We start from the raw sequence: 1,153,433 nt of genomic DNA on the forward strand, positions 1-1,153,433 counted from the left end.
CTCCCTCTCCCTCGAATTAATAATATAGTTTATACTGAATAGTTAAAGAGGGAGGGAGGTAACACAATCGCGTAAAATCATGTCAAGTTTCTATTTCTCTTCTCGAATGTTATCACTCAAATATAACGTTTTTTTCCCCTTCATATTATAAGAAAACAAAGTATGAATTTTGTATACTTTTCTTTCGATTGATTGATTATTTCTAACTTTAATAAAGATCTATAATTTTGACCATGAAACGAAATTCATACTCTATTTGCATCTTCGCGGCAAGGCGTTCGAATACAAAGAATAAATGAGTAAACATGTAACCAACCTTTGGAAAAATTTGGTCTAAAATTTAGTCAGAGCCTCCCTTCTCTATGAAAGGGCCCGGGTGCATGAAACAATTTGGTGCCCTAAATTTTTTGCAAAGTAAAAAAAAAAAAAAAAAAAAAAAAAATGCGAACACGTATTACTATTGCATGTTCGTTTGATGTGTAATCTTTTGTTTTTGCTATTAATCACTTCAGGAAAATTACAACTTTTTTCAATTTCTTTCTCGATGCTTAGTATAGCAAGTACATTTAAGCATTATGCACACATGCTTAACCGAAGACAATTCTTTATTAATTTTAATTTGCTGAAAGAGCGGTCTGCATTTTTTATTGTAACTGACAATGTAAAAAAAAATGATTATTAATTAGTATATATTGCAATATATGTTGAGCGTTGTTTACATCTCTTTCATTTAAAATCAAATCCCGTTGCAAAACAATCATTTGGATTAGAACTTCACCTGCATCGATAATATAAAACGTTACAACATCTTTGGAACATTTTTCTAATTTATGTTTTTCTGAATTTTTTATATCAGTGATTAATTTGAAATACTTTTAAATCTACCTTCCATCTGTACAATAACAATATCAGTTACAGAGTAAAAAAATAACATCTAAATTTCTCAACTGGGTTTTCTATAATATCAGTTTCTGATGTTTTGAAATATAATTTTTCTCTTTTTTCCGAATTTGTTTTTCAGGAAAATATTCTGAAAGATTCAAATTAAGAGCTATCGCTTTTGCTAAAAATGAATTAAATTTTGTTCTAAAATTTTGGATTTCAGTTTCAATTTTATTGACTAACTTAAAAGCCCACTCGGGAGCAATTATTTTTGCATGAAATAGTTTATTAATAGTGCTAAATTTGGACAATATTGTAAACCATACTATTAAACATAAAATAAATGTCATTTCTTGCATTGAATCCGATAGACTTTTAGCTTCGGATACCGCTGTATTATTGTTTTTTCCTCAATAAATTCTTCTAGGGCATTACAAGTCTGTTCAAACCCATATATACATTGCTTCAATTGCATCTATTTTGGCTTGCCAACGAGTGTTGCATAATGGTTTTAGATTTATGTTTAAATGCTTTTATAGAATTTCCCATCTTTTTATAGATAAACTTGCAACATTCAAAAAAAAAAAAAAAAAAAAAAAACATTATATACTTCTAGAAGTGGCATTACAAATTAATAAAGTAAAAGAGTGTCATAGGCAAGGCCCATAAATTGAGTGAGAGTTTAGAGCAATTATTCTAAAACGTATACCTTTATATTTTTCCTTTCATGTTGCAACTGTTGTTGTATACCTGTTTACTATAATCCATATCTAAATCAAGCTCATTTAATATTGCCAATAGAACTTTTGCTAATCCTTCTCCGGTCACACCAGTTACTTTAATAAACCCTATAAAAGAATCAATTATAGTTAATCTATTCGCTTCAAAATTTAAATATCTAATAAAGACTGAAGTCTCTTTTTATGGGAAATATCAGAAGTAGAATCCCTTTGGATAATGTAATACATGATTGCTTTTGTATCTTCTTTAATTTTGTTAAGAACTTCATTTCCTAACGCAGGAATAATTAGTTCTTGTGACATATTGTGCTAAATCATGTACAATTCTATTTTTGGAATTTTTTATTCTGTTCATATGTACTCATATGATCCATTCTGTTCATATGAGTACAAAGTCGTATTTATTTAATAATTCAATTAATATGAATATTTCAAAACCCATCGATTGTTCGATTTAAATTTCATCCAATCTTCTTCTTCCTGTCCCACTATAACCGTTCAGGACATTATTTTAGTTCTTGATCACATTGAGCTCCTCAGAATCGCGGGGCACTGGTACATAGTATCTGCCGCACTCCTCAGATAGCGGCCCTGGATTTAATACTCAGTTATATTTTTACGCAAAATAATGCACCAAATTTCATCCACCTATCTCCTTGAGCAATTATGCTTGCGAATAGATACCTCATTTACAGATTTCATTCAAACTTTAACAGAAAAACCACACATTTGTGTTAACTTTATTCCTCTTGTTTAAAACTGTTTGATTTATTGTGCTCACAGAGAAGACACAGATTCACGGATATAATTCCAAAAATGTGTTTTTCATATTCATAGAGATAAATAAAATGTAGGTTTCATCAAATTCAAACAACCTTTTTTTTTTTTTTTTTGATAGATTACAATATTTTCTCTTAGTACACGATTCTGCCTATTATTAAATGAAATGATACATTTTAAGGCATAAATTTCCAAGACGGGTAAAAGAAGAAAAAGAAGAGGGGGGGGGAGTGTCCCAGGAATTTTTTCTACTGATGAAAAGCTTTCTGATTGGTTTAATTAATTAATGACCTATTTTAAAGCTGTTAAGCGGTTAGTTTAAGGAGGATCTCATAAATTTTTAACCAACCATGACCACATTTGGTATTCTCTATATTTTTACACTGAATCATGGGAGGACATTTTTAATGCATAAAAGATTCGAATACATGACATATTTCACAGTTAAGTTTATGATCTGTAAGCTTCAGTCTTGAAATCAAGATTTTTCTCATGAAGCCAGGAACATTTTGTGATACGTGTCTTATATGTAAACAAATAGATGAAAATGCTCATAAAATACAAAACTTTATTCATTCAATACTTATGAGCCTTTTTATATCAAATCCATTAGCATTAAAGTAGTATATAAACATAATTTTTAGACATATTACCACCTTTCCGGCACTTTTAAAATTGGCACATGGTAATGTAATTGATACACTCAAAATATATCTATGTATTAGTCTCAAAGGATCACTTTAATCTCCTCTTATTATTTTGGTTATAAATTATAGCTATGGGATAAGGCCACCCACGTGATTTTGTTAATTTTTTAAAGAAAAAATAGGGCCCTATTTCCTATTTCAAAACATTATTAAAATACAAATTAATCTATGATTTTTGACATTTGAAATAATTTAATTATATATATTACTATAATTTACCATACATTTGATATCAGCAGGAAGCATATTAAAAATGATATTTATCAGGATGACTAAGATAATTGATAAAAATGAGCAGAATGGGGAAAAGACCCCCCCCCCAAAAAAAAGAATAAAAACTATTGGAATTTACAAATAAAATTTCTATGGATACTAATCATATTTGAAAAAGTTGTAAGATATATGAGATAATGTGACAGTATAGTTATAAATCTCTAATAATGAATGTGCATGTGTTGGCACTTTACAGGTCAGCTCATTTGATGTACAATTGATAAACTCGTCACTTATATATTTTGAATGGTGAAAATGTGAATATCAAAGCAATTTCTTAAAAAATTAATCAAAATTTTAAAAATTATCAAACTTTAGATGTTTCTTTACCGCAAGATCTGGAAATATTAGAAAACAAAACTAAATTTAGGTCATCTTAAAATTTACACATTTTTCTTTTCAGTGATACTAATTATTCAGTGCTACTTTTTATTTTTAATCACATTTTAAGCATATTTTACAATAATATAAACCATTATTGAAGTGATACTCAAATTGTTTCCATTGTTGCTTCTAATATTTCATCCTGGTTTTTTTCCCTCTTCAAATGATGATCAAGATATGGAGATTCAGCTTATTTTTGGAAGTTAAATCGATGATTTCATTAAAATTCATGCTTTAAAAAAATTTATGGAATAAATTTTTTGACATAAATGGATGCATAAAGAAATAGACCAAAAATTTGGGAAAGGCTAAATGCTATTAGGCTTTAGAAATAGTATAAATTACATGTCAATAAACATTTTTTTTTTGCTAAGAACCCTTTTTTCTTGGGTTACCAAAACACTGAAGCCAGAATATTAAAAAGGCACAATAGACAATTGTTTAGAGGCCCCAGAAGTTTTTTCTGGAAGAGGGGAGGCCGAGATCTCAAAATTATATTATTTTTTCAAAAATTGCAATATTTTCAGAATAATTTAATTTTGCACTTTCATTAAATTTACAAAAGCTATATACTTGAAATTGTATAGTTTAAAATAATGTATAGCTTAAAATTTGGAACTTAATTCTAATAATATTCATAATTGCTTACTACTTATAAGTAAAAGCTATATAATTCAAACAAAAATTATGTTACTTTATAACATCAAAAAGTGCCTGATTCTATAATTATATAGCATTTAGATTGTGTTAAAATATTTTTTGTGTAATTTTTTCACTATTCTTGATATCAATTATTTTAAGTTTTGCATTTTTTACTATGCAATATACTAAAATCCACTCCCTTGAAAATGATCCATAAGTTAATGTTTATTCTATTTCAAATTGGCAAATAATTTTATTTAAAATTGTTTATATAGAAATTTACTTTTAAAATTAACAACAAACTTGGAAGTTGGGGAGGAAGAAGAAAAATAGCCCTAATGATTGCTTTGCCTTAAGATCCCTAGAGGATTTAATTTTGCCTTGCATGTCACAGATGATCAAAATTACAAAACCAAGTTACTATTTATCAAAATTACCATTCTTAATATGTTCCAAAATCTGGTTGAAGTAATTACATTTTAAATAATTAACTGAAGAACAGGTATGTGAAAAGCACATATTAAAATTATTTCTAAAGTTTATACCTGAATGATAAATGCAAATGTATTTTAAAATCCTTCATCCATTAAAATTTAGCATAAAAATTAATATTTATAATTTAATACTAATACTAAAACAACGCAAATTATTATTTTGATGGATCTCACATTTGTTTATTGAATTTACAAAAGCCGTTGAGAAATTTTAATCCGAATTTATACTGATTTCTTTTTTCTAAAATAAGACAGTGATTACATTCATTAATTTATAAATTATTGAATCTGTTAATTTGAACTTCTTTAAATGAGATACTTATATAATCTAAATGTATGTACAACAGATTGATACAGTGATGAAATAATACATTATATTTTACTGTCATTTCATTTTAATCTTAACATATTTCCACATATGTTAATAATATTAAACTGATTAATGAAACAAAAATACCAATAGCTATCATCATAGAAAAAATTATATCTGTGAAAAATATACTGAATCAGAAACAGTAAATTTCCTACAAACTATAAATGTGTTCTGGCATGTATTAATTGACATGCTAGATTTATTATAGGGGATATTTTATCACAAGTATGGCTGGATAATACTGGATAGACATTTATCACGTCCCTGGAGGGGCACTTATAGAACAGCAAGGCTTTTAGCTTCATGGTAAATTGGATTTAACAAAATAAATTCTAGCATTCATAGAATTGCTTTGTTTTTGACTGATTCAATATGAATCACTCTGTATAATCAACCTATTTTTTTGAAGGACCAGTTCAAAACTATTATATTCAAGCATTAATGTTAAAAAAATTCATCACAATTAAAATTGGCAATAATTACCATTTTTTCACACTCAATTTTATATCAAAAATATTTTTAAAAGCAGTATAGTATAAAATATATTAAGAAATCTAAAAAGCTGCATGATTCTATTTTTAACAAAGAGAATATAAGTTTTTTTGGGGGTGGGGGTGGGAGGGATGATGGGAAGAGAAAGATCAATTTCAAAACTACAAAAGAATTTAAAATGTTTTAAGATATAATTGTAGTAGAATTACTTCTACCAAATAAATCTAAGAAATTCAGATATATTGAGCAAATATATCTTCTTCAATAGCTTTCTGATAAGACACTGTCACCTTTTCTGGAAGTGATTTGGATACATTTGGATATGCAAATTTGTCGTTGACTTTTTCTTCAATGAGTGTCTGTCTTATAAATACAAGCTTGATAGGAGAAAACTGAATTGTAGAAGAAGATTCAGAAATGCTTTTTTTAGCCATCAGAAACCTTTTTTTTGAATCTGCAAAAATAAATAAATAAATAAAAATAAAAAAAATCATAATTTATTGAAATATTTATTCATTTATTTTTTTATCAACAAAAATTATTGAACAAAAGAGTTCACAATTAGACTTTTCCTGTCTAAATATATTATTTAATAGATTCAATACAGTAATAAAACATTATATAGTAGCTCATTCATAGCTGATGGGAACACAATACAAATATGTTTTTAATATTAAAAATTTTAATGAACAATATAAAATATATAAATCAAGGACATATAATACAGATCAATAAAGTGATAATAATTACAATTAAAATTAATAAAAAATAATAATATTAATAAATAAAACATTGTAATAAATAAATTGTATACAGTTTTTAAAATAATAGCATGTGCATGGGTGCACGGGCACACACAAACCCTATTCAAAGCAAAGACTGCAAATTCATATTACACTTATCCAAAGTTTAAAATACATAATGCGAGACTTTTTTATTCAAATATATTCTATGTAAAACATAATAGATATGATGAACATAAGGAAGAGATGTTTTCACTTTAAATTAATTAAAATAATTTTGAATTGTAAATAAGTTTTTGATAAAAAGTAGAAAGTTTAAGAAACAAGAGAAAACTGTTCAAATCAATTATAAATGCAAATTAAACCCATGCAAATTAACCAAATTCTATTGTAAAAGAATCTATATGGTTATTTATATAAAAAATTACTTACAATATAAATTCTGTTTTTTAATGTCACGATTTTTTCTTCTTAATCTGCAAACATCACACCATTTTTCTATCAGTGGAATGGCCCATCCTTTGGTGCCAACAGGATGTATGAAGGACTCAGTTTCAGAAGAGCTTAGTTTCAAAGAGCAATTTCTTTCAAGATTGCGTATACCTTTACTCTGTAGATGGAGGGAAAAAAAAAAAAAAAAATCTGAGTATTTATCATGTTACTAAAGTAATTTCATTCATATTATATACATACAAAATTATCTTACAGAAAGATTTGATCCACTAAGGTCTAAACATTGAAGTTTTTGAAACACTGATAGGCCAGCTATGATATCATCTGTAAACATGTTTTCTGGGGAAAAAATTAAATGTCACTATATTAAAAAAAATATCGAAACATTTGCAATAAAAAAATTACAGAATTATAAAAATATTAATATACATTGCCTTTTCAATGTTTCAAATTAATAATAATAATAAAAAGATTTTAGTTTACTTTAAAGAAGATATGCATGACATACTAAAAACATTGTGAAGTTATTTTAAGACTTTGCCTGTATAGGACATATTAATGGCTAAAATAATCAACAAATGTGAAATGCTGTAAAGAGTGAGAATAGCAATAAGTTCTCATAGTTGCAGTGATAAAATTTTGAAAAAGTCAAATTGCAGCACCTACTTTTATTTAACAATTATTTCCTGACACGACAGAATGACATAAATGCGACTTACAGCATGAAAAAAATGAGCATAACACGCAAATAATCAAATTTGCAACAACTATAGAACAAAAACTCAATAAGGACAGAAAAACGACATAAAATACATTTTACATAGCTTTGCATTTAGAAATTAATAGATCCCATTACAAGCATTTTATTCATTTGGCATTTAGAAAAAATATAAGAATTGTCGATTTTGAATCTTTTACAAATAATATTATAAGAAAAAAATATAATGAATATGACATAATGAAATATCTACACAGAAAAATAAATTTTAATTTTGTCTGCCATTACATTGATGAAAAGAAGGACATATTACGATCACATCAATATTTTAAAGAAATTTCTGAAATTGGTTGCATAAATGATGCATATTAAATTCGGTTTTCTTTTAAGCCTTATCACTCATTATTATATTTCATAATTTCAGGTTACAGTATGTAACAACTTTAGTGTTACATTGCTTGAGTTACAACAAGGGCAATTTGTGAGCCCAAAAGCTTTGAAATATCTTGCATAAATTACAAAATTGCTTTAGAAAAACACATATAATTCGAAGTAAAAGGAAAATTTTTAATAAAACCAATTGAAACATTTAAATTTACAATTTTCTTAAAACATATATTAATAGGCAATGTTTCTCTTTATCTTAGAATAGTTTTTTAAGTCTCTTTTTAAAGTTCTCATGCAACCATACCACTTTAAATTAATACAGATTAGATTAAGTCAGTATGTAAATGAGAATTACTATGCAAGGCCATCAATGAATTATTGTTATACAGAGTTGAAAATAGAGATTTGGAAACACAGTCACAAATAATGAAGTTCCTTCAAAGTATTTTTATTCATAGAATAGTTGCCTTCGGTGACCAGCTGGTTTGCTAGGAATATTAATTATATTAAATTTCAGTGAAATCATTTAGATTCCATCAAACTATAAGACATGGAAGCTATGTATTTTATTTGCCTTACATATGTTCTTTCCATTGTGTACATGAACCTTCAAATGGAGACCAGTCTCATGGCACCATAGCAGCATTAAAAACATAAATGTTCAGTTCATTTATCTTCTAACTTTTGTAATATTGTAATTTCACTTTTTTTATTCATATTGTGTAGAGAACATGAATATTAAAAAAAAAAAAAATACTATTTTTTTTTTTTTTTTTAATTTATGTTTTTCAGCAATGGTACAGAATGAAGAAATTAGATATTTTATGAAACAATGAATATGGTTTAAATCTCTGCGCAACAGCCTATTAGAAATTAAGAGGGTGTGTGTTTAGAATATTGCTCGATTTTTAATAGCTCTAATTGTTTGAATCTCTGAGCAACAATAAAAACTGTTAAAAATCAGAATTTTTTTTTTTTTTTTAAACTGTCAAAATTGATCAGAAATCTGCATGATTAGTAAATTGATAACTTAAATTTTTTTTAATAAATTTAAATTTATTATTGTACAGTAAAACTTTTAAAGTTTTAGTGGGAAAAATAATAAAATCCAGTCTAACTTTTAATTAATTAAAATTAAAAAAAACAGAATTACTCCAAAGTGCACATTGCCAAGTATATATGTGCCAACTTTAGAATCTGTAGATCAAACAATCTGGTCTGAAAAATGCCAACACACATGCACTCATATAATTTTATTACTATTAGCGATGGAAGATATTTGCTAATTTTGATATAATTTAATGTTCCTTTCAAACTGAAAGTTTATTTTTAATTCAGTCAATTATTATGTTATGACATTAGTGTAATGCATTGTATAATTGATTCTTGACATGATATTAAAGAATATGCCACAGACTGAACCACAATCTACCAAATTTCATTCTCTATACTAACAAATTGGAATACAAACTTAGTATAAAGAAACTGATAATGAGAAAGTAGAAAATTTCAAACAGGATATAAGATTGTAGGAGGACGGGAAATTGAACTCAGCATAACAAAAATTTTGTAAAAAGTGTTTTGCATTCAATGGTCATCAATATACTGAATTCTGATTTTTATTTTATTTCAGCTTTTTATTTATTTTTTTACTTAAGAACTCTATGCCCTGTTTAAGTATCTGTTGCTGAAAAATCTTTATAAAGTTTGTAAGACCTATTTCACACTGTATATTTTTAAGCTATATTCCAATGCTTATTGGTAGATGCACAGTTAAAAAAAGGGGGGGGGGGGAGAGGGGGGAATTTACATTACAAAGGTGAAATCAAATATATCTAAATTAAAAATATATTGAATGTACTTTGTTTAAATTTTGTTTTCTCATTGTATTGATAAGATTAATAACATGCCTCATAACAATGATATTAATATTTAATTATAAATACTTTAGCTACATTTGAACATTTAAGTGTAATCAGAAGTTCAGCGCTTCAAATTTTTAAAATAATATCAGTGAGATAAAGAAAAGCAGGTAAATAATGTAATTAAAAAAGTATTAAGACATGAAACTTATCTATCTGCCTAAATCAGAATTTCTGAAATTTTTTTGATGAATATTAAAACAACATGTAAATAAATTTTTTTTGATATACCATTTCTACAATATAAAAATGTACTGCAATTCTGATTCTGTAAGAATTAAAAAAAATAATCAAATATGCATATAAATAAAAGAAATAAACAGATTCATGCATTAATTGTGAGCAGAGAAAATAATTTGAGCATAATTATGCATATTATTTTAATAAGATGTTTCAAATCAAGATGGTCTCTTTTGTTTCACAGTACTGAAGAATATGGAAAAACATTCAACGCTTGTGTTTACATGATCCTAAATGATAGCTTTGCATCCCATTCTGGGTTTATAACTTATAATTCACAAAATCCCGAGCTAAATTAATTAATTATTGAATTGCTTACAGAATTGATATTTTTTATATATTTTTGAAACTAATGGAACATATGAAAAATAATAAGCATTAATACATACAAGTATTTACATACAATCAGTAAATTTAAAATATTAATGTAATTAAAAATTATAATATAATTTTACCAGATAAATCTAAGTATTCCACATTTTTAGGTCCTTTATTGAACATTCTAATGGGAAGTGTGATTTTTCGAATTACTGTATCTTTTAAGCAGTTTCCCTTTAAACATAATTTCTTTAATCTGCAAAACATGAAATCAAAATGAGAAAAATATAGCTTATTATAGAATGAAAAATTATTTAATTATTATTGTTTCAATGTCCAGAGTTCTTTGTATTGTTTTATTATTACTCTAATATTAATAGAGGATAAATATTTTAAATAAATATCTATAATGCATAACTGAGTTCCATTTCAAAATGTAATTTTCGAACAGATGAAATACTTTAAATTTATTTGATTATAATCCTTAAATCACAATTTATATTGTTGCATAAAAAAAAAAACTTTTTGAATATTGTTTGAAATACAATTTTATTGTATAAAATACTTTTCTACATGAAATTTCAAAAACTAATAAAAATAACTATAAAATAAATTTAAAATTTATTATTCACTACAGAATAATGGAAATCTCACTACATTTGATTCTTTCCATTGGAAAGAATTATATTTCTAATGGAAATAGATATGAAGAAAATGTGGATATATGGAATAAAATCATGGACAAATTAAATAAATAGGCACATATTTAGAACATCAAAAGACAGGATAATAAAGAAATTTTTTTGTTTCTGGATTTTCTATAGGCCAGTTACTGCAGCTAAGCTAAGAATGCACGAAGTGCATATTCAATTTTTAAAAAATGCAGATAATACAAGAGCACTAAGGATAAATCTTCACCAAGGAATATGAAACTGAAGGAAAAAAATCCATATACATGACAGCAAAAGGAATTTTGTATGCAGTACAAGAAATATCAGTAGTTGTGGATATTTATGGCCCACATTATTTATTATCAAGCAAATGAGAAATATTGTGAAAACGTTTTTTATTAAAATGAATTGTTGATCTTGGCATGATCTGAAAATCCTCAATCAACAGTTGGGGCTGTAAATATCCACAAGTATCAAAATTCGTGCTCTTTCTATTCAGTAGTGAACAATAACTTTTATGAAGTAGTAAAATGCAAGGTGGCCTGTCCCCTTCAGTCGAACGTTCCTACTTGGGTTTGAAATCTGCTACTGCTATCAATGTATGATGAATTTCTAAAAATTCTTTTAGTTAATGGCCCCAAACTGTTCAGTTCAATATTCATTTTATAAGTTGAAATATTTTTAAAATTCCACCAGAAAATGTCTCATATCTATAAAATATAGAAGCAGATGTGTCATAGTTTTCAGAATCTCATTAAAAAACAAATTCTGATTAAGAAATAGAAAATTATATATAAATAAATTGGAAATGAAATGAAAAATATTTATTTTTATATAAGCTTTGTTTAATTCCAATAAATAAAATTGTATTTCATGACTAAATACTGTTTGTATTTTGAATTACATGAGTGCAGGCATCTAAATCTAAGTGGCTAGAATTTTAATCCTTAGAAAGAATATTTCTAATTATAAATTTCAACAAAAGCATATAGTAACTTTCAGATGTTAGGGAGAGTACCAACAACATATTATCTATTCATCTAAATTCTAAACAATTTCATGTATTTTCTTTAAATAAATTTAAGAGTAGTAATTTAATAAAATAAAAACTGCAGAACTAATAGAATAAATATTCCTACAGATTCTAATTTCTGGTGTAATTATAATTTGTGTATGTATTTTGTTAAAGATATATTTTCAGGAATACAAAGAAATGTTAAAAATCATGAAGGGAGAAAATTATGCAAGTGTTAAAAAAACATTACTATCTCCTATACAACAAAACAACAGGCTTAATTCACTGAAATTTTATGAGAAATAAATAAATTGACAGATAAAACTAAGGATTTCAAAATAAGGATAAATCCTCAAAGCACATGATACTCTACACTATAATGATGCTTCAGAATATTCTAAGGCACTCAAAATATTATGGAAATCTTGAGTAATATGTAATGTAAGTGATATGTACAGGTGTCTTTTGGTAATACATTCCAAGTTTCCTAGATTAAAATAATAATCTCCAACTTCTAAAAGCTTTAATGGTGCTCATAAAACAGAATATTTTCAAATACTAATATATGAAAAACTTTTAAGTACGATTTTCTAAAATAATAAAAATAAATACAGAATTGGTACAAAAAATTAATATAGCTTGAAATTATTTAAAAATTTTGGGTTACAGCCTACACTGATTTACATTTTTAAGTTTAAAAAAAATCGGAACAGAACATAAATATATAGAACATAATATACAAGATACATACAAACTAATATTTTGCAAGTGTTCAAAAAATTCATGACTATCTCCTAGATAACAAAAGCACATGCATAATTCACTTATGAATTGAAATAGTATGAGAAATGAGTCAAAGTATTCATTAAAAACAATTAAATTATCAGATAAAGCCATGGATTCCAAAATAATTTCTTTATAAGCCTCTTCAAAACAGGACAAGATTTTCACTTGATGATCACTTGGATATACTGCATATTCATTTAGATGTATAAACTGATCAAATATCTTCTTTCCTACATCCTCTGGGAAGCCAATTAAACTTTGTATATTTTCCGCGTTTATTGAAACAAAACGAACAACTATATCAAACAAAGTTCCTGGCTGATTATTTTCTTTCTCCTGAAGCATTATGAATGATCCCAAACTATTTTATGATGCTTAAAAGTGAAAAAAAAATAAAATCGAAAAATAATTTCATTGAAAAACCTTAAGTTTAAATTCCTAAAACAGATCCTAAAAGAATAAAAACCATGAAATTTAAATTTTCCGCTCTAATATCACTTTGTTTTGCTGCCAAAATTAAATAAATCACAACTGAATTATCACATTCTTTTATTGTATGCATTTCTAAAAATGTGCATTTAACTTGATTTAAAAAAATTAAATAAAGTAGTACTGTTTTTCATAATAAGTTTACTTCGTGTTAATAAATTTAATCTATCTATCTATATATATATATTTAATATTTAATCGTAATCGACGTTGTCTGTCAGGAATTTTTAATAATAAAAACATATGATGCAATATTGTGAAGGCCACGTTTTATAGCTAAGTGTTTTCTTGTCTTTTGAAGCAATTTGCATCTTTTGACATCTAATTAAAAAAAAAATAACAAAGTAGGTACTAAAATTTATTTAGAAAAGGAAATAAATCGTTTCCTGAACATTTCCTTACAATGTGAGTCATGAGACGTCATTCCATAAGGCCATTCTTGGAAATATGCTTTACGTTTTTGTTCCGCAATGTTAACAGTTTAAATAGCGTTTCGAGCCGGCAGATTTCACGAGGTTCGCAGTGTCTGTCAAGCAAAATGGATGATACAATTACTAGTATTCATGCTGCCCATATACAAGAAATACATGATGTCCCTTTTAATGCATTAATACGCCCATTCCCATCAGAATTGGAAGAGGAAAAAGTTTTAAGTCTAATGGAGACTCTTAAGGTAATATCTTTTTTTTTAAAAAAATATATTGTTACGAATAATCCTCATATTGTGTAAATAGTTAATTGTTACAAAGTTGACAAAGATTAAATATATTTTTTGGATTTGACACTTGCTGACACTAAGTATATTAATCTTTACTTTGATTTTTGAAATACTATTCTATTGTCAGTTATATAGATAAGTGTCTAAAGGTAGAGCACCTGGATTTAATAGGCATACTATTAAGAATCTTGTATCCCTTTTGAAATAAGACTGACACACCATTAAAAAGAGAAACTGCTGTGTGTCTTTTCTTATGTTTTTTTTCTTTATTAGAAATGAAAAGTTTAGCTATTTATTGGCATTACAGCATATGTTTCACACTTAATTATTTCTTATTTATTTGCACAAAGTTATCTATTGAACATTTCTAATGTGTAACCCTTGGTAAAGGGGTTAAAAATTCCTATACAAATTGTTTAAAATTATATGGGTATTCATATGCCTTATTTCTATGATTTCATCTTTTTTTCTTCTTTCTTTTTGTAATCAAATGTAGTAAAAATATTTTTGAATAATATATTTTGATATCCAGTTGAGATAAATTTTACTATGTGAAATATAAATAACAATTGTTGAAATTTTGGGCCAACAATTTTTATTTTGTTGGCCCAAGATATCATATTTTATTGATATTTTGTACTGAAAAATATTTTTAGTTATTTAAATAAGTAGTTGATTTCATTTGAGTAAATCTGATGTAACTATCATTCGAAATTTTTCTGCCATAGCAAATGAGAAGTTATACCAATACATTTTTTAAATAGCTACATGAATTTGTTGAAGTTTATTAATTATTTTATTTTGCTTTTCTTTAACTTTTCTTATCTTAGTAAGATAAAATTTCATCTTTGGCTTAAAGTGCATAAATAGGAAATTTGATTCAAAATTCCATTTTTAAAATATTAATTTTCTACCTTCTATTATAAAGTATCGGAGACATCATCTTTTTCTAATTTATTCAGCCATATCAAATAACATTTCATAAATCAAATTATTACTTAACTTCAATAATTCGTATATAAATATATAATGTCATGTTTTGTATTGTTAAAATTTTATTTTTAGCATTTATAGAATTAATGGAAGAAAATGACGAAAATGAAAATATGTGATAAGTTAGCAAATGTTTGAATCAATTACTAAATCTTTGTGCTGTTTATCATTGAATGACTTTTGAGTAGTTTATGCATGATATGATGTACACAATAACATGTTTTTTATAACACACTGATAAATACTATATTTAATGCATTTTGAATCTTTGTATCAAAACAAATAGAACTAAGATAATAGTAGGAACTTTTCAGCAAGGTTGATTCATAGAATATAAGAGACTTTTCTTATAAAATGCCAAAGAAGAAATAACAGCATTTGCCCTATTCTTTATCAAGTTAAATTTTTGAGATGATCAAAACCTTTTTTTTTAAATAGCTCTAGCTCAGTTATAATTTATTTTCCATTCCAGATGATAATTAAAAAAAAGCTCTAAGATATTGAACAAAATTTCTTCCAAGTATTGATATTTATTATTAATATTCAGAACTAAATTCTACTAAATGTATCAATTACTCTTATTATACCAATAGGATCTTATTCAGGACAATTTAATTGGGAATAGTAATATGCCATATAGTTTTCGGAGTTAAGTCAATGTAGACTGTCAATGAAAATAGATCTCTGCATTTATGTTCTTGAATATTAAAGTTATATAATGTTCCTTTATTATTATAAATGAATAGGGTGAATTCAATATTTAAAACCTAAATGTTCTTGACATCAAATTTTTAATAATTTAATACATTACATGTTATTGGAAATGGACTAACTGTAAAAATTTAGAAATATTGAATTCATTTTATTTTATATCAGCATTTTTTTTTAGCTGCAAATCATTTAGAGATATGTTTGATATTGCAAGAAACTAAAAATGGAATTTTGAATTTTTAAGGGTTAAAGAAATAAGTTTTGAATATTTTGAGAATGACTATTTGTGATGGTGACATATCAGACTATTCATTTTGATTCATACAATTATAATTGAATTCAATCTTTTCTATGACATTATTAGCTTTCTGAATAATTATAGATATTAGCCTTATTATGGTTAGAGGATGTTTCTGGTGGTGTAATGACAAGGAGAGTATAGATGTCCTTGGTGCTGATCTTAGAGAGTATCATGGGAGCAAAACATTCACAATACTTTTAAAATAAAAATAAAGTAGGTGAAAAATGCTATGTCCCAGGTGCCACTGATTCTCATTATTGAAAACATTTTTTAAAATATATAAATATTTTTCATATGGTATAAATTCTTTTAATAATAATTTGTTTATAAAAAAAAGCTCCAAAGCCTTTATATTTTTAAAGAAAATTTTTATTTACCAGTTCATATATTTAATTCCTTCCCCTTAGAGGGCAATATTCCTTATTCATATTTTAGGGTAGGGAAGGAGCAGTGCTAAATTTATAAAATGGATTGAACAGTGGATTGAATGGATTTAAATATTGCAGTCAGTTGTAATGTGATATATCAAAAACCAAAATGTGCTTTTGTTCATATTTATGAAAAGAAAATCTATCATGACCTTCATTTGTAACTATTTAATGTTGAACTTATCTCTGTGATTCATATAATATAAATAAGAATTGTTAATATTCTACTTTGTTACTTAAAGAAATGGAACTATTTATAGAAATTAATGAAGCAAGAAAGTTGCCTCAGATGAGAGTAAAATGAACAATCTTTTCTAGAAAACACTAATTTCTAGTAGAAATTATTTCCAAGAAGTGAATAATTTACAAAATTATTTTCTGTAAGGTGGGATAACTGAACATCTACAAAAAAAATATTTTTTAAGTGATTGATAGTTTTGCAGGTCGTTACAATGGTATATTATCTCAATTGTTAGTAAAATATTGTAATATATTTATAGAATTATGTTGCATTCAATGACATAAGCATCCACTTTTTAATGTTTTGTGAAAAGTACAAACTCATCTTTTTAGTACATTGGTTGTGAATATTAAATATCATAATTACTATCATATTTTAAACATAAACTTTAAAAAAAATGCTAAAAATATTACATATTTGTTATATAATCTGTATGTTTTATTTGGAAATAATTTTGCAATATTTTTTTCCAGAACCCTGAAACAAAAGAAAATGTACCACCTGTTGATGTACTATGGGTGACAGGAAGAGAAGGTGGAGATTATTATTATTCATTCGGAGGCTGCCATCGATATGAAGCCCATAAGAGACTTCAAATGCCTACTATTCGGTGTAAACTTGTCAAGTCAACTATTGAAGACTTAAAAACTTATCTTGGAGCCTCAACACCAGATCTGAAATAACTAGAATTTGAAAATATTTTTAGTATTTTTTAATTGATGCTACTGAATGAGATTTTTACATGAAATTATATTTTTTCATTTCTGATGTTTAGAGATATATTATAGAATATATACATATTTGTAATGCATTCTTGCACACATTATTAGTTTTGTTATTAGAATTGTAATAGCATTATACTTAACATTTTATAATAAAAAAAAAATGTTGCGCCATATTTTTTAATGCGATTTATATGCATAATGAAAATTATGAAAAAGACATCAGACATGTTTGAAACATTTATTTTCAAGAATTTCAGGTTTACATCTATAACAGAGAAGTCTTACATGCATGTATAAGTGCAGATTTGACTAATAAATGACTGCTCATTAATTATAACTAAAACTATTTAGTTTAAGATGCTAGTAATGTTATTGAACTGATGTAACGTGGACTAATTGTGCATAGAAGAAATACATTGAATAATCTAATTAATATTGCAACTATATCAATAAATTAAAATATTTACATACAAGCTTTGTTATGTACTACATTGTCAAGATATGTGTGTGTATGGATATTATTTACTTTCTAAACTAGATTGATTCAAGGGATATGCTGTGTGGGGAACTTTCTCTACTTAATAAAATGTAACAAAACAAAGATTTTGTAAATTATATAAAAATATATACATAAAACGAAAAATGAAAATAATAGTACATGAACATGATTATATGAATGATTCATTTTTAGATGGTGTTTAATACCCCATCATGAAAAATTTTACAACAGGTACTCTGTACATTCAACTGTCCACTCTTTTGATGGATCCACAGGAAACAAATGATGGCCAGTCTGTCAACAGAAAAAACAGTAAATTTTTATAATGAACTTTCTATAATCAGAATTGCATAATATTGCAAATTTTCAAAATATATGTAATTGTAAAGCAAGAATAACAACAAAAATGTTTAACAAATAAAGTGGATGACAATTAATTTGATAGCAATTAATATTATAATTCATTTAGTGTGGTTATTACATTATTTAATGTTATCAGTTTTGAAATACAGAATTGACCAATCCTTATTTTCAACCAGTGATTGATATTCATGTAGTTTCATATTGCACTTGTAAGGAAAAACCAAGGATCATTTTTATCAAGGGAAAAAGTGTACATTTTTGGTCTAGACAAGAGTAGTTGGGATTGGCTTAAAATCTGTTGAATAGCCATAATCTATTGTTGTCCATAATTAGACTATAAAAGCAAATTAGATTAATATTCAAATTTTTTTTTAATAACGACAAAATTAAAATTCTTTACTGGCATGGAACTGTACTTAAAATGAGTCAATGCAATGTTGTGCCATAGTTGAAAATTTCACAGCCTCTTTGTAAAATATTAAAAATTGTGAATTTTTTTTCTAGCCATAAACATTGCTTCTAAAGAGGAAAGAATGTGAAGAATAAAACACTTCTAATGAATGGCAAAATGAATCAAATATTTAAATGAATTTAATATTTTAAAATGTGGCATGTATCATCTTTCAACAAATTTTAAAAATTACAGATTCTCCAGGGGGAAATATTTTTTTCCCTTCCATTCATTTCCCAGGTAGCACAGCCTATTGCAATATTATATGATATTAAACAATATTAATCAATGTCATACAATATTGTACAGTATTTGTGTGCTACTAGAGTTGATGTGTTAAAAATGTGGGTGATTTTATCCAATTTAATTGTTATTATCTGTCAGTTAATATTATGAAAATTCATAGCCCAAAAATGATAGCATTAAGTGATGCACAGCAATACATTGTGATGATTTTTATATTTGTTGTAAACTAAATTTTATATGTAATTTGGTTTAAAACAGGCATTCTTATATTAAAGTAACTTTATTTCCCAAGTTTTCAGAATTATTTACAGGAGGAATTTCCTTAACTGCTTCTGACAATTCTGAAATTTAAACAAGTTCATAAGCCATGTGCTGAAATGAATGCCAATTAAGATTACAAGTTAAAAATATTAGACTCTGCTAAAAAAATACAACTTATGCTTTCATTTAAAAATTTATAGCTAGCAGTGTACTACCTATTAAATACTTTTATACCACTTATTAAGTAACTTTTAGAAAGCCTTTTTCTATAGTAAAGATTTATTTATTATTTTTAATACAAATCTTTATCACAGAGAAATAAATGAATAAGTATATTTATAATCCTTCCTTGTATTACATGTTTTACTTAATATCAATGGCTTCAGATTTAAATCCTGCTTGGGGATGGGAGAAATTGGTCAATGAATTCAAGAATTATATGAAAGAATCTTATGGAAGCAGAAATACAGAATTTAAAATAACCTTATAATGTATCAAAATATCTAAATTATGTTTACCAAAATGTTAAAAATGATTCTTAGTACTGAAATAAACAATGAAATCATAATTCTTAATCAAAGCAAAAGAAATAAATATGATATTTACATAATTATTAAAAAGTTAAAATTATGCATATAAACAATTTGAGGTAATAAATATGTAATGGAGGAAAAAGAATGCTTTCTTTATTATTTAAAAATAATATTTTTAAAGGCAGGAATGAGATTATCTTATAATTTTAAATTGTATCAAATTTTTATTTATTTCTGATCATATATAATTTTTCATTCTGTTGGATTGTAATTTTTAATAAACAATTTTTGTCCATGATATTATTAATTCATTGATAAAAACTAGGATTTCTCTATGGATTAACATCATGACATTATTATTTCTGTACTTACTATACAGGTTCTGGGTAGCACATTAAAAGTAAAATCCAAACGCCCATAATGGCTTGCACAGTTCACACTTTTGCTGCAATCTAATCTAATTTTCACTCGACTGTGAGACTATAAGTAAAAGGGGGGAAAAATGATAAACATCACCAATTTTATCTAAAAAAATGTAACATTATATAATATAGAACTAACACTAAACACTTGATTTCTGAAAACCACTGCAGAGAGATTCATTTGCAATAGAGGAATAACCACATAATATTATAATATAGAACTTTTTTCAAGGAATGAAATATTAGTTTTAACTATCTGGAAAATCTCTATAGAGAAGAAAATGATTAATTATAAGAAAGATTATAAAATATATGGCTCAATATCAATGATATGTTACAATATGTTTGAATATGGTTTTGAAAATTTTCAGAATGAATGGTAACTGAAAAAGAAGAAGAAGTAGAAGAAAAAAAAAAAAAAAAAAAAGATTGAGGGACTATTTTATGGTACTCAGCGATTATGAAGACCATGAACTCAAATGTGCCATGAGGACAAAAGGTGGCAATAACTGACAGTGTTTTTAAACGGTAATAATATTTGACATATTACTAAAGTATGTCATTATCCTTATTTGCAACTAACATCAAAAGCAATCACAAATATATGGTCCCTTTAAACTAATACTTACCTTGTTTCTACAAAAAAACCTATGTAATATATGCGAAAGTTATATTTGTCATATTTATATTGAAAAAATAAAATAAACATTGTTAAAATCTGTAATTAATAAAAATAAACTAATACTATTAAATAATACCTTAAGTAAATTAATATAAATGATTCTATATTATTTTAATTTCAAGTAATAACACATTGTATCTTTTTATAATTGCAGTTAGAGAATTTATGCAAAAAAAGTAAAAAAGTTCTATATTTAAATGAAATATTACACCCACTAGCTCTTAATATTATGTTAACAGATAACATACATGGAACATTTAAATTTCCTTTCATAATTTTTTTGTTTAAATCTTACCGTAGATTATCATACAAATACATTCAAATGGAAAGTGGAGAATATGACAGAGTTTATGGGATAAAAAAAAAAAGATAATAAGAAACCTTATTGCAAAACTGTAATTTATATTTTTGTAAATACAATGCATAAAGGGTATGCACAATACCTGATTTTGAATTACAAGTGTCGCTCTGTATGGGAGACGATGAATGAAAACAAATAAATCATTCATATTTCTGACTTTCTTTGAAACTCCTTGTTCCACAGCAACTTTTCTCAAAACTTTTTCAGCAACTTCTTTGTAGGAAGATACAGGCAGTGGTAGAAGATTGAACTTTCCAGATACAGATTTGACAGCCAAACGGAATGGTAGTGCCTACATGCATATATAAATTACACATAAAATACTCTTTTATTATTCTCTAATATTAATAAAGAATTAGCATATTGAAAATGATTTTAAAAACTATGGAAAAAAAAAGGAGTGAACTTTAAAAATTCTAAATTAAAAATAATAAGTAATTACAATTAAATAGAATGCAACAGCTATTACAGAGTGTTTCAAAGCTGTATGGGCAGGAGATTTTTTTCTCAAACAATAGTTCAATAAAATTATTGAAGTCCCAATACTTGTGAAGAAAAAATAATAAGCACATGGAATCAGAACATAAGTGCATTATTTAACAAAGAAACATATCGTAAGTTTTAAAGAGTTTTCATAAGAAAGGAAATAAAAAGGTTGTTCGAAAAATAAATGGATTTTTGATTATCTTGTATTTAAATTCAAATTCTGAATGCATTGCTTTGATTTATTTTGAAATCCTACCAGGCAAGTTTCAAACTGGTGTTTGGGGAATGTGCAACTGTAAAGATATTTATTGTTTTGACTTCAGTATATTTGAAAATTGAAGGCCACAGGCATCATTTTTTGTGCAAATAATCCTCAAAGATTTTCAAGTGGATTCAGATCTGGAATAATGACTGGACAGTCAATAACAGTCTCTTAAGTAGGAGGTATGAATCAATGCATTGTCCTGTGAAAATTTCCATTTTTTTACTTTATAAATTTTCACTTCATAAGATGTTTCCAATTTGAAATAGATAGCCTTTGAGGGCATTTTTATAATCCTGAAAGCACAGTCACCTATTAAGAAAAGCAACGTATGTTGTTCTGTTGAAATAGAACATGTCCTACATAGTTAGAAAAGCCCCTCCTTTTTGTCGACTGAACTCGCAAAGTTCTCGTCGTAAATCATGTAAAAATTATGGCCAGCCAACAGGTCTATCGAATAATTTTTAAAGCATTAAATCATTAAAAAGGCCAATCATGCTTAATTTAGCCTCAAAAACGCATTTCTATGGCTCAATTTCAATATAGATGTCTGAAAGATTTTGCAATTTTATTGAAATTTGCTTGCCTTTATATGGCAATGAACAGCAGATATAGAAAAACAAGAAATACAGACTTAAGTCCTAACAATTTCATGAACAGACTTGTTTTGGGTTGAAACTATTTGAATGATTTTATATTTCGAAGTAGTTACATCATATATACAGAAGGCAGAATATGCAGTTTTTAAAAAAATATATAATGAATATAAAAACAATTGTTTTTATTGTAATATATTTTTAAGGCAACATATTTTGAATTTTTTGTACAAAAAATCTGCGATATAAACATCATATTTCTGTAGTGTAATATATTTATGTTATGATTCCATTGCAACTGTATTATTTTTTAAAATGTTATTTTAAAAAACCCGATTGTGCACATAATTTTGAAATATACTGTATGTAGTGTGCCTAGTCTCGAAATATAATCCTTTCTTTTAATTACCTCATTATTAATATCAATAATAAAAAGAATTTTCGTTATTTAGGTGTATTTTGGCACTTTACATACAAAACTATTTGAACTAAAGTTACCTAAGTTGGTATAAATATTTTTTTAGATGGGATGTACCCCTTGAAGCTTTTTTTTTTTGAAGTTTTAATTAAAATGCAAGCAAAATTTTGGTATTTTCTCGCAATAACTCCCAAAAATATTGCTGCAAAATTAATTTTTACACAATTTTAAAATTATAATAACATTCAATTTAATTATTAAACAACTATTTTTTCTGAATTTTGTCAACTTTTTAAACATATTTTTTGGGACATAATTTTTAAAAATAGATTTCATTATTGAACAAAATTTCCTAATTATTAAAAAAAAGTAAAAAAATGTTCTCTCATTGTTGAACGCTGAGGTAGAATTCCATTTAGATCTAAGTAGTTACACAAGGATAAAAAAGTGAAGTTACAGTACAGAGAAAATTAGTAGACGGAATTAATGCCTGATTGTATAATGATAGTTCGATACACAATAAATAGATTACATATAATATTATTAAAATAATATGATTTTATGTCTGTCACATATAAATAAAGATGTAAGTAATAATGTCTGTAATAATAATATAAAAGATGTAAGTAATTATGTTTAAAGATAAATGCAAACTATGTAACCACAAAATGGCTACTCCTTCCCACCCATAGACATTTGGATAAATTGAATGATCCATATGTTTCAGCAGCATAGGTGGAAACTTTGAATGAGTCCTAAGAGTCGTTACCAGCCACTATACAACCCCTCTATTGGAGGGATGTCCTGTCATCCGTAGGGGTTGTCAACTCCACATCAACTCTATACCCATAAGAAAGGAAAGAACCAATCCTCAAGCTGGATCACCATAATTTTATCACCATTTTTGAGGTTACTTTATAGGTTATTTTACTAAAACATTCAAATTATTTCAATAATTTAAATTAACAAATATTTAAGTTACAAAATTTTAGAGCCATTTCTCATTGTCCTATTTGATATTTTTTTAATTTTTTTTTTAGATACATCTAAATTTTTATTTTTATCAAAGATCTGGCATCTTCTATAACTTATTTAAATTTCATAATGCATTATCTAAAACTTTTCAATAATATAAAAATTTTACATTTTCAAGTTCCAAAGTTTCATTCATTCCCATATGTTGCAGCATGCTCATTACATCAGTAGGATCTGTTTGCAGAACTAATCTGTAGAGTTCCACAAAGCCTTCAAAAGTTAACTGTTGATTTTCTGTTTTAAAATTATCTGAAAAATGACAAATACAAATTTTGATTTGTAATTATAATAAATAATACTATAAATTGAATATTATGCTATAAAACATTATGCAATTAAGAATATAAATCTAAGAAGAATGAATATAAATATAAATCCACATTTGAATAGATAAAAATAAGTTTTAACATGCTAATACTTAATACATTTATAGATTTTTTTATTAATTAAAAATTAAGCAGATTTATTATAATTATGAATTTTTCCATGATAACACACATAAATATTACAGAGCAAAAATGACTTTCCCACTACTTCAAAATTTAAAAAAAGACTTTTTATTAATACTAATTTTATTTAGTATGCAATTTCTTCTAAATTTTGTCAACTTTAAAAAATATTATTTTTGAATAGTTTTCAACTATAGTTTAATTGTTGCATTGAAATTTAAACCACTTTCTTTGTTCCATGAAATACTTACTTGCAATAAATGAAAGTTAAGGGATTAAAGTTTTGCTAATAATCTGCAAAGCTAACATGAGGATAAATAAATTACAAAAAACATAAAAGATAACATATAGTTTTATATAGATTATCAAGATATTGGGCAGTTTTTTTTTGTTTTTGTTTTTTGTGGCACTATGATGCGATAGGACTTGATGCCATTAAGAAAGGATTGCACAATAAATAGTACAGATGTAAAGCAGTTAAAATAAAAGTTTTCATGTCTAAATAATTTGATGTTAAATATATCTTTATTGAAGAAATGAAAGCATTAAGCTATGCATAACCCTATTAGCATCAACTATTTTACAATATTTCCTCACTGTTTTTCAATATTATGAATGCCAGGCAATATCATGAAAATATCATAACAATATTATTGCACATTATACGCTAATACGATTTAATAATTTAGTTTATTGTGGTAAAATATTTAATTGAAATTAAATATAACCAATACTTTTGACAAACCAGCTGGTATATATATATATATATATATATATATATATATATATATATATATATATATATATATATATATATATGCAAAATATTTTTTGATTTAAGGAGGAGTGGGTTTCAAGTTCTCTGACAATGCATTTAATTCTTCGTGATATCACAAAAAAAAAAGTTCCAATTTTTTTGATAATTAAGATTACTTTGTAAGAACCATGACCAGTGGACGAACTCCATAGAGGAAGAAAAAAAGATAGAAAAAGAAAATGTGTGAAAGTATTTTGAACTTATATAGTTTTAGAAGGGAATTCTCTAAAGAGGTATTTTGGGTTTGGTGTGTATTGGAGTCAGTATAGGAAAATGAGAGTTTTTGCAGCAGAGGAAAGAATTAACTCAAAAGTTGAAGTGAAGCATTATTTTGAATGATTAGAAAATAATTATTTTAATAATACAAAATACAATGCAAATTAAAATTCATTCATGGTAAAAAAGAAAGATAAAAAGCAACTCTGGATTAAGAAAATCTAAGACAGGTTGGAAAAGAAACTTTTATCTCTGATAACAAGCAACGAATAAAAAGAATATTAGAATTATAGATATTTATAAAGAGTTAAAAACATCGATAATAACTACAAAATTCTGACACTAAACAGAATTACTCATTCAACATTTTAATAGAGTAAAGCCTTTTTAGGTGATTACAGTAAATTTATTTTTGAACAAATAAAAGCAAATTTATGGTGATATAACATCAATGCATAAAATTAACTCTGAATATTTCGCCTTAAACTGTCAGTTTACATTATCATTTTTTCACCATATTAATTAACACAGTATTATAATAATATCATCATGGACAAGTATTGATATTCAAAATAGACAATTTAAAGATGACCTTTTAACACAAAAAGAAATATTATTCTTTTTTTCATACCTTCAACAGTATTCCATTCTTCAGCTGCTGTTTCGCCAGATACGTGGCGAATGAAATAATCAAATTCAGTTGGATTGAGAAGCCCATTTTCATCAAGATCGATACAATCGAAAATAGTTTTCAAAGATCTTTCACATGCTGATGTTAAAATGACACTGGAATCTTCTTCAACATGTATTAATGAATCCAAATTCAATCTGTCAAAAGAATTTGACTTTCTCAACATGTCCCATTTCAACAGGATAGGTATTAGAATGTATTTTCCTTTCTTCAAAGCATATTTTACGGTACAAAAACCCTGAAAAGAAAATCATTATAAAGAATAAAGGTTCAAATAGATTAAATATACCAGCATGAAAAGCATAAGTACAAACAATATTTAAAAGCAAGCAGATATGAAATTATCTAAAATAATTCAAAGTAAACAACAAAATAAAATACATCTTAACAGAAATGCAGTGTGAATGTAAATTTTAGTAACAAAATATCACAGATGGTTAGAAAGTGTTTCACCCAGTTACTGATTTTAGTGCAGTATGCACATGGGTATGCAAAATAAACATGAAGTTTGTTATTAAAGAAGTTTATGTAATTTTAGGTTAAACAATGCAATAGTATAGCAAATGGGAGCAAGGTGTATTTAATGCCTTGAGCAAATCTAATGGAATTATCATTGAGTGAAACATTAGTGCATTTATACAACTTTTAAAAAATGCCTATGTTAGGTTTCAATCTATAGTTATTAAACCACTGATAACAATTAGAGGGAAATATTATGTTTTAAGTTCTGTTATCCTTGCTATGCCACTAATACAAGGAAGAATTACTGATATGCTGGAGCAGGGATGAAGTATGACAAATACAGTGCTAGTATTTTATTATAATCAGATAAATATCCTTAATAGCATGAGGAATTTTATGATATCAACATAATGTTATAGTATATTCTGAGTGCTATAAAAATGAGTTATTCGTGAAGATATCAAAATAATATTTTTATACATTTAGTGATAAAGAAAAGAGTTTAGTTTTATATACAGCATGGTTTTACGTATATAAAGAGATATCAGGAGCATTGGTAGAATGGTAAAAATGTTTGCAGTAAGTCATACAAGACAAATAATGATCAATAGGTTTTTAGGAAGGAAAAGGAGATATCACAAAATTTGTGAAGAATATTGCATAGAAATTGCACCAACCAAATATCAAACATAGCAATTTGTTGCGCCAGGTATTTTCACAAAGACAGCCTATTATTCTATCCATTTGAAGGATGTATATCATTGATACATGACATTTGAAATGATGATGAAAACACATAAGTTAGGCAAATGAACAGCACATCAAGCCTGTTGCTGCTGGCGATAGGCGAGGATCGAACTCGCAACCTTTGGGTTCGTAGCCGAGTAACAAGACCACTAGACAAAAGAAATTTCTCATGTCTCGTAGCTGTTATCTGGCTTATAAAGCGTCACCACATTACTCCCCCTTCAGTGCGTCGGAGGTGAGACGAACGATTTTTTGTCCTGTATTTTGCTGTTATTAGTGGTGATATATTGGCTGTAGCGTCTTATCCATTTTTTTTGGCTGATTATTTATCAGCTTTATTTATTTATTGGCTGATTATTTATCAGCTGCATTTTTTTCCCTCTAATTGGCCGATTATTTATCAGCTTCATTTTATTTATTGGTCGATTGTTTATCAGCTTCATTTTTTTTCCATTTTTTTTTATTGGCTGATTATTTATCAGCTTTTGATTTTATTTATTTCTGGTAGAGGGCGCTACAACAGTTGTATGAAGTTTTTTTTTGCGTATCACGTCATCGGGTCATCAATGTTGCTGCTGGCGATAAGCGAGGATCGAACTCGCAACCTTTGGGTTCGTAGCCGAGTAACAAGACCACTAGACAAAAGAAATTTCTCATGTCTCGTAGCTGTTATCTGGCTTATAAAGCGTCACCACAAGCCTTTCTTTGAATATATAACTGGAAATATATAAATATGAAATGAATGATTCTAGATATGAAATGGCATAGAGTGGCAAGTAATTAGATTTCAATATTACAACTATTAAGAGGCAGATTTTTATCAACTCTGGAATAAATTATATGACATATCATGTGGCAGCAGCATTATACTGAGTGAGAGAACTAAGCTGTATATTTTTAATGAAAACAACATTAAAGACAAATGCTAGCAAATAATGCTGTCCCACAATTAAGTAACAACAGACCATTTTTCTTTAAGGACAAAAATAATAGAAAGTAAATATATTATCTGAATAAAATGCTTCAGAAAGAAGTTTTTTTACTCATTCATACCCAAGAGTGAACACAAAACATTTAATACAAATAATAATTAAGAAATGGACATGTCACTTCAAAGCTACTTATAAAACTTAAATCAAATATGTGAGCTAACATCTAGAATCGTGAATTTAAGGAAAATTATACTTTTGAATAAGAAAATAACTGTTTACCATTGCTATTCTTCCTTTTCATAAGATGATATTTTAATATAAGTTTTTAACCAAATCTTTTCTCAATAAAGCTCTTTCTTAAACAGTCTTGACAATATCTACCTCTCTTACTTCAATACTACCTTATTTTTATATAATCTTTAGGTACACAATAATGTATTATAGTGGGAATTTCATACAAAACGAATATCTTGTGAAATTATACAAGAAAAACAAACAAACAAAAAATAAGTCTAAACTAAGCAAGCTAAAATAATATGAAATTGTATATAGAACTAATGATAAGTAAATAATTTATCAGATACAAGTTCTTTTCTCATGCTTCAACAATACCATATAATTTTTAATCACATTAACTACTGCTATTTTTATTTGTTAGTAAAGACTGTTTTTAATAGAATGAAAATTTATTATTGGTGTTGAATACCTTTGAATTGTGATCACTAAATAATTGTGATCAGTAAATAAATACAAATGATATAACAAATAGGTTAACATTTTAAATTTATGCAAGTAGTAAAAACATTTCCAAAAGCTTGATATCTGACTACCTACATTTTAGTAATAATAATATAAAACAGAATGTTTTATGAAATAATAAAGAGACAGCACAAATTAATACACAACAGGAAAAAGCTAATTTTCTTAAACTGATCTCCATATTATATATATATGTATATATATATCTAATGCATGTACATTATATATTATGCATGTACTGATGGTTGCACTGAATCAACTTTGCTTGAACTAAGCTTTAGGGAAAATGAAATGCATGTATGCAAGGATTGAATCATTTAACTGATATGATTACTAAACCAAATTAACATAAAATTCTACTTCAATGATTTTTTAAAATTATTAATAAAGAAGCAAATAAAAAGTTTATAATTATATAAATAAAATCTGAAATTTTAAATCCCTTTTTTAAGATAATATAATTAATCTACATTCTATTCTTAATTTAAAAGTGTAAACATTTAAACGTCAATTTAGAATAGTTACAGAAATATCTTTTCAATACATCTAAAATTAGTGATAGATAAATATTTTTTCAGATATTTAAAATTAAGATATACTATAATAGTAATAAATATGTTTCTTGTTTAAGACTCTTAAAATTTACTCAATTCCCAGTGCTAAATAATAATTAATCAGAAATTTTAAAATCAAGAGTATGATTTATATTAATGTTGATAAGATAAATTTGAGGACACAAAAATGAGAAATTGAATTGCAAGCCCCATCAATAAAATTTAATAATGAAAAATTTATTAGCCTAAAATACTCACATCTTCATTAAGGAATGATGAGGATGTAATAAAAGTTTTATTCTTGCCATCCTGAAATATCAATACTTCCACAGGAATGTTAGGTGTAGTCTCACCTAGAAAAGATTATAATGTTAATTAAATATTTTGACTTTTAAAACATTAAATTTAACATAATCATCAAATTAAAAAAAAAAAAAAATGTACCTTTATCTGTTATAGCTGTAACAAAAATTTCGACAACAGTATTTTCCAGGACCTCCAACTGATAGCGGTAACTGAGCATATCACCATCAACATGGAACAGCACACCTTTAAGAAACTTGTTAAGACTCTTCTAAAAGAGAATTTTACACAAGTTAAAACTGTGTTTTCAAAAATAAGTATCTATGTATAATGATAATACAATGCACTTAGTTCAGCCAATGGCAAAGAAGTTTTCTATAATCATCTAAATAATAATATCCTAATGAAAAATCCAAAATAAATATCAAAATAATTGATTTCTGGAAATATTTTAGTAACTTTCTAATGGAAAGTTTGTGGAAATTATAAGCTTTTTTTTTGTTGTTGTTGAAGTACAATAGTGGAAATAAAGAGTAGTCATCTAATTTTATTCTGGCATTATTCATCATACAATCATAGAAGAGGTGTAATTTGAAAAAGTTTAACATACTCCAAATCATTTTTGAATTAAAATTTTCATTAAGGGCCCTCTATATACTGAAATAAGAGCAAAAATTAAAATTTCCAATGGTAACACCCATTTTTATCATCAAATTTTAAAACTACATTAAAGATTATATTCAGAATTCAAGTATCAGTAGCTTAGGTCTATTTGTTTTGAAATTATGGGCCAGTAAAATGTTGACTTTCTAATGTTAAAATTGAATTTTGAATTTTTATTCATATCTTAAAATTTGATAAAATTATTGACCTAAATTCTTTTTCTTATAAAAATAAAAGGTATTCTATATATTTTGCATACAAATTTAACTTGAAAAAATAATTTATAATATGTGAAAAAAAATTATAAAATTAGAGTTTAAAAATTTTTAAATTGCAAAATAATTAAATTTTTGCATAAATTGAAGGACAAGATCATTTCATAGGGACATGCAAAATTTCAGTTCATTCCTATTAGTAATTTTTTCGTTACATTAAGTTTTCTGAATTACTTCTGAAATGATGCAGTTAGGAGTGCATTCACAAATTTCAAAATATCAACAGCTTTTTATATGGTATTGAAATGCTACTGGTCGTATATTTCTACAACAAATATAATTTTATGCATTGTAATATAAAAAATATATATATTTAAAAAATTACTAAGCAACAAAGAATATGAAATCAAAATTTTTTTAAAAAAAAATTCCATTGCCATATTATTTTATTAGCTGTTGCTACTTTTAAATGAAAAGTGTCCTCATAATAAACTAGAATTTTTACTTGTTAGCTCATATAATGTCACTTAAAAAACATAACAAATTTTTATAAAATGCAAATTTTATTTTTTATTTATTATTTTATAGGATTCAATTATCTAATTTTATAAACATTGTGACAAATTATTTCTTTTAATAATTTATGGATAACAAACTATATTTCCTAACTATAAAAGAGTCATTTGTGTTTGTTCCAATTTACTGATGTTTACGAGTACTAATTTTTCACATAAGTCTGAAATCAAGTTGGGGTAATTATAATAATGTACATTAAATTGCAATTATAATTAACTCTAATTATAATAACAATTAAATAATAATATTGTAATTATAATAAAATATTAAAAAGTACATTTAATTTTATATATTTCACTCATACTTTTTTTTCAGCATAACAGAGAATCAAACTTGGGTGCAATTTAAACAAAAGTTTCAATGCTTTTGAATATTTCTTTTCTGAAAAGAATCAAGATTTTTCTAAAATTTTTGTTATAAATATGTTGTCATGAATGAAATAGCAAATGATTTTACCATGTGGATTGAAGCTTTAAAGATGTATTAAAAGTACAGAAAAAAACTATTCTTGATGTCTAGAGAATATTTAAATTCTATACATTTAAATATGAAAACAACTTTTTAATAGAAAATGTCAACTATCTCCCAATGTAATCATGGTATATTAACTAAAATTTGTAATTGGGATATTTTTTTCCCATTGGAAGTCTATTCATGGCAACAAAAAAAAAAGGTGTTGGCATAAGAAGTTTCAAAGTTTATACAATTTTAAATATACAAATAACCCACTAGGAGCATTTTAGGCACAGTATTTATTAGTATTCAATGCCACATTTAAAATGGTACTTAAAATGGTTTTTAAATAGGATGAATGATTGCAAAATAAATTTTGGGGGGAGGGGTTCTTTCCCCCAATGATTGTACATAAGAAAGAATCAATATGATAAATGCTTATTGCATATGATATTGTTATGGAATAGTTTGCTATATATATTTATCCTCTGCTAAAATCAACACATTGGCTAGCTAGAAATGTTTTCAGTAGCAATGTACAAATTGGAATTACACTCATTTGAAAATAGTGCTGAATATTGTTAACACTCACAAAGAATAATTATAGTTGGGATCTATAATACATATTACAGAGTTGGAAGTTCATTACACTCTGCAGCAGTTCATAAATATTATTGAACTGTGTTGTTGAGACATAATACTGGAATTAGAAAACTGACTTCAGAATTCAAATTCTTATTTAGTAACAGAAGTTACGAGTAGAAAACATTAATAAATAGTTATAATTTCGTATTTGTATATTTTGAAATCTAGCTCTATTTTCAGGAGTTATTTTTATAATAATGACTTAGATATTTTTTTTTCTTACTATTTTATGTTCCAAACTATTCAGCTTAAAAAAAGGGGTGGGGGGAGAGGGAAATACATTAATTATGAAAAATAAAAAAAAAGGATAAAATGTTATGACCTAAATATAATAAAATCTCGTTTCTGTTCAAATATTATATTGTTAACTGTTAACTTAGCTGTGGTTGAGCAAAATTAAAAGATGTTGAATGTTTACTGAAGGCCAGTTATTCAATTCTTGGCAGTAAAGTCTTTTTCAAACATAAATTCGACAAATCAGTTAATGTTAATGAATTTTGTCAGATTAGATCTAATAGCTTTAACAATTGAAATAAAAGACTGGTGCAAACGTTTCAAAATGACATACAAAATATATTGTAATTTAATTAAACTGCAGAAAACAAATTATAAACATTAGTAATACACTTCAAAACCCTTTTTATTAATGTATTTAAAATAGAATTTCAGCCTTTAATTATTTGCTACTTTAGTCTTTAATTTATAAATATATTATGGAATCATATAATCAATTCCTTCTCCCTCAAAATCTCTTAATAGTTGGTAGCACTCACATGTAATCAAATTTTAATTAAAAGTGATTGGAAACTAAGTTCTGAAAATGTTTTTATAGTATACTATCACTGATAATATACAAATGCACAAAATTTAAAAATTCAAGCACATCAAAGAGTGAGTGAAAAATCAATTACAAAATATCATCCTCTAACAAATTAAATAAAAGATGTAAAACGTCTTTACACTACATATTTAGATGCTGAAAACATCACTTAAACATCCATCTTAGAAAATGTAGGAAAAAGGAAAAAAAAAAAAAAAAAAAAATAAAAAATAAAATCTAGAGAATTACAGTAGCTTTTTCAAAAGTTATGAACTCATAAAATAATGGCCAAGAAGAAGTATCAAAGATATAAAACAATGACTTATATGTAAATTGAATTAGCAGAGATCCATAGAAATGTAGTTTCAAAACAACATGCAGGATTTATTGTAACTAAATATTTATAATAATAATGACCAATACCTCACTAATAAAATATTTTTTCAACAGCATGAAAATACTCATAACATTTTGTTATCAGTGAGCTTATTTGGTAATAATAAAGTAATACATAACATAATAAAGTAAGATAATATTTCATCATTTGTATTTTCATATAACTGATACAATAAAGTAATTATTTACAATTAAGGAAATAATTATAAATATTTTAAAAAAGATGTATAAATACAATTTTCATAAAATATCTTTCTTTTCCCATATTTTAAAAAAAAAAGAGTGAGAGAGATTAATACTTGTTAAAATGTTGATTTCTCTATGATAAATTATATATATATCTATATTATACATTAATTTTTATAAATTTTTAAGTAATATATATTAGATTTTGATTGCAGTCTTAAAAATCTAAAAGCATATTACAATTAAATGAACAGCTTGCTTGGAGGTACCATACCTGAGTTGAAATAGTCTTGTCATATGGTGAGTTACTCGTTTTAGCGGAACCTGTAACAGAAAAAGATATAGGGGAAAAGAAAAATAAACAAAATATCAAAGTAAATGAATGAAAAGTATGAGATCTATGAAATGCAAATTAGTTTAAATAAATATTTAATAAATGATAAATTTTTTTTGAAGATTAAGTGTAAATAATTTTATTACTAATTAAATAAATATTATAATACTGAAACCATAAATAATAGATTTAAACAGAAAAATGAATTCAAATATTTATTTTGCTGTAACTGAAAGTTATATCAAAACTAATTCTGAAAAACGAATTCATTACAAAAAAGAGTAAATAAATAGGAGTTAAAGATAATGAAAAAAATGCATATGATCAAAAATAAAACAGAATAGATTAATCTGTTAAAATTACAATTAGATATAAACAAATTATATTCTTACAAGGCTTAATATAAAAATTTTCTCCAAACTTTTTAAAATAACTATAAACTTACAAAAGAATAAATGATATTACTGTAAATCAAAAAGCAAATATTCAAAATATAATTACCTTTGTTTCGAGTGAATGTACGAGTATTTATTCCTGGACCTTGAATAGCAACCTTTCCATTTTCCAGAGCACTGTTAAAAATGCCCTTTATAGACAGAATAGAAGAACACAAACTTACAAAGTCAAGCTTGTTATCCTTCACATGATTTTCTGTTTTAATAAGATCCAGAATTTCTTTAGCATCAGCTGAATTTTCCTGAAATAGTTTAAAAATATTACCAAAAAGTAATCAAAACAGTTCAAACTTAAACCAAAAAGTAATAAAAACAGTTCAAACTTCAAAAACTATGTAAACACAGAAATTCATAGAAGAACCCATATTGCGAACGAAATTAGATTACCTGCTCCAGAATTTGTTTAAAATGATCAAAATCAATGACTCCCAGCTCACTACCTCCTAACATCTTAAAGGCATGCAAAAATCTCTCAATAAAATTGACATCATTATTGTTTAAAGATTCCATCATGTCCATTTTAGCAGACTGAAAATAAATTTTAAAACAGAAACCTTTTGCTGTTGAGTTGTTTTCATACTGGCAAATAAATGTACAACTGCTGTTCATGTTGGACTAGTCAATATTAAAATAATAAATGAAGTACCTGAAAAATTAATTACTATTATTTTTTTATGGTGAAATATGAATTTATTGCCTAATTTTACGAAAGGAAGAACGTAGTATAGTTTTTTCGTTCATGGAGCCAGGAACTAATATATTTGAATTCAAGCATAAACCGGCTATTTTAGTCTGTGAAAGTATACTTCGATTGTTTATATTATTATTCTTCCATTATATTATTTTGAAAAAAGTTGAATGCATAATGTGACTCTAAATAGTTGAAATAGTAAAATTGGAAAGCAATGGAATAAAGACCTATACAAAACACCCAATAAAATGTTTGTAGTTCGTCGAAAGCTGAATGGTAGAATAATGGATTATGGAAGCTAGAGAGCCTATAAATATAGGTCGCTAGAGTGTCTGTATTTTCATCAAAGATATTATCATTTTTTGCTTTCATATTCCTTAAACAACAAATAAAATTCAGTTTGAGATAGTATGATAATCATCACAGAATTCAATTCAATATATAGTATGAGAACTAAATATAAAGGCTTGGGGTAATTGTATAAAAAGGGTCATACATTTTGTAAGTTTAGGTTATGACAAAGCTTGTAAGATAATACTTTGCAAGTATACTTTCGATAATTAAATAGCAACTCATTTTCATTCATATTTATAGAGATTTATTTTCTTTGATTTTGTTTTCTAATAAATTTATTTGAATGTGTTTATGAAAATATAAAATTATTTTATATTAGTATAAAATAAATTTTATGGCTTGATAAATTGAAAAAAATCAATTTATCAGGCATTTATGCAGCTTTTATAAAAGTTAACCCTTTCTCTGAAGATATCTAAATTAATTAACATCCTTAAATGCAAAATTATCAAGAATATAAGGTTACAGATTTAATGCAATAATTCACTGCTAATAATGAACATGTTGAAATGAGAAATATAATAATAATTCATAAAAATAATTGAGATTTATTAATAATTAAATTTAAATTTTATTGGGAAGAACTACAAATAGTAGATACTTATAACAATTTCTTTGATTTATAAAGAAATTGTACTCAAATCTGTATATTTTGAGAACTTTATAATTTATCTCATTCTCAAATTTTGCAATCTATTGCTATATTTGTTGATGACATTATTGATTCATAAATTAGGATATTTAAGGATATTTTAGAACTGAAAATGTTAAATTTCTCCAAATACTTCAATAGGTATATATATAAAAAAGTCCTTCATACTTTTTATAGATTCATATTTTAAATAGATATGGAGTTTCATACTTTCACTAAAAATGATACAAAGCAATTTATTTTTCATCTTAGAACAAACGGGAATAGTCTTCCGAAATGTTCTCACATATCCTCTAATAAAATTATCATTTCTCCCTAAAACTGCAAAAAAATTGTAGACGTTGCACAAGGCCGTGAAGGCCACGAATGCTCAGATTTTTATTTTAAGAATTCTGAATATGAAAGTTTTGTGCTTTCATAAAAACTAATACTTAATTAATTTATAATCAAGCGAACATTCTTTTTTTTTTTTTTTTGGCAGAACATCTTTTTTTTTCGCATGCTAACTTATTTTCACATTGTTTTCAAATTCAGAAATGCTAATTTAATTGTTTTGAAAATGTTTCTTGAATTTTGATGATTTTCAAAATAATTTTTTTCTTAATTTCCAATAATGCATTTTATCGTTGATTTGAAATTTTATTGTACTAAGAAAACAAATGCAAAATGTATGAGCTAACTTAACAAATATTAATTGCTAAAGAAAATTAGTTATCTGTGATGTTTTTAAAAACCGTCTGTTTCAATTGATACTCTAACTTTAATTAAAAAAACAGAGGATAAGATTTTTATGACGATAAAACAATTTTGCATATTATAGATTAAAAAAATTATTAATTTAATTTAATTTAATTTTTTATTTTATTTCACTTTTTTTTATTTTATTTATTTTTTACAAAATCAAGTTTTACGTTAAAAACAATAAATATGAAAGAATTTTAATCTCGAGAAATGCCGGATACATCAATTTTTTTATATAACTAAAGAAAATATATTAAATTCAAAATAAAATTTGTTTTTTAGGTATTCTAAAGCCTAAACGTAAGCAATAAGTTATTTCTCAAAAGTCATCGGATGCTTTAATTAAAAAAAACAAAAACATTATATGTCAGAAAATATAGAAATACTTTGATAATTTTAGTATCTATTTGGATATCTTTTAGTTTCCTAAACAGTTTTTCCAAAACATTAGATTTGCTGTCATTTCTTCATTAATATTTTCCCAGTTTTGGAACAGCATCATTTTTACTCTTCGTTATAACATCACGTTTTCTAACAAACTTTTCTCTGCAAATTGCTCGGTCGTATTTAAATCTGGTGATTCAGAAAATAATTTTTATATAAATTTACAAGCAAAAATAAAGACTAAAAAATATTTTAAATTCCACCTTATGTAAAAAAAAAAAAAAAAAAAAAAAAAATCAGCAAGAGTAATCTCTTCGAGATCTACTCATACATATTTTAATAAAGACGTTATCAATGTCCCCCCACATAAAATAGAAAACTTTTGGTAAGAAAATCAGAGACAAGAATGTTCAGCTTTTTATTTTTATGAGAATTGTATGCTCCAAAATATAGGAAGGGGGGGAAAAAATACGTATGCATTTGTCTATTACCATTAAGCCACTGCAGAACAATACTTACGAAAAATGGACTTATGGCGTGAATTTAGCGTTTTTACGGAATCTTATGTGGGATCCTTGGCAAATAATCGCTGATAATGCGGTTAACACACAAATGCCAAATTATCGCATATATTTTTTCCCCGACCGATTAAATCAATATTTGCCGTAGATCTACAATAGTTGTCTCAAGTTCATATACTAAATGTCATTTTTATTTACGTTATTGTGTTTTTGAGTAATCGCGCTTACATGTATGCGAAATTACATATCGATAAATGGTCAGTTCCTTAGTAGAATGTGATTCAAATTTTGATAAAAAAAATCTGCACTTCAGATATTTGAACAATGAATAAAATTTCATTTATATTTTTATGGAACTTCCTATACCAAGTCCGTAAATCCACAAGTAGTATTCGGTTGTAAACAACAACCTCAGCACACGAAGCGTTCAGACAGAACTCAGCAGGAGGAGGGAATCTATGTAGCTACTCTCTACGGTCTTTCCAAACGCTTGCAATTCCCCACTGTTTCCACGCTTTAGTTTTATCTAAGTGCCAACTCACTACTATAATATTGACTGCTCCACACAAGATTCGATGCTATTTCTATAATAAACTCCAATATTCGGCGCACAGCTCAATTCACCAATCGCTTGAAACCACTGAACGCTTTCGCTTCGCCGTTGACTCGTTATGGATTCTATACTAGACGATACTTGACTGCCACCCTTTAATAGTTTCCGGAGCAGGGTGGCGAAGGTTCTCCAACAATCAAGCACATCTCAGCTCCTATTGGTTCTATCGCCAAAATTCTTAAAGATTCTAGTATTATTCATTTTGTTACCAAAGTTGCTAAGTTTGGCACCAAGCCTTGGGTTACTGATCAGACATCCGATCAGCATCCAATAGAGTTGATCGTAAAACAGTGTTTTCTAAGATGGAAATAACCGTGCCGGGAAGCAACATTACAAATTTTTAACAATATTGTTACATTTTCGAAGTATCGCATTCGCATCCATGCAGAAGTAGAGATATATGTATGGGCAACCATTTAACAGATTTAGTCTTGAATTTGATAAGAATCTATATTATAAGTAGTAAACCTGTGCAACAAATTTTATCTATCTAATTATTTACGTTGTTTAGCTATCGTGTTCAGATTTTCTGAATGAATTTCGTTCAAAATTTGATAAAAATCCACAAATTTGGTGTAAACCCTATGTATCAAATATCATCCGAATAGATCAAAGCGTTTTCTAGTTATCACGTTCAGAGACAGACAGACATAACTCTAAAAATATGTTTTTCAGACTCAGGGAGATCTGAAAATGTGGAGAGTCGTCAAACTTTCGAGTAAGAATGTTTCCACTTCAGAATATATTTTGAAATACTTTTTCTTTATATACTTCCTATATAAAACAGTGAAAAAAAAAAAAAAGATAATTTTTTTTCAATGAATTTCTTCGAAAATGTATTATTGTCCGAATGTTTTAGTCACTTGCTTTTTTTTTTTTTTTTTTGTACACGAAATATATATAGAAAGAATATACGTCTCGTGTATAACAAAATATATTATTTTATATACTTTCGTACGCGAAATATATTGAAAGAATCATCAAAAAACTCGAACTCGACATTTGACAAATTTTCAGTTTCAGATCTCTCTGAGTTCGTAAAACACGTTCTTGGAATCTATCTATGACAAGCTCTTATCTTTCTTTCCATGACAAATATAACTTAAAAACGGGTTGCTCTAGACGAATCGACCTTTACACAAAATTTGTGGATTTCCGTCAAATTTCAAACGAAATGCATTCAGAAGAAGACTATCTGCCCGGTTGACAAAATATAAGTTAAAAGGTAACTGCAAAATAAAGAAAGGTAAGTGGATAAAATTTGGATACGCAAGTCAAGGATTCCGCAACCATATAAATATGATCTATAGAGTTGACACGCAAAATATTTTGGACAAAATCTGTCAAGGAGATGGCCACCTGGCTGCACTTTAACAACCATATAAACATGATAACTCCAAAAACGCCATTACTTAAAGATATGAAATTTGGTAGGTGAATTTGTGATATATTGTTACGAATCTGTAATGCGGCTTCCCAGCATAGTTGGTGCCATAGGAGGTCCCAGAGCTTGGCGACAAACTTGGCGACCATTTGGCGACTTGGCGAAGACTTTGGTGCCAAAATAGATTATACCCGAAACATCGAGAATTTTCCCGATCCGTCCAGTAGGAACCGAGATATGTCTCGAACGTTCCTGATTGGTTGAGAGGCTTCTAGCCCAGCCTCCTGAGACCTATAAAAAGAGCTGCAGCTGCCGAAGAGTCGTCGTGAATTGAGTAGTCGGAGGGTAGTCGGAAGCGACAGAGTAGAGTAGTCGGAATCGACGGTGAAGAACTGGTCTTCCAGGGATTAGCAGAGCAGCGACGGAGTCAAGCTAGTGCTGAACTAAGCTGTGCGCTACTGTCTGCAGTAGAGTCTTGTTGTATGCTGCACGTCTCTGCTGAAGATAATCGTCTTCTGTGCTGTATATAGTTGCTGTCTTTGTGCTGTCCTGTGTGTCTTCGTGTAAATAAACGTCGTTGTTTCTTTTTCTACTGCCGCCTGCTGATTGAGCCTTCTCCACACCATATAACTTCCACTATCCAAACGAACCCCTGAAATTCCGTAACAATATAATTGTAGTTCTATGTCGAAATTTGGTTTTAGTCGGTTGGGAAAAAATTACAAAATACAGATTCGGTGTTCTGGTTACTGTGTATTTAGTGCATCCTAACTATTAATTACTAAACATTGTATGCTAATAGGTTCTTTCGTAACTGTTATTTACCTATGGCAAAAAGTTAATAAAATACAAGTGCATTCATTGGAGGATACATCAGAAAGTTTCTCAGAGACCACGCCCGTTGGTTTTCCGGTTTATTTACAATTTAATTAAAAAAAATGATTTCATATTTGAGAAAGAATTATGTATGTATTAGATTTAAGTGGAGATGATGATGTATTAGGTTAGGTGAGATGATATGATAAATTATTAAACATATTTTTTTTGAATTCAATACTAGTTACTGAAAATAAATTTTTAAAGATGTTTAGTCTCCTTTAGGACCATTGTAAAATGATGTTTAGGATATATTGCGAAAATTAAATTTTATATTTCAATGTAATTTGCTTTGCAAATAAATAAAAAATACTATCATCAAACATTTGTACATCAAATCAAGTAATAAATTAGATATTTTGCGATCCAAGCCAAAGAACATTATGAAATCCGTTTGTAATAAACGCTTCAATAAATCATTACATTTTAACACATATTTTCAAGTTAACATTTTAACATTTGCATTTTAACATTACATTTTAACACATATTTTAAGTTAAGTTTTTCAATTTTACAAAAATCCATATTTTTATAAAATTTAAAAAAAAATTAATTCTTTTTTATTTATTTTGATTAATGATTGCATGCTATCCATGTTCACATATAATTATATTTAAGCAGACGTTTTGGATTTATGAATATTATAGTAAATAAATGAAAGTAAATAGGAGTATGCCTAATTATGTTCGATAAAACGTGAATCCTATCTTAATCTCTAACTCCACAACTAATAAAGGTGAATATGTGTGTTAGTACTGAACAGAGCAAGCCGTCAAACCTAAAGTTACCAAATTTTATGCACATGTGCCTTGAGAGTGGTGGGAACGAGCACCTTTCAATGATTTTTTAAAACATTTTTAATTGAATTTAAATTTATTAAAAGTTGAGGTAAATTTTGCCGAAATTTGAAGCTTTCAAAAATATTATTTCAAAAAAAAAATAGTTTTGTAAACTTTGAAACGATGTAAAATTGGTCTTTTTGTTGATATCAATTTAATAATAATTCAAATTTTTGTTGAATTTCAGGAATTATTTTAAAAAAAACTTTTTTTCATCTAAATTTCCAACAATAGATTACATTGTTGCTCTGAAGTTCAAACCGTTTTCATTATTTTATCAAATATTTAATCGTGAGATTTTTTTTTTTTAATTCTTGAAAAGGAAGAAGGATTCTGTTTGATTAATATCTTTGCAGTTTACAAGATAAATTTAAAAAAAGTGAGGTTACAAAATCACAAAATTTATTACATAAATGAACCAGACACTTAAGTTCCTAATAGCGCTAAGTATAACTTTACAATAAACAGAATTTAAGCTATTATTCTATTATTTATTTGGCAATTATGTTAATTTTTTGAATGAATTCCTTGAGGCTTCTTTCACATCAGCGACTTTAAGAATCTGCCAAATCGAAAATCTACCATTGTTCTATTATTTATACATCAGAAATAATTCACCATCACAATTTAGATGAAATGGAACTGTTAAGTATTTATTCGCAAGAGCTAAATTTTTTATTTAGATTTCCGTCAATGGCAACGAAAATTGCTTGTTATTTGATCGGTATAATTTTATTTGTTTCATCTCTTCAAGATCGTTTGCTTTATGGAATAATTATAAAAAAATAAAACGGATTGTGATTATGTCAATGCAATTGAAAAACCATTTTATATTCATTTCAAAAAAGAACACACGATTCATTGTTCTGAAGATATTGTATTTCGGATTGTATTTAGTTTTTTTTTTACCCTTAAAAACAATGCAAAATCTTTCGGCTCATGTTCAATGCCAAACGAAACATTATATCATAAGATGGATGCTGTAATTTTCATTTAAAATATTTATAGAATACAGCTAAAAGCATATAAACTACCTTTTAAGCAATTTCAAGTATGATTATAAGCACAATGTAAATACCATGATTATTTTTTTAAAATAGAAAAAGTGATAAATTTTCAAGAACAATGACATGGCTATCACAGTCATAAAAATGAACGTTTTGTGGTCATTGAATATTTTAAACAAAAATGGCGGACATTCTTCCGCTTCGAATAGCAATCATAATAAACAAATATCCTCCTCATTTTGCGAATGGGCCCACTTTGTTTATTTGTATGATTTCACTTGTTTACGGCGTGTTTGTTGAGGCTTCTGTTCTTGTAGCTTTCTGCACGAAGGTCGACAAAAGCGTTTCCATGTTCACGTGACGAAATAAAACGGCCGTTTTCACTTGAATAGGCCAAAGGGGTAACCTTCTGCTCACGACGACCTTGGGAATGATTTCTGCTTTTACATTTTGGACTCTTCAAACGATTTATGACGCTAGAAAACGGCATAAAGACATAACTCGAGCGTTTTGCTATTATGCTCAACACAATGCAAGGTAACAGTTTGGACTTCAGTACAAAGCAGGCGACAGGAAGAGATAACTGGCCAAAGAATGTTGATTCCAAATACAGAAATTTTGACACATTTTGAATGGCAACTTTGATTAAATCTGTGCCTTTCGAGAGACGCCATAAAAGACAACTGTAAATCTCATTCTTTTGGATTCTCACACTTTCGAATCCATCGAATCATTTGAATGGAATTATTTTCATTAAATCCTCATAAAATTCTGTTTATCTCTTATTTATATTAGTTATTAATTACATACATTAGCATAAGTTATTGTACGGTATCTCTGTTATGTTAGTTGATATTCTGATATACTGTGAAATTCTGTAACAATATTGTTAAACATTTTGCGTTTCTAGGGTAATAGATACATTTCACTTTCTCGTCTATGGAATATATAATTGCAACTGTAAAAAAAATTTAACCCTAAGACCTTGCCAATACGAAATACCGATTATTGGTGTTTATATTTATTTGTATATCTAGTGCATGTCTATGAATACAACAGCTCAAAAATATAGCAAGCTATAAAGTTGAAAAGATATATAGCCTTTATATTAAAATCGCGGATTTCTATCAAACCTTGATGAAAATTCCTTTGCGAGAAGTCTGTTTGTATACATATGAATACAATAACTAAAAAAAAAAAAACCGCAACAAATTAAATGGATGAAATTTGGTATAAGATTTTACCATTTGAAAAATAACCCCAGGGGGCACCTCTAAATGAGGGTGGGACCTCTCCACCCTGGAGGGTACACAAATAAGTGGGGGATCTGGCTCCTCCCATCAATGACGGGACGTACTTCCTTCGGGGAGGGTTGTACAGTGGCCGGTGATGGCCCTTTGGACTCAACCACAGTTTTCACCAGTGTTGCTGTTGCGGCGGTCCGGTCATTCAGTCATTTCTCCGTGGGCCTTCGTGGCGGGTCGGAGATCAGAATTATGACTTACCATTTGAAAAATCCAATACCAAATCTGTATGCCAGTTGAATATATGTTGGTCTATCTATTCATGTGTATGTGAACACGATAATTTAAAAACGAACAAACCAGAGCTATTCCTAAAAATGTGGGTCCCAGGGTAACGGATGAGAATGGGACCTCTTTTATTATTTCTTCCAATTTTCAATCCTTTGGTCGCCTCACCAGGGATTTCCTTCGCTCGAAGTACTGGGGAAACGTATGACAGTGGTGCTCTTTTATTGTTTCTTCCAATTTTAAACAGTTTTGCCGTCTCATTTGGGATTCGCTTTACTCAGGGACCCGTGGGAACAAAAGACAATGAAGTGTTTCATATATACATGATACTTTTAGTGTTTCTTTCTATCTTAAGCAGTTTGATCGTCTCACCCAGAGTTCTCTTTGATACAGGTAGGATAGTTACTGTTCTGGAACGAATCAGGAAAGTGAAATTTCATCATCAAAATTGTGTTGGGTTGTTCGAAAAGTAATTTCGTTTTTTTTCCCAACTTGGGACTTAATTGTATTTTTTCACAGTCAACTTCATACATACTCTTAAGCCACATAACAGGTCTTGCTTGTGAAAAAATTCGATTGATTCTACGCTGTAGTTTTTGAGTGGTGTCCTTTCAAATATGGAAAGTGAAAAACAGCATTTTCGGCATATTTTACTTTTTTTCCCTATAGAAACGACAAAAATGCTGTTCAAGCAAGAAAAATGTATAAAGAGATGATGTATCGATAGAAGGCCAGTGTCAAAATTGGTCTGCAAAATTTCGATCCGGCAGTTTTGATGTTGAAGATGCGCCACGTTCTGTAAGGTCACTTGAAGGTGATGAAAGCACAATAAAGGCATTGATTGTTACAAACTAGAAAATAACAACTCGTGAGATCGCTAAGAGATTAAATCTATCTAATTCGAACGTTCATGATCATTTGAAACCCTTGGCTTAATTTCAAAGCTCGACATAAGGTTCCGCATGTTGTTGCGGAAAGAAATTTGTGCTGACGCGATGGCGTTTTTTTATTTGCATCTCAAACATTAAGAAAATAATACATTTTTGAAGCGCATCATCACTGGGGACGAGAAAGGGGATATCTACAACTATGTTAAACTCAAGGAATCAAGGAGTAAAAGAGATGAACTGGTTCAAAGCACTTCGAAAATCAATATTCATAAAAAAAGTGATGCTATCTGTTTGGTGGGAATTCAAAGGAATCGGTTTTTTTTAGCTTTTACTGGACAACTCAACGATCAATTCTGAAGTGTACTGTCATCAGCTGGACAAACTATGATTCCTTTAAACAACAACAACAACAAAAAAGCCAGAACTGATTAATAAAGAAGGTGAAGTATTCCATCAAGATAATGCGGGACCTCATATAAGTTTGGTGACTTGCCAAAAACTTTTACAGCCTGGATAGGATGCCACTCCCACCATATTATCCAGATCTGGCACCTTCTGATTATTATTTGTTCCCATCTGTACAAACGTTTTTAGACCTTTTCTTCAAATAAGGAGGTCAAAAATCACCTGGATTAGTTTTTCACTAGAAAAGAACAATAATTTTATGAGCGTGGAATCATGCTTCTTCTAGAAAGATAGAAAAGATATTGGAATAATGGAAAATGTATAAATAAATGGAAAATACATACTTCGATAAAATATTTATTCACTATAAGAAAATCGTCTTTCATTTTCATTAATTATTTTATGAACAACCTAATAGATTTATATTCAGTTTTGAATTTAACTTATTAAAAAGTAGAGGTCCGAAATGTATATTAGATTCCCTTCATAATAGGAACTAATCGCTAAAATGAAGTAATATGCGAGGAAATAGGACAGAACTTTCCCCTGGTTTATTTTGTTTTTACGTTACCATAAAGAATAGTCGACCCCAGGTATGAGCATTGATTTTATTGATTGGCCGCAGACGATTGTGCGCAATGCCCTTGAAAAATAAGTCACCTCAAGCAAAAGGCCCACGCATCATTTTAGGGTTCTATGCACTATCGAAAATGGGTCGAAAATTTCTCCACTTAATAAAAACAATATTGCTACTATATTTTCATGATATTGTATAGCATTCAGAATATTTAAAAACATGGTAAATGTTCTACGATATCTCTGCGCTAATTGGGATATTGCCTACGCATTTGAAAGTCAATTTTCTATTTATTCCATCTTTCAATTCGAGAAAATGCCCCCCCCCCGCCCCCTCATTATCCAGAATTTCAAGATCAAAGATAAACAAAGACAGGATTTCGCTTCTAAAAATAAACATTTCGGTCTAAAACTGGTGTCAAAAATAAACTAAAAATTCAAAGATATTACACTATGAAGTGTAAAATTTTAATTTGATTTTCTTTATCTGAATATATTTTTACATTTTTTTTTATTTGAATGACTCAGTCACTTGATAACTGTACAATCTTTTAGAAATTTCTTCATTAAGATGTCATAATCGAACAATACATAAAGTGAAGGAATGGCGGGTTGAAAAAAAAAAGCCACACACTTTTTTGGCAAATAATTGAATTTAATTTCGTTACTAATTTAGCTAACAATTCTCAGAGATTGGTTTCAAAATCAAGTACATCGTTTTTGTAAGGGTTTTGATGATCAATGAATTTTGAATTCTTGAAGTAACCATATTTCAATTATTTAGTAATAAGAAGGAAATATCTGTCATTATATCAACTTTTTTAAAACGTAAACCATTGCAACTATAGAAGAAAAAAATATAATCTCATCAGAATACCATTAAATGTTTCTAAACAGGTAGATTACTATAGGAAGACTACCTATTGCAATGGATCGCATGACAAGACTTCGGGAAAATTTCTTAACTTCTTAACTTATAAAGATCCTTAGAACGCAAAACCACTCTTTGTTCAAAAATTTAAGCACACACACACAATTGAAAAATTGTGTGAAAATCAAAATTGTTTGATAATTGGGTTGAAATTTTCAATTTGCTATAACTTTCTTAATATTGAAGACAGAAAAAAAAAAAAAAAACGAATTAGCCAAATTAGCGCCTTATTAAAACGAACAACTTTTGAATTTAAAGCTTTTCGATAAATGCAACATTTCAGAAGGCAGGAGTTGCAAGTGATTTTCAAATCCCAAGTTTGACTGTTTCTGACATCAAGAATTCATGTCGCCAAATAATAACTAAAATGTAAAGGAATCTGTTTTCGCCTTCCAGCTTGCCGAGAGGAATTTTCGGAATTCTTGTACTTAAATTGTAATATTTATAGAACATAATATAAAAATAACAAATACGTGCATTTGCAACTATTATTAATTTATTGTCAAATAAACATAGATCTTTATTTAATTTTTAAAAAAAATCCTTTTATATTTAACATTTTTACAACAGTGAAAGTTAGTTTAGTTTAGTAATATTAATGTCCCGTTTTAAAGCAACACTAGGGCTATTTTGGGACGGGCATCGTAATTTTGAACCGCGGTCAGATGACGAGGATAACACCTGAGCGAGCACCCCCTTTCTAAACTTCCACACCACAGGTAGATCCAATTTGGCACAAGGCCTTCACACCAATTTAGTAGAATTCTAATAAATTTTTAATGCAATTTGTTCAAAAGAAGATTATCTATTCAGCTGATTGAATACAAAGGAACACAGTAACTACAAGATGTAAAGAACTAGATAGATGCAATTTGGTATACAGATTTAATATTTAAAACATAGATCCTTATAAAAGTGTGAAATAAATACGCCAAGGGATTATCTGTCCCTCTGTCTGCACATTCACATGCATGTAAATGGAATAACTTAAATAAATGAGATACGACTTACGAATTTGTGACTACAACTGTAATTTTGTGTCAAATTTTAGTTCCTATCGGTCGGAAAAGAGGAATCCAAAATAAATATTCGATTTACTTCACAAACACAAAAAAGTAATGTTCAGGATTCAGAAAATAAGTATATGTGCTCTCATAATGTTATGACCTTACCCAATTATGCCTTAATAATCCAATTATAATTTTCAAGACCTCAATAATTTTATGTCAGGAAAGGGAGATGGGTTAACAGAAAGTATGCAAGATAGTTTCGGGAAGACTATTCCAGCTGGTTTTCCCTTTTGTATTACTCGATTTTTTCTTTTCTGATATTGCTACCGATCTCATGTGTACGTGTTTATTTTCCTTCCTTTCCTGTTATTGCATTTTTGTTAATAAATACTTTTTAGACTATATGGAGTAATCATTTTATCAAGTTTAAAATTTTAAAGAAAGTGAAAGCTTTTATTTTTAAACATTTTGAGCTGTTTGATATGGAATTTAAGATGGAATTTGCATTCAACCTTTCGCTTTCTTCCTAATGTGTTTTGAATACACTTGTGCATTTCTGACGGCATACAAACATTTCCAAAACTAATAATCAGTTTATGGATTAATTTAATTTAATTTTGAATTCGTGCAACAGGCGCCACCTGGTAGGACATTTTAGTAATTAAAGCTAAAATAATCAGAATATAAAGCTGATTCCAAACTTTCAAAAGCTCTTTAATAATGAATTATAAACAAACTATTAAAAATTATAAAATAATAGAAAAAAATTCTTTGATGCGTTAATAAAAGTATGCTTCACAACATTTTATTAAATTTATTAATTATTTAGGATACAAAAAAAAAACAATCAAATTTTCAATTCAAAATGTAACAATTGAGACAATGATTGCTTAAAATATTCCTGAAAGATGTGCGCTGCAAGAGAGATATCTAAGAACTGTGATTAAATTGTATAGCACTTCAGATTTCTGCCGGATGAGATGGAATGTCGAGGGGAAAGAGTCTTTCCGTTAGGATTTCCGACAGGAAATCCATTGATCCACTGACCCAGAGAACGGATTCCACAGCTGTTCTGTGGCCTCGCTGAGTGTTATTGTGACTCGTTTTCTACATTTTGTTTTCACAAATTTGCTAATGAGATGTTTCAAAAGACCGATTGTACATATGTCTTTTATTCGAATTTTTTAAAATCCTCTCTCCTTCATTCAAATGTTCTATTACATTTATGGTTAACTTGTTATCAAAATTTGAATTGCATTTTGAGGTGATAAGATGGAATGATGCTGAGTTGATTTTTGTTTAAGAACATGACATGCTGAGGGTTAGTTTGTATCGGGATTAAACAAAGCTAAAGAATTATCAACAGCAATTACAGAAATAATACCAGTTAAAAAAACTAAGCATATCATTTGATATTCTTTCAAATAAAATTCGCACATTTGCTTTAAATTTATATTTCTTAAAGTTGGTAAATAATTGCATAATTTCTGAATAAATGGATTTTTGATTCTATATCATAAATTTTTTTAATATCTAAAAAAAATTTAATAATAAAATACAACTATTTTCTACTCATTTATTGTAGCAAAAAGGTTTTTAAAAAATCTTTTACCTTAACCATTTGTACGAAAACTTTTTCAGTTTAAAACGATGTCATCATGTTATTTGAAAACGGGTGATTAATATAATTACAGTGGCTCAAAAAATTGAGAGTACACCATATTTTTACTTGATAAATCCGACTTTCAATATAAATAACACATTACCGAGAAGTGCAAGCATGTTTTTATTTTTATACATAACAAATGGTTTAATTTAGAGTAAAAATAAAGAAAAATAAAAAAACCTTCTAAACTAAAAAGTTTTAGAAGCATTTTAAATAAACATATGCAGAATTTTGCCTCAAAAAATTGAGAATACACCAATGAAATTTTTGCAATATCAACGCATAGAAACAAAGTGTCACTATTAAATTGCATGTCATTTGGCTCTTATAATGGTCTCTAAACGTCATGGTACCGATTTTACCAATTTTTGGCGGTATCTGAAGATATTTTACCCCATTCTTCTTGCACCACTTGTTTTAAATGGGTTTTGTTTCTAATTTTGGGTTTTCGAATCACTTTTTCGAGTATGGCCCAAGAATATTCAATGGCATTGATCTCAAGATACTATGGTGAGGTGTGTAACTGCCTTTTAAAATGAAAAAGACATCATATTTTGACGTTACGTGCATTATGTTTAGGGTCATTGTCCTGCTGGAAAATGGAATTTCCATCTAAACCCAAATTTTTAACGCTTTCCTTTAGATTGCTCCTACCATATGGTTCATCCAACTTGTTGCAGAAACTTTTCAAATCATAGGCAGAAGTGTAAGTGCTGAAACTGTGCGAAATGCCATTAGGCAAGCTGGATATAAAAGTCGCATTGCTAGAGAGAAACCGTTCATCAGCTTGCAAATTTAGAAAAAGCATTTGAAGTTTGCAAAAACTCATCAATTGAAGACCAATAACCATTGGAAGAAATATATATTTAGTAATGAAAGAAACCTCAACATTTTTGGCAGCGACAACCATCTTACTGTATGGAGAAAGCCTAATGCTGCTTTGTATCCAAAAAAATTTACGTCCTACAGTTAAAGATGATGGTGACTCCGTGATGATTTGAGGTTACATGGCTTCATCCGGGGTAGGAAATTTAATTTTTATAGATGGCATTATAAATGATACGGTTTACTTGGATATACTTTGCAGCAATCTAAAGGAAAGAGCTAAAAATTTGGGTTTAGATGGAAATTTCATTTTCCTGTAAGACAACGATCCGAAACAGAATACACGTAACTTCAAAATATGATGCCTTTTTCATTGTAAATAGCAGTTACACACACCACCACAGTACCCCGACATCAATGTCATTGAATATTCGTGGGCCATACCCGAAAAAGGCGTTCAAAAACACAAAATTAGAAACAAAATCCATTTAAAACAAATGGTGCAAGAAGAATGGGGTAAAATATCTTCAGATACCACCAAAAATTTGTCGAATTGGTACCATGACGTTTAGACGCCATTATAAAAGCCAAAAGGCATGAAACTAAATACTGACACGTTCTTTCTATGCGAGATATTACAAGAATTTCATTGGTGTATTCTCAATTTTTTGAGGCAAAATTCTACGTATGTTTATTTAAAATGCTTCTGAAATTTTTCAGTTTAGAAGTTTTTCGTCGATTTTTCTTTATTTTTACTCTAAATTAAACCATTTGTTATTTGTAAAAATAACAACATGTTTGCACTTCCCAGTAATGTGTTATTCATATTGAAAGTCGGATTTATCAAGTAAAAGTAAGGTGTACTCTCAATTTTTTGAGCCACTGTATATTAAATTTTTAATTAAAATATAAAGTATAAGTTTAATTTAAGATCTTTAAATTAACTTAAAATTCATTCATGAACCGTTTTTAAACTTCATTCATTTAAAATATCTGCAATCTTTCAGAATTTTTTTTTCCTGAAATGGACGGTGTCATTTATTGAGAAGGTTAACTGACTGTATTATGGAAGATTAAAACAATCACGTGGAATTTTATCTTCTATTGAAAAATCCATCTTCAAAGCAGAAGTTAATTACTTTAATAATTTACCACTTTTTTTGGTAGATTATCGCATTACAGACAATGAAACAATTTCTGTTGATCAGAATCATTTTATTTTTAATAATAGAACAAGCATTGCTGTCTTTGGAACCAGTGTTCTTCTTTAGACTTTTACTGCGGATAATCTGAGAATATTGATAAAGTGTTGTCGCATCCGAGATATCCGAGAATGACGTCATATAGATCAAAACTATAACTTTTGTTATTACTTGCAAGTGTGCTGAGCTTAAATACATGGTTGGTTATAGGTGAGATCCTTTCACTACAATGTTCATAATCTGATACTAATCGATTCCATAAAAAAGATAACCGGATATGGATCACCAAGCAGATACGATTTTTTTCTTTCTCCTAAACGAAATATACAAAAAAGTATTGCAACCGTGAAAGAATTCGAACCTGTTATTTTGTCGAATCTCCACGTTTCATATTATCTAGAATCATAAAAACATATTTTGGGGTTATAATGTCTATGATACAATACAACTAAAAAAATTCTTAAATCTCGATGGATGAAATTTGGTATATTATCTTTGCACTTAATTTGTAGTTTCCTTTCAAATTTTGAACAAAATCCATTCAGAGGAAGTCTGACTGTCCGACTGTTCTGATATAAGTAGCATGGTAACTACAAAACGAAGAGAGCTAGATGGATAAAATTTAGTACATATATTTAATATCTAAAGTATATATATTGTTACAAACTTGTAATTTGCTTCCCATCACGGCTAGTATCACCGTAAGAAAGACACTTTGTAAGATCTGTCCTGTGCTTCAATGACCTGTGAGCTTGGCGACCATTTGGCGAGTTTGGCGACTAAATGGATACTACTGGAAAGTTCGAGAACTTTCACGATCCATCCACTAAGACCCGAGATACAGCCAGGTACACCCTGATTGGTCTGAAGATTCCAGCCCCGCCTCCCGGAACTATAAAAGACAGGCAATCTGAATCTGAAGAGGAAGTCGTGTGTATCGGAAGAAGTTGTGTGGATCGGCGGAAGTTGTGTGTGTGAGAGTGGTCGGAGTCGCCGACAGGTAAAGAAACTGGAGGATTAGACAGCAAGCAAGCTGCTAAACTTACAATTAAACGCCCTGAGTAATTACAATTGAGTGGCGGTATTTGTTGTAGAAGAAAAAATTTTGTAACAATATATATATTGAATTTGAAGTAAAATTTATAAAGGGACTGATCGTCTACCGGTCTATACTTTTACAAACATGTAAACGCGATGATTCAAACTCTTAATGATTTAAATATATGAAATCTGGTATATGATTTTGTGAATACAGTTGTAGTTTTGTGCCAGATTTTGGTTTTAATCAGTCGGAAAGAAGTCTAAAATGCGTATCTAGTTTTCGGGCACTTGTGTGTTAAACGCATCTCAGGGATTTATTGTTAACAAAATCGAAAAGTCTCACGTTAATAGACTTTTTCGTAACTATTGTTTGTCAATGGTATGCGGTTATAATACGAAAGTATAGTTATTAGAAAATATGCGAGAAAGTTTCCGTGAAATTACTCCCGTTGGTTATAGCAAAATATTTAAAAAAAAGTAAAAGCATCTGAATATCAGATATATTTTAATAATAGCATGCAGAAAATTCGGTATATATCCAACTGAGAAATATGAAGAAAAGAAATTCACCTGAAACACTCCATAGTTTGCAATTAGATCAATGATCTTTAAGAAGCAACTGCTTAATTAGGGAAGGGAATTCCACGAGTGTGTAAAATAACTAGTTATTATTTATTTCAGAAAATCGTAATTTGTTGAAATTCAAATAAAAATGAGTGGAGAGTTCTGTGCTTTACAATTACCTGAACTTCCCCTTTCATTTGTAGGCCATGGGTGAGAGATCCTGATACCATCTTGGTTTGATAAATGTTTGCAGTGTCTTATCGCTGTGAGACCAGATACGGCTTGCCCATTAGGGCTTCATAGTTGTAGCATCCCCTGAAATTGTTTTCAAAAGTTACAGTTTCTTTATTTTTCTTTACTTCCTCGTACTCGTAGTATAGAGAAAGTACAGTAATCGTCAAAAAATTCGAACACGAGATTTTGACGAATCTCCACCTTTTAGAACCCCCTGAGTTCGAAAAAAAAAACATTTTTGGAAAACATTCGTCTACCTCACTCTGTAACAAAGACAACTCAAAAACGCTTTGAGCTAGACAGATGAAACTTGGTATACGGTCTTCACACCAAATTTGCAGATTTCTATCAAATCTAGATTAAAATCTGTTCAGAGGAAGTCTGTCTTCTCAGTTGTCCGAATATAAATTGACACGTTATTAACAAAACGAAGAGAGCAGGATAAATAAAATTCAGCGCGCAGATTTAACATCTATGGTGGAGACACCTGCCAAATTTTGAGCGAATTCCAACAACGAGCTGACTGTCTGTCAGTCTGTACTTTCAGAAACCAATAAACGTGATAATTCAAAAACGTAAGGACTTAAATATATCAAATTTGGAATTGGATTTTGTGAATAGAAGTACAATTTTGTGTCAAATTTTTGTTTCAATCGTTTGAGAAAAATGTTACTACCATTATTTCGATTTTTGTATATTATTAGTGGCATCCCAGCGATTAATTGCCAAATAACTCGCCAAGAATGACACGATTGATTGAGTAAAAATGCTAAATTTACGCCAAAGTTTAATAAGGTTAAAAGGTTTCGTAACTATTGTATGCCAATACTGTATTAAGCATGAGAAGTTTATTAGAGAATATTCGGAAAGGTTTTAAGAAGGCCACTCCCGCTTTTTTTCAATTCCTACTCTCCATATATATATTTATAATTCTTGTTCAAATTTTCAATCATTAATAAAATACTTTTTATTTATCCACTCAAGTTCAAATACATTTTTTTAAACTTCTAATGATTGACACTTGATATTAATGTAACTTTTTCAAATATTAATTCATTAATTAAATTTAATTAATTTTTAATACTTTAAATGGAGTTTTAGCAGTTTGTAATGAAAATTGAAATCAACAGGCAGAAGCTCAATCGGTAAAATGCAAGTATCTTTCACGTGAAGGTAAAGAATGCGGGTTCAATTCTTGCGAAAATCAATAATTTTTGGATACTTAATAATTTTTTTTGATAATTATTTAATAAAAAGTAACTAAAATAAAATTTTTCTTTGTTGACCTAAGTAGGAATTGAATTAAATTTTTTTTATATTACTTGTTTTTAATCGAAATTGCTTACTTTCCATCTCTGAGAATTCATTGCTCTATTCTTAGTTGGATGATCAATGGAAATGGGGGAAAAGCAATAAAAACAAAACAAAAAATAATACTGGAAATGAATAAACAAAAAGAAAACGCAGGTCATAGGACTAGCAGTGACAAACTCACGGAGCCTCACAAATCGCTCGCAACTTAGCTATTTATCTGAAAACCAAACACAACCTTCTCTTCTCTTTGAATTTTATGACACCGTAGCTGCAGAGAGGCCAGATCTAGTTTGAAGTGATGCCAACTGATCTCTCTTTCTCTTTTCATTCTCGAATTTCATCTTTGTTCTCTAATTTTTATAATTTTTCATTTTGTTAATGCGTTTTTGTTCCGATATTTGTTGACAGAAGCGCATCTTGTTGAACATTCATTTTATCTTATTAGAAGTCTTTTTTTCAAGCCAGTGGAAGCTATCTCGCTCAAACTTTTTCGCATACTCCATTATAAACTTGTCATGCCAGAAAAATCCTTGCATGGCATTGGCGTACAATAGTTACGAAATATTAACTTTTGGCTTGAATTTAGCATTTTTACTGAATCTATCGTGATATATTTGGCGAGTTATTTGGTGATTAATCACGGACTGTGTTAATAGTATCCAAAAATCGAGTTTGTGTTCTAGACGCGTTTTTATCAAACGATTGAAAACAACGATTTGACACAAAACTGCAGTTGTCCTATAACAAATTTGATAAATTTATGCCATTGTGTTTTTGAATTATCTTGTTTACATGTTTCTGAAAGTACAGACCGACAGACAAATCAACTACCTGTTGAATATGGTTCAAAATTTGAAAGGTGTCTACGCTATAGATATTAAATCCGTGTACCGAATTTTATCTATCTAGCTCTCATCGCTTTATAATCATCGTGTTTTTTCGAACAGCCTGACAGACGGACTTCATCAGAACATATTTTATTCAAAATCTGATAGAAATCCGTAAACTGTGTGTAAACACCGTATATCAAATTCCAACTGTATTGCTCAAAGTGTTTTTGAGTTATCTTTGTCACAGACAGAAAGACGGATGGACATTTTCCAAAAATGTGTTTTTCAAACTCAGGAATTTCTGGACTCTACTTATATACTAATATACTTATACTTATATAACGTAAAGAAAGTAAAAGTTAAAAAAAAAAGGCTACATGGGAATTTTTCTATATTTAAATGAAATTTTTTATAAGGGCTCAATTACTGTTAATTAATACATGTAAAAACAAAGAACGTTGTATATGTTCATCTTTACGATATTCATTTTTAAATGAGTTTTATTGAATGATTGGCGAAGGCGGAATTATGGGATGGAAAGGAAGTTATGATGCTTTTATCTGTTGAGTTATCAATTCGAATTTACATATTTTTCTATTGATAAAATTAAAAGAATTTTTTATTTTACACTAAGTATTTAATATGAAATTATATTATAATTATATTATATTATGAAATTATTTATATACTGAATTTATTACTTAATTTGAAATTACTTAAATTACTTAATTTTATAATTCAAATTATTACTTAATTTGAATTAAATTAAAAATTAAAAATATAACTTAAAAAAATCCTACAATTTCTTAATAAATACTTTTTGCTGTTCTGCTCTTTTCTGCAGTGACAGCCATTCGGTATGATTCGGTAAATAATCAATTTAACGATGAAAGTATCACGCGCAGTGAATAAAATACAAACGTGCTTGTTTTATGATGCCCTTTTAACCTTACCCAAACGACCCATTTAATAAAATGCATTGACAGGTTACGCGCATGAGGAATTCCAGTTACCACTGTTGTTTCAGGATGCCTTCAGTGGCGGATTTTCAACTAGGCAGAATAGGCAACTGCCTATGCCTCTTGGTTGATAGGGTGCATGTTCCAACGGCAAAGCGTTTTTCAAAATTGTTATTAGCCTAATTGTCAAATAAATAAATTTGTAAAAAATACAAATATAAAATTTAAATATTACTAAATAATTAAAGGAATTTCATTGTTGTTGTTGTTTGTAATGGCACTAGCCCTGGACAAGCTGGCTGACGAAGTCAACGATTTTAAGCCAAGTGAGCGTTTCTTGTTTTAGTAGCGCCAGCTAGAGCCAAGAGTACGTCTTAGCTACTCACGCATCACATTCACTGGCACAATCCCTTTTCACAGGGGGACACATTCACACATCTCACAGATAGAACAGACGAAGAGCACACATGCCGGGGCTCGAACCCAGGAAACCAAATCACGGAGAAGACGGGCTACCCGTATGAGAGGACGCCGGCAAATGAATTTTAACTATATGAATTATTTCAACAACTCTAGATATCATTGTTGGAGAAAGTGCTTTTAGCGGTGGATTTCCAGTTAGGCAAACTAGCCAACTGATTGCGACAGCTTGGCTGATCAGAAGGGGGGGGGTCTCTTTTTGTCTTAGCTCCCTTAATTTTAAAGTTATCGTGTTAACTTATATTCGAACAGCGAGAAAGAGAAACTTTCGTAGAAAAGATTTATCTCAAAATTTGTAAAAAAATTTGCAAATTTGATATAAAGATCATATACCGAATTTCAACTTTCTAGCTCAAAGCAATTTCGAGATATCTTTGTCACAGCCAGACACAGAGATAGATAGACAGACGGACACTTTCCAAACATGTTTCTTCGAATTCAGGGAGCTTTAACGTGAAGATTCGTCAAAATCTCCAATTCGAATTTTTTGACGATTACTATACTTTCCCTATACTACGTATACGAGAAAATAGAAAAGGAGAGAAAATGGAGGTAGAATTTTGAAATTTTAAATTAAAATGGTGGGAAACTATATGCGTTAAGAATTGAAATACTTAAAATTCTAACCTGATGCGAAATTTTAATAATTCTAGAATTACCACCTTTACCTTGGAAGACGATCTTATTCATAGCTTAGAATTTTAATATTTGAATTTTATAATCTACAAAAGCTACATTATGAATTTTAACTGAGATTTTAGGCAATTCTAATTAAAAGCAACGACAAAAATATTTAAAAATAAATGCTGAGTTCATCTTATTGGTTGAGTTTGTGCCTATCTATCTACACATAAAGGTTATTTCAAGACTTTAATTTTACCTATTATCTGCTATACGCACAACACAAAATGGCAAAAATTAAAGAACTCTTGCATAATCAGTTTTAAAAAAAATAAATTTCAGCTACAGGACAAAACCAGTAATATCTACTTTATTCCACAAATGAATGAATAAAAAAAGATTTTTCATAAAAAAAAGACACTATTTTCTAATACCGAACCCCCCCCCATCAGCAGGAGTGGTCCTCATAAAACTTTCTAGCATACCCTCTAATAAATTTGTCATCCCATAGAACATCTTTCATGGCACTGGCGTGCCATAGTTATGAAATATTAACTTTTGGCGTGAATTTAGCATTTTTATTGATCGTGCCATCCTTGGCGAGTTATTTGGCGATTCCTCTCTGGCATGCGTTAATAGTATCCGGAAATCGAATTTGTGTTTTAGACATGTTTTTCGCAACCATTTGAAACTAAAATCTGACACAAAATTGTACTTGTAATCACAAATTACCATACCAAATTTGATATATTTAAATCATTGCGTTTTTTGAATTAATCGAGTTTAATGTAAACGATGTTTCTGAAAGTACAGACCGATAGACAGTCAACACCTTGTTAGATTTGGCTTAAAAGCTGACAGATTTCTATGCTATAGACACTAAATCTGTGTACTGAATTATATTTATCTAATTCTCTTTGTTTTATTCGTATCATATTAACTTATATTCGAACAGCTGGACAGACGGACTTCCACTGAACAGATTTTACTTAAAATTTGCTAGAAATCTGAAAATTTGGTGTAAAGACCTTATACAGAATTTCAACCGTCTAGCTCAAAGCGGGTTTGAGTTATATTTGTAAAAGATAGCAGACAGATGGACATTTTCCAAAAATGTGTTTTTCGAATTTTGGCGATTATTTGGCGATCTTTTGGCGATTATTATACTTTCTCTATACTACGTGAACGAGAATGTAAAAAGCGAAAACCAGGCACAGTGACAGTTTAATACATTAAAATATTTTGCAAAAGAGACTGATGGTGAGTCTGGAGGCTGATCAAGGATCATATTACATAAAAAATATGCTTATTCACTGCATTAAAATATTTTTCGATGGGTCAGTGTAAGCAACAATTAGAACTAAGGTGACCAGATATTCTGAACATCTATACGAAACATTGTGCCAGCATGGGTGTGAAAAGTTTGGTCAAAATAAAAATATATACATAAATAACAAAATAAGGCATAAGAAATAACAAAGTATATTAATAAAATGTTTTAATATTAATTGCATAGATTAATCGTTACAAAATTTTTAAAAAGTGAAAAGAGGCGAAGAAAAATTAATTAATTTTATTCCTACCTATATATTTTTATCTTTTTATCAGGTTGATACATTTATATGGTTTGCGAAAGAATGACTGCATTATTTGTATACTGGAAATCATGAAAAAGAATTCTTCAGAAGCTTTCAGAAAAGCTCGAATCCAGCTTGATATTTTTTTTTCTTTCGTTTACCATTAAAAAAAGTTCGGAATAATTCGGGACATTCAATTCAATCTCAGAGCAAACCAGGGAAAATAAATTGAAATTCAAGATTATCCAGGCTAATCCTGAATAGCTTACACAAAAACTTAACATAATTATTGATAAAGAACATAAATATTTATTAATATATATATTTTTTTTTATTTCTTGAACTGCATATGGGTGTGAGAAGTGTTCAGGGAAAATGAAATCCATCTTACTATGTTCTTGACACCCCCGGGGGGCACCTCGAAATGAGGATGAGATGCTTCCGGCATGGGGGTTGGATCTCGCCACCCTGGAGGGTACACTAATAGGTGGGGGATCTGACTCCTCTTATCGATGACGGGACGTACTTCCTTCGGGGAGGGTTGAACCAAGGCCGGTGACGGCCCTTAGGATTCAACCACAGTTCCCGCCAATGTTGTTGTTGCGGCGGTCCGGTCATTCAGTTTTATGGTTTAAATCCGTGTGCCTTCGCGGCGGGTCGGAGAGTTAGATGTTGACTTACTATGTTCTTGTCATCCCCTCGGGGGCACCTCGAAATGAGGATGAGATGCTTCCGGTATGATGGTTGGATCTCGCCACTCTGGAGTGTGCACGAAAAGGTGGGAGTCTGGCTTCCTCCCATCGATCGTACTTCCTTAGAGAAGGGTTGTACCGTGGCTGGTGATGGCTTTTAGGACTCAACCACAGTTCCCGGCAGTGTTACTATTGCGGTGGTCCGGCCATTCAGTATTTTTTTTCCGTGTGCCTTCGGGCGGGTCGGAGAATCAAATTACTATGTTCTCGACTCTATTATTTGTATCGCAGGCTTTGAAAATCGCCTTATCCTTAATGTAAAGACCCAAATGCAATTTTTAATTCACTATTCCCCCAAGCAAAACAATATTTCTGAAAGCAAACGATTTATTTAAAATATTAATAAAACACCAAACATGAACTATTCATTTTTAAAGCAGATGAGAACTAGGGATTATTTTGATTAAAATTTGGGATATACAATCAAATTTCTAAACTATATCGACCACTTGACACATTTGACCATCTTATTAGTGTTCTATTAAATGCTGATCAACCACTTTTGTCAAACTGCCTTGAAATTTAATATTCTTGCTGGAATTTTAAGCTATGTCGTTTCTATAAGAACAAACGTTCTTTGTATACCTGTTCTTTACTCACTTAAATGGAAATAAATTTTGGTGCACAGAAAATGTTTCAAACACTGACGGATTATCAACTACAAAGGGCCAATAGGCTCAAAGAGTGTCGTTTAAGCAGATAGATTTAAAAAAAAAATATTTCCCTATTTGCCAAGTAAATATATTTGTTAAAAACATAAATTCAGAGAAAAATAAAATATCAGAATTATATTAATTATTATAAGGTGAAGTTCCAATATATTCACCTAGGTATTAGGATATTTATAAAATCAAACATCTGCCTTAATAACATTGGGTACAAACTCGGATGTCGAAAATTCTGAAGCCTTAATACATAAATAAAAACAAAAACAAATCAATAAAATAAAAATATATTAAACTAAAATAAATCATTAACATGTTAAAAATGAGCTGAAATGTGAAACGTAGTTGAACCATCTTGTTTAACCCTTTCTAGGGCCGTGGGAAGTATGCTTCCCACTAAATTTATCAATCTTTGTATGAAATTATGTAGGTTGGCATCAGTTCTGACACATTTTTTTAGTAAGTCAGAAACTTAGATGCTTCAGTTCTTTATCTCACACAAAATGATGTGTCTTGATTTGTTACTTAATTATTAATTAACCAAATTAATGAATTAATCAAATTAAATTTATCTAATAAGCTAAATGAATCCTTTTTCTTATTCTAATTTCAAGCCTAAAAATATTTTAACATAATATGACTAGAAAAAAATGGCCCTTTAAAGGGTTAAAAGAAAAGCCTCATGATGTGCCCTGCCTAGGGCGCGAAATACTTAAATCCGCCATTGGTTTCAAACACCTTTTTGGAATGGCCTTCATTGTTTTTTCGAATTAGCTGATGCGTAGAATTAACAAATAACTGCCTTAATTCATTGCAATGCAAATGAATTTCCTTTAGGAATTTATGAAATCAAAATTCGAGAGCCCTGTTTTTTTTCACTGTCACGTACCGTTCTGAAAGAGCCGCCAGAGAACAGTCAGCTCTCGGCCTTCCCTCCAAATCCAATTTCCTCCATCCGGAACCATGACACAACCCGATGCTCTGGAATACCGTTGCATCACGTGGTACGCGACCGCCATCATTTATTTATTATTTTTTTCCACTTCGCTACGATTGTTATTATTATTTTTTTTTTCCAGATCGTTTTCACTTTCTGTCGTGCCCATTGCGTTCGACTCATTTTCGGCTCGGCACGCTCGCACGCCACAGACTCGAAAGTCATCTGTAATTTACGAGTTGCCAGATTTGCATGTCGCATACCACTGAGAAGGATTCTTTTCAGACGATATTAACCGTATGCAAGCATGCTGCATGTGCAATTGTTCCAGCCGCGTGTTCCGGTCCGAGGATTAAAATTTTTGCAACAGGTAAGACTGAACTTGGAATTTTTTTTTTCTCACACTTGCTTACTAAACCGAGTGTCGTCGAAAGATCCTTACGGGAAAATCCTGGGCATTGTTGTCCGCGCGATTGTTGCAAAATGTCTCGATGTCTAACTGTGTTAAATGGAAATTTATTTCATAAATATACATGAGATAAATCCTTTTTATCGGCGCTTTTGAAAATGAATTTACTAGTTTTCAAAATCTTAGCTTGTCTACCTGTTCCCTATGAGCTCCGCAAGTCTTTTCAAATTATCGAATAAGAATTTTTCTAATTTGATGTATTTTTAATCAAGGGCAATCTTAGTTTCGAAATTTTCAAAAGTTTCATCTCCAATTTGATATCTTTTTTCAACGATTCAAGTACACAAGAGACTAGCCATCTAAATCAGATATGGACTGAAAAATATTGATCTTGAACTCCTCAAGTCTTTTCAAATTATTGAATAAGAAATTTTCTAATTTGTTGTATTCTTAATCAAGGGCAATCTTAGTTTCGAAATTTTCAAAAGTTTCATCTCCAATTTGATATCTTTTTTCAACGATTCAAGTACACAAGAGACTAGCCATCTAAATCAGATATGGACTGAAAAATATTGATCTTGAACTCCTCAAGTCTTTTCAAATTATTGAATAAAAAATTTTCTAATTTGCTGTATTCTTAATCAAAGGGAATCTTAGTTTCGAAAATTTTAAAAGTTTCATCTCCAATTTGATATTTTTTTTAGAAGATTGATACACACAAGAGCCTAGCCATCCAAAATGGACATAGACAGAAAAAAAAATTATTAATCCTATTTTAAAATAATAATATATTTTTGATTTTTTAAAAATCATATGAATTCTAAAACAACTGGTTTTTAATCCTATATGGAACGACTTATGTTTTAAAATTGTCAACACGAAAACATTTATTACATCTCCGTATAGAAATTGATAAATACCAATAGCAAAAAAGCAAGGATATATAATAAAGGAAAAAAAAAGAAAGAAGTTAATAATATTTTAATTGAAAAATATGAAATTAAAAACGATATTTCAACAAATATTGTTTCTAATTATAATTTTTTAAAAAGCTATTCCATTTTGTTATTTAAAACATATCACATTAAGGAATATTCACAATTGCAGAGATAGTCTTCATTTTGTTATTTATTATTTTTTGTCATTATTTAGAAACTAGTGCATTAATTTGTTCAGATTAATTTAAACCCTAGCCCCAATCACGGGCTCATCGATAAATTTGTTTTATATTTTCACTGGTTGCAGTGTCAAAGCGCTCAACAATAAACGCAACACTACTTTTAGTTTACAATCTTAAAACATAACTATAACAACAATAAAAAAAGCAATTAAGCAACAAGGTTTAAAACAATTAAAAAACTTCTAATTCGAACTTGGATTCATTCAGTGTAGGATTTGAAATAAGATTGATGTAAGGTGTTTTCTGGAGCAATAACAGATTGTGATTTATATTTTATTTTATTTGTTGAGAGAAGTTGTATATATTGTTTTTATTCTTTTTTGTTCTTATTACATTTTAAATATAAAATTTATCAGATTTTTAAAAAAATTAATAAATGAATTTTACACCAAACTAAAAATTTACAAGAAATTCGAACCACTAGACCGAAACACCATAGTGCTATAATATTTCAAGCTTGATTCGTCTATCTTTACTCTCTTTTTAAAATTTATTTTTTAATGATATAGCCATTATAATAAGGATATACATAAAAAATCATTTAATATCATTACAACAAGTATACAGTAACTGAAATAATAAGAAATATTACTGTAAAATATACTTAAAAATATATTAAAATTAGAAAAAAACATTTATATGGAAATAAATCTGTTTCCCATCAAAAAAAATATTTTTTCGATTGTAAAAAGAAAAAAAAAAAATATTTTTGTTCAATAATATGCTCTGAAGGTATCAAGAGAAAAACATTGCAGTTTTAATTTATTTAAAAAAAATTTAACACATTTTTCTTATTGGGCTCTTACTACTCAAGAATCAATTACATACCAAGTTCAGCAGTTCTAATTTCAATTCTGCAGATAATACTACGGCATATAAACATTATCATGTTAAAATTTTTATCTTCCCCGAATTTTAAATATCCCCTTAATATTTAAGGAAAGTATGCTGGGAAAGTATACATTTGGTAATAAATATCAAGGAAGATGTTATTTCCTCATTTTTCATAACTGCTTTTGAACTCTTTTACTTTAAAGATTATAATGAGATGCCATAGTAAGAGCATTTTTGTACGGAAAGTGTAATTTACCAAGCAATTAAATTGGAAAAAGAAGGATTTTTTGCATTTTTGTTCGTGAAGTGTAATTCACTAAGCAGTTAAATTAGAAAAAAGAATGATATTTTAGGTACGATTCAATCCTCAGCAGTTTTTGAAACTCGTCAAAATAGAGAGAATCAGTTCTTAAACATGTCCGTACATGCATTAATTGATAGAACTGTATATTGTTTTAAAGTTTCTTTTCGGAAATTTGCCGTCAATTAGAGTAACTTAAAAACATGCAAATGTATGTATGTAATGATATTTCTAAATCTAAATTAAACCCTAATTAATTCCCAAAGTTCTATCTTAATTTAACCCACATTAACTTCATTCTAAAATGTTCTTTTATTTTCTGATCCAATTCCACCTTTTTTTTAAATTAATGCTACACATGCTCTGTAGAATTGCTGACATCGACAAGCTCCCACACTCAGCGAAGGAATAAAAATTTGTCGATTTAAACAAATTCTTTTAAAAGATACCTAAACTCCAACTATAAAAGTCGACACGCGTAAAGAAATCCCTATCAAAATCTCACAGTATATAATCATGTGGATAAATATTTCATTAGCTTTTTTCTCTTTTCTCTCTGGTGTCGTTCTGTGTTGACGTGTACTGCCGCTTCTGCTTGTACATAAATTATGCCTCCCAGGATGGAATAAAGCGAAGTTTTAAAATTACAAAAGTATCTTCTCTTTTCGATACGACTCTGCTTCAAAAATATGTGTTTACATATATATATATAATTTAAAAAAATATATAAAAAAATTGTATTATAACGGTTGTTGTCTGACAACATGCAGATTTTTTTTATAGTTTTGTGATCAAATTTATTCAAAATTTTGCATTAAAAGGAAATTTGATATATCACAGAAATTATTGATGATATATGCGAGTAATACTGATGTTATTTTTGAAAAGATAATCTTCTGAATTATTAATTCATGTTCAAAATGTATCATCACTGGAACACAAAAGGTTGCATATCAAAAATTCAGTTTGACAGAAAATTATAACTCTGGATATTTTCAAATCCCCCAAAAATGCAAAGTTCGCCAATTCAGAAAACAAGATAATTATTAAAGCGAGAAGCTGTAATAGTTAAAGATTAACAACTTGAAGTTTAAACTAATTTTTATTTATGCCAGATAATTCATATATGTTTTATTTATTTTTGAATTTTCATGAATTATTTTTGCTTTTTTTGTCATATAATAAATTTAACCGATCTTGTTTTTTGGCAATGACCATTTATCATCCATTGGCGATAAGTTACAAGAAATGGATTTCAACAAAATGATATTTTAATTGGCGACTTGGCGCAAATGATTTAGGCCTTTTGTAATAATGGCGGATTTAGGCCTTTTGTAATAATGCACAGGTCCACTTTTTTTTTTTAATGAATTGATAAATCCTTTTCCATACTTGAAAGCATTTTTAACTTACCACGTTGATGATTTTTTTTAATTTTTGTGGTATTGTGAAGATGTAAATATTTATTTATTATGGCATAATTGCTCTGCATTTTGTACACAACAATATTTCAGGAACCACTTGTGATATCAACATCATTATAAATTATAGAATAACTAATCTGATGAAATGAATAGGAAGAAATTTGACCGACTGTAGTTGACAAATAATTAATATTTTACAATTTATGGAATAGGTTCTTTATACATTTATTCATTTGATAATTAGGCTGATATTCCACAGGCTCTAGGCAGCTGTCTAATCAAAAATCCACCTGTGTGAACTATGATATTTGGTAGACTAATTATATCACCAGCTTATTTTACCACGCACAATTTAGTTGAATGAATTTTTGATATTCTATTGTTTTTTAAAAAGGTATTTTATAAGGTAAGGTCAAGTTGTGACTGAAAAGACAGTTACTTCACTGAAGTTATTTATTTTTTCTGTTGTAAATAGTGTTACGAATCTATAATTTTGCTCCATTTTGACGTTAGCGTCATAAGAAGGAAGAGGGTTTTACAGATATCGCTAATGGATGGTTCCTGAATGTCGAGTCTATGACGCCCCCTTCTTAGCGGAGGACATGGCGATCAATTAGCGACTATAGATGAGGTTGGCGATTTTGGTGCCAAAAATTAATGTTCTCAAATATGTAGGAATATTGGCGACATCACAATGAGAAGATAAGATACGGGATTCTTCTAGATTTTTTTTAATGCCTTGTTAGGGAGCTATAAAAGCAGAGACACATACACGAGAAAGAGCCGAGTAAATGATCTCTTTGGTGTGTTGATTTGTAGCAAGTTGTGTTTAAGCGCTTTGTGCTGTTGTAGTTGTCTAATAACGATTTGCATGTGTGATGTTGATTTCAGTAAGTTTTATCTTCGAGAACATTCCAGTTGTGTCTTGTTATCTGTGTTTCGTCTTTTCTTTGGAATGAAACATTTTTATTCGTTATCGAGTTTTCTGTCCTTTTCAGGTTGAGGTTTACGTAACAATATTTTCATATTGGACTGCAATGATTTAAAAATTATCCGTAAAGAGTGACTATTACTATGAAAGTTAATGAAACTATATTCCTCCTTTTATATTTTATAAATATAAAATATCAAACTAGCATTCATTAAATGGCGATGGTGAAAAAACCCCATCAAGAATATCTGCTTTTACTTACAAAATAGGCTTGAGTAACGAGAAATTAATATTGTATTCTCGAAAATTTTCAGTTTCTTTTTTCTGGTTATTTTAGAAAAATTCATTCTTTGCTTGACCATCTAAAGAGAGACGTTACATTGAAGGCTTCAGCAGCTAAATACTGAAATTATTTTCTTTTCTCGGACAGTGATGATGAAATTTCTGTAAGATAATTTCTTTTCTCTATTGTGTTTTCAACACGTGAGCGATCATCTGATTTGTTGGTATTCATTATTGCGAAACGCTATAGAGTTTATTTAAATTTCATTTTATTTTTTTTATGTAAGTTCAATGGGAGATTCGATGACACAAATATGGAATAAGAATTAAATGATGGATACTCTTAACTGGTTTAGATGAGAAGTTCCTTAATAGTTAAAATAGTTAGGAAATCATTAATTTGACAAATGTGTTTTTAAAATGGAATTAAAATAATGTTTTTGCTACAAGAAAGTTCTACAAAATGCTGGACTTGAAATATTAAAATGAATGAAAATCATTGTTTTCTTCTTCAAAAATCTTTCGAGTCCCAATCCAGTTATTTGCAAATGTAAATAAAATAGCTTAAATCTTGTATGGCAGGAATCTAAGTTAGACACACGTACATTAAGCTGCACAGCTTATAGCTTAATATACCTATACTTGTTTTATTCTGGTCAGAGTTTACATTATTAAATTTGTGTTTTTAAAATGGAATTAAAATAATGTTTATGCTACAAGAAAGTTCTATAAAATGCTGGACTTGAAATATTAAAATGAATGAAAATCATTGTTTTCTTCTTCAAAAATCTTTCGAGTCCCAATCCAGTTATTTGCAAATGTAAATAAAATAGCTTAAATCTTGTATGGCAGGAATCTAAGTTAGACACACGTACATTAAGCTGCACAGCTTATAGCTTAATATACCTATACTTGTTTTATTCTGGTCAGAGTTTACATTATTAAATTTGTGTTTTTAAAATGGAATTAAAATAATGTTTATGCTACAAGAAAGTTCTACAAAATGCTGGACTTGAAATATTAAAATGAATGAAAATCATTGTTTTCTTCTTCAAAAATCTTTCGAGTCCCAATCCAGTTATTTGCAAATGTAAATAAAATAGCTTAAATCTTGTACGGCAGGAATCTAAGTTAGACACACGTACATTAAGCTGCACAGCTTATAGCTTAATATACCTATACTTGTTTTATTCTGGTCAGAGTTTACATTATTAAATTTGTGTTTTTAAAATGGAATTAAAATAATGTTTTTGCTACAAGAAAGTTCTACAAAATGCTGGACTTGAAATATTAAAATGAATGAAAATCATTGTTTTCTTCTTCAAAAATCTTTCGAGTCCCAATCCAGTTATTTGCAAATGTAAATAAAATAGCTTAAATCTTGTATGGCAGGAATCTAAGTTAGACACACGTACTTTAAGCTGCACAGCTTATAGCTTAATATACCTATACTTGTTTTATTCTGGTCAGAGTTTACATTATTAAATTTGTGTTTTTAAAATGGAATTAAAATAATGTTTATGCTACAAGAAAGTTCTACAAAATGCTGGACTTGAAATATTAAAATGAATGAAAATCATTGTTTTCTTCTTCAAAAATCTTTCGAGTCCCAATCCAGTTATTTGCAAATGTAAATAAAATAGCTTAAATCTTGTATGGCAGGAATCTAAGTTAGACACACGTACATTAAGCTGCACAGCTTATAGCTTAATATACCTATACTTGTTTTATTCTGGTCAGAGTTTACATTATTAAATTTGTGTTTTTAAAATGGAATTAAAATAATGTTTATGCTACAAGAAAGTTCTACAAAATGCTGGACTTGAAATATTAAAATGAATGAAAATCATTGTTTTCTTCATCAAAAATCTTTCGAGTCCCAATCCAGTTATTTGCAAATGTAAATAAAATAGCTTAAATCTTGTATGGCAGGAATCTAAGTTAGACACACGTACTTTAAGCTGCACAGCTTATAGCTTAATATACCTATACTTGTTTTATTCTGGTCAGAGTTTACATTATTAAATTTGTGTTTTTAAAATGGAATTAAAATAATGTTTATGCTACAAGAAAGTTCTACAAAATGCTGGACTTGAAATATTAAAATGAATGAAAATCATTGTTTTCTTCATCAAAAATCTTTCGAGTCCCAATCCAGTTATTTGCAAATGTAAATAAAATAGCTTAAATCTTGTATGGCAGGAATCTAAGTTAGACACACGTACTTTAAGCTGCACAGCTTATAGCTTAATATACCTATACTTGTTTTATTCTGGTCAGAGTTTACATTATTAAATTTGGTTTGGATTAAAATGTTTTTGACTTAAAGTCTTATTATTTATCTATGAATGCACTTCTTAATTGTATTTCAGTTTAATCCTCTAAGCATCCTAAAATCATAATCATATTTGTCATCAATGTAGAATAGCTGAACTTAAAAAAAGTGTCACATATATGAAATAGCTTAATACTTGATCAAATTTAAATAGGCAACTGGTTAGAGCACTAAAATTTTCACGAACCTGATTTTTTTTTGCTTAACGGCTTTTAAATTAAAAGCTTTTTTTCCCCTCTTGATTTACGTATTGTGTTGGTTGCTAGCTAATTTACTTCTTCAACTATTCTAAAACAAGAATGTTGCAGATGAATGTCTTTTTTTCTAGGGGAAATATTTTTCTTTCGGTGTTAGGTCCTTATTGTGATATTTTGAGTAGAATTTAAGACAATTTATGTTGAAAGTGTCTATTATGAATTTTGCTAGTTATCGAGTATTTATATTTTAAGGATTTTTTTTTCCAAAAGCATTTTATAATTAAATTAAATTTATTGATATTAGCTCCGATTTTCATTTTACTTCTGGTCTTTAAAGCCTTTAAAGAGCTAATACCACCTTTTCCACTCTCATATAGTAGGTATAAAAAAAGATAAAAGTATAATTGTTAAAAAATTCTACATCTAGAATGTTGTGAATCCACCTATTCTAACTGCCTATCGTTCTCTCTCTCTCTCTTTATTTATCTATACATTTTAAATAAAAGCGGAAAATCAATGAACCATCATTCAGCCTCAACTACTGATCCGATTTCGACAGTTTTTGTTTCGTATAAAACCTAATGACCTCTATATATGTGATCGGAGTACGACTGAATTCCACCACCCTACATATTTGAGAGAAATTGAGAAACAAAACAAAACTTCACTGCCATTCTTTATGAAAAAGTCGTGCTACAGAGTTCGCCAACCCCAGCCACTAAACCGATCACAAAAAGTATTATTTCATATGAAAATTCGTGACCTCTAAATATGTCATGGAAAATTGTTTGCCTTCCATAAAAAGGTGAAATAGGTGATAATAGGTGAAATAATTCACCTATTATCACCATAAGGTGAAAAAATTCCCACACACACACACGCACACACACACACGCACGCACGCACACACGCACACACACACACACACACACACACACACACACACACACACACACACACACACACACACACACACACACACACATATATATATATATATATATATATATATATATATATATATATATATATATATATATATATATATATATATATATATATATATATATATATATATATATATATATATATATATATATATATATATAAGAGATCTTCATGGTGCATTAGATATAGGAAAATACCGCGATAATGATCGTCAACTTCATTCATTAAAGTGACGTCAAAAAGTTTTTTTTCATTCGAGAACTCATGATTCTAGATAGGTCATTAAAAGTTGTTTACCTTCATTTTCAGGGAAAAAATTCACTATACATTTCCTATAGGGAAATCTTTGACACTATTACTCATCTTCGACAAATAAACCGATTTCAAAGAAAAAAAATCATATGAAAATTCATGACCCCATATATGTCATTAAGAATCATCTTCCTACTTCCTTTCTGCATGTTTGGAGATATATCATAGACTGACTACTCCGCCCTCCCGAAGGCACACGGAAAACCTTCAGTGACCGTACCGCCGCGACAGCAACAGTGGCGGGAACTGTGTTTGAGTCTTAAGGGCCATCACCGGCCACGATACAACCTTTCCCTTAGGAAGTATGTTCCGTCACCGATTGGAGGTAGCCACTCTCAATTATTCGTGTACCTCAAGAGTGAGAGAACCAATAACCATACTGGAATATTCTCATCTTGAATTAAGAGGTGCCCCCCCCCCCCGAGGGACATGTTTGGAGATACAAAAAAAATAAATAAAACAAATCTTCATAGTGCATTCGATATTGGCAAATCCTGCGATAGTGTTCGCCAACCCCATCCACTAAACCGACGTTAAAATGTTTTATTTCATATGAAAACTCATGACCTCTGGGTAAGTCAGTCCACCACTTCTATTTTCAGGAAAATTAAAAAAAACAAACAATATTTCGCTTTATATTCCCCATTGGGAGCTTTTTTGACATAATAGCCAAACCCAACAAATGAACAATTTCAAATTTTTTTATTTCGTTTGAAAGCTCATGACCCCAGATGTGATCCCCTCTCGTTATGGGCGACTGCCTCTTACCATTCTCCCTATTTGGAAAAATAAAGCAAAATTTTATTGTACATTCAGTATGGGGAAATCTTGCGATACAATTTGTCGGCTTCAGCTACTAAACTAATTTCATTTTTTTAAAATCAAAACTCATCACCCTCAGATACGTCGATAATGCTTACGTATTTTTTCCTTTTCCTTTCGAAAGTTATTAATGAATAAAATTTTGACACAGTTCTTACTTTCAACAGCTGGGAAAGTTATGCCAATTTTTCTAGCTAAACTTTACAATTTCGCCATTTTGAAAAAATAGGTAACCAATCAAATTGCTCTATTATTATTGGAGAGCTTTCCTTTATAACTATACTTTTGTTGTGTCAATAAATAGCTCATAAAAATAGAACTGATTTGATTAAAGTATTCTTATCATACTTTACTTCTTTGTCGACCATATTAATGATATTATTATCAAGTAGTTGATTGTCTGTCTATCTGTACACTTTCATGCATGCTAACGCGATAACTCACAAACGTAACAATCAAAATAAACAACAATTAACACGTGATTTTATCTCTGAAATTATAGTTAGTTCTCTGACCAGTTTTGGCTTCAATATGTCAGATAAAAGTTTTCAAAATGCATATTCAGTTTTCTTTATAACACTACGAAGCACATTATGTCCGGAACTCCAGAAATTAAAATCTGAGCCTTTCGTGATGGCTCTACCTTGATTCATAATTTTATATGGGCGAAGGGGAGAATTGTTTGAGAATATGTGAGAATATTTGGGATAACAATTTTGTTTGAGAATATGTGAGAATATTTGGGATAACAATTTTGTTTGAGAATATGTGAGAATATTTGGGATAACAATTTTGTTTGAGAATATGTGAGAATATTTGGGATAATAATTTTGTTTGAGAATATGTGAGAATATTTGGGATAACAATTTTGTTTGAGAATATGTGAGAATTTTTGGGATAATAATTTTGGTTGAGAATATGTGAGAATATTTGGGATAACCACACCCATTGGATTTAATTAGCAAAATTTTTCAGAAGGGTAATTCACTTCATTTAAATGATTAAGAAAAATTTATACATCAAAACGTAACATACTAGCCTATCCAGAGTGAATTGGCTGGGTTTATTACTTAATACTTAAAATTAAGAAATAATTTACATTGAAATATATCCAACATTTTTATATTATTCCATCTTTTAAGTCATTGCAACATTTCAGATTTAGCTAAATTAAAATAAATTAGCCTTTTCTTATAGATTAAAATGTCACTTTAAATATCTAATAGGTTCCCAATTCATAGTCTAAGCAGAATCCAATTCCAAAAATGGTTTTTTTTAAAATCTTTTTTTATCAAGGGAGAACTAAACATGAAGTGTCAACAAAAATCTGGTCAAATATTTAATAAGTACAGTTCTTTCTTTCTCTCTGTCTTCTTTGCTTTTCAGAAAGTAATAAATCACGCAAGTCGTAAATCACGCAAATCATAAAGGATGTCCTGACTCAAATTGAAATCTAATTACACAAAGCTAACAATCAAGTTACAATAACTTCTTGTTGCATATGAGAGTTACGTCATTAATACTTTGCGTTCATTGCAAAATCGAGATCCACAAACTTAATCTTTTAGGAGAAAAAAAATGTGTTAAATATAGTTCAACTTATGAAAGCATTTGTAATTTAAGCAAATCTAAATATTGCTGCATTTAAAAAAGAACCAACTGGAGTGGTAACCTCAAACCATTATCGTATATTTTCTAATAAAAGTGCTATCACCCGCTCCACATATAAAATTGCAGACAATATGTAAGACCATGAATATCTTGCATGGCATTGGCGAACAATAGTTACGAAATATTGATCTTTAACTTGCATTTAGCATTTCAACTGAATCTATATTATGACCAATGGAAGACTTTTTTTGGCGATAAATCTTTGGCATTCAGCACATTGTACAGGAAAATCGAATTTCTCAACCGATTGGAACCAAAATTTGACACTAACTAATTGACCGCTTTTGCAGATTATGAAATCAAAGCCGGCGTCCTGGCCTAGGGGTAGCCCGTCTTCCCCGTGATCTGGGCGTTTCGGTTCGGGCATGGTTGTTCTTCATCCTGTGTTCTACTGTGATGTGTGTGAAAGAGCCATTGTAAAATGGGGTTGTGCCAGCGAGTCTAGCTCATCTTCATATGAGCTAGAAGTCAGAATTCTGCCCTCGGGTGCTCAGGGGTCTTTACCCTCAGAAGCTACTGCATCCCTCTTTCCACTGTAACGTGGAGACGACATCGTCATCCTTAATTGTATTTTTAAATAACTAGCAGTTTTTGTCATGAGAAAATAAGTGAAGCAATTTCAACAATTTCACTGAACGAAACGCAAAGTTTTTCCAATTTTTCTCATAAGATAGTTCGTTTGGACCAAACTACAACCTTTTATTTTCTCATATATGAAATATACAAAGAAAAAGTATTGTGATTTCCAAATAAAATAAAATAAATAAATAAATAAATAATAATCCAGGGGATTTTGATGAATTTCGTTTGAGACTTCTCTGAGTCCTAAAAACACATTTTTGGAATTATATCTGATTGTTTGTTTCCGAATACAATAAGTCAAAAGTGTTTTGACCTAGATAAAATAAATTTGTTATATAGTCTTTGTAGAATCTTATCAACTCTTGAACAAAATTCATTCAGAGGAAATTTGTCTGCCTGTCCAATTGCAATTTAACATAACTAGCCGCCTTTGGCGACCAGCCTGTTCACCAATCTTAATGTTCGTTTAAATTTTAATAATTAAATAGGTTGAACCGGAGCTTAATAATTAAATGTTTTATGCAATTCCAATTTTAATAGATTCTTCATCAAAATATTTTAAAACTTCAAATTTTGAGAGTCATATAATTTACTCATAATATTATAAAGGCCTTCAGTCATAACGTGATATGTATCTCTCTAATTTTCTGTTACCTCTCGTAGAATTTATGCTTTAAATTAAAGTGTAAATGATTAATCTGCAATTAATATAATAATATTTTTTACTGAAACGAAGCATTTTTTTAATAATATGATTACTGATAACAGAGTCACTGAGCGTTTGAACTTTATGGGCATTAAAGAATATCTTTCTTAATTTATGTAATATCTCAAGAATTTGTCAACAAAATTTTCTCAGATTCATCATGAACAGATCGATTCATTAACAATGTTTAATTTTAAATGCATCAAACACTAAGAAAATAAAATGAGTCGTTTAAAATAATCGGTCGAAAACAGGTTTAAAAAAACTACTTAAAAAACGATGCACTTAAAACTATAAGCATATACAAAAAATATATAACTAACATAAATACAATTTACTTACAAAAGCATGCAACTAACCTAAAAATAATTTAAATCATCCGTTGATAATGGTTGTCATGACAACAATCAGAACACAATGCGCATGCGTGAATTTTCTTCGCCAGTCACGGTAACGCAAATGCGTGAATTTTCTTCGCCAGTTACGGTAACGCAAATGCGTGAATTTTTCTACGCCAGTTGGAGTAACGCTATGCAGATTAGACATTTTTAATTTCTTTTGTTCTGTGTTATTTTAATTCAAAAATACTTCAGAATGAATCTGAAACATGGATTAATTAACAATGTTTAATTTTAAATGCATCAAACATTAAGAAAATAAACAGAATCGTTTGAAATAATCGGCCGAAAAATGTTAACCCAAGCCTCATTAATGTTGGGAGAAAAAAAAACTGAAGCCTTACTCATTTGGCGGTGGGGAAAATGGAAGATTTTTTGGCAGGAAAGTTAGTTTTTAATTAATAATTAAAATTCTAATTAAAAATTCAAAAAATGGAACCCCAGGTGCACATTCCCGACCTCTAAAGTATACATGTACCAAATTTGGTAGCTGTATGTCAAATGACCTGGCCTGTAGAGCGCCAACACACACACACACACACACACACACACACACACACACACACACACACACGCACACATACACACGCTCGCGCACACATACACACGCACACACGCACTCACACACACACACACACACGTTGAGCTTTATTTATAAGTATAGATAATAATAAAGCATCCAGGCCGTGATAAATAAAATTTGATGCATAGTTTTATCCTCTTAAGTGTAGATTCGTATCAAGGTTTAAACGAAATTTGTCTGCGGATTGACCGCTGGTAGATCTGTACTTTCGCTTGCACACGAACTCGATAAAGGCTAGGTAAATGAAATTTGGTACGCCATCATTAGTATGCCATCTGTATCCTGTTATGCATCAAATTTTGGTTTATTTCAAAATTTTTGTTCAAATTTGATTAAAAATGGTGTCCAAAATACATAATCGGTTTTCTTTATTAGGCTGAGAAACACAAAATTCATGTGCGGAACTCATGTGAAAATAAAAATCAGAGCACTCATAGTGACCATGGTTTTGTTCAAGTTCCTCAACCTTTATGCCGGTGGTAGAATTGATTGATTGGTGGTAGTAGGTCTTTATTGTGAGGAAGTTTAAGGAAGATCTCTAATTTAATAACTTGTTGATCTTTTTATAAGAAAAATGCGCTTTGTTTTCCTTTTCGCTTCACTGTTTTCTTTTACGGTTAATATTAGAAGAACATTCAATTCTTCATTTCTTGATTGATTCCTTGATATTTTCTTCTTCAATATTTGAAAATCCTTCGCCGCCAGATGTCTTTGTAGGATTTTTTTTGACATCATTTACAATATTGCAATGCGGCCACGCTCTGCAGAATAAATACCGTGTAAAAAATTCATTCGTTGGATATATTAACTAGTAATTTAAATCTGACAAAACATATGAATAAAATCGGATTCTTCTTGAATAAAGGATTATACTTTCCTCATTTCATTAAATTAATTATGCTTTTAAGATATTTTAATCGAAATTAAAGTAGTATACTTAATATAAATAAAAGTCATAGAGGTTATGTATGTATTTATTTATGTTACATATTTCCTCTGAATTTATTTTCAATCAAACTAACTTCAATCATACAAATTAAATTTTTAATCAAAAATATTATACAGGAAAATATTTAAATTCAAGGCAATGCCGGATCTATTAAATAGTGAACAAACATTTTTTTAGTTTCTTGTATACGTAGCATAGAGAAATTATAGTAATTGTCAAAAATTCGAACTCCAGATTTTGACGAATCTCCACGTTTTAAATCTCTTTGAGTTTGAAAAAAAGCATTTTTAGAAAGCGTCCGTTTGTCTTTTTGTCTGCGAAAAAGATAACTCAAACAATCTCTGAGCTAGAATGTTGAAATTTGGTATATGGTTTTCAAACTAAATTTGCAGATTTTCTGTCAAAATGAGTAAAATGACTGTTAAGAGGTTGTCCGAACATAAGATAATTAAAAAATAAAGAGAGCTCGATATATAAAATTCGGTACATAGATTTAACATCAGTAGTGCAGAAAGCTATCAAATTTGGACTATAGGTTAATTGTCTGGTAGTGTGTGCCTTCAGAAACGTGCAAACGCGATAGTTCAAAAACGCAGTGATTTAAATATACCAAATTTGGTACGAGATTTTAGGATTACAAGTGCAGTTTTGTGTCAAATGTTTGTTTCAATCGACTGAGAAAAACGTGTATAAAACCCAAATTCGATTTTTGGATACTATTGACGCAGGCCATGGCTTAATCGCCAATAAGCTCGCCAAGAATGGCACAATAGATTCAGTAAAAATGATAAATTCCCTCCAAAAGTTAGTAATTCATAATTATTATAAGATAATGCCATGTAAGTTTATTAGAGAGTAGGCGAGAAAGTTTTGGGGAGACCACTCCAGTTGGTTTACTTTAAACAATTTGTAGTGATTGGATTTTGAAGCGTTAGGAAATAAACGTTCATAGATGGCGCTAGGCAACTAGCGCGAGTGTAATTAAAAGAGTGATGTCATTCGAGTGTTTGCTCTTGGAGGAGAAGGAGTTACTGAGCAGAGTAACTCGAACGAATCTGAAATAAATCTCTTAAGTTTTCTATTTGCCTATTTATTGAATGCACTCACGAACCAGCCACGACACAATTTATCACTATTGATATTATAGATATTATGGTAATATTTTTCAGGCTTTACTAAATTCATCGCTTAGCACTATTACTCTTTATAAAAAATTAAATTTTTCAATGAATACGGATTCATTTAATCATTTCATATGAAAACAACAAAACGTTTTATTCGGATATACATGAGTTTCAATTGTTCGATGCTGCAGGTAAAACATGCACGACCTTCATATGACAAGAACTCACTGATTCAGGAGTGCGAATACGAATGTTGAAATAAGTACTACAAATCGTAAGCAAAAATAACTGAACGGGAAAGAATGGGTTATTGTTAAATTAATACAAACACTTGAAGAAAAGCGAGCGCATTCCATGCATATAAAAACGTTTCCATTACGTATATTTGCTGTTATACATTCGTGCCGTCATCTAATTCCATCACTTATTGAATTTTATGTGTCTGCATCACAAATAAGACATTTCTAAGGTGTTGCATGCTAAAAAAACACGAAATGGCTTTGGAAAAATTCATCCTACTCCAGATCTCCAGATTATGACAACTTGAATATAAAATCAAAACTGAAGATGTGACAAGGATTTATAAACATTTCTGTTTCACTTAGATCAGGCGATATAATTATAATTCTGACATCAACTTATCATGACATTTTAGAAGAATAGTAAAGTGAGTTTTAGAAAGGTTGAAATATCCTATGTGCTACAGTAATGCGGTTTTCACAGTTTTCTATACCTTTTTCTCGTATACTGATGATGTCGTGTCCGCGTTACCAAATAAAGGGGGTGCAGTAGCTTCTGAGGGTAAAGATCCCTGAGCATCCAAGGGCAGAAGTCTGACTTCTAGCTCATGAAACTCACACACATTCGCTTGCACAACCCCTTTTTACAAGGGGTCACATTCACACACCTCACAGACAGAACACATATGAAGAACAACGATGCCCACACCGGGATTCGAACCCGGGACGCCCAGATCACGAGAAAGACGCACTAACCCGATGCCAGGACGCCAGCTTCTCGAATGCTTACTTACTAAATTATAATAATCGTGAAAAAAATTCGAACGCGAGATTTTGACGAATCTCTACGTTTTAGACGTCCCTGATTTCGAAAAACATATTTCTAGAAAAGGTCCACCTGTCTGTCTTTAACAAAAAAACTCAAAAATGCTTTGAGGTAAAGGATTGAAATTTGGTACACGGTCTTTACACCAAATTTGCAGATTTCTATCAGATTTTGCATAAAATCTGTTTAGAGGAAATTCGTCTATCCGTCTGTTCGAATATAAGTTAATAGGTTAGCTACAAAACGAAGGAAGCTGGATAGACAGAATTAACATCTATAGTCTAGACACTTATTAAATTTTGAGACAAATTCAACAACGGATTGACCGTCTGTTAATCTGTACTTTTAGAAACATACAAATGCAATAACTGAAAAACAAAATGATTTAAGTATATCAAATTTGATATGTGAATTTGTGACTGCAAGAGTAATTCTATGCCAAACTTTTGTTTCAGTTGATTGGTAAAAACGCAGTTAAAACTAAAATTCGATTTTCGGATTAATCGCCAAATAACTCGCCAATGAATACATGATAGATTCAGTAAAAATGCTAAATTCACGCCAAATGTAAATATTTCTCAACCATTGTACTCCAATGCTGTTGAAGGTATTCCCTGGTATTCTCTTTACTAGAATATATGCGAAAATGTTTAGGAGAGACCATTTCTTCTGGTCTTTAGTGACGATTAATAATACAAGCTCTAATGCCAGAAATAATTTCTAAGATGCATTCTTACGTTGCATCTTTTCTAGAGATAATACAGAATATTTTTTTTGTGTTCGAATATAAACGTTTATTTCTTCATACTATGAGTGTGCACAGACAGTCTAAATATATGTTGGTGACGATATTTAAGTATAATAGTAACACCATATTAATTAACGTAAACATTGAACATCTGAGAACATTGTTGTTCAACCTAATTATTGGATAAAAACAATATTGATGGGAAAAAATATAAAGACATTCTTTTCTGGCAATCATTTTGATGTAATTTGGTTTATCTAACTGGTGTATTTTTGTATCCAACTGGAAGCTGTGTCAAGCTTTCATATTATCTGCATGCTCAACTTATTAGTCTTTAATGTTGTTATTGTTGTTGTGTCTATGTGCAAAAGATTAGAGTCCTCCAAACGCCTTGGTGACAAGATCTGCAAGTTCTGGAGCCCGATGGCTATGGAGGATTTCGATTGGGAGTGCTCCAAGTTGAAAAAGGGAACCGATAATGGCCTGACAGTCAAAAACATGATCTGGAGTTAGTTGCAAATGGGGACAGTACTTGCAGATGGGATAGGATTTTATATTGGTACGTGAGATCTTCATGCCTTTGAAATGTCCAGTACGTAGCCTAGCTATTGTAGAGAAAAGGTTTCTTGGGCAGATTAGATCGGGGATTGTTGCCTTGCTAAGATGCTGGTTGTAGATCCTTCGCCTGACGGCAGCATTCGCATCTGTACAGGTGACTACTCGAGGTTGGTCTTCGTCGCGTGCTTCCTTTGCAAGGGCATCTGCACATTCGTTCCCCTCAATTCCAACATGAGTTTTTAATGAAGAGATTTAAGTAATAATGACAATATCATTAAAAAGCATTATGAAGGGCAGACACTGTGTAAAATCAGAAGTCAAATTAATATATATAAGAAAAGCATTATTTCGTCTCAATAATCCTGGATATAATTCGTTGCATTGTTTTCTGGGAGCAAATGGAGGTTGTTTTATTCCTTTTGCTATAATCTTCAAACTTACCATTTCTTAGTAGAGACACTTAAATAAACTAGGGAGAGTAATATTCCCTAAACTTTATTGCAAATTTTTTAATAAAATATAATCATAAACGCAAGAGAACGCCTTGTATGACATTGCCGTACAGTAGTTACGAAATACGAATCTTTGGCGTAATGTAGCATCCTCCTTGGCGAGTTATTAGGCGATTAATTCCTCGCATGCGTTTAATGGTATCCGAAAATCCAATTTGTGTTTTAGACTCATTTTCTCAATCGATTGAAACAAAAGCTTGACACAAAACTGCACATGTTGTCAAAAACTCATACTTAATTTGATATATTAAAGTCATTACGTTTCCGAATTATCGCGTTCACATGTTTCTGAAAGTATTAAGCGACAGACAATCATTCCTTTGTTAATTTTGGCCCAAACTTTAACAAGTGTCAAACTATAGATGTTAAACCTGTGTACTGAATCTTATCTATCTAGCTGTATTCATTTTGTAGTTATCATGTGAACTTATGTTCGGACAACCGGACTTCCTCTGAACAGATTTTACTTAAAATTTGATAGAGATCTGCAAATTTGGTGTAAAGACCGTATGGCAAATTTAAACTGTCTAGCTCAAAACAGTTTTGAATTATCTTTATCAGAGAGAGAGAGACAGACGGACTGACAATTTCCAAAAATGTGTTTTCCGAACTCACGGAGGTCTAAAACCAGGCGATACGTCAAAATCTGGTGTTCGAATTTTTTGACGAATAGTTATACTTCCTGCATATAACGTTCACGAGAAAGTGAAAAAAAAATTAAAAAGTATATTGTGAAGGTCGATGACTGGGTTTGATTAGAATGATTGGATAAAATTAGTATGACTAAGAAGTCTTTTGTGTATTGCACACATTCAAGATATAGATAGGTACATTATCTTTTCCACTTGAACGAAGTTTTTTTTGCTATAAGTTTGCATTTATAGTCTTGTTATTCTTTTGTCGAGAAAAATAATAATTGTTAAAATTTAACCTCTCAAAATTTGAGCCAAAACCAACAAATAATTGACTGCCTGTCAGTCTGTACTTTCAGAAGTATGTAAACGCTATATTTCAAAAAGGCTACGGCTAAAATATATAAAATTTCATAAGGGGTCTCTTTGACTATAAATGCAGTTTTAAGCCAAATTTCTGTTTCAACTATATGGGAAAAATTTGGAAAAACGTGTCTAGAGCACAAATTCGATTTTCGTATACTATTAACCGCATGCCAGAGATTAATCGCCAAATAACTCGCCAAGGAGGATGCGAAAGATTCATAAAAAATGCTACATTACGCCAAAGATTCGTATTTCGTAACTGTTGTACGGCAATGCCATGCAAAGCGTTCTCTAGCATAACAAGTTTATTAGAGAGTGTACGCGAAAGTTTTGGGGAGACCATTCTCGCTGTTTTCTCATATGATTATTCTTTGGGTAAAAGTGAATTATAGTGTGCCCCCTGCTGCGCCAACAATGCCAAGTCGTCAATAAAGATGGCGAACAAAAGAAACAAATACTTCCGCGCAACAGTTACGGTTACCATTTCCCGCCATATAATTAGGACTTTTTACTGATAAGTATTGGTTTTTCATCCTACAAACAATCCTACGGCTTCGCTAGCAGCGGGAGCGGGAACGTAGTAGCTTCGCTAGCACATTGAACGTAAGGACTGTGTGGATAACAGAAACAGTACATAACCAAAAGAAAAGAAAGAACGGAGAAAGAAGCAATCGGAACATTCTCCATACAAAATTTCAAACAAACATCCTCTTCCCAACTTCATCAACTCGTAAAAAAATATATTCCCTCACCCTTCATCCATTCTGCCGGTTCGATATCAAACCATTCTTAATACAAAATTTCAAACAAGCATCCTTTTCTAACTTCATGAACTCGTAAATATATATATATATATATATATATATATATATATATATATATATATATATATATATATATATATATATATATATATATATATACATATTTAACTCACCCTTCATCCATTCTACAGGTTCGAAATACTCTCGACATAACAAATTATGAAGGGAACCAACCGTTAGAACACCAAAAGAATTACGAGAACTGCGAAGAATTCCATTGCAGCTGTCTTTTAAAGTGAGAGTGCAGACAATTTTTTAAAGCGCATACTGACAATTAAAAATTGCAAAAGAATAAATATTTCTGTTCGTATTCACATTAAAAAAAAGAAAGAAAAAAATAACTTTTAATTATAAGCTTAACTTTCTTTATTTAATAATCTTTTAATTATAATAAAGAACAAAATTAAAATCTTTAATCGATATTTTTTTAATATTTTTAATTTAACATTTTTCATAATATAGTTGTAGTTTATGTACAACTGAAGCATTGCAAAAAGTAGTTAACAAAACAGCATTAGGGTTGCTAGATTTCGATGGGTTGCAATATTGGAGACAAACTCGGGGGCACACTATTCTTCACTTTATCCATTCTTTGTAATAAATGAAATATACGTTTGGTTTGTTTGTTATATTTTAATGTTCCAAAAGCAAGATTCAACTATTCTAAGCCATAAATCATATATAATTACCATTGACTCTTGCTAAAAATATTGATTGAGTGATAAAATATCAAAAGCAGAGAAAGAAACATGCAAGTCATCAAAGATATGTGATAATTAACAGTTATGTATAAAAACATTACATGTCCCTAGAGATTGAAAATTATGATATCATTGAAATGATAGCTAAAAAATGACTAAACATTTTTAAAGTAATGTTATCTGCTTTAAAGCATATTGCAAATAAAGCTCCTTATAAAATAATAACAGTTTCGAAGGGAGCACATGCGGTTACGTGATATTTCTGAATTGTTGAGAGGGATTACGGCTCATTGGGGCCGCAGGCCCCACCATCCGTAAATCTAAAAAGAAATAAGACTTAGGGTTGAATGAAAATGTTCTTATTAGTTCAAGATACTAGTAGATGATGAGAGATTATTAAGATAACACCACAGGAGTGAGGCCAGGAGAAGGGAGCACTGGTTTTCGGGGTTCAGATTAGTAGCCAGGAGCCAATGAGGTGCAGGATACTGGGAGAAACTTGTCGGGACCAATCAGGAGACGGCGAGGTTAAGGGAGGCGTAACAGTGCTGCAAGAGAGAAGAGCAAGGTGATTATTCTAGCAGAGCATTAATTAAGATGAGTTTCATTTCTTCTTTTGTCTTAGCCATTTTGATCTTTTTCGCCGCATTGAGAAGGCCTGGAAATTCCGCCAGCATAGACTTGATTTCTCTTAGGGAATCCAAGAGATCTTGAATAGGTATGTTCTCGGGGATGGTTGGGTTTCCTTGTTTGGGTGGGTCAGGAGCGATCGATTGATGATTACTGAACTTGTTTTTTGCAGCATTTGCATAGGATTTTCTTAGTTCCGGATTAATTTTGATCACTGGGTAGGATTTGCATCCACGCCAAGCGGCGAGGTGTCCAGCTTGGTGGCAGTTAATACAGACAGGTTCTTCTATCTTATCTTTTATGTCACATCTATTTGTAGGGTGCTTGCCGTTGCATTTGATGCATCTAGGAGTGCATTTACAGTTTCTTGCACTATGATAAAAACCAGCACAGTTGTAGCACATCGTGGCTTTGTTTCTTTTTCTGTAAGTTTCAACTCTGATCTTTAGAAAGGCTATTGATTTCAGGTTGTAGATATCTTGAACATATTCAGTCCTTTTTAGTTCAAACAAGAAAATTGGGTAGAGGGTTTTCTCACGATACTTTCTCAGCTGGGAGATTCTTAATGGGTGGAAATTCCTTTCTCGGAGTTCTTCATTAATAACACTACTTTCCATGTTGACTGGGAGTCCCTTGATGATGATTTTAAGTGGGCGGTCTTCAAAAGATTCAGAGAGAACGTATTCTTGATTCTTTTCATCTAGGAGGGTGAGAATCTTATCTCTTTCTTCTTTGGCATGTGGCGAGATTTGAATAAAGTTATTTCTGAAGGTGTTGATGGTTCTTGGGAATTGTCGTCAGTATGATGCTGTAGTTTTCGGATATTTTCAGATTGATGGCTGGGATTTTTGACTTTTTGGGATCTTCAGAGTGTGTGATTTCTTGCTTTTTATTGTCTTCCAAAAGGGTGTATTTGTTCGCAGTCTCAATATCAGGTTCATTAGTTGTAGAGAGGGTTCTCTTCGCTGTTTTCCTTGGGGATACTGGTATGAAGTCGTCGACATTCATATCTTCGTCGGGTTGTGTCACATCTGTGCTGTTCTGTGGAGTTTTACCGGGTGATGAGTCTGCGGAAGCAACGGATTTGGTGGTTGATCTAGGAGCAGGCTGGTCTGGGTTCTGGGCAGCTGCTATGTTCTCAGGAGTGGGAGTTCTCTCCGATTCAGAGCCGAGGTATGGATAATCAGAAGCATAAGCACTTGAGGTAGTGGATCGTTGCGAATTCGTGGAATTCGTTCGGCTGTGTCGGGGGGTATTATCATGTTGATCTGCTGTCAATATTCAGAGCCTTTCGTAGAGTTCATTGAGCTCTTGTTGGGCTTTCTTCTCTAGGGCGGGCAATTCCCGGTTGTTGGGGTCCTTTCTTATCATGTAGCGGACTTTTGTTACTTTCTTCTTCCCATGAAATATAGCATCTTTGCATCTCTTTAATTCGGCGCTTTTGGCAATTGGATCCATGTTGTCAAGGTCCATAACTGCTAATTTAAACGTGAACACGACTCGACTACTCTGACATGCACTTCACAACTTCACTTCCATGCTTATATACAATCAGTTACGAAACCGGTTTTTTATATTCGCTCCTGATCACAAATGCTTCTTCACGACTCTTTAATACCCACGTGATATTTCTCGCCGATTTGTTCTTTCTATTACATAATTTTTTTAAATTTAAACATTGCACGTTATTCGCTTTGTGATTGGTAGATCGCGAGTCACCTGATTACTGACTTTTGAGGTTTCCTTTACCAGTATTGTTTAAAATATTTAATGAATATCATTATTACGTCATAGTAAGTATTTATATTGCACTTGAGGGCAAAAGGTGAAAAAAAAAAAGTAAGACTTTCATTAACATCAAATTAACAGTAGATGTGTTTAAAACAATTTTGCTTATTATTCTGTTTTTAGAATGCTGTTTGTGGCAACATTAATGAATAGGTTTCCGGTTTATTTAACTTTCTCTAGTAACGGAAATTTTTCGATTTTTGCTAGCAATCAATCGCCTGAAAAACCAAGCAATGCATGTACTAATCCTGTTTTGTTTTTTAAGAATAGTAATGGTACACCCAGCGATATCAGATAAAAAAATGCGAAGAAAGACCGTGAGAAAATGTGTCAATTTGAAACTAAAAGCTGATCGTGATGTTTCTATGTTGGTGGCTTCGTGAGAAATTGAACCAGTATTTATATATTGGAGATACGAGAGAAGAAGGTTCTAATCGTGGGGCTTTGTATTTTGATTCGGAAGTAGGCCGATCGGCAAATGTGTGTTATCATCATAAAAAAAATTGCGTTTTCTATGTTGAAGAAATGGCTATTGGAATTCAAAAACTTACTAACTGGAATTTACGAATATCGAGCACAGAAACAGAAACAGAACAGAACGAATTAAAATATTATCTGCATAAACTGGATTTAGTGTAAAAGCTACATTATACTATGAAATATAGAAATTAAAAAAAAACAGACCCTAAAAATTATTTTAAAGATTATTATATTTTTGTTTCGTTTTCCTTTTTATATTTTTAGGATGACTTACGAAATAACAGATACGAATTATTGTTTTCTTTCAATGCTTTTGCCATTAATACTCCGGAGTTTTTTTTTACCTTCTCGTGTTCGAAATATATAATTAGAAAGGGATACAATAGTTAAAAAAATTCGTCAAAGTCCAAGGTAAATACAAAACTTAATAATAAAAAAATAATAATAATGACTTAGAGATTTGGATGAATCTCTACGCTTTAGACATCACTAATTCCAAAAAAAAATTTTTTTTTTTTTGGAATTAGTCTTGCCTATCTGTCACTTTATCTGTTTATGAGCACGATAACCTAAAAATACTTAAAACTAGACGGATGAAATTAGGTATTCAAGATAAGAAAATTGGGTCTATCTTAAATGGATATGTGGATAATGAAATCTGGGATATGGTCTTTAACAAATATGTAGACTTTATCAAATTTTGGGTAGTTTTCCGTCAGCCGGTCGAAAATGTCGCCAATTGTCAACCAAATGCGAATTTGGCGATTATTTGCTTGCGCCCGGCTAACGAATTGTGAACCAAACGCGAATTTGGCGAAATTCTGCATTATTTGGTGAGCTTTTGCGCCCAGCTAATGGAAAAGTACCAAATTTTGCAAGAAATCCATTGATAAAAATCTTGTCAGTCTGTCTGTTTTTGCGAAAGTGAAAGATAAATAAAACGTCGTCAGTTAAATAGATGAAATTTGGCTCAAAATTTTAATATCTTAAGTGTAGATCCATATGAAATCTGTAGCCAAATCCATGGACTAATGTTAACAAAAATTGAACTGTAAACACACAATAATACGTTAGGTCAACTACCAATCAAGAGCTTTCACAGGAGTTGCAGAATTTATTGGCTTCTATCGAATTCACAATTATTGGCTATGAATACTTATTATAAATCATTTGAATAAAAAATTCTCGAATTCGAATGCTATGATGGAAAATCTTTAAGAGATGGCTAGAAAAATATGGAATTTTCATAAGTCAAATATGGCAAAAAAAATATTCAGTTTGAGTTGAAACAAGAAGGATGGGAACTTAGTAACTTAAGCACGCGCTAACACCTTAGACAAAGTGGACCACGTCCTTAATTTCTTTTTTTTTTTGTCATTTTTCCCCTTCTTCTGAGACTAAAATCATAAAGGTGGACTAGAATTCATAGTAGAACATGAATTTTGAATTTCCTTGATAGTTTTAATGCAGCTGATTTCATTGTTGAGAATAGCTAATATTAAATACAGTCGTTCTGTTCCGTTCTCTTTCGCATAACAGATTGTAATAACATCCGTGCTCTACTGGCTATTTTGGAAAGTTCGTCTTCATTACATTTTCTGTGTTTTCCTAAGGCAATTCTCATAAAGCGCTTAACCACGGAATATTTTCGTAAACTGTGTTCATTATTCTTTCTGACAAGAAAGACCAATGATGTTTTCTTTTTGCCAAATGGTATTTGATTAAAAGGTTAAAAATGATGTAGCAGTTAGATTTGAGAAGAGTTTTTACATGCTATAAAGCAAGATGAATACAATCAGTGGGATGAATCAAAACAATATTTTCAAAATTCTGTATAGCGTTATTAAAAACAAATGGAAATATTATTATGCTTTTTATTAATTAGCAATGAACAGTGAACCAATCTAGTAATAAATTTATTATTTTTTTAACTTTCTCATATACGTAGTATAGGGATAGTATAGTAATGATAAAAAAAGTCGAACTCGAAATTTTGGCGAATCTTCACGTTTTAAACTTTTATGAATTCGAATAACCCATTTTTAGAAAATATCCATTTACCATTCTGTGACAAAAATAACTCAAAAAAAGCTTTGTGCCAGGCTGTTGAAATTTGGTGGATGGACTTTATACAAAATTTGCAGATTTCTTTTAAATTTTGAGTTAAATCCGCTCAGAGGATGTCCAGCAGTACGGCTGTTTGAATATAAGTTAGCATCAAAACAAAGAGAGTTAGACGTATAAAATTTAATGCACAGATTTACCATCTATAGCGTAGACATCTGTCAAATTTTAAGTCACTTCCAACAATGGGTTGACTGTCTATCTGTACTTTCAGAAGTATGTAAATCCAGTTATTCAAAAATGCAATGCCTTAAATATATCAAATTTGGTATGGGAATTTTTGACTACAAGTGCATTTTTCCTTCAAAATTTTTGTTTCAATCAGTTCAGAAAAACGTATTTAAAACATAAATTCAATTTTTGAATATTATTAACGCATGTTAGGGATTAATCGCCAAAAAATTCACGAAGATTGCTACTATAGATTGAGTAAAAATGCTAAAATTCACACCAAAGATTGATATTTCGCGATTATTGTACGCCACTGCCATACAAATTGTTCACTGGGATAACATCTTTATTAGAGAGTATGAGAGAAAGTTTTGGGGAGACCAGCACCAATGGTTATTATAAGTAATAAATCTGAATTGTTAAAAATAAAAAAAATAATACAAGAATAAGTATATATATAGGAAGAATTTTATCAAGAATATGGATCTCTTTTTCTCCAATTTGTAGATCCTTTAATAAGGTTTGTTCAAAGTTAAAAAAAAAAAGGAAAAATGCCTGTTTAAAGGCATTTTAAACTGAACATTTATATTGAATAACAGAAATGCCATATACGAATAAATTATTCCGATAGAAATGCCTTATACGAATAAATTATTCTGATAGAAATGCCTTATACGAATAAATTATTCTGATAGAAATGCCCTTTACGAATAAATTATTCTTATAGAAATGCCATATACGAATAAGTTAACCTTCTATAATAAAGAACTTATAACCACTTTTGGATATCAAGACTACTATTGAGAATTCTATGTCAAATTTTTGTTCCAATTGGTTGGTAAAAACGCAGCTAAAGCAAATTCTATTTTTGGATACTATTAACCGCATGCCAGCGATTAATAGCCAATAAAATCGCCAAGAATGACAACGATATATTCACTAACCAAACGATAGATTCACATGCCAAAAGTGAATATTTCGTAATTGTTGTACTCCAGTGTCTAGCAAGGCCTTCTCTGGCATGACAAGCTTATTAGAGAGTATGGGAGAAACTCGTTGGGAGACCACGCTCGCTGGTTTTTGTTGTGCTACCGCAAATATTTTAGCTTGACGATGACTTGCTCTTCGCCTGCTTATCAACAATTTGGAGTGATTGATTGATTGATTGGAATGGGGCAACAAAGGTCGTTATCCACTAATGCCAAAAGAGTTCATTCAATAGATGTTAAAAAAACTTTAGATATTAGAGAAGGATCCGAAGATACTGCTTATTAGAAACAGCATTTTGAATAAACGTTTTGAATGAAGAACAAGAATGAAGATCAATATTAAGTTTTGCAAAAAGATTTAACCTATGAGTTGTGTATTTGGAACAAAACATGATGATATATTCAATGTTATTTTCATGATTACAGACTTGGCAGTGGGGATAATTAATTGTGTAGACGAAATCTATTCAACAGAGCTGGAGTTGTAATCATCCGGATTAAAAGACGCGCAGTTATGATATCTTCTTTTCTATTTTCAAGCTATGAATTAATGGAAAACATGGAGGGAACATCGCGAGGATATCGATATTTGCTATTTTGGAAAATGTGATTCGTTTTTATAGTGAGATTTCTTGATAATAAGGAATCAAATCTTCTGAAGCAATCCACTCGAGCAATGGGTGCTACTCCGTGACCATTTCTGCAAGTTCGTCCGCCTTTTCATTCCAATGTATCTGTGAATGTGCGAGTGTTTGGGTATTTTCTATAATATTACATTGATGCCAATATTTTGCGACAAAATAGAATCTTTCGTCAATATTTTCGCTCTGAACTGATGAATCCCAAACGGAAAATATCAATTTTTCCAAACAACTTTAAACTTTTCATGAAAACAAATTGCTAAACATCTCATATTTCTAATTGCCATAGAGTATAAATTCATTGAAACATTCAGTGGGAATCATGAGTGAATTTCTGGTCATTTTCCTCGCTTCTGAATTTCCGTTAAAATTTCGATTTTTCCTTCCAACATTTCGAAACCCTCCGGATGGTCCACTTTTTTTCCCTCCTTCCGATCTGATAACAAAGAGCGGCCGCGAGCCGACCTTGCCCCTAAACGGCCGAATGGAAAGCGAGTCGGAAGCGTCGCATCGAAATGCATTCATGCGCTGTTTGTCGCTTCGTTCCTCGCCTCACCGAGCACGCTTCCAAACATTGCGAATCCAGTGGCGTGTGTTCACTGGGGATGTTCGAATACTGGAAGGAAAAATAATCTTGTATTCTAAATGCGTAGAATTAAAAAAAAATCGCGCTTGAATTATTATGTTTTGCAAACATCTTATATTTCTGATTCTTAAAGTAGTTTTCTCAAGTAAGGCTGGGTTAATAAAAAAGCAATGTAGGTCACAAACTAGGGAACCATGGATCAGGTGCAGGGGCGATGTCTCCAATTTTCCTTGTGGTATTTTCAGAAGGATATTGCATTCGAATTTATAAAAATAAATTCAAGAGTTGTTTAAATTTTCGAACTTTATGCTGACAGAATTCCTAATTAATTATTATTTATAAGTTTAATAATTTTAAACGATATATTACTTTATAATTTAAAAGTTATACTATCATATGATTAATTAAGATTTAGATTTTTTAAAAAATTGCTCTTTTTCACGATTTTTTTTAAAAAATTATTTCCAAATTTGAATTTTGATTTTTTTTATAGGTGAGATATTGAGATCAAATTTCTTGAAAATAACTCGAAATTTGAAGCTTTGTTACTTGTTTGTCAAAATTTACTTTTTAAATCTTTGTTGCTAGAGATTAAAATCAAAATCAGTTAGAATATAAAACAATAAAAAAAATCTGGTTTTAGACGTTGTGAAGAGAAATATATAATTTATAAAAAGAACCCGTGATTTGAAATGTTTAAGGGCTTCTAGAGGTTTTAATCTGGTCCTGTTCTCAAACTGTTTGGAATCATCGAACCACGAAAAAATTGAAAGGAGATATGAACTTCTAATCCGAAGCATCATGTGATAAAGTTACAGGCTTCATACTTTTATTTTTTAAAATTAACTTTAGTCAATCAATTTAAAAAATCTTGAAGCCTCCGACTTCCCAAAATTGCAGGATTCTTAGATAGTTGCCCATTTTTTCCTACTCGATAATCTTGTCTTGCATGAAATATATAAATAGGTTTATGTTATGTTATCATGTGACTTTTTTAACTCCTTCTGCCAAGTGAATTATTATGATCTCCAAGTTATCAAATCTGATAAACAATAAGTTTCTGGTAGGAATTCGTATATATATATATGAAACATAAATTCATGCAGCCTAGTCTACAGGTGATCAAATTATCTTTTATAACTAGAAAAGAAAAACCATAGTTATGAGTAGCCATCCACGCACTTTTAGTCGAGAAACCAAAAGTAAAAATTGAATTTATTATTCGAGAGCTTCGTTTTTAGTCAATCGTCGGTGCTTGTTTATTTTTACCGCCCCGCGAGTTTACTATGCGCCTATCAGATTACATCAAGAATGCCAACAAAATTGGTTTATTTGGCAATTTTCAGATTATGTAGAGATGACAAAGCTGTATTATACATAAGGTTCCACCAACAGGGTTGAGATCTCGGGTTTACTTGGTGATTTACAGATTACTCCAAGATCGCCAACTTTAAGTTGCGAATATCCCGTTGCCGAGTAAGCAACGGTTTGCATTTTTTTTTAATTTATCGTGGATACCGTAAAAATAAGTAAATACCCAGTTTTCTCCAGTTTGTGTAGCTATTATCTCCTAAAAGTCCCTTAAATTTGTATTTGCAACTGGCATATTTTAGCTAGAATAATTTGGACACTTCATAGACACATAATTTACTGCCAAAATACATGACTAACGTGAGAAAATGATCGCATTTTCCGAAATGAATATTAAAACTGTTAAACTAACACGCTATCACGGGCTAAAAGACAAGATCCAGATTTATGTGGTCCTTTTCTGAAAATTCTGTTAACACGGTATAAAAACAAACAAATAAGGGCAATGATAAAGTTAATGGCACTTGCATCTTTTCCCTTCTCCTATTTCGAGAGATCTGTCATTCATAGAGATTCATTTCAAACTAGCTCAAGGTTAATGTCAACAATTGTTGATCCACCAGGACACATATTTCTTTTCAAGATTACTTGTCCTTAGTGCTTCCAAACGAGTGGACTTATTAATTGAATTAGATTAATTGGGATTTTTAGCAGCAAACGTTGGCATCCCCTAATTGTCAGAGAGTCAAAGTTAATACATACTAAAAAACTTCAATGAATGAAGAAAAATATGCAGATTTATTTGGATGTATCTGTGGCGCTGACATCTTGAAATTCTTTTTTGAGAGGTTTTTAGGAAGAGAATTTTCATGATAGAAGGTGGTTACGCTTTATTTTGGAAATTGAACTCGGGAAGAATTATTTTTCAAGACAAATTCTGACACATGTGAACATCAGGAATTAATATAACCTGACTAGAAGAAATGTCCGATTCTTGAAGCATGTTAACAACTATAATTTGATTCTTTTAAAATAAAAACGAAGGATTTAATTTTATACGCCAGTTAGAAAGAGTTTTCAAGCTTGGCTGGCCAGAATTCATAAAATACAGCGACACCAACTTCACTATATTTTGCTTACAAATCTGTACTGTACTTAGATTCGATTATATTTATTTGAATTAGGCACTGATTCCAAATTTCGAGTTCATTCTCAGATGATGTACCTCTCTTTATTGCAATCCGCAATAGCATTTCTATCAGCACAGGATATTTTACATCTTCACGACGTTGTAAGATATTTTGCGATATATCTCCTCGACTTGTACGACTTTCTAAATACTGTCCAACAACCTGTAGATATCATAACAGTGTTGCTGGGTATTTTGAGCCAAAAGGAATTAGAGTATTTAAGGGATGTAATAATAATTTTGCTATCTATTCTTAAGATATTCATTGCCATAAGAGGAAATGATTCGTCGATGTAACATGCTCAGTATTAAGCCATTAGCAAATATTGTGATTCTTTATTAACACTGTTTGGAATTTTATGCTTGATAGTTCGGAATGTATCAGCAAATTTGATATTTTTAAAGTAGAAGCTTATGAATTATTATATTTCGTCCAGTTTTGAAGCGGTGTAGTGCCACTTCCAGTTTACTTTTCAAATTTTCTGTTTAGACTTCTTAGTGCAAAGAAGAAGATAATCTGTTAATGTAGGTAAAACACACACACACACACACACACACACACACACACACACACACACACACACACACACACACACACACACACACACACACACACACACACACACACACACACACACACACACACACACACACACACACACACACACACAAATCGGATTTACTGTTTAGTTTATTTTTCCAAGTATACTTTAAAAAACATTTGTATATGCTTTTCTCTGCAACATCCAAACAAGTGCTTTGTACATATATCTATGAAATTTGACAGCAAATATTGTAATGTTGACTCAACACACCTAGAAGTCTGGGTTTTAAAAACTTAATGTAAATGTTTTATTTAATATTTTGTGGTGTTCTATGTTATTTTTCTTATGTCCATATATACATTATTTCTAATGATTATAGAAAAAAATTAGTGCTTTTCGAACAAAACTAAAATCTTTTGCTTTTGGCTTTATTAGCTGAATTAAAAATTTTTTTTTAATTGGTTACATTTTCCGAAACATTTTAAGAAATAATAATATTAAAATTCTTCCTCCTGACATTCTAATTGCTTTATTTTCAGATTTTCTGAGATCATTATTTAAATATTTCTCTCTCATTTAAAATAAAAGTTCTCAAAATAATTTTTTTTCATTAATTTTGATTATAATTTTCATGAACAATACAAAATTTTATATCTGATTTGCCGGAAAAAGTTTTATTTTCAAGGAGCCAACGGAACTACGGAAGTATTTTTTTGGCATGGAGCCAAATTAAAATTTAAGGAATCATGAACATCATTTTTTTAAATGTATATTTAAATTCTAACAACATCGTTTCCAACAATCTTTTTCATTTTATTGCCTCACTCTACTTTTTTTAACGTGGCTTCATTTCATTATTTGTTTCGATTTATATCGTCTGGAGTTTAGTAAGTGATAGTTTTCACGATAAATAAACGTGAAAAATCAACATTATCGTTTTTTATTTTTATTTTTTTTTATTTTCTCTTATATGTTGATTGAGAAAGCATTATAAGCCTCAAAAAAAAAAAAAAAAAATTGAACTTGAAATTTTGACGAACATTCACGTTTTAGATCTCTCTGAGTTGGAAAAACACATTTTTTGGGAAATGTCTGTCTGTCTATGACAAAGATAACTCAGAAGCGTTTTGAGTTAGATTTATGAAATTTGATGCACTGTCTTTACAACAATTTTATAGATTTCTGTCAAATTTATAGTAAAATCCGTTCAGAGGTAATATGTCTACCTAACTGTTCGATTAAAAGTTAAAACGATAAATACAAAACGGAGAGAATTAGATTGATAAAATTTGATACACAGATTTAACATCCATAGTGTAAATACTTATGAAATTTTGATCCAAATCAATCCATCTATCGGTTTTTACTTTCTGAAAAATATAATCTTGATACCTGAAAAATACAAGGACTTAAAAATACCAAATTTGGTATAGAATTTTATGACTGCAAGTAAAGCTTTATATCAAATTTTTGTTTCAATTGGTTGAAATTAAACGCGTTTAAAACAAAAATTCAATTTTGAAAACTATTAACCACCCGCCAGACATCAATCGCCAAAAAACTCGATAGGATAACACGATATATTCAGTAAAAATAATAAATTCATTCCAAAGGTTATTAATTCGTAACTATAACACTCCAATGCCATACAATACGTTCTCTGAGGTAGCATCTTTATTATAAAGTAAGTGAGAAAGTTCTGTAGAGGCCACTTCCGCTTGGTTTAAATTCTCTTTCATAGTTTTATTTTATGTTGTAATTTTGATTTCTTTGATATTCATTAAGTCACCGTGAGGGCTCTGATAGTATGCATATACACGATTTTACTCATTTCATATCATACACCCAGCTCTTTTAGGATGTGAAACCCATAATACTTCTTAATCCTCCAGAATCACTCAAAAACATTTACCTAAAATGAATACTGATTTATTATATATGTCACTTAGAAATGTTTTTCTAATTAATTATTTAAAGTTCACTAAGAGAAATGAATGATAATAGATGATATAGAAATATATCTCATAATAAAATATTTTTATTAGATGATCCATGAATCATAAATAATTATCAAAATCAAGAAAATCAATCCTTCAACCCCTCCCGTGGGTTCGAGTTCATTAATTTTCCTTCCCCTCCCCCATGAAATTTTATGATCTCTAAATATACTTTAAAGGATCGTCTTTCCCACAACAGCCACCAGTTTCGAGATAAATCTCAAAAACACTTCTTTATAGTGTTCTTTGTAGGATAAAACCTTAACCGAGTCATCCAGTCAGAATTACCATATTTGGTTTCGGTTCCGAAAAATTTTCTTTTATATAGTTTGTTTGTTTAATGAAGTCTTTCTACTACCGCAAGCTGATTTGAGAGCGGGGACAACTATTGACACATTTCTATGGACACCGCATTCTATGGATTAATAGTCCCCACCCTCCCACAAAAACTTCCCCGCTAATAAACTAAATCCGCACAAAGGAAGTCTGACTGTTCTAATATAATTTAAATACAAAACGAAGAGAAGTAGATACATAAAATTCGATAACAGAATTAACATCTATAGTCTAGGCACCAATGAAAGTTTGAGCCCAATCCAACAGGGATTGACCGTCTGTCGGTCTGTACTTTCAGAAACATGTAAACACGATAGTTAAAAAATGCAATGACGTATATATATATATATATATATATATATATATATATATATATATATAACATATATATGTAATGTTATTTTTGCTTGAAGCAGCAGGTTTAAGACATTGAAGAGCCATTTTGGATTTTTAATTTCGTTTTATTCTTTCACGGGAGGCGGGCATGATTTATTTACAAGAAGGCGCAGCGCAGCACGGCACAAAAGCAGAAGTAAGAAAGAAGGGAAGGAAGGTTTGGTTTGGTTTGGTTTGGTTTGGTTATATTAACGTCCCGTTTGAAGCAACACTAGGGCTATTTTGGGACGGACCTCGTAATTTTGAACCACGGTCAGATGACGAGGACGACACCTGAGCTGGCACCCCCCTCTCCACACCACGCCACACCAGCGGGACAGGGAAGGAAGGGACGAAACAAATGAAGGGATAAAACAAATAGTTTTATATAATATGGGATTTCCGGCCACGCGCTAGATCAATACACGTGGTGACCTTTGATACCTTGGCAAGGGCACCGAGGGGATCACTTTCATTTGATACGTAGATTGATTGCGCAGTAATTTTTACACAGTTTCAGTTAAATTAATTAAACAGAAAGTGGAACTGCATCAAGAAATAGGAGAATGAAATTAATATGGGCTAAATTAAGAGTTTATATATATATATATATATATATATATATATATATATAATTCTATTTTATATGTGATTACAAATCACATAATATAAAATTTTTGTTTCAATCGTTTGAGAAAAACGCATCTAAAACACTGATTCAATTTTTGAATCTATTAACCGCATATCAGGGTGTAATCGCCAAGGATGGCATGGTGGACTCAGTAGAAATGCCAAATTCACGCCAAGGGTTAATATTTCGTAACTATTTCTACGCCCATGCCATGTATGGCGTTCTATGGGATAACACCTTTATTAAAGAGTATGCGAGAACATTTTTGGCAAATCCCTCGCACTGGTTCAAATTTACCAATAGATATCCTATTTTATATGTAATCCAAATTTAATAGATTAAATAGCAGTTGAGTTCTAGAAATATTAAAATATACATATTATTACTGGGAACATACAACTGCGCAAAATTTAAAACTCTTAATATAACAATCAGTTAGAAAATCCTTTACAAAACTCCATCTTTACAAATAAGGAAAAACCCAAGTTACAAAAAAAAAAAAAAAAAAAAAAAAAAAATCTATCATCATCTTTATTCGATACTTTTTCCAACCAAACTGTCGAAAGCAGCTTTCTACAATGGAATTCCACCTAGATAAATTATTCTTAATTTCCGTATAAACATAAACAGTTCTCTTTCAAGCTTAAGGCCACAGACCCAGAGATGGATGGACTTGCAGCGCACGACCCTCATTGTTGCAGTTACGACGTCCATTAGCGTCCTAAGGACGCTCGCTTCCACCAGAAACAATCAGCCGTTGGAAGAACAATCCTGCCACATAACGGGTGATGTATTCGAATTCTTGCGGCGTCTCTTTCGTAATCAGAATGCATCATCTGCCAGAGTCGTGTTCGAAGGAAACAATACTTTCGTTTTCGTCCGGTAATTTTATTTCCTATTGAATTATGCATGTCGCGCTATTGATAGATTAAAAGGCAGTTTAGTCTTACGTATTTCGTTTGGCATTGCTTCCTTCCTATAGCAGACGACTCAGTATTCAATAGGAAATCGGAATTTAATGACTAGCTTTCGGCAGTTATGACTTGAAATATTTTCAACATTTTTCAAGATTGTTGCAGTTCTACATATTTTACCAAGTTTCTTCCAGAATTTTAGTCATAAATTTATCATAGTTCACGATTTAAGTTCTGGCATTAGCAAAATTCTAACAGGAAATACAGGGTAGTTATAATTAAAGCTCCACTTTGAAATGGTCATAAAAGGAAAACTACTGGACAAAATGTTATTAAACTTGGTAATGGTTTAAAAGAGCTCATGGGAATTTCTTTTCCACCAAAAAAAAAATAATTCAAAAACTCACCACCAGGGGAGAAATGCCATTGTATGTAACATTGTTAAGCAAAATAGAACATGAAGACACCGGTTTAAAATGTCTTTAATCGTTTCTGAAAAGTGTTACAAAGCATGTTCGATGTGGCATCCACTATTTTCTGAAAGCAACTTAAATCATATTACTGCATTCTCAAAAGTAGCTCTTAGCATATCAGGAGGAAAGTTACGCACATGTCGGTGTATCGCATCTTTCAGTTCCGCAAATTGTTTAGATTATCACCATAAACAGTGCTTTTGTGATAACACTCATTAAACATGCTTTGTAACACGTTTCAGAAACAAGTAAACACTTTTTAACCCGGTGTCTTCATATCATATTTTGCTTAACAATATTAATACAGCATCATTTAACCCCTGGTGGTGAGTTTTTTAATCCTTTCCCCCCTCTTTCTTTGGCGAAAAGAAATTTCCATGACCTCCTTTAAACTATTTAAAATTTAATAAGATTTGATCCAGTAGTTTTCCTTTTATGACCATTTAGAAGTAGAACTTTAATTATAACCACCCTGTATTTAAAAAATTATAAAAAAATAAGAAAAACAAGTGCGATTAGAATTAAAATTTAATTTTAAATTAATCTATATATTTAAAATAATTCGCTAAAAAGTTGAGACTTAGATAATTTCTAAAATTTAACTATCCTTTGTCTTATGTATTTCGATTGGCATCGCAAAGGAAAAAAAAGATTGGTATTCAGTCAGAACTATAAACTTAATGATTAGTTTTCAATAGTTATGACTTGAAATATTTTCAACGTTTTCAAGATTTTTATGCACATTTTGTCAACTTTATTTGAGATTTTATTCATAAATATATTATATTTTCCTATTTAATTTTAGGAATGACCTATTTACATACTATTTTGTGGAAATATTTATAGAGAATTACTTTGCATGCTTAAATGTTAAAATAGGCAAATGCGTTGATATTTCTTAAGTTCAGCGCATGGAAGCGCATTCAGTATTTTTATGCTGTATTTTTCTTTTCCATAAAGCACGATTTTATTAAAAAAATTATAAAAATAAAACAAATATCAAATGTCATTTGAATTGCGATTTAATTTTAAATTAATCTGTATATTTAAAGTAAATAAATAACCGAAACAGTATAAAATACAAATTAAATAACAAGTTACATGATGATTACATATATTTTAACCCATTTTATTACATTAACTAATTAATAAGGATTTAAGTAATTTCTGAAATAAAATTGTCTTTTCCATAAAGCACTATTTTATTTAAAAAAATTATAAAAAAATATATTAAATGTTATTTGAATTACGATTTAATCGACATTAATTAATTAATGAGGACTTAAGTAATTTCTGAAATAAAATTGTCTTTTTCTATAAAGCACTATTAGCAATAATTATGTTTATTTTTATGCCTCATTTTTCTCTTCCATAAAGAACTATTTTATTAAAAAATTGTAAAAATAATAAAAATATTAAATGTTATTTGAATTACGATTTAATTTTAAATTTATCTGTACATTTAAAATAAATAATTACCGAAACAGTATGAAATACAAATTACATGATTATTACATATATTTTATCACGTTAATTTATTAATAAGGACAAGTAATTTCTGAAATAAAATTTTTCATAGTTTTACATATTTCTTTGATGTTGCTTCTTGACCCAGTATTGAATAGAAACTAGAATTTATTGATTGGCTTTAAGTATTTATTGTTTGGAGTATTATCAAGAGTTTTGCAGTTATGCTTATTTCATCAATTTTCTTCCCGTCCTTTAGTCATAAGTGTAACGTATTTTACAATTTACTATTACTTATTTTACTGTTTAATTTTAGGAATTACCTAAGACCCAATTATTTTGTGTGCAGAATTTGTCGAGAATTACTTAAGACGCTTAGATGTTGAAAGATGTATACAGAGTGCGGCAAAAAAAAACAAAAAAAAACAAAAAAACAAAAAAAAACTCGGGCGTTATTATTACATTATAGAATATAAGTTAATTAATTTCTTTTTAATTTTTATTTATTTCTTTTTGTCTACCACTTCAATTATAACATATTTAATAATGTGTATTTTAGTTTAAGTATTGTTTTTTTTGGCCTTTTTTACAATGCCAAGCATGGTCTAGGACTTGCACTAAACGACATAAAAGTTTGGACTCTCTAAAGCAATGGTTTCGGTGGGAATGGGCTAGATTACGCGTAGAAGACTTGAGACCCATTGCTGAAAATTTCAATAAGCGTTTACGCCTCTGCATCACTGCAAAAGGCGGCCACTTTGAAACCAATTAAATTTATTTATTAATAAAAGTCTACTCCTAATATTATTTGTTATATTTTCTTAATTAATTTATTTTTAATCAAGTTATATTAAAAATTGTTTGTTTGGGTTTTTCTGAAATTCAGTGCAGTAAAACAATTGTTTATTTTAATAATATATTTCATCTTTACCATTAAGTATTATTTTATTAAAAATAATAAAAATCAAAATTTCAAAGGCATTTTAAATTATGATTTAATTTTATATTAATTTACATTAGCTCCTTTTTACGACTAGCTTGTTTGCCTAGATTATTAACATTTTAGGTTGTCAAACGATCACTATAGAATGCATTTTTTAAAAATTTCACTTTGTTGTTTGACACGACTGAAAAACATGAATTTAATTAAGTCAGTCAATTACAAATTACGGCACGTGACTGATTTAAAGTGAAAAAACAAATAATGATATGAAAGCGGAAGTAAAAGTATTACTTCGGAGTTAATGACTGGCAAAAGCACGCGATTGAATGTTGCTGATGGATGAGATTCGATTTTATCATAACGTTAAAAATATTGTTACAGAATATATATATCAATTAAATCGAAAAAATAGATTAAATATGAGGAAAATTGCACCGAAATGAAATTGATATCTTTAAAAAGGCAATTACTTAAGTTACAAGAAAATACAAAAACCCTTTTTTTGATAATAGTTTTAAAGACATGAAAATAGATTTTCATAAGCAAATCCTTGTGATTACCCATCTGGCGGCGGCAAGATTTATTTCGTGCAATTTTACCAGGTTTAGTTAACTTTGACACCTTTTATATTGTCCTTTTACAATTCTGATTGTATAGAATTTTTGGTGACGTGGTGAGCCATCTCCCGAACATTTCGAACATTTGCAGTTTCATTAATTACCTAAATAAAGTATTAAGACAGCCGTTAAATTAAAGACAGCTGTAGAAATGTTCAATGAAATAAAGTGAAATTTGTACTGCGATTTGATTACATTTGACTGCTGCCATTCGACAAAAAATAATAAGATCAATATCTGTTCTACACTCGTTTCCGTTTTATATACATAACACCTTTATTAAACAGTATGCGAGAAAATTTTGGGGCGACTACTACCGCTAGTTTTTCATAAAATAATGTAAAAGAATTTCTTGTGGCAACATTATTTCTCAACTAATGCTCAAGATATAAAAATGGCAACTGTAGTACTGATTTCTAGAGAATGTATCTCGCATTGTCGTTTTATATCACAACACAGAATGCCGTTTAATAATGAATGATATCTAAGGGTAAAGGGTGGTCATTCAGTTAACTTAATACAAAATGAAAAAGCTTCGAAATAGATTGTCAAATGAAACCGCAATGAGACAGATAAAGAATTCTGAATCCTTCCTTCATCGGCTGAGAAATCACCACCTAATTATGTATTAAAAATATGGCAAGGATCTTTTTTTTCCATGAATTAATATAACAGACTCTTATTGTGGAAATATTTTTTCTTAATTAAATTTCAAAATATAAAAATGGCAATTCTAGTATAAATTTCTAAAGAATGTCTCTCGCAGTGTCGCTTTATATCACAACACTGATTGCAGTTTGTTAATGAATGACGGCTCACTGTATGGGGGTGGGGGGGAATAGATATTCAATGAAAAAAAACATGAAAAATGAAAGAAATTTCAATTAAAGAGACTGAAAAGGAAAAAAAAGCATATACAGGGTGCGGCAAAAAATCTCGAACAAAGTTATGGCATCATAGAATAGAAGTTAACTAATTTCTTTTCAATTAGTGTTCCTTTCTTTTTGTCTACCACTTCGATTATAAGATATTTTATAATTATCTCTTTAGTTTAAGTATTATTTTTTAACTTTTTTTACAATGTCAAGCAAAAGATATGCTAGTTTAGAGTTGTTTAAGTAAGGAAAACGACGGTCTGAAATTGTTTGTTTGTTTAATGGGTCTTGGCAAAATGTGTTTGATGCAATCTGTTGTTTCAAAGATCTTAGCGATGGTGGTCGGCTTCCAGGAAGTAAACGAAATTTTACGGTGAACACTTTCAATAGCCCTTAAGGCCATCAAAAAACGAGTTCAATGTAATTCGAGGATTTCAGTGAGAAAGATCGCTAGTGCAGTGGGAATAAGCGATCGATCAATGCGACGAATGGTAAAAACATAGCTTGGACTGAAGCCTTACAATTTACAAAAAGTATAGCTTCTCACGGAAGAAAACAAACTCGTGCGGCTCCAAAGATGCCGAAAACATTTTAAACGGACCGCAAGTCAGCCCTGGGAGAGATTTCTTTTCACTAATGAGCAGCTCTTTACCGTTCAACGAGCTCATAACTTCCAGAACGATAGGATCTAGTATGTAGATGCTCCAAGCACTTCAGCAATTGTTGAACATCGTCAACATCCAAAGTCGGTCATGGTGTGGGGCGGAGCTTGCGCAAGCGGCAAAGCACTTTTAGGTTTTGTGGACGAGGGTATTAAAATAAATGAAAAAGGTACCAGCGGGACATTCTAGAAACTGTTGTACTTCTATGGGTCAAAACTCATTTCTGCAATGTAAAGTGAACGTTTCAACAAGACTCCGCATCAGCTCACAAGCCCCAAAAAGACACAAGAGTGGTGCAAAGTGCATTTTCCGGGCTTGATATCATCTGGAGAGTGGGCACAAAACTCTCTCAATCTCAATCCCACGGATTACAGTGTATGGTCCATTTTGGAGTCTAGGGCTTGCACTAAACCACAAAAAAGTTTGGACACTCTAAAGCAATAGCTTCGACGGGAATTGGCTAGAAAAAAGGTAGAAGATTTGCGGCCCATTGCTGAAAATCTTAATACGCGTTTGTGGCTCTGCTTCGATGTAAAACGCGATCATGTCGAAACCAATTAAATTTATTTGTCAGTAAAGGTTTACTCTTATTACTATTTGTTATATTTTATTAGTTTATTTATTTTTAATAAAGTTATATTAAAAATTGTTTGCCCAGGTTTCCGCACCCTGTAGGAAAATAAAGAATTCTACATTCTTTCTTCATTAAGATATCATCAGCTTAAACGTGTTAAACATTCTGTAGATATTCTTTTTGCGTTTAGGGGAATTTTGGGAAATGAATGAGCCACACTCTTCTTGTGGTAACATTGTTTTCCTTTACATGGTGCAGGTAAAAAATTAATAGCGCAGAAGCCTTCATATCACGATAATGTTTCTTGCAGTGTCGTTTTATGACGCAACGAAGAATGCGGCTTGCTAATGAATGATGGCCCACTGTCTGGCGGAGGGAGGATGGATATTATTGTTGCTTACCCACCCGCATCTCGCTGCATGAATGACGTGACGTGCCGCATTGAGAGAGAGGACTGTCGCGCGGGAGAGAAAAAGTGGATTTCCGGGTCAACCGGTCGAAGACTCGATCCCGTTTCCCACCGACTGGAAAATCTGTCGATTCACTCCGTTTTTTTCTAAAGAAAGTTTTCGTTAACGCTTGCGCGGTTCCGAAAGAAACTTCCGCTAACATTTTACATAATTTAAGTCGCGTTACGAGGGAGGTTAGATAATCGTCTTAATGAAGAAGAATTAAGATGAAATCTTTTATAAATATTGAACCGAATTTCCGCCTTTTGATGAATTTTTACTTTCTCTTATACGAAGTGCAGAGAAAGTATTGTTATCGTTAAAGAATTCAAACTCGAAATTTTGACTAATCTCCGCGTTTTAACCCTTCCTGAGCTGAAAAAACACATTTTTGGAAAATGTCCATCTGTCTGTTTTTCACAAAGATAACTCAAACACGCTTTGAGCTAAACAGATGAAATTTGATATAAAATTCTAAAACCGAATTTCTAGATTTCTGTCAAATTTCGGACAAAATCCCTTCAGTGTAAATCTGTCTGTCCGACTGCTCAAATATAATTTAACCCTTTAAAGGGCCATTTTTTTCTAGTCATATTATGTTAACATATTTTTAGGCTTGGAATTACAATAAGAAAAGGGATTCATTTAGTTTATTAGATAAATTTAATTTGATTAATTAATTAATTTGGTTAATTAATAATTCAGTAATAAATCAAGACACATCATTTTGTGTAAGATAAAGAACTGAGGCATCTAAGTTTCTGTCTTTCTAAAAAAATTTTGTGAGAACTTATGCCAACCTACATAATTTCATGCAAAGATTGATAAATTTGGTGGGAAGCATACTTTCCACGGCCCTAGAAAGGAACTAGATAGATAAAATTCCATACACAGAATTAACATCTTTGGAAAGGCCCCCTACTAAATTAAAAGCGAAATCTGTCAAGGAGTGGACCATCTGTCCGTCTGTACTTTGACAAACATGTTAACGGAATAACTCAAAAACTCAGTGACTTAAATATATTAAATTTAATGCCTGATTTTGTGACTTTAAGTCTAGTTTTATGACACATTTTTGTTTAGACATCTTTCAAATTATGAGCGAATTCCAAAGGGGTGGTGGTGGCCGTTTGTAGATCTGTATTTTCTGAAACATATAAACGCGATAACTCAAAAATGCGATGACTTCCAATATGTCAAAATCGGTATGTGATTTTGCGATTTTAAGTTTAGTTTCATGTCAAATTTTTGTTTCAATCGGTTGGGAAAAACGCGTCTTATACGGAAATTCGATAATTTTGACCGCATACCAGGGATATAATCACCAAGGTTGCCACTATAAATTCAATAAAAAGGCTATATTCAAGCTAAAGACTAATATTTCGTAAGTGTAGTATGCCAATGCCATATAAGGTTTTACTGGGATAACATCTGTATTAGACAGTATGCACGAAGTTTTAAGAAGACCACACCCACTGATCTTAAATTGAATCCATTCATCTTAAAATCGTTTTGATCAGATCGGTTTGAAGAAGATGTAAGTCTTAGACAATGTGGAAATGAATCATGAGTTTGAATGATATCTTCACTAACCATGTGGCGCTAGCTTCATAAGCCAGTTAACAGTCTCTGGACAGAGGTGATCACTTTTGTCTAGTGGTTATGTCGTTTAGGTCGCCAATACTAAAATGATAGGACATCATCTGTGTAAACATTCATTTTTGAAACTTAATAGTTAATTATGTTCTAAGAGAGGATCTACTAATTGGAAAAAAAAGATATCAATATTCTTGATAAAATTCCTTTTATATATCTTCTTACTCTTGTAATTTTTTATCTTGATCAATTCAGATTTATTACTTATAATAACTAGCGTGAGTGGTCTTCCCAAAGATTCCTCTCATACTCTCTAATAAAGACGTTATCCCAGTGAACAATTTTCATGGCAGTGGCGTACAATAATCACAAAATATCAGTCTTTGGCGTGATTTAGCATTTTTACTGAATCTGTCGTGATAAGCTTGGCGAATTTTTTGGCGATTAATTCCTGGCATGCGGTTAACAGTATAAAAAAACAATTTGTGTTTTAGATACATTTTTCTCAACCACTTGAAACAAAAATTTGGCATTTGTGGTCACAAAACCCCATACCAAATTTGATACATTTAAATCATTGCATTTTTGAGTTATCGTGTTTACATACAAACATACAAACGGAGGGTACAAACGGACAGACAGTCATAGTTCAATCCACCACGAGTTGGTTTTATCCACCTAGGGCTCTTTATTTTTGTAGTTATCGTTTTAATTTATATTCGAGCAGCCGGATAGTCAGACTTCTTATGTATGGATTTTGCTAAAAATTTGATATAAATCTACAAATTTATTACATAGATCATATACCAAATTTCATTCATCTAGCTCAAAGCAGTTTTTAGTTATCTTTGTCACAAACAGACATGCATTTTCGAAAAAGAGATGTGGAGATTCGTTAGAATTTCAAATTCGAGTGTTTTCATGATTTCTCTATATTAAGTTATTGTTGTTGTTTCTAATGGCACTTGCCACGGATAAGCCCGTTGCTACGAAGACAACGATTTAAGGCAGAGGGGGAGCGTCTCTTGTTTTTATAGTAGCGCCAACTAGAGCCAAGAGTACGACTTTGCTACTCACGCATCACTCATTCGCTTGCACAATCCCTTTTTACAGGAGGGCACATTCACACATCTCGCAGATAAAACAACCATGCCCAAACCGGGACTCGAACCCGGGGCACTCAGATCACGTTGAAGACGCGCTACCCCTGGGCCAGGATGCCGTCCTATATTAAGTAAAAAGTAAAAACAGCTATTTTCTGTTAGGGATAATCTTATAGGTATTTGTTCCGTCTTTTAATATTCCGCAACCAAGCAAATGTTTACCAATAAAAACTACCAGCTGGATCACTGCCTGAAACGCATCGAATGACGATGAGTTTCAGCTTATTCTCCAACCGTTACTAAGAGGCCGTTTTCTGACGGATGACAAGTTTTCCGCTAATAGATACCTCTATACAGTTCCGCAATCCTCTGCACTTTGAGCTCGATGATGCTTAAAAGGTGTGAACGGATTTGTCGAAAATTAGAATCCGCTTTCATCTTCGTTTATTTTTAACACTGTGGTGCTTTCGATTCACGGTCAAGAATTTTGTTTTGGAACTTTCAGGATAAAGGGGATTTAGTAAACATAGAATTCGGATCAATGTACTGGGAAGTTTCCAGTGTCAAATGAAAAATTTCTTCAAATGATCGTTTACGTATGATACTTGAATCTACTTTTTTATTCAGCTTAAAAAAGAAGACATTATGAGACGCTAATTAATTTCTAAGAGTTTTCTTGCTAAAAAAGATGGGCCTATCAACTTTTTTGTTTTGTTTATATTTCAAAATTTATTAAGTAATAGGCAAAAATTTCTTTACCACTGCTTGATTCACCCCCCAAGGGAGGCACCTCGAAATGAGGATGACATGCTTCCGGCATGGTGATTGGATCTCTGGAAGGCACACGAAAAGGTTGGGGCCTGGCTCCTTCCATCGATGACGGGAGGCACTTCCTTAGGGAAGGGTTGTTCCGTGGCCGGTGATGGCCCCTAGGACTCAACCACAGTTCCGCCAGAATTGCTGTCGCGATGGTCCGGTCATTCAAGTTTTTCAGTGTGCCTTCGGGCGTGTCAGAGAGTCAGTGATTTGAATTATCATTGCTTGGAATTTTAATGAACGATAGAGGGATATATTTACATTATGGAGGAAGAAAGAATAACTTACAGCAACATTTATTAGAAACACACTTTTTAGAACATATTTATAGAATTATTATTAGAACATATCCATAGTTGCAAATAAGAATCTATTTTTGTGCTACTACTACTATGTACTAAATTTTATTTATCAAACACTTTTTGTTTTGTAGTTATCATGTTAAACTATATTCTGTCTGACAAAGCTTCCTCTAAATTGGAATTTGTACAATACTTGATAGAAATGTACAGAGTTGGTCTGAAATCCACATAACAAATTTCATTCGGGTAACTCAAAGTATTATTGAATTATCCTGTTCACAGGCAGACAGACGCAAGGCAAAGATGCGGTTTTAAAACTCAGAAAGATCTAAAACGTCAAAATTCTTCACAATTTCGAATTCGATTATCTATTTGTTTTTTTGACGATTGCAATTCTTTCTCTATACTTCACATACGAGATAGTAGAACGGGAAGAAAAATAGAGAACGGAATTTAAGTATGTGGTATTGCAAACAAGTATGTTAGATCTATCAAATGAATGACGAAATTGTTCAAGTATAAAAAGTATAAATCTGTCTGTCTATCCCTCATTATGTATGCGAACACATATATATATATATATATATATATATATATATATATATATATATATATATATATATATATATATATATATATATAAGCATTATTTTATGTGAAGCATGATGCAGTTTTGAAGACAGTGAAAAGACTTTTTACATTTTTAAATTCTTTTTAATGCATCGGGAAAGCATAATTATTTACAAGCAGAGATGCGGCACGAAAACAGAAGTGGGGAAGAAGAAAGAAATAAACTACCCCTCGTCTTTTAAAACATGAGATATGGATAGGGAAAATATTATTTTACAGTGCAAATATATTATTAAGATTCTGATAAGGATTTTTGACGCGTGTTAAACACAGGGACCTTTTAAAAAGAATGTGCTTACTGGACACGCTTACCCCTTCACTCTGAGCGTGTGAATGCGTCGGCGTTCAGCCGATTCAGCAATTATATATATATATATATATATATATATATATATATGTGTGTGTGTGTGTGTGTGTGTGTTCATCGAAACTACAACTAAGATGGTTTCTTTTGCTATTTTTGAAGCAAAACTTTAGATTTTTTTTGATGCTAAGAAGGAATAAAAAAATATCTAAAAATACTCGAAATATTAATTAAACCAAGTTTTTTTTTTTGGAAAAATTAGAAGTTTTTTGATTTTTTTAAATAAATAATCTTTTTAACCGGCATTCTAAAAAGACACCAAACACGTTTCTATTTTCGCATTGTGAAACACAATAGAACTGTTTATTCTTTACTCAGTACCTTTGACGAATAGTTATTTCTCCAGGATTGATAAAAAAAATTCATTTAAATATTGTGTAAGGCTTTCTTTGAAAAACTTCTTTAAGAAAATGTATTTAAATTTCAAATTTTTATAGATCTTTAACTTATACTATTTTAGAAAACTTACATCGTTCCATTCATTATATAATACATTTCCTAGATTTTTTTGCCTATATAATTATATATCCAATATATCACAAGAAATAACAGCAATGTTTAAAGATGGGCGCACTTTAAAGATTTTTCATCATTGTTTGATTCTGAAAATAAATTTTCAGTATAATAAAATTAAAATTTTGCTTACTAACATAATATATCTTAAAAATCTAATGTTGATTTTTACGCTAATTTGTAAAAAGCCCACAAAAGTGTTGTATACTTTTGTAACAAATTTTTTTATTGTAATCATGTTTTATACTACAAATTACTCTACACGAAAAAAAAAAAGTAAGCCGAAGTAAGCATGAAATGTAAGTAGCAACAATAAAAATAATTTAAATTTCACTTCAACAACGAAATATATTATTATAAATACGTTTAAGTATTTTTAAAAGGTTAGTTAAAAATAGCGTAAAAATTGTGCAGTGAATAAATTGGCATCATCAAAAGGATTATATATATATATATAATCCTTTTAATCCTTTGAAGCAGAATCGTGGCCGAAGACAGGAAAGACACTTTGAATTTTATTTCATCCCGAGAAGCATGATTTATGTGCAAGCATAAGCTACGAGGATATCAACACAGAACGACACAGAGCGAAATGAGAAAAATTAATGTAAAATTTATTCCCGTGATTATATACTGTGAGATTCTGATAGGGATTTCTTACACGTGTCGAATTAGATAAGGGACTTATAGGGATCTTTAAAAGAATTTGTTTAGGTGAGAAATTTTTTATCCCTTTACTCGGAGTGTGTGAACCGCCGACCTAAGCATTTTTACAAAGCTTCTGTCGAATTAATTAACCCTTTATTTACTGAATTATGTTGCCATCAATTTTTCAACTTCAGTTTGGCACTAGTAGTTGAGCTTTCTTGCAGAATAATCCCAGGGAACCCAAGAAAAATATTTTAATTAATAGAAATATCTTAATTAATTTAATTATCAATTAACTATTTTTAATTTCTACTTTTAGCTTATATTAACTTTTTGATTTTTGGGTTACATTCTCCGTGTTCTTTAGAATACCATCAACAAAAATTGTCTTATTGCAAAAATATAAACCAGATTTAAATGATACTTTTAAGTACGGTCAGTAAATAAAGGGTTAAATAGAAACAGTGGAATGGGATCAGGAAATAAGAGAGTATTTTAGAATGAAGTTAATATGTGCTGAATTGAGCTAAAAATTAGGAAAATAATTAAGTTTAAATTAGATTTTAAAATATAATTACACACACACACACACACACACACACACACACACACACACACACACACACACACACACACACACACACACAGAATACAAGTTTGATAAGTCTAGGTATAAGGTCTGGCCAAACAGAGCGCCAATACACACTCACGCATTCTTTTTCATTATTAATGGAATTAGAATATAATGGATTTTCATTCCATTCAAAAATGATTTATTGAGAAAAGTTTTCGAATGTACGTTTACATAATGTATCATATATATATATATTTGTAAATTCCCCTATCATTGAAACATAATATGCTTGCATTTCTTTTCCTTTTTTTTTTCTTTTTTGTCTTCAGGGTTATCAAAGCATTCCCATTCGATTCCAAATCGACATTTTGATAATTTGACATCATCGAGGACTTTTACCTCCTTTAATTTATCTCTCACTCTATTAACAGTGACAATAGCACTGAATGAGGAGAAAAAATGACGAAGCAATAATCACGCAAAATGCCGCTAAACAGCAGAAATCCGCAAAATCACTTTCTCCGAATGCCAAATTCGTGGTCGCAAACAAAGATTTGGCACCAATTTTCACTCTCACCCATCGCCACCTTCTGCTCCCGATTCCGATAGGATTCCCCCAGCAGGTGGCAGAGAGCAAACGATTCTTCCTAATGACAGAGAAAGGATTCTGCCGGCTCGACGAACCGAGCATTGTTCTTGCGCCTTGTGAGTAAGCGAATTTCAGGGACGCAGCCTTCCCGCATCGGCTATAACAACCTCTTTTAAGAGTCGAACGCTTGTTTTTGGGCACAAAATTCGCAGCGGATGTACACGCGCTTTGGATAGCTCGGCAAGAAAGAGGTGAGTTTGGAACTTCGCGTTTATTGCCGTTCTTCGAATCGAATTGCTTGTTTGTTGTGCACGTCTGTCGGACTTCGAACGTTTTATAGTGGACTGGACTTTCTGAAGTGAGCCCATTAGCTATATTTTTTAAAAGCTAAATTCTTCAGAATTGAAATTTTATGAAGTTCATTTTTAAAATTAAAGAGAGAATTTGCTAAAGGTTTTAAGGATATTTTAATTTCTATTTTTTATATTTTAATTTCTTAGTTATAGTTAGTCTAAAATATATTTAAAAGAGAGAGAGAGAGAGAGAGAAAATTAAGGAATAATAGCTTTGAACTTTTACTTTCAAATCGATGTTTAATATAAAGTTATTCGTCCTTTGATCATAAAATTTAAAGTATCTATAAAATTTAAGGAGATTTAAATTTCTGTTTATTTTTTTGTGATCTTAAAATGAATTTTAGTAATAAGCTGGTAAAATTTTTATGTGTAAAATATAGTGAGAGTTTTGCAAGTCGAAGTATCAGAAATTCTATTTCTGTAAATAAAATGTTTAATAATAATTATATAAATTATAAGTTTGGTAAAAGTGTAACGTAAGAGTTTTTTTTTCATTTTTAAAAAAGAAACTATGCAAAAAATGTACTATAAGAAAGGAATTATATGTCAAAATACAGATTTTGGAGATTGCTACCCCTGCATAACTCCATCCGATTTATTCTATCGTAGTTTGGTTTTTATGCTGATTTTTTATTTTACTTAAAACAACGTTTTTTCTGCGTTCACCTCCTTTTGTAAAATAATATGTGCTTTTAGTTGATGAAACTGTGGTTTGTTGTTATTATTTCAACAAAAGTTTTAATACATTGACTAATTATTTGATTGAAATTGAAATGTGGGGAATTTTATTCAATATTTCCTTTTTAATTTCAAAAAGAGTTTTGTTCAAGAAGAAACTAGAAATTTAAAAAAATATTAACTACTTTTTGATGAAATATAAACTGAGTTAACTGAACTGCATTCCAGATTTGAATCTGATCTCACTTTGGTTTAATAAGACTAAAAATCGTTCTTTCTAATTAAACATAATATCTACATGTAAAATTCGACAGTCACTCTTATTCAAGTTAGTTTAGTTTAAATCCGTTAGATTAACATTTTGTTTTGACAATAAATCAAGGTTATTTTAGGGAAAATATCATTATTTTGAAACATAGTTTGATGATGAGGATGGTACCTGAGCCGATATCTTTTTGCGCATCTTTTGACGCATGATTTAAAATGAAACGAATTCAGGCCGAAATACATGGTAGATCTTTGACAGATTTCATTCTAAAACTAGTGATTCCGCAGTTCGAATTAATTCCAGACAAATTCCTGAAGAGGATACTATCGCCATACCATAGTAGTCTCAATTTATCGAAGAGTAAATTTTTGGTGGTAAATAATTCTCGTATTTCTGCTGGAAGTTATTTTTTAACTGACGAAAATAAATATCAAAATACTTTAAAGACAGTTTTCATTTAGTTCGATCTTTCCAAAATATAAAACCAGAACATTTTGAGAGTTGTTTTTTCCCACCACGGAAGGAACAGTGAACCAATGGTAAGATGAAAGTGCAAAGTAAAATTTAAATGTGCCTGGGGTGTTAAACACTACTATTTAAATCCCGTTTTAAAACTGTATCACATAATGGTCAAAACAGTGGAGCATTTATTTTATTTTATGACGACGAGGCAAGACAAAGGAAAGAAAAATACGATTGTCCGACCGCCAGTTGCTATCGCTACTCTAACGAGCAACAAAAACAACAAAATAACATGGTTTTCTTCAAATGTAATGCTAATGCTACCCCGACGAAACAAGAAAAGTAACAATGCTGCCTTCAAATTTGAGTGTTTAGTCTCTTATAACCGCAATGATATTCCGCATTTAGATGTTGAAATTTTTTCGCCTGTTGGGTAACCACTCCGAACCGCTCTCTCATTCTTATTTTCTTATGGCTCAGAATTGCGTTTTCTTATTTCTTGAAATGATTTAAGTACGCTGTATATTTCATTTGTCAGCACTTTTCTTTCGTATACATGCATGACGAAAAGTGAGTATCAGTTACTTTTACATTTCGGTAAAAAAAGTAAAAAAAAAAAAAAAAAAAAATGAACGAATACAGGAATTCATTTCTGTGTCTCTTTAAATGCGATTTACTGATTTCTTAAGGTCGAAAGACTTACTACCTTACACTCCAATTTTTGATTTCTTAAGTTTTTATTTAACAGTGATGGTTGCGGTGTAATGCAGACAATAATGAAGAATTACCGAAATCATAACAGAAATTCATTACATAATACTGAAAATTAGTTTTCGAGCTTTTCTGCTGTTTTTTAATCATTTCATCTATCGTTGAAAATTATAAAGTGCAAAAAATATTTACACACATTTTTTAAAATTCAGTGAGTTTATCTTTCAAGATGATTGAGTTTTTAAACTAATTTTCAAAATTCAAAAACATAGAAACCAATTATTTTTATTTATTTAAGTGTAAATCACTGAAGGTCACGTCATATTTTGCAACTTCCTTTCTTTTCAATGTTATAGATCCGATTAAGAAATTTCGTTTATTAATATTTGTCGAATAATTTAACAATGAGTTCTTAGTTTTATTTAAAGTTTATAATATCTGTTGTTTATATACTGAGTCATGTTTTATATAAGAAAAATAACAACAATAATAAAAACGAATATGAGTTGACTTTCACAATTAGAGGACATTTAATACTGATATAATTGATTTAATACTGATATAATTGATAGGTGTCTCTTAGACATGAATTTCATTTTTAACATTTTAGGGCTCTTTTCATGTTTATTGTATTTTTTTGAATGCATATTCAAACAATGTTGAATGACATTTAATTTGTACCCTTTTGCTGCGTTTCTCAAATATTAAAAGATCGTTACAATTTAAGCAATAAGCTATCATTCAAAATTTACAATTCCTACAAGAATCCCCCTTTTTTTCCTTTTGTTATTTTATATTGAGTTCCTGAGCTGAGTCCCATGAATTTTAATTTTTGACAGTTAATTATATCTTCTATATGCTATGTACAGATTTAAAGGGTCTCGAATTTTAAGTAAATGTCCTGGCATATCCCATTTTTACTTTCTTATATACGAAGTAAAGAGGATGCATTATTATCGTCAAAAAATTCGAATATGAGTTTTTGACAAATCTGTACATTTCAGACCTCCGCGAGTCCGAAAAGCAAGTTTTTGACATAATGTCTGTCTATCTATGAACATGATAACACAATAACGCCTTGAGTTAGACGGTTGAAATACGATAAATGGAATTGCGATGAAATTTGTTTCTATCAAATTTCAACAAAATTCAATTACAAGAAATATCTCTGAGGCTGTTCAAGTGCAAATGAACTCAATAACTACAAAACATAAAGATCTAGATAGATAAAATTTGGTACATAGGTTTAATATATAAAGTATAAATATTTATCAAATTTTGAGCTAAATACTTCAAACGATTGACCATCTGTCGGTCTGTATTCTCATATGGATGTAAACTCATAAACACAATGCATTAAATCACTAAAATTCGGTATATTAATTTGTGAGTGCAGTTCTGTATCAAATTTTGATATCAATTGACCAGTAAAAGGGCGTCCAAAATACATATTTTCGCGGCAGATTCAGTAAAATTGCTAAATTTACGCCAAATATCTGTATTTCGCAACTGTTGGTCAGAGATGCCATGGAAGTTATAAGCAGCTTTACCACGTCCCACTAATTTATGACGCGGAAGGGGGATGTGAAAAGTATCCGAGAAAATTTCAATGAAATGCAGCCTCTGTGCCTGCTTTTTCTTATTTGTTACTAATCACCTTTGGCGACTAGCTGGGTCTCCAGGAGTAATGCTTTCTAAATTTTTCCTTAAATATACATGTCAATTAATAAAATCTTAGAAAATAGTTGTTCAGCCTTTATTAGAACCGATATTTTATATACATTAAACTATATATGCCTTAAATAAAGCTGAATTATTAAATTAAAAATATAGTTTTTTTAAAATGACACACAAAACATATTCCCGCATTAATTTTTTTAAATAGAAACTGTAAAATTTCATACTTACTCCATTTCATACAAACACGTGTTGAGCATTACTCTTACCTAGGTGTAGTTTTCACTAAGAGTTAACTTAATCTTTTATTTCGAGATTTTGTCAACGCGATGGCAACGCGCTGATAAAAACCAATATTTACTACTCATAATATGCTCGTACAGATAAAATTCTATTTCCTTTTTTTCAAAATAAATTGCTTGGAAATATAATTAAAATAATTTTTTTATAAAATTTATTGAAATTAGAGACTTAATTTATAAGTTAAAACATTAGTATCATTGAAAATATTATTTTTTGAACTTTACCTTGATGTAAAAGTCATGTTATAATTTTTTGGGAGTTATGGCGGGAAAACGCTAAAATTTCGTTTTACTTTTAATTCATTGAGATTCTAATTAAAAATTTTAAAAAATCGCTTCAAGGTGCACTTTTTTGTTCTCCAAAATATACATGTGCCAAATTTGGTAGCTGCAAATCAAATGGTCTGGCCTGTAGAGCGCCAACACACACACACACACACACACACACACACACACACACACACACACACACACACACACACACACACACACACACACACACACACACACACACACACACACACACACACACACACACACACACACACACACGCACACACACACACACACACACACACACACACACAAGGGGGGGATAGATGAAGTCTTTGAAGTCTCTTAAATTCAAAACAGTATTTCGTACAGCTAGTAAAGTAGCGTGTATTTATAGTAAAGTGACTATTCTGAATTAATCAAGACAGATTACAGCGTCCCTAGCGGAGAAAAAGAAAGTTTTAAAGAATAAAAGAGATTGACCAAAACGTACAGTTAAAAAAGTGTACGCTATACCATAGAAGGTTTCATGAAGTTATTTGTAAAATTGGCGGAGAGAAAAAGGAATTATGAACTTCTCGTGATTTGAAAAAGTAGTGAAAATCAAAGTAGAAAATAATAAAAGTAAAAAAAAAAGTTATAAAATCAAGTTTTATAAACATAAAACATATGAATCAATTTTAAACAACAATTTTGGAGATGGGGAAAAAAAGCTTGAATAGTAGTATGAAAATTATGAAATTAATACAGTGCATAAGATACCTAGATATTATTAAATGTTAAAGTGTAGAGTAGCCATAAAATAAAATTTCTTATTTTGAATGTCTGCATTTAAAATAATGAATTTTATCCGTAGACTGTGGATGTTATGAATAGATAAATTCCATACAAAGGGGAAAAAATGTTTATCTTAGTCTCAGATGAAATCTTGACGCTGTTGAAATTGAAAATGGATCAAGAATTACAGTGATCGCAAAAAATTGGATTATGAAAAGTAACGTTCATAAGTCATTATCGTTCAAGTCCATTGAAAAAAATTATTAATCAACATTATGATTCCGTGAACCATGTGCCATTTTTTTCAGTACGTTACCCTTTCCTAGGCGCAAGATATTACATCCGGTGAACGACGTTCTTTATTGGTACTCATAAAATGTGTCTTTGGATATTTGTTACGATTTATATCATTCCATCATTTGATAGTGTTGGTTTTTTATATCAGACGATGAAATGATTCACTAAGAGGTAAAGTCTTCTTGAATTTTTTAACTATATGTTCCGTTGGGAGTTCTTTTAACTTAACCTTACAACTTTACTAATAAGACATGAGAGTAAGGTATATTATATCAAGTACATTAAATATAATAAATCAAGGAAAAGCACAGTATTAGGTAATATTCAAAACATTAAAAAATATTCTCAATGTCTTGATGGGCATCCTAAGTTGCGGAGCTTCTAGATTGTTGCCTACTTTGCCCATGTAGTAATTTGTAACTCTAGGTAAGGTAGGTTACATGTTAAGCTCAAGTCAATAGTCAATCAAAGAACTGTTGATTAAATGTTAGCTCTCTCTACTTTTGCCAAAGACATGTTGTTGTTGTTTCTTATGGCACTTGCCACGGACAAGCCCCTGTTACGAAGACATCGATTTAAGCCGGAGGGGGAGCGTCTCCTGTTTTTATAGTAGCGCCAACTAGGCCAAGAGTACGACTTTGCTACTCACGCATCACTCATTCGCTTGCTCAACCCCTTTTTACAGGAGGGCACATTCACACATAGAACAACCATGCCCAAACCGGGACTCGAACCCGGGATGCCCAGATCACGGGGAAGTCGTGCTACCCCTATGCCAGGACGCCTAGCTTGCCGAAGACATGAGTGGCGCTATTTTCATGTATTAGATGCATATTTTGACTTAATATTTTAGAATGTGTAGGACAGCAACACGGAAGTTTCTCCTATCGGCTATCTATTGAGGGTTTTCTATTTCCATGGCTTCCATAGTCTTTAGTTTTTAGTTTTAGTTGCAAATGTCTCCAAACCGGGAAAAATCGCGGTTTTGTATATAATAAATGAAATTAAAATTTTGTTTTATTTAAGGAACTTTTAACAGCGCTTCATTTTTCCATTATTGTTTCAATTCTTAGATTTTTGATAAAATAGCCTTATTAATTTTTTTTTTTTTGCTCTTAATGTATATAAAATTACTTTTTTCACTAGTTTAAATCTCACGTAACAATGTCGAAAGTTGGCTTAAAAATAAAAGAAGTATGTGCAATTTCAGCAGCCTAATAATCTAACTATTATAATATTGAAATTAATGTTCAATCGACTATTTTCGAAAACAGATGGACAAGTTAAAATTTTAATAGTAAGCCATGGTTCCAAACCATGGCCAAAACTAGTTCCAATAAAAAAACAATTAAAACATTGATATGAATTGGAACCAGGGGAAGCTTTCTCGTATACGTTTTAATAAAAGCATTATCCCAGAAAACGACTTCATAGCATTGGCGTACAATATTTACGAAATATCAACCTTTGGCTTGGATTAAACATTTTATTTAATATATCGCGGGATCCTTGGCGAGTGTTTTGGCGATTAATTCTTGGCATGCGGTTAATAATAAACGGAAAACGAATTTGTGTTTTAAACGCGTTTTTATCAACCGATTAAAACAAAACTTTTGCACTAAACTAAACTTGCATTCGCAAAATGTTTAAGATCCTTTTTAACACCAGAATTTTATTTCGTTTAAATTTCCTCAGACTGAATGAATGTTTATGGTGACATCATGAAACTGTTTTCAACATTTTAAATAATAATTTGCTGTTCTCTTAATCAACTAAGCGAAGTGCTGAATGCAGAGGAGCTATAAAAGCGTTCAATAAAGTAATCTGAAAGTTCGTACGATGTTTTGTTTGCATTTTGATAATGGCAATAATCAAATGTAAACCAAACATCGTACGAACTTTCACACTACTTTATTGAGCGCTTTTATAGCTCCTCTTCATTCAGCACTTCGCTTAGTGGATTAATGGAGCAGCAAATTATTATTTAAAATGTTGTATATTAAAAATTGTATACACACACACACACACACACACACACACACACACACACACACACACACACACACACACACACACACACACACACGCACACACACACACACATGCACACGCACATGTAGAAAAATCTTTATGATTTTGTTTTAATAAAAACATTTTTAAACTAGATAAAGCATATTCAAAATAATGTTAATAAAGAATTAATTAAGTAAATTAATAAACATTAAAGAAATTATCAGGAGTGATTTCTTCTCAACATTCTTGTATGCAATCTATTAAACTCATTATCTTCCACCTTTCAAATGTTGAGACCTATGATTAAGGAAGACCCTGAACACCACGAGAGTACAGAGTTTTGTTTTGAGAGTCCCATTTATGAGTATTTTGTGCTTTTGATATAGTGAAGAATTTATGCATTTTGTATTTTGAACGTCTTTTTGTCAGTCGACTGAAATCAAAATTTGATACAGAACTATAATTTAAAATACAAATACAAATATCTATAATACAATATCTAAGCTCCTGAGTTTTTGAGTTATTACGTTTTCATACGAATGAACACATCGACAAATAACCAGCCCAAAAAAAATTTGATGCAATATTTAAGGCAAATCTACACTTTAACCCTTTTTAAGGAGGTGATAAATATTTTACCACCGCTTTAAAATATCTTGCAAACATTGCAGCACCAAAACTAACCCGAAACGGACAGAAGTGTCATGTTCAACATGTAATGTTCCATTGTGTGCAGCTCCTTGTTTTATGTTGTTTCACCATAAAATAATGCATTTGGTAATTTACATTATATTTGGTTTTTCTACCACTTATTTCATATGTAATTAATATATTTTAAATTTTGAAATAACTAATCATAAATAGTTTTACAAAAATGCATATTTATTTGTATTTAATATTCTTTTTCTATTGAAAAATCAGTAAAATGTCATTACATGTATTGGGCGGTGGTAAATATGTTGCCACCCCTGATATAAAAAACAACCACAACAACAAAATTAAAAAAAATAATTTTTTGGTCATAAATAAGCTTTTTTTTCTCTAATTATAGCGTAAAATATAAATATTGAAAGAAAACGGCGTGTGCCCGTTAAAGGGTTAAATACTAAAAACAATGTACTAAATTTTAACTCCATAGACTTATCTGTTTAGTAGTTATCGTGTTATATTCGGAAAGACAGACAACAGACCTCTGAATGGAATTTGATCAAAATTTAAGATAAATATGCATATTTCGTGTAAACACCACACAACGAACTTTTCTTGTTTAACTCAAAGAGTTTTTAATTATCGTGTTCACTTACAAACAGGCATAATTCCAAAAATGTGTTTTTCGTACTTACAACGGACTGAACAATGAGATACGTCATATTTTCTGATCAAACTTTTTTCGACGCTCATAATATTTTCTCCTTTTATACTTTGTATTTAGTGTACAAGAAGCAAAAAAGTAAATTGATTTCTTTTAGGTGAAATCTCTGAAGAAAATGTAAACTTTGAGAAATAAAATAATTGTAAATTCATAATGATACTCAAGCTGATGCAAGCTAATATAACAAACACATTTAAGAATCTTCCAAATCCTTATTTATTTGATGTTTAATTACATTTTTATTTTAAGCAGAATAAAATGCAAAAATATTTCATTAAATAAAAATTTCAAATTTCAAACTTTTACATGAATGAAAATATATAGGGAGATAAATTTAAGACCAATTGCTTTAATTTCAAATTATGGGAAAACTTGTGATTCATTTAATATTCCTAGACTATTTACACAAATTTCATAGAAATATAGTTAAAGAAAACTAAGATTTAATTCATAATAATTTTGTCCTCGAATTATTATGATTACGAATTATTAATTATTATTATGAAAATCATTTATTTTATCCATTAAGTCGATTGTTATTAATTCATTCACATTAATTAGGCCGAATTTTAGTCTAAAATAAAATTTCCTATCGTATTGGATACAATATGTACAGTGGCACAAACAATTGAGAGTATACCTTACTTTTACCTAATAAATCCGGCTTTCAATATAAATAACACATTACCGAGATGTTTTTATTTCTACACATACAAAAGGGTTTAATTTAAAGTAAAAACAAAGAACAATCAAAGAAAAACTTCTAAACTGAAAAGTTCCAGAACATCTTAAATGAACATGCGCAGATTTCTATCTCAAAAAATTAAGAATTTTTGTAATATCTCGCATAGAAAGAAAGCACCAGTATTTAGTTTCATATCTTTTGGCTTTTATAGTGGCCTCTAAACATCGTGGTACCGATTCGACGAATTTCTGGTGGTATCTGAAGATATTTTACCCTATTCTTCTTGCATCATTTGTTTTAAATGGGTTTTGTTTCTAATTTTGTGTTTCTGAATCACTATTTCGAATGTGGCCCACAGATATTCAGAGGCATTGATGTCAGGATACTGTGGTGGTAATGTTTACAATGAAAAAGGCACCACATATCGATGTTATGTGCAGTGTGTTTGGGTCGTTGTCCAGCAAGAAAATGAAATTTCCATCTGAACCCAAATTTTTAACACTTTTCTTTAGATTACTGAGACTCTATAGTTCATCCAACTTGCTGCAGAAATTTTTCAAATCATAGGCAGAAGTGTAAGTGATGAAACTGTGCGGAATGTAATTAGAGAATCTGGATATAAAAGTCGAATTGTCAGAGAGAAACCACTCATCAGTTTGCAAATACAAATACACCAATAACAATACCAATAACTTTCGGAAGAAAGGTATATTAGTGATTAAAGAAAACTCAACAATTTTGGCAGTGACAGCCATCGCACCGTATAGAGAAAGCATGATACTGCTTTAGATCCAATAAATTGACGTCCTACAGTTAAACATGGTGTTGACTCCGTCATGATTTGGGGTGTATTGCTTCACCCGGGGTAGAAAATTTAATTCTTATAGATGGCATTATAAACCATATGGTTTACTTGGATATATTTCGAAGCAAACTAAAGAAAAGTGCTAAAAATTTGGGTTTAGATGAAAATTTCATTTTCTTGGAGGACAACGATCCCAAACAGAATGCACCTAACGTCAAAATGGGAAGTCTTTTTCATTGTAAACAGCATGTACACATATTACCACAGTCTGCCAACATCAATGTCATTGAATATCTGTAGGCCATACTCGAAGACAGTGGTCCAAAAACACAAAATCAAAAAAAACCCCCTTTAAAACAAGTTTTGCAAGAAGAATTGGGTAAAATATGTTCAAATACCGCCAGAAATTGGTGGAATCGGTACCACGACGTTTAGAGGCCATTATTAAAGCCAAAAGATATGAAACTAAACACTGATACTTTCTTTCTATGCGAGATATTAAAAAAATTCTTTGGTGTATTCTTAATTTTTGGAGACAAAAACTTGCGTATATTTATTTAAAATACTTCTGAAAATTTTCAGTTTAGAAATTTTTTGTTGATTGTTCTTCGTTTTTATTTTAAATTAAACCATTTGTTATGTGAAAAAATAAAAAAAAAACATTTTTGCACTAACTCGGTAATGTGTTATTTATACTGAACGTTGGATTCATCAAGTAAAAGTAAGGTGTAGTCTTGAGCCACTTTAGATCAGTTTAAAATTAAAAATATTCTAATCACTATTGATGGAGTCAATGAATGATACCATCTGTGCTTTCATCATATTTGTGATGAAAACTGAAAGAAACTGAGAATAGATTTTATTTACTGAATGGCGTAAGCGTAATGACACTTATTTCATTTTTGAAGATTCCTATTCGAATCTTACTGGGAATTCACACGAAAGGATATTTAAAGGAAGCGACAGAATTTATATAATAGATAACCTTCTACTTTTTTTCAATTCAAGCAAAACTATTTTGTGGGTAAAGCAAAGTGACGAAACTTCACAATAATGTGTGAAAAGACAATCCATGAATCTGCACAGGAAAAGCATTTTCTTCGTTTTTTTTCCTATGGTTTCATTTTTCTTTTTACTTTGCACAATTTTAATTAGTTTTGTTTACGCAACGCTTAAGAACAGCGCTAATTTCTGAATTGCATCACTTAAATCGTTTGCTATTTCCTGTGTGAAGAGTTTCCGTTTCCTGCGAAAATAATTCCTGCGTTTGTAAAATGTTACCAATTGTAATTAAACGAAACTTTCTAACAAATTTCCAGCAGATAATTTTTTTTAATTTTTAAGAGAGAAATATTTTAAGGTTCAGTGTATGTGTATATTGTAAGAATAACGTTTTTTCAATGAGATCTTTTTTTATAATATAAAAAAGAAATAAATAGAATAAAACCTGATTGTAGTTTTATCTTTCAAGAACACAGTAGATTAGGAAAAGTCATCAAATCAACAAAAAAGATAGAGTTATGCTTTTTAATATTTTATATTTAAAAAGATATTTTTTTATTTAAATAAAATTACATTAAAATATGCATTTTTAGACAGGTATTCAATAAAAAAAAAATTAAGTTTTCAAGGTAGATAATAGAATTTGTTATTAAAACTTTTTCAAAACAATGATTTTTCCTCTTCAAATTTACGTGCATTAAAAGAAAAGCTGAAATTTTTAAGAATATTTCACAAACTTTAAAAAAAAAAAGCGCTGAAGTGCATTAAAATAATTTTGAATATGCATCTTAGTATTTAGTTTTATTCATATATTTTAAAGAAAATTTCAGTTTAGAAAAGCAGGAAATAGCGATGAAAATTCGTAATAATAAAACAATTCAAAATAAAAATGGAAAAGTAAACAAAAATTGATATTGTAATAAAAATAGTAAAGCAACTCGAAATAATGATAAAAAATTGTAAAACTACTTGGAATAGTAAGAAAAAATAATGAAACATTTATACAAAATATTATAGAAAAATAATAAAGCGATTCGAAATAATAATGAAAAATAGTGAAACTATATGGAACAGTTATAAAAATAAAGAAATTCGAAATAATAATAAAATACAGTAAAAAATGCGAAAGAATTATGAAAAATAATAAAACTATTTGAAATAGTAATTAAATATGAAAGCCGCTAAATAACCAAATTGTCCAGTTTTTCGCTATCAGTTCAAAAGCAGAATTTATTTACTCATTTGCTTACTATTTTTGGTATAAAATATACTTAAAACGTCAAAGTTTTGATTAGTATAAAGGGACAAGATTTGTCATGAAAAAAACTTATTTCTAAGAGCTTAAAGCTAGTGGAACGAAATTATTTAGTGCTTGGAGGGTTAATTTTTCAATGAAATAACAAAACAACTTGCAGGATTGTGTATTAAAGCTTATTTATTCAAATAAGTGAGAAAATTAAAAATCGAAACGCGTGAAGCTTTTCTATTTTTTTTTAATAAAAAGAATTTCTAAAAATATTTTTCTGAAGTTTATTTTATTTGAATGAATTTTTAGTGGTTTTGGTTATACATCAATGTATATGCGTGCAAAATTCCATAGGAAAATACTACTTGGAATAGTAAGAAAAAATAATGAAACATTTATACAAAATATTATAGAAAAATAATAAAGCGATTCGAAATAATAATGAAAAATAGTGAAACTATATGGAACAGTTATAAAAATAAAGAAATTCGAAATAATAATAAAATACAGTAAAAAATGCGAAAGAATTATGAAAAATAATGAAACTATTTGAAATAGTAATTAAATATGAAAGCCGCTAAATAACCAAATTGTCCAGTTTTTCGCTATCAGTTCAAAAGCAGAATTTATTTACTCATTTGCTTACTATTTTTGGTATAAAATATACTTAAAACGTCAAAGTTTTGATTAGTATAAAGAGACAAGATTTGTCATGAAAAAAACTTATTTCTAAGAGCTTAAAGCTAGTGGAACGAAATTATTTAGTGCTTGGAGGGTTAATTTTTCAATGAAATAACAAAACAACTTGCAGGATTGTGTATTAAAGCTTATTTATTCAAATAAGTGAGAAAATTAAAAATCGAAACGCGTGAAGCTTTTCTATTTTTTTTTAATAAAAAGAATTTCTAAAAATATTTTTCTGAAGTTTATTTTATTTGAATGAATTTTTAGTGGTTTTGGTTATACATCAATGTATATGCGTGCAAAATTCCATAGGAAAATACTACTTGGAATAGTAAGAAAAAATAATGAAACATTTATACAAAATATTATAGAAAAATAATAAAGCGATTCGAAATAATAATGAAAAATAGTGAAACTATATGGAACAGTTATAAAAATAAAGAAATTCGAAATAATAATAAAATACAGTAAAAAATGCGAAAGAATTATGAAAAATAATAAAACTATTTGAAATAGTAATTAAATATGAAAGCCGCTAAATAACCAAATTGTCCAGTTTTTCGCTATCAGTTCAAAAGCAGAATTTATTTACTCATTTGCTTACTATTTTTGGTATAAAATATACTTAAAACGTCAAAGTTTTGATAAGTATAAAAGGAGAAGATTTGTCATGAAAAAAACTTCTTTCTAAGAGCTTAAAGCTAGTGGAACGAAATTATTTAGTGCTTGGAGGGTTAATTTTTCAATGAAATAACAAAACAACTTGCAGGATTGTGTATTAAAGCTTATTTATTCAAATAAGTGAGAAAATTAAAAATCGAAACGCGTGAAGCTTTTCTATTTTTTTTTTAATAAAAAGAATTTCTAAAAATATTTTTCTGAAGTTTATTTTATTTGAATGAATTTTTAGTGGTTTTGGTTATACATCAATGTATATGCGTGCAAAATTCCATAGGAAAATACTACTTGGAATAGTAAGAAAAAATAATGAAACATTTATACAAAATATTATAGAAAAATAATAAAGCGATTCGAAATAATAATGAAAAATAGTGAAACTATATGGAACAGTTATAAAAATAAAGAAATTCGAAATAATAATAAAATACAGTAAAAAATGCGAAAGAATTATGAAAAATAATAAAACTATTTGAAATAGTAATTAAATATGAAAGCCACTAAATAACCAAATTGTCCAGTTTTTCGCTATCAGTTCAAAAGCAGAATTTATTAACTCATTTGCTTACTATTTTTGGTATAAAATATACTTAAAACGTCAAAGTTTTGATAAGTATAAAAGGAGAAGATTTGTCATGAAAAAAACTTCTTTCTAAGAGCTTAAAGCTAGTGGAACGAAATTATTTAGTGCTTGGAGGGTTAACTTTTCAATGAAATAACAAAACAACTTGCAGGACTGTGTATTAAAGCTTATTTATTCAAATAAGTGAGAAAATTAAAAATCGAAACGCGTGAAGCCTTTCTGCTTTTTTTTAATAAAAAGAATTCTTAAAAATTTTTTTCTGAAGTTTATTTTATTTGAATGAATTTTTAGTTGTTTTGGTTATACATCAATGTATATGCGTACAAAATTCCATAAACATAAAACAATAATTTGCAAAATGTCAAAAGTGTTAATATTAATTTTAACTTTTAGTGTATATCCTTCATAACTATGAATGATGATGCCTAAATTCGCTTGCCAGATTCTTAATACTTGTGAATACAAATAATTGCGAAAAACATTTAAAGCATTGCAATAAAATTTTTCACATAACTATATTTAATCAAATTTCGTACATTTTTTTATTAATCATCATCTCTTCTTGTTTCATTTTCCTGCTTTAGAATTGCAAACTATTTATAATATATCCAGCCAAAACACAGAAAGCGGCAGCATTATGATAACAAATGAGACAAAAAAAAAATCGGATGCATCTAAATTTACGAGGATTGGCTACCTTTCTACACGCCTTTTAAAGGAAATCGGCCCACATTTTGCTCTAGGAATTGATTATAGGAAAACCTCTTACAGCCAGAAAGACAGTAGTGATTATTTGGTAGAATGAACATTGGTCTGTAAACGTTTAATTAATGCTGATAATAGCAGGGCGCAAAATGCAAAACTTATATTTTTTGATTCTGTTTCTTAGCCATGACATGCCTTAACCCTAGAAATCATAGGGAGTATGTTATACTTCTTAGAACTATAGTTAAACTTAGCCGGAATATTCCCTTGGGCATTTGTTATCACTAAGCTTGGCAATTGTAGCTCTATGGGTAAGAATCTTTAACTGATAGATATCAACACCAGGAAAGATATCATGATTCATATGCTTGAACATCTAAATTAAATCATACTCTTAAAATAGCCTTTAAATTTAATGTTCACAGCTGATTCGGATTTTTATAATTCCGGCTCATATTAATAAAAAGATTAAATCAACGTCTTTAGTAGAGCCTGGAGAATATGAATGCTCAATATTTCTTTGGATATATTTTTGACTGAAAATTGAAGAGTAATATTTGGCCTTGATAGGCTTTTAGATTAAGCTTCGTGGCCATAGGGTCATGACTTTAAAATCAGATTCCCCAAAGGTCCACCATGATGCTAATAACAAATCCTATCAATAGTACTACTTCGTTTAGTGGTTGTGGGATTATCGGCTGTACACAAGAAGATCCACCATGTTCTTGAAAAGTTTTAACTCAGTTGTTTTTCTCACTTCTCGGGTTTATTTTCAAAACTGGACGACAATTTACATAAACTAACCAATAAGCAGAGGGAGGGGGTTTCCTCGAAATTTTTCTCCCATATTCTCCAAAACAGAAGACATTCCCTTCCGTCTGAATAAAATTGTAGACCAAGGGTAAGGTCACGAATACCTTGCATTGGCGAAGCGAACGATATCTTTAGAATATCTAGTATTTTTACCGAATCTACCGCTAAAATATGTATTTTGGACACCGCTTTTGCCAGCCGATTGATTGTAAAATTTGACGTAGAACTACAGTTGTAGTTACAAGGTAACAAACCGAATTTCATTGATTTAAATCATTGTGTTTATGAGTTATTGGGTTTACATGCATGTGAAACTGTAGACGGACAGACGGTGAATCTGTTGCTGGATTTGGATAAAATTTTATAAGTATCTATATTTTAGATGCTAAATCACTATACCAAATTTTATCTGATGCGAGTTACTGAATTCACTGGTATTTGAACAGCTAGACAGATTTTCAGTGAATGGATTTAGTGGAAAATTTCAGAAATATTCACAAATTTTGTTGTAATTCTTTTATGCTAAATTTCAGCGGTCTGGCGTAAAGTGCTTTTGAATTAAGGTGTTCATACATAGACAAACAAATGGACAAAAACGTGTTTTTTGGTCTGAAACATGGAGATTCGTCAAAATTTCGAACTTGAATTTGTTAAATTGGAATACTTCCTTTATACTTTGTTATACGAGAAAGTGAAAATTGAATTTGATGAATTCAACTAAGTTGATTCATTTTTGTTGCATATATTTGATTTAAAAGAAGAAAAAAAATGTTGTAAATATTTCGAAAAGGGATTTAAGGATTCCTTTCCTTCTATAAAACTTTATAACTTTGACAATATCAAGTATCTTATTATACGATGACAATTCCCATTTTTCATTTATATGAGCTGAATATCTCATACATTCCTTCGTACATACTTTTTACTATTTTCCAGCTTTACAATCTTCTTTTATGACAGTATTCTGTAATTGCCCAGGAAGCTTATGTTTTCGATATAATTTACAACTTGTTTCAGTATTACAGAAATCTCAGATATCTTTAACGTCCGCCCGTCTGTGGTTTCGCTTGGCATCACCCGCACACTCATTTCCTGCAGGATTGCGGCAACGTCATGTTTCTCTGCAGATAAAATCTGTAGTTTTTGTTCTTCATTTACCTGTAAAAGGCGATGATTCCTCTTTGACATTTTGCTTCAGGAAATGACGAAATATCTTTTGCGACAGGAGCGCTACAGAAGTGAAGCGGCGTGCGGTTTACAAAAGAAGCATTTCTTTGCGAATCAGAAAGAACTATCAAAAAGTAGGAATACTATTACAGTTTTAGGTAGATTCCTATGGGAAGACCACCTATTGCAATGGTTCTCACGACAAAACTTCAGAAAAATATCCTCAGTTCTTCACTAATCATGGTCCCTAGAACCCAAAACCACCCTTCGTTCCAATGTTGTGTTATTTTAAATACCCATGTTATCATGGATAACTAAAGTAATTTTGTTTGGATTTTTATTGGATTATAATATGTTGTTAGAAACATAAATTCTCGGAAGGGTTCGCAAATGGCCCATCTAGCTCAAAGGGAGTGGAAATGGTGGGGAGTTGAAATTTTCATTTCCCTATAAGTTTCTTATTATTGAAGATAAAAAAATATATCCAATTAGCCAAATTAGTGTCTCTTTATGACGAACAACTTTTATAGTTAGAGGTTTTTGATAATCTTAGAAGTTAGGGGCTGAAAAGTGATTTTTAAGCCTTAATTTTGACTGGTTCTAACATCCAAAGTTTACGTTGCCAGATAATAACTTAGATGTAAAGAAATCTACTTTTGTCTTCCAGCTTGCGGAGAGGATTTTTTTTGCCTAGTTACATATTAGTTTTTAAGAATTTGCTGATTTGGGGTTCAGAGTACGAAAACTACTTTGACTATCCGTAAAAATTGAAAATAAACATGAATTTCGGATTTTTTTTCATTGCATGTGCATGTTCACCTAGACGCGGGATTGGTAATTTTTAATATGTCCGACATGGATCTATCAAGGAATGAAATAAATAAATTTTATTAAAAAAGGAGAAGTGTGCTGAAAATTAAATGTAGAGCATGCTTTACATTCATTCTGTCGCAGAAGTCAAAATCTTCCACATTTCTTACCTTTTTTTATATTTCTTTGTCATTATCTTTGCCGTTGATGAACATTTTCCAAAAATGTATTTTTCGAAATCAGGGAGATCTAAAACGAGGAGATTCATTGAAATCTCGAGATAGAATTTTTTGATGATACGTATACGAGATGTATATGCTATGTATACTAGAAAGTAAGAACACGTTTAAGTTAGATACATAGTAGAGAAAGAGAGAGAGAGAGGTAAAAAAGCACTAAAATGAGTCTATAAAGACAAAATAGATTTTTTTTCAAATATTCGTGATAATATGTTGCTTTTCTGAAGATTTCTGTGTTACATCATGTTACGAAAATTATCATATCCGAAATTTATTCTTGCTGTTCACGACAGTGCATTTAGTCTTTACCTATGAATCATTTTTAACATTTCTTGGTTTTTATTTGGCCATTCTTTATTTCTAGTTATCATTATAAAATTGCATAAAAAATACAGACTAAATTTTACTTAATTAAAACATATGAGAATACACAACAAACTTTAAAAATTGATGGCATTCAATATGACATGGGTTTAACTGGTTTGAAAACTCCATCGAAAAATAAATGTCTGGATGGATGAGCTGGATCTCCTCCAAAAGCGAAGTAAATAAATGCTTTACATTCGATCTTTTCTGCCGACTGTGGTAAATGCATATAAATTATTAATTGATTATTAAATGCATATTAATTTTTAATTGATTCATATTTAATTTCAATTAAAATTGAATGTCCGATAGGAAGGTACTATTTTATATCATTAGCATTGGCATCTAAAGGTTTTTCAAGTGTTTTCATTTTGCCATATAAACGCAAATTATGTTTCTTCTTTTTCTTCAATTAAAGAATAGTTCAATCGACGGCTAATGTTTACCATTTTTTCCCCCAGCATGACTGACGTAAGAAAAACTTGGAAAGGGACACGCGACAGACGTCTGCTGCTCATTTTCTCGACATGGTGGAGTGTGTTGCGGTTGTGCCAGTGTAAGTGCTTTCTTTATTTTCTTCTATTATCAGCAAAATAATTCAAAATATTCTCGGAAGAAATGAATGCCAATATTCAGATAAATATCATGTTTTAACGTGTATATCGGAAATAGTAAAGTAAAATATATTAGTCGTTGATGAAGTCAGTCAAGGTAATCTAGTGTCTGACTAAGCGCTGTGTGTGAACCCCAAGATATTCTAAGGGAAACAGGAATTCATAAATTCATCTAAGTACAGTTTATAACTTACATATCGTTAACTTACATATTGGAAAGCAATATACGTTCGTCAATTGATGAAGTCATTCAGGGTAATCTGATGAATGAACTAAGTGCTGTGAAACTTCAATGAAATACTACATACAATATACAGATTTCCAATGACTCTCTGTAACTGTTAGTATAATTGTTTTCCTTTGATTTTTTTTATAAAAAGTGAAAAATCTCGACATTTTCAGGTAGTACGCATAAGCAAATATTCAGCTAAATATAATTTATAACTTGTACATCATAAACAAGAAAGCTAAATCTATTTTTTAGTTGAGGATCAGACAACATGGGAAACGAATTACATGTTGTGAAACTTCATTGAAATGTATACAATATTCAGAGTCTCATTTCTTTCTAGTCTCTTATTTTCTATACCTCTTAGAGTTAAGTACATATTTCCAATTGAAGAAATGCCCTAGACTATGCAATTATGTTGTTAAAATTAATAAACAGACTGATTGAAGAATTACGAAGTCTATATTTAGATACAATCCGCATATCTCATTAGTCATACTTTGTAAAATATTTTTAACATAATAACATACAAAAAAATTTCTCAATTTTTTGAGACAAAAGTTGACCGAGTAAGGAAATTTTGAGAATTTCATTATTTTAAACCAATTAATAATTGCCTCCAAAAGGCACTGTGCAGTGATTTGTAATTATTCTCCGAGGTGGCAATCGAAATGGTCTAAAATTATGAATTGCACAAATCATCGATTCAACTAACATAAAATCTAGTTCATTATGTCATTTCAAACAATCTTGTTATTGTTAGTTATCCCCCTTGAATTGAAGTCCAAGAGATCGTTTCGCATGATAAGAATGTAAACTGACTTCCCATACACCAGCTACCTCACAGTGGCGCCAACACAGTTAATAATATGAGAGGGAGAAGCATCGGCCGAGTAGTGGCAATGGGTATACATCTTTTGGCCTCTGATGAAGAAGACCTTTTTTAAGGCCAGACATTAGCCTAGATAAGAGCGTTTGAACACTCCTTGGAATGGTGCACGCCAGAGATGAGCCTGGACACCTAGCGCCATACTAGTCATGCTCTGGGGGAATCCTCCATTTCGTTTTAGTTCTTAGTTTTAACAAGGTCAAACAATCTTTCAGCATGAAATATAAGCATATTTTTAGCATTTGAGAAAAAAGCAATTGAACTATGACTAGATTGGACACCCTTTATATGTTTATTAAGTCCTATCATTGAAATGTAAATCAGTATTCGTCTTTTAAATCGAATCAATCAGATGCTTCCATTTTATTAAATACATAAAAATTTTTAAAAACAAATACCACTTTTTCGGCAAAATTCGAAGTGTTTTATATCAAAAATACATTTGCGCTTTCAGAATGAGAAATATCCGTGCTGTTAAAATCAGTTTTAATTTCTGGTTTACCAAGGGGCTCAGAATCAGTTAACTTTTTGATTGGTAAATGGGAAAAAGTTTTTTGAGTGCACGAAGTAAGCAAGATATATTATATGTTTCTCTAGAAATTCCTTAACTTATTAATTGATTATTTGAAATTTATTTTAATTATTACCTTCAAATCTGTGTACGAAAACATTCTTACAGTATCCACGTAAAATAACCATGGAGTTGTATATCTGACATAAGGGCCAATGGTCAGTGTTGCTTTTGAGTCCTCGCGTTAAGTAAAATGTTAAAGGTGTTAGGAAATGGCAAGTAAGCGATGTCAGAATGGTAAATTTTTGTTTTGTAAGTCGGAGATCATGCACAAGCACTTCAATTTATTTCCTGTGAATGAAATCTCAGCACCCACAAGATAATAACAGATTGGTTTTCATCCAATTTATATCTTGATATCCTGTAATAAGTATACAGTATCTAAGAGTTTTTCTTCTTTCTTTTTGTAAAATTCTATACCTTGAATCGCTTAAAGCTATAAGAGAAATGTAATTGAATTGCAAACGCGGGATTAAACACTAGAAAAATTCATGGGAGTTCGAAGTCTTAACTGTTACTCCATCTCTGATACGCTTATGCAGGTCATGTATAGCCACATGTTAATATAAAATTTTTTATGCGTAAAATCGCGTTTGTCAGGAAAGATACCTATATAGATGACCTTAAAAAGCAAAACCTTATCTAAATATAAATTTTGATCCAAATTGGTAGAGCCGTTTCCGAGATGCACGAAATAAATTTATATATATATATATATATATATATATATATATATATATATATATATATACAAGAATTGTTCGTTCAAAGTTAACCTATTTGATGAATAGATAATTTTGCTCCAGTTGAGCATGTCTTTTATAATCGTACAGAATTAAAATTGATAATTTTTTTTAACGAAAACGTACCAGAAATGTAATCATTGGTTCTAAATCATTTGCTGCTAGGTTAGAACAAGAGGAGCAATTGTAGCGGACGTTCATAAAGGAAATGACTCAGATGTGCACAATAAATGATAAAACAAACATTACATCTGAATGAGTTGGAATTTACCAATATTTCGGAATATATTATTCATAAATCTTCTTACTTAAATCACTTGCCGACGTTTCTTAAAAGATTATTTGGCTATTATTATTACATACAAGGACAGAGAGACAAACGATTCGTGAATTCTTCCATAACTGGGAATAAGAGCGAGAAACAAAACAAAAGCGAAAAGTATTCTATTGCCAAGGCCGCTACAGACATCATTTTCTGGATTTCTGGAAACAATGGTTTCGGTTCCTCAGAGTTAAAATAGTCCTTTAGAGAGATTGTCTCCTTCGCAGAGTTTCAAAGATGTTGCCTAACATAAATCGTCAGAAAATGAGTGTATTTTCTTTGTCAAAATTTGTTTCAAATAGAAACAGTATTCCTCGTTCCATGTGAAAAATTCCTGACTGTGATTGCATTTATGAAAGGAAAAATTTATAAATATGTTTCGCGATTTTTAAAAGAATATTCTTCATATTTTGATGAACAACTGTCCAGAAATAATTTGGTAATAACTCTAACTGTATTCGACGCTGTTCGAATTATTAATTTATTCGAAGTTTTAATTAGGCTTTTTTGGATTCATTTCAATTATATTCTAATTGGTTTGATTGTTAAATAATTACAAAAGAGTACTAAGATTAATTAAAGGAGATTTGAATGCGTAATACGAAGCAAAATAGTCAGATTATGCTTTAGGCTTTATTTGTTTTCTCTATTTTGTTCATTAAATTTAATTTTTATTATATAGGAACGATAATACGCATACAAAAATAGTATGTATAATGTAAAATGTATTGCAAGCTGGCTGAGTTTATTCTAATTTGATTTATGCTAGACAATTAGGAAAAAAAAGGGAAAAATATTTAAAACCAAGCAAAGTAGCCTGATAATACTTTAGGCCTTATTTGTTTATCTTAATTTTATTTTCAATATTTAATTTTTATGGCATAGGAATAATATACCTATAAAAATGCATGAATATTGTAAATTGTATTGAAGCTGCACTGACTCAAATGTGATTGTTTGTTGAACAATTGGGAAAAAAAAGGGAAAAAGAATTAAAGGTGATTTAAACCTCTAATGCAAAAAAACAAAAACAAAAAAACATGAAAATGTTTTGGGTTTCATTATCCCATCTTTGTTTCAATTTGGAAATTTTATTTTAATTATAAAGCAACGCTATTTTTACTCCCAAAAATGTATTTAATAAGGCGTGAGATTCAATTTAGAATCAATTTATTGTGCAAAGTATCAAAAAATATTATTAAGAAGCATACTTAAAATATTCTTAAAATTTAAGATTATTTTTAAGATTTGAAAAAAAAGAATGTACGGAAATAAAATTAGTATCTCAGAAAAAAATATTTTTTAAAATTTGTAATGTATTTTTTCACTGTGGTGTGAAAATGGCTTTGGCGCGCTTTTGTGGAAAAGCGTTAATGCCAAATTCATACAGCTTGTTTTTGTACCTTCTTCTCCTAACAGTTTAAACATTGAATTTTCAAGCATCTTGTTTGTAAAATGTTTTATAAATTTTGATTTATTTATCTACATTAATTAAAGTTATTAAAATTAATTAAAGTTTTGAGAACTCTTTTCTTATTGAGTTACTACTACAAAAGAAGTAACTACGTGTAAAATTTAGTTGTTTAGTTTTTTAGTCAGTCCAACCGTTTTCTTGTAGAGCATTCTGAACGTTATTTTTAATATGCATGCAGCAATCTACAGGTAATATGTCTGTTGACGTTAAAAAAAGAAAAGGAGCTATATTAGTAAAATGTAATTAAATATGCATACCATTAGAATGGAAAATTTAGTGCAAAATAATATGATTTTAAGATAAATATAAAATGCAAATTTGTTTTCTTGAAGTTTCATTTTCATTTACAACTTTATGATTTATACAATGTTTTTTTTATATAATTTTGAAAATATTTTTTGAAAGAAAATATGACATTCAATTTTTTTTATCAACTAAGTCTTTAGTAGGGGTTTCCGGAATTCCGAATCTTGATATTCAAATTATTAATATTTTGTTGTTTTGAAATATGCCCGATGCGTATGTTAACGCATGCATTTTAAAAAGGCTTAATGTATTTTTTTATTCTTATTTTCATGGAAAAACTGTTCTTTGGTTCTAAGAAATATTTTTAAATGGATAGTAGTTCTAGAAATTTCGCAATTTTATAATTAAGTATACAGCATTGAAATAAAAGGATATTTTTGTCTTAAATAAACAAAAGAAACCCATTAATATTCCTTTTATCGAAAATTCATCTGAAAGGCTTTCATCATTTGCGTTTCACAATTTTTAAACTCTATTATGAAGTAGCCATGAGATTTAAAGAGTGTGTGTCAGTTTAAATTGGTATCATATAAGATTTTTAAGAATTAAACCAATAAACTATTTGGAGAAATAGGAAACGAAAATAAACCAAAATCACCGAGGATATAAAAAGTGTCCCAAAATCGACACGAGATTTCAATTTGCCACCATTTGTGCAGTAAAGTGTTAGCAACCCTATTAAAAAAAACCATTTGGCAGCTGATAGTTTAGGGTTAGTAAAATTGGAACGTTACACGATAGAATAACGTGTTAACGAGATTTGAATTAAACAAAAAATTCAGTTTCGTTCTTTAAATTGTTATATTTTTATTGAATCTTAAAGTACACAGAATAGGGTTATATATAGAATAATACATAGGGAAAATGTACCAAGAGTGCGTATGTACCACGGTTTTGCTGGTACATACACACTCTTTTGTCAAAATTTTCCATGATCATTTTGCATGAATGTGGCTGAATTTCCTTGATGCACCTTTGAATTTTCTCCTTCAATGCACGCATACTTGTAGGCTTGTTGGAAGATAGATCTTTGACTTCAAATAACACCATAAAAAGGAATCCAATGGGATTAAAGTGCATGATCTAGGGGGCCAAAATCTCAAATTTTCGAACTGTGGCCACTAGATTTTCATTATTTTTAAATATTTTTCAACAATGAAAACACATTACTCTATCGTGTAACGCTGCTTTTTTACTAAACCTACACTATCGGCTGTGAGATGGTTTTTTAATTAGGTTGCCAACACTTTACTGCACGAAGGGTGGCAAATTCAAATATTGCGTTAATTTTGGGACACCCTTTATAATTGGAATGGCAATTTGATAAAATAGAAGGTAAAGTTTAGCCATCATTATAATAGAAATTCTAATCATTTTAAGTATCAACTGTGTTCAGAGAAGGTGCACTAATTTACAATTGTTCAAATGATTAACATCGACATGTGAATGAAGTAATTGGTGGTGATGGTATAAGGCTTGGCTATGTTTGGAACGGTATCTAAAATAACATGCACCACAACACCAATTGTTTATGGATTTGTTTCGAAACTTGTGCGAATTGAAATCATTCAGCAGAGCGTATTATCCAAATGTAACTAATTACTCGTAACTAAAGTAAAATATTGGTAACTAAAGAGTCTTCATCTCTTTTGGTCGTCTTTTCTGCAATTTGGTATATTTTTAAAAAAAATTTCTACTTTATTATTCTTCGTATATTCTTGTTCTACATTCTATTCTTACCTTAACAAAATGATCTTTCCTGTTATACATTTCCACATGATTCTGGACTATTTATGTTCTTTCCACTTCTCATAAGAGTTTATGTGCTGAGTTTTAAATCATCCTGTACGTAACATAATATAAAATTCTTGTATGATGATATTTGAATAAAAATAAATTAAAAGTGGATCGTTTTTAATATTATATGAGATTAAATAATTTAATTAATTTTTGGTACATGAAGGCTGAAAAAATAATTTGCATTTCAGGACAAAATTCGAAAATAATCGTACAATTATATAAAAACAAGGTGAATGTACTGATCTACTGATTATTGCCAATAACATATTATAACAGTTGTCGCTTGCATATAATATCAATATTATAAGCTTTTTTTATTTTATATACCAGGCCAATGTCCGGTGGGCTCCACATCGTTCGAAAAAGTGGCCGGCTCGTCCCTGAGAAGTGCCCGCCTTATGCCTCTCTACAAAGGCACTCAGGGAGAGGCCGCCATCACCAAAGAATGCCTGAACCGATGCCGGGCGTTGTCGGACTGCAACTCCATGCTTCTCAGCTACACAGCTCAGAACTGCATGAAATCGACCACTACGTCAGAAGGACGTAGAAGTGACGTAGTGACTTCGTCACCACCGTCATCGACCAGCTATTTTGAAAAGATATGCCTCACAGGTAAGTGGATTTGCTTTTATTTACGTTCGTGAAATTAAAGCAGATCCATTGAAAATCTCTTTTTAAGTTTTTAAATATCCATTCTGCTATATTATGCATGAAAAATGCAAAGATGATTAAGCTCAGGGAAAAATAAATACAAAAACAACAACGGAAATAACAAAAGCTTTTATCAAACCAATGTAAATTAGTGCAACTGCTTTTATTAAATCTTTTGGAATCATTATTTTTTTTATCAAATTACAAAAAAGATATTTCGAAAAATTTTTATATTTAAAAAAAGATTTTTTTAAATAATTTTTAAAATAAAACAAAATTGCAATTATTTTTGAATTAAATATATGCCGAATTTGCAAATGTCTAATTATTAAAAAAGATCCAAAATTCCAAAATCATATTTATTAAAGAGTTTTTCATTGCAATACTATAAATAAATAACGTATTTGTGATAAGAATTGTGTATATATATGATGCAGTATTCTTTGTATTTTTTTACTGTTAGTTGTATGTAATAGCCATACATGAAGTGAAAACCTACATTTCAAATGAAAATAATTTCATTGATTTATAGGAAAAATTATATGAGAATACAGATTTTGTAGGAAAGAAATGAAAATATTTTAAATGAATTATTATTTGGAAAAACGTAGTTGTTACAGGACGAATTAACGACTCTTTGCATTTTTTTTACTGTTAACAAACCTGAAATGGAGACGTCAAAATCACCTCCAAATTCGGCCTATCGGCTTTACATACGTGTTAGAGTAATGCAATAAAAACGGGCTCTAACAATTTAAAAAGAATTTAATACATGACCCACTTATTCAAAACTCTACACTTACAATTGCACACGTTTAATCAATATTTATATTTACAAGCTTAACATAAGAAAATCTCGTGGTCGGCAGGCTTCACCTGCTTACAGTCTTGCGGCTAGCCCCGTACTGCCACCTTGCTTTTTGATTGGCGAGAAAGTTGGCGCGCTGGCTTAAGTTGAGAGAGTTACATACGTATTTCTCTTTATTATTAGTAGAGATTTAGAGATGTAGATGATTGAACAGTTGCTTTGTCATTAAATACAGGATATCGTAAGTAATCAAACGGTCGAATGAGACAAAAACCGCATGAAGTCCCCAAAGCTTTCTCTCATACTCTTTAATAAGGGTTTTATTTCCCATTTACCTAAAGAAATGGTGTACCTTGGGTAAGGCAGAAAACGTCTTGTCTGGCACTGGCGTACAATAATTACGAAATATCAGAATTTAGTATTTTTACTAAATCCATCCAATATCACCTAAAGAAAAAGAAACCTTTTTTTAAGAAGTGTTTATCTATCTGTGATCCTTGGCGTGTTTTTCGGCGATTAATCCTTGGCATGCGGCAAATAGTATTCGAAAATAGTACTTGAATTTTAGATGCTTTTTCGCAATGATTGAAACAAAAGTTTGACACAAAACTACAATTGCAATCACAAAGTCACATTCGAAATTCGAAATATTTAAGGTATTGCATTTACAAACTTCTGAAAGTACAGACATTTGCCTTAAAATTTGACAGATGTTCACGCTATGAATGCTAAATCTGTGTTTCGAATTTTATCCATTTAATTCTCTTTGTTTTGCACTTATATTCGAACAGCCGTATAGATAGACTTTGGTCTTTTCTCGAAATGTGATAGAAATCTATAAATTTGGTGTGAAGCTCATTCATTAAATTTCACCTTCCACCCTTTCTAGCTCAAAGAATAGACAGAGAGAATGTCACAGATAAACGGACAGAGAGAAAGACATATTGTAAAAAATAAATTTTTCATACTCAGAGAGGTCTGAAATTTCGAGATTCGTCAAAATATTGAGTCTGAAGTTTTTGACGAAAGCAGTACTTTCGCGAAAGTAAAAATTGCACACGGCTCATGGAAAGTTCATACCAGAAAAACTAAACCACTGTATTTTAATGTTATTAGAAATATTTAAAAATTAATCTTTTACATGTGTACGAACATAGAACATTTAAAATGAAATAGGTTAGGACATGGAAATTGCCGTGAGTCAATGGACGTACAACGGACTTACTTGTTAGATTTAACGAGTCAGCAACCATAGAAATTTTCCCTTCCAATTTTCTTTTGTCACACTTGCTCAGAGAACAAGAGAGACACGACCTCGTGATTTATTCTGAGATATGCGTCATTCCAAAGATGAAATCGTGCCTTTCTCGTCTGAATTGAGTATTTTTCACCTTGTTTCGTGGTCCAGAGCTCACTAAAGCTTGCGCACTAAAACGAAGGGTGTTCCAACATCAAAAAAAGGTTCATAACGTAACATAAAACATAACAGTCAACATAAATACTATGTAGAGTCGTAATGGGTTTAAATTTGTATATGACATTTTGAGATATCTTGTATGTATGCACTATATTTATTTTATAAAATAAATATATATATACATAAAAAAAGTTTACTTAATTAAAGAAACTGTATATTATAGAATCTCCGATTACCAAACATAATGACATAAAATAATCCTAAATCAAGCAAAGAATTTAAAAGTTGTGACTACTTAATCACAAAAAGGTAGAATAGAATTTTAAAGTTTAATAGAAGTTTTATAGTTTCAGAAATTTTCTTTATTAAATTTAATAAAATTTATACGGAGAGAAATTATCAATGTAAATTTGTTTAAGAAATGGTTCTCAAATAATTCTCGGATCTGAAAGTTTTGGTCAATATTGGATAAAAATGTCAGGGCAATCGAGTGTATCAAAATACTATTGTATCAAATGTATTTTATGCTAAATTTGATAAAAACAAAGTCTGGTTCAAAATATTTGTATAAGTTATCTACATGTTCTGTAAATTACTTCTGTGATAAGACTTTGAAATTGTTTCATTATTTCTAACTATTACAGCATATATCAGAACCCCTTTATTGATGGGTTTGTATGGGTTTATTGATGATTTTTGTAATTATTTTAAAGATTTGTGAATGTTAGTCTGTTAATTATTGCTTATTCGTTTAGACACATTTTATCCATTTTTTAAAATAATATATTTTGTAATATAAAATAAATTGGCTCAATAGAATAGTTTTTAAACGAAGTTTCAATTCTCCTGATTGAAATTTTTTTTAAACCCTCAAGGAATCGCCGTTTCTATATAATAAAATTTAGCATAGTATTAAACATTCTAGTCATTTTACGAACAAATGATTGAAACTTTATTAGGTTTATTAATTATTGCTTTTTATGATGTTTTAGATTACAGTATAAAAATAGCTGAAGTTATTAATAGACTTCACATGATATTTAAATTTTCTTACTAGAACAACTTTCAAAATAAAATGATTAACATCTAAATCATCTTATAAATAAAACGCTCTCTTATGAAGATATGCAAACTACATCTGGAATAAGCAGCTATCACAAGTCAAAAGTGTTATCATTTAAGTACGAAATGCCTTATTTCATAGAATATGGTACATTATTTCTTGAAATAACTAAATGTGCTACGAGATTACAACTAAGTCATGTTATTTTATGAAATAACTAGGAATTATATGAAATTATTGATCTATCCATTTGAACGGCAACAAAGGAAGTCAAGAGCGTTTCAAAATCAATACCTCATGAAAATCGTGAATACTTCATCATATATCAGGTATAAATTCTTACGCAGCGTATTAAATATAAAGCTGATCTTGGACCATAGGCAAATTTTGATCAAATTTATTCAAATTTTAAAATTTATAGCGTTTTTTTTTTCAATATCTTAAAATATACCCAATGCATATGATTTAGCAATCAGATCTCCAAGAAAAGGTCTCTCGATCTTGACCAAATTATTGTTAATGCTGAATTTTAATCCGACTTCAAATTTGAATCCTTTAACATCTTCCAAAGCGTTTATAGTTTAATTTTCTTTTGTCTTTCGGTAATAAATACTTGATTAATTAAAATAAAATTGTTTTTATCACATTTTGTTTAAAATAGGAAAGAGAAAAGTGTATTATTGTTAATTTCTTATAACTGTAGCAAACTGTTGTAGCTAAATGAAAGCTCATTCGTTAAATTTCAAAAATACTTTTACTGTTTTGTTTCGGTAGCAATTTTTATAACTTGTTATAATATCTTACCTAAGATTTTACATCAAACTTCCAATAAAAGCATTGTCTTAGGACAGATTTCTAGAAGATGTTATTAGTTTCATGGTCATCCTATTGTAAAGCAAGAAAATTTGCATTAAATTTTGTGAAAGAAAGAAAAAAATTTATTTCCTGTTTTATAAATTATTTCTCTTTATTTATTTTTCATGTGACATAAATTTTTTGTGTATATGACCATGCATTGCTGGATGAATTTTGCAATGCATTTGATATATGACCACAATTGCTAGAAGACAGGTTTTATTTTGAGATTCAGTTTTATAGTTGAAATTACACCAGGAATATTTTTTTAGTTGAATGATTGATGATTCATACTGTTGCACAGATGTCGTTATGTTATTTGTAAATTATGTTTCATTTACTTTTTAAAACACTTGTTTAGTAATCTCTTGATATATATTTAAAAATATTGTCAAGAGCCAATAAATATAATAAAAATAACATATTAATTTCAATAAAATAGCTAATTTATTGAATAACTAATTCCAATAATAAATAAACAAATAATCCCATTTTAAAAGAAGAAAATTGATTGGATGATCGACAATTCTTCTGACATCCCAGAATTCTTTATTGTTTCCTGAAATTATTGGATGACAAACGATTCTACTGTCATCTCTTAGTGATTTTAGAAGTTGATATTTATTTTATTTACTATTATTCTCTCTCTTGGGCTAGTATTTCTTTATTTTAACATTTTAAAATAAAAATTATTTATAAGAAATACATCTTTCTGCTTATTTCTCCGTGGAAGAAATAAGAGATAATAATATACTAGTAGTTTTTAACGAACAGTTTAATCAACCGAAAAATTGGCTTGTCTGGCTGTTATATTATTATTATAGAATATATTTATATAAAATTCCATCCGATTAATTGATCAGACCGAAAAATATTAATTTCATGGAATCAGTCAGTTATAAATTACCGCGCTTTCAAATTAAAAAGTGTATAGATTACCAAATAAAATCGGAAATGGAAAACTTACTTCGGAGTTATCGTTTGTGTTGCGTTCAGTAGTTGAAAGCTACAGATAAATAAGAGCAACTAATTCGACCACAAGTTCATTATTACTGGAACATTGGAAGTTATTCTATATGTGGTATAATACATTGAATATAATGCGGTGTAATTTTAAAATTATATTCTAATATCTATATCATACATAAATTTTTTGAGAAATACTTGTAGTTCGTAAGAGTGCGGTTACAAATTATATAAATAGTCGCTAAAGAATAAACACAAATTGCGAATTATAGAAGTGCGATAGTTAAACCTGAAAAAAAGTTCGAAAACACCAAACGATTTTCACGCGATTCGTTGTGGCGCGAAATTATTTAATTAAAAATAAGGACCTATACAATAAATTAGTAACGTTATCTGAAGGAATTAATCAGCAAGAACTTAATTAATGTCTAATTTCTATTTTTTCTATTATTTTTAAAGTACAATAAATAAATAAAATAAACCAAACGATAAATTAGGATCCCAATCTGAAGATGACGTCACTTCATAGAAACGATGAACCGGATGTCCAACGAAAACAATTTTCGTATATTAAAGTTTAACATTGGCAAAAGCATGTGACTGAATAATTTAATGGAATTATGAAAATAATTTGAATTTCGTTATAACAATGACAGCTTGCTAATACTACCGCTTGATATCAAATTAAATTTAAAAAAATTATTGAAACTAGAAAAAAATCTATGGACATGATATTGGTACCATTAATAATATAATTTTAATAAAGTAAAATTATATCTCCTGAGATGTAGCTTAAAACACCAAGAAGTTACTTAATTTTTAATAAAGTGGTACCTTACTTAACTTTGAACTTTTATAAGTTCACTATGGCCTTTCTTTAAGGCATTGGAGGTATGGGATCGTGTTATGTTTGAAACAGTACGTGAGCGAAATTTCACCAATATAAAAGAATATACACACAAACATTCATTTTTATAGATTTTCAAAGATTACGTTTTTATTTTTTGTTTCCCTTAAATGTGATAAAATTTGGAATATAGTTATAAAATAAGGTATCAATTTCGAAGCACGATTTTAAGATAAAGTTATTTTCGTAAAAAAGTAAAGAAATTTTTTTAATGTTACTTTTTCCTAAGATTAATTTTACATAGAAAATTTCAGGTGCGCAATGGATTGGTTGATAGCTTGATTTAAAATAATTGGAAAATTATATTGCATTATATTCACTATCGAATTATCATAGTGAATAAAAAATTAAGTGGAAATGATTAAAAATTAACTATTGATGATTCTTAAATGCTTAACTGCGACCATTTACAATTAATTACTCTGCTGCTGATGAATGATCTGAAAATTTTTGATAAAACTTGAATTAAAATCTGCATTTTTCTTATTTAAATATGCGTAATATAAAAGTGAACACTATGAAAAATATTCTGCCTATAAATGGCCTATATTACCAAATTCCAGGATACTATAGGAAAGAGTACTTCTAAAAAGAATAAGATTAAAAAATGAAAAAAAAATCACTCGATATTAATGATGAAACAAAATTATCCTATGAATGAGGATTTAATTATAAAGGATGGTTCTATTAATGGTAGTCATAGGTTAATATAATTCATTGTTTCACATAAACAAGCCCACTTGCTATTTAAATAAAGAGCTTAATAAACACAATTTCCAGAATCAATATACCATTAAATTGATTCAAATGGAAACAAAAATAAAAATAATAAATTAAAATTTGGTATAGCAAATTTCCAGTAATCATTTGAGAGCAATGCCGGCGTCCTGGCATAAGGGTAGCGCGTCTTCCCCGTGATGAGTCCCAGTTTGGGCATGATTGTTCTTCCTCTGTGTTCTATCTGTGAGGTGAGTGAATGTGTCCCCCCCCCATAAAAAGGGGCTGTGCAAGCGAATGTGAGAGTTTCATCTTCATATGAGCTAGAAGTCAGACTTCTGCCCTCGGGTGCTCAGGTGTCTTTACCCTCAGTAGCTATGCACCCCCTTTCCTTGGTAACGCGGACTCGACATCATCATCATCATCTGAGAGCAATATTTCTATAAGTCACGTGGTATCAGTCCAACAGAAATATGTTCTCACATGACTCATATTTCGCAATCATCAACATTTAGAAAAAAACAAAACAAAACAAACAAACAAACAAAAAAGACCGATGGTTTTTGACCATCTTAAAGTCATGTTTTGTAAAAAATCAGTTTAAACTGGTTTTGAACACTCACGAGACTATTAGATTACGCCTGCGATAATATTTAGAAAGAGTTGTTCTTTCTCCTTTCATCTCAAAATCGTTCGAACAGCAAAACTTTTTTTTGCCAGCTAGAAAAATTGAAAGTCAATATATATATATATATGTATACACCCACTCACACAAACTTTCGATATCTCTCCTCACTGTTTCGCGTTTATTGACATTTTCATTTTCTTTTTTCTTATCTGTGTTTCTTCTGGCGATAACTTCTTACAACCTTACCCTTTATTGGTCAGATAGAAGAATCGGGTATATGACGGACATTTGTGCCAAGTTGTAACTTTTTGATGGCAATAAGTCGCCAAATGTGATAGTGCTCTTTATTATTTTCTAAAAGCCCTAAAAGCGAAAAATTTATAAATCGCCAATATTCTTCCCGTACATTTTGAGGCTACAAAAACCCCAAACGAAAAGAACGTCTTGTTCTCACATGATAAAAGCTTAAGAAATGGGTCGCATGGCTGTGAGATGTGAGGACATCAAATGGTTAAGTTAAATAAATATTGTTTATTTTTAAAATCAACTGACTTCATTATAAATATGAATGCATAAGCATCGTATCATTTACATATTCAAACTAGTTTCTAAAAGCAGGTAATACATGTGTTAAATATTCGAAAAATGAAATGAAAACAAAAAAGAGATTAAATGAGACTACAAGATATTTTTTAATGCAATTTTTTAAGAGGAAACCAACACCAATTTTTTTCCCTAAATACTTTCCATTACTTTTGTTAATTCGCCTTTAGAGAAAAACCAGACTATAAATTACCAGAAACTTCTTTAAAAGACCATGCGTTTGTCTGCTTAGTCATGATGATTTATTTGATATTAACTAAGCAAAATACTTTGTAGTTTTAAAATCCTCAGTGATTTATTACATATTATTAAATATGAATAAGCGTTTTTATGATATTGCTTTTCTTCTATTCGAAATTTATTGAACCGTTTTACTCTGGGATTTACATAAAATACAGCTTTTTTCGAAAATAAAAACATTGTTAGTGTTGTGAATCGATAAAAAGTAGGTTGTATCTTAAATAAATCTCACAGCAGCATAATTTTTCTTATTATTTGATGCAATGTTTCATATATAACTTAAAAAATCTAGTTTTTCATTTATATTTCTTGCGAACGGTTGTAGAAATTCCACAAATTTTTTTACTGGTGTTACTCTAACTTTCCATACACAATTTGTTGTAAATGTAGCTTTGGAGCTTGCTTTCTTCTTTCATATAAATTATTTAAAAAATATCGTAATTATTTTGAGTTTTTAAAAGTGCAGCATAGTATCTTTTAAGTAAATCATACAATTTATTAGAAACATATATGATGTTTACTGAACATATGAATCGCAGAGTGTAATTTAATTGGATATCTCTTTTAAATTGATACCTCGTTTTAAAATTATACTAAGGTATTTTAGGATGGATTTTGAATCTCTTAACCCTGTTCAGGACGCCAAGAAAGTCGTCATCCCCTTCTTCAAAATTCCATATCGTCCCAAAAAGTGAAACGGGAGATATTTAACTTTCATCTTACGAAGAGTATTATAGATATTTTTAATATTTATCAAGCATGGCACTGAATTTGAAAAATATAATGAAAAAAATCTATTTGAAAATTCCGTATTTAAATCCTATTGATGAGAGAGAAATTAGACTCTCCCAATGATTGAATAAAAAAAACTGTTGGATCAAGAGTGATATTTGTCATATTAAATTTTTCTTTGGTGCATTAGTAGGAAGCTGTTTGTGTTCATTAGTGTACAGAGTTTGAACAACTCGACTTGAACAACAACAACTTTTATAAATCAAAAAAGCAGTCGCAGATCTAACTGTTATTGAAAATAGTTAATGATGAAATATAGTAAAAAATTTTCAACGTTCTTCATAAAGTGTTTTTTATTTTAGTGCAACCAAATTTAATATACAAACAGATAGAACTAAGCTGTATCGTTCAGTTCGTTTTACTTACCGCGATAAGGAGCGAATCTAGAAATTTGCAAAGTAGTTAGTGGATTATATTTGGAAAGACACAAGAATCTCCTCTGTTCATGTAAGTTGAAAATGCCATTTCAAATCTAACCCGCATTTGACAGCATCTTTGTTGAAGCCCCAATATTTGAGGTTTGTATTCTTCAGTGAGAAGAGTACTACAACTCCACTCATTTCGAGTACAAAAGGATTTGGATTTAGCCAATACAGTAAGACCAGATATGGGCAGAAACTGTACAGCAGCAAGTGCTAGACCATCGAGACAGACACTTGCTCTTTCAGTGAATCTTTTTTCTGCTCCTACGCGATCTTATTGCTTGCTACCTTAACACTGGCTTAAAATAAACCCCTCATAAGAATATTTCTGCTTTACACCTTTGATTTTCCAGGACTTGGCGCGGATTTCATATCTTTTATAATAGACACAAATAAAATTGATTGAGATCCATCAACAGGTGGATACCCTCTCATGTGTTGGCATCGAGAGTAATGAGATTGCGGACACACTGTCTAAAGCGGGGGCTAATAATGCCTTTGTGCCTATTGAAACTGCTACCTACGGAAAAATTTTCTCGAGAATTAAAAGCCAAAATAAAACTATTTGGCATTGTTGTTATTGGCACCAGTACATCATTGGAATAAGGGTAGTCGTCCAGGGGGCTTTTTGACTCTTAAATGTAGTCAGAATCAGACGAATCTTTCTCGCTTTTTCAGTGGGCTATGAGTGAACTATGAAATATTCTGATTCAATGAAATATTCTTGCAGTTCTGCCCAAAATGTTTTACGGAAGAGGCTTCAGCCTCATCACGTTCTAATTCGTCTGGGCTTTTCCAGGCAGGATCTTGTGGAGGTTTGATATGAGCGAGAATAGAACCTGGAACCTTCTGGTTTGTAGCCGAGTAACATGACCACAATTCAAAAGCTCGTGTAGCGTATCAGTTAACTGGCTTATAAGCTTTCACCACAATCTCATTGACAAGCCATTGTTAGTATTGGACTTCTACAGGGTGCATAATTCCATAGACTTGATATAGTTCTGCTGTTGATGTGCAACAATAACAACAAAATTGGTTGAATTTTCTTATCCCAATTATAGTCATATATTATTGATGCTTTGTCAGATAAGATTTCATTTCTCTTTAGCTCCCCGCTGTTCTCGTCTGTGGACATTCGAACGAGTGATCGGCTATGAGATCTCTGGATTCGATGATAGGACCATCCCCGGCGTGAGCACGAGACTGCAATGTGAGGAACTCTGCCTGAGGGAACGAGGCTTCGTGTGCCGTTCTGGCGAGTACGACTACGCCTTCCAGCAGTGCCGTCTCAGCAGCGAGGACAGAAGGTCGCAGCCCTCTTCCTTCAGGCCGGCATTCGGAGACGTTGATTACTTCGAGAATCAATGCGTCACAGGTAACACTTTCATCAATGCATCATCATGGTGCAGTAACATTTTCACAATCCATTATTTCAGGCGAAGTCACTTTTTTGTGAGAGTTGACAACTGTACTGGTTGAATCTGAAATTGATTATCAAGAGTTCAATCGAACCAATTACCCATCTGTTTTGAATGGGGTCGAGCGCTTAAAGGATTTTACATTTTTTAATCATATTTTTGTAAAACTACTTTTGATTGGTGAAGACATTTCTAAATAATATATTTTTTTATTGTAATCGGAAGTTATGGATATTTTTTCAAGATTTTGAAAATTTTCATTTTCATATAATTTATAAAAGATTGAATATAGAATATGCAACAGTTGATTTTGCCGTCCGATGGGATCGTTAATATCTAGAATTATTTGAGTTTGGCAGAAATAGTACATGAAATTTAAAGTCAACATTGGATTTCAAAAACCAGATACAAAGTTGACTTAATTATGTGTAGTGCACTATCTTAATGCCAAGTAATAGTAAGAAAATGAGAAATTCATTGCAAATATCGACATTAAAAGATGGTACAAAACAACGCATTACTTCATTTCACATCAAACAAATATTTTTTTTAGAACTACATGTGGGCCATTTGAGAAAGTCATTTTTAGCAATGGGGATAAAGATGATGTCTGAACCCCTCAGGACTTCCACTACACATCAACATATGAGCGTTAGAACTCACCATTAGACCTGCCTCCCTCCAAGCACACATATGTGGCTGATATTCAAAGGAATTGAATCTTAAATCTTTGATCGTCAGATCCAAAAGAAGAGGCCTTAACATTAAGCCGTCACAGGCCCTACAGTTTAACTTAGCATTTTAAAAATTGTTTCCCCGTTATTGATTATATGCACACCCAACATATGAACGTTGGGACTTACTATCAGACCTATCTCTCACCAGTCTCACACATGGAATTCGATGGAATTGAATTCTAAACCTTCAATCTTTCAAATCCAAAAATAGAGACGTTAACAACAGGCTTTAACTGGTCGTTCAGTTTATATTTGCATTTTTAAAAATCATTTCCCAGATATTGATTAAAGAGATGGAAAATTACTGCTAGATATTCACCATATTTAATTAAGCAGTTATGAATTATTGCTGTAAAAATGTTCATTTGTTTCTCAGATGGCGCCACCGGCTGCGATTATGAAGAGAAGGAGGACACCGATGTGGAACGAGTGGACGCCAGCCTGACCGCCTCATCGCAGGCCGAGTGCCAGCAACAATGTGACGGGGCCCAGAGTTTCCTCTGCCACGCCTACAGTTACAGGCCATCCACTTCCTCCTGCAAGTTGAGCAGCGACGACACCTATAATCTGGGATCGAACGCCGTGCGCAGGAGGATGGGTACCGAATACTATCAGAGGGCCAACTGCTTGGATCGTGAGTTGGGACGAGACTATTCGAAGAAGTTTATTTATTTATTTTATTAACCTGTTACAGGGTATCCTAGAAATATCTATACCTTTCGCATGATTATTAACAAATATTTATAACATATTTTAAAGTTACATAACTCAAATTAGTTATTGCAAATGCAGAATTTTGTTAGCTATCACAACTTTTTGAATATATATTTTTTATTTTTTGCATTAATATAATATTTTTTCGAAAACGAAATATTTGAATTAATCTCGATATTTATAAGTTTAGGGGGGGGGGAGAGTAGCGGTGGCATGGTGGTAATGTCTCGCCTTCGAGAGAGAATTCACCTGAATTTAGTATAGTATTCCGTCATGTCACGCATTCATGAGTATTTGGAATTGAAAACTGGAACTTTAAGTAAAAAAGAAATTCTTCCAAATTTATGGCATGACGTGGTCTGTCTTAATTTGATGTAGGAGAACAAATGGTCAAAGTAAAACTGAAATGTTAAATTTCATCCAAAGCTACCAGATAACAAAACATTGGATTTCTTTCTCCAGAAACGCATTGAACATAATTTTTATAACTTCATAATAGTTCCAAAAAACTTATCGTTGTGCGTCTAAATGCCAATAAACACGGATATCACCGTTTTCATTTCCACAAATCAGCATTACCAGCAGTACAAGAGCAATATTGTCCAACATTTTCAAATATTTCCACTAGTTGATACAAACTGATATTTGAAAGAATTAATCTGGCTTACGAAATTTGGTATTTGAAATTTCTTATGTAATTGACGTTGTCCAAAATCGATATCCATTTTTTGGGACATCCTGCTTAAAAAGCCCATGGTTACGTTGTCCATTCTATTATCCTACATGATCTCCTTACTTATATTTATTTTTAGTCAGTCAAAAATATAATTTCAAATCAGTTTACAGCGCTTTTGGGATACAAACCTGTCATCATTATTAATGGATTATCTGTAGCGAATCTTAAATTTTTGGTTGTATTGCTTGAAGAGGTAAGGTATTGTTTTCTTTCAGTGAAGCTGACATGCACTGACACTACTATGCAGCTGATCCTCAAGACAAGGGAGCCGTTCGATGGCCGCATCTACGCCCAGAGCAAGCCGTACGCTTGTCAGGCCTTTGGTGACAAACAGACAGTCACAAAGTTTGTCATGGATGTAAAAGGACAGTGTGGAGTTGAACTGGAAGTGAGTACACTCGGCACATGTTTGTAGGGTTTATTTTTTATTTATTTATTTATGCTTTGCATTTGGTGACAACTATCTCTGTAAATGAAATCACAGCTTTCCCATGTAATTATGAAGATTTCTATTTAAATATAATTCAAGGAAAACTTAAAGAAGAAAGAAGCCATAGAATGTTGCATTAGAAAATCGTTCATTTATCTTGAATTTAACGGTCTTCAAAATTTGCAAATGCTTCAAAGCATTGACGTTTTTCCTAGATTTATTTTATTATAAAAAAACAATTTAATTTTACATTATTTTCTTGTATTATATCTTATTTCCTATATCCTGCATTATTATAATTTAATTTTACTTTTAAGTTAATTTTATTTTACAAAAAGAAAACAACGGTAAGTTTACTTGGTTTGCCTTTCACAATATTGTTTATTGATAAGAATATGCTTTGAAAATATTTGAGTCATCATTTACTTCACTCAGAATCAAAATATGTGCTTTAGAAATTTTTATTATTATACCAACATACAAATAAATCGAATGAATTAAGGATCTTAACTTTCAAGTCAAAAAGACTATCGTTTCTTTTTGTTTCGTTAGTCTGTTCCAACTAATTCTTTGCTGACTCAGCTCTATCTAACAATACGATTGATTCCGGCGTGATCTGCTAATCTTTATAGCTTTTAGAGCAGGTCACAAAAGACTTTTGAAGAATCAACATAATTCGCTTCTTATTGGTCCTATCGCCAAAATTCCTGAAGATTCTAGTAACATTTTCTAGAATATAGATTCCATTTTGTCTCTAAATTGTTGCCAAGCTCGGACCCCATTGCTCCCGCATCTGATCAGCATCCAATAGAGTTTCCATTAAACTGTCTTTCCTATGATGGAACTAAATGTGTTATACAGATTAGTAACAATATAGAAAGATTCTTAAAGCGATAAGTTTCTCCAGTAAATCTATCGACAGAAATACTACCCATTATGGAGCAGTAATACCTTATCGACTTCAATAATAATACATTACTGGCGACTACATTGAAGTTTAACGTTTCAAGGTAATACTTAACTTGTATGAACTTTAACGATATGCTTACCACTATTAAATTTCTTCTTTGTAGTTCAGGTTCGGCACTTCATGCATTCCTAGAAGAATATGACTCTTAGCTGCATAATTAAACATTGATGCAATATGTTTTGCACGTTCTCTTCCACAGAAAAAATGAGCTTGCATAATTAATTTTCAGGTATACGAATATATAGCATCTTTATGCATATGAACAAACACAATCGTGAAAGACTGCTCATGAACTGTATAGAAAACTTCTGATTAATATCAACTTTTTCAAAACGTTTCACTTCGAGAAATGATTGACATTTCAATGCTCCTTTTTGGTGCAGACTTACAGAGATTCAGCTCCATGTTTATATTTCAACATAAAGTTTGTGAACCACACTATTAAAAAACACTACGTTTAGTAACCGAATATCCCCCCCCCCTTAGGTTAAATTGCTTATAATTGGCCTGTCTATATATTATGAAAAAACTCAAATTTTTGAAATTGTTTCAGCGTGATGACCATCTGACCAATACGGTTGTGATTCAGTACCACCCTCTGATTCAGCAGAAGGGAGATCGGGTCATCAAACTTTACTGCTCCCTGTTTGAGGAAACCAACAGGACCATTTCCAAGACATTCCAAGTATCACAAGGGTAAGAAAAGTTTTAAACAAAAATGAATGTATATCATGAAATTAATTTTTAATCCTTTATTTATTAATACCGTCTGTGATCTATCTTTGACTAATTGATCCACCGGCGTTAATGGTTGCTAAAAACTTCAATTAAAAATTTTGTGTAACTCAGTCTTAAAAGTTTCCTAAGTGAAAACTTTTTGAATTTCAAATTTTAATGAATTTATAACTCATATTATTATAGACGCTGCAAACCGTTGTGTTCATTGTGTTTGGAATTTCCTTATTGATATATCTTTATACCTCTAATTATACCACAGAAAAGATCAGTGGTGTTTAAAAATAGGCACACTTTAAAATCCTTCCATCATCGCTTGATTTTTAAGTTAAGTCTTAATTATTAGCAATAGAAAATTTCAAAAATTTTTAAAAGTTGATTTATTGTATATGGAATAATAATTAATTATTCTTCAGAATAATAATTATATATTAATTATTATTTTGAAACCTATTATATATGGAATAAATAAATTGAATCTTCATATCTAGATAATTAATAATGAAAAAGAAGTGAGAATGAAATATTGATAATGGTAATTAAAACGACATTTCATTTCAACAATGAAATATTTATATTGCTGCCAAATACGCTTAGAATATTTTTGAAAAATTACTTAAAATAAGAAGAAATGTTACGCCAAAAATCACATTCATTGAAAAGATAAATTCAAAAATTTGCGTTTGCGTAACAATAATTTTTGTGCTGTAATGATTTTAGAAATTAAATCGAAGAATTGCCAAAATTTCGCTTAATTTTTAAATAATTAAAATCTCAATATCAATTTCAAAAATTAGCTTCTGGGCGCACATTTATATATAGTATATATGTACTAATTTTGATACTTTAGTGCAGACGGTCTGGTCTAAAGTGCGCTAATATACAATTATACACAGACGCACGTACAAACACACAGACACAGAGAGAGACGTATAATTCATCTTAATTATTAGTAGAGACAGAAATATCCATAGTTTTTCAAAGAATTCATTTTTCAAATCGTTCTTACCTCCCAAATTATATAACATAAAATTGGAAATAAAGCGTTAGCAATAGATACGTGAATTTTGAACAACCATTCAGACATTTTATAAGAAAAATCACTTACCTTATTAAATTCCTTTTTATATGTATTACACTATCACAATAGAATGTAATTTATAATATATAAAAATAAATAAATAAATGGAAATTTAGAAAAAAGTTTCGATGTTTTTTTCGGTGAACAACGGATAAAAACTATGTTTCCCAAAGTTTGGTGATGAATTATTTAAGGCGAAATTATGTTAATCCCTGTTTCTAGAATATTTTGAAAGAAAAGGACTTGAAATCATCATTAACTACTTTGAAAGAGGAAATAAAATATACTCAAATGAAAATAACAGACTGCACTTAAAAATTTCTGGTAGACAGCATTTTTAAATACGTTTCTCAACAATTTACATTAAAATTTTTGAAAACATTTATTTTTCTTCCAATATTGTCTTAAAAAATAAGAAATTTAAATACAGAAAAGTTATTATGAAAAAATATGCAATCCAAACTCGATAGATTATATTCATAATAAAACATCAGCTTATCCATGATTTTAAGTGAAAATATTTCTTCAAATAAAATATATCTAAATAATTTATTTGAGGAATATGCATCTACCCGATGCCTTTACGGCCGTCGATTCAATAAAAAGACCCAACACTTGCTAAAAAACAGAACATAATAACTTTATTTTAAAAACAACAAGACATATGTACATGGGAACAGTTGCTAGGCAACGGCACTATTTAAACAAAACATATGTACATATAAACAGTTGCTAGGTAACGGCGCTATTTAAACAAAACATGTGTAAATAGAAACAGTTGCTAGGTAACGGCGCTATTTAAATAAAACATATGCACATAGAAACAGTTGCTAGGTAACGGCGCTATTTAAATAAAACATATGCACATAGAAACAGTTGCTAGGTAACGGCGCTATTTAAATAAAACATATGCAAATAGAAACAGTTGCTAGGTAACGGCGCTATTTAAAGACAGTAAAACATATGTACATAGAAACACTTACTAGGCAATGGCGCATTTGAAAACAACATTTTAGTTCCCAACACATTATATACTAATCTTTTTTTAATGGTCTATATATTATTGATTATTGAAACTCATGGTATGTATTCACTAATGGAATAGAATCCCACAGCACAGAGATAAGATGAAAATACACGCAATGAAAGATGGAAGAATCGCAACGTGAAATGAAAAATATGAAACGAAACAGAAATGATCATATTTTCCTCCCTTACGGTAGAAAAGATATTACTGATATCCTTAGTGTGAGCAGAAAATTGCATGCCCGTTCAATATTCAACTAACTAGCACAGTAAAAGGAACATTTCTCGATGACTATAAGTGAGCTAGAACAATATACTCTCCAGTAAAGCATATGCAATTATTAACATAGGTTATCATTAAAAAACATGAAACAGAAAAACATAATTTTTCTTTTTAACAAACCTCTGCCATTTAAGCTTGTAAAATTTCACCAGGTAGTAGCGAATATCCATCTGAAAAAATTAATAGAATTTTTTTGGTATGTAATTGGCATTTAAAACTGATGATCAAAGGGTTTGCAAAAATATTTACAAATTCGAAGATAAGTGAAACAGAAAGTATTTCATGCAGTGTGCTTTTTTCCGGGAATTTAAATTGATACGTTGGCTACTGCTTGACTCTCACTTGATTCGTATCAATCCTACTATTAAATCCTACTATTTAAATAGATAATATGAATCACAAGAGTAAAAAATGGCAGTGAATATGTTAATAAGCGGTTAGCAATGGTATAGGATTGCATGAATAAACTCTTATTAAGTTAAAATTCTGTCGAACTCCAAAAGATTTTAAATTTCAGAAGGATGTTACGGGTATTTGTATATTTTTATGGCTTTCGACGATAAATCGCCAAAAAATGCAAACTGCTACTAAGTGATTGGCAAAATAGCAGTAATCTGGAAATTTCCAAGTAAACCCATTTTTTGACGTAATCATACTGAAAATCTCCTTGTAAACTACGGAATGCAAATATTTACCATCATAGTGAAATACAGGCATTTTATGTACATTGGAGCTTGATAAGTTTGGTGTAATCTGAAAATCGCCAAGCAAGCTCGAAGACCATAAAAATACGCAAGTTTCATATTGTATAAATTTATGTGTGTTTAGTAGTAGAAAAGCATTGATGATTGTAAAGGGAAATTGTAGATGTTTTGTTTACAAGCTTCAATCAGTACAAAATCTCGAATGAAACCAAAATCAAATCATCAAAATAATTTTTTTGGTTGAAATTCACTTTAGTGTACCCCCGAGTTTGTCGCCAATATGGTAACCCAACGAAACGATCTTCTAGCAACCCTAATGCTGTTTTGTTTACTTTTTAGCATGCTCTAAATTTTTTGTCAACGCAACACATCGGTGAAGTCGATTTTGCAAAAGTTCTTTATTTCAAAATTCTAAATATAATCAGCGATAGTGACCCTAAAGATTAAAAAAGAAGTCATCTCAGGTAGAACAAAATTTGTCTGTAAAGAGCATAGTTTTAATGCAGAAAGTTGTAACCGTAACTGTTTTGTAGAATTGTTTATTTGACCCACCATCTTTATTGGCGACTTGGCATCCCTAGCGTAGCAAGGGGCACACTAAACTACGATTATAACATTTTTTGAGTATGAATAAACGTTATTTGCAGGCAAAATAGTGTCACTGTGAGCATTTTTTAAAAGCATGATATTTTTTTTACCTATAAAAACTTTGATAAAGTAATTAACAGTTTAAAGCGCTTTTTGAATATTTTTGACATACATTAAAAATGCGTTTGTAATTGCTACTGCGTTATTTTCGTTAAATTAATCAAATATTTGTGTTTTAAAGACTGGAGCCAGCCGTGACCGCCGTGGTAAACGCCACTGCACCAACTCCGAATATCCGTCTAAGGATTACGGACGCCAATGGTACAGACATTACTGGAACCAGAATAGGAGAGTCACTCTATTTCCGCATCGAAATCGACGAAGACAGTAAGTGCAATAAAATATTTTTTTCATTTTCATCCATTTCCGGAGAAATGTATCAATATTATGAAGAATTATTCAATTATCATGAAAATAAGGAATGATTTTAGGGAATTCGAATTTTAGTTTGAAAATAAATATTACACATTTTATATTCTAAATTATCGTTTGTCTTAAAGGATTTTAAATCATTACATTCTATGAATATTTATTTGCAAAGTGTGAGTATTGGTATACGTTTATGAGCTAAATTTGATGGCCAGCAGCTCTATTTTATTTTGAAATTTTTCGCTACTGGGCGACAGAAGAAAGGTCTTGGAAATATAACAGCATTTCCTTCTCTTGAGTCGTTTTCATAAGTTTAGTATAAATTTCTTCCACAGAACAGAATGCCGTCTCATACTTCCATATTGGTAACCATTCTGGTCACTGAACGGTTTGATTGGCAAGTTTCAGGAATTTTATTTAAATATCAAAATATTTATAGTAAAAAAATCAAACTAGGTATAGAATTTACAAGCATATTAGAAATTATATTGAGATGAAACCGTTTACAAAGATTTTCAATTTTGAAAAATTATTTGAAATAATAATATGCAGAAAGATAATATGTATAAAAATATGCACGAATTCTGTTTTCACTTATTATCATGACATAATAGATGACGATGCAGTTATGAAAATCAAACGGAGAATAATTTGGTTAATAATAACAAAGAGAAACTCTGATTGATATTTGTGAATGTAAACGTATGATGAGAGACTGTGGTGCTTCTTTTCCCCCTTAGTCTTTGTGAGTATGGCACTTGATGGTGAGAACTAGGGAATTCTGTTTTCACTTATTATCATGACATAATAGATGACGATGCAGTTATAAAAATCAAATGGAGAATAATTTGGTTAATAACAACAAAGAGAAACTCTGATTGATATTTGTGAATGTAAACGTATGATGAGAGACTGTGGTGCTTCTTTTCCCCCTTAGTCTTTGTGAGCATGGCACTTGATGGTGAGAGCTAGGGAGTCAAGAATATATCACTATTTTCACTGATAAATTTAATTATCCTATGGATTTTTTGCCTGGAGAGGGAGTTGCTGGCGACTCTTTTCAGCCAATTCTTGTTCATGGCTAATTTCTCCTATAGAAAATTATATAAAAGTATTTTTGTAAATCATTGACAAAAATTTAAGAACGTGGTGCAGTTTCTGGGGAAATAAGCTAAATTGTGACGACTATTGAAAACTCGTCAAAAGTTTGTTTTGATTGGTCTTAAGAAATCGTAACAAACGCTTTTAGGGTTGCATTCAAAAGATATTATTGAAAAATTTATCTTTAGAAATCGCATCCTATTCTTAAACCAAGCCATTCATTTATCTCCAGAAGTGGCTCTTGTGTTATCTTCGCAAAAGGATTAAAGATAGCCTACGTTGTGTGCAATGGAAATGCATAGAAAATTATGGTGAATGAAAATGTGAAACATGTGTGAGAGATACTTTAATTTTTGAAATATTTTTTGGAATACTCATAAATAAATATAATGTTTGTAACAAGAATTAATGTAGACACACTAGAATGTTCGGGGTTAAAATTTAGGACTTCAGAGGACACTTCAAATTTAAGTGAGGTTTATCGCATAAAAGATGTGGTTATAAACAAAACTAAGAATCTAAATAGGATCAATTTATTATTAAATGTGTTCACAAAGATATAGGACATCTTAGAATCTCATATATAAAATTATGTATCCTTCCATGACCTGATGTTTCGACTATAATTTTTAGAGTAATTTGCATATATTGTCACGTAGATACTTTAGTGTGGAACGCAATGACACACACAAGAAGTAAACCAATTTATTAACTCAACTCTGAACTGAGAACACAGTGACTGGCAGATCTATTGCTTTTATACTAGCAGGGAAAGTTCCAGAATACTTTTCTGGAGACAGTAAGAAAAGTCCAGAATACTTATCTGGTAAACTAAAGAAATGTCCAGAATCTTCTGGAACATGAAATAAAGTGAAACATAAAATCAAGGAATTAAATATTTACACAAACTGTGAATCGCATTGTCTCTAGCGGGATTCGAACTCACAATCATTTGATTATGAGGTCAGTGCTATGACCATTCGGCCATGGAGAGTCGATTGCCTCTTTTCAATGCTGCAATATTAAGAAGAAAGTTCCAAGATAAAAATATCCAGATTAAAATTATGATAACGTATTTTATTTTAAGATAAATTCTTCTTCTTTTCAGGTGTATTTGGTATCTTTGCACGCGATATGACTGCCAAAAATGGCAGAGGTGACCAAATGATTCAACTCATTGACACAGAAGGGTAAGTAACAAATAATTTTGGTTTAGTAACAGGTTCTGCCGTTATCATTTTGATTAGAATAGATTTGAATCTGGAATGAAATTTTGATTATTATAAGAGTATTCTAATTAGAAAAATAATTATTCCATTGCATTAAAATATATTACGGGCGAATCCAAAATTCCATCCGTGGGTCTTACAGACTAATAAAAAACTATATTTTATTCTACACGAAAACATAGCATAAGTACGCAAAGAACGGCATTTGCAATAAACAGCAGATTCCTATTAAACAATCAAATAGTGCAAAGCGGAGAGAGATAATTAAGTTACTTTCTCTCGACCCCTTGGTCGAACTCAGTTCATTTCATTATCGATTCCGTCTTTTGAGTTTTTATAGCCTCTGTGATAAGTTCTAAAGTAAAAGTTGGAGCTCGGGACCTAATGGAGTTATCACCAATATTCTCGATTATTCAATATCCTTCAATTGTGTTCATTTTTTGAGGCCAAAGGCCGTTAAGGTGTACGTACACACTTGAAGACTTTTTTTAAAATTTTAACTTTAAAAATCCAGTTTTTTCACTGTAGGTTATTAATATATGTTTAAACTCATTTCAGTGAGAAAAAACCATATTACACCAATTATTAATTAATTAAATAATATCTAATGAGCTAATTAGCCTATTTTTTGAAACAAGATATCTTAAATTCTAATTTGTACAGACACACAATTCTAGTTGGAAATGATGCCTAATATTAGTCTTCATGTTGTCTGCCTCAAACAAGTTATAAAAATGTATAGTTTTTTTTAAACAATTTTTTCATCAACGATGAATAGAAAAAGCGAGATTTTTTTTTGTCATTTTAACTTTTAAACCGCTTTAAAAATTTATTTCTATAAATATAACTTTGATTGAGGCACAAAACATCCGCTATTTCATGCAGATTATTTTGATATATAAATAACTGTATTTGGTTCATTTCTTGTTGAGTTATGATTGTTTGAATGAAGCAACATAGTGGAAAAATATCATTCTTCATAAAATGAGTTTTAAAAAAGCTGTAACTAGAGTTTTTAATGAAAGCACCTCAAGAAAAATAAATATAACTCGAGAAATATTTTGAATATTAACAACATCTTGGCATCGTTTGAAAGCTAAAGGATCAGAGAACATTATTAAGCAATAAAAAAAAAATATTCGATATTTTGAACGATTTTCGAAGTTTCAATTGTGTACATACACCTTAATTTGGCCTTCATTCAACAACGATTGCTATATTTATAAAACTATTATCCTTACTAAGTGACATATTGCATAGGGAAGCAAATTTACTAATTATAAGCATAATTATTACTAAGTAAAAATGTGATCAAAATGTATATTGAGTAGTTTTAACAATTAATCGAACCACTTCAATCGAAAACATATTAATAAGAAGCAACAGAATATTTTATGCAACATCTGTATAACAATCTATTTTATTCTTTTAGCTCCTAACGGAATAGAATTATTTTATTAGAAGATTGATAACTGTAATTCCGAAATGATTTTACTTCGGACAATCCTTTTGTTAGTGTGAAGCGTAAACTTGTAGAGGAATTGCCTGCTCGAATGCCAACACACAAATAGACAAGACGAGCAAGATGCATTGAAATCTTGGCCTTGACATTTTTGATGATAAAAATAATCTCCCTTTTTCATTTTCTTTTAATGGGGCATATAAAATTATCGTTGCTTTTCTTGATTGCACAATAATTTATTCGAAAATGAAGATTGTGTGCTGGGTGAAATGACTTAAAGACACAGGTTGTCTTTTATGGGGTTTATTGGTAACATCAACAACAAAAGGTACATGAGTGCGCCATTGTGTAGTTGGCCTAGATAACTACACATAAATTTCTCGGGAGAGAGAGAGCCGAGATCACACTCCCCCTAGTACAGGAATCAAGTTCGCTTCTGCTGGAAAAAAAGTATACTAAACAACAACAGGGAGACCACGTGATAGATGATTGGTAGCTAGCTCCGCCCAGGAAGATCACGCGGTTAATTGAATTCTTAACAGTGCAAACATAAAGCATATCTATGTATGCTATAATTATTATATTTTGATTTAACAAATTATAGAGAAACTAGAGTTATCCAATTTTCTATAGCTATTCTATGTGACACCTCTAATGCGGTATTCCAGTTCCTGCCACACTCGTAATAGAATATTCCTTGTTCATGAAACCAACATGTCTGCTTCAATTGCTGCAAGTCTTGGAGAAATGCAGGAACAAATGAAATATAATTCAAAATAATCATTCAACAATTATTATCAGTTGTGAGTCATTAATTCACAAGGTTAGGACAGATCAAACCAAATACCACAGTGTATAAACTGAATTACGCCATTTAGTACAAATTTTCGATCTATCTTTTATAGGTAATTAATGGTTAGTTATATTTATTGATGAAGGAGCCAGACATCTAAAAGCAAAAATAGAAATTGAATTGAAATATTCTGAATTCTTTTGAAAATAATATATCGACTCATTTTTGAGCTATTCAAAAACCTAGCGAAGATATATAAAGTCCGTATATCAATGATACTATTTACATATATTTCATTTAATTATATGTTGAATACTCGTGAGTCGTGAGGTTTTTTCTCTAAATGAGAAATATAGATTTTCTAATTTAGGAATACTAAGATTTTAATATGGCCTATTTCTCATTTAAGAGAAAGTTTGGTTATTAGATAATTGCTGTTTTTTGTAAGGAAAAAGTTTAACAATACACTTATAATTCAGAAATTAAATATCTCTAATACATATGCTCTTTGAGCTCTGTTACAAAGCGTATTATTTATTAAAATAACATCACATTTTGACGCAGAACTTAGGAAAAAACTGGAGAATAACCTTGGAATTATAAGCTCGGATCAAATGATGGTGGGCATGGTTTCCAAATAAACATATGAAACTGTTATGAAGATCATTGATCTGAAAATTCTTTTAATATTTCATATGCCCAGCTAACAGAGTTATACCAATTTATAGATCTCAGTATATTTCCATAATTTCAAACTGAGAGTACAGCCTCAGATGGTATCTTGTAAAGATGAGGAATATTAAAAAAATTAATAAATAAATACATAAAATAAAAATTCCAAATACAGAGTAATAAAAACATTACTGGAGATATTTGCCGGCGTCATTGCATAGGGGTAGCGCATCTTCCCCGTGATCTGGGCGTCCCGGGATCGAACCCCGGTTCGGGCGTGGTTGTTCTTCATCTGTGTTCTATCTGTGAGGTGTGTGAATGTTTTCCCCCTGTAAAAAGGGGTTGTGCAAGCGAAAGTGTGAGTGTCATCTTCATATGAGCTAGAAGTCAGACTTCTGTCCTCGGGTGCTCAGGAGTCTTTACCCTCAGAATCTACTGCACCCACTTTCCGTGGTAACGCGGACACGACATCATCACTGGAGATATTTAGCAAACATAAATAGATATAATTCCTTTTTATATTGCTTGGCACTTATTCAATCATGTCAGTCACATTAGAGTGACTTTATCATGTGTCTCATTATTTGAAACATATTTAACTAATGTCTATTCAATATGATTATTTTTTAACAATTCGGGATGCATATAGAATACTTTTCCAATTTGGATAAAATATTCAAAATTTGGTACTATCCTTGATGTCTATTCACTGTATTTCAATACCAGTTTTACTTTTTCTAGCTGTGCGAGTGACCCTCGTATCTTCCCTCCCTTCGACAAGATCCCGGGCAGCAAGTCTCTGCAGTCCCGCTTCCAGGCCTTTAAGTTCTCCGAGGACCCGGTCGTCCGCTTCCAGGTGAATGTCCACTTCTGCCTCGAAGAATGCAATCCGGTGGTCTGTCCTGGAGGAACCCAGTCCTGGGGCAAGAGGAGGAAGAGGGAAGACAGCGGCGACAACGAAATCCCTATTGTTCCCGATTACCCACTTGTTGCTGCCATTGTCGTGGAAGGTTCCTCTTTTGGCAACAACACCGGACCTTCTGATAGATACATAGGTAAGTTGGTCATCTAATTTTTGATTGACTGAATGAGACTTTGAGATCTTTAGCCACAAAAGCTGTCATCCTCTATTTCCGCATGAAACCCCGTTTCTGTGGTCCGTGTGTGCCTTGAGGCAGGCACATTTTGCCCTCTTTCCCCTCATTTGTGGTTATCCGGAATCCGACCAATGGTGCTGTTCCCATGGCCTGTAGTCTGGATAAAACCACTTCTCGATGGTACGGATGATCAGACGAGATTTACAGATTCTCGACTCTTTGATGCCTGTTCGTTTTACAGACAGTTTGCGGGAAGCCCTCGACGTCCACAAGCATAGTAACATACGACGGAAGAGAGTGTCCTCGGATGGGTCAAATGGAATATTAAAGACAGTATCCGTAAGGCAACGGGCCATGGCAACAGGGCTTAAGAGTGATAACAAGCAAATGCTATACAATTTCAATCCGAAATTTTCATATTCCAAGAGGAGCTAATGTATAGCTTCACTCTATAAGTTTGTTTCCTTAACCTTGGGCAATCAAAGAAAGCTTATTTAATTAATTGATGTAATGTCAGCTTCAAATGAAACGACACTTTGTCTTCAAATAACGATCTAAACTGTTGCCGAAATAATTAGGTCATGACAGGAGAAAAAAATGGCATTCTGGAGTACATCGTTCTTTTTTACCCATTTAATTCTTGAAACAAATGATTTTTATAACTTCGAACAGCAAAATCTTCTTTAAAAAACAGAACAAAAAAAACTCAGGAAAATCTTTTAAGTGTTAATTTAAAAAAAAAACACAGTTTTGTTTACGAAAATACTGGACAGTTAGTTACTTATTTCTGTGATGGATTCAATCCCGTTTTTTATTCATTATGTTCATTGCATTTAGCTGTATTAATTTTCTTTTTACAAATTTATTTATATTTGAAATCTCTAATTTGTATTCCTTCAAATTCATTCATCAATTGCCTTGATGCAAAATGCTTGTTTCTTCTTTTTGAGTGTTCCTGTGCCCAGTCATAAGAAGCAATTTTGTAATAGCTGACTCATCTAAATCTTGCTATTTTGAAAATGCAGTAGAAATCACTGGATGTACAAATTGCAATTTTTTTTGGCGGGGGTTGAGGGCTAAAAACGAGGAAATTCATCAAAATCTTTCGTTTGCTATGGAAGTGTAAGCGTATTGACTTCCACAGAAATGAAACTAAAATTTATAAAAAGCTTTCAAAATCGAATTCAGATTTATTTTCTTATTTTATTTGAATTGAGATTTTTTTTTGTATTTCTACACAAGTTTACAATTTTTGAGTATATTTTTAAGTAATGATGTACTCTTCTCAGATGAACGTGAAATGGAAGATTCTGACGAACTAGTATGCACGACAAAGACGGTCGTCGTTGTCTCGTCCCTGGGTGCCCTCTTCCTCCAGATTGGCCTGCTGGCTGCATGTGGGACCTGCCTCCTGCTGACCAGGAAAGACCAACGTCCGAAATATTCCGAGGACGCTGCCTCCACCATAACGGAAACACTACCCCCTTTTGGATCTGTGCACCACTCTCGTCTGCGGTGACAAGATAATTCTTGAATTAGAACAAACCCGTGCCTTTATAAACTTTAAGTTTCGAAATGAGGTGAAAGACTGCTGCTTTTGGATTAATCGATTCCAATGGCGTGACATTGGCGATGAGGTGAAACTTGTTGTAGATTTTGATGACGCTTTGGACAGTTTCTCTGAAACACTGAATTTTTGAGAATGGATAGTAAATGTAGAAAAATTGATGGCTCTGCTCAAAATAATAGAAAATATACGCGAAACAAAGGAAGGGCTCTTGTTAGATTCCATTAGTTCCATTAGTGGATCGAAGAAAATCCACATCTAACACACACCTTGATCTAAGCATTTTTCTTATGTTCAGAACAAGGCAGCATTTGAATGTCTCATATTGCCACCAAGGATACAATTTCTAGGTATTTTTTTTAAATTAATAAAAACCCTGTATGGAGAAACAAATGAAGAATAATCCTATTCTGTCAAATGTCTATTACAGTAATTTAAAATAATTTTTAAAAATCATCGAATTTCATCATTATTGAAATATTTAATTATTGAAAGAGTTGAGACAAGAGTTTATTGAAATAATATCTTTCAATAATTATGGAGACTTGGATAATGTGAGACTTTCGAAATTGAATTCTTGTCAATAATACGGAGTATATTTAACACTTGAAAGGAACTAAACTGATAAAATGATAATTAACGCAAAAAAATTAATTACCGTTTATATATTTTTTTAACTTACAATTTATTTCGCTATTTGCTGTAAACTTTTTACACTTCATATCACGCCATCAGGCTAGAGCTTACAGTTCCAATAGAAGAAAAACTTCCGCCCATGAGATGAGCAGCAAGCCGCGCGTGCAACCGATCACTGCCGAAACGAAATGTTTTCTAAAAACTGCCGACTCAGTTTATGGTGCTTTTTGAAAAACTGTGCGTGTCATGTTTTCTATGGATTTTGACATTTTCATCATATTTCTAAGATTGTAATGTATTGGTTATCTTAATATGTATCAATTGTATTAAATGCCATTTGTGTATTGTTTATAAGTAATTTATAGTAGGTATATGTGATAGTTAAATAGTCAGAACGCAGTGAAATGATGATGGTTTGAATAGTTAAATTAATTATAATATATCCACCTAAAATAATAAAGATATCTAATAATATGTGCCGATAACGATATAACTTTGAATAATAAATGTATTTCATTTCATCGGAAATCAGATTATTTCGCTTATAAAAAAAGAAAGTGCGTGAATATAAAGAAATGACAATGCTAAAAAGAAATGTGACATACATATGAATGGAGAGAATTTGCTATATGATGTAAAGCATATTTAACGTTAGAGTTTTGTCTAGTCATTGTGTAAAAAAAAGCCTTCTTTTCTTTTATTCGGATAAAATTAATATAAATGTTTCTGGTAATGGTTAGATGCTAAGGTTTATATCTGCCTAAGTTTTAAAATAAATTTTTTTGTTCAAATGCAGTTGCAATTTCATATTGTTTTGCTGAAAAAGTTAATAATATTTCAAAATTATGTAAATTAATATGCCTTATATTTCTATAAAAAAATCTCAAATGAGTATTAATAATTTTAAAATTGTATCACTTGAGTTTTTTTTTTCATTTGTTAAATCTAAAACAAGGAAATTCTATTTCCCATAATTACAGAGTGATTCAAAATTCAACTTACTAACGGGTAGAGATAAAGGAAAACCGAAATGAACGAGATTCACATAGGAATACATAAGCGGATTCCATGTGCCAGAAAGATTGTTTAGAGAATACATGAAGATGCAGATATAACGAGTCAATAAAAGGTGAACATTCTTTATTTAGTGATAATTTACATAAGCATATACAGTATTCGTACATGTATTGTATTAGTCTATAAATTAGACACATGTTTCTTGTTTTCTGTGGGCACACACAGTTTGAAATTTACTTAACAAAAATTCAAATCCAATAGCAAACGCTGATGAGCTTTAATACTGATAATACTGAAACTTGGGTTAACGTTGGACAATGTTAGCATTAACTAATCGTTGGATTTCTTTACATACAACATGCGAGTTCCTTTACATACATTATGAGTGCGAAAACTGATGTATAAAATAAAATATTTATACCATCATACATATTTTTAATTTCTAGTCATAATTCGTATGAACTAATAATTATTCTTAAATATGAACAATTTCAAGTCATGCAAGCTTATTTAGCACTTCAACTTTAATTAAATAAGAATATACTGTTCATTTTGATATATCAACATCTTTTTCATTTAGTCTTATAATGCAGTTGTCTCAAAAAATTTGATTTAACCTTAATATAAAATGTGCTCCTCTAATCGGCGTGACAACTTCACACCTGGGAGGCTTGTAAGCAATCACATTAAAAAAATATAATAAAAACTTTGTCCTAATTTATGAGCAGCAAATCAAAATGAAACTGAAAACAATTTTTAAAATGAAAGAAATATTCTATTATTTGTTGAAATTCTATATTTTCATCTATTACGAACTTTTATTAAAAATATGGGAATCAGAGCTTAGAAAAAACATTTTGTTTAGTCGAATTATAGGAATATAATGCAAATTGGAAACATATGTCAACTGGATTCAACAATCAACTTTTATTTAAATGTTCTTATGAATTAGTTTAAATGTTGAACAACAAGCTATATTGATACAATTTCATAATCGTAAAAATTGCGATTTCAATTTATATAATCGTAATTTAAAATTCTGATAAAATGGAATGACGCAATATGATAAATAAATTTTTAAAAGAAATAAATGTTGGAAGTATATGAAAGCATTTAACTTGTTTACCATTATCAAATCGATTAAATGAGCAAAATTTTTCTAGAAAATAATAATACGAATCGAAAGATGATTTTTTTTCTGTGTTATATAATTTATGATTAATTATTTAATAAACAGAATGTGAGCTTAGAATCTTGAAACAACAGTCCAAAAATTTCAATTTATTTAACAAACGATAAATTTCTCCTTATGAATTAAGTGGTAACGATTTTAACGATAAATTTTTTCTTATTGTTAGAATTTATTCATTTTTTTTTTTTTGAAAAATAATTTTGTTTTTCTTTCCTCGATTTTAAATTGTTTGGCATTGTTATAGAAAGTTGGAATAGAAAATTTTTATGCTTTATTTAACAGTATGTTATTTTATCACATTGTAATGAAACGATATATTTATAATAAATTTACTAATTTCATATTTACATCCATTTTTATTGAAGTTAAGATAAAAATAAAATCGTACTTTTTGTTGGTAAAACTATTGAGATTTTAAAATGTGACACGCTATGCTTTAATTCATGTAAATGTTGAGAGGTGATATGATATCGAGAAGTTTATTGTTATTTTTGAGAATGATTTATGCTTTGAAACTATCTACATTAGATATCACCAAAGTTGAATTTTATAGATTTTAAATTAAGAAACATTTGCTATATGTTTTTGTAGTTAAGTTGTTACTAATTGTTATGATACTCAGACTTTTTACAATAAAATTTTCTTTAACCCATTGTTTAGAGTTGTTTTTAAATAGTTCCAAACACTTTACTCAACTTATTATTTGCTCGAAATAAAATTTAGCAAACATTTTTTCGTGTTTTTTTTCCTTAATGTAGAGATCTGGCATATGACAATTCCCTATTTTAATATTTTCAAAACAATAATGTCAGGTAATCGATTAATTTGATTTACATTTTTCATTCTATACCGGAGGCGCCACCTATTAGTAAATTTAAGAAAGATTTGATTTCAAGATTTCATAATATTCATTATAATGAATTACGACTTATAAAGTAAAAAAGTGAAAAAACGTTGAAATAAAAAAAAAATCTCAACTTTTATTATATTAGTAAAATTACGCTAAAAAAATTGTTATTGTAAAATTATAATTTGATTTGTTTTATAAAAACAAAAAATTCACGAAATAAATTAAAATTTTACTTATTGCCTATTATGAAATTTTGAGCAGGTATGTGTTTTCAATAGAAAAGTGCAACGATTTTATTATTTTTAGAATTTAATAATTAATTCAGTTAATACATTAATTTTAAATGAATTTTGATGCCACATAAAAAATCATTTCTAATTGTGAATTTTAAGAAATAATTGATAATAAGATTTCATAATATTTTTAACAATGAATTGTGAAATATATTTAAATCTGAAACGAAGTATGTAAAAATAATGTTTAAAAAACACACTTTTCTTAAAAACAAAAAACACACAGGTGCTTAAAAGTCGATTTTTTTTTAAATTTAAAGGTCAAAATAAAATTCTAAAAGAGGAGACCTGTAAGAAAATCATATCCAAGGTATTCAATTTATACAATATTCCATAACACAAGATTATGTAATATATACAACAGTAAAGTGTGAAATATGTTAAAAATTAAAATGAAGAAAACAAGCAATAATTTTAAAATACATCTTTTAGCTCAAGCTTAAAAGTAGAAAAAAAGTTTGAAGATGAAAATAAAATTGTAAAAACATCAGGCTCTGAAAAAATATTAATGAATAATTTCATAAGAATGAATTATAATAATATTATTCATTCAATAAAATTTTAAAAAAATTTATAAATGAAATTAAACTTCTAATTTACTGAGAATATCACTTTCAATATATCCTGTTTTTGGTTTTTTATTTTGATAAAAACTTATTTTCGAATCATAAGCAAACTCATAAAAGAGTACTTCCCAATGCTTTTAAAATTTATTATTAAAGTAAATTTTAAAAGATTAAAGAATTTAATTTTGTTAACGTTCGTTAAAGCTCCGTTCCCGATCGCAATCTTTTGGGTTTTTGTAAATATATTTCAACGACTTCATAGTTTCTTTTATTATTGCAATTCTATGAATGAAATATTTTATCTCACACTTATCATCGCATTTTGAAAACACGTGCAAGAAATCTTTTGATAGCCTGGAATACTAGTTCATTATATAAGTACTACATTTTTTTTTATCTCACTCTTCATTTGCCATCATGTTTCAGAAAAAACTTTTTTTTCGGAAAAGAATTGCTACGTGACTCTAAATTTCTTCAAAATGGTTCTTTCAACACTTCAGTATCCGATAGCTGTCAGTTGCTTATCACTTCGAATGTCAAGAGAAAGAAAGAGAGAGAGATCACTCACAAATATTTATTTCTGCACTCTTATCTAATTGCACTTCACACGGGCTGGACGGTTGGAGTGTTTGTAGAGATGAAGTGAAATGAAAACAAACGGAGGTGCTATTTTAATGCTAATTAAAAATTTTATGGATATTCTTTATAAAATATTTTCGTTTTTTTCTACATTATTCTACATTTCTACATTACATTCTCTACGCAGGATGATTCAAAATTGTATTGATAAAATGAAAATTGCACTTTACGCAGGCTGGACAGTTGGAGTGTTTGTAAGGATGAAGTGAAATGAAAACAATTAAAAGGAAGCACTATTTTGATTCCAATTAAAAAATATTATGAGTATTCTTTATATTTTCATGTTCTCATAAAGCAGTTTCAGTAGAAATTTCTACATTATTCTACATTTCTACATTACATTCTCTATGCAGGATGATTCAAAATAGTATCGATAAAAGGAAAATTGCACTTTACACAGGTTAGATGGTTGGAATGATTTTAGAGATGAAGTGAAATGAAAACAATTAAAAGAAAGAACTATTTTGATTCTAATTAAGAAATATTATGGACATTCTTTATAATATATTTTCATGTTCTCATAAAGCAGTTCAGTAGAAATTTCTACATTATTCTACATTTCTGCATTACATTCTCTATGCAGGATGATTCAAAATAGTATCGATAAAAGGAAAATTGCACTTTACACAGGTTAGATGGTTGGAATGATTTTAGAGATGAAGTGAAATGAAAACAATTAAAAGAAAGAACTATTTTGATTCTAATTAAGAAATATTATGGACATTCTTTATAATATATTTTCATGTTCTCATAAAGCAGTTTCAGTAGAAATTTCTACATTATTCTACATTTCTACATTACATTCTCTATGCAGGATGATTCAAAATAGTATCGATAAAAGGAAAATTGCACTTTACACAGGTTAGATGGTTGGAATGATTTTAGAGATGAAGTGAAATGAAAACAATTAAAAGGAAGCACTATTTTGATTCCAATTAAAAAATATTATGAGTATTCTTTATATTTTCATGTTCTCATAAAGCAGTTTCAGTAGAAATTTCTACATTATTCTACATTTCTACATTACATTCTCTATGCAGGATGATTCAAAATAGTATCGATAAAAGGAAAATTGCACTTTACACAGGTTAGATGGTTGGAATGATTTTAGAGATGAAGTGAAATGAAAACAATTAAAAGAAAGAACTATTTTGATTCTAATTAAGAAATATTATGGACATTCTTTATAATATATTTTCATGTTCTCATAAAGCAGTTCAGTAGAAATTTCTACATTATTCTACATTTCTGCATTACATTCTCTATGCAGGATGATTCAAAATAGTATCGATAAAAGGAAAATTGCACTTTACACAGGTTAGATGGTTGGAATGATTTTAGAGATGAAGTGAAATGAAAACAATTAAAAGAAAGAACTATTTTGATTCTAATTAAGAAATATTATGGACATTCTTTATAATATATTTTCATGTTCTCATAAAGCAGTTTCAGTAGAAATTTCTACATTATTCTACATTTCTACATTACATTCTCTATGCAGGATGATTCAAAATAGTATCGATAAAAGGAAAATTGCACTTTACACAGGTTAGATGGTTGGAATGATTTTAGAGATGAAGTGAAATGAAAACAATTAAAAGAAAGAACTATTTTGATTCTAATTAAGAAATATTATGGACATTCTTTATAATATATTTTCATGTTCTCATAAAGCAGTTCAGTAGAAATTTCTACATTATTCTACATTTCTGCATTACATTCTCTATGCAGGATGATTCAAAATAGTATCGATAAAAGGAAAATTGCACTTTACACAGGTTAGATGGTTGGAATGATTTTAGAGATGAAGTGAAATGAAAACAATTAAAAGAAAGAACTATTTTGATTCTAATTAAGAAATATTATGGACATTCTTTATAATATATTTTCATGTTCTCATAAAGCAGTTCAGTAGAAATTTCTACATTATTCTACATTTCTGCATTACATTCTCTATGCAGGATGATTCAAAATAGTATCGATAAAAGGAAAATTGCACTTTACACAGGTTAGATGGTTGGAATGATTTTAGAAATGAAGTGAAATGAAAACAATTAAAAGAAAGAACTATTTTGATTCTAATTAAGAAATATCATGGACATTCTTTATAATATATTTTCATGTTCTCATAAAGCAGTTCAGTAGAAATTTCTACATTATTCTACATTATATTGTCTATTCAGGATGATTCAAAATAGCATCGATAAAATGAAATTATGAAACATGTATATAGAACTTAAGCCACCAAATGGTATTTAAAGGTTCTAGGATGCGTTCCATTGAGAATATAGAGCAAATAGAATAATAATAATAATAAAAAAAAAAAAACGAATTTAAAAAAACTAATATACATATACTAAAATCTTTCCTATAATACATTAGAAGTTTACAACGTTCGCTGCCATGATTGATGTCTTGAATCAGATCACTATCTAATAAGAAGCTTACTTATTTTCTCTCTTTTAATTGTAGTAAAGAAAAAATATCTAATTAGATAGTGTTACGAATCTGTAATGCTGCTTCCCAGGCATAGTTGGTTAAATCATCAGGAAGACCGTTTTACAGTCATCTGTATTGGACGGAGGCCGTGTGTCGCGTCGGAGGTCCCGGAGCTTGGCGACCATTTTGGCGACTTGGCGACGAATTTGGAGCCAAAATAGATTATACCTGAAACATCGAGAATTTTCCCAATCCGTCCAGTAGGAACCGAGATACGCCTCGAACGTTTCTGATTGGTTGAGAGGCTTCTAGCCCCGCCTCCTGAGACCTATAAAAGGAGGCGGCCGCAGCTGCTAGGGCAGAGTAGTCGGAATCGACGATGAAGAACTGGTCTTCTAGGGATTAGCGGAGCAGCGACGGAGTGAAGCTAGTGCTGAACTAAGCTGTGCGCTACTGTCTGCAGTAGAGTCCTGTTGTATGCTGCTGTTCATGCTGCACGTCTCGACTGAAGATAATCGTCTTCTGTGCTGTATATAGTTGTCGTCTTTGTGCTGTCCTGTGTGTCTTCGTGTAAATAAACGTCGTTGTTTTTTTTCTACTGCCGCATGCTGATTGAGAGTTCTCCACAACATATAACTCCCACTATCCAAACGAACTCCGGAAATTTCGTAACAATAGTATGTAGGAATCATAGGCGATTCACCTGCTGAGTAACGGGTTAAAACTAGGAGACATAAACTAAACACATGCAAATTCTACTCGCATCAAATTCTACATTGACTGAGAACTTTTGTTGTCAGGCAAATGTGAGTGACATGGCATTTAACGTGTTAAAACTTCCATCAATTTAACAATTTTAAATATCATTTTAACTATAGAAAAGAATTTATGAATGTGTAATTTGTATCGTGAAATGGTAACTTAAAAATAATTTGAGATAATATATTTATTGAATATTTTTATTTAACTTAATTTGTTTCATGCTTGTAAATATGGAACTTCATAATAAATTAATTACAATTCATTTCGATGCAATAAAACAGAGGTTCCATACATGTATGCTCACTTTTGAAAGCAGAAGGCGGACCAGTTTGGGATTTGCGGAAATAATCTCAGCTGAAAATTCAGGGCAAACCATTTTAAAGTATACGAAAATAATCTTGGTGGAAGGTATAGGACGAACCCCTTATCTATGTGAAAATAATTTTGTTGAAGGTGCATGACCGACCAGTTTCGGGTTTGCGAAAATAATCTTGGTTGGAAATACAGAGCAAATCAGCAGAATATGCGAAAACAATCTTGGTCGAAGCTACAGGACGAACCACATTGGTTATTCGAAAATAATATTGGATGAAAATACAAAGTGGACAAGTTTGGGGTGTGCGAAAATAATCCTGATAATGGTGGGACAAAAAGCAGAGAATGCAAATCGAAATTGTAGGTTTTTTTAAAATCAAACACCGTAAGCCTCTTTATGAAATAAAAAAGGGGAAGAAATAGACAAAGACTAGTACCTAGTAAAGGGTGGATGGGGTAAATCGGGCATGTACTAGTTGACGGTGGATTTTTTCATTCAGTTTTCTAGTAAGAAGCTGGAAATAAACAAATAAGGCAAAGGAAAGGAAAAATAAAGGCACTATGTTTGGAATTCATTTACACGCCTGAATACTAGTCCACTGAAGTAATGATAGGAATCATCATTGTACTAGAGTTCAATTCTCAAAAGGGGGGATTGAGAAAACCAGAATAGAATATTTCTGTGTTTATTGTGCATTAATCAAATGTCGAAGAGAGGTTAAAATATATTATCCTTCTTAAAATTTGGTTGATAAAAGTTTTCGTCTATTCCATACTGTCTACGTCAACACGTTTTAGCTGCAATATTAAAATACAAAAACTCAAAGTGGTACCAAAAATAGTTAAAACCAAACTTTTATCTATTTTAAGCAAATCCCAAACTGTTAAGTAAAATGGTTCAGTGTCTCTTAAACTCTTCAACATCAGAAAGTTTTTGAATGAAATTGCTCTCTCATCCAAAATAATTTCATGATAAAGCTTCCGCAATTCTGATCTACATTCGGCCATTGCTGTGGGTATCTCAGAAGCAAAATTGAAAAAACCAGCAATAACAATAATACAAGTAATTATTGTGAGAACGGCTTCAATAGTGATGACATAGTGGGGAGCAGAATTATTTGTTCGTAAAGCAAGCGATAAAGCTATATACAAAATATTACAGAAATGCAATTTCAACAGGAAGAGAGTCACCTTGCTGTAATTATTAAATAACTTACAGCATTCTAGTATTCTGTAGTGCATCTTAATTTCCAGGGCAAAAGTGTGAGATCCGATATTGCTGGTCATGATATTGTTTTGAATTCGAATACCTTTCGATAACTTGTAGCTAAAAATTGCATAAATAATTATCGCCAAGGAAGGTATCAAAAATTTGGAAGAAAAATAAAACACCATGCATATAAAAAGAAGCAAAGATTCCAATTCTTTCTGATTTTTAAGAGAATAACCTAGAAACCAAAAGTTAATGTATTTTTCAGAACGATTTTTATAAAAAGCGAATACCATAGGTGTTGAGAAAAGTGCAGGCAATAAGAAAGCAAATGAGATAATTACATTAGCGATTCTTTTTTCTTTGTCACTTAATTGCAGACGATTTTTCGGTATACTTATTAAACAAGAATAAAAAATTTTAAATTTCTTGAATTGTAGATGAATCTGATGCCAAATAAGAATAGTAAGAACAACAGATATAACATCAGGTACAGTTCGTTTTGTCGAGAAGTTATCTTTGTGCAGAATATATATTGAAATGCTGTACATAAACGATGTGTGTACAAGTAAACCACTTGCAGAACAAAAACTTCGAATAAAATATTGAGGTATTGGAAATTGTCCATGATTATTCATGCCGAAAATATTCATAACGATTTGAAAACATATTTCCTCGTGGCAACATTTACTTGATTTATTCTGTAATTTACTGAACATTTTCTGACTGAAGCATTTAATAGCATTCTTCATTTTCCCGCCAAAATAAATTCTTTTACACATTCATTAATTTTTATGTATCAGATAAAAGTAAGGTTTTATAGAGAACAAAGATGCATCAATGAAGCAATTTGATTTCGAAAATGTCACCTTCTGAGTTACTGAAATTGCTGCTGTTAAAAGGAAAGAGAAATAGAGTAAGATTGTTTATTATTACTTCGTTGCCATAGTTACATTAATATGATTTTATCGAACAATCCGAGATAGAAAGCTTTTTAATATTTTCAGAAGGAATCACATCTTTTATGATTACAAATATTTGATCACTTTCTTATTTTTAATTTAATCGCGTTATGATTCACCTTTTTAAAATCATTAACGTGTGAGTAATTTATTATTTTTTATTTTAGTCGGTTTATTGTTGCGAATAATAATCTACATGGATAAAAAGCATTAATATTTTTATTGCCTAAAAGTGATTACTTTCAAGATAAATTTATCATCCAAAGAATTATTGATTAAGTAGAATATTCTAGCTTATACATTCGATTAGAAGTTTTTTTCGTAATGAAAAGTAAGACTTTTTGAGGAAACGAAGCAAAGAACTTGGTGATTAGGGTTAAAAAATTTAATTTTTTCTGTTTAAAATTACAGGCCTTTTTAGAAGCTTCTACATTCATAGTTTTATAACCAATCAATATTAGAGAATGCCAAGAGAATAATGGTACATAACAGCAAATATTTATTGTATCATCTTTATACACAGAAAAAAGGACATAAAAATGTGTGTTCTTTTATAATTCTATTCTCAAAGTAAATATTAAATGCTAGTATGATTAAAAGCTAAGACTAATAAAATTTGAAGAAAAGCATATTACGTTGATTGATATTATTGATCTATTTCTTTAACATCTAGAAAAAAACATCTAGATTCAGGTCATGGTATAGCGCCGTGGAGCAACAGATATAGATTCCAGAGGACGTTAAACAAAAAATTAGTGATCTATGGCACATTTTAACACTAAAGATTATAAGTGAAAAAGAATGCCGTTGCATTAGTATGACTTATATTTGTTAAGTTACTGATGATAATTTTTACATAAAGATATAGAAAATACAACGAGGGCCGCTTACTTTTGGCACTAAAAGAAATTGAATTATGTCTTCGAACTGTGAGATAAAGAATAACTTTGAATAAATAAAAAATAAACCAGTAAAAGAATAATTTTAAAAACACCGAAATGTCATTATTACAGTTAAATTTAAAAAGGAAGATATGTTCTAAGGCAGTGGTTCTTAACCTTTTTAAGCCGCTACCCAAATTTGAGAAATATGTTCATGTCGCGACCCAAAAAAAGTCAAATATTTTTTCCATTGCTTTATTTTAGATCGTATTTTTAAAAAATCTTCAATCCTACGATGATGATTTTTTTTTAACTTACAAATTTTTTATTTATTTTTTTAATAATAAAGATAAACAAAAGTACTTTTCGATCCAAGGAAAATTTAATTAATAATCAAGTGTTTTTAATAATTTTTATTGACCAAATGAAAATATATTTATAACTTTTTGAAAATAATTGACATTTTAACTTATTCCTAAAAAAAAGAAATATCAATGCATATGTTAAGTCTTTTAAATTTTAAATGCAAGTCATACAGTTTTAATGAGAACCTTGTGCTTCAATACATTTTGAAAGATCTTCAAACCTCGGTTGAATGCTTGTCAAGGAGCACCTTATATCTATTTCAGGATTTAACTTGTTCCAGTAATTGTTTTTGATTACACACAGAGCCGAAAAACCAGCCTCACACATATATGTTGTTGCAAAGGGCAGTAATATTTTTAGGGCTTCTTTAACAATTATTGGCTTTTCGGTTTTTAATTTTAACCAGAAAGCACTTTGTATTTCTATTAATTGTTCTTGAAATTGATTAATATTAACAAATTCCTCATGCAAACCACTTACATCAAAATTAAATGGCTTTCAAATATTTGGAGCGCTTCTCTTGTACGCCCTCGCCAGCTTTGTTCCATTTAGTTCTCACCGTTATTATCATCACACGTACTTTTTTTGCTCTCGCTTTTTTAATCAGCTGATATTTTTTGATCTTGTTAATCACATTCATTTTCGATTGTTGATATTTATTCAAGTCGTCATTTCTAAAATGTCTGAAATTTGGTGTATTACTAACTTTTTTGGTTTGACTCAGCGCGACCCAAGAAATATGCTTCGCGACCCAATTTTGGGTAGCGACCCATAGGTTAAGAACCACTGTTCTAAGGCATACAGAATTAACCATTAAGTTCTAAAAAGACAATTATAAATTCCAAAAAATTCCTTTTTAGAATCATCACAGCATGTGGTTTTCCTGTATCTAATTCTCTTATATCATATCTTTCATTTTCTAACATTAAATGCTATTAAAATCTCTATCTTTAATTAAACACATATTACGCTGATTGATATTATTGATCTATTTCTTTAACATCTAGATAAAAACATCTAGATTCAGGTAATGGTATAGCGCCGTGGAGCAACAGATATGGATTCCAGCGGACGTTAAACAAAATATTAGTGATCTATGGCACATTTTAACACTAAAGATTATAAGTGAAAAAGAATGCCGTTGCATTAGTATGACTTATATTTGTTAAGTTACTGATGATAATTTTTACATAAAGATATAGAAAATACAACGAGGTCCGCTTACTTTTGGCACTAAAAGAGTCACCGTTCATTTCAACAAGCAGAGTCTGTCGAACTCATGGTAATACACATAGTAGCACACAAATGTTGTACAATATTGTATGCCATTAATCAACATTTACAATGTTGTATAGTATTGTGGAATGTGGATTCATAACATATAATATCGCACAGTATTATATAATACTGCGAAACAGGCTGTATTACAAGGTATTTAACAGGAAGGGTTGAAGAGTACATATTTCCTTCGAAGTATAAATTTCAAGAACCAATAGTTAGAAGATATTGTTCATTTATGTGTTACTGATCTTCTAAGTCTCCGAATGCCGTGAAACCTAGAGGAGGAATACAACTGTCGTTTCTGGTGCTCTCTGAATTCATTACATACCTTAGAGGTACCACATGAATCCAGACCACGTTTCTAATCCTTCGCTATACTTTTTTATCTTAGAAAAAAACATCACCTCTTGGATGAAAGGATCGTATTAACTTCTGCTTCACCATTTATTAAAGTCAACGGGGGTAAAAAAAAAAAGGCATATGGTGCCCAGAATTCCACTTTGGCCAAAAAAGCTTTCCCTTGTACGGCAAATGTAAGGGTTTAATATTTAGCGAATGTCACGAACAAATGGTTAGAGTAGATTGAAATGAAATGCAAATTTAATTTATATAATAATGGGAATTAGAAGATAAAAAAAGAAGAACCCCCTTGGATAACCCGGGGTCGAAAAATCTATGATTTGACTTTTGGAATATGAAAGAATCCCTGATTATCTCGAGGTTGGTGCAATTGTACTAACTTAAAGAAAGTGAACATCTGATAGATTGGCGATGTGGAAATTATAGAATACTTGATGAAATTGCAGTTGCATTGACAGTTTGACTGGACAAGTCAATAACTTTAAGAATCTCTATAACTTTTCGAATGCAATTGCCTTCCTCCCCGCCCCCTCCCAAAAAACATTCGGTCAAAGATTGCTTTTGAATTTCAATTATTATTATTCACTGGGAAGGGAAATTGCACTGTCCCAATCCAATATTTTGTAGTTACAAAAGAGCCAGTATTTGGCCGAAGTGTTCCAGAGATTCTTGTAGCGATAGAGCATTCCAGTCAGACATTCGAGAGAATTGGTTTTGCTTCAGGTATTCTAGAACTTCAACATCAGTTGGTATCTGGAATTGGAACTTCAACATCAGTTGGTTGGAAAACAATTGGTATACAAAGTTAGTGACTCAATCGGCAGGAAATATTTGAAGCTGATGCTGATAATATATTGGCTGTAAGTGTTTGGTTGGCGTTATTAATTTTCAAATCTTTGCAAAAGCAAATAATGAGTGTGTAAAAGATATTTACATTTATAAAAGCAATTGTTTGTATACATGCATGTCAAAGGGATGTGAAAAATCTGTTATGTAGTCATGTAGTAGTATGTAGTCATCTGTCACATGTAGTCATGAAATTTCACACTTAAATAGTCATATTGGCAACTCAATGCATTTGAAAGCCAAAATTTGAAAATTTATTGAAATGAAATTTTTTATTTAATGTTCCCTATAATTTTGAATGATAATGTTTACAAATATATATCCTTAGTATCATTATTAATGATTATAAGAACAAAATTACTCCATGCAATATCGAAAAGAACAAACAATCGACATTCGAGACAAATTTATTTTTCATCTTTGACGTAATTTTCTGAATTTTGAGAAATTAGTCATATTTACCTAAACATTTTAATAACTAAAGCCAAAATTCTTGTATTCGAAATTCTAAGGGTTTTTTTTTGTCTTTTTCAACTTTTTTTGATACCAATATTCGAACATTTCTCTCTAATTTAAAACTAGATTTCTTAAAATGAATTTATTGATTTTTAATGATGTTTTTGTTGATGAATTCAAGCATTTTATTTGCTGCTCCGCCGATGAATGCACAGATCCGCCATTAAACGTTTTACTTTTTCACTGATTTGGCAAGGATCCAAATAAAGAAATCTGTAATCATGAGAATTAATGTTATATATTTGAATTCTAGAAATGTCATTTGTAACTAAGCTTAAATTATTTGTTTTGATTTTCACTTACTTTTATATGAAGAAATCAAAAATAAAGCGTTGTAATCGTGAACATTTTCGAACTTGAGAATAATTGTTGAGATTTGCCATTCATTTAATAGTTAGTTGATAATCAGCATCAAGTATTCGTATGAAATTAGAGTTTTGGGAATTGATGGTCTTATTTTGACTGATAATCCGATCTAGACTGAAATCTTTAGTTTTCATATGAAATGGAAATTGAAGAAATCGTTACATAGTTTGGAGGGGTGGTGGGGTGATGTACGATTATATCAAGAGTTTTCACCATCGAAAATGTACAGTGAAGTAGTACTTTTGAAACTTCCTTCAAAGCTTTCCTTCCATTGGTTGGAAAGTAGCCATTGATAATGATCCCAGAGGTTATATATTTTCACATGAAATAAAACTGATGAAACCACTCAATTATTCCAGTATGGAACTGATTATTTAGTTGATCCAGTTGTTTTTGATGCGAAGACAGTAAATAAATATGAAACGCATTCATAAGAAAGCATGGAATAGAAATCAATTATTTATTTCATTATAATGTAATGACTGCTGTTGTAAGAGTCTTGGCACAGAAGCCATTCATAGATACATACTGAAAAGATCAAAACAACGCAGACGGATCCAAAATCTTGATGGCTTATCGATATTCATTGGTACTTCACGCATTTGCTTCAATAAGTGCAGATATGAGTTGTACAAGTTTCTGGCATAGGTTCCGAAGCAAAGCATATAGAGTACTAAAACACATTTTTATCATTTCCAGCAAATTGCGTTGCTGTGGATTGTAAGTTTGAAATATACATCTAGAAGGTTTTCAACTGTATTAACATCTGTAATATTTGGCGGTAAAGAAAATAGTTTAAGTCGTTCTACTGTAATTATTATAGGTAAAATTGTGACCCATCTTGCTGAAATAAGCAACTACCATTTTGAAAAAAAAATGACTTAGCAGTTACTTTCAGATAAATGATAAAGTTTTGATTGTATTGTCCACGACTGTCACAGATCCTAGTAGTTACTACAGTAGCATCCTCCATAGCATTGTTGAGCCATCGTATCCCTAAGTAATAATTGCCATACATTTGTCTATTAGTTTTCACACAACTTTCCAACGAATTTCGATATTACAACAGATTGTTTTAATAAAAATCGAGTTTTCTTTGATCCATGACATTGCCCATTTATACAGTGAACATGTAATTGATAATGATATCAAGTTAACATTGAAATCTTGGTAATTTGATAGCATGAGAATCTAATATCTATCAGTATTCGCTCAAATGCGTGGTTTGAAATGCTATTTCTTTGACCTGTACAAAAATCTGTGGTCCACCGAGCCTGATCAAGTCAGCAAGTTTTTAGTTTCTGAAGGGATTATTCGAAGCTCATCTCGTTTACTTCATTTAATCCCCTTTCTATCAATCCTAACTATCGAAGCTTACGGCTTTTCTATAAGTTTGTGGTGAAAGCTTATAAGCCAGTTAAGAGCTACGCTACCCGAGCAATTGCTTTTGTATCGTAGGTCATGTTACTGGGCTGCTAACCACAAGGTCACAGGTTCTATCCTTGCTCCTACCAATTCCCCACATTGGTGACCTCGGACGATGAACCTTCAACCTTCGCACAGCTGTTGTGGCGCCATCTACCCGCAACCAAAGTCGTCAGACTCACTTGGCGCAACAGCATCATCAACCACTCACCATAATACTTGGCGGCTACTCAAATGGGTACAGGTACATTAGAATCAACAGTTAATGCATCACCACACAACAGCCATATCGTTCGTTTCACCTCTGACTCACTGGAGGGAGAGTCTGTGGTGACAGCTTATAAGCCAGTTAACAGCTACGCTGCCGGAGCATTTGCTTTGGTATTGTGGTCATGTTACTGGCTGCAAACTGCAAGGTTCCAGGTTCTATCCTCGCTCATCACAATCTTCTACAAGTTCGTCATTTCGAAATGCTTATTACAAGACATTGCGCCACAACGGATTAACTTTTATTGAACTCCGCCAAATCTTAGTTTATCCAATGCAAAAACAGTAAATATTTCGATTTGTAACTGTGAATTGTTTACATCTGCTGTTTGCAATTTGCTGCTAAAACTTGCATCTTATTCCATCCTGCACACATTTCCAAATTTGAACAGTCCAAAATCTGAGGGATTGGAATAGCCATTAGGGCTCTTAAGTGTATAACGAAATATCCTTTATTAAACTTCGTAAAATCTTAATCTATCCGTTTCAAAAACAGAAAATATTCTGATTTATAACTGTGAGTTGTTTACATCTGCTGTTTGCAATTTGCTGCTAAAACTTGCATCTTATTCCATCCTGCACACATTTCCAAATTTGAACAGTCCAAAATCTGAGGGATTGGAATAGCCATTAGGGCTCTTAAGTGTATAACGAAATATCCTTTATTAAACTTCGTAAAATCTTAATCTATCCGTTTCAAAAACAGAAAATATTCTGATTTATAACTGTGAGTTGTTTACATCTGCTGTTTGCAATTTGCTGCTAAAACTTGCATCTTATTCCATCCTGCACACATTTCCAAATTTGAACAGTCCAAAATCTGAGGGATTGGAATAGCCATTAGGGCTCTTAAGTGTATAACGAAATATCCTTTATTAAACTTCGTAAAATCTTAATCTATCCGTTTTAAAAACAGAAAATATTCTGATTTATAACTGTGAGTTGTTTACAACTATTTCTTACATTTCTCAATCGGTACTCTCATTTCATTCCTTAAATTTCCGCCTTTATACTCATTTTCAAATTTGAGCAGTTCCCAATATGAAGAAGGGAATGGCTATTTTGACTTAAAAAATGTTAAAAAAAATCGGTTAGATGAATGAGTTTTCTTTTGACTTTTTCTCTGCGTATTTCTTATAAGAGAGAGAGTAAAAGAGAGAGAGATTTATTTAGTTTTTTTTAACAAAAGTACATTTTGGATTATAAAAGACATAGACTGTGTGTCATACTGTTCTCACAGCTTTAATATATGAATTTTACAATCATATTATTTTCTTGAGATTGAATTATATCCTCGGACAGTCACATAAAGAATAACTTTGAATAAATAAAAAATAAACCAGTGAAAGAATAATTTTAAATGTACCGAAATGTTTTTATTTCAGTTAAATTTAAGTTTCGCTGAAATTTAAAAAGGAAGATATGTTTTAAGGCATACAGAGTTAACCATTAAGTTCTAAAAAGACAATTATAAATTCCAAAGAATTCCTTCTTAGAATCATCACAGCATGTGGGTTTCCTGTATTTAGTTCTCTTATATCATATTGTTCATTTTCTAACGGGAAATGCTATTAAAATCTCGATCTTCAATTAAAAATAATATTTTCTGAATTTCAAAGAAGTATACAGTGACAGTGGTGAGGTTTAATTTTAAGCATGGAAAATAAATAGAATTGGAAATTGAAGAATGGGGAATAGGAAATTAAAAATAAAGATAATATGTTTGGGCTTAATTTAAGTATATGGAATATACTAATCCAATGGAGTAATAACGAGAACTATCAATGTTCTAGAGGTCAGCATGACAGGCGAAATTCAAGAACGGAATATTTCTGCGTTTTCATTTTGCATAAATTAATTGAGGAAAAGAGGTAAAAAGATTATCTCATTCTTATGCCTTGCTAAGCAAGGATTCTTGTCTATTCCATATTGTCTAAGTCAACTCGTTTTAGCTGCAATATTAAAATACAAAAACTCAAAGTGGTACCAAATATGGTTAAAACCAAACTTTTATCTATTTTAAGCAAATCCCAAACTGTTAAGTAAAATGGCTCAATGTCTCCTAAAACCTTCAACATCAGGAAATTTTTGAATGGAATTGCTCTTTCATCCAAAATAATTTCATGATAAAGTTTTCGAAATTCTGATCTACATTCGGCCATCGCTGTGGGTATCTCGGAAGAAAAATAGAAAAGACCAGCAACAGCGATAATGCAAGTAATTATTGTGAGAACGGATTCAATAGTGATAACATATAGGTTAGCAGAATTATTTGTTCTCAAAGCAAGCGATAAAGCTATATATAAAATATTACAGAAATGCAAAGTCAACAGCAAGAGAGTCATCTTGCTGTAATTATTAAATAATTTGCAGCATTCTATAATTCTATAGTACATCTTAATTTCAAGAGGAAAAGTGTGAGATACAATATTGCTGATCATGATTTCATTTTGAATCCGAATACTTTTGGATAGCTTGTAACAAAAAGTTCCATAAATAATCACCGCTAAAGAAGGTATCAAGAATTTACAAGAAAAATAAAACACCATGCATAGAAAAAGAAGCAAGGATTCCAATTCTTTTTGATTTTTAAGGGAATAATCTAGAAGCCAAAAGTTTATGTATTTTTCAGAACGAGATATATAAACAGCAAATACCATAGGACCTGAGAAAATTATCGGTAATGAAAAAGCGATTGAGATCATTGCGTTAACGATTCTTTTTTCTTTACCAGTGAATTGTAGAAGAGTTTTTGGTACACTTCTTAGATGGGAATTAAAAATTTTAAATTTCTTGAATTGTAGGTGAATCTCATGCCATATAAGCACAGTAAGAACAACAGATATTACATCAGGTATAGTTCGTTTTGATGCGAAGCGATCGCTGTACAAAACAAAGGCTGCAGTACTATACATAGATGACACATGGAGGAGTAAACCACTTGCGGAACAGAAACTTCGAATAAAATGTTGGGTTGCTGGAAATTGTCCATGACTTTTTAGTCCAAAGATATCCATAGCAATCTGAAGACCTATTTCCTCGTGGCAACATTTATTTGATTTATTTTGCAGTTTATGGAACATTTTCTTACCAAAACATGCAATAGCATTCTTCATTTTCCTACCGAAGTTCTTTTACCCATACATCAATGCCAAAAAAATTGTATTGATTTAGAACAAAATTGAATCATTGATACGATTTGTTTCTGGTAATGTCAACCACAGAGTTATTGAAATTGTTACAATCGCATGTAGCGAAGAAGAGCAAAACATTGTTTATTATTCCTTCGTTTCCATAGTTACATTCATTTAAAATCATACAATCCGAGAGAAAATTGTTAACATTTTCTGAATTACTTACATCTTTTATGATCGTAAATATATTGCTTTCTTTTTATTTCATTCACTTTATTCTTTGATCTTTTATGAATCACTGGCATGTGATTATTATATTTTATTTTATTCTGTTTATTATTGAGAATAAGGATCAACATGATGAAATGGTTTAATGTTTTTGTTATCTGTAAAGCACTACTTTATGGATTTCAAAAAAAAATGATGAAGTACAATATTCGAATCTGCAACAATTGATTAGAAATACTTTACCGTGACGAAAATTCTGACACTTTTAGGAAACGAAGCAACAAACTTGGTGTTTACTGGTAAAAAATTCAATTATTTTTGATGAAAATTACAGGCTTCTTTCAAAACTTCTACATTCACAGTTTTATATCCAGTCAGTAATAGTGGGTACAAGACAGAAAACATTTATTGAATCGTGTTATATACAGACAAATGATACAGCAAATATATGTTTTTTTATAATTTTGAGAGAAGTATTGTAAAGTTTAAATATTAAATGCTGATATGGTTGAAAGTTAACACTAATAAAATTCGAAGAAAAACATATTACATAGATTGATAGTATTGATCTATTTTCTTAGAAAGAAAATCTTAGATTCACGCAGTTGAACAGAGCCATAGAATATGGGATATATTCTATGGCCCCAAGCTTCATTTTTAACGGGTGTTGAAATAAAAGTTATTGATCTTTGTCACAGTTTAACACTAACACTACTTTAACATACGAGTGATAAATAGCACTATTGTCTAATTTTGTTAATTCGTTATGTAAAGAATTAAACTGTGCAACGAGCGCGATTTACTTTTGGTATTAAAAGATCCATATTTCCTTTCAACAAGGAGAATCTAGTGGACTCTTGATAGTCCGAACGGTCGAAGGATGCATATCTCTCTTTTGAAGTCTGAATTTCAAGAATTCATAATAAAATGATAATCTTCCTCCCACTACGCTCTCGGTCATCATGAACCTCAGTGGAAGAAGTAGTAGATGTCTCTAGTATTCTGCTTTCATTACATAAATTAAACTTGGCACCGAAATATAGATCTATAGAGATTGCGAATATAATCTTTCACCCATCATTTGTTACTCTAGATATCGTATCTAAGTATCATCGATTGAAAAAAGCAATCTCACAACTGCTGGACGATTTATGAAGGAACATAGGTTTAAAAAAATGCAGGTAGAGCCCAGTATTCAAATTGCCCCCATAGACATTTCCCCTGTCCTACAAACACAAGGGTTTAATCTGTACTTATATAAAGCTCAATGTGTGTGTGTGTTGGCGCTCTACAGGCCAGGCATTTGACCTACAGCTACCAAATTTGGTACATGTATACCTTAGAGGTCGGGAATGTGTACCTGGGGTCCTTTTTTTTGAATTTTGAATTAAAATTTTAATTATTAATTAAAAACTAACTTTCCCACCAAAAAATCTTCCATTTTCCCCACCGCCAAATGAGGATGATTCTTGATTTAAATTATTTTTAGGTTAGTTGCATGCTTTTGTAATTAAATTGTATTTTTGTTAGTTATATGTTTTTTGTATATGCTTATAGTTTTAAGTGCATCGTTTTTTAAGTGGTTTTTTTAAACTTGTTTTTGACCGATTATTTTAAACGATTCATTTTATTTTCTTAGTGTTTGATGCATTTAAAATTAAATATTGTTAATGAATCGATCTGTTCATGATGAATCTGAGAAAACTTTGTTGACAAATTCTTGAGATATTACATAAATTAAATAAATTAAGAAAAATATTCTTTAGTGCCCATAAAGTTTAAACGCTCAGTGACTGTGTTATCAGTAATCATATTATAAAAAATACTTTGTTTCATTAAAAAATATTATTATATTAATTGCAGATTAATCCTTTCCACTTTAATTTAAAGCATAAATTCTACGGGAGCTAACAGAAAATTAGAGAGATAACATATTACGTTATGGCTGAAGGCCTTTATAATATTATGAGTGAATTATATGACTATCAAAATTTGAAGTTTTGAAATATTTTAATGAAGAATTTATTAAAGTAGGAATTACATAAAATATTTAATTATTAAAATTTTAAAGCGCATTAAGATTGGCGAACCGGCTGGTCGCCAAAGGCGGCTAGTATTTAATAAAAGTCACGAACAGAAGGTTAACGTAAATTGAAGCGAAATAGTAACTTAATTCATATAATAATGGGAATTAGAAAATAAAAAAAGAGAGAGAGAAGGATTGCTAGGATAACTCGGGGGTAAAAATCTGCACTTATCTAAGTTCCTTGGGATATGGAAAGACACCTAGGAATCTCAAAATAACTGCAATCATATTAACTAAAGATAGTGAACATCTGATTGACTATCGGATTGAAAATCATAGAATATCTGATGAAGTTTCAGTCGCGTTGATAGTTTGACTGGAGAGGTCAATGACTTGAGGAATCTCTATAACTGTTCGTCAGCGATTGCTCCGGCCTTCCTCTGCTCTCCCCAGAAAAAAATTAGTCAAGGAATGACTCTGAATCTCATATATTAGTCAAAGGAATTCGAAATCGCACCTTCCAGATTTAAAATTCTTTAATTATAATTTGATTCCGAAAAACGAGTCATTTCTTGGCGTATGCTTCCGAACAGTTCCAGAGATTCTTAAATCGATAGACCACTCCAATCAGACATTCAACAAAAGCGGTTCGGCTTCAGATATTCTATTACTTCCACAGTACTGAAAATAATTATTATACAATATTGGTGATTACATCGACAGGAAACATCTGAAGCTGATACGAATAATATAAGGGTTGCCCAGATGAAAAGTGGACAAGTTGAATAAATAGAACATCTTTATTGGAAATCAAAAGAAATCGCCATGGGTGTTGTAAGACAAGCCCATCGTTTAGGTAGCAGGTCTATGCCTTGCTGTAGAAAGATAGTCGTTAATTCTTGAGGAAGTCCTGCACAGCTTCCTTCACTTTGTCGTCAGAATGGAAGCGTGACCCTTGTAATGCTCTCTTAAATGGCCCAAAGATGGTGAAATCACTGGGTGACAAATCCGGACTGTTTGGTAGTATTCCAATTTTTAAAGTCATCTGGGTTTCATTGGAGACGTGTGGGCGGGCATTGTCATGGAGAAAGATCACTTATTATGTTAGAATGACTGGTTGTTCGCTTTTGATTGCTTTTCGTAGTTTCATCCGAGTATTGCAGTATTGTGTTGAATCAACAGTGTTCCCTTGGGACTGGAAATAAATCATGAGTTCTCCATGGAAATCGAAGAAGCAGAAACCATATTACAACGCGTTGTTCCAATCTGGACGCATCCATATATAGGACGACTTTACTCTCGACCAATTTATTCTACCACGAACAAATTTCACTGCTGAAAGCCGTATGCAATGCATACCTCCTATTGCCCTTTATATCTCTGTTCTGTAGCACTGCTGTAGTTGCAATCATTCTGATGCAATTATCCACTTTTCATTTGGGCAATCCTAATATATTGTCTGTAAGCGTTAGGTTGCCATTATTAATTTTTCAATCTCTTGCAAAAGTAATATTTGTCTCAAATACATATAAAAGGAAATGTTTGCACGTATGTATGCATTTGTTGCCGAGAATAATCTATCGCACTTGTAGCCATGAAATTTGTCACACAACCAGTCGTACTGGCAAATCAGTGCATTTCGAAGACAAAATTTTAAAATTTATTACAGCATTATTTATTTTATATTTTGTATTATTTTGATAACTTTTTGTACGTATTTGTCCTCAGTATTGCTTCTAATGATTATAAAAAAAACAATAATTCTACGCAACATTGAAAAGAATAAACAATTCACATTCGAAGTAAATTTGTTTTGCATCTTTCATGAAATTTATTTCATTTTGAAAATTTACTCATTCTACCGAAATATTTTAGGAATCAAAGCTAAAATTCTTGCATCCAATATTCTAGTTGCTTCATCTTTTTTCAAATTTTTTGAGAATAACACACGAAACTTTCTCTCAAATTTAAAACTAGAGCTCTTAAAATGACTTTATTCATCGATTTTTAAAGATGTTTTTGTTGATGAGCTTAAAACGCCTTTTTGCCTATCCGCAGTTCCATGTACGGGATTACTAGTAAAAATATTACTTTTTCACTGATTTGGCAAGGATCCAAATTAAGAAATCAATAACTATGAGAATTAATTTTATATAATTTGAATTAGAAAAATATCGTTTGCAGTTAAGCTTGAATTGTTTGTTCGGATTTTTCCTTACTTTTAAATGAAGAAATAAAAAAAAAAAAAGTCACTAATTCGAACATTTCGCCGAGATTTAAAAGTAAAACAATAATAATAAAAAAAACTACACTAATTTATTTTTCACTAGGCGCTTTGTGAGAAGTTGAAAGATTTTATTTGCCGATCAGCCGATGAACGCATGGATCCGTTGTGAGTAGGGATTGCAATACCGGTATACCGAGATACCGAATACCGGTATTTTGAGCCATTTGTACAATTTTGTAATACCGGTATTCACAAGTTTAAATACCGGTTTTTACTAGAAATTTTTTAAATTGTCTCCACTATATGTTCAGGGATCGCTAACATAACAAAATAGTATACGTTTTTTTTTTATGTCTCCCTAAAGGGTGAAACTAGTTAACTAATTAATGGCTTAATTAATTGTTTAAATCTAAATTAACGAAACATGGATTGTCCCTGAAAGAAGAAATTGTATCCATAATGACTGATACAGCAACAGTTATGAAAAAAGTTGGAAAGTTGATTGGTGCAAATCAACAATTGTGCTATGCTTATGGAATTCAGTTAGGAGTAATAGATGTATTATACTAAAAAATAAAGAAAAGAAGAATCTAAATACTGTGGATATAGAAACTTCGGATTCCAACTTTGAAGAGAGTAAGAGTGAGAGTGATATTGACAATGAAGATAATGATAATGTAATTGTTGAAGAAGATATTGCTAATGAGGATGAAATATTAACCCATCAAGAATTGCTTCCTATAATTTATAAAGTTCGAAAAATTGTTAAGATATTTAAACGTCCCCCTTTAAAAGATGACATATTATTAAAATACATACTAACTGAAAATAAAACAGAATATAAGTTAATATTAGATTTTAAAACACGTGGGAACCGTTTACTCTTAACAGCACACATCACTATCTGAAGATCAGATATTACATTGAAAAATCGCGCAGAAGAAAGGCATATCGAAATAGAAAATGTCTTATGGTATTTACATAATTATAATGATTTTAAAGATGAAAATGAAAAAGAAGAAAAGAAAATAACCAATTCAAATCTGATTAAGTTTATAGTAAATTTTCTTAAAATTTTTTACCTACAAACCTATCCACATTCAAAAGAATTCGGTTCAGTTATCGAAGATTATGATGACACTAATGTCGATAGTGAAAAGGAATTGTCTCTTGAACAAAAATTAGAATTAGAGATAAATAAGAAAATTTCAACGAACCAAAATACAATATAGAAATCAGCTATATCCAAAACCATCCGATAAGAAATTGATTTATTTGAAGATAAGGGATTTAGAGGTAAATACTTGGAGAAAGTATATCGCGCATTGCTACTAACAGTACCACTAACTATCGTAGATGCTGAAAGAGCGTTTTCGACAGCTGGTAATTTTTGTACAAAATTACTTTTCAGGCTTAATGACAGTACAATTGATATATTATGTTTTTTAAGATCACATTTCAAAAATTTATATTAATACCACAGACTGAATAGTGATGTTTACACTTTTTTTGTGATTTAAATAAATAAGATGTTCCTTTACTTTTTTGTGATTCTTTATATACTGTTATAATTTATAAGTTACAAATTATTTTTTGTGAAAATTACACTCTCTAATAAAACTGGCAAATAAAACAAAGAAACACCTGTATTTTCTTTCTTTTTCTAAAATTTCTAATATCGGTATTAAAACCGGTATCCCGGTATTAAGATATAAAAAATACCGAATACCGGTATTGAAATTTTTGTCCGGTATTGCAACCCCTAGTTGTGAGTAATTTAAATTTTTTCTTGGTCTGACAAGGAGTCAAATCAGGAAATGAAGAATTAAGAGAATCAATTTTATATAATTTAAATTCAAGAAACTTATTAAAGAATATTTAAATTATTTGTTTTGTTTTTTACTTTCTTAGATGTAAAATAAACAAAAAGAAAGAACTATATTTGCCAAAATAAATTCGAAATTCTGACGATTATTCGCCTCAGACCTTCTCGAATCCGAAGAACTCATTTTTATGATTGCATTTGCTGTCTGTTTGTCTCTGAACACTAAATCAGAAAGTCCTTGATCTAAATGGGTGAAATCTTATAAGTGATAAGTGAACTTAATAAGAAAATTTTTAATTTCTTTCGAATTTTGACTAAAATGCACTAATACCATATCTAGCCAACCAAGTGAACATGGTAGCTGCCAGATATAAAGAGCAATATAGATATGATTTGATAAAAAGTTTTAGCTTTAGCAGCATCTCTCTCTCTCTCTCTCTCTACACACACACACACACACACACACACACACACACACACACACACACACACACACACACACACACACACACACACACACACACATATATGTAATGATGTTTTAATTCTAATTTCAATTTAATTAATTTATTTTAATTTAGCCCATAGTAACTTCATTGTAAAATTATTCCCTTATTTCGTGATCCAATTCCACTTTCGGTTTAATTAATCTTTTTTTAAAAATAATGCGCTATCAGTACTACGTATCGAGTGAAAGTGATACTTCCGTTGCCCTTCTCAAAGGTCAACACATGTATTGAATTGGCGCGTGGCCGGAAATTCCATGTTATATAAGACTAGTGATCATTTGTTCGGCCCTTTCTTTCTTACTTCTGCTTTTGTACCGTGCTGCGTCTGCTTGCCTCCCGGAAGAGAATAAAACGAAATTAAAAAAAAAACAAAGTCTCTTCACTGCTTGTCAAACCTGCATTCTGCTTCAACCAAAATAATAATAATAATAATATATATATATATATATATATATATATATATATATATATATATATATATATATATATATGAGTGTGTGTCTGTGTGAAATCCTCGGCTGAATTCGTAGATGGATCATCTAGCTCAAAAGGAAAAAGGAGTGAAATTTCCATATCTCAAGAACTTCCTTAACATTGAAGATAAAAAAATAAATCCATTAAGCTAAATTAGTGTCTCTTAAGACGAAAAACTTTTGTATTTAAAGAGTTTCGATAATTGCAATTGCTTCGAAGTTCGGAACTGAAAAGTGATTTGCAAATTCTAATTTTGACTAGATCTAACATTAACAATTTATATTTGCCTATTCTAAAAAAAATGAAATGAAACTTTTATTTTCTTTCTGTAGTTAGATACATATATTTTAATTTCATGAGCTTAGCGAAAGATGGCTTTTGTGCCATAAAAGTCCAACTCAACTCAACTCTTTCAATAGTTTGGAACTATTTAAATACGCATGGAGTAAAGATTAAAAGCTTGAATAAGAACTAATTAAATAAAAATAAAGAAAGAGAAAGATTTGATGGCAATGTTTTGTGAAAATGATCAGTTTAAAAATTTCTAGAACCTGTGTTTTTTTAGTTCTTTATATTTCTTTTTTTAAATAAGCCTTGTTACACCGGAACTTTTGTTAATTTGATGATTCTTCGGTTTGGTATGGTGGCCACATTACAGAAAGCTGTAATAAATAATAATAATGTACATACTGTAATAAAGAAATATTGTATTGTACCATTGCTTTAAAGCTTTCTTAAGGGCAATTTTTTTTTAAAAAAAAAATATTATGGCTTTGATTTCACAGCCATGATATCACTTTATCATGGCACGGACAACCTTTTCGGAATCCTGGTAATTTTATTTAAAACTTTAAACAGATTTTAATTTAAGATTAGTGTAATACTATCTAGTTTAAAAGCTTCTTGTGCTTCATGTATAAATAACTTTTTATTATCATTATAAATAAATAACTACACACCTTGATGATAAGTTTATCGAGGTTATGTTGCCTGCGCGGCGTGTTTTTGTTTATATGCCAAAGGTCATGCGATATTTATTTATCAAAGATGAAAAAAATAAAACAAATTAGTAAAAAAATACGAAAAAAAAATTTGCGAAATTCAGAAGCGTATGGGGATTGACTCGTGTTTCTTTCTAGAATTTTCAGTTAAGAAGGTTTCAGTTGCTCAACGTGATTTTGCAACAAGTAATTTCTACAAGTAGCGATTTTAATCAAGAACATCTTGAAATCATTTTTCCAAAATAGAATCTATACGTAAGAATGGACCTTTTGTCCGGTCAAAAGGTCATGAAAAGTGACAAAGCATAGAAAAAAATACATAAAATCCATTTTAATGGTTATACTGGGTAAGGCGGAGAAGTTGAAACATCGGGTTTTCGTATTTTTTAAACTAGTTTCGAAAATCCAGAGGAAAACTTCAATTTAAAATACCATTGATATTCAAAAGACCTATAAATTGAGATGTAGAACATTATGATAGTTTAATTAGGCCAGAAATAAATCTTAAACTAGTCGGAATGGTCTTCTCAAAAGTTTCTCGCATACTCTAATAAACTTCTCATGTCAGGGAAAACTTTGCATGGCACTAGCGTACAATAGTTACGAAGTATTAACTTTTGCGTGAATAAGCATTTTTACTGAATCTATCGAGTGATCCTTGGCAAGTTATTTGGCGATTAATCCCTGGTATGCTGTTAATAGTATCCGAAAATCAAATTTGTGTTTTAAATATATTTTTCTCAACCGATTGGCATAAAAATTCGACACAAAGCTACAACTGTAGTCACTAACTCCCATATCAAATTCAATATGTCTAATTCATTGCTTTCTAAGATGATAGCATTTAGATGTTTCTGAAAATACAGACTACAACTTAACCCTGGCTAGATTTGGCTCAGAATATGGCAGGTATATACACTGTATATGTCAAATACATATACTGGATTTTTATCTACCTAGTTCTCTTCGTTTTGTAATTACCATATTAATTTATATTCTAAAAAAAGTTTTCTACAATTTTGAAAAGTCGATTTTCTTGTTTAAAAAAACCTGAAGATTACGCATTCAAAGTAAAAAAAAAAAAAAATACTTTTTGCCTACTGGTTCCTAGAAAACATTAGTTAGTAGTATACATACTCGTAAAGGTCATCGGTAAATGAGTATATAGATTTTTTAATTGAGATCAAACTGAATTTTATTGACTTTATTTATTTCTTTATATTTAGAAATCGATCGTTATGATATAATAATTATTTTTGAGTAGGAATTTCTTCTGACAGAGAATTCTGACTAATAGGAAGTACTTTTCGATTTATTTCGATAAACTTTTTATTTTTTAAATAAGCGATTTTTTTTAAAAAAAAGTTTTATAGATATTAATTTTGAATTTTTACCATTTATTCCCTTCTACGTCACACATATTTTAAATGGAATTCCGAAGATTTCCCAAAATGCAACATTCTTATGACAGTTAAATTAACATTATTAAAGAAAGATATTTTTAAATTTCGAAATGGTTTAACAATGACAATTGTGGAGAATTATTTTTGACAGTAATCTTAGAAAAATGCTGAAAATTGATTTTTAATTAATATAAATTCTAAGTAAAAATTTTAAAAAATCAGTGAGAGGCAGATATAAGAACTAGACCCTTCATAGCTTATATCTATCCCAAATTTGATTTCTCTAAGTCAAACGGAAATTATCACGAAAAAAAGCCAAACATTTTTATTAATCAAAATTTTTAAAAAATTGCTCCGAGGTGCATATTCCCATCCTCCAAAGCATATATTTATCAAATTTTGTTGTAGGTTAAATAATCTCTATTTCTCTCTCTCTCACACACAGACATACACAGTTTTATTGTAAGGGATAAAAAATGCAGTTAAAGAATTTATTAAATCTATAACGCAGTGCGTTTCTAAATGAATATCTCAATTTTGCAGGCACACCACTGCTGTTCATCTGAAATCAAAAATAATAGTTGAATATTTAAAATCAGCACAGTTACAAGTGTGCAAATTGAGCCCTCCAAAAACACAAAAGACATCGAAACGGTACAATAATTACATCACACTATTGTTACGAAATTTCCGCTTCCGTTTGGATAGTGGAAGTGATATGGTGTGGAGAACTCTCAATCAGCAGGCGGCAGTAGAAAAAAAACAACAACGACGTTTATTTACACGAAGACAGGACAGCACAAAGACCACAACTATGTACAGCAGAGGCAATACAGTAGACGACAGTAACACACTTCAGTAGACAGCAGCACACGAAGCGGATAGACAGAATTCAGCAGGAGAGGGGTTCCTGGGAGATTCGCTCTACCGTCTCTCCAACGGCTGACCTTCTCGCTTTAGCTGCCGACTCGCTACTTTTCACACGACTTCACTTACACCACTCTCTTCTTCCTCGCAGCTTCAGAGTGTTCGTCTTTTATAGTTCCGGGAGGCGGGGCTAGAATCTTCAGACCAATCAGGTCGTCTCTGGGTGTATCTGGGTTTCTACTGGATGGATCGTGAAACTTCTCGAACTTTCTAGTATGAGCCATTTTGTCGCCAAAGTCGCCAAATTCATTGCCAAATGATCGCCAAGTTTGTCGCCACGCTCTGAGGTCATTGACGCGGCACCCGCTCAGCATGCAAAGGACAGATCGTACAACGGTCTTTCTTACTATGACACTATTCGTGCTGGGAAACAAATTACTGGTTTGTAACACTATTTTTCTAACTTTTTGGTGTGAAACTTTGAAGGGGGAAAAAGAAAATCCTTTCATTCATTTCCCTCAATTTTTCCTGGGTTACATCAAAACGTAGGTACTTGTTTCGCCGCCATCAACTGATATTTACGAACTTAAGACAAGCATATTTTTTATAAATTTGACATAGTACTATATTTGTAGTCATAAAATCACGTACCGAATTTTATTTATTAAAACTAAGGTTTTTTGAATTATTGCATTTATCTGTACTCGAAAGCAAAGACTGATAGGCGGTCAACTCTTTGGCAAATTTTGTTTAAACAATGTTAATCATTTACTCCTTAAATGCTAAAACTGTCAGCCAAAATGTATTTGTATATCTCTTTATCTATACTATAATGTGTGTGTGTGTGTGTTGGCGCTCTGCAGGCCAGACCGTTTGACCTACAGCTACCAAATTTGGAACATGTATACGTTGGAAGTAGGGAATGTGCATCTGGGGTCCCTTTTCCGAATTTTTAATTAGAATTTTAATTATTAATTAAAAACTAACTTTCCCGCCAAAAAAATCTTCATTTCTCCATCGCCAAATGATTAAGGCTTCAGGTTTTTTTCCCCACGCTAATAAGGATAGGCTTAATATTTTTCGACCGATTATTTCAAACGATTCTGTTTATTTTCTTAATGTTTGAAACATATAAAATTAAACATTGCTAATTAATAGATCTTTCAGATTCATTCTAAAGTATTTTTGAATTAAAATAAAACAGAATAAAGAAAATTAAAAATTTCTAATCTGCATAGCGTTACCCCAACTGGCGAAGAAAAATGCACGCATTTGCGTTACCAACTGGCGTTGAAAGTTCATGCATGCGCATTGTGTTCTGATTGTTGACAACTATTTTAAACGGGTGCGGACTTGATTTAAATTATTTTTAGGTTAGTTGTATGCTTTGTATTATACTAATTGCAGATTAATCATTTCCACTTTAATTTAAAGCATAAATTCTACAGGAGCTAACAAAGAAACTAAAGAGATACATATTACGTTATGACGGAAGACCTTTATAATATTATGAGTAAATTATATGACAAAATTTAAAATTTTAAAATATTTTGATGAAGAAGCTATTAAAGTAGGAATTACATAAAATATTTAATTATTAAAATTTTTAACTGGCATTAAGATTGGCGAACCGGATGATCGCCAAAGGCGGCTAGTGTTTTATAACTGCCATGCACATTTGCATTCAGACTGCCGGAGAGAACGATTTCCTTCGAATGGATTTTGTTCAAAATTTAATTAAAAATTAAAAATTTGAATAGAAACCATATACCAAATTCCATCTTCATAGCTCAAAGTCTTTTTGAGTGATCGCACACATAGACAAACAGACATGATTCCATAAATGGATTTTTCGGATTCATGAATGTCTGAAACGTGGAGATTCGTGAAAAATACAAATTTGAATTTTTTTTAAAGATTATAGTATTTTCTTTTTGTATACATCAGACTCGAGAGAGTAAAAAAATTCTATGATTTTTTTGCATTTATTGCGCTCCGTAACAATTGGGAGCGCTATTTTGGGATATGGTATTTGAAAGAGAAATAAAACAAAGTTTCTTAATTGACCTATAATTCTTCAAAACGTTCTAAAAATCTCGAAATATGCAAGCAAGCAATTATCAGAGAACAATGATCTAGAATTATTCTATGTTGACGTCGATGTTGCTTATCAGTGTTTAGTTAAAGATGGTGTAAATCATTTATATTTGCTCAAAAAGATATTCTCAACTGATTATCGGTGCTAGAGTTTGATTTAGAATAAATGATATCGATAGAGAAGTTTAATCTTATTATCGAGGACATTGATTTGGAAAAGGAAAACTCTATCTATTACAAATACTGAACTAGATTTGGCATCTTTGCTAAAACGTTTACCATCTTTTCAGATACAGCAGAGAAATTTTAGGGTATTTATTAAGCACTTAGAGCCCATTTCTGCTCTAGTCCTTAAAATAAAATAAAGCCTTTATTTAAGAGATTAATGAAACGAATGAAAAAGAGAATTAAAGTAAAAAAGGAACAAAAATAGCTAAAATGAATGTCACTTTTTACTTTCTTCTATGCGAAATACAGAAAAAAAAAAAAACAGTGTTTTAATTTTTAAAAAATTAGACCTCAAGAATTTGACGGATTTCCAAGCTTCAGACCTTTCTCAATCCGAAAATCATATCTTGAATCATGTCTTATTTATTGAATATGATAAATATATACCACTTTGAGCTATACGTACGAAATTTGGTTTGTGATTTTTACACTAGTATTTCAAATCTCAGTCAGTTTGAAAGAAAATCATTCACAGGATGTCTGTTGATCCACTCGGTGAACTGATGAACGCGATGACAATAAGAAATAAAGAGCTTGACGAATGAAATTTGGTGAACTAATTTAGCATTTAAATTGCAGAGTCATACGATATTTTAAACAAAAATCCACTGAGAAGTCTGACATCTGCAGGTTTGTACTTTCGAATACCTGTATACGAAATACTATTTTAAATTTCATTTATCTAAAACTTTACATTTCCGAACTTTTGTATTTACATACAAATAGAAAGAATTAATTCAAATTTTGTATGATCATTTTTATCATTTTGAATATAGGCGAGGGCACTAAATTTCATCCATGTAGCGTTTCACGTTTTACAGTCATAGTATTCACTTACTCTTGAACAAATAGACAGATCTATTTCCTCTGAATGGATTTTTGAAATTTGATAAAAATATTACAATTTTTGAGTAAAGATCATCTACCAAATATCATTAGTCTAGCTCAAGAACATTTGAGTTATGTTGACGGATACACATTATTCTAACTAGAAGAAATGGTTTCTCGGAAACTTTCTCCTATACTCAGCAATAAATATCTTATCCCTGAACCTTATTGGACCGCGGTGGCCTGGTGGTAAGGTCTCGGCTTCAGAACCGGAGGGTTTCAGGTTCGAGACCCGATTCCACCGAAGAACCGTCGTGTAAGGGGATCTGTTGCACGTTAAATCCGTCATGACCAAACGTCCTCCCGCTGGTGTGGTGTGGTGTGGTGTGGAGAGGGGGTGCCATCTCAGTTGTCGTTCTCGTCATCTGACCGCGGTTCAAAATGCCGAGGTCCGTCCTAAAATAGCCCTAGTGTTGCTTCAAACGGGGCGTTAATATCACCAAACCAAACCCTGAACCTTACTTTGTGTATCTTGAGTAAATCCGTGCATGCCTTACATGGCAATGGTGAACATTAGTTTAGATCTGTGGTGTGAATCTAACAGTTTTACTGAATCTGTCGTACGATTACAAATATTTTGGACGTTTCTGTCCTAGTTGAAACAAAAATCGACACGGAATTGCAACTGTAGTCACAAGATCGCATGCCGAATTTCTTTTAATTAAGAGACTGCGAAAGAACGCACCGACAGACAGTGCACCGTTTGACGGATTCGGTACAAAATTTGATAATTAACTGTACTTTAGATGATAAACTTTTGCACCAAATTTTATTTATCTAGATCTTTATGTTTTACAGTATCATGCACACTTGCATTTTCGATTGCCGAATAAATCAACTTCCTCTGAATGGAATTTCATTCAAAATTTTATAAAAATGAATGAGTTTTGTGACTACTAAATTTTATCTTCATAGTTGTAAGTGTTTTTGAGACAGACAGACATAATGTCAAAAATGTGTTTATCAAATTCGGGGAGATTTAAAACAAGGAGATTTCTTAAAATATCGAATTCAAATTTTTTGACGGTTACAATTCTCTTCTACTTCGTAAAAAAAGAACTAACGACTCATTTCTACTATCGTTTGTTTTTTCAATTAAATAATTGAATCAGTGTGCAAAATATTATAATATCTCGGACAACTTCAACATTCCTTACCTTGTAAAAAAAACTGTAAGGTTTTCATTTTTACCCTTTATTTTTGAGGAATTTATTTCAGCTAATAGTTTTTAACCTCATAAGTGAATTATTTTTAAACTTTTCTCGTAAAATTCTAGTGAGATAGTTAACTGAACTAGACTTTTTCAATGACTTTATTGACTGATAAAATGACAGTCTCGTAAAGTTTTTATTCATGCGATATGATAAGCGACACGTTCATTGACTGATTTTGCTTTTCCCCACCGAGAGCCACGCGTCGAATTTCTTGTTATTGTTTACGAGTTTGAAATCTTAGTATTTTATCGGGAAGACTGCATTCCGAATCCTTTGAGCGACAGAATGAAATTCCAAATAAGGCTGCCTCGAAGATGTTCATTCATTTTCAAATGTCTAGAAGTCTCTTTTTTGTAGAGGGGGGGGGATTATAATTAATTGTTATCGACATCAACTATTGATATGAGAGCAAAGTGTTCGGACTTATCTATTGGTAGATAATGAGGGACTGTAGAGATTCAGTCAAGAATTGAGTGGTAGTCTAATCGTGACTGAAATTGTTGCAATAATGTAGGATGAATATATATATATATATATATATATATATATATATATATATATATATATATATATATATATATATATATATATATATATATATATATATATATATATATATATATATATATATATATATATATATATTGTATATATATATTATATATATATATATATATATATATATATAATGAGTGGTAGTCTAATCGTGACTGAAATTGTTGCAATAATGTAGGATGAATATATATACATTGCATATATATATATATATATATATATATATATATATATATATATATATATATATATATATATATATATATATTGCATATATATATAATGAGTGGTAGTCTAATCGTGACTGAAATTGTTGCAATAATGTAGGATAAATATATATACATTGCATATATATATATATATATGTGTGTAATGATATTTTAAAATCTAATTTAAACATAATTTTAGCTTAATTTAGCCCATATTATTCTAACGGACTCTCTTATTTTCTGATCTAATTCCACCATTTTTTATTTCATTAATGCAACAGAAGCTCTGTAAAAATGCTGAGATCAGCAGTTCACACACTCCGAGTGAAGGGGAAAAATTGACAAGACAAGCACATTCTTTTAAGGGATCCCCATAATTTCCTTACCTAACTCGATACGTGTAAAGAAATCCCTATCAAAATCTCACATTATATAATCATAGGGAAAAATATTTCTTTAGTCTTTCCTCATTTTGCTCTTGTGTTGTTCTGTGTTGATGTGCTCGTCGTTCCTGCTTGTACATAAATTATGCCACCCGGGATGGAGTAAAAGCGAAGTTTAAGATTCGATTATATATATATATATATATATATATATATATATATATATATATATATATATATATATATATATATATATATATATATATATATATATATATATATATATATATATATATATATATATATATATATATATATATACAGTAGACTCCCGATTATCCGCCGGCGGGTTATCCGCACGCCTGCTACACAATTTTTTTTTTTGACTGATTTCTTCAAAAATGTGCAGTTTTAGAGTTATGCTTTTGTAATTACATAATGCATTAGAGAATTAAAACAGTACATATGTATTCATTTTTCTATGTATCCTTGACTCCTCTCGAAAGTACAAAGCACTTTTCTGTTTTCATTAACAAAATGCATTTTAGGTTAGTTTTGTGTGATATACTAAAATATTAAGCTTTAGTTAAACATTCACTGCTGTTTATTTTACGTTTTATTGTACATAAAACGATTTTTCAAAGTTGGAATGACTGTTTTCTCTTTTGCTATACCCGTTTTTAGCTTTTTTCGGATTATCCGCGATTTTTGGTATCCGCGGCGGCCGCGCCACCCAATTCCGCGGATAATCGGGAGTGTACTGTATATATATATATATATATATATATATATTCTTTTCATTCTTCATTTTTTCGGGATGGGAAACTGATTACATAATTGTTTAAAATGTAGAGATAAAAATATGTTGCTCAAAAAAAAAACATTCTTTATAAAAAGTAGAGACGAGAAATCAGCAGTTTAAATAATTGATGATTTATGCTTACAACTGCCATTATATGAATCCAGAAATGGTTCCAATATATATATGGAAAGGACCCAAACATCACACCTTTATTGCTCCATCCTTATCTCAAGTATATTCATCAATATGAGAAGATATGATTGTACAAGTTTCTGGTATAGGTCCCGAAGCAAGGCATCTAGAGTTCTAAAACACATGTTCGTCATTTCCAGCAAATTATGCTGCTGTGGATTGTGAGCTTGAAATATACATCCCGCAAATTCTCAACTATGTTAACATCTGTAATATTTGGAGATAAAGAAAATGATTGAATATGGTTTGGTGAGTTGAAAATGATTCATTATGGGGAAAATCTTGGCATGTTCTGCTTAAGTACTCCATCGCTATTTTGGAAAAAAGTGATTAAGAATAGTAAAGTGAATAATCAAATATTATTTACAGCATTTAAATCTTTTTGAAGGTAAAATTAAATTATATGATGAATCGGAAAGATTTTTATTGAATAATTCTTGAAAATGTTGCATAAATTACAAAAAAAAAATCTTTTGTGGTACATAGATTATAATGCCGAAGGATTTGATTTTCCATAGTCATATTTTTTAAAAAAATATGTTTGGTTTCAGCAAAAAAGTTTTTGTATCTATTGAAGTTTTTTCTCTTCCATTTCAAATTAAAATCTCATGACAGCTGACAGAAAATGAGAGAGTAATATTGTATGTACTGAATATTGTAAAACCTTTATAATAGTATTAGTTATATGATTATCAAATTTTAAAGCTGAAAAGTATATTGCTTAAGAAGCTATTAAGAGACCAAAGTATTTAAATATTTAATTGAAAATTTTAGAGAGCATTACTCTTAGTGAATCAGCTTATCGCTAAAAGCGACTAGTAAGTGATAAAGTAACACCATTGTCATGGTGCAGTTTACATTGGTTGATTTTTGGCCTAAAGAAATAGACTGTGCCTCGGGTGTTACTTATATTTGATTTCAAAGAGAACCACCTTTCATTTCAACAGTGATAACCTCATGTGTATAACATGATAACAAGACTCATTGTAGTCCTGAAGCGGTAAGAGACGCGCTAGGATAGAACCTGGGACCTTAAGGTTAGCAGTCCAGTAACATTCCGATTTTGCCAAAACAGCTGTCCGGGCAAAAGCGCTGTTACTGGCTTATATGCAATTCACCACAGTACTCTCCCTCCAGTGAGGCGAAGGGGAGACGAACGATATGGCATTGAGTGGTGATATATTTAGTTATTAGTAGTAGTAGCTGTTGTCTTAATGGGCCGGTACCCAGTTTGAATAGCGCCAAGCGTTATAGCGTGCGTTTGTGGGTGCTGATGCGCCAAGTGTGTCTGGCGACTTTGGGTTGCTGCGTCACGTGAGTCTGACGACTTTGCTGCGCCAAGTGAGTCTGGCGACTTTAGTTGCGGGTAGGTGGCTCCACAAAAGCTGTACGAAGATTGAAGGTTCAGCGTCCGAGGTCACCAATGAAGCGGTTAGGGACGCGTGAGGGATAGAACCTGGGACCTTAAGGTTAGCAGTCCAGTAACATACCTATTTTGCCAAAACAGCTGTCCGGGCAGAAGCGCTGTTACTGGCTTATATGTAATTCACCACAGTCCTTTAGAAAAAGGATTGAAAGTATCTTATCTTCTTTGGAATGTAAATTTAAGGAATCCTTCGTAAGAAGATAATGTTCATCTCGGTACGCCCTCGACCACCAGAGAACTAGCAGAGGAACGCATTTATCCCGTCTGGTATTACTTTCTGTCCTCCTCATATAGCTTGGAGTGGCATGGGAATACAGATCTGCAGAGACTGTCCACCTAGTCCTCCAGCTTTGCTTTCTTATGCAAAAGAAATGTAATCCAGCCGATTGACAGGATTGGGTTCACTGCTGCCTTACGATTTATGTAGGAATGTGGACCAAAGGAAAGGCAGATGACGCCTTGGATTCTATTTTGTCAATAAAGGCTTTTTCCGCACAGCAAACACGTGGATTTAATGTTTAACGAAAGAAGCAATGATTGATGTAAAAAGAAATTAAATGCGAATTCAACTCATATAATAATGAACATTAAAAAATAAAAACAATTGAAGGATTACTGGAGAAATATGGGGTCACGAAATATGTATTTATCAAAGACTCTTGGGATATGATAGCATCCCTCGCATCGCGAGGTTAGGACACCCGTGCAATCTTAAAATATTAATAACGCATGCTCTGTGCACAAAATGAGTAGGTTGTCAACACATTTTAAACGAAATTCATTCACAGAATATTTGGCTTTCCATGTAAAAATAGCGAAAAGCAATTAGAAAACGTTATGTAGCTAGATTAGCAACCTTTGGTACATAGATTTAGCATTTAAAGTGAAGGTTATATCAAATCTTTAAACGCATTCGTTAAAGGTTCGACATCTTCGATCTGTTCATTCGTATGATGTAACCACCATGACTCATAAAATGAAATGACTGAAATGAATTAAATTTGATACATCATCAAGTCATTAAAATTGTAGTTGTTCTATGACTGATTTTGAAAAAAAAAAATGCGTCTTTCTTTTTACTATACTACGAAGAACTTGTTTGTTTGTTTCTTATGGCACTTGCCACTGACAAGCCCGCTGTTACGAGGACAGCGATTTAAGCCTGAGGGGGAACGTCTCTTATTTTTTATATCAGCGCCAACTAGGGCCAAGAGTACGACTTTGCCACTCATGCATCACTCATTCGCTTGCACAACCCTTTTTTACAGGAGGGCACATTCACACATCTCACAGATAGAACAACAGAAGAACAACCATGCCCAAACCGGGACTCGAACCCGGGACGCCCAGATCACGGGGAAGACTCGCTACCCCTATGCCAGGACGCCGGCTTAAAATATTAATAACGCATGCTCTGTGCACAAAATGAGTAGGTTGTCAACGCATTTTAAACGAAATTCATTCACAGAATATTTGGCTTTCCATGTAAAAATAGAGAAAAGTAATTAGAAAACGTTATGTAGCTAGATTAGCAACATTTGGTACCTAGATTTAGCATTTAAAGTGAAGGTTCTATGAAATCTTTCAACGCATCCATCAAAGGTTCGATATCTTCGATCTGTTCATTCGTATGATGTAACCACCATGACTCATAAAATGAAATGACTGAAATGAATTAAATTTGATACATCATCAAGTCATTAAAATTGTAGTTGTTCTATGACTGATTTTGATTTCAATCGGTAAAGCAAAAAAAAAAAAAAAAAAAAAAAAAAATGCGTCTTTCTTTTTACTATACTACGAAGAACTTGTTTAATTGTTTCTTATGGCACTTGCCACTGACAAGCCCGCTGTTACGAGGACAGCGATTTAAGCCTGAGGGGGAACGTCTCTTATTTTTTATATCAGCGCCAACTAGGGCCAAGAGTACGACTTTGCCACTCATGCATCACTCATTCGCTTGCACAACCCCTTTTTACAGGAGGGCACATTCACACATCTCACAGATAGAACAACAGAAGAACAACCATACCCAAACCGGGACTCGAACCCGGGACGCCCAGACCACGGGGAAGACGCGCTACCCCTATGCCAGGACGCCGGCTTAAAATATTAATAACGCATGCTCTGTGCACAAAATGAGTAGGTTGTCAACGCATTTTAAACGAAATTCATTCACAGAATATTTGGCTTTCCATGTAAAAATAGAGAAAAGTAATTAGAAAACGTTATGTAGCTAGATTAGCAACATTTGGTACCTAGATTTAGCATTTAAAGTGAAGGTTCTATGAAATCTTTCAACGCATCCATCAAAGGTTCGATATCTTCGATCTGTTCATTCGTATGATGTAACCACCATGACTCATAAAATGAAATGACTGAAATGAATTAAATTTGATACATCATCAAGTCATTAAAATTGTAGTTGTTCTATGACTGATTTTGATTTCAATCGGTAAAGCAAAAAAAAAAAAAAAAAAAAAATGCGTCTTTCTTTTTACTATACTACGAAGAACTTGTTTAATTGTTTCTTATGGCACTTGCCACTGACAAGCCCGCTGTTACGAGGACAGCGATTTAAGCCTGAGGGGGAACGTCTCTTATTTTTTATATCAGCGCCAACTACGGCCAAGAGTACGACTTTGCCACTCATGCATCACTCATTCGCTTGCACAACCCTTTTTTACAGGAGGGCACATTCACACATCTCACAGATAGAACAACAGAAGAACAACCATGCCCAAACCGGGACTCGAACCGGGACGCCCAGATCACGGGGAAGACGCGCTACCCCTATGCCAGGACGCCGGCTGCGAAGAACTTAATCGGGGTTATTTAATATTACTGTGTTGCTATCGAATTTATAACTCTCTTGCGTTTCGTGTGCAGATAAATCACTATCATAATAAATAAACATAAAACGATATACCTTGTCGATAAGTTTATCGAGAAAGTGATGCCTATTCGGTGAATTTTTGTTTATACCACAAAGGTCGCGAGTTATTTGTTTATCAAAGAAGTAAAAAAAAAAGCCTGCTAAGTTTAAAACAGAGTAGGAATTGACTCGTTTTTTTCGAGAATTTTCAATTATGGTTATTTCACTCAACACGATTTTGCCGTAAATATCATTACGAGCAATTGATTTTCATCTTTTGTTTACTGATGAAGAAACAGGCATTTGCCCACATTTCTAGAATGAAAGCGATTCTTTCGATATAATTCCATGTTAAGTCATAAAAAGTTATTACATTATTTCAAAATTTATTATTCAAATGTTTATTCTACATGATTTTGTAATAAATATGATCACGGACAATGATTTTTAAATCAAGGACCTTGAAATTATTTTTTTACAAATTGTTCATTGATGGAGATCATTTGTTAATTGATCTTCTATTTTTTTTAAATTTATCTTATTTTTGTTCTATGCCTAAATATTATATCCCGTCCTTCTTTAAAACATATAATTTAACAAAACTTTTGCAATTTTAAATACTTTTAATGTTTCGTAACCACCGTGAACATTGTTTCAATATAAGATTATTAAAAAGCACAACAAAACAAAATGTTTAACTGACCGATAATTCTTACAAATGCTCCGAAAATCTCGTAATATGCAAGCAAGGCATTATCAGAGAGGAATAATCTGAAATAACACAAACTGGCGCCGATATTGCTTGTCAATGTTTAACTAAAAATGGCGAAAACCATTTATATTTGTTCAAAAAGATATTCTCAGTTGATTATTGATGGCAGAATTTGATTTAGAATAAACAGATATCGATTGAGTCTGACCTTATTTCTGAAGATACTAATCTGGAAAAAGCAGATTTTATCTATTTCAAATCCTGAAATGCACTGGCATCCAAAATTAAGTTTATAAACAAGTTTTTCACAGTAATGCAAAATTGCTGTCTGTACAATTAACAAAAAATTAGGTTATTATCTGCTAGTTTATAATGCCAGGAAATTTGGGTCACCCTAGAACTCGCATACACTCTAATAAAGGTGTTATACCAGATAAAGCCTTGCATAACATTTGTGGGCAATAGTTATGAAATATTAACCTTTGCCTTGAATTTTACAATTTTATTCAATCTATCGTCTAATCTTTGGCGAGTTATTTGGCGATTAATCACTGACATGCGGTTTTTAATATCCGAAAATCTAATTTGTGTTTTAGACACTTTTTTCTCAGCCGACCGAAACTGAAATTTGACACAAAACTATATTTGCAATCGCGCAATCATCTGCCAAATTTTATATATTCAAGTCATTACGTTTCCAAGTTATCGAGTATACATGTTTTTGAAATTTCAGACCAACAGATGGTCAACCCCTTGTTGAATTTGGGTCAAAACCTGACAGATGTCTAGACTATAGCTGTTAATTCTGTGTTCTTCTAATTTTATCTATTTAACTCTTTTCATTTTGTAGTTATCGTGTTAAATTATATTTGAACAGCCGAACAGATAGACTTTCTCTCAGCGGATTTTGATCAACATTTGATAAAAATCTACAAATTAGGTATAAAGACCGGATACCAAATTTCGTCTGTTTACCTCAAAGTTTGTTTTGGTTGTCTTTATCAAAGACAGACAGACGGATAGATATTTTACAAAAATTTGTTTTTCGAACCCATGAAGCTCTAGAACAGGAAGATTTGTTAAAATCTCTAGTTCGAATTTTTTTGGCGATTACTATACTTTCTACACTACACTTTTTATACTTTATACACTACTTTTTATACTTTCTACACTACTTTTTATACTTTCTACACTACTTTTTATACTTTCTACACTTTATTATACTTTTTACACTACTTTCTACATTCTACACTTTCTACACTCTTGTATAGATATTCTATACTACATATACGAGAAGTTAAAATATATTTTACATATTTTAAGGAAGTCCAGCATAATGTTAGTATCTAGTCTTTAATCTTTACTAATAATAAAAATGAAAGTATGTGTGTGTTGGCGCTCTAGAGGCCAGTCTATTGGACCTAGAGCTGAGAAACTTGATACATACATACTTTGGAGGGTGAAAATGTGCATCTCGAGATAGTTTTTTTTTTTTTTAAATTTTGATTTGAATTTTTATTAAGTAAAAATTAAACGAAATTTTGACATCTTTCCACGATAATTTCAGAAAATACTACAGCACAAAAATATATTTTATAGCCTCTTAAAGTACAAAAAAATTATCTTTTTAACGGTACTAATGCTTTAGCCTATATATTAGTTTCCTATTTTTCATTAATTAAAAATATTCTAACCATATTTTTCAACGATTTATTTCGCACAAAATAAGAATAAAATTTAATCTACAAGAGCACGTTAAGTGTGCATGGGAAAAAAATGGATTTTATCAACATGTTGCCATTAGATTGACAAAAGCTACAAATAAAAATAAATTAGATGTTACTGCAAATTAAAACTAGAAAAGTGAAACTAGAAATAACACGTGTCTCTATGATATGAAATAAATATAAAATATGATATTTCTAAAAAATAAATGCAAGTAAAATTTTTCTGTGATCTTTTGCAATATCTATATTTTTAATTTAATAAATCAGTTTTATTTAAGGCAAACTTGATTTAATATACAGGGTTGTTGTAATTAATGTTCGCCTATTCAGAAGGCTCTAGAACCGGCTTTATGGCTCCAAACGGAAAAAATTTCATTAGTTACGAATAAATGGAGTTTTGGCAATGTAAGTATCGAGGAGTTTTGATGGTGGTGTTAGAAATGATGTATTAAAACCCACAGGTTTCACTGATTGCATCAAGAATGATTTCTAAAAATTCTTTAAATGGTTAAATGAGATGGAGGGCCGTCGGCAGGCTTGAGGCTGGGCTTTCACAAACAGAGACGACTCGATGGTTACAATTGGCACTAAAAAATAGCCAGATTGCGGATTTAATCCCAAGCAAGCGGTATTATTACCAGAAATCCCGGCAATGTCCATCCAAGAGCAACAACATCTTCATAGGTGCATGACGACAGGCCGATAACACTTAACCTACTCGCACACCACCGAAATTACAGTCGACAATAAGTGTTTGCCCGAAGAAAGGAATGGCTGACTTTTTCAAGCAAGTCAGAAAGTGCTGTCTGAGATAATTTCGACCTAGATGTTTTATGTGCAATTCGTAATTCATAAGAATGGACAGAGTATTGAAAAATATAGATGTGATTTATGATGTACTAATCAGAATAAAACTTAGCTACGAATCGAGAATATTTTGTAATCAAAATTCGTAAGTCCAGCCTTAGTCTAAAGGATAGACTTTATTCTAGATCAAACAGGCGTAGAGCAAAAACCACCGACCCATACACCGTCGGCATTAGAGGCACACCTGGACAGCCTTTGGTGGAAAATGGAATGCATATTTTGCAACTGGAGAAAACAGAACTATTTTCGACTTGGTCAAATCATCGTTGTCGTGAAAAATTGGGAATCATTTTCCCTCTTTTGAATTCAGATCTATAACGCATGCCAAACTATAAATATAATGTAAGATTTCACAAAGTCCTTTTTAATTTATTTATGAAAATTATTATATAAATTGGAGAAAACAGAAGATTCTTTTCCTCTAGCTTGAATCTAACTGGAATATGGACATCCAGGTGAAACCATCCCATCCAAAATGGGTTTAGGAGGAAAGAGGATCAGCCAGAGTGAGAATGCTCAGAAACACTCAGGAGACTTGCCAGTCCAGTTTCCAGAGAAAAGCAACCTTCCCCCAAGCAGTGACTGAGCGGCACCATGCCTCCAGATGCGTCCCAACCACACCATCACTTCTCCAGTGCGGGTTTATTGAGAAAACAATTTTTTATAAGCATTGTCAGAACAGTGGCAGTATTGAATCGCATGGTATGTAATAGCAGGACTCGACCCACATCCGAGGGGAGAATTAGGTCTTTTTACATCAAGTCAAACCACGCGTGTGAGAAGAAAAGTATTTACTTTGTACAATGTCTCGACCTACAAGTGTGAGGTGGCGTAGAGTGGTGATGGGAAAGCAACTATTGATGAAATATCTAGAAATATTTGCATGTGAAATATTGATTAAAACACTGCAATTATTTGGGCTAAAGAACTAGTGTTTCTGTTTATCCAGTTACATTTGATGCCACGATATAAATGCATAGCTTAGAAAAGCATTCATAAGTAATCAGGAAATAAAATTCAATTTCTTTATTTCATTAAAACATTATGGTTGTAGTTATCAGAATCTTGATACAGAAATCGCTTAGATATACGTACTATAGAGTCAGAACATCGCAAATTCATTTAAAACATTGATATTGATCGCCAATCTTTAGTTCACGCGTATGAATTGAACAAGTTTCTGGTATGCCAAGAAGCATGACATATAGAGTGTTCAAGCATATATCTATCATGTCGAATAGATCATGCTGCAATGGATCACAAGCTTGAAAGATATGTTCTGAAAAATTTTCAACTGTAAAAATATCTAAAATATTTGGGGGCAATAACAATAATTTGAGCTCTGAGTCGTATTCCTGAAAACACGTCGGGAAAATCATGATCCGAAATCTTACTGAATCTGTCTATCGCCATAAAAATATTTAATTATTCCGTAGTTACTTCAAAGGAAATGACACAGCTTTGATTGTATAGTCTACGATGATCAAAAAACCTAGTACTGTCAGTAGTAACATCTGCCATAGTATTGTTCAATTTGCATATGCTGACTTATTGATACCATACATTTCTTCATTAGTTTTCCCGTAGTTACAGACAAATATCGAAACTACATTTTTTTTTTTTTTTTTTTTTTTTTTTTTTTTTTTTTTTAGAAAAATTGAATTTTTTATGGCCAAACAAAACTTTTTCACTACTCAAGAGTCCCATGATAGCTCACTGAAGAGGTGGCTATGATGTCGAGTCAGCATTGGGATCTTGAAGGATTTATAACAGTAGAATCCAATATCTATCAGGGTTAACTGAAATATTTTCTTTAGAATGCTTTTCCTTTAACCTACACGAAAATGTGTTAGTGCATTGAGCTATAGAATGCCATTAAGTGTTTAAATTTCTAATGGGATTGTTCAAATTCATTTCACTTACTGCAATTAATTCCTTTTCTATCGATATTATTTTACTGTGGCAAAAGATTATTATATCAGTTTCACCAGGTCGAAATGCTGGTTCCAAAATGTTGTACCATGACTAATTAATTATCGATTTTTGAACTTCCTAAAATCTTAGTCTGTCGAATGCAAGAAAAAAATATTCTGATTTATAACTGGGAGTCATTAATATTTGTTGCTTACATTTCGCTGATGACTTTTGCACTTTATTCCGTAATACACACCTTTCCAAATTTGAACTATCCAAAATTTTATGAATGGAATAGATATTTTAAATCTTAAATGTACTTAAAATTTCATTTTATTTTCCAATTCTTGATTTTTCATGGTGTATTTGAACGACTGCCTTTAAAATTCCACTTTTATATGCTTCTACAAGATTGTATAAGATGCATCCATATATAAAATTGCAAAAGTGAGTTTTCCGGACTTAGAGAAGTCTGAAGTGTAGGAATCCGTCAAAATCTCGAATAAGAATTTTTTAGAATATTACAATACTTTCTCTTTGTACTTCTTATATGAGAAAACAAAAAGAAAAGTTAGTTTATTTGGATTTTTCCGCAAAAGTTTATTTGGTCTTATTTAGACATAGTGCATAATATATTTGTTCTGAAGAAAACATAATTTTAATACATGAATTCTACAATCATAATATCATGACAAATAACATTACCGGAATATCAGGAAAAGAGATAATTTTAATCGTTCTGAAATGTCTCTATTCCATTTAATTCTGGAATTAAAAAAGAAGATATATTTCTAGAGATACAGAACTAGCCTTACAATTCTACAAAGGAAATTATAAATTCTTCAAAAGAATTCCTTCTTAGAATCTTCAAAGCACGTGGCTTTGCTTGGCCTAGCTGTCATATACTGTTTATTTTTTAAACAGGAATTGCTATTCAAATCTCCATCTTGAATTAAAATAATATTTTCTCAATCTTCTAGAAGTATATACTGACAGTGATGAGATCTAATTTTAAGCATGGAAAATCAAGAAAAAAATAAAACTGAAAATTGAAGAATAAGACCAAGCAAATGAAAAATAAAGATATTACAGCATGTTTGGGCTTAGTTCAAGTGTGTGAACTAGTGGTGAAATTACGGGAATTATTAATGTTCTAAGGGTAAAATGTAAAGGCAGTGTACAAGGGAAGAAAGTTTTGGCTTGAATCAAATGATAAACATAGGTTAAAAAGAATTCTACCATTCTTAAGTCTTGATAAGCAAAAGTTGTCGTCTATTTCATACTGTCTAAGTCAACTTTTTTTAACTGTAATATTAAGATGCAAAAGCTCAAAGTACTACCAAATATAGTTAACACTAAACTTTTATCTATCTTAAACAAATCCCAAGCCGTTAAGTAAAATGGTTCGATGTCTCCTAAAACTTTCAACAACACGATGTTTTTGATAGGAATTCCTTTTTCATCCAAAATAATATGATGATAAAGCTTCCGGAATTCTGCTTTACCCTCAGCCATTGCAGTGGGTATATCAGAAGCAAGACTTAAAAGACCAGTAGTAACAAAAATACAGATAACTATAGAAAGAACAGATTCAATACAGATCACATAATAAGGAACATCAGCGTTTATATGCAAAACAAGAGATAAAGCTGTATACAAAATGCTACAAAAATGCAAAGTCAAAAGGAAGAAAGTCATCTTGATGTAATTATTAAATAATTTACAGCATTCCAAAATTCTGTAGTACATTTTAATTTCTTGGGCAAAACTATGAGATCCGATATTGCTGATCATAACATCGTTTTGAATTCGAATACCTTTCGATAACTTGTAGCTAAAAGTTCCATAAATTATCCCCACCAAAGAAGGTATTAGAAACTTGGAAGAAAAATAAAACACCATACATATAAAAATGAGCAAAGATTCCAATTCTTTTTGAATGTTAATAGAATTATTTAGAAACCAAAAACTAATGTACATTTCAGAACGAGTTTTATAAACAGCAAATACCATAGGACCTGAGAAAATTATCGGTAATGAAAAAGCGATTGAGATCATTGCGTTAACGATTCTTTTTTCTTTACCAGTGAATTGCAGAAGAATTTTTGGTACACTTCTTAGATGAAAATAAAAAATTTCAAATTTCTTGAATTGATAGTGATTCTGATGCCATATAATTACTGTAAGAACTATAGATATTACATTTGGTAAAATTCGTTTAACTGAAATATCTGTGCTAAAAGTAAAGAGTGTTGTACTATACATAAATGCTGCGTGAACGAGAAAGCTACTTGCTGAACAAAAGCTTCGAATTAAACAATGAGTTTCAGGAAAATGTCTATAATTTGTCATGCTGAAAATATCCATAACAATCTGAAGCCATGTATCCTCGCGAGAAAGTTTACTTGATTTATTTTGCAATTTATGGGACATTTTCTTGCCGAATCTCTTCATCACATGTTCCATATCTCCATCGATATAAGTTCTTTTATATGTGACTTTTGTGTAAAAAGGTAATCTTCTTTGTAAAGCTAAATCTTCTATCTAAAGGTAATCTTCTTTGTAAAGCTAAATCTTCTATCTAAAGGTAATCTTCTTTGTAAAGCTAAATCTTCTATCTAAAGGTAATCTTCTTTGTAAAGCTAAATCTTTTATCTAAAGGTAATATTCTATGCAAAGCTAAATCTTCTATCTAAAGGTAATCTTCTTTGTAAAGCTAAATCTTTTATCTAAAGGTAATATTCTATGTAAAGCTTCTGATAAAATGAATCACCTATCATTTGCCATGCCAAAAATATCCATAATAAGCTGAAGTAATGTTAATGGATTTATTTTGCAATTTATGGAACATTTTTTAGCTTATTGTAGCGTAATATTACCTTGATTTTCCCGCTGATATAAGTTCTTCGTTTGTACATAAGCTAATTTTCGTGTATCAAGCAAAAAATATGTTTTTAAACTAACTTTAAAGACGCCTCACTGAAACACCTGCAAAAAACAGTTTTTAGGTTTCATATGGGTCAACCATAAATTTAATGAAACTATTATTGCCGGACTGAGACACTGTTAGTTTACAAAAGAAAAATTGTTAGTTTATTCATTCGCTGCCATGGTTGCATTCATGTATTTTCATCAAACAATCGGAGGGAAAATTTGCATTTCAATATTTTCTGAATTATTTACATCTTTTGTGATCGCAAATCTATTACTTTTTCAAATTTTTACTTTGGTCTGTTTAATGTCTGTACAGAATAACGATCACTTGTACATGATTATTTTTATTTAATTGTTTTTATTATTGAGAATAAAAACTGATACGAATGAAATGATTTATTTTTTTTATTTGAAGAACAATTATTTTATAGATAAAATTCGAAAAATAATTGATTGTGCGTAATAATCGATTGAATATCGATACTGAGATCGTTATGAAATAATATCATTAACATTCATGTTCTAATTTTCAAAGGAAAAATGACGAAAATTCGTTAGAAAGTTATAGGAAATTAATGTTTTTTATTCTGACAGAAAAGTGGATGATTGTAGGTGAATGGTTTTTTTTTCTCATGAAAAAATACCTTTTCTCTCTCTGACTATAATTCCTTAAAAAATTGAAAATTATCTTTAAATTTTAATTGCTTGGCATGGTTTCTTTCACTAGACTTTAGGATTAGCTCAATTTCATTCATTTTCTTCTTGTATAATGTTTGCCAACGGATTCTAAAACCCTCAACGCTTTTGCGCATGAATCAGGCTAGGTTTATTTCATCAAAATAGGAGGTGAGAGGAAAGACGAAAGGAGGAAACGTTTACATTTAACGATAAAGTAAACTAGGATTACCCGCAGATTAAATTAAAATAAAATAATAAAATCAGAAATGATACGATATTCATATACACGTAAAAAAATTTGAACGAAAATTTATCCAATAGAGTGGAAATCAAGGTCAAAGAATGACGAAAAATTCCGTAAATGCGTTCATCCTTCCGCGTCTCACCCCTTAGTGAGATAGGATCGTCAAAAGTGGTCGTCTCAGAATGCTGAAAGGAACAGTACAGCTAACCACCCCCGCCACCACTGAACGGAGAAGTATCGATATGATTTGCTGTAGCCGACTGCTGTCTTTAACATCACCTGTCCATAATACCGGCCCATTCACCGAACTGACATCCTCTTCAAGGCAGTTGGCCCTTCTTCCCATCCAGAAAATGGTCATTCTTTGACCTTCTTCCTCATCTTCCCATACACCTATCATCCCGTTAAACGAGGTGCAGGCCACAACTTTAAGAAATTCTCCTCAAAATTCACAGTCTTCCTCCAATTCTCATACACCAACAAAAGAAAACCAAACACTTTAAAGCTTTGAAATATTTGATAAAAAAAACTGACTATTTTAAACATCATGTTCTTCAGAGTTTTAAGATTATCTGGTGCCACCAGTCATCACTTAAGTCATCATTTTCAACTTCCAATTTCTTTCTTAAATCCAATATTTCTATGCGTTCCTTTAAATAATGGTAAACAGAACCAGTTCCTCCACAAATGCATTTATTTTCCTGCGCGCTTCCAAATCTTTGGAAATATGCGGGAAATCTCACATGTCCTGATATAATTTGGATTATCAGTGGATGGCATCTTTTTATTTTTATTTCTGGGTTAGGATTAGCACAGTTTGTTCATAAGGAAAATCACAGGGATTTTTTCCGTGTTTCAGAAAAATGGAGATTTTCCAGTCCATACATTCAAAATGCCCGATTTCTGTATTTTGTTGTTAAAATATAAATGCTACGTACATCTACATATATTTAAAATGTGGATGTCATTCAATTCAAACACGAGGTATTAAAAGGAACTTAGCGCTACATTTATTTAAAAAAAATGCACATGATTTCATACGACTAAAACACATGAATTCAATTTAAACAATTTACTGCAATTTACAAAGTGTATATATTACAAAATAACTTAACAGATGACTTAAATCAATGAAATTCAATAAATTATCTTGTGATTATAACTGTAGTTTGATGCCAAATTTGGTTTAATCAATGAAATTCAATAAATTATCTTGTGATTATAACTGTAGTTTGATTCCAAATTTGGCTTAAATCAATGAAATTCAATAAATTATCTTGTGATTATAACTGTAGTTTGATGCCAAATTTGGCTTAAATCAATGAAATTCAATAAATTATCTTGTGACTATAACTGTAGTTTGATGCCAAATTTGGCTTAAATCAATGAAATTCAATAAATTATCTTGTGATTATAACTGTAGTTTGATGCCAAATTTGGCTAAAATCAATGAAATTCAATAAATTATCTTGTGATTATAACTGTAGTTTGATGCCAAATTTGGCTTAAATCAATGAAATTCAATAAATTATCTTGTGATTATAACTGCAGTTTGATGCCAAATTTGGCTTAAATCAATGAAATTCAATAAATTATCTTGTGACTATAACTGTAGTTTGATGCCAAATTTGGCTTAAATCAATGAAATTCAATAAATTATCTTGTGATTATAACTGTAGTTTGATGCCAAATTTGGCTTAAATCAATGAAATTCAATAAATTATCTTGTGATTATAACTGTAGTTTGATGCCAAATTTGGCTTAAATCAATGAAATTCAATAAATTATCTTGTGATTATAACTGTAGCTTGATGTCAAATTTGGTGCCAATCTATCGTTAAAAAGATCGTAACTACTGCCCACCAATGCCGTGCAAGGTATTCGCCACATTTCCCAAAGTCCACAATTGTATGCGGAGAGAGAGGGATGGACGATTTATTGGAAGATATGCAAAAAAGTTTCGTTGAGGCCAATGCTACTCGTTTGTATAAGCTTTTGGAAGTTTCACTAACAAGGTATTTTCTAAATTGTAAACTGTCTATTGGCAAGATCAATTTGAGGACCATTCTGCTCAAAACAAACGATTAGTTTCAACATTTATTCCAAAATGCCAACCATTTTTCTGTATGCTTTATCGAGTTATTCCGAATGTATGGAACAAAATTTAAATGCAGATGCAAGACATTGTATTAATTACACTATTTTCATTCATTGTGTAGAAAAGAATGGACGCAAGACATTGGGAGAGGTTCAACAACAGGAAGTGAGAGATAAAGGAAATGCAAATGGAGTTAAAGAGAAGGAGAATTTTGAAACGTAATTAATTGAGCTTGGTGAACGAATCCTATGACCAACCTGATCTCTAGGTTTATATCGTCTCGATTTCTTTTTCAACGCACATTTGAAGAGTTTTATTTTTGAGAAACCATTTGAATCAGATGCAATTTCGCGTTAAGCGAATACATCCAGTTTTACACGTGCATGTTTGAACATATATAAATATCGCTTCATTAACACTGTAAAGCGTGTATCATTGTTGGCAAACTCAATATTGAACAGATATTGAAAACATTGCACTTATGAACAACTCAGTTATCTATCATTTCATCGCTTATTTCCAGAGTTTTCATCACTTGTAACCATACATTTTTAAATAATAAATAATTATTAGAGTGTTCTGCACCCATTCTTAAAATTTGCACCATGAATTCGTCATTAATCTATACATATAATAAAAGTTATTATTTCATTGCAAGACTCATGGGCAGAAAATTGGCAATTTATCGCTTTTGTGACATCAATTTTTCAGTTTTAGGGTTATTAGAAAACAACTTGTCACAAATGTCCGCCATGTACCCGATTCTCTTGTCTGGACAATAAAGGACAGAGGCGTAAGAAGTTATATATATATATATATATATATATATATATATATATATATATATACAGTAGCTCAAAAAATTGAGAGTACACCTTACGTTTACTTGATAAATGCGACTTTCAATATAAATAACACATTACCGGGAAGTGCAAACTTGTTTTTATTTTTACACATAACAAATGGTTTAATTTAGAGTAAAAATAAAGAAAAATCAACGAAAAATTTCTAAATTGAAAATTTTCAGAAGCATTTTAAATAAACATACGCAGAATTTTGCCTCAAAAAATTGAGAATACACCAATGAAATTTTTGCAATATCACGCATAGAAATAAAGTGCAACTATTTGTATGTATTGTATGTCTTTTGGCTCTTATAATGGCTTCTAAACGTCATGGTATCGATTTGACCCATTTTTGGTGTTATTTGAAGATATTTTACCCCATTCTTCTTACATCACTTGTTTTAAATGGGTTTTGTTTCTAATTTTGCGTTTATGAACCACTTTTTCGGGTATGGCCCACGAATATTCAATGGCATTGATGTCAGGGTACTGTAGTGGTGTGTGTAATTGTTGTTTACAATGAAAAAGACATCGTATTTTGACGTTACGTGCATTCTGTTTGGGGTCGTTGTCCTGCTGGAAAATGGAATTTCCATCTAAACCAAAGTTTTTAATACTTCCCTTTAGATCGCGGTTACCATATGGTTCATCCAACTTGTTGCAGAAACTTTTCAAATCATAGGCAGAAGTGTAAGTGCTGAATCTGTGCTAAAGGCCATTAGACAAGCTGGATATAAAAGTAGCATTGTTAGAGAGAAACCGTTCATCAGCTTGCAAATTCAGAAAAAGCATTTGAAGTTTGCAAAAACTCATCAATTGAAGACCAATAACCTTTGGAAGAAATATATATTTAGTAATGAAAGAAACCTCAACATTTTTGGCAGTGACAACCATCTTACTGTATGGATAAAGCCTAATACTGCTTTGTATTCAAAATATTTACGTCCTATAGTTAAACATGATGGTGACTCCGTGATAATTTGAGGTTACATGGCTTCATCCGGGGTAGGAAATTTAATTTTTATAGATGGCATTATAAATGATACGGTTTACTTAGATATACTTCGCAACAATCTAAAGGAAAGTGCTAAAAATTTGGGTTTAGATGGAAATTTCATTTTCCAGTAAGACAGCGACTCCAAACAGAATACACGTAACTTCAAAATATGGTGTCTTTTTCATTGTAAATAGCAGTTACACACACCACCACAGTGCCCTGACATCAATGCCATTGAATATTCGTGGGCCATACCCGAAAAATGGGTTCAAATACCACCAAAAATTGGTCAAATCGGTACCATGACGTTTAGAGGCCATTATAAGAGCCAAAAGACATACAATTTAATAGTTGCACTTTATTTCTATGCGTGATATTGCAAAAATTTCATTGGTGTATTCTCAATTTTTTGAGGCAAAATTCTGCGTATGTTTATTTAAAATGCTTCTAAAAATTTTCAATTTAGAAATTTTTCGTTGATTTTTTTATTTTTACTCTAAATTAAACCATTTGTCATGTGTAAAAATAAAATCATGTTTGCACTTCCCGGTAATGTGTTATTTATATTGAAAGTCGGATTTATGAAGTAAAAGTAAGGTGTACTCTCAATTTTTTGAGCCACTGTATATATATATATATATGTAAATTCTTTAATTTTTCTAGCTGGAAAAGAATGTTTTGGAGCTCGAATGATTTTGAATGGAAAAAGACAAAAAAAACCCGATTTTGAAATGGGATTTTTTTTGTTTAATTAATAAATACCACGCGACTTCATGAATGTGAAATACTGTTCCCACATGATAACTTGATATTTGCAATAGCAGATTTTAAATTTTTATGGACTTTTTATTATACTTTACTTGTCGCACAATTTTTGCACGTTTACAAAACATGAAGCAAATATCCCCCCCAAAACATAGTTTCCACTATATATTTACTTACCTTATATCACCAATATTTAGCAATTAAGTTCATATTATTAAAAATATCATCATTTTCTCTTTAAGATGGCATATAAACCATTTTCGTAAAGTGATAATTTCAGAAATCGTTATGAAAAAAACCAGGCAAAAATGTCAAGATTTGGCTAAATTTGTTAGTGAAGAATTAACGCTTATGCTCATTTTGTATAGTATACCATACATACAACTTTATAAAAATATACTACCACTATAAAATAATTTTTAACTTAGTTTTATTAAACGATTTTTATTACACGTTTTTTTTATTTATTTTTTTGATGTTTTTTATAGCGTAAAGAAGCTACTTATATACATTTTTTTTTTTTGCTTTTCTTCAAAAAAGCAATCTTGTCACGATAAAGGATTAAGTTAATTAAGAGTGTAATGTTTAGTTGGATTTTTTTTTTGTGCCAAGCAAACACATGCATTTTCTCTTCTTATACTATATATAATCAACTATTAATCTGAAAATTTTTGCATTCATTAAAAAAATATAAAACTTTGATTTGAATAAAAGATTGTTAAATTTATTCTACAGCTAGTATATTCTTTTAAAGAATAATTGCAAATGCATATTAAATGAAAATTCAACAACATTACTCTCATCTTTTGGTAAGAATATATATCTGTCATTTACCATTAGAATAAAAAATCTAGAGACCACACAAATGAAAAATAAGTTTTATCATTTACTATACAATACAATATTCGCAATCATGAAATGTAAACTTATTTCTATTCAAAACTATTGAAATGGTGTTTTTATTCGTTGGGGTCATTCAATTTCCAATTCAAATTATTTCTCTTTTTTAGAGAAAACAGTATCTGGACTTCAGTTTTGCTACTTGCATATTTAGCTTTAACGACTACATCATTGAAAGATATTCCATGTTTGATTTGATTCAAACGCATTATTAAATTAGTGAAACCAAAGTTTTTATCAATCTGATGAATATGAAATATTGTTATTCTGAAATAATAAAGTATTTCGGGAAACTGAACTTGGAATAATAATGTATTTCTATTTGAATATAAACTGATTGCTTCTTTTATCCTAGTTTTTAGTAATTTGACGAATTGGAACATTCTTTTTTTAATAACTTCAGAAAAATGAGAATTTAACTTTGTCACAAAGAAAACTATAAGTGTAAGAATAACTACAAGAATATATTTCAACTCTACTGTTGCATGAGTGTTTTAGTTTTCTCTAAATTGACTGCTTACTGATTAATTATTGAAAATAATACAATTTGACCTCTTCTGAAAATAAATAACTCATGTTAGTCAAATTGTATTAAAATATAATGTAAATGCTAACAAGTGGGAATATGTATAGGAACATTTTAATTTTGTACAAATTTTAATTTAGAAAAATTAGAAAGAATTTTTAGCACAACTTTTAATTTAGAAAAATTAGAAAGAATTTTTAGCACAACTTTTAATTTAGAAAAATTAGAAAGAATTTTTAACACACATTTTAATTTTGAAACATTTAATATTTCAAACAAAAAAAAACATCGTCGATAAAACATTAAGATTCAGAATTTCAAAATTCTTCAATGTTATTATTAACTTACAGAACGGATCAAAAGCTGTGAAATGTGTTTTGTACTCCCAAAATTTCATATTTTAATAACAAATGCATTTGATTGACAATAAATTTACTTATCTTTAATTGATATGAGTAAAAATATATATATGAGTTTCACTGAATTTCGCTGAAATTCACTCAATCACTGAATCATTCAATCAATTTCACTGACAAATATTTAATTTAAATCAACCGATGCACGGCTGCATATTTTAAAAGAAATAAATCTTTATGAGAGTGGAAGATTTTTTTATTTTGACTATATTTAACTATTTTTATTTTTATTTTAACTATATTAAAAATTTACATGAATATACGTGTTGCTTGGATTCTGAAATGTGGTAATAAGATGAATTGGGGATAGTTATTATTCCTCTTCAAATTAAGTTAAACACTTCAATCAGGTTAAAAGTATAAAAATAAAATCATGAAAAAGATTGGAAGCTTTTACAATTTATGTAATTGCTCTAAATCTACTTTTTTACAGGTTTAAATTTTGCAAATAATCTTCAAAGTCCGAATTTAGTTATTAAAGGCTTGAATAATTTAAATATAGACTAATATAAATTTATAAAACAGTATATATATATGAAAACTGTAAAACGAAGCCAGAGGGTGTGGTCTTCCCAAAATTTTCTCACATATTCTCTAATCAAACTGTTATTCTAGAGAAAGCATTGAATAGTTTTGCCGTACAATAGTTATGAAATACTAACCTTTGGCGTGAATTTAAATTTCTTATTGAATCTATCGTGTGACCTGTGGCGGATTTGTCGATGAGCGAGGATAGAACCTGCGACCTTATGGACCACATCCCAGTAACATGACCACAAAACAAAAGCAATTGCTCGTGTAGCGTAGCTGTTAACTGGCTTATAAGCTTTCCCCACAGACTCTCCCTCCAGTGAGTCGGAGGTGAGACAAACGATATGGCTGTTGAGTGGTGATGCCTTTAGCTGTTGAGTCTAATGCGCCTGTACTCATTTGAGCATTTGAGTAGCTCCAAGAATTATGGCGAGCGTGTGTGGGTGAGTGGTTGCTGTTGCTGCGTCAAGTGAAGCACTTTGGATTTCTGCGGCCTTTCCGTGTTGCTGCGTCAAGTGAGTCTGAAGACTTTGGTTTGCTGCGTCAAGTGAATCTGACGACTTTGGTTTGCTGTGGGTAGATGGTGCCACAACAGCTGTACGAAGGGTGAAGGATCACGTCCGGGTCACCAATGTGGCGGATTTGTCGATGAGCGAGGATAGAACTGGGACCTTGTGGTTCGCAGCCCAGTAACATGACCACAATACAAAAGCAATTGCTAGTGTAGCGTAGCTGTTAACTGGCTTATAAGTTCTCCCCACAGACCCTTGTCGGGTGTTTTTTGGATTAATCTATGGAATGAGGTTAACAGTACACGAAAATCAAATGCGCGAATCAGATGTGCTTATCTCAATTGATTATAACAAAAATGTGACATAAAAACACACTTCTAGTCACAAAATCCCATACCAAATTTGATACATATAAGACATTTCGTTTTCCGGTTATCGCGTTTAAACGTTTCCGAAATTATAGACCGACAGACGGTCAAATCCTTGTTGGATTTTGCTCAAAATGTCTACATTATAACTGTTAAATCCATGCACCCAATTTTATCTATCTAGATCTCTTCATTTTGTAGTTATAAATTATATTCGAATGTCCGGACAGAGAGACTTCCTCTGGACGGATTTCGCTCAAAAGTCGACAGAAATATACAAATTTGATTTGATTTGGTTAATAGCATTCAAAGAACAGTTAAACTGTGTAAGTAAACAGTAGTAAATTAGTTACTTTAACTTTTTTTCTTTCTCGCAAGCGAAATATAGACAAAATATAAGAATCGTAAAAAAATTCGAACTCGAGATATTGACGAATCTGCACGTTTTAAACATTATTGAATTCGAAAAATATATTTTACTAAAATGTCCATCCGTCTGTCTGTCTGTCTGTGACAATGGATGTGTGACTGTGTCCAAAGGATGACACAATAGATTTAAGTAAATATGCTCAATTAAGTAAATATGCTCAATTCACACTAAAAGTCAATATTTCATACCATTTGTACTTAAATTATTTGCAAAAATATGAGAGAAATGTTTGGGGACATAACTATTGCTGGTTAGCTAAGTAAACTAAATATTTTGGATCTTTGAGTAAATGTTCTCAACAACAATAATTCTCTGAAGCGCAGTCAGTTAACTCTATCCAAACCGCATAAGGGGACACGAAACAATGGAAGAAAAGTTTTCTTGATACGAAAAACAGAAAGATTTTTCAATGCGAAACAAAAATATCGATCGTTATTGAACAGGAGAATGGCAAGCTTTAAGGATGTTGAAAATCTCCATCGATATTTTAAATAAGACATCCAATTTAAAGTGAGTGAAAATAGTGGGGTAGTTAAATCTTCATTTCTCCGTAACTTCCGAAAGATTGAAGATAAAAGAGTGAATTTAAATTCGAGATTCATTATCGCCTTATCATAAACGAACAACTTCTGTATTGAAAGCTTTTCAATAGCTTCAGTTGCTTTGAAGTGAAGGGGTAATGACTGATTTTCAACCCATAAATTTGAATTTTTTTAAATCATTGCATAATACTAGATGAAAAGTTTTCACACTATTTTACACTAATGAAATTTCAATCTTTATTTAGTTAAAGAAAAGAAAAAAGAAAAAACAATGAGGAGGCGAAATTTTCCTTTCCGCTTTTATTCCAATAAAAGGGTAAGATCTCCCACACAATCTGCTGTAATGGTCTCCCTTAAACTTTCTCGTTATATCGAGAATGCCTTGCAACGGATTAGTTTAAAAAAGCTTCGAAATATTAACCTTTGCCTGTGAATTTATTATTTTACTGAATCTATCGTATCATCCTTGGCGACTTTTATAGCTATTGATCCCTGTCGTGGGGTTAATATTATCAGAAAATCGAATTGGCGTTTTAGACGCGTTTGTCACAACCGATTAAAACAAAAATTTGACCCAAAACTACGCTTGCAATTACAAAATCACATACCAAATTTCATATATTTACGTCATTGCATTTTTTAGTAATTGTATTTACATGTTTCTGAAAATACGGACTGACAGACGGTCAACTCTTTATTGAATTTTGCTCAAAATTTGGTAGATGTCTACACTATAGATGTTAAATTCATATACCGAATTTCATCTATCTAGCTCTCTTTATTTTGTAGCCATTGTGTTAAATTATATTTGAATAGCCGGATAGAAGGGATTTCCACTGAACAGATTTTATTCAAAATTGGATAGAAATCTGCAAATTTGTTGTAAAAGCCGTACACCAGATTTCAACTGTCTACCTCAAAGTGCTTTTGAGTTATCTTTGTCGCAGACATTTTCCGAAAATGTGTTTTTCGAACTTAGGGATGTCTGAAAAGTGGAGATTCGTCAAGATTTCGAGTTCGAATTTTTTCACGATTTCCATATTTTCTCTATACCATGTAAAGTGATAAAACCCAACGAAAGGATTCTTGCTGTGATGCCCGGTTTGCCGGCGAGAAATATTTTTTGTTTGTTTATTTTAATCCAGTTTAGTTGTATAAACGTTCTGTTTTGAAGTTGCATGATGACAATTTTGAGGGGTTCGATGTAATTTTTGATGGTGCCAAGTATCGAGTAGGATATGTTTTTCCCCACAAAAACCTCTTAACACTAAAGAGACATTGCTTCATCAAATATAATAAATTAAATGTACCACTGAGAGATTAGAGACATGTAAAAATAAGAAATAAGTGGTTAGATGCATAAATGTGAATATTGTCGTAATTCATATTCTTTCGAAATAACTTGATAAATAGAATTCGAAATCAGGACATTTATCCAAGGAGACAAAGACTAATTGAGTGTGAATGACAATATTTGAAATTATGCTGACCAAGAACTAGTCTCACAGCCACAACTCGACTTAGGTATTATCTTACTCCATTCATTTGGCAAATATTCCAATAAATCCAAGAGACTTCATGATAATGGAATTTAAGCAAAATGGTCAACTGAATGACATATCAACAAAACATTTTTTCCATAAGGGAACACAAATTAAGCAGGCAAAATACAATAGATGCTACTAAATATCCAAAGAACACTAATTTACCTTAATACATCAGATATTCGTAAAAACGATTCAAAAGAGGGTATAATATTTGCATTCGGACAGTATTTTTGTTACTCGGATGCATAAACCTTCATGTTTTTATGTCGCCTCTCCAAATTCAACATAATACCGAAAGTTTCTCTCTACGCGGCCAACTGGAACAGAGCGGATGTCCTTTTCTTCACTGGACGCGGCCCATTCCTGACATACCTACACAGATTCCATCTGGCCAACTCTCTTTGCTGTAGCTGTGGAGAGATAGGATCCCCAATTCACTATGCCACCGAAGGCCTACTGACTCTCTCACGGCACATGAGAAAGCCAGAAACAAGTCTCGAGGAATAATGGTACAGGAGAGTTGCATCGAATACCGTTTCATGCGGCAAGATCCCCTCCATAGTAAACCATATTCATAAATAACAAGACCACTTCAAGACTACACAATAGCTGAGACCAAAATGCCACTTATCAAAGTCAGCCGAAATTATAACTTCAAAAGTCCCTCAAAAGTGCAGTTCTCGCGAAGGAAATCAAGATCACAGGACTCAGATGGACGCTACAGATTTCTGACTCTTCAGTGATTATTTATACGCTTATACATGTCATACAGATGTTCTCAATGTAATTTATCATTTTTTTTCAGTTAGTAATCTCATTTTCCTGTAAGTTCAACTCAAAGTCACCATATTTTTAAGTATTCTTGTAACCTCTATCCAGTTATTACATTGGCAAAAATTGAATACAGCCATGTAGGATTTGACACCAATGGGATTCTCTCTGGAGGACCCTGGATAGTCTGTCGTCTCTTTCTTTCTATCAACAATTTTCTTTTTTTCCTTCCATCTTGTGCTTATCCAACTGGTTAGATAACTTAGTGTTATAGGCACCGGGGGCACAGGATGGCGTTATGTTATGTTTCTTTAAGATTCTAGTGTTTATTCCTGGTTCTTATGCCTTTATATCTTTGGAATTTCTCTAATATCAATTTACTTTGGAAAATACTTCTCACAGAAAGTAATTCAGTACATGGTGCTGCCAGAATGAACATTGGTCATGAACTCCTTTTATGACATTTGGAATTTTGCAGAAACATGTGTTCATCTCTTCAGACATTTATTATATAACATGTTTGGGATAAGGATAGGTTTTACTTCTTACCGTCGCGTACTCATGTAAAATGTATTACCGTGTGCCTGTACATTCCCCGTACATTTGGCAAAGCAAAATTTGATTATTACGCCAATAAACTCTCACTACACTTTCTGGAGGTGTGAAAGTCACTAAACATGCTTAACTATTGACAAAATATAAATATTTAATAATACATATTTGCAAATACTGAATAAAATGACAAAAAATAATTGGGATATCCCGTGGTTGAAAATCCCCTGGACAAATAATCAATTTCCGGCCACAGTTATGAAACCGAAAAGATTTGAACAATTCTCGAATTACTTTGCACGTTTCTTCAGACCGCCATCAATTGCATCCTGCCATTTAACAGACAATCCTCTTTCAAAGACAACTAAATGTAAGAAACATCTATGAAAAATGCTTGTGCTTTTTCCATTTTTAGAGTCTACTGAAAAAGTTCATTGCATTATACTTACTTCAACACCACTCTTATTTACCTGCTGAAATTGTGTTTCGGCACTGAATAATATCACTGAACAAAATTTTCTGTTGTCAAACTAAAGCATTAAACTTTTCCATTTATTCATGTACTAATTTTTATAGTGCAACATTTGTGTTTGATTTTTTTGCCTGATCCTTTATACTTTATTTAATATTATCATGTATTTTTGGGACAACAATTTATTTATTTATTATTTCCTTTCATTTTATTTTTGAACTGTAATCAGATATCCGTTTCTACCGTCTTTTCGCCAAACTTTCATGTCATACCAATAAAAGGGCATTTGATTCTAACTGTTCAATCTAACGTGAACCAGACTCAAGTGCACATTACAGATCCTTGGGGGAGTCAGATTTAGGAGCCGCAATCTATCATCCCTAAATCGAGACTTTACTACCACGTCATCACCTCAAACATTCGATTTCATTTAAGGAAAGATGAAGCATTTTGAGCTGACATTTTCCCTATCATAAATCCAGCATATTTTAAATTAATTTTGTTAATTTAATAATAATTACTGCAATTTGAGTTGATTTAATTAAAAATAATTCATTAGTTTCAAATAAATTCATTCCACATGAATAACCCATTTAATTGTTTTATTTTTATGCTATTTAATGTATTATTATTTAAAGTTTTTTACTTCTAAGATAATCGAGATATTAATACTCTCAAAGTGTGTTCTTTTTCTAGGTCGCCCGAAATTACACAAAAACACACTTGCGGCTGTCAACAAACGATGCCTGGATCATCCGAGAACGAGATACCGAGGAGATTATCCACTACGGTGCACTGCCCACATCTTATCTCTTTGACCCGATGTTCACCTTTCTCTGCAGAGGGGAGAGTTCGAGTTCAAGACGGGAGTCAAAGTCTACTCGCACCCGACTATAAAAACTCTCGAGCAAGGGGTGCAGACTCGAGTCGGGTGCAATCATGCTGGGACTCACTCTTCTACTAGCAGCGGTAGCTGGTAAGTAACACTTTCATAATCCCAGATTAGAAATTAAGCAAACGGTTTTTCTGAAAGACTTCAAAAAGAATTTCATTTGTATACATATTTTTAGGGAAAAATGGGACATCAAAGATGTACATATATTTTATCATTACATGCTTATGCTGTAGCTACAACGCTTGATATCAATAATTAATCGCAATGTTTAGTATAAATATTTAAAAGGTTGGGTCACATAAATTCCGTTGTTTCATCCTCATAAATTTTATCCTTTTCATTATTATTTTGAAAAATGAAAATCGGTGTGCACATTTTCATTATTCGTGAAGTCATATTCATTATGTTAGGAGCTAAGACATAGAGATCTCTGGTGCAGTTATGCTGGTTATATAAATATTATCATCTCAATTTCCAAATAAACACATTTTTAAAATGTACAAACTCTGTGAATTATGAAATGGTTTATATATATTCTTTATTAAAACTTTAATAAATATAATTGGCCAAATTACTATCCGTCCATTACGTTTACTTATTTATATACACAGAGTGTCCGCATGTGTAGTTTTATATACAAACATTGACAACGAGCAGTCATAGTTCATGATATTTATCTTTACTACTAATAAAGATAAATGTATTTTATCTTTACTACTAATAAAGATAAATGTATGATAGCATGCTTAAATCTATTGATACTCTACAGATTAGACAGTTTAATCTAAAACTACCAATCGTGGCTCATATATTCTTTGAACAATCGGAAAGGTGCAAATCGGAACGATTTTTTAAATATTTTTATTAGAATTTCCTTTAAAAATTAAACAACATTTTGTCATTTTCCCGCTATAATATCCATAAATTTATACCACATTAAAATTTTAAAAAAAATTCTTTTCATTTATTTTAATTTTTTTGGTATAAAAACTTTCTTATATTAAATCAGTTTTTAAAAAATATTCATATTTTCCAACCAGAATACAACGATACATAAGAATTCTGAGAATGATAATACAAAAGCATAAGAATTCTGGAAAAACAACGAAGTTATTAAATTTAAATAGTTATTATTATCACAATTTTAATTGTTTTGTCTTAGTACTGTCGAAATTAATACAAAGAATAATTAAGTGTGCAAAACTATGAAATCAAATTTATATCCTTAATAAAAATCATTATTGAAAAAGGAGATTTCAGGAATGCAAGCAATATATTTACTTAATTTTGAGAAAAAAAATCCATAAAAAATTTTAATTCATATTTAAAACCTAATAATAACATGAAAAAAAAAATGCCATAACTTTACATTGTTTTAGGTTAGGTTATATTGAAAAAACAAAAGAATTAAAAATTCGATTTTGTGGGGATCTGACAGAAAATAAGGAAAAGGAATAGTGCAATGAAGAAAACGCTGTAATGCTTTTAAAATAGTATGAATTATATATTTAATAAAATCTGAAGCTTAAAGTTATTTGCTGATGAACCTTTTAATTCCAAATTGCATGAAATATTTATATAAAAATTTTAGTAGTCATTAATTCCAGCGAATTGGTTTTTGCCAAAGATGGCTGGTTAATAAATAAAAACACAATTTCACAAAGTTATTAAGAAAAAAAAATAATGAACTAAAATAAACAATTGGTATGTTTGTAAGTTAAATGTGCTTCGAAACGTGAAATTAAATAGGCATTTAGTTTTTGACCAAAGTTATTAAAAGCGATGTTTCTCTTATAATATCCACTAAATGAATACACAAAAGGAATCCTACATCCACAAAATGAGTAAAACTTCGGTCTCATTTAATAATATTAATGTCATATTTCCAAAGCAAGAGTAATTTCTAGTAACTTAGAATTGCAATCAAATGGCAAAAACAAGGCCAAACTTGTTCGCCAAGCCAACGAGAGGACGACAGATATTCTACTTAATATCACATGCACCTCGCTCATTGATAAATCGTTGCGAATTTGGATCCTCCGAATGCTGAAACCAAGACTTTTTTTCCAGACTAAAGTAGCACAACGTTTTACTATGAGCAGATGACAGTTCATAAAAAATTAAAATAAAAAAATATTTATTAAAAAAGATCTTCTATAAAAAGTCCTTCTTCTACTTTGTATCCAGAATTTGTTTGATTTTCTGAATTGGTCGACCTTTTTAAAATTATAACGACCGATCAGCGATGAAATTCAATTCTTACTTCACACCAATTCGTAAGCTGTCACATCAACATGACGACAATTTATTAACTGTAAAAAACAAAACAGATGTTCGTTCATAATATATCGTGGAATCGAATCGCTTTGAAAATTAAAAACAATTTGTATTCTTTGAAATTATTTGGATAATTTGTTTTGTCGAATCATTTTTTGGAAAATCGTTTGGTAAAAACGCTGCAGAATGAAACTCCATGAAAGAAAAAAAAAATAATGACATTCTTATACGAATAAGCAATCATCCATGTAGAAGAAATACAAACGAATATTTTCAATCAAAAATAAATAAAATAATCCAATAAAAATAAAAATAAATATTTATTATTAAGTTCAGATACGACTTTCTGTTAAATATAAAATGATATTCTTCCAAGTGCTAAGAAGATGATGTTATATATTTTTTATATGGTTGTTTCCAGCAGCCATTTTCAATTAAATATTTAAAATAATATTATCAAAATACAAAGTTTTTTTGTTTTTTTTTCAGATTCAATAACAACTATTTTTTATGGATCGAACGAAAAATAATTTTTTTAACTGTCAGAAACTGTACAATAACAATAAAATACAAGGAATTAAATAAAATCAGAAATATATTGAGGTTATATTTCTGTTGTATAAATAAATCGTGAAATACAATCTAAAAAAAGCACGAAATAAATTGAATAGTTACAGAAATATTGTTGTATCTATAACAAAAATTAAAAAAAAGACATTGATGAAGTTATTATTTTATGCCATTTGTATAGAAAGAGAATTCTAAATTTTTAAGGAATGAATTTACCTTCAATGCATTTATTTCTTGTTTCGTGTTTAATGATATATGTATATTTAATGATCTTTGTATTTTTATTGAGCTTAATGAGGTTCAAACACGGGATCGAAAATATTTCATCTTCTAATCATACATTGAGAAATCTTTTCGAAAAGAAGTCAATCATTTTTTTTGGCCTGATTTAAGATTCCACTAAAAATTTATCTGATTTTCTGGAACTGAAAGACTTTTTTTTTTATCGCTGTTAAAGGCAGAATGTAAGCTAAAAATAAGGATCTTAATTGTTTTTATAAATGGATCGCAATAAGAACTATGGTTTTTATAGCTGGATCTCAATAAGAACTTTTGTTTTTGTAACTAGATCGCAATAAGAACTATCGGTTTTATCTTCAAATTAAAATCGTATATTTTGCCTTTTATTATCAAATAAAAAACGAATATGTTTTATTTTAAATGTTTTTTTTAAATATGACATTGGTATAAGCCTTTTCAGGACTATAGTCCATTTGTAATTACCAGATTAAGATTTTCTAAGCATTTCGACTTTTAATTTAGATCGAAGAGAGTTTGATAATTAACAACATGATATGGGTACAAATTGATAATGTTAGTTAATTAATCTTAAATGACTATTTAATTAATCAATCTGGAATAAAATAATTTTAAATTTAAAGTAATTATGAATTATTTTTTTCATTTTTTCATTTTTTTTCTTTCTAAAAAATAATAATTTGACCTTTAAAGAATAACTTAAAATTATATTATCTACATTTTATAAATTGACTGTTTGGGTATTACAAATTGATAATGTTAGATAATTAATCTTAAATGACTATTTAATTAATCAATCTGGAATAAAATAATTTTAAATTTAAAGTAATTATGAATTATTTTTTTCATTTTTTTTCTTTCTAAAAAATAATAATTTGACCTTTAAAGAATAACTTAAAATTATATTATCTACATTTTATAAATTGACTGTTTGGGTATTCATTCACATTTAGAAAGGCATTTAATGAATCAGTATTCCTATTTTTATTTTTACTTTGTGCATCAATTGAATTTTAATAAAGCATAAAAAGAAGGGGGGGGGATACATTTGCTATCGTATTTCAACGAACAGTCAGCAGTTTTTAAAAACTTCGCAAATTTTTAAATTTTGATAAAAAAAAAACTGTGTCATTTTATTTAAAAGAATTAGAATATGTTTTTTTAAAGATTTATAAGGTGTTTTTAATTTCCATAATAAAATATGTGTTATTTATTGTAAATTTAGAACACTTTTTTATATTATTTATTTTAGAACATTTATTTTATATTATTTATTTTAGAACACTTATTTTATATTATTTATTTTAGAACATTTATTTTATATTATTTATTTTAGAACACTTATTTTATATTATTTATTTTGGAACACTTAATTTATATTATTTATTTTGGAACACTTATTTTATATTATTTGTTTTAGAATACTTGTTTTATATTATTTATTTTAGAAACTTATTTTATATTATTTTTATTTTGACATAATGATTATTAATATATATTTTTTTGTTTATTTTCAGCAACTGTGACTGCAACAGGTGAGCATAAAAAATTTCTTTTATTTTTATAAGATAATTTCTGGGAAAAAGTAAAAAAAAAATATATTATGTGTTACTCGGAAAAATTATATAAGAAATGATAATATTAAAAACACAACGCTGGTTTTCCTCCCTAAAGAATTAATAATTAATTTAGAATTAATGAATTAATTCTCTAAAGACTTAAGAAGGGAATAATTAGATGGAAATTTACCCCAATTTTTTTTTTTGTATCTGATTTGATTTTTTTTAAATAACAAACCATTTTTACCAATTAAATTTCGAATCATTTTAGAATGAAAAGTTTCGATACCATCATTATAATTCTGAATTAAATATGGGGAAAATACAAAATAAGCATTGCGAATAATTTTTGTAAAGTGATTATAAAAAATAATTTCATTTATTCACAATATTTCATCGGTATTTAAGTCCCATAATTATAAAATTAATTTTAATTTGACCATGTTGGTTGTTATATAATTGCTTACTAAAATTTTTTCATTCGTTTAGTCAACACAAATCAACATTAATATTAATTTCAAATGCCTTAACTTATTCTTTTCATCAAATGACTAAGCATAATTTCTGAAGTGAACTTAGAAGATATGTTTGACTACTGAACTTAGAAAAACATTCTTCAAAGAAAAATTAGAAAATGAACCTTATTCAACGTGTTTTCCAAACGAAATTGTATCTTATATTTGTTTGGCAAGATGCAGGTTAATAAAATAATCCACTAATACATTAATCAAGAAATAAAAGTAATACAATGCTCAAAGAAATTGCATTAACCAACTTAATTATATAATTTTTGATTCATAATTGTTTATTCCGCAATTAATCTAAAAGCTTTACATGTATTCAATTATACCTTATGAATTCATAATACCATATAAAAGCAAAGTGAAAAAGAAATTAAAATTTTATAAACATTTTACTGCTGCTATTTTTATAATTCTATAATTACAATTTTTAATAATACTTCTATAAAAATACAAATTCTGTAATATATTAAGAATTTTGTCTTGAAAGGAGAATTTAATGATGCCTTAATTGGGGCACCGTTATTATTATGATAATAAAAAAAAGTTATTGTAGTGTTACTAATCTGTAATTTGACTTGCTCTCGCTAGGATACATCGATGGCCGTGAATATGTGTACGCTTACAAGGGAGTCATGTACACCGGGTATCCAAGAATCAAACCGCAGTACAGTGGCTATGCTTTCGAAAACAATGTCATTATACAACCACACGGAGACTATGCTGTTGTAAAGGTAAGCTCACTGTCGAGTGCGTTGACACAAGTGATGACACTTTTCTCACACTTTTTGCAACACAAGTTTATGATGGATGATTAAATTATTGATGGGTATTTACATTTGTAGTGCGTGGAGGTTAGATGTATGACACTCACATTTATATAGCTAATACTTACCACTTTCGGCGACCATATTTAGTGTGAATCTGATCATGTTAAACAATTGTAATGCAATAAGTCTTATCACAATAAAAGAAAATAGTATTTAAAACTTATCTTGAACTATAAATGTAGTAAATTCTGAGTAATTAAAAATCTTTACACAATAATAAAATCGACGGGGTTGCTTATGTTTTTTTCCCCGCACTGGATGTGCGGTGAAATATTGCTTATATATTTCTCTTGAAAACGGGTTTACTGAGGATAGGCACTAATTGGCGACTTATCTAGGAGTCAGGAGCTTTCGTATGAAAAGTGGCGACATCGGATCAGTAGTACGGGGACTTTTCGAGATTTTTCTCATAGAAAATAGACAATAAACTAGTGTTTTTAAATTTCTATCGGAACTTTGGGGAAGGGTAGAAAAGCGACCAATGTTGACTGTCATAGAAGTCAGACTATCAGAATGTAGACTATCATTTCATCTAAAATAAAATTGGGAAAAACGACTACAGATAAGTATAGAGGAACTGATTCTTTGGGGTTTTTTTACTAATTATTTTAAATATATAGATATTTCGTGATGAAAAATAAAAAACTGAAATAGGAATGAATTTAAAATTAGAAATTGAAAATGAATAATTTCTTTTAGAAAGTGGTGGCGGTTCATTCGGATTTTACTTGTTTCTCAATATTCAGTTAAGTCTATGGGTCAAGAAATTATGACAGAATAGAAATTTAGCACCTTCGATTAGTCAGAGAATCCTTGGAATTTTTAGGAAGAACCTTAGGCAAAGTCTTGATTTCGTTTTTATATATTGAGATACGTTGCGTACTCAGAAAAGATTTTAAATAAAGTTAGCCTGCATTTGTGTTTTTCTTAGAGGAAAACTGTCCAGAGAAACCTCCATTCAGTTACTCATTCAGTAGAGAGAAGCATATTAGTCTAATTATTATCTTTGTTCATTAGTTATTAATCTGATCATTTTTTGGAGTAATGATAACTAAGGATAATTTTCAAACTTTGACCTACGATTTATATTCATTAATTATTAATCTAATCATTTTTTGGAGTAATGATAATTAAGGATAATATTCAAACTTTGACCTACGATTTATATTCATTAGCAAGCTATATCAAGACTTAGACCACTTGTTACTGAATGGATACGAACATTTTTTACAGATTACTTTTTTATTCTTTTTCATAAGTGAGCAACATCCTCATTTAAAAACAACGACATTGCACTTCCGTAATTGAATTGAGTGTATAACATTCTTTTATTTTTCGAAGTTAATAAGCATTTCCTAACTCGTAGTAAACAGGTTGCACTGACTCATGTCACTCATTAGACGTATTTTGATATCAAAGCATCGAATTTCGGATTTTTTTAATCAATTAATTAATTGTGATAAATGATGAATGTTTAGTTTTTGTATTTTCATTCATTTTAAATGTAATGGAAGAAAATCGTTTTTTTTAAAAATATTTTTGATATTTTAATATATTTACAAATATTTTTAATATATACCTAAATTGATTTTTATTTTATTTTTCTTTGAAAACATACAAAATAAATAAATTAAGAACTAATATTCTACATCTTTATGTTGATTTTTTTTATGTAATTAAAAAAATTTACTAATATTTACACTTTGATTTAATTTGATTGTTAACATATTGAAGATGCAATGCAAATTCATCGTAAAAACTGCAATAATTAGAAAATTGGCTCATATTTTTTCTTGATTTCTAAAATATAGTCATTTCCCTTCTTCTATTTTCTCACAAAATAACTTTTCCTTTTTTTCTCAGGTTGAAAATATCAAGAAATCTCAATTCAATGGCGAATTCGAAAACGTGGTGAGACACCCCTACGAATATAAGGACTTGCCCGAAAGTCCTCTGCAAAAGCCCTTCAAAGTGTACCGAAAGAACGGAATTGTGAGTATTCCACTAAACACCCTACATTTGGCATTTTAAGGCATTTTTTTTTGTATAAATAATTGTTTTGATATTTTTTAGTATTTCAAAATGGAATGGTAGGAAAAAGATGGACCAATGGCATTCATGCCTTTAACATATTCTTACTTAATAGGATGTGTTTTAAATTTAACTTCTTTATGTGGTGAAAAATAGAAGTTTTAAATATACGTTATCTTTGATTTATTCATATGAACGAAAACTTTCAAAGAAGAACTAAGTGGAATTACTTTTAATGAGACGAACTTTTCTAAAGCTACTTTTAATTATATGAATACTACTGAAGTTACTCTTAATTAGACGAATCTTGCTGCAGTTAAATTAGACGAATCTTGCTGAATTTACTTTTAATTAGACGAATCTTATTGAAGTTACCCTTAATTAGGCGAATCTTGCTGAAGTTAAATTAGACGAATCTTGTTGAATTTACTTTTAATTAGACGAATCTTATTGAAGTTACCCTTAATTAGGCGAATCTTGCTGAAGTTATTTTTAATTAGACGAATCTTGCTGCAGTTACTCTTAATTAGACGAATCTCGTGGAAGTGACTCTTAATTAGATGGATCTTACTGAAATTACTCTTAATTAGGCAAATCTTGCTGAAGTTACTTTTAATTAGACAAATCTTACTGAAGTTACTCTTAATTAGACGAATCTTACTGCAGTTATTCTTGATTAGATGAATCTTGTCAAAACTCTTAATGAGACAAATCTTACTGAAATTTCTTTTGATTAGATGAATCTTGCTGAAACTCTTAATGAGACAAATCTTACTGAAATTTCTTTTGATTAGATGAATCTTGCTGAAACTCTTAATGAGACAAATCTATTTGAAAATTCTTAATTAGTCAACTTTATTAAAATTATTTGTAATAAGATTACTCTTATTGAATTAACTTATTTAGATGATTCTTACTGAAATTACTCTTAATTAAATAAACTTATTGAAGTTTATTTTAATAAATTAGACCTCACGAGGATTATTCTTAACTAGATGAGCCTTATTGAAGTCAATCTTATGTTAAACGAATCTTACCGTAATAAATCTTAATTAGACAAAGCCGGTAATAAAAAAATTCCTAAAATATTAAGTCTTATCAAAGGGCAATACAATAGAATATTCAATTACATTATTTTTGAACAAATTAAAATAATTTTTATTTAATTTATAAATATTTAAAACTGACGGAAAGATATATAACAAATATATATCTTCATTTATTGCAAAAATTTAATTCCTTCATCAGTACATGTTTAATAAACTTCTCATGAGAATCAGCGGGTAAGTGTTGAATTCCAAAGGCCTCTTTTTAATTAGTCGAAACTCCTGTTGCCAATTGATTTGATAAATTTTTCTATTCGTAGGTGACCCATTTTGAAGTGACAAAGGGTGAGCCTTCATTTTCTGTGAACATCAAGAAGGGTTTGGTCGGTCTTTTCAATCTGAACTTCGACGAAGCAGAAGCCGCTATTTCAACGGAAGACAACGATATTCAGAAGCCAGACCCAGACAGACATTACTACAAAGTCTACGAGGTAAAGAAAGAAAAGAGAAGATCTTTTCAACAACCACATCTTAAAGCTTCATAATTGAGATTTTAATAGAAAATTCATTTAAAATTATTGCTGATTTAGTAAGAATATCGTTTAAATAAGTTTGTCGGTCAATTAAGTAACCATTTTTTCAATTTCTAATTAATGATATTATCTACAATGATCCGAATTCACAATTTCCGATAAAAAAATGCATAATTTTAAAAAATATTTCAGCATTAATTGTTTAATTCTAACTTACAATTCAAAATTAATTACTTAAATTGAAGGAGCATTTTTGAAATATTTAATTAAAACTCGGAATAATCTGGAAGAATTAATTTCATTTCAAGTCAATCCAAGGCATTTAATTCAAATTCGGAATAATCCACAACATTTTAATAAAATTCGGAATAATTCAAAATATTGTAATAAAATTCAGGAATAATTCAAGATATTTTATTCAAATTCGGAATAATTTAAAACATTTTAATCAAATTTGAAATAATCCAAAGCATTTTAATCAAATTCAGAATAATCCCAAATATTTTATCAAACTCGAAATAACTCAAGATATTTTAACAAAATTCAGAATAATTCAAAATATTTTAATCAAATTCGGAATAATTCAAAATATTTTAATCAAATTCGGAATAATCCAAAATATTTTAATAAAATTCGGAATAATCCAAAATATTTTAATAAAATTCGGAATAATTAAAAATATTTTAATAAAATTTGGAATAATTCAAAATATTTTAATCAAATTCGGAATAATCCAAATCATTTTAAACACATTCGGAATAATCCAAAACATTTTAATAAAATTCGGAATAATTAAAAATATTTTAATAAAATTTGGAATAATTCAAAATATTTTAATCAAATTCGGAATAATCCAAATCATTTTAAACACATTCGGAATAATCCAAAACATTTTAATAAAATTTGGAAAAATTCAAAATATTTTAATCAAATTCGGAATAATCCAAATCATTTTAAACACATTCGGAATAATCCAAAACATTTTAATAAAATTCGGAATAATTAAAAATATTTTAATAAAATTTGGAATAATTCAAAATATTTTAATCAAATTCGGAATAATCCAAATCATTTTAAACACATTCGGAATAATCCAAAACATTTTAATAAAATTCGGAATAATTCAAAACATTTTAATAAAATTCGGAATAATTAAAAATATTTTAATAAAATTCGGAATAATCCAAAATATTTTAATAAAATTCGGAATAATCCAAATCATTTTAAACACATTCGGAATAATCCAAAACATTTTAATAAAATTCGGAATAATTCAAAACATTTTAATAAAATTTGGAATAATTCAAAATATTTTAATCAAATTCGGAATAATCCAAAATATTTTAATCAAATTCGGAATAATCCAAATCATTTTGAACGCATTCGGAACTATCCAAAACATTTTAATCGAATCGGAATAATCCAAAACATTTTAATCAAAGCAGAATAATCCGAAGCATTTAAATCAAATTCGGAATAATCCAAAACATTTTAATTAAATTTGACATTTAACATAAATCTGGGGCATTCAAAACTTAATTAAAATTCATTTCAATTTAGAATATTTAAATCAAAACTGGAACAATCCAAATCGACATATAATTCAAATTTCTGTACCATTTAGAATATTTAATTCAAATTTGGGATCACTCAAAGCAATTATTTAAAATTTTACACAATCCAGGATATTTAAATCAAATTTAAGAGCATTTGGAATAATTAACTCAAAATTTATACTAATATCATGATATTCGAACTTTTCGAGCACTTCATGTATTGTAACTCAATTTCTAATTTTTTTTTACTTGTTTAATTTATAAATGAAAGCCTTTTAAAAAACTAAACTTAATTTTTACTGTCATGAAATATTGCCGTATGTTAATGATGTAATGTAACATTACAATCTTTCATTCGAACTATCAACTGTAAAAATTAAGGAGGCATCTTAACTAGCAATAAAATGAAATAGAATCCATGCTTCTCCAGTAACGTAAAAACGATATTTGAAATTTCTTTTACTCGTAGTGGAAAAAATGAAACATAATGCATGAGCGCAATACGCTTTTTATAAAAAGATTCAGAAACTGAAAAAAAAAATCTCTCTTATTTCTTTTATATTCCAGAAAGGAGTATTAGGTGACTGCGAAACCGCCTACGTAATCGAACACCACCCCTATCACAAGACGCCACAAAACAACATCGTTCTGAATGTTACAAAAGTGAGAAACTACCACAAATGCAATTCTAATCCGAACCAAGTCTACGGAACCTTCTACGGACACGAATGTGGGCACGCTCCCCATGAGAGATCGGTAAGAAATATCATGAGTGTTTTTATTTAACTCACTTGACATCAATAAAATTAAAATAAATATAAATGAATAAAACAAAATAAAATAAATTTACCAAGAAAACAACAACCGTTACAACGATCTAATAACAATATTTCGGTTTTTAGGTATAAATATTTGTGTTGGAACCTTTGGCTAAAGCAAATGAGTGCTGTATTTCTAGCATAACATTTCTCGTTAAGCTGTAACATATTTCGAAATTTAATAGAATAATTTATTGAAAATGGAAATGTAATTATTTAATACAACACTTTTGCTATCGATTTTAATTTAGTTTAATTGAATTTAAATATTTACTTAAATATTACCATTCGTTTAAAAATGCGCAGATGTACTAAAAAAGTAATGAGGCCTAATTATTTCTTTTGAACTATCTTATAAAAGGAAAGTGTAAGATTATACCAAATGGGACTTATATAAAATATAAATTTAAGAAGAAAATAATGAAAAAAAATATCCTAGACAGTTTAAAAGATTTATAGGTACAAATTCTAATTACTGCTAGTCAGCAGAAATCTCCCATTTCCATTTTTATTTCAATCAAAAAGATTTTTATTTCAATTTTTACCCTTTTTAGGAGAAATCCACCAACTCCCCAAAAAATTTAAAAATTGAAATGAAATATTTTGAGAGATCGGTAACTTAACAAATTCGTTTCAAATTAAATGAGATTGTCCTTTAAAACTACAATTTCTTTGATTACCCTTTAAAACAAGACCCTCTTTGATTGTCCTTTAAAATAAGACACTCTTTAATTGTCCTTTAAAAATACAATTTCTTTGATTGCCCTTTAATACTACAATTTCTTTGATTGCCCTTTAAAACAAGACCCTGTTTGATTGTCCTTTAAAATAAGACACTCTTTAATTGTCCTTTAAAACTACAATTCCTTTGATTGCCCTTTAAAACAACACCTCTTTGATTGACCTTTAAAACAAAACCCTCTTTGATTGCCCTTTGAAACAAAATCCTCTTTGATTGTCCTTTAAAATAAGATTTCTTTAATTGTCCTTTAAAACTACAATCTCTTTGATTGTCCCTTAAAACAAGACCCTCTTTTCGATTCCTTACGACTAAAATAGAAAAAGCTCTCATATCTTTGGTAATATTCAATTTATACATATGCATATATGTAATGACATTTAATACAATTTTTTCAAAGTTTACAATATTTACAATTTTCCATATTTTTTAGATTTAATTTCACTAATTTAAATCGAATCTTTTTTTGTCAGATATCTTTATTAAATATCGTTTGAAATTTATTGGAACCCACACATTTGAAACACTCCAATCCTCGTTGAATTCATATTATTGGAATTGTACTGTCATTTTATAGTGGAAATGTGATATATCTGATTCCATATGTCGCCCTAATTCTTTATGACTTGTTGTTTTCCAGCACACTTTGCATGGGAATGCCCAATACAAGTACAATATCCGCGGTTACCGCCACAACTACGTCATTGAGAAAATATACACTGTTGGAGAAACTGCTTACACTCCATATCCCCTTGAAGGACAAACTGTTGCTGCAAAAATCAAGTAAGTGTTTTAGGAGGAAAAAAAAATTGAGTCTTAAGGATACATATAATTGCCAAAATATTGACAATTTTCTTTCTCATATATACATAGTATAAAATGAAGTCTCCTGAAAGCGTCTGTATGTTTGAAAGTGAAGAACTCGATAAATACTTAACTGATATTGGAGATATTTGTGCCATTTTCTAGGGCATTTATTAGGGAAGGTTTTAGTTTATTGAAATTTTAATTGTTTTCCAACTACGCATGCGTAAAACAGCAGTATCTGTGCTTACTTATCCGCGCATGTGCAAAAATCTCAAACTGCGCATGCGCAAATAGTCTGCGTATGCGATATATTTCTTTGTTTACGTCTGACTTTAAAACAGCGATTTAAAACTCATTATGCCACAAAAAAGGAAATCCAATAGTGACCGGAGTGCATAAATGCCAAAACGCTTCATTTGTTGGGCAATATTGAAAATGTAGAGGAAAGAAACGCTCGGTTAGAGAATATAAGAGAAAGAATAACCACACTTAGGGAAGGAGAGTCTTCTGTTGAGCGAAGTAACCGTGTCTCTTTAAATCGCACTATAATTGAATTACAGAGAAAGAATGAATCAGATTTAAGTTTAAAGCTAATTTTTCCTCTTGATGTTATGCCACGGTTATGAGGGTACTGCTAGGTTCAGAAGTGATCGCTCTCTGTTTCAGGTCTAAATTACAATCTGTATATGAGTGATTGAAATGCATGCATGAAGTCCGTCACGTAAAATGCTTTGTGACGTGTGAGTAGCGAGAGTTGGCCATAGTTGGCGCTCTGAAAAACAAGAGACGCTCACTCGTCTTAAATAGTTGACCGATGATTGTCAGCGTTCCTGTAAAGTTCCATAAGTCACAACACTCAAATGAATTTAATTTTGATTTTACATTTTAGAGAATAGAATAAGCAACTAGTTTTTGAGTAACGCATTGATGAATTTCTATTTTCTATAAAATACAACATCACAAAGAGATAGATGTACCAACAAACAGATACCTAATTTCTAGATGGATTTGATCCAAAAAGAATAAAGTTCTACAATTTTGATGATAAATAAATAATGCCTAATTTCACTCGTGGATCTATTTTTCTTAAAGTTACTTTCTTCATTGATAGGTAAAATTCGGGAATTGATAGGAAAAATTGTTTTCGGAATCAGTGAGCTCAAAAATTTTCAGATTCATCAAAATACAGAGATTTCGAATTTGACGATTTTCCATACTTATATTTCGCATAGGATAAATTATAAGAAAGTTTATATTTACTTTCTCATTTTCTCATAATTATTATTGATTTAAAATTATTAAAATTAAAATTATTAAAAATTATTAAAAAATTATTAAAAAAACCTTATAATTATTATTGATAAGTTATAAAGAAATAAATTAGCTGCCATTTAATTGACACAATAAATAATTTACCAGCATTCTGTGGTTTGTGCTTGATGTATAATAAATAGTCTGTATTTTGATGTACTTTATTTCAACCTAAATTCATATACAGCTATAAAATAAAGCAGCATAAAAAAACTCATGGAATATTGAAATTAATTAAGGTAATAAATTAAATTTTATTCTTAAATTTCAGTCGTTTCTTGACACTTGTGGATGAGAGACCCGTCACAAATGCTCTCGAATTAGGCCCAGACACCGATACTTACTCTTCACTTGAATTCACTTTCGATTTCCAGAAGAATTACAAAGATCCAGTGGACCTGAAGCAACCCCACTATTTGTACCATTTGTATGGAAGGAAGGTGCCTATCGATGTGGTAAGTCAATTAATCATAAAAAAATATCCAAAAATTAATTTGATTTTCAGGAGATGGTACAACAAATAAAATTATTGTACCATGAAAAACACCTCTTCTTCCATTTGTTCTGCATTATATTTTTGTTTGCATGTATTCTTCAACCCCACTCCCTCTTCTCATGATATTTCTTCTTTCTTATTACACGTTCGATTATTTTATCGTCAATAAGAGAGACAGAGAGTGATAGAAAAAATAATGTGATATTACATGTAATTAGGTAAATTTAGGTAATTAGGTAATTTTTAGATATTAGGTAATTTAGGTATTTTTTTAATTATTCTTTAAATTTATTTTTCTGAAATATAAAATCACATGTATACATTTCAAATTTTAAAAAAATCTATGGGATTTTATTATTTATCTAGCATTAGTTAATAAATAAAAAACACGGTTGATGTATTCCGCAATATGCACAAACAATATCACAATTCAAGAACATCATATATTCAGTTACCTTCTAATCTTTGAACTATCTTTGCCAAGGATTCATTGCAGACGAATAAGAATCATTCTACAGCAAACGAACCAGAAAATTGAAGCTATATGTCTTTTAACGAGAAGTGATTTTTATCAAAATTAAATGTAGTGCAAATAATTTGCAAGTGCTTGACATGCCAGAAAGATACTATCGCAATTTGAGATTCTTAACCTGCCTGTTTTAATACATCGTATCTCAGTGACCTGGTTATCAAACTTGTTGGCATCATCTGTCATCGGCCACTCAGCCATCTAAGTTTGGAACTTCCATATTCAGTGATATGTGGATGGCCTTCACATTGAATACTACTCTTTTATCAAGAAGTTTATGGGTAATCTTGCTTACACTTTACATGTAGTATTTTGGAATGGCATTGAACTTCAGCGATAAAGGTTATTCAAGACACGTGCTTGCGTTTCAAAAGGGGTTCATCTGTCAAAAAATTGACTCGTGCGTGCCGACCTTCATTTTATTGGAAAACTATTTATTTCATCTATTAAAGAATCTTGATAGGATTTAGCAGAAGATATAGATAGGAAGGTAGGAGATAAAGAATAAATATTCAAGACACGTGTTTGTTCTTTGAAAGTGGTTCATCTGCCAAATAATTAGGTTTTACAAACATGCATTTTATTAAAGCCGCTATTTACTCGATTTATTAAAGAATAAATATTCAAGACACGTGTTTGTTCTTTGAAAGTGGTTCATCTGCCAAATAATTAAGTTTCACCTAACATGCATTTTATTAAAGAAGCTATTTACTCGATTTATTAAAGAATAAATATTCAAGACACGTGTTTGTTCTTTGAAAGTGGTTCATCTGCCAAATAATTAGGTTTTACTAACATGCATTTTATTAAAGCCGCTATTTACTCGATTTATTAAAGAATAAATATTCAAGACACGTGTTTGTTCTTTGAAAGTGGTTCATCTGCCAAATAATTAAGTTTCACCTAACATGCATTTTATTAAAGAAGCTATTTACTCGATTTATTAAAGAATAAATATTCAAGACACGTGTTTGTTCTTTGAAAGTGGTTCATCTGCCAAATAATTAGGTTTTACAAACATGCATTTTATTAAAGCCGCTATTTACTCGATTTATTAAAGAATAAATATTCAAGACACGTGTTTGTTCTTTGAAAGTGGTTCATCTGCCAAATAATTAAGTTTCACCTAACATGCATTTTATTAAAGAAGCTATTTACTCGATTTATTAAAGAATAAATATTCAAGACACGTGTTTGTTCTTTGAAAGTGGTTCATCTGCCAAATAATTAGGTTTTACTAACATGCATTTTATTAAAGCAACTATTTACTCGATTTATAAAAGAATTTTGATATTCACAATTAAATTGATATTAAATTTTCGAATCTTGGAGATAAAGAATACTCAAGACACGTTTTTGTACTTTGAAGGGAGGTTCATCTATCAAAAAACACATTTAATTATTCTGAATTTTAATTATTCAAGACATTATTTTAAAATTCATGCTGAACAGAAAAAAAATGAGAAAAAATATTCGAACATTGGACAGAAAAAGTTATTAAGACAAGTGTTTGATTTTCACTGGTCAAAAGATCAACTTGTATTAAGACTCATTGTATTCAACGCGCTATTTATTACTTCATTAATAAAAGTGTTAGAATTCGCATTTATTGTGGGAAAGTTAGGCTTTTAGCCGATTCAGCAATTTTACATAGCTTCTCTTGAATTAATTAGGTAGAGACAGTGGAATTGGATCAAGAAATAAGAGAATATTTTAGAATAAAGTTACTATGGGCTAAATTAAGATAAAACCTTGGAAATTAATTAAATTGAAATTAAAGTTTAAAATATCATTACACACACACACACACACACAGACACACACACACACACACATATATATATATATATATAGCAATGAAATTTGCAGTTGCAACAACAGTTACCTGCATTCATATTCATATTTCACAACTCGTTAGTCGCATTAAAAGTTCAAATCTTATATTTGCTGCTATTAACTATCAATTGATACTAACACGCTTTAAATATATGATTAAAAATTTCTTTTCTCATATTTAGTCATGTCTTTTGCTTTGTCTTACCACTAGATTCGAGGACAATTTGAGGAACTCATTCAAGTGTACAACGACGATACATATCAGGAGAAATTCAAGGAAAAGAATTTCCCTGCTAAATTCGCGGAGCTATTAAGATCTGCTGCCACATTGGGTTATGATGACATCAACGATCTTTACAAGCAGTATGCTGATATTCCAAAGAGTGGAGCAAGTGCCGATCAAAAGAAATACAGGTAATGGATACTTCTTTAATTTCTCGGTGGATTTCTCACTTGAAGGATTAACGCTTAATTTTTTACATTATTTAAGAAAGTTGGTGAAAGTCTTTGAAATTTAAATACAATACAGAGAAAAAGAGTGCTATAGTATTTGGTACTGTTTAAATCATTCACACAGTACGAAGTGTGAATTTGTTTGACATATATCAGATAAAATGCATTGAGGAAGATACACATTACAGACATAATCTTTACTGGAATATGCCGTTGGAATTTGAGACCTTTAGATTAAGACGCCATTTTTAAGTTACAGGCGGAAATTTGGAGAAGAATTTTAATATCATACCAGCTGGAGAGGGATTCGGAATTCTATTTGAAACGTTTACACAATATAATATATCATGATTAAGTTGTTAGGCATATATTAGATTGAATGAATTTGTATATGTACACATTACAGGGAGAATCTTGGGTAGAAAGGGTGTTGGAATTATGAGACTTTTGGGATTAACACCCTATTTTTAAGTTAGAGAGAGAGAGAGAGAGAGAGAGAGAGAGAGAGAGAGAGAGAGGGAGATCTTGAAATTTCAATTACATTACTAAATGAAGAGCAACTCAGTATTCCACTTAAAACGTTTAAGCAGGACCAAAGTGATATTGTCTGATATGTAATAGATTTGAAGCATTCAAGCAGATTATCATCTTTGGATGAAGAGAATTTTCAGTGAAAGAGAATAATCAAAAGAGAAAACATTTGGTCGAACGGGACATTGAAAAGAAAGGATCTTTGGTAGAACAGGATTTGGAAAAGAGAGAATATTTGATAGAAAAGGATATTGAAGAGAGAGAACCATTGGTAGAACAGAATATTGAGGAAGACAACTTTGGTTGAAATAGGACCAAAGTGATATTGTCTGACATGTAATAGATTTGAAGCATTCAAGCAGATTATCATCTTTGGATGAAGAGAATTTTCAGTGAAAGAGAATAATCAAAAGAGAAAACATTTGATCGAACGGGACATTGGAAAGAGAGGATCTTTGGTAGAACAGGATTTGGAAAAGAGAGAATATTTGATAGAAAAGGGTATTGAAGAGAGAGAACCATTGGTAGAATAGAATATTGAGGAAGAGAACTTTGGTTGAATAAGATTTTGGAAAGAGAGAATATTTGGTTGAGTAGGATATTGAAGAAAGATGACTTTTGGTTGAACAAAATATTGAAGAGAGAAAATCTTTGGTAGAATGATATATTGTGGCAGATAACCTTGTTACAACAGTATATTGAAGAGAGAGATTCTTTGGTATAAAAGAATATTGAAGAGAAAGAATCTTTGGTAGAATAGGATATTGAACTTTTGTTAGAACAGGATATTGATGGGACAGAACTTCTGGTTGAACAGGATATTGAAGAGAGAGAATCTTTGGTAGAACAGGATATTGAAGAGAGAGAATCTTTGGTACAGAACATTGAAGAGAGAGAACTCTTGGCAGAACAGGATATTGATGAGATAGAAATTTTAGTAGAACAGGATATTGATGAGATAGAAATTTTAGTAGAACAGGATATTGAAGAGAGAGAATCTTTGGTAGAACAGGATATTGAAGTGAGAGAATCTTTGGTAGAACAGGATATTGAAGAGAGAGAATCTTTGGTACAGGACATTGAAGAGAGAGAACTCTTGGCAGAACAGGATATTGATGAGATAGAAATTTTAGTAGAACAGGATATTGATGAGATAGAAATTTTAGTAGAACAGGATATTGAAGAGAGAGAATCTTTGGTAGAACAGGATATTGAAGTGAGAGAATCTTTGGTAGAACAGGATATTGAAGAGAGAGAATCTTTGGTACAGGACATTGAAGAGAGAGAACTCTTGGCAGAACGGGATATTGATGAGATAGAAATTTTAGTAGAACAGGATATTGAAGAGAGAGAATCTTTGGTAGAACAGGATATTGAAGAGAAAGAATCTTTGGTACAGGACATTGAAGAGAGAGAACTTTTGGTAGAACAGGATATTGATGAGATAGAAATTTTAGTATAACAGGATATTGAAGAGAGAGAACTTTTGGTAGAACAGGATATTGATGAGATAGAAATTTTAGTATAACAGGATATTGAAGAGAGAGGATCTTTGGTGTAAAAGAATATTGAAGAGAAAGAATCTTTGGTATAACAGAATATTGAAGAGAAAGAATCTTTGGTAGAATAGGATATTGAACTTTTGGTAGAACAGGATATTGATGGAACAAAATTTCTGGTTGAACTGGATATTGAAGAGAGAGAATCTTTGGTAGAACAGGATATTAAAGAGAGAGAATCTTTGGTAGAACAGGATATTGAAGAGAGAGAATCTTTGGTGTAATAGAATATTGAAGAGAAAGAATCTTTGGTTGAACAGGGCATTGAAGAGAGAGAACTTTTGTTAGAACAGGATATTGATGGGACAGAACTTTTGATAGAACAGGATATTGAAGAGAGATCATCTTTGGTAGAACAGGATATTGAAGAGAGAGAATCTTTGGTAGAATAGGATATTGAAGAGAGAGAATCTTTGATTTACAGAATATGGAAGAGAAAGAATCTTTGGTACAGGACATTGAAGAGACAGAACTTTTGGTAGAACAGGATATTGATGAGATAGAAATTTTAATAGAACAGGATATTGAAGAGAGAGAATATTTGGTGTAAAAGAATATTGAAGGGAAAGAATCTTTGGTTGAACATGACATCGAAGAGAGAGGACTTTTGGTAGAACAGGATATTGATGAGACAGAACTTTTGATAGAACAAGATATTGGAGAGAGAGAACCTTTGGTAGAACAGAATATTGGAGAGAGAGTATCTTCGGTATAACAGGATATTGAAATTGTGAGACTCCCAACATATTTCAAAACTATACCATTATAATTTTTCAGGTTCATTCATTTCTTATAAAACAGCAAATGTTTAAATCTGATTCTAAACATTTAAGTGAAATTACTGGATCAACATAAGATTTGTTACGCATCGGAAATTACATCACAGAATGAATCTTGAGTATAATAGGATGTTGAAATGACCCCTAAGCTAAATTGAGATTGGGCCATAGAATTATCGACATATTCATATCACATGGAAGAGTAACTGTCATTAAAATGCTAAAAACATAAATCTATTTTTTTTGTGGGTTCTTGTGATAACTGCCTTTTTCATAAATTAGATTCCAACTACCAATTTATTGAGAGCATTCATGATAGAAATTCATTTCTTTCTCTCATTTTATACCAAGAAATTAATTTAGAAACAATAGCAATTCATTCTCAAAAAATAATTATAATATTTGCGATGATACACTTTTTATAGTTAATTAAGTGTTTTTAGCAATTTGTAACCCTCGAAAAATATTATTATTGTATATTTTAAATAAAAGACTTTTCACTAATTTTTTAATAAAATCGGTCTAAGCAATATAAAATATACTTAATATTCAGACAGGAATAACATGTCAAAATTTGAAAATGACACATTTGGAAGACGCAAGACGAAAAATAATTAACTCATTGTAACATTAGTAAAAATAATTAACTAATGGTTTATTTCAAATAAGGTTGCTTTTTTTTCGTCAAGGCAAAATGTTTCATTATTTGCTTTTTTTATCATTAAAATTGCAAAATGTGAAAACGAAATAGAAATGGCTTCCAATTGTTAATCGCATAATCAATTTTCAATCACATAGAATGTGCAAATATTAAAATAACATTGAAAATAAATTATTTTCAAAACCATTTTTAAATAAAGAAATTAAACTAAGAAATTACATTGAAAATATAACTATGGCATTATATTTTCATAAGAAAATGTAGAGGAATATGAAAAAAGTTTTTCGAATTTGAGCATTTTTTATTTGGAACTAGCTTATTTTTTTTCTAATCCAGATACGAACTGAAAAAAAACTGAAGCATCTTATATGGAAGTATATAATAATAACTCTGATTCCTGTACAATTAATGTTTTTTCACTTGCAATATATTTACACTTATTTGAAATATTTTATTTGCATTTATCCGCATTAAATACCTCCAAAAATAAAAATAAAAACAAAACTATTTTTCAGTTTCCATGTTGAATTAATGCTGCCACTCAATTTTAGCTTAACTTAATCAGAAACTTGATGACGGTACAACAAATCGATGTAAACAAAATTATACTATAACAAAAAAAAAAATAATAGTAATACTTTTCAAAATCTTAACAGCCGGCGTCCTGGCATAGGGGTAGCGCGTCTTCTCCGTGATCTGGCCGTCCCGGGTTCGAGTCCCGGTTTGGGCATGGTTGTTCTTCTGTTGTTCTATCTGTGAGATGTGTGAATGTGCCCTCCTGTAAAAAGGGGTTGTGCAAGCGAATGAATGATGCGTGAGTGGCAAAGTCGTACTCTTGGCCCTAGTTGGCGCTGCTATAAAAAATAAGAGACCTTCCCCCTCAGGCTTAAATCGCTGTCTTCGTAACAGCGGGCTTGTCAGTGGCAAGTGCCATAAGAAACAAACAAACAAACAACAAAATGTTAACAGAATATGATTAATTTATAAAACCTTCAAAATTCGAATGTAAATTTATTGACTGATAAAAATATCACAACATAATTTGTAAAAAAGTGTTTGCCATCTTGTTTCAAGAATTAGATCACAATAGCAAGGCACTTAACGCATCATTATCAAATAATATTGAACTAATCTATTGTAGGAGCTTGTTTGTGGATGCTTTGGTGAACTTGGGCACCAACCCGGCTGCTCTGTTTGCCAAGAACCTCATCGAAAACAAGAAGGCACGACCTCAAGAAGCGGCCTACTTCTTCCACCAGCTCCCGACGCACGTCAAAGAGGTGTCCGAAACCTTACTCGACGGTCTTCAGGTATGATGTTTGGTTTATTAAAAAAAAGTAAAACTTTTTACAGTTAATGAAACCGAAGCTTCTTCGGCCTTTTGAAAAGGATTTTTTTTTTTTTTCCATAAAAGGTTTGCTTAAATTTTGTTCCTTAAAAGGTTGAATGTGGAATATTTTAACTTCCTCGCATTAACTTTATAAAGATATTACAACAAAACTGAATGACAAGTTTTTCTTTTTCTCAACCTTAAAATCTTTTTTTTTTTTTTTGAAAAAGTTTTAATCTACTGGCTAATAATTCAAGAGAACTAAATTGTTTCTGCATTTTTGAGCTAAAACATAGCTGCTGGTATAATATAACCTTTTTGTATTTCTATTTTTGGAAATGAAAAATAAAAAAAAAAACTTTTAATACAAGAACTATTATCAATTATTATACAAATACTTATTTATTTCATTCTAGAACACAACGCATTCATAAATTTTTCGTAAGCTGTCGCTGATTTCTTAACTAATTTCGCATGCATACACACACGCACACGCACGCACATGCACACACGCACGCGCACGCACACACATACACACACACACACACTTATACACAAAGCAGCAGTTAAAAAATACAAGTGCTGGAAGCATAAAATAAAAAGCATATTACACGCACACGTACACACACACACACACACACACACACACACACACACACACACACACACACACACACACTTATACACAAAGCAGTAGTTAAAAAAGACAAGTGCTGGAAGCATAAAATAAAAAGCCTATTATAAACAAATAATTTTCAAGAACAAATTATAACTGTCATTGAGTTCTACCTTTTAGTTATTAACTGCATCGTATGCCAAAAGTTACTAATACGGTTATATAGACGATTTAACTGCGTATGGATAAATTACATATAAAACTAAGAAAGCAATGCCCAGTTTGAACAGTATATATGGCCAATCTTCTTTCCACTAGTTTGATTTGAGATTATCATGATTGGTCCTATCATCATTCAAAAAACGTGATTTGTGATGATTGTAATTGTCTAATCGAGTGTCACTCGTCATATTATGTTTAGTCCAAAATTGGTATCACAAATCTTGATTCTATCACAGGTTCTTGACAGAAATGCAAGAGACTGATAGGAAAAGCGATTACTTTGAATTGAAATATTTGAATACAGACAATTGCATAAGGTTCATATACAACAACTTAGCGATGAAGACTTTTAGAAATGACTTGACAAACTGTTTTGTTATTTTCTTCTATGTAATACATATTTTGGTGAAATTCTCAAAAATTCCTTTAAACAGAATAAAAATTAACCTTTTTTCAAACATGTAATTTTTAAGAAATTTACTTCTGACCTTATTAAGTTATTATTCTTGACATTTAATTTTACATTACCTTTTATTATGTGAAACTTTTTCATTAAAATTTTTCATCGTAATTATTATTATTTTTCTTCATTTAAAAGCACAAAATTGATGTTACAATTCCAGCCTCTAATCCAATATCATAATTGGACAGAAACTTCAGAGTACCAGAATTTAATTAACAATTTAAATATTTGGAAATAATAAGCTTAAATATTTGGTAATAAAATCTATAAAATACTGTTATTTATTTAATATGAATCGACTAAACTATACATTAAAAAAGAAAAAGAAAACATAAAATATATAATTTTATTTCGAATTCTTTGAAGAATTTAATCTTTTTATCAAAATATTCATTTATTTGTTTTTATATATTATTTACTCACTAATAATCTTTTTTAATTTTATTTTTACAGGCCCTCTGCGAGCACGAGAGCGTGAAAAAACACCAGAGCGTTCACATCTCTTGCGTGTTCTCTCTCAGCACCATCATCTATGACCACTGTGTGGCGCGGTATCATCCGGAGGTTCCCATGACGGCCAGCAGGAGTCACTGCCAACCAGAAGATGCCGTGAAATACTTTGACGTGAGTTTTTCTGTTTTCTGGCTTCCATAAAAAAAGTATCTTGAAATATTTTTTAGCATCTGAAGCATAACAGTTACTGATGCTGCTTTTAAGTTGAAGAAACATTGTGCTAAATTTTTATGATGAATTTGTATTCCACAGAATTTGTGTTAATATACAGGGTGGTTATAATTAAAGTTCCACTTTGCAATGGTCATAAAAAGAAACTGGCTCGACTAAACTGGAAACCGGAGCTGGACCAAATGTTATCAAATTTGGTAATAGTTTAAAACCGATCATGGGAATTTCTTTTCCACCCAAAAAAAGTTCAAAAACTCACCACCAGGGGGTTGGGAATGGCCCTGTATGCAATATTGTTAAGAAAAATAAAACAAAACGTGTTTAATCGATTCTGAAACGTGTTACAAAGCATGTTCAATGTGACGTCCACCATTTTTTGAAAACAAGTTAAATCGCATTACTGCATTCTCAACAGTAGCTCTTAGCATATCAGGAGGAATGTTACGCACATGTCGGTGTACCGCATCTTTCAGTTCCACCAAATTGTGTAGATTATCACCATAAACAATGCTTTTGAGATAACACACATTGAACATGCTTTGTAACACGTTTCAGAAGCGATTAAACACATTTTAAACCAGTGTCTCCATGTCGTAATTTGCTTAACAATATTGCATATAGCGCCAATTTTTCCCCTGGTGAAGACTTTTCGAACTTTTTTGGCAGAAAAAAATTTTCATGAATTCCTTTAAACAATTACAAAATTTGATAACATTTGGTCCAGTAGTTTTCCTTTTATGACCATTTTAAAGTAGAAACTTTAATTATAATCAACCTGTATTTCATCTAGTGTAACTCTCGCTTTTATTGAATTCATTGACAAAGAGCTTTCTCTGTAGCAATCGTTCTGTGAGTACCATATCCCATTTTCTATTGCTATAGCTGAGTACCAAGTCATGTTGGAATCTATAGTAATGAGGCTTGCAGATCAAGTTACAAAATTAGTTTCAATACCTCTCCCTTTTCATATTGAATTTTGTGATGTTTCAGGATAGGGAAAGTGGAAAGAAGTTGAACAACAAATGACATGGTGTTCAGCCAAAAGTTAATATGTGGTCAGTTTTATCGAACCGACGCATATATGTAAAATTGTTTGGAAAACGGGTTTCTTATTGTGCGAACTATAGTGTGATAAATTCTGTTGTTAGTATTCTTACTTCATGTCTTAAATTTGCTTCTGATAGTTTAACTCAGTTTCATTCGCCTATTTAAAGTCTGCAGGACCTGGTGGGTGAGAAACCTCATTCAAAACTTTTGACTTTTTAAAAACCATTGTTTTGTTTTTTCATAGCATTTAAAATTTAAAATTTATTTTTATCCTTGCGTCAAATAGTGAAAAATCATAGATCTTATAAACTTTTGACGTTTTACAATTTTGCAATACATCTTCTCTTTATTTACTCCCTTTTTTATACTAGAACTGTTTAAAACTCTCTGTGAATGACGCAGTTTGTCCTAAACTGGAAAAAAAAACCACCATACCATAACATGCACCATTTTATTGTAAAAGTAACTTCTTCCTCTATCCCTGACACATTTTAAGGTCTAAAGAATGTTGAATTCACTTTGTAAATTCAGAATTTATAAACATAAATAAAAAATAAGGATTTTATTCTTTATAAAGACTTTGCAGTTCCAAATCTGAAATATTTTCATTCCGTTACTTAATGCTCCTCTGAAAATTTTTCAATTTTTCTGTTACTTTCATTAAATTGATTTTCAAGCAAAAACTGAGGGAACAAACGAGGAAAATGGTTTCTCCGAAACTTTCTCGCCTACTAACTTATAATGAAAGTATGTTAGAAAATTCCATCCCCTTCCTTTCCGCATAAAAGAATGTGGACCTCGGCCAAAGCCATGAGTGCGCCGTTTTTTATTTTCGGAATCTTAGATTTTGTGCGTCGTAGTATATTAAAGAAATATACTAATAACCGATTATGCAGTTCTGACATTTTTTTTTTTACTGATGAAAAGCAAAAGACGGAGAATTACAATTTTAGTCAATATACCTAATTCATTCATTCAAATCATGTGTTTCTTTTATTATTTTTATATGGACATGTTATTTATTTATTTATTATTTTAATATGGACATGTTATTTATTTATTTATTATTTTTATATGGACATGTTATTCATTTATTTATTGTTTTTATATGGACATGTTATTTATTTATTTATTATGTTTATTACATGTTATTTATTTATTATGTTTATTAACAGGAGAGTCAAACTTTTAACAGGTTTGGTCCAAAATCTGATATGGATTTACCCTCTAGATTTTAAAATTTAAGCTTAAAAATATTTTACTGAAGAAGTTATTAAGAGATCAAGGTACATAAATATTTAATTGAAAATTTTAGAGAGCATTACTCCTGCCGAACCAACTGTTCGGCAAAGGTGACTAGTAAACCATAATGTCCCTCTATGGTAATAAAATACTGCTATGATAATAATCTAGTAATATAGTAATTTTGATTCTTCGAGGTTTAATGAAAGATAGTAATTCATACATTTGATTTCTATTTTTCAGTATGTGGCAAGAAAATTCGAAGAGGCAACTGATGAGAAGTTGAAGACGACATACTTGAAGGCGGCTGGCAACATCGGTTTAAGGGAGATCCTACCCTATGCCAGGCCTTATATTGAGGGTGCAGGCAACTACCATCCCTATGACCGGAACAACGCCATATGGGCTGTCACACATGTCGGCTTCAGGTTTCCTGACAGAGTAAGTTGTTTCTTTATGCCTTTATATTTTCAATCGTTTCCTGTAACTAATTCAATTCAAACGGAACAAAAAAGTTAATTTAAAGTAAGAACGATACTTCATTTGTCAATTAATAGTAAATATCATTCAAATTGAAATCAGAAAGAAAACATGCAATTCTTATTGTTAAATTGAATTTTAACTCGATGTAGAGTATTTTCAGTCTTTGTAGAATAGGGGAAGCGCATTTTTCTTTATCAAATTATTACTGGAAGTATTAAGAGTTATTGTCTCAAGATAGTAGTGACTGCTTCGGGCACTGTTTCGTTAAACTTCAACTCTTAAGCTTATTCTTATAAAACCGTAAATGTCAATGAGTAAAAGCACATTCAATAAGGATAATGGATGATAATATAAACTGTTGTGAGATAGGCACAGAAAGGCAATTTTTTTCTTTGACAGTTTTGTCTGAAATTTGACTTGACTTGCAATTTACATTAAAAAAGAAACATTTAAATCTAATTCATTGTTATTTTTTAACTACTTACAAATAGGCAAAGATTATTCCAAAAATAATATTTTGGATTTAGTGATGCTAGAAATATCAAGATTAATCAAAATTTTGATAAAGAATTTGTTGACGATAAAAGCATTTTTTTTTCTTTGTTTATTCATGTCCAAAAATTCAATAATTGTTAAACATTTTTGAAAACGATTTTGAAAACCCGAGGCAAGAATACATTTCAAATTGTGCCGAATGTTTTATTGTGATTTGTCATCCTTTCATATTTAAATCCTATATATCTGGAAAGTCAAACTTCGCTCAGTATTTTTCTTTTTTTTTCTTTGTATTAATGTGTTTTTTGGAGAAAATATTTAGGTACGAATCACATACTGATTATATATGAATATTTTTAAATCTTACCTACATACGAACTGGTCATTAAAATTTTTTTTAAAATTATAAGTGCATTTAATTTAACATGGAATTTGAAATAATATGCTGTATTCATTTTACGGTTTATCTATCATTATTTCTATTTTTCAACCTACACTCAGTTTTACCATGATGAAATCAGGTACAAGATGGCGCATGTAAGACATTGTAAGCATGAGAGCATATATAAAAAGTCTCTAATAGTTAGTTATAATAAAAAATTCGTAAGAAAAAAAACCCGTTTCTTCTGGATTCTATATAGGTAAATTCAAAAAGCAAAACCTTATCTGAATATAAAATTTGATCCAAATCGTTAGAGCCGTTTCCGAGATGTACTAAATAAGTAAATAAATATATGTATAAAAGAATATGTATAAAAGATAATTTAAATTTATAAAATATCATTTTCTTAGGTAAAAGACCTTCTGGTTCCTCTGTTGTTCAATCAAACCGAAAACTATGAGCTTAGACTGTCCGCCTTCATCATCCTGATGATGTACCGACCTCAACTCTACGAACTTGAGGGGCTCGCTCGGGCTTTAAAGCATGATCCCGATGACCAGGTCCGATCCTACGTCTACAAGAGCATTCGAGCGATGGCCAACTCCACTCACCCGTGCGACAGGAAAGCGTAAGTAATTTGAATCCTAATATACAAATAATGTTTGTTCTGGAGATGTCTGTTTAATCGAAATGAACTTTCAGTGAGAAAAACATTATTATTTTCCGATTCAAGATATTTGTTTGTCAATAACAAGAATATTTTGATATTAAATGTCTATTAAGTTTTTTTTATTCATTAAAATAACTTTTTAAATTTTAAAAAATGTGAAAAACAAAATTTTATATATATAAAGGTATCCCAAAACTAATGCAAAATTTGAATTTGCCACCTTTCGTGCAGTAAAGCGTTAGCAACCCTATTAAAAATTATCTTAACAGTTGACAGTTTAAGGATACTAAAAATGGAGCCTCATACGATAGGACTACTTGTTAATGCAAGATTTAAATTAAATAAAAAAAAACAGTTTTTGACTTTTGAATTGTTATATATTTATTGAATCGTTAAGTACACGGGATAGGTTTATGTATGGAATAACACATAGGGCAAATGGCCTCCACGGCTTTGCTGGCACATACACACTCTGTTATCTAAATTTCCCATGTCCATTTAGCATAAATGTGGCTGCATTTCCTCCTTCGATGCACTTGTGGGCTTGATGGTATAGACATTTGATTTCAGATAATCCCATAAAAAGAAATCGAATGGTGCTAAATCACACGATCTAGGGGGGCAATTCTGAAATTTTTAAACTGTGGCCGTCAGACTTTAATTATTTTTGAAATACAGTTCAACAATGAAAACCCGTTGTTCTATTACGTAACGCTCCATTTTTACTAACACTAAATTATCAACTGTCAAACAGTATTTTTAATAGGGTTCGCAACATTTTACTGCAGGAATGATAGCAAATTCAATTTATAAATGTACTTAATGAATTGAGTCCTTAGATTTTTACTTGTTTAGATTGGCTATATGAAAAGATTTAATTACAGACATACTTTAATTTATATTACTGATATTTAATCATCGCCTATTATATTCTTTTAGATCTAAAGATGCCAAACATGCGTTGAGAATCTTAGACGAAGTTCGCCACGAGTTTGAAAAGTATGATTACAGTTTCTCCACAGACAGCTATGTGGCTGGCTACGACCGTAAGTAGCCATTTTTTAATTCAAGAATAAGGCTTTATTTGTGATGAAAATATATTTTTCTTTGTAATAAACCAATAAAATATAAATCAACAAAAATTTTTCTAGGCGATTATGATTTTGGTGGATCTACCCGATTTTCCTATTTCGCCAGTGACACCGGCTATCTTCCTCGAGCTATGTATCTTGGGCTGGAAGACTTCATAGGCGGCAAGTCACTCCAAACATTTGCTATCGGTTTCAAACAGTACGGAATGGAGAAATTCTTGGACAAAATCTTCGGACCAGAAGGTTCTTTCGGCCGTAGATCGATGTTCGATCTATTTAAAAAGCGCGGAAAGAGAGATGCCGGCGGAGTGGAAAAGGAACTGAACGAAATTAAAGGAAAAGTAAGCATTATGGGTTGGATAAATTAATTGAAATCAGTGAAGATGAGAAATATAATAATTAAAAAAAATAATTTATTCTTTAAAAATGATATTCGAGCTATAGAAGTTTCTGTTGTTCATTAAGTATTTTCTGGAGCACTTATATATTACGATTTAGCAATTTTAATTCTTTATTAGACACATTACAAATGCAGTTCAAAAGAAAAAATTGTGCACCTTTTTTCCAAACCAGCCGGAATAGTCTTCCCGAAACTTTCTAGTATACTCTTTAATAAACTTGTCAAGCCATAAAATGTTTTGCATTTTTTGGCGTGAATTTAGTATTTTTGCTGAATATAATGTTTGTCGACGGATTCTAAAACATTCTGCGCTTTTGCGCATGCTTTAGGATGGGTTTAATTCGCCAAAATAGGGGTGAGAGGAAAGATGAAAGGATGAGATGTTTACATTTAACAATGAGGTAAACTCGGATTACTCGAATTTAAGGTCAAAGGTGAATTCCGAATATGCGCTCATCCTTCCGCGTCTCTCCCCTTAATGAGATGGAATCGTCGATAAATGGTAGTCTCAGAATACTGAAATGAACTGTATCTTGTCCTCTTTGGCAAGTTATTTGGCGATCATTTCCTGGCATGCTGTTAATAGTATCCGAAAACCACTGAAATCAACTGCATCTTGTCCTCTTAGGCAAGTCATTTGGCCATCATTTCCTAGCATGCTGTTAATAGTATCCGAAAACCACTGAAATGAACTGCATCTGGTCCTCTTTGGCAAGTTATTTGGCGATCATTTCCTGGCATGCTGTTAATAGTATCCGAAAACCACTGAAATGAACTGTATCTTGTCCTCTTTGGCAAGTTATTTGGCGATCATTTCCTGGCATGCTGTTAATAGTATCCGAAAACCACTGAAATGAACTGCATCTTGTCCTCTTTGGCAAGTTATTTGGCGATCATTTCCTGGCATGCTGTTAATAGTATCCGAAAACCACTGAAATGAACTGTATCTTGTCCTCTTTGGCAAGTTATTTGGCGATCATTTCCTGGCATGCTGTTAATAGTATCCGAAAACCACTGAAATGAACTGCATCTTGTCCTCTTTGGCAAGTTATTTGGCGATCATTTCCTGGCATGCTGTTAATAGTATCCGAAAACCACTGAAATGAACTGTATCTTGTCCTCTTTGGCAAGTTATTTGGCGATCATTTCCTTGCATGCTGTTAATAGTATCCGAAAACCACTGAAATGAACTGCATCTTGTCCTCTTTGGCAAGTTATTTGGCGATCATTTCCTGGCATGCTGTTAATAGTATCTGAAAACCACTGAAATGAACTGCATCTTGTCCTCTTTGGCAAGTTATTTGGCGATTAATCCCTGGCATGCTGTTGATAGTATCCGAAAACCGAATCTACTTTAGACATGTTTTTCTGAACCGATAGGAACAAAGATTTGAAACGAAATTGCACTTGTAGTCATTTAAAATTGATACATTTAAGTCGTTACGTTTTTGATAATCATGTTTTTCCACGTTTCTGAAAGCACAGAACAACAATGAATCAAGATTTTATTGCATTTGGCTCAAAATTTTACAGTTCTCTATACCAAAGATGTTAAATTTGTGCACCGAATTTTATCTATCTAGCTCTCTTTATTTTATAGTGTTAAATTATAGAATAGTCAAACAGACAAACTTCCAGAGAACGGATTCTATTCAAAATTTGATAGAAATCAGCAAATTTGGTTTAATGATTGTATACCAGATTTAATGCTTCTATTTCAAAGCGTTTTTGGTTTACCTTTGTAGCAAATAGACGGATGGACAGTTACCAAATATGTATTTTTCGATCTCAGGGAAGTTTAAAAAGTGGAGTTTCGTCTAATCCTGGATTCGAATTTTTTAGATACTACATATACAAGAAAGTAAAATGAGAATTTTTTTCCATGGCACTATTGGCGAGATTTAATAGTTGGCGCTTCCAAATTTAGCAATATAATATACTTCATAACAATAATTAACTTTTTTCCTACAATATAATCGACGCAAGTTCATACTTTAATATATAATGTTAGTGTTATATAATGTAATATATAATGTTTATATTAGGAATTTGCCTTTTAAAATGAGTTTATGTAATTCCCTCATATTTTATGTCTCATTACGAGATAATAAAGCCCAGAAGGGTTTGAAATTTTACAGTTCAAATAATTAAATCAGTCATGAAATATTTCAATATTGTCAATGCTTTTAAATAATTAACATTTTACCAAAAATAAATACAGAATATAAATTTGTCGAAACCAAATAAGCTTTTTGCTGAATACATAAATAGTAAACGACTTTATTAATCTATTTTCAGATTAATTTGCCTGTGGTAGATTACGAGCCTATACACGCAGAGCTTTTCATGAAGTATATGGGAAATCAACAATCATTCTTCCACTTCGATGACAAATTCTTTGAAGGATTCTTTAAGGAAGGTGAGTTTATTTACTAATATTTAAGGTATTGATAAAAAATCGAATCCGGCTTCCTGGCTTAGAGGTAGCGCGTCTTTCCCATGATCTGATCGTCCTGGTGCGGGCATGGCTATTCTTCACCCTTTGTTCTATCTTTGAAGTATGGGTAAGAGGGATTGTACAAGCGAATGTGAGAGTGTCATCTTCATATGGGCTGGAAGTCAGACTTCTGCCCTCGGGTGTTCAGAGGTGTTTACCCCTCCCCCTTTCCGCTGTAGCGTGAACACGACATCGTCATCATCATAAAAGAGCGAACCAAGACATCAATTCTATCCAGACTTATATAGACATTATATTGAAAGAGTAAAAGGTATTCTTTCAAAAGCTAAGTAGAATCGGAAAAGATCTAGAATAGTTTTATTCATTTTATACTAGATTACTGCACGTTGTAAAGTCTCGATCCAACAAAAGGTAGCGTTATGATCAGATTCTTTATTTACAGCTTTATTTACATAAATTTACAGTTCATCATCTAGGTTAAATGAGTTCTAGGTTAAATGATTTTTATTCGACACAACAAGGATAGTTCCTTGAATACTTCGGAGAAACCTCTTAAGAAAACAGCTAGCCGACTCGTAGCGTTCTCGCAAACAGGCGTAGCTCCAGGGATCCACCGAATCTTTTCGGGTGGAATTCTAGTCGGACACTCCGCTTTCTGCCTCAGTGTCCACCGATTCTTCTCTTCCAATCTCCTCGCACTTTTATCCTGTTCCCACCCTCATTCACATCGGACCATTTTCCCGGTTATCCAATAATCGTTCAGCAACAACTTCACTGGTCTACCGTCGACCGTGGGAATGCGTTGGGGAGCCACCCTCCACAATGTAAAGAATGCAGGTTTACATCTGTTTCAAATACAATGCAGGTGGGGTCCCTTATCTGGACTCGCACTAATTGCCCAGATGTCCTTACTTTAAAGGAGTTGACCACCTGGCACTTCTGGAAGCACTTACACTGCGGTAGGGCGTCGCCATTGCTGATATTGCTGTCTGGATGCTAATTATGAAGCGTGGGAAAAGAAACGTCACCATGGTCAAACAGGGAAGAAGCTGAATCATTACAACGTGAAATGGTTTACGTCAAAATGGTTTTTATGAAATATGATGCTTAATTCAATTTAGCAAAAATTGTGGGTTAGTGTGTTCTCATTAAATAATGCATCAGTTCTATACTGGGTTGTATATTGTATAACCTAGAACTGTTAACATATTTTTCTGTTTTCGTTTTGTTTATTTTGGTTCTGGTCCCTTTTTTTCATGGTCCATCATGCTTAAAAAAATTAAACAAAATATCCAATACAGCGGGTGTTTGTTTTGCTGTTTTCTAATCTCATAAAATTGTTAGCTATTACATTCTTAAATTAATTGGTAAATTAATTACATTCTTAAATTATTAGCAAATTAATTTGGAATTTCCGTTAAGATCTGATGAATACAGATAATCAGAGATCAAATTAAAAAATGGTATATTGCCTGTACTTGTGCTACTTTAAATATAAGGAGTGGGAAAAATTCATTTAATTGAGGATATTTTGTTACAGCAAAAAAAAAAAAAAAGAAAAGAAAAAAAATTCATGGCATAAAATAATAAAGCTGTAGACTAAATAGTGAAAATTCTTTTGTCAGTATCTGACATCAAAAGGCTAGAAAAGTGGTAAAGGAAATACAGGTTGGTTATAATTAAACTTGCCCTATAAACAGCATCCTATAATGCAAACGGGTAAACAGATCACAACGAAATTTGGTATATAAGACTATACATGAGATGCCCTCTCGGAATTTCAAAAAAAAAAAAAGTACCAAATTGTCAACTACAGAGCGCCTTTTCTGGAAAAACATTAAATTTAACACAATAAACGACCAAAACGGAATGCAGAAACAATATTAACATCCCTGAACAAGAATTACGAGTAATAAAATGAAAAACCTGGAAACCCTGGAAACTTCATAAGCTGGCTGTAAATGTCTTATCAGTACTGGAAACACAGTCAATACCATCAGTTTCAAATCCTCAAGTGTCTGAATTTCATCAGAAATTTGCATCATGTAAGGGTAATCGCTTTATTTTAATCATACGTTTTGGTTTGACCTGGTAAAAGAGTACACTTTTAAAATACGTTATTAACATATATAAATATTATTGCTATATTGATCCATATTCATTAGACTGTTCACATTTTACAAATATCACAATACAGCCCTACTGGTCAGTGTCCTGGTTTTAAATAAGAAATTTTCATTAAATATTCAATAAATGTTGGTATCCAATAAAAAATGTTATGCTTTATTTCTTATGACCTCTTTAGGTTATGCAATAATATTTAACTCTTTATTTGCTTTCATGTCGCAGGTCGATTCACCATTCCGAACATGCCAGCTGCTTACCAGAAAATTCCAGAGTTCTTCTACCAGAGATTTATGCTCACGGTGGACAAGATGTACATTATTCCTAGCGAATCAGGTGTCCCCATCATCTTCGACTACAAGCAGCCTGTTTACTATTATCACAAGAATAAGGAATCTAGCTTCAAGGTGGAGCCAGGTTTCTTCGCAGAGGAACGTGGTGGCAAGTACCCTGATCACGTGAAAGTAGAAACGGATGGACACATTGCGTGAGTATTGGCTTGCTAATATGATCTAAAAGAAATTCTCCAATCGACATTTAATATTATTTTTATAGGTTGATGACAAAATAAAAGAAAATTTACAATGTTTTATAAAAAGGGTATCCCAAAATTAACCCAAGATTTGAATTTGCCACTATTCGTGCAGTAAAGGGTTGGCAACGCTATTGAAAAAACATTTGATAGCTGATAGTTTAAGATTAGTAAAAATGGAGCTTTATAGGATAAAACAAATTGTTAACGCAATATTTGAATTAAATTTTTAAAAAACAGTTTCTTTTCCCTTTAAATTGTTATATTTTTATTGAATCGGAAAGTGATAAAACAAATTGTTAACGCAATATTTGAATTAAATTTTTACAAAACAGTTTCTTTTCCCTTTAAATTGTTATATTTTTATTGAATCGCAAAGTATGCAGGATAGAGTTATGTGTGGAAAAACACATAGGGCAAATGGCCTTTGCGGATTTGCTGGCCCATACGCACACTTTTGTCGAAAATTTCCACGACCACTTTGCATAAATGTGGCTGAATTTCGTTGATGCAACGCTGAACTTCCACCTCCAATGCACACATACTTGTTGGCATGTACCTTTGATTCAGATAACCCACAAAAAGGAATTCAATGGTATTAAATCACGTAATCTTGGAGGCCAATTCTCAAATTTTCGAACTTTGACCGCAAGACTTTCACTATTTTTGAAATATTGTTCAACAATGAAAATACGTTTTTCTATCGCGTAACGCTACAATTTTACTAACCTTAAACTATCAGCTGTCAAATGTTTTTTTTAATACGGTTTCCAACACTTTACTGCACGAATGGTGGCAAATTCATATCTTGGATTATTTCTGGGACACCTTTTATCTTAGGATGTATTCATCAAATGCAGTGTAATGAAAATTTGTAAATAATTCACTAAGCTATCCTCAAAGAATTTGAAAATAGTTTTCCACAAATGAATTAAACACATGACAACGAAAAGAGTAAAAGCCAATGTACCTAATGCTCCATTACCTGCTATAATATAATCAAAATTATTTATATTATAACTGATAATGGCGAGAAGAGACACTTTCATACATGTGTTTTTTAAATCTTCCATACGTGATGATTTATTTCCCGAACTACTGATATCCGAGCATTTAATTCATGGCGTTTAGGTTTTAAACCAGTTAATGATATATTAACTGGCTAAATAATCAGAAAGTATATTTTTAAAGTTTAAAAATATACCTTCTTCATTACGTGGTTTAAAAATTGAATTATTATGCATAAAATACTATGATATAAGGGCTTCAGAAGATAGACCATCACTATAAAGAGTTAACATGAAAGTTTTCTTGAAATTTTTGATCCTTAAAAATAAATTCAAAGCTTTACTATTTCATTTTGACGGTCGATGGGGTTTAATTATATGTTAAAACTGGTAACTCTCACATTTCCAAATTATAAACTCGCACTTAAATTATCAATCACCATGTTTAAAGAGAGTTTTCCACCATTCTTCAAAACTTAAATATAATTTACTAAAAAAATGCTTTTCTGCATTTAAAGTTCATTTGGCATTGCGTACAAAATTTTCATAAACTACGAAATATTAAATTCTTTGATGAACAGATTTTTTCCATTTTGATCAAGGATTAAGGTGCAGAGAATTAAGGGATTCTGTATAAACTTTGTACTATAAAATTTCTCTCTCTCTCTCTCTCTCTCTCTCTCTCTATATATATATATATATATATATATATATATATATATACTGTATATATATATATATATATATATATATATATATATATATATATATATATATATATATATATATATATATATATATATATATATATATATATATATATATATATATATATATATATATATATATATATATATATACAGAAATTCCGGGTTTCTTTCCCGATTTCTTCGTCGATGAAGAAACAGTCCTTTAGTAACGAACGATGACTTTTATTAACATGAAGACAAGAATACGCAGGCTATAGATATACAGCCAAAACAAACACAGGTAACACACAGAGCACACTACAAAAAACAGTAGCTCACAAAGGTAGTAATAGCAACCATTGCACACAAAGCAGCACGATTGCCTACCCATCATTGTGTTTCTACAATAAAAACCAGTACTCGGCACACAGCTCAGTTTAGCAATCATTTGAACCCCACTCCACGCTTGCGCTTCGCTGGATTTATCCAACTATTCCGCCGTTGCTTCGCTGTCCCCTCGACGACTCTATATACGACTGACTTCAGCTTGAGACTGCCGGCCTTTTATAGTTCCTTGAGGAGGATAGAGAAGGTTCTGGGACAATCAAGCATATCTTGGTTCCTATTGGCTAAATCGTTAAAATTCTGGAAGTTTCCAGTAATATCTTTTTTTTTTTTTTTTTTGTCAAAGTTACCAAATTCGTCGCCAAATGGTCGCGAAGTTTATCGCCAATCCCTGAGATCACTGATTTGGCACCCGGTCAGCACGCAAGAATGCAACAGAGCTGATCGTAAAACGGTCTTTCCAGTGATTGAATAACTGTTCTGGGAAGCAACATTACAGATTTGTAACAATATATATATATATATATGCACATATATAAAATCCTAATTAATTTCCTAAATTTTTAGCCTAATTCAACCCATGTCAAAGTCATTCTAAAATATTCTCTTATTTCCAGATCCCATTCCACTTTTTCTATTTAATTAATTCAACTGAGGCTTTGTAAAAGTAATTGCACCAGCGGTTCCCACGTGCCGAGTGAAGACATAAAGAATCGCTGATGTAAACAGATTCTTCTGTTTCCCTTGTCAAGGTCGACACGTGTGAGAAATTCCAATCAGAATAGACACGTGTCAGAAATCATATGTTATATAAGAGCAGGGATAATTAGTGTTTTTTTCTTCTTCTTCTTGCCTAATCTGTTGCTGTGAGCGGACGTGTTTTGTCCGCGCCTTCTTGTAAATAAATTGTGCCTTCCAAGGATGGATTAAAGCGAACTTAAAAATGCAAAGTCTCTTCACTGTCTTCGAAACTGCCTTCTGATTGAAAAATTATTTGCTCATATACATATATAAATTAACGAGTACATATGCATATTACCTACACAAAATAATGAAAACTTAAACAAAAATTGTGAATAATATTTATATTGTTTTCACTAATTTTAATTTCTCCTAAGAAAATAGGATTTAAAAAAACACAAAATATGACTGAATGGTGGCTAAGTCTTGTTCTTATTTTGTACATAAATTGCTTGAAGTTGAAAATAGTCGTTCACCAGCTTTTGAGCTTGGTTTTATAGTTTTCATGGCGTCAAAAAATAAATCTAAGATTTTTGTTCTTTTATTCGTTGCCTCAAATAATGAAAAGTCAGCTTTCGGTAGCTTTGGATTTGTATGTTTTTCTTCAGGGTCTTCAAGAAACCTATGAATTGATTTATCCATGGCATCTTTTAAAAAAGCATTACTCTGTTGAGTAGTTTCTTCTATTTGCTCTTCATCAGAATCGGTTTCCACATAAGAATTTGGAAATATTCTACACAATATCTTTCCAGATAACTTAATAATTTCGGTTTTCGAAGAAAAAAGTACACTAGATTTCTTCGCTGAACTAGAAATGTTTTGTGGATTTTGCAAATACAGCAAACGAGTTGCTAATTCTACTTGTCTTCTTTTTTGAATTCGTTCTTCTAAAGCATATAATAATTTCAAACTTATTTCAGTGTTCAAATTTTTTAGTTCATTTAACAGAAATTCAAATGTACTTTCACTTGTTAATAAATTCGCATCTTGTCGCCTTAATCCCTCGCTGCTAGACAAATCGGTCCCAACGGATATTTTTTTTTTTTTTTTTTTTTTTTTTTTTAGAATTGGAATATTTAGGTATTGCGGAAAAACCGGGTTTTCTTACTTTAAAAACTGGTTTTCGAATGTGACAAATTTACTTTAAAAAACCCAGTTTTTAAAACCGGGTTTAAAAAACCGCCAAACCCTAAATGTAGGCATTATTTTATGTGAAGCAGAATGCAGTGAAAAGACTTTGCATTTTTAAATCTGTTTTATTCTCTCCATCCCGGGAAGGCATAATTTATTTAGGCGGACAAAGCTTGTCCGCTCACAACAATAGATTAGACAAGTGGGGAAGAGACAGAAATAAATTATCCCTCGTCTTATATAACATGAAATATTGATAGGGAAAATATTTTTTCACAGTGATATATTATTAAGATTCTGATAGGGATTTCTGATGCACGTCAATCACAAGTAAGGGGAGCACATGGATCTTTTTAAAAAAAATGTGCTTACTGGACATTTTTCTATCCCTTCAAGCGGAGCGTGTGAATTACCACCCTGATCATTTCAGAACACTTCTCTTGAATTAATTAAATAGAAAAAGTGGAATGTGATCAGGAAATAAGAGAATACTTTAGAATGAAGTTACTATGGGCAAAATTAAGATAAAACCTTGGAAATTAATTAAATTCAAATTAAAGTTTCATTATATATATATATATATATATATATATATATATATATATATATATATATATATATATATATATATACAAAAGTATTAGAATCAAGTTAATAGGAAAAACAAAAAATCAAATGAAAATTAAACCAAAAAAATTAAAAAAAATATAAAAAAAGAATCCGGCCTGAAGACTTTTTCAAGGGTCACCCTCAGGCAGGGATTCAAAGAAAGGGATTTTTTCTGTGAGGAAATACAGACATTGTCTAATAATGATTCCTCGTGACCCGAAAATCCCCTGAAATTATGCTCAAGAGATATACCATTTTAACAGAAAGGAAATACAAAACAACAAATTAGAAGAAATTAACCACAACAAAGTAAAAATACAATAACAAAAATAACAATAAAAACCAAAAATAGCACTAAAATTAAAAATTAAAAACGAAAAGGCCAGTACATACCATCAAAAATCAAGGAAACTTTAAACTATCGATTATGATTCCCTGTTTTTAAGAAACTAACTGTAAATTATGTAAACAGATGCAGGCTCCCAGCGCCATCTATTGAGTGATCCAATATGCACTCAATAGATGGAGTTGTATATATATATATATATACAGGGTGATCAAGAAATACCAGGAGGTGTTAGGAGTCCTGTAGCACGTTTTATGTACTGGACAAAATATACAAAATTTGGCCAGCATACACATTAAAATATACGATTTCGATTTATCAAGAAAGAAAAATTAATACCAAAAAACACCGATAGGGGAATTCCTGGGCCTAAAGCGCAAAATGTGTTAAAAAAGAATACATAACTGCTAATGGAAACAGTAAATAGCAACACACCAAATACCAATGAAAAACTTTTATTATAACCAATTTAAAAATTTAGCTCAAGGTGACCACCAACTTATGGTTTCAATAATTGCTTGCGGTGCACGAGGTTTTCGACGGCGGCTCGCAGCATATCTGCATTTATTCTTCTGACGTTATTTAATCTTTTAAAGTAGGAATGTCAGGAATATGCCATTGATACACAATGCCTTTCAAGTAGCCCCACAACCAGAAATTGACAAGATTCGGTTCAGTGTTATCAGTTAATGGGTGTTATCTTATAAGGATAAAATTTCAGGATCTTACGCAATATCTTCTGCTCCGTCGAGAAGGAGGTACCTGATTGCCGTGATATTGAACTGCTGGTACCCTGCTAATTAGCTCTCGCCTGATCCATAACGGCAATTGCAACTTCTTCAATTTGTTCCTTCTTGATATCTTTACGTCCTAGGCCTGGTTGTACACCAAGAGTTCCTGCTGCTTCAAATCTTTCAACCATTCTTCGCAAGTTAGTTATGGTCATTGGTTTTATACGTAACTGTTTTAACCACTGGTATCTTGCTGATAAAACAGCTTGACTAATAAGCAATGCAATCGACGGATGAATTGTTGTAGAATGACTTAAATTCCCGCAATTCTTCCTTTTATCTTCGATGTCATGTCACAAAGAACCAGTATAAGCCAGAATCGGCGTTTTTTTTGGTTCTATTTTTTTGCTTGATAAATCGAAACCGTATACTTTAATGTGTATGGTGGCCAAATTTTGTTATATTTCGTCCAGTACATAACACGCTACAGAGCTCCTAACACCTCCTGTTATTTCTTAATCACCCTGTATTTATATATATGTGGTGAAAACTTATAAGCCAGTTAACAACTACGCTGCACGAGCAATTGCTTTTGAATCATGGTCATGTTACTGGGCAGAGAACCACAAGGTACCAGGTTCTATCCTCGATCATCGCAAACCCACAACATTGGTGACCTCGGACGATGAACATTCAACCTACGCACAGCTATTGTGGCGCCATCTACCCGCAGCAACACAAAGTCGTCAGACACACTTGACGCAACAACAGCAACCACACATGCTCGCCAGCTTGGCGCTACTCAAATGGGTACAGGCGCATTAGAATCAACAGTTAATACATCACCACTCAACAGCCATATCATTCGTCTCACCTCCGACTCACTGGAGGAAGAGTCTGTGGTGAAAGTTTATAAACCAAGCAACAACTACGCTACACGAGCAATTGCTTTTGTATCATAGTTATGTTACTGGACTGCGAACCACAAGGTCCCAGGTTCTATCCTCGAGCGTACCAATTCGTCATATATATATATATATATAATGTTTTTGTGTATTAAAAATATTAAAAAATCTTTTTATTTGTATGACATTTATACTAAGATAATGTCAGCAACTGATATGATAATTTTAAATTCATTTATTTTGTTACTTTTTTTTCTCATAAATACTGAACTAGAGTTGAACTAATAATTTCCTTGAACTAAAAAAAAACATGAAAATATTTCATTCCAAGTAACCGAACCATCTAGTAAATATTTTACAAAATATACATTTATTATTACAGCATCGACAAGAACCTGTTCGCCTCTATCGGAGTATTCATGCCATTCGATCAGACAACTTTCGGAGCAGGCATCAACCGCAGGGCCACCCTATCGCTCCCAATCAAAATGAAGTTTGACCTTGATGTGAAAGAGAAGAAACTGAACTACCAATGGACACCAGTCACGCACGAGATCTACCACTTCAAATACGAGCCGTATACCTACACTGACCTGTATGGCAATGGCGTCCCGGCCGTTTTGGAAGACGGCTATCATCCCGTCCAACGAAAGAGCAGGAAGCACGTAAGCTAATAAACATTTTTTTTTCTAATTATCAACTAAAATTCAAGTATAACACTTATGTTCCCTTAGATATGAAATTGTTGCAGTGTTATTAGGTAAATATTTAAACGTACAAGACAGTTTGAGACAAGTACGTTTTTTAAACGTACAAAAGAGTTGCACATCGTACCATGTATGCTCCTGGATAATTGATTAGATGCGACGACACAAGGTTTATTTTTAAATATAAAAAGCCTTCGCTCTTTTTCTTCCTTTGTCACTCAACATTTTCCCTCACTTATCATCATCCCTTTTCATGTCGAATAATTCCACGTTACTAAGTATATGAATAGTAATGTATTGTGCTGCCGGATGACCCATCGTAATTTTTGAAAAACTTCTATTTTATATTACAGCTGCACCAGAGTTACCTCCACGACGTCTTCGGAGTTGGTTTCGATGTCCACGCCTTGTACGAAAACGAATTCAATGACAAGGGCTCTTGGCTCAGTTTCCTGTTCAACAAGGATTATCGTCAGAAATTCTACTACCTGTATGCCAACCCCAAATTTGAGCCTTACTTTGTGGACATTAAGTTCAGCCATGCAGCTACGGGAGCTACAAAAGAGGTAACAAATTTAAACCAGTTGGAAAAGTTCAAAGCGTTAACTAAATATTTTATGAAAATTGAAAAAAAAAATTGTTTGAATATTTCTGTGGTAGAGAGCTATTAACTTAGTCCTAAACAGTTTGTAGAGATTAGTTATAATTCCATTTTCCACAACACTTCTAAATTTTTCAACGGATCGCACAAACTTTGAATAATTATCCGGACAAATTTATTTGAAAGTGGCGTTATATAAAGAACTTCTTCTCCTTGCTCTTCTAATGAAAAAAAAAAAAAAATCCTGGAATAAATTTTTTTAAAGTAGCGTCCCAAGAATTCAATCCTTCATTTAAATGCAAATAATCACTTTTTTCAAAGTCAACAATTAAATCTCCGAGTTTGATTTTCCTTTTAAATAATTTTGTTATCTCTTTCCTTTGCTGTTCCAATTTGATCCCTAATTTTTTTGTCTTTTTAACTCTTTGAGGCTTATTATTACACAAAAAAATGCACCATTTAAAAATTAAAAAAAAAAATACATCTAATTATAAATGTGGAATTAACATATCATTTTTCTTTTATTTTAAAATTTTGAATTTTATATAAAATTTAAAACAGTCTATTAAATATAATTTTAAAAAATGTATTTTTTCCTCTCGTGTCTATAAGAATTCTATATTCTACCTAAAGCTGCAAAGCGGAATGCATACTTAGAAGAAAGAGGATTAAACTGATTAAGAATTATTATATTTCATTTTTAAAAAATGCTAGAGAAATTCTTCAATAAGCGGACAAACGCGATGTGATCCATTTTTTTTTTCTTTCTATTTCCAGTTACAAGGCAGCGTCAAATACCAATATTATGATTCTGAGCACACACAGCCCGAGTTCTCAAGCGAAGGTTTCGAGGACTACAAAATTACGGACAACGAGAACGGGCCCTTCTGCACATGCGCTCTCGAATTTGAGGCCAAAGGACTTGGCGACAAGGAAAGGAAAGCCAACGCCAAGATTTCCTGGACAAGAGACCTGAAGCGAGCGAACCACAAAGTGAACTTCTACTATAACAGATCGCCCTTCCACAGCTCAGAAACTGCGAACTTGAAGGTAAGTCAGTCGAGATAAGAAATGAATTTTTTTAAAACAGTTTGTTGGATGTAAAAAGTTTTAAAAACTTTTTGAGATGATTTCAATTCAGCTCTGATTTTGAAATTCGAAATGACTCGTAAACATTTAACTATATTTCGTGAAACAGTGTTACGTATCTACTTTTTTGCATTGTAGATAATATACAATATAGATATTGAAGTCATATTTTTAAAAAATGTTAAAATATGATATTTATAGATTAGGAGAAGATTTTACTCGAGATATAAAAAGTTTCGTGGCACAATTTCTACTACGCTTTTATTAAGCTAACTTTAAGCTCGAATGAGAAATGTGCTATTTAAAAAGTGTGAATTTACATTCATGTTAATCAGCAATTGGAAGTCTGTTTGATCAATCTCACTTCAGTTTCAGCAGCTAGTTTGAATAAATTTCCGCCAATTGAATCTGAATTTCAGCAGCCAATTGAATCTACATTTCAGCAGTTTCGATCAATCTCGCTTGAATGTCAGAACTTTTAAATAAATATAAGAATAAATAGTTGGTAATAATCTATATATTTTTAAATTTTTTTGTTTGATTTAGTTGTAATATTAAAGCCCATAGTATGTTTCAAATCTCTTTTTGATAGCTTATCAGCAATGTACTACACAATGATTATACTATTTTAAAGCAAAAATTAGCCTCTTTAGTTGGTTTTTAACTATTAGATCAATGTCATGCCCATTATATGCTTCAGATCTCTGTTTGGTAGCTTATTAGAAATGTACTATACAAAGATTGTCCATTTTAAAACAAAAATTAGTCTTATTTAGTTGGTTTTTAATTGCTGAGATTAATGCCATGCCCATAATATGTATCAGATCTCCTTTTGGTAGCTTATCAGCAATGTACCATACAATGATTATACTATTTTAAAACAAAAACTATCCTCTTTCGTTGGTTAGATCAATGTCCTGTCCGTTACATGTTTCAGATCTCCGTTAGGTAGCTTATCAGAAATGTACTATACAAAGATTATCCATTTTGAAACAAAAATTAGTCTGTTTAGTTGATTTTTAATTGCTGAAATCAATGCTACGTTTTAATTCACTGCAGCACTCTATTACAACCTCTCATTTATATTTTATTCGAAACGAGGATGTAATAATACTTAAATAATTGTCAAAAGGTACAAAATGAGTCGCTTATTCTTTTTATCTTCAGATTTGCGGCAGCGGCTATCTCAAGTATCCCAAATATGACCTAGGCAAAGTCGCTCTCCTGGACACCATTGGTATGAACCACCAGGTGGACAGCGCCCTGAAACTACACTTCGGCAAGGACTGCTCCACTGACCAGAAGGTGAGCTCGGATTTCCTAATGCTTTGTAATCGACTCTGTAGCTTATTGAAGATAAGTTCCAAATTCGAAATAAAAATTAAAATATTTAATAACAGTTATTCGCAAGCCTAAGTTGCGTTTTAAAAATTAATGTGCAAGAACATTAATTTATGTAATTTATGGCAGTGTATCTACGAAACAGTGAACTCCACATGTCTAATTTCCAGTTTGAACATTAGGTTAAAAAGCCTGAGTATTCTCTTATGGGTTTTGCGAGCTTCTATTAGCAAACGGAAGAATCTTCCACTAAATGTGAGCATGTGACTTCAGAATAGCATTGCAAGATCTTTGCGGTTTCACCATTTTTGTATCATTTAAAAAGTTCGTCTTTCTAAAAATGCCTCATCCTATTTTATGCTCTTGGAAAAGTAATCAACTTTTCATTACATGATAAATTTAAAAGATGAGGTTCTTCACAAGAATGGCATCGTTTTTCATCTTTGGCTATCTGTATATACTATGGCGATTTGGTATGAGCGAGAATAGAACCTGGGACCTTGTGGTTCGCAGCCCCGTAACATGAAAACAATACAAAAACAATTGCTCGCGTAGCGTAGCTGTTAACTAGCTTATACGCTTTCACCACAGACTCTCCCTCCAGTGAGTCGGAGGTAAGAAGAACGATATGGCTGTTGAGTGCTGATATATTAGCTGTTGATTCTAATACGCCTGTACCCATCTGAGTAGCACCAAGCGTTATGGCGAGCGTGTGTGCGTGAGTGGTTGCCAATGCTGTTGCTGCTTCAAGTGAGTCTGACGACTTTGGGTTGCTGCGGCCTTTTTGTGTTGCTGCGTCAAATGAATCTGACGTCTTTGTGTTGCTACGTCAAGTGAGTCTGACGACTTTGGTTGCGGGTAAATGGCGCCACAACAGCTGTTTGAAGGTTGAAGGTTCATCGTCCGAGGTCACCAATGTGGCGGATTCGGGATAAAACCTGGCACCTTGTGATTTGCAGCCCAGTAACATGACCACAATATAAAAGCAATTGCTCGAACAGCGTAGCTGTTAACTGGCTTATAAGCTTTCACCTCAATACCTGCACAGCACATAGTGCCTCTGTGAGGCAGGGGCACAGTCGGGAGTGTGTCATTGTTCTTTCATGAATTAAAAGGTTGCTCCTAAAAACTGTATCATTCACAATAAAAAAAGGTTTCGTTTCAATAATAATTCAAGAATTTCATAGATTGAGTTTAAATTACTATGGATTATCTAAAATGCATGCATCACTCGCATTGAAATGATGGTGGTAATGGGATCATTGGTATTAAGATACAAACATTTTATTTATCTTTATTAAGCCATTTATAGATAAATCATATTCTTTCCTTTATAAAATCTACATAATTGCTACAAATTATTTATTACGTTTCTTCTTAAATACATTTTTCATGTAATTTATATGTTTAATATGTAGTTTTTCATAAAAATATACCGTTTAAAAATGATAATGAAATATGAGAAACAATGTTCCATTCTGTGCTGTTATTTGTTAGATATCTTTTGTTAAGGTGTTTCAATTTCATTACATGCAGTGGATTCGCTTTATAAAGCTGTCGATATTATTACATTTTCTCTTTATATAAAAGAAATTTCTTATTTCCTTTCCTTCAGTGCATATTTTTGAAGAACATGATAAAGATTCTACCCAAAATTTTAAAAGGTTACGGTAAAGTAACGTTTTAATTTCGTTGTATTCATTTATAATAAGGCAAGCTCACAATTAATTGATAGGGTTTCGATGAATTTTAAAATATGGATTATTTTTGTAATATGCCATGATTATCAACGAGCCATGATGTGATCCAATCTACGCTTGTCATCGGGAACTATCATGTAAATACAATGGCTCGCACTGAACACCATTTCTTTTATAACATGACTTGATAAAAATAACAGCAACAAAAACTTGCATTAAAAACTCTTCAAAATAATTCAATCTAGCTTAAAATCTACTCTCATTTTCTTAATGTGTCGGTTTATAGAACTAAACAGAATAAATGTTATGTAGCATCCATCCCAGCTCATTTTTAATGTTTAAAGTCCTTCTAAACCACAGAATTTGTCTTCCTTTCTTACAGGTTAAGATCGATGGTCAATTCTTCCCAACCGAAGAACAGAGGCTATTCGAATCGAAGCGAGAGGAGCCCGACACCCCAGAGCACTACAACCCCTATGCCCATTACTACCAGGCGTGCTTGAAAGAGCGCGCCAGAGGCATCAACTATGGCGAGAAATGCTTAGAGTACATCCGTGTCATCAGCACTGTTCATGGATACCACTTCCATGGGAAATTCGAGAATGTAAGTGTAGATCCTTGGATAAATTTAGTATTTTCAATTATTGGTTCTTTTGATGTAGAAAAGGTTAAGAGTTTTCCTTCGTTTATAAATCAGGTTTTCGCAAAATTAAGTTAAAATCACATAAGCAAATTTAGGTTAGATTAATGGCTAATGTATCCATCCAAATCATTTGCGGTAAAATGTCGCAGAAGCGAATAGCGCCAATTTGATTACAAATGAGGCACTGCGCACAAACTCCTTGCCTCAGGTGTCTCAGATATAGAGACAAGATACTTCCGTGATGATGGTGGGTTATCGCCATTCTGGTATGCTAAGAAATCGTGCGTTGTTGGCTACCTTTAAGGAATGACGGAACGTGCCTTTTAAGAGATGTATCCTGCCCGCTGATAGACTTTAAGACTCAACTCCTCTATGATGTCATAGTATTCCGATTATTAAATCTTGATGTATGCCTAAAGGTGGAATGGTGTAATTAAATTTGCTTTTAGTTAACCTCTCTCTACAACGTAGAAGTGTTGGTCCATTTATTAGAGATAATTTTGCTGGTATTGGAAACTCGGAAAAGAATGAGAGTTATGTGGCCAATATCCATTTGTTATCAATTTATTTCAAAACATAACCGCTTCTCGATATTCATTATAGCTACTGGTTTGTCCTTCACAGATTGCATATGTATATTTAGCCTAAGATTTATAGCGAGTTGGAATGAGCGAGAATTGAACCGGGGACCTTGTGGTTCGCTGCCCAGTAACATGACCACGATACAAAAGCAATTGCTCGTGTAGCGTAGCTGTTAACTGGCTTATAAGCTTTCACCGCAGATTTAATAAACATATCCAATTTGTGATGGAACACTTTGCCGATATAGAATAACGGAGCAATTATCAATGGTTTAATCTTTGATACAGATATCTGCTCTATCTCCTTTTCTGTAAGGATTGTCCTTAAGTCTCTGGGGAAAATTTAAAATAAATTTCACAAATAAGTTGTCCGATGCTTTTTGATATAAGGCACTTACGTAGAATAACTAACTGTTATCAATGTATGTCACTGTACCGGAAATAAGACCAAGCACTCGAAATCTGCGTGAAATTTTAACTACATTTAGCATTAGTCATAAGTAAAAAAAATATTTTCAACATCTAATTTTAAAAGATGAATGTATAACCTTATCAGATACTGCAGACTTGATTTTCCACTTCTTTCTAACCTTGCGAAAGTCACAAATCCGAAATACAACTTGAATACCTCCGTTCTTTATTTTATAGTTAATCGTTCAATCGTTTAGAAAAATAGAATAATCGAGAAGATAGGTTTCAGATATCTTTCCTGACTTTTAAGCAAACTTAACCTAATTATAATCATAATTAAATAGCTGATATTAAAAAAAATTTGCAATATTTGATTTTTAGAGCTATAGATAATTGCTAATTTAAAGTTTACGAAATTTGCTTTTGATTAATTGATTTTGGCAGATTATAACAAATAGATTAATCAAATGGGTTTTTAAAACGGCTGGAATAAAGGGCTTGTTAATAATTATTTATTCTTTTAAACGTTTGCCATGTTTATAATACGATAATCTTAGTATGAAAATTGGTTAAATAAAAAAAGAAAAGAAAAAAGAGAAATAATAGCAATTGCAAAATATATTATTACATTTTTCATAGCATTAAAAAAATTTAATTGGTTAGTTCTAACACTGTTTATTATTTTAAATTTATTTCATTTATTTAAATATCGTTTGGAATTTTTCGGTATTGTCTCCATTTCTCTTTTCAAATGTGCCCGATTTTACTGCCCGGCTTCTAAAATAATTGAAAATGAAAACTTCAGTAAATATGATTGCTTTAGTTAAACGAACTTTCCTTTCACAATGAGTTGGCTATCACAAAGTGACCGGGATTCACTTGACGCACAGTGATATTGCCGACTTCTTCAGCATCTTTTCTCTTTTGAGATGTTATCTCCTTATTGGCATTTTGAAGATCTATAACTATCCATAAGCTAACCTCTAGGAGCAAAAATAATAACTCATGAAGGCTAATTTCTTCAAACGAGTCAATAATGTGCGTGTTAATAAACAAGTAGTCCTATATGCCATAGAGTCGCCATATAGGATCAATGGAGTTAATGCTGAAGATATAAAATTTACTGGAATAAAGGAAGTATACTGTAATAATACAAATAAATTCGTTGTAAAAACATTTTTTATAGAATTGCATAGGTTTTCCAAAGAATTTTTACAAAATAGAACAAAATTACAGTCAGAGCGTGATGAAATCAGTCATATTTGTCATATCAGTTTTAGTATCATGGACTCACTTCATCGCCGTTGTTGTTTTCCTGTGATGTAGTGTTGAAAATACTTTAAAACTTATTGAATTGTGATAAATAAGATCATATGCAATCAAAATCTGTTTAATATATACCTCAATCGTAAAAATATTTTTTCAAACACTTCATGTAAACTCAATAATCGTTCTTCTTGCATAATTGTCAGGAACTGATGTTATAAAAGTATTTTTTAGATTTTTATTTATTACTTTCTACTGTTTAATTTTAATATATTTCATTTCATTGCATAATTCATAGTTAAAATTAATATAAAATAATGTTTTCTCAGATTCCTTAGACAACACATGATCCTCATATGGAATTAAATTCAAATTAAGATTAGCTTTTAAAGGGTATCCTAGGGTATAAGAATATAAAAATATTGAATACTATTCTTATAATATAATATATGTTGCAGTTTCTTATGGCACTTGCCATGGACAAGCTCGCTGTTACGAAGACAGCGATTTTAAGCCGTTTCGGGAGCGTCTCTTGTTTTTTATAGTAGCGCCATCTACGGCCAAGAGAACGACTTAGCTAGACACACGTCACAACCCTTTTTACGGGGCGGACTTCATTCGCTCATCCACAAATCGTAATTTAGACCTAAATCTGAGAACGATCACCCCTGATCCAGTACCCCCAGTGGAATTATTCTCGACATGGAGGACTTTGTGACCACGACAGATTTATACTCGCGTCAGCCACCAAGCACGCGGGGAATCTTCGGCCGACGGGGTTCGCACTCGCAACTTAAGGGACGCGAATATAATATATAAATATAGAGAACTTCGTAATTCTAATATATCTATACAGAATGAAAAAAATTTATTACAAAATAACCTTTTTACAAGAATGAAAGCAATTAAGTTAAAGAAAAACGTTGTTGTGGCTTATCCCACCTGGTCGACAGTAACATCAAACCAGGTCCACGAGCCCGAACGCCTTCAAACAATGTAGCACAGCCCTCATTGTCTTCTAATCGATGAGTCATGATAAAAGGGCTTAAAATGCAGCTTCAAGAGGTCAAGGACCCAGAGGCACCAAAGGCTGAAGTCTTTGCCCCCTAAAGTCATGCCTGCATTGCATTTCGCTGAGCATAATGGAATGACCTTCACGCCTTGGTTACCCTACCAGGAGAATAGTCTCCCGATGTATTTCACCCATTCCGCCCAGGAACACTCCCCCGCCGCGATGAGGCAGCAATGCAGGACTTTAGGGGGGAAAGAAAAACGTGAAATCAATAACTGTAATTTTGTGAATCAGGCTTTGCTACATCCATTCTTTCACCTTACAGCTCTCCAAAGGATTTTTGAACGCCACCTACAAAGCTCTCTGGGCGGCAAAGCACGCTATGTTCTTCTACGGCGACCACAATATCGTGGACATCCAGAATCCTCAGGACGAGTTCCACTTGCATGCCAACTTCTCCCTACACTTACCAGTGGCCGACATCCGAGTTCACAAGCCCAGCTCAAACAGTTTTTATACACACGTGCCCGTTCCTTTCTACAGGGGCTTCAGGTCGTATCCCGTCTTCGAGGATCTGCACATCAAGAACTCTTTCAGCGACAGTAAGTAAACTTGGATTGAAGCCTCTTGGGTGATCAAATGAAGCTTATTCTGCATCTCTTGTTATGCTATTTTATGAGAAGTGTTCGAAAAAAATAAAAGTAAATAGATAATTTTCATTGATAAAACATTTATTAATTCAAAATAAGTGTGCCTATCAGAAGTGGCTGTAATTTCCTTGTAAAATGGGCCAGAAAAAAAAAGAAAAACGAACACAATGTAGATTGAAACTTCAGGTTTTGTTTCAGTGCTTAATAATTGTCCAGTGTCAGTATCCTTGGTCACATATGTAACATCCAAGTGGTGTCGCTTCATGTTCTCCTCTAATTTTCTTCTCTCTTAAGGGAATTCTTTTCAAATTCTTATTTAATTTCCTTCTTCTTTCCCAACGGAATTCTCTTTCGCCTCTCCTTAATTCTGCTTTTAAAGTTTTATTTGGACCGATTATAATTGCCTTTATGGCTTCTTTTCGACACATATTCAACAACCATTATCATCCACAATGGATGATAATGGATACTATTTCATTGCCTTGAAAAACATTATTTTCATAATGCTTATCTTCAATTCATTCAATATTGCAAATGAAGAATGTATTGAAATCCAGTCTTCTACATACTCCGATGAAATAAAAGCACAAGAAGTAATCCAAAATGTTTACATAATCACATACAGAACATTCATGCGGCCATCGAATGCATATCAAAGACTTCATATTGGCCTTAGTGCCTGTAATTATATGGATTACCCTAGAGATGATGCCTATGTATCCAAACGCAAAATGTTAGCAATTATTATCTGACCCCTGCCCCCAAAAAACTTTAAAAGCAGAATTGAGGAGAGGCGAAAGAGAATTCCATTGGGAAAGAAGATTAGAGAAAATTTTGAAGAGAATTCCCTTAAGAGAGAAGAGAATTTGAGGAGAACGTGATGAGAATTCCCTATTACATTACTTTCAAATTTCTGTCTAGTTAAATTTATTTTTTAAATAGAACTTTTTTATTTATAAGTAAGAATTAGGATTATTCACAATACTTTTTCAATCCATGCCAAATAATGTAAATGTAGAGATTATTTCAAATAATCTGGAGCATGCAGAGACTTTCAGCTAAAATTCCAGAAATTAGCTAAAATCTTACAGATACATAACAAATTATTTTTTTAACAAATATTTATTTTTTAAAAATTTATCAGAAAATTTGAAAATATTATTGAGATTAAGGAGAACTAAAGTATTTACTTATTTGTAAATATTTTTTTTTCAGTTCATTGCAAGTTGGAGGGTGACAATATGATAACCTTCGACAGATACGAATATAAACTGCCTCCCATCGCTTGCTACAAAGTCATTGCCAAAGACTGCTCACCCAACGAATTCTTTACAGTCCTGGGCACCAAAATCAACCACCCGCGTTACCACAAGGTAAGTGTTGAATTCTCAGATATTAGCGTAGAAAATTTATATTTTCTGTCTAGAAATTAGTAAAGAACAGTTTTCTTTGGTGAAGATATATCGCATTTCAAAATATTGAAGTTTTTCCTTTTTCTAATGTTGTTTCGATAAATATTTGATCAGCCCTACAGTGCATTTGGAAAGAAAAATTTAAACAGTAGATTCAATAAGATTCTAGAACCATTTGCTAATTAATTATTTAGAGGGTCAGCGTCCTGGCATAGGGGTAGTGCATCTTCCCCACGATCTGGGCGTGCCAGGTTAAAGTCTCGGCTTTGGCATGGTTGTTCTTCCTGTTCTATCTGTGAGATGTGTGAATATGCCCTCCTGTAAAAAGGGTAGTGCAAGCGAATGAGTCATGCGTGAGTAGTCAAGTCGTGCTCTTGGCCCTAGTTGGCTCTACGATAAAAACAAGAGGCGCTCGCCCTTAGGTTTAAATCGGTTGTCTTTGAACAGCGGGCTTGTCCGTGGCAAGTGCCATAAGAAACAACAACAACGGCATTTAGAGGGTATGTTATGTTTTCACCAAAAATAAAGATTAAAATAAGAATAAAGAATTGCAATAGAGCGGAACTGATCTAAACTTGATTGATATAAGGACTTAATAACATGTTTTTTTAATAACATATTTTTTAAATTTTTTTCCTTTGCAGGCTTTGAAAGTCTTCATCGGAAAACACAAAGTGGAAGCTCTGCCAGTATCCGACGATTCGGACATCATTATCCGGGTGGACGGCACCAAAGTGGACGTAACGGCCACCAAACCTTACCTCCACTTCGAAGGAGAACACCACCACCACGGAGCAGATTTCTACATTACTCATAGGAACTTCTACTACGCCCTGCATTCCGAGAAATATGGCCTGATCGTTGAATTCGACGGCCATAATATCATCGTCCAAGTGTCGCCCTTCTACAGGGCCAAGGTGTGCGGCCTGTGCGGTAACTACAACGGAGAGAAGTATGATGGTTATACTACTGCCGAGGGATGCTACTACGAAGATGAAACTGCCTATGCGTACGCATATGCCATTCCTTCCGACACATGCGAAGTGCCTAAGTTTGAGCCCAAGTGTCCCAATGAAGGTAAATGATGTGTTTGTTTCATAATTATGAGACAAAAGTTTATATATTTCTCATTACCTCTCCTCTCTGTTTCGTGTTTTCTTCTTTGTGTTTCTCAGAGATATAACTTCCTACTACCCGGCCCTTTATTGGCCAGACAGGAGAATCGGATACATGGCGGACGTTGGCACCATGTTGTAACTTTTTGTTGGCAATAAGTCGCCAAATGTGACAACCTTCATCATCATTTTCTAATAACCTTAAAAGTGAAAACTCGATGCCTCAAAAGCGATAAATCGACAATTTTCTGCCAGTATATTTTGTAGTTTCAAAAATCTCCAACCAAAACATCATGCTCTTACATGATAAAAATTTCTTTCATAATTCAAAATTTAATCACAAGACATCAGAAAAGGGATCTCCATGAATTTGTCTCTTATACATAACATCAAGATGCTTTTTTTTCATATTAATTAAACTTTCACGGTAATGGTGTGAATATTCAGAGTTTCTAAGTACTATTGACCTGTTCTTCTAATTCTACCCGCAAGGTATGATTATGTTAACCTGAAGCTGATTTTTTTTTCTGTAGAGTTGATAAGCTATATACTAATATTTTAGCTTCAAAACATATGAAGATGCATTGAAATTAGTAAGAATTATAAATTATTTCAAATAGAATTCTTCAAAGGAGATATATCAGAAGAATTTTTTGAAATGAAATAAACAGCATTGATAGAATAGTTCAAAGCCCAACTCTATAATGGAAGAAAGAAACCCATATATACAAACACAGATAAATCCAGTATTTCTTATCGAAATAGTTTCATCAGAAATGGAATGATTGCCTATTTTGACTTCTTAAAGTTGGTCCTATATAGAAGGAATCAAAAAATGTTTTGAATGAGATATTATGTAAAAAAAAGAGTAGTTTCAATTTTATGGATGATTTGTTCATTCTATTCTTGCTTAATGGGAAAAGATCAAGTTTTTTCCAGGCTGCTACATTATTTTGTAGATTTCTAAACTGCATCAAAAATAAATAATTTGTCATTAAGAACTGAAATACAAATCACACAATCGATTATTATTGATTCAATATGTAGTTTTGGAACAGAATAATTCATCAACATCCTCACTAAAGATTTACGAAGATAGTTGTACCTCAAAATGAGAGCACTGAAGCTGATTCTTAATCGCATAACCATACTTGATTTCTATATTTTCTGAAATCGAATATAGAATTTGAAAATTTCAAACTCTTATTTGCTACCATTGCTTTCAGGCGGATTCGGTTGCACCAAACTACGCACCAAAATTGTTGAACACAACACAGGCAAAGTGGCCCAGACTTGCTTCTCCACAGAGCCCGTCGCCGAGTGTGCCCCCCATTGCAAAGCTCGAGCCACCACCAGCAAGACCATTTCATTCCACTGCTTGCCTGCCAAGGACGATTCCACCAAGGCCCTGGTAAGACAGCAGCCCCTGCGAATCCTGCATGAGTTCAGAAGGAAGAGCAAAGACCACGAGGCCCCCGTCGACGTTCCAGATGTCTGTATCAAAGTGTAGAGGCGGGTCTTCCTCTAGGGTCTTACTAGAGTCCATCCTTGTGTTGGACTTGATCACTCAGTAAGAAAAAAAAATAGACGATGTAATCCATACTGGATACACTGACAAATGAAGACTAGGTAATACGAGGAACTCGATGCGCACATACAGTACAATACAACCAGCAAATCACCGTCTTTGTTATTTTCAATTTCTTTATTCCATTGAATATTTTGGTGTCAACTTTTAATTTTTTCATGTCATTTTTAAAAAAAATTCAGCAAGAAGACTACAGCCTTATTGTTGTCATTTAAAAGTATTATGAAATCTTTTCTTTTTAATAAATTAATCATTATTGAACTAATACTGTTAACTTTTAGTATCATGAATCTATAAAGCCATTGATTCTTTTTATCTATTTTATTCATTTTTTTCTTTTGTTTTGCAAAAGTTTCAAATGATTGTTATATACATTTGTATGACAATTTGTTATGCATGTTTTAGTAGATTCATTTATTGTACGCAATTACTAAATGTGCATTGTTTGTAATACTTATGTTAATATTTCTGAAAATGTACAAAACCTTCTCTTTGAAAACTGTTTATTTTTCTGCCAAAATAAAAGCATGATAACACCTGATAGTTTTATTGTTTTCTTTAAAAAATAAAAATTGAAAAAAAAAACATTTCTTTGGTTTAAGTATCAATACATATTCTAAGTCGGAAAAAATTATAGAATATGAATTCATTAAGTTACAACAAAAATAGATTTTCTGATTTCAAAAAAGTTCGAAAAAAGTAGTTAATGTAACTAAATATGTAAGTTTAATAATTTAATTAAAATTTCTTATTTATAATTTAATTTTAAAATTAATAGAATATAAACTTGTGGGAAAAGACTGTCCAATCACTCAAATGATTGTCTTTTGATGCTTATTACAAATCATAAATATACATTTATTTTTTTTTTCATTTGTCATATTCTCAGTCTCTTTGTTCAAAATCCAAGATGGCAATTATTACCCTTAATTACCAATTAATTAACGGAAATTAAAGGTAATTCATAGTATTTAAGTTTAATTATTTAATTAAAATATGATTTAATTTAAAAATTAATAGAATATAAACTTGTGGGAAAGCACTGTCCAATCACTCAAATGATTGTCTTTTGATGCGTATTACAAATCATAAATCAACCTTTTTTTGTTTTTCATTTGCCATATTCTCAATCTCTCTGTTCAAAATCCAAAATGGTAATTATTACCATTAACTACCAATTAATAGTGATAATTAAAGGTAATTCATGGTAATATTTTTTATCAAAACCAAATTGTATTTTATATAAATGAGATTTTTTCTAGATATTTTTTTTAAGAACAACCTCATAATCTGAATCATAAACTTCGAGTCAGGCTTTTACTATCGGAGTGATGACAATGTTAATGTGTTAAAACACATTAAAGAATTTTGGATAAAAAATTTTTTAAATAAAACATTCAAATATTCCAGAATTTATGGCACAATCTCGAATTTAGATTAGCTGTATCGGATTAAGTAAGTGTCCCTAATTTGGATCAAATATACAAATTTTTAAGAAAACTTCTGAAGAATTAGTTTAATTCTTAATACAAATTCTGTTTCTCAAATTTTCAGTATGATATATACACATGAAGACGAAAAACGCTTCAGGTTATGCATGAATGAAAAAGATAAAAACCTAAAAGTAAAAACACTATAAAAATAAATAGTAGGAAAATATCACTTATACTTCTTGATCCCTTTTTGATCTTTTCCAAATTTTTTCTAAAAAGTAACCATTTTATAATTTCTTATTTTTTATTTATAAACCTGCAGGTTTATATTCTTCTCCACGCTAATATTTCACTGTATATTTGTGACTTTCCAGATGGATATTTTTGCAAGATGAATTGCTATTGGACGACATTCTTAATCATTCTGCACAGATAGCAAATATTATCGTTTTATTTAATACTAGCCGCCTTTGGCGACCAACCAGTTCACCAATCTTAATTCTCTTTAAAATTTTAATAATTAAATATTTTATGCAACTCCTATTTTAATAGCTTCTTCATCAAAATATTTTAAAGCTTCAAATTTTGATAGTCATATAATTCTCTCATAATATAATAAAGGCCTTAAGCCATAACATAATATGTGTCTCTCTAATTTCCCGTTAGCTCCCGTAGAATTTATGATTTAAATTAAAGTGGAAATGATTATACTGCAATTAATATAAAAACATTTTTTGTTAAAACAAAGCACTTTTTTTTAATATGAGTACTGAAAACAGAGTCGCTGAGCATTTAAACCTTATGGGCACTAAAGAATATCTTTCTTAATTTATGTAATATCACAAACATTTTTCAACAAAATTTTCTCAGATTCATCATGGATAGATCGATTAATTAACAATGTTTCATTTTAAATGCATCAAAAGCTAAAAAAATAAACAGAATCATTTGAAATAATTGGGCGAAAAAATGTTAAAACTCCTTAACTAACGAAAACTACTTAAAAATGTTAAAAACTACTTAAAAAAACGATGTATTTAAAACTATAAACATGTATGAAAAATATATAACTAACATAAATACAATTTTATTACAAAAGCACACAACTAACCTAAAAACAATTTATTTACAGTGTCTACCTGAAATAAAATTAAAACCAAACCAATTAACCAAAATCAAGCCCGTAAATCCGTTGAAAATACAGTTGTCAACAATCAGAACACACTGCGCATGAGTGAATTTTCAACCCCAGTTACTGTAACGCAAATGCGTGAATTTTCTATGCCGGTTGGGTAACGCTACGCAGATTAGAAATTTTTAATTTCCTTTATTTTGCTTTATTTTAATTCAAAAGTACTTCAGAATGATTTCGAAAGATTAATTAACAAAGTTTAATTTTTAATGCATCAAACATTAAGAAAACAAACACAATCGTTTCAAATAATCGGTCGAAAAACATGTTAAGCTTAACCTCGTTAGCGTGGGAAAAAACTAAAGCCTTACTCATTTGGCGGTGGGGAAATGAAAAGATTTTTTTAAAGTTAGTTAGTTTTTAATTAATAAAAAATAAACCACTCAATTAACCGGGATAAATAGTAGTCCATCCATCCATCCATCTAAACTTTAACATTTATAATAATAGTAGAGATTTTTTTAAAAATTCATTAAAAACAGAAATTAAATTAGTTGGTTAAAACGTAAGAATCATTGAAAAGATTATATTTTGATCTTCAACTTAATGTAAAAATCAATTTTGTACTGTAATATTTTCGAAAGTTATAACGGAAAATCGTCAAAATTTTGTTTAATTTTTAATTAATTAAAATACTAACTAAAAATTTAAAAAAAAGGGACTCCGAGTTACACATTCCCAACCTCCAAGGTATACATGTCTCAAATTTGGTAGCTGTAGGTCAAACGGTCTGGACTGTAGAGCGCCAACACACACACACACACACACACACACACACACACACACACACACACACACACACACACACACACACACACACACACACACACACACACACATTAATTTCCATCATTATGAATAAATTAACAAGTGGAGTTCATGAATTAACTCGTTTTCCTCAGATTATATAGTTCTTACAGGTAATTTGTAAGAATACAATAAATCTTCAGGTAGATTTAAATTCGTTCCACGTCACATTCTTTTTACTTTCTCGTAAATGAAAGTAATTGTGATCGTCGAAAAATTCAAATTCGTGATTTTGGGAGCATCTGTTTCAAATCGCTCCTTGAATACGAAAAACACATTTTTGGTATTACATCTGTCAATTTATAAACACTATAACACAAAACAGAGTTGAATTAGACTAATAAAATTTGGTATACGGATTTTAGATTAAATTTTCCAATTTTTTAAATTAAATTTTGAACAAGATTTGAACTGATATTTCGAGTTTCAAATGAACTCAATAACTACAAAGCATAAAGAGCTAGACAGATGAGACTTGGTGCAGACGTTTAGTATTTAAAGCATGGGATTTTTATCAAATTTTGAATTAAATCTTTCAAAGAGTTCATTCTGTGAATCTGTGCTTTTGAATACAACTGCACTTACTAACTCATAAATGTAATGACTAAAATCAATGAAATTCAATATGTGATCTTGTGACTACTACTCTAGTTTCGTGTCAAATTTTCATTTCAATCGTTCGCCAAAAAAAAGGCATCCAAAATACATATTTCCATGATAAATTCAGTAAAAATACTCGATTCACGCCAAAGACTCTTACCTAACCGTAACTATTTTTCAGCCATTTCATGCAAGAGATTTGCGTTCTTGTCCAAGGCCCACAATTTTATGTTGATAGAGGGGGATAAAATTTTTATTAGAGAATATGCGAGAATGTTTTGGGTGGTTGCTCTTGTTTGTTTACTTCGAGACTGAAAACTGACAACTTACGTTCTGTTACGGAAACTTCATAAACTCGAACGGATTCGCTGTAGTGGGTAAATGGTGACACATTGATCTGGACTCAATGACAAATAATGACATTTATTAAGACATATGAAACGGATATATAGATGACGAAACATAACCAAGACGTACACAAGCTATATACAGCTCACTTACAACAAATAGCAGCCCACAAGTAGTGGTGGGCCAGACAGAACTCAGCAAAAAGAGAGACTTCATATAACTAAGGTCTCTTCAAACGCCTGCTCTTTTCCACTGTCTCTTCTCTCTTACTATAAAGTATATTTTTTATTTGCTTTATCAAGAGAATTCAACAATTGTATTTAAAAACATTTCTTTCATTCTTCCATGTTACTATAGGCCATATTTTGAATTGCTTTATCAAAAATCTTAAATCACAAATATCTTAAAATACAGTATTTTAAGATATTTCTTTAAACTTCATTTCCGTTATTAAAGCGTACAATTTGATTTGTTTTATCAAAAGAATTAAACAATTGTATTTAAAAATATTGGGGGTTTTTTTTTTGCTTCAGTTTGCATTTTAAATTTATACTTTTAAAATGAAAACTGTCGTTATAAAGAGTGGTATAAAATGTCTAAATATTGGAACCAGATACTTCCATTCAATACATTTATTGCAAGAGAAGTGACATTACAAAATAACTTTACAACAAATATACACTTTGTTATTTAAAAATTTAATTATATTTAATTTCCGAATTGCATATTATTGAAAATTAACATAATATATTGTATACAAATAAACAAGCCTCATAAAAAATGCAACAATAACAAAAACAATTATAGAGATTTCTTGTTTTTCTTGAAGGATATTTTATGAACCATACATTTTGAAATGAGATACTAACGAAAGGAATTGAAAATGGAAATATGATGTTCGACTTTAAGCGTTTTTTAATCATCTTTTGAGTGTATCTTAGATTAATCTGCTTGTTAAATATCATATCAAGAGGATACATCGTGGCGAAAAATTTATTTAAAAACCCTCATGGTATTAAAAAATATACAGTGAGAAAACCGACTTTATGATGCCTTTAAGCAAAGTAGAATTTCATAGTGTGTTTGCCTTCTTCGCAGTTAAAAAATACTTCAATAAAATTAGCATAATTCATTATTTTTTCCAAATATTTTTAATTAAATAAATTTCATACCATTGCATCTACTTCTTTAAAATGAAAACTGTCCCTTTCTGACTTATCCTGGATCTATTTTTACTAGAACTCATAAAATACATTAATTTTTTTTCTTATTCATTTCATGAATTACATAATAGTAATTCTTTGCAATTATTTTTTGCCTTAATTTTATCTTTTAAAAATAATAGCCTTAATTTTTTTTTAAATATATAATTTAAATTTTTTATGCTCAGCGCTTGTTTATTAGCATGGTTTAAGACAATTTTTAATGGATTTACATTTCAATTGCACTTTTGTATTGTTAAAGACTCTTTCATAGAGGCTGCAGAATTATAACGCACATTTCCTAGATTTATTTAAAGTATTTTTCTTTTTTTTTACTTGTTATTCATCCATTTTTCTGCACTAAAGATTCAAAATTAGGAAGCAAGTGAAGATAAAATAGCTTGATTACAGAACCATGTAATAATGATTAAGATGGTGTGAATTATGGTATATCTGCACCATGAAAAACTTTCCATAAAATGTTTCTGGTGTAAAATTAAAAACAGAAATTTTATTATTTGAACATATTTCATCTTCATTGATATTTTGCTTGATTTATGTTCTCATATGATTAAATAAATAGAGATAGACCTCGAAAACACAAAAAATAAACTCATTAAATTCACCTTTAAAAACTATTAACTTACTATCATTGAAAGAAATGCCAGTATGATAAAAATCATGTGCATTATCTTTAAAACCATTATAAATGAATGTCTTATATACGTATTTTTTAGCAATTGTCGCTTAACACATTGGTTGCAGATACCAATTGAATCATGTGTGTGATTAGCACTGACTATCCAATTAGATATTCAGTTTATATTGTGGTTAAGATAGCGAGTTCGCAAATTGTACAGACTAAGTCTATGGCAAAGGATACCGACGTGCTCTGATTGGTTTAAGCCTTGGCATCTTTTTGGCAATGTTTTGCAAAAAAGATGCCATACTGAAATATATTTTTATAAAAATAAATAAAATTTGTGAATTTATCCCCCCCCCCCCTATTTTTTTACGGTTTACATGTAATATTAATCTGGAACACATATACAGCAGAAAAGATCAAATCCTGAAACCTAAATTCAGGAAATATAAAAACTACAATTTATTAAAAATATTTTTTGTGTGTGTTTCTTCTTAATGTTATTTTGATATAACTCAAGAAATTAGCTATGAAATCACATATTCCGTTAAAGCTTGCATATTTATACGTTTTAGGCATTAAGTAATCATCTCCCCCTACGTAGTTGATGGGAAAGTAACAAACGTTCAGCAACAAGTTTCAATGACTGCATAAATTATCTAATAAAGGCACGAAAATCATAGAAAAATAAGAATTATTTAGTTTCTGCATCATATGTTGAGTAATTACTTTCATATAGTTTTTATACTTCTGTGCATAAACAACATTAGTTAATTGTATTACTGGTATTATTAGTAATATTTATTATTATTATTAATTAGTATTAGTAGTATTACTAGTAATATTCAGAGAAAACCATTATATTAATAAAAATTAGATCGTGTTGATATTCACTCGTATCTTCCATAAAACTAATGAAAAGTAGAAGGTTTGAGCCAAATAAGCGAAAACTACACTATTATGAGTTCAAAACATTGCCAAAATGATGCCAAGGATTAAACCAATCAGAGCACGTCGGTATCCTTTGCCATAGACTTAGTCTGTACAATTCGCGAACACGCGTTAAGATATAGTAGACAGAGTAATCTGATTAGATAGAAGGCGTGAGTCATGGCTGCAAACATGACTGCATAAAATTATATTTTATAAGAATCAAAATTATTTTTATGCCTGGATACTGCAGTGACCATGTTTAGTGACAATGTAATTGTTAAATTTGTGGTTATTTAAGATAAAATATTCCAAAATGTTTAATTTAATAACAATAATAATGACTATAATATATGGAAAAGGAATCGGAAACATTTTGTATTTTTGAAATTCGAAAGTAAAAAAATTTGTGCGATATTCAGGAGGAAAATATGTTTTAATCAATAAATATTGAAAAGAAATTATGAGTATCAACAGAATGTTTTACAAGAATGTTAATGGGAAAATTATAAACCATTCCCTATTATAAGAATTATGGTCTTTTTCAGTATTTTAAAACAATTTGAAAATGAAATTTATGCATAAAAAATTAATTTATTGGTATTAATTTAATCCTTTTGCGCAATTCTTAGTAATTTTTTAAATAAAATCTGACGAATAATAAGATTTATAAATAACACTTATTTTCTTTGAATGAACAATTGTTTCTATCTGTAATGTAAAGACTCAAGTTTTTATGCAATAAAAAACTTCTGCATTATTTTTTCCACGCATTTTAAAATTTGATTTAGCAAAAGATGATTTTAAAAATTATATGCATAAATGAATACATCCATTTCATTTTAAAAATAGATCAAAATTATATAAACAATAACTTAGAGACATAAAATGGAGAAATTTCATTTGATATACACAAAAACATTCTAAATATAAAAATGGTGAAGGAAAAGACATATAACACAATAAAAAGTATCATTTGTGTACAATACCAGATAAAAGACTTTACAAAAAAGCCCTGACATGGAATATGAAATGGGAAAAGTTTGAAACATAGACATAGATAAAGTATATTCAATCTACTTATAAGTCTTCTCTTTGAAATATATAAATGTCTTTCACAATTTGTCTGAATTATATACAATATTATACAAGGATAACCATTCACAAAAATGAAATTGCAGCTTTTTGAGATTTCTATTTCATTTAAAACCTCTTCACTGAGAGCAGGTGACCGTCCGAAATGTATTCATTTGTTGGATTGGAAGATATAAAACCACTCGAAAACGAACCCATGAAAATCATGGATTGATTTCGGTCCTTTAGAGTCTTGAAGGTATTGATCATACCGACTGGTTTGGTTGAACCATGGCTTTCGGTGGGCGTACTGTAAAGCAATAAAAGAATTTTAATCAAGCATGAGATTTAAAATTTAATGTATCAAAAGGTTATAAATTAAAGCTGTTATTTTAAGAGTGAATTAAGAGAAATGGAAATGAATGCAAAAATAAGATATATATATGTTGTTGTTGTTTCTTATGGCACTTGCCATGGGCCAGCCCGCTGTTCGAAGACAGCCGATTAAGGGGGAGCGTCTCTTATTTCTAAAGTACGCCATCTAGGGACAAGAGAACGACTTAGCTACACACACGTCACAACCCTTTTTACGGGGCGGACTTCATTCACGCATTTCATTTACTCAAACACAGATCGTAATATAGACCGGAATCAAAGAACGATCACCCCTAATACAGGAATTTGGGACCACGACACATTTAACGCGCGTCAGTCACCAAACGCACGGGGAATCTTCGGCCGGCGAGGTTTTTTTTTTTTTTTTTTTTTTTTTTTTTTTTTTTTTGTGTGTGTGTGTGTGTGTGTGTGTGTTTGTGGTTTCGTGTATTTTTCGGAGAAAATATTTAGATGCGAATCATATAATGATTGCATACAAATATTTTTCAATCTTACCTATATATGAACTGGTCATTTAAATAAAAAAAAAAAAACATGAATACATTGAGTTTAACGTTTTATTCGAACACAAATGTAATGTTGCTATTGGATGTGAACAGAACGTATTCGTATTGGAATGATGTCATATAGCGCCCTCTCACAAACTTTTGAGGTACCAGTAGGTTTATCATCCTACGTCAACAATGCAAGTACCACACGAATTTACCAGATGGCTCTAAAACACAATATCAGCATGAGAGCAGAAAAAAAAGGGCTCGAATAGTTAGTTATAAAAAAAATTATGTGTGTAAAATCGCGTCTTTTTCGGAAAAACACCTTCATAGATAAACTTACAAAGAAAAACCTATCTAAATATAAACTTTGATCCAAATCGTTTGAGCAGTTACCGAAATACATGAAATAGATTTTTATATATGTACAAGAATTTCTCGTTTAAAGTTAAAAGATTTAAGCTTGCATTTTATGGAAAAGATTTCAATTCCGATTAAAAATCTGAACGTGTTTGGAGATTTCGAAATGAATTCTCCATTTATCATTCTTTTAAGAATTTGAATTTAATTGTTAAAAACATGATCAATTCAAACATTTCTCTTAGTGTTACGAGCGCCTTTGGCTAAAAACTAGTTGTAACTTTAATCATACTAGAGCTAAAACTTACTTTCAGAACTCTAAGGTCAGAATTAACTGCGCACAAAAACAATATACGTACGTTTTTGTATATGGCAACTATATAAAGCAAGCAACTAACTATATATATAGCATGTAAATAGAATTGTAGGAAAGACAGAGAGAGAATAAAATGGAGTCAGATTAACAAGGAGTGTGGATTATTTCACATTACGAACCCACATCTTTGAAGGTAGAGTCTCAACACTTAGAATGCTTCAAACTGTAATTATACATATTATGGTATGTACTATTTTTATTCTAAATGGTTTAATATTTATGATATGTTGAAAAAATCAAGTTATACCTATTCAAAAATCTCAAAACAAGGGCGTATAAAGATATTTTTTTTATCATTTATTTCAATTTAGTTGTTCATAACCGCCAGAAGTGCAGCATATGATTGGGATTAGCCATCTTTAGCGTTGGAGTTACTCGTCACTATGGCAACAAAAAAATATCAATCTGTGAATTCACTAGTAATCTGTACCTTTGATTGTTGATGTAATTATTAGTGATTTTGGCAATTTAATTTCATAAGGGAGCAGATATCTAATCTTAAATTAAAAATTTCCCTTTATAAATGTACATTTAAAGAATAATCTCTTAAAGTGTAATCCTCCTACAACTAGAAAGATTTGATTATCATTAAATTTATTTATTTTATTATTAAATGAAGTGTCAATTTATCATGGACACACTTCTTTCTAAATACCAAACCTTTTATGGCCTATAAATTTAAATTTTCTGAAAAAAAAAAACGAAAACAGGGAGAATTCTTCTGAGTTAAGTTAAGAAACTTACACACGAACACAATTCAACAGATTTATAAAACACATGATAAATGTGCATTATTAAATGATAATTTTCTGTTTAAAACGTTTTTATTTTGAAATTTGGCCATTATATATTTTCTAAATATTACTTGCTATCTACTATAACTGAATCATTTCATTCTCAAAGAAAACTCACAAAAAAAAATCTTTCCGTTTGCAAAAATGGCCACGTAGATAAAAGATCTATTTCTTAAATTGTTCTTGACAGATATCTATCCATAAGCTTGATTTTCAGTGGTAGAGTAATAATTCATTCATTAGAAATGTTGCTATTATATTTTTTCTAAATATTACCTGATATCTACTGGGATATACTGTAATTATAGTTTCCTTAATTTGTTCTTTATAATATTCTATTGTAACGCTATTGAAGTACTGAATCGTCTTGATATTGATGTGCCAAAAAAATCTATTTCTAAAAATAATTAATATTTGCAACAGAATATTTAATTTTTCGTTTAAAATCATAAACAAGTTTAGATATATTAAATACATCTAATTTTGTCTGAATTTTTCAGCTGTATTATTAAAAAATATATATATCATTTCTAAACAAAAACAAACAAATAAAATAATTTTTCAAAAGTTAATACGTACGAGCACATGTTGTGATGTTTGATATTGGTGACACAGAAAACTTCACATCGTCTAAGACCCATCCAGATTTTTGAACTGTACTTACAAATGCGATCTAGAAAAAAAGGAATTCGTTCTGTTTATTTTATGTTGTTAAAAATTGTTAGATTGTAATTTATACAAAAAAGTTAGGCTGAAACATTTTCATAAAATGTATACTTCAAAAAAGATAGAACAATTATTGGAAATAGAACATTTCTTAATTTAATTCCGTTTCTTCAAGTTAAGTAGATAATTTTCTTTTATTTAAAAATTTCTGTTAATACAACAACAGCATCAAAAATATGATAAAAGTATAATACAACTGTAATAAAGCATAAAATATTCTGCTTAAAGTTTTTATATATAATATAATATTGTTTTCCAGACAAAACAAATACTGCTATTATTTTAATTATTCTATGAAAAATTTTTATGCAACTTTCTTTGTCTGTTCTTGCTTCAGTTAAATTGGAATGACCTTAATCGCAGACGATTTTATAAAGCTGTATAAAGACGTATAAATATATTATTTTAAATAAAAATTAAACAGTATCAATCGCAAACGATTTTGTAAAATGTAACATCTGTTTTCTTTTGTTAAAGTTTATTGTTAAAGTTAAGTCAACAAAAAAGATTTAAAAAATTTAAAGGAAATAAATAAAAAATTTTAGGCAAAATTATTGTTTGATTGAAGTTTGCAATGCCATTAATGTTACTATTTAATAAAATGATGATGGTGATTTAATAAAGAAATAGTAATATTAAATGTAACAAAAGTAATTTTGCGATGATGATAATAAAGTAACCTAACGCATTCACCTTTGATCGTAAAAGAAAAACTTGTGCTTTTATATATAAGATAATAAAGTTTATACCCATAATTTAGCTCCTTTAAGGGTTACTTTCCGTATTTTGTGTAGTATTTAGTATACAGAAATTAAATATTTATTTCTAATAAAAAAAAAGAAGGCATAAAATCTTGCCGACTAAAGTTGACTATATTCTTTTGATTGCAAACATAATATATTAATCATGAAGTACAAATTAATACATTTTAATGAGATCCAGGATGATTGAATTAAAAAATTTAAACACGTGAAATCAATTCTTATTGATGTTTACATATATTTTCTTTAAAGTCAAAACGGTGAATTTTTTTTAAAAAAATATACTTCGAGCTATATATTAAACAAGATGAATTGCAAATTTAATATAAACTGAGTTACCAGAATTTATTTCATAGTATATTCCAAATAAGACGTAAGAGCTAGAATAATTCAAGACTGCGTCACAAAAGCAAATCGTTAAAGACAAATTTTCACGAAGAAAACACATCAAAAATGTTCAAAAAAGGATCAAATAATTTTTTTATGCATGATGAATTTAATGGTTATCCATTTGATTCTAATTTTCATACTAACTCTCTCTATACTTATTTTACGGGAAAGTAAAAAGCAAATAAAATATTGTTACTGTTAAAAAATTGATTTTGATTGTGTGTTGAATTTCTTCTCTTCAGATTTATCCATGTTAAAAAAAGTTTTATCTCAAGACCAGATTTATTTTTTATTTTTTTGCAAAAATTCGGTTTTAACTGGTTTGGAATGATTATTTGACTATTGTATTGAGCAATCTTTTAGAAAAGAGATGGTTTTTTTTCCATCTCTAAATTGTTCTAGCTCCAAGACATTTTCAGCCAGGTAGAAAAATATAAATATATATATATATTTCGATACCTGCCCTCGAAGGTTCGTGTTCATTCCCAATTTCTTCTCTGTGCTTCTGCAGCCGATAATTTCTTGCCTCCCTGCTCTTTATTCGCCAGGCAAGGGAATCGAGTACATGAGGGACATTTGCTCCAGGTTTTAACTTTTTGTTCGCATTTCTTTATCATTAATCTTTTATCACTTTCTATTAATCCTAAAACCGAAAAATTGATGCCTCAAAAGCGATAAATCGCCAATTTTCTGCCCGTGCATTTTGTGGCTTCAAAAACCCCAAACCAAAATATCATGTTCTTACATGATAAAAAAAAACGAAATTTTATCTGTATGTTCATTTATATATCGATATAGATACAATAAGATGAACCGTATAAACTTTTGAAATTTTGCGTGGTTTTCTTAATATAAAATTGCATATATGAATCACAATTTCGATTAAATACGACAAAGATCGCTTCACTCTTTATCTTTTATTGTCTTTGTGCACACGATGCGACAAATCAGAAATACAACCATTTAGATGAATGATTTCCGTCGTGGATTCGATTAACACATATCACATTTTGTATTTATAGCTATCCTCTCTTTTCAGTGATATTGGTAATGATTCTTTTCCTGAATTTTGTTGTTATCTTTGAATTACTGGATTTGATAAACATGAAGATTGCATCTAATGAATTGAAGAGGTGATGACTGATAGTTCTTCCCGGTGGATAGCTGGATCAATTTCCACTCTAGACTGATAAAAGTTTTACTCTTTTGAAAACCAAACCATAAATCCTGTGCGTTTGCAATCACTGAAAGTTATTAAATATGTTTTGCTCCTGGGATGTAGGATTTTGGAGCAGAAAATTTTTTCAGTGATAATGGATGGTTAATTAAAGATCAGTCTATCCACTAGATAGATTAATAGACCAGGATGGCTCCAACCTGGCCAATATGTGCCTATCTATAGAGTAGCTTATTGTATATATACACAACAGTTACTTGGCAGATATTTCAGTTTCCTTGTATGCTTAAACGGAGTAGAGTATTCATTATAATATAAATGAGAGGCATTTTGTACGTGGCCTTAATTAAAAATTGTAAATTTTAATCTAATCGAATAGAAGAAACTGTATACCAAAAGATAAACTGGGTCCTATCTTCTTTACAATGGAATTAAAATCAAAACGCGACATGTAGCGAAAATGCATGATAAAGCCAAAAGGAGAAGGCTTCCAATAATAGATATTCATGTTAGACAAAAATTTTCTGATTGCATGCTTTGATTCAATCTGAATTCCCTCGAATAACAATGAAACTTACCGTAAAGTTGGATGCCAACGTGACATTCACCTGACCATAGTGGTAATATGTTTGCAGAGTGGTGTCGCGAGTCAGCTTCCAAAGTTCTCGGTGGGTGTCGTTGTAGTGGGCCCTCACCTGCAGAGTGGCCCCCTCTTCCGTCTCGAGGCCCAGGTACCAGAAGCTCAAGCAGTAAGTAATGTTCGGATTGCCGTATAGAAGGCTACTCTGCAAAGTGCTTTTGACTGGGCTAGGTGCTGAAAACACGTCCATGTACACAAAGCCATCTGAAAAATAGGTAATCATTTATTCAGTGTTCCATTATTTAAAGTTGTCTTTTTATCCTGACGTTTCGTTTTAATTTATTACTAGTGACACTTGGCGACCAATTAATTCGCCAACAATATTGATTTCTTTCAGTTTAAATCACATTTCTTATCCATATCTTGATATACATGATTCCGTCAGTGCAGGAATACTTTTCTTATTAATGTCAAGCCCAATGGCATCACTATGTCATTAAAAATCTTAATGTTTGCGTAATATATATAAAGTCTTTTGGAATGATGTAATTTCATTCTCTAATTCCCCACATAAAGTGTTCTGAAAATTAAAAAAAAAATCTTTCTATTTTAACTTTCAGCAATGGAAGACAATCATGGGATTTCATTATTGATGAGACAAAGAAAAGAATTTTCTTACAAAAATGAAATTATTGTTGCAAAATTAAAAAAAAAATATTTAAAAAAATTAATTAAAAAAACTAAAAACTTTGCAGCAAATAAATTGTATCACTGAAAAGATGATTTTTTGGAGTTTAAGATGGTACAAATAATTTTTATACTGCAACTATTTTAGAAGTTATGGTGGAAAACTTAAAAATGTTTCTAATTTTTTAATTAATTAAATTAAAATTAAAAATGCTTCAAGGAACATCTTCTCACCTTCTAAAGTAAATAAATACGCAGAATTTAATAACCCATGGTCTAATAATCTCTCTTACAGAGTGCCAGCACATACATTACAGAGTGCCAGCACATACATCTCTTTTTATAACTAATGATTAACTTAACAGGATATAATTTATAGTAGATTCTTGCGCCCAAAAAATTCAATTAAAATAATTCTTATGATTAAAAAGTGATAATTCTGAGTAGAGATCTTCTTAATTAAAATAATTCTGATTAGAGATCTTCTTAATTAAAATAATTCTGATTAGAGATCAACTATTTAATTTTAAATCATTTCCTTTTTTATAATGTTTTTCCACTGATTTCTTTTTATTATGAAGTATTTTGAAAAAGCAAAATAAAACTTTGCATTCAATGAATTAAAAATGCAGATCAAAAAGAAATGAATGTAATTTTTGAAGGAACTAAGTAGAATTTTGGCATATAATTGTTTAAATATAACTGTTGATAAATACTGAAAAGAAATTACTGTAATTTTTTAAAAATTGAAATACAATCACAGTAAATAATGCGTTAAATACAAGTTTTACTACAGATTGAAAAGAAATTAATGCACATTTTAAAAAGATGACACAGAATTTTTGCATATAATGAGCTAAATATAACTGAAGAGAATCGAAAGAAAATTTTGAATGGGTGAAATTTAATTTTGGATATAATGGTTTAAATAGAACTTGAAAAAAATTGAATGCAGGTTTAAAAAATGAAATAGACTTTTTGTGTATAATGAGTTAAATATGATTGCTGATGCAGACTGAAAAGAAATGAATGTCACCTCCTAATACTTGATATGTGTGATCTTTGACTGTGGCCGGTTTCGTGTTTCCGGCGGGCAGTCTCCACTTGGGACCCGAAGCAGATGAGTTTACAACTCGCCATCCACATAGTTCTCGGTCGAAAGCACAGTCACCTAAAAGATTAATAAGAGAAGAGGAGCTATAACAAATCTATGAAAATGTTATTTTATATGCATCGTTTCGAGCGAACGAAGATTATTCAAATTCTTGAATTATTAATTTCGAAATAAAATTCTACATAAGGAAAAAAGTTTAAGTTAAAATTTTCTCCTGTTAAGTGCACAGGGAAGAATAATTTTTTGTGGGAATATGGAATCACCATAGGTGCAGCCGTGACATTGCCGCAGTTGATTTCAACACAAGGTAATAAATACTCCGATCTGCAATTATGTTAATTCCATTTTCCAGAGAAAGCATGCTGATATGTCTGCAAGTTGACGAGCAACAAGGTTTTAACGCCTTGTTGCTCGTCACTATTATTGGTTACTGCCATAAACACTTGAGTAACTACTTTCAGACTGTCATCGTGGAAGATTCGTTTCTCTGTCCATTTCTTATGATATTGTAGTTCAACAAAATAAATCACCTGATATCCTTAGAAAAAACTTTCCTAGATCTCTGTCCTGTTAAATATTTGCCAAAATATAAAGTTCTTCCTCTTTTTTTTTTTTTTTTTTTTTTTTTTTTGTTATTTATTTGACATAAATGTATTGAGCTTGTGAGAAGACTTTTCAAATTAAAATGATTCAGCAGACCTGCCCTTAAAATTCATTTAAAACCTCTTATATCATGCTGCAGTGCTGTCGCATAAACTAGGATTCGAGTTACTTTGGGACCAAAATACCTTTATACTGCAGAAAATCATTTATAATTATATTATGAAAACTATATTGTTACGTAGGTACTTTAGTATAGAACTCAATGACACACACAAGAAGTAGAGCTAAACCAATTTATTAACTCAACTCAGAACACAGTGATCTCCTGCTTTTATACTAGCAGGGAAAGTTCCAGAATACTTTTCTGGAGACAGTAAGAAAAGTCCAGAACACTTGTCTGGTAAACTAAAGAAATGTCCTGAATCTTCTGGAACATGAAATAAAGGGAAACATAAAAATCAAGGAATTTAATATTTACACAGACTGTGAATCGCATTGTCAATAGCGGGATTCAAACTTACGGTCTCTTGATTAAGAGACCACTGCTATGACCATTCGGCTATGTAGAGTCGACTGCCTCTTTTCAATGCGGCAATATATTCATTTTGTATCATTTCATGAATTTGCTTCCAATTTTTTTTATCCCTAAATGTCTGAGACTTCATTTAAAATCTACTGCGATTCATCAGCAATTTCAATAATATACAGAACTCACCGATAGATTGGATTTTGATAAAATAATATATAGGATAATCGATAGATTGGCCTATGCAAGAACAATATAGAGAACAATCGATAGATTGGCCTATTCTAGGAGCAATCTATCAATAAATAGAACAATTGATAAATTGGTCTATGCTAGGAACAATCTATCAATATGTAGAACAATTGATAAATTGGTCTATACTATAATAGTATATAGAACAATTGACAGATTGGTCTATGCTAGAAAAGTATACCGAACAATTCATAGATTGGTCAACAATATATGGAACTGTCTAAAGATTTGACTTATTGGTGTGTTTTATGTAGTCAACGTACAAAATCAGTAATGATTGATAAATTAAAGATAAGAATGTCGCAACTTACCTAGATGCACACTGGCTTTGGCAGGCTTAACTGGAAAAAGAGTTGAAATTAGAAAACTATTAAACAAGAAGGAATATTAAATAAAACAATACTTTATTTAATCGCCGTAAATTAAGTTTTATAACTGAAGTTCCGAAAAGGGTACTTACTTGTGCAGTTGTAAGGTGTCGTAAATGTAATATCATCCACTGCAATGGCAGCTCTTGTATCACCTCCTTTGATTGCTTCAATAATTACCTACAATAAAAAGAGATAAGTTAAAAAGACACTTATGCGTTCTGGACACAGCTTTTATACATCCCTTTTATATATTAGACAAAAATTTTAACTTTTTAAAATGTTTTCACTTGGATAATAATCAACTTCATATGCGTAGTTTCTTAATTGGATGTTTTGTTGCCAACAAAAATAACGAACCAGAATATCAGGTACTGTGAAATCCTTAACCACACAATAGGGCCATTATACGAATTATAACAATAACAAATTAGATTAAATTCCAATTTTGGAATTTCACACGAGTTATTTTAGGATGAAATTCATTAGTTTGAATCTTGAGACAATGGCCATAATGCTTGAATCGGTGTCTCAATTCTTCCATTCTTCGCCAAATGAGGATGTTCAATTCGCGGCTCCAAATCTAACTTACACTTTTTCTTCAAACAAGATAGATCTTCAGCGAAATAAGATATCGAATCCAAAACCCTTCTGTTCTGAGCTTTATTACCTGGTCACCGTGACCCCATAGGATGCCGATTTGCCTTAATTTCTAATGGCGCAGAAGAATTAAATTGGCTACGTCAAGTAAAGGTTAAAGTCATATCAATGTAAAAAATAACAAAACTGTGGTACTACGATTTTAGAGATGGAAAGGTACTTTAAAAATGTCCATAATTTAAATGAGTGAATAAAAAAGTAATACTTTGAAAATGCAAAAATGGGAACACGGATGTTTTATTAAGTAAAGCAATAATGAAATTTGGGGGGGGGGGGGAACTTCTACATTCTGACCATAATAGCGGATAGGCAGATGATAATTGACATATTTGTAAATATTCCCTTAGAAAAAAAATATGAGCAAATCTGGTATATCCAATGCACAAACAAGTTACAAAAGTTATCTGTTTTCCCGTTTTTTCAAAAGTGCATATTGTAGTTTGCTCTCTGTGTTTGAGGCATCTGCATCTTCCACTATGTGTAAAGAACCATTTTAAAGGGCTTTTTATGAATTATTCTGAGAAAGAATAACATGGGTTAAAGCAATCTGCACTTTAACTGTCTTTTCATCGACAGTATCAACATGAGATGGTACTATTATTACATTTATACTATCCAAAGTAGAAAGTCGAAAAAGCGAATTGTACTTTTAGAACAAAAGCTCCAGTATGTTTTGATTGCATGCTGTTGAAAATGACAGACCATTCGAGGAAGATACGTATAATCGCTAACAAAAATAATAAGACATCTCTGTAACTTTGAAATTTATTATCGTATTTTCACAAAACTGGTGTCGATGTAAATTACTTAAGATGGGTATATTTAGATTTAAAAAAACTGATTAACGTTGTTAATTAATTAGTATTTGGGATTTTTTTCATTATGAAAATCGAGAATTTTCAACATTTTGAGCCGATATGCCTTCTTATGCATGTTTAACAAAATTCGCAGTGGTTCTTGTTAAAATTAATTTTGTTTGCTTAAAATTCCGACTGAAAAAAATCAACTTATTAAGTACTACCATATATTAAGGAATCCTTAAATTACTGAAAGCGCAAAAATGCATTTTTTAAATTTTATTTAACTGGAATTCTAACAATTAACCAAACATAACTCAAATTGATCTTTAATAATAATATTCCTTTTCAAATTCCTACTAAAATCTGATTTTTTTTTCGAAATTGAAGCAATGCATTATTCTTCAAAATATTTTGGAATCCGCCTTTATGGTTGTTCTATCTATTCATTGTGTGTGGTAATTGGTTGACCGCTATTTAACTTATATTCAATTATTTAATTTCTTTGAATTACATTATCTTAATTTAGATATTTCAGGAAAAATATAAATCATTTTTAAAGCACAAATAATTTAGTAACTTCAACAAATAGCATATCTAAATAAATATAAAGTGACGTCCTTTTTAATATTCGATAAAGTATTTTCCTATTAAGTAAAGTATTTCGATAAAGTAGTACTTTTCAATATGAAAAACAGAAATTTGTAGCTATATTTGATTTTCATTAATAAATATGTGAATTTTTATTGCCCACATTTGAAATCCTTACTTTCAACGAAATTTAAGGCATTTAAATTATAACACTGATACTTAAATTTTACTTAGAAATTAATAAATATGCATTGCTGGCTTATCTAATCATTGATCATTAAATATTAGAAGGAAAGACAACGAAATATAAATTATTCGTGAAAAATCGCAATCCAGCAACATAAGAATTCTTTCTTTTAATAAGAATTTCTTCTTAATATACTACATTATTTTAAATTAACTGATTAAATATATTTCTTTTTGATAAGAAAAGTAATCTTACATAAAAATCATCTGATTAAAATCATATAAAATAAAAAAATATATCTGTGTAAAAATCATCTGATCCCCCAATAATGATTTTTTAATAATAGTTAAAATAATATTAGTAGATAAAGTAAATAGTAATTGGCGTAATCTAAAAATCATCAAAGAAATCCGTGAATGATATCATGTTGGCGAAATCTGGTATCTAATGCGTAGTAGAGATTGGCGAGCTTGGTGTATTCTGAAAATCGCCAGGTAAATCCATTAGCTTGGCGATCTTAGTGTCATCTGAAAAATTATCAAGTAAACACGAGAATACAATCATTTTGGCGAAATCTTAGCATCTTATGTATGTATTATAGAGATTGGCGATCTTGGCTAAATCTGAAAACGCCAAGTAAATCCGGTTGCCGTAAAAATAAGCAAATACCAATACATGATTTGAAAATCTCACCCTGTCAGATTCATTTAGGTGAGAAGGTAACTGCAGCTGGGAGTGTACCCAGTGTGAAGCTTGATGATTATCCAACCTCCAAACGTTGACAGTGGTGTTGTCGGAACGGCGCACTTTCACTTGCAGACCGCCAATGGGCACGCCAGCCGTACTGGAATACATGTACGTCCAGAAGCTCAGGCAATATGTAAAGTTTGAGTGTGGGATAGGTGGACTGATGAGCTGGCCTTTGTCCAAGGGAGCATGTTGGTAGCTGGCCGTGTTAAACATCATATACGAATCTACGAGGGTGAAAGAAAGTCACCAACTATTTAAAACTTAAAGGATAGCATTAGCATTATTAATGATAATATAAATCAGCATTATCCATGAATCAAATTATCAATCATCTTTGATGAGTGACATGACATGAGTGGAGAAAACTATCATAAAGAAAAATGCGAGATAATAAATTAAAATATATTGTTTAAAAAGACACACTTTCAAAAGTGCAAAAGTATATATACATATATGTATTTTTATTTTTAATATTTTATAATTCTTGATCTTTAAATTTATAATTCTGAATTATAAATAAGATTGTGTCTTGAAATTAATATTTCTTAAAATCTCTTTCTAATTATCTCTCTTCTCTAAATCTCTCTAATAAATTAGTCGTGCCAGAGAGCATCCTATATGGCATTGACGTACAATAGTTACGAAATATTAACTTTTGGCGCGAATTTAGCATTTTTACTCGATCTGTCGTGTCATCCTTGGAGAGTTATTTGGCGATTAATCTCTAGCATGTGCTGCTAATAGAATACAAAAATCGAATTTGCGTTTTGGATACGTTTTTCTCAACCGATTGAAACACACATTTGACGAAGAATTACAACTGAAATCCTAAAATCACATACCAAATTTAATGTATTTAAGTCACTGCGTTCTTGAGTTGCCGCATTTATATGTTTCTGAAAGAATAGGCTGACAGACGCATGCACAGATAGATATTGATTTATGTTTACCACAATTTCTTAAGATAGATTCAGACATTCCATGCTTGGATATAAAATGCCGTTTTGTCTTTCCTGAATTTTACTTTTTCACTGCGTATCGTATTAAAATGATGGATATTTACGCAAAGAAACATGATAAAATAAAATAAAAAGTGAACATACCAAAATTTGGAAAACTATAGAAAAGAAATGTTATATAAAATGAAAAAATGAAAGAAAAAAAACACAACCTTGTATCTGAAAGAAAGAAGAGCAAAAAAAGTTGTAATTAATCTATGATAAGCTATCAGTTTTTTCACGCCAAAAAAACGCCAAATTCACAAACACATGCTCAGTAAGGAAAAAAAATACAATATAGCGGCTTGTTGTTGTCCCGTCGGGACAATTACTTGTGTGGTGAATAGCATATAAGCCATTTAACAACTACGCTACACAAGCATATGCTTTTGTATCCTGGTTATGTTACTGGACTGCGAATCACAAGGTCCCAGGTTCTATCCTCGCGCATCACAAATCCCCAAATTGGAGTGATCGTTCTAATTTTCTCGGAGAAAGCGCGCCAACGTTTGATGTGCGTTTCATCTCCATTAATCATAAAATAGCCTTGAACGCGCAGCATGACTCAGTTTCCCGCCTCTCGGGGAACGCGGTGAAATACAACCAGAGTAGCTCCGACGGACAGAGTGTGCGATGTTGTTGTGTATCGAATAAAGATATATTTTTGATATAACACGGAGAGAGATAGCTTCCAAACCCTTACATGGAGTCAGATCATGACAAATAACTTTATGGATTAATAAATCATCTTCACTTGCCATCGGCCGAACAGCATTTTTCAGCCTTTCTACGCATGCGCTGCTAACTGGCCGAGTGTAAACCCGGCATTGCATTTAGTTAATGAAATGTTTAATAGAAGATGAGCAAAAAATTTCTTTCTGAGACGATTTAGTTATTATGACACAAACGTATTAAAAGATAGTAAAATCTGCATAAATGTTGGAAATGTACCTTGTCTGGACACTCCAGCCATTGATGAGTGACCCTCCGGACTGAGAACTGTTCCATCTCCGGTTACTCGGCCCCAAAGGGGTGGACTTTCGGGCCTGGTCTTAGTATCCATTTCTTTCCAGCCGCAGGAATCCACAATAAAAGCACAGTCACCTGTTCGAAGAAGAATTAGAATCGTTTCAAAATCACGAAAGCAAACTATATGAGGAAAATATGCTTCACGCATGTGTATGATTAAGAATAATGTCAAGACATAGTATAGATAAGGAAGATTGAATAAAATATAAGGCTTTGCCCTGAATCTTAAATCGCCATCAAGTTCCGCTTCTGTTGCGATAGAGAGATTGGGAAATGTTTGAAATATGTAGAAGAAACAACAAAAAGAAAAGTATAGTTTTGATTTAATTTTAATAGATTTGATGATAAGTCTTCTAGGAACGGCCTACATAATCTTGAAAAAGAAAAAGAAAATGCGATGGGTATAGTTAAATAGTGGAAGCAGTAATTATGGCAAAAGAGTTTGTGTTGCATCTTACAAAATGGGGACAAAAATTACAAGTGGGGGGGGGGGAATAATTCTTAATAAGATGGTTGGTTGGTTGATGAAGTTTATTGGCGCAAGAACCATTTTTGATTAAACTGAGTCAAACATACGGTAAGATTCTTAATAATAAGAAGTATATTCGGCATGCACGGAAGTTGTAGCATTATGCAACATTTCACCTTGGATCCTTTTTACGAAGGTCAAGAAATAAACAAGGGGGAAAAAAAAAGACATTGTTAAACAAAATATAATAAATTATACCATCCAACATCCAAGTTTATTGCTGTACAGCTGGTTTTCATAAAAATAAATTATTATAATAATAAAACAAACCTATTCGAATTGGAAATTACAAATAAAGCTGTTATTGCTTATCCGCGATTGTTTAATACGAAAAAAAAAAATGAATAAAATAACTCGCACAAGTTGCAGCTTCATTCGGTTCGATTTCTTATCATTTCGATATTTGTATATTACAACTTTTAATATATATATATAAATTATTGATATTTCCATATGTTCTTTTACCATTATATTAAATCATTAATGAATGAAATTCTAGATATTATTAGAAAAATGAGTTTTAAATATATTCTTCAGATAAAAACTTTATATTGTATTCAATTTATTACACTTTTACATGATCAAATAATAGTTTTTTGTTGAATTTCTATTACTCTGAATTTAATCCTCTTAATTTAAAGAAATAAATAAATCAATTTCAGAAAAGATTTAGATAATTTTTGGACATTTAATAGACAGACATTTTGGCAGTTTGTTTTAATATGATTATCCAATGTTAAGAAAATGTTTTGTTATAATTTGATACAAGACACTAAAACATTCATGTATTAAAAATTAATTAAATTAAAAGTAAATTAAAAACTCATAAATATTAAAATTTATTTCAAAAGAATAAAAATAATCATCTTAATTTATTATTCAAGAAAAATGATTAATAAAGAAAATTCTTTACAATAATGCAAAATCAAATATCATTTAAAAACTAAATATTTGATAATTTTTTTTAAAAAAAGCAATTGCTATTTTTTTAGTTATATATACGTAGATGTATATATTTACTTGGTGGTAAAAAGATCTATATTCATACATATTTGTATATATTATATTTAAAAGGCCAGTTGTATCTTTCTTTTTAATAACTAGGCAGAAGCATCAAATGGAAATCTAAAAGATAGTAGTCATTATGCGCCAAAAATTAGCCAATGAACTAAAGTGTTCAGTACTTGGCTTGAGAATGATATGAAAACTTGGAAATCTACGTAATTATGACGATTATCATTCCCAGCGAATAGATTTATTTCTATGGCAACCGAAAGACAGAAGTAGGAAAGTTAATTACCCTCCTGAATGGCAACGGTAATTTTGGAACAGAAAGTTTTGTGTATCATAATGGCTTTACATTAAAACTGATATGTGGTACTGAATTTTTTTTTTATTCCATAGAATTATTTCCAAGAAAAAAAAAACTAAATATGCACTTAAAAAAATAAAAAAAAATAAAAATAATAATTAAAAAAAAATGTCTGAAAATAAATTTTCTAAAGAGAAATGAATTCGCTTTGAGATATTTTTAAAACTGTATATGTCTTTAATTCTTTTTTTCCTAATAATATAAATTTTTTAATATAGATGCTAATGTATTATAAATTTATATATTATAGATGTATTTGTATTTTATATATTATAGATGTATTTGTATTTTATATATTATAGATGTATTTGTATTTTATATATTATAGATGTATTTATATTTAATATATTATAGAAGGACATTTGTTTACTTATTACATAAAATTTCTCCAATTTTAATAGCTTTTTTTAATATAACTGTATAAAAAAACTGCATAAGTCTGTATAAAAATAAGTTAGCAACTTCTTCTGCTACAAGGTTCTGATTTTTTTTGTAACATTTTCATTATAAAAATAAGAAATGTTTTAATTTAAATAAATAGATTTGCAGTATAAGTGAAAAATACTAAAAGAACCCAAATATAAGAATATTACACTTAATATTATATAATTTTTGAGCTTAATCATGAAATCACAAATATAATAATATCTAAATAATTAATAAAATAACTAAGAGAAATGGTTGCCCTATATTATCTCCTCTTCTTTTATCCAAGGCTAATCTTTATTATTAAAAACCCACAATATAGTTACAGACTACATTAAAATAATTTTTTAGTTTGGAAAATTCATAAAGAAAGAGCAATTCTAATTAGGCAAGTTAGAAATATTTAAAGAATATTATTAAGTTTATTTATAGCGTTAGAAATGTTTAAATCAATATATCCTTCGAATACAAAAATGTCCAAATATAGAACATTTTAATAATATAAGCAAATTTTTAATAGTACTTTTAAAAACTTTTTTATGCATCAATTTGTAAAAATGACAGTCAATGCAAAAATCATAACATATATAATATATAAATATAAATTATATATTAGTTTATGCAATATCCTTTTTAAACTGACCGACTTGAAAATTTATTTATTCTGTGTTCAATATCTCGGAACAAAAACAGTACTTGATTGAGTTATTTATAAAAGATTATTTTACATAGATGAGTGCAAGTAAAATACTATATGAAATATTATATTTCTTTTCTATAACTATAATTCGTTTTCGGGAAAAGGATAGAAAGTAAATGTTTTTTTAGTACCTGATTTGCTCGCTTCTCTAGGAATACCTGAAAAAGAAAGAAAACATTTTTAAGAATTATTGATTATCATCTGCTAGTAAATTTTAAAAAATGAAAATTTTACAATATTAAAAAATTAATATACAGGATGTTCATTAATTATTGTCGGGGTTTCCGTACCTGATAACTTTCGAATCAAAAATATTACGCAAAAACCGATTACGTATTCGTAAATTACAACTCAAAGAATTTTATTAATGATATTAAAGTGTAAAGCTTGCACGATTTGCTCTTTGTAGGCATTCAGCTGAAAGCGATTACGTATTCGTAAATTACAACGCAAAGAATTTTATTAATGATATTAAAAAGATTAATGAATTTGCACATGGCTGCCCTTCGTGGCTAATTACCCAGACTGCAAATGCGCTAAGATCGCATTTTTGCCACGAAAAATTCTTTGAGTTGTAATTTACGAATACATAATCGCCTTCAGCTGAATGCCTACAAAGAGCAAATCGTGCAAGCTTTACACTTTAATATCATTAATAAAATTCTTTGAGTTGTAATTTACGAATACGTAATCGGTTTTTGCGTAATATTTTTGACTCGAAAGTTATCAGGTACGGAAACCCCGACAATAATTAATGAACATCCTGTATAAATATAGATTGTGTAGGATAGAAATAGAGATATTTTCCTTACTTGGACAAGTTCCATTGTTTAAAGCAATGTCGTCTATAGCTATATCACTTTCTCCTGGTAAGTTTATTTCAGCTTCAAATATGACCTAAATAAGAAAATATCTAATTAAATTATGTATGCAAATGATGAATTCAAAATTCTGTAAATCCATTTGAATAATTTAAATTCTATTGTCAGTACATGTCGCCTATAAAAATATACGTAAATTTTTAAATATAAACTAGCGGGAGTGATCTGCCTGAAACATTCTAGCATACTTTACAATAAATGTCTTAACTCCCGTCCCCATGCAACCCTTTTCTGCATAAAACTGTGGGCTTTGAATAAGGTTGGGAATATTTTACATTTCATTGGGGATCGATAGATTAGAAATATAGATCTTTGAAATGAACTCTCATTTTTACTGAATCTGTCGCCTGCATATGCATTTTGGATGCCTTTTTGCAGGTCAATTAATAGCGAAATTTGACAAGAAACTACAATTATAGTCACAAGATAACATACTCCATTTCACATATTTAAATCGTTACATTGTAGAATTATAGCATTTAAATGCTTTGCAAAGCCCATACAGTCAGTCGGTCCTTGAGGAATTCTATTCCAAATTTCATTCGCTGAATCTAAATACAATGTTTTATGTATCTAGTTCTTTACGTTTTGTTTTACGAACATTCAGACAGACAGACTTCCTTTATACGGATTTTAGACCAAATCTCCAGGTCTCCAGACCAAATACAATAAAGGCAAACTATGGAACAAATTGAACCTAATTCCGTTTATCTGTAGGCACTCTTCCTTTGGCTAAGTCATAAGGTTCTCTTTTTCAACGAAGTCCTTCGTTCCATCCTGCGCATATTTATGTGATCTGCGCACATATGAAACACGCAAATATGCGCCACTCAAGAAGATTCAAACTCTTCAAGAACATATTACGTGTCATGACTGACGCACTTCGGTACATCAAGAACGCCGTCATCCATTCTAACCTCCAAATCAATACTATTGAAGAATATATCATTCAAATTTAAAAAAAATTCTTTATCAAAATTACTGAACAACGAAACCCCCTCGTCAGCAGCTAAACTGATTATATTTACAACTTGCAACAATGGAAAATATTCATATCTGTATATCACAACAAAATGGGTGGTACCTTTCAAACTTTCTTAGCAGTATTCATATATTTAATTTTGTACTTGACTTATTCCATTGTTTAAATCATCTCATTTTTCCCACTTCGTTCCTTGATGAACTATTTCTCACTGCTTATTTGCCAAATTTTTCTCGCTTGATAATAAAGGTAATTTGTTTATTGAATTTCTTATGCAAACTAAGACTACTCTTTTTGAATATTAGTACATGAATACCAGTGCTAAATAAGACACATTATATTTATGATTGTATTCTTAACATTTTATTAAAAGATTTAAAACGTAGTCATATAGATAGACTTCTGTTTACTGCTTTAATAATTCCAATATTTTATATTCTGTTTTAGAAAATGCATAGCTTCAGAATTGTGTATGTCTTGTTAGAATAAAATGCTAATCTAGAAAAATTATTTAAATGTTTCAATTTAATAGCCATTGTAACTTGTCATCGTATATAAAATTTAATATCGCCTTTATATCGTAAATAATTCTTGAGCTTAGAAGTTAGTTTTCAATCGAAGTACCATAAGTACCATACCATAAGTACCATAAGTACCATAATTGAAGTACTCTTACTTTGCACCAAGTTATAACAAATAAAAACTTAAATAACAAGCCACCAACTTTTTTGTGTAAGATAAATTATGAAGTTATTGAGGAAAAGTATCAAAATTATTAATAATGGGCTAAAAATGGAGAAAATTTTTTGAAAATATCCTTTATTAAGGAACACTTATTGCTCAAGAAGAAAATACATGCCCAATGTGATAGCCCTGGATCTAGAAGTGGACAACTCTCTAGGGCAATTTTATAGATTTTAGTACGTGCTTGTAGTAAAATCAAACTTATAAATAATATCCAGCCTTCCAACATCACCAAATTAAAAATTCTTGATTGGCTGATTTGTGTTGTTCATTGGTGCAAGCGTCATATTTCGACATGCTGCGTGAAGCGTTGAGATAAAGTCAAATTCTTGATAAAATGTCAAACGGGATCTTGGCACAACGTTTGTATTGCTTGTAAGAGGTGAGAAATTTGGTTGGCTGATTTGTGTTGTGCAAGGTCATATTTGGGCATGCTGCGCCGTACTTATGGTGGATAAAAGGGGACACATTGTTTAAAAATTCTTGTAACAATGTTTGAATTGCTTGTATGAAGAGAGAAACAAGCACTGGTATATTCTTACTGCCTTTTCATTAAGATTTCTTGCTGAAAAAATACATAGAACTTAATAAACAATATTAAAAAAAGCATTACTCTGAATGGTCTGGGCAATGACAATGGTACCTCTCCTTTGTACCACTGGTCGGGAGTCCTGGTACCTGTATAAAGTTCCCATATTGGATCCCCAGTACTGTTCGTCGTGTTGTCGTACATGTAGATCCGGAGCGCACCCACACCAGCACCATACAGAGATGTCCAAAAACTCAGGCAGAGGGCGCTACCATTACCTGAAACAACGATCCTCTATATATTAGCCTTAATGACTTTTCTTCCTTGTATATAATCTTTGTAATAGTTGATAATATGTACAATATCTCATACATGTGAGAAATATAAAGTATAGGAATATAATTACCATGAGGATTTAAGACTGGACTCCATAAGTGAGCTCGATCTCCTGGTTTATTTGGGAAGGATGAATCTATATATGCATAGCCACCTAAAACAGGGATTATTTAACATATTTAGTTAAAGTATGTATTCCCTCTCATATTTACATAAATTTAATTATGGTCTTTGAATCTGAATTAAGGAGAGCACCCACATATTGCAAAATTTTTAAGTTGATGCAATTGGCAATGCTTGAAAGTAAACCAACAATAATAATCGTGATTTAGAATTGATAAAAATCTTTTTGAATTATTCTTTTGTATCAACCATATAAATTTCCTTTCGCAGAAATAATTTTTAATGTATTTTTCTTTCTTTCTAGAGAATGAATTTGATTCTTAAAGAGTAATACATATATTTTTTCTGTTTGAGAAAAATATCTCTTGCGACAGTAAACTTGCGATATAAACTTACGCCAATTGTGTAGTATTAAAGCATTATCTCTTAGCTTTATATTTCTATACCAGAAACGAAGAGAAGCATATTATGTTTTCTAAAAGTTGCTCATTTCAATTATTTTCCTTTTGTTTCCATGCTTTAATAACGTTATTATAAAAATATGACTTAATAACAAGTCGCACAAGAAAAAAAAAATGTGAAAGTCTCCTGAAAATTCAAAGCATAAACTCTCTTCTTTGAAACATAATTTTGTATTTTCTTTTAATAACGGCCTGATAACGAATAGTTTAAAAAAAAAACTATACAAATCCCAATTAGTTCGTAATTTATTCAGATTTGAAAATTCAATATACAACCAAAGGAAACACAAAATGTTGAACAATATTCTACAATATTGTGCGATATTATATTGTGAAATATTCAACAATATTATATAATATTGCGAATATTGTTTAATATCATACAATATTATACAATATATGTGTGTGCTAGTTTGTAATTGAAAGAATTCAAAGAATTACTGGCAATGAAGTATTATTTATTCTTTTCAGTGAAAATGTATTACAACTATAACCATTTTGAAACATAAACGATTTTATGTTTACGAACGAGTGCACTGAGCATTGTTAAATATCACGAATATCTTATCTACTAGAGAAAGAATCTTTTGAGTCATTCCAACTGATAAATAACTATCAGTGTACCTGTTTCTCTCCATGTGACACTACTCCCGTGGTCTCTGGACGGTCCAGTTACAGAGCTGGGACTTCCTCTCCCCATCTTCCAATCGAACTCGTCACTTGTGTTCGAATTGGTCCAGTTGCAGAAATCGTGCTCGAATGTGCAATCACCTGCAAGAAAATAAAATTGTCATCTTCAAAATGCCGAAAGAATACTTCTTCAGGGCAGAAAAATACAAAATTCCTCTTTAAAAAGCTGTAATGAAGATGTGATCGTATAAAAAAAGTCAAAGGTCATTCGCTTCCATGGTTATAAATTACTAAAAAGTCATGGGATCTCAAAAATTCCACATGATAAACTGTAAACGTCATGGAATAAATATTCTCTGGCTGCCACCACAGAGTAATTTAGAGAGTGAGGAAACAGTAGCAGCGGTTTCTCTTAGTCATATGACAGTGATTTAAAATCATGCGATTTGCTTCAGAAAAACAAAGAGTTGGTTTGACTAAATTAATCTAAATACTCCTAATGCGACTCTTCATCCATTCTATTAACACTATAAATATGGCCAGTGATAAACTAGAATATCAGGTTGACCTCTAATGTAGGCAAACACACAACGTTTGGATTGAACCATGGTGAATTAGAAGGAGGACGTTTATGATTGAAAAGGACAGAACAAAATTGCAATAATAGTGAAAAATCTTGAAACTGTTGAACTTGGCGAGTTCTGAAAAGCCCATGCCGCCAATTTAAAATCCCAGTTTGTCCAATTATTAATGTTATGTTACTTGAAATAAAAAATAATCCTCTTACATGATTTAGTGCAATAAAATTGCAATTCTAGGTTACTGTTAGGAAACATCGTGTTATATTATAAATGAATTGCCAGCATTTTCAATCTGTTGTATCTAAAACAATACTTTTGGCATAAAAGTACACTATGTACAGGATTTCTTAATATGGAATGGTATAACTCTCATTTTTTTGTGACTTTAAAGTAAACTAATTGAAAGAACATTGCTAGTGTGACTGAATTTTTCCATTAAATAATTTAAATGAATAAATAATGATATTTACCTGCGCAAAATCCATCCATTAAATAAATATCATCTACTGCAACATATCCTCTTCTCCTCAAGTAAGGTTCTCTTGGGAAAGCTTCCATGACTAACTGAAAGAAATGTAGGTTCAAAATTAAAAATTTCTGGCATTTGATCATGATACGAAGTTGTTGAAAACGGGAAAAAGAACATTATGCAACATTAAATCTTTTCGGATGCTATTATATTAGATATATTCAAAAATTAAATCTATTTCTGAAAATTATTCTATTATGCACGTACTTATTAATATCTGAACAAGCCCTCTTTCAAGCATTAGAATATTTCATTAACCCATTTTTTTTTCAAAATTGCAATTCTAAAGGAAAATGGCAGTAAATAGTTAAATGACGAACAGTTCTTGACGAATAAAAAAGATTAAGAAAGTTAATGTAACATCTAAAATGACGTGTGGATTATTTTCGGTATACTTTTTAAGTACAACTATCAAAGGATCTTATTTTGGATTTGTAAAAATTTCGCGATCCTTTTTAGGATCGCTATTCATATTAAAAACAAACCAGTTTTAGGTTGATGACTCAATCGTTTGAAATAAAAAAAAATTTATTTAAGCAAATTTAATCAACTTTAACCTTTCTTGCTGCTTGTATTGCCAAAATGCAGCTGGAAACTGATGCGATGGTATAGATTCAAGCTAACTACTGATAAAGAAAACTCACAATTGTGCACCATCATTTCTTACAGTGAACTGTCTAATGGTGATTATATTTTCCAGGACGTTTCATCGGAGATAGGCTATAGATTATCGAAGGGAAATATTAAATAACATTTCCTTCAGGTAAGCTGTCACTTCAAAACAATATTTGTTTTGAGGAATTCTTCATCTGTCTAAGCGATATTATATTTTCGAATATTGCATCCTGTCATCATCACCATGTTTTAACCCGTTCAGAACAATGATCACGTACACGTGATCACTCGATTCTCTCTTCACAGCCAATGATATCGTATATGTGATGAGTCTTTCCCACTCCAGGAGCACGCCATCGCATATTTGTGATTTCAATTTGGAATGTTTTATTTCAATTTTCAAATGGCAATAGATGACGATTGAAGTCCGTTATAATTTTGAAGTATATCTCGCAGAATGTTAAGCCTAATTATACTTTGTCAGTTCTGAGCTTTTTTAATTTTTTATTTGATCCGGGGTATTTAAACATGTACGCATTTGTATGTGTTTAACATTTTCTAGAGGATTGGGCATTTAAAGGGCCATTATTTATTTTGCTCCGGGCTTCTGCTTATATTTTCACTAAGTGGGAGAAATAACGTAATTTTAATTGTTTATGTTTGAGGAATAGATTTGTCATTTGCAGTTTCGGGATCGCTGCATAGTATTTTGTATGCTTTTGATCAGTTCTATTTTGCTTTCCCAGTACAAAAAGAGTGAAACACTTAGCACTTTAATTGTATGGTATTTGACCTTCATACGCGGGAAGGCATTGGTTTCTGTTCTGTATTTCTAGATTTAATAGATTTATTGGTAGAAACAAACGGCTCTCTGAAAGTGTACGTATGATCTAAAAAAACACAGGCATTCTTGTTGACTGCTTTAATTTTTTTCGTTAGGAGAATATGAAAAAGTGCGTTCAGATGACTGTTGCTGGGGGTGAGAGTGAAATATTATAGAATTTTTATAATTATAAGCTTGTTTTCATGCGTATAATGTTTATTTCCGTGGGTATAGTTAAAAGTTGAGTGTTTACCTAGTTTCATTCATTTCTATAAATGTTATAGCCTTTATATTAACGCTTATTAAGTAATAGTATATTACAAATTTTACTTATAAAATTGAAGTCATTATATTAAAATGAAGATTCTATAAGAATTTTTTCGTAAAATTAGATTTAACTGCGAACACTGCGCGGGCCCGTGGTGACACTCCACTTCAGAGAGTTCAGTACTGTGAAGCGCTACGTTCTCCACGCTCTGGTCCTAAAAGGGTTAAATCACAAGACCATCAATAAATTAGAGAAAAAACACTAGAATGGTTCAAAATCAAAGAATATCTTAACACTCACTCTGAAAGGTGTTTCACAGGTGAATGACACTTTTCCACTCATCCAATCACCGTCTGTGGAGTCCTTTGTTTCCCAAATAGTGTAAGTGACATCAGTGGCATTGACCAAGACCCTGAGACCGCCCACCGACAGGCCATCGATGCTGTAGCTGAAGTGCAAGCACTTACCCTTGGGAGAAGTGGCGTTGAGGGGGTGAGTAGGAAGCCAAGCCCTATGGATAAGGCCGGTCTCATCGCTCGACATTCGAGAGAGGTCCATGAAGGCATAACCCCCTATAAGAAAAGATATAGCTTGAAATCAGAAAAAAAATTAGACAGCTCATATCTGACAGAAAGATTAGAAAACGTTCTAATAAAATTACCAAAACTGAGCGTCAGAAAATTTGTTATTATTTAAACCTGCTTTCCAATTTCAACTTAATGGAATTGGTTGTTGTTGCTTGGTTGCCTTGGATTGAACTCCAATTCAAATCAAGTGAGAGATCGGGGAAATACGGATGCAGTAACTTCTGAGGGTAAGGGCCCCTGAGTACCAGAGGGCAGAAGTCTGAGTTTAGCTCATATGAAGATGACATTCACACACTCGCTTGCATAACATCTTTTTACAGGGGGCATGGGGGTCTTTCACACTCCTCACAGATAGAGCACAGGGTAGAGAACAACTATGCCCGAACTAGGACTAAAAGCCAAGGGTGCGTCTCTTAATTTTTCAGTAGCGCCATCTAAGGCCAAGAGTACGACTTGGCTACATACACGTCAGAACCCTTTTTACAGGGCGGACTTCCTTCATGCATTTCATTCAATCATCCACACATCATAATTTAGACTTGAATCAGAGAACGGTCACCCGTGATCCAGTACCCCCAGAGGTATAACTCTTGACATGGAGGACTTCGTGGCCACAACAGATTTACATGTGCCCCAGCCACCTACACACGAGGAGTCTTCGGCCGGCGGAGTTCGAACTCGAAACCCAAAGGACGCGAATCCAATACCTTACCAACCAGGCTATCCTGGCTCACGTTTCAGAACCTTCCCGAGTTCAATAAACACATTTTTGAAACATGCTCGTTTGTTAGTCTGCTATAAAGATAACTGAAAAACGCTTTGAGCTATATGGATGAAATTTGGTTTGTGGTCTTTATATCAGTTTGTAGAATTCTATCAAACTTTGGGCAAACTCCGTCTGGAGGAAGAATGTCTGTCCGGCTGTTCGAGTATAACTTAACACGATAACTACAAAGCGAAGAGAGCTAGATGGATAAAATTCAATACAGAGATTTCACATTTGAGCCAAATACAACCATGCTTGACTGTCTGTCGGTCTGTTTTTTTTTCAGAAGTATGTAGATGCAAAAACTCGAAAACTCATTGACTTAAATATATTAAATTTATATGAGGTTTTGTAACTACGAGTACAGTTTTGTGTCAAATTTTTATTTAAATCTGTTGGTAAAGCCGCATGTAAAACATAAATTCGATACTATCAATGATACTATTAATCGCACGCCAGATTTTAATCGCCAAAAAATTCACCGACGCCATAGATTCAGTAAAAATGCCGAATTTATGCCAGAAGTTAATATTTCGTAACTATTAGAAAGTATGCAGGAAAGTTTTAGGGAAACCATTCTCGCTTGTTTTTAATTTTATACTAACAGAATAATTTTAGTTCTTTTAGTACATTTCAATAGTTATTAAATGTTTTGTTCGTTTTTTTTTAGATTTAAAAGCTTCTGATGCTGAATTCCAAAATTTGAAATTTTCGTTTCCAATCATTTTACAAACAATTTTGTTCACTTTCATATCGAATTGCACCAAATGTAAAATTAGTTTCCTCTTATCTTGAGAAATGCTGAAAGATAAATCCAAGATTTATCCAATCTAATCATGATAAAAAATTTGTTGCTTGTTGCATCAAAAATCCCACCACAGAAATGAAAATGCTTGCTGAAATCAGTTGCTGAATATAAAATTGCAAATATGTTAAATATGCTTTGAATTTCGGACTAATTAGAATCTATTTAGATGATGTAATAAATAAAGTTATTAAGAGCACCAGCACTTCCAGGTAAGCAGTCTTTATTATGATCCTAATATAGAAGAAATTATTTTATTATACAAGGTGATACAAAAAAAGGAGCTTTTGAAATGTTTAGTGGCAGCCATGAGCAGGTGGCAGCACTGTGGGATAGTGATCTTGAGCAAGTAAACACTTTGTCATTTTAGTAACCATGGATCAGTGGAACGGGCAACTACGTGCATTCACCCTAAAAATGTTTTATAAAAACAGTGACAGGTTGGAAGATACGCAGAGGGAGTACCGACATATTTTACAACTTAGGATGTTATGGTGCCGTCCCATCAAAAACGCGATAAAATGTTGGAGTAACTATTTTGAAGAGACTGATCTGCCCTAACAAAGAAACCAACAGGAAGACGAAGAAGTGCTCATACTCCACAGAGCATTTAAGTTGTGCGCAATTCCGTCCTACGGAGCTCACGGCGTTCAATTCTTAAGCAAGCAGCTACGGTTGAAATGTCCCGGGAGAGTGTTCACAGAATTCTTCATTTAGATTTTAAATTTCATCCATACAAGATGCAGATAGTGCAACAACTGAAGGAAAACGATTACCAATTGCGATTAGAATTCTGTCAACAAATGATAACAAACATAAACAATGCCGATAAATTTCCAAAGAAGTTGTGGATGTCAGATGAGGAACATTGTCATCTCACAGGTTATGTTGTTGTTTTTGCTGTTTTTTATGGCACTTGCCATAGACAAGCCCGCTGTTACGAAGACGGTGATTTTTATGTTTATCAATGTTTATTATTTTTATAGTGTATACTTAAAAGAGAATTAAATTGAAACGAGAATAGATTTTTGATAGAACTGTAGATAGAGTTCATAATAGATGGGAAAAACCTGCAGCATCATCTTCTAGTGATGCAATTGCTCTTAATTTTTTGCATATTTTATCTTGTGTTATCTTTTGATTCATGTTATGACATACCTTTTGCTGTGCCGTTATTATCTACAGGTGGTCCCCCCATCCAAAAAGCTCCCTCGCCGCACCCCAAATCCCAATTGAACATGCTGAGGTTGTGTTGGGGGTGATGCAAGTCGAAGTAACAGGGCGATGAGAAACCGTCCTTGTCTGTGAAGTTGCATGGGCCCAGGGTGTAGTTATTGTAGGCTAAAAAACAAGAAACAGTTCATATCAAAAATTCTTTTTGAAAATGCTTTGCTGATTTTTAGGGGGATTCCATATAACAAGGATTAAAGGCATGCTTCTTACCATAATTCAGAGCTGTTCTAACTACCATAGGACCAATCTGGAACATAAAAAAATTCACATAAATTGTTTTTGTTTCAGTAGCTTTAATAAAAAAACGAAATATTTTAAAAAGAAAATAATTCTAAAAAGAGAAATGTAATTCCAAAAAGATATTTAGCAGATCGTAATTGATTAGTTGTGATGCTTCCCACATATAGCGTTATGGAGTTTCCAGCTTTTCCCGGTTTTTCATTTTATTACTCATAATTCTTGATATGGATTGTTAATATTGTTTCTGTATCCCGTTACTGTATTAAATTCAATGTTCTTTTTCGGAAAAAGCATCCTCTGGTGGAAATTTTGGTGGTTTTTTTTTTTTTTTTTTTTTTTTTTTTTTTCGAAATTCCGTGAGCGCATCTCATGTATAGTCTTTATATCAAATTTCGTTGAAATCGTTCACCCGTTTGTGTTGTAGGATGCTGTTTATAAGAAAATTTCATTATAACCCTGTATATTAGAATTCGTGAACTTGAAAATATCTAAATAATCTGTATTAATAATTGTCTGTGCCTGTGTCCTCGTCTAGAGAATAAAAAAAGTTAAAAAAAAGAGAGAGAGAATGCTTGAATTTATGATTTGGTGGTTTTTGTGGACTAATTCATGTTGGAATACTTCAATTCTTCAGATATAAGAATTCTTGGGGAAAATAGGTAAGAATTTGAATAGATAAGAATAGGTAGAATTTTGAAACTTGGGCCTAGAAATTCCCAAAACCAAGTATTTACTCACCAGAAGTGAGACTATGGCCGCAACGAAGAGACACCTTAAAATAACAGCCAGGTGCATTTCTTTTCCATTGGTTCCCATTCAGCGTTTTCGAGCCTGAAAAATAGTTTTGCTTTAGGAATTACTGAATTATAAAACAAGAAATAAGCACTAACACATCTATTACACATGTAGGAAATAACAGTATTGGTGGCTTTCATATATCACATTTCCAAATGCTCACTTTCTTATTTTCACACTATGCAAAACGAGGGAGACTTGATTCTAAAAGATTTTTCACAAATTTTGTTTTTATTAATCATTCATTGGCAAAATGCCTATTTCATCTTTGGTCATATGAATTTATTTCTGGCCAAACGAATTAAGTAATTTCTATTCATATGAATTTATTCCAATACATTGATGTATGAGAATGAATTTCAATACACCCTCTTAATCATGTGCTAGAGGCCTATATAGTGGGGTTGGTAGAGCGTCGGATTCGCGTCCCTTAGGTTGCGAGTTCGAACCCCGCCGGCCGAAGATTCCCCGCGTGCTTGGTGGCTGACGCGCGTTCAATCTGTCGTAGTCACAAAGTTCTCCATGTCGGGAGTAACACCACTGGGGGTACTGGATCAGGGGTGATCGTTCTCTAATTCAGGTCTAAATTACGATCTGTGGTTGAGTGAATGAAATGCGTGAATGAAGTCCGCCCCGTAAAAAGGGTTGTGACGTGTGTGTAGCTAAGTCGTTCTCTTGGCCCTAGATGGCGCTACTATAGAAACAAGAGGCGCTCCCCCTCAGGTTTAAATCGGCTGTCTTCGAACAGCGGGCTTGTCCATGGCAAGCGCCAAAAGAAACAACAACAACTATGTATTAAAAATTTATTAGCAGAGGAATCAGATCTCTGTTTTAAAGTCATTAGCACTTATAAATAAAACGATATCATAAAATTTATATTTAGTAAAAAAAAAGCAAACAAAACTGGCATTGCAGGGTTAGTTTTATTTGGAAAATTTTAATTGTGTGTGCGTGTGCGTGCGTGTTTTTGTATAAATTTTTCTTTGAAATTCATTTAAAAAATTATATAAGTTTAGAATATTTTCTCTAGCTTTCTCTTTGCTGCTTTCTACCTGCCTGCTTAGTGTTCTACTCAAACGACTTGAACAAAGACATCTTGAGAAAGATAAAATTTGGTCCGAAATATTTCCGAGAAATCATGAAGAATAACGCCAATTTTCTAATGTTTTCTTTTCCCTTTTCAATTAATAATCTTAAAATCTACTTTCTCTGCCTTTCTTACTTTTTAAAAAATTCTATACTTGTTACTTTAACCAAATATTCATAAACAAATTTTCATTTTTTTTCCCGAAGCATTATATTCTCTACTTTGAATTAATAAATCAATATTCTGTAAATCTTTATTTTACATTTTGGTATCTTTTCAAATATTTTGAAAGTAGAATTTTTTTTAACTACTTTAAATAAAAAGTTGAAATTGAAAATTTTATTTTGTTAATTTACTATCATGTGAGAACATGATGTTGTTTTGGTTAGGGAGTTTTGAAGCTCGAAATCGCGCAAGCAATGAATAAATCGCGTAAGCAATTTTTATCATCATCTTTTAATCGCACATATTTTTACCTGCTTTTACCAGTATTGCATTATTATTATGTATGCTTCTTTGAAAGCAGATGCGTTTTTAAAAGGTTGACTTGATTTTACTAGTATTGCTTTATTATTAAATATGCTTCTTTCACAGCAAACGAGTTTTTCGAGCTCCGAAACTTTATTTGCTAGCTGGAAAAATTGAAAATGAAAGTTATTATATATATATATATATATATATATATATATATATATATATATATATATATATATATATATATATATATATATATATATATATATATATATATATATGAAAGGGGGGTGATCATTATTTTTTAAGTCATTAACCAGTTTCAAACTGGTTTAAACTGGTTAATGACTTAAATTAATGAAGACAAATAATGACTTAAAAAATAATAATGTTCTCACATGATAACTTGAAAATTGCGATCGTAATTTAATTTTAATTTTTATTTTCTAATTATCTTTATGAAAAAAATTATTGAAGTTTTATTTCAATTTAATGCTTCGGTCTGAGGTTTGAATATTAATATTCAAATATTGAATATTAATATATAATATTGAATATTAATATATAATATTGAATATTAATATATAATATTGAATATTAATATATAATATTGAATATTAATATATAAAACGACAAAATTTCATCTAAAGTTTATTTAATTAAAATTTTTAAAAAGTCACTCTGAGGTGCACATTTTGAAAGAATATTGTGCCAAATTTGGTAACTCTGGCTAAAGTAGTCTCGCGTTTAGAGCACCAACACATACACACACACATCCTCACGTACATTCATCTTTATTATTAGCAGAAATATATCTATTCAGTATCCACTCATAAAACAACATTGGTTTTCATTGAGAAAGGGGACATTATGTACAGAATCAATTTTACTTAGTTTCTTTTATCGGTTCCATTTCAGAAGAGACCAATTTGAACAACAAAGAGGGTTTTCAATTACAGCCCAAGTGTCCGACAAAAGGGATTTAATACATTCGCGACAGACAGGCATCGAGGCGCGACCAGGCATTGGTCCACTTATTAGTTGGAGATCGCCCTTCCTGCCCGCGGGCAAGGGAAGCTTTTTATAGGTCTCTATGTAGATGGACAATGGGTGAAGTTCAGTAGAACAATAGGGACGGACACTATAGCACGCCGAAACAACAGTTTCCTGTTCATCATGCTGATAGGGTGGTAAACAAATGCGTAAGTTGGTTCAGATGCATAAATTCATAGAAAAAGATGGAATAAATTTGCAAACATAATGTATGAAAATAGATCGCCAAAGGCACTATTCACAAACTTATTTTGTCAAAAAATATTTTTAGCTTCTAAAGTTTTTCAACACATAATGGAGACTTTTGCTGTATTATTATTATCGTTTGAGAACATGATGTTGTTTTGGTTAAGATATTTTGAAGCTCGAAATCGCGTAGGCAATGAATAAAGCATAAATGGCAATTTTCATCATCCTCTTTTAATCGCATATATTTTTTTACCTGCTTTTATCAGCATTGCATTATTATTATGTATGTTTCGTTGAAAAAAGGTGCGCTTTTAAAATGTTGACCGGCTTTTACCAGTATTGCTTCATTATTTATTATGTATGCTTCTTTGACAGCACTATGACATCATAGTTGTTATTTCATCTCAAAATCGATCGAGCTCCAATATATATATATATATATATATATATATATATATATATATATATATATATATATATATACATATATATACACACACATAGTGGAATAGAGACCTATAGAGAAGTCTCGGGATTGTTTCAAACCGGTTTAAACAGATTAATGACTTAAAAAATAACAATGATCTCAGATGATAACTTGAAATTTGCGATCGTTCCTTTCAAAATTATTATTTATTTACAATGCTTAATAATCAAAAATATGAAACGAATTTTTTAGTAGGAAAAATGTTATTGAAAGGATATGATTTTTTTTCAAAATTGTTATTTAATTTTATTGATTGCAATTGTTATGAAATAACTATTATAATCAATAACTGTTATAATTATAAATAGTTATGCAATGTTAGATAAATATTACATCATACATGACATCGTCATTAATTATCAATGGCAATTAATAAATTATTATGTAATATTTATTGAAAAAAAATGCTCTTCTAAAAAAATGATTAAAAGAAATTCGAAGATCAGTGCATGAAATATTTAAGATATATGATGATAATAATAACATAAATATTTCTTCTATACTGTTTTCGTACTGTTGGTTGTTGTATACCGTTTGATTCATTGCATGCATGAATACTTTTGTATTACACCACGCAATATGTAAAAAGAATACCAGCTTAAAAGCATTATAACATTTACGAAAGCGAAATTGAAAACTCTGCTTTAAAGTTAAGATCCAAGGAAGCATTTATTAAATATTGTCAAAAGTACTCGATTAAACGAATGGCTGAAACATTGAAAGAGGTTTGAATTTCATTGCAACAATAAAAATAAATCTTATAATTTAATCTTGGAAATTAAAAAAAAATCGATTTGAAATTAGAGAGATAATTGCATTGCATAAAAACTAAGATTACTGAAAAGCTCTACCATTTTATTGTTCTATAACATGTTCCAACTATATTGAAGTAAAATTTCAGCATTTGAATAAATCTTTAATTAATTAATTATTATTTCTATATAAGCAGTAATTACTTTCTAGTTTTGGCTGCATCAGCAATGCATAAGGTGACCATTCGTACTGATTTTACCAGTACAGTACTGGTTTTCAGGGCATAAGTCCTGGTTAGTCATTAAACAAAACCAGTACACGAAAAGTACTGGTTTTAGATTAGAAAACATTAAAACAAAGAAAGTAATAAAATAAAAATAATAAAATTAGAACTGGCAACCCTGATAATTCCATGTGATATCGTCGGGTGTCGCATGAGCAGGACTGCCACGACGTCATACAAGCCAGTGGTGGTCTGATGAAACATTTATACTGTGCTCGTCAGTGAATTAAAAGAATTTTGTAGACATAGAATATAAAAAACTTTTGGGTTACAGTGCTACGTGGTGGTTGGCGTTACGACCAGCTATTGAGAGCGTGTTGGAAATATTTCCTGCATTAAAATTGTATTTTACGTCAAATGAAAAAACTCCAACAATTATTAAAAATTATTTTGAGAATCCTGAAACCGAATTTTGGCTTTTCTTTCTCCATAATATGTCATCAATGTTTCATAACACGGTTTTAAAGATAGAAGGACAGGATATTTCTATGTTGGAAACAAATATCATTTATAAGGACCTTAATACCAAAATTGCTGACAGGATAGCAAGTGTGTTTCTGCCCCTGCAAGTTCGACAAAATTTAAAAAGGCTAGAAGAAGACGGCTTGGTTAAATCGGATATTTTCAAAGAAAAAGTGGTGGAATTTTACAACACATATTTTCAGTATCTGGAAGAATGGGAAGGCCATTTTGAGGGAATTGAGAAGTTTAATTGGATTACATTAAACATGAAACCTACGCATCAAATGGTTCAAGTATGCAGTGACTATTTAATTCAAAATTATTCGGAAATAAATTTAATTGAAGATGAGCTCTTTGATGAAATCTGTTTCATTCAGCGCTACACCACAGATGAGAAACTTGGGCATTGGAAACCAAATTGTGTTTCGGTATCAGATAGGTGGATTGAAATTTTTAAAGCCTTTAAAGAAAATGATGTGTCCAATAATATTGGCAAATTGGTAGAGTATTGCCTCTGTATGCAAGGAACTAATGCACTGACCGAACGGGTTTTTTCCTTATTAAACAACATTTGGACTAGCGGGAAAACCCAATTGAAAGTGGAAACTTTGAAATCCTTGTTGATTGTCAAAAATAATTTAAATGCAATCTGTATGGAACTCTATGAAAATATACAGGAAAACAATAATTTGTTAAAAGAAATTCATTCCTCAAAAAATATAAAAAAAACAAACTAAATTAAATAACTCCTTATGTTTTATTATTTTATTATATTAGGTATGGCTTATCATATTATGTTCTGTTTATTATGTTTTATTTTTATATTGTAAAATCATATTTTAGTTTTCACATTTCTTGTGTTTAAATAAACGCAACATTTTTTGATATCTAAAAGTTTTTTATTTACTTAGGTATACAGGTTGGCCGTTGGGTGAATTTTTGATAAAAATTTATAAAATTTGGGCGTGGCTGTCAAAATTCATGTTGTCCTGGTTTCAGGTTTAAAAAAAATGGTCACCTTAGCAATGCAGAACGCCTTAAAGGTATTTTTCTCAATTTGCAGAAAATATGCCTGTCTGAAAGTAGTATAAAGAAAGAATATATTTCATTTTTTATTAAATAGTTATGAAGGTAGAATATATTTAATTATAAAGGAGTAGATTTAATTATAAAGTGAAAAACTATATTAATTTTTATTAAATAGCTAAAATTTAGTGAAATACTAAAAAATTATTTCAGTGCAAAGAAACTTAGTAGTATCTTTTGAAATCAATTGAGTATATTAATTTTTATATACTAATTTAAGTATTAATTTTTATTAAATAGCTAAAATTTAGTAAAATACTAAAAAATTATTTCAGTGCAAAGAAACTTAGTAGTATCTTTTGAAATCAATTGAGTTTTTTAAAATTACCTTTTAAAATTTTCTTGTATGGAAAACTGTCCAATGATATGCTAATAATTTAATGAAGATCCATGGTAATTATAATAAAACCTAATTAGGCTAATGCATCTGAGAAAATTCGAGTAATTAAGATATGGAAAAAATTGTAATCAACTTTATGAAAACAACTGATAGGACTGAGCTATTCATTGATGATATATATGTGTGTGTGGAATTATACCTATAAATATAATTTAAATTCTAATTAATTATCAAATTTTTATCTTAATTTTACCCATATTATCTTCTATTTAAAATATTCTCTTATTTCCTGATTCAATTCCCACTTTTTTTTATTTAATTAATTCAACACGCGCTTTATAGAACTTCTGGTTTCAGCATTTTCTTAGAACCGAGTGAAGAAATGAAAATCCCTAATACTTAAAACATTCTTTTAAATATACCTACATTTTCTTTTCCTAAGACTATACGTTTCAAAGAAATCCCTATCAAAATCTCATAGTAAAACCACTGAAGAGAAACATTTTGGTCTCTTTTGCTTTTCTACATTTGTATAAAGATGTAAACCGGCAAAAGCTTATCATCGCTTCTTTCTTATTTATAGTATAATTCCCAGGATGAAATAAATCGAAGCTTAAATTTCAAAAGTTTTTTCTTTTGGACCACACAACTGCTCAAATATGTTTTACATGTATATATTTAAATTTCTGTTCTCTTGAAACCTTTGTTAATTCGATTAATTAATTTAATTTTCCTCTTTTTCTACATGAATATATGATTTTAACTTTCTTCTTTCGAATTTTGGAAGTCCAAATCTTAAATGCATTTATTTCCTTCAATTTATCATGATTGCAAATATATATTTCAAAAATAGTATTATCAATGCTTCTTCTAATTTTGTTTCAAGATTGATTCACAAATTCCAATGATTTCATTATTTTTTTAAGTAAATTTCCTTTTTAAAGATAACAATTAAAATTTTAGAAATTTTAATAAATTACTAAAGTTAATAAAATAAGCTTGTTATTATCCCAAATAAATACAGGAAAAAGACCCTGAAAAATTTAACAAAATTGTAAAGAATTACTACTGATATCTTTATACCTTTGCTACTAAAGCATTATTAATTTTAAAGAAAATTGTTATTCTGCAAAAAATCAGGACATTTTCGAGTAATAAAGAAAATGGGTTATTTTCATTACTACTCTATTATTATTTTCATTAATATAAAGAGAATTATTCTCAACAGCAAATGGAAACACAACGACATTTTTTTTTTTTTTTTTACAGATAAATGATTTTTATGTTGTTGTACGGGAGCATTGCAACAAGAAAATTACTTGTTACGCTCTTATCGAGCTTCAGAAATAAAAATAAATAAATAAATAATTTTCATTTTGCTACGAGGAAGACGTTCATTTCTACTTTGAAATTAGAAACACTATCAAATAGATTATTTTCATTTTACTAAAAGATTGAAACTTCAGAATTAAAAGAAGTAAATAAACGGGTTATTTTCCTTTTATTGTTACAGAGATGTTCTCATCGAATTTCGGAATTAAAAGAATTTTTCTCAATTTGCTGGAAAAAATCTACTTGCTTCGTTTCGGAATTAAAAGAAGTAAACAGATGGGTTATTTTTATTTTACTGTAAAAGGGATGTTCTTACCGAATTTCGGAAATAAAAGAATTGTTCTTAACTTGTTGAAAATGAAATCTACTTGCTCTGTTTCGGAATTAAAAGAACTAAAGAAATTAATCCAATATTTTCTTTTGTACTCTTATTCATTCAACTTTTAAGGTTGCTTTTCTTAGCTCAAAATTGACTACAACTTTCTCTCAGCATTTGAATATTAAAAGAAAATTTATATACACTTCATTAAACTATTTTTAAAATTGAATAAATTGCTTAAACTGCACACACAAAATTTCATCAACAAGCAATTTTATTTGTTTACATTAACTGTTAAAAATACGGATGTGATATTTTAAATTGATATTTAAAATATTCCATTTTAAAACCTTCTAGCAAAGGGACATTTTTATTAACCTCTTTACTTGCCTATAAAACAATATGTGCCATCAATCGAATTATAGAAGTAATGCTTTTAATTTACATTTATATAAATTATAGACATAATATATTCAATATTTCATTTAACAGTGTAGATTTATATTCATACAAAACCTTAATTGACTTATTTTATGAGTTTGTTTACAAGAAATTGAAACCATAGCATAATAAATCTTCATCGACGAATAGCATCGCTCTCCTTCTCTGAGCATGTATATATATAAGATGATATACAAAATCATTATTTTCTTGTTTTATATTTTTAATGTAAAAACTATTTTGAATGAAGTATTATTATATATTTTTAATTTCTACTTCACTGTAATCTATTGAATTACAGTATAATATTCATCACCTTATAGAAGACATAGTTAAGGATTACAGGAAATTTTAGTGGTGTATTTTTTTTTATCTACAATAATTAAATGAACATAAGCATTACTTTAAAACACCGAGAAAAAACGTTGGCAAAAATATTAATAAAAAAACCAGAGATATCAATAAAAAAGATGAAAACAAAAAAAATATCTTATCATTGCTTAGCAACGGAATATTTATAAATTCCCGTATTTCAAAATCGTCTGCATTCATTCAATTATTTATTAAATTTTGAAAAATGAGTTGTTTGGAGTTGAAACATTTAAATAATAATGTATTAATTATTATTAAAATAATTGAAACAGTAATAGTTTGAATTTTAAGATGATACAGAAATATTTCTTGCGTAATAATTAGCTCTGATGTTACTCCAAAAAAATTATCAAAAATAATTATTAAATAATGGAATATTATTAATTTTTCAGCTTTGAAAATTTGAGAATATTTTTCTAATTTTTCTGAAAATAAAATACAAAATTTGGTTGAATTCTAGAAAATCGCTTAGGAGAATTAATTTAAAAATTTTCTTTACAAAAACAATTTACAAAAGGAAAAAAATAAATTGTGCTGAATATCTATTATTTATCTTGCTTTTGAAAACATACAATGAATTTTCAGTCATCTGCCGCTCTTTATCAAGTTTTTACCATTTGATAAAAATATGTAAAAGAAATTAATAATATTAGAGTAAAATTATTTGTAAAATATTAACAGCTCAAATTTCGAGCACTTACCTTGGGCGCTATGGAAAGTCATGTCCTAGGTAGGAGACAAAAAACGTTCCACGGTTACGGTATGTCGTGATGCAATACTGTTTCGTTAAACAAAAAATCTCATGTAACTCCGAGTCATATTTGAGCGAAACAGAAGAAAGTTGATTGAAATCTGTAACCGGGATGTCTGCGTCCAAATAACCAATTACGGGAAACAAAAGGGGAACCAATGAAATAACGTAGAGAATAGGGGTTGCCAACAACGGAAAAGGTCTGGTTTCCCTGGGCACAGAGTTCTTTTTGGCACGGAGCGGCTCGTTTGGATTCCCCTGGTATCTCTTCATAAAACAGGAGAGTTAAAGCGTATCAGAATTTATGAATTTCAGTTACAGAACAATGATTAGGCGTGTGTTAAATAATCTGGTTATAAAAATTTAGCAGCAATGAAATAGTTAACTAGTTAATAAAGCTGCACGAGATAAAGACACATAAATAGTATATTTTCAATTCCCTACTACTTTCTACTCCTGATTGTAGTAGATTTACTACTTTTCCTTCAGATTGACTTCTATATTATTAGAAAGACAGCAGTCTCATTTATACTAAAGTCCTTTGGAATGCCAAACAAAACAATATATATATATATATATATATATATATATATATATATATATATATATATATATATATATATATATATATATATATATATATATATATAAGTAGTTTTTAAAAATGTTGATCAAGATATGAAGATTCGTTATATAGTAGTTTTCTTCTAGGATAGGTTTTGGTATAAGGCAAACTTTTTAATAAAAGCTTTAAAATTTTTGTTTTAACAGTAATTAAGAACAAAAAAAAACATTTTGCCAAGATTAAATTATACAAAATGTTTAATAGAAATTCATTGACATTTAATCCCGACGAACCAACTAGTCACCATAGGCGGCTGGTGCTTAGTAAAGCAATAAAATGTTTTAAATTTCTTTGCAATAATGAAATCTTTTGCTGATAATTATGCAAAAAAAAATCATCTTTCAAAAAGCATCCAAAAAATTGTCATGCGAAAACGTAAAACTCTTGCTTAATTTTTAATTAATTTTCAAAAAAAGAATTAGCCCAAGTGCCAAATTCCCGCACTTCATTGCCGAACTCTAGATTAAACGATATTTCAAATACAGCACCAAAATGCACAAACAGATTTTCCTTTATCAGTAGCAGAGCGGATAATTCACATGCCGATATCGATACGATTAATTGATCGGTTTAGATAATCGATTTAAAAACTAATAAAAAATGCTGAAATAAGGCCCAAAAGTTGCGATTATAAATGATATGCGTATTTCCGTTGCGCTTTAGTAGTTTTTACATTTAGCTAAATCGGAAGAGACCGGAAACTGCTTCCGATAGATAAAGGTCAAAGTTCCGCTGCCCGATAACAAGGTCAAAAATAATTAATTGACCACCGATCAAGTTCATCCGGATCTTTTGGCCGGCTGCGGCATTTCCATGAAAACAACCACAAGTCACAGACCAACGAATAAAAACAAGTTTTAAAAAATTTATAATAATTCTATTTCCGAATTTTACAATGTTGTGCAGTAGAGTGTGCTATTTGGGAGCACGTGATTTAAAATTCGATTGCTAAATTCTATCTTTACTAGTACGGATCAAGTCAAATTTTTTTTAAAAAAATGAAATCTGCTATCGCAAATTTCAAGTTATCATTTGAGAACATTATTTTTTTAAGTTATTCGCTAAAAAAATCACTTCGACAGAAAAAACATTATCACCATATGACTCGTATTTCGCAATCACCAATATTTAGAAAAGTGATGGTTTTTGACAATCTCAAAATCAATAGTGTTCTAAAATTTTTTTCTCGGGGCCAGAATTATTTTTCGTGAAAAAACCGTTTAAACCGATTTAAAACAATCACGTGACTATCAGATTAAGCATGTGTAGATATGTAAAAAAGAGATAACATTGTGTGTGTTTATATATATATATATATACTTTCGATGCCTTCCTTCATTGAATCTTTCCCATTTTCTTCTTTATACTTTTTCGAAGGATAACTTCTTACGACCCTGTCTTTTATTGGCCAGACAGGAGAATAGAGTACAAGGTAGACATAAGTTGTAACTTTTGTTGCGATAAGTCGCCAAATGGTGCAACTTTGTCTTAAGTATCTTTATCATTTTCTAATAACCCTAAAAGCGAAAAATTGATGCCTCAAAAACTATAAATCGCTAATTTTCTGCCAGTACCAGTTTTTTGTGGGTTCAAAAATCTCAAACCAAAACAACATCATGTTTTCACATGATAAAAAAAAGCAGAAAAGAAAGAAATTGGAGGACATAATCATAATGAAAAGACTTACCTAAATTTTTATTAAAACAATCATTAACTGTTATTTAAATTAGAAACTTTGGAATAATTTTTCATTCAATTTTAAAACACCGCAAAATTTGTTTTAAGAGTATTTCCGTCTATATGTGAGTTTGAAAAAGAATTTGTTGTTTTAAATGTCGCTATGATGTCCGGCATTTTTCTTCCAAAGTTCCCACAAAATAGTTTATAGCACCATATTACCCATGACGTTGATATAGAGAAGTGCTCATAATGAAAAATGTGACATTCTTTATTTTAGAAATAATTAAAATCATTCAATAAAAAAGAATTTTTTTAATTAATTAGGAGCATGGAATTTTAATATAGTTTACCCTAGAAGAATAAATTTTACTCGAAAAATGTTCTCGTTTTACTAAAAATCAACTTTCCACCTTCAACCTTTAGCTATCCACCTATTTTATCAATAATATTAACTCAGGTACATCGACTAGTTTTGAGGAGCTATATCTTATCATCTTAATGAAATAACTATTTTTAATTATACATGCACTGAAAACAGGGAGTACTTTAATTGGGAAGTAATCTTGGCAAATTGGGAAAATTAATTGGGAAATAAAATTGGAGAAAATAGTCCAGTTTTTGAGGCTGGAGATTCTGTCAGTATTTCATTTTGCAGTATCTCTCGAGAATGGTGGAAGGGGCATTGATGGCATATCTAAGTTAATAACTTTTCATATGAAATAGAAAAAAGTGTTTAAATTCAATGAGTAGTTCAATTGGAATAATTTTTTATTATTTTGTTTTGACAACTATTTTTAAGTTATAGAGTAATTTGTATTAAAAAAGATGATGTATTTCTAAATGAATGTAGACAATACATGCAGAGATCTTTCATTCCGATTTTAATAAAATGTGCAACATTAAAATGAAAAAAATGGGATTCAACTAAAGAATCAACGATATTAATATATATTAAAAGAGATTAATTAAATCGTCGTGTTATGAAACATATAAAGATCAGAACAACTAAAGAATCTTATGATATTAATGTACATAAAATAAAACTTTTGATATTTTTCTTTATATTGATTGACTAACATTAGGATAATTCAGTTTAATGTATATTTACAATTTGAAAGTTGAACTTTTCATAAACTAGTTTCTTAAAAATCTCACTTCAGATAATTCTTTTTAGCATAAGCTACCCGTGATACGAAAAAAATTGGTACAATCAGAGACATCAAATTCTTGATACTTTTTCAATCGCTGACAAGATGCAGAAAATTGAGAATTCACCAAATAAACGGTGGTCAAAAATGTGGTCACCTTAAATGTATTGAAAAAGTCGCATTGCAGGAAAACATTGCAAACTTTCAGTTTGTATTCATATTAGTCTTCATTAACATTGACTATTTACGGTATTGTAACAAGTAATATATATAAAAAAAATTCCTACTTAGTCAATTCCTAATTAGGTCAACATTTTTTTTGGTTACTTTTTATTAAATAATTACAATTAATATAAATATGTATATACATATGACAGAATTACAATATTAAGTGACAAAATAGAGCTTGGCGACGGATTTGGCGACTTTGGTGACCAAATAGAAATTACTGGACAAATTTAATTAATTAATTAATATTTGAAAAAACTGTATTAACATCAAGTGTCATCCACAACAAGTTTTTAAAAAATGCATTTGAACTTTAATGGATGAATAAAAAGTATTTTATTAACGATTGAAAATTTGAACAAGATATATATAGAGAGAGTGTGAGCTAATAGTAGGAATTGAAAAATTAAGTGATGAAATTAAGTAATTAAGTAGGATGAAATTAATTCAAATTCAGGACACTTTTATAACCCCGAGCAAACAACTAAAAATCGAGACTTTACGTTTTAATAAGGAATATCAAGTCATTTTAAATATATTAAAATAACTGGGATAGGAATTCATTTTCAGTTAATTTTTAATAGAAATAAACTTTTGAAGATGTAGAAAATGGATAATCAACGACATTTAGTTCAAAATTATTTTTATGCTTGGACAAAGAGTAAAAAATTCAGACATTTCATGCTGTTACGGCATTTTAAATGCATAGGAAAAATTGGAAAGTGAATTAATTTGAACTTTATTTTTTACTAAAATTAATATTTTTATTCTTTAAAAATTACCCAATTGATATTTTTCTACAAACTGTTCATTCATAAAACTGAGATGGCATCTGAGATTTTCCGAAATGATATGATGTCAAATTTCGAGAGCAATGTCAAATGTGTGGCAATGACAAAATTCGAGAATGTGAAGCAGAAAATCTGGTCACTTCGTGTTTTCCATTTTGAATAAATGAATTCAATACAAAAAAATCTAACATTGCATGCAGTAAGAAAACTTTTGTTTAAATATTCATGAAATATTTAAATAATAAATACGATATTGTTGGCTTAAAACTCTGTTTTTTATGTTCATATCGCATCTCTGTACTGCGTTCTGCTTGTTGCGTTTCAAAAATTGTTCAGAATTATCTTCATTTTTCAAAATAGGCAGGACAGATTTTGCAACATAATTATTGCTATGGCGTTTTTTTTTTTTTTTTCCAGTTTGCATTAAAAATATTATTCTAACTTTAACCCTGCAAAAAATTTCTACAGATCAAACAAAATAAATTTAATACTGACTAAATTTTTGAAATGCTACCAAACGATAAGTTCCATCATGCTACAATTACTGAATTCGTAGTGAATCATTTCTCTTTTGAAGATGAATTTAACCTGCTTATTTGGAATGTATAAATCATAAATTATAAAACATTAAAAAAATTAAAAAACAAGTTATTGAATTTCTCATATGGTATATCATAGCATAAAATTGATGTATACAATATTATTTAGGCTTAGTGTACATTATTGCAGTTTCTTCCTTATGATTGAAAATTAATACAATATTATTATTATACAATATACAATATTAAAAAAGAATCTCTTCTCTTAACATTCGCCTGCAGAGATGGAATTTATAAATCATAAATTATTTTTAAAATATATATAAATAAATAGTAATAAGTATAAAAATATAAAATAGGAAAATAAAGTTAGAAATGAATGAAATGAAATGCTTGCTTATATGTCTTTCATACAAATCTATAATTTATATCTTTTATACAATTCTGCCCTATCAAATTGAAATTTGACACATGTGTTTTTCGAAATGGTAGCAATATCGTTGTTAACTTCTAAAATTCGAAAATTAAGAAAAATATGAATTAATTAACATTTTCCATTTTCAGTGCTTTTCCATCTTTTTCGTTCGAAAGAAGATTACCACAAAAGTGTTTCTTACATTATCTTAAAACTAAGAATAAATCGCCTTTTCAATGATACAAATTTTATTTTCGCACAATTTCTTTTTCTAATTTAAATAATTCTTTAATTTGGTGCTCAGTCCATAACAATATTTGGATTGTTATGTTGAAATTCAAACTCATTTGATAATTCAAATCATTCAACTGCGTGGATTAGCCGTCATTAAAATTGAAGATAAAATACTTTATTAAATTTTTGCTCCGAGAAGGATTCTCATTTTCACTTTTTTTTATTTCATAGAGTACACTTTTTAATTTTCACACACAATAATTTGTAGCAGATTGATTCCATTAAATACATATTTTCATTCTTATTAAATAAAAAAGTAATTTTTTTAAATGCATTCCATATTAATAGTCTAACAACTAAAAAATGACCAATATTTTAGGCAAACAAGCTAGTTTCCAAAGGCGACTAATAACCAAATAAACAAAGTATTTAATTTTTTCAGATATTGTCACTATTGCCAAAATTGCTCAAACCAGTATTTTTTTTAGCTTTAGTCCAAAGTGTTCAAATTTATAAATCATGAATTCAAAATTACTATACAAAATTCGAAAGGAAATCCTAATCTTTTAAAGTTAATCTTAGATTCATTATTTTTCAAACAAAAATTTATAAATTAGCATAACTTATTATATTGTAACTTTATCATTTAACAGATCAGATTAAATTAGTTACCTGAATTTCAATCAGATTATTTCATTGGATTCGCTTAGGTTTTCTTGCAGAGAAGGAAGACCGAGTTCGAGAATTGGAATTCCAAACCAACACGATGCTTCCGACAAAGTGAAAACGAAAACGAACAATTCCCACAACATTTCCGATGAGTGTCTCTAACCTTCGGAAGGGTCATTTATAATCTGAAGCTTAAAAACGCAACAATAAAGATATACAGTAGTCAGAAACGAATGGGCTCAATTTTATAGAGCGTGTCTATCATGTTGTACTATCAACCCGACATGGAAAATACTTGTCCTTGAGTTTTGCGGGCACCTGCCCCTTTCTCTGTTTACAGTAGTGTCTGCACACGAGGAAAGATGTCAATGGTCTTTGAAAATTATTATTTCAGTTATTCACCTTAAAGGGAAAACGTGACCAACAGCATATTTAAAATAAAAAGAATGGAATATACTTTTTAGGTTATCGTTCTGAACGGCCAATCATGTTAAGAACGTTAAACTCCTATTTTAATATGATCAGCACACATTCGTATTCATTTTGATGTTTTTTTCTACGAAATATGTTTGATATTATTAGAAATTTTTTTTCTTATACATAAATTGTTCTTCTTGTAATGTCAATTCCGAAAAGATAGTTTTTAGAAGTCTAACTGAAACCTTCTACCAAATTTATTTACAGTTATTGATTTTGATCGTTTTTTAATGTAAAAATGTTTTAACATTTTTTTTCATAAAATCAATTATCTTCTTAAAACATCAATTTAAAACGTAATTTTTATCTAATATTTACGAATTTTTATTTATTTCTTTTAAAATCAATATACTAAAATCGACAAAAAAATCGTTTGCCTTCTCGTAAAAAAAGTTTTAAAAAAGTAAACAAAAAAACGAAAAAAAACAACAACCAGTTAAATAAAAAAAATTTAAAAAGGGAGTAAAAAATAGATGTGTTTGTAAGAATAAAAACGATATGCCAAAATCACAACGAACCAAACCAACAGAAATTTGGAATGTATTCTTTATATCAAAACTGTAGATGTATGGCAAAAATCTGTCAGAAAACCATTAGGACTATGCATTGCACGGTATTGCTTTTAAAATAAAATTGATAATAAATATAATTCACAATACAATTCGGAAGTATACACTTCAAAATTACTGCAAGCATTTATGTTATTCCAGAATTTAATTCGATTTGAATTCTAGAAACTTTATTCAATTAAATTTATTCTTAAACTGATTTAGGATATAATATTGAATTTTCCTTAATTTGATAGAAATTCTTAACGGAATAACGAATTCTTATTAGAGCTCTGAAAAGTGGAAATTTTATTTCACTCTTTTTAATTTTTCGTTATTATTGTGTTTTTTTATTATTTTAAATAATAATAGAAATAAAATTTAAATAAAAATAAAATATAGCAATTTAATTTTGTTCTCATATTCACTATCAATTGGTACTATTATTATAGAACATAAACTTAATTAAATGATTAAATAAAGCTTTGAAAATATTTTTAAAATTTGATTAAATGAGACTACCAAGTATACAAAATTTTGAAACTCAAATATAGCAAAAATTGATTGAAAAATTAATTGCATAATTCTACATTATAAACTTGGAATGTCAAAATAAATCAAATTAATATAAAATCGAATGAGAAAAATACAAAACTGTTTAAAAGCAATCTTGGGTTTTAAATTTTATTGCACGCATTTAAATAGAGACAGATCATGTGACCAGACAGAACTAGTGAATATCTATCTGATAGATTTCGGCGACATTCTTTAGCCATTATTTATAAAATTTCGTAACTTAAATTAGTATGTTTAGAAGACGTTCTCTAAGATTCAGAAAACATCTGTTTCTTATTTACATTTTCAATTGATATTAGATTTAGGTGAAATCTTTAGCTCACGTTAAAAAAAAACTTTCTTTGTAAAATAAATAAATAAAATCCCATGATGCCATTTGCAAGATCTTGAATGATCATATTTCGTATGAAATATTACTATTCAGTTTTGGTTCTTGTAATGCGAAAGATAAAACATTTCGTACGCAAACTTCTTTAGTGATACGTTACAATTTTCACTCAACACTCCAGAACTGTTAAAAGTATTTGTTGATTTAAAATTTTTTTCTCTTATGTGAGACTATTTTTTTAAGATCTAACTTTCATAATATTAACCAGCATTATAATTACATATATCCAAACTAATTTATTAAAGTAGGAAATTATCCTATTAATAATTCAAGTAAAATCTACTGTATAAAAAATTCTAAGAAACTGTATTGCAATTTAGATCAGAATTTCTCTATTAATGTCAAAGAAGACGAATGATTCTAATGTAAACAGAAAACGATTTTAAATAAAGTTGCCATGTTTAAGAATGAATAAAATAGTTCTATAAACTATTTTCTATTTTGTTGCTTATTTCTTTATTATTATTATTATTTCCTTAATTGCATTTAGTTTGCATTTGATATTTTTCGCTCCTTGTTACCATAGTAACGAAAATGTTTGGTTATTATTGCAATAATAAAAATTGTCGTTTAGAGACAGAAATAATAAGTTAAGATTTTTTTTTATATGTTAGCGACTTTCATTTACAAATAAAGGAATAAAATGGTTAGTTGAAAAAATGATTGAAACAATTATTGCCGACAAAAAAAAATGCTTTTTGAAATTGTTGACTAAAACTTTTAGGAGAAAAAACAACATTATAACTCATCTAAAAAATTAATATTTTCTAAATAATATTTAGAAAATATTATTAATATTTAGAATTTTTTAAACAGGATTTCAATATGTACATGTTCTTTCAAGTATTCTGATACCAAGTTTAGTGCAGCAATTTATGGCTTTTAATAAGAGAAATCTATTCATATTATTGATTTCTGTAATGGGTGCGGTGCTTGATGGTTAAATCTGGACTGCTGAATCAAAACCCGATGCATTCCACCTAAGATTAGTCCTAAGTATAGATCTAGTACTCCTTAAATATACCTTCATATGTTTAAATATCTTAGATTTGATGTGACGTGGAAGTTTGGTGAAAGGGCTTTCTTTTCATTTATTCGAGTAGAAGAAATATTATAATCATTAAAAATAAATCGATCTCGAGATTTCAACGAAGTGCCACATTTCAGATCTCCCTGAGTTCAAGAGACATATTTTTGGCCTTTTGTCTGTCCGTCAATCAGTCTATCTGTTTGTGAACACAATAGTTCAGAGACGCTTTCAGCTAGAAGGCTGAAATTTGGTATATAGAGTTATGACCAAATTAGTAGATATTTTTAAACTTTTGCCAAAAGTCCTTACAAAAAAAGTGTCTATCTGGCTGGCTGTTCGACTACAAATAAACTCGAAAATTTTAAAACACAAAGAGAGCTAGGTAAATGAAATCTGGCACATAGATTTAGCATCTAAAATGCGGATACTTATCAGTTTTTGAACCCAATTCGTCAAGCGGTTGATCGTCGATCGGTCTGTACTTTCGAGTATATGTAAAAACAATATTTTAATAGAATTCTGTATGTTATCTTGTGACTATAACTGTAGTTTTGTGTTATATTTTTGATCAATCGACCATCTCGCTAAATACATATTCTCGCTATAAATTCAGTAAAAATGCTAAATTCGCGCCAAAGATATATGTTTCATAACCGTCGTTCATCATGCAAGGTATTCGGGGCCTTACATATGTTCCCAATTTTATGAGGTGGATGAGGGATAAGACATTTATTGGAGAGTATACGAGAAAATTTCAGAGAGACTACTCGTTCTGGTTAGGTATAATAACTGTGAAATACCCCTACCTAGCTAGATACCATGCGAGAAACTTGATGGGGCCACCGAATAGCAACCCCACCTAGCACGGAGAAACAAACAACACTTGATGACATCGGACATTTGCAAACAATAAAGAATCCTCTAGAGAAAACGTATATTGAAACAAGAAAAGAATTGAACAAAACATTACATATAAATTGTATAAAAAATGAGTAAAATACATTAAATGAGCGTTCACTTTTTACATTAGGAGTGAGCTAAAGATAAAAGCTTTGATAAAATGGCCTGACTGGAATTTTTACGAGTTCTTCGACTTCAAAGGACATCCAATTCCTTGGTCATGTGAATCTGTGTTCTTGCCGTAGGGCATAGGCTTTGATCACTTGATTTATAGATCCTTCTTCGGTGCCACACTGGCAACTCAAACTTTGGTCAAATAAATGACTTTGATGCACAGAAAATACACCATGGCCAGTGTATACTTGGTTAAGATAAAAATAATCTTCAATCACTTTAATTGAAACATTTTTTAAATATTGATAGGTTGTTCGCCACTTGATGGAATTATTCCATCTCTCCTGTCAATCTTTAGTTATTAGTTTTTTAGTCTCATTTCTGAGTTGGATTGTGGACTCATGAAAAGATATTTCTTGAATTTCTAAGTTTAAAGCTTCCTTGGCTAGTATATCCTCTTTTTCATTTCCAATATACCGCTGATGAGGTATGGCGCTGGTTAGGTATTGTCTTCGTTATCTAAGTATAGTTTTAAGATGATGACTCCAAATGGAAATAACTTTTAAGCTTTTTATAAATAGGATTTAGTTTAATAAATGCATAGCTGATATTTGAAAAACTTTATTAGGCGAAAAAAAATGACTTAACTAAAAAATTACAAAACTAGAAACGCATTTTACTTACTTTTTTTGGTTGTAAAGTCGTATATTCTCTTCGATAGCCACCTGCGTTTCGTAGGGTGCCAGCACAATGTGATCTCGGTGCATCCGTTTTCTGCGACCACATGACCGCATATTTCTTGTCCACAATGCACCTCGGAGTGGCGTCCCACCCCTTCAATCCGACATCCGCTCCCGAAGAAAAGGATTAAGGGCTGAATGTGGGCTACGTCAATCACTTGCACTGACCGCTCAACACACCATTCGAGGTATTAGGAAAACTCAGTGGAAATACGAAATTCGAGATGACTAGTGAAATGACTTTCATTTTTTTTTCGCTGCCCATGAAAATGTTGCGAAAAAAATAATGTCACTTCATAGTTAAAAAAAAGAAAAAAAAGACTTTAGACGTGATAAATATTATTTCATAGTTAAATTATACTAACATACGCGTTATTGTAATTACAATTATATCAGATTGAATAATTTAATTTTAAGAATAATGAAATTAGCCCTTTAAAGACCCATTTTTTTATTGTCATATTATGTTTAAATATTTTTAGGCTTGAAATTAGAATAAGAAAAGGGATTCATTTAGCTTATTAGATAAATTTAATTTGATTAATTAATTAATTTGGTGAATGAATAATTAAGTAACAAATCAAGACACATCATTTGGTGTAAGATAAAGAACTGAAGCATCTAAGTTTCTGCCTCTGTAAAAAAAATTGTCAGAACTTATGCCAACCTACATAATTTCATACAAACATGAATAAATTTGGTGGGAAGCATACTTCGCACGGCCCTAGAAAGGGTTAATAGGCTAAGTATTGGTAATTACAAGGTATTGTTTGAATTTTAGAATGGATTTGTATTGATAATTACAAGATATTGGTTAAAAATTCATGATGTGTTTAGTAAAATGGCTTTCATTTTTTTTTCTCTGCCCATGAAAATGTTGTGAAAAAAATAATGTCACTTCGTAGTTTAAAAAAAGAAGATGCTTGTTACAATGAAAAAGGGAATGTAGTCATGATAAATTTTATTTTATAGCTGAATTATACTAACATACGCATTGTATTGTGATTGCAATTATATCAGATTGAGTGATTTAATTTTAAGAATAATAAAATTAATATTCTAAGCAGTGGTAATTACAAAGTATTGTTTGAATTATTCGAATGAATTTGTATTGCTAATTACAAGGTATTGTTTGAACATGATGCGTTGGCTGACATACAAATATATGTTGCAAAAATCGTTCAAGATGCTCTGCAGAATACTCAGAGAAAGTTACGAAATTTAGCATTTAATTACTTCTTGAGTAACAGATGTTTGATTAATAACTGTACTTTAAAATTGTAATTAGTTTTTGTTATCAAAATTTCAATATTGCATCTTAATAGCTTCATATCACATTATTGCATAAAAATACTTTTATATTTCTTTGAAATCTAAAATATTAATTTCCAAAGGATACTAATTATATATCTAAAGTTTTCTTAATTTTAATGTGTGTGTTTTTTTAAAACTTCTCAAGTATATTTTATAACATCACATTTCATTACTTTAGTTCCAACATTAATATCATTGAAACATGCATTGCACTGATATTAAATATATTTTTTCATGCAATTTATCGGTACGATAATCAAGAGCAATTTTTTTAAAAATAAAGTAAAGACGGCAGATTAAACTAAAACATTATCATTATCATGCTATGTTACTCTGAACTTAAGATTCGAAACTTAAGTCCTTTGATTTTCTTACGGATTCAATCGAAAAGTTTGGCTTCCCGCAAACTGAACTGCTTTTTTTTCCTCAAAAGTACAGTTATATTTTCCTTACCTTTACTTAATGTGGTTCGATGACAAGGTGATCAGAAACTATTCAAAAGATGTTAATATTGTTTCTGTATTCCGTTTTGGCCGTTTATTGTGTTGGAAAGGGCACTCTCTGGTGGACATTTTGGAACTTTTTTTTCGAAATTCCGTGAGCGCAACTCGTGTATAATCTATATACAAAATTTCGTTGCAATCCGCTCACCCGTTTGTGTTGTAAGATGCTGTTTATAGTTGAAGTTTAATTATAACCACTCTCTCTATTATTTCTTTGATGCCATCGAAGATCTGAAAAAGGTTAAGAAATAAATAACTGAAAACGCCGTATTGATTTTAATAGAATATAAGGACTAAATACAACAACAAAGCATATTTAGCTAAACTTATTTTTGCTTATAATTAGGTAATGTTTTTTTAACTATTCTTCTTATATGCAAACTTAGGCTCTCGGAATATCTTTGAAATAGGAACACGTAGGAAAACAAATGAAGAAGCTTCACTGGAAATAAAGCTCTCGACATCCTCTCATTATACCTCATTCATTAATACGTAATATTTTTTAACGCTTTCTGAACTAAACAAGGTCATTTCTTAATTTTCTTCCTTTTTAAACAAGTCTTAAAAGATACTTTACTGGAATCACAAAACTGATCTCAAGTAAAGAGACAATATCCACTTTCATTCCAAAATTCTATCTCTGTATTTGAAGTGACAGCCGCAGCAGTCTATGTGAGACATTTGATGCTGTTCAAGGAAAGATAAAAGGGAATTTAAATACGTGATTCTGATAATAATAAACTTATGGTAGTATGTATTTTTTTTACCAACTAGGAGATTGGGAATGCCCCATTATCTACTATTTAAAAGTAAATTGAATTCGTGGTCAACAAAAGTAAAGCCATCGAAGTGCAACGGTGGGATCCGTTCTGTAACTGAGCACACAATGAATAGTCCTATTTTGACCTTTTCATTCGCCACTTTACGACCATGAGTGTCCCCGGTGACACAAGGATTGGAACTTCTCAGAGAATCAACAGGTTTGATGAATGATGTCCGCCTCTGTTTTTGTGCAGGGTGACAATTGTCTTTTAATCTGTCATTTCCCGACATGCTATTGTGAATGTCAGCCGTTAAAATAGTTGGAAAAGGAAAAAATTTTTATACATTTTGACAAGCTTCATAAAAAATATTTCACCTTCGGGAAAAATCTGCGGCTGTATACTGAAATGGTAATAAAAATTGACTCATACCAGTTTTTATCTGGTAAATTCTCTTTGTAATGGTCCCCGGCGATTGTTATTATATTGCTTTTCTGTCAAAACTGTGTGCCCAAAAGCCATCACATTATCATTATAGTCAAATAGTTTAGAATAAAAAGAAAAACATCGTCATGAAGAAGGAAGTCCAATTCTTAATGAAAAAAAATCTCAAAACAAAATAACGGGATATAGACAGTTTAATATCGTTTCAGGCATAGTATATGGATTTGTTCATTTAGTTTTTGCCTATTTGAGATTTAATTCGAAGACAATTTTTACAAAAGTTTAATTAATGTAATAATGAAGAGAAAGTATAATCAATTAAAACTATATATGGCTAATTCAAATATCCCAGATAGTGTAAAGGCTATAAATATGAATTAGTTTAGTTTATCCTTCGCAAAGGGCGATAATTTAGTGAAAACAAGATGAAGAGTTTCCTCTTTTTGAACCGCCATTATCTAGTATTATCTAACTGCAGTCACTGTTATTACATTTCCGTACAAGAAAATATTTTGTATTTTTTTTTTTTTTTTTTTTGGAAAGTATAAATTTTGTCACCTTGTCAAATTCAATTTTTTTTCAAATTTAAATTTGTTTTGAATTGTAATATATATTTAAGTAAATGGCCACTATTTGATGAATCAGCTGGTCGCCGAAGGTGATTTTTGCTTATGATGCGAGTAATGGGTTAATAAAATGTATGGATATTAATAAATGAATCACAAAATATTCTGGAATGAATAATCACATAATGCTCTATTACCATGAAGGGAAATCACATATGCAATTTTTGTAAAAATTAAACTGTAATCTATAATTGTTGCTTATATTTTACAGACTGCGATTTAGATCACAAATGTTTCTTGAGTTAAAAGTACTGTATTATAATGCATTGTATTTCAACTAATAAAAAAATTTATTAAATTTTTCCCGTTCTTTTCTGACAGAGTTTTTTTTTCACTTCTTTTCAAGATCCATCTCTCTAAGTATATCATATTTACCATATATATATATATATGGTATTTTGGTATATTATGGTATGGTATATTATATATGATATTGCGTGTGTACGTTAAATAAATAAGTAAGAAATTCATTTAAAAATTCAGTATTGAAATTTTTCGGATATTAGCTTTCTAGTCGTAATTTTTTATTAAGTGTAAATGGGGTCCTCAAAAGTCTTATATAGAATCCTCCTTTCGTACTAGTTGTTAAAAATTTTGGAATAACATATCAAACAGGAAAGAATGTATTTTCAATATTTTTAGATTTCAATATTTGTTTTTAAAAAAATGCATTATATAAATCAAATGAAATTTAATGCTAAAAATTGTTTGTGCATTGAATTTCGAATTATATTTTGGTTCTTTCTCAATCCAATACTCAAAAAATTTTAGTATTTTTTTGGTAATTTGTAAAAAATTATTTTAGCCCCTAAACAAACAAAAACAAGTACAGATTTAAAAATTGAATAAATATTTCTTCTGCTTATGTGCTAGGTCATTTAAATCTGATGAAATTCGATGGTAACAGAATATTATCTGGTTTTTAATTGCTTTGACAATTGTAGTTTGATAACAATGCATTAGAAATTATTTTGAAACTTTTACGTAATAAAATTTTTAATTCTGTTCCTATTCCTTTTTTACTTATCTATAAAAAATTCATTTAGCAACATCGTTTTAGAATTAATTAAATATTTAGCAAAATGTATGCTTACGCTCGTTTTGTTTCATATATAAATTTTCATTAGTACCTTTTAAGTTCTTAAAATTGTTTTATCAACATTTCAACGAGGATAGTTTATAGGCGAACCTATACTCTGTAAACGTGGTAAATTAACAAGAATAACTTTCATTCCTGTGCTACGTGTGTGTGTATTTAGAAACCCAGAATATCATATCTTGTAAATTCCTTCTATGGAATAAATCCTTCGAACTAAGAAAGTTGAATTAAAAGGAATGTAAAATAAAATTATTGAATTAAAATTTTTAAAAAGCTGCTTAGTCTCTCTAGAAACGCTAACCATCCGGGGAGAGGGGGCGAAAAGAACCTTCAATTTCAACTAGAAATTCTTAACAGTTGGACAGATTAAGATACATAATTCTTTACCAAGCAAGAGACAAAATTTTCCTATCAAGCAAGGTCTAGTATCAATATTTACCCTCTATTAAGGGAAGTTTGAATTAAATTTATTCTAATTGGCTATTTTTAATAATTTCTAAAGAAATCTAGTGTTTATTAAACACAATCAGATTTTTATAAACTTATTTTGATTTTCAAAATAAAGTGCTAAAAATGAATATAGTTCTAATCTTTGACTACTGAGAGGCAGACAAAAGTTTTGGACTATTCCATACCATACTATACAAGTCATGAAAATGTCCGATAATGACAATTAAAACGCGTACCTTACTGATGTGAATTTCTATTTTAAACTGAATTTTATGTTCTGGCTTTGTATTTTTAATATATTTTATGTTTTATCTATTAAAATGGAATGTCAAATATAATAAAAACATAAATTATATAAAAATTAGTAAACATAAATGAAATGCTAAGTGTGATGCTTAATGATTAAATATATACAGTTTTCTAAACGAATATATTTTCGTGAAGTATGCACAAAATGAAAAAGGAAAAAAAAAACTTTTTTTGTTTTGCTTTTAAGATATTTATTCAAGGAAAACAAGTATTTTTATAAGTCAAACGATTTTATTTAATAAAACAAAGAATCATTCATAAATAAAATGTTATGAAACATAAAGGCAACATTCTATGATTCTAGAAATAAAATAACAGTAATATAAACTCAAATCTAGTTATATAACATGATAGATTTTAACAAGATTCTGTATTTAACAAGAATTATTAGAACAACTCAAAGAATAGGAGAAAAAAGTATGAGTGATGTTTGAAAACATATCGCTTCTCTAGATCCAAACATTGGTGAAAATCTATTTGTATATGATATAAAGAAAAGTAAAAGAAGTACTGAAGTATTTAACCCCACATTTTATGTAAAAAACATGATGAAATGGATATTTTACTGTTTCCAAAGTTTCTTATTTAAATTAGATGATGTAATATTTTTAAAAAATCTACTTTAAAATTGAAAAAAAGATTTCATGATGTTACTTTTAAAGAAAATTAACATTAAATTGTATATTTAGTGATTAAACTGTAAATAATATTGTATGTATTTTACTAAACTGTAAATTATTTATTTATTTATTTATTAAACTGTAAATTATTGTATGTAATCTTGTAGATATAGTAATATTTATTATAATTAACCTCTCCTTTCAGAAACAAAGTTCCTTTGTTCAACGTATGATACAGTTACTGAAGTAAATGTCATATTCAGCAATAATTAAATATTTAACCACTTTTAATATACATTAATAACTGATAATAATAATTAATATTAATAATAATAATTTTATTGATATTAATATTTTGTTAGTATTAATAATTTTATTAATATTAATATTTTATTAGCATTAATAATTTTATACTTCAATTTAGAATCTGGATGTCAATAGCTTTCGATTAGCAAACTGCATATTTATTTAGCATTCATTTTTAATAACCAAATAAATAGAGAAAATAAAAAAAAAATTTCTCATGTAAAATTATGTTATTACTTAAAAATACTCGTCCATTATTTTTATATTTAGACATTATGTTATCGTAGCTATCATCTGTTTGGGTTTTAATCAATAGTATCGTCGTTTATTTTGCATAAACTGAACAACTGTAGCATTTCATTTTATTCCTTGTTGAGAAGTTGGTTTCAGAAATCAAACGATTTTTCAAAAGTACTTTTTTATAAACCAAATGTTTCGGAATACATGCAAAGAACATTTAATTAATTATCAATAAGAAATGTTCGTCAGTATAAGAATATAGATGACTCAATCTTTGATAAACAAAATATACGGTAAGCTCATCAGATTTGTGCAGCTGTCTGTAGTTTTTTGCATGATGTATAAAAATCTGATGATTCATTGGAAAAACAAGCGTGTTCTTGTTTCGTAACATCCAGGGGCACACTTGCACGTTGTCAAATGAAATCAAATGCAGCAGGTGTTCCCTCATTTTCCGCAACAAGATTTCTTTGGCTTCGCCTCGCACAGTTGCATAGTGGATGCTGACAGCTGAAGGTCTTTTCGTGCTATCATGGATCTAAAAAGAATGAAAAGGGAGGCAAAAACAAAGGTGAAAAGTGTTTCAATGAACTGAAACTATCAGTCAAGCTGAAATGTGCCTCAAAAACAAATCTGTTCGTTTAATTAAAAGCCTATTTGGATCAGAAGAGATTTTAAAGAAAATGGAATATCAAATCGCCAATGACATACTTATATGCATTCAATACTTCAGTAAGTTATTAAAAAAAAATTCCCATCCTTCAAATCCACACGTTGATATGGATTGAAAATTTGAAGAATAGGGCGCCGCCTCTGTGGCGGATTTAAGCACTTTGTCACTACAGGAAGTATACGTTATGAAGCTCCTCTTTAAAATAAAGATGAAAATTCGATTTCATATTGCAACACACTATTAACATAACAAACATGCTAATCATTCATCTTAAATTACTTTTATCTTAATAATTGTAAAAATTATAGTATCATTTATTTATTACAGTTTTATTTATTCATTATCATAGTTATTTATTTATTATATTATATTATAACTGCTCATGTCCATGTTTATACATATATTTTTTAAACAAATGCTCAGTATTTATAAGTGTTGAGCTAACTAGCTAACATTAATAGCTCAGTGTTCATAAATTCTGAGTAACAATTAAATGAATGTAAAGAAACAAGTATGGCACTGAATAATTATAATTGACAATGTGTTGAAATTATCCCTATTTTAAAATATATAGAATTTCTATTTTTTACAATTTATATGACAATTAGTTTAATACTTTTTTGAATCAACCTGCTTATGCCTTTTTTTCAGCTCTGGGTCGTAAACCTGCAACTGTGTCGCTTCAAGTCACGTGCAATTCTTATCGTTTTATATGATACAAAATTATCTTAAACTAGATGAATAAATCATGAGAACTGGTCGAGATGACATAATCTATAATATAACTTAAAAGAAATTTACTAATTTTAAAAAAGTATCCGAACTATCCCTTTTTTTTATCCAAGTTTTTTTTTCCCAAAGTAAACTTCTATAATTTTTTCTTTAGACTAGAAGAAATATGACCAACATCATTGGAAACAAAATTTTACTTTCATTTTTCAGATAATCATTTAAAATTTTGCATCATTTTTATCATAAGTAATTCAAAGCAAAAATGTTAACTACATTTCTTTTAAAATAATGTAAAAAAATTTTTTTAAGTAGGAAAAATTAATTTACCTCACAAGATTTGCCAAAGCATGCAAAACATTAGATCCATCTTTCGCACTCCCCTCCATAAATGTTGTATCGCAATCCTACAAAAAAAATGATAAACTTATTTCACTATTTCTTAAAACGTTTTATTTAGAAAAATATATAACACAAATAAATTCATTATTGGTAAAGTCTTAAAAGTAAAACTCAAAAGCATTATTTTACTTAACATGTTAATCGCACCAACGAAGATATTGTTCGAACCTGGTGGGCTGCAGAAAACAATTGACTAAAAAAATGCAAAAATCATAAAGTTGTTGAAAAAAATTATTATTAAAGTTCCCCAAAGTCATGATTTTAAACATGAAACAAACGTGTTTCAAGCTTTTTTCTAGATCAAAATAGTTAAGCAGACCGGGCGAAGCGAAACATGAATGTGTCAGTTCATATAGTTTATACGCCGTTTAATTTTGTTAACAACACAGTAAAGACAAAAATAATATTGCACGAATTTATCCATACTGTTACGAAAAAAATCTATCTATTTGGTGTGCGATGAAAAATTGAACAGGATGAATAAAGAATAACGCCACTTTAGTTTACGCGAAAATATAAATTCACAATAGAAAAACATAAATCAAGTGACAGAAAACAACACTTGCAGCAAAGATAGCACACAAGTATCAAATCGATAAACCACAGTAATAGAGGAAAATATCCAAAGAGAACTCACATGAGATCAGCATTCCAAGAGCTCGACTACTCGCGTGAACTATATTCAAAAATTCAAGTCTCTCGACTTGTCTACTACTCTACCACTTATCTGTTTGCCTCTGCTTTTTATAGGTCTCATAATAGAACATTGAATAATCTAGAGAAAATGTAAGACTCAAATCCTAAAGGAGCTATAGCCAAAATTCACGAATATTCCGGGTCTTTCATTTTTGTGGCCATGGATGGGGGTCATTGAGCCAGTATGCAATCAGCATCCATTACAGTTATTATTAAAACTGTCTTCCTTATTATAAAACTAAATGAGCAAGAAGTAATGTTACAAATTCGTGACAACATCATAAATTTTAGATCATTACATAATTTTCTAGGGGCAGAAAATATATAAAACAAAAATATTCTCCAGATTATCCATTAATTTATAGAATAATGGAAATTAATGGATAATATATTCCTCGCTTCCTCTAGTTCTATGAAGATAATGAGCAATTCTATGTTCTCCGCATGAATACTAAGTCGAATTCTGCGATTTGTCATCAAATATATCAGAAGATGCTGATAAAATATCATTACAAAAAATGTCGTTAAAAAACCAACAAAAAATGTCATAAAAAATAACAACAAAATATCATAATATTGTTGATCTGCTGATAAAACAAATGTCATAAATAAAAGATCACTCTGATTATATTATTTCCTATATTACCAGTTAATATGCATTTACATGTTAAAAGCCATCACAAAATCATTGAGAAAGTACGGGGGGAAAAGCTAAGAAGCTCATGTGATGCAAGTGATTCTTACAACCGAAACAAACCCTTAGACTTGTCGCATTACGCGATTAACGTGTTAATACAGCACAAAAAAATCCAAACTATATACAAAGAATTTGAAAATGCTATGATGTTAATCATTTTGCAATGTTATACGTTCATAAAGCAATAACTGCTAATGTTTTACAACGAAAGTATCTAAAATATCTAACTGATAATGTTTTTCGAAATAAAAAATCAGAACCTATCGAACAGATATTTCGTGAAAATCTGATGAAATGGCGTGTGCATTTTGTGGATACTTCTAATATTTTTTTTTCATATTTTGAAATTTACAATATACAAGAAAATAGAATCAAACATGTTTTTTTTTTGGTAAAATCCTGGTTTAGTGTGCCTTTTGCTTCGGCAAGGATACCACCAGTGCCAAATTGACAATCAAGATGTTTGACTAGATGAATAATATTGTGAAGCAGTTACAGTTACCAACCTCTTTTTATTAAAATTACGAGAATTATTGATCACGCTTGTTTTATCTAAGAATTTTTTTTAATCTTTAAGAATCACCATTGCTGAATCTCTTTTGAATTCTTAAATAAAGAATTTTTGCAAACCGGCTGCGCTGGTCTGTTCCTTAAACAATAAAATTTGAACATAAGATGCCATCGGCATCTGAAGAAGGCACAGGGCAGAATTTTTAAACAAAAAAAAAAGAAAGAAAAGAAATTCTGATTCCGCTAGCAGCGGGAGAGAGAACCTAGTAGCTTCGCTAGTACATTGAACTAGGGATTCTGAGGATAACAAAAACAGCAGAAAGAAAAAAGAAAGCATCGATTCCAAGTAACGTCGCTACTAGAGGCTGATGATTTTCTTAAAAAATTTTAAGGAATAAATACACAAATGCAATTAATTTTTAATTTGAGTAAGGAACGATTTCGGAGTTTTTATGAAAAAACAGTTGAATTTTTCAATGATGCAAACGTAGTTTTGTCTGTGCCATTGTAAACTATCTACTATTATTTCTGCTTATCCCAATCATCAAACATCGGATTCTTGAACAATCACAGACTTATTGAATTATCACGGGAAATCCACACAAAAAAAATTGCAAAAAAATTCCGTTGGCAATATAATATTAAAATGAAAAACTATGAAATAAAGACAAACAACTTCAAAAATCTCGAGCAGATGTATTTTATTTTTATTATTATTAATTTTTTATTTTATGTTCGGATAAAATTCTTGAACAAATTCTTAATTAGAATAAATCAATTCAGTAAGAATTTCAAAAGGATAAATATTATCTGTTCGTAGTTCACTTTAAAAAATAACACTAGAAAGTTTTATTACAATAATAATGCTTTCAACAATAAAACATAATTTAACTAAATTCTTTACTGGATGTTTATTTGCAGCCTATTTTGTTGTAGATGTGTGACTCAACAAGCGAAAAAAAATTATAAGCAAATCAGCTTTAGGGTTACTAAGAGATTTATTCAGCTTGCTTGTATGGGTTACCATATTGGCGACTAACTCGAGGCACTCTCAACTAGGAAAAAAATACATGAAATTATTTTAGATTCTCTTTTGCAAAATCGGCCTTCCCGAACTATATTTTTTTTAAATTCAAATAATAAGACAATGATTTTATCATACAAATTCATTGTGCTTTTTATTCAAATATTGAGATTAAAATGAAGCAAATCAGACATTTAATCGAATACATTTTGATCTTTATTCAAAAAGAAACTATTTGAGATAAGGAAATTTGATGCTTCTGTATTTATAGCCATTGTGGTAATCCAAACACTCGAATAATTAATTACACTGACAAACTTTTAGTTTTATTGTATATTTGATTGAGTCTTAGAGTAAAAGCATTTCTATTCAGACAAGTAAATTTTCAGTTTGATTATTGATTTAATTCCTACAATAGCCGATTTTCATGGTTGAGTTGTATACCTAATACTTCGAAAATTTTAATTAACTTGAATATTAAAATTCTACATATAAAACATGTACTTTCATTTCATAAAATTTCTTTAAATAAGTCAATCTGAAACATGAATGGAGTGAGACCTTTAAAGACAATTTTGATTTATCTAATTTATTTTTACCTTGCAAGCAAACAAACGATTTTTATTGTTTTCATATTTTAATAAAAAAAAATCTTTTGCTCGAATATTTCCCAAGTTGGTTAATTCTGATATTTCTTTTTCAATTTTCGTTTGCTTAGCAGACTTTTCGTTCTTCTTTAAAGAATGTATGAAAGGCGAGTGGAACTTTCTTATTGATTTGATGGAGTTAAAAGAATGTTTCTAGTTGTAAATAATATTTTTTAAATTGCTCTCGTTTGGTAGCAAAAAAAGCAATTAAAAAAATCATCTCTCATCCAAAATATCGTAACATGATAATATTTTAGGCTTAATTTGTCCGTCTTGACTTTGTCTGACTTGATTAAGTGGTGTTGTATTTTGTGTTCGTTATCGGTGTCTTGTTTTGTGTAGTTTTAAATTTCGCAATTTACAGAAAAAGTAACAACCTATACACATTATTGAGCAAAAGAAATCCAATAGTTTGAAATGTATTAAAGCAATTACTTGTAATAAAAATTCAAAAAGTTTATTTTTGCTTAGCCTAGGGGAAATATTAAAATATTCATTTTGATTATTCATTAATCTATTTTGTTGAACTCAATTTTATAAAGGATATGCATTTTTAACAATTTGTGCTTAAAAGTGCTTTTGAAATTTTATTTAAGTTACAGAAAAAAAAAACTAACGGTAAAAAAAAATGTTAATTTTTTTTTCAGTTTTAAAATGGCGTAGTAATGCTTTTTTACTAACAGTAAAAAAAGTTATTGAGGGAAGGCTTTAAAATTTTCCATTAATTTTAATATATTGAAACTTCAAAAATAAAATTTTCAAAACACTTTTTAGTAGAAAATTCTTTTTATCCAGAAAGTAATTATCTGTCAATTTTGCTGGGTCTAAATCTTGGTCTAGGCGCAGGTCCAGCGGTATGCCTTTTATAGTTATATGAAAGACGTTTGCATGATGAATCAACCAATTTATAAATACAATATCAACCTAAACATATTATCCTATAAAAAATGTCTGTCTGGCATACACTTTGGATGCTGAAAGCATCAGATGCATAATTTATTCTAAACCATTTTCACGTCACGATTTGAAGCTTCTACAGTAATACATTAAAACTCAGTGCTTTAATAAAAGTGATAAAATTTCTTAACTTTTATAAGTAATGAAAATTAAGAAGAAAGAATGGAAAGTGATTGTGAAAAATTTCCGTTGATTAACGACCAAGAGTGCAATGTTTGTAATGTTTATGGTTTCAAAAAACGTAACACTTTTAACACTTTTATTGCCTATTAGTTTTTACCTATTTTATTTGATTTTTTTGCTGTAATAATGTTTTTATAGTAATTATTTTGTAATTAAAACATTTGTTCTAAGAGTTTACTACAATCATATGTGAAGTTTTTTAAAAAAGCGAAAGCAATTTCAATGTTCAATTTGCTGGGAACAAAAAAGACGAAGCGTTTTTTTTTTTTTTTTTTTTTTTTTTTTTTTTTTCCCCCCTTACCTTGGCTAGTTTCTCTCCTTGTTCAGTAGTCACACAGATCGTTCCAGTTTTTATCGCCATCTCTCTCAAATCGATCTTATTGGCGACAATCATTAGAGGAATTCGCTGATTAGAAGATTTCTAAGCATAAAAATAAAAAAAAATCAATGAATTGTTTATGCTAAATAAATAGAAAATGAATAGTCGTTCTGAAGTGTAATTAAAAATCATTTAAAAAAATTCCTTTAACTGGATTTTCTGTTTCAGCTCATTCCTAAGATGAAAATCTTTAAAATAAAATATTTAATGATGCTGTAGTATACGTTCTTATACTTTTAAATTTTAATTATTGTAATTTATAATTTGTAAATTTAGTATTCTTTTTTTATTTTTATTTATTTATTTATTATTATTATTATTATTTTACTTTTCATTATCAATTGGAATTTCGAAATCGTTTGTTTTCTTATTCTGTAACTATGTATTATTATAACAAGATATACATAAACTTTTTCATAGGCGAGCTCTTAGTGTCGCAAAAATATTGATTGAGTAACAAATGCACCTTAAATTATATCTTTTATCAAATTATTTATTCCTTTTGAACGAAATAGAACTATTTTCGAATAGCTAATGAAAAATAAAAGTTAATTCAGATATTGAAAAATAAGATTAGAATATTCATAAATCTTTTATTTCAATTTCTGTCAATAGAATACATTTGCTTTAAAATATTATAACGAAACTTGTTCGAACTTGGCACGGACTGAATAGTTTAGTGGTAGAATGCTATGAACTGTATGCGACAGTTCGCAAGTTGTATCTGACTGCAGGCAAGTTTCCTAAAAATTGTTTTGTTATTGATTTACTTTCTGTTACTTCCCGATTGTTCTAGAATGTTCTTATAATTTTTGTATCTTTTTAACTCTGGAAGATTCGAGTCATTTCCTCTTAAGGATAAAAACAAATGTAAAGTTTAGTTTCTTGAACAAATCTCGAGTTGAGATTAGCTAGTGTTATCTTTGACTTTAATTAACACACAGTTTATCTATGCTAACTTCCTCTGCGCGACAATATAATATCATCTATATTACTTCATACAACTGTAATTTTTTTAGGAAATCTTTTCTAGTTATTTTTCTGGAGCTTTAAGAAAAATGTACAATAAAGTGTAGAAATAAGAATTAAGCATTCCTTCAAAACTTTATTAAGCAAAATTGGAAAATATGTTTTTTAAAGTTTTATTTAGTTTATTAACACCCAAATATCAAATGCATTTTTTTATCTTAATAAAACAATTAAAATTGTAAACAGTGACGAATAACGTCCTTTTTTTGTTTTCGATTAAAATCGTTTTTATTAACACAAACAAACTTCTTTAAAGCTCTGTCTCTTGCGAAGTTTCACCAGAAATGGCTCTTGCGCCAATAAACCCCGAAATCCAATCAACGTATGGTAAACATATTAGATTAAATTGTATGACTAAATAAACTTAACTTAAAATCTGCGGTCTATTACACCTTCAAAGATTTTTAACTAATTAAGATCAAATTTCGTAAAATTTATGGATTTTTTTTTTGAGATATCACGCTTTTTGTGAATCATTCCACAGAAAATGAATTTTAAAAAATGTACTTACACACTCCTTCATCTAATTGTACAAGAAATAAATGCATTTTTAAATATAATTGCCTCAATTAAACAAACTGTGTTAGGTAGGAAGAGAATTAGTACAAACACTTCAAATACTATTTTGGGGTAAACTTGAAGTAAAAATAAAATAAATCTAATCACATCCGGTTTTAAATAAACTACTTCCGGTTTCATTTTTTAGCACCTGTGTTATTAAAACTGTTGTATCTGTAGTTCCATATTATGTAGATTGTTTTTTTAATAAATTAATAAAGCTTTAAAAAGAGAACTTTTAAAATCTACAGAGTTTGGGCTTTATTTTTAGATCATAAAATAAAATTTGAATTTTTTAAGCAGCAACTTTACAACCTAATCGGACGCCTTAAAGCTATGCTTAAGTTTTATAATATTTTATCAAAACAATAGGTGAAATTTTTAAAAATATCATTCAGCTTCTAAATAGTGAATCAATGCCTTCAAAAGATTTACTTGTTTTCTATTTCGACCACCAACTCAAATGTGTGATATATTATTTTTATTACTAATACTTATTAAAAGTGAATAGTTAATTTTTGTTTCATGTAACATAGGACCTATAATTCAAAATTTTCATGTAACATAGGACCTATACATGCTATCTCAAGTAAAAATTCAAAAGAAATTTTAAACTTGTGAAAACATTCTCGTGTGTAATAGTTACTTTTTTCGAAATATTAAAAATTTTAGCATAATAACGTTGTTTGACCTTTACCAATGCCTATTACATCTTGCATGTAATACAGGTGCAATATATGATATTTCAAGTAAAAATTAGAAGAAAAGAAGTTTAGAATTGGGCAAACTTTGCAAGTGCATATTAAAATTTTCATGCAATACAGGGAAAATATATGAAACATCAAGTAAAATTTTCAAAAATGATTGTATAAGAATTTTAATGTGGATATTAATATATTCATATTATAGAGGAGCAATATATGTTATCTCATGTCATAATTTATAGAGAAATGGAAAAGAATTTCGAATTTTTATGAGAATTACAAGTGCATATTAAGAATTTCGTATAATGCAGGAACAACGTACGTTATCTCAAAGGAAAAATTTTTTTTTAATGGGATGAAAATTTCACATTAATGCAATCACTATGTCCTATTAATATATTCATGTTAAGTGAGAGGTAATATGTACAGTCTGAAGTAAAAATTTAGAGAGAAATAAGAGTTTTAGACTTATGCCATCATTACAAGTGCATATTAATATATTCATGTAATACAGAGGCAATATATGCGACCTCAAGTAAAAATTCAAAAAGAATTGGTAAAGGATCTCAGATTTCTGCAATTATTACCCTGCCTGAAGACTGTTTTTCGGCCATCATGCTGTAGAAACAGGCGACCTGCAAAACCAAATGAAAAAAGCAGGTTCATCGCCCGGAATTGCACCAAAAGCAAAAGAAAACGCACTGCACACTAGTCTCGACAGCACGGCACCAGATTACAATTTTGCTCTCTTTCATACTAAAATTTCATTATAGAAAAGTGTTAAATTCAATGCATCTCGGATCAGATTTGATTAATAAATCTTTCATAATAATAATATTTTAAAGGATTATTAGTTATCTTATTATTTATATTCATTCAACGATGAAGTTATTCTAATAATTTTTTTAATGATCAAATAACATTCATATAAGAGTAACGTATATTCTCATTTATCCACTAACTTCTTAGCAATCAATCAGTTCAATTAAACGGAAGTCATTTTAGGAATATGTCGACATTTTTCACGATTTTCAATGCAGCTTTTGAAACTTGTTTATGGACATTTCAAACAAATTCTATTCTAGGATAACAACGGAAATTCTCAGAATTTTTTTCAACTAAGTTTTCATTCAAATAATCAGAAGGCGTTTTAAAGTTGCTTTTTACAAAGTTAAAAAAAAATTGTTTATCTTAACCTCCAAAAATTTTACATATTCTTATTTTCTGCGTTTTATACTTCTTTGGTCCCGAAAAAAAACTATTTTGATACTTCCTGTACATCTGTATGTTTGTGGTCAATAGATTAGGAAACACAATAAGCTTGATGAATGAAATTTAGTATTTGTTTTAATATTAGAATTGTCAATTTCTATAAAATTTTCGATGAAATCTGCAAAAGTGAAATCTACCTGTCTGTTTATATACATTAGAACATGACAACTTAAAAATGCTGCAAGCTATAATGGTGAAATATGGAATATGGTTTTATCACTATAATTATAAATTAATATCAAATTTTGGACAAATCCGTCATTTGGTTGATTTCTTCTTTGTATTATTATTTGTATGTGTATTTAACAGGGTCATATTAGAACAAAAAAGTATGTGCATGAAATTTGTTATGTTATCTTTATAACAAAATTGATTGTAAGTTGGTGCTAAATTTTGATTAAATAGATGAAGAAAAAGATATCTAACCTGCATGCTTGAGTCTCTCACAATGGAAATAATTCCGAAATAAGATATTTGCAGAAATATATATAAGAAAATCGAAACGTGTGCAGTTCTAATGGCTGTTTTTGGCATTTTAAATGTTTTATTATGGGAATCATATAATAATTCTTGCGGGTTTGTTTACACATTCTGTATACAACTCTCTGGGCCATCAATAAAATGTGTTTATATTTTGAAAAAATCTACAACAGACAATTTATACACTATAGAGTTTCAAAATAATTCAATGTGAATATTTTTTTTTTATTATTTTCCGAATAGCTAAATTATTTCTCACTTGATTTCACTTGTCATAATAACAATCTGAAGCTAATTTCTTCTATATTTTTTCAATTCATTGGCAAGCAAGCATTAATTGTTATCTAAAGAAACATCCAAATGTAATATATGTTTTTCTGAAACTGCGTTTGTTTATCTTATTCTAACAGAATTTTAAAGTGCCACAATTTTCTTTATGGCACTTAGAATGCTGTAAAAGCTCAAAAGCAACAACAAGCTCTTGTTGGCATTCTACAAAAAGTTTTTCTGTGTATGGTTAGGATCATAAAAACAAATTCAATTCCAAGAATCCACTGGAATTGTCTGAATAAAATGAAAGCATATGATGACATTTTTTTTCGGTACAAAAGCCACAAAAATATCATCATAAACAGAAGATATGTCGAAAATATTAGTATAGTCTAGGATTAAATATAAACGCTTGAAAAACGTGTAAAAGGGAGTGACTTTGCTCATTGATCTCAAAAGTTCCAAGCAAAAAACCAAATTTCATAATACGTAGAAAACAATGAAATCTTGAATAAAATCTCAGCTCGACGCATTTTTTTTACTGTTAATATTGAAATGTGACAAAAATAAATTTCATCAATGTCTATAAAATGTGGTGTATATTCTGAAGGCTTGCGTGGAACTTTTTTTAGCATCAAACAATCAGAAGACTGAATTAGTAATCACTGCTTTCCTAAAAGTTTCTGTACAAATGTTACTACTGTTTCTTCTAAACTTAAGGCTTCTTCTAAACAGTCATACAATCGAACAATTTTCGAAAGTTTCATTCAATAAAAAATCACCGATTTCAAATCTATAACCTATTTTTCCAAACCATTAAAGTTTTATTTCATCTTACTTAAATCCACCAACAAAAATGTTGAATTAAACTTCACGTTTGTTTGTTCAAAACTGCAAATGTGAAGTAGTTTCTGTTTTGTAGTCAAATATACAGAATTTATTTTGTCTATTTCCTATAAATTTTGTAAAAATGACTTTTTTAGCTGTTAATTTTATTTTTAAATAGTAATAATAAAGAGACGCAAATTGTTTGTTTCTTATAGCACTTGCCACTGACAAGCCCGCTGTTACGAAGACAGCGATTTAAGCCTGAGGGGGAGCGTCTCTTACTTTTTATAGCAGCGCCAACTAGGGCCAAGAATACGACTTTGCCACTCACGCATCACTCATTCGCCTGCACAACCCCTTTTTACAGGAGGGCACATTCACTCATCTCACAGATAGAACAGGAAGAACAACCATGCCCAAACCGGGACTCGAACCCAGGACGCCCAGATCACGGGGAAGACGCGCGACTCCTATGCCAGGACGCCGGCACGCAAATTGCAACTCTATTTTTGAACTAGACAATAAAAAAATTCTCAAATGAACTCAGTAATGTAATTTTATTACTTTTAGCACTTAAAAAAATGAGAAAATTTAGAATATCGCGTTGTCGTTGTGTTAGATTAGTGGAAATACTTTATTCAAAAAATTTTGAATTAAATTAAAATTATTAACGAATTCTGGAATACTTCAGATGCCATGCTGTCTGGAGACGGTGCATTGCATTGAAAATAATATAAACATAAAAATTTTTCATGAATTTGATTTCTAAATTTTCCCTAATTATATGATTAAATATTAAATTTAATTATATGACTTTTTCTTCGAAATTGATAGGTTCAATTAATGCTCTTTATTAGTAACTGGACGTCGTTTCTATTAAAAAGACAGAATTGTATATACAATACTTTAATTATTATTTAAAAAAATAATAATAAAATATTTGATGAAACTGATGGGGTATTTTGCATTTTGAATAAAAAGAAAATACAAATAATAATAAAATATTTGATGAAACTGGTGGGGTATTTTGCATTTGAATAAAAAGAAATAGAATATTAAATTAGTTTTATGCCTTTTCTTTGTTGACTTATTTATTTTTAATTCTAATGTTAAAAAATGCCATTAGAATTAAAAATAAATAAGTCAAATGCAATATTCTTCAATACTTTTATCAGAATTGTATTAATAGTTTTTTTTATTTAATCAAGGTTATAAGATTGAATAATTTATAAAACTCTGCGACAAATCTATGTTAAGCATGTCAAACTCATTAACTGGCTACAAAAACTTTTCGGACCGAATTAATAAATCGGCATGCAGCGATATTCAGATAAAAAAATTTGCCTGGAGGCATAATTTTTAAGATAGGTGATTATATTGAAAATTCGATTTTTTGTAAGATGGAATTTTTTAAGACAATATCCTTGAAGTTTAAACAAATTTCTTTATAAAACCGTTAGAATTTTGTTTCTAAATCTAATTTTTGGGGAGAAGTTACACTGTTTGTTATATTTGTATTTGTATATTTTAATGCTATTTTGCATTTTTAAATGCTATTTTCTCAAATTCTATTTCTTTATGATGATAGAATTTCTTAGGAAAAACCTCATAAATTAAAATTTAATGCTAGCTTTTTATTCTGAACAAGAGAATAAGTAATCTATTTATTTAGAAATATTTTATAAATATTTTAGTGCTTCACAAAGTAAAATAAAAAAATTGAAAATTTCGTGTTACTTATCATTCTAATCTCAATATTTTTTTAATAAATGAATTACAGCTTTTCTTTTAGTTCAGGAACTAGATAATATATTTCTTAAGCTATGTACAAAAGTGTAAACAAATTATTTAATAAAACTCTAAACTAGAATTTTTTTTACCTTATACCTTTTTTAGCAAAAAGAAAGAAAAAAAACATGGGCACTTTTTTTTTAAAATTTTTTTAAATGTTCCATTTAACCGATATATTTTGGTTTCATAGATATTTTTTCATTCAAATGTTCAAAAATATTAAATATTTTCAAATGTTTTTTTTAAAATTAATCCCAAATGTCATCACATACCTGAAATAATAAATCAAGTCTAACAATTGATTTCAAATATGTAAGTGATGTAAAATATCAATTTATTAATCTGAGTGATTAATAACTGATTAATTTCGATGAAAGGAATAGTTTTCCATATAAAATATTTTTAAATGATGTTTTTTCTAATATTTGACTATTTTACGAAAAAAATAAATTGTACTGGAAAGGAATAAACCATATTTTTTTAGAAAGTTTTGACACCGCATATAATTTATATTTATTCTGTATTTGTCAATTGGGTATGGAAACACTTACAAATTCTTAAACAATTTTTCGAAAGTAATTCCCGATCAACTTCCGAAATATTTGAAAGTATAAAATAATAGAATTCCCTGTGAATCAGAATTATTTACTTTCGATCTCATTATTTTACAATTATGTTTAATTGTGCTTTTTAAAAAAATTTGAAAGCATTTTTTTTTTCAGTTCCATCAGCACCGTACTCTTTCATTTTACACATTTCAGGCATTTACTGCGTGCTTGTGCAAACTAAAGAAACCATCATTTTAGTTCCGACTTGAAAGGAAACGTGTCAACTCACATCAATGTCCTCGACCCACTGCCTGACATTGAGGAAGCTTTGCTCGCAGGTGCAGTCGTACAACAACATCACACCATCTGCTTTGCGGAAATACGTCTTTGTAATACTGCGAAATCTAATGTAAAAAATGCAAATATTAGTATTAGAAGTGCTGCAAAGTTTTAAGAACGCACAAATATTTCAACCATGCATAATATTCTTTTTAATTTGCGAACATTTTCACCTGTTCTAAAACAAAAGGAGATAGAAAAGTTTATGTGTAGGCAATTGTTGAATGATATAGTGATTAATGATAAAAAGCTCATTAAATTATATAAATCTTTTTGTTTACAAATAAATTATAATATTTCAGATCAAGATTGCTCTCGGTTTTGTAAATCACTTTCATTTACCTTTTATTCTTCATGTTTTCTATTCACATCCTGAAATACTAGTTTTTAGAATTCTGAACGGTTATGCACTTTTTATGAAAATTCAACGATCTTTCTCTTCATTTCATTTGTAATCTCATCAAAATATATCAGGAGTGGGCATTAAGTTGATCGCAATTGACCGGCGGACCACTGTGGTGAATAGCATATAAGCCAGTAACAGCGCTTCTACCCGAACAGCTGTTTTGGTATAATCGTTAGTTACTGGACTGCTAACCAAAAGGTCCCAGGTTCTATCCTTCGTCCATCACCTATCGCTTCATTGGTGACCTCGGACAATGAACCTTCAACCTTCGCACAGCTGTTGTGGCGCCATCTACCCGCAACCAAAAGTCGTCTGACTCACTTGACGCAGCAAACTAAAGTCGTCAGACTCACGTGACGCAGCAACCCAAAGCCGTCAGAAACACTTGGCGCATCAGCACCCACAAAAAAAAAAAAAACGCTCGCCATAACGCTTGGCGCTATTTAAACTGGGTACAGGCCCATTTAGACAACAGCTTATAACTAATTACTCAATACATCACCACTCAACAACCATATCTTTCGTCTCTCCTTCGACTCACTGGAGGGAGAGTACTGTGGTGAATAGCATATAAGCCAGTAACAGCGCTTCTACCCGAACAGCTGTTTTGGTATAATCGGTTAGTTACTGGACTGCTAACCAAAAGGTTCCAGGTCCTTCGCGCATCTCAATTCGCCTCACCACCAAGACATTTTGGGGTGACTTCTTTTACCAAAACCAAAAGCATACTATTAGAAACATATTTATGGAACACCGACGGCTATTATTATTATATTTGTAGTTACACAGGTAAGTGCATATTCCGTATTTATTATTAAATAATAATAAATAATGTAGACCTTTTTTTAGCTCCCGGTACCTACGCCACTGGGTAGACCACAATATCTTGAAAAAATTAGAAGTTGCCCTTACCTTTAAAAAGTTCACCCACCCCCTGCAATATACCAATGTTCTAGTCTGGTCGAACCATCATAAAAAAATGAATAATTTCTCGCTACGCTGCCTATATACATTCTCAAATATCTTATTCAGCTTTACCAATCACAAGCTTGTCATAATTTTGTTAAATCCGTTTAAATAATACAAATTTCTCTCAAAAATAATATGAATTAATATTTATTTATTTAATTTTTTATGACATCAAAACTAAGCATCCTTTATTAAATTTAATTTTTATATAATATGAACATTCGATCAAAATATTAAATATATGTATTTTTTTTTTAATTTCTTAGTTATATTACTAAAAGCCAATTTATAAATGATGCAATTATGATCTTACTATTCTCAATTATTGCCAATATTTTCTTTTTATTTGAAACAATTAGTAAAAATTTTATAACATTCATTCTTTTTGATATTGAAAATATTTTGGGAGCATTTCATAACTGTATTCATGACAATATCTACTAAGTTGCTTCGTTTCAGTTCTGTATACTAAGTCGCTACATCGGTAAAAAAAAGGGGGGGAGGGGGGAATTTTATCAGTGTAAATTATTTAGATCTTGCCAAAATTTAATTTATTGCAGCTGCCTTTCTTTTTCTGTTTATGAATATTCCTCTATTTCAGATTGATAGTGACGATATTACGTTGGTATCTCTTGATCTCCCAATTTCATCAACGACTGTCTCTCTATATTGATTATATATAATATTCTATAGCAAAATAATCGATACTAATATTCAATAGCAAAAGAGTAGATACAAATATTCTATAGCAAAACAGTAATAAATATTCTATAGCAAAACAGTAGATATAAATATTCTATAGCAAAACGGTAGATATAAATATTCTATAGCAAAACAGTAGATATAAATATTCTATAGCAAAACAGTAGATATAAATATTCTATAGCAAAACAGTAGATATAAGTATTCTACAGCAAAGCAGTAGATATAAATATTCTTTAGCAAAACAGTAGATATAAGTATTCTACAGCAAAGCAGTAGATATAAATATTCTATAGCATAACAGCAAAAATTAATATTCTATAGCAAAACAGTAGATATAAATGTTCAGTAGCATAACAGTAGATACAAATATTCTATAGCATAACAGCAAAAATAAATATTCTATAGCAAAACAGTAGATATAAGTATTCTACACCAAAGCAGTAAATATAAATATCCAATAGCAAAACAGTGGATATAAATATTTAAAGCAAAATAGTAGATATAAATATTTAAAGCAAAATAGTAGATATAAATATTCAATAACAAATAGTAGATCGAATCTGGAATATTTTAATATACACGATTATTTTTTGATCCCCACAAATAAAAGAAAAACCTCTCACCTCTCTTGTCCGGCAGTATCCCACAGCTGCACGGCCACATTCTTGCCGTCCACTCGAAGGGTTCGCATTAGGAAATCGAGACCTGCGAGCATGTAAGAAAGATTAATTGGATCGCTAAAGGAATCGGCACTTGCCAACATGTGCGTTAAATTCGAGGTTTTACTAATGCTTATTGATCAACAAGTACTTTGTAAAAATCGGAAAATGATAGCATTAAATTATATTAACATGAATATAGACCTTAATTATTTCACTTTTACTAATGATTCGTAAAGGATCTATTCTCGTGTTTGTTAAGATCTTTCTAGTCCACGAAAAGTAAGAAGTGGAAAAATAGCAATTAACCATGGTTATATAAACAATCTCTATTACTTTACATTCATTTTATATAATATGAAATCAATTTTTGATTATAAATTCTACAAGTAACGCTTCGAGTTTCTTTTTTCTTCAAGTAAACAATAAATACGATTAGATAATTGTATTAAATTAATTAATACGATTTCGATTAGTAAACAATAATACTACTATTCGTAATTAATATTTTCCTCAGATTTTTGTTGAAAACATTAATTGCAGTTGAAACTATTGGAAGATATTAATAATTTACAGCACGCAGCATTAGCCAAGTCGTAAGTTCGGCTTTGGAACCGGAGAGTTTCAGCTTCGTGAACCGATTCCATCGAAGATCCATCGTATAAGTGAATCTGACGCGCGTTAAATCCTTCGGCTTCTCGCTGGTGTGGCGCGGAAGTTTGGAGAAAGGGTGTCAGATCAGGTGTTGACCTCGCCATCTGATCGCGGCTCAAAATTACGTGATCCGTACCAAAATAGCCCTAGTATTGCTTTAAGAAAGGGGCATTATTATAACTGAACTGAACTTAATAAGTAAAGACTGATTTTGCTAAATCTCGACATTAATAAAATATTTCGGTGATTTTAAAATCTTAGAGCAAGAGTCAATTTGAACTCCTCCATTTTTCCATCGAAATTTTTAGGAGGTAACTTATTATATATATATATATATATATATATATATATATATATATATATATATATATATATATATATATATATATATATATATATATATATATATATATATATATATATATATATATATATAATTTCAGAATACGAGTGTAGTTACCTAGAGTGGAACTCATGTGTCTAACGAAGACGCCTTTGCTGATTCGAAGGGCGAAGGAGGATTTACCGACCCCTGCGTCTCCTACGAAAATGACCTTGAAAGTCTGTTCCGGCGGGCCCGTCGGTTCATATAGCTGTTCCACTTCCACCGAGTTGTCTATGGACTGAGATGTGATAGGCAGACTATCATCCTAAACGAAGGAAAAAAAGTAAAATGTTCTGTTAGAATTTTATGAAATAATGTTATATTTGAATTATCATATGATAAGTAATATTCCATATATATGTATGTATATGTTTAAATGTACACATGCATATGTGTGTGCGTGCGTGCATGTGTGTGTGCGTGTGTGTGTTTAGTTCAATCTTCTTAAAATCAGATGTGTTATTGTTGTGGAATTGCTTTTCTAATCTTAATCGTTCAATGATGTATTCATTAACAAGAAGCATTAATTATACGCATAAATCAAATAAAGGCGTGGCGTGTCATAATTGGCCAGGCATAAGCAAATTTTCCAATTTTTTAATGAGTCATTGAGATAAGAAGTCGATGCAATCAAATATTTAATTGAAGATTTGAATTATAATTTCCAATATCATCTAACGACTTCAAGGTCATTTTTGAGTCAATCTGACATTTCAAAAGAGAATTAACGATGATAATTGTTCGGTAAATATCATAATCTAAATCTGTTAATAGACATTTAGCAGACGATTCCTCTTCAGACATTTTATAACGGCTACTATTTTTATTTTGTTAAAATATTATTAAAAAGTAAAAGCAAACGATTTTTTCTTTGATGAACATATTTTGTTAACATTATTTCGTCTATTTTTTGTATAATAGCTGATGATCAATTGTAAACCTTCTGGAATCTGGCAATGTTTGTAAGATACGCTGTTATGTTGAAAGAATAAACAAGCCGATGGAATTCTAAATTGCTTGGAGTATTATTTTAGTTTTAAGAATTTAAGATGCTCTGCAAGCTATAGTTTGAAGCTTAAGAAAACAGGTAGTTTTCTTGAAAGCATGCAAAAATAATAATATTTTCCTTATTACTTATATAGTATCTTTGGAAGAAAGTAAGAATGCATGCACGTATAAATGAGTGAAATATCTAATATTATAATTAATAATAATTTGAAAACTACTTTCCAGCATGATATATTCCACCTTCCTTTTATTCGTGAAATTGAGGTTCAAATCAATTTTAACAAGAAGTTTTTAAATAATTAATCTTTAAGTCTCTGAACGTTCTATATAAATAATATCACTGGAATCATTTATTTATACGAATCAATTCATTTTGCTTTAATGTACAAAATTCTAACTTTTTTTTATATATTTGTCATGAAATGTAAATTATATTCATTGTATATTCAAAAATGTTTGGACCTCAAGAATTATTTTTATTGTGTTTTTGTATTTCATTTTTTCTTCTTAAGTACCAAAAATGGTACCCTAAAATATTTATTGATTGTTCGTAAATATTATCGATCTAAAAATATTTTATGAAAATTCTCCTTTTATATTGTTAAGGAAATTCCGTAAACTCAAATGAATTCACTGTAGTGGTTGTATGGTGATACAGTCAACAAGCCTCAATAGCAAATATCGTTTGTCTCTTCGTGTTAATAAACGTCGTTAAACAAACAGTCGAGTCGTACACAAACAATATACACCAGCACTTAGGAAAAATAGCACCCACAAGTAGTAATCGGCTGTGAACAACCACAATTGTGCACAGAGACAGAACTCAGCATCAAGAGACAATTCACGTAGCTATTCACTAAGATATTTCAAAACGCATATTATCGCCCACTGTCTCCTCGCTTTAGCTGTACCCAACTGCTAACTTACTACTGTACGACTGACTATTCCACACACGTCCCGATGCTGCCTCAATACTTGTCTCCAAGACTTGGCTCACAGCTCACTTCTCCACTAATTTCCTAAGTTCCAATGAACGCTTAAGCTTCGTTGGACTGATCGATCTAATTCGACACTAACTCAACTCTGTCTTATATGTTTGACTTCGGCTTGAGCAGCCGGCCTTATATAGCTTCCGGAGCAGGGCACAGACGGTTCTCGAACAATCAACCAAGATTTGCCTCTTATTGGTCCTATTGCCAAAATTCCAGAAGATTCTGGTATCATAAATTTTGTCGCCAAATCTGGGAGTCATTGATTTGGCATCCGATCAGTATCCAATAAAAGTGACAGTAGTCTTTCCTACGATAAATCAACTGAGCAGGAAAGCAACATTACAGATTGATAACAATATTATCTTACATCATAGGTTCCCAAATTGGTCCAGGTGGACCCCCAGGGGTCCATAGGAGACCACACGGGGGTCCACGTAGACGTGAAAAGAAAACAGGGGTTCACAAGTTGTAAGTGGGGGTCCACGAAAAATTTTCTGGTTTTCATAATAAAGAACAAAACTTTTGGCTTGGATTTACCTATCAACATAGGCAGGTAGCATCATTCACTAGGTAGGTACTCAAAAATATTCGAGACTCAGTTCAAACACAGAATTAAATAGAACAATAGATAATAGTACAAATGTACACCACATGTCGAGACTTGCAAAGTGCCGCCCGTGCTAGGAGCAGATTGAAAGGAGCAGAAAGGAGAGATTTGAGATTACTTCTTACAAAACTGAAGCCAAATATTGATCATTTGCTGTCAATTCATCAAGTACATCCGTCTCATTAAAAGTATGACTATTTTTTATTGTTGATTTCCATTTCAGAGTTCATTGTTGATTTTTTGTCAATCGTTGATTGTTTGTAATAATAAATGTTTATAATTTTGTATAACCATAAATATTATTTTAATAAATAGGACACAAGAAAATGTGCTACTTTTTTTCTTCTTAACACCCCCAATTTAAGGTGATATTTTTTAGGAGTTTTGGGAATACAGTAAAAAAGTAGCAGCAGGGGGTCTACTGAAAATAGTATTCCACGTAGTAGTGGTCCACGGGAGATAAAGTTTGGGAACCTCTGTTTTACATGAAAGTATAATATTTCAGGTTTTGTAAAGAAGCTTTTGAAATGAGTGTGCTTTCGTGAATTTCTTGATCGTGAGAAACTGAAAAAAAATTAAATAAATATGAATCACAATCTTACATTGTCTATGGACTCGTAGATACAGTTGATTTTGGAAGCTCTCGGCATTGGGGTCGGGACATATCCATTACTCTGCTCTTTGGGAGTTGAGCACTGAGCAGGATTAGGGGACCAACTTCTATTCCAACTGAAAATTGAAAGTCACTGATTAATCTCCTCGATCCAACAAGATTAATACCAAAGAGAACAACTTATTTTAATTCAATATGATCTTTATTTTACTATTTTACTTCAGAAAATTTTTATTAATTACTTTAAATGCATATACTTTTTTAAAATTTTAAATAGAGCGATATTATCAAGTTACTTCTAAAAAAATTTTTAAAAAAACCAAGATACAGAAGCTTATTTGTCCTCATTGAGACCAAATATTTAAATTAGTACTTTGAAGTTACTTTCAAACCCTGATATTTTAAAAGTTTTGCTTAAACTACTAAGATCCCTTGCTATTATTATCAAATCGTATAATAATAGCAAGAAATTCTTATATTTTAATATGCAAATTAAGTGTCAATCTGGATACAAAATTGAAAATTTCAGTAAAATGGCATAAAATTAATTTTGTAATATTCACATTACTTCAAATATTAAAATAACAAAGATCCAAGTACTATTTCCTAAGTACATTATCTATATTCATATTACTAATTAAAATAAATATTGAATGCTGATAAAACATGGGAATGGTTTTGGTTTTATATAAAACATAATGTAAACAAATGGAAAAATTTTCCGATAGAACCGGAATTATATTGTAAACGAAAATACCTTTATTGCAAGTAGTAAATACAGACATTTTCTATATAATATTCTATGACAAATGATGATGCGTAACTATTAAATGAAAAAATGATTTCTGCTTGAATAGTGCATATATATTATTATGAAAGAGAAAAAACATTTCAAAAATCGAATTTCTTTCTTTCTAAAAAGGTTTCAAAGCTCTAAAGAGTAATTTCTAATTCACTGAATTCATTTTTTAAACTTTTCTACAGCTTACACATTTCTATTTTTATTTGTTGTTAGCAAATACTTTATTCTAAATAAAAGAGACTGCATAGCTAGCTTATTTTAGACACAGACCTACTTCTTTGGCTAAGCTATGAAAATCAATCTAGCAGGCATGGAATAAAATTTTTCATTTAAGTTTATAAAAAGCTTTATTTCTTGGAAATTAGGATCTAATATGATATTTTTTAAAAAGAGGCAACCATTTTAGTTTAGTTAGATTAACGTCCCGTTTTAAAGCAACACTAGGGCTAATTTGGGATGGACCTCATAATTCTAAATAGCGGTTAGATGACGAGGACGACACCTGAGCTAGCATCCCTTCTCCACACTTCCACACTTAAAACAGCGTGAGGATGTTTGGCCCTGACGGATTTGACGCGCACCAGACGCGCATACACGACTGCTCTTCTGTGGAATCGGGTCTCGAACCTGAAACACTCCGGCTCCAAGGCCGAGACCTTACCACCAGATTACCGCGGCCACGAGATAACCAGAAAAATCATGATAGAATATATTTTTTCTTTCTCTTCATGTGGTTGATATGTTTCCAAAATGCTTCAATACTCTTCATTTCTGTTATCAGAGCTCATAGTACCTCACTGGTTTGTCCTCAATTCCCAGCTGCTTCTTGATGTCCGATATCTTTCTCCTGGGCAGCGTGTCGGTAGGCAACAGAGAATCCTGGCTGTTGCTAGGCTGGAGCTCGTATGAATCCACTCCTCTGGGATAGCATTCGATTTTCAGAATCTAAATGAAAAGCAGGATTTTTCGTCACACACACAAAAAAGAATAAAATATTTTAAACAAAATTCAATCATTGCTCGCGAAATTTTACTAACATAGGAATATTTTTTTATTAATTTACAACTGCATGAAAGGAAATAAATTTAAGTCCTTGATGGAGAGGTTCGATAATGATGACGGACCTTTTTTGTATTTTAAAGATTTTATTGATTCTCCGTTTTCGGGAGTTGGATTGAGCCTTGCCTTTCGGCGTTGCTGCTACGTCGATGATGTTACAAAGACTGATGGTTTTTTACATGTACCGCTAGAGGGCGTTACAAGTGAGAGGCGGGGCAACATGCTTACGTAACACTTGAAACTAGATATTTCAGATTATAAGGACAACTTCTATCTATATGCCTCCTTTCACATATAATATTCATTAATGCAACTTTTCATACTTATGCTGCTGAATGATTGGTGCTCACCTTCTCGGAAGCAGGGGGTGGCATGGAGGCTGGCCTGCTGGCCCTCGACTGCCCAGAGTCCCTCCTGAGACGCTCTCGTCTAGAGATGGCAGCATGGTCTATCTCTGTGTACTCATCTTCGCTGTCCACGGCGCAGGGGGGAGAGATGTCCCAGTTCTCGTCAACCTCCCCAGAATCTCTGACAGTCGACACACCACTGTCTGATTGATTTAGGGACTGTTGGGCTGCAGCGAGTAGGAAGAAAAAAAATGACAATTATTTAGAGTGTAGCGGCAGAATGGGTATTGCTTAAATAAGCAACATTAACTGCTAAGCAACGCAAGAATGATAGTAAAGGGTATGTATTTAACCCACTTATTTCTAAGATTATTTTGGTTCATAAACTGGAACTCCCAAGTTTATCTTTTAACTCTATGAGCTCTGACCACCCGATATCGGCCCATTCGGCATGGGTTTGATTCAGACGCTTTGGGACGGTTAAATGAATTTAAATGAACACTAGTGGAGAAATTCCTTTTACGCCTTAAAAGCATTTAACCGCCCCAAAGAGCTTGAATCAGACCCTTGTTGAACGGGACGATATCAGACGGTTAGAGTTCATAGGGTTAAAGAATAAAAGAATTGCTCACACACACACACCCTCCAAAATGCAAAGACAGCCCATGTTCTTAAGGAATTGTTATATAAAAGATGCTTTCATTTAGTCGCAACTTCGTTGAACTGGCGTTTCTCGTCTTACTGTATTGATAGAATTGAGAATTGCTATGATTTAGAATTGCTGAAATTCACCAGAAATTCTTAAAACTCCACAATCGAATATCAGTCTCCAAATTTAATTAATGCTTTAATAATAAACATCTTTGCTTAGATTTTGTAATATCATATAAACACTTTACACTTAAGGGAATAACGATTAAAATCGGAAAAACGATTTTTAAGAACCTCGTCTTAGCATCAACAGAGGAAAGAAAGGTGTTAAAGATGATAGCAAGAGACAATTTGTTGGCAGGAATTGCTGAAACAGATGATTGATTATTGTACTGAAATAGACGATTACAGTCTACGTTAAGAAGGACATTATTCATTCTTATGTTAAATTATTCTTATTCTCCATCCAAAATTCTGAAAATATATTTGATATATTTGAATATATCAAATATATTCTAATATATTTGAAGCCTATTTCTTGATTTCTTTTATATCCTCTTTCCACGGACTGAATGGACTTTAAAATGACCCGGCGAAAGATTTCCCGAACGTTTTAATAATATTTTACACTTTAATTAATTAAATAAATGAAATGTTGATTTCAATGCAGCTGTAAAACACATTCATTAAAGCAAACTGAGATTCTTATGATGGTTTGTTTACATTTGAATGTCGCCAGTCGATATTAAGTAATAAGGCCGATTTCTGTGCCACGTACATTACAATTTCATATAGAAAGATATTTCGAATTATCCATCACAAATCGCAATCATTGAAAGTTTGGCATAAGAAATATTTTTACTTGTCTTTAGATCAAATATAAAAGACTAGAACACATCGAAGCTATTTACCTAGTTGTCTGTCTTTAGGCTTAGGTCTTCTCCGAATCTGGCACGTATACGTACTGTCCATCGACTTGGGCCTCCTGTATGCTCCGCTTTCACTGTCTTCGTCATTTTCGTCTTCTTGGAATCTGCGAAAACAGCTTTCGTTACTCAAAGGAAAGTGTACCTGTAATACTTTTAAAATTGGGGACGCTTTTAATTAGAGACAGTAAAATGTTGAAAATATGAAATGCATCAAACGAAACTTTTTATCAAATTTAGCTTTAATCTATTTGAAAGAGGAGATATAATACTTTTTTTCCCAAAAGAAATTTCAAAATGTTGACACATTGATTTCATAGCTTTTGCTTTGAAAGACTACTTTCAATTATTTGCATTTTAAATCATTAAATCTATCGTTTTCTCAATGTTCCAGATTGATTTTTTGAAAAACGTTTGAAAATAATTATATTTTTAAACATTTGTATAAAGAAAATATTAAAACATCTATGAAATCAAAATATGCCAATTAAGTATTACATTTTTTAAAAAAAAATAAGTTGATTTAAAGAGCTGGTTTTGGTTAAAAATAGTTATAAAACAAAAATGTTCTAGTTTATTGATATGTCAAATGATTTGTTTAAAATATTGCAGATAACTTAAGAAATATCAGTTCCTGAACTAAAAGAAAAGCTGTAATTCAATTCACTCTTTAAATACTTGGCTTCGACTGATAAATAATATGAAATTTTTAATTTTTTTTTCACGTTGTGAAGAACTAAAACAACTATAAAATATTTCTAAACGAATAAATTACTTATTCTCTAACTACAGGAAATGCAGAACATATTGAGAAATTATTATACCAAATTTAAATTTTAAAAAAATGTGCATTAGATTTTAATTTATGAGATTTTTCGTAATAAAATTCAATCAAAGATGTAAAATAGCATTAAAAGGAATATAAATGCATATATTAGTATAACTTTTCAGAAAAAAACAACTGAGAAACAAAACTCTATTGATTTTATAAAGAAATCTGTTCAAACATTACATATATTAAATTTTCAAAAAATTCATAATTTCGCAAAAAAAATTGATTTTTCGACGTAGTTACCTACCTTATGAAAATAGATAATATATTTTAAAAAAACATAACGTGATTTTGAAATGTCTTCTTCAAAAAAAAGATGTGTTGAAGTATATTAAAATATAGTTTTCAACCTGAAATTAGAAATGAGCACGAGGAGGTTTCATGAAAACGGTTTTGATAAATAAGAGACGGTTTTGATAAATAAGACAAATTTTGCGCTTTTAGTGACAAATTCACTAGCAATTTTTAAAACAATCGGACGAAAATGCGCACTAAGAATTTATAATTAAAGTAATGTAGGACAAAGTTGATCCAAGAGGGTGATAGTCAGAAAATGGTATAAGCCGAATTGTCTGCCTTATATTTGTACGCTAGCCAAGAAAGCTTTAAACTTAGAAACCAAAGAAATACCTTTCCAGGAATCCAAATTCCAACTCAGAAATGAGACAAAAAAAACGAATAATTAAGGATTGGCAGGAGAAATGGAATAATTCCATCAAGGGGCGAACAACCTATCAACATTTAAAAACTGTTTCAGTTAACCGAATTGAAGATGATTTTTATCTTAACCAAGTATACGCTGCCATAGTGTATATTTTGTGCATCAAAGTCGTTTCTTTGACCAAAGTTCGACTTGCCAGTGTGGCATCGAAAAAGGATCTTTAACTCACGTGATCAAAGCCTGTGCACTATGGCAAGAACACAGACTCAGATGGTCAAGAAATTGGATGTCTGTTGAATTCGAAGGACTCATAAAAATTTCAGTCATTAAATCTTCTATTAGGGACATTTTGTCAAAGCTTTTGTCTTTAGCTCTCTCCTAATGTAAAAAGTGAACACTCACTTAATATATTTTATGCATTTTTAATGTTTCACAACTTAATATGTAATGTATCTTTCTATTCTTTTCTATCCAATATGCGTTAACTCTAGAGGGTTCTTTATTGGTTGCAAGGGCTTGATGTCTTCGAGTGTAGTTTGTTCCTTCGTGCTAGGTGGGGCTGCTCTCGACGGGTCCATCAAGTCTCCCTCATGTCCTCTAGATAGGTCGGGGTATCGTTACCGTATGATTGTATTAAAAATGTTTCAAATATTCAAGATTCTGCCCTCAAAATCAATAAATATGCATCGATATATCATCTCTTAAAATGTTTTTAAAAAGCAGCATAGGAATAGGCACTGAACGAGAAAGATACTGACCTACCCGTAATGTCGTACGCGTGGGCTGGTTCCAAATAGTCTCCAATAATGGAGCCGCTCTTGCAGCGGTAGATGTTGGTGTGGCCCTGCAACAACATTAAAAAAGTGAACATTAATAATGATCTTCAAATGAACAGCTGGGAACAACGCGATTTCTTTCAGCTCAATATCGTTACTTGAATATCATTCATTTCACATAATGAAATTATTTTTTATACTAGCCGCCTTTGGCGACCAACAGATTTGGCCGTATTTTGACCGTCTTGAATTTCATTTAAAACGTTTGTTCGTAACTTAATGTACATTATTTCCTCAACAAAGTGTTTTTAAACATCAAATTATAAGAAACCTTACAGCCATGTGGCTTTACACTTGTTCTTTTATTATGTACATGAACCTTTCCAAAAAGTCGAGTCCATTAAAAACATATTTGTTCGGCCAACTTATTACGAATTTTACGTTGTCTTTTACGATAATGTAATGCAATGCCGCTTTCGAATTCTGTAGTGTAAAATGCGCAGATAATGGAAGGAAATTTCACGATTGAATGTTGATTAAACAATTAAAGTGGTTTGAAATATAGTGTTGAAAATTATGGGGAAAAATATTTTTAAAAACTGTCTAACTTCAGAAAAAAGTTGCATGGCAACAAAACTGATATCATTAAAAAATAATTTTTGAATTTTAACATATTGTAAAAATTAGGTTTATGCTTTATGTAATATTTTCGGATTTTTTCTCTGTAAAAAGCTTCTTTTTTGCAATTTACATTTCTTCCATTTTAATTAATTAAATTTTTAAAAATCGTTTTTAGATGCACAATCCTATTTTTAAAGTATAGAGGTTAACACACAGACACACATGCTTACTCATATATATATATATATAATGATATTTTAATTCTAATTTCAATTTAATTAATTTCCAAGATTTTATGATAATTTAGCCCATCGTAGCTTCATTCTAAAATATTTTCTTATTTCGTGATCCAATTCCACTTCCTCTACTTAATTAATTCAAGAGAAGATATGCAAAATTGCTAAATCAGCTAAAAACCTCACATTCCCACGTTCCGTGAGAAGGGATAGAAAAAAGTCCAGTAAGCACATTCTTTTTAAAACATCCCAGTGTTTCCCCTGCCTTGTCGGCGCGTGTAACGAAAATCCCTATCGAAATCTCATATATTAGCACTATGAAGAAATATTTTCCCTATCACAATCTTAGGTTATATAAGACCGGGGATAAAATGTTCAAGTGCTTTTTCCTCATTCCTTTCTGTGTCGTTTTGTGTTGTGTGTTGCTCGTCGTTTCTGCTGTAAACAATGCGTGCTTCTCCAAGATGAAATAAAACTTCGTCACGAAATCGAAAGTCTCTTCACTGTCCACTTATATATATATATATATATATGAGAATATAGTAAAACGAGCAGCTTAGGTATTTTTTAATACATATAATAATATGACATAGATATGATGAAAAATACATAAATGTAAATACAAGTGTCCAGTGTTTATAATGATCTCACTGTAAAATAATTGTGATATTTGGATGATAATGAAAGAAAAAAAACCTCATGGGCTATTATATGAGTTTAGTTAATCTAATTTTTAATCAGAATCAAATATTTGAAATTTTAATCAAATAAATCCTTTTTAAATTCTTTTAAGAACCCTCTTTTCTTATAAATAAAAGGATATAAGTATCCGAGATATCTTTTCAAGGCCAGATCAAATATCAAACCTAACGACTATCCTGTTTGTTTTGATACACTGTATCATATCACTTTAGCTTAATGTTGATCGTAGAGTAGACACGCTTTTATTGACTATTTTGGTGATATCTTGCGATGTATGGCGAAAGGCGTAGAAATTCCAAAAACATGTCATTACCGTGAATCATGGCGAACGTTGGAGTTTTGCAAGAAAATATTTGCAATATTTTATCAGCAGGTGCTTAGACACTTGAGCAAGGCGAGCGATAGCACTTTGGGCATTCAACGATTAATGAGAATCTTAAGCAATTAATAATATCGTAAAACGTCTCTTAAACCGAATAATGGCTCAGATGAATAAAGCGGCGATTATGCTTCCAACAAAGGTTATACGTCATCCATGAGAAATGTTAGGAATCATGACTTTAAGCTTCTTTCAGATGTGCCAATTTTTTAAACACAAATCTGACAGTCTGACTCTCACTGCTTCAATTCGATAATCGCCTGCAGCTTTAAATTCATTCACTCATAAGTTCTTGAATTTATGCTTTTACCCAATTATCCTATTTATCATTGTTGCTTTAGTGAGATTTACCTATTAGATAAAATATTAACATTTAGGCGACTTTTAAATATTTATCGTTTTTTACAAAATTATTAACATTTGCTGGTAAATGATATTATATATTAATTATTTTCCATCTGGATTTAGTCAGACCGAATAACTTCTTAATAAATAACTATTTTTAGTTACTTTGACATTTAATTGGCCAAAGAACTCTTTTAAATTAATTGTTAAAGTTAAAAGCGCTTATTGTAGGGCTAGATGCTATTGCCGCATTGAAAAGAGGCTGTCGACTCTCCATGGTCGAATGGTCATAGCACTGATCTCATAATCCAGAGGTTGTGAGTTCGAATCTCGTTGGAGACAATGCGATTCGCAGTTTGTGTAAATATTTAATTCCTTGCTTTTATGTTTACCTTTATTTCATGTTCCAGAAGATTCTGGACATTTTTTTAGTTTACCAGACAAGTGTTCTGGACCTTTCTTGATGTCTCCAGAAAAGTATTCTGGAACTTTCCCAGCTAGTATAAAAGCAGAAGATTTGTCAGTCACTGTGTTCTCAGTTCACAGTTGAGTTAATAAATTGGTTTACTTCTTTTGTGTGTCATTGAGTTCCACACTAAAATATCTATGTGACACTATCATATCTTATGATTGTGATTTTGCAGAACTATGGATTTTATCGGACATGCGCAGTGAACTACAGCATCTTAGTAGCTGGTACTCTGCAAATGATGAAACCAACGTATCTATTCTGCTCAAACTAAAAAAGATCTCTCAGAACCACGGAGTCCACCTCCAATGGATCCCATCACACGTAAACATTAATGAGGTCGCTGATAGATTGGTCAAAGAAAGTAATGAGAATTTAAATTGCTTTTTATTAATTATCTACTTAGAGTGTCTAAATCAGTTGTTGTTTTGATCTACAAATACTTTTCAAAACGGTATTATTTCTTCAAAATGAATGCATTTGTAATTTTGTCGCGTAAATTCAGTTTTCTCTAGTTTCAACAGTTTGTGTAAATTATTTTGATTAGGATTCAAATATTTTTTAAATTAGGATTTAATAATTAGAATTTCAATAATTTTTAATTCTTTGTAACTGGTAAAAGAAAGAAAATTTACTGTTTGTTTTCAAAGCGCTTATCATAAAATTTCATTTATATACATGTATATAAAATATGCATATATATATATATATATATATATACAGGAAATATACGTATGTATATAAAAAAATAAATGAATAAAAAAACAAATTAAAAATAAAAAATTTTCAAATACGTCATGTGCAAGATATAAATGATAGGTGTCGTTCAAATTTCATTAAATAGCTCAATTAGTATAAAAATTTTTTATTAATGTTACATTAGACACGGGAAAGCTTATAATTTTAATTTCAAAAACTTAGAAAAAGGAAATTTTTTGTAGCAGCACATTGGTTTTCCTCTTAATAAATCGTCACAGATCTAGAAAGTTTTTCTTTAACAGACCGAGAAGAAATATACAGTCAGAGTCACATAAGCAACTGCAAATTTCCCTTCTTGCACCAATGTGTCTTTGCTTATTAAATACGAATTGAGTTATTAATTACCAACATTATATTAACATTGTTAGCATAAAAAAATATGAGAAATGTAAATTAGAAGTTAAATGGCGGAGCTGTTGTTCGTTTCAGTTTTCTGAGACGACCACTTTTCGACGATTCTATCTTTTTAAGGGGAGAGACGCGGAAGGATGAGCGCATTTCCGGAATTCTTCGTCATTCTTTGACCTTGATTGTCGCCCTATTAGATACTTTTTTGTTCACTTTTTTTTCTGTATGTGAATATCGTGTCGTTTCTGATCGCATTATTTTAATTCAGTCTGCAAGTAATCCGAGTTTATTTTATTATTAAATGTAAACATACCCTCCTTTCATCTTTCCTCTCACCCCTATTTTAACGAATTAAACCCATCCTAACGCATGCGTAAAAGCGCGGAGGGTTTTAGAATGCGTTGTCAAACAATACGTGTGACAAAACAGTTTTATTTCAACGCACCTATCAAATTAAAAAAAATACACTAAGGTATCAAGCACTTACCTGTTTTCCTGGATTTTCTACATTATTCCGCAAAACATCGTGAGAATCTAATAGTCGTTTATTGGCATCACTAACAAACAAAAAATTTAACTTTAGCAAACTGTAAGGTAAATGGTTAATACAAAATAAAATCGATTTGTAATAATTCAACAGAAAGGTTGGAAAAATTACTGAATTTCGATATCTGTATCCAAGTTTAGTTTTATAAACTTTCAACTTGGAAAAAAAATTGACAATGAAGAACCTCTTAATATCGTAATTTAGAGTCGCATACAAATAACGAGGACGGAGCTTGAGCCAGTAACTCCACCTTCAATCTTCAATTAGAGACTTGGTGCAAATACAAATTCATTTTATTACTAGGAATGTTATTAAGATCGGTGACTACGTTGAAAAATCGAAGTCTATTTTTTGAGAAGTTACTCTGATTTTTATATTTACATTTACATAAGTTTTAATTTTCTCAAATTCTAATTTCTAATAGAATTTTCTGACAAAAAACCTCATAAACTGAAATATAATGCATACGTTTTGTCTAAATTTAGATTAATAAATTCTCAATTTGTTCTGTAATTCCTCAACTAGAGAATAAGTAATATGATCATTAAGAAAATCTTATAGTTATTTTAGCACTTCACAATGTGAAAAAAATGGAAAATTTATCGTTACTTATCAATCGAACCTCAGTATTTAAAGAATGGATCGAAATACAGCTTATTTTTTAGGTAATTGGCTTCTTAAGCTATCTGTAACATTTGAAGCAGAGTATTTCATAAATTTCTAAACTACGTTATTGAAAGATTGAGACATCTATTGAAGGATTTTAGCTTTATACCGCTTTTGAGCCAAAAACACAGCTCCTTTTTCACAAATTTTGAAAAAAACTTGCCACTTAATTAGCAGATTTTGGTTTTATAGATGTTTTTTCAATCTTTTTGTATATAGATATTCCAAAATATAACTAGTTTCGAATGTACTATTTCAAAAAATTCAACCTAAACGTAATCAATAAATAATAATAAAAAAATGGTTGTAAAATGCACAGGAATATTTACAACGAACGATTGTTTCTTTTAAATGAAATTAATCAATTAGATTTAAAGTCAACCAATTAAGAAATAAATTGGTCATATTTCTGACTGTATATCACATTTCAATGCAACTTAATTGAATAGAACCAAGTTTTGCCATGCTTGTCATATTACTTTTAGATAACTTTCAGCTCTTTTTTCCAGAAATCTTTTATTGGTTTATTTTACCTTAAATGATATAGCTATCTCTTGAGTCTCGGTTTTCAAAGAATTTTACCTTGACCCAATAACGACTAGTATTCTATTTCATAAATCATCCATCTCGGAAACGAGATTTATGACAATTCTTATCTACCTGTCATTTCCGGTAAAGTGCTTACATATTTTTTGTTATTTTTATTTAATCATATGAACTTATGTTATTGGGAAAGAATTCTTATTTTATTATTAACGGCATGTATTTATATGTAGATGTCTATTACTCATAAAATATTTCATTTTTCAACATATCGGTATTGACAAATGATTGTACGGAAAAAAAAGAAGAAAATGCTGATTTGGATCGTTTGCGCATTTTTTTTTTAATTCTTATTATTTTATAGCCGCCTTTGTCGACCAGGAATTTCTAAGGTATAATGATTGCTAAAAATTTCAATTAAGTATTTTAAATAACTAAGTTTGACCCGTTAACTAAAGATTTTTTTACGCAAGTAAAGGGAACTGGTTCGGAATAAAATAGATTTGTTCAACAAAAATTGTCCAAATGATTTTTAAGTTAGATGTCGAACATGATGATCAAAGAACCCCAAGAAAACTATTTTAACAAATTATTTAAATTAATTTTAATAAGATAGGGGGATGTACTTGTACCGCTAACAGTCAAAGGATTAGGACCTTCCCCAGAAAAATATTTTTTTTTTTAATTTTAAATTTCAATAGTGATATAATTCATCTATTTTAGAAGCCTTATGCTGTCCTGTTTATTATATTTCACCAATTTTTTTGTCTATATCTTTATATATTCCATTATATCTCAGGAGAGCTTAAAAATAGGAGCACTTGTTCACCATGCTTAATTCTGGCGCTAAACCTTAACAAAGTTTCAAAATTTTAAAAATGTTATTAAAAATTTTAAAAATTGTATTCATAGCATGTCTTAATTTCAAACCGACATCAAAAGAAGCCGAATCTTTATTTCTTGATCTTCAACTATGAAACTAGAGGTGGTTGTCTTCCCAAAACATTCTCGCATACACTCCAATAATTTTGCCAAGGCAGAGAACGCTTTGCATGGCACTGGCACACAGTAGCTACGAAATATAAACTTTTAGCGTGAATATAGCATTGTTACTGAATCTATCGAGTGATCCTTGGCGAGTTATTTGGCGATTAACACTTGGCATGCCGTTAATGGTATCCGAAAATCAAATCTGTGTTTTAGACACGTTTTTTTCAACTGATTAGAACAAAGATTTGACATAAAACTGTCTAGTAGTCACAAAAAAACATACCAAATTTGATATTGCGTCTTTTTTAGTTATAGCGTTTACATGTTTCTGAAAGTACATACTGACAGACAATTTATTTGATTTGACTCAAAATTTGACAGTTGTCTATACTATCAATGTCAAATCTATGTACCAAATTTTGTCTGTCTAGTTATCTTCCTTTTATAATTATGGTGTTAACTTATATTCGAACAGCCGGACAGTTGAACTTCCTCAGAACAAATTTTACACAAAATTTGATAAAAATCGGTAAATTTGGTTTACAATCAATATACCAAATTTTAACCGTCTAGCTGAAAGAGTTTTCTGAATTATCTTTGTCACATATAGACTGCCAGACATTTTCCAAAAATGTGTTTTTCGAAATCAGGGTGGTCTAAAACATTCCATATATTTTCTCTATACTTCATACACGAGAAAGTAATATTGTATGAAATTAATTTTAAACTACTTAAAATGAATTTTTAAATTATTTAGAAGTTTGTACTTACTGTAATAAGTTGAGTTGTCTACTCAGATGGTCTTGCTCCTGCAAAACTTCTAAAATTCTTTCTCTTTCGCTGAAAAACAAACTGCATTGCAATATCAGAGTAAAAGAGTTCATCGAATCAAAACAAATTTGTTGTGTCTGAGTTTTTTGAAAATTCAATCATAAGATATATAGATTTGGAAATATTGTTAAAACTTTCTTCGTGCCTATAATGCTGATAATTAAAATTGAACTTGTAAGTTCCGTATAGTAATTATTCCGCTATCTTCAAACGATAATTCTGTTACAAAACTGTAATGTTGTTTCCCAGAACGGTTAATTCAATCACTGGAAAGACCGTTTTACAATAAGCTCTGTTGGGTGCTGATCGTGCTCCGAGTTTGTGATCCCAGAGCTTTGTGACATTTTTGGCGACCATTTGTCGACTTGGCAATGAATTTGGGACTTCGGAGACAAAATAGCTAGTACTAGAAACTTCCAGAATTTTAGCGATTGAGCCAATAGGATCCGAAATATGCCTGATTGTTCCAGAACCGTTTCTGTCCGCCTCCCTGGAACTATAAAAGGCCAGCAGTCTCAAGCTGCTGTCAGTCGTGAAACGAGTCGTATAATCAATCGAGTAAAGTCTGCGGCGAATAGTTGGATCAGTTCAGGGCAGAACTCAAGCGATTGGTGAAGTAAGCTGTGTGTCGAGTCCTGGTGTTTATTGTGGAAGCAGCATCGAGTCCTGTGTGGAATAGCCAGCCGTGTAGTAATGAGTGGGCAGCTGAATACAGGCTAAAGAGAGGAGACAATGGTGAATTGCAGTCGTTTGGTTAGACCGTAGAGAGAAGCTGCCAGCTCCCTCTTTCTGCTAAATTCTGTCTGGCCGCTTTGTGTCATGTGGTTGTTTTTACTACAAATTACTACTTGTGGGCTACTGATTGTTGTAATGTGCTGCTGTGTGTTTCCTGCGTTCGTCTCGGCTGTATATTTGTCTTCTTCGTGTTAATAAAAGTCGTCATCTGTCACTTAAAGACTGTTTATTTCACCGACCAACAAATCGGAAAGAACCCTGGAGTATCCGTAACAATACAAAGTGAAAGTGGATATTTTTTCCCCTCTGGAAGTAATGGGAGTGAAAAAACAAACATAAATGATATTCAATAAAACTTTGTGCTGATAACATTATTCTTTTTTTTAGATTTTATAGAGTTAGGTTATGTTTAAGAACAAACTTTCATAAATTACAAAATAACTGAAGGCTTCCATATAAATAAACGAGTAAAAGTAAAAAGTATAACAACGGAATTTTTGTAAAAAAAAAAATAAAAAAAAAGTATCTCGAGAGATGAATTTTTATAATAAATATTTAAAACATGAGGTCAAACTTTTACGAATTATGTCAAAGCATGGGATTCAATGTTTAATCGAAATGCTTTACTATGAAATTACAATTACTGTTGCTATTTTTTAAAATAATAATTTACTTAGAATTCAACCACGAAAGTCATTAAAAGAATTTAAATATTTCATAATTCAAATCATTATTTTTTAATCTACTTAGAAATATTTTTTTTAATGTAAAAATATTTTTTAAATGACTTTGAGGTTCAGAAAATTCGTAATTTTTACCGAACATACGGAAAGTCGAATCTTAGGAATTTAAAGTACGATGATGGTGGAGGCCGTATGATTTAAGTTGAGCTATTTGTCGATAAATTCATCGATTATTCCCCGCTTTATATTTTTAACAGAAATACTTTGCGTAGCTGTGTATCCTTTAGACGTTCATTTTACAGCAAATCTGGGCAATGATTATGATCAGAAACTATATCACAGATTTGGTCTAAGTTCATTGCTGTAATCTAAGGTTACATGAGCTCTGTTATTGTATCATCGAATTTATGGAAGCACCTTTTCTCCCAATTTCATGTTAACGGACGTCATAGCTGTACTTGAATTGTTCACCAGCGTTTAGAACCGCAGCGTCTGCTGTCTATTTTATTGTTCATCGAAAAGATGAAACTTCTTTTCAGAAATCTTGTCACTCTTGAGATTCTTGATTGATCCCTTTCCCAAACAGTTAGAATAAACGTTCCGCTAATATATATATAACATAACGAGTCTTCAACTCTGCTGACCACATAAAAAGAGCGTTTTCCTCCTGATTTATCTACATGATATGATTCGGCTTTGAACAGCCGGTTACTAATACCGCATGAAAATTGGTATAACGGCTTACAGTTTTAGAATTAATAATAGAAAATTTCTCGTAATAGGGAATATGAAAATAAGACACTTTTGAAGGTATGAACTGAAATAAACAAGATGGAGTGATCTCCTTAAAACATTCTAAATTACTATCTAATAAAAGTGTTATCCCAAAGAACGCCTTGGAAAGGAATAGCATACTATAGTTATTACGAAATACAAATTTTTGGCGCGAATCTGTAATGCTGCTTCCCAGCATAGTTGGTTCCACCATCGGAAAAAATATTTTACAGTCATCCGTATTGGACAGAGTCCGTGTGTCGCGTCGGAGGTCCCGGAGCTTGGCGACCATTTGGCGACTTGGCGACGACTTTGGCGCCAAAATAGATTATACCCGAAACATTGAGAATTTTCCCGATCCGTCCAGTAGGAATGGAGATACGCCTCAAACGTTCCTGATTGGTTGAGAGGCTTCTAGCATCGCCCCCTGAGACGTATAAAAGGAGCTGCAGCTACCGGGGAGTAGTTGTGAATTGAGGAGTAGTCGGAAGCAACAGATCAGAGCAGAGTAGTCGTGGACCAGTGGAGCCGTCGTAGTCGGAATCGACGGTGAAGAACTGGCCTTCCAGAGAAAGCGGAACAGCGACGGAGTGAAGCTAGAGCTGAACTGAGCTGTGTGCTACTGTCTGCAGTAGAGTCTGTTGTATGCTGTTGTTTATGCTGCACGCCTCGGTTGAAGATAATCGTCTTCTGTGCTGTATATAGTTGTCGTCTTTGTGCTGTCCTATGTGTCTTCGTGTAAATAAACGTCGTTGTTTTATTTTCTACTGCCGCCTGGTGATTGAGCGTTCTTCACACTATATAACCCCCACTATCCAAACGAACCCGGGGAAATTCCGTAACATTTAGTGTCAGAAGTGGGATATTTCGTAACAATATCATTTTTACTGAGTCTTTCATGTCACCCTCAGCGAGTTATTTGAGGATTAACCCCTGAGGTGAGGTTGATAGTACTCGAAAATCGAAATTGTGTTTATACGCATATTTCCTCCCGGATTGAACCAAAAACTTGACAAAAAAATACACTAGCAATCCCAAAATCCCTTACCAAATTTTACATATTTAAGTCCTTGTGCTGTTGAGTTAATCAACCTATTGTTGGATGTGGCTCAAAATTCGACAGATGTCTAAACTGTAGATTACCGAATTTCATCTATCTAGATCTCTTCGTTTTGTTGTTATCGTGTTAACTTATATTCAAAACGCTAAACAGCAAGCCTCCTTTGAACACATTTTACTCACAAGTTAATAGAAATCTGCAAATTTATCATAATGACCATACACCGAACTTCATCCGTTTACCTCAAAACGTTTTGAGTTACCTTTGTCATAGACAAACAGACGAACGAACATTTTCCAAAAATGTGGTTTTCGAACTCGGATTGGTCAGGAAATTTGTCAAATTCTCGAGTTAGAATTTCGACGATTATTTAACTCTTGTATACTTGGTAACGAGAAAGTAAAACAACAACCTTCGTATATTTAACTTTCTAGTAAGATCTCATATCTGACAGCAAAAAGATCCTGCTATTACCCATTAAAAGAGATTTGATAGCTCATAGAAATATTAGAGAGTTTTTACGTTTGTTCAATAAGTATAAATATCGGCAAGTAATGTGAACTCTTGTCTAATGTATACTCTAACCGGCTACTTCGACCCTCCACTTAGGTACATCGATTTATCCGATTGACCATACCGCCACGACAACAATACTGGAGCGAACTACGGTTGAGTCCTAAAGGCTATCTCAGACCTCGGTACAACCCTTCCAGTTTGATGCGCGTCCCATCATCGATAGGAGGTAGCCGACCCTCACCATTACGCGATTACCACCCGGGAAGGTACCCGACTACCCACTCGGGTAATGAGAATCAACCACCATACTGGAAGCTTCTCATCTCCATCTCCCAGGTGCCCCCCAGGTATGAGTAGTCTGTAGTATAACATGAGCTATCCACTGACCTGCTGAGTTCTCGGCACTTCTCTTCATACATGGTTCTCAACTGCAACAGCTCGCTTCGCATGAGCGCAATGCTCGTCTGTGTGTCCAAGAGGGACATGCGCAGCTGCCGATTATCGTGGACAGCCTCGTCGAGCTTCGTTCGCACTTCGTCCAGTCGCACGTCTCGCTGTTCGGTGGGCTGTGTCCTCAACCAAGAATAGACCTGCATCGGGACAACACTCATTAGTATGGGAAGAAATTAAGAAATCTTATACACAAGTAATCCCTAACTAGGAATGATGGTAATTATACGCATTTTTAATTACAAATTTTAATGCGAATTTATTAATATACGCTTTTTTAAATAATACTTGACGAAGTAGTCCTTTCGTGTAGAATCTCCACAGGTCATTTAGATATTGTAATAAAATTGTCTCGGTGTATATTAAAATTAAATAATCTGTGGAGATTGTGATGTGATGCGCGAGGATAGAACCTGGGACCTTGTGGTTCGCAGTCCAGTAACATAACCATGATACAAAAGCAATTGCTCATGCAGCGTAGTTGTTAACTGGTTTATAAGCTATTCACTACAAATCTTATATTTTAAATATATGAAATAATATGTTTTCCAATAGGTGAAGCTCATTATTAACCAGCGGCTGGTGTCGCCAAAACTATCTGACATACATTCTAATAAATTTGTCATGCCGGAGAAGGCCTAAAACAACAGTGGCATACAACAGTTATAAAATATTAACGTTTTGGCGTGAATTTAGCATTTTTACCGAATCTATTGAGTGATTCTTGGCAAGTTATTTGGCCTTTAATCACAGGCATAAGGTTAAAAATATCCAAAAATCGGATTTGTTTTTAGGCAAGCTTTTCTCACCCAAACTAAAATTTGATACAAAATGGCACTTGTAGTCAAAAAATCCCAAATCAAATTTGATACATTTAACTCATTGCGTTTTTCACTTACTGTGTTTATACCTTCACTTACTGTGTTTATACAGACCGACAGACGGTGAAACCCTTGTCGGATTTCGCTGAAAATTTTGTAGGCGTCTATAGTAAAAATATTAAATCAATGTACCGAATCTTATCTATCTAGTTCTCTTCGATTTGTAGTTATCGTGTTAACTTATATTCAAACAGCCGGACAGACGGACTTCCTCTGAACAGAATTAATTCAAAATTTGATAGAAATCTACAATCTGATCTGAAGACCGAATTTCATCCGTCTAACTCAAAGGGTTTTCGAGTTACTTTTGTCGTAGACAGACAGATGGACATTTTCCATAAATGTGTTTTTCGAACTCAGATAGGCCTATAATGAGGAGATTCGTCAAAATGTCGAGTTCGAATTTTTTGCTGATTACTATACTTTCTTTATACTACATATACGTGAAAGTAAAAATATTTATAAGGAAGAACCCGATTAGCATATATTTCCCAATATCTACACGATGCTCTCCGATATTTTGAATGCCGAACAATATTGTGAGGACATCATAGCAATACTGTTGGGCCTTTCGTATTCATAGGGAAATAAATCAGGTAGTATTTAAGAAGTATCAAGAAGTATTTAAATTGTGAACAAATGCCATCAGGATTACAGAAACTCACAGTTGTTCAAAACAATTGAACTAATTACAAACTGTTGTACTTCAAAATAAATAAAGCTAGGAAGAAACGTTTTGAATGCAATGCCGAATAAAGAAAGTTTAAATTTCGTTTGAGTAAATAATAATTGTTCCACGTGAGTAGACCATTTCACATCAAATAATGAAAAACATCATTACAGACAATAAGGGGAGCGATAACCAAATGCATGTTCTACATGAGGTTATACAATCCGAACTACGTTCTGAAACTACGTCCTATGTATCTCATCGTTCCCTTCAATAGAATATGTTGTAGACTCTGTCTTAAAGTATGCTCTGCGTTTAACTCAGAATGAATTGAATATACTCATAAAGAATGCATTTCATAGTAGTAAGCATAATTGAGAAATTGAGTAAGCATAATTGAGGCATATGATTAACTTGAATGATCGAAACGTTTGTGATAGCATAATCATGGTTGAGTTCTAATGGCCTATGGTAGGAGGCACATAAAATAGAAGTAAATTGGTCTAATCCGGAAATTTAGTCCAATATGATCAAAGGATATGACATTGGGCAATTGTTGCGTATTTAAACGTATTTCAATAGGCAATGTGTCCAAATATTTTCTTCCTATCTTTACTCATAAAGAAATTATAGTAATTTGCAATGGATGCAATTGTTTAACTGCATATGTTACTGTTTTGTTTGAACAGAAAGCCCCGTATTACGGTTGACGAAAAATCCAAAAAAGTTGTTCCGAAAGTGGAATACATCGATCGTGAACAGTTCAAAGCAATCCCTTAATAATTTAACCATATTGTTCAAGAAATGTAAAGTGGTAGTAATGACATAGCAAGTATGCTAATAAAGCTTAATAATCAATACTTTAGCTTAATAAATACTTTGTATTGGAGATAATGACTAATACTTTATCTACCAATTACCTTTGATTTCCACTTACTGCGGTAAAAAATATTTCAAGTCACGGTCTTATAAAATTAGTCATTGAAGCATGCAATACTAAAATGACTCCACAGATGGTAAACACACCTATGAGATATAAATATTTATACGCAAAGTATTATCATCTCTGAATTCAACTTATGGAAATCATACGTGATAATTGACTTTTCTGCCTAATGCAAAGAATTGATTGTTGAAATCAATTGGCTTTTCAGTTGTTTATAATCCGAAGATTCGCAACGGGTTACTACAGTTGCCAACATATGATACTGCTGTGTCCAGCTCTAGGAAAAGGCTTAGAGCAACAATCGACAATATCTACATAAACTTCCTGTCTGTAAAAGTATCTAGAATTTCTAATTTTGTTTCCAATCTGGAGAATTAAAGTTTCTTCGAAATTATTTCTGTTTCGGGTTTACATAGCTACGATGAGCTACACGCATGAAATCTTTCTTTCTAAAATTTCTAATCGCGCGAATTTTTTCGAAAATAATTAACCAAACTAGTTAATAATATAGATTAAAGAATGATCACTTACCAATATAAGAAATATTCCACTTGTAATAAAAAAAAGAGATCCTAAAAGTTCTTGAAAGTTCAATATATTAAAAAAAGCACCGACAGAAAAATAACGCTAAAATGGATACCGAAAAGCATACTAGCAACCACTCCATACAAGAACCAATTCTTTCTTGAAAATTCTTATAATTAAATTTCATCGCAACCAGTTCTTGTCGAAACTACGCCACCTTGTAAGAACACTTCATTGACAGCAGGAAAACTGAGGCGCCCCACCTATTTGGGTTTGACTAAACTGTGCTCGCGCAGGTGAAATGATCAGTTTATGACACAGTACACTTACTTTTTCCATGAGTTGCAGATGCGATTGCAACTTGTCAAATTCCGAATCCATTCTGCTTTGCAAGGTCTTTCTTTCTTCTTCAACTTCTTCTTGGGCCTTTCATGAAACAGAGATTCTGTCAGTCAACATAACATGTGCCATTCAGTTCTATAAAGTCATAACCTTCGAGAACAGTAAAGCCAGACATACCTTTAATCGCATTTTCAATTCTGCCTCCTTCACTTGGTTGTCGAGCTCCTCCTCCATTCTTTTCAGGTGTTTCTCGTGTTCTATTTTCTCTCTGAATATAGACGAAAATAATATTTTTAGTCTGTGTCAAACATCCAAATTAGTTTTTTTTTTAAATATGTGCCAATTTTCTTGATGAGAAAGTAAAACGTTTTTACCATTAAATGCATAGCGATGTCGATCTGCATCGTATCTTTAAAACCTCATAGCTCTTTATGTAGAAACCTTTGTACAATGTTCATTTTTTTAAATTTTAACTATACCAAAACATTTTTATCGTTTCCGAACACAACTAGAATCTTTTTGATTCTTTATCTGCTACAGTTTTTATTGATGACGAGCTATCTGAGTACAATTTCGTTTCTGTAGGTGTTATGAACAGCAATTGTTTATATAAAATTAATAAAACACGTTCAGGACAGATACAAGAAATATAAACAACAAGATTTTGGATAGATATAAGGTTTAGTTTAGCTTAGTTTAGTTATTTTAACGTCCCGTTTGAAGCAACACTAGGGTTATTTTGGGACGGACGTCGTCATTTTGAACCGCGGTCAGATGACGAGGACGATACCTAAGCTGGCACCCCCTCTCCACACCACACCAGCAGGAGGACGTTTGGTTAGGACAGACTTAACGTGCAACAGACCCTCTTACACGACGGTTCTTTGGTGGAATCGGGGCTCGAACCTGAAACCCTCCGACTCCGAAGCTGAGACCTTACCACCAGGCCACCGCGGCCCGGATAGATAAGAGTAACGAAAGAAAAGAGTAACGAATAATATTTAGATTTTTGCACATACTGATAAATTTGTAGAAGAAAATATGTAGTTTTTTTTGTGATGTGAAAATACATCAGTATGCAAACCGTTTCAACATAAATTCATCAAATCTAGAGGAACATCTCATGCATGGATGTACGAAAAGATGGCATTGATCTCTAGCCTATATTTTCAAACAGATTGAAGTGCGAAATTCCACTATGTATGATTAATACATAGTGGTCACACAATATTCCATTGCGTTTAAATATTAATAATAATTGTTTAATAAATTTGCAGGTTTTGTAATATACTGATACTATTATTTATGTTTGAAATAGATTTGTAGAATTGAAGAAGTGTTTATTCAAAATTATGTAAAAAATATGTAAAAATGTTTTTTTTTTCCTTGAGAATTAAAAAAAATAAATTCTTATGTTGTAATAAATTCTTATTCTTATGTTATTAAAAATAAAAATTAATGCATTTAAGGATTAAAAACTGAAAATATTTTTCAGATTTTTGATGTAAAAAATTGCTCCTGAAATTTAAGTTTTTCTTGGAGAAGACGTTCAATTAAAGAAATTGACCTTATTTTAAAGAAGCATTTTATGATTTGCAAGCAGATGCGCCCCGACAGCACCTTTTTGAGGCGAACAGATAAGGACTGATATGCATGAGTATTAAGACAACAAAGAAGTCATCGTATCGTGACATGAAAACAGAAACATTACTTAAGACTAAAGTTTTATGACTGTAAAAGTAATGGTGACTGTTTTACGATGTATTCCTTGAGAAATTTGTTTTTGCGTCTCCTCATTAGAATTCTGAATACTTTAAATTTATTGTAAATATACAGAAAAGATAAAATGTTTTAATCAATATAAGATGGGCAAATTGCAGTCTGAAATTCAATTAAAAGTGGATCTTTTGTAATTCAAACCAACGTGTAGTTCGTCACCATTAAACTGAAAAATAGTAAATAGTAGAAGAAAAAAATAACTTTAGTCAAATACTTCTTTGACATTCAAAAACTGAAATCAAAATGTTCCCCTCTGAGACAGGAAGATTCCCTTACTACCCCACACCTGAAAGTTCGAAAAAGTCATACTATAAAGTGGTTGTTGCTACTTATGGATTTTCTATAGACAAGCCAACTAAAAATAAACAGCGATTTTAAGCCAAGTTTTGTGAAGTAGATTCTGAGAGTAAAGGCCCTTGATTACCCGAGGGCAGAAATCTGATTTCTAGCTCACATGTAGATGACACTCACTTGCACAACCCCTTTTTACATGGGGGGGGGCCTTTCACACACCTCACAGATAGAACACAGAGTAATGACCAACCATGTCCGAACCAGGACTCGAATACAGGACCCCAGATCACGGGGAAGACGCGCTACCCCTAGGGCATGACTCCGACGTATAATGGTTGTACTTTGGTTATAAAGTTTCAACTATGATTCTTTTGTAAATGCAGGTAATTAACTGTTTTATGCCTTATTGCCTTAAATTAAATCTTGTATCTGTCATAGTTTCCCTATAATAATATATTTTATATAAAAATTGCGAATAAAATATGAAATTTTTTCTTTGATATGTTTTGTGCTTATTAAGTGTGTCAAATACAGATTTAATTGAACTGTGCAATTTGACATGTAAAAAAAGAAGCGCAGCTTCATTAAATATTCAAAATATCGTACTGTTTTGTCATTTCTTTTAACAGTGATGCTCTGATAAACCTAAATGACTTAGACTTTTAAAAAAGATTTTCTCTTGAATTCCATTTCGGTATAAAAACACCAAACAAGGTGCAATCGTTTTTAAACACTAAGCAACACAGAATCTTCTGTAAACGTAAAATTTGGAATGTAGTCTTTTAAATACAGAATTTACAAATGCCGTTAAGTGTGAAAAAGTTGATATTGATCCTAAATACAATATATTTCTTTAAAAACATTGTAGTCATCAAAATTATTCTATAATAGCCGCCTTTGGCGACCAGCTGGTTCGCCAATCTTAATGTGCGTTTAAATTTTAATAATTAAATATTTTACGCAATTCCTACTTTAATAGATTCTTCATCAAAATATTTTAAAACTTCAAATTTTGATAGTCATATAATTCACTCATAATATTATAAAGGCCTTCAGTCATAACGTAATATGTATCTCTCTAATTTTCTGTTAGCTCCCGTAGAATTTATGCTTTAAATTAAAGTGGAAAGAATTAATCTACAATTAATATAATAATATATTTTTACTGAAACAAAGCATTTTTTTATAATATGATTACTGATAACAGAGTCACTGAACGTTTAAATTTTCTGGGCACTATAATAAGAATATCTTTCTTAATTTATGTAATATCTCAAGAATTTGTCGACAAAATTTTCTCAGATTCATCAGGAACAGATCGATTCATTAACAATGTTTAATTTTAAATGCATCAAACACTCAAAAAATAAAATGAATCGTTTAAAATAATTGGTCGAAAACAGGTTTTAAAAAACTACTTAAAAAACGATGTACTTAAAACTATAAGCATATACAAAAAATATATAACTAACATAAATACAATTTACTTACAAAAGCATGCAACGAACCTAAAAATAATTTAAATCGTCCGTTGATAATGGTTGTCATGGCAACAATCGGAACACAATCCGCAGGCGTGAATTTTCTTCGCCAATTACGGTAATGCAAATGCGTGAATTTTTCTACGCCAGTTGGGTTAACGCTATGCAGATTATACATTTTTAATTTCCTTTATTCTGTGTTATTTTAATTCAAAAGTACTTCAGAATGAATCTGAAACATGGATTAATTAACAATGTTTGATTTTAAATGCATAAAACATTAAGAAAATAAACAGAATCGTTTGAAATAATCCGCCGAAAAACATTTAACCCTAGCCTCATTACTGTTGGGAGAAAAAAAAATGCTGAAGCCTTACTCATTTGGCGGTGGGGAAAATGGAAGATTTTTTTGGCGGAAAAGTTGGCGGTGGGGAAAATGGAAGATTTTTTTGGCGGAAAAGTTGGCGGTGGGGAAAATGGAAGATTTTTTTGGTGGGAAAGTTAGTTTTTAATTAATAATTAAAATTGTAATTAAAATTTCAAAAAAAGGGACCCCAGGTGCACATTCCCGACCTCTAAGGTATACATGTACCAAATTTGATAGCTGTATGTCAAATGACCTTGCCTGTAGAGCGCCAACACACACACATTGAGCTTTATTATAAGTATAGATAAATGATTTCAAATAATTTATTGTTATTGTTCTCGTTGTGTAATATTAATTATTTGTCCGACAATGTACATTACTTCGAAGGAGTCGGTATAGCCTGGTTAGTAGGGCGTTGGATTCGCGCCTCTTGGGTTGCGAGTTTGAACCACGCCTACCGAAGACTCTCCGTGTGTGTGGTGACTGACGCGCGTATAATCTGTCGTGGTTACAAAGTCCTCCATGTCAAGAGTAATAGCACTGGGGGTACTGGATCAGGGGTGATCGTTCTCTGAATCAGGTCTAAATTACAATCTGTGGATGAATGAATGAAATGCATGAATGAAGTCCGCCTCGTAAAAAGGGTTGTGACGTGTGTGTAGCTAAGTCGTACTCTTGGCCCTAGTTGGCGCTACTGAAAAAATAAGAGACATACCCTGGGCTTAAACCACAAATGACTTCTTAAAGTCAGTGGACTTGTCTTGACAAGAACCATTAGAAACGACAACATTACTTCGATATTAGAACAGTTTGGGTCTCAGATATTCTCTCAAATTCTAGTATAACATAAATTATCTTTCACCCGCAGGCACTTCTTCCATGGCTTTATTTGCAATTACTGATAAATAGAAACTTCATATTAGTTGTTCTTATTTTTTTCTTCTTATTTGTGTGCACAAACCTCAACGATATGTATGCTGACTTCCACTTCTATGCCGATGGAATCAAATTAAATCTCTATCATGTTTGCATCTGGTGGGCTGCGTAATGGAAATGTCGATGTAGCTGGAAGGAAACAATAGCAACATTTATATGACCTATTAGTGTATTAAAACAGTCGTATTTCACCTCATTCAAGCTTTCTTTCTGAGTATTGACGTAAAATGCAATGAGAGCTTCTCCTTCTTGTTTAATGTCATTAAAGTAGAATTATATCTATTTAACAACAATAATATTGTTGAGGATTGTAGTGAGTGAGGATAGAACCTGGGACCTTCTGGTTCGCAGCTGAATAACAAGACCACAAGACAGAAGCAACTGCCCAAGTTTCGAGGCTGTTATCTGGTTTATAAGCTTTCCACCACAGTACTCTCCCTCCAGTGAGTCGGAGGTGAGACGAACGATATGGCTGTTGAATGGTAATGTATTAGCTGTTGAGTCTAATGCGCCAATACCCATTTGAGTTCGCGAGCGTGTGTGTGTGAGTGGTTGCTGTTGCTGATGCTGATGCAATTGCGCCAAGTGAACCTGACGACTTTGTGTTGCTGCGTCAAGTGAGTCTGACGACTTTGGGTTGCTGTGGGTAGATGGCGCCACAACAGCTATGCGTAGGTTGAAGGTTCATCGTCCGAGGTCACTAATGTAGCGGATTGTAGCGAGCGAGGATAGAACCTGGGATATTGTGGTTCGCAGCTGAGTGAAAAGACTACAAGACAAAAGCAATTGCCCGTGTTTCGTGGCTGTTATCTGGCTTATAAGCTTTTCACCACAATATCTTGCAGGTATTTTAGTTGGACAAATATATTACCTATAATAATCCTTTCCTATATAACAGGAAAATTATATTTAAAAAAATCACATGAAAGATTCAAAAGAAAGAACAGAATATAAATTTTTGAAATATCTCAGTATAATAGAATTCTGCCAACCTTTAGAGTCGTAAAAACTGCTTTGACGGAAGTTTCATCTTCTTTGTGTGAGAGAATATCTGTGCCGTCCAGAGCAATAGCAGAAAGGAAGTCAGGAAAAAAATATCTTTGTCAGCGACAATTTGATTTTTATTCTTTTCATACGGTTTCATTTGTAACAAGGACAATATGTAATATGATGAAATCAGTGGTAGTGGTCTCACCAAAACTTTCTCGCATACTCTCTAACAGACTTGTCATGCCAGAACGCTCTTTACATGGCATTAGGATACAACAGTTAGGAAATATTAATTTTTGACGTGAATTTAGCATTTTTATTGAATTTATCGTATGATCTTTAGCGAGTTATTTGGCGATTCATCTCTCTCATGCTGTTAATAGCATCCAAAAATTAAATTTTTGCTTTAGACATGTTTTTTTCATACCGATTGAAACAAAAATTTTGCAAAGAACTACACTTGTAACCAGAAAAATCACCTACCAAATTTCCTTTATTTTAAAGTTACTGTGTTTTTAAGTTATAGTGTTTATAGGTTTTTGAAAGAGCAGATCGACAGGCAGTCAACCCATTATTGTATATGGCTCAAAATGTGATGCCTACACTACAGATGTTAAATCTGTGCGCCGAATTTCACCTATATGGCACTCTTCGTTTTGTAAATATAGTGTTAATTCATATTCGAACAGCCGGATAGACAGACTTCCTCTGAACAGATTTTACTCAATATTTGATAGATCTGAACATTTGCTTTAAACAATCGCATACTCAATTTTAAACGTCAAACTCAATGATTTCTTAATTATCTTTGTCACAGACAGACATTTTCTAAAAATGGGTTTTTCGGACTCAAGAAGCTCTAAAACGTGGGGATTCGGCGAAATATCGAGTTTGAATATTTTAATGATTTTTATACTTTTTCCATATTACGTATACAAGAAAATAAAAATTTATATCGCAGCTCTATTAATGAAACTATCGGTACCCCTTTCAAAAATAGAAGGGCCCGGTTTTCAATTCCCGTAAGTGGGAATTGAAATAACCGGAACTACCGATTTAAAGGGCTCAAAACATGTTAACAATTTGTATAAACACAAATTTAGTTTTAAATACGGAACATGTTTTGCACTGCAAAATGCAAAATGCCAATGAAAGTTTCAACGGTGTTTTGTGGAAATTTGTACTTCAAGATGTCTTTTGTTGAGCTCTGAACCCTCAAATTAGGGGCGTCCAAATCTGTAATACTTTTTAATGAAGGTTTTATAGGATTACTGATTGTTCTTAAGGTTATTGGAGTGTATCCTAGTGCAAATGCAGTTAGAGCATTTGCTGAACTCGAAAAAGACAGAATATACGAATCTAGACGTCATTCACTGCCAAACACAAAAATTGCCAGGAAAAAAAATAAAACGATTAAAAAAGGAAAATTATTAAAAGTTGAGGAGGAAGAAAGTATAAATTATAAATGTGGTTAATTTTATGTACACACATAATTTATTATTAAAACATGTTGGTGAATACTTTAAATGCATTTTTCTCAAAACTGATTTTTATTTATGTTTTACTCACTTGAAATCAAATAACTCAAAATATAATAATCATATTACTATGAAATTTGGTGGATTTTGTCTTTATACTATTTTCTAGGGAATGAACTAAAAAAATTTAGATTGAGTGAATATTTTTTGATTTACAGCCTAATGTTTGAGCAATAACGTCATAAATTTACTAAAAATTTCATGATAAATTCTTCGATTGGTTCTAAAATCTTTGTTTACTATTATAACCATATGATTGTAGTTCTAGAGAAAACTATGTAGTTTATTTTGGAATAAGTTTTGTTCGGATGAGATTAATAGTTTTTGGTGTAACCAATTTGAAGTTTTTAAAAAATTTGTTTAAATTTATGCTATTAAATGCCAATTTTGAAAAAGTTTTAATGTTTATTTCAAATATTGACATCCTATTACTAATTTTGAATAGTCTTAAACCTAGAAATATGGTTAAAGTATGTTTACACCATGTTTTTCTAAAAAAGTGCTCCGAACGTGTTCGGATACCTTAACGTACACCAGACCTGCTTACAAGACAGTTCTTCGGTGGAATCGGGTCTCAAACTTGGTAGCCTCGGGTTCCGAAGACGAGACCCTACCACCACCTGAGTACCGCGGCCTTTCAGGAGTGCATGGAAGTCGTTTATTTGAAAGCAATGGTGGAGAACGGGGTGTAAAATTTACAATGCATGGCATGGTAGCGAAGTCTTCTCTGGAAGTAATAGAAATTGAAGAATGTTTTCTTTTTGTTGTTTTTATTTGTCCTGTCTAAAAATAGCCACTAAGAGTCAATATCTGTCTCACACCTATCGAGCACACCTCACGATATCCTTTGAGAAAGAGGGAAGGGGAAGAAGGGTTAGAGACCACAAGCTCACAGCATTTATTATCAGTGCCACCCTCATTGTTCAAATGCTCTGGAGTTCAATGAACCCGTCTAAAGCAACTATTCTTTGGCGTTGTACATGGCGTTGTGTGTATATATATATATATATATATATATATATATTGTTACGAACCTATAATATTGTGCTACCCGGCACGAATAGAGTCATCGCAAGAAAGACCGTTGTACGATCGGTCCTGTACGTGCTGAGATCAATGAACTTAGAGCTTGGCGACAGACTTGGCAAGCATTTGGCAGCTTGGCGATAAATTTGGCGAGTTTGGCGACTAAATGGATAGTACCGGAAAGTTCGAGAACTTTCAAGATCCATCCACTAACAACCGAGATACAGCCAGGTACGCTCTGATTGGTCTGAAGACTCTAGCCCCGCCTCCCGGAACTATAAAAGACGGGCACTCAGAAGCTACGTGGTTGTTGATTGGTGTGTTGTTGTGAAGAGGAGTTGTTGTTCGTTGTTGTTGTGATTTTCACTTGATTTTGTTTGAAGTCATTCTCGTGTTAGCTTCCGTCATGAACGGTAGCGTTTGCGAAGAAGGTGGAAAGCGCAGATGCGCGGAGACGAATGAAGAAATGATCATTGATGGCAATCATAGTGATCTGCCTCAAACTAAAGAGAAATACACTTGCATCCATTGCAAGGAAAGATTGATGATCCGCGATGCGGTAAAAGTCCTAAGACTTGAAATTGAAGGTATCAACCAAGCCACAAGGCATGCCAAGAGGGAGCAGATTGATTATGCTCACCCGCATCTTGCAGCCATGGAGTCTAGAAGAAAACAAGCGATTCAGGAGATGGAGACCCTTCTGGGTAAGATGAACCTCGTTAGTTCTTGTCAGGACTCAAAATGTGAACACTCTAAGGAACCCTCCCTGAACCTGAGTAATGATAATTTCGTCTCTCCAACAAAGAGGAAACTTGCCAGAAATAAACCGGAACCCCCTAAAAATGTAATTAACATAAGCAATAAATTTCAAGTCCTCAATAATATTCCAGTTGAAAATGAAACTCCCAACACTGCAGAACATAAAATACCACCAATAATGTTGAAATATGCAGATAACTTTAATGAAATGTTATCCCAAATTGCCAAAACCTGCGGCAAAACTGTCAACAAACTGAATAAAGGATTCATAAAAATATTCCCAGAATCGGCTGATCAACACAAAGCCATTCAAAATTTCTGCAGGCAGCAGGGTTATGATTATTATATCATAACCCCCCAAAACAAAAGACCATTAAAAGCAGTCATCAAAGGGCTCCCCCATGAATACGACACAAAAATAATAGCTCAAAACCTAGTTGATAGTGGTTTCCCAGTGACTAGGGTTGTTCAACTTACCCAGCTAAGAACTAAGAGACCTCTTCCATTTTATATGGTTGAACTTAATAAAACTGAAAAAGCCGAGGAAATCTTTAAAATAGAACATCTGGATTACCTTAGTATCACAGTAGAGCCCTACAGAGGTCGCAACCTAGTCTCGCAATGTTATCGTTGCAACTTTTTTCACCATGCAGCGAATAACTGCAACATAAAGCCCAGATGTCTGAAGTGTGGCGAAAGCCACGAAACTAATGCTTGCGTAATAAAAGAAAAAATTGAAACGCCAACTTGCATCAATTGCGGCAAACAAGGGCACATAGCATCTTACCGCGGCTGCGAGGCCTTCCCAAAAATTCAGTCTGCGAGAAAAAATAGGGACAACTATTTTCACAAAAATCAAGCTCTGATCAGGCCAAATGTCAGTTTTGCAGGTCTTTTTAAAAACACAAGCCATCATGAGATAGCGCCTCCATTACACTCTTACCACACAAGCCCACCAAAGCTGGCGCCACAAACCTATGGTCACAAACAAGCCAACAACACCGTTTTAGAAGGCAATGATTTCGCTGACATTATAGAAGCAATGAAAGAACTGAAAAAGCTAACGACCGAGTACCCTTTACTCTTTTCACAGCTTAAAAAACTAAAAACCGCAAACACTGTTATGGAAAAACTGGATATACTCATGAAGGCATTCGATAACCCAAGTCTACCTGTCACTAACTAGTTTTCTCCTGCAATAGCCTTCGCATAGTCTATTGGAACGCAAATGGCATTAACAATAAAATAATTGACCTTCGTAATTTTGTAAATAAGTATAACCCCGATGTAATCCTACTGCAAGAAACCCACCTTAGACCACAAAGAAAAATTTTCCTGGCAAACTATTTCTCATATTACAGTTACAGAGCTAACCAGGCTGGCGGCGGTACTGCAATTTTAATTAAAAATGGTTTACCTCACAGTGAGGTCCCCCCACCTTTACTACAACATGTAGAAGCTAGCGTGGTAAAATTAAATTTTAAAAATCAAGATCCAATAACCTTAATCTCTATTTATATCCCCCCTAGTGCAGATAATTCCAATTTTATTTTCGACATCGAAAACCTGATGCAAACAGGACCTAATCAAATAATTTGCGGAGACTTTAACGCTCACCACGTTAGCTGGGATTGTAAGCGTAACTGCCCAAAAGGTAATTCCCTAAAATCATTCGCCCTTCAGGCCGGATTAGACATTATAGCACCGTCCACCCCCACTAGATTTGGGCCTCAGTCAGCCAATACAATAGACCTCACCTTAATTAAAGACTTCCTGTACCCATATGAAATTCACTCCTTACCTGAACTTAGCTCTGACCATAATCCCATCTTATTAAATTTTTTCTTTAAATATTCCCTGCCCAATAATCTTAATAAATTTAAAACAAACTGGAATAATTTTAAATTAACCCTCAGTCAATCAGAAACCCCAAACATTGATGAATTTACAAACCCAGATAAACTTGACCATTTTGTAAACATCTTCGAATCGCAAATTATTAATGCAAAAAATCTAGCCTCCACCCCCATTATAAATAGTCAAAATTTTATTGACCCTAAAATTAGAGACCTAATCAGGGACAGGAACTTTGCCAGGAAAAATTTTCAAAAAACCAGAGACCCAGTCTTCAAGAGACTAATGAACCAAATTAATAAGGAAATTGAAAAACTTAACAATAAAATCCAAAGCAATGAATTTATACACAAATTAATTAGTGTTAACACAGAAGACGGATCAATCTGGAAACTTGTCAAAACTTTTAAAAGTAAAAAACAAAAAATTCCGGCCCTTAAAGGCCCTGCTAGTATTGCAATAACTGATAAAGAAAAAGCAAACTGCCTGGCGGCTAGCCTTGAGAAACAATTTCAACTTAATGAATTGAGCAATTTCATCACAGAACATAATGTAAATAATACAGTCAATGGCTTTCTCGACTCATTGCCACAAAAGTTTATTGATATTCCCCCTCCCTCAACTGATGAATTAAAGGATCATATTAAAAAACTTAATATCAAAAAAGCCCCTGGCCTTGACAGTATTAACAACAAAATGTTAAAAACACTTCCGGACAATTACCTAAAATGTTTAATTAATATAATTCATAGCATTCTCAAATTAGGATATTTTCCCATGTCATGGAAAACAGCTGCAGTTATCCCCATATTAAAACCAGGAAAAGACCCAACTGATCCCTGCAGTTATAGACCCATATCCCTACTCTCTTCTGTCAGCAAAATTGCTGAACAGATAATTCTCAATAGATTAAATAATTACCTAGAAGAACATAATATACTAACACCTGAACAATTTGGATTTCGCCGTAACCTATCTACAACCCACCAATTAATTAGAGCAGTAGAATTCATTGAGGAAGGTTTTGAAAATAAACAAAAAACTGCAGCGGTTTTCCTTGACATTCAGAAAGCTTTTGACAGAGTTTGGCAAGATGGTCTTATATACAAGCTAATTAATTACAACATACCCCCACACCTTATCAAAATTATAATTTCTTACCTCAGTTACAGATCCTTTAAAATCAAGATAAACAATGAATTTTCGGAAGTAAAACCTATTCTTGCAGGTGTACCTCAAGGATCTAAACTAGGGCCAATTTTATTTTCCTTGTTTATTAATGATATCCCCAAGCAATTTAACACTATGTTGTGCATGTACGCTGATGACACTGCAATACTAGCTAGAAACAAAAATCAAAATTTCATTACCATAGCTTTAAACCGACATATTAAATCTCTTGAGGACTGGTTCGTCGAATGGAAAATTGAAATAAATGCTAGTAAAACTGAAGCTATAGTTTTTAATAAAAATAACTGTAAAAAGAATTTCTCCCCAGTTAAAATTAAAAATCAAACTGTCCCGTGGTCTAAGGAATGCAAATATTTAGGTGTTATTCTAGATAGTAAATTAACTTGGAAACCCCACTTTATTTACACAGCTAAAAAGTTTCGAGAACTAACTCGTAAATTTTATCCCTTAATTTCTCGAAACTCCAAAATGAGTAGACAAAATAAAATGCTTATTTACTCTGCCTACTTGCGTCCAGTATTAACTTATGCCTGCCCTGTGTGGGGATATGCTGCCAAGACTAATCTTAGACTTATTGAACGCCAGCAAAATAACTTAATTAGAAATTTCTGCAATATGAAATACTACATGCCCAATACAAATATGTACTTATGCCTAGACTATCCCCCTCTTAAAAAATTCATTAAAAATCTAGCCACTAACTTCTTTAAAAACATGGATAAGAATGAAAATGAAGCAATAGCTAAAATCCCTAAATATAAACCATCTACAAACTCTAGAAGACCCCGTAATATACTACTTTAATTTATCTCAGCCCCTTAGTTTTTCTTCCTAACTTTTATTTTTTCAAACTCAAATTATACTGTATCTCAATAGCCAATTCTAGCTCACAAGCAGTAAAAACTTACTAAGCCCAACGGCAGCGTACCCCCCCCCACCCTCACCCTAATATCAGACAATCACAATGAGTCCTGACACTCGTCATCTCCAAATTTCGTCGAAGAAGGCCACGGCAAAGTATAGAAAGCAAAGCACTGTGAAGTCTCTCCTTACCGGGGATAAGCCCCTGCCGGGGCTAGGCGCCCCGTCAACCCAACCATCAAGCTAGGAGTGGTATTGGAGCCTTTACAATGAGTCCTGACACTCGTCATCTCCAAATTTCGTCGAAGACGGCCACGGCAAAGTATAGACAGCAAAGCACTGTGAAGTCTCTCCTTACCGGGGATAAGCCCCTGCCGGGGCTAGGCGCCCCGTCAACCCAACCATCAAGCTACGTGGTTGTTGTGTGGATAGTGAGAAGTCGTCGTGTTTATCGTCAGTCGAGTCGTGTGTATCGGAAGTCGTCGTGTGGATCATAAAGAGAGGCGGTGTGTGGTGAGAGTCGGAGTCGCCTACACGTAGAGGTCTTGGAGGATGAGACAGCAAGAAAGCTGCTAAACTATAGCAATTAAATGCGCTGAGTAATTACAATTGAGTGGCGGTATTTGTTGTAGAAGAAAAAAATTTGTAACAATATATATATATATATTATTTATTATAAATAACGAAACGTCGTACGGTTTGGAGGTGGAAAATGATTAAACTGCAGGTATTTAATAATTAATATTAATAATTAATTTATTATTGCGTTTTTTCAAGCCCTTTATTTCTAATTCAAATCTACTTTCCATGTAAATTAAGATGAACACTATTCAGAAAATTATATTTCTTTTCTAAAGATGAATATGTTATCAGGTCATATTTTAATACTGAGAATGAACAAATTGTCCTCTGAATTTAAAAAGTAATATCTTCTTTAATAATGAAAAAGAGCAGAAGCAAATTAAAGCCCGGAGAGATACTCAGGAAATCAAAGCTTCGCTCTGAGATGAATACTGAATGGTAAACTTCTGTATAAGAAGAAAAGCAAAATTCGGTGAAATGTCAGGAAAATAATAAGAGTTGATTTTGACTGGCAGTTATTTTCCTAATGGCAGCTTTTGAAAAAAAAACTATATGCTACATTTATGAATTATTTTTAACAACAGATAAAATTTCGTGCTCTCCTTCTGAATTTTCATATACTATAGATATACATCTTGTTTAAAGATACAAAAATACGAATACAAAAGATAAATGAGGCTTTTATATAGGCAATTTTCAGTTAAATGCAGACTTCACAGAAAATATCTGTTTTTAAAAATATGCTTCATGAATGTCCCGGAAAGTATATTCTAAGTATATTTTGATCATTTGTTGATGATAACTCGAATTGAAAGTATGCCGTTTATATGGAATCAGTGATTGATGTAATATATTCTAAGTATATTTTGATAATTTGTTGATGATAACTCGAATTGAAAGTATGCCGTTTCTATGTAATCAGTGATTGATGTAATATATTCTAAGTATATTTTGATAATTTGTAGATGATAACTCGAATTGAAAGTATGCCGTTTATATGTAATCAGTGATTGATGTAATATATTCTAAGTATATTTTGATAATTTGTTGATGATAACTCGAATTGAAAGTATGCCTTTTATATGTAATTAGTGATTGATGTCATATATTCTCTTGCGACTATTGAAAGAATTCCATAAAGATAAATAGCTTTGCTTTAAGGATAGAATATTATTGCGCAAAATATCAATTATAGATTTTTTAAACTAATTTTGTTCAAATACAGGGTGATTCATAAAGAATTATACAGTTTCAATGCACTATAAGTCAAGAACAATATAAGATATTATATGTCACCTGTAATAGAATTTTATGGGTTATTTTAAGCTTTGTTAGAGACAGTCGCACCAATGTGTGACCCCTTTAAAATGGGCAAAGAATCTCACATGTGTTGTATTGTGAATTAGTGATTCTGTCATCTCCAAAAGGGAACATTGTACTTCTGTACTTTCCCACTGACGTGAAACGTTGCTTCATCAATGAAAACTAAGTGGTCAGCAAAATCATCATTTCATTTTCAAAACGAAGCTGCATATCGGCACAGAATTCAAATCCCTTTTGTTTGTCAAAGATTTTACAACACCTGCATTTTGTATGGAATTATTTCATCTTTTTTCTCAAAATTCTCCAGATGGTGGGCTGAGAAATCTGTACTTCATGACTCACCCTCTGCGTTGATTTTCCTCGGCTTCGTTGAATGACACTTTTTGCAATACATTCAGGCGTCCACGACTTAAGGTGTACGTACCCACTAGAAGATTTTTTTTTAAATTTTAACTTTAAAAATCCATTTTTTTTACAGTACGTCATTAGTATATGTTTAAACTTATTTCATTGAGAAAAAAAAACATATTACACTAATTATTAATTAATTAATATTTAATGAGCTAATTAGCATATTTTTTTAACATATCTTAAATTCTAATTTGTACAGATACACAACTCTAGTTGAAAATTATGCCTAATATTAGTCTTCATGTTGTCTGCCTCAATCAAGTTATAAAAAATATATAGTTTTTTTACCAATTTTTTCATCAACAATGAATAGAAAAGGTTTTTTTCTGTAATTTTAACTTTTAAATAGTTATTAGAAATGAATTTCTATAACTTTAATTGAGGCACAAAACATCCACTGTTTCATACAGATTATTTTTATATATAAAAAATTGTATTTGGTTCATTTCTTGTTGATTTATGATCGTTTGAGTGAAGCAACATAGTGGGAAAATATCATTCTTCATAAAATGAGTTTTTTAAAAAACCGAAACTAGAGTTTATAGTGAAAGTACCTCAAGAAAAATAATTATAACTCGAGAAATATTCCGAATATTGAAAACATCTTGGTATCATTTGAAAGATAAAGGATCAGAAGATATCTTGAAGCAATAAAAAATATTCGATATTTTGAACGAGTTTCGAAGTTTCAAGTGTGTACGTACACCTTAAACTTTTGCACAAACAGCCCGTAGTTTTAAATTTTTCCTGCCACTGATAGATAGATTTTCTAATTAACTACTTCCTTCTTGAATTGTGATCGATGATTCCATTGCAGAACAGTTACTGAATCGGTTTTGCTAAATTTAAGAACATGAAAGGCCTTCTCTACTGCACACGCTGCCATTTCGACAGATTAGTCACAAGGCACACACGCTACTGTGAGGCACACAGTAGCGTGACACACACGCTATGTGACATCTGTCAAGAGCGAAACACAAACTTTAAGAGTACATCTACTTTATGATTCGATAAGGTGGTTCGTGTCTTTGATTGTTACTGTTTTACAGCATCTGAAAATTGTATTCGTCTTTATGAATCCTCCTGTATATTGATTATTTTAAAATATATGGGAATTATATCCTAGCTTACGAGAACGGTAGCCAAACGTTTTTAATTCTCGGAGTCCATGTAGAATCAGATTTTTCCAAAGTCGTCCTATATAAAACTCCAGTGAATGCTTTTTTATAAAATGGTCAATTGTTTAAGAATAATTTTGGTAAAAAAACAAATAATTTAATTTTTATAAAAATCTACTTACCAGTTTTAATCGATATGTTAATTAATGCAAATAATGAACCTATTGACACTGCACACTTTTTCAAACTATCTTTTATAATTTATTAATTTTCGCGACTACTTTTATGATTTCAACTGCCACAATCGCGACATCGCACAAGTAATAAGAAGTGTAATTAAAATGTATTTGAACTTCAGCATTTAATGCTATTTTCGCATCAATAAAAATGGAAGTATGAAAATAATATGTATCTGAACTTTAGAATCACTTTAATGAACTATCACAAAACGAATCGATCTTCTGCAGCAGTAAATGCAGAAGGAGCAGTGGTATTAAATGGATCTTTAATTCATGGAAAATTAGTGATATTATCATTTTGAAAGAATATTTCTCAGTCCTGATGATAATTTATGATAGCTCTTCAATAAAAATATTGCAGAAACGTCAATAAATCTTGAAAATTACATAATATCGTGCAACACCCCCATATGGAAATTAAGACCCTCCCCCACCCCCTAGCACCATAGTGACCACTTTGGAAACCACAAAGCAAGCGAACAAAATATAATAACACATCTTTGAGATACCCTCGCACTGTTAAACTGACTCCACTCATAACTGTCTCTAACTGTAGTTGCAATATACTGTTAAACACTTTGACTGTAGGACTGACTGCTTAATTTTGAAGCATGGGGCACACAATTCTTAAAGTTAGTTGAGGAAGAAAACTACAGGAGCCATTTTGAAGCAAGGGGCACACTATTCTTAAATTTAGTTGAGGGAGGAAACTACGGGAGCCATTTTATTTTCAAACCTTGATGGATTATAATAAGAAAAGACAAACATAAAGAATAAAAATAATTTATTGCAAAAAAGCTATGAACAAACATGGTTACTTTTCAAGCATAATCGCCGAGAGAATACAAACAATTGAAAAGTGGATCAGACTTCCGATTCCCTTTTTGAAGAATATCGCCTCCAATGATATGAAGTAGAGATGCATAATCCACGATTTTTTGAATAACAAATAATATTGCTATTGTTATTTTTAAATATGCATTCCAAATATCTGTTATTTCAATCATATTATTAATTAAAAATTATTACTTAATATTAAATATAAAATTTATTAATTGTAATTAATACTTAATTTACTAATTTAATTAACGTGTGAATGAATTAATTTAGCTGTTTCAGATTACTTCTTAAATTTTATTTTTTTTCTCAAAACTATTTATTTAATTAATTTATTAGAGTGAACCATTTTTTTGGAAAAGATGAGTTAAAAATATATGTCATTTCTTTAAAATGTTTACTTTAGTCCTATATTCTACCAATAGATGGCGCCAGCAGTAAACAGAGTACACGTAATCAAAGTCAATCATGTCACGAGCAATAAAAAATGATCTGTATCGAATAGTGCATCATCAAATACGAATATCGGTCACTCCCGTAAAGTGGAGTGGTGACTTCGCACTTTCCGGTGAAATCACCGCTGCGATAAATTTCAGTGATATGCAATTCAATGATACGATACGATAATTCCAATAACCGGTATGTTCACTTTTCAATCCAATCACAGATTTCTTTCGAGAGCTTCCATTGGACAGATCGTATCGTCACCGCTCCGGCAAATTTCAGTGATATCGTATCGATTGTTAGTTTCTATCGTGATCCAAAACTTGTAATCGAAATATCATCAGTAAGATCGTATGAAGGATTTGAATCACACACCTCTTTGAAAAGTATTGATCACTTGTATTTGTGACTTTTTGATATTGGTTACGTAATAACCGCTCTGAAAATATTCGTCATCCCTAATATGAAGTGGGCACTTATCCTTATTAATCCAAAAGTTTTTTTTTTAAATTTTATTTTGAGGAAAGAATATGGAATAAAAATGTCTAAACATTGCTCTACCATCTCATTGCCGGAATTTTTGCAACATCCATTTCTTTCGAACGACTTGAATAAATAGTTGCACAAAGTCTTCTATTAAGATAATCTTGTTTCGTTATTTCCCTTCATGAATAATTCGTGTGATAATCATTTTCCTCAATTGAAGAATTCGCCAGGATATCAAAATAATAGTTCCAGACTATTGAAGAGCTTCAAAGGAGAGTTAAGGCCCCTCTCATCACTGGTGGTAACATATTTCGAAGAGGGAATAGGAAACTCGATCCACCAATCTGGCAAATGACTCACTCTTTTTAATGATTATGTCAAAAAAAGTAACCATAATTGTACATAACTTCTGATAATAAATTCATTTTGATCCTTAATCTTCTCTTTTCTTTTATGGTCAATCCGAGCTTGGAAAAGAAATAGCCCGTTTATAAAAATAATCTAAATTGTTCCTCTGATTCGAGGTCATACCTGCGCCATGTGTCCTCGAGCCTCGACTTCTCTTCCTGAAGTTGGTGCAGATTGGTGATGAGTTCCTCGACGGCGCTCTCCAGGTAAGGCACGAGATGCCGCTGCTCGGACATCTGTAGTTCGTTCAGGAGCCACTTCAGCTTGCCCTCGTCGCTGGAAGAGAAAGAGAGGTCAACTAAACGGTTTTGATCAATTACTTCCTTCGCTTGAAATACACTATGGAACGAGTGCTCTCTTAGGAATAGGTGCATGAAATAAAAACGACGGAAGTGGTATTTTCAAAATTTTCTCGCATACGCTCTAATAAACTTTTCATGCCAAAGAACGATTTGCATGGTATTGGTGAACACTAATTATGAAATATTAACTTTTGGTGAGAATTTGGCATTTTTACTGAAACTATTGTGTCGTCCTTGGCGAATTATTTGGCGATTAATCACTGGCCTACATTAATAGTATTAAAAAAATCGAATTTTTATTCTAGAAACGTTTTTTCCGCAGATTAAAAGCAAAATTTGGCACAAAATTGCACTTGTAAGCCCAAAATCCCATACCAAATAATATATTTAAGTGTCGCGTTTACATGTTTCTGAAAGTACAGACCGGAAGACAACGAACCTTTTGTTGGATTTCACACATAATTAGACAGGTGTTTACACTATAGATTTTAAATCTGTGTGCTAAATTTTATCTATCTAGCTCTCTGCATTTTATAATTATCGTGTAAACTTATGTTCGAACAACCGGACTTCCTCTGCACATATTTTACTCAAAATTTGATAGAAATCTGCAAATTTGGTGTAAAGACCGTATGGCAAATTTCAACCACTTAGATCAAATCGCTTTAGAGTTAGTTATCTTTGTCATAGACAGGCAGACTGACGGAGGAACATTTTCCTAAAAGGTATTTTTGGACTTCCTCTGCACATATTTTACTCAAAATTTGATAGAAATCTGCAAATTTAGTGTAAAGACCGTATGGCAAATTTCAACCACTTAAATCAAATCGCTTTAGAGTTAGTTATCTTTGTCATAGACAGGCAGACTGACGGAGGAACATTTTCCTAAAAGGTATTTTTGGACTTCCTCTGCACATATTTTACTCAAAATTTGATAGAAATCTTCAAATTTGGTGTAAAGACCGTATGCCAAATTTCAACCACTTAGATCAAATCGCTTTAGAGTTAGTTATCTTTGTCATAGACAGGCAGACTGACGGAGGAACATTTTCCTAAAAGGTATTTTTGGACTTCCTCTGCACATATTTTACTCAAAATTTGATAGAAATCTTCAAATTTAGTGTAAAGACCGTATGGCAAATTTCAACCACTTAAATCAAATCGCTTTAGAGTTAGTTATCTTTGTCATAGACAGGCAGACTGACGGAGGAACATTTTCCTAAAAGGTATTTTTGGACTTCCTCTGCACATATTTTACTCAAAATTTGATAGAAATCTGCAAATTTAGTGTAAAGACCGTATGGCAAATTTCAACCACTTAAATCAAATCGCTTTAGAGTTAGTTATCTTTGTCATAGACAGGCACTGACGGAGGAACATTTTCCTAAAAGGTATTTTTGGACTTCCTCTGCACATATTTTACTCAAAATTTGATAGAAATCTTCAAATTTAGTGTAAAGACCGTATGGCAAATTTCAACCACTTAAATCAAATCGCTTTAGAGTTAGTTATCTTTGTCATAGACAGGCAGACTGACGGAGGAACATTTTCCTAAAAGGTATTTTTGGACTTCCTCTGCACATATTTTACTCAAAATTTGATAGAAATCTTCAAATTTAGTGTAAAGACCGTATGGCAAATTTCAACCACTTAAATCAAATCGCTTTAGAGTTAGTTATCTTTGTCATAGACAGGCAGACTGACGGAGGAACATTTTCCTAAAAGGTATTTTTGGACTTCCTCTGCACATATTTTACTCAAAATTTGATAGAAATCTTCAAATTTAGTGTAAAGACCGTATGGCAAATTTCAACCACTTAAATCAAATCGCTTTAGAGTTAGTTATCTTTGTCATAGACAGGCAGACTGACGGAGGAACATTTTCCTAAAAGGTATTTTTGGACTTCCTCTGCACATATTTTACTCAAAATTTGATAGAAATCTTCAAATTTAGTGTAAAGACCGTATGGCAAATTTCAACCACTTAAATCAAATCGCTTTAGAGTTAGTTATCTTTGTCATAGACAGGCAGACTGACGGAGGAACATTTTCCTAAAAGGTATTTTTGGACTTCCTCTGCACATATTTTACTCAAAATTTGATAGAAATCTTCAAATTTAGTGTAAAGACCGTATGGCAAATTTCAACCACTTAAATCAAATCGCTTTAGAGTTAGTTATCTTTGTCATAGACAGGCAGACTGACGGAGGAACATTTTCCTAAAAGGTATTTTTGGACTTCCTCTGCACATATTTTACTCAAAATTTGATAGAAATCTGCAAATTTAGTGTAAAGACCGTATGGCAAATTTCAACCACTTAAATCAAATCGCTTTAGAGTTAGTTATCTTTGTCATAGACAGGCAGACTGACGGAGGAACATTTTCCTAAAAGGTATTTTTGGACTTCCTCTGCACATATTTTACTCAAAATTTGATAGAAATCTTCAAATTTAGTGTAAAGACCGTATGGCAAATTTCAACCACTTAAATCAAATCGCTTTAGAGTTAGTTATCTTTGTCATAGACAGGCAGACTGACGGAGGAACATTTTCCTAAAAGGTATTTTTGGACTTCCTCTGCACATATTTTACTCAAAATTTGATAGAAATCTGCAAATTTAGTGTAAAGACCGTATGGCAAATTTCAACCACTTAAATCAAATCGCTTTAGAGTTAGTTATCTTTGTCATAGACAGGCAGACTGACGGAGGAACATTTTCCTAAAAGGTATTTTTGGACTTCCTCTGCACATATTTTACTCAAAATTTGATAGAAATCTGCAAATTTAGTGTAAAGACCGTATGGCAAATTTCAACCACTTAAATCAAATCGCTTTAGAGTTAGTTATCTTTGTCATAGACAGGCAGACTGACGGAGGAACATTTTCCTAAAAGGTATTTTTGGACTTCCTCTGCACATATTTTACTCAAAATTTGATAGAAATCTTCAAATTTGGTGTAAAGACCGTATGCCAAATTTCAACCACTTAGATCAAATCGCTGTAGAGTTAGTTATCTTTGTCATAGACAGGCAGACTGACGGAGGAACATTTTCCTAAAAGGTATTTTTGGACTTCCTCTGCACATATTTTACTCAAAATTTGATAGAAATCTTCAAATTTAGTGTAAAGACCGTATGGCAAATTTCAACCACTTAAATCAAATCGCTTTAGAGTTAGTTATCTTTGTCATAGACAGGCAGACTGACGGAGGAACATTTTCCTAAAAGGTATTTTTGGACTTCCTCTGCACATATTTTACTCAAAATTTGATAGAAATCTGCAAATTTAGTGTAAAGACCGTATGGCAAATTTCAACCACTTAAATCAAATCGCTTTAGAGTTAGTTATCTTTGTCATAGACAGGCAGACTGACGGAGGAACATTTTCCTAAAAGGTATTTTTGGACTTCCTCTGCACATATTTTACTCAAAATTTGATAGAAATCTTCAAATTTAGTGTAAAGACCGTATGGCAAATTTCAACCACTTAAATCAAATCGCTTTAGAGTTAGTTATCTTTGTCATAGACAGGCAGACTGACGGAGGAACATTTTCCTAAAAGGTATTTTTGGACTTCCTCTGCACATATTTTACTCAAAATTTGATAGAAATCTGCAAATTTAGTGTAAAGACCGTATGGCAAATTTCAACCACTTAAATCAAATCGCTTTAGAGTTAGTTATCTTTGTCATAGACAGGCAGACTGACGGAGGAACATTTTCCTAAAAGGTATTTTTGGACTTCCTCTGCACATATTTTACTCAAAATTTGATAGAAATCTTCAAATTTAGTGTAAAGACCGTATGGCAAATTTCAACCACTTAAATCAAATCGCTTTAGAGTTAGTTATCTTTGTCATAGACAGGCAGACTGACGGAGGAACATTTTCCTAAAAGGTATTTTTGGACTTCCTCTGCACATATTTTACTCAAAATTTGATAGAAATCTGCAAATTTAGTGTAAAGACCGTATGGCAAATTTCAACCACTTAAATCAAATCGCTTTAGAGTTAGTTATCTTTGTCATAGACAGGCAGACTGACGGAGGAACATTTTCCTAAAAGGTATTTTTGGACTTCCTCTGCACATATTTTACTCAAAATTTGATAGAAATCTTCAAATTTGGTGTAAAGACCGTATGCCAAATTTCAACCACTTAGATCAAATCGCTTTAGAGTTAGTTATCTTTGTCATAGACAGGCAGACTGACGGAGGAACATTTTCCTAAAAGGTATTTTTGGACTTCCTCTGCACATATTTTACTCAAAATTTGATAGAAATCTTCAAATTTAGTGTAAAGACCGTATGGCAAATTTCAACCACTTAAATCAAATCGCTTTAGAGTTAGTTATCTTTGTCATAGACAGGCAGACTGACGGAGGAACATTTTCCTAAAAGGTATTTTTGGACTTCCTCTGCACATATTTTACTCAAAATTTGATAGAAATCTTCAAATTTAGTGTAAAGACCGTATGGCAAATTTCAACCACTTAAATCAAATCGCTTTAGAGTTAGTTATCTTTGTCATAGACAGGCAGACTGACGGAGGAACATTTTCCTAAAAGGTATTTTTGGACTTCCTCTGCACATATTTTACTCAAAATTTGATAGAAATCTTCAAATTTGGTGTAAAGACCGTATGCCAAATTTCAACCACTTAGATCAAATCGCTTTAGAGTTAGTTATCTTTGTCATGGACAGGCAGACTGACGGAGGAACATTTTCCTAAAAGATATTTTTGAAACTCAGGCAGATCTAAAACGTGAAAATTCGTCAAAATCTCGAATTCGAATTTTTCGAACATTACTATATTTTCTCTATACTACGTATACGAGAAAGTAAAAAAGTTCTAAAATCTAATTATTTAAACAAATATAGGAAAGATGATACTGTAAAAATATATGTTTGAAATTTTCATATAAAAAACACAAACAAAGGAATTTTTATAATTAATATTTAGGAACTTTTTTACATATTTATAAAGATTGAATTTGTACTTTATTTTTCAGAATTTACTTCAGTCAATTTCCACAGTTTGAAATGGTAGAATTATGAAATTTGATACAATTGTACATTCCCAATGACAATTCATTATTTTCAAGGTTTTGTTTATCAGTTAAATATTTTGGTTATGCATTGAGCTTTATAAGAAGCGCCATGAACAGATAGAAAACGTCATCTGATAGAAAATATCGTAATAAAGTGCCCCAAGATATGTGAAATAGAAAATATACATAATAATTTTTGTATTAAAAGCTCGAAAATAAATTTTTAGAAACACCATGAGATCAAAATAAAAATTGTAATTCCTCACATTAAGATATGATTAATTGATTAAATTCAGGATAGCCAGTTACTCATAATTAATGATACCACTTTTGATGTTTCGCATATTTTATTAATATTTCTGAGTTTTTTTAATCCCCTTTTATAAGCAATGAATATATAAATTTTATGTTTTAACGCACTTGATTTATAACTTTTTAATTTTCTCTCATAAGCTCTCTTTCTTGGTAGTTTAATACATATACTACGGAGATATAAATATAATTTAGAACTTACGCATATCATTTTATACGTAATAATATTAATTTGCAATTTCATAAAACTTAATGCGTTTTTTTTTTTTTTTTTTTTCTGGAGCTGAATGACTTTCTGAACTCTGATACTTCTGAAAAATTAGAAATAACGAAGGTTATATTTTTCCCAGTTTAATTCCAGAAAAAGAAGAAAAATAATATTAATTTCTTCTATACTCCTATTCCTTTCAGATACTTAGAGATATTGGCCATTTTTGGTCCAATCCCCAGCCAATACTTTTATAATTATATCTAAGAAGCAATATAACATTTTGATCGATTTTTATCACATTAAAATGTTTTGAAAAATTTAGAGCTAAAACTTTTCGGTTTTCTAACTTAAACTTTTGAGTTTTCAACTTAAAAAAAGTTTAGTCAAAAACTTTTTATGTGAATTATTAAATTTTAATCTAAATGTCATTCAAAAACGCAAAAATATTTCTTCAGACACCATTATTTAATAGAAAGACTTCCAACATAGTCGAAAACAACTTAAAATAAGAAATCAAATATAACAGTTATATATCAGATATGATATTTTTACTTTCTACTATACGTATAATAGGAAAACTATAGTAATCATCAAAAAGAATCGCACTCGAAGTTTTGACGAATCTCCACTTTCTAGACTTTCCAGAGTTCGAAAAAAACATTTTTAGAAAATGTCTGTCTGTGATAAAGTTTGGTTTGGTTTGATTATATTAACGTCCCGTTTGAAGCAACATTTAGGGCTATTTTGGAACGGACCTCGTAATTTTAAACCGCGGTCAGATGACGAGGACGACACCTGAACTTGCACCCCCCTCCACACTACACCGCACCAGCGGGAGGACGTTTGGTCATGACGGATATAACGTGCAACAGACCGCCTTACACGATGGTTCTTCGGTGGAATCGGGTCATGAACCTGAAACCCTCCGGTTCCGAAGCCGAGACCTTACCGCCAGGCCACCGCGGCCCCGTCTGTGATAAAGATACTTGACCAAAGCCTGCTGTATTCTTTTTCTTTCGCATTTTTTCCCCACCTATATCTCTTTTCCTTGTCATATTATCCATTTCCCTAAATTTATCTATCCATATTTTAATTGCGCGAGTAAGCAGGACTGAATTGCTAAAATGACCTCGGAATGAAGGTTGCTAGACCGCATGAGCGTCGCTCTTCTTATTATTTTTTAAATAACACCTTCTCAGAGGTTGCGAATTCCTGACACGATTTTGATTAAATACTATGACGACATGACAGCTGTGAAATACTGTCACAGTAAGTTTAAAAAGTATTCAATCAAGTATCAAAATGCAACTTTTTTATTGTCTCGTGTACACAGTGTAGAGGAAATCTATTAACTGCCAAAAAATTCGAACTTGAGATTTTGACGAATCTCCACATTTTAGACCTCCCAAAATTCGAAAAACACATTTTTGAAAAATATCTGTCCGTCCGTCTTTCGTTTCTGCCTTTGACAAAGATAACTCAAAAACTCTTTGAGTTAGACAGTAGAAATTCGATTTATGGTTCTTACACCAAATTTGCAGATTCCTATCAGATTTTGAGTAAAGTCTTATCCAAGAAAGTCTGTCTGTCCGGCTATTCGTATATAAGTTAACACAATAATTACAAAACGAACATATCTAGACAAATAAAATTATACACAAATTTAACATCTATAGTGTCCACACTTGTCAAATTCTGAGTCAAATCCAAAAACGTGTCGATTGTCTGTCGGTTTGTGCTTTCAGAAACATGCAAACGCGATAGCTCAAAAATATATCAAATTTGATACCGAATTTTGTAACTACAAGTGGAGTTTTGTATCAAATTTTGATTTCAATCAGTCAAGAAAAACCTGTCTAAAAGACAAATTCGGGTTTTGAATATTATTAACCTCATGCCATGAATTAAACGCCAAATACCTCGCTATAGATTCTGTAAAAATGCTAAATTCTAGCCAAATGTTAATGTTTCATAACTATTGTATGCCAATGCCATGTAAAGCGTTCACAGGAATGACACCTTAGTGAGTCAGAACGCGAGAAAGTTTTTGAGAGACCTCTTGCATTGGTTTTGCTAGAATGTGCAGTTATTATCATAAAAATTCTTAATATTAAATTAAAATATGTGTTTTGAAAATGAGATCTTTTGAAGAAACTAGAAATTGTTTCTAGCAGATTCGAATTTCATCTTTTTTTAAATTGTTATCATATAGAAAAAAAATTATATATAGTAAATAACATTAAAATAATTATTGCCATATTTCTAAATATTATCAATCGATTGTGATAATTCTTGCTTCATATTTAATTCATCTTCATTTCTATTTGTCTTTATCTCTACTAATACTAAAATGAATCTGTATATCGGCTTTCTATCAGCCAAATCTTATATTATGTCTATTACTAAAGGATTACAAATTAGTTGCAGGGCTTTGATTATAGTGTATATTAAACTATTTATGCCTTAAATACAACTGATTTATTAAATCTATAATATAGATGTAAAAGATCATAGAAAACTTTTATCTTGGATTTATTTTTTAGAAAGTATCATATTTTATATTTCTTTCATTTCATTCAGACACGTGCTGAAAATGACACTTTTCTGGGTTTAATATGTAATAAGACTTGAATAATGTTGTAAAAAATAAATAATGTTCTCACATGATAACGGGAAATTTGCCATAGCATATTTCAATTTTTTTTTTAATTTGCAATAATAGTTAACTTATTTTTTAATTTCAGCTTTGCCATAGCATATTTCAATTTTTTTTTTAAATTTGCAATAATAGTTAACTTATTTTTTAATTTCAGCTTTTGTCAATGTGATGGCAATACGCTGATAAAAACTTTTTTTTTCATGCACGTTTAACGCACATGAAAAAACAAGTTAAATTTTACTTTTATTTTGTGCGAAATAAATTGTTGAAAAATATGGTTAAAATATTTTTGAAAAATTCATTGAAAATATAAACTTAATTTATAGACTAAAACATTGGTGTCATTAAAGAAATAATTTTCTGAATTTTAACTTGATGTAAAAATTAATTTTGTGCTGTAATATTTTCGGAAGTTATATCTGCAAAACGATAAAATTTCGCTTAATTTTTAATTAATTAAAAATTTTAAAAAACTGCTCCAAGTTGCACATTTCTGACCTCTAAAATATACATATTCTTTCAAATATGCTAGCTATAGGTCAAACGGTCTGGTCTGTAGAGCGCCAATACAGCTTTATTGTAAGTGCTAGCCGCCTTTGGCTAGCACTTATAATAAAGCTCTTACAATTAAAGCACTTATAATCATTGCTTCCTAAAACGTTCAACTAACATTTTATGTAACTTTTTCTCCTAATAGATTTTTCAGTAAAATATTTTTAATCTTCAAATTTTGATAGTCATATAATTCGCTTATACTATTATGTAAGCCTTAAGGCGTTCTGATCTGTACTACTCTGTGTTTTCCATCAGCTCCCGTAAAATTCAATTTTAAATTAAAGTGAAATTGATGAAACTGTATTTACTCTAAAGACGTTTTTTACTGAATCCAAGCAAGTCTTTTAAAAAATATATATGAGAATTGAAAGCAGAGACGTTAAATTTATTTTTAAAAGGATATAAATGCTGTCAATAATAGTAGTTTATTTTTTCAGTTTTTAAACATACTACAAAAAAATTATGAAGTTAAAATTATAGAACAGTCCTTTTGTCTTAAGGAATCATATTCTGCAAAATATTCTTGTCACTCCAATATTTAAATAAATATGTACCCTTTTCTATATTCTTCGATTTATTAAGTTTTGAATATTGCGACTTCAGAACAATCCACATTTTCATAATCTATGTCAATCATTCTAGAGAAACCCTGGGAGATGATTGGCTTCTTTGAGGCGGTCGATGGAATGATCTAAAATCTCCCGATTTTATAGAATATGGATATTGAAATTTTCATAAATCGGTCAGCTTTAGTGATTGATTTAGTTGATTGGAGTACAACTCTTACTATTTAAGATATTAGTGTCTCAAGAATATTTTGCTAAATATGATTCATATAGCAGAGAATCTATATAGAAATTTAAAATTCGTAATTCGTCAACATTTATTGACTCAAATTATATAAAATATAAGTATTTATTTCATTTTGACTATTTGTTAACAGACGTATGTTTGTTACTAAACGTTTACAGATTAGCTGTTAGGTTCAAATTAGAGTAGATATCTTGTACATATTAAACCATATTTGCCTTAAATAAAACTGTTTAATTGAATTAGTAATATATACATTGTAAAAATCATAGAAAACGTTTCCTTGCATTTACTTTTCAAAATATATAATGTTTCGTATTTATCTCATTTCATAAAGACACGTGCTGAAAATTACATTTTTATATGTTTAATTTGCAGTGATAGTTAAATTATTTTTTAATTTTAGCTTACGTCAATATGATGGCAACGCGTCGATAGAAGTTAATTTTTTCGCACTGACATGCAACGTGCTCGTGCAGATTAAATTTTATTTTTATTTTGTTGGAAAATAAATGGTTAAAAAAATATGATAATTTTTAAAAATTCATTAAAAATAGAATTAATTTGTTAGTTCTAACATTAGTATTATTTAAAAGTAAAAGATTATTTTTTAAATTTTAACTTAATGTAAATTTCATTTTTGTGCTGTAATATTTTCGGAACTTATAGCAGAAAAACGCCAAAATGTCGCTTAATTTTTAATTAATTAAAATTCTAATTAAAAATTCAAAAAAAATCGCTCCAAGGTACACATTTCTGGTCTTCAGTATATACATGTGCCAAATGTGGTAGCTGTAGGTCAAACGGACTAGCCTATAAACCACCAACACAAACACATACATTCAGTTTTATTATAAGTATAGATTGAAAGGGCAAATGAATATGAATATTGACAAAAATTTTGCAATTGGTTTGAATTTTTATTGTTGAAAACATTACTTTCGATAAAATATTTTTAAAAACAGCCATGTCATGGTCAGCTAATTATTAAAATAATTCTGATATTATTCTGCATTTAAAATCTATTAAATAGGTTTTTCAGAATATTATTCAATTATTTTTTACATGCTAATAACGGTATAAAAAATAACTTACTAAGTTTTTATATATCTTAGATTAAGTAATGAAATTCGAGTTAGAAATATACAAGGTTTATTAGAGGTTACGAAAACAGATACAAGTTGGGTTTCTTAATATTAAATTATTTACTCTATTTTTTTTAAATTTTTAAAATGAAAATCAGAATAAAAACGTGAAATTTTGGGGGCATACTTTTAATATGCGTTATTTATTGAATGCGTTTTATGATTTGTATAAATGTATATATGTTTTTTCATATATCTTCGACTGCATATCATTTTAAAAGCAAGTAAAAGACCCAGTAAAATTATTGAATCAACTATTGAAATATTAAAACAAGAAAATTGTTGCAAAATTAATTTTTAATATTTTTAAGCTTATATATATTGAGACAGCTCTGGTGTCTTTTTTTCCATAAATTGCCTTAAATTTAATTATTTAAAGAGCTTTCAATGAGCAAAATGTAGGGATTGCTGATAATATGAAATAGCAATACAAAAATTTCTCAAAAATGAATTTGATTTAATAAAATAATGTGCTATTTGAATTACATGTTTCTAACGAATTGCAAGCTTAAACATTCCTTGCATAAGTTCTGACCATTTTATTAAACAAAAAAATTGAACTATTACCTTCGTAAGAGATTTTCCATTTGCCAGAAGGAATAAATGAACGGTGGATGAATTAAAATTTTCCTACCAAATATATTGATCACCTTCTTGGTAACATTCTTCGCTTGCATTTTCTTATCTTGTATGAAGATTGCTTTTTTCTTGTTGACAAATGCTGGTTGTTTCTGACTTAGTACAAATATATAATTTTGAAAGCTGGAACAAGTAAATCTAATCTAGAGTATTTTTTGGCACTTTCTGGGAATTCGAAATCAGAGCTAGTCGACCATAGAGAGAATAATACTTTCTTTTAATGAATGTTTCATTTGGTGGACAATACCACGGTACAGATGATAAGCAACGAAATTGTTTTTTTTTTCAGTTCCTGCCTAGCTTTCATATCTCATCCCACATTTTGTACAGAAAAGAAACTTCCATGTTATGTGACAGTAATGAAAAACAAAGGACAAACCGTTGGAGGGTGTCTTCCGCAATCAACAGATGTGGATTGAATTTCCATGTCTTCCTACAGCGTAAAGGCGCAAAATAATATTTGGGTTAGCTCCTTGCATTTATGATGGTCAGTTCATTGCATTCAGCATACAGATAGTGGATGGACGCCCAGCTAGTGTTTTGTCTCAGAGACTTTCGTCTTTGGATTCTCTCTAAATATTCTTTGGCTCAAATATTTTCACTTCAGAAATGTATTTTCTACAGAACTGACATCAAGAAATCTCATCAGTTTGCTGTGACAAGCGCCTTGCGGGGACATGAAGTTTTGGCAACTCAGAAGAGCTCTGTCCGATATCGGAATTTCACTTTTCCTTCCACAGGCGTAAGCAATTTGGTAACCTGATAGCTTAAAAGAAGAAACATCAATGGCTGCTATTTTAAAATTTGAGGATGATGCGAAGATAAACGCATTAGTTACCCACATTAAAACTCCCAGCTACGATCGATCCCAGAATCGATCGACATATGGAGTGTGAACTACATAAATGGTCTCCCCAAAATTTTTTCCCATACTTTCTAAAAATTTGTCATGCCAGAGAACACCTTGCAAGACACTGAAGTACAATTGTTACGAAATATTCACTTTTGGCATGAATTTAGCATTGTCGTGTGATCCTTGGCAACTACTTTGGCGATTAATCACAGCATGTAGTTAATAGTATCCGAAAATTGAATTTGTGCTTTAGACATATTTTTCTCAATCGACTAAAATAAAAATATGGCAAAAAAACTGCAATTGTAGTCACAAAATACCAGACCAAATTTGATATATTTAAGTCATTGCCTTTTTGAATGATCTCGTTTAAATGTTTCTGAAAGTACAGACCGACAGTCAGTCAATCCATAGCTCATTTTAGTTCAAGTTTTAGCAGATGTCTACAGTATAAAAGTTAAATTCGTGTGGCGGATCTTTTATATCCAGCTCTGTCCGTTTTGTATTTATCGTGTTAACATATTGTTACGAATCTGTGATGCTGCTTCCCAGCATAGTTGGTTCCATCATCAGAAAAACTGTTTTACAGTCATCTGTATTGGACGGAGTCCGGCTGTCGCGTCGAAGGTCCCAGAGCTTGGCGACAAACTTGGCGACCGTTTCGCAACTTGGCGACGAATTTGGCGACTTTGGCGCCAAAATAGATTATACCCGAAACATCGAGAATTTTCCCTATCCGTCCATTAGGAACCGATATACGCCTCGAAAGTTCCTGATTGGTTGAGAGGCTTCTAGCCCCGCTTCCTGAGACCTATAAAAGGAGGCAGTCTGCAGCTGCCGAGTAGTAATCGTAATCGATGGTAAACAATGGGTCTTCCAGAGATTAGCAGAGCAGCGACGGAGTCAAGGTAGGGCTGAACTAAGCTGTGCACTACTGTCTGCAGTAGAGTCTTGTTGTGTGCTGCTGTGTGCACGTCTCGGCTGAAGATACTTGTCTTCTCTATGCTGTATATAGTTGTTGTGCTGTCTTTTGTGTCGTAGTATCAATAAACGTTTTGTGTGTTCGCCTACTGAAAGGACTGATCATTGTGTTGTGTTATCTTCATACCATGCACAACCACTAAATACACACAAGTAAACGAACCCGACGGATTGATAATGATAGAGGGAAATCCGTAACAATATATTCGAACAGCTGGACAGGCAGACTTCCTTTGAGCAGATTTTACTCTTTTTTTTTTTTTTTTTTTTTTTGATATCTGCACATTTGGTGCAAAGGCCATATACCAAATTCCAACCGTCTAGTTCAAAGTAATTTTTAGTCACAGGCAGACAGACAAACGGACAGACGGACGGACATTTTACAAAAATGTGTTTGTTTGTTTTTTAACTCAGGGAGGTTTAAAAGTTGGAGATTCGTCTCAAAATCACAGTTCGAATTTATTCACGATGCCTATACTTTATATTATGTATACAAGAACGTGAAAATGTCACATTTTGATACTTCATGGGATACTTTTTTAATTTAATGTTCAAGTAATTTACATCATATGGTCACTATAATTAGACAGAGCCGGGATAGTCTGGTTGGTAGCGCGTTGGATTTGCGTCCTTCGGGTTGCGAGTTCGAACCCCGCCGGCCGAATATTCCCCGCTTGCTTGGTGGCTGACGCGCGTAGAAAGGGTTGTGACGTGTGTATAGCTAAGTCGTTCTCTTGACCTTAGATGGCGCTACTATAAGAACAAGAGACGCTCCCCCACCGGCTTAAAATCGCTGCCTTCGTAACAGCGGGCTTGTCCATGGCAAGTGCCATAAGATACAACAACTGTATTTCGTCGAAATCGGGTGAGAGAGTCGTGGTCAATCAAAAAATAAATAGCGGTACTCATGCGGTCTAACAACCTTCGTTCCGAGGTCATTTTAGTAATTCAGTGTTGATTACTGGCGCAAATATATCATGGGTAATATGTCAAGGAAAAAGAGATATAGATGGAAAAAAAAAAGAATATAGCAAGCTTTAGCAAGAAGTTCCAAAATTTCCGTTTTCAATAAATAAGGAATATTCTGCACTGTGTTACATATAAATTAATATCTCTGATACCACTTTTAAAAATTCTCTATTTTTTTCCTGCATATAACATTTCATTCGTCTCGTGTAAACTTTAGTGTGTTTTTATGCTAAGAAAGAATCTGAAAGTTGAAAATAATGACTTAAATACAGCAGTGATGGTACCAGATAATCTTAAAACTCTGAAGGACACGATGTTAAAAATTGACAACTTTTTACCAACTCTTTGAAAGTTTGAAAGTGTTTGGATTTCTGTTGTTGTGAAACGAGAATTTGGAGGAATATTAAGATTTTCGCGGTGATTTTCTTTTAGTGATGGCTTGTTCCTTGTTTAACAGGAAGATAGGAGAACAGGAAGATGAGGAAGAAGGTCAGTGAATGACCACTTTGGGAATAGGGGCCAATTGCCTTGAAGAGAATGTTAGTTTCATGAATCGGTCAATGTTATGGACTGTCTATGCTAAATATAGCAATCGGCCACAAAAAATCCTATTGATACTGCTACGTTCAGTGGTGGTGGGGTGATCGGTTCTACACAAGAAATCTGTTTTTATGGAATACATGATAAGTCGAAGCAAATCTTGGTAGCGTGTACCTTGAGAATAATGATTTGAATATTGCTTTTACGAAATGATGCACATTATTTCATTCCTTTCTCGATAATTTTTAAAATTTACTTTCTCGTATATGTAATATGGAGGAAATATTTAATCGTCGAAAATTCGAACTCAAGATTTTGACGAATTTTCTCATTGCGGACCACCCTGAGTTCGAAAAACACATTATTACCAATATGTCGATCTAACTGTGATCAGGATAGTTCAAAAACGCATTGACCAAAACGGAGGAAAACTTGTATATAGGCTTAAGACCAAAGATTTTATCAAATTTTGAACGACATCCATTTACAGGAAGTCTGCTTATTTGCCAGTTCGAGCACATGTGAACTCTACAACTACAAAATACAAAGAGTTAAGTAAATAAAATTTAGCACACATGTTTTGCATCTGAAATATAGATACTTATCAAATTTTGAACCCAATTCATCAAACGATTAATCAATAGTAGGCTTTCACTTCCAAATGAATGTAAAAACAATTACTTCAATCATTAAGATCCAACTTGCTCTGATTACAGCTATAGATTTGTGTCAAATATATATTCTCTAAGCTGTTAAAAAGGTATATTCTCTAAGCAGTTTAAAATGGTATATTCTCTTAGATGTTTAAAATGTATATTCTCTTAGATGTTTAAAATGCATATACTCTAAGATGTTGAAAATGCATATTCTCTAAGATGTTCAAAATGTATATTCTCTAAGATGTTCAAAATGTATATTCTCTAAGATGTTCAAAATGTATATTCTCTAAGATGTTCAAAATGTATATTCTCTAAAACGTTCAAAATATATATTCTCTAAAACGTTCAAAATGTATATTCTCTAAGATGCTGAAAATATATATTCTCTAAGATGTTGAAAATGTATATTCCCTAAGATGCTGAAAATTTATATTCACTTAGATGTTCAAAATGCATATACTCTAAGCTGTTTAAAATGGTATATTCTCTTAGATGTTTAAAATGCATATACTCTAAGATGTTGAAAATGTATATTTTCTAAGATGTTCAAAATGTATATTCTCTAAGATGTTCAAAATGTATATTCTCTAAGATGTTCAAAATGTATATTCTCTAAGATGTTGAAAATGTATATTCACTAAGATGTTCAAAATGTATATTCTCTAAGATGTTCAAAATGTATATTCTCTAAGATGTTCAAAATGTATATTCTCTAAAACGTTCAAAATGTATATTCTCTAAGATGCTGAAAATATATATTCTCTAAGTTGTTTAAAATGTATATTCTCTAAGATGCTGAAAATTTATATTCTCTTAGATGTTCAAAATGCATATACTCTAAGCTGTTTAAAATGGTATATTCTCTTAGATGTTTAAAATGCATATACTCTAAGATGTTGAAAATGTATATTCTCTAAGATGTTCAAAATGTATATTCTCTAAGATGTTCAAAATGTATATTCTCTAAGATGTTGAAAATGTATATTCACTAAGATGTTCAAAATGTATATTCTCGCTATACATTTAAAAAAAATTGTATATTCATGCCAAATAAGCAAATAACTATATATAACTGCTGTCCAATAATACCATGCAAGAAATTCACAAAGTCCACAATTTATGTGGAGGAAGGGTGAAGGATAAGACCTTGGTTAGAGAGTATGTGAGGAAATTTAGAGGAGACCATTCACGATTGTTTAAGTATGCGTTCTCAGAGCAAAATACGAAAATGCACTGTAATCATGCACTGTAAGGTCAAATGAAAATCACATATGAAATTCAAACTTTGGCGAAATGCCTTTAAAACGTGATTTTTATGGTAAATAAATTTCTGATATGAAATCATAAAGAAATTCTGATCACTATTGGATATAAAAGTTGCTATTATCCTTATGGTTTGATCTTAGAGACAAAAGGCAATAATCTTATAAGAAACAAGAGTTTTAATAAGGATTATTGCCACTTGTAGGTTTAGGACATAAAGCAATGCGTTTGAACAGTCTCTACAACTTTACTGACTTTCTTGTTTGTAAACATAGGGAAAAAAATCAAGAAATGGAACATTTTCTCTCCCGAAACTCTTGTCTGTGGTTATTTATAATATAACTTTGACCTTTACTATTGTAGGCACAGCAGTCCTTTTTCTCTGTTATGATTAAAAGAGAGCGATTAAAACGCAAAACATCTGGCAAGTTGAGAAGCAGAGAAAAACGGGCGCGAATGCAAACAGAGATATGTTTCAAAGCTCTTGACATACTTTCTGAACGTGCTTATTCAGCTGAAGGTTGAAAATAGAATTCTTAACAGAAAACCCATGATATGGAGTAGCATTCAAGGCGACAAGATACCATCTAATTCATGGATCTGTAATTCAAGAATTGAATTTTCATGGTCAAGATAACGTATGCGAAGATTCCGTCGATATAAGAGGATATCATACTTTAAATTCCTTATAAGAATGCATGAATCTGTACTATTGCAATGGTATGCAAAACAAAACAAAATCTTGTACTCTATATTTGCTAGATAATGATTTTTGAATAGATAGAGAATTTTAGATCTTAAAAGATGAGACATGAAAACAAAGCATTCGTGATATTTTCGAAACAATGTAAATCAATATTGAATTTTTCAAGTGCAACCTAATACTTTTGAATGCAGGTGTGTGTATTTTATCTGATTATTTCATTCAAGAAGCTTTTCTAAAATTTAGTTCTTAAAAAAAAGATTTTAGAAAAATTAATTTAGATACAAAAAATATATTTTTCAGTTTTTGTCGAGTAAAATTCATTTCTGAAATCTTATGCAACTAGAAATTCCATTTTTCTGAATCAAATCATATAATCGTCGTGTATTTTATTTTCAACTCTAAGCAGCTGAAAATTTTCTTCGGGGAATCTAGTTCTTCTTTCAATATCTTTTAAATAAAATTTTAATAGTACTGATTTAGACAAAATTAGTTCTTATTTATTTATCTTTTGAAATGGTGAAAATATACCAAAGATTTTTTTTTAAACTTTTGCAATAAGCTGTGTTTGTTTGCCTATTTATAACCTCGCACCTTCAAAACTATTCGTGATCCAATTCCTCTTTCTCTACTTAATTAATTCAAGAGAAGATTTAAAAATTGCTGAATCGACTAAACGCCGACACATTCTTACGCTCCATGTGAAGGGCTAGAAAAATGTCCTATAAGTACATTCTTTTTTAAAAGATTCCTGTATTTCCCTTACTTGTGATTGACATGCGTCAGAAATCCCTATAAGTATCTTAATAATACATTAGCACTATAAAAAAGTATTTTCCTTATCCATATCTCATATTATATAGGACCAGGGATAATTTATTTCGTTCTTCTTCCGACTTCTGCTTTTGTGCCGCACTGTGGCGGACGTGCCTTGTCCCCGTCTCTGCTTGTAAATAATTATGCTTTCCCGGAATGGATATTAAAATTAATTTTAAAATGTAAAATGTCTCTTCAATATCTTCGAACCTGCATTCTGCTTCACACACACATACATACATACATAATATATATATATATATACATATACATATACATATATATATATATATACATTTCTCTTATTTCCTGATCCAATTCCATTTTTTTTTATTTAATTAATGCTACACACGCTCTATAGAAATGTTTACTTTGCAAGTTATGACGCTCAGAATAAAGGAATAAAAATCTTTAATATTTAGCACATTCTTTTAAAGATACCTAAAAACCTCTTACCTAAATCGATAGGTGTCAAAGAAATCCTCATCAGAATATTATGGTATAAAATCATTGAGTGAAAAAATTTCGGTCTCTTTTTCTCTTGTGTCGCGATGTAGACTGACGTATCTCGTAGATTCTTTCTTGTCATAAATTATGCCTCCCGGGATGGAATAAAGCGAAGTTTAAAAATTTTTAAAAGCATCTTTTATGTTTACATACATACATATATACCATTCTATTTTTATATCGAAATTTAGTGTCTTCAACTTCTCTAAGATTTTTTTTTTTTTTTTTTTTTTTTTGCATTAGTAGTTTTATCTTTTGTGTTGTAAGGGAGTTTTATTAAAATTACTCAGATTTACAAAGCAACATATATCTCTTTATCTATAATTTACAAACTGTCATTCTTATCACAAGCCTTTGAATATTGCTATTATCATTAGAATTCTTACTCAACGTAGCTGATATAGATTCAAAATCATTCTTCATTGGTTCTAATTACCTTTGTATTTTTTTTTTCAAATTCATTTGAAGTCTTCATTTTTTCCTTCTTCTTGATCAACGGTTTCTTCAAGAATATTGACGAATCTTTCACACTTTACAAAGTAGCTGACCATGCGACGCGTCAGTGATTTTAACTCTATGAGACGACAAATGTGAAAGTTCCAGCACCTCAAATCCCACAATACTTTTTCATACACGACAACGGAAATGGAATCGTTCCTTCCATCTGAGCGATGGTGACAAGTTATTTTTCACCCTTAGTTTTCGGCTCAAACGCACAATTGAGTTATCTGTTGTATCAAACGAGTTGGGACGTGCCAGGGGTCATAAGACTTAAACGTAATCATTAATGAATTATTGGCTAAGTTTTCAAATGCAAATCGAAGAGGATACTGCAACCGTTTGAATGAAAGCGGTAACTCTAACTGAGTGAGTGAAATCCTTGAAATCTCCATATATTAAGCTGTTCATGCGAGAAATGCTCAACAGTTAAAATCAAGCCTATGATTTTAAATGTAGTCTTTAAGAAGTATTGATTTAATTACAAATACAAGTAGAACAGGGTGCTGCAGTAGTTAGAACAAACCAGCGTAAGTGATCTCGGGAGGGGGGGGGGACTTTCCCTGCACTCTCTCATAAAGGTGTTATCCACTTCTCCACCCCCGTGTGAATGTGTGGAGCTTGAGTAAGGCTGTGAGTCTTATGCATGGCACTGGCGAACACTAGTCACAAAATATAGATATTAAGCGTTTTTACTGAATTTATCGTGTGATGGTAATTAATCCCTGGTATGGGATTGTATTTTTAGGTATGCGACCTCGCGCGGGATACAATTTTTAAAAAACGTTCGAAAATAGTTATATTTTTGAATATTAGTGTAAAAAAGATTGGAAAATCATCTATGAAACCGAAATATAACAGCTAAGAGGTAAAATTGCTTTAAAATATGGTAAAAAGGGCTTTTTTTTGGCTAAAAAGAAGTATAAAGCAAAAATCTTGTAGTTCAAATGTTTTTCAAATGGTTTGCTTAAAATTTTACAGATGGCTTAACAAATATATTATCTAGTTCCTGAACTAACAAATAAGCTGCATTTCAATACAATGTTGAAATATTGAGGTTCAACCGATGAATATCTTGCAATTTTCAATCTTTTTCTCATGGTGAAGCACTAGAACAACTATAAAATATTTCTAAATAAGTAAATAGATTACTTATTTTCTTGTTCAGAAACTATACTTATAAAATTTCTAAATACAGTACACTCCCGATTATCCGCGGAATTGGGTGGCGCGGCCGCCGCGGATAACAAAAATCGCGGATAATCCGAAAAAAGCTAAAAACCGGTATAGCAAAAGAGAAAACAGTCATTCCAACTTTGAAAAATCGTTTTATGTACAATAAAACGTAAAATAAACAGCAGGAAATGTTTAATTAACGCTGTTTAATATTTTAGTATATCACTCAAAACTAACCTAAAATGCACTTTGTTAATGAAAACAGAAAAGTGCTTTGTACTTACGAGAGGCGTCAAGGATACACAGAAAAATTAATACATATGTACTGTTTTAATACTGTAATGTATTATGTAATTACAAAAGCATAACTGTAAAACGACACCTTTTTGAAGAAATCAGTCATTTGTGTTTGCTTCTTGCTTTGGAAGCATTTTCTCTTTGCTTGAAAGCAAAAGAAAAAAAAAAAAAACTTAGTGCGGCAGGCGCGGATAATCCTCTCCGTTGATAACCCGCCCGCGTATAATCGGGAGTCTACTGTAAGTAAATAGATTACTTATTTTCTAGTTCAGAAACTATGGAATATTTTGAGAAATTATTGTACCGAATTTGAACAAAAAAAAAAACGCATTAGATTTAATTTATGAAGTATTTCGTAAGAAAATTCTATCAAAGGTTAGGAAATTTGAAAAAATAGCATTAACATTTTTTGTAAATGCAAATATTAAAATCAGCGTAACTTCCCAAAAAATAGACTTGGAATAAAAATTCTAATGGTTTTATAAAAAAAAGAATATCAAATAAAAAAAAATCAAAATTATGCAAAAAGAAATCGGATTTTCAACGTAGTCATCTATCTTAAAGATGTTTTTCCTAACCAATTAAAATCAAAACTGGACACGGAGTTACAACTGTAGTCACAAAAGAGATTTGTGTTTTACAGTTATAATGTTTAAATGCTACTAAAGTCGGCGTCCTGGCATAGGGGTAACGCGTCTTCCTCGTGATTTGGGCGTCCTGGGTTCGAGTCCCGGTTTGGGCATGGCTGTTCTATCGGTGAGATGTGTGAATGTGCCCTCCTGTAAAAAGGGATTGTGCAAGCGAATGAGTGTGCGTGAGTAGCAAAGTCGTACTCTTAGGCCCCAGTTGGCGCTACTAAAAAAACAAAAGACGCTCCCCCACCGGCTTATATCGCTGTCTTCGTAACAGCGGGCTTGTCCATGGCAAGAGCCATAAGAAACAACAACAAATGCTACTAAAAATGTATAAAACTGTGGTACAGTCTGTCAATCTGTAGAGGATTGTTAGATATTTACTGTTAAAATGTGTATATTAATTTTAGTTTAACATTTGAGTTATCTAAGCCAAAATCTTGAATTCGTGTATATTAACGGCTGCAATACTTCATTTGTATTTCGTGTACAAAAAATAAAAAGGCAATGCAGTTGGACTCGATGGAATTCTTGGCATCCACAAATGTTTACACTCAAATGTAGCAATTACCACAAGTTTCTTTCATGGCGTAACTGCAATGTCTTTAGTCTGGATAAACTGTATTGATCCTATTCTTTCCCTTACTTAATCAAATTTTCTTTGAAAATGTTACTTTTGACTGACAAGAAAAGCGCTTTTCATTTAGAAATTGTACCCCAAATTACATTTCAGTTCGTTACTGTTCATTGATTCAATGAAGTTCTTTTAAAAAAAAACGAACAAATGTATTTTGTCCGTTATATATATTCTAAATAATAAACAGATTATATAAATATATTCGCTGGACGTTTATAATTATTTATATTTCATGTTAGTCAAGATTTAATTTTGTCATAAAACAGCTATTTTTATGAATTAAGGTGAGAGGTTTTGAAACCCATATTATTCCCGCTTGTGAAATGTGATAAGGTTTTAGTAAGAAAGAATATAACATCTGTAATCCTTTTCGAATTTTAGCATTTTCCATCAAAATATTTTTTGTATTAAATTCGAAAGGCTCTCTAATTTTTTATATCAAAAATTATTAACAGTTATACAGAACAGAAATTGAAGTTAATTTTATATTTATTTCTAAAGATAATTTGTTTTAAAAATTTTAGAAATTTCTTTGCGATTAATTCTAAAGTTTCCTCCTTGGTAATATCTGATGTGTTCTCTGTGAGAAAGGAGTGAGAAAGGAGGAAATTCCGATCATCACCCAGACTGTACTCGTGTCATAACTCGATTCTATTAAATATTTGTGACATGATATATGTCGTAATGATGTAAATGATGTTTATGTAATCATGTTTTATAAAAAAAGTTAGGATATTGCTGTTAGAAAACAAATTTAGGTATCATAAAATGATTACTTCAGGAAATGTCCTGAAGCTGATTTAAAACAAATAGCGAAATATGCTAGTCGCCTTTGATAACTAGTTAGATCGCTTAGGATGCTGATTATATTTAATTTTCAGATAAATTGTTCAGATGTAACTTCATGTCTATGAATCATTCAAATTTAAGAACATTAAAGCCATGTTTTTTTATCATCTTATGTTCTGTTCATTATATAATGGACCTTTGTAATGGAAATCAGTCCCATGACGTCATAGCACTATTAAAATCATAACTGTATGAGTACATCTATTCTTAAAAATTTCTCAATACAGTAAATTTACTATTTCATTTATCTTGTAAACTGCACAGTTATTAAGCAGAATCCTTCTTATTTATTATTTAACTACTGAAGAAAATCGAGCTTTAATTATATGATGAAACAATGAAAACGTTTTGAATTTCTGAGCTACGATGTAATCAGTAGTTGGAAATTAGACAAAAATTAATTTTAAAAGAATTGCCATTGAGGAAAAATTTTCTCGATTATTAAATTGGATCAGTGAAAAGTAATTTTTAAAAAAAAATTGAAAGGGTGTAAAACTCAGTTTTATGCATAACTTTCGGAAGTTATCGCAGAAAATCTCAGAAATTCGTCTTATCATTTAATTAATTCAAATTTCAATAAAATTTCTCTGTGGACCCACCAACCTACCAAGGTGTGCATATGCCAAGCTTGGTAGTTCTAGACCTTCCCTGTAGAATTCCAATATATAAAGTCTTTACCATAAAGTCAATGTAACTAAAGTCCTTGCATTAAAATTGTTTAAAGGTAATTTAGGTGGCATTTTGATTTTGTCCTAATTTTGCTCCGACTGAACCTACAAACGATTCTTTTAAACGGACTTTCTAAATCAATCGGATTATTAGAAGAATATCCTAGAAAATGATAATAATTATTAATAGCCCTTTTAAACTGGAAGCGAAGTGAATCGAAATAAATAAAAGTAAAAAAAAGAACTTAAAGAAACATAAACTTAATCCAAAAAAGGACAAAAATTAAGGCTACATGCTTTTATATCATTTGTAAAGGAACAAAGGAAAGAGAAGAAATGATTTAACACAAAATATCATAATCATCATCATTGGATTCATACACTGAGTGACTGTAAATCTGTGATTGAGCAAGTTAAGTTATATCAACGTCCCGGTTTTAAAGAAACACTAGGGCTACTCATAATTTTGAACAGCGGTCAGATGACGAGGAGCTGGCACCCACTTCCAGTTTAACACAGCACCAGCGGTGGGACGTGTAGCTCCGACGGATTTAGCGTGCACCAGACCCGCTTGCATGACTGTTCTTTGGTGAAATCGAATCTCGAGGCTGAAGCCCTCCGATTCCGAAGCCGATACCTTACCACCAGACAACCGCAGCCCTTATTGAAAAAATACTATTACTTGTGTTTCAAGAAACTGGTATTCAAATTAGGAACGCCAGTTTCCATAACTGTTTCAAAAAAATTTTCTTGTGCTTTTTTTTTTTTCACATTTAACAGATTTTTTTTTTAAATAAGAATATTTTTAAACAGAAATAAAATATTTTCGTGCCGAATTTAACTTTTCCCTTTACCTTCACTAAGAAAATAAATCACTCCAGTTCCAAAGCCGAGACCTTACCACCAGGCCACCGCAATCCTTGAGATTGAAAAAATACTATCACTTGTGTTCCAAGAAACTGATATTCAAATTTGGAGCGCCAGCTTCTATCCTGTTTCAAACATTTTCTTTGTGTTGCTTTTTCACGTTTTAAAGTTGTTGTTTTTTAAATAGAAATAAAACATTTTCGTGTCAAATTTAACATTTCTCTTAGCCTTCACTAAGAAAATAAATAGAACTTTAGAATAAGCAGTGTTTTTTGACAGAATAATAACAATTTTGTGTGATAAGACAGTAATTTATATTTTATTACAACTTCATCTGAAAGCTTCTGTTAAAATAAATTTGTTTCATGTGAAGGTAAAGATTCAGATCTCTACTTAAAATTTTATTGCTTATTATGAGGAAAAATTTTATGGAACAAATAAAGCATCAAAAAGAAAATTAAGATCGAATTTGCGATAATTTACAACAAAAAAATCTAAGCTAAGATTTCATGTGATGTAGTATTAGGTACAGTGTAACATAAAATTCAAACACCAAATCTTTTAGTTTCCTAACATAGAATCATTCGCAGCAAAATCATACAGTTTTATATTGGCATTAAAATTTCACTTAGAGAAAAATAACATTAAATATGTTTTTGAACACATAGTAAAATATATCTGCTTGCAGAATACTCCACTGATAGTCATATTTAGGTTCCGTTTAGATTTCTAAAACTCTGGCAAAAATTTTGACAAAAATAAAATTTTCATAACTAAAAAAAATTGCATATATGTACAAAAAGCTTTGGGAAAGTTCTGAAAAGATATAAAATGGGACCGTCCGTCTGTGTATTTTTACCAATAATAAAGATGAATGTGTGTACTTTTGTTTGTGTTGGCGTTCTACAGAATTTACTATTTAACCTAGAGCTACAAAATTTGACCCTGATGTACTTTGGAGGATAAAAAGGGCACCACAAGGCCAAATATTTTAATAATGTCAAAGTCAAAAGTGCGCCTCACGGAGGGACCTTTGGCGTCCTTGTGTCATAATTCCAGGAAATATTATTACACGAAGTTGATTTCCACCTCAATTTAAAGTTTAAAAATTCTCTTTTTTAATGTTAACAGAATTGTCTTGCAATTTTTTCCTGAATATTAATAATTTTTAAAAAAATATTCTTTTGTACAATTTTCAATAAAAGAATTTCATTGTTAAACTGAAATTCAATCCGTTTTTAATGTCTCGTCAAGTATTGGATTGTGTGATTTTTTCCTGCTTTTGAAAACTAAGAAAGTAGGATTCTGTTTAATACAGGGTGTTCATTAATTATTGCCGGGGTGTCCGTACCTCATAACTTTCGAATAAAAAATATTACGCAAAAACCGATTACGTATTCGTAAATTACAACTTAAAGAATTTTATTAATGATATTAAAGTTTAAAGCTTGCACAATTTGCACTTTGTAGGCATTCAGTTGAAGGCGATTATGTATTCGTAAATTACAACTCAAAGAATTATATATTCGTAAATTACAACTCAAAGAATGAATACATAAATTACAACTCAAAGAATTATATATTCGTAAATTACAACTCAAAGAATTATGAATATGTAAATTACAACTCAAAGAATTATGTATTCGTAAAGTACAACTCAAAGAATCGCTTTCAGCTGAATACAGAATAAGGAAGTAAATTTAAAATACCCAAAAACTAGGTTATCTCCTAACCAAAATTATCATTCTATTATACAATTACGATTAGTATGATACAGTTAGGTACAGATAGTTACAGTTTTAAAAATCTCATGTAATTTGACTCTATTTTGATGGTTTGAATGAAATAATGAACAGAATGATTGCAAGGTAATTAAAATAATACGAATTTGATGTCATAATTTGATGATTAAAATTATTTTTAGGGTGGTGAGCATAAAAATTTTACTCAGACTGAACACAATCAATATTCCTAGGGAAGAAAGTTGCGGCCAAAGGTGGCTATCTTCAAATAATTGGCAAACTTTTTAAATATATATATATATATATATATATATATATATATATATATATATATATATATATATATATATATATATATATATATATATATATATATATATATATATATATATATATATATATATATATATATATATATATATATATATATTCCCCATAATTACTGCACTGATTTTGACAGTTTTTATTTCATAGAAAAGGATCACCACGAATTACGTCATAACTGGACGCTTTCTCCTCGATCAATTCGGATTTTTTTTTAATGTTTTAATAGTTATGGGTGTTTTTTTACATGCATTTAACTGTATTGAATCATTTTTACTTTCCCTTATACAAAGTGTAGAGAAATTGTTGTGATCGTCAAAAAAATTTGAATTCGAAATTGTGACGAATCCCCATGTTTTAGACCTCCATAAGTTCGTAAAGCCAACTTTCAAAAAATGTCTGCCTGTCTGTCCGTCAGTGATAGAAAATAATTCAAAAATATTTTGAGCTAGACGGGTGAAGTTTGGTGTACGGTCTTTACACCAAATTTGCAGATTTCTGTCAAATTTTGAGGAAACTCTATTCAGAGGAAGTCCGTTCTATCTGATTGTTCCTATATAAGTTAGCACGAAAACTACAAAACCCTAAGAGAGCTAGATGGATAAAATTTGGCACCAGATTTAACACGCATGGTCTAGACACCTGCCAAAGTTTGAACCAAATTTAACAAAGGATTCACCATCTATTCATTTGTACTTTTAAAAACATATAAACGCGATAGTTCAAAGATACAAAATGACTTAAATATATCAAATTTGGTATGTGATTTTGTGATTACAAATTCAATTTTGTGTCAAATTTTTGTTTCGATCGGATGGGAAGAAAAGCATCTAAAACACAAATTCGATTTTCGAATACTATTGTCTGTATGCCAGGGATTAATCGCCAAATAACTCGCCAAGGATGACGCGATAGATTCAGTAAAATGTCTCGGCAAAGGTTAACATTTCCTAATCGACTTTGTACGACTTTGCCAGCAAGACGTTCTCTTTGTTAGAAAGGTTCATAATTTTTTTCATGGGTAGCGGTAGCAACTTTATTAGAGAGTATGTGATTTTTTTTTTTTTTTTTTTTTTTTGCGGGGAGGCACTCCCTGCAGTTCATCAATATGTCTGAACATTTTTTTATCACCAGTGCATCATAATTTCATTAAACATCTCATATTTTACTCTTTTTTACTTATGTTACTGTCCCCGTCTTTTTTTAGGAACTTTAAAATACAACATTTCTTTTTTAATCAAATGACGCAGTTTAGCACATATTGACTCTTGTGCCAAAAACGCACAATCCCTCCCACACAGCTTTTCATTTTCGTCATGAATCTCAAAAATACTACTTAACTGTGCGATCTTTACAAGGAAAAAATCATGATTAAGTCCATTAGTTACTATCATGTACCGATTTCGCCAATTTTTTTTACATCAAAATTCAGGATCGTTAAAAATGTCATCTATGATCGTCTATTTTCCACATGCTCCATTTTCGAAATTATCGCAATAATAAACTTTAGCAAAATCCCTAAGCCCAACAACTGGTCCGTTTTGGCAATTAATTTCATTATTTTTCAAGCAAGACAAGCTTTATAAGGTTGCTTTATATTTCTATAATTCAAATATGATATAAAATAATATTTTCTTTTTTTTGAAAATGTAGTTCATTAAATTTAGCAGACATAACTAGATTAACAATATATAACTATTAATATAATGAGCTACAACTGACCACAGGAAATTGCTAGTAACGCACTGTTTTCCCAAATTTAAGAAAAATCAGAGAACATACGATTACAATGCCAAGAGTAAATTTTCATATAGATTAAGCAATATATGAAATTATGCAGTCAAACTACATTCAGAATATGATGTGTAAATTTGCAGAGCTTCTGTCTCTTTTCATCATTGCGCATGTAACTATCAAACGTATATTTTTCAATTCCAAAACATAAAGGTTCTCAATTAACTCCATACAAATAGACTTTCATTAAAATTTTTACTGTGACAAAAGGCAATGAAACTATATGAATATATTATACTATCAATAAATTTTGCGCTTATATCAATACATTTTATACTTATAATTTATTCGTAGAAGGAAAAAAAACTGGAGATTTTAGTGAATAAAAATAGTAAAAAAAAAAAAAGGAAAAGAAAAAAAAATGAATGAAAATATGAATTTAGTCTGACAATTTTATCAATAGCTCTTTTCGTGTAGGAAATGAAAATGGGAATTTTTTTTCTGTGAAGGGTCTCACAATCATCTAAAAATTATCCCCTTTTGATCCTAAAATTCTAAGAAATAAAGTTTTTACAAAAAAAAAATTTAAAAAAATACACAAAATGCAAAAACAGAAAAACTAAATTAAAAAAAAAAGAATTTCACAAAATAAGATATTTAAACTTCTAAACTTTAGATAGAGCCAGAACCAAAACAAAAAAATTGTAAAATACAAAAATTTTAGAAATTTAAAATATTAGATAACAAAATTCGATAGGCATACATAGTCAAAAAACCAAACGTTAAAAAAAAATCTTTAGCCAATCTTTAGCCCCCCCACAAGGAAAAGAAATCATGTATATGGCTAGTAACACAGCGGGGGGAAAACTGTTTAAAAAACTAAACTTTAAAAAAAATTTCGCCAAATAGCAAAAATAAAAAAAAATTAAGACACTTAAAATATTCCATAACAGAATAAGATAGGCATACATAGTCAAAAGGTTCCTAGTTCCTATGTTCCAATAGTCTTTCATCAAACAATAATTATGCATCAAACAGCTCAATGACAGAAGGAGGAAAACTTTACAATAGTTCCTGCTCCTGCCGCAAGAAAAAGAAACCATGTTTATGGTTCATAACACAGCGGGAAACAAACTTTAAAAACATTTGTAGCCAAATTAGCAAAATTATATTTAAAAAATAAAAAAACCATCCCCAAATCATTTAAAGGCAATTCTTCACCAAAAGGATCACTAACAAAAAGGAAAAAGATTTACAGTAATAAAGGAGATAGAGAAATAAAAAACCGGTCATTCACCAAAAAAAGCATTTAAAAGCGCACATGAACAATAAAACAAACAAAGAAACAAATCTTACTACCATCTATTAAGTAACGATAAACAACGGCAAGAAATCTAGAAGAAGCTGTTAAAAAGGCAACAAACTTTTCAATGCTTAGACGATTAGAATATTAAATTTTTAAGATTGTTTATCGCCTCAATATAAAGATTTTTGATATTACAAATTGTTGACATCTTGTTAAAATGGGAAAAAATTTCTGATGATTTGAATTTGAATTGAGGATTAATTTTTGGACAATTGTCAGGTCCATCATAGAAAAAAATCCCTGGTTTTAATTCCCACAAGAAGATAAATAACCTTTAATAAAGACTTGGGGAAATAGCATATCATCTTTTTTTTAGATGTTGCAACATTTGCGAGTTCTAATTGCAACCTTTTTCCTAAGAAATTTTTCTAAAAGTTTGGTTTATTTTAATAGTCTTTGTACCTTGCTTAATTTTTGCTTTAATTATTTTTTCAATTTTCTTATCTCCTGCCTTTATAATGTAATGCAAATCTTAATAATTTATTTAAAGTAATGTATCTTATTTTAATATGTTAATGCAAGTAATGACTTACAAATTAAAATTTTTTTAATAATTTAAAATTTTTAAACTACTATGATGATCTTCATGAACAATTAATTTTGTTCAACAGTCTCGCAGTAGTGGTAAAAGCGTCATGCATAGAAATTGCCTTGCATGTCGGAATAAACAGTATTTGACGAATTTAATTTTAACATTGATTCAATTCTCTAATAAATGGATTACAAATTTAATAACCGAAGTCATGTAATTATAGCCGATACAACATAGACTTAGGCACCAATTTGGGAATTTATAATGCCTCAATGTAATCATCACCTTTACTTCTTTGCTTATACATTGCTCCCAATATTGTGGAAGCTGTGTAATGACTGAAACTAAAATTAATATAACAATTTGAGACTTATATTCTCTCAAAGTAGTAATCAGCATATAAGTATCCGAAGTCACACCAACTCTTTTAACAGTTCGAATGGCGTCATTTTATGAATTTCTGGAACGTTTCGGCTACGAATGCCGCATTAGACTCTTTGTCTTTCGAATAAAATCACAGCACGCTTGAATCCTAAAACAGCAACTCCCTTTTTAGAGAGCAAAACATGTAATTATCGAATTAATCCAGAGATTTTTAAAGTGGTAGGTCCATCCATCCATATGCTTCAGGTATTCTACAATTTTGACATCGCTGGAAATACGTTATACACAATGATGGTATTATCCAATTAAACCAGGGATTCTTAAGTCTGCAGGCTGTTTTATCCGCATGTTTTAGATATTCTACAGTTTTGTCATCGCTGGAAATATTTTATACACAATGATGGTATTATCCAAATAAACCAGGGATTCTTAAGTCTGCAGGCTGTTTTATCCGCATGTTTTAGATATTCTACAGTTTTATCATCGCTGGAAATACGTTATACACAATGATGGTATTATCCAAATAAACCAGGGATTCTTAAGTCTGCAGGCTGTTTTATCCGCATGTTTTAGATATTCTACAGTTTTGTCATCGCTGGAAATATTTTATACACAATGATGGTATTATTCAATTAAACCAGGGATTCTTAAGTCTGCAGGCTGTTTTATCCGCATGTTTTAGATATTCTACAGTTTTGTCATCGCTGGAAATATTTTATACACAATGATGGTATTATCCAATTAAACCAAGGATTCTTAAGTCTGCAGGCTGTTTTATCCGCATGTTTTAGATATTCTACAGTTTTGTCATCGCTGGAAATATTTTATACACAATGATGGTATTATCCAAATAAACCAGGAATTCTTAAGGCTGTTGGCCGTTTTATTCGCATGTTTTAGATATTCTACAGTTTTGTCATCGCTGGAAGCATATTGGATATAAAGCTGCTGTTATTGAATAATTTCAGATGCTTTTCTACAACTTTGTGATCACAGAAAAAAAGTTTAGTATAACACTGTTGACTACATTTAAAGACTATAAACGCTGTAAGAAAGTACTTGTATTTCTACTTATATCACTGCTACTATCGAATTTCCAACGCTTGTAAAAGGTGTGTGTTAGAGAAGATTGTAAGTGTCATCCTTAAAGCAGCGTTCACATGAGATCAATTATTGCTCGCAATAGATGGTACGCCTACCTTAGGAAGATCACATGACTCTAACAGAAGAGTAGTAAGTCAACCATCTAACTCTCCGACCCGCCACGAAGGCACACGGATTTAAACCATAAAAACTGGATGAACGGACCGCCGCAACAGCAACATTGGCGGGAACTGTGGTTGAGTCCTAAGGGCCGTCCACCAGCCACGGTACAACCCTCCCCGAAGGATGTACGTCCCGTCATCGATGGGAGGAGTCTGATCCCCCACCTATTAGTGTACCCACCAGGATGGCTAGATCCAACCACCATGCCAGAAGCCTCTCATCCTCATTTCGAGGTGCCCCCCGGGGGTTATAGAAGAGTAGTAAATAGATGTCTCACCGGAGCAATTATTTTCATTGTTCCGTTAAGGTCAGGTGTTCATCTTGATGTAGGCGTGACCTTCTACTGCGCACAATAATTGGCCTCGTGTGAACGCTGCTTAGATGAAGTGGCATCATTGAAAGTTGAAAAAATATCGAACCGTAAACATTGTGGTGTGACATCTCGAAATAGGTCGAACTCTGCTTCAAGAGTACTATGAATGAGCTAAATAGTTGTACGGAATTCAATTGAAATCTGTTTTTAAAATACCAGCTTAATAAAAGATAGCAAATTGTCTTACAAGTCAAAGCAAATTGAAGACTGTAAAGAATTGGAACCACAAAACATCATAGTTTGCATGTTATTCCGTTTAAAATGGTCCCATAAAAGACAATTTCTTCCAAAATACCCCTCCGATGTAACCCATCAACTCTCAGCCTTTTTTTAAAAAAAATGTTTTAAATGGCTTAGAATGCAAAGTATTTAAAGTTTAATGCATTATTTGATTGCTCTAGGCAGGTGATTTAATATGAATATGATTCGAGTGAATTTGAAACATGAGCCAAATTCACATGCATCGTCAATGAAAGAGAACGATCCAGAATTAAGTGAATTGTTGTTTAGAGAGATCATGACTTTGAGTGAATTAAAATAGTTGCAGAATCAGCTTTACAGAATAATAATAGACGATCGATATTGTAGGAATGTCATCTTTCTCCTTGAGCTTGTAGGAAAGAGGTAATTGTCTCAGATTTTATTCCAATGCATGGCATCGGCACGTCATGTGCTATAATTATTGAATCAGAATATGACATAAAGCGGATGCATTTGCCAGGTTTAATTCTTCAAAAAGGAAAAAAATTCTGCAAGTATTTACGCATTTGTTAGTAGATAGTGCTACTGGAGTAGTATATCACTGCAAAAAAGAACACTGTGCTTGAAATCTGTCCACCAAAAAGAGATTTAGAGTGTTAACATTTTACATAGTAATGTGGTACAGATTACAAGATTTTAATATCTTACCTTAACTATCAGATCAGTTAATAGATTAATTTTAATTTTAATTATATATATATATATATATATATATATATATATATATATATATATATATATATATATATATATATATATATATATATATATATATATATACAGGGTGCAGGGTGTCTCAAAAACCTTGACCGTGGCTTTTATTCCTTAAATATTGATCATAGACATATATTGTAAATTACAAAGTTGCGTAAAAAAAAGTGTAAAATGTTGTGAAATCGATTAAAATTTTCAGGGAATTATACTTCAAAAAATACAAAATTTAAATTTTTATACGGACCCCTTACAAAAAAAGTCCCAGTGAGTAAAATATGCCATGTACCATTTTTCATGCCTGGATATGAGTTCTCAAAGAGGAAAAAACATGTCGGATGTCCGTGTTTTGGCGATCGTACACAAATTAACAAAGAAAGTAATGATTGAATAAATAATTAATAATTTTTCTATTTATTGGTTCAAAAGTATTAAAAATTTGTAAAAATAATAACTTAAAGGGAAGATTGCATAACTTAAAGGAAAGGTCACATGAGTTTTTTTACAAGTTCATTGACTTTTCTATTTTTAAGTTATATTCTGTAATTCATGATATAAAATTTTAATTTTTCAGGAAGCATAGATTTTAAAATTTGTATTTAAAACTAAAGATATGAAGCAAATTTTATTCCTTTATGATGCATTCCTGCGTCACCTCATTTCCACTGAAGCTGTAAACATTTGCATTTTAATTTGTGATTGACCTTTCACCAACTTTGTGTTAACATATCTTTGAGAGTTTTCATGATAAAATTCTTAAATTTTGTACATGGCCTTATTAAAGGATGGGGCACATTTTACTCACTGGGAATTTTTTGTACGGGGTCGGTATAAAAATTTAATTCCCTGAAAATTTTAAACGATTTCATACATTTTGCACTTTTTTTTACACAACTTTGTAATTTGCAGTATATATCTACGATCAATATTTAAGGAATAAAAGCCGCTGTCAAGGTTTTTGAGACACCCTGTATATATATATACATGACAATGAATTATGCTAATACAGTACAAACGGAAAAAGGGCATAAAGATAATAAAATAAATTTATTAGTGTACAAAAAAATGAAGCATAATTATTTTCCAAAAATATGGATAACAAAATTAAAATCGTAAAATAGCAGTGCATTGCTAAAAGAACCATAAAAAAATGAAACAACAATAAATGTCATCGGAAGGTAAACTTACGTTTATAAATTAAAAATTCATTAAATAAATAAGTTTGAACTCCCGATATTTTTTCAACAATTCTGTTTGTAATTCTAACACTTTTAATAATTTGATTAAACTTGTATATTAATAAAAGCTCATTTTTAAGATATGTACTTTTTCCTCCATAATTCTCCAGATATAGCTATTTAGTTCATTTAGACCATTTTGTTAGCAGATGCATGCCCCAAATTAGTTGATGAGCGGTTATTAGAGTGATTATTAATATATATTAAACCATGTTTACCTAAAATTAAACTGTTTTACTGAATTAATAATATAGATATTATAAAAAATCATAAGCAACTTTGCCTCATTTACTTTTTAGAAAATATCATATTTCAAATTTTTTCACTTCATACAGACACGTGCTGAAGATTACATTGTTATATATTTAATTTGCGATAATAATTTACTTATTTATTTAATTAGAACTTCTGTTAATGTAAGAGCAACACGTTGATAAAAGCTCATTTTTTCCCATTGGCTTCCTCGTACAAATTAAATTTTATTTTTATTTTGTGTGAAATATATTGTTCAAAAATATGGTTAAAATATTTCTTTAAAAATTCGTTAAAAATCGAAACTTTAGATATAGGTTAAAGAATTGATATAATTAAAATGATTATTTTTAGAGTTTTAACTTGATGGAAAAGTAAATTTTGTGCTGCAATATTTTCGGAATTTATAGTAGCGAAACGCTGAAATTCCGCTTGATTTTTAGTTAATTAAAATTCTAATTAAAAATTCAAAAAAATTGCTCCCAGGTGCATATTTCCGGCCTCCAACGATGTCAAACAAGGTATACACATGTCAAATTTGGTAGCTGTATGTCGAACGATCTGGCTTGTAGAGCTCCACCACACACACACATTGAGCTTTATTATAAGTATAGATTATGGAATATTTCCGTAAACCTTCAACGATTCGTTTTATTACAAAAACAATTCTCTTAATTACTCATGAATTGCAAATGCAAATAAGATAAATACTGGAAATCAAAAATCGGCTCACTCATTTAAAGGAAAACAATAAAAGAAATCAGTATTCATATGACTAATGTAATTTCAGTGGATTTGAAAATCAGGTATTTGCTATTTAAATAAACAAAAACAATATTGGACGAAAAATTCTTTTACTCCACCTTGGAATAAATATCACTTTGTACTAACTTGAGAAAAATATAATTTTACTGCAGATATAAAATAGCGTCGGGTGGTCTCTCCGAAATTTTCTCGCATATTCTCTAGTAAATGCACTTTTGTATTTTTAATCGTATGCTATTGAAGAATAAAAACCGTGAAAGACAGGGGGATCTTTGACGACTTTTAACAATAAATAGTTATGATTGCTAAATGTTTAATATGTTTAATACTAAAGTATCAGAACACTGAATGTACATTTTGGAGATCTTTTTCCTGACCAGTTGAAACCAATATCTGATGCACAATACAATTGTAGTCACGAGAGCACATAATAAATTTCGTTCATTTTAATCATTGAGTGTTTGAGTTATTTGGATACAGGAAAGTACAGGAAATAGTACAAAATACATGGAAAGTACATGTGGATAGTACAAAATGTACCTATCTAGCTTACTTCGTTTTGTAGTTAATGAGCTAAATTATATTCAGACAGCCAAGTAGTTAGAAATCCTCTGAATGGAATCCGTTAAAAATTACATAAAAATCTACAATTTTGAGGTAGAGACCAGATCCCAAATTTCATTCATCTAGTTCTAATTTTTTTAAAGTTATCGTGCTCACATATTGGCCGAAAGAATTCCAAAAATCCATTTTTCGAACTTTGGAAGACTTGACACATAAAAATTCGTTAAGATCTCGAATTGAAATATTTTAACGATTACAATACTTTTTCTTTGATACTCCATGTACGTGAAAATAAAAAAATTACATTTCAAAAGAGTCTTTGGAGATGTTTATGATATGTAACGGGAAATGCGGTTAAATCGGATACTTAAGTCTCAGCGGTCTGTTGGAACTAATTTATTTTAACTAGAGATAGATTGGTATTAAAATATCCGTTTGTAGCGATTGTTATGCGCGAGGATAGAACCTGGGACTTTGTGGTTCGCAGCCCAGTAACATGGTCACGATACAAAAGCAACTGAGCAGGTAGCATAGTTGTTAACTGGCTTATAAGCTTTCACTACAGACTCTCCCTCCAGTGAGTCGGAGGTGAGACGAACGATATGGCTGTTGAGTAGTGGTGTATTATTTATTAGCTGTTGAGTCTAATGTGCCTGTACCCATGTACCCATTTGAGTAGCGTCAAGTGTAGTGCGTGTGGTTACTGTTGCGCCAAGTGAGTCTGACGGCTTTGTGTTGCTGCGTCAAGTGAGTCTGACGATTTTGGTTTGCTGTGGGTAGATGGCGCCACAACAGCTGTACGAAGATTGAAGGTTCATCGTCCGAGGTCACCAATGTAGCATATTTCCGATGAGCGAGGATAGAACCTGGGTCCTTGTGGTTCGCAGCCCAGTAACATGACCACAATACAAAAGCAATTGTTCAGGTAGCGTAGCTGTTAACTGGCTTATAAGCTTTCACTACACGTTGCTTAACCGATTGCAATATATCATTCTTAGAAAATCACAATTTAACGACTTTTTTATCATTGACTTTCCTTTAAAAACATAAAATCAAATTACTCTGTTTATCCTAATAGTGGAGTAAAACCTGGTATTCATATTTATTTTATAGAAAACACGGTTAACTCCACTTTTAACAGAAAAGCAGCAGATAATTCCTATTATTTAAAAAAATTCGAATGCAAATTCATTGTCTTCTTTCCGCACTCCACCGTTGCCTTCGTGCACCCAATCACTTTTCACATTGGATCCATCCTTCTCTTTTCTTTGAGCTATAAAATACAAGCAATCAATATATGATGCCTTTATATCTTCATTGGAAGAATCCTTATTATTTGCCAAGATATAAATCCTTGGTAAACATGCAATAAGATTAAATAAAGTTACAACTTTATTGAACAAGGGTAGTTTAAGAACAAAAGAACATTAAAGTGTTAGTGCCGTAAAACAAACCCACCTACACAGATACCATAAATATGGCCAGTTGGATTGCTTCTTTTTCTTGACTAGTGGAGTATAGTTCAATATCTATTTACAAATCAACAAAAACAGTGGCAAAAAAAATCAAGGTACCCGGTCTCACCCCGCTTACCAATCTTTTAAGCAGGGTTCATACGAGACAAACTATTAGGCGCAATGGAAAGCCACGCCTACATCAGGTAGTGATGTCCAGGTCCCGATGAGACAACCATCTGTCATTGTCCCGTTGGGATCACGTGGTCTTCCTGAGATATGCAATCGTTGGCCTCGTGCGAACTCTGCTTTACGACTTTGCTCTTCCATACATTTTTTTGCATATAACTTTTAAAATGAGGCCCTTTTCTCCATTTAGTAAATTAAATTGAAATAATGGTAAAAGCAACTGAATATAATATTAAAGAGGCACATGATTGAATCAACATATAATACAGGAAGATTGGAATATAGGATTTTAGAGTTGAAATAGAATCTTTTACTTTGGCATCATTGAGTATAATTTTAATATCAATCACAATGTATAATTTTAAGGTTAAAATAATGTCCTTCGACTGTAAGTACATATTGTATTACCGAAAAATATAATCTAATTTTTAAAAAGAGCATTGGTCTGATGCTTCAAAACACTGGAAATATACTGACAGATTCCCAACAAACAGATTAGGCAATTACTTAGGCCTAGTTGCTTAATAAATACATTTGTAAACCGAGCCTTTCTCGCCAATTCTCCAATAAAGGTTTTAACCCTCTTCCTCTGCAGAAAATTCTGTTGTAGTCCTTGGATAAGGCATAAAATTCCTTGCATAGCATTTGGTGAATGATAGTTACAAAATATATATCTTTGGGGCGAATCTAACACTTTTAGAGAATATGTCACGAGAATAGTCTTTTTGACCGAAAACTGATACAAAAATTCGACACGAAACTCCAGTTGTAGTCACAAGAAAACAAATCGAATTAATTTATGTCTTAATTAAAATATTTTTATATTTATTTATATCTTAAATGATAAAACAGGTACCAAATTCTATGTACCTACGTCTTAACACTTTACAGTTATGAAACACACCTGTACTCGAACGGGCATACAGACAGAATTCGATAGATATCGACAAATTTAGTCGTAATTCCATATAGTTCAAAGCATTTTTGAATTTTAGTTTAGTTCAAAACATTTTTGAATTATCGTGTTCACAGACAGACAGACATAATGTCAAAAATGTGTGCTTTAAACTCGGGGAGGTAATTCATGTGGTAATTTATGAAAATTACTTTTTTGACGATTATAATACTTTTTCTATACTTCGCACACTTTAAAGAAAAATACAAATTAGATGAATTCTAAAACATAAGGGTTTGTCAAGTATAACTGATCAGGTTTCAAGCTGATTCATTCCTTTCATTTCAGTTATTACTGCATTTAGAAACACCAAACGTCTGCTTAAATTTTATTATGTAGAAATGCAGATGCCAGTCAGTTATAAATCATAACATATACTTTATATATAAAATGATAACTTGATGATAACTTATAAATGATAACTTAATGCTATCTTATACTTTTCATGAATTTAATGAAATTAAGAAAAAGTTAATCTAAAATAAATAATTATCTTATTAATTAAGTTATAAATATGTTATAATATAAAACTAAACTCCTCACTTTATTTTTTTTTTTAAAAAAAGCTAATGATGTGCATGTAAAATGGGTGTATACTCCATTTCTGTTAAACCCAATCTCTCAATTAACCCTATTTACGAGTAGAAGTCTCTAACTAGAGGGATGCCATATTGATCGAAAGATTCGTGCTCTCCCAGCAAAAGAGCTAAAAAAAATGTTTTGAAAAATAAATGAATAAGAATATATCAAATAATGATTCCGGCCAGGATGGCTGCAAATCTCCCAACTTTGAAACTGCTCTAAACGAATCACTGTAAAACTATTTGAAAACTGAAATCAATGACTGCATTGAAAATACAACGGAAAAAAATTATTGTTGTTGGTATAAAATAACAAATAACAGTGTTGCGAATGCACTACAAGACACGGAAATTAGAGGTGTCAAGTTAGAGAACTTTACTGTTAAAGTAGTATAGTTATATTAACGCCCCATTTTAAAGCAACACTAAAACTGCTTTGAGTCGAACCTCGTAATTTTGAACCGCGGTCAGACGACGAGGACGACACCTGAGCTTGCACCCCCCCCCCCACTCTAAATTTCCACGCCACACCAGTGGGAGGACGTTTGGCCCCGACGGTTTTAACGTGCACCAGACCCGCTTACATGGCGGTTCTTCGGTGGAATAGGGTTTCGAACTTGAAATCCTCCGGTTCCGAAGCTGAGACCTTACCAGCCTGTTAAATATGAAAGAGTGACGGCGATTATCATAGAAGGAAGGGGACCACGCGAAACTCATGAACTGGAACCTTATACTGATATTTCAGAAGCAGGCTGTGTTTGAATAAAAGAAAATTTTCAAGTATAAAAGCGTAAAAAACGCGATTATTTTAAGAAATGAACATAAATTATGCATAAAATTAACGGGAGTAGTCACTTGATTGCATTTTCACTAATAAATGTGTTATATACACCCCTCCCCCACATAAAAAAATATGAGTTGGCCAAATCTGTGAACTCTATGAGCGCTCAAATTTTTATTTTTAGAGTCCTGCATAGAATCTTTTTGTTTTTCGTAGTTCAATGAAGTAAATCGAATATGCATTTTATATGCATTTTTTTAGATAGGCGAAAACCAAAATTTAACACAAAATTTCCTTTTTATCAATGGGGTGGTACTAAAATACATTTATTTAAATCTTTATTTAAATGTTATAAAATGTCTAAAAAAATTTCATTTATTTAATATTTAGCAATTCATTGCTCGGATGGGAATTGAGATGCAGCTATAGAAAACCCGAATCTGTATTTTGAATACCTTCTTTCCGACGATTAAAATCAAAATTGAGCACAGAAATACAATTGCAATCATAAGAACACATACCAAATTTCATTTATTTAAATCATAGCGTTTTTGAGGTATCGCGTTTACATGCATGAAAAAGTACAAGTCTATAGGTAGTCCACCTATTGATAGATTTGTTTAAAAAATTTAAATGGGGATCTATCCTTCCAAATAAATCCTTGCATAACAAAATAAATACTTGCATAACAAAATAAATACTTGCATAACAAAATAAATACTTGCATAACAAAATAAATACTTGTGGTAACAAAAGAATTTTAAAAAAATAATTTTATATTTTAAAATATGCTAATTTATGGATTGAGACGTCAAACAGTAAACAAAAACAGTGAATCATTCATTATAATTTAATTTTCTTATCCATTGTACTTGTAGGAACAGGTTGTGAGTACCGCAACTCATCATCGCAAGTCATTGTGGTTCACACATAACTAAATATTATAAATAATTGTTAATGTTTTGTATTTGTTTAATTGTTATAATTGTTTTTAAAGTAATTGCAGCAAAAATATTTTGTGTTAAATGAAACTGTTTTTCTGCTGTTGAATTTGGCAACGAGGATTATGTTGTAAAAATAAATATAACGAGTGAGATGCTCGCTGTTACTTGGAATTGACGTAGTCTGTGTTTTGATTTTAATTTCTTTAAAACACTTTCAGTCGTTGGTCGTAATATCCTAAAATAATAAATGTTTATTTTATGTATCGAGCGTTTACAATCTGCACTTTAAAACGCAGAGTCATACGCCGATATACTCTGCAAGGAATCACATAAAATAATCTTAAAGCTCGAAAATTCCATACGATCTGCTTCTTTCATATTATTGTTTTTGGTAACAAAAATAAGTATCATAAAGATAATGATCAAATAAAAGATCGCCTTAGGCAAAATAAAAACCAAAACAGCGATAAATAAAATTTTCAGTGTATTCTTTAATTAATCTATGTTCATTATTAATTAATAAGTCCTTTTTCAAGTAAAAAATCATGAAAGATTTTTTTTAATGATCGAAAGGTTATTTAAAGGAGAAAATAAAACCCTTTCAATCACTGGAAGCCCAATCACTAGAAAAAAGCTCAAACGAGAAAATAGTCAAAAGCCAACAGATTTTTTTTTTAACGAAATACATCTTAATATTTTTTTTTTAAAGCAGTGAAGTTAAATTCAGGAAATATTTTTAAAGAAATATCTTTTGAAAGTGTATAGAACACGGCAAATGGAAAGAGAAAACAATTATTGTTTATTTTAGTCACTCTACTTTCAAACTGCTGTTCTTTTTTTCACACTTTTATGGAAGTAATAAATAAAATCAGAAAACAAAATGGTAACCCAAAAAGAAAAATAAACCCCAAAAAAAATGCAGTAAACCGTGAAACAGAAAGAGCTCATAAATTTTTCAATACCATCCGAGGCAAATATGAGAAAACACAGATCGTCTTTATCTCATCTGGTGGGAATATCCATATGGTGGGAAAAAGAGATAAAATGCTTAAAATGTATTTAAAATAAAATTTTCAAGTCAATAAATTATTCGTGACTTTAGCATATTTTCTTTCTTATACTCGCTCTCTCTCTCTCTCTCTCTGCGTGATAATTTCTAATTAATCAACAGAACTACACAAAACAAAATGAGAAAAAGCTAACAAGAGGGGGGAAGATATCCTACACGCGTCGGCCCAGACAAGAGAATCACAGGGTCTTTTAGAGAAATTTGTTTAGATCAGCAATTTTTTATCTCTTCACGCTGAGCGTGGAACTCGCTGACTAAAGCATTTTTAAAGAACTTTCTGTTGCACTAATTAAATAGAAAAAAATGGAATGAGATCAGAAAATAAGAGAATATTTTAGAGTGTAGTTAATATGGGCTAAATTGAGCTAAAAATTAGGAAATTAATTAGATTTTAAATTATCATTATACATGTAATATCAAATATATGTAAATGCCATAAAAATTATACATTTAATTCTCAACGTTAATATAGTAGATGTCTGCACAATTGAAAACTCATATTATATCATTATATATTGATCTATGATATTCATAGTATATCATATTCTAAATATATCGGACATTTTAAACCATTGTCTTTTTATGTTTTTGTTTAAATATTTATCAGCTTTAGTTGGTTGACTCATATCTTCATGACGTCATGCCCGGCAGATGTTTCTAAAACAAATAATCACTTAATGCTGGAATTCATCTCTGATAAGTTTTCGAACGGTAGAACACGCATTTCTGGACAACAACATTCTATTCTGAATAAATTAAGGCAAGAACATAAAAAAAAAAAAAAAAAACAGAAAAAAGGGGTTTGGGAGTGGTTTCTCCAAATTGTCTCTCATACTCTGATAAACTTATCATGCCAGAGATGGCAATAGCTACAACAGTTATGAAATATGATCTTTTGGCTTATACACAGTTTGGCGCAGCATAGCCAACATCATGGTTTTTGTGCCAATAAAATCAAGAAAATCAAATGAAATCTTTTGGCTTGAATATAGCATTGTTACTGAATCTATCGGGTGATCCTTGGCGAGTTATTTGGCGGTTATTCCCTGGCATGCGTTAATAGTATCCCAAAACCAAATTTGTGTTTTAGACACATTTTTCTCAATCCATTGAAACAAAAATTTGACACAAAACTGCGTTTATAGCCACAAAATAACATACCAAAATTTATATTTTTAAGATAATGCGTTTTTGAATTATCGTATTTACTTGTTTCTGAAAGTACAGACCGACAGACAGTCAACCCATTATTGGATTTTGCTCAGCATTTGTCAGTTATCTACACTATAGATATTAAATCTGTGTACCGAATTTTATTTATCTAACTTTCTTCGCTTTGTTATTATCATATTAACTCATATTCGAACAGCCGGACAGACGGGTTTCTGAACAGAATTTAAGCAAAATTTAATACAAACCTGTAAATTCGGTATAAAAACAGTATACCAAATTTAAGCCGTCTAACTAAAAAGTATTTTTGAGTTATCTTGTTACAGACAGACGGACAGTCATTTACCAAAAATGGGGTTTTCGAACTCGTGGAGATTCATCAAAATCTGGAGTTCGAATTTTTTGGTGAATATTTATGTTGTGTTCGTGCGTCAACAAAAATAAAATGTATACAAACTTACTATAAAACTAAATCTTATTACATTATAGATAATATTATCAAATTTACGTCAACTTATTTTCATTCAAAATTCTAGCATCGTTTTTAAACAACAAGTTCCAAAAATATCACTGTTGCCAATCTGAATTTTACAACTATTTACAAAATAAAATTTATAATTATTAAAATAATCGTTAGCTACTTTTAAATAAAATATTTACGATTTATGTCGCAACACTTACTTTCTCTGTATTAAATATACGAGAAAGTAAAACTTATCAAACGAGTTGCTTAAAGAAATATCTATATTTGCAGCCGGGTAGCAAAGCTGTTGGCTTTCTTTTTTTTAAGATATTTTATATAAGGCTTCTAGCGACAATAAAGCAAGATTTTTTTTTAAAATTCATTTCTAACATACTTTGTGAAACATGTATATTTTTAAAGTTTTGTTCACTAAAGCATGGTTTCATCAAACGACTTTACTCTTTTATCGGTCATTTTTATTACAGCATGGCAAAAATAATTTCAAGATAAATTAAGAATTTTAAAATCTATCATCTTTACAAATTGAGCAACAAAATAAAAATCTCTGTATTTAAAATAATAATAATAATAATTGATTCATACAATTATAAGAAGACTTGTTAAAGTTTAAAAAATATTTTTAAAAATGAAATTATTAATGCAAATATCTATTTGCAGTTTGTTCAAAACCATTTTAAATAAATTGAATTCAATCCAAAATATGGTTTAGGTAATAGCGAATTACAGATTAAATTGTTTATCAAGCAAAATCACTTATAAATAAATGGTGCACATAATACATATAGTACATTGTTGAAGTTTAGCCTGTTAACTGGGGAATTAATTGAAAATCTATTCATTTCGCAATGAAATATTTAGTCATAGCCTGTTTACAGGTTAACTGAGATATTTACTTGTAAGAAAAATCTGATTACATACAGCAAAATGTGACCAAATTAATTATATTATATATAATAACAATCTAAATTCAACGCTCAGAGATGTTTAGATAGATAAGATTAGAATATCATTTAATTACATTAATTCACTGTATAACAAAAATACGTATAATTCTTGCTTTTCAAAATAATTCATTACACAGATAGATTCAAATACTGAAAATTCCGCTAACTCTAAGTACTAAGCGGCATAGAATTTTTCGTAAAAAAATTTATTTAAAAAGCTACAATTATCAAAGATGTTTGCTTTATCTCATGGTATCGTCTGCCTAATAATGTTTTCAATAATTTCTGAAAATAACCGACCATTTATTTAGTTTCAACACTTTAAAAATAATATGCATAGTTTATAATTAAAATAAATTATCTTATAAATCACCTTAAAAAACACTGGTATTTGTAACATTTTATTAAAGGTTCTTAAAACTTTAGTCTTTAAGCGAGGAACAGTCTTCAACATTAAGTAAGATGTAAAACATGATCTCATATAAAATGCATCTTCAAAATGTTATATAAGCCTTCATACCTGCTCTTTTTGCCCACTCTCTCAGCCTCGTTGGTGAGGGTGGTCCACACATGCTGTTTTGTCGCCTCGTCAGAATTTCCAATGTCAATTTCGGACTCTTGGTCTTGAATAGAACTCGCATCGCACGCCTCAGTGGTGGAGATAAAGTTCGAAAAACCTCTGGAAAAATCTGTAAAACTGATTCTCCCATCACGATCTAGGTCTAAATCCTCGAATATCACATCGGCATCCTCTTTTGCTATGTTCAGGCGGCTGCAAAGGTCCCGGAAGGCTTCGATGTCCACCGATCTGGTGCCCTCCGGGTCGCAGGCTTTGAAGAATTGTTGCAACTGTGCCGCCATCATTTTGATATTTTGCAAATTTCAGATTAAAGCAACACAACACAAAAAATGATGTATGAATTCATTGATAATTGGGAACTAAAATCAAGAACTGCTTGGAAAATACTGAAGCTGAACAATAATTTCTCCAAGGGATATTATTTTGTTGTGCAACAAAAGTAAATCCATTCACTAAGAATATTTCTAAAGATCAAATAGCAGTGAAAGTAAAATGAAATAGGAGATATAAATATCACCGTGCTTAATTTTCTACAAAGCAAAATAGCAAAAATATATCAATCATAAACTAAAATAATGTATTCCACAGTTTTAAACTCGATTCACTTTACTTGATTTCGGAAATTTACCAATAAAATTAAATTTGACAGGCTATATTGATATAAGCAATATCTTATTAGTTGTTTACATCTCATCAAACCACAACAATGTTCTGAAAGAATTTGTAATATTCGATTTTATTTTTCAAATGCTGAACTGAAATTCCGAATGTATCCTTTCGAGTTCTGCTGTCAAAATCCTTCTTTCTGAATCCGAATTGTCAGCCATGTTTTTCCCCTGCATTCGGAAACTGCGAAAAGATTTCCTTATCTGAGCGATGTCATCCTTGACAGGCGCATGCAGACGCGTCCTTGCGTAAACTATACGTGTACTGTTTGGCGTTGATTCGCATGTGTGTCTTCTTCCAGCTGCAGGCTCATGCGCAGCGATCTTGGATAGGTAGGTCAACAAAAACACCTGCCACTGTTAAAACAGGTGGGCGGAGAAATAAGTTTGATTCGGTCTGCTTTTGTAGATGAATCAGACTGTGATATCATCAAGTTCAATTCCTTTACTGAATTCTCACCTGAATTAATTGAGTGCTTTTTAATATTTCTTGGCAAATATACTAAAACCTTTTTTAAATGTTTTCTGGCCACAACCTTGTATGTGACATATAAATGAATACCATAAAATTATGTTTTCATAGGTACATCAGGATTAGCATATTCAATGCGAGATAGAGTAAAAGTTTTCAAATGTAAAAGGTGTTTTCTCTTCGATTTTCTTTGTAAAAATTAAATACCAAAGTTCACTTAGAAAGTTCAAGCGTGTTTTTGTTTTTTATTTATCTAATCGACCTTCGAATATTTCTTTCAACATCAGCCAAATAAGGACAATTTTGGTGTAACAGTTACACGCTAAAATTCACCTGTCTAGCTTGTTCGTTATCCTTTTTACTTTCGTATTTACGTAGTATAAAGAAAATATACTAATCGACAAGAAATTCGAACTCAAGATTTTGATGAATCTTCATGTTTTAGACCATCTTGAGTTCGAAAAACAAATTTTTGGAAAATGTCCATCCTTCTGCTTGTCCACCTGTTTGTGAAAAAGATAACTCAAACACACATTGATCTAGACGGGTGTTAATTGATATACGGTCTTTACACAAAATTTGAAGGTTTCTATCAAATTTTGTGCAAAATCTGTTCAGTGGAAGTTCGTCTGTTCGGATATATATTAATACGATAACTATAAAACGAAGACAGCTAGATAGATAAGATTCGGTACATATTTCACATTTATAGTGCAGACATCTGTCAAAGTTTGACTGTCTATCGGTCTGTATTTTCAGAAGCATTTAAACGCGATCATTCAAAAAGGCATTGACTTAAATATATCAAATTTGGTTTGGGATTTTATCACTACAAGTGCAGTTTTGTGTCAAATCTCTATTTCAATCGATTGAGGAAAACGTGTCTAAAGCACAAAATCGATTTTTAGATACTATTAACCACATGCCGTGGATTAAACGCCAAAACACTCGCCAAGAAGGACGCGCTATGTTCAACAGAAATGATGTATTCACTCCAAAGGTTAATATTTTGGAACTATTAAACGTCAATGCCATGCAAGGTATTTTCAAGGATATTAACTTTTATTAGATAGTATGTGAGAAAATTTTAAGGAGATCCCTTCAAAATTTTCATGAAGTTTACACTAACCGACCTTCAAATTTTCCTTTCAACATTAGCCAAATAGTGACAATTTTGGTGCAGCAACTATACGCTAAAATTCACCAAATTAGCTTGTTCTTTATCCTTTTTTTAGTTTAACGAATTAATGGCTTTGATCCAGAATTTTACTCAGGTCTATAATCGTAACAATAAAACCAAAAGTTAGTTACATTCACATGTCAAACTCTTTGCATGTTTGGGTTGTCATACTCGTATTCACACTGGCGAAAAAATAAACATGTCATTAATGGATTTCATCTAAATATTTCAAGAGAATCAATAATTTGGGCTTGAAAACTGCTTATTAAATTTCATGTATTTCGTTCATGATTCCAAATTATCCTTTACAAAGTTAAAATTGGCCATGTATTTCGTTCATGATTCCAAATTATCCTTTACAAAGTTAAAATTAGCCATGTATTTCGTTCATGATTCCAAATTATCCTTTACAAAGTTAAAATTGGCCATGTATTTCGTTCATGATTCCAAATTATCCTTTACAAAATTAAAATTGGCCATGTATTTCGTTCATGATTCCAAATTATCCTTTACAAAGTTAAAATTGGCAGAAATCCATTTTTACTTTTTTTGTATACAGGGTATAGAAAAAGCATTGTCATCGTCAAAAAATTCGAACTCGAGATTTTGACGAATCTCCACTTTTCAGATGTGCCTGAGTTCGAAAAATAATTTTTTGGCACCATGTCTGTCTGTCTGTGAACATGATAATTCAATACCGCTTTGAATTAAACGGCTGAAATTTGGTTTATGGAGCTATGACCAAATTTGTAGATTTCTGTAAAATTTTGTATGAAATCCATTCTTAAGAAGTCTGTCTGGCTATTTGAATACTAGTGAAATCTAAGAAACGCATAAAGCTTAAATAGGTAAAATTTGGTTCACCGGTTTCGAATCTAAAATATAGATATTTGCCAAATTTTAATCCAAATTCATCAAACAGTTGGACATTTGTAACTCTGTATTTCTCTGTATTTTAGCATGCTTGTAAAAGTAATAACTCTTAAACACAACGACTTAAATTATGACAATAACTGTAGTTTCGAGTCACATTTTGATGTCAGTCGGTCGGCAAAAAAATGTCCAAAAAAAACATATTCTCACGATAGATTCAGAATTTAATTAAATAGATTATATATATATATATATATATATATATATATATATATATGAAAAGGCGTTTACTTCGGGGAGGGGGGAGAGAAGAACAGATACAGTTAACTGAAAATAATCTGTTTATTGTTTTTATTAAGTAAAGACATCAATTTTTAAGATATGTTAAAAAAGCTCTTTGTTTGAACCATGACTATGAAACTGTGTAATCCGGATAGTAAAGCAGAAAAATGGAAAAAGAAATCGTGCGAAGAAATTTTGAACTTATACAGTTTTTGACGGGAATTTGCTAAAATAGAGTCTGAGGTTCGGCATGTGTTAAGTGTATCAGTAATAAAGAGCCTACGCCATTCAGAAATTAAAGATACAGTAAAGTTTAAAATAATTAGAAAATGATTATTTTTAAAACGCCGATAGATTAAAACTATTATAGATACATACATATATAACAACACGCATATGTATAATAAACACACGCATAAATACGTACACACACACACACACACACACACACACACACACACACACACACACACACACATACATATATATATATATATATAAACATGCACACATACATAAACATACATAATAAACAAACACATACATACATGCACATGCATAATAAACACACATATATATACATACACACACAAAGACACATACATACATATATAAACATGCACACATACATATATATATAAACAGGCACACATACATACATAAACATACATAATAAACGAACACATACATACATGCACACATAAATACACACACATACATATATAAACATGCACACATACATACATAAACATACATAATAAACGAACACTTACATACATGCACACATAAATACACACACATACATATATAAACACACATACATACATGCACACATAAATACATACACATACATACATACACATACATATATAAACACACATACATACATACATACATAAGCACACACACACATACATATATAAACACACACACATACACAAGCACACACACGCATATATAAACACACATACATACATAAGTACACAGACACACATATAAACACACATACATAAGCACACACACACATATATATAAACACACATACATACATAAGTATACACACACACACACACATAAACACACATACATAAACACACACACACATATATATATATATAAACGCACTCATACGTAAACACACTCACATACACTTGTATACATAAACACTCATACATACATACATGAACAGACACACATACATACACGAACAGACGCACACGCACATATAGAATAGAAATACACATTGAAAAGGGAAGGCGAATTGGAAGATAACGGCATATTAAATACGCATTGCATCGATTGTGTAATTTAACCCCATTATGGATTAAACATACGTGCCAATATACGATAAACAAAAAGGCGGGCCTAATAATTTTGCATAGGGCTCGGAATAGACTCTAGTCAGCCCTGCCCCCGTTACCCCAGTGGTGGTGGTAATTTACGAGGTTTAGTCCTCTCAGAACCAAACAGCCAAGTTTCCGACCTACATTACTCACTAGAAGAAATGCCAACTTTTTTTTTTCCTCCATTGTTTCTCTCGTTATAAATCAACCATTCCGATAAGGATAGGTCGTGTTTCATAAAGAAAAGTAAACATTGAAGGAGTACGTTTTCATACAGCGTTTCGGTCTTAATTGGAGCAGGAAAAAGGAAATTATTATATTTAATTCCTCAAATAGTCTTAAAAATACAGATAATTTTATAAAATCCGCTGATCGTTGCTGACACATTAAGAATTACTATTTGAACATTTCTGCTGCAGAACATAAATCTTTTTGGCTAAAATAATTAGTAAAATATTATTTACTTTTTCAGAATAACTTTTTTTATAACTAAAATTGCAAAGCAGATAAGCTGTTTATTAGATACGCATCAAATTTATTTGTTTAACCCTTAAATACAAAGTGATGTAAAACTGCATCGTATGTTTGAAATCTCATATCTCTTCAAGAATCGACCGTTGCATAATGTTCTTTTTTATTTTAATTTTACAAACACTATTTTATCGTTTCCGAACGCAACCGTTTATTTCTTCATCTGCGATAATTTTCAAAGTTGACGCGCTATCTGAGTACAATTTCATTTCGGCGGGTATTACGGATTACGAATATTTATATAAGAAAAATTGTTTTCGGATAGAAACAAGGCAAGATTAGCGAATGATATTTATATTTTTGCACTGATAAATTCATACAAGAAAAATATGGTTTTTTTTAAATTTTTTTTATTGTGATATAAAAATACATCAGAACGAAAAATCGGTTCTACGTAAGTTCACTAAACCTTCTTTGCCGTCTGTGGATGTATGAAAAAGACGGAGTTGGTCACTGGCTTATATTTTTAAACAGATTAAGGTATAAAATTCCACTCTGTAATGGTACCACACAGTGGTCATGCAGCAGATGCAATGTTCCTTTATGTTTAAATGCTAAAAATAATTGTTTCATGCATTTTAATATTTTGAAATGTAATGAGACATATTATTTAGGTTTGAAATATTATATTATTGTACGCATTAGATCTGTAGAACTCAAGGTGTGGTTGTTCGTGATGATATAGAAATACATCAACAGGTTTTTGCAAAACGTTTTTTTTTTAATCTTATGTGATTTCTTTTTGGTATTTTTCCCATTAACTACACCTATTTCCAGTTTGATTTCAAATTTTATTTATTAAAAAAAAAATTAATGCATTTAAGAATTAAAATTGCCCACTTTGATGGGGCTTTAAATTGCAGATTATTTTTAAACCACATGTTATAAATCTTAAACGATCATATCACCTTATTCACTTCTATTTATAAACGGGCCGCTTTTGGCGATGAGCTGGTAATTAAATTTTTCTCTTAATCGTTTCTTCAGTAAAATATTTTTAAGATTCAAATTATGATGATCATACTATAACAGAAACCTTACACCCTTATTTTCAGCGTATAATGTATTTCTAATTTTCTGTCAGATCTCGAAAAATTGAAGATCGCCTACAATTGTCAGTTCCACTTTGGATTGAAGCAAAAGGAATTCAATTAACACAAAAACTCTTTTTGTTGAAACTAGATACGTTTTCTGAATATGATTCAGCATTCAAATCTCATGTTCACAACAGAATATTTCTTTTATAATTTAAGTAATATCTCAAATAAATATCTAATAAATTTGTTTAACTAATAAAATAAATATAAAATTAACTAATTAATTATTAACTAATAAAATTTATTTTAATTAAGTTCATAAATATACTTTTGAAAATCTTATGAAGTCTAAAGGTGATTTTAAAGAATCATATGCAGTGAAATATTGTTGACATCTCTATCTTTTTCAATAAATAATTTGAAAAAATCGTTTTTATCACCGTCAACCGAATATGACCGAGTTATGAAGCTATGGATATTATCCTTTTACGACTATCTACAATTTTTAGGTTATTGAGATTTGAGGAAACTCCGGATAGTGACTGGAGCATCTTCTTTGAGATGGCCAAAGGAGTGGTCTAAAATCGCACTCATTTACAAGATAGGATTTTTTAAAATTTTCATAACTTATTCAAGATTCATTCGCATGAGCATTTGTTTGAAGGTGGACCTTCCTATTTATTTAAAACGTTAGTGTCTCGAGAATATTCATAGGACAGATTCTGTATAAAAATATAAAATTCGTTATTTTGTTATTATTATTGTTTATCGGAATATTTATAGACTCAAACTACATACAATAAAATTCTCTACTTTTATTTATTTTAAATAAATATCTTTTTAAAAATAACTTTGTTTCCTGTGATCTAATCTCATTGAGCTACGAAGTTGTGAAAATCACAATTTTTGGACAATTCAACAATTTCATAGTTTTAGGCTAATATATATTGTTACGGAACTTCAATTCCAATAAGTCCGTAAAGCCACTAGGTTTGTTTGCAGTGCGTGTATATTGTGACAACAATCAGCAGGTATCAATAACGAACGGCGACTTTTGTTAAACACAAAGACAAGAATACACTGACAATAAATATATAGCAGAGACGAACTCGGGCAACACACAGCAGCATACAACAACAAACAGTAACCCAAAAGTAGTAATCGGTAGTTACAACAATCACAGCAACCAAAGCGGCCAGACCGAATTCAGCAGGAGGGAATCTTCGTATCTACTTTCAACGGTCTCTCCAAACGCCTGCAATTCTACACTGTCTCCTCACTTTAGTAGTATGCTATTGCCGACACACTACTACACGAATGGCTACTCCACACACGACTCGATGCTGCTTCTACAATAAACACCAGGATTCGGGACACAGCTCAGTTCAGCAAAAGCTTAAGCTCCACACAACGCTTGCTCTTCACTAGACTGATCCAACTACACGGCGTTGACTCTTTCCACTAATTCAATACACGACTTTCTTCGGCTTGAGAATTCCGGCCTTTTAAATTTCCCGGAGCCGGGCAGAAAAGTTCTGAAACAATCAGGCGTATCTCGGTTCCTATTGGCTCTATTGCATAAATTCTGGAAGATTCTAGTATTGTCTATGTATCGTCAAATTCGTCACCAAGTCGTCAAATGGACAGAGTTTGTCACCAAGCTCTGGGATCACTGATTCGGCATCGGCATTCAACAGAGCTCACCGTAAAACGGTCTTTCCAGTGATTGAACTAACCGTGTTGGAAAGCAACATTACAGATTTGTAACAATATTAAACCATGCTTGTCTAAAATAACACAGAATGCTCCAATTAATAATACAGAGATTTTAAAAGTAGCAAAAACCTTTCCCTTGCTTTTTTTCCAGAAAATATCATGACACAGATTTGTTTATTTATTTATTTATAGGAAATAACTATTAAAAACTATACTTCTTCATGTTTGGCTTGCAGAGAGAGTTAATCTTCTAACAGGGTTGCCACTCAAATCTGGAAAAAAATCTTCTTTTTCCCTGTACATATATTCAAGATACGAGGAAATGCACGAATAGCACTCATGGAGTTATAATGGAATATTGATTGAAAGACTGGAAAAATCAGGGAAAGGAAACAACATTTTTCGAAATAGCATATTAAAAGAAGGTTTATATTTACAGACAGGTAAAAAAAAAAGCAATTTCATCTTTATTTATTACTAGCCGCCTTTGGCGACCAGCCGGTTCGCCAATCTTAATGTTCGTTAAAATTTTAATAATTAAATATTTTATGCAATTTCTACTTTAGTAGCTTCTTCATCAAAATATTTTAAAACTTCAAATTTTGATTATCATACAATTCATTCATAATATTATAAAGGCCTTCAGTCATAACGTAATATGTATCTCTCTCATTTTCTGTTAGCACCCGTAGAATTTATGCTTTAAATTAAAGTGGAAAGAATTTATCTTCAATTAATATAATAATATTTTTTACTGAAACAAAGCATTTTTTTATAATCTGATTACTGAAAATAGAGTCACTCAGCGTTTAAACTTTATGGGCACTAAAGAATATCTTTTTTAATTTATGTAATATCTCAAGAGTTGGTCAACAAAATTTTCTTAGATTCATTATGAGCAGATCGATTCATTAACAATGTTTAAATTTAAATGCATCAAACACTAAGAAAATAAAACGAATCGTTTAAAATAAACGGTTGAAAACAGGTTTTAAAAAAACTACTTAAAAAACGATGTACTTAAAACTATAAGCATATACAAAAAATATATAACTAACATAAATACAATCTACTTACAAAAGCATGCAACTAACCCAAAAATAATTTAAATCATCCATTGATAACGTTGTCATGGCAACAATCAGAACAGAATGCGCATGCGTGAATTTTCTTCGCCGGTTACGTAACGCAAATACGTGATTTTTTCTACGCCAGTTGGGGTAACGCTATGCGGATTAGAAATTTTTAATTTCCTTTATTCTGTTTTATTTTAATTCAAAAGTACTTCAGAATGAATCTGAAAGATTGATTCATTAACAATGTTTAATTTTAAATGCATCAAACATTAAGAAAATAAACAGAACCGATTGAAATAATCCGCCGAAAAATTTTAACCCTAGCCTCATTACTGTTGGGAGAAAAAAAAACTGAAGCCTTTCTCGTTTGGCGCTGAGGATAATGGAAGATTTTTTTGGCGGAAAAGTTGGCGGTGGGGAAAATGGAAGATTTTTTTGGCGGGAAAGTTAGTTTTTAATTAATAATTAAAATTCTAATTAAAAATTCGAAAAAAGAAACCCCAGGTGCACATTCCCAACCTCCAAGGTATACATGTACCAAATTTGGTAGCTGTATGTCAAACGGTCTGGCCTGTAGAGCGCCAACACACACACACACACACACACACACACACACACACACACACACACACACACACACACACACACATTGAGCTTTATTATAAGTATAGATATAGAATTTAGCAAGACAAAATGTAAAGGGGGAGGAGGTATATTACCCCTCATGATCTTTAACTGTAAGTCACACAAAATTTAGAGTGAAATAAAGCACAAAACATTTTTATTATCATGATACAAATCATTTAATGATAATTATTTAACAAAAATAATTTCAAAGCAAGATTTTTTTTTATTTACTCTTTTTTGCCAATTCAAGTATTTGGGTATCACCTTTTGCAGATTTGAATAATGCAAAATAATGTTTAAATTTCCTGTGTTTTCCCGGTTTTGCCTGTTCTCCTGGTGGCGTGGAAATTCTGTTTTAGAATTTTTTATTAATTAGAATTAAAATTTTTGTCAGCGTGATGGCAACACATTGATAAAAGCTGATATTTTTTCCTGCAAACATAACTTGCTCGTGCATTTTAAATTTAATATTTTTTAATGCGAAATATATCAGGAAAAAATATGCTTCAGATATTTTTTAAAAACTTTATTGTTATCATTAAAAAAATAATTTTTATGAATTTTAAGACGATGTAAAAACCTTTTTATACTTTAATATTTTCGGAAGTTATTACGGAAAATTTCGTTTATTTTTTAATTAATAAAAATTTCTAGGAAATCGCTCTGTGGTGCATGGTTCCATCCCCGAAGTGTTAAGTTTGCTTGCTCGATTTTGTAGAGCGGCAACACACATACTTACACACACACACACACACGCGCGCGCGCGCGCGCATTCATGTTTATGCCGGGTTTACACTCTGCCAATTATAAGACGGCAAGTACTAGCGCATGCGTAGAAAGGCTGAAAAATGCTGTTCGGTCGATGGCAAGTAATTGCAAAGACGGGACAACTACAAGTCGCTGTATTGTATTTTTTCGTACTGCTCATGCGTTTGTAGAATATGGCGGATTTTTTGGCATGAAAAAATAGATCACTTATCGTAGATTAATTCCGACATTTTTTGCTCTTTGTTCTTTCTGATGAGAAGGTTTTTTTTCTTTCCATTTTATTTGCTATCCCTTTTCTGTAGTTTTCCAAATTTAGGTATGTTGACCTTTTTCTTTATTTTACTATGTTTCTTTGTGCAAATATCCATCATTTTTATACGATACGCAGTGAAAGAGAAAAATTCAGGGGAAAAATGGCAATTTATAGTCAAGCATGGAATGCCTGAATCTATCTTTTGAAATTGTGGCAAACATAAATCAGTCCCTTTCTATGCATGCGCTGGTTACTTGCCACCTAATATATGGCCGAATGTAAACCCGGCATTATTATAAATAAAGACAGACGGGCTCTGAAAATTACATTTTCTAATTTTAATGCAGTAAGAGTCAACTTTATCTTTTTAATTTGAGCTTTTGTCAACGTGATGGATACGCGCTGATAAAAGGTAATTTTTCCCGTGCACGCGTAAAGTACACGTGCAGGTAAAATTTTATTTTGCGTGAAATAAATTGTTACAAAATATGCTTAAGATATTTTTTAAAAAGTAATTAAGAATAGAAATTTAATTAACATGTTAGAAATTGCTATGATTGAAAAGATAATTATTTTTTGAATTTTGCGATGAGTAAAACTTTTTTCTTACTGTTACATTTTTAGATATCTCTAAAAAACTATAAAATCCAGTTTAATTTTAAATTCATTAAAATTCTAAATAAAATTTTTTTAAAAATTGCCCCAAGATGCAAATCCTTACCCTCTATATTATATAAGTGCCAAATTATGTGAGTGCGCGCCTGTATGTGTACGAAATGTACCTCGTACCGATTTTCTTTCCAAATTTTTATTACAATTTTAATTAGTAAAAAAAATCAAAAGAAATGTGGGCTTTTCACGCTGTACCTTTCGAAAAATTACAGTGCAAAAATGAATTTTGCATCATTTTAAAATTTAAAAAAAAAACACCTTTTTAATGATAACTTTTAACATATCAATTAAATTTCTATTTTTAATTAATTTTTTAAAATATTTTAAACGTATTTTGAGCACACAAAATAAAATTTAATAATTACGTTAATTTAATTAAATACGTTACGCGTGCATGGGAAAAACTAGATTTTATCAGTGCGTAGCCGTCACCTTGACAAAAGTTCAAATTAAAAGATTAAGTGAACTCTTCCAGCAAACTAAATTTAGAAAAGTATAATTTTCAAAGCGCGTCTGTCAGAAATAAAATAAATATGAAGTGTAATATTTTTTTAAAAAAAAAGACAAGTAAAAACAAAAGACTATTTTTATTTTATGATGAATCCGAGAAATATTTATTAGATGTTTCATTCAAATACTGTATAAATTATAAAAAAACTATTCTGTAGTGCACGTAAGATTTGAATACTGAACGATTTTATTTTTTGAATTCATATTTTTAGAAAGCATGTTTGGTTTAAGCAAAAGTTTTTGTTTTCATTGGTTTAACCACTTCCGCTTCCATTAAAATTTAATTTTACGGAAACTGAGTGATGCATAGTGCAATGAACAGAATGGAGTACGACCGGAGTTTAACCCCCTGCTTGGCGCTAAGTTCGCAACAAAGGCGCAATTCGCCAACAAAGGTCTTGCGCCGTGTTTTGCGAAAGGTTCAAAAGCGAGGGAGCAGATGTCCAATCATATCGCATAATAAAAGCGAAAAATAATAGGTTTGCCAATCTAGAGAAAACGGAAGTTGACAGCTTTGGCGCGTTATCGCAACTTGGCGAAGAAGGGGGTAAACTCTGTTTCACTTCAGAATGGCTTAAGTCTTCTATGATAGTGTGAGTTATATGACTATCTAAAATGTGAAGCTTAAAAATATTTTGCTGAAGAAACTATAAAGAGATGAAATTACATAAAATACTGAATTGAAACTTTAAGTGAACAATAATCTTCGCGAACTAGCCGGTCACCAATGGCGGCTAATCTTTATTATAATTAATGACTGGCCTTATCTCATATTATATATATATATTGTATATTTATTTAGATCTTGAGCAAATAATTATACATCTTTCAAACAACGTAAAAATTTGGATTAACGATTCACATTATTTATCATCTCAACCTGTTAACTGGGAAACAAACTTTTGTTCAACTCGTTTCACAATGGGGACAATGGAACGTTCAAAATATTAAGGCAAATTTCCGTGAGAAAAATTGCCGTCATGCCCATTGTAATAGTAGTTCGTGTATGACGAAATATTTCGTCACATCCAGTTAACAAGTTAAATTAGCACCAGATTTATGTTTTGTTAATTCGTCATTTGTAAATATTCCAAATCATGATATCGGTATCACATTTCGAGGTATTCTCGAAAATTTCAGTCTTCCTCAACAGTGAAATCAAAATAAGCTTTGCAATGTATTACTTATATGTAAGCTTTCAAAATAAGTTGTACATTGTATTGTTGCGAATTTTTTGCTTCTTCGTTTAAGTCTCTAGGTAAAAAAGACAGTTTTACGGATATAGTAATGGCTATTAACGGATGCCTAGCCCTTAGCGATAAAAATGAAGGACCCACAATATTGAGAATCCTGGCGATAGCTGCATTAGGACTCCAGTTCTGGTTTTGTTCTAGAACATTCAATGATCTAGCACGAAGCATAGAAAAACCAGAGACTTGACCAGTCCCTCGAGTTCTGTCAGCGCTTTATGCTGTTATTGATTTGCTGCTGTTTTGTGCATGCTTCGTCTGTGTTTTATTATATGCATATCATAATTTTCAGGTAGAATAAAGCACCCTTATTTGACACCCGAGTCTGTCAGATTTTTGCGTACAATATACACGAAGTACTTCATTATTACAATGGTTACGAATGAATTGAGTAAACGATGAAATGACATATGAATATAAATGGCGCAAAAATAAAAAGTACATAAGTTGTGCCTTGCCAATCTTTTTTCTGAAGATTCATATTTTACTTGTTTTAAGTTCTTGCGTTTTTAGTCAATACATATTCAGCCTAATGTATGTACAGGCAATTTCCATTCTAAAACATTGTATATATAATTACTGTTGATATTGTAATTTTTCTTACAGAAACCTCCGATAAGTGCAGGATGCAAGAAATCCAACGTAATTTTATTCCACAAAACCTTGACACACAGGTAGCGAAACGCAACAGAAAAATACAGAAATATAGTACTAGCAGAAATCAGCAAAATATACAAACAGTTATGAAACTGCAACAAAAGCAATCAGATTGCAGCTAGATTACACTTAATGACCGGCGCTCTCTTATGTCTTTTAATTTACTAATAAAATATAGTATTTTCGACTAGAATGTGCTGATCTCAAGCCCTAAAAGATACCGACATAACTCTTGTAGATTCTAGGACAATTTTATCATCAAGGCAAAGATCTTGAACCAAGCATCCATTTATAAAAGTATTGCATTTTGATGAATATATAAATGAGAACGATGTAGCCATTATTTTTGAACTCTTCTTCGGCGACGTTTGGAAGCTTTAGATTCAATGGATAAGTGGATTGACATGGATAATAAAATAAGGTAACATTAAAATATAAGGATTTTGGTTTAATACCCCCCCCCCCCTTCTTTTGCAGCACAGGTTAAGCTATAATCGAATGTATCCATTGAAATTCAGCATTTTCATAGCAAAATGTGCCAACTTATTACCTCCACTCTAATGATCTCTCACTAGTTAAGTTATCATCGGAGGATGAATTGGAAGTCCTTGTTTCTATTTTCTGACTGTATTCCCAACAACCATTATTCAAAAATTAAAGGACCAATATGCAAGTTGCTGTCGGAGGTTTCCTGCATATCATCAGATAACAAATACGAATCCTTATCATCTGAAAAATTATCAGGAAGGCAATCATCTGAGTATATAAATATTAAATCAGACTTCTACCTCAGGTGTTACCAAATTTCCTGATGTTGCAACGATAAACACAGCCTTTGAAATAATCCGGTAACCAAATCAAAGTTTAGTTATATTAACGTCCCGTTGTAAAGCAACACTAGGGCTATTTTGGGACGGACCTCGTAATTTTGAACCTCGGTCAGATAACGAGGACGACACCTGAGCTGCATCCCCCTCACCACGCCACACACCAGCGGGAGGACGTTTGGCATGACGAATTTAACGTGCAACAGACCCCCTTACACGACGGTTCTTCGGTGGAAGCGGGTCCCGAACCTGAAAACCTACGGCTCACAAGCCGAGACCTTACTACCCGGCCACTGCGGCCCGTAACCAAATCAAAAGATTAAGATCTGTTGAATGAGGTGATCTAAAAATGGTAAAGTGTTGTCTTACAAATAAAATTTTGCTCATTATAAACAAAAAAATCAAACCGTTTTTGAAATTTCAGTATGAGACTTTACATCTTAACATGAATTTACTGTAGACATAATGGAACATTTGATCCTATCATGGGCAGCGTCAAAATAAACTACCCCAGCAACGAAATTGGTTATGCAAATCACATTATAAAATGATTTCAAGGGATTAGATGAGCAATAATGAGAATTTCTCATGCTCAAACATGTTAGTCAAACTGGTTAATGGAATCTTAGATAAAAGGGCCCTCCACCCCTTCCCCCAAGAAAAGTTTGATTAACAATATACAAAAAAAATAATGAATGCAAGAACACTTAGCAAAACATACATTTTGCTTCACTTAGTGTTTCCAACATAAAATAACCCAATCTATGAAACTATATATGTATGTGTAAACAATAAAGCTAAAATTAATCATTTCTACCGATACAATTTTTTAAATATGATGTTGAAAGAGTATGATCTAATAATAAGGAATTTTAAATAAAATGGCTCTCCATATCCTTCCAGCTTAACTAAACTTCCTGAGATGGGAGAAAGGTGTGCAAGGAAAAGATAAATTTAAATAAAGATAAAATTGTATTTAAATATGACAACTAAATTCTTAAAAATTATGTGATATTACATAAAAACAGTCAGACATGTCTTAGTAAATGTAAAAAATAAATTAATATGAAATCGATCCACTTAAATCACTATGGGTTTATATTATAAATTGCTACAGAAGAAAAAGACATTTTTTTTTTTAATGTTCATTTATTTATTACCTACTTACACCACAAAACTACACATATACACGCCTCTCATACCATACATGTATTTTACAAATCAAATGATTTATGGACTTAATACATACAATGAAATGAAAACAAATTAGTGCTGGTTTCAAACAGACTGAAATTATTTTTAAAAAAATTCAAAACAAAATATAAACTGTATACAATAATCTAAAATTTTGCATTATGATACAACTAAACATTTCCAGATCTATAAAAATCTATACATCACAGTATTGCACTTAATGATTGAAAACAAAAGTTAATACTTGTGACCAAAGTTTTCCCCATAATGATGGAATGAGATGAATAAATAAATCAGAATCGAAGGAGTTAATTAAAAGTTCATAAAATGTCGTTTTTGTAAAACCTACATAGCAAAAATAATTTTGATATATTACATTGCTTTTCCAATATGGCAAACTGGACTACCCTATTTTCTAAAAGCTCAAAGGACTGTCAAGATCTATAAGATGTAGAGTGGGGTAACATCCAGTAGTGGTAGAATCGAAAAGAATTCGTTGTTAGCAAGAAAGAATGATATTGTATGAACATGGCTACTTTGAGAAAATTGTAATTAAAAAAAAAAAAAAAAAGGCAATTAATTCAAAATACATGCAAAGTATCCATACTAAAAATAATTTCAAGGACTGGTTAAAGAATTAAAACTTTTCTCAGTATAAAATTTTTCCTACATAATTTAATTCAAAACATTATCTTATTTACTTCAAGTAGCTTTTTATAACCAGCATTGGTAAAATTAACTTATATACAAAGATTCGATATATATATGGAAATTAAAATCATTTCAATTTTGATTATAAAAAGGACAAGAATACATATTAATTAGAAATTAAAATGTTTATAAAATTTTTTCAAGAATAAAGACAAACAATTTCCATCAAAAACGTGATACAATAAATAATACTCAAAAGACTTTTCAAGCAAAAAATATGAACAGAACATTTTTTTTAAAATCTGCAATAATTCTGACAAAAAATTATCCTGAATTTTAGCCTCAGCAATTATAAACTATGTTTTATTTATAAATATAGACAATATTAAATTTTTTAATCTCATGTAAAATTAGAATTCACTTAAAAGTTTTGCAAGTCAGCCTTGACAAACCTATTAGCACAAAACATTATATACATATATAAAGCAGATTTTAAATAATAAAGAAAATACAATTTTCAAGAAGATTATCTGAATAAATATAAGAAATATCAAATCACTATTATTAGAATTAGAATCATGTTTGTAAATTATTTCTTCCACTCCAATACTATTGACACCAAGATAATTTTTTGTCTTTCAAAATGCAGATCATAAACTTCAATAATGAGACAAAAAAAAAAAAAAAAAAAAAAAAAAATTGATTTGCTGAACATTTGACTTAAAAAAAAAAAGGATTACTCAAGACATTTTTTAAAAAAAAAAATAACATTTAGCAAAATTAGTTTCATATATACATAAACATACAAATATACTGATATGTATATCTAAACAGTCCTGTATAATACAAAAAAAAAAAAAAAAAAAAAAAAAAAAAAAAAATGTTAACAGTAAAATAACAGCAACCAAATAAAAATTCGAAGTTTCTCTTTCATGAATTATATAAAAAGAGAAATTTTCATTCACTCATTGTCTTTAAAATGTACACTGGTTAAAAAAAAAAAAAAAAAAAAAAAAAAAAACTAATCACTGAAGGAAAGGAAAGAGGAATTCAAAATTGGATAAGCACTGCAGAATAAAATACTAAGATCAGCACCTCTTGAAGGATAAAACATTTTTTCCCCCATTAAAAAAATAGTAGAACTTATTAAACCATCACAGTTTTAAAATAAAACTTTCTTTCATCAAATAAACACATAATTAAACTTGTCATTCCTATTTTTATATCACTTGTTAAATAAAAGAATTTTATATAAAGCAAAAATTATTTGAATTACATAATCATTTTTAAGTAAAGAGGATTTAAATTAATCATTTTAAGTTCATTATCTTCCATTTAAAAAAGTACATGGGAAACCCTGCACGTCACTGAAAATAAGTTATTTAAAAATTAATAATTGACAAAATGACACTTTCAAATGAATGAATGCTTTTTCTCATATTATTGCAGTCAATGAACAATTGCACTCTACTATTTGAGCATTTGAAAATTATTGCAAAATGTTTTAAAGTGCTTAGCCCAGTCAAAGTTTATACTCACAAATCACTCAATTTCAGATTTAGAAAACATTTACAAAAAAAATCTAAATTCATAATGACAGTCTTTCCTTTTTCTCATAACTAAATTACATTTACTGTGATTTTTAGCAACTAAACAAACATTCCAAACAAATGACTATGAATTTTATAATATTTAACTTCTGATTTGACAATTAACACTAGAGCAAATTCAAAAGCACCACACTTTAAAACTTGGTTAAACTCCAGGCACTTGCTTATCATACCACAATATAAATACATTGGGCAGTATTCAAAAATAAGTCCTTTATACAGAATTTACCTTGCTTAGACACCAAAACTTTCAATATTCACATATGTGAACAGTATCCAAGTGTTCATTAAGTAACACACAGAACAGCAAAAGTAATGATTACAATAAATACATTAAAAATATTAGACAGCTAAGAATTCTAAAAATAAATTTTTAATAGCAAAAAAAAAAATATATATATATATTTTAAAAATCTCCACTGCAAACATAATAGGCTTAAAATTGTAAATAAAGATACTTTCATTATCAAAACACGTTAAATAAAATCAATATCTAGATTTTGCAAATAAATTTAAATAAAAAGGAAATGTACTACTGACCTTACAGCATAATTAAACAATACAATCTTTCATTCTTAAAAACTTGCAATTTCAGAAAAAATGTGCATGTAAGTGCTTTATAACTGTACAAGTCATACAGATAAAACTTCACACTTTATCAAACATTCTATGGAGAATCACATTTCATGCATAATTATGTAAGTACATTATAAAATAAAGATGAGAAACTCATAAATCTGTGCAAGAAATTTCACTTTCAACATATTGAAAGAAAAAACATTTATTTGAAGCTAAAAAATGGCTTATTGAAAATAGAACTGAAGATCTACAGGAGTGCCATTTTAGAAGTAATATGTTCTAATCTAATCAGAGGCAGGCTGTGCATGTTACTTTATATTCATGTATTTACACATAAATACTTATTTATAATAAAAAGGAACTCGATGTTTCATTTTTCTATTATATAGACAAATTATAAAAGGAACAATAAACAGAATTAATGTCTTATCACTTCTTATGAAATTAGTTTGAGGCACCTTTTTCTGTTCATAAAAATAAACAATAAAATTAACCCATTAAAACCTAGCCTTTTTTATGAAAAAATTTATTTCATTTTCTTTACTAAACTAAATGCATTCATTGTGGCTTTTTTTTTTTTTTTTAAATTCTATCTGATAATTCAATGTACATTCCCAAATTTCGATATATTTTTCAATTGCATTATCTACATTTGAAAACAATATATCATTTTAATTTTCTTTAAGTTTTGATATATTTTTGAGAACATTTGAAAGTAATCTTTATATATTTATTTTGATATTTTACATTTTCAAATATTTTAAATATATAACTATGAAAAGGTTTTTAAATGATTTGCTACAAATTTTTGGATAATTTCTCTAAAAAAACTTTTTTTAATGAAAGATTCAAATTTACTAAACAATTAATCATAATGTTTTTAAAATTAAAAAAAGCTGGGTATTAACAGCGTAAGAAACTTTAAGTGCATATACGACACCTCTCCTCCAAAAGATAATAACCAAGTAGGAGGATTGATAACCAAAAAAATAACATTTTACATGGATTGGGCAGATATATATATATATATATATATATATATATATATATATATATATATATATATATATATATATATATATATATATATATATATATATATATATAAAGCTACCTACAAAGAAATAAGGAGGATCACTTCAAGCATTGATCACTCAAGCCATTTATATTTTACATATTCAATGAAATTTAGTTAAAACTTAGGCACTGTAATAAACAATAGGAATTGATAGTATTTATTCATAGAGTGAAACAAAAAATAAAATCCATATATTACACTAAACAAAACTGATTACATTTTTGGACTTAGAATTTCAACTACATTTCTTAAGATCAAATGCTAAAATTTGGATTTTGTATCACTTCAATTCAATTAATATAGAAACCTAATAATATTTTATGAATGTGATTGATATTTGTTATTTGAGTTTTGCTTCAAAAATTGAATTTTTTAAAATTTACTCAAAAGCAAGTACATGTTTCAGATAAAAGTACATATTTTTTAGTTATTAAAAATTATTTAAGTCTGAATATCAAATGTTTTAAAGTTTTATATTTCAAATATGTGCTTTAAATTTTTTAAATACATGTTATTTATATTGCTATATGAATACATAATTGTATCAGATAAAAAAATATCATTGCAAAATTACAAGCAATTTACATGTATCTGATTTGAATGCCTTTTAATAATTAGAAAATCACAAGAGAAAAAAAAAGTATTGCCTGAAATATCACATCCATTTATAAGCACTCTCCTCTTCCAGCAAAAAATAAAAAATAAAAAGGATTATAATTATCACAAATAGTGGCTTCACGATTCATAGATAAAGGAAAGAATAAGTAATAGTTTATTGTGTAGTTGTTTCAAATTCCTTTTGAAAGCCTTATATTATCTTTTAATTTTGAAATAAAAAAATAAAAAATTTAAATATATACAAATCTCATTAATTCATCATATTAAAAACTATTAATAGACTGTTGTTTATGCTGAATTATAACAAGAAACAGCATATATTTTTTCTTCTCAGATATTGTGAATGGAGGAAAAAATTATATTCAAACTCATGTCTGATTGGTGCAATTACATGTATATGAATGAAATCAAAACTGAAGATGGGGACAGAGACTTTGGCGAAAACATTGAACACAACCATATTCTCAACTATCACATTCGTACCCTTACCAACTTAAACTTATCGGACCAGCCTGCCCCTGGCTGTACATGTAATATATCCACGGTAGAAACCAAAAAAATGCATCTTCTCTTGTGACTAGCTTCACATAATTGGCAAACTTAAGAAAATCAATAGATTGTCTCCATGCATGCAGGATAGGGCCACACAATAGCATTCATTGTTTGCTAATTACTTAAAACAACTTTGAGCTAAAAGGTGAAAAATCAACACCAACCACTCTGTTATATACAGGGGGGCGATCAAAAAGTTTGCAAGGGAGCAAGTGGCTAATGTGAATATAAGTCTCTCACAGTGGTTCTTTGGCAAAGAGTTTTGTCAAGATCAGAAAAATTCTGGCTTAGTTTAAGGTTCCTCCTCATCAGGGTTATCTGAATCCAAGAATTCCACATGAGTAAATGGAAAATGACCCACTTTACCACGCAGTTCACCTTCCCACTGTCCATTGATATTCATTTTCGTTACTTTGATAATATCTCCAACCTACAAAAACAAGAAAAAATTATTGAAATCATTTATTTTATAAATATACATAAATAAAAAGGTTTGTACTTCGTCATCAAAAACAGCCATATTAAATTCAATTAAGAATAAAACATACAGGTTAGCTGAATAATTGTCTGCCATAATAAAAATTAATTAGGGTGGAAATTGAAACACACACACACACACACATATATATATATATATAAGTAAATATGTATTTTTGAACATTTTAATTATGTATGAAAAAATGAATCTTAAAAAAAATTATTAAAAATTAGTTGATGCATCACCATATCGTTTTGCAGATTATTATTATTATTATTATTATTTGCTTTTTCTTTAGCGTATGCTGCAATTTAAGGATGGCTAAGTTCTATAGTTCTAGAAGCATTATGCATACTTTCCTTCCCCAAACTGTTTTTTTTTAAAAGTTGATTTCCCTAAATATAAGATTAGCTATGGGAATATATGTTTTTTGTTGTTATAAACTACCAGAAGATAGTGCCTTATAGAATGCATAGAAAGACTAATTAATTACATCCAAAATATTTACCTACATATAGCATACCTCTCACTTAAGTTTTCAGATAGATTCTATGGCTTATAAACTTTATAAGAATTCTTGTTTAATGAGAATAAACCACATTTCAGATAAGATCCAGTTAAGAAGTTTAACATTCTCTCTAATATTAATCATATAATTTATCTCTAAATGACCTATTGGTTTTAGAACACAATTTGATAGTGATCATGAGAGCATTTCAGAAATTGCAAAATTTTAAGGCTCAGAAAATAAAAAAATTAAAAAACACTTAATTTTGAACTAACACTTGCCTCTGGGTATATATATGGCAATAAAAATGAGCATCTTTTTGCCATCTTAATCAGAAAATCCCTTTAATAGCACTGGCATAATAAATATTTTTTGAAACTTTCAAACAATTTATTTACCATTTATCCAGAACTTTTGTGAATCCCAAAGAACATTTATAAAAACAGGGGTAAAAGTATAAACTTATATGTAGTATGCACCATTTTAAAAATGTAGAATTCAACAATAGCAATTTAAAAACAATTTTACATATATAATTCACATGACGAGAGAAACAAACAATAATTTACAATTCACATGTCATTCATTAAATGGTAAATTAAGCACTTGTTCTGCAATAATAAATATTTGAAGTAAAATGCAATATATTAAAAAAAAAAAAATCACTCTGCAAGGAGGAAACGTAACTAAATTATCACAACAATCATATTGATATGAAAGCCATCAAAATAAAAATAGCACACTATTTCCATAACAATAAGATTTAAGAAATTTAAAATCTGAAATTTAAAAATTACACCCTGATTTAAATAATACATTTGGACATCATAAGATTGCTTCAAATATGTGTACATTTTATTGAATTATTGTCAGTGTTTTCTTAGATCTAATAATAACAAACCAATACATATAATGGCAGTTCCTACATTAGTTCTATAAAGTGGAATGGGGGGAGGGGGTCAGAGAAAATGAATCTCATTTTTGTTTATCAATGTACCATCAAAGCAAAGACTTGGAAACTGCGGCAGAAAATTCAAAACTTGAATTTCCAAAACTCTAGTTTAAAACAAATCTGAGAAAATTTATAGAAGGAATTGAGAAAACAGATATAAAGTATAAGCACTACAATGAAATATAGATATATTGGTTCCATATTTTTTCCAACAAATTATCTAAATGTCTAAAACAAATTTAGAAGAAACTTAAATATATCACAATAAACTTACAGCAAAAACACAATCATTAATGTATTGTCTATATGCAACAAATAAATACTCAGGGAAAACAAGAAAATATGAATAAAAATTTACCTCCAATTTTAAAGCAGTTTTATCATAAGCATTTGGAACTCTAGCTTGTTTCACTCTTGCTAATGCTGGCAATATTCTCTGGAAAACAAACATTCATAAATAAATAAAAAGACAGAAAAATTAAATAGTTGTAGACTATTTCAATTTTTGATGATAATTAGTATTATACTATACTATATCATTTAGTACAGTAATTAAGAAAAACTGATAATATATAATAACAAAAATATACGAAGTGTTTCCAAAATTAACAATACAATGTTTCATATAAATTCAAACTAATTTATTGGACAAAATGTCCATCACGACATACTTGGCTGATAATTTATTTTTTAATCCAGTTGCCCCCATTATTCAAGAATTTGTAAATTCTTAAAACACATTTTGAAATCTCGGTCATAAAAGTTTACTGCATATAGTCAGAATTATATTTCAATTTTAATTACATCATTGCCATGGAAATTTGATCTTTCAAAATGTTGTTTCAAGTAAGGAACTATTTGTTTCAAGTAAGGAAATAAAAGGAAGTCATGGAATCCAAAATTTAAGCTGCGTAGCTTAAAACTTCTAACAAGTACTTTGATTCGAATCCCAGTGTGATGCTAAATGTTGCTCAAGAGCAGGAGACCACTGTTAAAGCTGCTTAAGAAAAAACACCGTTTTCTTTCGCTTTTTATATTAAAATAGAAAAACGATATCCCACCGGTAAAAAATTCAAACTTTGTTTATTCCATCTTGGGATTGATCTACAAGTTGCCATCTACAAAATGAGACAGCAAAAAATATTTCTTAAATAACGTTGCCATTCTAAAATAAACAAATAAATAAAATAAAATATTAATACATTTTCAACATCCTCCCACCTTTTGATTATAAATAATAATCAAAATATAATACTATTAGTTAAACACAGTTAAGAGATTCAATAAATGGCAACGTTTTACAAATTTTCAATTAATATTTAAATATAAAAATGAAAATTAATGTGAAAATGTCCAATCAAAAACAAAATAAATCACAAGTTCAGTCTCTCTGGCAATTTAATTCTTCTTCCGGCTCTATTAAATTTCATCTCGTTGCCAGAAGTACTGTCAGAAGTTTTGGTGATGTCATTTGACTTATTCAAATCATCTGGTGTCATCGAAGTGGAGAAGTCATCAGAGGATGTTAACTCTAATGGATATATTCTTTGAATTGGTCGCAGGAAATTCTGCTGTGAAGTTTGCACTCGAACAAGTCGTACATGTCCATCTTTACCTGGTATGATTTCTGTGATACGACCTAAAGGCCAGACAAGTCTCTTTTTATTATCTGCTCCCACCATAACAATGTCACCAACAGTAACTGTACATTTTCTTGATTTTTTATTTCTCCGCTGTATGAGAGCACCCAAATACTCAGATCTGAAGCGATTTCTTAAGTCTTTAAGCACTGCTTGTCTGTATTTGAATCTATTGCTCACAGAATTTTGCTCTACAGCATCTATATCAGGAAGATTGCATTCATGCACATCTTGTATGAACATCGATGGAGAAATTGGTTTTATAGCTTCCTCTTCGCAAATGTAAGTTAGAGGTCTTGAGTTGATTACACGCTCGCAGTCTGCCAAAACCGTTATCATCTCCTCATAATTGAGACGTGCCTGTCCTAACACTTTCTTCAAAAGATCTTTTAAAATTCTAATTAATCTCTCCCACCATCTGCCCCACCAGGCAGCAGTTGGAGGATTAAACTTCCAGTCAATAGAGTTTATTGCTCCATATTTTTGGATGCGGTTCCAATCCAGTTGTTTTAAATAGTTGGCTGCTCCAACAAAATTGGAGCCATTATCGCAGTATATTGTTGTGCATCTTCCTCTGCGAGAAACAAATCTCCTAAAGACCATTAAAAAAACATCAGTCGATGCAGCAGTAACAAGCTCGAAATGAACTGCTCTGTACACTGCACAAGTAAAAATCAGAACCCAGCTCTTCTTGTCTTTAAGGAATAAAGGTCCAGCCATATCAACGCCAGTTATCTGAAACACCGCAGCATCCTTTACTCTATTTTCTGGAAGGGGGGGACTTATAACTTCTATGTTCTTTGAGCTATATCTTTTACACGTAATGCAATTGGCCACCACATGTTTCACCGCTTTTCTTCCATTTAGGATCCAGTACTTTTCTCTAAGTGCATTCAATAGTATCTGGACTCCAGCATGACAGTTCTTAACGTGAGCATTATAGATTAACCGCTTTACCACTTCATGATTCGGAGGAAGAACAATAGGTTTAAGAAAATCTTCACTGTCCTTGCGATAAATAATTTTAGTTTTCAAACGGATGATGCCAAGATCGTCTTTAAATACTTGTAGGGTTTTTAATCTCTTTTCTTCTTCTGGGAGAAAAGACTCATTCTGTATCATAAATAAAACCTTCATTTCTGCTTCCTGAAATTCTGTAGCGGTTAATTCACCATGCTTCTTCTCAGTTATATTTTTGCAGTTGTTCATGAAGCGGAGGATCCATGCAACAAGACGAACTATTCTATCATAGTTCGAAAAATATCTGTAGTACCAGTTTGCAACACCACAGGCTTCATTATTTGATAATATAAAAGTCGTCTTAGACTTTTCCTTTCTAATCTCTTCTTCATTCCAATCATGGTTGGTGGAACCCATAATGTTTTGAAATTCAAAAGCATTTTTCATCCATTGTGGACCCTCCCACCATCTTAGGGAGACTAGATGTTTTGCCTTGCAGCCCCTGGAAGGTAAATCTGCCGGATTCTTATCACCAGGTATGTGTCTCCATGATGTAGGATTACTCAACTTCCTTATCTCTTGGACTCTGTTCCTAACGAAGACAGACCAATTTTCTTCTCGTAATATCCATGCAAGCACTGTTGTAGAATCACTCCAGTAATATATCGTAACATTTTTCCAACCAAGAGCTTCAACAACTGAATTCGCTAGCCTCGCTCCAATCACCGCCGCAAGAAGTTCCATTCTTGGGATAGTTGTGCCTCTTAAAGGAGCCACTCGAGATTTCGCTGCAAGTAGAAATAGCTCGATTCGACCATTATTTTCTATTCTAAGGAATGTAACAGCAGCATATGCATCTTTGCTTCCATCAACAAACGTATGAATAGTGCAGTTGCTTATATCTTTTGAAGATGCTTGAACACACCTAGGAATCTGTATGTCAGACAAATGCTTAAGTTCTTGAAACCACTGTAGAAATTCTTTACGAAGCTCACCAGTTACTTCTTCATCCCAACTTGTACCTAATGTCCATGCCTTTTGTAGCATTATTTTCGGACAGAGCATCACTGGTGCAGTGAATCCAAAAGGATCAAATACTTTATGTACTGTAGATAACATACTCCTTTTAGTTATTTTTTCCACATTAATGCCATCCAGCCATTTCATGTTAATTTTCAAAGTGTCTAATTTCTTATTCCAAATAAGACCTAATACCTGAGTTTCGTCCTTTGAATTAGTTTCACAGTCGCCAGACCATTCCCATTCTCTAAGATCAAAACCACCTTTTGCCATCAAGGTTTTAGAATTGTCAATGAATCGATCTAATTGGTCTTTACTGTCGACACTAGTAACGACATTATCAATGTAGAAACTCTCCAAAAATCTTTTCTTCAAAGATTTTTCAAATCCTTCACATTTTTGAATATGGTACTCAATTACTGAAGCTAAAAGAAAAGGGCTACATTTTACCCCAAAAACAACTCTTGCGTGACGAAAAACTCTCAATTTCTTTTCTTCTCTATTTTCCCACCACAAAAACCGAAGGAAGTCTCTATCCTCTTTACGAATACTAATTTGCAGAAAAGCTTTCCTGATGTCAGCTATAACGCCAAGCTGTCCCTCTCTGAATCGAAGAAGAATATTTGGAATAAGCTCAATGAGATTAGGACCACATTCCAAGCACTGATTCAAAGATGGATAATTTGCTAATCTCGCTGAAGCGTCAAACACCGGACGAATTGGAGTAGTGCTGCTGCTTAGTTTTATCACTGCACGGTGAGGTAAATAATTACCATAAGAGTTCATTTCGTTGGTAGGAACTTCCTCGATTATGTCTTCATCTAACCAATTTAGAAGAATATTTTCATATTTCTCATACATATTCATAGCTATAAGTTTTGAGGTAGTGTAGTCGAGCCTTTTCCTCGCCAAATCCAAGTTGTCGGGCAAAGGTGACTTATCATCAGACCATGGTAAACAAACCTCATATCGACCATCTTTATTAATTGTTACCGTTTCTAGAAAATGCTCCTTGGTCCGAAGATCAATCTCGTTCTTAGATTTTTTCTCAACAGGATCATTGATTCCGATTGAATCTAATTCCCATAAATTTGTGATTTCAGCTTCATTTACAAATAAGGACAGCACTGTTAAAGCCAGGTTTTCTTCCGAAGATTCTTCCTGTGGTACCTTACCCATTAAGGTCCATCCTAAGAAAGTTTCTACAGCGACAAGACCTGAAGATAAGACTTTTCTTTTGCCAGTTAACATTTTCCCCATAATGTCAGCTCCAATTAGAATATCAATGCCTTCACAAGTATCGCTAATATCAGTTAGATTAATCTGATTTTCCTCTAATTCTTTTATCCAGGGACCTTTAAAAACGGTCTAATATTGTCACAAATGATAGATTGATCCAGAACTTCAAAATTACAGCCGAAATTTCCAATCAAATTTCTCAATTTTACTTTATAACAATTATGTTTAAATTCATTAGTGATAACGCCACCAAAAAGAGAATGTACCAATTTTTCACATCGAACGGGTATATAATTCATTTCTTCAGCTACACTTTTCAAAATGTAAGATTTATGTGATGCAGAATCAAAAAGTAACCTCACAATTTTCTGTTTATTATCCGATACCAGTTTAGCTTTGAGAGTTTGAAGAAATATCTTAGGGCTGTGTTTATTAAAATTAGCCATATTAACATCTAGTGCGGGTTTATCTTCTTTTCCCTCTACAGACATCTTTTGCGAATCAAGCACATCACACATTATAGGAAAATGTTTTTTAGAACATATCAGGCATTTTAAAACTGCTCGGCATCTTTTAATTGCGTGAAATGGCGATAAACATGCAAAGCAGCATCGTTTTTCCTTGACTATTTTTTGTCTTTCCGATAGAGTCATTTTTTGAGCCGTAAAGCAATCTGAACTTGAATGTTTACCACCGCAAAAAACGCAAGATTTCTTTACATCTTTATCTGCAGCAGTCGTTAACAAACCTATAGCTGTAGGTACTTTATTTCTCAAATTCTCCGAGCTATATTGTTTCTTTTTCAAAGGTCTGTATTCTTGGCCCTTTCCTAAACCGAAACCGGCTACAGCCAAACATATTCTTTCTTCTCCTTCAACTTCCGTTTTCAAAAATTGCATCAAATTATCCAATCTTCCTTTCGCGTCAGAGTTAATACTGGAAATATTACTACGATTCCAAGCCTTTAAAAATTCAGCTGGGAAACACGATTCAACCATAGGATACAAAATGGATGCACATTTATCTGTGGTTACACCTAATGTTTCTAATGCTCGTAAATATGATTCAAGCTTATCATACAAAGAAGTTAATGAAAATGTTTCTTTTGTTTGCACAGAAATAATTAATTTTAATAATTCTCTCACATATACTTCCACTAAAATATCTTCTCTACCAAAACGCGATTTTAAACCATCAATAGCCTTTTGATAGTTGGCGCCAGTTGGCGGAAAACTTTCAACAACCTCTCTAGCACGAGAACCAGAAATTGTTGCTTGAACTAGGTACTGAAATTTGTCTTCTGGTGCAATATCCTCATCTTTATGTATTTGCTCAAATTGACTCCAAAATGGGAGCCAATCTTTAATATCGTCGCCAAATTGTCTAAATTCTAATCTAGGCAGTGTAAACTTTCTCTTATAATTATTTAAATCAGCAGTAGAATTAGCAGAAAATGACTGACCTCTATTTTGAGATTGTATTCTTGCCAATTCTATTTCTTTTTCAATTTCAAGCTGCAATCTTCTATCTTCCTTTTCAGCTTCAAGCTGCAATCTTCTATCTTCCTTTTCAGCTTCAAGCTGCAATCTTTTATCTTCTTTTTCGGTTTCTTCTTTTAATTTCCTTTCCGAAATAACATTACTTAAAAGTTCTTGAACGAATTCTGGATCATTCTTATATTCACAACTTTTTAAAATAAGATCTTTTAATCCAACTATCGTAATATTTTCTGATACGTCTTCTCCAATTTCAGACGCAACGTATTTCAGATCTTCTTTTTAAAACCTTTTATTGCTTGAAACATCTTGATTTATTTTGTTTCGAGAAAGTCCTGTCGCGGACGCCAAAAAATGTTAAAGCTGCTTAAGAAAAAACACCGTTTTCTTTCGCTTTTTATATTAAAATAGAAAAACGATATCCCACCGGTAAAAAATTCAAACTTTGTTTATTCCATCTTGGGATTGATCTACAAGTTGCCATCTACAAAATGAGACAGCAAAAAATATTTCTTAAATAACGTTGCCATTCTAAAATAAACAAATAAATAAAATAAAATATTAATACATTTTCAACAACCACTATTTCTCTATATTTATTATAAACTCTCTGTTGAAAACATTGCTATATTTAGATATATGTAGAAGCAGAAATTATGAATTCCAGTAAGCATGTAATCTTCAAAAGCATGTCTTGCCATTTCTAAAAAGATGGAAGAAATTATTATCATAATAGTTATAATAATTATTATTATTTTCTTGAAATTGAAGATTTACCTTTCTTGTTACTTGTATTCAAATACATGTTAACAAATCTTGTCTTATCCTGTTGTAATGCAATTTAGAACTTTATTACCTGCTTCAATAAAATTGAGAGCAAAGCCTTTTTTTTTTTTTTTTGTATGTGTATTCTTTTATTATTTTATAGAAAATTATCACAATTTCTAGTATTCTAAAGTCAAAGTTTTACAAAGAACAGCAGTCACAGACACTTCTGGTACAATGTATTAAACAATTCTTTTGATGAGAGACGCCCATTTGCATGAATTTCTAATTTAATTCTTCGAAGAAGAGCATCAGAGATAGCATATAACCTACCTGTTCTGTTTTTACCACAATCATTGGTCCTTCCTCCAGCAAAATTACGAGAACAATTCATTAAGCCTTATAATGTCGCTCCAATCCTCAATTAATATATAGAGAAAAATCTCACCTTTTGCATTAAAAAAACATTTCATTGTATGCATTTCATATTTGGTAGAATTCTGATTACTTGGAGCCATTGTAAAGACATATATGACAAATCAGACCATCACAGAAATAGCAAACAAGAGTGAAAGGAAAGCATAAGGTTCAAGTTAAAGCCAGGGTATAGTCATTGCTTAAGCCAAAACTTTTCCTCCCTGTCCTATATGTTTTAATCTTTCCATTTTGAAACATTTTTGTATTTTTGAAACATTCTTGTATTTCCTTTATAAAAGAAACACTAGATTTAACTTCAAAAAAAAAAGTAACTAATTAAAACTCAGATTGTTACTGATTACCTGAATATTTGGTGTATTATATCTAGTAGGATCTGTCGATGATCTTTGCGTTTGGCCAGAAGTTGGAGGTTGAGAATTTTGCACTCCATCAGGTAAAAAATTGTCATCCACCTAAAAAAGACAAATTCAATGTTATTTTTAAGAAGAAACAATCATTCAAGTATTACTTTAAAAGAAACAATTTATTAGAAATGAAACTAAAACAGTAAGTTACTTAATTTAAACTCTTGTTTTAAAATGATAATTGTTTCTACTCATCTGAATTCCGAAATCATTACATACCAAATCCAGAAGAGAAACAAGTTCCAAAGAAGGGATTTATTTTATAAAAGAATTGTATCAGAAGAGAAGAGCATTTTTATTTCTTTTATTAATTAAAATTTCTTGTTCATCTAGTCTTTTTGTTTATTTTTTAAATAACTATCTCAAATTGTGATAGTACAGAAAACTTTCAAATCTTAACAATTCTATAAATATAAACCACTTCACTACAGTATCTGCAAGTTTAATGCAGAAAATATTAACTGTTAACTAAGAAAAAATATATATACAAAAAAAAAAAAACTGAAACAAATATATGAAGGAAATTTATGGATAATATGATCATTAAGCCTTTTAAAAAGTGTTTTATGTAAACCTGTCTCATATAACGATAAGAACTAACAAAGGAAAAAAATTACACTGAAATTTAAGAAAATGTGGATTATCTACAATAGAATAATTTGGAACGATGGGGGAGTTAAAAATATATCTTTTGATGTGCATCATTATTGGATATGCAAATTTCAATTTCCATTTTTGATCAAGCAATCTCTTTTTTAATGTTTAAATTGACTGATTTATCACTATAGAAATAAAACTAAGCATGAATAAAAATTAGTTATGGAAGCATGAACTTTCCCATTTATATTTTTATGCTGAACTGAAGCAAAGGTTAATGAAGTGTGATTTCCAGTTTCTTTAATTTTATATTAATACTGATTTACTAGAGGTTATTCCTAATATTTTCTTTCGGTACCTTTTTTTTTTTTGGATCACTATTTCAATTTGTTTAAGTAGTTTTCATTTCAGTATTTGAAAAAAAACTTTGGGGCTTCTTATCTTTTTTTAAAAAATCTTCTATGTTTCATCCAACTATCAACTGTTTTGCAGAATCTAGACTTTCTTTATTAGCTTTTTATTGTAAAGTAGCCAATTTCTTATATATATATATATATATATATGTCTTTACAACTGAGACCACAATGTTGCAAATTCCAAATGTCTTTCTGGAACAGCATTTATTTAATTAGTTTTTTTAAAAATTTTTCAATTTAAAAAAAACTTTAACTACACCCAGCCATTTCATTCCTCTCCCGTGTTAAAATGAAATAATATTCAAGACTGGCAAGTAGAATGAAAAAGTGTTCAATTTCTAACTAAATTACATAGAAACTGCATGTATTTCAATTTAAGCTACTATGAACAACAATACAGAAAGTGCATAAATTTTTATACTATCAAAATAATGATATAAAGAATATACTTGGAGCTTCAGAAATATTTATGGCTTTTCACTTACAAGTCTTTCCTACTTTAGCAGATATTATTGCTTTTCGAAAATTTTATTTGTCTAATCATAAATTTTCAATGAAAAATGAGCCCAAAATTGGTAATGATCAATAAAAAAAAATGCATTAAATTCATTAAATTCTACACTTTAATAAAGTCCAATTTTATATAAAAATGTTGGTTGAAATATTAAAAAATATAATCAGATAATGATCAAAAAATCACATCATCCACAATTTTGTTATACACTAGCCGCCTTTGGCGACCAGCCGGTTCGCCAATCTTAATGTTCGTTAAAATTTTAATAAGGAAATATTTTTTTCAATTCCTACTTTAATAGCTTCTTCATCAAAATATTTTAAAACTTCAAATTTTGATTGTCATATAATTCATTCATAATATTATAAAGGCCTTCAGTTATAACGTAATATTTATCTCTCTCATTTTCTGTTAGCACCCATAGAATTTATGTTTTAAATTAAAGTGAAAAGAATTAATCTTCAATTAATATAATAATATTTTTTACTGAAACAAAGCATTTTTTTAATAATCTGATTACTGAAAATAGAGTCTCTCAGCGTTTAAACTTTATGGGCATTAAAAAATATCTTTTTTAATTTATGTAATATCTCAAGAATTTGTCAACAAAATTTTCTTAGATTCATCATGAACAGATTGATTCATTAACAATGTTTAATTTTAAATGCATCAAACACTAAGAAAATAAAACAAATCGTTTAAAATAAACGGTTGAAAACAGGTTTTAAAAAAATTACTTAAAAAACGATGTACTTAAAACTATAAGCATATACAAAAAATATATAACTAACATAAATACATTTTAATTGCAAAAGCATGCAACGGACCTAAAAATAATTTAAATCCAGTCCGCATCTGTTGATAATTGTCAACACAATGCACATGCGTGAATTTTCAACGCCTACGTAACGCAAATACGTGATTTTTTCTACGCCAGTTGGGGTAACGCTATGTGGATTAGAAATTTTTAATTTCCTTTATTCTGTTTTATTTAAATTCAAAAGTACTTCAGAATGAATCTGAAAGATCGATTAATTAACAATGTTTAATTTTAAATGCATCAAACATTAAGAAAATAAACAGAATCGTTTGAAATAATCCGTCGAAAAATATTAACCCTAGCCTCATTACTGTTGGGAGAAAGAAAAAAAAAAAAAAAAAAAACTGAAGCCTTACTCATTTGGCGGTGGGGAAAATGGAAGATTTTTTTTGGCGGGAAAGTTAGTTTAATTAATAATTAAAATTCTAATTAAAAATTCGAAAAAAAGGAACCCCAGGTGCACATTCCCAACCTCCAAGGTATACATGTACCAAATTTGGTAGCTTTAGGTCAAACGGTCTGGCCTGTAGAGGCCAACACACACACACACATTGAGCTTTATTATAAGTATATATATATATATATATATATAAATGCTGTCAACACAAGGTCTTTATGAAAACATAACTGTATTTTACTATTAATATACTGTTGTGTCTTTAATAAATAAATGCCACTTAATGAAAAGGAAGAAACTGAATTTGCTTCATAATTATTTATAAAATTGCTCTACTCAAAAACAGCCTAAAATTGCATGGCACCTTTAAAAAGAAGAAAGGAGAGGGGGAAAGAAAGAAACAATTAATGGATAGAGAATATATGACAGCTGCTCTAGTTAGTTTTTAATACAGTAATAACAATAATTTGCAGCAAGAGAATATATAACTACTTAATAATACTATAATAGTAGCTAAATTATTAGAAATATTTATCAACATATGCAAGATTTTTAGATAAATTTAGATTAAGAGTATGTCTAATAGAAGAATATAAGTAAAGGATATAAACAAAATCTACATTTATATACAGAACAAAATTTTTATTAGTAACTTACAATCAACATTATATAAAACACACACACACACACAAAGATATTTTTAAAAACCTTTTATACAAAATGTAAAAAAGAAAAAACAATGTCAGTGTTTTTCTTTTTTTACATATCATTGAAAAAATTGAATACCACAGGATGGGTGATGACAATGATGGGTGTTGATTAAAACAACGAAAATTAAAAGCTTATCAGTATAATAAATAAAAGGAATTTTGAAAATAATGAAAATAATACTCTCTCTCATATATGTAATAAATTAAAATGAACAAAACAATTATAACCAAATAAACAGATAAAAGCAAAAAAGCCCAATGGCACACATTAAAATAACTTAAAGTGACAACAATTTATACACAACTATTTTTTTTTACTTGTTATAAGGCAACTAAATATATAATTTTTTTTTTTTAATTATACCTTTTCTATATAAGGGACAGGTATTGATCCTGTTTGCCCCAAACTATTTTTAGCTGTCCACCATTGATCTTCATCTTTAGATATTACTGTAAGTATCTCTCCTTTCTTAAATGGAAGATCATCAGGATCACCCTAAAAGGGAAAAGATTTCTTTAAATGACATTCCTCCCATTCCCCCCCCCTTTCATCAAATAAATAAATATGAAAAACATAAATAAAGAATTAACTTTATCTCCAGGTCTAAATATTGTTGTTTCTCTCACATACAGGTAAAAATTTTTAAAAAGTTATTTGCAGATTTTAACATGCATTCATATTATTAAAAAAAAAAATTAATTCTGGTCTGACATTATTAATATGAATCTGCACCATTTAATTGACAAAAATCTTTCAAAAAATGAATAACATTAATCCTAAACATCAGTGTTAATATCAGGTACAAAATGCACTCATAACTATAAATATTTAATTTAAATATTCAATTAAATATTTTTAAAATTTAATTTTAAATATATAAATGAAAGATAATACAATTTTGATATACTTACACTGCCTTCAAAATCATATTTTGCCCTAACTTTTTCCAACTTCTTAGGGGCCTAAAAATAAATAAAGTGTTACTTAATGAATAAACAAATGACACCACCTTTTAATAAGCCCTTTTATCAATTAAAAGTATTTTTTAAATTTCAATTATCATTAATTGCATGATTATTACCTGAAAAATATTGTCAATAATGAGCTAAATAAACAAACGATAATTACCAATTATTTAAAAAATTTACTTCTATGATTTGCATAATTTTACCACATTTCTGAAAACACTACACAAACATATCGCTATTTGGGATTAAAACCTTGAGACAAATCACAAAATATTTTATTAAAAAATAAATAAATTCAAAGTCTGTCAAAAAAAAAAAAAAACACCATTTCAGACTCTTGCCATGAATTTGGGCAGCACATGCAATACACAAATAAGAATAACTAAAATGATTTTTTTAAGTTTTGTTAAATTTGCCATTTTTATTTGAGCAATCTTAATAGTATTTAATTCTGTTTCTTTCTAATATATGTTTATTTAAATTTCACTTTATTGCAATTATTAAGGATTTACTTTATTAACAAAAAATATTTTAAGACCTTTGAAGTCAGTTCTTTGTGCAACTAAAATGTAATTTGTGGCTATTTATGCATATTATATATATATATATATATATATATATATATAATATCTCCAACAAGGGCAATCTTATTCATTTATTAAATCATTACAATTATTTATAAACAAATATTAGCCAATGTTAAAGATTAAAATCAAAAGAAAACTCAAATTACAAATAAATATTGTGTACTAGTTTTAAAGAATTAAAAATATACAGAAAATTAATGCAATATCCACTAATGTATAAAATAAAGAATTCTTTATTTTTGATTTTTAAAAAATTATATTTTTATGGTTTAAGACATATTCTAACACTTTCAAGACTTACAAATAACTTTTCTAATGCTAGAAAACTGACATATACTTACAGGCCTTATTAAAGGAGTTGTATCTAAATAATGCAACTTGTAAAAATTTAAAAGAGCTGGTACATCAGGAAACATTTGATCACCAATTCTAAATCTTGTTTGGTCGTCCTGTTGAACTCTATTAATTATATAATGACTAACTTTACTGTCTTCTCTGAAAAAATAAAGTTTAAATAATTCAGCCAATTTCAGATATGGATAAAAACAGATAATTATATATTATATTATATTATATTATATATATATATCGAGTTTCCTCAATATATTTAATTTCAAATTACTTTCTTCTTTCGAAACATGAACATACCTTAAGTACATAAAATTATACAGTTGCTCCTTTTTTTAAAAAAATCTACAACGTTATAGATAATATTTGGATCTCAAATAATGTTAACATGCATAATTCATTTTTTTAATTTGAAATAAAATTATGAAATTTATCATCTCAAAGTTTTTATGCTAGTTACTAAAATATATAGGGCAGAATTCCACATCCGCATTTTACAGGAAGGTTGAGAACACTACAGTTTACTATTAAAGATATGAAAGACGACACAATAACCGACACTAATGTAAAGTCTTTCTTAAATTAATTTACTTTAAATCACTTTATTACATAGACGCCTATTATTATTTTTTGAAACCACAGTTTTTAAAAAATTTCAACATAATATGAGCTAATCTCAATACATAACACTTTCTAGAATGTATTTTATCAGATTTTTTAAAACCAAGGCCAAATTTATACAACAACCGACAGAAACTTAAAATTTAATTAAAAACAATAAGAATAATAAAAACTTAGGTTAAGTTCTCCTATTTTTAGTAAAATGTTCACTACCAAAAAAAAATAATGCATTTCTCCCAATGAGATTTAATTAAAATCTGTACAACATTAATATTGACAGCAACTGCTCTCTCTCTCTCTCTCTATATATATATATATATGGTAACATGAAAAAAATCTTAAAAATTATATAAAATGTTCATGTCTCTGTTTAAGTAAAAAAAAAAAAAAAAATGCTAAACATATTAAATGTGTTAATTTCTAACATAACAATTCATTCTAATTTAACAATGCATTATATTGCCTCACATATAATTACTGGTTAAAAATATTACTTTAGTGTGGTTACAAGAGATGCATATCTACCATGTACACAATCAAGCTCTTCAAACCATAAAAAGCAGAAACAGCCCATAAATGTGTTCATAGTGAAATAACTGTGAAACACATAAATTAAATTTATAATATATTCAAAGTTGTAATCTGATCTGCAACAGAAACTGATACAATTATTGTAAATTTGCACATGACTTACATATGTCTAAATGCTTAATAATTCATGCAGTATTAGTGTTTTTATTGCGAAACTTTTTCCAAAAATAAATAGATTTTATCATGGAACATAACAAAAATATGGAGTCTAAAATTTTATAAATAAATAAATCATTACACAAAATGTTTCAAAATTATAAAAACAATATACTTTTTTTTTTTTTTTTTAGAAACAGGAAGTTTTTATATACATTAAAACATTAAACAAAGTTTATTTCATAGCATTCAATTTTTTTTTCACCCATTACAAAATCTACTTTCTAGCATTTTCAAATTATTTTCCTGCACAAAGTACAAGATATAGATTTGAAAAAAAAAAAAAAAAAAAAAAAAAAAAAAAAAAACAACACACAGAAAATTAAGATGGTAAGGTAAGTATTAATTTTTTAGCATTTTTCATAACAGTGACAGTATAAAAATGAAATTTTTCATGTATTTGAAACAATTTTTCAACATAATTAATACAGAGATACTAAATTCATTACTAAAATATTGCTGAATTTTTTAAGCAAAAAAACATTATATTCAATTTATTTATTATTATTTTAAAGATTATTAGCAAAGTCTATTATATAAATGGCAATTACTTTAATAAAAAAAAAACATTTCCCATGCATTTCAAATTATTTTGATGCAACCACATAAACTTAGAGACTTATCCATTAAAAAATTCAGCATTTAATATTTCAAGTAAGGCTACAAAAATAAAATAGATCAAAGATGGAAAACAGTGCAAAAACATGAGAAAATTTTTTAAAAAAATTAAATACAAAAGTAAAAAAAATTCATTACAATTTGAAATTTTGCAATTTTAAACCTTTGTGGTAAACAATATACTGATAAATATGTATTCTGTTTATGGTATAACGAACATGTTAAGTTAAACAATTTCATGTATATTCAGGTATTGTTCAATATTTTTTTCATGTATTTCCATCACTGTTAATTATGAAGTATGAGGTTTTAGTAACTAATACAATTTTTTTAAATATAATTAACTCTTAACCAATTACGTATTATCATTACATAAAAAATTACAATAAAATTAACATATAAAGTCTAAAAAAATAATTTAAAATATTTTTACAAATTATTTTACCTGACACAAAGGACTAAATCTCCATGAATAGTAGCACTATTCCTAACAAGGAAAACTCCAGTTTCTGATTCACTTAACAAAATATCAGTTGCTTCTTGTCTTGTCAAAGGACCAAAGTACCAACTGCAAGAAAAGATAAATTCGTTCTAAAACTCCAAGATTTAATTACCTTCTAGTAAGGCTGTCAAACTAACAAATAAAGTACATTTAAACTTTTAAAAACTTTGAAAAAGGGCAAACATCTGCATTTCATAAAGAATAAAAATTAGTGAATTTTATAATTAACAGCATGTCACTAGCAAGCCTAGTCAATAGACTAACATGACAAACTTTAGTGATTAATTGCTAGTTACAATAAACATAACATCTCTGTTTATTAATTGCTTTCATGCAGTTAATACTTAAGTATTAAAATTAAACATAAAAATATATGATCAGCAACCTGATTTTTGGGGAAAAATTTAAAAGGTTGAATAAATATCAATAAAGAAATGATTGCATAGATTATTAGATAAATGTAATAGGTAACAAAAATAGCATTATAATTATTGCAAGGCTTTTACAAATATAAATATTTTTTTAACTGATTTCAGGACATTTTTATTTTAATCTTTATCACATAATCGTCTTTTTTTTAAAAAAAATATAGATTTTTAACTAAATTAACAATTTCTTTTAACAAAGTTATGATAAACAAGAAAATGTTATACAGTATGTTTTAGTTCCACTTGAACAATATGGCATAACTTAAAAAACAAATACATATTTGTTTTAAGAATATGATATATAGCAGCTGATATCACTTTGGTAACAAAACACACAAAAAAACCCCCGATTTCTCAAAATTTTTCATTTATATAAGCTAATAATCAAGATATTCAAACAATATTTCCAACTCTTTATCTATTAATTTTTTTAAAAAATTAGTTGAAATTATGTGCAGTTTAGAGACATCCACACTATAAAGCTTTTGATATTTACTACAATTTATAGTATTATTTAAAATTTTGTTCACAATTTAAAACAAATTGCTTGATGTAAAAATAGAAAAACAGATGTTACGAAATTCTTTGCATCAGATAAATACTTTCTAACAATATTACTAATTTACTTTTTAACAAAAAAAAAAGTTAATATTGCATATGTCATCTATAAAATAAAAGACATCAATTATAAGTTATTGTTAAAACAGTATACCTCATTCATTTATTAACTGTTGATAAAATCCATAAAATAAAATTAGAAAATAGAAGTTCTAATGCCCCGTAATAAATTATTATCAAAGATATATATATATAAAAAAAAAACACATTTTGAGTCAGAAATCGAGTCACAGTTATCTGAACTCAAAATTACACAATTTTGAATATGATTTAAGATACGAAATTAAGTACAATGCACTTAAAATCAAATATAAAAAATAATTATCTTTGCCAGAAAAATTATGGTGAACCCTGAACAGACAACTTGCTTAATATGACATCTCATTAAACATTCAGAAACTGATATCAGCTTTACATGACAACTCATTAAACATTTATAACACTTAATTCCAGCACTACTTTTTATAATCAACTTGATATTCTCTTTTCATGATGAATTAATAGTTAATTTTTAAATTTTACTGTTTTTATATTTAATTTATTCTACTTTTGGTAAAGGTATTAATGTGTAATTGGTTAGATTTCAGCTGTCAAATTAAAAATTATACTATAGATTCTTGATTTAAAATGAAGATTTATTTATAATATTTAATCTACTGTTTTACAATTACCTTTCCTATATGACCTTTATATCAGAATAGAAAATATTTCACAATTGGAATTCATCTTTTACATTTAATCATTATGATTTTCGGCTTAAAATAAAAGATGGCCAAGGTTTAAATAAAATTCTAATGATTGATAAATTAACAAAACAAATCCACAATCAAACTTACCACAAATAACACTTAACAGGAAAATTCAATACAGTTAGGAAATGCATAAAATCAAAACAAAAACGTACGTAACCGTATATGTACCAATCAGCTTGTTATGCATGTAGAAGGAAAAAATTCTAAAGCTGATAAACGAAACTAATCAAGAAAAATTGAAAATCTTTTTCATTTTATCCTACTCTGCTTCCGAACAAATTTGGTGTAATATAGAGCTTAAACCATAAACAAATATTTAGGCTTATGTCAAGGCCTTTTCCCATTCTAAAAAAAAAGAGAGACGGCGAAACCGGTTACACGCATTCCTCAAATACCCCAAAATAATTTTTATTAGTACGCAACTTACCTATGTTTATCAAAAGGATCGAAACTAGAAGCCATTGCAGCAATTTCAGTATCACACTGAAATTAAATAAATATTTTGTTCGAAATAAATTACAAGCAACTTTAATTAAAATATCGCTAAGACCAACGCCTTTCCTAAAGCTTGGCAGACATCTGTGAAACTAGTGCCAGATTTCTGCATCAGCAATAAAAAGTGATTCATTTTCAGCACTTGCATTTTTTTTCCTCTGATAATTCGAAAGATGAATTTTTACTTCAATTTATATTTATAATAATCAGAAAAACATCTAAGAAACGGAAAATAAATGTTTAAATAATTTTTATTATATCCTATTTTTTATATTATAAATTGTAATTTTTAATAGCAAATTAATATCTTTAAAGCATTTTTTGTAAAATAATTTCCTCTCCCAAACATTATTTTCTTATATATTATCAAAGTTTATTTAATATTTTTGTTATGATTTTTAAAATAACTTATTTCTCTGTGAGTGGTAGCACTTTCAATCAGTTTGTTTATTTACATTCATTATAGCATGTGCTGTAATACAATTTAACCGCTAGTTATTGTATAGTGTATTGTGATCCTGTCACAAACTATTTGGTTTGCTATGAAATTTTAGAAATGCTTGGGGAAAAAATATATAAATTATCATTACTACTTTCCATCGGGAAAAGAATTCGAGTTTCTGATTTTAATTCCCATACTAAAAACAGATTCTTTAACTCTTACCCTATTTATTCAACTGTATTCAAAAGGTCTAATTATTGTGGCAAATTTTCTAATTTAAAACATGAACAAGAATATAAACTTTTGAAATTATTTAATCGATGCATTAGTCAGAGATCTACTATTTTACAGTTCTGTGACAAATCTGAAAACAATGTGAACAATGACCATATTTTAGATGATTCTGATTTTAAAAGCATTTCCAAATCTCTGTATCAACATCCAGGAACAGGCCACAAAGTTTTAATTGTCCAACCCAGAGAAAAATATGGATATAATTCAGAGAAGAAATTGAAGTCAGAATTAAAATTAGAAGAAGCTGCCTCTTTAATCAAGACTTTAAAGGACTGGACTGTTATTCAAAAAGTAATATTTTCAATTAGTTGAAATTAAGGCATTTTCTTTTTTAAACAGATGTTTTAATTTTAAAACGATAAAACAAAGCATTATATTTTTTGTGTAACTAATATTTTTTGATCAATTCAAAACTTAATAGGAAAAATTATCAGTACAATTCATCATATTTATTTTGCATCCATATTTTAATTTGTAGTTGGAATATAAATTTTCTTAGTAATGCATCTTTTTCAAATTTATTTTCAACAATTAATTAGAAGTTTTTAATAAATATTCGTATTAATATAATTGACTAAAATTATAATTAACCATTAGTGTGAATCTAATAATAATTAATGGTTCTTATTTTCAGTTTAGTAGGTACTGTTGTTTTAAATTTTTATGCTTCTGATAACCGATATTCAATTCATGGTATTTTTAGCATTTTTTAAAAGGATTTGTTATTTTCTAATTCTTGCATACAATATTTTATTTAAAAAATTATCATGACATAATAGTTGTAACATTGATGACAATTTTTTTTCTTTTTAGCTAATGTTTTATTAGAATACTCTATAGGTACATGATATTGTAACATGAAATCTATGTTATAAATCTGTTATGTTGATAGGGCAGCTTAAAACTTGTATTCAAGACTTCCTAATTGTAACTGAAGCAAAGAAGTATTTTTTTTAAATATTATAATGAGCTTAATTATTCCTGAAACTCATTTCCATCAAACTAGATAGAAAAGCTTTGTTAAGATAAATTAGTGTTTATTTTATTCCAAATTGCAAGATATTCTTACACTTGTCTAATAATAAAGAAGAATGTGTGAGTATTATGTTGGTATTTTACAGAACAGACCATTTAGATCTAGAGTTATAATATTTAGCACAGACATACTTTAAGGTAGCATGTACTATTTTTTGCCTGATTGCTATTTCTTTTCTTAAAATTTTAATCTATTAAAAGAAAGTCAGGAAAAAGAAGAAAGGTAAAAAAATAGAAGACAAAGTTAAAGAGAGTAAGTTAAATCTGGAGAACAACATGGAGCAAAGTACTAGCATTCCTCTTTAAGCATGCTTTCTCTCATGTTCTTTAAGTTCTCTTTAAGTACATGTCTGTTCAATTCTAATATGATAAGAGAGTAGTAGCTTCTGAGGGTAAAGACCCCTGAGCACCCGAAGGCAGAAGTCTGATTGCCAGCTCATATGAAGATGACACTTACACAACCCCTTTTTACAGGGGGGGGGGGCTCTTTCACACATCTCACTGATAGAACACAGAATGAAGAAATATAACCAGCCCCTATTATAACACCCAAATTATGGGGAAGACATCTACCCCTAGGCCAGGATGCCGGCAAGTTTTCTTGTGAACAGTAAATATTGAAGGTAAAAAAATAAATCTAATTAGCCAAATTAGCTTGATGAACATTTAATTTAATGTTTTTCTATATTTGCAGTATCATAGAATTGAGGAGATGAAAAAGTGATTTTCATGCCCTAATTTTGATTATTTCTAACATCAACAATTTATATTGCCAGATAGTAGCTCAGATGTAAAGGAATTTATCTTTGCCTTCCAATTTGATGCCAGGATTTTTTTTTTTTTTTTTCCTTCTTCTTCTTTAAGTTTATGTTTTATTTTTCAGACAATTGTTTGCTTATATTTCATAAAATTATTTTGTCTATAATTTTCCCTTTCCTATAGAAATTATTATATATTTGCTTGATAAATCTTGAGAATCCTTAACTGTAAACTCAAGTACTTAAAATTATTTTATTTTAGTACCAGAGCACCCCTGGATATTAGAATGATCTTTCACATTTTTTTAATTTTTAATTTCTTTTTTCAAATGAATTTTAATTTAATTCAGTCTTTTTGCATATCATGTAAGTGTTAAAAGTTTTCACTGTTCAAATCATTATCTAACATTCTAGATCATCAAAAAGTGTTCTAGTGTAATATTATGCTCTCATAATCTAGTATAATATTCATTTCCATAAATAAGGTGATATAGAAGTCTTAAGTAATTTTAAATGTCTATAATTTGCAAGTAAATGAAAATGAAATGATGTTATTTGCACAGGAAAGTTGGAAATGAAATCTCTCTTTTTTGTCACAAACTTAGAATTTATTGTTAACTTAGATTATGATATAAACCACCAGATAGTTTACATTTTATATTATTGAATAATATAAGTGAAATAATTTTTTGTTTTTGTTTTTTAAGCATTAAGTACAATTTCTGGTTAGTTGATAGAACATGTAATGTTGAAAGCTTACTGACTCTTTTGAAAAGATAAAGAATTATGTAGCATCTATCCCCTGATTTAAGACTACACATTGAGCATTTGTGAACTAATCAATAATTTATACTTCGTATCATATGTATCTGACACCATTACCTATGGTATATATACTATATAATATTAACTAGCCATGTTTACATGACAAAAATCCATTTCATGTCTATATCATTGCTGTGAAAATGGACTATTTTATATTTATCTATTTGAGAATTATTGATTTCTAAAATTGCTTTAGAAGTTTTAAATCATCCTGTTATTTATATCTTAATTCTTTTTATTCCTTTATGATTTGCTTCTGTTTTGTTTTTATATTTCCTTGAATTTTAATATTGTAATTTAAATGCATGAATATTATTTTTTTTCGGTTTTTTTAAATATGTAATTAAAAAGAGAGCTTAAAAGTTATTAAAATTGTATGTAATTTTGGTACCTTTTGAACTCATTTTGTCTTCTGTATCATAGCCTTTCTTTGTGTGTGTGTGTTATTATATATCATCATTTTTTTTTTTTTTAAGTTAGTAATGCCTGTTGCTGATTTCCATTCCAAGCTTATTTTTGGTAAAGGAAATCTTGAGAAATTAAAAATGATAATACAAAGCAATCCTTCCATCACTGCTGTTTTCATTGGAATTGATATACTGAAAGCAATCCAAAATGCAGAATTGCAAGATTATTTCAAAGTTCAAGTTTTTGATAGGTATTTTAACCGTGTATTTTTTTCATAGATTTTCTGTTTAACTTCAGAATGCTCATTATTTAAAATTATAGAAGTTATTTATGTGTTTCATTTTATTGAAATGCTCTGATTTTATTTGATATTCAGTATTTTGCTAAAATATTAAATAATATATTTGATTAGATATATTGATGGTTGAAAACATGAAAATCTCTGTTAATGCAAAGAAATAAAGAAAATATTCTAAACTTATGCCAAAAAAAAATTTCCTTTAAAGAAAGATTGAGAAGTAAAATTATGCTTATCTTAACTTCATTTTAAATAGAACAGTATTTGATATTCTTGTGCAAGCTAACTGCAGTAAATATATATATACAAATTTCTTTCTATAGCAGCCTTATAAAGTAAACAAATAAGAAACTTTTCTCATCAACATTACAGCTTGAATTATTGCTTTCGAGTTAATAAGCATGCACTCAGTTTTTCAGTATTCATTAACCATTGAAACAAATATCTGTATATTTCAACAAAATAATTGGTGAAATGCTCAACCAAACTTTCAAATCCAATTTACTCACTTTTACTTTTATTTAACTTTTGTAACTAATTTCCCATGTTCTAGTAAGAGTAATGAAACTTTGCATTAGTGTTCTTGTCACAATTTTTTAAAAATATTAGCAGAACATAATTATCAGTTTGTAGTTTGTTTAAATAATTGCATAAAATTATCATTGCTTGAAAGTAAATTTATAAATTTGTTAAAAATTGTTTACAAGATTCCATATTTTTAACTACTAGGTTTAAAATACAAACCAAAAAGTAAGTAATAATTGTTATAAAATAAGTTTTTTCTTATTAAAGGGAGTCGCTACAATACCAGGTAATCCGAGAAAGTACAGGAAATTAAAATTAAAATCTAAAAAAAAAACAAGGAAATTTTCATAAAACCCGGTAAAGTACAGGAGATTTTATTTTTTTTATCTAAAAAAAATAGCTTATCTCTAAACATTGCAAGAATAAAAAATCGTAGCCATAACTTCAAAAGTGAAACAACATCAATCATAGGTGACAAGGAAGATGGTATGTGGCTCCTACGACTCGATAAGCCTCGTCATCTGCGATTGATTTTGACTTGTTTACAAATAGACTTGGTCTGGTCTTTTGAACTTTTATGGGTATCAAAACTTGCTGCGAGTCATTTGCCCTTTAATGTATTCAATCATATATCAGAAATATTTCTACATGTATTCTCACATAATATTTTGCTATTCCACTATGAGTGAAATAGCCAATAAATATACGTTAAATTTTCATTGTTTATTACAGATTTGCTCCATTTTTTTCAACTATCTCTTAAGATATCTTTAAACAATAAAAAATTTGCGATATGTTTTGGTGAAGCTTTGAACAGTACTTCACAAAAATGCCAAATGAATTTTTCGGTATTAGTGTGAATCAACCAACAGAGTCTCACAAGATATTGGAATTCAATATTTTTGAAGTATACCATTGTTCAAGAACTGTTTGAGAATTTTAAAGAAGTTATACCAAGTTTAGATGTATAGTTCCTTTAACAAATTAGTATGGATGGACCAAATGTAAATTAAAAATTTTTAAAGCATGTCAAAGAAGAGCTTTCGTATGAAAATGACTGTAAAATTTTAGATTTAGGAACTTGTAGACTACACATAATCCATGGAACGTTTCAATGTCGACATAAATCTACTGGATGGAAAGTAGATGTTACTCTAAAAGCAATGTGTAGGATATTTAAAAATAGTCTAGTTAAATTTGCCAATTTTCTGAAGTTACAGGTTCTTCTGAATTTCTATTGAAGTTTTGTGTCAGTGTTTGCAAACTTGTTCTAAAACTTTTTGGCAACATAAGGAAATACTTAACTTTCTGTCAAAACTTTGGCTGGATCTTCCATGAGTGATAATATAAATGCTTGTCAAGATAAATTGATTATGGCTGCAGTTAGCTTCTTCTCTTATATTGCTAATATTCTTCAACCATTTCTTGAAAAATTCAGGCCTTTGAACCAATTGTCCCTTTTTTTTTTATGTGAAAATCTTTTCAGTCTTCTTAAGCAGTTAAGGAAAAATATTGTCAGAAGAAGCATAATCGAAGAAGCAAAAAATATTAGACAGCTTATTTTTAATAGAGCATAAGGATCCTGAAAATCTAAAACTGAGAAAAAATACTGATATTGGAATAGCGACTTCAAGTTACTTGATTACTAGTGAAGCTATTGAAACTGAAAAAAAGGATTTTTAGCATGTTTATATTTAGAATGTTTTATATTTGCGAAGAATACTATAAAAATTATTGGAACACATGACCAAAAAGTTTGCTTTTTTAAAAGCTGCATCTTGTTTAAAGAACTGAAGAACTCGCTGTGAAGAACATTCCATTATTATTTTAAATGATTGATTTGCATTTAATTCTGTATTCCAAAGCACATATTTTTCCGGTATGCTCAGAACGTGCAAATATCCAATTTGAACTTTTACTGAAGAAGCTAAAATGTGAATACAAAGAACAGTTTGATAAAAAAAAATCATTTAGATTATTTCTATTCTAATATTTTGAAGTCAAAAAAATTTTCTGGTTTTTTGGGGACGTTGTAAAAATTATTCTTGTTTTGTCACATGGCAATGCGGCTATGTGGAGGTGGATTTAGTATCAACAAGGATACGCTTTTTGAAAATATGAAAGGAGATTTGTTAATTGTTTTCAGAACTGCGGATTATGTTTTAGGCTTTTATTGAGGTATTTTAAATGTTCCGATTTCAAAAGAGTTGTTTCAGTATGCTAAATTAACACGTGCGAAGTATTATGAAGCTTTAGAAAAACAGAAAAAAAAAGTTCCGGGAAAATAAAAAGGAAAGGAGTTCAACAAATATAAATCAACAATCTAAATGAAATTGTTGTGAAAGAAAAAGAAATTAAACTGACGACTGAAAAATCTGCAGAAGTCCTGAAATTGATGCCCAAATATATGAAATGGCGAAAATAAATAAGTAAAAAGTAATATTGCTTTTTAATGCTTTTGTTAAGTAATCTTTAAATAATATGCACCATGATAGCAAAAATATTATATTGGTGTTAATTACAGTCGAACAGCATGAAAGGTGATGAATACCTTACCCCTTCAATATGAAAATTTTGTTTTTCTTCTGTATGTATATATAAGCAACCTTTTAATATACTATTATTTAGAGTAATCTTACATTTTTGGCCCTTTCCCTTGCTTTTTTCACTACTTAAAATTATGGAGTATTGCTATTCCATTATAGCTAGCACCATTTCCTCTTTCATTACTGGAAAAATATAGAGAAAATACAGGGCATTTTTTTAAATCCAGATTTGAGTAGCAACCTTGTTAATACACTAATAAAAGTAGGTTTTTAAAAAGTATTTTTGTAGTATTTCCCAATATAGTTATTAAATATTCAATGAAATAATAATTCATAATATATTGTTATGGAAATTCCGGGGTTCTTTTCCTATTTGTTAGTCGATGAAGAAACAGTCCAGTAACGAACAACGACTTTTATTAAACACGATGATGCTTATACAAAGACTACAAATACACAACTGAGACGAGCACAGGAAACACACAGCAGCACACTTTTATAGATCACTCCTAACGCCTGCAATTCTTCACTGTCTTCCCGCCTTAGCTGTATCCAACTGCAGACTCACTACTACACGATTGGCTACTCCACACACGACTCGATGCTGCTTCCATAATAAACACTAGGACTCGGCACATAGCTCAATTTAGCAATCGCTTGAGCTCCACACAACGCTTGCTCTTCGCTGGGCTGATCCAACTATTCGCCGTAGACTCTTTACACGATTGATACACGACTCGTTTCACGACTACGACTGACTGCGGCTGGAGACTGCCGGCTTTTTGTAGATACCGGGAGGTGGGCGGAGAAGGTTCTGAAACAATCAGGCATACATCGATTCCTATTGGCTTGAATCTCTAAATTCTCGAAGTTTCCAATATTATCTACACTCATGTCCATAAATTAAGGATTTTGCAATGTCAGAAAAAGAAAGGGTCAGGAGCAAAACAAAAGTGACTAATTTGTAAAGCCTATTTATTAAACAAAAGGTAAAGAGCAAAAAATATGCTATGTGCAAGCAATGCTCTTCGAAGTTCTGGTAGACATGTAGGAGGTAGTTAACGAGCTGCAACTCGTCGACGAAGCATGTCCCACATCTGCTTTACTGGATTCAAGTCCGGTGAGAATGCTGGCCTGTACATACGAATGATATCCTCCGATCGAAGGCATTCGTTTACGATGTTTGTACGGTGAGGACGGGCGCTGTCATTCGTAAACACGAATTCTGTGCCAATGGCGCCCCGTTGTTCCAGAATGACGTCCCGATAGATTTGGCCTGTCATGGTTCCAGTTTGAACATACAGGTCAATTCTGGAACCCAGAATAATTCCTCCCCAAACGAGCAATCCTGCACCACCGTAAAGGTGTCGTTCATTGATGTTCTCTTGGTGCTAATGGGTACCTGGCGCTCTCCATATGAAAGTCTGGCGAGAATCAGACTGCAAGCTAAACCTGGACTCGTCGGAAAGCATCACACAAGCCCACTGTTGCAGTGTCCATAATTCATGTTCTCTACTCCAGGCTAACCGCAGGCGACAGTGAGTTGCAGTATGTGGAACACATCTAACAGGCCTACGAGCATATAGACCAATCTGCCGCAAGCGTCTGTACACGGTCTGCCTTGAAACTGTCTTACCAGTGGCTGAAGAGAGCTGACGAGATAGGTCTGATGCTGTACTCCGTCTGTTTCTTTTGGCAGTAACTGCCAAATACCGGTCCTCATTCGGCGTTGTAACTCGAAGGCGACCTGTGCTGTAACGTCTACTCACATTACCATCATCTTGGAATCGTTGTCAGAGCCTGGTGACGACAGTCTAGACGATTCCAAGTTCCTTGGATACTTCCAGCTGGGTACGCCCACATTCCAGACGGCTGATAATTCTACCACGTAAAAAAACATCCAGATGCGTCCTTTTTGTCATAACTATACGGTTATTGCACTGAAAGGCTTATAAAGCGAACAATTTTGCTTCTTTGTCTGTATTCTTTATACATCACTCTCTTACACTCTCGTCATTGTGACGTACTATCGGTGTCATCTGGTGGCTTCCTGCAATTTGCATATGATTTTTGAAAATGTGTTTAGTCATTTTACGGATGATATATGTATTTTAGAGTTCGATTTCCGCTTGACTCTGAATTATCCTTAATTTATGGACTAGAGTATATTTTGTTGTCAACCTGTGAGGTCACAGATTCGGCACCCGATCAGCATCTAACAGATTTGATCGTAAAACGGTCTTTTCAGTGATCGAACTAATCGTGCTTGGAAACAACATTACAGTTTTGTAACAATATTATAACGGTCTCCATGCTTACTTGGCAACCGTAAGATTATACCAAGGTTTCCAAGCTCTGTTTTACATGAAGTAATCGTCTTGATGACATATTTCTGTTACTTAACAACTGAATCTTGGGGAGGAAGGGGGGGGGGTCGGTATAATGCATAAATACATATCTTTTTAGCGTATATTAATATTGTTCTATTCTTCAATCATTATGTTCTTTTGCAAGTAGGAAATTTTATAATTGGCATATTTCGATGGTTATTTGGAAAAATGAATATAGGTATTGTTCACTGCATCTATCAATAGAAAAAAAAAATTCTTGCAAAGTAGTTACTAGGACGTAGAATTTTAAAGATTACTTTTGAAGTCAGTTTTTTCTCCTTCAGCATTATCTGTGAAGATTATGTGTTTATTTGATGCAAAAAGTTTACTTAAATTTTGATTGATGATCCATTTTATCAATTTTAATGTTTTTTAGGTATCAAATCATACTGCAGATATTTCACAATCATGCCCATACAAATGAAGCAAAATTACAACTTGCCTTAGCAGAAATTCCTTACTTGAGGTAACTTGTACAAATAGTTAAATATTAACAATTTCTCATTTTTTTATATGTTGTCTTTTTTTATGTTAAATATTAATTTTTTTAGAGTGAAACTTAGCAGTTTTGCTCACACTTTTGATTCGAGCCTATTTCCTGATATCGAGCGTGTTGGTGGAGATGGTGAAACATTTATGGAAGTTCGTAGACGAATTTTGAATGTAAGTAATATTACTTCGTATTTCCACTATTATTTTATTCTAGACTTTAAAGCAATTCTGAGTTATATTGTTACGAATCTGTAACATTTTTTCCTTATACTGAGGAAGAGAATTTTACCGATATTTGAATGAATGCTGAATGAGTGTCTGGTTTCCCGTCTTTGTGATAGAGATGAAAGTTCTCAGAAATACAAGAATTATGACAATATCTTTATTAGGATCCAAGATTCAGTATCCTTCTAGAGAATCCAATACACAGCACCCGAGACCATAAAAGCTTTAGAGAGAGATAATGCCTTTAATTTGAGCAAATTATCCTTTTTTTAAAGTTGATTGCAAAGCAAAGTTTTCGGTTGTTTTACACCGAGCGCTTTCGTGCTGTGCTGTTATTTAATTAATGACTTTCCAGTTGCAAGTGTATTTTTGATGTCTGCAAGTTCTCGTTTCTGTTATGTTTTGCTACATGCGGTTCGAGTTTTCTGGTGGAATAAAGCGTGGTTATCCATTATCTAGCTTTTTAGATTGCTCATCGGACACTCATCGGCTCGATTTTGTATAACAGAATTTTATTTTTCTCTTAACGAAATTAAAAACACAAAAACTCTTTAAAAAGTTGTGGTTAGAAAATTTTTAAAGGGGAAAATATTTATAAAATCCTGAGACGGGAAGCATTTTTGAATTTATATTCATATGTTGTGCCACCAGCTTGTTAACATCTGAATATAGATCTGTATTCCATAGTGATTCAAAAGCGTGACATTAGGGCGTACAAAAGGGTTATAAATACTCTGGGCGCCAGGCTGGACCATAAAGATAAAATCTTTGTTCATTATATCACTTTTGAAGCCAATTCTTATCAAGGGGCAAAATAAATAAAATAAAATCATGCCTCGCATACACTACTTTACTATTCTTTCGAGTCCTTACTCTCACGTATGTCACTTTTTAAAGTGAAATATTATGGAGGAGCAAACAAACACTACGGTGAATCGGTTACCAGCCATCTCATCAATCCCTAGGCGATATGTACTTCAAACCACCAGCCTGGATTTTCCTATTAACAGCTTAGAACTGGAGCAACCAAAGTAGGCTGTTATTAGTGTCTGAAAAACATAAATTAATTTAGATTAATTGAGGGCGAAACATTGAAAAAATTCATTTCCAGAAGCCAGGTTTATATCCACTTTATCGTCGGTGCCTTAAATTTTTCCGAAGATCAACCCACGTTCTTTCTTTCCAAAAAAGATTTTATAGATAAAAAAAAAACCATTTGTTATTAAATATAATTTTACAAAAATTACTTCTAATTTTAGCGTGAAGAAGATTCTAAACTTATATCATATTTTTACAAATTATGGAAGGTTTCATAGTCAATCAAGATATTGGCGCGATCCACCAAAAAATGAATAGCGACGATACTTTGGGAACACCTGGCCTAGAAAGTACTTATGAATAAAATATCGAAACGTAGATCGAAAGTTCCTCTATTGCAGATAGTGGCGCTTGACTACTATATTTAAGTTTCCAATGTTCAAACTTTAATAATATTTAGAAAGCAACTAACAATTTAATGAATGAGGTGGTTCCTCCGTCTGCAGCTCTAAAAAAAAAAATGGAGAAACATGATGTAATTCAGTGGACCGCGAAGAAAATTTTATAAATTTTTCCGGAAAAAGTGGAAACCGGGAGGTGAAATTCTACAAGGTTTTTATTTTCTACCCATAGAATTGTAGAATATCTATAATTTTTTCTCAAAATTAATTAATTTAATTTAATTAATTCTTTTAAATACGCTATATTCACATGAACCGAGTATCTTTTGACTTTCTTGCGTACGAAGTATACAAATGGGTGATGTAATCGTAGAAAAATTTGAACTCGAAATTTTCACTTTTCCGAATTCCTTGATTCCGAGAAATATGCTTTTCGATTTATGTCTGATGACTCTCTATCAAATTTTGGACCAAATGCATTCAGAAGAGTCTGTTTATCTGACTGTTCGAATACAAGTTAACACAATAATTACAAAAAGTAGAGAACTTAATGGATAAAATTTGGTACACAGATTTAACATATAGCATACAGATTATGTATCAGATTTGGGACCAAATCCGTCAAGAGCTGACCGTCTGTTGGTCTGTACTTTCACAAGCGATTGCTCAAAATGCAATAACTTAAATATATAAAATTTAATATGTGTTTTTGTAACTACAATTGTAACTCCGTGTCAAATTTTGTTTCAAATCGGTTAGAGAAAACTCTTGTAAAATGCAAATTAGGTTTTCTGATAGTTGTGTTATAGCTGCATTCGGGTAATTACCCCCCCCCCAAAAGAATGGGAGTGCCCCCCCAAAAGAATGCGAGTGCCCCCCCCCAAAAAAAAATTTTCGTATACTTTCTAATAAAGATACTATTCCATTGAATGCCTTGCATGACATACAATAGTTAGGAAATATTAACCGCTGTCGTGAATTTAGCATTTTTACTGAATCTATCATGTTATCCGTTATAAGAGTTTTGGCAATTAATCCCTGGCATGAGATCAAAAATATCCAAAAATCGAATTCGGGTTTCAGACGCTCCTTTCTCTACGATTGAAGTAAAAATTTGACATAAAACTACACTTAAAAATCACAAAATCTTGTACAAATTTGATATATTTAAGTCATTTTGTTTTTGAGCTGTCGCGTTTACATGTTTGTAAAAGTACAAACCGAAAGATGATCAACCCATTGTTGGATTTCGCTCAAAATTTGGTAGGCGTCTATAGTAAAGATGTTAAATCTGTGTACAAAATTTTATCTATCTAGCCCTCTTCGTTTTGTAATTATCGTGTTGACTTATAATCGAACAGTCAGACTTTCTATCAGCAGATTTTGTTCAAAATTTGATATAAATCTACAAATTTGTTATAAAGACTGTATGCCAAATTCCATCCCTCTGGCTCAAAACTTTTTTGAATTATTTTTGTCACAGACATACACACAATTTTCCAAAAATACGATTAATAATACGAAAATACGTTTATTAGAGAGTACGCGAGAAAGTTTCGAGGAGACCACTCCCGCTGAGTTTTTTTAAATATTGTCTTATCATTAATTATAAGAGGAGTGTCGATTATTCCCTAAAATTTGTACACAAAATTTCAAAGTATCCCATGCATAATATTTCAGCCTTCGAATTTGATTATTCGTTCAATTATGATGCAGCTGTTCTGAATGAGAATCTCGCAGACGATTCTGTTGGAAGCTTCGATAAACAACAGAGAGAAATAGAAAAAGAGGGAAGGCGGTATTTGTAGGGGAAGCATCAACAAGGAAGTGGATTTCAGGTGTTTCGCCATTTCCCTTCTAATAATAGGTGAGCATCGTACTGTATTAGAATGGTAGAACAATTTCAAGTCAAAGTTTCTTCAAGGGGGTGGGAGGATCCTGGATTCTTTTTTGTCACAATTAAGATGTGATTCTCATTTTTGTTTTCTTAAGTATTGAAAAATCTCGGATTTTTTTGGTCAAGCATTTTCGTCCGCTTTTGTTTTCTAAATATTGTTTAATTCAATTAAATCAAAAGATTTTTTAGAAAAAAAAAACTTTTTTGTGTACGAAATTTATAAAAAAAATGTTATGGTCGAAATTCGAACTCTAGATTTTCACGAATCTCCAAGTTTTTAAACCTCCTGAGTCTTACAATTCTGAAATGTCTGTCTGTGACAAAGATAACTCAAGAACGCTTTGAGCTAGGCTGATGAAATTTGGTATATTATCTTAACATCAAATTGGTAGATTTTTATCAAATTTTGAGCGTAATCCATTCCTTGAAAGTATGTTTATCCGGCTGTCGGAATATGTTTACAAGTTATTTATGAAATTTCATACACCAATTTAATATCTCAAGTGTAAATATTTATCAAATTTGGAACCAAATCCTTCAAGGGGTTGACTTTCTGTCAGTCTTTACTTTCATAAGTATATGCACGCGATGCCTCAAACATAAATATATGAAATTTGGCATGTGATTTTTGTTACTACACATTGTGGCTTTGTGTTAAGTTTCGGTTTTAAACGGTTGGAAACAATACGTGTAGAACACAGTCTCGATTTTTGGGTACCTATTATTTTGACGATTGACAAGGTTTAATTGTCAAAACCATCGCCAAGGGTCACATGATATATTTATTCGAAATGCTAAATTCATCTCAAAGAGCAGTATTTTGTAACTATTATTCGCTAATGCCATGTAAGGCATTCGCAATCTTAGCAAGGCACAGAATTTTATGCGAGTACAAGGGGATAACACCTTTATTAGAGAGTATGCAAGAAACGTTTGGGTTGGTTACTTCTGCTGGTTTAACATGTTGTTTTTAGGATGATATTGTGGTGAAAGCTTATAAGCCAGTTAACAGTTACGCTTCCTGAGTAATTGCTTTTGTATTGTGGTCATGTTACTGGGCTGCGAACCACAAGGTCCCAGGTTCTAACCTCGCGCATCTCAAGCGGCTATATTGGTGACCTCGGGCGATGAACCTTCAACCGTTGTACAGCTGTTGTGGCGCCATCTACCCGCAACACAAAGTCGCCAGACTCACTTGTCGCAGCAACACAAAAAGGCCGCAGCAACGCAAAGTCGTCAGACTCACTTGACGCAGCAACAGCAACCACTCACCCTCACACGTTCACCATAACGCTTTGCGCTTCTCAAATGGGTACAGGCGCGTTAGAATCAACAGCTAATACATCACCACTCAACAGCCATATCATTCGTCTCACCTCCGACTCATTGGAGGGAAAAGTCTGTAGTGAAAGCTTATAAGCCAGTTAACAGCTACGCTATCTGAGCAATTGCTTTTGTATCGTGGTCATGTTACTGGGCTGCGAACCACAAGGTTCTATCGTCGTTCATCGAAAATTCGCTACATTGGTAACCTCGGACGATGAACCTTCAACATTCGTACAGCTGTTGTGGCGCCATCTACCCACAGCAAACCAAAGTCGTTGCAGCAACACAAACTTGACGCAGCAACACAAAGCCGTCAGACTCACTTGGCGCGACAGTAACCACACACGCTACGCTTGACGCTACTCAAATGGGTACAGGCACGTTAGACTCAACAGCTAATAAATAATACACCACTACTCAACAGCCATATCGTTCGTCTCACCTCCGACTCACTGGAGGGAGAGTCTGTGGTGAAAGCTTATAAGTCAGTTAACAGTTACGCTACGCGAGCAATTGCTTTTGTATTGTGGTCATGTTACTGGGCTGTGAACCACAAGGTCCCATGTTCTATCCTTGCGCATCTCAATCGGCTATCTTTCTGTCAACTTCTTGATTCAAAAAAACCTTACAAACTGAGGCGCTCAAGCCTAAAACAATATCATACTACAATACTTCGAATTATAGATTCAGAAACTCATGGGAATAGTCTCCTCAAAACTTTCTCGCTTTCTCTCTAATAAACTTATAATGCCAGAGAACCCTTGCATGACATTAGAATACAGCAGTTATTAACTTTTGTATTGTATTTATATTAATAATTGATTTGAATTTAGCATTTTTACTGAATCTGTTGTGTCATCTTTGGCGATTAATTCCTGGTGTGCAATTATTAGTATCCAAAAACCGAATTTTTGTTTTAATCATGTTTTCTCTCCTTGATTGAAACAAAAATGGCGTAGAACTGCACTTTTATCCACAAAATTCCATACCAAATTTGATATATATAAATCATTGCGTTTGCATGCTTCTGTAAATACAGACCGACAGACAGTCAACCCTTGTTTAGATTTGACTCAAAATGTGACAGATGTCTCTACTATAGATGTTAAATCTGTATAACCAGTTTTATCTATCTAGCTCTCTTCATTTTGTAATTATCTTTCTAGCTTATATTCGAGCAGCCGAACAGACTGCTCTGATCAGAATTTACACAAAATTTGATGGAAATTTGAAAATTTCTATGCGTCTAATTCAAAGCGATTCTGAATTATCTTAGTCACAGACAGACAGATAAACTGACATTTTTCAAAAATGTGTTTTTCGAACTAAGGGAGAAACGTGCGGATTCGCGAAAATTTCGAGTTCGAATTTTTTAACGATGACCATACTTTCTCTATATTACTATTCTTCTCTCTATACGAGAAAGTAAAAAGAAGAAAAAAAAATTAAGCGGTTTGAAACTGTTGATAAATTAAAATTCTTTGAATTGCATGTTAATGCTTTCTTTCATACTTTTAACCCTTTAATTAATTTTGAGACTTCACACTATGTTACGATTATTATTATTATTATTACAATGTAATCTTTGTACTTGAGTGTAAGATGAAGGTGAGGACTTTTTTTTTAATTACTGTCGCTTTTTCAATATCCTGCCTAACAATATTCTTTCACGAACTTTCTTAATGAAGTTGACATCACAGGGTCATTAGAGAATTAGTCACGGTGTCATTAATAATGATAATGCCCGAGTAATCAGCTACCTAATTGTATGTTGTCTTAGAACTGCCCTTCCTTATTGTCTATTTCTCCATTGTTGTTCTGAGCAGATAAAGGTCAGAATTTTTTTTTTTTTTTTTTCTTCTTCTTCTTTATTTTCCAGGAAAACATTTTTGAAAATCATACTAAAATATATATCATAAATATATATCTACTAGCAGTACCCGCACAGCATTGCCCGTGTCATAACATGTAAGAGGAAAAATTAGCTTTAGACTTAAGTCTAGCCTCCACCCGATATGACATGGGAATATCATGCGGGATCAAAGAGATATTTAGAAATCAACAAAAATAACTACAAAACAATTTTTATATAGCACACATGGATAAAGTGAAGAATAGTGTGCCCCGAGTTTGTCGCCAATATGGTAACCCATCGGAACTCTCTTCTAGAAACCCTAATGCTGTTTTGTTTACTTCTTTTTGCAATGGTTGAGTTGTACATAAACTACAACTATATTATAAAAAATGTTAAATTAAAAATATTAAAAAAATATCGATTAAAAATTTTAATTTTGTTCTTTATTATAATTAAAAGTTTATTAAATAAACAAAGTTAAGCTTATAATTAAAAGTTATTTTCTGGCAGAATGGATGAAGGGTGAGTGAAATATATTTTTTTACGAGTTGATGAAGTTGGGAAATGTATGTTTGTTTGAAATTTTGTATGGAGAATGTTCCTTCCTTCTCCGTTCTTTCTTTTCTTTTGGTTATGTACTGTTTCTGTTATCCACACAGTCTTTATGTTCAATGTGCTAGCGAAGCTACTAGGTTTCCGCTCCCGCTGCTTGCGAAGCCGTTGGATGTTTGTTTTTTTAAGTTAAAAAATTCTGCCCGGTGCCTTCTACAGATGCCGAAGGTATCTGTAGAAGGCACAGGGCAGTGTGGGAAAAAAAAAAAAACAATTCTTATCAGTAAAAAGTTGTAATTATATGGCGGGAAATGGCAACCGTAACTGTTCCGCGGAAGTGTTTGTTTATTTTGTCCGCCATCTTTATTGGCGACTTGGCATTGTTGGCGCAGTAGGGTGCACACTATAATTCACTTTCACCCTGTAATCCTCACATGGATCGAAATTCAGAACGGTGTATACTTTTTCGGACCAAATATCAGGAACGTTTGTTTTTTCACTTCTTCTCCTGTGTTTCAAATTTAAATATCTTTCTCTGTCAGCAGACAGGCGAGATTCATTCTGTCTCTGTAATTCAGACGCCTTCAGTCCTTCTTTTGGGGATAATGAGATTTGAATCGCTGTTTAAAAGTAGATATAAACAAAGAAATATATCACATATGAATACCACAGCTCTTGCTATTTGCACGTGCGATGTTTGAGATTTCCGCTCACGCACGAATTCAGAGCATAGATACTGTTGCTTTACGCACTCGCGAATCGTAGTAGGAAAATAATTAAAATCGCAATTATAAAACTCCTTTTTTTTTATTTTGATATGACTTCAATATACTAAAACCTTTACCAATAAATCCCGACAAAATGGTACAAATATCTCCAAAATTAGTTAAATATTTCTCGAATTTTTAGGAATTCAACATACAGACGCTTTCAAGAGACTTCATTTTATACTATGTATAGATGTAATGTATCATACCTAAAAATTGCCCAAATTAAGGAAGAAAATGTATTGATAGCTAAATTGCTTTTATTAAAGACATACTTTTTTTACTTTCTCGTATCCAAAGTGTAGAGAATGTATAATTAACGTCAAAAAATTGTAACTCGAGATTTTGACGAATCCCCACATTTTAGACCGCACTGAGTTAAAAAAGCTCATGTTTGGAAAATGTCCGTCTGACTGTCTGTGACAAAGATAACTTGAAAACGCTTTGAGCTAGACGAATGAATTTCGGTATAAATCTTTACACCAAATTTGCAGATTTCTATGGAAGTCCGTCAGTCCGGCTCTTATATATTAAGAGAGTGTGGTGAAAGCTTATAAGCCAGCTACGCTACAGGAGCAATTGCTTTTGTATTGTGGTCATGTTACTGGGCTGCGAACCACAAAATCCCAGGTTTTATCCCCGCTCATACCAATTCATTACAAGAGCTAGATAAATAAAATTCGGAACACAGATTTAAAATTTATAGTGTAGACACCTGTAAAATCCAATCCAACAAGAAATTGACGTCTGTCGGTCTGTACTTTCGGGAACCTGTAAACGCGATAACTGAAAAACGCAGCAACTTAAATGTATCAAATTTGGTTCTCGATATTGTGATTGCAAGGGCAGCTTTGTATAAAATTTTGGTTTCAATCATTGAGAAAAGGCCGCATAAAACACAGATTTGGTTTTTTGGATGTTATTAACCGCATGTCAATGATTAATCCTAAAATAAGCTTGCCGAGGATGACACGATAGATTCAGTGAAAATACTAACAAATAATATTTTGTCACTATTTTACGCCACTGCCATGCGACGCGTTCCCATGGATGGCATATTTATGAAATGCGAGAAAGTTGTGGGGAGACCACTTCCGCTTATATAAAAGTTTTAAGTAGAGAATGTTGACACACTGAAATTACAAACATTTAACATTTTCTTATAAATTGGTTTCAGTAAATCATGTATAAAATAAAATACACAACTGAAATTTAAAAAAAAAAATTTTTTTTCTTTTACTATTAAAAAAAATTCTTACCAGAAACTAAATGATATTTCATAATAGGATCAAACACTTATTAAAATGATAAAGTTCACATCTTTTTAGAATTATAAAATTATATAGAATTTGAAAATGGTAATTAATTAAGAATGTTGCTAGAATAATGTTTCTAATTAATTTAAACAACTCTTGACTTTAATTAGAATAAATTCAACCATTCGACCTTTATAATGAAATGAAAGCACAAAAATCAAATAAATTTTCGAATTAATGGGAAAAAAAAATCTCCAGGGCATAGTGTGTTTAAAGGCACGGGATTGCTTAGGCAACTGTCTATTTAATAATCCAGTTTACTTCTGTCGCTGGTTGCAGATCATTATTCCAAATCAAGACAGTTGTAAATGAATGTAAGAAAATGAATCTTGATTTGTTGTGTTTTAATATTCTTTGAAGTTTTCCGTTTCCTTTTTCGAAACATATTAGTTAAAATATTTATTTATATCCTCTATTGAAGGACAGGGAAGTGAAAATCAAGAAACAGCTCGAAAAAATAAAGACCCAGCGAGAATTTCTGAGACGGAGTGAAACTCGAAACGCTCTTCCAATTATAGCTGTTGTGGGCTATACAAATTGTGGTGAGTTACTCCTTTCGTATTACTTAATAGTCGTAAATTTAGCAAATTTTCAGCATTCTGAATTAGTAGTATTAGATACTGCGCTTTATTAATAGATTTAGATACAAATTATGTTGAGTTACTCCTTTTGTATTACTTAACAGTCTTCAATGTAGTAAAGCTGCTATATTCTGAATGAGTAGTATTAGATACAATAAGTAAGTAATGAGACAGAAAATATTTCATGGTAAATTATTTTATCAAATGCAGAAATAATATCATTTATTCCACTGTAACATTGATCACAGAATGCCTTGCCAGTAGAAATTCTTTGATTGTTGTTTCAACTAATTGTGCTCACATTTTTTTAACTTCTCAGTCCATTTTGAACCATTTTCCAATGACGGAGTGTCGGCTGTACACAAGAAGAAGCAGTATCTGAGTTTTGTCGATACTGCTTCGTTCAGTGATGGTGGGAAAGTCACTGTACACAAGAAGAAGCAGTATCTTTGAGTCTTGTCGATACTGCTTCTTCAGCGATGACGGAAAGGTCGACTGTATACAAGAAGAAGAAGAAATACTCTTTGGGTCTTGTCGATACTACTTCGTTCAGTGATGGTGGGAAGGTTGACCGTACACAAAAAGTACTTTTTGAATTCACCGAGCATTGGGACAAATCATTGGCTTGAGGTAGGGGCTCTGTTGTCACATTCCCCCTTAACCTTCTGCAGACGTTCCTTTTTTTTTTTTTTTTTTTGCATTTAATTATTTTTATTTAGTAGTCCAACGATGTCCTTCCACAAAATGGAAGTTTAAATAAAGTTTAACTGGACTTCCAGAACTTTCTTAGTTTTGTTGGTAAGGTGTTGCAAAAATTGCATCATAACGGATTGCTATACCAGGGGATCTCAGATGATGCATCTTTACCTATGATTTGTTGGATAAAATTTAAGATAAAAATTAGAGAATGAATTGTGATTTAAATTAGATTAAGAAATATTATTACATTTATGTGCCAAATTTGGTATCTATAGGTCAAATGATTTGACCAGTAGAGGGCCAACACACATGCACATTCATATTTATTATTAGTAAAGATAAAGAAATGAAAAGGCTTTTCACATCCATCCACCAAAATTGTACCAGATACTCTCCGTTAATGTATTAATTATCATTGCATGATACCATTAACAATGACATTCTGATACTTAATGCAATTGAATAGGGCATATGCATTTAATATATTGCCTGAATCTTGTTTGTATCCATGTACCATTACAGCCTATTTGTTAATCTTAGGTAAAACTACTTTGATAAAATCTTTGACAAATGACAGTCGTTTACAGCCTGAAGACAAGTTATTTGCAACGCTGGATGTAACTCTGCACCCTGGTTTTCTGCCATCCAAGCAAAAAGTTCTGTATATTGATACAGTAGGCTTCATATCTGATGTTCCTACAGCTCTCATCCAGTCATTCAGGTCCACCCTGGAAGAGATTAATATTGCCGTAAGCATTTCATTTTTAAGTTTCATACTTTTTGATGTTTGAATTTTTATTCTGTATTAAAAATGTGTATATACATATGTAGAGATTCTTTGCATATTTTTAAATAATATAAATGAGATGTTTACTTAAAATCTCTGCTTTAAATACCCATTTTAAATTATCCTTATATTTACTATACGTTTTATTATCCTGAAAGTCTTTGGATCCATCCTGAAAGGATTGGAATTTGGCGTTTTATGGCACAAAAACCGGTGGCGGCTATGCTGCGCCAAACACAAGATTAAAGTATGAAACAATGTAAAAAGATTTAAATAAGTACTATCAATTACTATTAGTCGAAACTTTTAAATAAGTTTGCAGCTTTGTTAAAAAAAAATCAAATGAAAAAAAACATACCGTTACACATTAGCACTGAATCTCTAGAGAACAAGTGTTTGCGAGTATAATGTGTGTGGACAATTCGAAAGCGAATGGGAAAGACATACCGTTATAAAGCGTAAAAGATAGTCAGAATTCCCCCCCCCAAAAAAAAACCTAAATTAGAGATAAGACACCGATATTTCTAAGTAAAAGAAACAAATGTGAGTGGGGTCTTTCACCCACTAAGTTTTTCAAGTCTAAAACGGTGGTTTTAAAATAGTGTAAACGTGTAGAGTTAAAATTAGGGCATTTTGTTAAAATATGATCTATAGTTTGGTTTTCGTTGCATAATGTACACATTAGCACTGAATCTCTAGAGAACAAGTGTTTGTGAATATAATGTGTGCGGCCAATTCGGAAGTGAAATGGGAAAAACATACCGTCACATATTAGCACTGAATATCTAGAGAACAAGTGCTTGTGAGTATAAAGTGTATGGCCAATTCGAAAGCCCGTCAGTTTAACATTGAATCTTCAATTAGGAAGAATGGGTCACAATGCAGTAATGGGCTTAAATGCATGCAGCTTATTATTAATTTGCAAATCCGATCTTCCCTGACATTTGGCAACGATATATTTCTTACGTTTTACGTACAGAATTACGTATATCTGCTAGAGGGACTGAATGATTTAGAGCAACAGAAGCATATTTCGAAATTCTTCGTCATTATTTGATCTTGATTTCCGTTCTTTTAGATACTTTTTCATTCACCCCCCCCCCCCCCCTGTATGTGAGTGTCTTGTCGTTTTCGATCACATTGTTTTATTTTAACACAACCATTCGTATTGTTTTTTAATATAAAAAATTATTTAAAAAATTATTTTTATTTCGTAAAAAAGTGCGCTAACAAATTTTAAAAACACAAATCTTTTCTTCATTCATTATAATTTAATATGTAGGAATCTTATAATAAATAAAAAATTGCTTTAAAGTGTGATGAAAGCTTATAAGCCAGTTAACAGCTACGCTACACGAGCAATTGCTTTTGTATTGTGGTCCTGTCACTCGGCTGCGCACTACAAGGTCCCAGGTTCTATCCTCTCTCATATCAAACAGCGACATTGGTGACCTCGGACGATGAACCTTCAACCTTCCTACAGCTGTTGTGGCGCCATCTACCCACAGCAAACCAAAGTTGGCGAACAGCTACAGCATCAGCAACCACTCACCCACACACGCTCGCCATAACGCTTGGCGCTTCTCAAATGCTCAAATGGATACAGGCGCATTAGACTCAACAGCTAATACATCACCACTCAACAGCCATATCGTTCGTCTCACCTCCGACTCACTGGAGGGGGAGTCTGTGGTGAAAGCTTATAAGCCAGTTAACAGCTACGCAACACGTGCAATTGTTTTTGTATTATGGTCATGTTACTCGGCTGCGAACCACAAGGTCCCAGATTCTATCCTCGCTAGTATCAAACCGCCACAAAAGTATTTTATTTTGATTATAATCTTTTTCTGACAATATTGCGAGTTATCCATAATTTTTAAGCCTCCTAAGTTCGTGTATAATCCGAATCCACTCTATCGTTAAATATAAACATATCTTCCTTCCATCTTTCCTCTCACCCGTATTTTGACTAAATAAATACATCCTGTCACATGTGCCAAAGCGTGAAGGGTTTTCAAATCCGAAATTAAACAGTAACTATTATTTTCATCATAATTCTTTTGGTAATAATTTATTTTGAAAAATTATCATATGTAATCTTTTTCCTTTACGCTTTTATAAATTTCCATACTTTAAAAATTTTGGCAGGTTCGGCCTAAACCCTGTAGGGCTCCTTTGGCAGTCTTGGTGCCCCTTATCCAACTTCCAAAGCTAATTATTTTTGTATTGTTGTAAATTTGATTTTATATACGCAGTTTTAAGTAGTAAGTTTTGACAAAGTAAAAGAATAAACATTTAATTGAGGGTCATTGATAAGAAAGTTACCTCGTAGTTTAATTATTTTAACTTAAAATTTTTTAAAAGTAATTTAAAAAAAGATAGCTAAAACAAATGCCAACACTATCTAATTATCATTTAATTATCGGTTCCAACAGTTTCTAAATTATAAAACAATATACCTGTGTGAAAATTTTAAAACAAAATAATATAGCATTTACAAAAGATAATTAGTTAGAAATGTTGTTAGAATAACGTTACAGAATTTAAATGATATTTTATTTGAACAAGCTCGAATGTACGACTCAAACTACAAATATCTCTGAAAATACCACAAAAAAATTTGGATTCCTCAAGGATTTACAGAGTACCTTGCTTATTTATTAATCCCGCCCTTAGCATTGGTCTGTCGCGTACACGATTTAATTTAAATTCAACTTAATAATTTCATGAAAAAACGCAAACGATAATTTGAGAAAATTCTTTCGGAATTCTCTCTCTCTCTCTTTTTTTTTTTTTTTTTTTTTTTTTTTTTGTAAACTTTGGTTTCTTTAAAGTTCTTTTCTTACAACTGTGAGCGTTATGTTGTCTCACAAGCAAATTTGCCTAGTTCCATATCAATTTTTTGGATTAAAAAAATCTGATGATCCAGTACTTTTGTAGTTAGAGAAGTTTTATTTATAGTATTTTTTCGATTCTAAATGCTAATGCAACAAGGTCCTTGATTTTCTGTTGTAACCTCTATAGTTTGACTCTTTTCAGTAATCTAAATGCGCAAAAGTGAAATGTGAATTTTTTAAGGAGAATACGAGTTTTAAATATTCTGTAGAAAAAGGGGTTTTTTTTAACCTGAAATTTTTTTCTTAAGTGTTGGGAATAAAATATTCTTTTAGTAGTACTGTTAGTTCGTGCAGATTTTTAATTTTTCCACCTCGCCTTATATTTGATTTTCCATTATATGCAAACCCAGAAATAATAATTTCTTACCAAAGGTTTCTTTAAATTATGAGAGCCAAGTTTTCAATTTCTCTCCCTCTCTCTCTCTCTTTTTAAATATACCAAATCGATTTGTGTATGTTTTTTTCTAAATCGGAAAACTTTAATATATCCATTTGATCGAATGTGCACCATTTTTGCTTTTCTATTAGAATGCTTAATACCATCAGGAATTGATGTTTTGATTATTTTTATCAATATAAATTTATTTATAAAGCAAGATTAAATTTTTCAGATTATAGTTGTAAATAATATCTTGCAAATGTAGAAGCTGTATCTTTGATCCAATTAAAAATATGTCCTGATTCCTACTTGGAATCAAGGCTTTAAATATCTTTGATTGTTCTATGAAGTCATAAATCTGCCACATACATTCTGAATACATACTATTGAACTCTGAAAACTAATCCTTCTCAATCTGTATTTTTTACAACAATATATCATGTAATTTGTAAGATGTGTGCCCAAGAAAATTTGAGCGATTTAAAGTCTCCCTCTAACCGCTATTTTATATTTATAATGAATTTTTAAATAAAATTATTTACTATTTTTTGATAGTTTTAAATTTTTTTATCTTATGTACAGTTTATTACCCCCTCCCCCTTTCTCCTTTATATCTTTGCAAAAGTTATTTGAGTTGTTAATATTCAATATTTTCTATTACTGAGTTTCCTTTAGAAATATTCATAGAAGTTGATTTGGAAATCATTTTTAAATGATTTTTTTTTACTTGCTTTCACAATTACTTTGAGAAATCATATTAATTTTATCTTCGACTCTATAGATATTATTTCTCCTTATTTTATTACTAACTCCATGTTTATACATCCTACATTGAATAAAACAACAGAATTATTTCTCATAATTAAAGAAAATTTTATAATTTCAGACGATAATTTATTCTGGGTTAATAAATATGAAAAAAATAAATGAAAAACTTTTTTAAACCAAACGATTACTTATGTATATTTTCCATTGTAACAGTTTAAAAAATAAGAACAGCCTTTGTAATTTCATTTGTTAAATTTTTTTATATCTGTTAAATATATGAGTTTATTATTCTTATTATTGATGGAAAAACCTCCTTTCATTTCTAAATATTGTAAATAGGGTTCAAATTTTTTTAGGATCTTGTGATTCACATCAGAGATATAAGCCATCCAGACACTGAAGACCAAAAGGAAACAGTGTTGAAAACATTGCAGGAATTGAATTTACCAAAGAAACTTTTAGAATCGATAGTGGAAGTCAGAAATAAAATAGATTTACTACAGGAGTGAGTGTTTATAGTATATTTTTCATTATATAGAACATAAAAGTGATTTTGAATATAATTGTGTTGTGCTTTAAATATCATTCCATAAGAACGTAGCATTTGTAATGGAATTTTTTTTAGCATGATAATATTTAATACTGCCATGGCAAATTATCCATAAATTGCTGCTTATAAGATTTTTAAAAAAATATTGAATAGAACAGAACATTATAACATTAAAAATGTAGAATAGAACATTGGGCCTACAGCTGCCAAATTTTGGGTATTTTTAGTAGTATGTATTCTCTAAGAGAAAGTTTTCCCAAATTGAAAAAAAAAAAAAAAAAAAATTACTATTTGTTTTACACTGTTTTAAAATACAGAAGAAAAAAATGCAGTAAAGTAATTTTGTTTTACTATAATTTTTTTCTCTAATTTTGATATTTTTTTAAAAAAATAGATTAATGTATATTTTACAAGACTCTTCTTTATTTAAATACATACACTTTGCAAGGATATTAAATACATTTCTCTATGCAAATTACTAATTTTAATGTTTTTACTAATTTTTAAAGAAATTAAAGGTAAATGAATCAAAATTAAAACTTTATCATAGTGGTATCTTTCAGATCTACTCATTTACTTTTTTAATAGAATATATCTACATAATTTATTCAGCAAAATTCCATGAAAAAATTATTAAAGTTATAAAATTATTACTAAAAGTATTATAAAAATTAAAATTATTAATAAAATTATAAAATTTCATTTTCATAAAAAATAAGCATTTTTATTATTTTTAAACTATAGTATCTTTCAAATATTTTTTGTTATTTAGAATTTAGTTTCAATTCAAATGTCACCTTTAAGAACTTAAGAGTAACATTAGTTACTTTTAAATGAAGTACAGAGTGGCCTTAAAATAATGTGGGGTCTTTAGAACTGAATTATGGATTTTAAAAAATTTGTCCTGCTATATATGATTAAATTCGATTTAAACAGTTTCAGTGTTTATGCATCTGTTTGTTTATCACTAATTACAGTAATGTATGTACATGCTATTGGTCTTGTAAGAAAAATTAGAATCAGAATTTCTACCACAAATTTTGACCTCCCAAGTATACAAAAAGGGTATTCTTTACATTGCTTATTTTACTGTAGAAAGCAACTGCTGAAGACTCATTTGTTGGATATTCAGTATTATTATAACGAAATTTGATATGGTTATTTTCTTAGTTCAAAATACTGATATTAAAAGATTTGTTAGTTTCTGTCATCAATTACTTTTAAAACTTATAATGCAAACACCCCAAACGCATTATAAGGCCAAGACGATATCTGCAACTAATCTTCTAACTTGGTGTTATTAATTGTGTGAAAAAAAATTACTAGTTTTTATTATATAGAAAATCAATCTCTCCATGCATCTTTTTTTTTTATCTTCTCATACATTATAACTATTACACTCTTATAATTTATATATAAACAACAACAAGCATTCATCAACAATTTTAAAGACATTTGGAGATTTGGTAAGTAACTGAATTGTGATACTACTTCGCCAAAAAATAGCAATATTTGGAGGTTTTGAACCATTGAGTTCAAGCACTACATAAACACTATCACATATTTATTGCCAAAATTATAAAGTTCTTTAAGGTGGTTATGTTATATTTCCTTAATAAACAACTCTTTTTTGATCCCCCACAAGAAAGATATCCGTAAAACACATGGGCACCTGCTAAAAAGTGTGCAGTTAATTATCAATTTGTATGTGAAATGTCACTTTAGAACTTGGTGAAGAAATGCTACTGTTCTATGAATATACTAGACTGCTGATACCTATATTGTTATAGTTGTGAAATAACAAACATAGAAGCATTATCATTTCATTTGTAAAATATCAAAACTTAGAGGCATTGTTTGAAATCTCTGTGCAGTAACAGAACAGTGACTAAGCCATAATGGTGCTAACTTCTGCACTTTGAATAATCCCACTTCTCATTGTAATTCTCAATATAAATTTCATTATTTTGAGTATAAATAATTTTCTCCTTGAACCACATATATATCAATAATGGAAATTGAGCATTTATAGCACTCTGTTGTAGCATAGAATAAATTAAAGTTGCATTTGAATACTCAAAATTTTTACATTCAAGCACTAAACATCTTTCATTATTTTATGGCCATCATTCATATTATTAAATTCAGAGTAGAAGTAAATAAAAGTAGGAACATTTTATCACACCACTAATTTATAAGGAAGCTCTTGGAACTTCTAAAAACTTGCTGTTCTCTTAATCTATCCTTTCTTCTTTAGTTGCTTAAAAATCTATGCATACCAATTTTCATTACAGTAATATACCAAGTGAAGACACTGATGCAGTTCATATTTCTGCAACTGAAGGAGCAGGTTTGCCTACTCTTTTAGAAACTGTAGAACAAAGGCTTTTTGAAAACACAGGGCATGAAGTTACTTTAATAAGAGTTCCAAATGGAGGTCAAGAATATAGGTATATATGTTTATATTTTTCTATAGAATTTAATTTCAATTTTTAAAGTCTGGATTAATTTCATCATAATTTATGCCAAATTTGTATTTAAAAAAACACTAATTTTTGGTTAATGGTTAAAATTTTTAAATCATTAGCTTGCTGCAACAGTGATTTATTAAAATCCTTGATAAACCATTGTTTCACATTAAATCTCACTTTCTTTGAATTAATTGCAATGAACTAGTAGTATATTGTAGTACTTCCATAATGTTTATAATACTGCTCATAAATTTAAAAATAATTTTTAAAAAAATAATTACTTTTTAAAACACTGGGGTTTTTTTGTTTTTTTTTCAGTTGGCTGTTAAGAGAAGCAGCTATCAGAGATGCCATTGCTGATCCAAAGGATGCCAATTTCTTAATATTGGAAACTGTGATATCTTCAGGAAATCTAGCTAAATTTATACATAATTTTGGAGATTTAACTGTATCCATTGAAAGCTTAACAGAATAAAAAAATGCATCATATTTTAATTTTGATATTTGTTTTCCTGACTATAAAAATGAGATATCAGAAAGGTTTATTTATGTGAATAGCTGTATTTAGATCTTTTGATTAATTGAAGGATTTTGAAAGGTTATCAACATCCATCATTTTAAGGTTTAACAGATTATTCTGCAGAATGGGCCATCAAGATAATTCTCTATTCAACTTTCTAATATACATGAAGAATATGGCATATTTAGCTTTGCATATTGAAATTAATAAAAATCTATTCATTTCATAAAATTATCTTTAGATTTAGTATTATGCTTTGCTTTTCTAAACTGTCAAAATTTAAAAAATACACATTTTAAAATTATTTCAATCATTTATAACAGAAAGACATTTTATTGTTATTTTTAATTAAGAGAAAAATTGGTGATAACAGAAATATACAATTATCAAAAGCGATAGCCAGTATCAACGAGAAAGCTATATAAATATAAAACTCAAATGTAAAAAAATGACATATAAAATGCTATACTACTGCAAAAATGTTTGACTTTATGAATATGTCAGATTCTTATTTCTTGATCAAATAAAACATTGAAGTAAAAAAAAAAATTGAAATAAGACAGTTGGCTACTACAAAATTTGAACCACAACCCATTTTCTTATTTACTAATTCCTTCAATGTAAAGTATAATGAACTGCAACATTACATCAACAGCTTGATGTTACATGACATATTGAAGAAAAATTGAAACTATGTACGAAAATAATATATTCAAATATGAAATAAAATTGAGCCCTAAAATTAATTCTTTGCCTTTATTTTTACTTTCTGTACACAAAGAGAAAGTATGGCAATTGTCATTTTAAAAAAATCGATATTTTGATGAATTTCTATATTTTAGACTTCCCTGAGGGCAGAAAACATTTTTGGAATATGGTTACTCAAAATCACTTCGAGCTAGATGGATTGAATCTGGTATATAAACTTAATACCATATTTGTAAGTATCTATTAAATATTAATCTAAATTCTTCAAAAGAAGTCTTTATTTGGCTGTCCTAGTGCAAGTGAACATAACAGATGAAATATAAACTAGATAAATAAAATTTAGTACACTGATTTAGCATCTAAAGTGCAAGTTTAATCAAGTTTGAGCTAAATCTGTCAAATGGTTCATCTGTCTGTCTGTACTTCCATATGCATGAACACTTAATAACTTAAATAAATGAAATTTGGTTTGTAATCTTGTGACTACAATTGTAATTCTATACCATTTTTCGTTTCAATTGGTTAAAAAAAAAAAGACTCCTAAGTTTTTATTGATTTTCGTATCAATAAAAACTTATTTTTTATTGATACGAAATTTTTTTGGTATTAGGGCATTTGTGAATTATCCACATAGCAAAGTAATGCCTCCAGCCCAAAAAAATGCCACACAAAAGATTTAGCAAAAATGCTAGATTTATACCATGCAAGCTATTCGCAAAGATCATAGTTTTATGAGGAAAGAAGGGGGGAGGATAAACAATGTTATTGTAGTATGCGAGAAAGTTTTAAGGAAACCACTCACTGCAGCTGGTTCAAAATTTCCAAAAAGTAACATGCAATTGAACCAGAAAATAATGCTTGCAGAATAAAAATGAGAATTCTTAATACAATGATAAAAAACACAAAATTTTAGTCAATATTTTAGAAATTTATTTTTAGTGAGTGCATTTTATAATTTCTTAATAGTATTTTCATTTTTAAACATATTTAATGTCATATGTACAGATGTAATATCAAACTTTTAATTAGGCATAGAAAAGATATGACAGATCCAATATAATAATGATTTTTAATATCAAAATATTTCCTATGCATACTTCACTAAAATAAGTAATGGAATCTCTATGCAATAATGATAATATTTTTGACAATCCAGTAAAATTCAATCAATATCAAATTTAAGGAGAAAAAGGTATTCCAAATTTTTTTATATTTTAGAACCTTATTATTTCTTCAATAATAATTTTTATTGAGTAAAATAATATTTTCAATACTTAGTATCCAGAAAAAAAAATACTATCAATTTTGTAAAATAGCAGAATTCCATAATAAAGTTTTTAAAAAAATTCATAACTTTTATTGAATAGTGTAATATTTTAAATAATTTCTAAGTGTCTAATTAAAATATAAAGACAATCACACACTGTCAAATTTTATATATTTTTATTAATGAGCATTGTATTATATTTAAACAATATAAATAACACTAATACATTAAAATGAACACATAATTAGATTCAAAGTCATAAATAAAACTAACTTTTAATTTTTGGAACTAAAATCCCATTATGATGAAAATTATCTTATGCAATCACAGAAGTACATAGTTAACGAATGCAGATAGTAAAAAATTATCATTGGTCAATCACATTTTTACATATACAGATGATTTCAAAAGCATAATTTTACACATTTTTATACAGTCATATTGTACAATTGCATAAAACTTCATATGCGTTCCTTTTCAGCCAGCGATTTTGTTGGTTGACATTTAAAGATAATTTGCTTTTTATTTTATAAATTCTACTAGTTCATATCAATAATAACAGATTTTCAAGCAATGAAGCCTATTTTCAAAAACTGCAGAGTAGTAGAAAATGTATAAAAAAAGATGGATCAAAATATCAGTTTTATCTTAAAGTTTTAGTATAAAAATATACAGACTGATAAATTTTGCCTCATAAGAAATTTAAGGAAAACACCCATTTAATATTAAACTGTTATAAGCTTTTCTGTAATATTTAAGGGAAATCTGTCCTGAATTTCAAAAGTCCACTAAATACATATAATATTATATCAAATGACTTCAGCACCAAATGTTACAAAATGATAAGGTACAAAGTATTTCTAACAGAAAAATAATAGTAGTTCTTTACTATTTTATTGAATATTTTATCAGTCCAGAAGAATATCTTCTACTGAAACTACACTTAAAAACAAATCAAACAAACAAACTATTACGCACAACAATTTTTACATATTTACAAACTTTTCCATAAAATGATATTTTTAAATGAAAACAATGGATGATAATTTTTACACATAACAGATGAGAGCAGGAAACAATTTTCATCTGGCATTTAATTTAAATAGTAACTAATCAATAACTATTACATTAGTGATCTTGGAAGACATATTTGTGCATTCTTTATCCCAAGACTTAACAACCCTTAGTAGATTTCTCCAAAATAAATACTGTTAAAATATAACATTAAGTCGTATTGCACAGTCCAACATGACAATTAGATAAGCTAACTTCAAAATGCACAATTATTGCCAAATAATAAATTAAGCAATCACATTTCTTCTCTCACAGGTATAACTTTCTACAATTAATATTACATAGTAAAGAACTACTAAAAATCTTTACAAAAAAGGAAAATATCATTTAATATTTTCTACATTATAATAATAATATCTCAATCAAATAAAAAGCTATACCATAAAGTTATCATTCAAACTTACATGAAATTTATTTTCATTATTTTTTTTCCTAGTCGTTTTGTTTTGCCTTGGGAATACTAATTTATTTTTCCAACTTTCTTCTTAAAAGAATTCAATTATTTAAAAAATATACCCATATTATACCAAATTTATGCTTAAAGTATGTACAAATGCTTCACATACTAATTTATTTAATAATTAAAGGGCAAGTTTATAGTAGCTACAAAAAAAAAACAAATATTTTTAGAATTAAAACAGGGTTGCCACTCAAATCTGTAAAAAAAAATTCCCTGTGTTTTCTCTGAACGTATATTCAAGATAAATGTGCAAATAACACTCATGTGCTAATTATAATGGAATTTAGGTTTAGGGAGTGGAAAAAAAGAAAAAAACAATTTACTATCATTCAAAATAATAGCATACAAAAAAAAAAAAAAAAAAAGATTTATATTTATATACAGAAAAAGAATATTTAGTATCTAGAATTTAGCAAGACAAAATTTATATATTGAGCGGTAGGGGTATATTACATCTCAAGCTCTTTAACTTACAGTCACACAAAATTAAGGACTCGGGTGAAAGAAAACAAAACATTTTTGTTATCATGATTACAAGTCATATAAAGATAACTTTACAAAGCAAAATTATTTATTCACTTTTGCCAGTTCAAGTACTTGGCCATCAATTTTTGCAGATTTTTCAGCTATCAGTTTCATGGAGCTAATCTACATACAAATAAGATACAACAATTTTGTATGGCCTAAAGTACATTTTTCAGCTATTTCATTTTCAGTGAACATATCTGAAAATATTCCTGACATATCACTGAATGAATTAAAGGATGAATGTGACACAGCAAGTTTTAATGCCCATAAAAATTCAGCTTTAAATTATTGTTCTTGAACTAAAAAGTTCGAAATCGGTTTATTTTCAGACATTAAATTTGGCATGTCATCTTTTTCTGTATACCTTTTAGACACTAACATCAATGATGACTCTTTTGAATGGCTGGAAGTCTTTAATGTTTTCCTCTTTTGGCATGACTAGTAAGTGTCCATTTTCCCATTTAACTTAGGCTTATTATGTTCTGGCAAAGTCAGCAGTACTCAACAAATGGATTTAATAGAATTACTCGAACCCATTCAGCAAAATTAGGATTGAATTTTTTTTTATCTCTTCAATTTGTATCACATACAGATTTTGAGCAGCTCATTGATTAAAAATTATTCTCTAATATACTTTGAATAAGCTCACAGTTTCTCAAATAATAAACAAACCATTCAATAAACTCAAGAATGGTAGACTAAACACCACAGCACTGCTTCTGAAATTAAATGTTGCCAATATCGCCAGAGAAATATATATTTTTCCAAGCAGTTGAAGAAGTCTTGCACATGCCCATTAACTGCAATTCGGGAATTTCATGGAAAAAGAACAATTATCTCACAAATTGAAACTGGAATCATCTATACATTAAAAAAAGGGGCAAGTCTCTGCATTACACAATTTAAAATGGTATAGTTTCACTTTTTGAAGCTATCACTGCAATCTTTCATTCTTGCAAATCTTTAGAAATCGGCATTATTTGGAGGAGAAAAAATGACGAAGAAGCTTAAAATCCCCTAAATGTTCCCTCTTTTTATAAAAAGTTTCAAATTTTCCTGGGTTTTTTTTAGACGATTTATAAATTTCCTGTTTTCCTGGAGGAGTGGCAACTCTGTTAAAAAGCTGTCTTGAACTCATTATATTTTGGTTCATATCTATAAGGTTCTTAGAACATGCACAAGTATTAATTACCATAACAACACAGATAATAAAAAAAAAAGTCTCATGCTTTCAAACAATCATAAATGTATATAGAAAAATAATAAACAAAAATATAATGAGTACATGCATACAAACATGCCTAATTTTTGAAGATTTAAAAAGAGAGAGAAAAAAATCAATGGTTTACTACAACAAACTGATAAAAATAAAATGAAACAAAATAAAACTTAAATAAATTTCAGAACACAACAAGTCTCATTTTTAAAAAAGATGAAATTGTGCAACTGAGAATTACAGGTTTTATTTTCTGTAAATCTATTTTTATATGAATTAGGCACATGCAAACAAAGTCTCTTGTAGATTTTTTCAGTGCACTTTGGTGTTTCTAAAATAGTATCCCCATATTAAAATGACTAAATTACAATGTTTAGTAGCTCCGAACGTTATCTCCGAAAACTCTTCGATTCTCTTTCATTGTCATGACTAGACCATCGCCTAAAAGAAAAGATTTCTATTATTATCAAGCATTCAGTAAAATACTAAGGAGAAAATAAAAATAAAATTTTCACATTCAAAATAAACTATATGACTTAATAAATTTAATTATTAATATTATATCCATGCATTAACAAAAGCAAAATAACATGCTAGGAAGAAAGAAAAACTATTGGCCAAAATCTCACTGCTCATAAGAAAAATGTTTAATTACCAGATGCATCTCTTTGATTTTTACATCACCAAATCTATGATAGATACCCAAGTTAAACCAATACAAAGAAACACAAAATCTCATCCATCATAAAAATATTTTTATGATACAAAAAGTAGAGAAAAGGTAAATAATATATAAAGAATACAAATGTATTTCTGATCTATTCCTAACTAACAATCTACTTATTTTCAAACATAAATTAACAATGAATATATTCTTTGTTTAGAACACATCATTTAACATTAAATGTAGATATGTAAATAATTTTAAAAATGGCAAAAAAGGGACAGTGTTGAATAAATAGATGAAAATTAAAAAATTTTAAATATAAAGATAAAAAATATATATTAAAGTAATTGAGACACTTTTCAAATAAAATATATTGCCCTGACACAAAATATGATGAGCCACAATAGTGGTAATGTATTCCAGTACATATATACAGCATTTACATTAATTACAAAGAATACATTCTTACATATGTCAGAGGCAAAAATGCAAATATCAATAAACTAAAATAATCACAGTGGCCAGTTAATTATTAAGAGGTATTTCTGAAATATAATTTTAATACTCAGTTAACTGCATATTTGAAGGCAATCAAATTATATTTGGTCTCCTTAGACTTATTAAAAAAAAAAAAAAAATTAATACAGAAAAGTTTTTTATAAGGTTTTTTAAAAATCAGAGTTCACTTCTAAAGAAGATTCGTGAACAGCACCTTTTCCTCTTACGATCACTAATGCTTGCTTTTCCTGAGTCGTCACTTTCTGAGCATGAAGATGATTCATCAGATGAGGAAGATGAGCTAGAACCACTTGAACTATCTGATGCAACACCGGTTTTAGAGTTCACATCAATGCGATCAGCAATGGCCGCCAATTCAGGCCTTTTTTCCTACAATGCAAAATAAATATCAAACATGAAAATTTATTGCTACCAATACATAAAATGTGCTTAGTTAAATAAAAGTAACTATAAAGAAATGGTACATAATTTATTTTTAAAAAAAGTATTTCAAACAAAATATTATTTTATAGCAATACAATTAGACAACATACTTCATTTATGAAGCATGTTGAGTAATACTAATTTATTAGCATTTTTTTCCTTCAAATTTAACAATACAATCAGAAATAAGCCATACATGCAAAATATTCTATACTTTACATCATAGGTAATGATTCATTAATGAATTAGTCAATTTTTAGTCGGCTGCAACAAGAATTTGAATGTCTATGCATCATTTCCACAATTTGCAAAAATATAATAAAGGCTTAAAATCTTCATTAAGCCACATGGTATGGACAAAGAAAATGCTGAAAACAAATCATGTTGAATGATAAGAAATGAAGAAACAAACCATCTTTCCAATGTGCAGATGACATAAAAAAGATTCAATGATTAACACAAGATAAAAATTTTCTGTTGCCTGTTGCTAAAATATGCATATAAATATTTCACTCAAAGTTAAGTTTTCATATAGAACTAGCACATCTAATTTCCTCTTCGCTATGAACATTCCACTCAGTTCTTATATACAATAATTCAAAAACAGTTCCAATACCTGTGAAAATATTTATTGCATATAATAATAAATGGGAGCTTTTCAACACAAAAGATTCTTTTTACTTAATAAAACCATTTGCATAAAGAATGTGAACTATACAATCACTAAGAAAAATTTAGTGCACTGACTGAAGTGGATCATTATAAGTTTCCAAAAAATGTGAAATGTATTGAATTTCTAAAAATATGTCACAATATTTTTTAAGTTTGGGAATCCTTGCTTACACAATAGAATACTTCAACATTTTAAAAAAATTACATAATTTTTGTATATTTTCAAACTATAAAAATAGAAAATGAAGATGTATATATATGTATGTATTTGATAGTTGATTTTGTAAATCCAATATAAATCTAAAAATCCCTCACTATTTATTATCCAACTGAATAACTATGCATATTATTTCTTTCAAATTTTTATATAAATATATTTAATGAAATTCTAAAGAAAATTATTAAGATCATTAAGATATGCTTTAGAAACTTCTAATGCATAATTCTTGTAATGATAATGAAGAGACTATATGACTATAAAAATGTTTTTCAGAATAGTTTCAGTTTAGGATAGTTTCATAAAACTAATTATGATAAATTCTTGAAATCACCTAAAATTTTTATAATTTAAATGAAATGTCTATGTATATTTCAGACAGATTTGCGATCTGAAATATGTTCACATTGGAATAAATTTTTAAAGCATTTCGAGGTGATTTTTCAAACCAGACAATACATGTATATAATGCATGATAATAACAAAATGAATATATATATATATATATATATATATATATATATATCCTTTCAAAAACACATTTAATAAAAATTACAATTTACATTAAACTAGAAACAAATAATTTTGTTTTAAAAAAATCTGACTAAAATAAAATAAAAATAAAAAGAATTTCAAGAGCACTCTCATAAATATTGATACAAAACTTAATTAAATATTTATATACTAGAACTAGCAAAAGACAGAGAAAATGAGTAATCCATTAATCTATATTTTGACTGCCCTTTTGATCAAATATCACATTCAAATCTTAGTTTATCATCTCTGATATTTAAATGTTATTTAGACAAATATACAACTAGATGAATATTCATTTCAGAAATACAGTACAACCCATTTTGTAGCAATGAATGCATAAATCTCATTAATCAACTTAATTTCTAATTTAAAAAAATAGTAAATAAATATTAATTTAGAATAAGATTCAAAATGGTATGACAAGATTTAATGATTAAAAACTTAATGTTTAATATAAAAAAATGATTACTCATCAGAAAAATATTCTTAATTATTTGTAGAGGAGGACCTCAGTTAAAAAAAATAATGTAATGTACTTTATGCACCAATCATGCTGAAATAACAAAACTTATAATTTTTTTTTCAGTCTACCTTATATTTAAAAAACAAATAATAAAAAAAAAAAAACAGATTATAGGTTGAAATGCTTATAACCCCAGTCCTTCTCCCTGCTTCGAAAAATGAAAATAGTTATAAAAGAACAATTATATAGAAACATACACAAAAACAATAGAAATAAAAATTCAAATGAATTTGAATGCAAATTCATACATCAATATTAGCAATAACCAAAACTTTATTTCATTAACAAAATAAATAAAAGTTATAGCAAATGAAATGTATAAAATCAAAGCTTCAAGATGATAGTTGAAATGCATTTCCCTACATTTATAACTTAAGGATAGTTTCATTTAAATAAAATTAAAACTCTACTTTCTAAATTATCCTTATATTAGTATTAGCCCTTAAAAGTTATGTAAAAAATGTGAAGACATGATATAAAATTGCAGTATTGATTTTTAATGGAATAACATATCAATTTGGCAAATATTTTAAAAGATAAATGTTTGCATCATGATACTTTTATTGTTCTGTTGATTTATATTGAAGGAAAAGTTTTATTTTAAGAAAAGCTTGGAGCTTGGTTGCAGCAAAAATATAAATCAATCATTTAAAAAATAGTTTTATTCAAAAAAAATCATAATTAATTTCTCATGCAATCATTTTTCAACATTTTTTGACAATAGAAAATTTTACATATTTACTCTTAATATTCTGTACCACTTCCTAGAAAGCTTTGGTCTTCCTCTAACAGTTTTGTGCCAAACAATAGGAAAGTTTGTGAGACTGCAAAAGTTTTGTGTCACTGCAATAGTTGTATCCATGTTAACTACAACATGCCACCATCCACCAGGTACAAAAACAGTTTCACCAGGTTTTTGTAATATTTCAAGCTATAAAACAAAAGGCATAGATAGTATCAAAAAGAAAGAGAATGCAGAATTTCTACCAAATATCTTATAATTACATAATAATAATAATAATGTGGATTCAATCAAACACTAGAAATACAAAAGCTGAAATTTTTCTACATACTGTTTCATAAATAGATATAATAGTTTTTATCATATTAATGCAAGCTGCAGATATGAAGACAATTTAATCTAAGATTCATAAACAGATGTTCAACAACAAATTTACTTGCACATTTAGTACTTATAGATTTTTAAAAAAATGTCTAACGCTATCAATAATTTCTCCAATATTTTGGCACATTATCAGCTTCCAAATACTTGATCCTGACAACTTAATATCAATTGGCTGAATTCAAGCAGTGATTCTAAACCTTCCATTAAGAGGGTATATAATCTTTTAAATCTGTAAATGCTAAAATAGCATGCCATTCTTAAAATTAAGCAAAAATGTATTAATACACAAGCATAGTGTATGTATTATATATTATTTCTAAACACGGTAATTCAATTTCTTACTCCTGATCTACTAAAGTTTAATATCAGGAATTAAATTGTTGAAAAAATTTATCATTTAATTCAGTTCTCAAATTTTTCTTATATTTGATCATTAAGTCCGATGTTTTTAGAATTTTTAGTAACTTTCTTTCGTGAATACATAATTAAATCTCATAATCTAATTTAAATCCTAATTAATTTCAGAATTTTTAGCTTAATTTAGTACATATTAACTTCATTCTAAAATGTTTTCTTCTTTCCTGATTCAATTCCATTTTTTTTAAATTAATTCTACAGGCTCTCTATAAAACTGCTGTCTTCAGAGATAACTAAGATAAATGAAGAGATAACATGATGACAGCTTCTCCTAGCAGTTCTTAACATTTGAATGGTTCCCAGAACAAGATCAGTGATTTGTCAGGAAAGTTAGAAATTACAATCTATTTCATCTATGTGTTTGTTATTCAGATTTAAGTAAAAATTGCAAATATTTGAATTTTGCTTTTTGTATTCAAATCAACATTACATTCTCTTTAAAATGATATGCAAGAGTTTGCATTTTGTGAAATGTAACATTTTCTACAAGCATACAAAGTTCGAAAACATAGCGATTTTCCAAAATGTCCACAATTTTAGCCACCACTGTATATTGCAAATAACAAATATTAACAATTATTGAAAAACAGATATTTCCAAAGACTTTAAATTAATTAAAGTAAATATTTTCAAATACTACTCAAAATTATTTAACAAATGTATTATTAACAAAACATAAATGAAAGAATTTTATTTTAAAAAAATCACACAACACAATTTTGTAGATCAAACAAATTAATACTATCTGTTACATATGTATAATTTTTTTTCACAAAAGAGCAAGCACTTTTTCTTTTTTAAAGTCATCATAACCAACTCTCATATACATTTTTGTAATGAGAAGTCACTCTAGTGTTTTTGTTTTCAAACTAGAATAAAGGAATAAAATACCATGTTTTAAAAATAATGTTAAAAATTCTTTCACAACCACCAGCACTGCTGCAAGCAATAATTCAGGAAAAAGAGTATTTTTGATGTATTTTTTTAATACCTTTTCACTATACACGCATAACTCAGGAGTTTTTACCTAATTTCCATAATTAGTTAAATTTCTTAACTGCTGGAAGTTGTGTATTATACACATAAAAATAAGTCTAAATTTATCAACTATTCACATAATTAAATTTAAAATGCTTTGCATAAAATTATTCAAGAATCTACATTTAACAATAGCAAAAATATGGTGCAATAACATTTAGTAATCCATTAACTTACAGGTTTGTACTGACTTGGCCATTCTGGAGACTGTGTCTGTGGGTATATATAGCGGAACCATGTTACAGCTTCTTCACCTTGTTTACCACCTTCTTCTGGACGTACTTTAATAAGTTCTTTGGGAGTGTGTGTTGGAAATAAGCACCATCTTACAAGAGAAAAAAGAACTCTCACTAAAACAATAATATAAGCCAGTTATCTATACTCTTGATGCAATGAAATATAACAGACAACAATTTAGGTAATAATTGTTTCGATCATCTATAAGAAGTTCGGGGAAATTGGATTTACTTGACTATCTTAAAAATGAACAACTTTTCTTGCTTTTACGGAAAGATCATTTCTGCACCTAATTCTTTTTCTGTTTAATGCTGCTATTTTTTAACTCATTAAAGGTTATTATTTGATAATGTTTTTCAAATATTAAAAAAAATTCTGCATTTGATACATAAGCAATAGACAATCATCCTTTAAGAATTCGTTAATGACTCTTAATAATATATGTCATGCTGTATACTTATATAATCACACAGAAATTAAGTTACAATACTATACAAGGTCGAATTCTAAAATATTCAGAAGAAAAAAAAATTACAGAAGCAAAATAATTGAAGATAAAAAGAATTGCAATAGTGTGGATTTGAAATCAATCATGGGATTATTTCTAGGAGTAAAAATAAAATTTTAAAAAAAATCACACAATAGATGTTTGTATCACAATCTAAGTATCAGATTATAGTATTAAATTACTCAACCATTTAATTCACTTAGCAATACCCATCTATCATTTAATAAGATTACATATTAATGATGATAAACCTAATATAAATAAAAGGTATTGTGGCTATGTAGTTAAGTTTTGCATCTCCTTCTAAATGACTCGCTTAGCATTTAGAAGCATATTAATTCTAGAATCCTAAATTCTAATGGATGCTGGAAAGAATATTGTCAGCTTTTCAAAAAATAAGTCAATTAAAAATAAAATTATATTTATAAAAAAATGCAATTAATAAAATATAAAATTAATTTTATATTTCAATACTGAATTAAATTATAAAATTATAATTTATTCAAACACATATATCATTCAAATCAAAAAACATTCTTAACTAACAAAAGCATTCAAAACTCTAAATTAAATTTGGAATTTAATGAACTAAAGCCTAAATAAGAGGCCCTTCATAAATATTAAAAATATCAATATATAAATAAAATAATTCAAGGACAGTTTAATGAAATACCTTTTATGTCCAACAACAAGAGAATTCCATGCACTTGTTCCAAGAGGATCAATATGTATTCCAGTACCTGAACGTGCTGATCCCATTACAAACCACCGATATGGAGGCCTCTTTTCTTCTCCAGCATACTTGAACAAATCATCTTGGAAATAAATAGGAACATCATAATCATCCAGCAGTTTTTTCCTGCGATGATGCTGAAATTAAATGGAAATTTTCACAAATATTAGCTTTATTCATCCTATACTTTCAAATTAAACTAATATATAACAGTCATGGCTCAAAAGAAAAATTGGGCAACAATTTAATTTCAATTTATTTCGTCATGAAAGGTATAATTTGTACACAGAGAAGAGTGATAAGACACTGCATCTGTCTTCATCACATCAAGGTTAGGAAAATGCAAGAAGTGTAATCCTTGGGGCTTTTTATTAAAGGAGTCTGATAGATTTCTTTGACACATGTCAATTTAGGAAAGAAGATCTTAGATATCTTTAAAAAAAATAACATGTTAAATAATTTTATCCCTTATACTTAGAGTGTGGAAAGTCAAAACTCAAAAAATTTTTAGAGCAAGTGTAAGAAATACTTAAATAAAAAAAAAAAAAAAAAGGATTTGAGTCAGGAAATAGAAAATTTTAGAATAAAACTACATGGATCAATTTAAAATTGAAAATTAATTAGATTTAAAATAATTAAATACATAAATTTATATATTATACATATATATATAAAATGCTTAAATAAGATTTATATTATGCATAAAATATTTTAAAAAACATACTTCTCCAAAACTACTGTCAAAAATGTACAATGGACTATCATCTTTTACATGCTGTAACATATAGTAGATAAAATATTTCATTTTTAGCTTCACACTGTATCCTTCATTATCTTCACCACATTTAAATTTCTGATTTCTGTATTTTCTTGCCAGTCGCTGCAAAAAGAAAATTTACGGTCTTCAATATTTTATTCTAAAATAAATCCATCAAATTTTCAATAAATATAAACAATTTCTACAGTTAAAAAGAAGAAAAAAGATGCAAAAACATAAACCTTAAAGGCATAATTCATCTCATATGAAAAAAAGCTTAATATATCTGTATTATTTAGTCAATTTCTTTTATTTACAAACATTTAAAATTCAATTAATCATAAGTATATGATTAGAACCGATTCTGAATTAAGAATTCTAAAACTTTCCATGCTGCAAAATATTACTCATTAAACAATTTCTTCAACCTCCTTTGATGGAGGAAAAATCTTATAGCACACAGGCAAATTTAGGAATTCAAACATTGAGGCTGCATAAACAGAATAAATTATCAATTTACTTTTTCTAATGCTTTTGTCACTTAAAAAGATCCCCAAAAAAGCATCAACAAGTTTTACATTCCTTAATAAATCCTTCAATTTCTTTACTTAAATTTCGACACCTAAGATCTTCTCGACTGACTTCCATATCCAGGATATTATATAGGGGAGGAAAAAAAGTTAAAAAAGACTCAATAAGGTCTTTAAAAAATACATCTCTCTATATTTTGAATTGCATAATTAAAAATAAGAAAATTAACAACATAAGTTCAAATGTTTTCAGCCAGAACATTTATTCTTGGGACATAAAATATTCATTTTAAACATCTCTTAAAAATATATTTGAAATAAAAAGAGTTGGAAACACTAATTCTACCAAATGGTTTTATCACTGTTTTGTTTTTTTTAATTTGGGGGGAGGGCTATGTGCTGTACTGTCGTTTCAATTTTTAAAAAACACTTTATCTGCCATATATCAAAAGAAAAGAAAAAGAAAGAAAGAGAGAAAAAAAGAAGAAAAAAAAAATGGTAAAAATTTTCAATATTAATATAGTGTTTATTCCTTAGATAAAGATCAAGAGAGGCCTATGCATGTTTAATTTTTTTACCTTGTTTTTCAAAAATCAACTGGAATTTTAAAATTAAATCAAACTATTTTAAAATTATATACAATAATTAAAACTTTAAAAGCATGCAATACAGGTCATAGGCACAGTATTCATAATTTTATATTTTATTAGAAAAAATTGATGAAATGACTTAATTACAGAAGCAAAGTTATTAGAACTTCACATAAACATGAGCACTTAGAATTCTCTTAGAAATAATATTTAAACTGATGAACCAAAATGTATCAACCTATTAATTTAATACAATAAACTTAATATCAATAATAATAATATATTTTAAGTTGACTGCATACAAGTGTACTTTCTATAGTATTTAAAGACAAGTATGGTGCAAAATATGTGAAATTTTATTAATAATCAATCATGTGCAATGTTGCAAGTAATAACATAATCAGTAGTATGTAAAAAAAAACAGGTATTTTTAATTAAAAAGAAAAAAGTTCTAAAAAGTTAGATTTTTTTTTTTTTAATGTATATTACCATAGAAAAATGCATCAAAAAAATGCCTGAATTCCAATTTATTTTTGTTTAACATTCATATTAAAAATCATAGGCTTGACTGTTCTATAATTTGAAGCTAATAAGTATGAGAATGGAACAGGTAGATAGTCAAATTTTCAAATGCAAATTTAATTTTACACTGAAGAGCCAGAAAAATTGGTATAGCAGGTTGTATGCAAATAATGGAAGTGTTCCAACCACTCAGTATAACTCAATGTGGTCGATATTGAATATATAAGACAGCAGGTGTTTGAGGAGACTGTTACATCGATTCTTGCTGCTACAATGGCAGGTTAACAGAATTGAAGTGATTTCCAAAGGGGACTAATGGACAGTGCACGAGAGATGGGGCACAGCATTTCAGAAGTTGTAATAAAATTTGGATTTCCAAGTACAACTACTTCAAGGGTGTACCGTGAATATCAGGTTTCCATTAAAACTTCAAATCTCTGACATCAGTGCGGACGGAAAAAGACTTGACAGAATGAGATCATCGACGGCTGAAATGAATCGTAGACGAAATAGACATTCAACACTGCCTCAAACTGCTGCAGATTTGAATGCAGGCCCATCAACAAGTGTCAGCATACACACTGTGCAATGAACCCTAATTGATATAGGCTTCCACAGCCATAGACTATCTCATGCACCATTGTTCTCTCAGTGGCACAAAGCTATGCACCTTGCCTAAGCTCGCCAATACCATCATTAAACTCTTAATGATTAGGAAAACATTGTCTGATATGACGAGTCACATTTTCAATAGTATTGGGTGGATGGTCGTGCATGGGTGTGGAGAAAACCCCATGGATCTCTGATGCCTGCAAAGAACTGTGCAAGCTGATGAAGGCTCTGTAAAGATATGAGGCATGTAGTTGCCATGAAATGGTACTGTTGATATATCTAGATTCGACCATGACAGGTCAGTGGTACATTAACATCCTTTCTGACCAGCTGCATCCATTCATGCACTGTGTGCATTCTGACGGACGTAGACAATTCAAACAGGTTAGCATGCCACCCCACAGGTCTACAGTAGTTAAGGAGTGGCTTGAGGAGCACTTTTCTGAATTTCATTCCCTTTCTTGGACATCTAATTCCCTGACATGAACATTATTGGGCATATCCGGAAAGTTTTGCAACGTGCTGTCCTTAAGAGATCTGCACCATTTCACACTCACATAAACAGAATAAATTATCAATTTACTTTTTCTAATGCTTTTGTCACTTAAAAAGATCCCCAAAAAAGCATCAACAAGTTTTACATTCCTTAATAAATCCTTCAATTTCTTTACTTAAATTTCGACACCTAAGATCTTCTCGACTGACTTCCATATCCAGGATATTATATAGGGGAGGAAAAAAAGTTAAAAAAGACTCAATAAGGTCTTTAAAAAATACATCTCTCTATATTTTGAATTGCATAATTAAAAATAAGAAAATTAACAACATAAGTTCAAATGTTTTCAGCCAGAACATTTATTCTTGGGACATAAAATATTCATTTTAAACATCTCTTAAAAATATATTTGAAATAAAAAGAGTTGGAAACACTAATTCTACCAAATGGTTTTATCACTGTTTTGTTTTTTTTAATTTGGGGGGAGGGCTATGTGCTGTACTGTCGTTTCAATTTTTAAAAAACACTTTATCTGCCATATATCAAAAGAAAAGAAAAAGAAAGAAAGAGAGAAAAAAAGAAGAAAAAAAAATGGTAAAAATTTTCAATATTAATATAGTGTTTATTCCTTAGATAAAGATCAAGAGAGGCCTATGCATGTTTAATTTTTTTACCTTGTTTTTCAAAAATCAACTGGAATTTTAAAATTAAATCAAACTATTTTAAAATTATATACAATAATTAAAACTTTAAAAGCATGCAATACAGGTCATAGGCACAGTATTCATAATTTTATATTTTATTAGAAAAAATTGATGAAATGACTTAATTACAGAAGCAAAGTTATTAGAACTTCACATAAACATGAGCACTTAGAATTCTCTTAGAAATAATATTTAAACTGATGAACCAAAATGTATCAACCTATTAATTTAATACAATAAACTTAATATCAATAATAATAATATATTTTAAGTTGACTGCATACAAGTGTACTTTCTATAGTATTTAAAGACAAGTATGGTGCAAAATATGTGAAATTTTATTAATAATCAATCATGTGCAATGTTGCAAGTAATAACATAATCAGTAGTATGTAAAAAAAAAACAGGTATTTTTAATTAAAAAGAAAAAAGTTCTAAAAAGTTAGATTTTTTTTTTTTTTAATGTATATTACCATAGAAAAATGCATCAAAAAAATGCCTGAATTCCAATTTATTTTTGTTTAACATTCATATTAAAAATCATAGGCTTGACTGTTCTATAATTTGAAGCTAATAAGTATGAGAATGGAACAGGTAGATAGTCAAATTTTCAAATGCAAATTTAATTTTACACTGAAGAGCCAGAAAAATTGGTATAGCAGGTTGTATGCAAATAATGGAAGTGTTCCAACCACTCAGTATAACTCAATGTGGTCGATATTGAATATATAAGACAGCAGGTGTTTGAGGAGACTGTTACATCGATTCTTGCTGCTACAATGGCAGGTTAACAGAATTGAAGTGATTTCCAAAGGGGACTAATGGACAGTGCACGAGAGATGGGGCACAGCATTTCAGAAGTTGTAATAAAATTTGGATTTCCAAGTACAACTACTTCAAGGGTGTACCGTGAATATCAGGTTTCCATTAAAACTTCAAATCTCTGACATCAGTGCGGACGGAAAAAGACTTGACAGAATGAGATCATCGACGGCTGAAATGAATCGTAGACGAAATAGACATTCAACACTGCCTCAAACTGCTGCAGATTTGAATGCAGGCCCATCAACAAGTGTCAGCATACACACTGTGCAATGAACCCTAATTGATATAGGCTTCCACAGCCATAGACTATCTCATGCACCATTGTTCTCTCAGTGGCACAAAGCTATGCACCTTGCCTAAGCTCGCCAATACCATCATTAAACTCTTAATGATTAGGAAAACATTGTCTGATATGACGAGTCACATTTTCAATAGTATTGGGTGGATGGTCGTGCATGGGTGTGGAGAAAACCCCATGGATCTCTGATGCCTGCAAAGAACTGTGCAAGCTGATGAAGGCTCTGTAAAGATATGAGGCATGTAGTTGCCATGAAATGGTACTGTTGATATATCTAGATTCGACCATGACAGGTCAGTGGTACATTAACATCCTTTCTGACCAGCTGCATCCATTCATGCACTGTGTGCATTCTGACGGACGTAGACAATTCAAACAGGTTAGCATGCCACCCCACAGGTCTACAGTAGTTAAGGAGTGGCTTGAGGAGCACTTTTCTGAATTTCATTCCCTTTCTTGGACATCTAATTCCCTAACATGAACATTATTGGGCATATCCGGAAAGTTTTGCAACGTGCTGTCCTTAAGAGATCTGCACCATTTCACACTCTCATGGTTTTGTGGACTGACCTGCAGGAATCATGGTGTAAACTGTTTACAAAATATCTTCTGAAATTAGTTGAATACATGGCATGCTATGTTGTGACACTTTTGCGTGCTCATGGGGGTTCTATACAATATTTGATTGGTGTACCAGTTTTTCTTGCACTTCAGAGTAGAAAATATTAATAAACATATTTTTTGAATTACATAGTGAATTTTTTTGTTTTATAGGCAAAAAATTAATTCTTTCAAGAAGAAAACTTTTTAGAAAAATACATAATAGTCTAAAAATTATATTCATCAACTTTAAAATAACTTAAAACTTCTAAATATTTCTTCATGATAACATACAGGCAAGGTCCATTTGTAGCAGGCTTTCCATTGATCTGTACAACCCGTAATAACGACTGGTTTATAAATTCTTTCATATTTTTCTATGAAAACCTCTCGAGAGACTTCACTAACATTAATACGCTCCACATTGTCTTTCACAGTATTCAAATTCAGATCAAATGTTTCAGCATAATTTAATTTGGTCCAGCCATTGCCCTCTTTGTCATGAAGTTCTGAAAGTATAATATTAAATATTAGATCAATTAAATAACAACAAGAATATATGATTTAAAAAATCTGTACTACACTCATAAACTACACAAAGAGAAACAAATCATTTGGCACCTTTATAAATGGATACATTTACACATAGCTCTTTAAAAAAATTGAGATTTTTTTTAAAATTTATTTTCAGAAAAGATGAGAACCATTCAATTCAAGGATACAGATAATAGAAGACATTTAATCCTTCACATATATCTTGATAATCATAATAACATTAAAAAATAGTAATCATACAAGGAAAGATACAACTGGTAAAGTATTGTATATATTATAAATCAAGTTTATGAAATAAAACAATCTTTTAAAACCCTTAAGAATAACATTAGTGTCAGCATTAACTATTAAATAATTTAAGAGATCCAATAAATAATTTGTTAGAGCAGTTTTAGAAAACTATTACTTTGATTGGTATAAAAGAAAATATATAACTTTCAATACAAAACTGTTTTATAGACAATGTTCCAATTATATATAAAAAAAGACATATAGTAGCAGTAATCTATCATACTAAGAAATCTACTCCATAAAAATAAAATAAAATTTTATAAGAATATTCTTTATTAGACGATACTCTAGCAAAGCAAAATATTAGTATATTGGAATAAAATACAAAATCAATGAACTATTTTCTACTTTTTAACCCAATTCATTGGTGAACTTCTGGTTTATCCACATGCAAATAGCAAGCATTAAATTTAACCGCATATAATTAGTAAACACAGTCAATAAACTAATATGACATCGTTGGTAATTTTTTCGGTCATTAATTGCTCATTGCAATAAACATGATACTTTAAGCAATTTTTTTATAACTAATCTCTGTCATGCTATTAATAAACATATGCAAATATTGCATATTGAAGCAACCCTAGATAAAGACTTCATTGTTGTCATATAATTCAACATTTATTGCAAAATAAACATTAAGATAAAAAAATTATAGAAATAAAAAAGCTACAAATAAGGTTTATTTCAAAGTTAAAAAAAAAAAAAAGAAATGAAAAGCTTTGACATTTTTATTCACAAATGCTAAAAAGACCGTATTAACTGAGCAAAAATGAAAAACTTATTATCAGCAAATTTAAATATATTTGATGAAATTAAATATCATTTGTAATTATTCTCCCTTTAACTACAGAGAATAAATTTTGTGGTATGTATTAAAAATTTATTATTTGCTTTTTTTTAACTGTAGTGGGGGGGGGATATCATCTGCTTTTCTTATTAAAGTTGTAATTAAAATCTGTAGTCAAAAGTCCTAGTAAAAAATATTTTTTTAAAAAATCACTCGATTCCAAAGTACATATGTGCTAAGTCTGACAGCTCTAAATCAAACAGTCTGGACTGAATAGTGTGAAAAACATACACACACACAATCTTTATTATTAGTAGAGATTATTTATCAATATTCATAAAGACATAATGTGAGGAGAATTGGACTATTTGATTTGAGATTATTTGCCATTTTTCATCAAGTTTGTCAATTTGAGAGATGTGTCATGGAATACCCAAAAGTGAATCTGTTTAAGTAAAACTCAAGTAACCTCCAGACATAGGAAATGATTAGGATAGTGACATGGCAATGAAACTACTTAACAAATGGTTCTGCTTAAGGGTATTTTTGCATTTTTTTTCTTAAGAATTGCTTAAATGATAGAAGTTATAATTAATTATAAATTAAGAACAATTTTACATATATATTTGATAATTTAAATAAATTATTTAATTTAAAATGACTTGGAAGGAAAATGCTTCCTTAATGAAAAATATTAATCTTAGAATTAGCTCATTTTACATAAAAAAATTACTATATACATATTTTTTAAAAAAGTTTAAAATAATACTAATTTTAAATTTATACCCAATGTTTTCTGTTTAAGAAATTCATTTGTCTTTGTTATTTTTTCAAATATTATTTTTTATAATATTTTTAATTTAATTTGATTTATTAAATTCATATTTCCATTTCAAGGCTGCAAGGTTTCATCTCTGAACAACAATCTATACCGTATTCAAACTTAAAGTCATATAAATTCTAACTTATTTTATTCAAACTCTTCATAGGATTTATTTTATTCACTCTTATTTGAATCTTATTGTAGGCTATCTACTTCAATATTTTGATCAAATGAAGGATATAAAATGCTTACATTTAAGTATATAAATTATTATCTAGGAAAGTCTCTATCTGAATATTATAAAATAAATCAGATGATACCTTGATATATCATAAGAATGAACATACTAAGTTCATTTTTAGGCAAGTCAAGTTTCAATCTTAACACAGTTATGTGTTTTTTTTTTAATTATTAATACAATTTGAAAAGTTCAGGTGCCATATATGATAAATGATAGCTATAATGTATTTGTAGGTTTTATTTGGAGCAAATAACTGTTGGAACATGACAGTAACTGACACTTAATATTTGAAAAATTCTATCTTAAAAAGAATGAACCATGAGTTCTAAAAAAATTGTCACTTTCGGGAAATAATCTGTAATGCTTTAACTAAAAAATGAACGTACATTAGCATTTCTTTCTAAGATTACCGGCTTAATTCAATTCAATTCTTATCAAATCTTCAATCAAAATCTTAAGATATAATTTAAAATTTTTCTTATGACTATCAAAAGTACAGAATGTCTCAATGGTTTTTACTGAATTTTAAATGCAAAATAAAAATATATATATTTCAGCTTTCCCCAATGTGTATAACAAGTATTCCGCTTATATAAATTTCTCAACAATCTTACTAAAGTATCTAAATTCATTGAATTAAGTGATTGAAAACAGTTTTTAGAACTGAATTAGAATTTAACTATTCAACAACCAGACAACTGAAGAGTTGCGCAATATTAAACTACTGAGAAATATTAAATTCGGGACCTCACCTGGTCTAGCTCTTGCTTTAGCCTCCTCTATCCTTTTTTCAGCTCGTCTAATAAAACGATCAGAATCTTGCTCCATATAATGTGAGTAAATTGAATCACAAATTATTCTCTGCTATTAAAAAAATTTAACAATATATAAATGCAAAACAGTAATTTTGAGAGTAACAACATTCGCCGTTCGTCAAAAACTAGTAAAACAAAGTATAAGTAGAGTTGAGTTGCTAAAAACACAAGTTTTTTTTTTTTAATGTCTGTTATATAAACTGAAAAAGTTGGCTGACATGGCTGTGGCTGAATTTTTTTTATTTTTTCAACAAACGTGTTTGTACTATTGAAATTAATGAAAATATTACCAAATAGAATATTTATTTTTTAAACAATTTTAAAAATATCTCATCTGAATATATAAAATAAGAAATTGAGATGAAATGAATTGATGAATAAAAATTGTTATTGTTTACTTTTGGCTGAAATTGCATGCAAAATGCTGAAACTTTTTAAAAATAAAGAAATCTCGAAAATTTTAACATATAGCTTTGCAAAATGTCAGTTAAACCCAAAATTTTTTCATAGTTTTCGATTATCATCCATCGAAAGCCCTCAAAATGAATGTTTGAGAATTCTTGAAAGGGATAAACGTAGTAAGTTGGAATTGGCCCGTCCGTTGTATATCAGTTCTGTTGCCTTTTCTGATGCTGAACCTTCCGAAGAAACAGATGACAAAGACAAAAAGGATGTAGATCCTTCCAAACTTAGAACAAGAGTAATTGATCCTGAAACCAGCATTCGTTATTTAAAGAGCAAAGCATACGAAACTACTTATGGCGATGAACCAGTGTGGGTGAAGTACCGACGTAATTTCAAAGGACAATTCGTGCCAAGAAAAAGCCGGCAAACTTGCATCAGGGGAGGAGTAATCACTACTGGTAATCCTTGTCCAATATGCAGAGATGAATATTTAGTTCTCCATTACACAAATGTTGATCTATTGAAACAATTTATTCATCCTGAAACTGGAGAAATTCTTGACACTCGTAAAACTCATATTTGTCAAAAGAGATTGCTACAATTAGAAGTAGCAATAGAAAAAGCAAAATTTTATGGACTTCTGAAATATCAAGTTCCATTTAGAAAATACGATTATAGTGAATACTATCCTGATTTGAAAGAGATGTGATGGATAGATGCCTAGTATGTGCTCACTGCAAATTGGTATTGCAATAAATTATAAAAAGTAATCAATTGTCCAGTTTGTTATTATCACTTCACATGATAAATTTTACAATATAGAACAATTTCTTTTCATTTTTTTATATAACATCTGTGGACATATTTTTATAAGTAAATATGTAATATGATTTACATTTAATATTTGTAAGATTTCTAGTTGAATTATAAAGATTCGGTAAAATTCACTTTAAAGATTACTTTTCCAACCTGTAAACTATAAAATCACATTTAGGGTGGAAAATTTAATTATGACTGAATTGCATAAATGATTTCATTTTAAAAATCTGTTTCATTAATGATAAGCAAATATTAATTATTTAATTTAAATATATTATTTTATTTGTATGTTGCATTTTTGCTTCTTTTGAACTTTTCTTAAATTTTTTTCAATAATGAGGTTCTCTAAATAATAAAAAGCATTTTAATCACTATTCTGTTCTTTTTTAGATAAATGCTTAGTATGTACTCACTGCAAATTGGTATTGCAATAAATTATAACAAATAATCAATTGTCCAGTTTGTTATTATCGCTATACATGATAAATTTTACAATATAGAGCAATTTGTAATTATTCTATAGATTTCATTTAAGAAAGATAATATAATAAGCACATGAAGTATATTTTCTTCTATGAAAACATATCTCATTATCATTAACACAGCTTAAAAGGGTTTTTTTAAAATATTAGGAAATAGTAATGGTGTTAATTTGTATATTATCAATCATTTATGAAATGAATGAATTATAAATCTTCTATGAAAATAGATATTTTCTATATTTATATTTAAATTTTTAGGTTTCCTGTGTTTTTATTTTAAAAATTAATATCAAGGGGTAATATTCTGAAATTTAACTGAAAAGCATTTTTCTAAATATAGTATACAAGTATGAAGGTGTATAGCATCATTAAGTCTTTAAAAACTGCATATTTTTTATGGTCCTTATATAAGGGCCTTAAAAGTACTTATTTTTTATCCAGATGTTTATATTTTTCTTCTGATGAAAAAGAAATCGTTTCACCATGCTAGATCTGCCTGATTATAGGTTGTATTTTCTTTTCGATGTTAGATCTTTTAATATTTAATAGATTTTATAAATCCGGAGGTCAGTGTAAAAGGTTTTATCTTCTGTTTAGGAGCATACTGATAGAATGGAGAAAATATATATTTCTTATTTACTTTACTCTTTTTTCACTTCCTTTTGTTTATTTAGAATAAGGTGGGAAATATTTTCTTTTTAGAAATTATTTTAAATATTCATGTTAAGCTTTTAACAGTAATTTCAGCTCATCTTTGCTTTTCTGTTCATGATTACTTATTTATAAAGCATTTGTTAGTTATATTTCAATGCCATTTTGTGATGCCTTTGCCTGTATTCCTTATACATAACTCTCTTGCACTCTCGTCATTGTATCATCTGGTGGCTTCCTGCAATTTGTATATGATTTTTGAAGATGTGTGTAGTCATTTTAGGGATGATATATGTATTTCAGAGTTCGATTTTCACCTAACTCTGAATTATTCTTTATTTATGGACATGAGAGTATTTAATATATTGTTTCCAAGGGAGAGGGAAACCAGCATATGTAATTCGAGGGGCTGATTCCAATTTCTTTTTTAATAGGTCAGCAATAGAACATTTATCGGGGCTGATTTTAAGTTTCCAATAATTACACCATTTGTGGACGTTTTCCATTGTATTTTTTTTTTTTTTTTTGCAGCTTCTTTGAAATGTAATCCAAAGATATATGAACACAAAAGATAAAAATGTCATCAGCGAAAATTGAGTATTTCACACCAACATCGAGAGGTTCAAAGAAATCCGCAAGAAAAATTGCAAAGAGTATGGGTGATACAACATTACCTTGAGGCAAACCTTTCTGAGAAGTTTTTCTCCTAGAAAGAGAATTTCTCCAACGAACTTGAAAAGTTCGGTTTTGGAGAAAATTGTGCATGATGTTTGCAATATTGCCTTTGATACCAAGCTGAAGGCACTTCAGCATAAGACCATCAATGTAAACCGAGTCATATGCACTTTTAAGATCTAAACTAATTCTGATAAAATATTTCTTTAGATTGTGGGCTTCTGTAATGGCCGTGTAGATTTTATATATTGTAATCTGATTGTCGCAGAGGAAAAGGAAACCATTCACAAAAGGAGAAATTTTTCTCTCTACTATTAAATGATTGGTAATCCGTTGAATCAAAATTCTTTCAAAAGTTTTTGAGAAAACAGAGGTGAGAGCTATTGGTCTATAAGAAATGATTTTTGTTTTGTTATTGTTAGATTTTAAGAACTGAGACAATGATTGAATGTTTCCATTCCTCCCGAATAAAAGATGTTGTAAGAACCTCTTGAAAGACGGATGTGATATTTATTAGATCTGTGTTGCTAAGATTTTTAAACCAATTTGCTGTAATACCATCAGCACCAAGTAAGGAATTCCATGCTTTTTTATAGCGTATCTGACTTCCTGTAAGTGAATAAAGGTATTAAGACAAGTGTAATCTTCGCTATAATCAAATGGAATCGGCTCATGCTTGAAACCTACTGTCAGCAAAAAGATTGCTTTGCTGAGATGGATTTGCGATAACACGATTGTTATGCTGAATGAGATTTGAGATATTCAATTCTTGGATTGAATGATTGTAACTTGTTGAGTATCGAGTAAAACATTCTAGGATTTGTAGAAATATTGCAAATTTTGTCCCAATAATTCCGACTACCCTTTTTAATATGAAAGCAAAGTCTTGCTGCATTTTTTTTTGTGTGTGTGCGCTTTATCCAGTCTGGTTTTGAGATGAAACGAAGGGATCTTTTTCAAAACAGAATTTACAAATTTTTGAAAAATGTGACAAGATAGGTTCCACCAGGGAGGATAATTATTAGTCGGCAATGGTATTATTTTTGTGTTTTCTCTTATAACTTCCGAAATCCTGTGTGTCAATGCATTTAGATCAGTTTTTGTAGCCATCGATTCCAAACTATTGTTTTTATATACCTTGAACTAGGCTCTAAATTTGACCATGTAATTATGACCGGGCAATGATCACTTTCAAAGGATGAATCCAAAACATAACAATTAACTCTATAAGAGATAGATGCAGAGCTGATCGTGCAGCGATGCTGATCTAGTACAAGTGGCATATGTAGGGTTCGAAGTAGTAAGGTCAAAACTGGAATTTTGAAGCCGTTCTACAAAATCATTACTTAGAGGAGATGATTTATTTGATCCCCAAAGAGGGTGATGGAGATTAAAGTCACCGAATATAAAAACAGGTGCGGAGGGGGAAAAAAAAACAAACCCTTTTACATTTTCTATATTGAGTCATTGGGGGGAGAGGCATATAAGTTAATGATAATAAGATTTTAACCTTTATGGAAAACTTCAAAAGCAAGTATTTCAAATTTGCTATTGTGTGTAGCACTAACTGGGATAATTCTACCAGATGCGTTTTTTGGAATGCCAGGAATTAAACCACCTCCAGGCCAATCTTGCCTGTCTAAATAAAACAAATTTTTAGTTGAACACGGGAAGTGATGTTCCTGCTTGAAGAATGTTTCTTGTAAAATCCAGAATTCGGATGTAGAAAAAGGTGAAACTTTGAGACATATTTTTTTGTTTTTAGGACCTCTATAGTTTCAATGTACGAAACTCATTGTAAAAGAGAAAACCAGCACAAATTTACGAAAAACCATTGCCAATGGAATTATGGGAAAACGAAAAAGTTTAAAGTCACACAAGAAAAAAAAAAGGACAAAAAAGCAAATGAGGAAGTCCAAGAACTAACCAAAAGCACCTGCATCTAATTGCATTGGAATAGCAGATGCTTTACGAATTTTCTCTAATGTTTTTTTCTTTATGATGGAGAAAGATTTTCGCTTCCAAGATTTCTCATGATGGTTAAGTTATGCTACAACGATTCCACCAATTTTTCAAACATCCCAAGGATTGCGTTAATTTGATCTTCCATTTTGATTTTAATTGTTTGGATAATTGAATCAATCCTTTCATTCGTTTTAGTGAGCATAGTCTCCATTTTTTTCCTTTATTACTTCTTCGATATTTTTAATAGGTGTATTTATTTTTACAGCTGCTGCGTAACTAGATTTTCTTGACTGATCATAGATTCGTCTCGCTTCAACTGTTGTGATGTGATTTTTACATTTTAGTTCTAAATGTCCTTTTATAGGACATTTAGAACTAAAATGTAAAATTTATCAGTAAAATGCCCTTTTCTTTGATAAAAAAATGGACATCCCCTCCTTGTGGCTGAACGCTCTCCCGTACAGTTTATGCATTTTTGTTGTGATTGACAGATGCCTGCGTGAGTATCGCCACATAGATGACAAATCTTTTGTTTTTCACAATGCTTTTTTGCTATCCTTGAAAGGTGCATGAAACTGTAACAATTTGTACATTGTCGTGGATTATCAATGAAAAGTTGTACTCTTTGATTTGTAAAGTAAATCTTAATATCCACCGCCAAACGTGTTCCCAGTTTCTTGATAAGGACGGGTGATGTCTCCCGAGAGTCTTTTGTTTTAGGAATGTCCTCATTTCCACAATTTCTATTTCATTATTTTTTGTTAATTCTTCGGCAATTTCCAGCAACTAGACTTTTGTGAGGATTTCATAGAGGAGAAAACGAGATTTTATATTTTCCCATATGATGTCCGTCGTAACTGGAATGTTTACTAATGTGTCTAGGCTAAGTAGCTGGGCTGCACAGACAGAATCCTGTGTTGTAAACATGATTTTCCCCATGCGGGTAAATTTCATGTTTGATATATTTGCATGGCGATTTATTTTTTCTTTTATGAAAATTTGTAGCGTAAACGGTTTTATTTGGGGAATTCTTGATTTAGGATCTGCTTTTGTCATTACAATATTTATTCTATCCAAGACGTAATACCAGTTCGTTTGTAGATTTTCCACACTTGAAGAATTTTTCTGACGTTGAGGACTGCATGATGCTTATAGAATAGAAACTATTATTTTGTTCCACTTCTTTGAATGGCTCAGTTTTACTAATTTTCAAAAACAATAGGGAAAAAAGGAGAAAAGTGGACAGGTCTCACCTGATTTCAATGTCCTATGTCAACCACCAGTTGAAAATTGAACTTCTAATAAACAAAGGAAATAAGAGCAAACACTTTTTGCTTCAAAAATAACAGTATAAAACTATTCAAAATTCAAAAGTGCCAGCTCTCTCGACCGACCAACCACTAAGCAAGACAAAATCAACCACACCTTCCAACACCGTATTTCCCATATCTTTTGAAAGAAATGTTCTCAGTTGAAATTATTTCTTCAATAAATTACTAATACCAGTGTGATTTTTCTAACAATGTATCTTGTTCTGCAATTGATAAAAACGAGAGCAGACATAAGAAGGGTCAAATTACATTCCATAAAAACAATATCTTATAAAATTATATGCTTTTCGAATATGAATTGTCAGTAGTTTGTTTTAAAAATGTTGGATTGCTTCATGAATTCGGTAAATTTTGCATCAGTATAAAATGTTTTGGAAGAGGACAAGTAAGTTTTAAAAATGAATCATGTTCTGTGTGTTGTACTTTCATCAGAGAGGATAAAAGATGGTATGAAAATGCTGATCTCATGGTTTTTGCAGATTTCTTAAAATCACCTTTACACGATTTCGATAATTCCCATGTCAGGAAAATTCGATGAGAGTTTTTTTTTTTTTTAAATTCATTTGAAGATCATAAATTTAAATTTCGAAAATTTTCATTTTTTCTCATGAACAACCATCTATTGAAAGAGGATTTGAAATTAATTAAAATATTAAAGTGGTAATTTGAATGAAAAATATCATGTTTCACAACATGTAATCTATGACCACATAATATAATTAGGGAGAATCTACTTGGTAAACATTATTTAAGAATTGAGAGAGTTAACAATATCAGCCCATTCTAAATATTCCCTTCTTTTAGGGAAGCAAATGGCGAAAGAAATAGTTATTAATGGAAAAAGTGAGGAAAAGTTATTAATGAAAAAAAGTGAAAGAATTGAAAGTGTCTGTAAAAATATCTGAAGGGCAACAATCTTTATTTACATTTAATAAAATTAGCATTACTTATGTTCTAACCTTTTTCAAGAAATTGGAATGTTAATGAAGTACCAGTGCAACCTCCCCCACCCCTTATACTATTAATTGAAGTGTAATGAAATAATTTAAGATATGTGATGAAAGTCTTTTAATAAGGTTTTTATAAACAAAGCTTGCATAAAAAGCATTTTAAATAACTTAGTTTCAGTGTTGGCAAAAAGTATTTAGTGATTCCTGGTAGTATTTTATGGGAATATTTGTATAAAATTGGACACTTATTTAGTTTATACACAATTTATTTCATTCAAATTTATAGTTCTATAATTAAAAAAAAAATATTAGGTTAAGGTTGGTTCTTATTATTTTTTTAAGGTGCTTAAAAACTTATAAAATGCTTATTTTTTAAGATGAAATTAGTTTACACACCTTGAGTTTAGTATACAATAAATGTTATAATTAACAATGATATTTTAGCAGATAATTTCTGATCCAAAAGTAAACATAATATAATTATAAATTAAATTAAAGTATAAATATTGTGTTTTAGTCAAATTTTGAAAGAATTACATATTGTCACTGCCAACTATTTATTTAAAAAATATATAACAATTTATTGTATTAGAATCAATTATTTAATTAAACTGGTGAATAAGCACTAATTAATATTATTGAACAGGTTTATTTTCTTGCTGAATATTCATTTATGCTTCTTGAATAGTAATAATTCAATATAACCTGAAATTTAATTAATAGTATGGTCAATGACATTAGATTCACTAGATAGCTAGCAAATTTTACTTCATATTTCAATTATTTTTAACTTGGCAATTAGATATATTAGGGATAATTATTTTAATGATTTTAGTTATTTTAATAACTTTGTAAAAGGGGGGGGGGAGAATTTTTAGTACTATATAATGGGAAAATTGTCATTAGTTTCTTGAAAATAAACCCTAGTTTTTAGTTAATGATTTTCTTGTTAACAAATAAAAGTATTTAAATATTATGATAAATTTTAATGAAACAATATACTTCAAGCAAATATAACATAAAATTTTTTATTCTACAGAATTATCAAGTGGATTATAGTGTAATCAGTAAAAAGAATAATATTCCTATTTTATTATTAGTTATGAATTATATTTAATTTAAGTTTAGTAATTCAATATAAGCATGCATTATATTTAATTTTATCCTAATATTTTATATTTCATAGAGCTTATATTTTTTTACTTGGCATATAGGTTAAGAACATTTTGTTAATTTAATTGCCTGCATTCCTCCTCAGACAGTGGCTCAATGTAGCTGCTGTAATTTGATATTTGTCGTTGGTTACAGTGATTAAAAATGTAAAAAATATTATTTTAAAGCATAATGACTGGCAAATGGAAATATACAAGTATATGCACAAACTCAAATACGAGATGTCCAAAAATTTCAGCTCCAAGGAGCTTCATTTGCTTAAACCACTTCTATTTCCACAACATTCCAGCCTAGATGTAGCCATTATAATGAAGCTTTCAATTATTTTGTTAAGATTAAGATAATAATAATGAAAGATAAAGAATAAAGAAAAATAATAATGAAGAATAAAGAAAGAAGAAAAATTAAGATAATATAAATGAAATAAATTTTACATAAAATTTACATTCATGATTTGAAAATCTATATTTCTATACCTATACTGTTCTCTTTACATCTGTTTCGTTATTAAAAAGTTTGGTCTTACCATAAAATAGAAAAATAGTTCAGCTATGTAATTAACCTTATTCTCCCCTTATATCTTATCTGAACTAAGCATTTTTATTTTTAATTGATAAAACTAAATTAGCTTCATAAGAATAACAAATAGATAGAACATTTATACATGGCAAGTATTCTGAAAGAAAAATATTCGATAAATATATTTTCAATAATCAGTATGCATGCTATAATAAATTTTTTAGGATAATAAACTTTTGAACTCTTTTGAAATTGTAATAGGAAATTAATGTAAAATTCAGTGCTAAAATTAACCATGTGACCTAATGAAGTAATGCATATATACTGCCATTGCTGTATCTTATCCACATACTGTGCCATATCCCACACTGGAGTACTACATACTGAGCCATATCCCACACTAGAGTACTCTAAATATGAGAGAACAGTTCTAAATATGATGTTTGTTTTCGCTTCCTTAGTGGCCATAGTAATGGTATTGGGTTGAATTGTGCGATTACTTTCTGATTATATCCAATTACTTCTGGGGTTCGGAGGTTACAGTGGCTGATGATGACCGATAGATTTCAATTATACTTCCTATAATTCCTCTTATAAGAGTGGTTGTACTAGTCTGTGGTGAGCATTAGGACTCAAATATAATACTCATCTGTGTGCTGCCTTGACAACTGACATTAAGTTCACTCCATACAGTTTATAGCATTTTATGACATGATAAATTATAGGTGCCATGTATTACATTTTTTTTTATTTACCAAAAATTTAGAATTTGCCAGACATATAGAAACATTGCTTTTGTTTAATAATACTACTATATGGTTTTAAACAATAAATATTTGAAAATGCACTTTCAATTTACAAGGACGAGGAGTACATTGAAAGTTATCAAGATTATGAATATTTTACCATAAACTAGATTTTTAACTCTTTTCTTGGAACTTTTACTCAATAAGAAGTAACTTTTGAAGAGATACAACTTGTGATGTAAATATGGGAATGCTACTGTAATTTATTATTTCAAATAAATTGAGTAAGAGATTCAACTAGGGATATAGTCATGTATAATGAATTTATGGTTTTACAAACAAGAATCTAGTGCACGTTTTTCTTCAGTCTTTAATATTAGATATAGCATATTAATTTCAATATTTACACATTATTAACATATTCTAATGAAGACCCCTTTTCCAGTTATGTGATCACTTATTCCTAATCTTTTGTCTTGACTGGAGAGGGTAATTCCCTCTCCAGTCAAGTGGTCAGTTATGTGCATTCTTTTGTCTATTCCACTACCCTCTTTGTTCTTCATACTCATTTCATATTGTCTCCCAGATTACTCACTTATTGTTCCAAGCACATCAGATTTTAAGGTATTTGGGTATCTACTGATACTTGATTTTCACCAGATGTTCTGCAATGATGTGATGTTTTTACAATATTGCTATCACCAAACAATATCCTAAATGTATTATTGTGTTACTAGGGTTGGAGATTATCCTCATTTCAGTATGTAATGGTAGTTCAGGACAATCAGTTGGGAACAACTAATAATGATTGAGGTCTTTTCATAAAACCACTAATTTAAGGATACTTCATATGCTGTGGAGTGATAGAATTTGAGAGAAGCTGAATATTCAATGGACTGTTTCATGCCATAACATTCTACTAAGCATGGTGCCACTCATACAGTATATACTGGCTTAGAGTAGTTGTGAATGACTCGTTAAGATTATTTGTTGGGAAAGGTCAACAATGCTTTACAACCAATTTATGTGTTCACTGCTATAACTCAGACCTTCTATATCCTTAATTTTTCATCTTTTAATAGTGTAGATGCCATCTAATTACTTAGATGATACATTACAATTAGACAGTAGACATGAATTACAGGCGAGTCACAGCAATCACTGATTAATTCACTTATATTCTTCCATAAGTTGGCAATTATTGATATCTCCTTAATACAAAAATAATGGATTTATAATCTAATCATTTGCATTTGCAGATTTTCAAGATGCTTTAAATATAGAGAAACAAAATGTTAAGGGAAAAAAAAGAACTTTTTTTTTCCAGCTTAAAATAAGATAATCTAGACACAATGAAAAACAGTAATCTAATTTTAAAAATAAAGAGAAAAATGGAAATTTATGTAATTTTTATTATAACACAACAAATATAAAGAATCATTTCAATCTAGGATAAATAATCACAGCAAATCACAACTACATCACCACATCAAACACAGTAAGTAATCACTACAAATTCAACGATGGCAAGTCTCTTAAAGATTTATCTGCCCATTAAATGAAATTATTAAAAAAAAAATTATCTTTAAGATTGAGAGTTCAAGGTTAAATGGAAATACACATGAAATTATTTGTACTCCATCATATAAAAAAAAAGTTCTGGATTATAAAATTCAATTGTCATTCCATCAATTATCAATCTCTAAATACATACACACTTCGGCTATACAGGTTAAGATTTCAATCTTCAACAATTTATTAAAAAGTTTGTGTAAAGACACAATCTTAATGATTAACAAAAATCACCATATCTTGTGCAATGTCAAGGTTAGCCAGAAACAGGACTACAAAATATACATTTATATAGCAGTCACGATAACAATTGCATAAAATTAATTTTCCCTAATAAAATTTGGTTATAAAGTATTAAATATTAATAGCCGATTTTTTTAAAAAATTAAGTTAAAATAGAAATTTAAAAAGAGGACAGAAATATCTTTTTAAACCTTGCTTGATTTTGAGCTAACAAGTCACCACAGTACAAAATTTCATAAACATTCCTAACTATTTATTATATAAATTAAAATTTATTATTCTAAATTTGAGTTAGTTAATAAATTAAGGTAAGTGACATGATCTTGAAAAGTCGGTTTGGGGAGGATTAAAATACAGATTATGGCAGGGAGGGGAGGAAATATAGTTTAAGTTCAGAACTTGAAAAATCCATGCATTGTAACATCAATGAAAATATTGTTCATAATATATGTATATTTAATTTTAATTTACGATATAGATTTTCTTTTCTATTAAACTAGAATATATAAATTTTAAACATTAAAATTGTTCAAATTTTATTTTTTAATTTACAAAAAATGTTTCTTTTTTTTTTTTTTTTTTGTCTATCTCAAAAGTATACAGAATATGTAAAAACTGATTATGAACTATGAATATTTTAATTTTTAAACAAATAATGACAAAATGATAATCTGTCAAAGAGCTTGGAAAAATTTCAAAAACAAATGACACTTTTCTAGCTAAGACAAATTTCTAAAATTTTAATATTTTATTAATATGTATGTTCAAAAAAAATTTGAAAACATTGAATACCAATTAATAAGAAGAACTGAATTGAGTATGTTATTATATTTTATTGTTTGGCATACACTCAAATTCCAGACTTTAACATATTACAGACAAAGTGGCTGTATACTTACATATTTTCCAACCTAAATTTTTCTTTAAATAATAACTTAGTTATTTAGATAAATTAAGTAGAAAAATGTTTTGCATGATTACTAATGCAATTTATCTATTTGAGCAAAAGTCGTAAACATATGAAAAGATTTTCAGCTCATGTTTATCGATCTATAACAGTCTTGGTTACAATAAAAATAAAAAGTCAACAACTATTATCTCCTCATAGTCAATCAAAACAAAATTAAAGGTACCATGCAATTGACAAACGTACATACAAGAATGAATAAATATAAAAATACACACACAAAAATGAAAGCTCTATAACAAGGCTTCTTAAATTCTTTTACAGTTGAGAATAATATCAAATTATTATTTTATATGAAGTTAACACTGTACACATCAGATCATAATAAATGAATAAAAAATCTGTACTAATAATAAAGATGAATGTATGAATTCATTTCTGTATGATGGTGCTCTGAAAGCTAGACTGTTTGAAATACAACTACCAAATTTGGCACTACATACCTCAGAGGTTGGAAATGTGCACCTCAGTACAATTAAAAAAAAAAATTTTATCGATTAAAAATTAAGCTGAATTTTCAGGTTTTTCTGTGATAACTTCCGAAATATTACAGCACTATAAAAGTTTTTAGACTGTTTAGAATTTTATTTATTTATTATTATTATTTAACCTAATTTTCATCAGTTGATTACATTATTGATCTGAAATTCAAATCGTCTTTATTATTGAATCAAGTATTTTATAGCAGGCCTTTCTTCCATTGTTTAAAGCTAAGAAAGAGGTTAAAAAAAATTAATTAATATAGTTGACAAGATGGGAAAAAAGTGAATTTTCAGTACGACACAAGATAAAAAGGAGATGAACTGCACAAATATGCTTTGAATGATACCATAATGTCATGGGACTGGTCTCTATTAGTAAAATTCATATATATAATAAATTGAACAAATGTAAGACTACTAAAATAATATAATTTTAATCTAAAAATTAGACAGAATCATGAATATGTATCTATTACCGGATTTAATTGAAATTAACCATTATTCTTGAAGAACCAGTTAATCACCACAGGTGCAAATAATAGAATAAATTACAGAAATTATTTGAAACACAATGAAATAAAATAACATTATTTATATTGAATACTTGTTTGGCTGGTTTTGAATTATAATCATTATACAGAGGAAACCCATAAAATGAGAGGACACTTTCGGCGTAGCAGGGAATTGCAACATAGAGGACATGCAATATTGAAAAATTTAATCAATACACACATATGTCTAAATTCTAATAGAATATGTTAATTATGAAATGTCAATCTGTTTGAAATATTATTTCAATTCAAGAACTAGTCACCTTCTTTTCATAGCATTATAAGAAATTATTTTTTTATAAGAGCTCACTGTATTATCATTTTCTACTTGCAGCAAAAAATTAAACCACAGCCAAGCACTTCCATTCTCACCGTGACTTTTATTTCTGAAGAAATATTTTTGAATTTCTATACATGCCAAGAATAAGTCTGTTCAATTCATGTCATAAAATATAAAGTCTGTTTCATCATATAATAAACATTTTAAACAAATAATTAAAATAACTTTTATATTTTATCCTAATTATTGTTAATTCGTAGTCAAGCCAATACGTTTTGAGAAATTATCAAAGGTTTAACCATCAAAAATTTAAGAAGTCCTGCCCTATATAACAATTTATCACTTTGAAAACAAAGACAAAAATAACACTTATTACATAGAAATAATTAATTCAATACCTAAATAATTTTCATGTAATCAAAACTACTGATTACACTTCCAGAATAATATTATTCTATGAATCACTTTGGTTCTAATACACAGTAGAAACAATATTTATTATATATAAAATGGAAGTAAAATTATACAGAATTCAGGAAGACAAATCATCTTTGAAATTAATATATAATGAAAAATAATTTATATTCTGACATGATTCAGTTTGTTTAATGGATACCTAAATAAATAACAAATTGAAATAACCAAATAAATTAAAATTATGAATTTGCACTGGAAACAGGGGAAAAAATGTATGAAATTACAGAAAAATGGTTTGCATCTTATTTTGCGAATAAAGAATATAAAATAAAATTAAACTACTTCAGAAATTTCTCCGAAGAAAACAGGAGAAACAATTTAATAGGATTTAAAATACATAAATTTATCAATAAAAAGAAAATTAAGAGAATACATTTAAATTGTGGCTTACATAGACTAAAGACCATTCAAAATATGGACAAGAGAGTTATCAGTTATTATGTAATTGTTGTAATTAAAAATGTCATGATAAAAATTCAAATATTTTCCTATAAAATAAATGAATTATGTCAATACAAATCAAATATTTACACTAGAAATACAATAAATTAAATTTAAACTCGCTTTTTTTAAAAGACAAAAATTTAACATTTGAAAAAAAGACACAACAGACTGTGAAATAAATACAAATATGGCAGGATTTTGATTAATCATTCACTTCAGAGAGAGAGAGAGAGAGAAAGATCAGAAATAGAAAATATGACTTAACTTTTAAAAAGTCACCTTCTAAAATAATTATTTAATGATATATAAAAGCCATGGATAATAAGACAACTAAATTCACTCATCAATAATTAGTTGGCATTTCAGATAAAAATGTCATTGTATTTATAAATAAAAAAAAAGTTTGTAGCATTCTACAATGTACAGAATATGCCTGACAAAGAAAAGAGCACAAATAAGCAAAATGATATAAAATTATCTTGATTATAGAAAGAGAATTAAGCTGCCTTTCTCTCTTTATGACTGCATATCTTAATTAGAAATATATATGTCCACGAAATCTCGATTATCCACGAAATTGAGTGGCTTGGTAACTATATATAGGGTTTTATAATAGGACCAATAATATAAAAAATACAAATCATCATAAAGATTTTTTTTCAGCAATTTTGGATTGAGATTCTAAAAATTTAATAAGCTTTAAATTTTTATACTTACAAATGTTTTTTTAATACTATATCCCCCCCCCTTCTCTGATACTGGGATGAGAAGCTTCCAGTATGATGTTTGATTCTTGTAGAATACTGCTTTTTCCAGTATGGTCTATATTCCAACAAGACATAGTGATGATGAAGTGTTGAATTACCCCTGGGCAATGATGAGATATATCTTTTTTTTTCAAGGGAGGGGGGGGGCTGTATTGTAGCCAGTGATGGTCATTATGATTCAACTATAGATCTCACCTTATTGATCTCTGAATGCATTTATGTAGAGGAGCTCTAAGCTGCTCTTTTGTGGTTATAAAAAAATTAGTTGATTGTTTACATTTTCTCGTTAAAACTTTTCCATTTGTTTAAGATTTTAACCATGAAAGATCATTGATAATCAAAAGTATACAATATGTATATACATAAAAGAGAAAACATAGCACCAAAAAATTCTCTGTCTCTTAAGTTTGGTAAGAATAGAAAAACAAAACATGTTTCCAGTTTCCATGCATTATTGTCATTCATAAACTTTTACTTTACAGCACAATGTTTTTACAAACAGCTTATGTACTTAAAAACTCCAGAATTTTTTTCTCTTGCACTCCCCTTATTAGGTTTAAAGAAAAGTCAATCTAGGCCTGTAATGAATTTTAAAAATGTAACAAATACATCATTAAAATATTTTTCATAAGCAAATTTCTACAGAAAAGAAAAACACCTTTTTTTTAATGAAGGGGAATGACAATTAAAATATTTATAAGCATAAGTTATATAATAAAACAAATTTACAGCACAATAATTTAAGCTTGTGCGCTTAAGTAGTTGGTTTTCAACTTCTAAGGGAACGAGTGCATCATCTCTTAATTAAAAAGGAATTTTATGGCATTAATTTGGCCAAACTGGAACACTAAAAAAAATTATTTTGTGACGAAATTTTTTAATAAAAATAGTAACTAAAATATTCATAACCATAAAGCATCTATATTTATTGCTGTTTTTCTCTCTTAAATTAAAAAAAGTTTGATAAACAGCATAACAAAAATAAAGATTTTATAACAGTTTAATAAATATAAATCTGAAAAAATTGAGTCTTGAAAATAAATCAAAATTAAAAATGTGACCATTATCATGCATATATATATTGAGAACATTCATCTTTGGATAGCAAATGTAAAAAATTAAGTATTTTACTAGAAAAGCCAATCGAAACATTTCTTTGGCATCCATAAGATCATCTCTCAACAATTTTCTCTCGATTAGGGGGAGTTGAATACTTGTCAGGTTTTTTCACAGGATATCCATACAGCATGGTAGCTATTATAACAATAGTAGCTCCAATAAAAAATGTACTGAAAAATAAAATGAGAAAATTTAAGACAGTTTTAAAATATAATGTAAAAAAAAAAAGGAAGTATTCTCAGCATAATTTGAATTTAAAGGAATGATTAACTAAATGCAAATAGAAATTGTCACGACTAATGTCCGCAAACACATTGAAAAACTTTAAATCTTTCACAGGTTTAATGATCTACCAAAATAATATTAAAGTAAAAACATCAAGCTCTTGACCCTCAAAAGATGTATTTGCACCCTGCAAAAATAATAATATATATTAAAAAATTGTCGGTAAAAATTTGGCATTTTTTAAATTTCTAATTATACACAATTATTAATAATTAGTTTGTTTCAGACTACCAGTTAATCCATTGAGAATTTTGAACATATTTAATTCCAGTTGATTCATTTCGATATAAAATTTGTCAAATTACAAGGTTGCAAATGTATTATTTTAACTGCTTCACATATGTTCTGTTCATTGTGTACATGAACCTTTCTAGTGGATACTAAAACCACCAAAAACTTAAATTTAGGATTTATTCATTATCAAAATTTTGCAGTATTGCAACTTCACTTTTCTATTTATTTTATGAACTACATAGATATTTAACAGAATCTTTCTTCATTACCTTTCAACAATGGAAGAAAGTCTCTTGACTTAACTATTTGATGAAACAATGAAAAAATATTTTGAGTCTTAGAATAGTAATATAATATAATATAGTGTAAAAAATTAGGCAAAAAAAAAAAAATATCTTTAGAAAATTGCCAAAATTCCACAAAAATTTGCAAAGCTATAAAATTTAAATGATTAAAAGAGCAATATATTTTTTTAAAATTTTCTAATTGTGTAAAATTTTGCTTATACAATGACATTTACAGAAGTTATGTAAAAATAAAACTCAGCAAAATTTTTAATTAATTTAAATTCTAACTAAAATTTCAAAAAAAAAAAATAATAATAAATAAATAAAATAATAATAATAATAATTCCAAGGTGCACATTTCCCCTCTCCATTTTGTATATGTTCTAAATTTGGTAGCTGTATGTTAAACAGTCTATCCAGTAGAGCAGCAGCACACGTACACATTCATCTTTCTTATTAGAAGAGATGAATCACAATATTTACCATCAACTGATTACTAATTCTGTGGTACTGGCACAATATTTTTTCTTCAATAGCAGCAAGTATTTTGGAGCCAAAAATAGTTTAACATCTACCACATTACTAAATTACACTAGTCTAGCAGAATGAAATAAATTTTTACAGAAATAAATATAAAATCAATATGTAATAAAAATTAATCATGATTCAAAATTCAGAATGTTACAACCTTGAAGGCAAAATTTTATATTTCCCAAATATTTGTAAATTAAATTTGAAAATATTCAAAAGTTGACTAATGGAATATTTATTTGAACAATCAATAGTTTTCACTCATAAAAGAAAATTAATCTCATATCAAAATCTGAATTATTGGGTTTTACATTAGATCAGCTTTGAAATTAATCACGTGAATCATGATATATTTGATGTAGAAAAGGAATTACAAATATCAAGTGTAAAAAATTATCTTTTACTGATGCCTTTGTTCATTATTATTATTTTTTTTTAAATCCAATGAACTGAAAATTTTCTCTTTGCGTAAACTTTGATTCACTTATTTGACTCATACAAACATCAAGAAAATCCTTGCATCAAAATAATACTGTGTCTGAAATGACCATGTCTAATAATATCCTTCCACAATATTTGAATTTTTAAGTATATAACATGCTTAATTTAAAAAAAATTTAATCTAAATTTTTACTGAATATAGTTTTTATGATGGATCACATAACATCAAAACAGTTAGTGCCCAGCAAAAAGTAATAATCAATGTAAGTTAATTTATTGTTTTAAAAATATTTTTACTCATTTACTTTGTCTATGTAGCTGCTTTAATTTTTTTTCCTAATTGGATTTAACAACAACAACAAAAGACTGAAACTGTGTGATAAGGCAAATTGTAAAACAAAAACTAGCAAAATTTCTTTTTATTTTTTGTTTGATTCACATGTTAGACTTTCTGCTTTAAATATTATCATGCATCTTCACACATCAGATCTCTCTCTAAAGATAGCATTTGACAGAAATCAATAACTATCCAATAAATATTTAATCATTATTTCAATATCATTTTAATGAGACCATTATATTTTTAATTAAATTATTTTTATCATTTAAAGTGTAATACTTAATTTTTTTAAATGAAATACTTGGAAATTTCAAAAATAAAACATGGAAGTTTTAGGTCAAATGGTTTTCCCAACAAATATCAAAAAATGCTAACAAAAATGCACATATTCATCTTTCTTATTAGTAGAGGAAAACAGACAATTCTAAAAATTGGTTTTACAGACTTAAGAGTTATTTAAAACTCGATAATTCATTAAAATCTTGAGATACATAGATTTCTTTGGTGATTACAACAATTATTATTTTTTTATATTTTGTATTCAAGGAAGTAAAAATGAAATCTGAAAGAACAAAAGAAAGAAAAGTATGTCAAAAAGAAAATCAGAATATTTACTTACTCAGTGGGTTCAAAGTCACCTAATAAATAATATGAACACACAGTTGACAAGACTATAGATACAGATGTGGCAAAGCCTTTGAGAATATTATCTGCATATTTAATCACAGTAGAAACAACTAAACCACCAAAAGCCTGGAATGAGGAAAGAAAAAAAGCTATATTAAGCTATAATAAAACTGGCCACCATTACTAAATTTTAAAATTTTAAGGTTAATCTTTTTTTAAGATAAATTAAGTAAGTCTGGAAAATTTCAATGAAATTTTTTCTTCTTCTGAAAATATCTATTTAGAAATAAGATTACTTTACAAATAAAAATAAAACAAAATTTTAAAACATGAAATTATGCAATAAGCTGGGGAAAATATTTTTAAAACTATTAATTCATAAATTAAATGAAAGATGAAACTCGAAAGTTTAAATTTTAATAATGGATTATTTCTACATTATTAAAGAAAATTTGTATTTTTATTTCGCTATCAAATATTAAAAAAGTAAGCATTAAATACTTTTCTATTTCATTGTTAATACATAAAAAAGTATTTATTCTATTTTATTTTTTCAAAGATGTAATTTTAAAAATTTATATAATTTTATCCAAAATTTTCTTCCAAGTATTAGATGTAAATATCAAGAATATATTTCACATACAAATTCTCGCCATCTTTTAAATGCAGTACTTTCAACTATATTAAAAATAATTATTACAGGAATAATTAGAATTTTTATAATTCTAAAACTTTAATTAAAATATTGAACACTGATTCAGAAATATTCTAAAATGGTAATGCTTTAGGCATGTTTCATCCATTTATTATTATTATTATTATTTAATCTAACTGTAATATTTTCTCTTGTATGCCAACAAGAAGCAGATTAAAACATTTCTTGAATCTAAGCAGGTCACACTGTGATGTGTTTCTTCTTCTTTTTTTTTTTTAATGAAATTGATTTTAGTTTCATATTTCAACACATTTTTAACTTAATGTCACAATGATTCACTTAAAAATATTTTTTATTTTAATAATTTTATGAATATATATATATATATATATATATATATATATATATATATATATATATATATATATATATATATATATATAAATTTTTTATAACTAATGATTCTGTAGTATCTACTTCTGTATACATTATTAATAAAAAAATTACTCAGAATTTTGAATATTGCAATAATTTATTGAATGTAATGAAACAAATAATAATTTGATTAATTAAGCTTGCCAAAATGCTAATTCTATATCAATATAATATAATTCATTAAGTCTGCAATTTTTGCAAATCTATTTATTTGGAAACTATGCTAATAACATCTTTCTATTTCAGCTTAACTTAGCAAACCTACAAGTTGCATTGTCTGTCATCAAAAATATGTCACTAATATCATCAATAACATGCATGCAAAAGAGAGAGAGAGAAGGAAAAAAAAACTGCAATTAACTTTATTACAATATGAGTGATTATTGTGCAGTCAATTCTAACAATAAAAGCATTACTTCAAAATATATTAAAAAATACATTTTCAAATTAATTAAAGAAAAAGTTACAAAAAAATAAATTGGTATCACTGAAATACTTATTTCATAATTTTAAAAACAGATTATAATAGTATTTCGTGCAATAATGTTCTCTGAAATCAATGTCAAATAAATGCAAAAATTTCAATTAAATAATAATACAAATCCATTCAAAATTTTGAAAACACTTTCTTAGTGAACACCTAATACTTAAGAAGTAAATACATAAAGAAATTTATAACTCTGAATCAAATAATCTACTTTGTGGAACAATTATTTTTTGAAATCACGCAATTTATAAATAGTTTGCAAAATTTACAGATTCATATTATAAATGCTAAAATTTACTTGTAAAAATATGACTATCCATGTTGTTGCATAATATCCTTGGAAAAATCCATGTTCTGCAACAGCTTTAGAATCCTGCATATATATTGCCAATGATCCAAGGATAATACTAAACAAAGCTGAAAAAAGAGCAAATAAATATTTTAATAAAATTATATTTAAGTTGAAAAATGTTGAAAATTCACAGTTTGCGTCACAAAATTTAATATGTAATAAAACACTGAGGTACCTTTATAAGAAATAATTATTCAATCATATAAACTAAGATAAATAAAAACAATCATAAAGATAATCATAAACAATCATAATTTATTTTAAAGAAATATGTTCATAAAATCAAAATATGTTATGAGTTGATAAATAATTGCTTTTGTTTATAATTTAATAAAATGCAACAATCCATTTACTATTTTCCTGTCAGTTTTATCTTCATATTTTGTATAAATATTAGTATATAATAACCTATTTAGATGATTAAATAATTTATTTTATTATTAAAGAATAAATACCCAAATGATATTCAAAACTTTTTCATCTTCCTTGACATAAAAATCAACATCTTGAAAGAAGAATCTTTGATTCAGTTTGAAAAAATTTCCCTCTTCTTAAAATTATTATTTAAATATTCTAGCGCATCAATTTCTAATAAGAATATTTTATAAATTATCATTATTTTGTATTGAAAACATACATCAATATATTTTCTTGTATATGAATGATGGAGATAGTACCATAATTTCATAATGCTATTAAAAGCATAAATCTACAGTTCATCTATCATCTAAATTCCGTGATATTGCAAGTTCACTTTTTTATTCGTCTTGTAAACTACACAGATATTACACAAATTATTACACATTACATTATTCTTCTTACAGCTTTCAATAAATGATGAAAATCATGCAGTGAAATATTTGATGAAACAATGAAAATGGATTCAGGGGAATAATGCAATATTGTCTGAAATCATGAAAGTAGATATTTTTAAAAAATTCACATGACTATTAAATTTATATCATTAAAAAGGCCTTTAAAAATTTTTTTTGAAACAGAGTAAGATTTATTTTTTATGCCAAAATATTTTTGCAAGTTATGGTGGAAAAACACCAGATTCATCTAAATTTTAATTATTTAAAATTCTAATGAAAATTACAAAGAAATTGCTATGAGGTGTACATTTCAACCCTTCAAGGTACACATGTGCTAAATTTGGTAACTGCATATTAAATGGTCAGACCTGTAGAAAATCAATGCACACATTTTTCTTTATTATTAACAGTGATGAAAAATTTTCTATTTGCATAATGCAATATTTTTGGTACAAATACATTATTAAGTAATCTCAAAGTAAAACAAACCTAGTTGAATATTCCTGATCCATAATGACTGTGCAGAGCTCTTCACAAGTTTTTCAAAGTATACTCCACTGAAACCGCTTGAGAAGCATGCAATCAACACAACAAATAAACCTAAAAATTGAGAAGAAACTGTCTTGTCTACATTGGTGCTTGTTGTTGAACTAGAAGATGGCATCTGAAAAAAAAAGTGATGAAAAAAAGGACCAATACAATTTATTTAATAACTGTAATACACTATTATAAAAATGTTAAAAAATAATTAATACAAATAAAAATAACTCATTGTCTGATTCTTTTAAAATTAAAAGATTTTTTGAAAATTCAGGAATAAAGGTGAAGGCAATTATAAAAATTAATAATAATCCATAATGTTGAAAAAGGTCATCAGCTAAAATTACTGATTAATTATTCTCATAAAATTATTACACTATTGTGCAAATTATACTCAATTATTCCAACATTAAGATATACACTTGATTAGTTATTACCAAAATCAATATCAAGAATGTACTAACCTGAACAAGTGCAACACCTATCATAAGTAGAACTAAAGCTAGCCATTGAGTAGTAACCAATCTTTTATGAAGTATCATCACAGAAAACATGGCAGTGGTAAGAATTTTCAATTGATATGTCACCTACAAAAAATGTGAAACTTTAGTTAAAAATGAAACAGATTATTAAATTGCTTTTTTATAATTAAAAAAACATACAAAGAATTGCCAAATCTTCCTCCACATATTCAGTTTTTTATAATGCTATTCTTTGTTAGTGTGGTACAAAGTAAAATCAACATTTCAGCTTGGTAAAGATTATTATTCAGTTTAGGAATTTTGCGGATCTAGGAAATGCATATCATGAGGCTTCTACGTCTAAGAACAAGTCAATGTAATTTCACAGTTTGAAACATTTATAATTTTATCAACATTTTAATAATTGGTAATTAGATTTTTTTTATCATTATTTTAGGAACTTTGAGAATATGTACATTTATTTATTTAACATTTTTTGCTCATAACTTCATAACATTCATGGTAACAGTATTCAAGCAAACAGTGTTTATAAATAGTGTAATAAAATTAACATAATGAAACATTAATGAACATAGTTAATCATAATTGTCAAAACGTTAATATCATTTTAATATTTTATAAGTCATAGATTTTGTATTATATACAAATTTATTAATTTAGCAACTAATCTAATAAAATTTTTTAATCAATCTGCCTGCATCTTTGTTTAACCAGCATTTCTAGGCAGATGCCGAGTCATCATTAATTAGAACTCCATAAAAAGAAAGATGTCCTTAAATTCAAAATGGAAGATAGTCTTAATATAGAAAAGGCAATTTCAATAAAAAGAGTGAGAGAAATTTCTACTAAAAAATTGCCCTTATGTATTTTTAATACTTAAAACGAGTTGAAAAGATTTCATTAAGGAAAAGTAAGTCCTACTGAATTGTTTTCCTTCATCAATCATAGCAATATACTAATTGACTTTAAACATCTGAATAAAGTAGTCATTTATTTTTTTCATTTGGCACCTAAAGCTGACTTTTATTCCATTTAATAGGCATCTTCTTGCAAAAAAGTCTTCTTCTTCACCCTTTTAAATTCATGACTTTTTTCTTCAATTTGTACAAACATAATTTCTAAGATAATATTCCTAATTCAAGCCAAATATAAAAATTTCTAAATTATTTTTGTTACCACTGTATTGCTGTCCTATTTGGTTTTTCACTGCAAGTTAAATAAGATTAAATACAATTTTTAAGTTTGGCTTATTTGGTTTAGTTGCATTAACATCTCATTTGAAACAATAGGATTACTTGAGGACGGACATTGTAATTTTGAATCCCAGTCAGATAATGAGAAAGAGATTTGAGCTGGTACCACCTTTCTAAATTTCCATATCATATCAAGAGAAGGACATCTGTCCCACAAATTAAGCTAACAAACATCAAATTTGCATATGTGAGATCAGGTTTTCAATGGGAAGTCCTTGGGTCATGAGGTTGACACCTTATCACTAAGTCATATAATCATTCATCATATAATCATTCCTAAGATATGAGTGCCGATTTTTCTTGGTACTTGTGACCTATGTGCTTGCAATCAAACACAGGAACTTAGTCACATAAGATCATATCATAATCATGAAAGAAAAAAAAAGTTCTTTTATTAATATAACCAAATAGTGCATTTTTAATACCAAATTGATGTATTTGGGTTTATCTTTGTCACAACATTAAGATTGCATCTGAAATCCTTACTTTCAATACTCCAGCAAAGCTATTAGTTTCTTACCGAAGCTATTAGGTTCTTGCTTCCACTATTAGCAAAACTGTGTTTTCTTTTAAAATTGAAAAAATCTGCCTTGCATGCATTCAAGATGCAACAAACAACATGCACACAATGTTAAATAGTAGAAGCCAATTTGTTTTTGAACTGCTCAAATGAAGCAAGATAATATATACATGCAATATTTGCGACACCTTGAATTTTTTGAACACACTGCAAGCCATTTATAACACATATGTGTAACAAGGAATATTTCCCAAATGTTCGAACCACTTGCTTGCGTGAAATGGGCATTTCCATCTTCAAAGCATAATTGCACTGAATTGAGCAACATTATAGGAGGCTTTATTGAGTTGGATATTGAGACTTGTAACGAAATACCTTATATCTGTGGTTTTTGTAGGCATAAAATAATACTTGTGACACTTGTAAATAACTATAGCCCTTATAATGTGAAAAACATTAAAATTAGCTAAAAATTGATAAAACAGTTTAAACAAATCATAAACCACACAACATATTTGATGTCAAATGAATGTGCATTACTAAAAAAAATATAGTGTAGCCTCTTGGGAAATACTACTTATTTGACAGTGGCATGCCATATTTTAAAGTAAAAGAACATCTATAACTTGATGCAGGAACTAACAGTTTCAATAAAACATTGAAAGTAGAGATAAATAGAAAGCAATATAAGAATGACAAAAATGTGGCCGCATGAAAATAGTTACAAAAAAAACAAAAACAAAAAACCAGCTATTATTAACAAGAGTTGTTGGTAATGCATCACTCCAGAAAATTTCACAAAAACAGAATGACACGAGGTATAATTATAATGGAAAATTGTCAAAAACAGAGAGAACAGGAAGAATGAAAGGGGGGAAAAAACACATGTAATTAAATAGCTTTTAAATATTTTATACATCAAACTGCACTTTAACATCCTGTGATAACACTCCAACAACAGGCAATGAAAAAAACAAAAGGCAAAAAAATTTGTCTTATATTTTAAGTAAATCAATAATGAATTAAGGTGTATTATTATATAGTTGGTAAACATTATATAAGAGTATAATGTAAATGTTAAATAAATAAATAAATCATTGTCCTAGTTTTTTTAAAATAAAAATAAAATAAACATAATGACAAACTGGGAAAAAACAACTAAATAACTTAATATTGGTCACTATACAGCAAAAAATATATCAAATAGAAATAATTAAGTGTTGAAAAACCATGAAAAGAATAATTTCAAGAATGCTCTTACTTGATAGGTTGCAGCATCCAGAACAGAAAGAGCAATAAATAATAAATTATTTTGAACTGTATATAAAAAAGCAGGTACAATGAGCTTCAACGTTTCAACTGGCTTTCTCCAAATTTCTTGTATTAGAAGACATTTCAAATTTGACAACGACCATCCTAAAAAATTTTCCTTATTTTTAATCCCTTAATAATATAATGAAATAAAATTAAATACAATACAATAACTTTAACTTTATTGCATAACACTCCACAGCAAAAAATATAAATTCATAATAATATTTAGAATTAACCATTTCATAAAATGTATTGAATATTATTAACAAAAGGCTTGCTTTTAATATTATTATTATTATTTTGGTTTATTAATGTTTTAATAATTTCTGAAATTTCTCATTTTATATAAAAATCATGCATAAGAAAATAATAAATTTAAATAAATAGGACATTAACAAAATGGAGAGCATAAAAAATAATTAAAAAATGCCATAACTAATTTGATAACAAAATTCATACATTCAGATTACAATTTTTAAATTATTTTTCCATGCTTCTTTTTTTAAAATTCTTCGTGGAAAGGAATATTGAATATATTAATATAATAATAATTAATTGATTTCTTTTCTTTTTATTATTATAATAATAATTAATTGATTTCTTTTCTTTTTTTATTATAATAATAATTAATTGATTTCTTTTCTTTTTTTATTATAATAATAATTAATTGATTTCTTTTCTTTTTTTATTATAATAATAATTAATCTATTTACTTTTTATTTAAAATCTAAATATTTATCATACATGTCTTCATGATTACAGATAAAAAAATCAACAGAATGCAGAAGAATTCTAGAATAGTTTACAATTTTACAATTATGTGCTTTTTTTTTAATAATGAATGTTTAAATAATGAATTTTAATAATAATAAAGGCAAATTAAATAAGGATAGTGATACAAGCAAATGTATAGGTGCATAAATAAATGATATTTTTATACCAACAATAAGTATTCAATATGGTCCCCACCTCAAAGTAGAGCACATTACAGATTTTCAGCATAATATTCCTAATAATGCAATAAAGATATTGAGAATATATAAATAACTATTTAATAAACATATTTACAATGTAGGCATTCCTTTGACTTGATTAAACAGTGGACAATGTTTCCGGAAAAGCTTGGACTCTGCATATCAAATGTATATCAACTATCTCACAATCACAAAGTTCAAAGGTCATCATTACAGAATTCTTAATAATAACACAATGAGACTTAAAAGTTAATGAAAAGTATTTAAAAGTTCGCAACATATGTGTTTATCTATATTTGTAGGGATTGAAGAATGGTTTGGTTCTTCTTTTAGCGGCATACAATACACAATTTCCAAACCAGTAATCTATTAGTTGATAGTGGTTGCAAAAAGTGCAAAAGTGCTGCATGTCAATGTATGTGTTGATAGTAATAAATTGAGCACCCAAGCAACAATGAGGATAAGACGATAAGAAAAATTTCAGAAGGACAAAACAGCAGAATAAAAATATCTTTTATAACAATAAGTAAAATGACACTGGAAAAAATAAATGAAATCAAAGGTTATTATAAACTTGTTTTTGGTTTTATGAGGTTAAATCAGTACAGAATGTAAGCAAAATTACAAACATATAATGGAAAAAAAAGTCAAAAATATTATTCACTAAATAAATTTTTTTTTTAATAGAAAGATTTTTTTTATGTTAAAATAAAATTAAAGATAACAGAACTATTAAAAATTCTTTACTAATATAAAAATTTTACTTACCACATTCGCAACACAACACAGCCAAACAAGATACAATTTTCAATATTTCTGAAATCAGAATGGTAGTCGAAGCTAAATATCTGGGTCCATTCTGTGGAACTGTTCTTGAATATCTGAGAACTAAAACTATGGCAGTAGTCTGTAAAACTAACACAGACAGGGATACATATTTTAAATGAGGAATCATCTGCAAGAAGAAGAGAGAGAAAAAAAAGAATATTAATTGTAATTTTTACACAATGTAACAGTGTTTCAGCACACTATATCAATTCAGGGGAACTTTTAAAATAAACACTGTAACTATAGCACTCTAATATTTTTTAATGTATAAATATAGCTGCTAATTTATTTATTTTTGCATGTGATATCTAACACAATTGCTTTAAAACGTTCAGAAATTAGAGGAAATGCACAGAAAAATAAAATGCCTTATTTGGTAGAAAGAGAGGGGCATAGTTTATAACAAAAATGAGGTACTATTGGGAAAATGAATCCTTCTTTCTATGGATATATTAGAAGTGAGATTTCAAACATTTTTCAACTGCTTGAATTATTCTGAAATTTAATTACAGTAGAATTCTAATGATTCGGAAACACTGTGACAAAAAATTATCTAAATAATCAAATATCTAAAAACCTGATAAAAAGACATAATTTTCAGAAAATAAATAAGTTTACTTATATGATTTAAGTTTAATGATTGTAAAACCAACAATGTAAATATTTAAAACACTTAAAATATCATTGATTGAACAAATTGATATCTCGTTTTACTTTCACTTTATTAACATAACATAATTTTTTTTTGCTCCTGAATATTAACCATATGTCAGCAATTAATTACTAAGAAAACCAACAAGGATGTCATGCTTATTGCAACTAGCATATAATTGTTAAATATTTCAAATTAATGTAATGACTATGTTCATCAATAGTAATCATGCCAAAAGTTTGCTACTGGTATACAGTTAATAAGCAAGTATATCATTTTTCTTTTCTTTCTCAAAACTATAAAACTATCAAAATAACTAAATTTAATATGGAGTTTGGAGAGTTGGAATTTTAAAGTATAAATAAAAAAGAAGGGATAGTAAATGATAAATGAAAAGTCATTAAAACACAGCAGTACAAATGCAATTATCTTTACATGTGTATTTATATTAACTTTATGGAGGAGGGGGGGGGGGGGCTTTCTACTCTTTAATCTTAGTTAAAAAAAAATTTTATAAATGAGAATAATGAATGCAAGAAAAATAATCAAAAACATTTATTTTTAATGAAGTCAAAAATCAAATTCTTATTTTTTATTGTTAAATAATTAATAATATACTTAACTGTTTAAAATTAAATTATTCACAATTAATTACAAAAAACAAAATTTAAATTATGCTGAGATATTTTGCACCATAATGTAATATAGATTAAAACACCCATACTGCTACAATGATTACAAAAAACAAACTTATCATATTAAATTTTAAAGACCATGCTTTGATTACAAGTAAGAGACTGAATGAATAGCGTTCACAATCCATGACTGCATAAATATTAGAATACACAGAAGCATTTAATATAAAATAATAATTAATTTTATAAAATGATAATTTCTAAAAAAAATTGCAAACAATTATAGAATTTTTAAATATTGTACACTCTATTTTGATACTAATATTGGTCCTGATTGAATTAAAAATTAAAAAAAAAAATTGGAAATAAACTCAGCAGTTGCCTTCTTATTATATTAAATATATACATATTTTTTTCCAATTTATAAAGTGCCATATTATATATATATATATATATATATATATGAGCTATTGTTAAAAAAAATGTTTAAACCATGATTAGGCAACAGCACAAACTGAATATAAAAGGAGGAAAAAAAAAAAAAAAAAAAGACAGTGAAAAACCATACAAAATTTACACAATCTTAAAATGGAAATTTGCTGAGAAAGTATTTTAGTTTCAGATTATGTTGAACTCAATATATATATATATATATATTAGAAATTCAAAAACTTCGATTTACTTCACCACAAGAAGCATAATTTAAGTAGAAAGAATAAATGGTAGAAGTACATAAGTCTAAATCGTGACACATGAACAGAAGAGACCAAAATTTTTCCCTTTACAGATTTTACTTAGAGATTTTTATAGGGATTTCTTTGATATGTATACAAGAGAAATTTAGGTATCTTTAAAATAATGCTGTAAACAAATAACATTAAGGATTTTTATTCCTTCCCTTGAAGCATGAGAAAATGCTGAGACCAGCAGTTTTATAAAATGTGTGAAAAATTAATTAAATAAAAAGTGGGAATTAATCAGGAAATAAGAGAACATTTTAGAACAAAATTTATATGGGCTAAATTAAGATAAAAATTAGGATTTTAATTAGTTTACGAAATATCACAAAAACATTCAAACAAATATATATAAAGATAATTTTTCTTTAATAAATATCAAGATTATTGTTTATTAGTGATTATATATATATATATATATATATATATATATATATAAGAGAGAGAGAGAGAGAGAGCATTATGAAGAATATTTTATATAAACTATATTTTTAGATTATTTGCACTCAAGAAATTATATATATATATATATATATATATATATATATATATATATATATAACCAATTAAAAGCAACAATTTTCATACTTAGATTTTTATCAGGATTTCTATTATAACAAATAAATTTTTCACTTTATAATAAAATTTTTTTTAAATACAATTTTTAATCAATTACTTAAAATATCAAAGAATAAACTACAAAACAATTCAACATGAACTGAACTAGTAGTATGAAAATTATCTATTAATTTAACATTATTTAATTTAATACTTTAAAAGTATTACATTTGTCATTTAAAACGAGAAAAAATATAATCAACAAAAGTATACCATTAAACAATTAAGTGAATTTAAATTTTTTGGCAGTTTTATTTATTATTTTTTTATATAAAATTTAATATTATTAAGAGGTAATTAAAAATAAGAATTTTAAACAAATAATAAGCTTTTTAATCATATCAGCGGTTAGGAATTAAAAACTAAGTTATTAGAATAATTAAATGATGATGTAGGGAAAAACTTAGGCAAAAATATTTTTAAAAATATTACATGAAGTAAAATTTCATTTTAAGAATTATTAAATATAATTTTTTAAAAATATATGGTGCAACAGAAAAAGAAATAAATTAAGTTTAGAAGATGGATGCATAATAATTTAAATATTTTAGTAATAAATCTATTAAGATTAAATCACAATGTAAAGATACATAAATGAATTCTCTTAATAAAATTATGAAAAAATACATTGTAGCAATTCGAAACATCAATAAATTTATTAAATATATTATTATGTTTTTATATATTTTTCAAAATGCTTCAAAAACACATTATAAAAATCACAGATGCAATAATCTGGAAATCCGTGGATGGCCGATCCAAGATATTTATTACTAAAAAAATACGGAATAAAAATTATTAAATCAATATATGTTCCCAATATCGGAGAAATTGAACCCATGAGTTTTACGGAAGTCTAGATGCTCAGAAAACCAAATTTAAAAATACAATTTTGTTTATTTTTCTCACCTTTTTTTTTTTTTAATATAATCTAAATTTTATTACTAATTTCCTGGCGCAGCCGCAGCTAAAACTTCCATTATTTTTCCGGTGACCTTTTTAATCAAGTGACACTGTGAAACAGGCAACAATACAAAAGAGAAGATAAATAGCAAAACATTTCGTAAACATTCTATTTCCTCAAGACGTTTCAGTACAAAATCTCATGTTCAAATTTCAGTATTGGTAAACAGTAAAAAGTAATTTGACCAGTTCATTTCAGTTGATAGTGCATGAAACACAACGTGGAATTAGATATCAACAACTGGCTGGCATACAAAGTTTATCTTGGAGATGGGGTTAAAGTTTGAAATAAACTTTTCGAACTATTTCGTTTCAAATCATTAACACTGAAATTTAAGAATTTGGGTTAAATCCACTTGTCCTGGGTTTGGATGTTATTCAACGTCTGTAACTTCATTCTGATTGACTTTGAAACAGAATGCTGTGCTTCAAAGCACATGTTTAAGAAACATTCTCTTCTCTTTTAAATTTGTTTTCCATATCACTTTTCAAAGTTGCGGAAAACTTCCATTACTTCTATATAAAATTCATTTTTAAAATTGCTATCTATCCCCCTACAATATAGTTCATAGTTTATAATATTAGAATATGACATTTGTAGAGTTATTCTGTATTGAGTTCTAATTTTATAAACGGATATAAAATTAGCGTTTATAATTGTATAAACGCTGGTAAACAAAGCAGTTCCCAAGTTTATTAATATTCCTCGCATTAAAGCTAATGAAACCATGACGAGTAAGAGCGAGATTCGAAACTGAAACCTTCTGCCTTGTCACTTGATGTCTTATCCATTAGAGATGCATAATCCACGATTTTTTGAATAACAAATAATATTGCTATTGTTATTTTTAAATATGCGTTCCAAATATCTGTTATTTCAATCATATTATTAATTAAAAATTATTACTTAATATTAAATTTAAAATTTATTAATTGTAATTAATACTTAATTTACTAATTTAATTAACGTGTGATTGAATTAATTTTATCTGTTTCAGCTTACTTCTTAAATTTTATTTTATTTTCTCAAAACTATTTATTTAATTTATTTATTAGAGTGAACCATTTTCTGGAAAAGATGAGTTAAAAATATATGTCATTTCTTTAAAATGTTTACTTTAGTCCTATATTCTACCAATAGATGGCGCCAGCAGTAAACAGAGTACATGTAATCAAAGTCAATCATGTCAAATCAATCAAAGTCAATCGAGCAATAAAAAATGATCTGTATGGAACAGTGCATCATCAAATACGAATATCGGTCACTCCCGTAAAGTGGAGAAGGTGACTTCGCACTTTCCAGTGAAGGCTCGCACTTTCCGGTAAAATCACCGCTGCGATAAATTTCAGTGATATGCAATTCAATGATACGATACGATAATTCCAATAACCGGTCCGTTCACTTTTCAATCCAATCACAGATTTCTTTCGAGAGCTTCCATTGGACAGATCGTATCGTCACCGCTCCGGCAAATTTCAGTGATATCGTATCGATTGTTAGTTTCTATTGTGATCCAAAACTTGTAATCGAAATATCATCAGTAAGATCGTATCAAGGATTTGAATCACACCCCTCTTTGAAAAGTATTGATCCCTTGTATTTGTGACTTTTTGATATTGGTTACGTAATAACCGCTCTGAAAATATTCGTCATCCCTATTATCCATTCGACAAGCGGAACTTGGTTTGGCAGTCATACATTAGAGCAATCAATAAAAAGCTCAACCATTTTATCTTGCTCAAAGAATTTTAAATGGTTCTATAAGTTAATTTTTTTCATAATTTTTCACAACTATCGAAAGAATTTTTTTTTTAATTAGCTTTAATCAGTAATACAATGGTTTTAAAGATCATTGACTGAATAGTACTGCAACTACAATTAATACAACAAATTTCAATTTTCACAGGTACTTTCTAGTACAGATATTTAAAAAAAAAACAGTTCTTAAAATTATAAGAATGAACATATATTTTTCTTTTGTAAATTCTTTTAAAAGGCTTCAGTGGTGCATATTTATCAAATAAATGACATTGATTTATAAATAGTACATTGAAAATCCTAATACGTCTCAACGCAAATGAAAAAATTACCGATTTATTATTTTTCGATATAATTGCTATTCATATTAAAGCATTTGTCCTAGAGTCTGATTAGTTAGAAAATTCCAATCTCGTGGAACACCATCGGCCAGTCAAACTTCTGACCGTCAAGGGATCTCTTTATGGGTAGAAGATGAAATTCTGCAGGTGCCAAGTCCAAGCTATATGATGGCTACTCCAATATTTCCGAACCGAATTCTTGCAATTTTCCCATGCCTCTTACAAAAACTGGTTATACTTTTATCTCCGTTTCATATGGTTATTCATTATTAAAACCTCTTCGTATATAACTTCCAATAATATGCTTACAAATATATGTTTAACGTATTACAAATATGTATAGATGCATGCTTTCAAAACTATTCTGAAAGGAAGAAACATGCTTTCTTTGCCTCCAGGTTTTATTCCGGGGAATTGCAGTTATGAAATGTCGCTGTTGTTTTACTATTCCACTTTCCCTCCAAATTCCCGTATTAGTTTCTTTATTACTTTCTTATATACGAAATGCAGAGAAAGTATAGTAAACTTCAGAAAATTCGATTTCGAGATTTTGAAGAATCTCCATGTTTTAGACCTCCTTGAATTCGAAAAATACATTTTTGGCGTTATACATATTCTGTATGTTTGTAATAAAGATAACTGAAAAAAGCTTTGAGCTAGACGAATGAAGTTCGACGTACGGTATTTTCACTGATTTTGTAGATTTTTGCTAAATTTTGAGAGAAATCCATTCTGTGGAAGCTTCTCTGTATGTCTGTCTGAATATAAGTTAACATAATATTCATATATATATATATATATATATATATATATATATATATATATATATATATATATATAAAGAGGACTAGAAGGATTAAATTTGGTACCTAGATTTAACATCCAAAATATATATTCATATCGAATTCTGAACCAAATCTGTCGAAGGATTGAATATTTGTTAATCTGTACTTTCCGATCCATGTAATCGCAATAACTGAAAAACAAAACGATTTAAATATATATTTGATATACGATTTTGTGGTTAGAAGTATAACTCTGTGTCATATTTTGGTTTAATCGGCTGTAAGTGAACACATTTAAAACAAAAATTCGATTTTGTTTTAAATGTTTAACTCTATACCAGGGATTAATGGTACAAAAAATTCGTTTAGCAAAACTGCTAAATTCATACCAAAATCAAGCAAAACTGCTAACTTCATACCAAAATTAAGCAAAACTGCTAAATTCATACCAAAACCAAGCAAAACTGCTAAATTAATACCAAAATTAAGCAAACTGTTATATTCATACCAAAACCAAGCAAAACTGCTAACTTCATACCAAAATTAAGCAAAACTGCTAAACTCATACCAAAACAAAGCAAAACTGCTAAATTCATACCAAAATTAAGCAAACTGTTATATTCATACCAAAACCAAGCAAAACTGCTAACTTCATACCAAAATTAAGCAAAACTGCTAAACTCATACCAAAACAAAGCAAAACTGCTAAATTCATACCAAAACCAAGCAAAACTGCTAAATTCATACCAAAATTAAGCAAAACATACCAAAACCAAGCAAATTGCTAAATTCATACCAAAGATCAATAATAAATTGTTCGCCAATACCATGAAAGGTATTCGCGGCCTTATCCAAGGTCTAAATTTTATACGATTTCTAACATTTTTATAGAATATGTTAGAAAGTTTGGAGGAGACCATTTCCGTTCATTTTTATGTTGATCAAGATTCGTTGCTACACACAATTTCAAATTTTAAGCCATTATAATAACTTCTCGTTATTGTTTTTGCTGTTATTATTGAAAGTTTTGAAACTAGTTCACTTTGATTTTTTTTTAAGTTTTTAGTTCTTCGCTTTTTTTTTTTGTTTTGTTTTATGCTTCTAAATACGGCAGTTGTAAGGTGTGCTGAAATATTAATACGTTATAATAATTTGCAATATTCTTACTGTCTATTTTTGATCAAAATAAACAATCAAATCATCGTCAACTTACCAAATTTCAATTTCTATGTCGTTGCATTTTTATGTTACTGTATTTAAACACATACACACACGCACGCACACGCTCATACACACGCACACAAACACATGTACGCACACACATTGGGAAAACGAAATCTAGAGTGAGAATCTTAATTTCGGAATTAATACAAAATTCGTTGTTAATTTGCAATTATAGTGCAAAACACACATACATAAAATTTAAATCATCTGGCTTCTTTTTCAAATTTTTTGTGCACACATACATACAGGCAGATCAACAAACACAAGATACCTTTATAGAATATTCCAAAATTAGATTCAATTCCATAGCTTTGATATAAAGGGCATAAGCAACATTTTATCCATTTAGCTCATTTGAGTTTTCAGCTGTAGTATTCACAGACATTCAAATGGAACAAATAGTTATATAGTAACCATATTGCCGATTTTATATAATTTTCTTCATAGTGTCGCAGTGTTCACATAAGCGAGTAAACACATAAAAAAAATAAGCATTTTTTTTTCTTCTTTTGGGAAATCTTATGTTTCGAATTCCTACAATCAAAATTTCGGACGACAGCCGTACTGCCTCATGTACAAGGAAGTTAAAATATTGAATAGATTCTTCATATTGTATAGAATAATCAATGCAATGGGAAAATGAAATAAGCACAAAACTAAATTTCAGAGAAGTTCAATAAAAATGAATATATAACCTTAAAATTTATCTTTATAAATTTAATACTAGCTTAATTATTTTCGTGATAAATTATAACAGCTATTAGTCATTGAAATAATTATTCATTTACTGTAGGATTTATTTTTACTTTTTCTTATACAAAGTATAGAGAAAGTAATGCAATCGTCAAAAAAAAAAAAAAAAAAAAAAAATAACAAATTTAGACGTTTAGACTTCCTTGAAGTCTACAAACACATTATATCTGCCTGTCAGTCTATCTGTCTGTTTGTCTATGAACACTATAATTCCAAAACGCTTTTAGCTAGACAGATGAAAGTCTGTCTGTCCGAATATACATTAATACGGTAACTACAAAGCCAAGAGAGCTAGATGGATAAAATTTGGTATAAGGATTTAACATCTAAAACGTAAATTGGCATCAAATTTTGAACTAATCTGTCAAAGGGTTGATTGTCTGTCGGTCTGTTTTCTCACAAGCATGTAAATGCGATAGCTCACAAAGCAATGACTTAATAAATGAAATTTGGTATGTGATTTTTGTGAGTGCATTTGTAATTCTGTTAAATTTTTTCGGTTGAAGGAAATAAGTCTAAAACACAAATTTAATTTTCAGATATTATTAACCACATGCCATCGATTAAGCGCCAAGGATCACATGAAAGATGCAGTAAAAGTGCCAAATTCACTCCAAAGATCAATATTTTGTAACTATTGTTCACCAATGCCATGCCAGATATTCGTGGCCTTATCCAAGGTCCAAAATTTTACACGGGAAGAGGAGACAAAAACTTTTCTTTAGACTATGTGAAAAAGCTTGGTGGGGATTTAAACATGAAATTAATCAAATCTATCTTTTCGCAAATATAGTTGGAGTCAAGCTAAGATAAATTGCTAGATTAAAAAGTTATTTTAAACTATTCAATCCTTAGACAAAGGAACTTTTGCATCATAATAATGATCAGACGATTGGAAAAAAAAAATGTTTTTTGTGAAATTTTTTTTTTGTTTATTTGCATTATTTTATGCCTTCTTTAATGTCCTTTTTATAATTTTGTTTTTTTTTCCGTTATCAGTCTTTACTTATTTTATCATAATAATATCAGTCTATTTATTTTATTATAATCCGTTATCATAATATAGCAGGAGTTCTAATATCATTAATAAATTGAATGCGATCTCTCTAATTCATAGAAAGCGAATGTAATTCATTTTGAATTAAAATTAGAGGATGTTTTCATTAACAAGTTTTCTAAAATAACGTAACACCTTTTAAAAGGCATATAATATGTCCAGCTTATTGCAGATTCGACGAAGGGAAATTAACTTTTTTATGTATGTTTGGAAAAAAAAGTAAATTAAAAGCCTAAAACAAAAAGTCAAAATAAAATTAAAAATCAAATTTAAAATTTTTAAAAGCTATTTTTTAAAAATAATTTTAAAATTTAATTTTAAGAAGTATTTTTTTTCTCTTAAAAATAATTATTGTTATTTTACAAGTCTATTTTCCATTTATGTCTGATTTTAACTATAGAAAACTCGATGCAGATTTATAACTGAGAAAGTGGTATAAGAATCAATTCCTATCGTTGTGAAAGAGATACTTATTTCAGCAGTAAATCTTCGGAAAATTTGATAATACTGAAGAAATCAGTACTAACTTGAAGCGCAAAACCGGAAATTACTTAATGAATAAAACAATATTTTAAAATTATTATAAAACATTGTTTTGAAATTATAAATCTATATCTATACTTATAATAAAGCTCAATGTGTGTGTGTGTGTGTGTGTGTGTGTTGGCGCTCTACAGGCCAGGTCATTTGACATACAGCTATCAAATTTGGTACATGTATACCTTAAAGGTCGGGTATGTGCACCTGGGGTCCCTTTTTTTGAAATTTTAATTATTAATTAAAAACTAACTTTCCCGCCAAAAAAATATTCCATTTTCCCCACCGCCAACTTTTCCGCCAAAATAATCTTCCATTTTCAACACCGCCAACTTTTCCGCCAAAATAATCTTCCATTTTCAACACCGCCAAATGAGTGAGGCTTCAGTTTTTTTTCTCCCAACAGAAATGAGGCAAGGGTTAACATTATTCGGCGGATTATTTCAAACGATTCTGTTTATTTTCTTAATGTTTTATGCATTTAAAATTAAACATTGTTAATTAATCCATATTTCAGATTCATTCTGAAGTACTTTTGAATTAAAATAACACAGAATCAAGGAAATTAAAAATGTATAATCTGCATAGCGTTACCCCAACTGGCGCAGAAAAATTCACGCATTTGCGTTACCGTAATTGGCGAAGAAAATTCATGCATGCGCATTCTGTTCCGATTGTTGCCATGACAACCATTATCAACGGACGATTTAAATTATTTTTAGGTTAGTTGCATGCTTTTATAAGTAAATTGTATTTATGTTAGTTATATATTTTTTGTATATGCTTACAGTTTTAAGTACATCGTTTTTTAAGTAGTTTTTTTTATCCTGGTTTCAATGATTTAAATTATTTTTAGGTTAGTTGCATGCTTTTGTAATTAAATTGTATTTATGTTAGTTATATATATTTTTTGTATATGCTTATAGTTTTAAGTACATCGTTTTTTAAGTAGTTTTTTTAAACCTGTTTTCGACCGATTATTTTAAACGATTCATTTTATTTTCTTAGTGCTTGATGCATTTAAAATTAAACATTGTTAATGAATCGATCTGTTCATGATGAATCTGAGAAAATTTTGTTGACAAATTCTTGAGATAATACATAAATTAAGAAAGATATTCTTTAGTGCCCATAAAGTTTAAACGCTCAGTGACTCTATTATCAGTAATCATATTATTAAAAAAAATGCTTTGTTTCAGTAAAAAATATTATTATATTAATTGCAGATTAATCATTTACACTCTAATTTAATGTAAAGCATAAATTCTATGGGAGCTAACAGAAAATTAGAGAGATACAGATTACGTTATGACTGAAGGTCTTTATAATATTATGAGTGAATTGAAATTTGAAATTTTGAAATATTTTAATGAAGAAGCTACTAAAGTAGGATTTACATAAAATATTTAACTATTAAAATTTTAACGAGCATTAAGATTGGCGAACCGGCTGGTCGCCAAAGGCGGCTAGTACATAATATATAAAATATATTACAGCTTATTTAACATATAATATATAGTATGAGGAACAAAGAGGGTAGTAGAATAGACAAAAGAATGCACATAACTGACCACTTGACTGGAGAGGGTAGTTGAGTAGACAAAAGAGTAGGAATGAGTAATTATTTAATCCTTTCTAGGGCCGTGGGAAGTATGCTTCCCACCAAATTTATCAATCTTTGTATGAATTTATGTAGGTTGGCATAAGTTCTGACAAATTTTTTTAGAAAGACAGAAACTTAGATGCTTCAGTTCTTTATCTTACACAAAATGTGTGTCTTGATTTGTTACTTAATTATTTATTAACCAAATTAATTAATGAATCAAATTAAATGTATCTAATAAGCTAAATGAATCCCTTTTCTTATTCTAATTTCAAGCCTAAAAATATTTTAACATAATATGACTAGAAAAAAAATGGCCCTTTAAAGATTAACTGGAAAGGAAGTCCTCATTAGAAAATGTTTGTGTAAATATTGAAATTAATATACTACCACCTATAATAAAGACTGTTCAAAAAATGCACTAGATTCTTATTTATAAAGCCATAAATTCATTACACATATTATTTAAAAGGTGCAAATAAGGATCTCGGGGCAATTTTTTTGAAATTTTAATTAGAATTTTAACTAATCAACCTCTTTCTTCGACTATATAATATTTTATATTTAATATAGAATACATATATTCTTTACTTGCACTAATACATAATATATAAAATATATTACAGCTTATTTAGCATATAATGTATAGTTCCGCTTAGAATGTATTGTACCTAGTACTCGAACAGTGACTTTACAAGAGATTCCCCGACGATGAATTAACTATTTATCGACAGAAATGTTTTTTTTTAAGGAATAGATTTGCATGGTCCCGAAAATACGGCTTATAAAAATAAATCAATTTATTTCTTTTACCTCACTGTTTTTCGTTCAAAGTTTTTTTAATCAAACAAACTTATATAACCCAATCAACTGCTGAAATGTGATCAACTTAAAAGGGGATCATTTCTTCTAGACTACAACATATAGTCTAGGGCAGGGATGGCGAACCAGTGGCACGCGCGCCATTGATGGCACTTGGCACAATATTTTGGGCACGCCGACGATCAAAACGGTTTGCCTTTTAGTTCAAACTAACAATGTTCACTATGAAATATTACGAACAAACGCGAGTGATCGGTCGCGGTGCGCATATTCCTATTCCCTACCATGGTGTACTAAGAGTGATTTAACATCTCTTGATAATGTAATGGCGTTAGTCACAAAAATAGTCAACCTCATATCGTCGCAGGTTTGATGCTTTGTTGGGTGAAGTCAATTTGGTGTAAAATGGCTTAATGTTATAACAATGTTCACTGGTTGAGCCACGGGAACGTACTTCAAAGATTTGTTGACTGCTTCTGTAAAATGAGAGGAAAATACTCACTGTTGTTGGACGTTATGTGACTTTCAAAATTGATGTTTTTTACAGACATATGCCAACATTTCAATGAATTGAACACAAAGCTTCAAGGTACATATAAAACAATTATCGTCATGATGAATCTCATTCGCGCTTTTGACGCTAAACTGCATGTTTTCAGAAACGATATTATTAGAAGGAACTACAAGTACTTCCCAAACTTGAAAAAAATATCAAAGATTTAGATGTAAATGAAAAACCAGACGAAGAAAAAGTTATTGTCGAATTTATTTCCGTAATTGATTCTTCAATCAAGGAATTTTCAGCGAGATTTTCACGGTTCAAAGAATTATCGAAAAAGCTCAAGTTTATTATGTACCCTAATGTGATTTCATTTCATAAACTGAACTTATCCCAATTCGATTGGTTGGAAATTGAAGAATTTGAAATGTAACTGATTGATTTCTAGTCAATATGGATTCAAAACTATTGAACAAGGAAAAAGTTGGAATTGATTACAATTGAAAGATTAATAAGCGATATACATAAAAATGCCAGTAACGAAATTTTGGAAACATGGAATTCGATTCCAGACACATTTAACTGTTTGAAGAAGCTGGCTTATGCTATTTTAACCATATTTTCATCTACATATATCTGCCAGTCATTATTTTCAGAGATGAATAACATTAAAGACTTGCCTAGAAACCATTTGGCAGACGACTCCAATTCAGCATGCATTCTGCTAAAATTAACATCTTATAATCCTAATATAAGTTATTTGTCATCTAATCTGCGACAACAGAAGTCACACTAATGTTACTTTAGTTTGAATTACACGTATAACTAAAAACTTTACTACTATACAGTGTAAAATGTATTTTTTCATAATAAATAAAAAGTTTTGATTTGTTAGTATTTAGTTTTATTATTTTTCGAATAATGACAAATCAAAATTATATGATAGCACGCCTGTACCTCATTAAAAATTTCTTTAGAAAAAATGGCACGTTGATCCATAAATGTTCGTCACCCCTGGTCTAGGGTTTGGGAGGAGAGTCACGACTCCTCCCTCCCTATACGCTTCTGGTCAGTCGAAGCCAATTGATACATCACTGTCATTCACTGAAAAGGTAATTATTAGTACATTTGAGCCTTATCTTTAGAAAAGGTCAACATTTCCGAACTATAACTTAGTGACTGAAAATATCCCAAAATAACTACATGTCCATTAAATGATTCTACAGAAATTGCCCTACATATTTAGATGTGCCATAGGACAATGCGATGCGCTTCCTGCCGATTTAAGATATAATCAACGAGTTAGAAACACAGGTTTGTAAGCAAAATAGTGGGACATTTGTTTCTGATGGATCAGACAAGTGTTGGACGAGTTTTTTAACAGTCGATGCACTTCAGTACATTGTCCAGAGAGGACAGTACCGCCGGAAGAAATGACATTTCCTGGTTCCGGTTTTCTTTTCACCACGTTGGCCCGGAAGTCATCTAATAGAAAATAATGGGAGGTAATGTTGCGAACAGATTGCTCGCAGGACGTTGGCCATAACGAAACAATTCCATTTTACATTTTTTTAAAAAATAATGCTATGATTGAAAGTTTGCGAACTGTTTTATCATCCTGCAATGAATAATACATACAAAATCATGTTTGGTTATTATATTTAGAAGAAATAATTCGGGTCTTGCCATTGTGGGAAGAAAAACAAAACCAAGAACTTTTTTGGATATGTCTCATAGACAATCTAGTTTAGTTAGATTGAAGTCCCTTTATGTTTATTTTGGAATCACGAATTTCCTAATTTTGAACACAAATCAGACGCGAGAGATGTACTGATATTTCTTCTTCAAACTCCTCAGTCACCACTTTTTTTCCTCTCGTTTACAAAGACAACATTGTAAATGTTAAAAGATGTAGCCTTGTGATATTAATGAATCCCCTCATTTAAAATCTTCCACAATTGGAAAAACTCACTTATGTTTGTCGATTATGTTTCGAATTATGTCTGTCTATCATAACGATAATGATAACTCAAAAAAGCTTTGAGCTATATGGCGTGAAATTTGGTATATGGACTTAATATCAAAATTGTGGATTTCTGTCAAAAATTCCACGATATCCATTTAATGGGAGCCTATGTCTCCGGCTGTCCGAGCGGTACTGAATCCGATAGCTAGAAAATGCAAAAAGTTAGATAAATAAAATCTGGCACACAGATTTACCAGATAAATCATAGATTCTTAGCAAACTTTGGACCAAATCAGTCTAAAGATTCATCCTATATTGATAACACAGTAACTCAAAAACACTATGACTTAAATCAATGAAATTCGTTATGTAACTACAGCTATAGTTCCGTGAAAAAGTTTTGTTTGGAAAAGTGGCATCCAAAATACATCTCACAATATTATCAGCTAAAATGCTAAATTCATGACATAGATTAATATTTCGTAACCATCATTCACCAATACCATGTAAGATATTTGTGACTTCCCCAAGTTCCTATTAAAAGTTTCACCAAAATTTTATTATAACAAGTTAATCTGTCAAGCGAAAGCGAGAATTACAAAACGTAAAGAGTAAAGAGAATAAGTCAAGTCAACCAACTAACTCTCCGACCCGCCACGAAGGCACACGAATTTAAACCATAAGGCTGAAAGACCGGACCGCCGCAATAGCAACACTGGCGGGAACTGTGGGTGAATCCTAAGGGTCATCACCGGCCACTGTACAACCCTCCCCGAAAGAAGAACGTCTCGTCATCAATCTGAGGAGTCAGATCCCCCACCTATTTGTGTACCCTCCAGGGTGGCGAGAACCAACCACCATACAGGAAGCATCTCACCCTCATTTCGAGGTCCCCCCCCGGGGGAGAGTAAAGAGAATAAATAAAATTGGGTTCAAATTTTTTGCATTTAAAGGGTAAATGCACATGATTTTCCCCCCAAATCCAACAAGGACGGACACAGGTTGTCAAATCGTCCGTTGTTTTGTAAAATCACAAGAATATAAATGCTATAATTCGAAACAAATAAATAAGATTTGGTATATGATCTTGTTGCTAAAATTGTTGTCCTATATCAAATTGTGATTCGAGTCAATTTTAGAAAGTCGCCAGAAATGCATACGTGGTTTCCTTCACTATAGCACGAAGCACAAAGCATTCATTTGTGAGATCCTAAAAATAAAAATCTAAGTATTCTTAAAATTCATGGCACACGATTTTTATGCAAGGGAGATGCAGATAACATATTTATTAGGCAGAATGAGAGAAAGTTTCGAAAAAAAATCACTCCTGCTGGTTTTCTTCTGCAAATGCTTTCAAAAGGTTAAAACTATTTTTCTTATCTGAAGTTGTTCTTCCTCAGTTTATATTGATAAGTGATAATACTTAATAAGTATGATTGGAGAAACAAACTTTCCCACATGTATCATATTATTACATAAATAAAACATATTTCGTTAACTGTCGTCAATCATATTTACGGAGTCTCTACTTTTTGCGCTCAAATCAATACTTTCATTTAACTGCAAAGGTGTCATACTTTAAAGAAAACAACAATAATGACAGAAAGACGTTCACAAAGTATACTGGTTAGTTTCTTGTTATACAAAAAATAATTACTTAATCAGTCGATTAAAGTTTAATTTACGCAAAAATCGATAATTCGTTTGAAAAGTATTAACACCACTTGTTCCTTTTCATAAATTAGATAATTGGCGATAATTTGGCGGTTTTTTGTTTGAAAATGCATTTAAGGACAAAAACTAGCTGGAGTTGTCTCCCTTTATCTTTCTCGGATACTCTCTAATGAAGGTATTATACCAGAGAACGATTTGCATGGCAATGGCTGACAACAATTACGAAATATTAACCTTTGGATTATGAATTTGGCATTTTGACCGAATCTATTATGGCATTCTTGGCGAGTTATTTGGCTATTAAGCATTATAAACGATTAATAACATCCGAAAATCCGATTCTCCAATTGATTGAAACAAAAATTTGTTAAAAAGCTACACTTGCAGTCACAAAATCCCACACCATATTTAATATATTTTAGCCATTGCGTCTCTGAGTCATCACGTTCACATGTTTCTAAAAGTACAAACCGACAGACGGTCAGCCCCTCACTGGATCTGGCTCAAAATTTAATAGGTGTCGATATTACGAATATTAATGTGTGTGCCGAATTTTATCCATCTAGCTCTCTTAATTTGCAATCATAGGAGTAACTTATATTCGAACAGCCGGACAGACATACTTTCTCTGAACGGTTTTCGCTCAAAATTTGATAGAAATCTACGAATTCGGTGTAAAGACCATTTACCGAATTTTATGCGTCTCAATGAAAGCGTTTTTGAGTATCTTTTTTTTACAGAAAGACAGACGGACATTTTCCAAAAATGTGTTTTCCGAACTCAGAGAGGTCTAAAATATGGAAATTCCTCAAAATATCGAGTTCGAATTTTTTTTAGTTATTTTACTTTCTCAGTACAACGTATACAAGAAAATAAAGTAATAATAATAAAATAATTATATCGGAATTGAACGGCAGAAATTCATATCACTGACTCTCCAACCCGCCCTATAAATAATATTGAATGACTGCACCGCCGTAATAGACACACTGGCGAGAACTGTGATCGAGTCCTAAGGGCCATCACCGGCCACGGTACAATCCTTCCCGAAGGAAGTGCGTCCCCTCATCGATGAGAAGAGCCAGACCCTCATCTTTTCGTGTACTCTCCAGGGTGGCGAGATCCAACAACCATACCGGAAGCATCTCATCCTCATTTCAAGGTCCCCCCCCCCCGAGGGATTGAACGACTGGAAGAGGTGAATTTTTTTCCAGTACATAATACTAAACTTTTTAATTGCCTCTTCTTGATGCTTCATCAAAACAAAAAAGATTACCAGTAGCAAAATAGAGAGTTAGGTTTAGTTTGTTGTTTGTTTGTTTCTTATGGCACTTGCCACTGACAAGCCCGCTGTTACGAAGACAGCGATTTAAGCCTGAGGGGGAACGTCTCTTATTTTTTATAGCAGCGCCAACTAGGGCCAAGAGTTAGGTTTAGTGAAATCATCATTTACGTTCTTAATGTACCGATATTAAAATTTTCTGAGTATGTAACCATAGAGTAAAGCCGCAACTTTTCAGAAATTGTTATCATTACAATCACAAGAGGTACTTTAAACGTTTCTGTGTAGTTTTGGAGCATATTAAATCTGTTTAACTTTAACTTTTTAATTGCCTCTTCTTCATCAAAACAAAAAAGATTAACAGTAGCAAAATAGAGAGTTAGGTTTAGTGAAATCATCATTTACGTTCTTAATGTACCGATATTAAAATTTTCTGAGTATGTAACCATAGAGTAAAGCCGCAACTTTTCAGAAATTGTTATCATTACAATCACAAGAGGTACTTTAAACGTTTCTGTGTAGTTTTGGAGCATATTAAATCTGTTTACGTAGATCAAATGCCATCACGTTGATACATTGCGGAAGCATGGAGAACGAGAAATATTCGTTCTCCATGCTTCCGGATCACCGGCGCCTGAAGGACTCGAAAAGAAAAGAACTTTGAAGCAATCAGATTTCTTTTTTAGCATCTCTGACACATTTTTTTGGCCCCTATCGTAGCTAATTCTGCAATCATGAGAAATTCCACGTATTCCCAATGCGGGTTTGTTCTAAAAACGTGTGGCGAAATCGTTTTCTGACCTGCATTTGCTTTATTGTGCCTTCGTTCGATGCCACTGCTCCCTGAAGATGTAAGTAGAGAGATTTGTTATCTCAGTTTTTGTGCTTACCTAATTGATATTGTACTGTTTGAAAATGTTTTAGAAACATTTTAGCATCTAATTTTTATAGACGGAAATATCTGTATTTTGCATGTTGCAACATGTTGCTACAATGATGCAAGGATTGTTCAAAAACGCTTTATAAGACAAACTTTGGAGCATAGAGCCACCAAGTTTGGTGCGCAGTTACTTCTTAAATAGAAAGTGCCCTCTATGAAAGGATGTTTCAAAGAATATTTCTTTTTTTAAGAAAAGATAGTTAGTTATAACTTTTGCTGTAAAATGTTACGTTTTTTGATAACTTCGGAACGTATAATGCAAAATAAAATAAAAATTAAAAAAAAAACAGCGGGAATAGTATCCTAAAGACCCTCATAGTCTTGAGTAAAAGTATTATCCACCTCCTTCTGTGTAAGCTGTTGACCTTGGGTATATGGCGGATTGAATTGAGCGAGGATAGAACCTGGGCCCTTGTGGTTCGCAGCCGAGAAACATGACCACAATACAAAAGCAATTGCTCGTGTAGCGCAGCTGTTAACTGGCTTATAAGCTTTCACTACAGACTCTCCAGTGAGTCGGAGGTGAGACGAACGATATGGATGTTGAGTGGCGATGTATTAGCTGTTGATTCTAATGTGCCTGTACCCATTTGAGTAGCGCCAAGCGTTATGGCGAGCGTGTGTGAGTGAGTGGTTGTTGTTGCTGCGTCAAGTGAGTCTGATGAGTTTGGAGGGAGAGTCTGTGGTGAAAGCTTATAAGCCAATTAATAGCTATGCTGCACGAGCAATTGCTCTTGCATTGTGGTCATGTTTCTCGGCTGCGAACCAGAAGGTCCCAGGTTCTATCCTCATTCATTCCGAACTTCTAGAGATAACGACGCGAATAATTTGCGTAGAAATGATAGACAATAGTTACGAAATCCACCCCTTGGTATGAATCAAGCATTTGTATTAAATCTACGAGTATGTGATTAAAGCTTGGCATGCGGTTAATACAGAAGTATCTGAAAATTGGATATGAATTTATAAACCATTTTATGACGTCGATTAAAACTAAAATTTGACATAGAACTACAATTGTAGCCATTAGATAACGTACTCTCAGTTTCATTTCATTTATTTAAAAGATAATTTTTTTTTTAAATTACCGTACTAATATTCAAGCGAAAGTAACAATCTACAGATGTTCATCCCTTTGACAGATTTCATTCAAAATTCGATAAAAATCTACATTTTAGATAATAAGCCTATGCATTAGATTTTATTTATCCAGTTCTTTACGATTTCTAGTTGCCGTGTTCACTTGTATTAGGACAGCTGGACAGACAAACTTCCACTGAATGGATTTAGTGAAACCTTTAACAGAAATATATAAATTTGATATTAAAAATATACCAAATTTCATTTGTCTAACTCAAAGCGGTTTTCAGTTATCGTGTTTATAGACAGAGAGACATAGTTCTAAAAATATGTCTTCCGGACTCATTGAATTCTGAAACATGGAGAATCGTCAAAATCTCGAGTTCGAATTTTTTGACAATTACGATAACTTTTCATACGAGATATACGAGAGAGTAAAAATAATGAACAGATATATTTGCAACGAACTTCCTTTAAAAATATATTAGCATACCTTGAAGTAAAAATATAAGCAGACTTTAAAGTATAAGTTCATTCTTTCCTTTTTTTAAAAAAATTATTATCTAACTAACAATTTTAACTAATTTTTAACTTGAATCAATTTTGTATTTTGATTTCTAATTTTTTTCTCTTGCAAATACTTTTTGAATATTAAAGAAATAAATTTATGAATAAAAAATGAATTTTTATGGTGACTGACTTAATGGCATGAAATACTTCTTGAATTATTAAAATTTTGAATTGAGATTATTTTTGTGGAGTTTTAATGATTTTGTCTGAAAATGTAATTTTAAATATGTAATGTTCTAGATAATAAAATAATACTTTTATTGAATTTTTCCTAAATATATTAATAAATTTCCTTAAATACTTAGCATATGGGAAGAGTAAAAATAGTCTATACTCTTTTTTTGCCTCAGTGTTTTAGAGAATTATTATTATTATTATTATAAATTTAATCACAAAAATCGAATGTATAAAAACATTGATTATTATAATTTATCTAAATCGGAAGAAATCTACTTATAGCATGAAAATTTGTCTGTAAATATTAACCGTTTTAATATAGGTGATTTTGGCTTTTGTTTGTGAATTTCATTTGAAATTAAGTACTTAACAGAGTGAAATAAATAACCTCCATTAAATTAAATTATTATAGTGAAACTCTGAACATCGAATTTAAATATTCGTGAAAAAATTCGATATGTAAAAATTTCCATGTATAGAAAATATAATGTACTGAAATAAATATTGCAAACTAATCGCGTTAATCTTTTAGGATTAAAATACTCTCCAAAGAATTAAATTGTAAATATGTTCATAATTTGCAAATTTGTGTATAGCATACTAAAAGAATCAGTGTTCATATGCAAAATAAATAAATAAGTACATTTTATTTCTTTTTGGACGAAAAAATTTAAAGCTATACTCAATTTAATTAAAATCTCGATTCTATTTAGAGAACAGAAGTGAAGAATATGATTCACGAGCAAATATTAATTTTTTTCTTACAAACGATTTGCAGTCTTCTGGCACTAATTGTTACAATAAAAATTGGTGAAACAGTGTTTTTTTTTTGCCATTTAATTTATATTCTTTTTTAAAAGAAATAAATAATCGCTTTTTTGACTGCTAATAGCATACATAATTTTTTTTATATGAAAAACTTTGTTCGATATATAGAAATTTTATTCGATATACAGAAATAGTTTTTATATTGAATATCTCAGACAGAAAATAAAGCGCATTATACAAACATTTTTCTTTGACATGTAGAAATTTGATATATGGGGATTTCACAGAATTTAACAATAATTATAACTCGTTATTGGCAATGTTTGCTTTGTAATGCAATGAGTAGGAAGTGGAGATATAAAAAGTAAAAAAAAATATTTATATCTTTTGGTGGTTTACCAAAACTTTTTTTAAGGGATAAAGCTGTTATCTGCAATTTTTTAGAATGATCAAATATTTTATCTTCGATTTGTTCTAATCCTACATAATTATATTTTTGAATGACCGATTTTGCAGGTCATTCCGAATAGATTTAATCGAATAAAAATATGTAGTAAAAATGGTTTTTCATTTCATTTTTATTTAGTTGTAAAGCAGGTGTTTTATCATTTTTTTCTCAAAAAAGCAGGTGTTTTATTATTTTTTCCAACGGAAGCTGAAATAGAAAACAAGAGAATCAGTCACGTGGTCAGAAGCAGATACCAGTAAAAATAAAAAAATATTTCGCAGACGGTATATTTTTCATTCATAATGGAGATTTCCATAAAAAAAGATAAATATTTTATTAAAAAAATCCTGTCGAGAAATTTTTAAATAAAAAATTGCTGTCTTAAAAATACGAAAAATTTCAATTGCACCCAAGTAAACTGAACAACAGTCGAACATTCTATCGACATTTATTTCAACTGCTGTATAAGCATCTTAACTAGAATTTACACTAATATATAAAATGAATATGCAAATCTGAAGCATAACTAAATTATCAAAACTCGAATTAAGAGAGACACTCAGGTCTTCTTAAATAAGCATACATATGTAAACTTCTTTATTATCACAACATGAATATCAGATTTTGAAGTTTTTAGCTAAGCAAAGACATTTTATTTAAATTAAACATTTACCATTAAGTGAATAAATTTATTTTTAATCAGGTTTAGTTTACAAACGATGGAGTCTCGATTTGAAGCGACCCAAAAGATATTTTAAATTCGGAATTCTGATGCGGTTCTGATTCTCGGAATCAAGAATTCTATTATTGCCAGATTTTGGATTGTATTAGGAAATTTTGGACACAGACCATGAAATTCTCCATTTACGATGATGAAAAGAACTATTTAAACTTTAGATTAGTGAAGAATCTGCGTACCGAAAGAAATTTGAAAAATCTTTCTAGTCCTTTCGACTTCCTCGTGTAATAAGCATATAAAAAGAAAATCTTGTAATCGTCGAAAAATTCGAGCTCGAGATTTTGACGAATCTACGAGTATTAAAAGTTCATGAGTTCAAAAAAATATATTTTTGGAAAATGTCTGTCTATCTGTGACAAAGATAACTCAAAAACATTTTCAGTTAGAAGGTTGAAATTTGGTATTCCATCTTTTGTCTAAAGTTTCAGGTATCTATAAAATTGTGAGTAAAATCTGCCCAGAGGGAGTCCATCTATCCGGCTGTTCAAATATATATTAACGTAATAACTACAAAACGAAGAAAGCTAGATATTAATTAAATAATCTGTTAATAGTTAATTAAATTTAAATAATTTTATTTTATTTAAAAATGCATCTGTATAATTTTTTTCTTTAAAAATTTTAATTTTATTATTATGTATTTCGATAATAAATATTTATTTTGGATGAAAAAAATTAAAAAATATTAATTAAGAGTATTTGTAAATTTTTTATTCAATAAAAGTTATTAAAAAGAAAAAAAAATCCTAGCCAGGTTTGAACCCTGACCTTCCGCATACGAGACGGTTACTTAAACAACCATGGCATCGGGATTATCGGGACGGGAGTCAAGTTATCAGTATATAAGCTTTACCAAAAGTTTGAGGACCATTTTCTCGAAATTGACTGGCCATTGCATTTTAATATTTTCAAGAATGAACATTCTAAATGTATACTATCATTATACTAAATATCAACCCGATCTCAGATTTCAACCCCGTGCCCTTCCCTTGTTAAATTAAAAATAAAATTGCCGACGATGAGAGGATTTTGTGTAATATAATATTTTACATATAAGTCATTTTGCAATAAAAATACTACAAATGTTTCTAAAACAAGATTTTATTTCTTTTTGCGATAGTATCTCGTTCAGAGCTAAATAATCTCAATCCATGGAAGAGCCTCTATACCAGTGAGTTTATTATAATGGAAAGCGCTCAAAAAGTTCATCATAATTAGTTCGAATAGGGGACATGTTAATTATAACATCATATCTTTATTTCGATTTATTAGACTATTATTTTAAAACATGCAGTGAGAAAAACTAAATAAAATTTAGTGCATAGGTTTAGCATCTAAAATATAGATACTTATCAAAATTTGAACCAAATTCTTCAAATGGTGGGCCATTTGTCGGTCTGTACTTCCCATGCAAGTAAACGCAATGACATAAATCAACGAAATTTGCTTTATTATCTTATGATTGCAAGTGTAGTTCTGTTTTTAATAATATTCTCAATCAGCCGGCAAAAATACATATTCTTGCAATACATTCAGTAAAAATTTTATGTTCACAACAAAATCTATATTTCATAATTATCATTTATCAATACCAGGAAAGGCCCACAATTTTGTGTGAAGGCAGGGGGCTAGGTCCTTTATTGGAGAGTATGACAGATAGTTTCGTCCCCCCTCCCTCGTTGGTTTAAAATGTATCTATTTTTAACTTTCCTGCAGGCGCGCCTTCTGTGCCAACATGAAAAGTCGCAAGTATTTCTTAAATACACTGTTATCAAATATAAAATTTTAACGAGTTAAGGATTAAAATTTTTTGTAATTTGACAAAGGTTAAAAATACAATTAATTTTAACATTTTTTAGAAAAGGAATGGGAACAACGTAATTATAAGATACAAAAATAACTGCCCAAGAAATTAGCTGAATGACCTGAAAACAAAATTAAAAAAAAAAAGAAAAATATTATAATTGAAATATTTATATTTGTAATACAAAAAAAAAACAATATGGAAATGAAGAAAAATGAAATTTAGATACGGAAAGCAAGAAGTCAGTTTCTTATTCGCTTTACTGTGTTGTTGCAATTCCTGCAAATGTGCTTAGAAGACTCCAAACACAAAATTTTTTACAAAATCTCATTGTTAAACCCTACGATTCTAGACTGCTTGTCATTTGGACAAATTTGCTTTTTTTTTTTTAACTTGATGGCACACTGCTCATTTCTTTAAAACTTTTTTCAGCTTTTCTTCTCAATGGTCTTCATTTTAGTTGACTTTGTAAAGATGCTGACCCTCTTCGTTCAATCCACGTATACTTTCATAAGAAGGTTTGCCAACAGTCGTAGATATTTTCTTCCAAGTAACTTTTCTTTATTGTTTGTCGAATAAATAATGGGCCTAAATTATTTTTTTTAAAGCAACCACAATAACAAATTTGTCTAGACAAGCTGAAAGCAAAAGTAGATTCTTTTACATCTGAGTTACTATCTAGCAACATAAATTGTCGATGTTAGAAACAGTCAAAATTAAGGCATGAAAATCACCTTTCGGCCTCTAACTTCTAAGATATTACAGTTATCGAAAAACTTTAAATACAATTTGGCCATCTATGGCACCGTTTAGAGTGGTGTAAGTAGCACAAAAACTGGACACCACATCAATGGAATCATATCCTCTTTACGGATGAGAGTCGTTTCAATGCCAGAAGTGATTCTCAACGCCAGTTGACTTAGAGTGAGGTCGGGACACGGTTTCATCCCAATAACATCTCAGAAAGAGACCGCTATGGTGGTCCTGGAGTTGTCGTCGGGAAGGCATTATGCTGAACGGGCGGACTGAGTTCCACGCTTTCGACATAGTATTTGTAACCGGAGATGGTTGTTGTAAGGAGGTGATCCTTCTCCACTTGCGTCTGTTCCGAGGTGCTATTGGACCAGACTTCGTTTTTATGGATGACAATGTACGGCCACACCGTATTGCTGATGTTCAGCAGCAACTGGGAAGTGAAGATATCACTCGAATGGATTGGCCAGCATTCTCTTCTGATTTAAATCCCATAGAACCTGTGTGGGATGCTTTGGGGAGATGCCTTGCAGCATTATTACATCCTACGGTGAAAACTCAGCAATTAAAACAGTTGTTGATTGAGGAATGGGCACTCTTACCTCAAAAACTATTGGGCAATCTAGTGCTGAGTATGGAGAGACGGTGCGAAGCAACCATTGCAGTAAGGGGATGGTATATTCCGTACTAAGGAACATCTTCTTGTTGTTATTCCTCTTGGACAGATAATCATGTGCTTTATGAGTTCAATAAAGCCTTTTTTTGTTATATTCCATACTATATGCATTGTATTCATTTTCACGTAACTATGCTTTCGTCATCGTGCCGTCTCTCATTTCTGAATTTCATGTCTGTAAGATGATTTCTTATGGAATTACGGCAAAAAAGCACCTGTTGCTTAATTTTTGCACACCAGTATATATATATTGGGGTTTAGGGACCATGATGCGTGAAGAATTGAAGAAATTTTCCCGAAGTCCTGTTTTTTATTACAGTAATGTACCAAAAATAAACATTCAGAAAAAATAAAAAAATACGTCAAGGGTTGTTTGCATCTCTTAAATACAAATAGAAGATTCGCAAAGTTCTATTAATGCCTCGAATCTTAAAACTTCGATAAATAGTTCGTCCGAAGGAACTGGCGGAATAGTTATAATATTATACTTTCGCAGCGAACTGTGGTTAAAAGATATAAAGCGAAGCTTTTCTCTAGTATATTCTTTGTGCTTGCTGGAAGATTAAATATTGCTTATCTTATCTTTCATGTGATCCGATATATATTTCAATATCCAATCATATCTTTCATGTGGTCCGATATACATTTCAATATTCGATAATATCTTTCATGTGATCCGATATACATTTCAATATCTTTCATGTGATATGATCGGATGTATAAGGAAATGCATAACACATTGAACAGAATAGTGTAAGACTTCTAAAATAGTTTGAATTATATGTCTATCGACTGAATTTTAAAAATTACACAAAATGTTTATATGAAATATTTAGCAACTGTTTATCCCGCCAAACCCACTTGCCACCAAATACAACAGAGTTGACATCTATACGCTTTATGGATGTGACAGAATATATATAAAAGCTTAAGTGATTAGGTTTAAAGGATGAATTTATCATCAATCATCTCCAATTCTCTTTCAGCCAAAAAATGAAGAAGCAAACATTTAGGACTGTTCGATTCCATTAACTGGAACTCACTGACCACTAAACGCGGCAGAGATTATACCTTGTACTCGTAGAAACTTTATGAATCAAAAAGAACAAATATCAAATCTTAAGTTATTAGGTTTAAAGGACAAATTTAGCATATGTATTTATATTTGAGTACGCTTTTGAGTAAAAAGGAATTGGGAGGCAAACGTTTAGGACAATTCGATACAAACAGAGTATTCTTCAAACCACACGCGAAACAAAACTTTATCAGTTTCTAATCGAATAAAAGCAGCAAAAATATGTGGTTATTGTACGCCACAGGTGCTATACAATTGCTCAGCGGAGCGCGGCGCATGAGCAGTTTTGAAGGCTTTTTCTTTCACTTGTTTTGGGTCAGTGACGAACGTACATGGTACGGAAACGGATCATTTCGGAAAACGGGATGTTTAACAACCTGAATGGGGAGATGGTTTGGGGAGGAAGAGGGTTGGACGCAACAGACGATACTCCCAAGGTCCAACTGGCGGCCGACGGACACGTAGCCGATGCCGTGATGAAAGTGAAACACGAAATCAGATCCGACAATTGACAAATTTAGCTGAGTTGCACACAGTGAACGCGAACCGTTTTGCACTGCCCCGTAAGATTGAAGGTTGATGTAGACGGACGTGGGATGTGGCAGCTGGGCGTGAGCTTGAGGATGAAGAAGACGTGTCCTCGCTCCCTCTCTGGAAGAGGAGGAGATGCCAACTTAATGCCCTTTCAAGGCAACGACATATACTGACGAAATATTGAATATCATCCTCTAGATAGATTGCATAAGCTCTATTTGAAACACTCGCTAGATTGATAAGGGATTTTGAGGTTCCATAATTATACTGAAATTAAATAAATTGGCGATCATTGGTTCGCTGGGATTAAACATTCCTGGTAAAAATTTCAATTAAATATTTTGAGCAACTTGATCCTAATGGCTTATTAGCAGGCATTTGTAAAACTGGTTTCAATTTCACAGAATGTGGCTTTCAAATTCATATAAAATTGGGTTTCTTCCATTTATTTTTTTATAACAGTCGCTTTTGTTGATCAGTCGGTTCACCTGGGCTAATCGTTGCTTAAAATAGTAATTAAATACTTTATGTAGCTAGTTTTAATAAAAATCTCAGAAAATATCGTTAAATTTTAAAACATTTGTTCTACTTTAGCATCCTCACACTGTTCCATTCGTTGTTTTATGTATTTCCCAAGATTTCAGTCTAAATCTAAATGCATTTCATTATATCACAGGAAAGAGCAACAGTGTTTTAAAATACAAATTTTTCTCTATTTCTTTATATTATAGTTAAATTTTAATAATAAGTAAAGCATAAGCTCGAATAATTTATTAAAAACATATTTTATTCTAAAAGCTAATGAACATGGAAAAATAAATCTTTATGTCTTGATTATTATAATTAATTTAATCTCCCCTTCTCTCTAAAAGATGTTTCCTTATTAAAAGAAACAAAAAATTAAATAACATTAAAGAAAATTTCAGGCTTTTTAAAGAGGAAGCAAATTAAATGCTTTATCACTACAATTATTGAGGTTGAATCGGGCCTGCGATGATTGTGCGATGTATAAACTGTTCTTCATGCCTTTTACAATAGCTAAACACACCCACACCCACCCACACACAGCCAACGGCAGAAGTGCAAAAAAATTTCAAATACTTTATTAAAAATATGATTTAACTCTTATTCATAGAAAATTGTTGGATCTTCATATTTTGATAGCCAAAAATGGAAAACAAAAATTTGGATGAAATATTAACAGCAAACAATGGAAACGATTTGAGTTTCACTTCAAGAATAAAATACTTTGCTGTAAAACATGCTTAATTATTTTTTAAAATTAAATTAAAAATATGCAGCTAAAAGAAAAAAAAATATCTGACTATAAAGCTATTTTGTAAAAAAGTTATTTTTTTTATGTTTTAAGATGATATAAAATTCTTTCGGTGCTCTAATATCATATTTTCGGAAGTTATGGCGAAAAACGTCTCACTCTTTCCCTTAATTTTTATTTAGTTAAAATTTCAAAATAATTGCTCCGAAGTTCCCATTCCCAACTTTCAAAGTATATATGTGCCGAGTTTGGTAGCTCTAGGCCACACAGTCTGACCTGCAAGGCGTCAATACACACACACACACACACACACACACACACACACACACACACACACACACACACACACACACACACACACACACACACACACACACACACACACACACACACACACACACACACCTTTATTATTGGTAGAGATGAAAGACTTGTCTTAATTTCGAAGAAACAGTGGATCCTGAAACTACAGTAAGACTTTCAATCTGAGGTCATAAACAGTAGCATACGATCAGCTGTATGAATTTAACGAAAATTTAAAAAAAATGATTAAAAATTATTTTATAAACATAATGAAAAATCAATTTTCTTTAGATTCGTAACGATTTCATGTGCTCTAAGTTACACTGGCGCGAATACTATGAATCTTAATTATCATCCTGCTTTCGTTCACTCTGAGCAGGCAAAGCTGATGGACACTTCGATTCTTCTATATTCTGCATTGCATAGTGCTAGATTCTTGGATAATTTGTAGAAAATTTTCTCCCCTTTTATTTGATTCTTAATTTTGATCTTAAATATACATGTTCAAAATGAGGAATTCATGCTTTGTATATTTCAGGATTATGAGAAATCAGTTTTGGAAGATTGTAGTACGTAAAAGGGTGATATGCTGTACGATGAACGTATTTTCAGAATTTTTCATTAGATTTTGAGCTTTCTCTCCATCTCATTAGATGCGCTTTCGGTTTTCTTTCTATTTATTGTTTTGGATCGTACAGTCTTATTTTAATTTGAAAATACGTATTTATAGTTCAAATAGCAAAAACGCTTGCAGGAGTTGTATTAAGATTTATTTATATAACAGTATTAAATATTACGACCAAAAAAGAGAAAAGGGAGAATTAGTTATTCAGGTCATACATCTTACGGTAAGTACCTATCAAATTACCAACGTTTCCATTAACGCCATTAAAAAGATATGCTAAAAAACAAGATCAGAACTTAATACAAATTTTGCTTCACCTAAGAAAAGGAAAAAAAAATCTTTGGATGAATTTGACTTAAGGATTATCAAATGGACTGTTGAATGATTTATTAAAAGACAAAAAAATCTGATTAAATTACTTCTTGTTTTGAAAGAAAGGCGTTAAAACATTGAAAGAAGTGACTTTTTAAAAAATGAATTAATGGATTTTAATTTCAGAAATATCTATGGGAATACTCTACTTATCCAGACCTATTTCTGTATGTTGAGACACTTACAGTAAACAAAAATTGTACTAAAGCCTCTTCATGTAAGTTTGTACCTTTTCCAGTATTTTTACAGGTTATTCACAATAACAATACTCCCTAATTCCACAAATAATCTGGGTTCACTTTATTCTTAAATATAAACATCTCCTCTTCTATTTTTCATATCACCCTTACTTTGGCGAAGTCAACGCTTCCTGATGCATATGTAAAAAAGTGGAAGATTTCCATGTTATAGAATTTCAATAAGCTAAATATTTAAATTTAGCTGAATTATTCCCGGCAATAATCAATTAAACTTTCAATTTTTTAATGAATTAAAAGTTGTTTATATAAAACTTATCCTTATATTATTACAAATAGAAAATCCCTGGTTATAAGAAAATCTTTATAATCTTTATATTATTACAAATAGAATATAAAGAATTTTCTTAGTACATGCGGAATTTTAATACTGTTTAAAAAGGAGCCCCAAATTCGATTGGATATTTTGATATTTTAGAAACATCAGATCGATTTTCAGATTTTAGGATTGTATTTTAAATTCATAATAAAGAATTTCAGTCCCGTGAATTGCATTTGACAATGTAAAATATAGTCTCAAATTTTATAACTTCTTTTATGAATATATCTGTTAAATACTTCTTTTAAGAATATATTTGTTCGAAGACAACGACAGGTACGCACGACCCTGTGAGGAAGTCGAAAATATCCCAAAGCGAAATGATACCTATTTTGTGAATTACTGAATAATTGTCCAGCGGAGGATGTGAATGCTTCCAAATATTTCTCAGGAAATAAAAAGTGTGATTCTTTATTTTATCTCTAGGTCACTAAAAAATGTCGTAATATTACACAATTGAAATGAGAAATTGAATCAAGTTGAATAGTTTCACAAAGAAAGGCAACCATTTCACACTCGTCATAATCCAAACAGGAAATCAGATGCCTGCATATTAAGAGCTCTGAATAAAACTAATAGAGGTGTAAGTATGATTTTGACCTTGGATAATAGCTACTAATGAATGAAGGGGAAGATCGAATTTGCGCTGTTGTGGTTGTAACAATGAATTTGGCTACGAGTTTATGCATTATAATCCCTGGTTTTCAACACGCCACGAGATTCATTCAGCGGAGAGGTGTTTTTATGTTAACAATAATAAACTCATGTCATTGACGGTTCCGCGCGGGGAAGGTTATGGCATTTTATTTCTGTTTTATGAAAAGAAAAACAACCGGAATCTCGTCGGATTCACTGGAATAGTTTCACCTGTTTTACTGTAATATCCGAGCAGTGAACAATATGGCGGATTTAAAAACTCTATTTTAAATGCAGATTCCAACTATGCCATGAATAAAACTCAACGTAGACATCTCTTGCAAGGGAAAACTTTGTTATTTTCTTTTTCGAGTCATGCAATTTGACACGCAAGTGATGACTAATGTCAAGTATTGAAATGTAAAGTATTGAAATCACTGACGTAGCCTGTATTGAGCATGCACTTCATGATAGAATTGTCATATAGAGCATTAAAATAAATAAATAAATAAAGTTAAAATACCAATAATAATACAAAACCAAGCAGATCTTGCGCAGTTCAACAAACAGAATTTTTAAAGATATTTTTTTGTCATATGTGATCTCTTATTTGTATTATTTATTTAAATTTTCAATCGAAAATAATAATACAAAAAGTTTATCTTTATTTGTTTAAGTAAGTTGAGGCGCTATTAGATGTTATCGATTTATAATATTTTTTTTTATTCTCTCTTATACGAAATACAGAGAAAGTGTTACAATCGTCAAAAAATTCAAACTCGAGATCTTGACAAATCTCAGCATTTTAGGCCCATCGAATCCGAAAAACACGTTTTTGGCATTTTATCTGTCTGTCTGTCAAACAGTAACAGTAGACAGTCAAACAGAAGACAGACTTTTGTACGTACAGCTAGTCAGGTAGTCCAAACGTGTAGGTATATGTAGACAGGTAGTAACGGGTAGGTACGTGTAGACGTGTAGGTACGTGTAGACGTGTAGGTACGTGTAGACAGGTAGTAACGGACAGGTACGTGTAGACAGGTAGTAAAGGGTAGGTACGTGTAGACAGGTAGTAACGGACAGGTACGTGTAGACAGGTAGTAAAGGGTAGGTACGTGTAGACAGGTAGTAACGGACAGGTACGTGTAGACAGGTAGTAAAGGATAGGTACGTGTAGACGAGTAGGTACATGTAGACAGGTAGTAACGGGTAGGTACGTGTAGATGTGTAGGTACGTGTAGACAGGTAGTAACGGGTAGGTACGTGTAGATAGGTAGTCCAAAAACGTGTAGACAGGTACCTACACATCTACCTGCCTACACGTACCTACCCGTTACTACCTGTCTATACGTACCTATCCGTTACTACCTGTCTACACGTACCTACAAGTTTGGACTACCTGACTACCTGTCTACACATACAAAAGTCTGTCTATCTACAACACGTTTTTGGCATTTTATCTGTTTGTCTGTCAAACGGTTACTCAAAAGCGTTTCGAACTAGAGAGTTGAAATTTGATGTGTGGAATTATAATCCCATTTATAAATTTCTATCAAATTTTGAACGAAATCCGTTCAGAGAAAGTATGTCTGTCTGACTTCCTGTTCGAGTACAAGTGAACTCAGTAACTACAAAACGCAAAAGGCTAGGTTAATGAAATTCGGTAAGCAAGTTTACCATCTAAAATATGGATATGTTTTAAATTTTTAATCAAATCCCTCAAATATTTGACGGTCCGCCAGCCTGTCGTAAGTATACAAACGCGATAACACATAAACTCAATGACATCAATCAATGAAATCATGAAATAAGTTTATTGAATTCGGTATGTGATCTAGTGACTGTAGCTGTAGTTCAGTGCCAAATTTTGATTTCAGTCGGCCGTCAGAATGGCGTCCAAAATACTTATTCTCGTGAAAGACTCAGTAAAAATGCTAAATTCATACCAAAAATCTATATATCGTATTTATCATTCACTAGCCGCTTTTGACGACCAGCCGGTTCCCCAATCTAGTTAATGCTAGTTAAAATTTTTAATAATTAAATATTTTATGTAATTCCTACTTTAATAGTTTCTACATCAAAATATTTTAAAACTTCAAATTTTGATAGTCATATAATTCACTCATAATATTATAAAGGTCTTCAGTCATAATGTAATATGTATCTCTCTAGTTTCTTTGTTAGCTCCCTTAGAATTTAGGCTTTAAATTAAAGTGGAAATGATTAATCTGCAATTAATATAATACAAAGCATACAACTAACCTGAAAATAATTTAAATCAAGTCCGCATCCGTGTAAAATAGTTGTCAACAATCAGAACACAATGCGCATGTGTGAATTTTCAACGCCAGTTGGTAACGCAAATGCGTGAATTTTTCTACGCCAGTTGGGGTAACGCTATGCAGATTAGACATTTTTAATTCCCATTATTCTGTTTTATTTTAATTCAAAAGTACTTCAGAATGAATCTGAAAGATCGATGAATTAACAATGTTTAATTTAATATGCTTCAAACATTAAGAAAATAAACAGAATCGTTTGAAATAATCGGCCGAAAAATGTGAAGCCTAACCTTATTAGAGTGGGAAAGAAACCTGAAGCCTTAATCATTTGGCGGTGGGGAAATAAAGATTTTTTTCGCGGGAAAGTTAGTTTTTAATTTATAATTCAAATTCTAATTAAAAATTCAAAAAAGGGACCCCATGTGCACATTTCCGACTTCCAAAGTATATATGTACCAAATTTGGTAGCTGTAGGTCAACCGGTCTGACCTGTAGAGCGCCAACACACACACACACACACACACACACACACACACACACACACACACACACACACACACACACACACACACACACACACACACACACACATTGAGCTTTATTATAAGTACAGTTAACCGCCATGGAAAGAATTCCCGGCCATATTCAATGTTCATAATTTTATGCGGTGGAAAGACGATGAGATTTTTTTGAAGAGCATGCGAGAAAGTTTCAAAAAGACCACCACCGTTGGCTTTATTAGGCAAATTGGCAAAATCCAAGGAACAATCCTCTTTGAATTTCTTCGAACATATTTTTTTCAATGGTATGTACGGGACACAATTTGCTTCTACCAAGATCTCTGTTCTTTCATCAACGTTAATCATAATGTTACTGGTAGGAAATTTGTTCTAAATTGTAAAATAACATCAAGCAATATATAAATCTAGCACACGATATTATACGATATCTTCATGATGTTGTTCGATATTCTAAATACGAGGATATCGTAACAGTATTATTGTGCTGTTTGTGCAAATAGTTTGGCCATGAAACGATTTATCAGAAGTTATATTCTATTAAAAAATGAAACAATAAGATTTTTTTCCAAGTGCACTCAAAATTGTCTGTCTAAAACTATATTTGTTTCATTACGAGAGGAAAAAAGTAGCAAGATTAACAGTAGGCATATCATTCCTATAAAAAAAATCGGGAGAAAAAATGCTTGGCGCAATTAAATGGAACTTGGAGAGAGTTCTGGCTACTTACAATACCATTATGACACAATAATTTTGATAAAATGGATTTTATTCCAAAATACTTTATCATATTATTTGCATTTTTATTTACAGTACTGATATCACGACCTACTATTTTATTTATATTTGTAATGAATTATAATTTTTGATTTTCTCTGTATGTATGGAAGATTTTTTTCCCCAATGGATTTTAAAATGACGGCGGTGATAATTTCTCTTCACTGAATTATGTTTCATGTTCAGTATATTTTTAGCTATGGTTTCCAGATGAATTATTTTTATTCGTATATTATGCTTACGTTCCATCCTTAATTTTTGCAAAATATGATTATTAAGCTGCCGAAATTGCAACAAAGTCAACAAAAGTAAATTTTAAAAAAAGGTTAAAATTTGTATGTCAAAATTTTGAAAAATTTATTAAAATTTAAAAAAAATATTCAAAAAAATAGGTGCTACAGAAAAACTAATTAAAACAATTTTAAAAAAGAAATCTAAAAATAATTTTATTCGATAATATACTTCTAATTATTAAATTCGAATATTCATAAAATTTCGAATAATTTTTAATTAATTTAACATATAATTAGTATTTTGAAAAATCCCTTTTCAGTGAACAACTACTAAACAGAAGTAATTGTTTGCTAAATCTGGCAGCTAGAATGTCTCGGCGAACATTGCATTCGATTATTAATGGCTTAAGAATTTTAATTTCATTCAATTTACTATTAGTATGCCAGTCTAAAGCCATTATCGTGTTAAAAAATTACAGATTTCGTTTTATTGCGTAGACAGTAAATTTACCCAATTGTACATCTAAGATGAAGACTTGATGTCAGTGAGATTGTGACAGATTTAATAAATGCATTGTTTCACCTGCAGGCATTCAAATAAAGCTTTATTCCGATTGCTTGTACGCTTGAGTAATTGATGTGTTAGAAGAGCTGCCTTTGTTTTTATTCCAATATTTGTATTTTCGGCAGGTGAAAAATATTTATACATTGAATACTTTACTATCTTATGGAAGCTTTTGTTCCGAATATTTTTCAGCCTGTTTCGCTTTAAAATATTCACTAACTAACCTTTCTCGAATAGTTTGCGTTCTCAAAATTCTGTGTTTTTTCCTCTCAAATTATTAATCTATGTAGATTTCAAAATTTAAAATTTTAACTTTGTTATTTAATAAGAATGTAAAGAAACTTGTATACATTTAAAAAGTGAACACACTGCGAAATAATAATAAAAAAAAAGGAAGTAATTTTTTTATTTTTATTTTAGAATAGATTCCAAAGAAACAAATATTATTTTAAAATAGATGTTTTTTTTTATCTTGATTTTAACTATGGGAAAAATTATTCGATTGAATGATTTGATAGAACGATGATGTTCACTTGAATTTAATTGTTTACCAAATCATTTAAGATGAATTCACTTGAATTTCATCAACAATATAAATATTGTTAAGATAAATTTAATGAAGTTATTGTTACGAATTTAGTGAATAAATATCTTAATATGAATTTAGTTTGATAATTTTAATAAAATTTTCAAACTAAATTTGAAAATTGTATTAAAATTAGATAAGAAAAATTTTATGAAATGGAATTGTTGTCAATAAAAAGACCACTTACTAGGGTTTAAGATCATATAAAAGTAATTTTTCTGAATAAAAGAAATAGCACAAAAACAATCAACATTTGCTTAATTTATCCTTATTATAATTTAATTAACTTTTGACATTTCAAAAATTAACATCTACCTTCTTTGTGTATTGGGTCATGTGTACCAAATTTCACCAAGATCGGGCAAACATTGAAGATTTGTTTAAAAGTAATAGATACATATATTTAACTTTGCGTCCATAGATTTTCTGTATTAAAATTGAAAATGTAGACTAATAATATGATACAATGAGAAAATTTAATGATTAAAAGAAAACGGATAATAATTTTAAATTCTTCACGTTTTTCATCTAAAATTGTAAAGGATACAAACCAACTTCGTTTATTTCCTTGGATATGTTAGAGGAAAACATTATTTCGATTATGAAAATTTAATTATTTCTGCTGTGTAGCTGCAAATGCGGCCATCTCTAAAAAGGAAATTTGAGGAAAAATGCAGAATTCCAATACAACAACTAAATAAGATTTTGGGAAAAAACAACAACACTGGAAAATATTTTATGCATTTCTGGAATTAATTTCAGAACACAATGGAGATATTTGAAGAGGGGGAAAGAGTCTTAAAATGTTTTGTATAACTTATTTGTGAAAGATGGCGACGAACACTTCATATTAAGTTTGTAAAAAAAAAAAAAAATTAAATTAAATTTACGATCGCAAAGCTATCATGTGCGAACATTTTTTAAGTCATTATTTGTCTTAATTAATTTAAGTCATTAACCAGTTTAAACCGGTTTGAAACGATCAAGAGACTTCTCTTTCTCTCTCTCTATCTATACTTATAATAAAGCTCAATGTGTGTGTGTGTGTGTTGGCGCTCTACAGGCCAGGTCATTTGACATATAGCTATCAAATTTGGTACATGTATACCTTAGAGGTCGGGAATGTGCACCTGGGGTCCCTTTTTTGAAATTTTAATTAGAATTTTAATTATTAATTAAAAACTAACTTTCCCGCCAAAAAAATCTTCCATTTTCCCCACCGCCAACTTTTTCGCAAAAAAATCTTCCATTTTCCCCACCGCCAAATGAGTAAGGCTTCAGTTTCTTTTTTCTCCCAACAGTAAGGAGGCTAGGGTTAATATTTTTCGGCGGATTATTTTAAACGATTCTGTTTATTTTCTTAATGTTTTATGCATTTAAAATTAAACATTGTTAATTAATCCATGTTTCAGATTCATTCTGAAGTATCTTTGAATTAAAATAACACAGAATAAAGGAAATTAAAAATGTATAATCTGCATAGCGTTACCCCAACTGGCGTAGAAAAATTCACGCATTTCCGTTACCTAACTGGCGAAGAAAATTCACGCATGCGCATTGTACTGATTGTTGTCATGACAACCACTTTCAACGGATGATTTAAATTATTTTTAGGTTAGTTGCATGCTTTTGTAAGTAAATTGTATTTATGTTAGTTATATATTTTTTGCATATGCTTATAGTTTTAAGTACATCGTTTTTTAAGTAGTTTTTTTTAACCTGTTTTCAATGATTTAAATTATTTTTAGGTTAGTTGCATGCTTTTGTAATTAAATTGTATTTATGTTAGTTATATATTTTTTTGTATATGCTTATAGTTTTAAGTACATCGTTTTTTAAGTAGTTTTTTTAAACCTGTTTTAGACCGATTATTTTAAACGATTCATTTTATTTTCTTAGTGTTTAATGCATTTAAAATGAAACATTGTTCATTAATCGATCTGTTCATGATGAATCTGAGAAAATTTTGTTGACAAATTCTTGAGATATTACATAAATTAAGAAAGATATTCTTTAGTGCCCATAAAGTTTAAACGCTCAGTGACTCTATTATCAGTAATCATATTATTAAAAAAATGCTTTGTTTCAGTAAAAAATATTATTATATTAATTGCAGATTAATCATTTACACTTTAATTTAAAGCATAAATTCTACGAGGGGTAACAGAAAATGAGAGAGATACATATCACGTTATGACTGAAGGCCTTTATAATATTATGAGTGAATTATATGACTATCAAAATTTGAAGTTTTAAAATATTTTGCTGAAGAATCTATTAAAGTTGGAATTGCGTAAAATATTTAATGGTACGAACGGAGTTTAACCCCCTGCTTGGCGAAATTTTTAAAAATCGCCAACAACGGTCTTGCGAAATGTTCAAAAGCAAAGGAGCAGATGTTCAATCATAGTGCATAATAAATGTTGTCAGCTTTGGCGCGTTATCGCAACTTGGCGAAGAAGGGGGTTAAACTCCGGTTCAAGCTATTTAATTATAAAAATTTAAACGAACATTAAGATTGGTGAATATACATATATATATACTAGTCGCCAAAGGCGGCTAGTATATATATATGTATATATATACTGATAATTTTTTTAAACTTTTATTTTCAATTTTTCTACCTGGCAAAAAAGGTTTTGGAGCTTGACCGATTTTGAGATGAAATAACAGCTATGATATCATAGTTCTACGTCAAACTTTTAAAAATGCATCTACTGTCAAATAAGCATACGTAATAATAAAGCAGTACTGGTAAAAGCAGATAAAAATATATGCGATTAAAAGATGATAATGATGAAAACTGCCATTTATGCTTTATTCATTGCCTACGCGATTTCGAGCTTCTAAACTCCCTAACCAAAACAATATCGTTTTCTCATATGATAAAAAAAAAAAAAAAGCTGTCTATTTTTAAAGTTCATTTCTCGGAACTGAATGCAATCAGATTAAAATAGTTAATTATTGAAAAATTATAGTTTATAATGTTCTAAAGTAATTCCATTAAATAATGAAGTGTATAAATCGAAATTTACTAAAGCTAAAATTACAATGAATTTCTTCTTTTCTCGCTAATAAAACACACAATTAGAAAGTATTATAATCGTGAAAAAATTCGAATTTTCGAATTTCAGATCTCCCAGGTTACGAGAAACACATTTATGGAAATTATGTCTATCTGTCTGGGAACACGATAATTCAAAATTCTTTTCGGCTACAAGGATGAAATTCATATGTCATCTTTACACAGAATTTGTAGATTTCTGATCGATTTTGAATGAAATCCATTTCCAAGAAAATTGTATCTAACTGTTCGAGAGCAAATGAACACAAAAAAATTACAAAACGTAAAAAGCTAGATAGATAAAATTTAGTATACAGGTTAAGCATCTAAAATGTTGATCTGTATAAATATTGAACTAAATATGTAAAAGGTTGACCGTCTATTGGTCTGTATTTTCGGCAAAAGTGTTTTTTTTTTTTTTTTTTTTTTTTTTTTTTGTCAAAGGGTTTAGCATTTTTCAGCAGTTGGGGCCTAAAGTATACATTATATGCGGGGAGAGGAGGAATAACGCTGTTATTAATGAGTATATGTAAAATTTGGGGCTCTTGTTTGTTTCATAGTTGGATTTTTTTTAAAATAATTATTCTTGGAATGAAAAGAAATAAAAACAAACAAAACGTACTTAGAAAGTTTATGTAAACAAAACTAAGTAGTACCTATTGAAGACAAGTATTACTGTTTTGCCATTGTCAGCAAAAATATTTCCAAAATATGTTACCATTTTGTAATAATAATATTTACTATGAACTTTAATTTTTATTTTTTGAATAGTCATCTTTGATGATTATTTGGAGATATCAGTTAAATTTAATTAAAGTTAAATCTTTTAGATGCATTTGTTTGCACACGATTCTCCCAAATTCTCAAGCATTAAAGCCTTGTTATTTTAATTGTCTCAGTTAAGTTACGTTCATTTCGTGAGTGAATCTTTCTATTGGAGACAGTTCCATAACATCAAAGGTTATTAAGAACGTAAATGTGCGCTCATCCACCGTTTAAATATTACGGTATTGTAATTTAATTTTTTGTACGTCTTGTAAACTGCACAAAAATTAAATAGAACACTTCTTCTTTAACTTTCAACAATGGAAGAAAATCATGCAATTAAATATACAAGGAAGCAATGAAAATGATTTGAATTTTAGTGCATATCTGTTATTGAAAATTACACAAAAAAGTGCTGAAATCCAAGAAAAGTTTGAATAAATATTAAATTAGAATCTTTGAAAAGATATTTCTTTATATTATAAGTTGTACAAACATTATTTTGTATCAACTGAGCTATAATAATTTGAAAATTATTGTGAGAAAATGTTAAAATTTGAATTAATTTCTTATTAATTAAAATTCTAAATAAAATTTCAAAAGAGGCTCTCTGAGGCATATATATATATATATATATATACCAAATTGATCAAATTGTCTAGCACGTAGAAGCCAACACATATAATCATGTTTATAAAATTAGAGATAGAGATTGCTATGACAATTACCATAACAATTCAGCAGTGTATGTTCAAAAGTGCTTAACATGAAAATAACAAAAGGAAGTCTCAAATAAATAGATATTATTTATATTTGGAATTTTTCCCCATGCATTCAATGTTTTCATATTTAATTATTTACAATAAAGTAACCAAAAATAATTTTTAAAAATTAATGACAGTTGCAAAACACTGATTTAGAGATAAAGCATTCCATAATAAGACTGCAATAAAAATTTTAAAATTGATGTTGTAGATATTAAGCAAATGACTATTTATTATTATATTTCATATTCTAAATTTACAGACAATATTAAACACCAGCAATATAGTATTTTTTAAAAATATAAATTAAGTTATTAAGATTCTTTAAAAAATACTAGTTGAAGAACTTTTTGAATCGTATGGATTTATCTTTATAATAGTATACATAAAGCTGAAAAACTTTTTTATCCGAAAAAAATTATATTTAAATGTATTCCATTTTTAAAGAATCATTAATAATTCTTTATGACTTTTCATGTTTTAGTAAATATTTTAAGCATTTTTAAAGAATTTAAAAACATTAATAAAGTTTACTTTATTTATTCTCTTTTAAAATAGCATTATGTGTGCGACCAATTGTTCTGAGGTTCTGATTTTCTCCAATTTGAAATGATATTCAGTTTTCTTTATTTATTTCTTTTTTTTCCATTTTCATTTATGTTGCAACGAACAAATGATTTTTTTTATTTACTTGATTGTTAAGTATTTTTCTATAAACATTCAAAAATTAATAAAGCTCCATATATTATTTCAACTTATGTATTAACATTTATTGTAGATTTAGTATTTTGAACTACACATAATAAAAAAAAACAAGTAAATAAATAAGCTAAGATATTATTATTGTCATAACACAACTATAAAAATAAAGTTGTAAAAATACTCAAGAATAAAATAATCGTTTTTTATGGAATCGTTTGCGTTTACTTTCAAAATGCAATTTTTAACAAAATATTTTTTTCATTAAAGAATATTATCTTTTTACTTTAATCGCTTCTTTAAATTCTCTCAAACTGTAAATAAAATAATGCATTCCATTTTTAAATAAAAATTAGTGAACATTTTTTAAATTCTGTTTAATGCATTTAAATTCCTATATCTCGCGAACATTTCTTAAAAAAATTTAACATTAGTAGACAAACGGAACATTTCCATTTAAATTAAATTTAACTCGCATGTAAAATGCATACAATTTTTGACATTTCAGAAATTATTTTCGAATAAATTCACTTACAGTGTCTCACAAAAGTAATGGGACACTTGTGCTTTACAAAAGGAAACTGTAATAAAATAAATAAATAAACATGTGCAAAATTTTTTTGGGTGTGTTTCATATTTAAAGTTAGTAAAAATTATTACATAACATTCATTTTGTCAAAATATTAAAATATTAATTTAATAAAAATACAATTGTTTAGAACGGAGCAAAAAATGGCTCACATAAGGGACACTTACTTTTCTATCAAATATTTATCTAAAAATTTTACTTTTTAAAAGGATTTATATTTTGTTGGATTTCCTTTTACTTTTAAAACATGATTTAATCTTCTTGGGATGGATTCGACTCATTTTTTTGTGATTTCTGGAGTGATTTTACCCCATTCTTCTTGAAGCACCGATTTTAATTGTTGTTTTGAAGAAATGGTGTGTTTGCGAATTCTTGATTCCAATTCTTGCCAAATATTCTCTATGGGATTTAAGTCTGGTGATTGTGGTGGTGTTTTTATTATTTCAATACAGTTATACAGCAGCCAGAGTCTAACGTTCAAAGCAGTGTGCTTGGGGTCATTGTCCTGATAGAATTTAAAATTGTTATGAAGTTTCACTTTTCGTGCTGAAGATTTCAAATTTTGCTTTAAAATGTCAATATACTTGTACTGATCCATTATACTGTCAATAAAAACAAGATTACCAACTCCAGCGGACGACATGCACCCCCATACCATAACTCCTCCTCCACCATGTTTTACTGTTGGCACCAAGTTCTGTTTGCGAAATTCTTCCCTGGGTTTTCTCCACACCAAGATTCTACCGTCAGAACCAAATATATTAAATTTACTCTCATCAGCAAATATAACTTTATTCCAGTAATCAGAATTCTTATTTATGTTGGATTTTGCGAAAGCTAGTCTGAGTTTTCTATTCTTTTCACTTACGAAGAATTTTTTCCTGGCTACTCTACCGTGATATCCAGCAGATCGAATTACCCTTCTAATAGTCTCAGGATTAACAATTATTCTATATAATGCTTGTAAATCAGCAGCAACTTTAGGAGCACTCTTTCTTGGATTTTTTTTAATATTTCGAACGATAATTCGCTTTATTCCATTGGATAGCTTTGATGGTCGGCCAGGTCTTCTTTTATCCTGAATAATATGATTCTTTTTATATCGTTTAATGATATTGAAAACTGTTGAATGACTCAAGTTAACTGTTTCAGCAGTTTTTCTAATAGATTTTCCACGTTCAATATGCAAATTAATAACTAATTTTCGAATTTCAGGCGAAGTTTCTTTTCGTTTAGCATTCATGGCTGCACAGAGATAAAAAACACAAAAATTCCAAAACAAACTGGAAAGAAATACTGCAGAAGATTTTATAAATTATTGCCAATTGCTTTTGAGTAAAAATAAAACCACCAAAAATATTTTTATTGTTTATTTCAGACGATTTTTGTTGCATATCTAATGGTGTCCCATCACTTATGTGAGCTATTTTTTGCTCCGTTCTAAACAACTGTATTTTTATTAAATTAATATTTTAATATTTTGACAAAATGTATGCTATGTAATAATTGTTACTAAATTTAAGTATGAAACACACCCACAAAAAATTTGTACACGTTTTTTTAATTTATTTTATTACAGTTTCCTTTTGTAAAGCACAAGTGTCCCATCATTTTTGTGAGACACTGTATTTATTTTCAAACTTCTCTGAAGGAAAAAAAAGTCCTATCAAATAATTGATTATTTCTTACTATTACATTTATATAATTTCATTGTAATTACTTTATTACGTTCGTTCATCCATGTTTGCTATAAACAGAAAAATTTTATGAGACAGTTAAATTTCAAAGAATGTAGTTTCAACCTGATTATGTTTGTAGGCTGACATACTGTCTGTAAATTGGGTGATACAAAATTGGGCATTGAGAAAAAGGGCAAAGGAAAGATGTTAATATTGCAAACTGTGTTTCTATGAAATAGATAAGCATTCTTTTTGTAAACTATTTGATGTAAATTTCATCACACACAGAATACTGTAACTGATACTATTAAATCAACTGAAGACAATACAACCGAATTAAGTCTAAACCTTATATTGCTACAGTATTTCGAAATAGAGATTCAAAATTGTTTAATGAAATTTTTTCCATAAATTATTGATAATTTTTATTGAATTCGAAGTTTTCAGCAAGGCACAAGCTCCATTTCCGTGTTTCACGTAGAAACCCCGTAAGAAAAGGTTTCCCACTCGATAAATATATCTAGCAAAAATATTAAAAAAAAAAAGACATGTTGCCATTGAAATTATTTTGTCAGATACAAAATATGTAGAGAAAATATTGTATTCATAAAAAAATTCGAACTTATTTTGATGAATATTCTCGTTTCAGACTTCCTTTCGTGGCTGTCTCTATGTGAATATAATCTCATAAATCATCCGTTTGTGAACATAAGTTCAATTTTCTAGCTCAAACTTCCTTTAAGCTATAGGAATAAAATTTTAAATGTAGTCTGTACAGCAAATTTGTAAATTTCAATCAAATCTTGAACGAAATCCATTCACTTGAAGCTTATTTGTATGTTCGTTCAAACTGTACAGTTAAATGTTTGTGTAAACTGTACTTAACTGTACAGTTAACTGTTTGTGTAAACTGTACTTAAGTCCGCTAACTATAAAATACAAAAAATAGATAGATAAAATTTGAGAACAGTTTTAACATATCAAACTTATATCAGCATCACATTTTGAATAAAATACATCAACGGTCTGTCGGTCTGTATATTTGCATGTAAATAAGCAAGATAATTGTAAAACGCAAGGACTTGATAAATGAAATTTGGCATGCATCATTTAAAAAAAGTTATAATCAAATTAGATGTGTCGAATTTTGGTCGAAAATGTCCGTAGAAATTTTCAGCCTTTTAACTCTTTAGAAGTCTTTATTAACTTCATAATGGAAATTATTTACTATTTTATACTTTCAATTTCGCACATCGAAAAATGAAAAATAGCTATATAGTTGACTTTTTTTTTCATGTTGAATGGTAAAAGAATAAAAGGAACACAATGTTAGTATACATGCAGACATGACACTTTTTGTCACTCGCTACTAATACCACAAATTGAAAAACATTACGAACAATGAAGAAATGCATGTTTTCTATTACTTTTTTTTCGATATGTGGGTCAACGGGGTGGCGCTGCCATTAGACCCTTTCATTCTGCATTGCCGAAATGTCGAATTCTTTCCAGTTCCTGCCCAAAATAAAGCCTGGACATTTCCTCCCACAAAAAAATTTTGCAAATTAGTCACACCACATCAGACGCGTTTGCAAAAACAAAATTTCCAGTCCTGTTAATGGACGGCCGAACAATGGCGGAGATGACCAGTGGTCAGAGGCGGGTTCGAAGGCCATCCACTTTGTGAAGGATGGTGTCAGGGAAAAATGGGACATTCGTCCAGCGGCTTGTCTTGGATCAGTGGGATGAGCACACCCGTTTTGTAGCGTCCACAAAAACAGACACCTGTTCCAGCACTTGGATCAATCTTGCTATCGTTCCCATGCGCTCCTGCTAGCATCATAATAGGTAAGATCTTTCCATTGCCATTTGCTAAAAACTATTCTTTTCCCACATTTCATTTTTAAGAGAGTGTTATTTCGAGCCAGTGGATATTTCATGAAAGTCAGAATATGAATTTCAGTTTTGTAGTCATATGAAACTATTTAAATCGTCTTTAAAAAATTTATTCTGGCTTAAAATTTTTTTTTCATCTTTCCGTATCTCATATCAAGGTTTTAACCATGAAAATGGTGAATTGGGAGACTCATTTATTTTTAAATCTCATATTTTCATCCAATTTGAAATAAGCATTATTTTTACGAATTATTTTTAACATTTTCCTTATTTTTATTATTTTTTATGAATTATTTTTGCATTTTATTATTTTTAAGAATCTATGACTTTCAATTGAATTAAAATTTAGAATAAGAAATTTTCTCTGAAATAATGAAAAGAGAAATTTTATTAATGTAAATTTGAGAATGTTTGAGCTTCCTTACCATCATTTTCATTTAATGAAATTTTTTAAGGCCTTTTACACAAGTATGGGCAAGCAAATGTAAAATAACATGTATTAAATCGGAGCAAAATATTTTAACATAAAATTCACTCTTTTGAGAGAATTGTTGAGTTATTCTTCCATTATTTTATTAATTATTGTAATACCAGCTTCAATTATTAGAGTAACATATGGTAATTGTCACAAATAATAATTATACTGATTAAATATTTTTAAATGTTTTTCATAAGTAAAAAAAATCAAATATTATTATAAGGAAAAAAAATCCGTAATTACTTAGGAATGAATTATTAAAAGATATTACAAAATGCCAAAAGATATAAAAGAAATTAATTGTAGAATTGAAATTCTAAAAAACAAGGAAAGAAAAGAAAAAAGAAAAAAGAAAAAAAAAAAAAACGAATGAAAATAAAATAAAAACATCTAATCTTATTATTTCCAACGTTTTTAACAAGCTATGACAAATTTCATTTGAGATATTGTATAATTACATATTTTACAAAATATTTAATGGTTTGTACTTAAAACTTTGTAATTGCTATTTATTTTTAACTGCTTAAATGATGAATATACATGCAATTGTTAATAAGAATAAAAATAGCAAACCAACAAAATGGCTTTCCAGCTTATAAGAAATAAAAATAAGTCAAGTTCTATATTTGAACTTTTATTATATAATGACAAATTTACAATTGGATACCGTATTTTAAGGCACATAGAAAATGGAAAATTCTATTATTTTATGTATTAATGCTAACAAAGAAATTTTTTAATTAAAACATCTAACGAAGAAGAAAGTTGGAAATGTAATGCGATAATTTAATTACTTATATAAATTTCCCTTGAATAAAATATATAATTCTCACAGGGTTTCTTAGTCTTAATATTATTTTGCATATGAATAAAAGTCCATTTTAAAACAATGTTAAAATATCGGCTATGGTAGACTTTTCTGCATATAAATGTGATAATTAATAAGCAAAGTAAGCGTATTTTAGCTATGATCTAAAATTATTTTAATTTAAAGATTAATTCAAAATTATAATTTTAATTATAATTATCATCATCAAATATCTTTATTCGCTATTTAAATATAAAGAAAAATAATGCAAAGTACTTATTAACTTAATTCTAATCTTTTGCCATTAAAATAATTTATTTGTATTAATTCAAAAATGCTTATTCGTTTTATTCAAAGTTATAACATCTTTCAGTTAAAAACCATACATTCAGCAATATTCAGCAGAAAATTTAATCTTTATTTTTTTATTTACTTTAAATCATTCCAATTGTAATTAATCTTTTATTTATAATTGTAATGATTTAAATTTTTATATTTAAATTGTAATGAAGATTTTATTTATTTATTTACAATTGTAATGATGATTTTTTTAAATTTGTAATTGATTTAAGGAAAATCTTTTTATTAGTATCATACATATTTATCTGCTACATTTATAAATTTATTTGAAGATTTTTTTAATAGTATGCTCAGGAATTGATTGTGTATTACAACATTAAAATATTTATAACAGCCAACGTATATAATTAAAATCTTAATATATATAATTAAAATCTAAGATATACAATTAAAAAAAGGGTTTTTAGTTTTTTAAAAAAATCTGTAAATATGATAGTATATCTTATTGACGACACAACCTAACCATTAATATAAAGCAGTTAAAAATAATAAAGAACAAAATTTAGTGTTCAGTATTCCGGAAAAAATAATAAATACAAGGTAATCATTTAGAATAATGCTCTTTGAATTACATGCATTCTGTATGAGTGCGTTTCCTAAACTTTTTAAAACTTAAGTACGAAAACAAAATGAATGCAGAAAGGGCTTTGAGATTGAAACTGTCAAGTATTAATTGAAATTTTAAGTCTTACTTAGGGGACAAACAAAATCAAAAATGAAGCTGATTTATTTTATTTATTTATTTATGGATTCTTTACTAGTTATTTTGAATTTTCTTCAATTGTGATAGCTAAGTAATATCAAAGTTTTCATGTTTATAAACAATGATTTTTGATTTTTTTAAAATAGACATTATTAATTGCTTACAAATACATATACAAATATATATACATGTGCATTTATTTATATACCAATCGCCTTTGGTGACCGATTTGCTCGCTGGGATATATTTAATTTCATTTAAGTCGTTTAGATAAAACATCCATGATTCCATCAAATTGTCAGATATTAAAACCGTTATTTTAATGATTTTACATATGTTCACATATACAGTTCCATGACATCATAGCAGCATTATGTCTAGCTCATTTACCTTCTTATTTTAGTGGCATTGTAGCTTCAATTTTTTATTAAACCTGTATAACGCCAACACATATACTTTACAGATATACTTTTCCACTCTCGAAAATATATATGGGATAAGATTCATAGCTCTTATTCAAACGGTCTGGCCTTTAGCACACACACACACACACATACACACACACACACACACACACACACACACACACACACACACACACACACACACACACACACACACACACACACACACACACACACACACACACACACAACAAACAAACATTTTACATTTTCAATAAACAGAGAAGAGATATATCTGAATATGGCGCATGTAGGCGAATTTCTTTTTATTCGCATATTTAGTTACTGGATTGTAAAATACGTTTTTACGCAATTAATGTTAAAATTAATTTGTATTGAAGCAAAATTTTTAATAGAATCTATACATAATAGAGCCGGTTATTCTTGAACTTCCCGCTGAATACAAACTTTCTTGTGGAACTGTCAACTGTAAATGTTGTTCCTTAGCAATATCTTAATGGTTGCTAAGAAGGCATTCGTAAAATTTTGGAAATTTCACAAGACGTCATCTAACAAGCAAAAAGAGTACCTAAGAAAAACTTTTTTCTTTAATTCTAGAAAAAAAGAATTTCTACATTTTGTAAGTATAGAATCTAATTTTGATTAAAAAAACAAGAGAAAAATAAAAACAAATCTTAATATTTGTTCCCAAATATATGTTGATATTTATTCTTATCTTTTAAAAAAACAAAATTTTCTTATTAGTCAAGAAGATAAAAATCAGATTTCTTATAAGCTAAGTTAAAAGTTGTCTCTATTTTTTCTTTTTGACTTATGAAATACAGTTACAGTTTATGAAGGAAGTACAATTTACATCCTCCCTCCAAAATATGAAGAGATACCATTTAAATTTACCAGATTGAGATAACTCAAAAACGCAAGGAGTTAGACAAAAAAAAAAAAAAAAACAAAAAAAAAACCATTCCTTATACTAACTTTAAACTGCAACTGTAAACTTTTGCCAAATTTTGGATAAAATTTGTCAGCAGGAAGCCTGTGTAAAACTGTCTATCCTATAGGATATGAATATCTGAACAATTCAACAAATGAAAAATTTATGAAATTTGGTGTGTTGGTGTTTTTTTTTGGGGGGGGGGGGGAGGAGAAAATTTTTAATTTCCGTCTTGTTATACTAAATATATCCTTAGATAGTTTGTCTATGTATTTGTCTGTCTTGAGTATGTAAACACAGTAACCCCAAAGCAAAACAGAATAAGATAAATGAAATTTGGCATCTTGCCATGGTCTGTGATGTAGTCATCGTCATGAGAACAAAATGCGTGACTGATTATCTTCACCTACCTATGATACTAGACACAAAACATATTGTTTTCTGCAATAACATGAAATAGGGAAGCGGAGAAGACTTCGAATGTATATTTAATGTGAGAATCAAATAAATACTCATTTTCAAAAGCAATTTTCTTTTTTACTTTTTTCTAGAAAACGATGCAAAACAAGACAAAAAAAACTTGCTTAAACTAAACTTTCTGAATGTGCTTTTATTAAAATTAATTCAATTATAGTTCAAAATATTGAAATCCTTAAGTGAAATTATCTATCTTTATTTAATGCTAATCGCCTTTGACAACCAGCCTGTTCGACAAAGATATTGATTCCCTTTACTTTCAGTTAAATTGTTTAGATATAATTTCATGTTCATAATTCCCACAAATTGTCAGATATTAAAGCCTTGTTATTTTAATTGCTTCTCATACGTTCCCTATCAGGTGCATGAAACATTTCAGTGATTTATCATTAGAAATAGGGTAAAAAATATTTTTGAAAAGCTGCACGACTACTTAATTGGTATTAGAAAGAAATTAATTATTCTTGAAAAAGTGTAAAATTTATTTCTGAGCAATTATATTTCCGCAGAAAACTTCGAAATACAGCTTAACTGTTAGTTAATTAAAATTCTAATCAAAATTGCAAAAAAAAAAAAAAAAAAAAAAATTGTTTCAAAATATAAATGTGTCAAATATGGTACTATAGGATAAACGGTCAGGCCTGCAGAACGTCAGCACACACACACAAGCATTCACCTTTATTATTAGTAGGATTATGTTTATATGCTTTACATTAATTTTAAAACACTCGTTACTATAATCATAAAGTTAGTTTTAAATCTATCTTTACATATTTGATAAATTTATTTAATATGGCAATCAAGAATGTTAAATTTAATGAAAATGAGGTAAAAATAGTACAAAAATATTAAATTTAAAGCTATTTGTACGAACACATAAAAAATGTAGCCAAAAAAAAACTGAATTAATTAAATGATCTAAAATTAAAATTATTAAGATGAAAAAAAGGAAAAATATTTTAGTATTCTCTGATAAATACGGAAACTTTTGAATACTTTAAATACCTCACAAGCGGCGCCAAGGTAAAATTTAATGAGCAAGACTACTCCCCTAAACTTATGCGCTGTATCAAAATTCAATTTACCCTTGATGAAGTGCATTGGCCTAACTAGGATTGAGAAGAAGAGAAAGAAATCAATGCCCACCGGTCACTTTTATCAAAAGCACAAAACTGAGCTTGAAAAATTAAGACAGTGGCTTTTTTTAAATATTTTTTTATATACGAGGTATATAAGGAAAAAAATAAAGTTATTGTCAAAAATTTCGAATTCGAGACTTTAACCAATCTTTTAAGTTTTAGATTGCTTTGAATCTGAAAACCTCATTTTTGTGAACAAATTGGCGTGTCTCTCACTTTCTTTTTCTGTCTATGAACGTGATAACTTAAAAACATGTTGAGCTAGACAGATGAAGTTTGGTAATTGAACTTCACACAAAATTTGCATAGCTTTATTAAATACTGAATTACATCTATCTAAAAGAAGCCCGTCCATCTGTCTATGTGCATGTAAAAACGATAATTTAATAAACGCGAGAGCTAGATGAATAAAATTTGATACACATATCTATCATTAGAACCGAGGTCAACATCAAAATTTGGATCAAATCTCTGAAAGGTTGGCTATCTATCTGATATTCATATATATATATATATATATATATATATATATATATATATATATATATATATAAAGACATTATTACCCAATAACATAAGAACTTAGATAAATAAATCTGCTGTTCGCTCTTATAACAAAAATCGTAAATCTGTATGGAATCTTTGTTTTAGTTGATCGAAAGTAAGAATTTAAAAATTCATATAGGCATGTAATGATGATATCTCAACCAACTGATGAATAAAGTTCAAAATCCATATGCAATTTTTTTTTCATTTTAATGCAAAGTAAAAGCACATGTCTTTTTGGGCAGGTTACTCCTCTAGTCGTGGTTTGTTGTGATCAAAAGGGAAGGAGTACTTTTTCTTTGCCCAACCTTAAAGGCGGCGTCGACGATTATGTATACGATTAATTGATATATAATCGTCGATTAGAAGTTATCTACCTAATTTGTTTTGTCTGTGTGGGCTTTCACTCAATAGCTTGTAAATAACTAGCATAACTGTTGTTGATTGGTCGGATATCTTCATCTTCATTACTTAGACAACAGTGCACTGTCATTTAAATTCTCCTTGTTAGTATCAGCATAACCTCAGTGTATCGAGAAAGGTCCCTAACTCCTCTCATCAGAACAGGTATATTTGTCATATAAATTTTATTTTTTGGTTTTTATGAGTTCTTTGCAATAGCAGTCTCACCGAAATAAAATGCCAATCATTCAAAACATTTGAATAAGATATTATACAAATAGTGTAACTTATTTTTTTTTAAAAAAAACTAATAACTACCCATTTTCTGAAATGAATACGTTTGGTTTTGTGTTCCTTCATACACAGAAATTTGTTAATTATTCAAAAACATTTAAAGTAAAATATAGTAATGTGTTTTAAACTTTTAAAATGTATTATCATCAAAAGCATAAAATCTTTTTACCTTTGAGCATAAAGATTTTCACTCGTGTTTTTTTGTTAATACAAGAAATTTTGAACATTACAACACATTATTTTAAAATTTAATTTGAGAAAAAACCATATTAGAAGTTCACTAATTTTCTTATCAGTAATCCTGCAAGATGTTATTCTCGTGCTGGTGCAGTGTGGAAGTTTAGAGAGGGGAGTGCCAGCTCAGGTGTCGTTCTCTTCATCTGACCACGGTTCAAAATGACGAGGTCAGTCCTAAAATAGCCCTTGTGTAGCTTTAAAATGGAACGTTAATATAACTAGATTAAACAAAACCTTCAAGATGTTAATTCTATTTTTATTTCAGAGCGGGAATTTAAAGAAAAATTTTAAAAAAAAACAATTGAAAATATGTATAATTATTTTCTTCAAATATGAAAGAAAAAATTATGTTTAAGCTTAATCACATTCCAAACACATTATTAATTGTTTCAATAGATTTTAGTTCTTTACAAAAATGTTTATTACAACAATGCAGGCATTAACTTAACTTTGAATGAAGAAACTTAATAGTCAAATTAAAAGTGAAAAGATTTTCTTGAAATTATCTGATCACTCAAAAGTCAAGCAAAAAAACAATAAATCAAATAGCCATTTTATCCATTGCACAAGTGTTCTTGTTCTAATGGTTTTCACGAAAACAAAAATTTAGAAGATAATTTTTATTTACTTGAATATTTCTTTTTATATATCTAAATATTACAAAACTTATACCCCTTTAAAAATGCTGTAATAAATAATTACTATTTGCAAGCTGCAGCATATCGAGATCGTTCGTGAACCAGCTACCAAACATTGTATTCCTATTTTATTTCATCTATCTTCTAATGAATTTGCAAACAAAAATATCTTACATGTTCTTTGAACTGTTGGACCCTTTCTTTTCGTTTGATTTGACTGTTTGTGGAAACGTGTAACAAAATTTGAAAAGATTAATTTCTAAACCCGAGACAGCTGATCTTAAAGGGAAAGTTTCTAGTCTTCATTTTTTTCCCAATGATTTTGCTAATATAAAAAATATTTCAATTTCCTTCAGCACTGGTTTTTCAATTCCCTTCAGCACTGGAATTACAGTTGAAGTGAGAGTTGGAGTTTATGACCTCATGTTTCCATCCCAGAGTTAAGGAGGCCACGATCAAATTCTCTAGTGAAAACCAGTCCGATGGCAACAACAGATGCGTGACGCCAGAATAAAACGATGAATCGGGAGGTTGACTTCATTCCACTACCTTTTAGCAACCTACTTCTAAATAATTCAGTGGCAACCAAAAATGTAAAGATATCATATCGTCTAAATACCTTTAATTGACAGACACAGAAAACAATTCAAAACAAAGCAGTGGGAATAGTTTACACGAAATAGCCTTTTGTGCTCTATAATAAGAGTTATAGCCTCACAATCTTGCAAGAAAATTTTGATCTTCAGAAAATTGGTGGATGCCTCAAAAATCAGATTTTTAAAAATTCAAAATCGAACGAAGCAATGCAAGGGCACCATAAACATGGGGTCTTGTCATCCTTCTGACTTTCGCGTAGAACGATCGAGTCGCACTAGGTGTTTATAGGATTGCGACGGGTATGCATTTAGGAACCTTCTTTTCGACCAGAAGTATTAAAATGATATAATAACTTCCCTTTATTGAAGTCGTGGTGTTTTTGATAAAAGATAGATAGATTTGATATAGAATCCTGAATATATAAACAGTTAATATATTGACGAATTTGGTGTCAAAGTTGATATACATCTATACTTCAAATGATGAAACTGGTACACTATTTCACCCATATTTATCTATATACATTTTTATTATCTCATATACGACGCACAGAGGAAATATTTGTAAACGTCCGACAACCTTGAGGTGGGCCACGGTGGATTGGTGGTAAGGTCTCGGCTCGTGAGCCGTAGGGTTCCAGGTTCGAGACCTGATTTCACCGAAGAACTGACGTGTAAGGGGGTCTGTTGCACGTTAAATCTGTCAGGACATACGTCCTCCCGCTGGTGTGGCGTGGAGTGGAGAGGAGGGTGCCAGCTCAGGTGTCGTCCTCGTCATCTGACCGCGGTTCGAAATTGCGAGGTCCGTCCCAAAATAGCCCTGGTGTTGCTTCAAACGGGACGTTAATATAACCAAAACCAAACCATTTTGATCGTTCAGAAAGTAGCAATTGGACCACGATTAGAATGAACGTTATGTAGCCTTCAAAAACTTACCTGTTCATGTTTTGTGATGTGAATCTGTAGAAATTGCTGCAGGCGAAGTTCGCTGTCATGTTATTTGATGTATAGACTAGAATTAAATAAATAATATCAAAAATTACATGTAATTTTTAAAAAAAGAAACGAAATTCAATATGTAAATCCAATATGTATGCAATCGGTTCAAAATTACGAGGCCCGTCCACAAATAGCCCTAGTGTTGCTTTACAACGGGACGTTAATATAACCAAACTAAGACAACTTTGAGTCTGAAAAAAAGATTTTTGGCATTATGTCTGTCTAGAAACTCGATAACTCAAAAATTCTTTAAGATGGATGACTGAAATTTGGTGTATGGAATTACGAATTCAAATGTTGAACAAAATTTGTTCAGTGGAGGTCTGTCTGTCCAGCTGTTTGCGTACAAATAAACTCAGTAAATACAAAACTTAAAGAGCTAGGAGATAAAATTTAGTACCCAGATTTAGCATCTTAAATACGGATACTAATCAAATTATGAACCAAATTCATCATACGGTTGACCGTCTGCCGGTCTGTACTTTCGTCTGCATGTCAACACAATAACTCATAAACGGAATGACTTATGAAATTCGTAATGACTGCAACTGTAGTTTTGTGTCAAATTTTGGTATCAATCATTTGGCAAAAATAAAGCATCCAAAACACGTATTCTCATAATAGATTCAGTAAATATGGTAGATTCATATCAGAGATCTGCGTTTCGTAACTGTCGTTCATCAATGTCATAACAAGGAATTTGCGACGCTATCCAAGCTTACCTCATTTTATGCAAAAAAATGGATATAAGATTTTTGTCGGAGGGTATGCGAGTGTGACTGAAAGAATTTTTAACTATCGTGTTTACAGACATACATAATTTCACAACTGTGTCTGAAAATCTGAACTGTAAGGATTAATAAAAATTTTGATATCGGATTTTTTTAATTTTTGCAAGATTTTTTCTTTGTTTTTTATATACGAGAAATTAAAAAACAATACTTATCGATAAAAATTTCAATAGGTTCTTTGTAAAGGAGATATTAATTTTAATTTGCCTTTGTCCTCAGAAATTTGCATTAATAAATATCGATTTTCAATTTCTCATAATATGCTATTTCGCAGCAAATTCTATAAATTACTTTTTGTAATTAAGGTGATTAAAACAGTTTGCATTTTTATTTTTTTGTTCAGTTGTGATTTTATCACTGCTATTGTTACGATCATAGTTCGAAAAAATTGTTTGAATTAAATGAAACTATGCTCTGCATTTATTATGAAAGTGCCTAGAATCATTTACGTGAAATTTCAATTTTTTTTTTTAAATGATGGATCAATTTTATGAAGAAAGTGCCTAGCAATCATTTATGTGAAATTTCAATTTTTTTAAAATGATGGTTCAATATTATTGAGAAACTGCCAGGCAATCATTTACGTGAAATTTCAATTTTTATTAATGGCGGATCAATTTTAAGAAGGAACCACCTAGTAATCATTTACATGAATTTCTGATTTCTACTAATGATGGATCAATTTTATGAAGTAAATGCCAAACAATCATTTACGTGAATTTTTAATTTTTATTAATAGTGGATCAATTTTATGAAGGAACTGCCTAACAATTATTTACTCTAATTTCTAACTTCCATTAATGGTGGATCAATTTTATGAAGAAAATTCCTAACAATCCTTTACGTGAATTTATAATTTTTATTAATGGTTCATCAATTTTATGAAGAAAAGGCCTAACAATCATTTACGCGAATTTCTAATTTCTATTAATGACGGATCAATTTTCATTTAAGTGAATTTCTAATTTTTATTAATGGTAAATCAGTTTTAAGCATAAAATGCATAACAATCATTTACCTGAATTTCTAATTTCTATTAATGGTGCATCAATTTTATGAAGAAAATGCCTAGCAATCATATACGTAAATTTGTAATTTTTATTAATTATCGATCAATTTTATGAAGAAAATGCCTAGCAATCATTTACGTGAATTTCTGATTTTTATTAATGGTGGATCAATTTTCATTTACGTGAATTTCTAATTTATATTAATGGTGGATCAGTTTTAAGCATAAAATGCATAGCAATCATTTAAGTGAATTTCTAATTTCTGTTACTGATGGATCAATTTTATAAAGGAACTGCCTAGCAGTCATTTACATGAACTTTTTTTTTATTTATGACGGATCAATTTTATGAAGTAATTGCTTTAAAATAACTAAAGTGTATTTATTTAAGTGAACTTCTAACTATTATTAACGGCGCATTAATTTTTTTCTCTACCAAAGAACATTATTAAAAAATTCTTTATTGAATCATTTCATGTATTTCTTTCTTCTACAAGGTCAAAACTTTTAATGTTTATATTTCAAGAGGGAAGCTTCTATCCCCCCCCCCGAATATCTTTTTAAGAGCAACTGTTCCTCATTGCAAAATAAAATTTCGTTTCGTCCATTTTTTATTTAAAATTATGAACTATATTTAAATTAAATTAAATTCCATCTGGCAATATGATGTTCTCATTGAATCAGCGGGCCATATCAAATTTAACTCCATAATCCAGCTTCTAACGAGGAAAATCCTTAATCTTGAGACCTTGTTCTTTTCGACGGATATTTCAAACTCAAAGAATAGTTATAATAATCTTTCTACTAATTAAACTAACCAACAGTTGCACTAAGGTTTTGCAGAATTAGAAATTTGCTTTTGTCATAATTCTAATCAATTTTACAGTGTTTTCATAGCATTTATTACATAGTGGCATGACATTTTGCTTATGGGGGTGGTCTCTCTGAAACTTTCTCACATACTCCCCCCTCCCGATAATTTTTTTATTTCCTTTGTCCCACATAAAATTATGACCTCGAATATCTTTCATGCATTGGTGGACAATGGTTACGAAATATAATTCTCTTGAACGGCAGACAGACAGACTTCTTGTTGATAGATTTCATTCAAAATTTGATGGAAATATACAAATTTGGTTACAACTCATGTACTAAATTTCAACGCACTAGATCAAAAAGTTTCCGAGTTCATCGTATTTAGAGACAGATAGACATAATTCCAAAAATGCATTTTTCGGACTCGGGAGATCTCAAACGTGGGGACTTGTCAAAATCTCGAGTTCGAATTTCCAGATAACTATATACTTTGTTCTTTTCTTTGTAAACTAAAAAGTCTTTAAAAAATTTACGCTACAAAGTCAAAAGAGATTGCAGTGAATAGCATATAAGCCAGTTAACAAATACGCTACACGAGCATATGCTTTTGCATCCTGGTTATGTTACTGGACTGCGAACACAAGGTCCCAGGTTCTATCCTTCTCTCATCCCAATTCGCTAAAAGATTCAGAGCAATGGCAAACCAAAAACTTACAATTGTACTAAAACAATCAATCAGAAACGTACTGCAACAAATAAGTAATCAACGAAAGTTTTCTTTTCTCCACTCTTTAGTACGCTTAAATAATTTGGAGTGATTAGCACACATATCCACATACAGTGAAGTTTATCGAGCCTGTGCTTTCTCCTCCCATTCTTAATACTATTGGATTAAAGTTTGCAAGTTTAATATAAAGATTATACCAAATTTCATCCATCCAGCTCGATGCGTTTTTGAGTTATCTTTGTCACAAACGAACATTTTCCAAAATTGTGTTTTACAAACTCAGAGAGGTCCAAAACGTGGAGATTTGTGAAAATTTCGAATTTAAATTATTTGATGATTACTATACTTTCTTTATACCACGTATACAAGAAAGTAAAAATGAAACAGTCTTGCATGAATAAATTTTATCAAAAACATGTTACTAATTTAAATAATAGAAAATATTCGCTTCCTATGGGTATTAAATTCATTATATTTATTTTTGAAAAATAAATGGGAAATTCTGGCAATAAAATTTTAATTTACATAGCTTATACGAAAATCATTTTTACCTCAAAAAGGATTCAATGGAATAAGCACGGAACACTTACATTTGCTACAAAGAAATCAATAGTACATATACTATTTCTTTATCTCCATTTAGTTTGTTATGAAACAAGAAAACTATACAGGCAGTATACATAGGAAGAAATAACGATAATCATGACTAAGTTGAGTTTGACAGTAGGATCTCTTGTCAGCTTTAAAGCACATTCTGGGAATTGGTAATTTTAAAAGGTCATACTGAAATTAAACATTTGAATAGTATAATTAGAGATAGGAAGATTCCAAGTCTAATGCTAAACATAACAAACAATAGACTCAAATTTTCATAAACGATTTTAGTTTATTTAAAATTTTAAAATATTATTTAATTTTCTGCATCTAAATTTGACTTCAGTATTTTTGGGCGAGACTTTGATTTCAAAAAGATTTATTTCAAAATTTTTCACTCCATTTCGAAGTTCACAATTCCTTTTCCCCAGATTTTTTCAAAGTTCCAAAAGCCAGAGAGCCTTGTGTTAAGGTCTCATCCGCTTAACGGAAAAGTTCTAAGTTAGAATGCCCTTATTTCATTTCATTAGCTCTTTTGTTAAAAGTTATGGTTGAAAAAAATGTGCGAAATTTATTCACTGTATTTAAATTTAAAAAAATATGAATGTTTAAGATAAAACATGTTAAAAACGGTGAAATTACCAATTTTTAAATTTATACGTGATAATCATATGATTGTTAAAAAAAGCCAATTGTTATGGGAGATAGGTCATTTTTATATTGAATGCATTTTGGTTTCTGGTAAGAATTTAAACAATATTCTTAAAAAATTAGTGAAGTAGGCGAAAGTTTCTATGAAGTTAAAATTGCAAAGTAATAACCATAACTGTAGCTGTAAGAATAGATTGTTAGTTGTGGTAGGACATAGATTTCTTTTATATCGACGGTCTATATTCGTAAATAAATACCCTTAAAAAATCTATGAACTAGGAGAAATTTCTGAGATTGTATAATTTGTCATTTGAAATGATTTCTAGTTATATATAATCAAAGAGATGAAAAAAAAAACGACTCGTTTTTCGAGATAATTTTGTCAAATAAGGTACTGGTTATTAGGTCTAACCTCCGAGTATTCATATTCGATTTACTTTATCAAATATTTCTATAAAAATGTCTCTTATAAACATAAACGCAAATAATATTGCTTTCTTGGGGCAGTTTTTAGTAATTCTAATATCGATAAATCTATTTGCATCGATTCATCGATATACAAAAAGCACGAAAGACATGAAGTCAAAGAAATAAAAGGAAACATTAACATATTAATCAAATTAAACTAAACATCAGAAATGAGTGGGAAAAGCGATATGTTCCATTCATGCGTGGAAAATTCCTGCGTTGATGGTCAATGTTGTATGAAAAATGTTTTCTTTAAGCCACAGTTCAATTTCAAATCCTCTCACAGCTCAGCGGATGCGAATTTAAGGGAACAGACGCGATTTTCCTTTCACAAGAATCCGCGTCACACAAGTTAAGCCAAAGCTGGCTGTTCAAAATTTTGCTCCACTGACCCAAATGTCCCCTCTGCTTAATTTTTTTTATTTCATCTGAAATCCATGGGAACACGCATTCCATTGGTCGTTCCATGTCCTCGTTTTGTGCAAGAGCCGAAATCCAGCGACGTCATCAACACCCCTCGACGAATCCCGACCCCATGCGTTTGCCCAATACTTATCCGGAAGCGGTCGATTCCAAAATAAAAATATTCTTTTTTTAAAAAAATGCATCCAGTTCGTTCACCCATGGAGCATCTTCCCGGAAAACGGTTTCGGAACTCAATTCCAATCGAGCCAACAATGAAGGAATTGTGAATTTAACAAAAATTCGACCTGCGCCAATGGTCGAGCTTGTCCAACCACCGTAACGACGCTGGTGGACGGTGGACAGCCGACTTTGGCCAAAGCGATTCTTGGCGATCAATGAGCCAACATGTTTTTCTTCATGTAGGTGTGACCACAAGATGGTGATAAGCCGGAAGATGGTGCCCCTGGTATCATTTTTGGCTGCCCTTCGCATCCTCACCGAAGGTAAGTCGAATCCTTGATTTTTCTTAATTGCTTGTTTACTTGTATTTTACTTTCTTCTAGTGACAATTTGCATGAGAATGGTTCTAATTTGTATTTTAATCCCAAAATATTTGGTATAATTACACACAAATTCGAGTCAAGGTCAAACCAATCAAGGAAAGGCCAACCCATCACAGGCCTCTTCAAGGATCTTCAATGGCATATATCCTCTTCCAATCCAAAAACAATTCAAACAATCTCTTCCCATTTAAAAGCATAAATATATACGATGCAGAAGCCTTTCCTGTTGTATTAACGTTTTAAGGAACATAATTTCTGTTATGTGCCTGAGATACCACATAGCGAATTATATACCAAATTCTTTGCAAGTTGCTTATAATCTTTTGTGAGCAAATATGTGAAAAGAGAATTTTGAGAAAAATGGAATTAGAAATAACAGATTTGTGATAAGAAGATTTTTACTCTGACTGAAGTTTCCCTATTTCAGGAAACTGTTAAAAAAATAGTGTTAATTCTTTGCTAGCCAAAATTTTTTGAATGTGTCATTCTATGGTCACTTAAGCTATCATTTTCAAAATATTCCAGCTCATATAAAGATCTCTACTCTAGGTTTGTAACTAAAAAAACTCTAACCTGCTGGAAATTTCCAAGTTTAAAATTTTTTGAAAGAAAATCGAGTTGATACCCTTCAATCCAAAATCTATATTTATTACGATATCCTGTTGTGAATGTTGTCAGCATTAAAAAAGGTGCTTATTGGCAGAATATTTGCTTTAAAAAAAACATAATTTGAAATGTTTCATTATCTCTTTTGAGGTAAAATGAATGAAAGAGTATTTGAATCTATTAAACTTCTCTTTTTGTTAAAATTATTTTTAAAAATATCGAAATTCAATTGATTATACAAAACTAAGTATTAAGTAGAAAATTCGTGACTCTTAAGTATATAAATTACCATTCATTTCCTTTACACTTCACTTCATAACGTATTAACAGTAATAAATCGTCCATTATTGTTTAGTTTTATAAAGATAAAATATTCGTGCTTAAATTAACGCTGAATTTTATTTTAAAAAATTATATTTTTCTTATTACATAACCCATTATTCCATTAACCTTTGATATTTTTGAGTAGATAAATGTGTCAAGATAAAATAAAGTTTTCCTAATGTTAGTTACGTTGTTTTTTATAATGCATATTGTTCATCAAATAAATAAGCCATTTAATATAAAGAAAATATTTGAATTATTAAAAGCTTATTTTATTTCATTTTACTGCTGTATTGTGTATAATTATTTTGTTTTGTAAATTTATGTATGTTTCATTTGCTATAGTATATGAAAATACATAACCCAAATTGTTCCCAACAGTCATAACATTTTGTAACATTGATGTAAAAATTTTTGTTAAAAGATTAATTAATTTAATTTGCTGTAATATATAGAACTGCCTAATCTAAACTGTCATAAGTTCTTGTAATACAGATTAATATTTTTTCGTATTAATTCATTTAATTTTCTCTTGAAAGCTAAATTATTATCTCTCTACTCATTCTGTATTTATTTTTGGCCTTATGTTCAACTTTATCAAAATTCCTTAGAAATATTTCACAAGTAATTAAACGTTTTCATTTTCATTTTAAAATGTAAATTAAATTCTAATTCACTGTAATGATAATGAACCACTACACAAGTTCTTACAAATCATATGATTTCCGCAAATTCACGAAAGCTGAAGAATAATTTAATTTGTATTCAATAATGCAAACGATTTGAAATTGTTTAAAAAAAGAAAATATTAACGAATAAAAAAATAATTTTTTTGTTAAAGTACAACAATAAGCAATTTATCAGAAAAGCTAACTTTGTATTTTGAATTAATGTACCAGCAACTTTTCATAGATATTTTGCCATAATTATGGAAAGAGAGAAACATTATTACTCTTTTATTTCATTACAATTGAATATTACGATAATATAATTTCTGCCTTTAGCTGTGAACTTTTGTCCACGATTGAAAATCCATTTTCTCGTCTCTGTCAGATCTGCAGGAAAAACGGTCATATTACGAAAATATAAGAGTTTGTTAAGCGGTGCTTTCAAGTTTTGTCAGGATACAGACAGAAAATTCAGTTGGAAAAAGTATTATAAAAGCTCGAAAACCGTATCAATAATTTACTTTGCATTCAATATTGAAAACGATTCGAAATTGTTTAAAAAAACTGTTCCGAGAAGTTTCATGATTTAAGATTTCTTCCAGAAAATTTCCAATACATGTATTTCGTGAATGTTCGAAATTTTTGTAAGACTGTTTAAGTATATAATGCAAGGGGGGGAATTTTTGTTTGTTTTATATTTATGAATAATTATCAAGCCAAAAAGTTATAGTAATTTCAACACCAATTTTGAAAAATGATTATCGCTCTAACCAGTATGTTTGAACATTTTCTCCCGCCATTCTGCTTTGCAAAATCCATCTTCTGCTACAATGAAAGCATTATCAACCAAAGAACCACCATTTTAAGTTTAATTTAATATTTTAAACAGAATCATGCTTAGATTGCCTGAATAATGTTCTTAAATATAATTCTCAATGTAATAAGAACTAATGTGATTGGTTTGACAAGATATTCTAATCATTCCAAAAAATTCTAACATCCAGTAACAAACATAATTTCCCCAGTATCAATGTATTAGTATCAATTTATTTATTATCTTAGCGTAAATGTTTTTTTATTATTATTGTAATAAAAGATTGACTGCCAGTCACAGACATATTTTTTCAGTCAAATGTTGGTTTCATATTATATCATTCAGTTCTTGACTTGTTCAAGAAAGCGAAACTTTCAATCGCATAGTCTATCCAGTCTTTGTATATTTCCGAGGTAATAATAGAGATTAAAACTGTTGACAATTTTTCAATGTATATAAGAAATAATTTAGAGTAATTTTTATACTAATATCTTCCTAAAAATAGAATTTACAAAAATAATAATTGAAGTGCACCCTTAATCTAAATATTTTTTTCTTTAATTATAGCATAAAAATAATTTCCAAAAAATATTAATTATTGAGAAAATATTGTATCAAATTTTGTAAAAAGCTTGGATGCTATATACAGTGGCTCAAAAAATTGAGAGTACACCTTACGTTTATTGGATAAATGCGACTTTCAATATAAATAACACATTAACGGGAAGTGTAAACTTGTTTTTATTTTTACACATAACAAATGGTTTAATTTAGAGTAAAAATAAAGAAAAATCAACGAAAAATTTCTAAATTGAAAATTTTCAGAAGCATTTTAAATAAACATACGCACAATTTTGCCTCAAAAAATTGAGAATACACCAATGAAATTTTTGCAATATCACGCATAGAAACAAAGTGTCACTATTAAATTGCATGTCTTTTGGCTCTTATAATGGTCTCTAAACGTCAGGCTACCGATTCGACCCATTTTTGGTGGTATCTGAAGATATTTTACCCCATTCTTCTTGCACTACTTGTTTTAAATAGGTTTTCTTTCTAATTTTGTATTTTTGAACCACTTTTTCGAGTATCCCCCACAAATATTCAATGGCATTGATGTCAGGGTACTGTGGTGTGGTGTGTAACTGTTGTTTACAATGAAAAAGACATCATATTTTGACGTTACGTGCATTCTGTTTGGGATCGATGTCCTGCTGGAAAATGGAATTTCCATCTAAACCCAAATTTTTAACACTTTCCTTTAGATTGCTGCTACCATATGGTTCATCCAACTTGTTGCAAAAACTTTTCAAATCATAGGCAGAAGTGTAAGTGCTGAAACTGTGCTAAATACTATTAAACAAGCTGCATATAAAAGTAGCATTGTTAGAGAGAAACCGTTCACCAGCTTGCAAATTCAGAAAAAGCATTTGAAGTTTGCAAAAACTCCTCAATTGAAGACCAATAACCTTTGGAAGAAATATATATTTAGTAATGAAAGAAACCTCAACATTTTTGGCAGTGACAACCATCTTACTGTATAGAGAAAGCCTAATACTGCTTTGTATCCAAAAAATTTACGTCCTACAGTTAAACATGATGGTGACTCCGTGATGATTTGAGGTTACATGGCTTCATTCGGGGTAAGAAATTTAATTTTTCTAGATGGCATTATAAAGGATACGGTTTACTTGGATATACTTCGCAGAAATCTAAAGGAAAGTGCTAAAAATTTGGGTTTAGATGGAAATTTCATTTTCCAGTAAGACGATGACCCCAAACAGAATGCACGTAACTTCAAAATATGGTGTCTTTTTCATTGTAAATAGCAGTTACACACACCACCACAGTACCCCGACATCAATGCCATTGAATATTCGTGGGCCATACCCAAAAAAGGAGTTCAAAGACACAAAATTAGAAACAAGACCCATTTAAAACAAGTGGTGCAAGAAGAATGGGGTAAAATATCTTCAAATACCACCAAAAATTGGTCAAATCGGTACCATGACGTTTAGAGGCCATTATAAGAGCCAAAAGACATGCAATTTAATAGTGACACTTTATTTCTATGCGTGATATTGCAAAAATTTCATTGGTGTATTCTCAATTTTTTGAGGCAAAATTGTGCGTATGTTTATTTAAAATGCTTCTGAAAATTTTAAATTTAGAAATTTTTCATTGATTTTTCTTTATTTTTACTCTAAATTAAACCATTTGTTATGTGTAAAAATAAAATCATGTTTGCACTTCCCGTTAATGTGTTATTTATATTGAAAGTCGGATTTATGAAGTAAAAGTAAGGTGTACTCTCAATTTTTTGAGCCACTGTATATCAGATATTAAATTATTATTATTTTAATAATATCTTGTTCCAAGAATATACTACATTCTTTTAGCTATTAAAAGTACTACAATTGTTTTTACTGTCGATATTTTTAATTTTTCTTTTAAAATAATAAAATATTAAAGAGCAGTCCTTTATCATTACATTATAGCTTATTATATTTTTGAATAATGAAAACAAGAAAACAAAAATCGTCGACAAATAATCATTTATATTATTGCCGCATTTATATTCGAAAGTTTTTGTATTTAAATTTTTTAATTATTATTTCGTTAAATGATTGTCATCATTTAACTGGATTTTTCTTTTTTTTAATGTTTTTATTTAATACTGGGATTTTTAAGTTCTTTTTAAGTAAATAATATACTTTTCATTCCTGAAATTTCTATGCATAGTATTAAAATTTATAACTATAATTTTAATTAAATGTTTATAACTTCTATTTTAATTATAATTTATATTTACTAAAATATTCTAACACAATAAAGTGTTTACTGCTGAATCCATTTAAGCCTGAGAATATCCATTCAAAAAATTCTGTGATCTTTGTATATGATTTGAGAAAACATTTCGCATTGCATAATTCGCATCAAAAGTTTAGAACGTCGGAATCTTACGATAATTTTTCTTTTCATTTTTTTATTTATCCATTTATTTACAAAAGTATCAATTAAGGAATTATAAGAATGAAATATGTTTGTCATTAGGAATTTGTTTTTTAACTATCATGTAATTTAAATTAATCATACGCAAATCTGACCTTTAGGAATGAAACTCGATTGAATAAAATAAAAGATTTTTTTTGCATTATTTATTAAATAGCTATTGTTAAATACCAAACGATTTGTAGCAATGAAATATTTTTTTTTATTCTTGTTTTTTTTTCTCCTACTTTTATATATTTCTTTCTTTTTTTTTTTTGCAATTATCTTTCGAATTTAGAAAAAAAATATTGCATTTTGCTTATCATTTCTTCAAGCATAATTTAAATTGATGAATCAAATGGAATAAAATTTAATATATGCTTTTAGTTTATTTATTTATTTTATTAAAAGATTTTTACTTTAAAATTTGAAAAATTTGAAAAAAAGAGTGCTTTGTTTTTCACTTTTTTATTATTTGTTAATTGCTTTGATTTCTGTATAAACAACACGATTTTGAATTTGTCAAGAATTTGGAAGAAGTTTTTTAAAATTTAGTCTCTAATGTAGAGATTTTGAATTAAACAAAATTTAAAAGGCATTGAAGATTATTTTGCTTTTTTGGACAAATTTTTATGCTTTTATTTCCCTTATAATGTAAACTGTATTTTGGCAAAACATGTTTTTTGTTTCTTCAGTTGGATATTTTGTCCCTTTTCCACTTCAAAACATAATGAAAAAGTTCAGTTACAAAAATAACAGAAATTTTGTTTTGCCATTTATATTCTTATATTAAATTTATAATTTATTTTTTAACTTCAACGTTTGACAAGTCATTTTAAAGACGAAGGTCTTCGCTTAAATTTTAAAAGTCTTTCAAAATAAATACTGTATAAAAATGATTTTTTTTTTTGGCATTTTACTGATATTGATGCGTTTTGGAGTAAACAATTATTTTCATATCGAAAATGTTCGACGTATTTCATAAAGTAATTAATATATTAACAATACAATTAACAAAAAAAATGTATAATCATATTTTTTCAAAATAATTTTAATGAATGAAAATTCCTATAAAATTAAAATTTGAGTTTATTTCAAAAGAATTCGATTTTTTTTGTATAATCATTCATACTAACTCAAATTAAGTTGACGTATTTATTGAGAATAAAGTTATTTTCGGTTTCCGTTGTGCATTTGATTCGAAGATAAAGACAATTCTGATTGAAAATATACCATTTATTTCAATGGAATTAATTTTTGCACATAAAAATCAGAAGTTTTAATAAGTACCAGATTTTTTTGTCTGTATATTAGAAACCATTTTTTAATTGAATAAAGAATTTTTATCTATTATTATTATTTTTATACTTTTTATAGTAATAAATATTTTATATTATGAGAACAGAGAAAATTCTGTTAAAAATCAAGAGAATCCTTCGAATTTATAATTAGATGATTTTAAAAATTATATCGAATCATTTTAGAAAACGGAACAATTTAAAGAGTAAATATTCATTTTAAAATGAATGAAGTTTTTAAAATAGTAAGAAATTACAAAAATAATATCAAAGTATTAATAAATATCGATTTTAAGATAAATACCTCAGATTTTTTTAGAAAGTGATATATTAAACACGATAAGACATTAGAATTCTTGGATACATTTTTTTATGTCGGCCTTCAGATCAGTTATCTATTTGATTCTATTTTTGTTCACATTTCCGCATCATTTATCTGAATGAAATATTATCATTTTATCTTAACTAGAGAATTATTTTATTCATCAAGAGTAACCTTTGCTGTAACTATTTTCGCAGAACACTATTGTTTTTATTTCCATTTTGCAGCGATAAAACATGTTTCCTGATTTATCACACCTTTTAAAAAGAAAAGAAATGGAACGACATATGATAAATACATTTTCAAACGTCAGCGATGACGTAAGTTAGAAATAGTTTAATGAATTCAACCAATAACACGAGACATTGATAATGAAATCCGGAATGTTAAAATAACTGAGAAAATAAACAGAAAATTGTAACATCACCTGCTATTCGAAACTCGAAATGCATGGATTTTTTTAACACGATATCAAGGTTAATATCAAAAATATATTGTCTTTTAGTGCATTTTAATTTTTTTTTGTTCCTCCGAATTTGAAATAATAATAATTTTAATCTACAACTCGCTATATTTTAAATGTTCTGAATGAAGTAAAATCCAAAAATGAAGAAATTAATCAAAATATATTCTTACCAATTTATTCAAGTTCAATCATTTAATTAGCTTATTAATCCATGTTGAACCAAAATTCATACATTGAAATACTCAATTAATAAAGTTGAAATCTTCAGATCAATTCAAATGTTCAGATTGGCAGTTAAATTCCTTTAACCTTCAAAGTTTATTAAATAATAAGGTCGATTTTTATTTAGGAGCTTATAATAATTTTAAACCTATTTTAGGAACCTACTATAATTCCTTTTTGAAACCTAAAACAATTCAATGCTTTAGAAAAAAAATTATTTTCTTTTCTTGTATTTGAAACCGAAACTCCATGCATTTAAAAAAAGATCGTTTTCTTTCCATTTCTTGTATTTGAAATCAAAAGCAATTCTATGCATTAAAAAATCGTTTTCTTTCCTTTCCATTATGAATTCTTTTCTATGTATAATTATTTGGAAATTTGATGTCAACGAAGATTCGTTTTGTGGATGGAGGCTGCTACAAATGGAGGTTAGATGTGCCTAATTTAATGTGGTTAGAAAGTTTGGGGACTAGGGAGTTATATCATGCACGGCATCATCATTTAACTATAGTTCAGCCTAATAGCTATAAGGATCTTCATTTAATTCCCTTTTGGAATGTTGTTTTAAAAAATAATCATGAAATTTACCAATTAGAAAACGATTTTATGAAAACATTTTTTTTTCTTTTCTGAACGCTGCCATATTATTAATACATTTGTATTTGTCTTAACACGCAAAAATGTACGTAAATAATCCTTATTTTCGGAACATTTTCTGAATATATTAGCTCGCATAAAATATGTTTTTTTTTTAAAGCAATTACTTTTAAGCTCTAGATTAATCGATCTGTGAGCAATCATTGAACAAAACGACATAACAAAATTTTCATCCCCAAATCAATTTTAATAATTAAAAAGATAAAGATAATAAAATGAACATATTTCACTGTCAATTTAATAATAAATTTATCAAGTATCAGCATTTTTTGCTTCAAAATATTATTAAAAGCATTCAGAGTCTATTTTTGAAAATGAAATTTCTCAAAACTTTGCGATTTATTTTACCCTTAGATTTCCTGTATGGTTTTTAATAATTTCCTAATAATCTCCATATTAGATTCTGAGAAAAATAATCTTACTATAATATCCTTACTGTTTGAAGTCAGTGCATAGAAAAATATTTTATTTTATTTTTTTGTTTATCGGACTAATTCTCTTATCGGAAATTTTTTTTCAAAAAAGTTCATTACAGTCCATTTATATATTTAAAATAATTTTCAAAACTAAAGAATAAGCCTCTAGGTTCAGTCAATTTTTTTTATATGAAAATCAATAGTCTCCTGTCCCACCATTACCATCTTCACATTAGAAGGATCAGAAGCAATATTTCATTTCACCTTCTCTTTGGAGAATCACTTTTGCAGAATCCCCCGGCTACAACCACAGCATCAATTTTGCTAATTTTTACTTCATATTAAATTTAATGACCCATAGATGTGACATCAACTGCCGCTTGCTCCCATCTCTCACTCTCTTTTTTTCTATCACAAATACATTTCTCCATTTTCAAGAGATTATGCAAAATAGGATTGTCAGAGACCCATACCTCCAGGCCAACAAATGTACTGATTTCATCAATTAACTTCACCACTTTGTAAACACAACACGAACGTCAGGATGTTTTATGTTCAGCGTATAGATGAGTTTTAAAATATTTTCCTTTGCTGTGAGAACATGTAATTCATGTAAACATGTAAAAGGTGATTAACTTGACTTCATTAATTCTATTTCTATATTGGAGAACAGCGATTACTTACAGTTTCAAGAAGAAAATTTTCGCTTAGTTTATATAAAGATTAACAAAAGTGATCTCTCCGTAACTCTAAGTTCTTGAGCCATAATAAAGATGTCATCCAAGCCCACTCCCCACCCATAAAAAGTTTGCACCTCTGGAAGTTCCCTGAACACCAAGAGTGTTCATATTTTGTTTTCAGAATCTGCATATGAGAGTTTATCTAATTAGTTGCATACTAAGTTATTATGATTGAATGCATGCGGATGCATACATTGATAGTTGGTTGACGTCAACTCCAAATTCAAACGTCGTTGGCTCAAAATTTCATAAACTTCAGCAGCTAACACTATTTACCAAGTGTTATCAGTTGTGTCTTGTGGTAATTGTTCTCACTTTTATATGAAGAGATATAGCGGACAAACGTTTTCTGTATGAATTTCTTTCAAAATTTGACAAAAATCTGCAAATTTAGTGTAAAAGCCACGTACTGAATTTCACTTCTCAAGTTTAAAGCACTTTTGAGTAATCGTGTTCACAGACCGATAGACATAATTCCAAAAATATGTTTTCAGATAAAGAGAAATCTGAAATCTAGAGATTCACTACAGACACGAAATTGAATTTTTTTTGATGATGGCAGTTTTTTCTCTTTGCACACTTTGTATAAGAAAAAGTGAAAATATCAGTGCTTTTCATTATACTGTAGTGAAAGCTTATAAGCCAATTAACAGCTACACTGCACGAGCAGTTGCTTTTGTACCGGGGTCATGTTACTGGACTGCAGACCACAAGGTCCCAGGTTCTATCCTCGCGCATCCTAATTCGCTACATTGGTGACCTCGGAACCTCGATGAACCTTCGACCTTCATACAGCTGTTGTGGCGCCATCTACCCACAGCAAATCAAAGTCGCCAGACTCACTTGACGCAGCAACACAAAAAGGCCGTAGCACCCCAAAGTCGTCAGACCCACTTCACACAGCATCAGCAACCACTCACCCACACATGCTAGCCATAACACTTGGCGCTACTCAAGTGGGTGCAGGCGCATTAGAATCAATATCTCAATACATCACCACTCAACAGTATATCGTTCGTCTCACCTGCGACTCACTGGAGTGAGAGTCTGTAGTGAAAGCTTATAAGCCAGTTAACAGCTACGCTGCAAGAGCAATTGCTTTTGTATCGTGGTCATGTTACTGGACTGCAAACCACAAGGTCCCAGGTTCTATCCTCACTTATCTCATTCCGCCACAATACCAAATATAACACATTCGCATATATTCAGTCTCTGATTCATCCATCAAATTAATTTTTTTTTCATATTTAAATCTGTAATTAAATCTAAACAACAATTAATATAAAATATCAAAATCAATTTTAGGATCTAAGTAGTCCTTTACATTTTTAAATACAAAGATGGATAATTTCAGGCAATATAATAATAGATGCTTCAAATAGGATGCCTCATCTTATTTCATAATTAAATAAATTCGTGCAAAAGGATAACTACTCGACATATTTAAAAACTAAGTAGATCTTAACGCTTTTGATTATCTCCTATATTATGTTCATTTTAACTTTTTTTAAAAAATGCTACAAGGACTTCTTGTATAAATTGTGATCGATAACTTCCTGATATTATAAGCAATGTGATATAATGAAAGTCTGGGATCCGAATTCCTATGAGGGCGATGTTTCGCAAGTATCGTCTATTAAATTTATAATTTTTGAAAATGAATTTCCTTACAGTTAACGATATTGACTTATGTCTCCAATTTAAAATTGCTCCGAACAAATTCAAAATATATGCCATATCATTTCCCGTTAGATATTTAAAATACTTTGACAATTTTTATTAGCCTTGAAATAACTTCAAACATCGGCATTTGTGACATGTATTCATCTGTTTTTTTTTATCAAATTTCTTTTATCTCTCTATTTAATCATATATCTGACAGGAAATTTTTAGTAAGCGTTGCTGCTAATAGACAATGAAATGCAATGAATTGCATTTTGCAAAACGTGTTCTAACATTGATATTCAAACAGAAATGATACTTCAATCATAAAAGTCTATAAGGTGTGTCCCAAAATTAAAGAAAAATTTGAATTTGCCATCATTCGGGTAGTAAAGTTTTGGCAATCCTGTTAAAAAATCATTTGACAGCTGATAGTTTAGGGTTAGTAAAAATAGAGCTTTACTCGATAGAACAACTGGTTAACGCAAGATTTTTATTAAATAAAAAATATGTTTTTTTCCTTTAAATTTTTTATATTTGTATTGAATCGTAAAGTACACAGGACAGGGTTGTGTATGGAATAACACACAAGACAAATTGCCTCCACAGCTTTGCTGTCACATACGCACTATTTTCTCGAAATATTTCATGACTATTTTGCATAAATGTGGCAGAATTTGTTGATGCAGAGTTGAATTTTCACCTTCAATGCATGCGTGTTTGCGAGCTTATTGGCATAGATTTTTGACTTCAAACAACCCCATAAAAAGATATCCAGTGGTGTTAAATACACACGATCTAGGGGACCTGTTCTCAAATTTTCGAACTGTGATCGCCAGAATTACATTATTTTTGAAATAATATTCAACAATGAAAGCATATTATTCTAATGTTCGATGCTCCATTTTTACTAACCCTAAACTATCAGTTGTCAAATGTTTTTTTAATAGGGTTGTCAACATTTTACAACACGAATAGTGGCAAATTCAAATCTTGCGTTAATTTTGGGACATCCTTTATTTTCCATCATGTCTTGATGCTAAGAAAAATTTTTAAGATCCTTGAATATCAATTTTTTTCCACCCGTATTGTTTGTGAATATAAATTAATGCTTAATCGTGGCTAAAAGACATCATTGTGGTGAGGTTAACAACTTTAAAACATTTTTCATCCACAACCTTCTTAATAAACTTTTAAAATTAATATTTCAAATAAGTAAATGAAGAGTATGAAATCTAGAGATTATTTTAGAACGTTTAAGAAATATTAGCTTTTATAGTTTCATTATCATCACCGCTAAAATTAACTTTGTTCACCTGTTCCAAAAATCGTTCGTTGAAATTTCAGAGATTTGCGAGAGATTAATTTAGAGTAATCATTTTCAGATACCCTGTCGTTGAAGGTGATATGACTACTGGTTTTGAAGAATTAATAAAAATATATTTTTAATATTACCTCAAACATTTTGATGAACATTTTTTATACTTATAAATATTCTACTTTGAAATTACCTAGAATTCGACAATATAAATTTGGTGAAAAGAAACCGGATTCTTGATTCAAAGACAATAAATCAAAAGTTATATATACTTAGCCCAATATGGATTTGTTCTCTTTATTGAATGGACTTATCTCGTAAGGCATTCTCTTCAAATTCTTGAGTTTTGTAAAGACTAGACATTAGATTTCTTACCAAATCGGCCAAAAGATATTCTGTTATATTTTCGAATAAGTTATAGCTATCTGATTTATATAAAATTCAGATTCATTTGTGAAAAATTCATATTTATGAAGGATAGATATTATGGATAAGTGATATATAATGGAGACAATTTCATTATCTTACCAATTTTTTTAAATATTTATTTAGAAGTTTTCACTAAAAATCATCAATTCCAAATTTCTACTCAGTTTTAGATTTTCATTGCAATTATTTTAATTTTGAGGTGCATAGATTTTCAGTTCTGGCATTCAAGCATTGTATTAAAATAGAATATTCTTGGAAAAGAATTTGATTTAGTTTTTCATAAAGTAAATGGGTAAGTCAAAGCGAATTTTATGATTACTAATCTTAACTGTCCAACTGATTACTGCTGTATTTATTTGAAAGATACATATTTCGAGAGGTAATATTATTAATTATTATATCAAAATGTCGTATGTTAAAAACAATAAGCAGCAAAATATATGAAAATAATACGTAATTTCCAGAATCAATTTGACTTTTTTTGGATAACAATCACATTTCATATACAATTAAAGAGCAAATATCACTTACTTATACAAATGATTTGGATAAATAAATATGTTTTATAAATATGTCATATGACATTTTGATATAATAACGATGCGATATTCAAGTTTTGAATGCAAACATTATAGATATCTAATATGTTCTCCTTTTATTACATGGCATTGATCACATCTGAAATTTATCTCTTATCAAACTTTTAGCACCATGCATTTTCATATCACACTCAGTGATAATTTTTGTAAAAGATTTCAAATATCAGCATGCATGTTCAGAGATAATCACTGATTTGAAAACTTGTTTCACACATATCACTTCAAATTAGAATCACGTTACAGAACACTTGACAAGGACTGCATTACAGACTTGATGAGATAGAGCGTATCAAAACACATCTAACAAAGAGAATGTATATATTAAACATCTGTAATACTTGCATTCATAGCTTAAATATCCCTTGAATGACACAGATGTTCAAACTAAATTCTATTAGTTCTGAAGAATGTGGTAGGTGTTCTGTTTGTATGGATGATAAATATTCAAATGATGCTTTCGCTATTATTAAATAAAAAATGTTTCATAATTTGGCTGATCTACGTGTAGCACGAAATTTATAAAAATGCTAATAAAATATTTTTAATCTTACAGCACATGCTCTTGCACAATGGATTCAAATGTAATTAAAGAATCCTGAGTGTTCTATAAAAGCTTCGAAAATCATTTGGCCTTATTTTTTGAAAAAGTGACTTCTGTATAGATCAAAACCTGTTTCATAACTCGGGTATTATGATATGTTGACAAGTTTTGCTATTTCAAAACATCAGCACATCAAAGCACAATTTTCATCAAAGTATCTTATTCCCTCCTCGTAACTTCAGCTGTTCGACATTTATCACAGAGATTTCTAGCAGACGATCGCTGATTAGGTATTATTTCCAACACTTTGGCTTCTTTGCTAAACTAGTCCCACTTTAAATGAATTCTGCTCAGAGAGGCTTCTTAAAAAGACCAGGTATATCGTGAAAACTTTGTAACCCCTGTAAAACAGTTTTATATTTTGAAAAAATTCGAATGAAAAGATTCATTTAATAAATGACAGAAATATCATCTGAAATATGTATCATTCAAATAAATACCATACCATATGGTACCAGTAATACAATAAACTTATGATATATAAGCCTTCATTTCGATTTGATCATTGATTATTTATTTGTACCATTTATTAGTGCTGTTTATTTTTATTAGCTATCAGAAATAATATTAGGTTTCTCTTTATTTTTTTATGTTAGATGTACTAGTGCAAGTTTTAAATATTTGTACATGTTTTGTATTTGTATGTATTTTCTGTCTCAGTTTGATGTTTATATTTAATGCACGAAATCTTCAAACCTAGTTCTATGGTTCTATTTACTGATTAAAATAATACACGATTAATTTTATTCAACATGAATACAGTAGACTCCCGATTATCCGCGGGCGGGTTATCCGCGCCTGCCGCACAAAGTTTTTTTTTTTTGACTGATTTTTTCAAAAAGGTGCAGTTTTACAGTTATGCTTTTGTAATTACATAATACATTACAGTATTAAAACAGTACATATGTATTAATTTTTCTGTGTATCCTTGACGCCTTTCGTAAGTACTAAGCACTTTTCTGTTTTCATTAACAAAATGCATTTTAGGTTAGTTTTGAGTAATTTACTAAAATATTAAGCGTTAGTTAAACATTTCCTGCTGTTTATTTTACATTTTATTGTACATAAAATGATTTTTCAAAGTTGGAATGACTGTTTTCTTTTTTGCTATATCCGTTTTTAGCTTTTTTCGGATTATCCGCGATTTTTGTTATCCGCGGCGGCCGCGCCACCCAATTCCGTGGATAATCGGGAGTGTACTATACTTATATTTTTTTTAAAAGCATATAAATTCCCTTTCCCCCAAATCTGTAATGATATGAACAAATTTAAAAAATTTTTTTTAGTGATTTTGAATTTTTCTATAATATTTATTTTATATTCAAGTGCCATGCACTAAATTTTCATTTAAATTAACTTGGATACAATAAAAGTCAGTGTAATTACTGAAATATGTTTCATCCACGCCAAACGGTCATTGATAAATACCAAATAAGGAGGAGTGCATTGATCCTTGAGTATACAATATTTACTATTGATATTCGAAACGTAGTCATTGAGTTTTATGTTCCCAAAAAATTCATTCAAAGTGGTTTGCGCAAACGCACGCACGCACGCACGGATATTGAAAGTCTGCTTTTTATTCCAAAACAGTTTCAGCTCATTATAAATTCATCCCTTTATTTATCGCAGTTCCTAATACAAAGCCTTCCGACAAGCTAACGGTTTTCAAACAGAGAATAAACAACACAAAATCTTTCACAATAGTTCGTGAATCCTATTCGAATTGTGTGCTTTTATAAATGAAATGGAAATCTTATCAAAAGCTTAGCGTGATCCTCGGAAAATACCAAAAAACGAAACCGCAATTGAAGTGGACTTTTTTTAAGGGTTTAAAAAGTGCGATGAATAGCAAGCAACGGATCGTGTTTACGTGTGGACAATAACAAAAAAGGAAGGAGTGTATGCTCACTCATGCGGTTCTAGAGGATGTGGGGTGTAGTTGTGAGAGGAGCAATGTACGAGACACAGAGAATCATTTCTCGAAATAGAATCCGAAAAAAATCTAATGGTGGAAAAAGCAAATAACGATATTTTTTCTTTCTCTCGTTTTGTCATCTTTTGTGATCACGTGAGAAAACAAACGACTTTTTTAATAAATGTGACACATCCACATAGCAGCTCGATAAATAATAACGCAACTGCCAAAATCGTTTGCTGAAATTAAGTTCTGAACATCAATTCTTGTGCGATTAAATTCTTATCGATTTAAATTACTTTTCATTTTCAGAAGTTATCCAAAAAATAATAAATAATCAATACTAGATTAAAAAATTAATCTGTAAGATTATTTAAATGTATTTCTCAATTCAGCAAAAGTAGCGAGGAAAATGTAAATAAAAAATCGGATTCAGTATTGAGCAAGCAAATGTATAGAACAATGGTGAAACAGGAAATGCACGATTTCTTAACCCATATATATATATCTGAAAATTGTTTTTTTTTTCTTATTTACTTAATTAAATAATTTTATTTTTGAGATTGGGAACAAATTTGAAAATACATATTTTGGAATATAGCTATAATTACTAAACATCAAAGGATTATAACGCAAATATTTCAAATGAATTATTAAATTATAAGAAGTTGGTAGCTTAACAAATTAGAATTCATTAAATTATATTATACAAACTAAACATTTTTAAGCACATTTTGAATGAAAGGCCAAAAATTCACATAATAGTAGTTGCAACAAATAATTGCACCTAGTTGTGAAAAAAAAGCCTATTTTTTAAAATGAAATATTAATTTTAAATCAGAAAACAATCACCAAGAAACAAAAAGAACACATTATAATTTATTTTTTGCATAAAATTAAGTTCACTTTTCTTTTATGCTTTATAAAAAAACCTCCAGATGCTTTCAAACGAATAAATTTTAAGAACTTTTTATTTAATTTATTTCATGTTTATAAGGATGGAATTTTATAGTCAATTTTTTTTCTTATCTCAAGTTACACAAGAGAAAAGAAATTTTGCACAAGTGTGCAATCTAATTAGGGGTCATATACAAATCCTTTTTAAGAAACAATTTGAAAATGTAACACAAATTTGCATAATTTCAATTTGCAAACGATATCTTATTTTTCTCAAGTTTCGGAATTTAGATAATTATAAAATTGGTCTGACATATTGATTTTGAATGTTTCATAAGTCGATTAGTTTTAGTGGCGGAAGAGTGGATTGTTTTCGTTTCTTTAAAATATTATATTGCGAAGAAAATTTTACGAAATATGAGTGATAGGACCATATAAAATGTCAAATTTCTTAAGGTTTAAAAAATATATTTACTCACTCAAATAATATAGAATATAATTCTTCCCAACATTTAATGTCTTTTTAATTGAAGCTATGTACTATCTGTAGCGATTTAGAAATTAGCATTTAGGCCACGATAAGAGCAAAAATCACATATATTGCGTATATTAATGTAATTAATGGTTAATACACGTGATTATATCAATGTGATGCAATTTTGATTAGATACATGTGGTGTCGTTTGTTTGTAAAATTAAGAAATGATTTGATATTGATACGATTTCATTGTGTTTATAACTCAGAATTATAAATTTAAGACAAAGAAAAACAGAAAATAATTAAAGTGAAAAATATTTACTTCTAGTATAATGAAAGAAGATTAAATATAAGGATATACTAAAGTGAAAAAATTATTAAAAAAGAATTTTTTTAATTATTTTAAGTAAATTTATCTTTTTTATCGCTTTAGTTGATATAATTTTGTTGATAGACATTAAAATTCTTATAAAGCATTTTGTTTTTCAAACAGAATTCGACTGCTTCAAAATTGTTTATCTTTTAATAAGATTTTAAAGATACATCTCATATATATTATGACTTTTACGAAATTCTTTTATTATTTTTCGTAATTATTTTTCAACTTTTATTTGTTTCGCTCAGATCATAGTGACTTGGTTGTAGGTCTTGTTTTTAGTTTCCGAATCCATTTCCACTTAATATTCATCGTATATATAGGCCTGCTGGATATTCAATAAGTATTTAAGATCCAAATGACCTCTCACGGTTGTGGTTTCAAGCCTTGGAGAATGCAAATTTACATTGATGTTAAAACTACATACCAAATTTCATCTATCTCTCGAAGAGACAAATATAATTCCAAAAATATATTTTTCGGACTTGGGGAGATATGAGATGTAGAAATTCAGCAAAATCACTAACTCGAATTTTTTGACGTTTTTTTTCAATGATATATACTTTTTGTTGCTTCTTATACCAGAAAGTAAAAGTGCAAGGTCTGATGAAAACGTTAGCAATTTGCTATTATTTAACAAAATATTTGCGATTAAACCTATTAAATTCATTATTAAAGACATGTTCAATTTTTTAAAACAGATCTTTCAAGTAAAATTCTTATAATTGAAATAAATAAAAAAACTATGATCGTAAATCTTGGAGCAAAATAAATGAAATTTAATTCAAACTTCATTCCTATTAGGCTGAAATAGCTGTAATATATAATTAATGCAAAACTTTTACTACATTTTTCAAAAAAGGCAAAAGAAAATTAATCGATTTAGTGAAACATGGATGTAAATTGAAAGACTGATGAACTTGATATAAATATGTTGCTAATAGATTCTTTTTGAAAAAATTTGAAAAACATACCTTACAACAACTTCACTGGAATATCTACTTACTTCAGCATCTAACTCGTTAGAAATCATTCTTAGTTTACAGAGACGGAAATCGAGGCATCCAAAAATTCTAAATAGAGACAAGTTTCATAAATAATTATTATGCAAGCGACTGATTCATCTTTAAACAGCTGCCGAACTTTGGTAAAACATAATAAATACGATTCCAATTGGATGATGGTTTCTTCCGTGAGCACTCGTTTTCTGCCAACTGATCAACTTGCTTTAGTGATTGCATCAGCATTTTCATGGTAATGGCGATTATTTTTCAAATAAATTGTCATTTTGCAGATCATAATGCCTATTCATAAAATGAAAAAAAATGATTAATACCAGTTCAGTAGGCATTGTCTCATTTTTGTCTATTCAAATGAAAATAGATTTTTTTTTTCATATTAAATGATTTTTATATTTCTTATTTTTAAAAAAGATTGCAAAATGTATTGAATAATCTATAAAAAAATGAATATTTTATATTATTAATATACTATTTAATAATAGCTAGAATTTATTGAAATCTTAAAGAAAAATATTGAATGATTTTTAAGATTAAATTATCGGTTATTTGAAATAATTCTATGACATTTTTTTTATTCGGTTATCAAGTTTTAAAAAGGGAATTTTAACTTTGTGGCATCTCACACATTTTAAAATTGAACAATTAATTTTTTTATTGATTTTTTTTAAAAAATTCAGTGCTGTTTTCAACAAAAGTACTTTATTTCAATAATTATGTTAAAAACGGAAATGCGCTTATATGAAATACTTCCATTCATTTAGTTTCAGGATTATAGAAATGAAATTTCGGACCGATTTTTCAATCGCTTCTTAAAATACCAAAATTTATAAATTATATATATCTGCTGCCGAATTAAAATATAGTATTTTAATATTCTGAGAACGTAATTAATAGTGAATCGATTTATTTAATTTAATTTTGTTTTCATACTCTTTAGTAATAGTAATAAGAGTGATGAAAACAAATAGGCCTCAAGATTAAGAGGCAGAATATAAACAGTACACTCCTGTGTATCGAGCCTAATGTGGTTTAAAGGGTAGGTCGCATAATAAAAATGCCTGGCAGGCCAGAGTTGTATGAATTCATTTCTTTGCCCACCAGAAGATAAAGTTTTATACCAAAACTCATTGTTATAATATGTATTTTTTTCACTTCTTATTGAGTAATAAGCCCTCCATTTATCTAAAGCCATGTAGAATGTGAAAGTGGCCGTGGCCCAAGTGAAACATAGAAGTCGTTGCCAGTAATGTGTCGAGTTAAAAAAGTAAGCTCTATTTTATATATGTTTAAATACTGCACTGCATGTTTCAAGAATTTATTAAAGAAAAAATAAGTTAACGGATATAAACTGTTCACATTTAAACATAAATTCTGCAACGCCTTACTTAAATGCAGGAAACATAAACAAAACATTAACATAAATCTTAGGCCTAGTTCTTAAGAAAATTGACTCAAATAGATTTTATTTTTCACTAATAAATGATACACAGATATGAAAAAGTAGCCCTAAGATAAGAGTCAAAAATTAGAGTTTTTAGATTTTCAAAAATTAGGCCGGACAGTACAGAAGCCGAATAGTCGCGAACTTGATATTCGGGAGCATACTGTATATAAATTTCTCTTCTATGCACTGGTAAAAGCAACCTTAATTTTTTTTTTTAATTTGTCACTTTAAGTTCCAGAAATAATTAGAGTAAAGTTAAAATAAAGGATAAGATTTTTTTGTAAAATCTTATCGTATAAGAATATGATATTTATTTAAATGCACTTTATCTTCTTTTTATATTAAATTACATATTCTGATCATTTTTATTTCTATTTAAAGTGGGAAAAGTAAAAAGTTGTTAGTGAGAACGTTCGGTTTCTTTAATAATAATTCATAAAGAACGATTCCAAGTACTATATATTTTAATCATTAAATGACAAACTAAATATCTTTTAAATTTTTCAAACCTTTAATAAAAATTCGGACGTTTTTAAGCAATAAAATGAGTATTATTTTACAAGAAAAACTCTTCATTCCTAAAAACAGAAGTTTCACATTTATTTATTTATTATTCTTATTATTTGCTAATATACATTCTTTAAAATAAGAAAAAAAAGTCAAGCAGTTATTAAACAGGTTAACGAAATGAATTCATAGAAAATTTCTAAATTCAAAACAGCCTTAAAATAGAAATAATCTCGATCCGTTTATAAATTTTTTCCATTTGTGTTTTATTCGTTCAAATACCTTGAGAAAAATCCGTCATGTTCGAGCTAATAAAATAAGATTTAACTGACTTTCAATTTTTTTTGTCATTAAATTCTCTGTAATTTTTCCTTGCTATTTACCTTTCTTGTCTTTAATTCGACCGTAAACATAGCTCTTTTCCCGTAATATGGTAATTTTTTGATGACAGGCGATTCTGCTTGATGTTAATCCACTGATCGGGCACCCAAGCGAAAGAATTGTTCTTTTAAGTTACTAAATATACACTACCATTTAATTTTCTTTAGAGAAGCAAATGCCAATTAAAATAACATGACGGTTGATAATCACTAATAATATGTCAAGAATCTGCTAAACCTCACCGATAAAACTCTGGCGAAATATCCCTGTATAAAGCAAATCAGCTAAATGAATTTTAAAAGCCATGCAATGAAAGAAAAAAATTAACCGCAAAATATATTTTTTATACTATAATCTTTTTTCTGGCATGCGTTTCTTACTTTCAATTCTGAACACATTTTTCTTTTCTAAAAAAATAAAGAAAAAGGACCTGTTCGTGTTCTTTCAAAGAAAGTAAAAATAAAATAGTTTTAAATATTTTGAAAGAACATTTATCGTTTGCGGTTTCTTAGTATTAAACTAAATTTACAAATTCCTTAAATTATATTATTTCATTAAAAAAATTCTATATTATAATTTTTTGGAGTCTAATATTTGTGCCTTCCAACGTAAAATGGATTTTCATTTTTCTGAAAAAATTTTTTAAAAAAAAGGACATATGCTTATTCTTTAAAAAGAAGAAAAAAATAAATATTTTATGTAAAAAATAGAAGATAAATTAGAGCTTCTATTCTGAAGCATTGCTGAAGGCTAAAATTATTACAATCTTAAAAGCATTTTATTTTATGTGGTTTCATAAGACCATTTCCCCATAATTTTTAAATCCAGTTTGCAAATTCGTTAAATTATATCAAAACAATACAAAATGCGAGACATTTGTAATAAATTTGAAGCAAAAAATACGTAAGTTGGTCATACTTATATTAAAATTAAATACTTTTAATCCGTGAATCCAACTCTTTTTTTTTAATTAAGATCTATATTTTGAAAATAGACTGCAGAATCCAACAGATTACTGAGAGTTTAAATAGTAAAATCAATAGGAAAAAAAACCTATTTTTTCGAAATTTTAAAATATTAATCAAAATTAAAGAAATATTATTTGTAATAAAGTTGATATTGCGAAGAAAATACGCCACGTTTGCGAAAATAACATAAAATTTTTTGTTTCAGTTATGAAAAAAAAAAAAAAATGGTTTACAATTTTTTGAGTACACAGATATGGGGAAAAGATCATTATCAATGATTTGAAAAATATGATTTACTTTAATCATACAGATGTCGCTCAGTTGAATTCAATTGTAAACACGTGCAGGTGTAGAATGTTGTTTTGAGTAGCTATTATCTGTTTTCAAATTCAGAAACCTTCTATTCATGTACGTATTCTCCAATTTTTTTATTTAATCGAAATATGATGAAATAACAAATGAAAGAAGATATTGATTTTTTAATGAATAATATATAGAAATACTATGTTGTATCGAATTAAAGCAAAGTTGTGCAGTTACAAAACAAAACCAAAATTAACATCAGAAATATATAGCAAAAAAAAAAAAAAAAAATGGCGCGCTTAGCCTTATTTGGGTTAAGTTCTTTTTTTTTTACTACTTATTACTTCTCTGAGGGGTAGAAACGATGATTGTTCCGGTGCTTTGCAAGATAAGAAATAACTGAGGAAGGCAAAGGAGAACGAATCGAATTTCAAAATACTGTCTATATTCAAATATGGAACTCTTCCGTGCTTTTGCACATGCTACAGTTTCTTGATTTCACCAAAAAAGGATAGAAACGATCTTTTACTAAGTAACATATAGAAGTATAATATGTTTCAAATTGAAACGAAATAATTCGTTTTTTTTTTAATGGGAATTAGCATTGAAAAAGAAAGTTCTAAGAAGAAGTTTCCTAACATAGAATTCCATGAAGTGTTCTATTTGATGTTCATAACCGTTCTGTAGATTAAAATATACCAAAAAGAATGCGCGAACCTATCTGAAACGAATAGCTTACCCTAATTATGTTTATTCGATGATAAATTCGATCATCGTTGCGGTTCTTGATAAATAATTTGCATCTTTAAAGGCGCATCGGATGGACAAATTAACCTGAAATTATCTTTCGTGGGATTCATTATTGAGAATATTATATTTATATTCCGATGTAACATTCCGCATTCAGAGCAATGAGAAGATTTTTTTAGAGAGTTTGAAATCCCTGCTTAAATAATAATACTCTGTTTAGTTTAGTTATATTAGAGTCTCGTTTTTTTTAAGCAACAGACGAGCTACTTTGGGACGGACCTCTTAATTCTGAACTACAGACGAGTACAACACCTGAACTGCCTCTCCCTCTCCAAACTTCCACACCACACTAGAGGGAAGACATTTGGCACCGACGGATTTAAGGTGAACCAGGCCCGCTTACACGTCGGTTCTTCGGCGGAGGTGGGTCTCGAAAACGAGATCTTATCCCCAGGCCACTGCGGCCGTCTAATAATACTCGGGATTTGATAGCTAGAAAGTAAGCAACAAAAATCCAGCTTGGGGAGGGGCTTCTTCAAATAGTGCTTAACTGGCATATTCATGGCATCAAATACAGATTCTGTTCGAAAAAATTATATACCATATTAAGACTGGGGGGAAATTCTCCCTTCAACGTTCTGTTAGAATGCTTTTACAATATGGTAATTTCCACGTTTAATTTTGTATATATTTTGGATTTCTAAAAGTAGTTGAATGTGAAATTCTGTTTACAGAAATTAATTTGATGTAGTTCGTCGTTTCTTAGTTACTCTTTTACATAGGCAAAAATAAGAGGTGACAAACAATCTGGATTCTGTCGAAAACATGATGCAAATTAACAATATTAACAACAATATTTTTAATCATTTAAATTGTAAAGGACGAATTTGAACCTGATATATTTCATCCAAAATTTGGCGTACTATGGTTTGGATTTAATGTTCGTATTCTAAAACTGATTTCCGTAATGTGAGCTATTTATTAAATATTGTTTTCATAAACAGACAAACGAAGGATATTCAGAAGTTATTTTCTTTCCTAAATCAAAAATATCGAAAATAAAGAAACCTGACCATAGCAGATATAGCAAAGATATCTGAAACATGGAGATTTATCAAAATATTTCAGTAAGATATCAGCAGTGTAGTAAGTTAAATCACCTATTGTTTGCAAACGGATTCTAAACTTCCATGCTTTTGCGCATGCGTTAGGATGAGTTTAATTCGACAAAATAGGGGTGTGAGGAAAGATGAAAGGAGCATATGTTTATATTTAACAATCAAGTTAATTCCGGAAATAAGAGTTTTTCCTTAGAAATTTTCCCTTGAGAGATAAAATCATCGAAAAGCGGTTGTCTCAGGATACTGAAACGAACTGTATTTTAATATTTCAAATTTTGCCTGAAGTAGATAAAGCTTCTCTTTTAGTTTATCAATAACAAATATGACACATGTTTTATTCTTTATTTAAATTGATATATGGTCAAATGCTTATGCCAGACGTTAAAAAGAAATCGTTTATTTCATTTTTGATTCTAAAAAATTACATTTTATCCCCTATTTGAAATATGGAGATGGTGATGTTGCTTATTAAGTGACGATATTTTAAAGATTACAGCATCTCATTTTTATGCTTCGTATTGAAGACAGTAAAAATTTGAAACCTCTTATTTTTATAGTACATTTTTTAATAAAAATAACACAAGTACTGATAATTTTTTATATTATATAATCGAATAGGGTCGACTTAGTTATTTTCAAATTAATATATTACTCAATCAGAAAGAAGTAAAATATTTGTGTCATTCATTAGAAATATTTTGAATCATTTTTAATAAAATTAAATTGTTCGCTCTCGTGAAGATAATTTAAGTTCATATTAAAAAAATTGATTTAGAGAGTTTTATTTTAACATGAAATACTTTCAAATTGGCATCACTATCTTTAAATTTAAGTTGTGAAATTCGTTGTTCAAGGATGAAATGAAGTATTAATCAATGAATTTTTAGTTGGCTCTTCATCTACTAAATTTGATATGCAATAAATTCTTGCATAATAGAATATTTATAAGGATTTTTTTTAATTTAATTTAATTTTTAATTAAGTAAATAAATAATACAAAATAAAATATTATATTTTTAATTAAATAATATTTATGAAATAAATATTAATCAAAATTTTACCTTTCTTCTTCAATGGTTTCAATGTATATTAATGCACGAAAGCCATTTTATACCGTTTTAAATTTCAGACAATTAAATTTTAACCCTTTAAAGGGCCATTTTTTTCTAGTCATATTATGTTAAAATATTTTTAGGCTTGAAATTAGAATGAGAAAAGGGATTTATTTAGCTTATTAGATAAATTTAATTTGATTAATTAGTTAATATGGTTAATTAATAATTAAGTAACAAATCAAGACACATCATTTTGTGTGAAATAAAGAACTAAAGCATCTAAGTTTCTGTCTTTCTAAAAAAATTTGTCAGAATTTATGCCAAGCTGCATAAATTCATACAAAGATTGATAAATTTGGTGGGAAGCATACTTCCCACTGCCCTAGAAAGGGTTAAATGACAAAATTTTTATTTCCATGAAATTTTATATTTAATTTTAGGAAATATTTCATAACTATTTTTAAATAGAATTTAAAGCAATCGTGTTTGCTGTTGTAATAAAATTTAAATCAATTTTATTTCGTCAAAACTTTTATTCGCGTGTTCTTGCTAAAGATAAATTTTAAGTTAGCAGGATTGGTCTCCCGGAAATTTTCTCGTACATTCCCTAATAAATATTCGTGTGGATTAACCTCTTCGTATTGGAGAATTGGTTACGAAAGAGCCTATTATCGTGCAACCTTTGGCGATATTTTTGGTGATTAATCGCTGAAATGCGGTTAATATATTGTTATAAAAACGAATATGTATTTTGGCGTCTTTTGACGATTAAACTGCTTTTTTTTAGCTATTGCGTTTACATGTTTGTGAAAGTATAAACCGACAGATTGTCAACCCAATTATGAATCTAGTTTTAAATGCGAATCATATTTATATTGTAGATGCTAAATCTGTGCACCAAATTTCATCCATATAGCTTTATTCCTTTTGTAGTTTGCTGACGTAACTTCTTCATAATGGATTTGATGAAAATCCATAATTTTGTGCCAGAACCATGCATGAAATTTCATTCGCCTAACTGAAAAAGATTTTGAATTATCGTGTTTACAAACAAACATTAATTCCAAAAATCTATTTTTCGAACAAAATGAATTCTGAAATCGAGTAGATTCTCGATTTTAAATTTTTTGATACTTACCCTAATTTTTCTTTGTGTATTTGACATCCGAAAAAAAAATTGCAAAATAGTGTTTTTACTTTCGTTATTATCGTGATGATAATATTAGTTATTTGGTTTAAGTAGCTTTATTATAATAACATTTCATATTCTTTATCAACCTTTGCTTTAAAAATTTGCATTTAAAATTTAGAAATACAATTTGTAGCAATGCTTTTTTTATTGCAATGCAATTTTAACGAGTATCACTTTTGTATATATTCTTTCAGCCATTCAGTTTTGCAGCTGTTAATGATGTGACAATAAAATTCCTTGCAGTGAATATTAACTTCATATGGAATTTTGATTTTCCTTTTATTAACACTCTTAGGCTGATATCCCGTCTGAAATTAGGTGCAATAAAAACCTTTATGCACAAAATTTCATAATTTCATTATGAGAATCGTTATGGGGACAGAATATAATGGCTGATGCAATCAAGCCAGTTGGAGACAAGATATATGAAGCAAGCGTAAAATATCATCATTCGACGATATTTCGGATTAGAGTTTCGAAATTTGAATAGATTCTTCTTTTTTGCTATTTTCTTCGAAGAGGAAAAAATTTTACTGGTCAACTTATTTCATTTAAGAATAAAATATAAAACTTCGTGAATGCGAATTATAGATAATCAAAGGCTTGTAAAAAAAAATCTCGTTTAATAATTTTAGGTCTTAGAACCTAATATAGCAAATGAAGAAGATCGTAATTTCAAAAATATATTTTATTTCTTGATTTAATATTTTAATAAATTTACTGGCATCTCTTGCCGTTTACGTTGAAAGTGACACTTCTAAAAATGGGCCTTATTTATTTCATTTATACATTTTAATGTAATTTGACTTATTTCGTGTTTGCAGTGAAGAAATTTTGTATTCCCTTATTCATTCACTTTCTTGAATTTTGAAATTTTGTACATTTGCATATTTTTGATGCCATTACATTATTTTAATATCTTAATTTTATTTTCATTTAGTTATATTAACTTTTTGTTTTGTAGTAACATAAGAACCATTTTGAGGTTGATTTAACAATTTTGAGCTGCGAACAGAAGATGAGAATGACATCTGAGTCGGAACCTCCTTTTCAAATTTCTGCACCATACATACCCATGGCGTCAGATGTCGAGCAAATTGAGCCGATCGATCATTAATAGAATTGTGGTTTGAACCTAAAATCCTGAGCTGTTTTCAGTTAATCTATTCGAGAAATTGAATATTAATTATGTACCAGTGGCGCCATCTGATAATAGAAAATTTGTAAAATAATTGACTGCACAATTCCATATTGTATGTGATTATGAATTATACATTTTAAAACTAAAAAGTTAAAAAAATGCAATAAAAAATTCTGTTACTTAATATATTGATAAAAGTATGTTTTTATAATTGCTATTACTAATTTTTTTTCTTTAAATTCGGTTAATATTTGTTTTTGTTTCATTCATTTTGTTAATAATAATTATGATGACCTTTTTTGGATTACTTAAAAATTCGTAAAACACACATTAGGTATCTTTGTTGCCAATCATTTTTACTTTTCCATAAAATTTCGTGCTTAAAGTAAAAGAAAAAAATATATATATTATTTTCATTGATATAAAGTAAAGGCCAAGGAAAACAGACGATATTCGTTTTGATCCTAAAACTTCTGGAAAATTTATTTATTATTTTTTCACTTTGTGGCTTATTACGCGGATATAAAATGGTTCCCAAACAATTTTAATCGTTCGTCTAGAATTTTTTAACCTTTTATACAGCAAAACACGCTTATCGTTGTTCGATTTCTTTTCCTTTTATAGATTTCCTGTTGCTATCATTGTCTTTTATCGATTCTTTTCGAAAATATGTTTTTATTTCATTTTAAAGGAAAGCTTTCGCTACGCTTTATTACTATTTACTTATCCTTTTATTTGCTTGTTTTAAACATTACGTCCAATTTTATGTTGTATCACATTATTAAACTTTTTTTTATTTTTTCTGAACAATCATGAATTCTAATAACGTATGAATATTACATACCTACGAATTATTATTAAAATTTTGAATATAGTGAAGCAAAGCATATAATGTGGACATTTAGTTGCATTAGAAATCTGATTAGTTACTGTTCTCTGAAAAACAAATAAAACAAAAAGAATAGTCTTCCCAAAACTTTCTCGTACATTCCTTAACCCTTTAAAGGGCACAAGCCGTTTTTTTTTTTTTTTTTTTTTTTTTTTTTCAAAATTTACATTTTACTCTATAATTAGAGAAAAGAAGCTCATTTATGACCAAAAATTTTTTTTTAAATTTTGTTGTTGTGCTTGTTGCTTATAACAGGAGTGGTAACATATTAACCACCGCCCAATGACATTTTACTGACTTATTCAAGAGGAAAAATATGAAATACAAATAATTTCACAAATAAATATGCATTTTTCTAAAACTATTTATTATTAGTTATTTCAAAATTTAAAATATATTTATTACTCATGAAATAAGTGGTAGAAAAACCAAATACAATGTAAATTACCAAATGCATTATTTTTAATTATTCTAGTGAAACAACATAAAACAAGAAGCTGCACACAATGGAACATTACAAGCTGAACATGACACTTTTGTCTGTTTCTGGTTAGTTTTGTGCTACAATGTTTGCAAGATATTTTAAGGCGGTGTTAAGTATCTTACCATCGTCTTAAAAAAAGTTATTAAAAGTGGTATCTCTCTTCGGCTCCAATAAAAATTGTGTACCTCAGATAAGGCCTTGGACTCTTTGAGAGTTCAGAATTTTATTTCTAAAATCCCACAAATGGGATTTTTGTGCTTAGTCTCAATGGGAAGTAAACCAGGTATACATTTTAAGTATGTTTCGGTCATTTGAAGCCAACATTTGACACAGAACAAAAAATTTTAATCACAAAGTCCCAGACTAAATTTTATTTATCAAAGTCCTTTGCGTTTTAAATGATACCATTTAAATGAGTGCGAATGTATGGACCGACAGACAGTCAACTTTTTGAAGGATTTAATTCAAAATTTCATACAAACTTGAGAAGATATATCTGTGAGTTTTATTTATGTAAGTTTATACAGTTATCTATTCATTTGCACTGGAATAATTAGACAAACAGTCTTCCTCTGAATGGATTTCGTTAAAAATTATATAGAAATCTATGCATCTGAGGCTGACAAAATTTTATATCTCATGATGAAAACGTTTTTAGGTTCTATTTCATAAACAGATATAAATCCAAAAATGTTTTTTTTAAATTATTATTTGGAGAAGTCTGAAACAGAGAGATTCGTCAAAACTGTTGAGATTTGCAGAAACAAACGATTGTCTAAAGAGACTGAACTGGTAAAAGCAGGCCTGAAACATTGTCTTACTTTCTTGTAGTACTTTCACTTTTTGAAAGTGGCAACATGTAAAAATCAGAGTCAAAATAAAAGAATAGAACGAAGTTGCTCTCAATTTAGATGTCTGATCATTTTACTTTTTAAAAGCCTTATTAGGAGAACGGGCAACAGTTTGTTTCTGCAAATCTCAACAAAAACCTCGAGTTTGAAATTTATTATTATTTTTTTTTTGATGAATATAATACTTCCTCTTTATATTCTTCATATACGGTAATGTAAAAGAAAATTATAGAAATTTCTCCAGAAATATACTTTATCCAAAAAACTTTTCTGATTTTTTTTCGAAAATTCATTTTAAATATGTATTACTGGATTATGAAAATTCAATTCAAATGCGAATTTTTGAATTGCAAATCTTTTCTAATATAGTCAAGATAGGATTGATTCTCGCACCACTTCTCGCCAATCACTAGCATAACACATTGAAGTCGAGTAGTAATGGTAGGATACGAATTCATGCACATACGATATGCTTGTAATATTGCTTTTTTAGCAGAATGTATTAATCAGAATTTTTGAAACTTTGAAATCTACGGCTTTTTTATGTATTAAGCCATCAGAAATATTCTCTCTCTCTATTTTCCTGTAAACATACAGTATGGCTTTTTGGTGTTGTGATATAATTAAATGAATCGAGTGTACATTTTTGACGTTGTTGTTGTTTCTTACGGCACTTGCCACGGACAAGCCCGCTGTTACGAAGATAGCGATTTAAGCCGGAGAAGGAGCGTCTCTTGATTTTAAAGTAGCGCCAACTTGGGCCAAGAGTACGACTTTGCTACTCACGCATCACTCATTCGCTTGTACAACGCCTTTTTACAAGAGAGCATATTCACACATCTCACAGATAGAACAACGGAAGAACAACCATGCCCAAACCGGGACTCGAACGCGGGACGTCCAGATCACGGGGAAAACGCGCTACCCCTATGCCAAGACGCCGTCCTGTTTTTGGTGTCATTCAGTTGACCAGTTGAGAACAAAATTTGACATAAACGTACAAATTTAGAGAAAAAATCATATATTAAAATTTATCTATTTATATTGCTGCTATTCAAGAAAAGTTCGAAAACATTCTAAATATACATCAATAGATTAATTGACATACAGTCAATTTGTAGAAAAGTAAGTTTGATACGAATCTATGACTTCGTAGCTTACCAGTTTTCACCCACCTAGATTATAGTGTTTTTGAATCATCACATTCTTATGCAGAAAGATGGATAGACTGAAAAACTCTCTATGATGGGTTCCGATCGAAAAATGAAGCAAATTTATAATTCTGCTTTAGAAAACTTCATACTAAATTTAATTCCTCAAGACTGCTTTGTATTTAAGTTATCGGATTCCTTTACATAAATAATTCTAAAGAATCAGGAGGTATAAAACGCATAAAATCTTTGAAACTTCAAGACAAGATTTTTTTTTTTTTTTTTTTTTTGAGAGAGAGATTGCAATGGTTTCTTATTGTAAACTCCTTCGTGGTAAGAGCGGACGTGGCAAAGGATACTATAAGCAAACATATAATCAGATGTCATATCGCCTCAAATTGTGTTTCGTTTGTCGTATAAATTATTTCTTTTGATCACATCTAAGAAAGTTTGCTCAATGGCAGTTGGTAACAGTCCAATTAGAGTGTAACATAAATATACAGTTAACCAGCAGAGACGGTGCTCCCAAATCTTTCTCGCATATTCTCTAATAAACTTGACGTGCCAGAGAGCGCCTTATATGACATCAACGTACAATTGTTACGTAATATTAACTTTTGGGGTGAAATTAGCATTTTTACGGAATCTATTGTGTCATTTTTTGGCGATTAATTCCTAATATGCCATTAATAGTATCCAAAATTCGAATCTGTGCTTTAGGCACCTTTTTTTTCAATCGATTGAAACAAAATGTTGGCACAAAGCTGCATTTATAGTATCAAAATTCCATACCAAATTCGATATATTTAAGTTACTGCGTTTTGAAGCTATAGCGTTTGCATGTTTCTGAAAGTACAGACCGACAGACAGTCAATCCCTAGTTGGATTTGGCTCAAAATTTGATTCGTGTCTACATTATAAATCTTAAATCTATGAACCAAACTTTATGAGTATAGCTCTCTTCTTTTTGTGATGATCCTGTTAATTTATATTCGAACAGCTGGACAGACAAACCGCCTCTGAACAGATTTTACACAAAATTTGATAGAAATCTGAAAATTTGGCATAAAGACCTTATACCAAATTTTGTCTTCTACCTCAAAGCAGTTTTGAGCTATCTTTGTCACAGACAGAAGAACATTTTCCAAAAATATTTTTGGAAAATGTTCCAAATGTTTGGAAAATGTTCCAAAATTTGCAAATGTTTGGAAAATGATCCAAAATTTCAAAATGTTTTCAAATGTTTGGAAAATGTTCCAAATTTTTCCAAACATGTTTTCAAAAAATGTGTTTTTTGAACTCAGGAAGTTCTAAAACGTGAAGATCCGTCAAAATCTGTAATTCGAATTTTTTTTTTAACGATTATTATACTTCCTCTGTACTACGTTTATGCGAAAGTTTAAAAAAAATTGTTCTGGAAACACTATTGGTTAGTATATGGACGTATAAACGCCTTTGAACGCTTGCCGGTAGAGCTGTTGTAGATTATTCAAACTCTACGATAAAAAATTTTATGCAACTGGTTTCTTTTTGATACAAATTCTCAAGAAGTGCAATTACTTAACTCTAAGGCAGTTACAATTATTTATCGATATTTTCATGAAATCTATTCGCAGCAGGCTTCGTTTCTCCCCAAATATCCCACATCCAGTTATCTCCCCCTATCTCTATCAGCATCGAAGCATTCAGCTCTCTTGAAAGGCCAGAGCGGGGTCAACATTCTGGACCGAGAGACAATAGGGGTCGCAATTAGTGAAACTGTGTCACTGGAGAGAATCCGACAGGATTGATCACCTGCGCCAAAAAATTTGAATTTCAGTCGCTGGAAATGAAATGTGGATATTCATTATAATGTTAATGCCCTCAGGGTCGTGTAAAAGGTCGGTTACGAGAGCAGAATTTTTGGTTTTTGAAGATTAAATAAAATAAATGATATTATGACAAGGAAGTAAAGATGACATGACCGTCAAATTGTATATAGAGACTGAGTGAGTTCGGATAGAATACATTTTGAATATATCTCAGGCTCATTGAAAAGACAAAAGTAATTGTTAACAATTAATTTGATGTTAAATTATTGGAATATTGTATTTAAAAGTCTGAATTAATTATAGATATTTCATTGTAATAATTGACCCTCTTTTCCTTTTTCCTTGGACTTAGTTTCAATAATTTTCCATGTTTTCATACACAGAGTTTAGGCGGGCTCCTATCCGGTTTAGAATTGAAGTAGGTGAACTTTAATTTAAAAAGTTGCACTCAATGTTTATGTATGAAAATTTCTTTTATACACGACTTCCGTTTTCCTTGATAATTATTTTATTTGTTAATTTTAAAAGAGCATTAGAAGCCCGGTGGCGTAGTCTCCCAACACATAGGTCCGAGATTCGATCTTCGGGCTGGGAAAGGTCAACTTAGCCTTTCATCCCTTTAGTGGATGGATAAACTGAGGACCAAGCATGCTTGGGAATTAAACACTGGGGCTTCTGGGTTAAGCTGACCTATTAACCAGACATATGCCTTGCACCTTTCGGTCAAGAAAGCAGATATGGACACTGTAGGCCTTGGTTCACATGGGCTGTCGTACTACTTTTAGTTTTTTTAATTAGCATTAGTCAATTGGTCAAACCGTGCCAAAAACATGAAAATATTGTACGCACGTTTTTATTTCATTTAACCATGGCCTCTAATTATTGACGCAATTTTCAATTTTTCGAATAGAATATTAATGCTGAATATAGAAGGCAAAATATGTTCTTCCTCTTTAAACCCTTTCTCATGGAAATGTATTATACGTCGGGTTTAATGGTAGAAAACTCCACATTGCGACTAACAAAAATATATATAATATTTATAAATATTAACAAACAATAATATTTAAATATAATATTTTTTCTCTCCAAAATCTTGTCTCGAATTTCAGAGTTAGATTTAGTTTTTTTAACAGAACGTTTATGGTGAGAGCATGTTTGAAATTGTCGGTTGAGAATTATGCATTTGTTGTTTATTTATTTCGAGTTTTGGTCAAAATATAATACTGATGTTATAAAATTTTAAAAACTAAATGTTAGATAAAAGAAATTCGAATTAAGTAACTTTAGTGCTGTTCTTAGTATGTTGCTTTATATTTTAGCATACTTGTTGGCATTTTATTATAAATACTTTAAATTTTACAATGAAATTAAAATTAATTTGCCATTGGTTACAATAAACTGTAGAAATTAATCGATGAAAATGATATCCAAGAAGATAGAATCAGTTTGATTCCATCTGACTGATTTCATCTTCTTGAATACCATTGGCATAGACAGAAGTCAGACACAGGGTTTTAAAAAAAATGCTATACCATACCAGAACGAAGAAGGTGAAGGCAAGAAGCAATTTCCAAAGTAAGAAAACAATACACATATTATAATTGACCCCAAAAGTGTGTCTGCAATTCTCTTAATATGAATCTGAAGTGAAATGAGCATTGTAAACACATTTAAAAATAAGAGTATTTTTCAAAAATTATTTCCCCAAAACATGATAAATCTTATAACTTTAACGAGTAATTCTTGTGTGTATATATATAAATTTATTGCATATTGGAAACGGATCTAACGATTTGGATCAAATTTTATATTTAGATAAGGTTTTGTTTTTTATGTTTATCTATATGTGTTTTTCCTGAAAAAAAATATGATTTTACACAAAAAAAGTTTTTTTTATAATTAGAGATTAGAGTTTTTTCGATCTGCTCTCATGCTGACAGTGTAATATTTGCGCCATCTCGTACCCGATTTCACCAGGGTAAAACTGAATGTAAATTCAAAAATATAAATAATGATAGATAAATTGTAAAATGAATACTGTAATATAGCAGATTGTTTCGAATAACATGTTAGACTAAGTGCATTCCTGATTTTTTTTTTTTATTTAAAAGACCAGTTCATATATAGGTAAGATTGAAAAATATGCAAATGTGATTCGTTATAAATATTTTCTCCGAAAAACAAGATTTTACAAAACAAAATCATTCGGTCATCCACATATTATCATTTAATAATGAGAAAATGTTTAATAATATTTGTATTTGTTCAAGATATTTAAAAATATATAGCCCGCAGAATGCACTCATTTTTTAACCAATTCTTTTTAAAATGTTAAAATATAACAATGTCCGCTATTCAACGGACAAATATTAACTTAATATTTTTTTCCCAGATGGTTTCGACTTAGTAAAAAAATATTATTTGTATCAAAAGATTATTATATAAATTTAATGTAATGTATATAAATTTATTATTTTAATAAAAATAACTAGAAGAATATTTTGTGATAAATATTTTCTGATTCTGGTTTTGAAATCAATTATTTTATTATTTATCATATCTTGATGAATACTTATTATATTTCTTTGCCAAATTTATATGATAAATCTTGGAAATATAGCAATAAATTATTTAATATCATATATGCTAATATAATATAAATTATCTAGATATTAAAAAATTAAGCAAATATTAAATAAATTATAATTTATCGAATACTAGCTGGTACCTGGCGCGTTGTTTCTACAGAAGAAATAATTATGGAAATATCGTTTGAAATTTGAAATAGTTATCTTGTTTCATTAGAAATGAGAGAAAGAAAGATATTTATTTTCTTGCTGACAAATATACATTCATTGAAATTGAAATACATTCATTGAAATTGAAATACATTCATTGAAATACATTGAAATTGAAATACATTCATTGAAATACATTGAAATTGAAATACATTCATTGAAATACATTGAAATTGAAATACATTCATTGAAATACATTGAAATTGAATGACATATAAAGAAGAATATGTATTCCATTTTTTAAATTTTATTATTCGAGTACTTTAGAGTATACAATATTTTTTTTCTCGACTTCAGCAAAATCAAATAAATTTCTTAGCTGTCTGATTCATGAGCATTCATAAAACTGACCATGCAAAAAACATGGATTTTCTAGGTTCACTCGGCACACTTGAAGCGATTGACTTTGCGCCTTGTTGATGGTCATCGAGAATGCAAGTCAAACGGGGAATTGCAGTTGTTTGAAATAAAAGGCATGTCAGTGGGAATAATGGGAATGCGTGGAATGACATCTTCTTCATCCGACTTTCCGTTAAGAATAACTGTCTCTATTCTTCGCATGTTGATCTTGAGATTCCGAAGCATGTGAATTTGAAATTCGTAAACGATCTGTTTCATTGCTTTCTTGTCGTTTCTCGTTTGTTTGAGAAGTTCGAATTTGCTTATTTCAACGTGGTGCTGCGCTGGTAGATCTACTAAGTGACGAGTATTTGAAAGGTATATTTGTGACAAAGCAATAACATGATATACGCTTGTATAACCGAAATATCGTTTGTTGATTCGGTAAATAGAAAAATTGCTGTTTGAACTCAAAAATTTCTATTATATATAACTTAACTTTATCGGCATCGATAATAATAATTGCATTTTGTATGTGTTCCAACAATATATTCCTTAACTTCCAACAATATATATCCAAAATATTGTGCACGTTGAAGGATAATATCTTGTTTAGATGACTATTCATTAACGAAAAGAAAAAAAAAAAAAATAGCACTTGCACTAAATACTTTCGATTTCACCTCACTCACATTGATTGGATACGAACAAACAAACAAACAAACATTTTTATAAATTAGATATAGTAATTGTACTATGCCTATTACCTTCGTGCAAGTGCAAGCAATAAGTCAGCAAAATTTTATCGCAATTGTATGAACGGTACTGCACCGCATAAAATACGAATAAACAAAATTTCATTTTCATATATTAGATTGACAGAGGGAGTAATTCATGTTCTGTCCATTTGTTCGCGAACTGTTCTTTCGCGCATGCACCAGAGTTCATTTTATAAAAAAAGGATGAGAAGAAAGAGGAGAAATTTAGCAATAAGATAAATTCAGTATTTTCGTGGAATTAGGAGACGCAATTCTTTTTTCTTCTTTCTGAGTACCACCTCTTTGCTAAATACAATCGTCGAAAATGCAAGTCTCAGGATCCTGAATTGCATGGATACATTTTTTTAAACTTTAAATTATACTAATTCCTAAAGTATCAATATAAGCATGAAGCATATCATGAGTTTGATTTTTATCTTTTCTCAGCACAAAGTTGCAACAACGGAGTAGGAAAATTGATGTTCGAAAGAGTTGCCGATTACAAGCTTTCCGGAACAGGCAGCAATAGTTTTGGAGGCACCAGGAGAGCAGAAGTTGTAAGTAAAACCTTTTGTTATTTTTCCATTGAAAATCCGTAATTTCCAATGACTAAAAGGATTGTAATTCAAGTACAACTGTTGTTGAAATATCTTGAATATTTAACAGCATATTGTGAAATATTGTTGACTGGAACTAGAAAGACAGTCAGTTGTAAATGCAGTAAAGGATACAGAACGAACTCAAATTAGTGGGTAGGATTTTCCAAACTTAGAGAAAATCCAAACCAACATTTCCAAAATATAGAAGAGCACCATGATGATAGTTAATATCATAAATGGTTGGATTTCCTTGTTCTGGGATTGATTTGTGATAACAGCTCTCGGATGAGCTTGCCTAGAGAAAGCCGATATCTGACACAAGAAGGCAATACTAAAGTCAAAGATTCTGACTATTTGAGATGTCAGTAATCAGTTCTGTTAAAACCCTGCAAAAAGATGAAATCAACGAAATGAGGACAGAGCATACAAAAAATATTATACTGTTTCAGCAAACAAAATAGAAAATAATAGACTATATATATTGACGCACTTTTCCTAAGAAAATAGATAATTATCCATTAAATTAGACTCTGTTCCCAGCAAAATAAAAGAAATAACTGATTATTTTTAATGATATACTCCTTTTTTTGTATACCAAGGTAAAATCTTTCGACAAAACGATCGTTTCAGAATAAGTAAAAACTACTTACAATCGAGCCCAAAAGAGAAAAGATTTCGCCACCAATCTTGGTCTGAAGGCGAGAAAAGATATCCCTTTCATACGTGGGTTTCTCTTTCCTGGAGAGTCATAAAAACACTGAGCAACTATTAAATTTGACCATCATTTGGCTACCAATCATGGCTCGAAGTTGAGGCTAGCATATCCTTTTTACACCTGGGTTTCTCATTCCTGGAGAGTCATCAAAACACTCAGTAACCATTAGATTGAGCCGACACTCCTGGTTAAGGAAAATCAATAATTAATATGAAAATTTCCGCTTTTTTGCACAGTAAAATGTTCGTCTTAAATAATATAAACTAGGATTATATTACAGAATTATATATCTTGCAATAATTAATACAAAACTTTTTACTATAATAAATAAATAGTTGTTACTTCTAGTACTATTCATCGTGCTCTTTCATTTCTAATTGTGCTTGTGCATTTTTCATTGTCAAAATATGTCAAAAAAATAAAAAGCATGAATCATTTTTTTTCTTTAATTAATTATTATTATTATTATTATTGCAAAATTAAAGAAATAGATGTGCCAATTCCATTAACTTCCAAAGAGCTATTAATCTCTGTGTCCAATCTCCTTATATACCTCAAACGCGTATACCACTTATAAGTATTGTCTTTCGCAGGCTGTAAAGTATGTTCCATGATACAAGTTTATTCTATTTTCGCTGTCTTAGATAACTAACCAGTGAAGTATTTATCAGCTGTGAAAAATAACAATGAATTGAAACTTTGAATGCGTTTTTTCCCACCTTTGCAGATTACTAGGAAGGACCTTCCCATTAGGGTGTTGTCCGAATGCATAAGAAGATGTGCGGAGGACCGCACCACAACACAACATGTGCCACAGTGTCGATCGTTCGACTTCCTGCCGGGCAAGAGGCTAAGCCCAGTGCCCGCGCATGAGGGCAACGACGTCTCGTCAGCCAGAAATGGGGTCGTCGCTGAATACGAGGATTCCAGCTGCTACCTCTACTATGACCAGGCGTCGCCCGATGGCATGGAGACGCTCGTCCAGCAGAACGACGTCTGGCATTTTAACGAGATATGTATCACATGTTAGTAGTTTATTTTACTGAAAGTTATGTTAATCATCTGGTGACACGGGATTTTTTTAATTCGCTGCTTTTAATTTATTCTATTAGGCAATTGATAACCCTATTTACTAAAAATGGCGACCAACATTGTAAGGATATTTTTCCGATATTGTCCAGCATTCAAAGTATCGAACAATATCGTAGAAATATCGTAAAATATCTTGTGCTAATGGGGAAGGCAAGCATTAAATAATTAATATCTTACCCTCATATCGATTTTGTGGTTTGATAAACCTTGTTCAAATATATATAATTTAAATATAAATAATAATATTATATTTTTAAGCAATTTTTATATCGTCAATTAATTTAATAATTGAATATTTAATTAGAATATTAGATAAAATTAAAGTTGCTCAAAATTTGCAGCAGAACGAACATTTACGTATTGAATTGAAATAAAAGCATCCGCTGAATATATTTATATTAATACAATGTGTCTCATATTATCAAATTTAAGCGGAACATCACTTTTGTATTAATTAGTTTGTATAAAATAGAAATTGCATTAACGATAATTAAAAGAGGACATTTTAATAACGGAATTAACAGTGTTATATTTCAAAACTGTAACTCTTCATTGACTACATTTAAATATATTTTTAAACTTCAGCTTTACATTTTAATTTTTCTTAAATAATTCTAGTTGTGCTCCTTCCACACGGTCAGTGACATTAGTTTTCAAATTTTTATATTTGATGACAAAAAATGAGTAGCCATTTCAGTCTAATTTAATATGACTTCCAATCACTTTAATAGTAATGCAGAAATTGTCACAAACAGGCTTTATTTATATAGTTTATATTGTATTTATATTGTTTAAGTTTGTTGCATGTTCAACATAAACTTCTGTCTGAGAATATATAAAAAAAATCTCTAATGAGTGACCTTTTAAATAATAATTTATGGGTCACCTTTTAATAAGACAGGCTTTATTTATATTCTGATAATAATCAAGTCCAGATAAATAAGGCAGGATTTATTTATATTCTGATAATAATCAAGTCCAGATAAATAAGGCAGGCTTTATTTATATTCTGATAATAATCAAGTCCAGATAAATAAGACAGGCTTTATTTATATTCTGATAATAATCAAGTCCAGATAAATAAGGCAGGCTTTATTTATATTCTGATAATAAACAAGTCCAGATAAATAAGGCAGGCTTTATTTATATTCTGATAATAAACAAGTCCAAATAAATAAGGCAGGCTTTATTTATATTCTGATAATAAACAAATAATAAACAAGTCCAGATAAATAAGGCAGGCTTTATTTATGTTCTGATAATAATCAAGTCCAGATAAATAAGGCAGGCTTTATTTATATTCTGATAATAATCAAGTCCAGATAAATAAGACAGGCTTTATTTATATTCTGATAATAATCAAGTCCAGATAAATAAGGCAGGCTTTATTTATATTCTGATAATAAACAAGTCCAGATAAATAAGGCAGGCTTTATTTATATTCTGATAATAAACAAGTCCAGATAAATAAGGCAGGCTTTATTTATATTCTGATAATAAACAAGTCCAGATAAATAAGGCAGGCTTTATTTATGTTCTGATAATAATCAAGTCCAGATAAATAAGGCAGGCTTTATTTATATTGTGATAATAAATTTCCTACTTAAATTTATTGTCGGTATAAGTCTTGAATGCAATTTTCTGTCTGCTTTAACACAACAACAATTATAGCCACAGGTGGGATTTTTATAATTTTCTGCCTTACCTTTCCAGCTAGCAAAGTGAGCACGGAGTGCAGCAATCGCTTGTACGTGATGGAGAGGACCCCCGGTTTCCGATTCGAGGGGACGAGCGACCGAGAGGTGTTTGCCGTGAACAGGACCGACTGCGAGAGCAAGTGCATAAACGAGGAGAGTTTCAAGTGCCGCTCTTGCAGCTTCGACAGGGCGGGTTCCGTGTGCAGGCTGAGCAGGGAGACGAAGGCCATGAACCCCACTGGCTTTGTTTCGGATGCCAACAGCGATTACATGGAGAATCTTTGTCTTTCAGGTGGGTACGAGAACACACATCAACTTAAGGCCATATATCCTTTAAAATAAATCAATGTGTAATGCTTAATGATGTAATATAGAGTGAACCGCCAACGTCCTTGCATAAGGGTAGCGCATCCTCCCCGTGATCTGCGCATCCCGGGTTCGAATCCCTGTTCGGGCATGGTTGTTCTTCATCTGTGCTCTATATGTGAGGTGGGTGAATGTACCCCTCTGTAAAAAGGGGTTGTGCAAGCGAATGTGTGAGTTTCATCTTCATATGAGCTAGAGGTCGGACTTCTGCCCTAGGATGCTCAGGGGTCTTTACCCTCAGAAGCTACTGCACCCCCTTTCCGTGGTAACGAGGACACGACATCATCATAGAGTGAATTTTTCAGTGCAGTTGTATAATTCTTGTATCATGAGTTAATCTCCTCGTTTTTACACGTGAGTATTCTTGTTGAAACACTATGTGTAACTCTGGATGCAACCCTTATTTGATCTTTTCACGGCTGCGTTTCTTACAAATGACACAAAAAAAGAAAGAAAGACAAAGGACTTCTCCTAAACGAGAGACGATAGATCATTCCTGCCGGTGGTTTCAAAAGAGAAAAGACATTTAGCTGATGTTGCGTCCTCAAATTTCAGTGGAATTCCTGATATTATAATTATTTATTACATAAAGTTATCTGGGACAGATTTTCCATCTAACTGTATAAATATGAGTTGTCATAGAAATTACAAAATGAAGAGAGCTAAACAGATAAAATTTTTTACACAGATTTAGCACGTTTCGTATAGACGCCTATCCAATCTTCAGCAAAATCCAACAAGCTGTTCATCACCTGTCGGTCTGTATTTTCAGAAGCATGCAACTCAAAACGCAGTGTTTAAGTATGTCAAATTCGGTACGCGATTTTGTGATTTTAAGTGTAATTTTATTCAAATTTTATTTTTATTTATTTATTTTAATCTAATTTTTATTATTTTATCGGTTGGAAAGAACGCATCTGAAACAAAAATTCGATTTTGGGATACTTTTGACCGCATGCTAAAGATTTAGCCCCAAAATAGTCTCGGAAAATATCACACGATAGATTCAGTAAAAATGCTATATTCACACCAAAGTTTAATATTTCGTAAATGTTGCATGCCATGTAAGGCGTTCACTGTGATAACAACATTATTAAAGAGTATGCGAGAATGTTTTGGAAAGACCATCCTTGCTGGTTTTAAAATAAGCAGGTAGTGTTTAAATAGTAGTATATTTCATGCTTGAACAATAAATAACTGATTAAGAACATTCCATATGGGAAATGTTTTAAGTACAAATACTTAGAAATCTTGACAATTAAATTGTTTATAGATGATGATTTTAATTACCTAATTTTGAAGACTTTGTGAAGGCTTTCAATCCATTCAGAAGAAAAGAATTTTTTAAAAAATGCATTTCGTATCATTATAATACAGAATTAGTTTATAAATATTGATGCCCAGTTTTAACACAAGGTTAAAAAGAATAAAGAAGAATTCACGCCATCACTAGAAGGAATCGTAGTCTATCATGTCCATCTTGAATTTGCAAGCAAACAAAGAATCAAATTCCTCTTTGATGGCCATCTATAGTCAACACAGATATCACAAACATTCTTTCTTATAAAAAAAACTGATACATACACCTCGTAATTACATTCTATCTCACATTTGGTTAAAAAAAAAGCCCCCATATAGAAGTTTCCGCTTCTACTTACCAAACTATCTTAAAGTACGCTCTCCATATGCCTAGCAGTTGAGTGATTTACGTGGGCTTCAATACTAGTCAATATTGAGATAAAAAAAATCTGAATATATGGTAATCATACTGTTCATGGATAAGAACTTAGGCTTTTGAAAAGAATTTATATTTTATATTGTTTTGGTTTGGAATCACAATTGTTCCATTTCCCTTCAGGCTCCGATCTGTGCTCCGCCACTGCTCTGATCCTGGAAGCCGGCAAAGAGTTGGAGGGTGCTTACGAACGTGACCTGTTCTCAGTGCGTGACTTCAAGGACTGCTCGGACAAGTGTATCCACAGCCTCACAGAGCGAGGGTTCATGTGCAGGTCTTTCCTCTACTATGACAAGAGTAAGACATGCGTTCTGTATCCGGATGATCCGGTAGGAGATGCTGAGGGCCCAGATGCACAGAAGCCCCTCAAGCCTAGCACTGGTGACTTGTACCGGCTCTTTTGCGGGACATCGGATAGAGGTACCGTCTTTTTAGTTTATACTAACCTAGCTAACTTTTCTCTCTATCTGCTTTTGAGAGATCTGCCCAAATCTCTCAAAAATCAACATCAAAGACTGAAGGCCACAAACATTCGAACTCTATTCTCACATGTATAAAGAAATAAACATTAAATCGACTATGCTGGCATGAGAAAAATAGTTTTAACTATTTACTCATCTACTGGTCCACATTTTTTTTATATATTTCTGAATGAATATGATTAAACCCTTGTCCATATCTATCATTCACACTTAGCCCTGCCAGCAAGAACATATTGCTATATCATAAATGACATTTCTTAAAAAAAATAAACCTGCATATCTAAATAAAAAATAATTTACCAAGCAATATCGAGGGGCTCCGTGAGGGTCATAATAAACATTGATTCTTATTCTGTTATGAGTGTACTTTAGAGGATCGTGAAGTACCAAAAGGAGAGAAAGGATTGCAGATACATAAGTAAAAAACATCGAAAATATATTTTTTTTCGATTTTCTCGCATATTTCTATATGAAAAAGACTATCAGATTATGTGGTTAATTCTTTTCTGATTTCAACAGTAAAATGTGGTCCATTGAATCATATTGATGGTTAATATTCTGAGAACAGACGATTTCCTGTAATTTTTCCCATATCGTCAATTCGAATAAATAAGAATTGTTATTTTAGTTTCTTTTTAATTTTGTGAAATATTTTCTATAACGAAAAGTAAACCATATAGTCTTAAAAGGGGGAGTACAGTAACGTTAGTTCTAGGTTTTAAAAATCAGTTTATTGTATTATTTTGTGCAAGGGGCAATCAAGCAAGATGCTAAACTTGATTTAATGATGCACTCTTTATTATAATTAGACGAAAAGGAGATAATTAACTTATGGTGCAATGAACTATTGAATTCATCTTACCTGATTCATTTCTTTCTTTCTTTTTTTTCATATTGTTATATCGAAATACTCTTTGATTTTGAAGTAATTAGTAAGATTATATATTAATTTGTTACTCCTAAGACTAATAATTAATTTATTTTGTTGTCTATCCATATGGAACTTTATTAAAGGCCATGTCTAAGATGAAAATTTGCATACTTCAAGTTTTTCAGCCATGATCATTTGAGTGCATGTATGACCTTATGTGTGAGTGTATGGCCATACATTCAAAAAATACGTGGTCAGTCTGATTGAAACAAGTGGATTGTGGATTTCAACATCTGCTATGGGTATTTATTCGATCTTGACTTTCTGTGGGCCCTGAAAGAAATTCCCAACGACATGGACATTGTGTTCTATCAGAATTATTATAAAACCGAAATCCATTGTTAGTACGTGGGACAACAATTATTTCAGGATCTTAAGTTTTTTTTTATCACATAAGCAATAAAAATGTTAATATTCTATTGCACTCGACTGCATATGTGTGAGTTTTACAATGCTTGGTGATGGCCAGTTGTTATGTGACATTTTGTGGTGTAATCCACTTGTGCTGGGTCGACGGTCAGCTAAAAGTATCGTTTTCTCTTGTCCAGATGCCCTGATCAACAACCTGACATTCGAATGCTATCGGCGGAAGCGCCTTGACGGACCCCAACAGGCCGAAACCAAGTCATACTCTTTCCAGGAGTGTTTGGATGAGTGCATGAGGCGCTACGGTCGGGACTGTCGGTCCGTCGAGTACAGCTCCAGATATCAGTCCTGCCGATTCAGCCGGTACGACGGCGGCATGAAACCTAGTCTAGTGGATGACGACTTTTACGATTACTACGAGTTCAAGTGGTGTACGTATATTTGTCTACGTTTACGTTCGTGTCTATGTCTTCGTCCTGCTTTGATTGCCCCCTGCATATCCCTTTAATGCTTGCTTTAATTCCTCTTGATTTACTAAATGTTAACTGTTTCTTATGTACTTTGAACAAGAAATACGCTTGCATTGGATGTAGTCGATTTAATAAACATATAACAAAGACAAACGCAAACAAAGAATATTATAAGAACAATTCTATACTAGTGCTGTCATTGTCATATGAATAATGTCATGGATTTCTGCTAGTTTAATCGGTGAGAAGATGATATGAAACCTCTTCTGTGCGAAAAATTTTCTGATTACTGTGAGTTTAAAAGGCATGCATATATTTGTCTATGTTTTCAACTCGACTTGATTTATCCTTTCATATCACCATATAGTTTGCTTTTATTCTTTCTAATTTATAAAATATTTTGCGAACAAGTTTATAAACTGTACGAACATTGCAAAAATTATACTACAATTAACTATAACAAAATTAATCGAACAAAAACAAAAGAAGGCGAACAAAACAGAATACAAGTAAAACTCAACAGATTCTAAGAACAATTCTAAATTATATTCGCATTGCCAGATGCAAATGTAACTTAACAACTCTTTATATCATGAATGCTGAAGGGCGTAACAAAGAAATTTAATCACTTCATTCAAATAATTTGCGAACGAGTTGCGTTTTACTGATAGCAAGAATTTGCAAAGAAATCACCATGCTTTGGTTTGACATTTGCCGACTTAAGTCAATAGTTAACAAATTAAGTGGCCTGAAACAATTAAAAACAAGATACATGGTTAGTTATAGTTCGCCAAAGAAAATTTCAGTTAACAAATCAAAACTTCTGATTAACAACGAAAGTTGTTTCTGTAAATATTAATTTTAATTTGAAGGGAATATAATAAATATTTTAAAGTGGTGCTACAATAGGATAGCACGGCAAAATTTTTTCTGTTTCAAAATATTTTTAAGATTATATAATATTAAAAATTATTGATATCAGATTCTCTTAAATATTTTTTTTCCTCGGTCATGTTACCACATTTTTTTTTTAGATTTTTAACACATAAAAATAAATTTTGCAGAGTAATAACTTCAAACTTCTAAATTTTTCCGAAATTAATATGCTTATAGTCATGATGCATTTATAGCCTTCGTATAAAATGATATAATCATCTCAATTGCATAAAAATATTCTTTAAAAAGTGTATGAATTCTGTTATTGGAAATTTCCAATAACAATTATCGTAATTTACCGAATCAAGAGATTTGAAGAAGTCTCCCAGGGCTCCTGCAAAGTTTTTGTTGGGAAGATATACTTCCTCTTGTAGTTGAAAAATGAAAAAATTATGGTATTTATATTTGATTTTCCATGGCCTGCTTTGAAAGTGCACAAAATCTATTCAATGTTTTGAAATCAATTAGCCGCCTCTGCACTTCAATTCATATAGTCCAGTTGCTAATAAAGCATAAATGTTTGGAAGGCTAATATACATTTTGCTTGTATTTTGTCCTCATCATTTGACCGCAATCCAAAATGGCGAAGTTCGGTTCTAAAAAATCTTTGCAAAAGTCCAAAACAGGACATTAATCTGACTTAATCCCACCAAATCAATTTGCCTTACACATGCGAACAATGTTATAGAGAAACTAAAATATATGTTCTTGTCCCATACATCTGAAACAGAAGTTTTAAAGTCAGCTCGAATTTATGTGTTACTTATGACATTTTCATCAAGGAAGCGATTTGTTTTCATAAAGCCTTCACTTCATTATTTATGTTGTGACTAAGTCTTGAGTAACTGAGTGTGTCTGTTTTTTGTTGTCTTAGTTTATCTTTCAGACTTGATTTCTCCTTCCCCTCCGTTTTGCTGTTAATCCAATTTCCATTTTACTCTCTATTCTCTAATTTATTCAACTTTTTTTCTCTTTTTAGTTCGAGGTGTGGGCGGCAATGCAGCCAGTGGAGGTTTTGGAACCCGAGGAGGTGGACCGTGGTCATCGGGTTCTTCAGGTGGCATGGGAGGATCCGGATCCATGGGATCTATGGGTGGAATGGGTGGAAGTGGTGCCAGCTGGCCCAGCAGCGGAGGCTCTTCTGGAGGATCAGCGGGGGCTTGGAGCAGCGGAGGTGGAGGCAGTAGCATGTGGAGCGGAGGAAGTGGAGGTGAGTCCCCAACCATGAAGTAAAACTTATTATCTAATTTATGTAATGCATTTTAAACACTAAAAAAAAGTTTAAATGTCTTCAGTAACCTTTTATCACACTATTTAGTTTAAAATTATTCTGCCCGGAGTAACGCTCTGAAATGTTCGCGAACGAAGTTGGTATAATAAAGATGGTTGCTTTTTGAAGCGGATCGTAAAGTGATTTCTATAATTAACTATATAATTAATGTAACTTAGGTAACAACAGAATAAGTACTATTAGGTTAAATTCATAAAATGTTAACTGCTACTCAGACCCACCACTAAGGCACCCGGATTTATTTGAGTGACTGGACCGCAGAGACAGAAACACTGACGAGAACTATGGTTGAGACGTATTAAGGGCCATCACCGGCCACGGTTCAACCCTTCCCGTGAGAAGTACTTCTTGTTATTAAGGTAGAAGTTAGCAAACACCTCCCCATTTCTGTAGCGAAAACCAACCACCTTACTAGAAGCTTCTGATCTTCCTTTCTGAAGCGCCCCCTGGTGGGATAACTATATACTTTAATTATAATTTTTACAAATAGATAAGTGGATTAGGCTTCACTTTCTAAATTACTATTTAAAGCACAAATTCGCAAAGGAATTATTTACAGTTATATAGTTGAGCTGTTACTCACAAAAAGATATATGTTGATTATTTTTTAAGTAGATTTAATTATTTACATTATTTTGTATCATTTGTGGAAATTAAAGCTTATATGAAAACCTATTAGTACACTTAAGGCTTTTTGATGAATCAGATAAAGGATTATATCTGCATTTAGTTTATGACTCTTGTTCAAAATTACTAAAAGGTGTAAAAAACTCTTATGGTGCTAATCTATGCATAATTACTAACCACAGAATTATCTTTAAATCTTGTTCTGAAAATTGTTATTTTCGATCCATGTATCTAAACCTATTTTTAAAAAAAATCGAAAATGATGAGCTTAATTTCAGTTCTTTTATATGTTAAATTTTAAAGTCATAAACTACCAAGTAATTAAGATATTATAATAATAATATTTTCCTAATTTTTCTAATTTTACATATCATAAGTTTCAATATGATAATAAGATTACAATAAATTCTATTTGATACCATAAAAGATGTATTTTATAATAAAAGTGTTTTTATATTTATATTATTTTTTTTAAATAATTTTCAACTTCAAAATTTCATAAATGACTTTTATTTTATTAATAAAAATTTTCATTACTCTGAGACGTAATTTGAACGTGATTTATATATTGTATTCATCAAAGATGATTGATAATTTTTTATGACTTAAAATTGAACAGAAAAGATTGCATATTTTCATCACGATAAATGTATGCCTGAAATAATCTACTCGTTTTAAAAGCTACCAGAAATGTCAAAAATTGCTGATGTTTCTATTCACATTTTATTTTAATAAGAGAAGCATGCATCCCGATTTGAAGATCAAAGAAAGCCATTTTGGAAAAAAAATATTTAATAATTTATTCACTGAGCCAAATAAAGGAAACGACATTTGAATTGATTCCAAAATTCTACCTGAGGGTGTTTGAATTTGGACAGCAAATTTAAAAAGAACTGAGCTTTTAAACTCTACAAACCTCCAGTAGCATCCGGTTTCAATCATTGTCATACGTCATTGCTGAATTTGAAGTCTAATGACCATGCATCGCGTTCTAAAATTATTTTCTAAGCCCACTCAGCAATGGATTTATTTTCCTCCCATCCCAATGCAGGTTCGATGGGAGGTGGATCCGCTTCGTGGCCAAGCGGAGGTGGCAGTTCTGCCTCCAATGCCTGGTCATCGGGTGGAGGCGGCATGAGTGCAGGTGGATGGGTCAGTGGTCCACCAGATGGATGGACAAGTGGATGGACGAGTAGCGGTCTGTTTCCAAGTGCTGGAGTGCCCCCACCACCCCCTGGAGCTGTATTACCACCTTGGGCAGGACCTCATTTTGGATGGCCAGCATTACCCCCTCTCATAGGTAATCTTTTTCAATATCATCTCAGAAAGATAATTATGTATATTTACCCAAATTCGCTTGTTTTTTACTTCCTTATTAAAAGCATTTTTTTTTGTTTACATGCATTAAATATTACATTAACATTGCTGAGTTTGAGAAGAATCATTTTTAGTGCTTAACAGCAATCATTGTCCTCAGATATCACTGATTCTCCCCTTTCAAGGGTATTTTAACTGCTTTTAATAGAAATAATTAAAAGTTATAAAAATTCTTAAGGGGAGATATTGGCGATTTTTTTGTTTGTTTACTTATAAAGTAATATTCAAAATTTTCCTTTTCACAAAAAATCTCACGAAGTTTTAGAAACATTTCTCTTGAAACGGAAGACCAGAATGATTCGAAAAATAAATGGAAGAAAAGATATTTTTAGAATATACATTGAAAGATTTCATGAGTTTTATCATTTGAAATTTTATTAAAGTAAAAATTTGTTAAACATTTCAACATTACCCCCTTTCAAGCATTATATGTATTTGAAATGTACACTCTCAAAATGGGATGAAAATTAGTTTGGCATGTCACAGTTTGATCAAATTCGAATTTTCTTGTATAGAGAAGAATCATAATTTTACGATTGAAACATCTTTAAAACAAACTAAATAATGCCATAATGAAAGTAAAAAGGCTATCACAATTAAAATGCATATTAATTTTTCTTTATATGAGATTATTTCTCTTTTAATATTAACATTTTTAAGAACTCTAAACTGCAAAAAGTATGTAACTTTTGATGTCCAAGTATCTGTTCAATTCTAAGAAAATGCATTCATTATAAATGTTAAAATGCTTTTAATTAATTACAAGTAATCAGATTTTAAAAGAAATAGAATTTTTCAGAATAATTCAATTCATCACTCTGAATATTAATATTCTAAATAATAACCTACTTCTAGTAACTTTTGAAATGATGCAAGACATTAATGCAGTTCCGAAAAAAGGATGGGAAAAAAAGTAAAAATTCTTCAAGGATTTTGCATATTGATGGGCTTGATGTCATATCAGTGAGCTCTTAGATTTAAAAATCTTTCTATTCAATCCTGAGAACAATTTTCAAGTCATTTACAAGAATTCAGTAGATATTCTATTTTCACAAATGAAGAAATTTGATGCTCTTGTTTTACATTGATGGTACTTGATGTTGCAATGGGTTGTTAAATCTTGAAACATTGCAGAGGCATCACCAATATCCATACATGAAAATTATTGTTTGCAATATATATCCTCTATTCTATAAATGACGAATTTCAGAATGGTAAAAAAAATATTCATCAAGAAGAAATAGAGAAAATTTTTGTGTTATGATTTTGTCTATTCAAATTTTATAGAAATAATTTTGGCGTATTGATTGATATCTATTTGATCGTGCACAGTAGGATTATCGTATTAAAATGTGTGATTTAGCTTACAGAATTTTTAATAAATTTATTAATGTCGTTAACACAATGCTTATTCTTATCGCAGGTCCTCACAGTGCCCCGGGACCTTTGTTCCCACCTCCCCCTCCACCCCCTTACCCGCCGATTCCTCCCCCAGAGCTGTGTGGGAAATCTGGAGGCATTGGGACCTTCAAAAAGATCGGCCACGGCATGCGCTTGAGAAGCCATTTTATCATCCGGGTGGTCAGGGCTGAGACCCTGCCAGATTGTGAAAGAGCCTGCATGGAAACTAGAGATTTTGCTTGCCTCTCTTTTAATTTCAGGTAAGGTTACAGAATTACAAAGCTGTTTTGTTTGTAATTAAGAATAATTTTGAATATATTTAAAATTAAGATTTTTATATATTGGCATGTTCATAAATCTTATGTTTTTGCAGGTCTTTCTTCCCTGACAATTGTGAGTTAAGTGATCAAGACAGTCATTTAGTGCAGATTGGAAGCCCCTTGTATTTCGAATTGGACACTCAGTTTGATTATTACGAGCGTGAGCCTATAGGTGTTTCACCTGGATGTCTGGATGGTAAGTGAATACTTCATTGTGATTGACCAGTTTTGGCATTGAGTTGCTATTGCAAAAATCGATTGAAGGTTCTGTAGCCTTAAAATACAATGGAATAATTGTCACCAACAGTTGAAGTGATTTTGGTCATAAAGAAAAATACAAACTGAAAATTGGAAATTTGATATAATTCATAAATGCTGCTTCAATATCTGTTTTCAGATTCAAAATAAATTTGTTTATTGTGACATAAAAGAAATACACCAATGAAGATCCTAACTTTAAAATATCGATATCTCATGTCATTATTGTTCTTTAATCGATTAATTTTTCTTTCTTGATATTATGAATCTAGTATACTTTCTTAAGCATTGTAATATGGTAGCGTGGATTATTCCAAAGAAAGAGGCCGATTTTTAAACCGAATTGGTTTATTTCTTTTTTGGCACATAGGGACGATCACTACATTACACAACTTTACAAGGACTAACATTTAAACATGAAACATTTTAAATTTTAATAAACTATTCCTTCCGGTGTTCCTTTTTCACGCACACCACACCATTCCGCTCCACACTTTTTTCTCCACGATGCCACTCAGCACCAACTAAATTTAGTTTCTGTCGGCATCTCACCAAAGTGTCGAGTCCTTCAGTACTTTACAGCATACTTAGATAAATAAAATACAGAAATTCCGATACAGATATGCTATTATTATTTGGTAATGAAGAGTCTAATACGTTATGATCTTTTGCAAGCATGTCACAAAATGTTTTATTACTTACAAAAGTGTTTTAGAAAAATAATTTCCTGAAATTAATATCAAACTTAGAATGGAAATATTGTATATATGTGAAATAGCACACAATCTTCAAATTTCATCACTGATTAGAATAATTTCTTATTATTTTTTACATGACATAAAGAATACTGGCTTGGCCATCACCGAATGCAGCAATTCGTAATTTTATTACGTAATATTTGTTAAAAAGTTATTTAATAAGTTTATTAATCCTTTACTTTAACTTTGCTTTGAGATTATCTGATTTTTGTTCCTCCAATTCGAATTTTTCAGTGAGCCAGTCCTGCACATTGGATGGTATGGAATTCACACTGAAAACACCAGACGGATTTTATGGAAGAATTTACACTTACGGATTTTATGACACTTGCTTTTACGATGGGAACGGCGGAAATGTGAACGTCTTGCGCATTTCCAGAGCGAATGGTTTCCCACGTTGTGGAACTCAGCAAGTACGTTCGAATTCATTATCATCTGCAAAATAATATCTGTTTTATGACTGTAAAAAGGATTTATATTTATGTTCTTTGCATTTAATTCTAGAATGAATCGTGTAGCCATTTGCAACACATTATTATTTCCATTTATAAGCTTCACATGAGTGTTTCAAAGGACAACGCTGAGCGTTTGGAAATTCCTTTTTAAGTGCTTTTATAAATAACTGTAGAAAAGACCGATATATGACAACAGCGGTACTAGAATTAGATTTAAACTGGAAACTTAATAAAATACCAAGATGGCTGTTGTATGAATAATTCGACTGTTAAAAATGCTATAAAAAGTATTTTTTTGCATTGTAAAACATATATTGCTAAAAAGGGGCTTTTATTTTTATTATAGAATTGTTATAATTGTTCTGTCACCAGGATATTGTTTGATTCATAATGTACTAACTAGCACATTTTAATTGCTTTGTTAAAATTTCACACAAAAAAAAACAACTAAAAATACTTTAATAATTTTCCTAAATTATATGCAGCTATTCAAAACATATGTATTTCTTTGTAATAAATAAATAAATAAATAAAATGTCATGCATTTTAGGGTTAAGTCATTTAACAATTCAAAATTTTCAGATGTTGAATTTGAAATACATGGCTGTAACACATTAGCTAATATACCAGATGTTTTTCGGATAAAAATATTTTTTTTAAATTTTTTCTTAATAAATTATTATTGAACATTTTAGTCTTTTATTAATAAAAAAATTAACTACTTTATTAATTATCACAAAACATGCAAAAAATCTGCTTTAGACATCAAGATAATTCGGGACATTTCAGATACAGAGATGAAAAATTTCCGATTAGTGTTATCCTGAATGGACCATTAAAGCTATGTGATCGAATTATCTCCACTTCCATAATGGGAAGTACTTCCGACTAAATCAATATTACCGTGGGGACGATATTTCATTGTTTCACGTACATCGACAGGCCGAAAGTTCCATTTCGTATAGTTATAATTTATAATATTTGCGTAAAAAATTCATAACAATCTGTTAGTAGCTTGTATTACTATAATATACATAAAACTAGTTTCTAAATTTTATTTATATAGATATTATTCTACTCATACTCTATACGCACAAAATGTTCTACAATACTGTTACGAAGTATTCACGATAATGGGTGCTATTCAGAACATTAAACATAGTAACATAACGATGGAAGGGGGGGGGGCGCTGGAAATATAAATTCTCCAAGTGTCAGTCTTTGCCATAGGTACAAAATGTTTGTGTATTTCCGTGATTTCTTAAAGTAAAATATGCAAAGGGACAAAAAAAAAATATATATATTACGCTCTATAAGCATTTAGATTTGCAGAGCCACGGATCACAACTTGGTAGGGGGCGAAAGAATCATATTATGCCCCTGGCGCTACTTATCCTCCCATGATACTGAGTCAACATCGTAGAGACAAACAATATCTAATAGATGCTAATATGATTGATAATAACACTTATTGAGTAATTCATATATCATATTGTATAGTTCATACGTCATTTTCCATTATGGATTACATCATACGAAAATATATACTGTGGAAGATGAACATAAGCAGAAATTTATTGTAATAACTTAATTATGCGCAACAGATGTTTTTGAGAGACAAGGCATCTCATCAACGGTGGCATATGTATTAATAATTCTACAATTAAAAGTATGATTGCCATCCTGACAAACCTTATTCGAAAATGTTATTTCTAATATATAACTTCACTTTACAGTACGGAGACGTCATCACCAACATTGTTGTAGTTCAGTTTAACGATTATGTACAGACTTCCAGAGACAAGAAATACAACTTGACCTGCTACTTTTCGGGTCCAGGGGAAGCAGTCGTTACTTCAAATTATTTGGACACTAGAACTGATGGGTAAGATTTTCTTTGAATTCCTTTTGTTATCTCGTTTTGCAACCAGCACGATTTTCTTAAACCTTTTTTTTTTACTTTATAATAATATCATCTTAATGAAATTAAAGGCTTTTGATTCCAGATTGACATTCTGTATTCGACAGAACATAAGTAGATCGACATTCTGTTTGCATTAAGATTACAACATAATGGTATAATAACTCGATACAGCTATTATTTCAGAATTCATTTTGTAAATTCCATTCGGATAAGATCCGCATTCTGCATTCTACAGAATGTAAACTGATCGACATTCTACTTACATTAAGATTTACAACGTAATGGCACAATAACACGATGGAGATATTTAAAAATTTTTATATAAATTCATATCTTTTTACCTAATGTACAAAGTGAATATTTAGAAATACAACCAGACGCAAATTTAGAATTTCATGATGGAATTCTTATGAAATAACAGCCTCTGAAATTTAATGACTCCATTGCAGGAGATACCCAACACAAATCGAACACTTACCGGCTCAGAATGTGCTGACATCGAGTGTTGTGCTGAAAGTTCTGTACCGAGGGGCGCCAACGACGACGATTGCAGTAGGCGACCTTCTTACATTTCGTCTTGAAGCAAGAGGCAACTGTAAGTTTTTAAATATTTTCTTGCACCGATTTCCTCTTTATTGTTTCTGAGTATTTTCTTTTACGTATATTCTATATTGATATTTTGTAGTTACTTTCGTATTTGCTATATTATTTTAAATTAATAATATTTATCTTATGTTCCAAATTTTATTCTATGCAGTTCTAAATTCTATTCGAAGGTCATTTTATTTATATTATTGTGAATCAACGAATCTTTATTAAGTTTTAGATGGTTTTTATATGAATTATTTATTTCTAAAATAAAGTTTTTGCTGAATTTTTATGATATATTTTAAGTTTTATATCATTTTAAATACTATTCTAAAAATGTTTCTAAATTATTCTAATTTCCTTTCTATGAATTAATTTCAAAATTCTCTTCTCTGTTCTACATTATTAAAATTATTGTGAATTTTTCTTGCTGAGTCAGGCATCCTTTTAGATAGCAGATAAAAGTTAAATTAATCAATAAATTATTACATAAATAATAATTAAACACTGGTTTATCCCCCATCGAAACTACTTTTTATGGAGAATTCTTAAGAACAGTTCTTTCTATTAATAATTTAATTTACAAATTCTTATCATAAAACAGCTTCGAACTAAACAGAAAACCTAACTTCAATCTTATATTTTTCATGACTATTTTCAATTTTTTCATCAAAATTCTTAAACTCGGAGAAATAATCAATTAAAACATTAGAACCTTTTATTTGCACCCACGTTGTTTAGATATTCAGTTGCAAGGATCTTGGAAACAAGAACGACTTTTCAATCTCGGAAACCTTAGTATTTCTAGTAACTTCAAATAAGTAAAAAATATTCCATATTTGTTTTTAGTTGTTTCTGTTTGGAAAACAAGCAAAAGAATTATTTTATTCTGCGTTTTGTAGAAATCAGAAAAAAGAAGAAAGATTGCGTTGGAAAAAGGCACATTTTACCTACATATGTACATGAAAAAAGATAATCATAAAATTTTAGCCAATTATCATTAAAGCCAATATTTAAAAAATAATTGATAAATCAATAATTACATGCTCTATTTTTTCATCAAATCGTTGCAACTATTCTTCTTAGAATACGGGAAAATTAAAGTTGTTCTTGAAGAAATATTTTGAGAACATAATCACTTTTCAGAATAATACATGTAATTATTTTCATCACAGTATTTCCAAAAGGAATTCTGCTACATAAAAACTTCCGTAAGGGTTTTAAAATTAGGCAGCACAAAAGATATCTGTCGATGTGATTTAAAGTTGACATCCTGAAATGACAAATAAAAGTAATAATTTTTTACTTTGTTTATACAGTATCTAGAGTAGTTTCAACAGAATTGTATTTTCTTTTACTATACAGAAACAAATATCCAACAACACATTAACAGAATATCTTGCGATTGAATCTTTATAGCATTTTTCAGATACTCTATATTTAATATTTAGTTTTACTTTTTACGTCTCCTTAAAAAAGTATTAACTTTTTATATTAAGATTCGGTATTAATACAGACTCAGTGACGTAACAGTAGAATGTCAAGGGCCCTTGATGTTGTAAGCCCTTCCCTAATGTAGCAATTATATATGCACGAATTAAACATCCATTAATCCAAAGGTTGGATATTAATAAAGCGATAGATACTTTTGTTGGAATGAAAATTAGAAATGGATAATTTTGAATTAATTAAAAATATTAATAATTTACAAGCAAAAAAGTTTTGTCAAATAATTTTTCTCCTCGTTCCTTTTAAATTGCAAGATCTTTTAAAGAAACTGGGACGATTTTGAAGTTACAAATCGCCTAAATTTATGTAACAAATAAAAAGGAATTTGTTACAGAAAAATATTATATCTGATGTAAAATTTAACAGAGGTGGAAGGAATAAATTGGTTTTATTATAAAATTGCATTAAAATATTTATTTATAAAAGTATTTCTTTTTAAAAAAATTTCGAATTCAAAATATGTTATATTATTTCTTTAATTCAATCTTCAAATTCATAAGCCCAATCGAAACATGGAAAAAGAGAGAGAGAGAGAGAAACCACTCTTAATAAATACCAAAATTAGAATATTTGAATACATCTTAATATAAATAAAAATCATTGTGGCATGTATGTACATATGTATGTAATTATACATATTGCCTTCTAAACAACATGGCCGAATTCGACCAAATTTTGCATATTTAAAATAAGAGAAAGAATACTGCCAACTTTTCAGAGTGCAAAAATTAATTAAAACACCAAAATTTTATCTTCTTTTTACACTTTGAATAACGCTACTACTCTTTTTTAATCTCTCTTTTATTTTGTAATATATTTTATTTTGTAATGATTTTATTTATCCTAAAATCGGGATTTAATCATGCTGAAGGCTAAGCTTTTTTTTTATCCCAGCATTTGTGAACAAAATTTGCAGTACTAATATAGCAAGAATTAAAAATGTATGAGAAGTTATCCGTGTTTTTTAAAAAATCGTTTGCTTCAACTGATATTACAATTTTAATTAAAAGCAGACGACAAAGATTTTAAAAGATAAAAGGATTTTGTATATTATAATATTTTAGACAAAATTAGTTTTTACAATAAAAGTGCTGTAAATGAAAAGATTTTAATCCTTAGAAATTACGATTGAATTTAGTTTTATTTTGGTATGAATAAAATAAAAAAAATATTAAATACACTGTAATTTGAAAATCTAAAAAAAACATGATTTTTTCATTATAAATAGCCTTTTAAAATATATTAAATCGCAGAAATAATAAAAAAAAATAATTTAATGGAGGGATTTTCTAATAAGTATTGTAGTAAAAATAGTAATTAAAAAATTTTTATATATGCGTACCAAAATTTGAAAAACAAAGCCCAAATCGTAGAAATAATAATTAAAAAAATGAATTTAATAGATGCATTTTCTTATAAGTATTGTAGTAAAAATAGTAATTAAAAGAATTTTATATATGCGTACCAAAATTTGAAAAACAAAGCCAAAACAAAAACTGGCTCTTATGAAACCTTAAGAAACAAATTTATAAGATTTCAGCTTTTCAATCATATATATATATATTGTACATTCATTTCAGTAACAGAACAGAATTTCTCCTTTTTTTATGTGACTACAATTGAATGAAGTACTTTTATAATTAAGATCAGTTAATCAGTTTCTTTTCGTAAAAACCTTACTCTAAATTATTACAAGAAATTATTGTTTGGCTACAACGAAGTGTAGATTCATTTATAAATTTCAAGGTATTTATATTTGCAATGCTTTTTGTTAAATCTTTTATGATAAAAGCTGTTTAATATTGACAAGCACTTAATTTCTGTATGAACTTTATTTGAAATTCAATATTTTAAAATTTTAATTATAAATGGGCTAATGCTTTCAGTCCATTGGGAGTATTTTGCTGACATTTTTGCAACGAACGTTATCGCCAAGGATCCTTATTCCGGACGACAGGTGCATCTCATCGACGCTCGAGGGTAAGCCTTTCCGATACAATAAAATTAAAGACAAACGTTTTATTTCATTGATCATAAATATGCTCGATATTCTGAAAAAAAAACAGTTTACGAGACATATTCGTTTTGTCATTTAATATTATTTGAAAATTCTCTTCGATAATGTACTAATTTTAAATAGCTTAAATTCGTTCAAATAACTTAAGAAATTATGAAATTTATTTTTTAACTTTACTTTTTGTATTCTAACTTCAGGAAATTTATTTAAAAGAAGTATTTTATTTTCCTTTCATTTAAAATTTATTTTTTAAATATACTTCTGATCCTTTCTTTGTAAAGAAAAATGAATCGTTTTCATTGCGATATATTCAAAGGAAATATTAAATTACCCAATTTATTTTTAAGAATATTTCTTAAAAATAAATCCGTAAAATGTAATATATGTTCTTAAGAATAAATTGGAAAATTTAATATTTCCTTCGAATATATCGCTGTGAAAATGATTCACTTTTTGTTCACTATTAGTACTTTTCAAAGTAAAAGTAAATTGAATTATTTTCAGTGCAGTATGTTTAAAGAAAATATTAGATTTCTATATTTATTTTTAAGAAAATACTGCCATGTACTTTTAAGGTAAAAGGAAAGTATTTTATAGTTGAGTTTGTTTGTTAAAAGGTGCCATTTCTATTATTAAAGTTATAAACTAAAAATAAAACCTAATTACATCAATTTCTATACATCTTTTTTTTTTACTACATTTGAAGATTTTGTTTCTATTAACGCTTAATTGCATAAAAGAAAGAATATCGAATAAACTAACTTTTTTATGTTTTTTAAAAAAAATAACATAATATTATTTTTAACACAAAAACTGGATAAATGTTTTCTTGTCTTAGATGTCCTGTTGACTTGTATGTATTCCCTGAGCTGCATCGAACCCCTGACGGGGCTCTGGAGGCCGAATTTTATGCTTTCAAAATTCCCGATTCGAATCTTCTAGTATTTCAAGCTACTGTCCAGACATGCCGAGGACCTTGCGAGCCTGTAAGTATTACTGTGATAATTATTTTCTCTATGTAATAACGCATCAGTTATTTTTTGTTACATATAATGAACTGTGAAGATTAATTTGTTATATAGTCCCACTTAACAACTGTACAAAAGTTTCTGAATATTTTCCCAATATAGTAGTGCTTTCAATATGCTTGAATTTTAATCATTAAATGCTAATTCGGTCAGACAAGTCATTTGATTATAATTTCTGATTAAAACTGATTTATAGTACATATAGAGGATAGAATATACAACCTTTAACTTCTAATTTTTGTTCTTTAGTCAAGATTTCTTTTAAAATACTAAAGTATTGATGAGTTACTTTTAATTGCATTTATTGCCAGAAAAAAAAAACTTTCATGGCTTTTCTTCAATCATATTTTGCAATGTAATAGCTGGAAGCTACCACAGCTTATAACCAGATAGGCATTTTTAAAATGTCATAAAAATATTAATATCTTACAAATTTTGATAAATAAAAATATTTGAAAAAGTACATCATAAAGCCTTTAGATTTGTGTTAATAATTCATTCTAGAAAAGATACGACATAATTTTGTCTACAAACCTACCATATAACTGGGTGATTCAAAAGTCCGTTAACATTTAAATATTCATTAATTTACTGAATAAAATAGGTAAAAATTGACACATATATTTGAAATGACATAGGGTTTTATTAACCCCCCCCCCAAAAAAAACCAACAGATGAGCTTCATATGATAACAAAAGCAACAATTCGCATAGCAAATGATTTTTAGCACAAACTATTTTCTTTATAACAAATGCTCAACACGTTGGCCGTGACTCACCAAGGGACAATGTTATGAACAGCATTGTACAGTTTATCTGTAAGTGTAGTGAGCAATTGTCTTCAAAGGTTGTATTTGAGCATCCCCATTGAGGTCAGACGATCGTCTGATCGCGGTAGACTTGCGATTTCAGGTAACCCCACAACTGATATCACAAAGGTAAAGATCTGGAGGCCTGGGCAGCCAAACATGACGGAAGTGGTGGCTCAACACGCGATCCTCACCAAACGATGTTGCAAGAGCTCTTTCGAACCTATAGTAATATGGGGTGGTGTGCCATCCTGCATAAAAGTCGTACCTCCAAAAAGTGTTTATTAGCCAGGATAGGGATGATGCGTTTCTGTAACATATCAGCGTACCTCCTGTTACGCTCACCGTTTGAAAAGTAGAACACACATTTATTTCCTCGAAAATAGAGAATCGAATCAGGCATCTATTAACCCCTTTATTTGTCCTGTCTTGTGTCAATGAAACCTCATGCCATTTCAAGGATATGTGTCAATTGTTACCTCTCTATCTATATTATTCCTTGAATTATTAAATTTTCAAATGTTAACAGACTTTTCAATCACCCGGTATTTGACACAGTATAGCTTAATATGACTCTTGCACCAAGAAACTCCAAGCTCATACACAATACAATCCAGATAAAGATACGAATAACGAAATTTCTTCTGCAGGTTGTGTGCAGCGAAAAGGCCCGACCTGGGACTTTCCCTTCTTGGGGTCGAAAGAAAAGGTCGGTTTCCACCGAGCCCAAAACTGACGAAACGAAGCCTGCCGCGAACGACACAGATGCCGTCGAAGAAGAGGAACCAGAAGAGGTGCACGAATTACTCAAAGTCTACCTCTCGAGGTCTGATATTCCACCAGAAGAAATCACGCCAGGTCTGTAGACGAATCATTCATTCATTTTTTTTATTTTTTTTACTTTCACGAATACGTAATATACAAAGAAAAAGTATTATAATCATCAAATGATTCAAATACAAAATTTTGACAAATCTCCCTTTTTCTAACGTCTCTGGGGCAGAAAAACATATTTTGGAAACTACGTCTGTCTATCAATAGGATGACTCAAATGACATTGAAGGATATAATTTTATATGTGTCTTTTTACACCAAATTTATAATCTATTCACAGGAACGTTGTTTCTCAGGCTTCGCAAGCATAAATGAACAAAATAATATAGAATGTAAAGAGCTAGCTAGATAAAATTTGGCATATAGATTTACAGCTTAAAGTGTAAATTCGTTTCACATTTTGAATTAAATGCCGGCATTTTCGCTTGAATATAAAGGCGATAACTAAAAAAATTCAAAGACTTCAGATTTTTAAAATTTGGCTTGGAAATCTTGTTACTGAAATTGCAATTCGGTATCAGATGGGCCGCGATGGCCTGCTGGTAGGGTCTCGGTTCGTGAGCCGTTAGGTTTCAGGCTCGAGACCCGATTCCACTAAAGAACCGCCGTGTAAGGGGGTCTGTTGCACGCTAAATCCGTCAAGCCAAACGTCCTCCCGCTGGTGTGGTGTGGTGTGGTGTGGTGTGGAGAGGGGGTGCCAGCTCAGGTGTCCTCCTCGTCATCTGAGCGGGGTTCAAAATTACGAGGCTCGTCCCAAAATAGCCCTAGTGTTGCTTTACAACGGGACGTTAATATAACTAAACTAAACTAAACTCGGTATCAAATTTTGCTTTTCATGAGTCGATAAAAAGACATTCGAAATGCGCTTTCGGTTTTCTTTACTTCTTCTCAAGCACAGAACTCTCATACGAGGGAGTTCGAATATAAAAATCTGACACTCGAGGCTTTTAAGGCCTTATACAAGGTCCGCAGTTTTATAGTGGAAGAAAAATAACCCTTTTGTTAGAAAGAAAGCTTTTGTGTTTGCTTTTGTGTATTATTCGTGTCAGTATCCGGAGACGACCACTTTTCGCCAACTCTATCTCCCTAAGGGGTGAGACGTAGATGAATGTGCGCATTTCCGGTATTTACTTTATTGTTAAAGGCAAACATATCTTTCTTCCTTCTTTCCTTTCACCCCTATTTTGTTGAATTAAACTCATCCTAACACATGCGCAAGAGCGCAGAGGGTTTTAGAATCCGTTGGCAAACAATATATACATTTGTTTAAATTAACAACAAATGTGAAACGATGGAAACAACTTTCGAGCATGCTTCCAGAAAATAAAGCATAAACAGAAACAAATCCTAGACTTACTTTAAAAAATCTTCTAGATAAAATCTTGCACCACCCAGCAAAGATTTTAAGCTCCAATGGGTGAATTTAATGCATCATTTTAATGTATGGGGGACTCAATGGTTGCTATATAGAAATAATAACAAAATAAAATTATAACTCTAAATGATAAAATGTGTGTTGGTGTTCAGTAGGGCAGATCTTTTAACAGAGCTACCAAATTTGGCCAAATTATTTTGGAGAAAGAAATGTGCAGCCGTGAAAGATTTTTTAAAATTTTAATGAATTAAAATTTAAGCAAGGTTTCCTCATTTTTTTCCTTGATAAATTCAGGAATTATCATTGCAAAGAACTGACTTTCACAATATTTTAAGTTAAAAAAATATTTTTAATAATACCAATTTAGTTTTTGTACAATTAAAGAATAAGAAAGTGAAATCACAATACTACAAAAGACAACGAGCAATTAGAAAGTAGATTAACAGGGTACTTATATTTTAATAGTATTATGTCAACGGACTGATTCCATTAAGAAGGTTTATATACAAATTAACCTCACTAGCACAAAATGCCTAAAAATATTGTATCTTCAAGATATTGTATAGTATTCAGAATATTGGGAAGATATCGCACAATGTCTGGAGCAACTGCGGGATATTATAAAATATCTCGGGTTAGATGCCTATCACAGCTTGAAATTAAATCAATGCAATCAAAATGCATTATAGAGGAAATAATGAATATCAAATTTCGAGTAAATGATTTAATTTGAATAAAATAAAATATTATTACTGTCAAAGCAACTGGTCACCAAAAATGGCTTGTAGACAACATAACAGACTATAAAAAGCACTTTAAAATTAAGCATTGTCGTTATTTAAGCGATAAAAAAAGTAGAGTATTTCCCTGAAAGTAAATTTTAGCGGGTTTTTTAAAAAGAAATTAACGGGGGTGATTTCCCTCAAACTTTCTCGCATGCTCTCTAATATGGTGTTATCCCTATACCATGCAAAAATTTGTGGATTTTAGGTAAAGCAGAGAATGGCTTCATGGCAGTGGTGTACGATAGTTACGAAATATTAACCCTTGACGCCAATTTGGCATTTTTACAGAATCTGTCTAATCCTTGGCGAATTTTTTTGGCGATTAATCCCTGTCATGCGAAATTCAAATTTATACTTTAGACACTTTTTCCAAACTGATTGAAACAAAAATTTGATACAAAACTACACTTGTAATTACAAAATCTCATTCCAAATTTGATATATTTAAGTCATTGTGTTTTTTAGTTATCGCGTTTACATGTTTCTGAAAATACAGACCGACAGACGGTTAATCCCTTGTTGGATATGTTTCAAAATTTGATGGATATCTATAGTGTAGATTTAAAACACCGAATACTTAAATATACGAATGTATCAAATTTTATCAATATAGCTCTCTTTATTTTGTAGTTATCGTATTATGTACAAAGTTATAATTTTATCGTACAAACGCTGAACAGACAGACTTTCTCTCAACGGATTTTACTCAAAATTTGACAAAAACCTACAAATTTTCTGCAAACACCGTATATCAAATTTCATGCGTCTAGCTCGAAGCATTTTTGAGTTATCTTTGGCATACAAAGACATTTTTTTCAGAAACGTATTTCTCCAACTCAGGAAAGTCTAAAACATGAAGATTCGATAAAATCTCAACCTTGATTTTTTTGACACAATACTCTCTATACTTTGTGTACGATAAAGTAAAAATCAGCGTGATACCCGATTTTATAACACAATGAAAGACTGTAACAAATGAGAGAAAAGAAATGATGTTAAATTACTAAATAATTGGAATTCATTGAAATTAATGTTTTTATTGTCTACATAAAACAGCATGTTACTTTTTTTTGTTTTCTACAGTAAGTGATAAGAGTTCGACAGTTTGTGTTGCCCAAGCTGGCTACTACCGTGTTTCTCCAACTCAGGAAAGTCTAAAACATGGAGATTCGATAAAATCTCAACCTTGAATTTTTTGACACAATACTCTCTATACTTTGTGTACGATAAAGTAAAAATCAGCGTGATACCCAATTTTATAACACAATGAAAGACTGTAACAAATGAGAGAAAAGAAATGATGTTAAATTACTAAATAATTGGAATTCATTGAAATTAATGTTTTTATTGTCTACATAAAACAGCATGTTACTTTTTTTTGTTTTCTACAGTAAGTGATAAGAATTCGACAGTTTGTGTTGCCCAAGCTGGCTACTACCGTGTTTCTCCAACTCAGGAAAGTCTAAAACATGAAGATTCGATAAAATCTCAACCTTGATTTTTTTGACACAATACTCTCTATACTTTGTGTACGATAAAGTAAAAATCCGCGTGATACCCGATTTTATAACACAATGAAAGACTGTAACAAATGAGAGAAAAGAAATGATGTTAAATTACTAAATAATTGGAATTCATTGAAATTAATGTTTTTATTGTCTACATAAAACAGCATGTTACTTTTTTTTGTTTTCTACAGTAAGTAATAAGAGTTCGACAATTTGTGTTGCCCAAGCTGGCTACTACCGTGTTTCTCCAACTCAGGAAAGTCTAAAACATGGAGATTCGATAAAATCTCAACCTTGAATTTTTTGACACAATACTCTCTATACTTTGTGTACGATAAAGTAAAAATCAGCGTGATACCCAATTTTATAACACAATGAAAGACTGTTGACAAATGAGAGAAAAGAAATGATGTTAGATTACTAAATAATTGGAATTCATTGAAATTAATATTTTTATTGTCTACATAAAACAGCATTTTACTTTTTTTTTGTTTTCTACAGTGAGTGATAAGAGTTCGACAGTTTGTGTTGCCCAAGCTGGCTACTATGGAATGATAGCGACGGTTGTCCTTCTGATGTGTCTTGTAGTCGCCGTGGTGGCCATGTCATACTTCTTCATCAGGAGAACGAGAAGAATGGTAATTAGAATATTATTTATGCAATGAGTATCCTCTCACATCCCTCTCTTTTGCTCTGATGTGTTAATGCTCATTTAAAATACTTGTTAATTTGCCTTAAATCTAAAATGAGCTACATAACCTTTTTTTTCTGTTTTTTTTATATAAAGAGTTTGAGAAAATAAATAGGATTTTATACATAGTTTTTATTAATTCGCTTTCTTTGTTTGTTTTTCTGTTCAGTGCAAATTTTTCAATCGATTTTAAATTAACTTCCCGATGAGATAGATATTTGAAAGTTTAAACATAGCTCAGAACTGGAGGACGATGAAATATTAATCTTCATATAACGATGAAATATTAATCTGAAATATGAATTTTCTTGTATATCTGTTTATTTATTTTTCATTACAAATTTTGTAATGAATTAATTGATTACAAATTTTGTAATCAATTAAATACTTTCACTGCTGATAGATGGCGCCATGACAAGTCGTTAGCTCATCAGGCAATTAATTAAAAATTGATTGCAAAACTTCATAAATACAAGATTAAAAAGAACTAATTAATTAACTTTAAATATTTTAATATTTCACGTTTTTAAAATAGACTAAAAAGTATAAACATAATTCTGAACTTTCTTTTTATCTGAAACATTATATTATGTAAAATGATAATCTTAAATAAAATTATAGTTACACAATACAAAATCCTTTAATTTTAATAATTAAAATATGAATATCATTTACACTAAATATATTTTAAATTGCATACATTTAAAGGAAAATTAGAAATAATGTCAAACAACTTTAAAAAAAACTATCGAAAACTAAATTTTTTCATATGATGTTTTCGATCGTAGTTTGAAAAAAAAAAAAAAAAAAAAAAAAAACGAATTTTTATAACGTATAAACTAGTTGTGAATTTCACTTGTATTTATATAATTAGATTTTAAATTAACATAAAGTCGCAAAATTTATATTAGCATCTTTTTGATTCAATTGGTGTGCTTTCTGAAAATTTTATCCGTTCTTTATAATAAATGAATAACAATGTGGATATGATTGAGCCGCCATAGCTCCCTGACAGTCATTACTTTGAGAACTAATCTGCCATTCATAAAAACTTAAAATTAAGACAGCAAAATACGTTATCTACTATGTCATAAACGCAAAATTTTGATGGAACATGAGATTTTCCTACGTTCTCGAAGCTTTTCTTTTCTTTATATTAATCGTATCTCAGATTACAAAGTAAAATTCTTATTTTGGACAGGGAACGCATGCGCCTTTGGCTTATGCCGAGGGAAGAAGTTGTCATGACAACAGGACTGATCTTTTTTATACAATAATGAAAAATAATATTTCCACCATTTTTACTTTTCAAAAAAACTATTTTTAGAAATCGATTGATTGGTGTTTTAGAAACTGAAAGCATTGATAGAAAATTGCTAGTTTTTCATTTAAACAAATAAGGTCCTAAGTGGTCTCTATCAACAAATTTTAATTTCAGAGAACTAATATCGAAGGATATTTTACAGGAAAATAATACGGAAACTAATATTGAAGGATATTTTACAGGAAAATAATACGGAAACTAATATTGAAGGATATTTTACAGGAAAATAGTACGGAAACTAATATCAAAGGATATTTTACAGGAAAATAATATGGAAACTAATATTGAAGGAATATATCATCATTTCATCATAGAAAAGTAATTTTTACAATTAAGTGTGCTACTACCTGATTATTATTACCCATATTTCATTTCATATTTCTTTAATTTTCTTTAAATTCTGTTATGCTTTCTTTATAAATACTTCATTTAGAACAAAAAGACAACGGGCTAGTTCGTAGGGAATATTAGTTATATTTAATTTCAAATAAATTGTTTAAATTCCGTCAAATTCTAAAATTAAATTAGTGTTATTTTAATTGCATACGTTCTGCCAATTTCATACATAAACCTTTCTAATAAGTACGATTTCATAGTATCATAGCTCTATCAAAAACGTAAATTTATGGTCCATATATCTTTTAACTTCCATGATTTCCACTTTTTTTATATGTCTCGTAAACTGCACAGATATTAAACTAACTACTTCTTTAACTTTCAACATTGGAAGAAAATTAAGCGGTTAAATATTTGATGAAATATTAACGGTTAAATATTTGAATTTCAGTCCAGTAATGTAATCTGTTATTAGAAACTGGGCAAATAAATAAATAAAATAATAAATAAATAAATAATAAAAAAAAACACGTTTAATAAATTGACTCCATTAAAAAAACAATTTTCCAAAGTTTTGAACCAGTGTAAATCTTACTTTTGTGCAATAATATTTTCGGATATTGTTGCGGAAACATGACAAAATCCAGTTTAATTTTTAATTAATTAAAATGAAAAAAAAAAAGTCTCTCCGACAGAGTAAGGATGAAAACAGTTGTAAGTCTGAAAGAGTCTTTCCGAAGTTGCTGTCCTCTCATTGAGAATAGAAAAGAAAAGTGCCGGACTTTCTAAACATACGAGAAAATTGAGGGCAGAATATTCCTGCTAATTAGATTCAATATTTAGTAATTCCAATTTATGAATAGACCTATCATTTTTATCAAGGCTTAAATTAATGAGTTAAAAATTAAGATGGCTGATAATAACTGTTTTTACAATACTATTTATCTAATCAGCCATCTTGATTAGCAATCTAGCATTGTTGGCTTCCTTGGCGAAATGAAAAGATATCTAAAACTAGATTTCAACCAAAGTATGAATGCTAATTTTATGTCAACTCCTTTCCAGGTGAAGAAAATGGCAGCATCTGGTATGGCTCCAACGAATCCAGACAGCTCTTACGTTTCTCAGTTTCAAGTAAGAAATTTCGCGGATCCAAGTGAGCCTATTTACACAGATCCGTCTTTATTCGAAAGACCTCGAAATACTTTACGAAGCATGACGGCTCGTACTTTAGGTAAACTAAATAACGATGTGGACTGACTTGAAACAAACTTTAGTCTCAAGTATGGTAAATTTAGAACGATTCCTAGCTCCTTGAAGGAGAAAGGAATGCAACAGTGATAACAGATGAGAGAAAAGGACAATTGATATTTTTCTTTACTTTTTATATTTCATTTGAATTTCATTGCTATAACCCATCATGAATTTGCTTCCAATCTGGAAATTGCCGGGTATTCGAACAATTATATACAGAACTTGAAATATTCCTGCGTCAAGTGTTTCGCATTTTTTTTTGTGCATTATTTTTTTTCAGGTTTTATTTAACAAAAACTATTTGTGCTTCAAGCTTACTTTATCTTGAATTGATTCTATCATTCTTGTATATATGTTTATTATAGCATACTTTATAAGTATATATTGATATTTTTTATTAAAGGGCTCCCAAAAAATATACAACAAAGACTTTTTTGTAAATTTAAAAAAAAAATATATATCATAAAAATAAAAAAACAACAACAAAAAACAAAGATGGGGGGGGGGCAAAAAAACCTAATATAATAATAATAAAAAAAAATTTGCTTTTCTGTTATGTAAAGCAGCTGGAAAGAATATTGAAAAAAAAAAATGAAAGAGAATATGAAACAATTAATACAGGAAATAACTGCGATGGAAAAAAATAAACAAATAAATAAAAAAATTTCTGAACAAGGCAGAAGGAAAGAATATTGATATTTTTTTAAAAATATTTTTTGCCTTAGGAGTAAGGATATTTTTTATAAAATATGTCCACAAAATTTAAAGTTAAGGGTTAGATTATTCAAATAATTGAGAAAAAATAATGTGAATATAATTTTAAAAAATAACCTGCTTTTTTATTAGATAATTTGCTCAAAAGAATTTAGACATATTTCTAAAATTTTGTATACTCATTAAAAATGAATTACTTTAAGTGAATTTTTCATTAAATCAAAAGTTTCAGTTGTTCTTTTTCAATCTTCTCGGGACAAAAAGTGAAATTTATAGGCTAATTTTTATTCTATATTAATGTAAAACAAACTAAAAAAATTATATTGCAGATTTGCATTACAGAAATTTAATATTTATTGAAAAATTTGAAAAACAGCAATATATTACCTGATTCTTTTAATTTCTCTTTCATTAAAATGGTATATAAAAACCTATTATATAAACACTATGAATGGTATTATGACTTATGTTATTCAATATGCATTCTCTATTTTACTTTTAACAAACATAATAATTTATTAAAATTTTCCTTATAATAATATTCTAAGGGAAGGCAGAAAACAACATATTTTTCTATTTGACTTATAATTTATTAAACTAATGTTTCAAAAACTTTTGGGACACCCTTTGTAAAAATGTTCTGTGTACTATTTTTTCTCTCCAATTCCACCTCTTCTTGTAACTAATCATTCACTTTGTATAAAATGCACTGGAATATAATACAATATTCAGAATTTAATAAAGAGCAGTAAATAAAAAAAATTGTATTTTTTATTCTTCTTTAAATGTTGGAGATGAAGAGAAGAAAATATACTCCGAACAACAAAACTAACTTGAAGTCATTATTCATCAAAATGCATTTGATATTAAATAAAATACACATAGAGAAGCTTATAAAAATTCTTTACTTACCGTTCTTTTTACTTTTAATTTTCAAATTTCCTTGGTTTTAAAAACAACATATTTTTTATACTTTTTTTCAAACAAAATTTTAGAAATAAATAAATGGACAGATTTTGGAATAAATATGTATTATTTATTACATTCAATCATAACATTGCTGATAGATACAATCATCAATTTGATGCCGAATATATACATGTAAAGACTTTTTCCAAATCACTTTCTTTTTAAACGAGAGTATAATAATTTAATATAAACATAATATACAGAAGATATTTATGTATTGAATGTTTAATACATAATATACAGAAGATATTTATGTATTGAATGTTTAATACATAATATACAGAAGATATTTATGTATATGAAGACATATGTTTTGAATTTCTTTAAAGAAAATTATTAAAAAATAAATTAATTGATAAAATATTCACATCTTTTTTCATCAACAACAAAAATTTTATTCATACTGAAATTTATAAAGGGAACACGAATGCATCAAGTAAATAATTGCAAATGATGATTCTTGTTAAAATGAACTCAAAAGGTCTTGAGTTTTTTTAAAGTGTTTTTTTAAATTAATTTTTCTAAAATACCCAAATACGAAAGTGTAAAGTAAAGCGAAACAAGAATAACAATACAATTTTTTTTTTTATCAATTCAAATGGATATTTATCAAGTGCAACATTTTTTTTGGGGAAGAGGAGACCTTTGGATATGTTACTTTTATCACATAATTGTTTTATTCAATACAATCACCAGTGAATTGACTATCTATAAGCATTAACTAGGAAATAAACAGATTTTTAGAGATGCACTTGATATATTCATAAGAGTTCAATGAGTAAGATTAACAAATGATAAAATATAACACAATCATATTTTTCAAAAAATACATGGCAGTTAACACATTTAAATATGTTTTTGTGTTTAAAATTGACTAAGGTATTATCACAGACATGTACATTAAAATAAAACAAACAAAAAACAAATAAAATTAATCTTTGTATATATATATAATCATAAAAAGTCACATTTTATAAGAAACAAACAAAACACAATAATTTATATTTTAATGTTACAAATAAGACCAAATATTATTTACACTATTTCACAACCAAGTTGAAATTCTAAGACAATAATTTTAGGAAAATATTTCATCCTAAATTGCGAGGGTAAAACAAAAGACTAGGAAAACACTAAGAAACAAATCTTTACAATGAAAACTTATAAATAATCATTTAATATAGCTTTCTGAATACCTTAATAAAAATATAAAATAAAACTAAAAACAATGCATAAAGATGAATAAGAATTCACATCAGGTTATTAGAAGTAAAATAAGGTATTAATTCACTATGTTGGCATTTTTTGGAGATGCTGTGCCTGAAATTTGTATATATGTAAAGATAAGTGAAAATATCAATTGTTATACACTCATCCTATAAATTTTACAAAACATTTTATAAATACTAGAGTATACAAAATTACAGTATTTTTCTGTCAACTGCCCCCTCTCCCCAAAATATTGCCAAATTTTAGAGATATTGATGCAAAAACAAAATAATGCCAACATTTTAGTTTGGCAACAATTGGGCTTCTGTTAACAGAAAAATATAAAGATTATTAACACAGCTACCATTTGAATTTTAATATACAATTCAAAGTAAATAAAATCAGATATTCAAAGAATAAAATTAATATCTCTGAAAATAAAATGAAAAAATAGAAAGCTCAACAATGGGTATATTTTACAGGAGGTTATGCAGGGAAAAAAAATGACTACAGCTCAGTTTTGGATAACCTTTCACGCTGATCAATTTTTTCCATATTACTATACCAAAAATGGAAAGCCAGTAAAGCAACATTTTTTGAAGCCACAGCACTCATCTCCATAGCACTTGCTGCTACTTCAATAGCATTTATATAATACAGATTTGGGTAAAAATAAAATGGTGGCAAATTCTCAGGGGGATCATAATGTGGATATGCAAGCCATTCCACAACTTTATATGTTTCAATTTCCTCAAAAAGAACTTTGAGATTTTTCTCAGTCAAAGGTTCACTGCTGAAAATCTTGTACACACTTTTGCCATCCTCACTTGTAGGACTAAGTTTCCCGATGCTGTTAAAAATCAAATTAGATTTAAAAGTCAGTATTTCATCTGGAACAGAAGGAACACTGAAGGCTGATGGATTTAATATTCCTTTCACAAATGTTGCTATAATTGGTTGATATATCTTTTCATATTGATCAAATTTCTTATGAAAATTCACAAATTTTACATTCCTTTGTCCTTTGATTAAAGGAGCTGCAAGTATAACAATGTCATATTCAACTGTTATAAGAGATCCATTAGATAAGTCAACATATTTCACATCAAATCCATCAGGAGTCAATATGACTTCTATAACATCACCACTTACTAAATTTGCTTTGGATTTTGCTAAAAGTCCAGAAGGTATCAATTTATTTCCACCTTTTACACTCCATAAGTTAGCATCAGCTCCAGCAAGAGCAATATAACCTAATGAAATAAAAATAAAAATTAAAAAAAAAAACAGTATATGTAATTACAAATCTCTATTAATAATAAAAAGGAATGTGTGTGTTATCACTCAACAGGTCAGAGTGTTATACCTAGAACTACCAAATTTGACACAGATGTAATATGTAAGAAGGAAATATTCAACTCAAAATGATTTTTTTTTTAATTTTCAATACGAAATTTAATTAAAAAGATAAGCAACACTTTGATGTTTTGTTCATCATACCTTCCAAAATTATTAAAGCACAAAAATATTTTTTTACATCATTTTAAAATATATTTTCAATGATACCAATTTAGTTCTAGAACATTTTCAATAATTTATTTTTAAAGTATTTTTAAAAATATTTTAAACATGTTTTGCAACAATATATTTTATTTTTATAATGAAACTCAGACAACAACATTTTCACTGTTGATACAAATATTTCATTTGTAGCAACAATTTCTTCCATTGCTGAACTTAAAGTTTATATTTTCATAATGCACAGACTTCTATTTATAGTATGTTTTAATACACTTTAGAAATTGTTTGTTTGAATATACTTTTTGAAATCAAGTTGTTTGCTGAAGAAGTACTTTTTGAAGATTTAATTTGACAAATAAGAATTAATGGAAATTTGTATCCATTTTTAAATATTGCTGCTCTTTCATAAAATATGATTTGGAGTATGTCATCGAATCTATCACTTGAAAATTGCTTTCTCATTGTAATGTGCTTAATTTCTTGTTGAATTAGAGATAAATTTTTGATTCATCCAATAGAAATGGAAAATATTATGTAGTACACATAAAGCATGAAAACTAAATGATTTTAGCAAGAAAGTTTTAAACTTAATTGAAATTTAAGCACATTTGTTTCTGAAATTCAAATTTTGGGTGTGATGTCAGAAAATTAGAGATATACATTACATAATGGAAAAAAATCGTGTAAATCTTAAAATAGTACATGTTACATCCCAATCAAAATTTAAAAGCAAGTGCAAGTTGCATATATTATTTAGCTAAAAATTATAGAAAAGATTAATCCATATAAATTAGTTGAACACCAAAAACAGTTAGTTAGATATAGCAAATGAAATGCATATAATAGTTTGATTAAATTTTTAAAAAAATGCTTTAATAATTTCAGGCAAATTTAATTTAATTTGTTTCTATGATACCAGGTTTTACCAGATGTATAAAATAGTCATAAATTAATAGTGAATATAAAAAATAAAATTAGTTAAGTATTAAAAAATGAATCATTTTGATTATTTAAAAACAAGAACAGAATCTAGCACGTTGTGTTCAATTAATTTAATTAAGTCCATTCAGTACAAATTACAAACATTTTTTTTTTCCTTTTCAAAATCATTTGCATATATTTGAGGGAGAAAACAATATTATTTGAAGAAATGTACACATATGTGATAATCAAAGCTATGAATTTGTCTCTATCAGTGCCTATTAGAACCAGTACATGATTACTCATTCAGAAATAAATTAGATAAAACTATTCTAAAATGCATGTTTCATTAGTATAACAATACTATATATCTATATAGTGCATATTTTTTTATGAGATTAAGTAATTTTTGAATAAACAAAATGTAAAATAAGAATAAAAAAAGCTGATTTTTACAGAAGAGAAATCAATAGAAGCAAAGAAAAAAAAAATCCTTTAGAGATATTTTAACATTTAAATTCACTTTATTTAAAGCATTCAAAAAGTATTCTCAAAACACTTTTTCAGATAACATTACATTAATCTCTTTACTACCTAAATTAAATCATGAAACAACCAACAATCCTAACAGAGCCTTTGAAGAATTAAATAACATCATGAATTGGCAACCAACTATTCTTAAGCTGATTCAATTTTATATTAATCATAGATTCAGAGAATTTTGAAATTTGTGTTTCTTTTTTTAAACTAAATTAAAATTTAATATTCAATGTGATTACTTTTTAATTTTCATCATCTTGCTATTTTTGACATTAGCTGATGTCACAAGTTTGTCTTAATAACAGTTTACATATCAGATAAGTAGCAATGTTTTTATCAGAAAATTTTATTGGGAGATAAATACAGTGTTTTCTTTTTTTTAAATATTAATAAAACATTCTGTCAATATCGATTTACATGTTCTTACATTCCTATTTATTTATGATTCATTAGGCTGCCTTTGGTGACTAGCTGTTTCACAAGGGTTTTCTAAAATCTTCAATCAGTTATTTTATGTAACTTGGTCTGAATAGTTGCTTCAGCAAAATATTTTTTATTTCAAAATTTTGATGGAATCATAATAAATAATTATTTTGGAAATATTATCTTTTCAATGTGCATATATTTTTCTAAATTTAACCTATTTAAGAAGAAGACATACTTTCCAACAAGAATCCTAAGAATTCTGAATGAAAAATAAATATAGAAATTCTGGTAGAACAAAATAATTAGTAATAAAATTCATTATTAAAATTGCTTTTTTTTTTTCAATCAGAATTATTATCCTGCTCTAAGCATATTTCTGGAAAGCAAGTGATACATTTACTTAATTTTGGGAAAAATCTGTAAAAGATTAAATTTTATATTTAAAACACTATTAAGATGAAAAATCCTAAATCATACATAATTGTTAAGAAATTCAATTACATTGTTAAAAGGTTAGAAATAGTAAAATGAATCGATCTTTTATAAATTTTAAGGGAGCTGACAAAAGGAAAATACATAGCAAAATAAATAGAATGGTATAAAACTTGTAAATTATCATGAATTATATATATGTATATGTATCAAAATTTAAAAAATATTTTTCTGAACAAGTTATTTAAAAATATTTTAAAATTTTAGAAATCCTGAGAACTAGCTGATCACAAAAGGTGTCTAGAATTAAATAAACATAACAACAACAATATAAATGAAACATAATTCCAGGTACACAATTAAGTAACTGAATCAATAAAAAAAAAAAAAAAAATCATATTTTTGACACACATACATTACAACATTACCTGCAAAAGCACTGATATTATATGATTGCCCATAATTAACCCTTGTTATAGATTGCACTAATTCATCCATGAGACGCTTTGATAAGCCTTTCTTCTGCAGACTAGAAAGAAGTGTTTCTTGGGTCAAGTTCCTAAAACCTGGATTCATAAAATCCAGTAAGCCAGATACTGTGGAAAAAGAAAACTCCTCCTCTTGTAATTTATAAATCCTAAAAAAGAATAATTTAAATTATTTACTGAATGAAAAGAACAACACATTTCTTTCAAAATAGTTTCTTTTTAATAAGACAGCAATATATTATGAGGTATTTCAGATAAAATTCATTGTCATATTTTCAGCTTAGAAGCAAAGAAATGTCTCAAAATCAAGAATTATTGGAATTGAATGCTCATTTCCTCCCATTTACACTACAATGGTTCATTCCTTCTCTTATCCCAGCAGTTATTATTATTTTTTACTTCAACTTTGATTCCATCGCAGCTGTATACAAAATGGAAATTAAATTTACAAGAATAAAATTACCAATATCTACAATTAAAATCTCAATAGCATCCAACTTATTTGGGGAAATAATTTTTTTTTAAAATTATCATTTGTTCTTAGCTATGATATAGATATTGCTTCATTAAAATTATCATCATAATGTAGGTAGCACAGAAATAAATAAATGACATTAATCATTCAAAATTTTTGAACTAAAGAAAAAAATAGTTATGGCCTTGTGAATGTTAACCTACACATCAGCAATAAAAGTTAATATTGGTCACATTTAGATAGCATCTCAGATCATTTTGTGAATTTTTAAATATTTCCATTACCTATTGCTTATAAGTTAAAATAAAATATGAATTTTAACAGAAAGCATTTTTATAAAATGATTCCTTCCTTGTAAAATTACAAACTACCAAACAAAACAAACAAAAAACAAAACCCTAAGGATTTTATTTACATTCCTGAACATAAAAATAATTTATTTTTCTAGGAAAATGAGAAACATCTTACATGAATAGCAAATATTGACCAAGATAAAAATTTCAGAAAAAATTACAAATTAAGTACTATCTTGAATTTTCAACATTTCAAAATATTTCCTCGTGTATTTATGAACAAAAATAAGATATTCAATATTCCATAGCATAATTAAATTTAAAAAAAATTAATAATAACTAAGCAGATAAATATTATCCCCCACACATAAAAGGACATGCATCATAAAATATTATCTATCATCAAATAAGAATAAACATTTCTTAATTAACCAATTTAGGATGAATGATATATATATATAAGAGCATTTGTACTAGATCTCCTCTTAGAAGCAAATGTCTCATCACTGTGTTACACTATCTTTCTCAATGAATGATTGCTGCATGGATATGTTAAGCTTTTAAAATCATATATTTACTATCAGATGGTGTTACTTTAATTTTTTTTTTTTTTTTTTTTTTTTTTTAAGATTGGTCCCATACATTAATATTTCTCTCTCTCTCTCTCTTCAAGATCAGATATTATGATTAACCGACTGAATGACTGGATTTTCATGAGCATAAACAGACCAGATAACTGAGTACAAAGAGAAACTATTCTCATTTTCTAAGTAGATGCTTATATTTTCTTCTTTTGTTTGAGTTTGGATTTTATGGGTGATATTCTAGCAAAGATTTGCATACATAAGTTAGAACTAATTTAGGCATATTCAATAATGGTATAAATACACATTATTTTTATTTTTAATATTAAATATATAGAATTATAATTAAATGTTTTATTATGATTGAAATCCCTTATATAAAAACAGTTATATATCACATCTGATAAAGGGTAATTTTATGTATTATTATGTACATTTTCAAAAAATGTAATGTATACAATAGTATTATAAGAAAATGTTTTGCCCAATAGGGATAGTCAATATTAATCCAATCATTAAGGGGATATTTCTCTCTATAGGTATGCATACTAAAGATGCTAATGGATTAAATTTACCTAATATTAAAACCTCATTATAAAATAACTATGCACGTTAATTAACATTTAACTGAATGTTGTTATCAAAATTATTTTTTCAAGATGGATTCAAAAAGTAATATGATTTGAATATAAATAGACTTTATTATCAATCAATAAGTCAGCTGGCAGGCATTACTGTTCAAAAATTCTATATATTTTCTAATTTTTAAAATTTTTAATTACTTTTAAATGTTATCAAATTTTTTTTAAATTCATGAAATTAGGGAAAACAGAAACAACTAATGAAATGAAAAAATAATATTGATTTTTTTTAAGAATGCTGATTTTTTATTATTCAACTTATAATAGGTAGTAGAACAATTAATACTAATGAGAACAATAATTTTGTTCAATCACAAACTGTTCAAAACAGAAAATAAAAATCAATGATTTTATACAAATTGGATATTTATTTTATCTGTTTTTTTTTTTTTGACAAAATAAAAATAAAATTTATCAAAGCAAAATATAAAGAATATACCAAGAAAATAAAACACATTTTATAAAAGTAAAGCAAAACTGTACATTTAAACAGAAGGATATAACCTATCCATTATAATAATGCTGCTATTCATATTAAAAAGTTTTCAAGGTTTTTATAAGTAATTACTTAATAACAATTATAATTATTTCTCCAGCAAATCAGAAATCACACTTTAAAATACACAGGACATATATTACAAAGCAGCGAAATAAATTAAAAAAAAAGGATAAATTGCCAATTTGTTGCCTACGCATTTTGAGGCTTCAGCAAGTTGTTGCCTTCAAATCGATTCAAAAACCTCAAGCTAAAACAACATCATGTTCTCACATGATAAAAATTATATTAGAAACAAATGTTAATGCACAAAAGCAATTAAGAAATTAAACAGATGAAAATATTTAACAAAAGGTAGCAGAAATGTATGCAGGAATTATAAAATATAAAAGAAACTATGAAAATAATGTTCTCTATTTTAAAATTTCTCATATGGACATTTGATAAACAAATTTATATTTGCCTTTTAAAATCATTCACAGCAATTTTTGTATGTAACCAAAGGTCAAAAAAGGAATATCCGTAACGCCAGAAACAATCAAGCATTGTCAAAAATCTCCAGTCACTCTCTTGAAAAACAAATTTTCTGCCATCAAAAATCCCAAATTTGTTATTATCAGGAGGATTTTTTGGCAGATCTGAAAAAGAAAATAAGAAATTATTAAGAAAGGAGGGAAGAAAAAAAGATTACATTTTAGACGTTTAAACATTTATTAATATTGTCAAAAGGAAGAACGGAACATTCTGTACTTAAATGTACAGAATGTAAAAAATTCATCAACAAAAATTCAGATTTTTCAAAACAACAAGAAAAATATAATATACAAACTTAACAAAATTACATTTGAATGTTCAAAAAAATATTCCATTAATTTTCTTACTATAAAGATAATATTACTATAAGATTGCAATTATTGTAATTAAATACTAAATGTATTTGTATCAATACTATTTTTTAGATGAAAAAAAAAATTAACTATATGCAATCTCTACTAAGATACCATTTTTAAGCAAACATCATTCACCAGCTCCAATGTCATTCTCTTCACAAATAATGCCTTTCATTTTCTCTCTTTTTTAGTATCATTTTGAAATACAACGGATTTCCCTTTTTAGACAATTAAGAAAAGCCACTTAAACTTACTATTGCTGCCTTGAATTTTTTTTAATCTTATTTCATTTAAAAATATCCAAATAAAAAATGATTTAGTATTTTGACATCAAAGCCAGGTAGTTTCTAATGAAAAATAACAACGGACATAGTTAGTATGAGCATGCATAGTTAACAAGAAATGTAAAAAATTTTTATACAGGCCACAATGCTTTTTGAGAATTTTTCACACAGGCCATAAAGCATATTCTTTGTATCAAATAAGGATGTTTCAAAATTTACATTTTTAATGATAATATTTTTTAAGCATAGAAATTATGCAATAAATATTATATTTCTATCACACAGCTAAAAAAATATACGAAGGGATATACTTTCATAAAGTCTAAATAAAAGCTATCAAGTTTAAAGTACTAAAATGAAATACAGGAAAAAATAAAAATCATACATTAAACAAATCATAAGTACTAATTATTATTAGATTGTCCGGTTAATCACCAAATAGAAAAGAAGATGAGTTTTGAACACCAAACCAAATATTATGATCATTCAAAATAAAATTTTGCTAGTTTTTTTATATATATTAAATAGTAAAATAGCCATAATTGTATAAATCAATCTATTTTCTTTCTTTATAAGCTTAAGGTGTATAATTAATTAATCAAAATTAAAAAGATTAGAATTATTAATTTTAAAAAGAATTAAATTTCTATAAACAGAAAATACACATCATTAAGATCAAGATTTCAGAGCAATTTGCAGCATCATTTAGATATTTTTAGCAATAATTTTCATTTTTCAAATTTATTTTTAGGAGGTTTGCAATGCATATTTTTTTAGTTTCATATTTAAAAAAAAATCTAATTACATTGAAAATTAAAGTGTTAGATTAAGTAAAATGTGATGGAATACATATTATTATTACTTACCCAGTACTTTTAAAAAGTCTTCCATATATTTATTAGAGTGATGTATAATAGAACCACCAGCTTCATAATATTCTCCAGCAACATTCTGCAATTTCAGTCTTCCACCTATCGTATCTTTCTCATAAAGAGTTATTTTGGACTTTTCTCCAAACATTTCTTTCAAAAAATATGCACAAGATGTTCCACCAATTCCTCCTCCAATAATAGCTACAATTAGGATGAATTCACAAAAGAAATGTAAATAAAGTTAAATCTTATCTTTTTTACATAACACATGGAAACAGTAATTTATGGAATCATTGTGTTAAATTTTATTCATTACAACTTATTTCGCAAATAAGTTATATGTTCTGAAAAACCAGAGCATTCACAATTAAAGTTACTTTTTATATTATATGTGAATTTGTATTTAAGTATAAAGAAAGGACAAATTTGACATTTATATTTCCTGTTTTTTATATTTATTTACTAAATTTTCTAAACTTCTAATTATGTATTCAAGTGTATTGCAAATGTAAGAATAATGCATTTTTGTTTAGGTAGGGTAAGAATTTTGATAGGAACATAAAAACTTAATTATTATAGAACTTAAAATTAATCCATAAAATGATGCATAGTAGCATAACTGTATTTTATTTTAATTCTAAAACTGTTGAAAATAATTTTAATTGAATATTTATTCTTTCGTGGAATGTCAATATTGTAATTTAATTTACAAAATATTAGAAAACAGCCTCTAAAATTTCCAATATTATATATTAATGATAACTGTAATAAAATAAGAATATGTATTGATACTTCCAAATAATTTGTTCAAAAAAACTTATGAAATAGTTCTTAAATAACAATAATAGAAAGAAAAATACAGTATATCTAATCTATTTCAGAAATAAAATCAAATTTTAAAAATACTTATTTTTTCCCCCCCAAATACTTTATATTAATTTCCAAATTGTTTTGCGCATCTTCTATTTGGATTTAGTAATTTTTAAAAACTAAAAACGCGCAAAATCTATTTTCTTATAATCAGGGAGTGGAAAGAAAAATCCCCGGAAGAGAAAATAGGATATTCTTGGCTTCTACAATTTATGTACACAAATTGATCAGTTATCATAGAAACAAATTTCGAATAACATATATTTTTTCGTAAGTACCAATTCTTGGAACATTTTGTAAACCGATGGCAGACAGCTGAAGAAGACAGCATAAAAAAATTAAAACCATTAACTTATGCATTTTTTGATATTTAAAACTAAATAAATATGGAGTAATCAGATATGAGAGAAAGAAAATGGAAAACTGATAATGCGGCACATCTGACAGGTTTTTAAACCTATTTTTCGCCTGACTCCCTTTGGCGAGAGCATGCATGTATCCATCTGTTCATTATGACATCCAACCAATTAAATTTAAGAAGTATCCTCCACAACCCTCCTCTATCATAAATAATAATTAAATAGTTAAAAAAAAAAAAAAGATTTTCAGAAGAGACGTCTAAATTTAAATTTCTTTCATATCATTTTTATGCAAAATTTTCTTTAGTGATGCAGTGTTCTGTATTATTTTTATATTAATAGAAAAAAAAAATATTTAATAATTCTGAAAAAATTTCAAAAGCAAGATCTATATTTTCTGAAATAATTTTTCTGTATTAATAGGAAGATGTAATTAAAGTTAAGAAAGGTTTTTTTTTAAGTACCATAAAAAAGTACGAAAAATAAAATCGATGCGATTCATTTCCTGAGATTTCATATAGGAATTGTTAATATTTCTGTATATAGCACTATGTGAATAAGGTTGCCTTAAAGAACTGTGCGCTATCTAATAGCAATTTTCATGATAGTTGGCGCCTGCAATTGAATGTCTGCCTATAGCACTTACTGCAAACACTCCACTCTTCAGCGAAAATTTCGCCGTTTAGGTAGCCATACATTTTCAATGAAACTGGTTTTGCGGTTTCATCTATTACGTATCGGCTTTAGTTTCTGGAGTTCTGAAGTATCTTTCAGTAACGATTCTTTTCTGAAACCATATTTTCTCTAAGCGGCGAGGTGTAGTGTGATTTTTTTTTCTCGAAAAATTTGAAAATCTTTTTTGATTTATACTAAAGCCTAACACTTATTTTTTCAAAACGTTATTTACAAAATGAGCACTGCAACCGAATCAAATAAAAGCGATGGGACTAAAAACAGCCTAGGAATTCCATCTGCGATTTTTCTTGTAAGTAATCTTCTTCAATTGCTGCAATTTATTTTATTATTATATATAGATGGAAGCTAAAATATGTTTAAATGTGGTTTTGAATTATCTGAATAAATTATATGAAATAAATCCCTAAATCTGCGATACTATGTTCTGCTCAAAGCATTAGTACAAATTCTCTTAAATAACATGATCATATATATATATTTGCAGTATCAGCGTTTTACTGCTAAATATTATTTTTCCTCATCATAATGGACTCTTTATTTATTTTAGAATAAAATCAATCTATGTGTTATGTTATAGGATATCTCTTACCTAAGGAAGCCACTACAGTATCTAATTATTACTTAAATAGTTTCAAAAATCATAGTTTATGTATACAAAATTTTGAATTTCAAAAATAGTATTCATTAACTTATTCTGTTTATATTTATGATTAATTAGCCATAAACTATTCATTTAGAAATTTCAGGTAATTTTAATCTAATATCAAAATACTAATATCTCATGAAAATTCTTTTTATTTTTATTGTGTGTGGAGTTCTTTTAAACGTATGTGTATTGGAATATCTACATTAATCTGTTAATGCCCTGCATCTTTATTATGGGATAGTTATATTTAATTCCATGTTTGAACTAAGTGTATTTTTTTAAGGTTACTGTATGTCTCAAATATATGAAATTGCCATCGTATTTCTTTATCTAGTCCTGCTTCATTATTTTCCCCATTTTTATCCTACTTTCTTACTAAATTCTGCTTTCACTAGGAGGCACCTTAAAAATGAGGATAAGAAGCATCCTTTTTGGTGGTTGATTCTTTCTTCCTTGGTAAATAATGTTGTGCTTGCAATCTCTATACTTCTTATTGAGCATACCACTTACGGTAAAGCTTGTACCAAAGCCTAAGTCATTGTGACTCTCAATTATAGTTCCTACCAAAGTGCTGTCAGAACGAGTCATTCAGTTTACTTCAAATGCTGTGGTGATGGTTAATAAATTCTGCATGAAGTAACCAGTATATACGTACTATTGTATGTTTATGAGTAAGAAGCATCAATATCAGTAACCCTGAGATTCTGCTCAACTAGTTTTTATACTTTAAAGATTATTTCAAAAATAATAATACCAACTAAAACCTGTAAAACAAGAATGAAACTGAACTTGTAAGAGAAATGACTAAAGTTGTTTGGTGATACAAAATATAATGATCGAAAGCTATGTCTAATATAAAGCTGTGTTGAATTTTGCTGCCATCTCAGCTGACAATGGACTTTTTATAACACTCCAAAATAAAGAGAACTCAATGGTCGTACAAAAAGTGACAGGTTGTTAGTAGAGACAAGTGAACAATTTTATCTTGCAATCAATTTTATAATTATGTGGAAGAAAATAATATATTCAAGAAAGGAAAATCAACTTTAAAATATTACTAGATTAAAAAAAGTTTACCTTTGCACCTTTTTTTAAATTATTCTATAAGTTATAAAATAAATGATTGCTCAACCATTTTTTTTTTTTTATTTAGTAATATATATATCAATGATATATTATATATATCATTGATATATTTAGTAAATATATCAATGCTTGTCAATGATGGCAAACCATCCTGTACTTTGACAAGCAGCTTGTTCGCTTAGATTATTGATTTTTTAAGCTGTTAAATATTAATGTGAAAGTCGTATATATATTTTTAAATTTCACCTACTTATTTGATAAGACCAGAAAGTGTGAATTTAATTGAATAAGACAAAACAAATTATGTGTATATACACGAAATAAAAGTAGCAATGAAAATCCATCTCAGAATGTATGTACAGTGGAAACATTGTTTTAATCTTAATTTTAGTACTGGGAAAAGCATGCAAATGAGTGTTTTGATGAATGAGTTTAAATTTTAATTTATTATTAATAATATATTAATAATGTTGCCAGTTATCAGCAGATTTTCTCATATTTTATAAACAATAAAATTCTTTAAATATTCTTGTCTTTAATTGTCCAGTAGTTAGCAGCAAGTTGCACTTATTTTATTCTAGTAATTTTTAAGAAAATTGTGATGTATGATTTTGCTTTGATAAATCTATATTGGCATTTATCAAAAGAAAAATTACAATTTTAAAAGTATAAAAACATAACTTTTCAAACTGAATATTAGTAAAAAATAAATTCATATTTAATGCACTACATAAATAATGCAGAGCATTCTGGTCTGCAACTTTAAAAATTTGTTTTGTTTCTTTTACCTGTATTATCTAAAACTATTCAACCTTATGGGCAAAAGCTATAATGGCTGAGTATGTGATGTATCATTAATTTCAGTTTTATTAAAGTGGGAATCTCCTCAATTTTTTACAGATGAATTAATATTAACTTAAACATAATTAGTTGCTCATGGGGTACAGAAATTACTGATTAATCTTTAATAAAATTTGCTGTATAATTAAATGAAATGTTGTAGGTAAATAGTATTCTTAGTGATCCAGATTAAAAACTTTCTGCAGACAAATTCTCTCAATAATGAGGGAACATTCATCATCATTAAATTGTTCATTCATTTTTTCATTCAATATATATGAATAATTGCAAATTTTTTAATTCTTCTAGCCTATTATTTTACCATGGGTAAATTTTTCGCTCAAAATATTTAAAATGCTTAGTTTCAAAAGCAGGCATAGAAAAAGACAATTTCTTCTTTTTTTCATAAATTTTCATTTCTATTAGGTTTATATTATTCTGCCTTATCAAACAACAAAAATAAAACTGTTAACTGTTATGCATTCCATATTATTTAGTTTAATAACAAGGAAAGCTAATATTCTTAGGAAACAATTTGGTTGTTAAAGTATTTGATATTTTAGGGTAAAACTTTATTTTAAGACTTATTTATCAATATTTTATCCTGGATAATTAATTATATTATAAAATCAAATTTGTCTTATCTCATTGAGATATCTATGCTATTAGATGTAGAAATGCATGTGATGCCATTCACCAATGATGTTGCTACTTTGGTTTTTCTTCACATAATTATAAGTATTTATTACTGACAAATGATAATTCAACTTGTGGATCATATTTATCATTATCATGATCAAGTTCCAATGTATGTCATCTATCCTCTTTATGTATTGATTGCCTGTTCCCAGTAAGCTTCACAAACAGCCTGAAAATACTGAACTAGTTATATATTGCTTTCCTAATTTTGGGTTTTCTCTGTTTCAGAGGTATTTGATTTGATTTTCAGATGATACAACAATTATAAGCGCAACATATCAAAGTTAGTATTGAATGAAAAAATCTATATTTTTACCAAGATTCATTTAATTAAATCACTCATAGTATAATGTTATGACAGATTTAAAATACAGAGACTACAACATGCACATAATGTTTTTCAAATTCATTGCAGTTCTGTTTAAATGTGTCTACATCTTTGTTAACATTATGAATCATTGAGTATAATTTAAATAATATATCATACAGAATTTGATAGTGAAATCACAATGCTGGCAACTCAAAAGATTTATAATTTCTCATTTAATTTTTTTAAAAATCTGAAAATGGTATTTCATATCTATCCCCCCCCCCTATTTTGTTGCATGCATGAAAGTATATGTGATGCATTTTTTTGTATTCGTTACTTCCAGAGATTATAATGGTTACATTTGCATTTAAAAAATATTAAAATATTATTGGGAATTAATTCCATAATGCAGATTTCTAAGTTTAGCTTCATTCATTTGTTGCATATTTTTGTGGCAACTGAAATATAATTATATATTTACACTTTCAGGAAGATGTTGATAACTTTATGAGACAAGAAGAAAATCAAGAAAATGCAGAACTAGTTCTAAAGCGCTTAGATGAGCAACATAGCAAATATAAATTTATGGAAATGAATCTTTTTAGAAAGAAACGAACGTAAATATTCTCTTTCTGTTATTTAGTTTAATAATTCAAATAATTTTCTTAAAAGAGTGATAATTGATTTTTGGGATTTCGATTTGTAATCAATAGGTAAAAAATTAATCAATTCTAAACCTATGTATTTATTTTTCATCTGAATAGCTATACATTTTATCTTCAAGTGGAAATAAAAATGCCTCTTCGAGAAATGACAATCTAAAGCCTATGTGAAATGATAGTATTTTAAGTTCTAGTGCCATAGCTATTCACTTTGAATTCATTTAGAATCTTATTATTTATTGCTAATTGTGAAATTACTTGAATTTGAATTGTTGAATTGCTTTAACACTTTTTAATTTGTAAGACAGGTTCTTGTTTTGCTGATCAATGTCTAAAAAAATTTATCAATGTCAATTGTTTTTATTAATCAATGTCTAAAAAAATAACATCCACTTTTTTCCCCTTAATGATTACTACTTTTTTTCTAAATCATTTTAATCAAATATTATTTTAGTCCCAAAAAAATAAATCAAAAGCACTTATGAAGTCTATATTGTTGATTACGATTTTAAAAATGGTGAATTGAAAGACATTTTTTTTTAAATATGGAAATTGTTTTCTTTTAAATTATTGAGGGCATTTTGACAAGTTTCGTAAATATTAAGGCATGAAGTAATAATAAATAATTAAGCTACTTAATATTTCTTTCAATGTATTAATATTTTCACAAATTGATATTACTAAAACTCATTTTCAGTTTTAACATAAGCAGGTCATGTTTAGCAATTTTTTTTGTTTTGATTAAATGATAAACTGATGATATATAATGAAATGTTAATATGTTTCATAGCAATTTCCACACGGCCCTGATTATTGTAATATAAAATGATGGCAAGTGACAGATAGATGAAAATAACAAACAATTTGGAAGGAATTGTCTAGCAAAGTTTAAAAATACAAGAATAGGTTGAGGAATAAAGAAGAGATGACTAGTATTTTATAAATGCATTAAAGAAAATAGTTTTTGATGGATTTTTTTTATTACCTCTTAAACAACCACATTATATTTGGAGAACAGCAAACCCTATGCTGTAAAATATGCAAAGATCCCATGTTTTACAGTATGGTTACTATATTTAGAACACATTATGATAGATGTCATACTTTGAGAAATATATTTGTTTGTTTTTAGTAAGGAAGGAAATGAATTTTAGATAAAGTTTGCACATATATTTATAACCAGCACCTTTAGGTGGATTCCTATAGGAAGACTACCTATTACAGTGGCTCTCATGACAAGACTTCGGAAAAATGTCTTTCTTCTTTACCAATCATGGTCCCTAGAACTCAAAACCACTCTACATATAATATATAATATGCTTGCAATGCTTTGTCCATGTTATCTTGTGAACAAGGATAACTAGAATAATTTTGTTTAGATTTTAACTAGTTTGGAATATGTTGTTAGAAATGTAAAAATCTCGTATAAGTTCTTAAATGGCGCATCTAGCTCAAAGGGGTTGAAAATAGTGGTTGAAGGAAATTCTTTATTTCATTATAACTTTCTTAATTCTGAAGATAGAAAAGTAAATACAGTTAGCCAAATTAGCATGTCATTAAGACAAACAACATTTGTATTTAAAGTTTTTCTATAATTGTAATATCTTAGAAGTTAGGAGCTGAAAAATGATTTTCCTAACCCTAATTTTAACTGCTTCTAGCATCAACAATTTGTGTTGCTAGATAGTAACTTAAATGTATAGGAATCTACCTTTGCCTTCCCTTGCCAAGAGGAATTTTTTAAAAGGCATTTCCTGATGTTTGGAAAAGTGTAAACTAGTTTTAAATATAAATTTTATATTTAAAGCATATAAAAAGCATTAAACTATACAAAGGAAGGCCAATTTTGATTTTAATTCTAAATATATTACTACTCTTCATAACAGAGATTGAGAAGAAATTAAAAAAAAAATTATGACAAATAAAAAATTTTTCTGTCTTATCATTTATACCATTCCCAAAGAACAAACTCATGATTTTTTTTTACAATAAAAAAGAGAAATAATCAATATTATGTTGATTGAAAATAAATTGCTGCACTAAAAAATATAATAAAATGAACAATTGTGAGTTCTGAGGGAAAATTAAAGGACTTTTTCAAAGTTTCATCAGTTAATCAGTATAAAAATTTGTATAAATAGTTATTGTTTTAGCAAATTGCAGTATGTATGAAATTTCTCTGTAATATGGTTTTCATTCCATGTGTGGTTTTCTTTCCATTATCATGGCTTGGTGATAATGTCTTTGTTGAGGAAAGAGAATCTGGTGCATGTAAAATCCATTGTGATTGAATTTTCTCCCAATGATGTAGTCTGAGTTTTTTGGGCAAGATACAGCTGAAGTGTCCTCACCATCTACCACAATTCATAATTAGGAAATCCATTGCTAAATAGCTCCAGTGCTGCTTTAAAATGGAACTTTATTATAAATATACTACATCCCCCACCCCGTGTAAGCCTGCTGATCGTTGAATGAACATGGCACATTGAGTCAAGTAAAAATCATCCAGAACAATTGTTTTAAGCAATAAATTATTTTTATCCATTAATGTCATTTGCCTCTGAGAAATGTGTTTTGAAAATACTGTTTTTAAAATTACTATGAATTTTAACTAATTTCTTTTGTTTAAAAGCCCATGATGTTTTAAGAAAATTTGGGGATAAATATAAATTGAATTTTTGGGATTTTATGGGCTAAAAAAAGTCATGTTGCACCAAATATATATATAAAAAAATAAGTATGAATACTAATTCTGAAACCAACCATGGAAAAATAACATATTGGCCTATTTAGAAGATAAATTCTTATCTTATTTTATACTTAAGAATAAGCTTGTAAAAAAAAACACCTTGATTTTTGTTTCTTTTAAAGAATGACTTTTATTTAAAATTCTGTGTAAAAAAAGAAAAAAATCTTTTGAAAACTTTTTTTTAAAAGGAAAAAAGTTACTAATGAAATTATGCATGATTTTTATTTTTAGATTGAAACGTCAGATCCCTGATATCAAAACATCACTAGATATGTTAAAACTACTTAAAGCTAAACAAGTAAGTATTGTTCTTAATGAAATAAATTCTTGAATCTTTTGGCAATTAGCATTCATTTGAATATTTTATGTTATTTGCTTCTCTAAGTTATAAATTTTTATCTTCTAACATGTTGTTTGCATATTCTTGTAATTTAACTCAAATAGCAAAATAAGTAATCTAGACAAGGTATATGAATAGTTGAAATAATAATTTTAACTACTTATATTTTTCCAAGACAAATTTTATAAAGTCTGTTATTAATTCTTTGTGGGAATGTTATATTTGTTGTACTGAGTTTGTGGTAAAACAAATTACATAATTTGCTTTATTTATTTCCAATATCCTGAGAAGAAATGTTAAACCCAAATTGCTATTTGAAATATTATATTGCTTTAATTTTGCTATTTTAATTCCTGAATACCAATGGATATGTACATATATATTTATATTTTTTATTGAAATAGGATACAGAAGATACTGTTGATACTCAATTTATGATTTGTGATGATCTTTATGTAAAAGCAAAAGTGCCACCTACAAATAAAGTTGGTTTATGGCTTGGGGTAGGTTTCATTTTCTTTCTTTTCTCCTCCCCCCCCTTTTTTTTAGTTATCATACTTTGATTGATAATTTGTTCCCTTTCTTTTATTATTCAGGCAAATGTTATGTTGGAATATACTTTAGAGGATGCAGAAGCTTTATTATCAAAAAATTTACAGACTGCTACTAAAAATCTTACTCAGTTAGAAAACGATCTTGACTTTTTACGTGATCAATTGACCACTACAGAAGTCAGTATCCTTTTTCGTGGTATTATAAATGCTTATACTTTGCTTTACAGGATATATATACATATAGTCTATTTGATTTATTATTTTCTAAAAAAAGAAAAAGTTCAGAGTTTCAAAAGTAAGTCTCTTGGCAGATTGTTTTTTTTTTTTCTTTTTGCAATTTATCACACTGAAAGAGGAGAGAAATTTGAAAAATTGTCCTCTAAATACAATCTGTTACTCTATAAGTAAAATTACATTCAAATAATTGTTATGCTATTGAATCCTAATTTTCAATTCCAGTTAAAAATTGCTTGTGTAAATTGAGACAATTCTAATGAAAATTATATAATTTTACAATAATAATTTAGAATTTTCATTAATGAAAGATATACTATTATCTATGTTGAAATTTTATTTATGTGTCTTCAGTTAGGGAAGTCATTCAAGGTGGAAATTATCACATATCTATGTAGAATTAAAATTTGAAATCGAAATCTGAAAATTTGCGTTCTAAAAACTCTTATTAAATTATCTTTCCTCTGGAAAAAGAAACATCTAAAAGAATAAAAAATTATAGAAATAAATACACCTAAAATAAAAATGAGAAATTCCCAGCATCTATAAATTATAATTGATTCAGTACTTTTAAAAGAAATTGCATTAAAGTCCAATCCATGAAGGAGTAATTTTAGTTCAAACAATTTCAGAAAGACAAAGGAACAGTATTAAAATTTGAAATATTTCTCTAGAAGAAAGATGTATATCGTTTAACATATCTATGTATATATAATACATTCCAACATCCTTCTGAATGACCGAGGTGATTTTGATTGAATTTGCTATTTTTCAATGGCTCACTAAAACGGTTGGCAGGGGAAGGGGGTTAAAGAATCTACTTCTGTTTAATAGTTTGGATGTAAATTCACTTCAACACTTTTTAAAAATAGGTCATTTGATGTGATATTTCATATTCTTTATCAACTTATTAAATTACAAATATGATGGAATTGAATCTTCTCCAGTCAACATTTGAGAATTACTAACCCCAACTAAGTCATTACTGGTAAAGTGGAGTTGCGTTGCTTAAATAATTTTACTAATGGACCAATTGATATGAAATTTAAATCTTATGTTTTAAAACTTTAATATGAAATTATGGTTAGATAAAGAAAAATTTAATCAAAATCTAAAATAGCAAATACTGGCAATCTTCCATTCTAAATAAAGCAGGCTGAGTTATTCAATTGAGTTTCCAAAATTGATGGATTAATGTATAATTTAATTTCTATATTTCAGCCAGTTAAATTAAAACTAAGATAGTTTGAAATGTTTTCTAATGAGTCTTCATACCTCCACTAAATCATGAAGGAATGTTTGCTCAGAGTGGTGAAAAAAATTTTCACAGAATTTGTATATTTCTCACTGTTTGCATTAAAACATTGGAATGCTTTTGTGCCGTTATCTCATCTCAAATGAGCCACAGAAAGACCTTTTCAAATGAATGAACATAAGACTTGTATGTTCCGAGTTAAAAAAAAAAGGGGGGGGGGGAGATGAATCCACATGAGCCTGGCAAAAAATATTAAATGCAATTATTGCATAATGAAATGTTTTTTGTTTTTGATTTCTGAATTAAATTATTAGATTTTCAGTAATATTTCAGTGACAAAACAATGATAAATATATTTTATTACTTAAAATGACTCCACAGAATTTTAATAAGGAGAAAAAAATAAATACCATCCAATGCTGGATATAGTTTATCATTCTTTATTTGAAATGCTGAAATTTATTTAAAACTGTTAAAATCCATTGAATGTTTAAATTCTCATCTTTTTATTCATTAGTAATTTCTCTGTGCATATGAGTACTTGTGTAATGTTGTTTTTCTACTTAGAGTTCTTTATTGAACTTTTTTTTTTTTTTTTTTTTAAAGCCTGTATAGTTGATATTTTATTAACTGTTCAAACCCTTTTAGTGTACATTTTATTTGTTCAAAGCTTTGTGAAAACTAATTGTGAGTTCTATTTTTATTTGTTCATAGTGTATTTTTAAAAGATGTATAAAATAGAGAAATTGATTCCTTGATTCAGTTTTTAAGATATGGCAAGAGTTTATAACTGGGATGTAAAGCGAAGAACTGCTGAAAAAGAAAGAACAGCACCTACACTTTAAAAAATTTAAAAATGTTTGCTTTTTTTTTTCCCCTTTCAGTTTTTTATAATTTTTCATTGCAAGAATTTTTAAAAATTCCTCTGGTTTAAATTTGTTTGATTTTTTGAAATTATTTCAAATAACATTTCAGTTACTAAAGAGACTTTTTGTTGATGCTTGTAGCTTTTACTGTGTTTGAAAAAAGAAAAAAAAAAAAAAAAGATAAATAATCTATAATGGCAATTGCTCATGCTTCTTCAATACAATATTTTATTCTTTTTTCATTGATTTCATTTATTTTTTAATACTGTTGAATGTATTTTTACAAACTCTGTATTTATTAACATACTTTTCATTTGTTATCGACTTTATATTATTTTACAAAAATAATATGTGGCTATTACAAAAATAAAAGTTTTGTATTGATATATTTCCTATTTTATTGGATATATTTAAGATGCAAAAAAAAGTTTTAACATTATACTTCGAAAGGTTAGTGGAATTTAATTATTTTGAAGCAGCTGGAATCGTAACTATAATTCAAGTTAGAAAAACAAATCTAAAAAATATAATAAGTGGAAACAAATATTTTAAAGCTAAAAATCTTAGCAAATGTTTTTATTTTCGATATTCAATATTTTTAATATGTATTATGTAATTAATAATTTAGGAGTAAGAAATTTAAATAAAGTAATAACTGTTTAAAAAATAATTTCTATTAATATGCAAGTGATATTAATAAACAATATGTAGCTCTTCGGCTGCAACAGTTGTACAAAAGTACAAGGTAAACTATCTTATGTAAAGTAATTTTTTTTTTTTTTTTTTTTTTTTTTGTTGTTGTTGTTGAATTCAGAGTAAAATTATTGGATTAGGGCTTTTAAAGAAATAATTTACTTTCAGTTGCCAATAATACAAAATACTGGCGTGTCTAGATAGTAAAAATAATTCAGAAATGCATTTTTCTTCAATTTTTATTTTCCAATTCAAATTGCCTAATATAGATTCATATTATAGAAAATATTTTTACAATAAGATAATTGAAAATTCAAGGACCTAAGAAAAGTTAAATTACAGATGAAGTTGGATTGGAAATGTTTGAATTAGCTGAAGATTGTAATTTAATGGACTTTGTTATGATTTTTATTGCACAAAAGAATTTTCTGGCATGCTTAGAGGCATTATGATTCATCAGCTAGATAAACATATTTCTCAATAACTAAAATAAGTACTGCTAAAAGGAAGAATAGTCCTTTTACTGTTTAGTAATCAAAATTTTTGCATTAAATGCTGCATTAGAATGTTAAGTTACACAAAAATGTAATTTTTAATAATTTATCATGGATTCGAGAAGCTGGTAAGAAATTAAGATAAATGAAGATATTTTTTAATAATAATTTTAAAGCTGAGTGTTTAAATATATATTAAATCAGTTTAGAAGAAAGGGATTAGGAAAGGAATATAAGGTGAATCCATAATCATTAGGTTATTGCATTTGAATTCTGCCTTATTTATTCTATGATAAAAGATGCCTTACTGCACGTATAATTTTATTGTGCTCCAGTCATAAGCTTTTGAAAAAGAGAAAGAAAGGTCTGCACTTAAAATTTTCATAATTATATTTTTTAATTTTCACATTACTATTTTCAACTTTTATCATATAGTCACTTAAGTAACTATGTTTAAAAAGATTTTTTTTTCCGAAAAATATTACTTTTTTTATTTAATATTCCTAATTTTTAGGCAGATTCTCTCCCCCCCCCATAAAACTTTTTTTTATTTCTAAGTTTGATTATCATTATCATGATTTTTATATTTACATAATATATGCTCTAATGTTATTTTTTTCAAATATTAAATTTTGATAGAATTTTTTTTTGCAATAAATCACATAAAGTAACTTAAACTTAGTGCATATTTTTTATCCAAATTTGGTAACATCTTTTTCAGTTCAGAATGGGAGAATAAACAATCTGTTCATTTAGAAATAACATACAATTGTTTTTAATGCTTCATAATGTTAAAAAAAAGACAGGAAACAAAATAAATTGAAATTTTGTTTTATTTGTCATTTGAACATCAATATTAAACTATTGAGTACAAATACATTTTTTTTTGTTTTTAATTCAAGAATTAAATGACATAAATTATCTGCAAAATTTCCAACAAACCATTTGATAAACTTCTGAACTAAAAGCACTTTATTCTATATCTCTTTTGTCCTTCCCTAATTTTTTCCAATTAAAAAAAATACTTCATTTAGCTGGCATAATTTGCTTACATAATTTTTTTTTTCCTTCAAAAATTAAAGTATTTTACATTATTTTTCAAAAACATTCGTCCGGAATATAGTGACATTCCATATTTGCGAGATATTGTTGACCAACAAATGTTTTTATTTCTTATAACAATGTATAAAATGCACATTTCGAACTGGCTTAATGGGCAGCCAACGTGAAATAAAATTTTACAGATAGAAGGAATACAAATATGGAACATTATTTACATTTGGCAAAACATATTGACTGAAAATTTCTGAAAAAATTAGCATTTTTTTATTTTTTAATAAAATTGTTTACTAACTGTTTGTAAAATATTTTCTTTGTAACTTAGAAAAAAATGGTAATATTTGAAAATACTTTTGTCTTCTAAAATATTTAAGAATGCCAAAATATAGAATTTTCTTAAAAAGTATTAATAAAAATGGGTAAAACTTGGAAAAATATTGTAAAAAACAAATACTCTTATCAATAGAAAAATAATGTAATGTAACATACTGAATTAAAAAAATAAATTATTATGAAAGAAGGAAATAGTAGATATGAATGGTAGATAATTCTTAGAAAAATTACCCACATAACTACCACGAAAGTAATAACCACATTCTGTGCTAGCTCATTATAATAAATGCTTAACCAGCTCTTATGGTGTCTTCAAAAAAGTTTAATTTAATTGTGGAATTTTTGTTTCAAGGATGTCGTACGTATTTGATTAATTTTGAATACTGGATGATCCTTGAGAATTGTATGGTTTTTTTAAACCAATTTTTCTGGATTATGCTTTTAAGGTGATTAATATGGTATGCTATTTTATATTTATCATGATGCTTGTATTCCATATTTATCACTTACTGTCATTTTTATTACTGACAACTACAACAACACATATAATAATTAAGTAATGGTAGCTCAAAAGAAAATTGTCCCCATCTTTATCATTTTGTAGCAGCCAAGGATAAGCATATCTATTCCACAGATGCAAGGTCGTATTAAGTCGAATTAGGCATTGCAAATCTCTTAGCTCCCTTTTAAAAAATCTTTGGCTTCCTACCTCAGATTATTTTGTAAGGCTCTTACTAATTTTTGTAAGCAGTTTTATGCAGAAAATTCTGATAATCTAACAGATCATTTAATTAGGCTTTTTGAGAGAGTTTGTGTCAATATTTCTCAATAAAATAATTTTAAATTAAACAGGAAAAAAATGGAACTCAATTTAAATACTTTTTAATTATAGAATCAAATATTTTTGTGTAGACTAAAACTGTATATTTATTTTTAAAAAAATTAAACAATGTTAGATTTATAAAATCTAAGTAAGAATATTTGAATAATGATTTGCATTTACTCAACACTTAATTTAATATTAATAATAATTATGATTGAGATTGAATGTAGAGACTTACTCTTGTAAATTAAATGAATGCATAAAATTAATATACAGTACACTCCTGAGTATCCGGTCTAGTTTTCTTTTAACATAATTAAATGTGGAATGCAAGGTGTCTATTAAGTACTTTATAAAAACTTAAAAACTGTAAGTTTTGACTTTTATCTTACCTTTTCATATCTGTGTAATCATTTATCAATAAAAAATAAAACCAGTTGGTGCCAGTTTTTTTAAGAACTAGGCCTACGATTTACATTAATGTTTTATTTATGTTTCCTGCTTTTAAGTGGGACATTACAGAATTTATGTTAAAATTTCAAAAGCATATATCCTTAACTTAATCTTTCTCTAATAAATTCTTAAAACATGCAGTACAGTATTATACATATATAAACTACCAGTACAAAGCCTTCTATTTTAACTCGACATTTTACCGGCAACTGCTTTTGTGATTTATCTGGCCGCGGCTGCGTTCACGGAGATAAATGGAGAGCTTATTACTCAATAAGAAGTGAGAAAATACGCATTATAATAGTGAGTTTCGGTATAAAAACTTTGTTTTCTGGTATTAGTGGGCAAAGAAATGAATTCATAGAACTCCGCCATATCCGGCTCACTCTTCGCCCCATTAGGTCGAATACTTGGGAGTATATTGAAAGGGCAGTTCATATCTGTGGCAGATAAGCATGTGCATCGGCGGTCCTAGACACATGCCTAATTTGATAATCCAGTCCTGAATTTATGTGCTCCTTTATGTATTAATTTAAATCCATTTCTTTAACCCTTTAAAGGGCCATTTTTTTCTAGTCATAATATGCTTAAATATTTTTAGGCTTGAAATTAGAATAAGAAAAGGGATTCATTTAGCTTATTAGATAAATTAAATTTGATTAATTCATTAATTTGGTTAATTAATAATTAAGTGAAAAATCAAGGCACATTATTTTGTGTGAGATAAAGAACTGAGGCATCTAAGTTTCTGTCTTTCTAAAAAAATTTATCAGAACTTAAGCCAACCTACATAATTTCATACAGAGATTGATAAATTTGGTGGGAAGCATAGTTCCCACGGCCCTAGAAAGGGTTAAGCGATGCAATGTTATATCAATGATTTAATTAATATTTTGTTTGGAGGGAATAATTTATATATATCAGCTTTTTAAGACATTTACACGTTACAGCTACATCCCTAATCTCTTCTAACAATAAAGATGAGTATATGTGTATTTGTTGCTCCTTCCACAGGCTATATATACCGTGACACATATTTAGTTAGGAGAGTAGAAATATACATCTTAGAGCGATTTTTTTTAAATAGAATTTTCATTAATCAAAGTACTAATTTTGGCATTTTCCGTTTCCGATAATAGCAGAAAAATGATTTTTATGCTAGTTTAATATTTGTAAAAGTATCTTTTCAATTATACTAAGTTCATATATCTAATCATGTACAAACGAATACTATAGGTACAAAAGATAAATAGCTAGGTAAATAAAATTTTGTACACAGGTTTAGCATTTAAAATAGATTTTATAGAATTTTTAATCAAATCAGTCAACGGCTTGACCGTCAGTCGGTCGGTTCTTTCGCATGCTTGTAAGCACAGTAATTCAGAAAAGCAAAGACCCAAATAGATAGAATTTGGGTTGTCATCTTCTGATTACAATTGTAGTTCTATATAATGTTTTAATTTCAATCGACTGAGATAAAAAAAACATTCAAATTCGATTTTCGGGTACTTGCGTATTAAATGCCTGCCAGAAGATTGTTAATTTACAAAAAAAAGAGGGATATAGTCGAAGATCATAGATAGATTCAGTAAAAATGCTAAATTAATGTTTATGATTAATACTAGTTTTTACCCACGACTTCGTGCGCGTGGAAATAGATTGGAATTTGTAGCAATTATCTTCTGTTACACCTGCGCATGCGTGTATTTTCAACGCCAATTGGGGCAACACAAATGTATCAATTTTCTACCCCAGTTGGGGTAACGCAATATAGATTATAAATTTTTAATTCCCTTTTTTCAGTTTTATTTTAATTCAAAAGTACTTCAGAATGAATTCGAAAGATCAATTAATTAACAATGTTTAATTTTAAATGTATCGAACACTAAGAAAATAAAGAGAATCGTTTGAAATAATAGTCAAAATCATGTTAAGCCTAATCTCATTAGCATGGTAAAAAAAAAAAAAAAAAAAAAAAAAAAAAAAACTGAAGCATTACTTATTTGGCGATTTTTGGCGGGAAAGTTAGTTTTTAATTAATAAACAATTAACAACCCAATTAAACGGAATAAATAGTAGCCTATGTCCTATCCGAGACTATAATCTATCTCTCAGCTAAATTTCATCCAATTCTGATCAGCCGTTCTGGCGTGATTGACTAACAAACATCCATCCAAACTTTCACATTTATAATAGTAGTATAGATTTGTTATGTATTGCTCACCGCCTTGCAAAACATTCACGGCTTTATGAGCCTCAATTTTATGGGGGTGGGGTGATGAATAGTCCCTTTATTAGAGAGTATAGGCTAGAAGGTTTTGAGAGACCCCTGCCGCTGACTTATATTGAAGAAATTAAGTCATACTTGTACGTTAAGTACATCTGTCCATCGACGAATTTGGTCCGAAGGTTGATATGAATCTTTCTTGATGTATGTCAAATTCTATCCTGCTAGAAAGTTCGCTTCTGCTATTTGCACTCGCGCCGAAAAATAGGAGACATATATAATTTCAAAAATTGTTGTTTATACAATGCTAAAGTTCAGAATTTCGAGGCTAATTTTACAATGATTTCTTTTCTATCTATACTCTTTGATCTTGAAAAAGTAAGCAAACAAAACTGTCAATGGGAAATGGCAACATTGTGATTTTTTGGAGTTGCGCGCTGCTTTAACATAGACACGAGCACTTCCACATAATTTGGAATAACGATTAGAGTTGGCACGTTTAAGGGAGGATTAAAATAAATCGTCCCAGTTTAGACGAGTACATAAAGCTCTAATGTTATGAAATGTGGTATTTTTATTGATTTATTTTATCTCTTTAACTTAATGAAAATATTATTTTAATTATTTATGGTGGAAATAATATTTTAATACCGGCGACCTGGCCTAGGTGTAGCGCATCTTCCCGTGATCTGGACGTACCGGGTTCGAGTCCTGGTTCGGCATGGTTGTTCTCTACCCTGTGAGGCGTGTGAAAGAGCCTCCCCCTCCCCTATAAAAAGGGGTTTTGCAAGCGAGTGTGTGAGTGTCATCTTCATATAAGCTATACTCTGTTTCACCCTAACTTGGCAGTATTGTAAAAGGTAGAAAATGTGACGCTCCGCGTTGAGAAAGAGTTTCCCATCAATTCCGACTTTAAAATAGTTAAAATGCGCAGAAATTTATCAAATGATATCATAAATTACAGAAATCCTTTTTTTATCAGTATGTATTTAAAATTATTCTCAAGTTAGAAGTGCTTATATGTTAAGTAGTTTGTAAATAAAGCGAACGAATAAAGCTAAAAGATTGACATAATGGATTCCACTTTGGCTAGAACCGGTCTTCAAGGTCAAATATTTGGCGCGTTTTTCTTTTACTTCTCCGCCAACTCAGCTTCATTCAGTTCGCAACCGTTATAATCTTTCGTACTTTTTTATTCTCGCTTTTTTACCAGCTGATATTTTTGATACTATTAATCACATTAGTAGTTATTAGTTTTGATTGTTGAATATTTATTCGATTCGTTATTTTTATTCACTTCTAAAATGTCTGAAAAAGAGAAAGTGTTATCACCGACTACGCTGTGCACACCTTCAAGACGAGTGAAACCAACAAAAAGTGCAGCATGCAGAAACAGATTAAACGTTTATTCTCGACTCCGAGAAAACCCTCAAGATTCTATCAATCAAATCGTAGATAAATTTTCGCACCTTACAGGTGTTTCGCAATGAACAGTTTTCCTTTTGAAAAAAGAAATAAAGGCATCCAGTTCTTTAAGTACCCCTGGAAAGAAATGATCAGATTCAGTAGGTAAACATTCAGGTCTTGTAAAATAGGATGATTTTACATTATCCTGTATTTGACGAAAAATCCATGCATATTTTCGTAGAAATCAGATCCCAACATTAGATAAAGTTTTAAAAGATGTGAACGATTATACAGACATCTTTTCGAAAAACATTAGCCGAACTACGCTTTACCGAATATTTAAAGATTTGGGGTTTTCTTTTGAGAAACGATGAAACGAAATGAAATAACATTAATGTTTTATTAAAATAATGTATCGATAATATTGAAAAAATAATGAAAATAAGGAAACAATTAATTCTGCGATAAAGTGATAATATAATTAAGTAAATAAATATTTACTATTTGGCGAAAAATTTGCTAGATAAAGTTTCGCCAGCGATTTGCATTTCTAGTAACTTTGTACTTTAAAGTAACCCAGTTCCCTCACAGCGACTGCGATTCGGCATGCCTAGAATATACTCTACTGCCAAGTTAGGGTGATACAGAGTATAGAAGTCAGACTTCTGCCCTCGGATACTCACGGACCTTTGCCCTCAGAAGCTACAGCACAAACTCGGCTTAAACCGCTGACAGTTCGTCAACGGACTTGTAAAGTACCATATGTAACAATAATATTTTAATTATTTATGGGGAAATTTAATGGAATTAATGGAATCATGCCTTATTATTGAAGACTGGTTTATTTAATTATTTTGCTTGTTTATTCTGAAAAAAATTTCAGAAATCCCCACCCTCCTGCCTTTGTAGCTCATCGTAGATATTTAGGCCCGAAATAGGAATAATTTTGAAAAACTTTTATCTTTCAGATTGGCAACGGTGCTAGAAATTTATGGTCTTTTAACAAACGGGAAATTTAAATAAATGTTATCGATTGCAGCTCTGTTCCTTTTTCTTGAGCTGGACTTAGCAGGATCATAAGCTAGTCTTTGTAGCAACCCATTGTCAATCTGAGGCATTTTTTCTAAGAACTTAATTGGCGTTCTTCTGATAAATTCCGAAACAAATCCAAGTTAGAGGCCACTATGAAACATTCTCCTTCTATTATACCAGGAGGCATCAATAATGTTAATCAGTTGTTTGTTTTGAAAAACTTGCATTTTTTAATGTTTTGGGCAGAAGTGGATCCCAAAGACACTTCTCTATTTTTACTTTAGCGTATACATGTTATAGAGGAAGTATATTAATTGCAAAAAATTCGAACTAGAGATTTTGGCGAATCTCTTCATTTTAGACCTCCCTAAGTTCGCAAAGCATTAGAACATTTTTAGAAAATGATCGTCTGTCTATGACAAAGATAACTCAAAAATGTTTTGAACTAGACGATATAAATTCGGTCTTTACACCAAATTTGCCGATTTCTATCACATTTTGAATAAAATCTGTTCAGAGGAAGTCCTGAGTAGATTTTATAAGTTAACACGATTACTACAAAACGAAGGCAGCTAGATAGATAAGATTTGGTACACATATTTAACATCTATAGTGTAGACATCTGTCGAATTTTGAGTCAAGGCCAATAAGGGATTGATTGTCGCTCGGTCTGTATTTTTGAAAACATTGTAATGTCTTGATCTAGACTGATCAAATAACGAAGCAGAATTTCCAGACAATTCATTATTTTACAGCCCTATATATACAAAAGAACAACTTGTTCCAATCTTGGTTAAATAAATAGTTATTTACACCTGTAGTAGGAGACACAACGGTTGAAGTCGAAGGTTTATCTTGAAACTCAGTTCTCCATCAATACGGAGAAACAACACCAAAGGGAACTAACTGGTTGTTAGTCAACACGATCACTCCAGGGGTAGTTCTCGGACACCGAACTCGTGGGCGTAGTCCAACAGTCTGCCTCCAATTCGTTTCTTCTCCTCTCCCTAAAAAAAATCTCCGCACTTTATTTCGGCGACAATCTCCGCCTCTTAATATACATTGGTCATTTGAGCTCTCTTTCGGCCAATCGGGGTTCAGCAATTTGCTCCCTCAGCGGTGCTAGTCGGTAGTGGGAAGGCCCTTTTAGTGATGCACCTTTCACAATTGACTATTCTGGAACATGGAGTTATCATAGTCCTTTCACAATGAGAAACATTTAGCATCCAGATGTTTGGACACCCCTTTCTCTTTGAAGATACTATCAATAGCTCTTGGAGGAGGAATTCCCACATGTGGTCTTTCACTGTAGTCACTAATGAACAGATGCGAAACCACCCAGGTGAAAAGATCCACCATATGGCTATTTCGAGGAGTTTAGTAATTAACAACGACGACACAGCTGGCTGTAAATGTCTTATCAAACTGGGAAACGGGGAAATGTTACAACACGTAAACGCGATAATTCGAAAACGCAATGACTTAAATATATCAAATTTGGTATGGAATTTTGTGACTATCAGTGCAGTTTTATGTCAAATTTTTGTTTAAATCGGTTGAGAAAAACGTGTCTAAAGCACTAATTCGATTTTTATGTACTATTAACCACGTGCGATGGATCAATCTCCAAAAATCTCGTCAAAGATCACATAATAGATTCAGAAAAAATATTAACTACGTGTCAAAGGTTAACATTTTGTAATTGTTGTACGCCAGTGCCATTGAAGGCATTCTCTGGAGTGACAAGTTTATTACAGAATATACAAGAAAGTTTTGGGAAGACCACCCTCGCAGGTTTTTATTGCGTTCGTGATATACAAGGCGAATAAACTGTTAAAAAATGCTTCATTGTCATATAATTAAACGATTTTATTATATCTAATTAAGTTTCAATGTCTATTTTATTTGCAGTATTGCAAATATAATTAAAAAATTAAATTTGTTTCACAATTTGGTGATATATATCTGATTCTTAATTAGCTAACCTTTTATCTTAGTAACATTTATATCTAATTTCGAAAATATACTGAATATATTTACTGGAAATATTACTGAACTGAATACTGAAATACTGAATACTGAAAATATTTTAGATTGGTCCTAGTGATTTTGAATCGCGTTCAGATGGCGAGGGCGACACCTTAGCCGGCCGCTCCCACTCCAAGTTTCCGTGAAGCATTAGCGGAAGGGGCATCTAATCCCGACCTATTTATCGGGCACAATTTTTTTTTTTTTTCCTATGACTTTTTCGGTGGAATCAAGTATCGAACTTCGAAACCTTCTGGTCTCGCAACCAATACTTTGTTACCATTAATCACTCTGCAACATTTGGGAGTATACTTACAAAGCTTATTATGATATTAAACAGTATGTTATGTTTAATGTCCTATTATTTTGTTCTTTTTTTTTTTTTTCTGAAGTATTACATATTTTCAACCAAAAAGTTCATTGCAATAAATGCGATATAGAGGCGTAACAAGTTAAATGGCAGCAGAATTTAGCTGACTCTTTTATATGTTTTTTCAGTGGCATAGCAATCCGAAATAAATCTGAGATGTTTTTTAAAAATTATATTTGACTTTGAAAATTAATATATATCCCTTATATTTTGTCACTTTAATCTGGCACCTGAGCCTTTTAGAACCTCCTTGCCCCTCTCCCTCTTCCTGTAGAGGTACCAAGATTATCGCTTGGTTTGAAAACAGCAGGAATTCCCCTGATATGCGGTCTAGAACATTTCTAAACACTTTTCATGACAGATTTGGAATTCCCTCCCATTGCTTCACTTCACCTTTCAGGATTTTTTTTTTTTTTTTTTTTGTTTCAAATGTCACAAGAATTCTATTTGGAACTTTCGCTTGAACTCTAGAACCGGTCCGGCCACCAAGGTCACCAAATATTTTGATAAACCAACAGCTCCTGGGTGGGAGGGGGGTGGGATTGTTTCTTATGGATCATTACCGAACAAGAGATTTGAAAGGTTATAAGTATTGCGATTCCTAACTCTCGGGAGCGGAGACACGGTAATAAACTAATTAAATTTCATCAAGATTAATTAATTAAGACATTATAATTATCAAAACAAAAATAAGAAAATATGCTGTTCTTTTCATACAAAAATAAAATGCCTTCAAAAAAATTCAAAAACACATTAATAAATTGTTTGTTTTATAAATAATTCGATGTTTTCTTTCCATTCCATTCCAATTCAATTGATTAGAATTTGTTTATGACGTTAGAACTGGTGCTTAAATTTATGGTGAATTTTTCAATTTTTTTATGTTTAGCAGATTTTTAATTCTATTTTTGTATATTTTGTGAGAAAAATGATTCCACAGAATATTTTAAAGTAATTTAAATAAAAATTTAAAAATTAGTTTCTACCTCCAACTACTTTCTAGTGTTTGTAGTTGGAATTAAACTTATCGCATCCTTTTGAATTCCGTAAGGAAAATCGGTCGTATCAGAAAGACATAACCAGTGGGATTGATCTTCCCAACTTTTTCGCATATTCTTTAATAAAGATGTTATCCTAGTGAACGCCTTGCATGGTATTGGTGTACAATAGTTATGAAATACTAAACTTTGGTGTGAATTTAGCATTTTTACGGAAGCTATCGTGTGATCGATCCTTAGAGAGTTTTTTGACAATTAATTTCTGGCAATTAATTAATAGTATCCGAAAATCGCATTTGTGTTTTAGACGCGTTCTTCAAAACTGATTGAAACAAAAATTGACACAAAACTATCACAAGTTACAAAATCCAATACTAATTCCTATTGCTTACCTGCAGAGTCACACAGTGCTCTCTGCTTTATCCTTGGAGGCATATCTTCTTTTCATCAGTAGTTTGACTGAATGAAATGAGAGGCTTTTCAAAGATCTCTGGAGGACTCTTGCGCCCCTTTTAGCCAAAAAGTCGGCAGTTTCGTTCCCAGGAATTCCGCAGTGAGCTGGGATCCACTGTTTTGTAATATAAGAACTTAACTCTTTAAAATGCCTTTAAAAAAACTTTTTTTTCCATTACGTTTGTAAAATTCAACATTCTTATGTTTTTTTAGTTTTATCTCAAAAGGATACGATAAGTGGTGAAAACGAATGAAAAAAAAATAATTTAGTTAAATTTGTTGCTATTAGCGATAAGCGAGGATCGAACTCGCAACCTTTGGGTTCGCAGCCGAGTAACATGACCACAAGACAAAAGAAATTTCTCATGTCTCGTAGCTGTTATCTGGCTTATAAAGCGTCACCACATTACTCCCCCTTCAGTGCGTCGGAGGTGAGACGAACGATATTTTGCCCTGTTTTTGCTGTTATTAGTGGTGATATATTGGCTGTTGCGCCTTATCCATTTTTTTTTAATTGGCTGATTATTTATCAGCTTCATTTATTTATTGGCTGATTATTTATCAGCTTCATTTATTTATTGGTCGATTGTTTATCAGCTTCATTTTTTTATCATTTTTTTTATTGGCTGATTATTTATCAGCTTTGATTTTATTTATTTCTGATAGAGGGCGCTACAACAGTTGTATGAAGGTTTTTTGCGTATCACGTCATCGGGTCACCAATGTTGCAATTGGCGATAGGCGAGGATCGAACTCGCAACCTTTGGGTTCGCAGCCGAGTAACAAGACCACTAGACAAAAGAAATTTCTCATGTCTCGTTGCTGTTATCTGGCTTATAAAGCGTCACCACAAATTAATTTGATTCTTTAAATTAATCCAAGGACTTCTTTTCCAAGGACTTTTCTTTCATAAATTTCAGCCCTTAGTCAGATGACGAGGACAATATCTGAGGTGAAATACTCTTTAGACTTCCATCTATACCAGCATCAATACATATTTCCTCGGTTTCAAATTTAACAATTACCAGGCTTATAACGATGGTCATTATTTGTTAGAAGTGACGTATTAAAATCAACAAATTTTGAGCTAATTAATCATTTCTCATTTAAAACTGTAAAACGCCTTTATATATTTCATGATAAACATGATGGTTGATTTAAGATTTATAACGTACCATTTCTCTTTTAAATCTTACAAACTGTGGAGTTTTAAAGTGATGATAGTTGGGGATTGAGGCATCCCATTCTGATAAATAAAAATACTTTTGAAATGGACGATGAACTACCGACCCTAATTAAAATGCTCTGTAAATACAAATTTTTCATTTTTTTCCAAGCTTTAAATATTTTTTCAAATTGGTATATCTTGAGATCAACAACAAAACTTGCATATGCGTTCTTTTTAAACAACCGTGACAATGTACACTTGCCAGAAAAAGTTTGCGTACAAACGCACAGTAAACATTCTAGAGAGTGGAGATAGATATTCTAGATTCTCTAGAAACATTCTAGAGGACAAAATAAATTATAGGGACAATATCTTATTATTATTTATCAATTTATTAAAGTATTTCTTGAATAATTCATTAAATATCAATAACACTATCAATAACAATTTCAGAAATATAACGCATATTGCTTTAAAGTAATAATAGTAATAATTTAAAATTACAAAAAAAAAAAGTTATCAGAGAAAGTTTGCGTACAGATGAAGAAAGTCTTCAAAAAGCAGTTTCCATGGACTGTCAATTAAACTTTAATATCTGGTTGGATAACTTTTATGTCTAAAAACATCTGTCAATCATTTAGGCATAAAGTGGACAAGCTTCCTCAGGCGAAATATTATTCCTTTCCACCATAATCACTCTTTTCAGCATTATCTTCCGAGGTTATGTTATGTTTCCGAATCTTGGGTTCCAATATTCCCATAAATGTCCTATGTGGTTTAAGTCTGGCGATTGTGGAGGAATATGCAACTGATTTTTTTATATTATACAACAGTCAAAGCTTTACGTTGTGGGCAGTGTGTTTTAGATCATTGTCTTGTTGAAATCAAAAATCATCGCCAAATCTTGTGCGCCCGGTTTCAAATTTTCTTTTAATATATTCAGATATCCATATGATCTAATCTATAGAACTTAATCGACCTATTTCCCTTGCTAACATGCACCCCCAAATCATTACTCCACCTCCACCATGTTTAACTGTAGGCACAAGATTTTGCTTCCCAAAAGCCGTACCTTGTTTTCTCCACACCAGTTTACGCCCTTTGATGCCAAAAATACAAAACTTGCTTCCATTAGAGAATATTACTTTTTTCCAAAACTCGGAAGGTTTATTTACAAACTTATAGACAAAATTTAAACGTTTTGGTTTATTGACAGCTGAAATGTATGGCTTTCTACGAGTTACACGACCTTGATAGTCCGTTTTTTACAGTATTTTCCGCATAGTATCTTTATGAAGAGATTTTAAAAATATTTCTCAAATATCAATTACTGTTTGAGATGCAATAATTTTTGGATTGAAACGTACGGATTTCAGGATGTGTATCTACGCATACTACCGTCGAGCCATCTGTATGAAAAATGAGTTTTTGTGTAAAACGTTGAGTTGAGTGCGAGCAGCCGGGAAGAGATGTGTGTACCATCGGCTCTCGTCAAATTATTGAGTGTGGATTAAAAGTGAATTACAGTCCGCTAAATGAGCATTTATTTATTGAGTTTGAGTTCTTTTCATGAGCAACGACGACAGGATGTGTCTCTTTTCTCGTAATGTCAGCTTTGATGGACGACCACTACATGGCTTTGAGACAACAGATTTCATGACTTGTAATTATTGATCAGTCTATGGATAGAAGAATGAGTTCTTCCAAGCTTGCCTAATGCTCGAAATATTTTACCTTCATTCCTTAGTCTTAAGATGATTTTGCTTTCGTCTGGAGTGGTCTCTTTTGCTTTAGAATCCATTTTAAGTCAAACATAATATGTACTATTTTTCAAAACTTTTCAAAATGCTATTTTAAATTTATTTAGCAAAAATAAATTATTGTTTGCATGTGTGAATCATATCAACAAAACCATGTTTTTTTTATTATATTTGTTGTATTGGCACCAGAGTTAAAATGTACAGTGGCTCCCGAAAGTGTTCGTACACTAAAGAAATTTGCAGAAATTGTGCTCTATACTTCTTAATAAAGCATTTTATTAGTTGGGTTTTTTTAATTAGCATCTTTAAATAGTTCTTAATAAAACTGAACAAATATTTTTATAAAAAATCAAGTAGTATTGTTCTAAAAAATAAATAAATAAAAAATGTCACAAAATTAGAACACAAAAGTCTTCATACATCCAAACATTATTTATTTAAATTCATCATAAAAATATCTTTTGCGGCTTATTTTTCTTCTAATTGAAAAATACACTAAAATCGTTTGATTTCAGTATTTAATATCACAATTATTTATTCTATTTACTTTATTCTTAGATATGACGTGCATTCGTAAAGAAACGAGTTTAGACGTACGAAAATTAATTATATTTCATTTTAAAGCTGGAAAATCAATTAGAGGCATTGCAACTATAACTAATCTACCTCATTCAACGGTGCAAAGCATAATAAAACATTACAGAGAGGGGAAAAGGATTGCAAACAAAGCCTCGTAATGGTCGCCCTCAAATTCTGTCAGCTAGAAGTCAAAGAAATATTGTGAGTAAATTTCTAAAAAATCCACGTCTGAGTGCAATAAAGTTTACTTCACAATATAATGAATCAAATGGAACTACTATTTCCTGTGAAACTATTCGTAGAATTCTTCGGAATGCTGGTATACATGGCCGCTCTGCAAGAAGAAAATTCTTTGTTAGTCAGAAGAACAGAATTACTAGGCTGAAATTTGCCAAATCTATGATAAACCAGCCAGAGAGCTATTGGAATCGTGTCTTATTTGCAGATGAAAGTAAGTTTAACATCTTTGGGTCGGATGGGAGAATCATTGTATGGAGAAAAAAAAACGAAGAACTTAATCTCAAGAATTTAGTTGGAACAGTAAAACATGGCGGTGGAGGTGTCATGGTTTGGGGGTGTATGTCAGCGGCTGGAGTAGGCAATTTAGTATTCATTGACGGTATAATGGATCATAGAGTTTATATAAATATTCTCAATAATAATTTAAAAGTGTCAGCACAAAAATTGGGCATTTTAAACAACTTTGTGTATTACCAAGACAACGATCCTAAGCACACGGCCACGAATGTTCGTCTTTTTTGCCTCTATCATTGCCCTCAAACCCTTAAAACACCAGCTCAATCACCGGATTCAAACCCTATAGAACATATTTGGAAAGAATTAGAGGTGCGAATAAGAAGTCACGACATTAAATCGAAAATTCAACTGAAAGCAGTAATGATCGAAGAATGGAACAAGAGCGGTGCAGAAGTAACCGACCGTTTAGTTAAATCTATGCCCAAACGTTTAAAAGCTGTTATAAAGAATAAAGGATATCCTACTAAATACTAAACATTTATAAAAATTTAGAAAATTTCATATTTAGTGATGTTTTTTTAAAGTGTATGATCACTTTTGTGTCCTATTTTTGTGCAATTTTATTTATTGGCATTTTTAAAAAAATAATTTGCATCGTAATTAAAATTTATTCTTCACTGCTTTATTAAGAACTGTAAAAATATGCTATGAAAAAATTTTCATGTAAAAATAAGAATATATAATGGTAAATAATGAGGTTTTTAATTGATTCTTGTTGGTGTACGAACACTTTTGGGAGCCACTGTATATGTAGCAAAAAAATAAATGCAGACGATATTTCATTATAAAGTTGTTTTTTTTTTAATTCTGTTTGTTGTATTGCCACCAGAGTTAATATGAATAAGTACCAAAAAATGAATGCAGACGATAATTCATTTCATATAAATTCATAGAATCTAAAAAAACGAAGTTTAGTTTGTAAATATAAAAGGATGTAAATATCCTTTTAATTTGTACCCGTATTCAGTACCGTATGCAAACTTTTACTGATAAGTTTTTGCGTAATTTTAAATTATTATTATTATTATTTTAAAACAATATATGTTATATTTCTAAAATTGTTATTGATACTATAAAAAATGTTCCAGAGATACTTTAAGTAAAAATTAAATTAACTTAGTCACTACAGTGCTCTTTTGTTGACTCTTGAATGTTTACTGTGTATTTGTATGCAGAACATTTTCTGGCACATGTATATATATTTAAAAACCTTTACTTGTGTAGAAACAGCTAGAGAAAAAAGAATGTAAACATTTACTTTGACATCCAGAATATTTGATGAATCTTTTATTTATTTATTTTTTTCCTCTAGATACATTTTATAATATCGATAGTTTTACAAAACGTTTTAAGTTTCTTAAAGAATAATACATCAGACTTCACTCAAACATTGAAATGAGATACATATATAAATATGTATATGAATATATTCCAATCATTTTTTTTGTTTTAAATACATTACGTTATTTATATTAAGTTGATGAAAAGTCGTCGCAGACATTTATAACATATCATAATACATCAATGCACAAAAATCAAAATGTTTTTACTATAATTTTGAAAAAAATACATATTATAAAATATATTTAGTATCTAGATTGTAAAAAAAAATATATTTAATTTCTGTACAAATTATAATACACACAAAACAATTTTTCTCCGTTTAAAATGCGGAGTAATTAACATATAAAGCTCAAATATTCAATAAAAAAAATCTATATCAAAATTTAAAAAAAAAATGCTCATTGTATATTTTGAATTTTTTATGTATAAAATAGAAACAGCAAACAAAAATGAAGAATTTAAGGTTTGTGTGTGTGTTATTTTATATAAAAAAATACGGAAATAAACTAGATTATTCGAAGAGAAAAAAAATTGCGGAGGAAAACTGAAATTACAATTCTCTGAATATTTTTCAGTTTATAAAAATATTTTTTGGAGACCATTTTATTTGAAAAAAATAAGTTGCATGCGAAGACAATAGGATAATTAATTGATAGTACAAATTACTGTTTCTGAAACATAAACATTTCGCAATAAGCTATCATGACCAATTTGTTTTCTATTCGAAGTTTTTAAAAAGTATAATATGTATTCATCTCAAAAAAATGAAAACTTTTTTTTTATTTGATGGTTTGTTTTAGATGGATAAATTCTTAATTGTTCCAAAACAACATAAACGATTTTTTCTTCCAAAACAAATTCGAATAGTATTTTCTAGAAGAACGGCAGGAGGAATTTTGAAAATGATTGTAGAAAATAAATATTAAGTGAGCATGTGATAAACAAGTTTATTTGTTTTTGTTTTTGTGATATTAAAAGGACACCAAAGGCTTTTTTCCCCCTCTATTTTCTTTTCGTGAATACAAACATGAGGAAATGCCTGTTTGTATAAAAAAAAACAGACATTCATTTTGTATTGCAGTTCAATTATCTTTTGTGCTTTCTCCAATTCCAAAATAATCGTCTGATTCAAGACACGTTTGCAGTAACCACCCACCGGATGACGTAATGCGCAGTTACAGATGAAACCTCTGCGCATATCTCGTCAGATCACTAAAGCTGCCGCAAAGTCCTATAAAATTCAAAACTTTCAATTTAATTTCTTTAAAGTTTCTTTTTTTAAAGAATTATCATTTTTAAATTTTGGCCTTGATGTGCACGCCATTGTGCCATTTTTATCATCATTTCTCAGCTGTATATGAGCTGACAAATTTTTGTAGATTTTCTTTATTTAATTATATGACTCAGATTCAAATGGTTCAGAATTTGCCTCTGGAAATTTAACACCTTCGTAGACGAAATCTCTCAGTTTCTCTCCAAGCTTTTCTCTGTCCAGAATATTTTCCCGAAATTCTTTAAATTCTTTCTTTCCAGCTTTACCTCCTAGGGCCTCGGGAAGAATTTCAACAGGGAAGTGTTTGTGTAAGCTTTCCAAACTTTTGCCGTGGAAATGAATCTGTATAAATGAAGAAATAAAAGCATTTTAATGAAGAAATAAAAGCATTTAATAAAAAATCCAAAGCATGAAAATTCGCTTTATGAATTAAAACTATGATCTTCTTATCTTCTGATTTTTTTAAAAAAAATTATCACCGTGAATTATTAGAAACTTGATTTTGGGAATGGAAAGGACAAGAAACCTGATTTTATATTATTAAAGTCAAATATAATTTTCGAGGTTTTAGAATGACATTATATTGTTGACTTTAAATACTTATCAAGCTTTACTGTAATATTAGTAAATTTTGTTTAATTACAGTTTGTAGTGGCATTTTTTAAACATAAGTAGATGAGATTTTTTTTAAATAAATAAAACATAATATAGTATTTAGGTACGCTGAATTTTGTTTTTAGAATCAAAGGCTTTCCAATTAATAAATAATGCTTTTGATGCATATAAAAAGTATCTATTAAACAATATTTCAAAATAATCAAATGATTTAAAGAATTACAATGCTTTACTATTTTTTAGCTTAATTCTTGCTGAATCTTTCTTTGATGCTTTTGTATAATTAAGAAATGTGAAGTTTTGTATGAATAGTGAAGAATTAAGATTTAGTCCTTTTTCATTTCTTACCAGTATATCTAGACTACTTGATTAAATTTTTCCTCATAATTTTTACAAGAGACAAAGCCATAAACGTAAATAAAATTACGATGAAAAATTCCATTATAATCGATTAACGAACTGCAAACGATTTTGATTATTTCCCTTGCAAATTTTTGGAATTAATTCGTAACACAACGAATTAAAAAAAAAATCTGATTAGTGTAAAGACATTTCACTTGAAAGGCAAGCATCATAAATATAGGCCAATTAATTATATTTCAATACTGAAAGTAAAAAAAAAAAAAGAGCATATATTTGTGAAATTTTGATGCAAAAAAAAAAAATGATTTTTTATTTTTCAAATTAATTTTATCTGTGATAAAATTGTAATAAAATTATTATTTACCGTATTACAACATCATTAAAATATACAATTTGATTGGTTAGTCAATTTATTATCGAAATAGCGACAATTTATTTGAGGTAAATTAATTTCTAAGTTAATTTAGTAAAATGGTAGTAAAAGTAAGTAGCAATTTTTATTCTTTTAAAATGTTGTCGCGAAAGCATTCGATTTCAATGTTTAGTTACATTTACTGATCAAAGTAATGATTATTTATTTATTGTAGGTTTATATAACTGTGGATGGCATCATTATCGAATTCCTTGCTGTCACAATATTTTTGAGTATTTTGTATTCAAAAAATATTTGACAGTTCGAAACAAATTATGTTATTCCAAAAGAAATATGGAAAAAAATTTCGATTTGATAATTTTTATTTGTAATCGTCCATAAAAGCTGTTTATCATTCGACTTCCGAAATTCTTTCTGACTGACGCATTTTTCATTTTTTTTTTCTTAAAGAAAGCTTTTAAAACAAACGATCTTGGCAATATATTCCATGTAAGTTACACTTTTTTAAAGAGTTTTTTTTAGCTTTCTTTTAAATAGCTCAATTTAAATATTGATAGCTTTGATGCTTTCAAAGCATTCTTATTCTTAATTTTCTCAAAATTAACAGAGTAAAAAAAATAAAAGCATGCATAATATGACTCTGACACTAAGAAAATTAAAGAAAAAAATAAATAAATAAATAAACTTTAATATTTTTTATTCCTACTCTTTAAATTAAAGTACTTAAATAAATTAATTAACGCCATTCGTATTTTGTAAATAATACTACTATGTTCTGTGAATTCGATATTTCTTAATTTTTGTTATATAAAGCATTAAAACATTTGTTATATGATGTGCAAAAGAATTATTATGCATAAAATCATCTTATCTTCTCATAGCAATTCAGGGCCGTAAATGTTTGTTGAGCATAATACCGGGTTTATACTCGGTCAGTTATAAGACCGCCAGTAGGCAGCGCATGCTTAGAAAGGGATTGATTTATGTTTGCCACAACATATTCCATGCTTGGCTATAAATTGCCATTTTGGCGTCTCTGAAATTTTCTTTCTTCACTGAGTATCGTATGAAAATGATGGATATTTACACAAAGAAACAAGGTAAAATAAAAAAAAGATCAACATATCTAAATTTGGAAAACTATAGAAAAGAAATGGCAAATAAAATGAAACACACACACTACATATTACCTCGCATTAGAAAGAACAAAGAGCAAAAAATGTCGGAATTCATCTATGATAAGCGATCAATTTTTTCAAGCGAAAGAAAACGCCAAATTCTAGAAACGCATGCGCAGTAAGATAAAAAAAAAAAAAAAAAAAATACAATAGAGCGGCATGTTGTTGTTCTGTCTGGACAATCACTTGCTATCGACCGAGCAGCATTTTTTAGCCTTTGTACGCATGCTCTGCCTACTGGCCGTCTTTTCACTGGCCGAGTGTAACCCGGTATAATTCTTAATTTTTTTTCCTCCGGTTTTAAGAAATTTCGTTTAATTTTATCAAAGAATTTTGATACTCTATACTCACCCTTCTCCTCATTTTCCTGGATAGCATGGGGCGGATTATGTTATAGGTGTATGTAAAATAGCTTGGTTCATTTACAACATGTATGCCATTGATTCTATGAGGCCAGGCATCCTAAAGTGGGAAAAATAAATTATAAATATATACGACTGCTATAAAATTTTGCATGTATTTTTTAAAGTATCGTTTGTATTAAATGTTTTTTGAAGTTATATAGTATAAATATTACAAATTAATATTTCATCTTAACAATAATTGTTTAGAATATTAAAGTTGAAATGCAAAAATTTATGGAATTAAGAAAAAATTCTGCAAATGATTTCAAATGTTGACTAATATTAAAAGATTAAAAGAACCATTTAAAGAGGAAATGTTTTAATATTTTTACAGGCAATATTTTTTCATTCAAATGATAAATATTTGGTACTTGTCGATTTTAATGGCTACTAAAAAGCGCCAAGAAAAAATTATATATATATATATATGAGTATATTACATTCATATTAATACGATGAACCATTTTTGTTTAAACCTGCGCTCAAGCTCTGAAACGATAGTATTGAGAAAAATGATTTCAAAGTTTCTGAGGCAAAAGTTAAACACTCACCTTTTTGTTTTTCACTATATCTTTTAAATTAATTAAAGTACACACATGTGCAATACCAAAAAAATGCTCAAAAGGGCTTCGGCCGTCAAATGAAATCATAAAAAACATCTAAATATAAAAGATTTAAATGTACTATAGACCCTAATTTTATATATAAATGGGAGAATATTTTATATATGAAATTATTCCCTAAATTTCTTTCTCTATTGCTCGGCATTTTCGTTTACCCGACATCAGCAATCCTCATCTATTTCGGATAAATAAGACAATTTTTAATAGTTAAAGTCACTGTCATTCATTCTTATTCCATATTCGTTTACCTGCAAACCTTTGGCCATCAAAGAAAGAATTTTCGGAGTGCTCAAACGAACCAAAGTCCTCCACGTAACACCTTTCAAGTCAAAAATCATGGAACTTCCACATATTTGGGATGCCTCCGCTTCAACTCCTATATCGGCAGAAATGAACGTCGCTCTGGTCAGGTCTTCAGCAGATACTGACCAGTCGTCATCTATAACTCCTGAAAAATATAAAAAATGAGTGTGATTCCGGTATTCACTTTTGATTCAGAACAAAATTTTATTATTAAAATAATACAACAGCTTTCGAAGATATGAAGTTTCACTTCACTTTTTAACTTGATAATGTTCCTCGACTGGATATTATCTGTAAAATACTATACGGCATAATGCAAAAATAGTTCAAAATTATAACTACAAAATTTCACAAGTAGTTATTCTCGAGTAATTACTAAATATGAAAGGATTTTTTCAAGATTTTAATTAAGCATTTATGTAAAAATTAACTGGAATGCTAATGCTTTTTCTAAATTTCTTCGAGACATATTAGGGCTCAAAATCCTTTTTACACCTCTTTGAAATTTAAATAATTGTCTTTTTGGTGATTCAATTTTATTTTCATACAATATTTTCTAATTTTAATTATCTTTTCAGAATAATTTTAAGCGTATTTTACAATAATAATTTTTCATCATTTTATTGATTCGCGTTTGTGGAGCAAGTACTGTTTAAATTCAACAGGCGATCGTTGAGTTAATTGTAATAAGATTGAAGTTTTGAAATACTAAGGTCACTATGCGATACCGCTACCTAGCCAGAGGCTATGCGGGAAACTGGATGGGGCCATCAAAGAGCTACTCCCCCCCCCCCAACATGAAGGAACAAACTACATTTGATGACACTGGAACAAACAATAAGGAACCTTCTAGAGGAAACGCATATTGTATAGAAAAAGAATTTAAAAAATATTACATTTTACATAACATGTTAAGCTGTGAAACATAAGGTCAGTCAAAAACGTTAAGTTGCATCACTTAAGAAAACAAAACATAATCGAAATTTTCCTAGAACTTTATTTGTATCCTAAACAATCCAAGCAAATTTATTTTTCGATGTAATTACTTCTATTATTTAAACATTTGTAGAAGCATGGCACAAGTTTTTCAATGCCATCTCCAAAAAAAAAAAAAAAAAAAAAAAAAAAAAAAAAATCCATCAACATTTCCCACGTGAGCACCGATCTCAGAATTGTCGTTGTTGATGGTCTTGCATCGCACGCAGTGTCGTAATTATCTGTACCTCTGTTTTCAAATATGTCGCACCACTTCGCGATAGCTTGATGTGACATTGCATTCCCACCATATACACATGCAACTGCCGATAAATTTCAGGGCAGTTACATTTTTTCGTTCACAAAAAAGAAAAGAAAAAAAAAACAATTATTGCACTTGTTTCCAATTTGGACATCGCTGTTATCGAGATATGTTCACGAATAATTATCAAACTATAATTACCGCGTAAAAGTCATTACATCACAAGATATAGTTAAATGTCTGAAGTGCTGCCACAATGTTTAATCTAAATAGCCTTTCACCAAAAAATTTTTACGAACTAACTTTTTGTCTGATCTACATAAAAAAATGAATTAAATCTAAAATAGAATAATGCTACGTGTTTCAGATTAGAAGTTCGAATCTTATTTCATTTTGATATGCAAATATGGCACATTTTATTGTTTGACTTGTGGTGAAGTGAAAAAACAAAAGTATTTACATTTCTTATAGAACAAAGTGATGGAAATAAAAGTTGGGTAGTATACCTTTCGGATATTTTTCGGTTAGCGAAACACAAGTGAAAAGTCGCCAAATAATTTAAACCAGCGCCGAAAAAAAAAAAAAACACCGTCAAATAATTTAGATGTGTGCCAAAGAACGCTGCCGAGATCTACTCCAATTTGCGTACAAACCTAAAACTACAGCTTTTTCTGGAGATCTTTTGTATTTTTATCTTTTTGGTGCAAGTCTAAATTATTTGGCAACTTTTCACTTGCGCCCCACTAACAGAAAAGTACTGTTTTTGGCGGTAGTTACAGGACATCTAAATACGTCATCAATGACCATCTGTTCCCCATCGCCCTCTATTTTCATAGTATACCGTGAAATAAAACCTTGATAGAACCATCATCTCTAATAACTGCAGCGATTTCACCAACTGTATTCACTATTTAAATTGCATGCAAAGTTAACCATTCAGAATACTCTATGCTTATTATGCAATTTGAATTTTTAATCATCATTTAATAATGATTTTTTATTATAATAAGTTAATCAAAGTTAATTGACATGTCTAAATTATTTTTATCATCACGGTGAAGAGCAGCTGATCGCCGAAGGCGGCTTGTAAATTGTAAAATATATTATGAATAATAATTTTTTAAAAAAATAGCATGCCTTACCTAATAGTAATATAAGGACTCCTTCTGCATTTAAACCCCTTCTAGTTGTCACCATTATAATATCCTTTTTCAAAATGTGTTCAACATCCGATGGTAAAATGTTGAGTAACTCTGGAAAACTGGCCTTTAAGGAATAATAGAGCTTGAGGCTTTTGAAAGCTCTTTTCACTTCATACTTTTTGGCACGAAGGAATCGCTGTAGGAATTGTTCATCTGTTGGGATGCAAAACCCTTCTTCATCTAATAGAAAAGGAAAGTGCTTATAAAGATTTATGTTTCAGCTTACTTACTATTAACAATTTGTTTTAAATATTACATTCGTAAAATAATAGCATAAACAGACATTTTTATAAAAAATAAATATTACGAAAAAAGAAACCATATTCTTTACCATATTCTTGCTAGGTTAAACGTTAAACATTATGGTAACGTTTTCGTATATATTAACGTATTCGTTACATTATTGTTCATCAAGTTATGGTAACGTATTTGTTTTCGTTTTTTAACATATTCTTGCTAGATTTTTTCCTTCAACTTGAAGGAAAAAAATGAGAGAATGTTCGAACTTGAATGTATGAATTATTCAAACATAAGATAGCGTTATAACATTTGTTATTTTATTTAGTAGACATTTTTTGCACTCTTTTTTTTTTAAATTTCACATTTAAGAATCTGTCCTTCTTTCTATGTTTAATTTTCACTAAATGTGTAAATTTTAAAATTAGTTTACTGATATTTAAATAGGAAAATTATACAAAATTTTATATAAATTTCTGCAATAAATTAATTGAAATTCGCATATAATTATATAATTGGGGAATAAATGAAAAAAAAATTATTTTTTGATCAAGTTTATTGATGACATAATCAAACTTAGAATGCACGGTGCAGCAAAGAATTTTTATCTAATATGATAATTTTCGTTTTGAAAATGTGTCTGATATATTAAAAGATACTGTTATTTAAAATAAAGGCAAATTTTCTCTAAAACATAATTAGTTGCTTTTGGATATAAAATAAAATTTTAAAAAATTTGATTTTTAGATGGTTAATATTTTTTTAAAAACTTAAAAAAGATGAAAAACTATTTCCATCAATAAATACAGTTTTTAAAAACTTTTTATAATTAATCGTTGTATAATTGCTTCTGGCCGAATTAATATTTGAAATATATAAATAGAAAAATATAAAAAGAATGAACAAATAAATTGGCAAAAATATTATTCTCACAGTTTTCAGCAAAACATCATACGTACGAAATGACTTTTATTCAAAAGAATTTAAAACTGCAAATAGATAAATCATATTATAGAAGTAAAAGTGCTGATTTCTATAAAAGAAATAAACAATTTTGCTTTATGAATTCTAACTGAAAATATAAACTGTTATTTAAAAATGATTGTTGAATTTCTGAAAATCCGCCATACCTATAACGACAAAACAAAACTACTTAGAATTCACTAAGTAGTTTTAAAAGCAGTTCATAAATTTCTATTGCATAAAATATAGCTTGTAAGTCATATTATTAGCATATTCAGACGACACAATAAGATAAAATATTCAATTTAATCTTTTTTTTACTAGAAACGCATTGATTTTTTAATTTAATAATTTGATATTAGTATTTAAATATGCTGATATAAGAATATATAAAAGCAATATGATATTTAAGGGGACAATCAACTTTGAAATAAGCAAAAGTAGACAGAAACATGAAATTTTATTTTTGTCATTTCCTCACTAAAATATATGTTTGTATTCATCTAAAACAGTGTTATAAGATATACTGTTCAATAAAATAATATTTCCAAGGCGAAATTAAAAAAGTACATTTTAATTACTTTCCACAAAATTATATTGTAATTAGATTTAAATAACTTTGAAACGTTCTAGGTGTCCTAATTTTTATAGAAATTAAATAGAGTTGATAATAAAGATTTCTATTAAATATTAAAAGAAAATAAGGTATGCATCTTACATTTCGAGTTTTTTTAGATGTTAAAAGTCAATTTTAATTCCGAAAAAACATAAAATTTCTATCAAAATTCAATAAGTATGGATAAAAATATTTCTAAAAAATTAACATTTAATTGGAATTACAAAATCATGCACAATTTTATTCTAAATAAATTTATTTTGAGTAATATGGAAAAAATAATAGAAAAATTGAAAATTGAGTCGTCTGGAATATTTTGAAATTTAAAAAAAAAATTATACATCTTTTAATTTTCTAAAATAAATATTTCGTTTCAAAATTTTTTTAAAAAAGAAATTTGACTTATTTATATTTTAATATATATACCTAAAAATTTCATAACCCTAAGTGAAAAATTCGCAAAAATGCCTAACAGAATAATGCACTTTTTCCTTAAAATTTCAAGAATCTCATTATACTCTGCATCAAAATTAAATCAAAAGTATCGATGAAAATTGAAGTGAAATAACTTGGTCAAAACAGTTCGATTGATTTTTATTTAATTATAAAATAGAAAAAGAAAGAAAACAAACCGGGAATAGAAAAAAAAAAAAAAAAAAAAAAAAAACACGTTTAAACTATTATTAACTATCTATAACTAAAATAGTGAGTACTTACTATCAATAAGTTGCCTGAGCTCTTCCATCGCTATTTTCCTTTTTTCTGAAGTTTCACCCAACTCTACTTCGGCTCTTTTGATCATTTCGGGGGTCAAATCCTTCAACCAATGGGGTAGCAGCGCCATTACAAAAAAATATCAAAACGCGCCCCAGTCTATGAATAAAAACGTTCTTTTCGCTTTATTTTACACTGGACAAAACCGCTCTAAATGCAAGACCACCACCGAAAACAGACTCAAAAGTATGATGATTTTACTGTCTTAGGTAGAATTAAATAAATGATGCGAGTCCCGCGAAATCAAACCGCAAAATAAGTTTCCAAACCAGCTAAAAAAGTCCCAAACAAGTATTTCCAGAGGCAAAAAAAAAAAAAAAAAAAAAGTTGGGAAGATTATCAGTGTGGTTAATAGACCCGTTCGAGAGAGATCCTTTTCTTGAAAGCTGCCACAAGAATATGCACACCTTGATTGAAAACCCCACCTTTTATTCTGCAATTGTTGACTTTTGCCCTTACGTCACCTTTCCCATAATTCCTTTTGTTTTGAAACTTGGGGGGGAAAACTCTTTCGTATCTCTGCCGTCTTAACATATTCAATGTTTTCGTTTGATTAACCAATGTTTTATCTTAACTTTAAACCAGCGATTCTCCCTAATTATCGTGAAGGTATGCTAAAAGCTTATTATCAAGATTCGGATAAAAATTCTGGTTTGTCTACTAGTTTCGCGAAAATGGGGAATTTGTTTGCATACCAAACTTAACGGTTACGGTTGTCTCAGATTAAAGAATATCTGCTCATGCGCTGGGCTGCTCTGCTAAACAGAACACGTGCTAGTATAGAAAATGCGAGAATAAATATCTCAAGGGGGCTTTGAGCTTAAATGTTTTAAAAATTTATTCGTCTTCAAAATTCGGAAGTAAGTCATTTGAATTAGAGAAAATGAGAAACAAAAACAAATATTTTTAACAATTTTTTTTTTTTTTAATTTTTAACGAGTTATTTATTTTTTTATTATTTTTTTATGCCGCGAAAGTCTGAAAAGATATGCAATATACGGCATTCAAAATTCTAATTTTTAAAAGTCTGAATCAATAATTTCTTAAATTAATATATATATATATATATATACAAAATGATGTTCTTTATAATAAGATTGTTTTGTTTTCAAACCTAAAGTTATACATCTGAATTTGTAAAGGAATTGGTTGAGGGTTTATTGAAATATCTTCTTTTCATTTATTTTATTCTATAGATATTATAGGAAATGTTATTTATAAGGGTGTATGATTTTAAATCAAGGGAATAAATTTATTATTTAACCAAAAAAATTTTTTTTTTAAGTGAATATTCTTTACTGAATTCAAAGTATTTTATATCACAGTAACTCTCCAGTTAAAGGTCATATTTAGATGAAATGTATTCCCAAATCTTCTAATACAATTATTTCTGCCCTTATATCTTTCCTTTAGTAAGACCTTTTGGTTTTGTATACTGTGAATTCCATTCCAATTCATTCCTTTAAATGATGGAATTACAAGGGATTAGATTAGCTTAAACGACTTACATTAATTTGATAAAATTTGTAAAATATATTCTTTATTTTATTCCATTTTTACTACGGCATAGGTTCCACAGGAAATAACCTTGAAAGCAGCATTTATTTAATTTTGGATTAATTAACGACGAAAACTCATTATTAATATCTCATCTTGATAATCAACTATTGAAATGACAGGCAATTTCATCGCAAATCTTGAACATGCTTGATTCAGCTGAATTTTATAAAGCTAGGTTCAAATGAAGACAGATACAATTTCATGCTTACTGTATTTTTTACTGTAATATTTCATGGCTTTACTGTATATTTTATGGCTTTAGCACTCAATTATTATCTCATTTTTGTTGTTGCCCAATAAGTTTTCAAACTTATATTTTCCTCACAAATTCGGAGAAAATTCAATTACATTCATTTTTCTCTTTAATTCTTATTTTTGTGTCTCTTTCGCCCATGCCGACATTATTTTCGCACCAACCTAATTGATTCCTGGAGTATCGTTTGGGTTATACGTGCTCTAATATAAATCTGTCCTAATACAATTTCCAAAATTAATAAATAAAAAAAAAATGCAAAAATTTTATTTGGAAGTGACTGTAATCCATTATCTAGTTTTGTTTATTAGGGTTCAGTTCTGACATTCAATATTCTGATTGCTGATCAACATACTGAAAATAAGAAATAAAAAAAGAAAAATAAATAAAATAATAATAAAAAAAATTTATCATTAACCTTAGCTATAAGCTGCAAAATATCACGCAGACGATTTTTTTATGTTAAGAACATTTTTATAATTTATGCGTTTTATGAATTTTTTTTTACTTGCCAGCCAAATTAAAGCAATGCCACTTTCATGATTCTTTTTTGAGAAACATGATTTGTATTATTTTTAATTTTGTCTTGTTTATTATTTTTAAAAAGAATTATTGATCTGATAAAGACAGATGTGCTTTATAGTGATATTTTAAATTTAACATAAAAGTTGCTTGTGCAGCTACTGGACGTTTTTTGTGCGTTGGGTAAAATAGAAGAAAATGTTTTGTTTTAATGATATTGTTATTTATTTTTAAATAAATAAAAGTTGGATTTCGACATTGTGAAAAAAGGGGTTACATTTAGCATTTTCAGTTGTTTATTATTACTTTTGTGGACAAAATACAAATTATTTTATCCAATCTGTGGATTTTTTTTAACTGAAAGTTTTTGTAAAATTTATGTAATTAAATTATTTTATTTCTTTAAATTATTGCTTCTTTTCTTGCAACCACATGAGAATTAGTTTGAAAAATTTGAAACCAATTCTTTCTTATGAATTTTAGAATTTCTAATAAGTTTCGAAATACTCTTTGTATTCCCGTGTAAATATATGTATTTGTCAAATTTACAGAGTGCTACTTTTTTTTTGTATCAAAAGAATTTATCTTATCTTAGTTTCAGCATTTTTTTTTTCAAATTAAAAAAAATCTTTTTATTTTAGCTTTCCTATACTTTATTATTTTTGAATAAAATTTCCTAATATATTTTACTGTTGATTTTTTTACATAAAATTATAATCGAAGTTGCTTGAAATTTCTTTGAATTATAAAGAAAGTAATGCACTTGATATTTTTAATGTAAATTTAACTGTATGTAAGAAAATTTTGAAGTTAAATTTTTAATTATAGCCCGTGTAACTTGCAAAAAAATATATGCATTTAATATTCTGATTAGACTGAATGATTGCATTATTTAAGGTGTGTTTCAAATTTTTAGGGACACCATATAAAAACATAAAATCGAAATAATTTTTACCTAATATCTGTAAAAACTTCTTTGAAAAACATGAAAAATTAAATATAATAAAAAAATCTAAAATAATTAAATAAATATCAATGCTAATAAAAGAAGAAATTACAAAAAAATGCCAAATTTGTGTTTCAAATTTTTAGGGGCAGCTAGATGAGATGGTATATAAATTCAAGTTAAATCTTTATTATTGCTCATTTTCATTTACTACCAGTTGTTTTAATAACTTAAAAAGCTTATATTGAAAACGTCCTCTTTAGTACTTAATTTTTTGCCGAAGAAATATGGCTAAAGGGAAATGGTTATCAGATCTTGAAAAAGGCCAAATAAAAGCTTATTACAGCGGAAAAAAGTCTTTGAGAAATATTGCAGCCCTCATAAAACGTTCAAAACGTGCTGCGGAAAATTATGTGAAGCAGTTAAATGTGAAATCAACTGCCATTCAAAAGCGAGGACCTAAGCCAAAGCTCGATTCACGTACCCGCAGGAGAATTATTCAGAAATGTGTAAATGAAAAATCATCAGTACGAAAAGTAACAAAAGAATTGAAACTGCTATGTTCTCACACTACTGTTAGGAGGTCAGTCAAGAGCAATAAAAACATGAAATATGCGAAAAAGGCTTGCAAACCACCACTTGCCAAACAACACAAATTACAACCTTTATTCTGGGCAAAGGAATACATGTATTTCAAAAATGAGTGGATAGAAGTCATGTTCAGCGACGAGAAGAAGTTTAATCTAGATGGGCCAGACGGTTGGTGATATTACTGGCATGATCTAAGAAAAGAACCAGAGATTTTCTCCAAAAGGCAAATGGGCGGTGGATCTGTTATGATTTGGGGAGCGTTTAGCTTCAATGGTACATGCGAACTGGCATTTGTGAATGAAAGAATGGATTCTGATCGATACCAAGAAATGTTACAAACACATTTACTTAATGCAGGACTTGAAATATTGGACTTTTCAATAAGATAATGCATCTATCCACAGCTCAAAATCAACAAAAAAGTGGTTTAGAGATAACAATGTGAAAGTTCTGGATTGGCCAGCTAGAAGCCCTGATCTAAACCCCATTGGAAATCTATGGGGTCTTTTGGCAAGAACAGTTTATGAAGGAGGGCGTCAATTTTATTCGAAAATGCAACTTCAACAAGCAATAATGAAAGCTTGGTGTTCTCTGGATCCAACACTTCTTCAGAACCTAATATATTCCATGCCAAACAGAATATATGATGTCATCAGAAAAAATGTTTCTAATATTTAACGGTAAAAAAGTTTAATTTGAAGTTTTGAAGCTTTTAATTCCACTGTCCCTAAAAATTTGAAACACAAAATTTGTGCTGCTCTTTTGTTTAGTTATTTCAAAGTTGAAATTTATTTGTGTAATCTTTATTTGTTTAATCTAAATTATCTTACAATATTTATTTTTGTTATTATCTAACTTGTTTCAGAAATAAATGTCAAATATTTATTATTCACGCTTTTATTTTCATTTTTATTGGTGTCCCTAAAAAATTGAAACACACCTTAGGTAATGCAATCATTCAGTTAGGTAATGGAATTATTAGCTATTATTTAGGTAAATAAATATAATAATAAAAGTCAAGTAGATTATATTCACATGATACGGACGATGGTTCTTTCTTATTTATATTTGAAAAACATTGAATATGTTACGATTTCTTCTAAAACAAGCCTTTCCGGTTTGAAATAATTTTTTTTTTCATTTTTTTAATATTTTCTGTTGTGCTTTAATTCTAATTTCTGTATTGGGTTGGTTTACAAATTTTTGTATCTTCACAAACTGATGCTTTATTTAATTTAATTGATAACGCTTTTTATTTACATCAGTATCATTACAGTTTGGTACAGTTTTTATGATAATCTAATCTAAATTGCATTAGCTATTATTTAATTTATATTTTATTTAGTTAATTTTATTGAAATGCTTGATTGAACTATCCTTATTAATTAATTATAATATATGAAATGCTTTCTTTTTTAATAGGAGAACAAACATGGTTAAATGGACATCACATTATTTTTTTTTCTTTTTCTTCACGATTAAGGGACGATTTCAATTTTTAAGATGTATTTGTAAAAGCCCTTTGTTAGAATCATGGTTAAATGCCGCCGTAGTCCATGTATGAAATCAAAAAATAGGAAAAAGAGATGATGCGAAAGTATTTAGAGCTTCTATATCTTTAGAATGGAATTTTGCAGAAAAAGCATTTGGGGTTTCAGCTTATGGAGATTTAGCGCGGGAAAATAGGAAGTTGAAGGTCAGAAAAATCTATATTCATAGAGGTTCAGTGTTCTATAATATGAGAGAAGTCAAAGAAGTTCCTTTGTCCATATTTTTAATAACATAAATTGCTAAGGAGAAATTTGAAAAAGTTTTCCAAACGATAATCATTTTTCTCTTTTGTTTTATTACAGTCAAAAGCAGCAGTGGCGTGTTTTATTAGCATGATAATTTTAATAGACTGAATTCTGTCTGTAAAATGCGACATGTGAAGCATTTGATAAAAAAGTCAACTGTCTGCAGCGTAGATTTTTTTTTATTTATTTAGAGCTTTCAAAATCGGTTAGAAGTTATTTTTTGAATAGCAGGTTGCTCACCAAGAAAAAGTTTTAAAAACATTATTTACATTTTTAACAAACATTTTGAGAATTTGAAGTTTTTCCTCAATCACTTCAAGCATATTATTACAAAATATTGTATCTATATTCATATATATACTATTAAATTAACTTTTAAAAATTACTTTAATTTTTTAAAATTAATTAAATTAACTTCTGTGTGATACAAATTTTATTTCAGCGCAAACATTTCTTTTGTTTTAATAAATTATAAAAATATTTAAAAGTATTCTGTAACAAATTTATAGTTTTAAGAATTATATTTATATACTCACGCGCTTTCAGGCGACATTAAATATATTACATTACGTGTATATTAGCAGTTTTTAAAAACAGTATAAAGATCGTCAAATAGAAACTAAAAACATTACTATACTGCAAGTTTTGGAAAGGAAAGTTTATTTCTTTTAATATTTTTCCCATTCAAATAAGCTGCTCAAAACACAAACATAGAATAAAATATTAGTAGATGGCAGATATACTATACAATTTAAAATTTAGTTAATACAACTTAAAATTTAGTTAAATATTTATTTGGCATACTCAGTAACTTTTTTCAATGCGATTGTGATGCCCCGTGATTTGATTTAATTTGTTTTATAATTTTTTATCAACGTATGTTTCAAAAGTTTTAAGTGAAAAGTTATTCTTCTTTAGAAACCAATTCCTCATGAGAATTTTAAATCCATTTGTTGTATAACGTAGCTGCTATCTTTTTTGGTCAAAACAATGAAATAGATTTTTATCTTTATTTATCAAAATCTAGGGAGTTATTTATTCTAGTTTTGTTTAAAGTTTTTTTAATATCATTTGTGATTAATGGATGGACTTTGATTAAATGTTTATTTATAAATTTTTCTTTTTATTACACCCTGCATATAATTATTTACTAAGTTAATCCTCTATCAATCATTCATGAGCAATTTTTTCATAATATTGTTTCAAGAAAATATAATTTTAATACATTGTAAAATAAAATCAGCATATTTACTATTAAAGTTTTAATCCCACCCCCTCACCCCCACCCCACCCCCACTTTTAAAAGCTGCTGACCTTGGACAAGGTCTTGAAATCCACGAATTATTTTTATTTTGAAAATCTCGTTCATGAGCGCTTATGCTTCGTAATAAACAGTAAAAAAGAAGATTACGCGTTTTAGATATCTTTCTTTCTATTTCTTCTTCTTGTGTGCACCCGAGCCCCCCCCCCCCCAGCGCTGATAGAAGCAGTATGGATAGATTTTTATTGCTACTGATGGATACTGAAATTTTGTACAGAACCATGATTTTAGAAAAAAAATGACATGCCAAATTTCATTTATCTAAATCATCTGCGTTTATGCATTTAATTGCATTTTTAATGCATACAAATATACAAACTGATAGATAATATATCCTTTGATAGTCTCACTTGAAAATTTGTTACGTATCAGCATTTGAATATGAAAATCATGTATTAAATCTTATCTATCTAGCTCTATGTCTTTTGTTGCTATCGTACTCACTTGTATATGCATACAAAAACAGGCAAATTTTCTTTTATGTATTTCATTCAAATCTTGATGGAACTCTACATATTTTGTGTAAAAATCAGTTACGAACTTTCATCCGTCTACTCGCAGTATTTTTACGCTAATGTGTTCACAGACAGGCGGTTTCCAAAAATGTGTTTTCAGCTACAGAGAGGTCAAAGACCTGATTCGAATTTTTTGCATGCGTCATAAAAGTAAAAATAAAGGGAAAACGGAGAAAATCTTTGTATTAACATTACCGATTCCCGTTACACGTGCGAGATTGTAAGATTGTTTTGCTTTGAAATGGCAAATAAAGACAAAGCCAGTTGGAAACTTCTAGCGGTTCTTGGATTTTTCCAGACGCGATAAAGAGTTAACTGGTTTCTACCGCGATTACTCAAACGTTCTAGAACTGATTATCAGACTTGTTACAGTTAGATAGACAAACTCGTAATTCATTGAACCAAAATAAACTAGGAATATGATTGCTGATGCTACCAATGTACATACACGTGTGTATTATTTACTTGAATACAATATAATTTAAATTTGCATTATGCTTATCTCAGTTTTGTGACTATACTATAGGACTATCATAAAATTATTTTAAGAAATTCATTTTTTGCATCTTTAATGACTCGATATATATATTAGCTTGGGCCGTGGTGGCCTGATGGTAAGGTCTCGGCTTCGGAACCGGAAGGTTTCAGGTTCGTGACCCGATTCCACCGAAGAACCGTCGTATAAGGGGGGTCTGTTGCACGTTAAATCCGTCAGGGCCAAACGTCCTCCCGCTGATGTGGTGTGGTGTGGAGAGGGGGGTGCCAGCTCAGGTGTCGTCCTCGTCATCTGACCGCGGTTTCAAATTACGAGGTCCATCCCAAAATAGCCCTAGTGTTGCTTCAAACGGGACGTTAATATAACCAAATCAAATATATATTAGCATCTTTGATGACATAGGAATAACTATGATTCGGATAATCTATCTAATAAGATGATTTCTTCTTTTATTTTTTTACTATATCTGAATTGTAACAGAGAAGATGTTCATCTAATTAGATAGTAGATATGAATTATAGTCGGGTCACGTGGCAGTCAAAGTGTTCAGTAAAATGACAATGTTTTGGATTTTTCAGGAAAGATTTAAATTCCGACTGTTTTCTCAAATTGGAAAAAATCTTAAATTGTGTCAGAATCTAAGTTAGATGTTCCAAAATTTACTTATAGGCTAAAACACATAAATGAAAATTTAAATAAATTTAAAATTAAAAAAAAATGGATTAAAAAATTCAAGTTTAAAATGAATTCTTACACAGCCTCTGTGCTTTCTAAGGGGCAGGACGTTACGAACTAACCAGTAAGTGTCGATTTTGGACGCTTTGTTTAGGATTGAAGAATGTTTTGAATTCGAATAAATTACCCCTAATTCTCTCTCTCTTTTTTTTATTTTCGTAGGAAATAGAAAATAAACCTGATTTAAACTTTGGAAAATTATTTTCTATCGAAAATGCTTTCTTAATTTTTAACATGTTTTGAAAAGTATCGTCTTAATGTGACAAATGCGGATAAACCATCGTGATGGAAATATACATGGAAGACAGTGGAAGAGGTCTTCGCAAAACTTTCTTGGATACTCTCTAATCAATGTGTTCAATGTGTTATCCCAGAGAAAGCCTTACATGACATTGGCGTACAATAGTTACGAAACATTAACTCTTGACATGAATATACCAATTTCATTGAATACATTGTGTCATCCTTGGCGAGTTATTTGGCGATTAATCCCTGGCTTGCGGTGAATAGTACCCGAAAATCGAATTTTGGTTTTTCACGCGTTTTTCTCAACCGATTGAAAAATTGATACAGAACTACAATTGTTGTCTAAAGATTACAAACAAAATTTGATATATTTAGATCACGTTGAGTTATTACGTTTACATGTTATTGAAAGTACAGACCGACAGACGGTTAACCTCTCTTTGGAATTAACTCAAAATTTGATAGGTGTCTATACTATAGATATTAAAAATGTGTGCCGACTTTTATCTATATAGCTGTCTTCATTTTGTAGTTATCGTATTATTTTATACTTGAACAACTTTTACTCAAAATTTGCTAAAAATCTGCAAATTTGGTGTAAAGGCCATATACCAAATTTCAACCGTCTTGCTCAAATCGTTCTTGAATTATCTTGAGACAGACAAACAAACTGACATTTTTCAAAAATGTGTTTTTCGAACTCAAGGGAATCTAAAATGTGGAGATTCGTCAAAACTTCGGGTTCGAATCTTTTGACAATTACTATACTTTCTCTTCACTAGATATGCGAGAAAGTGAAAAGTTATTGCAAAATATATTATTTATACTTTTTATACTTCTTTTGTCATTTAGAAACAGCTTTAATTTATATCCGTTTTACTTCTTTTGATAATTTATTTATTTATTTTTTAATTCCGTTTAATAATTCTCCTTACCTATGAGTTATGATGTGAAGAGACATAGTTTAAAGTTAAAAAATCCGTTGACTTCAGATTTAATTTATTATTTTTGTATATCATCTCTAAACTCTTTGCCTTTACAAAAATAAATCAAAAACGCTTTGAGGTAAAGGGAGGAAATCTGGTGTACTGTCTTTACAATAAATTTGTTAATTTCTAACAAATCTTGAGTAAAATCTGTTCAGAGGAAGTCCATCTGTCCAGTTGTTCGATTATAATTTAACACGATAATTACAAAACAAAGAGAACGTGGTGAAAACTTATAAACCAGTTAACAGCTACGCTACACGAGCAATTGCTTTTGTATTGTGGTCATGTTACTGGGCTGCGAACCACAAGGTCCCAGCTTTTATACTCGCTCATATTACACCGCTACAGAACTAAATGGATAAAATTAACTACAAAGATTTGACATCTATAGTGTAAGCACCTATTAAAGTTCGAAGCAAATTCAACTAAGGGTTGATTGTCTGTCCATTCGTACTTTCAGAAAAATGTCTACCCGATAATTCAAAGATGCAATGACTTAAATATATTAAATTTGCTAGGATTTTGTGACTACAAGTGCAGTTTTTTTTGGCGCCACAAAAGTTAATATTTCGTAATTAATGAACGCCAATGCCATGTAAGGCATTTTATTGCAGGAAACATTTATTAGAGAATATGCGAGAAAATTTTGGAAAGATCACTCTCACCGATTTTTTAAACAGAAAATGTGTCAATTTTTTATGTTCTGCCTTTTTTATTTTATCCTTGAAGAGTTTAAAAAAGCTTTTGTAAGAATAACATCCACAAATGATTCTCTCATGGAAAATCGAGTTCCATTATATTTCAGAAATAAATCATTCCAGGTCATTCTGTCATTTAGTTTGGTCTGATTTAACTGTAAATATTAATTTGTACATTTATTTACCTATTTCAAAAATCTATAAATTATTTATGTGAAATACAATATATCAGGAAAGGGTAATATTTTTTAAAATACTTGCTTAAAAATTTTTTTTTTTTTACTAAATCCGCAGTTACAATACCAGTAAATTCTAAAAATGCTTAAGACGTGCGTTTTCTTAAGAAGAGATAGAATATAAGATTGAATGATAAATTTAAATTTATTTTTTAAAATTGTGGTACGCAAAATTAATATTTATTTTGTTATCGATTCCATATTATTGACATTACCGAATCTAAATTTAGTCTCCACCAAAAATTTCATGTTTAATCATTCCAGAATTTCGATTTTGGAATGAACTTTATCTGATTCAGTTAGACTAGTCAACATTGGAAAACGTAAGTTTAAAGGGCTCACGTGTTACACCATGTGAAAATCAGATTTTCCCATCATATAAGAAGTCCTCATCAAATAACACTTTATGGCAGTAGTTTCCCGACTTCAAACAAACCAGTGAAACAAACAGAGTGCTAATGACAACTTATTAGCAGGTATTTGTATAAGGAACATGGCTTTCAAATCGATATCGTATTTGGATTTTTCTGTTTATTTTCTATTAATAGTCTTTCTATACAAGTTTGTTCAAGAATTAATAGTTCCTAAAAATTTCAATTAAATGTTTATTTAAAACTTAGTTTCAAAGGCAAAATATTTTAAACTTCAAATTTTGATGCACATGTGACTCGTATTATTGTAGAACCCGTATGTTCATTGTCCTATGTATTTTTTCCTAATTTTCTTTCTAAATATTTATACATCCAATTATACACCGGAAAAGAATATGTATTTAAAAATTGGTGCACTTCAGAAATTTTCTCCCATTGCTCTTGATTCTGAAGTTAAATTTTAATTATAAATTCAAAATATTTGCAAAAAAGTATTAAATATATACTTTATATTGAAACTTACACAACAGCCTTAAGTCGAATTTTTAGATCACGATCATCAACAATAAAAACCAGCAGGTGTTGTCTCCCCCAAATTTTCTCGCATGCTCTCTAATATAGGTATTATACCAGAAAAAGCCTTGCACGGCATTAGCTTACAATAGATACAAAATATTAACGTTTGACGTGAATTTAGCATTTTTACTGAATCTATCGTGTCATCCTTGGCGAGTTATTTGGCGATTAAGCCTTCGCATGCAATTAAAAACATCCGAACATTCAATTTGTATTTTAGATACTTTTTCAATAACCAATTGAAACAAAAATTTGTGTAAAATTTACTCATGTAGTTACAAAATCCATTATCAAATTTAATATATTTAACTCATTGCGTTTTTGAGCTATCGGGTTTATATGTTTTTGAAAGTACAGACCGACATACGGTCAACCACACATTGGATAAGGATGACAATTTGATGGACGCTAACGATAGATGTTAAACATGTGTGTCGAAATTTTATCCATTTAGCTCTCTTCATTTTGTTTTTACCATGTTAATTTATATTCAAACAACCGAACAGACAGACTTCCTCTGCACGGATTTTGCTCAAAATTTGTCAGAATTTTGGTGTAAAGATTATGTACCGAATTCCATCCATCTAACTCTAAGCGGTTTTGAGTTATCTTTGTCACAGTCATACTTGCATTTTCTAAAAATGTGTTTCTCGATTTAAGTGTGGTCTAAAACATGGAGATTCTTCAAAATCTCGAGTTGGAATTAATAGACGATTACTATACTTTTTCTATACTACAGATAGGAGAAAATAAAAATTGCAAGGATTAGTTATTAGCGGTAACAAGGAAAATGGTTTGAGTTTCCCTTCAGCTGCGAAGTACATTATAAAATGTTTCTTTAAATATTTTTAAAAAATAAATTAAAAATAGGAAAAATAATATACGGTAGAGATTTGGTATAAATAAAAAGAAAATTCCTCAAACTTAAGTATAATGTAAAAAAAAAAAATTGTTTTTTTGTTGTCACGTTTTCAAAAGACATCTCAATAAGTCCCCAAAATTTTGCTTATTTTTAATGAATTAAAATTCGAATAAAAATTTCGAGTTAAAAAATACATCTCTGAGGAGTATCTTCCCGCTATCCAAAGTACATATATGCTAAGTTTTCTAGCTCTAGGTCAAACAATAAAGCATGTAGAGTACCAATACACACATATTCGTATTTATTATTAGTTGAGAAGAGGTCCTTACAAACCGAGCAAATAATAACAAGCGTTTTGAAACCGTACATGTTTTAATCGTTTACAATTATTAACCACATAATATTATCATTATGTGTGTAATGATTGTAATTATAAAAACTGTGGTATCCTGAAATATGTAATTTCGCAAATAGGCTTAAATATATCTCGTCTAAGTGTTACAGATCTGAAGGGAATTTTTGGATTAAAATAAAGCTGCCATACATCCTTTCAAATCGGGTCGATCTAGAATTCTAAGTACCAGGGTGAAAAAAATATAGGTTTTAGAATGTACAAGGTAAAAAAAAAAGTTCGAAAAGGCAAAAAAAGATAAAGCATTTTATATTAATTCATTTAAATATTATTAAGATCGATTTACCTGCAATTATTATAATAGGGGTAACAATAATATTCCATTCATAGTAAAAGTAGGGATGGAGAATTTGCGAAAAGTTAAATTTTTAAAACTAAATCTTCGGTTATCCCAAAAACAGATGTAGAAAATCAGTTACATTTAATCACTTTGTCCATACAATAAATTTTGAGAATCCGAATGTTTCAGATCGCTTATTTTGAGTTTTTGTGAATATAAAGTCCTGTATAAAGCACAAAATCGAACAAAAGTATTGTAAGGAGTCTGAAGTTGAGAGAGTGTTGATTAATACGACACGTCTGGTTATTTTAAAAATGCTAAATAGTAGATATATCGATACGTGTCAACTATTGAAGCTTCATATTTTATGTTTATAATTTTAAAAAAATCAGAAAAAGATAAATATTATTCAATAAAGGAGAGTTTGAGGAGGAAATAGGAATTTTAAACTATTTCTTTTATGGTTGTCAACACGTGAAAGTTGAAATCAGCATCGCTTTCATGATATATTCGAGCATAGCTTCGGATCAGATAGGGGATAGTACAGCTTCGGATGCTATTTTAGAGGGAAACAATGCTTCGTTCGATAAGAATTTTTAAGGCATTTGATGATGATGATATCGTGTTCACTTTACAGCGAAAAGGGATGGGGTGTGCAGTAGCATCAGAGGGTAAAGACCCCTCAGCACCCGAGGGCAGAAGTCTGACTTCTAGCTCATATGATGACACACGCACTCGCTTGCACACCCCTTTTTACAGGGGAGTACATTCAAGCACCTCACAGATAGAACACAGGATGAAGAACAACCATGCCCGAAACAGGACTTGAACCAGTGATGCACAGATCACGGGACGCGCTACCCTTAGGCCAGGACGCCAACTTGCTAACTTTAAGGCATTTCCCACTGCCTTAAGAAGACTTGATGTTTGAATTGATATATGCATTCGTTAATATACGCAATTTCTGTTTGAACCAATTTCGATAAGTAAAACGATGTTTTATTTATTGAAACCATTTGAGAAAAAGTATGATTCTTTGAAACATAAAATTTTATTTAGATAATAATACCTATAGTATAAAAATACATTTAATGTTCTATCACAATAAAGCTGTTAAAATAAATGATTAACATCTAACGCATAGATTGATGTTTATCGAATCTAAGTAATGAGATAAAATACTTATATATGAAAAAGTCTATATATGTACTTTATGTGATGCAATAGATTTATAAATCTTTAAGTTACTGATGAACGGAATGCCAAGACTTTCATTTATTACTTATCGTTACTTATTTCCATAGCAACCATTACAACTCATATTCTAAATGTGTGGTTACTTTTGTGAAAAATATTGTCTTAGTTAGATGCAAGAAAGATCTGTTTTAGCTATAAAAAATTCATTTGTAAAAACTGCATAACTATCCATGTTTGTATTTCAAATTCTGGAATGGAATCATGAAATCACAGTGACTCATCCCACTCTCCAAGTTCCTGCCATTGCAGGAACAAGAAAAAAGAAGAAAAAAAAAAAAAGCTTTTCCCATACTTATGCTTTCTGTAGGCTTACGGTAGATTCAGGACCAGCGCTGCCTAAGCGTGTTTGTTATCTGCAATTTCAAAGAAATTCTCAAGTTTTATTTAACCATTTTGACTTTGCGTTCATATTAGATCGAATCACAGGATCAAAGATCTAGTGCACAAAAAATCCTCTCCAGAGTTTTTGTTAACAAAATGGATTGAAACTTTACAACTGAAAAACCACATTTGGCAGTTCTGTGTGTAGCTTTCATGGTGCAGCTTGGGAAAGATAAGTTAACTGATACTGGAACTGACTATAGTTGCAAAGAAATGATTCATGCTAAATGTTGTGTTTTAATAGCAAAATATTGTCCTTTAGTTTTTGTGTTCATTAAGCTCGTAAACCATTTGAAATTACCTAATTTTAGGACAAGAGTCAAAATATCTTGGTATTTTCATTCCTAAAAAAATCTTTCAGTTTACTGATTATATTGGTGAAAAACCACATTTGACAGTTCTGAGTGCAGCTTTCATGGTGCAGTTTGGAAAAGATAAGTTAACTGATACTGGAACTGATGATAGTTGCAAAAAAATGATTCATGCAAAATGTTGTGTTTTAATAACAAAATATTGTCTTTTAGGTTTTGTATTCATTAAGTTCGTAAACCATTTGAAATTACCTAATTTTAGGAGAAGAGTAAAAATATCTCGGTATTTTCATTTCTATTGCAGTGCTAAAAAAAATCTTTCAGTTTACGGATTATATCGGTGAAAAAGTTTCATGAAGTTTTTAAACTATTTTTTTTTCTTCCAAATATTGCAACTGATTTACCCAAGTGATATATTCAGCAAAGTTCTTGTTGTTTCTTTATGATCTGAGCTGTCTTCGGCTTTGCTGATGTTCCTTTGGTATGGCGATTTCATACCATTGTATATGTACGCGTTGATCCTCTCCATTAAGTCATTGTTTTGAAGTATGATGGAACGAAAATTTTGAAAATCCTTCTTGCCTAAGTAACCACCAAGCTCTTCAGGAAGCGTCTCTGGAGGTAAAATTTTGTGCAAACTGCTCAAATCGGAACTGTGGAAATGTATCTGAAATGAAATATATTGTAAAGATTTAATAGATTATTTGAAAGATGGGCTAGAAAAAGGCACATAATAAGAGAACAAATGCAACATAAAATTTATTATAAAATTCTCAAAAACTTCCATTTTTTTCCATTGTAGTGAATAGCTTATAAGCCAGTTAACAGCTACGCTACACGGGCAATTGCTTTTGTATTGTGGTCATGTTACTGGGCTGCGAGCCACAAGGTCTCAGATTCTATCCTCGCTCATACTAATTCGCCACACCATTTAAAACAAAGATAATCAATAGGAAGGATCTCCCTGAAATCTTTCTAATAAATGTCTTTTTTCAATTCCTCCATATAAAATTGTGGTCCTTGGGTAAAGCCTTGAATAACTTGTATGCAAGTGGTGAAGAATAGTTACGAAATATAGATTTTTGGCGGGAATTTAACATTTTTACTGCATCTGTTGAGAGCATATGTATTCTGGAAGGAATTTTGTCACCCGATTGACGCCGAAATTTCTTACAAAACTGCAGTTGATATCACAAGGTATCATATGAATTTCATAGATTTATAAGTTACTGCGTTTACAGATATGCGAAAATACAGATCAATTGTTGGTTAATTTTTTTTTGACGTATTTTATTCAAAATTAGATAAGAATCTTTGTTTTGACGCTAAACTTGCGTACCAAATCTTATCTACCTAGCTTTTTTTGCGTTGTAGTGTTTGCGAGTTCACTTGTAACTGAAGAGACAAATAGGCAGACACACTTCCAATGGATGAATTTCTTTCAAAATTTGATAGAAATTTCCAAAACTACAACTAAACACCCAAATTTTAGAGTTTTGGAGCTATCGTGTTCATAAAAAGACAAACAGAGAGACAGATACAATAACAAAAGTGTGTTTTTCAAAGTCAGGCTTTAGTTTAGTTTAGTTATATTAACGTCCCGTTGTAAAGCAACACTAGGGCTATTTTGGGGACGGACCTCGTAATTTTGAACCGCGGTCAGATGACGAGGACGACACCTGAGCTGGCACCCCCCTCTCCACGCCACATCACACCAGCGGGAGGGCGTTTCGCATGACGGATTTAACGTGCAACAGACCCCCTTACAAGACGGTTCTTCAGTGAAATCGGGTCTCGAACCTGAAACCTTACGGCACACAAGCCGATACCTTACCATCAGGCCACCGCGGCCCTTCAAAGTCAGGGAGAATTCGACAAAATCTCGAGTTCAAATTTTTTGACGATTAGAATGCTTCCTCTACATTTCGTATGCGAGAAAATAAAAATAAAAAAAAACAGTCGGTGATATTTTAAATTTATACATTTGCAGTAATTTACTCTATAAATATTTTACATCATGTTAACCTTTTGTTTTATGTTGAATCATGTTGCAGAATATGTCATAAGCTCGTAAAAACTGTCAAAGTTTGATAAAAAAAATAACAAATGGTCATAATAAATTTCTGTTTGCACGAATGTGATCAGAAATATTTTACCTCCAAATGATAAATAAAGCACAGATTACTCTTGATTTTGTATCGAACTGGGCAAAGAACCATAAATTAGAGTTCAACGCCATCAAGTCAAAAGTAATGGTCTTGGAGAGGAGAGAGAACCACGTTCGTAATAGTAACCTCACCCTTAATGGAATTCCTCTTTGCTATGTGAAGGAATTAAAATATCTTGGAATTGTCCTTGACAGTAAATTCTCTTGGAAGCAACATATTTTACATCTTTCAAAGAAATGTGAAAAAATTCTGTTTGGTCTTAGTAGAGTTGCCAGATAGTTTTGGTCTCAAATCTAATGTCTCATCCCTCATCTACAAATAAGGTATTGTACCATTTATTTGTTACGGCTCTCGAGTCTGGGGTACTGCTCTGAAGAAAAAAAATAAATTATCGGCTCTTGAGGAAAATTCAAAGGAGAATGCTGCTACGAGTTATTTCTGGGTATCGAACAATATCTTATGAAGCTGTATTTTCTATCTCCGGCTTTCCACCTATTGACATCTTTATAAACCATAGTAATGAATTCAAGAACGCAGCGAAGAACCTGGCCCATAAGAATCTAGATGATTTCCTTCAAATTTCTGAACTTCCCCATCCTGCTGAAAGATTTCCTCTTAATTTAATTAGTTATCATAATAATATCGAAGACAACTTTCCTGTTGTCTGTTTTACAGATGGTAGTAAAATTAACAAAAAGGTTGGGCTTGCATTTGTTGTTTTCCAAGATAATATTGAAACTGAAACTCATCAATTCAGAATAAGAGATGAATGCAGTGTTTTTCAGGCTGAATTGCTTTGCATAGCTCAAGCAGTTTCTTGGATTTGTGACAATAAATACCTTTCATCAAAGTTCTTAATTTGCAGCGACTCCCTTTCATCTTTACACGCCTTAAATAACATCGATTCCCTAAACCAAATAATTGTTAAAACACAATCCAACCTGAGTCATCTTCAAGGCAGAGGTGTGCAAGTTTCATTTTCTTTTGTTAGAGGTCATACAGGAATCTATGGCAATGAACGCGCCGACTGGCTTGCCAAAGAAGCGACGAAACTAGTTAATTCCATTCCTATGAGCATTCCGAAATCTTATGTAAAGAATGTCTTTAAAGATAAAGTTATATCTGAATGGAATACTTTATATCAAGCATCGACTAATGCGCAGCTCACTAAGGAATTTATTCCATCCATACAGAGACGCCTAAAGGCTAACAACTACTTTGAGTCGAATTTTAAGCTTATCCAGTTTCTGACTGGGCATGGAAACTTTAAAGCATATTTAAAACGATTCAGTTTGTCGCCGACTGATAGGTGTTCGTGCTACAGTGGTGCAGTCCAGGATGTCAAGCATTTGATATTTGAATGCACAAAGTTTATTCCGGAAAGACGAAAACTCAAGAACTGCCTTCGAAAGAACAATATAGCTTGGCCTCCTCATTTATCTGCCTTTGTACAGTGTAAATCATCTTTCATTTCCTTTTGTGCACATATCAATAGTATTTTTCCACGTATGATTTAAACTTTACTTTAGTGTGTTTGCCTACATATATTTGCATATATACTTTTGTATTTGTATATTTTATTTGATCATGCTTATTCAATTGTTTTATATCATTTACTGTATGTTTCTGTTACTATGTGAGCAATTTTGTTTCATTTTGCTTTTGTTTGTGTATCTACTTGTTTCCCCCTATTTTTCTTTCTTCTATTTTTGCATTTGTACCTGCGACCTTATATTTGAAATTTACTTTACTGTCGATTGCGTACTGACTTACATCTGTAAGCCTTGTGGTATACTTGTTGGCACACAAGGAGTTCAAACGTAGAGAACAAAAAAAAAAATGATAAATAAATAATACATCTTAAATTTAGTTCACTTTATAGTTCAGGAGTTGTAAATTATATTGGTTTATGGAATGTACTGGTGGTTTTATGTGGCACTTAATTGTATTTCGGAATAAAGATTGAAAAATGCTTGCTGTACATTCTTTTAGTAAAAAAGGCTTTTTATAAAGTTATTTTGATTATTTCGAATTCAAATTACGAACAGGTCTTCAAAATACAATTATCGTGCACGAAAAAAAAATGTGAATAATTAGTATCGCAAAAAAATAAATAAATAAATAAATAAAATAAAATAAATAAATAATAAAAAAAATAAACAAAGCAAAATAGCTGATACCACTAGAAATAATGAATATTTTTCTTTAGCCTATTTTTCTTTATTTCATCGTGCACTATAATCAGCCTTCAAATTTACCCAATGTAATTTTGGAAATTTTATCTTTTTCTTATTATAGTGCAGATGTTATAACGTAATATTTTCTGCTTACGTGCAGATATAAATACTACACTGAAGAGCCTTTAGCTGTCAGAATGAGAAAAAAAAATGAAAATAAATGAATAAATACTTTATTTTTTATTTTATTTTTTATTGCATCTCTTTTTAAGCAGATGTTAATTACATGAAATTATCAATTTTTTAAGCAATATTCCAAATATATATATATATATATATATATATATATATATATATATATATATATATATATATATATATATATATATATATATATAGAGTTTTTATACTAAAGCATACTTGAAATATATATTCTAAAATAAGCAGTGTTTTTAGAATTTTAAAGGAAAATATTATTAAAGATGTTTTTCAAAGTTAAATTATTCAACTACTTGAGCAATAAAAAGTCTTCCATAATAAAAAATGTTTTATTTCAATGATATTTGTAATATAAAAAATAATTTTTGAAACTACGATATTATGAACTAAATTATTTACTCAAGCGTCATAAAAATATAAAAAGTGATAATGTCACCATCTTTAAACTTCATTGAAATTTATTTTGAATTATATAAAATGAAAGTTATGGAAGTGATGAATTTCCACATTAGGAATTCAACAAAATAAATAAATAAATAAACTGCTTATTTATAAAGTCAAAAATTGAACTCCATTATCACGTCAACTTGTTTCGTTGTGAAATTCTGTTCAATGCCATCAACATCATCAATTCATCAGGAAACGGTCAGCAGAATGAAATGTCAAATGCTCCTTGATCGAAACATAACGAATGAATGAAAATAATTTCCAAAGGAAGAAAAAGAGAAAATAATCAGGTTTCATTTAGTTTTATATTAGATAAGAGCAACACCTCATTTGCAAAAAAACTCATCAGTTTAATTGTTACCATTCATAGTTTACAATAGAATTGATTTTAAGAATTTTATAGCTGTATTTAAGAAGCTCTTTGATTTTATTTTGCTTGTTAACCATAAGTATGAATCAGCAAGCACATCACTTAAATATTCCAGAAAAAAATCCAACTAAAGATTATTAAATTCAATATAGATATAAATAAATTTAAAAAAAATCTTTTTAGAGGCTAACAATTTGCTATGTTTGGATGTAAGAAAAATAATCTTCTTTTTTTTTTCCTTCAAAAAATTAGAAAATTTTCCAATTCCACATTATAGGAAAAGTAATCGTCCCATTTAAAGTCATTATATTTTAAAAAGTAGTCCTCCCGCAGGTGTAGTGTGGAAGTTTGGAGAGGGGGTTGCCAGCTCAGGTATCGTGCTCGTCATCTGACCAAGGTTCAAAATTACGAGGCCCGTCCAAAAAAAACCCTAGTGCTGCTTTAAAATGGGACGTTAATATAATTAAACTAAATTAAACTCGTCACTACTTATAATTTGAGACCAAAAATATTTTTTGATACATTTTATGCAGTTATTTCATGAATATCAGCAATATTCCATTAAATAATTTCCTTCTAGTTAAAGCAAATTCTTTCTCATGCAACATTCTTTTATTTTTTTCAATAAAAGTAATTAACATTTTTTTATTTATTTTTATTTGCAGAATGAGAAAGCAGACATTTATAAAAACATTTCACTCGTGATACGTTAGCTCGTTTGCCATTCAATTTAAATTAAAAAAAAAATTCAAAGTAATACATGTCTAAAACTGTCAATTCCAAATGTTTGTAAACGTTTTTAGAGAAATTCAAGATTTTATTGTAAATCCATCAATATACAGTATATTGACCATCAATATACATTATCTATCAATATACCAATATACCACATATATAGATATAGACTTCTATCTCTTAATTTTTTTGCCTATAAACTCTGATTTTAACTTTCTCCAAAAAAAAAAAAAAAAAAAAAATGGCAGGTTTAAAATAATAAATTTACGTGATTTCTACAGAAAGTAATTTTCTTCCTGCTTTCATGTGAGTATAATGGTTGAAAACTTCGTTAAAGCAAATTAAGAAATAACGTTTCTAGATATTTCTAGAGAAATTCCTTATCCGTATTTAAGATTATATTTATTATCTTTGCCGTCAAATATTGCATTCTACTAAACCAATATTTTCAAATGAAAAAGGTAGAATGACCAGTTGCAATGCAGTATTGGTTTCCAAACAAAAGAAATAGCAAATATTAGAGTTAAGTTGTTAGAAACAGCAGAAAATTCTAAAAGATAGTCATCAGCTGATTTTTGTGATGTGTGAGCTGTCTTACAACAAATAAAACCAAACAGCTTCATGTTTACCATAAACATTAAAAAGTAGATAGTTTTCTTTGAGGCTGCTTATAATTCTATAAATTAAATCTGTAAGAGATGAATTTAGTTACTGTTTAAAAATACACTGCATTAAATTTTTCATATTAGGTTGATGCATAATTGTCAGGCGTTTCTTTGACGCGCTATTTTTTAATAAAAATTTACAATATTTTATGATGATAATGATGATGTCGTGTCCGCGTTACCACGGTAAGGGGTTGCAGTAGCTTCTGAGGGTAAAGACCCCTGAGCACCCAAGGGCAGAAGTCTGACTTCTAGCTCATGAAACTCACACACATTCGCTTGCACAACCCCTTTTTACAGGGGGGCACATTCACACACCTCACAGATAGAACACAGATGAAGAACAACCATGCCCGAACCGTGATTCGAACCCGGGACGCCCTCACTGGGAAGACACGCTACCCCTATGCCAGGACGCCGGCAATATCATATAAATTTATATTAGAAAATGTTCTTCTACTTTTAGGTAATAAAATTGCGTGTCGATAATCATACTCATATTATGCTGCACCACTTTGAGAAAGGATAGAAAGCAGCGCAGCCATTTAGCTATCTCAACGAACTTTTCGGTGAGAGCATATTCATTGAAAATCGATGCAGGGAAGGTTTGCCCGTCACCTTAGAAGATAAGTCAGGATAGGTCGACAATAGGATTTCGACGACCATGCAATTTTGACAGCCGTGAAAGGGGACGAAAGCTTGACAACTCGAATGCTGGCCAACAACTTCAATGTTGATCATTCAACCGCCGTTCGTCGTCTCAAAAAGCTTGGAAAGGTATGGAAATTGGCTGGATGTGTTCCCCACGAACTCAGCAATAACAATAAAGCCGAACGTGTTCTAATTTTCACCTATTTGCTTTAACGAAACGAGTGGGGTCCGTTCCTGGAGGATCTTGTCACTGGTGATGAATCATGGCTTCTCTTCAGAAACTCAAAAAGAATGAAGCATCGACTTTCGCTAATATTATGCCTCAACGAAAAGTTCGTTGGGATCGCTAAATGAGTGCGCTGCTTTCCATTCTTTCTCAAAGTGGTACAGTATTATATGACAAATATGAGCATGATTATCGACACGCATTTTTATAACTTAAAAGTAGAAGAATATTTTCATTCATAAATTTATAAGATATTGTAAATTTTTATTAAAATATAGCACGTTAAAAAAACGCCTGACAATTATGCAACAACCCAATAGTTTATTGAATATCTTCACGTTTTTATAACATTCATGCTTCGATAATAGGTTATTAATTCAATAATTTACATAGACAGTGTGTTTTCAAAAATAATAATACAGAATCATCAAGCATACAAAAAACTTTTATCATTTTTATAAAACAACAGGAGAAACAAATGCTACAGGGACAGGGGTGAATTCTTTGTCAGTGAAAAATGGGTGGTTATTAAAAAAAAGCTTTACCAATTTATACATCCTTGAGGATATAGAAATGAAATGAAAGTATGAATCCTGATATTTTAAAATTAGCACTCAAAGAGATACGAAAAACAACAGTTCAGATCTCATAGCTAAAGGGATAAAATTTTAAATCGCGTCAAAAAAATTTGATCATGTTAATAAAAAAAAATATAAATGGAGTTGGAATAGTATCTGTAGTATAAAGAGGCCATTACTAACTCAGAGAATAAGAAAAGTTGAAAATGACCAATAAAAGTTGGAAAGCAAAAGAAAAGAAAACCATGTTTGCGAGTTCGAACCACAAAGTCCCAGGTTCTATTCCCGCGCATCCCAATACCCTTAAATTGGTGACCTCGGACGATAAACATTCAACCTTCGTACAGCTCTTGTGGCATCATCTACCCGCAACCAAAGTCGTCAGACTCACTTGACGCAGCAACCACTCACTCACATACGCTCGCCATAACGCTTGGCGCTACTCAACTGGGTACGGACCCATTAGACAACAGCTAAAAATACCTCACCACTCAACAGCCATATCGTTCGTCTCACCTCCGACTCACTGGAGGGAGGGTCTGTGGTGAATAGCATATAAGCCAATTAACAACTACGCTACACGAGCATATGCTTTTGTATACTGGTTATGTTACTGGACTGCAAACCACAAGATTCCAGGTTCTATCCATCGCACATCTCAATTCACTAAAAAATCATCGTATATAAATGCAACATGTACAGGAAAAGTGTTTTGTGCAATCGGACTGAAATTCTTTAAACAAAGGATCCTCTGTAGCGGTCAGCTTTTGAGTTTACGACCTCATATTTATGGTAATCAGTGGGAGCGGTCTCTTCGGAACTTTCTCGCGTACTCTCTAATAAATGTACTTGTGTATTATTGATTGCATACCACTGTCGAAAAAAATTACGTAAAAGCTTATTAATGTGAGATCTTTGGTGATCAGTTGCTGAAATGCGATTATTGCACAAGCAACATAACATCAAATATGCATTTTGGACACCTTTTTATCGATGGGTTGAAACCAAAATTGAACATAGAATCTCCAGAATTGTTACAAAAGTTAAAGATGGAAATTAGAAGAGAGATAAATTTACGGAGGCAGGATAGATATAGCCAGAGGCCATGCGGGAAACTTGATGGGGCTGCTGAAGAGCAACTCCCCTTAGCACGAAGGAACAAACTACACTTGATGACCCTTACAAACAATAAAGAACCCTCTAGAGAAAACGCATATTGATACAGAAGAAGAAAAGAAAAAAAAAAAACATTATATTTTACATTACATATTAAGTTGTAAAATATTAAAAATGCATAAAATACATTAGATGTAAGTTAACTTTTTACATTAGGAGAGAGCTAAAGACAAAAGGGCTAAATACAAGAGAGCTAAATACAACTATTAGGGACAAAATGTCCCTAATAGAGGTCCCTAAATGTCCCTAGCCTTTTACCAAGAGTTTGAAGATTCTTTGACTGTTCTTTGATAGTGAGCAGTCATTGTTCTCTTTTGCGAATTGTTCTCTTATTGAATACGTCGCTCTGCGCGCTCCCAAGGCCCGCACATTTTTTAATGTCCTAGAAGCATGCTTGGCAAGCAATAGGATGCATATATACACATTTTTCATTTGCATTTGCTATTATATTTACATAAAGTATTCGTAAATATTATTATATATTTTATACATGCATTTATATAAGATTTTTTACATTTTACCTAATATTTATTTCACAGGCTTGAATAATACTTTAGAGTGCGATATTTGGTAAAGCATATTCCCTTGAGCAATGGTGTTCAGCATGATTTGCAGCAGTATTTTGTTTTAATACGATAAGGAACACTCTCGAATTTTCTTGTGCTTCGCGTTCCATCTGTTACCGATCGCTCACGAGTTTTCACTTGTTGCGTGTTTTTTATTGCTTCATAAATTACAGAGTTATGATGATTTTAGAAAGTACAAGTTTGCCCCAAAACGTGCTGTCCCAGGCGTGTGTCTTATAGATTTCTTTGTTGTCTTTAATGTGTTAAATATTTACCACTGGTTGCTTATGCATCGATTTAGCAGGAAAAAAACATTAAAAAGGGATATCTCGTGACTTGGCCATAACGTTTAGCCTGCTAAAAACGAGAAATATCGTGACCTGTACGCAGTGTCTTAAAAATGAGTCACAATAAGCTCTGCTTATACGGCTTAGTTCTGTGGTAACGGAGTAGTTGGGTGTAAATAATAATGACTGAAACCAGAATTGGACATGGAACCATATCGACATGCTATCAGAAAATCACTTAGCATATTACATGTATTAAAGTCATTGCATTTGCAAATTATTGCGTTTATATGCTTTTGAATGTACAGATCAACAGGTGGTCAACTCTTCAACGGATTTGATTCAAAATTCAATAAGCATCTACATTTTAGATGCTAAGTTTGTTTATCCATCTAGCTTTTTTAGTTTTGTAGTTGTAGTAAGTTATATTCGGACAGCCAGATAGACAGGCCTCGTCTGAATGGATTTTCTCCAAAATTTGATCGTAAATTTGTTGCAAAAACTACATACCAGATTATATCCTACTAGTGAAAAAGAGTTTTTGAGTTCACTGACAAATGGGCAGAAAATGGGTTTTCTTGGGCTCAAGGAGATCTGAAATGTGGAGATGCCTCAAAATTTCTTCGTCGCATTTTTTAACAATTTCTGTATTTCATTTTTGTATATTTCGTACACAAGAAAGTAAGAATTACTTGTTTCTGTATGCCTGCCTTATCTTTAAAGCTTATTCTCTTGATCTTATAAACAGTCTTTGCATTTATTTATAGCTTAGACTTAAGAAATCCATCCAACACAATTAAACAGCAGTAACAACAGTAAAAAGTTTGAGTTTTTTTGTCGATGGGAATTATCAAAGAAGAAAAATGGTTACGCATACTCTAGTTGTATGTTAACTTCCAAATTTTTAATTTTAATTTGAAATAACGAAAACATATCTAATTTAAATTATGTATCCTTTAGACTATATCACAGACAGGTTTATTAATATTTTCAAAAACAATGTAAAATATTCTTCATTTTATTAGATAAGTAGTACAAAGAACAGAGCTGTTTAAGGCCTCCAAAATAATATGATTGAATTATATAACTATCAAAATCTGAAACTTAAAAATATTTTGCCGGAAAACCTATTATGAGATCAAGTTATAAAAAATATAATTGAACATTTTTGGGAGCATTAGTACTGGAGAACCGGCTGGTCACCAAAGGCGGCTAGTATTTTATAAAAGAGGATTTACTGAAATTAATTTCGCGCCTAATAGTGCTTAGAAAATTTTTATTACACATCAAATGATATTTACTTAAGGAAATACTTCGCGATTGAAGACAGAAAAATAAATCAAATTAAACGGACTAACTTTTTTTTACTTTTGTACTAAAATGTTTCGGCAGCTGCAATTGCTTAAAATTTAGGGATTGAAAAGCAATTTTCAATCTCAAGCTTCATTTATTTTTAACACTGTATGCTGTATTGTCACGTTTAAATAAATAGAAAAATAATCTACGTTTACTTTCTTTCCTTACTTTGCTAATTTTTAAATGCTTTGAACTAAATTTTACTAATTATTTTAACTAATTAAAATAAAAAATAAAGAAGCTGAATAGTTTATTCGCAATATTATGTAAAAACGGTCAGTTATAGAAAACTTCAGAAGCTGCACGCTTTAATTCTTCCGAATGCATTTGTTTATCTATTTAAGTAAATTTGGCAATACAGATTATTTATTTTGGAATAAGTGCAGAATTGTGCGATAATAATAAAGTCATTATCTATGGACTACATTATCTATTTTTAAGCATCTGAAGAAATTTAAAAGAAATTAATTTAGATTATACCAATCAGCTAATGTAACATTTAAAATCTTACCTTATAAAATAGTAATGGCAAATATTCTCCCACATATTTATCTATCTATACTTACATAAACTCAATGTGTGTGTGTGTGTGTGTTGGCGCTCTACAGGCCAGACAGTTTGATCTACAGCTACCAAATTTGGTACATGTATACCTTGAAGTTCGGGAATGTGCACCTGGGGTCCCTTTTTTTGAATTTTTAATTAGAAATTAAAAACTAACTTTGCCGGCAAAAAAAATCTTTTCATTTTCCACACCGCTAAATGAGTAAGGCTTCAGTTTTTTTCCCACACTAATGAGGCTAGGGTTAACATTTTTCGACCTATTATTTTAAACGATTCTGTTTATTTTCTTAATGTTTGATGCATTTAAAATTAAACATTATTAATTAATCGATCTTTCAGATTCATTCTGGAGTACTTTTGAATTAAAATAAAGCAGAATAAAGGAAATTAAAAATGTCTAATCTGCATAGCATTACCCCAACTGGCGTAGAAAAATTCACGCATTTGCGTTACCGTAACTGGTGTTGAAAATTCACGCATGCGCATTGTGTTCTGATTGTTGACAACGGATTCGGACTTGATTTAAATTATTTTTAGGTTAGTTGTGTGCTTTTGTAATTAAATTGTATTTATGTTAGTTACATATTTTTTGTATATGCTTATAGTTTTAAGTATGTCGTTATTTAGGTAGTTCATTTTAACCTGTTTTCGACCGAATATTTTAAACGATTCGTTTTATTTTCTTAGTGTTTGATGCATTTAAAATTAAACATTGTTAATAAACCGATCTGCTCATGATGAATCTGAGAAAATTTTGTTGACAAATTCTTGAGATATTACATAAATTAAGAAAGATATTCTTTAGTGCCCATAAAGTTTAAACGCTCAGTGACTCTGTTTTCAGTAATCATATTATAAAAAAATGCTTTGTTTCAGTAAAAAATATTATTATATTCATTTTAGATTAATCCTTTCCACTTTAATTTAAAGCATAAATTCTACGGGAGCTAACAGAAAATTAGAGATACAGATTACGTTGTGACTGAAGGCCTTTATAATATTATGAGTAAATTGAAATTTGAAGTTTTAAAATATTTTGATGAAGAAGCTATTAAATTAGGAATTACATAAAATATTTAATTATTAAAATTTAAAGAGCATTAAGATTGGCGAACCGGCTGGTTGCCAAAGGCGGCTACTTATCTAATAAATTTTAGCTGCCAAATACTTGTTTCAACGGTTGTCCTCCTCTTTTTATGATCGATCAATGTGCCATGTATAATTTTATAATTTATCAGTAGCGGATACATTTCTCATGATTGAATTGGAATGTCATGGAATAATTGCTGCCATGAGCATTTTCGGTCATTAATAATTGCATTTTCTGTATTATCCTCAATAAATGCATGGATTTTAATGAAAGTAATGTTCATACGCACCCTTTCTCTGAGTTTTTTGGAGAGTAAAGGCTTGATGGCTTGATAGGCAGAACCGAAGTAAAATGGTTCATGTACTGCATGGATTCCGCAGATTCGACAAGGCATCACATCCTGCGTCAAGAAATTTTTTTTAATGATTGATTTACATATGATGCCTTTCTACAAAATATTAAACTTAAAACAAAGTCAATGAAAAAAAAGACACAAAGAGGATATATTTTCGTAAATCCAAACAATTTTCTTAACTTGAAGCTTCATTTTTTTCAATAAATAGCGCTACTATTTTGTTATCTATTCGGTAAAAAAGCCTTAATTATTCAATCACCTGTATTCTTTCACGTGCTACTTGTTTATGTTTCATAATGCATATGTCTCGTGTGATATTCATTCATATGTGGAAGCAATCTTCTTTTGTTTGGTTCGGATTGCTTATAGTTCTACAGAGTAGGAGAACTTCAATTTTTGACAAATTATTGAAACTTCTTAAAATGAAAATTTTTCCGAATGTTTTGATGCACTTAATTGAATTTTATACTTCTAAACTTTTAAACTTCACTTGGTCCATGCAGGTAAAAATGAAAGTTTTTAATCAATTTTTCTTCCTCATTTTCTGATGTGCTGGAGGAATGACATTTTGTTCATTTGTGATTGTTAGATTACTATGCATCATTTTAATGTATTAAGAATTTATTATATATTAATTATCAATTAAATTAAAATTTAATTCCATATCGTAGCACCATATGGTATTATTTTGGACAGACATAAATTTCAAGATTTTTTTTAAAGAATGATAATCAAAATGTTTTTTCTACCTATTATGCTATTAAAATGCGCTTTTAAAACTTAATTTATTAAGCTTTTATATCAAAATAAAATTTTTGATAGAAGTTAGAATAATTACAAAAAGATTACACTGATTCCATTAACATCTCAACAGTTAATTAAGTTGGTTAATTGATTAATTTGTGGTTGAATCAAAATAACAATGCCTTCATATAAAGGGGGGGGGTCTCTATTTAGATAGTGAAGTTAATCCTCTATTAGTTAGTTGTAAAATACATGAATAAATAGATCATTGCTTTAGGACTAATCGAGAACTGAAAAATACAAATTTATTGTTGGATTTATCGGATTTAGAAAGCGATTTATTTTATAGATTTTCATATATCATCTTGTATTAATTTTAACAAGTCATAATATTAGAATTAGAGTTAGCCACAATTTATAATATTTTTATCAAGTAAAATTCTGTCTTGTAATCTGTAAGTAACTAGTGTATGCATATCATTAGTTTTTTTTTAACTTTAACTTTATTTTTTTGTTACATGAATTTTGGCTGTTCTAATGAGGATGAATCAAAAATCTGTTCGATAAAAGCAGTGCAAAATCTAAATAAAATATAATTTTTGACAAGATTGCTGATTATTATCACCTGTATGCACCTGGCGACACTGCTAACAAATGATGGGTTTATGTAATGCCTCAGTTTGCGCCATGTCATGCCTTGCATGTCGATAATAAGACGACTGCCACAAACTTGCGAGCCATCTGTCTCCATTCCAATTTCTGCACTGATAAGAGATGCGGCGAAATGCTGCTCGACAGTAAAGGAGTCAGTATCAAAAGATCCTGCAAGAAAAGATTCGCATTCAAAAGGAGAATTAAACAACTAAACGTTTTTACCTTTATTGAAGAATGAAACTGATATTTTTAAAGTTTTGCAGTTGTATCAAAACATTGTAGTACCACCTCTTTTGAACATATTAAATATCAGACGAGGTTTTGCACATGTAGCGATAATGATATGAAATCTCCATAAGGTAATTTGACATCATTGTGTTAACATGAGGAGCAGGTCGAAGCATCATCAACTAAGGAGTGTGACTTACGCAATCCCACATTATCACATATATTTGACAGCGATAATTCTAGTATAATAACTCTTAAAGTTATAACAACAATGAAGCTTGACAGTTTATCTTATCAAGATTTCACATTTCTATCTATTACTACAAGCCCAACACATGCATTTCCATTTTTAACGGTTTATATAGTCCCAGAATAACAGGTTTGTCCTTGTCAGTCCCAGAATAACAAGTTTGTCAAAGTCCTTGTACAGTCTATCAAAAAATAGTCTGTCCGGCTATTTTTTTTTGTGGACTGTACAAATTAAGGCTAATAGGAAAAAAAATATATTATTGAATCTGAAAATATGTTCTAATTAAAAATATACAGCGGCATTCTCAGAAGGGTTCAATTATATATGTATAATATTCTAACTTTCCAATTGCAACCCTCACTTTTTCATCGTTTCAATTTTTCTGAATGTTGAAAAGTCGCCAAAGTATTGTTTGTAGAATAGAATGTTAGTCAAATCAGTTAAAAGAACCTGGAATATGCAGGGAAACAAATTTAGAGGCGTTACAATACATGTAAACGTAGAAAATAGGTTCCTCAATTAATATTTTCCACCATTCTGGTTTCCAAATCAGCCGTAGGTATGGTAACTTTGCTCTAAGAAGGAGAGTTTATTTTTTTAAGTTCACCAATGAGAGTGACGAAATATGATTTAATAAGAATTTGAAACTCATACTTTTATGTAATTTTCTTTGTTTGTATATTATTTTATTTGTATTTTCAAATAAAAAAAAGTTTGGTTAAATAGTATTTTTGGCACATATCCTTTAATAGAAATCAAAGTTTTTTTTAATAAACTTAAATATTAAAATTAATGAAACAAATTGAGTACAAAAAATTTTCCATTAGTTGAAAAATAAAAGCAAGTGTTTATTTCCTAAAACATTCCTACATAAATGAAACTTAAAACAAAATAAATCTGGCGATTTGTACGTTCAAGTTTCCGCCAAACGATACTTTTTAAAGATTTTTTTTATACTTAATCTGTTTTTATCAGAAAGAGTAATAAATAAAACCAATTAATACGTGGAAACATTTGTAAGTTTTTTTTTCTTTCATTTATTAGAGACCACAAAAATCATTTCTACTACTGTAATTGGCTCCTTTTTGCCCCAGAGAAACTCCATTTGGCATTTAAATGGAGAAGAATCTATATCGATTTTTTTCCCTCAGCCTAGCATTTATTTCCAAGACAAAGGAAGACATTTTAATCTAAAGCAACGTTTAAAAGAAATGCTTTGTTTACAGTACAATTTTAACGATATTTTAAAATGATTTTTGGGAGCGAATCTTTTTCTAAAACTGAGATGCTCCCTAAGGAAAGTGAAAATCATGCTGTTTGGAAAGTTTTTGGGTTTTGTTACATATTTTAAAATGCATTAAAAAAATAAAGAAAAAATTTGCAACAATGATATTTAAGATTTTGTTTCTGGTACCAAAATTTTTATGAGTTTCTATTCAAAAAACTTTAACGTTTGAATTTAAAAATAATTAAAAGTATAAAATTGACTCATACTTTTTTCAAAAATCATAACTTTTGTCTTTTTTATTTAATACTAGCCGCCTTTGGCGACCAGCCGGTTCGCCAATCTTAATGTTCGTTAAAATTTTAATAATTAAATATTTTATGCAATTCCAACTTTAATAGATTCTTCAGCAAAATATTTTAAAACTTCAAATTTTGATAGTCATATAATTTACTCATAATATTATAAAGGCCTTCAATCATAACGTGATATGTATCTCTCTAATTTTCTGTTACCCCTCGTAGAATTTATGCTTTAAATTAAAGTGTAAATGATTAATCTGCAATTAATATAATAATATTTTTTACTGAAACAAAGCATTTTTTTAAATAATATGATTACTGATAATAGAGTCACTGAGCGTTTAAACTTTATGGGCACTAAAGAATATCTTTTTTAATTTATGTAATATCTGAAGAATTTGTCAACAACATTTTCTCAGATTCATCATGAACAGATCGATTCATTAACAATGTCTAATTTTAAATGCATCAAACACTAAGAAAATAAAATGAATCGTTTAAAATAATTGGTCGAAAACATGTTTAAAAAAAACTATTTAAAAAACGATGTACTTAAAACTATAAGCATATACAAAAAAAAGATATAACTAACATAAATACAATTTAATTACAAAAGCATGCAACTAACCTAAAAATAATTTAAATCATCCGTTGATAATGGTTGTCATGGCAACAATCAGAACATAATGCGCATGCGTGAATTTTCTTCCCCAGTTACGGTAACGGAACTGCGTGAATTTTTCTACGCCAGTTGGGGTAACGCTATGCAGATTAGACATTTTTAATTTCCTTTATTCTGTGTTATTTTAATTCAAAAATACTTCAGAATGAATCTGAAACATGGATTCATTAACAATGTTTAATTTTAAACGCATAAAACATTAAGAAAATAAACAGAATCGTTTGAAATAATCCGCCGAAAAATGTTAACCCTAGCCTCATGACTGTTGGGAGAAAAAAAAACTGAAGCCTTTCTCATTTGGCGGTGGGGAAAATGGAAGATTTTTTTGGCGGGAAAGTTAGTTTTTAATTAATAATTAAAATTCTAATTAAAATTTAAAAAAAAAGGACCCCAGGTGCACATTCCCGACCTCTAAGGTATACATGTACCAAATTTGATAGCTGTATGTCAAATGACCTGGCCTGTAGAGCGCCAACACACACACACACACACACACACACACATACACACAAACACACACACACACATTGAGCTTTATTATAAGTATAGATTTTAATAGTAATAATAAAAAAAGACAAGAATTATTGTCAAATGTCCACTCTGGTTTGAAATATATATTGAAAAAAATGGATCTTTCATTTAGCATTAGGAGTTAAATGTATATAACAAAAATGTATATGTATTCGAATTATTTTAATCTGAAAATTTTGGATATGCATTCAAATTTGAGTATTTTGAAAAAAAAAATGAGTTTTTAATTATCTAAATGAGACTACATCTCTGAATTAAAAGCATTTCATACTCTTACTAAGAACATATTTCGGTAGCTATAAACACTTGCAGTTTCAATGTGCAATAATCAATTTCGGAATAAAGTGTAATATCTGGGTAGTATCTTGACTAATTGTACAAATACTGATATACACAATTTTCTTGATCAGTTTAGCTGCATATAGTGTGTTTCAAGCGAGTCACTAACTAAATATTTATACTTATGATACTGGATATTTAGATAGATCAATTTCAGAAATTCAAATAATTCGGATTTCATTATTAAGCATTCCTTTCGAATGCAGACGATGAATTTGCCAATTTTTATTTTCCATTCACTTTTATTTATTTATTTTCCCCATTTTTACTTTCTTATATACGTAGTATAGAGAAAATGTAGTAATCATCAAAGCACAAAGATTTTGACGAACCTCTTTGAATTCGAGAAACACATTTTTGGAAAATGTCCGTTTTTCTCTGACAAAGATAACTCAAAAACACTTTAAGCTAGACGGTTGAAATTTGGTATAAGTTCTTTACACCATATTTGCTGACATTTATCAAATTTTGAGTAAAATCGGTTCAGCGGAAATACGTCTGTCCGTATATAAATTAACACGATAATGACTAAACAACGAGAGCTAGATAAATAGAATTCGATACATAGATCTAGCATTTGTAGTGCAAGCACACATCAAATTTTGAGCCAAATCCAACTATGGGTTGACAGTCTGTCCGTCTGTACTTTCAGAAATAAGTAAACACAACTATTCAAAAACGCAGTAACTTAAGTATATCAAATTTGGTATGGCAATTTATGACTATGATTGCAGTTATGTATCAAATTTTTGTTTCAAACGGCTGGGAGAAACGTGCCTAAAATACAAATTCGATTTTCTGTTATTACTAGCCGTATGCCATGGTTTAATCGGCAAATAACTTGCCAAGGATCACACGATAGATTCAGTAAAAAGGATAAATTCACGCCAAAAATGTTACGCCAATGCCTTATTAGGCTTTCTCTGGGATGACAAGTTTATTAGAGAGTATGCGAGAAAGTTTTAGGGAGACCAATTTTGCTGGTTATATGGTAGGAAATGTAAGAAATTAAATTAATCCTTTTCCAGATAAGCGCAGTCAAACTGAAAGTATTTAAGAATTAAATTGTATTGAGAAGGAAATCAGTTTTTGATTTTAGTTTCTTTCAACGTTGATTAATATTAATTTTAGGAAAAGCGGACTCCATTTTTATGATCGGATTCGATTCAAAAACAAATAATTCTTACGCTACTTACTTAAATATTCAAGTTCAAATTATTCTTAAAGTCCTAGAGATCTGATTAAATACAAAACTATTCAGTTCATTCACTTTAGAAGTTAATTTTTTCTAACCTAAAAACTATAAGAACAAAACCAAGCGACTGAATATTTTTGTAATTCAAACAACACCGATTAATTATTTTCAATATGTTTTATGATAAGTCAAAGGATTTTTACCAAAAGTCTAATAATATACGTTATGTAATTTTTTTTTTAGTATTTTCCTTAAACTGTACTGTACGCATGTATGTATATTGTAAACTGGATATTGTACATGATGTTTTTTAGTTAGCAAGTTTTAAACTCTAATGCCCATTCGTTCATTGTTGGAAACTTAATCTTTCCCTGATGAGAACATACATTTTCAGATCGGCTTACATCCAATTCAAAACTCAAACCCCACAATGTGAGTATTGTTTTCTGACATCTACAATATCTAAATACTGAACCAATTTTTCACATTTTGTTACAATCTTAGCAGCTTCACGATAAGCTTTGCTTTTAAATTACCAGATTCTCCCTCGATTTTTTTTTCGCATTTTTTCTTCATCCGATATCGCTGGATGCCCCATTACCATTTTCAAAAAATAATGCAGGGTTAATGCATGCAGTGATTAGTATTCAGATGATAATTAACCATGAGACATTTCCGTTACTCGAAAAAGACAAATAAACCGGGAAATTATTCATCAGTGTTGCCACAAACGATGTGTCTAAAAACAGGATTAACAACTAATATTGTTTTAAATTCATTAGCCGTTAATTAAAGTTTTACTTTTCTTTTCTGTCACCATTTCACCATCAAATGCACTACAAATACTTACTATGACGTAATAACAATTTTCATTAAATATACCAAGCAATGCTGGTAAAACAAACCTCAAATATCTTGGTCATGTGACACGCTATTTACCAATCACAAAGTGAATAAAACATAATATTTACATGAAAAAATTTATATGATAGATGCATTTATTAGTATCAATTGCACAATCCTCATACTAAAAAATAATTAAACAATATTTTGGTCGGCAGGATGCTTTTACAGCAATTAAATCTGGAGAGCAACTTCTTTGAATATTATGACAAAAAAATTACAATAATGGTTACAGTGTCTAGTTAATGATTAATGATACCATCATTAACTTCCGAATAATGGGAAGTACCTCTTTGTAAGACCCATGTAAAGTACTTGTAATTGCTTGTAACAAAATTTATATTTTGGTTGACCTTTAGTGTCCATGTTATTATCGGCAACTATACGATTTGTCAGTTTATCTATTCGTTGATTCGAACGAAATTTAATTTGCGGATTATAATAACGAAGGACTAAGAAAATAAATATGAATGGCCAGGTAAGAATGATACTTCTTAAATTTTTCTTATTCAAATCTTACAGTAGATTATTATTCATTGCAAATTGTCATTCAGCGTGCTTAAATATGATCTTAAAGACGCCTTCAGGATCAGTTATTAGGCAACTGTATTAAATTTAGCAGTTTGGTCTAATTTTGATGAGCTGCAAAGAAATTTAGAGTTTTACTTGAAAAAAGAAAGTTCCGTTTAAAATTAAATTTGAACAATAAGCATAGGGCATTCTAATTGGATAACACTATATGCAAATTGCCAAATTATTAAAATTGAGAACTTTGATTTTTTTTATATGTTGTGCCTGAAAGTGTCTGCGTACAAACGCACATTAAACATTCGAGAGGGAATAAAATTACATTACAGTGACAATATTAATTTAAAATTTTATTTAAAGTTTTTCTTAAATATCAGTAACAATTTCAGAAAGGTAACAGACATTGTTTTAAAGCAATAATAATAATTTAAAATTACACAAAAAATTATCAGAAAAAAGTTTGCTTACATGTACAAATTAAATGGATATTTGCAAATTAATCTTCACTTTTTAGCCTCCATGAACTTTATGTAATGAAAAATCGTCTGCATTTATTTTTTGCCACTAATTCATTTTAATTTAGGTGGTAATGCAACAAATAGAATAAAACAACGTGTTTTGTTGACTGATTTATGTCTAAACGATTGGCAGAGGTTCTTATACATAAAGGTTATCCAATCAGATATTGAAGTTTAATTAACAGTCCATGGAAGCTACTTTTTGAAGAGGTTTTTTCATCTGTAAACAAACTTATTTTGATTACTTTTTGGATAATTTAAAATTATTATTAGTATTACTTTAAAGCAATGTGTGTTATATTTCTGAAATTGTTATTGATATTTAATGAATTGTTTAAGAAATATTTTAAATAAAAATTAAATTAATATTATCACTATATTATACTTTTATATTCTTTAGAATATTTACTGTGCGTTTGTACGCAGAGATTTTATGGCAAATGCATCTTATTTTAGGACAGTGAGGCTGGTGACCATTGATGATTAGGTAGGGCTCGAGAGATTTCATATAAAAGCAGCACAATGGTTGTGGCTGAGTGACTTTTTGAAAGATTTTTGCCTTGGGGGTTCCTGAGTTCTGAAATTCTTCTCGAATATGGAGGGTGGTGCAGACAGGTGATGATAGAGGTCTTGGGTTTTTTATATGAGACAATAATTTATGAAAGGTGGGCAGCATTTGGCGCTTTATGATTGGTTCTTTGGCTTCTTTTTTATAGATTAACTTCAACATATAGATATAAGATTTTCAATATTACGAAGTTATCCACCATCTCATAACATATTTTTAGAAAGTAGATAAGTTGCATCTTCTTACCTATGAACGATATGAGAATGCCTTCTCCATTAGGTCCCCTTTTAGGCGATATGATTACTTTGTCCGTTTCAAAAACAGATCTGAGATCTTTCGGTAGCAAGTCCGTGACAACCCCGGAATAGCGAACTTTGAAGGCATAATAGTTTTTCAAAGTGGCGAAAGCTCTGCCAACGTGGAACTTCTTGGCTCGGAGGAATCGAAGCAAGAATTCGTCATCAAGAAGAGGACAAAATCCTGGCTCTTCTGCAAAAAAAGAATAAAAAAGAATCTTATCTTCGAATGAAAATGTGATTGACAGATTCTTTTTAGGAACTTAAGATTTCTTAAGGAAGAACAATGCTAATTGGACAAAACGTTTTAAATCTATGTTGCTCTTCAAATATGTCTGATTGAAAAATTTAAGATTTAATTTATTTTTGAAGAAATTTTTTTAGTTTACAATGTTTTTTCATTTCTTTCCAGAGTGCTGAACCTGCGGGTTTGGTTTTTTCAAAACTTTCTATCTAACTCTATTAAAAAAGGTGTTATTTTCCTCTAATTGTCAATTTTAGTTTAGGCCACGAATGCTCTGTATGACAACGGAGAATGATAATTACGAATTAGAGATCTTTGACGTGAATCTAGCATCGCATCAAATTATTATATGTGATGGTTGTTGGTTATTATATGTGCAACTGAAATGCGTTACACAGATAATAACCAATCGTGGTTTATCAAATTATGCTTCATAATAAATAATTTCTCCTTTTATATTTTCATGTTGTCGGGATTAGTTCCCCTTCCTAACTCCAGATGGCAGCGCATTCTTGTCATTCGTTGTCTTGAAAGTTATGCAGAAAAGATTTCTTGTCTGCTTGCAGTCAAGAAAAATAGACTTTCACGTGGAGTGTGAGCTATCAATAGCTCGCGAGGAAAAGCAGAACAAATTTATTTTAACGATCACGCGGAAACCCAGCGAGTTTCTTGTGAAATTAGTAGTTTATGAAGAAAATAATTTTTATTGTCTTTATGAAATATTCATAACCATGATATCTAATTGCTGATCGGAAATTGTATAAAAATAAGAAGTGGTTTCATGAATAAATGGATGACTAGTCAAGAAAACTTTTTCCTGATTTTTCTTGCCTAGAATCTTCAATTTTTTTGCAAACAGGAGCGCAGGGTATGTGCTTACGAACAATGCAGAAATACTTCGTTAGAGAAATGTCCCCTATATTCAACACATATATAGTTAAACATTCTGCGTTATCTGATATTTACAATTCTTGCACTACTTTTATAGTATGTTCAGAGAATTAATTAATCTCTTTGATTTTAAATAAAAGAAAAAACTACAGACTTCAATTATGACAAATTGATTTATAAAAATTACTACACACAATGAATGAATTATTTACGTAAGTAAGGCATGACGTTTTTAATGTAAAATGGATCTAAAATTGTAATCAAACCTATCATATTAAAAATTGATGTATCAAGATTTATCTTTAAAAAAAGTATTCATTGTAACTTTAATTTCTGTATAGCGCAGGCTATTATTTTTCCCAAAGAATCAAAATGCTTTGGCAAATTCTTTTTTAAAATTATATAAGTTCCTAACACAATGTCACTGTATCTTTCCTGATTTCTGCTTTTCTATTCGGGGCCCAATGTTGCACTTGCCATGGCTAAGACAAAGAATTTTGATAATATATAAAAATTTATTATTTTCTTGAAATTATGAAGAATAAAAAAAAAACGTTAAAGAAATTTAAGATTGTTTACTCAAATTAAATTTCACGAGCACGGACACACGCGCAAACACATAGTTGCCGGTCATTTACTCAGAACGAGATAAATGAAGATTTCAAAAACGATTTTAAGATTCTAGTTGTATCATAATTACATTAAAGGGATTTTTTTTTAAAATTTAAGGATATTTTTAATTATTTTATAGTCCTTTTTGAAAAGATTTCTGATCTATTGTCCTTCAGTTTCAATTTCCAGAAAGTAGCACCTAAAACAATTATGAAATGCCATTCCGCGACTTATAGGTTGGGAACAACCATTCTAGAGCATAAGGAAATGGCTGGAAAATGGTTATGAAATCCCCTTTTTTTATGGAAGTTCTTTTAAAGAAATCACATTATGAAAGTTGTTTATTAAACATTGTTAAAGTGAGAGTGTCATCGCTTTTTTTTTCTTTTTTTTGAACGCATTGACGACATGAAAGGGCATCTTCCACCTTGAAAAAGTGAAACTGGAACAGTCCTTGACCTGCCGCAGCGCGCAAAACAAATGAAACTGATCACGTTCTGAAGCAACGGTATAAAATCAAGGTCAGCAAAGTCAAGCTGTAACAAACTGGTCTTCAACAGACAATCACGCTCATATTACACGTTTTTGTTAAGAATGAATCCGAAAAAAGAAAGAATAAAAATGCTTGAAAAGTAGTTTCGATTTTCTTTTTTTTCTGGTTGTTCTATAGACTATAAATAAATAGAAACTTTATTACAAATATTTCAAAATAGGTTTTTAAGCATACACTTGGCTTTTTTTTTAAATGATGTATTAATTCGAAAGATTATTGAATTTACCATCTTAAATAGAGAAAAAAAACCTGGAAGACAAAGGGAGATTCCTTTACTTCTAAGTTATTATGTGGCAACATAAATTGTTGACGTTAGAAATAGTCAACATTAAGGCTTGAAAATCGCTTTTCAGTCCCTAACTTTTAAGATATTACAGCTATCGAAAAACTTTAAATACAAAAATTATTCGTCTTATGAGGCGCTTGGCTACTTGGATTTATTTTTCTACTTTCAATATTTCCTGTTCTCAAAATCTAAATTAAATCCTAATTAATTTCCTAATTTTTATCTTAATTTAGCCAATATTAACCATTCTAAAATATACTTTCATTTCCTGATTCCAATTCCACCTTTTTTTTATTTAATTAAGGCAATAAAAGCTCTGTAAAATTGCTGAAATCGACAAGTTCCCAAATTCCGAGTGAAGAGATAAAAAATTGGTTGATTAAAACTCATTCTTTTAAAAGATCCCTAAAATTCTCTTACCTAAATCGGCATGTGTAAAGAAATCCCTATGAGAATCTCACAGTATATAATCATGGGGATAAATATTTCTTTCACTCTTTCCTCTTTGCTCTCTTGTGTCATTCTGTGTTGACGTGCCTCGTCGCTTCTGCTTGTACATAAATTATGCCTCCTGGGAAGTCGTCGAAGGATGCCCGGGAGTTCGCCTCCCGGGAAGAATTAAAAACAATGTTTAAAATTACAATAGTGCCTTTTCACTTCGACCACGGAACTACTTTAATATATTATATATATATATATATATATATATTGTTGAACTCTAATGTAAAAACCTCCAATTATTTTCTTGTTCACTTGGATTACTTCTTGCTCATCAATTGGATTACTAATTATTGCCATTTTAGATAAAAGAAGCATTATTTTAGATAAGTTTTTTTAAACAATACCAAGAAATCTAGATAAAACGATATTCAATCTTAAAAATTTGTTATACTTATGATAAATGTACCTTTTGTTACAAAAATTAAACCATTCTTTCCTGGTTTACGTATTTAGTCTTTTGAAAAGAGTAAGTAATAAGAATAACTAGCAATAAAAAATAGGTAGGCGATCTATTTTTATTGGTTTGAATATAAGCTACATTTAATGTAAAAAATAAAACAGATAATTAGTTAGTTCTAAAGGTATCAACTATCTTAACCCTCACAGACCGAAATTATTAGTTTTATAACATAAAAACATCCTTTGTGAAATACTTTAAAAATTATTCATTCACAAGATTAATTAATTAAAATTATTCTTTCTCTAATTATCTGTATCTATATTATGTTGAATCCGAGCCATTTAAGTTCTTTCAAATCATCTCTAACGGAATAAAAACAGATTACTCCGTTGATGCCAAATAACCATACAGATCTCTAAAAATTTATAAAAATTTATTTTTGCAGCAAATTTAGCTATCAATTCATTTTATGTTTCGCATTATTTTTATTACTTTTATAAAAAGAATTAATATCAAGAAAATTGCCAGCTAGTCGCAGACGATAAGTTAATAATTTTTGGAAAGAAAAACTATGTAAATGCAATGATTTTTTAAACAGTCAATTTATTTAAAAAGTAAAAAATAAAAATAATTTAAAGTTTTATTAATTAAAATAGTTTTTTTTAAACTAATCGATCACTGAACGTTTTGATCAATATAACATCTAAATCATTTTGTTAGTAATTCTTACTTAGATTAAACAGGAAAAACAACTTCGATAGGTTTCTTTAAAACGGCTGTAAAAAAATCAAATATGATTATGTAAAACGAATAGAAATAAGTTTTGTTGTAAATTACAGAGACTGAACAATTGAACCTCATGACAGTTAAATTTAATTAACAGGAAAAAAAAATAGAAAATTTAAACTAAGCAGTTTCGTTTCTTATTTTTCTTCCGTTCATTTATCGTGTTACCTTCAAGCTACATTTGACATTTCATTCTGCCAATCATTTTTGATGAATTGATTTGTTAACGGCATTGAAAAGGTTTTAAAAAAATAATGATTTAAATTATAAATAATTATAAATTTGCATATATGGATATTTCTTTTCAATAATAACACAATCTGGACAGTTAAAAATATCAATTTCAAATAATAATAAAATAGAATAATGCAAATTAATTAATAATTATATTAAAGTAGAAAGTAAATTTACAATATTTTAATTGGATTTGTTTCAAAGAATTAAAATTTATAAACAAGTAATATATGGTCTAAAAAGTGTGGGCTAATTTTTTTAAAAAAATAGAAAACTATGCAAAAAAAAACCAAAAAAAAAAACCAATTTGGTTGGCTTATAATGAAATAATTTATGAAATTAAACGAAAAGATTGCATGAAATTTAAACTGACCATTAATAAGCACTTTAATTTCTTTCAAACTTCTTTGTCTAACTTCTGCAGTTTCACCAAGCTCTTCCCGGGCTACCCTTTCGATTTCGGGTGTCGTACCCTTCAGCCAGAATGGCAGGGGTGGCATCATGCTTGCGAAATAAGACTCTCAGAATGCTTCACTCTGTAGAATTATCATCGGTGTAAGCAAGCAATCACTTAGGAACAAGCAATGGATATGGAAGAAAAAGCCTTTCACTCGTTCTTCTGACGTAACTACAAAAGCGAGTTTTTTTGGGGCCTAACCTTGGCAGTTAGTGGTTGTTCTTCAATGCCCCAAAGGTCCAAAACTAAACACTAGTTATAAGATCATTAACAAGAGTTGAAAGTCAGGAGGTTAAATCTAATAAAGCATTCTTATGCCATACATTATATGCGGAAAAAAGTCTTTAAATTTTAATTTGTTGTTGATATGTCTGGCTTTGTGGCTATTAAGATACATTTTAGAGAATAACTGGAAAGGGAAATCAGAATGTTATGTTGAAGATAGGCCATTATTTAACTACTTTTTTCAGCTTAAAGGAAATTTTTAATGGATCTCTAGACAAATTTTGAAATTGGCATGTTTAAAACACGCACTTTGGCTCATAGCTTTCTTAAAACTAGCCGCCTTTGGCGACCAGTTTGTCCGCTAAGATAACTACAGATTGCAAAGTGTACGAATATATTACGAAATAAAAGTGGAAATGAAAATCCTACAACTGATTAAATGATTGGCAAAATCCGGGTTTCGATGTTTTCACGGAGAATTTGAATTCTATCATAACATTTAAAAACATTATTTTAGATAGAGTATCAAGTTGAACTAAAAATATTATTAAAGTTAAATGAAAAATTGCACGAAAATTACATAATTAAAAAAGGAAATTTTGTTTAGTATTAAGATAATACAAAAAAAATTATATGATAATTGTTTTGAAAGATATGAGTACCAATTTTCATAGATAATTACGGTTAGACTACGTTTACGGTTAGATTTAAGATACGGACGGCAAAACTGAAAACGTTTCGGGCGATTTCTCGCCAAATATAATCGTGACAATTTTTTTATTGCCGTTTTGAGCCTTTTATGAGCATTTCTGGTACACATCTAAATTTGCAGACATGTAAAGAGTTTTGGACGATAGACGTACTTGGTTAAAAATCGTATGTTAATCTTGTCGCACCAAGATTACTTACTTGCCATTCGAAAGTTAGTAATAAGCTCGATTTTTGTGGCACGTACTTTAGAGTTTTATATATACACAAATTTTCATTTCTACTAGTTATTTTCATTTCTTAATTTCTTTCAGAATTACCTGTTAATATTAATTGTTCTCAACTGTTTTTCGAATTCCTATGGAATACTCAACTTTTGATTGCCTAATGATTGTGTTATTTTAGAACAATGGCAGTGATCTTATCAATGTTTCGTGGCAAAGGTCTGCATGTTAATCTTTTGACCTTTTTTAAAACCAATAAAAATTTATACCATTATGTATTCATGAATTTTATACCATTATTTATTTTATATTTTTATAATGGTTCATTATTTTATTTTTCATTTTACATGATCATTTTGAAACTGATTTTATGTTTTGCATGAAATAAATAAAAATTTATTTTGTTCTATATGGTTTTTATATTGGATTTTGTACTATAAAACTTCATGCATCAAAACATAACCTTGCAACTATTTTCTATTTTAAATTAAAATAAAGAATTGTAATAGCTATAACAGACACATCAACATAGAAATTTCATGTCAAATGGCATATAACAAGCATGAAGAAGTGATTCTATATTTTCCATTCATTTCCTTAGAAAATGAATGGAAAATTCCTTCCTTATTAAATTAAATCTGAAACCATTTTTTAAATATATTTATGTCACTTGTTTTTGATTTATCATGTTTCCATACTTGTGAAAATATAGACTTACAAACAATCAACAACTTATTGTTGGATTTGGCTTAAAATAATCTAGCTCTCTTTATTATCATTTGAGAACATGATACTGTTTTGGCTTGAGGTTTTCGAAGCGATTTAAAGGCAACAGATTGTTGAAGCTTCAAAATGTGTATGCAACAAATTATCCTTTTTTTTATTTTGGAGTCGGCTTTCACAGTATAGCTTTTGAAACATCTATCGTCTGCTAATGTAATTTTATTTTGGAGTCGGCTTTCCCAGTATAGCTATTGAAACATCTATCGTCTGCTAATGTAATTTTATTTTGGAGTCGGCTTTCCCAGTATAGCTATTGAAACATCTATCGTCTGCTAATGTAGTTTTATTTTGGAGTCGGCTTTCACAGTATAGCTTTTGAATTATCTATCGTCTGCTGTTGTAATATTTCCTTTGGAAACTCACGGGACGTTTTTTAAAAATAAACCAAATGAGTTAAAATATTGTTTGTTGAATCGATAAATATTATTGGTTCATGGATAATTTCAACTAATTAAAATGAAGTTATTAGAAAATGATCCAGAAATTTGTCACCTTTGGCGATTTATCGCCAACCACAGTTACAATTTGATTTCCAAATTATACATTCTTTGAATTATTATGAATTGTCTTACTTAATTTAAGTCTTTAACCAGTTTAAACCGGTTTGAAACAATCACGAGACTATCAGATTAAGCATGATTCGATATTTAGAAAAACGATGGATTTTTTTTCATCTCAAAATCGGACGAGCTCCAAAATTTTGTTTGCCAGCTAGAAAAATTGAAAGTGAATGTTTAAAAAAATTTATAATATATATATATATATATATATATATATATATATATATAGAGAGAGAGAGAGAGAGAGAGAGACCGATAAAAAAGTCTCGTGATTATTTCAAACCGGTTTAAACTGGTTAATGACTTAAATTAGTTAAGACAAATAATAACTTAAAAAATAATAATGTTCTCACATGATAACTTGAAATTTAAGATAGTAGATTTCATTAAAAAATTTTTTTGTGGTTATTTTGTTAACTTATATTCGAACAGCCGAACGAATGAGTTCCCACTGAACTGATTTTACACAAAATTTGATAGAAATCTGAAAATTTAGTGTAAAGACCATATACCAAATTTCGACCACCTAGCTCAGAGCGTTGTTGAGTTATATTTTTCACAGTTGGACAGATAGATGGGCTTTTCCAAAAATAAGTTTTTCGAACTCAGAAAGTTCTAAAACGTGGAGATTCGTCAAAATCGTGAACTTGATTTTAATACTTTAATTTAAATTTTTATGATAAAACGTTTCTTAAAATAAGTCTATTTTTTTTTATCTTTTTTTGTTTTATTTAACTAGTCCAAGACAGAATTTAAAAATGTTTTTGAGAAATATAATGTTACAGTTAAAGGAAATGAGACGTTACGGACAATGAAAATAGTTAAAATAAGAGCTGTAATTAAAGAGGATTTTTTCCAAGTAAATAATACATCTGTTATAAAATTCAGGACGTATAAAAAATAGATTTTCTTCTAGAGCATTTGTCTTCTTTATAACAATTATTTACAAAAGTAAAATCATCCAAAGTTAGCATTACATGTGGTTAAATGTTCAATGATTACATATCAAATTGGAAATAAAAAATATATAACATGAAACTTAAAATTTTAAAAAATAATTGGTATTTTTCATTATAATTAGCCTCCTAAAAATATACTACAGCTCAAAATTTTAAAAAGTTGGTATAAAAGAAAAATAATGCTTGTAAATATAACAATATGAAATTTCCTAAGATAGCAATAAAAGGAATGTTATTTATAAATGCCGACATTAGAAAAAGGACGGAGGGGCTGTAAAATTTTCTTAAAAGAATTCATTATATCATTTAATTACAAGAGATTCCTGTTAACTATATTTTAAAAACGAATTTTCACATTCTGCTTTCCGAAAATGAAATTTCCCCTAATTTATTAGGATAAAAAAAAATCGTTTTTTTTTTAGTGTATAAAATTTATCTTAAATGTGGCTTCATATCTTTTACAAATTATCCATATGCGAAAACCCTCTTACACAAAATAATCTCACGATGCCTAATTCTTTCCCACAGATTTTCACCAACTTTCTATGTGGATGTAGAAACAGGAAACTGGTTCTAATATGTTTAAAAATCATTTCATTGACGTCATTTATTTTCACCACAAATGAAACATGGAGTTTTCCCTTCCGTAACTGGCAAAGCCACAAAGTAAAAATTCTAGCTCATAACAGAATGAGAATAGCTGCCATTTTGTTAAATTTTTTTGCAATTTTTACAAGAGAAACAAGTTTACTATCCATATTATACTCTAATTTTAAATAATTATATGAATTCATTTCAATTGCATTAATTGCTTACCACTTATTTGTGTTCAAACCATTGCATATACCATTTCAATATATTCTCTAATACAACAAATCAACTTTTTTTTTCTACCGTTCTCTCCGGATTGTCGTTTTTATTTTTGAGTACTTGTACCATTTTGCGCTACATTTCTCACCCAAACATCACTCTGCATTTATGGCTTACTTTATTTTAAAGACAAAAAGATTCGAATTCATTTAAAATACATAGAATGTATTCTTGATTTTATTCATCTATTCCTTATTTTAATTTCTTATTTATTTATTACTAATTTTATTTTATTCTTGAATTAATTATTTATTCTTTATTGATTTTTTATTCTTTATTTATATTTTTATTCTTTATTTATATATTTATTCTTTATTTTATTTTATTCATGATTTATATATTTATTGCTCCTTTTATTTTATTTTTAAATATTCATTTATTCGTTATTAATTTTATTTTATTTTTAATTATTCATTTATTTTTTATTCGTTAGTTTTTAATTATTTATTCTTTATTAATTTTATTTTATTCCTGAATTATTTATTTATTGCTTATTAATTTTATTTTATTATTAGCTTATTTATTTATTCTTTATTTTATTTTTAATTGATTAATTATTTTTAATTAAATTAATTTTATTTTTTATTAATTTTTTACATATTTATTCTTTATTTAATCTTGTATTTTGTTCTTAATTACGGTATTAGTTCTTTGTCTTAACAAGTGGAAAATAACAACTGATTAATTTTAGCATAAATTTAATATTTTCTTTTCTAAGGGAACAAAACTTCTACGATATTTAAACTTGTCTCTCGCAATTGAGTTTTAAATCAGCGGGAGTGATTTTTCACGAAACTTCCTCTATACTCCTTAGCAAAGAATTTATTTCCTTCTTCCGCATAAAACTGTGAACATCATTGGTGCTTAGATTTTAATATTCATGCATGAGTGTATGCTTCATATCATACTAAAGAAAAACTACATGCCATTGTCGAGCAATATCTAGAAAAAAAAAATTGATTTTTGATGTGAAGCTTGTGTTTTTATGGAATTTATCAAGAGATCTTTAATCAGTTGCTAATTTGCGATTAATACACAAGTACTAGAAAATCGAATGTGTGTTTTGGACAACTTTTTTCCAACCGACACAAATCAATTTGATAAAAAACTGTAATTGTAGCCACAAGATCACAATTGTAGCCACAAGATCCAATTTTCTTTATTTATTTAGGTCATTGCATTTTTGAGTCATCGCATTTATACGTATGTGAAAATACAGACAAACAACAGTTCATCCATTTGACAAATTTGGTTCCAAATTTTATTTGAATCTATACTTTAGATTCCAAATCCGTGAGCTAAATTTCAGTAATCTAAGTCGTTACATTTTGGAATTGTTGCATTTATATGCATGCAAAATTGCAGACCAAAATTGCAATTGCAGACAGATAGTCGATCCCTTAATGGATATCATTTAAAATTTGATAATAAATTACATTTTAGATGCCAACCATGTGTACCACATTTTATCTCACTATTTCATTAAATTTTTATAGTTTTCGAGTTCATTTGTACTCGAACATGCAGATGAAAGACTTCCTTTAAACGGATTTTTTTCAAAATTGAAAATAATTTGGTGTAAATCAAAACTAAATTCTTTCCTATTACTTCAAAGCGCTTTTGAGGTATCATGTTCATCGACAACTATGATTGCAGAAACATACTTTTGGAAAAAGGGGTGTCAGCTCAAGTGTCGTCCTCTTCATCTGATCGCGATTCTAAATTATGAAATCCGTCCCACAATAGCCCTAATGTTGCTTTAAAACGGGACGTTAATATAACTAAACTAAACCAGCTCAAAAAGCTTTAAAACTTGGGAGTTTCCTCAAAATTTGTTGTCAATTATGATATTTTTTTGTATATTACCAGATAATAAATAAAAAAAAGATTTTAGAGTGACACATGTAATATCGTGTTTGTCAGTCGTATACGTACATGAAGAATGTGTTCTTTCAGCATAATGTGTTCGTGAGAGGCTTAGTTTAGTTACACTAACGTCCCGTTTCAAAGCAACACTATTTGGAGCAATTTTGGAACGACTAGAGTAATTTTGAACCGCGGTCAGACGACGAGGACGACACCCAAGCTACCACACTCCTCTCCAAAATTCCACACCACAGCAACAGGAGGACGTTTGGCCCCAACAAATTCAATGTGCAACAGACTCGTTTACACGACGGTTCTTCGGTGGAATTGGGTCTCGAACCTTAAACATTCCGGATAGGATAAACGCTCTCATCACCGCCCATAAGCTAATTTGTGGCATACATCTGCTAATAAAATAGTTTAAATGAACTAAATTATATTTTATGTAACTTGAATCAATAAATACTCCGATGAATTACGAATTTTAAATTTTCACATAGGTGCTCTGCCCTTTGAATCATTTTTAATAAAATATTTTTGAGTTACCAATATTTTAAATAAAAACCGTTGAACTCCAATCAGCTAAATTAGTCACTAAAATTGACTAACTTATGAAATTTGAATATTACTCTTCTATAAAAACTGAAGATTTTAGACAACCGTCTCAAAGAAAATACGCCAGTCTTCTACCAGGTTCTTTCGACAGTGTTTGGCCTATGATTATGAAAACGTTGATTGTTCAAAAATTGATGAATAAAAACTTCATAAATCGGTCATATTTAATCTCAGAAGATAGAAACGTTCATTGGTTTATTTAAAAATTTAAGTTCAAAATATTTTGCAGAATATGATTCCTAAGAACAGATAAGGACTGTAAAATGTAAACTTCATAATTTTTTCATAAATACATTTATTGACTGAAATAAGATATTTTTATTTACACCATTTATATATTTTGAAAGTTAAACTAAAAGCTGAATTTTACGATGAATTCAAATTGTTGCAGAAAGGCTATTAAGGGACCAAGGGAAATTTTTGTTGAATAATTATTTAAGATATTATATAAATTACGAAAATTATTCTGCAGTGCACATACTTCAATGCCGGACCACTATTTTCAGTTTTCATATTAAAAAAAAAGAATTGGTTTTTGTAAAAAATATTTTTATATCAATTGCAGTTTAACATTTTCATTCTAATTTAAAGTTGAAATTTTATGGACACGGACAGGAAATTAAAGAGAAAGATAAATGGTACAATGAGCAGAACTGTTTAAGACCTACATAATAGTATTACTAAATTATATAACTATCAAATTCTGAAGCTTAAAAATTTGTTGCAGAAATGCTATTAAGGGACTAACTTACATAAAATATTTAATCGAAAATTTTAGCGATCATTAATACTGGCGAATCGGCTGGTCGCCAAAGGCAGCTAGTATTAGATAAAAGCCAGAAGGGGTTGCTTTTCTAAAAATTTTTCTAACTTGGTTAAGTTTGTGCGCTCCTATTTTTCTTTTCAAAATTTCACACATGAGCACTTCTTAATATGTAATACAGTCAGTTTAGTTATATTAATGTCTTGTTTTAAAGCAACACTAGGGATAGTTCGTAATTTTGAACCGAGGTCAGATGACGAGGTCGACACCTGAGCTGGCACAACTCCTCTCCAAAATTCTACACCATACCAGTGGGAGGACGTTTGGCCCCGGCGCATTTAACGTGCACCAGACCTGCTTAAACGATGGTTCTTCGGTGGAATCTGGTCTCAAACCTGAAACCTACCGGCTCTGAAGTCGAGACCTTACCACCAGACCACCTCGGCCCCTAAAGGCTAATTTATTTTCCTTCTAGATTAATAGATTATCATTTTTTGTCGGTGATTAACCCAAGAATCATTGAAGCTTTTGACCAAGATGATCTAGAATCCAATCCAATTTCCATTAATATCTTCAGCATCTTCATCAATGACTTCAATATCTTTGAATAAATCCGAGAGATTAGCATTTGAAAGGAAAGTATTACGATTGGATCCATTTTTAATAACCAAGTGTGCGATTCCGTACAAAAAATTTGTATAAATTAATTTGGTTCCGAAATATTAAGACATCTTACAAGTTCTTCAATTCAGGCCACCGCGACCCCAAAAATACGTTGTATGAATGCGTTCATTATACGGCCTTTATTTTCCACCATTTACAAAATGTTTGAAGGCCTCCAGTAGGAATTTGTCCCCGTCAATATGTAAGCGATCATAACTCAAACATTGCATTGAGATTTAACAATCTCAGAAAATCACTATAACTGTAGATTATATATATATAAAATTGGATTAAACATTGTTATTTACTCTAAATTAAATTTACAATGACAGGAAGTTCGTCTAATTGATAAACCCTACATCCTCACATTTCAGACTAAATTAATTTAAAGACTTATGAATTACGTTTACAATTAAAAAGTCAGAATCTACAGTCGGCAAAATCAACACCTTTGATCGAGTATAAGATTCAAGTGAACATTAATTGGGTTCCATTGAAGACGTTTATGAGAAAAATCAAGACGGGAACACACTCAGCGAGTTCCTTATTTTAATACATTTAAAGCTACGATTGAGTCTTAATATCCTCATTCGATTGCAATGAGGAGGCTTTAGTAAAGGGTACAGAATAGAAGCATCCAATTGAATATTTCTGTACAGTTAAGAAACAATAGTAATGCAGCAACCATTGTGTGAACAGCATCTCATCACCTGAATAGCCATTTTAGAATTATGCAACATTTTCAGGGCAAAAGTAAGGGAAAGATCTCTAAGTGCGCGTTCTATGGCCACATTTTACGAAAATACATACAATTCACTAATCCAAAGTTACATTTATAATTGTATGCCTCAAAAGCAAGTGCAGTTCCCATCTTTGTTTTTGTAAAGAGTTGAATTCATTCTGTTCCTGCAGATTTGCACGTTTAAGGCAAATGATTTAAGTTTTGAAGACGAGTTGTTTAAATGAGATTAGCAAGCTCTAAAAATTGACAAATTCGCATAAGAAATATGGTGTAATGCGATTGCTGTATAATAATTGTGCAGAAAATTTTAAAAGTTGCGATTTAAAAAATTCCGAGATATATAGTTCGCATCATTTCTATTTAATTCAGTGATGATTAGAATTAAAATAAGTTTCTTCAATTGAACAAATACGAATCAGCTTCGAATAGAATTGTACACAATATATTTAATATTAGACGGCTGAGGCTTAAAATGTTTCGGATTAGAAATCAATTCAGTTATATTTGAATAAAATCCATTTTATTAACTAAAGAAATATTTAGTGGGGAGTCTACCGGTTCTTACATCAAGTCATTCATTGATCAAATAGGATTTAATATTTATACAATCCAATATAAAGTGGATACCAAAACACATTGCGCTGACATATTCAAATGCTTACAAACGCGACTGAATAAAAACACTAAAGTGAATGTTTTACCTGTTAACATTCAGACGCAAATAGAAATTGTTAAGGAAATAAAGCCTCGCATAGTTGCAGAAATTCTAATAGGCAAATAAAATCGGCGTCCTAAGCAATTATTTTCGCAAACTTATCTACAAACTTGTATAAGATTCAAGAATAAAAGGCAATTGCTCATCAGTTGGCCCTCTTAATGACCCTAATGCGAATTTTCCATTTTGCTTCTTAGAAACTCTAGTAATCATTTAAAAAATTCATAACATGAAAATTTTTCGTACGAAAGCCACTTTCCAGCAACCCTGATATGTGCCAACAGAGAGGTTCAACGCTTTGGATCTTAAAAAACCGATTCATAAAAATTTATCCAACAACTAGTTCACGAAATGCATAAACATATACTACAAAGCTTTGACGCATTTTAATCTATACGAGACTGGGATCAACTGAATAACCGAAGAGCTTGCTCAATTCCGAATACCGGAACATTGGCTACATGAATTATAGCAATACGTTTCTTTGAGGACAACTAAAAATTGACAAAGGATATTGAACAAATAAGATGTCGAAACTGCGAGGAATCGAGTTTATTAATTGTTATATTTACAGCATTTCAAGCAAGGAATGCATATATCAATTCATTGGTCACACTATTATGCACATGAAAAAGGTTAAAACATTCGAAAAGATTACACTCTACAAAAATTCACAGAAGTTGAACGTTTAAATTGAAAATCAATTACGAGAATTTCCATTGTTAAATACAAAGTTAGACGTATACAGCCAAAAACATAACCAGATATTATATTAAAGCTTAAAAACTATAAGCACAGTATAGATAAGATGATAACAGCTACAGGTCTTTTTATTTAACAGGTAAAAATTCATAAGCAAACATTTTTCGTACAACAAGCCATAGTCACAATTAGAATGAACGAAATTGCGAGTCTTCGCAAGACGCATTTAAAGCTGTTGGTATGGTTGATTGAAATTTTACTTTAACAAGCAAATCTGTAAATTTGTGAAATGATCAATACAGTGAATTTTCTTAATGAGCATAAAGTACAAGTTTCCTGCATTCGTAATGATTGCACACTCAGAAAATACAAATCGTTTAAGAACCAAATTCTTGATAGTAGATTAAATTTATGAAAATCAACATTATCAGAAAAAGCAAAGTAGCATTTAAAATTTACTTAAATAAGCAAAAGACAATTTAAATTATGCTAAAATTCATACATTTCAGTTTAATCTTCAGACTCGTTTAAAGCAAATTGCATCACATTAATAGTAACCTTAAAGACAATGTTTGGAAATATTTAATCAAACTTCAAACTAAGCTGTATTGTATTATATAGACCTTAGTTATTATAAGAGGCTGGAGGGTGTATTTTGTAAATTAAAATCTTCACCTATTGTTTCAGTTTAGAGAATGCCAAAGTTCTTACCGAGAGGCGAAAGATTTCGGTTACGAAATTCTGAATTACTACAGGCGCTGTTGCCTTTGCAAGAGAAAAAAAATTATATTTTTAAATATTTACATTGACAATTCGAGGCAAATGGATTTTTTAATGTTAATATCGGGACCCTACGTTTTGCTCGATTAATTAGTTAAATTGAACCAAAAGTTACCTTACTTTGAAAGGATTAATTTAAATTGCAGTAGTGTATTGAAGAGCAGTTTGGCTAAGTGCTGAAAGCAGAATATTAGAAAAATCCTATTCTGGCAAAAACAAAATTTTAATTTCTTTCATAGACGCAGTTTTCACATTTAGATTTCATCGAAAAGTCCTGTTAAAAGAAACCAAGTGCATTTCGGAATGCCACCCTTAATGACTGCAGTTGGGAAATTCTACCACCAATAAGACAAAGTTAATTAAAACAGATTTGTTCCTTTCTATCATAACCGAGAAAACTTCATTTACTGTAATTTAAATGAAGTTAAGGAGAAATGTTAAAAATTTTTAAAACCTGGAAATTCCCACAGGAAAACCGCCTTATACAATTTCTATAAAGAGAGTGATCGCATGAACAATGCCATTCAAGCCAATGGCTTGGAAAGCGCTTCCGCGTTTAAAATTCTTATTAGAATCTAAATACAAAATACTAGCGGAGCAGATTTAGTTTTTATCGCAAATTTGAATTGAGGAACAATAATGTATTGTCAAATATACTAGATCATTTTATTCTCGAAATGCAAGAATTAGCTTATCATTCTAGACTTCTGTTACCGCATTCGTCCTATCAAAATTTAGTTTCTTCCAAATTTTATGCTTGCTTAATCATAAGTTTCAAGTTCCCAAACATTTCAACTTCGATGCTGATCAGGCATCGAATTCAAAATGTCAGCAGGAATTCAGATGACTGCAAATAACCGGCTAGCACAGCTACTGGCAGTCTTCACTAATTAAAATTCTTAAGAAGGCAACTAACGAATTTAAATCCCAAACCAATATTAGAACAAGTTGTAGCATTTTAAAGTTATAATTATAACATTATTAAATTATAGCATCCTCTCTAAATATAGAATTAATGAGTTTCTCTCATTTATATGCAAACTTGAGCATTAAGTCAAAAATTAACAATATTGACCGCTTCCAAATCTCATCGCCTTGGTAATTTACATTCAAAAATCGCCCAAAAGCCTAATACTGCAGTTCAATAGTTTTTCTAGATATTTGAACAATCATTTTGCATTTGAGATCAAAATGGGAAAGAAAAGGATATTTACCAAGTGGATCGAGTTTTCTTTCAAAGCCTAATTTGAAGAATATTCTATAACCGAGGTTGTCAAACTTAACCCAACTTAAGCTAGAAAATTACTTCGAATTTTAAACTTTATTTTGATTAAAATTTGAATACTTAAGGCTATAGTACACATTAGCTATTACGTAAATAGTCAATCATTAGACTTTGTTAAAAATCCAAACCAATTTAAAGAATTGGCTAGTTTCATAAAATCTGCTAGTTTAGATGAAAATATGCCTAGCCAGAAATATTAAGCCTTACTTTCGATAAGATATCTAGTTGAAAATTAGAGCTAACGGTGCTAATTGAGATGAAAGTGTTAGGCAAGTTAAAAGTTTTCGCAAATATCAACCAGGCAAATTCTGTTCAACACTAATTATAGCTCTTGCTAGAAATTTAAACTTGGACATCACCTAAAATTATGGTGTACGATAAACTCAACTCTTCGTTTCATCTTGAATTCCTTTCTTGCAATATTCCAATCTCATTGAAAGAATTCAGAATTCTTGTACTATTTGATAAGTTTTACATTTCAAAACTGGATATATTTTACAGGTAAACTTTTATTTGTTTCTACTGAAATGACCGAATTCAATTTTGTTTGGTTTTGATCACGATGTTGGCCAAGCATCACGATCAAAACTCTTCATTCGTTTGCTGAAGCAGAAGGTGGACCGTTAACTTGCCGGCGAAGTTGCGGTCCGCCTTCAGTTGAATTCCGTTAGGTTCATCTTATGCTCGAATGCTTATTATAATAATCATTCAATAGAAAAATTACATCCTATATTGGAACCTCGGAATTTATCGCTAAATTTACGATGTTCACAAGAGTAATTGAACATAACAGACTTGCCTGGTTGAGACCTTCCAGATTAATATAAATAGATTTTCTAGTCTAAAATTCTTGAATATTACAGGATCAGTTTCTTCAGGATAGCTTGAGTCAAAACATTAAACTACAATCTCCAAATAAGTAGTTAAAGTAGAGATTTAGATCATTAAACAACTTTAAAATATATTGCAATTTCCTATTGCACTAATATTGGCATACTCCAAGTAAAAGCCTTTCATTAAGATTAAAAATATTTAAGTTTCAGGGTTCTTTGTGTATCTTATAAAATTCGATACCAAATTTGGGATTAATCGATGCTGTTGGCGTTATTTTCTTCAACGATTTCGACAGTATTATGGTTGGCTAACCACTGTTTTTTTTTTTTATTACATTGGAAGACTGAACTGAAATCATTTTAATTGGACTAATTGAGATGCTACTTAATTTCTAACGATATTTAAACGTCACCAGAATTTAATAAAACTCAACTAGCCCTTACAAAATATTGCATATTCTATCATTTAAAGTCGTTTGTTATGCAATTGGCATGGAATATTAAAAACATTGAGAAAAATGGAGCCGACAGCTTTAAGATTTAAAAATATTACTTCGGCATGAAAAACCTAAAGGTTTAAAATTTAGAAACCAATTATAAATCTAGTTCGTACTTGCGAATTAATTTTGAAGTGATTTGAAACTTGCTAATCTCTTGAAAAATATAGTGTAATATTTAATTTTAGTATTTGCGATTAAATTTTAAATACTATCGGCATACACCATCCAGCCTGGAGACGGATATACTTAGTATCAATACACAATTAAAATTTAATACAGAGAAAGTTACAAGTCAAAAATAAGAAAATGTTGACTACTTATGTAATTTAAAGCCTTCCATCCAACACTCGTAAAAATCTAGTGCCATGAATTCGCATTTCAGACAATGCGTAACAATTTCAACATATGATAGAACAGTCAGTAGTAATTGCACGATTAAAATCGTACAAGTCTACAAGAATAAAAGTCTTAAAACGGTTAGGGAACTTCAAGGCTGGGCCTAGTTAATATGTAGTCTAAATTTATTAAAGATAATACTAGGGTTAAGGATATTGGCTCGCAAGTCACCGATATAAACACGATAAAAGAGCAATTTATTGTGTTCACAATAAATTTCTTGAAGATAATCATTTAAAAAAGTTCAGAAAAACAGCCGTTTAATTTTATTGAAACATTAAACGAAAGCAATCAAAATTTCAGATTTGAATGAAATGGACAATTTAAAAAAGCGATTTCAGCTTAAAATTTATTTATTACAACAGAGTACGTTACAGAATGGGTTATTTTAGGGAAGCCCTCTAAAATTCAAGCTTAAGTTTTCTATTGATGGAATTGTTTCATTCTAAACGATATATTCATCTAAACATAAGAATTATGTTAATCTTTGTAGAAAAACATTCATATTTTATACAACATGCTGCGATTAAATACTTTGAAAGTTAGAAGAGTGGTTCCAAATTAGGGCAACCCTGCTTACCATCGCTATTTTATCTAATGTTCTATTCAGTTTAAAGGAATTTGAAGTAACTGAAGCTAGCTGATAAACATTGGTGTGACAACAGCAAATTTGTAATGTTGGAATCTAAATTAAATTCAAGACTAAGGAGAGAGCCACATTTAAACGTACTGCTAAGAACGCACCATTTATCTACAGAAAGCACCAGAAAAATAATGAAGTGGGAAATTTTGAAACTTTGATTTTAACATTTTACTTTTACGTTTCCTTAAACCATTATATAACTTTTAAAAAGGCAACCGAATTTGAATTTATAAAATTATATAGAATCAAATATTTGTTGAATGATTCGACATCCGAAACCTAAATTTGAATCCAGTGAAAAGGCCGCGAAACTATATGTCAGTATGTATTTGAATTTTTGGTTGAAAGGTAATTAAATGTTATTCATTTAACTGTTCACTACTACAGAAAACCATTTCACGAATAACAGTCGGCCAGTAACGTTTTCTTCACAGTTAATATTGCTATTCATAAAGCCTGACAACGCAAATTAACGTTCAAGACTTCAGATCTACTAGCAACTCTAATCTCCGATTCAATTTGTGATCGCTGCCAATATTTTAAGTACAAATCCCTATAAACTCACTTGGACACTTGAAATTTTAGTCACTTGAAGCAAATGAAATGCCCCCTTCCCAATCCAAAGTGATCGCTACACTCGCTTTTCAAAATTGCCTACTGACCTAATTCGTCATTAACACGTTAATGACCGATTCCCTGGGGACCGATACTTTCCGTTTAGACAGCCGGTCCCAAACAGCCTAGACGGAAAGTAAACAGGGACCAGTATTTAACGTGTTAACCTCCATCTCCAAGCCCCATCCGATTTCAACCATCTGGAATAAACCAGTTAAATGCAATTTCTACTTTTGACATTAGCATCGACCCCAATCCTTTATATCCCTACCGAATTCGATTAATTCTATTGTTCCCGATCAAAATCCTACATTTCAAGTTTCTTTATTACAGTTTTATTCGAGGAATTAAGGATACTCATTCGGTTTATTTTAGTCTTTATTAGACAGCCGAGCTAAGCCACGATTGTTAATGGGCTAATATTCCCGACAGAAATCAAGATATTAAAAATTTTAATTTGAAGACTTCGATTTAAGAATACTTTGTACCGACTTTTGTATGCACACTCGTTTTAAAGGTGCTTTCCATTTTTAATGGCTTGAGGAATTTTCATTAACAATAAAGATCAGACTTCATAAACGTTTGATTAGAAACATTACAAACTTTGTTTACTTAAACTTCATCTTATCGGTAAGATCTGCTGGAGATGTCAATAGGGTAAATATTTCCAATACATGTTAAACCTAGGACAGATCAAGGCGTGATTGGGTTGATTTAAAAGAGATCGGAATTTCTAGATTTACATTTGGTACTGAATATTTGAGAGGCTTGGTAAAGAAAGAAGGAAAATGCTAATGTTGATTGAAGTAATTTAAAGAGCTTTGTATGTAGAGACCAACTAGCCTATTAGATGATTTTACCTACAAAATTTCAGCGTTGTACCAAACCGAACGAATTAGAGCCAAACTGATAGCATATCGAGCTAGTCTTAAATCTTCACTCGCTTTAATATTTATACTGACGGAATGACCAACCTGACCGCCGAATTATATGTAAAGTATACTAATAATCATACTGTTACACTTGGAGGATTGATATACCGCTCGTAGATTGGCATTTATTATTTGCAGGTGAAAATGCCCATTTTAACAGTCGAAAAACAGGGAAGGAGAGTTTATGTCAGTATTTACCGTCATAGAAGTCTTATTGTCCGTTTCCTTCAATCAAATTCAAAATAAGTTAAAATTTCCGATTAATTTATCAATTCAAATTAGCCAAGAATTTTAAAATTGATTCACCTTGAAGTTCCCTTGTTTGATATAGAATTATTTATCATAAGTTAAAGCTAATTTTAAATCGAACATAACAAGAGGCACTTTTATAGATAGGAGTCAGTTTACCAAGAACTTGAGATTTCATGTATATAGGTTCATCTACATCAAGGCACTACAATTAAGCAAAATACTGTGCCATTTACAAAGTCAAATAATACAAGTTACTTCAATATCCGACACTACCTTCCAGCAAGCAGTTTGGTTTCCAGAGCATTGAAGTTTCCTTGAGGTTAAATTTGGAGATTAACTTACACAAGGCTGAACATCCAGATTTTCAAGCTGAAGTCGATATCAGGAGTCCTGAAAAAAAAAAGATATGGTTCATGAATATGAATGAGCGTACCGAAGTTTCAGACAAGTCATACACAGCAATGTCATAAATTAAAGCAAACAATTCAAATTCCTTAAAATATGATCCGATTACAGAAAGTAAGTGGTAAATCGTCGACTGAAAACGTAATATTTATATGAAGGACTAAGCATTGGCGTATTTATTTTTGCATCTTTATCATTTTGATTTCAACATTGCTTTTGATTTACAATTTGCCCTTGCTTTACCGAAAAAAATTAGCGATTTTTAAGGATCTAAGTTAATGATTAATCTAAGATTTTGACCAAGATAATGACCAAGATTTTTTTCACTAACTAAGTTAAAAAGAATTTATCCTTTGGAAAGTTATTGCATTCAGCCAATAGTTGTAAAAAAATTTAAATTGCAATAGTATGTAAAGCAGCTGAATTTTATAGACAATATTTGTTTCAAATTGCATAGATAACGGACGCTTGAAGTTCGTTAATTGTTAATACATTCTTTGTACGTTTCAATTCCGATCCGGAGAGGCGAAACATTTCAGTTAGCCCGGATTTCTTTCTGCAAAAACAGAAACCAAAGGCTTCCATCTTGAAAGTTGCCACTATTTGATTTACTCATCTCTAAATTAATGCATGAAAATTTTTCAATTACAAAAAATTATTTTACGAGATGTGTTATTAGGTTAATTGTAGATTAAGCAAAGGAAAGAATGCTGGAGGAGAGTTAATGATCGGGAGTAGTGCATTTCAGCAAATGCAGGAATGAAGCGTTTATTATAAATTAGTTTTCTAAAAAGGATCGATTCGGTGCTTATACTTTCAACATATTTTTTGCATAACAAATTATTCAATTCCTAATTGCAATACAAAATTGCACCTCGCTGAAATCGTACGCCAATGATGAATACTGAAACCAACTTTGTTTCTTTCAACTTCATAAGAGTAATGAAATTTTGGTCATCCTTATACTGAATCTCGTATTTGCTTCTAGTTTTAGTTCCTTTTAACCCCTCATTAAGAGGAATGTTGGTGAATTTCCTTAACAATATATTAAAAAATGAGATTTCTCTACTTCAAACTGCCTATGATAAAAGGTTGGTTAATTATCCACGAGAAGATAATTATATTGCGGCATATAGATACACTTTCATGAATTAAAAGTCTCGAATCCTTTTGCTAGAATACGGAATATTTCCAATCTATCAAGTTCCACAGTATGACATTTTAGTAATAAACTCTTGGACAGTCATGAAAAGTGGAATAGCTCTAGCTTTGTGCAGAAACGATAATAAATAACAAAATTGTCGATAGAAGTGGCTTAAGGGATTGTTGAGTTAACTATGCGAATTCAGTTGATCGGATTAATTTAAATTGTCCATTACGGAAATGGATATTTAATAATTTGATACAGTAGGTCGTCATGCGTGTCAACTTTTGTTTCAAAATTGAGAGTTCAAGGTGTTCCGAATTTCGTTTGTTGAAAACTCCTAAACAACCGACCGACCGATGATCGTATTTTAAGTTACTTGTTAATAGAAATTAGCACTTCTAGCGGTTTTTATCATGGGAATTTCGGAGGAATAAACACAAATCAGAATTATCGTTGATACGATTATTTTCCTCAAAATATTTAAATATTGAAGTATTTACTTTTAAAATCAAATCATTTAGATTTTTTTTAATTGATCCCATCTTAAGAAATTACATGAATCTAGGTTTTTATGAAATGCATTGTTCAACTCATTTTCCCACGAAACAGTCACTGATTTGAGAAATGAAAGCTTCGCAAAGATATTTTAAGCCAGTGCAATTATCAGCTTTTATTAAAGAGGCTGTACTTTTCTAGGGGAGACTTAGTTGGATTGAAGATTTATTTAGTTTACTACTGTAAGTTGCAGCAAGAATGACTGAGTGATGGACATTGTTATGCAACGGCTACTGCAATCAAGATAAAAACAAATAAATTGAAACAAGCACATTATCTTACTACTATCTCAAACTAGAAGTTTGAAAGCAATGTTTATTCAAAAATGAAATTACAAAAAGGAGATTTTACAACTACGGGGGAATCATTAAGGATATTTTGAAAATATTCTCGCCTAATTAAAGAAATTTATGAACGAGTACATAGTATTAAGTAAACGATGTTCTAATTCATTATTTTATTGTTAATTTACTAAACGTTAAGAAATGGTACGAATTTTTTCGGTTATCTACTTGCAGACGATAGCCGGTAAAGAGCAAAAATTCCAACAGCCAATGTGTTCTGCGATTTAATTTTATGTTATCAAAGTGGGAAAACTTTATAGCAGAACTAAATAAAATCGTTTGATTTGAAAATTTAATGTTTAACGGCCATTATAATATTGCAGCTGTGCTTCGTAAAAGGTAGATCCAGTAACAAAGTTAATACACGGTCCCTCAAAAAGTGAGCGTTGCAAATCCACTGTGAGAAATTTACAATTTGTGAATATTTCGAAAACTGGGGCATGAGCACAACTTTTTGGTTTCCGGCTTCTCAGCATGCAAGCTTTGCTCTTATTTAAAAGTTTTGCTATGTTACAATTCATTTTTTCTCGAATTATTCTTCACATATTTAAAAATAATAAATTGGTGTTCCTAATTTAATTAGTTTCTTATTGCATGACTGAAATAAGATTTACGTTAGAGGAGTGAAAAATTTTACACATAAATTTACGAGTTATCGCCAAAAGTTCACAAGATTCATTTAGCATTGGAAGCTTCATTTTTTAAAATCCTATGGCTCTAAAAATGCATCAGAATTCCATAAAATTGGATTGGTTAATTTTATCACAAATCGATTCAATAAAGAAATTGATAGCCGGAATGTTGAAAGTGTCGAAATAGTTAACGAACTTGGTCAGTTACAATTATAGTCGATAAAAATGACTTGTCACTCGAGTCATTTTTATCGACTATAATCGTGAAGGATGCAATAATAAACAAAGTTAAAGGTGCACCAATTTCATAGACGACTGTACAGATTGAAATAAAGGGATTCTTTAATCCTTCGAATAGCCCCATTCATTTAGAAGAACTGTACAGCTTTTAATGCTTTTGGTATACATGTCATAGTCTAGTGTTAATCGTACTTTAATATGTGTAAATATTTCGGATAGAAAGTTGAATGGTTGCCTCTCCAAGTACTTAAATTCTTTTCAGGATATGCAAGATATTTCAAATTTTAATTTCCTGAATTCTGAGGTATTCAATTTAACAAAATTATGATTAATTTCTTACCTTGGGAGCAAATCCACTTAATTTCGTCTTATAGATTAGAAATTCATCGCCTCCTTCCATTTCTTCATAAGTGAGCTGCCTAGGCAATACTCATTCAGGAATTGCGTGTACAATGGTAGGTTACAGGCACTCTTCATCAATATAAGCAAGCCATTTATTCGAAGTTTCTGTAAAAGGAGAAGTAAAGACTACATGTCAGCAATTTCTACTTAAATATTACACTAGAATTTCTTATTTTATTTTGGGTATGATTCAAGTCATCGAAATTGTGTTTGTAGACAAAGTTAAGATATTTTCAATAAAAACGGATAGCAACATTGAATTCACTTCTCGAAGACATAAAATAAACTTATGTTCAATAGTTATCTTAACAAATTTACAGGGCTCAAAACACGATGGAAATTTCATCTACGTCTTATAACAACCTGCTACGTCTTATAACAACCTGCTACGTCTTATAACAACCTGCTACGTCTTATAACAACCTGCTACGTCTTATAACAACCTGCTACGTCTTATAACAACCTGCTACGTCTTATAACAACCTGCTACGTCTTATAACAACCTGCTACGTCTTATAACAACCTGCTACGTCTTATAACAACCTGCTACGTCTTATAACAACCTGCTACGTCTTATAACAACCTGCTACGTCTTATAACAACCTGCTACGTCTTATAACAACCTGCTACGTCTTATAACAACCTGCTACGTCTTATAACAACCTGCTACGTCTTATAACAACCTGCTACGTCTTATAACAACCTGCTACGTCTTATAACAACCTGCTACGTCTTATAACAACCTGCTACGTCTTATAACAACCTGCTACGTCTTATAACAACCTGCTACGTCTTATAACAACCTGCTACGTCTTATAACAACCTGCTACGTCTTATAACAACCTGCTACGTCTTATAACAACCTGCTACGTCTTATAACAACCTGCTACGTCTTATAACAACCTGCTACGTCTTATAACAACCTGCTACGTCTTATAACAACCTGCTACGTCTTATAACAACCTGCTACGTCTTATAACAACCTGCTACGTCTTATAACAACCTGCTACGTCTTATAACAACCTGCTACGTCTTATAACAACCTGCTACGTCTTATAACAACCTGCTACGTCTTATAACAACCTGCTACGTCTTATAACAACCTGCTACGTCTTATAACAACCTGCTACGTCTTATAACAACCTGCTACGTCTTATAACAACCTGCTACGTCTTATAACAACCTGCTACGTCTTATAACAACCTGCTACGTCTTATAACAACCTGCTACGTCTTATAACAACCTGCTACGTCTTATAACAACCTGCTACGTCTTATAACAACCTGCTACGTCTTATAACAACCTGCTACGTCTTATAACAACCTGCTACGTCTTATAACAACCTGCTACGTCTTATAACAACCTGCTACGTCTTATAACAACCTGCTACGTCTTATAACAACCTGCTACGTCTTATAACAACCTGCTACGTCTTATAACAACCTGCTACGTCTTATAACAACCTGCTACGTCTTATAACAACCTGCTACGTCTTATAACAACCTGCTACGTCTTATAACAACCTGCTACGTCTTATAACAACCTGCTACGTCTTATAACAACCTGCTACGTCTTATAACAACCTGCTACGTCTTATAACAACCTGCTACGTCTTATAACAACCTGCTACGTCTTATAACAACCTGCTACGTCTTATAACAACCTGCTACGTCTTATAACAACCTGCTACGTCTTATAACAACCTGCTACGTCTTATAACAACCTGCTACGTCTTATAACAACCTGCTACGTCTTATAACAACCTGCTACGTCTTATAACAACCTGCTACGTCTTATAACAACCTGCTACGTCTTATAACAACCTGCTACGTCTTATAACAACCTGCTACGTCTTATAACAACCTGCTACGTCTTATAACAACCTGCTACGTCTTATAACAACCTGCTACGTCTTATAACAACCTGCTACGTCTTATAACAACCTGCTACGTCTTATAACAACCTGCTACGTCTTATAACAACCTGCTACGTCTTATAACAACCTGCTACGTCTTATAACAACCTGCTACGTCTTATAACAACCTGCTACGTCTTATAACAACCTGCTACGTCTTATAACAACCTGCTACGTCTTATAACAACCTGCTACGTCTTATAACAACCTGCTACGTCTTATAACAACCTGCTACGTCTTATAACAACCTGCTACGTCTTATAACAACCTGCTACGTCTTATAACAACCTGCTACGTCTTATAACAACCTGCTACGTCTTATAACAACCTGCTACGTCTTATAACAACCTGCTACGTCTTATAACAACCTGCTACGTCTTATAACAACCTGCTACGTCTTATAACAACCTGCTACGTCTTATAACAACCTGCTACGTCTTATAACAACCTGCTACGTCTTATAACAACCTGCTACGTCTTATAACAACCTGCTACGTCTTATAACAACCTGCTACGTCTTATAACAACCTGCTACGTCTTATAACAACCTGCTACGTCTTATAACAACCTGCTACGTCTTATAACAACCTGCTACGTCTTATAACAACCTGCTACGTCTTATAACAACCTGCTACGTCTTATAACAACCTGCTACGTCTTATAACAACCTGCTACGTCTTATAACAACCTGCTACGTCTTATAACAACCTGCTACGTCTTATAACAACCTGCTACGTCTTATAACAACCTGCTACGTCTTATAACAACCTGCTACGTCTTATAACAACCTGCTACGTCTTATAACAACCTGCTACGTCTTATAACAACCTGCTACGTCTTATAACAACCTGCTACGTCTTATAACAACCTGCTACGTCTTATAACAACCTGCTACGTCTTATAACAACCTGCTACGTCTTATAACAACCTGCTACGTCTTATAACAACCTGCTACGTCTTATAACAACCTGCTACGTCTTATAACAACCTGCTACGTCTTATAACAACCTGCTACGTCTTATAACAACCTGCTACGTCTTATAACAACCTGCTACGTCTTATAACAACCTGCTACGTCTTATAACAACCTGCTACGTCTTATAACAACCTGCTACGTCTTATAACAACCTGCTACGTCTTATAACAACCTGCTACGTCTTATAACAACCTGCTACGTCTTATAACAACCTGCTACGTCTTATAACAACCTGCTACGTCTTATAACAACCTGCTACGTCTTATAACAACCTGCTACGTCTTATAACAACCTGCTACGTCTTATAACAACCTGCTACGTCTTATAACAACCTGCTACGCAGAGGAACGAGATTGAATTTTATTAATGTTCCTTTCGTACCTACTTTACCATCGATTCCGGCAACTGTTGTAGTAAGCATGAAAAGCACTAGTTCCAGTTGCAGATACCTTTGCAATGCACATCTTCAACAGATGCATCTACTTGCAGTTCATGGCTTAAATGAATAGGGTACAATTTATAGCCCATCTGAAAGACTTTAAATATTTTAAGACAAATTACCAAATCCGATTTTTATTCATTACGAGAGCGGTTAGAATTTTTGAAAGCCCTCGCAAAATGCAGTAAGCGGGATGATTAATTTCTTAACCGACACCACGAATGAAACTTATGGATTTATCTTCACTCATTGAAAAAACGAGCTGCGAGGTTTCCGAATCAACGTTGCTACACAATCGGATTATTCGCTTAGTGTCTTAACACATTGCAACATGAACACACATTCAGGAGTTCATCCTCCCCGTACATGCATTATTAGTTGATTACAACCAAGAAATTTCCACTTCATAAATAGAAGTAATTTTTCAAAGCAGTGTCTTCCACCAAGTGTCGTACATCTTGTTAATATTAAGGTACTACAACAATCATACAAACATTTGAAAGCGTAAAACGATAAGTACAGAAGAAAAGTTTAAAAACTCATAAAATAAGTCTTCAAATTCAAAATCCGTTACAATTAAAACATTTTATGAAGTAGCTTACCAATAGACTAAGGTTATTTGAGATTCTGGGCACAAGATGATAGATGCACGTGCATAGCATACTTTAACAAAAAGTAAGTCAACCAGCTTCATATGAAACAAACTATAACCTCGCTACATATCGCAAAACAACAGACAGTAAAACCATAAAAGGTGAAAAAGGCACCCGATTAGACCCTTTTAAATTGTTCTTAATATAATCTAACCAATAAAAATAGTTCTGACCGTTTAATCTTACTGAGTTCATTTGCATAAATTTAATTTCTTTTTATTCGTTTTGGCGTCACTATGGCATGGTGATTGGCGACATGTTTTGATAATAGAAGATCGCTGATTCAAGATACGATTTTACTGACAATCTATGATGTATACTAAACTTACAAAAACAAACTATTTTGTCATTTCTTCATTTCAGCATACTTAAAAAAATCGAGGTCCGTTCCAAATTTGTTCTTGGATATAGATTTCAGCAATGGGTTCAAATAATTCCATAACTTTGGATTTTATTTTGGATACTGAAAGTATTCTTCATAAGGGAATAGTTATCAAACTGTTTTAAAATAAGTAGTAAATCTATTATTCCATATAGTTGTTCGTTTTCAGCGATTTCAAATTGTGTGTTTTCCTAAAACACTGATAATATATAGTAAGTCTTATTAATTCATTGCATGAAGGTCAGTAATTTTTTTGAAATCAGGCTGTAATGGTCCAGTGTTACTCCTTTCATTTCTTAATTTTTTGTTTATGTATATTAAGATATTGGTCATTCGTATCTTTTTTCTTAAATAAAATAGAGTATCAGTCAGAATTAAAATACTTATGATAGCGTTTGTGCTAAAACGTGAAAGAGATTCGAATAAAAACACACACCTTAACATAGAACTAACATAAAAATAAGTTGTAAATAATAAATTCAGGGATTCCTAAAATAGTATCGAATGATTACATAGAGATTATGCCAAGATTTTACAGTTGATATACTGTCACAGAATATTTTTGCTTCTGGCCTCCATTCCATTTTCTAAATGTGATGGCATTTGAAATAATCTCTTAAACATAATGAAGAATACGATTAATTAAGATTAATAATTTAATTATCTGTAATTTTTTTATTGCATCGACTTTTTTTTGTTTCTCTAATATGTTTCTCATCTTTAATTTCGTCTCAAATCATTTCTGTGACGTTTTAATTAGAATTTTTGCAATTGTGAAGACCTAAATTTAGAATTTCATCTTTGAAGAAATTTTCGAAATTTTTAAAGCAATCATTACTCCTGATATAAATGTAAATGCATAGAACTCTCATACCAAAGTTTGCGGGTTCGATACCATGCCTTGGCACAAAAACTTTCGCATCATATGATTACATATTATTCATAATATCGAATTAATACCTGTTTGCTATTTGGTGTTCTTAGCGGAATTAATTTCAGAACTCAATCCCAATACATGGGAAGTGACGGCTTCCTGATAAGTTCTCGGAACCAAGTTATTGGGATTCCTCGTTCGATAATTAATTCTAATCGCGCAAGAGGGCTGGTCATGCCCGCTCCAAATCTGCCGGGAAGAATAATGTGGTACACAAATATGGAGAAAGGGCGTCAGCTCAGATGCTCTCTTCGTCAATTAATCGTGGTTCAAAATTACGAGATCTATTCCATAAAACTAAATTTGCTTTATGAAATAGGACGATAATGCAGCTAAACCAAACTAAACTCAATCTCTGAGTCAAAATCATTCGACAAATCCGTTTGCACATAGCCAAAAATCTCAGAACCAAAAGATAACCACCGTCACTACAAGTGACAAAGCCAATAACTGCATACTAACTTTCTGTAACAAACTTTCATGCAATTAATTACTAAGACTCAATCATCAATGTTTTACAAAAACACAATTTGGAATCTCTAAAAATTACAACTATATGGAAGATTAGATTTACATCCTATTATTAAGCTGTTTGAAAAATATTAGAAAGTTAAATCAGTTCCGTTAGATAAATATCCCCTTAAGAAGAATTATGTCCAGTAGCCAAAATCAAATCTAAAGTTATAGAATTATTTGAACCCATTATTCCAATCGGTGCTTATGAACAAATTTAGAACGGATCTCGATTTTTTAAAGCACACACAAATGATGAAATGATACAACAGCAGTTACAATTACACGCCTTATCATCGTGAGGATATGTGATTCTTGATGCCAACTTTATCATTCATAATAACTGGCATCAGATCAGCATACAGAATTGACCATCAGTAAAATCGTACTTTTGAATCAGCGCTCATGTGTTATCAAAACGCTGCACCAATCATCATGCCATCGAGGCGTTAAAACGAATAGAAAGAAATTAATTTTATGCAAATGAACTCAATAAGACTGGTTGGTTAGAACCATTTTTATTGGTCAGCTAATATTCAAAATAGCTTAAAAGAGTGTAATTGGCGATGGTTTTCATCTTTTATAACTTTCCGAATGTCATGGTTGATGAATCATGAGTTTTTTGCTAGTCTGGTTGCCTTGTGTTATAAATACGCTGTGCACGTGTTCCTATTATCTTGATACCTGATGGTGAAATGCTTTCACATTTATTGGTAAGTAATTTAAAAAAAACGTGAATTCTCTAGTTTTTTCATCTGAATATTATTTTATGAACCTTCAAATTTTTGACATGCGAGCATATGTTTGCTTTCACCTGTTTGTTATAGGCGCTGTAGCTCTCAAATAAGTATCTGATTAATGTCCTCATAATGATCAGATTAGTGCTTATTTTCACACTTCGTTCAAATATGATATGCCTCTTTGTTTCTGAATTTAGGACCGAACTGAAATGTAAACTCAAGCGATGAGTTCTTAAAAAAGCATAGCGTTAAATTTAAAGGTTCGAAGAGACAGTTATCGAATTTCTTTTGAGCAGTTTCGTTGACATAGAATAGCAAATCTACCATATTAAACTGTCATTCTCGGTTTCTCTGTATATGCGTAAATTTGTCATCTGACGAGTTATTGCTTCGCTGGAAATGCAAATTCCTATTAATACTGAAATACAAACATTAAAAAGAGAACAGCCTCGGTACAACTGATTTCTACTCGACAATTTTAAACTTGCTGGTTTTCAGTTAAATTTGAATTCGAACACTTAAGCTACCGGCATGAAATTTGTATCCCTTCTCAAATGCAGCATAAAAAAATCAAATGTTGCATGTAAATTACCTTTATACGAACAACGTAACTCAACACTGTCGTACTGAAAAAGCTATCGCAAGCAATCGGGATGAAGCGGTAAAGATAAGATGCTACTTTTACGGAAGGGCTTTACGGAAAGCTTTATTCCTATTGCTACTTTTACGGAAGGGCCGTCTTTTTAATGTAGAAGTGCTATGGACTCAGCCTGCTTTAATGTCTGAAATAAGCAAGCAACTGCACCTTAGAGTATGTTTACTCTAATTTATGAAAATAATAAGTCAAACGTTAGAGTCAGGGTCAGGTTATAAGTCAAGAGGCAGGGTCATACCTTATTTATTATGGTTTTATGAGAGATTTTATACTGACTTCGATTGTCCTAAATATTATCGAGGATGCCTTGATTTAAAAGTTGACTTGCATATGCAAGATGAATATTATCTTTATTAACCCTCTTTGCTGGTCTTAACTAACCAGCAAAGAATATAGTGACGTCAACCTGTATTTGAGCCTTTTTTGTAAATTTTCCGGTTTAACATTCTGATCAGTACTTGACTTCAAATTTAAATATCCCATACTTGTAAGAATTAAATGCCATTGGGGAAAAATTATACCTGTGAACTCAATACGATTTATTGGACCAATTTGGAACTAAGAAATGGAAGCCAAGACGCGCAAGAGAATCGGATTCTGTAGCAGTACCGATTCGTGAACTTCCCACAGAAAGTTTCAATGAGTGAAGTTTAATTTCACAGGAAATATTCAATGGAAAATAATATGCTAAATACATCATTATCCGAGGACTCTCAAATTCTCGCCGTTGTTATTAATTTTCATTCAAATTCTTGGAAAGAGTTTCAGATGGGTTTTATTTATAGGTTTATGGTTAAGTAGATGAATCTGTTAAAGGTGCGTTGTAAAAGTATCTGAAACTATAGTCATTCACAAAGATGCACAACTGAAGTGACTGGAATCGATTATATAAATTAGTTGCGAAACGAATATTAAAACCTAATCCTGTTGCTATGCATATTAGATTTCTGAAGTATAACTTGGTAGATAAATTTCTATAGCATCTTTCCCTCAATAGATATATCGGCAACTGAATAAATTTAAGGGTTTATTTTATTGCTTCGAGAAGTGAATTATTTGATGTTATCCGTTTATATATATATCTTAAATTTATCAACTTGCAAATTGTTGACTTAATTAGAATGATTCTAAAACAATCAATTCGAGTTAAACAATAATAGAAATTCCTATTGCTACTTTTACAGAAACTTCGAATAAATGGCTTCAGGCTGCTTCTCTAAATGGATGAAGAGTGCTTGCAACTTGCCATTCTACATGAAATTCCTGGCCGAGTATTGCCTACGCAGCCCATTTATGAAAAAAACGCTAGTGTTCCTGCAATGTCTATCAGACGAAATTATGTGGATTTCCTGCCAAGGTAAGAAATTAAAGGCTTTATCTTAAATTGAAAGCTGAATGTATCGGAATACGGGAAGTTTAAAATTTTTAAAATATCTTGCACGTTCTGAAAAGAATTTACGTGCTTCTACAAGTCAGTTATTCAACTGAGGCGATTTGAAAAAGGATTAGTGCAAGATAGTAAAACATTTATATTGAAATCTTAAAAAAAAACACTGCAGTAGAAGTTTATTATAGTATTTTCTCGAATTGCGTGTCAATGGAGATGTCAATTAATTAGGAGATGTTTGTTGGGATATAGAAACTGATTAACCAAGTTAGCATGGTAATTAACTATTTCGACATTTTTCTATTTCGACTAACTTTTTTACCGAATCAATTAGTCGTAATTAAATTAATCTCAATTTTATGGAATTTTGAGATGACGCTTCTAGTGTTAAATGAATCTTAACTTTCGGTGATATCTCGGAAACTAAATTTCTGAAATTTTACTCGTGTAAATTATTTCATTTTATAATCAGGAAATTAAATTCCTAAATAACAAACTTAATATTCAAAAACAAGATAAATGTGTGTGTGGGGGGGGGTGAAGCTGTTATACTAAAATGTCCGAATACAAAAAGTTGTGCTTATACTCCAAATAGTTTCCGAAATATTCACAAATTGTCAATCTCGGTTAATTTGAAGCTCGCTTTTTGGGGCCATATATTAAATTTATTTGCATCTATAGATCTACTTCCTTCAAAGCGGAAGCTTTAGTGATCACTATAATACTGCTGTTAAACTTTTTCAGAAGTTTTTAATTAAAAATTCATTCTTTAAAAATTTTCCTATTGATACAATATAAAATTCAATTGGATGATAGATATGTTGGTATATTTAATTTTTGCTTTTTACAAGGCTTATTACAAAGTTTCACCTCTCCTAATTGGAATTGAAACGAGCAAAAAATGTACTACACCATTAACGTACGCTTGAATTTCGTTATCACCGGAATTTAAATATTGTCTAATTCAAAGGCAGCTGTTTCACACACTATCGCAGTGCAGACTCTTTTCACTAACTTCATTTAGCTAATAACTTCCAGAAGGATAATTCTTAATTTCGTTAGGCTTATCACAATGAACAGTAATACGTTCTCTTCTGTTAAATTTTAAGAACTATCGCTACCTTCCATAAGGCAAGGAGAGAATTGTAAATCCAAAGCAACGTTGAATTCAAAATACTAAAGAACACGACTTCGTCCTTAATATAAATATTGAGAAATGTCAGTCTTAATTTATGATCTACCATTTGCTCTAGAACATTCCTTCTAGTATCGTAACCAATTTTTCTGTACACTCATTGATTTTAAGGAACTTGAATTTATCTTGTTTGCTTTAATTTGACTTCTCTATGTATGATTTGTTAACTTTGTGAGCACTTAAAGCTTCGGTATTTTCATGAAACGAATCTTTTTTTAGGACACCCAGTATCAACTTGAGTCTGAAGATATGGATGGTTATCCTTGTTTACAATCTTCGAATTTTGCCTCTAGATTCTTCAATGTTCTGAAACCCAGATTGCTTGCTGGATAGTAGTGCCGGATATTGAAGTAACTTCTATGACTTTGTAAATGGCACAGTATTTTGCTTAATTGTAGTGCCTTAATGTAGATTAACCTATATATATGCAATTTCAAGTTCTTGGTAAACCGACTCCTATCTATGAAAGTGCCTCATGTTGTATTAAATTTAAATTTAAATTAGCTTTAACTTAACTGATAGTAAATAATTCTATATCAAATAAGGGAACTTCAAGGTGAAACGATTTCAAAATTCTTGAGATTTTAATTTTAATTGATAAATTAATCAGAATTTTAACACTTTATTTTGAATTTGATTGAAGGAAACGGACAATAAGACACTTCTATGCGAGTGATGGCAAATACTGACATCAACCCTCCTTCCCTGTTTTCCGACTCTATTAAAATATGTATTGCAACCTGTAAATAAGTCAATCTCGTACGAGCTATACATCACGCCTCCAAGTGTAACATTACGATTACTTGTATACTTGACATGCAATTCAGCGGTCAGAGTAGCGGACATTCCGACAGTATTAAATATTAAAGCGAGTCAAGATTTAAGACTCGCTCGATATGTTGTCAACTTGACTTTAATTCGTTCGGTTTGGTACAACACTGAAATTTTGTATATAAAATCATCTGATAGACTTGTTCCTGTCTCTACATAGAAAGCTCTTTAAATGATTTAAATCAACATCAGAATTTTTCCCATTCTTCCTTTACCGAGCCGCTCTCAAATATTCAGTATATCTAGAAATTTCGATCGGTTTTAAATCAATCGAATCAAACCTTGATCTGTCCTAGGTTTAAAATTTATTAAATATTTACCTGATGAATGTTTCCAGCAGCTTTTGCCAATAAGATGAAAGGTTTAACTAAATAAGGCTTGTAATGTTTCATGTAATCAGTCTTTTATAAAGTCTAATCTTTACTGCTAATAAGAATTCCTCAAACCATTAAAAATGGAAAGCACCCTTAAAACGAGTTTGCGTACAAAAGTCAGTACAAACGTATTCTTAAATCGAAAAGTCTTCAAATTTATTAATTTTTAATATTTTTTCTGGCAGGAATACCAGCCCATAGTGTATCATAGTTTAGCTCGGCTGTCTAATAAAGACTAAAATGAACCAAATGAGTATCCTTAATTCCTCAAATAAACTATAATAAAGCACACTTAAAATGTAATATTTGATCGGGAACATTAAAATCAATCGAATTTGGTTAGAATATAAATGACTGGTCGATTCCAATATCAAAAGTAGAAATTGCATTTAGCTGGTTTATTGCAGATGGGTGAAATCAGATGGGGTTTGGAGACGGAGGTTAACACGTTAAATGCTGGTCCCTGTTTACTTTCCGTCTAGGCTGTTTGGGACCGACGGTCTAAGCGGAAAGTATCGGTCCCCAGGGAACCGGTCATTAACGTGTTAATGACGAATTGGGTTAGTAGGCAATTTTTAAAAGCAAATTCTAGCGATCACTTTGAATTGGGAAGTGGGCATTTAATTTATCTCAACACTAAAATTTCAAATGTCCAGTTGTGTTTATAGAGGATTTGAACCAGCAAAATGCAATTCCTACTTGAAATATTGGTAGCGATCACAAATTGAATCGGAGATTCGAGTTGCTAATAGATTTCAAGTCTTGAAGGTTCTAAGCATTTGTGAATAGTAACATTATTTGAAGGGAACGTTAATGGCTGACTTCGTTATTCGTGAATGTTTTTCTGTACTAGTGAACAATTAAATTATTTAAATGAATGACTTTCACGATTACCTTTCATAAAAATTACAATACTTATTGACGTATCGTTTCGCCGCCTTTTGGCACTAATCGAATTTATATTTCGGATGATGAATCATTCAACAAATATTTGACGATATATTCATTTACAAAAATTGTTCGTCGGTTGCCTTTCAAAAGTTATATAATGATGGTTTGAGGAAATTTAAAAATAAAATGTTAAAATCTGTCTCTAAATCTTCCAAATCTATCTTCCCTGGAGCCTCCTGTAGATAAACGACGCATTCTTAGCAGTACTCTTAAATGGGCCTCTCTCCTTAATCTTCAATTTAATTTGGATTCCAGCATTACAAAATTTTCAACTGTCGCATCAATATTTATGATCTAGTTTCAGTTACTTCAGATAATTCCTTTAAACTGAATAAAGTATTATATGAAATAGCGATGGTAAGCAGGATTGCCTTAATTTGCTACCACTCTTCTAACTTTTATTGTGTCCGGCTTCTAATCAAAGTATATTATCGCTGCATATTGTATAAAATGTTTTGCTAGAACGATTAACGTAATCATTGTTGGATGAAGATATCCCTTGGAATGAAACAAAATTGCTTAAATAGAAACAATTTCTTAAAATAACCCATTCCGTACCCTACTCGGTTGTAACAGATCCATTTAAAGCCAAAATCGCTTTTTTAAAATTGTCCGTTTCATTCGAATCTAAAATTTTGTTTGCTTTCATTTAATTTGTTTCAATAATATTAACTGCTGTTTTTCTGATATCAACGCTTTGTTACACGGATTATTTTTAAGAAATTTTGTCAACTCAATAAATTGCTCTTTTATCGCGTGTTTATATGTCGACTACTTGCGAGCCAATATCCTTAATCCTAGTATTTTTTTCTTTTATAAATTTAGAGTGCATATTTAACAAGCTACAACCTTTAAGTTCCCTATCCGTTTTCTCTTGTTCTTATAGACTTGTAAGATTTTAATCGTGCAGCTACTGACTATTCTATCGTATCTTGAAATTGTTACGCATTGTCTGAAATGCGAATTCATGGCACTAGATTTTTACGAATGTGTTAAATAGAATGCTTTAAATCGTATAAAAGTCAAATTTCCTCATTTGATTCGTGACTTTATCTGTACTAATATTTAATTGTGTATTAATATTAAGTACATCAGTCTCCAGGCTGGATGGTGTATGCTAAATAGTATCGGCTTTAGAGATCAAATTTTAAAATTTGATCGCAAATATTAAATATACTATATTTTGCAAGAGATTAGCAAGTTTGAACTGGATTCATAACTAATTTTTGAATCTTAAGCATTTAGCGTTTCATGTTGAAGTAGTATCTTTAAATCTTGAAGCTCTCGGCTCAGTTTCTCCAAATGCCTTTTAATATTCCGTGCTAGTTGCTTAACGACTTTAAATGATAGAATATACAATATTTTGCAAGGGCTACTTGAAGGTTATTAAATTTGGATGGCGTTTCAAAAGCGACTATACAAAGCGGTAGAAATTGAGTAGCATCTTAATTTGTCCAACTAAAATGGGTTCAGTTTAGTCTTCTATCATTGTAATAAAAAGATTAGTTAGCCAATCGTAATACTATCGAAGACATTAAAAAATAACGTCAACAGCATCGATTAATCCCAAATTTGGTATCGAATTTAAGATAAATACAGCCGTTAAAGATAAATACTCTGACGCTTTAATATTTTAAATTTTAATGAAGGAATTTTATTTGCAGTCTCCCACTGTTAGTTTAATATGAAATTGCAATACATTTTAAAGTTAATTGTTTAATGATCTAAATCTCTATTTACTCTATCTGTTTAAAGATTGTAGTTTAATTTTCTGACTGACAATCTCCTGAAGCAACTGATTGTGTAATAATTTGCCACTTGAAAATCCCTTTTTTAATTGATCTGAAAGGACTCAACCAGGCAAGTCTGTTGTTCTAATTTAAGTTTAATAACTATTGCGAACATCACAAATTTCGGTATAAAGTCTGACGTTCCTTTATAGGATTTAATGTTTCTATTCAATGACTCTAATCCTAAGCATTCGAACATAAATAAGAGGAACTAAACGGAATTCTTCAGCTGAATGTGGCCCGCAACTTCGCCGGCAAGTTAACGGTCCGCCTTTCGTTTCTGCAAACGAATGAAGCGTTTTGAACGTGATGCTTGGCCAACATCGTGATCAAAACCTTCCTAACCAAACTGAATTCGGTAATTTCAGTAGAAACCCATAAATTTAACTGTAAAATATACAGTTTTAAAATGTAAAGCTTAGCAAATGATACAAGAATTATGAATTCTTTCAATGAGATTGCAATATTGCAAGAAAGGAATTAAAGATGAAACGAACAGTTGAGTTTATCGTATACCATAATGGTAAGTGATGTCCAAGTTTAAATTCTAGCAAGAGCTATAATTAGTGTTGAACAGAATTTGCCTGGTTGATATTAAAGATAACCAATAGATTTTCCATACATTTTCATGTACAATAGTAACATTAGCTCTAATTCTTAACTACTTGTGACAAGTACAGCTTAATTCATCGGGCTTAGCGGATTTTCTTAATATTTGAAGTCTTCCGCTAAACTAGTTGATTTTTGAACTTTTAAATCGGTGTTCATTTTTAACATTAAAAGCTCGAGTTAATGACTGACGATTTACATAATAGTTAAGGTGGACTATAGATTGTTAAGTACTCAAATTTTAGTCAAACTGATTAAAACTCGTAATTTTCTAGCTTAAGTTGGGTTAAATTTGACTATCTCGGCTAAAGAATATGCTTCAAATTAGGGTTCGAAAGAAATCGATCCTCTTGGTCAATATCCATATTCCCTTCCCATTTCGATCACAAATGCTAAATATTTGAATAAACAATTATCTTTCAAAACCCTTGAACTGCAATATATTAAGATTTTGGGCGCGTTTTGAATATAAATTGTCAAAGCAATGATATTTGGAAGCTTTTCGAAACTGTTAATTTTTACTTGAACTCATTTACATGAAAACATGACCACTAAACTCATTAATTCAATATCTATCGAGGAATTGTTTAAAAATGACATTTTGTCTAATGTTGATTAAGGGTTTAAATTTGTTAGTTGCCTACTTAAGAATTTTAGCTAGTGAAGACTGTCAGTAGCCGTGCTAGCCGGTTACTTGGCAGTCATCTCAATTCCTGCTGACATTTGGAATTAGATGCCTGATCAGCATCGAAGTCGAAATGTTTGGGAATTTGAAACTTATCGATGACTAAGCAAGCATAAATTTGTGAAGAAACTAAATTTTGATGGGACGATTGCGGTAACAAACGTCTAGAATGATAGGCTAATTCTTGCATTTTGAGAATAAAACGGCCTAGTATATTTGACAATGCATTTTTGTTTGTAAATTCAAATTTGCGATAAAAAAAAAACTAAATCTGCTCCTAGTATTTTGTATTTCGATTCTATTAAGAATTTAAAAAAAACGCGGAAGCGCTTTTCAAGTCATTGGCTTGAAGGGCATTGTTTATACGATCAATCTCTTTATAGAAATTGTATGAGGCGGCTTTCCTGAGGGAATTTCCAGGTTTTAAATATAGTTACACATTTCTCCTTGAAACTTCATTTAAACTAGAGTAAATGAGTTTTCTCGGTTATGATAGAAGGGAAAAGTAATCCACATTTTCGTTTTTATAAACTTTTGGGTCTTATTGACGGTAGAATTTCTCAACTGCAGTCATTGCCGTTGGCATTCCGTAATGTACTCGGTTTCTTTTAACAGCTCTTCTAGATGAAGACTAAACATAAAAACTGCGTCCATGACAGAAATTAAAATTTGCTTTTGCCAGAATAGAATTTTTCTAATATTCTGCTCTCAGCACTTTGCCAAACTGCTTTTCAATATACTGTTGTAATTTAAATTAATCCTTTCAAAGTAAGGAACTTTTGGTTAAATTTAACTGTAATTAATCGTGCAAAACGTAGGGTCCCACTATTAATATTAAAAAAATCCATTTGCCTCAAACTGTCGATAAAATATTAAAATATAAATTTCGTTTTCTCTTGCAAATCCAACTAACAGCGCCTGTAGTAATTTTGCATTTCATAACTGAAATCTTTCTTTTGGCATTCTCTAAACTGAAACAGTAGGTGAAGATTTTAATTTGCAAAATACATCATCCAGCCTCTTGTATCTCAGGTCTATATAATACAGCTTGGTTTGAAGTTTTATATATTTCCAAAGATTGTCTTTAAGGTTACTATTAATGTGATGCAATTTGCTTTAAAAGCTTCGGAGGATTAAACTGAAATGTATGAATTTGAGCATAATTTAAATTTAATCTTTTGCACGTTCAAGTTAAATTTTTAATTCCTGCGTACCTTTTTCTGGTAATGTTTACTTTTATAAATTTATTCTACTTTCAAGAATTTGGTTCTTAAGCGATTAATTTTATCTGTATGTGCACTCATTACGAATGCAGAAAACTTGTACTTTATGCTCGTTAAGAAAATTCAGTCTACTATTCTGATCGTTTTAAATTTACAGATTTTCTTGTCAATTAAAGTAAAAATTCAACCAACCATACGAACGGCTTAAAATGCGTCTTGCAAACACTTGTATTTTCGGTCACTTGAATTGTGACTATGGCTTGTTGTATGAAAAATGCCTGCTTATGAATTTTTACCTGTTTAATGACTGTAGCTGTTGTTACTCTATCTATACTGTGCTTATAGTTTTAAGCTTTAATATAACATCTGGTTACGTTTTTGGCTGAATACATCTTTGTTTGAGAATTCTTGTAATGGATTTTCATTGTTAATTTAACCGTGAAATGTCTGTGAATCCTTGTATAATGCAATCTTCTCGAATGCTTTAACCTTTTTCATGTGCATAATACCTTGAATACATACCGTTGAATTTTGTAAGCATTGCTTGCTTGAAATGTAGTAACTGTTATTCAATAAATACGTTTCCTCTCAATTTCGAGTGCTTATTTGTTCAATATCATTTGTCATTTTCTATTCGTCCTCAAAGAAATGTATTGCTTTAATACATTTCTATCAATTTTCAGAAATTTCGTAATTGTTCTTGATTATTCTGTTGATTGCAGTCTCGAATCCAATATTTTTAAAATACATAAACTTTGTAGCAGATATTTACACATTTCATGCAGCAGTTGGATCAATTCTTAAATATTGCTTTTGAAGTTCCAAAGCATTCAACTTCTCTTGTTGGCGCATATTAAAGTTGCTGGAAAGTAGCTTTCGTATGGAATCTTTCATTTTGCGATTGTAAATGATGACTAGAGCTTCTAAAAAGCAAAATGGCAAACTCGCAGGAGGGTTATTAAGAAGGCCCACTAAAGTGCTATTGCTTTTTAATCTTGAATCTTATTTAAGTTTGTAGATTAAATTTTGCGAAAATAATTCCTTATAACGTCGATTTTATTTGCCTATCAGAACGTCTGAAATTATGCGAGGCTTTATTTCCTTAACATTGAAAAGAAAATGGAAATTAAGAAGTAAAAACCTTCACCTCCGTGTTTTTATTCAGTCTCGTTTGCAAGCATTTAAATTCGATGTATGCGCTATGTGTTTGATAGCCACCTTATATTGGCTTGTATCAATATTAAATCCTACTTGATGATCAATGAATAAGTTGGTACAGGAACTGATCTCCTCCCCTCTGAATATTTAATTAGGGGTTAATAGAATGGCTCTGAAGTTTGCATTTCTAGTCGAATATTATCAAAGTTGCATGGTAAATAGTAAATGCAATTCTTCGTATTTGCAAAATTTTAAAACGTATTTTGCCGAATCGCTGTTTTCAAGTATAACCGAATTACGAATTTTAATTGGAATCATTTTAAGTGTCAGCTATCTAATATTAAACGTATTGTGTTTAATTCTATATTCGAAGTTGTTTTTGGTTGTTAAATTGAAATTCTAATCTTTCATTGAATTATTTCAATAGAAAGGATGGAACATGAAACCTCGGAATTTTTGTAAATTGCACCTTTTGTTAAAATATTTTCTGCACAACTTTTAACAACATAGCAATCGCATTGCACCAAATTTCTTGTGATAATTTCACAGGATCTATGAATTGACAATCTCATTTGAACAACTCGTCTCAACTTAAATCAATTCCCTTAAACGTGCCTATCAGCAGCAACAAAATGAATTTAACTCCTTACAAAGACAAATATAAGATGCGAACTGCAATTGCTTTTGGGGCATAAGATTATAATTGTAACTTTGGATTAGAGAACTGTATGTTTCCGTAAAATGTGGTCATAGAACACATTTAGATCTCGTTCCCTTACTTTTGCCTTGAAAATATTGCATACTCTAAAGTGACTGTTCAGGTTATCAGATGCTGTTCACAGAATGGTTTCTGCACTCCTGTTTTCTTTTTGTACCGTACTACCAATTGGATGCTTCTATTCTGTACCCTTTACTATAACCTCTTAATTGAAATCTAATGTGGATATTAAGATTGAATCGTAGCTTTCAATGTATTAAAGTAAGGAACTCACTGCGTATGTTAGTCTTTATTTTTCTCATAAACGTCTTGAATCTTATACCCGATCAAAGGTGTTGATTTTGCTTACTCTAGATTCTGGCTTTCGGCATAACTGTAAACTTAATTCCTAAATCTTTAGTCTTTAAATGACTGCATTCTTAAAAGTAGGGATGAAGGGTTTATCAATTAGACGAACTTCCTGTCATTGGAACGTCATTTCAAAATAATATTTGATCCAATTTTGTGTGGTTTGCTTTTTATGGCGCAAGGGCCAATACGGGCCAATCTGCTCCAAACTCGTGTTAACTTAAAAAATGACTCATTACTGTAAGGGATTGAAGTTAAAATAACGAAATGAAAATAGAAATTTAGATATTATGCATGGAATTGATGTCAAGTAAAAATGAAAACGCATTAACATGGTAAGATTCGCCAATTATATCTTTCAAATTTGGATAATATCTGCCGAAATATTTCATTCTTAGAAAGCGGTATTTAGGACATTCGCAAATGATATGCCGAACTGAAATTATAGTACATTTTGTACAAATAGGAGTTGTATCTGAATGAAGTTCATCTGTATTGTGTGCATATCTATCTAGTGATTTTCTGAGATTGTTAAATCTCAATGCAATGTTTGAGTTATGCTCGCTTGCATATTGACGGAGGCAACTTTCTGTTGGAGGCTTTCCAAAATTTTGTAAATGGTCAAAAATAAATGTCATATAATAAACGTCATTTATCCAACGTATTTTGGTGGTAAGTGGATTGGGATACGCACGATATGGGTTTTAGAAAATACCATCTTATGTAGTTCATGATTAGAAATGCATTTCTACCAATGTTTGTTTCAAAATTCCTTCCCTTCCATACTTAATATGCAAGACTAATTTTCAACTTATTGGGCTCAAGTGATTGCCCACTCACTTTATTAGAATATCTTCCAGATATAGTGGGCCGCTGTGGCCTGGTGGTAAAGTCTCGGCCTCGGAACCGGAGGCCTTCAGGTTCGAGATCCGTTCCACCGAAGAACCGTCTTGTCTATTCGATTATTGTGTAGCCGTCACATGTACAAAAAAAGTTGCATATCATTTAACATCATTATTTGGCTTTACCTACCTTTGCGAATCTGCATTTTAAACGACGAATATCATTTTCAAAACAACATATCGTTCTTGTCTCGTAAACGACCCTTTAGAATCCAGTGCAATATTACCAGTTAGTAATTATATGCTGAGGTGTTTAAGATTGGCGGATAGTATGCAGACTTAAGTCTTCTACTAACTCTAAGAACTAACTTGAAATGAAAATGATTTTTTAACGCATTTTGAATTGTCGATATTAAATGAATTATGATATTATTATATTTGTGGCTATTAGTATTGTTTGCATCTTGCTATTATGTTTGCAGTTATGTAAGTACATATTCCCTATTTATTATTTATGCACCGAGATTATACGAGGTATGTACAAAGATTGTACGGAATATGTATCTCAGTATATAATTACTAACTGCTAATCTTACACTGGATTCTGAGTGGTTGTCTGTTAGTAATAATAAATATTGTGCATTTTTTTATGGCTCACCCATTTACAATACTGGGTGGACCGCAACATCTTGAAAAAAAAGGTAGGCGTATCTGGTCCAGCACGACTTAGAGCTACTTTATTTCTCTTTTATCTCAATATTATAACTCAATAAAGGTTTTGTATTATGTACCATTTTATACGAAGGTATTTTCTGTTTAGTTTATAAATGTAAGATTTTAATCTCGAGAAAAGCTGAGCATATCAACTAAGTATATGTAATTTTCTATTATAATGGCCTGGTGGTAAGATTTCGGCTAGTGAACCGTAGGGTTTCAGGTTCGAGACCCGAATCCACCAAAGAACCGTCGTGTAGAGGGGTCTGTTGCACGTTAAATCCGTCATGCCAAACGTCCTCCCACTGGTGTGGTGTGGTGTGGTGTGGCGTGGAGAGGGGGGTGTCAGCTCAGATGTCGTCCTCGTCATCTGACCGCTGTTCAAAATTACAAGGACCGTCCCAAAATAACCCTAGTGTTGCTTTACGACGGGATGTTAATATAACTAAACTAACTAAACTTCCTATTATAAATATAAATTTCAAGTTTTAAGAAGCGAATAAAAATAACGTAAGCATGTTTTTTTTTTTAAATAATAGAATTGTTAAGAGATAGTTAGCCTGACAATTTAGAAATGAAAACGGATAAAATTGTTAAAAATCCAACAAACTCGTTAAATTTTGTCAAACATTTTTTCTTTTTAAATTAAGAACTATTTTTTAAGAGTAAAAAATCAATGTTATGAAAATACGAATGAAAACCTCATGGGATAAATTGCTTAAACATTCTATCGTAGAAGCTTGATGAACTTAGCACACAGTGTGGTAAAAGTTTTGAAAATATTTACAAATGCATCAACGCTATGACTGCTGAAATTAAAGTGTGCAATTTAACTGATTGCCAAAAATGTAAATTTTGACAGAGAATAGTTGTTTAAAACAAGTAGAAAATTTGATATTCATTTTCATGCAAGAACATGAAAATAAACGATGAATAATTTTGTTCTTAAAATACACAAATGCAAATTTATATTGCATAACTAGTTGAGGAAATGATTTGGCCCCCCCAAAAAAAACACAACATTCTTCTTTGTTTAATCTTGCAATAATTATTTTTGATTCCATGCTTATAGGCTTTACTTAAATAAAGTTTGCAAAAGAGAATTTTGCCTGATCTTGCCAAAAGTATTGAAATATCGAAATTTGGAAGAAAAAAGAGACATGTAAAGGAAAAACGTGTTCAGGAAACTTTTAATGAGACAAATGTACCTCGTTAAGTTTTTTTGAACAAAATTATGATGTTGTTTAATATATGCTTAGCTTGTGAATAATCATACCACTTTTATCGTTTTGAAATCTTGGGCATTTTGATCACATGATGTGTGTTGCCAGTTTTGAAAATATTTCATTAGCTTTGAAACCGAAATTTTTCTACCCGTTCTGAGGAGACAGTATATTTAATATTTAAATAAAAAAATAAATAAAATTACTTCATTTTTAGCATGATAATATTTATGGTGAATATTATCTGTAAATTGAAAATTGTCAAAAAAAGCTTTTTCACTATTTCTAACGAAATTTTAAAAATATTTTATTTTACAGTAATACTTTTCATTTTTTTATTTAATTGATTTACATTCATGTATATTACAACAATATTAATGTATTTTTTATATCCACATTATCGCTATCATATTATGAAGAGGAAATATTAAAAATAAACAAAAGTTTTAAAGGAAGAAAGCCTAATGAAAGAATCGTTATTATGTTACGATGTTTCGAATTTGCGAATCAAATTTCTTTTTATTTTTTATGCTAGTGATTATTCATACATTACTTTAAAGATGGAAAGTTTAAACAAAAGAGAGTAAAAAAGAACAGTTTTTAATTTTTTTCAGTAATTAAAATTTTGTTTTCTGTTCTGCTTTGAAATTTTACGTTAGGATATTAAACTGAAATATATGTAATACTCTTAGAAGAAAAATGGTTTGTTCCATAAAACTTTCTATTTTACCATGAGAATACAAGTTTAAGAACAAGATAAAAACAATAAAATAACTGATAAAAGGTTATTTTTCTTAATTTTCGAATTTCTAATTCATTGCAGTATTATAATCCTTTTTTATTATACTTTTTCATCTTTCTCACTTTTTATGCATTGAAGAATATTCTTGTATTATTAGTACAAAAAGAACAAATTTTTTTTAATATTACCAGCATGAATTCAAATTTATCTTCTGAAATTTATGTAAGAATGTATCTTACAAGAAAAAATAATTTTTTCCATAAAACTTTCTTATTTTACTGAAGCAATATGAAATTAAATAACTGATCGCCGAATAGGACTATATATGCACTAGCACTGAGCCCTGTGAAAATGTTACATGTTTTCATTACTTTCTCCGACATGAAGTACAAGAAAATACTGTAATCATCAAAATATTCGAATCGAAATTTGATGAATCTCCGAATTACAGATTTCCCCAAATCCGAATATACATTTTTGGCATTATGTCTATATGTCTGTGTCTGTGAACACGATAAAAAAAGTGTAGCTATAAACTACCTCTAAAACGTGTTGAGGTAGGCTGTTGGTATTTGGAATAACTGCCAAATTTGTAGATTTTTATCAAATTTAAACGAAATATATTCAAAAGAAGTCTGTCTGTCTGGCGGTTTGAGTACAAATTTATTGCAAAATGCAAATATTTAAGTTAAATTTATTATATAGGTTTAGCATCTGAAATTCAGATACTGTTTATGTGATTTTATTATTTATAATATTTCGTTTTATTTAATTACTTTATTTGTATTTTTTATTCTTGTATATTTATTCATACAGTAAAGATTAATACTGAACATAGATGGCGCAGTATGCGCTAACCCATATGTATGTTTGGAATGTGGGGGAGGCGCACTTAAGCTGTTTTTGTAAACACTTCACCCTGAGAGTTGGTGTGTAATTGGTGCAAGTAGGCACCGCTCGCTCTTTTGTTAGCGGCAAAAAGAAGTATTCGTTCGCTCTTTGTTAGCGGCAATTTCTACTTTAATTGTATATAGTATTATGTGTTACCTTATATATGTGAAGTCATCGTCCATGTGTTGTTATATGTGTGTGTGTGCAAAATAAATAAGAAAAGAGACAAGAAGGCATCTTTCCTTGGCTTAAATACACACAACCAGCTACAGATACTTATCAGAATGTTATGTATTATAATATTGACACTAAATTTGTCAAAAAAGTAGACAATTTCGCATGCATATAAACGCAATGACTTGAATCGATGAAATTCTATATGTTATCTTGTGTCTTCAACAGTAGTTTTGTGTCAAATTTTGATAGCAATCGGCTGACAAAAAGGCGTCTGAAATACACAGTAAAAATGCTAGATTCACGCCAAAAGATTTATATTTCGTAACTATCGTTCTCCAATACCAGGCAGCCGTACCGAAGATTCCCAACTTTATGCGATGGATGAGGGATAAGAGCTATATTGGAGAATATGAGAGAAAATTTCGTACAGACCACTTCGAATGTTTTATTTACATATGTTGCTGATTTTTAATAGTAAATATGTTCTTTAGTTACTGTGGAATGCATATTAAGAATGTACTTTCTAAGATTTTAATAAATATTTACTTATGTTTTTGATTATATGCATATTTTTTTGGGGGGGGGGGCAGGGTGCCTTTTATTTTTATAACTTTGTTAATTTGCTAAATATCTTTCCATTTGCTCAGATCTTTTGGAATTTTCTTCTTGGTAGACTGACCGGTTTGGGCTTAAATCTTGTGTTTAATTGGGCAATATCATTTATGATAAATGACTATGTTGAAAAGTCATTTTTGCAAAATTGTAAATTTTTTAAAATTTAATTCTCTTAAATTATAAATTGGCTTTTAAGTCTATTTTTTGGGAAGTTATGCTAATTTTTATCTTTGAACTTACATATTTTTTAATGCTGTTTTACATCTTTAGATGCTATTTTCTCCAGTTCCAATCTTTCATTGAATTTTCTTACAAAAACCCTTATAAATTCAGATCTAATCCACATTTTTTGTTCAAATTTGTTTTCAAATATTTCTCAGTATGCTCTGCAGATCCTGAAAGAGAATAAGTAATCCATTCATTTAGAAAGATTTCACAGTTGTTATAGTGCTTTACAGTGTGAAAAAAATTACTATTTCGTGTTATTTATCAGTCGAAACCTAATATTTTTAAAAAGGATAGAAATACAACTTTTTTTTTTACTTCAGAAACTAAAAACTATATTTCTTAAGCTGTCTGCAAAATTTAAGAGAATCATTTGATAAATCTCTAAACTAGAGAATTTTCGTTTATAATACTTTCCAACCCCCCCCCCCCCCCCCCAAAAAAAAAGTATTTTTCTCCTTTTTTTTAAAATTGCTATCTAACTGGTATATTTTGGTTTCCTACCTATTTTTTCAATCTTTTTGAAGCAAGTATTCAAAAATACGTTTTAGTACGTTTTTCAAAAAATTCACTTCAACGTAAGTAATTTAGTTCCTCTTTAAGGGATTTGTTTTACGTTATTCATTATAGAATAAGCGAATTAATATGATTGTATTTAGAAATCAAATTATTAAATGATCTAATTTCGCACAGATAACGAATATGGGTTAACGCTACACTTTCATTTGATCTAATATGATCAATATTGTTTTAACTGCTGATCTCAAATTTATTTTATTCGTTTGTATTTTATTCACTTATTTTTCTTTACGGAATTTTTTTGGCCGTAAAAAAAAATCAGAAAACATAAATCCTTAAATAAACCTGAACTATTTATATCTTTGCTTAAAAATTTTAGAATTATGTTTGCTTTGTGCAAAATTCCAAACCATGATAGTTATAATTACTTTATGTATTCATAGATGGTGCCGTGACATGAAACTGTCTATTTTTTTATGAAAATAAAAGAATTCTGTAAAATAAAAAGAAAATAGAAAATTTACTAGCTAAAATTTCCACTGATATCCACTTTAAATTCACGGATATGATATATTTTAATATATCATATCAGTATTTATCCATATTTTTTTACCGTATCCGTATATTATATCCATATTTAATATATTATGGAAAAAGCTTTGATATACAGTCATTTTCGCCAGAAGATCGCCAAATCTTAGCGAAATGGCCGAATGTGGTGCGAAGCGTAACAATAGCGAAACGGTAGCAAAAGCGCCACCGAAAACTTACCAACCTCGCGAGGCGCCACATAACTATATATCAAAGTTTAGCCTATATTTTAATATATCATAATAATATTTATTTTCGTTGAGAATTATAAAATAAATAAAATCCTAGTATTTTGTTTAGTTTAGTATGATATAGAGTAAAATGGATAATATTATAGAAAATATAATGCATGAATTATTGTGCTTTAATGTAGAATATTACTATAATAATATTAAGCTCTAAGTATACAAACTGTAATAAAACTAAGTATATAGCAAACTGCGATTTACGAAATCTAAATGTGTTTATGTGACAAATTTCTCTGAATACCGAATTGTTCAATATATATTCGAGGATAAAGTGAAGAATAGTGTGCCCCCGAGTTCGTCGCCAATATGGCAACCCATCGAAACGCTCTTCTAGCAACCCTAATGCTGTTTTGTTTACTACTTTTTGCATTGGTTGAGTTGTACATAAATTACAATTATATTATGAAAAATGTTAATTTAAAAATATTTAAAAAATATCGATTAAATATTTTAATTTTGTTCTTTATTATAATTAAAAGTTTATTAAATAAAGAAAGTTAAGCTTATAATTAAAAGTTATTTTCATCTTTCTTTTCTTTTTCAATGTGAATACGAACAGAAAATATTTATTCTTTTGCAATTTTTAATTGTCAGTATGCGCTTTAAAAAATCGTCTGCATTCTCACTTTAAAAGACAACTGCAATGGAATTCTTCGCAGTTCTCGTAATTTTTTTGGTGTTCTAACGATTGGTTCCCTTCATAATTTGTTATGTCGGCAGTATTTCGAACCTGTAGACAGGATGAAAGGTGAGTTAAATATGTATATATATATATATATATATATATATATATATATATATATATATATATATATATATATATATATTTACGAGTTGATGAAGTTAGGAAATGATACTTGTTTGAAATTTTGTATTGAGAATGGTTTGATATCGAACCTGCAGAATGGATGAAGGGTGAGTGGAATATATTTTTTTGCGAATTGATGAAGTTGGGAAAAAAGTGTTTGTTTGAAATTTTGTATGGAGAATGTTCCGATTGCTTCTTTCTCCGTTCTTTCTTTTCTTTTGGTTATGTACTGTTTCTGTTACCCACACAGTCCTTATGTTCAATGTGCTAGCGAAGCTACTAGGTTCCCGCTCTCGCTACTAGCGAAGCCGGTGGATGTTTTTTTCAAGTTAAAAAAAATTCTGTCCAATGCCTTCTACAGATGCCGAAGGCACCGGTCAGTCTGAAAAAAAAAAACACTTATCAGTAAAAAGTCCTAATTATATGGCGGGAAATGGTAACCGTAACTGTTCCACGGAATTATTTGTTTATTTTGTCCGCCATCTTTATTGGCGACTTGGCATTGTTGGCGCAGCAAGGGACACACTAAAATTCACTTTTACCAAATTCGTCTTATTTATATTCCTTCTTTTCATGATTATTTGAAAAAACTCTTTTGGCTCATTTACAATGTGAAAAACACTGAATTTGCTTTTACATTAAACTAGTCGCTTTCGGCGACCAACTTGTTCGCTTAGATTAATGACTTTTTAGATTGTAAGATAATTCATAAATCTTTTTCATAAGATAATTTTTTGGAAGATATGAGTATCCATTTCCATAGAAAAGTCATAACGATTATGACTAGACTTAAGATTAATACACTGTGCCAAAACTGAAACATTTTGGAGCGATTTCTACCCAAATATAATTGTCGAAATTTTTTATTGTGACTTTAAAATATTTCTGGTAGAAACTCAGGACTGAAGACTTTTATAAACTTTTTGCACAATTGGCATGATTTTGATGTCATTGGCGAGAAATCGTACATTAATCTTAATTCTTACTACGATTACTTATCTGGAAATGGTTAAGCCTATGTTTGCACTTAATCGAACTTTTTGTTTGAAACCTATTTCTGGGTTTCTTTTATATCTTCTTTCCTCTGACTGAATGCCCTCTCTGTTGCCATGGCACTGGCTAAGTTTTGATACACAATCATTTGGTGTCTTGCGAGGTTGGCAATTTTTCGTTTGCGCTATTGCTACCGTTATGCAATTGTTGCTGTTCGTGGCACATTCGGCCATCTCGCTAAAATTTGGCAATAAACTATTTTTTAGTTCGTGAATAAACAAAGCTGTTCCATGATGAAGTATCTTCAAAGCAATTTTAATAATATTTTAAAGCTCTATTAACTAGCTAAGCGAAGTGTTTGATTCAGTACAGCTGAAAAAATGTTCAATGATTACAGTTTGATATTTATATGATGTTTTGTTTATATGTGACTATTGCCATTAAAAAATTAGTAATAAATTCAATTTCTGTGCCACGTACGTTAGCGTTTTATATATATAGAGAGATTTTGCCTTCGTTAATTAAGAAAATTTGTAGAAACATGTGAGGACTGTGATATGTGTTCGTACCACAGTTCACACATGTTTGTCATACTGTCCCATAATGGGCTGAGGTAGAAATAAAAAAAATAATAATTAAATTAAGACAGTTTAATAATAAACTTTCCTGGTACGTGGTAAATAATAATTTTGTTAGAATGAAATTAATTTTTCCTGTTTAAACAGAATCCCCATCTGATTACATGTCTGATTTAGGCCTATGAAAAATAGCCAAGACTCACGTAAGCCTCTTTATTAGCGCAAGATATTAATGAATGTCCCACGACATTCAGTGGCGCAGTGATATGGGGCATTGGCTGCTGTTTTAGGGGGTGCCATTAGCGAGACTATATCATATATTTAAGAGAAATATCAGGAGGTGTAGGAAAGATGTTCTGTACCCCGGATATTCCTTATAGTCGCTACACTAAATATCGTAAAAGTCATATTCACGATATCGTATACTATATCGAGCAAATAAGACAGTATTCCATAATCATCCACAATATTATATTACACAAGTGATGTTAACAGAAGAATTCTTTATGTAAATTTTCAAAAGAATAGTCATATGATTTTATTTACCAGACTAGTTTAATTTTATTAAAGTCTGGTTTTAAAAAATAAAGTTTATCATCGGCACACGTATATGAAAAATGTGTTCGTGAGAGGCTTAGTTTAGTTTTGTTACATTAAAGTCTCGTCTCAAAGCAACACTAGGGCTATTTTGGGATAAATCTCGTAATTCTGAACCACGGTCAGATGACGGGAACGACACCTGAGGTGACACTTTCACTCCAAACATCCACACAATACCAGTGGGAGAACATTTGGCTCCGACGGATTTAACGTGCACTAGAATCGCTTACACGACATCTCTTCGGTGGAATCGGGTCTCGCACCTGAAACCCTCCGATTCCGAGACCTTACCCCCAGGCCATCGGGGCCTTTTATTAACCAGAAGTCATACTGTTATTCAGAAGTGAAAGAGTATATAAAAATATAATTATAATTTAATCAACGCATTAATTCTATCACTGTGGAAAGCCGCAAACGTTCGTTCAAGGGAGCTGCGATATCATTTCCAAATTACTCCCTCTTTCATTAAGTATGATTGATTGAATACCTGTGCTGAATGCTTTGTTCGTTAGAGATGCTCGCCAGATGGATATGGGGGCAGCCAGATTTTCTGAGAACACTCAAAAGATGTAGGACCATACAAACTTAATAACTATCAGCTAAGCTGTAACATCTTTTGTATATTAACGCCTTAAGTACCCTGTCTGTCATTGCGGAGTTTGAGGGAATAGGGATATATATATAAAATATGTGTGTGTGTGTGTAAAAGAGGAACTCAGGATTTCTAGTATTCTGAGAGATTTTTTAAAGACATCTCATTAACATAATCATATGTTACATATATATAGGCACTATAAGTATATAAATGTCATATAAATGTTCATACAAGTAATCGAATACGGTCTTAATTATGCTTACATTTAATGGCTTGAGACATTATATAATTCTTAAAGACTGAGGTAGAACTTAGAATACGATCGGAAATAATATAATTGTTAATAAAAAAGAATTGTTAATTTTGGGAACGACTACAGCTTGAAGTATTTTCTTAGCGAGAAAGTAATTTAAAAATTCTTAAACTTTAAAAGTATAAAATGATAATCATATTAATTTCTGCAATATTTTTTAAAACTGAGAATAATCGTAAATAATCAATAGAATAATCAAAACATCACATAATCGCAAATTGTTAGATTCGAAGATATTAAAGCACGCATCTTTTTTTTTTTAACAATTGCGCTGATTTATTTCATTTCTATGTAATAATTTCTTGTTAATAACAAATAAAACAATAGCAATAACAAAAATAAATCTATTTAGTTTTAATTCTTAACAATGTATTTAGTAAATTCTGTGTAATTTCCATGAAAGAATTTTTCCTGTATCTAATGTATTATAAATATTAGTTGATTTTAAAAGCTTTCAAATATTTTTCATTGGCAAATGATACAATTTGCCAATGAATTTTTTGCCTAGATTCAATTAACTGAAAAATATTTTAGCCTTAGATTATATCTTTCCTTATTTCTTAATCGAATTTTATTTTCGAAATAGATTTAAATTGTTTATAATACTCGGAACTTTTGTTTGGTCTAAATGAAAATTCTAGAAACATCTTTTCTTATTTATCTAATTTCAAAGTGAATCTTTACAAAGATAAAGAATGATATGAACTGTAAAAGTCCTCATAATCAGTGAACCTTCATAATTCGGATGATTTGAATAGCACTGAAATCAAACAAATCCACGCTTTATTCACTACAATATCACGTGCCGAAATACACGTGTATTTGTTTTAGAGAATTTTACATCTAATTGCTGGAACATTATTTTTATTTGGTGTTTGACATCGATACTAACTAATAAAAACGGAACTAATAAATCGTTTCGGAACTAATAAAAACCGTTTCAATGCAAGCTATTGCCTGTTTGATGGAATTTTCTTGTTTTAATTCTGTTGAAGTTCAAAAACAGAATGACAATTTAAACAAGATTTTTTTTCTAAATAATTGATTCCTGATTTATTTTAGACTTTCTTACAAAACTCCTTGTTCTGTGAAAATCTTTTTTAAAAGAAGAGAGGCGAAGTTGAAATGAAAAATACCACGAAAACATGAATGAGAATTCCCTAGATAAATAAGAGTTACGTCTTCGTCGAAGAGTAATGGTAATATGGTATGATTGTATTTGCATTATCTCAATAGTGGACCATACGAGAGAGCTTGAGATGTTTAGATGATGGTTATTTAATAAATGGCCTCAGTACCCAATTTACTGTTCTTGGCAACCCGTCATTCGAATGCACCAGATGGTTAGACTTGGAGCTGGGTGATTTAGTTTGAATTTACCCGATAACAGAAATTATAATTAGAATTTTAACTAAAAATTGAGGACAATTTTAACTTTTACCCGCTATGATTTCCGAAAATATTAAAACAAGTCTGACATTTGTGCTATTTTAAAATAAAAATATATCTTTTTAAACGTATTAGTTTAAACGACGTTGAAACTTTCCCTGCTTTTTTTTGCAATCTTCTTTTTTAAGCTAGCGAAAATGGTCTCCCCAAAATTTTCTTGCATACTCTCTGCGCCAAGTGAGTCTGACGACTTTGATTTGCTGTGGGTAGATGGCGCCACAACAGCTGTACGAAGGTTGAAGGTTCATCTTCCGAGGTCACCAATGTGGCTAAATGTGATGAGCGAGAATAGAACCTGGGACCTTGTGGTTCGCAGCCCAGTAACATGACCACAATACAAAAGCAATTGCTCGTGTAGCGTAGCTGTTAACTGGCTTATAAGCTTTTACTACAACGCCATGCATGGCATTGGCGTACAATGGTTACGAAATATTAACTTTCGGCGTGAATTTAGCACTTTTATCGAATCTATCATGTAATCATTGGTGATTGTTTTTGCGATTAATTCCTGGCATGCGGTTAATAGTATCCAAAAATCGAATTTGTACTTTCTCAATCCATTGAAATTGATTTGACACAAAACTGTGCTTGTAGTCGCAAAACACTTCTACTGATTTGAAGTCATTGCGCTTTTCAGTTATTACATACAAATGTTTCTGAAAGTACAAACCGACAAACGATGAACCCGTTGTTACATTCGGCTCAAAATTTTATAGGTGTCTACATGATAGATGTTAAATCTGTGTACCGAATCTTATCTATCTAGCTCTCTTTGTTTAGCAATTATCGCGTTAACTTATATTCGAACAGCCGGGCAGACAAACTTCCTCTGAATAGATTTTGTTCAAAATGTGATAGAATTTTACAAATTTGTTATAAAGACCATATATAAAATTTCATCCGTTTAGCTCAAAGCGTTTTTTGAGTTATCTTTATCCCAGACAGACAGATGGACATTTTCCAAAAATGTGAATGTTTTTCGAACACAGGCAAGTGTAAAACGTGGATATTCATCGAACCTCGAGTATGACTTTTCTGACGAATACTGTTCTTCCTCTATACTTCGTATAAGAGAAAGTAAAGAATGATTTCATTGATTATATTGAAATTCAAGATGCTTTTGCAACTTGAAATATTTAATAATTAGCCGCCTTTGACGACCAGTTCGTTCGTCCAGTTTATCGACTTTTTAGGTTGTTAAATGATTAATTTGTTATTTGATGCTATTGAAAAATATGATTTCAATCAGTATATTGAGTTAAAGACTGGTAAAAAAAAAACAAGTGTTTTGATGTATATTTTGAATTCTTTCATAACATTTAAAAACATTTCACAGATAATGTCTCAAAGAGAATTAAATACATCATTCCTTTTAAACTGGAACTTTCTTTTAAACTGCTGTAGATACGAAACTGATATCGTTAAAAAGATAATTTTTTTGATAATACAATGATCATTTTTATAAAATAATTGTTTTGGTGAATATGAGTATGAACTTCCATAGGGAAGTCATAATGATAAGGCTAGACTTAAAATCAATGTACAGTCGCCCAAACTGAAATATTTTGAGGTGATTTGTCGCCAATTTTTTTTGGCAGTCTTTAAAATCCATTTGTTATCATTTATGGTATCTATCCATAAATGATAACAAATGGATATTATTCCTTTTAAACTGGAACTTTCTTTTAAAATGTTGTAGATACGAAATTGATATCGTTAAAAAGATAATTTTTTGATAATACAACGATCATTTTTTATAAGATAATTGTTTTGGTGAATATGAATATGAATTTCCATAGGGAAGTCATAACGATACGGCTAGACTTAAAATTAATGTACAGTCCCCCAAACTGAAATATTCTGAGGGGATTTGTCGTCAATTTTTTTTTTTTTTTTTGGCAGTCTTTAAAATTCATTTGTTATCATTTATGGTATCCATCCAGAAGAGCAGTTTTTAGGCGAGGGAATGAATTATTGGCACGATTTTGAGCTTGTCGAGAAACTGTTAATTAATCTGAAACCATACCACGATTACTTATCTTGTGATGGTTAAGCCTATTTTTGCACTCGATTATACTCCTTGTTTGAAGTCTGTTTCTTTATTTCAGTCTATTTCTTCGATCTTCTTTCCTCTGACTGAATGTACTTTTTGGTGAAATGGCGAAACATCTACATAATATTTCTAATAATATGTTGCAGCTCCATTAATTGGTTGACCGAATCGTGATTTAATGCACCTGTAAAAATATTTAATGAAAGAAGCAGCCTGAATGAACAGCCTATGGTGATTGGTTTATATTTAAATGTTGCCATTCTACGGTAAGCAATAAACGCGACTTTTGTGCCACGTGAGCTAGCGTTTTATATAGAAAGATATTATTCTCTTCCATTGTTGAAATTTAAGGAAGAAAGATTCTGCTAATTATCTGAGCAGTTTAAATGAGGAATCGGAGAGTGAAATTACATTGTTACTAAAGACAACGGGCAATTTAAAATATATCACTCAAGCGTTTAATTTTATAACCCTACTATGATGTCGCGCAGCATAATTTTACTTTCTTAGACATGTGGCGGAAATAAACAATATAGAATTCTGTACAAGAAATATTTATCTGATAAAAAATGCTGTAATATACGATGGAACATACTATTCGACAACAGATTCTGAGACGCCCACATTTCGACGATTCCATCTCATTAAGGGGTGAAACACAGAATGATAAGCGTATTTAAGGTATTCACCTTTGACCTTGAATTTCCCTCATTAGATACTTTTTTTTCCAACTTTTTTTCACGTGTATGTGAGTGTTGTGTCATTTCTGAAAGTATTTTATTTTAACTCAAAATTTCGTATTGATATGTTTTGCATACTTTCTAGAAAACTACCCGTTTTCTTAAGCTTCAAACTATAACTTGCAGAGCATCTTAAATTCTTAAAACTAAAATAATACTCCAAGCATTTTAGAATTCCATCGGCTTGTTTATTCTTTCAACAAGACAGCGTATCTTACAAACATTGCCAGATTCCAAAAGGTTTACAATTGATCATCAGCTATTATACAAAAATTAAACGAAATAGTATTAACAAAAATTATTTTTATCAAAGAAAAAAATCGTTTGCTTTTACTTTTTAATAATATTTTAACAAAATAAAAATGGTAGCAGTTATAAAATGTCTGAAACGGAATCGTCTGCTAAATGTCTATTAACAGATTTAGATTATGATATTTACCGTACATATACGTTTAGTTCAAGCGATAAAAAAGTTTTCAGGAGTGGTACGAAGAAAATTTTATATATCATTAAATATTGTGAACCCAGAAGCAGAAAACGAGGAATTATTTATTCCTATTTAAAATATATAAAATATCATATATTTTAAAAATAATATTTATAATATTTTTAAGACGTTCTATATTTACAGCAATTCCTTAAATGAAAATAAAATGTTTTAAATAGAATAAACTCTCGATTATCTATTGTTGTCAATCTTAAGATATTGCCGAAAAAATTCAATAACATATAAAAAAAGAAGCATTTTAATTTAAGAAAGATCTTTATTATTTTGTAAAAAAGTAATTACCAAATTTTAAGAAGAAAAAATTTTATATTTAATCTTCATAATTTAATATTTATGCCTCTTACATTAAATAAAAATTGTTCTGAATTATTTTAATGTGCATTAGTGCCTTTTCCCTTCTGTACTACTATTTATCTATAATGTTTACGTCTCATAAAACCGCATGTAATCCGAGTTTACTTCATTGTTAAATGTAAACATCTCCTTCTTTCATGTTTCCTCTCACCCCTATTTTGACGAATTGAACCCATCCTAACGCAGACGCAACAGCGCAGGGGGTTTTACAATCCGTTGTCAAACAGTGTATACATCTAAGGCATTGGAATAAAAAATGTTTCTTATTAAAATTAAACCGAGAAAATTTGAATCAAAGCATTTAAGGAAATTTTCAATTAGGAATATATAATTGTCGGTTTTCCACATAATCGGAAATAAAATATACAGCGAACGCTTCTTAATATTATAGCGGTTTATAAAATCAAAATCTTTTGATTCCGGACCGATATAATCAAATTTATTCAAAAATATTCTTTTATTGAGATCATTTCATCGTTTAATGATATCAATTTTGAAATCGAAAATTGATCTTTCATTTTTAAACCTTCGTTAACGATTGACATTCATGGAATTTCTTGTTTCTAGAAAGAAAAATCTGGGAATCATTTTTCTTTTTGGATGAGATTTGCATTTCTTTTTCTGGACCAGAGTGATCTGGATTGGTTTAAAAGAAGAGATGGGTTGCCATGTCTGGAATAATTCTACTGAAAAGTCATACACTGTTTTCTGTGACTGAATTATGAAAGCAAAATAGATACAAAAAGAAAGAAAAAACTGCTTGAGTGATAGACAAAATTAAAATTCTTAAGAGGATAAAAGCTCATCTAATAATAAAAGCAATTTATAAATTTTGGAGCGCCTCTTTTTTTAAATTTCTTTTGTGATCAAAATCAAGTAACATGTGTTGTTTTTGATGGAGTGTAATGTGTTGAAGAAAACTATGCAACAAACACCGAAATGGGTCTAACATTTTGAAATGTGGCATGCAACATTGTTCAACAAGTTTTATTGTCGTTGTTACTTATGGCACTTGTCATAGACAAGCCCGCTGACTGAGTTAGCAATTTTAAGCCGAGTTTATGCAGTGGCTTCTGAGGGTAAAGGCCACTGAGCACCCGAGGGCAGAAGTCTGACTTCTAGCTTATATGAAGATAATACTCGCTTGCGCAATCCCTTTTTACAGGGGGAGGGGCTGCTCTTTCATGCATCTCCAGATAGAACACAGGGTAAAGAACAACCATATCCAAATCAAAACATGAACCAGGGATTCCCAGATCACGGGCAAGACGCGCTGCCCCAATGCCAGGACGCCGGATCAACAGTTTTTAAAAATGATATAAATTTTAGAAATATTTAAGAGAATTATAATTATTGATAAGCAGCAATTAGCGATGTTTTTTGAAATTTTTAATTTAATTAATTTATTTCTGTAATAGAAGCTTTGAGGAAAACATTGTTTTTCTTGCTATGTTAATATGGTTGTTTTTATACAATTTGGTTTTTGTTATAAATCGGCTAATGTTATCAAAATTCTTTAGTTTCAATGTTCATATTATGTAATAGTTATTGTACTAAAGAGAGATGCTAAAATTATAAATCTGTATTCGTTATATTGCCACAATATTTTATGTCCATTATTTAATGCGTTAATTGTCATGTCATTCACTAGTAATAGATTATAAATTTTTCGTCCAACCTGTATAAGTTAACGTTAAAGGTAATAACAATTCAATATTCATCCTATGAAGTATGTAACTACATTAGAAGTAAATTTTTCAAAAATATCTTAATTTTTTAATTTTATTTTATGGCATTTCACCAGAATCTATATGCATATAAAACGCAAACGTGCGTGGCGCAGAAATAATTCTTATTACCTTTGTTCAGTGACAAGAGTCAAATATCAACACACTTCTGACATGCGAACATTTCAGACTGCTTGAATATTGAATATTTTTTCACTTCTCAACTATTAGTATAGCTAATTTATGAAATTGCTAAATATTATTAGAAATGTTTGGAAGAGGGCTTTCCGTATTGCTGAAATCTAGATTCAATCAGAGGAAAGAAGGAATAAAAAATCAAAAGGGTAGAAATAAAGGTAAATAGAAAGTTTAAACGGGCATGCAAGTAGGTTTAACTATCACCAGTTTGATAATGTGACTTGCTAGTGGAAATAGATATCTGGGGGCACGGTAGTGTCCCCGCCAAGTCGAGCAAAAACAAGCGGCACGGCCGTACCATCCTTTTCTCGAAGCAGTTCAGGCTATTTTCGACCCCCTATAACTTCGTTGTGAATAAAACTAGAAACCTGAATTTTCAGTAACCAAGCAGGCATGAAATAAACACGGTATATTTCAAATTTCATTAAATTTGAACCAGTAGTTTCAGAATTATAACTAGTTAAAATTTGTGAATTTTGTCACTGACTGACTGACTGACTGACCGATCATCAAAATTCTAAGGCACTTCTAGCAGACATAGAAGCTTCAAATTTAGCATGCAATTAGTGTTTAGTGTATAAATCAAGGAAAAACTAAAATATGCGTGTAATAATGGACGGGTCGATAAATTTCTCGAAGTTTCGAGCATTATCCATTTTGTCGGCAAACTCGTCGCCAAGTCGCCAAATGGTCGCCAAGTTTATCACCAAGCTCTGGGATCACTGGCTCGGCATCCGACAGCATCCAATGCAGATTACTGTGAAAGGATCTTTCTTAAGATGACACAATTCACGCTGGGAAGCAAAATTACAGGTTTGTAACAATATCTAATTTGAAATAATTCAATTGGAAGCTGTGGAAGCTGCAAATGCAATGGTTGACTTTCAGAGAATCAATCTGGTAGAAGAGCAAACTAATCTTCAAAGTATGATCGCAAAACTTAATGCCGATCAAAAAAGAGTCTTCGATGTGATCATAAATAAAATGGACACAACTGATAATAACGCTGACGTTTTACGCTGTTTTGTGAGTGGAACTGGTGACACTGGAAAGTGCTATTTAATAAAAACTCTGAAAGTTTGGGTTACGTATTTAAACAAAAAAGTGGCAGTTAGTGCTCCAACAGGAATAGCTGCATTCAATGTGAATAGATTGACTATACATAGACTATTGCAGCTGCCTGTAGAACACAAGCAAACACCGAAGTACAAGCCACTTTCTGATGAAGTGCTCCAAGTTCTGAGATCAGATTTGAAAGAAGTAGTGTTATTTATCATAGACGAAGTGTCGATGAGAAAAATTGTAGCTGAAGCTCAAGAAGTTGTACCGGAAAAGAAAAAGAGGAAGACTACATACAAAAATTAGAAAAGGACTATCTACAAAAAGAAATGAGATGCCATCAAAAACATAACTTGTAAAAAAAACCAAGTCTCGCAACTCAATTCTTCTATCGTAAAAAGTTGTGAGATCCATGTAATACCAAGTTGGTCAATTCATTCAGTCCTTACTTAAGGGTCCTTCTGTCTTAAGTTATTACGTAATTAGCTAACCTAACAACATCTTAGAGTGACCATATCAATATTAAAAATCTTTTATGGTTTAAATAAATAGATTGACTTGGCAATCGCACTAAACAATCTAATTTAATATAATATGTTAATGTAATCTAATTTAATGTAAAGATGCATTGTGTTTTCATGCGATGGCCAAGTCAATCTATTTATTTAAACTATAAAAGATTTTTTACATTGATATGGTCAGTATAAGGTGTTGTTAGGTTAGCTAATTACGTAATAACTTAAGACAGAAGGACCCTTAAGTAGGGACTGAATAAATTGACCGACTTGGTATTACATGGATCTCACAACTTTTTACGATAGAAGAATTGAGTTGCGAGACTTGGTTTTTTTTACAAGTTATGTTTTTGATGGCATTCAAATTTTCAAAATCATTATCGCATTAATATTATCTTTGCAATATTTTAAAACTGTAAAATTACCATTTTAATGATATCTATTTCATTTCCGTATCACTTTTCTTTATTTAAAAAACAATTACGAATTATATTTGAAACACAATATGAAATTTTTAATGTTATAATGAAATTCAAGCTTAATCATCGCAGCATTCAAACGGGTCCTTTTATTAATTCTAAAATTAAGGTAATAGAAACAGCTTTACTTAGATCTTACCCTACAGAAGAATTTTTCACTTCTGTTTATTTCTTGGTATATGCATTTTTTAATTTGCGCAATAGGAAGATCGATTCAATTAAATTCATGCTTTTAATATTCCATATTAATAGCTTAAAAAGTTAACAATCTGATAAAGGAAAATGGTTACTCCAAGTAGCAAGTGAACTAGTAAAATAATTCAACATATGTTTAGAATAATAAATATTTATTTAGTGAATATTTTAAAAAACAACACACATATTTTCTCAGATTGCTTTCCCATCTACATATTTCGATTATACAGATATGCTCCACAATTAAGTCAGGCTTAGAAAAGCAAGATTTGCTCACAAATCTAATAGCAAGGATTCCATGTCAAACAGGTCTTTAAAGTAGCAGGGGAGTACGCGAATTGGGCAACATGAATGCTTTCAGTCCTTGTCTGGCATCTGTCGAAGGATTGTGGCAACGACAACGATATTTAATAAGTGGAATTCCATGCTGTAAGAAATTTCACTTGCACCTCCACATCAGAGCTTTACATGAAAAACACTATCTCAACCCGGCGTTAAATGCTACAGTCATAACTACTTCATACACTTAACACTTTAAACAAGTTCCTCGTAGTTGTGTTAGAATTCTGTTCAGCTCTGCATGTTTGTTTCGATTGTACTCCATTGTAGATGTAGGTGTTAAGCCTCTCTATCAGGGGGGTATTCTGCAACATCATCGTCCGGAAGTCTTGAAAGTCCTTCCTCCCCAAGTGGCCACCCAGTTCCTCAGGAAGTGCCTCTGGAGGAATGTGCTCGTGCAAGCTCTTATAATCATCTCCATGAAAATGAGCCTAAAAGAACAAAATATTATTAGAAATGCTTGGAAGAAGGCTCACCGTATTGCAGGAACTTGGATTCAGTCAGAAGAAAGAAGGAGTAAAAGAAATCAAGACAAGAAGAAATTGACGTTACATAGAAAGTTTAAATGAACACAAAAGTAGGGTTTGTACTCATTTAAACTTTCTGTGGTAATGTGACTTGCCAATGGGAATTGATATTCAAAATTTTCAAAATCATTATCGCATAAAAATTATCTTTGCAATATTTTAAAACTCAAACATTACTTTTTTTAATGATGTCAATTTCATTTCCGGTCCATTTTTTCAAATCTCAAAAACACTATCGTTCATTTGTGCAAGATATCTTACAAAACAATAATGCACTGTATATTCACAATGAGAAAAGATTGCTCCAGATTCCCCCAGACCAAATTACTGTAACTATTTCGCCGAGTTTTATTTCTTTTGACGGTTCATAACTTATAGATATGTTATCAATAGACACCTGCACCTTTACAACCTTAATTTTCTAGATATACTTGAAAATAAAACGTTGTCGCAACTCTCTGCCTCAAAAAAACAAGAATGATTTCTCGACTTAAAACGCATGCTCTCCAGTTAGAATGCTATAATAATATAATTTGTAATAGCACTTTTATTTCTTGTGAAGAGAGACAAGGCCCTTAGGTATTACTAAATTAATTAATGCCGTCAAAATTTTGACCGTCCATCGGTCTGCATTTTCACAGACATGTAAAACCGGTATCTCAAAGACACATTGACTTAAATATATGACGTTTGGTATGTAATTTTGTGACTAATTTGTAGTTTGACTACAAAACATTCATTTTGTCGGGAAAAGAACTATAAAATATACATTTTGTGTTCTGGTGCTCCGGTGTTATAACCGCAATCCAGCGATTAGTCGCCAAAGATCGTGTTCAGTAGCTCTTTTGTAACTATTGTTCATCATTGACAATAAATTCATAATACAAGGCCCTATTATCAATTGATTTATCAGAAAATACACGAGAAAGTTTCGGAGAACCATTTTCACTGGTTTGAATTCATTCTTCCTTGAAAGTGCGTGCATATAATTGATAGAAAATGCCACTTATTAAAAAGACGTTAGCTGGAGGCGAAAAAAAAAAAATGCCGAAAATATGCAATATTTCGAACCCTTGCCAGAAATAATAATAATGTTTTTTTTTAAATAATGAGATATTTCGTATCGTTCCCTGCATGTTCATACTTCTTAACATATTCATACTTCTATCAAATATCCAGGCCCGTATATCCTAGTTAGTACAGAATTGTATTCGCTTATACAATACGATACTCAATACAATACTTAAAAGACAGGCCACACATTCTTGAGAAGTTGAGCCAAGACATTATCTCCAAATTACCGGGTCAGGGAGCATAAAGTGGATACCTTCTCATGTGGGCATCCACGGAAATGAAATTGCAAGTGCTCTGGCCAAGGAAGGAAGTCCCAATCGCCTCCTCTTCTATACTGCAGACTGCTAAGATCCAGGCATTGTTTAAACTAAGAACTAAAACGAAATGGAGTATTCCCCCAGAGCTTGACTGGTATGCTGGTAGTCGCTTATACAATACAATAATATACAGGCTTGTCTCTGGTGTATACCAGTCCAAGAAGTGTTCAAACGCTCTTATCTGGGTTAAGGTCTGGCCATATAGAAAGTCTTTTCTTCATCAGACTGCAGACTGCTAAGATCCAGGCATTGTTTAAACTAAGAACTAAAACGAAATGGAGTATTCCCCCAGAGCTTGACTGGTATGCTGGTAGTCGCTTATACAATACAATAATATACAGTCTTGTCTCTGGTGTGTACCAGTCCAAGAAGTGTTCAAACGCTCTTATCTGGGTTAAGGTCTGGCCATATAGAAAGTATTTTCTTCATCAGACTGCAGACTGCTAAGATCCAGGCATTGTTTAAACTAAGAACTAAAACGAAATGGAGTATTCCCCCAGAGCTTGACTGGTATGCTGGTAGTCGCTTATACAATACAATAATATACAGGCTTGTCTCTGGTGTGTACCAGTCCAAGAAGTGTTCAAACGCTCTTATCTGGGTTAAGGCCTGGCCATATAGAAAGTCTTTTCTTCATCAGACTGCAGACTGCTAAGATCCAGGCATTGTTTAAACTAAGAACTAAAACGAAATGGAGTATTCCCCCAGACCTTGACTGGTATGCTGGTAGTCGCTTATACAATACAATAATATACAGGCTTGTCTCTGGTGTGTACCAGTCCAAGAAGTGTTCAAACGCTCTTATCTGGGTTAAGGTCTGGCCATATAGAAAGTCTTTTCTTCATCAGACTGCAGACTGCTAAGATGCAGGCATTGTTTAAACTAAGAACTAAAACGAAATGAAGTATTCCCCCAGAGCTTGACTGGTATGCTGGTAGTCGCTTATACAATACAATAACATACAGGCTTGTCTCTGGTGTGTACCAGTCCAAGAAGTGTTCAAATGCTCTTATCTGGGCTAATGTCTGGCCATATAGAAAGTCTTTTCTTCATCAGACTGCAGACTGCTAAGATCCAGGCATTGTTTAAACTAAGAACTAAAACGAAATGGAGTATTCCCCCAGACCTTGACTGGTATGCTGGTAGTCGCTTATACAATACAATAATATACAGGCTTGTCTCTGGTGTGTACCAGTCCAAGAAGTGTTCAAACGCTCTTATCTGGGTTAAGGTCTGGCCATATAGAAAGTCTTTTCTTCATCAGACTGCAGACTGCTAAGATCCAGGCATTGTTTAAACTAAGAACTAAAACGAAATGAAGTATTCCCCCAGAGCTTGACTGGTATGCTGGTAGTCGCTTATACAATACAATAACATACAGGCTTGTCTCTGGTGTGTACCAGTCCAAGAAGTGTTCAAATGCTCTTATCTGGGCTAATGTCTGGCCATATAGAAAGTCTTTTCTTCATCAGACTGCAGACTGCTAAGATCCAGGCATTGTTTAAACTAAGAACTAAAACGAAATGGAGTATTCCCCCAGAGCTTGACTGGTATGCTGGTAGTCGCTTATACAATACAATAATATACAGGCTTGTCTCTGGTGTGTACCAGTCCAAGAAGTGTTCAAACGCTCTTATCTGGGTTAAGGTCTGGCCATATAGAAAGTCTTTTCTTCATCAGACTGCAGACTGCTAAGATGCAGGCATTGTTTAAACTAAGAACTAAAACGAAATGGAGTATTCCCCCAGAGCTTGACTGGTATGCTGGTAGTCGCTTATACAATACAATAATATACAGGCTTGTCTCTGGTGTGTACCAGTCCAAGAAGTGTTCAAACGCTCTTATCTGGGTTAAGGTCTGGCCATATAGAAAGTCTTTTTTTCATCAGACTGCAGACTGCTAAGATCCAGGCATTGTTTAAACTAAGAACTAAAACGAAATGGAGTATTCCCCCAGAGCTTGACTGGTATGCTGGTAGTCGCTTATACAATACAATAATATACAGGCTTGTCTCTGGTGTGTACCAGTCCAAGAAGTGTTCAAACGCTCTTATCTGGGTTAAGGTCTGGCCATATAGAAAGTCTTTTCTTCATCAGACTGCAGACTGCTAAGATCCAGGCATTGTTTAAACTAAGAACTAAAACGAAAAGGAGTATTCCCCCAGAGCTTGACTGGTATGCTGGTAGTCGCTTATACAATACAATAACATACAGGCTTGTCTCTGGTGTGTACCAGTCCAAGAAGTGTTCAAATGCTCTTATCTGGGCTAATGTCTGGCCATATAGAAAGTCTTTTCTTCATCAGACTGCAGACTGCTAAGATCCAGGCATTGTTTAAACTAAGAACTAAAACGAAATGGAGTATTCCCCCAGACCTTGACTGGTATGCTGGTAGTCGCTTATACAATACAATAATATACAGGCTTGTCTCTGGTGTGTACCAGTCCAAGAAGTGTTCAAACGCTCTTATCTGGGTTAAGGTCTGGCCATATAGAAAGTCTTTTCTTCATCAGACTGCAGACTGCTAAGATCCAGGCATTGTTTAAACTAAGAACTAAAACGAAATGGAGTATTCCCCCAGACCTTGACTGGTATGCTGGTAGTCGCTTATACAATACAATAATATACAGGCTTGTCTCTGGTGTGTACCAGTCCAAGAAGTGTTCAAACGCTCTTATCTGGGTTAAGGTCTGGCCATATAGAAAGTCTTTTCTTCATCAGACTGCAGACTGCTAAGATGCAGGCATTGTTTAAACTAAGAACTAAAACGAAATGAAGTATTCCCCCAGAGCTTGACTGGTATGCTGGTAGTCGCTTATACAATACAATAACATACAGGCTTGTCTCTGGTGTGTACCAGTCCAAGAAGTGTTCAAATGCTCTTATCTGGGCTAATGTCTGGCCATATAGAAAGTCTTTTCTTCATCAGACTGCAGACTGCTAAGATCCAGGCATTGTTTAAACTAAGAACTAAAACGAAATGGAGTATTCCCCCAGAGCTTGACTGGTATGCTGGTAGTCGCTTATACAATACAATAATATACAGGCTTGTCTCTGGTGTGTACCAGTCCAAGAAGTGTTCAAACGCTCTTATCTGGGTTAAGGTCTGGCCATATAGAAAGTCTTTTCTTCATCAGACTGCAGACTGCTAAGATGCAGGCATTGTTTAAACTAAGAACTAAAACGAAATGGAGTATTCCCCCAGAGCTTGACTGGTATGCTGGTAGTCGCTTATACAATACAATAATATACAGGCTTGTCTCTGGTGTGTACCAGTCCAAGAAGTGTTCAAACGCTCTTATCTGGGTTAAGGTCTGGCCATATAGAAAGTCTTTTTTTCATCAGACTGCAGACTGCTAAGATCCAGGCATTGTTTAAACTAAGAACTAAAACGAAATGGAGTATTCCCCCAGAGCTTGACTGGTATGCTGGTAGTCGCTTATACAATACAATAATATACAGGCTTGTCTCTGGTGTGTACCAGTCCAAGAAGTGTTCAAACGCTCTTATCTGGGTTAAGGTCTGGCCATATAGAAAGTCTTTTCTTCATCAGACTGCAAACTGCTAAGATCCAGTCATTGTTTAAACTAAGAACTAAAACGAAATGGAGTATTCCCCCAGAGCTTGACTGGTATGCTGGTAGTCGCTTATACAATACAATAACATACAGGCTTGTCTCTGGTGTGTACCAGTCCAAGAAGTGTTCAAATGCTCTTATCTGGGCTAATGTCTGGCCATATAGAAAGTCTTTTCTTCATCAGACTGCAGACTGCTAAGATCCAGGCATTGTTTAAACTAAGAACTAAAACGAAATGGAGTATTCCCCCAGACCTTGACTGGTATGCTGGTAGTCGCTTATACAATACAATAATATACAGGCTTGTCTCTGGTGTGTACCAGTCCAAGAAGTGTTCAAACGCTCTTATCTGGGTTAAGGTCTGGCCATATAGAAAGTCTTTTCTTCATCAGACTGCAGACTGCTAAGATCCAGGCATTGTTTAAACTAAGAACTAAAACGAAATGGAGTATTCCCCCAGAGCTTGACTGGTATGCTGGTAGTCGCTTATACAATACAATAACATACAGGCTTGTCTCTGGTGTGTACCAGTCCAAGAAGTGTTCAAATGCTCTTATCTGGGCTAATGTCTGGCCATATAGAAAGTCTTTTCTTCATCAGACTGCAGACTGCTAAGATCCAGGCATTGTTTAAACTAAGAACTAAAACGAAATGGAGTATTCCCCCAGACCTTGACTGGTATGCTGGTAGTCGCTTATACAATACAATAATATACAGGCTTGTCTCTGGTGTGTACCAGTCCAAGAATTGTTCAAACGCTCTTATCTGGGTTAAGGTCTGGCCATATAGAAAGTCTTTTCTTCATCAGACTGCAGACTGCTAAGATGCAGGCATTGTTTAAACTAAGAACTAAAACGAAATGAAGTATTCCCCCAGAGCTTGACTGGTATGCTGGTAGTCGCTTATACAATACAATAATATACAGGCTTGTCTCTGGTGTGTACCAGTCCAAGAAGTGTTCAAACGCTCTTATCTGGGTTAAGGTCTGGCCATATAGAAAGTCTTTTCTTCATCAGACTGCAGACTGCTAAGATCCAGGCATTGTTTAAACTAAGAACTAAAACGAAATGGAGTATTCCCCCAGAGCTTGACTGGTATGCTGGTAGTCGCTTATACAATACAATAATATACAGGCTTGTCTCTGGTGTGTACCAGTCCAAGAAGTGCTCAAACGCTCTTATCTGGGTTAAGGTCTGGCCATATAGAAAGTCTTTTCTTCATCAGACTGCAGACTGCTAAGATCCAGGCATTGTTTAAACTAATAACTAAAACGAAATGGAGTATTCCCCCAGAGCTTGACTGGTATGCTGGTAGTCGCTTATACAATACAATAACATACAGGCTTGTCTCTGGTGTGTACCAGTCCAAGAAGTGTTCAAATGCTCTTATCTGGGCTAATGTCTGGCCATATAGAAAGTCTTTTCTTCATCAGACTGCAGACTGCTAAGATCCAGGCATTGTTTAAACTAAGAACTAAAACGAAATGGAGTATTCCCCCAGACCTTGACTGGTATGCTGGTAGTCGCTTATACAATACAATAACATACAGGCTTGTCTCTGGTGTGTACCAGTCCAAGAAGTGTTCAAACGCTCTTATCTGGGTTAAGGTCTGGCCATATAGAAAGTCTTTTCTTCATCAGACTGCAGACTGCTAAGATGCAGGCATTGTTTAAACTAAGAACTAAAACGAAATGAAGTATTCCCCCAGAGCTTGACTGGTATGCTGGTAGTCGCTTATACAATACAATAACATACAGGCTTGTCTCTGGTGTGTACCAGTCCAAGAAGTGTTCAAATGCTCTTATCTGGGCTAATGTCTGGTCATATAGAAAGTCTTTTCTTCATCAGACTGCAGACTGCTAAGATGCAGGCATTGTTTAAACTAAGAACTAAAACGAAATGGAGTATTCCCCCAGACCTTGACTGGTATGCTGGTAGTCGCTTATACAATACAATAATATACAGGCTTGTCTCTGGTGTGTACCAGTCCAAGAAGTGTTCAAACGCTCTTATCTGGGTTAATGTCTGGCCATATAGAAAGTCTTTTCTTCATCAGACTGCAGACTGCTAAGATCCAGGCATTGTTTAAACTAAGAACTAAAACGAAATGGAGTATTCCCCCAGAGCTTGACTGGTATGCTGGTAGTCGCTTATACAATACAATAATATACAGGCTTGTCTCTGGTGTGTACCAGTCCAAGAAGTGTTCAAACGCTCTTATCTGGGTTAAGGTCTGGCCATATAGAAAGTCTTTTCTTCATCAGACTGCAGACTGCTAAGATGCATGCATTGTTTAAACTAAGAACTAAAACGAAATGGAGTATTCCCCCAGAGCTTGACTGGTATGCTGGTAGTCGCTTATACAATACAATAATATACAGGCTTGTCTCTGGTGTGTACCAGTCCAAGAAGTGTTCAAACGCTCTTATCTGGGTTAAGGTCTGGCCATATAGAAAGTCTTTTTTTCATCAGACTGCAGACTGCTAAGATCCAGGCATTGTTTAAACTAAGAACTAAAACGAAATGGAGTATTCCCCCAGAGCTTGACTGGTATGCTGGTAGTCGCTTATACAATACAATAATATACAGGCTTGTCTCTGGTGTGTACCAGTCCAAGAAGTGTTCAAACGCTCTTATCTGGGTTAAGGTCTGGCCATATAGAAAGTCTTTTCTTCATCAGACTGCAGACTGCTAAGATCCAGGCATTGTTTAAACTAAGAACTAAAACGAAATGGAGTATTCCCCCAGAGCTTGACTGGTATGCTGGTAGTCGCTTATACAATACAATAACATACAGGCTTGTCTCTGGTGTGTACCAGTCCAAGAAGTGTTCAAATGCTCTTATCTGGGCTAATGTCTGGCCATATAGAAAGTCTTTTCTTCATCAGACTGCAGACTGCTAAGATCCAGGCATTGTTTAAACTAAGAACTAAAACGAAATGGAGTATTCCCCCAGACCTTGACTGGTATGCTGGTAGTCGCTTATACAATACAATAATATACAGGCTTGTCTCTGGTGTGTACCAGTCCAAGAATTGTTCAAACGCTCTTATCTGGGTTAAGGTCTGGCCATATAGAAAGTCTTTTCTTCATCAGACTGCAGACTGCTAAGATGCAGGCATTGTTTAAACTAAGAACTAAAACGAAATGAAGTATTCCCCCAGAGCTTGACTGGTATGCTGGTAGTCGCTTATACAATACAATAATATACAGGCTTGTCTCTGGTGTGTACCAGTCCAAGAAGTGTTCAAACGCTCTTATCTGGGTTAAGGTCTGGCCATATAGAAAGTCTTTTCTTCATCAGACTGCAGACTGCTAAGATCCAGGCATTGTTTAAACTAAGAACTAAAACGAAATGGAGTATTCCCCCAGAGCTTGACTGGTATGCTGGTAGTCGCTTATACAATACAATAATATACAGGCTTGTCTCTGGTGTGTACCAGTCCAAGAAGTGCTCAAACGCTCTTATCTGGGTTAAGGTCTGGCCATATAGAAAGTCTTTTCTTCATCAGACTGCAGACTGCTAAGATCCAGGCATTGTTTAAACTAATAACTAAAACGAAATGGAGTATTCCCCCAGAGCTTGACTGGTATGCTGGTAGTCGCTTATACAATACAATAACATACAGGCTTGTCTCTGGTGTGTACCAGTCCAAGAAGTGTTCAAATGCTCTTATCTGGGCTAATGTCTGGCCATATAGAAAGTCTTTTCTTCATCAGACTGCAGACTGCTAAGATCCATTCATTGTTTAAACTAAGAACTAAAACGAAATGGAGTATTCCCCCAGACCTTGACTGGTATGCTGGTAGTCGCTTATACAATACAATAATATACAGGCTTGTCTCTGGTGTGTACCAGTCCAAGAAGTGTTCAAACGCTCTTATCTGAGTTAAGGTCTGGCCATATAGAAAGTCTTTTCTTCATCAGACTGCAGACTGCTAAGATGCAGGCATTGTTTAAACTAAGAACTAAAACGAAATGAAGTATTCCCCCAGAGCTTGACTGGTATGCTGGTAGTCGCTTATACAATACAATAACATACAGGCTTGTCTCTGGTGTGTACCAGTCCAAGAAGTGTTCAAATGCTCTTATCTGGGCTAATGTCTGGCCATATAGAAAGTCTTTTCTTCATCAGACTGCAGACTGCTAAGATCCAGGCATTGTTTAAACTAAGAACTAAAACGAAATGGAGTATTCCCCCAGACCTTGACTGGTATGCTGGTAGTCGCTTATACAATACAATAATATACAGGCTTGTCTCTGGTGTGTACCAGTCCAAGAAGTGTTCAAACGCTCTTATCTGGGTTAAGGTCTGGCCATATAGAAAGTCTTTTCTTCATCAGACTGCAGACTGCTAAGATGCAGGCATTGTTTAAACTAAGAACTAAAACGAAATGAAGTATTCCCCCAGAGCTTGACTGGTATGCTGGTAGTCGCTTATACAATACAATAATATACAGGCTTGTCTCTGGTGTGTACCAGTCCAAGAAGTGTTCAAACGCTCTTATCTGGGTTAAGGTCTGGCCATATAGAAAGTCTTTTCTTCATCAGACTGCAGACTGCTAAGATCCAGGCATTGTTTAAACTAAGAACTAAAACGAAATGGAGTATTCCCCCAGAGCTTGACTGGTATGCTGGTAGTCGCTTATACAATACAATAATATACAGGCTTGTCTCTGGTGTGTACCAGTCCAAGAAGTGTTCAAACGCTCTTATCTGGGTTAAGGTCTGGCCATATAGAAAGTCTTTTCTTCATCAGACTGCAGACTGCTAAGATCCAGGCATTGTTTAAACTAAGAACTAAAACGAAATGGAGTATTCCCCCAGAGCTTGACTGGTATGCTGGTAGTCGCTTATACAATACAATAATATACAGGCTTGTCTCTGGTGTGTACCAGTCCAAGAAGTGTTCAAACGCTCTTATCTGGGTTAAGGTCTGGCCATATAGAAAGTCTTTTCTTCATCAGACTGCAGACTGCTAAGATGCAGGCATTGTTTAAACTAAGAACTAAAACGAAATGAAGTATTCCCCCAGAGCTTGACTGGTAGGCTGGTAGTCGCTTATACAATACAATAACATACAGGCTTGTCTCTGGTGTGTACCAGTCCAAGGAGTGTTCAAATGCTCTTATCTGGGCTAATGTCTGGCCATATAGAAAGTCTTTTATTCATCAGAGGCCAAAAGATGTATACTTCTTGCCACTGCTCGGCTACCGCTTCTCCCTCTCATATCATTGACTGTGTTTGCGCCTCTGTGAGGCAGCTGGTAAATGAGGCGGAGTCAGTTTATAATCTTATCATGCGAAACGATCTCTTGGACTTGATTTGAATTGGTGTTCAATCCAAGGGGATAAGTAACAACAACATAAATAATTAAATTTTTAAATCTTTTATTTCAAAATAAATGTTTATAGAAATACTTGCACTTATAGCTCTTTTTTTATTTTTTTTTTTTACTTTCCCTTATGAAAATAAACGATTTTAGCCCTAAAATGGGCCGTTAATGTATCTAAACTAAACAATGATTTAAATAGATGAAATTCTATATCCGGTCTTGTGATTGAGTCCTGGCTATTAAATATTGGAAGAGTTAAATAATATTTTTAAAGAATTCAATTGAGAGTGTAAATTTATAGCTGGTAGTAAATTTATAAATTCACCAATATAAAATTTCTTGAATCTATATAATAAAATATACATTTTATTTAGAAAGCGCTAATGCTGCTACAACTAAAATACAAATGAACTTAATCAAAATAGAATTAGAAATAAATATTAAGTTTACAGTCAAAGAATCAACAAGAAAGATAAAATGAATCCGACCTGAAGACTTTTTCAAGGGTCACCCTCAGGCAAGGATTCAAACCAGGGTTTTTTTTAGTGAGGGGTCTGACTTTCGTCCACCAAACTGACCCCTCGTGACCCGAAAATCCCGGAAAATTGAGGTTTTGGAGATAAAATTAGTATCACAAGATTAAAGATAATTATACTAAAAGAAGTAAAATCATTTCCAAGAAACAATCTAAATAAGAACACAGCAAATCAAACCACAAAAAAACCATGAAAATAGAACCAATCAATTAAACAAGAAAGCAAAATACTTACTAATTGAAAGTACAATTCCAAAAGACAGCGCGAGGTAAAAACTTGTTAGTGCAATTGCGCTTCCTTAAATTAAAGTAAAATTAATTTTTCCTAGTTTAAGGCTATATACGCCTACCACGTTTCGTCATAATGCATCGTCATCAAAATTGAAGCGCCATCTGTTGAGTTAAAACTCAAAGCTAACAAACCGGAGGAAAGCAGAAATTAGACGGACCCTCTTTTATCAAAACTTCTATATTGCAAAAGTTTTGGGGGAATTCGTTAGTAGTTAAGTTTTTAAGGAGATGGTTTGTTGCTAAAATATAAGAAATTTTATTATTGCAAATTTTTTAAATCCTGTTAAATTGTGAAAATATAAGATTTTTGAAAATTTTAGAGTTGAAATTAGAATGGTAGCTACTAAGTTTAATTATTTTAAAGTTAAATTCATCCCTTTTATCATAAATACCTATTAAAGTTTTTCCATTATCAATTTCTATATTTAAATCTAAAAAATTAGCTTTAAGTTGATTTTCGTTTGTTTGAGTTAAAACTAAATCTTTTGGGTAACAATTAATAACATTATTAGGATTATCCAAATGATGATATTAATTGTCCATACATATACTTATACATATACTTTTATAATGGAGCTGAGGTTCCATAACTTCATTTGATCATTAAAGACTTTAGCTACTGGGACATCAAATAGCATGTTGTCTTTTAGAGTATCGCAATATTACTTTCTGCTTTCTCATGTATACTGCGTAAATAATGAGCAAAAATTTTCTTCCTTAGTTTTCAACAATGGAAAAAGATTCTGATGAAGAAATGAAAATGATATGAATTTTACTGCAAAAATAAAATCTTTTATTTAAAACTAGTCGTCTCAGGTGACCAACTGGTTCATCAATGAATATTAGTCACATTTGTTTTAAGAGTTAGCAAATATAAGTTCGTGTTTATGATTCTGCCAAACTGTTTGACATTCAGGCAGTGTTATTTTAATTATCCTAATTAAATTTTCTTACTTATTCTGTATATTGCATATACGAATCTTTCTGATGGAGACAATCCAATAACATCATAGCATTTTTAAATAAGCAAATACCCTATTTAACTATCTACTAAATTTCGTGGCATTGTAAATTCATTTTTTTTTGTTCATCTTGTAAGCTAATCGAATGTCTAACATTTTTTCCCCTTCGCAATCAGCAATGGTAATCATATCACTGATTCACCGACCCGCCCGAAGACACACAGATAATAAATACTGAATGACAGGATCGCCGTTACAGCAACATTGGAGGAACTGTGATTGATTCCTAAGGGCCATCACCGGCCACGGTACGACCCTCCCCGAAGGAAGTACGTTCCGTCATCGATGGGAGGAGTCAGACCTCCATCTTTTCGTGTAGCCTCCAGGGTGGCGAAATTTAACCACCATGCATGAAGCATTTTATTCTCATTTCGGGGTGCCCCCCGACTGGATTTCAACAATCGTAGAAAACCCAGCGTTTTAATATTTGATGAAACAATGGAAGCAGTTCCAACTTCCGGTAACTATGTAACCTGTTGTTGGGAATATTTTTTCAAAAAATTTCTAAATTCACCAAATTATAAAATTGCTATCATTAAAATACAATTTAAAAATTTTTTAAAAGGGTATAAAATTTAATTTTGTGTAGCGATATTTTCAAAAAAAATTATTTTTTTGAGGAAAAATGTCAAAATTTAGCTTACTTCTTAATTAATGAAAATTTTAATTAATTTTTTTAAAAATCTGACCTGGTACCCTCTTTTTTTTTCAAGGTATATATCCGGCAAATTTGGTAGCTGTAAATTAAACGGTCTACTCTTTAGAGCTCCAATCTTCAAATACACATTCAGTAGTTATTGTTAGTGGAGATTTATAAAACGAAATGAAGTGAAAGGAATAAATATTTCTATATGAGTCACAATGGCAAAATATACGATGCTATCAGTAGATATTTATATGTTAAATCAATGAAGCGCTACCATACCCTTTCAGTTATCTTCTGGGACAGGAAGGGTTTCATTGTGTTGAAGGCTATATCAAAGTAAACGGGTTGGTTCACAGCATGAATGCCTTTCACCCGACAAGGTAGGACGTCCTAAAAGTGAAACAAAACATAAATAATGAAAATAACCTTTTCAATCAATTAACAAATATGATTATTTGGATTATTATTCATGTTGTTTTACCCAAGAAATCCTAACTTTTTGTTTCCCCTGAAGGAAGTTTACAGAAACCCTTTTTGAAAGAGTCAGTTTGATACTTGTTACGGGCTTTTAATGATTCTTCACGACTTAGAATTTTATTTGAGATTTAAATGTATATTTTTATAACTGAAAAGCACAGACCTTTAAATTCCTGAGTGCCTATCTTTGCTTAAAAAGATTTTTGGAGTTATGCATGATTGCATTTGTCTAAAACAACGACTTTTAGAATCATGAGTTCCTGTTCTTCTGGAATTATGCATGCTTCTATCTAAATCAATAACTTTTGCATAATACCTGCATTTGCTGAAAATGATATTTAGAATCATTAGTGTCTGTCTTTATCTAAAAGAATAATATTTAGAATTGTTAGTATCTATCTGAAACAATGACTTTTAGAACCATGAGTGACTGTCTTTGCCTAAAACAATGAGTTTTAGAATCGTGAGTGCCTGTCTTTGCCTAAAACAATGAGTTTTAGAATCGTGAGTGCCTGTCTTTGTCTAAAACAATGAGTTTTAGAATCGTGAGTGCCTGTCTTTGTCTAAAACAATGACTTTTAGAATCGTGAGTGCCTGTCTTTGCCTAAAGCAATGACTTTTAGAATCGTGAGTGCCTGTCTTTGCCTAAAACAATGACTTTTTTAATCATAAGTCTTTGCCTAAAACAATGACTTTTTTAATCATAAGTGCCTGTCTTTGCCTAAAACAATGACTTTTTTAATCATAAGTCTTTGCCTAAAACAATGACTTTTTTAATCATAAGTGCCTGTCTTTGCCTAAAACAACTTCTAGAATTATGTATGTTAATTTTTTTGTCTAAAGCAACTATTTTTAGAATCATTAGTATCTGCTTTTCTCTAAAACCATGACTTTTAGAAACATGAATGCCTGTCTTTGCTTTAAACGACTTTTGGAATTATGTATTCTTATCTTTGTCTAAAAGAACAACTTTTAGAATCCATGCTTTTAGAATCGTGAGTGCCTGTCTTTGCCTAAAACAATGAGTTTTAGAATCGTGAGTGCCTGTCTTTGTCTAAAACAATGACTTTTAGAACATGAGTGCCTGTCTTTGCCTAAAACAATGAGTTTTAGAATCGTGAGTGCCTGTCTTTGCCTAAAGCAATGACTTTTAGAATCGTGAGTGCCTGTCTTTGCCTAAAACAATGACTTTTAGAACCATGAGTGCCTGTCTTTGCCTAAAACAATGACTTTTAGAACCATGAGTGCCTGTCTTTGCCTAAAACAATGAGTTTTAGAATCGTGAGTGCCTGTCTTTGCCTAAAGCAATGACTTTTAGAATCGTGAGTGCCTGTCTTTGCCTAAAACAACTTCTAAAATTATGTATGTTTATTTTTTTGTCTAAAGCAACTATTTTTAGAATCATTAGTATCTGCTTTTGTCTAAAATCATGACTTTTAGAAACATGAATGCCTGTCTTTGCTTTAAACGACTTTTGGAATTATGTATTCTTATCTTTGTCTAAAACAACAACTTTTAGAATCCATGCTAATCTTTCGACCAGCATGTAAATCCCTCTTTTTTGTTAGTCCCCCTTTTAGGAGCATGAATCTTGGCACAAATTTATCCATCAGTCTCTTTCCTCATTATTCTTACCATGACAAATCATTGAAGTCTTCTCCTGTATATGATGGTTAATATTCTTATTTCTTTGGTGTTTCTGTGGCTGATCAGAAAATCATCGAATAATATTTCTTATCTTTCTTTCCCTATGTCTTAAAAATGGAGGATGGGAAAAAAGTCCATAAAAACTTTAAAAATTTATAAAACCTGAAAAAATAACCAAAATAAAAAAACGGTTTTCAGGTTTAGCATTGATAGGTCACGGGATTAGCAGAAATTGCTGAGGAATCATTAGCAGAGGTTGCAAGCTTCCATTGTGGCCTCCTTGGTCTCCAGATCTGCCACTATAAAACTTTTGGCTATGGGGAAATTTAAAATCCAGAGTGTATCGATCCCCTTCCATCCAATCTGTCGAAATTGTAAGATTCAATCCTCCGAGAGCTGTCATGTATACAGCCAGACAAAATGCACTCTGCCGTTGTTGGATTTGTGATACGCCTGCAATGGGTAATCACCTGTGGTGGTGGATATGTGTAACACATATTACAAGAATAAATGATTTGGTAACTATATTTTTGTTATTTGAGTGTCTTTTCTTTCACTTATATACGAAACGCCACCTATCGGCTCTTTTTTGAATTATTTTTTTCTTATCTTAAAAACTATCCCGTGACTTATCGATGTTAAATCTGCAAACCGTTTTCTATTTTGTTTAATTTTCCGGGTTTTATAATTTTTTAAAGTTTTTACGGACTTTTTGCCCACCCTGTAAGTGAAAATAATCAAGCATCATTCAAAAAGAAAGATTAAACAATGATAAAAAAAATCATTGTAACGATAATCATTTGCTGTTTGACATGATATGAATACCAGTTTTTAGGGAAAACTCAAAGCAAAGGTGTTAATGCTTGGTTCAGTTTTGTTATTTATGAAATGCATTTAGAATGAATTAATTCTGCAAATTTAAAAAATAAACTTAATTATCCGAAATAGATCTCATAATGGCTTGTCATATTTTATGTTCTACGACCATCGTGTCAAAGGAATTCAAACAGATACATCTATCATTAGTTTTAAGAATATAGCGCGGTCCCCAAAATGAAATATTTTTTAAAGAGTTCTCGCTAAATGTGGTAATTAGGAAGGCCGATATCTACTTTAGGATGTCCTTTCATCATTTTTGAGAATACAAATAGTTCCAAGTCGCCATACATATTGGCTCACCCAGAAAAACAATATTGCAATTTTTTGACTTTGACTGCCTACCATTGTTAATATTGTTGCAAATCTGTAATATTGCTTCCCAGCATGGTTAGTTCAATCATTCGAAAGACCGTTTAATATAAACTCAGTTGGATGCTAATCGGACGCCGAATCAGTGATCCAGAGCTTGGTGTCAAACTTGATGACTTTGGCGATAAAATAGATATTACTGGAAACTTCCAGAATTTTAGAAATTCAGCCAATAGGGACCGAAATATGCCTGATTGTTCCAGAACCTTCTCTGTCCGACCCCGGGAATTATAAAAAGGCGGCAGTCTCAAGCCGAAGTCAGTCTTGTACACAGACATAGAAAGAGTCAACGACGAATAGTTGGATCAGTCCAGCGAAGAGCGAGTGTTATGTGGAGCTCAAGCTATTGTTGAATTGAGCTGTGTGCCGAATCCTGATGTTTATTGTAGAAGCAGCATCAAGTCGTCTATGGAGTATCCAGTCGTGTGGTAGTGAGTCGGCAATTGGATACAGCTAAAGCGAGGAGACAGTGGAGAATTGCAGACGTTTGGAGTGAACGTAGAGAGTAGTTACGCAGATTCTCTCCGTAATTCTGTCTGGTCGCTTTGTGAATTCTGTCTGGTCGCTTTGTGTGCTATGGTTGTTATTACTACCGATTACTACTTGTGGGCTACTGCCTGTTGTAGTGTGCTGCTGTGTGTTGCCTGTTTCGTATTGACTGTATATTAGTTGTCTTTGTATTCGCGTTCATTTCAAGATTAGTAATTTCCTGTAAGTGTTTTTGAATAATGCAAGTGTTAAGTGCGCCTGGCGATAAACCAACTTCTATTTTTTTAAATCTTACTAATACCTACTTGTATGCATCTAGCGAAGCAACGGAGAAATGAAGGTTTGACGAAGTGTTTGAATTTCCGCCATGACATGCCTTGCAAGTCGAGTACGATACGACAACCGCACACTTGAGAAGCGTCCGTTTCCAGCCCTATTTCCGCGCCAATGAAGCTGGCGGCAAATACTTCATCGAGAGTGCACGCATCGAAATCTAAAGAACCTGTAAAATTGAAATCAGAAATTTACTAAGGGAACAGGAAGAAACTTGCACAACATCTTGAGTAAAACTCTTGGGAAAACACCTTTTCAAATTCTTCATTGATATGTGCCAAGATTTAACTCTTAACTGGGAAGATGAAAATTTAGGACTTAACTGGGAAAGTGCGGTCTAAGAGACCGCATTTTCTTTACACTCATATTAAATTTTCCAATGAATGTATTAGTATCTGCAGATATTTTTTCTTGATATATAAATATGTTTTAGAAATTTTTCAAAATATATTATTCAAAATATATATTATGTTATTGAAAAAAGTAATTGCGTTTGTATATACATTTTTTTCTCAAATTACATGTTACAACAAACATTCTTGAAAAAACATGTTACTTCTACTTTTTAAATCATATTGATTTTTTCCAATATACAAAGGTATATAGAAAACTATATAATGGAAAATTCAACAATTATATGATAAAAAAATGACAATGGGAAAAAATTGACTTTTTTTATCGGTTTGTATGACTTTGTAACACGATTTTCGAGGGCATTTTTAACATGCAGGTTAAATAGTAGTATAAAAATCAGCCTATAAATTCTGTAGATATTTCTCTCAGTATATAAATATATTTAATACATACATTATCACTAGAAAATTAAGTATATTTGAACATACATATCACAATCAGTCGAATGCCAACTTTCATCGAAAAAAATCTTCTGTACAATTATTCTCGTCACTGAAATCTCTTTTTACTTCATTTAAAAGTCTCTTGAGCTCTGCTTCATGAGGGGATCAATAGGTTGGATGATATTTTGAGGACCAAGTTTTAGAGACATTTGCTAAGCGAATAATATTGGAACACTAAAAGGAAGGTACGGTCTCACAGACGTCGCGCAAAGAAATAGATGAAATATTTTTTTAAAAAACCATCGGTTGAAAAAGTCTACGTGTAGTGAAAGTCATGAAACACGAAGCTACAGGGTCAATCCATGCGATTGAGCTAAAAGCAGAATAAGGGGTGACCGAAAGTTCATCTTTAGTGGCCTGATATACCAAACCACCCCTGTTACGAGTTAAGATGGGATTTTTATGTTATTTTCTGATGAGGAAAATGGAGATTAGAACTATTTAAAAGAATTACAACTCAGAGGAAGACAAAAAAAGCTCATAAAGGAGCAAGAGGAAATGAAAGTATTACAATAAAAAAAACTGGCATATTAGACTTTGATAGAGGAGAAATCGTAGTAGTAAAAAGAAATCCTAAGCCGAGAGGAGAATCAACAAAAACTCAACCACCAATGGTTCTCACAGAAATACTTCATAGTGATGCATAAAAAAATCTCAAAATTAGAAATTAGCAATGGCGCATTTATGCCCCTATGGTTCGTGCTAGTCAGTTAAGAGCTTGGAAAAGTTGGGAGATAATGTTAATTCCAGCGCCATTATGATGACAAACTCAAAAGGCGATGGCGACGGCGCAAAGGAGTCATGTATGTAAACATGTAAACCAGTGTATAACAGAGATTCTTTGTAATTTATATTCCATTTCATTTTATTTATATTTAATTTTAATTACTTCATTTTCTATTTTTATTTCATTATGTTTTGTATTTATGTTTGATCCCACCGGGGGCACCTGAGAAATGAAGATGAGAAGCTTCCGGTAGGGTGGTTGGCTCTCGCCACCCTGGTGTTTACAGAAATGGGGGGAGTCAGCTACCTCCTATCGATGATGAAACGTAATTCCTTCGGTAAGCTTTGTATCGTGGCCGGTGAGAGTTCTTAGGACTCAACCATATTACCCTCTAGCGTTGCTTTCGCTGTGGCGGGCGGGTCGGAGTAGCCAGTTATGGTTATGGTTTATATTTATATTTCATTTTTTTTATTATAATGTAATTAATATTTGGCTTAATTGAGGGCAGTTGAAACGTCAGGATGGCTGAATGTATTAAATTTTATTTGTAATCAACAAAAGCAGGAGAGTTTTATATTTAGTATTATTAGACAGAGAATGTATATACTGGAATGGCTACAGCCAGATGTTTTAGAACCAAAAAATTATATTTCTGTAAAACACAAGTTACGTTGTGTGCGTTAAGTTATGATATGTTTTTTAATGTTTAATAAATATTTAGATGTGCCTTTTTTTTTAAGAAAAAGAATTGCTCTGCAAACGATTTAATCAAATAGCTAAATACATAAGAAGTTAATACATCTTATATAATGTTTAATAGGCAATGGACTTGGTGAATGTCTGACTTCGCAGATAAAACATTTTCCTGCTAATGTTGTGCAGGTGTTTGGAGATGTTTGAAAACAATTCAGTTTACCTTTGCTTTGCTTCAAAATTCAGATGCTAATATAATTAAATATTTAAAAAAAGGGTATAATTTGATTTCCACGTCGACCGCCGTTAAAACGACGCCAAGAATAACGCCAAGCTAGAGTTATCATGGTGAAAGTGAAAGTATGTATGGTTGCTCTTGTTTGGCTACTTTTGGCTGTTTCTTTATATGATTTGGCAGTTTATCACGATTGCTATGAAAATCAAATTATATATATATAAAAAAAAATCTTTAAAACTCATTTAGGAAAGGTAATTTTAAAATAATAATAATAACTTAAATATATTTAAATTGAAACGAAAGTATCTTTATCCGTCAATCAATAAAATCTTACTTATCATCTTACCTATGAATACAATGAGAAGTCCTTCTCCATCTGGCGCTCTTTTTGGCGATACGAAAACATGTTCTAGTTCTAAAACTCTCTTCAGATCTCTGGGAGTCAGATCGGTAATGACGCCGGAATATTCAGATTTGAACATATAGTAATTTTTCAACGTGGTGAAGGCTTTGCCGACATCATATTTCCTAGCTCGGAGAAAACGAATCAAGAACTCGTCGTCTTGCAAAGGGCAGAAGCCTTTGCTTCTTTCTTCTATAAAAAATGCAGATTGTTAAATATGGGTATATTTATCGAAAGATAATTTCAAATTCTTTATAAAGATTTGAACAGAAGCTTGAAACGCTTAAAAGGTGGACGCTGTTCTAAGCTTTCTTGCTGTACTTACCACAATTTTGGCGCGCTTTTATACTTCCACGATTTGGCGCACATTTTTAACGGCCAAGTTATGTGCCTTGACTTTATTACACTCCTCAAATTTGGCACATTTTTATGTTTCCACAATTCCCGAAAATTCGTTCATGAATCGGCTCACATTTTGAAAGAGAGAACTTTTTTCTTTATACTTCTACAATTTCCTTTATAATATTTCTGGAATTGGAGTGCATTTTAAAAGGATGAATTTATATCCTTTGACTTTCTATAGAACTAACAGCTTTTGGCGACGACCAGCTTGCTCACCAAGATTGAAGATTTTTTTTAGGTTATTAAACGATTAATATGAAATGCATTTTTGAAAATTTCAGTTTATTTGATGCGACTTAAAATAGGACTTTTTCTACAGTTTCCAATGCACGTACACAATTTGACGCTTTTATTTATCTGTGCCGTACAAAAGACAAAATCAAATGTGCTTTTTTTTCAAAATTGTCTTTTTTCCTGAAAATCTGTGTCAAATGCTTATTAGGGTATAAAAACCCTATATCTAATAATATTGGCTAAATTCTAGAGACGGGTACCGCCAAGTTTGGAGCCAAATTTTAAAGCTAAAGTTGCCAATATGGCAACCTCTCTACTGGCAGGGTTGCCAATATGGCAACCCTGTGAAGAGAATGGGGTGATGTCGATGATGTAATTATAAACTAATCAGCTATGAATTGACTTTGAATATCAACCAATTAGGTATAAGTGCAGCTTTTCGCGGGGAATTTCTAATTTCTACTGCTCCCCAAGTCTTGTAACGTAGTTTTTTCTTACTTTCTTCGATTTCTCTTATGGTGGTAGCTTTTCGTGGGGAATTTCAAGATTTTCTCTATATTGTCATAATATTGAGAAATACAATTCTGAAGATTACAGCGTTCAAGGGGCTTGGCAAGAAAAATTTGGCGGGAAATCGCCAAATGGTACCCGTCTCTAGAACTGTACCATAATATTCATCAAACATTCTATTTCTGATTTTTTTTCATTGATAGACATCATCAAATTTGATTTTTTAACTAATTTCTAAATTTCATTTGTCAATATCTTTCGGTTTTTGAGTTATTAAAGTCGCATATTCATGGAAAGATAAAATTCCAACTCGTAGTAATGTCGTAACTCGTAGTTTTTTTTTTTTTTTTTTGTAAAGGTTTTATATTTTGCTTCATGTTGTGATAAAGAGAATGTAATACACATTTTGGTACATTTTTCTTAACCGAGTCCATTAAAACATGATACAGATTTCCTATTTCAATTTAAAGACCTCATATCAAATTTTATACATTTTACTGCTAATGATATTGGGTAAATGTCAATACACATATGCATATAAACAACGCATATGCATATAAACAACACATATGCATATAAACAACACATATGCATATAAACAACACATATGCATATAAACAACACATATGCATATAAACATGTTTATATGCATATAAACATTTATGAATATAAACAGCACATATGCATATAAACATGTTTATATGCATAAAAAAATTTATGCATATAAACAACACATATGCATATAAACATGTTTATATGCATATAAACAACACATATGCATATAAACATGTTTATATGCATATAAACATTTATGCATATAAACAACACATATGCATATAAACATGTTTATATGCATATAAACATTTATGCATATAAACAACACATATGCATATAAACATTTATGCATATAAACAACATATATGCATATAAACAACACATATGCATATAAACATGTTTATATGCATATGTGTTGTTTATATGCATATAAACATGTTTATATGCATATGTGTTGTTTATATGCATAAATTTTTTTACGCATATAAACATGTTTATATGCATATGTGCTGTTTATATGCATATAAACATTTATGCATATAAACAGCACATATGCATATAAACATGTTTGCACATATGCATATATACATATGTGTTGTTTATATGCATATAAACATGTTTATATGCATATAAACATTTATGCATATAAACAGCACATATGCATATAAACATGTTTATATGCGTAAAAAAATTTATGCATATAAACATGTTTATATGCATATAAACAACACATATGCATATAAACATGTTTATATGCATATAAACATTTAATGTACTCGTTGGCGGATTTTATGCAAAAAAAAAATGATATATGCATATAATATTGGTGAAAACCTTTTATACTGAGATGCAACCACACTGGTGACTGAACGTTTTAGGCTTCCTATACACGAAGACGGTTTGACAGACATAAAAAACTTAGTACAATTCGGTTAAAACGGCGACCAAAAAGCTGAAAGAAAAAATATCGCCAAATTATAAAAATATATTCAAGTGCATTCTTATTCATTATGAAAAATTTTGAACTTCGAATCACATGCTGTACAGTCTGACAATAGAAATCGCCAAATTGGTGAAATTTTTCTTTGGCCCTTTTTGGTCACCGTTACAATTGACAAATACCAAAAACTTTCTGGCCTAAGTGAAGATTAGTGTGCACCAGCCGATTGTCGCCAATATATGCAACCCATCGGATCCCTCTTATAGCAACCGTACTGCTGTTTTGTTTACTACTTTTTGCAATGGTTGAGTTGTACTTAAACTACAATTAAATTATGAAAAATGTTAAATTAAAAGTATTAAAAAAATATCGATTAAAGATTTTACTTTTGTTCTTTATTATAATTAAAATTTATTAAATAAAGAAATTTAAGCTTATAATTAAAAGTTATTTTCTTCTTTCTTTTTTTAATGTGAATACGAACAGAAAATATTTATTCTTTTGCAATTTTTAATTGTCAGTATTCGCTTTAAAAAAATCGTCTTCATTCTCACTTTCAAAGACAGCTGCAAATGGAATTCTTCGCAGTTCTCGTAATTCTTTTGGTGTTATAACGGTTGGTTCCCTTCATAATTTGTTATGTCGGGATTATTTCGAACCTGTAGAATGGTTGAAGGGCGAGTTAAATATGTATACATATATATTTTACGAGTTAATGAAATTAGGAAAGGATGCTTGTTTGAAATGTTGTATTGAGAATGGTTTGATATCGAACCGGCAGAATGGATGGAAGGTGAGTGGAATATATTTTTTTACAAGTTGATGAAAGTGGGGAAAGTATGTTTGTTTGAAATTTTGTATGGAGAATGTTCCGATTGCTTATTTCTCCGTTTTTTCTTTTCTCTTGGTTATGTACTGTTTCTGTTTTCCACACAGTCTTTATGTTCAATGTGCTAGCGAAGCTACTAGGTTCCCGCTCCTGCTGCTAGCGAAGCCGTAGGATGTTTTTTTAAGTTAAAAAATCCGGCCCGGTGCCTTCTACAGATGCCGAAGGCATCTGTAGAAGGCACCGGGCAGTATGAAAAAAAAAAAATACTTATCAGTAAAAAGTTCTAATTAGATGGCGGGAAATAGTAACCGTAACTGTTCCGCGGAAGTATTTGTTTATTTTGTCCGCCATCTTTATTGGCGACTTGGCATTGTTGGCGCAGCTAGGTGCACACTAAAATTCACTTTTACCAACTTTCTCAGTCGAATTTCATTTGTGATTTTATAGAAATCTGCTCTGTTATTTTTGAAAATCACATATTTTTTTCATCGTTTACTTCATCTCGTTTTTGAACTTAAATCTTCGTCTTCACAAACTGATAAGCATTTTTTCGAAAAATATATTTTTATTGAAGTTTTATGACGAGTCATAGAAACCTTTTGCTTCTAAATTTTAAATATTAAAAACAGAACGCTAAGGATGAAAGAAACAAAGGAAGAGGGGTGTAAGATTCCAGCAAGACGAATGCTGTTTGCCATTGGATTTCATAGTGATAGAAATATGGCGTAATATATAGTATCTGAGATAGCTTCTACAATGGTCTTCCTGATTTTTTTTTCTTTTGCGCATGAAATAAAGCTGAAGATGGGCTGGGTGCATTCATCTACCCCACTGAGGGAATAGAAGCACCCAAAGCTTACTCCGACTAGACCTTAAAGATAGCAATTGGATGAAATGATACTTGATCCGAGCCAATGAAATTCATGCGAAATCGCGCGTCATCTTGACGTCAGAAAGAGATAAAAATACGAGATAAACAAACAGATTATTATTAATTATGCACAGTTTTCATTGAAATAATTTCAAAGAAATTATTAAGTACATTGCTTCACTAAAAAATTAAATGCCGGCGTCCTGGCATAGGGGTAGCGCGTCTTCCCCGTGATCTGGGCGTCCCGTGTTCAAGTCCCGGTTTGGGCATGGTTTTTCTTCTGTTGTTCTATCTGTGAGATGTGTGAATGTGCCCTCCTGTAAAAAGGGGTTGTGCAAGCGAATGAATGATGCCTGAGTGGCAAAGTCGTACTCTTGGCCCTAGTTGGCGCTGCTATAAAAAATAAGAGACGTTCCCCCTCAGGCTTAAATCGCTGTCTTCGTAACAGAGGGCTTGTCAGTGGCAAGTGCCATAAGAAACAAACAACAAAAAATTAAGTCAAATTTTATAAGATTAGTAATAAAAATATTCTCTGAATTTCTCCAACCTTTCTTAAAATTAACAAATCACAATGTTAATTAATTGGGTTGACGTCTTTATAGAAACATAACATTAATAAAAAAAAATGAGACAGCAAAGAAAGAAGGCTTATTTTAAAAAGCTTACTGAAATCTTTCCTCTTATCTTCCTCAAATTAGGCCAATGATTTGGTTGACAAATCTAAACCATATTCGGCTAAATCCTAGGGACGGGTACCGCCAAATTTGGCGCCAAACTTTAAAGATAAAGTCTCCAGCGTCTCTTGAAAATATTCATAATATTGAGAAATAAAATTCTGAAGATTACAACGTCCGCGGGGCTTGACGAGTAAAATTTGGCGGAAAATTGCCAAATGGTACCCGTCTCTAGAACTGTACCCCATATTCTTTGGCTGGACCAGAATTTTTTCAGAATTTCATATAAAATACTAGTACCATTATTATTTGATGTTAAGTTCAGTTTAATAATACCATATACTCATGTTTTCCGCCAAATCCGTTTTTTTTTTTTTTTATTTCTTTCTGACGTCATGATGACTCGCGATTTCGAGTGAATTTCATTGGCTCGGATCAAGGATCATTTCATGCAATTGCTATTTTTAAGGTCTAGTCTTAGTCCGTGGTAATGAGCCACAAGAAAAATTTTTCTTCAGCATAACCTACAGTATGAAGTAGTAATGCAAAGGAAATATGACCAGAGATTTCTCTAATTTTTCAGCTGAAACAGCTTTCATTATGAAATTAATATCATACGTGGAAAATGATGCGAGCAAGATTGAATTTTCCAACTGGCATAGGCTTCGATCTGACCTTAGTGATGCAAATTCAGTATGATATGAACTTTATTAAATTTTACAATTACTATAGCCTTTAGCTCGAAATTGGTAACATAAGTGCAGTATGATGAGTGTTATTTTGAATTTTACTATTAGTATAGGCTTCAGTATGAAACAGTAACATAAGTGCAGTATGATGAGTGTTATTTTGAATTTTACCATTGGTATAGGCTTCAATAGGAAACAGTAACATAAGTGCAGTATGATGAGTGTTATTTTGAATTTTACCATTGTATAGGCTTCAGTATGAAACAGTAACATAAGTGCAGTATGATGAGTGTTATTCTGAATTTTACCATTGGTATAGGCTTCAATAGGAAACAGTAACATAAGTGCAGTATGATGAGTGTTATTTTGAATTTTACTATTAGTATAGGCTTCAGTATGAAACAGTAACATAAGTGCAGTATGATGAGTGTTATTTTGAATTTTACTATTAGTATAGGCTTCAGTATGAAACAGTAACATAAGTGCAGTATGATGAGTGTTATTTTGAATTTTACCATTGGTATAGGCTTCAATAGGAAACAGTAACATAAGTGCAGTATGATGAGTGTTATTTTGAATTTTACCATTGTATAGGCTTCAGTATGAAACAGTAACATAAGTGCAGTATGATGAGTGTTATTCTGAATTTTACCATTGGTATAGGCTTCAATAGGAAACAGTAACATAAGTGCAGTATGATGAGTGTTATTTTGAATTTTACCATTGGTATAGGCTTCAATAGGAAACAGTAACAGAAGTGCAGTATGATGAGTGTTATTTTGAATTTTACCATTGGTATAGGCTTCAATAGGAAACAGTAACATAAGTGCAGTATGATGAGTGTTATTTTGAATTTTACCATTGGTATAGGCTTCAATAGGAAACAGTAACATAAGTGCAGTATGATGAGTGTTATTTTGAATTTTACTATTAGTATAGGCTTCAGTAGGAAACAGTAACATAAGTGCAGTATGATGAGTGTTATTTTGAATTTTACCATTGGTATAGGCTTCAGTATGAAACAGTAACATAAGTGCAGTATGATGAGTGTTATTTTGAACTTTACCATTGTATAGGCTTCAGTATGAAACAGTAACATAAGTGCAGTATGATGAGTGTTATTCTGAATTTTACCATTGGTATAGGCTTCAATAGGAAACAGTAACATAAGTGCAGTATGATGAGTGTTATTTTGAATTTTACTATTAGTATAGGCTTCAGTATGAAACAGTAACATAAGTGCAGTATGATGAGTGTTATTTTGAATTTTACTATTAGTATAGGCTTCAGTATGAAACAGTAACATAAGTGCAGTATGATGAGTGTTATTTTGAATTTTACCATTGGTATAGGCTTCAATAGGAAACAGTAACATAAGTGCAGTATGATGAGTGTTATTTTGAATTTTACCATTGTATAGGCTTCAGTATGAAACAGTAACATAAGTGCAGTATGATGAGTGTTATTCTGAATTTTACCATTGGTATAGGCTTCAATAGGAAACAGTAACATAAGTGCAGTATGATGAGTGTTATTTTGAATTTTACCATTGGTATAGGCTTCAATAGGAAACAGTAACAGAAGTGCAGTATGATGAGTGTTATTTTGAATTTTACCATTGGTATAGGCTTCAATAGGAAACAGTAACATAAGTGCAGTATGATGAGTGTTATTTTGAATTTTACCATTGGTATAGGCTTCAATAGGAAACAGTAACATAAGTGCAGTATGATGAGTGTTATTTTGAATTTTACTATTAGTATAGGCTTCAGTATGAAACAGTAACATAAGTGCAGTACTATTTTGAATTTTAACATTGGTGTAGGCTTCAGTGCTTCAATATGAAACAGTCACATAAGTTCAGTATGATGAGTGTTATTTTGAATTTTACAATTGGTATAGGCTTTAATATGCAACAGTAACATAAGTGAGGTGTGGTGAGTGCTATTTTGAATTTCACCATTGGTACAGACTTCAGTCTGATCTGAGTGATGTAAATTTAGTATGATATGAACTTTATTGAATTTTACGATTAGTACCAATATGAAACATGTAACATAATTGGGGTATGATGTGAGCTAGTTTGAATTATACCAATGGCATAGGCTTCAAAATAAATTATATTTCATAAATTGTTCAGTATGATAATAACTTTCTTGAATTTAACAATTGGTATAGCTTTCAATATGAAACGGTAATAGAAGTGCAGCACTAGATATGAACTAGTCTCAATTTTACCATTGATATAGGCTTCAAAATAAATTGTATGATATAAATTGCTCAGTATAAAAAGAACTTTCTTGAATTTTACTATTGGTATAGACATAAATATAATTTTGTATGATTAGAGTTTCTTGAATTTCACGATATTATAATTTTCAATATGAAGTTAGTTATGTTGATTCGAAATGATAAGAGGTTTCTTGAATTGTATATTAGCCATTATTTTCAACATGAAATAACATTTCTGATGGCATAAATTCAGTATGACGTGGATTCTGATTCTACCTATCTGCAATTCATGATTCAAAATCGAATGGTAACTGTTTCTGGCTAAAGAAAGATATTTTTTAAACTTTTTTGGAACTTCAAAATTATTCAAACCTTTAACTATTATTATAAGCCTTATTCTAAATGGCTATTGGAACAAGACATACAATTCACTTTATCTAATTTTAGGATTTTTTTTCATAAACTCATTTCTTAAGCACTAAAAAAAGTTATCTGGTAATAGTATTCAAACAAGTAGTTTAAGTCAAACAAGACTAAGGAATACTTGAAACATTTCAGTGATCAGTCTTGTGAACAAATTTCAGCTCAAAATTAAGATACGAGTTTCAAAACATGGAATATTAGTCTTAGAAGTAGTAGATAGTGATTTTTTACGGTTATAAAATGAAATAAGAATTATAATTGTCAATATTTGTTACAAAATTATTATTATGTGCAAGATGTTATCTATATAGCAATTTCTATAAATATAATAAATGATAAGGGAAATTCTGAGAAAATATGGGAAGGACTCTTATCGGAAAATGTAGGGCAAATGTATAATATCTGGAGACATTAGGTCCGTGTTATTGACATATTTCAGATATCTGCAAACTTTTCAACATCATTTGTTTATAGATTCTGGAAAAAAAATTAGATATGTTAGTAAACAAGTGAAATAATCCCCGAATTGACTAGGGATAAAACACTTCTTTTAGTTTCAGATACTTAATAAACTCTTTACTTTTTTCCTTGTTAAAATCTTGTTTTTTGAAAAGACTCCAAAAATGTAAAAGAAAGAAAAAAGATTTTAGTTTTCAAGAGAATATGGGGCAAAATAATGCGATACTTGAGTTCTCTGCATTTAATCTATATTCAATTATGGTGCGCTTACATATTTTTAGTTTGAAATTCAGATGTACTTTTGCATACAAATCCAGATCTAAAATTTTTCAAATGTTTATTTATTTATTTTTTAAATTTTTTGCTTTTCTGGGGTAATTTACTGAAAAAAAAATTGTAATATATATAACTTATAACTTAAAATATAAAAGTAACACATTCACCAATCAATAATTTGAGTTCGTGTTAAAAAATATTATTGCTGCTCTTTAAGTTTTTTTTTTTTTAAATAATGAGATTTTTTGTAATGAATTTCTTGCCAATTTTTTTTCTCCAACAGATAGATTAAAAGTTCTGTCACTAGTTTCTACTTTCTCATATGCGAAGTAAAGAGAAAGTATACTAATCGTCAAAAATTCAAATTCTAGATTTTGACGAATCCCTGAGTTCGAAACATACATTTTTGGAAAATGTCCGTCGGTCTGTGACAATAATAAAGCTCAAAAATTCTTTGAGCTAGGTAGGTGAAATTTGGTATATGGGTTTTACACTAAATTTGCAAATTTCTATCGAGTTTTGATAAAATTTCGTATTGAAAAAGTCTGCCTGTCCGGCTGTTCGAATATAAGTCAATACGATATTTGCAAAAAGAAGAGAGCTAGATAGATAAAATTTGGTGCACAGATTTAACATATATAGTGTAGACACCTGTCAAATTTTGAGCGAAAACCAATAAAGGGATGATTTTCTATCGGTCTATGCTTTCAGAAACATGTAAACTCGATAATTTAAAAACGCAGCGCCGTGGTGGCCTGGTGGTAAGGTCTCGGCTTGTGAACCGTAGGGTTTCAGGTTCGAGACCCGATTCCACCGATGAACCGTCGTGTAAGGGGGTCTGTTGCACGTTAAATCCGTCATGCCAAACGTTCTTCTGCTGGTGTGGAGTGGAGAGGGCGGTACCAGCTCAGGTGTCATCCTCGTCATTTGACTGCGGTTCAAAATGACGAGGTCCGTCCCAAAATAGCCCTAGTGTTGCTTTACAATGGGACGTTAACATAACTAAACTAAACTAATTCAAAAACGCAATGATTTAAATATATCAAAATTCTTAGGCCCGTTTTTGATTGCAAGTATAACTTTGTTGTCATTTTTTTTTGTTTTAATCGAAAGAAAAAAAAATACATCTAAAACAAACGTTTAATTTTCTTATACTTTTAACCGCATGCTAGGGGTTAATCGCGAAAAAAAAAACGGGCCAACGTTGACATGATAGATGCACTGAAAATGTTAAATTCGTGCCAAGGGTTAATATTTCTTAACTATTCTAACTAACCAATGCAGTGCAAAATATTCCCTGAGACAACATCTTTATTATAAAGTATAAAAATAAGAGAAAGTTTTGTAAAAACCAGTCCTGCTAGTTTTATTTAGTTATACAAAAAAAGTCTTCAAATAAGTTTCGAATTAAAACATTTTTGTAGGATTAAAAAGGAACAAATTATTTAAAAGGAAAACACGCCATCAAAAACGCGCGCTTCTTATCCACCGAGTATCACCTTCTTTGCAGAATAAAATCATCAGAAAAATCTAAGCATGGATTTTGGAAAAGAACAATAACGATATCTTTTTACTGTAAACTTAGAATGAAAAGTTCTTAAATATATTGTTTCACTTATGTCGTATTGAAATTTCTGAATGGTTTAAAGAAGTATCTCATAGAAAGCGCCTTGCAAAACACCGTTACGATATCTTCACGATATTAGACTGCGTACATTATATTGATTAACATTGAAAAAAATATTAAAATATCCTCTACTAATCAGCTGTCTTTTGAAATGAAATTGTGTAAATTAAAGTAATTATTAACTATTTATTGCTTTTATTTTTTATGCTTTTTGCATTGTTTAGAATTCAGCTGATAATTCATTAAGTTCCATTGTTACGAGATAAGCGTTCGAAGTTGTCAATAAACTCTAGTGCAGAGGGTGTGTGTGTGGCTTCCTTCTTTATGCAGTGAAGGCGAAAGCAAACTTATCTGTATTGCTGATTTTTTTTTATTTTTAAAATGAAGGTCATAGTTTTGTAGAGTGAATATATTCAGTCGTTCACGCAAGAGGAGATAAACGTGCACTGATAGCTCTAGAAAATGTGATCGAAGCGCTAGGAGTGCAAGCAGAAGACGCGTGTACACTTTTGATAAGTCAATGCCACTTCCAGCATGGTCAGACACGTGGGTTTAGAAAGAAGCGCCTGGAGCGCCAAGTTCAGCAGATCTTTCATCAGAGAGGAAGAAATAATCAAAATATTTCTCAAGAAAGGCAGGTGATAAGCAGGAAATTTATTTTCTAATGTGATCAGATATCGGTAAATTTTGATTTCCGCGGCGACCGCTATTAAAACGACGCCAAGAATAACGCCAAGCTAGAATTACTCGCATCAAAGCGTGTATGGCTGCTTTTAGTTTGGCTACTATGGCTATTTTTTAGATGATTTGGCGGTTTATCGCGATCGCCGTAGAAATCAAGTTGTACCCAAATACCTCTTAAATTAACTGGGTCGAAAAATAATTAATATATTACAGGAAAAAATATTTTCATGTATGTTCTCCAGAATAGTTCCGAATTGGCAAAATATGCTATGAGAGAAACCAATGAAAATGGCTCCACCAAAGCTTTATATTCTCTAATATTATAACCCCCCCAACACTCCCCCCCTTCCAAAATCGCTAACATTGGGTAAGACTGAAGGCGCCTTGCACAACATTTATGTACAATGAAAATCTTTGGCATAAATGTAACATTTTTACTGATTCTATCACGTGATATTCGGTGATTTCTCCCCTTTTTATTTATTTATTTATATTTTTATTTATTTATTTACTCTCTCGTATACAAAATATTGAAGTGGTATTGTAATAGTCAAAAAATTCAGTTTTATCGAATCGCGTTTTAAACCTCCCTCAGGCCGCAAAAACACATTAAAAAATTAATTGCCTCTCAATCTGTAAGTAAGAATCATAATTCAAAAACTATTTAAGCTAGATAGATAAAATTTGGTACGTGGTCATCAAGCCAAATTTTGGCAATTAATCTCAGACATGCAGCTAATAGGAACTGAAAATTGAATTTTTGTTTCTGACGAATTTTTCTCAACTAATTAAAAAAAAAATTTGGCACACAGCTACAATTGTAGTCACAATATCACATACGAAATTTGACATATTTCAATCATCGTGTTTTTTAGTTTTTCTCAAAGTACAGACTGGCTGATGGTCAATCTCTTCTCCGATTCAGCTCAAAATTTAAAAGTTATCTACACTACAGGTGTTAAATCTTTGTACCAAATCTTATCCGTCAAACTTTCTAAGTTTTGTAATTATCGTGTTAACTTAGGTTGGAACAGCCGGACAGACTTCCTATTAATGGAATTTTCTCAAAATTTGACAGAGATCTACAAATTTGGTGTAAAGACCTTATACCAAATTTTACTTGTCTAGCTTAAAATGTTTTGAGTAATCATAGACAGCCGGACGGAGAAGCATAAAGCCAAAAATGTGTTTTTCGAACTCATAGAGAGAGGTCTAAAATTTTTTAATTCGCTAAACTTTCTAGTCTGTATTTTTTGATAATTACATAACTTATTATTTTTGATAATTATAATACCTTCTTTATGTAAGGAAATAATAAAATTGTGAGATTTTTCTCGCCGGCGTCCTGGCATAGGGGTAGCGCGTCTTCTCCGTGATCTGGGCGTCCCGGGTTCGAGTCCCGGTTTGCGCATGGTTGTTCTTCTGTTGTTCTATCTGTGAGATGTGTGAATGTGCCCTCCTGTAAAAAGGGGTTGTGCAAGCGTGAGTGGCAAAGTCGTACTCTTGGCCCTAGTTGGCGCTGCTATAAAAAATAAGAGACGTCCCCCTCAGGCTTAAATCGCTGTCTTCGTAACAGCGGGCTTGTCAGTGGCAAGTGCCATAAGAAACAAACAACAAACGATATTTTTCTCTGTGTCATGGTGCATAAATATTGTAAAATAGGCCGAAAATCGACTGTTTATTCTGTTAAACTTTCTGCTTCTCAAGAGCAATACAATTCATGTTTATTAAAACCGGTTCATAATTTCCTTGTGCTTTATGCTTGAAAAGTAAAAAAAAAATGCATCAAAACACTTCAATAGGAAATTTTTAACCCCTAGTCATCACTGTAATTTTCACATTTCATCTCTTGTAGATGAACTAATTCCAATAGTTCGATGCATATGCATGACATTAGATGCATCATGCATAGTATCATATGCATATGCATGGCATTAGATGCATCATGCATAGTATCATATGCATATGCATGACATTAGATGCATCATGCATAGTATCATATGCATATGCATGACATTAGATGCATCATGCATAGTATCATATGCATATGCATAGCATTAGATGTTTAAAATGTCACATTTTTTGTTTGTTTATGGGCAGTGGTGAAATTAGATATTTTGTGGCACATATAATGAGACACCTTTTTTATTTGACTCAATTTAGCGACACAATTCAACACATTTTTAATTTAATCAGCCTACTAATCATTTATTTTAGTAACTTTGTAAATATGCACATTTTATAAGGCATTTAATTATTACTAGCAGTAACCGAACAGCGTTGCCAGTGGTGTAACATCCAAGACGGAAAATTAGTTTTAAACTTAAGTCTCATTCCTTCTGTCTCTGTAATTCAATAGCAGTGCGATTTAAAGAGAGACGGTTACTTCGCTCAACTGAAGACTCTCCTTCCCTAAATGTGGACATTCTGTCTATGATATTTGCTAACCGAACGTTTCTTCCATCGGCATTTTCATTATCGCGCAACAAACGAAGCTTTTTAGCATTTAATGTGTTCCGGTTAAGGTTGATTTTCTTTTTGGGAGGCATAGTATGTTTTGAATCGCTGTTTAAAATCAGATGTAATATATATATATATATATATATCGCCTATGCATACCACAGCTCTTGCTGTTTGCGCATGCGTAGTTTGAGGTTTTCGAACGTGCAAAGCACGGATACTTCTGCTTTATTTTAGCACACACGCATGCACGAATCGTAGTAGGAAAATAATTAAAATCGCAATTATAAAACTCCTTTTTGATATGACTTCAATATACTAAAATCTTCCCCAATAAACGCCCTACAAAATGATACAAATATCTCCAATATCAATCAAGTATTTCTCGAGTTTATCTCTTTCAAACAGACGCTTTCAGGAAACTTCATTTTATATTATGTATAGATGAAGACTTGCGCACAATATTATCTAAACATGCACTCAGGGTTTATAACTTTTTACTAATATTAAAAATATATGTGAGCGTATGAGTGCGTATGTGTGATTCTACTAAATCTAATTTATATATTTAACTTACTTTAGACTTACAAAAACTCTTAATAAAAATAAACCAGCGGGAGAGGTATTTCTTGTATACTCTCCAATAAAGCTCTTATATGTCTTTCTCCTCATAAAATTGTGGACCTTGAGTAAGGTCTCGAGCAACTTGCTTGGCATTAGTTATCGAGAGTTACGAAATACAGATCTTTCGCGTTAATCTAGCATTTTTTCTGTCGCAATACTGTGTATTTTGGACTCCTTTTTGTCGGCCGATTGACACAAAAATGTGGCTCGAAATCACGTTTTTAGTCAAAAGATAAAATAAAGAAGAATGACATAAAAAATAATAATTGTTGTTTCAAGGCGCTGTGCTTTTGACAATTGCTTTTTACATGCATGCTGAAGTACAGACTGATATAAGACGAATTGTTTGACGGATTTAGTTGAAAATTTAATAAATATCTAAATTTTAAATGCTAAATCTGTATTCCAAATTTTATCTACCACGCTCTTTGCGTTTTCGTACGAGATGATGACAAGATGACAAAAGGAATGGGAAGAAGGCGAAACAGGCCGGTCCACATTCAACATAATACCGAAAGTTTCTCTATACGAGCCCAAGTGAAACAGAGCGGATGTCCTTTTTTTTCACTGGACACGGCCCATTTCTCGACATACCTACACAGATTCCATCTGGCCAACTCTCTTTGCTGGAGCTGTGGGGAGATTGGATCCCCAATTCACTGTGCCACCGAATGCTTTCTGACTCTCTCATGGCACATGAGAAAGCCAAAAACAAGTCTCGAGGAAGAATGGTACAGAAGAGATGTATCGAATACCCTTTCATGAGGCAACATCCACTTCATAGTAAATCATATTCATAAATACCAAGACCTCTTCAAGATTACACAATAGCCGAGACCAAAATGCCACTTGTCAAAATCAGCCGAAATTATTCCCTCAGGAAGTGCAGTTCTCACGAAGGAAATCCAAATCACAGGACCAAAACGGACGCTACAGATTTCTGACTCTACAATGTTTGTTTATATGCTTATACATGTCATACAGATGTTCACAATGTAATTTATCATTTTTTTTCCCTTTTTTCCTTTTTAATTAGTAATCTCATTTCCCTGTAAGTTCAATCCATTATCACCATTTGTTTTTAGATTTTTTCTTCCCTCCATTTAGTTATTAATTCGCCAAAACATTAAATACAGTCGTGTAGGATTTGACACCGATGGGATTCTCTCTGAAGATCCCTGGATGGTTTGCCGTCTCTTTCTTTCTTTTATCCTCTTTTTTTTCTTTTTTTCCTTCCATCTTGGACTCATCCAACTGGTTAGATAGTGTTATAGGCACCGAGAGCACAGGATGGAATTATGCTATGTTATGTGGTTGAATAGCAAGACAAAAAGGCTTCTTGTGAAAGGATTTCATTCAAAATCTAGCAGAAATTTAAAAATTAGCTCTTGGTTCCTTATACGAAATTTCAGCCGGCTAGCTTAATGTGTTTTTGATTTATCGCATTCACTCATAGACAGACAGGCATAGTACGAAAATTTTGTTTTCCGGATTCAGAGAACGATCAAGGAAAAATATTAATCAAAATCTTGAGTTCGAATTTTTAGACAATTATGCGTATAAGAGAAAGTAAAAAAAATCAGAATTATCCAAATTCAGAATATTCCAAATGATTTTGACTTAAAAGTTATTATTATATAACTTACTGCGAATGATTTATTCGATTTTAAGTATTTAATTCTCTGCTTTTTGAAGGTATTTTTGTTATTTATCCTATTCTGTATCATAATCATTTCATTTTTTAAAAATAAAAAGAAAATCTTTTATATTTATTTACAAGGTTTGTAATTTTCAGAAAAGTAAAACTTATTTTATCGATTTTAAATATGTGATTTCATGCGCCTTGAAGTATTTCCTGATGTTAAATAAAGCAGTATTTAAAATTAATGATAGGGACTATTTAAAAGTAGATTTTATTAATTTTAGTGTTACTTGAACTTCTTGTTCCATGGTTAATCATATAAAGTAATACAAATTTGTCAGGATCTTTCTTTAATAGTATTTTTTTTCAGTTATTTTTATTAAAAAAATTTTTTGTGTTTATCTTAAACTTTCCTAATATTTAGATAACAAGATGTCTGTGACCTAATGCATAAGGCATGATTACTTTAAAAAATCTTGTTTTTTTAAGATTTATTTATTAATTAGTTAAAATTTATAATTCTTTTTTAAAAGACACTTTCGTTGATTTTAATTGTTAATATTCATGTGCAATGATTGCTGATCTTTTATTTTATTTTTGCAGTCAACATCCCATTTTATTATCTCATAGCCGCCTTTGGTGGCCAACTGATTCTCCGACAATATTGGCTATGCTTAGTTTCTATTAAATGTTTCATACATATTGTTTGAAAACGGGTTCTAAAATCCTACGGTCTTTTGAGCATGCGTTAGGATGGGTTTAATTCGTCAAAATAGGGGTGAGAGGAAAGAGGAAAGGATGAGATGTTCGCATTTAACAATAAAATAAACTCGGATTACTCGCAGACTGAATTAAAATAATACGGTCAGAAACGACACGATATTCAGATACACGTGGGGGGGATGAACAAAAAAGTATCTCATAGAGCGAAAATCAAGGTCAAAGAATGACGAAAAATTCCGGAAATGCGCTCATCTTTTCGCGTTTCTCCCCTTAATGAGATAGAATCGTCAAAAAGTGGTCGTCTCGAAATACTGAAACGCGAAAAGATGAGCGCTCGGAATACTGACCCTTCGAAAAGATATACTTGACCTCAAAATTGTGACATAATCAGAATCATAACATTTTTAACAGTTTGATATATTTTTTTTTTATTTATCGTGTTCATGAACCTTCTTATTGAAGCCATGTCCCATGATATCATAGTTCTATTAAAGAATATGCTTATTTGGGTGATCTAATTTTCGTATTACTTCTTTTTCTAATTCCTCAAACAAACCCACACCGATATTAAGCAGAATATGTTTTTCGTTTATTTTAAACAATTTTAAGAAAATAATACAATTAAATATCTAATCAAACTATATAAACTGTTAGAATTTCAATACAATAAGGAAATCCTGATAAATTTATACAAAAAATATATTTTTAAAAAATGGCTAAAAATTTTTAAAAATTTGGGCGCAAAATGAAATCAAATTGCTAAAAAGAAGATTTTTGTAAATTTTAAAACGATGTAAGAGTAATAATAATAATTTTATTTTATTTTCTAAAGTTATTGTAGGAGAAAGCCAGAATACAGTTTAATTTTAAATTTACTAAAAATTCAAATGAAAAATTTTTATACACTATATTTTTATTAAAAAGGTAATTCTTTCTTAAGGTATTTGCCTACCTACGGAGACAAATTCTTGAAAATTCCCTCTATGAGCTATTTCAGTTCATTTTCTGGACCAGTTTGATCGCAAATAATGAAAAATATTGATCAGAAAATTCTGTGCCAATTGAGTTTCTGTTAAATGCGTCAATTTGGGTAAAAAAAAAAATAGTGAAAATTGCAACAAAAAGCGAAACACTCTACAAAAAAATTCTTTTGCATTTATTCCAATTATTTTTATACACAACTTACTTACATCTGTGGTGAAGGAAATGAACTAGAATTAATAAATCAAAAAAGTTATAGCTAATCGAGTATTTCTATGTTGAAAATTTCACAAAATCCATTGTTGAAAATGACATTAGGCAACTCTAAAAGAAAAACTACTCAGTTCAAAGTTATATCCCTAGTTCATTGCCTTTGGCACACTAAAGGTAACATATATGCAAAATTTCCAGGTAATATATTAATAGCTTTTTTAAGATATCATGTTTTTCGTATGAAACTTTTTACAAAATCCAAGTTTTTCCGAAAATTCATTTAAAGTTTTCATTTGTGTTGTACTAAAAATGCTTTGTAAACATAAACAATGTCCAAAAACAGATGTAATTGACAATCCTTTAGGCATAAAAATTACTCAAAACGTATTCTAATACGCTTAGCTTACTGATAGAATATATTATAACATAAATTATAAATCAAGGAGATGTATATTTGATTAAATGTTTGAAAACATTCGACTACTTCAGGTTTCGTTTTCAGCTACAGTGGTTTATAAAACATCATATATCTCGGTTTCTATTTATCCTAGAATTAAAACAAACACAGATTTTGAAACCCAAATAAATGAGTTTTAAAATAAAGCAATAAAAAGTTGTGAATGTTCACCAAAAACTGCTTTTTAAACGTAGACAGATACCTTAATGATGCTTTCAGAGTGGCTACACATTTCCATTAATATTAGTAAAGAAAAAGAGAAAGCAAAACTTATATGTAAGCAGAATACTTATAATGCTGTATAAGATGTTATTCAACTGGAGGTTTTAAACTTCAGAAACTGTTACATTACATAATCTTGATATAATAGCGTTTAATTGATATAGTTTGCGTTAAAATACATTCTTTCATTTAATCCATGTTAGACTACAAATGAAAGTTTCAGTTTTTGTTTATTTAAAATTTAAGGGGAAGGATTAAAGAATTTAAATTAAAAATTAAGGAATTTAAAATATACAGCCTATCTAGTACTAAAAGGTATATACAAAATGTATAATGTTATTTAGTCGCGCGTTTCCAACTAATCTATAGCTTTTATCTGTGTGAATTAACCCTCCAGCTTCGTATCCCGCGGTTTCCGTGGGTTGGCAATCAGTCCATTTTCTGTAGCATTACGCGTTTTTCTCAGTATGGAGCGTTTATTTTTACGATTACAGGCTTTTATTATATTATATTATTATCGTGTAACATATAGTATCAGTTCAATTTCATTGAAAAATATTTGAACTTATTTGCAAACATCGCTTCTAAATAGTGGTTTTAAAGAATTACGCAACCGAAGATTTAAATTACATAGTCTTTTTATTATTTGTCTATAGTTTTTTTTTACTTTCTCATATGCGATGTACAGAGAAAATATAATAATCGTCAAAAAATTCGAATTCGAAATTATGCGCTCGAAAAATACATTTTTAGAAAATGTCCGTCTGTCTATCAGTGACAAAGATAACTCAAAAATGCTTTGAGCTAGACGTATGAAATTTGGTACATGGCCTTTGCACCAAATTTGCAAATATATATCAAATGTTTTGCAACGTCCTTTCAGAGGAAGTCTGCCCTTCCGACTATTCGAATATAAGTTAACACGATAAATACAAAACAAAGAGAGCTAGACAGATGAAATTCGGTATGCAGATTTAACATCTATAGTGAAGACACCTATCAAATTTTGTACCAAATCCGAGAAGGTTTGACTGTCTATCGGTCTGTACTTTCAGAAATATGTAAACACGATAACTCAAAAAAGCAATGATTTAAATATATCAAATATGGTATGGGATTTGGTGAGTACGAGTGTAGACAAATTTTTGTTTTAATTGATTGAGAAAAACGCGTTGAAAGAACAAATTGGATTTTCGGATACCATTGACAGTATGCCAGGGATTAATCGCCATATATAAACTAATATATTCCCGCCAAAGATTGATATTTCTTAACTACTGAATGCCAACACCATATAAGGCGCTTTCTGGGATAGCACCTTATTACAGAGTTTGCGAGAAGTTTTTTTTTTGCGATCGTTCCCGTTGGTTTTATATTTATTAAAATTCTAACTGAGTTCTATTGAAAACATTTTTCTTATAAATTATTGACATAATTATTATGGAATTGCCTCAAACTATTTTCCCATTTCACAAAACTGTGTAAATCACCAACTATTTTGACACCATTAAGAAATTTATCAATATTTTTATATCAATTTTTAAAAATTGCAGGATTATAACATTATTTATAAAAATATATTGTATATATGTTCATATTAATAAACTTTCCTAATTTTTAAAAAATAATGTTGGCAAAATTTTTTATCTAATTTAAAATATTCTAAATTTCATTTTACTAGATTAAAGATTTAATCACGTTAAAGTCTAGTGCTGCTTGTGCTATGAAGCAATAAATAAGTGAAATTATAACTGAGAATTTTGAATAGCTAGAAATGGGGAGTAACCATGTCAGAAATGCTTAAAAGAAAACTAAAGTCAATCGTGACACAAAAACGCAATCAACGAAAACACAAGTTAAATTCATACGAAAATATTATTACTTATATTAATTAAAGTAAATATTTTGCGAGCAAATAAAATAATTTTTATTGCGAGGATCACGAGTACATACTAAGAGCTGTTGCCAGAATACAATTGCAGAATTTTGGAAAAACGCTTAAAGAAAAGATTTAAAATAGATGAATAACATCAGGAACAACTATTGATGGTACTTTTCATGTTTCTTCATGACAAATTTAGACCCAAAATATTCTTTGAAATCTTTTCATACTTTATGAACAAATATTGAAGCACTAATATATTAAATATTATTAAATTAAAGAGGAAATTCGTTCTTTTCCTACTTTTAAAAATCTCATAAACTGATATTCTTGTTTTAATTAAGAAACATGTAAGACAGTAAAATTATTTTATGATATTTTGTTAAAAAGTAGGTCTTTTTTAATACTAGGAACTACTTTTTTTCTACCAGTTTATTTGTACATATTTTATGATTCATTAGTAAAAATATTACGGAATGGTTTTCAAAAATTTAAAATCAAATGATAAGTTTCGAATGTAGTCAAAATTTGATTAAAAATATATGATTAATTCATTATTGAATCCCTAAATATAAACTGTTGTAATATTGCCGGGAACACGCAACTGAACAAAAATTGAAATCTCAATTCAGTTAAAAAGTATTAGTACTTGCCTTTTATTAGCAATTTCAATTCCTCCAATGCTTCTGCTCTCTTTTCAGGGGTCTCACCCAATTCAGTTTCTGCCACCAGAACCATTTCGGGAGCGAGCCCTTTCATCCAAGCAGGTCTGAGATCCATGTTCGAATGATTCCGAAAGATTCTCGGAAGAAATTGATCCATCTGATTTTTTAAAGCTTCCTGCTATCAGAAAATGAGATAATCTCGATAGGCACGATGGGAAGTTTCTTTTTTTTCCTTTCCGAATCTGAATTATATTTTTTTTTTCTTTATGTTTCGGCATTTATTTACTTTGTAGCGAAAGCGGGTCAAAGACAGTAACCCTGAACCAATTTTGGTGAAATTATATCGATTATAAAAATAAAATTCATGGAATCATTTTTGTCAACGTATATTTACGTATATGAATATAAAGGAAAAAAGAAACATGTTAACATTACATTTAAAAATAAGGTGTCATGATTTTCTAATGTTCTTTCACTTGTAAATGCATTTTATGCATTTATTTATTTTATTTTGATTTAATTAAAATCAATTTATTTATACATTTCTTTTGAAATCAGGTTTGTTAAATTTAATTTCGCTGAGCTAATTTAGTCAGCTTAATTCAGTACAGTTAACTTTATTTTAATAATTATTTATTTATTTCTCTTTCTGATATTTTTAGAATTATCTATGTTTCAAAATTTAGAAAATGAATTTATTAGGTTTGAATTAAGTTTATGTTGTGTAACGAAAAACCTGTATATTTTCTAAAGTTTCTCACTATTGCAAAAATTTTTGAATATTAATTTTTTCTTTTTTTTTTGGCGGAGGGGGGGGGAGGGCAAGTGAATTGAGTTATATTAACGTCCTGCTTTAACATCCTGTTGACCTCGTTATTTTAAACCGTGGTCAAATGACGAGGGAGACACCTGAGCTGGCATCCTCCTCCAAACTTCCACACCACACCAACGGGGGGGGGGGGCGTTTGTCCCCGACGGATTCAACATGCACCAAACCCGTTTACAAGACGGATCTTTGGTGGAACCGGGTCTCGAACCTGAAACCCTCTGGTTCCGAAACCCTACCACCAAGCCACCGCAACCAGTTGGGAACATTATTATAGTTCCTGATCAATAATTACTTGAAAATTTTATATTATCTTATTATTCCAAAAAAAGGTGGGTGCCTCAAAAAATTTTTATTTTGTTTAAAATTAAATTTCATTGGTGCATTTTTTTACACATGATGTATTTAAACCAACTTTTTGGAGTGCTATTTGCAATTGAGCATTTTACTATTTCAGTTCATCAAAATACCGAAGCCAAAACCTTACCAACAGGCAACCTCGGCCATTTTTTAGGGGAAGGAGGGGAGGGGAATATGTGCAAAACTATAATAATATGATAGCGATAGTAATGTAATATATATTTGAATAAACCTTTGCTGTTTTCTGAAACGCTATAGCGGCTGCGGTGACCTGGTGCTAAGGTCTCGGTTTCGGAACTGGAGGATTTCAGGTTCGAGACCCGATTCCACCCAAAAACTGCCTTGTAAGTGGGTAAGGTGCACTTTAAATTCGTGCCAACTCAGGTGTCGTCTTTGTCATCTGAACGCAGTTTAAAATTGCGACGTCTCTCCCAAAATAGCCCTGGTGTTGCTTTAAAAAGGCAAACTAAACTGAAAATCTGTAAACCTCAGTATACTTTGGACGGATCCCAGTACGGTATACTTCTATTAGGGGATTGACTATAATGTTTAGCATTTACTTCTTAAAATATATTTTAATTCTGAGATTTAAACACCGGATGTTGTCATCTTTTAAAATATTCTAAAAATAACAATTCGAAAAATAAAAAGTTTACTACTATTTCTTATAAGATGTATTAAAAAATATATTCAATAAATTGACGACAATACATAGATGGCACACGGGGTTCTGATAAGCAGTAAAAATAAGTTGATATTTTTCACTTACGACTCCGTGCCATTTTGCTTTATTTGTATTCTTGAAAATATCTTTCATTCTATGATTTTGATTTCTTTTAGAATAAATATATACTTTAATGTTTTTATAAAGGAGATGAAATTGCAAATTTTTCGCACACATCTTTCTTCGGATTCCACTGATTATTTTGTCTGGACCAAAGGTTCTTGGCAGTTTTATCAAAAATAACCTTGTAGACGCTGATGTCAAACAACACGGTTAAAATGTTTGATTATCAATATGGAACAAATGATGATTTTTGCGGGAGTAGTTTCCCCGAAAAATTCTCGTATATTCTCTAATAAACATTCATGTCAGATAACGCCTTACATGGCATTGGCGTGCAATAGTTACGAAATATTAACTTTTGGCACGAATTTAGCATTTTTACTGAATCTGTCGTGTGATCCTTGGCGAGTTATTTGGCATTTAATATTTAATAAGCGTTTGGGGCATCCAAATATCGAATTTATGTTTTAGACACGTTTTTCTCAATCAATTGAAATAAACATTTGGCACAAAACTGCACTTGTGGTCACAAAATCCCATATGAAATTTGATATATTTAAGTCCCGATATAATATTAATTGATTATTTTAAATTGTCGCGTTTATATGTTTCACGAAGTACAGACCGACAGACTTATTGTTAGATTTGGCTCAAACTTTGACAATTGTCTACACGATAGATGTTAAATCTATGCACCGAATTATATCTGTCTATACCTTTCCGTTTTGTAATTATTGTGCTAATTTATATTTGAACATCTGGACTTCCTCTAAAGGGATTTTGCTCAAAATTTGACAGAAATCCACAAATTTGGTATAAATACCGTATACCAAATTTCAACCGTTCAGCTCACAGCATTTCGGAGCTTATCTTTGTCACATACACTCAAGAATAGTACCAAAAATGTGATTTTTGGTCTCAGGGGGGCCTAAAACATGGGGTGTGTTCGAATTTTTTGATGATTACTGGATTTACTATATACTACTCATACAAGAAAGTAAAAAAGGACGAAGTTAAGATTAAACTACTGAAAGGTGGATGATAAGTCAGCCATCTAACTCTCCGACCCGCCATGAAGGCACACGGATTTAAATCATAAAATTATTGACCGGACCACCACAACAGCAACATTGGCCGGAACTGTGGTTGAGTCCTAAGGGCCGTCACCGGCCACGGTACAACCCTCCCCGAAGGAAGTACGTCCCATCATCGATGGGAGGAGCCAAATCCCCCACCTATTAGTGTACCCTCCAGGGTGGCGAGATCCAACCACCATGCCGGAAGCATCTCATCTTTATTTCGAGGTGCCCCCCGGGGGGTTAAGGGGAATGACAAGAAATTTTTTTTTAACTGAAGGTATTGAACTTCTAGAATTATCACTAGTACCCTGAACATAAGGCCTTCGCTATTAGAATCATTACAATTAGGGATTCACTCTACTTCTATTCAATCATCGTTTAGATAAAGAAGATATTAGAGTTTCTTGATTTGGGACTATGTGATAATGCTCATTATTCTTTAATAAGGATATTATAAAATTCAAAGTGTCTGAAGATTGTTCAACCAAAAGTTATGGAGTGATATTCATAACGAAAAGGTCCAAAATTATCTATTTTGTTGTTGGGTTTTTGGTGTACAAATATTTCATGATTTAAAAATTTTTCGGCCAAATTAATTCGAGTTTTACTTCTAATACAATCATCTTAAAATTAAAAAAAAAAGAGTTTCTTTTTAATGATGATTGTTCTGATCATTTTGTTGGTTAGAATGGCAGTGAGAAATTAATGAATGCCCTAATGGAACTTATGTATTATAATTTTTGGCAAAACTACTGGCAACCTATCAACAGTAAAAAAAAAGTGTTTAGTATCAATTATATTTATTTATTCTATAAATAAAATAACTAAAAAAATAAAATGAACGTAAACACATGCTGTAAAACTCTTTAAATATTCTTCATTTCTGTTGTTGTTTCTTATGGCACTTGCCATGGACAAGCCCGCTGTTCGAAGACAGCTGATTTAATCCTTAGGGGGAGTGCCTCTTGTTTCTAAAATAGCGCCATCTAGGGCCAAGAGAACGACTTTTGCTACACACACGTCACTACCCTTTTTACGGGGCGGATTTCATTCCCACATTTTCATTCAAAGACCTGAATCACAGAACGATCACCCCTGATCCAGTACCCTCAGTGGTATTACTCTCGACATGGAGGACTTTGTGACCACGACAGATTTTACGCGCGTCAGCCATCAAGCACGAAATCTTCGGCCGGCTGGGTTCGAACTCGCAACCTAAGGGACGCGAATCCAGTGCTCTACCAACCAGGCTATCGCGGCCCAAAAAATCAAGCTTTCATTTCTAGTGCATTGAGAATCACGTATAACATGTTCAGGAATCTGCATATTTTTTAGAGAGTTTTAATCTAAAATTTGCTGTAGATCTAAGATTTTGATGCATAATGATGACAAATGAAATTTCATCTTTATAATTAGTTGTATTTTTTGCTTATTGTGTTCACATATATACAAAAGAATGTGAACACAATAACACGTAAGTGGTGTCACTCAAAGTGGTGGAAAACTTTATGCTTTCTTAAAACAAACAAAAAAAGCTAAAAATAAGCAAAATCTTGTAATTATATCATTATGAGATGTCTGTCTTGTTACTTTGTGGTGAATCCAATAATAGCACTTCTTTTGTTCAAATCCTCTCACTCTTATGTGCACTATAATCATTTTGATGCATAATGATGACAAATGAAATTTCATCTTTATAATTAGTTGTATTTTTTGCTTATTGTGTTCACATATATACAAAAGAATGTGAACACAATAACACGTAAGTGGTGTCACTCAAAGTGGTGGAAAACGTTATGCTTTCTTAAAACAAACAAAAAAAGCTAAAAATAAGCAAAATCTTGTAATTATATCATTATGAGATGTCTGTCTTGTTACTTTGTGGTGAATCCAATAATAGCACTTCTTTTGTTCAAATCCTCTCACTCTTATGTGCACTATAATCATTTTGATGCATAATGATGACAAATGAAATTTCATCTTTATAATTAGTTGTATTTTTTGCTTATTGTGTTCACATATATACAAAAGAATGTGAACCCAATAACACGCAAGTGGTGTCACTCAAAGTGGTGGAAAACGTTATGCTTTCTTAAAACAAACAAAAAAAGCTAAAAATAAGCAAAATCTTGTAATTATATCATTATGAGATGTCTGTCTTGTTACTTTGTGGTGAATCCAATAATAGCACTTCTTTTGTTCAAATCTTCTCACTCTTATGTGCACTATAATCATTTTGATGCATAATGATGACAAATGAAATTTCATCTTTATAATTAGTTGTATTTTTTGCTTATTGTGTTCACATATATACAAAAGAATGTGAACACAATAACACGTAAGTGGTGTCACTCTAAGTGGTGGAAAACGTTATGCTTTCTTAAAACAAACAAAAAAAGCTAAAAATAAGCAAAATCTTGTAATTATATCATTATGAGATGTCTGTCTTGTTACTTTGTGGTGAATCCAATAATAGCACTTCTTTTGTTCAAATCCTCTCACTCTTATGTGCACTATAATCATTTTGATGCATAATGATGACAAATGAAATTTCATCTTTATAATTAGTTGTATTTTTTGCTTATTGTGTTCACATATATACAAAAGAATGTGAACACAATAACACGTAAGTGGTGTCACTCAAAGTGGTGGAAAACGTTATGCTTTCTTAAAACCAACAAAAAAAGCTAAAAATAAGCAAAATCTTGTAATTATATCATTATGAGATGTCTGTCTTGTTACTTTGTGGTGAATCCAATAATAGCACTTCTTTTGTTCAAATCCTCTCACTCTTATGTGCACTATAATCATTTTGATGCATAATGATGACAAATGAAATTTCATCTTTATAATTAGTTGTATTTTTTGCTTATTGTGTTCACATATATACAAAAGAATGTGAACCCAATAACACGCAAGTGGTGTCACTCAAAGTGGTGGAAAACGTTATGCTTTCTTAAAACAAACAAAAAAAGCTAAAAATAAGCAAAATCTTGTAATTATATCATTATGAGATGTCTGTCTTGTTACTTTGTGGTGAATCCGATAATAGCACTCCTTTTGTTCAAATCCTTTCACTCTTATGTGCACTATAATCATTTTGATGCATAATGATGACAAATGAAATTTCATCTTTATAATTAGTTGTATTTTTTGCTTATTGTGTTCACATATATACAAAAGAATGTGAACCCAATAACACGTAAGTGGTGTCACTCAAAGTGGTGGAAAACGTTATGCTTTCTTAAAACAAACAAAAAAAGCTAAAAATAAGCAAAATCTTGTAATTATATCATTATGAGATGTCTGTCTTGTTACTTTGTGGTGAATCCAATAATAGCACTTCTTTTGTTCAAATCCTCTCACTCTTATGTGCACTATAATCATTTTGATGCATAATGATGACAAATGAAATTTCATCTTTATAATTAGTTGTATTTTTTGCTTATTGTGTTCACATATATACAAAAGAATGTGAACACAATAACACGTAAGTGGTGTCACTCAAAGTGGTGGAAAACGTTATGCTTTCTTAAAACAAACAAAAAAAGCTAAAAATAAGCAAAATCTTGTAATTATATCATTATGAGATGTCTGTCTTGTTACTTTGTGGTGAATCCAATAATAGCACTTCTTTTGTTCAAATCCTCTCACTCTTATGTGCACTATAATCATTTTGATGCATAATGATGACAAATGAAATTTCATCTTTATAATTAGTTGTATTTTTTGCTTATTGTGTTCACATATATACAAAAGAATGTGAACACAATAACACGTAAGTGGTGTCACTCAAAGTGGTGGAAAACGTTATGCTTTCTTAAAACAAACAAAAAAAGCTAAAAATAAGCAAAATCTTGTAATTATATCATTATGAGATGTCTGTCTTGTTACTTTGTGGTGAATCCGATAATAGCACTCCTTTTGTTCAAATCCTTTCACTCTTATGTGCACTATAATCATTTTGATGCATAATGATGACAAATGAAATTTCATCTTTATAATTAGTTGTATTTTTTGCTTATTGTGTTCACATATATACAAAAGAATGTGAACACAATAACACGTAAGTGGTGTCACTCAAAGTGGTGGAAAACGTTATGCTTTCTTAAAACAAACAAAAAAAGCTAAAAATAAGCAAAATCTTGTAATTATATCATTATGAGATGTCTGTCTTGTTACTTTGTGGTGAATCCAATAATAGCACTTCTTTTGTTCAAATCTTCTCACTCTTATGTGCACTATAATCATTTTGATGCATAATGATGACAAATGAAATTTCATCTTTATAATTAGTTGTATTTTTTGCTTATTGTGTTCACATATATACAAAAGAATGTGAACACAATAACACGTAAGTGGTGTCACTCAAAGTGGTGGAAAACGTTATGCTTTCTTAAAACGAACAAAAAAAGCTAAAAATAAGCAAAATCTTGTAATTATATCATTATGAGATGTCTGTCTTGTTACTTTGTGGTGAATCCGATAATAGCACTCCTTTTGTTCAAATTCTTTCACTCTTATGTATACTATATGAGTAGATTTCATTGTGATTCATTTGTACAGTAATTTTAGTTTTCCAAGACCAGGAGTTGATAATTTCAACTTTCTTCAAGCATTTCATGGATTTTTGTTCCTATTCGTAAATGCCGAATGTACAAAGACAAAGTATTGTAAGCGTTAGCAATCTTTTTTTTTTTTTTTTTTTTCAAAAGTAGGTCTCTTTGTTAATATAACTCGAAAATTGTAGCATCTAGCCGAAAGAAGTTTGATAAGTTGTCTTTAGTCATGAATTGTAAATCCATTTCAAATTCTAGACAAAATGCATCTGCGGAAAATCTGTCTACTCATCCATTTGCATACTGTTATAAACCTGTAATGTTGCTTCCCAGCACGTTTAATTTAATCGTGGGAAAGACCGTTTTACGATCAGCTCTGTTGGGTGCTGAACGGGGGCCGCGTCATTGATCTCTGAGCTTGGCGACAAACATGGCGATCTTTTGGCGACAAAATAGATATTAGTAGAAACTTCCAGAAGTTTAGCAATAGAGTCAATAGGAACCAAGATACGTCTAATTGGTCCAGAACCTTCTCTGCCCGCCTCCTGGGAACTATAAAAAATCGGCAGACTCAAGTCGTAGACAGTCATGAAACAAAGCGGAGTCGTCGAGGAGATCGCGAAGCAACGGCGGAATAGTTGGATCAGTCCAGCAAAGAACAAGTGTTGTGTGGAGATCAAGCGATTGCTGAACTGAGCTGTAGGCCGAGTCTTAGTGTTTATTGTAGAAGCAGCATCGAGTCGTGTGTGGTGTAGCCAGTCGTGTAGTAGTGTATCGGCAGTTGGATGCAGCTAAAGCGAGGAGACAGTGGAGAATTGCAGGCGTTTGGAGAGACCTTAGAATGAAGCTGCGTATATTCCCTCCTCCTGCTGAATTCTGTCTGGCTGCTTTGTGTGCCGTGGTCGTTATTACTACCAATTATTACTTGTGGAATACTGTTTGTTGTAGAGTGCTGTTTGTGTTCGTCCAGGCTATATATTTGATGTCCTTGTATTCGTGTTTAATAAACGTCGTCGTTGTTTTCTAATGAGGCCTGTTGATTGTGTGTCTCTTCATCGACTAACAAATCTTGAAAGCACCTCAGCATTTCCGTAATAATAAGAAAATAATCTCACCCAATTACAAATGATCAATGAATGAAATTATAATTTATTTTATAATCACAGTTTTTGATCCCCAAATATAAAAAAATGTGCCAGTTTTCTGTCTTAGCACCATTATACGACCAAGCAACGGCGACAGTAATATGGAAAATGTGGCATATCACCTAATGACCAGTTTCAATAAGAAATTTTCCTTTCTAAATACATCTCCTCATCGGAAATAGAACCTATGCAATCCCATGTCCATAACTAGACTCCTTCGTTTTCCTCAAAAGAAGTGAGGAAGCGTTTCTGCATTCGACTATTACTCATCCATTCCTTCATAGAGACTCATGGGAAATTGTAGATCTATATCTAAAATTAAATTAAGTCAGTAAGTAGATTGCAAATGTGTTTTACTATGTACAACATCTCTCATATCGCCAACGGGAATGGTCTCCCCAAAACTTTCTCGCATGAACTCAAATAAAGTTGCAATCCCAGACAATGCCTTTCATGGCACAAGCGTACAATAGCTACAAAATATTAACTTTTGGCTTGAATTTAGTATTTTTACTGAATTTATCGTGCCATTCTTGGCGATTAATTTCTGCTACGCAGTTAATAGCATCCGAAAATCAAATTTTTCTTTCAAAAGCATTTTTACCAACTGATTGAAACAAAATTTATATCAAAACTACACTTGTAGTCACAAAATCCCATACCAAATTTGATATATTTAAGCTATCGAACTAAGTAGTTTAATATATTTAGACCCGTTTTACAGACCGACAGATGATCAACTCGTTGTTGGATTTTTAACTCAGATTTTAATAAGTTTTTATATTATAGGCATTAAATCTATATACTGTGTATTATCTATCTATCTCTTTTCGTTTTGAGGTTATCGTGTTAAATTATATTCTAACTTTCGGACAGACATACTTCTTCAGAATGGATTTTGCTCAAAATTTAAGAAAAATCTGCAAATTTTATAGAAAGACCATATACCAGATTTCATCTCTCTAGCTTAAAGTGTTTCTGAGTTATCTTCGTCACAGACTACCAAACGGCCATTTTCCAAAATTGTGTTTTTTGAACTCAGAGAGGTCTAAAACTTGGAGATTCGCCAGTATCTCGAGTTACAATACTGTTACGAATCTGTAATGCTCCTTCCCAGCATAGTTGGTTCCACCATCGGAAATATTGTTTTACAGTCATCTATACTGGACGGAGTCCGGTGTCGCGTCGGAGGTTCCAGAGGTTGGCGACAAATGTGGCGAACATTTGGCGACTTGGCGACGAATTTGGCGACTTCGGCGGCAAAATAGATTATACCCGAAAAATCGAGAATTTTCCCGATCCGTCCAGTAGGAACCGAATTATGCCTCGAACGTTCCTGATTGGTTGAGAGGCTTCTAGCCCCGCCTTCTGAGACCTATAAAAGGAAGCACCCGCAGCTGCCAGGAAGGGTGAATTGAGTCGTGGACCAGTGGAGTCGAAGAGTAGTCGGAATCGACAGGAAGAACCGGCCTTCCAGAGATTAGCGGAGCAGCGACGGAGTCCAGTGAGTGCTGAATTAAGTTGTGCGCTACGGTCTGCATTAGAGTCTGTTGTGTGCTGTTGTCTGCACGTCTCGGCTGAAGATAATTGTGTGCTGTATATAGTTGTCGTCTTTGTGTTGTCCTGTGTGTCTTCGTGTAAATAAACGCCGTTGTTTCATTTTCTACTGCCGCCTGCTGATTGAGTGTTTTCCACACCATATAACTCCCACTATCCAAACGAACCCCGGAAATTTCGTAACAATACTTACAATTACTTTCCCTATACTACGTAACGAAAAAGTTAAAATCACTCGTTGTTTGTGCACTTTTATGCTAATCTACCATTGTCCAATTTTCCAATTTTAATGAAAGTTGGCTCTCATGGTTTTGAAGACTAGAAAAACGTTATTATCAGCTTTTCAAAGTCCAGCAACTAATTAAAATGCTTATAACACAATTGAATAACAAATGATTTTTCACCAACATGAATTATTATTCTTGAATTTTCTAAAATCAGCTGTGTTCATTTCAAAATCACTTCTACGTTGTTGGATATGATTACTGTCTACTTATATGGACAGCTGTGAAGTCATTTTCAATGATCATTAAATATATTTATGGAATGATGAAATGGAAATGGTCGTAGGAAATACTTGGAAATCCTGCGCTGATGCAATGCTGTCTAAATCATGTTGGTCATATTTTGATTGAATGCCCAGCATTTGAATCTCATCGCCACCATTTTTTTCATTCATCAAATGTAACATTCCCAGAATTGCGGGGAAAGAATTACCATCCGAACATTTTTAAATTTTTAATTACTACACACCTTTTACTATGGTAAACTGCAAATGGTATTTAACTTGACAAATTCCATTTTTTACTTGTCGTTTTAAAGCAAAGATAATATTTTTGGTTTCATTCATACTTCAGCATTTTTTTTTAGCTCATACATAAATATCTGATTTTATACTAAGTTTTAAAAATTAACAATGCTCTTCTTTATCATGTGGATGGCGCAGTAAGGCCAAAGATGGCCCTTGTACCAAAAAACTCAAGTGAACCAACCAACTAAATTATGTTAGTCAAGCATTTACGACACAAAATTGTTATGCTATTCAAGGTCTTCTAATTGTACTCTACTAAGTATGTCCAAAATTTCTAGATGCAACTCAAAAGAGAAACTTGTTGCATACATAATTTTTAGCAGATGATATTGAAATTAAAATTGTTGGTTTATATCTAACTTGTAGTACCCGCACAGCGTTGCCCGTATCATAACATCAAAGAGGAAAAACTAGCTTTAAACTTAAGTCTAGCCTTCACCCGATATGATCAAGAAACATCAAACAAACATAAAAATATAGTTAGAAATCATCGAAAATAACTACAAAATAATTTTTATAGCACACATTCAGAAATATTGAGACTGTTAAAAAGGTAAAAATATGATATGTTCATAGACAGAACAATGTACTAAAAATATACAATAGAAAAGCTGTTTAAAAATTTAAAAATATACAAATTGGTCATTGTACCCACTGTTCCATACTTGTTTATGAACTCTGCATAATCTGATTTGAAAATAATATACAGCTTGCTTCATAATATTTCTTTTTAAGCTACAATAACTGGGTTATCACATCGCTCCTCATGAGATTCATTCTGTATCTGTAATTCAATTGCAGTGCGATTTAAAGAGAAACGGTTACTTCGCTCAGCAGAAGACTCTCCTTCCCTAAGTGTGGATATTCGCTAAACGGACGTTTCTTTCCTCTATATTTTCATTATCGCCCAACAAACGAAGCGTTTTGGCATTTAATGTGCTCCGAGCAATGTTGGATTTCCTTTTTTTGGGTATACTGAATTTTAGATCGCTGTTTAAAATCAGACATAAATAAAAAAATGCATTGCATATGTATACTGCAGCTCTTGCTATTTGTGCATGCGAAGTTTGAGATTTTTGCACATGCGCGGATAAGTGCAAACCACAAATATTGCTGTTTTATGTATGCGCGAATCGTAGTAGGAAAATAATTAAAATCGCAATTATAAATCTCCTTTCTTTATTTTAATATGACTTCAATAAACTAAAACCTTTCCCAAAAAATGCCTTATTAAATGGTACAAATATCTCCAATATCAGTTAAGTATTTCTTAGTTTTTCTCTTTCAAACATACAGACGCCTTCAGGAGATTTCATTTTGTACTATGTATAGATATTTGACTCTGGTGACCGAAATGAAGTTCTCCGAAATCTATATTTAATTAAGTTTATTATCCAATGTACGAGTAACTAAATAGATATCGAGGAGAAATAGGAAAATATTGAAGACAGACATTCTCAAAAGTTGAAATAAAGTCCGCCCATATTTGTATTTCTTGATAACTTAAAAAAGTTGGGGATATTGATGGATGCAGTTAAAAAATCAAATTAATATAGATGTTATGCACATCTATATTATATTTTTTTTGTTGAATTTTATCAACTACGAAAGGTTGCTTGGTGTTTTTTTTAATCTTTGATTTTTATTTATACAATGCTGTATAACATTCAAGTATGGGTTTTTTTTCTCTTTTTCTCTCGATTAAATGCATATCTTATTAAGCATTTCAAATTTATCAAATTTTCAAGTGTTTTTCAAACAGTTCTGATAATCAACCACCCCAATGGCATTGGAATTTTCTGTATCAAGTTCCTCTTTTTTCATCTCCTATTGCATTGCATTAGGTACTGATTACATGTTTATCAAATTTATCGTAAAATTAAAATAAATAAATAAGTAAAAATTGAATTATAAAGATTGTCACAGAAATCAATATTTTTTTTTTTATCTGCCTTAAAATTCAATCTTTATTTCGTCGTTTTTAAATGTTTTATCCAAGGTTAGTTTTGTACTGTTTTCAATTAAAAAATGATAAATTATATGAAACGTTAGTGGTTTAGACCTATTCGTATATTCTATCAGCGGAGGTAATTTATAGAATATCTTTAAAATTACAATTGAAATTTCGAGGATAATCCAGGAATACAGAAATAAATTCTTTTTACAATGGACCATAAGATTGTAGAAAAAAAATGAATATTATAAGGGAGGGCGGAGGATTACTGCCAGAGAATTAAGTATAAGGAAAATATATGTCTGCTTGGGCAAAGCAGCATTAATACTAACTACAATAGTTCAAAACCTATTCCAAATAGATTAAATATGAAGCACGTGAGAAGTTCAATGCTTAATTTGAAAGTTTATTCTTGATTCTGCCTTCTACTCACAATTATTGTGTTGTATAACATGTACTATACTGTACTTTAAATGTACAACTTCTAATATTATTATTCATGAAATAGTGTATGTAGTACTTAGTGTATATTGTAATATTATTATTCATGAAATAGTGTATGTAGTACGTAGTGTATAATGTAATATTATTATTCATGAAATAGTGTATGTAGTACTTAGTGTATATTGTAATATTATTACCCATGAAATAGTGTATGTAGTACTTAGTGTATAATGTAATATTATTATTCATGAAATAGTGTATGTAGTACTTAGTGTATATTGTAATATTATTACCCATGAAATAGTGTATGTAGTACTTAGTGTATAATGTAATATTATTATTCATGAAATAGTGTATGTAGTACTTAGTGTATAATGTAATATTATTATTCATGAAATAGTGTATGTAGTACTTAGTGTATAATGTAATATTATTATTCATGAAATAGTGTATGTAGTACTTAGTGTATAATGTAATATTATTATTCATGAAACTGGATTGTTATAATATTACAAACTTGCATAGTATTTTTTCTTCTGTACAACCGACCACCCCGCCACCACTGAAGAGGCAGTATCAACAGTAATATCATTGGATATTTGTAATATCATTATTCGTGAAGTTGGATTATTATGCTATTACAAATTTACATACTCCGTGAATAATGATATTAACTTGGAATATTATTATTCCCAGACTAAGACTGCTGTACAGTTACAAACTTACATTAAATTAACATGCGCAGAGCACTTTGTGTGGCACATCCTTTTCCTTAAACTTACTCCCTTACAAACAAAATGGCGACGCCGTAGGAAAATTTGTTTTGTGTGTTGCCGTGTACAAAGAGTGAATTCATTATTGCATTGTAGTGTGCATTTCATTCTAAGTTAAACAAACAGCACATATGTCAGAAACGAATGTATAGGCGATACGAGAGAGCATGATGGTTGCATGTGCAAAAGGAAAAAAAATGTTGAGAGTTCCTGAAGTTCTTTCAAATGTAACCACAGACATAGATAATTGATATTTCACAACCAACGTTTATGACTCATGCTTAAAACCAATACCTGTTACTCCATAAGATATACAAGATTGAATTTTCACAGCAGTGAACACAATAAGTAAAGATGAGCAACTAATTTATGTGTAGCAAGAAATGAAAGGCATGGACTTCTAACTCGACTTTTGCTGTCGTCGTTGTTACTTGCCATAGACAAGTAACAACGACAAGTGGCTTGTCTATGCCACTTGCCATAGACAACCGCACTGATGAAGTCAGCGATTTAAGCCGAATATGTACATTAACTTCTGGGGATAAAGGTCCCTAAACACCAGAGAGCATAAGTCTGACATTCTAGCTCATACTAAGTTGGCACTCACACATTCGCTTGCACAACCCCTTTTTACATGGGGGCTCTTTCACACACCTCACAGATATACCACAGAGTAAAGAACAGCTATGCCCGAACCAGGACTCGAGCCCAAACTTCTCAGCTCACGGGGAAGACACGTTACCCCTAGGCCACGACGCCGGCCTGTATTTGTTGTATAACAAATCGAATTTCCTATTAAATATTTGAAATAAAACACATTTTTCTATATTCAAGAATGTATCTCTGTTTATTGTAGTTAATTAGAAATAATTATTTTATTCCTACTACCTTTACCTTTGATGACACAAATACCTTTGTGTCATCAAAAATATCTGCTTTTAACAGCATTAACAAAATAATATTAAATATTTCATCATTATCATAATGCCTCCACTGTTTAATTTTTCTATATTCAAGAATGTATCTCTGTTTATTGTAGTTAATTAGAAATAATTATTTTATCCCTACTCCTCCTTTTTGAATACCTTTGTGTCATCAAAAATGTCTGCTTTTAACAGCATTAACAAAATAATATTAAATATTTCATCATTATCATAATGCCTCCACTGTTTAATTTTTCTATATTCAAGAATGTATCTCTGTTTATTGTAGTTAATTAGAAATAATTATTTTATTCCTACTCCTCCTTTTTGAATATCCTTGTGTCAGCAAAAATATCTGCTTTTAACAGCATTAACAAAATAACATTAAATATTTCATCATTATCATAATGTCTCCACTGTTTAATGATGCACTTTTGTAATGATGAAACGTTTAATATTGTAAATTATCTATTATAGTTCCGTCTATAGTAATTCATTAGAAATAAATATTTGAAACCCGATCCTCCTTTATGAATATCCTATATTAGCAAAATCATAAATAATTTTTGATTTTAATAATATTAACAAAATAACATTCAATGTTTTATAATTAACAGAGTCGGCGTCATAGCATAGGAGTAGCGCTTCTTCCCCGTGACCTGGGCGTCCAGGGTTCAAGTTCCGGTTCGGGCATGGTGGTTCTTCATCTGCTCTGTGTGTGAATGTGTCCCCCCCCCTTGTAAAAAGGGGTTTTGCAAGCGAATTTTATGTGTGAGTAGCTAAGACGTACTCTTAGCCCTAGTTGACGCTACTAAAACAAGAGACGCTCCCTTGGCTTAAAATGGTTGACTTCATCAGCGAATTTGTCCATTGCAAGTGCCATTATAAACAACAATCATTAACAGAATACCTTAATTGTTTAATAATGTCAACCTTAAAACTATTGAAGTGATCGCCATCTTGAATGGAGTGCAAATATAACCAGCAGGAATGGTCTTCGCAAAATGTTCGTACAATCTTTCTAAAAACTTGATACCATAGAATGTCTTGCAAGGCATTACGTACAATGCCAATAAAATATTAAATTTGGCGAGAATTTTATGCTTTTACTGAATCTATCGTGTCTTGGCGAGATTTTTGGCGATTAATCCCTTACAAGCAACTAATAGTATCCGAAAATCAAACTCGTGCTTTAGACACGCTTTTTCAACCAACTGGAACAAAGATTTGGCACAAAACTGCGCTTGTAAATACAAAATCTTGTACCAAATTTGATATATTTAAGTCGCTGCGTCTTTGAGTTTATCAGATTAGCGAACTTCTGAAAGTACAGAACAACAGACGTTTAACTCCTTGTTGGATTGTGTTCAAAACTTGATAAATATTTACAATATAGGTATTAAATCCGGGTAACGAACTTTATCCACTTAAGTTTCTTCGTTTCATAGTCATCGAGTTAATTTATATTCGGAAAGATGGATTTACTCTGATAAGAATTCACTCAAAATCTGATATAAATCAAATTTGGTGTAAGGACCATATATCGAATTTCAATCGCCTAGCTTAAAGCATTTTTGTGTTATATTCGTTACAGGCAGACAGACGGACATTTTCCAAAAATGTATTTTTTCGCTCACAGAAAGGTCTGAAATCTGGGGATTCGTCAAAATCTCGAGTTCGAATTTTTTGACGATTACTATTTTTTCTCTATACAACGTATACGTGAAAGTAAGAAAGTCATTTTTTTCATTAGTTCATTGAAGATGCCTGATAAATCTGAGGAAATACAGACAAAGTATTTGGCTATAACTATATGAAAAAAAATTATTAATAAACAGATGGAACTCCTGACAGTGAAATTACAACGGGACATCATTACGTGCTTAGTTATTTAGCCTTTTATTTTAAAGCAACTCGATAGTTAATTTAGAACAGACCGTACTTGTATATTTTAGTTTATTAAATTTTTTTCTTAATTTTTTCTCTTGATATTTCATTTCGCTGTGTTTTATACTACGATGTATATTTTTAAAAACGTTTTGTTTATTCTAAATACTTTTAATCTTATAATTTTAATCACATCAAATAATCAACTGTTAACGTGTTATTTATGTACTGTCATTTCTTTTCGCGCCTTTTGCACATATAGAAAAATTGAATTTTGAGAATCACATCACAAAAGAAAGGTTCTGCCATTAGTAAATCTTCAGCTAATTAATTAGAGGGAAAAGTTGAATTGGATTAATGCCCATATTGGAATATATGGTAAGGAAAAGTCGGATTGATGTACAAAGTTGGCAGCATAGAAAGAGAGTGTTGATACAATTGTCCTTAAATCAAATGGTGTCTTAAAATGGGAATTAAGAGAAGAAATGAAGTTATAATGGTTTGATAGATGGTATATGTCCAAAAAATGAAGAATAAATTATGGCTTTATTCCTAACTCAGAAATAAAAATAAGAAAATACCATCCACTGGTAATCCAAATTGTTTCAGGACATGGGAGATTTCCCGCATATTTCCAAAGATTTGGAAGAATGTAGGAAAATAGATGCGTTTGTGGAGGAACCGGTTCTGTTTAACATTATTTAAAGGAATGCATAGAAATATCGGAATTAAGAAAGAATCTGAAAGTTGAAAATGTTGACTTAAGTACAGTATTGATGACACCAGATAATCTTAAAATACTGAAAAATGTGATGTTAAAAAGGGTCAGTTTTTCACCAACTGTTTGAAGGTTTGGAAGTGTTTGGATTTCTGTTCTTGTGAAACGCGAATTTGGAGAAATATTGAGAATTTCGAGTAGAATTTTTTTAAGTGATGACATGTTTCTTGTTTAACAAGAAGATAGGCAAACGGGAAGATGAGAAGGAAGCTCAATGTTTGATCACTTTGTGGCTAGGGGACAATTACCTTGATGTCAGTTTGGTGATTCGGCCGGTTTATGGACGAGTTATGATGAAGACAACAGTCGGCCATAACAAATTCTGTCGATACTGCTTCGTTCAGTGGTGGCGAAGTGGTAAACTATACACAACAAGAAGAAGTAAATATGCCGGAGTCCTGGCATAAGGGTAGCGCGTCTTCCTCATGATCTGGGCGTTCTGGGTTCGAGTCCGGCAAGGGCAGGGTTGTGTTTTCGTTGTTCTGTCTGTGAGATGTGTGAATGTGACCCACTGTAAAAAGGGGTTGTGCAAGCGAATGTGATGCGTGAGTAGCTGAGTCGTACACTTGGCCCTAATTGGCGCTACTATAAAAACAAGAGACCCTCCCCCACCGGCAAGAAACAACAGCGACAGAAGTAAATATTCATCTGCGAAAAAAGTATAAAGCGAAACATCCGAAACAAAAAAATAAAGAAATGAGACAAAGAAAGGCAAATGAACGTCATTGAGTAAGAGCGACTAGACACGCTACAAGAAGATATTGTAAAGAAGCGAACACAGAAGAATGAAAACACAGATTTAAGACGAAATGAAAGCGAAGCCGATTAAAGACAGCGAGAAACGGAAGACCAGGAAAATAGACGAGTTCAGGCTGAAATGAAAAACCTGCAGAAGTAGACTCGCTAAAACTTTCTCGCATATTCTCTAATAAAGGAGTTATCCCAGTGAAGGCCTTGCATGATGTTGGCGTTCAATAGTTACGAAATATTTATTTTTGGCGTGAATTTAGTTTCTGAACATTTTTGACGAATTATTTGGCGATTAATCTCTCGCATGCGATTAATAACATCCGAAAATCGAATTTGTGGTTTAGACTGTGTTTTTTAGAAGAATTAGTATTAGCCTATTTTCCAAACCGATTGAAACAAACATTTGACACAAAACTGCATTTGTAGTCATAACATTTCATACCATATTTGATAAATTTAAGTCATTGCGTCTTTGTGTAATAGAGTTTACATGTTTATAAAAGTAGACCGAAAACCCTTGTTGGATTTGGCTCAAAATTTGGTAGATGTATAGACTACAGATATTAATTTTGTATATTGAATTTTATCCATCTAGCTCTCTTCGTTTTGTAATTATCGTATTAAATTATATTCGAACGGCCAGACAGACTTCCCATTATTTACAACAATGGAAACTATTGTTGTAAATAATTTAAAGGTATTTTTCAAATATTGTCAAAACGCAGGAAAAAATTGCTTTTCATTTGAATTGGTATCATTAAAAAACATATTTTTGAATTTAGAAAACAAATTTCCTGCAATAATATTTTTTCTGAAATTATTTTGGGTATTAGTTCGTATGGACGGAAAATTATTTTGGGAAAATAACTAAGTTGCACTAAATTTTTAGTCAATTAAACTTCTAATTAAAATTGCAGAAATTCACACTGTCGTGCGCTTTCCTAACTCCTGAAGAATGCATGGCCAAATTTGATTATTTTTTGCTTTAACAGCTCAGCCTAACACCAGCACTCATATAAATGCATACATTCTCTTTTATTATTAGCGGATATAAATTACTTGGGGGGGATTTAGAGTATAGTACATATAAAAGGCAAGATAAATTAGAAATTTTGTATCAAAGGAAATAGCTGTGATGATTCTAAACAAAGTAACTTTTCATTATCTGTCATGTTTATATTTATTTTCCTTGAATTCGAATTGTTATAAATTATTTGATGCCAAAGAGATACTGGCAAGCACTTTTCATTATCCGTTATGAATTCAATAATTTTTGCATTTCTTTTCCTTGAATTCGAATTGTTACAAATTATTTGATACCAAAGAGATTCTGGTAAAGACTTTTCATTATATGTTATGTATTCAACCATGTTTGTATTTCTTTTCCTTGAATTCGAACTGTTACAACTTATTTGATACCAAAAAAATTTCTGGTAAAAACTTTTCATTATATGTTATGTATTCAACCATGTTTGTATTTCTTTTCCTTGAATTCGAATTGTTACAACTTATTTGATACCAAACACATTCTGGTAAAAACTTTTCATTATCTGTTATGTATTCAACCATAATTTTCTCTTATATTTCTTTTTCTTGAATTCGAATTGTTACAACTTATTTGATACCAAACACATTCTGGTAAAAACTTTTCATTATCTGTTATGTATTCAACCATACTTTTCTTTTATATTTCTTTTTCTTGAATTCGAATTGTTACAAATTATTTGATACCAAACACATTCTGGTAAAAACTTTTCATTATCTGTTATGTATTCAACCATAATTTTCTCTTATATTTCTTTTTCTTGAATTCGAATTGTTACAACTTATTTGATACCAAACACATTCTGGTAAAAACTTTTCATTATCTGTTATGTATTCAACCATAATTTTCTCTTATATTTCTTTTTCTTGAATTCGAATTGTTACAAATTATTTGATACCAAACACATTCTGGTAAAAACTTTTCATTATCTGTTATGTATTCAACCATAATTTTCTCTTATATTTCTTTTTCTTGAATTCGAATTGTTACAACTTATTTGATACCAAACACATTCTGGTAAAAACTTTTCATTATCTGTTATGTATTCAACCATAATTTTCTTTTATATTTCTTTTTCTTGAATTCGAATTGTTACAAATTATTTGATACCAAACACATTCTGGTAAAAACTTTTCATTATCTGTTATGTATTCAACCATAATTTTCTTTTATATTTCTTTTTCTTGAATTCGAATTGTTACAAATTATTTGATACCAAACACATTCTGGTAAAAACTTTTCATTATCTGTTATGTATTCAACCATAATTTTCTTTTATATTTCTTTTTCTTGAATTCGAATTGTTACAAATTATTTGATACCAAACACATTCTGGTAAAAACTTTTCATTATCTGTTATGTATTCAACCACCATTTTTTTTATATTTATTTTTCTTGAATTCGAATTGTTACAAATTATTTGATACCAAATGGATTCTGGTAAAGATTTGCTTCATCTCCAATTTAGATTCTCTGTAGCAAGATGGTGCATCTAGGTTAAGACCATCGACATCTCCGCAGGTTCAAAAGCCACAATCTGATAAGTAGAAACAATGAAGAAAAGCAGAAGATCGGCCCATGTCCTGTGTCGAACATTTCTTCACTAGTCCAAAAGACCAGTTTAATAATATATATATATATATATATATATATATATATATATATATATATATATATATATATATATATATATATATGCTTCTTTACACATTATAGCAAATCTTAACTCAAAGTACTCTCTGTAGTACACTGTGTTAGTATACTAGGAAAACAATAACAGGCCGCTCCCTCTGGTTTATATCATATTTATAAAACTGACCTCGTCACACGACACGGTCACAGTTTTGTATGCTTGTTCCAGACTTTAAAAGACGTGTCCTTTGCACTGCAAAGTAATCTGGAAATCGATTTCGAAACTGCAATCGTAGAAATATCTTTTTCCTTACCTCTACTGATAACACGCCGTCTTTTTTTAAAAGTAGAACGCAGTCCATTGATAAGTTATAGTACAACGCCCGCAAAAACGTGCTTTTTTTCTCCCCTTCCACTTCTTCCTCACCCACTCCCCTTGTTTTGCTCGCTTTCCAGAAGTTTATTCTGGAACGAAACCTTTGCGTTATGAAAACTCAGCATATTGCTTATCATCTATCACAAATTATGTTGATTGGAATTTGTTTTTGAGATATCGAAAATGGGGAACGCATTTAGTATAATATATCATAAAATAATAAACCCTGTTTAGAGGTATTTGAGGCAAGAGCGAATGAGCAGAGTGAAAATCAACTGACATCTGTAATCTATGGAGATCATTGGAAAATGAATTTTGAAAAAAAAAATGATTCTAAGGGAAACCAGTAGGAGAAAGTTTTGCTCTTTTGAAACGATAATGGGCCATTAAATACAATTAACTAATGAAAAATGGAAAACGTAATTATGCAAAACGTAAATTACTATTTGAATGATAAAAATTCATATTCAGAGATTAATGGCATAGAGTATGAAACTCCCAGTAAATGCTTTTATTAATCAACATTAGAGTTCCCTAAAAACGTTCAATATTTGGTCGTTGTGTTGTGTTGTGTCTAATGGCATTTGTTGTTGACATGCCCGCTGAGGATGTCAGAGATTTTAAGCCGAGTGAGTGTCTCTTGTTTTTTAAGTAGCACCATCTAGGGCCAAGAGAATGACTTAGCTACTTATGCGTCACATTCGCTTGCACTACTCCTTTTTACATGGGGGGGGGACGCATTCACACATCTCACAGATAGAACACAGAAGAAAAAAAAACACCCAATGCCCGAATTACGGGGAAGATGTACTATGCCTATATCAGGACGCTGGTATAGAGATTTGCATTCATATATTTAAGGATATGAACCGGTTTTGTTACGTGGATATTGTTAAATTAATACTGGGTCCAATTTTTTTTCAGGCCCCGATGGACTATAGAAAAAGACAGCAGCAGAAAGCAAAATGAACTTTTCACCAAAATGTTGTATAAACATGTTTGTACATGATATCTAAAATATGGTTATTTTGAACATAATCGCCGGGACGGTTCAAGAATTTATCATGGCGGTAAACCAGTTTTCCAATCCCCTCCTTAAAGACTGTAGCAACCAGTGATGATAGACGATTTACTAACGTTTCTTTTAATGATTTCATTAAACTTGAAACTTTGTCCACCTAGCCACTTCTTTAATTCAAGAAGTTTTGTTGCTATAAATTAACTCACTCGCTTCTAAGCCGCATCTCCTCGTTTTAGACCGCCCTCAGATCGAAACGCATGTTTTTAGAAAATGTTCATCTGTCCGTGATAAAGATAACTCAAAAACACTTTGAGTTAGACTGTTGAAATTCGGTATACTGTCTAAACACCGAATTTGCAGATTTCTATTCGATTTTGAAGAAGAAGATTTTGTCAGAAGAAATCAGTCTGTCCGGCTATTCGAATATATGTTAACAAGATATATACAAAACGAAGAGAGCTAGATAGAAAAAATACAATATACAGCATTAACATATATAGTCTAGGCACATTTCAAATTTTGCGCCAAAACCAACTACGGATTGACTGTCAGTCGGTCTGTATTTTCGGAAATATATAAATACGATACTTCAAAAACACAATTAACTTAAATATACTGAATTTGATATGGGATTTTATGACTATAAGTAAATTTTGAATCAATTTTTTGTTTCAGAAGGTTTAGAAAAAACGCTTCTAAATCACAAATTCGATTTTTGGCTATTATTAAAGAATGCCAGAGGTAAATCAATAACTCGACAATGATAATATGATAAATTCAGCAAAAATGCTAAATTCGCCCCAATAACTGATATTTCTTTCTGTTATACGTCATTGCCATCGAAGCCATTTTCTGGAATGACATGTTTATTAGAAAGTATGCGAGAAAGTTTGAGGGAGATCACACCTGTTGATAGATGAAAGGAAACAAGAACGCAAGTCTGCCACAACAAAAAATCTTGTTGAATGAGTTTGTGGTCAATAGCTTATAAGCCAGTTAACAGCTACGCTACCCGGGCAATTGCTTTTGTATCGTGGTCATGTTACTGGACTGCGAACCGCAAGGCCCCAGGTTCTATCCTCCCTCATTCCAATCTTCAACATTAGTGACCTCGGACGATGAACCTTCAACCTTCATGCAGCTTTTGTGGCGCCATTTACCCATAGCAAACCAAAAGTCGTCAGATTCATTTGACGCAGCAACACAAAAGTCGTCAGACTCATTTGACGCAGCAACAGCAACCACTCAAACACACAACGCTCGCCATAACGCTTGGCGCTTCTCAAATGGGTACAGGCGCATTAGAATCAACAGCTAATCACCACTCAACAGCCATATCGTTTGTCTCACCTCCGACTCACTGGAAGCAGAGTCTGTGGTGAATAGCTTATAAGCCAGTTAATAGCTACGCTGCCTGAGCAATTGGTTTTGTATCGTGGTCATGTTACTGAGCTGAGAACTACAAGGTCCCAGGTTCTATCCTAGCTCATCACAAACATCAAAAAGTTAATCAAATAGTTCAATAAAAAAAAAAGGACTATGTTTCCCAGGCATCTAAATGGTTTGACTGATATGCCGAAATTCCGTTTTTTAGACATTCTTTCTCCACATTATTTCCTGAAAAGAAAATTCGAAACACTTCCAGACTAATGCAAGGCTTCTAAGGAATTCTAAGGCCCTTAGCATATCATAGTAGGCAATGCTTTTCGAAAAGGGTTTGGAAATCTGGACTATTGACAAGATAATTGCTTGAATCTTCACTTCGATTATACCAAAAAGCAACCATGTTTCTTCATACATTTTTGTAATAAATTCTTTTTGTTCTTTTCTCTTCTCTTTTTTATTGCCCTGCTGAGTTTGAAAGGATGGCTCTCATCGACCTCTATTGACCATCGGTCATCTTGACAGATGCATCGATAGTGAAAATATAAATTACACCAATAGACAGTCCAAAAGGCCAATGTCCATATCTAATGTATTGATTTTTTTTTGATTAAATCATGCTCTATTAAGAGCTAAAAGTTTTTCATTGATCTTTAATTATTTAAATTATTAAAAAATTCCATCTTTTCATTTCTTAAGCAGAAGAAATCATAGATCATAGGCAGCATTTTCTTGCTTCACAGAAGTATAAATGAAATAGTTTAATATTAATTGAAATGGACACAAACCTTATCAATTTTTTTAAGAAAATATGAAGTAGTTACTAGCTCATATTTTAGTATGCTTATAACGAAGAGAATTTGGTAGACCGCTTCTCTCTTAATTAATCGCTTAATTAATTTTTAATTTGGTGGAGTTCATGATCTCAACGTATTGATTCTGTCTACAACATCGATTTCTACTACTGAGCTGCGTGATAATTTAGCTATTATCAATGCAAATTTTCTATTTTCAGTTGATGACTTTTCCGATGCAACTGAAATATATAAATGGTCTGAAATACGTAGCTAACCGAGGAGACTAGAATATTGGAATCTGTTAAATAAGGAAAAAATGTAAGGTCAACAATATTTCGGCGAAAACATATTGAAACCGAAAAAATACAAGGTGAGATTTAGATAAAACAGAAAATAGGCCATGTCCGATTGCAAAATAAATAGGATGATCATTTTGAGTCTTTATTTATAGAGTAAGAGCTAGAATATATTCTTCCATTCTTTATCTTTGAAATGATCATTTTATTTTCGCGTTCAGTCATTGTTTTCTTTTTTAAAGATGAATAATTACGTGACAAATATATCTGAAGATTTAAGCTGTATGTACACACTTGAAACTTCGAAAATTACTCGAAATATCGAATTACTTTTTTTATTGCTTAATAATGTTCTCTGATCCTTTAGCTTTCAGACGATACTAAGATGTTGTCAATATTCGAAATATTTTTCGAGTTATAACTATTTTTCTTGAGGGGCTTTCATTAAAAACTATAGTAACGTTTTTTTTAAAACTCATTTTATGAAGCATAATATTTTCCCACTATGTTGCTTCATTCAAACAATCATAACTCAACAAAAAATTAACCAAATATCAAAATAATCTGTATGAAACAGTAGATGTTTTGGGCCTCAATCAAAGTTATATTTATAGAAATAAATTTTTGATAGCTATTTAAAAGTTAAAATTACAGAAAAAAATCTTGCTTCTTCTATTTATCTTTGATGAAAAAATTATTTAAAAAAAAACTATATATTTTTATAACTTGATTGAGACAGACAACATGAAGACTAATATTAGGCATCATTTCCAACTAGAATTATGTGTCTGTACAAATTAGAATTTAAGATATCATGTTTCAAAAAATAGGCTAATTAGCTCCTTAAATATTAATTAATTAATTATTAATTAGTGTAATATGTTTTTTTTTTCTCAATGAAATGAGTTTAAACATATATTAATGACCTACTGTGAAAAAACTGGATTTTTAAAGTTAAAATTTTAAAAAAAAATCTTCTTGTGTGTTCGTACACATTAAGGAAGAATGTTGTTTTTTGGCCGATTTTGAATATTAATTTTTTATTGTATTCATATGATAGTTAACAATTCTGTTGTGAATGCTCCTCTTAATTCTGCTTAGGTTTCCACTCACTGTATATTTTAAAAGACCAATTTTTTTTTATTTAAAAAAAATTGAAATTTTTCATTAGAAAAACTTGCACTTTGGTAAATTGTAGAACATAGTTTTGTATTAGGCAATGTTGTACCTTTGATCTGCACCTATAAAAAAACATAAAAAGAAAATAAATGGTTTTTTCAGATAAAGTAATAGGATTGTTATTTTTTTTATTAAATCTCAAGTTTTTATAACAAAAAAGTGTCATTTATAAGAGTTCGGAATTTTTGAAAAGTTTAATGTTTTTAAAATATATTTATGTGGAAAGTCTTGACTGAACTTTATAAACTAAAAAAAAATCACTTAATTCATTCCTTTTTCTCTTTTTCCTCTTTTGTTAAAGTAGCAGAATTTCTTTCGAGCTCCTTTTTAACCCTTTTTAATGTTTTGTGAGCATCATTTGATTTTAATACATGCACAGCTAATTTTTTATGATTGTCTAAAACTTTTCGTCTTTATTTCACTTGCTTCTATTCTTCTTTGAACCTATCTTATTTTGCATCTTAATTTCTTTATAATATTGAGAGATTTCGATTATAAATACTCATATTTCATGCTTTTTACTAAATTAATAAAATATGCACAAATCTTCTTTAGTTTTATTAATTTCTGCCTTTTAGTTTTTTCGAAAATCTAATTATTATATAGATCATATTTATTCACATGAATCTAAGCATTAATATTTCTTAAATTGGAGGATAGATGGAGCCACCTCCGCTAAATCAACTTTTAGCTGAATTACTATATTAATTGACCATTAATCGGTTATTAAAGTATGTATCGCCATCGGAAACAAATAATTCTGCAAAATTTTGAGATTCTAATACATGAAGAAGTGAGTGAAGAATCTATTACAAAATCCATCCTTATAGCCATGACCTATACGAAATTAAGTAAAAGATTTTAATAAAAATGGAGCGTCTGCTCCAATAACATGTCAAATCCAGTTTTCAAATTATTTCATTAATTCAAATAAACCCAATCTTTGGTATTTGTGCGGTACTCATTAACTATTCGCTAAATTAAATTAAATATTTTATTTTCCTAATTTTTATTATTTTCTCTTCTTTAGTAATGAATAAATGACTTGATCCAAACTCTCTACTGTTTGATATTACATGTCAGCAGTTATTTAAATTCCTAATTTTTCTAAACTGTTTCTATGGCTATCTTATAAATTCACGTTTTGCAGTCTACTTAAAATGCTGACTGAATTATTCTAAATGGAGATAACAGAACTCTCGGTTAATATGCATCTTTAAATGTCAATTCACATTATATGAAATTAATCTTAAATTTCAATGGATAATTGAACCTATCATTCAATGAATTATTTCGACAATCAAGTTCGTAATTTAAAAATAATCATTAAGAAAGGAAGTTAATCAATCTATCCTGAAATTATTTTTGATTTCTGTATAATTATTTTTTATAATGATACATTTTTCCGATAGATGGTAATTTTCTTTGACTTCTTTATATGTTTAAGCTTATATAATGGAGAGTATTGTACTGATGCATTTGCCCATACTTTGTTTGTTTTTTTAATTATTTTCCTCCACTTCTAAATTTTCAAAATATACAAGAGATGTTCAAATGAAAAGGTACGAAACGACACTGTGGGTATAAATGACTTTATTCAAAGTATATACCATAGGCCTGAGCACAACGATCCCATTGGTTAACGAGCCGAAGGATTCCTTGTTCCCAGAATTCCTGTGGCCAAATACAGGAAATTCAGGGGACCAAACACATGAAAATCTCAGGGCGACATGTCCAGGCTGTAGGGAGGATGGTCAAGCTGCTCCCAATTGAACTTGGCCACCTCCATGTGTGTGACCCTGGTGACGTATGGACGCGCGTTGTCATGGAACAGAACCACACCCTCCGTGAGTAGCCCCGGATTTTTGTTCTTGATGGATCTGCGTAGTCTTCGGAGTGTCTCACAGTTCATATCGGAGTTAATGGTTCTGAAAAAACATCTGAAAGGGGAGCACTTCAACTTGGATGGTGAACTCAAGGACGCTGTGAAGGACTGGATCTCGTTACGGCCACAGGAATTCTGGGAACAAGGAATCCTTCGGTTCTTTAATCAATGGGATCATTGTGCTCAGGCCTTTGGTGTATACTTTGAATAAAGTCTTCGTTTATACCCACAGTGTCGTTTCGTATCTTTTCATTTGAACACCCCTTGTATGAGGATCGACAATTTGAGCTTATATATATATATATATATATATATATATATATATATATATATATATATATATATATATATATATATATATATATATATATATATATATATATATATATATATATATATATATATATATATATATATATATATATATATATATAAGCTCTTTGGTGGTTTGTTTTTACTTTCTCGTATATGTAATAAAGTATAGTAATTGACCAAAAATTGAATTCGAGATTTTAACGAATTTCCACGTTTTAAACATCCCTAAAGTTCGAAAAACACATTTTTAGAAAATGTCCGTCTCTATGTCTCTGACAAAGATAACTCAAAAACACTTTGAGCGAGACGGCTGAAATTCGGTATAAGTTCTTTATACCAAATTTGAAGACTTCTATCCAATTTTGAGTGAAATCTGTTCGATCTTCTGCCTGGCTGTTCGAATATAAATTAACAGAATTACAAAACGAAGTGGGCTATATAGATAGCTTTCAATATACAAATTTAATATCTATAGTGTAGACAACTGTAAAATGTTGAACCAAATCTAACATCGGATTGATTGTCTAAATGCCTGTTCTTTCAGAAACATACAAACGCGATAATTTAAAAAAAGCGCAATGGGTTAAATAAATCAAATTAGATATGAGATTTTGTGACTACAAGTGCAGTTTTCTGCTGAATCTTTGTTTCAATCGAGTGAAGAAAACATGTCTGAAGCACATATTCCACATTCTGACACTTTTAATGGTATGCCGGAAAATAGTCGCCAAATAACTCGCCAAGTATGTCACGATAGATTCAGTAAAAATGTTAAATTCCCGCCAAAATTTAATTTTTCGTAACCATTGAAGGCCAGTGCCATATAAGCATGGCAAGTTTGTTAGAGAGTATGCGAGAAAGTTTTGGGGAGACCACTGACACGTATACTGTAACACTAAAATATACATCAACTATTTGCGAAATATACTGAGGTAAATCATAATCATGACCGGATGCCACACCATCCAACTCAAAGTCAACCATAACATATTTGCACTTTTTTCTCTCACTCTAAAGAGGCGGCCTCGTTTTTTTTCTTCTCACCAGATGGCGCAGATTTTCAAATGGGTAACGAAATTTAGTAGAAATCAAGTGACTTCTGAAATATTAATACCGATTATGCTTGTGTAAACAGAACGTTATTTGAAAGACAAACTATAATTGAAAATCAAAAGGCTCATCTTTAGGAGTAAGAAATAAGATAAGCGTGATTTTTAAATATCTTATGCCAATTATTGCACATGTGGCTGTTTGAATTGAGCGAGAATAGAACCTGGCACCTTTCGGTTTGCAGCCCAGTAACATGACCACGATACAAAAGCAATTGCTCGGGTAGCGTAGCTGTTAACTGGCTTATAAGCTATTCTCTACATACACTCCCTCCAGTGAGTCGGAGGTGAGGCGAACGATATGGATGTTGAGTGGTGATGTATTTATTAGCTGTTGAGTCTAATGTGCCTGTACCCATTTGAGCATTTGAGTAGCGGGCAGCGTGTGTGAGTGAGTGGTTGCTGTTGCTAATGCGGTTGCGCCAAGTGAATCTGACGGCTTTGTGTTGCTGCGTCCAATGAGTCTGACGACTTTTGGTTTGCTGTGGGTAGATAGCGCCACAACAGCTGTACGAAGGTTGAAGTTTCATCATCCGAGGTCAACAATGTTGCGGTTTGAATTGAGCGAGAATAGAACCTGGGACCTTGTGGTTCGCAGTCCAGTAACATGACCATGATTCAAAAGCAATTGCTCGGGTAGCACATAACATAACGCCATCCTGTGCCCCCGGTGCCTATAACACTAAGTTATCTAACCAGTTGGATGAGCACAAGATGGAAGAAAAAAAAAAAAAGAAAGAAAGAAAGAAAATGTTGGTAGAAAGAAAGAGACGACAGACCATCCAGGGTTCTCCAGAGAGAATCCCAACGGTGTCAAATCCTACACGACTGTATTTAATTTTTTGGTGACGTGATAACCGAATAGAGGGGACAAGGATACTTAAACAAATGGTCACTATGGGTTCAACTTACAGGGAAACGAGATTACTAACTGAAAAAATTGATAAATTACATTGAGAACATCTGTATGACATATATAAGAATATAAATAATCACTGAGGAGTCAGAAATCTGTAGCGTCCGTCTGAATCCTGTGATTTTGATTTCCTTCGTGAGAACTGCATTTTTGAGGGACTTTTGAAGTTATAATTTCGGCTGATTTTGACAAGTGGCATTTTGGTCTCAGCTATTGTGTAGTCTTGAAGAGGTCTTGGTATTTTTAAATATGGTTTACTATGGAGTGGATCTTGCCGCGTGAAAGGGTATTCGATGCAACTCTCCTGTACCATTCTTCCTCGAGACTTGTTTCTGGCTTCCTTATGTGCCATGAGAGAGTCAGTAGGCATTCGGTGGCATAGTGAATTGCTCGGGTAGCACAGTTGTTAACTGGCTTATAAGCTATTCACTACACACTGAACAGAAAAATAGAAACAATAATTAAAAATGCTTCAGACTGAAATTTCATCTGTTTACTATATAAAAAATAAAAGTAGAATTTCCATTCCCCATTTCATGATAACTCAAACTAGCGAAACATTTTCGCATACTTCAATATAAAGGTATTATCTCCATCATATTGCTGTGACCTTTGGATAAGGCAGTGAATGCTTTGTGTGGCATTGTCGAACAATATTTGCGAAATATAGTACCTTGGCATGCGTATAGCATTTTTAATGAGTCAACTATCCTATATTTGTCGATTTATCTCTGCCTTGGAGTTAATACATAAGTATCAAAAAATTTACTATGCATTTCGGACATTTTCTTCACAAGCGAATTAAACTTGAATTTGCTACAGAGCTTGCACTCAAACAGACTTTCTCTGAATGAATATCGCACAAGATTTGATTTACGAATCTGGTTTAAAGTCCGTATACCAAATTTTCAAAACCGTTTTCCTATTGTCTTGTTCACAAACAGATTGCTTGTTTTCAAAAATGTGTTTTCAGGACTCAGAGAGGTCAGAAGTGCTGTAATTTATCAAAATTTTAAGTTTGAAATTTTTTTATGATAACAATATTATAGTATTATGAATATACAGACTGTCTTAAATACACTGACCGCGGCTTTAATTCCTGAAATATTGATCACAGACATATACTGTAAATTACAAAGTTGCGTAAAAAAAGGTGTAAAATGCTATGAAATCGATTAAAATTTTCATGGGATTAAATTTCAAAAAATACAAAATTTTCGATTTCATAAAATTTTCACATTTTTTTTATAGAACTTTGTAATTTACAGTATATGTCTATGATCAATATTTAAGGAATAAAAGCCGAGGTCACCCTCTATACGAGAAAGTGAATAGCAGTATTAGAAAACCTGTATTCCGTTATATAACCTAATACCGAATTTTAATGTAACCCAAAATAATGCATATTTTAATGGAATTCAACTTGAAACTTCAGCATAAGATATTCTAAGTGAAATAAAATGTTTCAAACAACAATTGCAGAAATTCATGGAACCCTTTCTATAATTACGAGACTCTATAAAACACCTATCTTGTTATTCATCTGCAGTCAGACTACGTATTCTACGTATGACCAGCTTTGGTTGCCAGTCACTATAATTCGAATAATTAAACCCTCTTTACTGTTTTTCTTTTCTATTAACTCATTTTCTGCTTTGTCTGTTTGAACTTGATGAACTAGTGATGTTCTGATGAGCTAGAGATTTTAAATAAATTTAAAAAATGGATGACATGCAGAATCAATTTCATTTTTTGTCTGTTTCGTACAAATTTTATAGTCGATTAAAACACTTCCTTACCAACAGATGGCGCCCTGCCACTTGTTAAGTCATTGATAAGTTAGATTAAAATCGAATGCACCATTTCACAAATTCAAGCCTAATTAGCAAGACTAAAAATCTGTGACAATGACTTTTAAAAATCCACAATCACAAATTTACAATACAATCCGTATGGAGATAAGAGAAATTGTTATATATATATATATATATATATATATATATATATATATATATATATATACAATAAAGATTTAATAAAGGGCCCATACATAAAATATTTGAATTTTGTCTGTGAATTTTATTAAATTTTTATATCGACTTATACAGCCTTCTGAATAATTTAATTTATCTTAAAAGTTCTGAGAAGTGTTAATCCTACGACCGTGGGCATAATTATTCAAATATTAAAAATGAAGTTCAAGATTTTCTTCCATTCAAATACGCATGTTAGTTTTTAATTTAGTTATCCGTCCCGGTTTAAAGCAACACTAGGTTATTTGGGACGGACCTCGTAATTTTGAACTGCGGTCAGATGATGAGGATAACACCTGTGCCTGCACCTCCCAATCCAATTTTTTATAGTAAAAGTAATATTAGCATTTTTTTGCAAAATTAATCCACTTTCAGGAATGTCATAAATCATTTCAATAATGTGTTTTTGATTGTGAAATTCTTTTGTGTATTGAAAGCTTCTCTAAATTTAGGAATATGTATTCATTTATCAGTCCCAAAATATGCGATAAATTTTTCTTCTCAAAATTAAATAGCTGTATGTTTTATATCTGATAATTTGTATCGTTTCTAGCAATTTTGCTTCGTGTAAAAACCAACTGGAATGGTCTCCCAAAACTTTTTTGCATATTGCCTAATAAAGGTGTCATACTTGAAAACGCCTTGCATAGCACTGGCATACAGTATTTACAAAAGTATTAATCTTTGCAGTAAATTTAGGATTTTTACTTAATCTATTGACTCATCCTTGGCGAGTTATTTGGCGATTAAGCACTGGATTGCGGTTAATAACACCCGAAAACAAAATCTGTATTCTAAATGTGTTTTCACCATCGATTGAAACACAAATTTGTTAAAAAGCTACACTTGCAGTCACGAAATCTCATTCCAGATTTAATATATTTAATTCTTTGCGTTTTGAGTTATCGTGTTTACATGTTTCTGAGAGTACAGACTGACAGGCGACGAACCCCTCAATTAATTTAACTCAAAATTTGATAGGCCTCTACACTATAAATGTTAAAGCTGCGTACCAAATTTTATCTATCTAGCTCTCTTCTTTTTGTAGTTATCACGTTAACTCATATTTGAACAGTCTGACCGACGGACCTCCTCTCAACGGATTTCGATCAAAAAGGGATAGAAATTTACAAATTGGTGGAAAAACCATATACCGAATTTCATTAGTCTATATCAAAGAATATATTTGAGTTATCTTTGTCACAGACAGACAGACAGATTTACTCTTTTCAAAAATGTGTTTTTGAAACTCGGAGAAGTTTAAAACGTGGAGATTCTTCAAGTTCACGAGTTTGAATGTTTCGCCGATTTCTATACTTTCTTTATACTACGTATATGAGAAAGTGAAAAGTAAAAATAATATTAATAGGAATATCGTAATTAAGTTATGAAAATAACTTAATTACGATATTCCTATTCCTAGTAAGTTATGAAAATAACTTACTTTCAAATTGAAATCCTTATTGTCTCTTATAATTGATTATTATGATTAAAAGCGTCGTGCCATAATTTTAAGTAAGCACTTCACTTTACATATGTATATATATATATATATATATATATATATATATATATATATATGTGTGTGTGTGTGTGTGTGTGTGTGTGTGTGTGTGTGTGTGTGTGTGTGTGTGTGTAATGATATTTTAATTCTAATTTCAATTTAATTAATTTCTAAGATTTTATCTTAATTTAGCTTATAGTAACTTCATTCTAAAAATTTTCTCTTATTTCGTGTTCCAATTCCACTTTCGGTTTAATAATCCCTTTGTAAAAATAATGCGCCATCAGTACTAAGTATCAAATGAAAGTGATATCTTCGGTGCCCTTGAAAAGGTGTCAAAGGTGAACATATGTATTGAATTGGCGCGTGGTCGAAAATCCTTTGTTATATAAGGCTAGTGATCATTTGTTTCGGCCCTTTTTCGCTTCTTTCTTACTTCTGCTTTTGTGCTGCGCTGCGTCTGCTTGTAAATAAATTGCTTTCCCGAGATGGATATTAAAGAGAAATAAAAATACAACGTCTCGTCTATGTCTTCAAACCTGCACTCTGCTTCAACAAAAATAATGTTACATTTAGCCGACAGGATTCGAAAAGCATTACACACACACACACACAGATATATATATATATATGTGTGTTTATATATATATATATATAAACTTTTTGATTGACGTTCTTATATACTATGCTCAAGTATATATGAATTGGGGTTATCGGAAGACTTTTATATATATATATATAAAGTTTTCAAATCAAAAAGTTTTTTGCACTGCTTAAGAAAACAAAACATGCTAGAAATTTTACAATAACTTTATTTCATCCCAGACTTCCATGAAAAACCTAATTTAAGTATTTATAAAGACGTGGGATTATTTTTTTATTCCTTCTGAAAAAAAAAATCTTGTTCAACGTCATTCACGCGAAAAACGAACTCAAAATTTTTTGCAGCTGATGATCTTTCCTTAACATCGTCATCGTCAATATCTGTACGTTTGTTCTCAAACGTGTTGCACCTCTTCGCATAGCCTGTAGCGACATTGCATTTTCACTATACATTTAGTTGCAGTTACGACAATTCTCCGACAAAAAGTAAATTACTGCACGCATTTTCGATTTGGAAGCCCCCTGCAGCTTTTTGGAAGATTTGTAAATAACTTTTTGATGGACCCACGTATACACCCGTATTTACTATGTGGATTCTACAGTTCTAACACCAGTTCCTATAGCTGTTTTCGCCAGTTTTCATAGCAAAAATAGCTACAAGAACAACTACTGACAACGAGTCGCTATTGTCATCAGTTCTGGGGATTGTATGATAGGGTAGTGTAAGAGAGTAAATGTAAATGTATTCTTCTAATTAATTTTTTTTAATTCTTTCTTCTAAAATCTAAACTTTAGCTCTATCTACATCAGCAACCCACTGCAAACTGATAGGCCTGGTATCAGTCCATCTCCAGCAAAAGTGGTGATAGACCTAACACTCAACGTATATAATAAAAATCTACAGGTTTTAATGTCAACAATATTAAATAACCAGGAAGATTGGTCTCTCCGAAACTTTCTCTCATACTCTGTAATAAATTTGCCTTATTAGAGAACGCTTTATATGGTACTGGTGTCCAATAGTTACGGAATATTAACCTTTGGCGTTATTTTTGAATTTATACAGAATCTTTCATCCTTGGCGAGTTATTTGGCGATTAATCAATGGTATGCCCTTAATAGTATAAAAAATCGAATTTGTGGAGAAACGAATTTTAGACACATTTTTATCAACGGATAAAAACGAAAATTTAACACCTGCACTTGTAATCACAAAATCCCCTATCAAATGTGATATATTTAAGCTAATGTGTTTTTGTATTATCGTGTTTATGAGTTTCTGAACATACAGACCGACAGTCAACCTCTTGTTGGATTTGGCTCAACATTAAACATATAAATAGATAGACTTCGTCTAAGCAGATTTTGCTGAAAATTTGATAGTAATACACAAATTTGGCATAAATTCCGTATACCATATTTCAACTGTCTGAATCAAAGCATTTTGGAGTTATCTTTGTCAGAACTAAACAGACGGATATTTTCAAAAAATGCGTTTTTCCAATGAAGGGTGATCTAAAAGTGGAGAATCGTCTAAATCTCGAGTTCGAATTTTTTTGACGTTTACTATACACTCCCTATACTACGTAGAAGTGAAAGTAAAAACATAGATATCAAATTTATTTTAATAAATAAATGAAGCAAATGAAACACACTACAATTAATAAAACTGATAAACATATAAAAATATTTATTTCAAACAGAACTATACAAAACAAATTTCTGATTTTTGATTCTCTGTAAAAATATCAGAAGCAGACAATGAAGAAATATCACAGTAATAACCCTAAAAATGATAAGTAAACTCTAAGAATTAAAAACAATAATGTAAATTGGAAACAAAATTAACAACATTTTAGAATTGATCGCTTATTGAAATAATTGCAGTTCGTCTGATTTAAGGTAAAACACTGTAATATTTCATAACTATTTTAAAGTAAACTTATTATAATAGTTTTTAAAATTCAGTACCTTTCTCACCTTTTAATCATATAATCACAAATAATAAAATACCAAAAATGCTTTTAACTTAAGAACATTCTTAGAATAAATATTACTAATATTATCTTGTCACACTTATATCTATCTTTTTGAAAGGCAAGCATTTTCATTGAACTTTCTACCATGAGATGATGTAGCAAGTTTAATCAGCTAAAGTCAAGATAAATGCTGACAGTTAAAACTTTGACCTATCGTGTCGATGGCAAAGTTTTTGCAATGAAAAAGTATACTTAGTAAAGAATTTTACTTTAACCTACCATATATTTACCCCATGATTTCTGCTGTTGGAAGTCTATCTATTTTTTGCTACATCTGACGATTACCATTATAGATTGAATTTCATCATTCCGTTATTGAGTAGCACATAAACAACAATTGCTACTTTTTAAGTAGCAATTCCGCAAAGCTTGCCTTTATGTCGTGTTTTCTTTTTTAAAAGAAAGCGGTAATTACAGGGTTAATGTAAGAATTTAATAAGTGATATAAGAAATTCCACTACCGAACTTGCAATGGCAGTTCGAACAAAAAATGAACGCTTGCTTCAGAGATGGAATGTTAGTGATTTTAATAATTTTCAACTTAAATTCCAAACTCACTTCTTATGAACAAAAACTGTCTGTTGTTTACTAATAACACATTCAGCCATTAACATTTCAAATGTTTCGATCTTATATAGTCAGTCGTTCATAATCACTTCATTCTGAGCCAATGGAGTGTTGGCACTACATGATCTACTATCGTATCTTCCATTTCTATTGGCTAATCATAAAATAATATTTCATTCCAATTTAACTCGATCCTCTCGGTGAATGTCATTACTTCTCCATGAAACCGAAACTGCATTCTGTGAGCGCATGCGCCAATAAATGGCGCGGTGAAAAATGTAAATGATCTCAAGGGGAATTAGGCTGGGTCGAATATCCAACCTTAATTCTATGCCAAACCAATTCTGTCTGGTATTTCGCATGGACAACTTGGTTTGAAGTCAAATCATCCCTCTGGCATGGCATCGAGTGACGGTGATTATCCAGCTTTAAAAGTGGATCCAACTATCGCAGGTTACGTAAGCTCTGTTAACCAGTTAAGAGCAAACATACATAAGGCACTTTTTAAAGTTCAGGTGACAATTGCAGATTTAAAGTAGTCGTTTAATTATTTTATCTATAACGTATTCTTTTTCCATCCATCAATTTTTTTTGACGGAAAACAAAATACTGAACCTAATTTATTACCAAAAATATTTCTCTGAAATATCGTGATGAGAAAAAAAAATTCTAAAATTGCATTTACATCTTGAAATTAAATAAACAAAAAACAAATAAATAAAATAAACAAAAAATAATGTGCAATGAAATGCAGCTATGAATATGATTTTCAAATTAGGCATGATTAATAAATAGTACCAATTTCTTTGGTCGAAAAAAAATTGGAATCCAATTTACAACCAAAGAAATATCTTTCTAGTATGTCATGGTATGGAGAAAAAAAGACCTTCGCATGAATTTAAACCATGTATGCAGATGAAATGAATGATAGATACAATTCAACTTATTTTAACGAAACGCCTTAATGTATATAATCTATAACTATATATCTTTCATAGATATCAACTATCTGACATAAATTACATTTCGTTCAGTTTTGTCGTCATTGCCAAGGGGCTGAAGCCAGTTGAATGTTTGCAACCAGTTGGTTATTAGCTTCTGATAAAAATACATCTACACTATACACCGATAAAGGACATATTGTTGGTCTATTTATCAGTATCACCAACAAGAATTTGAGTATCCTTATACTTTTATACATGTATACGCAACTGGAATGCCACAGAATTCGAGTATCCTTATACATTTATACATGTATACGCAACTGGAATGCCACAGAATTCGAGTATCCTTATACATTTATACATGTATACGCAACTGGAATGCCACAGAATTCGAGTATCCTTATACATTTATACATGTATACGCAACTGGAATGCCATAATTACGAAGTCAAAACATCTATCAGCGTCTTTGTAGTCACTTTGGGATCATGTTCGATGTCCCTCAGGGCTTCTTTGGAATGCTCGCCGTTAAATGTGTATCGATTCAGCCTTTTCATGAACGCATCGTTCTGTAGCATAATGGTTCGGAAATCTTGAAAATGCTTCTGTCCTAAGCAGCCACCAAGTGAATATGGAAGCGCTCTGGGAGGGATTTGTTGGTGCAGGCTCTGCAGGTCATCGCTTTGAAAATATATCTGGAAGAAAACAAAATAGCATACGTAAATCTCATACAGTGACAATAAAAACACAGGGTGCCTATAAAAGAACTCCAGGCATTTGATGCAAATTCTTAAAATTCAATCATAAAATTAGGTTAATGTTGTATATATGCAGTTGAAGGTTAATTTATCAAGATTTTTCCCATTTAGTATATTTCAATATGTGGCCCGTTTGTGGCACAGAACATATCCAAACTGTATTCAACCTCTTTGCATGTCCTGGCCACCATCTTAGTCTTTACCATGCTTAGTGATTATCCTTTGGCTGAGATGGATTCCTGAATTTTCTCAGCGTAAACGAGATTCTTGACATGTAATCAGAAGAAAAAGTCTAATGGAGTTAGATCCAGCATCTCGGAGGCCCAGAAATTGACCCTGCCCTTCTAATCCACTTGTTGCCGAATCATCCAATCTTCCCCGTACACGATTTTTTCGGACTTCGTTGACATGAAGTACGGATCCTCTTGGCCTACTATAGTCCGTTCTTCGAATTGAGAGAAAGAAATGAAACACATGGGTTGCCAAAGAGCTACATTTTTGGCTTACTTCTCGAATTTCGTGATTTCTTTTCTTTCTCTTTTATTTTTGTTCATTCATTTATTTGGGATAAATTTTAAAGGACATACTTCAGATATCACTTTCGGAAGATGATGTTGAGGAATTTCATTGGGGATTAATTATCATAGAATCTACTATATTTTCTATAATAAGGCAGCAATTCAGACTTTCTATAAATTGTTATAGTTGGCGTTCCTGGAAAGTGCCAGATGTTTAATCATCGCCAATAAAGCACGCGCGTTTATTTGGTTTCGTTCTCTGGACTCGGTAAACAGACTATAGATGACTTTTATTTTAACACACTTCCTGTTTCTTAAACGCACGAAGCATTGATAAATGATTTTGTCTGGAGGAGCGTTACCACCTACTCACGCAGGTTTCTCTGTACAGCTGCAAAAGATCCAGTTTCTATGATCCAGATAACACACTTAGCCTTCTGCTGTAACGTCGCCATCACACTTCACTATGGAATGAGCGTCTGTTACATCACTTAAAGGTCAATGATGGACGACGCTACCCAGTGTTGAAAAAACAAACTGAAACTGGTGTGAATAAAATTTCATGAAATTTCATAAATCATTTCTGATTAACTGATCTGATCAAAGATATAATGTTAACTCGATATGATTTTTTTTTAAATCACAGAGTTCTTTTATAGAACCCCTGGATATAAAAATACTAATTTTATAGAACGTTATGTTTTGCAGTGATGTGCAAAAATGGGGTTTAAAAACCTAATTAATTCATTAAAAGACATCTATAATGCAGGGTAATAGTAAAATAATAATGGTGTTGTGAAATTATGTGCAATAAAATATATAATTTATATCTTTCGAGGTGATGGAAAGATGGACACAGATATTGAATTTTTGTTTCCATATTGTGGTATATAAAAAGTGAACTATCTAATGAGCTCACATTCATTATGGTGCAAATCTATAACAGGAAGGAAGAGGTTTATTTTACGCGTCACATGTCTAAAAATTGCATTTAATATTTAAATATTTTTAAGGGCTGCAAAATATACAAATCATCCTCGCTAGTTTCAGAGCAACAAGCATTCTAAAAAGCTTATGGAAAAGATGAGTCAAGCCACCTGAAAATTTCTGTGTTGAATTTTCCACTAGAGATCAGTAGTCAGATATATTTAAGAAACAAGCAGATGTAGTTCCCCCCCCCCCAAAACGTCCTCGCATACTATCTAATAAAAGTGTTATCCGACAGAACATCTTGCATGGCATTGAATTGCGGATGACAACGATTACGGAATATTAACCTTTGGCGTTAATTTTGCATTTTTTATAAATCTTTCATGTTATTCTTGGCGAGTTATCTGGCGATTAATCACTAGTATGCCATTAATAGTACCAAAAATTAAATTTGTGGAGAATTGAATTTTAAATACAACCGATAGAAACGAAAATTTAACACAAAACTGCACTTGTAGTCACAAAACACCATTTGATATATTTAAGTCATTGAGTTTTTGAGTTATTGGGTTTATGTGTTTCTGAACATACCGACCGACAGACGGTCAAAACCTTGTTGGATTTATCTACACTATAGGCTAAATATGTGTACCGAATTTTAACTACCTATCTGTCTTCGTTTTGTATTTATCGTACTAAATTACATTCGAACTGAAGAGGAAACAGGCTTCCTCTGAGCGAAGTTTGCTCAAAATTTGACAGCAATACACAAATTTGGTATAAAGGTCGTATACCGTATTTCAACCGTTTGGATCAAAGTTTTTTTTAGTTATCCTTGTCGCAAACAAACAGACAGACATATATTTCCCAAAAACGTGTTTTACGAACTCAGTTAGTTAGTAAATGTTTATCTTTGGCGTGAATACATCCTTTTTACTGAATCTATCATGTCATCCTTGGCGAGTTTTTTCCGGATTAATCCCTGGCATGTGCTTAATAGAATACAAATCGAATTTGTGTTTAAAACGCATTTTTCTGAACCGATTGAAACAAAAACCTGACACTGAACTACAAATGTAGTAAAAAAATCCCATACCAAATTTGATATATTAATTTCACAGTGTAATTGAGCTATCATGTTTACATATTTCTGAAAGCACAGACCGATAGATAGCTAATCCCATTTTGGATTTGGCTCAAAATTTGAGAGTTGTTTAAGCTATAGATATTAATTCTGTGTATTGAATCTTATCTATTAGGCTCTTTTCATTTTGTGGTTATTGTATTAAATTATATTCTAACAACCGGACAGACAGACTTCCTTTGAGCTGATGTGCCCAAAACTTTTATCGAAATCTACAAATTTGGCGTAAAGAACCGAATATCAAATTTCAACCGTCTGTCTTTGTCACAGACAGATGTACATTCTCCAAAAATGTGTTTTTCGAACTGAGGGATATCTAAAACGTGTATATTCTTCAAACTCTTTAGTTCAAATTGTTTTGAAAATTAGTATATTTTCTCTATAATATGTGTACGTGAAAATAACCAAAAAAAAGCTGTCCACTACATCTAGTGTTTCACAAGATGCAGTGAGTATATTATATTCTAACAACCGGACAGACAGACTTCCTTTGAGCTGATGTGCCCAAAACTTTTATCGAAATCTACAAATTTGGCGTAAAGAACCGAATATCAAATTTCAAGCGTCTGTCTTTGTCACAGACAGATGTACATTCTCCAAAAATGTGTTTTTCGAACTGAGGGATATCTAAAACGTGTATATTCTTCAAACTCTTTAGTTCAAATTGTTTTGAAAATTAGTATATTTTCTCTATAATATGTGTACGTGAAAATAACCAAAAAAAAGCTGTCCACTACATCTAGTGTTTTACAAGATGCAGTGAGTATATTATATTCTAACAACCGGACAGACAGACTTCCTTTGAGCTGATGTGCCCAAAACTTTTATCGAAATCTACAAATTTGGCGTAAAGAACCGAATATCAAATTTCAACCGTCTGTCTTTGTCACAGACAGATGTACATTCTCCAAAAATGTGTTTTTCGAACTGAGGGATATCTAAAACGTGTATATTCTTCAAACTCTTTAGTTCAAATTGTTTTGAAAATTAGTATATTTTCTCTATAATATGTATACGTGAAAATAACCAAAAAAAAAGCTGCCCACTACATCTAGTGTTTCACAAGATGCAGTGAGTAGAGTTACAAAATGCTTTACACATAATCCACAGAAATCAATATATAGTTATAATCAAAAAGTGAATATGTCTCACCAACCTTTACGGCATTCTTTATGTCACCAACTTCGTCTCATACCATATCACACAAAATGACTACAGTTTAAAGTCAATGATAATAAATTCTGTATTGGAGCAAGATAGTGTAAGATATCTATATAAAATTATACCATATTTTTAATCTCTTTAATAACTATAATGTTTCTACAAAGAATTGAATTTTAGTAAAGATTTATGTCACATCAACAATAAAGTATGTGAAACATTTGTAACTAACTGAAGAAAATTGAAATGTTTCGTTTATCTTATTATCAATTCAGAATATGATGTTGTTTCGTTTTGAGATTTTACAAGCCTGAAAATGCATGGGCAGAAAACTGGCGATTTATCGCTTTTGAGGCATCCATTTTTCGCTTTTAGGTTTATTAGAAAATGATAAAGAAAGTTGTCACATTTGGTGACTTTTGCCAACAAAAAGACACAATTTGGCTCGAATGTCCACCTTGTACTCAAATCTCCTGTTTGGCCAATAAAGAGCAAGATTGTAAGAAGTTATCGCCAGCATAGACAAGAAAACGGAAATCAAAACGAAATAGTGAAGGGAGGTATTGTTTTTAAATACCAAAACATGTGTAATCTGATAGTCACGTGATTGTTTAAAACTGGTTTAAACTGGCTTTTCACAAGAAAAAATTCTGGCCTCCAGAAAAAAAAAATTTAGAACTCGATTGATTATAAGATGGTTAAAAACCATCGTTTTTTTTTTTTTAAATGTTGGTGATTGCGAAATATGAGTCATGTGAGAAACATGATGTTTTTATGTCGGATTGATACCACGTGATTTGAAATATATATATACATATATATGATATATGATGATAACTTGAAACTTGAGTAAACATATTTCAATTTTTTTTTAATTATGTTCCGTTTATTTTCTAATAATTTTGAAAAATAGGGATTCTAAATCTGATGCCTATTTTAATATTGTCCTGTATTTTAAAATTACAAAATTAATTACATTTCAAAAATTTACTTAAGATAATCATAGTATATTAATAATTTTTTTGAAGTTTCAATTTAAACTTGTGAAGAGTAAAAATAGTTTTAGAATGGTATGGTATGTTATAAAAGTAGTGTAAAAGAGTTGCCGATCTGAAAGTTATTTTAAACAAATGTAATTCTTTTGTTGGAAATATGAAGACAGTCTCAAAATATAAATATCTCCAGAGCAATTCAAAACACATTATTTAATTTTTCTATAAAAATCCGCTTTGAGCAATGACAGTTCAATATAATTTAATATGTTGCTTTCATTTCAGCACTTCAGTCCTAATGAAAAAACACTTGTGGTTTTTGCGAACTCTCCTTATTACTCGTGATTTGACAGCAATTCGAATTCGTGAGTTTGGCAAATTTTCATATTTCAGACCTCTCTCAGCCTGTAAAACACATTTTTGGAAATATTTACACCAAATTTCTAAATTTCAATCAGATTTTGAACAAAATTATCCCCTATAATTTGTTTGTCTGAAAACGACAACTAGAAAACGCAAAGGCTGAAAAAGGCTTACGATAAAGGCTAAAAATTGGTCATTGTGATGACCAATTTTTATTAGAATGAAATTTTCTTTTCAAATATAAGAAAGTGTCATTATAATTCTTGAACTTTTGTGATGCCAATTATTTTTATAATATTCTAGATTCAAATGAAGATTCGCATCTGGAATTAGATCAAATTTCCTGCGATATTTAGAATTATTATAAGTAAAATATCGACATATTATTTTTACAAGTCACGCGATTCAGAAAGGAATTAAATATATTTATTTCCTTAACATCCAATTTTTAATACTTTTGTTTTGATGCTGTCAAATAAGATTTAAGGCTTGTCTAACTTTTATTTTCCTTATAACATGAGGAAACGAATACTGCCACTTTTTTTTAAGCCTTATAATGTGTATTTTTTGTTTTTGTCAACACATCGTTCACATACTTTCAGAAGTACGTAAGGTGAAAACTCTGCTATGAAAGAAAATATTCCATAAGAACAATGTAACGATTTTATTTTTAAAAAATACTAATGTCGAATCACTTTCCCTATTAAATCATTCAAAGAAATACTAAAGGAAACTTTTTACATAAAATAATTGAAGGAAACATTTCTTACCCTTTTTCTCATTTTCCGTCTCAGAAATGGTTTCATGAGATATTTGAGAGTTTGGAATGCGGCATCGAAGTAGAATTCTTCATAGATTAAGTGGATACCCTTTACACGACAAGGCAAGATATGCTGAAAATAAAGTAATAATCATTTTTTTTTCGATTTAACTACACAAGAAATAATCATGCAATAGTTTAATAACATGCTAATTTTGAAAATAAAACCACTATATATTCGATTATGATAATTAGAAGTCGCAATTTAAATAAAATGTAGATCGCATTTATGATAACAATATAAATATTTATTAATAAAAAAGATGAATGTATATGTGTGTTCTATAAGCCAGACAGCTTTACCTACAATTATCGAATTTGATACTTATGTACTTTAAAGGATAAGAATGTGCAGATTTTTTAGAAATTTTAATTATAATTGTAATTAATTAAATATTTGGTGAAATTTCTCCAATAATTTGGGAAGATATTATTGCACAAAAACAAAATTTTCAACATTTGAAAATTTTTTAAAAAAATTCTTTTTAATGACACTAATTTAATTTTGTGCAAATTTTTCCTGAAGTTTGCATTTTTTTAAAAACATTTTGTTTTCTACTAACTTCCAAAATAGATTGCATTGTTACTCTAAAATTCAAACCACTTTCATTGCTTTATCTGTACGCAGTATAAAATGAAGTCTCCTGAAAGCGCCTGTATGTTTGAAAGAGAATAACTCGAGAAATACTTAATTGATATTGGATATATTTGTACCATTTTGTTGGGCATTTATTGAGGAATGTTGTAGTATATTGAAGTCATGATAAAATTTTAAAAAAAGGACTTTTATAATTGCGATTTTAATCATTTTCCTACTATGATTTGCGCATCCGTAAAACAGCAGTATCTGTGCTTTTAACTTGTCCGCGCATGTGCGAAAACCTCAAACTGCGCATGCGCAAGTAGCAAGAGCTGTGGTATACATATCCGATACATTTCTTTGTTTACGACTGATTTTAAACAGCGATTCAAAACTCATTACCCCCCCCCCCTCCAAGAGTAAATCCAACATTCACAGGAGTACATTAAATGCCATAACACTTCGTTTGTTGCGTGATAATGAAAATGCAGAGGAAAGAAACGTTCGGTTAGTGAATATAAGAGAAAGAATGTCCACATTTAAGGAAGGAGCGTCTTCTGTTGAGCGAAGTAACCGTCTCTCTTTAAATCGCACTGCAATTGAATTACAGAGACAGAATGAATCAGACTTAAGCTTAAAACTTAATTTTTCCGCTTGGATATTATGCCACGGGCCTAGTCAATACTGAATCATATGATTTTCTACCATTATTTTATTGTAAGCTGAAATAGAAGGATACTGCTTATATCTGTGCAGTTTACAAGACGAATTTGAAAAATGAAGTTGCAATCCCATGAATTTTAGAAGATACATGAGCTACACGTTTGTGTTTTTAATTGCGCTAAAATGTTGAGGACTATCTCCATTAGAAAGGTTTATGCACACGATAAGCAGAACTTAATTTTTTTTAAAAAGAATGTGTGTTATTTTAACACAGCTTTAATGTCAGACAATTCAGCCAAATCATGGACATGAAATTTTATCCAAACCATTTAACTGAAATTAGACATAACCAAAATCCACGGCGAACCAGCTGGTCGTCAATGGCGACTAGTACTTTAATAAAAAAGGATTCCGATTAGAGAATTCAAATTTAATCACAAGATTATTTCACTTATTGATTATGCAAAGAAAAATTTTATTACTATAAAAAACCGTCTTTGAATATTTTTCCAAATCTCCGTTTTTATTTAACCGCGAAAAACGTGGAAAAAAATTTGGAAAATTTTATCTTCTGTCAGAAGTCACGATAACGCAAAAGAAAACAACGTGAAAGAAATTAGAAATGCGGTTTTTTTTTTTAATCCAACCAGTGGGACTTGTCTCCTCAAAGCTTTCTCGCATGCTCTCGAACTCTCCCCTTGTGAACGCCTTGCGTACAATAAAAACGAAATATTAACATGTCGTATGAATATAGCATTTTTACTGAATCTATCATGTCATCCTTGGCGAGTTATTTGGCGATTGATTTCTGTAATGCGGTTAATAATACCCGAAAATCGAATTTGTGTTTTAGATGTATTTTTCCCAACCAACTGAAACAAAAATGAGTCACAAAACTACACTTGTAGTCACAAAATCTTGAACCAAATTTGATATATTAAAAACATTGTGTCTTTGTGTTATCACGTTTACACGTTTCAGAAAGTACAGACCGACAGACAGTCAATCCTTTGTCTGATTTGGCTAACAATTTGACAGGTGCATTGACTATAGAGTCTGATTATGTGTATTGAATTTTATTTATCTAGCTCTCTTCATTTTATAGTTATAGGGTTATATTATAGACAGACAGACAGAGAGACTTCCTCAGATTGGATTTTGCTGAAAATTTGTTAGGAATTTAGAAATTTGCTATAAAATCCTTATACCAAATTTTATCCGTCTATATCAAAGTGCTTTTGAATCATCTTTGTCACAGACGGATATTTTCCAAAGATGAGTTTTACTCATTCAGAGAGGTCTAAAATGCTGAGTTTTGTCAAAATCTTGAGTTTGAATTTTTTGACGATTGTTATATTTGCTCTATACTACGCATGCAAGAAAATAAAAATGTTATCTTTATCAAAATTCGGATGAACTCTCTTAACGAGACGTCTCTTTATCTGTCCACCCATTTTCTTATATGAAGAATATCAAAAAAGGAAACGGGCTCGTAAAATAATGTGGTATGTGGCTTTATTACAAGATTTATATCTTATTTTTGACTAAATCCGTCAATCGGTAGATTGCCAGTTTCTTCATTTATTTTTCCAAGCTTATGTAAAAGTTAAAGCACATAGGGAAACTGGATAAATGAAATTTGGAATATTAAAAACATATCAATTGATTAATGAAATTTGGTTTCAAATCATAACGACAAAATTGTAAATCTATATAGAAGTTGTGATTTAGTTGGGGAAATGAAACATCCAAAAGGGCCACGGTGGCCTGGTGAAAAGGTCGCGACTTCGAAATCGGACGGTTTTGGGTTCAAGTCCCGATTCCACCGAAGAATTGTCGTGTATGGTCGCAACTTCGAAATCGGACGGTTTTGGGTTCGAGACCCGATTCCACCGAAGAATTGTCGTGTATGGTCGCGACTTCGAAATCGGACGGTTTTGGGTTCAAGTCCCGATTCCACCGAAGAATTGTCGTGTATGGTCGCGACTTCGAAATCGGACGGTTTTGGGTTCAAGTCCCGATTCCACCGAAGAATTGTCGTGTATGGTCGCGACTTCGAAATCGGACGGTTTTGGGTTCGAGACCCGATTCCACCGAAGAATTGTCGTGTATGGTCGCGACTTCGAAATCGGACGGTTTTGGGTTCGAGACCCGATTCCACCGAAGAATTGTCGTGTATGGTCGCGACTTCGAAATCGGACGGTTTTGGGTTCGAGACCCGATTCCACCGAAGAATTGTCGTGTATGGTCGCGACTTCGAAATCGGACGGTTTTGGGTTCAAGTCCCGATTCCACCGAATAATTGTCGTGTATGGTCGCGACTTCGAAATCGGACGGTTTTGGGTTCGAGTCCCGATTCCACCGAATAATTGTCGTGTATGGTCGCGACTTCGAAATCGGACGGTTTTGGGTTCAAGTCCCGATTCCACCGAAGAATTGTCGTGTATGGTCGCGACTTCGAAATCGGACGGTTTTGGGTTCGGGACCCGATTCCACCGAAGAACCGTGGTGTAAGCGGGTCTGGTGTACTTTAACTCTTTAAAGGGCCATATTTTTCTAGCCATATTATGTTAAAATATTTTTAGGCTTTAAATTAGAATAAGAAAAGGGGTTCATTTATCTCATTAGATAAATTTAATTTGATTAATTAATTAATTTGGTTAAGTAACAAATCAAGACACATCATTTTGTGTGAGATGAAGAACTGAATCTAAGTTTCTGTCTTTTTAAAATAATTTGTCAGGACTTATGCCAACCTACATAATTTCATACAAAGATTGATAAATTTGCTGGGAAGCATATTTCCCACGGCCCTTGAAAGGGTTAAATCCATTCGGGCCAAATGTCCTCCCGCAGTTGTGGTGTGGAAGTTTGAAGAGGTTAGTGCCAACTCAGATATCGCCCTCATCATTATTACCACGGTTCTAAATTGCGATGCTTTAAAAAGGGACTTTAATATAACTTAACAAATTAAATTATCCAAAATATGTATTCGAATTTTTTTCATTTCACTACGAATTCAGACACAAAAATTTTCATACAGTATACGATATACGATAAATTCGAAAGAAAAAACATTCGCTGGTTATTTACCAATTTTTAAAGGGTATTTTTAAAAGATAAAACAATTCCTAAATTGATTATTGATTTTAATCTTGATATAAAAATGCTGAAGAAATAAATCATGATGTCGTAATCACAGGAAATAGCTGGAAGTCGGAGAAACATCAAAACTAAAGCCTGACTCAGATTTATCTGATTTCTAAATCGCAATTACATCATACTATCGTACTCATATTGCAGCTGAAATTTCGCGAACGTTTCATGATTCCGTTTGAAAGTACGAAAAGATTCTCTCTTGCCATTTGTTATTTTTAAAATGTTGAAAATTTATACGTCGGTTGAAATTAGAAAACTCTGCATAAAAAAATTTCGTGCAGAAGAAATAAATCATTTTATGATTTCGTGATTACAGAGAATGATTAAAAATCAGCAAAAGATTAAATCTAAAGCCTGTCTCAGACTGAACAGCGTTTGAATCATATTTTACTGTAAATGTTTCTGAGAAAATTTCGCGAACATTCCAGTTTCCATTTTCGTAGAAATTAAAAATTTGCAATATTAGAACACCACAATGATTTACGATTGCATACAATGAAACTCTACAAAAAAGCACACATTTACGATTGCATACAATGAAACTCTACAAAAAAGCACACATTTACGATTGCATACAATGAAACTCTACAAAAAAGCACACGAGCGTTTTGCTAATCTGAATCTGAAATATCTGACTAATATATCCCAAATGGAAATAGTACTTATCAGATTATCATTTATCTTTGGTATTTGTGGTTAGGGTTAACGTACGATTATCATTGTTTAATCATATTTATCGCTGATGCTTTCAGTGAATAAAAATGTAATCATTAATGCCTGTCTCAGTCTTTTAAATGAGAACCTTAAACTCAAATAAAAAGTTAAAAAAATTGGGGAATACTGCAAGTTTAGATTCAAATTTAAACCTTTTCTCTGTTCTTTTAAAATCAAAAATTGGATTTCCTTTTATAGCTCTACTCACTCCACTTTTCCTATAATTTCTCCACCCTGAGCATCTCGGAATGAGGGTGAGATGCTTCCGGCATGGTGGTTGGATCTCGCCACCCTGAAAGGTACACGAAAAGATGGACTGGCTCCTCCCATCGATGATGGGACGTACTTCCTTAGGGAAGGGTTGTACCGTGGCCGGTGATGGCCCTTAAGACTCAACCATAGTTCCCGACAGTGCTGTTGTTTTGGCGGTCAGGTCATTCAGTATTTTTATCCGTGTGCCTTTGGGCGGATCGGAGAGTCAGTGATATGAATATGTCCAATAATTTCTGTTGAATCGTTTAGTATCTTTACTATTTTTTAAAAATTTTAAGTAAATAATACCAAAACAGAGGATTTTTTTAAAAAAAAGCGTACTGGTCACAAATGGACGTAGCTTTCTTACGAACAGCGATAGATAAAAAATATTTGAACACAGTGCAATAGAGTGATGAATGCTTATTTATGTAATAGTCACTCTATGTAATTTTCCTTGGTCACACGTGCAACATCCATTCCGTTTCATAGCTTGTAAAATATTTATGCTAATTACCAATTAATTTATTAAAGCATTCAACGATGCAGTTAATGACAGATTTTATGAGATATCCCAATGAAATGAGGATATAAGAAATACTTTCGGATTTAGTTGGCTAAGAGCAAAGCACATGTCTAATTATCTAATATCTGTGGACAAAATGGAAAGTGTCTGGCTTGAAATAGATTACGTCATAAATGACGTCTTTCAAGGGAAGTCCCATAGGACAATTATTACTTTCCAAATGAACTTCTAAATTTCCTGCTCAATTCCGTTTCTCTTTTTCCTTTCTAAAAAATGTTTATAAATACAAAATGAAGTACGGGAAAAGAAAATATTGTAACCTATCCGAATTTTCGATTTTGAAGAATCTCCGCATTTCAGAACTGAACCCCGATTCCGAAAAACACATTTTTACTTTCTCCTATACGGAGTATTGGCGCAGTATGGCCAAGAAGGGCTCTTGCGCCAATAAAACCCAACAACAACAACCTATACGGAATATAGGGAAAGTATCGCCAAATAACTCCCAAGGATGACACGACACATTCAGCAAAAATGCTAAATTCAAGCCAAATGTTAAAATTTCGTAACTAATGCACGCCATTGCCATGTAAGGTGTTCTCTGACATGACAAGGGCCTAGTGGTAAGATCTCGGGTTGTGAGCCGTAAGGTTTTAGGTTCGAGACCCCATTCCACCGAAGAACCGCCGTGTAAAGGGTTCTGTTGAACGATAAATCCGTCAGGGCCAACGTCCTCCAGTTGGTGTGGAGAGAGGGGTGCCAGCTCAGGTGCCATCCTCGTCATCTGACCGCGGTTCAAAATTACTAGGTCCGTCCCAAAATAACTCTAGTGTTGCTTTAAACGGGACGTTAAAAAATCTAAAACTGACATGGCACATTTATTAGAGAGTATGCGAGAAAGTTTTGTGGAAACCACACCCGCTGTTTCAAACTGTGTTTATTCGTCTGTGAATACCATAACTTAAAACCGCTTCGAAACAGATGAATGAAATTCGGTATGAAATTTTTACTTCCAATTTGCAGATTTCTATCGAATTTTGAAATAGACCCTTTGAGAGATAATCTGTCAGTCCGATTTTCCGAGTGCTAGTGAACTGCAAAACGAATAGAGCATGATTGATAAAATTTAGTACACGAGGTTAACATCTGTAAGGCAGATCCATATTAAATGTTCAATCAATTCTGTTGATTGAAATAGGTTGATTGTTTCTCGGTATGTAGTAAATAATAAGTAATAACTACAAATGAAATTCGGTTCACAGATTTATCATTTAAAGCAGGGTGGGCATTAAGTCGATAGCGATCGACTGATGGACCGCAAAGACATTTTGGGGGGACCGCCTTTATTAAGACTTAAGACGAGTATACTAAAAGTAACACCGACGAAAAATTTCAAAAATATTTCTGATGAGCTGCTTAAAAACAGAGGTACATTAAACAAAGAGAAATATTATGATGAAATAACAAAACTTCACTCTGAATTCGAAAAAAATATCTGAAAATATATATTCTCTATATCTCTTGAGGAAAACAATTTTTTTTTTCTTTCAAAATAGCATAATTTTCAAAGCCCGTAGTTCAGAACTTAAGAATAAAATTTTGGAATCTAATGGATGAAATAAAGTATCCTAATTTTAAAAAAGTTGCATATCATTTAACATCGTTCTTTGGCTACAACTACCTATGTGAATCTGAATTGTGAACGATGAATATAATTAAAACAACATATCGTTCCCGTCTCGCAGATGACCACTTAGAACCCAGTGCAAGATTAGCAGTTAGTAATTATATGCCGAGATATTCAAGATTGGCGGACAGTATGCAGACTAAGTCTTCTAATAACTACGAGACCTAACTTTAGATGAAAAGGATTTATTTTCTAAAGTATTTTGAATTACTTGATATTAAATGCGTTATTTGATATTATTATGTTTGTATCTTGCTATTATTATTATTTTTATTGTTAGTTAGGTAAGTACATATTCTGTATTTATTATTAAGTTGTTATAAAGATTGTAGGCTTTTTTTTTAGCTTACCACACCTATGAAATGGGTGGACCGCATCACCATGAAAAAATTAGAAGTAGCCCGCACCCTGGAAAAGTCTGCCCACCCCTGATCTAAAGTACAAATTCTTATCAAAGTTTGAATGAATTCCTTCACGGGGTTGATCATCTGTCTTTTCTGTACTTCTAGATGCATCTCAGAGAGATAATTCAAGCATGTAACAACTTGGCAAAGTAAATTTTGTTCACAGATTTATCATCTAAAATATAAATATCAAGTTTTTTGCAGCAAATTCGTCGAAGCTTTCACAACATTTCTGTCTGTATTTTCTCATATATGCAAACGCGATAACTCAAAAACATATGGACTTAAATAACCATGAGAATACAATTGTAATCCAATGTTAATTTTCTAATCAATCGGGAAAAAAGACGTTCAACGTACACATTCTAATTTCTAGTACTTGCGTGCTAAACGAATCAGTGCTTAATCGCCATTGATCGCAATCTAGATTCAGTAAAACCTTAGATTACCACAAGAGATCAATTTTTCGTAATTATCGCTTACCAGTGGTATGCAATTAATATACATGTACTAGTAAAAAGAAGCACACAACTGGCATTTGCGAAAATAAATATCGCCGTTGATGGCTTACGTTTTTATGTGACTGGAGAAGAATAAAACCTTTATTAGAAAGTTTGAGAGAAGGTTTGACACAATCTCTGTCGGCATGTATCTTATAAACATTTGGAATCAGTGCAGTTGTTTTGAATAGCCTTGTACAATAATTTGCAATACTTTATTATTGTATAGCAGAATGTATTTAATCTATTTAAACAGAAAAGCACCCCTTTACAAAGATGCATTCTTAACAATAAGGGGGGAAAACTGTATATTTTTGTTCAATCACTTTGAATTATCTTAAAACTGATGGTGGTAAAAATGGATTGCAGAAAATCTACCTACGGTTTTAATGTCTTCAAGTAATTTATGTTTCCATCAAGAAATTAGCTGCCACAATACCCATTTGGAGATTTTGGAATTTTACATACACCACTCGGTGCAAAAATATATTTCGTACCTCTCACAGTTTAGTTTCATTCTTTATATAGAGTGGTCATAAAAACCTTTGTCAATATACGGACTTCTAGCGGCTGGTCGTTCAACCAATTGAGATGAGATTTCAGACATAGTTATTTAGAGAAAGAAACTATCAATCAAAAAAGCAATCGTTATGAAATTCAATTAAAAACAGATATTTTCTGAACCAAACTAATAAAAGATACAGTGTATTCAGAGAGCGCTAATGCTGCTACAACTAAAACACAAATGAACTTAACCAAATTAGATATAAATAGTAAGTTTAAATGCAAAAAGAAGAAAAACAGGGATTTTTTCTGTGTTATCACAGAAAAAAATCCCTAGTTTGAATCTCTGAATGAGGGTGACTCTTGAGAAAGTCTTCAAGCCGGATTTATCTTTTGTTTCTTTTTTTTGGTTCCTTTTTTGCATTTGAACTTAATATTGATTTCTAATATGATAGTTATTTAGAGGTATGAACTCGAGATTCAGGGCACGACAACAAAGTAGCGTTAATGATTACGGTTATAAGCACAGAAACTCGGAATTTTCGAATGTCAACACGCACTTTTTCCTGATTCAAAATACCGAGCGCATACAAAAGCCCTAAAGAATATTGGAACTGTACGTATATCACAAAAGACGAACACGTTACGCATGCACAAAAAAAAAAAAAAAAAAAAAAAAAGGCAATAAAGAAAAGAAATCACGCTCAGATGACATGGAGGAAATTTGCATATGACAGAGGCAAGACACCAATCATTGTCGACAAGATACCACCATTGCTGACAACAGAATACAGGATGTCGGATAAAAGGAAACTTTTATTTGGATAGCACATTTTCCTCATGATTCTCATCAATCGGCATTTACACACTGCATAGGGCAGACTGTAAATAATAAAATCGAACGTATCATACCATGAACGATGCTTGTGATCTCACGTTTGATAATGTTTTCTCCTTCAAATCCGGCAAAATTTGAGGATTGTTCACGTATTATAAGATCTGAGATATCCCAAGAACTAGACAGTGTGGGGTTTTTAGGAGGGGGGGGGAGCGCACAACTGTTTTTGTGCACATAACGCATGGTTTTTGTACCGTTCCAACTCTCATTAAAGTTTTTCACATGGTCTGAACATTTTGCGATGAGAAAAAAGAGGATGTTACCATTCAAAAATATAGAGTTTCTGCACCTACAACCGTAATCATGAATGCCATTTAGTTTCTCTAAATAAATATATCTGAAATTTCATCTCAAATGGTGAACGGACCAGCCACTAGAGTTCCATATATTGAAAAAAAAATTCTTATGATCATCCTATAAATCAGGGATTATTGCATGTAGCTGAAAATGTGTATTCTGTACTTCGTTTCTTTAAAACTAGTGAACAAATTTGAAATCCGTCTTAAATTGAATGGAACAGAATTGTCATATTTGTACCACTATATTTTTATTTTAGTTCTTGTATTATAATGAAATGCGGTACATAAATATGTAATTTATATGTTATAATAACGATCTGATACTTAATCAGTCTTTTATAATGATAGCCTTTTTCAAAAATATCAATTTTTTTAAAGACATAATTTGAGTATAATTATACTATTACACAACTTTTTGTGCATATATATGTAATGATATTTTTAAATTTAATTTAATCCTAATTAATGTCCTAATGTTTAGCTTAATTTAAATTATATTAACTTAATTCTAAAATGTTCTCTTATTTTCTGATCCAATTCCACCTTTTTTTTTTGTTTAATTAATTCAACAAGAGCTCTAAAACAGTCGACAAGTTCCGACACTCCGAGTGAAGGGATAAAAAATTGTCAAGCTAAGCGAATTCTTTTTAAAAGATACCTAGATTTCCCTATCCTAAATCGACACGTGTAAAGAAATCCCTATCAGAATCTCACAGTATGCAATCATCGGAATAAATATTTCTGTCATTTTTCGCTCTCTTCTGCTCTTACGTCGCTTGTGAACGGACGCCAGATTGTCTAGGTTTCTTGTACGGGATGGAATAAAAGCGACGTTTTGAAATTACAATATATATATACGACCAAAAATTTCAAGAAAAGGGGCAATTAAAGCATAACAATACATTATAAAGCAAAACGAATCGACGAAACAGTGAGCAGAATTCAAACACGTTTTCTATAACGCTGGTGAAAATAACAATGAATCGATTTCAAATAGAGGATTATAATTGAAAATTAATTCTATTTTCTTACTTGTAAATATTTAGCGGCAGCCAGTCCCAAAGTTGGCTTAATATAATTTCTTAATTTCACCAGACTCATCCCTCGTAGGTCGATTACTATGCGGCATCCACACACCTGTGTGCCTTCCATTTCCAAACCAATTTCGGCTGCTATAAGAACAGCCCGGAGAAAGTCTTCAAAGGTGCATCGACGAAAATCAATCGAACCTGTCAAATAAAGAATGGCTTGCTTAAAGAAGGGTTAGTAAAAAAATGCACTGTATTAAAACATAGAAAAAAACATAATATAAACATTGCATTGATTGATCTATTAAACAACTATATATGATATGTTTTATGAATTAGAAGTACAGATGTTTTCTTTGCTATACTTAGATATATAATAAAGACAATAACATTTTCTTGCGAATCGTGATTCATTTTAAATTTAGCTTAGTTTAGTAATACTAATACCCTGATGCGAAGCAAGATGATAACTGCAAATACCGCCTAACAGAACCTATTCAGCCCTATGGTTTTAAACGCGCTAGATTCAAAAAGAATGTTTTTTTAATTGCAAACGGAAGTGCATACTCGGATTTCATGATCTATTATTCAAAACAATATATAAATCAGAAAAAAATTATAAATTACAAGTGAGAAATACATTAATTTTACATATTCTTATGGATTTTATTTCCGGTGAGTGTACGATGCAACAAGTTCAGTAGATTTATTAACAAATAATAACGCTTTATTCTATAAAGAAACACGAATCACAAGTTATAAAAAACAATTGAAGGCACTTTTAAAAAGAGGCTCAAAATAGAAGCAGACAAAAATCGGTAATAGGGTTATATTAATTTTCTATCATGGCATGGAATTTTCTAGAAGAATCAATGGATATCGGTTCCTAGTCGAGATGTAGTCTGCACTCTTATATTTTTCGGAACTTCCATGTTTTCTGTCAAAATGTTTGCCAATGTCGCATTCTTTAAAAATATATCTGTAAATATTTCTTCCTTTGGTATTAATTGTACGGAGAAACAATATTACAGGTTCGTAATAAACAGTAACGATCTAAGATGACATCAGTTTGTTGAAATAGTATATCGGGCTTATTACTACCGCGTTGATGAGGGAAAAAACGATGCATGTGAAAACATGCAAAATCGGAAACAATTTATCTCTCATAAAATAAATCCTATCCAAAAATATTTAATTTTTGTAGTCTTAATTTGATTGCAAGTACGTTTGTGCAGTAGTTATAGAGAAATAAATACAGGGTTATTTGATTTGAAACAAATCTCCCAATAATTTTGAACTCTTGTCAATTAACGAGGACAACACTTGAGAGACAGCCATGTCTATACCAGCGCGTGAACATTCGATCTACGTTATCGTGCACCAGGCCCCAATACAGACAATGTAACTATATTGTTACGGATTTTCCTTTATCACTATCAATCCGTCGGGTTCGTTCACTTGTGTGTATTTAGTGTTTGTGTATGGTATGAAGATGGCACAACACAATGATCAGTCCTTTCAGTAGACGATCACACAGCACGTTTATTGACACTACAACACACAGGACAGCACATAGACGACAACTATATACAGCATAGAGAAGACGATTATCTTCGGCCGAGACGAGCACACAACAAGACTCTACTGCAGACAATAGCGCACAGCTTAGTTCAGCACTAGCTTGATTCCGTCGCTGCTCTGCTAATCTCTGGAAGACCCGTTGTTTACCGTCGATTCCGACTATTACTCCGGCAGCTGCAGACTGCCTCCTTTTATACGTCTCAGGAGGCGGGGCTAGAAGCCTCTCAACCAATCAGGAACGTTCGAGGCGTATCTCGGTTCCCAATGGACGGATCGGGAAAGTTCTCGATGTTTCGGGCATAATCTATTTTGGTGCCAAAGTCGCCAAATTCGTCACCAAATGGTCACCAGGTTTGTCGCCAAGCTCTGGGACCTCCGACGCGACAGCCGGACTCCGTCCAATACAGATGACTGTAAAACAGCCTTTCTGATGATGGAACCAACTATGCTGGGAAGCAGCATCACAGATTCGTAACAATATTGCCTTTGATTCAATTAATTTTTAGTCTTTGGATCCCGACATTGATATCTTACTAGGACCTGATTTACATTAAAAATTATACAAGCAATATCTGAGGGCCTCCACTTTCTTAGAAATCCTACAAAAATTATACGAGTGAGAAGAGTGACATATACGAAATGTACAACTTAAATAGTCTACAGACTTCAGCACTTCATTCCTCAAATAGTCTACAAACTTATCAAATCCCATTCCAGGGCTGTTTATAACCTAGACACAGGACCTTTCCTCCTTTAACGTGGTCTTAAAAAATGAAAATGTAAACAGACATTAAAAATAACGGATTGAATGTATTGATCGATGTAAACGTAATTTTGATTATAAATCATAAACATTTGAAGCAATTCCAATATTTTTTATACGCCAATTTTGTGAATGCGTCTGCACTGCTGTTTGTTTTTAAGGTCTTTCAATTGTTTCGAATTTTTAGAAAAGCTCGCCTTTTCTTACTCTAATCTGGTAATAATACAAAGCTTACATTTTTACTTGTCCCACCCATCGTGAAAAGCCGAATTTAAAACGTTACCAGCAGTAACCGCACAGCGTTTCCCGTGGCATAACATCCAAGAAGAAAAGTTAGGTTTAAACTTAAGTGTAGACTCCAACCGATATGACATGGGAATGTCACTCAACATCAAACAAACATAAAAATATATTTAGAAATCATCAAAAGTAACTACAAAACAATTTTTATAGCACACATTCAGAAATATTTAGACTGATAAAAAAATAAAAATATGATATGCTCATAGACAAAACAGTTCACTAAAATGCTGTTTTACGCATGCGCGAATTATAGTGGGAAGTTAATTAAAATCGCAATTAGAAAACACCTTTTTTTATTTTGATATGACTTCAGTATAATAAAACTTTCCCCAATAAATGCCCTACAAAATGGTACAAATATCTCCAATATCAGTTAATTTTTGAACATAATGAGTTTTGAATCACTGTTTAAAAGCAGCTGTAAACAAAGAAATATATCGCATATGCATACCAGAGCTCTTACTATTTACACATGCGCAATTTTAGGTTTTCGCACATGCTTGACTAAGTGCAAAACACAGATAATGCTGTTTTACGCATGCGCGAATCGTAGTAGGAAAATAATTAAAATCGCAATTATAAAACTCCTTTTTTTACTTTGATATGACTTCAATGTACTAAAACCTTCCACAAAAAATGCCTTACAAAATGGTATAAATATCTCCAATATTAGTTAATTATTTCTCAGTTTTTCTCTTTCAAACATACAGACGATTTCAGAAGACTTCATTTTATATTATGTATAGATATAATAAGAAACAGATAAAAATTGTTGATATTGAGAAGCTAATATAATTAAAGTATGTTTTCCACTATTATTTTTTTCTTATATTTTTGTTTTCGCTTACACTCAAGAAAAATATAATAAATTATAGTAGGTAATATCTATGGGAAAATTTTTAAAATATGTAAAGACATATTTAATAAAAAATACAATATTTTAAACAAATGCAAAACATTCTTCTAAGGTAGATTTTCTTCGTAAGATCTATTATTATTTATTCAATAAATCTTTCTACATTTTGGTATCAGTAATCAAAAAATCAAATCAAGTGTCAAAAATATTGTTACAAATAAAGTTAAATTTTGGCAGTAGGAGCCAAAGAATGTGTGACAAAAAAGGTAATAAATTAAATTTTAAAATTGATAACTAATTTCAGTCATAATATAAACCATTTATTATAAAAAAACACATTGTATAATTCGTTCCTGTATGACAGAATTCTCATAATATTCATAAATCTCTTGTTTATGAAATAAATGTATATTGCTTTTATATAATTCATTTCTTTATTCTATGTATTATCATTTTTCAAGTTCTTTTCATCAATCAATAAAGTCTACATTAATGATTAAATATCGTTAGAAGCAAAAACAAAGCGACAGGCAATATCGCAAGGATATTCTCGAGGTATTATGCGGCATTCAGAATATTAAATAACATCGAGGAAAAATCATACAATATCTTGATCAAATAAGGATAGGGTGTTCCAATAAAGGGTGTTCCAAAAGGGTGTCCCCAAATTAGCGCCAGATTTAAATTTTCCACCATTCGTGCTGTAAAGTTTGGCAACCCTATTAAAAGAAGCCATTTGACAGCTGATAGTTTAGGGTTAGTAAAAATGGAGAGTTACTCGATAGAACAACGTATTAACACAAGATTTGGAATACAAAACACAGTTTTTTCGTTTAAACTGTTGTATTTTTATTGAATCGTAAAGTACACAGGATAGGTTTATGTATGGAATAACACATAGGGCAAATGGCCTCCGTGTCTTTGCTGGCACATACGCACTCTTTTGTGGAAATTTTCCATGACTATTTTGCATAAGTGTGGTTGAATTTTGTTGATGAAGTGTTAAATTGCCTTCTTCAATGCAAGAGTGCTTGTAGGTTTGTTGGCGTACACTTTTGACTTCAAATAATTCCATAAAAAATCCAATGGTGTTAAATCACATTATCTAGGGAGCCAATTCACTGTGGTCGCCAGACTTTCATTATTTTTTAAATATTGTTCAACAATAAGAAAACGTCGTTCTATCGTGTAACGTTCCATTTTTACTAACCCTAAATTAACAGTTGTCAAATGGTTTTTTTATAGGGTTGCCAACACTTATCTCACGAATGGTGGCAAATTCAAATCTTATTTAAATTTTGGACACTCTCTAAATTAACACACATTTTTACATATTGTTTAATTTTAAAATAAAATGTTGCTTGAAACACTCATCAGATAGCGCAACTAATCTCTTTTTTTACAGTGATAGATAAAAATGGAGAATATAGAAAGAGAATAAGAAGTTGAATGAGAGGAAAATATATTTACATTTCAAAACCCAACAAAAGAATATTTGATTTTTGAGGATAAGAGGAAACGGAATATACGAAGATTTGCAATTCAATTTTCTCTTAATTCTAATCTTTTATTTATGGTAACTTTAAAAAAAGTTATTAAATAAATGATGAAAAAGTTTGAATTGCTGTTTTATTACGTCAATGTGGTCATCCGGTTATCATTAATAATAAATAATTAATATAATAATCGATAAATAACAATTAATTAATATTCATATCGGTATCATATGCATACATATTGTTACGAATCTATAATAATTCTTCCCAGCACAGTAAGTTCCATCGTAGGAAAGATAGTTTTACAGTCAGCTCTATTGGATGCTGATAGGATGCCGGATCAATGATAACCGGGCTGGATGATAAACTTGGCAACTATTTGGCGATTTGGCGACAAAATGGATGAAACTAGAATTTTTAAGAATTTTGGCGATAGTGCCAATAGAAGACGAATTTTGTTTGATTGTTCAGAAACATTCTTATGCCCTGCTCCGGAAACTATAAAAGGCCGACAATCCAAGCTGAAGACTGTCGTATAGAGAGAGTCGCATAGAATATTGTCGAAAATTGTACAGTGAGTCAACAACGAATTAATTGCATCAGTCCAGCATAGCGCAAGCTTTGAGTGGTGATTAAGCAATTAGTGGATTAGGAATTGGTACATTGCGCTAAGTTTTGGAGACAAGTATTGAAGCAGCATCGATTTCGTGTATCGAGTAGCCAGTCGTATAGTAGTGAATCGGCAGTTGAGCACAGCTAATTTGAAGAAACAGTGGAGAATAGCAGACTACGTAGTGTAGTGAATAGCTACGTAGATTCCCTCCTCCTGCTGAGTTCTGTCTGGCCGCTTTGTATGCTGTGGTTGTTGTTTACTACCGATTACTACTTGTAGGCTGCTGTTTTTTATAAGTGTGCTGCTGTGCATTGCTTGTCTACATCTAGGTTGTGTTTTGTCATCTGTGTCTTCGTGTTAGTAAACACCGACATTTGTTATTGAGGCCTGTTGACTGCGTTAAATCATACACCCACTACAAGCGAACCCGTTCGAGTTTAGCGGAAAAATTTATTTTCATTCAATTTATTTTCATTGTCAGTAAATTAATAATAATATAAGGGAATAATTATAAATATAATTTAATGTGCAAAATTTATTAAATAAATAATAACAAATTATGATCATTTTATAAAAAGGTTTGAAAATCAATCTACAACTTTTGATTTATAAAAAGGGGAAAGAATACCTGCAAATACAATAAAAATTCCTTCTCCATTTGGCGTTCTCTTTGGCGATATAAAAATCTTATCCATTTCGAAAACATTCCTAAAATCACTTGGCAGAAAATCTGTGAGAATACCGGAATATTCGAACTTGAATTTATAATATGTCTTCAGTGTGTCGAAGGCTTCGTTGACGTCAAATTTTTTAGCTCGAAGAAATCGCAGCAAAAATTCATCGTCTTTCAAAGGAAAGAAACCAGTCACTCCTGCAATAAAAATGTCTATTTAGTTGCTTATTTTCTAACTTAATATGCATCTAATAGTATTGCATGGAAATAAAAAGTAAAAAAATTGAAATCTGCTATCGCAAATTTCAAGTTATCATGTGAGAACATTATTTTTTAAGGTCACATGGTATCAATCCGACAGAAATCCGATTGAAACACATGACTCACATTTCGCAATCACTAACATTTGGAAAAGTGATGGCTTTTGACCATCTCAAAATCAATCGAGTTCTAAAATTTCTTTTCTCGAGGCCAGATTTTTTTTCATGAAAAACCAGTTTTAACCAATTTTAAACAAACACGTGATTATCAGATAAGCATGTGTCGATATTTAGAAAAATGACGCGGTTTTTTTTTTTTTTTTTTTTTTTCCCCATCTCAAAATAGTTTAAACTCCAAAATGGTATCTCAAGGTGGTTTTATTTATTTATTTATTGCGGAAATTTGGATTAAACTGGTTTGGAATTGTCGCGTGGCCATTGTAATGCGCAATCGTTAACTATTTGAAAAAACACTGTCTTTTTTTTAAATTTTTTATATTTATTATTACTTTTTTACATCTCAAAATCATTTGAACTCCAAAACTTTTTTACCCAGGTAGAAAAATGGAAAATTATATATATATATATATATATATATATATATATATATATATATATATATATATATATATATATATATAAACTCCATACCTAAGCAAAAAACCTTCAAAAACCCCAAACCAAAGCAACATCATGTTCTCACATGATTATAATGATTAATGTTTGTATAAAAATAATGATTAATGGTTAAAAAATATAAAAAATTTAAATAATGTCAAATTACATATGAAAAATGCAGAATCTATCTTGCACTATGTAAATTACTATGCGGACAAATTTATGATTAAGAATTCGCTACCAAACATAGTTGAGTTAAAAACCTAGGAATGACATTTATGTTACACTGAAAATATAAAATTGAATTGAAAACTTGTTTTCATGTAGAAAACAATGCATCCAAGCAATTTAACCTCCCCCCCCCCGTATTCTGAACAGCAACATGTTTGATGTATACAAAAAACGATATCGAATTTAGCTAGAAAAAAAATTTAATTGACTGTTTCTAGTTCTTTTCGTTTTATATATAATTGATTATATTAAAGTTATGATTTTATAAAATTTGCATTAAATGAATGCCAAGACAATTTGGATATTAATATTGTTACTTTAATGCCCAAGGTAGAATTAAAAAAATCACAAGCAAAAAAAAAAGTTTTGGAAAATTTTACAATTAATTCTTTGAATTAATTGTAAAATACTTTGATTATAATTAGGAGTGGTCAAATTTTCTAAATTAAATTCAAAAATGTTTGATTCCTTTAAAGTTTAGTTTAGTTATATTAACGCCCCGTTATTCAAGCAACACTACGGCTACCTCTGGACAGACTTCATCATTTTGAACAGCGGTCAGATGACGAGGACGTCATCTGAGCCTACATCCCCTCTCCAACCTTTCACACTACGCCAGCGGATTGATGTTTCGTCACGATGGACCTTCGGTGGGATTGGGTCTTGAACCTAAAACCCACCGGAATTGAAGCCGAGATCTTACCACCAGGCCGCTGCCCTTTGTCAGCTTTAAATAGAAATGCAACAAATAAATATGAGTTTCGTCATTTTCAAATAAAATTAAATAATCATAAAATGTTCATTAATTATTACAATCTGCACTACACAATATTACTTATACAATCCAACATTGAAAATAGATAGTCTGCAGCAGGAGGGCGGCAGATTTCAACATACCAACTTCCTTAGTCAAGCAACGAATATTCCCTTTAGTAGATGTTCTGTCGTATGGTATACTATTCACCTGAGTTAAAGGAAGTTTCGAATATTCGTAGCAAGAGTTTCTTTAGGTATTTGTGTGGGACTGTCAAATAATCAAACATTCACCATTTGTTTCGGCAGTTGAAGCTTAGTTATATTAAAGTCCCGTTTTAAAGCAACACAAGGGCTTGGAACGGACCTCGTAACTTTGAAACGCGAGCAGATGACGAAAACGGCACCTGAACCGGCGCCCCTCTCCAGACTTCTCCACCACATCAGCGGGAGGACGTTTGGCTTCGACGGATTTAGCGTGCACTTGGCCCACTTACACTACGGTTCTCCCGTGGAATCTCGAACCGAAGCCGAGACCTTACTACCAGGACACCGTGGCTCCATTTTACAGTAGAAATATTTCACTCAAAATTTAGATCTCTTGAGCCAAATTCCAACCACAGTCTAGTTTACCGGAAGTCACCAGAATTATTTAAGGTGCGTAAGAAAGATTAAATGATATATTCATCTAAGTCAAGTAAAGAAAAATAAACTGTAACATAATGTCATTCTTGTCTTACAAAATAGTTTAGTAAAATAGAAAGATTGTAATACATGTATTAAATAATAATAAATTAATTAATTAATGTATTAATGTAATGTAATAATTGTATATAAGAGAAAGATTTTAATATTTAAAAAATTCGAACTTGGTATACTTTGATGCATCTTCATATTTCAGATATTTTTGAGATCGAAAAACATAGTTTTGGTATTTTGCCATTGCTTTCAGGTAGAGGATTGAAATTTGGTACACGGACTTAAAGCCCATTTTGTAGAATTGCATCCATTTTTGAACTAAAACCATTCAGTGAAAATTTCTGTCCTACTATCTGATGATAAGCTAACACAATAACTGAGAGAACTAGAGGGATAATACGTTGAATATATATTTAACATGTGAAGATATGTATTAAATTCGTTTAGGAGTTGACCGTCTTTTGGTCTCTGCTTTTATAAGCATTTAAACCCGATAACTTTAAAATGCAGTGATTTAAAATTCATGAAATTTGATATTTGATTTTATGACTACAATTATAGTTTTTCATAAAATTTTAGCTTCAATCCATCAGAGAAAATGTATCCAAAAACTTTTGGTTTTCTGGTACTTGTGTATTAACAGCATCTCAGGGATTATTCACCAAATGTAAGCACATTCGTAGATGCTGTTCGTCAGTGGCATATGGTTAATAATATGCGTTTATAAGAGAGTACCTGAGAATGTTAGGGCAGAACCATTCCCGCTGGTTTAATGATTGTCATGATAATGTTTTTCAATTAATTTGCAATTGAATCAATCACTATGCTGGGTTTTTTTTTCCTTGGCAAAAATTTAATGGATGTAAGAATTAAAAAAATCGAGAATGGCATCCGAGGATAAAGCACAGAAGGTAGTCATAGAGGAATATGAACTCATAGAGGAATATGAAAAATCAATTTTACAGATGAAATCTATAATTTTTTAAATGGTTCTTTTTCTACAGTTTTTAGAAGATATTGCATATTTGTAGTGTTATCTTGATTGAAAAAATACATGTAAAGACAAATATCAAAAACAGATTTTTTTTTGTACTCATATGAACGCAAGATAGACGGAGTTAATAATGTCTGGAAAATCTAAAAAATAAAATCGCAGAAAGAAGATATTTCCAACAGTATTAAATTAACTGATGAAGAATTAAAAGATCGCAAGCAGTTGAAGTAAGCAGATATTGTGAGAAGTAAATTACAAAACTGGACAGTGTTTCTGGGCATGCGCTAGACGCTACCTTGCTGAAGATATATTTAACTGTACATTTCGTTAATGGCAATCACATCGTGTCTTTAAACCATTCATTAAATGTGACACTTTTCCTAGAACAGCAAATATGTATCCTATAGCAACCCTAACATCCACTGTTAATTATTTTTAGAATTATTAAGTAATTATATATTTCCTCAAACTTTTCTAACAAATCATAAATTAAATTGATTTCAAATAGTGCAGAAACTTGGACATGAAACAGTGATTGATATGTCGTATCATAGGATCACGTAATTCCATGTATTATGAATAATAATAATAATAATACCAATAATTAAAATAATAATAGTTATAATAACAATAGTAAGAACGACAATAATAATAGGTATAATATTAATAACAGTTATAACAATAATAATAGTACTAATTATAATAATAAAAGTAATAATAATCATAATAACTGTAACTAAGAATGACACCCACGAGATTAGGCATAAATCTCAATGTCCCATTGATTAAATGTCAACTTTTTTCGAAAATGCCTTTAAAACTGACGATTTGAAGAATTTCATTCCAAAAATCTGAATTCAATAAGGAAATTTACAGATAGTATTTCCATCAAGAAATTTACAGATAATATTAGTAATACAGATAGCCTATTAAAACTATCGTTGAAAGCAATTCCATTGAATTTAAAATGAGATGAACATGTATTAAATGCCAGTTGTGTTTGCAAAATGGCACTAAAAGTGGACGATATGAAGAATTTGATTCCGAAAATCTAAACTCAGGTAACGAAATTTACAGATAATGTTTCAATCACGAAATTTACAGATAATATATAGCCTATTAAAACTACAAAGTTGAAAGCAGTTCCATCTAATTTAAAATTAGATCGATCTTGAACATGCATTAAATTTCAATTGTTTTTGCAAAATGGCACTAAAAATGGACGATTTGAAGAATTTGATTCCGAAAATCTAAACTCAGGTAACGAAATTTACAGATAGTATTTCCATCACGAAATTTAGAGATAATATCTAGCTTATTAAAATTGCCAAGCTGAAAATAGTTCCAATGAATTTAAAATAAATTTTGAACATGCATTAAATGTTAATTATTTTTGCAAGATGGCACTAAAAATGGGCGATTTGAAGAATTGGATTCCGAAAGTGCAAATAAAGAAAATCATAGATTCTATTTCCATCACAAAATTTACAGATAGTTGCCAGCTTATTAAAATTATCGAATTGAAAACAGTTCCACTGAATTTAAAGTGAATCTGAATTTAAAGTGAATCTGAATCTAAGTGAATCTTGAACAAACATTAAATGTCAATTCTTTGTGCAGATTGGTACTAAAAATGGACGATTTGAAGAATTTGATTCCGAAACTTTAAGCTGAAATAAGGAAATTTACAGATAGTATTTCTATCATGAAATTTATAAATAATATCTAGTCTATTAAAATCATCAAGTTGAAAGCAGTTCCGTCGAGTTTAAAATGAGATTAATCTTGAACATGCATTAAATGTTAACTAATTTTGCAAAATGGCACTAAAAATGGAAGATTTGAAGAATTTGATAACGAAAATCTAAACTCAATAAGGAAATTTACAGATAGTATATTCATCACGAAATTTACAGATAATTTTAAGCGTATTAAAATTCCCAAGCTGAAAACAGTTCCAATGAATTTAAAATGAATCTTGAACATGCATTAAATGTTAATTTTTTTTCAAAATGCCAATAAAAATGAACGATTTGAAGAATTTGATTCTGAAAACCTTTCAGATAAAGAAATTCACAAATAGTATTTCTATCACGAAATTTACAGATAATATCTAGCTTATTAAAATTGCCAAGTTGAAAATTGCTCAATTGAGTTTAAAGTGAGCTGAATACTGAATATATACTGATGATTACACGTTGCTGATGATTAACTTATTTATCCATACACGTTCCATTTATGTTTATATTCCGTTTTGCTGTTAGTTATTCATCCATAAATCACGTTAAACAAAATACGAAAAGCAGAATACACTATGCGCAGATTCGAACTACTGAAAAAAAGATTATAAAATTGATATTTTTATTGAAATAAAGAAACGATCAAAAAGATTTAAGAAAAACGTCTTATTGAAAGATGGAAATCGTTCATTTATTACACCAAGTTGTACTTAACACATGTTCCTTGATGTACACAGTTCCTGCACCTTTGCCCACACTTCCCAAAACATGAGTTGCGGAAAGTCAATGTGCTTCTTCGATTATTATCAGTAGGTATTCTAAACAATTCGAGCAAACAATGGATATCAAGATTAAGAAATCGAATAATTTCAGTGTTTATTCATTTCTGATAAACTCTACTTGCCCGATAAGGGTGCCAAAGGGATTTCTTGAAGCCTCGTGAAAGTGTGAATTTATCATTAGCAAGCAGGCCAGTGATCTGACGAATCAGCTTTTTTTTAAATGATTTCAAGATTGAAATGAATATACTTTTTTTATCTGATTTATCACTACAAAGAATAATACAATTAATTTTTTTTCTCGTTTAAATAGCGATTGCACAATTTCAGCATCTAAGCATTGTTCGAATGATTTTCCGGACCGAGATAAAAGTATACTTTGTATCTGTTTATATGAACTGTGTTAAATATTTCTCTTCATAAATATATGAAGTCCAATAAAGTTCTTATAAATTATTCTAAATAGTGTGAGAAAAAACATTTATTCAGGATAAATAGCTCTTTCTATGAATGCGTACGCACATAATTATTCACAAACTTCTATAATTTGTGTGATAAAAATACATATACATCTTTTAAATGTTTATTTCCATGAATATACTACACAAACATAGCTGAATCTCTTAAATTTCTCTAATTGACAAAATACATTCACATCTGTATCTATGATTATAACACATAAACATCGCTAAAACTCATAAATTACTCTAACGTGTGATAAAAAGTTTTATTTATGTTAAATATTTGCTCCATAAATATATACAGAGTGATTATAACAAATTATCCCGGTATATGGGACCGTAGCTATCAAATAATATAACGAAATAAGTTTTCAATAATATAAATTATCAATAATCAACAATAATAATATCAATAAACAATAATAAATAAAATAATATAATAATTAATTAATTAATAGAAGTATTATTAATAATAATTAATTAATAATTAATAAATAAAATAATATAAATAAGCAATGAATAATAATAAATTATCAATAATCAACGAAATAAAATTTTGGTTCAAAGTATTTTGAGGTAAGCGCTCAAGAATCATATGAAAAACAATCATATGAATTAAGCTCTAACAATTAAGGTGATAGAGATAAATTTCAAAATGTTAAAACGTCAACTCCAACTTTTTTTTAATATTGGAATGTGTTCTTCATAGCAAAAAACTATAATTATAGTTGGTACGGTACTTGTAGTACCAAAATAATCAGCGCTAGACAGATTAACCATTAAATGGGGACATGCGGTCTGTGAGACCGCTAGCGATGTCAACCTTATTCTATTTTTAGCTCAACTGAATGGATTGACCCTGTAGCTTCCTGTTTCGTGACCTTCAATACACGTGCACTTTTTCAACCGATTTCAGCTAATGCTTTTAAAAATAATTCAGTTATTTCTTTAAGCGCGGTCTCTAAGACCGCACCTCTCTGTTAGTGTCCCAGTGATAAACAAGGCTTAGCAGGTGGCGCTAAAACTTGGGCCCCGAAATATCATCCAGTTTACTGATCCTATTATGAAGCAGTGCTCCAGACACTTTTATATTAAACAGAAAGTGATTTTATAGGATAATTGTATAGAAGAGTTTTTCGATGAAAGTTCGCATTCAACTGATTTTGATATGTATATTCAAACATAATTAATTTTTCTAGTGATAACGTATTTTGAAAAATTTATAAAATATATTAATATACCAAGAGATATATATACAGAATTTATAGATTGATTTTTATACTAGTTCTTTACCTGTATGTTTAAAATGCCCTAGAAAACCGTGCTATAAAAGTCACACCGATAAAAAAAAGGGCGGATTTTACCCATTGTCCATTTTTTTATTTTTCATATAATTGTTGAATTTTACATTATATTGTTTTCTATATACCTTCATATACTGTAGAAATAAATCTGATTTCAAAAGTAAAAAGTAATATGTTTTTTCAAGAATATTATTTATTGTAACATGTAATTTGAGAAGAAAATGTATGTTCCAACGCATTTACATTTTTTCAAAGATAATATATTTTGAAAAATTTCTAAAACATATTTATATATCAAGAAAAATATCTGCAAAATATGTTGGCAGTTTTTCATACTAATGCATTCATTAGAATATTTAATTTGAGTGTAAATGAAATGCGGTCTCGTAGACCGCACCTCCCCAGTTAAGTTCTAAAATTTCACCTCCCCAGTTAAGGGTTAAGAAGAAAACAAAAACCAATAACAGCAGAGAAGCAACAGAAAGCAGAGCATTTTATTAAGTTTCACACATTTTCTACTTGACCTACTTCAACCACGATGGTACTTTGAATGCGGCAGATAGTGTCTCTATAACCAAAGCACGTGCCATGCCGAAAAAAATCTGCTGAACTTCACATCTCTGGAGGCACACCAAAGTTGTTGTTGTTATTTTTCCTTAGTCTATCCAGAGCTAGCGATTTTCGTGCCACAGGTACCGTTCCAACGCTATTTGTTAATGACTTTTATGATATGGAGAACACATTCCAATTTTTTTTTTAAAAAATTGATGTTACCATTTGAAAGTTTTGAAACTTTGTCACTGCATTCATAATTCTTACAGCAGCTTAATTGTTGTTTTTCATACGATTCTTAAAGGTATACCTAAAAATGCCTTGAACCAAAATTTTATTCTGTTCCTGTGAACGTTATGATAGTTATGGTCTCGTATAGCGGTATCGTTTTTTTATAATCACCGGTATATAAACTATCACTGAAACTCTTATAAATTACTCTAACGTGTGATAAAACATTTATTTAAAAATTCTTCTCTTTTAATATATATATATATATATATATATAAACACCACTGAAACTCTCATGAATTACTCGAACTTAAAACACACTTATTTATTACTTATAAAGAACATTTATTTATGTCAAATATTTCTCGGTAAAATCCCAGATGAGCCCACCTCTTGGCGACTTATTAGAAATCTCGCCAAGTTCACTACTAACTGAATAATTGTTATTATTATTATTTTTCAATTAAAAAACGATACTTAAAGAAATAATAATAATAAATAAAATAATAATAAATAAAATAATAATAAATAAAATAAATATAATAAATAAATAATAATAAAATAATAAATAAATAATAATAAAATAATAAATAAATAATAATAAAAATAAATAAATAAATAAATATAATAAAAAAAATAAAATAAAAATAAAAAAAAAATCCGTCTAGGTAGCCACATTGGCTACGCTACCGTCACTCGTTTGGCGAGAATTAAAAAAGACGCCAAGAGGTGGGCTGTACTAGGATCCACCCTTTTTCTCTATCTGAGTATATATATATAAACAAAAGTAAAATTCTCATAAATTATTCGATTTTGTTACAATTTAGTTCCGATAAAACGCATTTATTTATGTTAAAAAAATTTCTTTTAAATATATAAATAATCCTTAAAATATAATAAATTACTCTAATCTGTGATAAGGCACATGAATTTAAATACTTTTCGCCATGAATATATATAAGCATCACTTAAATTTTAATAAACTACACGAACTTGTAACAATTTATATTTTTATTATCTTATATGTTTTCAAAAAAAACACACACACATTTATTTAAATAGGTCTCAATCTGAGTATATATAAGCATTGCTAAAACTCTCCTCAATTAATCAAGCCTGTAATATATTCATTTATCTCTGATAAAACATATATATTTAAGTAAAATATTTCTCTTCATCTTTGTATATAAGCAGCACTAAAACTCATAAATTACTCGAACGTTACAATGCATTCATTTCTACTAAATATCTTCCACCATAAATATATTTAAATGTCACTAAAACTCTCATAAATTACTCTTATTTGAACGCTACAAGGCATTCATTTCTATTAAATATCTGGTACCAAGAATGTATTTAAATGTCACTAAAACTCTCATAAATTACTTTAGTGCATGATGAAACTCATTATTTATACTAATTATTTATCTCCATTAAAATATGTAAACATCACTGAACCTCTCATAAATTACTCGGACTTATGTCCTCAAACACATTTATTGTATGTATAAATGCATAATATTCTTTCAAACTAAGTTTTATCTTTAAATAGAATATCCTCTTACGCTGAAATCCATACAACATAGCCTTTAAAATAATATAAGAAATAATAAAAAATAAAATTTAGCCATATTATCCAAAAAGAAAAATAAACATGACAAGATTATTGTTTCCAATAAAGCCATTTGCAATTAACCTCTTAATATTTTTAATAGGTTTGATGAACAGTATTATTAAATTATCAAAGAAAATAATATAATATTTGATTATATTTCCCTATCACAAAAATAAAAACGAAGTGGAAATTATTTTAATATTTTCTTTTAACTCACCATCGTATAAGAAGTAAAATTTCTCTTTTCGAAAACATAAATAAAAAACAATTCCTGGGTATATATTTACTGATTATAGTGAAATAAAAATATTATTTAGTTATACTGAATCTTAACAGTTTCTCATTAAATTCTGAAATTTTGTGTGATTAAATAATAATAAATGCAATAGTTTTGTATCGACTTGAAGCAATGTTTTCTTTTCTTTTTCTTTCCTTAAGAATGTATTTAATAAAAAAAGATAAATAAATGCTTTGAATTAGTAAATAAATCTCATAAAATAATCAAAATATATATTTAGAAATAATCTGACAAGTAATTTTTTACGAATGTTTAAACTACAAACAATCACTTCTTGTTTTTTTATCGTGTGGGAACACGATGTTGTTTAGGTTAGGAAGTTTTGAAGCTCGAAATCGCGTAAGCAATGAATAAAGCATAAATGGCAATTTTCATCATCATCTTTTAATCGTATATATTTTTACCTGCTTTTACCCGTATTGCATTATTATTATTATGTAAGCTTCTTTGAAAGCAGATGCGTTTCAAAAGGTTGACCTACTTTTACCAGTATTGCTTTATTTTTATGTATGCTTCTATGACAACAGATGCGTTTTTAAAAGGTTGATTATGTCATCATAGCTGTTATTTCATTTCAAAATCGAAGAGCTCCAAAACTTGGTTTGCCATATAGAAAAATTGAAAATGAGTTTAAAAAAATTACACACATATATATATATATATATATACAGAGAGAGAGAGAGAGAGACCGATAGAGAAGTCTCGTGATTGTGTAATTGTTTCAAACTGGTTTAAACTGGTTAATGACTTAAATTAATTAAGACAAATAATAACTTTAAAAAATAATAATGTTCTCACATAATAGCTTAAAATTTACGATCATAGATTTCATTTTTTGTACAGCAAAAGAATTATATTGATGAGAAAAAAAATGTTGACAGAGTCTTTGAGCTACCTTTTCTGATTCTTGACATTTCATATCTTTATATTTTGAAAGAAATTGAAATTATGCAAAAGAAAAGAAAATTTACTGCTTAATTATGTAAATTCATTTTAGTAAAAGAATTGTGATTGCATTTAATGAACTGTGATTGCACTTAATGAATTGTGACTGATCGAAACGAATCATTAAACTGCTTAAATAAAAAATATCAAATAAATATTTTATATATATATTTTTTAAATATCACAAATGCAAAATTTCATTTAATGTTTATATTTAAGTTCGAGATATTATCGCAAGTTATTTTTAATATTTCTTACAGTAGTTGTTAAAATATTACTTTAGTAATTTTATAATAATGACCGATAACTGTTTGTAACCTTCTACAAAGCACTGCAAAAAATAATTTTAAAATTTTGTAGAAATTATTTTTTAACTGTATTATGATTATTTCATTTGAAACTACTTTTCTTTTAGCAAACGATAGCTGTCTTTGGTGACTAGCTTTCGAAACATAGGCTTTCTTGTTTGTTAACCTAGTAATATGTAATACATTTATTTGAAATTTACCTTTACATTTTGATGAAACTGAAAAATATGAATTTAATGGTAACACTTTACTACAAATTACTTCGAATAAAATATAAATATATATGTACAATGAAATAGCAACGAAAATAAAAATCCAATTTCGATGTTAATGTAAATATAACGTAACTGTTTTTTAACTTAATTTTAGAATTGGCAAAAGCCCATGATTGAATGGCCCCCGATGAAATAGGATTGAATTTCATTATCGTAATAAAAGTATTGTTACAGATTGTGTAACAAATTAAATTTAAAAATTATTAAAATTAGAGAAATAAATTCCACGGAAATGAAATTGATAAAATTTAAAGTGTATTTTTTTTTAGTTTTAATATAATATATAAAGAAAAAATGTAGCTGAAAAACATCAAAAAAATCGCTTAATTTTAATTTAAAAAATTCTTTTATTAACTTCTAAACTCTAAGGTGTTAATATTTAGCTTTTTTTCAGTTTCAAAAAAGTAAGTGTACCAAATTTCTTAACGATCGATAAAAAATCTATAAATTTGAATAAAAAATACCAATAAACATTCTTTTGTTTCTCTTGTATATATATAAAAAAGAGGCGCAAAGACTATCCAGTTTGTCACACATTCGGCAAAATTCAAATGTTAAATATAAAACACAATCCTACCTTTTATAATTCTTTTGATTTCTTTTAATGCTTCTTTTCTTTTCTCTGGAGTCTCTTTTAGTTCTTTTTCTGCCACCCGGCTCATTTCTGGGGTTAAACCATTGATCCAAGATGAAATCAGAGCCATGATGCGTCAGTCACTTCGAACAATTTGCTTACTGCTTTTCGAATACAGTGAGCTTATAACCGCTCAGATAGTGAGAGATTATCTACCACCAATTAGGTCGAGGGAGAATTTATCGATAACTGCTCTGTATTCGGGGGCTCCTTCAACTTTTCGCGAAACCATAAACAAACAAATCTTCAAATCTGATTAAGAATATCTAATATCAGTAACGTGTTATCATTGCGTAAAACAAATAGTTTGTCACAGAAAATTGTTTTAAAAATTCTATTTATATTCCAGTGGTGGAAAAAAAATTGGCCTGTAAAGTTTTAAATTGTATTACAAATATTAAAAAGGAGCAATGAAATATAATGAACTCTGGTCTAAGATCTGAAACACAACATTGTGCATTCGCAATAAACTTATTTCAGAATATTTGAACAAATCTTCACACAATTTTCACTATTTGCGTAGAATTCACTGGAGAATATTTGGGAATAAACAGACAAGTAGAGCATTAACTGTGTTCGCTAGAATGAAATCCATCATTGTCATAAGGTGAAGTTGAGTATTTACAACTTTTTTTACTAAAATTAAGTAATTTATTGACTTAAAGGAAAGTTGACAGCCATCACTACAATTAAATCTGGTATTCGCTTGAATTAAAACTATATGAACAGACTTTTTTATGCTTTTTCTTTCGTTATTCAAAATCTACGAGTAGTTTGTGTCAGCATAGGAAGTAAATAATTTGGAACTTCAGATCTGATTTATTGAAGGCACATTGTACTTGAAGACCTAATACTTGTTAATTCTTTCATAGGATTGAACCTGCAAAAAAAATCAAATTTTTAAGCTAAGCTGAAATCAAGTTAAGCAAGACATTACTGATTGATACATAAATTAAAAGCTAATCATACATATCTGAAAACTTATAGCTGAACCAAATAAGCAATTAGAAAAACTTATTAGCAATCTAATTAGATAATAGAAAAACCTGAATTTTCATGAATTTATGTATGAAAACATATATAAAATATCCTTTCTTTCTTTCGCCACAGAATATCCCCGAACTTGGAATCTCTAGGATTCCCTGTCGGTTTAAGGGATATACGTGGAAGTATTTATTAAGATAAAATAAATACACATAAAAAGACAAAAAAATCAATATACACAAAAAAAGACATAAAGTATCAATATACACATAAAAAGACATAAAATATCATCAATACACATAAAAAGTAACTATATACAATATTATAATGATGAGGGAGGTGTTCGGTGGGGAGTATGAGTATAGATAAAATATATTGAAGGTAATATATTCTGGAGAAGAGCTTGGTTGAGAAATGAAACGAAAATTTATACTGGGCTTGGGTCTGAAGAAATCAATTCCTCGTTCTCTTGTAGGAACCGCACGAGATTTCTAATTTTAACCTTGGACATCTTGTTTCTCATAACGTTGGTCCACCAGATATTTTCTAGGTCGTGGGTGGGTTTTTTGAGATGAAAAGATGTGGTGAGAGGGCAACTAGTGGCATAATGAAGGGGATCGCCTACTTCGCCGCAGCCACATTGATCAGATCCTTTAATATGGAATCTCTTGAAATATGAAGGGAAAGGGCCATGGCCAGTTGCAAAGATAATGTCAAGCCTATTCCAAGATGATGGGTTAAAGGACACTTTCGAGATGATTTGATGGATGTTTCTGCCAGTTGAGCCATTATCCCATTCTTCTTGCTATCGCTGTAGGCTCAATTCATTTACAATACTTTTCAGATGGCTTCTAGGAGCTGGGTATTGAACGGGCGTACCTGCAGAAATGACCTGTTTGGCTAGGGAATCTGCAACCTCGTTTCCGCTGTGGCCTACATGTGCTTATATAAAATATCCTAGTGACAATGTGGTGAGGATATTTAAAGAATTCAGGCCAAATGTCATTCTAACATTTGATAGTGATTCTTTTTCACGAAGTTCGTCCCGTGGGAGAATTGAGACTATCTATCTAGTTGAGCAAAAGAAGGCCACAAGCAAATTGATTTTTAAAAAATGTTACAAACCTATTTCTAAATTAAATAAATTCGTAAAAATATTTATTAGATTAAATTAAATTAATATTAGGATTCGTTATATTCCTGTCTATTTCACTATTTGAATTAATTATTATTTACCTTATGCAAAGACAGAAATTCTACGTAAATAATATTATGTAAAAAAGTTGATACAGGAAATTCATGCGTCATAATCTCTACTAATAATAAATGAGAGCATGTGTGTATATGTGTTGACAAGCTACAAAGAATATTGTAAAGTCTTGAACCCTCAAATTAAGTACAAATATATTTCGAAAGGTGGGGATATTTTTTTGAAGTTTTAATTTATTAAAAATTAAACGACAATTTGGACTTTCATGTGGGGTTTCGAATAACTTTAAATTGTTTAAGAATTCAAAAAAAAAATTCTATTTTAATGATATCAGTTAGTTTTGATGTAATATTTTTCAGAATTTTTATTATTTATTTTTTAAAAATGGTTGTTTTATTTCTAAATTTTCAGTAATGCAATTTCTTTCAGTGAAATTTAAACTGCTTTTATTATTTCATCAACTACCTTAAGGAGAAATATGAAATCGAAAGATTGAAACTGTTTATTATCTGGCCAATGTACACAAAGAATAAGAAAGCATAGTTACAATGCCACGAAAGACGGTGGACTATTACAAGATATATGATCCGGAGAATTATGTTATTAATGGTGTTATGACACCATGGGACTCGACCTCAATAGAAAGATTCATTTAACGCAATAAACATAAAAGCCCATAAGGTTATTAAAATAATACTTTTATGTTTATCACAGTCGAATGCTTAAAATCTGTTGAGGAAACCATTGACATCAAAATATACATAACAGATGCAATTGAAATTAAAATAACATATTTTTGGACTGACCGCTGATCGCAAAAATCAAACAGTAAATAAAAAATAAACATTTCCATTTATACGCAGTTATAAAAATAAACCACCGGGAACTGTGTCCTCTAAACTTTCACGCTCACTCTATAATAAATGTACCTGTGTATTATTAGTTGCATGCCTTTGTCGAACAATGGTTACAAAACAGCCCAATAGAGTGCGAACTTTGGTGATTTTTTTATGATTATCTCTCTCATTTATAAGATAATCTAAGTTCAGGTGCTATAGAATTCTTTAATGCACGAGAGTTTCTCATTCAAAGATTTTATTTTAAAATCCTTACCCCCCCCCCTTTAAAACACTTAATAATTCGTGTTTTCAAGGGGTTGATATGCAAAAGAGGACTCCGCTTAATTGATGATTATTCATTAAATGCAAGCTCGGACATCCTTTAAAATTACTCAGAAAATCTCCCTTTCTCCGAAATCTATCCCGGCGAATATATCTAACTAATGATGCACGCGCCGCGTGTATTCAATCAATCGCATATAAAGGAATTTCTTATTAATATTAATTATATCCAGATATCTCGACCGTCCACCGTAATTTCATTCGAGGGGCGTTTAGGGCCTTTCAGTATTGATAGAGTTAATCACTGAGAAAACAGAAATTGCTGAATCGCCAGAAGCCCGAATGTGTATTTTGGACACTTTTTTCGAGCGATTCAATCCAAGATTTGAAACAGAACTATAATTGAAGTCGCATTATCACATATCAAATTGTATGTACTTAGGGCACTGCATTTTTCAGTTGTTATCCTAACATACTTGTGGAATCATAAACCAACATACGGTCTATTATTAGACATTTGGGGTTTAAAATTTGATAAGATCTGCGTTTTAGATACCAAAATTATGAATTACATTTCATTTTCCTAAGTGTCACGTTTACGAATTATTATATTTACATGTATGCAAAAGTACAAAGCGACAGACCGCCAATCCTTTGACGAATCTGATACGTATCTAGACTTCAAATATTAAATATTTGTACCACATTTTATCCATCTAGCTCTACTCATTTTCAGTTATTGTGTTAGCATATAATTGGACAATATGTCATGCAGATTTTTCACTGAATAAATTCCGTTCAAAATTTGACAGAAATCTACAAATTTGACATTAAGTCCATATACCAAATTTCATAAATCTATCTCAATGCTTTTTTTTTTTGAATTATCGTGCTCACAGACAGACAGTCATAATGCCGAAAATGTGTTTTTTAGATTCAGAGTTGTCTGAAATATGCGTATCCATCAAAATTTCGAGTTCAAATTTTGTACTCTTGGTAAACGAGAAAATAAATAAATAAAACATATCCATTAATATGTAGTTTTTAAATATATATAAAAAAAACTTAAAGTAAATCATGAACATGATTAATTTCAAAACGTTTTGAAATATTCGTCTTAATTGACCAATTTTTAAGTTTACATGAGCAATGCTCAAAAAAAAATTGCTTTCGAAATTGTTATCAATGATTCATCTTGTGTTGAACTATTTTTAAACAAGGACATTTAACATTATTACTAAAAAAAGAGATATAATATCCAGAACAAATTCCGATAAGATATGCTTTTAAACGTAAAACCAATCTTATGTCTAAATATGGAAAGTCATTAATTGATTAAATGTATAGAAAATATAGAATGTGATGAAAAATATAGAATGTGATGTGAAATATAGAATATAAATGTGATGATAGAAAGTATATAAAAAAAACTAATCACATTTCATTTTACAAAAATGAAAAGACCGAAAGTTTAAGGTTGAAATTTTTATTTCTAATATTCAAACAAATGCTGTTATAGCAAAAAAAAAGAAAACGTTACCTTTTGCAGGTGCATAAAATCCTTTAATCTTTCAATAGTAACTGTATATAAAATGTTCGAACAAAATAAAAAAATGCTACTCATAACTGTATATAAAATGTTCGAACAAAATAACAAAAATGCGACTCACCTTTTGAAAAGCAGCTAGCTTTGTTCGAACTCATAACACCAACACACACAACATTAACACAGACCACGATTTAAACATCGTGTGCTTAACAACGTGCATCATGAAATGCTTTCAAATCCAACGTGACAGTGTAATTAATTGCATTTTTTATCCTGTTTCCTGGGTTGAACATACTCGGTAAATGTTCTTTCGCATGTTTCACGTCTCTGTTGTAACTAAAGGAAAGTTTGTAACATTTGAAAACAAATTATGATGTCATCGCCGCGGCATAAAAATGTGAGGATAACGGCCTAAGAAGTTCGCTATTTCTTGTTCAAAAAATGCTTTTGTATTGTAAAAATAATAAATATTATTAAATTATTATTAGTTTTCATCAGGAAGGTTAATGAAAATTTACGAACAAATTAAACATATGAATGAGAGAAACTAACTCTATGAGATTGATGATAATTCCTATTGGAGCACACACACATTTTTAAAACGTGACTCATAATATTAAAAGAAATCCACTTCATGACGTTCACAGAATCGAAAATTCTTCTTTCACGAACAAAAGAAGCGTTAGCCCATTCAAACTGTATCTGATAGGATTAACACCAATTTCAACTTACACGTGACATGTAAACGTGACTTTTTTATCTTGCCCTATATCGGAGAGATAAAAACTTTTATCGAACAATAATATTCAACTGGCAATAAAAGTTTGAAATATTAAGAATTTTCGATAGTCCAACCTAAATTTAATTCACGGCAGGTTTGAATTTTGCGCTATTCGCACTATAAAAACGAAAAAAAGAGAAAGAATGAAAATAAAGTGCTATATGAAGCAATAACGAATTTCATTGTTTCATTTTATTATTCAATATTTTTAAAACAATGAAGTCTTGGAAGCGGAAGTCGCCATTTTTGTATAAAATCTGATCAGTGTCACATATCACACAACCTGAAAAATAATTCAATTACTGCTATAGTCATTTCCTGCTCGTGCAAATTCCCTGTTTGACTATCAGAACTGATCCTCCAGATCATGCAATTTAACGTCACTTGACTACTTTCTTCGGGTTTTTCTTTAAGTGTAAGGTTTATACGAATAATCCCAGGACCAATCACTCCTTTAAGGCGGAAATTAAGTACTGTATCAACGATATACAGTCGCGGTTAAGCAAAACGGTCAAGTGAAAAGGTAAGAAAAAGCCCCAGCGGCGTTAAGTCACATGATCTCAAAGGTCGATTGTGACAGACAAAACAAAAAATAGCACAAGCAGGAAATGACTCGTGCAGTAATTAATTTGTTTCTCTGTCAGTAGGGCAAGAGGCGCCGACCATATTTTGCACGAAAATTACGAACTGTAGCTGCCATTATTTTAAAAATATTTGACTCAGTTATAAATGTTATTCTTTAGTGTAGAACTCCATTTAAAATAACTTCCAATTGTCAAGCCTTCTCTCTCTCTCTCTCTTTGTTAGCAATGCTTTGTTGCACAAATGCGTAAAATATAAATTTTACAGGTAATTCGGGGCATCCTATAATTGCAGTAATAAGAATTTCATCAAATATTTTTTCTGTTGCAGAGAACAGCTGAAAAATAGTTAAAATAATCAATAATAATTCAGGGTAAAATGAAATTCTAAGTAACATGGAACATTATATATATATAAATTTCTTTAATATGTCATTCAAGAAATCTTTCTAAACTGACTTTCGATTTATTCTCAATTTCAGAATATCATTAAATACTTATTTTACTAATACAATTTCAATGTACTGTCTACATTTCAAAAAGATTTCATAACCGCTTTATTTTTTTCATTTGTTTATGAATGATAAGTGTATGATGCTTAAACATATCATGCATAAACATAACAAACATTCACTAACTTAAAAGAATTAGTATACTTTTTTAACACATGATTCTTTCGTTATTTTTTTTTCATTTCGAAACAGATTTTTGTTAATGATATTCTCTTGATTTCAGTAATTTAAAACAATTAATAACTATAGATAATATTTAAAATGAATTTCTCTTAAAACATCCACAATTGTACAAAAAAATAATAATAATAAAGTGCTCTTCATAGACAGATGATGAAATTTACTGTAAAAAAATTCAAATATTACTGTCAGCATTTTTATATGTAGATACAAAAGTTGTAATTTTTTTTTAATTTAATGAATTATGTTTTCTTACAGTATACACGAAGAGAATCAAGTGATTTACATGCCAAAGGATGTTTCTTATCCAGTTCAAGTACCCATAAGTGTTCTCATTATTACAAGGTTGCAAATTTCTCCAATATGCGGAAGGCAAACTCGCGATTGCTTTAATTTTATAAACCACTAGTTCACAGGTCCTACCTGATATCAAATTATATGCCTACCTATCCTCTTTTTTGGACAAAAATTTGCTGAAAGAGTAACTATTCTCACATTCCGAAGAAGTGCAGCGACAATGACATTGCAGATATGGCAAGCCAAGGTCTGCAATGTGGATTTATATCTTTGTATGAATGATAGCTGAAAGACATTCTGAAACGGCTTAGTTCCTTCGAAGGAAATATCAAAAAGAGAAGCAAGTTTTATTTGCGTTTACTCTTCCGCAATAAAACAAAACCAGGAAAAATTTTAAACTTAGTTGTATGACAAAGCTTATAAAAAATATCAAAATGCTGAATGCTCAGGGTGACTATCTACTACTTCTATCTATTCTATCTACTACTTCTGATGATATAAAAAAAATTCTAATATTTAAATGAACAGAAAATTCTAACTAAGGTAAGTGGCATTCTAAATAAAACGATGTACTAATGATCAACACAATAAAGCGCAATTGATGTGTAGCATCAAAACTCCACAGATAACTCTAAAATTTAAATTATTTAAAATATCAAAACAACGTGTTAATGGAGGTATAATCAAGTCTCTCTTTATGTAAAAAATTTGAAAAAAAGTCAGTAATATATATATATATATATATATAAGTAACCAATCTAAAGTAAGAAATAGTTTGAAAACAAAACTAAAATGAAGACGGAAACAAAACAGTTTCGAAATCGCAACTAGAGATTATTTCTTATTCAAACTAAAACCAAAAAAGGAACAGGAAAAAACTTCATAGTATTTAGAGAGCGCAAATGCAGCTACTTCTAAAACACAGATGAATTGAAACAAAGTTATTAAAATCAAGTTAATAGTAAAATCAAATAAACCAATTAACGATTAAACCAAATAAATAAATATAAAAAATTTTAAAAAGAATCCGGCCTGAAGACTTTTTCAAGGGTCACCCTCAGGCAGGGATTCAAAAAAAGGAATTTTTTCTGTGAAGGAAATGCAGACTATGAAGTCTAATAATGATTTCTCGTGACCCGAAAATCACCTGAAATTAGGCCCAAGAGATATACTATTTTATCAGAAAGGAAGATACAAAACAACAAATTAGAAGAAAATAACCACAATAAGTAAAAATACAATAAAAAAATAACAATAAAAGCAAAAATGCCATAAAAAAACACTAAAGAAAAAGCGAAAATGCAAAAACATACCATTAGCAGTCAAGGAAATTTTAAGCTGTCGATTTTGATTCCCGCTTATTAAAAACACAAAGCTAACTGTAATTGAGGAAAAAATTGTAGGCTTCCAGCGCCATCTATTGAGTGATCTAAAATGCAAGGAAAGTTCTATTTTTATTTAAGCCAAAGGATTAATCCCAAACCATACCTTGTTTAATTAAAAAATTGACCTTACAGTAATTTCTAGGAAATTCATTTTTAATTAAATTTTTAATGAGGTTGTTTGATGCTTCATTACATATATATATATATATATATATATATATATATATATATATATATATATATATATATATATATATATATATATATATATATATATATATATATATATATATATATAAATATATATTTAAATATACATATATAAATATATACATACATACATACGTTGTTGTTTTATATTTCCTTTCTGTTAAAATGGTATATCTCTTGAGCATAATTTCAGGGGATTTTCGGGTCACGAGGAATCATTATTAGACAATGTCTGTATTTCTTCACAGAAAAATTCCCTTTCTTTGAATCCCTGCCTGAGGGTGACATTTGAAAAAGTCTTCAGGCCGGATTCTTTTTTTATATTTTTTATAATTTTTTTGGTTTAATTTTTATTTGATTTTTTGTTTTTCCTATTAACTTGATTCTAATACTTTTGTATATATATATATATATATATATATATATATATATATAGCAAAAAGAATATAAATAGAATCAAAACAATGTGCTGATTATAGATGCAGATAAAGGCCATATTGTAACAGGGAATTTAGAAATTATTGATTCCAGCTGTTTAAGAGATTTAATGGAAAGGGGAACTAAATTCAGATTGAGAGAAAAAATAAATAATAAGAAAAATCTTAATTTCTATTGGACAAGATTTGGATATTTTTATTTCTAAAATTTCTAGAAAATATCATTGGCCTCTGAAAGGTTTCGGAGAATGGAAAGTGAGAATGTTAGAGGAAATTAGGACAAAAATGAAAATAGGAACAGATTTCTCAAGTGCATTAGCCAATATTTTCCGACATTACTATGAGAAAAAAATAATTAAACACAATTTAATAAATGGTTGGAAATATATTGATGGCTTGATTTTGTTCAACTTAGATAATACTAATATTGTTACTAATTGTTATTCAAAAGATTTAGTTCTAACTAAAACAAACAAAAATCAACTTGAAGCTACCTATCTGGATTTAAAAATCGAAATTTCTAATAATAAAGCATTAGTTGGTATCTACAATAAAAGGGATGAATTCAGCTTTAAAATAATTAAGCTTAGTAATTACTATTCAAATCTAAACTCTGAAATTTTCAAAAATTAAATTTTCTCACAATTTAATAGGATTAAAAGAGTTTGTAATAAAAAAAAAAACTTCTTATATTGAAGTAACAAATAATCTACTAATGAATTTCCCAGAAACTATTGCAATATAGAAGTTTTAATAAGAGAAGGCTTGTCTTCTTACAAATTTTTTGGCACAGCTAAAAATAGACTTTCGGTTACATGTCAACTAACTCAATAGATGGCTCTGAGCCCTCCAAATATTTATTACTTTGAATGACGGAGCGTTTGTACGCAGGGGCAGTAAATGACGCCGGAATCAGGAATAGAAAGTAATGTGAGCCTTTTTTTTTTTTTTTTGTGAAGATTTCACCTTTTACTAGTATGTGCTTTTTTTTTTTAATAATTGGTTGTGAATGTTCTTTTATAGTTTATATTATGTTATTATAATTTTCGCTTAAATTGGGGATTGTCATTTATTGTTTTATTTCTGTAAAAAATAGTTTATCCCTAAGGCCTCAATTTCAGGGGATTTCCGACTCATGAGGGGTCAATATTACTGGACAAAAGTCAGACCCCTCACAGAAAAAATCCTTTGTTTGAATCCCTGCAAGAGGGTGACCCTTGAGAAAGTCTTCAGGCCGAATTCTTAATTTCTTCCTTTTTGATTCTATTTATATTCTTTTTGCTAATATTAATTTGGTATTTTTTCTAATTTGGTTAAGCCCAGCTGTGTTTTAGTAGTAGTAGCAGTAGCATTAGCGCTCTCTAAATTCAATTGTATCTTTGCTAGCTTGATTCATAAATAATTTTTATTAGTTTAGTTTGTTTTCAGAAATAGGTTTTAATTTTAATTGAAATTTCATAATATATATATATATATATATATATATATATATATATATATATATATATATATATATATATATATATATATATATATATATATATATATATATATATATATATATATATATATATATAATATATATATTCATAATACTTTTATTATACTTTTACTTTTATTATAATTAGTATACTTTTTTAACACATGATTCTTTCGTTAATTTTTTTTTCATTTCGAAACAGATTTTTGTTAATGATATTTTCTTGATTGCAGTAATTTAAAACAATTAATTACTATAGATAATATTTAAAATGAATTTCTCTTAAAATATCCGTAATTGTACAAAAAAATAATAATAAAGTGCTCTTCATAGACAGATGATGAAATTTACTGTAAAAGAATTCAAATATTACTGCCAACATTTTTATATGTAGATAAAAAAGTTGTAATTTTTTTTAATTCAATGAATTATGTTTTTTCACAGTATACGCGAAGAGAATCAATTGACATACATGCCAAACGATGTTTCTTATCCATTCAAGTTCTCATTATTACAAGGTTGCAAATTTCTCCAATATGAGGAAGGCAAACTCACGATTGCTTTAATTTTATAAAGCACTAGCTCACAGATCCTACCTGATATCAAATTATATGCCAACCTATTCTCTTTTTTGGACAAAAATTTGCTGCAAGAGTAACTATTCTCACATTCCGAAGAAGTGCAGCGACAATGACATTGCAGAGATGGCAAGTCTGTAATATGTATTTATATCTTTGTATGAATGATAGCTGAAAGACATTCTGAAACATTTAGATTGAAAAAAAATAAACAATAAGAAAAATCTTAATTTTTATTGGACAAGATTTGCATATTTTTATTTCTAAGATTTCTAGAAAATATCATTGGCCTCTGGAAGGTTTCGGAGAATGGAAAGTGAGAATTTTAGAGGAAATTAAGACAAAAACGAATTTAAATATTGGTAGAGCTAAAGAACGAGGGAATTACTTTAGTAGAACATTAAAAAAAGGAATAAAAATTTTAAAAAGGAAATTTGTTATTACAGTAATATATAAATCAGCAAATAATTTCCATTTAATGTGTAAATATTATTATAGAGAACTATAAATTAAAGGATATAATGCAACTTACATTTTAAAGAATACGGGGAAAAAGGAATTGGATAAAAGATAGCTAGCTTTCGCGAAAAAAACTAAAATTAAAACTTGCTTTTTAAACTCTCCTCATTTGTTCCCAACCGAAAAAATTCATAAAAAAACCCATTAAAATTTAGATTCTTGAATTGTAGTATTGGCAGTTATAATTACTATACGGGAAAACATTTCTTTAAATACTTGAAAATTATCCTGAATAGAATTAAAGATGAAGATAATTTTATAATTAATAGTAACAAAGAAGTTTCGGATTTTCTAAAAGATAACAACATTAATCAACTTAATACTTATGATTTTGAAAATTTATGCACTAATCTGTCTCATGAAAAATTAATAAATGTCTGTGCTTTTATATGTGACGAATATTTAAATGAAGATTTTATTACAAAAAATAACTGGCTAGAATTATGTAAATTTAATATAACAGAAAATTACTTTTTAATGGAATTAATTTTTATAAATAAGTCAAGGGCATTCCAATAGGAACAGATTTCTCAAGTGCATTAGCCAATATTTTCCAACATTACTATGAGAAAAAAATAATTAAACACAATTTAATAAATGGTTGGAAATATATTGATGGCTTGCTTTTGTTTAACTTAGATAATACTAATATTGTTACTAATTGTTATTCAAAAGATTTAGTTCTAACTAAAACAAACAAAAATCAACTTGAAGCTACCTATCTGGATTCAAAAATCGAAATTTCTAATAATAAAGCATTAGTTGGTATCTACAATAAAAGGGATGAATGCAGCTTTAAAATAATTAAGCTTAGTAATTACTATTCAAATCTAAACTCTGAAATTTTCAAAAATTAAATTTTCTCACAATTTAATAGGATTAAAAGAGTTTGTAATAAAAAAAAAACTTCTTATATTGAAGTAACAAATAATCTACTAATGAATTTCCCAGAAACTATTGCAATATAGAAGTTTTAATAAGAGAAGGCTTGTCTTCTTACAAATTTTTTGGCACAGCTAAAAATAGACTTTCGGTTACATGTCAACTAACTCAATAGATGGCTCTGAGCCCTCCAAATATTTATTACTTTGAATGACGGAGCGTTTGTACGCAGGGGCAGTAAATGACGCCGGAATCAGGAATAGAAAGTAATGTGAGCCTTTTTTTTTTTTGTGAAGATTTCACCTTTTACTAGTATGTTCTTTTTTTTTTAATAATTGGTTGTGAATGTTCTTTTATAGTTTATATTATGTTATTATAATTTTCGCTTAAATTGGGGATTGTCATTTATTGTTTTATTTCTGTAAAAAATAGTTTATCCCTAAGGCCTCAATTTCAGGGGATTTCCGACTCATGAGGGGTCAATATTACTGGACAAAAGTCAGACCCCTCACAGAAAAAATCCTTTGTTTGAATCCCTGCAAGAGGGTGACCCTTGAGAAAGTCTTCAGGCCGAATTCTTAATTTCTTCCTTTTTGATTCTATTTATATTCTTTTTGCTAATATTAATTTGGTATTTTTTCTAATTTGGTTAAGCCCAGCTGTGTTTTAGTAGTAGTAGCAGTAGCATTAGCGCTCTCTAAATTCAATTGTATATTTGCTAGCTTGATTCATAAATAATTTTTATTTGTTTAGTTTGTTTTCAGAAATAGGTTTTAATTTTAATTGAAATTTCATAATATATATATATATATATATATATATATATATATATATATATATATATATATATATATATATATATATATATATATATATATATATATAAACATATAATTTTCTAAGTAGAATCGTGGCCAAAGACAGAGATGGCACCCTGAATTTTAAAGTTCGCTTTAATTTCATCCTGGAAGGCATGATTTATGTACAAGAGGCGCGGAGAAAACACGTACGCTCACAGCGTGGCATAAGAGCAAAAGAGAGCGTTAAAAAGTGAGAGAGAGAGAAAGAGGGAGAGAGAGACAGTGCTTATATATAATGACATTCTGATAGGGATTTCTTTACACGTGTCAACCCAGGCAAGAGAATCATAGGAATCTTTTAAAAAGAATTCCATTGGCTGACAGTTTTTTATCCCTTCACTCTTACTGAACTGCCGATTTAAGCATTTTTAAAAAGCTTCTGTTGAATTAATTAAATTGAAAAAGTGAAATTGAATCAGGAAATAAGAGAATATTTTAGAATAAAGTTAATATGTGATGAATTAAGATAAAACTTTGGAAATTAATTAGGATTAAATTATACTTTAAAATATTGTTTTGTGTGTGTGTGTGTGTGTGTGTGTGTGCGCGCGCGTTAATGTTACGTTATTTTGTCTTACGTACTAAATTCACCATGTACATGAACCTTTCTAATGAAAATCAGCCGCATGACATTATAGGGATATTAAAAATCTTTATGTCCGTTTCATCTATGTTATCATTTTCAGGCTGTTGCAATTTCCTTCTTTTATTGATTTTGTAGACTACACAAATACTAAATTCTTCGTTTGGTTTCAAACACGAGACAAAATCATACCGATAAATATTTGATGAAACAATGAAAACAGTTTGATTCTCGGGGTAACAATGCATTTTATTGCTTGAAATTAGGGAAAAAAAGTAATATTTTTAAGAAATTTCCAAAACTTAGAAGAAATTTGCACTGATATTAAATTAGTATAATTTTTATGCTACTTTGTAATTAAAACGTCTCATTTTTCTTCTATTTTTAATAAATGTTACGCAAGATTTTACATATACATGGTGCGTCCCCTTTTTTAACTATTCAAATTTAAACAAATTTAGTTGTCGATAGCGCTCCGATTTCCTAAGTAAAGTTGATAAAAAAAAGATTGTATGAGGTTATCTAACAAATGGAAACTGTATCATTGATAAAGTTCACCAATTGTATTAAAATGAATAATTTGTAAGAAACGAAGCCACGTTTATTGTTTCAACAGTTTTCCAGAATAGATAAAACAAAATTGTTGAACTTTTAAAGAATAAATTTCCAAATGTTACAATGAAAGTTTACATTTAATTTTTTATACCTTTTTAAACATGTTTTTTTTATTTGAACTTTCGTAAATTTTAATTTGGTTCTAAATTTATTTTTAAATCTCTCAGTTTCTTCAAATTCGCAAGATTATCGTCAGTGATATCTCGGAATTTTTCAATTTCACAACCTGTCTAGGAGAAATTCGATGAATTTTTAAAGTCGTTTTTTACAACGATTCAGTTTTAAAACTTGTTACATGAAGAAAAAAAATGGCTAGACAATATAGAATAGAAAAATTTACGCAATCGTCAAAAAGTAAATTACAGATCTAAAAATGAAAAAGATCAGATTACAAAGAAACATTTCTACTAAATACATAAAGAAATTGTGATACAACTTGAAGAAAATAATTCCAGGAAGTATCTTACCGAACAAAATATTCGCAGAATTCTGGATAATATTTTTAGGTTATCTTTAACACTTGATAATTTGTCTAATAACATCCCGTGATTTATACAGGTTAGTTTTTGAAATCAAAAAATGATATCTTCTCGTTTTGTAAAGGTGATTTCTCTATGTCAGTGACAATGTTCACTTTGTAAAATATCTTCAATAATTACTATGGATGCGATATGAGAGAACACTTTATTTGCGATTATTTACATAGAAAGTTTCGAAAGCATATTTACATCGAGAAAACGAAATCTGAATTAATTACACTGGAGTGGAGTTGAGTTGCAACTGGTATGACAGACATCCAGTGTCGAATCTTATACACTTGAAGTTGTCAAATATTTGTATTTATGCAATGATAACTGATATCATCCCTTATTTATTTTATTTAAATTAAACTATACCACTGTCATTTATTTATTCATTTAATTTTATGTATTATTTTCCTTGCAAAACCTGGGGCAGCGATGGCTTGGAGGTAAGATCTCGGCTTCGGAGAGGGTGGGTTTCAGGTTCGTGACCCGATTCCAGCGAAGAACCGTAGTGTAAGCGGGCTGGTGCAACTAATTCTGTCCGGTCCAAACGCTCTCCAGCTGGCATGGTGGAATGGGGAGGGGGGGTGTCAGCTCAGGTGTCGTCGTCGTCTTCTGGCTAGGGATTCAAAATTACGAGGTCCGTCTTAAAATAGCCCTAGTGTTGCTTAAAAACGGGACGTTGTTATGCTTAAACTGAAACCTGTGCATGTCTCCAGTAGCCAAACTGAATGTTGAGACATAAATTAACACAGTTTTACTGATAACAGTTGCTATATTTCCAATTTTCATAATTAGATTTATAAATATTTAATAATTAAAAGGTTTTGAATTCGATCATTTCCTATTTGAATCTAAGATTCGCGTATATTATAAAGTACGTAAGTATTACACAAGTCAGTGATTAAAAAAAAAAAATGTCTCAAAAATAACAGACTTTTTTTTTGCACATTTTTGAAATTTAATTACCGCTTCAATATTAATATGCTTAATTTTTTTTATTTCAACTCGCTTCAGCTTATTCAACAATTATTCTAAATGTTTTAGCGTCTGCATGGATTGTAACAAGAAGACAGTCGGGGAAAAAGAAAAATTAAACTCCTGCTTCAGTACGCCATTTTTTTTTTCTGTGGATCACATAATTAGATAATAGATCGTCATTAGATACAGCTGATCCGTTTTATTTATCAATAATGTGAAATGCTCATTTAATTCAGATAATTTTGGCGGGAGTGGTCTCCTCAAAACCTTCTCGCATACTCACTAATGAAAGAACGTCTTCATGGAATTGGCGTACAATATTCATGAAATATTAACTTTTGGCTTGAATTCAGCATTTTTGCTGAATTTATCGTGTGATCCTTGGTAAAATTTTTGGATATTAATTTATTATTATTATATCCAATATTAAAACTAAGATAAAGAAAAATTGTTTCTTAGGACAATAAAATATGATTTTGATTTTCGCTTTCATTTCAATGTATGCACATTTGTAGCAAACTGATCCAATTCATGCTTTTTAGTTTTATCAAATAACATAAAATTTTAAAAAGATGCATTTTTTATGAACGTTTAAATATCTAGAAAGTTGTGGCGGATTGTATGAGCGAAGATAAAACCTGGGGGTTCGCAGCCCAGTAACATTACCACAATACAAAAGCAGTTACTCGTTTAGAGTAGCTGTTAACTGGGTTATAAGCTTTCACTACAGACTTTTCTTGCAGTGAGTCGAACTATATGGGTGTTGAGTGGTGGTGTATTAGCTGTTGATTCTAATGGGCCTGTACCCCTTTGAGTTGCGTCGAGCGTGTGTGGTTGCGATTGCGTCGAGTTTGACTATTTTGGGTTGCTGCGGGTAGCTAGCGCCACAACAACTGTACGAAGGTTGAAGGATCATCGTCCGAAGTCACCAAAGTAGCAGATTGAATTGAGCGAGTATAGAACTTGCGACCTTGTGGTTCGCAGCCCAATAACATGACCACAATACAAAAGCAATTGCTCGTGTAGCACAGTTCTTAATTGGCTTATAAGCTTTCACTAAAAAGTCAATAAATAATCTAGGCTGATAGAAAAAGGAGACTGGTTCAAATTTGAAATAATGCAAAAAATGGTTATTTGCATTCTAAGAAATTATCACAAAAAATGTCAAAATCTTTCTTAATTTTCAATTAATTAAAATATAAATGTAAGTCTCTCTGTCTTTATATATATGTGTGTGTGTGTTAAATTTGGTAACTCTAGGACAAGCAGTCTTCAGAGTTTCAATATAAACACATAGACATTTGCGCTTTTCGAATATTAATAGGAATTCTTATTTCGACGTACATTTATTAAAAAAGAAAGCTTTTGGCGTTTCCACTTGACCCTATAATTTGGAATTATATCTTAAGCGCAGCTTCAAATGTGTCTTTTGTACTTTCAACAAATATAAATAATTACTTTCACAAGCTTCGTGTCAAAATTTATTAATTATTGCCTTTTTCGAATAAAAACATTTTGTGGTGGAATGAAGATCGTTATGATCCGTGCAACGAAAGCAAGAGGACCCATGTTTTGGAACATTTCTTTAATGATCACATTTCACACAAAATAAGAAGACGAGAAAATACATTAAAGGGCCCACCTTATCAGAACAGCATATCATCTCATCATTTACAATCGCAATTCAATATGAGAAGCATACCTAATAAGACATCGCCATCTATTATGCAAAAGATAAGATAGAGAAATGCAACTGCAGCAGTTTTATGTTTCTGTGTGATATTTGTACTTTCTTGCAATTCATTGTATCCTATCAAAATTCATTGATATGCATTTTCGATATGACTAAATTAATTATCTCGATTGGTCTTCTTTACTTCTCTGATTCGGTTATAAATTTGTGCGCACTTTTCCTCAAATTTAACTGTAATCTCTCTTCAAACTCTTTAATATTCAAATTTATCTGTGAATATTAAAGAAACCGTGGAATTTTAACTAAAGATCATTTTAAATTTAATAACAAAAGCATATAGAATTAAGTTCATGAATTTGAATAATTACTGGATATTATAACTAGAGAATTTTTGCAGCTGATGTGAAAATTTAGAGTTGCTCTATTTGGCTTCTAAATACAATCTTCAATTTTCAAATCTTAGTGTATTTTATGCATTCGTCATCATATGTAGAATTATTTTCTGTAATAAGTAAATATTCTTACTGTGTACTTTTTGTAACAAGTTCTCACTACAGATATAAGTTAGTAGAGGATGAGTTTGCTTGCATAGTTTACCGTTTTATAGTTTTTAGATACCGTTTTTACGTGTAAATACTCGTTTTGATCGTCTTTATACTATTCCAGACCATTTGACACGTCCTGACCAAACTTGGCAAAGTGAACGATCAGCATAAATAGAAACCAATACCGTAAAAATTGTTTTGAAATTTGAATTAGTAAGGTATTATGCTTGGAGATAAATTCCAATTTTTCTTGCATATTTCTTCGCATTTTCATCATATATTCTCATTGGAAGATTATAATTTCAAGATCGTTCTAAAGAACTAAAAATATTTTTTTTTACTAATAGCGTAATGTAAACTTACTGAGTAACCTTCCAGATTTATAAATATATTTAAAATTTGCAGAAGTATCTCTCTTTTGCAAGCATCTATGAGATTTTATCTTCCATTATTTTTTATGTAATCCGGAGCGAGGTTTTATTTTTTTTAATGATTATAATCGCGCGAGATGATATGTTTTCATGTTTTAATCTATTAGTTTAATCATTTTTTAAATTGTTTCTAATGCTTTATGTTACAATGCACATATTACTATAATTTCCTGCGTATAATTCGCGGATTATCTGTTTAAAAAAAACACGAAAATCGTCACTAATAGTTCTACGCCGCGGATAATCAGCCATATAATCCCTGGATCATACGGAAGTGTGGTTTATCTGCTGAATATTTTTTGTCTGGGCTAAAAGTAGAGCCGGCGGATTATACGGCACAGCTGGTAATGTGCAGGAAATTACGGAAGTTACCGTCAGTTTTTAAGATTTTTAAAATGATTGTCTTTTATTAACATCCTATGAATTACTTTCATTCTGTTATCTTGTCATTATTTTTGTTCTTTTTGCATCTCTCCAAATGCTCTCCTAGGTGAATCTTTAGCGTGAAAGGAGTGAAAAACCGAAATTTTCAAAAATGAAGAACAAAAAAAAAGAATTAGACCTACACTAAATGGAAGTCAGATTAAAAATAGCAAGAGGCGAATCAGGCTACAAGCAAATACTAACGAATGCATAACGCCATCTTACACCCCCCCCATACCTAACACAAAACGGCTATTTCAGCAGTTTAGTATGTGTAAGATATGTATACTATTAATAAGTGCTAACAAAGGCACCAAGAACTTACAAAAGAGTGAATAGAAATGCATAATCCACGATTTTTTGAATAACAAATAATATTGCTATTGTTATTTTTAAATATGTGTTCCAAATATCTGTTATTTCAATCATATTATTAATTAAAAATTATTACTTAATATTAGATATAAAAATTTATTAATTGTAATTAATACTTAATTTACTAATTTAAATAACGTGTGATTGAATTAATTTATCTGCTTCAACTTACTTCTTAAATTTTTTTTCTTTTCTTAAAACTATTTATTTAATTTATTTATTGGAGTGAACCATTTTCTGGAAAAGGTGAATTAAAAATATATGTAATTTCTTTAAAATGTTTACTTTAGTTCTATATTCTACCAATAGATGGCGCCAGCAGTAAACAGAATATATGTAATCAAAGTCAAAAATGATCTGTATGGAAGAGTGCATCATCATATGCAAATATCGGAAGTCACTCCCGTAAAATGGAGCGGTGACTTCGCACTTTCCGGTGAAATCACCGCTCCGATAAATTTCAGTGATAGGCAATTCACTACGATTCAATACGATAATTTCAATAACCGGTCCGTTCACTTTTCAATCCATTCACAGATTTCTTTTGAGAGCTTCCATTGGACAGATCGCATCGATTGTTACTTTCCAGTGAAGTCACCGCTCCGGTAAATTTCAATGATATCGTATCGATTGTTAGTTTCTATCGTGATCCAAAGCCTGTAATCGAAATATCACCAGTAAGATCATATCAAGGATTTGAATCACGCCCCTCTTTGAAAAGTATTGATTACTTGTATTTGTGACTTTTTGATATTGGTTACGTAATAACCGCTCGTAAAATATTCGTCATCTCTAAGAGTGAATGCGCATTTTTGAAACGACTACTGAAATGGAAGACGATCGTTTAGTGAGAAATTGAAGAGCAATATAATATTCGAATTCAGGCTGAAAGAACAAAGTGAAGCTGAAGAGGAACATCACATGCCTTGAATATTATTCATTGGAGTATGAGTCTCTACAACCATCTTGCAAGTGTGGGTATGAATCTGAAGATATAATAAGTATAGGATGAATATCGAGTATTTCCTCAGTTGGAGAGGCGAAAAAGTGGCCTAGAATATGACCTGACATATATTGAATTATCGAAAAAGTACAATTGCCTTTGCTTTCAAAACCGAATGAATCGTTAAATAATCTCTTTGCTGCAAAGATTTAATTCAACAAAAAGGGATTGAAAGGAGGTTTTCATTTATTGGTGGATGTTATTTATTTTATTTGGAGAAAAAGTGTAAAACGAAATCTGTAGATGCCAAGCAGAACTAAGAGTCTGACTGAAAAAAATCTCTCTTTCCTAAAGATTCTAGATTCTCTAAATTGTGGTTGTTCAGATTTGAGGAGATTTTATTGCAATTCTAAATGATTTTCGTTTTAAATTGGAAGAAATCGGCCGAGCTTGAATGATTAGCATAAGTTTGGGCACTTAGGATTTTGAAATATGAATCTTATCTTGCGCTCCAGGTTGGTAAACAGTTCTTGATAAAGCACACAATGAGAGTAATGGTTAAATTATTTCTAAATTTGACATCACTATTAATAATTTATCTATTCAAATTTTTATCGAGCCGTATCAATAGAATTTTACTTCCTTTTCTTCCGAAACACAATATCGTCGAAAATAGTTAGCTTTTTAATTTGTTTGATTTACCATTTCAGAAACTTGTATAAGCAAGAGAAAAGTAATTTCTTGAATCTGATAGAATCTACATAAAAAGAAATATCACTACATGCTGTAACGGAATTTAAAATTCCGGTGAAACTTGAACTATGGGCGTATGGTGACATAGTCAATAAACTCAATAACAAATAACGAAATTTATTAACATGAAGACACAGACTATAAATACGCAGTCGAGACTTGCACAGCAGAACACAAGTAGTAATCGTAGTACAAAAAAAGACATAATTCAGCAGGAGAAGGGAATCTACGCAACTATTTACTAATATCTCTCCAAACGTCCGCTGTTCTCACTGTCTCCTCACTTCAGTTGTACTCAACTGCCGATTCACTACTATACAACTGGCTACTCCACACACTAAATCGATGCTTCTTCAATACTTGCCTCCAAAACACAGCTCAAGGCCCCAATGTTCAATCCACTAATTACTTGAGCTCCACTCAACGCTTATGCTTCGCTGGATTGATCTAAATAATTCGTCATTGATTCACTATACGACTTCCACTTTCGAATTGGCTTCTCCGAAAGCCATTACCGAAAGCAATACAATTAATACAATACAATTACGTCGTGACTCACTTACCTTCCGAAATTGCCACTGTTGGGCGGGATGTAATAATTCAACCTCAACATTGGTGACTTCGGACAATGAACCTTCAACCTTCATACAACTGTTGTGGCGCCATCTATCCGCAACCAAAGGCGTCAGAATCCCTTGACGCAGTAAACAGCATCAGCAACCACTCACACACATACGCTCGCCATAAAGCTTGGCGCTACTCAAATGGGTACAGACGCATTAGAATCAACAGCTTATACATCATCACTCAACAGCATATCGTTCGTCTCACTGGAGGGAGAGTCTGTGGTGAAAGCTTATAAGCCAGTTAACAACTACGCTACCCCAACAATTGCTTTTGTATCATGGTTATGTTACTGGGTTGCCCAGGTTCTATGCTCACTCATTCCAATCTTCCACAGACTCTATATGACTTGGAGAGCCGTCCTTTTATATCTTTTCTCTATTATCGGACTTATCGCCAAAATTCTTGAACATTCAAGTATCATTCATTTTCAAAGTCGCTACTTTCTTCGCCAAATAGTCGTCAAGTTTGTCGCCAATCCGAGGGTCATTGATCTGGCATCCTATCAGCATCCAACACATCTGATCTTAAAACAGTCTTTCCTATGGTGGAGCTAACTATGCTGTCAATCAACATTATGGATTCGTAACAATATTATCTGTGACGTGACTACAATGTTTGGTGGAATCAAAGAATGAGACCAGTTTCTTTACTTAAAATCAATAGTAAGATATGGTATGTATATGGTAACTACTTGGATATTGGCATTCTTATAGAAAAATGTCGTTGCCTCCATTTTGCTTGTAATTTTCATCAACAAAACACGTAATCTTTCATAAAAGTAAAAAAAAAAAAATGATTAATTGTGAAAATTTATTCTTTCCGAAAAGTTAGATTAGCTGCTGCTTTAACTGCAATTTACCTTAAAAATTCTCATTCCATATATAATTTTTTTTTCTTTAAAAGCTATTTCGCGTAAACAGGAAATAGAACGAACAAGATAACCTTATTTTCTTATTGTTTTTCATTCTTCTTTGTTTATGTATGCCCTAAAAAATATTTTTTTCTTTCTCAAACTAATGATTAAGTTTAGATAAGTAAAAGATAACAAGGACATTGAAATTTTCGTTAGTATTTTCTTCCCAAAATTGATTCTTAAGCCATTTGAGCAACAGCTACCAAATTTGATAGATTATTTATTTTGGAGGTCGGAAATGTGCACCTCGTACAAGAATTTTTTGAAATTTTAGTTAATCAAAAATTCAGCTGGATTTTGGCGTTTTTCAGTTGTAGGTTCTGAAAATATCCATGATGCACAAAATTTAATTTTACATCATTTCGAAAGTTAAAAAATTGTGTTTTTAATGATACTAATTTAATATTCGTACGATGCTTAATGGAATTTTGGCAATTTTTTTAAAAAAAAAAAAAAAAAAAAAACCCTGATTTTTAGTTTTATTACTCTGAAATTCAAACTGTTGTTACATCGAATACCTACTCGCTTGGATTCTCTTTAAAACGTGCATGCCATAACATTAGACAAATAAAAAAGTGAAATTAAAATATCGCATATTTAGGAGATAGATGAAGCAGATATTTACATTCTTAATGACAATGTGATGACGGTCTTCTAAAAAGGTTCATACACAAGATAAACAGAACATAAAATTAGAAATTAAAATTTGAAATCATAGGCATCTTACAAACAACGTAAGAATAAAAAATAATAATAAATTATCTATGCATAATGTAAACTTAAAATGCAAATCGTTTGTGCAATGTAGAAATGAAATCTGGATATAAAAGTTTAAATTTCAATAAAAGAAAGCATGATATCAATCATCTAAAATAATTAGATAATAGAAACCATGGAAATCACTTACTGCCTGAAATTTTCAGAAACAAATGTTAGAAAAAGAAATTCTCTTTCTCGTAGCACGTATCAGAAAAATATAAAACTTGAATAAATTTAGAGCATTAGAATCAACTTAAAATGATTAAGTCTAAATTGTAAAACATCAACGACTTAATTAAAAATATGATATCCCTATTATTATTTTATCTGTTGCTAGTTCAGAATAAATAGAAAAATTTCCGACATTTAAAATTAATGCGAATGCAAGTTGAAATGAAAAGTCTCTCGAACAAATGCAAACCTGTGAAACAACTATTTCTAAAAGGAAATGGCTTGTTATAAAAAAATCCTGCATCCGTATACTATTTTTTTTTTTTTGTCATAGGCACCATCCATTACTCATTAAATTGAAAAGTCTTTTACTGGCAGTTATAGTATGAATTGACAAAAATAACTATAGCAATCGAACACGCAGAACAACACATTTTAATTTAATAAGTGGACGGATCTAAAAATCAATACAAGCATGAAATTTCAATACAAACTGGCAATCGTTTTGAGTACTATATCGAGTAAAACAAGCTAAGCAGTTCTCCTTTAGAGTTTAGAGATTGTCCTAACCCTAATAATAACCCTCAATAATATTCTGTCAAGCGTCTACCAGGAAAAGAGACTTTCTGATTATTGCTTTAAACACAGTGTTTAAGAATGAAATCTTTATATAGATACATTTTTATCCTATTTCTTTGCAGTGCAATATTTCAAAGAAAATTAATTTCGAACAAGGAAGGCAGTACTAGAAAGTTCAACAAAATGATCGCATTTTTCAATGCTATGATTTTAATAGTTGAGATTCTATTAGTAGCATCGTTTTGTACGCAAAAGAAAGGGATTTTTTTTATTTTTGCCTACAGTGGTGCTGGCTATTCTTTCAGCGATATTCCACTTCCATCTTACCTTGAAGATAAACAAGATGAAAATCATGGCCAAAAGATTAAATCAGTTCAATTTTAGCACAAACCAAAGCGACAGCAAGTGGTTGGTAAGTTTTCTTGCAATCAGTGCACTATCACAAATAATTCTTCTAATTTTCAAATTATGCATTAAAAATGACTATTTTGATATGTCACTATTCCTTTTCGGCTATTCTTTACAGGACAAAATTTACAATGATGTAGCTTCAATAGCTTATGAACTTTTCGTCCTTTTTAATATCACGTTACTATTTATATATTTTTCATTCTATTACATAGCTATTTGCAGAGACTTGAGGCATATCATACAGAATTATGCACAAAATTTGTCTGGAAAAAGTGCGTATGAATACGACATCCTTTTGCACTTATATTCTACCATCAAATCAGTTGCAAGCAGAATCGATGATGAATTCGGACCCCTGGTCTTCATGGTCACCATGAACAACATACTTGGTATCTCTAGCGCTCTGTATCTAATGCTCCATCCAGTACTGTTTGACCATCACATGGTACAGCTGATGGTATACAGCGTTTTCTTCTCTGATTTCTGCATATTCTTTGCCATGATAACATCGGCTTCAATGGTTGCTGAAGTGTCTTCGACAGTGGGTCTCAAAGCACTGACAATGCCAGAAAACGAAAGATTATCGCCATTTACCCAGCAAAAGTTCCTTATTTGTACCGAGAAAGAAATTACTATGACTGTATGGAAGATTATTCCTATAAGAAGAAGCGTTTCTTTTAGTATTTTTGGTGTAATCTTCACGTACGCCATGATATTTTATTCCCTTTCTGGCATGCAGTGTAAGTAGTTGGTTTTGATCAAAAGGGCGTCTATTAGATCATTTTTAATTGTCTTTTACGGAACATGTAAGCAATGGTTTCATTTGGAGAAATTACTATGACTGTGTGGAAGATTATTTCCATAAGAAAAAGCGTTTCTTTTAGTATTTTTGGTGCAATCTTCACGTACGCCATGCTATTTTATTCCCTTTCTGGCATGCAGTATAAGTAGTTGGTTTTGATCAAAAGGGAGTCTATTAGATCATTTTTAATTGTCTTTTACGGAACATGTAAGCAATGATTTCATTTGGAGAAATTACTATGAATGTGTGGAAGATTATTTCCATAAGAAGAAGCGTTTCTTTTAGTATTTTTGGTGTAATCTTCACGTACGCCATGCTATTTTATTCCCTTTCTGGCATGCAGTGTAAGTAGTTGGTTTTGATCAAAAGGGAGTCTATTAGATCATTTTTAATTGTCTTTTACGGAACATGTAAGCAATGATTTCATTTGGAGAAATTACTATGACTGTGTGGAATATTATTTCCATAAGAAGAAGCGTTTCTTTTAGTATTTTAGGTGTAATCTTCACGTACGCCATGCTATTTTATTCCCTTTCTGGCATGCAATGTAAGTAGTTGGTTTTGATCAAAAGGGAGTCTATTAGATCATTTTTAATTGTCTTTTACGGAATATGTAAGCAATGATTTCATTTGGAATAACTTTATTTATTTTATGATTTATTTTACCAGCCAATAAAATTTATTCTTCATTTACAATGTGATCTTTATATTTAAACTAAATTTAGAAAGGTAAGTTTTTCTGGAAAAAAATATTTTTGATTTATTTGTCTAAAATACTACAAAACTTATAAAATCATCACATCTAAAGTCATAGCAAGGAAAGAATTCTTAATAATGAGAGAAAAATTTATTTACGTGCAAAAATCTATTGTTGTCATCATCTATCCATCTATTGAGAAAACAAATTTGAAACAACGTATAAGGAACATGCAAATTTTAAAGATTATTTCTTAAAAATGGATCTATTAATTAAAGAATCATTTCAAAACTAATAAATGCATTAATGGAAACAAAAACTAACGAATTCGAATCCTATAACATATAGTTTTCATTATTTCTCCATATTTGAATCTAAACTTGATATAGAATTCTGTATTTACTTAACGAAGAACCGAAAACGTAGGATTTTTAATTTACGTTCAGAATTCATTTATGTTTCTTTTAATTTACCTTATATGTCATTTTAAGTGCATATTATTTATTCTATTGGTTCGTTGCAAATTGTTATTTGCACATGAAAATTCGAAAAAAATTTGAAATATTTCAATGGTTGATTCTCAAAAGTTTGGAGATTTTAATGTTTAAAACTGCGGGAACAATCCACCTCTAGATTGCTTTTCTTCTTATATATTAGCAAAAGGCAGTAAAAAAAATTCTAAGGGATACGCTTTCTTACTCAACATAAAAAAAAAAAAATAAGTTGCTTTCACGCAAGAAATAAAACAGAAAGTACGATGATTTTTCTCCCCGCATAGCATCTAATATCAGAATTCGTTATGTAGGCAAATTCGTTAACATGGAAACGATAAAACTTACGAAAAAAATAAATAAATTATTAAAAATGCGTAGTTGTATTTGCCAAAATATCGTGAAATATAAACCGAAAATGAAAAGGCGATGTTAAGTAAAAAAGTACAATAAAAATCTTTTAAAAAATGAGATGTTGAAAATGTCGGAAAAACTATGGAAAAAATTATTGCAGTCTTTCAGCATTTTACATTTTTAAGTACGAGCACATTACCATATTAATTTTTTTTCTTAATACATTTTTTTTTAATTTTTTTAAATAGGTTAAGTAATTGCAATTGAGTAATTGTAAATACAGCTTTGAGATACAACTCTTTCAGTAAAATATTATACAAAATGCTCCATCGTTTTATATTTTTTATTTGATTATCATTTTGTAAATAATATATTGTGCGATTTGTAATATTGTTTCACATTTCCGTTGCAAACTATGCTCGATTTCGCAGAATGTTCAAGTTTGAACCTAAGCCGTAAAAGAATGGCTGATTTCGCATGTTATGAAAGTGCCCAAATTTTCTTCATAAAATAATAAGATTAATAAAAGTAATTTTAAAAGCCTGTTTTAATTAGTGTAAGTATTATTTTAGTCGAGTCCTTACTGAAAAACTACCTTATAATATACCTAGTTCTTATGATCTGAAATAACTCAGGAAAAATTCCCACATGGTTTTTCCCTTGAGTCTAATGTCTCACAAATGTACAAAATTACATGATTTTAGTGCCTCAGAAAATGAAGAAGGAATTGTTTGTACTTTCACATATACGTAGTATATAGAAAGTATAGTAATTACCAAAAATTTCGAACTCGAAATTTCGACGAATCTCTAAGTTTTAGACCAGCCTAAGTTCGAAAAGAACATTTTTGTAAAGTGTCCGTTCATCTGTCTGTCTGTGACAAAGATAACTTAAAAACACTTTGAGATAGGCGGTTGAAATTTGGTACATTGTCTTTACATGAAATTTGAAGATTTTTCATCAAATTTTGAATAAAATCTTTTAGAGGAAGTCCATCTGTCCGGCTGTTTGAAAAGTTGACATGATAACGTTAAAACGAATATATTTAAATGAATAAAATTCGGTACACATTTTTAACATTTGTAGTGAAAACATCTATCAAACTTTGAGCCAAATCCAACAATGGGTTGACCATCTGTCTATCTGTACTTTCGAAGATAAGCGGAATTTCAGAAATGAAATGATTTGAATATATCAAATATATGAGATTTCCTGACTACAATGCAATTTGTGGAAACTTTTTATTTTAATCGATTAAGAAAAACCTGTCTAAAACACATATTCGATTCATGTCTAAAACGCTATTAAAGTAATAAAAAGGTACTTTTCATGTAATAGCGCGGTCATAGAGAGTATGAGTATGGAGACATGAATTCGTTTTATTGTCTTATTTCTTCTTTAACAATTTAATAATTGTTTATTATTTATAAGAAAATTTTTTTTAATATGCCATACAGAGGATAGTTAAACTTGAAAAGCGATAATGCAAATAATTTGTTTCAGCATACTGAATTAAATGCGTTGACTTTCTCCTTTTTACCCCTTTTGATTTCCCCCTTTTTACGAACTAAAAATTTTCTGCTACATTGATGATTTTTCTACAAAACTAGATAAAATATTGCACTGTTATTTAGATGTTTCTAAAAGATTTAAGGCAATATAAAACATTTAAATGATTTGTGCAATATTACAGCTCACAATGAAAGTATTAATTCTCTAAAATACTGGTCGCAAGGATTGACTGTAATGAAAAGATAGGGGAAATAAACAATTATTTAAAACACATAAAACATCACGTAGAAGCAATTCGAATTCGACGGAAAAAAACTGGAATTAAAGAAATTAAATCTGATATTCACAGAAAACAAAAGGATTCATTTTGTTGTCTTTCACAAACAGTACAAAGAAAATAGTTTTTCACTGAACAAACTTATATCAACGCATTCTAAATAAAACAACATTTAAAAATGTCCAATGAACAAATCCATCATTATTCTACAGTATTTAAAAACATTTTTTGACAGCCGTCCTCATAAGTAAATTGAAATAATATCTCTCTAATCACTACATTTCTATCAAAAGACTTTCGTCATTGTTGACATCATTTTCAGCATAATATGAAAAGTCTAGACTAGTCATTCAAAATATAATATAAAGGTGAAAAAATCATATAATATAATATAAAGACTCAAAAATCACTATAGCAACAAATCACAACAACATCATATAATAACAGATGACAATTGACTGATACAAAATAACTATTGCAAAATCACCACAAAATCAAGATGTTAACATTGAACACGCTTGCTGTATAAATCAAACTAAAGAAACTGCAGATCAAGATTAAAATACAAGGTGGTCAAAATTAAAACACCCCTACTCTGAGCTCTCTGTACAGCGAACTACTCAGTGTAAAAGCTCCAAAATTGTTGAACACAATATTCAAGATATAGGGAAACGGATTACACACAAAAAAAAATTAATTTCTGAAATACCGATAGATGACGCTGTATAACAGAAAATATGCTGAAAAGACACATAATCACAAAAAATAAGCACATGCAGTATGAAATTTTTCCTTTTTATTTTTCTATTGATAACATATCTATCTCATTCTTCAGATCTTAATCTCTGATATTTTTGGCTGTGAGGTCCTGACCTTGGCATATTTGAAAGACAATATCACTCTGCATGTGAGAAGCATTTCGGCCCACCAATTACGATCCTCAGTTGAACAAGCAATCCACAGAATGCAGAATTTATATCTTTCAAAGGGGAACCATATTGAGCAGTTTCACCTGCATCGATAAGGTCCTTGTGATTGAATGTTTAATACTTCGAATAAAATGTGCTACAAGTGCGTATTTTGTGTCTTTTCAATATATTTTCTATCTCTATCCGTGTTTCTGGAAATATTTTTTTTTTGTTTAGTCTGTTTCCTCATATCTTGAATAATATGTACAACAATTTTGAAGCCTTTACAGAGAGTAGTCCGATGTATAGAGAGCTCAGAGTAGCGGGGGGGGGGCACGATCTAGAGGGTAAGGGGAATTTTGAACACCTTGTACTTTATTTTATATTTTCTCTTAAAGTTCAACAGTGAATAATTGTCGGCAAAGTTTTGCGAACATTTGCGTTCGGTTCTTAAGAATGCGATTTCTTCTAATTGTGTCTTTATATTGTTTCGTTGCAGTGCACTATTCGAAATGAAATTAATCTAACAAGAATATCAGTACAGTGATGTTAAGTTTAATTCTTCGCCTATTTCATGTTTTAATAAAATCATCTCAAATTCCAATAGCAGCATCAGTTTGAATTCAAATGAGGAAATCTGTGTTTTTGACTGTACCTACAACGTTATTGAATATTTTATCAATAGCCTATACAAATGCGATCTTATGATCAGAGTGGGCATAAGGGGTTCAATTGCATAAAGAGTACAAACACTGGATTGCAATACCTAAGATTACTTTGAATGTGATGATCAGTTCATGAAGAAGTTTCCTTATAACAATTTCAAAATCTTCTGAAGCTTCCTACATAATAGAGAGACAATCAGTCCAACTCCAGTTCATCATTTAATACTCCATATTGCAAATGTTCTCGGAAGTAGTCCTCCTTCTCATTCACCATCGAGTTGAGGTCCACATAGCTGGAAGGAGACAATTTCCCTCCATATTCTTCTGGCAAATAATCTAGAGACACTTGGTTATGCAGCTCTTCTAAATCCGAGTCAGGCAAATAAAACACTGCCTGAAAAGAAATGTTTTAAGATCAATCTTTCTCATATAATATTCAGAAGATGATATTTCAATCTATACTTATAATAAAGCTCAATGTGTGTGTGTGTGTGTGTGTGTGTGTTGGCGCTCTACAGGCCAGGTCATTTGACATACAGCTACGAAATTTGGTAGATGTATACCTTAGAGGTGGGGAATGTGCACCTGGGGTCCCTTTTTTGAAATTTTAATTATTAATTAAAAACTAACTTTCCCGCCAAAAAAATCTTCCATTTTCCCCACCGCCAACTTTTCCGCCAAAAAAATCTTCCATTTTCTCCACCGCCAAATGAGTAAGGGTTCAGTTTTTTTTTCTCCCAACAGTAATTAGGCTAGGGTTAATATTTTTCGGCGGATTATTTAAACGATTCTGTTTATTTTCTTAATGTTTGATGCATTTAAAATTAAACATTGTTAATTAATCCATGTTTCAGATTCATTCTGAAGTACTTTTGAATTAAAATAACACAGAATAAGGGAAATGAAAAATGTATAATCTGCATAGCGTTACCCCAACTGGCGTAGAAAAATTCACACAGTTGCGTTACCGTAAAAGCGAAGAAAATTCACGCCTGCGCATTGTGTTCTGATTGTTGCCAGGACAAGCATTATCAACGGATGATTTAAATTATTTTTAGGTTAGTTGCATGCTTTTGTAAGTAAATTGTATTTATGTTAGTTCCATATTTTTGGTATATGCTTATAGTTTTAAGTACATCGTTTGTTAAGTAGTTTTTTTTAACCTGTTTTCAATGATTTAAATTATTTTTAGGTTAGATGCATATTTTTGTAATTAAATTGTATTTATGTTAGTTATAAATTTTTTTGTATATGCTTATAGTTTTAAGTACATTGTTTTTTAAACCTGTTTTCGACCGATTATTTTAAACGATTCATTTTATTTTCTTAGTGTTTGATGCATTTAAAACTAAACATTGTTAATGAATCGATCTGTTCATGATGAATCTGAGAAAATTTTGTTGACAAATTCTTGAGATATTACATAAATTAAGAAAGATATTCTTTAGTGCCCATAAAGTTTAAACGCTCAGTGACTCTATTATCAGTAATCATATTATTAAAAAAATGCTTTGTTTAAGTAAAAAATATTATTATATTAATTGCAGATTAATCATTTACACTTTAATTTAAAGCATAAATTCTACGAGAGGTAACAGAAAATTAGAGAGACACATATCACGTTATGACTGAAGGCCTTTATAATATTATGAGTGAATTATATGACAATCAAAATTTGAAGTTTTAAAATATTTTGCTGAAGAATCTATTAAAGTTGGAATTGCGTAAAATATTTAATGGTACGACCGGAGTTTAACCCCCTGCTTGGCACAATTTTGAAAAATCGCCAACAACGGCCTTGCGAAATGTTGAAAAGCAAAGGTGCAGATGTTCAATTATAGCGCATAATAAAGATTGCCAGCTTTGGAGCGTTATCGCAACTTGGCGAAGAAGGGGGTTAAACTCCGGTTCAACCTATTTAATTATTAAAATTTAAACGAACATTAAGATTATCGAACCGGCTGGTCGCCAAAGGCGACTAGTTAGTAATAAGAAATGGAAAAATTATTAAAATAATGTATGTGATCGGTGTTAAAGAATAAACTTAATTTAATATATTGCATAAAAAAGTTGTAAAAAATTATTTCATCTACAAAAATGTTAAGACCGGTTTTTATAATAAGTATTTTACCAAAATTTTTTAATCAAAAGGAAATTAGTTTTTCAGTAAGCAAAATACTCGCCTGGTGATAATCTTCTGGAGGAAATGAAGGGAGCATATTTTGATACAGAAGATACAGAAGTGCAGGTACATTGACGACATGCAAATATCTTATACCCAAAGTACAATCAGTCTTCAAAATAATAATAATAATAAATAAAAAAATAATTAATGAATGAAATAAATAAAAAAATAATTAATGAATTAAATAAATAAAAATTATGAGAGATAGAACATCAAAGAACAATATAATCATCCAATTAATTCCAATATAATCAGGGTAGTTTAATATAATCATCAAGTTAGACTCACTATATTTGAAAATTTATTACAGTTCTTAACATAAAAACGAATAAAAAATAAAAAAACAGCTAAATTTTTCTTTGTTGTAAAAAAAGCACATTATTTAAACAAGTTTTCAGAAATAATTTAAAAATATAGACTTACTATATTTTAAAGTATTTTGCATTTTAAAAAGCAAAAAATGCATTAAAAAAACAGTAATCTTTTATTTTATTTTATTTTTTTTGATAAAGCAAAGCGCATTAATTCAAATAATCATCAATATAAAACTCATTATAATTCATAATTTATTACAGTTGGAAATACAGTAAAAATAAGATAATCCCAAATTCATCAGATTAGACTCACTATTGTTTTAAAATATATCGAAACTAAAAATAAACAATGCACGGAAACCGGCAACGATTCAATTTTAATAAAAGAAAGAACATTAATTAAACAGGTACTTCCAAAATATTCAACAGTTTAGATACACTGTAGACTTTCGAATTACATTAGAATTGCAAAAATAGATAATACTGTTCGGTAAATATCATAATCTAAATCTGCTAATAGACATTTAGCAGACGATTCCTTTTCAGACATTTTATAACTGCTGCTATTTTTATTTTGTTAAAATATTATAAAAAAGTAAAAGCAAACGATTTTTTCTTTGATAAACATATTTTGTTAATATTATTTCGTTTATTTTTTGTATAATAGCTGATGATCCATTGTAAACCTTCTGGAAACTGGCAATGTTTGTAAGATACGCTGTTATATTGAAAGAATAAACAAGCCGATGGAATTCTGAATTGCTTGGAGTATTATTTTAGTTTTAAGAATTTAAGATGGTCTGCAAGCTATAGTTTGAAGTTTAAGAAAGCGGGTAGTTTTCTACAAAGTATGCAAAAAATACAATAAAACACAAACATTTTTGAACAGTTGCAAAATCTTATTACGTTTTCATTTAATATACAAAGCACATCTCGTCGGTAGTTTGATTTTCAGTTATTCAGTTAAAAAAGGTTTTTTAAACTATTATGAGGAGCAGAATGTAACTGTATAGAAGAGAAAAAATTACCATTTCAGTTCATAAAAACATAATAGTATAAAGCATAAATAAAATTTTTATAGCCAATAAAATATTTATTTATAGAATTTAATTATCGTACATGGCAATAACGGAAAATTATCAAATGGTGAAAAGGCAATGTTTGGATCTTCAAAAGACTAATGGTGCTCATACTGGAGAGAAGCTACCGTTTTTCATGTTGCAGTTCATTTCATTAATTGTATCAGTAAAAATGTTATATAATAAATTAATAATATAAAAATTATAAATATAATTAATTTACTGAATAAAATCAAGTAAGATTTTTTTATTGATTTCCCACATTTTTTCAAAACTGTTGAATCAATTATTTAGTAAACCGTTATGCTTCACAAGACAGGCAATATCCCAGTGAAGACAGCGGCATCTTGAGGCGTGAACTATGAAGATGCAGCCGGAGTTCAGAGGCGAGTGTTATTGCGCTAAATTTCTCTAAACGTTGCTAATAATACTCTAAATGTTTACATTAATTAAGTAACATGTTTGTGTTATCAAAGAAATATCAAATATTGATGCATTTACTGTTTTTAACGAATTAGTTTATGCCAAATTGCTTGCCTCGGCGGAAAGAAAGCATTTTTTTAGTTAGGTAATACGAAAAGAAATGAATTTAAGTCAAGTAGTGTCGACTATAAGTCGAAAACTAAAACTTATAAAAATAAATAAATAAAAGTGTTGAAAAATCAGTTCATTAGATCCAGGCAGAAAGAAAGAAATAGAGTTATGAAGTGATCTTGTGTATGGATTAAAGTTTTCATCCATTTATTTACATCGAGCCACTCTATTTTTATGCAATTTCCGATGAGCAATTCCATATCACGGTCACAAATATTTCTTCAAGACAATAAAGATTATTTTCTCCATAAACTACTAATTTCACAAGAAATTCCCTGAGTTTTCACGTGATCTTTAAAATAAATTTGCTCTGCTTTTCCTCGCGAGCTAATGATCGCTCGCACTCCACGTGAACGTCTATTTTTCTTGGCTGCCAAGCAAACAAGAAATCTTTCCTACATAACTTTCAAGGCAATGAGAATGCGCTGTTATCTGGGGTTAGGAAGGGGAACTAATCCCCAGAAATATATCACATAATATTGGAGAACATGCTGTGCTACTTAAGCATTAAAACCTCAAAATACGTAAAATCATGGATATGTAAATTATGTAACACTAAAATACGAGTTTATAAATAAGTCCAAACGAAATGATGTAAAGTAAACCTTCGTCATGACGGGAACTACCATCAACTGTTATTGGTCACGTTCCTTCGACACTCACAGCATACCTTTACAGCATTCTAGTGTTTACTTTTTTCAGATAATGTAGTTGTTAAATAATGTATGATTTATTTTCTCCACATGATGATAAATTATCATAGATCAAAATGGGCAATGCATATAAAATGAAGCCGTTTAATATACGCTGGTTTCTTTCGTTCGATTGAGAATAAAAACCAAGATTTATTAGCCAATCAAATGCGGTCAGGAAATTTTCCTTTATTAATTATATTTAATATTAGTTTTGAAGACAGAAAAATTTAACTTACATGGAACACATCAAAACAAACTGGCAGAAAAGTATTAATTTCTGACATGTCATCTTGGGAAGCATCATCGCAGTCAATAATGACAGTTATACCACAGAGCTGTGTCATGGGATTCTGCATCAGAGTTTCAAACACCAACCACCACAGTCGCAGTACTTCTGTGAATGGTACTTGTTGGAAATCCGCTTGCCCTGAAGAAAAGTTTTATGAAGCCTACAGTAAGCGCCAACTACTGTGCGGATATAAATATTTGCATCACAACGACATTTTTCTTAGTTTTGATTTAATAACTTTTATGTTTGCATTTAATAAATGAAAAAATTTTAAATAACTAAATTTCAAATTAAAAAAATAAGTGTTTTTATTAGTCATTAGGAATTTAGAAGAAAATTAAAATTTTAGAATTCTATAAATTAAAAACGCATGAATTCTATAAATTAAAAACGCATAAAGATTAGAAATAGCTTGTTCTTTAGAATCCATGAAAATGAAAATGAATAGTTTTGGTCTAGAAATCAGAATTTATTGGTAGCATAATTTTTTTATATAAATCAATGCATGATTCAGTTGATGAAATGTGTGATTAATTGAGTAAAAATATTGTATCCATAACGACTGATGGAGCAACAGTTATGAACAAAGTAAGAAAGTTGATTGGTGCAAATCAGCAATTGTGTTATGCTGATGGAATTCAATTAGGAGTAATAGATATCAAAAAATAAAGAACAGAAGATTCCAAATACTGTGGATATAGAAACTTCGGATTCCAACTTTGAAAAGAGTAAGAGTGAGAGTGATATTGGCAATGAAGATAATGACAATCTCATTGCTGAAGAAGATATTTCTAATGAGGATGAAATATTAACCAATCACGAATTGCTTCCTATAGTTTATAAAGTTCAAAAAATTGTTAAGATATTTAAACGTTCCCCTATAAAAAATGACATATTACTAAAATATATACTAACTGAAAATAAAACAGAATATATGTTAATATTAGATTCTAAAACACGTTGAAACAGTTTACTTCTAATGATGGAACGATTTTTGAAACTGAGAAATCCAATTCAAAAAGCAATAATCGATTTCAACTCGTAAATTAATTTTTCAGATAGTGAATTCGACTCAATATCCAGAACTGCATCAGCTCTAATTCCAATAAAACTGACTGTTGAGGCGTTATGTCAGAGAGATTCTAATTTATTAACAGCTAATGCAACAATAAATTTCATGTTGCAGTCACTGAAAGAACAGCACACATCACTATCTGAAGAATTATATATTACATTGAAAACTCACACAGTTGAAAGGCATACCGAAATAGAAAATGTCTTATGGTATTTACTTAATTATAATGATTTTAAAAATGAAAATGAAAAAGAAGAAAAGAAAATAACCAATTCAAATCTGATTAAGTTTATAGTAAATTTTCTTAAATGTTTTTACCCACAAATCTATACACATTCAGAAGAATACGGTTCACTTATCGAAGATTATGATGACATCAATGTCGATAGTGAAAATGAATTGTCTCTTGAACAAGAATTAGAATTAGCGATAGATAAAAAAAATTTCAAAGAACCAAATTACAATACAGAAATCAGCTATATCAAAAACCACCCGACAAGAAATCGATTTAGTTGAAGATGAGGGATATATAGGTAAATACTTGGAAAAAGTATATCGCTCATTCCTAACAGTACCACCAACTAGCGTAGATGCCGAAAGAGTGTTTTTGACAGCTGGTAAATTTTGCACAAAATTACTTTTCAGGCTTAATGATAGTACAATTGATGCATTATGTTTTTTATTATCAAATTTCAAAAAATTTTAATAGTACCACAGACTGAATAGTGATATTTACACTTTTTTTGTGATTTAAATAAATAAGATATTTCTTTACTTTTTTGCGACTCTTTATATACTGTTATATTTTGTAAGTTACAAATTATTTTTTGTAACATTTACACTCTCTAATGAAACTGGCAAATAAAACAAAGAAACACCTGTATTTTCTTTATTTTTCTAAAATTTCTAATACCACTATTAAAACCGGTATCCCGGTATTAAGATCTGAAAAATACCGAGTACAGGTATTGAAATTTTGGTCCGGTATTGCAATCCCTATACCTACATATAAACTGAAATTGTATAATTTCATTGAAATTCTTAATAAAACAATTGTTTTTTGTTATGCTAAATTTTCTACAAGAATATTCTTTGTTTTCTTTCACTTTTCATCAAATGAATACATATTAATAAATTTTTGAATAGTATTTTGTTTTTATTATTAAAAAAAGGCTGGTGTAACAGAAATATTTCCCAATTAAATGAAAGTTTACAATACATTAATTTTGAAAGTGAGGCAAATCCATTTAGTTAAGATAAAACTCTTATTTTTTTAGTCAGCACTGTAAGCACTATTGGATTATAAACTTACATTATCTGGTACCACAAAATACAAAAAATATATCTATTAATACTTATCAATATTTTTAAATTTATTGAAATGCAAACCTTTAAATATATCAAATCTTCAAAAAATGGACTTGCCCCCTTTTCAAAATAATCGGCTCATATATATAAGCATTAATTCCCTGTTTACAATTTATCTTGAAGCACTGCATTGTATGAAAGATATTAAAATAGATACTTGATATAATATAACATGTATAACAGAATTTAATATATAATACAAATAAAAAGTATTCGCTCTTTTTATCAGATATTATTCGAAATTTTCACTCATCCAGCTTCGTCATTCCCCATTTCTGTTAGGAAACTGACATTCCCCCCCCTTTAATAGTATCTATCATACATATTTAAATAAATTCAGTAATGTCAGTAATAAATGAAAACTAATGTTTTCATTTTATTACTGACATTGTTCCACAATAATAAACTCCTAGGACTTACCTAGTTTAATAACAACTATAGCTGATAAGTTTTTGGCTCTGTAAGGAAGGGCTTTGATGTGATTCAGCGCTTGAGCACGCAAAGTGTTACTCGGAAGGTAATTCTGGAAAATTTCCGGATAAAGATTACGACTGAAGTAATATGTTTTAAGTCTTTTCAATACAGTCAGCGGACGATATTTCGCACTTCTAAGAAATCGAAGCAAAAAGCTATCATCCAGGCATGGTCGTAAATTAGAAATTTCTGCAAGACATAAAAAGAATCATTTCTAAAAGGTAGTTAAAAAATTCTTCAAATTATAGTGAAATTAAGTATGACTATATAATTATAATCAAGTCATTGATATACAGAGATACTTTAGATAAGCAATAATTTACTAAAACTTTAAAAAAACAAAACAACAAGCATACAAATTTTATAAGTTTTATTTTCTCACATTATATTACATGCTTCTTTGTTTCTTTATTATTAATATCATGCAAATATTTTCTCTTTTTATTTTTTTTATTATTTCTGCTTATATCTCCTCTAATAATAAAGATGAATGAATGTGTGTGTGCGTGTGTATATATACATACTAGCTGACCGGCAAACGTTGTTCTGCCACATAAACTATTTCTAGTGAATATTTTGGTTGTTAATTAAAAAATAACGAATGTATTGTAAGTGTGTGGGGATGGGATCCAGGACAGAAAGAGGAATAGTGCGCTGTAGACAATGATCGCCGATAATAAAAAAAAACCATCAACCATTCATTTTCTCAATAGAATGTATTTCATTAACGTAAAGAACATATACATTGTTTGATCTCTTAAAAGTTAAACGTAAAGTGAAAAAAGTAATTTATATAAAATAATATACCCTAAAGTATAAAAATGAAATAAAGAAAATCAATATTCATTTCTAAGAGCAATTGAGTGTACAATATTTTTTATCAATCCTCTAGCCAACACAAATAAGCTCGATGGTTTGCCCACGCGAGAACATGCCACGTATAATTGTCCGTGTCAAAAACATGGTGTGCCCAAATCTAAGCCACAAACAGACATCTTTTGGCCTTGCGACTTATTGATTGCCATTGCGAATGCCAATCTAATAGGAAATTGAACGTATTTGAATTCAATTGGCACGTCTGTGAGAATCATTGGAATTCGTGGCAGCAAAACATTTTCGGCTCGGAATTTGCCATTCAAAATGGTGGCTTCGATAACGTTTTTCATCAATTTTTTAATGACCAATCGTGTGCCATTTCACAGCCGTGGTGGGTTCAAATTCCGAAGTAAAATAACCGGAGATCCAACTTTCAGTTGTAGAAGGTGTAACATGACTGGCAAATCCAGTGAGTTCAAAAACTCTGTTGGATAGTTTACAACTTTTTTAGCATCGCAAACTGTATCGACCCATTTGTATGATACCAAGTCGCCTGACAACGACTGATATATCTTGAAGTTTAAATCGTTGACGTCCACATTTTTTGATGCCAAAATGGCTGATTCTGCCAGCCACGCATGATATATGTATTGTGTGCGTACATCGGGAAATATGCGGTCAATGAGAGCATTTTGCGAATAAATGGTAGTGCAGAAATTAGTGGGCAATTTTATGCATCCAGCATTTTTCTAGACAGCAACTTTTCCATTGCCGATTTCTAACAATTGGTCCGAGAATGTGTCAGCAGATGGATCTTGTAACATTTGGACGCACATGTTTATTTTTAGCTGGACTTTTTCAACATTACGCCACATTGGCGATGATTTCAAACAAACGTTGATCTCCTCAGGATACGTTGAACGTGGAATGACGGGAAGTGTTTGTCTGAAATCACCTGAAAGGAGTAACAGAGTGCCGCCGAATAGTTTATATATATATATATATATATATATATATATATATATATATATATATATATATATATATATATATATATATATATATATATATATATCTTTGAGAGTTCTGTTCAACACCCCAAGAGAATGTTTATGTGCCATAGTGCATTCATCCCAGATGATAATTTTGCATTTTTTCAGTACCGTGACTATGGACGATTGTTTTTTATGTTGCACACTGCGTCTGGATTATTTTGAATATTCAGTTACAGTTAAATGCTGAATGAGCTGTTCTGCCTCCATCTAATAAAGTTGCTGCAATGCCAGATGATGCAATGGCCAATGCGATGCCATTATTAGATCATATTTCAGCGAGAATTAGCAAAATGAGAAATGTTTTCTCCAGTTCCACCTGGTGCATCCAAAAAAAAAAAAAGAATCCACCTTGTCCCACCGAAACTGCCAGCTTAATGCGGTTGTAAATGATTTTGTGTTCATGCGTCAGTAGTGGGACATTGCGAGTAACAATCGCTGCCATTTCTGCAGTATCGTACTGCAGTTCACGATTCATTTCCGTGTCCATTAAATCAGATGCACTTCGATTTGGCGAACTAATACCGAAATGACTGACTGGTAAATTTGCAATGACTACGCAAAGATCCTCAATAGTAATCAATGCTTCATTGTGCATAGCGTCACTGAATGTAATCGTTAGAATACTGGATAGGGACACCCTAATTAACCTAGCGTTATGAAATATATTTACGACCTGTTCTCATACCTACCAAATACACATAAAAAATTTCATAAAAATCGGTCGAGCCGTTTCAGAAGAATACGAACACAAACACCGTGACACGAGATTTTTATATATTATATATATTATTTGTTTATTTATATACATTTTGTGCAGTTTTTTTAGAAGAAATAATGCCTCTTCTTTCGGCTTTTTGATGTTATAATAATATTGACTTCAGGTTGTCCGGAAGTACTTGACAGCAGTGACAAATGAAATGCAGGTTTTTCGCTCAGAGATTTATAGAATCCATGATATGAGAATCGTTTATGAGCTGCCTAATTTTGGGACCATAAAAAAATACCAAATTTAAATTTTTTTCTCTTTTTACTTCAGGTATTTATTTGTTGTATGCATGCAAAGCGAGGGTTGATCTGATCAGTAACTGTCATGAAAATACTTTGTTTGACTAAGATTTATACGTAGAAGAGGTAAGATGATTCGTCATAATGTTTAAAGAATTACATTTCTTTCTCCAGCAGTCATGCTCTTTTTGGTAAGATGCTCTATCATTATCCAGTGGTATTGATTAGCTCTAACATTCACAGATGCAAAAAAGAAAGGATGTTTCATTTTGTTCTTTTGCTGACCAAATAGATAATTATCCGTTATTTTAAATCCATTCAAATTCTCTCTTGATATTTGTAAACAATCTTTTCCCGAGTTCAAAGTTATGATATCATATTGATTTTTATTCATCGCAGGTCAATCTACGTGAGAAAAGAAACTAATATGCTTTATTTTCCCGTGTCTCGTTTGTTTAGGAAATTGTTTGTTCTTAATAGTTTAAATATTTTATATTTAATTATACCAAATTCGAAAAGGCGGATACGATATTGAAAATTTGAAACTAACTTTGGAGAAAAATTTAATTTGAAACCCAAGAATATTTAAAATGAGTTAAAATATTTTAGTCACCAAAAAAAGGTATAGACCTGTGATATCTATAAAAGAAATTCTAACAAATCTCTAAAACCTGTAGCATGATTATTTGACGCTTGTCATGAGAGCATAAATTCTATCAATTATTAAATTTGGCGACAAAAAAAAGGCATTGGTTTTGTTGTATTATGAAGAAATCGCCAAAAACAACAGAATTTCTGAACCTTTCACGAAAAATCCATTTTTTTTTCAGGTGAACCTAAAAAAGAAGGTAGTTTCTTTCATTGAAAATTTTACATCATTAAATCGATTAATGTAATGAGTTTTTTTATACCATTCGACAAAATTACATATCAAATTTGATAAATCACTCCGTCCAATTACTCTTTGTTAGTGATATTGCTAAAATGTTTCATTATCTCAACAGGTAATTAAGTCATAGTTACCTGTAAGTAAGCTCCTCACTTCATTTAAACGCTGTGTTTTTAATCCAGGAACTTCTCTATAATAGTTTTTAATGCTGTTCAGGCGGACATCATCGAATTCGACGTCCTCGAATTCCAAACTGTCCAAAGTGGCAGCCATTTTTGGAGAAACAAATTAGTAATGTAAACCTTCGTCAAATGTTTTTTGCAAAGGACAATTTTTGTTAAACCTGTTTATAAGTAAATACATGATTACAGTTTCAAAAAAAATTCAACAGTTTTTTTTTATTTGAAAAATAACACCACATATTTAGCGCAGGTATATATCTGACAAGTGCTGCATTTTTCTGATCACCTTTTGATCCTAAACGTGTTATGCAGGGTATCCAAAAAAAGCTTAACAAGCCTTTATTTCATTAGCTATTGCAATTAGATATATATATTTCCAAATGTCAAGTTTCATCAACTATGGTACAGAAAATGTTGGTAATACCTTGGATGTTGTAGAGAACGATATTAAAAAGTTAGCAAATATTTATTATACACATTTAAAAGAACACAATGTTTATGCATCTCTCTGTAAAAATTTTTGAAATAGTTAAAAGCATATTTATCATCAAACAGTATTTAAAGGGCAGTTATTAACTTTTATTAAATTAAAAAATAATTATATAAAACATTAATTTAAGTGCTTAAAAACTTGTTTAGAATGAGCATCTTGCACACCTGTACAAAGTTGCATTCTTTTAATAATATTTGCACATATAAGATAGAGTTCGTCACTTGCGCCTTGAAGAGAGGCGCAATGAATTCATGGGCAAATATTTACAGATCGGGTGCTGTCCGTTAATATTTGCTATTCAAAATGCCTCTCAGCAAAGCAATTCAGCTTTTAGTTCAAACATAATACATAACTGAATACATAGATCATCATTCACACAACTATTGTACAAAATGAAACTAACCAAACTATTTCCAAAAATTTCACAATCCAAATTTAAAGAAATATGCCCCTGACAAAGAATCTTTGGTACGAAAATTGGAGTTTTCCTTTCCAAAAGTAATAACTTTTTAAGTTGAAGTTTCTACCTCGATTAAAGCAACAGTTATCTGTCTAAATTGCAATTCATAGAAAATAAGTATTTGATTTTGCCTAAGGTCAATGTAGGTCAAATTGTAAAATTCTATTCTTCGATCGTGTAGTTGCCCATGTAACTGTTGTATCAGCCCTTGAACTCCACGAATGGTGTATGATTACTAGTTATTAAGTATATTCTCTACACATTCAGTTTTACAATATTGAGTTCTAACTGACTGTTCCAACACCAGTATGATGGTGACTGAATAATAATCTTTTAAGTTGATGTTTCTACCTCAATTAAAGCAACAGTTGTCTGTCCAAATTGCAGTTCATAGAAAATAAGTATTTGATTTTACCTAAGGTCAATGTAGGTCAAATTGTAAAATTCTATTCTTCGATCGTGTAGTTGTCCATGTAACTGTTGTATCAGACCTTGAACTCCACGAATGGTGTATGATTACCAGTTATTAAGTATATTCTCTACACATTCAGTTTTGCAATATTGAGTTCTAACTGACTGTTCCAACACCAGTATGATGGTTACGGAATAATAAACTTGTAAGTTGATGCTTCTACCCCAATTAAAGCAACAGTTGTCTGTCCAAATTGCAGTTCATAGAAAATAAGTATTTGATTTTACCTAAGGTCAATGTAGGTCAAATTGTAAAATTCTATTCTTTGATCATGTAGTTGTCCATGTAACTGTTGTATCAGACCTTGAACTCCACGAATGGTGTATGATAGCCAGTTATTAAGTATATTCTCTACACATTCAGTTTTGCAATATTGAGTTCTAACTGACTGTTCCAACACCAGTATGAGGGTGACTGAATAATAATCTTTTAAGTTGATGTTTCTACCTCAATTAAAGCAACAGTTGTCTGTCCAAATTGCAGTTCATAGAAAATAAGTATTTGATTTTACCTAAGGTCAATGTAGGTCAAATTGTAAAATTCTATTCTTCGATCGTGTAGTTGTCCATGTAACTGCTGTATCAGCCCTTGAACTCCACGAATGGTATATGATTTGCCAGTTATTATATTTTCTATACATTCAGTTTCGCGATGTTGAGTTCTAACTGACTGTTCCAACACCAGTATGATGGTGACTTAAATAATAAGCCAAAATTTTAATTATTGCATCTCATGCATAATTAATACCAGTTATTAAGTATATTCTCTACACATTCAGTTTTGCAATATTGAGTTCTAACTGACTGTTCCAACACCAGTATGAGGGTGACTGAATAATAATCTTTTAAGTTGATGTTCCTACCTCAATTAAAGCAACAGTTGTCTGTCCAAATTGCAGTTCATAGAAAATAAGTATTTGATTTTACCTAAGGTCAATGTAGGTCAAATTGTAAAATTCTATTCTTCGATCGTGTAGTTGTCCATGTAACTGCTGTATCAGCCCTTGAACTCCACGAATGGTATATGATTTGCCAGTTATTATATTTTCTATACATTCAGATTCGCGATGTTGAGTTCTAACTGACTGTTCCAACACCAGTATGATGGTTACTTAAATAATAAGCCAAAATTTTAATTACTGCATCTCATGCATAATTAATACCAGTTATTAAGTATATTCTCTACACATTCAGTTTTGCAATATTGAGTTCTAACTGACTGTTCCAACACCAGTATGATGGTGACTGAATAATAATCTTTTAAGTTGATGTTTCTACCTCAATTAAAGCAACAGTTGTCTGTCCAAATTGCAGTTCATAGAAAATAAGTATTTGATTTTACCTAAGGTCAATGTAGGTCAAATTGTAAAATTCTATTCTTCGATCGTGTAGTTGTCCATGTAACTGCTGTATCAGCCCTTGAACTCCACGAATGGTGTATGATTACCAGTTATTAAGTATATTCTCTACACATTCAGTTTTGCAATATTGAGTTCTAACTGACTGTTCCAACACCAGTCTGATGGTGACTGAATAATAATCTTTTAAGTTGATGTTTCTACCTCAATTAAAGCAACAGTTGTCTGTCTAAATTGCAATTCATAGAAAATAAGTATTTGATTTTGCCTACGGTCAATGTAGGTCAAATTGTAAAATTCTATTCTTCGATCGTGTAGTTGTCCATGTAACTGTTGTATCAGCCCTTGAACTCCACGAATGGTATATGATTTGCCAGTTATTATATTTTCTATACATTCAGATTCGCGATGTTGAGTTCTAACTGACTGTTCCAACACCAGTATGATGGTGACTTAAATAATAAGCCAAAATTTTAATTACTGCATCTCATGCATAACGCCCCATCTTCCCCTTCCTCTCTGGAAAACTAAGGATTTTGCAGTTAGTAATTACTAAACAATTCTGTAAACGCCTTCCTCATAGGATATCAGGAATTCGGAAAAGATCGTCCGTTTTCATCTACAACTTCTACATTACTATTATATACTGTATAAATGGACAGTATATCCAAAGGTTGTTCATTGCTATTATGTGCTATTCTTTTAGAACGTAAACACTTGCGAACAAAAAATTTTATTTTTTTGCTCAGCATTCCAATATTTTCCTAAGATATATCAAATGTTTTCTTTCTCAAATATTTCTTCCCTTCATTATAAAGTAGATATGGTAATTGTTAGGCAATTGAAATAAGTAACAATGAACGAGAGTCTTGATGATTGTAAGATGTGCTTACTATTGGACGCATATTTACTGCATTGAACATTTTTTTCTGTTTTGAATAAATTTGCATTTCTGAAATAAATGTTTTCATCTAAATTTTCGAATAGTCCCTCTAAATTTAAAAGTAAGCACATCCCTGCAATTTGATGTGAATTTGAAACTTCTTATATGAATTGATGAACGTATGAGAAATATTTTGTTATGGGGGTCATATAAAAATATAATTTTTTGAGGCTTTTGATATCAGCCTCTAGAGATGTCAAAATGTTTTCTACAACTGCCAATCTGCATTGCATTTTAATTGAATTTATTTGCTAAGCACAGTATTATTGAATAAAGAACTTTTATCATTTTATAAAAGAGATTCAATTTTATTCGTCTGATTTTATTTTTTTATTTTCATTTATACATTATTTATCCATTAATTGTGCTTCTGCTGGAAGAAAATGAATTTTTTCAATCTTTTTCTTTTTTTTCTCAGAGTGTAACAAGTAAAGTTATTGTCCTTTATTTTTTTGTTATTATTACAATGAAATCATTTCACAGTGTAACTATGCACAATTTTAAGTATTAAAAATCTCTTTTTACTAAATTAAGCTATAAATTATTCTCATGGCGCAAACATTTATTTTTATTAGTGACATTTTAAAAGATAACTGCGACTTTGAGTACTTAATTACTAATTACATATCAGAGGAAATACGAGAACATAATAATGCTCTTTTCAGAAAATAGAAATTAAAATCTAAACCATGCATATATTAAGCAGTGACGAATAGAGCCATTTTGCGGCCCAAAATGCACATCTTGAGAATCCTTTTTTTAATAACTGTTTCTATATAGTTTCACTTTTTTACAAATTTTGGACTTCATTTGTTATTATTATTATCATTATTATTTTTATTATTATTTTATTATTATTTTTATTCAATTACTTTAATTTTTTTTAATTATTTACATTACTCATATATATATAATTAAATGTGTAAAAAAATTTATGTAAAAAAATTCTATCGTGTTAATTATATCATTTTTTTTTCTTATAGTAATTTTATGAAAATATTCATAACTTTACTTGTATTTTTAAATTTATATCATGGAAAAAAATCTAAAGTTATTAAAAAATTGAAATTTAACCACAAGTATTTAGCAATAGATTTCCTACTTACAAATCAAATCAGTTTATTATTATGATCGATTTGTAAGAACAAAAAATAAAATAAATATAACATTAAAAGTTATTACTTTATATAAGCTATTAAAATGAATATATAGTTAAATTAATAATTAATATTCCAGATATTTTAAATTAAAAAATGTGCTATTGTTTTAATTTAGCTAATAACCAATGGATTTTATTGACGATTTATTCGTTCAAAATTTCGATTACATTTCATTTTAAATAAACATCTTTTGCAAATTTTACTGTTCATAATTCCCCCCAAAAAAGTTTGTTTCAGCTTAAATTGTAAGAAATGTTAAAGAATTGTTATTTGATAGGTCTTACCTTTGTTCTGTTTATTTTGCTAAATGGAAATTCCTAAAGGAGTAAAATCTCTTGATATCACATATATCATTCAAAACGAATCTGTCTTCTAATCATACATTGTCTTTCACGGTATTGCAACTTCTCCTTCTAATTTCTCATGTAAACTTAGCAGATAATGTAAAGAATACAATATTCTCGATCAATTATTTGATGAAATAATAAAATCTGAAAGCAACAATAAGATTCATTATTGAAAAATAGGCAAATATATTTTTAATTATCAGGATTTAGGAAAAAGTTACACGGCAACTAAATTAATATCATTAAAAGATGCATCTTGATTTCCAAGGCAACCGCTATTAAATCGAGGCCAAAAATATGCCAAATTGAAACAAAAAGTGAAATTATATATGGGTTGCTCTTAGTCTGGCTACTTTTAGCTGTTTTATTATATGATTTGGCGGTTTATCGCGGTATCCATGGAAATCAAGTTAAAAGGATAATTTTTAAAATAATTTTAAAAATAATATTTAAAATGGTAAAATAGTCTAAAATAAAAAACAAAAATATTTTCCTTCACAAGTTAAAGGTAAATCCCAAATTCTGTTTAAGCTTTAATTAATGAAAATTTTTAAAAAGTTGTTCCTAGAAGCACATTTGAGATACACATAGAAACAATTTAATGGTTGGTTCATTCTCTCAATCTAAAATATATGTACTAAATTTATTAGCTCGAGGGAAAAAACGCGAACACATATTCCTTTAATATTTGTACAAAAGATTTTAATGCTTCAATTTTAACACGTTTTTGCATTCTTAATATTTTATAAATCATAGTGGATTATAACAACTAGGTTGTAATCTAGGAATTTAAATGACACTAACCGTCTTCAACCCAGTAATAGCAGAAAATTGCCTAATCGGAAATTCGTTACATACTTGAAGAGAATGGAAATTGTACATACCTTTAGCTTATTCAGTAAACTTCTACAGATTACTTCAGCATCATTACTCGGTTATATTCTTCATGAAAAAGAACGAAAGTCATTCCATTCCGCTGTAAAAAAAAAGTAAATATCTTTTTCACTATTCAACTTCAAAATAAAAAATAAAAATCGTCTTATTTTTTTTTTATTTTGAAGAAAAAAAAATACAGCGAATTAAAAATCGTTTTCACTTTGAATTCAGTGAAAATAAAAAGAAACCTTTTGCATTCAACAAAGCAGAACGAAAATCGTTTTCACTTTGAGTTACAAAATGTATTATTTAATCTCTTATTTGAGAAAAAACATTATATAAACAGCCTTATCTAACTTCCTTCCTCCGTACAACGTACCAATCCTATAATTACGCATTGAAGGGGAATCCCTTATCGCCTTGGTAACGCAGAAGCCAGGATTGATACAGGTGTTTTTAAAGCATTATATCGGTTTCTATCTTTTCATTGGTGAAAAAAACTATCCTTTTTTTTAAAAAAAAAATTTAGTAGATAAAAAGTCACCAATTGACTAAATCCTTGAATATAAAAATGTGAAGAAATTACCTGGTCGAAGTTTCACTTTCTGAAAGTACTTTACTGAAAATGAAAGTGAAAGTTTCTGTCTCATAGAAATCGTGGAATTTTTGAAAGATCGCAATGCGTTTAAATCCACTCATTGATTCATATTACATTTAAAAATTTATTAGCGTAAATTGATTAATATCGAATCAAATTTTGGAGTTAAATTTGATTGGCTTTCGTGAATTGTGGGATGATTCTGTTTTGCAATGAATGGATTACAATTCTTTTAAGAATTTACAATACAATAAATAAAAAATGATTTATTTGAAACTAGTTAATCGACTTTTTTTTCATAATTTGCTATTTAATTGAAATATTCATAACATTCGCAGCATTTTAGTAAAACTGAGGAATTTTGGGCATAGATTGAAAATTAATATTTTTTTAGTTAAATCTTGAGTTAATTGGAAATTAAGAATTAATTTCAGTTGTTATTGAATTTCTTTATGTGCCTTTTATGAAGCAATCCAAATGCTCAAAAAATCTCAAAGGAGAAACTGAATAAGAGTCGAAAAGAATATGTGATTCATGAAGATCTGTTAAAAAAAATGAAGAACTTCTTTCTCGTTTATTCCCTTTCTCAAATAAAATTTGTGATTCATGAAGATCTGTTATAAAAAGGAGAAGAGATCCTTCCTCGTTTATTCCATTTTCATATAAAATTCAAATGTGATTCATGAAGATCTGTTGTAAAAAAGTTATGAACTTCTTTCTCTAATGGTCTCTTTTTCAAATAAATTTTTTTTTAATGACAATAATTTATAAAGAGAATTAGCACATTTTTAAATTCCAGAATTCTCTAGATATATTAGGGAACAAGTTGTCAATAAGAGGAAATTCGGTACAGGTGAAAATGAATTAAAAATAAGTCGGCCATCTATACTTATAATAAAGCTCAATGTGTGTGTGTGTGTGTTGGCGCTCTACAGGCCAGGTCATTTGACATACAGCTATCAAATTTGGTACACGTATAGCTTAGAGGTCGGGAATGTGCACCTGGGGTCCCTTTTTTGAAATTTTAATTATTAATTAAAAACTAACTTTCCCGCCAAAAAAATCTTCCATTTTCCCCACCACCAACTTTTCCGCCAAAAAAAAATCTTCTATTTCCACCGCCAAATGAGTAAGGCTTCAGTTTCTTTTTTCTGCCAACAGTAATGAGGCTAGGGTTAATATTTTTCGGCGGATTATTTTAAAGGATTCTGTTTATTTTCTTAATGTTTGATGCATTTAAAATTAAACATTGTTAATTAATCCATGTTTCAGATTCATTCTGAAGTACTTTTGAATTAAAATAACACAAAATAAAGGAAATTAAAAATGTATAATCTGCATAGCGTTACCCCAACTGGCGTAGAAAAATTCACGCATTTGCGTTACCTAACTGGCGAAGAAAACTCACGCATGCGCATTGTTCTAATTGTTGTCATGACAATCACTTTCAATGGATGATTTAAATTATTTTTAGGTTAGTTGCATGCTTTTGTAAGTAAATTGTATTTATGTTAGTTATATATTTTTTGTATATGTTTATAGTTTTAAGTACATCGTTTTTTAAGTAGTTTTTTTTAGCCTGTTTTCAATGATTTAAATTATTTTTAGGTTAGTTGCATGCTTTTGTAATTAAATTGAATTTATGTTAGTTATATATTTTTTTGTATATGCTTATAGTTTTAAGTACGTCGTTTTTTAAGTAGTTTTTTTAAACCTCCTTTAGACCAATTATTTTAAACGATTCATTTTATTTTCTTAGTGTTTAATGCATTTAAAATGAAACATTGTTCATTAATCGATCTGTTCATGATGCATCTGAGAAAATTTTGTTGACAAATTTTTGAGATATTACATAAATTAAGAAAGATATTCTTTAGTGCCCATAAAGGTTAAACGCTCAGTGACTCTATTATCAGTAATCATATTATTAAAAAAATGCTTATTTTCAGTAAAAAATATTATTATATTAATTGCAGATTAATCATTTACACTTTAATTTAAAGCATAAATTCTACGAGGGGTAACAGAATATTAGAGAGATATATATCACGTTATGACTGAAGGCCTTTTTAATATTATGAGTGAATTATATGACTATCAAAATTTGAAGTTTTTAAATATTTTGCTGAAGAATCTATTAAAGTTGGGATTGCATAAAATATTTAATTATTAAAATTTTAACGAACATTAAGATTGGCGAACCGGCTGGTCGCCAAAGGCGGCTAGTGTTTAATAAAAGTTGAACAGGTGATTTCTTCAAACATAATTTTTAAAACAGAAATCATTTTTGTCTTGTGCTGGAATTTTTTATACTATAATAAGTTCTAAAAATTGAAACCTTTTTTTAATTTTTGATGAGATTTTTAGCATCATCTCGTAACTTGGCAAAATTTTTATGATGCCGTAATAGACGTCGATATATTTCGTGTCGCCAAGCCGCTAATTTTATTCCAAACTAGCCGCCTTTGGCGACCAGCCGGTTCGCCAATCTTAACGTTCGCTAAAATTTTAATAATTAAATATTTTATGCAATTTCAACTTCAATAGATTCTTCAGCAAAATATTTAAAAACTTCAAATTTTGATAGTCATATAATTCACTCATAATATTAAAAAGGCCTTCAGTCATAACGTGATATGTATCTCTCTAATTTTCTGTTACCCCTCGTAGAATTTATGCTTTAAATTAAAGTGTAAAGGATTAATCTGCAATTAATATAATAATATTTTTTTACTGAAACAAAGCATTTTTTTTAATAATATGATTACTGATAATAGAGTGACTGAGCGTTTAAACTTTATGGGCACTAAAGAATATCTTTCTTAATTTATGTAATATCTCAAGAATTTTTCAACAAAATTTTTTCAGATTCATCATGAACGGATCGATTCATTAACAATGTTTCATTTTAAATGCATCAAACACTAAGAAAATAAAATGAATCGTTTAAAATAATCGGTCAAAAACAGGTTTAAAAAAACTATTTAAAAAACGATGTACTTAAAACTATAAGCATATATAAAAAAATATATAACTAGCATAAATGCAATTTAATTACAAAAGCACGCAACTAACCTAAAAATAATTTAAATCATTGAAAACAGGTTAAAAAAAACTACTTAAAAAACGATGTACTTAAAACTATAAGCATATACAAAAAATATATAACTAACATAAATACAATTTACTTACAAAAGCATGCAACTAACCTAAAAATAATTTAAATCATCCGTTGATAACGGTTGTCATGGCAACAATCAGAATGCGCATGCTTGAATTTTCTTCGCCTTTTACGGTAACGCAAATGCGTGAATTTTTCTACGCCAGTTGGGTAACGCTATGCAGATTATACATTTTTAATTTCCTTTATTCTGTGTTATTTTAATTCAAAAGTACTTCAGAATGAATCTGAAACATGGATTAATTAACAATGTTTAATTTTAAATGCATAAAACATTAAGAAAATAAACAGAATCGTTTGAAATAATCCGCCGTAAAATGTTAACCCTAGCCTTATTACTGTTGGGAGAAAAAAAAAACTAAATCCTTACTCATTTGGCGGTGGGGAAAATGGAAGATTTTTTTGGCGGAAAAGTTGGCGGTGGGGAAAATGGAAGATTTTTTTGGCGGGAAAGTTAGTTTTTAATTAATAATTAAAATTCTATTTAAAATTTCAAAAAAAGGGACCCCAGGTGCAATTCCCGACCTCCAAGGTATACATGTACCAAATTTGGTAGCTGTAGGTCAAATGGTCTGGCCTGTAGAGCGCCAACACACACACACACACATTGAGCTTTATTGTAAGTACTAGCCGCCTTTGGCGACCAGCCGGTTCGCCGATCTTAATGTTCGTTAAAATTTTAATAATTAAATATTTTATGCAATTCCAACTTTAATAGCTTCTTCATTAAAATATTTTAAAACTTCAAATTTCAATTCACTCATAATATTATAAAGGCCTTCAGTCATAACGTAATCTGTATCTCTCTAATTTTCTGTTAGCTCCCGTAGAATTTATGCCTTAAATTAGTGGAAATGATTAATCTGCAATTAATATAATAATATTTTTTTACTGAAACAAAGCATTTTTTTTAATAATATGATTACTGATAATAGAGTCACTGAGCGTTTAAACTTTATGGGCACTAAAGAATATCTTTCTTAATTTATGTAATATCTCAAGAATTTGTCAACAAAATTTTCTCAGATTCATCATGAACAGATCGATTCATTAACAATGTTTCATTTTAAATGCATGAAACACTAAGAAAATAAAATGAATCGTTTAAAATAATCGGTCTAAAACAGGTTTAAAAAAACTACTTAAAAAACGATGTACTTAAAACTATAAGCATATACAAAATATATATATAACTAACATAAATACAATTTAATTAAAAAAAAGCATGCAACTAACCTAAAAATAATTTAAATCATCCGTTCATAACGGTTGCCATGGCAACAATCAGAACACAGTGCGCATGCGTGAATTTTCTTCGCCAGTTAAGTTAACACAAATGCGTGAATTTTTCTACGCCAGTTGGGGTGACGTTATGAAGATTATACATTTTTTATTTCCTTTATTCTGTGTTATTTTAATTCAAAAGTACTTCAGAATGAATCTGAAACATAGATTAATTAAAAATGTTTAATTTTAAATGCATCAAACATTAAGAAAATAAACAGAATCGTGTGAAATAATCCGCCGAAAAATATTAACGCTAGCCTCATTACTGTTGGGAGAAAAAAAAATATAAGCCTTAGTCATTTGGCGGTGGAGAAAATGGAAGATTTTTTTGGCGGAAAAGTTGGCGGTGGGGAAAATGGAAGATTTTTTTGGCGGGAAAGTTAGTTTTTAATTAATAATTAAAATTCTAATTAAAAATTCGAAAAAAGGAACCCCAGGTGCACATTCCCGACCTCCAAGGTATACATGTACCAAATTTGGTAGCTGTAGGTCAAATGGTCTGGCCTGTAGAGCGCCAACACACACACACACACATTGAGCTTTATTATAAGTATAGATAGATATAGATTGTCATAAGACTTGGCGATCTATTGTTGAAAATGTGGTTTACCGAAGTCGATTGATAACTGAAAACTTGGCGTCGTGAAATTCGATTCTTTTCTGAATACTTCGGAACAATACATGAAAATGTGAAACATTTCGAGAAGCATTAAAACTTAAGAATGATCCAAATGTGCCAAGAAGTATGATATCTAAAAATGATTTATATAAGAAAAAATTAAAATCTCTAAATACATGCGAAAAATGGATGGTCAATTAGTAGAATTTCTCTCTACATCTTCTAATCAATTTTACAAATTTAATACGATAGTAAATAATTAATATGGTCAGAGAATGAAAGAACGTCATTTGTCTTTTCTAGCAAATTATTGTGACTACAATCTGCATGAAGCACAAATCTATGAAAAAACTTGTACATGATTGCACATGCAGCTGAAACTGAGAATGAAATGACACCAAATTGGGTACCAACACAAAGTAGCCATGAAATATTTTTCTCTCCTTCAAGATATCTGCAATTGAAATTAATCAATGGAAAGAAACCAATTTCATAAGTAGAATCTGCATGTAGCACATGATAGCCATGAAATAACTTTTTCTATTTCAAGACATCTGCAGTTGAAATCAAATTTCATATGTAGAATCTGCATGTAGCACAGGGTAGCCATGAAATAACTTTCCCTGTTTGAAAGTATATGCAACCGAAACTAATGACTGGAATGGAATCAAATTTCGTATGCAGACCCTGGAATTTCGTTTTTAAGGCATAATTAGGAGCAAAACAAGTAAACGGAAATGAGAGATATTTCTGGCTCTCTGCTTGAAAACGAATCAATAATTATGCATAGAAATTGTATTATAAAAATGACATCAGCAATCAGGTGATAACAAATGCTCACACGAAGAAGAATGGCATTCGGTACAAAATTTTAAAAAAAATTACCCGTCATTAATCAGTAGTTCTGTACTGATTCAATACCCAGTTCGCAAGTAACTTTTTCAATACTCTGGTATTTCCTATATACAAAATGTTGGTTGGCAAACTTCTGGCACACTTATTATTTTTTTTTTACGAAAATCGTCATTTCGTAGCTTAAATGGCATTATAATTGCGTCCAAGTGCAGTTGGTTCAGCATTGAGTGCATATCTATGGGTAAAATCGAAGAAAAAAAAACCCACCTTTTCTGTTGCTGCTGTTGCTTATGGCACTTGTCATAGACATGCCCGCAGACGAAGTCAGCGATTTTAATCAGAGCTTTTAGCGTCTCTTGTTTCAATAACTCCATCTAGAGCCAAGAGTATGTCTTTACCTATTTGTGTGTCACAGCCCTTTTTACGGGGCGGACTTCATTCATACATTTTATTCACTCATCCACAGATCATAATTTAGGCCTGAGTCAGGGAACGATCCCCTCTGATCCAGTACCCCCAGTGGTATTGCCTCGATTTGGAGGATTTTGTGGCTAGACAGATTTATACGTGCACCAGTCACCATGTACACGGAGAGTCTTCGGCCGGCGGGGCTCGAACTCACAACCCAAGAGATGCGAATAAAAAAATTAAAAACTTTTTTCATAGTTCAAATTGACAAAATATTAAATCATGAAAGTCATTTATCTTCAATTAAGTTGTGATGCATTTCACTTCCTTTCATTCCGCAACAACGGTACGTTAGTAATGATGTGACAGATATAATTGTAACAAGATAATGTTTTAGGTTTGCACACTTTTTGAAAACGGCATTATCCAACAAGAAGTGTAATGAAAAACATCATTTGAAACATTCTGCAGAAGAGATTGTTACATCCAGAGCTACCGAATTTCACTAAGATCTGTTTCTTGGATAGTAGAGAGTCACTATGAAAAAAAACTAGCAATTTCAAAATTTTGAATAGATTTTTATTTAAAAGATAACAAATCTTTTAGTATTTTTCTTCTATAACTTAGGACCATAATTATTCCTTAAAAAAACATTTGTACACTATTTTAAAACACATAAAAAAATAAGTTTTTCAGTTATATTACTTTAATTTCAGAATGAATAATTTCAATTCCTAAATATGCTTTTTATTGTTGTTTTAACATCTACTTTGAATAAATTTTGTACCCACTAGGTACCCATACCACATCAATTTTGTACCCACTAGACTGGCGAGAACCAACCATCATACCGGAAGATTCCCACTTTCGAGGTGGCCCCAAGGGGATTTGAGTGTTTAGTAATAATTATATAAAAAATGAAACATAAAGAATTTTACTGTGAAATTTTTATTAAAAATCATTTATCATACAATATGCTTGCCATTTCGCAAAGATATTTGTTGTGAGCTATGTAAATTTTTCGGGTTTTTCTGGTGCTTAAAGAAACTCAAACTTTCCCATACTTTTCTAACAATATGGGAATCAGTCCAATTTATGTTCATCCTTTAATATCCCATAATGATGCAATTCTCTGAAGTAACTCTCTTTTCCATTTACTAAACAAAGTCTACTAAATTGAAGCAAGATAATTTCGAACGGGATCTGTATTAAAATGGATACAGAATGGGAGTTAGTCCAACTCTAACTCATCATTTGATATCCCATACTGCAGCTGTTCTCGGAAGTAGCTCTCTTTTTCATTTATTATTGGATTGAGATCTACTAAGCTGGAGGATGACAATTTTCCACCATATTCTTCTGGCAAATAATCTATAGATACTTGATTGTGCAACTCTTCTAAATCCGAGTCGGGTGAATGAAATACTACCTGAAAAGAAATGAAAAGAATCGTTTGAACTCCGCTCTCCTTGGCTTAAAATGTGACTTCGATAAAAAGAAATTTAAACCATTTTTTTTTTCTTATTACTTTATTTCTTTCATTACATTTTTTATGGAAATAAGATAATTACAATAACAATAAATTATTTCTTATTTGGTTTATATAAGAAATAAGTCACTAATCTTGAAAAATTTTAAGCATATTATCTGAATTTTCATGAAATAACGGATTTCATTTTGCTTCTTTTCTTGTAGAGGAAACTGTAATAATCATCAAATAATTTAATAAGAACGCGAATAATTAAGAAGGCAATGCGATAAGTATACACTTTAATATGAAAACGACGAATTTTGACATTTTAAATATCTCCAGAGAAAAAAAACATGTTTTGAATTATTTTTGTCTATATCTGAAGACGTTGGTGTTATGAATTTAAAATGTTGCTACCCAGTAGAAATATTAATTTATAAAACTATCTTCCTGATAAGAAAGACAGTTTTACAGATAGCTCTAACGATTCTTGAATGAATGCTGGATCAATAATCTCCAGATTTGGCGACAAACTGGGCAATCATTCGGCGACTTGATGAAGAATGAGGCGGCTTAGGCGGCAAAATTTAATATTCTTGAAACAGCAAGAGTAGCTAGCTCCACTAATACGCGAACTATGCCGATTTTCCTAGAACCTTCTTTGCTCTGTCATGGTAACTATAACATACTAGAAGACAGAGTTGCAGTCAGTCAAATAGCGAGTCGACAGTTAAATTCAGTTCAAGCTAGTAGTCAGTAGAGACGGTTCAGACGCGAGTAGACCTATGAAGCTCTTTTCCTGCGAGTTCTCTCAGAGTGTTATGATTTATTGTGGTTGTCTATAACCGATTTGTTGCTTTTGTGCTGCTGTTTATTGCACATATTTTTCTTGACCGCGTTTTAGCCGTGTTTTGAGACTTATGCTCGTGTTTCTGTGTAGAAAAAAGCATCGTTATTATTATCGAGCATGTTGAACTCTGTTTACTGTACACCAACAGCATCGGAAATTTGATTTTAGGATAACTTTTCTGCAACACTAGTTTCAAAACAGAATATCCATGACAATTTAGCCATAGTTTGTAGTCTTTGATGCAGATATTGTTAACTCTCACCTAAATTTTAGGCCTATTTCCTCTATTAAAATCCTTTACAGTGCTCTTGATCATCATAAACACGTTAGTTAAAAATCTAGACAGATGAATGGATCATCAAGCAAGATGAATGAAACATGGCATATTAATTTATCATCAAAATTGCAGATGTGAATTAAATTTTTGATGAAACCCCTTTGGTACGCTCATTCGCTAGTCAACATTACAACCAATATTTTACAAAATTATAAATTTCAAATTTCGAACCCATGTCAAAAGATATACCATGGCTATGAAGAATTGACAACATATTTTCGACCGTCAACAGATAAGGAAATTTTCTAAAAGAAACTGAGTAGTAAAATATTAATAATGTCAAAACTCTGTATTATTACTCTCCAGTGCAATTTGTTTCATAATAAAAAAGGGAATTTTACAGATATTATATATATATATATATATATATATATATATATATATATATATATATATATATATATATATATATATATATATTGGATGCTGATGGCCCATAGAATTAGAGAGAAACATGGCACCCATTTGGAGACTTCGTGATGAACTTAACAACTTTAGTGACAAAAATAAATATATAAACAATTCTCGAATATATAAACATTTTCTTTATATCTCTATTAAGAGGAAAGATTCGGATCTTTTACAGAATTCTATACCCAATTCCGAAAAGTGTAAAAAACAAGAGACAGTTGAAGCCAGAATTCGAGTGAATTCTCTCATTGCGGTATATGATCACCAACGAATTTCCTGTTAAAGATTTGTGCTGTTGCGGTTACTTAATAATGATCTTCTGCTTGCGTGTGTACTGTTGATTTCTTTAAGTGCTGTCTTTGTATTTGTTCCGGTTGTATTTTATTACTTGTGTTTTGTGTGAAATATAGCATCGTTATCCGTTGATGAACTTATTTTTACTTCTCACCGAGCATTCGCACCACCGTACATAAAAAATGATTTCCCTTAAATTTTCAAACACGAGCTGAAATAGAAAGAATCTGAAAATAATGCGAATAATGCTTTAGAATTATTATACGAAAAGTATGTTGGAAAATTACAGGAGTCCTGATCCTCTTATCCGGAACGTCGAAGTATCATATTGCTTCAGGCTTGATTCAGTTACCATTATATTATTTTTATAAATGCACTCATGATCATGATAACAATTAATACAAATGTATTTATTACTATTTCTAGGCGCGTGAATATAATCCAATAAATTATGCAATAGCGTAGCAAGGGAAAATGACGCTCATGAGAAAATATTATTTTTTCGCTCCTCGTGCCTTTTTCCTTTAAAATTGTGGCAAAAACATACTAATATTCGGTTGCAATGGCACTCCAAGAGATTTGCGCTGGGGCAGCTGTACTTCCTTTGCCTTATCATCGACGCGCCGCTGGAAACGACGCCCATGTTAGACTTACAGGAGAAGGTTAATCGCTAAAGAAGTAATGAATCCTATGACATTACTAAGGCTGGAGTAAGGATTTGAGGGGCGATAAATGTAAGACTAAATTTCAATGATAACGCCAAGCATTCATTTACATTCAAGCCTCACTTTTGCAAATAAAGCAATTTATCGATCAATATTTAAACTATGTGAACTATCAGGAATAGAGATTAGTTTATGATACACTATTGGAAATCTTCACTTACTGAAAAAGGGTAAGGATCTAATAATTTTATTAAAATATATTGGCTGGTGAAGCTTATAAAGTCAATTAATAACTACGCTACCCGAGCAATTGCTTTTGTATCGTGGTTATGTTACTGGGCTGCGAACCATAAGGTCCCAGGTTCTATCCTGGCCCATACCAATCCGCTACATTGGTGACCTCGGACGATGAACGTTCGACCTTCGTACATCTGTTGTGGTGCCATCTACCCACAGCAACCCAAAGTCGTCAGACTCACTTGACGTAGCAACAGCATCAGCAGCCACTCACCCACACATGCTCGCCATAACGCTTGGCGCTACTCAAATGGGTACAGGCGCATTAGAATCAACAGATAATACATCACCACTCAACGGCCATATCTTTCGTCTCACCTTCGATTCACTGGAGGGAGAGTCTATGATGAAAGCTTATAAAGCCAGTTAACAGCTACACTACCCAAGCAATTGCTTTTTTATCGTGCTCATGTTACTGAGCTGCGAACCATAAGGTCCCAGGTTCTATCCTCGCCCATACCAATCCACTACATACCAAGAAGTAGCTACATGGGGAATTTGCCAAATTTATGTCTAAAGGACTACCCAATATATGATTTTGAACGACTTCATTTCTTTGTCGAATGACGTGTTATAAGAAAGTTTCCGGCCTGTAAACATTATCATATTAATATGATTTCATCTACTAAAGTCATAGAATAAAGGTTTTGTAAAATTTTGTCAAGTATGTCGAATAAAAAGGAAAGCATTCGATGAATATGTGACATACTCACCTGAGTTTGCTGTTCCCTAGACCAAGCAGAGATTACATTTTGGTATAGAAGTTGTAGAAGTACCGGTGTCTTGATGACATGCAGGTATCTTATACCCAAAGTGCAATCGTACTGTAAAAAAAATTATACTAAAAGCAAGAACATTAATAATTCCCTATGAAAAATTAAAACTCACACTACAGGCTGTTTAAAAATTCATTGCACATACTTTTAAAAGAAATAAGTAGTAACAAAAAAGAAGCTAGAATCGCTTATATATGTTTCATAGAGAAGTCTTTTTGTAGCATCAGACATTTCTACAGCAGACAATAGGGCAGCTCCAATGAGAAACAGCAAAAGAAATCTCATCTAATTTTTCACACATGCTGTCTAGTAATGATATTATTCTCACATTTGCCGCAATCAAATTTTGGACTTTCGACAAAGTTGTGAATGTCATGAGTGCTTAGATTTTTATTTTGCCTGTCACATGCATGTTATTTTTGTGCTAAGTAACATAATAAAGAAGATCGAATACGCAGTTTAAAAGAAATTTGATATCGAACTACAATTTTAGAAAAAATATCATATACCAAATTTTATTTATTTAAATCCTTGCATTTTTACTATCGCGTATACGACTCAAAGAAGGCCGCGGTGGCCTGGTGGTAAGGTCTTGGCTCGTGAGCCGCTAGGTTTCAGGTTCGAGACCCGATTCCACCGAAGAACCGTCGCGTAAGGGGGTCTGTTGCAGCTAAATCCGTCAGGCCAAACGTCCTCCCGCTGGTATGGTGTGGTGTGGAGAAGGGGGTGCCAGCTCAGGTGTCGTCCTCGTCATCTGACCGCGGTTCAAAATGACGTGGTCCGTCCCTAAATAGCCCTAGTGTTGCTTTACAACGGGACGTTAATATAACTAAACTAAACGAATCATAGGGGAAGTATTATAATCATCAAAAAATTCGAACTAGAGATTTTGACGAATCTCTACGTTTTAGACCTCCATGGGCACGAAAATACATGACATTATGCCTGTCTGTCTGATAAACCTATAACTCAAAAACACTTTGACGCATTTTATTTTATAAAACTTGAATTTTGTTTCGGTTAGCTTTAGAAGCAAGTCACCAAATTTGAGCAGCATAAGTGAGGATAGGTCTTAAAACTTGATTGAATAATAAAATTTTATTCTTTAGTGAAACCGGGGAACTCATGCGAACCTTTGTTTATGTCCAACTTTAATTCAAAACTGTTTCTTTGGGTAATGAAAGTGGTTATTATCACTCAATCGCATTGTTTTCTTATTTTACAATCGTTTTACTCTCATATAATGCGTGTTTCGCCATTTTTGGTTAAACTTTAGACATCAGTATACATTATCATACATGTGCTGCTTACATCTGAAATATGATAGAGATATATTATGGATCAAACGGTTAAATCAAATTATTGTTCGATATCAGACAGTCCTCCTTTGTTTGCTTAGAAGCAAACACAAATTAGTCAAGACAATGCTTCTTGAAATATTAATACTGAACAACATGGAGCAATAAATGCATCTTAAACGTTGCATAACTTTATTAATGCTCTTGGAAAAAATCGACTTACGTGAAACACGCTGTAACAAGTAGGCAGGCAAGGCATAATTTCTGATATGTTATCCGGAGAAAAACCATCGCAGTCAATAATAACAGTTATACCACAGAGCTGTGTAACAGAGTTTTGCATCAAAGTTTCAAACACCATTAGTTCCAGCCGTAATAATTCCACGAATGGCACTTTTTGAAAGTCAACTTTCCCTGGAAGGCAAGAAGAAATGTTTTATAAAACTGTTCCAAAATTAACCGTACACTGCATAGGCATGCATACTTACATAATTTGCTTTATTTTCTTTCTCTAAAAAATGTTTAATTAATTAAATCGTATAATTTATTTATTTAATTTTTAACTTTTAATGAAGTAGATAAGACTTTTTATCCAGGCGTCCTGGCATAGGGGTAGCGCGTCTTCCCCGTGATCTGGGCTTGGTTTTTCTTCTTCTGTGAGGTGTGTGAATGTGCCCGCTGTAAACAGGGGTTGTGCAAGCGAATATGACGCATGAAGTAGCTAAGTCGTATTCTTGGCCCTAGTTAGCGCTACTGAAAAAACAAAAGACGCTCACTCGGCTTAAATCGCAGACAGATAACTAACTGTCAGTGGGCTTGTAAAGTGCCATAAGTCACAACAACAACACACACACTTATTATAAAGAAATCCCTCCAAAAAATACTAATTTTTTATTAATTAATCTTATTTAAAATCTTAAATACAGGGTGATTCAAAAGTTTGACATTATTTGAAAAAAGAATAATTTCCGAACGAATGACGATAGAAAGAAGTTGTCCGTACAAAAAGACTGTAAAAAAAAAATTATACAACTCCCGAGGCTTTTTTTTTGTGTGTGTGTGTGTTATTCAGACCGTATGTCATAATTTTTATAATATTTTAAGGGAATTTTGGTTCATGATTCAATCAGAAACTTAATGCAGTACAACGAAAAGCAAAACATCGAGCTTAAAGAACAATAAAGAAAAATTTTCATATCGAATTATATTGCAGAAAAGAACAGTCGTGGTAAAAAATGCAAAACTAAAAAGAGTTTTTAATCACTGATTTTGTCTGTTATCACCAGAATTTTTTTATTCGAATTTTATACTTAAACTATACTTTATAAAGTAATTTACATCATAGAAAAAAAGAAAGAAAAGGAAACTATTCATATCTATGATATCAAAAATAGAAAAAAAATATGCTATATAGAATATTTTCAGTAGCATGAAAATAATTGTAATTTTTTTTACAGCATTGAAAAGTATTGAGGAAAGTTGTACTGTAAATAAATTTATATTACACAATTTTTTTAAATTCAAATGGTATTAGGATCATTTAAGTGTTATAATATATTCGAAAGTTAAAAAATAAAATTACCAAAAATTCGCATAATTTTTAATTAAATAACATTCCAAAAGTCATTTCCGCGATCACATTCTTACCTTCCAAAGTATATTTTATACCAAATTTAATGAATGTATTGAGACTAACCTAATTTAATAATAACTACGGCTGATAAATTTTTGGCTCTATATGGAAGGGCTTTTATATGGTCGAGCGCTTGAGCTGATAAGGTGTTACTCGGAAGGTAGTTTCGGAAAATTTGCGGATGAAGATTCCGACCAATGTAATAGGTCTTAAGTCTCTTCAGAGTCTCGTCGGGAAGATACTTAGCTGCCGTGAGAAATCGGAGCAAAAAATTGTCATCAATGCAAGGTCGAAATCCAGTATTTTCTAGAAAACATATTAAAAAATCAAAATAAATTCCTGAAACTAAAGCTAAAAATAAATTTAGTAAATATAATTGTATTTAATACATAGAAAATAATTTGATAAGTATATAATTCATAAACGAATAATAAAAGTAGAAACAAAATGCAAAACAAAAGATAAATGAAGGGAATCGTTGCATTTATTCTTCATCAGGGGATGAAATTAATTTGTATTGGAAATGGGATTATGGTATTTTCTGCAAACTGTATCGAACCATTAAGTGAATAGATACTTGGTTCATCCCAAATATATTAAATCTAAGATAAGATTGAAAATGTGATGCAAAAAGAATGTTAGCAAAAATAGGATGCTCGTTTCATATTGGGTTTTTCTTTCCATCCGAATGCGTGTACACAAACTGTTGATGATTCGCACCCCGTTCGCAACGATTTATCACATGAAGTGAAATGATGCTTCCAATTATTTATGCAAATGTTTTTCACTATATATAAGAGCGGAAGCACTTGTGCGCGCTTGCTTAGACATAGATTCAGATTTTATTTTTACTTGTGTTTGTTGTCTGTGTCGGTGTAATATGTGATACTTTTATAATGTGTTAAATGTTTGTTTGTCGAAAGAAATAAAAGTCTGTGTTTTTAAGAAGTCTTCTCGACCTGCAACATTTTATAAGCACTAGTCACATGCCTTTTTCACAGCTATTATTAGAACATTTTACTCTGAGGGCCTTACAGACGATTGATCTTGACAATTACAGGGTTTGAACCCAAATATCGTCTGACAAAGAAGATACAACATAAATTATTTAAAACTGCATAAAAACAGAATAAATTTAATATGGATGCATGTAATATGAAGAATTAGATGAAAATGTATAGCAAAAAGAAAACCAGCGGGAGTGGTCGCTTCCCTCGCATACTCACTAAAAAACGATGTTATCCTTTGCATGGCATTAGTGTACAATGCTTGAGAAATATTACTCTTTAGCGTGAATTTAACATTTTTACTGAATCTATCGAGTGATTTTTGACGAGTCTTTTGGCATTTAATCCCTGGCATGAAGTTAAAACTGTCCAAAAATCTAATTTGAATTTCAAACCCAACAAATTGAAATAAAATTTGTCATAAAACTACACTTAAAGACGCAAAACACGTATTAAATTTAACATATTTAAGTCACTGCGTTTCTGAGTGATCCCGCTTAGGTGTTTATGAAAGTACAGACCGACAGACGGTTCACCCCCTTGTTAGATTTCGCTCGAAATTTGGTAGAGTGTATACCAAAGATGTTAAATCTGTGCATCGAATTTTATCTAGCTTTGTTCATTTTGTAGTTATCGTATTAAATTATGTTCAAACAATCGGACAGACAGACTTCACTCTGAGCAGATTTTGTTCAAAATTTGATAGAAATCTACAAATTTGGTTTAAAGACCGTATACCAAATTCCATACGTTCAGCTCAAAGCGTTTTTGGATTGTCTTTGTCACAGACAGACAGACAGACGGACATTTTCAAAAAAGGTGTTCTTCGAACTCAACGAGATCTAATAATGTGTTGATTCGTCAAAATCTCACGATTCTGGACGTATTCTCTATACTACATGCTACGTATACGAGAAAGAAAAAAACTGCAATTTATTAATTTTTTTAATGCCATCCATTTCAAAATATGTTAATTCATTTTTTTTAAATTTCACTTCAATTCTATAGTTGTTAAATTGGTATTAAAATCAAATTACTTCCGTGAGCATTCAAACAATACGTACTTCCAAGCATGCTTTTCAGTTCATTTAAACTTCGGGTTTTTATTCCAGGAACTTCTCTGTAATGGGTTTTATTCCTATTCAGACGTGCATCATCGATTTCGACGTCATTGAATTCCAAACTCTCCAGACAGGCAGCCATTTTCAAAATATTTTGGTTATGTGTAGAAAAATGTTCGCCTGCTTAAGTGGACTCTTTTTTTAAATAGATTTATGTATAAATAGCATATAAATGAATCTGAAAAAAATGACACATTAACTTTGCATCTGATAAACAAAAGCAATTTTTTAGTTTAGTTTAGTTATATTAACGTCCCGTTGTAAAGCAACACTAGGGTTATTTTGGGACGGACCTCGTAATTTTGAACCGCAGTCAGATGACGAGGAGGACCACACCAGCGGGAGGACGTTTGGCACGACGGATTTAACGTGCAACAGACCCCTTTACACGACGGTTCTTCGGTGGAATCGGGTCTCGAACCTGAAACCCTACGATTCACAAGCCGAGACCTTACCACCAGGCCACCGCGGCCTAAACAAAAGCAATGGTATTTATTCAATATATGCTATATTCAATTCAATTCCTTTTCTAATCTTGAAGATGTATGTACTTCTTCATATATTCAAAAACTGGGTAGCAGAATATTTAAAAATATTTCGATAGATTAAAAAACTGAGCCAGCTTGGCGAGTTCAAACTGACAAATGGAGTTCCTACTGCCTCCAGATTTAGAGAATTTTAGCCCTTGAAAGACCTTCAAGAAAGCAATTCTATCCCTAGTGTCATATTATTATACACTAAAAGGTAATAATGTGCTGGGGAGGGGGGGGGGTGATAACTTCAGAATGCACAGAAACTTCGAGACATTTGACTGCAATTTGAACGTTATTTAGTTATGAAGATTTTGTAATATCGAGTTTCTTCAAATCATCTCTATCATTACTTAAATTTTAGAACATTATTCTTTAGTTTTAGTTTAGTAATATTAACGCCCAGTTTTTAAAGCAATACTAGGACTATTTTGGGAAGGAACTCATAATTTTGAACTGCCGTCAGATGACGAGGACGACACATGAGCGAGGACCAACCTCACCAAACTTCCACTCCACACCAGTGGGAGGACGTTTGGACCCAACAGATTTAACGTGCACCAAACCCTCTTCCACGACGGTTCTTCGGTGGAATCCGGTCTCGAACTTGAAGACTTCCGATTCCGAAACCTTACCAACAGGCCACCATGACCCGGTGGGAACATTATTCTAGTTCCTGATCAATAACTACTTGCAAATTTTATATTGTTTTATCTTATAATTCCAAAAAAGTGTGGTGCCCCCAAAGTTAAAAAAATAATAATAATAAAATTACCGCTCCTACTATCAAATGTTATTTATATTATGTTATGAAACGTTTTCTTTATTTTTATATTTTGCTTAAAATTAAATTTCCTTAGTGCGTTTTCTTTTTTACACACGATATACTTAAACTAACTTTTTAGAGTGCGATCTACAATTGAGCGTTTTACTATTTCAGTTTATCAAAATTTTCATTTAAAACTGCTTATAAAAGATGAAATAAAATTTTTTAGAACAAATATCCAGTTTTGAAAGTTTTTTTTAGAAAAGCATCTGCACATAAGGGTAGCGCATCTTCCCCGTAATCTGGGCATCCCGGGTTCGAGTCCCGGTATGGGCATGGCTGTTCCTCGTCTGCGCTCTATCTGTGAGGTGTTTGAATGTGCTCCCCTGTAAAAAGGGATTATGCAAGCAAATGCGACGCATGAAATCACTAAATCGCACTCTTGGTCCTAGTTGACGCCATAGAAAAAACAAGAGACGCTCACTCGGCTGAAATCGCTGACTGTTAATAACCAGTGGGTGTGCAAGTTTGAGGTTCGAACTCGCAACGTTAGGGTTCATAGCCGAGTAAAACGACCACTAGACAAAAGTGTACACTTTTTTCCGGAGGCTGTTATCTGGCTTCTGAAGTTACCACCACAAGGGCTTATAAAGTGCCGTAAGTCACAACAGAAAGGCATCTAATAAAGGTTTGACTTTTTATCTTTCTTTCTTCAAGCATTACAATCTGTTACCGATCACGGCTATCTTTATTTAGAATATAACCCTGTTATATTCTAAGAAAAGTATTCGAATAAATGCAGAAGTGAATCCAGATTACCATGATTTTTGTGACAAGCAATATTCAAGATAATAATGCAGCAATATTCAAAATAATAATGCAGCAATATTCAAGATGATCATTATCTTGACAATGCTAATTCTAATAATAATGCATTTCTCTCTGTATCTCAAAATATTTATCCTTTTTGTAATAATTCTACTAATTCAAACTCTTTGTATACAACTTGCAGTGACAGAATCGTTAACAAGTCCTCTAGGTATGATGATTATCTTTTATAATTCGGTTACGTGTAACGAATTTCGGTTTGTCTTCTTATATACGTTTGTGGCAGTTTGATCATTTTATTATAGTTTAAAATCGTATAATTTATTGTTATATTTGCTAGAACGGAAAGATTCAACATGGACGATAACATTTGATGTTGAAGTTTAGAAAAAAAAACATTCGGCAAGACTTTGATCATTTTTTATATGAGCTGCGAGGTACCAATTGCTGTTCATATATTGAACATTGTTATTTGTATTATTCATTCGTCCTGAGCATATAACGAATAAAAATATGGATTTTTGCTGAATTTTGCTCTTTTCAAATGATTATTTAGCTAACATTTTATTCGCATTTATTTGGTTTTTAAAACCTGCATTTTCTCCCTTTTTATTTTTCAAAACACATTGTATTTTTAAAACGCCATTGTTTAATTTGAAAACTTTCATGGCTGTAAGAAGGAAATTTTGAAAACTATTTTGCATTCATATCCTAACACATTAGAGTTTTGAAATTTTGTACAGTCGTGTATTCCTAAACACAAATGATAAAACATTTAAATGCTCGAGGAATATAATTTTCAGTTCAACGTTTGAATCAAGCGATGATTGGTGCCCATATGATTGGGGACATCTCGTAATTCACTTTTAGAAAAAAAAAAAAAAAAAGTCATAACGAAGTTCTAAAATATTTTCGTAATGAATTATGAATTGCATTAAAGATCAAAATATAGAAATGAAAAAATAATAAGCATGCCTTCATTAGTACACTACAAAACAGAAACCCTTTTTCTCTTTCAAAAATATATGTCAAAATTAAACTGGTTAAAGTAGATTTTTCAGCTAACCATGCTTTTTTTATCGCCTAATACAATTTTAATTAGTTTCTAGAACAAAATATCTTGAATTATATTACAAGTGGCGAATAACTATTTTAAGATATTAAGTGAATGAATTCAATCAATGTTTCTAAAATATTTATTGAATTGATTGAATTTATTCAACCATTTCTTGTTCTTCGTTAATTTATTTTTATAAATCTCGATTTTACAATGGAATTTATTTGTGATAACTTATTTTTAATTAATATAATTTTTAAATAAATGAAAATATAATTTTTTCAATATATATTTTTTATTGAATCGTCAGTAGTGTATTTTTATAAACTTAAAATTTAAAAATATTTCGATTTGTTTAATTATTTTGTGGCGGAGATTACAATAATCGATTCCAGTATTTTATAAAAAGAAAGCTATGAAATCAAGCACGTGTTTAAAAGCGGAAGTAACTAGCTATGAAGCAACGTCATTGAATATACGCCATTCATTGGCAACATCTTTTTCACTTTGTTCTGAAACATGCTGCCATCTATTAACACAATATATATATATAAAGAAAAAGGAGTATTTTGTGTTCGATTATTATTTTGTATCTAGAAAAAATATTTAGCGTAATTTGTATTGAATATCACAGTGCATATTTTTATTTATTAAAGACTGTATATGTATTTTATACTGTGGCATATATTAGCCCATAATTATAATTTTAAAACATTTTTCCTGCGTTCAGACGAACAATTTATTTTTTAAGCTACCTATAATTTTCAATCATTTCAGTGAGTTGAATAAGCATATTAAAAGACGCAATTGCATTATTTTCACATTGAAACACAAAATCATAATTTTTTTTAAAGGGTAAATAATTGTTATAATAATAAAATCAATAATCGCGTGCATTCTATTTTCACATGCAATCTTTTATTTGTATCAAACTATTATAATGCTTTATTTCCTCGTTTATCATCATTTTTCTAATTTATAAAATTAAATTTCACAAAATATTTCTTCACTTTTACTTCAAAAGATAGTTGACACGAAGTCCAGTCATGTGGTTTACTTCATTTTGATGATTATTATACAAATGAAATAAAAAAATTTTTTAATGATTTTTTCAAAATCTAAAATGATATCAATATATATTACTCACTAATAACAAACTAAGATGAGCATACGATTACAAAATTTCCCATGCACTTTTTTTCCTTCAAGAAAATAGAAAATAAAAGGAAATTAAGAAAATGAAATTAATTGTACATACCTATTTCATACAGTATAGTTTTCAGATTACGTCAGTTTCCAAGTAACGTGAAAATGAAATTAATATTCTGCTTCACACTGATATTGTTTTCAGGTTCACATGTATTGTAATGAATTATCTAAACTCTTATCTAAGCGAGACATAAAGATAAAAAAATAAACATCTCGTTTCTCTCCTACGCATAGCAGATTGCTTGCCCAAACGACAATGTAAAAGAAACACAGCCGTGCTTGGAAAAGGGGAAATCCCTTGTCGTTTAAATGCTGCTTAATATTATTAATTATCTAAGGCTGAAATATATACACTAAATTATAATTCTTTTCCCTTTATTGCTCAAAATTTATTCAATTTTTTATTACAAAAAATAATCTTTGGCAGATATATATCATGTGTAATATACTTTAAAATATGAATAACGTCCTTCTAGTTTCACTTTCACTTTCTTTATTTACTGAAAGCACTTTAAATAAACTGGCAGCAGTAGTTTTCATTCAATAAGAAAATAGTTATTTTAATCGTAGTTACATTTTTCGTTCAGTTAAGTCCAAAGTTCTTTTTTTTTTTTTTTTTTTTTCGGATAGGAAATATTCTTTAATGAAAATTTTGTCAAATTCCAGTTTTTCGAAAAAGAAATTAATGCCGAAAAGAGAAAAAAAATCGAAAAGAAATTAAATTAAATTAATTAATTTCCGTGACTTTTCTAAACTAGGAAGTTTTTTAAATTAATGAATGTTTTGATTAATTTCAAATTGGCGCATTTTTTGAAATTGTGCCATTGAGATTTGTAATTCATTAGCTTGTAACCGGCACGGTGCTGCCACAGGAGAAATAATTTTGAAATAGGTATCTTGTTTAATTACAAATGATAGAAAGAATGATATTTATTTTCTTGTCGAACAATGCATACATTCATTGAAATTTAATGATATATAGAGAAGAAGAATAAATAATATTTATTCTTTTTTTTTTAACTTTATATATAATAATAGTACTATGCCTATAACCGTCGTGCAAATGTAAGCAATAAGTAAAGTAGGCAAAGTTTTATCGCAATCGGATGAATGGTATGGCAGAGCATAAAATACGAACATGCAAAAACTCATTTTTATATATTAGATTATAATCTTGATATTTCGACGATATTGTGGAGTGACATGTCAATATTCCTCTATTGAATTACTATAAATGATGAATCTATCGAATGAATCTGCATATGGGCTGCTGTCATTAGTTTACATCTTCTGTTACTCTAAGGCCAGCAACAAAATATTGCTCATAGGAAAAAACATAAGTATTTTCTAATGTTTAGGGGAAACGGAGTTTTTTCAGTCCACGTGATTTCACCTGCCAGATTCCTGAAATAATACTAATGCTGCATATTCAAAAATAATTCGAAATGTGTCTGGAATTATAAAATGTAGATGTCTGATTTTCAGGACGGTGTTATTGAATTAAGCATAACGAAAGATTATGACGCTCTTTTATACGAGAGTTATGACATTATTTATATGAAAAACATGATGGAAAAAATTATGGCTCATGTAAAGAATACATTATAGATTTCTCACATGTGTCAATCACTTCATTGGTTTATTCTTTATTATTTAATTAAAGGTCTAAATTAATTTCAAAGTAGAACAATTTACTTACAAACTTATCCCAGAATACCAAATGCAATGCCATGTTATTTATTTAGGTGGAGTTTCTGTAACAAAAGACAAATATTTTTTTTGTTTTATACTATCAATAAGTTTTATCTCTTGAAATAGTTATCTACTGAATAGTTTATATCTATTGAAAGTTTTTCTATTTATTTAGAGAAAAATATGATTTGATTAATGTACTGTTATATATATTAGAGACAGTATGCATTTTAAAGGAATATTTTTTTCTTGTATAGTTGAGTATTTGATGCTATTAAATACATAGATCTGACAGTGTAATTATGAAGAAATATGGATACATGTGAGTTTGATCATTTGATCTCATTAATGAAAAATAAATTTATATATAAAAATACATATATCTCAGTTGCATGATTCAAATGAATTTTGTTAAATTCCATTGAAATGACATTTAAAGTTATTCATATTATCATTTTACAAAAAACAATAAAATAATACTAAACATTTTTGAATACATGCATATTTAGCCTTGATATATGTATCATTGAAACATTTCATGTTTCATTTGACTGCCACATAATTTATTGTTAAATCAGTTATTATCTAACTGATGCTTATGAAACAGTTAATTGCTGATCCTGCAATAAGAATGTATTTTAGTTCAAGCATAATTTGATGGTCCTTTTTACCTTTTCTTTTAATTTTAAATTTTGAATTCAGTTTTTTTTTAATTAATTAAAATACGAGCCTAATTCTTGCCTCAATGAGAACAAAGATAAATAATTACTATGTAATATAAATTTGCATATGATTTAATTATTGGAAATATTATATATAATTGCTTATTGAAAAATGTTCTTTGAAAATGTTAAATTACCTATATCAAAAGAAATGTGAAAAACTAACAATTTCAAATGATAATATTTATTATTCATAGTCAAAAAATGGTCCTTTTCTTTAATATTTGACTGAACTTTCAGTTTTATATAATTGAAAGCTTATGATATGAAATGTGAATGTAAATTTTTACTAAGAAAAATAGTTCTTAATATTTTTATTTACTGACAAAATTTGTAAATCATAGGATCTTAAGATAATGTTTTGGAATTCTAAAATATTAAAATGTAATAAGAATTTGATCATTGTTAAGTCAAGCCCATCTAAATAATCAATGTTAGTAGAAGAAAATATAAATGCCAAAAGCCATGATTTTGTTCATGAAAGTTTAGTATAGAAATATAGCCAATAAAAAAATTATATGTCAAATTTAAAACTTAATTATCAACTTTATTATTCATTAGCTGCCTTTGCCGGCATGGCTAGTTTGTTGGGATATTTGTTATATTTAATTTCAGTTTTGTTCCAAATTTGATACTATATTTCAAATAATTTGGCTTGTAGAGAGTCAACACATATTTTTATTATTATTGTAGTACAGATTATCCTATAAAAAATGGATCAAAGGTGATAAATTTTGTGCTTCTACCTTTTCTGACAGTACAATATTTTATTACGTAATTTAAAATAATATGTAAATATATATATATATATATATATATATATATTAAAAGAAAAAATATTTACTTTAAATCAAATGATAATTAGTTACATATTATAAAAGAATGAATAAAAATAATAAATTTTTATGATATTAAAGGTGGTTTTTTTATTTAAAAATCTAAACAATACCTTATTTAAAGATTTATATCAGCATATGTTTTGTTACCTGAAATGTAGAAGTAAGATTTCAAAGAAGAATGGCAAAAAAAAAAAAAAAAAAAAAAAAAAAAAAAAACATTACTCTTTTTCAAATTATGCTAACCACTCCAGTTAGATTTAAAATATATAAATTAACCTGAAAAATTAGTGTTTTTTATATTTGTTTAACTGTTCAATGTCGATAAGTTTAAATCTTTAATAGTAATAATCTTTAGATTCAAAATTTGGAGTTTGATGGCTTAAGAAATGAAAAATTTTATAAATAAACTTGAAAGCTATAAACCACAGAGGAGTTCAGAAAATGTTTTCATGAGTTTACTTAAACATAATTCTGTTCACTATTTGTCACTTAATAGAATATACCAATTTATTTAACATTGAAAAAAAAAAAACTTTGGGATTTTAAATTTTAAGTGCTATCAAAATGCTATATTCTCCAAAAATATATTTACCATGAACAAATTATTCCCTCCCTTTAAATGTATTATACAAAAATAAGCAAATATTAAAAATGATATAGTTTATTAAAAAGATTTGTTTTTTAATACTTTCTTATTTCTTCATAATCTAATTAAATCTATATGTACAGCACTAATCAAATTGGTATGGTATGAAATAACAAAGGTGCAATCTTTTGAAAAAAAAATTCTGTATGCATTCTAATAAACAGTAGAAACATGACTTAATATTAGGTATTTCCTAATATCTAAAATATATTCTCTTAAACACATCTATTGAAAATTGTCTTGTAAACATGTTTATATTTGCAACATAAAATTTTAATAAAATCACTAAGAAATTAGATTACATATATATACTCATTTACTTTATAACTTCTTTTAACACTCAGGATGAGAAACCCTGTTAAAAAAATACAGAACATTTAAAATAATAATTTTTATGTACAGCAAAAATAGTAACATAATGATGAGAATTGTAGACATGCAACTCTTTTGATGAAAATTCTCAGAAGTATACAAGTATAGATTTATACAAGTTTGTGAATTCCATTACGGAGTGATTTTCGAAATTTCAGAGGAAAAAATGTGAACAAATAACTTATTTTTAAACTATCACATTTCTTATCTCTCAGAGCCCCAATAAATATGTTAATGGTCCAGTAGCCATAGTATATAAAAGAATTATAAGTAAAATGTTTTTACTGAAATTTTTTAAATTTTTAATTGAACTCCCCAACAGATCAATTTCAGTAGAAACTGCATGGTATCAAAAATATACTGGAAAAAAAAACATTTTAAGGCTGAGAGTTGCATATGAAACAAATTTGAGGGTTTAAAATCCTTAGAAATATAGTTTTATTGCATTTCTCTAAATTTTTTCCAGATATGTAATGTATATTTCACAAACAGATTTGAAAATTGAAATATAAAGTTATTTCCCTGCTTTGAAATACTTATAGATATGGGCAATAATTTTCACTTCATATGAAATAAGTCCTCTATCAGATCTAGAATAACTAATATTCACCTTGGATCATTTTAAATTTAATTAGTATTGACAACTTATTTTCTGAAATAGAAATGAGGGTAACTGAAGATGCCTTGTGCAAGGAAGGAAGCATTGATATTAGATTTGATATGACATTTTTGAAATAGACCAACAGTTTAAAAAAGAAAACTTTTTGTGTGTGTGTGTCCCATATAAACCTTGTTTGTTTTCGCCAAATTAAAACGAGTTTGACATCTTTGCTATAAATAATGAGATTAATTTATAAAAAAGTTAAGCACTTTAAAATGCAGTTGGAGCAAGATTTTGTGTAAATATTTAAAATAAATTATTGAATCCATCGAGAATCTTTTTAATTAAATAAATGTCAGTTTGATGATACCTATAATTTGAATGCCAGCTAATTGATACTGATAATTTGATGTCAACTAATTACATATTTTGTTTGTTACTATATACAAGTTAAGATTTTTTAATGTTGACTCTAAAGAGATAAAAGCAGATTGTAAGTGAAACTATTAATGAAAATATCATATGTGTATTTATATATTGTATATAAAGTATAAGCATATAATTTCAATCAAGCAAATATTTTAATAAATTTATTGTTGAAGTTATGCCTAGAATAGTTGTGATAGGATTAAGCTGCAGAATTGTGTTAAAATGCTTTTTTATGCAAAATAAAATTTTCTATGCATAAAATCTACAATGGATTAAAATCTCAGAAAAATAAATTTAATTTAAAAATTATTTTTGTATAAGATTTTTAAAGCAGCAAACATATTGTAATACAAGTATGAATTAATATATAAAAATAATCGTGACTAAGCGCACCAAATATTGCTATAATTTGCAATTTGGGAAAATCATATGTAAAGTAAATTTATTCAGTAGACAGATTACAACAAAGTGTTATAACAACTCCATTTCTCAATTCTAAAATTAAATATGCTTTAAAAATCTAAAATAGATAATAATAGATAATAGATAAATTCAAGATATTTATGCAAAACAGAATATTTATACACAAATGTTTATTTTAAAAAATTACTGCATTTTAACTTATCTACTCACACCAGAAGTTTGATTATTTTATTGAACTTGATACTACTTAAAAGTTTTACAATTTTTTTCAATATCTTACTTATATTTATGTTTTTTTTTTTTTAAATAAAATGCAAGATATTAAACCTCTGAAAAATTCCTGGTTTGAGAAGGTAAAAAAAATCTAGAATTCAATCAGTCAAATGCAATAAAAAAAATCTAAATCTATTATAATCTAATATTTAATACACACACTTAAGAAGAATGACAAACAGAAGTATTTGTCATTGTTCAATTAATTAGATTCCATATTAAGGATATTTAACTGACCTTTTTTAATAATTCCATTGTATAAGAGAAGTTGGTATTTCAATTAAATCAATCACTCACAAAAAATATATGATGTCAAATTTTAATAGTGGAACATGTCTCATTATATGTACACACAAATGAGTTTTCATTACATGATATGATGGAAATCTATTAATAATTTTTACATATAAATCTTTACAATAATGAAGTAAGATTTATCTTTAAAAAATTCTCAGATATAATAAAATTTGCAAGGTATTTTATCATATAAATATTTTCTTTCTGAATGTAGAGGTCCTGAATGTAGAATGAATGAGAGATTCTGAATGTAGAATGTCGAAAAAGGTAGAGGTCTGTTTTAGCTCCGGGTCAGCGGTTAGTCTGGGTTAGTCAATGGTCTAATGGGCCTTGTCTGACTTCGTCAGACAGCTGAAGGATAAGCCACAACAACAACAACTTTCTGAAGGTATAAAAATGTTTTCAGTTCTTTTGTTTTAGCATATTATGAAATCATAACTGTTACAGAATAAAAAATCCATAATTTTAAGAATGAATTAAAAATTCAATATAAAGGATTTTTCAATAAACATTTTTACTTTCAATTGAAAAATGTATTTTCTTAAAAAATTTACAAGGAAAAAATCCTATAATAAAAGGCTATTGTATTAGGCTTCAGCAATAACAAAACCCCTTGGACAACTCCCATAATAATAATATTTCATAAGCAAATACAGTTCAAAGAAATACAGTTAAGAAATCGAAAGTAAGATTTTTACCTAGCTAAATGCAAGAAATACATTCACTTCCCACTTTGATGTGGAATTTATTTACACAACTGAGGATAATCTTCTGTCCATCTTTTATATCAATTCTCAATGAAATGCTTCTTTAAAAAAATTATAGAAATAGGTATGTATTAGATTTATTAACAATATATGCAAACTTCCTAAAAATATACAGGAAAAATATTTCAGGTAAATAATGGAGGACTTTCTAAATATAACTTGCGTCCTTCTGATCCGAAAAAAAAAATGACATGAAAGATTTCATAAGAGATTATCTTATTAATAAAGATAAATATTAGACCTAATATTTAATCCTACATCTGCTTAACTGACATGGACAGTTACACAAACAGAAATATGTGATGAATTGTACAAGATTCAAAAAATTTGAATCGTATACAGCTTGCAATTCTTGCATTCATATTAAACACTAATTCACAAAATAATTACATTTGTAATTGATTGAAAGATAATAGCATTGCATTTATAAGTAACTGAAATTATTTCAAATGGCAAATACTAAATTATTATTATTAAAGGCTTTTGATGCTGGATTTTATGCAATTACAAAATATAAATATGGATACACAATAATAACATTTTTAATTAATCATATACATTTTAGTACAATTAATCATATACATAGCATTTCTGTCGTGCTTAAAAATAATCGAAAATACATTCAAAATATTTACAAAAGAAATTACATTTGTATTCAAGATTAATCAAAAATAACTGATGCTACCAGATCTTTTTTGATTTTAAATTAATCATATACATTCAGATTTTCATCCCACTTATGTATAATCGAAACCACATTCAAAATATTTCCAACACAAATAATCATATTTAAAATTAATCGAAAAATAGATTCAAAAAATCTTTCAGTTGTCAAAAAATAACGGAATCAACCATATTGCTCTTGAGGAATAGGCATTATAAACTACTATTCTAAAAAAATTTCCCTCACAACTTTTTCTCTTCTTTATTTCCTCGGAGCAGAATTTTTGGAACAGTCCCTGGACGCTTCTGCTTTGTTTACTACTTGGCTATCGTCGACAGTAAGATAAGAACCCCCCCCCCCCCAAAAAAAGACAAAACATTTAATTTCTGCTGAGATCACGATTGCAGCTAATCCTAAGATTCAGCTAATAGGCTAACATCAGACACAGCGCCGCTTGGCGGCAGTTACATTTCGCTTTGCTTTACAATGAACATTCTGCAATTTGAGTTTGTGTCTTATGAAATGTTTCGGTTTTAATTCTTTTTTAAAAATGCCTTTCCTTCGGTTTTGGTTTTAAAAAAATGCCTCTCCTTACTCTACTATTAAATGGACTTTGCCACTTAAACCGAAACAGCTTCTTTCGCAATTTAAATTGCATCTAAAGAACGGCTTCTATTCTCACTTTAAACGCTCTTAAGAAACATTTTTTTCCTACTCAATTGATGCACCAATGGTATATTGCTTGCGTTTTTCCCTCTGAAACTGAAACTTCTATTCAAACTGAATAAAAGTGCCCAGGCACTAAGGATCTTTACACAACTAATGCAGGAAGAGTATTAATAAACACTATTTTTACGACAATAACTTGTTATTCCTGAAATATGCTATTAGTTAATAAATGATAATCAATATCCAGAAACTTTTCAACTCATTGCTCTAGATTCATTACTCATAACAGAGTGATAAAAGATATTTGATGAATATTATAATTTGCCACTTTTATATATAAAATTTTATCTATAGAATTTTACAATTCCATTTAAGTATATTCATTTTGGGTGTTTGTATTAAATACAACTCGGTCACGTATCGAGTTTTCATCGTAGAGAAAACAGCGCATTTAGAGGAATCCGTTTGTTTATGTTATATTTTTTAAATTTATTTTTAGGATATTAAGGGAGACGTCGCTTTGTAAAAATTCGTGGTGCGCTTGAAACTTTTATTCTGTCTTAATGAAAATATACCCACTGCAAAAATCCATACATGTGAGTTAATGTATTGAACGGAATAGAGGATGCAATGTTCAGTTTTCCATATTGCGCCAACCATTCACATTTTTCTTCAAAGTGGTACAGTAAAAGACCCACAAATATATTTTACAAAGCAAATGAAATATTTTTCAAATAAATCAACTGATGCAATTCTCTCTCAATTGCGTAACAAAATAAAAGCCAGTTTCCGAAGAAATTCATTGAGCCTATCGGAATAAACTATAAAAACAAATAAAACCAACATACTCTGTACTTTGCAATAAAATTTTGCTCAGGAATGATTGCATGGTCTTGCAGAACAATAAGTGCATTTTTAACAACTCCTAATGTCTTATTTTGCTCAAAAACTGAAAAGTGATATTAATTGACAGAAAAAATTAATGGAAATAATATAGCGTTATTATATTATTAATTCTTTGAAGATGTACAGCCCATTCACAAATAGCTGACATCGCTCAGAAATGGCGATTAATCTGTTGATGTTTAAAAACTACATGTGAATTCCCAAAGAGCGAATTTAAGTATATTTACATCAATCAATGCCTGCTAAAGTATATTAAAAAGTAATGTATAAAACAAAAAGAAAATAAACTCATGTTAAAAACAAGAAAAAACAGAGACCTGTTTACAACTGTAGCGAGTTTTAACATTCAAAAGTGATAGCAAAATTTTATGTGTTATATTAAAAATCTTTAAACTCGTTTTAAGGATAACTGCATTTTTCGTTATTCTCCTTAACGGTAAACATCCTTCCAAAAATGTGTTTTAGATATTAAAACGAAATTTTGCCAAAATATTTTACTTGTCTCTAGCTGTATTATTAACTAGAATCTAACCCTTCGGTTTTCAATTAATTATTTTACTGGCTGTTTTTGCAAAAATAATCAAAAAAAAATTAATAAATATTCTGGGTTTTCATAGAAAATTAGATATTTCTAAAACTTCTAGAGTTACTAGAAATCTTTTCATTCATAATGCAGCTAAATATATTAGTTCCATATGATATAAAAATAAGAGAAATATATTCGTTATAATATACAGGAGAATGTCTGGCGTAAATGTAAATACTCAATAAATTTAGCAAAAAAAAAAAAATGCTTATAATATCCGTATTACCCATTGAAAATCATTGGAATTATTATTATTCTCCTTTGGAATTGTTTGTTTTAATAAAATTTTGCATTTTTGTTGTTGTTGTTTTAAGAAAAATGCTCCTGGCTCGAGTTTTATTCAGACCATAGACAACTGATCGCAGCGCCTCACTCGTCACAACTACGAACCCACGAAAGTCGTGACGAATCCCTCACCCTTCAGATGATTCCATGCCAGCTATATTATTTGTGTTTAGGATGGCTAAATGCGGTGGAGAAGAGATGCAGTAGGCATAACATATATATTTATTTATTATTAAGCAGCATATTCAATATTTGCTCATTACTTTTTGTATAGACTTCCCCTCTCCCAATTCTTTCCTCTGTGTTCTATTTCGTTTGTCTTTTCAGAACAAGCGACATGGATGCAAGAACAAAAATGTAAGAAATATGAAAATGCCGTTAAAAAAAGGAAACCAAAATGTGAAGATTTGAGAAGATCCTGAAGGAGAATTATTGAGGATGCTTTCAGATAAGAATAAGAATGTGTTTAACAAAAATCTTTTTTTTTTTCTTTTTTCTTTTTTTAATTTACATTCTGAACTGAAGGAAATTGCGAATAAGTTAATTTTGGAATGTATGTTTCTTTTCAAATAATGTATAACTTCAATTTTTGGCATGGAATATTTGCAGTGTTTTAATTTTTGCTAATTATTTATACTAATGTGGTGTACGGAGCATTATCCTGGCGGCGCTCGCGTCATCACTCAACAGCCAGTAAGAAGCTATTTGATTCCCACCATTAAAACTGTATTCAGTAATGTAATAGCATTCATCGATGTGAAATGGCCCAGCCGTTCGTCCAGGTCATTAAATTCGTTTATGTTAAATTAGTGTGTGATTCTTGTAATATGAGCCATCTCTAAACATTAATCTCAGCCGGGCTTTCCCCTAGGGCCCGTGAGAGATATTTGATTTGATGTATAATCCGGTTAGTAGAGACCTGTTTTTTGAGCCAAGTTTTTGAGTTAACACGTCTCTACACTAATGCAACATTTTTTTATAATTTTCTTGATATGAATGGGAACTTCTATCATGGATATTTTCACTGATTTTAACAAAATCCTTATTTTCGAATATTTTTATTTTGACAACCTGACGTGGAAGTACAAATTTCCCTATTATATAATACAATTTCTTACATGTTAAAATTTGTTATCTTCGGTAAAGTATAAATTTTGCTTTTATACATTTTTAAATTCAGTTTTAAGTTTCCAAAACTGTGTGCATTTTTAATTTATAATTCTTGTTCTCAACTTCTGAAATTAATTTTTTAGAGTTATTTACCATTTTTTTTAACATTTAAGAATCAAAGTTATTCCATTAATTTTAACTAACTCTGTAAATATTAATACATAGCAAAAGGGATGACTTGAATATCTTTTAATGGAGGTGACATTTTAAAGTTAAAAAAATGGACTTGAGTGGTTCTTTTAATTTCTTTTCACTTAATGTTTCATCCACCTTATTTGGATGCAGAAGAGTTGCAGAATCAAGTGTCTCTAGATTATTTTTCGGAAGAATATGACGGAAAATCGCCGTCCTTTAGCTTAGAAGATCTCACTCCAATAATAAATGACAACTTCCAAGAACAGCTTCATTACGGGGAATCAAACAATGAAGTAGAGCTGAACTAACTGCCCGTGCTTTATCAAGCACAGATTACAGCATAAAATTGTCCCTCGCCAGTTTAGAGACTCGGTTTACTAAATGAAAAAGAGAATTAATTTAGAGAACAGCTACAGTATGGCGTATTGAATGATAAATTAGAAATGGACTGATTCCCATTATGTTCTAATCTCTTTTTTTAAGCATAGAAAAGGACAAGAAACTTCTACTACAACAAATTATCAACAACTTAACCCTTTCTAAGTCCGTGGGAAGTATGCTTCCCACCAAATTTATCAATCTTTGTATGAAATTATGTAGGTTGGCATAAATTCTGACAAATTTTTTTAGTAAGTCAGAAATTTAGATGCTTCAGTTCTTTATCTCACATAAAATGATGTGTCTTGATTTGTTACTTAATTATTAATTAACCAAATTAATTAAATGATTAAATTAAATTTATCTAATAAGCTAAATGAATCTCTTTCCTTATTCTAATTTCAAGCCTAAAAATATTTTAACATAATATGACTAGAAAAAAATGGCCCTTTAAAGGGTTACAAGAAATAACTTTGCGAGTCAACGATCATATTTGATTTTCTTATAAACATTCCACAGCTTAATTCTTCATAACTGACAAAACATTCCACGAATTCCAAACAGTAGCCACGAATTTGTCATAATATACCATTGTACCATTTCTATCATCCATAGCAGAGAATATTTTCAGAGCCGATAATAAAATTCAAAGCAGATTCGAATCTATAAAGACAGTAACAAACTAGCATGATAATATTTAAGGTTTTATTCCATTATTTTATTTTTTAAATGTATTTATTTATTTAATATCCGTCTCAACTCGTAAAATATAAGTCCGGCAATTAAAATAAAAAAAAAACATGGCAAAATTTACACAAAGTAATTAAAAAATGCATTGAAATTAGATGAAAATTAACAATAAAAGCATAATTACCAATTGAAATGAATTATTTTGATATGAAACATTTTTTTAAAAATTAATGGGTGCTCATATTAAGCAATGTATGTTTCCAATTTTTACTGCGATTTCCTTTTTTTTTTCAATAGCAAATTGTGAGCATTATTCATCTAGAAATTGAATACTTGAAGCGTAATTTCTATTCTTTATTTTCTCTGCTGTACAACATTATATTCTGCTAACCTTTATTTAGCAATTTCTTATCTCATTAAAGTATTAAAACAAACTATACTATTAAATAATTAGTCTCTAATTTTTTACTATCTAGTGAATAAATTGGTAATTATGAATTTAATAGAATCATAAATTCTTTTTTATTTCTGATACTCTCCATCATAAGGTCGTTTCCGTTCAAATTTAGTTACTTTTGTCAGAGTAGAACATATATAAAAATCTTACAATACTTTAAGGTATCCAAAATAGAAATATTTTTTTGGCAAGATTGCATTAATAAATCAAACACACTTTTGCTTATCATCATCCCAGACATTATCACATCACGTTTTGACAGTGTAGTTTGTAATGTAATTGATCTGCAAATTGTGATGGGGATTCATGTTGCACGGGTTATGAGTCGAATGTTGTAATCACATCAAAGAAAGCATTCTAAATCAAAGTTCATTCTTAACTCCTTCACTGATTTATTTTCTTTACAATAAAATTAGATGAAGTCTTCAATTTTGGAAAAGTTATGTCGTTTTGATTCAATTGAGAATTCACATAGAATCCTTTAGATATTATTTATTCTATGTAATTTTGTATAGCATTATAACAATTATGAACAGCTTAATTGTTGCTTAAAAGAGAAAAATAAGATAAATCGATGCACGCATGACGTACGGGCAAACCGGTTAAGGAATTAAAATAGTAATATATAGAGCAAGATAGGGTCACCTCAAGAGATCAGCGTGGATATTCTTTCGAGACTTCGTGCAAGGTGCAGTATTGTGTTAGAGGTGAAGTGGAAAGTCGTTTATTTTTATTAAAATGAGGCGAGATTATGTCAGCCGTCGGCGCATCTCTCGTGTATTTCTTACTTTGAATCAGATATAGCGGGACAGCTCGAACGCAGTCGCGACAGTCAAAACCGGTCGTGAAGTTTCCCCTGTTTTGTCCCATTTTTTGATCATGCGACAACGGATGATCAATGTTTATCAACTGTTTTTCGGACGTAGTTGCCGACATCGGTGAGCTATCGCTCGCTTTGTTTACTACTTGGCGATAACCCTTGGCGACCATCCAGAACTTCGTAAGTATCCCCTGATCGTTTTTGTTCATTACAAGAAAAGACTTAAAATAGTATTCTAAAGAAAATAAATATGTTTGAAATATTCCGATTTTATCTAAGGTAATCTATTAAACATTCTTGTTTTCGAAAAGAAATCTAGAATTTTACTATCAGTACGTTATCAATTATAGTATGATTTTTTAAAGAGTAATATTGATGCTTAAAAATGTTTGAAAAGTTTCTTCAATTCTACAAAATTTTGCTGTTAGGTTTATTTAAAATTAATTTAATTATATATCACAAATGTAGAATTTGATATATTTCAATTATATAGGTAATTAGTCAAATTTCAGAGCTATATATCATCATTAAAAATTGATATACATGGAATGCTTGTGTTATAAAGCTGTTATATAAAAACAAGTAATCAATTGCTATTTATAAACATAACATGAAGTCGTATTTATTTTTTCAAAACTTTTAAAAATATCTTGTAGTACTATATAATTCAAAATTTAAAATTTATTAGATATTTAGTTAACTTTTAGTTTATTAATAGCAAATTTTATGGATTTCCATTTTCTTTTTAGACAATAAATGAATTGTCTGGTGATGGATTTACAGGATCGATTTTTGCACTATAAAAACTTTCTTGAATGCTCTGTTTCCATGGCTACCTCTAATTATTCTTTTTCTGTAATTAATAAATTAGTTCTTTGAATTAAATATTATGTTGCATCATAGTGCATTTTATTGATTAGTGTTTTTAAAAAATTTATAGGTCATTTTATGGAAAACCAGCTTTATTATGTATTTTTCATTCTCATTTCTTATGAAATTGCACAGATTTTTAATTTTCAACTTTGGTGCTACATGGATATTTTTGCAAAGCTGTTTTCTGTTATACATTACTAAGTTTATTTACTGTATCATATATTAAATGTATTTATTATGCTCTTTACTGTTTGAATTAATTGGACTTTTTAATTCTTACTTCAGAGGAAAAAAACATGTTTATTATTTATATTTATAAAAATTTGAATATGTGAAAACAATGCAAAAGAAAAGGAAAAAGTCTGACATATGATAAAGCAGCTATCCTCGAATACAGATCACATTATTAAAAGCTTCTACAGTGGGATGAGAAAACAAATTTTAAATTTAATCAACCAAAAATATAAGAAAATGTACAATCATTTACAAGTGAAGAAGATAGTGTAGGAAAAGTTAATTCATGTAAGTCATCTGAAATTCAAACTCTTTACCAGTGATTGTAAAATTTGAATTTCATTTAGACTGATGCTTATACTATAACTTAAGAACCCCAAAAGAATTATGAGCAATTCCAAATCTCAAACTTTCTAACTTTTTTCTAAGAATTTTCATTATCAGCTCTTTATTATTTTAAAGCCAAACTCAATATTTCCTTTTTTAAATTTAATTAAAATGATTTATTTTTTACAAAATCAACAAATACATTATTATTCATTTAATCTTTGTAAACTAAAAGGATTAATATTTAAAGTAAATTTTGTATGAAAAATACATATTTGCATTTATTTTTCACATTAATTTTGTAAAATTTTTTATAAAATTAAAACTGTATAGCTGCTAATTTTTTTCTTATCTCATTTTTATGTTCAATGTATATAAGAATATTATATTACTCACCAATGCAGGCATTTTATATAATAAATTGAAAAATAAAACTTATTACAAATAAATATCCAAGTGTATCACTATTACTATTGTTACTTATATCACTATTTATTATTGTTTTTAAAACAATTATTTCTTACAGTACTTTTATTTTCAATTAAGCAGCTTATATTGATATTTAAAATTCTTCATTTACCCATGTTGCATTATTATTATATGTGAACAAAATATTTTGATATGTATTAAAGTAGGAAAAATTTAGCAAATTAAATTTTATGTGATAATTTTATTAATATTCTTAATTGTAAATTTTTAAATCAGTATGCTCTGGCAAATTTATTTTTAATAAAGCTAAATTATAGACATATTTATATTTGGATTTAAAAAGTTCAGATAGAAATGGTACTCATATAATCTAAATTTTCATAGCTATTCTATGGAATGAAATTATTATGTCCGAAAATCATGATGTTTCTCGGACATAATAATTGGGATTAGAATTTGATTCATAATTTTAAGTGTGTAAAGATATGTTTCAAAGTTATTCAAAAAATATCAAAAGATATTTTATCATTATGAAACTTAACAAATACATGTTTTATATACATTTCTAATTGCATATTACTTTTTAAAAAAGAAGTAATAAATTTCCGTAGAGTTTAGTTAAAACAATGCAAATGCATGATCAAAAACTTTCAACAACAGAAAAAGTTCTCTATAATCTATATCTATACTTATAATAAAGCTCAATGTGTGTGTGTGTGTGTTGGCGCTCTACAGGCCAGGTCATTTGACATACAGCTATCACATTTGGTACATGTAAACCTTAGAGGTCGGGAATGTGCACCTGGGGTCCCTTTTTTTTTTGAAATTTTAATTAGAATTTTAATTATTAATTAAAAACTAACTTTCCCGCCAAAAAAATCTTCCATTTTCCCCACCGCCAACTTTTCCGCCAAAAAATCTTCCATTTTCCCCACCGCCAAATGAGTAAGACTTCAATTTTTTTTTCTCCCAACAGAAATGAGGCTAGGGTAAACATTTTTCGGCGGATTATTTCAAACGATTCTGTTTATTTTCTTAATGTTTTATGCATTTAAAATTAAACATTGTTAATTAATCCATGTTTCAGATTCATTCTGAAGTACTTTTGAATTAAAATAACACAGAATAAAGGAAATTAAAAATGTATAATCTGCATAGCGTTACCCCAACTGGCGTAGAAAAATTCACGCATTTGCGTTACCGGAGCTGGCGAAGAAAATTCAAGCATGCGCATTCTGATTGTTGCCATGACAACCGTTATCAACGGATGATTTAAATTATTTTTAGGTTAGTTGCATGCTTTTGTAAGTAAATTGTATTTATGTTAGTTATATATTTTTTGTATATGCTTATAGTTTTAAGTACTTCGTTTTTTAAGTAGATTTTTTTAGCCTGTTTTCAATTATTTAAATTATTTTTAGGTTAGTTGCATGCTTTTGTAATTAAATTGTATTTATGTTAGTTATATATTTTTTTGTATATGCTTATAGTTTTAAGTACATCGCTTTTAAAGTAGTTTTTTAAACCTGTTTCCGACCGATTATTTTAAACGATTCCTTTTATTTTCTTAAAGTTTGATGCATTTAAAATTAAACATTGTTAATGAATCGATCTGTTCATGATGAATCTGAGAAAATTTTGTTGACAAATTCTTGAGAGATTACATAAATTAAGAAAGATATTCTTTAGTGACCATAAAGTTTAAACGCTCAGTGACTCTATTATCAGTAATCATATTATTAAAAAAATGCTTTGTTTCAGTAAAAAATATTATTATATTAATCGCAGATTAATCCTTTACACTTTAATTTAAAGCATAAATTCTACGAGGGGTAACAGAAAATGAGAGAGATACATATCACGTTATGGCTGAAGGCCTTTATAATATTATGAATGAATTATATGACTATCAAAATTTTAAGTTTTAAAATATTTTGCTGAAGAATCTATTAAAGTTGGAATTGCATAAAATATTTAATTATTAAAATTTTAACTAACATTAAGATTGGCGAACCGGCTGGTCGCCAAAGGCGGCTAGTATTAATTAAAAGTAAATGAAATTAAAAATACAAAAATAAACATTTCACAAACACATTCATTAAGTAAGAGGATTTGAAATATAATTGTTTTATTTGTACAAAGTCATATGAAATAAAAATTCTTGATTTGAAAGAAATAAATGAAAATGATATTAGAAAATTGACAGGAAAAAAAAGTTTGAGATAGTTTTGGTCAAACAAATTTACTATTATAAAAGTTGGTTTAATTTACAAACAAGATTTGTTTTCCTCCAATATTTTAAAGGGACGTTTCTAATGCATTGTAAAATGCACAAAAATTTTTTATCTAAAATATTTCCTAAATGTTCCAAGAATTTGTTGGTAAAAACCAAGAGAATAAATTATAATAAAAACATAGAAGACTTTGAGAATGAACAAATATGAAACAATATAGTTTTGATAATGCTATGAAACAAAAGGTTTTATTGTTAACATATATATATATATATATATATATATATATATATATATATATATATATATATATATATATATATATATATATATATATATATATATATATATATATATATATATATATATATATATAAAGTGTGCTTTTTAGAATTCAAATACTAAAGATTAAACAAAAAAATTTTACTTTCTTGATAATAATAGAAATGATTCAAACAATCATAACATTTAATTTTCTGTTTGGTTTTAATTATTACATGTCATTGCTTATTTATAATGAAGTACATTTTTATTTTATTCAATCCAAAACAATAAATTCCTTCAACAGGTAGTCAAATAAAAAATAAGCCTTATATAGAAAATTTTATTAGGATAATTAAGTTTTGAAATAAAAATGAATATTGATTTATTTTAGTATTCTTTGTACAGCATTTTCATAAAGATCTGGATGTTTAATATTCATGAATCATAAATTTATTAGATATAAAGATATCAACTCTAAAACAACCACAATTAATATCACTCTTATTCAAATTTATCAGAATTATATATTTTAAAATTAACAACTGCTTACTCATTCAAATCAATTTAAAAAGTTTTAGGTATGAGATACTAATAAACTCTCTTCTTTTACACAGTAAAATTCAGCAATATTTTAATATTATTTAAAATCACATATATAATTATTAGCTTTATATAAATAGAATAAATTAACTTTGTTTAAATAATTTTTAATTACAATTTTAACATTTGGAACTTCTTATTTGTATGTTCTGATAAACAAAGGGCATAAATTACTTTAAATTAATGTTATACATTAATATATTAATTAATTATACATTAATACCCATTTCATTAATACAGAAATTAAATAGATAAAAATTTAATTTCATTTGAAAACTATTGATATTAAAACAAAATGCTGCAAGAATTTACAGCCTACCTGCTTAATAAATCAAATCAGGAAAACAATCCCAAAAAATGCCTAGTTAATATCATACAAGCGTTTCTATGGGATATTCATCAAACATTAATGCAATTAACTCACTGTAAATGGAAATTTTATTTCTTATAAATATAATTGATGACGGTCGTAAAGCTTGCCAATGGCATGCAATTAACAGGCAAGTGCCGAAGAATATATATTTATTAATTGATAATAAATTTCCTTTCACCCCAGTTAATATCTATAATTTAAATATTTAAATGGACAACAGATAAAAGTTAGTTTTACGATCAAGCATCAAGCCAGCAGGTGGCGCTGATGTAGCCAGCTTTTCCTGCGGTTTCATCCTGATAGTGGATCTTCATTGGTCCAAACATGTCATATGATTATCATCTGAAGGTTGGCGCCTTAAAATGTTATTATATGTTTGCTATTTATTTATCGTTCATCAATACTATTTACAAAAAATCAATTTTTCATGTACAATGAATTAATTGAACTAATGTCCAGTGACAATCCGATGGAAATGCTTGTTTCATATCAACACAGCTTTTTTGGGATTGTTTCTCTGACTGGATTTATTAAGCAGGTAGGCTGTGAATTTTCGCAGCATTTTGTTTTTTACATTAATATCAATAGTTTCCTTGTGAAATTAAATTTGTATCTGAGTATTTAATTTCTGCAAAAAATGTATTTCATTAATTTAAGGTAATTTATGCCCTTTGTTTATGAGAATATCCAAATAAGAAGTTGCAACTAAAAAGTATAATTTAAAATCTATCAAAACTTTATATGAAAATGGGAGAATTTTTATGAAAACCAATATCCATTTAAACAAAGCAAATAATTATATTTTAATTTAAATAATATTACAATATTGCTGAATTTTATTGAGCAAAAGAGAGCTTATTAGTATCTCATATCTAAAGCTTTTGAAATTTTAGTAAGTAAACTTATTTATTGAGTAAGTAAACTTATATAAGTAAGTAATATTATGGTTATTTTAGGGTCGATATCTTTATATCAAGTATATGCAGGATTCATGAATAGTAAAGAATAAGATCTTTATGAAAATGCTGTATAAAGAGTATTTAAAAAAAAAAAATCAAGATTCATTTTTACTTCATAAAACTTAAATTTCTTAATACCAATATAAAATTTCTATATAAGACCTATTTTTTACTTGATTCTCTGTTGAAATTATTTGTTGTTTTTGATTGAATGGAATAAAAAATCCCACATTATAAATAAGCAATGAATTATGATACTTAAAATTAAACAAAAAAATGAGATATATTGTGATTGCTTAAAACATTTCTATAATTATCAAGAAAATAAATTTCTTTATTCAATCTTTAGTATTTGAATGCAAAATAACTTACTAATTATATATATATATATATATATATATATTAACATTGAAATTTTCTGTTTCATAGTATTATCAAAACAATGATGTTCCATATTTGTTCATTCTTAAGATCTATGTTTTTCATGAATTTGTAATAAATTTTACAACTTCCATCTATTAAGTAAACAGATTCTATTACTTTTACCAACAAATTCTTAGAATATTTAGAAAATATTTTAGTTTATAAGTCTCGTTGTGCATTGTTTAGTTATACACTTAACAATGCATTAGGAATCTGTATTTAAAATATTAGAGGAAAAGAAGTCTTGTTTGTAAATTAAACTAACTTTTATGACGGTAAATTGTTTTGATGAAAACTATCTCAAAATTGTTTCACTTGTCATTGTTTTAATATCGTTTTCATTTATTTCTTTTATATGAAGACATTTTATTTCACCTGACTTTGCACAAGTAAAACAAATATATTTCAAATCTTGTTACTTCATAAATGTGTTTGAAATATTTATTTTCTGCTTGGTAATTTAAATTACTGTCAATTAATATTATAGGGTGTTTTTTCTGTTGTTGAAAACTTTTGCTCATGTATTTGTATTTTGTAACCTAACTCTATGGAAATTTATTGATTCCTTTTAAAAAAAGTAATATTCAATAATATATATATATATATATTAAAATTTCATAATAATAAACTATCTTTTTATATTTTTTGAAACTTTGAAACATAACTTTGTACACTTAAAATTATAAATGAAATTCTTATCCTAATTATTATGTTCTGAGAGACAACAAATGATCATGGCCTGATTCCATACCATAGCTATGAATACTTAGATTATATGAGCACTCTTTCTATCTGAATTTTTTAAAATCGAAATACAAATATGTTTGTAATTCAGCCTTATTAAAAATAAATTTACAAGTGATGTTGATTAAAAAATTTACAATTAAGCATATTAACAAAATTATCACATTCAATTTAATTTTTACTAAATTTTTCCTACCCTAATACATATCAAAATATTTTGTGAATGGTTCACATATAATAACAATGCAACATTGGTAACGAAGTGTTTAAAATATCAATATGCGCTGCTGAGATTGAAAATAAAGTAATGTTTTAAAAACCGTAGTAAAACACTTGGATATTTATTTGTAAGTTGAGATTATTTACTTTGAGTTTATTGAATTATATATATATATTAAGTTAAAAGTATATTTATATTGAGTTTTTTTTTTCAATTTATTATATAAAATGCCTGCATTGGTGTGTAATATGATATTCTTATATACATTGAGCATAAAAATGAGATAAGAAAAAATAAGTAGCTATACAGTTTGAATTTTATGAAATTTTTGACAAAATTAACCTGAAAAAAATTAATGCAATTATATATGTTTCATACAAAATTTAATTTAATTTTTGTAAATTAAAAATTTAATTTAATTTGCTAATCCTTTTCACTTACACAGATTAAATGGATAATGATGTTGTAAAGAAATTTGATTTGTAAAGAAATGAATCATTTTAACTAAATTTAAAAAAAAAAGGAAATGTTGATTTTGGTTAATAAAAGAGCTGAGAATGAAAGCTAAAATTAAAGAGTTGCTTATAATTCTTTTGGGGTTCTTAGGTTATGGTTTAAACATTAATCTGAATGAAATTCACATTTTACAAAAAACGGTAAAGAGTTTGAATTTCAGATTAACTTTTTCTGTGCTATAACTTACAGGAATTAACTTTTTCTGTGCTATCTTCTTCAATTGTAAATGATTGTACATTTTTTTAGTTGTATTTTTATCTTTTTGGTTCATTAAATGTAAATTCTCTTTCTTTCAATTAGACCCATCATCTCACTGTAGAAGCTTTTAATTATGTGATCTGTATTCGAGGATAGCTGCTTTATCAGTCGTCAGACTTTTTCCTTTTCTTTTGCATATTCAAATTTTTATAAATATAAATAATAAGTATATTTTTTTCCTCTGAAGCAACAATTAAAAAATCTAATTCCCACAAAAAAGAGCACAATGAATACAATGTATTTAATATCTGATGATACAGTATATAAGTAATACATCCCAGAAAAAAGCTTTGGTAAAAATATCCATGTAGCGCAAAAGTTGAAAATAAAAAAAAAATAAAAAATCCCTCAATTTTATAAGAACTGGAAATGAAAAAGACATAATAAAACTGATACAGAAATTGGTTTTCCGTAATATGACCTATATAATTTTTAAAAATTACTAATCAATGAAATGCACTATGATGCTTACATGATATTTAATTCAAAGAACTTATTCATTTGTTTCAGAAAAAAAGAATGATTAGAGGTAGCAATGGAAACAGATCATACAGGTAAGTTTTTATAGAGCAAAAATCAATCCTGTAAATCTGTCCCAAGCAAATTCATTTATCGCTTACAAAATAATGGATATCCACAAAATTTGCTATTGTTTAACTGAAAATTATACTGAAAGTATTTAAGAAATTTTATAGCTGTTGTACAAAAGTTGTTCGTCTTAAAGAGAAGCTAATTTGACTTACTCAATTTATTTTTCTATCTTCAATATTAAGGAAGTTATAGAGTAATGGAAATTTCATATTCCCACCATTTCCAGCCCCTTTGAGTTAGATGTGCTACTTATGAACTCATCCGAGGCTTTTACAATTTTTTGCAACATATTCTGAGCCTGTTAAAATCCAAACAAAATTATTCTAGTTATCTTGTTCAGAAGATAACATGGGAAAGTTTTACATACCAAAAAACAAAAACAAAAAAACTTTTGCATTTAAGGTTTTTTTTTTTTTTTTTTCGGTTTTAGGGCCTAGGATCGGTGACGATCTACAAAAATTATCTCGTTTCGTGTCATGACAACTATTGTAATTAGGTAATCTTAGAAGAATCCAAGAATGCATATCCTCGAGAAGAATATTCGATGCTTATAACGACAGTTATTTCCAGTTTTTCAGAGGGTGGAGTTTTAATGTTTTGAAGCTTCCCTATGTTAAAGAAGCATGGCGCTGCGATCGTTGAAAGCGTTAGAATGAAATATAATATTTTGTATGAAACAGTGCTTAATATCAATGTTTTCACTTTGATCTTGATTACCGATACGTAAAACTGCAACGTAAATGTATTTTCGATGACTGTGCGTGCTCTGATGAGAAATTCATGAATGTACTGCATTTTATAGGTGGCGCTTTCTACATTTGCATTAAATTGTCGACTTTCACTGGGATTTTCTGATATTAGATTTATTCATTTATTAGAGATGTGCTAGAAAGGAATATGTTTATTAACATTTATTATGATATGTCCATACACCCAATAATTCATTCATCTCTTTTTATCCCTCTAAATTTATACTCTCTTTCGTAGAATAGCAAAATTAGTGGTATGGTTCAGATGCCTGTCATCGCTTATTTCAGCCTCATCCCTTTTACTTTCCTCACAAGCTCTGTAAATTGCTAGTTCTGCATCCGGGAGGGGTAGGGTGTGTAAAAAATTCCATCGTGTCGTTTCCTTATACGACTAAACAGCTTTCGAAGGATTAACCATATTGTCTGCGTTCACAGTTATAATTCCACCAAAACGAGATTCCAAATTGTGACAGAATCTATTGTTTTTGTCTATGGTAATCCTATATAATAGGTAAGAGATAACGAACGACTGTCAAGAGAAAAAACATAATATTCTTTATTAAAGTAAAAGAAATAATTTCTTTCAGTGATAATTACTTAAAATCTCAAAACTCTAAGGCAAGCATGTATAGTGAGGGTCGATCACATTACTTCTGAATCATTTCCTTTAGACCAATGAATGGTGGGACACAAAACTCGATTTAGTTATTTAGCACCTCGTTGGTCATATGGTTGCTCTCGAAAAGAATCTGCTTATAGCACGCGCACTTTCTTTTGAATGATTTAGAGTTAGTGCAAAAGAAGTTTTTCAGCTGTAATAAATATCATAGCAAGTTAAGGAAAATACTAAAAAGTTCAGCGTCTTTTAAATAAAAATCATTCAAAATGTAGAATTTGCTAATTTTTTTTTTCTTAGTTAGCATCTACTATCTACGAAATAGAGAGGAATAAAATTTGGTAGTCAGAATGTTTTTTTATAAATGATAATGAATTTTTAAAAAAAACTTTTTTGCCATTATGCTGTTTGTCAGATAAAGCAATATACTTTTAGTGTGCCAACCTGAACCATTATGAAATAAAAGTCATATATACCAGACAGTTAGAAATCTGCCATTGTTGCGGAATGAAAGGAAGTGAAATGCATCATAACTCAACTGAAGTGAAATAACTTAGAAGCGGATAGCGAGAGAAGGATTGTAGTAGCTGATAGGAGAAATGATAGTCCTGACTAGAATCTGCATTCTTATTTCTCTAGTCCACACTTAGCAACATAGTGAATATTACTCATTTTCTCCAGTTAAATCTGAGCATGCGCAGAGACACTCATTCCTGTTCAGAATATTTTCAAGTTCGTTAACATTGCTGAACATTCTTTCTCTATCCGCTTCTAAATGACTTTCATAACAATATTCTTCCCATTCACTGGTTGTCATTTTAAATTGTTTTTTGAAAAGTTTTTTTATTTCGTCGTTTTAATCTACAGATATTTAATTTGTAGATAAATGCATATAGACGTTAGCGTGATTTGTATAGAAGATATATATATATATATATAAAAAATCTGCAAAAAAAAAAAAGTTACGCAGAAGTTGGCAACTTGGCAGCCAATATTTTGTGCACAGGAAATGTCCGAAAAGTGCAAATTTTGGTTGAGGACCCGAATCCTGTACTACTCGTCATTATTATTATTATTATTTCAAATTCAGTATTGCATGTTAATCATCTTCGTATGTGTATTTCTTATCATATCACATACAAGGATGAATAACATGCAAATATTATATTTCTAAAGAAGATTAGAAAAGTAAGGGAGGGTGAATCTACATATTGATCATCCTTCGCAGTTTGAAGTGTTTATTCTTCGAGTGCATTTAGGGATACTAATCTTTCGTATGTAAATCATTTTTAAAGACATCAACTTTTCTGGAACGTTTGCAGTTTTTTTTTTATACTCCGAGAATTTTCACTTTTTTTTTATGCATTGACCCGAGTTTTCCCACAGAAGAGTAAAACTTTTGGAACGAGATGTTTCCAATAAATCGTATTCTCAACAACAGATCGTCAATTCTTACAACAGGTGTGAGAATATAATTGACGACGTTGTGTCGCAAAATATAAGGCTAATCTATCGCCAAGAAATCAAAATACTTTGAATTTTGAAAATCCAAATTAAAAAATTAGATCACATGATAAAAAATTATCTGGACATAAAAACTGTTTTCGGACTATTGACGAATTCGCCAACTGAGCGTTTACTAAGTAAGGTTTGAGACGTAGGCTGTTTTCTTTGGATTCAGCTGGTCAGATCTGGAAAAATCTTAAAATCTTTGTTTTCTTTTACCCTTCTTTCCGGATTTTTGGAATAATCTTCTTCTTTTCTTTCTTTTTTTTTTGATGATTTTTTTTTTTTTGATAAATAGAAGTTCTACCATTTTGACGTTTAAATGTGGATGGGATATCTGTAAGCCGCAATCCTCAATACTCTGGTGGCAAAGAGCAATTGCTGAACTATTCTGCATTACCTATTCTCGTGAATGTCATCCAATTGGAAAAATAAAATTTATTAATATTTTTCCAACATTTACCAAAATGAAGAAAAAAAAAATAATTCCATACTCATTTAAATAGAACTTTCGTTATCTACCATCTGAATTTTATTCTATGAAATAATGTTATATGCACATCCGGAGGATGAGATCACATCCTGGAAAATAGGGATAAAAAAGAAAACAGAAAAAAAAAATAATTATATGTTTTGATTATTTATGGTTATGATTTCATTCTGAAACAAAAGTATTAAAATGAAATGTTAACTATTCACTCTAATTTTTTTGTGTCATAATATCATACACTATTTTGCATAATTATCAAAACGTACAAATTAAATTTTAATATTTTCAGATATGAAAAAGAACAATGAAAATACAATATATTTTAAAGTCAAATTTGCATAAATCCCCTATTTTTGTTTAATATTCCGGTTATTTATTAAATTGTCGTTTTGATATGGAATTGTGTTGTAATATTTTAAAGCAAAAATTTGTAAAAACTTCAAATTTTAATATAACAAATTAGTATTTATAGAAATCTTTTACATATTTTAATGTATCAAATAAAATCTGTATTAATACTTTGAATTTTCTGTAACGTTAATCAAAAGGAAATATCTTAATCTTTTTTTAATGATGTTGAATTAAAAAAAAGAGTTAAGATGTAATTAAAGGCAATTATGTGTGCTCTTTAAAAATTCTGGATAATTCAGTTTAAATACCATGCCTTTTTTCCCCCTTTTTAAAAAGTAATCAAAAATTTTATTTCATTTTATTTGCAGTAAAATTTTACTAAAAATTAATCAGTTTTGTATCTTTATTCAAAAGATTCTTTATGCACATTGAAAGGAACATTTTTAAAGCTCATTATGTTAACTTCGGGGGGGAAAATGGAAACCAGAAATTAAAAGAATAGATTAATTAAAAATGTATACTAAGTGTAAATTTAAACCGAGTCGTCGAAATCATCTCTTCAGATTTATATAAATGGTTTCAATGGCAGGAAAAGGGTTGGGATAGCCTGGCTGGTAGGGCGTTGGATTCGGATCCCTTGGGTTGCGAGTTCGAACGCCGCCGGCCAAAGACTCTCCGTGTTTGTGGTGGCTGGCGCACTTATAAATCTGTCTTGGTCACAAAGTCCTCCATGTTGAGAGTAATATCACTGGGGGTACTGGTTCAGAGGTGATCATTCTCTGATTCAGGTCTAAATTACGATCTGTGGATGAATGAATGAAATGCATGAATGATTCCGCCTCGTAAAAAGGGTTGTGCCGTGTGAGTAACTAAGTCGTACTCTCCGCCCAAGTTGGCGCTACTGAAAAAACAAGAGATGCTCATTCGGTTTAAATCTCTGACAGATAACTGTCAGCGGGCTTGTAAGTGTCATAAGTCACAACAACGTGACAGGAAAAGAATATGCTTTTCAAAGGGAGATAATCAAGCACGTCAGATGATACTTCTCGTTAAAAAATTTCCTACTTCCCGCAAACAGATCAATATGTACAAAGCAATTGTTATTTTGATAACAATTTAAAAACAACCAATTACAATTTTATAAAGGAGATGCGGAAAACATGTTTAACCCTCTTTGGACCGACAAATAAATTCAATTTGCTAAGACAAACATTAGCAAACTGAATACAAAATTTCACTTAGAGCTACAAGTAATAATATTTTATTTCATTCCACATATAGTCATATTTTATACAAGATCTTTGAAATTTTTAATTATCGCATTCACAGACAAATAGATTTTTCCATTGATTTCGACAGATATTTGTCAATAATCAATAAATTTCATAAAAATTACATGCTGAAATTTCATTTATTTAGCTTACTATGACTTTACGTTATCAAACTGATATTCAAAAACTGATATTCAAAAACTGATATGAAAAATAATAAGTTTCTCACATAAGGATAAAACATAACGACTCATGAAATTTCTTGATCGAGCGTCTTTTTATTTAATTATCTTTACTCTTTCAGTATATTTTTCCTTGTAAATTTTTAAATAAAAATTAAAAATGTAATGAAATAACATCCATTTCCTATAGCCAAACATGTATTTTACATTCTATTCATAAATATAAAGAAGACAACTAATAAATTATAATGTGTATAAAAATTTGCAAATGAATGAAATATGCGAAACGATATGATTCATAGCTTAACTGTCAAACAATTAGTTTCGCAGTCAGTGGAAACAAAATATGAAAAACATAAACTTGGAACAAAGTTCGAAAAGTTTTATCTATTATTTTCAGATCACATATTTAAAAATAGTACACTATTTGTTTATTCATTTATCATTTTAAAATGGATTTATCTATTCAAATATTTGAACTTTTAAATGATATTTTAAAATTCAAATGTTCGATTTAACAAAAGTTAACCTTCCTCTTAAAAGAGAAAGAGAGGTAAAAGCAGGTGCGAAAGTGCGTGTTTTACCAAGATATTAAGGGTAAAGAAATTAATAATAAGAAACGCTGTCCATTACATATGGGCCATCTTCCATAAAGATTTTATCGAAAAGTTTTGGAAAACTCAACAAGAGTCAAAAACAAATGAAGTGGAACTGAATAAATTTATAGATTTATTATCAGGGTGAATATTTTTTTTTATTTGCTCTTGTTTCAGATTCATATATTTGATTGATTTTTATATGATTTAAAAAAAAAACCGCAGGAATATATTTTCACTCACTATTTTATTAACTTTTGATTTTTAGGAACATGTTCATAGTCACTGGCAAGCACAACTATGTAAATAAAATATAGTGCAAGATCAAAATCGCCTAAATTCCTTATTTTTGTTTTCATTTATGTGTTTTATTGTTCAGCCATTGATTATTTATTTTATCAGAGATATTGTTTGGAATGCGAAAATATTACTGTTCCTTTTTCAAACAAAAATCGCTCAAATTACGACAGATTTTAAATAGCAAGCCAGTTTTTACGAAAAGCTATTTCGAATTCTAATATGTCTACTGCAAAGTGAAATATGTATTGATAAATTGAGTTTTCTATAATTTCCCTCGAATGGAAAAATTTTGAATGTTGATCGTGATGTTCAATTAAAAAAATTAATTGACGTAAACACAGTTTAATAGAACTTAAGTATAATTTTAAATTCCAGATATTTCAACTGAATAGCGAGACATTTTCTTTATATAAAAAAAAGAATTAAATTTTTCATAGAAAATTTTATATATATATATATATATATATATATGAGCTATAGTAGGTATCAAGAGGATAAAGAATCCCAAACGAAGTGTAGTAAATGAAAATCGCAAAAATATAGGGAGTACGAGAACTGTTGGAAATTGTAAAAAATTAATTAAAAAAAATAACAAATGATGTTTCAACTATGAACTTTTTAAGTGAAAGCACATTCTTAAAAGTTTTTTTTTTTTTTTTTTTTTTTTTTTTTTTTTTTTTTCCCATATTGGTAGTATTGGATTTGATGATCTAGAGGGTCGTAAATGACTAAAAACGAAAAAGTAGCTTAGAACTTTTATTTGCAAAAATATTACAACTTGAAGAAAAATAAAAGAATTGAGGAGTTTTAAAGATATATAAACATCGCTGCAGATATAAAAAAAATCGCTGCAACATCAGTACCAATGTTCGCAGAGAGCGTTATCAAATTCGAAAGATAAATTCAAAGCAAGGATAATAGGCATTAAGTAGATGAAAAATTACCATAAAACATAGGGTCGCAAGTAATGTTTATTCAGTGAAAATCGCAGAAACAGACGTCGAAATGGCAATGAGCCTGGCGAAGAGAATGATCCTATGAATGCGGGGATTAGAAATAAGGTAATCGTAAAGAAGCCTTCTCGTATGTAAATTTTTCATGCGTTCGAGAAAACTGAAAATAGCGAGCAAGTATTCATTAATGAGGATTGCAAATTGATGGTCGTTAAGTTTCCACAATTCACAAACTACAAGTCAGATTTTACGAATGCGATTAAAATGTGCTGGTGCTCCATTATGCATCAACCAAACATTCTTGCGTATAATTGTCGGTGTTCCCTGCATTAAATGTGGAGGAACGTGCTGAAGGAAAACAAGGTACTTTTTGCCGCTGGGGCAAAAGTTACAGTCCCAACAGATGACCCTGCCCAGATGTTAATATCAAACTTGTGTTGTACATTCGATGAGATAGTGATGTGGGGATTTTCGAATGACCAAATGTTCGCATTGTGCGTATTGAAGACACACTCTCTCGTAAAACAGGTTTCATCAGAGAATAAAACTCTAGCAGGTGTGCATCTTCCTGTGTGGCATCAATCATCCAGCGTGCAAACTCCACCCGATTTGCGATTTTCACTGAAAAATGTTACCTGCGACCTTATGTTTTTTTGGTAATTTTTCATCTACTTAAAGCTTATAATCCTTGTTCTGAATTTATCTTTCGAATTTACAACGCTCTCTGCGAACATAGATTCTGATGTTGCAGCGAGGTTTTTTGGTGTCCGTTTTAGTTTTTCTTGAATATCTTAAAAACTCCTCAGTTTTCACACTACATGCTTATGTCAAATTAAAGAGCATGCGATTCCTTAAATTTTCATGCCTTTATTTTTCTTCAAGTTGTAATATTTTCGCAGATAAGGGTTCTAAACTATTTTTTCGTTTTCAATCATTTGCGACCCCCTAGATAATCAAAACCGCATGCTACATACATGAAAAAAAAATCCTTTCAAAATGTGCTTTCACTTAAAAAGTTCATACTTAAAACATCATCTGTTATTTTTTTATCAATTTTTTACGTTTTCAACAGTTCTCGGACTTTTTATGTTTTTGCGATTTTCACCTACTAAACGTCGTTTGGGACCCTATGCTGTATGGTGATTCTTTATCCTCTTGATGTCTAATATCGCCCCTCTGAATTTGTCGATCGAATTCGGTAACACTCTGTATATATATATATATAATATACATTCTGCTCATTGCGATTTTGCATCATATGACTTTCACATGCACATGGGCTAAAAAAACAGAATATCTCCGCTCACAGATATAGTCATACATTATATACAATATCTGAACCGTTTATATTTCGAAACCAGAGCACGAACCCTTAAATAAATTTGGCTGTACAGAGTTGAATTGCAAATGAAGTATTCTAGCTTTATTGCTCTGTTTCGCCGGAGATAGATTTAAACTACTCATAACTTTACTCATCATTATTCATTTTGTTGATCTTAATTCAATTAATTCAAGGCTTGTCTATTTGCAGCATTTCTTGGTTTGGCGACGATGAAAACTGTTGATTAAAGTTTGCAGTCGACATTCCAACAGATAATTTCCATACGTGAAGTGTCGGTTTTGAGTGAGTGGATCAATCCAAATCGCAGGTTTGTATTTGATTGACCAGTGGATCAATCATATTGAAGTCTGTGACTCAGAATTGGAGACAATATCAATAAATCTAAAAGCTGCCTATTTAATTTGGTAGCACTAATGCTCTTTCTGTCTTTTAGAGCATTTTGAACGATTTTATTATCATGCATATCGCCATACATAGTACGTGTGTGCCAGCTTATAAGCATTAGTACTGCTTTAAATTTGTTTTTTACTCGCATACAAATATCACTTTGCCTTTATTGAGCTGCCACGAAAGTAATTTCCAATATATGGAAAATTAGTTTCAGCAATTGCGCGCCAATGTTTTTTTTTTTTTTTTTTTTTTTGCGTTATCTCAACTGTGACGAGCATTATGGGTATTTCGAAACACTCACAATGATCATAAACTTTACCGTTTGTTTTCTCTTATAGGTTAACGTTTCAAAAGGAACATAATAAAAGTCATTGGCACCTACAGATGAACACACTTGTTAGATCACAAATGCAAAACTATTTCCATCTCAAACATTGAGTATTAAAACCCTATTGTTGCAGATTGTAGAGAATAATTGTTGAATAATTTATGCATATAAAACGCTGACTTAAATGACACAAAAATCATTTTTATTACTTATTGTCAAATGGCAACAGGTAAACGTAAACAAAGCATCCTACAAACGTTACAAATTTTTCATTGAACGATTTACAGCTGCACTTAATCCGATATTTCGCTTAATTAAAAGAGCTGCAAAATATTATTAGAAATTCTCGAGTGTGGTCTTGCCAGGCCAACAGAAACTGCATTCACTCAGAGGGAATGTAAGTCCAGAAGTTTCGAATAAAACTAAATTGGGCATGAAAATGGACTTAACTGTCGGTAGATGGATAATCGTTGTGACTTGTACGAAAACTGATGATCATATCATCCATAACTATTATTCCCCAAAATTTTATTTTTGCATTATTTTAAAATTCAAAAATAATTACTTTATTAGTGATATCAATTTCATTTTTTTATTTTTTATTTATTTTGAATTTAATCTTAAACAATGCTATGAAATTCAAACTCATCCATAAAATAAAAGAAACCTCAATCGCATGCTTTTGCAAATGTTAAAAATTAAAATTGCCTTCTTCGGACATTACTTCGGCAGTAGGATTTCCAACTCCGGTTTTATTTCTTAAAATATATTTTTTTAAAAATGAATCCTAGTTATTTGCAGTAGATAGATTCAATTATATTCATTCTTTCATTGGTATCAAACGGCATGCAGAAATTTTTAAAAAATGCGTCCCGTATTAATTGCTTCACTGCCTAAAATGTCAAAAACATGGGCGAACAAATTGATCAGCAACGGGCACTAATTTATTTAAAACTTACTAACTGCCCTAACTGTTTGCTTCAAAATATCTTGATAACATTGGATTTTCAATTAATACAATGCAACATATAAATTTCAGCTTCGCTCAAAATCATTTTAAACTTATCACCCATTAAAAAAATAATTTTAAAAAGCATTTTAAAAAAACGTTGTTTCTCAATATAATTAAAATTCCAAAACCACTCATATATAATTCGAACCCACAAAATTTTGTCTTCATCCATTTCCTCTTGGGCTTATGATACGCACTGTCACCTGTCTTTAACTATGAAATAAATATAATGGATGGAGCTGTGCATTTAGTTTGAATTCCTTCCCCTTGAACAACAGGGTCCTAAATTTCATGCAGATCTACTAGTATGATATTAAGAATACATATTGACGATCGAATAGACCGACCGACAAATAATCGGCACGTTAAGGGTTCCATTATAAAAATTATTTTAAATCTATAAGGGAAAGAAATAAAAACCTATTTCATCCCAGCAAGTCGTTGACAAAAAAATTGCCTCTCCGTGGATAAAAAATAAGGTCCCAAATTTCACATGTTTAAATTATTCCATTTTTGGGTTATTACATTAAAAGTCAGATATATTTAAAAATTTTAAATATATTTTTCACATTCAAAGTGTTACAATGCACGGACTAATCAAACTTTTATTCTGGAATTTTTTTACATTATATTTGTTTGTATTTTTTCGCACTTGAAGATGTGAAACGAATGAAGTTCTTTCATCAAACGACATCCATTTCCCGTAGTTATTTTCCTATTCAAATCGCCAAAGATCGTGTGATAGATTCATCCAAAGATCGACATTCCATGACTACAGCATACAGTTAATATTTAAGCTCAGGTCTGTTTTTTTTAAAAAAAAGGTTTTATAGTATAAGCAGGGAACTTTCATGTATTTGTGTGAAAATGGAACCCATTGCTTGAAAATAAATTAAGGTGTACGTACACACTAGAAGATTTTTTAAAAAAATTTTAACTTTAAAAATCCAGTTTTTACACAGGAGGTCATTAATATATGTTAAAACTCATTTCAGTGAGAAAAAAATCATATTATACTAATTATTAATTAATTAAATAATATTTAATGAGCTAATTAGCCTATTTTTTGAAACATGATATCTTAAATTCTAATTTGTACAGACACACAATTTTAGTTGGAAATTATGCCTGATATTAGTCTTCATGTTGTCTGCCTCAAGTTATGAAAATATATAGTTTTTTTAACAATTTTTTTCATCAACGATACATAGAAAAAGCAAGATTTTTTCTGTAATTTTAACATTTAAATAGCTATTAAAAATTCATTTCTAAAAATATAACTTTGATTGAGGCACAAAACATCCGCTATTTTATACAGATTATTTTGATATATAAATAATTGTATTTGGTTCATTTCTTGTTGAGTTATGATTGTTTGAATGAAGCAACATAGTAGAAAAATATCATTCTTCATAAAATGAGTTTTTAAAAAACCGTAACTAGAGTTTTTAATGAAAGCACCTCAAGAAAAATAATTATAACTCGAGAAATATTTCGAATATTGACAAAATAATGGTATCGTTTGAAAGCTAAAGGATCAGAAAACATTATTAAGCAATAAAAAAATATTCGATATTTTGAACGATTTTCGAAGTTTCAAGTGTGTACTTACACCTTAACCCCATGCTCCACATTATCTTCATGAATGCAAAAGACTTGGTCTCCACGCAAATAAATGAAAATTTTCCGAGGCATACGTAACGTAAATTTTTTGCTTTATTATCAGCATCAGCGGCGAAAAGATGTGATAATGACAAACTTTGAACAAGGTTGAAAATGTTGTTGTTACTTTCAGATATCAAATTTAAAATAGATTATTTATTTATTCATTTTATTTATTCTAAAATTATTTTATCTAATCATGTTTCAAGGTTTTAAATGATAATCTTAAATTGTATATATTCAGAGTAACGGAATCTTTGTCTAACAGAACAAGAAAAGTATCAGTAGATTCGAAAGTGTGTGCGTGTGTTTCCCCTGACATTATGAGTAAGAAAATCAACGATCAAAAATGCTACCCGTACCACATGGACCACCTGCCAAAAAGTTTCTACCAAAAGGCCCTGGAAGAGCTCAACGAATCTGCAGAAGCAAGAGAAATAGAACTGAACAAACTTAAAGAGTTGCTTTCAAGGTATGAGAATATATTTAAACTTATTTTTTCCTTCAGAATCATAAATCAGATTTAATTCTTTTAAATGCTTTGGTTTAAATTGGAATGTTTCATTTTTTCGATGTTGAAATTTTGAAATCGATTTTTCGATCTTCCGTATCTATTGGACACTTATGGCATGTAGATAATATACACAATTTCAGTTCAAAAAATATATTCACTTCGTTATATACTAAATTTCAGATTTTTAAAAAAATAATTATCGGTTTCTTTTCATAATATATTTTAATAAATTCAGAATGAATTATCTTGAAATATTAATTTAGTTAAAAATTAACGTCATAAAAATAACACCATCTAAATATATATTTAAAAAAATAATGACATGTTTCAACCATCATAATATACAAGGTAGTCGAAATTGAAACACCCTTACTCTGAGCTCTGGATACAGCGAACTACTCAGCGTAAAGGCTCCAAAATTGTTGAACATACATGTTCAAGACATGAGGAAACGGATTACACACACACACATGCACACAAAATTAGTTCCATAAACACCAATAGATGGCGCTGCACAACAGAATATATGCTGGAAAGACATAAATAACAACAACAACAAAAAACATGCGGTATGGAATTTTTTCTTTCCGATTTCTATTGCAGATATGAAAAGAAAAGAAGATGAAAGTGAAGAAACTTAAACTGTCATTGAAACTGCAATTTCGCGCTGTAAGCACAGAAATTTGTATAAACCTTTATTTTGCTGCTACTGTTCTGAGCATAAAACCAGTTAAAGCTGAAAAAATATCATTCATACCAGCGATGGCTTCCCGCTTTGCTTGTGAAGTTATTTACGAAAGCAAAGTAAATCTCAAGCTGCACTTCGAGAGTTTTGTCTACTTGAGAATTTACAAAGTACTATCAGGTACCAAAACATGCTCAAACATTTTGTTGTCCCCAAATGCAACAGCGCCAATGTCTTGATTCAATTACATTTATGCAAGCTGGAGTGCCTCCACACAGTGGACTCTGTGTACAGCAGTTTCTTCGGCAACATTTTACTAATGATTGAGTAATTAACCATGCTTTTCTGGCAACCTAACTATCCCGTTCTACACATCTTAATCCCCGAGATTTCTGGCTTTGGGAATACTTAAAAAGTCTTGTTGATCGAGGACGTCTGGACGAGCTTTATAAAAAAAGCGCAAGAAAAACATTTTATTCAATAAACCTTTTTCCCTAAAGGAATCATAAAAAAAAAATCTAATTTTTTTAAAACTTATATAATCCCTTTCTATAGAAATCAAAGTATTTTTAAATGTTTGAGTTTCGTGTTTGATGAAACTTTGCAAATGAAGTATATGTTTAATTGCAATAGTTAAGGAAATGATCCGTTATTCCACTTTTTTTAAAACCTTGCATATATGCGTGTAGTATATTTTATTATAATGCAAATATATTGGTAAACTCTTGCATTATCATTAGGAGTAGATAAAATGAGTGAAAAGATTTTAGACAAACTAACAACTAATTCTTTATTTTTACAAAGAGTTTACAGGAGTCGTAATGTAAGTTATGAGCTAGAGAGTAATGGGTATAAATATCCAAGATTAAAACCAATACATTTTATAACAAGAGCATTAATTAAAACCTAATAAATATTAGACAACTAACATTATAAAGACACTAGCTACAAAATAAGAACAAATGTGTAGAAAATGGGCCGTTGACAAGTTTCAAGACAAATGCAGTCTTTATAAACAGGATCTATTCTTACCTAGAGTAAATACTTGCTAGCTTTCATAAAAGTCGTTCAAAAATTCCACCACCAGGTAACAAAACAATGCATTCTTCAGCCTGTGTTTGTTTAACTAAGAAAATTATAATATATACGAGATTCGAAGCATTGAATGCAAGGCTGTATAAACCTCTTGAGCTCCAAATATATATAGTTTTCTGACAGATTTTGCGGTTAAGACGAACCGACGAGAAATGTTTTAGGACATACTTGAAGTAAATATTTTTAATGATACATTTAACATTCTATGTGATTGAGAATTTTGAAATGAAAAATGGATTGATGTGAAATAACAGCGGATAGCAGTAGCAAGTGATGACTTCCTATAGAGAAAAAATTATTATTACAGAAAAAATGAAATTCCGCTAAAAATCGGCGGGTTTCACCTGTAGTAGGTATATGGTGTAATATAGTCAACAGGCCTTAGTAACAAATAACGATGTTTATTAACACAAATACTCAGACAACATGAATGCTCAGACGAGGCGTACATAAATAATATACAACAGAACATTTAGAACAAATAGCAGTACACAAGTAGTAATTGGCAATAAAACAACCACAACAGCACTTTAAACGGGCGGACAGAACTCAGCAGGAAAGGAGAATCGACTTAGCTATTCACTAAAGTATCTCCAAACGCCTGCCATTTTTCACTGTCTCCTCGCTTTAGCTGTACTTAACTGCCGACGCACTACTATGCCACTGGCTACTCCACAAACACCTCAATAATAAACTCCAAGATACGGCACACAGCTCAATTCACAATCCACCAATCGCTTGAGCTCCACTCAGCGCTTGCGCTGCTCTGGACTGATCCAACTAATTCGTCTTTGACTCACGGTACGACTATCTTTGGCTTGGACTGCTGAGCTTCTATAGTTTCCGGAACAGGGTAGAGAAGGCTCTCGAACAATCGAGCTTGATTCGGATGCTATTGTTCCTAACGCCAAAATTCTTGAATATTCTAACATTATCCATTTTGTTGCAAAGGTCATGAAATGGTAGCCAAGTTTGTCGCCATGCCCGGGGATTACTGATTAGGTATCCGATCAGCATCCAATAGAGCTGATCGCAAAATGGTCTTTCCTATGATAGAACTAACTGTGCTGAAAAGCAACATTTCAGATTCGTAATAATATTTATTCAGTATCGTTTCACATTTCTGAAGAAATAGATAGAATGGAAATAGAGAAAAAAATCTATACTTATATAAACTTCAATGTGTGTGTGTGTTGGGGCTCTACAGTCCAGGCCGTTTGACCTACAGCTACCAAATTTGGTACATGCATACCTTGGAGGTCGGGAATGTGCACCTGGGGTCCCTTTTTTTGAATTTTTAACTAGAATTTTAATTATTAATTAAAAACTAACTTTTCCGCCAAAAAAATCTTCATTTTTCCCACCGCCAAATGAGTAACGTTTCAGTTTTTTTTCCCACGCTAATGAGGTTAGGCTTAATATTTTTCGGACGATTATTTCAAACGATTCTGTTTATTTTCTTAATGTTTGATGTATTTAAAATTAAACATTGTTAATTAATCGATCTTTCAGATTCATTCTGAAGTACTTTTGAATTAAAATAAAACAGAATAAAGAAAATTAAAAGTTTCTAATCCGCATACCCCAACTGGCGTAGAAAAATTCACGCAATTTGCCTTACCTTAACTGGCGTTGAAAATTCACGCATGCGCATTGTGTTCTGATTGTTGACAACTATTATCAACGGATGCGGACTTGATTTAAATTATTTTTTAGGTTAGTTGAATGCTTTTATAATTAAAATGTATTTATGTTAGTTATATATTTTTTGTATATGCTTATAGTTTTAAGTACATCGTTTTTTAAGTAGTTTTTTTACCTGTTTTCGACCGATTATTTTAAACGATTCGTTTTATTTTCTTAGTGTTTGAATGCATTTAAAATTAAACATTGTTAATTAATCGATCTGCTCATGATGAATCTGAGAAAATTTTGTTGACAAATTCTTGAGATATTACATAAATTAAGAAAGATATTCTTTAGTGCCCATAAAGTTTAAACACTCAGTGACAGTTTTCAGTAATCATATTACAAAAAAAATAATTTTGTTTCAGTAAAATATATTATTATATTAATTGCAAATTAATCCTTTCCACTATAATTTAAAGTATAAATTCTACGGGAGCTAACAGAAAATTAGAGAGATACATATTACGTTATGACTGAAGGCCTTTACAATATTATGAGCAATTTATATGACTATCAAAATTTGAAGTTTAAAAATATTTTGATGAAGAAGCTATTAAAGTAGGAATTGCATAAAATATTTAATTATTAAAATTTTAACGAACATTAAGATTGGCGAACCGGCTGGTCACCAAAGGCTTTCTTATATATTTATTAAATAAATAAATATATAAGAAAAAGTACATGCTTTCTGAATCAAAGTTTTGTAGAAATTAGAGATACAATTGGTTTAGAAAGATTAACCAAACGATTCATTATTTGTTAAAATGAAAACACAAGCCCCTTGTTCTTTTTTCACGCAGCTGATAAAATAACGGCCGGAATCGAATTCGAGGAGGATTTCCTGCATTTATTTTTAAGATACAGAAAATACAACTCTTCGCAGGCTTTTCAGGCTCTCAAGAAATTTGTCAGCTTCCGAAGAAATTTCAGCAGCATTTTCCAGAGCGTCCCAGAAGTGTATTGCAAAGAGACTCCTTCCACCAAGTTTATGTCTATTCTTCCTTACAGGTGTCCTGATGGATGTGCAATTGTTCTCTGCGAACTGGGTAAGTTAACTTCATTTCTTGCTCACGCAGATGTTAAGACGCATAAGAAGCAATTTTTATTTTAATAAGAAAGAAAAGATAGCGAAAGATTCAGAGAGAAAGATTTAAAATATTTTCATTGTTCCAATCTTTACGAATCTCAGCAAAAGATTCAGAGAGAAAGAATTTATTTTCTGGACTTCGAAACTAATTATTGTTAGATTGAAATGTTGATTAATTTTTTGATATCTAATTTAAATATAGAAAAATTTTAAATTTTGTAAACATGTATGTATCAATAACAAATACTTTATTTCATTGCACTGATACAAAAAACAACTGATAAAAAAAGATTGAATGAAGAGTATTCCATAAATTTCAATTTCTTACTTAAGTACTAGGATGTACCACAATATATTTTATTTGAATTTGATAAAAAGCTGTTTACTACGTTTATCAAAAAGAAAAGAAAAAAAAAAGTCGAATTGAAAAGCTTTTTATATCCTTCGGAATGGACCTAAAGTTGAATTATTTGATTAAAAAAAAAGCTTTTCGATTTTTTTTTAAATTTATATATATGAAGCAAATTTTTATTTCCAAATAGGAAAGTATAAAATTTAGCATTGTTATTAAATGTTAAAAAAAATATTTTTATCTGTCTCATAAAATTTAAATATCCCAGATAAGCACTACAATTACTGATCCATCATAAAAGAAAGCTCTGTGGTTGAATTTCATTGCCTTTATTCTACTTAATTAAAAAAAAATTCTTTTAATCTTGCAAATATAAACAGTTTCAAATTTAAAATCTGCTTGCTAGAACTTATTTTTTATTATATGAAATTAAGCTTATTTTTGGAATAAGAGAAATGAAACTAGATGACATTTTAAATTAAAAGTAATTTTATTCAAAAGATTACAAATATTTTTCAATATTATATATTTTATACTTAAAGAAAGTAAAACATTTTTTCATCTTTATTTTTGGACATTTGCAGCTGAAAACGTGAAGTGATGCTTCGTTTCAAACTGTGGAAGATATTTTTGTTCAGCAATTTTAAACTAAGAACCTATCTTGCTGTTTGAAGCTTAGAAGCTTCATTACAGCTTAGAAGTTCAAAGAATACATTAGTCTCTATTATAACAATCAGTTCTAAAGCTTGTTTAATTTAGTTATGAGAAATGGTTACATTACAGTTATGGAATAGCAGATCCATGCAGACTCTCAAAATTTTATGGTAATTTGATGTCCCTATTTGCCCTTTCGTCTACTTGCCGAGCGTTTTGTATGGCATCTAATAGTTTTTGTAAATCAAACAACATGTACAAAAGGAAAATCTACCAGCATATACCAAAAGTGCTTTTCTCTGTATAATTTAGTAATTACCTTAATTTATTCTTCTAAGCGTTTGAAGCATTATTCTGTGTTGCCATAAATGTGGAATAATGTTTTGCAGAAAAATGAAAGAGTAAATGAGAGAATGTAAATTTTCATGGTAAATTTATCTAGTTTTTTCAGCTACAGCCTTTCATCAAGTTGCGCAATGCATAAACACAAAATTTTACTTGCCATTCCAAATGATCTGCCATCTGATTTGTCATGTCAGCCATCTTGCATGGACAATATTACCAAGATTTCGCTTGTTCAATTCTTGGAGGCCTGTTGGTTCATTGCACCTTTCCACATCCTTGCTCTCATTCTTTTACAGGAATAGAACAATTGAAGGGAGGTGAATGGAAGTTACAGTTAGCATTGCATGAAATATTTAATAGAAGTAGTTTTAACTTCATTGAAACAACGCAAGTAATTGAAATTAACTCTGGAAAAATACTATTCAAATATTTCTTGTACATATGTTATTATACATATTCATAATACAGTATTCAATAACTATGAAGGCAATTTCTTAAAACATTTTCTACTATACCACTAAAAACAATTTGTTCCTGAAGATGGACTGTCGAAAAAGGCCATAGCTTTCTCAAGAGTAAATTTATTTAAATGAACCAATCAAAGTGTGCTGACTGTAAGAGGGGTTACAATATTTTGGAGCAGTGAAATTGATCTATTAAAAATTCTAGAATTTGTTATGACGCCACCAAACCGAAATCTTTATTAGTTTTCTCGTCAATTCAGTTTTTCTTTCACAAATTTTAGTGCTGACGATATTATCTCTAAGAAGCCATTTGATGGAGTTACAAGCGTAAAATTTATTTTCTCCAACCAAATATATGAATATCTATTCCGAGAGATTTACCACTTAAAATTTTCTTCTTTTCGACAATCAAAATAGAGTGCAATTATTGACGATGCATTCGACAACACGACGCTCAACATGTGGACGCGCATTATCGTGGTGGAAGACGACACGGTTCTTTTTGAGCGGTCTTTTCGCCTCGATTGCAACGTCAAGGCGGACGAGTTGAGCCAGATAGACATCGTTGTTGATGTTGAATTGTCCTTTTTTTTTTTTTTTTTTTTTTTGTCTGTCTGCAATCCGCCTTTGTTGATGCTCATCATCAAAGTTCCACCAATAACAAATCCCGTTAAAGATTATTTCCCAATGGTTGATTCCGCTTCTGTCCCACCAAACGCACCATATTGCTTTTTTACAGTGCACGCCCTACGTTATCCCTTTTGATGAAACTCCTGACGAAACGCAGATCTTCTTTCTTTTGAGGGTTTTGAAGAGAAGCCATGATTCATCCCCAGTGACAAGATCTTTCAGAAACGGACCCTGCTCATTTTGTTGAAATAAATCGGACACGTTCGGCTTTATTGTTATTGCTGAGTTCGTAAGGGACCCATGCAGCCAATTTCCCTATCTTTCCAAGCTTTTTACGACGACGAACGATGGTTGAATGGTCCACATTGAAGTTTTCGGCCAGAATTCGAGTTGTTAAGTTTCGTCCCCTTCTACTGCTACCAAAAGTGTCTGGTCGTCGAAAATCGATAGTCGACCTCTTCCTGGCTTATCTACCAAGCAAGTGTCGTCAGATTTGAAACTAGCAAACCATTCCCTGCGCCGACTTTCGATGATTGTGCCATCACCGAAAAGTTCTCTGGGATCGATAAATGACTGCGCTGCTTTCCATTCTTTCTCAAAGTGATACAGCATTATATGACGAATATGAGTATGATTATCGACACGCATTTTTATAACCTAAAAGTAAAAGAAAATTTTCATTCATAAATTTATAAAATATTGTAAATTATTATTAAAATATGGCACGTCAAAGAAACGTCCGATAACTATGCACCAACCCAATAGAATAATTTGAAATTGTGAAACCAGCAAATATTGAGGAGTTTTTAGATTAACGCATTAGTGCTTGGATTTCTAATTTTAATTTCATGATTCCTAACGACAAAGTGAGGAATTCATTCTCCAGAAACTCTAAAGACGGTCACTGACTTTCGTGCTTTGGTATTCTGTAACTCAAATAGAACGAAAATTGAATATAGGTAAATCAAACATTAGGCCTTACAACTTTTCAAACGGTGTCAAGAACGAGAGACAAACGGATATTTCACCAATTTGAAACTCTACATTTTTTTTTCTTTATAATACTAAAACAATTCTTATAAATAATGAATTATACTAAAAAAAAGCTGATATGCATTCTTTATTAAGTAAAAATAAATTCTTTATTAAAAATTTTCAATTATCATTCTGATTGCAGGCAAATGGAACCATAATGAACTTTCGATCGAAGACGTTAAAAGAATAGGTATGTTTTCATTTCTCCTGCCACTTCGATGCCCAATGACACAAATCAGTGGATTTAAAATGATTTACGATTTTACGGATACAGTCTTAGATACTGCACTCCACAAAATCTTAGTCTGTTGTATAATGCCACTTTTGTAAGTATGTAAAAAATTTTTTGGGCTTTTTAAGTTATGGAACTAGATTTAGAAAAATGCTGCTGAAATAATTTTTTCAGAAGAATTAAAATATAAATAGTAGTGGCAGATATCAACAGATTCACTACTAGTGATTTGTAGTGAAAGCTTATAAGCCAGTTAACAGCTACTTTGCACGAGTAATTGCTTTTGTATTGTGGTCATGTTACTGGGCTGCGAATCACGATTTCCCAGATTCTATCCTCGCTCTTTCCAAACCGTCACATTGGTGACCCGGACGTGATTTGAACATGCAATATGCTAGAAAATCATCACGTTGATCATATGAGTAGAAACTAAGGAATAAAATTTGTATTTTATATTACACTTTCTAATGATTTTTTTTAAACAGTGAAGGCCTGTGTGGCTCTTCCAATTAGATTTGAGAGGATTTAGAATTTCAAAGATAAGTGAATGAACATAGAGGTTAATAACGATATTAGGATATTATTTCTTGTTTCTTTTTCCTCCCTGATATTGTAAAACAACAGAGAGTACAACATTCAAGAAATAAGAGATTTTATATAAGAAATCATGAATCAATTTATCAAAACATCGAGCAAATAGATTTTTTCCTTTAAGTCGCAGAAACTGAAAAGTAAGCCTTACATGGCCAACTTAAATTTATGCTACAGATTTATAAAATATATTGGCATTAGAGGTCAACCTCATTCCGGCGGCAAATAATAAAGTTTTTGAAGGTCCTGAAAAAGAAAACACATAACTATTTTTTGAAGATTTATTTCGTATTATTTAGCCAGTTCTTTACTTCATTACTTAAATATTAACAAAACCAATCACATATCATTAGCTTTATTTTCATAACAAATAATTTTTTCGCAATCCAAATCATTTGATCACTTTAATGAAATATAAACATTAATATTTAATCTGAGTAATAAAACATAGTTATCTAAAAGTATTTTTGTTTATTCCATTTGTTCTTAAATATGACGAAAACTCCACTTCAATAAATATCCATGCTTTTCAATCGCAGCAATGAAATATCACTACAGAAAAATTATTGGCGTGAAATAATTTGTTAAATACACAATAATCTCGGATTAAAAAGGATTAAAAAAATACACAATAATCTCGAGTACAAAACAAATTCGAGTGGCGAATAGTGCTAGAGCAAATGATAGAAATTCATCTTCTGATACTTTTCTTACGAAAAACTGTCTGATCTTTTTTGCCATTCTTTCAAATTCCGCAGTTTACATTATTACATTTCAATTTCTGTTGAAAAAAAAACTATTTCAATCTCTATTTATCCAGTACAATATTATTTCGCTAATATATTCAAACATTCTCGCTATTTCAAGATATTCCTCAATGATAAAAGCTTTCGTAAACCAGATACAAAAAATACACATTATCAAATCAACTCAAGTTCGTCAGATAATTGAATGAACGGATCTGAATATTCTGTCAGACCGTATGTTCTTCAGATAGATAAGACAGACCCCTTATTTATATGCAATACTTTTCTTAAACGTACGTCATTAAATAAAACATTCTAATACATTAAATAAAGCATTCTAATCTTCAATAAATTAGATCTTGTAGAGGTGATGAGACTCTTTATAACTTCATAGACGAGTATCAGGAACAATTATTAAATTATTTTCTAAGTTTCACATTTCACAAAACAACACAAACACGAAAATACACGACGACACTCACTTAGAATACTATCTAATAATGACCCCTCAAGAAGGACCATGAAAGATATATCTTGATGTTAATAGGTAATACCATCTGTTGCATTAAAAGAGAAAGTAGTAGAGTTGTGTAATTGCTACAATCTCAGAATGCAACGGGTAAAAATTCAACCTTCTTAGGTGGTGGCTAAAATTCGGTTAGTCACGCCCTATCTGACACATACACAGAACTTTTTTCGGTAATTAGATGAAGCTACGTCTAAGAATACATTCTTATTTGCTACCTGCCTGGTTTGATTTAGAAAAAATTTGTTGTGTTTTTGTTTCAGCCCATTTTAAATTATGTTTATCTGTAATATTTATTAATGTTAAAAAAATCTGACAGATCAAAAGCAAGCTCAAATCTTGTATATCTGACAAATACAGCGCATTGCGCAATGTAAACAATGCAAGTTTAAAAATTATTTTCATTTCAACTTCATAAAGCATATGTAGCTCAAAATTTAAAACCTGCATACGGTTGTTGTGTACCAAACTGAATATTTTTTTTATATGTAAATGAAAAGGAGATTTTTTAGGATCTTAAAACCATCCGATGATATCAACGTTCATTCTAAACCACTAATTTATTTTTTTGTATTATTATAATTTTATTATTAAGATTTTTAAACTCTGCCCATATAACTTCTGCACTCCCAACATATTTTAATGTTTCTACAATTAACATCTATAAAAATCATTCTGTTAAAGATTTTCAGCTACATTTATTTAACTAGAACAACCTAACTGAGATAGTCTTCATTCGCTACAAATGCAAAAATATAAATATATTCTATACTTGAATTGATGTATAAGCTTTTCTTTTTTTAACATAATTAAGTGAAAGAAATAAAAAAATTATAAAAAAGCAGGAAAAAAAACAAATATTAAAACAGTTCATAAAAAAAGTAAAACGCAGGCGCATTAAATATTCGATGTTAAATTTAGTATTGGAGATAGAAAAATGGAATGGCGAAAATATGCTAACACAACAAAAGTTCTGCTGCATATTTTTAAAAGAATTTACGAATCCATGCTCTCTCATATGAAACATGTATATGCATAAATGGTAAATAGTACATGTGTATATATTATGATAAATGTGATTAATCCAGTGATTATGTATAATTACAGATGCTTATATATAATTAATCTTTGATTATGTATAATTATCTGTGTTTATGTATAATTACAGATGCTTATATATAATTAATCTTTGATTATGTATATTTACCGATGATTATGCATAATTACAGATGCTTATATATAATTACCGTTGATTATGTATAATTATCGTTGATAATGCATAATCATTAGTTTGTTACATTAACCATAACATATATACAACGCCATAAGAGTAAAAAATCGCCAAGAGAGATTTCACCTGTTGTCATTTCTGTATCTTCGTGTTTCACCATTTCAACTTGAAGACAGTTTTATTTCTGTGTAGATCTATCTTACTCTTGTGCTTTCCTCCTCCTTTAATAGTTTGCGCACTGAATTTTGAATAATTATACATATTTAAGCACTATTAATCCAAAACAATTTTATAGCACTGCCTCCCTTGCCGTTTCAAAGAATTCCATTGCATTAATAAATCTGCACTTCTAACTGCTATATGGGCTATATTGAAGCATGTTATTCCGGGAAAGATAAGAGAAAGAGTAAGTATGAAATAGACTATGCGTCTTTTATATATTACTAGATATAGTTATTTTCGTAAACGGTTTGTCCATTGCATTATTTTTTCTTTCATTAATATGTACACGATAATATGTCATTAACGACTTTTTGGTGAATGCTTTTCAGAATCATACGTTTATTGTTACAAAGAAGCAGAAAAAATCAAACTTAAACCAGTCCGAGTTGTCTCCCCAAAAGTTTCTCGCGTACTGTCTATTAAAGGTGTTATCCCTCTACTACCGCCAATTTTATGCGGGAGTAGAGGGATAACACTTTTAATAGACAGTACGCGAAAAACTTTTGGGAAGACAACTCGCACTGGTTTAAGCTTGGTTATGCGGGAGTAGAGGGATAACACCTTTAATAGACAGTACGCGAGAAACTTTTGGGGAGACAACTCTCACTGGTTTAAGCTTGGTTATGCGGGAGTAGAGGGATAACACCTTTAATAGACAGTACGCGAGAAACTTTTGGGGAGACAACTCTCACTGGTTTAAGCTTGGTTATGCGGGAGTAGAGGGATAACACCTTTAATAGACAGTACGCGAGAAACTTTTGGGGAGACAACTCTCACTGGTTTAAGCTTGGTTATGCGGGAGTAGAGGGATAACACCTTTAATAGACAGTACGCGAGAAACTTTTGGGAAGACAACTCGCACTGGTTTAAGCTTGGTTATGCGGGAGTAGAGGGATAACACCTTTAATAGACAGTACGCGAGAAACTTTTGGGGAGACAACTCTCACTGGTTTAAGCTTGGTTATGCGGGAGTAGAGGGATAACACCTTTAATAGACAGTACGCGAGAAACTTTTGGGGAGACAACTCTCACTGGTTTAAGCTTGGTTATGCGGGAGTAGAGGGATAACACCTTTAATAGACAGTACGCGAGAAACTTTTGGGGAGACAACTCGCACTGGTTTAAACTTGATTTTTTTCTGCTTCTTTGTAACAATAAACGTATGATTCTGAAAAGCATCATACGCATAAAACCCGCATAAAATTGGCGGGTGTAGAGGTAGTAAATTACAAAATATAGATTTTTGGAGTGAACTTAGTACGTTTACAGAATGTATCGTGTAATGCTTTGTGAAATTTTTTGGTGATCAATCAGAAGCATGGGGTTAATAGTGTCACGTAGATACTTTAGTGTGGAACGCAAATGACACACACAAGAAGTAGAGCTAAACCAATTTATTGTGAACTGAGAACACAGTGACTGACCAATCTTCTGCTTTTACACTAGCAGGGAAAGTTCCAGAATACTTTTCTGGAGACAGTAAGAAAAGTCCAGAACACTTGTCTGGTAAACTAAAGAAATGTCCAGAATCTTCTGGAACATGAAATAAAGGGAAACATAAAATCAAGGAATTAAATATTTACACAAACTGTGAATCGCATCGTCTCTATACTCTGTTCCACCCTAACTTGGCAGTAGTGTATATTCTAGGTATGCCGAATCACAGTCGCTGTCAGGGGAACTGGGTTACTTTAAACTATAAAGTTACTAGGAATGCAGATCGCTGGCGGAACTTTATCTCGCAAATTTCTCGCCAAATAGTAAATATTTGTTAACTTTATTATATTATCATTTTATCGCAGCATTAATTGTTTCCTTATTTTCATTATTTTGTTCAATATTATCGATACATTATTTTAATAAAACATTAATGTTATTTTATTTCGTTTCATCGTTTCTCAAAAGAAAACTCTAAATCTTTCAATATTCGGTAAAGCGTAGTTCGGCTAATGTTTTTAGAAAAGATATCTGTATCATCGTTCACATCTTTTAAAACTTTATCTAATGTTGGGATCTCATTTCTACGAATAAATGCATGGATTTTTCGTCAGATACATGATAATGTAAACTCATCATATTTTACAAGACTTGATTGTTTACCTACTGAGCCTGGTCCTTTCTTTCTATGGGTACTTAAAGGACTGGATGCCTTTATTTCTTTTTTCAAACTGAAATTGTTCTTTGCGAAACAACTGTAAGATGCGAAATTTTATCGACGATTTGGTTGATAGCATCTTAAAGGTTTTCTTCTCGGAGTCAAGTGTAAACATTTAATACGTTTCTGCGTGCTGCACTTTTTGTTGTTTCAATCGTTTTGAAGGCGTATACAGCATAATCGGTGATAACACTTTTTCAGACATTTTAGCAATGAATAGAAATAACGAATTGAATGAATATTCAACAATCGAAACTAATAACTACTAATGTGATTAACAGTATCAAAAATATTAGCTGGTAAAAAAGCGAGAATAAAAAAGTACGAGTTATGATAATAACAGTTGCGAACTGAATGTAACAAAGTTGGCGGAAACGTACAAGAAAAACGCGCCAAATATTTGACCTTGAAGACCGGTTCTAGCCAAAGTGGAATTCATTATATCAATCGTTTGGTTTTATTCGTTCGCTTTATTTACAAAATACTTAACAGATAAGCACTTCTAACTTGAGAATAATTTTAAATACATACTGATAATAAAGGATTTCTGCAGTCAAAATTGATGGGGAGCTCTTTCCCAATGCGGAGCGTCACATTTTCTGCCTTTTACAATACTGTCAAGTTAGGGTGAAATAGAATATAGCGGGATTCGAACTCATAATCTCTTGATTACGAGATCAGTGCTATGACCATTCGGCCATGGAGAGTCGACTGCTTCTTTTCAATGCGGCAATAGTATCTAAAAATCGAATTTCTATTTTAGATGCGGTTTTTTTTTTCAACCCATTAAAACCAAAATTGGATACCGAATTACAATTTCAGTCTCAAAATCTCTTATTAAATTTCGTATATTTTAGTCATTGCGTGTTTGAGCTATCACGTTTACGTATTTGTGAAAATACACATTGACCGACGATTCATCCTTTGAGGAATTTTGTTCCAGATTTGATACTATGTCCTTATTACCTGATATTATCTTACATTTTAATTCTGTATACCAAACTACGATCATTTAGCTCCCTTTGTTTTACAGTTGTCTTGTTAACTTATATCTGCTCAGTTGGATATCCAGCGAGTAGATTTCACTCAACATTTGACAAAAATCTACACGTTTGACTAGATTATATAACCAATTTCATCCGTCCAGTTCGAAGCGTTTTTTGAGTTACCGTGTTCACAGAGAGACCGATGACAGACGGACACAATGCCAAAAATATGTGTTTCTAATTCAGAGAAAAGCTAACTCTGAAAAGTTGGAAATTCGTCAAAGTCAGGAATTCGAATTTTTTGACGATTGCGATTCTTTCTTTGTACTTCATATGGGAGAAAGTTGATATGTATTTTTTTTTTTTTTTTCATTTCTTTAGATTGGTATTCCCATTGTTGTTGTTTTTTCGCTTTTTTAATATGTATCAGATACTTTGAATTTTTGACTGCTACCCACTGAATAAACAATTTACTATGACTACCTCATCAGTATTTCACCTGGGAATGTTTTGCCTTTAATATTGCTTTCATTCTATTTTGTAAGGTCTCTGTGAGATTTTAGAATAGAATTTGGGTAATCTGGAATCACGTTTGATGAGTACACTTTTCCAATAATTTGAAATAGGATAAATGTTCGTTTAAATATCTAATGCCTTTTTTAACTTCATTCAGTAAACATTCTGTGAGGTTGCGATTTGGGACTTGTAGAGACAGTAAAGGGATAAGATAATTTCTAACAAACTGAGATAATTTCTTTTCATGTTCAGGAAACAAATTTTATTCAATACGGGGATAATGTCAGTAAGTATGCATCGTCTTTTTAGAGAAATGGGATGACAAATTAAAAATAGAGGAACATATCAGAATGTACTTTACCAATAACGATGATTAAATATATTGCTTTATGAGAAGGTTTTCTCGTATATCAACGGCCCCCAATTATGTCAGATGACATTTTCAAAACCATTACTTTTCTTCAACTAACTTGAAACTGTAATAAGGCTTGCAGAGATCTTTCTTCATTTCTGTTGCTGCCAAATTTTCACTCATCGAATTTGCTCGCTGCAGCTAACTTTATATTTATTAGATCACATAAGTTCCAACCATGAAATCTTGAGCCCCTGTACTACTATTTTTTTTTAATCAAATTACTTGCAAACAGAAATGGTGATCTAGGCTTTCACTTCTGCTTCTCATAACCATTTGATTTCTATTTTTCCTGTACTTCTTACGCAACACATTGTATTTTCAGTACAATTATCAGAAATTTTTTGAAACGACCATTTCGGTCATCCCATACATCGATATTAAGTTGTTGATGACGACTTATTTAGAAATACGAGGAAAATAATGTGCAGTATTTCATTGAATTATTATGATGATTTAATAAAATTAACTTTATGATGTAATGTTTTTGACATATAAAATTAATGGATGGATTTCAAAAGAACTTTGAATTGCACTAATTAGTATCCTTCGATTGAAATTTAGATTTACCAAAAAGTATACTTAAATAAAAATTCTCTAATTTCGTAGAGACTTCTTATTTTTATCTCCTGGCACATTGAAACAAGTAGAAAATCCCACTTTACCATCCGCCATCTACGTCTTGCCAAATGTTATAGTTTTTTTAATAGTTACATCTGCGCATTTTCTTGCAGTTTTTCTTCCATTCCAAGCCTGAGGATCTCCTGAATTACTTTCCCAGCTCCATAGTTCCCACTCAGTACGGAGGAAGCCTGGACAGTTATCACGATTCAGAATTGATGAAGAAGCTGAATGATGAAATTAATAATTATCCCGAGAAAGGAATGCCAAACTATTTTTAATTTTATTTCAACTCTTTACTCAGTAGAACCAAATCGAAGTATTTGGAATAAAAAAAACTTTCGCATAGTAATACATATTTATGTAAAAATGTATTCATTGTACAAGATTTTATTAGGTACAATATTTTTAAATATTGTAAAACATTAAAAAGTAGCTGACGGAATTGTTTATTACAGTTCTGGTATTTTTATACCCTTTTTATTTATTTTGGTTTGTTTCATGTTGATATTTTCATATGATACTCTGTAATCGACTTTTCATTTTACTTGACAGTATTTTAAAAGTTTATATATTTTTATATTCTTAATGACATTTTAATATCTGAATATTATAAGAATTAATTTAATCAATCAATTAATTTGATTAAATTTCATTTTCTAAAAATGATCTCCATCTAATTCATAATTTTAAAAAATGATTCATAGAATCTACTCCTGAAAAAAAATTATAAATTAAAAGCCAAATGTTGAAAATAAATAAAATAAAACTGATTCTAGAACAATAAAAATGTGTTTTTAAAACATTCATTTATTAAATTTTTATACTTAAATTATTCTAAAGATTTTTTTTAAATTTCGTATAAAATCACCTCTAACGAAAATAAAAAATATAAATTCATTTCACAGCAATTTTTTGAACCACAACCGTTTGTATATACGAAGTTTATTTTTTTTAAATATTTTCTTAGATTATAACTTTGTTTATATATTTATAAATTTTAATAATTCTACGAATGCATTTTACATCGAAAAAAAAAAGAAATAAATATTCAAGTTTGTCGTTATTTCTTAAAAGAGCGTTAAAAATTAATCTTTTAAATAATTTTTTCATAAATTATTGTAAAATGTCAACACTTTTACTTTACTTTGCAGCAACACTGTCTATATTGTAAAACTACCTTCAAATTTCTTAAACAAAATTATTAGAGCTTTTGACAACCGAATACTATTAATATAAAATAAATGGCTTTGATTCTTTCATCCTTTTATTTGTAAGTCATTATATAATGATTTTCTCATATGATTTGTTTCGTACATTCAAATAAAACTATGAGTACGTGCAAGTTGTGACAAAATGTAAGAACATTCTGTTAGAATTTCCGGTAAAAATAAAGTTGATTTTTCTTTTACAAAATAGCCTAATTAATAATTTTTGCTTTCTCATACAAAAAGTTCACGAAAAGAATGTGTTGCCACGAAGAAGAAAATTCAATTCCATATTGCCAGATGTTTATTGCAGCTCATTGGCCACCGGTTTGGGGCCTTCGATTGCATTCAGGAAAACACTTTAGGCCCGTGGTGACAATGAAATCCATGGAGCGAGAGAAAAAACTTACTTTCAGTAGCAATTAACAATTTTAAAAAGGAAAAAAGCTGTGGGAAATAGGAGTAGAAAGCAGTAGAAAATGATTCCGAGGTTCAAAACACGATCCTAGCGTAAGAAGAGCACAGCATTAAACTGAGAGAGTAACTGAATCTGCTGAAGTGTTGTAAAAATTAGTTTTATTTTTGATAGTGTGGTGAAAGCTTATAAGCCAGCTAACAGCTACGAGACATGAGTATTACTTTTGTCTTGTGGTCTTGTTACTCGGCTGCGAACCACAAGGTCCCAGGTTCTATCCTCGCTCAAAACCATCCTCTACATTAGCATCAATTAGGAGAGGCGTACGTTGCGAGTCATTTTCGGCATTATAAATATTTTTGACTAGCGTTTTAAAGTTCTGATTATAGAACAGTCTTTTAATTTCTGAAATGACAAAGAATGTCTTATATCAGCAATCTTTTGGAAAATGTCAAGCGGGTTTCGGTAATTTTGGTGAAATTTAGGGCATGTTTAGGTATGTTTGGTGGAGTATTATTAGTTTCATCTGATTTTAGATAGATTCCTATGGGAAGATTACCAATACAATGGTTCTCATGTCACGATTTTGGGAAAATTAATGCAGATCTTTACCTATCAGAGGCAAAGGAACCCAAAACTACCTTCATTTCAAACGTTTGTGTGTGTGTGTGCGTGTATGTGTGTACGCGCACATGAAACGTTCTCCTATACTATCTTGTGAACGAGATAACTGAAGTAATTTTGTTTATATATTAAGTTTCTTGAAATATGTTGTGAAAATTGTAAAAACCTCGGATGAGTTCGTCAATGGGCCATCTAGCTCAAAGGGGGTAGAAATAATAGGGAGTGGGTTGAGATTTTCATTTCGTTGTAACTTCCTTAATACTGAAGACAGAAAAATAAGTTGAATTAGCCAAATTAGTGCCTCATTAAGACGAACGACTTTTGTATTTATATATTTTCTATAACTGCAATTAATTCTAAGTTAGGGGCTAAAAAGTGATTAAGTTTTAATATTGACTCGTTCATCAACAATTTAAATTGCCAGTTTTGACGGGGGGGGAAATGAAAAGTGGAAAAAGATTTAATTGCAATATTATGTGAAAACGATCAGCTTAAAACTTCCCTTTTTGCAGGGTTTTTTAGTACTTTATATACATTTTTTTAAAAAGCTAACTATTCTGGAGCTTTTGTTAATTTGAGTCTTTTGGTTTGATGTCTGCCGCAGTACTGAGAGTACTGTATTAAAAAATATTTTAATAATAAAAGAGCACAAATATGGCTTTAACCCACGTATGGGTGCTTTTTTTAACCGACTAATAGCGATTAATCGCCATAAAAAGACCGGCAAAAATATCATATTAGTCTATGTTTAGTTAGAATACGTTTTGGTGCATATGTGTGTGTGTGTGTGTGTGTGTAAATGGTGAGCGGTTGAAATTTTCATTTCACTATAAATTCCTCAATATGGAAAAAAGAAAAATAAATTGAATTAGTGGATGGCTTCTCATTAAGACGAACAACTTTTTTTATTAAAGTTTTTCGATAGCTGCTATTGCTTCAAAATTAGGGTCTAAAAAGGGATTTTCAAACTCTAATTTTGAATGTTTTTAATATCAACACCTTATGTTGCAAAGTTTGAAAAAAATTAAATAAAACTTCACCTTTTCTTTTATTTCTATAGTTTGAAATTGTTTAAATGCACGTGGAGTAACTTCAAAATTTAAAAACTTGAATAAAACTAATTAAATAAAAAATAAAGGAGGAGAAAGATTTAATGGCAACATTATGCAAAAAAATATCAGCTTAAAAGTTTCCGGAAGCTTCATGCTTTTCAGTTCGGCCACGGCAAAGTATAGACAGCAAAGCACTGTGAAGTCTCTCCTTACCGGGGATAAGCCCCTGCCGGGGCTAGGCGCCCCGTCAACCCAACCATCAAGATGCTTTTCAGTTCATTATATATTTTTATAAAATGAACGTGATTGTTCCAGAGCTTCAGTTAATTTGATGGTCCTTTGGGTTGATGTTTGAAGCATTATTGAGAATATATTACATTTAAAAATATTGTAATAATAAAAGACAGCTATCGGGGCTTTAATCAAGTACGGATACTGTTATTATTGGACTAATAGCGATAAATCGCCAAAGATGATCAGCAAAAATATCATGTCAGTCAATTGGCTATGTTTGTTTGTGGTATATGGTTAAGTCTAAAGTTTGCAGTGGCATGCAATTAGTACACAAATACCGAAGAATATTTTTTTTTAAACTGAAGATAAATTTTCTTTTACGCCCATTAATAATTCTGAAATATTTAAATGCACATAAGATAAAATCCAATTATTAATTAAGAGAAGCAGCCAATTTTTTCCACCCAATTTAAATGAAAAATCAAACGTTAAATTCGTGCTTTCTGCCATGAAACATTATTGTTTGCATATAAATGGAAGAATATTTTTAAACGAACATTAGTTTCTTCAAGTCTGTTTAAAATGCGGAGATAAAGTTTCAGTTCTTGCCGACTAATACAGACTTTTGGCACATGCTAAAAATTTAAGACCTTCAATAATATAAATTTTGTATCAAAACAAGATTTATATATTATTTTTATAATATTTGTGCTTTAATATTATTTATTTTACAATAAATACTGTGTTATTTGATAGTAATATAAGCATTACCTGCGATTGTTTCAATATTCGATATTTCATTTGTATTTTATCGTATGCGAAACATAAAGAAAGTAAAGTAATCGTCAAAAAATTCAAACGAACTTTTGATGAGACTCTTCATTTCGGTTGTCTCTGAGTCCGAAAACAACAGTTTTGGCATCATAGCTGTCTGTCTGTCAGTGACAAAGATGACGCGAAACCGCTTTGAGATAGATAAAAAAAACACATGAAATTTCATTTATCAAATTTGTAGATTTTCATCAAATGTTCTCCAAATTCTGATCCGAGGAAGTTTGTCTGTCAGACTGATTGAGTACAAAAAATTCAATAATTGCAAAATGCATAGAGTTATGTAAATAATATTTGGTATACACGTTTAGCGTCTAAAATAGGGATTAATATTTAAATTTTGAACCAAATCTGTCAAGCGTTTGACCATCTGTAGGTCCGTACTTTCTTATGCATGTAAAAGCGATAATTCATAAATGCAATGACTGAAATCAATGACATTCGTTATGTAGTTTTATGGCTACAATTGTAGTTACATGCCAAATTTTGATGTGAACCCGTGAGCAAAAAGGTGTCCAAAACATTTATTTTGAAAACAAGTTCGGTAAAATTCCTAGATTCATGGCAAAGATCTTCGTTTTGTTATTATCAGCAGGTCTGTAATCTGTAATTATTTTTCGTGGCATTGGTCACCACCGTGCAAAATATTCACAGCCTTCTTCCAGGTCCACAATTTTATGCGGGGAGAGGGGAGGTGACGTATTAATTGGAGGGTGTACCAGAATGTTTCTTGAAGACCATTCCCATCGGGTTTTGTCTGAGGATTGAAAAGAATTTGAAAATAATAACTCTGCCTTCACTTTCCAGCTTGTCAAGAGGGATTTTTTTTCAAGTGCATCTGCATAAGGGAAGCCTACATTAAGGACATTATTTCTTTTAGCCTTAGGGAAATTTTTGCAGTCCCTTCAATAAACGTTGTGTGATACAAGTGCGTATCCCGCTTAGCGTGCTTGGTGGCTGACGCGCGGTCGTGGTCGCAAAGTCCTCCATGTCGAGAGTAATACTACTGGGGGTACTGGATCAGGGGTGATCGTTCTCTGATTCAAGTCTAAATTACGATCTGTGGATGAGTGAATGAAGTCCGCCCCTTAAAAAGGGTTGTGACGTGTGTGTAGCTAAGTCGTTCTCTTGGCCCTAGATGGCACTACTAAAAAAACAAGAAACACTCCCCCACCGGCTTAAAATCGCTGTCTTTGTAACAGCGGGCTTGTCCATGGCAAGTGCCATAAGAAACAACAACACAAGTGAGCATGGTGTTTTCTAGATGTTAGGGACACTCTTTACGAGTATATTCTTCCGAATACTTAAGACATCTTGTTTTCATGAAATAAGCTCCTGATCCATAATGGAAAAGATTATAGTTGAAGCATTCTATAGTGCTTGTCCGACGTTGAAATTTTTCTATTTTAAATTGAATGTAGAGTGGTTGTCGAGCTGAAAAATAAGATTTATTTTTAACATTACTAGGTAGGACAACCTGAGTAAGATTTAAAGGCCTTTTGGTTTTAAAACTGGTAAGTTGTACAATATATAAATAGTAAATTCTCTGCCAATTAAATATTTAATTTCAATAATTTTGGTATTCCATGGCAGCAAATGAATAATTATTTTAAAAGTTTTGCTATTTTTTGGTGTGATGATGAATCATTCAGAATTATTTTTCACAAGAAATTGCATTAGCTTTTGATTTTCAAAGAAATTAGTACTCAATTTAAAATAGAACCTAGAATTTTTACATTCAGTGTTACCGAAGTTATCATTTATAAATTTGAGATCCTTGGCAGAATTATTAGAGTTCATTTACATAATTGAGGGTGTGTTTTTTTTCTATTGGGAGGAGAGATTATGACTTGATCTACATCCAAATTATTTATCATTCTCGTCACAGAGATATTTTTCGTATTTATTTCGGGTTGTATAGTTGGTTCTTGGTTTATGAGTTTATTTTTGGCATTTTGTCTTTATAATGCCTCTGAGAAATTTTCCTTTCCGTTTTTTTTTTTTTTTTTTTTTTTTTTTTTTTTTGCAATTAACACGTACTGTATTAAGGACTTTTATATTGTTTTCTCCTCCGCATTTAAGCATCTTGTCTTTGTTTAGAAACGTCATTTTATGAGCTCGTCACCTACGTATGCATTTACTGATATAACACTTCCAAAATTAAAGGCAAGTCCCAAATATATTTTTTTCTCTCTTGCTAATTTTTTATTAATAACAATAAAATTAAAATATACTTATGCGTATTTGTTAAATGTTTACAACCTGTTTTATTGACTGGTACTTATAAGTACCGTCGGGTCTAACGGACGATAAGGGAAGGGAAAATTTTCATTTGTAACCCATTTATGTTTGATTTTTTATGTTTTTATTTCAAAAATGTTGTGCATTTATGTGAAATTTATTTTATTTTATAGATAGAAATTTATTTTATGGATTTAAAACTTTATTTTTAATAATGCTATTTTTATTTATAAAAATAAAAATTAGTTAATTATGAAGATATTATTTATTATTAGTAAAAGCGAATTTGTTTTGTGGAATAGTATATTTTTTATTTTTTTCCTTGATATTTATGACTTATTTTTTAAAAGTCTTATTTTTTTTAAAATCCTAACTTTACTAAAAAAAAAATTAAAAAATTGCAAATTATTTTTATGACAGGTTATTTGTTGTTCATTAAATTTTACTGCAGTTGATTTGATGTCAATTTTTTTCAAAGTAATATTATTTTTAGGAATCATAAGATTTATTTATTATAAATTTGTTTTGTATAATTTTAATATGCTGTTAAAAACAATTTATAAAAATTAATTATTAGTTTTCAGTCATGCCTCGAAGGAAAGGTCCGAGTGTCGAAGAAGCATTGTGCATTTTCGAGTGATACACCAATAGAAAGTTCATCGGATGAAGATGAAGCGACACTTTCTACATTGGCAACCTATTCTACTTCACTAACAAATGTTCAGGTAGCTGAATCAGAAAGTAGTTCAGATGAAGAGGATGTCCAAAGAATATGGGCAAAACGAAATTCCTCTACCACCGTACCCATATTTTCCCTGATTTTGGATTTGTTACTTCTCTTTTTGATAGTTTGTGTTCACCAGTGGATTTCTTCTTAAAATTTTTCGACAACGACATTATTGAAAAAATATTATTTTCCAATCCAATCTATACAGTACTCAAAAAGGTAAGAATATTCCCCCTATCACAAGAGAGGAACTGTATGGATTTTTCGGGTTGGAATTCTTTTTTAGTTATCATAGACTGCCTAAAATTTGCCATTATTGGGCGAATGACATGGATTTTTCGGTCGAAATTGTTCCTCAAACCATGTCCCGCAATAGATTTTTTCAAATACTGGCTAATGTTCATGTGAATGACAATCTTAGAATTCCTCAAAATAATCAGGATAAATTATATAAACTCAGACCTCTGATGACAAGTTTGAATGGTAATTTTCAGTCCTTTCGTTTGCCAATACAATATCAGTCAATTGATGTGAGTATGGTTCTTTTCAAAGGACGATCCGCATTGAAACAATATAATCCAATGAAACCAATAAAAAGAGGATACAAGTTATGGTGTAGAGCAGATATGTCTGGCTTTATTTATCAGTTTGACGTATATCAAGGCAAAGTACAAAGCGCCGAAACAAACAAGTTGAGAAATGACTTTGGACTCGGTAGAAATGTTGTAAAATATTTCACACAAAGTTTCGTAGGAAATAACCACGCCATCACAATGGACAATTATTATTCATCGCTCGAGCTTTATGAATATTTAAAATCGCAGCATATTTATGCATTTGGAACAATTAGATCTGAACGACGTGGCCTCCCCAAATTTGCTGGATATAAAGATTTACAGCGTGGAGACTTTGATCATGAAATAACACATCAAGGAATTTCCTACTTCAAGTGGAAAGATAATAGGTGCGTACATTTATTATCTAATTACCACGGAAATGGAACTTGTACAGTTCAAAGAACACAGAAGGATGGAACTAAATTGGATGTACGCGCACCTACTATTGTAAAAGAATACAATGAACAAATAGGGATGGCGAATATTTTAAGAGCGGTTATTACGTAACCAATATCAAAAAGTCACAAATACAAGTGATCAATACTTTTCAAAGTGGGGTGTGATTGAAATCCTTGATACAATCTTACTGGTGATATTTCGATTACAGGTTTTGGATCACGATAGAAAGTAAGAATCGATACGATATCACTGAAATTTGTCGGAGCCGTGACTTTACTGGAAAGTAACAATCGATACGATCTGTCCAATGGAAGCTCTCGAAAGAAATCTGTGATTTGGATTGAAAAGTGAACGGACCGGTTATTGGAATTATCGTATCGTATCATTGAATGGCATATCACTGAAATTTATAGGAGAGGTGATTTCACTGCAAAGTGCGAAGTCACCGCTCCACTTTACGGGAGTGACCGATATTCGTATTTGATGATGCACTATTCCATACAGATCATTTTTAATTGCTCGTGACATGATTGACTTTCATTACATGTATTCTGTTTACTGTTGGCGCCATCTATTGGTAGAATATAGGACTAAAGTAAACATTTTAAAGGAATGACATATATTTTTAACTCACCTTTTCCAGAAAATGGTTCACTCTAATAAATAAATTAAATAAATAGTTTTGAGAAAAAAATAAAATTTAAAAACTAAGCTGAAACAGATAAATTAATTCAATCACACGTTACTTAAATTAGTAAATTAAGTATTAATTACAATTAATAAATTTCATATTAAGTAATAATTTTTAATTAATAATATGATTGAAATAACAGATATTTGGAACGCATATTTAAAAATAACAATAGCAATATTATTTGTTATTCAAAAAATCGTGGATTATGCATCTCTATGAACAAATGGGAGGTGTTGATAAAGCTGATATGCTGCGTTCCTTATATGACAGAGACAGAAAATCCAAGCAGTGGTGGCACCGCTTGTTTTATGCAATGCTGGAAATGGCTCCAATGAACTCTTATTATGCCTATAAAGAGTTAAAGGAAACAATATCTGTACTCGAATATAAAAGAAGAATGACTCAGGGTCACTCAGTGAGAGTGCTCACACTATTGAGATCAGAACCAAAGAAGAGAGGAAGGCCAAAATCAATTGAAAATCTGCAAAATCTTGGAAGCAATAAGCGGAGGGGAAAGAACTTTTCAGTTTTGAAAGAAAATCATCTACAAAACAGGATGTCATTGGCCAACATTTGTAAGTTCTCGCGGTCGGAGCGAAGTTTGCTCCAAAAATGGCATTCGGAGCAAGCCACATAATAAATGTAGTATGTGTGACGTATTTTTATGTTGTGATGGGAAAAAAATTCTTTTTATCAATATCGTCAGTCATAGATAACATGTGAATAAGAATAAAAATAAATTATTTTCAAAAAATTTTTTGTCCTGATATTTTTTACCCTTTGGGTACCGACACTACTTTAAAGTACCGTCTCATTTAATTGCTATTAATTACTATGATAATGTAATAATCATTATTTTTATTGCTTATATCTTTAAGTTTACTCCTAAGTAATAAAGAAAAAAATTATTTCAAGTAAATTTTTTATGTAATTGATAATGTGGTGTTAAAGATGCTGCCTAGAGCGAATACACCTTCATAGAACCCCTAATGCCATCTAGTGTGGATGAAGAACACTATATAGATGTGCTGTACAGAGCGTCATCCTGACAACAATCGCGTCATCACTCAACAGCCAATAAGAAGCTATCAGATTCCCGCCATTAAAAGTGTATTCAGTAATGTAATAGCGTTCATCGATGTAAAACGGCCCAGCCGTTCGTCCAGTTCATTAAATTCGTTTATGTTAAATTAGTGCGTGATTCTTGTAATATGAGCCGTCTCTAAGCATTAATCTCAACCGGGCTTTCCCCTAGCGCCCTTGAGAGACATTTAATTTGATATATAATCCGATTAGTAGACGCCTGTTTTTCGAGCCAGAGTTAACATGTCTCTGCATAGATTTGGTACTTTTATTTACCGATGGTATTCCAACCTCTCAATATATTTTATTCAATTTTGAATCTGATGGTACTTTAAAGTACCATCGGCAAATAGAGGGTTACATTTTGGCTTGAATCTGCACTCTCTGTTTGCAATGATAAAATCCTGCACAGGTGTAACAGATAGTTGCTTTTTTTTTCTTCTATAAGTTTCGATTTTAATTTTAAGGGGAAGTAGTGATTTTTCATTGTAGACATTTTTCGTCTTTCTTATTTCTAGGAGGTAGAGAAAACTTTTCCCATTAAAATTCCTTAAATGAGATATTATGATTACTTCATAATTTTTAGTTTCCAGTTCGTGAACTATTTCATTTTTTCCTTGTCACCAAGTAGACTTTTGATAATTATTTTAAGAAATCTTTCATCGGGGCTTTCTGAAAGGATGTAGTCTTTCTTCTTTCATCTAAGAGCTTTATAATTTTCTTTCTTCCTTCATCATTGGTTGTCTGGATGACAATCGTGATTTTATTTTCTGTATTTGGGAAATTTTTATGAATCTCCTGTAATATGATATTGTAATTGCTTGTAAATTTCATACAGATTGGGGGTGATTTTATCTTGGAATTACTTTGATTTTCTTCATTAACTGCTGGTAAATTAAATTTGTTGTTGTTTCTATTGCATTTGTAGCCTCTTCCATTTCCGTATCTAAGTTATTTTCTAGATATTGACGGTTCGAAAATGAATCAACTTCAAATGCAATTCCTTCATTCACACATCCCGTGATTTCTTTTTTCCGGAGAGTTGTGGCTGCTTTTAAAGAGAGTGGTGTAGAGAGAGTAGAAAACTAAGAAAGAGATTATATACATTCGAAAAAGGAACAGTTGCAGCAGAATCTATATCTCTTAACACTAACAGGTCATGAAACATATTTCAAGTACGAATTTATTTATTGCTAAACAGTTTTAAATATTTTTTCCAAACAGAAGATACTACATAACTTGCTTTGTTTAAATTTCTTTTGTTTAAAAAAAAATATGCTTATGGACCTTTTACTATTTTTTTCCTGAAGAAAGATGCAAATTAACTCGATGTTTGTCACGGTATGGAGAAGCTGAATCTTCGATCGTAGAGTTTCAGACTCCATTCCATACATTACCATCATGTGCATACTCACCGTGTGGCGGCGCTGCGATGCATTCTTCGTGATCAAATGAAAACGTATGAAATAATAATGATTGAAATACATTATAATAAAACCCTATTTTCTCAAAATTCTATTCGAGACAGAATCGTCACAGAGAGTTTGTGGGCTTCTAAAATCATAAAGTTCATATATTAAAAATTTCTATATAAATAAAATTATATGTTTGAAAGTTGTAAATTGTACTTTTAATCCAATATGTTTTGATCATAAAATGTTTCGTTTAGTGTATTACAGCGCCACCTATTTGCAAATATTTGTACTATTTTTTATTTAATAAATAGCAAATGCATTTATTGAATGAATTTGTAGTTCAAATTTTATATCATGTGGGCTAATAGAAAGCATTTTAATGTCCTCTAAATGTGTGGAATTTATTTCCTCTTAATCCTACATATGTAGACATTTTTCAAAAACCCTGCTTTTCCAATATTTTTTTTAAAAAATTATACAGATATTTGTCTGAAATATTCATCGGTTATTTCCTTATCAGCATAAACTAAAGTTACATTTTGAAAATTTCAATCAGGTAGAAAATATAGAAAAAGTATTTTTTCGGCATTCAAATTTTAAACGCTTATCTGTTTAATAAAGTTACCATAACATTCACTGCACATTTAATATACTTGTTCTATGATATGCGCCTACCTTCCGAGCACTTGTAAAATTTACAAAATTTTAATAAAACAAGTATAGTTGTAATTACAATGAGGAATAAAAATAAAACTTCTATTGAAAATTCAGTGGAAATGTTGTTAGCTTTTAAATTTTAAGCAATTTTTAAAAAAAGTTTTAATGAACATTTGCAGTTACGACGTTCATCCACCACTAGAAATTTTAATAAATACGTGCCTCTTATATTATACGTAACTAAAAAATTTAAAATAACTCTCAAGGCTTTAGGAATATTCACAATTTTGTTTGGAAACAAAAGTTTTATTGAAAGTTAATGAATTTTTTCACTAAAACTCGGAAAGGGGGGGGGGACTAGTTTATAACATAGCTAGAGTAAAGTTACACATTTCATCAAAATTTCAATTCAGTAGATAAATACATTTTTTGAAGAATGTTTACTGCAAAAGAAAATAAAAAATGCAGTTTTCCACGGAAAGAATAAGTAAAGGTATAATATAATATCTTTGGATCAGATGATAGTTCCAAGTACTTGAGAATGTATTATACATCTTTAAATAATTAATTAATAACGCTTCAATATTGCTTCGTGTTCATTTTTGGTAAATGGCGGTTTCTTTTGCAGAAATATTCCATTAGATGCTGTTAAAATTTTTATTATTATTCTTAAGACCATGGAATCACTACTGTGGAAAGTTTTATTCCAAAGTGCTGAATAAGTTGTTGAAGCGGAAAAAGCTTTAAGAATTATTTTTAAAACTGTCTTCATCATGCTGCACTGCTTACATAAGCCAGAAAAAAAAGGGGGGGGGACTAATATCGTATACTGCGTACTAATTTCATACTTTTTTACAATCTCGTAAAACTAATTTATAAATTTATTATGGGTTTTAACTTTAAGCATGCTCATTTAATTTCATAATAAATTAATCTATTCTTTTCTTTTTCTATATATCCTATTAAACAATCTAACTTAGGATTGTGGTTTTTTAGCAAATATCTTTCACTATATAAAAACTTTAGAATCATAATCTTCATCCTTTGTTCTGCATCTCAGTTATCGCTCTGCTTGTGATCTTTGAAAAAATACTGAGTTCTTCCATGAATTTTCATGTTCCCTAACAAATTTTTATACTTGGAAATCAAAGGTCTGACTATAGTGTTCAATTTACACATTTAAAGCATTCCAACACTGATTTTAATTTAAAAATTTCAAAATGTTAATCGAAATAAATAAGACATGGCCGTTTAGTGACAAGTAATTTCACTTTTTTAAACTTAAACATAAAGTTAAAGAAACAGCACCCAGGAACAAATAATATAATAATAAAGGAAACGCAAATCTACCAAAAAATTCGGAACCATGCTGTGATGCCCAAATTAAACTGGTCAAGCACACAATCAATGTCTATTTCAATCATCCTGACAATCTAATCGCCTATAGGTCACATCTCGTCAAGAGCTCGCAATGGCCATTAAGAAAAAAAGCCACAAGTACTGATGGGATGTCCAACAAAATACTTGAACATTTTAACCACAATGCAGTAACTCACCTAAACAAAAACTTCAATGACCGTCTGCAATTAAACAATTTCTTTGAGGAATAAAAAAAATGCTCATATTTCATTCTCCCTAACACGAAGCAAATCCTAAACTGCTCGACTTCGATCTCCAATTAGTTTAGCTCGCAATATTGACAAATTATTTGAGAAAATCCATCTTAATAGATTCAGCAAACACAGAAATTAAAACATCATCGCAGATTATCAGTTTCTTTTAAATGCATTGTGGCGCTTATCAAATGCGTAGAGTTGCAAATTACTTTAACCGACGGTTTCCATACCGAAAGAATATTCCTTGTTTGCTGGAAAACCTTGTAGATAGCATTATGGCTTTATCTTCAAAATAATCCGGTTCAAATTTCCTTACTTTCCCAATTAAAAAGTTGCTAAATTTCTGTATTATCTTAAATTAAAAGTTAAGTTCCCTCTCAATCGAAGTTAAAGCTGAACTCCATAGAGAATAATCATCCGCCTCATATTGTATTACATTTTCAATAGAAACTTCCCAAAAAATGTTAATATTATGAACTGTTATTTCGCCGCTGTTGTTGGAGATAGGAATCCACAGTATTATGGGGGCTAGGAATAACAGCTAATTATGTAGTCCATGAATGGAAGTTGTTCTAATAAAAAAAAGAGCTCTGTGTTGGTGGCGTGTCTCGTCAACACAGGCAAAATACATGGTAACCAGTATGCAATGCACCGGTAAAGGTCACTGAAAGAAAATCGCCAAGAGCACTACTTTCTTCGAACGAAAATCTAATGGGACTCAGGAATTAAACACTTTGGAATCTACCTTGACTTCCAGCTCGCCTTCGAAAGCCACCTTAAATATAGCGAAGACAAGTTCTGAGATACAGTACACCAAATCATTTGTTTTGGCCGCATTCTCAACTCTCCCTCTTCAGTATAAAATATGTATACAAATAATTCTCATCTACGCAACCCATAATTGGGGAATGGCCTGAAAATCACATAGAACACCCCTTCAAATTCTACAAAACAAGATTCTTTGAATGAAAACAAGCGCACCTTCGTAAATTTGTATGGTAATTTTTATTTGAGGTAAAGCCATTCACAATTGAAGATATTGAAACGTGTAGTTCAAAGTTCTATCGAAATTTCTTTAAAATGCTGGATCCCACAATTCAACTAAAAATCTGTTACACAATGTGATAGCGAATAAAAATACCCAAACACCATAACGAAATGATCTCTTCCACTCGAGCCACCGTAATGTTTCTTCTAATTTTTTTACCTATTCGCCTACTTCTTAACTTTGTTCATCCCGTATTAAAATTCATTTCACTTCTTTTCTGCTCACTTGGTCGTTTGACCAAAACTGAATTGTTAACGCATTTCTTCAAGGTTTCCTCATGAAGGCTCCACAATCGTTCATGTTAAGTAGAAATGCCCTGGTTATGAAAATAATCCAAGTTCTGGAACTGGTTGTATAAATTAATAGCTTGCAATTTTATAGCTCTTTAAATGTCCACCTCAAGTGTTTGAATGGCGGTTTGTTACTTATACTACTAATTTGCTTGTAGTAATTGTAAAAATGAAAATAAAACATTTTTAAATGCCTACATGCTTGGCCTATACAGACAATAAATAAAATAAATTTCGAAAAAATTTCAGCAACATGAAGATTTTAGAGTAGGCACCACACCTTAATACTTTACAATTCTTCATCTCCTGACATACGAGTCTTTTGGCCTTCTCATTAGTTGGAATTATCCAAAACACTTTATGGTTCTTTTCTAATAGATATACGGCCTTAATTCTCATATTTTCCAATATATTTATTCTTGTAGCCAAATGAATCGCCAAGTTTATTGCCGAGATGAGAGATATTTGAGCCCTATTAAGGATTTTTGTATATGCCTTTTTCAAGTTATGATAGTTGCTTGAAGGAGAGCGGCGGTTACTACAGATTGCAATAATAATTTCAAAAGGAGGATTCTAAATGGAAGAAAAAAGAGAAATTCCAAGAACATAAATTTCATAATTCTTAAAAATTGTTTTTAAAAACATACTTTCATTCGTGGACTAAAAAGTTCATACTAAATTTTAAATACTTACTTCAATCCGTAATTTATATAAATCACTCGCAATTGGGGATCAATATTACTCACATTTAGTGACCAGTTAGCAAAACTAGTATTAAAACGAAATTTTATTTTATTTATTTATTAAATAATAGTTAAATTTTAATATTCAAGATCCTCGAACATCAGGAAATGACCAAACAGAAGATTACAGAACACAAACTTCTCAAACATTCAATATAGAAATGGAATTAATAAATGTATTTAAAAAATAATTGTTAAAAATCCATATTGCTACTATAAGAGAAGAATGAAATTTTCACTTTCCGAGCTAGATAATTCACCATATTACAAACTACACTCGTCATGCTAATGCTTCTGAAGTGCACTGAATGATCGTGTCTTCACAACGCCGTATTCAGGTCTAAGATGAATGAAAAATGCTACCCATTAAGGTGCAATCTACATGCCCATCCCTCACAAACAATGAACGAGATATACCCGAGATCGATAAAATGACAGCTCAGCCCACACTACTTCTGCACCATCACAAGAAGCGAAACACTACTTAGTTACTTAGAAAATTATCCGTTTATTGAATGTCCCCATTGGGATTAGGTCGTAATGATAGGCTGGTTACACACACAGCGTTTTTTTCCGCTGCGGATATTTTATCGTTACCGCTCACAAAATTTGAAGGTTTACACACACGTAAAATTTCCGTCGCCGTCTTAAGAGTCGGCGTAATTTCATCAGCAAAGAAATTTACTTTCACAGTGTTATTTAAACTGTTTATTGCTTAAGTGTAATTTGAAATGAATAGAGTGCAGATTCTATCTTTATTGTTATTTTGTCATCAAATGAAGGGGAAAAGGAAAAAATTGACTTTTTCGAATTTATTCAATTAATGAAAAATAAAGAGGAGATTTTTACACGCCATTTGAAAGTTTAAGGCAAAAGAAAATGGCATGGGCGGATAAAAGACATCAGCACAAAAATACCAAAATGAGAAATTCCCTTCAGCATGTAGAAATGCTGGCAATAACATTTGAAATCTATAAGTTGGAGTATTAAATTGCAATGAATAAAATAAACGTTTCGCTTATAATTACTTTCGTACATTGTTACTATAAAGTTTTGAAGGTAACTTTGTTTATTGGTGAAATTTCATAAAAACATACAAATATGAAAATAGAACCTTAGATACGTTTTATACATATAAATATACAATTAGAAATTAATATATAATCAATATATATTAATTATATAATTAAATTACCATTCAATTGTGCCGATGAGCATTACCGACAGTAAATATCGTTTCATTTTGTGCTTGCCAGGCACAGAAAGTCCAAAAGTTCCATACTTTTTTGTTGGTGATGCAGCATTTGGGCTGCATAAAAATTTGCCATATGCTGAAACAGATTTGACAGTCAAAAAGAAAATATTCAGCTATCGATTTGTCAAGCAAAAAGATACACAGAATGCTAATTTGATATTCTCATTAATAAATGAAGAATATTCAAGCATATTTTTAATGTTCTACGACAATTAGCACATGATATTATTAAAGCCTGTATTATTCTTCAAATTATGTTAGGGATAGAGATAGATGTATGATTGAGGATACAATGTCCATTACAGGATTGGAAGATATTCTCTGAGAGAATATTACAAGAGAAAGCTTCAAAGCAGACAATATGAGAACCATTCTATGTAGATAATTTTTTTTTTCAAATGCAGGCATGATTTCCTGCATTTGAAATACATATATAAACAATATAAATGTACTCTAATCGCCATTATATTAGCGGTATATAATTGTAAAATATACCGCTTTCTAATTTGAAACAAGCATTTCAAAAAAAAAAAAAAAAACTTTTTCTTCACATTATTTTTATTTATTTGTAAAATATTTCTTATTTATTAAAAATTAGTTAAAGGTATAATAAAAAAACGTAAAACGTTACCAATTTTCCAATAATGTTTATATTTTTACGAAAAAAAAATGTTTGTTAATAATAGCCAGCTCAGAAACAAAAATAATTGATAATTAAATCCAGAAACAATAGTGTAATGTAAATAAAACTCTCTAGAACTAGAGATTGTTACTACTGTCATTTCTAGACTCCCAAAATTAGAAATTTTTTATGACTCCATCTATTATCTAGTAAGTACATATGAGAAAGTACGGATTTTCTATAAATCGTCTCTATCTTTTTCTTCCAATAAACAAAGTCGTTACAAATGTCTATATAAATTTCATGCCAACCGCTGTGTTTCTGTCTTTAAAAACTCATAAAACAGGCCTTTCTTTTATTAAAGCAATTAAAATTTCATTATTGGTTTTAACTCACTCATGTTCATAATATATGAAAATCTATTGACGCCAAAAGGAAAATTGTGTTTCATACAAGAAGGTAAAATTCACTGTGAAAAAGTAACTATAGACATTAAAAAAACGCCGCATGTGTAAGCTTGAATTTGATTATGTGCGTCAGTACTTTAACTGCTACGATCAAAGTGCAGTTGGCGCCAGTGGCAGCCGACATCTGCATATCATCCGCCAACGCCAAACTCACCGTGCCTTTATTTTTCCGCCAAATGCGTAAGGGCTAATATAATTCAATACACTACTGTTGTTATGGTGGCGACGGTGAATTCATAGCATCGGAAAAATCCGCTGTGTGTGTAACCAGCCATAGATTTCCTTCTGCATTTCACAAGGTACACGTTTTTTTTAAAATAATTATGGCGGGATGATTTTATGTAAAATCAAAAAATTTTCAAATTACAGTATCTGAACAATAGTAAATTTTTTACAACTACAGAAGAGAGCGAAGTTTGACCAAAAAGTTACTATTGATATTTATGTCTATCTACCCTTACTAAAAGTGACATTTCCTGTTTCCGCGAAGGAGGGCGCTACAGTCGTGTCAAATGACTTTCCAATAGTGTCCATAAATGAGAGAGACCTCTGTTCTTTCTCTATGGAGAAAATTAGCTCAGAAAATCTTATAATTAAAAATATAAATTTTTATAGCAATTCCAATTTTATGAATATTATTCATTAATTGCTTTTTTTTTTAATTTCTCGCAGGCAGTTTAGCAATGTAAACTGTAGTAAAACATATTTTATATCCGAATTTATTGATAATCCTTTTTTAAATTTCTTGTCAAAGCAGAAGATACTCCATAAATTGCAAATGGGTTTATGAATCTTTCGACTGTTTTCATATCAAGACGCATGCGAAGGAACACGATGATTGGCACAGTATGGAGAAGCTAAACCTTGCATCACAAATTCTATAAAATACACTCACCCTCGTGGACCTCAGCAATGCATCTGTTTCCATAACAACAGAGCAAAGCTTTCGGACGCACCCTAACTACACGACGTACAGTGGAGCTGCAACGAAACCATTCACAAAAATCATGTAAAAAAAAAAAGTTATAATGAATTGCTTCATCGAGCATACTTCTCTTCTTTCTCGACTCGATACTAGACCGAATCATTCAAGATAGCAATTTAAATCACCATTACATGAAAAAAGAGCTGCAGCAAAAAATAAACTTTTATAAGCAAAATTTTATATTTAAAGTGGTAATATATAATTTTTATGGATTTTCTTTTTTTCATTGGATGTTGAACAATAAATCTAGAGCAAAGAGTTAAGATGTTTCCGGATATTGATTATCATTTATTAACTAATACCATTTTTAAGCTACTACCACGAAAGTAGTGTTTATTATTATTCGTTTTATTTATTTATTGCTATTATACATTTTTTAAAAAAACCCTGAAGGAGAAGATTTGTTCTATGAATACACTTTCTTTTTTCTTACTTTTATTCACTATACTTCAATTTACCAGACGCAACGTTCGGTTTCCTTTCAATGTTATCGCAATCATTTATTATTTTTAATTACTCGCGGGTTATCTGTACATTTTTTAAAATAAAATAATTTGAGAATTGTAAACAAACTAAACAAAAACACTAGAAATAAGAGTAAGGTTCAAGTGGCGCTTCGTATGCGCACTAAGGCTCTGTGACACTAACAACTTGATGCTTGTATCACGTAAGTAAAAACATCAGGTACACAAAATTAATGCAAACCAAGAGTATCAGGTACTCATTGTCGAAATCTCTATAGGTTCATGAACATTTATATAACTTGTCAACTTAATTCTTACTCCCTAAATTTATATATCTTCGAAATTTTGAATCGTATTTATATTCCACTTTTTAAAAAAAAACCTAGTTAACAAAACCACTCACGGAATATTGAAATATTTCTTTTTTACATTCCCACGCACGGAATAATCAAAATTTTGTAATTATCTAAAACTCAGATATAGAAATTTTGATGAAACTCGGTATTTTAAGCTTTTCCTATTTAGAAAGAAAATGATTTTTGAAATTACACCTTTTTATTCATATGGGTGTGGCCACTGGAAATCGAATCGAGTTGGAAGGTTTAAAGTACGTATGTAATCTTTAGAAAATAATTGCAGAATTTTGTACTACATCCGTCATCAGGTTATCTGTCTGACGACGGTCTTGTGCACACAATAATTCAAAAACATCAAGAGCTACATATATTTTGACATATCATTTTACTAATAGAAATGCAGCTACTTAAATGTTTTTGAGCCAAGTTCAATGTCAAACTGACTTCCAGAAAGTCTGCTTCTCAGTATGCGAACGCAGTTGCTGAAAAGTGCAGCATGCTAAATTCACGAATATTTAAAACGCGATAGCTATATCGAAACTTGAAGACAGTGACAGAACTTTGACAAATTTATTCAAAGCAGGATTATTCGAGAATGCATTTCTGATTTTATTTACTTTGTGGCAAATTTATTTTACTATACAACCTAGAGTGAAAATGCACGAGGAAAACAAAATGAGAATAATTTCACCTTTTTTGTTGCTGTTTCCTAAGGTTTTTTTTTTTTTTTTTTCCATCATCAATGATAAAGAAAAGTATTAAACGTACCCGCCTGTTTGTTTGACATTGGGAAATGGAGGGCTGACATTTAGACCTCAAGCTACCAAATTTGTCATAAATATACTTTAGATTGTGAGAATGTGCAACTTGTAACGACTTTTTTTGAAACTTTAATTTATTTTTTTAAAAAAAGCAAAATATAAGCGTCTTTTATCTATAAACTTTTAAAATATCACACAAAATGATTTTGGTGCACTCTTATTAACTAGAAATATAATCTTTTACATCGTATCAATTTGATTTCAGTTAATGCTTTTCTCTAAAATTTTATGTTAAATATTTTGTGTAAAAGGCAACACAATACTCTTCATGATCGGAATGAAATTTAAACCATTTTCATTGCATCTACATGCGCTTAATCAGTTGTATTGTTTCATTTTCTTTGATGAAAGCTCCGTGATGAAAATTTTGCATATTTTCCGATTCTTTAGTTATAGTGCAATGAATTTTTATGTTATAAATTTGATCAAACCTTTTGTCGAAACTTTTATCAAAGTCGTTTAAAATCGGAAATGATTTAAATGGTATGCTAAGAGCTTCTATTAGTTATAATTGATTTTCTTCCTTCGTGCTTCTATCCAATTAACATTTCCCTAATTTACGTATTATGATGTTTATGAATGAGTTTGGATAAACGAAGAAACCTAACGTAAAAAAAATTAACGCCCAAATGAAATGTTCAAAGCAGAGGTATATTTTGCGGAGAAAATTAAAAAATGTCGAGAGAATACGGAAGCTGGCAATAAGACACAAGATAATAAATAGCATTGCTAGTTAGGTTTTTCATGCACATGTGGCAGCACTTGATTTTATTCCACCAGTTAGATTCATACTCACAGTAAATTAAAACTACTAAATTAAAAATCAACTATTACTTGATAGTTAAAAATACTCTGCTTAGAAAAACGGATTTCTGTAACCTTGGCATAAGGAATTTAAATGAAATAAAAATTTTAAATGGAAATGAAATGTTGCCATTTAAATTTCCGGTGAGTCAGTCACCACCAACTGAGGCTAATTGCTTTTAAATAAAAAACAAAAAAAGATTTAGGGTAAGATCTAGAAAACCACAAGTTAAAAAGAAGGCACCTTCTCGATTGTTTGTACCCACCTTTCCGTATACAAGAATCGAAATGGAAGTGGAAATAGTCACCCGAAATTTTCTTGTTTACTCTACAATTAAGGTTTCAAATCCCACTCCCCGCATAAAATTGTAGATCTAGGGTAAGACTGCAAATGCTTTGCAAGACATTGACGAACAGTTACAAAATAGAAATCTTCATCGAGAATCTATCGTGAGAATGTGTATTTTGGAAGCCATCTAGATTGGAATTGAATTTGGAATGGCCCTTAAGTAGTAATCGCAAGATTGTATACCGATTTTCACTGAATGAGTTACATTTATGAGTTGTTGCATTTACATGGATTCGAAAGTATTGACTGACAGATGGATAATTATTCAACATTTCTTAAGAATCTACATTTTAGATGTCATAATCGTGTAATAAATTTTATTTATCAAGTTATTTGCGTTTTGCATTTACTAGTTTCACTTGTGCTCGAAACAGCAAAACTGACTGATTGCCTTTAAATAGATTTCTTTGCATAGATACCAGACATTCACAAATTTAGTCTTATATCCATACTCTAAATTTCATCCGTCTTCAATGTTTTTGAGTTATCCTGTTTACAAACACATGAAGAGCCCCCCCCCCCTTCTTATAGAATGGTAAAAATGTGTTTTTTGAACTGAAAGAAGTTTGAATAGATTCGAAAAAATTACGAATTCGATTTTCTTGACAATTTTAAGACTTTCTTTATGTTTTGTGCATGATTAAGTTAAAAGGAAAGACATTTTTGAAAAGAATTTCGCTTAATTTTGAGTATTACTAATAGAATTTTTTTTATATATAATTTAAGGTACATTTTTCACATTCTGCTTCAAAGCAAGGCAAGAATGTGATTTTCGAAGTCAAGGAGCGGTAAGTCGACAAAATCCCGAATTTGATTTTTTTTCTTCTAAATATTATACAACAAAAAAGAAAAAGAAAAGAGTATTACATTTCTTTCCAAGAATTTTACTTGATTTTTCACATTATTTCTAAGATTTATATATTATAAATTTTATAAATAAGATATATAATATTATAAATTCTCATACTGTTCCAAAATTTCAGAACTGTGGGTTATAGATCCGATTCTGTTTGAAATCAACAGCTGGAGGAACTTCATGGTAGATAGATCAATTTTGCATGTAGGTGTAGCCTAAAAGTTTTCAGAATATTATGTCAGCCTTAGGAGTCATCTACATTATTTATAGGGTGTTTAAAAATATGAGGTTTATGGAATTTAACTCTGTATTGCTTCTAAAAGGAACTTTAATCTTGCAAATGGAAGAATCATATTGTACTGTAATTATGTACATCCTATCATCATTTATTATTTTACATTCACAATCTGCAAACATTAAAATACGATGCACTCTAATATTAATTAATGCACTCTCCAATATTAATAAAATGCACTCTAATATTAAATAATGCACTCTCCAATATTAATAAAATGCACTCTAATATTAAGATTATTCACAAAACAACATATTAACCGTTTCTTTCTTTCTTTTTCACCTTTCAAGACTGCTTCTTATGCAAGAGGGTGCTTAAAATTCAATATTAACAATCAAGGCAGTAAAAGCAACAAATATATCCTGGCAAATTTAAGAAGAATATCAAGAATAATCAAGGATGCAAAAAAAAAAAAAAAAAATTAGAGTAAGAAGTTTATTTTTTTGTTAATATAAATTTTGAAAAACTCTTTCTATACATTTGTTTGTTTAAGTTAAAATATGTTGACTAATATTTTTTACTATACAGTTCAAACTTTTAATTAAAGCAGATTAATACACGCAGTGCTACCTTTTTCTTTGTCATTTTCAACTCAGAATTGTTTCATAATTATTTCATTTCTAAATTATATAGCCATTTAAATTTTATCCAACCCTTTCTAAGCAAAATTAGAATTATTTTTCTTAAAGCAAAGAATTCAATTAAAAGCCAAGAATTAACATACAAATACTGGCCAAATTTATGTTAAGCTTGCATCATAGAAATTTACAGAACATACTATTTTAGTGTAGATGTAAAGCAGCTATCAGTTGTTACTGATGCTATATTCACTTTTATATAAAAATAGAATAATCTTGTCTCTTTCATTCCACAAAACTTAGTATAGATTACATAAAAGTTAATATCTAAAAATGTATTTAATGAAATCTGAAAGATCTAACAATTTCAATACAGGAATTTTTCCCCCATGTTCTGAAGTGCAATTTTTGTGTTGACTAACAAAATTTCATTTACATCTTATCAAAAAATTTAAATATTTATTTTGAAGAAAGTTCCAAAATATTTGTACAAAATAAAACATATAAAATATATGCACAGTTATTATTAGATCATTCTTACAATTTGCTTTGCAAGGTCTTATTTCATATCTCAAAAAAGAACTTGCAGTATTCAAATTAAAAATAAGTGTCTGGAACTTTCACTAACATTTAGAGCAAAAACAAAGGGATACATTCTTCGATATAACGTTGAATATTGCATACCAGTCAGTGAAAGAAATAAGACACTTTGCTATTATTTAATATTTTTATTAAGGTATCTGACTACGTTAAAAACACTGGTTATCGACCACTTAGGCAAATTCTTTTTTTATTATTATTTCTTGCAGTTCAGACTTTCCTCTTTCCAAAATAGTATCTTTTCTAGGAAAAGGAAGCTTGACCTATTATCTAAGAGAATTTTAAACAATTTTTTTAGCTAAAATTTGTCTTTAACTTCAATTTTCTCAAGACTTTTAATTTTCCTAAAAATTCTCCACCATTAACATGATATCTCAAAAACTAATAGAGGTCTAATGAAACTATTATAACTTACAAAAAAATTTCAGCATCTGTTATAAATAATATGGACAGTGAAATGAACCAAAAGTTTTATTGTTGGTGAAATACTTTCATTTATAGGTGTTTTTAGAAAAATTAAGTTATAAATTTATAGAAAAAATGTACAGATATGTATATTTTTAATCCTAACTTCTTTGCATCTCAAAATGTTTAATGATGAATGAAAAGAACCAAAATCTAATAAATTCTATAACTAGTGTAAAAAGAAAAATGGGATTGCTGCATTATAATTTTGTGTAGAGTGTTAATCGTTTTGGTTAAATTTCATTAAAATGTACTACAAATTTTCCTTTCTCTCAAAAAATATTATATATTTGAAATATTTTTTTTGTATTTATAGTGTTTATAATTGACAATACCTCTAAAAACCATAAATAGTTTTTTTAAAATCCAATTTTTCAAAAATAGTCCTTTGAACGTAGTCGTATTTAAGTATTTTATTTATTATTAAAGTAATTAAATAGAAAGCAAAATATCACTATTTAAAAGTAATAAACAGAAAAAAGAAAAAAAAATAGAGTGGAGAAATTCAACAAAAAATATGTAATAAACTGTTACTATCTAGAATGGTAATTAAGATCGCAGGGTTTCTTTTATTATAATTAGGCAGCTAAAAAGCAGCCTAACATAAAATTCTACAACTCAGGTTTAGAACAAAAACAAAGGCGAGCTTCATAAATTAATGCCTCATTCAAAACACCAAAAAGTAAAATAAGTATGATTAATTGAACATTAAAATGATAAAAAAAAAGTACTTGAGATATTAAAGTTACTATAGAATTATTACACAAAAGAAAATTCATCGATACCAAGAATGTAAAAATTAGATTCTGAAAGATTTAATGCAGAAATTTATCTTCAGATCTATACAAATCATTAATTTTCCAACTAAAAAAATCTACCTTTTGATTCAAATTCATACAAAAATAAGATTTCAATTTTACGGCAATATTTATGACAACCTTTTTCCTTTGAAAAATGTCTTAATATATTCATAATGAACAAATGCAAATTTAACACAAGAAAAATCTTACTGACATTTTCATACATAAAAATTACAAAGTATGTAACAAAATTAAACAATTGATGCAATGCAATAGTGCAACTTTTAAATAAATTAAAGCTGAATGAAGCAAAAATATAGCATTTATATTTGAAACTGCAATTAGAGAAAATGATTATATTTGTATCAACTAGAATAATAAAATTATACCATAAAAAAAAGTGTTTGTTTACATTTTTATAGCACAAAATTTAGAAGGTCATAGTCTAACTATTTAAAACACAATTTATTTCTAATCATTTTATAACAAATATAAGTTTTAGTTCATTCTAATATCACTCAAAGACAAAAAAAGTATTTATTATACTTTGAAAGCATCAATATAAACAATAGTATCACATTTTAAAAAATTTCTATGAATACCTAAACATACCATTTCATAACAAATGACAAGAAATCCTTTCAAAAATATGTACAATATTAAGTTTATCAGCAAAATAAAAAAAATGTGAAAATAGAAATAAAAAAGGCCTTTCTATCCCTTAATAAATTCTAGAAATATTTCCAGCAACTTAGATACTAAATCAATATACTTTTTTTCTTTTTATTTCTGACATTATTTAAATATAAAAACAAGAAATACATTTTAGTCCTAAGAAATTTTACATTCCAAGTAGAGAATTATATAAAATAAATAGTGGAATAAATTTAAACTTTTTAACTGTGCACTTTGTAATAAACATTAACTTTGTACTAACAAACTTAATTGTTTAATTGTGTGTAAATTATTTGCGTGCATAGAAAAAAATCATTGAAAACTCTTTTTAAAAAGACATTTTAATGTTTTTTAGCATTAGGTGGATTTAATTTAATATTCTCTGTGAGATTATGCTTTATTATTTTGGGAATTTGAAGCCCTTTAGATGGGCGACCACATGATGGAAGTTTACTGCCTCAAGTAATTCAAACAGCTCTTTGAAAAACAGAACAGCACTCTTACAGATACTCCAGCCTTTCTCTTTAGAGGAACATTAATGCCAAGAGTTGCCAGCATTGTTTCCCACTATCCTACAGATAATATTTTTTCTTGACCCCTTAGAGCATTTTTCAATACTGTTGGGGGAAAATAGTTGCAGAAAAGCAGTTTTTACTTTTGAAATTAGCTATCATAGAACATCTCAATAGATATCTACAATTCACAGACAACTTTTATTTATAAACAAAATTTATAAAAAAACATTTTTTAATATCTTTTAATAATAACAATAAAAAAATTTTAAAAATAGATTTTCTTTTCAAAATGATATCTGATTATTAACATCAAAAAGTGGAAATTATTTTATCTGGAATAACATGCTTCTAAAACAATTTTAAATATTTTCCTTTTTAACTTTTATATTATTAATTATTTGATGCATTTGGTAAGATTCTCAAGTTGATCGAGTGGCATTATCTTGTACATGCAAAGTACAAACCTACATATTCTACAAATTTGTGAACAGCTTATGTTACAGAAAAATGTTCCAATCTTAAATGTTGCCATTTAATAAATAACTGTTTAGAAATAAAACATATAAAAAGAGTTTCTTACCATGTTCAGAAGAATCAAAATTTTTCATTTCATCAATTATTCACACAATTCATACTTCTTTTTATTTTTATTACTGTATGAATAAATGTTGTAATCTGAAGAATGGCCTACTGTAACATGAAGTGACTCAGAAATGAAGGGAGGGAGATTCACTGTCCCTATTAATCATTGGAATTTCACAAGCATCCAATTAAAACTTTTGGTAAAAATCAATTCATGGAGCTGTTTCTCCAAGTTCTATTTAAGCTATTCGATGTTTTTCTTTTGCTTCAACTAAGGAAACGTTTTTACTACAAACATTGTGATAATAATAAACAGCAAACTGGTGTTTGTAAAACTTCTCTAACCTTCTAAAACATTTAAAGCCTAAACAGAGTATATTTCATTACCATATAGAAGAAAAATTAGGCATTCCTTGAGATTCCACTTTTTAATATGTTCTGATTTGATAGGATTGATTACATTCAAAGTTTTTTCTTAATTTTTTTCCAAGAAAAAGCCTTGGTGCTGCATTTTGCGAATTAGCAAATTCTGTAATTATTTGCTATAATAATTTTCCAGTGTGGACAAACAGAAGTCTATAATTATAATAACATTATATGCTTTTAATCATGATAGAATTTCATTCTTGAATAATCTTATAGTAATTTCTGAGAAGATATTAGTGATGTGGCCTCTGATGATTTCATCTCGAAAACTAAAACACCACAATTCCTTTCCATTCCAACTTTTCAGCAAGTAAAGATTCTGTAATGGAAAAGGTAGAATATAAGAGCCAATATGGCCAATTGCATTAAAATATGTTTGTTCTGCACAAGCTGATATCATGGCATATATTATTTTTTGAAACTAAGACATGAGTTGTCTCCTACAGTTATTTGGGATTCCATTTTTAGAATCCTGAAGCCATCTCCAAACAGCCTGCTCTATATGAAAAATGCAAATGTAATGCTGACTTTGAGGCCAAATTTTTTTTAAAGCAGGAGCTTTAGTATCTGCATCATCAGTAATGAAAGGTGCACAACCCTCTTCATGATGGAAAGCTGATACTTTTAAAATATTCATAACTACGCCAAAGACTTGTTTATCTCAAACTTTTTTCTCACCTTTTATGATGAAGATTCTCACAGATACTGTTCGTGCAGCACAAGGTGCAAGCATGAATGTCGTAAATTGACTTACCAGAACACAGGAACCAGTAGCATCATCAAATTTGATATCTTGATATGTTGTTAATCTGCGAGATCTTTTCATAATAAGGGTCATCACTGCAACAATGAAAGGATTCTCTTCACGAGTAACTTCTATATTGATATTTTCATAAGTTGTAACTTTTTCTTTCAGTTTCTGAAATAAAAAGCATACCTTTTTCAATGGTTTAGAAATATGAATTTTTTTTGTTCATAACATATAAAAAATATAATCTGCAAATATCTAATTTAATTGCAGGAGCTCATATAAAAGATAAAATCTAATAAGTAACTTAGGAAGTAATGATTTAATGATAAGAAATTAAAAAAGTATTAGTGATCTTCCAAAGATATATATATAATCCTACAAGTTAGAGAATATATAATAATAACATTATTTACTAACATTAACATTTATCCAATTTAAAAGTCCATGAAACATATTATGCAAGCATGACTTTCTAAAATATCAACTTTTCTAAGTAGAACTTTTCTCAGTGTAGTTCATAAAATAATTAATAATAACCCTTATATTTATTCTATCTTAATTTTTAAATCATATCCTATCACTGAAAGTTCTATGCATTCTATAGGTCTTATATATTCTCACATTTCAAACTATAGCCTAAATGTTAATGGATCTATATAAATCAAATGTCTTAATTCATAATAAACACAGATTTAAAATATAAAAATTAAACACTACTGATGATGAAATAAATACTGCAGATCATTAAAATAAAGGCCCACTTAAATCTTAAATTTGGAATTTACAACTTACTTCAATCATACCAGGCCCATTTTGAGATCCCAGATGAAGTCTCCATTTTTCATAGCAATATTCAATTATTCTTCAAATGAGATTAATCTTACTATTTGCCAGATCACTTGGCTGGAAATTGGATTTCATCTCGAGAATTTCTTTGTGGTTTTTGCAGCTTCTGCAGCGCCCATACCATCATTATAATCATAACCCTGAACTGTTCTCTGCAGTCTTCAGCTGGAAGAAATCTTAAGAATCTCAGCAGTCATAAAAATGTGTTTATGAAATGTAATATTAGTGATTATTCTAGCTAATCCCTTCTGAAAAGATTAAGAATTGAATTTTGAAATCAATACACTTCTATCAAATAAATTAAAATAATCTGAGCATAGTGAATTTATAGACTACAATCCTAAAATTATTTATTTGTAAAAAATATCTGTTCAAATTTTGCATTTCTTCTAGATAATATAAGAATAAATATAAACTCTAGATTATTTTCATTATGAAAGTCCGACATAAATAATTAGTTTTAAACAAAATACTGAACTTATCAAGGAATTTATTTTAAGCGTTATTTTGAATGACAAATTTTTAAACACATTAATTTTTTGGACAAATATAAGAATTTACATTTCTCACATCAGTAGTGATAATTTGATTACATTATCCAACTCTGGGAATAAATATGTCGCAGTAAGATATAACTGCATTTGAAAAGACAATAAACATAAAATCTCCATCAATTATAATACAGATAAAACAACTTTAAATAATTCAACATAAATAATTTAATTGACTAAACTAATTGCAAATATGAACTTAATTTCTAAAAACTGTAAATTCTTAGCCACAAATTAAAACTTAAGTATCTTAGAAAATTATCTTTCGTTCTCGAGCGTGTAATGTTTATTTTTATCTTCATAACAGAGACAAAGCAATCAGCACTTTTTTAAAAAATTCTTTTCTTATTCTTGGTAAATGGCACCTTATTGAGTGAGCTATGATGGCATACAATTTTTTTTCCCTGGGATAAAGCCAATAAAAAGCACTTTAAGAGTCCATCAAGAGGCGTAAAATATATTTAAGAAAACTCTTTGTTAAAATGTAATGCTACAATTAATTCCCCAATTACACAGGGTAAGGAAAAATTTATTTCGAAACCCAACTTACCAGCAAACAAGTCTTTTTCCTGAAGGACATGATTTTCTATTGTTCCACTTAGAATTTGTTAAATTTCCAAATTCTTTCACCATGTTCGTTGATATCCCATGGGTTTTAAGTTGAACCTAATAGAAACTATTTCATTGTTTTCATCAAATTCATTTTCGAAATTCGATGGCTAATTATTGGTTGTTATATGTTCAGGTAAATCCATTTAGTTGGGAAATAAAAGATAAAAATATATAGAGATAGATAGAATCACACAGAAAAACACGACAAAATTTTTCCTCCGAAATTACGAAGTACTGAACTAGAAATACGAACAGAAACTATTTTGAAGTTCGCATATAATGACGTCATGTTGCCTTGTCAACGTGCGCGGCGGTGCGAACGAATACTAATGATATTACTGGATTTCCTTCCACACAATATATGTAATTGGTTAGAGTATGAAAATATGCCACTCCATAGAAATGCCTTTATTAAATCTAATAAATAGATCTGCTATGAAAGATCAATGTTTCTAGTTTATACAATAGACCATTTATAGGAATTTCTAAACATGCGAAGAACACGAAACAAACTGATAATTATGGTTTACTCAGCCATTAGTTTAAAGTTGAAATTATAAAAAATTAAAAAAGCAATTTAAAAATGCTTAAAATTGGATGGATAATAATGCGACTTAGATTGCAAATGTTAAGGCATTCTGGTCGTTTTGCGTCAAGTTCGAATGCGTATTGGGGACAAAAAATTAACTTTGCTAATTTAAATTAAAAAGCCTAAGCATTTTTGTAAATGAATTTAAAACGCAGTTTATGTGTAGCAACAGGATGATATATATATTTTTTTTTTTCGAAATTGCTTAAAAATAGTTTTTAGAATGAGCATTAAATTAGCAATCATTTTGATGCAGATAAAATGGTTGATTTTTCTAGAAAATTTCATTAATTAACAAAAGCATTCCAAATTCAAGAGTTTTATACAAGGTTCTTTGCAGCCTTGTTTCTAATAGCAACTGCTTCACAAGTCACTGAAGTCTGATATTCATTATCTGATATAGCGATTCTGCAACTTACTTGTATTTGGTTTTGCAGCTTTTGTTTTTTCTCAACAATATTACAATTTTTCCTCACAAATTTCTGCAGTTTCGCATATTGCAACTTAAGAAAAGGCAAATTTGTTCAAATAAGCTTTCTACTTTACTAAGTTTTCCCCTGTTTTTCTACATTAGGTGCACCCCTTCAATTATATATTTTTCTAGAGCAGCTAGTTAGCAAAGCGAGAGTTACATGAAACGATACTCACCTTAAAAGGTGTCATTCATAAAAATATTCTTATTTAGAGGATTAAAACGCTCATCATTATTTAAATCAACTGAAATAATAACAGTCTGAAATGAGAAAATTTTTTGAATCGTCATAAAATAATCAGCAAAGCATTTTTGATCAAAACTTATTTCAGCTTTCTAAAAGTATAATTATATTAAAGAAAGATATCTTAAAACCTGTTCGAGGGGCTGTAAAAATGATATGTGTTGGATACTAATTAATTATCTTTTCCTTAGTTTTCTTCCAGGAACGGCAAAGATGTGAAAAAGGCCTTCAAATGTTTGATTACTTTATTTGTTACGAAATAATTTTTAATTTTCTCTGCCAGCAAAACAAATTTGTAGTGATATATCTTTTAAAAAGTAATGAATTTCAGTAATCGGCTAGTAACACGTACACTTCCCATTTTGTAATATTTCTATTAGGGTAAGTACCTACCATAATGCCGGAAGCTTACCACCCTCATTTTTGAGGTTCCCTCTCAGGAGAAGATTTCGGTTTAACAGAACGAATTATTTTACTACCCTTAATCAGGGTAATAATTACTTTTTACGTCTCATTATGTGATTAACAAACTGGAACAAAGCTGCTGCTACTACTGTGGTAGCAACAATTATAACTTCTCGAGCATCAACTGACTAACACAAACATGAAACGTTTGATCAAGGATCAAATGATTATCATATCATGTTGCAGGAATTCTTGTCTCTGTAATTAACAAATCATTTGACTATATTGTGATCGGAAATGATATCTAAAATCTATCGAAATTCAAATGAGGAGTTAAATTTAACGAAATCTAAAAGCATGAATTTTATGAAATATGTGCATATCGTTTCTTTCTTCTTTGTAATTTTATCACTCAACTATACACGGGGGCAGTCTTATTTTGTGACAAAACGTTTTTTTTTTTCTTTTTTTTTTTTCTTTTCTCGTATGATAAATTTACAAGGAATAAATTTCAACTATGTATTTTATATTTGTGATGAAATTGAAACCGGTTTCAACGCTTCAACTTGTATTTAATGGAGTGATTATCTTTCATTGGTGACAGCTGTAGGAAGATTTTATTTAATAACGACGCAATTTTCATCAGGAATGTTAAGTGTATTGCGAAGAGCAATTAAAAGAGAGTTTACCCAGGCATTTCCTTCTTTAATTACATTATGACAACATGGAAGTGAACTTTATCACGAATGTTTGATTATATAATATATAAATAAAAAATAAAGTTATTAAAATAAAGTCACTCTAAAACCTCTATAACAATACAATTCTAAAAACACTTTCTTAAAGGGAATCACGTATAAGTTATGCATACGATTTCTAAAGGAAACTGAAGACAGAAAAAAAATGTCTTGTGAAACTACTAAAAAAAGTTAATTTTTAGTTTAAAAAAATTATTGGCAGGTTAAAAAGAATAGGTATAATTCAGGTTAAATAGATAAAACAATTGTGGTATTTGTTGCCATAAAGAAAAATATCACAATACAATAATAATTTTCCGCATTTGGAATATTTTCACCAATGTTTATTGCCAAAAGTAACAGAAAGTGTTTAGTTTCATTTATATGGACATCACAAGGTAGCACATAAGATGCTGAAGACTTTTGATATTTCTCGGGCAGTTGTTCAATTGTATCAAACGGTTATGTAAGTGTTTTGGAGTTATCTGAGCATTTACAAGAATTTTGATACATCTTTCGGAGTTTCATGAAAACAACATATTGACCGTTTTATATTTAACTCCTTTAGATAAAGATAAATAGTCTGGTTAAATAAGTGATAAAATAATCTGAAATACCAATTTTTTTTTTTTTTTTCACTTGGTACTGTCTTTAAAAACTGCTTAAGATTCCTGAGAAAATAATAAACCAAGTGTTTATTATTTTCACAAATGATAGATGGATAATCAATGAAAATCCTTGCTTTTTGTAGAATCCTTTATTTTTTCATTTGATACTTTTTTATAAATTTTTATCTTCTGCATCACAGTTATCATCAGAAATGCCATCATCACATTGATGTGTCACTTAATTAATATCACCGGTGCTGTCAAATCCAATAATCTTCACCATTATCTCTTCAGGTTGTGTTCATTAATTTCTTTATTTCATTTTCTCTTTTTTATCTTCATTATCTAAAAAAAAGTATTTATATCACTCACAACACATACTTTCGATGCCCAAAGTAAAAATTATAATGTGTTTTTTATTAAAAAAAATTAAATATTTAAAAAGTATAATCAAATGGTAAATATCTGTAAAAGATTTCAACGAAACTGTTAAAAATGCAAGATTCTTTTTAAGTTCTAAAAACTCGTAATTACGTTAACGGGGGTATAAGAAATCGAATAGTTTACTATTGCAGATTCATAAATGGAGCTGTGCTGCTATGTACTCATGGAAAATGGAACAAATGATTAATATCTGACCTCTTACGAAGTGTCTAATGTGTCATTATTATCGGATCATATTTTTCAAATTCATAATATGCATATTTATCTTTGTTTATTATAACGATGAAGGAGTGCTTGTGTTAACTTGTGTGTGTGCTTTGGCCCTCTACATGCCATCCCGTTTGACCTTGAGTTACCAAATTTCACACATGCTTAATTTGGAGGGTGGGAGTAAGCATTTCGGAGCCATTTTTAAAAATTTTAATTAAAAATTATTCGAAATTGCCTCTCACTGCAAACTAAATTTAGAGAAACGCAATTTTCAGACGTATTTAAAAGAAATGAAAAAAAAAAAAAAAAAAAAAAAAAAAAAAACATGAAGCATAATATTTTCTAGAAAAATCAATGCAACAAAGAGGTTTCTGTGACACTTAAAGTATCTGCATTATAAATTATGCGATTCTATGTTATTTAAGACAAACACAGTTTAAAATAAATGATATATCAACGTTAATCGGAGTACAATACTTAATTTCAGAATCGTGAATAATAAATATTCACGTCTGTACGATTTAATTTAAATTAATCAAAACAGCGATTAAAAAAGTACGATATTTATTAAAAAGAACAATTAAAAACATAGTTAAAGTTACAGAACAAAAAAAAAGTTACAATTACAATTATAATTGCAGATGACTTTTTGAGAGTATTAATAAAATTACATTTAAATATCTGCTTTTATAAGTATCAACAAAATTACAACTAAACATCTGCTTTTATCAGTATTAACAAAATTACAACTGAACGGTAATGGTTGCTCTTATGATAGTGATAATTACATGGCATTATTTTTCGGTGAAGATTCGACTACATCTAATAAGAAAAGAGATCGCAAAGGATAGAAATTTTTTGTTTTTGTTTGGCGTTTTTGAAGCCTCAAAATGCACGGACAGAAATTTAGCGATATATTGATTTAAGGCATCAATTTTTCGCTTTTAAGATTATTAGAAAATGATATAGAAGGTTGTCACATTTGGCGTTTTATCATCGTTTTTCAAAATATCGGCGCATGGTTAATCTGGTATTCCCGTAATTGTTTCAAGCTTGTTTAAACTAGTTAAAAAAATGTTTTCGTATGATAATTTGAAATTTACGAGAGAAGATTTCAATTTCATTTTTTTAAATTTAAAATTGGGAGTGTCAAGTATATTTCACTGAATTTATTTTCTTATGATTCGGACTGTATAAAATTTAGACTTAATAAGTTTTTCAGAAATACATTTATTGACTGAAAAAATATAAATATTGAAATTACTGAATAATATTACTGAAAATAAAATATTATTTTTGTCTTTTATATCCTTTTGAAAATGAAACAAAAAAGTGAATTTTATGATGAATTAGAGAAATTTTATTGATTAATTCTTGACGATATTGCCTTCATTGTATAAAAAGTATTGTAGTACTTATAAAAATATTGTTTTCAATATTGTTATAAGTACTGCATATACTTATAACAATATTGTTTTTAAAATATTGAAGTACTTATAACAATATAAGTGTAGAAAACAATATTGTTCTGAACAATATTGTTTTCTGCACTTATATATATATTTTTAAATTTGAATGCTTGTTTCATCAAAGAAACGTTTCCGTTTTAATTGAAGTCGAATTATTTCCTCCTCAATTTAAAGTTATAGGAGTTCTGGATTTCTCTGTACTGGATTTTATGAGAGTTGACAGGAAATTAGAAAGATACATAGCATAACGAACAAAATGGTGTAAGACTTCTGTAACGAGTTACATGGCTATCAAAATATAAAGTTTAAAAATATTTTGCTGAAGAAGCTATTTAGAGCCCAAGTTTCCTAATCTATCGAATTGGAAATTTTAGCTAGCATTAATCCTGCCTAACTAATTGGTCGCCAAAGGTGGTAAGTACAGTATCCGAGTATCCAGCCTAATATGACGGAAGAGCAGGCCGGATAACAAACAGGTTGAATAGACCAGACTTTACCTACCAGTATCAGAGGACAGAGTCTTTATACCAAAACTCATTGATATAATGCATACTTTCTCACTTCTTATTGGGTACCAAGCCCTTCATTTATCTCAAGCCATGTAGAATGTGAACACGGCAAAGGTCCGGTGAATCATAGAAGCAGTTGCCGATTAATGTATCGAGTTAAAATAGAAGGCTCTGTACTGGTAGTTTATAAATATTTATTTATTATACAGCACATTCCAAGAATTTATTAGAGAAAAAGGAAAGTTAAAGGGTAATAACTGTTTACATTTTAACATAAATTTTGTAATGCCTAATTTAAATGCAAGAAACATACACAAGACATTAACATAAATCGTAGGCCTAGTTTTTAAGAAAATTGATTCAAACTGATTTTATTTTTCACTGATAAGTGATTACACAAATATTATCAGGAATAGCGGCAGCAATTGAGGTCCGTTACACACTGATGAAACAACGAACAACGAGCAGAAAGCTGCTCTTTTCCTGTCAAAACTTGTAATTTGCAAACGAGGATCGTAGCAAACGCCCGCTGCCAATGCCATTTCTATGTTGCCAATGCAACGCCTTGCCTTCCTCGTTTAATTACGATAAAAGGAAACTAGGCCGGATAATACGGAAGCTGGATAGTCTCGAACCAGATACTCGAAAGCGTACTGTAAATAATAAATTATGCATCAAATTTGATGTATTAATAAATTATATTTTGTTACATTTTGTGTCTTTATTATGGGTGCTATCTGGAACCGATTTCTGTTGTATTTACAATAAATAATTTTAAAATATGTAAAAAAAAAAGCCCTAAAAACTAGGATTTAAATTGAAGTTTCAAAAACATGTATATAAACATTCTTTAAAGGGGAAAAATTAAATAAAAAATGAACTTTAAAATAAAGTCAGCGTGTGAGAATCGGAAGCAATTACATTAAGAAAACGAATGAATATTATAAATGTGAACATTTATAAGCATTCATAGAAATTTACTAATTAATAATTATAATTTAGTAATTAGTATTTTACTAATTAATAAGCGATGCAAGTCATATTTGTCTTTTTTCTCGAAACTAATGTACAAACGTTAAAAAAATGGGAGAGAAGGGGGGACTCCTCTGTAAATTTGCTATCTGTTATCTCAACTTAACAAATTTGATGCTAACTGAAATGGCCTAAAAAAACAAGTTTGCTTAGATTAACCGAATTAATTAACATAGGCATCTCGAAATTTCGTGAAATTTTCAATAATTCGATACAGTAGGCCCTTTTATTTGTCTGCATCTTATTCTTAAGATATACTTAATTTTGCTTGATAGAAATACAGTCCAAAAAGAGCAAACCCATTGAGCACTGTATATTAAATAAATCTTAACTTGTTAATAATGCCGCATTGAAAAAACCAGTCGAATCTCCATAGCCGAATGGTCATGGCACTGGTATCATACTCAAAAGACCTTGAGTTCGAACCCGCTAGAGACGATGGGATTCATAGTATGGGTAAATATTTAATTACTTGATATTATGTTTTCCTTTATTTCATATTCCAGAAGATACTGGACATTTCTTTAATTTACCTGACAAGTGTTCTGGACTTTTTTTACTGTCTCCAGAATAGTATTCTGGAACTTTACCTGCTAATATAAAAGCAAAGGATTTGTCAGTCACTTTATTCTCAGTTCAGAGTTCAGTTAATAAATTGTTTAGCTCTACCTCTTATGTGTGTCATTGAGTTCTATACTATAGTTCTACGTGACAATAATAAAAAGTATTTTTTCGATTTTTGTTCATAGGAATTTCGGAGGAATAAGCAATATGTTTCATATTTATTCTTAGAAACAGTAAACTACCTTTTAGAATCTTCCGTGTATTGGGCCGAATAATATTTTTTTATCTCTTCGTTCTTTTTTGTTTACGAAGTATACAAAGAAATGTATTGTAATATTTTTAAAAAAAACGAACTCGAGATTTTCATATATCTGTTCATTTTAGAACGCCCCGAGATCTAAAAACACATTTTTGGATCGATTTCTGTCTGTTTACATCTTTAGTGATGCTATATTATGTCTGTCTATGGTCACAATTACTAAAAAAACACATTGATAGATAAAATTTATTAAAAATTGTCTGTACACCAAATTAGTAGATTAGTAGTACAACAGGTGAACACGGCAACAACTAAACTAGAAGGGATGAAGCGATAAAGCTTGTACACAGATTTGGCATCTAAAGTGTAGGATACGTATTAAATTTTGAACGAAATTATTCAATGGGTGAACTATTAGTCAGTTTGTAGTTTTGCATGCATATAAATGCTTTATCCCACTAACGCAGTGTTTCCCAAACTTTTGACATATGTGTACCCCTTCTATAATTTTCGTAACGCTGAGTACCCCTCGTTAAAAAAATGGATGTATTTTAATAACAATCAAAAATATATTTATTTTTTCGTGACATACACAAAATAATAAGAAGAGAGAAATAAAATTATTCATAATAAAATATAAATAAAAGTTATATTGTATGTAACATTTATTTGGATCAATGAGAAGGATGAAATGGTTTGTGCTGAGATGACAAATAGTCATAATTTGGTTCCCTGTTTGTTAATTTTAATCTCAGACACGGTTCCACGTCCAATAGTCTGTTAGTTTTTTTCGACTTAATCTCTACAAATGCTGAAAAGCAATTTCACATAAATATGAAGTTGGAAAAGGCAAAATGTATTTCAGAACTTTTTCTGTTAGGACCGGATACACGTGTTGCATTTGTAGCCAGAATGATGTTAAGGTACTCTCCTTATGTTTAATTTTCAAATATCCGTCTGAAGCCAATTCCAACAACTGCTCTTCTTCTGCATGCGTCAAATCTTCTGGCATGGATGTTGTGTCAATGTCAAACGGATCTCATATCCATTCTATATTTTTGTTTAAATCAGGTAATAGTTTTTTAAGCCCACTTGCAAACTCTCCAAATGCTGTGTTATGTATTTCAGAGTATTAGCATCAATTTTAGTAGTCGGACTTGTTATAAATTCACGAAGAGAGGGAAACGAGTCAACTTCACTACCAACTCTTTTTTGCCATAGATTTAGTTTTGCGATGGCAGCGTTCACTTATTCTTGAACGTGGAACAATGAAATTTCTTTGCCTTGTAACGATAAGTTGAGGCAATTTAAAACAGAGAATATATCTGCTGAACATGCTAGTTTACAAAGCCATTTCCAGTCATGTAAACAATTTCTCAACTGAAATCTATCATTAAGGAAACATTGAAGTTCATGTCTAAGTTTAAACAATCTATTCAGAACCTTTCCTAGAGATAGCTGATTGGACGGATGATTGGGCCTTCTTTCATTTTGGACAGAGTCACGTGGTTTTCCGGGGGTTGACTTTCGCCTCAGTTGTACCCCCATCAAACTCTTATTGTAGCCCTGGGGGTACGCGCATCATACATTGGGAAACACCGCACTAACACAAAAACTTAGATAATTGAAATTTGATATGAAATTGTGCATCGAATTTTGATTCCATTCAATCGGTAAAAGGCATCCAAAATGCACACTCGGCTTATTCATCATACAGCGACGCACATAACACGGTATTCTGAAAATAAAAATTCGGACACTCGTAGCGCTCACTACTTTATTCAAGTTACAATTTTACCCGAGGAAGGGGTTACGTCTTTGTAACAGAATATTCGAGAAAGCCTTGAGGAGACTTCCTGTCGATTTGAATTTTAAAAATTCTGGCGACAGTGTAGTCTTTTGGTAAAATGTTTTATGTTAGTTGAAAGAGCACGTTCTATAAGTTAATACGCTTTGATTTTTGTATACAATGCATTCCCAAGTATCAGGTTAGCAATTATCCGGCTTCCATACTATCCGGCCTGGTATTCTTTTATCGTCATTAAACGAGGAAGGCAAGGTAATTCAATGGCAACTTGCCAAGGCATTGGAGTTGGCGTCTGCTACGATCCTCCAACCTGTCGTCTGCAAAATACAAGTTGTGACAGGAAAAAAGTTTTCTTCATTGTTTTGTCAGTGTGTAACGGACTTCAATTGTTGCTGCTGTTCCTGATTATAACTGCACAGTACGTACAGTATTCGTAAATTGTTCTTGGAGTATGCTTAATGTTTTTTTAAAAGCACAACAGTGAAGATTTCGAAGTGGGTTACAAACGAAAAAAAGTTCTAGTAGCTATGGAGGAAAAATTAAGCGCTATAAAGTGACTAGATTCTGGTGTAACAGCAAAAACCGGCAACTGTTTCTATGATTCACCGGGCCACGTGCCCATTCTACCTGGCTTGAGATAAATTTAGGGCTTTGTACTCAATAAGAAGTGAGAAAATACGTATTATATCAGTGAATTTTGGTATAAAGACTCTGTCTCCTGATATTAGCATGCAAAGAAATGAGTTCATTAGAACTCCGGCTTATCCGGCATTTCTGTTATCCTGTCTTCCATTCGGTCACATTAAGCTGGATACTCGAGAGTGTACTGTATTTCCATATCATTAAAATAATGTGCCAAATGGAGAATTGAACTACTTGACTTTATTCGAGATGAAGAAAACCCGGATACCTTATATTAAAAATGAAGATTTGGATTGACATGCATACACATCGGACGCACTTAACTGGTTAGTGAAAATTTGAAAAACTACAAGTCCCAAATCTTTAATCGAGTTTCCAAAGGCCGTGAAAAATTAATGCATATTTTAATTATTTTTTACAAACATACGAAATGTTCAGTCATACACTATTATTAAACTTTCTCTTTTTATTCTGTATTGGAGTATTTTTAAAATTAGCTATACTATAATACTTCTATTCCAAAGTTTCGAAAGGAGAATTTACTTTCGAAAAATTCTAAATAAAAAACATCGTTTTATATCGTTCATACACTGACTTTGATATAAAGACTAAAAACCCTAAGAACCTAATTTTCTGAAATGAATGCTTACACTTTCATTAGAATTATGTGTATTAATGCCTACAGGAAATCGAAATATCTATACACTTTAAAGGCAACAGTTAAAGTTTAATGAGAGGAATAAGGGCATAGCACGATATTGCAAATTTTACCGGAATTTGGTAAATTTATTTAGATTCTTTTTTTATGCATAATAGTTAACATCTTAAATTATACTTTGATCATATATTCGATTGCTTTATTGCATATTTGATTTGTTTCATTAAATATTTAATCACTGGATTTTCTTTTGTTGTTAAAATAAAGGAAGGTATTATAAGAGAAAAGGTTATAAAGGAAAATAAAATTTATTATCTCTACTAATAATAAAGCAGAATATGTGTGTGGGTTGGCACCCTACCGTATTGATCAAGCTATATTTGGTACATTTTGGAAAGTAGGAATGTGCATCATAAAGGTTTTTTTTAATGGCTAGAATTTTAATTAATTAAAACTCAGTAACCTCAATATTAACTTAGCTTTAATTAATTTAAAAAAAATATTACTGTAAAAATTATGTTTATTTACACCGTTTTCAAATTAAAAAAATAAATATCCTTCTAATGAAAACAATTTATTTCTACTGCGTTTTAGCAAAATCTTAACAATTTTTCATATAACTTTCACATATCACATTACTGCAGTGAAATTAAAATTATATCGTAAATTTTATTAAAATATTTAATCACGTCATTTTCATTCATTGTTTTAAGTTAAAGAAAGATTATGTTTTCTTTATTTTCTCAGTCTCATGTTGTAGTGAAGAGAGACTCATGGTGTTGCGCAGATGAAAACACCGGCTTTTGGGAATCATATTTTATTGATATTTCTTCTAGATTCCACATCATAAGACACACAAACATCAAATTACAGACACATAACATGGAAGAATAAATATCACATAGTTTCAAGTTGGCTAGCGAATTATCACAGAGTAGTGATGTCTTACTTACTAACTGAAAGGCATCATGGGAACTATATAAATACTCCGTCTCAAAATGCCATCTAGGGGCAAGTGTGGGGAATAGACACCATATATATATATTATATATACCACTGGTTACAAAGTTAAATAAGAAGTTGAAGTTGCAATACAAGAAAGGCAACGCACATTTAAAAAATAAATTATTTAAACAATTTAAAGGCATTATGAGATTTGCAAGGCTCTAATGTAATGATATAAAAATTAAAGGTAAATTTTAAAGAGAATCCTAAATAAACAGAACATTATGTATAAGAGATTTTTTAAAAACTGAAATTCTTGTACTAACTGATCGCCAAAGTGATTAGTATAAAATGAATTCAATTCATCCGCTTTCTTAAAACTAAATATTTTCTAACCACTTGGATTCAGGCAACATTTTTGAATCGTGAAAATTTTTTTCTTTCCACGTTTTCGTCCAAAATTAAATTACAAGAACATGTGAAAAACAAGCGATTAAAAAAAAAATGCCAATCCTATTCAAAGCTGGATATAATGTTCGAATAATATTTGATTTGAAGAGTAATTATATAAAAATAAAATACTCTATCGACGTTACCAGAACTAACGTTATTCGACTGTTTATGAATGATATAAAAAGAGCTATACCATTTTGAAAAAATTCCAGAAAGCAGAGATGCCTAATGTGAAAAAAAGTTAACAAATTTAATATTAAATTTATCTGCTTTTTCATAAAGAACCCCCTTGTTTCTATACTACATATATCTTCAGCAGTATTTATCTGTGCCCGTAATAGCCATTTATTTGGACATCTCGAGTTTGGAAATTTCAATTCTTGGTAGCAGCATTATACAGGGATCTCTCAAAAAGAGGAACAAACATTTCTTTCTTTAACTAATGCAATTAGACTTACATTCACCGAATAAGATGACCAAAGATATGAAAATACTTTGGCTTCAGTAAAAGAAGAGTGAAAACTTACAAAAAGTTAATTTTTAAACGGTTCTCATAGCGAAAAATTGACAATTATTGAAATATTTTTCTTACATTCACTAATAAGGACACAAAGCTTCATGCTTTTGTTTGTAAAATTTCTCCTGATATTAAAAGACAAATTTATTCACTCAGACCTCTTTTATACAGTTTTAATAGTTTAAGGGTGAGTTGCGTTGTAATTTTCAAGAATAATATACATATCACAAAAGATTATTAAAAAACTGAATCAGAAAATAATAAAGCATTCTTCGACATCCAAACAAAGTTGCCTTCTTTTAACAATACTTGTATACAGGCGGCCCAGCTTATCACCTGTAACGTAAAGACAGGTGATAAGCTGGAATTTTGAATTTACTGGCAAAAATTTGCACAGTGTCTACTGCCAAAAGTAATTCATCCCTTAAGTCAAGCACATAATGCCAATCAAAACTAACTGCATATGTCAGTCACTATTTAGTATATTTTTGTACAAAATGAGACTAATTAACGAGCATCTAAAAATGGCATACCACACATTCATAGAAAGAATGGATTTTTACCTTTCCAAAAGTGACCGCTTTGAAGAGTAAAACCCTTACTTAATTAAAGTGATACCATTCTTTCTTGATCCATTCATCTTTTCAAAATGCATTTCTCTTAAAAACAAGGATTTTATTTTGCCTGAAGTGGAACTCAGTTGCACAGTTTTAGTCTTGGATTGTGTACGCAACTATTGCAACAGTCAATGAATTCTGCGAATGCCATATGGATATCAGTTAAGTTGAAATATTCTGTACACTGTTATTTTTGGAATATCGAATTCTGAACTAATTTCCATACTCTAGCATGGGGTCATTTGAAAAAAAAAAAAAAATCTCAATTTCTGCATCAACGCCTCATCCCCCCCACACACACACCAACTTCTCTCCGAGAAAGTAAGGATCCTGTAGTTTATGTTTACAGAATAGTTTAGGGACTGCATTTTTCTAGGACACCAGAAATTCAGAAACGAGGTTTGTATTTTTCAACAACTAGAATAGTATTGCAATTACTTACAGCATAAAACGTCAACATATCCAAATGTTCCTCGTTAGTAAAATATACTTTTCTTTTAAAAAAAGCAAAAATGCGAGCAAAGAATTTTATTACCTAGTTCGACACCCTAGTACTTCTCTCAAATATCACAAATGTTCAGTTTTTAAGTTTCTCTTATCTTCTTAGTAAAGTCGATATTGAAACTGTTGACCAATCCAAGATGCGAATTTAGCAAATTTCTTTGACGACTAGATGATGTACAGCAAAACAAATATTAATGTATGACAGTTTTTCTGTGTTGAATAAATTTGAATTTCTAAAATTAATTTTTCCATCTGAATTTCTGATTTGTGTCTCTAAATTTCAAAATAAGCATATCTTTACATTTTATAGATAGACACGAGAAACTTTGAGATACTATTGATGATTGTAAAAGAGATATCTTACTAATCGACATTTTCTTACTATGAGGAAAGCATAAAAATTTAATTATTTTTCCTCCACAGAAACCAGTGGAGTGGTTCTTACACTTATCTAAAGAATCATTTAAAGTATTCCCCAATAACAATAGTAATAATAATAATAAAACATGCACATTTGCAGACCTGTCTACAAAACAAACATACAATTTATAGACACAAATTTAGTTTGCAGTAACACGATGCATTCATCTAGTTTCCTTTTGAAATAAAACCATTTGTCCATGATGCAAATTTATTTTATATTGTAGATTATACTTTATAAAGTACCTGAACTGAAGGGATCTTTTGATACCAATAAAATTCTTCTTTAAAAAAAACTAGCTTTTATCAATCAAAAATTATATTTATAATTTCCTATATTTGGAACATAAAAGTAGTGTGAAAGGATAAGAATAAGATACAATTTTTTAGTACTTTCAATTTAGAATTATTTATCTCAGAATAAAAGCAAATTTTAGAAGCTCACATGAACCAATTTATTTGTGAACAATGTTAATATTTGTTTTCCAATCAATGTCATCAAACTTGATATACTCCTTTTCTTTTTTTTTTTATAGTGTAGAGAATATGAATTCAATGTGCTTTGATTTATATATAACCACCAACAGAAGGCATTCTCTTGGAAAGACTTTAGCTTAGATATATTAAATTTTTATTTTCGTAATAATGTTATAATAGATTCTGTAAAACCTTTTAAAAACAATGCATTATCTTAGGGCAAAGGTGCCCCTCTTTATGGAAAACACGTCCTTCTATGAACCTACAGATATCCCATCTAATCCCGCTATCTGCCAAAAATAAAATGTGTAGTTTAAATAGTGATCGATTTTGTAAGCGGTAGAGAAATTTATTTTAATGAATTATATATCATTTTTTTTCAATATAGAATGACAGTGATTGAAGATGATTAGTAATAATTTAAATTAGAATATTGATTAGAACATATGATTGAATATTGATTGAATGATTGATTAGATTATATTGATTGAGTTCGGAAGAAGCTACATAGGTAAATATTTTTTAAACTAAGCATATTAATTCAGTGTTATACTTAAATTTAAAGTCACGTCCAAAGCAAGCAGATTTTAAAGTAGTTTTTTAAAATTTTCCAATGAAATGCAAATCTACACTTCTCAATTTCGGAAACATATATTAGATATTTTATTTAACTACATTGACTCGATATGAATTGTAAAAAATAAGGTTACTAAACTCATGATTGATGAAAATCAAACATTAAATAATATCATGTTTTATTATCATTGCTGGAAACTTTTGATCCGGGACTATTTGATGACTGAGGAGAGCTTTTTTGCAGTTCTAATTCATCCAATTTCCGATGCCTCTGAATGTCAAACATCACTTTGTCCAACCTTGCAACTCTTCTCTGGGCACTGGTTGCTGAAAGAGTACAAAAGAAAATTATTACGTAGACGTAGTATCAATAAGTTTGTATTTGTTACTTTATTTTTTTAGAGATTTTTCAGGATTACAAGAAATTATACAAATGCACAACAATGTTTAGACAGACAAAAATGTTTTCCTCCCCCTTATGCGAACTGATAATAACTATCTACACATCTTCTTATAGCTAAAAGGAATTACAAGAGTGATAGCGACTTCATTTAAAAAATACTGAAAATTCGACATCCTGTATAACATTCGAAGATTGGAATCTTAATTGTGACAACTATTTACTTACAATGAGAAAACTTTAAAAGAGATACACGTTACTAATGTCCTTAAATGCAATCACCAGCACATTACCAGCTGTGTACAACCAGTTGCCAACGATGTGGAAGTCTGCAGTAGCGCTTGTTCTGTTGATGGTTCGAATAGAGCAGCTGGCTGGCTGAAGAATCTCCGCTCAGTTCTGAAGCGAATACCACGAAGTGATTCCTTCATCTTAGGAATCAAGTCAAATTCACAAGGGCTTATGGTGGATGGTACAGAACTTTCCAGCCCCATCAATCGAATAAATTAGCCACAGCGTTATGTGTGGACGAGCACTGTCATGTTATAGGGGGGGGGTTGCAGAAAGTGTCGCCGATTTTTTTCTGGTTTCTTTAGCCTCCTCAAAACTGGTATCTGATTGCGTTCCAAAAATGAACAGTAAAACTGCGCATTGACAGTCTGTTGCGGTAGTACGGTATGCGCCAGGATAACGCCATCGCAGCCGTTCACGATAATCACCATAACTTTCAGATTATTGGTGTTCTGACGAACGTTCCATCTTTGTGGTGACCCGTACTGACGTCATTCTTTCGGTTGACGTTTCAGTTGTGACTCACACGATTTGGCCCATGTCTCATCCGACATAATGATTCGGCGCTAGAAAGACTCTCCATTGCGCTCATAGCGCACAAAATGGGTACGAACAACGTCATATCGTAGCCATTGCTGCATTTCAGTCAAATCATGTGGAATCATTGTCAAGCAATTTTTGTTATTTTAAAATTTAAAAAACTTCAAATTTTTGGATTTTAATAGGTACAAATTGTTTTTTTTCAACTTTGCAATACAATCTCTATATCAGATTGATAGATGATAATTTATTACAAGCATAAATAGAAGATTATAGCTATGATGATCTAGAGGAAATAAGAGGAATCAGGTGTTTAGTTACTGAATACATAGCCAAATGCTTAAATAATGGAAAAAAGATGAATAGGTTCTTACACATTACATTATCCATTAAAATTCTTTTTCGGTTCTAAAACTCACCCCCCCCCTTTTTCCTTAGCTAGAAACTTTCAGCAAACATCCCAGTTGAATATTGACTTCTGATCAACACCTTCTATTAGGAGGAGCTGCTTCTGTTACAATCTTTGTCAGAAATTTGCATTCATAAGAACTATTTTAATGATGAACTTTATGCATGCTTTATTCTTTAAAAATTAATTAACGAAGCATAATTTACTAGAAATAAATTTTGAACAAAATATTCAATTCAGATTTCAGTTTTTTTTAAAATTTTATTAAAAAAGATCACAGATTTAACTTACCTTGTTTTCCTCGGTTTCTGGCAGATATTTTAGGAGAAAACTGTTCAGTAGAAAATTCATCATTAAAATCAAATTCATTAGGCTCAGCTCTAAAACGAATGGAAAAAAAAATATTAAACAGAAATTGAGGTTTTATTCCATACATTTTGTACACACCAGCACATTCACATAAAGTAAATATATTTTGTAAATCCTTTTATTATGAAGACTTATTCGAAATCCAGAAAGTTGATGATGTCATTTATAACTAACAGGTCACCAAAGTAATGCTCTCAAAAATTTTCAATTAAATATTTATAGTCCTTTGTCTCTTAATACCTCCTTCAGTAAAATATTTTTAAGTTAAAAATATTTTAAAGATATTATGTTCATATTACTATATATCTCTGTAATTTGCTGTTAGCTGAGAATTTCAAACGGAAGAAATAAAACTTAAGTAAATTCGAAAACTTTTCTGCTGTAATCACGCATATTTTTTAAAAATGACAAGAGAAAATCGAATCCGTCAACACTGTGTACCACAGAATTTTTTAAAATATAATTTATGCAATAGTTCAAACAATTATTGAATAAAAACTTCTCTGATTCATCATAAAATTCAGTTTTATTTTCAAAAAGATTCAAATGCATTAAATAATATTTTATTTTATTTTAATCAATAATTGCATTCCTAAAAACAATGATAAAATTTAAATTTTATACAGTCCTTCGATCCTAAAAATCATATTCAATAAAATTATCTTGACAATTTAAAGTTTCAATATTCTGCGATCAAGTCTCAACGAGTTATTTATTGAATCAAACTGCATAAAATATGACTATTTATTTCACTTAGACCATTTTTTATTAGATATATACGCCAATTAATAAAGTTTTAGAAATAAGCTGTTGAGCCCTGATTAGAGCGGATATCCTGCATATATTAAACTATGCATGCCTAAAATAAAACTGAATTAATAATATATCTATTTTAATTCATAACACAGAACTTTTTCTCGTTTTTATAAGAAAATATCACATTTCATATTTATTCCTTTTCTTGTAAACACGTGCTGAACATTGTACTTCCCTAGTTTTATAGAATAGAGATATTCTGCAGTAAGAATTAATTTATTCTTTCAATTGAAATTTTTGTCAACGTGATGGCAACGGCCTGATAAAAGCTAATTTTTTCCTCGGATTCATAAACGTGCACATGCACACTAAACTTCATTTTAAATTTGAATGAAATAAATTGTGGAAAGATATAATTAATTTTTATTAAAAAAATCTTTAAAAATAGAGACAATTTATATGTTAAAGCATTGGTATCACTGAAAAGATTACTTTGAAGAAGATGTAAAAATCAGTTTTGTGCAGTGTAATATTTTCGACGGTTATCGAGGAAAAACAACAGAATTTTGCTTCATTTTCAATTAATTAAAATTAAAAAAACAAAAAAACATTCGCTCTCAGTTGCCCATTCCATCCTCAAAAGTATATATGAGCTAAGTTTGGCAGCTCTATATCATTTGGTCTGACATGTAGAGCACGCACCAAAACATGAAACATACACATGGAATCACAAACATACATACGTCTAATTATTGGAAAAAGTCCTGGCACTGAGTGGAGTATTTTCTTTAAGACAGCGGATAGAAAGATCTCAAATCGTGCGTTTTTATAGAATAGAGATATTCAAATTTCCAGTTTTAGTGATTGATTTAGTTGATTGGAGTGCAACTCTTTTTATTTAAAATATTAGCAATTCAAGAATATTTTGCTAAATATGATTCACAGCACAGAAATCCATGTAAAAATTTAGAATTCGTTATTCATCAAAACATTTATTGACTCAAGTTACATAAAATATAATTATTTAGTTTATTTAGATCATTCTATTAACAGATGTATGTCTATTATTAAAGGTTTACAAAACAGCTGTTTGGCCTTGATTTAAACTGGATATCTTGTATATAATGAACCACATTTGCCTTAAAGAAACTTATTTATTGAACTAATAACATATATAGTGTAAAAAAAAATCATAGGACATTTCCCTTGCATTTATTTTTTAGAAAAAAAACACCATATTTCATATTTATTTCATTTCTTACAGACAGGTGCTGAAAATTACACCTTTCAAGATTTAATTTCCAGTAACAATTCACTTGTTTTCTAATTTGAGCTTTTGTCATTGTGATGACAACACATTGGTAAAAGTTAATTTTTTTCACATACATGCGAAACTTATTAATTAGTGAAGCTTAAATTTTATTTTTATTTTGCGTGAAATGAATTATCAAAAAATATGGTTAAAATATGTTTTAAAATTCATTAAAAATAGAAAACTTAATTTATAGGTTAAAACATTGATATCCTTAAAAAGATAGTTTTTGAACTTTAACGTGATGTAAAAATCATGTTTGAGCAATGATATTTTCGAAACCTATCACGAAAAGAACGCCGACATTCCACTTATGTTTTAATTAATTAAGATTCTAATTAAAAAAAGATTGCTCCGAGGTGCACATTTCCGAACTCGTAGGTATACACGCGCCGAATTTGGTATTCGTAGGTCAAACGGCCTGGTCTGTAGAGTACCAACACACACACACACACACACACACACACACACACACACACACACACACACACACACACACACACACACACACACACAATTGTAGAAAGTCTACAATTTTTCACCTCTATTATTTTATCATCATTAATAACGTGTCCCATGGAAACAGATCATTTTATGGATCTTTGCCGAAGTCTACCTCGTTATTTGCCAACCAATTATTCCACAAGTTCACATTTCGTTTTTAAGCGTTTCATTTTAGAGTCATTTGATCATTTTGATTTACCAGCTAAAAATGATGGTGAAGACGATAGCCAATTGGATTCCAATAGTCCAAGATTTGATTAATTAGTGTACCGTTCTATACATTCTAAGAATAACAATATATTTAATTTTTAATAATGTTGTCATTTTGCACTAATTGAAAAATCTTGCCCCAGTGGGCAAAATGACATTTTTACATTTTCTTTTTAAAACAGCAAAATAATATCGATTAAATTAATATAAAACTTTATCCAATGAGGAGCAATACAAAGAAAGGTCAATTTAATAATACATTCAAAAACAATAATTTCAAAAACAATTTATTAAAATTGGTTAGCAGTTACTTCATCATCAGGCCCTGGTCTTTCTTATATAAAAACTAAAAATAAGTTATTTTAGCTAAAATACAATCTTTTTTTATTAAAATAATGAACATATAAATATATACAAAATATTGAACATATACAAGCAAACTTTTCATGTTCATTTCCTCCTTCTTTTCTATAGGATTTAAGAAGTTCTGTGAATTAAAACAAAACAAGCAAAAAAAAAAAAAAAAAATGTAATTCTTCAAATTTGTGTTTTATTATTTTTATCAACCATTTATTTTATATAAAAAGGAAGGAAACATGTAAAAACCTTTTTTTTTATTTGTATTCTTGATTTTATTTGCAATGGTTTAAAACAAATATATGTGTAAAGAAAAAACTGTATATAGAATAGCATTTGGGTCCCTAGCAGCACATACCTCAATGTATAAGATTCTAAATGCAAAAAAAAGTAAAAGTCAGAAAAATATACTGTTCAAGCAATGGGTGATTCTGCTGGAAAGAAAATGATGACAAATTTATACTGTAAAAAATGTTCATAGTTAGAAAACTATTTTTAAAACTGGGCCTTTAAGAAAATGAAACAGCCAAAGCATTATCTGATGATCCTAAACTCATTTCAGGCTGAGGAAGAGTGTGGACTGCAGTGTGAAAGTATGTCTGCCGGATGATATAATGATGCATTAATACTGAATAAAATTATATAATCTGCCTTACATGAATATAAAGTATCTAATCAAATGTGGAAATATGGAAAAATCATTAAAACTAATTACATATTTTTTATTGCAATATTACTAAATCAATAAACAGAAAAAAAAAATCATTAAACAGAATCATATATCAATAAACAGAACTATAAAAATCTGTAAGAAAATGTGTATTTTGAAAATTAAAAGATTCCAACATTTTTGGGAGATAAAACAATAAAGTGAATCATTAATAAAAAGATAATGCAACATTAGAATATCTGTAAAATTTATTTATTTTTTTATTGACAGCTTTACAAAGAATAAAATTGAAAATACATAAATAAATAATACTTATTGCTATGTCTTTACAACAGTTTCAAAATAGAGTAAACCAGTTTTATAACTGTTCATCATAATGCAAAACCTAAAATCTGCTATCTGGTTAACCAGAATATCCCTCATTATTACTCACTTACTGCTGGAATAATGATTAAATTTTATTTCCCATAATATAAAATATATTCATCTTAAACTAGTTAAAATTAACAATTTCTATTCAAATTGTGCATTGATTCATTGAGTATACAGAATAGGATGCCTCTACTCTTAACGAAAAAACATTATGCTTTTCAGAAATAATATTCACTGTAATAGGTGCTCCTTGTAACCAAGTATTCATAGATATAACTGACGATTCAAACCAGTCATTTGCACAAGTCATGTAAAATGTTGGGGGAAGAAGGTGAATCTTGTGATAATTCTGTTTTGAAAATGAGTTGCCAAAAAAAAAAAAAAATCTCTATTGAAACTTAAATATATAAAAATAAATCAGGGAAAAGAAGAGCAAAATGTAGTTAACCACAGTCATTTCTGAAATACAGCATTTGAACTTTCTGGCATATTAATTTAAATGAAAATGTCATTTTCAAGCTCACATGATTGTTCAGGAGATCACTATCAAATGGAAATTATATGAAACTGCTGCCTTAACTGATATGGTTTAATTAATATGAATTTTAGTCTAATTCAATTTTAATGATCTTTGATAATAAGATAAAACTTTTTTTTCTATATAAATTCAAAAGTGAAAAATAGATTCTTATAGTTTCTTCCAAACATCCCTTCCAATCTAGCAGTGGTGTAACTACACAATATAGAGTAATTAAGTAAATATTTAGGGAAGTTCCACATAAAATCATCATTATTTCTAACTATAAAAAGTACATTTTGAAATTATTATTAAAATTTTTTAAATAATATTTTTAATAATTTCAAAAATTATATAATTTGGAAGTAGGAATTCATTATTGAATCAAATTTGTATTTCGCACAAACGCTTCAATTTTGTATACTTTTATTTAAAAACTGATTTGTTTCATGTCTATAAATATGAAATCTTGCAATACATTTCTCACTTGCAGCTGCACTAGAATATATTCATTTACTGTACTATTTTACTATTTTTTAGAGATTACAATTAATTAATTTAATTAAGTGCATTTTCATACCAATAGTATCACTTAATCATAAATTTACAAAACAAAGATGAAATCATTAGATAATATTTGTAAATAAATCATAAATTGAAGGCTATAAACCCCAATTTAATTAAAATAAAAAAGCTATTTTAACACATAATTAAAGTATGTTTGAAAAAATTTCTTTTTTTAACAGATCAAAAGTATTCTGCCATAAATTTAAAATTTCATTTTAGCTAAAGTACATAGCTTCTATAACAATTAAACATTGAATCAAAAGATGGTCACTTGCCAATAATAGGTTATTATTTATTCTCTAGTCTTATAAAATTTCTTATGCAAAATTTAAATAATTATAATTTAAAAAAAATAAAAATTTGGCAAGTGTAATGAAGGGACAGATTAAAAATATAATAAAATCTGTACCAAAATATAGAATACATTAATAAAGTAAAACCCCATATAGATAACTCGAATTAATCAAAATGTCTCTGAAATCCCAAATCCAAAAAAGATAATATTGTACTGCATGAAAATTGTCAGATGCAAAGGTGGATGAAAAAATTGTCATGATCAATTCAGAAAAACACAAATAAAAAACTGTAGAAACAATACTGTGCTCAAACACCGATTTGATTAAACCCGAAGTATAGAATATGGACAGCAAAGTGACAGCTGACAATGATTTTTAAGCACTAGAAATAAACTTAATTTAAC

The 1,153,433-nt window shown here is 30.3% G+C and overlaps 25 protein-coding genes and 3 long non-coding RNA genes across 50 annotated transcripts in view; 10 read left to right on the forward strand and 18 right to left on the reverse strand.

Moving 5' to 3' along the window:
* Nucleotides 1-5,371: 5,371 nt before the first annotated feature.
* Nucleotides 5,372-13,499, reverse strand: LOC129976151 (leucine-rich repeat-containing protein 42-like). The gene is made up of 5 exons (XM_056089578.1): nucleotides 12,986-13,499; nucleotides 10,686-10,804; nucleotides 7,217-7,302; nucleotides 6,943-7,120; nucleotides 5,372-6,221 (listed from the first exon to the last, which is right to left on the reverse strand). The coding sequence occupies exons 1-5, from the start codon at nucleotides 13,363-13,365 to the stop codon at nucleotides 6,001-6,003; spliced, it is 984 nt and encodes a 327-aa protein (XP_055945553.1). The 5' UTR covers nucleotides 13,366-13,499; the 3' UTR covers nucleotides 5,372-6,000.
* A 240-nt stretch (nucleotides 13,500-13,739) lies between these two features.
* LOC129976011 (sulfiredoxin-1-like) lies at nucleotides 13,740-17,799 on the forward strand. The gene is made up of 2 exons (XM_056089341.1): nucleotides 13,740-14,182; nucleotides 17,375-17,799. Exons 1-2 carry the CDS (start codon nucleotides 13,922-13,924, stop codon nucleotides 17,582-17,584), a joined length of 471 nt encoding a protein of 156 aa, XP_055945316.1. The 5' UTR covers nucleotides 13,740-13,921; the 3' UTR covers nucleotides 17,585-17,799.
* Nucleotides 17,800-17,850: 51 nt separating this feature from the next.
* LOC129976009 (EF-hand calcium-binding domain-containing protein 7-like) lies at nucleotides 17,851-35,482 on the reverse strand. Its single transcript, XM_056089340.1, has 10 exons — nucleotides 35,302-35,482; nucleotides 34,961-35,156; nucleotides 34,400-34,449; nucleotides 30,313-30,442; nucleotides 30,127-30,221; nucleotides 26,355-26,652; nucleotides 24,351-24,490; nucleotides 21,527-21,736; nucleotides 20,352-20,459; nucleotides 17,851-18,419 (listed from the first exon to the last, which is right to left on the reverse strand). Exons 1-10 carry the CDS (start codon nucleotides 35,431-35,433, stop codon nucleotides 18,348-18,350), a joined length of 1,431 nt encoding a protein of 476 aa, XP_055945315.1. The 5' UTR covers nucleotides 35,434-35,482; the 3' UTR covers nucleotides 17,851-18,347.
* Nucleotides 35,483-62,170: 26,688 nt separating this feature from the next.
* On the forward strand, nucleotides 62,171-168,451 carry LOC129976558 (uncharacterized). 3 transcript variants are annotated; one of them, XM_056090187.1, is made up of 11 exons: nucleotides 62,171-62,357; nucleotides 130,714-130,808; nucleotides 137,531-137,812; nucleotides 148,378-148,644; nucleotides 149,801-150,058; nucleotides 151,090-151,262; nucleotides 152,828-152,970; nucleotides 156,933-157,078; nucleotides 159,330-159,411; nucleotides 163,119-163,432; nucleotides 164,764-168,451. In XM_056090187.1, the coding sequence occupies exons 2-11, from the start codon at nucleotides 130,715-130,717 to the stop codon at nucleotides 164,991-164,993; spliced, it is 1,989 nt and encodes a 662-aa protein (XP_055946162.1). In that variant the 5' UTR covers nucleotides 62,171-62,357; nucleotide 130,714; the 3' UTR covers nucleotides 164,994-168,451. The 3 variants fall into 3 exon arrangements, with proteins under 3 accessions (XP_055946162.1, XP_055946163.1, XP_055946161.1); XM_056090188.1 differs by lacking the exon at nucleotides 62,171-62,357 and adding an exon at nucleotides 111,367-111,641; XM_056090186.1 differs by lacking the exon at nucleotides 62,171-62,357 and adding an exon at nucleotides 111,367-111,534.
* A 60,559-nt stretch (nucleotides 168,452-229,010) lies between these two features.
* Nucleotides 229,011-286,136, forward strand: LOC129975075 (vitellogenin-6-like). Its single transcript, XM_056087968.1, has 26 exons — nucleotides 229,011-229,117; nucleotides 233,659-233,676; nucleotides 234,813-234,955; nucleotides 236,915-237,043; nucleotides 238,449-238,619; nucleotides 240,785-240,973; nucleotides 242,415-242,557; nucleotides 244,164-244,347; nucleotides 246,965-247,167; nucleotides 251,878-252,046; nucleotides 253,821-253,991; nucleotides 256,584-256,781; nucleotides 258,111-258,328; nucleotides 259,310-259,416; nucleotides 259,522-259,802; nucleotides 262,160-262,280; nucleotides 264,669-264,930; nucleotides 271,862-272,144; nucleotides 272,540-272,752; nucleotides 273,565-273,837; nucleotides 275,044-275,181; nucleotides 277,300-277,521; nucleotides 281,156-281,432; nucleotides 282,696-282,853; nucleotides 283,537-283,969; nucleotides 285,234-286,136. Exons 1-26 carry the CDS (start codon nucleotides 229,081-229,083, stop codon nucleotides 285,515-285,517), a joined length of 5,025 nt encoding a protein of 1,674 aa, XP_055943943.1. The 5' UTR covers nucleotides 229,011-229,080; the 3' UTR covers nucleotides 285,518-286,136.
* Nucleotides 286,137-293,742: 7,606 nt separating this feature from the next.
* LOC129976281 (MAM and LDL-receptor class A domain-containing protein 1-like) lies at nucleotides 293,743-339,266 on the reverse strand. Its single transcript, XM_056089767.1, has 19 exons — nucleotides 339,154-339,266; nucleotides 323,336-323,428; nucleotides 322,568-322,604; nucleotides 322,283-322,465; nucleotides 319,267-319,538; nucleotides 317,202-317,295; nucleotides 316,145-316,291; nucleotides 315,007-315,090; nucleotides 314,685-314,878; nucleotides 312,277-312,361; nucleotides 311,596-311,622; nucleotides 308,360-308,512; nucleotides 306,354-306,634; nucleotides 303,518-303,605; nucleotides 303,369-303,398; nucleotides 301,599-301,733; nucleotides 299,874-300,139; nucleotides 296,821-296,914; nucleotides 293,743-294,134 (listed from the first exon to the last, which is right to left on the reverse strand). Exons 2-19 carry the CDS (start codon nucleotides 323,411-323,413, stop codon nucleotides 294,091-294,093), a joined length of 2,292 nt encoding a protein of 763 aa, XP_055945742.1. The 5' UTR covers nucleotides 323,414-323,428; nucleotides 339,154-339,266; the 3' UTR covers nucleotides 293,743-294,090.
* Nucleotides 339,267-350,452: 11,186 nt separating this feature from the next.
* LOC129976573 (ras and EF-hand domain-containing protein-like) lies at nucleotides 350,453-458,485 on the reverse strand. Of its 2 annotated transcripts, XM_056090206.1 has the most exons (19): nucleotides 457,504-458,485; nucleotides 412,429-412,581; nucleotides 393,559-393,649; nucleotides 393,370-393,465; nucleotides 389,955-390,157; nucleotides 385,740-385,808; nucleotides 382,710-382,779; nucleotides 378,346-378,431; nucleotides 376,080-376,201; nucleotides 374,521-374,744; nucleotides 373,905-374,056; nucleotides 372,299-372,425; nucleotides 369,165-369,354; nucleotides 368,015-368,096; nucleotides 365,262-365,376; nucleotides 360,371-360,418; nucleotides 357,415-357,534; nucleotides 352,328-352,404; nucleotides 350,454-351,133 (listed from the first exon to the last, which is right to left on the reverse strand). In XM_056090206.1, exons 1-19 carry the CDS (start codon nucleotides 457,845-457,847, stop codon nucleotides 351,043-351,045), a joined length of 2,460 nt encoding a protein of 819 aa, XP_055946181.1. In that variant the 5' UTR covers nucleotides 457,848-458,485; the 3' UTR covers nucleotides 350,454-351,042. The 2 variants fall into 2 exon arrangements, with proteins under 2 accessions (XP_055946182.1, XP_055946181.1); XM_056090207.1 differs by lacking the exon at nucleotides 360,371-360,418 and having other exon boundaries at nucleotides 350,453-351,133.
* Nucleotides 458,486-477,439: 18,954 nt separating this feature from the next.
* LOC129976667 (adapter molecule Crk-like) lies at nucleotides 477,440-498,704 on the reverse strand. Its single transcript, XM_056090362.1, has 8 exons — nucleotides 498,556-498,704; nucleotides 496,274-496,396; nucleotides 493,836-493,989; nucleotides 492,851-492,901; nucleotides 492,303-492,434; nucleotides 488,422-488,532; nucleotides 480,881-480,958; nucleotides 477,440-479,014 (listed from the first exon to the last, which is right to left on the reverse strand). Exons 1-8 carry the CDS (start codon nucleotides 498,588-498,590, stop codon nucleotides 478,877-478,879), a joined length of 822 nt encoding a protein of 273 aa, XP_055946337.1. The 5' UTR covers nucleotides 498,591-498,704; the 3' UTR covers nucleotides 477,440-478,876.
* Nucleotides 498,705-499,078: 374 nt separating this feature from the next.
* On the forward strand, nucleotides 499,079-527,644 carry LOC129976669 (putative GTP-binding protein 6). Its single transcript, XM_056090363.1, has 9 exons — nucleotides 499,079-499,650; nucleotides 502,454-502,635; nucleotides 508,521-508,610; nucleotides 508,696-508,807; nucleotides 518,435-518,555; nucleotides 519,834-520,042; nucleotides 524,481-524,629; nucleotides 526,969-527,124; nucleotides 527,464-527,644. Exons 1-9 carry the CDS (start codon nucleotides 499,180-499,182, stop codon nucleotides 527,618-527,620), a joined length of 1,647 nt encoding a protein of 548 aa, XP_055946338.1. The 5' UTR covers nucleotides 499,079-499,179; the 3' UTR covers nucleotides 527,621-527,644.
* A 2,245-nt stretch (nucleotides 527,645-529,889) lies between these two features.
* LOC129976670 (bifunctional arginine demethylase and lysyl-hydroxylase JMJD6-A-like) lies at nucleotides 529,890-550,117 on the reverse strand. The gene is made up of 8 exons (XM_056090364.1): nucleotides 549,922-550,117; nucleotides 546,764-546,978; nucleotides 541,260-541,415; nucleotides 540,476-540,672; nucleotides 539,235-539,382; nucleotides 537,219-537,407; nucleotides 534,298-534,473; nucleotides 529,890-533,359 (listed from the first exon to the last, which is right to left on the reverse strand). Exons 1-8 carry the CDS (start codon nucleotides 549,995-549,997, stop codon nucleotides 533,308-533,310), a joined length of 1,209 nt encoding a protein of 402 aa, XP_055946339.1. The 5' UTR covers nucleotides 549,998-550,117; the 3' UTR covers nucleotides 529,890-533,307.
* A 248-nt stretch (nucleotides 550,118-550,365) lies between these two features.
* On the forward strand, nucleotides 550,366-551,164 carry LOC129976031 (28S ribosomal protein S18b, mitochondrial-like). The gene has a single exon (XM_056089369.1). The coding sequence runs from the start codon at nucleotides 550,406-550,408 to the stop codon at nucleotides 551,096-551,098; it is 693 nt and encodes a 230-aa protein (XP_055945344.1). The 5' UTR covers nucleotides 550,366-550,405; the 3' UTR covers nucleotides 551,099-551,164.
* A 9,930-nt stretch (nucleotides 551,165-561,094) lies between these two features.
* Nucleotides 561,095-657,600, reverse strand: LOC129975084 (UDP-N-acetylglucosamine transporter-like). 4 transcript variants are annotated; one of them, XM_056087989.1, is made up of 9 exons: nucleotides 657,547-657,589; nucleotides 577,943-578,129; nucleotides 576,148-576,302; nucleotides 573,096-573,218; nucleotides 572,581-572,755; nucleotides 571,223-571,341; nucleotides 569,340-569,473; nucleotides 566,615-566,772; nucleotides 561,095-566,061 (listed from the first exon to the last, which is right to left on the reverse strand). In XM_056087989.1, exons 1-8 carry the CDS (start codon nucleotides 657,571-657,573, stop codon nucleotides 566,655-566,657), a joined length of 1,038 nt encoding a protein of 345 aa, XP_055943964.1. In that variant the 5' UTR covers nucleotides 657,574-657,589; the 3' UTR covers nucleotides 561,095-566,061; nucleotides 566,615-566,654. The 4 variants fall into 4 exon arrangements, with proteins under 4 accessions (XP_055943964.1, XP_055943966.1, XP_055943963.1 ...); XM_056087991.1 differs by having other exon boundaries at nucleotides 561,095-566,772; nucleotides 657,515-657,600; XM_056087988.1 differs by having other exon boundaries at nucleotides 561,095-566,772.
* LOC129975082 (uncharacterized) lies at nucleotides 623,523-708,508 on the forward strand. 2 transcript variants are annotated; one of them, XM_056087986.1, is made up of 19 exons: nucleotides 623,523-623,633; nucleotides 638,599-638,678; nucleotides 675,956-676,065; nucleotides 677,550-677,847; nucleotides 679,628-679,903; nucleotides 681,836-682,132; nucleotides 683,674-683,922; nucleotides 685,877-686,107; nucleotides 687,867-688,115; nucleotides 689,616-689,853; nucleotides 689,967-690,109; nucleotides 691,164-691,342; nucleotides 693,121-693,269; nucleotides 693,758-693,903; nucleotides 697,292-697,385; nucleotides 698,261-698,408; nucleotides 699,909-700,116; nucleotides 704,262-704,398; nucleotides 707,177-708,508. In XM_056087986.1, the coding sequence occupies exons 2-19, from the start codon at nucleotides 638,612-638,614 to the stop codon at nucleotides 707,369-707,371; spliced, it is 3,414 nt and encodes a 1,137-aa protein (XP_055943961.1). In that variant the 5' UTR covers nucleotides 623,523-623,633; nucleotides 638,599-638,611; the 3' UTR covers nucleotides 707,372-708,508. The 2 variants fall into 2 exon arrangements, with proteins under 2 accessions (XP_055943961.1, XP_055943962.1); XM_056087987.1 differs by lacking the exon at nucleotides 683,674-683,922.
* A 593-nt stretch (nucleotides 708,509-709,101) lies between these two features.
* LOC129976629 (prenylcysteine oxidase 1-like) lies at nucleotides 709,102-720,501 on the reverse strand. Its single transcript, XM_056090292.1, has 5 exons — nucleotides 720,269-720,501; nucleotides 719,115-719,321; nucleotides 717,538-717,712; nucleotides 714,526-714,734; nucleotides 709,102-711,510 (listed from the first exon to the last, which is right to left on the reverse strand). Exons 1-5 carry the CDS (start codon nucleotides 720,483-720,485, stop codon nucleotides 710,765-710,767), a joined length of 1,554 nt encoding a protein of 517 aa, XP_055946267.1. The 5' UTR covers nucleotides 720,486-720,501; the 3' UTR covers nucleotides 709,102-710,764.
* A 580-nt stretch (nucleotides 720,502-721,081) lies between these two features.
* On the forward strand, nucleotides 721,082-731,672 carry LOC129975676 (prefoldin subunit 3-like). The gene is made up of 6 exons (XM_056088797.1): nucleotides 721,082-721,334; nucleotides 725,116-725,243; nucleotides 728,269-728,335; nucleotides 728,782-728,880; nucleotides 728,974-729,112; nucleotides 731,192-731,672. The coding sequence occupies exons 1-6, from the start codon at nucleotides 721,260-721,262 to the stop codon at nucleotides 731,263-731,265; spliced, it is 582 nt and encodes a 193-aa protein (XP_055944772.1). The 5' UTR covers nucleotides 721,082-721,259; the 3' UTR covers nucleotides 731,266-731,672.
* A 17,785-nt stretch (nucleotides 731,673-749,457) lies between these two features.
* LOC129975957 (retinaldehyde-binding protein 1-like) lies at nucleotides 749,458-759,604 on the reverse strand. The gene is made up of 5 exons (XM_056089265.1): nucleotides 759,149-759,604; nucleotides 756,556-756,795; nucleotides 754,122-754,321; nucleotides 753,198-753,308; nucleotides 749,458-750,659 (listed from the first exon to the last, which is right to left on the reverse strand). Exons 1-5 carry the CDS (start codon nucleotides 759,273-759,275, stop codon nucleotides 750,435-750,437), a joined length of 903 nt encoding a protein of 300 aa, XP_055945240.1. The 5' UTR covers nucleotides 759,276-759,604; the 3' UTR covers nucleotides 749,458-750,434.
* Nucleotides 759,605-773,712: 14,108 nt separating this feature from the next.
* Nucleotides 773,713-802,225, reverse strand: LOC129976042 (alpha-tocopherol transfer protein-like). Its single transcript, XM_056089391.1, has 5 exons — nucleotides 802,033-802,225; nucleotides 797,103-797,345; nucleotides 789,559-789,755; nucleotides 788,124-788,234; nucleotides 773,713-775,226 (listed from the first exon to the last, which is right to left on the reverse strand). Exons 1-5 carry the CDS (start codon nucleotides 802,160-802,162, stop codon nucleotides 774,960-774,962), a joined length of 948 nt encoding a protein of 315 aa, XP_055945366.1. The 5' UTR covers nucleotides 802,163-802,225; the 3' UTR covers nucleotides 773,713-774,959.
* Nucleotides 802,226-817,294: 15,069 nt separating this feature from the next.
* Nucleotides 817,295-826,536, reverse strand: LOC129976282 (uncharacterized). The gene is made up of 3 exons (XR_008785115.1): nucleotides 826,405-826,536; nucleotides 822,411-822,577; nucleotides 817,295-819,137 (listed from the first exon to the last, which is right to left on the reverse strand). It is a non-coding gene; the product is annotated as an uncharacterized LOC129976282 (long non-coding RNA).
* A 2,338-nt stretch (nucleotides 826,537-828,874) lies between these two features.
* LOC129976139 (uncharacterized) lies at nucleotides 828,875-835,095 on the forward strand. The gene is made up of 3 exons (XR_008785090.1): nucleotides 828,875-828,997; nucleotides 830,864-831,036; nucleotides 832,481-835,095. It is a non-coding gene; the product is annotated as an uncharacterized LOC129976139 (long non-coding RNA).
* Nucleotides 835,096-861,034: 25,939 nt separating this feature from the next.
* LOC129976426 (alpha-tocopherol transfer protein-like) lies at nucleotides 861,035-903,086 on the reverse strand. The gene is made up of 5 exons (XM_056089986.1): nucleotides 902,937-903,086; nucleotides 881,618-881,866; nucleotides 878,729-878,925; nucleotides 874,842-874,952; nucleotides 861,035-861,669 (listed from the first exon to the last, which is right to left on the reverse strand). Exons 1-5 carry the CDS (start codon nucleotides 903,061-903,063, stop codon nucleotides 861,418-861,420), a joined length of 936 nt encoding a protein of 311 aa, XP_055945961.1. The 5' UTR covers nucleotides 903,064-903,086; the 3' UTR covers nucleotides 861,035-861,417.
* A 36,332-nt stretch (nucleotides 903,087-939,418) lies between these two features.
* On the reverse strand, nucleotides 939,419-983,866 carry LOC129976553 (retinaldehyde-binding protein 1-like). The gene is made up of 6 exons (XM_056090180.1): nucleotides 983,092-983,866; nucleotides 978,050-978,986; nucleotides 965,366-965,608; nucleotides 959,130-959,326; nucleotides 947,862-947,984; nucleotides 939,419-941,920 (listed from the first exon to the last, which is right to left on the reverse strand). The coding sequence occupies exons 2-6, from the start codon at nucleotides 978,174-978,176 to the stop codon at nucleotides 941,666-941,668; spliced, it is 945 nt and encodes a 314-aa protein (XP_055946155.1). The 5' UTR covers nucleotides 978,177-978,986; nucleotides 983,092-983,866; the 3' UTR covers nucleotides 939,419-941,665.
* A 23,330-nt stretch (nucleotides 983,867-1,007,196) lies between these two features.
* LOC129976467 (alpha-tocopherol transfer protein-like) lies at nucleotides 1,007,197-1,033,884 on the reverse strand. 4 transcript variants are annotated; one of them, XM_056090066.1, is made up of 8 exons: nucleotides 1,033,640-1,033,884; nucleotides 1,026,841-1,026,932; nucleotides 1,025,894-1,026,100; nucleotides 1,020,677-1,020,885; nucleotides 1,016,724-1,016,966; nucleotides 1,013,808-1,013,998; nucleotides 1,010,888-1,010,998; nucleotides 1,007,197-1,009,098 (listed from the first exon to the last, which is right to left on the reverse strand). In XM_056090066.1, the coding sequence occupies exons 4-8, from the start codon at nucleotides 1,020,813-1,020,815 to the stop codon at nucleotides 1,008,901-1,008,903; spliced, it is 882 nt and encodes a 293-aa protein (XP_055946041.1). In that variant the 5' UTR covers nucleotides 1,020,816-1,020,885; nucleotides 1,025,894-1,026,100; nucleotides 1,026,841-1,026,932; nucleotides 1,033,640-1,033,884; the 3' UTR covers nucleotides 1,007,197-1,008,900. The 4 variants fall into 4 exon arrangements, with proteins under 4 accessions (XP_055946041.1, XP_055946040.1, XP_055946042.1 ...); XM_056090065.1 differs by lacking the exon at nucleotides 1,033,640-1,033,884 and adding an exon at nucleotides 1,027,081-1,027,355; XM_056090067.1 differs by lacking the exons at nucleotides 1,025,894-1,026,100; nucleotides 1,033,640-1,033,884 and adding an exon at nucleotides 1,027,081-1,027,356.
* An 824-nt stretch (nucleotides 1,033,885-1,034,708) lies between these two features.
* LOC129975100 (alpha-tocopherol transfer protein-like) lies at nucleotides 1,034,709-1,050,047 on the reverse strand. 5 transcript variants are annotated; one of them, XM_056088021.1, is made up of 6 exons: nucleotides 1,050,030-1,050,047; nucleotides 1,043,884-1,044,118; nucleotides 1,041,876-1,042,118; nucleotides 1,040,403-1,040,593; nucleotides 1,038,819-1,038,929; nucleotides 1,034,709-1,035,209 (listed from the first exon to the last, which is right to left on the reverse strand). In XM_056088021.1, the coding sequence occupies exons 2-6, from the start codon at nucleotides 1,044,020-1,044,022 to the stop codon at nucleotides 1,035,012-1,035,014; spliced, it is 882 nt and encodes a 293-aa protein (XP_055943996.1). In that variant the 5' UTR covers nucleotides 1,044,023-1,044,118; nucleotides 1,050,030-1,050,047; the 3' UTR covers nucleotides 1,034,709-1,035,011. The 5 variants fall into 5 exon arrangements, with proteins under 5 accessions (XP_055943996.1, XP_055943998.1, XP_055943997.1 ...); XM_056088023.1 differs by lacking the exon at nucleotides 1,050,030-1,050,047 and adding an exon at nucleotides 1,048,380-1,048,787 and having other exon boundaries at nucleotides 1,043,884-1,044,060; XM_056088022.1 differs by lacking the exon at nucleotides 1,050,030-1,050,047 and adding an exon at nucleotides 1,048,380-1,048,787 and having other exon boundaries at nucleotides 1,043,884-1,044,063.
* Nucleotides 1,050,048-1,052,361: 2,314 nt separating this feature from the next.
* LOC129975102 (uncharacterized) lies at nucleotides 1,052,362-1,056,391 on the reverse strand. 2 transcript variants are annotated; one of them, XR_008785019.1, is made up of 3 exons: nucleotides 1,056,244-1,056,391; nucleotides 1,055,323-1,055,432; nucleotides 1,052,362-1,052,584 (listed from the first exon to the last, which is right to left on the reverse strand). It is a non-coding gene; the product is annotated as an uncharacterized LOC129975102 (long non-coding RNA). The 2 variants fall into 2 exon arrangements; XR_008785020.1 differs by lacking the exon at nucleotides 1,052,362-1,052,584 and adding an exon at nucleotides 1,054,714-1,055,006.
* A 5,638-nt stretch (nucleotides 1,056,392-1,062,029) lies between these two features.
* On the forward strand, nucleotides 1,062,030-1,100,674 carry LOC129975101 (alpha-tocopherol transfer protein-like). Of its 8 annotated transcripts, XR_008785018.1 has the most exons (8): nucleotides 1,067,849-1,068,023; nucleotides 1,071,116-1,071,159; nucleotides 1,079,742-1,079,859; nucleotides 1,083,213-1,083,416; nucleotides 1,087,728-1,087,973; nucleotides 1,091,637-1,091,820; nucleotides 1,095,116-1,095,226; nucleotides 1,099,846-1,100,652. XR_008785018.1 is itself a non-coding variant. In XM_056088027.1 (7 exons), exons 3-6 carry the CDS (start codon nucleotides 1,083,268-1,083,270, stop codon nucleotides 1,095,171-1,095,173), a joined length of 636 nt encoding a protein of 211 aa, XP_055944002.1. In that variant the 5' UTR covers nucleotides 1,062,030-1,062,331; nucleotides 1,079,742-1,079,859; nucleotides 1,083,213-1,083,267; the 3' UTR covers nucleotides 1,095,174-1,095,226; nucleotides 1,099,846-1,100,649. The 8 variants fall into 8 exon arrangements, 7 of the variants coding, with proteins under 7 accessions (XP_055944002.1, XP_055944005.1, XP_055944004.1 ...); XM_056088027.1 differs by lacking the exons at nucleotides 1,067,849-1,068,023; nucleotides 1,071,116-1,071,159 and adding an exon at nucleotides 1,062,030-1,062,331 and having other exon boundaries at nucleotides 1,083,213-1,083,412; nucleotides 1,087,725-1,087,973; nucleotides 1,099,846-1,100,649; XM_056088030.1 differs by lacking the exons at nucleotides 1,067,849-1,068,023; nucleotides 1,071,116-1,071,159 and adding an exon at nucleotides 1,062,411-1,062,430 and having other exon boundaries at nucleotides 1,083,213-1,083,412; nucleotides 1,087,725-1,087,973; nucleotides 1,099,846-1,100,649.
* A 6,211-nt stretch (nucleotides 1,100,675-1,106,885) lies between these two features.
* LOC129976023 (piggyBac transposable element-derived protein 3-like) lies at nucleotides 1,106,886-1,109,751 on the forward strand. Its single transcript, XM_056089359.1, has one exon. It carries the CDS (start codon nucleotides 1,107,394-1,107,396, stop codon nucleotides 1,108,186-1,108,188), a length of 795 nt encoding a protein of 264 aa, XP_055945334.1. The 5' UTR covers nucleotides 1,106,886-1,107,393; the 3' UTR covers nucleotides 1,108,189-1,109,751.
* A 17,464-nt stretch (nucleotides 1,109,752-1,127,215) lies between these two features.
* Nucleotides 1,127,216-1,130,511, reverse strand: LOC129976333 (uncharacterized). The gene is made up of 3 exons (XM_056089846.1): nucleotides 1,130,240-1,130,511; nucleotides 1,128,296-1,128,460; nucleotides 1,127,216-1,127,860 (listed from the first exon to the last, which is right to left on the reverse strand). The coding sequence occupies exons 1-3, from the start codon at nucleotides 1,130,267-1,130,269 to the stop codon at nucleotides 1,127,723-1,127,725; spliced, it is 333 nt and encodes a 110-aa protein (XP_055945821.1). The 5' UTR covers nucleotides 1,130,270-1,130,511; the 3' UTR covers nucleotides 1,127,216-1,127,722.
* A 15,093-nt stretch (nucleotides 1,130,512-1,145,604) lies between these two features.
* The window catches only part of LOC129976093 (PAXIP1-associated glutamate-rich protein 1-like), an 11,559-nt gene continuing 3,730 nt past the window's right edge, over nucleotides 1,145,605-1,153,433 (reverse strand). The window contains exons 2-3 of the mRNA XM_056089469.1: nucleotides 1,147,391-1,147,479; nucleotides 1,145,605-1,145,786 (exon numbers count right to left, since the gene is read on the reverse strand). Coding sequence (XP_055945444.1) covers nucleotides 1,145,632-1,145,786; nucleotides 1,147,391-1,147,479 — 244 coding nt within the window. The 3' untranslated portion in view covers nucleotides 1,145,605-1,145,631. The remainder of the gene's footprint in view (nucleotides 1,145,787-1,147,390; nucleotides 1,147,480-1,153,433) is intronic.

The sequence above is a fragment of the Argiope bruennichi genome, chromosome 7 (assembly GCF_947563725.1).
Source record: "Argiope bruennichi chromosome 7, qqArgBrue1.1, whole genome shotgun sequence".
Lineage (NCBI taxonomy): Eukaryota > Metazoa > Arthropoda > Arachnida > Araneae > Araneidae > Argiope > Argiope bruennichi.

Coding starts and splice junctions, on each gene's coding strand:
- LOC129976151 (XM_056089578.1), bottom strand. CDS start 13,365: ATGCTTCAGGAGAAAGAAAATAATCAGCCAGGAACTTTGTTTGATATA. Junction 7,303..10,685: donor GGAATACTTAGATTTATCTG/GTAAAATTATAT, acceptor TTTTTTCCCCAG/AAAACATGTTTACAGATGAT. Junction 6,222..6,942: donor TAAAAAACAGAATTTATATT/GTAAGTAATTTT, acceptor TTATTTTTGCAG/ATTCAAAAAAAAGGTTTCTG.
- LOC129976011 (XM_056089341.1), top strand. CDS start 13,922: ATGAGACGTCATTCCATAAGGCCATTCTTGGAAATATGCTTTACGTTT. Junction 14,183..17,374: donor GTCTAATGGAGACTCTTAAG/GTAATATCTTTT, acceptor ATTTTTTTCCAG/AACCCTGAAACAAAAGAAAA.
- LOC129976009 (XM_056089340.1), bottom strand. CDS start 35,433: ATGGACATGATGGAATCTTTAAACAATAATGATGTCAATTTTATTGAG. Junction 35,157..35,301: donor TTAAACAAATTCTGGAGCAG/GTAATCTAATTT, acceptor AAACTATTTCAG/GAAAATTCAGCTGATGCTAA. Junction 20,460..21,526: donor CACTTGTAATTCAAAATCAG/GTATTGTGCATA, acceptor TTTTACTTATAG/TCTCACAGTCGAGTGAAAAT.
- LOC129976558 (XM_056090187.1), top strand. CDS start 130,715: ATGACTGACGTAAGAAAAACTTGGAAAGGGACACGCGACAGACGTCTG. Junction 148,645..149,800: donor CGAGAATCAATGCGTCACAG/GTAACACTTTCA, acceptor TTTGTTTCTCAG/ATGGCGCCACCGGCTGCGAT. Junction 152,971..156,932: donor ACATTCCAAGTATCACAAGG/GTAAGAAAAGTT, acceptor TGTGTTTTAAAG/ACTGGAGCCAGCCGTGACCG.
- LOC129975075 (XM_056087968.1), top strand. CDS start 229,081: ATGCTGGGACTCACTCTTCTACTAGCAGCGGTAGCTG. Junction 253,992..256,583: donor ATGCCGTGAAATACTTTGAC/GTGAGTTTTTCT, acceptor TCTATTTTTCAG/TATGTGGCAAGAAAATTCGA. Junction 272,753..273,564: donor CTACGGGAGCTACAAAAGAG/GTAACAAATTTA, acceptor TTCTATTTCCAG/TTACAAGGCAGCGTCAAATA.
- LOC129976281 (XM_056089767.1), bottom strand. CDS start 323,413: ATGGGAACCAATGGAAAAGAAATGCACCTGGCTGTTATTTTAAGGTGT. Junction 308,513..311,595: donor TAGAGAAGCGAGCAAATCAG/GTACTAAAAAAA, acceptor TTCTTCGAACAG/GTGACTGTGCTTTTATTGTG. Junction 296,915..299,873: donor CGTTGGCATCCAACTTTACG/GTAAGTTTCATT, acceptor CTTTTTTTCTAG/ATCGCATTTGTAAGTACAGT.
- LOC129976573 (XM_056090206.1), bottom strand. CDS start 457,847: ATGATGGCGGCACAGTTGCAACAATTCTTCAAAGCCTGCGACCCGGAG. Junction 378,432..382,709: donor TAGAAAATCCAGGAAAACAG/GTAAGTGCTTGA, acceptor ATGTTGTTGCAG/GGCCACACCAACATCTACCG. Junction 352,405..357,414: donor AAGGAGAGAAACTAGCCAAG/GTAAGGGGGGAA, acceptor TTTTTTTTGTAG/GATTGCGATACAACATTTAT.
- LOC129976667 (XM_056090362.1), bottom strand. CDS start 498,590: ATGGCTTCTAGTTTCGATCCTTTTGATAAACATAG. Junction 492,902..493,835: donor CAACTCCTTTAATAAGGCCT/GTAAGTATATGT, acceptor ATTTATTTTTAG/GCCCCTAAGAAGTTGGAAAA. Junction 479,015..480,880: donor AAACTGCTTTAAAATTGGAG/GTAAATTTTTAT, acceptor TTGTTTTTGTAG/GTTGGAGATATTATCAAAGT.
- LOC129976669 (XM_056090363.1), top strand. CDS start 499,180: ATGCTTGGGGAAAAAATATATAAATTATCATTACTACTTTCCATCGGG. Junction 508,611..508,695: donor GCAGAAATTCCTTACTTGAG/GTAACTTGTACA, acceptor TAATTTTTTTAG/AGTGAAACTTAGCAGTTTTG. Junction 518,556..519,833: donor TGTGGGCTATACAAATTGTG/GTGAGTTACTCC, acceptor TGTTAATCTTAG/GTAAAACTACTTTGATAAAA.
- LOC129976670 (XM_056090364.1), bottom strand. CDS start 549,997: ATGGAGCAAGATTCTGATCGTTTTATTAGACGAGCTGAAAAAAGGATA. Junction 540,673..541,259: donor TTGACAGTAGTTTTGGAGAA/GTATGTTTTTTA, acceptor ATTTAATTTCAG/CATCATCGCAGGAAAAAACT. Junction 537,408..539,234: donor GGCCAAGTCAGTACAAACCT/GTAAGTTAATGG, acceptor TTTGTTTTATAG/CTTGAAATATTACAAAAACC.
- LOC129976031 (XM_056089369.1), top strand. CDS start 550,406: ATGCTGAAACTTTTTAAAAATAAAGAAATCTCGAAAATTTTAACATAT.
- LOC129975082 (XM_056087986.1), top strand. CDS start 638,612: ATGGTGATAAGCCGGAAGATGGTGCCCCTGGTATCATTTTTGGCTGCC. Junction 676,066..677,549: donor GCACCAGGAGAGCAGAAGTT/GTAAGTAAAACC, acceptor CCACCTTTGCAG/ATTACTAGGAAGGACCTTCC. Junction 679,904..681,835: donor GGAGAATCTTTGTCTTTCAG/GTGGGTACGAGA, acceptor ATTTCCCTTCAG/GCTCCGATCTGTGCTCCGCC.
- LOC129975084 (XM_056087989.1), bottom strand. CDS start 657,573: ATGATTTCTAACGAGTTAGATGCTGAA. Junction 578,130..657,546: donor CTAACGAGTTAGATGCTGAA/GTAAGTAGATAT, acceptor TTCTTCTTGCAG/ATGATTCCTCATTTAAAATA. Junction 571,342..572,580: donor GATCAGGAATATTCAACTAG/GTTTGTTTTACT, acceptor CTCTTTTTTCAG/CTTTGTTTAGTATTATCCTT.
- LOC129976629 (XM_056090292.1), bottom strand. CDS start 720,485: ATGCATGCTCTCGCCAAAGGGAGTCAGGCGAAAAATAGGTTTAAAAAC. Junction 719,322..720,268: donor ACAAAATGTTCCAAGAATTG/GTACTTACGAAA, acceptor TCCTAATTGTAG/CTATTATTGGAGGAGGAATT. Junction 711,511..714,525: donor TAATATCAGTGCTTTTGCAG/GTAATGTTGTAA, acceptor TTATTTCATTAG/GTTATATTGCTCTTGCTGGA.
- LOC129975676 (XM_056088797.1), top strand. CDS start 721,260: ATGAGCACTGCAACCGAATCAAATAAAAGCGATGGGACTAAAAACAGC. Junction 721,335..725,115: donor TTCCATCTGCGATTTTTCTT/GTAAGTAATCTT, acceptor TTACACTTTCAG/GAAGATGTTGATAACTTTAT. Junction 728,336..728,781: donor AACTACTTAAAGCTAAACAA/GTAAGTATTGTT, acceptor TTATTGAAATAG/GATACAGAAGATACTGTTGA.
- LOC129975957 (XM_056089265.1), bottom strand. CDS start 759,275: ATGGCGCTGCTACCCCATTGGTTGAAGGATTTGACCCCCGAAATGATC. Junction 756,796..759,148: donor GCTCAGGCAACTTATTGATA/GTAAGTACTCAC, acceptor CTTTTCTATTAG/ATGAAGAAGGGTTTTGCATC. Junction 750,660..753,197: donor CCAGGAAAATGAGGAGAAGG/GTGAGTATAGAG, acceptor TCATTTATACAG/ATTCATTTCCACGGCAAAAG.
- LOC129976042 (XM_056089391.1), bottom strand. CDS start 802,162: ATGATGCCACCCCTGCCATTCTGGCTGAAGGGTACGACACCCGAAATC. Junction 797,346..802,032: donor AATTAAAGTGCTTATTAATG/GTCAGTTTAAAT, acceptor CTTTTTTTGCAG/AAGAGCCAGGATTTTGTCCT. Junction 788,235..789,558: donor GTGTCGCCAGGTGCATACAG/GTGATAATAATC, acceptor TTCTTGACGCAG/GATGTGATGCCTTGTCGAAT.
- LOC129976426 (XM_056089986.1), bottom strand. CDS start 903,063: ATGGATCTCAGACCTGCTTGGATGAAAGGGCTCGCTCCCGAAATGGTT. Junction 878,926..881,617: donor ACTTCTCATTGTATTCATAG/GTAAGATGATAA, acceptor TCAATTTTACAG/GTTCTTTAGATTTCGATGCG. Junction 861,670..874,841: donor CCCAGAAGATAACTGAAAGG/GTATGGTAGCGC, acceptor TTGTTCTTTTAG/GCTCATTTTCATGGAGATGA.
- LOC129976553 (XM_056090180.1), bottom strand. CDS start 978,176: ATGGCTCTGATTTCATCTTGGATCAATGGTTTAACCCCAGAAATGAGC. Junction 959,327..965,365: donor AATTTTTATTGTATTTGCAG/GTATTCTTTCCC, acceptor TTTATTTGACAG/GTTCGATTGATTTTCGTCGA. Junction 941,921..947,861: donor GACGGAAAATGAGAAAAAGG/GTAAGAAATGTT, acceptor GTTTTCTTCCAG/ATATATTTTCAAAGCGATGA.
- LOC129976467 (XM_056090066.1), bottom strand. CDS start 1,020,815: ATGGCTGCCACTTTGGACAGTTTGGAATTCGAGGACGTCGAATTCGAT. Junction 1,010,999..1,013,807: donor TTTGTTTTGATGTGTTCCAT/GTAAGTTAAATT, acceptor ATTATTTTGAAG/ACTGATTGTACTTTGGGTAT. Junction 1,009,099..1,010,887: donor CTCCAGAAGATTATCACCAG/GCGAGTATTTTG, acceptor ATTTCTTTTCAG/GCAGTGTTTTATTTGCCTGA.
- LOC129975100 (XM_056088021.1), bottom strand. CDS start 1,044,022: ATGGCTGCCTGTCTGGAGAGTTTGGAATTCAATGACGTCGAAATCGAT. Junction 1,042,119..1,043,883: donor ACTGAAAAGCATGCTTGGAA/GTACGTATTGTT, acceptor TATGTTTTCTAG/AAAATACTGGATTTCGACCT. Junction 1,038,930..1,040,402: donor CTTGTTACAGCGTGTTTCAC/GTAAGTCGATTT, acceptor TTTTTTTTACAG/TACGATTGCACTTTGGGTAT.
- LOC129975101 (XM_056088024.1), top strand. CDS start 1,067,913: ATGTACAATGAATTAATTGAACTAATGTCCAGTGACAATCCGATGGAA. Junction 1,068,024..1,071,115: donor TGACTGGATTTATTAAGCAG/GTAGGCTGTGAA, acceptor CATTTGTTTCAG/AAAAAAAGAATGATTAGAGG. Junction 1,083,413..1,087,724: donor CAAACTTAAAGAGTTGCTTT/CAAGGTATGAGA, acceptor TCTTTTTTCACG/CAGCTGATAAAATAACGGCC.
- LOC129976023 (XM_056089359.1), top strand. CDS start 1,107,394: ATGGATTTTTCGGTCGAAATTGTTCCTCAAACCATGTCCCGCAATAGA.
- LOC129976333 (XM_056089846.1), bottom strand. CDS start 1,130,269: ATGTCCTTCAGGAAAAAGACTTGTTTGCTG. Junction 1,128,461..1,130,239: donor GGAAAAAGACTTGTTTGCTG/GTAAGTTGGGTT, acceptor TTTTTATTTCAG/AAACTGAAAGAAAAAGTTAC. Junction 1,127,861..1,128,295: donor CTACTGGTTCCTGTGTTCTG/GTAAGTCAATTT, acceptor TTTCCATTACAG/AATCTTTACTTGCTGAAAAG.